The 846505-nt window shown below is 44.6% G+C and overlaps 5 protein-coding genes, 5 long non-coding RNA genes and 2 pseudogenes across 21 annotated transcripts; 6 read left to right on the top strand and 6 right to left on the bottom strand.

The window, feature by feature from the left end:
- Nucleotides 1-42113: 42113 nt before the first annotated feature.
- LOC113602358 (uncharacterized) lies at nucleotides 42114-46854 on the bottom strand. Of its 2 annotated transcripts, none has more exons than XR_008291844.1 (3): nucleotides 46611-46854; nucleotides 46200-46349; nucleotides 42114-42415 (listed from the first exon to the last, which is right to left on the bottom strand). It is a non-coding gene; the product is annotated as an uncharacterized LOC113602358 (long non-coding RNA). The 2 variants fall into 2 exon arrangements; XR_008291843.1 differs by lacking the exon at nucleotides 42114-42415 and adding an exon at nucleotides 43744-43986.
- A 101242-nt stretch (nucleotides 46855-148096) lies between these two features.
- On the bottom strand, nucleotides 148097-151286 carry LOC106978890 (cell death activator CIDE-3-like; annotated as a pseudogene).
- A 27763-nt stretch (nucleotides 151287-179049) lies between these two features.
- ATP8B1 (ATPase phospholipid transporting 8B1) lies at nucleotides 179050-304058 on the top strand. Of its 2 annotated transcripts, none has more exons than XM_027069042.2 (28): nucleotides 179050-179188; nucleotides 238946-239148; nucleotides 257154-257251; nucleotides 259340-259453; nucleotides 261504-261602; nucleotides 261717-261778; nucleotides 264778-264850; nucleotides 264959-265029; nucleotides 266794-266876; nucleotides 266995-267153; nucleotides 267515-267603; nucleotides 269552-269742; nucleotides 272063-272271; nucleotides 274607-274650; nucleotides 275476-275632; nucleotides 281228-281416; nucleotides 283112-283224; nucleotides 285062-285226; nucleotides 286208-286319; nucleotides 287531-287606; nucleotides 290833-290965; nucleotides 291374-291662; nucleotides 295625-295848; nucleotides 297627-297710; nucleotides 298484-298729; nucleotides 299045-299183; nucleotides 301143-301273; nucleotides 302450-304058. In XM_027069042.2, the coding sequence occupies exons 2-28, from the start codon at nucleotides 238968-238970 to the stop codon at nucleotides 302672-302674; spliced, it is 3756 nt and encodes a 1251-aa protein (XP_026924843.1). In that variant the 5' UTR covers nucleotides 179050-179188; nucleotides 238946-238967; the 3' UTR covers nucleotides 302675-304058. The 2 variants fall into 2 exon arrangements, with proteins under 2 accessions (XP_026924843.1, XP_053061720.1); XM_053205745.1 differs by lacking the exon at nucleotides 179050-179188 and adding an exon at nucleotides 187994-188016.
- LOC106981119 (uncharacterized) lies at nucleotides 294554-339948 on the bottom strand. Of its 2 annotated transcripts, none has more exons than XR_008291498.1 (6): nucleotides 339706-339948; nucleotides 314436-314635; nucleotides 298904-302921; nucleotides 298359-298640; nucleotides 297258-297755; nucleotides 294554-295840 (listed from the first exon to the last, which is right to left on the bottom strand). It is a non-coding gene; the product is annotated as an uncharacterized LOC106981119 (long non-coding RNA). The 2 variants fall into 2 exon arrangements; XR_008291497.1 differs by having other exon boundaries at nucleotides 298548-298640; nucleotides 339706-339947.
- A 2496-nt stretch (nucleotides 339949-342444) lies between these two features.
- NARS1 (asparaginyl-tRNA synthetase 1) lies at nucleotides 342445-360269 on the top strand. The gene is made up of 15 exons (XM_015079222.3): nucleotides 342445-342642; nucleotides 343738-343817; nucleotides 346547-346612; nucleotides 346706-346798; nucleotides 346885-346974; nucleotides 348123-348201; nucleotides 349494-349564; nucleotides 351671-351757; nucleotides 353124-353345; nucleotides 353451-353650; nucleotides 354067-354202; nucleotides 354835-354948; nucleotides 357847-357978; nucleotides 358273-358404; nucleotides 359150-360269. The coding sequence occupies exons 1-15, from the start codon at nucleotides 342600-342602 to the stop codon at nucleotides 359279-359281; spliced, it is 1677 nt and encodes a 558-aa protein (XP_014934708.2). The 5' UTR covers nucleotides 342445-342599; the 3' UTR covers nucleotides 359282-360269.
- Nucleotides 360270-370161: 9892 nt separating this feature from the next.
- FECH (ferrochelatase) lies at nucleotides 370162-408713 on the top strand. Of its 2 annotated transcripts, XM_027069038.2 has the most exons (11): nucleotides 370163-370428; nucleotides 376163-376289; nucleotides 381527-381646; nucleotides 383221-383369; nucleotides 390739-390873; nucleotides 394163-394269; nucleotides 397543-397641; nucleotides 401362-401469; nucleotides 401901-402065; nucleotides 405141-405200; nucleotides 405680-408713. In XM_027069038.2, exons 1-11 carry the CDS (start codon nucleotides 370383-370385, stop codon nucleotides 405812-405814), a joined length of 1251 nt encoding a protein of 416 aa, XP_026924839.2. In that variant the 5' UTR covers nucleotides 370163-370382; the 3' UTR covers nucleotides 405815-408713. The 2 variants fall into 2 exon arrangements, with proteins under 2 accessions (XP_026924840.2, XP_026924839.2); XM_027069039.2 differs by lacking the exons at nucleotides 405141-405200; nucleotides 405680-408713 and adding an exon at nucleotides 402493-402838 and having other exon boundaries at nucleotides 370162-370428.
- A 1970-nt stretch (nucleotides 408714-410683) lies between these two features.
- On the bottom strand, nucleotides 410684-412792 carry LOC128312351 (uncharacterized). 2 transcript variants are annotated; one of them, XR_008291491.1, is made up of 3 exons: nucleotides 412483-412792; nucleotides 411136-411315; nucleotides 410684-411044 (listed from the first exon to the last, which is right to left on the bottom strand). It is a non-coding gene; the product is annotated as an uncharacterized LOC128312351 (long non-coding RNA). The 2 variants fall into 2 exon arrangements; XR_008291492.1 differs by lacking the exon at nucleotides 412483-412792 and adding an exon at nucleotides 411981-412476.
- On the top strand, nucleotides 412321-465737 carry LOC113602279 (uncharacterized). 4 transcript variants are annotated; one of them, XR_008291496.1, is made up of 6 exons: nucleotides 412321-413651; nucleotides 416291-416403; nucleotides 453658-453783; nucleotides 454244-454291; nucleotides 457529-457659; nucleotides 465610-465737. It is a non-coding gene; the product is annotated as an uncharacterized LOC113602279 (long non-coding RNA). The 4 variants fall into 4 exon arrangements; XR_008291494.1 differs by having other exon boundaries at nucleotides 412321-413242; nucleotides 453658-454291; XR_008291495.1 differs by lacking the exon at nucleotides 454244-454291.
- ONECUT2 (one cut homeobox 2) lies at nucleotides 452179-511465 on the bottom strand. Of its 2 annotated transcripts, XM_053205743.1 has the most exons (3): nucleotides 509872-511465; nucleotides 501398-501544; nucleotides 466946-467080 (listed from the first exon to the last, which is right to left on the bottom strand). In XM_053205743.1, the coding sequence occupies exons 1-2, from the start codon at nucleotides 511097-511099 to the stop codon at nucleotides 501417-501419; spliced, it is 1356 nt and encodes a 451-aa protein (XP_053061718.1). In that variant the 5' UTR covers nucleotides 511100-511465; the 3' UTR covers nucleotides 466946-467080; nucleotides 501398-501416. The 2 variants fall into 2 exon arrangements, with proteins under 2 accessions (XP_014934696.2, XP_053061718.1); XM_015079210.3 differs by lacking the exon at nucleotides 501398-501544 and having other exon boundaries at nucleotides 452179-467080; nucleotides 509872-511438.
- A 7926-nt stretch (nucleotides 511466-519391) lies between these two features.
- Nucleotides 519392-802157, top strand: LOC113602278 (uncharacterized). 3 transcript variants are annotated; one of them, XR_008291489.1, is made up of 8 exons: nucleotides 519392-527799; nucleotides 528205-528336; nucleotides 537802-538040; nucleotides 543087-543200; nucleotides 771252-771370; nucleotides 783038-783110; nucleotides 800070-800378; nucleotides 801486-802157. It is a non-coding gene; the product is annotated as an uncharacterized LOC113602278 (long non-coding RNA). The 3 variants fall into 3 exon arrangements; XR_008291488.1 differs by lacking the exon at nucleotides 537802-538040; XR_008291490.1 differs by lacking the exons at nucleotides 537802-538040; nucleotides 800070-800378.
- ST8SIA3 (ST8 alpha-N-acetyl-neuraminide alpha-2,8-sialyltransferase 3) lies at nucleotides 569984-587035 on the bottom strand. Its single transcript, XM_015079202.3, has 4 exons — nucleotides 586423-587035; nucleotides 584898-585020; nucleotides 581883-582440; nucleotides 569984-579295 (listed from the first exon to the last, which is right to left on the bottom strand). Exons 1-4 carry the CDS (start codon nucleotides 586599-586601, stop codon nucleotides 579013-579015), a joined length of 1143 nt encoding a protein of 380 aa, XP_014934688.2. The 5' UTR covers nucleotides 586602-587035; the 3' UTR covers nucleotides 569984-579012.
- Nucleotides 772684-773392, top strand: LOC128312350 (60S ribosomal protein L29-like; annotated as a pseudogene).
- Nucleotides 802158-846505: the final 44348 nt, after the last annotated feature.

Raw genomic sequence — 846505 nt, 5'->3', positions numbered from 1 at the left:
TAAATTATTCTGACGGTAACGGGGGGACAAAACAACCCTTAAGAAAAACTCTAGTCTTACCCAAGTGAAAATGATGGTCTCGTTCTCTGCACTTTGAAGACGCCGTTCCTCTGACTTCTGGCTTCCATTACTGGTGATGAATGGGCAGCTCTTGCTTCCTTGGTAGGTCATTTGTCTTATCTTTAGCTCCTTTTCATTCTTGGTGTTCTGAACATTCTATGATGTGTCTATATGTGGCTTTCTTTTTATTTATCCTGCCTAGTATACCTCGTACCTTCTCTGTGGATTGAAAGTTTTTCCTATTTGGAAAATGCCCCACTTTCAACTCTTCAAATATTGATCTTTTTTTTCCATTCTCTCTATCTGTCCCTCTGGGATCCCAATTAATCACATGTAGGCCTTCTCATTGTATTGCCAGTGTCTCTTACCCCCTTGAACATGTACTTCACATCCTCCTCTGTGCTCTGTTCTGAGTGCTTTATTCAGAGCTCTCTTCCACTTTCCTAAACCACCATTTTGCTCTCTTGTGTTTTGGTTTTAGCCCATCGATTGAGTTTTTATTCAATAACTATGTTTTTCATATCTAAAACTGTTTTTCTTATCAGCCTCATCATTTTGATTTTGTTTTCCCACTTCATTAAATAAGTCACGACTAAGTTTTATGCCTTACTAATTCTAAGATCTGAAAGTTTGGAATGTGTCTCTCCTTCTTTCTGCTGACTCTCACTCATAGGGGGTGAGTGACTTCATTCCGTGTGTTTGTCATAAACTAACATGGCTATGGACTTATTTAACCTTAGTCCGGGGGAATCCAAGAGGGATCTGTGTTTGCTTCTGCCAAGAACCACTTTTTTGACTTGTTTCAGAGTCACGCTTTCATACAGAAGGCTCGGGTTCAGCCACTTGCCCGAAAACTACTCTCCCCTTGATTGTGGTGCTGATGCAGCATTTATTTGCTGCTTACTGCCACATTCTTTGGTTTCAGCTAACTTTTTCAGGGTGGAGGAGTATGACCCATTCACTACGGTTCAGCAAATACTCACTTCCTCACCTCTGGGAGGAATACATGTTCCTACCCCAGGGATATCACACTTGACCATGTAACTTACTCTGTTCGCTAGCCTAGGGGTAGAAGGCACAGGCGGCCAGTTCAAAACAAAGAGGCTTTGCAAGTTTTGCCACTTCTGTGCTCCCACCGTCCACCATTGAGAACGCGACATTCCAGCTGAGGGTTGCTCCTAAGCCTGGGTCTCAGAATGACACACAAGAAACAGACCTGAACCTTAACCTCAGCCTAGAGCAGCGTCACCCAACTTAGTTGCCCATATGCTGTGTGTATTAGAGATCTAGGTTATCGTAGCCGCTGTGGTTTTTGAGATTTTTGCTGTGCACCATTATTGCAGCCTAAGCTAAAATGCGGAACATATGGGGACTAAATAACTGCAAACCTAACAACCCGTTTTAAAAATCAAGATAGTGGGGCACCTGGGTGGCTTAGTCAGTTAAGCTTCTGACTTTGGCTCTGGTCATGATCTCCTGGGTTGTGGGCTCAAGCCCCGTGCCGAGCTCCATGTTGCCAGGGCAGAGCCTACTTGAGATTGTCTCTCTCTCCCTCTCTCTCTCTCTCTCTCTCTCTCTGCCCCTCCCAGACGTGTGCTTTCTCTCTCTCTCAAAATAAATAAATAAACTTGAAAAAAAACAAATCAAGACAGTGTACAGTAGGGAGACCCTTCTGAGCAGCTAGACCAGCATCACACCCAGCTGAGAACGCTGTTCACCTTATTTACAGACGAAGCACTTGAAATTTAATATAGTTTTTCTGCCTAAAAGAGGCAAGTTTTGTTGTTTTAAATAATGCCTTTACGATCTCATTCGTGACTGTTAACTTAGTCAATTTTAAAATCAGAGACCAAGCTCTGATTTCCTAGAAACTGGAGACTGTATTAGTTTCCAATGGCCACTGTAACACGTTCTTATACGCTTGGTGTTTTAAAACAACAGATGTCTGTTCTCTTACAGTTCTGGGAGCCAGAAGGCTGAAATCAGTATCAGTGGGCTGAAACCAAGGCTCCCGAGGTTCGAGGGGAGGATCTTCTGAATAAGGTTAACATTCACAGATTCTGGAGGCTAGGACCTAGACTTTTTGCCTTTTTTTTTAATTTTTTTTTATTTATTTATTTTTGACAGAGAGGAAGAAGTGATGATCGGCAGAGAGAGAGGGAAAGAGAGAAAATCCCAAGCAGGCTCCACACTGTCAATGCAGAACCCCATGTTGGGCTCGAACCCCAGACTGTGAGATCATGACCTAGGCTGAAATCAAGAGTTGGACAATCGACCCACTGAGCCACCAAGGCACCCTGGACCTAGATATTTTTGGAGGCAGTTATTCGGCCAACCACAAAAAGTATGGTGATAAATTTCAGTCTAAACTTTTCCAGATGACACAAATGCTCAATTATTTGATCCGATTTTTTTGTAGAACGAGGAATATTTTTTTTCCTCCTTACGTTGCATTTTCGTTTGCCAGAAGTAAAATAAATTATGTCCTTCAACTCTGTGGTAGACCATCTGAAACAGCTCCTTTAATTAACAATTTTCACAAGTTCACTGATTGTGTTTTTTAATAGTGTATCTGAGTGGCCTGAAAAATCTCTACTTACTTTAAAAGGTGAAATGTCTTTTCATTTTAGAACTCCTTTACCCTGCTGGTAACCTTTTAAAAGAGGGTCTTTGCAATGACATTCTTTACATTTATTATTTTATTAAAAACAGGTAGATTGACACAAACCCATTGGACACCTCAACCAAGGGTGCCAAAGATTTCCCTAACAATGTTGAAATAGCTTTCTGCTGTGTGCTGGAAGAAGGACGAATTGGAGGAGTGGCATTGGGATTATTTCTAGAAGGATCTAGTTCCCAAAGGACTGGAAAAGAGAAAGACAATTTCACAGACTAGAAATCTTGGATTACCCGTGTTTTCATACTTTATGAGTTAGGGCTTGAGATAAATCAAACCAGTTCACACAGCTATTAGCAGGGAGCAAACATCTTGGGTTTTTCTCCACAATTTGTTTTCCGCCTCTCACCTCCAAACGCAATCCCCACGGTGCTCCCTGCCATCACTTCCCCCCACTTCTCCTCCTATCTCTTTCCAGTGTTGTGTGCTGTTCGTTCAGTATCTCTGGTCTGGTCGTAATCTGATCCTAAACAGGGAGGACTCTTCCACCCGCTCTAGGGTTGGTTCACCAGCGTCTCCAGAACCCAGCCTCCGGGAACGTCTCACCGTCTTATCAGGTTGATGCCATGGATCCCGGTGAGAAACTTCTCTGCCTTTCCAAGGAGAGCAAGACTTGAGAGCACAGGATTGGAATACCGGAGAGAAAAAAAAAAAAAGCCGAAGGTTTGACAACAACAGACTCCGTCGGCAAGACTGTGGAGACACAACATTTTCACACATTCCTGGTGGGTGTACGAAATAATCCCTGTGAAGGAGAATTGGTCCGCGTCTGGCAAAAATTACACCGGTACAGTAATCCAGTGATCCCACGTGTAAGACTAACACCCTTGGGAGAACACGAAGTGTTGTGCATTTGAAACATTGAAAGATAGGAAAATGGCCCCATCTCTATTGATGCCCCTCAAGAGACAAGTGGTTGAATCAATTATGGATACGTCCACACGATAATTGTAAGAATGGAATTCTATGTAATTGTACGAATAAATTGGGATGCTCTCCATCCGCCGATGGGGGGTAATCTCAAGGATATGTTGTTTAAAAGGGAAAAAAAAGCCAAGTGCAGAACCCTGTCTCTCCTGGGCTACCATTCGTATGCAAGTAGGAAGAGACGCCTGAGTCCAGGAGCACAGATAATGTCACCAAGGGCTCTGCCGCTCGGTTCTGCTTGCCTGTGCTTGTCTTCACTCTGCAGTCTGGTTCTTTCCAATGACCAGATTGCTTGCAGCCCAGGCTAATCAATCAACGGAGGAAGGCCCAGCCTGGGTCACAGGCCCGCCCCTGTGCAAGGAGGAGAAGGGGACAGAGTGGTGACAGCCCCGCCAGGACCGTATGGCATGAGGGCGGGGAAGGTCCCTGAATGAAACGGGGCCACTGAACACACAAGGACAAGAGAGGCCCACTCCAGGCTCAGAGCTCTAAGACAACGGGAAGAGACCGTCTCAAAGTTAGTCCGCGTTTCAAAATTCTGTGAAACAGCTGAGCCTCCTTCCCTGGGGGGGGGGGGGGGGGGGGGGGAGTATCAGATGGAAGCAGATGTAAACATTTCTTAAAACTTCATATCCAAGAACTCATAGCAGTTTATGGAATTCATTTTGGGGCTGCATCACAGTTTGCTTCTGGTTTCTCCACTTGATCTACTAGATTTTTCTGGGAATCCGAAACCTATTGCCTGGAAACAAAGCAGGAATTGAGAAAGTGAATTCTGAACAGTGAAGGTAGAGTGAAAACACCAGGACTGGAGCCTGTACAAGGACAAAACAGCTTTTGGTGTTATGTTTCACCCCCAGGGAGCTCTCCCTTTGCTTCCTTGTGTGGATGCCACTGGAATTCTCTGGGGCCGGCTGTAATGGAGAGCTGTAAAGAAGGGGCAGGCGCTGCTTATTGGAAGAAGGCTAATGACCTCAGAAGCTCTTTAGGACAAGCAGAGAGCTTCCAGCGAGAGCCTTGTAACACAGGCTGCTGGCTCAGTCTTAGCATTTACAGAGACTGGCAAAGCTTCCAGAAGAAAGCAAAATTTCTGGGCATGCAAAGGTTGTGATGGCTAAGAAGCTCAGATTATCTGGAGTCTTCCCTCACCCCCCACCCCCCCGTTTCAGTAGGAAGGGCATTCTTGTAGAATTGTCCAAAAACAGTTTCTCTTCCTTTCTTACCCTTTCTCCTAAAACCAGACATCTTGGCATCATGTGTAGAGAAATCTTCTGCTTCCCATGGTTGAAAGTGAACCTGGGGAAATTGCCTTGTTAACTTTTGAGAAATAATTCCAGTAAGCCCTGCTAGCTAATGCCCACTCACTCCACACGGTCCCCAGGATTTGCTCAGTGGAGCCTCTACTCCAATTTATATAAAACAAACAAAACCCCTATTCTCCCAGGACAGAACCTTCTCATAATTACAGAAATTCAGGTTCTTTTTCAAAAGACAGAGATCTGCCATTTTTTTTAAACATCGATTGCTCTTTGTTAAAATTACAGCACATTGGGGTGCCTGGGTGGCTCAGTCAGTTAAGCCTCCGACTTCAGCTCAGGTCACGATCTCACGGTCCATGAGTTCGAGCCCCGTGCCGGGCTCTGGGCTGATGGCTCAGAGCCTGGAGCCTGCTTCCGATTCTGTGTCTCCCTCTCTCTCTGCCCCTCCCCCGTTCATGCTCTGTCTCTCTCTGTCTCAAAAATAAATAAACGTTAAGAAAAATAAAATTACAGCACATTAAAAACACATTCCGTTCCATTTTTTAGTTTACCATCCAAATTTCATACTGTAAGTCACTTCTCTGAGGCCTGTGTCATTGTGCCTCTCTTTCTTCTTTTTTGTTGTGCTCCACAGATCCCTCCGTCCATGCACCCATACTGAGTGAAGACGTTGGTGACCGATTCACCATTATTCTGTCCACCTCAACACCGGGGCTATAACGTGCCAAGGATATGATGATTGGATGGGGAGATGGCCCATCCAGGCTCCTGGCTTCTCCAGTCGTTGAACTCCCTGTTTCGAATTGCCTTCTCCTCCACATCTCCTAGATTTTGTCAACAGTCCACACTGCTCTGCCTCCAAAACACAGTGATTCAAACACCCTCTCATCAGAGACTCCTCCCACCCCACTTTAGACTCCTACGTGTCCTTTCGCATCATCAAGATCATTGTCCCCTCCACTGCGGGCCACCCCTGAAACTCTCGGGCTTCGTGCGCCACCTTCCTGGTCTGGCTGAATTTCCAACCTCTCTTTCTCTCAGTTGCTCCCGAACTGTGTCCCCCTCTTTTCCCTGCTGTTTCTGCTTTATCCCAGCCTGAACCTGGGTAGCTGAGAATCGCTGGAGAAAGTAAAGAAGCTCCCGAGTTTCCCCGCCCTGTGAATTCCCAGGGGCCAACTTTAACTGTGCTCCCCTGTTCGAGACCTCCCTTCTACCCCCTCCCCTTCAGGGAATGGCTTTGCTTCCTGGTTCTAGGAGAAAACAGAAACCATCAAACGGGCTCCTCACTATCGCATCTGCAAACATCTCCTCATCCACAGCTGGGTCCCACTGTCACTTCCTTCCTTCTGTTCTGGATCAGTCATCCCAACACTGCAAGGGAACCCCTGGCTCCCAGTAACTTCCTCTCTTGCCCACTGGATCCTTTTCATCAGCATTTAAATTTTCTTCCAACCTAAAAGAACCCAACCAACCAACCAACAAAAAGACAAAGCTCTCCCTGGACTTCACATCCCTTTCCAATTACCAGCTTGTCTCGATTTTTCCCTGCACAATCAAAAGTCTACACCTGCGGGCAACACTCCCTCCCAACCATTTATTTCCTGACTCCTCCAGCCTGATTCTCGTTAATTTCAACAGCGGCATGCCAGTGGCTACTCTTCCATCTTTTTTATTTGTTCTCTCCATGGCATCCACACAAAGTTCTCTTCTTTGCTCTGGAAACTTCTGGGCTCATTGACGCACACTCACCTGGTTTCCCTTCCACTTTTCCAGCTTCTCCTAGTCTGTTTCCATCACGTGCTCTTTCTCTTCTAGCCAGTGAGCTCCCAAGGTGCTCCTTGCTGGGCCCTCTTCTCTTCCTACCCTTTATGAAGTCCCCTGTGATCCTGTTTTTTCCTCTGCTTTCAATTACTACATTTTCACCAAAGACTCCGAAATATACATCTCTGTCCCAGGCGTTCTCTCTGATTTCCAAACCTGGGTGTTTGCTTAAAAAAAAAAAAAACCACAACTGCAAATATTGGGTGCTGGGCTGGCTCAGTCAGTAGAGTGGGCGACCCATGATCTCAGGGATCTGAGTTCAAGCCCCCACATTGGGTGTAGAGATTATTAAAAAAATAAAATCTTAGAGAAAACCAAAACCCTGAATGTATGTATATAATCCAACTGACTACATAACTACTAAAGGATGTCTCAAATTTTAGGATGTCCCCACTGAGCCTACTTTCTCCCCACCACCAACCATCCCCCAAATAAACTCCAGACGGAACAGGTGGTAGGCTCAGAGACTCGGAAGTCTGAGTGTGATATCTGCATCTAGGAGCTGTTGGTGATTCTGCGAGGGTATACATGCTGGGAAATGATAGAAGAAAGTGAAGAAAAGATTTTAAACAACTACTTAAACATAAGCCTACCCTTTTCCTGCCTCACAGAGAGGCTGTGCCAATAAATTAGACGGTATTTCTGAAGGCCAAACTGTATTTATAAATTCCAAATACTCGGTTGACTTCAGGGTGTTTTTATTATAATACGCCTCCAACCAAATTCCCCTATGTGATAACTACATTGTGTAAATGCTTGCTATAGATGTGTTTTTATGTAAGACTACCCTTGAAAATGGTAAATCTCCAGCCCGGAAAAACGAAGGGTCAGATTAAAATGAAGGAAACCTGTAAAATCACGAACGCGTGAGAGACAAGATGAGTCTGTTAAATTCCAGAACGCCCAAGAGCGCATTCCCAGAGGACACCCGTTGAAACTTAAAATAACTCGTTTTATATCAGACACCCTGGACAGCGAGCTTCTGAAACTTAGCCCCAGCAGTGACGCACCCTAGAATGAAGATAAACTCAAGAAAATGTTTAGTTAAGTGAGGGGACAACAGACTTAGAGGGGGCTGGTATCATTTATCGCCACAGCAAACACCTACTGAGTAACACAACCTGCTGGGGTCCTCATCAGGGCCCTTCAACGTTTTGAAGTTCACACCACGAGGGCAATTACAGCGTCCCACGGCATAGCCTCCTTGTGCCATTCTTAGAGCACTGGCTTGGGAGCCAGCAGTCTGCCCTAGTACGATGACCTCTTTGTTCTTGCCCTTCAACTCCAGCATTATAAAGGACATTGTATGAGCGATTTATCATGCTATGAATGCTCCGAGTTTAGACAAACCATTCCTGTCTTTCTCTTCAAGAATAAATACGATCCTTTTCCTATTTTGTTCTAAGCCCAACTCTGTGAACACACATATACCTGTATGCTACAGATACGTGCACCTTTTCACATCTCATTTTCTGACACAAATAAGTATGAAGATATAGGCGGCAGCCTGACACATATTTTCTAGATTCACAGTCTCAAAAGCCAACTATGCACACTGACCCTTCCTAGACATCACCCAGTTCTGGAGGGGTTGTGAAAAATCTCAAAACAAAATTCATTTCTTGTTTAATCTAGTTTTGCAAAAAGATGCACACCAAATAGAGCTCAGGAGCCAGGAGGGATACCGTCTCAGAATGAAATAAAACAGGGGCGCCTGGGTGGCTCAGTCGGTTAAGCGGCCGACTTTGTCATAATCGACTTTGGCTCAGGTCATGATCTCGCAGTTCCTGGGTTCGAGCCCCTAGTCAGGCTCTGTGCTGACAGCTCAGAGCCTGGAGCCTGTTTCGGATTCTGTGTCTCCCTGTCTCTCTGACTCTCCCCTGCTCATGCTCCCTCTCTGTCTCAAGAATGAATAAACGTTAAAAAAATTAAAAAAAAAAAAAAAGAATGACATACAACAAAGTGTAGGAATCACAGATCCAGGCATGAATTAAGATGGCACTTTAGTCCCCCCCTTTTTATTCATTCAGGATATAAAACATTCCTGCTCAGAACTGAATTTTGCGATTCCTCGTACACGCCGCGTTTCAACAGCACTGGGCAAGGAAGAAGAGTGTTTTTGCAGTGGCTGTAAAATCATATGGCGGTCAGTTCCCCCAGGAATCGAGTGAATGACTATTATCAGTTAACGAAATCGTTTGATTAAAAAGCAAGCAATGGCCTGAACTGCCTGCAAAACATCATCAATTCACAATGTTTGGGGAAAGTAGTCTCTAAGAGATACCATGGCATTTCCAGTAAACAGAATCTTCATATTTATTAGCTGATCAAAATAAAACAAGACTTCTGCATGGGAAACAATCATGGATTTAGTGTATTTGGTTTGGAAGGAGGCAGAGAGCTAAGCCAGTTAGCAGAAAAAACCGTGGTTGGAGCACATAGCCGAGCTTCTGGAAGAGTTCTTTTATTCTCTCCTCCTGAGAAAATGCACTTGGGAAAGCTTTGTAATGTAGCCCATTACGAACCTCACTTCTATCACAAAAGACTTTGCTGGACTTCAGTTAATCTGCTTGTTTATGACCTGTTTAGATGCCGGCAATTGAAGGACAGGGGGAACTGAGATATTTCCATGGCAACGATTTTTATGAAGGGCAGAAAATGCCAGAATTCTTTCTGATGACCAGCCTGTTCTGAAATAAAGAATTGATCAATAAAGGTATTCAAGAGTTGTTTTTCTTTGACCCACACAATGTTTCAATGATTAGTTAAAACTGAAGATTAATATCCCAGGCCCCTGGCCCCTAATTAAATACGTCGCTCTATATCCCATCCTCCTAGCTAGAAATAAGAGGGCCTGATAGCAATGTCATACAGGGGTAGTTTTAAGATTATTAGCTCCTTTAAGATTTATTAGCTTTTAAGATTTATTAAGATTTATTAGTTTTTAAGATTTATGTAAAGTGTGTTTTGAGGGAGTAAAATGAAAAGTATTACAAGATTTTGTAGTGCCATTGTCACGGCTTTGTAAAAAAATCAACATCAAAATCTAGTGTCCTTTGCTCCCGTTGGGTCTGTAATTTGTGGATTCTAACTCTTATCTAAATTTTTTTATTTCAGTGGCGACAAGCTCATTTTCAAGTTATTTCATCAGTATTGCCTGAATCCTAGTTTAAGACACACACGCACAACCAGTCAGCTGCTCGCAGTCTTGACCTCGACGCAGCCCCACTCTTGCCCGGGTACCAGGCACCCCCAGTTTGCCACAGCCACAGATCTCAGGCGCAGAGACTCATCACGCCGTCCTCAAGTTCAACCCTCCTCAGAGATGAGCCAGGCAGACGGAGAGGTGGAGCAGTGCCCAAGACTGTATGTATCAGAGCTGGGGAGAAAGCGTTGCCCACCAACAGGGCAGGGAGAAATGAATGAAATGTGGGAAGTCGAGGAGAAGCAAACAGTGGAAAACAGGAAGCTGACGGTGCCTGAGCAAACCCCCAAGGCGTTGTCCATCATGGTGCTTCGAACTGGGGCAGAGACACAGTCTCCACGTGTGAAGGTGCAAACGGTTCCTGCACAAAGACAAGGCCGTTCGTGAACTTGCACGTCTGACACACTTAAAGAGTAATATAATGGAAGCTGAGAGAGAACCGGGGCGAGGGGACGCTGGACCCCAACCTAGTAACAAATATTTTGGTTCTGTAAATAGCTACTATATTTTTGAAACTTAAAAAAAAAATCATGACATGCCTGAGGACTAAAACAAGCATTCTTGGGAAGAATGAGACAAACCATTTAAAAACCTTGACTCACCCATACGATACAGGAGGTGTGGTCCCCATATACACACAGGGACACGCAGCCTCCAAATGAGGGAGCAGCTATAGTGCAGTCAGTGACCAGAGGTCAGGTGTGGGTGCTGTGTGACCTTGGTCACCTCACCCCACTTACTTTACCCACTGTTTGTTTAGCGCATGGTCCGAGGGAGTGCAGGAAACATAAAGATGGCTGACTCTCTGATTCCTTGTTGACTCATTTCAAATGAGGTCCTTCTGTAGCCCAAAAATTTGTGATTCAAATGTCCTTCACTGAGGATCAAGGAAAAGTTAAGAAGTGTTCTCCTCAAAGGTATTTATCACATTCTGATACTGAGTGGTGATGAATCTAAAACTTGATTGGGGCGCCTGGATGGCTCAGTCGGCTGAGCGTCCGGCTTCGGCTCAGGTCATGATCTCACGGTTTGTGAGTTCGAGCCCCACGTCGGGCTCTGTGCTGACCGCTCAGAGCCTGGGGCCTGCTTCTGATACTGCGTCTCCCTCTCTCTCTGACCCTCCCCCACTTGTGCTCTCTCTCTGCCTCAGAAATAAATAAACATTAAAAAAAAAAATTAAAAAAGAAAATACCAACAACGGGAGCCCTACCTCCATGATGCAGATTTAAGCCAATCAGGGGTGGGGCCTGGGCATCAGCGCATTTGAAAATCCCCTGCGTGATTCTAATGTGCAGTTTAGGTGAGAAGGGCTGCTCTCCGTTCATTTTAAGGACGGTGAGTCCTCATTGGGTTTGAATACGATGATTCCTCAATTTAAAGCAGCATTTTTTTATTTTTATTTTTTTAACGTTTATTTATTTTTGAGACAGAGAGAGACAGAGCATGAGCAGGGGAGGGGCAGAGAGAGAGGGAGACACAGAATCCGAAACAGGCTCCAGGCTCCAAGCTGTCAGCACAGAGCCCGACGCGGGGCTCGAACTCACGGACCATGAGATCATGACCTGAGCCGAAGTCGGACGCTTAACCGACTGAGCCACCCAGGCGCCCCTAAAGCAGCATTTTTTAAAAGCTATGCAAATACCCACAAGTGTGCTCCAGCCCTTGGGCTGTGACTGGCCTCCAGCTGGCTGGCTCAGGACAGAGGGGCATTCCTCCAGCAGGAAGAGGACAGGTCGTCATTCATTTGTGGGTTGTTGTTTGTTTGTTTTTTTTTTTGGCTTTGTTGCGGCGTGTTGCAACTCAAATAACCACATCATCCAGTCTTGATACAGGAGAGCGTTACCGTTTTATATTATTTCTCCCTTTTCCTTCAGACCACGAGGTCTGCAATCCACCTGGCCTGAAATCCACCTGACGGCCGAACTCACTCTCATAACATCCTCAAATCAGGCGGGTAGGATACAGAAATCCGAGTGGAAGCTGGCAACATCGCCCTGATGGTGACATCTGAAATGATAATGAATAAAGTCCGCACAAGTGAAAGTCCACTAAACCTTAGAGCTGTGGGTTTATAAGACCTGTCTGAAGGCTGACACACAGAAAAACCATAGTATTTACAGCTTGCACTTAAGGTGGCTAGGATTTGACTCCCCAAAGGCCCGGGAGGCATGTAGTCCCAGCCTGAGAAATTGATTCCCTTCCTCCTCTTCCCCAGGATGCTCCATTATTTTGCCCTGGTGATTTTTATAAAAGTTTATGATCCATTTCACTAAATGTGAATCAAATGGTGAAACTTGATGGCATCTGCAGAGGAGCCCCAAGCTCTTTCTATAAATGTGTGTACATTTTCTCTAGTTAGGCGTTAAAGTAACACCCTGGAGAACGAAAAGAATAACACCACAGGCTCAGCGAGAAACACTTTTCTGCTTTTCGTCTAAACACCGTGTCCCACACATTTTCAGAAACAAGAAAAGCTAAGACATCGACGTACTCCAACTTTCCAGATGATCCCTGGTCCTTATGTTTTTAGCGTATGCTTTCTTAAAGTGGACCGTTTTCTTGGGTAACCAGACAAGGAAGGACCCTGGAAATAATTCCAGCGGGCATTTGCAGGAAAGCAGGAGCCAGCTCACACTCTGTGCCCGCATTGTGGTAAGCACCACACTTTTGTTATTTTATGTATGTTTCACAACTATTATTGTCTCCATTTTATAGAGGAGTAAACTGAGCCCAGATAGGTTAAGTAACCTGTCCAAGGTCACACACTGAGATCAGACTTTCGTTGCCAGTAGCAAGGCTGACCAGAAGTTCTGGCTGGCCCTCCTGCAGACAACAACTAAAAATAGCCCGGATGAAATATATATTTAAAAAAATGCTTGAGGGGCGCCTGGGTGGCTCAGTCGGTTAAGCGTCCGACTTCGGCTCAGGTCACGATCTCGCGGTCTGTGAGTTCGAGCCTCGCGTCGGGCTCTGTGCTGACAGCTCGGAGCCTGGAGCCTGCTTCGGATTCTGTGTCTCCCTCTCTCTCTGCCCCTCCCCTGTTCATGCTCTGTCTCTCTCTGTCTCAAAAATAAATAAACGTTAAAAAAAATTTTTTTTTTAAAAATGCTTGAAAGCATATAACAACTGACATGACGAAAAAGCAGCATTAAGCTAAAATCTAAGTAAAGGCAGAAATCCAGACAAATAAGCAGAACACTGAGGATGCTTTTTCACTGACAGTGTGTTTTCGAACTTGAACTGCAGTTGTCGAGGCCTCTTGGATAAAATTCACAAAACACAAAGCCCAGACATCTAGTAGGACATCTTCTGCACACTAAGTTGAGATCCTCATAAGCTATACCCCTAATGTCTAATGATGAGCCAAAAATAACACAACCCTTCCATTCTTACTCCTAAGGAAAGTTTTCTTGGACCTGAGTATATCAGGAGGAATTAAACCCCCGGCCCAGAAAAGCTGTGGTAGAAAACAAGTTTTTCTGTGGGTCCGTGGGCCAAATTCACATCCGCTGGGTATTCCAGAAAATGTCAAGCTACGACTTCCATTTTAAAGTTGTCCTAGATGGTTAGTATCTTCCATGAGCCTGGCAGAAGCAAATGTAAATTTCAGAGGACCATGCTTTTGTCCTTGGCCTCAAGCAATTTCCTCGAATAATGTCTTAAGGAAAATGAGTAGTTCACAGTAATAAACGAATGAATGAACACACGTTCAAGTAAACTAGATGCCATGAGGGAGAACCAATAGAAAACACCAGGCAGAACAGACCTGTAAGATTTCAAATGTTGAAATTACCCCAAAGAAATTGTTCTTAAAGGAAATTATTTTTAAACATACTAAGCCCACTCTACCAGGTGAGACACTGACAAGTTTGAATGTATCCTTAAGGAATAGGAAACAATAGTAAAACAATGACAGATTTTTTTGTTTTCTTTTTTTATTGAGATATAACTGACATATAACATTGTGTGCGTTTAAGGTGTACAACCTATTCATCTGATACACTAATATAATATAATTGCCATTGTTGTGTTAGTTAACATTATGTCACGTAAATGTAATTTCTGTGGGGTGCCTGGCTGGCTCACTCAGTTAAACGTCCAACTCTTGATTTCAGCTTAGGTCCTGATCTCACGGTTCATGAGTTCGAGCCCCATGTTGGGCTCATGCTGACAGTGCAGAGCCTGCTTGGGATTCTCTCTACCCCTCCCCCTGTCTCTCTCCAAAGAAATAAACTTTAAAAAATACATAATTTCAAAAATATATACATAGTTTCTGCTACTAGTGGGAGCAATTAGCATAGCAGATTTTAAAATGAGAACTCAGAGAAATAAAATCGATGATCGAAATTAAAAACTCAGTGGACATATTAAGCAATGTATTAGGCGTGGCTGAAGAAAGAATTAATGTACTGCAAGATTGGTCTGAAGACATTATGCAGAACATAGCACAGAGAGATGGAAAATATAGATGGGAAATTAAATGATACAGAAGACAAGGTTAAAAGGTCTCACGTTTGTCTAATCAGAGTTCGAGAAGCAGAGGAGAGCAAGATTGGGGCTATAATATGGAGCCTGAATTTAATTTGAGAGCAACAACCATTGAAAGATTTTTAGGTAGAGCACTGAGTAGGGTTGTTATAAAAGATGATGTTGATTCACTGCTCAGAGGTGTCCAGCTGAGGGGGCAAAGGGGCTGAAATGTGGCCTGTGTTTCATTTACCAGGACACTGATGAGGGGTTGCATCTTCCTGAAGATAGGTGAGCATTTTTCTAATTTCCGCAGACAGCATGTGGTGATTCCACAGCCTTGGATCTGGTGTAATGGGTTTCAAGTTTTTCCTCTTTGGAGGTAGTATAGAAAATGGGTTTTCCCAAAGAGGAGTGGTATCAGATCAGTTTTTCCATCATTTCTGCAAAGGTCAGATTGCCAGACTTTTCTTCTCCATATGCAGCCAAAAGGTCACATTGGTAAGAAACAATAACACCTCCATGTTTATTTATTTCATAGGGATGAATTTAAGCCATTTTCGTCCTTGATCTGGACTCTGCCTTATGCTGAGATCTGTTACTGTCTTCCTCCATAAGCAGCTTTCCCTCTCTTCTCATCCCTCCCACATACATTGTGGGTGGAAAAGAGAATTTATTTTCTTTTCCATCTTTGCGGAGTATTTAATGCGATATGGGCATGACTTTATGTTCTGGAGCATGTAAGTTATTTTCTTTAACTATCACCTCCAAGAGATGGTCTGTGTTCACGTCCTTGTGCATTATTTGAAGTCTCTGATCAAAAGAGAAATTTGATATTTCATCAGCTAATGCATTATATTACATATGTTTTAGTGATGGCTGTTAATGGCTCAGCTTCAAATTACAAGAGAGGGACTCTTAGGGTCGAGATAGTTTACAACCCAAAGAATAGGAATTAGTGGTAGAAAATAAAGACATTAATGTGGTACTAATTATATGGAAGGAAAGTAAATTATATGGCAGGAAGTTGGACATCCTTGTGGCGTCTGTTAGGACAGAGAAGCTGGGATCTGGGTAAGGAGTGGGTCCCTCTGTAGTTGAGGTTAGTGGGAACAGGGTTAAATCTGCACGGTTCTGGGTCTTGGTGGAGGGATTTGAGAAATGTCTACTGAACTAGGCTAATTAGAGGACACCAAATCTTCCGGATCACTCTTGTGAAAGATCCAGGGCCCAGCCCCTACGCATGAGATCAGAAAGGCAGCAAGCCCTTGCTTGTCGAGAGCCAGCATCAGGAAACCAAAGCATCTTATTTGCAGCAAATCAGAACAAATGTTCAGCATCTCACGCGGGCTGCAGGGGAGGGGGATGTTTCCACTGAAGAAGGGATGGTGACTTGAATTAATTACATGGCACCCATTAGCACTGAATAAAGGTAGTGCATGGTTGGTATTTTCTTATTTAGGAGGCTCTCAGCTGCCCATTTTCTCCCTGTGAACATGGAAAATATTAATAAAGGCTTTCATAGAATCACTTTAAACTTTGGAATCTAATTCTCCTTTTACCATAAAGCTGAAAGTGCTTACCCTCCTAGTTTTCTTTTTTATGGGGAAATCCTGAATCTTGCTTACAGTTGAGGTCTTACTGTGTTTATATTTATAAAAAACAGCTTGTTAAATCCATCACTAAGCTATTTATCGGCAGGGTTGTCCTGCTCTACTCTGCCATCCCTCTTCCCCAGAAACAACAAAAGGATAAGCTGAACCGATGACCGTTGTGTTCTGCACCAAGAGAAGTGATGGTGAATAAGACACAAACTCTTCCTTTAAAAAGGGCACCTGGCTGGCTTAGTCGGTACAGCGTGCGACTCTTGATCTTGGGGTTGTGAGTTTGAGCCGCGTGTTGGATGTACAGATAACTAAAAAAATAAATAAATAAAAATTTGGGACACCTGGGTGGCTCAGTTGGTTAAGTGTCTGTCTCTTGATTACAGCTCAGCTCATGGGATCCTGCCCTGCGTCAGCTCCGCGCTGAGCGTGGAGTCTGCCTGAGGTTCTCTCTTTGGTCTAAGGCCATACCACCCTGAACACGCCTGATCTCGTCTGATCTCAGAAGCTAAGCAGGGTCGGGCCTGGTTAGTACTTGGATGGGAGGTTCTGTCTTTGTCCCTCTGCCCCTCCCCCATCAAAAAAAGAAATAAAATAAAATAAAATAAAATAAAATAAAATAAAATAAAAATATATAGCACTGAAAGGGAAATAGACATGTAAATAAATAATCTAATTCATTGTGGTGAGTGTTCAAATAGATTATTGAATATATTTGAAGCACAGTGGAAAGCGTAATTGATTCATTTTTAAAGTATTTACACAGATACACAGATATTTGTACACAGATATTTATAGCAACTTGATTCGTATTTGCCAAACTTGAAAGCAACCAAGGTGTTCTTTATCGGGTGAAAGGATGCCGTGAAAAGACATGAAGGAAACTTAAATGCCTATTACCAAGTGAAAGAAGCCAATCTGAAAAATGTATGTACTGTATGCTTCCGACTATGTGACATTCTGGAAAAGGCAAAACCAGGGAGACAGTGGAATCAGGGGTTGTTGCAGGGAGGGAAGAACAAAAGTAGGGCACTGAGGATTTGTAGGGCAGTCAAACCGCTCTGTGTAGAACTATAATGATGGATACATGTCATTCATTGCACGTTTCTCCAAACCCATGAAACACACAATGCCAAGAGTGAACTTAATGAAAACTATGGTCTTTGGGTGATAATGATGAGTCAGTGTAGGTTCACAGATTGTACCAAATGCACCAGTCTGGCGGGAGACGTTGGTGACGGCAGAGGCTGTACATTCACGTGCGTGTTTGTAGGAGCGTGCATATGGAAAATCTCCACACCTTCCTCTCAATTTTGCTGTGAACCTGAAATTGCTTTTAGAAAACAATTAATGTTTAAAGCATTTACTAAGTACCCGCTGTGTACAAAGCACTACGTTAGACATTGAGAAAGATGAAGGACTAACACAAATTCTTGTACCCTTCCTTCATGTGAAGCCAGCCTGAGAAGAAAAAAAATCTTTTATAATCTCCTAACAGATCCTTCTACTTTGGGTCCCCTGGGAGAGAAGAGAAATGGAGGAAAGAAGCCTGTCTGCCGGCACTTATGGCCCTAAGAAGTCTCTTACTCCAGGAGCTAGGATGTGTTGGGTCAGGCAGCTAATTTCTCCTGATGTTCCAGAATACTGCAAAGACACATGGCCAAATTAGATTCCTTTTTTTTAAGTTTATTTTTTGAGAGAGAGAGAGAGAGGGAGACTGGGGATCCAGAGTGGGCACCGCAGAGAGCCTGACGCGGGGCTCGATCGCACAGGGCTAGAACTCGTGGGGCTCCAACTCCCGAAATCATGAGATCGTGACCTGAGCCGAAGTCGGACGCTTAACTGACTGAGCCACCCAGGCGCCCGAGGTTCACTTTTATCAGAGATCACTAGCAGGGCTTTCGGCAAATGTTTAACCACAAGGTTTACATTTTACCAGGAAAAGAGTTGCCACAACCTCTCCTCGCTGTCAGACTTGCTGATCAGAGGTCAATAGTAGCTTTGCGAATAGTTATTGATTCATGAAGTCAGGTATTCCTGGGTCCTTGCCAGTCATAGATTCCATTCCTCACCCAGATTAACTGGTATGGGGTAGTTACCACCTGGAGAAAGGAATTCTTCTAAACCCCGTTGTATAATAGAACTGTAACAACAATGCGTGTTGCTGACATCTGATTTCATTCAACACCCAGATTAATTGCTTTTCAAAGAACATGTTGACTTTGCCACCACCTTAGTCAGTATTTACTTTGGAATCAATAGCTCGAGTCAAAACTTTAAAGGTGGAGCCGAAAGCCTCCAGATTAAAGAAACGCTCGACAGAGAGGAACTGAAGCAAATGTAAGGAGAAAACCGAAAAATCACACATTGACTTTTAATGGCAACAACTCTGCTTTGGAAACTTGAGCCCGGATTCCTGGTGAAGCCAATACCGGCCTGACTCTCAGGGTTTTCTTTTCTTTTTTTTTTTTTTTCCAGAAGGAAAATTAGACCCCGGCTGCCCAATTCAATGAGTTGTGCGATGCGTACAGTTGCTTTCCTGAAATAGGAAGTAAATGGTAGTAAAACGGGTGACTCACGTTTTTACTACTAATACTCAGTTCATTACAACAGCTTGTTAACCAAAGCCTCCGTTGATGCTCGAGGAAGCCGGTCCTCGGAAAGTTTAGGTCAACTTTGTAGGACTCTGGGCTGTCTGTCCTCCATCTACTCGGTAACCCTTTGTGCCGCCCATGGCTCCATCGTTAATGGGAACATAGTGTAGACCAATGCCTCTCAAATGTTACCTGCACGCAAGCCCCCTTGGGAACTTGGGAAATGAACATTTGATGCAGGAGGTCTGCAATGGACCCGAGATTTTGCATTTCTGACCAGCTCCTGGGGGTGTCGATCCCATTTAGCCTGCGACCATACGGAGCAAAAGGGCTGTAGATGTTATGTGCTCTACGCCGCTCTGCCCCAGCTCGTTATTGTCATCATCTGTGGTGCCCTTTTCCATCTCACTGTGTGTGGATTTTGAACTTGTTGTGGTACTATACCAAGTATTGAATCTGCTGCAGGCTCTTGCCTTCTGAAATAATGCTGGAGAGATTCCTTTATTATCTCTTTGGGAGATTTTGAAAGTGTCTTTAGGCCATTTTTTTCTTTAACATCATTCCTGCTTACTGTTGAGACATGTCACCGTGGACTGGGACTAAGGACCAAAATCTGACAGCTGAAGGCAAAACACTGTCCCGGTTTATGGGAAAAAGAGACCAGGTCTTGTGAATATATTTTGGGCCGATGCTGAGATGTATTTTTCAGAGATACAGTAAGTGTTGTGTACTTACTCTCGGTTCCTGGAGTCCAGTGTCCCTCTGTCTTTGTCCCTCCGCCCTTCCCACGTAGTTGTGTGAGCCTGGGCTCCAGCCCCCTCGACCTCGTGTCCTGGATCTGTAAAGGGATAGGTTGAAAGAGATAATCTGGAAGGGCTCTTAAATTCCAAAGTTGTATGGTTGGTGATGATTACCACGTTCCCGCCTAGAGTGCCTATCAAAAGATGTGATGGAAATGTTTATCAAAGAAAGGTTTTGTCTGATCAAAGTTGTTTCACGTGAAGTGCCTGGCTCAAAATGGAAGAGTACAAATGGCAAGACTAACATTGTCCTCTGCTCATGTCTTTGCATTTTCCTCTTTTTCAGTTAAATAAATATTTTTATTGAGATGCAATACATATAATGTAATGTTAAAGAAGAAGAAGAAGAAGAAGAAGAAGAAGAAGAAGAAGAAGAAGGGTTTGCCAAAGAAACAGAAAGCCATTTTTCCAGTTGGATAACCAGGAAGACTTTGCTGAAAAGGACTGGTAAGTATAAGCCAAGTTCTGGCTTCGTCAGCTTGCGTGTTGCGATAGCAGTTACAGATTAGAAGATAGACAGGCTGTGTGACGTTGGGCAAGTTACCTCACCTCTCGGAGTCTGGTTCCTCAACCGGAAGAATGATGGGATCGCACTCACATCCGTTTGGGTCGACTGATCCATACGATAAATGCAAACAGTTACAAAATTCTTGAACCCAGTTTTCCTTTCTCCTTAGTCATCCACGTCTAGCTATGATGGAGTAGGTAGCTCCCCGACCACACCCTCTGGCCTTATGCACGGAGCAAGTATAAACTCCTAAAGACAAAGACAGATTTTATTTTCCACCCTGCCCTCTGTCCTTTGAAGAGTTGGTGCAATGAACGAATGAATGAATGAATGGGTGATTGCTACCACAGGACAATAGGGAACCATCAGACTCCCTGACGCCAGGGTGCCTCGTGTCTCCAGCACAGAAGCTGTTGCCCAGAGGGCATCGAACGGCACTTGGAGATGAGTCAGGGAAGGGTGCTATTAGCAAAGCTACAATGGTGCTAAGGACCCCAGGAGGGAAGCAAAATTAGCAGATTCGGGATCCTCTGTAGTTTTTATTTCAATCCCTAACGCTACATTTTAATTTGAGTTGGGGATTTGGGTTTCATCATAAGCGATTCCACAGGGGAAAGAACCTGTGAAATTAGAACACATACGGGGCTGCCTTGCTGGTTTCAGGAGAAAAATCCAATCTTGCAGGGAGGCTATGAACGTTTGGGAATTGTGGGCAGATATAATTAATAGAATCATAAATGTTAGCACAGGAAAGATCCTCGCAAATTAGTCCTACCCTTTGTTTGCTATTCTTCTCAAAGGCAGCCTTGGAAGGCAGAGAAAGGACAAGAAAATTCACCACAGGAGCGTGAGAAGGGCAGCGAATGCCCTTTGTGCATTTACTCTCGTTTAGGGGCCTTGGGTAGGGCCAGGGATGTGCATTTTTAGCAGCTGCCCAGGCGATTCTCAGATACTGTCAAGTTTGAGGACGTGGCTGTGAGCGACTACCAGTCATTCATGCATTCATGCAGACAGATTTCAATTTCTTTCCCTACGGTCCATTGTGTTTAGTTAAGATGAAGGAGAAGATACTATAGTTAAATACAAGAGGGGGTTTGGGAATGCGCTGGAGGGAGGTAAATTTGGGGGGGAAAAAGCAGCACAAACGGGAAGGCAAGGCAACGTGCATGGGGAAAAACCTTTCTACCCAAGCCTTTCACAGTTAGCTTTGACGTACGAGTACTTGAAAAAAGAGCTCAGAATCAAAACACCCCTTTAAAGATGTTTCCAAACAACGAGGAAATGGAATCACTCTTTGATTCACCTAACCAGATCAGCTCTTTAAACTTCTTCCACGGGGGGTGAGGGAGGAGGAGGGGGGCCCTCGAAGACATTTTCTAAGACCAAACCTTCCACAGAACTATCCATGCATCTGTGAGCGCGGCCAGGAGCCTCAGCCCGCGTCTCTTGATTCCTTCCTCCTACTCCTCGTGGAGACAGATTCTTGAAAGGAAGAAACTTCGTCAGACATCCAGCTGCCCTCTCAAAAATCGCACGTTGTGTCTTGAGAGCAGTATCGACAGACGCCCTTTCAGGTTAGACTTTTCCAAAGGCCTGGCAATGATTTGCACACAGGGGCCTCAGGAATTTGGGTATTTAGGGAGAATGAGCAGAGTCCCTCTCTGGGGACTAGCGCTACTCAAGGAATATAGAGGACACGAAATGCAATGGAGCCAGGACTTTTGTAACACGAGGAAATAAATTCTGCCAAATACCTGAATTGGCATATTTCTCCCAGTTGAGTCTCCAGGTGTGAGGGCAGCCCCACCAGCACTTTAATTGCAGCCTTAGGGGACCCTAAGCAGAGGACCCAGTCAAGCCATGCAGACCCACAGGGACTGTAAGGCAAATGTGGGTTGTTTAAGTCACTAGGTTTGAGGTCATTTGCTCTGCGGGAAACGGGTACACCCGGTCATGCTGAAGTTACCGCTCTGGAGAGACCGTATGGAAAGGCCACACAGAGATAAACAGACAGCCCCCAGCCATTTGCCTCTCCCCAACGTCAGCCACCAGACTTGTAAGTGAGCCTTCGGATGATTCCAGTTCCCAGAGCTTGAGCCCCCTCAAATGATGCTGAGTAGAGCAGAGACCAGCTATCCCCACTGAGCCACGCCCAACTTGTAGATTCATGAGCAAAAGTAAAATTGTCGTCGTTTAAAGCCACTAAATTTGGGGGTCACTTGTTATACAGCCATAGTAACTGGAACAGACATGGGTGATTTTCTAGATCGGCTCCCCACTTACATTTACCTGCTGCTGCATTTCCTTGACTTTCTATATATTTTTTGCCAATGGCTTTTCACCTCTTGGTGTTGGAGACCCATCAGATCTTGCTTTCTGACTTCTGGACCTTGGTCACCGGTCTGGCGGTCTTCCCTGTGTGTCCCATACCTTGTATGCTAATCCCACTTTGATCCAACAGAATCATTCTTAGAGCACAGGTAAGATTCCGACAGCCCACAACACTCAGTCTTAACTCTTCTTCGTATTTATTATAATGTGTTCTCCTATTTCCGTATCTATTAGGCCCATCAGACCATGAGCTCCTCCAGATCAGAGCTTTTGTCATTCTGGGTCTAACTCAGGCTATGCGTGCTCAATCTGCTGAATGAATGTATGAATGAAAAGATCTAACTTATTTTGCGGTGTAGAAATTCAACATCCGTATGATAAGATCTTCGCCCATGAAGAACTGCCCGTCCAGTGGGAAAATACATTGCCCAAATTATAAATGCAAGGAAAGAGAGTAGTATTGGCTTGCAAGGCTGCAGAGAAGAGGAAAATCTTGAACTTAACATCAGGAAGAGGCTCAGGGGATTTGGGTGAGAGGAAAGGAGACAGGAGGGCATTTCAAACCAGGAGAACAATGAGAAAATTATGTAGGGGCGAGGAGGATGAGCAGACTGGCGTTTTAAGGACCATATAGACACACTCCTGTCAGAAGCTCTCTTCTGGGGAGAAGTAGTAGTCTTAGCCTGTTGCTTCTACTGATGTTTCACGGCTACTGGATTTCGCCAATGCTTGTTTATTTGCGTGGTTCCAACTCTGTAATCTCTATCACACTGAGTATCCAGATTTCTCGTTAGCGGACACAATAAATTGGTGGAATATTCATTCATCTATACGTACACTCATTCTGTATCACTCCACCCTGGGTGAAGTTCCCATTCATTACCATGCAGATTAATTTGACATATGAAGTAAGGTCGACAAATTGCAAAACCAGAAAACTTCCATTTCCTAAGCACTGAGGGCTACGAATAAAGTAGGATACCACGACCAAAGCCTGCCCACACCTCTTGGGACTTAAAGTTCATGTAATCCTAGGTATTACAGTGTTAATCATTCTGACCTCGCCAAAGCCGGTTGTGGTGTAGTAAGAATAGCAAGTGTGTGTGTGTGTGTGTGTGTGTGTTCACTTGGAAAAACCTGAGTTGCATGGTTGTTATGGCAACAAGTACTACACAACTTACGTCAGAGGTTTGCCGTGATATAAAAAAGGAAACAAGTCCATCGTCATGGAATCTAGATGTTCAGCTCGGTGGCAAAGCAAACCTCCTAAAGTAGGAAGAGTGATCAGGCCACACGGCCGGGGCAGCAGAAACGATTCACCCAAGGAGGAACATGGGATTGGAGTGGAAGGGCCCGACAGGTTACACGAGACAGGGGGGGTACGTCCTTACATTCAGATGGCAACGAACCAGTCAGGGTAAACTGAGTCATGCTGCGGGACCAGCTCCAAATCGTAGGGGCTTAAAACTACAGAAAATGTTGGTGGCTCAGCCTGCTTATCTGCCATCGGTCATCCAAAGGGGTCTGTTCTGCTTTGCCCTCATAAACACACAGGCTGAGGGGAGCCCCATCTTTGTGTTCCCAAGACTTCCACGACGGTCAAAGCAGAAAACAGTAAACGCTGTATTGCGCACTGGCTTTAAAAGTTTTTGCCTAGAAGCGACCCGCATTGCTTCCAGTGAGATTATGTTACCTAAGCAAGTCAGTGACAAGCACACTGACATACCCCAGCTGGCCTCTCATCCCCGGCACTAGTGACATTTGGCCTGGAAACTTCTTTGCCGTGGGGCTGCCCTGGGCATTGTAGGATGCAGCCCAGAATCCAGACGGGCTGCTAAGAAGTGTCAAACCTGGTCACAGAGGGGAATGGGCAAGAGTCAGGGTTGACTCAAAGGCTAGATCCCCCAGCAGCCAGCCTAAGCCTTTCTCTTTAGAACTCTCCTGCTGGGGCGCCTGGGTGGCTCAGTCGATCCAGCGTCAGACTTTAGCTCAGGTCATGATCTCGAGGTTCGTGAGTTTGAGCCTTGCGCAGGGCTCTGTGCAGACAGCTCAGAGCCTGGACCCTGCTTTGGATTCTGTGTCTCCCTCGCTCTCTGCCCCTCCCCGACTCGCACTCTGTCTCTCTGTCTCTGTCTCTCGCTCAAAAATAAATAAACATTAAAAAAAATTTTAGAGCTCCCATGTTGCTGCAGCACCATTCAGCACACCTTGACTCAACGTCTATTCATTTGGGTGGCCCTGGTTAGAGACAAACCCTGGCTGACCCGTAATAGCTGCTAAGTGTTTGTGTAGTTAAAGAAAGACACCATGCTTTGGAACCAGCTAGCTGTGGGAGGAGGAGGAGGATGAAAGGAAACTCATTTTCCATCTGGCATATGAAAGGATGGGGAGTGCATCTACTTTGGCTGCCTCTTGAAATCTCACTAAAATGACAGTGGAGGGATTTTTTTAAAAAGACATCAACCCACAGGAACAGGGAGCATGGGACAGGAGACAGCAGCAGCCATACTTTGGAAGTTGGGGAAATGGCCGGTAAGGAAGCTTCACAAAGCCAAAAAAGGTGAATTCTAAGCTGACAGTGGGGAAAATAAAGACCTACTCTGGTTTATAATATAGAATGACTGCTGTGAAAATCCCCAAACTGGCAGCAGCAGGGACCTTTGAAACTGAAGGAAAAAAAGAGGTGAAGTAAGGAGGTTGGTCTGAAAGTCTGTTGAAAAGCAGTCAGATGCAGAGATCTGCCCTACTCTTTGCTCGTTGTGCAGAAGACTCAACGAGTCTAACCCAAGCGTGCTGAACCCTCCTCTCTCCTCCTCTGTGATACCAGAAAGATAGCGGCCAGGCCAGCACCCTCCTGACAGGAGACTGGGAGAGTCAGCAGCAAAGACCAGAGTCTGTTGTGAAGAATCTCACCATATGAGGAAGAAACACCTAAAGACACAGATGATATCGGGTTTCTCAATTAAGTGGTCGAGCCAGATCATTCCACAGTGAGGTTAATCGTTGATAAACCCCAGAGTTTTCTCAGAACATTTTAGTCCCTGCTCTTACATTTTAATCAACAACTAAGGATTATTGACTGTTAAGAAAGCCTCAAACATGACAAAGACTGAAGCAAGCAAACAAAAAAGCAACTTGGAGGAAACAGAAACTGTACAGGTAGAAGAAAACTTATTTCAAAAAATCTCTCTGTATTCTGGGGTACCTGGGTGGCTCAGTTGGTTAAGTGTCTGATTCTTGATGTTGGCTCAGGTCATGATCTCATGGTGTTTGTGAGATCGAGCCCTGCAATGCAGTGCCTGCTTGGGATCCTCTCTCCCTCTCTCTTTGCCCTTTCCCACCTCTCTCACAATAAATAAAAAATACATACTTAAAACTCTATCAGTATTCTTAGAGAATTAGGGAAGATATTGTAATCATGAAACAAGAACAGAATGTTATCAAAAGAGAACATTCAGAGAACAAAAATATTTGCTAGAAATTTGATAGAAATATGAGGGCATAAGTTTAAAACTCAATGGAAGGGTTAGAAAATAGAGGTGGAAGCATTTCTCAGGTAGCAGAGCAAAAGGAAAGAGTTGGGAAGGGGAGAGAAAAAATATAACCACATTAGAGAATTATTGCAAGATGTCTATCATCTGAATAATAGAACATCTAGGAAAAGAGAACAGAGAAAACAAAGGAAAGATATCATCAATGAAATAATTCAAGACAATTTCTCAGAGCTGGAGGGCATGGATTTCCAGATTGAAAGGACCATCTAATGCCCAGAACAATGTTTGCAAATAGACCTACAACCAAGGCACTGTATCAGGAAGTGCAAAAACACTTAGGATGAAGATAAAACCCTGAAACTTTCCAAGGGCAAAAACAGATCACAATAAAAGCCATACTGGAAGCTAGAAAGATGTGGGGCAATCTCTTCACAATTTTAAGGTGAAATTATTATTTTTTTTTTAATTTTTTTAACGTTTATTTATTTTTGAGATAGAGAGAGACAGAACATGAATGGGGGAGGGTCAGAGAAAGAGGGAGACACAGAATCTGAAACAGGCTCCAGGCTCCGAGCTGTCAGCACAGAGCCCGACGCGGGGCTCGAACCCACGGACCGCGAGATCACGACCTGCGCAGAAGTCAGACGCTTAACTGACTGAGCCACCCAGGCACCCCTAAGGTGAAGTTATTTTTTAAACTAGAATTATGTTCTCAGAAAAACCATAAATTGTGAGGATACAATAAAGAAATTTTTGGAGTATAAGGTCTCAAAAAATTACCTCCCAAGAATATTTTCACTGGAAACTACTAGTGGTATGCTGCCTAATATGGTAGCTACTTGCCATATGTGGCTGTTTAAATTTACATTCATTACAGGGACGCCTGGGTGGCTCTGTCAGTTGAGCCTCCGACCTCGGCTCAGGTCATGATCTCACGGTTCATGGGTTTAAGCCCCGCATCGGGCTCTGTGCTGATGGCTCGGAGCCTGGAGCCTGCTTCGGGTTCTGTGTCCCCCTCTCTCTCTGCCCCTTCCCCGCTCATGCTCTGTCTTTTTCTCTCTCAAAAATTGTAAATAAACATTCAAAAAAATTTACATTCATTACAATTAAATGTGATTTAAACTTTCATTTCTTAGTCACACTACTCACATTTTATAGGCTCCGTTGCCAGCTGTGGCTGGCGACTGCCGTATTGTACTGTGCAGATAAAGAACAGCCCCGTCGCTGCAGAATTTCTGTCGGACACTGCTATGTTAGAGGACGCGCTCCCCCAAAATGAGTGAGTAAGCCAAGAGAGAAAGATGTGAGCATGTAAGAAAGAAACCATCCAGCACAGAAGAGAAGCACCAGGAATTTCTAAAATACCTCTTGTTAATTGAATGCCTTGAGAGGTGATCTGTGCAATTGGAAGTTTGGAGTTGATTAGTGCTAAGTACACAGAATACAAAACGAGAAAACAAACAGGGCATTATGCCCGGCGGGATTTAACGAAACACCGGAGTCATTCACACCTAAGCCTTCCTGATGTAAACATGATTTCTTTGGCTGCGTCATTCCAAGGCTCTTCTTTAAGATGAGTCCTCAAATGCATAACCGGTGCAGCTTTGGGATGACCACGCAGCAGGGCTCGGTGGAAGCAATCTGATTGGCTGTGGGGGTCAGGGGTCGAAGCAGATTTAGTAGTAGGCTAACTAATGACCCGCCCTTGCCCCCACCCCAGAAAATGCCCATGTCCTAATCTCCAGAATTAGTGAATGTGTTACCTTACATGGCAAAAAGGACTTTGCAGGTGTAGTTAAGTTGGAAATCTTGAGATGGGGGGGTTATCCTGGATTATTCCACATGCACTGGTGTGGAGGGGAGACCCCGTGAATGCACAGGGAGAAGTGGACATCTACAAGCCAAGGGGAGAGAGGTTCCAGGAGATACCGGCCCTCCAACACCTTGATCTTGAACTTCCAGCCTCCAGAACGTGAGGAAATTGATTTCCGTTGTTGAAGCCGCCCAGTGCGTGGTATTTCGTTACGGCAGCCCTAGCAAACGAATACAGTTTTCTCTACAAAGACTGACTATGTCCGTAGGTAGTAGGCTGAATGTGGATAGCATTTTACATGAACTGGAACATCAGCCCATTGTCTGTGGACCCACCCGGCAGACGCTCTGTCTGCTTACTAACACCACCCATTCCCGGGATGACTGTTTGCTTTTGCCTGGTTTCTCACTGGGTGTTTGTTCTTCCGGGTTCTGCTGCCTCCTCTCCGAACAAGCTAACGCTTTTTCTCTGCAAAGCCCTTGAATCCTGAAGAAACAAGATTTTGTGAACTAGTTTTCAAGACATTCTCTCTTTTATCTGCTGCCTCCTGCGGGACAAATTCCATTTTATGCAACACGCCCGTCCCTTCATGTGGCTGCTTTCAATCCCCACAGCTACCCCACGGGCCAAACTTTGCCGTATAGCCTCTGCTTTTAATCCTGCTGCAGCCGGTTGCCCCATAACTCTCTATGGTCCTGCTGTTCCCTGTAGGTGAGGCAACCCTATGCCTCTCCCCTCTGAGGGTCTGTCTCCTGCCCTGGGAAGGAAATTGATACAAGACAGAATAATAGGTTCTTACATGGGCATGGGAGCCCCCAGAGGAAAACAAAGACCCCAGAGAAATAGTTCCAAGAGCTTACAGACTATTAAAGAGTAGTGATGGTAGAAAAGTAGCTTCCATATAGGAAGATAAGAGTTCTTTTAACAAGGTCTACTTGTGCAGATTTCTTTTGACCTTGACTCCCACCTCTGGTGATAAGAATGTTTCTTTCCTCCTGAGGAAATCTTCCCCCTGGGAGTTTTCTCTCCTGCTTTCAGGGAGAAAGGGGGAGGTAAAATGCCCTTCCTGAATGTCCCATTTCTCAAGTGTCTTTAGCTCAGAATAATCCTTATGTCAAAGTGGCATATTTTAGGATGGCGCATTTTTTCACCCTTCAGCATCGTGTTCTCAATTTTGCACCCATCATCCTTCCTTCCTGCCTCTCTCCATTCTTTCTCCCTTACTACTTTCCTTCTTCCCTCCCTTCTATAAACGTTGGCCTGCTTTGTGCAAGATGGATATTTCTGGTCAGTCACTATTAACACCCCCCCCCCCCATTGGCCAGGGTGGTACAACAAAACACCGGTCCTTCTGTTTCTCATGAAGTTACAGGGACAAGGGCTACTGTCACAGCGGGTCCCTAGCCATTTGCGCTCCGTTCTCCATGCTACTGTGGACTCTTCATCATCTAATCGTCATCGGGATGGTGTTTTCCAGGGAATTTGGCTATTTTTTTCCTGATTGATTTTCCAGGCAGGGACTAGAAGAGTTCTGCACATTTTGGTGTAAGTAAAGGCAAGAAAGGTTGGAAACAAAAAGAAGTAGGCTCATACCATCGATGATATATGTAGCTACAGGTGACAGAAAACACTATTAACCGTGGACTCAACCGTGAAGGCATCTTGTTATCTCACGGAATGAGAAGTCTGGGGGAATGCACACCAGAGCTGGACGGGCAGGTCAGTGATCAAGAAGCCAGACTTGTCCATCCTTCCTCCTTTCCTCCCTCCTTCTCTCTCTCTCCCTCTCTCCCTCTCTCTCTTTAAAGTTTATTTATTTATTTTGAGAGAGAGAGAGAGAGAGAGCATGAGCAGGGGAGGGGCAGAGAGAGAGAGAGAGAGAGGGAAAGAGAGAGAATCCCAAGCAGGCTCTGCACTGAGCCCTACTCGAGGCTCGATTCCATGACCGTGAGATCATGACCTGAATGGAAACCAAGAGTCAGTCGCCAACTGAGTGAACCTACCCAGGCTCCCCAAGAAGCCAGGCTCTCTCTGTCTTTCCTTGTCCACCATCTTCTACGTGTTGGTTGTGCATCTTTGTGCTTGAGGCCTAATGACTACAAAATGGTTGCTGCAGCTTCCAACACTGCAACAGAACTCCAAAACAGGAAGCAGTGGAAGAGGGGCAGCAACTAACAATAAAAGAACGTTTCCTCAGCTGTCTCCCTGTAAGGGAAAAAGTTTTGCAAAAGATTCTGTCATACACCTCCTTATAGCTCCTTGACCCGAACCGGGTCACAATACTGCCTCTAGCTGCAAGGATGGTCAGGTAGGTAAGCGGAGATCTCACTTTTCAGCTTCTCCGAAGGAAGAAAGAGGTTGGGATGGCTATGTGTTAGACATACGTGTTATAACTGACCAACTAACAATACATATTATTTTTTTAAGTTTATTTATTTATTTTTAAGTAATCTCTAGCCCCACCGTGGGGTTCAAACTCACGCCCTCAAGATCAAGAATCGCATGCTCCACCGACTGAGTCAGCCAGGCACCCTGACCATATGCCCTAACCATAACTCTTGACACTCAAAAGCTCTTAAATCGCCAACATTCTGAACTTCACCTCTATTCAAAGTCCTTAAGGCATCAAAAAGTAGAAGATGTCATACAATTGGAGGAAAGAGGTCTCTGGCATTGCCCAATTCCTCTCCTTACATATTTGCCCAAGTCCCACCTCAACATTTTGTGTCCATAGCTACCTGGATGTGGGTGATTTGTGCTTAGAAAAAAAGGCTGTGCATATGCTCAGAGGAGCCTGGATGGCTGCAAGGGGGATCCATGATCTCCTATGCCTGGGCCCTTATTTATCAGGCAGAACCCCACTGAGCTCTGTGAATCTATGAGGACCTTGGCCGTGATCTGTGAGTCTGCCCTTCCTGCAATACAGACTCAGTGTCTAGTCCAAGCAGAAATGGTCTCAAGGGTCCACATAATACACTCAATCGATGCAGTATTAGACTAGAACCAATTGAACACTTACCAGTAAAGAGAGATCACATTGATCGTGACCACTTTGGCCCCACACAGTGCTTGGAAGGAAGGCTCTAGAGGCAAAGGCTTATCCTATGAAACGTCCGGCAGATTTTGAAAAGGAGGAAGAGAAGAACATAAAGCTTGAGGAGGTGTTAGTAGGTATTGCCAGGACGGCACAAAGGTCCTCCTGGGGTCGGGCAAGATAATGGCCTGAGTGACCTCAGACCTTTTAGGTTTCAACTGTCCAGGGTAAAAAATAATAATGACAAAAATATTTACCATATATTTCTGAAGATGATACCGGTGACGCACATCGGTAGGGTGCCTTCTACTTATTTTTCCTGGAGAAGCAGGAGATTTGTGTGGGCTGTTCAATCTCTCCCTGTACCCCCCCTACTAGAAGAGACTGTGCCTTGAGAGGATTGAACAGGGTTAGAGCAGACTGTCTTTGCACAGAGAAGGTAAGCGGTCTGCCTCCGTAATCCCTTTAAGCCCTTATTTCCCCCAATCATGCCAAACATTGCGTGAGGTCCCTGAGCCTAAAGAGCATGCTCTCCTTGTCCAGACTTGTGCTCTGTCCCTCGCCCCCTTCTCCAGAATGACTCCTCTATGATCTGCCCTCAAACCATGCTGTTCCTTCCCATGCCTTCCCATCCCTGGATGAGCTCCTTCAGCCCATCTACGTAAAATCAAACCGTTTGTATGCATGATTTGTATGCACTTGCACTTTAAAGACTTTGTATTGTTTGTGACCATGCAAGCCTCTTTCTGAGACCATGAACCCTTCCGGGTCAGACACTGAATCTCGATCATGATGATTATAGTGCTTGCCCCAGAGAAGGTACCCATTAGAGATTTGGTGGATGAAGAAGTAAATGTCTCTGTGCTAGAGAAATTAACCCGTGTGGAGGCTTGATTACAGTGTGGTTTGATCCCAACGTTTTTTGAGTTTTTTTTTAAAGTCAAAGTGGGAGTATCCTGGTATTAATGATCACTTTATGACAAAACAATGATTTTGAAAAGGGAAAACAATGTTAGAGGATTTACACTATCCGATTTCAAAAGTTACTATAATTAAGTTATAATTAATTAAGACTGTATAATATTTATGTAAAGATAGAAAAATCAATAGAATAGGGGCACCTGGGTGGCTCAGTTGGTTGGCTCAGGTCATGATCTGATGGGTTGTGAGTTCGAGCCCCACATCAGGCTCTGTGCTGACAGCTCAGAGCCTGGAGCCTGCTTTGGATTCTGTGTCTCCCTCTCTCTCTGCCCCTTCCCCAGTCACACCCCACCCCCAAAATAAATAAATGGATATTTTTAAAAATCAGTGGAATAGAAAGGTGCCAAAACATTTCAATACTTCTTTTCAGCAAATGGCACTAGGACAATTGCATATCTGTATGCAAAAAAAAGAAAAAGAAAAGGAAATTTAGACACTTACCTCCACCATATACAAAGGATTTTAGACCAAATGGAAAAGTGAAAAGTACAAATCTTCTAGAAGAAAACATAGGAGAAAGTTTTTGTGACTTGGGTTTAGGCAAAGCGTTCTTAGAGCATTAAAGGGTTCTTAGATATGCTTAGATATAGCATTCATGAGCCATGAAAGAAAAAAATTGGTATCTTGAAGTTTATTAAATTTTTAAAAATTATGTTTCTGGGCACATGGGTTGCTCAGTAGGTTAAGCATCTGACTCTTGGTTTCGGCTCAGGTTATGATCTCACGGTTTTGTGACTTCAAGCCCCACATTGGGGTCTGTGCTGACAGCACAGAACCTGCTTGGGATTCTCTTTCTCCCTCTCTCTCTGCCCCTTCCCTGCTTGCACTGTCTCCCTCTCTCAAAAATAAATAAATAAACTTAACAATGTTTATGCTTCAAAAGATACTGTGAAGAAAATGAAGGCAAGCCCAAAAGAAAATATTTGCAAATCGTATATCTGACAATAGACTTGTATCCAGAATATATGAAGAACTCTTGTGATTCATTAGGAAGGCAAACAACCCAATTTAAAAATGGGCGACATACTTAAATAGACATTTCACCAAAGAAGACATACAAATATCTAATAAGCAAATGAAAAGATGCTCGACATAATTAATCATTAGGAACAGGGGAGTTGGAACCACTTTGAGAGGCCACCGCATAGCCACTAGATTGGCTATAATAGAAAGAGACAATACCAAGTACATAGAGAAGCTGGAATCCTCATACGTTGCTGGTGAAAATAAAAAACGGTACAGTCATTTTGGGAAACAATCTTGGCTTGTTAAAAAGTCAAGCATGCATATACGTAGCAAATTTACCCAAGAAATCTACCCAAGAGAAATGAAAAGATATGTCCATGCAAAGACTTGTACATAAGTGTGCAGAGCAGCATTCTTCACGATAGCCCCAAACTGGACCTCATTCCAGAGCTCCATCCACCAGTGAATGGATAAACACAAGTGGCATATCCATACAACAGAATACTATTAACCGATAAAAAAGATACAATCATGGTGCATGCTACAACTTGGATGAATCTCAAAAACGGTATTCTAGGTAAAAGAAGCCAGACACAAATAATGGGTGATTGCTGACACTGGATATGAGTTGATCATTTCGGAAGCTGGTGGTGAATATACGGGATGAACTATTCTCTGTAATTTTGTATATGCGTGAAATTCTCCTTTACAAAATTTTTTAAATGCTCCCAATCACTGTTTTGTCAATCACGTTTCAGAAATACTAAATCTATTCCTCTCCTAGGTCATTTCTCTCTCAATGCCACCTTCCCTCACTGTCTTCCGTTGTCTGTCTTGCCCAGAATGGGTGCCTGCCGCTTCCCAGATACCATCTGCTTGCACTTGGCCCAGAAGATAATTTCTGCTTCTTAGCGTGTATCTGGCTCGCGTGTCCATTTATACCTGGTTGGCTCTACAACCTTCAACTGTGTTTTTGAAAACCATTCCAGTGGGCTTCTTCTGTACTTTAGAAATGCTGTACTTAAGCCTCCTTCCGTTTATATAAGGACATCTACTAGGCCAGGTTTTCTTTTTATATGTGCATCGTTTTGGAGAATGGGTGTTTTATGGCATTTTATGAGCATTTAGCTCCACCATTTTATACATGCTTCCAATGACAAGTGTCAGACTCTAAGTCTATTGGACAGATACTACATTTACCCTGATGAGAAACCAACAGTTCTTGCTTGAGGTAGGTGCTTTGGATGCAATTTCCTTTTTTTTTTTTTTTAGGTTTACTTATTCATTTGAGGTGGGGGGGTGGAGGGCTTGCATGCACAAGTTGGGGAGGGGCAGAGAGAGAGAGGGAGAGAGAGAGAGTCCTAAGCAGGCTCTGCACTGTCAGTTCAGAGCCTGACACTGGGCTCGATGCCACGAACAAGCAAGATCATGACCTGAGCCGCAATCAAGTGGACGGATGCTCAATCCACTGAGCCACGCATGTACTTCCTGGATGCAAATTCTCATTTAATTGATGCTTCACAACAACCGTATGAAACAGAGTTGTTATCTCCATCTCATGGATAATAAAATGGAGGTTTGGGGAGGTTGAGTAACTTTTTCTTAAGATGGCATGGAGAGTGTGTAGCTGAGACAGGATAGAACCCAAACTTGTTGGACACCTAAGTCTATGCTAACAACACAGACAATTCTGTTTTCTTATCAGCCTTGAATGGGACCCACCCCAACCCCAGGGGTTGGGAATGAAGAGGAAGCAGAAGCCCTAAACTTGGCACCTCACTTGTCTACTACACTCTTCAGGTAGCTAGAAGAACTGAAGAAATGGCTGGGGAGCATTCTGTAGGGATGGGCAGCCCCAAACACCCCACCGGGACTAGGAAGACACAGCTGTGGTTTTTTGCTTGTTTGTGTGTTTGTTTTCACATGTCTTCTTCAATTTTGAGAGAGAGCGAGACAGAGTATGAGCAGGGGAGGGGCAGAGAGAGAAGGAGACAGAGAATCCGAAGCAGGCTCCAGGCTCCGAGCTGTCAGCACAGAGCCGGACATGGGGCTCAACCCTGTGAACCTCGAGATCATTACCTATACCAAAGCTGGACGCTTAACCAACTGAGCCACCCAGGAGTTCCTGACACAACTGTGGTTGGAACTCAGGTTTCTGTGCCTCTAAAATGGTTCTCCTTCTGCTATAATATGCTGTTTCTCAAGGAGTTATCTGAACTAGGAATGGCATAGTCAAAGCATGGAGTTACAAGGCAACCTTGACGGTTAATATCTGAAGATTCCTTGTGTGAAGGGGAGGAGATTCTGGGAGATTCCGATAATCCTGATGAGAGGGTCAGCCGTAGTCACAGGCAGAATAACTGGTAGGATGATTTCAGATGTTCATCCAAAGTAATTTCCTAGATACATCCTCGTGAGATTCCGGAATAAGGAGAGTCAATCGTGAAAGCCTCTAGAAAGAAAAAAAGCAAATTACTTAGAATGAAAGTCGTACTGATATCAGAAGATTTTATTCACAACATTGGATAGTAGATGTCAATGGAAGAATGCCTTTAAAGACTTAAACCGAGATTCCAGAATTCAGGACTCAGCCAGACTATCAATTACCTGATATGTAGCCCTTTGGGAAAAAAATATATTTGTAAGTATAATAAAAGAATATTAATTTTCTGTTGATACTGAAAATATTACCCTTCCAGTGGCACAGGTATAAAGATGTAAAACCACTGTTTATTGTCTGCGGATGGAATCTCACTATTTTTTTTCAAGTAGTGAAGAATATTTGTGTTATCCGATTATGTATTTTTTATACTTTTGTTATATAATTATAGTATTATAAATGTCGCTTACTGGCTCTTGACACATTGTAGAAATTTACATATACCGAAAGGGATCATAATACCATAAATCTTCGTATCATAGAAATAATGCCATAGCTGGCAAAAATTGGAAAGTGGAGTGAGGGAGATTAGAGAACGGGGAGGAGATCTCACAGAATGGGGAGAAAGAGATAATGTTGAAATAAAATAGAGATTTAATTCTACCATTTAAAGTTACTAAGTCTTGGGGCGCCTGGGTGGCTTGGTCAGTTAAGCGTCCGACTTCGGCTCAGGTCATGATCTCACGGTCTGTGAGTTCGAGCCCCGCGTCGGGCTCTGTGCTGACAGCTCAGAGCCTGCAACCTGTTTCAGATTCTGTGTCTCCCTCTCTCTATGACCTTCCCCCATTCATGCTCTGTCTCTCTCTGTCTCAAAAATAAATAAATTAAAAAAAAAAATTAAAGTTACTAAGTTTTGAGAGACTGATTATAGAAACAGACGATGGCCAGACCATACATAAAAACAGAAATTTCGGGGACGCCTGGGTGGCTCTGTTGGTTAGCATCTGATTCTTGATTTTGGCTGAGGTCATGATCTCATGGTCGTGAGACTGAGTCCCAGGTGTGATTCTGCATGGAGCATGGAGCCTGCTTAAGATTTGTAGGGGCGCCTGGGTGGCGCAGTCAGTTAAGCGTCCGACTTCAGCCAGGTCACGATCAGCCAGGTCACGATCTCGCGGTCCGGGAGTTCGAGCCCTGCGTCAGGCTCTGGGCTGATGGCTCAGAGCCTGGAGCCTGTTTCCGATTCTGTGTCTCCCTCTCTCTCTGCCCCTCCCCCGTTCATGCTCTGTCTCTCTCTGTCCCAAAAATAAATAAACGTTGAAAAAAAAAAATTCTTTCTCCCTCTCCCTCTGCCCCTCCCCCATGCACATGCACTCTCTATCTCTCAAAATAAATTTTTAAAAATGTCAATCCATCAATCAACCAAATAAAAATAGAAATTTGATCCACAACCTGTAGCCCAGGCAACCAACCCTTTATTTATGATAAGGAAGCCAGCCCACTATTAGTCAGGCTTGCAGGAAGCCACATTCCTAGCTCTGGTGACAATGCAGGGTCCTAAACAATTAACTTCTGTAGCAATCAGCCCCAAATGGCCAGGCAATTAATAACTGAGAGCATCCCTGATTTTCGTCCCCTCTTCACCTTTAAGACCACTTCGCCCCTAACCAATTGCATAGGATGCCCCATTTCTAGTTGGCCCACCTACAGCTTCCCAGACTAACAGCCCCCAAACTGGGCACATCTGAAGCCTTCTCTGTTCATTCTACAGCTTCTCTATTCCTCTGCCTGCCTTTGAATCTCCGTCGAAATGCCAGTGATGTTGTCTGACTCCCTTGCTACAGCAAGCTCAGAATTAACCCTTTGCTTTTCTCATTTGGTTGGTCTTCGTCTATTTCCACAGTTGACTCACAGAAGGACCAAAACATAAAAACACAATAAAGCTTTGGTGAAGGGGGAAAAGGAGAGAAGAAAATAACTTCCTCATTTTCACGATGAGAAGTCCAGAGATGCTATTTAGAGAGATACCACAGGAAATAGGGGCATGTCGTATTATTTAGAGTTATGGGGGTAACTTCCTCATGATTTACAAGAGTGAATGGTCACAAATAGCTCTCCGCTCTCCTGAGAAGGGGCACAGGGAATGGGGAAAAGAGAGGAGGACGTTTTGTTTTCACTCGAGAGCCTTCAACAACATTTTAACTTTTGTTTTCATGTTGATTCATTAGTTTTCTAACAAAATACATTTCTTGATTGTTGCCTTTTATTTCTCTGGATAAGCATCCTACTTTTTTTTTTTTTTTTTTTTTATAGAGAGAGAGCACGCTCGTGAGCATGAGCAGGGGAAGGGTAGAGGGAGAGAGAGAGAGAGAGAGAGAGAGAGAGAGAGAGAGAATCTCAAGCAGGCTCCATGCCCAGTGCCAAGCCCAACTTGGGGCTCGATCCCACAACCATGAGATCATGATTTGAGCTGAAACCAAGAGTCGGTGCTTAACCAACTGAGCCACCCCCAGGTGCCCCTTAGCATCCTACTTTTAAAATGTAGATGCACCTAAGGAAGTCAAAGTCCATGGCACTGACCTTGGCAGGGAAGACCCAGACAATGGGAAAGACATGAAGGGAGAGAGTGGATAGTCCCGGGTGGAGACTAGGACAGACCTGCGAAGGGGTGGGGTGTTGCCCCATGGGCGTGGTGTTGGGCCACAAGGGTAGGCATGCAGTCATGGTCACATAAAGGGATATCAAGACAGTCAATTATTCCCGCTCCACACTTTTCCTGGGGATATTTGTTACCTCCTCCAGGAACAGACATGCAGGGGAGGACCCACGACAGTGACTATGGTTGAAGAAGAAGGGGTGAGTCTGCAGAGACAAAGTTAAAAAAAAAAAAAAGGAAGATTCAATCCCAGGCAGCAGTGCAGGAATTGATCTGAAATTTTCAAATCGATGTGTTTTTTTTTTTAAGAAAAAAACGTTAATTCACTTTCACTTAACGGTCTAAAATAAAACCATCTGCTCTGCTTTATATTTTCTAAAATTGTGATTACTTAAGTGTCTTTGATTATTTCCTTTTGGGTCACTTGTGGGGGTGGGGCGGATGACGAATACTCGGGTAGCGTCTGAAATGTTCCTTGCAGCCCTAACCTAATGATGGAGTCGGTCTCAAGCACTCACTAAGGAAGAGGAAGTCACAAAAGGCTGCTGTATTGTTGAAGATGCTCCTGGCTGTTCATACAGAAGAAAGGACCCCCACGTGGGTACCGTTGTTATCTCTTAAATACCCCAAGTGGATGTTTGTTACAGTCCCTCTGTAAACACAAGTGAAGTAAATGGTCGCACTGAGGAAAGATCCCTGAGCTGAAACCGGGAGCCAGACACTTAACTGACTGAGCCACCCAAGCACGCCCGGTCTGTCTGACTCTTAAACTAAGATTCATACAGATACTCATTCAGCCCTGGTGCCATCGCTTATAAGAACGCACCAAAGCCCTGGCTATGAACAGCGTGCTGCCCTTTCTAGTTCCCGTGGCTCCGTTGACGCTCTGACGTCCTTTTCCCCACCCCACTACTCGGGAGCCTGGCAGGACTTCACTAGGCTTGGCCTCTTGGCTCTGGGGTGCCTGCTACGGCCATTCTCAACTCCTACCAAGAAGTTTATTGAAAACACAGCCACTTTCGGAGATGCACGATAGAAAGGGGTCCAGTTTGGTTGCCAACTCACTGGGATCTTCAGCAAATCCCTGAGCCTTCCTTTGCCTTGCTGGTAAAATTCCACCTCCTTCCCATGTCTACAGAACCTTTCCTGGTGTACTCTCTAATTTGCTCATAAATCCTAGATGCCAAAGAAGCACAGAATCCCAAAGGTGGAAAGAAATATAATTGAAGTCATACAAATAAACCTTAAGGAGAAGCACGACGTGGAAGCTTATCTTCCTACCTCTTTGGTGTGATTTTGGGGAATTCAGGGGGCATTTGCTGACTTTGCTGCCAGTAATAACCCTTCCTTCTGATTATGCTGTTGTTCTGGTTTACTGTTTCCCACTCTTTTCAACGACTAGACTCTGGGGCAAATGTAACAGGATTTCTAATAGAACTAGATCAAATACAACACAAAGCCTGCTTTCTGTGAAAAGGCAAGTGGGAAAGTAATGGTTAACTGCCTAACTGGGATGGGGACCGTTATCAATTCTTAGATGCTGTTGGCAATCTGTAAGGGAGCAGTTTCATTAAGTTTATCCTTTCTCCCCCCCCCCCCCCCCATGACAAATGTGTGTGGACTACAGACTCTATAGATCTGTCTGCCTTAGGAATTGCTGTCACAATTTAAACACCAAGATCCACCCCAGCAAAATGAATGCCCCATCTCTTGCCTTTTGCAAAACGTCGCTCGGTCTTAAATCAGAGTCTCACATGAATGCCTGACTGGCAGGACTTAAATTAATCATGGAAACCTAGCTCGGAATGTCTTTTTCTGCTTTCCGGCCTCTGCTGTACCCAAGACCCTCTGGTTGAGGGTATGAAGAGCCTTAAGCAAGGCAGCCCGCAGTGTGCCTTTCCCTCTCCGGGCTAGAAACTCAGAGATGATTGTGGCGTTCACCTGTCACTGAAGACTCCCGGTCCAGCTCAGGTGATTGTCCTGCACATACGTAACTATGTTTCTGCGTGAGATGCCACGAGAACACGCGGGAGGGAACGAGTCACGGAGCGCCATGGAAAGTTCTGTAAACCAGGAGGTCACGTCCGCGATCTGAGTCAGGCCTGTGAGGGGGAGGTGTGGTGAGAGTATGACAAAGGATGTGAGACACACGGGGACTTTAGCAGTCACTGCTGTGGGACAAGGGGAGCCTGAGGGGACATGCCTGGCTGGACGCTGACCGAGCCCAGGGTCCAAGCCGAGGAAGACATTGCAACCCATATGGGAGGCCCCGCACCCCTGCTACCCAGCTGCAGGGGAGCCGAGTGGCAGGTGTGTGGTTGTTAAGAGCTAAGGGCTCAAAACCCAGCTGTGCCGCTCACTCTGTGGGGTCAAGTCGCTCAAACTGTCTAAGCTTCCAATGTCCCCCCATCATCCTCACATACACGCGGGAGCTTCTAGGCTCTGTGAGTACCACATGGAACTACATCCTCCCTCCCTCTGCTTTACCCTTGTGCTGCTGCGGTCACTTTGATGGAGTTGTGCCCAAGCTGGAGAAAGCAGGCACCCCACAGCCATAAACGGGAAGGAGGCCAGATGCCCCGCCGCGTTCCAGCTTTTGAACACACTTCTAGATATTTCTGAAGCTGCCTCCAGCTTCCTTGAGGGGGCAGGAAGAGAAAATGAGGATCTTAGCATCCGCCTTCCCCTCTACCTTGCCTGTCCCTTCTCCCCGTGTTCTCCTGGGGTGACAGTGACAGGCTTTCTCCCCTCCCCTATGTGCTGAAGGGAACCCTCTAGTCTAAAACTCTATGGTGCCAGGGGCCAGGCTCCTGGAGGAGACAAAAGAAAATGTGAATCACGTTTCTCAACAAAACATGGCTTGTGACACTATGGGCGAAAATCGTAGTTCAGATGCCGGAACCTGAACACTGCCTCTCTGTACCCGCCTGTTCTAACGCCCCCTGCGCTGGTTGGATCCCACCTCCCTCTCCTCCCGAGATACATGTACAGACAGGTCAGTAAACACAGACACGCACGCGAGGAAAGCACCGTCATGTTTCTTCGAAACAGTAATGCTACGAGCTCAGAACCTTCGCTCAGGTGGGATCTGGTAGGGAGGTGCTCTTGAAATGTATGTTGGAGATCACCACACCGCTGGGCAGGAGGAAGACTGAGCATTTCAGGGGCCACCAAAGGCATCCCTGGCTTTCATCGCAGTCTGACTCCGGGCAGGCGCTCGCACACATCTTCGGATCTCTCCCGCCTGCCACGTAGGGGCAGAAATGCAAGGTGAGACATCAGCCAAGTCGGGCCCACGCTTGCCCAGCTGACCTGCTTGCTCCCTCGACACAAGCTTTCCCTCCTGTATCCTCGCTGCCCCCTCAGTTCCCTGACCACTGGCCCTCTGTGAGATTTTTTTTTTTTTTTGACAGACTTTTAAACAGTTCATCTTGGACAATTTCAAATTCAGGTGTTGAATGCGGTATGCCGACCGCCCGCGTACTCATCACCAGCTTCGACGGTGATCAACTCTTGGCCAATCTTGTTTCGTTCGAACCCCCCTGTGGCCACTCTCCCTGTCTCCAGATGACCTGGAAGGAGACCCCAGATCCCAGTAGATCACATCACCTCTGGAAGCTTTCTCGTATCCCCTGCGGCGATTTGCCACCTCACCTAAAATGCATGAGTCTCCCACTGGACACCTAGACCACATTCATACACAGTTACATGCAGCTCAGAGTTTGTAACTCTAATTCCATTCCCACGTCACGTCTCTCTAGGATTGGTGCATGGATCTTCAGTAATGAGACTAGTAATCCCATAATTTACCCCTTTGCACACACACAAAAAGTCAGGGTCCCAGTGACTTTGGAAGAAAAGCTTCTAAAGCATTTTGATCCTGTAAAGGATCCTCGGTAGCTTCTCTTTAGTAGTTGAAAGTCCTGCCTTCCTCCTTTCCCTACTTCCCCTGCGCTATTTACCTAATTAGCTTGCTTGAGGAGATATACACATTTTTGGTAAGGTTTTCTTGAACTAGAGAGAAAGTACATATAACTTGAACCGGTTTTTTGCCTCTAATTAATCGGGAAGACTGAGACGGCAGGAAAAGTCAAAGGATGACTGCTTCACTTTGCAGATGGGCTTGAAGTGGCTCCTGCGTAGGAACAAATCTTATTACATAAAATTATAGTCTCTGCTTTTTCTAAATACCTCCTCCAACAGAAGTTGTGTCATGAGAGTCGGTAATAAAAACCTGGACTCTCATTTCCCGTAATGGTAGAGGTGGCTAAAAATTCACCCCCTCACTCAGGGTTTGTTTGGCATAAGCACTCTAGAGGCTCGCTTTTCGGTGGAACGTTCCAGTGTGTCTAGGGTGGTGAGCATGCTCACTTTGTAGTGATGGACTTCAGACCACACGCTACCCCAAAACATGGCGCCTTGACATGTCAAATATATTAAGCTTAAGGAATAGGACAAATGGCAGGGGCAGGAAGCGACATCCAACCTCCCCCTGATGTAGGTCATAGACCCTCACGTGAGAGGCACTCTCCCTGTATGTACCCAGAGAAAAGGAACATCCTTCTCTCTAAGACCAAGGGACTCCAAGAGGGATCCAGATGAATAGCCTTTGCTAAGTTTCTTCAATTTACCGCATTTAGTTCATGCCTATTTATCCTGTCACATTCTCCTACCACTTTCCACTCTTCATCTAACCTAGTATGAACATTCAGGATTAACCGTTTCTTTAGGGTTTCATTTCCTTAGGAAGGCTCCAGTAGCATGTGAAACTTACATGAAATAAATGCATAGGCTTTTCTCTTATGGTGCTCTTTCGTTCCAGAGCCCCAGCTGAGAACCTAGAAGGGTAGAGGGAAAAGAGGTTTTTTTCCCTCTCCTCCTAAGTTCTGTATATAGCCCTTGCTAGTGTAAATATAAGCTCCTCTGTATCTCTGTTATCGGCTAAATGCTGGGCAGCTGAGCTGGCCTAAGTGTTTAGCGTTGAAAATACGACATATCCCCAAGCAGGCTTGTAGGTTTCACTGTTGAGTGTTGCCAACAGTTTTCCAACACATATTTGCAGGCAAATATTTTTGTTACTAGTATTGCTCAGAGTAAAATGTAACGTGCTCATCCAGAAATTGCATTTTATGAAATGATAACTTTATGTATTAACATGAACCAGGTCAGAGAAGTACATTTTCTCCCATTCTACAAGGCATTCTCGTTTATTTTTTTCATCTGAGATTTTTTTTTTTCCTTCAACTATTATGTAAAAGACAATTTCTAAATCTTAACTCCTATTTGCCTTTTGGGGTATTTGTTGGTTTTAGGACCAACTACAAGTTGGGTTCCTGATTTTTTTTTTTTCTTAGAAGTAGGGATTTTTGGAAATATTAAAGGTCATTGCTAGGAGAGAGAATGAAGGCGATCTAGTGAAGCCCAGATCCCTAATGTAATGGATGGAAAGCTAGGGCTTCCAGAAGTTCACACGGCCAGGGGAAGTCCACCTTCACAATCTGCCCGTTCTGACTGCCATCAACTCTACTAGGCCCCCACACTCTGCTTTTAAAAAATGATTTCTGGGTGATTTCAGCATGATTTTATAGTTCAGTTGCCCTTTAGCTGACTTAAACTGGGATTGCACGCTAAAATATATTTAGCTTGTCTATGATTCCCTTCCCTTTATGGAAATAAAATGTGAGAGAGTCAGGACTAATTGGAACAATGGAAACTCTGGGGGGTTAGAGCCAAGTTCAAACCTCTCTGTATTCCCTGAGCATTTGCCTTTCAAGGGAGAAAGGATCTGTCCTGTACTTAACTCTGGTCCTTTGTCAGGGGGAAGGGCAACATCCATCATGCTCCTTCATTGATTGAGCCAGTGCGGAACATTTGATAAATAGCGATCGATTGCTGGGTGGTGATGGCAAACAGGGGTATGTGTTCCAGGTTCCATTGAATGCTTAAGAGCTAGCGATCATAGATTCTGGTAAAGAGTAGAAAGAGCTCCAGAAAGAGCATTTGGTAGAATTCTCATGTTTTGTAGACAACAAACCTAAGGCTTGGTCAATGATGAGAAGTGCATGGTGTGGTCCCTCAATGCAAGCAAGGGTGGAGAAGAAATTGTAGTATATGTCATGGAAACACACAAAGCAAGAACACAGAATACAAGACATTTCGTACTACTCTTTAACTGCTCCCCTTATGTTAGCGTTTCTCAGCTTAGGGGGTGTCTGCCTCCCATGATACACAGGGTGGTCTCAGTTGATGTGGATAACTCCTACAACGTTGACTCCCATGGTGACAAAGAAAGGTCTTCCCTTTCCATTGCTCTTTCCAAGTCCCTCTGATTAGTTAAGGAGAAAAGGTTCTAACGCTTGCTGATCTCCTTTTCCCCTTGGGCTCAAAGTCCAAAGAGGGCAGTAGCTGGCTGGAGTTTAAGAAATAACAGTGTTGCTTTAGAAAAAACATATTGTGGTGCCTGGGTGGCTCAGTCAGTTAAACGTCGGACTCTTGATTTTGGCTCAGGTCATGATCATGATAACCGTTCGTGATAACCCTCTCTCTCTGCACCTCCCCCACTTGTGCGCTCTTTCTCAAAATAAATAAATAAACTTTAAACAAGTATTTGTTTTTATAGTACCTTCAATTTGTGGCAAACAAAATTGGTTTCCTATTTATGGAAAGCTTTTATTTATTTACTTATTTATTTATTCATTTATGTATTTATATTTTATGTTTAAGTAATGTCTATACTCAACGTGGGGCTTGAACTCACGACCCTAAGATCAAGAGTTGCATGTCCCGACTGAGCCAGCCAGACACTCCGGAGATCTTCCTTACCTTCCTTTTAAAATAAGTTAATTTAGATTTTACGAGTGAGTAATTCACAGAAAAATGTCTAGTGAAAAGAGTACACGCAGCATGAAGATAAGGCCACATGGAAAGGTGGCCGGGGACATGACTGGGAAACACTCCACTAGGTAGATAAAAATGAGCCTGGAGGGCAAAAGTGGAACTTAATGCCGATCAAGTGACAAATATCTGTGCAGGAACTGGCTCATGACTTTAAGGGGCTTAAAATACATTTGTGAAAACAAGGCATTGTCTCTATGAAGTATACATATGAGAATAGAATTAAATAAATACATCCCACGTCCAAGTGGTGAGCAGTCAGGGAAGACCAGGTCTTGCCTCTTCTCTTCCATTGGAGGGAAATAATTGCTTTAAGCATAGGGAAGGGAGATATTTCCTTTGAGCTGGGCATAAGGAAGAGGCCAGGAAGGAGGTAGGACCTTATCCAAGCCTAGAAACGTATGATTTTTAAAAATAAAACAGGAGAGGAAGAGTATTCCCAGCAACCCTGTTGTTTCCAACAGGTTTTTCAGGATTCTACACAGAAGCCTATAATCCAAATTCCGTTTTTCACAATGGATTTTTTTTTTTTTTACTATTTTTTGGAAGTGTATAAGCACACATTTGCATATACTCCAATGTGATAGACACAAATTTAAACACAATGGAGACTGCCAATGTTTTCACTGTGCCGAAGGGCTGAACTATTTTGTGCTGACCTCAATCTCTTTATTATATGCTTATAAATGTAAATAACGCACCGAGGATGAAAGTGAAATAAAGTTTGTCTCTAATATGTAAAAACAAGATAGATTTAGTGGTTTTTAAACTTTTAAGTGTCAGGAATGAGCCCTGAGATTTTTGAGTTTCTTCGTATTTATACCGTTGAACATTTCATGCTATAAGATATATTTGGAAAATATCTTTTTTGAACCGCAAAAATTTTAAGTGGTTGAGAAAGCTCTTCATTAACACTTTCAAAATGAAACAATCACCAACTAAGGATTATGAGCTATTCTTAGATACACTCCATGCTTCAATGTTGAAATGGAAATTTCCTATAACTCTACCCTCAAGCTTCTGGAAGACTTTACTTATGTGGATCCTGAGATTGCAAGACAAGCTGTTAAACTATTACCATTTGCAAAACTTAACGGAACCGAAATCCTTTTGGTACCAAATGACAAATATAAAAAAAACCAAAACCCAGGAATAAATAGTATGCTGATTCAGTCAGGAGTCATTGTTTTAAGAAACAAAACCAACACTGACCATCTCAGGCGAGAAGAAGAAAAGAATATTTATTACAAACATGCTGGAGGCTCAGAAAATCAACAGGTGGATGACAAAACTTATCTCGGGGAATGGCAAAACGAACAAACAAACAAGGGGATTCAGGAGGGTCGGACAAGCAGAACCCAGAAGAAGTTTCACTGCACACAATGCCCCTGAAATTGCCTCCTATTGCCTATGCATCTGGGATACTTGCTCAAGATTTAAACTCCCAGGAGAAGGCATCTGAGAGAGTGGGGCCAAATCATGTGGTTCTCTGGGAATAAGGAGGAGCTAATGGCTCTTGTCGTTGGTGATAAAGTGATCATGTCACCACCTCCCACCAGCTGTCCACAACAGAGACACCCCAGGGAAGAAGGGGACTAGCATGTGGAAGAGAGGCCTGGATGCTGGACGACAATGACAATTATTCACTACAGATGGTGAGTCTGATAAAAGGCCAGAAACTGTTAACTATAACTCCAGAGTTCAAAGTTCTTTGTTTATTGAGCTCACCAAACGAATGCGGAGATCTTGGTCTCTGACCCCCAGGCTCCATGGACAAAAGACTGATTCCGGGGCTGGAGCAGGGCAGGTGCAAGGTGGCCAGGAACAGGGCTGTCCCCAGGTACGTGGAACATCAGGCCAGTAATTTCTGCGGGCTGTCTAGATAAAATTTTTGGTTAAAAAATGTATTACAGGGGCGCCTGGCTGGCTCAGTCAGTAGAGCATGTGGATCTTGATCTCAGCGTTGTGAGTTCAAGCCCCATGTTGAGCATGGAGCCTACTTAATAATAAAACAAAATAAAGAAAAGAATAGAATAGAATAGAATAAAACAAAATGCATTACAGAATTCATGAGACCACATAAGGTATGGTGATTTATCAATGAAGGTTTAGACTAACTGAGAGGAAAGAGGTTGTTACCTTTGTGTGATTGTTCGAAGTACGCATGAAGATCCTTCGTGGGATCTAGGCTATTTGGATCTCCTCCTATTTGCCAAAAGTACTATCCTTGGCTAAATTCGTGCAGCTCACAAGACAAAAGGTAACAACAGTGATAACTGCAAGAGCCATGGGTCCTCAGAACCTGTTCTTATTGAAACAATATAGATTTTCTTGCCTCTGTATCCTTCTGATACCATTCGCTCAAGATGCTGCCATCATCCGTTGAGCAGTCTGTGAATGCTGGCCTCCGGTGACTCAATCAAAGGTAGTTCTATGCTTTGTTGATGATGCTCAGAATGCCTAAAGTGTGCAGGGAAATGTAATCAAATTTTTTTAAATTTTCTGGTCATGTTACACTTCCCATTCTGAATCTTATAGAATGTGGAACAATGTAGAGTAACACGTCCTCCTGTTGTGTCATCTCTTGATCTCCTCAGGCCTTAACCAAGGCATTCCTGGAATTTGCTCTCCTTCGACGTTGACCGCACCCCTGCCTTCCACACACTACCACCAGCAGGAGTGGGGGTAGGGGGGTCCCACGAAGGACTCATGGGTGGAGTGAGAAGACTGGTACCATTTATGCGAGGAATGCCTATCTGCACTCCAGCGCTCAAGCGCAGCGTAAGACTCCCTCGAGGGCAAGGAAGGACGTAGGGTGGAAAGGCTCACTGGCGTTGCGATGTGTAGTGAAGAGTTAACCTGGCCCAAAGAGAGTTCTGGCCTTCACCTTCAGCTTCTGGGAGATGATCTTCTGGCCCTGGAATGTCCTACCTGTTGGGAGCCTTTGACAATCTAACAACGGGATCTTTGGGCTGCAGCGTATCAGTTCTGACCTTGAGGTACTAGAGACTAAAGTTTTAGTCCAACCTCGGGGAAGGGCTAGAGGCTAAAGGTCAGTGTGTGGGCAGTATGCGATTAAACATGAACACAAACTTCAGACACTAAAGGTTCCGGTCAGCTTCCCTGGTTGGCAAACTCCAGATGTACCGTCCTACATATGGCCTGGACAGGGTCTCTCCACAGGGAGAAAATGACTGGAGTTCCGTGTTTCGATCCCCCCTGGGCTCTTTCTTAACATGCTTCTCCCCTTCACTGGCTTCAGTTTGTATCCTTTCCTTGTGATAAACTGTAACCATGAATATAACAGTTTTCAGTGAATTCGGAGTCCTTTTATCAAATTATCAAAACTGAGGGTGATTTGGGGATCCTCCTCAAACTCGTAATGGGTGTCAGAAGTGAGGCCAGTCTTGTGCGGGCTGTTGCCTTAGACCTTGCAGCTTGGTTAACTCTGGTCAAAGAGGAAGGGTCTCAAAAAGCCTCAGCGGGGATAGGCAAGGCTCAGGTGTTGATCAGAACATGGTGGGAGGGAGCTGATGCCCAGGCTCAAGCCCAAGAGCCTGCAGTGGGCAGTAATGGCCCAGACCTCTGAACTCTTTGTGTCCGAGTGAGTGAAAGTCACCCCAAATGAGCATGTCAGCACCATGCTGGTGGCCCAATCTTGAGTGACCCCTTGAAGGAAACAAGGGGAGAGCAGACCGAGGTTGGGAATGCGCATCAAAGGGAAGAAAGCTGACAGGGTGCTCTCCCCAAGCCTCCAGTGCTGGCCCAGGGAGGTCCTAGGAGCCAGCGGAGACTTAGACAAGTTCAAAGATGGTGGTCTTAAAGCACCTGGCCTCCTGAGGCCCTGGCCTGAAACATTCCTTTATGACAGAAAGTAAGAAAGTGTTCCAAACAGTCGTGGACATATCATGAGGACAAAGGACCCAGCATGAAGAGTCTCCCAATCTTAGCACAAAAGTGATTAAGCACAGTAATAATTTATAAACCATTGAAAAAAATTGGAATTCATGAATCTAGGTAGATAAGAAAGGAAGGAAGGAAGGGAGGGAGGGAGAGAGAGAGGAAGGAAGGAAGGAAGGAAGGAAGGAAGGAAGGAAGGAAGGGAGGGAGGGAAGAGAGGGAGGGAGGGAGGAAGGAAGAGAGGGAGGGAGGGAGGGAGGGAGGAAGGAAGGAAGGGAGGGAGTGAGGGAGGAAGGAAGGGAGGGAGGGAGGGAGGAAGGAAGGGAGGGAGGGAGGGAGGAAAGAAGGAAGGAAGAAGGAAGAAAGAAAGGAAGAAAGGAAAGGAAGAAAAGAAAGGAAAGGAAGGAGGAAGTAAGGGAGGGAGGAAGGAAGGGAGGAATAGAAGAAAGAGCAAGGAGCCCTCTTTGGCTCACAAGGGCTACAGACAAACTGGTAAATGTGGAGGGAGTGCTGGGTCGACCATGTCTTCCAAAACACATTATTTCCAAAGCACCAAGGTAAAGACTGGAAAAGGCAGGAATCCTGAGTGAGTGCTAAATCTAGGGGGATATTTTGCTGAGGAGCAGAGTATACATTTAGTCTTAAGAGTGTCTCCCCAGGGAAGGTGTCATAATTACAAGGGAAGAAGGGAGACGTTACAGTACAGTGGAAACATCAGACAACACCTAGACTGAGAGATCAAAATTAACACCGCTAAGGAGAGACAGAGGGGCGTCCTGTACCTCCAGGTAGGATGCTCTGAGAAGGACACAGCATCATCTGCGTGGTGTTCCAGCCAAGGGTACATAATCTCAATCTCATTCCAAAGAGACATCAGACAAACCCCAAATGTGTCATGTCCTATTTTTTCTTAAAAGATCGGGGCGGGGGGTGCGGTAACTATACTCTTTCCCAATGTTAATGGTATAAAAGAGAAAGAAAGAGGAAATGCTCCAGACTGGAGGCGACCGAGAGACAGAACAACTAAATGAAATAACTGACCCTGGGCTGGCTCCTGCAGTAAAGGCGACGGGGAGGGGAATGTCATAAGGGACATTATTAGGTTAACTGGAAAAACCGGAGCAGGGATAGTAGAGTACTGAATCAATGTAAATTTATTTATCAAGCTGATAACTGTACCATAATTACATAATGGAATATCTCCATCCTTAGAAACACGCACTCAAGTATTCAGGGGTAAAGTGTCATGACATGGAACTTGTCCTCAAATCCTTCAGAAAATAATTGTGTGCATGTGGAGAGAGAGTGGGGAGGGAGACAGAGAGAGAGAGAGAGAGGGAGGAGATCAAATGATAGAGCGCAGAGGGTAGAATGTTTAAAATAGGTGAATCCGAGCAAAGGATACACCAGGAGACTCTGACATTTTTATTTTTGCAACTTGTCAAAGTTTGACATCATTTCCAGATAAAAAGCTACAGTGTTTTGCATTCATCAAACCACCCTGAAACAAAGGATCGCCTTTGTTACGCATAAAAATTACTGACTCAGGGGCGCCTGGGTGGTTCAGTGGGTTGAGCGACCGACTTCGGCTCAGGTCATGATCTCACGGTTCGTGGGTTTGAGCCCCGCGTCGGGCTCTGTGCTGACAGCTCAGAGCCTGGAGCCTGCTTTGGATTCGGTGTCTCCGTCTCTCTGCCCCTACCCCATTCGTGCTCTGTCTCTCTCTCTCTCAAAAATAAATTCAAAACGCTTACTGACTCATATTTAAATCTAATATCTGCCTTACACCGTTTGTACAAGATTTTGTTAATCTGCTCTAAAACAGAAGAGGTTTGACATCCAGTGATATAAAGGCATAATCCTGGGGAAAGTATGTTGAGATGCTATTGGAGATGGCTGAAAAGGCTGCATTAAAAGAGCATTCGCCCAAGTCCAGACCCACGCACATACAAACAGATATGTGTAGACCTCCCACATACCAAATGTGTTATGGAGAGGAACACAGAGAGCAACAGAAACTGTACGTGTAGCATTCGTAGAGTCGAAGATTTGGAAAAATCCATGAGAGATCATCTGAGTATTAATATGAGTATCTTCCACTAAGATAAAGGTCCCTTAGGGAGACCGATGCCTCCCTAAGACAACCCGTTTCCACCTGTTGTAGTCCCAATTGTCAATGTCATTCATGTGTCTGACTCAAATCCTTAGCTTCCTGCCCTCAAGGGACAGGCGGAAAAGAGAACATTTTCACTTCTAACAATTAAAAAAATCTCTTAGGAGAAAAGGCACTTTATAAATCCCTAACTTAGATACATATGTTCTCAGAGTTTGCTTGCCTCCTATCGAAAATGGGCGAACAGTAGGACGCCGGGCTGGCTCAGTTATCGAGCATGCGACTCTTGATCTCAGGGTTGAGTTCAAGACCCATGCAGGGCGTGGAGCCTACTTAAAAAAAAAAAAAAAAAAAAAAAAGGCAAAGGCACCGACTTGCCCTACAGGCATGTTATGTAGATTAACTAATGAGTAGAAGGTATTAGAAAACTTAAAGTCAGGCTGCGGTGAAAAGAAAACACTTCTAGTACAAGATGGGATTTGGGGCATGGGGGTGGGTATGGGGGTGGGGGTGGGAGTTGCCAGCTAAAATAGCTCTGGGGCAGTGGTTCACAGCCTGACCGCTCACTGGCTCCCCTGGGGGTATTTTAATATCCCAGGTGCCCAGCTTACACCCCAGACCAGTTAGTTCCGATGCAGCCACCAGTGTTTTTGTGGCTTCCCTGGTGGTTCCACTGCACAGCCCGGGCTGACAACCACAGCCACCCCGGGTTGTTTCCTGCTATTAGTCTCTACTCGGCATGGCTTCTCTCTCTCTACTGCCTCACCACAAAAAGGACCGTTGGCAAGAGGCTGTGCTGGAAGGTTCCAGAGGGTTCTCCCGCTCACCAAGTGAAGAGAGATCATCTCTGGGCCACCATGTCTATTTTAATTGTTTGTGGACTCCAAACTAGCAGCACGTCCTCCCACAACTCCGGGGGGCCCTGTTCTCCCCAGCATGTGCGACTGGCTCTCTTGTGAATAAAACCCATGACTGGTGCCGCTTGGAGTTGGGCAACTGGTTAGCCACGGTTCAGGCGCTGGCCCAAATTAGATGAATAAGTAAGTTCACATTGATCTTCCCTCTGAGAAGAAACAGGCTAGTGTTCCCCCACCTGGGGAATAGCACGAGGTCAGCCGGACTCATTCCTCACAAGGCCCCCAGTGGACGTGCTTGTGTTACTCCTTGCTCATGGGCCTCAGCTGGGCTGTATGGGCGGGCCCTACAGGAAAGCTGGTGAGTGAGAGGCACAGCTGCGTGTCTGGTGAGTGCGAAGAGGTGCTGGAAAAACACCCTGACACCCCCAATATCTCACTAACTTTGCCACAGGGCCCCATCTTCCCACTGTTGGCTTTTGATATAATAATTTATCAGAAATATATATTTGGTCATTCGGAAACATTTGGTCTTCATCCGCAGTTCCTGAGTGTTCGTCTAGTGGAGGAGTGAAATGGGCATCTTGTTATTAATGAAGGTGACTTCTGGATCCCGCCCAGGGACGGGGCTGGTTACCAGGAGGACCAACCAGTGAGTGGAGGGGTTGGACCTTTCTTGCCCACCCTGTCCCGCCCCCCGGGGAGGGGAGAGGAGCTGCTGGCTGAATCAGGCAACGGCCACGACTTAATTAACCATGACTATGTAATGAAGCCTCCATAAAAACTGTAGAGGAGAGATTTTATTTCCGGAGCACTTCTGATCTTCAAGCCGGAAGACTCCCACGGGCCACCAAGCTGGCCCCAAGCTCCACACGGACTGAAGATCTTCCGTTCGGGACCTCACTCTCTCTCTTCATCTGACTCTTGATTCGTATCCTTTATCCCATCCTTGAACAAACCAGTAGATGGGTTTCCCGGAGTTCTGAAAGCTGCTCTGGCAAATTAATGGAACCTAAGGGAAGAAGCCGGTTGGTCAGAAGCGCAGGTAACAGCCTGGGGCTTGCAACTGGTGTCTGGAGTGGGGTGGGGGATCCTTAACCTGTAGAATCTGATGCTGTCTCTGGGTGGACGGTGTCAGAATTGACTTGAATTCTTGGACACCAACAGGATGCCCGAGAATTGCTTAGTGTTTTCTGGGGTGGAACCCTCTCCCCTGCCATGTTGGAACTGGGTCTGAGAACCCTAATAGAGGCTTCTTCTTTGGTTAAGAGTTTGCAGATAGCTGTGACAATGGAAATATGATCTGGGCAGGAATCGAAATTAAGGAACTAAATATTTTAGTGCAATTAGTTAATAATATTAATGTTTGCAGTGCATGGGACTCTAGAGGGAATGGCAACGTAAGAGTTGTTTTTGATAAGGGGCATGAAGGAGGGGAGAAAAATTTTATCCCCTGTCATTTTGCATCAGAAGAACTTAGGGGGGCCTCGTGGGTATAGTGGGAATATGTGGGTGGGGAGTGATGAGAAGGGGGACCAGAAAAGAGGAATATAAAAAAGAAGTCATTTACTTTACCATTCTGTCTAGTGCCATCCTGACTGGATAGTCTCTATTTTATTTAATAAGTAATTTTTGAGCCTCTGTTTAGCCGCGTTTTTAGTACAGAGGATAAAAGTGAACCCTCCTTTTGGGTAATTTGTAGTTTAGCGTCAGAGACGTTTAGGATGATTTAAGCTGCGAGTATTAGAAAACCAAATTCAAAATGTCTTCAACAATAAGGGAATTTGTCATTCTGTGCCTCTCCCCCCCCCCCCCCCCCCACACACACACATACAAAATCTGGTCTGGCATTTCTAGGGTTAGTCATTAATGTCATTAAGGACCAGGTTTCTTTCATTTTCCTCCTGTGCGCTCCTCCGTGCTTTCATTTCAAGCTCACTCGACACACTTCACAAGATGACTGCCATAGCTCCAGGCATCACCAGGAGACCCCCAGATATCCACGATTTTTCCTTGCCTACATGTCTTTTCTTTTCAGAGTGAATAAGCCTTGCCTAGAACCACACAGCAGATATCGCCTTGTGGCTTGTTAGCTGTGATTGCCTTAAACCATGCTTTACCTGAGACATGGGGGAGGAAATGGATATCAGAAGAAACTCAAGGCTCTGATGGGTGTGAAATGGTAGATTATTGTGACTAATTTGCATGTCCCTGTTGACTAATATGGGGGTAGGGACCATTTCGTATGTTACTGAGTCATCACATTTCCCCCTTCTGGAATGTCGTGCTTATTCTTTTGTCTTCTTTTCTGTTAAGCTTATCTTATTGATTTGTAAACGTTTTTTTTTTTTAATATGAAATTTATTGTCAAATTGGTTTCCATACAACACCCAGTGCGCATCCCAACAGGTGCCCTCCTCAATACCCATCATCCATCCACCCCTCCCTCCCACCCCCCATCAACCCTCAGTTTGTTCTCAGTGTTTGAGTCTCTTATGGTTTGGCTCCCTCCCTCTCTAACTCTTTTTCCCTCCTCCCCATGGTCTTCTGTCAAGTTTCTCAGGATCCACATAGGAGTGAAAACATATGGTATCTGTCTTTCTCTGTATGACTTATTTCACTTAGCAGAACACTCTCCAGTTGCATCCACGTTGCTACAAAATGCCAGATTTCATTCTTTCTCATTGCCACGTAGTACTCCATTGTGTATATAAACCACAATTTCTTTATCCATTCATCAGTTGATGGACAACTGGGTACTGGGGTGCTTGGCTGGCTTAGTAGAGCATGGGACTCCTGATCTCAGGACTGTGAGTTCGAGCTCCACATTGAGTATAAAGATTACTTTAAAAAAAATTAACAATTCACTAAAAATAAAAATCCTACGTCATTTAGTGAATTACAAGTGGCTTCTTCCGGAGGGCTTTGTCTTATCTATATATGTAGGGTGTCCTTGATTATAAGAAATTTAAAATAGTAATTTAGTCAAACAGTAGTAATTCGCATTATGATTTATGTGTTCTTATATAGGGAGCTTATTTTCCCATAGATCATCGATGATTTCACTTTTCAGGTTTAGGCTTTTAATACACCTGGAATTGGTTTCTATATGTCCCAGGGGTCCAGTTTTCTTTTTCCCGTGGATAGCCGATTCGCCCAGAGCTGTTTACTGATCGAATAGGCCATCCTTTCTCCAAAGGTGTGCAATCCTACCTCTGCCACAAACCAAGTTTCAAATATGAGGGGATCTGTCTCTTTATTCTCTTCGGTTGGTTCTACATTTTTTTTTTATTTTTAAAAAGTTTTTTAACGTTTGTTTATTTTTGTGAGAGAAAGACAGAGTATGAGCAGGGGAGGGACAGAGAGAGAGGGAGACACAGAATCTGAAAGTGCCTCCAAGCTCGGAGCCGCCAGCACAGAGCCCGATGCGGGGCTCGAACTCACGAGCCTTGAGATCGTGACCTGAGCTGAAGTCGGATGCTTAAGCGACTGAGCTACCCAGGTGCCCCGTGTTGGTTCTACATTTTTAACCATTTTCTCTTCCTTGTATGAATTTTTAAGATCAACTTGTTAGAGCCAGTGAAAGTCCTATGGAGATTCTTTTTTTATTTTTAGTTTTAGTTTTTATTATTTTTGGAGAGAGAGAAAGCCTGTGTGCGGAGAAGGGGCAGGGGGGAGGGGGGGAAGGAGAGGATCCGAAGCAGTCCCTGGGCTGACAGCAAAGAGCCTGGTTGATGTGGGGCTTGAACCCACGAACCATGAGATCATGACCACGGCTGAAGCTGGACGCTGAACTGAGCCTGAGCCACCCAGATGCCCCCGTCCTGTGGAGATTCTTATCGGAACTCAATTTATGAATTACTCTTGGAAGGATCTCCATCCTCATGAAGTTTTATCTTCCTGTATATGCGCATGACCTGTGTTTGCTTATTCAGATATTCCTGTGTCAGTTAATAACAGATCTGATATTTTCTATTTTGCTTTTGTTCATCTTTGAGATTTATTCTTAGGTGCCTTACAGTTTTTATTGCTTTATCAATATACTTTTTAAGTGATTATCATTGGTATCTGTGAATACTATTGACTTTTTTTTTTTTAAGTTTATTTAAGAGAGAGAGAGAGTGCACACTCTAGAGCAGGGGAGGGGCAGAGAGAATCCCCAGCAGGCTCCTCACTGTCAGTGCAGAGCCTGACTTGGGGCTCAGTATCAGGAAGTTCAAGATCATGACCTGAGCTGAAACCAGGAGTCAGCTGCTCAACCAACGGAGCCACCCAGGCGCCCCTACTTAGACCCAAAACAGTTCCCTCTTCCAGTTTTCAACCTGGGATGATTTTGACCACCCTTCCCCACACCGGACCTCTGTAGTGTCTGGAGAGCCTTTGGATCTTCACGGTTAGAAGGGGGGATGCTACCGGCACATACTGGGTAGAGGCCAAGGATGGGATAGCCAGCCCCCCACAACAAAGAGTTCTCCAAGTGCAAAGTCCTGACGAGGCCAAGGTGGAGAAGCTGTCTTCTCTCCCTGTCAGTCACTCTTGCTTGTAGCTGTTTCTTTGGGTATTCACCTCCAGATTTCTAAATAATTTTTAAACTGCAACTTTTTTCTTTGCTTAAATGTTTTTTTTTTAAATGTTTTTTTTGTTTAAATGTTTTTATTTATATTTGAGAGCGAGCATGAGTGGGGGAGGGACTGAGAGAGAGGGAGACAGAGAATCCCAAGCAGGTTCCATCCTGTCAGTGCAAAGCCCAACATGGGGGCTTGAACTCACAAACCTTGAGATCATGACCTGAGCCAAGGTTGGATGCTCCCCCAACTGAGCCACCCAGGAGCCCCATCTTTTTTGTTTAAAAAAATTTTTTAATGTTTTATTAATTTTTGAGAGAGAGACAGAGTACAAGTCAGGGAGGGGCAGAGAGAGAAGGAGACACAGAATCCAAATCAGGCTCCAGGCTCCGAGCTGTCCGCACAGAGCCCAACACAGGGCTTGAACCCATGAACCACGAGATCATGACCTTAGCCAAAGTCAGACGCTTAACCGACTGAGCCACCCAGGCGCCCTGACCCTCTTTTTTGTTTTAAAACTAGCTATCATTGCTTTATCCTCAAATCTCTGCCAGAGATTAAAATCTTCCAATATGTTGAAACATCAAACAAACTATCATTTGTGTTTGTTCTTGGGGAATCCCTTCATCCTCTTGTGTGCGCTGTGGGACTTCTGTAGAGATATTAATCTGGGACTACTCCGTGCTGTAATTTTGGGAATTTGTGTCATTTCTCCCCTGTGTTGGATTATCCGCTTGCTGGACCCCTGTCTTGTGCTTCTGTGATTTCCTCCCTTACACTGAGCAGAAGCTTTAGTGTTTTTACAAGAGACAAATTTCTTTCTTTCCTTTTTTTTTTTTTAAATAAAGTTTACTTTTGAGAGAGAGAACGTGTGCAAACACAAGCAGGAGAGGGGCAGAGAGAGAGGAGACACAGAATCTGAAGCCGACGCCAGGCTCTGAGCTGTCAGCACAGAGCCGAACGTGGGGCTTGAACTCATGAACCGTGAGATCATGACCTGAGCAGAAGTTGGATGCTCAACTGACTGAGCCACCCAGGCGCCCCACAAGAGACCAATTTCTTGACTCCTGAATGATCTGAAAAGCTTCTTATTCTGTACTCCCTGTCATTTAAGATTGATAATTTGGTTCCATATAGAATTGTGGACTAGAGGTCATTTTCCTCCAGAGTTGCGAACGCTGTGCTTCGTTGTCTCCTGGCTTCCGGTGTTGCTGATGAGCCAGTCTGCTGAGTTCCTGACGCCCAACTCTTCATGGAAGATTTTTGGGGTCTTCACCACGTAGGTTTTGCAACTCCATCATCCTGGATCTTGATGTGGATCCTTTTCATTTATCAGTCTAAGCACACAGATGCCCCATTCCAGCTGGAAATCACATCCTTGAGTTCTGCACATTTTTCTTTCTTTAATTCATTTTGTCTGATCTCTTTCTTTACGAAACTCCTAGTTTTCAAACTAAAGGTTCTTTTGTACTATGAACCCCTTATCACATTAAATAAATTTTTTTAATGTTTATTTACTTTTGAGAGAGAGAGAGACAGCGCACAAGTTGGGAAGGGGAGAGAGAGAGAGGGAAAGACAGAATCCAAAGCAGGCTCCAGGCTCTGAGCTGTCAGCACCGAGCGTGACACGGGGTTCCAACTCACCAGCTGTGAGTGAGACCGTGACCTGAGCCAAAGTCAGATGTTCGATCAACTGAGCCATCCGGGTGCCCCCATCAGTTTGTTCTTTAAGGTTAAGAGTCCGATTTTTGGTTTGCCTCTCTCTCTCTCTTTTTTCCCCTCTGCATGTTTGTTTCTCAAATTCCACATATGAGTGAAATCATAAGGTATTTGTCTTTCTCTGATTTATTTTGCTTAGCATAATACTCTTGAGTTCCATCCATTTGTTGCAAATGGCAAGGTTTCATTCTTTTTTATGGCTGAGTAATATTCCATTGTGTGTATTGTGTGTGTGTGTGCATGTGTATACATACATACATACCCTATCTGCTTTATCTGTTCATTAATCAATGGACACTTGGGCTGTTTCCATAATTTGGCTATTGTAGATAATGCTGCTATAGACATTGGGGTGCATGTATCCTTTTGAATTAGTATTTTTATTATTACTATTCTTTGAGTAAATACTAGTGCAATTTCTGGATCATAGGGTGGTTCTTTTTTTTTTTTTTTTTTAAACATGTGTTTATTGTTGAGAGACAGACGCAGAGCATGAGCAGGGGAGGGGTAGAGAGAGGGGGAGACACATAATCCGAAGCAGGCTCCAGGCTCTGAGCTGTCAGCACAGAGCCTGACGCAGGGCCTGAACTCCCGATCTGTGAGATCATGACCTGAGCCGAAGTCAGTTGCCCAGCCAACTGAGCCACCCAGGTGCCTGGATCATAGGGTAGTTCTGTTTTTAACTTTTTGAGCGACCTCCATACTATTTTGTCCGGAGTGCTGACAGCTCAGAGCCTGGAGCCTGCTTCAGATTCTGTGTCTTCCTCTCTCTGCCCCTCCCCTGCTCATGCTCTGTCTCTCTATCTCTCAAGAATGAACAATAAAAAACTTTATTTTTTAATAAATAAGGTTTGTTTTAATGTTTAGTTTCCTTATACTCCTTAGATCCTCTCTCTTTGTAACTACTCTTTATTATTAGGGAACATGAGTTCAAAATCATCCTTTGAGTGAATTTATCTTTTGATTGTTCATTGTGTTGGCTTTCTTAGATTTTTTCATAGAGTTTGGAATTTTGGCTTACTTTTAGTGGGAGGGTTCTCTCTGTCTCTCTCTCTCTCACACACACACACACACACACACACACACACTCATTCACTCCTAGTTCCCCTCTTCCTTGTCGATTTTCACAACTGCCTTCACCATTCCACATGGGGCCCTGTCCAGACTCACGTCTTCTATTGGCAATGAAGTTGCTCGGAGTATGCTTCCCCAACATATGCCACTTTGGCACAAGGATTATTTTGAGCTGAAGGTACTTGAGAAACAGACACAGGAAAAGCTCACTGCCCTCCCCCCTTCCTATCTAAAAGCAGGGCATAAATTACCCTTGGCCAAGGTAAGGGGTCTCTGTCTGTAAAGGAATCTCCCAGTCCTGAACCAGGAATAGGAGGACGACTTTCATCACGATGACCTTAATCACCAAGACAACTCTCCTCAACAAAAGAACCCCAGCTCGAGTCTGTTGAACAAGCATTGCTAAATAACTTCCATATCCCTTTATTTTCCCCATGTGTTTACCTTTCCACAACTTACTGCCCTTGGAAGCCCAACCCTCTTCTTTCTAGTTACTTCTCCACCATTAACTTATTATCCTTTGTTAAAATGGTATGTAATCCTGAATTCTGACTTCCTCCTTCTTTTTTTTTCTTTAGCTTAAAACAACACACATGTATTTTCTCGCAGTTCTGGAGGTCACAAGTCTGACATGGATTTCATGGGGCTAAAATCAAGGTCTGAGCAGATCTGTGTTCCTCCTGGAGGCCCTAGAGGAGAATCTGTCTCCTGTGTCTTCCACTTTCCAAAAGCGGCCTGAATTCCCTGTGCTCCTCGTTCCTTTTCCGCTTGAGGCCTCTTCCTCCATCTTCAAAGCCAGGGAGGCTTTTCTCCCCTCCCTGAGACATGGATCCTCCTACTTCCTCCTTCCACATTTAAAGGAACCCTGGGATCACACTGGATAATCCAGGTTAACCTCCTTCCCTTTTTAACGCTTTTTATTTAAATTCCAGCTAACATACAGGGTAACACTAGTTTCAGGTATACAATACAGTGATTCATCACTTCTACACAACACCCGGTGCTCATCACAACAGGTGCACACTTTAGTCCCCATCACCCAGTTCCCCCACCTCTGCGCCCTCCCCTCTGGTAACCACCCCTATAGTCAAGAGTCTGTTTCTTGATTTCTCTCTCTCTCTCTTTTTCCCTTTGCTCATGTAACTTTCTTTCTGGGTCACATTTCTTTGTGAACTCCCCTGATATGTGTGTAATTCTATTTTTTTTGTCTCCTGTCAATCTTTTTTCAGTTTGATGCATGGGCTCCACCCACTGAACCAAAGACAATAGAGGAAGAATTTTTTTTTCCTTCCCTACAGTAACATAGAAATACGGCTCCATTAAAAAAAAAAAAAAAAAAAAAAAAGAAATACGGCTCCATATGATATTGAGAATATTTAAGATCAGTCACCAAGCCTGTGGTAGCTCGGTTTAATTCCAGCAAAAAGGGTTTGTGTTATTTTTGGGGTCTGTGAGAGGGATTTGTTTGCTTGACCAAACTTCAACCAGGTGCCCCTGGCTGTTTCCAGAAGTAAGCCCAGTTCTCTACGAGAGTCTCTCTGCCCCCATTACAATAGCTTTTTGAATAAAATCTATTTTCACCTCTTTAAATTCTGTCCAATTGCTGATTTTTCTTTGACGTCTTTTTTTTTTAATTAAAAAAGTTTTTCTTAATGTTTATACGTTTTTGAGAGCGAGAGACAGAGTGTGAGCAGGGGACGGGTGGGGGGAGACACAAAACCGGAAGCAGGCTCCAGGCTCTGAGCTGTCAGCACAGAGCCCGACGCGGGGCTCGAACCCACGAACTGCAAGACTATGACCTGAGACGAAGTTGGACGCTCAGCCGACGGAGCCACCCAGGCGCCCCAGGCTTTGTATTCTAAAGTGTCTGCAGGATAATTTCCCAAGTGATTTCTTGAATGTGGACACTTCAAAATCAACATGCCCAAAGTTGAATTCCTCACCTCTCTTTCTTGCCCCACACCTAAACTGCTCATTCTGATTCCTACCAGTGATTGGCATCACCATCTCCCCCGGCCCAATCGAGAAACAAAGAAGTAATCTTGGGTTCCTTCCTTCCCTCCCTTCTCACTGCCACAGTAAGTCACTCGCTTCCTTATCTCCTAAGTCTCCTTACACCTGACCATTCTCTCCATCCCCACTGCGTTCATTTTTTTTTTCTTTTCAAATGTTTATTTAAATTCTAGGTAGTTAACCTGTAGTGCAATATTGGTTTCAGGACTAGAATTTAGTGATTCATCACTTACATGCAACACCCAGTGCTCATCACAAGTGCCCTCCTTAATGCCCATCACCCATCTAGCCCATCCCCTGCCTACCTCCCATCCAGCAACCCTCAGTTTGTTCCCTGTTCTCTATCACTAAGAGTCTCTGATGGTTTGTTTCCCTCTCTCTCTTTTTCCCCCTCCCATATGTTCATCTGTTTTGTTTCTTAACTTTCACGTATGAGTGAAATTATATGGTATTTGTCTTCAAGGTGGCAGGTAAGACCATAACTGCTGAGCGTACATATGCGGGTGAAGCTGGCACCATGATGCCGTGCAGCTGACTATGTGGCCCATGGTGACTGCAAGTGAGTGCGAAATCTAGCAGGAGGAAGAGTCTCGGGTGTGATAATGAGAAGGATTGCTTCCTGCAGGTTCTGATTCAGATCGTCCTTGAATCTTCCTGTTCCCTAGCATGGTAAACTCAGCGGGACATCTTTATTGGAGGAAAGCCCAAGTTTCCAGTTCATAAATAAATGAGGAAAAGACAACATCTTAATGCCCATTCCAGGGCGAAAATATTTAGCCACTTTAAGCATCAGAGAGTAAGAGGGGCACCTGGGTGGCTCAGTCAGTGCAGCGTCCCACTCTTGATTTCGGCTCGGGTCGTATCTCACAATTGGCGAGTTCGAGCCCCATGTCAGGCTCTGTGCTGACAGTGCAGAACCTGATTGAGATTTTCTCTCCGTGCCCCTACCCTGTGCGCTCTCTCTCTGTCTCTCTTAAAATTAATTAAAAAAAAAAAAAATCAGAAAGTGAGAAACAATTTCCTACCTCAATGTATGGGTTTGGAGTATAAATGTGAGCAATCTGGCGTGAATGCAAAAAAAGAGAGAGAGAGACTTGTAGAGGATAGTTTGGGATGACCCAGTGAAGTGGGGGAGCAGCCTGACGGATGCCCTTGGTTCGAAGGGAAGACACCGAACAAAGGAAAGTTATTTGAAACCTTTTTAAAAGGGATAAGAAAAAGAAAGTGGTTTTCAGCCTTGTTTCAGGTCGCCTGTTTCTTGGAGAAGCTCCAGAAAGGTCTTTACCTTGGAAAAGCCTAAATGCAGAACCACATCAAATTTGGTATAATTTGAAATGGTCCATGGAAAACGTGAAACAAATCTGTCAGTTCTCAGGGCTCCATGAGTTACAGGGTAGGAACCTCTGACTGGGAATTAATGGGAACTCAGAGGAGCTTATCTGGGCCAGAGCGTAAACACGTTTCAAGAGCGTAGTTAAGCCAAACAAACGTGAAGGACCCAAGTAAAGATTGTGAAGAGCAGAAGTTGGAGCTCAGAGGACATCAGCTCTCCAGTGTGCCTTGGAGAAGCTTCAGGAACATCTCCACATTGGAGGCTGTTGAGGTTTAAATGGCAAAGCTTTTGCCTTTTTTTTTTTTTTTTTTTGGTTAAGAAAGACCTTGTTCCTTTAGAAATTAGTTACCGGTTGCAGAACAAGATAACCAGGGGCTGGGGAAGGAAACCATGATGTTACGGTCAGCCATTCTTTCAGGAAATTCCAACACGACAGCCTATTTAAGATAAACAGATGATTATATTTGACAATAGATCCTAAGTGATTAGGACTTTGATTAAGTAATGGGGTAATTACTACTGCTTGGGAACTTGTGCTACTGTCACAGAAAGATGACACAGAATTCAAGCACGATCCGAGAAGAATTCTGAGTAATGTGACCTTCAGGTTTGAGATGTTTTGACGTGCTTATTAGCTTTAAAAAACCATTTTCCACGAATATTGATAAAATAGTCAAGCCTCCTTCGTGGAAATAATTACTGAGATGAGCTTTTATGTGTGCAGTGTTCTCCGGCGGGGAAGCTGACAAACTTTCAGAGTCTAAGAAAAACCCTCCTCTTTCTTGTACCTTACCTTCTGCATTTGTAGAAGGGGAACATTTCTACAGCCCCAGGGCTATAGATGACCTCGAGAAGGTTACCTAATCAGTCTTCAGGCAAGTCCCCCAGAAAAACAACTCTGACATCCCTTAATGATCCATTCAAAACCACTGAGATTCTAGAACTGAAGATAGCCACTGTTACTGCCTGGGGACCTTCAAAGGTTGTGCCAGAGCCAATAAGCTCTGTCCATGGGCGACACTTGGACCAGACCACTGTCTCATCTGGCTGCGTGACTTTTTCTTTGTGACGTTAGAGTCAACTATGACATTGGTCCCCTTAGATACTGGCTCCTCCTTGTGTTATCTGGTGTCTTAACTAGGTCCTGACTCTGGATCCATTGTTTCCCACCAGTATCTCTTCAGCTTTTCCCATTTCAGTGCCCACCAGCCTAACTTCTGGTTGCCAGCAGCTGCCTCTTTGCACGAGGACTTCCTCAGGCTGGCAGAGTCCACTCTGCTTAAATGTACAGCTGGCCGGAAGTGCCGAGGAATTAATGACTCAGGAGCATTCATAAGAGTGGTTGACAAATATTCCGGCATCTTTATTTACCTTTTGGGTAGGACCACTCTGCGATGCATGCTCTATTCTGCTTTCCAGAGTTCTCTGGAGACAGTAAGCTCAATTGTCGACACATTAGGAACTTGCTTGATAAAGTACATCCTATGGGCTGCCTTCTCTTCCCCATCACCCTTACCCATCTACCTATTTGTGTTTCCTTGGACCCTCTCCCAATGAAACCGTAACACTCCCAACTCTGGTCTCAGAATTTGTTTCTGAGAAGACGAAGACAAACTCAGCTTGTCTAGGACAAATCCTAACTCATTTGCCCCTCTATCCTCCAATCATACGTAGTCACACCTGAACTGTTTCCATCTCCCCACTTGGGCAGGCTGCATACCTAGAGGTCGTCTTTAATCCTCTTTTCCCTCACGCCCCATATCCAACCAATCAGCATGACCTATTGGGTCTACTCCCGAGATAAATCCCAAATTTGACCACTGCTCCTCAGCTCCCCTGCAATAACCCTCATCCAAGTTACTACCATCTCATACCAAACCTGGTACAACCACCCCTTCCTGCTCCCCTGCTTCTCCTCTCCACCCTACGGCCCCCTTCTACCCGACAGTCAGCGTGATCGGCAAAAGGATAAATCAGTCGTGTTACTCTCCTGCTTAAACCCTGAAATGGCTCCCTTTGCCACCAGAATAGATACAGAACTCCTAGCCCATAAGCTCCTGCCTGCCTCTACCACTCCTTGTCCTACATTCTCTTTAGTATACTTCCTCCTTCCCATTGTTTACACACATCTAGCAAACTCTTGCCTTAGGCTCTTGTGTGTGCTGTTTCCTCTACCAAATGTTCTCCTTCCATATATTTGTATTCATTGTTGTGGATGCTGTTTCCCTCCGAGATCCCTCTTCAGAAATGAAGGACTTGTTCCCCAGCTGCTGTAAGTGTTGCCAGCAGGCAGCCCTGGGCTGTCCGTGCCCTTGGGGAATTACCCCAGCCAAGAGAGCCGCCTCTCCCAAGGTCATGTTTCCTTTTTGGAGCAGTCCACATCTAATGACTGATTGTTGCAGAGGCATAAATGCCTCTCTCCCTTGCCCCAATTTGGGGCAACTCTGAAAGGCCATCTCCGCTCCAGAGACCTTCATTGGGACTGTATCTGGCTCAGCTTGTCCCTCTGCCGATGTTGCTTCCTCTCTCTCTCATTCCCTGGGAGTGGATCCCAAGCACACATCATAATCAATGCCGTGTGTGCTAATTTCCATCCAGAGTCTGTTTCTCGAGGAAACTGTCCAGCAACACTCACCACGGAGGTATCTGCCCAGTATCAGCTCTTCACAGGCCTGACCATGCAATCTAAGACTGTATCCCACTCCTGAATGAGCGAAGACAAGCACTCATGAAACATTACGGGATGCCCTGTGACTGCAGTAAACGCTGAGAGGAGGTGCAAAGCAATGGGTGCAGTTAGAGATCACAGAAAGGGGACACGAGGGAAGCCAGATAGGTTCGGGAAGCGTCACAGAGGGCTCGGACTTCCCGTGGTTCTGATGAATCCAGGGTTGACATATCAAGATTCTGGACTCTTCCTTTCTCTCCTCTGGCTAGAAATTGGACGAACCTGATTTCAATCCTGTCCTTCGATAGGGGTGAGCGGTGGTCAATTGGATGGCACTGGTCCCTGACCGATCCATTAATGGGTGACCACGTAAAGGGCATCTTGATGGTGACCTCACATCCTTCACTTGCTGGTCAGGGGAACTGATAAAAAAGAATGGATGCAAGGCTTTTTTGCATGTGGGAATCAAAGTGCTATGGTAATGTAAGCAAAGCAGGTTTCTGCATGGGCGAGAGAACCAGCTGCCTCCGCCTTCCCCCAGCAAATGCTGTTCAAATGCTAATCCCAAACTCAATTCCCCTTCCCCTGCAGCACACTTCCCGGCCACTTCTCCGGTAGCATTAATTAGTGCATACTGAGAAATGCAAGCTCGTTTCGGCACCAGCCCAGCAAAACAATTAAAAGAAGGGCACACCAACTGTGAGAGAATATCATTTCATGCAATCCCACTCTACCGATGAACTGGTGGGTTATTTGCTTCCTTCCTTCCTTTTTTTAAATCAACCACTGATTTGTATAATAATCAGCGAAAAGTATTTGTTAGATAACCGTGTTTAAAACAGGAAAGTTACAGCACTGCTCTCTTCCGTTACCACTGCCGGTTAAAGAGGGATGGAGAAATTATTGATACTTGGCAAATGATCCGGTTACCTAAGTTAGATTAAGAAGATTCATGCCTCCTGTGAATTTGCTAACCACCACCGTATTCTATTTGAGAGGGCTCATTTTCATAAGCTGGCACAGAACTCGCAGAAAATGCACAGGGTGCGGCTCTTATGCCCCACCCAGCCCTACGGGCCTGACAGCATGTGACTTTCGACGATGGGAGAGCTGGCCTCAGTCGAGTCTTGGGCTGACAATGGAAAGTGCACCGTGGCACCCGAAAAGTTCAGTGGGTCTAGGCTGCCGAATACACAATTTTCTGCGGAACCTGGACACTTGCTTTCAGCAGACAAAAGGAAAAGCCTTCATCCCAGCTGCCGGAGCGGCTGCGGCGGGAGGGGGGCCCCTCCGGCCCCTGCAGCAGCCCACGCGGCGCTTGGCTCAGAAGTCTTTCCAAATCGTTGCTGGCAGAACTGACCCCCTGGGCCACAGGGCCAAGGAACGCATTATCTCCCATATGTGCCAAAGCAAATGAATTACTAACAGCGTGGCTGGATTTCTGATCTCGAAGTGCTTTCTCCAGCGCCCGGAGCTCTACCCCAGCGTAAAAGCACTAAGGACTTTATGTTTCCAAGTAACGTTTCCTTTCCACAAATTAAAGCTACTTAGCATCCGTTTGCGCAGAGTCTTCGTCGGGTCCGTCGCCGAGGTATGGAAGCGTGGTCCTGCCTCAAGAGAGGGCCTGAGTGCCCTGAGCTCTCGCTCCTCGAACTGGTCAGCCACCTGGCCCAGAACGTAGCCCGGGCAGAGACAGGTGTTCAGGGGACACATATTTGCATTTCTCTGATGGCCGGGAGACGGAGCTGCTTTTCACGTATTAATTGCCTTTTGTATCCTTCTGTTGTGGATGAAGCCCTACGGTTTCACAGAGAAACAGAACGTAACCTCTGTGACAGCAGGGCATCTACGTTTCCTGAAGTGTGGATGAAAGGCAAAAACTGAGCTAATGTTATTGATGGTGTTGGATTCTTAGGACCTACGCACTCGGTGGCTCGTCACGGAAGTCGTGTTCTAAAGGTTGCGTGGATGCCGATGAATTCTAATTTGAACAGAAGATAAATTTGTAGAGAGCACTTCCTCCAGGCAAATCTGATCTAGACTATGAAAATCCAGATTTAGAGACAGATTTGTTCAGGGCTGATTATTTGCTTTACAAATGGTTCGCCGTAGGGTTCCCTTCTGTAGTCAGCCCCCTCATGTGGATTTAAATTAGAATCCCCTCCTAGGACACACAGCGTTAATGGCTCTGTTATAGCTGATGCATAAAGAGAGGTAGGCTTCCTAAAGTATGTATTGTTCTCGCCGTTTTAAAGATGTCTGTTGAGATGGAAATAGTACAGGGGGTATTGTCTCTACTTTTCTCTCCCCTTTCAAGCAATAAAGGAAATAGACACAGAGTTAATGTTCTGTCCTCTGGTAGGCCCGAGATTATTGCTGGGACCAACTGGGGCAATGACACAGCCGGCTTCCCAGCTCAGTGGGCATCCCGCCTTCCTGGAAGACAACCGGTGAACGCGTGGCTTCCTTGACAGTCCGGGGTAATGATGATCCGATCGTCTTCTCTTCTGGCTATAGTTCTTCCACCCCAGCTAGCTGCCCCTGACGTCCACGGTCACTCCCAGGATGTCGTGAGAGGCACGGTGTAGAAACAACTCGAACCTGACTTACAGTTGTAGTGTCTTCCAAGGCTCTCCCTGTTATCCCCTGGCAGATTTCTGGATGGTTCTTTGCCTCCCTGTGCCAGCGCCTCCAGAATGCTGCCTTGCAGACCTCTTTGTTGGTCTCTCCCTTTCCCTGGATAGCAGCCACTTTATCTTGGAATGGAAAGCCTCAGAGGCTAAGCTGGCCACCGAGACTGTTGCAGATGCTAGTCCCTGAAGTTGGACAGGCTCCTTGTCACCAGCGGGAAGGTGTCTGGGCAACTTTTACCCCTTCTGTAAATGCTCCATTGCCCTGAGACTAAGCAGCTATGGTTCCCCAGGACCAAGAGGTATGATAATTTCCACAACTTTTCAGATCATTGCGAGAAGTAAGCCCGCTGACCGGATCAAAGGAGGGGCGCGGATCAGTGTTTTTGCAAGAGCAGGTGTCTGACAGGCACACTCGGGAAGTCACAGCAGACAATTTATTTCCTAGCGTGCAAGCCCTCCCCTGGTTCCCCATTGGCTGAGTGCGAGAGAGGTTATAAGCCTTACCAGACCTCGCCTATGCCCATGTAAGGGAACAAGTGGTCTGATCGCAACAAACGTACATTTCCCGAGGTGACACAGAGACTTTGAGTCCCTCCTTTGTTCTTTGGCACAGGTGCACTGCAAAACCCATGAAAATAAGCCCGCGAACAGAGGGGAAGAAGAACCAGGTAGTGAAGTGTCTAAGGGTTTGGGACTCCCATTATGGGACGGGGTGGGGGGGGAGAGTTCATATATATTTCCAATAGGTTATAAACCCGTCAACTAGACAGCACAGCTTTTCTTTGGTATTTCTGGAAACGAATCATCTCCCTTACTCTTCACATCACAAAATAAGAAATTCTCTCATTTGAAAGTGACGTATAGAATATACTTCTCCCGCATCTTCCAAGAATTCGTTTAAAAATGTCCTTTTTTGGGGACAAATTTTCTATTGCTTGAAAAATGCTTTTTAATACCTTTAATCATTGTCTGTATTTTTGTTCACCTTCACAATTAAAATAAAAATAAATTCTTTAATATCCCTGATGAGAAGTGTGGGTTCAAATTAATTTTTCTACTTAGTGATATTTAGCCACACAGATACCATTATTATTAGAAGAATTCCATTGTTTGTTTGGATCCCTTAAATATTAAACTGTGTACATAAATTACAACTATTCCATTTCTGTCTTGTTATGTTGGTCAATGCTTGTGTTTTAGAACAAATCTCTAAAATATCCTTTTGATTCTTTGAGTATTATAATAAAATCAGTATTCAGATAAAGCTAGCCGTCTCTCACTGTTCTTTTTATCAATATTCCCTCTGTTTTTCCAAATGAATTTTAGGCTTATTATATTAAGGTCTGTAAAGTATGCAATTAGAATTTTAAGCAGAATACTGTTGAAACTCTGATTTATAATTAGAATGGCTATATTGCCTTATTTCCTCTCTCTTTTAAGAAGCATGGTATCTTGCACTAGTGACATTAGATTCTCAACTATTTTATATTTTTGCTTGCCTTTATGAAAATCGTGCCATTTTAATTATATTTTCTTTTTGCATAGTACTGAGGCTTGGATTTTCTTTTTGTCTACATTCTGAACATCCTTTTCTTGACTTTTGCGCTTATATTTTTTAGTAGGCTCCATGCCCAGCATGGAGCCCAATGAGGGGCTTGAACTCACGATCCTGAGATCAAGCCCTGAGATCAAGAGTCAGACACTTAACCAGCTGAGCCACCCAGGCACCCCTCATATAGTACTGAAACGTGAAGATGACTTCTATAACCAGACATTTTATTGAACTATTAAATAGTCTTCACTAATGTTTGTGTTTACTTCTTTGGGTTTATTAGGAATACATTTTTGCCAGTTGAAAATAATCTTTTTATTTCTTCTTCTAGGATTTTAAACTCCGGAGCTTCTTACCACATCCCAGGACTTCACCTACCAGCCGTAAGCAATGGAAAAGAGGAAGCCTGATGCAGAGAACTGATTATCGAGAGATAATGGGATCCTGAAGGAAGGAGTGACCCAGAAGTCAAAAGAAGGAAGAATTTCAAGGTGAGGGGATTCGACCCAGAAATTCCACTTCTCAGAATCTCCCTTAAAGAAATAATAACGCAATATGGACAAAGCTTGCGAGGTGAGAACGTTTGGAGTAGTAGCTATCCAAGTCAAAATTTGAAAACAGCCTACAGAACGACAATTAGGAAATCGTTAAATAAATCATGGCACTCTATGTCATGGAATAGTTTGGGAGCATTAAAGTACAACGCAAGGAGTATCTGACCAGTTATAAAAATGGTCATGAGTTATTTATTGAAAAAGCACGATATGAGCGGTATGTAATATAAACCACAAACATAAATATGTATGCACAGAAGAAAGAATGGAAGGATGTGTTTCTTGTGCTTATCTCCAGATTGTGGCATTATGAGTCACTTTCCTCCTTCTATTTTCTACCCTGAGCATGTGTTACTTTGTGATTAAAAAGAACACTGCTGTGGACTGAATGCATGTGCCCCCACCCCCACCCCAATTCATACGGTAAAGCCTAACTCACAAAGTGATGGTATTTGGAGCTGGAGCCTTTGCCAGAAATTTAGGTCAAGACGGCAGAGCCCTCCCGAACAGGATGCCCACCCTTGTAAGAAAGGACATGAGAGGGATGATCTTTTACTCTCTGCTACGTAAAGATACAGCAGGAGGGCAGCCATCTGCAAGCCAGGAAGCAGACCCTCACCAGACACCGGATCTGCTGGTGTCTCCATCCCTGTCTTCCCAACCTCCAGAACTGTGAGAAATAAATGTTGAAGCCATCCAGTCTATGGTATATTTGTCAGAGCAGCCTGAATTAAGACAGACACCATTTTTTTATTACCAATACGAGAAGAAGAATGAATGAAGAGAAGGAGAAAGAGTCTGAGTCAAGTGGCAAAGAGAAAATAGACCACAGGATTTGGTCGTTAGAGTGAAGGCACCAGCATTTGGGTTAAGAGTTATGCATGTGGGGGTGAAAGCCCTGTGCCCTTGATCAAGTACCCGAACTCTGAGGTGGGCAGTCTTACACAGTAGCTAAAAACCCACTGGACCTGCTGTAGGTAATTTTCTTTTAGGGGATGGGGTGCATGTCGTAGATTAAAGATGGCTGCAAGTTCTTTGCTACTCCCACTGAGAGGTAGAACTGAATTCACCACTCCTTGAATCTGGGCTGGCGGTAGTGACTTCCTTCATCAGTGGGATGCAGTAGAAGTGATGTTCTGGAAACTTCAAGGCTAAGATCATAAGCTTTACTTTCTCCCTGGCCTCTCTGAACACTCTCTGGGGGAGCCCTGAATGCTGAGTAAGAAATTCAAGTAACCCGAGACCCTTATGGCAGAGAGATCTCATGTAGGCGCTCCAGTCAACATTCCCAGCTGAGCCCAGCAACATACCAACAAGAGGAGCCATCTTGGACCCCCACCCCAGCCCATCCAGCAACGACTAAATGACTTGTACAGATGACACGCGAAATGGAAGAACCACCAGCCACACCCTGCCAGAATTCCTGACCCACGTAATTGGGAAAAACAATAAAATGGTTGCTGTTTTAAGCCAGGACATTCTGGGTTCGCTTTCTATGCAACAGTAGATGACTGGAAGAGTGGGGTATCTATTTTTACACGAGTTGCTCTTCGTGTGAGAAGTAACCAGCCTCCCTTTCTCAGTGAGTTTCCTTCTGGTATCCACAGGACTCACCTGGGCTCCTGACTGGGCAATCCCAGTAAGAACAGTGCTAATTTTCACCTGTCTCGGCCTCTTAAATCACCCTTAAGATGTTCTCCTGCGAACACTTCCATGCCTTTCCTCTGCAGCAAGTGCCTGCCAACCACTGTGATTGAACTTTGACATTAATCACAGGCATTCGAACCCAGGAGGGAAAATCCTCTGGTGAGGAAGGGCCCTGTGAGAATGTGAGAGAGAATTGGGGACTGCATGCCAGGGGGGCCACAGTTCGTCAATGGAATGGAATAAGTGCTTTCATTGCCCCCACTGTAGAGACCGTCTATCTCCTTTCAAAGGTATGATGTGCCGTCCTGGTCCCTGAGCTCCTTGAGCTGCACTGGTCCCCAGTGATCATCTACTCCCACCCCCTCGCTTTACAAAAGAGGAAACAGGTCTCAGACGTGCGGGGTGTTCTAAATCCTGTGGCAAAGTAGCAAAAAGCCTAGGCCCACCTTTGTGTGTGTGTGTGTGTGTGTGTGTGTGTGTGTGCACATCTTCATGTGCCTTTGCCTAGTGTCAGTATATGGTGAGGAACCAGAGGAGAGGACCAAAAATCTTGATTTTTAACATAGATCAGTAGGGTCATTCACCTGCTGGCTTATTAACCCTCCACCAACAGTAAGTGCTGGAACTTTCTCCCTCATGAGCACTGATCAATAGGCAGTGACTTGGGGCACCTGGGTGGCTCAGTCCATTGAGCATTCGACTTCACCTCAGGTCGTGATCTCATGGTTCATGAGTTCAAGCCCAACATCAGGCTCTGTGCTGACAGCTCGGAGCCTGGCGCCTGCTTCCGATTCTGTGTCTCCCTCTTTCTCGGCTCCTTCCCTGCACACTCTGTCTCTCTCTTTCTCAAAAATGAATAAACATTAAAAAAAAAATAGGCAATGACTTATGTGACAAGTGTCAGTAGAGCCTGAGTAGAACTGATCCCGAGATGAAAGGAGACACTTAAGAGCAAGAAAAAAGCCCACCCCCCCCCAAAAAAAACATGGGTGGGGGAGCACCAGCCCTTGCAGCTCGCTGGCCCTAACCCTGACAGCGCCTGTTACTTTAAGACGTTTGAAACTGCTATGAGGATATTGTGTTTGCTGGGAACACGCTCTCTGAGAAATCTTGCTCTGGGTACGTGCCTTTTGTTAGCCATATGTTGTTTTCTCTTTGCAGTATCAATGTGCAGTTCTTTGTGTGAATAACAAAGAGTTCCATGAGGAAGGAGTCGATAGGTGATATTTACAACCAGGCGAATTTTCTTAATGAAACTGTTGTGAGACTTCCCTTTTCGAAACTCTGTTCTCCTGGCTGTTTGTATAGTTTGTCACGTATTTTCAGTTTTCGTTTGCCTTAATTCCACTACTAAGACCAGACAAAAATTAGTAAACGTTTTATTCTTCCGGTCTTTCAGATTCTCTCTGACCGTATTTATTTTTATTTTTTTAATGTTTTATTTTATTTTTGAGAGCGAAAGAGAGAGGGTGGGGGAGGGGCAGAGTGAGAGAAAGAGACACAGAATCCGAAACAGGCTCCAGGCTCTGAGCGGTCAGCACAGAGCCCATCACGGGGCTTGAACTCATGACCCACGAGGCCATGACCTGAGCCGGTCGGATGCCCAACCTACTGAGCCACCCAGGCGCCCCTCTCTTTGACATTTTAGATCAAGGGGGATCTACAGCTACCTGTCTCTGAGAGGCCACATTAATTCAGGGTGCTCAGTGCGCTCCCAGCTGGGGTTCGAAGATGGCTGTGCACACTGGTTTAAAAATTAAAAGATTCGAGGGGCGCCTGGGTGGCTCAGTCGGTCGAGCGTCCAACTTCAGCTCAGGTCATGATCTCGCAGTTTGTGAGTTCGGGCCCCGCGTTGGGCTCTGTGCCAATAAACAGCCCAGAGCCTGGAAAATGTTTTGGATTCTGTGTCTCCCTGTCTGTCTCTCTCCCTCCCCTGCTCATGCTCTGTCTTTCTCTGTCTCTCAAAAATAAATAAACGTTAAAAAAAAAATTTTTTTTTTAAATTAAATGATTCGGAGTTAATCTGATCAGTCCAGACAAAAATAAAACGTGAATGGTCCAGGAACTGGATGAATTCCGTTCCACCTGTCGCCTCTCTTCCACATGCCGTTTACGTGGCTAAATGATGGGTTTGTTCTGTTTGTTCAAACCTGGAGTTCATTTTGTGGCCCTGGCATTTTGCTTCATGTTCCAGACGACATCTGTCTCGTACAAAATCTCAGCCAGTTCCTGTGTTACCTGGGCAAAGGAGACCATGTCAAATGCCCTCAGAGGCCCATAAATTGATTCTGGAAACACCAACACTGCTCTCTGGGGCTTCCCCTGGGGACGCATGATCCTGGAAATAAATCCGTGTGAAAAGAATAAAAGAGCTTGGAGTTTTGTCTAAGGCAATGAGCTTAGATAAATTTAACGCAAGAGAAGAGGCTGTGGAAATAAAGGCTCTACGATTATTCCTGCCTTCCTCATTTCTTAAGAGTCTCTCAATTGTGCAGAGAAGTTGTATCGTACCAAGCTCTGTGAGCCTTCACTCCTGGAGTAAGTTCATAAAACAATTCTGGCTCAGTGAAAGAGATGCTCCTACCCATTACCATTTTATACCAGCGCGTCTGTGTACATGTGGGCTAAGTAGACCCGGCTTGTTCCCGCAGACACTCGAAGACAATTGATCACGATCTACGTAGAACTCAACGTTGTCAAAACAACAAGTTAAAACATCGAAGGTAAGAATCCTCAAGGCTGGAAAGCATACAGTCGGGACTCCTTCTGGGGGAAGAAAACGTGGTGTGACATTTGTGCAACTATTTTAAAATGTAGTCAGGGATTTCCGAACCCAACTTTTGGGAGCAATGACTGAGTCTTGGAAATGCTCTCTACAGTGATAGGAACCTCTAGAGATCTGAGGGATGCTGGGGCCCAGGCCTCCTCGGAGAAGGGTGCTGTGCAGAACGAAGACGTGCCATGGGCCTCTCCCAGTTAGGAGAGCATTGGCAATGGAGTGTTGGTCTGAAGGCAGGTGCCTATAATATTAGGCATGGTTGTCACTGAGGGAGACTAGCTAGAAATCAAATCTACAAGGGGGTGCGGTTCCGTATGGGGCAGGTGACAAGCAGAGGTACCGGTAAATATTTAACAACCAGCTCTTTGGAAAAATATACACGTGTGTTTGATAAGTTATACTGACATAAAGGATGTATAGCACACAATTTATAAGTAATACTAATATACACACTCCTCCTCGTTATATATTTCACATAGTCGTTTGATTCTCACAGAAAGTATTCTTGTTCCTGCCAAATTCTCTTATCACAGTCCAGCTCTGGTTGTAACTCAGTCATCATTTGGCAAGTGGAGTTGCAGCCTAAACCACTGTTTCTCCGCTAAATTTGTTGTCAGGAATTCTGATAGGTGATCTACTGTTAAACTGTCTCTCAGACTTGTAAAGTTGTGTTAATTAAACTAAAATCTCTCTCAGCTTCATGGCAACGTCATTGTTGTTTTGGCATCTTGGGTGTCAACATCTGAAAAATAATTTTATGTTACACCAGTAAAAGGTACGATACCCACTGAGGGTTAATGTAAAATTTTCTGTGAATGGTTTCTTCATATAATTTTAGAACTAAACTTAGTGTTAGGCTAAAACACTCACCTTATTTTTCAGTTTAGACTTCTACATCAGTGTGAGCTGGGACTTCATCCATTCATCGTGACGTGAGCGACTTCTCTGCTGAGGCAGGTAGGAGATTTCAACATCAAGCCAGACCTGGGACTCCATCTCAGGAAGCCAAGTGTGAGATCGTGACCTGAGCTGAAATCAAGAGCTGAACACTTAACCGACTGAGCCACCCAGGCACCCCAGGAATATTATGTTATAGAAATATTCAGAATAGTAACTAAGGGAAGTGATGGAATTATTGGTTTTTAAAAAAATTTTTTCAATGTTTATTTATTTTTGAGAGAGAGAGCGTGAGCAGGGGAGGGGCGGAGGGAGACGGAGACACAGAATCAGAAGCAGGCTCCAGGCTCTGAGCTGTTGGCACAGGGCCCTACATAGGGCTCGAACTCACCAACTATGAGATCATGACCTGAGCCAAAGTCCAATGCTTAACTGACTGAGCCACCCAGGTGCTCCTTAATTAGTTTAATTGTGGTAATAACTTCACAATGTGTATATATATATGTATATATATACATACATATGTATATGTATATATATATGTATATATATACACACATTTAAACATCACATTGCAGATCTTAAATATATTTCATTTTTATTTGTCAAAAATGAATAAAACTCAAAAAAGAAAAATATATTCAGAGATGCTGCAAAGGTATTTATGTTAAGGATATATATTATTTGTTGTAGCAAATAATTAGGAACAGCCTAAATGCCTAATAATAGAGTTCTATTTAAATTGATTATATGTCCATTCTAGAAAATACTATCCTGTCACTGAAAATCGTGGTTTTAAATAATATTTAAAACCATAGGAGGGGTTGGGAATGCAAGCTGGTGCAGCCAGTCTGGAAAACAGTATGGAGGCTCCTCAAAAAACTAAAAATAGAGCTATCCTACGACCCAGCAATTGCACTAGTAGGCACTGATCCACGAGATACAGGTGTGCTGTTTCGAAGGGGCACATGCACCCCAATGTTTATAGCAGTGCTATTGACAATAGCCAAAGTATGGAGAGAGCCCAAATGTCCATCGATGGATGAATGGATAAAGAAGATGTGGTGCGTATACACACACACACACACACACACACACACACACACACACACACAATGGAGTATTACTTGGCAATCAAAAAGAATGAAATCTTGCCATTTGCAACTACCTGGATGGAACTGGAGGGTATTATGCTAAGTGCAATTAGTCAGAGAAAGACAAAAATCATATGACTTCACTCATATGAGGACTTTAAGAGACAAAACAGATTAACATAAGGGAAGGGAAGCAAAAATAATATAAAAACAGGGAGAAGGACAAGACATAAGAGACTCATAAATATGGAGAACGAACAAAGGGTTACAGGAGGAGGTGTGGGAGGTGGGATGGGCTAAATGGGGAAGGGGCACTAAGGAATCTACTCCTGAAATCATTGGTGCACTATATGCTAACTAATTTAGATGTAAATTTTAAAAAATAAAAAATAAAATTAAAAAAAAAAAAAAAACAACACACAGGAGGGGCGCCTGGATGGCTCAGTCAGTTGAGTGTCCGACTTCAGCTTAGCTCGTGATCTCGCAGTTCGAGCCCAAGATGGGGCTCGAACCCACGGATCGTGAGATCATGACCTGAGCTGAAATCAAGAGTCAGAAGCTTAACCCACTGAGCCACCCAGGTGCCCTAGGAGCCTTTTAAACTGTAAACGAAATAGATGCACAACAGAGGGGAAACTCATTCCTTTAGTGGTACCACCTTCCCATTCAGCAGCTGTTTAGGTAATGTTGAAGGATCCAGTCTGTCACACGGGACTCCACGTCTGAGACAGTCACGACACTTACCAAATGACATTAGGAAGCAAGGTTCAGTATCTTAAGAGTAATAGCATTTTAATTCTTAATGTCATTTTCTGCCATTACAATCGATATTTATTAGTCTAAAAACAAAAATGACACTCTGCTAAGGGTGGTGAGAAGAAGCCAGAGAAAGGGTTTTCGAGAAAACCAGGCCTACCATGTGACCGTCACAATTCTTGGCCATCTTCCTTCTCACTTTGCTGCTCTTTTGCTCTGCTATTATCCACTCACATCCTGATTTCACCGCAGCACACTCTTCTGTCTTTGGCTCTCAAGATTCTTCCCCACCCTATTTCAACCTTGATTATAATCTATCCCTTACCATTCTCTTTAGAAAACGTTTTTATCTTAATGGTTATGTCAGCTCCTCAAAAGGTAGCATTTTGCTATTTACTTGTAACCCCCTAGATGCTTGAACCAGAATTAAGCAAAGAATTTACACTGGAAACATCTTATGGGCTTGAATTGATTGGACTCTCCCTTCGAAGGCTGATTTAGGATTATACATTTCTCTGTGGCCTTATGTGATATTGGTAGTGTTCTGGGGCTTTCCAAGGAGCTGTCAAAAGGACCAGGCCCATTTACTGTAACCCAAGTTTGTTGGGTTGTTGTTGTTGTTGTTGTTGTTTTAAGTCAAATTCAGACTTTTTGCAACTGGAACAAAGACCCTCACAAGCCACATCTCAAATAATTGACTCTTAGGGTTTATTTATTTTTTCCCATTCAAAAAGCTCCTTCCATGCTCCCAGAAGTGGAAAGGCGGTGGGGGTGCCTGGGTGTCTCGGTCAATTAAGAGTCCAACTCTTGATTTTGGCTCAGGTCATGATCTCATGGTTTGTGAGTTTGAGCCCTGCACTGGGCTCTGTGTTCATAGCATGGAGCCTGCTTTGGATTCTCTGTCTCCCTATCTCTCTGCCCCTAACCCTCTTGTCTCTCTCTCTCTCTCAAAATAAATAAATATATACTAAAAAAAAAGAAAGAAAATGAAAGAAAAGAAAAAGAAGTGGAAAAGAGGAAAAGGCAAGAAAGAGGAGGGGCAGGGGTTTCCCTACTAAATGTTAACATGCATTAAATCTGAGCCGTGGGTACAAGGGTGGCCTGCCATGTAAATTACAGGACCTTCAATGAAGAGCTAAAGAAGGAGAAGGTGCTAATACTTACATGTTGATTGGTCAGAGAACTCCGGGTCTGGGCCCTGCATCTTTCCTGGAAACCATCTCAGCCCGTAGGAAGCTATACTTTTCTGAACTTAAGGGGAACTTAACTTATATATAGATCCAGGATAAATGCAAATTCTGGGAAAGTGTTTCAGTAACCAGTGGGGTATGTGCTGAGCCTGGATCTTCCCAGTAGATGGTGGCAAATGTGAACCAGCATCCTGGACAGAGAACGTAAAAATACTTGACTCGTTAAAGAGGCAATTCATGAAGAAAAGCATCATAAAGGAGTTTAGGAAAGTCAGCACTAAAAAAGAAGGGCAATAGAAAAATCTATCCCAGTGGAGAAAGAAGATAAGCAACTCGAAACTGTAAGAAGAATTGGTCTTCAACAAGCAGAAGTCTTTCCATTACTATTCCCTGGAATAATGTCAGCGTCCCACTGACAGATTTAGAAGTGAACTTGGCCAAGACATGTCTTCTCCCAGTTTGAGTAGAAGTGGTATTAAGAGACATCCGGGGCCTAACCCACTTATCATTACGTTTCTAGTGATTCATACGGAAATGAACGATACTTAGGAACAATCTGATGTTGATGTTCTTGGCAGAAAACCAGAGTCTCGTTGCAAGCTGCTTCCTTGGGTGGGTCTATGGGCAGTGAATGGAGGTCTGCGTGGTTGGCCGAAGAGAGGATCGGATCTCTGGGACTTGACACTAATGCCCCGACGAGGAGTCTTGGCATCTCATGGATTCTAGAAAAGATTGTGTTTGCCAGTGCAAACTGGGGTCTGGTCAAAAAAAAATTTTTCCCTGTGGCAATGGAAGCAAGCTTGTTGAAAAAAAAAATCATTGTCCAAAACATAATTGGAAGTACTACTCACGGCACTTTCAAGGGGCCAGACTCACACAATCTCCCTAGACTTGATTTGCTTGATTCTCATATCAACTCTTTGGGTAGGAACTATTATTACTCTAGACTTAAGGATGAGAAAACTGAATCTGGGAGAAGTTAAGGAGTGTCCCCAAGATCACACAGGTGGTAAGTGACAGACCTGGGTCTTCACTCCAGGTCCCGCAGACCAATACCTCGGCTCTAATTACTGATGCGATGCTAAAACACACCCCAAAGTGATACGAATTCTAACTTATTCTTAAAATTTAGAAACTTCAAAATCAGGTGGTTTTTAGGGCTCCTGGGTGGCTCAGTCAGTTGAGCATCCAACGTCAGCTCAGATCATGATCTCGTGGTTCATGAGTTTGAGCCTCCCATCAGGCTCTGTGCTGACAGCTTGGAGCCTGCTTCAGATTCTGTGTCTCCCTCTCTCTCCACCCTTACCTCCCCCCCGCCCATCTCAAAAATAAATAAACATTAAAAAAACAAACAAAAAAAAAGAATTGCTTTAAAAATCAGGTTGTTTTTATGACTGCTTACCAACAAATAATGTTGCATGCTCCTTCACGCCTCCTTCCTCAAGAACTATGGTTTTTATTACGCATTAGTGTTGTCGTGTAATGTGGAATACTTTCCTAGGGCTGCCATAACAAACTGGTTGGCTTAAAACAACAAAAATGTATCCTCTCACAGTCCTGGAGGCTGAAAGCCCCAGTCTAAGTGTCAGCAGAGCCTGCTCCCCCTGGAGGTTTCTGAAGAATCCTTCCTCGCTTCTTCCAGCTTCTGCTGGTCGCCAGTCATCTTGGGCCTTCCTTGGAGAGTAACTGTAACGCTCCATTCTGCCTCCGTTGTCACATGACCTCCCGCCTTGCGTATCTGTGTGTCTCTTTGTGTCTCCAAATCTCTCTCTCTTTACAAGGACACCAGCCACTGGATTTAGGGCCCACCGAATCCAGCGTGACCTCACCTTAACTCGAATGCATCTACAAAGGTTCTGTGTCTAAATAAGGTTACACCTTGAGGTCTCAGATGAATGTGAATTGGGGTAGGAGAGGCACACTGTTCAACCCAGCACAGGATGGAAGAGGTTTACCAGGTCTCCTGGCAGCCCGACTGGTCAGTGCTACAGCCATGGACCGCTACGTTTTGGAGCATTCCATGATCTCAAAGGCCAAGTTACAGGTCAAAGTGGCCTTCAGAGCTCAAATGAACAAACAGTAGCCCCTGGAAATCTCTGAAAGTGGTGGGTCATGGATGAGATTTGACTTAATATCTCTATCCTACGTTTCCTTCCAAAAAGTTCCTGGACTCTCCTCCAGCTCTAAGGCCTTCAATCTAGCAACATGTGTTATTGCTTCTCCATAAGTCTATATACGAAGAATGCCTGCTGAGGGTGATTATTTGACCCCAAGAATGTAAACCATCACCTTCCAGGCACATGAAGGACACAGGAATTTGAAATACAGAACTTCTTCCCAGCTGAGAGCACAATGGTGCCTCATCGAATAGAAAAGGCACCATCCGGAGGATCAGGCCTGGAATAAACCACTCCATCCTTCCCCCCAACCATTCAGCATTGCATTGGAGACGGGTCCTTGATGAGACATGAGGTGGCGTCTCCCAATCAAATTTCTCTTGCAGACAATCTATCCCTCAAAGGAACAGCAAGACAAGACCCTGGCCATTAGTGGCAGTGGACTTCTTCATCCCCTGCCTTGTTTCCGCTGTTCTTTCTGACCTCGATTTCTCCCTGTTGAAACGTTCATGTCCCTGATTTATGGGCTTAGTTCTGCCCCAGCTTCTGAACCAGCTGTGGCCAGAGAGAAATCCTATCAGGTGCTTCAGTCGCACCTGAAGGAGCTGAGTTTGGATTGTGTTCCTAAAGCCTGGAATCCTGTTCTCACCCCGCCAAGGGCTCTTCAGCCAGGAACCAGGCCAAGCCTGGCGGTGTTCACCCTGGTTACCCTTGCAGCTTTCCCTAGGCTCATTCAGGGCTGACTCTGCCATAAATTTGGGATTGAGCCTGCCTTCCTCTCTCTCTATCACCTCCATCAACTCTACTGAGTACCCCAAGCTCCCTCCGGACTCTGCTTCCTTTCTCCCTCACTGTAGCTTGGAGCCATTTCTCTTGCCAAGCCCTGTTCTGCCTGATTTACACATTGGACAGTTGCCTGGCTTTCTTATTCCACCCACTGCATGGGGCCTGTTGGAGCTTCTGACAACGGGAACCATAACCAAGTGCCCCAAGGCCCTGCACTCTGGTTTTTCTTGTTGCCTTCGCCTGCGCTGACTTCTATACCTCCCAAGGGTCCACCAGCACTGGTCTCGCTGATGGGGCATGGGACCCTCTTCTTTTGCTATCAGCTCTGTGTTACTGTGATTCCAAGAGGCCCCATGTCCCAGAGCACTGCAGTTCTGGAATCCTGAGGACACGTCACTACCTCCTGGGACTGGCTGGAGGGAGTCCAGCATTGAACAAGCGAGGGCACTCTCACCCCCGGTGTGCTAAGCTCCCAACCTCTTCATGTGACTCTTCCTTTGATCTCCCTGCAGCAGATGATGGTCTCATCCTGCTTCACCTTTTCCAGGGATGTCCCAGCCTCACCTGAGAACAGTCTCCCTACCAGACCCCCTCAGTCTTTTTTTTTTTTTTAATGTTTATTTATTTTTGAGAGACAGAGAGAGACAGAGCACGAGCAGGGGAGGGGCAGAGAGAGAGGGAGACACAGAATCCGAAGCAGGCTCCAGGCTCTGAGCTGTCAGCACAGAGACACGGGGCTCGAACCCATGAACCGTGAGATCATGACCTGAGCCAAAGTTGGACACTTAGCCGACTGAGCCACCCAGGCGCCCCAGACCCTGAGTCTTGATGCAGAACCTGAAAGACCCCAAACTAACTCTGCCTAGTTTACTCTAGGTGGGTGTATCTACTCCTGAAAGTTGATTTTTTTTTCCCACCTACTACATCGTGGATTTCTTTCCATGTCTGTACATGTGCTGTGTGCCTGCCCTGTGCCGAAGCCTGAATTTTACAGGCCCTTGGAGTTTACAGGTTAGGTTATAACAGTTGCTCAGGGCACCTGGGTGACTCAGTCGGTTAAGCATCTGACCTCAGCTCAAGTCACGATCTCACACTTTGTCCCACATTGGGTGAGCTTGTGCCCTGCTTTGGGTGAGCCCTGCTTCTCTCCCCGCTCCCCACGACTGCCCTCGCTCACTTGCGCCCTCTCTGTCAGAAAAGAAAAACAGTTGCTCAGTCTTTGGTTCTGTACTGCCCCATTGATGAGTATGTTGGCCATTTCCGTTGTTTTCATGGTTACAAACTGCCCTGTAATTCACATTCTTGTACATGCATCTTTGCACATTTGCGCAGATGTTTCTGTGCAATAAATCCCTGAAGGAGATTTGCTGGATCAAAAGGAATGCATTCCTAAAGTTTTAAAATCAGGTTTGCTGAGATATAATTTACATACAATAAGCTGACCCGTTTAAAATGTTCAATTTAATGAGTTTTAACAAAGTATACACACACACACACACACACACACACACCTGTGAAGATCTGTATCTGTGAAACCACTAGCATAATGAATATACAGAATATTTCCTTCACCCCAAATTTTCCTCTTTCCTGTTTGCAATCTGTGACTCCATCCGCTGTCTGCTCCAGGCAAGCACCGATCTGCTTTCTGTCACTATAGATTGGCCTACATTTTCCACATTTTTTAAAAAGTGGAATTATACAGTGTTTGACTTTCTTTGAGATTAATCCGTGTTGTTGTACATATTAGTAACTCCTTTTTATCGATAAGTAGTATTCCAGTGGATGGAAAGAGTGGTATGGGCATGCCACAGTATTTTTATATTTCTATCTGTTGGTAGATGTTTGGGTTGTTTCCAGTTTTAAGCTATAATGAGTAAAGCTGCTACAAATATTTTTGTACATGATATTGTGTGGACACATGTTTTCACGTTTCTTGGAGTGTAACGTGGGGTCATATGGTAGATGGATGGTGTTTCTTTTGATTTTTGTGTTTTTTTTGTTTTGTTTATTTGTTTCAAAGAGAGAAAGAGAGTGGGGAGGGAGGCAGAGGAAAGAGAGGGAATCTTAAGCAGGCTTCTTGCTCAGTGCGCAGCCGACCCCGGTCCTGATCTCACAACCCTGGGATCATGACCTGAGCCGAAATCAAGAGTTGAACACTCAACCGACAGAGCCACCCAGGCACCTGATGTATGTTTAATCGCATAAGAAAGTAGCCACTTTCCAAGGTGGTTGTACCATTTCCTCATTCCTACCAGCAGTGTATCGTTAAATTTCTGATAGTTATGACCAAGTTCTTCTCCAAGGTAACTTTACTAACACTCTCCAACAGTAAATAAGAGGGCCTATTTTCTACGCTCTCACCAACATTGTTGATCATCAATCTTTTTCATCTTTGCCAATCTGCTAATTAAACATGATGATTCATGCATTTATATAATTAGATGAGAATTCCAGCATCTCTCCGTACCTGTATTTGCCATGGCACCTTGCCCTTTTTGAATTATTTTCATATCCTTTGTCCATATTTCAAGTGTGTCATTCATGCTTTTCTGGAGGTTTTTTGTCTTGTTTTGTTTTTTACATTAGGGCTATTACTAATATTATTTATATTTAGATCTTTGGTCTGGCTGGAAGATGTTCTGAAATAAGGAGCGAGGTGGGAATCTACAGGAAGACTCATTAGACAGGCCTGAGGTCTGGTCCTGCCAGAGAATAATCACATCTCTAAAGCCTGGGAAATTGATCTTTAATTTACCTTGTCTTGCCGTGAACAATCAGGAAAATCCAAGAGCCATTTTGCACAAGTTACTTAGATTTGGTGAACACTAGGCACAGACTCAGAATTTCCAGAACAGTCAGCAAAATTCAGGGGCGGGGGGCATAAAGACTCCCCAAGAGCAAGAGGGTGTGTGCTTTTGGGACAAGGACAGTGGTATCATAGGCATCTGTATCTTCTCACGGGCAGCATGTGGGCCTGGAAGGCCTCCATCTGGGACCATGCTGCCCTGAATTCCACATGGTGTGGCCCTGCTGTTTTCAGACACATTTCAGTATTACTCACCTTTAGAGAACATTCATACCTTTGGTTACGTTTGTTGGCATCTTTCCATCAAGTACATCAGGCTCTTACATTGGAGCCTGCTGAATTTTCTTCCCAAACGGCTGGCTGATCGTCCACCTATACCACTTACGGCATCATGCGTTTTTCCCTCCTGATGCTGGCTCTCATTTTGCACGCTCTATGCCATTGGCCTGTTTATTACTGATACCCCTATTTTTCACATTAGTTTGCTTTCTTAGCTATTATAATTGCTGATAGAGCAAGTCCCTTCCTTCAGAAAATTCCCAAACATCCCACTCTTGCACATTTGTTCTTCCAGATATACCCTGTCATAGAACCAATTCTTGGAGAACCTTTTCTGATAGAACACTCATGAAGCATCTATAACCAGTTGGTAATAAACTCATAAGTGCTTGGCCACAGAGGATTCTTTGGTTTTTGCTACCATACCAGGCTTGGGCAAAAGCAGGTCAGTGCCATCAGGAAGGTCAAGCCTGTGCCTGGCTTGAAGGTGGGGGATACTTAATAGAAAGGGATTAAATTCGGAGAAATCCTCGATGGCTAGAAAGAACAGAATGTGTATGGTCAAAGTGCTGGGAGCCAGCAGCAGAATTAGGAAGCTAAGTTTTTAGAAGTACAGAGGCCAGTGTTCTTGGCGAAGGATGTGGGCACAGATGTGTCACAAAGCCTAAGACATAGATTAGATTTTTCTCTTCTGAAGGCTAAATCTCAAAATGCGATCTGTGTAAAAGATATTAAAGCAGGAGTAACAGAATGACATTTTGTACTTATAACAGGCATTGAGGCCCAAACTTCCAGCTCACAAATAGGCTGTGTTTATGCTGGATTATGATCCTTCACAAGGGGCTGTGGGCCCCATTTTATTTCCCCATAAAACAGATTTAACAGGAAATGGAGGGAGTCCTAATCAATGCCCGATGCTTGATTATAATTTTTTTAAATGTTTACGTATTTTTGAGAGAGAGAGGGACAGAGAGACAGAGCATGAGTGGGGGAAGGGCAGACACACACACACACACACACACACACACACACACACACACAGAATCTGAAACAGGCTCCAGACTCTGAGCTGTCAGCACAGAGCCCAATGCGAGACTCGAACCCATGAACTGCGAGATCATGACCTGAGCTGAAGTTGGATGCTTAATGACTGAGCCACCCAGGTGCCCCTAACCGATGCTTGATTTTCAAAAGGAATTATTGTAAACACCGTTATTGACAAGTGTGACCGTCTGAGTTCCTTGATGACAGACGGAAGTCGACTCTGGAAAACTTAAGTGGGAAAAGCAGCGCACTGAAAGGATCGCAGGTAGTGTGTGGAATTCATGGGAATCCAGGGGGATAAGCTTGGGAAGTGGGTTGGAACTAAAAGCCCCAGCAGCTGGGAACACTGCCAACATCTGAGAGGGACTGTCTGCTTCGGACACTGCCACTGCCATATGGGCCCCCGCGTCTGGACATTCACCACAGGCTGCTGGATCCCTTACTGCCCTGGCCGGTGGTCATCTCTCACTGTAGTTTTGCTTCACTCCTTACGGGTCAGAGGCCCAGCTCCCAGAGCACGATTGGCGAAGCGTGGACTAAACACCCACGCTCTTGTCACTGGCAAGAGCAACTAGAGGCAGTCTCTGTCGTTCTCTGTCTCCCTAAACAGGGAGCGGGAGCTTCTGGCCTCATATTGTAGCATTGCTGCTGGCCAGGATGGGTATTCAGATACAACACGCCAAGAAACAATCGAAGGAACAATGGAAGTTTCACTGCAACTGAAAAAAAAAAAAATCGGTCCATTACTGGATAGGATCATGCTTCTAAAGTTTTCCTAAGCTGATTAAAGAAGGCAAAACAGTACTCACTGACATTGTACTTGGCATCGGCATTTTCAAACTGCACTGAGCAAATCATATTATGCAAATCAACCCAGTCACGTCTCCTGCAGGTTTCCTTAAAAGTGAGGGTAAGCAGAACACCCTGCTTTCTTCCTCTTCTTCTTCTTTTTTTTTTTTTTTAATTTATTTTTTGGATGCTGGAGACAAACATCTTTATTAAAGATACTACCAAAATTTTGGCAAACATTTCAAAACAGACTTGTAAACATAATGCTTCCCTTTTCAACTGGCAGCACTTTGAAAAGACAATACGATCAGACAACACAACGTGCATCAACATTAGTTCAAGATCCTTATATTTTTGACCACATAACTTATGTTCCCACATGATAAAACAAATGATAGTTTAAATCAACGTCAACAGATAAACTCCATGAAATGAAAGTTTGTGCTGTTTGATGAATCACAGTATGTTATGGTTAAATATATCTGTTCTTTCTTATATTCCTGGCTCCCAGGATGAAAAAAAATCTTTAAATACACATTTCATGTAGGTAATAGCTTCTTTGCATATCTCTCTTCAAAAAGATACTTTATAGCAGTATATAAATGGGTTACCTACATGGTTAATTTTATAATTTTGCCCCCAAGCTATAGATGTTTCTTTTTCATAACATACTGATTTTGCCCAAGCTGACAAACTTTTGAAATGGAAATGCTTTTGTCTTCCATGATAGAAGTAGCAATTTGACAGGAAAAAAACAAACAAACCCCTACGGTAACACTCATCTGTTGTTTAATCTGAGCGTTTGTCCTACTTCCTGCTTTCTTCTTGTACCGAGCATCTTAGATTATGAACTGCAGATGTGGTGGCAGAGTGCTAAGACAGGTTTTTAAAAATACGTATATCAGGGGGCGCCTGGGTGGCTCAGTCGGTTAAGCATCCGACTTCGGCCCAGGTTGTGATCTCACGGTTCGTGAGTTTGAGCCCCACATCGGGCTCTGTACTGATGGCTCAGAGCCTGGCACCTGCTTCGGATTCTGTGTTTCCCTCTCTCTCTGCCCCTCCCCCACTCATGCTCTGTCTCTCTCTCTCTCCTTCAAAAATAAACGTTAAGAAAAAAAATACACGTATCAGACTTGCTGCATTCAAATGTCTGTGGTTTCCGTTTCAGACAGCCATCTTTGTGGAGCTCTTATTCCAACAATTCAGGGCATTATTCAACACTCTGCTCCTACACATGTGTTGAAAGAATCACCTATGACATTGACCACAATTTTAAAAAAGTGTTTAATACCAGTGTTGACAAAGTGAAGATAAGCTCCTGGCCAGTATCACACAGCCACGAACAAGAATGCCCCACAGCAACACATCATGGCATGAATGGACCACAAAAATGTCATGTTGACATAGTAAGCAAGCTATAAAAGAACACAAAAAATATAATGCCAATCACAAAGAGGACAAAATCATGTACATCCAGATGATATAGAGTTTAGTCAGATATGCATACATGGTAACATTATGGAGAAGACTAGAGGAATATTCACAGTAATGGTTTTCCTGAGGGGTGGGGGTGGGGGGAGGAATGTGATCACAGAGAGACCCAAAGAGGCTTTCTAAATCATATGAATACTATTCTATCATTGATGTAAGATTTAAGCTGAGAGGTGACAGTATGGGCGTTCGTTTTGGGACCGTCCCTTGAGCCCACATATGTGTTTATATAATCTTTTGCATGTAGATCAGCAAAAAGATAAATAGATATATCTAAAGATACCCATCCCCTGCTAAGAAGAAAGAAAAAGATAAGGTCAGAAACTGTTTTATATTGAGGTGATGGTGAAAGAATCCTCACCACAATATTATTGATAAATTGGAAAAAAAATCAGAAAACAAAATCTGTTAAATTACTGTCCACATGTTGGATAATGACAGCTGCTGTTCAGAAGTCTCCCAGAAACCTTTACTAACGTGGGAAAATAGTAATTTAGTATTATTGTTACATGAAGCAAGCTGTATGTCGTCTCAGTTTTGACAGAGGGACATGTATAAGGCAAATAAAAGACTAGAAAGAAACAACATATTTACAGAGCGTTGCTACATGGCGGCGAATTTTATTTTCTTTGCTCTACAAATATTTTGCAAAATGCAAATGAACGTGAGTTAGTTTTACAATGAGGGCAAACATCATTTACAGGGAAGATCGGTCATCAGTTAAACACTCTTAAAGATATGTTTATGGTCCCAGGACACTTTCTCTTTCCTCCCGGCTGCCTTCCCTTGTTTTATCGGGCATTGCTCTACCCCTCTCCTCCTGGTGCGACCGTCACAGTAGGCCCCGCTGCCAGCTGAGGAAGCGGGTCTGTGACCAGCCGGGCACCGTGTGGACACGGGACGCAGGCTGAAGCAGCACTGGAACGTCCTGGGAGCTTGGTGCTAACAGCATGGTTCCCATGGAACCTCCTCCCTCCACGTCTTGGGAGAAGGGACAGCACCCCCGTGGGAGAGGAAAGACAAGCCCCTAGCCCTGGTGGGAACCCTGCATGCCCCAGGAGCCTGCCTGTCATGGGGTCATGGCCTCTCCTCCCCTAGCCCCACAGATGGCGGGTGGGGGGCGGCTGGGTACTGGGGTCAGGGAGGTGATGGTGCCCACTGCACAACATCCTCCTAAGCTTGGTGAGCACATATCTGGCGGAATGCTGGCTTTCTTCTTTTGAATGTGAGTGTGTAATATTCCTGCGGCTGCTGTACTATAAATCACCACAAACCCAATGGCTTAAAATAACAGGACTGTATTCCCTTATAGAGCAGGGCTGGGTTCTTTGCTGGAGGCTCTGAAAGAATCTATTTCCTTGTCTTTTGCAGCTTCATGAGGCCACCCACATTCCTTGGCTCGTGGACCCCCTTCCCCTACCTTCAATGCCAATGATGTTGGAGTTCTCTGATGGTCTTCCGTAGTCACATGACCTCAACAAGGAAAGCCTCTCTTAACCTTGATAACCTCTTAACTCTCGATTACCAACTGGGTAATCAGCTGAAATCTCCCCATCTCAAGGTCTTTATCCTTAATCATACCTGCAAAGTCCCTTTTCCATGGTAGGTAAACATTCACACATTCTGGAGATTAGGATGCGAACACCTTTGGAGGATCATTATTCTGCCTATCGTAGTGGGTTTACTTGTACCTTCTTTTTTTTTTTTTTCTGTAGGTTTCAACCTTAGTCATGACTCTAGAGCCACAGAAAAAGTCCCACTCAGCATCATACATTCTTCCTGCAGTACAAGAGATTTTCTAATCGATGATGTCTCTTCCGTGGGGTTGGCACGCGGGATACAGGGGATGATGCACGTTGCCTGGCACACAGTAAGGGCTCAGCAAATGGTGTCATCATCGCCAGTTACCATCCTTACATAGAAAGATCGTCAGGGCCGGCTTCATGGGTGAGCAGCCTGTCACACAGGCTACTCTCGGAAGAGCTCTGTCCTCAGCTTAATGCTCTGCTGTCACCATTTTGAAGTTCTTAGTACTTTTTCAACACGGCACCTCACATTTTCATGTTGCGCTGGGCTCCATAAATTACAAAGCTGGTCCTGAAGATTATTCATCATTGGAAATCCACTTACAGGCTATTTCCTGAATCCCCAGCTCTTGCGGAGCTTCTCGTAAAGCTCTTTTCTTGTTAAGCATGGTCTTCATTTGAGTTCCTCAAAAAGAAAATCCAGAAATAAGGACTTGAGGACAAATAGTTTACTTGGGAGATAATCTCAGAAAGCACAATGAAGGGGGGAGTAGGGCAGGGAAAAAGGGTAGGAGGAAAGCAAATAAAGGGCATATTAATAAGAGGGTCACTGTAGGTGGGGGGGAGGGGGGGACGCGCGGGTGCACCTAGGACACAGTCCTGCTGAGGGACCTCTGAGCCCCAAGCAACAGGTATCTCAGAATTGTTCTTTCAAGGAAGTGGTGAGGAACCAGGGCTATTTATCCACCCATTCCCATCCCTCCGTGGTTAAGTGTTGTTCCTGAGGAATTAATCCCCCAGCTCTCCTAGTCTGCCCCAGGCACGGGTCTAAAGCCCTCCAGCAAAGAAATAGGACTTGAGATAGGAAGCCGTTGATGTGTGTGGGAAGTGAGCCCCATGCCTGTTTGGTCCTGGGTGTAGCCTTTCACTTCAGAATACACTGATTGTTGAAATGTCATGGTCTGAGTAACTCTGAACGAAGAGGTAGGATCCTCGAATCTTAGTTCTGATTCTGCTGCGTGGGCAAGCCAACTCCCCCATTTCCCTAGGCCTTTTGCGCCATCTGTGACAAGAGTTGGATGGCATCTAAATTTCTTCTATTCCCAATGTCCTATTCTAAGTTGTCTCTGTAACCAAGAATGTTGGGCTTGGGGGAGGAAAAATGCCAAACCACTAAACAAGTAACTCATTAAAATAGAAGAGTCTCATTAATTTTTTTTTTTTCTGGAGAACTGAATTCTTAAAAATAGGGAGGCATATTGAATAAGAGAGCAGGAGCAGCTGTTCTGTTTTTCTCTGAGGATAGAATGAGAGGGACTGGACTTAAATGTTGCCAAAAGGGATTTATTTAAATTAGACATTTAACAAGTTGTGAGACAATGCCACGTGTTACCCGAGGAGATTTTGGAAGCTGCTATCTAGAGAAATGTTTAAAAGCATGCGTTTTATTTTTATTCTTTGAAGCGTACATATATGTTTCCATCTAGGCTTTTGTATGCATACTACACCTCCTCATAAAATGAGAGAGGATAGCGAGGTCTTTCTAGGAGAAAATGGCAAACAGGAGGCACTTATCCTCACACACGCCCCACTGTGGCCATGGCAGACATTACTAATCAAGCATTGCTCTTTTCCTATCCAAGCCCAGGCAAGTCCTCATAATTTATCTCAGCACTGTGATCTAGGCAGCCACTACTAATCCATCACAGTTGATGAGTGAGTAGAAACCTATCTGCCCTCTCAGGTCTTCCATGATTCTGGGGTCTCTTCCCATGGTGATGGTTACAACGATTCCACCTGTCTTCATGGGTGACTCAGAACACGTTGTGCAATATCCTATGAAAATATAGTGTTCCTGAGCTTCCTCAAATATGCCATCCATGATGCTCCTGCCGGAGAACTTCAACACTTAAGAATGATCTCTTTTGGGGTCTGATGTTAAGCATCAGACTCCAGCTCAGGTCATGATCGCATGGTTTGTGGGTTCAAACCCTGGGTCAGGCTCTCTGCTGTCAGCATGGAGCCCACGTCGGATCATCTGTCTCCTTCTCTCTGCCTATTCCCCACTAGTTCTCTCTCTCTCTCTCAAAAAAAAAAAAAAAAAAAAAGCATTAAAAATTATCTCTTTTTATTAAAATAAAAATTCTAGGACCCCTTCCTTAGAAATGTTTATTATTATGGGAAGAGGTCAAGATCCTGCATTTTACCAGGTGATTCGGATGCAGCGGATCACATGATTACTCTCTGGGAGCCATTGCCCCAGAAGGTGGGAGGCAAGTCATAGGTTCACAGCACTGGTTCAGGAAGCTTTCTGGGAAATAAATGCTCTATATTTGCATGCTCAGTTCTGGGTTGTTCCTCTTTGGTCCCATCTAGAGTTCTACTTCCAGGCCTGGGCTGGGCTCTGCCTTCTCTTTCTTGCACAGAAACAAGCTCTTTCTGGTGGCTTCCCTAGGCTGTTTCTCTATTTGGAATTCAGATCAAACTGAAACTCCACAAAAGCCTTTTATCAAGTTGATGGATACCTGCTCAGTGAAACTCGCTGTTTACTTTCCTGTGGCTTTCCTCTTAATTGTCCCTAATATTTCAGACTTGTATCATTGATCTATCCCTGGGATTTCCTTGTATGTGGTTTTCCTCGACTTGCACTTGATTTTCCTACAGTTGAGCACCAGTTTCACACATTTTTGAGCTCACTCGCTGTCAGTTTCAGGCTCCTACGAACTCAGTTTTGCTGATCACCTTAACAAAGAAGGTTGAAAACAGGGACGATATTCAGAATATTTGACAACTGGTCAGCGTCAAAGTACAGTCCGACTGTAAACGACTGGCAGAGACCCCACCAGTCAGAGGAGACTCTAGCTCTAATCAGCCAGAGGAGCCATACGTGTCACACCTCTTATGGTAGGCTGAATAGCAGCGACCCAGAGAAGTCCCTGTCCTAATACCCAGAACCTGTGAATGTTACCTTACAATAAAATGGGATTTTACAGATGTGGTTAAGCTGAGGATCTTGAGATAGATTGTATTGGACTGTCTGGGTGGGCCCTAAATGTAATCACAAGGGGTATTAAGAGGGAGCACAGGCAGATTTGGCCCTAGAAGCAAGAAGGTGGTGTTATCACTGGGGCTAAAAGGGCACAGGAGGCGACGGATGTAGGCCACACTAGAAGCAGAAAAGGCAAGGAGACAGATTTTCCCCAGGAGGAACCAGCCCTGCCAACCCTTTAATTTTAGTCCAGTGAAACCAGCTTTGGATTTCTGACCTCTAGAACCATAAGGAAATAACTTTGCATTGTTTTCAACCACTAAGTTGGTGGTAATTTATTACAGCGGCAATAAGAAGCAAAATATACCTAAAAATATCGGTTCGAAAATGGCCCAATCTTTGAGAAGAGGCATATTCTGGCCGGGCTGGACTGTGGATTACAGTGTAATGTGGTGTCAGGGAGAGGCTGGACCTGAGAGCCTAAGACCCGCTGGAAAAAGAGGAGGGAGAACGTGTGAGGAGTGGCACGAATCCAGATAGGTCTTTGGTGGCCAAAGTCAAAGCAGCACTTTGTCCACTCCTACATGCATCCTGTATGCAACTAGAATACCCCTCCATACTGTTTAGGGTGCAGCCAATGTACCCAAGCTGGGCGCAAATGCTTGCCTCCTTTTTTTGGGGGGGGGGGTAAGGGGAACACAAAAAAATTTAATCTATTCCCCTCCAAGTCTCCAATCCCTTTCCCATAATGCACCCAGAAATCTTCTTCTAATACTTGCTAGAGTCTAGAAATGGTATAAGGAAAGCTGGTTTCATGCTCTCTGAGACTCTCCCTGTGGGGTTCTTGGTGGATTCCCATTGCTAACAACCTTTCTGCTGATGCTCTCTTGCCTCTTGCCTCTGTACTCTTCACAGTTGGTAATGGCATAGACATTTAGATCAGTGGACCAGAAGTGAGAGTCTAGAAGTAATACCCTTACATTGATAGTTGACTTATTTTTGATCAGGTTGCAAAGACGATTCAGTGGAGAAAAAACAGCCTTTTCAACAAATGGTCCTGGCAGAACGAGATAGTCATAAGTCAAAGAATGAACTTTGACCCCAGTCTCACACCATTTACGAAAATTAACTAAAAATGGACCATAGGCCTGAATGTGAAAGATAAAACCGTTACACTCTTAGAAGAAATCACGATATCTTTGTGACCTTAGATGAGGCAGTGGTTTCTTAGATAGGACACCTAAAGGACAAGCAATCAAAAAATTAATACATTAGAATGTATCAAAATTAAAAGTATGTGTTTCGAAGGACACTATCAAGAAAGCGAAAAGATAACCTGAAAAATGGGAGTAAGTATTTGCAAGTCACGTATCTGAGAAGGGACTTGTATCAAGAACATATATAGAAACCTTTCAACAATAAAAAAAATAATAACCCAATTTAAATATGGGCAACGAATTTGAACAGACGCGTCTCTACAAAAAAGGTATACAAATGGCCAATGAGCGTGTGAAAAGGAACCCATTAGTCATTAGGGAGATGCAAACAAGACCGACAATTTCACCCTCGTTAGGATGGATAAAATACAAAGAAAACTGTTAGCGAGGAAGTGGAGCTGTCAGAGCTCTTATACGTTGCTAGTGGGAAAGTAAAATAGTGCGGCCACTATGGAAACGGTTTGGCAGGTTCTCTGCTAAATACACAGTTACCATGTGATTCTGCAATTGCACTTCTAGGTATATACAGTGAAAATGTATATCCACACAAAGATTTGCGCATATGTACTCCTAGAACCGTGATTTATAATAGCAAAAAAGTGAAAATAACCGGAATGCCCACCAATGGATGGACGGATAAACACATTGTGATATTTCCATACAACAGAAGGCATTTGGTCATCAAGTATGAATCCGTGTTATCACATGATGAACCTTGAAAACACCGCGCTAACTGAAAGAAGCCAGACGCAAAAGGCCACATAATGTACAATTCTATTTATATGAAATGTCCAGAATAGGTAAATTCATGGAGACGGAAAGCAGATTAGGGGTTGTCAAGGGCTGTGGGGAGGGGGAGATGGGGAGTAACTGCTCATGGGTGTGAAGTGTGCGGGGGAGATGATTAAAATTGTCTCCAACTGGAGAGTTTTGATGAGTGCACAACTCTGAAAGTACTCTCAAGACCACCAAATTGTATTCCTTAAAAGAATGAATGTTATGGTATGTAAAGTTCATCTCAGTATAGCTATTTTACTTTTTTTTTTAATGCTTATTTATTTATTTATTTGAGAGAGAGATAGACTGAGAGAGACAGAACGTGAGCAGGGGGAGGGGCAGAGAGAGAGGGAGACACAGAATCCGAAGCGGGCTCCAGGCTCCGAGCTGTCAGCGCAGAGCCCGACGCGGGGCTCAAACTCACGAACCGAGAGATCATGACCTGAGCCGAAGTCGGACGCTTAACCGACCGAGCCACCCAGGCGCCCCTCAATGTAGCTATTTGTAAGGACAGAGAAATTGGATGGTTCACGGAATTATGGAAAGGCTGGAGAGTGATGCTCAGCGTGAAATAGCTAGGAACAGCGCCCTAGAATCTGCTGCAGAATTGGTCTGCCACGCCCATTCCGTCTTCGTCACTGCATCCTAGAGGCCACACGGGCCGTGCCTTGAGCACACTGTTGGCCCAGGAAGTCAAACTTGCTGCCGCTCCCAGAGTGTTCCCCATTCAGTCTTGGGTGGAGTATCCAATTGGAAGATTCTAGGTCACGTGCTTAGGCTCAGTGGCAAAGCAGACTGGAAAAGTGAATATCTGTAACTTCCATGATGGATATTAGACCACCAAACACGTAAGTGAAGAACCCCAAACACCAAAAGATGCGTCAGCTGCTAAGCCACCGGAAAAGAATGGCAGATGACTCTTACAGCATCACATTTATTTTTTAGCTTCTCCTGAACTTCTGCAGACTAGAACAAAACAACCTTAATCATAGTTTCTCTCCTTTTTCCTGATTATGACTTCCTTGCCCCTCAGCTGTCCCCTGATAATTGTCTATACCCAATCTCCATTTGCTGCCAGCCTGTATTTCAGCTGGCATAGCCAAGACATTAGCTCTTAGGGTTTCATACTGTTCCAGAGTATTTAATTTTAATAGAAAACGATTGAGAACTAAAAAGCTTTTATGATGGCGAAATCTCAACAGCACAGTGGGAAAAGAACAGGCTTTGGAATAGGTCTTGAATAAGAATTTCAACTCTGATCTCCAGTGAGTTTTTTGCTTCCTGGGTCTTAGTTTCTCCATCTGAAAATGGGAATACTGTTTCCCTTCTAGGGTCAGCATGAGTACTAAAGGGGGTCATGTTCGTAAAGTCCCCAGTACTCTGGCCAGCACCTAGTAAATGCTCAGTAAATAGCTGCTGACATAGTAGCCCATCGGTGATACTAAGGTACCTTGAGAACAGATGCATGCTTGAATGTGCTTGATCACTGCCTGAAGCAGGCACCTTAGGAATGGTTAGGTCCAGCCGTCCCTACCAGAGCATGGAGACCAGGAGAGAGGAAAGGACATCCTATGTGTTCCTGAGGTCATTCCTGAAGATGGTTATGCTGAGTGTGAAGGCTCTTGCCCAATCTGTCTTTTTAGGCTCAGAATCAAGCCAGTGCCTCTGAACTGTCCAGTTTTCAAGACCCTATTCGGTTATTCCAATTCGGTTAACTTTGTTAGAAAAGAGTGTGAGATTCTGTGAAGGCAGTCAAAGCATGTGCGTTTCACGGTGGCCCAGAGGGAGGGAGGAGTCAATAGATTCTATCTCAAGAAATAGAGGACTTGGGATATTGTAAAAATAAAGCTATAAAGATGGTCTTTCAGAGAATGAAAGCCTACTACTAAATGCTCTTAAATTATGTGTTTGTCCATTCCAATTCATATTGGATGGGGTTGAAAGTACCTTCCCCCTTGCTTCATGTTTCCATGTGGGGAGATGCTGGGGCTCAGGACACAGTATCCCAATATGGCACCTTGGCATATTGAATATCTCAAGCTGAAGGAATTTGAGAAATGGGAGGGGCAGGAAAGACTCTCCGACCTTCCTCTGAGGCAGGTCATAGACCTTATGTGAGGGGCTCCCCCCGCCGGGATATACCTGGAGGAAAGGTGCACCCTTACTTCCCAAGACAGAGCAACACCCAAAAGAAGCTGAACAGGTCTTCCTGGGTTTCCCCCCTTTCCCTACACTGGCCTCACACTCCTTGTCTTTTCATGTTCCACCAGTTTTCATGTCCAATCTTCATCAAAGCTAGCATAAAAACAGTCAGTTTAACCATTTCTTCGAGTCTTTGTCTCCTTACGAAGGCTCCCGTGTCACATGGAAGCCATGCCCGGTGAGTTTGTACACGTTTCTCGTATCAACCTATCTTCATCATTTAAATGTGCAGACCCAGTCCAGGCTCTGAGAGGGTCAGGGAAAACTCTTCTCCTCCCCAGAGACAACCATGGGTGTAACACTCGGACTCCCTGCATCTTTCTGGTCACATTTCCTTAGGAGATACAGATGCATGCACACACGCATGCATAGAAATACATGCATACGTGCATATACATGTGCATGTGCTCACACAGACACACACGTATACACATACATACATATACATGCACACATACATACATAACTGAGACAGAGAGGAACTTGAGCTCGCGATGGAAGTTTTTCTCCCTGTGTACCAGGGAGCTTACCTCTCCAGCTGTGGGAATGAACTTGGCCTAAGCAGGAGTAGTAGATTTTTTAATTTATTAAAAAAAAAATTAAGTTCCTGTATTTTGAGAGAGAGAAACAGAGCACATGAGAGAAAGGGAGAGGGAGAGGGAGAGAGAGAGAGAGAGAGAGAGAGAGAGAGAGAGAGAGAGAGGAGAGAATCCCAAGCATGCTCCATGCTATCAGTGTGGAGCCCGATGTGGGGCTTGAACTCACAAACTGTGAGATCATGACCTGAGCCGAAGTCAAGAACTGGACACTGAACCAACTGAGCCACCCAGGAACCCCTGTTATCTTTTTTTAAGCAGGCTCCATGTCCAACATGGGGCTTGAACTCACTATCCTGAGCTCAAGACTAGCAGGCTCTACTGACTGAGCCTGCCAGGCACCCCTGAGGAGAAGAGGAATTATAATGGAAGACTGAAAGGGGAAAATACAGAAGGCTTCCTAATGGCTGCCTCCCTAGGCCTACTTTCTGACCAGGCACCCACTTTCCACCCACAATCCTCCCTGGGTTGGGACTGAATGCTGTTCTTTCTGGAATGACCGAGGACTTCCTCTCAGAAGCAGAGACGCTTCCTGTCTCCTTGGCCACATTTCTGCTCTGAGAGCAGGGTGCTCCTGTCTGTGCCTTCTCACCACCGCCACGTCAGCTTTCAGGCCTGTGGACCCTTCTTCTGTCCCGTCCTCTGGCCCCAGCATCTCAGAGCCCACCTTCCCCACTGGATCCCAGCCCCTGCTTCTCACTAATGCCTTTGAGCCTGCTGGCTGTGGGTCCTCCCTGCTTACTGCTTCCCGCGAGGTTCTGCCTTGGCAGCCCTGGTCCTGGTTTCTCCCCATCCCCCTCCTCTCTAAAGTCCTGGCAGACGAAACTAGAACAAAGGGACCAAAGGGAAGGGGTAAGTACTCTGGAAGAGGCACCTGCTGTCATCTGCCTTCTCCTCTGGGCTCTGGCCTCTTTGAAGAGCTGTCCCCATACACTGCACTGTTAACATTCACCCGCTGATCCGAAGCACACGGCCTTCCCTTCCCCACCATCTGTGCGCCAACATAACTGCCTGGCTGTGCACACTGCAGACTGTAAATAAACCAGTAGTCTCAACTTCGGAGGGAAAACCAAAGCACAGAAATTATGTTAATTCCGTTCCTAACCCATTTACATGCATACATTAATATGAGTCATGTTCTGCTCCAGCTGTTTCATTGTTACAAATCATCTTTGGTGATAAAACCGTTAAGTATAAATAACCAAACATCTCCCCTTCCAGCCACACCCTTCTACAACTGCCAACACAATCTTGCTCAACTACAGTAAAAATTCTGGTAGAGCGATTGGGAATTTAAAGCACACACACACCCCCCCACCCCATGATGCAATTGCCCTAAAATGGATGTTAACCATGATGTTCCAAAGAAAACGTCAGGAATGAAGGGCTATGGTGTGTGGACCGAGCTGGGGATTATTTTAGAAGAGCCTGAATCCCAAGCATTCAAGTTCCTACGCTCATTAAGATCAACACACATCACATGCTATTGAGTGTTGGATTTTACATAATTGTTGAGCAGATGGGCTGTAGCCATGATTTCATGCAAATGTAAATTATCTGCGAGATGAAATGTGCTTGAGAAAGATACACCAAGCTCAAATTTCCAAACAGAGGGGAAACAACGGCTCACCAAAGTCCCATTATTTACTCAGCTGCTTTTGAATGCAAGTCTCCTAGCCAATGTTTTGAAAAACCTATCCCACAGTCTCAGGAACAGGGAGAGGTAAAGTATGCGGCCTGGGCTCCTCTCCCTTTCCCAGGCCTCGACAGCCAGCCAGCTGCAGAGACGGGAACTGTGCTTTTCCTTGGGCCTAATCCAGGGACGTGAATATTCTAATTCTTTCTTTTTCTTTACCATATTTTATATTGAGATATAATTACATACAATGAAATGCATGGCTCTCAGGCGTTCAGATGGATGAATTTTGACAGTTGTTTATGCACGTGTAACGAACACCCAAAACAAGATACAGAACGTTTCCATCACACCAGAGAATTTCCATCCCTATCCTCAACCAGGCAACCGTTGACTAGTCTTTTGTCACTGTAGCATTAGTTTTGTCTGTTCTAGAAGGTCATATAAGTAAACTCCTACAGTAATAACCTTCTTTGCATGTAGCTTCTTTCACTCAACACAACATCTTTGAATAATTCATTCAGGTCATTGCATGTAGTCATACTTCTTTTTTTTATTGCCAACTTAATGGGGAAAGGAAAATATTTTTAATAATATTGCTAGGGCGGCCGGATGTATGTGTGGAAAACAAATTGAATCTCGATCCCTATCTCACTCCATATACAAATGCTAATTCAAAATCAAGCATAGGCACAAAACTGCTAGAATGAAGCATAACAACTTAATGACCTTGGGATGGGCAAAGAGTCCTTGAACAGAATACAAAAAGCACTAACCATTAAAAATAAGTTAGACTTCACCAAAATTAAAATTTCACCTCAGGAAAAGATACCATTAAAAAAAATGAATAGACAAATTAGACTGGGAAAAATATTCTCTGACTGAAAGGACTCATTTCCCGAATATATAAACAATGCTTACAAAGACAACCTAACTAAAAATGGCCAAAGGCTTGGACAGATACTTCACAAACGATGCATGAATGGCCAATAAAGCCACAGGAAAAGTGCTCAAAATTTTTAATCACTCAATTTTTGAAATTCTTGCATGAAATTCATCTGGTCAGTCATTCAAGGCTTTTTTTTTCATTCCCTGTTTTACACGGGAAGGACCAGACAGAAAATGCTAAATGGAAACAGATTTTGCAGTTGAAGACTCAGTCTTCCAGCCCTCTCAGTCTACATGCTAGTCTACATGCTTTCTGCTTGCCAATTACAAGGCATTTTCTAGAATTGCTGAGGCGAACATGCCTGAAGCTGTCAGAGCACTCTGCACAAGGGACAAATTCAGAGAGCTCGCAGCCTTGGCCCCACTTGGGAAAAGAGGCAGGTGGCAGGTGGGCTGCAGGGAAAGCGGGTCTGCATAGGAGGGAAAGTGGTGACAAGTGCGTGGGCACTTCAGCACAGGGCTAAATTCTGCCCTGTGCGAAGTTCAAGTTTGGTGCAGCTTTTTTTTTTTTTAATTTTTTTTTCTAATGTTTATTTATTTTTGAGACAGAGAGAGACAGAGCATGAGCGGAGGAGGGGCAGAGAGAGAGGGAGACACAGAATCCGAGGCAGGCTCCAGGCACCGAGCTGTCAGCACAGAGCCTGATGTAGGGCTGGAACTCGTCAACTGCAAGATCATGACATGAGCCGAAGTCAGATGCTCAACCGACTGAACCCACTCAGGCGCCCCTGGTGCAGCTTTTAAAAGCAGAATGAAATCAAGATCTCCAAAGGGCTACCTTTTCATTACTAACCATTTAAAAGTGAAAACACTGGGGTGCCTGGGTGGCTCAGTCGGTTTAGCGTCGGACTCCTAGGCTCAGGTCATGATCTCACAGCTTCATGAGTTTGAGCCCCACATTGGGCTCTGTGTGGACCCTTCAGAGCCTGCTTGAGATTCTCTCTCACTTTCTCTCTCTCTCTCCCTCCCCTGCTCATGCACTCTCTCTCTCTCTCTCAGAAACAATAAACTTAAAAAACATTGAAAGCGAAAACATTATAGCCTCAGTGTTTCTTTCATGTGAGTGGACTTTAGCTTTTTGAAAGAGTAACATTCGTAATTTATCAATGCAGCGACTAACTGAGCGCCTACTAAGTGTCGGGCACTGTTATAAGCATGGTAAAAGAACAATTGCCTGGCACACATCATCGGGAAGCTTGAAAGATGCACAATAGGCTGTTTTCACGGAAAAGGAGTTCCCACTGTATGAGGAAACTGAATAGTGAAGGAAGCTGTCCCTGGCTCCACAGCATTGAAAACAGATAGAAATCTGCTGCTGTTCAGTATGTGTTTTGTGTAGCGCTCTGAGTTTGGGGAAATGCTGAGAGATAAAGGGACATTTTACATGGATCTTAACTGGAATCAAAATTAGATTAAATTCAGGTGAAAATAGTCTCTGCCTTTTAGCTCCATTTTAAGGAACGTGGCAAAGTGGAAGAGGAAGAGATACACTAAGAAGGAGGGGGGGGCTGGGGGACCCGGTGGTTGCACTGATAGGGCTGACAGGGCAGAGCCTGCTTGGGATTTTCTCTCTGCCCCTCCCCTGCTCACACTTTCTCAAAAATAAATAAACTTTAAAAAAAAAAAAAAGAGGAGGAGGAGCGGGGGGGGGGGGGGGCTCCTGAGAACGGTGTTCATTGGACAGCATGGAATTTAAAGGGGCACAATGACATCTAATTCCACATCATTCCGGTGCGTGGGTTCCCACATAGATAAAGCGATCAGAGAACTGATTCTTGTCTATTTAAAAGCCATTGAAAATGGTTAATAATGTATTTTTGTGTGTAATCCAATATACCCAGGATATTCAACACGGTATCAGTATGAAACTCATTAAGGAGGTATTTTACATGCCTTTTTTTTTGGACCAAGCGCTTTAAATTAGGTGTGTATCTGTCCTTTGCTGCCAAGACCATGGAGAGCGCACTGCAATTAACACACCTCTGCCCTCTGCTGGTGGCCCCAGATTCTAGCGCCTCCCTGGCCACCTTTGCTGCTCCATTTCACAGCGGGACCCTCCTTCCCTATTCTCCCCCAAAGCATTGCAGGAGCTCAGTGGTCACTGGCAACCAGACTTCCCTGAGGTGTTGTTGAGGAGACAGAAAAAAGAAAATGCAACCAAAGAGCAGCCGATAACTTCACGCAGTTGTGGCTTTAGGCTGAGCTTCCAGCCCAGACCCACCCTTGGAGTTGCTAAGCAAGCTTGGTTCTCAACCTACTTGCCAGTGTAAGTGTCAGCACCCGCATCACTGTGCATGAAGGTCAGAGAAACTGATGTGAAATTGCAAAGAAAAAAAAAGGGGGCGTTTCTTCCTCCTCCCTCTGTCTAAAGTTCACCTCTCCAGGGTCTCATTTCCTGATCTAGTGTCCCATTGCTAGGATTGACAGCAGGACCGGCCACAGAGCTCCGGGAAGTCCCTCTTCCTCCACAAGAGGTTGTATTACGGCCTTGAGTGGGACAAATGAAATTATACCAGACAGTGGTCACCCAACATCTCTGTGTTCTGAGGTATTCAGACTTCAATGACCCTGCATCCACGATATGCCCACTTCCTTTGCATAGTCTTTCCTTTCATGCGAGGTCAAGTTCAAGTCTGCAAAAACCCTCCTGTTCCCATGGAAACTCAGACTTAGATCTCCTGCTTGTTCAAGAACACACAACTGTCAAGAATAGGCAATATCTTACAGACACAGAGCAATAGAACTCCCTGCTGAGAAAAATAAAATCGCCTCTAAGAAAATCACAAATCTCTGCTGAAAAAAGGAGAGGAGGAAGAGGAGGAGGAGGAGGAGGAAGAAGGAGAAGGAAGAAGAAGGAGAAGGAGAAGGAGGAGAAGGAGAAGGAGAAGAAGAAAGAAGAAAGAAAGCGGCACTTTATGAAATCAAGAAAAAAGCTTGACTTCTCAGTCTGAGAAATCTGTTTTTGGACCACGTTACCCAGCCCAGGTTTTCTCCCCAAAGAGGTCCGGGGCTAGCTCCACATCTGCTTTATGCTCAGCAAGGGGCTTTTTCTGAGAGAGGGACAGCCTGCCCCAGTGGGAAATTTAACGTCCACCTCTTAGGAAGCAGAAACCACTTCTAACTTGAAAGGGACGCTTTTACCAGCTACCAAACCCATCAACGCTTCAAACACCAGAACGTGGTTCTAGTCGGCACAGCCTGTTTTGTTGGGCTGTGACTCAAACCCAGTGGTGTGCCCTGTATTCTTGTGCCCCCTCCGTGGGATGACTCAGCCATCGTTATGAGCAGGAATTACTGTGCTGTTCTAATACGACGCCTTCAGGGAAACGAGGCCGGGCGGGTCACTTTGCCCTGCTATGACATGGCCCCAGACAATTTTCCCCGGAGTTCTGTCTCCTGCTCTGTAGGGTTTACATTTCTTCCTTTGGCTTTTCAGTCATATTTTTTCTTCTCGCCGCTCTTGGTGAATCTGCTCCCAAGAGCATGCATTTCCCCTTCTCATCCTTGTTGTGGGCTGAGAATCCCAACAGCAAAGCTTAGGAAAGCTATTTCTAAATTAAGAGGGTATGTATTCTGAGTAAGGAGCTCAGGGTCTCCCGTCTGAGTTAAAAACATGTTTAGCCTCTTAATTCGTTTCTCTTTTTCTCACTCCTGTTGTTGTTATTCACCCATCTATTTATTCAACGCATATGGATGAAGTGGTTCGGGGTTAGGCACTAACACAATGGTTCCTATCCTTGGCTGCACATCGGAATCACCTAGAGGACTTCCAAAGCTCCCAATGCCAGGCTTCCACTGCCAGAACATTCTAAGGTAACTGGTCCCGGGTATGGTTTGGGCATCAGCTTCCCAAGTGATTCTAGTGTGCAGCTGGGCTAAAGGACCCCTGCTCCAAAGGCTAAGTGACTTTTTCAGTGGTCTTCTGTGTCAACACCCTGTGTGAACCCATCATCGTCCTCTCTCCATGGAACCTGACAGCCGTGCCCACCTCCAGGATTGAATAGTGTATAGAACACATGATGAGAAAGATGAAGCCCTTGGACCCGAAAAATCCAATATCATTGTGGACAAGAAACTTTAATTGGCCATTGACTTGTAATCAGATCTTAATGTTTAAGAAATCTGAGTTTCTTCATAGCACAGAATTTCATCCTGAGCTACGGAAGGCGCACTTGTTCTGACCACCATTTTTTCCTTCCTCTTCAGCACAGAGGTCTGATCTAAAAGTCCAAAAACGAGACTTGTAGTTCTAGTGTGCCATTGCTCACTGTGCGACCTCGAGTAAGTCACTTAGCCATTCTGGGCTCTAGATGCCTCATTTTTAAGCTTTCCCAATACATGCCATAAACTTCATTTTATAATCACAGGGTCGTTGTGGCTACTAATTAAGAAGGACGGTCAATGCATGTTTTTTCTGAAAAAAAAAAAAAAAAAATTCAACAGCATTATCACGAGGTAACATATCTACCGGGAGTTGGTGTCGGCCCTTTGCTGCTGTTCTCTTTGCCACGAGTTTAACTTTAGTTTTGGTCTTTAAAATCAGATACAGATTATTAAGACTTATCTTGGAGTCTCTCATTAGGCACAAATGGTATGATATGGGGTAGATTTCTTTTGCATGAAATCTATTTTGGATTAAGATTGGGAAAGTGGGAAAAGACACCAAAAAAAACAAAAAAATTTTTTTAGGGAAGCAAAGCCCAGCCTTCTGAATGGAAGATAAAGGTTTCCAGGAGCTGCTGAGGGTCTAGACAGTCCGCCCCATGGCACCTGCTATATCTAAGGGAGATACACCCAGCAGTGAGCACAGCATTCCCCCAGATTGCATTGCCAGAACGCAGCTTTGTAATGCGACTCAGGTTGGGGATGATACAGTTCATCAGAAACATGCTGTCCCAAAGTTCCACTTGTAGGAGGACATAGCTCTCACGGGCCTGGGGAGGGCTAGTGGCAGATTAACATGCACAGTGCCAGAGGACCAGTCCATTTTTTGATGTCTAAAACAAGACAAAACATAACAAACATCAGGAAGAGCCCTGTTGCCTCAAGAGCATCCCATTTTCCTTCCTCCACTCTTCGATCCTCAGGCCGCAGGCTTCTCTCCCCGGTCCACACAGCAGCCGGGACTTCTGCCCCAGGGTGGAGCCTGGTTTCCATGACACAAATGGGGACTGGAGTGGGGCGAGCGACATGGCTGGGGAGAGGCTTCCTGGGATGTGAAAGAGAGGCGATATCGAAGGACCCACACAGGGTGGGGTGGGGGGCTGAACGCAATGGGAGGAAAGAAGTAGACCCGTCAGGGGACCCCATTGGCGGCCACCCGTGGACGCTGCTCCCATCTCCCTGTATCTTCTGACCTCACACTGGGCCCCCTCCCACCACCCCCACCACCACCCTCCCCCTGCGGCTGCCAGCCAATGAACACTCCCTGGGAGTCAAGCCCGACACCAGGCTCCTCATCTGCCTGGCTGCGACCCGTCCTCCCTGATCCTCCTCCCTTCCCCCTCTCCTTTCACAGGCGCCAGATCAGAATCCTTCTCTAAAGGCTCTCCCTGCCTCCTCCTGCTCCTTGTCCCCGTTATCATTCACACACATGTCCCTGGTAAATCTCTTGCACGTCTTGGCATCTGCTTCCTGAAGGGCCCAAAGTGACACAGATCCTCAGGGATGGCCAAGCAACTGTCTATGGAAGGCTATCCCCTTGTGCGTAGGACGAGGGGTCCTTTCCCGTCTGCCCACTCATCATCACCCCTTTCCAGTTGCACAAAATAAAGAGATACCTCTCACCCACACGGAATCTTACTACAAACACCGCCCCGGGGTATTAAAAAGGCCCCAGCCATCAAATGAGAGGCGAATTTGAAATATCAGCGTTGGCTTCCTTCACTCAAGATACTCCTGGAGGGGAGGCCAAGGTTTTCCTTGACTCCTTCAGGGTCCCTGGCTGATCTAAAAATTAAACTGATAAAGCCAAATGAACAGGAGAAGAGCATACATGTGTATTTAATGCAAGTTTGAGGTGACTTGGGAGCTTTCATAAGGATACAGAGACCCGAAGAAATGGTTAAGCCTGAGAGTTTTTATGCTGGGTTTGAAGAAAAGCGCACGGTCGTGGAAAGATAGGACAGGACAGAGTATGACACAGTGTAAGAAGCTGGGGAAGGTTAGTGAGACCTGTTTGTTCTGATTCCTCTGATCACTCCCTCTTGAAGATAAGGACGCTCCTTTCCTCCGGGTATGTACAGAGAGGGCTCCTCTCACATGAGGGTCCATGGCCTGCTTCCGGGGGGAAAGTCAGAGAATCTTTCCTGCTCCTGCCACTTGTCCAACTCCTCCAGCTTAAAATATCCACTATGTCAAGGTGCCTTGTCCTGAACCCCATCACTATGAACATGCGATCGGTCCAGTCTTAGGTATATTGCTGTTAGGGGCCAAACCATAGAATAAGAAATGGAATGTTCTGGCCCATGCCATCATGTTCTTGTTTCATATCTATTAAAGACTGGGGCAGCAGAAGTAATAACAATTTTTATTTAAGTCTTTCCTGGAGTGGCCATGAGTAGGCACCTCACAGACCTGCAACTCCAGATTGCTCAGTTGATTAAGGGTTCTGGGAGGTTACCGCTCCAAAGCCATTGCCACACTGCCCATGGGCTGCCCTCCACCACCCACTGGGTATGGCCAGGGTACTGAGGCAAACCTGGTCCTGGAAGACCCAGCTTTGGCTCCAGAACTCTCTGATGTCCTTGCTGATCTCTTATTAGAGTGCCTGGCCACCTAGGACATTTCCACCCTCTCTCCTTCATGTGGCCTCACACTTACATTGCGGTCTGAAAGGTCTCTCTGCTTTCTCCAGAGCACCCCCGGCCTCCACTGGCAGTCATCCTGGTTTCCTCTAATAAAGTTTTCGCATCTTTGAGCCCATCTTGCCACCTGCGTCTTGGAGAAACCATATGATGCACCTCGCTTCTTCCACCATAACCCACCCTGACCCTGTTTGCCAAAGATGTACTCCTCCATAGATGGAAGCCCAGGATGGAACCCTTGGTTTCACCCAGGCACCCTGTTCTTGGGCTCCGTGCCTGAACTCCCTATCTCTCTCACATCTAGGAATCAGAAACACAAGGTTGCCCTCGTGGAGGACACAAGTTAACAGGATGATGTGAATTAAAAAATAAAGTCGGGGGGCACCTGGGTGGCTCAGTTGGTTAAGCGTCTGACTTTGGCTCAGGTCATGAGCTCGCGGTTCATGAGTTCGAGCCCTGCATCGGGCTCTGGGCTGACAGCTCGGAGCCTGGAGCCTGCTTCGGATTCTGTGTCTCCCTCTCTGTCTCTGCTCCTCCCCCGCTCATGCTCTGTCTCTCTCCCCTTCAAAAATAAATAAACTTCAAAAAAAAAATTAAAAAAAAAATACACACTAGCACACAGCACAATATAAGCACCTAATAAAAAAAATTATGTATTTTACTTACATTGATAAGCAAGAATTGAAAGTCATGGTATTTCTGGTTTTCCAACATTTTCTGAGCATATTAGGAATGAAAATATGCTTCCAAAGTGAGAGTAATTGGTGTCAGAGTAACTTGGTAAATCTTGGTTAACCTTTTTTGGTGTACTTCCCAGAGAGCGAGAAAAATGAATGTCTCTGAGGACCGGGTAACAAATCTTTTTGCAAGTCAAAAGGCTTTCAATTCTCTGCCTTGAGCAAAATTGGAGTACTTAACTGTCAACTGATAGATGAAGAATATGATTTTTGGCATCTATGCCTTAGAAGGTGCTCAAGGAATTGAGTGCTACCATTCTACGAGAAATCCTGTGCTCCTACCTACTTATTTGTGTAAGCCAGCATTTGGCAGCACTGGAAAATCCATACAGTGAAAGATAAGAACACAGTTTTTGCGAAACCCCACGTGTATGAGTCCGTTGGAAAACAAACAAACACATGCCTTCACCTGTCTCGCTGAGATAGACATTTCCAGTACAGGTTTCCTTTTCCTGTTTCGTTCCAATCCCTGCCTCCCTCTTCGTATCGTCTTCTCCTTTGCGTGTGTCCAGTCTAGTCTCCCTCTGTCTCCCTTTATCAGAATCACTGCGAATGCCTATAGGGCACAGATAATACAGGATAATCTTCCCATCTCCAGATTCTTAACACAATCACGTCTGCAAGGACATCGTTTCCAAAGAGTGTCACATTTACAGGTTTTGGAGATTAGGACCTCCTGTCTTTGGAAGCCATTATGCAGTCTGCCATACCTGGTGAAGTGACGTTAACCTGGCTGCAATAAGCTGTCCGTTAGTAACTGCGACTTATCCACTGTGTGGCCCCTGGTCAAGGCATTCCCTTGTGCTTGGCCTCTGGGTTCCTAAATGTGTTGTGCTACCTCCAACTGCCAACAGCACTCCACTTGATGGCTCCTCAAACTCCAGGTGTCTGCCCAAGATAGGAATCTGGAGGAAAATATTCCAGCTACTTGTTATGAGAGGGAGGTGTGGATGGAAATAGGATGATGGGTTCCAGAACTTGGTCTGGGAAGGAATGCTGTGGGTCCATAAGGGGAGAAAGGGGAGGACTCATCCATCAAATACTCTCTATGCCAGGTGTGGCATTTTCTAATAGCAACGAGGGGTTCTTGGAAGCCCAGAGGGTTGCTATGTAGAGGTGCAACAATTTTCTGGGTCATGGGACAACTCTTGAAGGCGTCCAGTTGGGCAAGACAATCTGGCGAAAAAAGAGGGAAGAAGGGAACAGGGAGAAGCAGAGGGGAACACGAGCTCCTGCTTGTTTTTTGAATGCTGTTGGAGAAGAAAGCCAAATAATGAGATAGGTTGCAAAATCTTGGTGCTTCTGACCAGCAGATCCGAGGTGCAGTTATTTGATGCAATGGTGTAGTTATTTATTCAGTGTCTACACAGGGCAGCCACAAAAATGAGCTGCTATTTTTGGAAACTTCTCTGTGAGTACCCTGCGCGTGGTAAGCCCCCATTAAGTATTTGTTAATGCGTTGGTGTTTCCACTCGGTAAAGAAGGGCTTCAGCCACCATAAGGCATTTTTAACTTTGGGTAGTTGGTCGATTCCAGATTTTACTCTGTCCTGGCATTGGCTATGCTAAGAACTCTGTGGCTCTAATTCGGGCAGCTTCCCGTCGTAGTTAGATTAGCACTGACCTCTTTTGAACCAACGCCGATGGTGGATAAAGGGTTTTCTTTGGGTTTAAGAGCATCATCTGCCTCTATTTGGGGTGTCTAGTCCATTCTGAGGCAGTCGATTCAAACAAATGACTCTGTCCTTTTCTTCCTCGTTCATCTTTTTTACTTACTTATTTTCTCAACCCTTCTAAGCCATTTCGGCTTTTCCTGTTATCCATTCTTCACCCCCACGTCCCCTCCCCGTATCCACATATACACACACGCACAGAGGGTGCTGTCCTCATAAATTGGTGCCGGCTGCAAAATGGCTAATAGGCAATTATAGTTTCTTCTTGAGAGTCAACGGAATATTAAATATTAAGAGTCGGATTGGGGACACGTGTCTGGGTAATGATTTTGATCATGTCGGACCTGGAAAAACAGCGACCTACTGTAATGTCAGGAATGTCACGTCTTTCCTGCCCCTGAGTGGAGTGTGTAGATGTCCCTGCTACGTCCCCCAGGCCCTTATCATTTATATCCACCAGCCCACTCATTTATTCATTTATCTGAGTACCTAATGTGGAAGGCAGTGTGCCGCTGCTGGGCGTGTGGTGCGGAAAGAAGGGTGCAGGCCCTCGTGGAGTCGGGAGTGGATCAAGGAACAGACATACAACAATCCCACCCTCCGTAGAGTTCAACCATGACAAGCGTACTGGAGGAAAGGAGTGGGGCATAATGAAAAATTCCCTGCGGCCATAACAGGCTGACCCCAGACCTTGGGTCCCACCTGAAGGAGTGGGATCCCTGTAACCATACTTGCCCAGGTGCCACGGCTTTTGCTCTAACCCTTTTAATTTTTTAATTTAAATTTTAGTTAGTTAGCATACAGTGCAATATTGGTTTCAGGAGTAGACATCAGTGATTCATCGCTTACAATGCAACACCCAGTGCTCATCGCAGCAAGTGCCCTCCTCAATGCCCATCACCCATCTAGCCCATCCCCCCCCCCCATCAGTCCTCATTTTGTTGTCTATCTTTAGGAATCTTTTGTGGTTTATTTCCCTCTCACCTCTTTTTTTCCCCTTCCCATATATTCATGTCTTTTGTTTCTTAAATTCCACATATGAATGAAATCACATGGTATTTGTCTTTCTCTGATTGACATATTTCACTTAGTATAATACATTCTAGCTCTATCCATGCTCTGACCCTTTTATGAAACACTAGGTATGAGACCTACTGGGTGCCAGCATGTGATGTGGCTCTTCTCCTGACCCTGAGCCTTGCCAATCCTAGATGTGTCTAGCCTGTGCCGGGCACGGCCTTTGCGTGAGGATCTGGCCCTTCTGGGAGTCCAGGAGATTTCCTGACAGGGTTTAGCGGGCATAATGAGGTCAGTTACTGCGAGCAGGCTGTGGTGGGTAATTAAGGACTGCACTTTGAAGCAGGAACAGGAAGCCAGGTATCGAGAAGGGCCTAGTGTGAACGTAAATGTTGCTGGGTTCTTAGTTTCTTTCGATGAATACTGCAAAGATGGCGGCCAGTGGCCCTGCCTGTGCTCTGCAGCTCGACCCTTGACCACAGCTAATAGAACTGCAGCTAAGAGACAAAGTAAACACCTGAAAGACCAAGGTGGGCTAGGGGAAATCAGTGTTCTGGCCACTGGATTGGGCCAGAAGGGGTACCCATCCTGCGGTGGACCAATCAAAATGTTTCTCCGTGGTTTTCCAAATTGGAGCTAAGGAGACGATCCAGCAGTCAGGTCCCGGCCCTACGGAGGAAACTGATCTGCAGGAGGAGAAAGTAAGAGAGAAGAACTTGTGAAGAATCACAGATAAGGGGGGGGGGGGGAGAGTGCAATTATTCCCAGTGTTATTTAAATCCCTAGCTCTAGGTGTTTCTGAGGCCCACAGGAGCCCCTACTCTTAATATGACTTCTTCAATTCCTTAAAAAAAAAAGTTTCTTTTTCACTAAATTGAATTGAGTTAGGTTTTTGTCACTTAACATCCCAAGCAGCCCAGCCAGGCATGGATTATCTACTGCAGGGCTAGAGATAAGGCCAGGACCCCCACATAGCTCCAGGCAGTTACACCAAAAGACTCGGTAACACAATCCAGCAGTCTCCCCATGTCAGTAATTATTAGTTCAGAAAAACAATGAGAAGATACTATTTTGAACAAACTAACAGCTCACAAATATCCAAAGTTGACTTTCATATTTTTATTATAATGCTAATTCAACACAATTTAGCAAATATTTCTTTTTTAAATTTTTCTTTATTTTTGAGAGACAGAGTGTGAGCAGGGGAGGGGTAGAGGAAAGAGGGAGACACAGAATCCGAAGCAGGCTCCAGGTTCTGAGCTGACAGCCCAGAGCCCGACGCGGGGCTCAAACTCACGGACCGCGAGATCGTGACCTGAGCTGAAGTCAGATGCTTAACCAACTGCACCACCCAGGCACCCCTCGCAAATATTTCTTAAGCATCTAGAACATAATCCTGTTCTAGGATCCCTAGAGAAGGCAATGGCAAAAAAAAGAAAGAAAGACAAAAATCTCTATCCCTCATTCTAGTTGGGGATAAATAAACTTGAACATGTATAAGCACATATCTAATCTCCTTTATCTCCTTTTAGCTCTTATATAAACTGTATGTAACCTATAAAGCCAAAATGCATTTACAAATTTTTTTTACAAATTTTTTTAATGTTTATTTATTTTTGAGAGAGAGACAGAGTGCGAGTGGGGGAGGGCAGAGAGAGAGAGACACACACACACAGATTTCAAAGCAGGCTCCAGGCTCTGAGGTGTCAGCACAGAGTCCGACGTGGGGCTCGAACTCATGAACTGTGAGATCATGATCTGAGCTGAAGTCGGATGCCCAACTGACTGAGCCACCCAGGCGCATTTACAAATTTTTAAAAAGCTATACAACTGATCAAATTCAAATTAGCAACACAACTTCATGTGGCAAGTTACATTATTGTGCTAAAATTAAATGGACTTCACTGGGTTTAAATACGGAAAGATATAGTCTGGAATCTGATTCTTTATTTAATCGTTTCCTGTGTTTTAACCTCAGTCATGCTGATGATTAAATGTATTATGAAGAATTGCGTATCTATATTCAAAACTTTGCTGGTTTAAGATTTAAGACTTCACACTTCCACAAGTATCTTGCAAGCCGACTTCAAACGCCAGTTTTAGTCAGGGCTCACCTGTAAGAGTGAGAGAGAGAGAGAGAGAGTACGCATATGCACGTGTGGGAGGGGCAGAGCGAGAAAGAGAGAGAAACTCAAGCAGGCTCCACACTCTGCGTGAAGCCAGATGCAGGGCTCGATCCCAGAACCCTGAGATCATGACCTGAGCCAAAATCAGGAGCCAGATGCTCAACAGACTGAGCCACCCAGGCGCCCCACTCTGTAAAACTATCTTATCCATCCGAAGATAAAACTAGGCAGCTTGAGTTATTAAACTCAGCATTGAATGGGTAGCTGGTCCGTATATTGCTGGTACTAAGAATAGTTACTATCACAGTTATTCCTAATGAACTCTTTTGACAATAAATATGCATAAGGAAGTACAATAAGCATCTTAGGCTGTGATTGACAGTTGTTAATACGTAGTAAGTACCAGGAGCTGTTCTGAATGAGCTCATCGACTCAGCCAAGCCTCCAATAACCCTTCAAAACAGGTACAGTCTCATTTTACAGATGGAGGGAAAAATGAGACACAGGAAGTTCAGGTAACTTGCCCAGGATCAGACATTAGAGTACGTGACACAGAGCTGGGGGTTTGAACCCGGACAAGTCTGGCTCCAGAAGCTACAGTCTAAATCCCTCCATGACGCTGCCGTTAACTGTGGTGCCAACTGCCACAAGGTAGGTTCTTCATAATAATCTGGTCTGATGGTTATACTCGGTGCCCCATCATGACTCCATTCCCTCACCGATTTTCTCTCTCGGAGCAACTGAGAAGTGTCCATTTGCCCATCAAAACTTTTGGCCGTTCGGCTTTCATTGGGCTAGAGTAGATAAATAATGCAATTGCACATTTTGCACTGAAATCACATAGATCAAGGACCAGCAAAGGATGACCCATTGGCCAAATCTGGCCTGTTTCCTGCTTTTGTATCAAAAGCTTGATTGGACTACAGCTCTATCCATTCATTTAGGTCATTAGTATACTGTCAATGGCTGCCTTTGCACTACAGGCTGAGTTGTGTACTTGCAGGAGAAACCACATGGCCTCCGAAGCCTGAAATATTTACTATCTGGCCCTTTACAAAAAAAGCTTGATGGCTTTTAATTTAGATGAAATAAATTATATTCGGGTTATTTTTATCGGCTGTCCTCAAAATGAGAATGTATAATTTCTCATGGAAAATGCAGAGGACTTGGATGCCAGTTTGAGAGACATCTTTAATGTTATTTATAGGAAATGTAAGCTTTGAGTACTGTAGTGGCTCTGAAAGGCCAAGCAAAGGGAAGCATTTCTTTCTCTTTGGAGGAATTTGTAAACTGAATGAATGCACTCACCAGCTTGGAGGGTGAGTAGCTCTCCACACAGAGTGGCCACATATCCACATTTGGACAAGGACCTGTGCACTCTTGTAATACCACCTCCCAACACATGTAGGACAATATTTCCTACTCCCTCCTCAACATTGTGGTTGAAGGGGGCCATGTGACTCCTTCTGACCAGAGAGTGGTGAGCCTAAGTGGTGGGTGCCGTTCTGAGCCAGAACATTTAGTTGCCAAAACCCTCGCGACCATATCCCCAATGGATACTTACCAGCGTGAGCAAATAATAAGCCTTTGGAGTAGTCTGCTGGAACGGTCATTAAAATAACAACAACATCAACAATATGACTATAGATTGGATGGCTTAAATAACAGAAATGTACTTTTTCACAGTTCTGGAGGCTACAAAGCTGTGTGTCCAAATTTTCTCTTCTTGTGAGAACATGGGTCGTATGGGATTAGAGCCCACCCTAATGAGCTCATATTTAAAGACCCCTACCTTCAACTATGATCCCATTCTGAGGTACTGAGGGTTAGGATTCCATCATGTGAAATTTTGGAAGGATACAATTTGAAGGCTTTATTGTTTTAAATAATTTTTTTTAACATTTATTTATATTTGAGAGACAGAGCGAGACAGAGCATGAGCAGGGGAGGGGCAGAGAGAGAGGGAGACATAGAATCGGAAGCAGGCTCCAGGCTCTGAGCTGTCAGCACAGAGCCCGATATGGGGCTCGAACCCATGAACTGTGAGATCATGGCCTGAGCCAAAGTCAGACACTTAACCGGCTGAGCCACCCAGGTGCCCCTGAAGCCTTTATTCTTTCAAGGTATGGAGATTTGAAGGGTGTCTGTTACCACAGCATAACTCAAGACTATCTTGACTCATACAAAGAAACAATCACATGTTGACTAAAAATGAGAATTGTCTATGCATACTTATGGCCCTCTTAAAAACCACACCACAGGGCGCCTGGGTGGCTCAGTCGGTTGAGCGACTGACCTTGGCTCAGGTCATGGTTTCGCTGTCCGTGGGTTCGAGCCCCGCGTCCGGCTCTGTGCCGATAGCTAGGAGCCTGGAGCCTGCTTCAGATTCTGTGTCTCCCTCTCTCTCTGCCCCTTCCCCCACGCTCACTCTCTCTCTGAAATAAACAAACATTAAAAAAATAAAAAATAGGGGAATCTGGGTGGCTCAGATGGTTAAGCGTCTGACTCTTGGTTTTGGCTCAGGTCATGATCTCAGTTGCATGGGTTTGAGCCCCACATCAGGTTCTGCACTGACAGTGCAGAGCCTGCGTGGGATTCTCTCTCTCCTCCTCTCTCTCTGCCCCTTCCCCACATGTGCTGCCTCTGTCTCTGTCCCTCTGGAAATAAATAAATAAATAAACTTAAAAATATATATTTAAAAAAAAGCTTACATGTGTGGCAGCCACGGACAGAATAGCCCACAGCAGTTTTCTTAGAGCTGGAACATCATTATTTTTTTCCCACTTCAGAAAGCTGAAGACTAGAGAAGATAAATGCCTTTTTCCGGCCAACAGGAAAGTCCCAGATCCGGGATGACTCCCAGTCACGTGCACCTTCCAGCCAGCCTCGCCACCTTCCTGCCTCCCTGGGATCCAAGATGGCAGCACCAGTCACCCTGGCAACTTTTCTTCCCCTCAGGCCAGACCTGTCAGTGACTCCCCAGGGCCTGTCAGGCCTTGATGATTATGAACTTGGGATGCCTCTCGCTCACCTAGATGTTATCATCTGACTGGTGACAGATTAATTCCTCAATCATCTGTGTGAGTTTTTCACTTAATAGTAAACCTCTCATCCTAGTTCCTCATGGCGGTGAGACTGTCAGAGAGCTGAGAGGTGGTTTATTTCCTCTCCAGGGCAGATCCTTCAGACTCTGAGAGGAGTTCCTTGGGGAGGGAACATGCCCTCTGTAGTAGTGTCCCGTGGCTGCTGTCACAAACTGTCACACACTCGGTGACTTAACACGAAAGAAGTGTATTTCCTCACGGTTCTGGAGGCCACAGGTCAGTAAATCAAAGCGTCAGCAGGGCCACACATCCTCTGGGAGTTCTGGGGGCGAATCCTTCCTTGCCTCTTCCCGTCCTGGTGGCTCTCGGCATTCCCTGGCTACCTTGGCTCTGCCTTGTCTTCACATGGCCTTCTTTGGAGTCTCAAGTCTCCCTCTGTCTCTATCTTAGAAGGATGCTTGTCATTGGATTCGGGGTCCATCTAGACAATGCAGGATGATCTCATCCCAGGATCCTCAGCGTTTTTACATCTGCAAAGACCCTTTTTCCGAATAAGGTCATACCCACAACTTGCAGGGATTCAGAGGGGGCCAGCGTTCATTTCCCTCCACTCACTCCGTGGAGTGTCGTGAAAACTTCTTCCCAAGACGAGTGTGGAACATAAATGAAGTTTGTTTTCTGCCCGTTTGCCCCTTTCTTCCCGGTTTGTCTCCTCCTGCTTCCGCCTACTCTCCACACCCAAGGACACTCATGCTCCCTGACTAACTCAGTGTAAGGTTTTAGGGGATTAGCGTGTGCTTCCTCCACAGAGATTTGCAGTTTAAATTTAAATGATAGAGAGGACAATGCCGGCACCAGTGTGAAATTTTTCCCCTTGTAAAATGTTGGATGTTGGTGAGGGGTATATTTCTGGACGGGAAGAGGGAAACGGGGTGGCCAAGTTCCTTCCAATGGTTGCGCACTGCAGATTCTATCCGATTCCATCATGACGTCAATTTCTGAGATAGACTCAGCACACAGGTCAAATGTGGGCTTGGGTTGAAGTTGGGAGGTTGTGTGTGTGTGTGTGTGTGTGTGTGTGTGTGTGTGGATAGGACAGAATTACTACCCAACCTCAACAAGCCAAAATGCTGAAATCAGGAAAACTAAACCTAACAGGGATAATACCAATATTGCTAATAAAATACCATCACTTAGTTAGTGTTTACAACTGTGCACAGTAATAGTTTCTTATTCATTTTCCCCATTTGATTTCCAAAATCAGGGATACGTGTTCAGGATGGGGACAACTTGTATAAAAGTGGTTTTCACGGGGCACCAGGCTGACTCAGTTGGTAGAACACATGACTCCCAATATATATATATATATATATATATATATATATATATATATATATATATATATAATTTATTGTCAAGTTAGCTAAAATTCAGTGTAGTCTTGGCTTCAGGAGTAGATTCCCGTGACTCCTCACTTACATACAACACCCAGTGCTCATCCCAACAAGTGCCCATCACCCATTTTCCCCACCCCCCGCCTCCCCACCCCCATCAATTCTCAGTTTGTTCTCTGTATTTAAGAGCCTCTTATGGTTTGCCTCCCTCTCTGTTTGTAACTCTTCTTTTTCTTTCCCTTCCCCCATGGTCTTCTGTTAAGTTTCTCAAATTCCACACATGAGTGAAAACATACGATATCTGTCTTTCTCTGACTGACTTATTTCACTTAGCGTGATACCCTCCATTTCCACCTACGTTGTTGTAAATGGCAAGATTTCATTCTTTTTCATTGCTAAGTATCACGTATATATATACACACACCACATCTTTTTTTATCCATTCATCAGTTGATGGACATTTGGGCTTTTTCCCTAATTTGACTATTGTTGATAGTGCTGCTATAAACATTGGGGTACATGTGCCCCTATGAATCAGCACTCCTGTATCCTTTGGATAAATTCCTAGTAGTGCTATTGCTGGGTTGTAGGGTAATTCTATTTTGAATTTTGTGAGGACCCTCCATACTGGTTTCCAGAGTGGCCGCACCCGTTTGCATTCCCACCAACAGTGCAAGACAGTTCCCATAGAACATGTGACTCTTGATTTTAGGGTTGTGAGTTCGAGCCCCACGTTGGGTGTAGAGATTACTTAAAAATAAAATCTTAAAAAAATAAAAGTGGTTCTCATGAAAAAATGTAAAGGTTTCAGTCGCCCACAAGCTTAGTCAATGAGTCACTATGTGTGGCTGCAAAAGGGAGACACTAAATTAAGGTTGTTTTCATGACATTGTAGTGACCCTATTGAGGGTGCTAAATAGCAATTTAGCAAGAATCTCTCTCTTATATCCCATTAACTGAGTTCAGGGTCTTGAGGGACACAAGATGAAGGAAGTAGCTTCCAATGTTACAGTCACATATTTGTGGACAGAATGTCTTCACTGAATCCTGGAGGAGGCTTAAACATTCTGGGAGCGAAGCTCGAATCTCTCCCTTTAGCTCTCTCTCCCTCCGTACACCACGACCCTGGAGTGGCCACCTCTGCCGTGGCCCCTAACCTTGACTTCCTCCTGGGCACCCGGAAGGCCTCCTGCCACCAGTATGGCGTAGCCCCCAAAGTTGTAATTCTTGTACTCCTACTCCAGAGCAGCTGTCTCCTTCTTGCTTGCATCTGTCTTTATCCTCCAGGATGAGGACCAATGGAGAATGGGCAAATGGAGGAAGAAATAAAGCCTGTAGGTCAGCGTTTGAAGAGAGGAAACCAGAATGGGGGCAGGAGTTGACCCCTAGGCCAGGTGGAAACAGCTGGTGGAGGTGGAGATATTTAACTTAGAGAAGACTTTGGGGGGTCCCGAGAGCAGAACCCAAACAATGATAACCATACCATCTACTGGATAAACTACTCGGTTCCAGACTCTATTCTCCATGCTTTATCGACATGGTGCTTACTTACTTTAACCTTCACAGGAACCTTCTGAAAGCTCAGTGCCCCTCTTTAACTTTTTTTTTTTCAACGTTTATTTATTTTTGGGACAGAGAGAGACAGAGCATGAACGGGGGAGGGGCAGAGAGAGAGGGAGACAGAGAATCGGAAACAGGCTCCAGGCTCTGAGCCATCAGCCCAGAGCCTGACGCGGGGCTCGAACTCCCGGACCGCGAGATCGTGACCTGGCTGAAGTCGGACACCCAACCAACTGCACCACCCAGGCGCCTCAGTGCCCCTCTTTAAAGATGAAGCAAATCAAGGCAATGAGAGTTTAAGTAACATACGTGAGGTCCAATAACTAAGTTAATGTCAAGGCCAGCATTCCACCCGGGGAGGTCTAACTCCACTGCAGCACCATCAAGAGAGAGAAGAAAGCAAAGAGATCTATTATGTTTCACACCAGAAGATAAATGCAGGGACGAAGGGCCAACATTCCAGGGAGGCAGAGTTTTGGCTCAGTCTAGGGAAGGATTCTGTGTAACAGTTCAGGCTGCCCGGGGAATGAGTGGGAGGCCCTGTGGCTCCCTGCGGCTCTCACCAAGGAGCATCCAGGCAGGAGCTGGGCGACCATCTGCCGTGGATATAATAAGGAATTCCGCTCTGGAGCGAAGGTTGGGCTGGGGGAATTTGATAAGAGGATATATGTGCACTAACTGATTCAAGACAGCTTTAAAAAAGCCTGACATTCTGTGCTTCCCAGAACCTGACAAACTTTTTTGCAATAGCCAATCCATAGCAGTCCACCTCTTCCGCATCTTGCCATCCAAACCAGAGAAGAACAGTATTTGCCCGGGTTCATTTCCTGAGCTGCTTCTCATCTTCTCTCTCTCAATGAGGAATAATTTTATACTCGTTGTATTTTCTTTTCCTTTACCACACACTGAAGAAAAATAGTATGCTTACACTCCCATTAGAGCATTCCTGAGACATGAATACATCCCGAATCCTCCATCCCGGGATGAATTATTTCATGTGTGCCAAATATCAATTCATACAACTGTATTCTACAATAAGCTTTTGGTTTCTCAGGCTGTGTGTTCGGAAATCTGGCAGAGGAACTTCTGGCATCCTCTGCTTCATTATGATTCCCCATTTTTCATCATTTTAATATCCTCGTTCTGAAGGCCTACGAACGCTGACATGGGGGAAAATGCAATCTGAATCCAACGGTAACAATACGACAACTTCTAACGCTTCCCTAGTATTACTGTGTGCCAGGCCCCCGGCTGGGGCACTTGCAATATACTGATTTCAGATTCCTAACTGCCCTGTGAGGTAGGTACTATTCTAACTACCCCCCATCTTAAAGATGAGGGAGTAGAGGCATGGGGAAGTTAAGTGATTTGCAAGGAGTGGGCCTAGGATTCAAATCAGGGCAGTTGGGTCCTATTACCCCCACCCTTAATCCACACTATCCTGCCTCCAGGTGTGGACCCGTGGACAGCTGAAGGACCCTGGGTGAGTTGTCCACTTCCTGAGCTGTGGCTTCCTTGTCTGTGGGACACAGCAGTGTTCAGGTGCTTGGCAGTCTCCAGCTCTGAGGTCCTAGGAAGCTGCATTTCTAGGTTGCAACACTGTCCTCATGAGGCTCTATATCTACCCTTGAGCCAGCCAAGAACCCTCAATTCGCCTTATAGGGGAGACTCGGTAGTCTATTTTCAGAGTGCTCCAGGCATAAAAATGACCTTATTTGACTTGGAAATCTATTCCACGGTGTGGCGGTCTTTTTCTCTGTACCAGCTATGATTCATTTCTCTCATTCTTATATTCCCTCATTCAGCATGTATCAAAACACCCCCTATATCCTTCTGGAAAACAGTGTGGAGGGTCGTCAAAAAATTCTAAATAGAATTACCCTACAACCCAGCAATAGCACTACTAGGAATTTATCCAAAGGATACAGGAGTGCTGATGCATAGGGGCACATGTACCCCAATGTTTATAGCAGCACTATCAGCAATAGTCAAATTATGGAAACAGCTCAAATGTCCATCAATTGATAGAGGGATAAAGAAGATGTGATACACACACACACACACACACACACACACACACACACACAATGAATACTACTCAGCGGTGAAAAAGAATGAAATCTTGCCATTTGCAACAATGTGGATGGAACTGGAGGGTATTATGCTCAGAGAAACAAGTCAGAGAAAGACAGATATCATATGTTTTCACTCATGTGGAATTTGAGAAACTTAACAAAACATGGAGGAAGGGAAGGAAAAAAATAGTTACAGAGAGGGAGGCAAAACGTAAGAGGCTCTTAAATACAGAGAACAAACTGAGGATTGATGGAGGTAGGGGGTTGGCGGGTGCAGGGAAAATGGGTGATGGGCACTGAGGAGGGCACTTGTTGGGATGGGCACTGCGTGTTGTATGTAAGCGATGAATCATGGGAATCTACTCCCGAAGCCAAGAGCACACTGTATACGCTGTATGTTGGCTAACCTGACAGTAAGTCATATTTAAAAAAACAAAAAACAAAACACTCTCCACATCCTAAAAGCTGTTTATTAGCATTTGCTAACTTCCATTCAACAAAGGATGCCGTTAATTAGACACCTTAGATTTATTTATTCATCTACCCAATACACATGTACGTAGTGCCTGCAGTGTGCCCATCAGTGTGATGGGCTCTGTGTTTACATATTTAGATTTTGGTGAAACCGGATTTTGTCAGCTATCTTAGGGTTGTGCTAGCTGCTGAAACAGATGACATCTCTCTCTATTTTAGCAGCTCAACCGATACAAGTTGATTTCTGGTTCAGATAAAATGTAGAACCAGTTCTGACCCAGGTTCTTTCCCTCTTGTGGATCCACCTTCCCCTGGGGCATGAGAGTCATTGACACTCAGCTACCTGATAGGAAATGAGCCAGAGTAGGGAAGGCACTCCTTTCTCCTAGTCACCTTTGCCCAGAAGGTGACTTATTTCCTCTATCTACACTGGTGAAGAGGTAGCCGTGAGGTTGGGGTGGGTAGACAGGGGTGGGGACTGAGAAATGTCACCTTCGTCTGGCAGCCTCTTCCCAGAGGGCGGCTGTTCTGATGGGTGGCAGCCAGCATGGCCAGTCGGGGGCAAGAACCACAGGGTGCGGCCAGCAGGGACGGCGAGGCTCGGCCGTGGAATTTCCCCAGGCAGGTATGCCCTGTGTCAGTGATGCTGACATTGCTCTACCGGTCTTTGGCAACCCTTCTTTGGAAATTACTTTGAAAGCAATTTGGGAACAAAAGATCTCTCTTTGTAAATCCTTCGGTGGTGGTGGCAACGTGCGTTCTTTGTGGGCTGATTTAATTCTTGCAAATTAGCCATGAGTCATTCAGAGTCACGTCTGGAGCATAAAGCAGAGGCTCCCTAATGCTGTTTGAATCAAAGTCAAAATGTATCGATAAAGTGAAGAGATTGATTCTCCTGAGGGCTGGCTGAGTTGGCCCTGAAAGTAATTCCCTGAGAGGAGCTGAGCTCCCAGAGCATCTCCAGCGAAGGTAGGGCCGTTCGATCAGGACAGCAAGAGCAAGACAGCCTTTCTTCTTCGTGTCAGAGGATCTGAATAGTAAATGCGTAACTCGGGATGAGACTCGGGACTCTGAGTTTCCTCATGTAGGAACTGAGAAATGGGGGGAGTGAATTAGATCACCCCTCACCTTCTTTGAGGGGCTGACATTTGAGATTCTAAGGATAAAGCTTTCAAATAGTACCTTTCATCTGCATAGGTCAGTGTCAGAGAGGTTGTTTTAAACACTGCCTCATTATTGCTAAAACTTGGCCTGTGTTTCTGGTTATTGACACATTGTATGTTCTAGAATCAGAGAAGCCCAGCCGGGAAGACCAGCCATCAGGGTGCCTGTGGGTTACAAGCGACACTGGACAGGCCTTGGAACCTCTGTTTCCTCCAATATGCACTGGAAAGATAATAGCCCCCTCCCTGTGGGAATAGTGTGAGCTTGAAAATAAGGGAATGCAGAAGCTTAGCACAATGTACTTTCTGGCACCAGAAAGTGCCGGTCAATGCTCCTGCTGGGACAGGGTCATTTTGATGGTAACTGTCAGCCTTTCCACTCGCAGAACCTCTCTGTGACATCCCTGCCAGTAATCTGCTGGAGGGACCCGTCGGCATATCCCTCAAAAGAGCACTCACTGCTTCCCTGGGCAGCATCCCTCTTTGGACTGGGCTGGTTTTAAACATTTATTTCATAAAAAGTAGTAATAATAAGTGCTACTTTTTGTAATGTTTATTTATTTTTGAGAGAGAGAGACAGAGTGTGAGACAGGCAGGGAGAGAGGGAGATACAGAATCCAAAGCAGCCTTCAGGCACTGAGGGGTTTGAACTCGCGAACCGCAAGATCATGCCCTGAGCCAGCGTCAGGCGCTTAACCAACTGAGCCACCCAGGCGTCCCAGTAGCTGCTACTTCTATTCCTTGTTCCCAGTTCTCCTTCCCAGGGCCTGCGATACAAAGAAGTCTCTGGGTGCCTGGGTGGCTCAGTTGGTTAAACATCCGACTTCGGCTCAGGTCATGATCTCGAGCTCTGGGGGTTTGAGCCCCGGGGCCGGCCTTGTGCTAACAGCTAGAAGCCTGGAGCCTGGAGTTCTGCATCTCCCTCTCTCTCTGCCCCTCCCCGCTTGCCCTTTGTCTCTCTCTCTCTCTCTCTCTCTCTCAAATGTAAATAAACATTGAAACATTTTTTTAAAATAAAAAAAAGAATAAAATTGACTTTCAGCTTAAAAAAAAAAAAAGAAAAAGAAAAAGAAAAAAAGAAAAAACCAAAGAAGTCTCTTCCATGAGAAAGCTCTCAGATGCTGAAAGCCAGCTCTAAACTCTGCCCCTCCCCTCTCTCCAGTATCCTCCTGTTTGCACTTTCTCAGTTGTTCCTCTTATAAAAATGAATTGTTGTTCCTTCACAATTCTGACCCCCCCCCCCCTTGAATAGGAACTGGCTTGTCTTTATTTCCCTTAAGTGGGACGCACGGATGTAACAGTAGGTGTGTTTGGGCCTGAGCCCAGCAGCACAGGAATGTCTCAGGGGCTCAGCCTGGCCTGCACGCTGGAATTGGCTGAGAGCTTTTAAGAAATCATATCCCAGACCATTTACGTTAGCTTCCTCGAGAATTGGACATCAATATGTTTTAAAGCTTCTAGGTGATTCTAATACGCAGCCAAGACTTAGAAGCAATGTTCTAGATGCTTGTTCGTGTTAATGTTACAATATACAGGAACAATTGTTACAATCTATTTTGTAGATTACAAATATTACAATATTTGTAATTTTGTATATTACAAGATTACAATCTATTGTACATTACGATATTACAATCTATTTTTGCTAGGCTCATTCATCACAAGGTCGAGTCATGTAGGCTACTGTTAAGAATTACCACATCTTTTTCAACTAAGTCAAGGATTCCCCAGTTCTTTACCGCGTACTCGATTTTTTTTTATTACTCAAGTGCAAATACTTTATACAGATGAAACCTTTTCCGGTTACATGTCTCTTTTGCATAACCCAGAAGTTAGCGAATTTTATCTTATGTTTTACCACAATTAAAAAAAAAAAAACACAAAAAACTAGTGTCTGGCTCTAAAGACCTTCCTCCAGTTGTCATCAAATGCCTGAGTCAGGATGCTTCCGATATGAACTATTCAGGCCGCAGCATAGAGAAGATGGTGGAAAATTGTGAATAAAAATAAGTAAATGAACCTGATGCCAATCTCCCATGTTCATCATCATTTTCCTCTGATCGACCAGACCATAATAGATCTCATCAGTGCCTCAGTCTGCTAGGATATTAGTATATCTATTAATCTACGAGCTTAGTTGCCTATCTAGGAAGGAACTGAGGTTGGCTTTTCATTTTGAAAAAACACAGTAGGAGGAAGGCGTCAGGACCGGGCTGCCTGCCGGGTGTGTTCAAGAGCTCCGCTTGGGGTCGGCTGCAGCCTCCAGACCGGAACAGACACCTGGAAGGGTGTGCCGGGTCCCTCATGACAGGTGTACAAATGGAACGAGGCATTCTTCGCTTATTTCCGTGCATTTAATGTAGAACAGCCAAAGAGAGCCGTACCATTACAGTAGGCGATTCTGACAGTGAAGGAAGCCGGCTCTGCGGTGTGGAGCTCCCTCTAGTGTTTGCTGGGGTTCCCTTCTGGGGTCAGAGAAACAGGCTGTGAAAACTGTAGTTTGCATCTCTGTAACACGATTACGTTTGTCATGCAATTTCCAGCAGCTGAACCTGTAACATTCTACTGAAACCCTCCACGTGTTAATATGAAAACATCTAGGATTACTTAGATGAACCATCTACCAAAAAAAAAAAAAAAAAAAAAAGAAAAGAAAAAGAAAGAAAAAAGAAAGAAAATAGAAACTATGATGCTTTTTTTGTTTTTAGTCTTCAGCTTCCCAAGCCAGTGTTCTGTGGAGATAAAAAGGCTTTTATGGGGCGCCTGGGTGGCTCAGTCAGTTAAGCTTCCAACTCTTGATTTTGGCTCAAGTCAGGATCTCTCTGTTCCTGAGATCGAGGTCCCTGTCAGGTTCAGCACTGACAGCAAGGAGCCTGCTTGGGATTCTCTGTCTCCCTCTCTCTCTGCCTCTCCTCTGCTTGTGCGTGCTCTCTCTCTCTCTCAAAATAAATAAATAAACTTTTTAAAAAGCCTCTTATAAATCCTCTTATGACATAGGATTTATGAAGGCGAAAAATCGGTTCCCTTCGTTCCATAAGCCATCCCTCTCTCATTACCATTCCGTAGAATCCATAATATTCCCTATATCACCACAGAGCTAGACAGAGAGGTCTTCCTTACCTAAAGGTGGAGAAATATAGCAACACATCTGCTCAGATGGCAAAGTTTTCACAGGCCAGATGTTTACTCTCTAAAATCTGGTTAGAATACTTTTGAAAAGAAGTGGCTTACTCTTGATATACATTTTTTTTTAATTGATTAATTTTTTTTTTGAAGTCACTAACTCTTGAGAAATAATGCAAACTATGGGCCCAACTCCCTTCTCTGCCCTTCAAATGCTCACTCACACAAAGTGCACACACAACTCCAGGAGATTCAGTCTCCCTAAAGGCCATTCACGGACCCTGAATTCCAGGTTAAGAATCCAAAAGGGGCCCAACATGGCGCCCCTGTAGGTGGGGCAGCGCCCACGTAGGTCACAGCTTGCTGCTCTCCTCAGGTGTGTGTCGCCAAAGTGAGGTTGAGCACTGTGCGTATTAGAGCAGCTTACTGTTTTCACAGTAGCTCCAGAGCGTTTTCTCCTGACCCCTGCCAACCCTCTCGTAAGATCGGTAGCACCACTCAATGTAGGGCGACAGCCACTAAGGGAAATATGGGTACAATGCAGATAGATTATCATAGTCAAATCTTTATAAAATATTTGCCCCTCTTCTCCTTACCCACGAAGCTACTTGCTCATGGCCACAGTGAAGGGACACAAGGGTGGGGATTGTCTTATAATGCCATGGGAAGGCGACATCCATGGAGGCTGTGCTCATTCGGTGGAGGAGCTAAGCTACACTTACCCAGGCATTTGTGGGGAACCCTAAGAGGCTGGCAACTGAACACCAGGCATGTCACTAAGCCAATGGCGGTATTTTCAGCTGGTGGGATATCCATCCTACCCAAAGTGCCATCTTCCCCTCCACCTCGAAGGATGCCCAAGTCAACTCCAGGGTGGCCGGGACTGCCCTGGTGCTGTCCTGCAATGACCAGCTGTGAATCTTCATCTCTCACTGATCTCACATAATAAGTTCAAACTCAACTCAGGAACCATCACCTTCTGTGTTGGTCTAGGTCCTCCAAGAAGCAGATGCCAAAATGGGATGTGAAAGGATTTTAACAGGGGAAGTGCCTGTGTGAGGAAAAAATCGGGAGTTGGACAAGGCTGTAGGACGTGATACAAATCTAAGATGAGTGAAGAAGAACAGGAGAGAAGGTTGGGTGGAAAGTTCTTGGATCGTCATGCCATCTGAGGAAGGTTCATCAAAGCTGAGGTGGGGAGATCCTCTAGCTGAAGTCAGCCTTCTAAGGAGTGTGTGCCCCCTGAATGGTCCAGCCTTAGTATCCTTGCCACACTCATCTGGTGGTGAGAACATCCCATGGCAAGTGTGGTCTGGGGGCAAACACAAGGCCATTGGTCACTTAACGCTCCCTGTAGTTGAAGGTCTATGAGTATGGTCTCATGGCCACCACACCTTCTATCCCACCGGCTCATTTCAATTCTCCAGCTTCCTTGGCTCTTAAGTTTGCTAACTCCACTTTCCCACCATCCATCATTCCTCTGTGTCCTCATTTCCCTTCTCAAGCAATTTAGATTTCAGGGCCCATCCTTGGAATCACTCTCTTAGAAATACTCCTAAGCCTCCTAACCTGGTCTCACTCTGAGAAGCTCGTCTGGTCCAGTAGACACTAGTAGATGTCTATTCCCCACACCCTTCTTCCTAGCAGAACCCCCATCTTATTCATGGAGTTCACCACACTATCCTAAGCCAGTGGTTCTCAAACTTTGCTGTGCCTCAGCATCGCCTGAAAGGCTCGTTAAAGCACAGATTGCTGGGGTGCCTGGATGGCTCAGTTGGTTAGGCATCCGACTCTTGATTTTGGCTCAGGTCCTGATCTCAGGGTCACGGGATCAAGCCCCGGATAGGGCCCTGCACTCAGCGCAGAGCCTGCTTGGGATTCCCTCTCTCCCTCTGTCTCTTTCCCCTGCTTGTGTGCTCTAATAAAAAAATTTTTTTTAAAAAAGGGCAGATTGCTGGGCTTCCATACCTATTCTGATTTAACAGGTCTTCAAAGAGGCTCAAGAATTTACTTTATAAATAAGTTCTCAGGAGATGCTAATGCTGCTGGTCCAAAAATCCCACTTTGAGAACCACAGATTTAAATCTGTCCTAGTAATCCCATGGCCCCCCTCTCGCTGTAATTGTCAGGACCTGAAGAAAACGCCCTGTGCTCTTTGGCTGGTGAAAGCTATTCCTTCTCTCCTGCTCTACATGAACAAGGAAGCAAGTGGACCCTAACTGCCAGCAGCTGTCATGTCACAACTGCAAGGCACAAGCCACAAGAAGGAACCGATATGTGAACAGCAGAGAAGAGAAAAAAGAACCTGGATCCCTGAAGAAATCAATGGGGCACAGAATCAGCCATCCCTGAGCTTGACCTACCTTTGAACCTTCCTTTTAGTTAAATAATTCATTTTCTTATTGTTTAAGCTGGTTTGAGAAAGGTTTTCTGTTACTGGCAAACAAAAACATCCTAGCCGGTACACCCAGGAAAAACCAAACCCTGAGCTAACCCAACGGAGTTTTGAGTGCATACCCACACCTACACAGCTGAATACTTAAAAAAATTTTTTTTCACAAACCAAGTTGAATTGATTTATTTGAAAACAACTGTCGTGTGGCACCTGGGAACGCCCACCAATCTCCCTGGAACATTCCCTTCTTTACTTTCTGTAGCGGTTGTTTCATACTTTCTTCTGTCTTTTCAAATCACCCTCCCTCGCCCAACTCCTCAGTCAACGGTGTTTGCCCAATAAGGGTGGAGGCAGTTAGAAAAGAGCTACTCTGTCTCTACCACCCAGTCTATCAACTGACCTGCGTTTGTTCCTGCATATTCCACCTGCCTTCCTGTTAGAGATGAGGAAGGTCCCTGCTTTCACCGGAGGCCGACCGTTCCACTCGTGCTTTGGATTTCAATGCCTTCCTGTTTCCAAGGACTCTGGTCCTGCAGTCATCCCCTTCTCTCCTACCATGTTGATTTGTCCCTCAACCCGATCATTCCCATTGGCAAACAAACATGGTGGGATCACATGTCTTCCAAAAAATGTTCTCTCCTGGCTACTCTGAGTCCCACTCCAGCTACTCCCTCTCTTGCCTGCTCCCTTTCCCACCTCTCATTAGGTCTCAAACCTGCTCCATTTGGGCTTTTTCAATGTCTGCCATTCTAATAAAATGGCGCTCCCCAAGATCATTCTCCTGTCTCGTGGTGACCTGCGTCAAAGGCAATAGTCCGTTCTCAATCTTCACCTACCTAGATCTTTTAGCAACGATTGACACAAGTAACTTCTCCTTCATTTTCAAACACGCCGTGACTCTCCTCCACTGCACTGGCCTCTCGTCCTTAACTGGTTTCTCCTCAACTGCCCGACTTCTAAGTATTGATGATCTTGAGAACATCTGTCTTCATCTCCCTTTCTCTATACCTACAATCCCTAAGTGTTCTCTTCTGGTCCCAGGGCTGTATATATAAATAAATTAATTTGATTGCTGTCAACCTCATAGCCCCCTGTCCCACAAGCACCAGACTCACACCCAACTGTCTACCTGATATCACCACTTGGATGTCTCCCGGACTCCTCAAACCTGGAGGTATACACAGGAAGGAATTAAAAGACCCAAACAAGCCAGCAATCATTGCAAATAATATATAATAGTGACTCACATTGCCTGTAAAAATATATGGTTATCATGCTATTAGGCCAGCTCTACACACTGTGTGGTTGTTGAGCAGAACTTTACTTACCTTAGTGTGTTTTCTTATGTACGTACACGTTAGGCATAATGTTTACACATTTGCAGGAAGCAAAAGGTCCTCCTTTGGCTTTGGTTTGATGATACGCTGTATATCTCACTTCTCACCGGCAGCAGGGGCACCTGCTTTTCACACTGTTGAGTGTCCAGCTCAGCCCTGTGGCCTAACTGGCCGCCATTACCACATTGATAAAATATACACAACATGAAATTCACCATTGTAACCATTTTTAAGTGGACAGTTCAGCGGCATCAAGTTCATTCACAGCTTGTATTAGTCTGCTCAAGCAGCCATGACAAAATACCACAGACTGAGTGGCTTCCACAGCAGACATTGATTTCTCACAGTTCTGGAAGCTGGAAGTCCAAGATCAAGATCTGGCAGGGATCCATTTCTGATGAGGGCCCTCTTCCTGGCTTACAGATGGCTGCTTTCTCCCTGTGTCCTCACATGGCCTTTTGTTCTACGTCTGCCCAGAGTGGGGGCGGGGGGTTGATGAGGGAGTTGGGGAGAGAGAGAGACGTTGAATGATACAGCATAGGATTTGGACCCAGGGCTCTTTCCTCATCCTCCCCCAGGGGTAGATTTCTTCTTCTTCCCTTTCCCCAGAAGCCATAGGCCCTTATCTAGGTCTTGGAGGTAGAGGTTTGTTGCCCTTTCCCCAGCAGCTTAAAACTTCTGCTCGGTACACAAAGGGTCCAGGCAGGGAAGTTTTATGCCTTAGGATCGTAGTGGCCAAACCCCTCCCACAGGCCCACACCAGTGAGGTTACCTCTCTCTAGTCTCCCACCCTGCCTCCAAAGTTCTTGAGAGCACCCAGTGGAAACCTCTGGAAAAGAGCTGCAAACGAGTGCCTACTTCCCTCGTGTTTGGGTTTCTCAGAGGTCCTATCCTGTCATGCTAGGACAGCCTCTACCCTTAGCGATCTGCTACAATTTTAGCTGGTTTCTTCTTTTTTTTTTCAAAGATTTTAAGCAACCTCTACGTCCAGTGCAGAGCTCAAAGTCACAGCCCTGAGATCAAGAGTGGCCTGTTCCACCGACTGAGCCAGCCGGGTGCCCCCTTAGCGATTTCTTCCGACCTGCTTCTAGGGTGACTAGTGCCCCTTCCTCCTGTGCTCTGCCACGCGTGGGACAGCCCACGCATCCATTCTTCCTCGGGGGTCCTTTCCCTCCTTGGGGTTCCCGCGACTTCGTTGCCTTGCAACATTTGCTGTGTGAAGCACTCAAAGAACGTTCTCGTGTCGATTACTCGGCTTTCTCCTAGCATCAGGGCGAGAACGACGTCCTTACCAGCGCTCAGCATCCTCAGTGAGAGAAGAGCCGTCACACAGAGGTGTGTTGAGGTCCAAACGAAGGCATGTAAGTGTGGCCACTTGATAGAGGCTATCATCTTCATAAAAATTACAGTTATTAGACTTACACGAGGGCAGCAGGCAAGTTCTATAGGCATGCACCACGATCCGTAATAGCAAACAAGCAAGCAATGGGAACGATCCTCGTTTCTGTTGTCGGTAGAGTTGATGGACAGAGAGATACCCATAACGGAATGCTACGTGGCGATCAACACACGACTGTGTTCGACCATGCTAAAATAATCGAAGCAACACGTCGAGCTAGGGAAGCCAGACGCAAAAGAGCACATACGCTGTGATTCCACTTGCAGAAAGCTCAAAAACATGCAAAAAACTAAAACATGTATGCTCGGGTATATCATCGAAGATAAAGCTATGAGGAAAAGCAAAAGAATGATTAGCATAAGCTTCAGAATAGTGGCTACCATTTTTTGAAGTAATGAGTTGGTAAAAGGCCAGTACAATTTAGGATTTCCATTTCCCCACGACAAGTGTTCTCATTGCCTTAAAGGACTTTCAGGAAGGTCAGATGTAATAACCGCTGACGTATCGGTCTGATTAAACATTAATTTTCTAGTTCCGGAGGTGGAGCCCGAATTAGGTTCTTTTCTCCGTGGATGTGAGGACTTTACTCAGCAACACTGACTCGCAGAACATGTGAGCTTCATTGCCGCATATTCTTGTCATGTTGGCACCCGGGGCATTAGATATGGAGCCTCTCCAGAAAAGGAGGGCATTAAGGACTCAAGTTTCTCCTGAATCGAGCACCAGTTAGTACAGGCTGAGTGCAGAAAAGGGGGTGTGTGATCTCATATGACAGCTTAAGTGTCCTCCAAGAAAGCTGGATCCCATCCTGTCTCATGAGAAGAAGACCAGCCCCTGGGTCGGGAGGTCTTAATGGGTAGAAAAGCAGTGGACCGTCCAGGGACCCAATAAAGAAAGTCATGTTTCAAAACAGCATGTGTTTTGACAGGGTCTAATCCACCATTCCTCTAAGAGATACCAGGAACCCCTTATCAAGACAGGTGGAAAGTGCTTTGAAAAGAATCTAGTAAATCACTTACCCAGCATCTACTGAGTACTTACTAAATGTCAGTCGCTCACTGCTCTAGGCTCCTTATAAATATTAGCCCATTTAATCCTCCTAATAACGGTAGGAGGTGGGGAATGTTATTACCCCGTTTTACAGAGAAGAAAATTTGCCCAAGGGAGTACTGAGTAAACAGGGGCTGGAATATAGGCTCCGGGGTCCAGTTCCAAAGCCCAGGCTCTTAACCACCACCCGGGGCTGCCTCAGGGTCTCCAGCAGCCCTCACAGTGCCTTCTGACTGTTCTATGGCTCAGGAGTTCTAAGGTCACCTGTTTCACTGGGCAGCGGAAGGGTCTTGCTCAACTTTCTCAGACAGTAGATGTTGGCTTGTTTTCATAGAATTTAACTACTGGCCTGGAGTCAGCAGCTGAATTTGCATAGTCCAGAGACCAGCCCCAAGCAAATGCCACTTGCGGCCCTCAGAGCTAGGAGGATTGTCCCTCCACCCTGGTACAGACTTTCTTACAACAGCCCCAGGGACAGAATCACAAGAAAGTACCAGAGACGGGATTAAAATCTGCATTAAAATGATCAGTCGAATCCAGCAGAGGACCAAAGGTCAGCAAGAAACTGTTCTCAGCCTTGGGTATTTGTGGACAACTCCTTCCAGGCCCCCACCTGTGAAATGAAAAGTGATGCCTCCGTATCCCCTAGAGAGCTTTGGAAGCAATAGAGTCTTCTCCTCCCAACCCCCCAAATTCCGATTCAGTACCAAAAGCTAGGGACAAATCGGTCTTGAATGATTCAAGATTATTGGGTTTAGCATATACCAGCCTCAGAGGAGAGACAGAGTTCCTGCACTACTGTGAGATTTGCATTAATGACACAATTTAAAAAAAATCCTACCAAATGTCCACATTTTTATAGAAGTTGATGTGACCGTTGGTTAGGGACAAACAGAAGGTTAGATCCCCTTCTCTTATCAAAAGATATGGTTTTAAGTTGTGGATGGCCAGGAAAAGGAGTTCTTTTTTCTCTCTCGCGTCATGGCTCACGTGTCAGATAAACGCCAGGCACCGGGTCCTCTTAAGGGGAACTCCGCCGATGACGGATGTTCTGTCATCCCCACTTTACAGGTGAAAAGTGAGATTAGGGGGAAAAAAATGAATATTTTGCCAATGATCACAAAGCTCTGAAGGTCTGTCAGACACTAGATAAATACATTTCCATAGACGCTTCCCATATATTTCCACTTATTCATTCACGCGTCTTCAGGTGCAGACTACGTCCATCCATCCACTCATTCAACAAATATTGACTGACCATTTGTTTTTCTGACTACTGAGAACATAAATAAGTGTCAAGTATCCTCACACACAAGGTTTCTTCCTGCTTGATTCGAAGCAGGATATTTAAAATATCCCCCGTTTTTAAAAATGTTTTAATTTTAAAAATTTTTTACTTATTTTTGAAAGAGACACAGAGCATGAGCGGGGGAGGGGCAGAGGGAGAGAGAGAGAGGGAGACACAGAATCCGAAGCAGGCTCCAGGCTCTGAGCTGTCAGCGCAGAGCCCGAGATGGGGCTTGAACCCACGAACTGTGAGATCATGACGTGAGTCAAAGTCGGACACTTAACTGACTGAGCCACCCAGTTTTTTTCAAAATTAGGGACCCTGGGGAGAATGGAAGGATGCAAACTCTTTGCAAATGAACTTGGGCAAATCCTGACTCGTAACTAATAAAAAAGTAATTCTGTGTTTCCGAGCATCTATCTTCATTCTACAATCAATACAATTTTTCCTTGACAATTTTTGAAGAATATTAATAGGAATATTAATATTAAAAGAAATCTTGAGAGAGGAACATTGTTACATGCAAAATTCAGCTTTAAAAAAAGAGAGGGGTGCCTGGGTGGCTCAGTCGGTTAAGCGTCCGACTTTGGCTCAGGTCATGATGTGGCAGTCTGTGAGTTCGAGCCCCGTGTCGGGCTCTGCGCTGACAGCTCAGAGCCTGGAGCCTGCTTTGGATTCTGTGTCTCCCCCTCTCTCTGCCCCTCCCCTGCTCTCGCTCTCTCTCTCTCTCTCTCTAAGAAATAAACATAAAAAATTTTTTTTCTTTCAAAAACAGAGAGGGATGCCTGGGTGGCTCAGTCAGTGGAGTGTCTAACTCTTGATCTCGACTCAGGTCATGATCGCGGGGTCGTGGGATCGGGCGTCGAGTGAGGCTCTGCACTGAGTGTAGAGCCTGCTCGGTATTCTCTCTCTATCTCATTCTGACCCTCCCTGCCCCATCCCACGCTCGCGCGCACATGCGCGCACCCTCTCTCAGATTTAAAAAAAAAAAAAAACAAGATTGAAAAAGAAAAGAATTAGAATAGATATCCATGTTTCAAAACCCTTTTTCTCAAACAGTATTGATGAGAGTGGGCTCCAGTCGTAGTTAATGAGTCACAGAAATGTACATCACTCAGTCCCTCCCCTCCCCTTACATATCCAGAAAAAACTGGGGTAGCGTTGTCCATCTAAACCGCTATCATTTTAATTGGTTTAAACATTTATTATTAAAACAACTCTCGGAACAAGTTACATAATTCAAATTGGCTTCACCCGCCCTTTATTGCCCAATGCAAAAACTTTCCATAGCTGCGTGTACCTTTAGCATTTCGAATGGGAATATGTAAGTTTCTATGACTGTCCTCAGTCTATGTACAGTTCGGTGATACTTCAAATTTCACATATTTTTTCCAAGTCCCTTTCAAAGGTGTGGCTGAATATACAAGGGCTTTGTTTTGGATAGCTGCACAATATTACCAGACGCCATCATTTAAAAACAAAAATGAAAACAAAAAAACACTGACCCGTGGAGTTTAGCTCTCGAAGTGTCCTTGGAAGGCATTTGGGCCAAACGTCCTATTGTACACCTGGTAAAGCTGAAGTCCAGAACCAGCTCACTCCTTTGCCCATGGCTCCCTCCCTGCATGCTGCTTTCAGAGCTCTCCTTGAGAACCGTGTCCCTCTGGCTTCCCTGGCCGGGAACTGAAGCCACGAGAGGGAGGAGGGGAGCAGTAATGAGCAAGCCATCTGGGATCATCTATGCTGGGCCTCTGCAGCATGGTGGTATAGATTGGGGTGGGCGTTGGGGAAAAGAGGCCACACACACACACACACACACACACACGAACGCATGCCTGTATGCACCCACTCTTGCCACAGGATCCCAGTTTACTTAGACAAGAAAACAAGGGGTTAGACAAAGTGAGGCACGTATATACACAGGGGCAGGGTCTATGCAGAGGCAGCAAACCCCTGTGCAGCTTTTCCTGGGTTCCCTTCAGGGCGTGTAGCCGTTGTTAGCTGAAAAGAAAAGTCGAGAACTTCATTCTCTCAGACTCTCAGATATATGTGACAGACCCATACCGTCATGGAATTATAGTTGGGAGCATGCCGGAATCATGGCTGGAGGGGCATAGAGCTACATGGCTGCCAAGAAACAGTGTGCAGAATAAGAAGGCGGGTCATGGGTAGAGTCCCAGAATCTGGAGTCTAACTTTGAAAAGCCCTTTAAATGGTTCTGACGGGCATGCTGATTTGGGAAACACCGATGTGGCTCACCTCCTTCCCGGGGTGGGACTCACTTCTTACGCACCCAGGAGCTTGACTTGAATGGCAGGGAGGTAGGGAATTAATTCTTCAATTTTGTTCAAGTTTATGTAATAAACATGGCTGGGATAACAGGAATTATATAATAAACGGTTTGTTAAACTTTCCATTGGCTCAGTGTGGCCTTCTAGACATACCTTGTTGGGAAGGATCCAAGCTCTGTCAACAACTACCTTCCTCCTGAAACTCACATCTTACTCTTCAAACTAGCTGACACACTACCTTTCCTGCTTTCCTCTGGGTTTCTGAGGGGAGTGCCCTCAACCACCCCCATTTCCTTTCTGTGTTTCCCGCTATTCTTTCAAGACTAAGTTCTGGTGCCATTGTTTCCGGAAAACCTCCCCTTACCCACTGTGGCCTGGGTTAGGGGCCGCCCCGTGGCTCCACAACAGCCTATGCTCACCTCTAATGCTGGAGGAGGAATAGATTTGGGGAAGTAGAATCAAGACCTCAGTTTTGTACACGTTACATTGGAGCCTTGGAGCACTCCAGCATTTGGAGGTCTAGAAGAAGGGGAAGACCAGTAAAGGATGTTGGGGAAGAATGACCCAACGCTGTCCATAACTGTTTCCGTCTCAAGCTTGTACATCTCATTCACACCACGTCCGCAGCAGTCTTCCTGACTGGCATCAGAGGGGCCCCACTGCACACAGTGATTCAGGAACCCAGCTGACAGAGGCTTTGTCACCTGCCACGGTGACTTTCAAGGCCCCCCTGGGCATCCATCCATCCAGAGCCAGATGGAGAAGGGCAAGGTAAAGAAGGCCCTCCGTAACACTCTTAGCCGGGGACGGACACTTATCCCTTCTGTTCATATTCAATTGCAAGAACTAGTTTGTGCCCTGACCTCGGTGACAAAAGGGTCTGGAAAATGTAGTGCCTCGCTGAGCAACTGCCTCCCAGAAACATGCTTCTTTATGGGAAAGGAAGCATGAGTCATGGGTGGACATCCATCCGACTGTGAAACGGGCATCACAAGAGCTAACAGAAGCCAGCAGCTCAGGAAGTGGACAGTGAATACTCCTGTCACTTGGATGAGGGCTGAAGGTTTCCTGATGGTTGATGGAGCACTCCGGGGAGTGATGGAGTCGGGCATGGGAAGGGAGTGAATGTGTATACCCCCTCACAAATCAAAGTGCAAAAAGCATGATTTTTATGTATTTCCCCCCTGGGAGATTGGTGGATTTTGTTAAATTTATCCAGGATTTTGGGTTGCAGTGATGTATCTGATTCTGGTCTCTCTATACCATTAAAACGAGCAACAAGCAATCAGAGCCTTCCCAAGCTAATGCCGAGAGGGCCAGACAATTTTCTGATCTCAACTATTTCCACAGTTCAGATCTTGCCACAGACTCAAGGATTTAATTCTCCTAGCTACCAGCTCCCTCTTCATGAAAGCCATTATCTTCAGTCGCCTTCTCTGATCCCTTTGCGGGAAAATCCCCACTTGTCCAGTATGGTGGCCATTAGCAATTTGAAAATTTACCCCTGAGAGTGTTGCTTCTACAGAGAGGAGCCATTCGCAGCCCATTTATGTACCCTTTGTTGTTAAAAAAAAAAAAATAGGTGATTGGCCCCTGTCTTTACTGCTGAAAGTGGATTGACCATTAGCAGGAAAATATTAGGGGCTGAGTGGAATCAGTTGTAGACCATTCTCAAAGACCATTAGCTTTGCATTGGGTGGGGGAGGGGCAGTTGGTGTTGACTATTTATTGTGTAGTTCAATTGCCTGCATCTTTCCCCTAGAGGTTGTAAAACCTTTGAAAGCAATGAGGGTAAGTTTTAGAAGACGCATGAAAATATACAAGCAAGATGGAGATAGGGTTAGCTAGTAGGAGGAAGAGTTGATAGCAAGGGCTTTATTTTACTCCTGATCAGGCTGATTTAACTGCCTTCTGACTCCGTATGTTATTCCCCTTTCTCTGAGCTTCAGAGTTAATCATAAATAATGTGCATCCATTCATTTCGCCCTAAACGCAAACATCAGACCTGGAACAAATATTTAAATAGCACCAATCAGAACCTTTTATGTTCTTTTATCAAACCCCAAAGTAAACACAGCTTCAGAAAATACTTTCTTTTCTGCAAATGTCATTCTGAAATCTAGCTCACAGGCTATATGGGGTTTTAACTTAGCCTCTGGCTTTCCCACGGAGGAAACAGAGGCTAGGGCGGTTGGGATGGGTTCAGTTGGGATGGAGGTAGCATTGGAAATAAAACCCAGGTCCCTCAACTGCTGGCCTTGTGCTCCGCTCCCCTCCCTCCCTAAGTGCACCCATTCATTTCAGAGGGGGGAGTTTACAGTAAAAGCCGAATCCACAAGACTGGCTCCTGTCCCTCTCCTGGTTTGACAGGGAGAGGGGACATTAAAGGAAAACAGGCATCTCCTCTCATTGCCACAGAGGGGAAGATAGCAACCTGTCCATTCCTGGCTTGGAAGGAAGGGACAAAATCCATTGCTTCCTAAGAATTGGGCAGAGTGGGAGTCCCTTTTCGCTTGAATGCTATGAGGAAGGATGGGGTGGGGAAGAAGAGGGAGAGGAGGAAGAGGAAGAATCCCTTCTTACAGGAGAATGGATACGGGCACTCATTCTCTACTAGAACCTGAATTTATCTGAATTTATCCCCTTCTCTGCAGCACCGCTAGCCCTAGTCCAGACCACCATCACTTGGCATCTGGCCTGGGGCAACAGACGTTCAAATTGACTTCCCTCTTGGCTTGCCTCCCCCAATCCAGCAACCACACCTTCAGCCCCGCTGAACTTTGCAAAATGGGGGTCTGATGACTCCCTGCGGGAAATCTCCACCGGAGCAGGAAGAAGCCCACACTTTACCACCTGACTCCCGAGGTGGTTGGTGATCTTACTTGGGCGCTCCTTCAGCCTTATCTCTTGTCACCCCTCAATGGAACTTCCCAACAGACACTCTCTGGCCCCTAGACCTCGGCCTTGGCTGGTCCTGCAGACTGGAGCATTCTCTCTCCCACCTACTCTCGGCATACTTGTTTCACGTTTGTCTCCCCGGATACCTCGTAAGCACCACGAGGGCAGAGTCACATCTTTCTCTGCCATTGTTGTACTCCTAGCTTTGGCATAATGCCTTGGACTTCAAAGGTCCTCTGTAAACGTACAAAAATTAAATGAACAAACAAATGACGCTCTACCTGTCTTGCAAAGCTCACAACGGAAGTTTCTTCTTCCACCAGGGAGCTTTCTCGTGATTCCCAAAGTATAGAAGGTGCCAACCCATGTGCCCCCACATACCTTACGCCACCACGGCACCTCTCACACTAAGGTGTCATCGCCCAGCTTCTCTGTCTCCCCCTCCCGCCCCCCCACCGGGCCAGATGCTGAGCTCTGGGGGCACAGAGAACATGTCAGTCTCGCCCACTGGGCTATGGCACCACCTACCTGAGGGCCTGGCAACGCATTCATACTCAACGTTTGTCAAATGGGTGGTTATACGCCTAACTCTTCTGATTCCCAAGTTGGAGACAATGTGTCTGCTTTCAAGAAGAGTGGGAAACATAGTGTCCCCATCACTGTCCTCCACTTACTGTTCATTTCAGGTTGGGCTCTGCGAGAAGCACTCCACACACGTCATCAGGTAGGTCCAGGTCCCGCCAGCTTGTGAACACAGCTGAGGATGCTTGTCTCCTTATTTCCCAAATCATCGTGATTTTTTTTTAACGTTTATTCATTTTTGAGACACAGAGACAGAGCATGAACGGGGGAGGGGCAGAGAGAGAGGGAGACACAGAATCGGAAGCAGGCTCCAGCCATCAGCCCAGAGCCCGACGCGGGGCTCGAACTCACGGATCGCGAGATCGTGACCTGAGTCGAAGTCGGTCGCTTAACCGACTGAGCCACCCAGGCGCCCCCAAAGTATCGTGATTTTGATAATCACTTCCTCCAAGTACCAATGTCTGTCCAACTGTCTTCTTCTGTTTGCAGGAGCTCTTGCCCTTTCTGGTGTGTGAATCTTTACATCTCTCTCTCTCTCTCTCTCTCTCTCTCATATGTTCTCTGCTTCTTTATGTAAAGCTAACATAAATTATTATTTGGCTTTGGGTAAATTATTCAACTCTCTTTTCCTTCCATCACTATACATTGGAGGGAATACTACTACCTCAGAGGATTATTGTGAGAATTAAAGAAGCTCATACATATACAACACAGAGAACCACATATTAAGTTCTGATGCTGGTGCTGCTGGTGCTGTTGCTGTGTGGACCAGCCTTCCTTGCCCCAGCTCAGTCTCACAGGAAGCTTCCTCCCCCGGAAGCAGTCAGCAAAGAGAGCCCGCATCTCTGCCTGCGTCCAAACTCCCAGGAGATCCAGCACAGGGCAAGCGTTTAATTGGCTATGGTAGGGGTCTGGGGCAGGGGGTAGAGATAAAGTGCAGGACTATATTACCTGTTATGAGCTAAATTGTGTCCTCACCTACCCCCAATTCACAGGTTCAAACCCCAGCACCCAAGGTGATTGTATTTGGAGATAGGGCCTTTACGGAGGTAACTAAGGTTAAATGAGGTTGTCTGGGTGGGGCTCTCACCCAACAGGACTGGGGTCCTTACACGAAGAGGAAAAGACACCATGGTCGAGCACCCACAAGAAAGACCGTGTGAGGACACGGGCAGAAGGGAGCCATCTGCGAGCGGAAGAGAGGTGTCAGGAGAAAACAAACCTGAAGACACCTCGATAGCAGACTTCCGGCCTCAAACGGGGAGAAATCAATTTCTGGTATGTAAGCCCACCCTGCGGGCAGTATTCAGCGGGGCGGTTCTAGCAAAGTCCTACACGACCCCAGGACAGTTGTTGGCTCTCATCTGTTTTGTGGGTTTCGGAGTGTGATTCTCACGATCTTAGACCAACAGAAAGAAGTTTCCTTCTAAAAGTAGCGCCTGGGACGAGGTAAGTAAACTGCAAATGACAGCCGTCATTTTGCCGCTGCTGTTGTTTCTGTTGCTGGCGGTGGTCACATCGTCCCAGTTAGGCTCCTCGCGGAGATGAAGGGGTTGCTCAGACCGCTCTATAGCCTAGGAGGTCAGACACCCTCAAAAGAAAGCCAGAACTATGTGTTCTCCACACTCAAGATTTGTGTTTGAGGTATAATTGGTATATGACATTGTATTAGTTTCAGATGCACAACCTAATGATTTGATATTTGTGGCTACTGCAAAATGGTCACCATAATAAGTCTTGTAACACCCGTCATTACGCACGGTTGCAGAAATTCTCTTTTGTTTTGAGAACTTTTAAGATCTACTCTCCTTGCAACTTCAAATATATAATATAATATTGTTAACTATACTCACCATGCTATATGCTACACCCCCAGGATTTCTTTTATAACTGGAAGTTTATACCTTTGACCCTCTCCACCCATTCTCCTGCCCCCCACCACCTCTGGCAACCATCAATCTATTCTCTGTTTCTATGGGCTCTTTTTTTGTTATTGTTTTTCTTTCCATTTAAAAAAAATTTTTTTTAACGTTTTATTTATTTTTGAGATAGAGAGAGACAGCATGAACGGGGCAGGGGCAGAGAGAGAGGGAGACACAGAGGCAGAGAGAGAGGGAGACACAGAATCGGAAGCAGGCTCCAGGCTCTGAGCCATCAGCCCAGAGCCCGACGTGGGGATCGAACTCACAGACCGCGAGATTGTGACCTGAGCCGAAGTCGGATGCCCAACCGACTGAGCCACCCAGGCTCCCCTCTTTCCATTTTTATATTCTATTTTTGAGAGACAGAGACAGAGAACGGGCAGGGGAGGGGGGCAGAGAGAGAGGGAGACACAGAATCCGAAGCAGGCTCCAGGCTCCGAGCTGTCAGCACAGAGCCCAACTCAGGGCTCAAACTCACGAACTGTGAGATCATGACCTGAGCCGAAGTCGGACGCTCAACGGACTGAGCCACCCAGGCACCCCCTCATTTTTATATTCTACACAGGGGTGAAATCATATGGTATTTGTCTTTCTCCGGCTTATTTCTGTATAATGCCCTCAAGGTTCATCCATATTGTTACAAGTTGCAGGATTTCCATATTTTTTATGGCTAAATAATATTCTATTCTATATCTGTATCTGTATCTATCTATATCTATATCTATATCTATATCTATATCTATAATAGATATATTATATCTAGATATATATCTCAGTGGACTCTTCCATTGTTTCCATCTTTTGGCTCTTATAAACAATGCTTCCATGGACGTGGAGGTGCATATGCTTTTTTGAATTAGTGTTTAATTTTATTCAGATAAATACCAGCAGTGGAATTGCTAAATCACACGGTAGTTCTTTTCAATTTCTGGAGGTGCCTCCACGCGGCTTTCCATAATTGCACCAATTTACATTCCCACCCACAGTGTAAAAGCTTCTCTTTTTCTTCGTATCCCTGTCAACACTTATTTTTCGTCTTTTGGAGAATAGCCATTCATTCTAACAGGTGCGAGGAGTTATCTCATTGTGGGTTTTTTTATTGGAGTGTAATTCACATAAAATGTTATGTTAGTTTCAGGTGTGCAACGTGGCGATTCAACAACTGTATACATTACTTAGTGCTTGCCACAGTAAGTGTTCTCACCGTCTGTCACTATATAGCAATAGCAGAATATTATTGACTGTATTCCCTATGCTGTACTTGTCATCTCCATGACCTATTTATTTTATAACTGGAAGTCTGTACTTAATCCCTCACCTGTTTCACCTTTCCCCATCACCTCCCCTCCTCCCTCCCCCACCGCAACCATCAATTTGTTCTCCGTATCTAAAAGTCTGTTCGATGTGGTTTTGATCTGTATTTTCCGGATGATCGGTGATATCGAGCACCTTTTCATGTTCCTGTTGGCCATCTGGATGTCTTCTTTGGGAAAATGTCTATTCAGATCCTCTGCCCAGTTTTTAACCGATTATTTGTTGTTTTGCTAATGAGTTATATGAATTCTTCATGTCTTTTGGATAATAGCCCCTTATCAGATGTAGGATTTGCAAATGTTTTCTACCATGCAGTAGGTTATCTTTGCGTTCGGTGACTTCCTTTGCTGCGCAGAGCTTCTCAGTTTGATGTGGTCCCACACAAGAATTTTTCGATCTTGAAATTCCATGGGAAATTGAAAATGATTTGTTTGAATTCACAAGTTAGGGCTGATGAGAATGAAGATAGTAAAAATGGGGAAAGCGTTTAGAAATGAAGGCCTGATGGTAATGGTGAGCAAGGGTGAGAGGAAAAGACTTAAAGGTGAAAGTATTGGAACAAATAAGAAGGAATAAAATCACCTTAGGTAAATAATTGATAGAAGTTTATTCACTGATAGAAACATCCTGTATATTTCTCATATCAGTGTAACAAAATACTTTCTGTATAAACTTTTTTTTTTTTTTTAGGCAAACAAAAGGTCTACTCTCTTCCCTTTTTCATTGTAACAAAGCACTGCTGGCCTTGTGAGTCACTGTGAATTATGTGGACCTTCTGTTTGCCTCAGAGTCTTGCCATCGTTTCTACGTTGTTCTATGAGAAAAGTATGCTTGCATTCCAAATGCGTTTGGGATCATAGCATGTCTATAAATTGGGACAGCTGATTTCCAGTTTTAATAAGAGGCCGTGGTTCCTGCCAACACTCAGAGGCTGGTGTATCATGTCCCGTAATTAGGAAAAAATAAACTATCCGGTCACAGCTGAGTTGAAATTCATTCTCTGCCTCGTAAATGTGTTCTACATGCGGAAGGCTAACTTCACCCCTGTTAAACTCTGTTAAACTCTGATTAGTGAGCTTTCCTCTTTAGTTTTTGTGTATTCCAAAGTTCCTACAACAATCTCTATCTCATTCTTGCGATCAGAAAAGCAATATAACAAATACTTTTTAAAAAGAGGGACTCTGGAGTTTTCTTTCATGTGATTGAAACGTAAATAAATCCATCTGGCACTGAGAAGATTTCATTTATTCCTACCTCTCTGGAGCAATGCCACGAACTTCATTTGTAATGTACCAAGTTTATCTTTGGATGGAGAATTGCGGAACAATGGGGAGGGCAGGTGTCCTTTATTTGCACATAATCTCATAAACTTCAACTTATTCTGTGCCTGGTTATCACCAACACCTGCATGACGGGCTGGGGCAAACAAAAGAAGCTTTCAGGGGCAGAAAACTATCCTTATAAAACTCCAAAGTCAAAGTTGCATCTTTGTTGAGTGCACTCAGCTAGCTGTGGATTTCTTTTCTCAATCATAAATAATTCACACAGTTCATGAACTTAAAAACGTGAAACACTTTGCAGTGAAAACTTTTTGGGTCCTTCATCTGTACGCTTTTCATCTCGGAGCCCTCACAGGTCGCTAATTGCTTTTTTCAGTTTCAGGGACATTCTTCCAGAATTTCTTTAGGCATGTATGAGCATATAAGATCTCATGTATATTTTAAGCTGTGGATAATCTAAGGAACACTAGTAGAAATGATCTTCTTCCAGGAGTTTTTCCTTTTGCGTGTAGGAAAAGTTATTATAGTGAACCTTATATGGTTTTAATTTTCTAGCAATAGTAGAGATAGCCGTGCCTACTAATTAGTGCTTAGCTAGGCATCAATAGATCTGCCTTTAGTTTAAAATATGACTCTGGGGCACCTGGGTGGCTCAGTCGGTTAAGCGTCCGACTCTCGGTTTCAGCTGAGGTTATGATCGCATGGTTCGCGAGCCAGGCTCCACACTGACTCTGAATCAGGCTCCACTTGACCCCTTCCCTTCTCTCTTTCTTTCTCTCTCTCTCAAAAATAAATAAACTTAAAGGAGCGCCTGGGTGACTCAGTTAGTTAAGCATCCGACTTCAGCTCAGGTCATGATCTCAACGGTTCGTGAGTTCGAGCCCCGCTTCGGGCTCTGTGCTAACAGCTCAGAGCCTGGAGCCTGCTTCAGATTCTGTGTCTCCCTCTCTCTCTGCCCCTCCCATGCTCGTGCTCTGTCTTAAAACTAAATAAAACATTAAAAAAAGGGGGGGGTGCCTTGGTGGCTCAGTCGGTTAAGCGTCCGACTTTAGCTCAGGTCATGATCTCGTGGTTTGTGAGGTAAAGCCCTGAGTTGGGCTCTGGGCTGACAGCTCAGAGCCTGGAGTCTGTTTCGGATTCTGTGTCTCCCTCTCTCTGTCTCTCCCCTGCTTGCACTCTGTCTCCTTCTCTCTCAAAAATAAATAAACATTTCAAAAAGTTTTTAATAAATAAACTTAGAAAAGTAAAAAACAAATAAAATATGACTCTGAACTATAGTTCTTTGGGCTTCAGCTGAGAAAAAGAATGTGCATCTATTACTATGAAATGGGGGTAGATGTGCCCGTGCCCTGAGAAGTACAAGCTCCCAGACAAAGAGAAGGAATCGGTGATTACCTTTGCGTGGACTCTGGTGTCTTCTAATCTTCTTTAATAATAAATGAACAGCCTTAAATTATGGCTCAAGACTATTAAACTAAGTTTGCAAAGCAGGACACAGCTATCAGGTATAATCTGTATAATGAACTCATTAACCAACCTTCTTTTATTGCTTGTAAATGTCACTACCATTAGCCAAAGTTTATTGAACCTCCATAATGTGCTTTCTACCATCCAAAGTGAGTTGACTGACTTGGCAGAGATCTCTGGACATCTAGGATGTCTGAAAAGGCCATTGGTAACCAGCCATAGAAGAGATAAATGGGAATTTGCTACAGAGGCAATGGTGGCATGCCCTCTTTCTCTCCATATATCTGAGGACGCTCATTTAATTCAATAGAATTTCACAGCCTTGTTTTGCATAAGTCAATATTAATTTATAGGTTATATTTTAAAAGCCTTGTCCAGTATCTTTGATCAATGTAGTCTATCGAAAGCATTTGCCTCATTTGCTTTATTATGTATTTGTCTAACTTTATCATATATAATATACATCACATGATATATAAATATTATAAATATATTTACATTTATAAACGTATAAGCATATGATAATTTTATAGATACGTATTTCTAAACATTTAAAACTCAGTTGTAGAATCAGGCTCTAATCCTTAAAGATTAAGTATGATTATTTCCTAAGAACAAGGACATTCATTTAAGTAATCATAATATAATTACTAAAATCAAAACTATAATCTTGAAATAATTCCATTATCTTGTTTGTGGATCTTATTCAGATTTCACCAATGGTCTCAAAAATGTCCTCCTGTAGAGTAATTTTTATTTTTCTAGGATGGAATCTAATCCAGGGTCACTCAATGCATGTGGCTTTCATGTCCCCTTAGTTTTCTTTTGTTTTTTAACTAATTTTATTTTATTTTAAGGAATTTCTTTACCCAACGTGGGGCTCAAACTTACAACCCTGAGATCAAGAGTTGCTCACTCTACCCACTGACCCAGTGAGGCCCCCCTCCCCTTTCTTTTCGTTAAAATGGAACCATTCCTCAGCTATTGTCTTTCATGATATTGGCATTGTTGAAAAATATACTTATTCTGTAGAACGTCCCCCAGTTGGTGTTTGTCTAGTGTTTCTTTACGATTAGGTTCAGGTTATAAAAACCGAGAAGAATATGATACAACTGATGCTATTATCTTCTTAGTCCTTTTAATTTCAGTCTTTCTGGTGCGTGTAGTGTCATTTTACATCGCAGTTGTTGTTGTTGTTGTTGTTGTTTTCCTTGGAGACTCTATTTTCAAATAATCTCTACACCCGACATGTGACTCGAACCCACAACCCTGAGATCAAAAGTCTTATGCTCTTCCATCTGAGCCAGCCAGGCACCTCTACATTGTAGTTTTATTTTATTTTATTTTATTTTATTTTATTTTATTTTATTTTATTATGTTTATTTATTTGTTTTGAGAGAGACAGACAGAGGCACGTGAACAAGTAGGGCAGGGGTAGAGGGAGAGAGACAGAATCCCAGCAGGCTCTGTACTGTCAGCACAGAGCCCGATGTGTGGCTCGATCCTACAAACTGTGAAATCATGACCCAAGACGAAATCAAGAGTCAGATGCTTAACCAACTGAGCCACCCAGGTGCCCTACATTGTGGTTTTAGTTGGCATGTCCCTCATGACTAGTGAGGTTGTACATATTTTCATGCTTCTTAGCTATTTGGATATCCCTTCTTTTGCCCAATTTCCCCCCTTATTATCTCTTTCTTGTTGAATTCTATGGGTGTTCAGCATATATTCCCAATACACGTTCTTCTTGGTCTGTGTGTCACAAATATTTTCTCCCACTTTGTGGCTTGCTTTTCATGCTCAAGGAAATTTATTAAACCTTTTATGTTTAAAACATTGTGTTCTGCTTTAAAAATCCTTCCCTATTGTTTATATTATCTTCTACAATCTATGATCACGATCTATGAGCACGATCTATGATCAACCTGTTATTAACTTTTGCATATGGTGTAAGGTAAGGTCAAGTTTCATTTTCTTTATATGAAGGTCCAATTGCCCAGCACTGTTTATTGAAAAGGCCATCCTCTATTGCTCTGAAGTGCTGTCCGTGGCCTAAATCCATTGTCCATGTTGCATGGTCTTCCCTGGAGTCTCGGTCTCTTCCATTAGTCTCTATCCATTGTTACCCCAACGCCATCCTACCTCATTGCTATAGTTCCATAAGTCTTGATATTTAGTGAAGTATGGCCTCCATCTAATTTTTCAATAATACCTTGTCTATTCTTAGTCCTTTGCATTTTGATAAAATATGTAGAATTGGTTTGTTAAATTCTGTGATGAAAGAAAGAGAAACACTGGGAGTTTTGATCAGAATTGCATCACTGGAGAGAATTGACATTTTTACGATATTGATTTACCAATATATGAGTATGGTTTATCTCTCCATATACTTAGTGGGGTGTGTGTGTGTGTGTGTGTGTGTGTGTGTGTTTCTCTCAATAATGTATTACAGTTCACTGTGTAAAAACATCATTTGTTCATTTGCACATCTTTTGTAATTGTATTCCTACATATTTGATTCTTAGGTTATTAGGATGTGGGAATGCAATTAACTTTTCTTTTTTTTTCTTTTTTTTAAAGTTTCTTTATTTATTTTGAGAGAGAGAGAGAGCGCGCACACACAGGAGGGGCAGAGAGAGACAGAGAGAGAGAAACCCAAGCAGGCTCTGCATTGTCAGCATGGAGCCCAGTACAGGGCTCAAACCCACAAACTGTGAGATTATGACCTTAACTGATGTCAAGAGTCAGATGCTCAACTGACTGAGCCACCCAGGTGCCCCTGCAGTTCAGTTTTAAAATAGACATTGTACATGGGGCACCTGTACAGTTGGTTAAATGTCTGGCTCTTGATTTCAGCTCAAGTCGTGATCTCACAGTTCCTGGGATCAAGCCCTGCGTCGGGCTCAGGGCTCACAGCATGGAGCCTGCTTGGGATTCTCTGTCTCCTTTTCTCTCTGCCCCTCCCCTGCATGCATTCTGTCTCTCCCTCAAAATAAATAAATAAGCATTGAAAAATAAAATAAAATAGACATTGTATGTAGCACACTTGCTGAACTCAATTAGTCTAAATATTTACTTGTATATTCCTTTGGCATTTGCAATTCATAGAATCTTTGAATAATGTCAGTGTTATTTCTTCTTTCCTAAAATTTTTTTCCTATTTCCCTATTCTTTGTGGCTTGCCTGGGGCCTCTAGCACAGTGTTGAACAGACTTGGTCACACTGGAAATCCTTGTGGCACCAAGGAGCTGTGCCTCTGAGATCCCCCTTCAGAAATGAGCCTGACGTTGGGAGTGTGGTTAGCTCACAGCCTCCGACTGCAGGCGGCTTCAGGATCTCCTCCAGCTTCTGAGCTGGGGCCAAGCAGTTCCAGAGCGGCTTCCAGCCAACAAGTGAGCATGGCAGTGGTGGAAGGAGTCACTTATTTGGGCAGCCTGGGGTTCCCCTATGGGAAAAATTGAGACACAGCTCCCCATTGGGTTGGTGAAGATATTCCCAGAGCTGCACTGTGATCGGAGGCTGCTCCTGTCTCTTGTTCGTCCCTCCCCTCTCCTACTACATGCGTCAGAGCCACACTGAAGCCTGCGGCTTTCTCTGCCCAATCCTGTTCCCTCTCGATCTTTCCCAAGTGTCACCTCCAACAAGTACGTTGCACTTCGAGATGTATCTTGGCATCTGCTTCTCAGAGATAGTCAACACACTTGGCCTTATTCTCAAAACCAAAAGAAAAAAAGTTTTGACATTTAATGATTAATTATGGTGTTTAGTATAAGCTTTTTGTGAATGCTTATGATCAGATTAAGGAAGTTCACTTCCTGGATTGCTAGAAGCTTTCTTTTTAACCATAAGTGGGTGAACTTAAGCAAAACCCTTTTTACGCCTGTTGAGGTGATTAAGCAAATAGTTTTTCTCCTCTGTTCAGTGAATATAGAGAATTACGGTGGTTGATTTTTGACTGTGAAGCACATCTTGCTTTCCTGGGGGGAAAAGTAAGTTGATCATTATGTATGTTGGCCTTTTGCGTATTGCTGGAATCTGTAAATATTTTGTATAGGATTTTTACATCTAATGTTCCTGAGTGAAATTAGCCTGGAATTATCCTTTCTCATAATGTCTTGTCCAATGTTAATATCAAATTTATACCAGGCTCATAAAATGAGGTGGGGAGTGTCCTCTCCCCCAGCATAAATAGTTTATTGTGAACATTCTAATGTCGCACTAGGGGACTCGAGCGTTCACTCAGGAGTACTCTGCATGCGGGGGGCCAGGAGTGTACTGAAAATATAGCGTGTGAAAATATGGGTTGCTGAGGAGCAGACATCATGCCATAGCCTTGGTCAGCTAAGCTATGTTGGGCAGGAACAAACTAGGCCAGGCCAAGAACGCTTAGTTCTCCTTTGGCCGGCCCACACCTGGTTTCTTGTCCTTCCTCATGCTTCCTCATTCACGATCTTGTTGGGGAGAGGGAGGTATGAGGAGGCAAGAAGCTCTGTAGCTGCCAGCCTGATGGTACCAACTGAACATTGGGCTCCCAGTCTAGTCTTTGGCTGGGAAGGCGTCCAAGGACTTGGACCTTCATTGTAGTATCTTCAGACTGGTTGGCGAGAGAGACGTGGCCCTGCCCTGGGGCTGCCCTCCCTCTGCGGCGTCCAAGAGTTGCTGCATGTAGCAGAAGGTGCAAGCAGCATGTGGCCTATGGCCTGCATGCCACAGAGGGGCCAGTAAAGAGCTTCCTTCATGATGCACTTGACCCCGTAGAAGTGCATATCATAGGAAATGGAGTATGTCCCATCATGAGTTGCCTTCACTCTCAAACAACCAACGAAGTCCTGTGGGTTAATTTTGTACCGGTCAAAGGTTTTGCAGGCCACTTTGATCTTCTTGGCAGTCTTATGGGAGGGGGAAATTAGTACCCAGTCCCTTGCATCAAGACAAGCATGGGGTTGGCACCTCTCAAGGGTTTCTCCCAGGCTTTCAGTGTTCTCCCCCCTGCACGTGGGACCTCAGCTGCTCTGATGAGGACTGCTACTTCTGACCCTTCTGGAGGACCACGGACGCTGTCTTGTCTGTCAGGGTTTGGAAATACTCTTCTGTCTTTACTCTGCCGTCTTCCTCCAGCACCAAGAAGAGGGTTTGTCTGCCAGCATCAGGGTGTCCCTGACCTGGAAGGAGATCTTCAAGGTGTCACAAAGCCCTTCTGCCTGCTCTGGTTGGCACTGCCGACTCTGCAGGGCCCCAGACTGGGCTCCAGCAGCAGCTACAGGGTCACCACCCATGTGTCACTGCCACACATCTGCTGAGGGACTCGAAGTAGAAAAAGTTGAGGAACTTCGTGGCATATTCCAACCTCATCAGCCAGACTGGGTTGGGCACCCCCCACAGCCTTTTCACCTCCCCACCATAATGCCTTTGGGAAGTGTTTCCTCTTATTAAAGTCTGGAAGAGATTGTGTAAGCCCGGAGGAGGAGGAAAAGGAGAAAAAGAAGAACACATGAAGTAGGGTTCCATGTATTAGCATTTTTAAAACAGGCAAAAGTAAGCTATCCTGCCCAGTAATGCATACATTGCTGGGAAAGCTGTAAAGAGAAGCAAGAAGATGTCCATCACAAGTGTCAGAACGGTGGTCGTGTCTTTAAGGAAGTGAGGAATTATTATCCAGGATGGGCAGACAGAAACTTCTCCAGTGTTAGCTGTATTATTGACCTGGGTGGTGGTTATACAGAACTTTGCTTTAAAATTCTTTGGACCAGGGGTAATAAGTCTTCTTTAAGCCATAGTCTTTCAACGATGACCTACGGGCCAAATGCAGCCTGCTGCCTGTTTTTATAATAAAATTTACTGGAACACGACCACATTCATTATGTGCTTCAGTGCTGCAAACAGACCAGAGAAGTTCTGGCAAAGACTGTATGCCCTGCAAAGTGAAAAATATTTACTACCTGGCCCAGAGGAATTCATAAAACACGAGCATAGTTTCAACCAGAGGTGGTTTTAACCTTGTATAGAAATTGTCTGCACTCTTCTGTACAGATGGCCTATTTCACAGTTTTTTAAAGGAGCAGAAAAGAGAAGAAAAAAAAGAATGGGATTGGTGCCTAATATGGTTAATATTTATTCATTAGTTTATATAATCTTTATTTTGAAGACCCACTCAGAGAATATGATTCAAGGATTATTTAGTGTCATTAACTAAAACCCATTTATGCTAGTTCACGTAAAGGGAGATTTATTATATAGAAACAGGACCCCCAGGAACCCAACTGAGCTTCGAGATTGAGAATACCAACTCTAGGCAGTTTCTCTCCCTCCCTCTCTCTCTCTCTCTCTCTCTCTCTCTCTCTCCTTGTCACCACCACCTCCCTGGCCCCTCTCATCTTTGCTACTGTCCCCAAGTGGTGATTTCACCCCACGATTTGTTGGCATTCTAGTTGGTCCTTTGCAGACCATTCTCTCAATCCCTATATCCAAATTCAGAAGAGACAAGCTTCCTGCCCAACTCCAAATTCTTGGAGCAAGTGGAATGTCTTCCAATTTAGCAAGTGGAACGTGAACTGGACCCTGGTCACATGGGTCCAGTTCACAGTGATGGGCAGGTAGGGGTAGCTTGTCTGGCCTGTGGAAACAGAAGCATTTCTAAGAAGGGACTGTGGGTGGGGAGCAATCATTCACACATGTAACAAAATAAGACAGGAACAAGGATGGGCATTGCATGCGAGGGGGGGGGGGGCAATAAACAGTAGGGGGGGAATGATAGATGCTGAAAGGTATTGCAGGATCCTTTTAAAGTGTGTACAAGGATTCATTTGCACTTGGTATTGAGAGTCTTTATAAATACTTTTAAGCCCTTGAAATAGAAGGCCAAATTTGGGGGCAGGGTGGAAGAGAATAGTGGATTCGTTAGCAAAAAAAACAAAAACAAAAAACAGTTGAAAAGGAAGGGCAAAAGCTAACCCTGGAGGAAAAGCCTTTGAATAATACTGATTTGCAAAGGAGCACACTTAAATGGTTCTTACTTCAAAATAGTAGTCCTAGGAGCTGTGTGTTTGCGATCAACACAGTGGAAATCAGAACTGTGGAACTCTTAACTGCAGTACTCATGCTGGGCTCTTTACACATGCAAAGGAGAAGTCGGCTAACCCACCTTGTACTTAGAGATGCAAATGAAACTAACTGGAACCCTAGCCCTTCACGGTGGGGTGGCTGTGGTGCCAGTTTCCCAACCTCCTCTAGCCCACGATCTGCAGCAGGGTTTAATGGTTTCCTCGGATGGCTCTGCCACAACTCCCCAGGTGAGAACAGAAGTCACCTGATAGTCAGTTGGAGGGTGGAATATATTTCATAGGCAATGGACTAGGTTTCCATTAGATATCTATGGCATCGGACCTCACTTTGAATAAACTTTAAAATATAAGATTGCGAGAAGTGAGGAAGAAGATTCATCTTCAGAAATACCAGAATGAAAGTTGTAGTGTCTCTAGTTAACAAGAGGTTTATAACCTATCGGAAATATATACGACCCCCCCTCTTCCCCCCACCCACCAACAATGGAGTCACAAACCCTTAAGACACTTCACTACCTGGTTCTTCTTCCCTTTTGTCTTGCAGGCTTATTTTCACCAGCTTTGCGACGAGCATGTGCCAAAGAACAAAGGGAGGAGGGACTGAAAGTCTCTGCATCACCTCAGGGAATGTACATTTGTTTTAATCAGATTACTTTATGCTTTACGTGGGCACAAGTGATGTCTGGTAAGGCTGTACCCTCGGTGGCACTCAGCCAATGGGGAACCAGGGGAGGGGCTTGCACGCTAGGAAATAAATTGTCAGCTGCAACTGCCTGTCAGGCACCTGCTCTTGCAAGAACGTTGATTCAAGCCTCGCTTCCCTGTGGCTCCGCATGCTTCCTTCCTTTGACTGGGTCAGTGGGCTTATTTCTTACAGGATACATGCCCAGGAAAGGAATGCCTCCTTAAAATGTTTGAACATTTCTAAATGGCTTGGACACATATATTGCCGAATTGCTTTCCAAAGGTTTGTAGTGAGTCATACTGTCCCTGGCAGTGCAGAGGGTTCCTGTTCCTCAGTATTCTTGCTGGTGCTGGGGATGAATGTCTATAAGCCGGCAAGTAAAAATAACGACCTTGTTTTAATTTGTGCTGAATTCCTTTTGATGAGAGATCTAGGTAGGTAGGTAGATAAATAAGGTTCTAAACTTTAGAAGGTGAAAATTTTCCACAACTGAGTGCAGTCAAAAGAATATGCTGCAAAGTGTCCCCACCCGCCTCCCCCCAAAAAAAACCCAGAGGAGAGTTTCAACAGTGCTGTGAGCAAGAATAGTATTGCTGGAATAATAATGTTCATGGACTATTTATTCAGGCAAGTAACTTCTCATGTTTCTGTTTTAAGAAAGGAAGAAAGCATATTTTTAATTGGATTAATAGGAGTCCTAAATGAGATAATATATGCAAAAAAGTGGCACCTAATAGATCAGAATGGTATTGTGTGCTTTTAAAAAGGTAATTTTGGGGTGCCTGGGTGGCTCAGTCAGTTAAGCGTCTGACTTCAGCTCAGGTCATGATCTCGCAGTTTGAGTTAGAGCCCCCTGTCGGGCTCTGTGCTGACAGCTCGGAGCCTGGAGCCTGCTTCAGGTTCTGTGTCACCGCCTCTCTCTGCCCCTCCCATGCGCATGCTCTGTCTCTCTCCGTCTCTCAATAATAAATAAATGTTAAAAAAAATGTTTTAAAAAGTCAGGTAATTTTGGGGTGCCTGAGTGGCTCCGTCGGTTAAGTATCCGAATTTGATTCAGGTCATGATCTCATGGTTTGTGGGTTTGAGCCCTGCATCGGGCTCTGTGCTGATGGCTCAGAGCCTAGAGCCTGCTTTGGATTCTGTGTCTTCCTCTCTCTCTGCCCCTCCCTCACTGGTTCATGTGCGCGTGCGCACGGCATGCTCTCTCTCTCTCTCTTAAAAATAAGCATTAAAAAAATAAATAAAAAGTCAGGTAATATTAAAGACATACTTCAAGTATATCGCGTATTAGCAAATATGGAAAGTATAATAAAGGTCAAGTTCAGGAAGTGATAGTTATGAAAAATACCCATAACCCTCCAACCCCCCAAGACTGAGCAGGTTTACTGTCATCATGGGGAAACACAGAATCTGCATGTGCTCTAACAGGATCTGCCATGAGATGTTTACAAAAGTAACCACGTTCATTCAAACAAGCTGATCCACTTACTGCCCACATATCATTTCTAGATACCGCTCGCAAAAATCTAGAAAGTCCTAGAACAGTCCATACTGTCCTACCAAAAATGCTCTTTAACACTATGTTTAGCAGAACAGAACAGGGTGCCGAATAGCAGGACAGATTTACAAGTAGATGCACTTACCAAAGCAAATTAGCATTAGGTGCAAAATAAGAGTTCTTAAAACATATATATCCCGAGGTAATTCCAAACCAAAAAATTGTTTTATGCCCAAGGGTAGTTTTTTAAGAAATATTTTTTTTATTTTGAAATAATGATAGATGCACAAGAGGTTGCAGGAAAAAAAAAAAAAAAAAAAACCCGCAACACTGGAAAGTCCTGTGAACTTTGTCCAGCCTCTTCCAGTTGGTAACATCTAAAGTACCATATCAAAACCAGGAAACGGACACTGATACGATCCACGGGATCCACAGCACTTATTCAGATGTTACCAGTTTTATAAGGGCTCCTGTGTGTGTGTCTGTCGATGCAATTTCATCACAAGTCTAGCTTCATGTACAATTAAGATACAGACCTGTTCCACCACCACACGGCTGCCTCATGTTTCCCTTTTATATCCTCCCAACTCCCATCCCTGAACCCCTGGCAATCACTAGTATGTTCTTATCTATAATTTTGTTCTTTCAAGAATGCTCTATACATGAAATCATACAGTACATAACCTTTGAGATTGGCTTTTATCGTTGGGACTAATTCCCATGCTCTGATTTGCAGGGTGTTATCAACAGTTCATTCCTCGTTATTGCTGGGTAGTGTTCCATGATATGGATGCCCCACAGTTTGTGCAAGCCACTGAAGGGCATCTGGGCTATTTCCAGTTTGGGGTTCTCATGAATAAAGCTGCTACACGCCCTCGGGTGCTGGTTTTGCATGAACTTAAGTTTTTATCTCTTGGGATGAATGTCAAAGAGTGCGATAGCTGGCCCATGCAGCAAGTGCATGTTTCGTTTTTTTTTTTTCAGAAACTGATCAAGTATTTTCCAGCATGGCTGAACCATTTTACATTCCTATTCGATGATTCTATATCCTTGCCAGCATTTCGTGTTATCAGTATTTTTTATTTTAGCGATTCTGAGAAGTTTGACATGGTCTCTCATTGTGGTTTTAACTTGCATTTCCATCGCAGCTAATAATGTCGAACAGCTTTGTCATGTGTGTATGCTTTCCAGCGAAATGCCTGCTCATTTTCTAATCGGATTGTTTGGATGTTTAAACAATTTGTCATTTTGTATATGCTTTCCAGCGAAATCTCTGTTTATTTTCCAACTGGGTTATTTGGGCTTTTAAACAATTTGTCGTTTGTATATGCTTTCCAGTGAAACATCTGTTTATTTTTTAACTGGATTGTTTGGATTTTTTTTGAGAACTTCTTAGATATCCTGGATACAAGTCCTTTGTCAGAGACATTGCAAACATTTTTTCCCAATCCATACTTTGCTTTCTTACCTCTTTCACAAAGCAAAAATTCTTAATTTGGTAAGGTCCAAGTCATCCGTATTTCCTTTTATGGATTGGCTCTCAATGTCAACTCTGAAAACTCTTCACCTAGTCTTAGATTCAACAGACCTCCTAAGGGTTTTTTCCCTAATACTTTTTAGATTCACACTGTACATTTAAGCTCAGACTCCTTAGCACCATATATATATATATATATATATATATATATATATCACCATATATATATATATATATATATACACCATATATATATACACCATATATATATATATATATATATATATATATGGTATGTATATATATGTACAAAGCCCACCACTGTCCAGCCGGCCACCTCTCCAGCCACACACCCTTCACCCCTGGTATTGAAACGCTGCCATTTGTGAAACAGAGGAAGAGGCGGATGTGCTGAGGGCTGCTGGCTCCTGGGGTGGATAACTGACTATGTGCTTAAGGCTCCAAAAGTAGCTCGAAATAAATAGTCACTGTTTCAAAGTTCTAAACATGAGGGTCTGCCCAGGGTTCACCGGTAGAATTTTTGCTTTTGAACTTGATCCTCTTGCAATAGGAAGCAAGAACATCTTGGAGTTGGAGATCTTGCAAAACAAGAGAATGTTAGAGGATGGGGTATATACACCTCCTCCCTAATCAACCAAAATAAACCAAATTTCAACTCCGAAGGGAAAGTATGAGTGCCCTTGCCAGTGTGACTCAGGAACCCATCTATTTTTATTGCCATTTTTTTTAAGTTTATTTATTTATTTTGAGAGAGAGAGGGTGTGTGTGTGCATGCATGTGAGGGGAAGAAGCAGAGGGGGAGAGAAAGAGAGAGAGAGAGAGAGAGAGAGAGCATCCCAAGCGAGCTCTGTGCTGCCACTGCAGATTCCCACACGGAGCTTGATCCCATGAACCACGAGATCATGACCTGAGCCGAAACCAAGAGTCAGTCGCTTAACCAACTGAGCCATCAAGGTTCCCCAGGAACCCCATCTATTTTGAAAACACTGGAATTCTGAGAGAGCAGCAGAATTGATATTCTTGCCAACAGTTGCATCAAAAACTAGCATAAAAATTTAGTATGACTTGAGGACAGGCAAAGGGAAAATTATTATTATTATTATTTTATTTGAGAGAGAGAAAGGGAGAGAGTGAGAGAGAGAGGAGGGGCAGAGAGAGAGGAGAGAAAGAGAGAACTCCCAAGCAGGATCCACACTCTTGAGGAGCCCAATGTGGGGTTCAATCCCAAACCCCAGGATCGTGACCTGAGCTGAAATCAAGAGTCGGACACTCAACTGACTGAGCTACCCAGGTGCCCTGAAAATTATTATTTTTGACTGAAATATTCTTTTTTTTAATTATTTTTTAAATTTATTTTTATTTTTTTAGTATTTTTTTAATATGAAATTTATTGTCAGATTGGTTTCCATACAACACCCAGTGCTCATCCCAACAGGTGCCCTCCTCAATACCCATCACCCACTTTTCCCTCCCTCCCACCCCCCATCAACCCTCAGTTTATTCTCTGTTTTTAAGAGTCTCTTATGTTTTGCCTCCTTCCCTTTGTCAACTGAAATATTCTTTTTTTTTTTTTATTTTTTTAACGTTTGTTTGTTTATTTATTTATTTATTTATTTTGAGACAGAGACAGAGCATGAACGGGGGAGGGTCAGAGAGAGGCAGACACAGGATCTGAAGCAGGTTCCAGGCTCCGAGCCGTCAGCACAGAGCCCGATGCGGGGCTCGAACTCCCGGAGTGTGAGATCATGACCTGAGCTGAAGTCGGATGCCCAACCAACTGAGCCACCCAGGTACCCCTCGACTGAAATATTCTTTTTTTTTTTTTTAATTTTTTTTATGTTTATTTATTTTTGAGAGAGAGGGAGAGACAGAGCGTGAGCAGGAGAGGGGCAGAGAGAGAGGAAGACACAGAATCCGAAGCAGGCTCCAGGCTCTGAGCGTTCAGCACAGAGCCCGACGCGGGGCTCAAACTCCCGGAGTGTGAGATCATGACCCGAGCTGAAGTCGGACGGTCAGCTGACTGAGCCACCCAGGTGCCCCGACCGAAATATTCTTGAGAACAAACGTGATGCCAGGCTCCAGCAGATGGTCCTCTGACACGTTAGTGGCTGGAAGAAGACCTCACCGGTTCATCTACCTCAGCACACACCTCAGTGTCACCACAGGGCAACAGGCCGGAGCACAAGCACAAACACGGCTGCACCCGGCCGCTGTGGCGGGGGCCCTTCCCAGAGCAAGGGCCAACCTCCACCCACCCGGCTAGGGGGAGGGTCTTGTGGTCCCTGGTCCGCCTAGGAGTCAGCTGACGAAAACACACACGTGGAGGTTTCTAAAAGAATTTCATTGGGACAACTTTGTGTAGCCTTCGTGAGAGCGAAGGGTTAAACAGGCCGAATTATAAAAGCGCTCATTCATTCATGTGGTCACTCGCGGGTCCATTCATTTATTCAGCAGGTGCACCCCCTGTGCACCTCCTGGTACCTTTGCCGTTCTAGACATTGGGTTTCCGGTGATGAATAAGGCAGATGAGGCCCCAGGCCGCAAAAAGCTTTGTCTAGAGGAGGGCTGACCAGGAGAAGCATAATGTGAGCCAGAAATGTGACACACGTGTTTTTATTTTATTTTACTTTATTTTATTTTTATGGTTTTACTTTTTTTAGAGAGAGAGAGTGCGTGCGCGTGTGGGGGGAGCAGAGGGAGAGAAAGAATCTTCAGCAGCCTGGGTGCTCAGTGCAGAGCCCGACGCAGGGCTTAGTCCCACCACCCCGGGATCATGACCTGAGCTGAAATCAAGAGTCGGGCCCTCAACCGACTGAGCCACCCAGGTGCCCCTGTAATTTGAAATTTTCTAGTAGCCACATTAAAAATATTTATTTATTTACTTTTGAAAGAGAGAGAGCACACAGGCAGGGGAGGGGCAGAGAGAGGGAAACAGAGGATCTGAAGCGGGCTCCGTGCTGACAGCGGTAAGCCCAACGTGGGGCGCGAATTCATGAATGGCAAGATCGTGACCTGAGCCCGAGCTGGACGCTCAACCGACCGAGCCACACAGGTGCCCCTCTAGGAGCCACATTTTAAAGTAAAAAGAGGGGCGCCTGAATGGCTCAGTCGCTTAAGTGTCCAAAGTCTGGATTTGGGCTCAGGTCATGATCTCACAGTTTGTGGGTTCAAGGCCTGCATCAGGCTCTACGCTGACCGCGTGGATTCTCTCTTTCCCTCTCTCTGCCCCTCCCCCACTTGTTCTCTCTCTCTCTCTCCCTCTCTCTCTCAAAATAAACTTAACAAAATAAAAATAGGAGAAATTGATTATAATATTATGTTTTATTTAGTCCACTATATCCAAGAGTTTATCAATATGAAAACTATTGATAACGATATTTTACTTGCCTTTGCTGATATATCTTTTCTTCACTGTGGTGTCTATTTCACAGCCACATCCTATCTCGGTTTAGACTCAGTAGATTTCAAGTGCTCGGTAACCACACGTGGCGTGTGTGGCTGCTACTGTCTACAACAGTGCAGCTCGAGAAGAAACAGTTCCAGTTACACAACTTACACTGTGTTCGAAGAAGCTTACTTTTATTTTATTTACTTATCTGTTCATTTAAAGGTGGTTTATCTATTTTGGGAGAGATGGAGACAGCGCGAGTGGGGCAGGGGCAGAACGAGAGGGAGACACAGAATCCCAAGCAGGCTCTGCACGCTCAGCATGGAGCCCGACGTGGGGCTCAAACTCACAAAACCATGAGATCATCATGCCCTGAGCCGAAACCAAGAGTCAGACGCTTGACTGACTGAGCCACCGAGGCGCCCCCAGAAACTTATTTTTAAAAGACATGTTCATATGCATACCCGCAGGAGAATGGGTATACATTTTTAAATAGCAGTGAAGATTAATGAACTAAAGGTACACGTATCAATTGATAGACCTCTCCATGTTGAACAGACAGAACAGTTGCAGTAGAATGTATATTCTATTCTATTTATATTCAAAATATACAAAATTAAATAACATACTGTTTAGAAATGTATACAGATCTATTAAAAACATGATATAAAGAAGTGCCTGGGCATGATACATTCCAAATTAAGAGTAAACTAAAGAAATAGAAATGGTGGCAATATTTTATTACGTCAGCTGAGTGCAGGCAGCATGCTTATTTACTGTAGCTCCCTTCACGACTTTATCAATGTCTTAAATGTTTCACGGCAAATTTCTCAGGAATGTGAAAAAACACCCTATGTTGATGCTACTGTTACGATTGTTATTTTGACAATTGCTTATAAAGCTAATTGAGCTAAGAAAGCTGCAAGAAATAAAAGAAGGGTGGAGATAGGAGGCTTATACATAAAAAAAAAGTCAAAGTGTATGTCCTCAAAGTATTTAAGATCCAGACTGGAACCTGCAGCTCCTTCTACCCACCCGTTAAGAAAGGACTGACACTTTGTAGAATCCTTCCCTTCTGAGAGCTTAGAATAGAGCGGGGAGGAAGGCAGTATCTGCCATTTCCCCACTTCCGGACAGCAGACCAAGGGGAGATGGGAGGATACAGGCTGTGCTCTAAGATGAAAGGCGGGTCTTTAAACCACCTTGTCAAAAATCACGTCTGATTACTCAGCCTGCACTGTGGCCTGTCGTGCCACGTGGAATGCAAACTGCAGTCAGATAAGGTCTTGGTCATTCACCTTCAACTCAGCCACGACGTGAAATTGAAGGGTCACGGGTGGAAAACCTTGCTCTACACACAAGGCTTACCTGCTTCATAAGATGGCCAAACTACAGACTTAGGGAATTCATTCGGAGATGAGAATTCGCTAACTGTAGCCGCTGAGCCTGTGAAACCACTGGCCATGTGTCTATCCTTCGGTAGAGACCACGGGACAAGATTGCCGAAGTTTAACCCGAGAGCTGAGGTCACCGACTTGAGTTGGATATCAGCATGTGGATCTGAATCTTTACCGATCCGCAAGGGAAGAAATGAAAGCAAAGGTATTTGCCACTTGAGGAATTTTATTTCTCTGTATGAATTATAGTTAGCTATTACGTTCTCCCATATATTCAAAATTATTTTTGAGCCAACCTATGAAGTGAGTAAACTGACTTTGGTTCCTCCGTCCTTCATTCCCTCCCACTCCTCATCCTATTATTTTCTTCTGATGGTGAAATTAGTTAGGAGACCAGGTCCACTGCTATAATAGAAAGGGCCCCCTTAATACTGGCTTCAGTAAGAAAGAGGTTTATTTCTCTGACGCATAAAAGTCCAAGCTAGTAAGGCAACCCCCGCCATACGAGCGATCACTTTCTTGCCTAGATTACTCTGGAATCTTTGACATGTGGTGGTTAATCTTCTCATGATCCAACCTCGCTGCTCCTGACCCTGCTGACTCATCTGTATTCGGTTCTGGAGAAAGAATCAAAGAGCAAGGTGTATTCCCTGAACGTTGTGTCTATCTGTGGTGGGTGGAATACTGGCCCTCAAGGCTATTCATGGTCCGATCCCCACAACTGTGAAATAGCAGAAGGGACTCTGCAGACGTGATTAGGTTAAGGATCTTGGTGTGGGAGGACGATTCCTTAACTTGAATTTATTGATGGTAAGATAAGCTCACTGGACTATTTTTGTCAAAAGGAAGGACACACTTTTCCCCATAGTGGCAGTGGTAAGAAACCAAATGATGAAAACAAGTTATTTCAAAGAAAGGAAGCCTGAAATAATAATACTAATTTTGCTCAGATATGTTGGTATATTGATTTTGATTTTGTAGGCGTCATTGGTGGCAAAACCCTAAAATTATAGGCCATGATCTCACGTTTCGTAAGTTCATGCTCTGAGTCAGGCTGTGTGCCTAGAGTACAGTGCCTGCTTGGGATTCTCTCCGTCCCTCTCTCTCTGCCCCTCCCCCACTGGCGTGCACGCACACACTCGTGTGCTCTCTCTCTGTCTCCCTTAAAAGAAATAAATAAACTTAAAAAAAAAAAGAAGATTCTCTACATTCTCCAGGTGTGCCTATTCACACCCTTTCAAGGAGCAATTGTAATTCTTTTCCTTATGCTACATTCTGATTTTATGTATGAAAATATTTTCTGTTTGGCCCTAATAAGATATTTGAGCTTGTGCTTTAAATGTCTTTGGTTTTTTCCCACTTTTAATTTTTCTAGGAATTGATCTTTATTGCACTTTTTATTTTATTAAAAAATTTTTTTCTATGTTTTTATTTTTGAGACAGAAAGAAGGCACAACAATTTTCTATTAATCAGTATCGTTTATATAGCTCTGTGTTAACATTTGCCCTGATTTTCAGAGCCTTGGGAATGCTAATAGTGAAAAACCACAACCCGGAAGTGTTGAAAGAGACCTGCACAGAGCCACAAATAAGTAAATAAGCGAAAATAATTGAATCAGGGAAACATGCGTTCATTTAGAAATACTTACATACAAAGATTTAAACTCTTTAAAAAACAATTGTCACAAAAGGGTACGTTTTGGTTGTCCAGAGTGCCGAACAATATAAAATCTGTCCTGCCCTGCTGGTAAGTCCGATGAGACGAGAGGTCACAAGGTGTCTCTGCCATATGAATTTAGATCATGAAAAAACCCAGATGCTGAGACTCTTCAAAGAGAACTTCACAGTCTTCTGATCAGAAATGATGTCCCAGAGCTGAGGTGAGAAAATCACCACCATGCTGACCTGCCAAGTCTTGGCAGATAGCCTGGATGCAAAATAGAATTGCCAGGCAAGCAGTGGCAAATCCTGATATCTGGCCACAGTCCACAATGAAATCAGGAGTTTTACGCTCCCCAGGTGACTCCAGCATGCCTTCTAGCCTGAGTGTTACAACAGCGCTTCTCAAAAACCCACAGATCTCGTGAAATGCAAATTCCAGTGCAGTAGGTCTGGGGGGAGCCTAGCTCCCAGGGAAGGTGACGGGGCTGGTCCCGGGACTGCACTTCGAGAGACAAGGCTCAAGGCGGTGGGTGGCATGCAATTAATGAACAATGAAGGATAGCAGGCAAGACTTTAAAGAATTTTTTTCAGCCACTTTGTTTTTGCAGTAAAATATACAGAACATGAAATTTATCATTTTTAAGAGTTTATTTATTTTGAGAGAAAGAGAGAGAGCACGCACATGTGTGCACATAAAGCAGGGGAGGGGCAGAGAAAGAGAGGAGGAGGAGAGAGAGAGAGAGAGAGAGAGACAGGAGAGAGAATCCCAAGCAGGCTTTGTGCTGTCAGCGTAGAGCCCAACGTGGGGCTCAAACTCATGAACCGAGAGATCATGACTTGAGCCAAAATCAAGAATCAGACGCTCAACCAACTGAGCCGTCCAGATGCCCCTCATTTTTATCATTTTTAAGAGCATTTTATCATTTTAAGTGCATTTTAAGTGCATTTTAAGTGCAACTGCATTTTAAGTGCAGTTGAATGACATTAAGTACATTCACATTGTTGTGCAACTGTCACACCATCCATCGCTAGAACTTCATCTTCCTAAACTGAAAATCTGTACCCGTTAAACACCGACTTCCCATTTCCCCTCCTCCCCTTAGTCTCAGGCAACTACCATTCTACTTTCTGTTTCTGTGAATTGGACAACTCTGGGAACCTCTATAAGTGGAACTATAGAATATTTGCTCCTTTTTTTTTTTTTTTTTTGGAGTAAACTCTACCCCCAACCTGGGGCTCGAACTCACAACCCTGAGGTCAAGAGTCTCACACTGCACTGAGCCAGCCAGATGCCCCCAGTAGTTGTACTTGTGTGACCAGTGTATTTCACTGATCACGTCCTCGAGGTACACCCATGTTGTAGCATGCGTCAGAATTTCCTTCCTTTTTAAGGCTGAATGATATTTTTTAGTAAATTTGTCTCTGTTGGAAACAGACAGCAGTTTCGATTGCAGAAGAAGATACCCAGAACATGCCTCAGAGCAAAAGGAATCTATTACACCGGGCAAAAGTCACTCCCTTAATCAGGCTGTCCCTTGTAATCTGAAGATGGCCCACTGCCAGGGGCCCTGACTTACCATCCTCTTCCCGTTTAACATTAATTGGGAAATTCCTGGCCCGAAAGAATTATTAAGGACATAACTATGTTAGCAAGAAGTCAGCCACTCGCCTTGTGATGACAAAGTTTGTAGCTGCTGGGCCAGGTCCAGAAGGGTGAGGTCACTGATGAGCCTTGGCTCACGTGCTCCGAAGCACCCTCAAAATGACGGAGAACCTTTACCTGGTGATGCCTCCCTGACAGCTGTGCAAAGGCAGCCGACCTCCTCCGGGGCTGGCTGTGGTAACCAGTTCTTCTGGTGGAGGTAATATGCTTCCCTAGAAAAAGAAAGAAAAAAAAAAATCCCCCGAAGGAAATGAACAGTTCAGTTCTTTGCAGGACTAAAATGAGAACGGTTGACACCCAAAAATAAAACAATGTAAGAAAATTCCAAAGGAAATACTCTGTCTCCATTTAGAAATGTGAGAACAGACTTCCAGCCAATCAGAACAAAACTGGCAGCGGTAGGGAGGTTCTTTTTACGAGGCTCAAGAATCAGGAAGCTTTACCCCTGAAGGCCCAGAGACAATCTCGGCTGTGATCTCAGCAGCCTTTGCTTGATGCTTTCCTTGCAGGATACGTTTTGCCCTGTTGCTCTCTTTTGGTGTTTCACTGGCATTTGTGAACCGGGGCTTATCTAATGATTCTTGAACGGAAGGGATCTGTAGTCTTGATTCCAGAAACAGCCCGGTATTAGTGCAAAGATCTTAGAACTGAAAATTCCTCAGGCCCAGGAGAGGATCCTCCCTGCCACTTATCAGCTTTTAGAGGAGCCGTTGGATACAGGTTATTTATTTATACTGTCTTAGCTTCACTGATCTCATTGGTAAAACAAAGCTAACGATATCTTCCACATAGGATTAGAGTAAGGATACATAAAATGGAGTTGGTAAAAGTGTCTGTTTATAGGGGGCGCTCTATAAATATTGGTACCTACATCCCTGGTAACAGGGATTCAGGGTGAGCAAAACGAGACAATGACCCACCCTCGAAGAACTTAAAGGCTAGAGGGGAGGCAGGTCATAACCAATCGCAAATGTCCAGTTGAACATGGGTCAAGCTCTGTGACAAAGGAAAGATACAGAATGCTAGCAGAATGAATTATGAGGGTGTGCATGTGACTTCTCTTGGAAGGGATGAGTGGCCTGGGAACTGAAGGATGAGCAGGCATTGGGCAGGAGAAGCCTGTTCCAGGGAGAGGCCTCCAGATGGAGGGTCCCTGGCAAATAAGAGGGTTTGAGGGAAGATAGGACAGCTGGAACCCACAGGAAGAAGCTGAGATAGCAGTGGGGGAGACCCAGACTGGGGGTGGTGGTGGTTCTTAGTCACACACAGGAGACTGGTCTGTATTCTGAGACCAGGGGAAGTCATTGAGGGCGAAGAGGCCAGCCACTCTTGAAGGCTAACCTTTCACTCTGGGGAAGTCCCCTGGTCCAGGAGGCACATGGTAGACTAGGACGGTGGTGATGAAAATGGCGACAAGGAGAGGGATTGGAAACCTTCTGGGGACATAAAAGCCTAGGCGTCACATGGCATTTTCTCTCTGTGTGTTTGTAGAACAAATCGATGAGTCAGTGGCATTTTTTGCATACGACTGATGACTGGCCCCGATGCCGGTCTGAAGCACCTGAAACCCGATGCGTGCGTATGATTTGGCTGTAAAAGGAGTGAGGTGCCACAGCACAGGTGAACCTTGAAAACTCTGCTGAGGGCAAAGTGCACAAGCCGGTCACAAGAGACCACATACTGCGTGTTTCCATTGACATGAAACGTTTCAGACATCAAGCACGGCAAAAGCTGGGGCACCTGGCCGGCTCAGCCACAGACCTCACGACTCCTGACCCAAGGGTCATGAGTTTGAGCCCCACGTTGGGTGTAGAGATTACTTAAGTGAATACATGAGTAAAAACCTTAAAAAAATGAAAGGCTTTGGGGACCCACCTGGCTGGAGCTCTTTGCCTTTATCGCCAGCCACAACGACTCCTCTAAAAAAAAAAAGAAAAAGAAAGAAAAAGAAAAGAAGAAGAAAGGATAGCAAAAACTATAGAGACGAAGTTGTCAGGGGCTGCCCGGGGCTGAGAGAGATGGGGGGTTGGGGGGGACCGAGGGGTTACAGCTAAAGGTTCAGGGTTTCTTGCTGAGGTGTTGAAATGTTCTACAATTACGGAGGTGGTTGAACACTCTGAGTGCACCAGAACCCATGAAACCATACGCTTTTAAGTGGTTTGTAAATTATATCTCAATAAAGCTGTTACATATACATACACAGACACATATATATGTGAATATGTATTATATTACATTTTATATTTATTTTATTTATATCATATTTATGAATATATGTTACATACACACATATTTATGTGGATATTTATACATGTGAATATATATTCACATAAATATATTTATATTTACATATAATCTATATTCATGTAAATCTACATTTATATATTCACACATATGTAAACTATATACACACACACACACACACACACACACATATATATAGTTATATATACACACACACACACACATACATGGGAGTGAGAGGGGGCAGAAGAAGGTCCAAGTCATAAACACTGCTGCCCATTGCCAGAATAGTCCAATGGGCATGATCTCCAAGGTGCTAAGGGTGGTGCTTCCTGACCCAGTGTTCTCAGGGGAGGAAAGCATCCCTGGTCCTTAGCTCCACTCTCACCCTGGCTTCTGGCTCCTTCCAGAGCAAATGAAATGGTATTGTTTGCAGACCTCAAGGAAAGGAAGAGAGAGGGCATTTTATTTTTCTAGCCACCTCCCTGCTACCTACTCTGCTCTATAGATCTGGAGTGAAGGACTGTCACATGACAGCAGGTGTCACTGAACAGTGACGAAGGGGAGGACAGAAACTCCTACTCATCCTCTACGTCTCTATTTAGGTGTCACCTTCTCCAAGAAGCCTTCTGCGACTTCCAAGAATGAATCAGGGCCACTCCTGCCTCCCTCCCTTCCCTTGAGGGCACTTACCTTCAGGCTTATGAGTGCTTGCTTCTTTACCTATGTTCCCATTGAGCAGTCACCTGACGGCTTATCCGCTAGATAAGCAGGCGTGGGGCTTATCCGCTAGATGTACCCCCAGCTCGGCTATAGGGGCTTGTGCGTAGGATGTGCTCAGTGAGTCCTCAGGGCATAAATGCAACAGATGCAGCCCTGAGCCCGTTCACAAAGAAGATGAAAACCCAGCTTTCTAAGACGGTTCAACGAAGTCTTAGTGCAGGAAGATTTTGCAGCCACGGCAGCTGAAACAGATTTGTCTGCGGGAAGGTGCTGGGGAGCCAGAATCCTCGGGAGCAAGAGAATACGAATCAGAGAGAATATGAATCAGCGCGTGCAGATGATCTCATGCTTCCCCAGGGCAGCGATCCCTTTCTCATTGCTCAAGCTTTGGGAATCTCTCTTCCTTCCAAAACAATCCCAGGTTGTACGTAACACAGGTGACACTTGACTGGACTGACCAACTTCTCATCTTCCACCCTGGGGGGGAAGGACCAGTAATCCACCAGTACTGATACAAAGGTGTTTCCACTTTTTTTTTTCTTTTACTTTCAATACACAGTCTGCAGTTCTGGGATTCAAGGTTTAAATTCATGTCTCCTTGAGTGAGTCCCCATGAGACATTACCCAGGAAAATGGATATATACTAACCTCTTTTGGTTTCTTTAAAGCTACAAATGTTCAAGATGCTCACCATCTTTTTTTTAATTTTTTTTTAAGTTTATTTATTTATTTTGATAGAGTGCGAGCGGGGGAGGGACAGAGAGAAAGGGAGAGAGAGAGAGAATACTGTGTCAGCCCAGAGCCCGATGCAGGGCTTGAACCCATGAACCCTGAGATCATGACCTGAGCTGAAATCAAGAGTCGGCAGCTTAGCCCACTGAGCCACCATGTCGCCCCAAAATGCCCACCATCTTCAACAAAGTATCAGTTGGCTTTAGAGTAGCTAAAAAGCAGTTACATTTAATTGGAACGAGTTGCACCTACCTCTGCTTTAAAAGGTCAGTCAAGCTGTGCTGGGGCCATTGAAAGTTAATTTTGCTTGGCTCTGCCCTGCCCTCTCCTTGGGGCCTCAGTTTCCCACTGCATAAAATGGCTGGTTGGTTGAAAGTTTTAAGGTTGTTTCTATTTCCCATAGAACACGTCCTATTTTAGCTTTTGCTGACTTCTTTCTTAAACACTTGGAAATTTTTGACTTCCCATTTAGTCTTGCCTTACCACAGAGAGGAATTGTATTCAGCTATGAGTGACAGAGAACTGAAAAACAATGGCTTAAACACACAAAGTTTTGTTTTCTCACATAAAACATACTCCAGAGGAAGGCAGTCTGGGCTGGTGGAGTGGTACCGAGATGTCATCAGAGACCCAGGCTCCTTGTATCTTTCTGGACCACTCTCCTCAGCAAATGGCTTTCATCTTTTCCTCTTGGATACAAGATGGCAGCTGGCTCAGCGATGATCATGACCAGCCTGCAGATAAGAAAACTAAGAAAAATGAAGGGTTTGCTTTTAGAGCCTTCCCGGAAATCCCACCCAACATCCTGCCTGCCCCTCATTGGCAGGAGCTTAGTCGCACGGCCACATCTAGCTGAAAGGAGCCTGGGATATGTGGTCCTTTTGCCAAACACATTGCTGCACCAAATAATGTCAGGTTTTGTGACTAAGGAGAAGGTGGAGAGTGGATGCTGGGCTCAGCAAGTGAAGTCTCTCCCACATTACCGTTCAACCCAACAATTTTGTTAGCGCGAATGACATTCTAAGAGAGAGAAATCGATCCTTGTATTCATGTCGACAGGACTCTTGTGTCTTCAACCTGGGTTGGTCTCTTGCTTCCAGAACAATGGGCAGTGGCCCCTGTGACTTGACAGGTTCTGAAGGAATGCCTGCTCCAAGAGCTCACGAAGGATCTCTTCTCCTCAGACTTGGATGTGGCTGCACCTAAAATTTCACCACTAAAGAGTTATGTCTTTGAGACAAAACATTAATTTCTATTGAAAGTGAAGAAACCCTTGCGAGGGTTAGCACACACGGCTCTAAGCTGTCCTTTATCTCTTTCAACTGACATCTAGCAGGAGAAGCTATAGTGAATTGTAGGGGGAAGAGCCATCCCATCAGGATCACTGACGACCTTGCCTTGCCCTGGGCAGGGCCTGGGCAGTGTCCTGGATGGTAGAGGCTTGGGATGGGGTTTCCCAGCTCCTCAGGGAGGGACAAGCCTGGAAATGAAGCCTGTGGGAGAAAATATATGGGGATTTGGGATCAAAAAACTTTTAGTTTGGGGGCGCCTGGGTGGCCCAGTCAGTTGAGTGGCCAACTCTTGATTTCGGCTCAGGTCATGATCTCACACTGCGTGGGTTCAAGCCCCAGGTTGGGCTCTGTGCTGCTGACAAAGCAGAGCCTGCTTGGGATCGTCTCTCTCCTTCTATCTGTCCCTCCCCTGCTTGCGCGCGCGCGCGCTCTCTGTCAAAATAAATAAATAAACTTTAAAAAAAATCCCTTAGTTTTGAAAGGGACCTTGATGATCATCTGGTCACACATACCCATTTTACCTTTTCTCACACCAGTCCGAGAAAGGTCAGGTGACCTGAATGAGGCATACAAATGGCCTGTGGCAGGCACAGACCCCTGACCCTCTCTCCTGATGTGTAGTCCAGAATTATACCACCTTACAAGTTGTTTTTTTTATTTTATTTTTTAAAAATATTTTTATGTTTATTTCCATTTTGAGAGAAAGAGAGACAGAGCGTGAGTGAGGGAGACACGGAACCCAAAGCAGGCTCCAGGCTCTGAGCTGTCAGCGCAGAGCCCGACGCGGGGCTCGAACCCACGAACCATGAGATCATAACCTGAGCCGAAGTTAGTGCTCAACCGACTGAGCCACCCAGGCCCCCCCAAGTTGTTTTTTATTTTGTTCTCCAGAGGTTTGGGGTTCCATGGGGGGGGGGCTGAAGAGGAGAGGGAAAGGGACGAGCTTCTAGGGCTTGCCCAAGAGTGGGATCAGGTTTTGTGAGGCTAAAGTTTACACAGTGGGCGGAGGGGTGGGTTCTATTAAAAATAAAAACATAAACTACAAAATGAAAACTACAAAATTAGGCACAAGGCCTTTGAGGGTCCCTGAAGTCTAAGTGCCATTGGCTTCATGGTAGACCAGCCACATTGATTCCAAAGGGTCAGCTCCTCCCTTGACATTCTTGCTTTAAGGTATTAGGGTTTAAGAAAAAGAAAACTTTGCAAAGACAAGTTTGAAAATCACTGCTCTGTACTTGCTGTCACTGGGCATTGCTTAAGACCAGCCAGCGTCGCAGGCCTAATCACCTGCCAGCATTTAATTTTTGAGAAATTCAGTGATTTTAAGTGAGTCATAAGACACACGCTTACATAGGACTTAAGTGCTGCGACTCAAAGGAGCACTGTAACGTTTGACTCACGAGATGGAATCTGAGTAATGTTTTTACCACGTGCCCTACAACTCAAATGTCATAGATTATTTCGATTTTAATACACAGAGGTTTAAAAATTACTTTTAAGTGAAACATCCCTTAAAAAGCCGTATATACATATCTTAGCATGTGTTCTAAATACTGGCATTGATTTTCATTAGTGCCTGGGGGAAGGGAAGTCAGCCAGAGTTCTCAGAACATGAGAATGCGAGGAGCATCTTGGGAATGTCGTCATCCCAAGGAAAGAGAGGTTGGAACAGGCTTCGTGTACTACCAAGTCCCTAATGATGTAGAGGATGAAGTTGTCCTGAGGGCAGTAAGGGTTTTATTATTTAACTCTATCCCTTGTCCTAATGGATTGTTCTGGGGTTCTAAAAATGCTGTTAGCGGGGCGCCTGGGTGGCTCAGTCAGTTAAGTGCCTGACTTCAGCCCAGGTCATGATTTCAGGGCTCATGGGTTCAACCCTGGCTGACAGCTCAGAGCCTGGAGCCTGCTTTAGATTCTATGTCTCTGTCTCTCTCTGCCCCTCCCCCACTCTCATTCTCAAAAACAAACATTAAAAAGAATTCAAAATGCTATTAGAAAATAATAATAATTTAAAAATAATAAAAATGCCGTTAGATATCAGAGTCCACAAGTCAGTGCTCCAACAGTGATGACATTTCTCCTTCGCTTTCTAGAGACGCAGGGACAGGTTTCTTTGCTGTGAAACTCCAGGGTGTTGGGGGTGACAGTGCCTCTGACAGAAGACAGTGGTTCTTGGCGGATACCGTATTATTTCCAGCCAGTGAAGAAAGGGGGGGGTGTTCTTGGTACTTCGCTTGATCTATGAGGTCTCATGAGCTGACCTCTGGTTCTAGGAGGAATCTGTGGAATTCTGCACTCGCAGGTGAGAGTCACACTGGGGAGACACAAGCTCGATGATTTTTCTGTCACCTCAGGTGCCATTTCCATGGTACTAGTCAAATCCTGTTCCGCCAAGAAACATGAAATGCCACCACAAAACCAAAGCTCTAGTCCTGTACTAATCAGGAGACAGAGCTCTGTGGAGTGATTTCGGTGAGCAGTTCCTGGTACCCCCAGTAAGTTTGGGTGTTAAAGCTGCAGGGTGTATCGGAGGCATCAGAGTATAAGTAAATGTGAAGAGTACGACAAACTCTCTGGCCGCTGTTGGTACAGTGAGAAAAAGAATGTGTTTTGTGTCACCCCCGTGTGTAGTGTCTTTGAATAAAGGTGTGTAACGTATTTCAATCCGTCTTGGTACCCAACTTAAAAAAAAAATAAAAAAGAGGGGAAATATGTGTTAGTTGACCTCACGGTGGTAAACAATTCCAACACGTATGTGTATCGAATCATCACGTTGTACACCTGAAATTTATGCAATGTTATATGTCAATTGTATCTCCAAAAGGCTTGGGTGGGGGGGAAGTAAAGCAAAGCTCTGAGACAGGACAGGCTCCAACAGATATGAGATAACACTAGAAAGGCTTTCTAATTCCCACGGAGTGGTGATGGTACAAAGAGGCCAACAGGGCAACAGAAGAGAGACAGATGCAACTGTCTGATTAGTATTTGCTAAAAGTGTCATTTCAAATCATTGAGGCAAATGTTGGCTTTTAAATAAATGATGCTGGGCTTTCTGGTTAGCCACTTGAAAAAATAAAATTGGAGTAATACTTTATGTCATACATGAGACATAAATTCCAAATGCATCAGGGATCTAAATTTGAAAGAAAGAAAGAAAGAAAGAAAGAAAGAAAGAAAGAAAGAAAGAAAGGAAGGAAGGAAGAAAGAAAGAAAGAAAGAAAGAGAGAGAGAAGGAAGGAGGAAATAAGGAAGGAAGAAAGAAAAAGACAGGAAGAAAAGAAAAAGAAAGAAAGGAAGGAAGGAAGAAGCTGATTAGGAAATATGATTTGAAGAGTAAAAAAAATATGAACTCTTTTTAAAGTTTACTTATCTTGAGAGAGAGAGAGAGAGAGAGTACAACACAGAAGCATGCCTGTGAGTAGGGGAGGGGCAGAGAGAATCCCAAGCAGGCTATGAACTGTCAGCATAGAGCCCAACGATGTGCTTTACCTCATGAACTATGAAGTCATGACCCAGATCAAGAGTCACTGGGACACCCCCCAAAATATGAACATCATAATCATCAATTATTATTCTGAAATGCCCACCTTTTACCCATTCATTTGGGATAAAAATACTGAAAACCATGAAGGCCTATATGTTTGCTATAAGGAAAGCTCATTACAGTGTTTCAAGTTCCTGACACGTCTCTGTGAATTCATTTATAACATTACCCACTCTGTAAAAGGTGGGTATCTTGTAAAAGGTAAGCATTGGTTCTAGGTCAGTTTTGCATATGAATAACAGGCAATGGGGACAGGCTGGGGTGAGGTACTGGAGGCTGAGAGACTGAGTTTGGGGTTCCATACTAACACACCTTCCAGTGAAAGTCTGGAACCACAGAAAAAACTTTCCCAAATGTAGAAAGCTGATCACCTGCAAAGAAGTGGGACTTAGAATAACATCAAACATCCAAAGTGCAACCGTGGAATCTAGACTCTAATGAAACATCATCTTCAACATCCTAAGAAAAAATGCTTTCCAACCTCGAATTCTATACCCAGTTAAACTATGAAAGTAGAATAAAGACATTTCCAGCTGTGGAAATGTATGGTCCCTGTGGGTTGCCTGTGCATCGGCTACCCCCCCAAACCTCCATCCCTACTGACAGAGACCAGTTCCCACAACGGGTGCTGAGAATGCCATATATTCATTCTCCCAGCCTTCAGCAGAGTTAGGATCGGCCATGTGACCACTTGCGGGCAAATGAAGAGAGCCAGCTGCTGTAGACACCACTACGATGAAAGCAGAGCAGAAGAGGGGCACCTGAGTGGCTCAGTCAGTTAAGCATCTGACTTCGGCTCAGGTCATGATCTCGTGGTTTGTGAGTTCCGGCCCCACATCGGGGTCTGTGCTGATGGCTCAGAGCCTGGAGCCTGTTTCGGATTCTGTGTCCCCCTCTCTCTCTGCCCCTCCCCAGCTCACGTTCTGTCTCTCTCTTAAAGATAAATAAACTTAAAAAAAAAAAAAAGAAAGAAAGAAAGCAGAGCAGAAGAATGAGAAGTACCTGGGCTCTGATGGAATCACTGAGTCACTAATCAAACCTCTACTTCCAGAGACTTAGAGGTTTGACGATGCTGATAATGATAAAACTATGCATTTGTATTCCAGAACACTGAGGCCATCCTGACATGGTAAGCCTCAAAACATTCTTCTCTCGTGTTTCCTTTTTTCAGATACGTTCCAGCAGAAATGGCGAGTTCAACAAAGAAGAAAACGTGAAGGAGCAGGAAGTGTCTGGAGGACAGTCTATTCACACTGGAACAGGGGACAGAAGGCTCCAGCAGGGGGTGTCCCAAGGAGGAAGAATGTAAACTGGTAAGTCATGTGTTGGTCTATTCTGAGAGGAGCTTTGTGGTTATGTGAGCAATTTGGGGACTGCATTAATGGTAGGAAAAAGGTGCAGGGTAGAAAAGCGGGGGGGGGGGGGAGGGGGGAAGGGAGGCAATAATTAACCCAGGTCAAAACCAAAAACGTTATGAGAAAGGAAATGAAATCATAGAATTGGATCTAACCATGTGGCTTAGCTGCAAACAATTTTTCCATAGTCAATAATGTATCCACTGAATGTGATTCAATTATAAATGGCGATCTAATTATTTATGGTGGGAGAGAGGGTGAGCGGAAGTGTGGGCATGTAGTTGTGCTGAGAATAGGGTGCATGACAGTTAATTCTTCCTCCCCTATAGCAGGAAGTCCGTAGATGATGTCTAAGACAGAAAACATCAGAAATGGCAATATAAGCATGTTATTGGTATGATGAAAGTAAATGCAAGAACCAACAAAAAGTTTACAATGACTATCTTTGGAGAACAGCATTTGAGCATGAGAAATGGTGGGATAGGGGCATTATTGCCTTTCATTGGCAACTTTGTAGTACTACTTCTGTTTTTAAACTATAGATATTTATTGGGCGCCTGGGTGGTTCAGTCGGTTGGGCATCCGACTGGCTCAGGTCATGATCTCACAGTTTGTGGGATCGAGCCCCACGTTGGACTCTGCTGACAGCTCAGATCCTGGAGACTGCTTTGGATTCTGTCTCCCTCTCTCTCTGCCCCTCCACCACTTGCACTCTGTCTCTCTCTCAAGAATGAATAAACATTAAAAAAATTTTAAACTGTAGGTATTTATTATTATACAGGACCATAGTAAAAAAAAATTCAACTGTACAAAGACATTTGTGAAAACTTAGTCTCCTCCATTGAGATGAGCACTGTTAACCATTTCTTATGCATCCTTCAAGGTTAACCTCTCTATGTCTATGTATCTATCACACATATATACAATACACATGAGTACTTTTACTCTGTTGCACAAATGGAGACAACCTATAAACATCACGCTATATATTTTATTTATACACACATACTCTTCTGTACCTTGCGTCTTCCTGTAACAATATATTTTGGAGATGTTCCAAACAGCAACACCAGTAGTTCTCCCTAATAAAAAAAATTTTTTTAATGTTTATTTATTTTTGAGAGAGAGAGAGAGAGAGAAAGCACGCATGAGCACACACGGGGAAGGGGCAGAGAGAGAGGCAGACAGAGGATCCGAAGCAGGCTCTGCACTGACAGCAGAGAGTCTGATGCAGGGCCAGACTCACAAACTGAGATCATGACCTGAGCTGAAGTCAAATGCTTAGCCGACAGAGCCACCCAGGTGCCCCTAAATCTCCCTAATTTGTTAAAAAGAAGTCTGGTTATTATCCGTTGTATGGATATAATCTCTCTTAACGGACATTGAGGCCACCTCTGGTCTTCTGCAGTGAAAAACATGCTGCAATGAATATTTGTGTATGCTTACCTTTGTGTAAATGCTCAACTATATCTCTGGGATAAACTCCTAGACGTGAGTTCTTAGGGCGCAAGGCACGTATGTTTTGTTATGTGTTTCTGAATTTCCTCCCAAACAAGTTGCACCTTGTGCACAACCACCGACAGCTTTTGAATGCCTGTTTCCCCATAAACACTGTCAGCGCAGTGCAATTCCAGACTTTTTTTTTTTTTTGTCTTTGCCAGTGTGATCGGTGAAAAATTGTTCCTTACTGTTTTGTTTTTGCATTTAATTAACTTTTCTTTCATTGGAAGGGGCAATCATTCATGCTGGCTGGAAATTTAGGGAAGTTCAAAACGCAGTACTGATACACAGCATAGGCTGCTATAACTTTATGGAAGAATTGGAACACCCTTCTTTCTATTGCTCCAGTGGTGGCCACAAAGGCTTAATCATGTCCTGGTTCTAGTAAAAGACAAACTTTTCTTGTACTGGAGGCACACCATTTCTGGATGTAAGTAAAGGAGAGCAAATCACAACCCGCTAAGTAGTAAGAACCAGAGAGAAGTAAGTTGTTTAGAAGACTTTAAAATAGTGGTGGGTTGTAGTTGGTCAGATTTTTCTGGAAGCCAATCTCCAGATAATAAATATCCAACAGGAGCAATGATTAAATAAATCAGCAGCAGAAGAAAATACAACTATTGAGAATGATGACTATGCAGACCATCCCACAAGAACTAATAGGCACATAGGGTGCCAGGGCAATGTTCTATGCCAAGGGAGACCACAAAGAATAGGGCCCATTCTTGGGTCTCAAAGGGCTCACAGTGCGGCTGGGAATGATTACAGGTAAATGGTTAACATACAAGGGCTAAAGGCTTCCTTATGCTATGGAAACTATTGTCCCCAGCCTTCCTACCCACATCATGGAAATGCATAGGAGTGTTGCCAAGAAAGGAAAAAAGAAAAAAGAAAAAAGAAACAAAAAGAAATAGAGGAGATTGCAAACTACAAAATCTGAAAGGCAACGTCATCTTTATTTAGAAATGACTGTTTCGGTTCATTACTTTCCCAAGTGTGGAATTATTTCCCCCTTGCAAGGTAAAGGTGTTGGTTGCTGAATGGGAGTGGCTTCTAAATAAAACCAGAATGCAGGGCGCCTTGGTGGCTCAGTCGGTCCAGCATCTGACTTCAACTCAGGTCATGATCCTGTGGTTTGTGGGTTTGAGCCCCACGTCAGGCTCTGTGCTGACAGCTCAGAGCCTGGAGCCTGCTTCAGATTCTGTGTCTCTCTCTCTGCCTGTCCCCTGTTCGCACTCTATCTCTCTCTTTAAAATAAATAAACATTAAAACATTAAAAAAAAAAAAAAACCAGGCTACTATTCAATCCCATTGGGGTTCACTGAGAAAGAATCACAGAGGCTGGTGAAGTCAGGGCTGCCCCTAAGACAAAGAGGTGACTCACGTAAGACACATTTCAAAATCAATCCTTGTTGCATGCATGAAACACTTCCAGGGATTGACCTGACAAGGCACCCTGAAATTTGGCATGGATCTTTCAGAGAGGACAAAAGTCAGGACTTTGAGTTGAGCTACTTCCTTTATCAGCAACAGCAGCAGACATGCTCTGAGAGTCGCCTTTTCAATGACCCGGAAGGCATTATGGGAGGGAAACTCAGTAGGACGAGGTTTGAACATGCCTTTGTCTGGTGGGTTCTAGGTGAAATGAGTTTCCGAAGAATTTCTCTCACCTGGGATGAAACTCTTTTGCCTTCTTACAAGTCTTCTTCAAATCCGAATCTCTTCATGGAGCCTACCCTGGTCATGTGTTTAAATCTGCAATTTGTTTAAAATTGCAATTCATTCTCCCACTCCTAATCTCTTCACCCTGCTCTATTTGTATTATTTTTTAAGGTAAAAATCTTTTTTTTCCTATTTTTTTTCAAATCTTTATTTTTGAGAGAGAGAGAGAGAGAGACAGAGTGTGGGGGGCAGGTACAGAAAGAGGGAGACACAGAATCAGAAGCAGGCTCCAGGCTCTGAGCTGTCAGCACAGAGCCCGACACGGGGCTTGAACTCACGAACCGTGAGATCATGAAGGTACAAATCTTAAGCGTACAGGTCGATGAACTCTTATATATGTATACACTCCTCTAACCATCACCCAGATCAAGATATGGAACTTGAGAGGCATCTTAGAATTCTATCTAAGTATTCTATCTGAATATTCAGAATATTTAATTCTTTGAAAAATGTTCAAAATGCAATTTAGGAAGATTCAAAGCAGCTTATAGGATAAAGGGTAAAGGGTAGTACTTTTACAGGAGGCTAGAAGTCTCCCGCAGTGGCCTCCTCCCAGACAGTCCTCCTCTATTTTTTCCAAAGCATTTTCACTTTTGATGCAATTTGCCTGATTGGTTCACTGATGTATCCAAGCAACTAGAACAGCGCCTACTATGTGAAGTTGTTAAATGAACGAATCTTTGAAACATTCCCCATGATGTTCCTTTATCCACACCTCTCTTCACTCTCCGCTCCACTGAGAAACAAACTAGCTTCAAATCTTCAGTGTCTACACAGGAATATTAAATGCAGCCATAGCAGTGTTATCTGATCTGAGAGCAGGGGTGGGTTGGATGTGTCTTAGGGTAGTCTCTCTTCTGTGCGATGTTTTCTTAGATTGAGCACCTTCTTGTAGACCTGCAAGAAGGAAGGATCCTTCCTTTAATCTAAAGTCATGTCCTGATTCTTGGGTTTATTGGCATTTCTCCTAGTAGGGCAGAGCCCTCCTCCTGACTCTGTTGCCCCTACTAATGCCAGCCGCTGGTCTGGAGAACTTGGCTCACCTTCGTGCCTCTGTCTGCCACTCAGTTGCAGATTCTGGCCACTCTGTGCCCTGTCACTTCTGCTGCCGTCCCTGAGAGTTCCTCCTTTTTTCCTTCCACTGGCGACTCCTTCAGGCCCGCCTTTTGTTGCTTTACTAGCTTCCTAAGTGGTGCCCCCATTTGAGCCTTCTTCCAAGCTAGTCCCATTGCTTTCCCTAAAACACAACCTGGATGTCACAGCTGTAATCACCAACTTTCAATGCTTTGCAGGTGCTGGCAAAAGGAAGCCGAAACTCCTTAACCTGCCTTCAAAGGCTTCTAGGCCCTGATTCCTTCTCCAGCCTTGTGTATTACCACCACACTGTCAGCCAACTGGTCTTCCCCATCATAACTAACTGGGCCCTATGTTTTCTAGCTTCTTCTTCTTCTTTTTATTTTTTATTTTTATTTATTAAAAAAAATTTTTTTTTTAATGTTTATTTACTTTTGAGAGACAGGGAAAGCACGAGCAGGGGAGGGGCAGAGAGAGAGACACAGAATCCACAGCAGGCTCCAGGCTCTGAGCTGTCGGCACAGGGCCCTACGTGGGGCTCGAACTCACCAACCGTGAGATCATGGCCTGAGCCAAAGCCGGATGCTCAACTGACTGAGCCACCCAGGCACCCCTTCTTTTTTTTAATGTTTATTTATTTTTGCGAAAGAGAGAGAGAGGGAGACAGACGATCCAAAGCAGGCTCTGCATTGACAGCAGAGAGCTGGATGTGGGGCTCCAGTTCACAAACCGTGAGATCATGACCTGAGCTAAAGTCAGATGTTTAATTGAGCCATCCAGGCACAGCTGTGTTTTCTGGCTTCTGTACCTTTGCTCTGGTGTTGGGCTCAGAAACTGGAAGGAACCATTTGAGATAATCTGGTCCGGTCTCACTTATAGATGAGAAAACTGAGGCCCAGAGAGAGAGTGAATGACTGACCAGCCGACCCAGGCAAAAGTCAAGTGTGTGGGGGCACTGAGCTGGCTCACCTGGTAGAGGGAGAGACCCTTGGTCTGGGGGTTCTGAGTTGGAGCTTCACATTAGGTGTAGAGATTTTTTTTTTTTTTTTTTAATCAAATGTGACTAATGAGAAAGAAATACAGGGTAGTTTATGGTTTAACAATATCAGTTGACTCATGCACCTGGAGACCAAATGAGTGGACTACTCTTTGTCTTCTCCGTGTAAGTCTGATCCCTAAAAGTGTGGACCTCTGAGGCCCATCTTAAGCATGGCCTCCTCAGAGAAGACACCCCACTGGGAGCCTCCTTAAGCCCCTAGTTGAGTGTCTGAATTCACGCTCAGGCTCATGACCTGAACCTCTCTGATCGGCAGGTAACTAGATATTCACTTAGGAGTTCTATCTCCCCTACTACATGTTAAGCAAACCTTTTCATTCATCTTTGACTCTCCTCCATTCTCCTTAGTGACTCTTGCTAGTGGGTGAGCAGTAAAATTCCGCGGAGTGGAGTTTCCGATGTGGAGTGTGATATATATACTGTCAAGGAGGCATGAATGCAAGCCCAGACCCCAGCTAGCAACCACGCACGCGAGCCAAATTTTCCAGCTACTCCGTGCCATTCACCTGCTGCACCTTGGCTGCTTTTGACCCCAAACCCCTAAAGGCAAAGGAGCTAGGTCTCCGCACAAAGCCTGCTTGCTTCGACTACAGGTAAGTTTCTCCAAGTCTTTTGGCGCCGGCCCCTTCCCCACCCTCTGCGCAGCGAACCGCGACGCGCGTTCGGTGACCAGTCCTGGAACGTGACTTGGCGGCGTCGAGAGGGTACAGCTCCCTTTACCGAGGGGGGTGCAGGTCCCAGGCGAGCCGCAGCCCGGCCAGCTTTCCGGGCTGGGGAGGTCACCGACCCCGGGCGGCGGCCAGGCCAGCCGAGGGCGGCGGGAAAGTGACGCGAAGCTGGTGGGGCGGGGTGGCTAGCGCGGCCCCCCGGGAGGCGGGAGCGCCAAAGGAGCCGACAGCGATCGCAGCTGCCAAGTGGCAGGTCGGGCGAGGCAGGGGACGAGCTCGGGGCACCGCCTGGGTGCCCACCTGCCTCCAGGGCGCACGGAGGGCGCGGGGCTGGACCTGGGCCGCGTGTGCCCGCCCTGGGGCTCGCCGTCCAGCCCCTCTCCGCCCCCGGGAGGGACAAAGGGAGGGCAGACGGCCGGGCCCGCCCCCAGCCCCAGCCGCGGCTGCCAGTGAGAGACTGGAGGCACCACCCTGGAGCGGAGAAACCAGTTTGGCCGGTCCCGGGGAGCGGAGGGAAAAGGGCGGCCGCCGAGGACTGGCGCTCGGACGCGGGGCGGGGGAAGGCGGGGAGCCATTGGCGAGAGGCGAGAGCCGGAGGAGCCGCCGCCAACTGGACACGCTTCCCGGGGCCCCGGGCCAGCCCCGTGCGCCATGAAGCGCTAGCGCGGCGGCCAGGGCTGGGGCCGGGCGGTGGCGGCGACAACGACCAGGTGCGCAGCGAGCGCGCGGAGGGGCGCGCACCCGACGGATGTCCCAGCAGGGGCCAGCGAGCGCCAGGTAAGGAGGGGCGCGGCGCCGGGCCCCCAACTTTCCCCACCCAACCGGCCCCGCAGTGTCCCACAGGTCCCCTGGCCGCCGCGGAGCGGGCGGACTCCCAGGATCGGGGATGCGGTGGCAGCAGCTGTCCGCGCCCTCGGGCTCCGGAGCCCGCACCGGTGGGACTTAGGCGGGGGTCGCGGGAGCCTTCTTGGCCTCGGGGATGGGGAGGCAGCGCTGTGGAGACGTCCGTGCGGGTTTCACCTGCTGGGAGGCGAGGAAACTCGCAGGTGGCGTTTGGATCGTTTGGGTTTGCCACGCACATGTCCGGGGTTAAGCTTTGAGGGGCGAGCCTGGCAGGACTTGCGGGTCCTTGGGGAGTGCCGCTGGCTTCCCTGCAGTGTCTGCCGCCCCTCTGGAAGTCTCCCTGGCCGGGTTCTGCGGGGGCCCCCTTTGGGAGCCGATGCCAACGAGTCTGAAAAAGACCTTAGGACCTCGGGTACCCTGGCGCACCTGCGGGGAGGGATGGAGGGCGAGACCGCCTCCGCCGCGGCGGCTGCAGGACCAGGCGCCCTCCTGACATCTACCGCGAGCTTTAACTCAGGTTGGGAGATGATGCGGAAGAGGGACGTTTTCCCCGGTGACCGTAGGGTCGTATCCGCCAGCTCCCGCGGCGGGGCCCCAAGCCATCTCCTTCCCTCCCCGGTGTGATACCCGGCGCTGCGGCTTCGCTGGTGTGCGTGCAGAGGGGCAACGTGTTGGGGCGGGGCGGGGAGGGTGGCAGAGAGTGGCAAGTGTTGTAACCCCCCCCCCCCCCCACGTCCTCACGTCCCCAAGCGAAAGAAAAGCCTTCCGTTGTCAGCCCGACTTCTCCGAGGGGGTTGTGCGCGCCTGGTCCTGGAACGCGGCTCCGAACTCGCATTGGCGACGGCTGTGGGCGATGCGGAACGGGGGAGGGGAGTTGACACCAAAAGTAAGGGGCGGGTGGGCCCCATTTCCTCCCAGTGAGTCCCGCTCAACCCCATCTGACTCCGTCGGCCTGCCCGCGGTGCCCCCGGCGGGCTCCAAGTCCTTCTTGGGTAGCTCCGGACGCCGCCGAGTTCCCCTCCCGGAAACTGCCCGCCCTGTCGGCCTGAGAAAAGATTCTCTCCCATCTTCCTGGTTGCATTGTCTGCAGATTTCTGTCTCTGCTCCTTGAGAATTAAATGAGACAACACAGGCCAAGTGCTTGAAGATCACCGCGCGCACAGTAGGTTATGGAGGAAGGCCGACTGCTTTTAGGAACAAAAACTATAAAACATGTGTGATAAAATCTCCAGCAATAGTACATGCAAGCGCATATGAAAAAGAGGAAACACAGACTGTGCAGTAAAAGTTCCAATTCTCATTGTCTCACGGGTACTTTTGTGTTTCATCTAAAATGCCATTCATTAATCCTGGGCCTATTGGTGAAGGCCTCATCTGAGCCTATTACAAATGGTTACGCAAAAGATATTCAATGTTTATTAGCCGATTACTTTCTTGGGGGTGGGGGAGTCTGCCTGCAATTACTCTCTGAATTTTCTTAATGACTTTCATTACGTCCTTGTGCTCATTTTAGGTAAGAACGCTTAACCATATTCTTCATTCGTTATGTCCTGGTGGCTGCGCTTTGGTAATTCTTGGTGATTCTCTGTGTCTGTTACCGAGGGCCAAATGAGACTCATGTGGCTTAATGCTGGTGAACACAAACGCCATCTGAGCCAGGGCAGCTCTGGCTACCTTCAAACTTTCCTTCTGGTTTTTATTTTAAGGAAAATGCATGCCGATGTGCCCTTGTTCTTGACCGTGACAGAGCTAAGAGATTTTTTTTTTAATTTTTTTTTTATTTAGTTAAAACATTTTTTCATAGGTATTTATTTTTGAGAGAGAGAGACACACACACAGAACCCGAAGCAGGCTTCAGGCTCTGAGCCGCCCAGGCATCCCCCTATTTATTTAGTTTTTTAAAGTTTATTTATTTATTTTGAGAGACGGGGGGGGGGTGGGGGGGGGGTGGGGGGGGGTGGGGAGACAGAGACAATCCCAAGTAGGCCCCATGCTGTCAGCACAGAGCCTGATGCAGGGCTTAAACCCACAAACCATGAAATCGTGACCTGAGCTGAAATCAAGAGTCAGTCACTTAACCAACTGGGCCACCCAGGAGCCCCTAATTTTCAGTTTTTAAGTTGAGGCTTTAAAATAATAATTTGGTAAAGCAAATGGCTTAACAAAAAGAAGTCTGTGCGATAAGGCAGGCTTAGTACTGGTCCCATGTTTCATTTGGATTTCAGTCTCTGAGATGTTAGCATTCATGGCATTGACCAGATCTGGCTATAGGTTTCTTTCCCCCCTGTCTGCCTGCCTTCCTTTCTTCTTTGCTTTCTTTTTCTTCCTTCTAAAGCAAGGAGTAGTGGATTTAGATTCCCACAAGTTTCTGTTATTTTACTTACTTTAAATTGTATTTGATTTTTAGAATTTATTTTTGTTATATTTACTTTTTTTTTTTAAGTTTGTTTTGAGAGAGCAAATGCACATAGGAGCTGGGGGAGGGGCAGAGGGAGAGAGAGAGAGAGAGGGGGAGAGAGAGAGAGAGAGAGAGAGAGAGAGAGAGAATCCCAAGTAGGTTCCTCACTATCACTGCAGAGCCCAGACCCGGACATAGGGCTCAAGAACCGTGAGATCGTGACCTGAGCTGAGGTCTAGAGTTGGATGCTTAACTGACTGCACCACCCAGATACCCAATATGTACTTACTTTTTCAATTGTCTAACTTTAGATGAATTCCTGAATTTTCTGAACCTCGATTTATTAAAAAAAAAAAAAAGATGTTATCAACTTCCTTTGGTTGTTGAGAGAATTAAATGGTAGAACAGGTGACTGTCCCTCATACACAGTAGGTGTTCTTATGTTGTTTCATTTTCTTCATTAAACTGATATTTTAAAAATAGTATAATGCCCAGATGTTTAGTGTGTTTTTAATATTGCCTTGCTAGTTTGAATTCCTTTTTAGTTTTTCATAAACGACATTCATGAAATCCAGGTGATCCTTATAACTCGAGAGAGATTTGAATCTCCTACTTACCTTTGCTCTTTAGTTTCATCATTGTAAAGGAAGTCTGTGCTGTTATGAATGCAGAGGAACTTGCTTTCTAGTTACCAGAACAAGTTTTGTGGGGTCCCTTTGTGTCACATATGTCTAAAGAAAACTGCTTTTAAAGTCTCTTAAGCACTGAATTTTAGATCTGCTTCTATATTTGCTCCTCGATTTGTCTCCTGGGAAGTTTCTGTGTGTGTGTGTGTGTGTGTGTGTGTGTGTGTGTGTGTGTGTGTGTGGTGGGGGGGGGTGGGAGAGGAGACCCCTCCCACCCCGGGTTGTGAGTTTTCAGGTATTTGTTAGCATCATCAATTAGATTAATTGTATTCATAACATCTGTAAGTGCTTTGTTACTTATTGAGATCAGTAAAAATTAATTTGCTGCCATAGGGTTTTAATAACACAAAAAGAAGGTGGTTTATCCTTTATTTTGTTAACCGAGTTACTCCTGAATCCCCATCCCTGTGCCTGGTTAAAGAGAACTCCCAGTCTAAGATCTTTTAAGGTCCTGGGTTATTGAACACCTGGCAGGATGGAGGAAGAGTCTAGAAAGCATGGGTATATAAAACAGTCTTGTTTCTTGTACTTACTCGTAGAAAACAGAGGAATTATCATCTGATCAGCTAGGAATACATTAGTACTTTTCCTAATACTTTGAAATGTATCGTACTTTTAAATAAATTGTTTCCAGGGACACCTGGGTGGTTCAGTCAGTTAAGCATCCAACTTCAGCTCAGGTCATGGTCTTGCGGTTCATGGTTTCAAGCCCCACGTCAGGCTCTGTGCTGACAGCCCAGAGCCTGGAGCCTGCTTTGGATTCTGTGTCTCCTTCTCTTTCTCTCTCTCTCTCTCTCTCTCTCTCTCTCTCCCCGTTCCTTGCTCGCGCTCCATCTCTCTCTCTCTCTCTCTCTCTCTCTGAAAAATACATATTAAAAAAAAATTTTTTTTAAATAAATTGTTTCCAAAACATGCCCCATGGGAAGTATGTTTGATAACTGGTTCCCGGGGAGTACGGAGCCCAGAGGCAGCAGTAAAATAGAGGTTGGTGACACATGCTTTGGAGTCCTTTGACCTCGCTTGGAATCCAGGCCTTACTGCTTTCTTAGCTGTGTAACCTAGGGCAAGTTACTTAATCCTTTTAGCTTACAGGTTTTTTAATCTGGAAAATGGAATAATAATAACAGTACCTCACAGGGTTGTGTGATGAGTTCCAAATGAGAGAATTGAGCGAACTTTAGCTTGGCCCAGCCCTCGGTGAAAAGTAGTCGTTAATATTCCTGTTGTCATTGATACAGCTCAGTAAATATTTATTGTTCATCCAGCAATGGCCTTTCTCTTAGACGGTGTAGGGAGCAGGACTCACTCTGCGTGTTTGTATTTATTTAGCAAACATAGGTCCCCGTTTGCACTGGGCACTGGTGAGAAAGCGTTCGCTAAGGTAGGGGAGAGATTCTAAACCTCCCCATGCAGGGCTTGAGTTCCGGACCACAGGTGTCCAGGGACAGACAGTGTGGTGTTTGAGGGTCCTCTGTGACCCAGGGATGTGCCTGCGCAGTCACAGCCACGAGTTGCTGGGTGTTCCTTCTGCACAGCGGAGGCCCTTTGGACGTCAGAGCACTTCTGTGTCGACTTTACCCCCCACTTCTATCTCTTTCCTCTCCCTTGGCCTCTAGATTTCCCCCAATATAAATAAATAAAAAATCAATTACTTTTCCCTGTTCAGCACTCAACACTCACGAGCCGAAGCCTGACTCTTCCTTAAAGGATCAGTGCTCTCCACAAATGGTTCTCATTTGGGTTGTCTAGTAAGCGTCACTAATAACAGAGACCCTTGGGACAGTCCCATGCATTCCTTCATTGTAAAAATGCCTATCTTCTCCCGGCGCTGTCCTGGGGATTACCTCCTGGCTTCACTGAAGCCCGTTAGGTTGCAGAGGGCCCGAATTGGGGGTTTTAGTTTTTCTTTCCTTCCTTGGTAAGAAAGCAGACCCGGTGTTTTCTTTCTCTCTGCTCTGGACACTGCCCCTCCTTGTAAGGAGGGACGGTTGCCTAAGACCCTGGAGGATGGCCCAGCTCACTTCCTGCTTGAAAGCTCTGTGTCCGTGATTGGTCTCCAAGCTAGTGAATTTGCAGAGCGGGGCCTGGAAGCTGGCTCTCCGTCTGGGAAAGGGCACTGACTCCTTGGGCGGCTGAGGTCACCCTTGTCCTGGGACAGCCTTTCAGTGTCAATGGCCACCTCTCCTCAGTGTGACTGAGAATCCTGTCGCTTCTGCATTGAGTACGTGTGTAGCCTGACCTTTGGCTAGTAGCTTTGGTCTTTATTTACAGGGCCTTCGTCGATGGCTTTGTCTCTTTGCTGAGTGGCTTTTGTTCCACCAGACTTGAGGTTTGTTTGATTTAGAACAGGCAGTGTTTGAAATCAGTTTGCTCACCTTTTCTCAAGTTGAGCTGGAATATCTTCCTTGGAGCTCCTCAGGCACCAAATATTGTTCCTACATAGCCTCCAACTGTCCATTCTTGCTGTTAAGGAATCTCCCATGCATTGGATGCATTTTTTTATTTTATAAAGTGTGATGTGACTTGTACACAGGTTCTTACTCTGTCTTCTTGGGATGCAAGAGAGTACGGAGACTATTCTCTGAGATGTGCGTATATGATCTCTGGATCCAAAAGAAACATTGAATGTTCTCTATAAGAAAATAGATAACCGGGGTGTCTGGGTGGCTCAGTCGGTGTGTCTGACTTCGGCTCAGGTCATGATCTCACGGTCCGTGAGTTCAAGCCCTGCGTCGGGCTCTCTGCTGACAGCTCAGAGCCTGGAGCCTGCTTCGGATTTTGTGTCTCCCTCTCTCTCTGTGTCTCTCCTCACGCTCTGTCTCTCTCCTTCAAAACTAAATAAACATTAAAAAGAAAAGAAAATAGACAACCATTTGTCTTGGATGGTTTAAATATTCACGTTCATGAGAAGATGGGTCAGATTTTGTACGTTTCATGCCGGAAAATATTGGCCTTACTGCCATATTGGGAATAAATTTGTGGGCTTCTAAGCCAAGCACTAGCAAATGCTATATCAGAAATTCTGGAGGCTTATGACACAAGCAAAGTGACTGTGTGGGGTTCATCAGACAGAAGAGATTGTAAGGATTATGTGAAAATCTGTATTCTGTTCTGTGCACCAGAACTGCACGATCTCACCTTCGTGCAGAAGTTTACTTCATGGGCGTTTTGCTTTAACTATGGCAAAATATTCATAAAATTTACCAGTTTTAAAAGTGAACTCAGTGGCATTAAGCACATTTGTGCTGTCAGGCTACTATCACAACTGTCCATCTCCAGAATTTTTCCATCATCCCGTTTTGAAATATTATACCTGTTAAACAGTATATATCCCCATTTCTTCCTCCCCACAGCCCCCAACAATCTCTCTACCTATTTGTCTCCATGAATTTGGCCAAGTTCCTCATGTAAGTGCAATCATGTAATATTTGTCCTTTTGTTACTGGTTTATTTCACACAGCATAATATCCTCATGGTTCATCCGTGTGGTAGCAGATGTCAGAATTTCCTTCTACTTCCTTTTCATTGCATCTTTTCATCGCATCTTATCCTATTGTGAATAATGTCACTGTGAATATGGGCAAGTGGCTGTCTGTTTGTTCATAGGAGTTTTTGAGATCTTGTTTGGTTTTGTGAGATTTATCTTTCATAGTAAGTGGCGTAAGGGGTGCCTGGGCAGCTCAGTCGGTTAAGTGTCTGACTTCCGCTCGGGTCATGATCTCATAGTTTCTAAGTTTGAGCCTCTCATCAGGCTCTGTTGTGATGGCTCAGAGCCTGGAGGCTGCTTTGGATTTTGTATCTCCCTCTGTCTTTGCCCCATCCCCACTCACCCTCTGTCTCTCTCAAAAAGAAATATACATTAAAAAAAGAAAAAAGAAAAAAAGAAAGTGGCTTAAGATGGGCAGGCATGATTTCTCCCAAATCACCTTTCTCTTCAACAGCCTGTCGATGAGAGCACGTGGGACTGCTGGAGGCTGGATGCGTGGAGGGCATGTGAAGGGCGTGACACATTTCTCCTTTTCACCTGCAGCTGCCCTTACCAAGCTGGTCCATGATGTGGCTGACACTCTGCCCTGTGCCCAAGAGACCCGGCTTCACAATCTGGAGACTTCTGCAGAGCACAGTTGTCTTCCGGGGAGGACATTGTCTAGTAGACAGAAAAAATCCTTAACTTTCCTTCAGAATTGACTTGGATTAAAATAAATGTATTTTTTGGTGGAAGGAGGGTTAGAATGTGATATTTACATGCTTGAAAAATTGAATACCTGAGAGATTGATTTCTACCTTGGGATAGAATCCATGGTTTTCAATAGAAGCTTCAAGGCCAAAGGTCAATTATAGACTGTAGAATGGAGGAATGATCTCATGTTGCTTATACACGTAGCGGGATAAAAACCAGAAGGCTTTCTCAAATGATTAGAGGTCAGTCTATTAGGTTAAAGATATCTTTTTTTTTTAAGTTTATTTATTAGAGAGAGTGAGGGAGGGAGAGGCAGAAAGAGGGACAGAGAGAGAATCCCAAGCAAGGCTCCACACCGTCAGCGAGGAGCCCGATGCAGGACTCGAGTTCCCGAGTCCTGAGATCATGACCTGCGCCAAAATCTAGATAGAGTCAGATGTTCACCTGACTGAGCCACCCAGGTGCCCCTAGGTTAAAGATATCTTCATCTCTATTTTCTAAAGAACAATGGACTCTCATGAGTTTATGTTCATACTGGGCCCTAAAAATTAGCCAAAATAAGCATTTGCATATTTTAAAAGCAGAGGTTTTTTTTTTTACAAGCAGAGTTAAAAAATCTTCAAACTAAGCCCAAATGCCACATCCTTGGGTGTATTCCATCTTCCTATCCTATCACAGCCACTAAAAGGAGATTGGGGCTGCCATGGCTGATCCCTCAGAGGTTTGATACTTTGTCTCGTTCCACTTCATGAAGATGGCTTAGAATTCTTTTTTATCAGTCTTTAGCGTGGAGAAACCTGGTGACAGTTGTCAAAGGTCATTTGGAGAACCTCAGACTGTGTGGGGAGTGAATAAATGGCATCCTGGCTCTTTGAGATCACTTGGACCGACACTCTTTTTAAAGCTGCGCTTTGGTTAGCTCTTGGTCTCCCTTCCCGAGTTCCAGGGTCAAACAAATACCCTCTGGGTGTCTCCTAGGGAACTTCCTATCTCCCCAGTCATTCCACAGACTGGACCCTCCTCCTTAGCCCTATGGTCTGAAACAGAGGCCTCCTTGATCCATGCTGCCAGCCACCCAACGGGTGTTAAGCACATCCTGTGTGCTGGGCACTTGACATCTGTCAGTGAACCAAGTAGATGAAGAGCCCTGCTCTCGTGGAGCTCACGTTCTAGAGGAGGGGGGAGACCGTAGATAATAAAGGTAGCAAAGGGGTAAATGATACGGTATGTCTGGAGTAAGTAAAAGGGGGGATGAAAAGAGAAAGCCGAACAGGGGAGAGGGGGAGAGGGTCAAGGGAACAGGTTGTATTTGTAGCGTGGAGAAGGTGACACCTGAGAGAGAATGTCTCCCTCAATGTTCTCTCTCTCAGCAGAGAGAAGGGGAACCATGAAGACCTGGGAGCGGAGTGGCCTAGGCAGAGGGGACTGAAGGCTCGGTGCAGAGACCCTCGTGGGCAGGTGCTCGGCTCCCGATTCTTCTGATGAAGTCAACGAACAGGTGGTTGGCTCTCTCTCAACCCTGTGAGCATGGAGGGGGCTGGGAGAAGATGAGCGGGTAGGGGAGCCCCACCATGAAGGGCTTCCTAGGTGTATAAGGACCTTGGGTTTGACTTTGTGTGCAGGATGCGGGGGGCAGTCGGTGCAGGATGTTCCCCACTGGAGTAGCGTCATCTGTGGTCTGGTTGCATTTTAAAAGGGTCGTTCTGGTCGTGGTGGTCCTAGGCAGGAAGACCAGGTAGGAGGCTGACCCAGATGAGCCATGATGGAGGCTTGGACCTGGGTGAGCTGAGAAAGCTGTGAAGAGGCTCTTCAGAAATGTGCATATTTGTGTCAAGTTTTGGTCCAGAGAACTTTACCTTTGTTTATCTCCAGGGCCTGTCTTCCTGCTTTTGGAACGGGGGTGGGGGAGAGGGCCGGTGTTAGAAAAAGAAAATGATTTGCATAAAGCAGAGGCCTTTACTGCACTGGAAGGAAGATGGTCTGTAATCCACGGGGTTTGTGGGGCAAGGAGGCCTTCGGTGCCGGAGAAAGCTGGCTGCCCCGGATGCCGCCTCCTTGCCAGGCATTGCCTACTTGGGAAGGCAAGGTTTTCCCAGCCCTCGGGTGCAGGCAGGCCACCTACATCTCCATCCACATATGTTCTCTTTTTTGAAACTGCTTTATGGAGCTATAATTCACGTGCCATACTGTTTATCCTTTCAAAGTGTCCAATCCAGTGGCTTTTAGGAGTTTACAGAATTGTGCAACCATCACCCTACTCCATTTTAGAACCTTTTCATCACCCAAGAAAAGAGATCCTGTACCTGTTAGAGGTCCCTCCTATTCTTTCCTCCCCTCAGCTCCTGGTGACCTCCAACCTGCTTCCCGGCTCTATGTATTTGCCTATCTGGACGTTTTGCATAAATGGAATCATACAACATCTGTTCTTTTGTGACCGACTCCTTTTACTTAGCAGAATGTTTTACCTAGGATTCTCATCCCTGCGGTAGTGTTGATCAGTACTTAGTTCCTTTTCCTTGCTGAACACACAAGTTACTTTTGCACATGATGCATTCTTGGAAAAAAAAAAAAACACAGGAAATGTGCGTTAATCACAAACAACATTAACTTTCATGTTACAAAGGGAATTGTTTGTGCCCGGAGAGCCGTGGGTGTGTGTGTGTGTGTGTGTGTGTGTGTGTGTGTGCGCGCACGTGCGCGTGCATATGCATGCTTGCATGAATTTGTTCCCTTTCACAGTTGAATACAAAGTGCATGAAATCTGTGAGCGCATCTGAAGACCAGTGGCTTTCTGGTGTCTTAATGATTTTCTTTCATTCAGTGATTCAACAATTACCTATCAAATCCCCACTACACGCCAGGGCCTGAGCCAGGTAATGGTGGTTAATAGAAGGATGAACAAAACAATGTCCTCCTCTTCATGGAGCTTACAAGGGTCGTTTGGGGTGGGGAGGCAGGAGTAGGTATTAAGATATTGAACAAAGGAGATATGAAACCAACTGATATTAGAATTACAATCTATGAGGGGCGCCTGGGTGGCTCAGTTGGTTGAGCATCCGACTTCAGCTCAGGTCACAATCTTGTGCTCCGTGAGTTCGAGCCTGCTTCCGATTCTGTGTCTCCCTCTCTCTCTGCCCCTCCCCCGTTCATGCTCTGTCTCTCTCTGTCTCAAAAATAAATAAACGTTAAAAAAAAAATTAAAAAAAAATGGTTAAAACAGTACATTTTTGTTTTTGTATATTTTACCACAATAAAAAAAGTTAGCCCAGGAGGGTCTTTTGGAAGAGATTATACTTGACAGCTGAAGGATGAGAAGGCACCAGTCAAGGCTTCCCCTGGTCCAGTTGATGGGAATGGCACGTGCAAAGACCATGTGGTGAGAACTTGGTCTGTATTCTAGGAGCTGCGAGAAGGCCAGAATAGCTGGGGGAAGTCATGTAGGACCAAGAAGCATGGGACAAGGTAACTCAGACTATGATGCACAGAATGGGTTTAGGGGGTGGGCAGGAAACCAGTTAGGGGGCTCCTGCAGTGTTTGTGAGAGAGGTGATGGGGGCTCGGAGGGGGGGCCCGGATGATGGGAATGGAGACAAGGTGTGGAGGGTAACAGTTGTGTTTGAGAGGTGGAATCTTGGTCTTGGTGTGGATCAGATTTGCAGACCTCATAGAAGGGAAGTGTCAGGTGATTCTTGGATTTCAAACGTAAGCGACTAAAGACATTGGGGTCAGCGGCAGAGGGGCAGGTTGGAAGGGGAAGCATTCAGCTTTGGCCCAGGTCCAGTTGCTGGGACACCCAGGAGTGGCTAGAGGTCAAGGTTCCAGAGGTTCAGAAGTCTCGGCGAGAGACACAGAATTTGGGAACTTGGCCGTCTGGAGGTGGGTTTCCAGAGATCTACAAGGACGTGGGAAAACTCATGAAACCAGTTTCTATCCTTGGGGTCAGCCTTTTAATTTTGATAGATTTTTGTGAAATTATACATTCAACTTTTTTTCTTTTTTGAGCAATAAACCATTTACATTTGAGTACAAAAAGTCCTTATGCAAATACGCAGCCTCTGCTTTATGGATGGTGAGGACAGGGAAGGTTGATGCAGTATTGTCTAACAGGCGGGACAACCACACACATCGAAATGCTTATCAGATGCAGGAAGTGGCCAGTGTGTTTTGAACGGGAACTTGACAAAGTCCGGGGATTTCTCATGGACACCAGGGCATTGAAATTGTGTGGTATGTGTATTGACTGGCCCCTTTGTGTAAGGGAAGGAATTGTAACCTGCCTGAGATCTCAGAAACCAGAAATCGAACTCCGTTTTCTCAACTCCCAAGGTGAGAGTTCCTTCCAGAACCTCCTAGCTGAGAGTTGGAAAAGCAGTACAGACGACTCAGAAATTGGTTAGCAAATAAAAATACAGGGCACACAGTTAAATTTGAATCTCAGATAAAGAGTGGGACATGCCGTGTTTGGGACATACTTATACCAAAACAATTATATTGTTTTATCTAAAATTTGAATCTAACTTCATGTCCTGTGTTTCATTTGGAAAAATTACCCAGAATTGAACTTTTGGAACATAAAGATATTTGCGATTTGAGGACTACTGGGATATTCCACTTGATGACTTCTGGATTTTCTATACATGTTTTTTTTTTTTTTCTTTTTTTTTTAAATTTTTTTAAATGTTTATTTGTTTTTGAGAGAGACAGAGACAGAATGCGAGTGGATTAGAAGCAGAGAGGGATCCGAAGCAGAATCCAAAGCAGGCTCCAGGCTCCGAGCCGCCAGCACAGAGCCCAACGTGGGGCTCGAACTCACAAGCTGTGAGATCATGACCTGAGCCGAAGTCAGACGCCTAACCGACTGAGCCACCCAGGCGCCCCTCTATACATGTTTTTAAAATTTGGGGAGCAAGTGGGAGGGGGATTGATTTTCCTAGTCAAAATGGCTGTGTTGTGTTATTTGCCTGGTGTTTGATGAATATTCATTACTTGTAATAAACAGCGGCCTGGTATTGGGGAACAGGTCTTGGGCTCAGGAGATGTCAGATCTGGCCAAGTCACTGACCAGTTCTTTGACCTTAACTAGCAATAACATACTTGATGTTTTTAGGCCACTTCATGGCTTTAAAGTCTTCTCATTTGGCAGTTATTAGGACAGATGGTATCCCCACGGGCCAGATGAGCAACACAAGAGAAATCAAGGTCTAGGTGGGTGGCCTCTGGCTAGAGCTGGGCTCCAGCCTTCCTCCTAACTTTCAGTTCAGTGGCATCAGTTAATTTTCAAAGCTCCCATTTCTTTGTGCTCCTGCCACACCCCTATGTTTTATTGGATATCCTCCCGATGTAATTCCAGGACTCTTGCACAGTCTCCTATGCCCTAAGATTCCAGTTTTTAAAGTTGACATGGTGGAAATAATTTCAAGTTGTAGGTTAATGGGCAGACTCCCTATATGTTGCTGTCTGATGTTGTCAGTAGTATTGGACAAGCATAAGGGGCCACTGTGTTGTGATAGCAAGTCTGGTTTCTTACGTGAGGCATTGTCATAATAACAGTGATGTTTATGGGCATTCTTGAAATCCTGATGCTTAACATGTACGAGTCCCAATGGATACCTCCGGTATCCACATATTCCCAGATGTGGATAGTACATATTCTCTATTTTACGGAGTCCTTCCTGCGTTTCTCTTGGCATATACATTTGCCGTGTGCAGCCAGTGCTAACCTCGGTTTTTGGCACACAGTAGGAACTCAACAAGTATGTGTTGAGTGAGTGATTATAACAGAACCTATCCTTGATGACGGCTTCGGAGGTCATTGATTTCACTTTTAATTTTTTTAACTTTATTCATTTATTTTGAGAGAGCGAGCAGGGGAGGGGCAGAGAGAGAGGGAATGAGAGAGAACGCCAAGCAGGCTCTGTGCTGGCAACGTGGAGCCTGATGCGGGACTCGAACCCGTGAACTGTGAGATCATGACCTGAGCCAAAACCAAGAGTTTATGCTTAACCGACTGAACCAGCCAGGCACCCCTAAAACATTTTTTCAAAAAGTTAAAAATCAGTAAAGCTATGCAATCAGGGAGGCACTAACCCAGTTTTGAGAAAGCAGCTCCCAACATGGACCAAGCCAGGGTAACTAACAGAAATCTGCGGGGTGTCCTGCCCTCCCAAGCATCAGTTGTTCTGGTCTTTATGCTTATTTTTTATCAGACGAAGTTGTATCTTACATATAGGTTCCTTTGCACGTGTCCTAAGGAAATCAGTAAGCATAATATGACTTTAATTGCACCTGGCAGAGGACTAATGGAGCATACATTTTCGTGACCATTGCAAGAACTAAAGTGCATTTGATTAAAGTAAAATTTTGTTTGCTACATTGTCAGGAATGGTATAATGATTTTCTGTCCAGAGTACCCTTAGAATTTATTAATATCCCACAGTTCATTGTCTTGAGATTTTATATTTGAATACTTCAAACCTTTTAAATCTTCTTATTCCAACATCCTGTTGGCCAGTCCTTGTAAACTTCAGAATTTGTCTAAGCTCGAAGTTGTTAGGAATCATTTTTCCGTCCCAAAGTGTTCAGAGTCAATGTTACCTCCCATACTTGGCTGTATTTTTACTCTCTGACTAGACAAAGATAATATTATCTCTCCTTTGTATTCAAGCAAATCTTGATTTTTTTTTAAAACTTCCTGTAACGTTTTTGGGGGTTCCCGGTTTTCATGAACCTTTAGATGACCACATTTATGATTGAAACGAAGACTCTTAGATTAGAAGATACCCAGCGAAACTCCCAGCTCTAGATCGCTCTTTATGTTAAACTTACTGGATCCTTCCCTCCCCTACCTCTGCCCCCATTGGTCTCCACTTAATAGGTCATCCTGAGATTTTTATTGTATTTCTTTGCCTGTTTCCTGGACTGGCAGGTACCATCATTGCAGCGACTCTGAGCATCCTATGTTTGCTCCTATCCTTGGTAGTGATATTAAAATGGCAGAGTAGGGGCGCCTGGGTGGCATAGTCGGTTAAGCGTCCGACTTCAGCCAGGTCACGATCTCGCAGTCCGTGAGTTCGAGCCCCGCGTCAGGCTCTGGGCTGATGGCTCAGAGCCTGGAGCCTGCTTCCGATTCTGTGTCTCCCTCTCTCTCTGCCCCTCCCCCGTTCATGCTCTGTCTCTCTCTGTCCCAAAAATAAATAAACGTTGAAAAAAAAAATGGCAGAGTTACTAGTATTTCATCATAAAGCACTGTGGTAGACTTTTTTTTTTTTTAAAGACTTTTATTTTTAAGTAATCTCTACACCTAGTGTGGGGTTTGAACTCACAGCCCTGAGATCAAGAGTCGCAGGCTCCACTGACTGAGCCAGCCAGGCACCGCTGTGATAGACTCTGATAAAGCCCAGGCTATTGCTTAAGGAGGAAAGCATTTAATACAAAAAGAAAAAGAATGACAATGACATATTTGATCATTAAAATGCTTTCAAGAGGAAAAAGAACAGGAGAAGAACTTTTCTTTTAGAGGCAGTTGCCTCCACTAACTTTACCTGATATGAAATGTCGTTGAATTCTAATGTGACAGAACACAGTGCTCTGTCTCGGGGTCTCTTCCTGCCCTGCGTTCTTTGCCTGTGACTCCCCTCTCCTCCACTACCTGCTGACCAGGTGCTATTTCCTCCTTGAAGACTTCCTGATTCTTCACCCTCCCAGGTCAAAGTGAGGGGCCCCTCCCCTGTTCTGGTCACTCTCTGTACATTCCTGACCCAGATCTCACCATCTCAGAGATGGTAACTAGCTTTTACCAAGGCGGCTTGATTTAGCGGTAGTTACCTAGACACTGGTTTTCTTTTTTTTTTTTTAACCTTTATTTATTTTTGAGACAGAGAGAGATAGAGCATGAACGGGGGAGGGTCAGAGAGAGGGAGACACAGAATCCGAAACAGGCTCCAGGCTCTGAGCTGTCAGCACAGAGCCTGACGCGGGGCTCGAACTCACGGACCACGAGATCACAACCTGAGCCGAAGTCGGACGCCCAACCGACTGAGCCACCCAGGCGCCCCTAGACACTGGTTTTCAAAGAACAGTCCCCAGAGCCGCAGCAGCAGCAGCAGACTTACTGAATCAGACACTTGGGAAGTAGGACCCAACTGGTTCTGAACGAAACTCTCAGATGATTCTGATGCCTGCTCCAGGTTGAGGTCCGCTGGTCTAGAAACTTTCGCTGAGTAGGATTCTGAGGTCACATCCAGCCATGGCAGGGAAGGGTGTATCAGGATTCCTTGGTGATATCACCTTGCGCAGGCGAGAAGCAGGACAGATGTGGACCCGGGGCTGTGCCGCCTCTGAACTATATTGTAGTCGCTGGTCTATTTCTATCTGCACTAGGCTGTCACCTCGGTGAGAAGAGGGCCTGTTTGGGGCTCACTGGGGCAGCCCAGCCCCCAGCACAGTGTTTACATCGTAGCAGCTGTTCTACAATGATGTGGTAAGCAGTGCAGTCAGACAGATGCCTTTTTCCACACTTACAGTTACTGGAACTAGCTGCCATTATTAGAAAATGTCCTCTGAGAAAAGGGGTTCGAGGCTGGTTATTGTGTAGTGACCCCGGGATAAAAAGAACCAACCGTGGTCTGATCAAGTGAACTTTATGGTTTTCATTCCTTTGGTAAGATGCCAGAGGCCTGCCAGTAACCGCGTTCTTGGACCTTATTGCTTCTTAAAATAGTCACACACGCAAATTGATATTTTAAGATTTTTTTTTTTTTTAGCATCAGCTTCTGGTCCATATGGCCATCCTTTGCAAATGCCACAAAACACCAGGGATTACTTTTAGTTAGCTCCTACTTGGGAAAAGCAGACTCTTGTGACATCTTGGTCTGGGTAAGAGGTCTTTTTCCTACGGATACTCAGAAACTTCTCGACCATTCGATAACTCTGAGCTATAAAATATTTGCGGGCAAGGGAAAAACAGCTAGCACCAATCTCCACTCACTGTTTCCGTTTGGGTCTATGTTTGTTATCAAAAGACTGAATAAAGACAAAGAGTTTTCAAGATCGTTAAGACTGTAGTGGGGTTAGTACCACTACACGTGTTTCTTGTTAGATAGAGCAAGGTTAAGTTTAACACGGGGTCTGGTTTTATTCAATCAATTCTAGTTGCTTGTCCACAAAGCCAGAACATGAGGAAGTTGAAGGGATTTGTGGGGCTCTTACCCTAGGTTGGTTGTGAACTTTCAGGACCGAAGTCAGACAGCAGCTTTATTAAAGGCTTTGTAAAAGCATCCCTAACCTCATCAACCAGAGGCGATTTGGGGCCGTAGGGGACATTTTAGGGTGTCACAACTCAGGGGGTGCTGCTAGTGTTTACGACACCCCAGGAATGCCTTCAGCACGCAGGACCTCTCCCACAACGAAGTGTCCCCGCCCACAGTGTGCAGTGCGGGGGTTGAGAAGTCCTTCCTGACACCATGGACGGGAGTCTTCTTAAAATGCCAGTTCCCCAGGCTCGCTTCTCCTTCCGTTAGGTAATTTCCATTTCGGTACCCTTGACAGTCGGGTTCCTGGTGGGTTTCCGCGGCAGCCAGCTTTTCCTCCTTGCCAGCCTGTAGTCTCCACTCGTGTATCTCCAGGGCAGTGCGGTCACAGCGCATCCAGTGCTGACCCCCCAATCGGAGACCCCTGGACTCGAACCATGACCCCTTTTCTCCCCCAGATTGCACCACCCGGACTTCCATTTCCAATCCGTCTCTCAGATCTGCTGTATCTACCTCCACGAGATCTCGAGTTCACCTGGTCAGCTCTGTTGCCATCCCCGTATTCAAGCCGCCACCATCGCCACCCTCCTGGATGCCCCTCCCCCCCCCCCAGGACCCCCCTCACTGATGTCTCCATTCCCAGCCCAGAGCAGCCACTCAGGTACTGGTGCACATCGGTGCCCAGCTGCAGACTTTTTTGTAGCTCACCACTGCACTGATAACACTTCCCTCCTTCCCGTGGCTCCCCAGGCCCAGCCCGCTTCCCCCACCCTCCCCTCCCATTTCATTCTTGTCCTACTTCAGCCTCTGGAGCATGACGAGCCCCTTCCCTCTCCCGGGATCTGCTCATTTGTTGTTTTCTCACCTGAAACGCTCTTCCCCTCGAGGACTCCTTATCTTTTGCTTTTGGGCTCATGTATCATTTCCTTAGAGCATTCTCTCACCACCCCCATTAAGGTAGGTCTCTCCCAGGGCATGCCCCTTGCCCTCTTTCTTGTTCCTTTATTTACTTGTGGGATTTTTGGTGTGCTGCCCCCGGAGTCTGGAAGCTTCCTGAGAAGGGACCACATGTGTCCCGCCCTCCACAGCTCAGTGGCTGACAGAATGGCTGAAGCTTGTTCTTGGATTACTATCTGTGGGACGTTAGTGGGAGTGGTTGCTGCCTGGGTGGCCTGGTGAGTGAAGGAAGGGAAATTAGCTTGCAGGGGTGAGGGAAGGAGGGAAGTAGGAAATGTCAGGCCGCGGGAGCACTGAGAAGGGAGTTATTAACTCAGGTCACGGGTGTTCAGGAAGCTTCCCAAGAAGCTGGAGGACAACCTTGAAGAACGATTGGGGGTTCCCCAGGTTTAGGAAATGATAAAAAAAAATTCAGCTGGGGTGGGGGAAACCCTTGGAATTAAATGGAGCCTAAAGAAATTTTGGCCTCTGATATGCTCACACGTGGATGCGATGGACCATCCAGAAAGTGGCTTCTTCCACCGTGTAGACCACTGCCTTCTCAAGCATCAATGTGCATATGGATCTCCTGATGAATCTTGTTAAAATGTAGACTCGGGATTTGGTGGAAGGTGAAGTCCTGCAATTCTCACGATCTCACCTAGATGATGCGCGAGCTGCGGGTCTGTAGGACCCGGAGGATGGGGCAGACCAGCCCTATTGAAAGAACAACAGTTCTGTCATCATGTGCCCTTTGGTAAATGGCAGAACACATGGCTTCCGTGTTTTCGCCAAGACTTAACTTTCTTCCCGACTTTCTTGTGAAACGCAGGAGGCATCTGATGGCTTCGTTTTAGGCAGCATCTCCCAGGTGTGTTTGATAACCTTAAAGTCCTTATTTTACACAGGCCTTTCTATGTTATCAAAGGAAATAGAACATAGAGTTGTTGGTGAGCCCCTTGCGTCTACCCCCTTATATGTCTGTTGTCAAAGGACCACAGCAGGCATGTTAGGACTTTGTTAAATATAAACCCACTTACATATCCCTCCTGCATTCCTCCAGGTGCATCGTCCTGTAATCTGCACATTGTCTCTTTTATGGTTTCTCTGAAGCACGTTTGTAGCTCGGACAGTCTGTTCTGTGACACCTGTCATACTTCTGGCACCGCCCCCCCCCCCCCCCCACCGCCTCCCCTATAAGCCAGCGTATCTTTAGAAAAGACAAACTAGTATTAATCCAGGCCAGTCATCATTCAGGGGGCAAAGCTGTTTTCCTAAAAGAACCGCATCACAGTCCAGACTCAAACAAATGATTTCACATTATCTGGAGTCCTTCTTAAGATGTAAAAACCAGAAATGACTGAGAATTGTCTGTGTGGGGGAATGTTCGGTCTTCTTGGCCTTGCAATAAATGAGGTTCTCAAACTTGGCTGCACATTGGGGTCACCTGGGGAGTATCAACTGCACTGATGCCTGAGTCCCCTGTGCGGGGGGGGGGGGGGGATGCTGGGGAGGGGGAGTCTCCCAAGCAGGGGAGTTCCGGGGTGTGTGTGGGGGGTGGATTCTAATGCATTGTCGAGGCTGAGAGTTGTCTGGAGGGTAGATGCCATAGGAGTCTATGGGATGTATTTTAGTGTGTCAAAAATTCACCCAGGTTTATGGAAATGTCTGAGGATCAGCATAGGGGGGAAGTGATTGAAATAAAGGAGCAGCGTAACTCAGACACCAGACTGGGTTCTGTAACGCATTAGCTGTGGGTGGTCTTGATCCAGTCCGTGACCTCGTAGCTCACATCTGCATAGTGATTTGCTGATGACAAAGCACCTTCACGTGCAATATCTTAGTTTCACCAGAATTCTAAAGCGAGGGCCGAGCACCTGTTTCCCCTCTGCCCTTTCTTCAAGGAGCACGATTCTTTATCGGTTAAGATTCAGCTTCAGTGTTCTTCTGGCCTGGAGCCCCTCCCAGGCACTTCCCAGGCTGCGTTAGGGACTAGGCTTCACGTGTGGTCCTCTCCTGGTACTTAGGGTATTGAACTGTCATCTATTACGGTTTCTGTCCCCTTGAGGGCATATCCTATGCCTAGTAGACATTCAGCAACTGATGATTTAATTCATCCACCCATCATTACTTGCCAGGTGGGGGGGCCCTGGGCCCCGGGAGATGAATTACAGTTCAGTGCTCACCACCACCCCCCAACCTTTTCTGAGACCCAGATTCCTCTTGTAAAAATGAAGAGTCTAGAAATTTTCTCCAATATCCCTTATAGCTCTAAAATGGGTGGTTCTATCTTACAATTTTACCTATTTGTTGCAAAACCTCAACAAAGCTCTCCAGTCTCAAGAATAACAAGGAAAGAGGTAAGATGAAGGCGATTCACCAGTTGGCAGGAATTGGAAATTCATGTTTCACTTCAACCTGGACCGGTGACCCGGTCCTGACTGTCGTGCACCCGAATCACCTCGGGAGGTTGAGAAAGTAGAAAGTCCCGTGTTGCGCCCCTTTTGGTGATGTTCCCCAAGTGATTTTGAAGTAGACCGAGCAGTGTTTAAGGGCCGCTGTTTGCTGTCCTGGAGATTGCTCCCATCTGAGCAGCGGTGGTTTTATGAATGAAATTTGAGCCCATTTTTGTGAATTCTAAACCCAGAGTGGCCCCGTTGGTGCAGCCAGCGTCGGCCAGCTGCATTCACTGCACACGTATTGCCCAGACGAGGAAGGGGACTTCTGTCCAGAAGGGGATGGAGTCGGGGACGCGGCTTACTGAGACCCGGCTCTTGACCACTTAGGAATCACTTCCTAATCGGGGCGAGGAGGGGGCGGGCAAACAGAGAAGGAAATGTGGAACCATATCTTCCTCCTCGAGGGTAACACTCTTCGCAGAAAAAATAAATTGTTCACATAGTGTGTGCCCTCTTATTTGCATCAGGCAACCCCTTTGGCTGAAGCCAATTAAGAGATTTTGAGGGTTGTAAAATGGAAGGGCCAGCCAAGTATATCTGAGAACTTTTTCGTTTAAAAGGCGTGTGTGGCCTTTTGAGATCTAGTCTCGTAAGATCTCATTCCACTGCATTCTTTTGGCCAAAGCAGGTCACAAGGCCAGTCCAACTTCAAGGGGTCAAGCGGCAGATTTTCATATAGGAATGAGTGAAGAAGGGGGCTATTATTTTAATCAGTTTACCACAGTGATTATTATCATCATGATTAGTAAGTGGTTATCAAACGAACTTAAAACTGTATTAATTGTACTCGTCTGTTTCCCAGTGAAGATTAAAATGAATAATTTCGTAACGTGAGCATAATAATGTTGGTATTTACTTAAATTTCTCAGTTTTTTTTTGGAGTTAGAGGCATATAATTCTGGCTTCCCTTTGCTTGGTTCATGCTGCTTTCTATTTCTGCATTTAACTCCACTCAAAAGTGTTAATAGAGTTTTCCTCTTTTATTTAAAACTACCCACAGAAAAATAATAGTTAAATATACAATCAAGAAAGCAATCATCAACCCCACTCTTGGTCACTACCTCCAAAAATGCATCCATATAATAAAAAGACTTGACTAAATGAGTAAAAAAAAAAAAAAAAAAAAAAAAGAAAGAAAGAAAAGAAAAGAAAATCCACACTGTCAATGTAATTGTACTTTCCCTGCCCTGACAAACACCTTCCGAGAAGTTTTCTTTTTATAGGTCTTTCCCCCCACCCCCATCCCAGCTCTGATTGGAAGCCAGCCTACCATCGCTCAGCAGTATGATAAGATCTGACTCCTAATTGTTAAATTCCCGAAGCTGTTAATGTATGTCAACATGCAACAGGATGTTCCTTACAGCTGCACATCTTGACTTGGGAGCCAGGCCAAAGGGAGCCATTTATGGAGTAAATCCTGTAAAACCTTCGGTTAGGTTTATAGTCATTGTGAACTCAGGCATTTTCATTGTAAAAGGTCTTTTTCAAGAAATTGACAAATTAAATATTTTTCAATCCTTTCAAGGGTTTACCAAAGTGAGTAAAAGATTAAAATGCCTTGTTTAAATTACAACTGCAGATTAAAAAAAAATTCTCTGTATTTATTGGCTTCAGATTAAAAAAAAATTCTCTGTATTTATTGGCTTCTCCAAGATAGTTGCACATATACAGACAAACTTGGGAATATGAGATTCGTGATAATCAAACAGGAGGATCTGCAACGTGGACTTAAAGGTCAGTTGATGTATCTGACTTTTGAACTCGGGTATTTATATCTGCAGTGATTTGCAGTGGGCTCAGCAAAAAGAGAATGTTTATATGATTACCTGGGTGTTTTGTTTCTCTTTTATCACATAACACAGGTTAACAGGTGACCATCATTCCCCCCAAATAAGATATAAACACTACATTCAGTGTTGCTAAAATAAAAAAGCAAATGTATCAGACCAGGGCTGATACCACTTTGATTTTATTTATTTATTTTTTTACATTTATTTATTTATTTATTTATTTTTTTTTTTTTTTAATTTTTATTTTTATTTTTATTTTTCAACGTTTATTTATTTTTTGGGACAGAGAGAGACAGAGCATGAACGGGGGAGGGGCAGAGAGAGAGGGAGACACAGAATCGGAAGCAGGCTCCAGGCTCTGAGCCATCAGCCCAGAGCCCGACGCGGGGCTCGAACTCACGGACCGCAAGATTGTGACCTGGCTGAAGTCGGACGCTTAACCGACTGCACCACCCAGGCGCCCCTACATTTATTTATTTTTGAGAAACAGACAAAGTGTGAGTGGGGGGAGGGACAGAGAGCGAGGGAGACACAGAACCCGAAGCAGGCTCCAGGCTCTGAGCTGTCAGCACAGAGCCTAACACAGGGCTTGAACTCACAAACCGTGACATCATGACCTGAGCCAAAGTCAGACGCTCAACCGACTGAGCCACCCACGTGCCCCAATTTTTTTTTTTTAACATTTATTTATTTTTGAGAGACGGAGACAGAGTGCAAGTGGGGGGAGAGGCAGAGAGAGAGGGAGACACAGAAGCAGAAGCATGATTTTTAAAGCTAATTTTGACTTTTGTTTTTGCCTCCTCTGGAGCCTTCCAGCCCTGTGAATGCTCATGGTGCTTCACATCTACCGCTGCTCTTTGGAGGGAAGTCGTGGCTCCTGGCTTTCATTTTACTGCTAGACCTCCTCTCATGCTTGTTCCATGCGAGCTATCTCAAGGGACTTTTTTTTTTTTTTTACCAAATTTGGGGCCCTGCTAAAATGCTCCAGGATTCTCCTCCGTGCGGTCTGTGGCTTCTGCTGTGGGTGGGTGGCCTCGCTCCTTGGGTGGGAGCTGGACCTGGTGATGCACTTGAAACGAACAGAATACGGGAAACGCCCTGGGAGGTCACTTCCAAAGCTAGCGTGCAAAGCAAGACCCTCCTCTGACCTGCTCTTAGAGAAGCCAGCCGCCCTGTGGAGACACGTGTGTGGCCCGGAACCAAGGGCAGCCTCCAGCCGGAGGCCCACGAGGAGCAGGATCCTGCCAGTAGGCAGAGCTGGGAAGTGGAGGTTAATCAGTGCTGAGCCCACTTGTCCCTCCAGGTGGCCAAAGCCCTGGCGGGTGCCGTGGTAGTTGCCTTAGGTCAGGCCCAAGATCCTGAGCTACTGAAGCTGAGATAATACTTGTGTTTTATTTATTTATTTATTTATTTATTTATTTATTTATTTATTTATTCATTCATTCATTCATTCATTCATTCATTCTGTGTATTTGGTTTTGAGAGAGAGAGAGTGCGGGAAGGGCAGAGAGAGAGGGGGACAGAGGATCCAAAGCGGGCTCCGTGCCAACAGTAGAGAGCCCGATGTAGAGCTCGAACTCCCAAACCGTGAGATCATGATCTGAGCTGAAGTCAGACGCTCAACTGACTGAGTCACCCAGGCGCCCCAAAACTTGCGTTTTAAACTGTTAAATTTGGGAGCCGTTTGTTACGCAGCAATAAATAACAAACGCAAGGACAGAGGTTTAAGGTGCAATTAAAACGTGCCCTGCCTTTGGGGCGCTCACCATCTGTGTAGTTAGTAAGCTCTGTATTCGCCAAGCATCATGGGTAAACCAAGATGTGACACCATCATTGTCATTTTCTGATGGAGGACTCCAGCAAAAATAATTTCCAAGCTTCAGTTTTGTTGCACGTATTTTCCAGTTTAATGTTGTGCATAAGCGATACACGCGAATGATGCAATCTTCAAAAGGTACGAAAGGGTACAGAGTGTAAAGACAGTCTTCCCCCTTTCATGTCAGTGCCCATTTCCCTTCCCACGATCAACAGCTATTACCAGCTTATCGGTTAACTTTCTGGAGATAGTCTTTGCATTTACAAATGTGTACATTACCAATGTGTACAGACCTATCCCGCCCCCACAAAAAAAACTCAGATGGCCGTGGAATTTGACTTTCAACTTGGACTTGAAATCAGGAGTACAGTTGATACACAACAGATTGAAGACTTAATGTAATTTCTGCCACTGGATTCTGCTCTGAACTTAACAGATAAGAAATTAACTTAAGGAAACCGTTGAAAACCTTTGAGAGAAAGAAAGATAACGAGTTGTGTAATGATTGGGCTGAGAGAAACCATCTGGTTTGCCCACTTGGCCTTGGGCAGGATAGTTTTTGTGTGTGTGTGTATTTAAAAAAATTTTTTTAGATGTTTATTAATTTTTGAGAGAGACAGAGTGTGAGTAGGGGAGGAGCAGAGAGAGAGGGAGACACAGAATCTGAAGCAGGCTCCAGGCTCTGAGTTGTCAGCACAGAGCCCGATGCAGGGCTTGAACCCACGAACCGTGAGATCGTGACCGGAGATGAAGTCAGATGCTTAACTGACCGAGCCACCCAGGCGCCCCAAATGTTTATTTATTTTTGAGAGCGAGACAGAGTGCAAGTGGGGGAGGGGCAGACAGAGAGGGAGACACAGAATCCAAAGCAGGCTCCAGGCTCTGAGTTGTCAGCACAGAGCCCGATGCAGAGCACAGAGCCTGATGCAGAGCACAGAGCCCGACACGGGGCTTGAACTCACAAACTGTGAGATCATGACCTGAGCTGAAGTCGGACACTTAATGGACTGAGCCACCCAGCCGCCCCAGGCAGGCTAGTATTTAAAACATCCAGATGAGCTCCTCTGGAGAGCCTTCCATAATGAAATATCTTCTTGATCCTCAGGGGAAAGGGGGAGATGAAAATAACTCTCCGTATCAGGAAATGTCCCCACAGTTGTTCCAGTCTTTTCTCCCTAAGAACCCTTCATATTGTGAAAAATTAGGGGTGTGTGTGTGTGTGTGTGTGTGTGTGTGTGTGTGTGTGAGGTGGGGGGTTGGTTTGCTTCTGGGACCAAATCACCTTTGGGGAAGTAAGATGCCTCCCGATTAGCTGTGGAGTGAGTCCCGAGAGCAGATGTGAAGAGAAGGGCTTGCTCTCTGTTCTTCTTTTTACTGCCTCAGTGGTAGAGACTCTGAGTAACTGTCGTTAATGGTGTGGGTGGTGTCCCGGGCCGTGGAACAAGTGAACTCCTTCCTCCACTGGCCTTGCGACCTTTGCAACACATCTTAACCTGTTCTTGTCTCCGTTTCCTTTCTGCAAGGTGAAGGTAACGAAGCCTCAGCTTTAAAGGATGGCGGAAGCCTAATTAACATGGTCTGGGAAGACCAATAAATGCCTTGGAAGAAAGGTGCCTTATGAATTTGAGGTGGTTATTATCATTACAGTCATTACATTTAAAATTATAGGCGGCATGCCAAACGAGTCACGACAGAGGTGAAAGAATAATTGGACAGAATTCAGCTGAACACAGATGTTAGTTTTGTTTCCTTAGTGTATAGTATTGGGTTTGAATGGAATTGGATCGTAAAGGACGCTCGCCAGATAGGTCGATGCATTACATTTATTGTTCGGAGAATGGTCGGGGAGAGCACCTTACAAATAACAAGGATGGTGGTTATTCAGCAACTCACGGTTCCTTTGACTAGAGTCCAATGTATGGTCTGTTCCTTGTTCTGGCACCGTTAGTAGAAATTTCTTCTTCTTTTTTTTTTATATTTCCTTATTTATTTTTGAGAGAGAGCAAGAGAGAGAGAGTGGGATAGAAGCAGAGACAGAGACAAAGGATCCTAAGCAGATTCTGCACTGAGAGTGAAGAGCCCGATGTGGGGCTCGAACTCATGAACCGTGAGATCATGACCCTGAGCCGAAGTCAGCCGCTCAACCAACGGAGCCACCCAGGCGCCCCAGTAGATACTTCTTTTTTATTCTCAAGCAACACATGAATGGATAGATTTCAAGTGAACGCTTGCTTATTTCACTGCTCTCTGACAAGACCTCTTTCTATATGTAGAAGTCTGTGAACCAGTTAATGTTCCTTTATTTTAGGCCACTCCTCTGTGACCCCGATGATATGGAGTAAGAATTCCTTCTTCCTTCCTGCCTCCTTTCTCCATCTCCTTCCTTCCTTCCTTCCTTCCTTCCTTCCTTCCTTCCTTCCTTCCTTCCTTCCTTCCTTCCTTCCACCAAACATTTGAGTACCTGCTATGTGCCAGGCACTGTTCTAGATGTTCTGAATTCATCAGACAAAAAGAGATCATGTCCCTGCCCTCAAGGAGCTTCCGTTCTCATGGGGAGAGACAGAGAATAAGCGCACTAACAGGTGTTTGCGGGCTGGTGATAAATACAACGGGGGGGAAAATAATTTGGGACAAGGGGGTAGAGAGTGACCATGAAGGTTTACTGTTCTGCATGGGTGACTAGGGAGGCCACAAGGTGAGCGTTTGTCCACAACCATCTATGAGATACCTACTGTGTGTTGGGCTGTGTTTATCCACAAACATCTATGAGATATCTACTGTGCTCTCGGTGCCCAGTTACCACGGCATTTAAACTGTGCAGCCTCACCTGCCCGGTGCCCCTGGTTCTCCTTTACATCGCTTTCCACATCACTTCCCACGTTCTAACAGACTTGAACATGTACTTCTGTTCTGTCCGTCTCTCCCACCGGAATGTCCACTCCCTGAGGGAAGGGAGTTTTGTTTCTTTTGTTCAGATGTGTGCCCAGCATCTAGTGAAAGCAGCTGCCTCTCTCGCTGAAAGGTTTTCCGCGAGCCCTGTGCCTGCGCTGCCTTCGCTTTGCCTCTGTCTTGATCATCTGCAAGCCAGAGGACTGTAGGAACTTCCTACAATCTTGTTCGGCCACAGATTGACATCATCTCTCCTAGGAGTCCCTGGTCAGGGTTATCATTTCTAAACTGCATATCTGATTAGGCCAGTTCCTGTAGAAGAGGCCCCAGGCTCTTTACACAGACAGTTTCCCTCCTTCCACGCTCTGCTTATGCTTTAAACCCCAGAGCCATCCTCACTCGTCCTGGGACATCCCTGCCCCTTCCCACATCTCCATGTCCTCGCTGTCCCTGATACCTCTCTGTCACAGTGTAGCTCCTTCTGTGGACCCCTATTCCTGTCTGTCTCCCCCGAGACTGACCCTTCAGAAGGACAGGAGCCGTGACTTACCCACCAGCAGCTGACTGAGTATGTGTTGGAAGGCTTGGAGACGTTTGTCCAAAGCACGAGAAGCTTCTCATGGCCTCTGCTTGCTTAGCCTACAAATTCCAAATGCCTGTCACCTGCAAGGCCTTCCCAGCCTTGCCTCAGTCTACCTCTCCAGCCTCCTCTCCCAACCATCTTTTTCCAACCCTCACCTACACTGTAGGTGTAATCCTGCCTCCCATGGTTTCATCTCCTGAAATGCCTCTCTTCTCTCACTTCCCTGATCACCACCCAACTTGACCTTCAGGGCCTGACTCAAATAACTTCCCTCCTCTCTCCATCCTTTCTTGGAGTGCCTGCTCTCCTCTGTGGCTTCTTCTTTTAGCACCTGTCAACACTGAATTATGGTGAGATGTGTATTTGTCCCTGTTGCTGCATAGACTGCATGCATATGAAGATAAAGCTCCTATTTTATATGTCACTATATACTTTACATACCTCTATATATTTCATATTTATATATATATCTTTATGTGTCTGCAGATATCATTAAAAATTTTTTTAATGTTTATTTTTGAGGGAGAGAGCATAAGCAGGGGGAGACACACAAAGAGAGAGAGGGAGACACAGAATCCGAAGCAGGCTCCAGGCTCTGAGCCGTCAGCACAGAGCCTGACGCAGGGCTTGAACCCACGAACTGTGAGATCGTGACCTGAGCCGAAGTCCGACGCTTAATCGATTGAGTCACACGGGCGCCCCTGCAGATATCTTTAATATACTTCGTATATATTTCTAATTTGTTGATCACATGATTTGGGGGTTAATAGAAGAAATGGTGGAATTTTACAGTTTTGGAGGCCTGCTCCCTATGTCTGTAACTCACTGATGTTAACAGAGTTACAGGTTTGACCGCCGTGCAGGAAGGTTTCCTGTGGTGGGAATTCGTGGCTTTACAGTATGGCTTGTTTGTCTCAAAGCCAAAGGGAGAGCCTGCCTGTTTCTTCTGAGAGATTTTTCATGAGTTTCTGGGCCTCAGGCTGTGCCTTCCTGTGTCTTCCTGAATGTGGTTTTCCTGCTTCATTCAAGAAAAATGTGGAGGGCGCCCCTTGACGTTACTGAAAAACTAAATTCTCTTGTTTGACACTACTCGGATCTTTGGAAACTGGATGTGTCCTGATCATATCATTGGTCTCCAGCATCGGGGACTGTAGGAAAATTTAGACCTGAGACAGCACCCCAGAGCTGCTGTGCGTGTGGCCTGAGTGACTGACTCCTGAGGCTGGTCACTTATCACAAAGGAAACACTGTGACAGACTTAAAGTGCAGGTGCCTAAAAATGTCTACTCAGCCTGATTTTTAGAAGCTTAGTCAGGGAAACCTGGTAACCTCAGATCACTTAGGAATTAGGAAGAAGGTGAATTGAAGGGTCAGAAGCAAAGCAGAAGAGGGAATTGTCTTGCAATATGAGATGCTCAAAGCCCACTCCTGGGGGGGTGGGCTCTATGAGGCTCACTAAAGCCATCTATATGTGCAAAGGACTACTAACCTATCCGCTAAAGTAGGGGGCTTGTCCCCAAGAGAAATGGCTCTTTTGTGAGTTTATGAAGTGGTTGTGGGGGAAAAAAATGACCATCTTAATTTTTCCATCAGCTGTACTGGAACTGAATCCAAATTTCCTCCTGATAAAAATTGAAGTCCATATCTCTACTAGAGAGGGGACATTAGATAACCCTTGTCTGACTGTCCCTTTTCTGTTCTTCCAGCTCTCTTTAACAGTAGGGCATGCTGAGGGGCACCTGGGTGGCTCAGTCGGTTGAGCGTCCGACTTCGGCTCAGGTCATGGTCTCGGGGTTTGTGATTTCGAGCCCCATAGCGAGCTCTGTGCTGTTAGCTCAGAACCTGGAGCCTGCTTCGGATTCTGTATCTCCCTCTCTCCCTGACCCTCCCTTGCTCGTGATCTGTCTCTCAATTTCTCTCTCTCAAAAATAAACATTAACACACACACACACACACACACAGCAGGGCATGCTGAGATGTTTTCCCTTTTAGGTATATCTCCATGCACTTGAAATCTGCCTCAGTAGGCAGGCGCCAGTATACGTGACCTTGTATGTGCTTTGCCCCACGGACAAGCCACTCTTCTGGCTAGCTTGAGGTCCCCATCCCACCTGTCCTTCTCCTCCAGGCCTTTGCCCCCCGCCCCCTTGAAGCTTTTGTCTCACAGTGGGTTCCAGGGAGTTCCGCGGTGAGTCCCAGTGGGCCGGAACTAGTAGAAGGAGCTTTGTGTCTCATGCAGGCCACAGAGTGAGCCAGGTGAAGAGTGGGGAGAGGGCTTCTGCCAGTCCACTCTGAACAGAAAGAAACATTATTGCAGTGGTGACTAAATCCCATGGCACCATTTTGTGTAGAATACAGGCCTCTCAAAGCAAAGGAGCATTTTGTGGACGACTCTGGAAAGAGATCCCTTCTGATCTTCACATAGTAAACTCAAATCTTTGAATCTCTGGGTGAGATTCAAGAAAAAGGAGTTCCGGGCATGACGGGTTGTGAGCAGGATGCTGGGACTAGAGTGATTAGATTTGAATCTGGCCTCTGCAACTTGCTGGTTGTGGGATCCCGGGAGAGTTTCTAGGCCTCAGTGTCTTCATCTATAAAATGGGAACGACAGAATCTAATCTCACTGGGCCCTCGTGAGCTCCAGATGCATTTGCTTGTGTTAAGTGCTTGGGAGAGTGCCTGGCACATAGTATCAGCTCAAAAACTGCTGGCTAGTGTTATCAACACATTAAATCAGAATAACAAGTAAACAGTTCTTGGAGACTCTATGTCATTTGCTGTGTGTCTGGAATGCTCCTGGCATGGCCCTTCCGATGAACCAGCTCTCCAAGCCCCGTCTCCATTTTTCCGGGGTCCTCTTTGGTGTTTCTTGCCACTTGAGGTAATCCACAGGCTAACTACTTCCTACTTTACTTTGGCACCCAAGGGGCCTAACGCAGAGTTTCTTGCCAGTCATTGCTGATTTTAACCAAACCAGGAACTGGTGAATAAATGGCCTTCCACTTGTGGTGGTTTGGAGTGGAAAGGCCATGGACGTCCCTGAAAGGGCTCTAGAAAAACTGGTTTTAACCTGAGGAAGGGTTCTAATCAGAGCATGGAGGAGGGAGCCAATTAGAGCTTCATTTCCAGCCCTACAGGGCAGATCTGGGCAGAAAACAGGGCTGGGGCAGTGATGGCTGGGCTCTCCTGGTTTTGAGCAGTGCAGACACTCGGCTCTTGTTTCTTTCTGAGATGCCCCTCCCCTTAACACACCTGGGCGGGGCGAATGTTGAACAAAGAGGCGACATGTGGTCTGCCTCTGCACTCTTCCCAAAGCCCCCTGTCCCTTGGCATCAGGACCTTGCTCAGATAACCTGGGAGGACCTGTCTCCTCACTGGGAACTTGCCCACCAGATCCTTCAAGGGGGAGGCGGAGGGTGGGAACTTGGGTGTTGCCTCCGTATTCAGGCTCCTCAGTTACTTTCTGCACAGCTGGGAAAAGAAAAACATATCTGGATTTTTATTTGTAGCCGTCCTCACCCTCTTCTGGCTTCTTGGCTTTTTAATTAGCTAAAAAATGATGGCTGGTATGGTCAGCCCAAGGGTTAAGCTTCCCGCCTGGGCGTGTGTTTCATTTTACAGCATAACTCATTTCCTCCCTGCATCAGTTTCCAGTTGTCCTGCCTGGGCGTTTGTGACCAGCTTGGCATGAGATGTCTCTTGCCCTTTATTTTTAGAACTTAGAGTAAGGATTAGCAATGTAATATTATGAATCCTGTGTATTGAATTGGGTAGAATACACAATAGAGAAAAAGCCTTCAAAGCTTAGCTGTTTTTGGCAGGTAAGCAGTAAAATGGCCTTGTAGAATTTTAATCTAGGGTGTTTTATCCTCCCTCAGTTCCCCTGGCTGGTTACTTTGAGGATTTAGAAGTGGCTTTGGAGAGTGATTCTAGGATTCTTCTCAGTGGCTTGGAAAAAATATTCTTCCTCTGTCCTTATACAAGCATATGATGTCTGTCTAGGGTATTTATAGCACGGACATACATTGTGAGAAACTGCCAATTGTCTAGGTTTTTACTCTGTAATTAAAAAAAATCAATTTAGAGCTCCCTGTGTGTTTTGATTCACGAAGGCTCAGTTACATGCTGGTTTCATGCTATAAAACCGAGATGCCTGGCAAGTCTTTTTTTTTTTTTTTTTTTTTTTTATTTTGAGGGGAGGGAGAGACAGAGAGAGAGAGGGAGACGGATGATTTGAAGCAGGCTCTGCACCGGCAGCACAGAGCCCGGTGCGGGGCTCAAACTCATGAACCATGAGATCATGACCTGAGCTGAAGTCGGACACTTAACCGACTGAGCCACCCAGGTGCCCTGCCTGGCAAGTCTTAAAGCCAGTCTTGCTTTCTGTCTCAGGAGCTAGAGCTGGATCAGGTGAGATAAACCTAGAATCCCACCTGGCACAGAGGGACATGTGCCACTGTCTTCTCCCTAACCCCCAGGCAATGTCTGTGCTGGACTTGAGGCCTCCCAGAGAGGTAATGATCTGCCCTTAGTTCTTAGAGTTAGAGCCTTTAATGCTGGAAGCCCTTCCTGAGGCTCCATGTTGCCTTGAGGAAAAACTCTAAGGTCCTTAATGCTGTTGATACTCTGCTTACCTCTCACACCCTCCCGTTCACTATCCCTTTCACCCTCCCACTTCCCAGCCCAGGGAAAGTCTTGGGTTCCAAGAATAGGCTATATGCCTTCTTCCCTCTAGACCTTTGCAAATACTGTGCCTTCTGCCTGGAGCGCCCTTTCCCTTCCAGTCACCTGCCTCTCTCCTGCGTGTCCCCTGGGTCAGTTTAGATGTTCATTCCTACAGCACCTCCTCTAGGAAAGGCTTTCTTGGTCCCTCCTAGGACTGATAGGTGCCCCTGCTGGTAGGCATCCTAGGTGGATCTCCATCATAGCCCCTACCACATGGGATTGAAATCGCTTATTTACCTATGGGTCTCTACCCTTGTACTAGAGTTTCTCAATGTGTGGTCCCTGGACGGCAGTATTAGCATCACCGAGGAGCTTGCTAGAAATGCAGATTCTCAGCCCTTGGCTCTGACCTCCTGCATCAGAAATTCTGAGAGCTGGGCCTACTAATTTGCAATTAACAAGCCCTCCGGGGAAGTCTGATGCCAGGCAGGACTTGAGAACCTGCTGAGCTGAACCGTAGGCCCTGTGAAGGTGGGGATCTATTACGTTCTATGTGCCACTGTGTCCCTAGCCTATAGCACACTGCCTGTCTCAGAGTAGTAGATCCTTAAGAAATACTTCCAGAAATAATCAGTTATTCTTTGGGCAACTTGTCCGGTCCAGAAATTTTTAGCCAAAATCAATTTAAATCTCTTTGTTCTCTAGAGGAGGTAAAGAACAACTGAGTACTTCTTGTTGTTGTTGGGGTAAAATTGAAACAAAATAACAAAACTTACCATTTTAACCATTTTTAACTGTACATTTCAGTGGCATTAAGTAAATCTTTTTTTTTTAATGTTTATTTTTGAGAGAGAGAGAGAGAGAGAGCGAGCAGAGTGGGGGAGGGGCAGAGAGAGAGGGAGGCACAGAATCCGAAGCAAGCTCCAGGCTCCGAGCTGTCAGCCCAGAGCCCGACGTGGGGCTCGAACTCACAAGCTGTGAGATCATGACCTGAGCCGAAGTCGGACGCCTAACTGCCTGAGCCACCCAGGCGCCCCGAAGTCAATCTTTATTGTCGTACAGCCATCACCACCGTCCATCTCAAGAACTTCATCTTCCCAAACTGAAACTCTTCCCGTTAAACAGGAGTCCCCATCTCCGTGTATGCCCAGTCCCTGATAACACTGTTCTACTTTCTGTCTCTATGAGTTTGACTGTCTCTAGATACCTCATATAAGTGGGATCATAGTGTGTCCTTTGGGGACTGGCTCATTTTACTCGGCATCATAACTTCAAGGTTGTAGCATGCGTCAGCATTTCCTTTTTAAGGCAGAATTCTATTCCATTCTATGGCTATACCACACTTTGTTCACCCATTCATCAGTTGATGGCCATCTGAGTTGTTTCTACCTCTTAGCTATGATGACTAAGGTTGCTGTGAACACACGTGTACAAATACCTACTCAAGGGGCGCCTGGGTGGCGCAGTCGGTTAAGCGTCCGACTTCAGCCAGGTCACGATCTCGCGGTCCGTGAGTTCGAGCCCCGCGTCGGGCTCTGGGCTGATGGCTCAGAGCCCGGAGCCTGCTTCCGATTCTGTGTCTCCCTCTCTCTCTCTGCCCCTCCCCCGTTCATGCTCTGTCTCTCTCTGTCCCAAAAATAAATAAACGTTGGGAAAAAAAATTAAAAAAAAACAACAAAAAAACCCCAAATACCTACTCAAGTTTCTGCTTCCGTTCGTCTGGGGATATACCCAGAGGTGGAGTTGCTAGAGGATATGGTAATTCCGTGTTTAATTTTTTTATTATTTATTTTTATTTTTTATTATTTTTCTGCTTGATTTTTTTTTTTTATTTGAGAGAGAGACAATGCAAGTGGGGGAGAGGGACAGAGGGAGAAAGAATCTCAAGGAGGCTCCACACTCAGTGCAGAACCCAATGTGGGGCTCGTTCCCACGCCCCTGGCATCATGACCTGAGCTGAAATCAATAGTCGGACGCTCAACTGACTGAGCCACTCAGGCGCCCTTGTATGTTTGAGGTTTTAAAGGAAACACCAACCATAATGTTTTCCACAGTGGCATCACTTTATATCCCACCAGCAATGAACAAGGATTCCAACCTCTCCACATCTTTACCAACACTTGTTATTTTCTGGTTTTTGACAGCCAAGAACTTAAAAGAGAAAAGCTTACTTGAGGATAATGTCAGAGAAAGTGCTCTGAACTTTCTTAAATGTATTTCTTTGATCACTTAAAACCTATATGCTGAGGACTTATTGTATAATAAGTTGTTGAATTAAAAGAAAATCGTTAGAGGGGCACCTGAGTGGCTCAGTCAGTTAAGCGTCTGACTCTTGACTTCAGCTCAGGTCGTGATCTTGTGGTTTAGGAGATCGAGCCCCACGTCGGGCTCTGTGCTGACAGCATGGAGCCTGCTTGGGATTCTCTCTCTCCCTCTCTCTCTGCCCATCCCCTGCTCATACTCTCTCTCAAAAATAAAAGAAACATTTAAAAAAATGTTAAAAAAAAAAAAAGAAAAAGAAAATTGAAAATTCCAGTTGACCCATGGAAAGGTTTGTTGGAATTTGAAAAACAAAAAGGCATATGAAACTTTACATAGTGAAATGTTACTGGTTCCTGATGCAGTTTGTGGAAACAACTCCAACTTTAGGGAATAGTTTTTTGACAACCCTTCTATACTTGGAATTTATCCTAAGGAAATCACTGAATAACTGCAAGAGTGTATGTTCAAGAAGTTTCATTTCCCCTAAGAGTCTCATTTTAGCCCCCGAATTTCATAGAATTGCAGATGTCAGTTATCTTTGGATCAAGGGAAGTAATTTCTTTTTTTTTTTTTTCAAGGGAAGTAATTTCTATCAACACCTGGTTGTCATCTCTTAGAGTTCTTAAAAAAAAAAAAAAAGAAGTTTAAGGCTCTAAAGTCATTGTGATGTGTCATATCTGGGAAGCACACTACATATCCGGAAATCCCTATGGGTCTGGTAGTTTAAGTGATAGAGATACATCCCGTTGGAAAGACATCATAAGTGCTCAAAGGGAAAAGTGGAAGAGCAAGAAAGTAGACTTCTGTGTTTATGTTGTATGTATGGACCTTATACCAATGTTCCATGTACATATCTTTGATTTGCCCTAACTTCAGGATCAGCACTAAAGCTAGTCCTACTTGAGGAGGTATTTAAACTAGGAAACCTATATGTCATTGTACATTTCTCAAGCCCCATACAATGGACAACACAGAGACCGCACCCTAATGTAAACTGCAGACTTTAGTTAATAGTTAATTATAATGTGTCAATATTGGCTCCTCGTTTGGAACAAATGTATCATACTAATGCAAAATATTCATCACAGCTTCAAGACCAAGGGCTAAGGGGCTGGGTTGGGCATTTTCTGTACTTCTTGCTGAATTTTTCTGTAAACCTAAAACTATTTTTGAAAAAGTCTAATTAGAAAAAAACATTTTTTTAAGCTGATGAATTTAAGAAACTTCGTGCCAGAAGGGATCTCAGACATCTTCTAGAAAAGCCTTAGGACCTGTTCCCCGGTCTAGTTTCAGGTATGGATTAGCAGTCTATTGTTTTTAAAAGCATTCCGTGGGATTCTTGTGTGCGGTCAGGTTTTAGAACCAGTGATCTGGTCAGGAACCTTCGCTGACAGATGAGAATCTGAGTCCGGGTGGGGATGTGGCCTGCCTAAGGCCATACAGCGAATGCCTGCTGTGCTGGACCAGAGTGTAGGTCTCTCTCCACTACTTTGTACTATCTCGAGGACCTCCGGAAAGGCCACTGCATTTTATCCTAACGGTTACTTGCAGCGTAGATGGCACAATTTCTCTGGTCTCTTTAAAAAGAAAAAAGGACGGGGCGGGAAATGATGCCGCTGGCCCCTTGGCTGGACAAATCCAAGTTCCTCTTGTTCTAAGAAAATCTTTTTGGTGAAGGTATTTTTGATGACTTCTTTCACTTTTAGTAATAAAAATTCTCAGTGATTACTGATTCTAGAACATGTTATTTCAGTTAGATATTCTGATCTTTTTAAATGCTTTCTCTGGGACAGAAGCCATTTTTTTTTTTTTTTTTAACTGTAGAGGTGCAATTTAATTAGAATCCATTAAATACAGATTTGAGGCGTGCGAATTATATCTATTTATGTTAGCTGTATTTCTCTGAAACAACTTTTGGGCTTTACAGTTTTGTTTCTGCAATGCCCTGGTGAACAAAGAGCAGGGTGATCATATTTTCTTGTCAGAGTTTCACGAAGGGGAAAAGCTGTCACAGGTCTGGGAATAAACTCCAGGCCGTGCATTACTCATGTTCTGTATCTTGTGGGAGCCACTGGCTTCTCTTTCCCTCAAGGGAGACCGGTTTTCAGTTTGGCAAAGGTGGGAGGGAAAAGTGAAGGTAGGGACGGGCTGGCTCTGGGAGGGGGTCCTCAGGCATTTCTGGAACTGGCTGTGCTCTGCACGCCCTGTTCCCAGCCTTTGGGGTCTTGGGGACAGGACTTTCCCCTCGGGTGGACCTAGGACAGAGGCTCATGAGTTGTTCCATCCACCCAGGCCTTCTCCCACAGTGACTGTTTTTAAAATGTGAATCCCCTGAGACTATTAATTATGTTACTACACTGAATTCATCTGTGGCTTTCTGCCATTTATATTTCTGTGTGCTCATTAAAATCACTGATTACTTTTAGTCATTCTCTTTTCCCCCTTGTACACGGGAGTGATTGGCAAACCTGGAGAAGTCCCATACCATGGCACGACCCGCTTCCTGTTGGTGCGCAGAGAGCTTGGCGTGCTGGCTCTCTCCGGCGCCTTTGAGTTTGGGCACTGGCGACAAAGTGGAAGGATCTTCTAGTGACTCTCCTTCGTGGTGGGAAGGACGGGAGGGTGTCAGCCACACCAGTCGGAGAGAATTAGCATTGAGGTGCAGTTGACTTGCCAAGGCTCAGGACTGGTGGTGGGTTTCCCAACAGTGGTAATGGATTTGTTTCGAGCCATCCTAACTTAAAAAAAATTTTTTTTTCCCCTGGTTCCTTTTGACATGAGGTGTCAGAGACCTGTCAGGGATGAAAGGTTCACAAAGCACCTTTCTTTTTTGTTCCCTTGCCATATTTAGCTTGCTAGCATTGGGGCCACCATTTTAGATGGAAATGTGGCCTGGGGAAAGTCCCTGGAAGTCATAAGTATCTTGCCTGGATGTTAATAATAAAGTCACTGTGGTAATACAATAGCCCTGGTAAACTTGAGTTCCTGGAGGCGAGCTGGACCCTAGACCGACCACCCACTCTGGAGTGCTGGATGAGGGATTCTGTCTTCACAGAACGAGGAAAGGGAGCAAAGCAGGGTGGGATCTGTGGATTTTTCTAAAAAGCCTCCCAAGGAAATGATGTATACACACACATAAATGGCTTTCTACTTGTAAACAGTGCCTGAAGAGTGACTTCTAGTGATTTCCGGGAGAGATTAAGTAAAAGAAGCAAATGCAAAGGGGCATATATGTTGCACTTCTGTATATGAAAGATAAAAAATAGGCAATACATATATCTGCTTATCTTTTTGAAAAGAAACGCAGGGAGAAGAAGAAAAATTAGTGAAGTTAATTACCAACAAGGAGTGGGTGGCAAAAAGAAGGGGATGTGTGAGAGAGAGCCACTTGGCTAAGTATACCTTTTTGCAATGTTTTTGTTTTGACTTTTGGGAGCATGTTCATGTTCTACATATTCAAAAACAAAATTTAAACCAATAAGGAAGGAAGGAAAAACCCTAAGGTGGAAAGCAAAATGAAATGAATGAACCCAATTGCTTTTCAAGATTTTTTTCTTAATGTTTATTTAGTTTTGTGAGAGAGAGAACAGACAGAACGTGAGCTGCGAGAGCCACAGAGAGAGGGAGACATAGAATCTGAATCAAGCTCTAGGCTCTGAGCTGTCAGCACAGAGCCCAACGCGGGGCTCAAACTCGTGAATCACAAGATCATGACCTGGGCTGAAGTCAGATGCTCAACTGACGGAGCCACCGAGGTGGCCCCCAATTGCTTTTCAAATGAATACCACAACCACAAAGAAGAGGGGGGGAGAAAGAGAATGAATCCAAGGAACTATGAACACAGTATTTTACTGTCAATACTCAGTCTTCGACAATGTGTGGGACAAAGGCAAAAAACATCCTCAACTGGTTTTATCTAGTGATTTTGGCAAAGCGATTCTGAGGCAGTTTTAGATGTATGTTAACATTGATCAAATGAATAAGTGTATGGCTTGGGGAGCCAAGCTCCTCACTGAGGAAGAAGGAACATACAATAGTTGTAGTTGTGGGGACCAGTTAGAATTGGAGGTTTTGTCATGAGCTCAATTTCTGAAATGTGTATGCAGAAGCATTCCCGTATAACACGTATGTGTTTGTATGTGCGAGTGTATCTGTATGTATGTGCATATATTCTGTCCACCAAAGGGCCAAAAAGCAAAGACACCCTAGCAGCAATGAGTGCATCTAGTGCCCAGACCTTGGTCTCTAATGCCCTTCCCCACCCAAAGGAATGGGCTGCAGTAGGACAGGTGCAGTGAACCCGGAACATCTTGTTCCTTTCCAAACCCTACTCCAAAGTATGGAAATACTCAAAGAATGATGAGGGCCCACCACAGGACATATGTGCCAGCTTGATGGGACTCCCACTGGTCACAGCTGGGGCAATTTGAACACTAAAGTAACTGTGGGCAGTAAGGAGTTATAAACCGTTAGGGAAAGTAGAATTTAGGCTTCCATATTGATAACTGGTTGGTAAATAGACAAATAACTGGGAAGAAGGGAGACCCTGCTTCCAATGGAATGCTCAGGCCGGCTGACGCATACTGGAGCTGGGAGTCCTGTTCTGGGCGCCATGATAGCCAAGACTGGATGGGGCAAGAATCCCCAGGGGACGCCACAACCAGGAGGAAATTTTGATAAGGAGCAGGACATTCCCATTGTCTTCGAGTGTCTCTCCACAGATTACAAGTTAACAAAAATACAGTGGAGAAATCAGACAACACCTTGACTGAGTGGTGAGAGTTAAATCAGCAACGAGGGGCGGAGGACAGACACTATGTGCCTCTGGCTGTGGGCCCCGAGGAGGACACAGCATCACCTATGGCATGTTGCAGCAAGGGTGCATAACTTGGATTCAGTGGTGAGCAAACATCAAAGCCCAAATGAGGAATGCTCTGTTGAAAAGGAAAGGAGAGGAGAGGAGAGGAAAGGAAAAGGTGGGGTGGAGACTGTATTCTTTAAAAACCTCAGTGCATCAATGACCAAAAAAAAAAAAAAAAAGAAAGAAAGAAAAAAAAAAATTCCAGATTAAAGGACTTGGCCATTTGAAGTAATCTCTGATTCTAGTTTGGATCTCGTCCTAGAGGAAAACCACTAAAGACATTATTGAGTCAATGATAAAATCAGAATATTAGATAAGTATTAATGTTGAATTGTATAAAAGTGATAGCTACATTATGATTAAGGGGATGGAAGAGACTACCCCGGAAGTAGTTAGGGGTACAGGGATGTGGTGTCACTTACCCTCAAAAGGTTCTGGCGTGGGCGCACACACACACACACACACACACACACACACCGCACACACGTGAAGAGTGAGCTAAGCGTAAAGCAATTGGTGTAAGATGTTAACGGATGAATGTGGGTCAGCAACAAAAATCAAAGATTGCTAATCTGGAAATGGTCTGTGGTTCGGCAGATGATTTTTCTTTTCTTTTGCTTTTCTAGGAAGTTTTTGGCAAATTTGTGGCTCTCTTATGGATCCTAATTCAGAGCGGCCTGGGTGGATTAACTTCAGAGACCGCTTTCTCCTTGGCAGATAGAGAATTTGAAAATTACCCAGACATGCCTTTGATGTGCTAATTCCTTTGCTAAAAGGGAAGGAGGGAGCAGCAGAGCCAGCATGGTCCTTAAAAACACCAGTTCTGGAGTGACATGGACCATGATTGCAATTCCAGCTTGCCACTTAACTAATTGTATGACATGGAGGAAATCCCTAACCTCCAAACCTCGGTTTCCTTATCTGTAAAATGGGAACAGTAATGGTATGTGATTCTCACAAATCCAATTCCTGCGGGGGCAGGGGAGGGTCCGGCTGGGCTGGCCGGTTGGGGACCGTGGCAAGTGGGGCACAGGACACATCACTCAAAAGAAGAGCTGCTACCCCACCCCCGCTGATGGTTGTCTTGTCCAAATGTTTTCAACCCAAGAAAATTGGGAAATCTGGATTTTATCCAAAATCAACAGATTTTTAAAAATGAGACTAATTAAAATGTAAATAAACCAGGAACCCTCATAGAGCCAAATAACACAGGCCGCAATTTACATTCAACTGGCAGGGGGTAGTTTCTGCTCTAACTCCAGTGGGGTCGGGAGGCGGTCTGGGCGCTTGGGAATCTAATGTCTGTGCCCAGAAAGGCTGCCCCCATGTTCCGCTCTACAGGGTTCATAAGAGAATATGGGAGGATTTTCTGTAGTTAAGGCCTGGAAAGATTAGGCTATTGACTACTTCTGTCTATTCTGTAAACAGTTAAAAGTTACAAACTCCCTCTGGGAGCTTGCCTGTGTCAACAGTTGAGGCTGAGCAGCTGACCAGGGAGGGAGCCCAGCCTGGGATCCACAGATAGTGAAGAAATCAATCATTAAACACGCAAATAATCAAGGATTAACTGGATTAAGCCGTCGACGTGAAATTGCCAAAACCATAAGAAATTTCCTCGAGGATTTTTTTGTCTTGGTAGGGAAAACAAAAATGAGAAGATTCGGTGTCTTATAACCTTTCCCTTTCCAAATGTTGACGTGGTTCTATGATACGTGAGTTGTACTGCTCAACCCGGAGGCTATCCTAGGAGCAGTTTCATAAAGCACTTCTGATGCGAGTGTAATATGTGAACACAAGAATACGTTCGGCGCGGGGCTCTCCAATGTACAACTACACATTGTTGATAAACAACCAAGACTATTTTTGGCTGGCAGGTATCGCGTGTCTCTTGTTGGCAAGTTCTGCACCGTATATTGTGGCAAGGGTGTCAGATGGAAAGACGGCTCCTGTTTCTGAAAGCAACGCTTTCTCTTTCTTAAAAGAAAAGAAATACCCACTTTTATCCATCAGGCAAAAATATGGACTGGAAGGTGTTGCGTTTATCTTCTACTTTCAGTTGCAGAGTTTGAGTTTTATGACCTGTTTCCTCTTTACTCAGGAGATCTGAAAAAGGAGGTGATGGATACACCCCCAGGCTGCTTTGTTGTGGGGCAGCTGGCAAAGTAACATATCTAGTGTCTCTCTCACCACTAGGGTGACACAGCAGGTTACGAGCTAGGTATTCCCCTAGCTATTAATGATTCACAGGAAGGTAAATTTGAGCCCAGGCATGGGCCGTAGTAGCTTCTCAGCTGTTCCCGAAGTGTCAGTTTGGTCCCACAATTCTTAGTGTTTCAACCTCTCACGTGGGACTCACAACGACTGGTGTTTATTGTGCCTTCCCTTGGAGCCTGGCTCTATTCCGGGAGCTTTCTATACATCAGCTCATTTCATGCTCGGGGCAACCCGAAGAGGCAGACACTATTATTTTACCCATTTTGCAGACAAGCAGGCTGAGGAGCAGCAATGTTACTAAACGAACTTTCCGCACAGCTGGCAGGAAGCCGTGGCTCCAGAGCCCATACTCTTTTCCACTGCGCCGGAATGAATTGTAGGCAGACTGGGGATGCTGTAACCGGGCACAGTGAAATGACCTTGGCAACTGGAGAGTTCGGACTTGGCTGTAGTTTCATCCCTTATGGCAACGAGCGGTGTGACCTTGAGCACTCCATGTAAACTTTCTCGGCCTCAGTTTGCTCATCCATGAAATGGGGGTAATAATATTTTATCACATGCCGGAGGAGAAAATAATGTGATGAAAGATGGGGACAGTGTTTGAGCTAAAAATTATTCTTTTTAAAAAAATTTTTTTTGTTTATTTATTTTTTTTAACATTTATTTATTTTTGAGAGAGACAGAGACAGAGTGTGAGCGGGGGAGGGGCAGAGAGAGAGGGAGACACTGAATCTGAAACAGGCTCCAGGCTCTGAGCTGTCAGCACAGAGTCCTGATGTGGGGCTCGAACCCACAAACTGTGAGATCATGACCTGAGCCGAAGTCTGACACTTAACTGACTGAACCACCCAGGAGCCCCCAGATTATTCCTCTTTTTAATGTGTATTTTTGAGAGCATGCACTTGTGCATGAGAGTGGAGGGGGCACACGACAGGGGGGAGGGGCAGAGAGAGAGGGGGACAGAGGATCCAAATCAGGCTCTGTGATGACAGCAGACAGACCAGTGAGGGGCTCAAACTCATGAGCCGAATTGTGAGATCATGACCTGAGCTGAAGTCAGATGCTTCACCAACTGAGCCACCCGGGTGCCCCAAGCTAAAAATTGTTCTTAAAAGAAAGGCAGTTATAACGCACAAAACGAGGTAAATGCTAAATGTGCACAGTGCTCTGAAGAGCAAATATGCCTCCTCTGGTTCGGATGGCACAGCCCTAACTTACAAAGCGTTTCTGTTTTCTATGCCCTTTCCATTTTAGGAACTATTCAGTGAAATTCACTCTTTACTTTGTGAAATATGAAATGTTCCATTTCGTTTAAAAATACTCTTTTTTTACCCATGAAGAGACTTATTATTTAATATCTTGGTTATGTCATATCTGAGTTCTCAAGATGGGCCCATGGTTGCTCAAAGCCTGTGGTTCCTCAGAGCCTGTGTTATGAATTAGGACGCATATGCTTCAAATGATAGGGACCTAAGTAAAGACCTTAGTTTCTTCTAAATCTAGTTTATCGTTTCATTTTTTTTTTAACTGGGGAAGATTTCAAACATATAAAATAGAAACGATCGTATAATGAAGCCCCCCCCCCACCACCACCACTTGTTCATGGCCATGGCCAGTGAATGGTCTTCCATTTACACTCTACTTCCTTCCCCATAGTATTTCAAGGCAAACTCAACCAGTGCATCTTTCCATTAACATTAAACCTGGCTTTGAAATTTAAGTTTGTCTTACTTGTTCATTCCACGATAAAGAGTGTTTGCTATGCAAACTTGGAGGAAAACAAAAATTTGTGTTTGAGTGGTTAGATTACCAACTCTCACTCTTCTCTAGATGATACCAGAATGATAGTTTTGCTTGTTTTCATCGGGGTCCACTTTTTAAGGGGTCTTGGAGTTATTTATAATCTAGAAAATATATGATGCCTTACACAGTCCTAGTTCTCTGAAACCTTACCCCAGTGGCTAGAGAAAGGGTGATGGAAGAGAAAGGAGGTAGGATTTGGATTCAGATGATAACCCCTCGTTCTGGCCCTCTGGCCCTCTGAAGCCTAACTTCAGTTCTCAGGCTTTGTAGGCTTATTATAGTTTTTAATAAACTTTTATTGAGAAAAATATTATTCCTGCTATCCTGTTGATGCTGTCTTGTTGCATTTTCTGACGAATGGATCACTGAAATTGTTCACTCCGTAGATGCTTGAGTCCCAGGTACCATACGCCCTGCTGAGGGTTTTACATGAGATTAAGGTTGAGGACTGTGTAAAGTAGGCCTTATCTTCATTTTGTAAATGGAGGAGGCTTATTGAGGATATTTTCCCCAAGGTCCCCCAGGTCATAAGAGGTAAGGGATTCCGCCTCACTTGAGACACAAGAGACATAGGGTTTGGTCTTGAGCCTTTGGAATTTTCTATTAGAAACAAGACCAACCACGATACAAGGTAGAGTATAAAGAATGGGTTGGGCAGACGGTAAGTTCACGTGCAGATGAAAAAGCCATTACATCAGGATATGAGGATGTGGGAACAAAGTGCCTTGTTGGCCTTGGCGAGCAATATGTGAATGTGTCCCTGCGAGTGGATGGGAGACAGAGCAGAGAGGTGCTTGCCATGGGGCGTGGGCAACAGGTAGACCAGGCTAATTTCTAAAGCTGTGTGACACTAATAACTTCCACAGAGGCACGTGACTCAGACGATCTGTCAATAGCTTGTGAAGACACCTGGAATAATCCCAGAGATTTCTCATCTGACCTACCACAGCCATTTCTTGAGAGCTGTTAACTCAGATTTCAGAATGTGTTGAACACTAACTGCGTTTTGTATTTGGTCTAGACAGCAAAATGTCAGTCTCATTCAAAGGAGTCCTCTCTTATAGATAGCCTAAGAGTTTAAACAGGGACCAGCATCTGTAATATGTAAATCTCATGTGATACAGGCAAACATATACAAATTAGCTGCATCAGGGATGGGGCAGCATTCTTTTCCGGGCATGGGGTTTTCGACTTTGGAAAGCGAAGATACAAATTCATTACAGCCAGAGCTCGAAGGTGAAAAAGAGGAAAAGGGAGGGTGTAGCCTCTGAGTTTGGGTTGGGGTGGGACAGACCTGTTAGGCAGGTCTGGCTGAGGAGTGCTCAGAGGTGGCCTCTTTTGTGGCCAAGAAATTAACATTGGGCCTTGAGTGTAGTTTGGCTTTTCGTTGACTATATGATGACAAAGCATGTGTCACAACTATGAAATACTGAGGGACGGCCTTAGGTAAACCCAGAGCACAACTGATTTCAGAGTGCTTTTAAAACATGCTTCGAAAAGATTTTTAACTAGTTCCAAATGCTCGAAGTTCAAATCTACGCTGTATTCAAAGGCTTTAAGTAGGTTTTTCTCCCCCTTGGGTTATGTATCCGACTTTGGCTCAGGTCATGATCTCGCGGTTTGTGAGTTCGAGCCCCGCGTCGCGCTCTGTGCTGACAGCTCAGAGCCTGGAGCCTGCTTCAGATTCTATGTCTCTCGATCTCTCGGCCCCTGCCCTGCTCATGCTCTGTGTCTCTCTGTCTCTCAATAATAAATAAACGTTAAAAAAAAAAAAAAAAGCCCTTGCGAGAGATGGGGGTTGAACTCTGGATCTATGGAGAAGGGGGGCTGTAAAAGAGCAAAAATATTCAAATGTATCTTGGTTGGCTGCTTTACATTTTGTTTCACTTAAGAGTTTAAATGAAAGCTCTTCCTGTATCACGTGGCATTGCAAGTGGAGGTTGGGAGTGGGGTAGGTGTTGCTAAGTCAAACCCAAGCCCTCACCACCGAGCTACTGTTCCCCAAAGGGAAGCAAATGTTGACAAAGAAGAGAAAATATCACCATAGAATGTTCTGGAATGAACTGGCATTTTTGGGGGGTCATGATTTTTTAAGAGATGGAGTAGGAAGCTTATTTAGTTGGCATTCTGTAAAAACCTCAAAACATTTTGATGTTTTAATCAGTATTAGATACTCTATGGGTTTATGTTTTCTCTTAAAATGCAGATCAGAATAGATGTTTGTGCAAGGCCTGCATTAATCATACCTACCCGAGCGGGCTGTCCTTATTTGCATTAAATACCAGTTTCTTCTGGGTATTCCCTGCAAATAATTCTTAAAACCTAGTTAAGTGGTAAAACATAGCATGTTTATCTTTGGGTAATTAGAAGAGAGAAAAGAAAATATGGTCACTTATGTTTTAATTATACAAGTTGTTAACAAAAGCTACCCACAGTTTTCCCCTTTGGTACACAGTCATGGTAGGGAGGTGAATTCTGAATTTATAGACAGAATAAGCAATATCTGACTTTTAACATCCCTTGTAGGGGGGTGGGGGATGCTGTGTACCAGAAGTATTCAGAATTAGCTTCCATAGAATCCAGTGTTTATTATAGGATAAGTCTTTTTCTTTTTTTGGGGAGGGGGATAAGTCCTTTTTTAAAGTGCTTATTTGGGGGGCATCTGTGTGGCTGAGTCAGTTAAATGTCAGACTCTTGATTTCAGTTCAGGTCACGATCTCATGGTTTGAGAGTTTGAGCCCTGCCTCAGGCTCTGAGCTGATGGTGCGGAGCCTGCTTGGGATTCTCTCTCCCCCCTCTTTCTCTGCCTCTCCTGCAGCGTTCTCTCTCAAAAGAAACTTAAAAAAAAAAAAATTAAAGTGCTTATATGACACTTAACGTTACCAAAATGTTGCAGTAAAACAAAAACAAAAACAAAACTGAGCGGTAATGATAGCAAAAAAGATTTTTGAGAGGAGTATTTTATCACCGACCTTCTCCATTCATGGTGATAATAAAGTAATACAAATTATGACTTTTTAGTTGGTTTTGCCACCATTTTTTGAATCGTCTACAGGGGATGTGCTTTCTTATTACCGGCAAGCTGGACCAATGAACTCCTCCTCCCCCTGGTCGGTCCCGGCAGGGACAGCCTGTCCCTGAGTGGCTGCGGGAATTGGGATCCATTGGGATCCATTGGGACTCATTGGGATCCATTGGGAATTGGGTGCATTAAGGATTCTGCACCCAATCCCTATTGCGTGTGGTTTTTCCACACCACTGAGTTATTCTCTGACACCAGCTGGGTGTCCTACAATTCTGCACAATTCTGACCCTGTCTACCTGGAGATAACATCAGGGCTCAGTTCCGCAACACTGCCTTCTCCCTGACTTCAGACACCCACTGCCAGTCTAGGTTGTCACCTGCTGCTTATGACGGACAGGCTCTAGTTGGCCGGTTCCAACGACCCCCTTTTGGGGTAGACTTAATTTGCTAGAGCAGCTCGCGGAACTCAGAAGCATTTTACTTACTAGATCACTGGTTTGTTACAGAAGGAGGTGACTCACAAACAGCCAGATGGCAGAGGAGCACAGGGCAACGCAGGAGGAAAGGTGCAGAGCTTGTGTGTCTTCTCCAGACGGGTCATTCTCCCCGAATCTTCGTGTGTTCACCAACCCCGAAACCCCAAACCCCCTCCTTTGGGGTTTTTATGGAGACTTCATTACCTGGGCATGGCTGATGAAATCAGTGGCCATTGGTGACTGAATTCCTCTCCTGCCCTGTGGGTCCCCTCTCTTTAGGTTACCTAGGTACTTTCCAAAAGCCACCTCATTAACATAACACAAGAAGTTTATCACTCCCATCACTTGGGAAATTCCAAGGGTTTTAGGAGCTCCGTGCCAGGAACGGGAAGAAAACCAAATACATATTTTTCATTCGAAATCACAATATCACGCACCTCTCCCATTCTTAGTTCCTTGGGAAAATGGGCTAAGGCAGGAGTCATCGTATCCTTTTGTTTATTTTATTTTTGAGAGCCATAATTCCTTAAATAAAAATTCTCTAGTATTCTGTTGTCAGATTTGAAAGAGATGGAAGGGGCGCCTGGTGGCTCATTTGGTTGAGCGTCAGACTCTTGATTTGGGCTCAGGTCATGATCTCAAGATCGTGTGATCCAGCCCCACGTTGGTCTCCACACTGAGTGTTGAGCCTGCTTAAGATTCTCTCCCTCTCTCCCTCCCTCTCTCTCTCTCTCTCTCTCTCTCTCTCTCTCTCTCTCTCTCTCCTCCCCTCCCCTCCCCTCCCCCGCCATCCCCCGCACATATGCGCTCACGCTCTCTCTTAAATTAAAAAATAAATAAAAAGAGACATCAGACGAACTGCTGTTCTAGAACCTGTGCAGAGGAGCGGTGTGCCGGGGCACCTGGAAAACCACCTGAGCAGTCCGCGTGGGGAGTGTGCAGAGTAGAGGCCAGGGGGACACCGGGTAGCTGGAGGGACTGCTTCCCTCCATGTAAACAGAGGGCGGAAGGCATTTCATACAAAGTCAGAGACCTGGATTCTAGGTAACAGCAGAGAAAATCTCTTCCAAGGGTGGACACACACTTGCTAGAAGGGTCCCCCGGTTTATGTCCCTCCCTCTTTCTCATTTTCCACACACGCCAGCCCCGGAGTTTCGCAGTCAAGAGCATGATGGCGGGATGGCTGGACACGCACCCATTCTAGCTCCAACATAAATTTAACTGTATGTCTTGTAGTTATTTGTCTCTTCAGGTTAAAGTGGATTAACTAGCTCTTCTCCACTTTGTGCCACGGGGATATTAATAGGTACAATTAAGTACCGAGCGTTGTGACTAAGAGCATAGATTGTTGACCGGGAGTCTTATCCCAGTTAACCACCTATACGTGCTTGGGCAAAGAACTTAATCTCTGAATCCATTTCCTCATCTGTAAAACGGGGAGAGTAATTTGACTCTCGACAAATGATACTAAGTTAACGTATATCAAGCCATCAGCCCTGTGCTTGGTACATAGAATATGTGTCTGCGCTCTTGGCAACACTCACCAGCATCATCCCGCGAAAACCCTGAGCGCTTCGGAAGCTGTTTTAGCGTCATTACAAATTCTGAGAACCATCGGGTATGTGGACACCGAGGCACCCCTGTTCCTTTACCTGGTCCAAAATCCGAGAGCCAGAACAGATAGTTAGAACTGTGTCTGTCAGAAGCTCTGGGGATGGGCCAAGCCAAATGTAAGTGTTTCCAGAGGACATATAAAATGTTAACCACATGTTTGCAACACGGTCTTGGTCCGAACCTTCGGGTGTGAATTTAGCTGTCTGGGAAGGGTTTGTAATCTAAGTTGAATCCCCTGGGCTGACTTTAGACCCAGCAGAGGAGACAGTGATCAAATATAAGATGCGGCCCTCATCCCTTGGACTTCTGGCACCCAGAATCTGTGAAGGCGTTAACTTTCAAATGGAACGCGAAGTTCTGTTGACCAGACTCAGATATTCATGAAACCAGGGCAGTGTCTAGAAAAATATCTGGTAAGCGTCCCAATCCTACTTGATATGTCAGTCATATGTGATATCCGTTTAAACCTTGGGTGCATATTTATAGGTGAATATCTGGCGAACGTGAAGCCTACTTACATATAGAAAGGGTGCAAGGAGGGAGTTCTAAGACTGCTTGTATTTGCAGTGGTGGAGGCCACAGAGCTTTACAATGCAGATGACAAGGGATGAGGAGCTAGCTTTTCAAATCACTCTGTTACTGGACCTGTGTGCAGGGCTCTTGAGGGCTGTTGTCCTTGGCGCATGAAGGCCACTGGGTTGGGGTCTCCATCCGTATAGAGTTTAGGTCAGCAAGGACTCTCTCTCTCTCTCTTTTTTTTTTTTAATGTTTATTTATTTATTTTGAGAGAGAGAGCAAGCCTGTGAGCATGGGGGAGGGGGAGAGGGAGGGAGGGAGAGACAGAATCTGTACTAATAGCCCAACGTGGGGCCAGATCTCACTAACCGTGAGACCATGACCTGAGCCAAAACCAAGAATGAGATGCTTAACCAACGGAGTCACCCAGGCACCCAGCAAGGGCTCTTCGAGGGAAAAAACAGACACAGACTAGACTTCATGGCATCTTAGGATGGTTAGGAGAGAACTGGAATCTTAACGTTTACTAAGGCCCTGGGAAGGTGCAGTGATACAAAGGAGTAAACGTGGTAGGTTTCACCTTTCCTGCCCCAACACGGAAGCCCTCGCTTCTCTGAGCTCAGACACCTCCTCTGGATGACACCAGCCTGCTCTAGTGCGGCTGTTTTTGGTTTTTCAGTCATTTGCAAAGAGAGAGGCTGATAGTAAAGAAAGCGTGGGTGGCCATAGTCCTCATACCCTGAGGCAATTTTTCTGCCTCTGTGACAGATCTTAAGAAATTTGCGGGCAGATAGATCTGGTTGAAACCTCGTCGTCCTATGACCCTGGAGAAGTCACCTGACCTGTACTAAAGCCTTCAAAGCGAGGATGATAGTTTCTTTGGGGGTATGTTGTAAGGATTTCCTGAAATGAGCCCAGGACGCAACTGACAGCTTGGTAGTCTTTGGCTACAAGGGGTAGGTAGGGGTTACCAATTGGTGATTATTTTGGAAAGAGAAACACACACTGTAAGTCTCTTCTTTCAGAGCAAAAAATTATTTTCTAACATGTGCCTGTGTATTATTTACAAAGCTGCAGCATTAGGACACAATTCTGATTTCTGACTTCCCCTTTTAATGTTGTATTGAAAACATTCCCTACGTTTCTCTGGCTGCCATTTTTAGTGGCTACCCTAAAGTCATCATTTATAGAACCATTATCCTCTTGGACTTTCAGGTGGTTTCTGTTCCTGCTTTTTATAGCTAACCATGACAATCAAACCTTTTGTGTGAATAGTTATTTTACTTGTTTGTTTATATTGGCAGACCTTCTATAGATGAGATCACTGGGTCAAATGTTATTAATATCTTTCGTGTTCTTGGTGCATCAAATGTTGTTATATTGTTTTCATACATAAGGAATGTACCACTTTCAATGCTAGCAGCAGTGTGTGTGTGTGTGTGTGTGTGTGTGTGAGAGAGAGAGAGAGAGAGAGAGAGAGAGAGAGAGAGAGAGAGAGGTATGAGAGAAGGAATTCATTCATTCAGCTAAACCCAGGCAGCATGAGATGTAGTCATCGAATATGAACTTAACAGGCATAAATGGTGTCTTGGTTTTCATCCGTGTGCCTTCTTTGATTGCTAGAAAGAGTAACTTTATTATTCCAGTTACTTCCACGTCTGTGTGTTTCTTATTTGTGTTTCTTAGTCCAATTACTTACACATCTGCATCTTCTCTTTCCCCTTCTATTCAAACAAGCAGTCCTATTGACTCTGAATGGGGAATATAAGCTGTCCCTTTGTAGATGTCAAATGTTAAGGTTTACTATAGTTAGTTCTGGAAAACTATGCTGACTCTTATGTCTTTCTGTAGTGTAGTCTTTATGTTAAATGCGACCCTTTCTCAACAGGTTGGTGACTCTTCAAACATGAAAGTAAATAACTCGACAGATTTATTTTTCATTTTTCCTTGGAGGTTTGCTCTCGGGCAGTTATGAGTTGTAAAGCCCCAATGGTTTTATAGTACTTAAGCATGAATATAATTCAAAAACCTAATCGTAGAGGCAATCGCAACAAAGTCAAAATGAGGCCATTGTCACTGACAAGTGACTATGAAGCTTGACTGCAAAAACAACAGTGCTTTTTTCCTGGTTACTTTCGGTATTTATCATAAAAATACATTGTGGATTGAGGCTGAGTCTCTAAAGTAAACATTTGGGGGAATTCTGGCATTATTATCCTATGGGAACCGGTTCTAGTCTTTTGTTTACTTTTGTTTTTTTTTTCCCCATAGTTTTCCAGACAAAAGCATGGCAGCCCCACCCGGCCTTAATTTGAAACACATTTTTCCAGTTTGCCACCACCCTACTTCAGGCCTTTATTCCTCCTTGCTTCAGTGACATTCACACAAGGAGTGTTGTTTCTGAATGTGGCTGCGGAGGTAATACGACTCGAACTGCTTGGTTTTACAGATGACGAAACCATGACGGACGATGCTCGGTGTTCAGGGTGACCTCTGGCCAGTGTCCCTGCCTGGCTCTCACTTTCCGGGCCACCCACACTCCCTCCTCTATCAGATTAATCTTCCCGAAGCACCGTGTGGGTCATGTTCCTTTCCTTGCAGACGCCTTTGCTGGTTCCTCTGGCTCTCTGGAACAGAGCCTGGCCAAGCCCTCATGGACCAGGGAAGGGGACTCCAGACAGCCCTTCCCCAGCTCTTCTCTTTGCACCCCTAAACCTCTCAGGTGGGCAGGTGCCTCACACTGGATGCTGCCCAGCCTTCCCCCCGGCTCTTTCTTCCCCCTCCCTGAAAACCTCTCCCCCGTCCACCCTGACTGCTGGCTCTCCTATACGACTCCCATATTCCCAGCTCAAAACACCTAGGAGAGAGAGTTCTTGGTTTAAGTACACGCCTACGTGATAGAAACTGGGGAGCGTTTAACATTTTCCCACCCATTGGTGTAGGAGAGATCACAAAGTTTGCTTTCTTTCGCTTGTCAGTGTCTCCATTTCTGTCGCTTAGGTTTTTCTTGTGACTGATGAGGCGCCCAGTTGGTGTGTGGCCGGAGAAAGCAGCGGCTGCTTGAAATAGGGGATCAGGCTCAGGAGTTTCCTGGACAGAACTTGAATTCCAGTCTGAAGCCACCTGTGTTGACCGAACCGCATGGTCTGTATGGCACAGACTTGGCTGTGCAGGCAGAGGGCTTGACTCTCATCTGATGTCACCGGGCCTAACACCTCCGGGCTTCACCACTCTCTTTGGTAAAAGGGCAACAAATGTGCCTGGCCGCACATCTCAGAATAAGTCCGTGATGACCGTGGGAGGCGCGGGGCGTGAAACTTACTTGGGGAGCTGTAAGAGGGCGCCTTATATTAACAGGAAGTAGTCGTCCTTGCTGGAGGACACCAGCCAGCTCATGACAGAGTTGGGACAATATCACCAAGAAATCCTGTTAAGTGGCACCAGGAAAAAGAAAAAAAACTGCCTTTCTCTGAGAAGTCAGAGTTCTTAGGTTTCCCCTGCACCTTTTGCGACGGTAGCCAGCAGAGCCGTGCATATGCGATGGTGGTCAGCTCCTTGGTGGCAAAGTGCTCCGCGGTGGACTTTCAGAGGAACCGAGAGCTTGACGCTGCGGACCTAGAGAAGCTTTGTCTTCTTCTTTCTTTTTTTTTTTAAGTAAAAAAAAAAAAAAAAAAGCTTGTTTATTTTTGAGCGAGATTGAGACAGAGCACGAGTAGGGGAGGGTCAGAGACAGGGCTTGAACTCACAAACCAGGAGATCATGACCTGAGCTGAAGTCTGGTGCTTAACCAACTGAGCCACCCGGGTGCCCTCAGAGAAGCCTCTTCTATCCCGAGTAAAGGTCTTGGCTGATTGCCCCCCACGGTAGTGACATCAATGGTCCCTTAGTTTTATGATCGTTATTCCAGGGTTCCAGGCTTTTTAGGTTTTGGTTTAGGAAGAAATTAAAAAAAAGTCACAAGGGCGCAATTAAGGCGTCAGTCCAGGCTGGGGTCTCATCTGAAGGCTAGAGTGAGGCAGGATCCACATCCAAGTTCATGTGATTGTTGGCAAAATTCATTTCCATCCCCCACCCTGAAAAAAACTTTTTTTGCAGTTTTATTGAGGTATAATTGCCATATAACCTTGTTTTAGTTTAAGGTATACCACATAACGCTTTGATATAGGTATATACAACTATAAACTTTGTTAATATTCATCACCCTCATATACTTAGAATTTTTTCTTGTGGTAACTTTTAAGATCTACTCTATTCATAACTTCCAAATATACAATACATGTGGCCAGCTGTGGTCCCCTTGTTGTACGTATTCATTTCAGTGGGGGTTGTTGGTCTGAAGAGTCCAGCTCCTTGCTGGCTATTGGCTGGAGAGTCACTCAGTTTCTTGCCATGGGAGCCCCTCCATAGGACAGCTGCTTCATTAAAGCCAGGAAGGGGGAGAGAGCTGGCTGGCAAGAAGAAGTCATAGTCTCTTGTAACCTAATCATGACTAAAACATCCCATTACCTGTGTTATATTAGGTTGGTTGAAAGCAAGGTGTTACGTCCAGCCCACGCTCATGAGGAGGGGGTTACGTGAGAGCGTGAACGCCAGGCGGTGGCATCATGGGAAGCATCACAGTATCTGCCTGCCAGAGTTGTAATTTGTTATATTTAGTTTAGAACATATAATAAAAACATACATAGTATAGAAGACATAAAAATCTAATGCACCAATTTATTATATCATGATCTACATGATGTTAAATACTTTGCATTATCGTTAATCATATTAATTAAATTAATATATTAATTTAATTCAATTAATTTTATATTTAATATAGTATATTAAATCAATATGAATTAAATATAATTAAGACACGTCTTAGAAATACCCTTTCTTGTTGAGGGCTTTAAGAGCCATAAAAAAAAGATGATGTAGAATGAACAAAAATGAATTTTGTGACTCTTACTGTCTAATTGGACAGGAATCCAGTCCTACAACAAAGCTGTCATTGACCAGGCACACTTGGCCTTCCCCGGCCTCTGAGCCCCTTGCATATGCACACAGATCATACCCTAGCCATGACAAAACTCAACTTTTTGTTCCTACTTTTCCTCCCTTTAAATCGAGAAACCTTGTGATAGCAGCAAAAGGTTGTGTTTTCGTTCCTGCTGACTTAAAGCTTTTATTGCAAAGCAGAAAGGTCATTCTTTTTGCCTGGGTTCTCTTTTTCTCACTCCTTTGGCGCCTCCTCTCCCACAGAGGAATAAGGATTTCATTCATTCATTCATTCACTTTGCGGGTAGCTCGTAGCCAAGTATATAAAGGTGACCAGTGATGGGGTGTTAGGATCCAGGTTTGGAAACTCCGTCCTTCACCCCTTTTGTCTTTGGGGGTTTATGACCAAGAGGGCTGAACACAGCAGAAGGCAGGATGGAAGATGAAGTGCCACTTTATTAAGATCTGGAAAAGACCCAAATCGAGCTCTGGTATCAATGATGCCTCTTGGTTCCTCTCCTCCCCCACCATGTCCTCTACCCTGTACTCTTTTTCAGGCAGGCTTGCAGAAAAGTCTGGAGTCTGCTAACTGGACAGGGACAGAACAGGGAGAGAGGAGGATGGTTGCCAGGAGGCACAGCCCATCCTTGCGTGTTGCTCTCATGGAGATGAAGTACCACCCTGCACCGGGTACAGCTGTGTTAGTAGACACACGATCACCACTCGCTCATGCGACGAGGGAGATGATGGTCTGTTGGCTGGGTCAGCGTGTGTCCTCTCCAGTTACACAGCTTGCAATAATTGAGACACTGCTATTCCCAGTCAATAGGACAACTGCATTAGGGGCATTTTCCCACCACTGCCCCTGGTCGTTTGTTTCATATTCCCAAACCGGGCCCGATTTACCCAGGTCGGTGATGATTTCCTCTGGTTGTGAGCCTTTGATATGAAGCACGTGTTTCGCCGCTGTCTCTTAGTATCTTTTGTTTTAGTCCACAGGTCAACGGACTTTTTCTGTAAAGAGCCAGATAGTAAATATTTTACAGTCTGAGGCCATATGGTGTCCATCACAACCATTCAACTCCGCTATGGTATAAAAGCAGCCACTGACGATACAATGAGGCATAAGCAAGGACGTGTTTGAATAAAACTTGATTTGCAAAAACAGGTGGTCGGCCGAACCTGGCCTGTAGGCTGTAACTTGCGAACTCCCCTCCGGACTCTAAACCCCCTAAGGGACAGAGGCAAAAGGGCCTCCTGTGTGTTAGACACTTGTCATGTGGCAGGTGATAAAAAAGAAAGATCAGGGCTCAACTTCAATACCTTCAGTACCTTCCCACAGGCTGATTTAGTTTTGTGTAGGTAGTAAAATCTTAGGCAATAAGTTTTCAGTGGCCTTGATAGAGTGAGACTCCTAAAAATCTCCACTGTGTACAACTTCCGAACGTAGAAGTTTTTATTCGCTCTTATCATTGCCGTCCACTTTCCCCCTTCATCCAGTGACTAATTGAACTCTTTTGCGGTGCGGTGGGTAGGAGCTATGGAGTGATGGTAAAGATATCTTTGTTTTTGGTAGAAGATTACTCTCTAAGTCCTTGAGGGCTTTATCAAAAGTGAATGTGTTCTTTCCCCCAAATCTTTGAGTGGCAACTAGAGGGTAGGCACTGAGTATTCCCAGATGGGACTCTGTTCTTGTAGAGTTTGTAGTCTCGTGGAAGAGGCAGATGACAAGTAAAAGCAAATGTATATTTAAAGATCGTGGTAAGTGCTAGGAAGGAAAGAGAAAAGTAAGTGTTTTGGAGATTGGTGGTGGTAGGAAGAAGAGGGCAGATGCCTCTTTAACACCATCAGTGAAAGTGGATATTGAATTTGAGAGGTAAAGACTGAGAAATAATAGCCATGAAGAGAACTGAGAGAAGAGCTTTTCAGGCAGTAGGAAGGGCATGTGCAAAGGCCCTGAGGCAGGAAAGATTTCACTTGCTTAAGCTGAAAGCAAAGCCATGGGGCTGAGGATTAGTGAGGAAGAAAGAAGTTGTAGGGGGGCACAGAGCTCCCAGAGTTGGGGGAAAGCTTGGATTTAAAGAGTAGTGGGAACCCATAGTATATTGATCTGCTTGGGCTCCTGTAGCAAAATACTACTGAGTAGGTGGCTTAAACCACAGACATTTATTTTCTCATATTTCTGAAAGCTGGAAGTCCAAGATTGAGGTCCCAGTAGGGTTAGTTTCTGGGGAGGCCATCTTCTTAGCTTGTAGGTGGCCGTCATCTTTCTGTGGCCCTTCCTCTGTGCATGCACAGAAAGAGAGAGAGAGCTCTGTGACGTCTCTCTCTCGTCTTGTAAGGACACCAGACCTGTCAGATTAGGGTCCCACCCTTATAAAATTATTTACCTCTTTAAAGGCCTGATCTCCCCACACAGTCACATTGGAGTTTAGGGCTTCAGCCTGTGATTTTTCGAAGGGGGCACAGCTTTGTCCCTAACACGTAGGAAGGGTCTAAGCTGGAGAGTGGCTGGAAGTTGATTGTAGGCGTGTAGTTAGAGTGTATTTGCAGCATTGCAGCAGAGAGGTGATGGCAGTGTGGACTAGGGTGGTGGCCTTGGAGCCAGAGAGGCAGGAGTGGACGGGAGGTGTATGTTCAGGCAGAAATGATTGGCCTTGCTGTGTCTCGTGGCTGTCCAGTTTACTTACCTGGATCCCCGAATGACCTGGTAGTCTCCAAAGGGTCTGTTCCCCGTGCCTGGGTGAAACGTGAGCTGCTTATCACTTGTGCATTCACCTGGCAGGTGCTTCATGAAGGCTGAGCAAGTGCACACAGGGCTGCAGTGTGCTGCAGGGGTGGTAAGGGACACAACAAAGTTTCCAAATCCATGTTCTAGACCGTGCCTGCCTTCTTCACATCATGGCTTAGAGCAGGAAAGTGGCTGACGTCACTCAGGGCTTCAAAGAAAGGATTTCTTCCCAGTTTTTCTCTGGTCGTGCTCTAATGAGAGAGCTAACTGGTTCCCATGTGTGTCTGCATTTTACACACACACGCACACACACGCACTGCAGAGAACTTCCACTCAGCTCAGAGCTCTGCTTTCCAAGCAGCCCACACAGTCTGGCCTGGGGTGGATGTTCCAGTGCTGAGCTGGCCGGTTATGCAATGCCTTTGCTCACCCTGGATCCCATCCTCCTGGCTGCTGAATCCACTCCTTTGTGTCTGTCTCCTCCCCCAACCTCGAAAGACTGGATCCAGTCTTAATGTGGGAAATAAGCACGGAGACACTTGGCCGTAATAATGATGAGGGAACCGATCACATACAAAATGTTTCTAGAATGCGCTTAACGCCCCTGACCTGGACACCTAAAAATGGTTAAAGTGGTTAAGTTTATGTTATATACTACAATAAAAAAAATTGTTTCTATAATGGTGCTTTCAGACTCATTAATATCGTACATGTCCCTGTAACGGAGACATGAGATCCTAACTTACGCCACTTAGCAGCTGACCCTCAGTGTCCTTATCTGTAAGATGGGACAATATTATCTATCTCACAGGGTGGTCCTGCTTGAACCACTTCCATTATTTTTGTTCTGAAAGACTGTTGGCAAAAGTTTTGCCCTTAAGAGCTTGGGAATTTTAAAGAGAGCGTATTAAATTTAAATAGCAGCTAAAGCATGGGTGGCAGTATATTACAAAACCACAAATGAGACATGTATGGAACCCCGAGATAGAGTTATTTACTAGCGCACAGAAAATTGGGAGAGCAGGAAAACGTTTCCTTCTGCAGTCAAAAGGTTTTTAAACGGAATCCGCCTGTGCTTAAGTGTAGTCCTATAATAAATAGTCTAATATGTTACCTCCTGGTGAGAGGCAGATACAGTTTAGAAGTGATTTCAGGAGATGGAAATGCATGAAGGGATAAATCCCCACACCATTTCATTTGTTATTATAAAGGACATTTTTTTCTAGTTCTGGAAAGAATTGAAAATCACGAAATCACGTTTGCGTGCTTTCTGTCGTGTTAGCACTGTATTGGGTATTTACTGTATGCTAGGTACTGAATCGAGCACTTGACATGGGTCATCATTTCACATAAAGGATGCGTGACAATTGTTGACGTTTTGGACAGTGAATAAATGTCTGAGTAACTGGGACTGTTCTATACATACGGATTGTTAACCCACCTTTCAACTCAACATGTTTGGACTTTTCCAGCGTCATTAGAAATGCTTCGGATCGTGATCTAAATTGTCTCATTGTGTGACGATATCACAATTTATTTACACAGTTACCAAGCACTGGACACCCAAGTTGCTTCTGGGTTTTATGGTTGTAAATAATATTGGACAAAATATATCTATATTATAAATATATAATATATGATAATACATATTAATAATAGAGAGTATAAATATTTAAACATTTCATACATGTTCAGTTATGGCTATAAAACTTCACGGGTCCAAGATGTTAGATTTGGTACAAAGCATGCAATCAGCTAAGTAGTTCCACTCACGGCAACTAACCCTTGATGAAAACGTATAAGATGCTGTAACAGAAGAGTAGTATATAGAAGATCCCTCCTTGGAAAGCAGTTGTTTTGCTGCAAGTTTTTTTTTAAGTAAGCTATACACCCATCATGGGGCTTGAACTCATGACCCCGAGATCAAAAGTTGCATGGTCTACTGATTCAGCCAGCCAGGCGCCCCTTTGTGGCACGTTTTTAATAATTATTGTGCAAGCTATTCAGAGAGTTGTGGTTTTCTCCTCTGTAGAGTAGGAATAACAATAGTATCCTCACCAGGGTCGTGTGGGAAGTTTCAAGGAGCCAATGTCGGTGAAGCTGTGCATGCAGAGCCTGGAGTCCAGTTAACGCTATATAAATGTGAGCTGCTGTTATTAACAACGTCGGGTACATGGCAATATGATGCTTATATAAATAACGCCAGGCTGCATGGCTATCTTCATGTGACCCATGGTAGTTGTGTAAATATTTTCCTAATATGACTACAGTTGTGCTTATCACTTGTGCATTCACTTTAAACAGCAGCATACACACAAGCACAAATTCCAGATACAGGGTGTCGATGGGGTAAGTTAGGAAGAGAGGTGAGGGAGTGCTCCCAGGAAGTAAAAGGTGAGGATCTAAGCTTTAAATGTATCACAGAGTACGGGGCGCCTGGATGGCTCAGTCGGTTAGGCGTCCGACTTCGGCTCAGGTCATGATCTCGCGGTTCGTGAGTTCGACCCCCGCCCCCCGCCACGTCGGGCTCTATGCTGACAGCCTGGAGCCTGCTTCGGATTCTGTGTCTCCCCCTCTCTCCGCCCCTCCCCTGCTCATGCTCTGTGCCTCTCAATAATAAATAAACGTTTACAAAAAATTTTTTTAATGTATCACAGAGTAAAAGCTCAGAATATTAGCATTAGGGGAAACCAGATGTCTTAGGGCACTGTGTCTCAAACTTTGCCAGCAACCCGCAGTAAGAAATGCAATTGCATTAAGACCTACAATGCAAATAAATGCGTGTGTGTTTCATCAGACGGTTTCATCCAACAGTACTGACTCTTACGACGCCTGCTGTGCCCCGATGCTTCATTAGCTGTTTCATTTTATTTTAATGTTGGTTATGACTTAAATTTATTTTGCTCGGTAGAGACCTGCAATTTGAAATACTACCTTAAAGCTTGTATACGCTTAAAAAAAAAAAGTTTGCAGCTACATTTTTGTTCTTAATTCTTGCTCAAGCATGCAATCACTAATGAATGGTTTTCTTCTTTTTTTTTTATTTTTTAAAAAGTATAATTTATTGTCAAGTTAGCTAACATACAGCGTATGCAGTGTGCTCTTGGCTTCGGGAGTAGATTCCCACGATTCATCGCTTACATACAACATGCAGTGCTCATTCCAACATTGATTTTTTTAATGTTCATTATATTTGAGAGAGAGAGAGACAGAGACAGAGAGACAGAGAATGAGCAGGGGAGGGGCAGAGAGAGAGGGAGACACCGAATCTAAAACAGGCTTCAGTCTCTGAGCTCAGAGCCCATCGCGGGGCTTGAACCCACAAACTGTGAGATCACGACCTGAGCTGAAGTCAGATGCTTAAGCAACTGAGCCACCCAGGTGCCCCGTGAATGGTTTTGTTCTTATTTGCTTGGTAATTTGAACTTTGGGGTCATTGTTCAGACACACTTGCACGTTCATTTAAATTATGTTCCGTTAAAAGGGCATTGCTACTGGGCGCAGGCAGAAACTGGGCGCGAGTCATAACTCTCTCTGGTTTCTCTTTCTTTTAAACCAGGTAGTTCCAGTTTGCCAGCAGGATGAGTTCTGAAAGAGACTCAGAAACGACATTTGAGGAGGATTCTCAGCCGAATGATGAAGTGGTTCCCTATAGTGACGATGAAACAGAAGATGAGCTCGAAGACCAGGGAGCTGCGGTTGAACCAGAACAGAATCAAGTCAACAGAGAAGCAGAGGAAAACCGGGAGACATTCCGAAAAGGTAACCTCACTGGGACCGGAGACTGGGTCCCATCCTTGTCTGTCCTCACTGGGCAGCGACCACAGGTGCACAGGATGGCCAGTCCATGTTAGGTTGGCCAGGAGGTATCTTCCTCCTCTTCGGATACAGCTGGGAGAACGGGGGCAATGGGCTTGGACAACAATGGGTTTGGACGCTTCGTCCCCAGCATGCAGGGCTGATCGACCCACCTGACACGTTCTGTCCAGAAAATGGAAGGTGTTGGTTGGCGTCTACTTTTAGGAGGGACTTGTATGCGGAGGGATTTGCTTGTTACTGCACCAGGAAGCTTGGAGTTGGCACACCTTTGGTTCAGCCGTTTGTGAATATGATGCGGTGTGGGCTGCTTGCTATGAGGGGCAATGGCAAACAGCCCTACCTGCCCAGAATCAGGGCAACTTCGAGGCCCGGTCTGGACCAGGGGTCAGGGCCAGACAATGACTGTTTTAGGCTCTGTGTGCCACACGGGCTCTGTCACAACGACTCAGCTGTACCAATAGTTCTTAAAAATAGCTGTAGACAGTCAGTCCTTGAGGCCACAGCGGAGTGTACCTTACTTTTATGAGGATGCTTTTCCCGCTGTGGCTTTTCTATTTCGTTTTCTGCTGGTTCTCCCACCCTGGCAAGAAAATGTGGTCTCTCCCTGTGGCGGTTGCGCTCTACGAGGAAGCTGAACCTTTTCTCTTCGGGCCCCAGATTTGCTCCAGGTTTCAGGTTCAAAATATTTCTTCCATGGTCTCTCAAATTCCAGCTGAATAACTTTAGATTCTCATTTCTAGGAATCTCCACGAAATTACTGTTTCTGACTCTCTGGATGCTGCCTCCACAGCCTCAGTCAGAATAACCTCTGGTTCTATCTGGCTTCCCCAAAGTCTCCGTCACTGCCCTTCTGTCCTCCCGGATCCCCCAAAGCCTGCTTACTTTGTGTCACTCCTTGCTCCCCTCTTTTTTGCTGCCGGGTTCTGCTCCCTGGTCAGCTTGGGGTTTTTTTTGTTTTGTTTTGTTTTTCAAACTGTTTCACCGGTAGAGAGAGCAACATGCATGAAATGAGACTTTGGGGATGATTCCTCCTGCTCTGGTCAGAGGCTGCCTCTCTCCAGCTCTCCCGTGTAGGGAGGATCTCCACGGGGGAGAACATATGTCCAAATGGGTCCCCTCCTAACCTGGGCCCCAAAACCGGGCAGGCCATTGATCTACGTATACCGTTTGCCGTCCTTAGTTTTCCGCATCAAACATTTAGAACGATCAGAACTTACTGTGGATTTCCGGCTATCATTTTAAGCTGTCGAATGTTAAGCTTAAGCGCTTTTCTGCCTTGAAGCAGAAGGTATGAAAATCACGGTAGCTGAGCTAAATTAAAATGGAATCACTGCCAGTCTGAACAGGAAATGTGGCCTCTGAATAACAGGTCCAGACTGGATGTTCGAATGGGGATAAAGCTGAAAGAGCCTGACAAATTAGCAGGGAGTTCTAGCTGGCTGCCTCACATCATGAATATGGCGTTTCTTCCTCATTCTTTCCCCCGCTGAACTTCTAAGTTGCCTGTCACAGTCTTGGAATCACTATCAGATGTGGATATCTGATGAGCTGGCAGAGAACCGGCTCCGTGGGGTTCAAGGTGAACTTTGCTGTTGGTGCTTGGTGCCACGCTATCAGCTGTGTGGTCCGGGACGTAACAAAGGACCGGGGTTGGGTGCCTGCAGAAATGTCAGAGAGGCACGTACTCGGTGGGAACTCTCACCTCTGGTTTTTTTCCAACTCTACCTTCAACAGCCAGGTTCTCAGGGCCCTTTCCTGATCGTTCAGTCTGTAGGTCATCCCTCTTGTAGATTTCTACTGTCAGAACGCAGGTCGCCAGGGAGGCCAGACTTGATCTTGGCTCTTCATGGTCTCTTCCAGTGGTGGCTTATATTTCTCGGGGAATCTGGTGGGTCTCATTTCTTTTTCTTTTCTTTTCTTTTTGAAGATTTTATTTTTACGTAATCTCTACATCCAATGTGGGGCTCGAACTCACAGCCCCACGATCAAGAGTTGCACGCTCTACGGACAGAGCCAGCCAGGTGCCCCTGCTCGTTCTCATTTCGTAAAACTCCTGTCAAACAACCTTGCTTGTGACTTTTAGAAACACACCTCTACCTGCCCTTCCCCAAAGCACAGAAGACATTCAGTAAGTGCCAGACCTCTCTCCTACATTCCTTCTCCTGCCCTGCACGCCCCCCAACAGGTCTGCTTCCTCCCCTCCTCCCTCCTTCCATCCTTTCCTTTTTCCTCTGCACCCCTCCTTCTCCCTTCTTAATTGTTTTTCATATTTTCGGTCATTTTCCCAGTTAAGGTCAGCGTCGCTCCTTTTTAAATGACCCTCTGTCTGTCTTGACATTTTCCATGAAGAATAGTTTTCTCCAAGGAATTAATTCTTTAGAAACCAGAGCGTGAGTCACTCTGTGACGTCCTGTCAGGCTGAGGAACACCAGAGGCCAGTGCGCTCTGTAGCAGAACAGGATCTCTTCAACAGCATCCTTTTAGGGCAGACAGTTGGTTTTTTCAAGATGCCCTAGCCCAGCTGAGTTAAGCAAGCGTTCTGAGAGCTCCATTATGAATGCTTTTCAGTTGAAGGACGTTTGTTGTGAGCTGTGAGGCTCCAGAGCAAGGGTAAGTAAGCACGCTGTTAGAATGTGCCACAGAGGAAGAGATAAACCCACCGATTTTACTGGAGTAATTTTACCCTGAGTTTACTTTGAGCAAGGATTGGGAAGAATAAGTGGGAATGTTTCCCATGCTACGGGATGAACCCTCGTTTCCTGATGAGCACACGGGAGCAGTATTTCCCAGTGTGCATCCTGGGAAACCCTTCTTTTGCAGATGCTCCAGGGCACAAAGATTCTCTAGCCCCTGAGACCGGAAGCTCCGAATTCTTTAACCTTCTTGGAGTTTAAGGTTGTCCATTAGCTGAAAAGGATCCAAGAAATTCACGCACGAAAGAAACCAGTTCAAGGGCGCCTCGGTGGCTCACTCGGTTCAGCGTCCAACTCTTGGCTCAGGTCGCGGTTCATGGGGCCGAGCCATGAACCGCATCAGGCTCTGTGCGGACAGCAGGGAGCCTGCTTGGGATTCTCTCTCCCTCCCTCTGCCCCTCCCCCGGCTCGTGCACGTGCACGTACTCTGTCTCTCTCTCTCTCTCTCAAAGTAAATAAAGATTGAAAAATAATAATAAGCCAGTTTAATTTTATTCAGCCACAGGTTCCTAAAACCCCTTGACTCTAGAATGCTGTGGAGTTTTTTAATTTGCCTTTTTTTTTTTTTTTAAAACCATCCCACCCATCCTGGTGTCCGCTATGTCAACTCAATTCTGTGCCGGCCAGGAACCAGCTTAGAGATGAAGCCCTTGGGAATAAATAAATGCTCGGGATAGCACTGGATCAGTGCAGACTGGCCCTTTCTTCTGAGCCTGGGGATGAATGAGAAGGCTGTCTCCTGCCTCCCAGGGAGCACTGCTTTCTGACCTCTCCCATCTTCCTGCTCTGCTGGCTCACAAATCACGGATGTGCTCACAGCTTCCCTGTCCTACCACAAATTCTTGCCTGAATCCCGCCTTCTGCCACAGTTGGTGTCCTGTCTCCTGTTCTCTTGGCCAAGCTTCTGGAAACCCATTTCTCTCATACTGCATCCTCTTGGGCCCCTGGATTCCTCCCCTCCATGGGCTGCCCTCTGCCCTCCGTGTAATGCTGTCTTAAAAGTCACCAAGAACCCCAGTGCCAAGGCCAGTGAGCTTTCTGTCGGCCATCATATTCCAACCTGTTTTCCCTGAAGTGCTTGACCTTTGTAACACTCTCTCCTTGGAGAGTGCTGACCTTGGCAGGAGACAACACCCTCTTGCCCAGCACCCCTCCTGTTTTCTTGTTCCTTTTGGAGAATGTTCACAACCCTCCTTCGTACTCCATTCTCTCTCTACAGGGCTTCCTTGAGCAAGCTAACTCCCTTTAACCTGCTCACCTACCACATCTCTGCGTCACTCTGAGAGGCAAGGTGCGTGGTGAGGAAGAGGGAGGACGCTGGACCGCTTTCTAGCTGTGTGACCTTGAGGAAAGGACTTCTCTCTGTGCCTCAGTGTCTCCATCCATGAAATGGGCATAATGTAGTTGTAAAGGTTAAATCAGAAAATAAAATGGGGCACGTGGGTGGCTCAGTCGGTTGAGCGTCCGACTTCAGCTCAGGTCACGATCTCCCGGTTCGTGAGTTCGAGCCCTGCGTCGGGCTCCGTGCTGACGGCTCAGAACCTGGAGCCTGGTTCAGATTCTGTGTCTCCCTCCCTCTGCCCCTCCCCTGCTTGTGCGCGTGCGTGCGCACCCTCTCTCAAAGAATAAATAAAGATTAAAAAACAATTTTAAAAATCAGAAAACAAATGTAAAGGATTTAGCACAGCTTCAGGCACACAGTAAATGCTCAATAAATAGTAGCTCTTATTCTCCACTACCTCCTCTGCCAGTTCCTCCCTTAATGTCTTCCATATCAAAGTGAAAGTGTCTACCCTGCCCTATCATCTCCTCTCATCTGTCCGTCATCGAACCTTCTTCTCGACCCCTCTACTTTCTTTTGGGGCACTCAGATTCTCCTGGACCCCCACGGTTAAAGCTGTGGACTCCTTCTTTTAAACAGCTCCTTCTGTCCCCACATCCAAGGATGATGAATGGTCGGAGAGGTGTATGGGATAAAGAACAGTTCATTTTCCCACCAGTGAATTTGCCCACATATTGAGGAAACTTGGGGTGATTTAGGGTCAGTCACCCCTGCCTCTGCCATCTTCTAAGCCTTTCCCATGAACACAGCCTTCTCCAGTCTTTTTGTTCGCGGACCTGTGGACTCTCGTGCCACTCCCACGTCTGCTCTCCTGGGCCCCAGTGGTTTCTCAGGTGAAGCTGTGGGTCCGGGCTGAAGTAGGGCAGTCTACCTGCAGGAGGTCAAGGCGCAAGTCTCTCGAAACAGAGAAGGCAGAAAACTGTGGAAAAGTTAACCCCTGCACACGTACAGCTACAGGGACAAAGCTAAACCTTGCAGAAAGAGCCTCACTCACGCAATGACTTGCTCTCCTAATGGATGGACCTGTGGCTCTGCTCCAAGGGCTGGGACACAGGAGCCTGCCCTGCTTCCTTGTGAAAAAGGTTGCCTGGCCTGCCAAGTGAGAGATGAGGAGGAGCTCATCAGGGGAAGGGAGAAGGGAGGCAGGACGGTCCTGAGTAGGGGACCACGTACAGAGGCTCCACGGCAGGAGGAAGGCGGTATGCCTGCCACACACAGAGGAACTAAAAGCCTGGGGAACAAGGTGGTTATGACAAGAGGAGGTCACTGTGGGCTTCCCCACCGGCTTTTCAGCACCTCTCTCAGTGAGACTTAAAAACTGAGTGACTGGGGCGCCTGAGTGGCTCAGTCCGTTAAGCGTCTGACTTGGGCCTAGGTCATGATCTCGCTGGTCCTGAGTTCAAGCCCCGTGTCAGGCTCTGTGTGGACAACTCAGAGCCTGGAGCCTGGTTCAGATTCTGTGTCTCCCTCCCTTTCTCTCTGCTCCTCCCCCACTCACACTCTGTCTCTCTCTCTCTCTCAAAAATAAATAAACATTTAAAAAAATTTAAAAATTGAGTGACTATGATAGAGAACAAATGGAGGATTGATCAGGGGAAGAGGGTGGGGGGATGGGCTAAATGGGTGATGAGCATTCAGGAGGGCAGTTGCTGGGATGAGCACTGGGTGTTGCATGTAAGTGATGAATCACTAAATTCTACACCTGAAACCAGTATTACACTACATGTTAATGAACTAGAATTTAAATTAAAACTTGGAGGAAAAGGTACAGTTTGTAGACACCCTGCCCACCAAAAAAAAAATCAAAAGCTGAGTGACTCGTTGTCTATTGCCCATCTTCCAGCTAAGCTGTAAGTGCTACAGGGCCCGGGGGCTAATCTGTCTTGTGCCCCGTTGGGGTCAGGGCACCGGGCTCTGTGCCTGGCGCATGGGAGAGGCTCAGTGGGCATTTGTGATTGAACATGTCAGAGAGCTTCACACGTATGACTAGGGAACCAGGTGAGCGCTTCAGCGGCCTTCCCTGGTCAGGGAAGGCTTCCTGGAGGTGACAATGCCTGAGCTGAGTCCGCAGGAAGTATGAGAGGTAAATCAACCCCAGTGGTGTCAGGAGCGTGGTGTTCCAGGCTGAGGCACCTTGAAGGGAGGCTCCAAGGAGCTGAGCATTCAGGGAACAGAGAGTCAGTTTTGGAACCTAGATGATGGGCCATGCTGGACTTTGGACATGCTGAAAATAACATGGCTAGATGTGCAGTAGCCGCCTCCCACCGCGGCTTCTCCATAGTCTTGCTTGCTCCTCCCAGTCTGGCCTTCATGGGGGACAAAGACTTCACTGCACGTGGGATCTGATGCCAGCTCCTTCCATGTGGCTGACGACTCCTCCCCCTTCGGCTCTCGGTGTTGTCTCACTTCCTTAGAGAAGCCTTCTCTGAGCCCCAGCCTGGAGCAGACCCCCTGTAGTATGAGCTTTCCTTCATACCCGTGAGGGCACTTATGATTATGTCCTTGAATGACCGTGTGACTCTCTCCCACTAGACTGTTGACTTCATGACAATTGGGGCCATGTTTATTCCATGCAAAGCACATAATAGTCACCCAATAGATATACTGGGTACATGGATTTATTTTAGAAATCCCATGTTGGCAAGAGCAGGGAGAAGGGAGTAGACAATAGTCCAAGAAAAACTGGTGAGGGCCTAAACCAAGATGGCCGGGATAGAGAGAAGGAGACAGATCATGATGAATGTTAGGGATTTGGGGGCACCTGGGTGGCTCAGTCACTTAAGTGCCCAACTCTTGATCTTGGCTCAGGTCATGATCTCCCAGTTGGTGAGATTGAGCCCCATGTCTGGCTCTGTGCTGTCAGCACTACTTGGGATTTTCTCTCTCCCTCTCTCTCTGCATCGCCCCCATTCACACACACGTGCTCACTCCCAATCAATCACTCAATCAATAAAATTAAGAAAATGTTAAGGATTTGACATTCACAAGTCCCATTAGATCTGAGGGTCAAGAGAAAAGGAGGCCTGAGGAATAACTTCTGGCTTAGGTGCCCTAGGGGATATTCCAAGTTATCTACTGCTGCATGAAAAACCACTCCAAACTTACTGGCATAAAATCATCATCATGATGTTCACAGATTCTGTGAGTCCGGAATTCAGACAGGACATGGTGAGTGGTTTGTTTCTGCTCTAGGATGTCTGGGCCCTCAGCTGTGAAGGCTTGAACAACTGACATGATTTGAATCATTTGGGGCCCGGAATCGTTTGGAATCTTCTTCACTCGTGTCTGACACCTGAGCTGGGTAACTCAAAGGCTCAGCCCGGTCTGTAGATGGGAGCATCTCTGCATGGTTTGGGCATCTCTATGGCACTGGGCTGCAATGGAGTGTCCCATGAGGGGGGCCACCTGAAGAACGAGCATCCAGAAAGGTCAAGATCAAAGCAGAAGCTGGTTGCAGAATTCAGGCAGCCTCACTTGTGTTGAGCACCTCTTGGTTACGAGAGAGTCACTGAGGCTAGGTCTGATTCAAGGGAAGGGAAATTAGATGCCGTTTGTTGATGAGGTGTAAGAAGGTTACATTGCAGATTGGAAGATATTGTTGCAATGGCCTTCGGAAGTGCTTTCTGTGAAGGTGGATAACAGAGCCGTTTGTAGGGATGAGTAATGCAGGGGGAAGGCCCGTCGTAGGTCAAAGAGAGAGCTGTTGTTTTGAGCCTCACTAGTTTGGGATATCGGTGAGACATCCGCTTGTGTTGCTGGGTACCTGGCAGTTAAAAATATTTGATGAAGTGGTAAGAAATGACTTAGAATGGAGTAGCCTTGTTGCTGGGAAGTGAAAGCATTTCAAATCCTTAACTGCGGTGATAGACAGCACTGAGCTTCGGTTCCCAGGCTGCCATCCCAGTGAGAGTAGTTAATTGACTCCTGGAGTTTGCTGTGCCCATGTAAGTGGCACGGAGGGGACCGAGTGACTGCAGGTAATGGCTGTAGAGTCTCTCCAGTGAGGACATGCCCCTCACCCCTTCCACAAGCACACGTGCACACTCCCACCCAGCACAGCCAGCCGCCAGCACCCGGGCTCCTGGGGTGTTCACTTGCCTGGTTTGCATACCTTCTCATGCTTGAGGTTAGCAAAGACACGGGACTACTGCGTATTAGAACTAATTCTGATTCTACCGCTTTGGAATTAGGGCCGATTCAAACAGAGGCTCCAATGTCATTTGTCTTTGATTTTCGGTTGAAGCCGAAAATAGCATTGTGAACAACATCATGCAGGGAATGCTAAGCCGCTCCCAGAGCATCGTCTAGGCACCTCTGAGGCGTGTGCCTGGGGGAAGCTGGTTCATTCACACCCAGCTGTTCTTTACAGGCAGTCCCAAAGACCTTTCTTCCCGGCTGGGTCGGGTGGCTCTCTGTGCTTGAAAATACACAACTGCCTTTCTTTCTCTTTTTCTTTGAAGTCAGCTCTAGGCCCAATGTGGGGCTTGAACTCACAGCCCCAAGATCAAGTATTGTATGTCTACCAACTGAGCCAACCAGGCACCGCAGAATTGCATTTCTTTAAAACTCTCTTCCAACTCAGAATGCTGCTCAACATTCCGCTCAGGGGCGAAATGATCGGCGGTTAAGATGGCCAGTTCAATTGTTAAGGTTTAAAGGTATCACTGCGTGCACATCAAGACATACAGAGGAAAAGAAGTTGTCCTTGGTATGATTTCAGATCGGATGTGGCGTCGACAAAACAAAGACACCGTCTCCCTGATAGAAGGGCTATCTTCCAAGAAGAATCTGGAAGTAAGGCTGTGGCTCTCTAGAGCACCTATGAATTAATTTTCACCTGGGATCAAAAAACAGATTAGCCCACTGGAATATGTAAATCATAGAAGATCCATGAAGCATGCTGGGGGGAGAGCTCTGTTCTCCACTCAAGTGGATGCATTGTGAATTTTTGGCCATGGGGAAATTCCACGCTGGCTACTTCTTTTTTTGTCCCTAAGAAGCTGTGGCCTGCCTTCTACCGCCTTAGCTTTATGGTTACCATAGTAACTGTCAGCTTATAAAACAAAGGGTGTGTGGGATGTTCCTGGCCAAGTGACGTGTCATGGGGAAAGGAGTGATGAGACTGTGCTATCTCATTTTATAGAACTTGCTTGGGAGTAACGTCATTTACGACCGAACCTTGACCAGGAAGCTCTTACTCATGGAGACCAACTTGGCTGTTGTTTTTCTTAGTGCCCATTTGAAACCCGAGTCTCTAAAGCAGATTTTTAATGATAGGAGTGTCACCTTAGGAAGACACTCACTCTAAGGTGGTGGTGGTCGGTGGGGGGGGGGGGGGTAGAGGGGGGTCTCAATCCCGCGGATGCAACAGAATCTTGGGTGGAGTGTTTAAACTCCACAGGTGCCTGGAATTTCATTTTAAAACGAATCCCACCGGGTTCAACATCACATCGGTACAATAGTCTGACGCATCCCCTAGAGCACCTGCTCCTGAGAGCGAGGTCTATTAGCTAGCCTCGCCTGGGTGCTAATTAAATGCAGAACATTGGGTTCCTCTCAGACCAGCCAATCAGAGTCTATTAACAAGATGACTAGTACGCGCATCAAGTTGGGAAAGCACCAGGAGAATAAAGATTCTCTGAGGGAGAGAGAGACGTCAATTTCAAAAGGCAGACGAAAATTTGAAGCCCTGCCTTGCTCAAACCCTGTGGTATGTTGCTTCCGTGACAAGGGAGGGCTGTCGGGAGGACTGGTCACCCTCAGGTGGGAGGGAAGAAGGAGAAAGACTGAGAAAAAACCCTGCTCCTGAGCAGTGGATGGCAACCTCGCTTGCAAATTAGGATCGCTTGGGACCTTCTCTGGGCTCAGCCCGGACTAAAGCAAAAATCCCTGGGGCTGGAGCCCTGGGCATCAGGATGTGATAAAAGCCCCTCTCGGGGATTCCCAGTTGAAAGAAACTCATCCTGCCGAGTGCATAGGAGTCCATCTGGGATCTTGTTAAATTGCCATTCTGGTGCGTGGGTCTGGGGTGTGTGGCCTGAGGTTCTGCATTTCTAACCGGGTCCAACTTGTCCACACTTTATGTAGCAAGTGCCAAGAACAAGGAGCAAAGTTGTGTGCGCGCGTGTGTGTGTGTGTGTGCGTGTGTGTGCGTGTGCGTGCGCGCGCATTAACAAGCCGCAGCATCTGGCCTTTTGCTTTCATTCTCTCAGTGTTTGAGCTCATTGCTTTTCTTTTTTGGGGAGATGGGGTGGCGTAAGGGAGCAACAGAGCTGAATGCTATGAATACACACAAACCAGCAGATAAACATCATTTCTTGACTCGTCGCTCTTGCCTGCCCATGGCTAATGCCTTTCTCGCCTTCTCAAGAGCTGTTCAAACCATCAGTGCTCTCCCGAGGGCACCCGCTTTGAGCCACCTCCTCTCCATGTGAGAAACTCAAGGCTGTGCAAACTCACGCATCCTTCTGTGCCCCTCCCCTGGGGTGGCCTCCTGTGTCCCCGCTTTTCCTGTGTCATTACCCTCTCTGTCCTGGCTCCTTCAGTCTCCCTCCTAAAACCACCTCCATACTCACTTCCGATGTGATCCATTCACGCTCAGGGTTTCAACCCGCATCTGCATATCCAGTACCTTCCAATCTGTATCTCTGCCCTCAACCTCAGCTTGGAGTCCAGATCTGTTTTTGTGGCTCCTGGATGGTTTCCTTCCCCCCCCCCTCACCCCGCCCATGCATCCTAGAGGTTCTTCAGTTCACCAGCCTCCCAACTAGACTTCCACCTCTGTGTTCTCTAGCTTGCTCTTGGCATCTCTGTCCATCCAGTCACCCAGGCTGGGATCCTGAGGTCACCTTTTTCTCATTTCAAGTTCTCATTCTTTCTTGCCCACATTCAGACAGTTGTCCTATAAGTTCTTGAATCTGTCTGCTATTTCCAGTCCCTTAGTTCTGGCTTGGGCTCACATCAATGGCTGCAGAAGCCATGACCACATAGACTTCCATCCTTTCCTGTATTCTTCCCTTTTGATTTATCCCCACTCATCATTCCACTGCCTTTTAGAAAAATATGTTTTTAAATAGTAAATAGAATGGTATAATGACTGTAAGAAATCAAGCAACGTACACACTGGCTTTATATGTAAACCTATAGAGGGAAGGAACTGAATTGCAAACGTGCTGTTTTGAAAGGTAGTACATGCATTTGGAGATAATTATTGAAGGCAGTGGTGAAAATGAAGTGTCCTTCCGTGCCTCCTCTGTCCCTCAGCCATGCAGTTTTCTTTCCCAGAAAGAAGCTGATGTTGTCAGTGTCTCAAATGTCCTCTTGGAAATATACATACACTTGTAAGTGCAAAGAAGACTTACAGACACGTGCCCTTGCATACCCAAAGATCCATAAACACACGTGTGCCAGAATGTGTACGTGCGTGCATCCCTGCTGTGCGTCAATTCTGTGTGTCACATGGCTGAAAGCACAGTATGGTACACACCCCCTGCTTTTGTTGCTTAGCGTAATTTGGAGATCTTTCCTCTGAGTCCATAGAAAGCCGCCTTATTCTTTTCTTTTCTTTTCTTTTCTTTTCTTTTCTTTCTTTCTTTCTTTCTTTCTTTCTTTCTTTCTTTCTTTCTTTCTTTCTTTCCTTCCTTCCTTCCTTCCTTCCTTCCTTCCTTCCTTTCTTTCTTTCTTTCTTTCCTTTCTTTCCTTCCTTCCTTCCTTCCTTCTTTCTTTCTTTCTTTCTTTCTTTCTTTCTTTCTTTCTTTCTTTCTTTCTTTCTTTCTTTCTTTCAGACTGCTTAGACTTTTGTCATGTCAATGTTTAACCGGCTGCTCATGGTGACATTTGGGCTGTTTCTAATCTTTCTGATAAATAGGGCTGCACTGAAGAACACCGAGCCGCATCATTTCTCCCACGTGTGAATATGTACATGGGAGATCGATTCCTAGAAGTGGGATCGCTCCTTCAGTCTGTGCATGTGTGTGTTAAAATCTGGTAGATATGGGCAAATCGCTGTCCACGGAGACCGCCTAAGAGTGCCTGACCCTCCACTCTCTTTTCAACCCAGTGTGTCCTCACATTCCTTACTCTTGCCAACATTTTGCCGTTACGAGATAAAAAATTGGTACTTCCCTGAAGAATTACGCTTCTTTTCCACTGAACTTGAGTAGCTTTTCACGTATTGAAGAGCCATTTGAATTTCTCTTTGTAGGAGAGGTCTATTCATGTCCTTTACCCAATTTTCTCTTCTGTTGTTTGTTGCTTTTTCTTTTTGATGTTAAGCTTTTGATCTTTTTCCTCTGCTGGCTGACTGCAGTCCGTACCCACCCATGTAGCTATTTGGTTACTGGTGTCTAAGCAAGAATTCAGAACCAGCAGTAAGGATGTGGGGCCAGGTGAAGTTTACTTCCTTTTCCAAATGGCAATCAAAGGTTTTGGTGACCATAGGAACACTCTGAGTATCATGTAGTAACATGTAGACGTATTGAATACACATTTACCAAATTCGGGGATGGTTTTGAGCCACAGCTGGTTGATGTTAAATGCATCTCTGGACACATGCATTGATGGCTTTACACAACGTTGTTAGTTGATATCTTCCTAGCTTTTTACCAAGGGGACACACGTGCATTTTTTGCCTGTAAATTTATTATTTCTTCTCTTTTCTTAGTCAATATTTTCATTCTAGAAAATGGGACAAGATATCTTCTTTTTTAAAATAATTTTTACAATTTTTTAAATATTTTATTTTATTTTGAGAGAGAGCGAGAGAGTGCTAGCACGAGCAGGGGAGAAGCAGAGAGATGGAGGGAGAGAGAATTCTAAACAGGCTCTGCACCATAGTGCAGAGCCTGACATGGGACTCGAACTCCTGAACCGTGAGGTCATGACCTGAGCCGAAACCAAGAGTTGGATATTAACTGACTGAGACACCCAGGCGCCCCATGGGACAAGATATATCCTTTTTCTGTAAATTAGCCTTGTGGTCCAAATGTTTTGTAAAGTTCTCTGTTCCAAGTGAGTAATTAGCTAATGTTTGATCAAAAAGACAAATCTTTCCGAATGTTATTTTGCTACCCTTCCTAAAGGTATGTGCTTTAGCAGAGCATTTCTCAAACCATATTAGTAGGTGTTCGGTAATTTTAATAAAATGTGCCTGTGGTCACATTGATTTTGAAAAGACTGAATTAAATAAAATTTTAAAAATGCCTTCTTAGAGCCTTTAGTATATCACTGGGTCCATTGAATGTCCAAAGGGGGAAAAAAAAAATAAAGGATGCAGTATTTTATGCTGTCTTTTGCAAATGTATTTGACCACAGACACAGCTTTTGCTTTTTTTATGGCCTCTGCTTGAAATATTCCTCAAGCAATTAGCATAAAACTCAGGGGAGGATTAAGAGAAGGCATCAATTTATTTGCCCTCTGATTTGTCTGAATTACGCCAGACAAGAAACCTTGTTGGAAATGGGGTTATTGACTATTTGACTACAACCAGATTTCTAAAATTAACTAGAAAACTCCTGCGGTTGAGCTCAGTATGTTGCAGATGAAGATAACGTGGTTACTTTCTCTGGTCTCCCTAAGATGTTATCAAAAGCATAAAATTAAGAGACCGAGGTCATTTCCAGTAAACCCTTCACGGGTCCTGCTTGAGGCCAAATGCTACTTTGCGTCAGAGGCGTACATATCAAAATGGCTGGGGATGAGGGGTAGTGCTGGGACAGAGAGAGGAGCCACTAGCTGGGGGGTTTAATGATGAGGGAACAAGAGCCAGGAGGGGGACCAAAGAATCCAGCTCATTACAAGCGCGGCTTATTCTTTCCTGTTGAGTTTTTCTGAGATCGATTTTCATCCCTTCCCTTTGGCCTTTTCTTGATTCTTGAGGAATCCTGTCAACGTTTTTTTCGCAGCCTTCCTGAATCTTAGAACAGCGGCTCAGTGAAGTTCTGGAACACTGGTGCCTGGAGGTGTGTCTGAAGTCATCAGCAAGCCAAAGTAAACCACTAAAAGCACATACATGCACTTTCAAATTTCCGTGACATAGAATAGATTCAGGATTATCCCATAAAATATCCATTTTACCTACTTTTATTTAGGTGTCCTATTTGAGTGGAAAAGAAATGCTCCGATTGCATACGTTATATTCTGATTGCATAGTAGATAATGCACATTGCAGTAGAGCTTATGAGTTGTCTTCCGGTTCCAGTTTAATCTTCCCATTTCATAAAATTGCACTTTGGCTACAGAGGTGCTGGGAGCTTCTGCGTTTGCAATGACACGATCATTATGATTGCCCGATGAAGGGCAGCCAAAATGATGCAAGAGGAGTTTTCAGTAATGGTATTGTGGTGTTTAAAGAAGTAACAAGGTTAATTATTTGCATTCTTCAGCAGTCCACGCTTGTCCCTTTTGCAAAATTATCGGTACTTCCTATGAGGGAGAAGTCTAGAAAGTGAATCATTTGAAAAAACGTAACACATTATTTTTAAAAGTCTATCTTTATTGTGATAATTATATAAGATGGATACTTTGAGAATTCTTTACCTGAAAATGTTTTTTAATATCTTCCCGTCTCCAAAACTAGTTGAGTCCCGTTAGTTGTTAATTTCCCTCCCTTACCAGTTTGCAGGGGGGGAGGGGTTCATCAAAACTGGGCTCACCCACGCACGTGTATCCTACTGTCGGGGGGCGGGGTTGGTCTAGCGTGCACGTTCAAACACAAGTCACTGGAGAACCTAATGCCAAGGAGGTGCTTCCTCGATTTTTCTTCGCGATTGATAACATCCGGTCTTGAGCCTTCATAGCAATGGATGCTTATGCCTCTGCCTTTCCGTTAGGAAACCAGGCACAACCTGATATTTGACTTCCACCTTTCCTGGTGGAAAGGTCAACCCTATGCTCATAAGCAACCATCTGACGTCAGCTCGTGGGCAGAGTTCTCAGGGTGGTTTGGAGCATAGGTCACAAGAGAAGGCCCAGTCAGGACAGCAAAGTGGACAGAGTAGCCGGACTACTTGGCCCCATGCCTGACACACGCTAAGCACTGAACATGTGTTAGCCACCGACCTATGCATGATGGGACTGAAGAAGTCAGGAGTAGATGGGCAAAGACAAGCCAGGTGGGTGCAAATATTTTTCCTCTGCGGAGGTAGCCTGACTGCCAGGTTCATCATCTCTATGTTAGAAAGATCCCTTGAGCTGAAATTTCCATGAGGTGCTGGGCTCCATCGATAGGTGATCCATTGAGATAAAAAGGACTTGAGCCAGAGATAAACTAGACCTCACCTTGTGAGCTGTGCCTTTCCTATTCATTCGGAAGGTCTGCAAGCATATCCTCCGGGGGGACTTTCAGCGTGTCATGGGAGGCCCTGGCCTGTCCCCAGAGAGCTGCCCAGTGTGGTGGTTGCAGGCCCAGAGACTACCTGCGAACCTGCTGCCCAAGCAGCTAAACGAGCAGTAGTGGGACCCTTATTTCAGCTCTGCACAGTGAAGCCTCCATAAGTGGACAGGCTGGAAGCCAAGGAGTCTCCCAGCCCAGTGCTAACGCTCGGAAGGAAAGAAGGGAGGACCAAACCCAGTAGGAGGAGCTCCTATCACCACGGGGTAGGTGACAATGCTGTAAGATAGGGGTGACAGGTCAACTCAGAAACCCACCTCCAATGAGTCTTCAGCTAGCTGTGGAGCCACTAGAGAGGACAGAAAGAAAGAAGTCTGGATCAGCCGAGGAAGCAGCAGCTGCAACCACAAAGGACCCCAGGATATTTCACAAACCAGGGAGGAGCCCATCTCCTGCTGATTCTGGAAGAGAGCCACGGGGTTGGCTCTCCATTGAGCAACGTCAAAGCCAGCTCTAGCACAAAACAGTGGTCCCACCGTGAGACAGAGAGGTGTTGGTTCCGAGGCTGTGGAGGGAGGAACATGGAGACCGCCATGGAGACAGCAGAGGGTAGCCAGGGGCTGGGTTTGGGGAGCAGGGGGGCCCGTAAACTTGGAGTCTCATTAAAAAGGAGACAGAGGAGCAAGCTACTGTGGGGGCCCAGGCTCGGAGAAGAGTTGCTGGAGACCGTGCCAGCTTTCCTTTCTGCAGGTTAGATAAACAGAGAGACCATCTCAGGATGGAACAGATCTTCTGTTGGAATCTCTATGTCCCCCAGGCAGCGGCAATTTCACAGTGGGCTGATGGTGCGATGTCACCATGGTGTAGCTTGAGTCCCCTGTCTCCGGTCAGAAGACCCCAACCTCACGTTCATGCTCTTTAGAGCCAGTGCGAGGATGCTGCCTTGCTTCACGCCTTCCCGACTGGTTCCCCAATGCTGTAGCTGAAGTCCTAACGTCACCACCTGCCTCTGCTCTCCTTCCTTCTCTCCCCGCCGCCACCACCCCCCCACCAAGGGGTCCTCAACATAGACTGGACTCCTGTCCTCTCAAGGGACAGTCAAGAGAAGGAGGAGGGGTGCAGGAAGTTTATGGGCAAGTAAAAGAGGAAAGTCATCACCCAGACTTCCCACTCCTAAGTAGATACCTGGGGAAAAAAAAATCTTATGAGTTCCAGAGAATGTTTATTATTATAGCAAAATGATTCGTAACAATAGCAAGACGCTAGAAACACCCAAACTATTCGCCAACAGAAGAATTGATCAATTTTGGCATATGCATGATGCTAGAAAACAGCGGCAATGAATAGTATATTTTATACTACACCACATTAGTGTAGATGAAAGTTACATAGTATTGCGAGTGGAAAAGCAATTCACAGAAGAATACAAGTGATACAGCTCAAAACCGGCCTGAGCAACTTATTTTGGGGGATACATACCTGATAAACCTATACGGAAAAATAAGAGGGCAAAGATAAGCGCATCTGATAAGCACAGATGTTAGGAATGTCGTTGGCTGTGGGGGGGGAAGTAGGAAGGACGTGATCTCAGAGTTGGGAATTGCCCTGTTGAACCAGTAGACAACATCTGCCAGTAAGAGTGGAGAAAACTACCCCCAAGAAGAATCAGGTCAGAAAGAGTGTGGGGAGGGGTGAGGGGTGGATTGGGAGAAGTGTTTTATGAGACACCTGTTGGGTGAGGAATGTTCCCCCCGGCAGTAGAGATGCTATGGACTTTCTCAGATGCCTTGGAATTTAGACATGCCGATTGAATGGACTGAGTCTGCTCAGTACTGTGTCTGTGACATGAAGCACATGAGGTAAAGCAGCACGTGCTGATCTGTGCGAAGACTCAAAAGTGTTGGATTAGTTGGGTGATGTCCTTTTTCTTTGATTTTTTTCATTCCCTCGATACTCGGTTACCGATCTTATAAACCAAGTGCGTGAGTCTGGAAAAAATAATTTGACTTAATTTAGCTGTGACCTTCCAGGGGCTCTGGGATTTTGTTCGGGCCATGTTTAAATGAGGATTACTCTTTTAGAACTCCAATGTTCCATGAACATTCTATGAATCACAGCATGTCCGTTCATTGGCTAGGGCTGCCGTCACAGTTGCACAAGCTGGGTAGCTTCAACCGCAGAACCTTACTGTCTCACAGAATCGGAGACTATAAATCTGAGGTCAAGGTGTGGGTACAGTTGGTTCCTACTGAGGCTGTGAGGGAAGGGTCTGTTCCAGGCTTTTGTCCTTGGCTTGTAGGTGGCCATGTTTTCCCACCAGCTCCCAACTGTGCATATCTGTGTGCAAATTTGCTTTTTTTTTTTTTTTAAGAAGACCATCGCCTTATTGGGTTGGGGTCAACTCTAATAACCTCACTTTAACGCGATCACATCTGCAATCACCCTATTTCCAAATAGTCATACTCTGAGGCCTGGAGGGGGAGTTTGGACTTTACCAGATGAACCTGGGAAGCTCACGGTTCAGCCCACAAGAATACGCTAATCTTATGCTTGATGGACTACTTTTCTCTTTCTTTTTAAAAGATTGTACATGGCAAGTCAAGGCAAATGATCGAAGCTTCCATGAACAGCCTCAATTTATGAACACAAAGTTCTTTTGTATTAAGGAGAGCAAATATGCGGTAAGTGGATATTAACTTTCTAAATTTAAAAAGAGTGTTTTTTAATGTTATTATTTATTTTGGGGAGTGGGGGGTGGGAGGGAGAGCGAGATCGAGAGCAAGCAGGGGAGGGGCAGAGAGAGGGAGATACAGAATCTGAAGCAGGCTCCAAGCTCCCAGCTGTCAGCACAGAGTGACGTGAGGCTTGAACCCAGGAGCCATGAGATCGTGACCTGAGCCGAAGTCTGACGCTTAACTGACTGAGCCACCCAGGCGCCCCATGGATTTTAACTTTCTAGCTCATCTTCGCCAAGAGCCAGTTTTTTCCAATAGCCATTATGCTTAGCAACTTCATGGGACACCTGCCTTCCAGATAATCCCCGGCCTGTTGTATTGATTATCATTGTCCATCGTATAGAATATCATTTTTATTCATCACTTTGAATTTAATAAAGGTGAGTAGGGGTGGCTTGACACAAGCCAGAACAAAATTATGCAGATTGAAAAGTTCCCTGTGTGTGTGCAGAGCTCTCTTAATGTTTTATAGAAGAATATACAACAGTGTCACAGAAACGTTATGTTTGAAAGTAATAAGAATTTGAAAGGAATCTTAAGAACCTATTTCCCCCTTTTCTGCCTGTGATAGATTTAGAGACCAAAGATCTTTTCACCCCAGAAGTCCTTATTACCTTTAAAATACAATCGGGGCACCTGGGTGGCTCAGTCGGCCGAGTGTTTGACTTCGGTTCAGGTCACGATCTCACGGCTCGTGAGTCTGAGCCCCGCGTTGGGCTTGGTGCTGACCGTGCAGTGCCTGCTTTGTATCCTCTTGTCTCCTTCTCTCTGCCCCTCCCCTGCTTGCTCTCTCTCTCACTCTCGAAAATAAACATTAAAGCAATAATTAAAAAAATAATCCAATATGATCAAGGGTCCCCCGTCAGGTGCGTGCTTACACGTCGTAACGTGTCTTTTAGTCGCTAGCACAGCTGTAGCAGAGCCACAGACGGGCTGGTTTAAGACAACAGAAATGTATTCTCTTACAGTTTAGGGGCCATGAGTCCAAAATCAAGGTGTCAGTCCGGTTGGCTCCTTCCGGAGGGTCTGAGGCAGCGTCTGTTCCAGGCTTCTGTCCCGGCTTCTGGAGGTTGCCGACAATCCTTGGCCTTCCTTGGCTTGTGGACGCATCCCTCCACTCCCCGGCTCTGTCTCCACACAGCCTTGTCCCCGTGTGTCCCTATGTCTGTGTCCACTTGTCCTCTCCTTCTTCTTCTTCTAAGGGCAGCAGACATTGGATGAGGGCCCACCTTCATCCAGCATGACGTCACTGTGACTTGATTACAGCTGCAAAGACCCCCTTCCCAAATAAGATGACAGTCACGGCTATTGGAGTTAGGACGTGAGCATATGTTTTAAAAGGGGCACACGATTCAACACACAACAGTGTCTTTTATTTTACACAGTAGACTTCATCCCCCTTCAGTAAAAGAGTGTTCCTTTTCCAGCGTCGTCGTTCGGGCTGACGTCTCCCTTTGCCTTGTTTTCTTTTTTTTTTTTTTATTGTTGTTTTTAATGTTTGCTTATTTTTGAGAGAGAGAGAGAGAGAGAGAGAGAGAGACAGAGCATGAGCGGGGGAAGGGCAGAGAGAGAGAGGAAGACACAGAATGCAAAGCAGGCTCCAGGCTCTGAGCTGTCAGCATGGAACCTGACGGGGGGCTCTAGCTCACGAACCATGAGATCATGACCTGAGCTGAAGTCGGATGCTTCACCGACGGAGCCACCCCGGCGCCCCTGCCCTATTTTCTAAGAGGCTCTGAGGAGTCCAGGAATCTTCCAGCCGTGTCCGTTTGCTCAGTCAGATTTGCCACAGAGACCTTTGAAGTGAAATGTCTGCTGCTTGTTGCTGTCTCTGACCTAAGCCTCCAAGGAGTCATTCTGAGGGCTGATTAGAATTAAAAGCGTAAAGGAAATCTCGGTGTCTTCCTGGCCCATGTCCCTGTGTCCCTGTGGGCCATCAGGCTTTAGTGATTTTCACAGGGGTGTATACATCAGGAAAAAAGCGCGGCCCCATGTAGAATGACCCTTTCATTTTTTTTTTTCTTTTCCCAACAGAGTAACGCAATTAAAACGTACAAGTATAATGCCTTTACCTTTCTACCAATGAATTTGTTTGAGCAGTTTAAGAGAGCAGCCAATTTCTATTTCCTGGTCCTTCTTATCTTACAGGTAATGCCCTTTGATATCTTAAATCTGTTTTGAGTTATGATGACTCAGTAACATTTAAGTTGTGGACACATGTAATCTTAAAAGTTGTTGTATTAACATCAGGCTTTTTGCACACAAGGAAATAGTGCCTCATACAGAACCAGCTCGACAATGTTAAATAAACAGGGGAAGGAAGCAAATGGAAAGAGTTTAATTCTATATTTAAAAAAAAAAAATCAGTCGTGTACTAATGTGAATGTTAAAACTGGTTTCCCTGAAGTGAATACAATTAAAACCTTCACATTGTACAATTATTTGTACCCTAAAATTCTATTTATTGTGTGCCTGCCCTTTGTTTTTCATGCAGGTGCTTAATTTCGTCAAGAATATTATTTATTTGTACCAATGTTTGGGTCATAATTCTCAATAGATTATTTTTGTGAGTTGGTTTTTGTGTTGACAAAAGGCCTATTCCTTTCCTGAGGCTGTTTTTTTTTTCTTGATTGTGGCAAAGGATCCACTTATCTAGAGAGTGTTAATTTTACCTATCTAGAAATCGTTGTTATAATCGAGGGAACTCTACACCCTCTAGTTACCAGACTATCAACCTTTAGCACTTGACAACAAGCCTTGGATTTGGAAAACCGTCTCATCTGCTGGGATTTACCGAAGAGGGTTTCATGCAAATGGGAACATGTGTGTGTCCGGGTGGGGATGGGGGAAGCAGGGAGCGGCGAGGAAGCAGGAGGGAGAACTGGATCCCCAACAGATTTAGTAGGATATGAGATCTACTGGCTTGGCAGTATAGAATGTTCCTGTTACCAAGAGGGACCTTTGAAACCGGCCCACGTGGAGACAAACACTAAAATTTGAAGGTACTGCTACGTCATAAGTGGGCCAGTCTTCCCTTCTTTCCTTCTAGCAAGGAAAAGGGGGAGTTACATTGATAATACTGTGGCAAATGATCGTTCTCTCTTTCGACCAACCCCCAATCATCTTCTCTTAAGTTCTAGCAATTTAAGTTAAAGTGATGGTAATAGCTTTAGACAGCCCTTTGCTGGTTACTTCACTTAATTCTTGTACTCTGTGATGTAAATGCTATCATAACCTCCATTTTCAGAGAAACTGAGGCCCGTGAGGCACCGGAGCTTGTTCAAAGTCCCAAAGCCCTAAGCGAGAGAGTGGGGCAGGACTTGGATCCAGGAACTTCACCACAAAGCCTGTCATTTTATTTATTTTATTTATTATTATTATTTTTTTTAAATTTTTTTTTTAACGTTTATTCATTTTTGAGACACAGAGAGAGCCTGAATGGGGGAAGGTCAGAGAGAGAGGGAGACACAGAATCTGAAACAGGCTCCAGGCTCCGAGCTGTCAGCACAGAGCCCGACGCGGGGCTCGAACTCACGGACCGCGAGATCGTGACCTGAGCCGAAGTCGGACGCCCAACCGACTGAGCCACCCAGGTGCCCCCAGCCTGTCGTTTTAATGACTATGTCATGTGACCTGATGATCACATGGATCACAGGATGGTTACAAGAGATCTTTACTAAACTCGCTTCCCAATCTTTTGTTCCAACTTCAAGGCTGTCTTGATGGAGGCAAGGCTTCCTCCGAGGCCCAGCGCAATCACTGGCTTTCAGAGGCAGCTACTACCTGTTGCCGTCCTTGCCTCCATCATGAGACCCTCAGAGACCCCTGGCTAAGCAACCAGCAGTGGACAGCCTGCTACATGCATTCCCTATAAAAGCTGAAGGACTACTTGTCCCAGCTCCCCACACGGCCCTCCCTCCCGTTAGTTACGATTTTCACAAAGAGTTTGGAGCAGTTGTCTTTTAGCCCCCCTGGTGTCCAGTTAAGGTCGCAATGAGACAATTTCAGGAGCCACTGTTCTCTGGGGCCTGTTCCAGGAGGCCATAAGCTAGAGAGGGCGGCAAGAAGGTGGTCGGCTGGAGGCTTCGGTGACTTTCCTACCTGCCCTACAGGACGTAGGCTTGGAGGTTAGAATCAGCAGTTACCTGTAGATGCCATGCCTTCGTGGGCACACACGTCTACCTTGTATTTCTTTCAGGCAATTCCTCAAATCACGACCCTGGCATGGTACACCACCCTGGTGCCCTTGCTCCTGGTGCTGGGCATCACGGCCATCAAAGACCTGGTGGACGACGTGGTAAGGATTTCTGGGGCAACTTTCTCCTCCCTGCTGTGAGCTTATCTTAGTTTGGCGTTAATATCTCATGTTTGGAGAATATTCAAATAACCTTTCCCCTCCTCTCTTCTAAAGGCTCGCCATAAAATGGATAATGAAATCAATAATAGGACGTGTGAAGTCATTAAGGATGGCAGGTACTGTGTCTTCCTTAACTTAGTTACAAGAACAGAACGGATAAGTATGTCTAGAAACATACTCAGAGAGGGGCGCCTGCGTGGCTCAGTCGGTTGAGCGCCGACTTCGGCTCAGGTCATGATCTCGCGGTCCGTGAGTTCGAGCCCCGCATCGGGCCCCTGTGCTGACAGCTCAGAACCCGGAGCCTGCTTCAGATTCTGTGTCTCCCTCTCTCTGACCCTCCCCCGTTCATGCTCTGTCTCTCTCTGTCTCAAAAATAAATAAATGTTAAAAAAAATAATAATTAAAAAAAAAAGAAACATACTCAGAGATAACCATTCCAAACTTGGAAGTCTTTTGGCACAGCAGCCTTTTCGTTGTAAGAGTCTCTCTTAACTTACTAAGACTTGGTACCCTCCTTGTGACCCAGGGGCTACAGCCAAACTGGGTTGTGGGCACTCGTCCTTTGAGCCCCGTGGCATCAGCACTCGTGTGTTTTCATGGCTCCTTCAGCCTGGAGCTCCCGTCTCTGCTGTTCCCAACTTAGGTGTTCGGGACTTTGCTCGAATGTCTTAACCCCCCTTTCCTGGTTCTCCCTTCACTGTGCAATCAAGACCTTGTCGCTCTCATCTTTCTCATCAGAATTATTTGTGGAGGGGGGTGGGTACCTGGGTGGCGCAGTTGGTGAAGTGTCTGACTTCAGCTCCGGTCACGATCTCACAGTCTGTGAGTTCGAGCCCCGTGTCGGGCTCTGTGCTGACAGCTCGGAGCCTGGAGCCTGCTTTGGATTCTATGTCTCCCCCCCTCTCTCTGTTCCTCCCCTGCTTGTGCTCTATCTCTCTGCTTCTCAAAAATAAATAAATGTTAAAAAAAAAAAAATAAAAAAAAAAAAAAGAAAAGAGAAGTATCCGTGTAGGTGTCTTCCCTTCTGTCCTGAACTATAAGTTCCTCAAGGGGACTGTCTTGATGGTAACTGGTTGTATTTTGTCCATCAGAGTCTCCAACGCACAGAAAGGGCTCAATAAATGTTAAATAAATATTGTCCACTGTGACCAGTAATGAGTTGTTTTCTGAGCAAGCGCCTGGAGGCAGAACCACAAAGTCAAGTGCTAAAAATAGCGAGTAGGAAAATGTCGAGTCGCTGTGATGTCCACCTGAAACTGTAGGCTATTGTATGCCAATTATACTTCCCTAAAAAGAAAAAAAAAATAGTGATGAAGGCCCAGTTCAAAGACTTTTTTTGTGTCAACACTGAGAAAAATAAGGTGATTTGCAGGCACTGTTCCACTGTGTCTAATTTGGAGATAGACTGCGTCAGCCTATACATCTGTTGGGATGGCTTTTTTCCCCTCCCAAATAAATGGATTCGGTTCTGAAGGGTACCTTTCAAATCACTTAGAATTGCTCTGATAAAGAGCAGTAGGTTCTTAGCCAGCCCGCACAACTGTGGCCATGGCTCACAACCTGGCTGACTCCACTGGTAAAGAGTAGCTCTGAGTGGCCTTGAATTTGGGGGTCAGAGTGCATATCTGATAGGGCCACGGCTCCAGCTCCCCCTAGAGGAGGGTCAAGCCTGTGTGGGGACTTGGGCATTGTGGGGCAGGGCAGCGGGACCTCCCAAGGGGAAACCAGATGTCACAGTGGAAAGGCTCAACACAGTTGCCACTCACACCCCCAAAGAGCTGTGGCAGGAAGGTTCTTAACTTGCTTGTTTATAATTTGACACCCATTTGCAAACTCTAATTTACAGTTTTAGAGATGCTGAAATGTAAACTAACTATGACTTAATTTATTGAAAGATAAGCCAAATTCTTTTTTTTAAATCCTGAGATGGAGAAGTGTGTGTTCGATTCTAATAAAATTGGTCACGCTGGGGTATAAGCATATATTTAAAGTGTATTTTAAATGAAAAGACACTGTCTCAAAAATAAATAAAAACATTTAAAAAAAATTTTTTTAAGGTGGGGGGGGGGGACACCTGAGTGGCTCCGTCGGTTAAGCGTCCGACTTCAGCTCACGTCATGATGTCACAGTCCGTGAGTTCGAGCCCCGCGTCGGGCTCAGGGCTGACAGCTCGGGGCCTGGAGCCTGCTTCCGATTCTGTGTCTCCCTCTCTCTCTGCCCCTCCCCCGCTCATGCTCTGTCTCTCCCTGTCTCAAAAATAAATAAAAACATTAAAAAAATTTTTTTTTAATAAATGAAAAAACAAAACTGTAGTTTCAATCTCCAGGTGTCTCTTATCCATGAATTAATGGGAGGGCAAACATGGTAATTGGAGTTCTGCCTCCGAAAATATTAAGTTTATTAGTTGTGATCGATTCATAATCTCTGTTGTGGGTATCTTTTCTATGTGTGAAAAGTTTTCACACAGACCACTGTATTTTAAAACTTTTTAACATGTTGATTTGTTAGACATTTAAATGGCTCTTTCCTGTGAAACTTAAGACAGAAAAATAGTCATCTGTTTAATTTTATTTTGCATTTGATCAGTGTCCTTATTAGGCTTATGAGAAAAGCAATGCGTGCTCATTGAAAAGGCAACTTAATAGGGAGGAGGCATGCTCGAAAGTTCCCTGAGGATTCCAGGTGGCCCGTGCAGGAGCCAGAATGTGTTCCTGTCCTGGGACCACCTGGGCCCCACGTCCTGAGCAGGTGGTTGACAACCCAGAGGCAAGAGAACAGGAGACTGGAAGCCCAGGACGTGAGCAAAAAGAGAGGAGGAGCCCAGTAGCTCCTTGCCACACGTTTGAGTAGCCCCATCGAGCCTTCCTGCCATGACGCCACACGGAAAGAACACATCAAAGTCATTACCATCATCACCGCTCCCTTCAGAGGATACTGTGATTCACGTGACCACTTCATGGGGTTTCATCATGAAATTGGCTGAAGTTTCAGGAAACCTTTTTTCTGGGCTCTTCACGTTTCCCCAGAAATCATTGGCTCCCAGAGAGATTAATTCCAAATCCTTTGCCAGTAACTTTTGAAAGGCCGGTAAACTCTCACTCCTTTTGACATTTAGGTTCAAGATTGCCAAGTGGAAAGAGATTCAAGTTGGAGATGTCATTCGGCTGAAAAAGAATGATTTTATTCCCGTAAGTGAAGAAGCCCCGCGTCCCTCATCTATTATCCTCCCGTCTTCCGCGGGTGCTCAGTTTGGCCCTGGGGATGTCAGTGTCGTTGATGTGTCTTGTTTTGCACAGGCCGACACGCTGCTCCTGTCCAGCTCCGAGCCCAACAGCCTCTGCTACGTCGAAACAGCTGAACTGGATGGGTAAGCGGGTCTTGGCTGGGCCCGTTTTCAGGCCGACCGTTAAAGGCGCATTCGTTGCATCGAAAATTGCATCAGAAGGGAAGCCCCGAGATCTAGCCTTGCCTCTACCCCTTGCTGGCTGTCCCGCGGTGTCCCTAGCAGACCAACGTCTCTTTTTTCAGTTCCGTCTGTAAAGTGGGGCTCTCACGCCTGCCCCTCCCCCCACTTGTAGGGAGGGTTGAAAGGGATGGACACGTGAGCCCTTTGCGTACAGCTGAGCAGTGTCCACGCACGTGTGAAGGACGATCACAGTAATGAATTTCCGAGAAAACAGATTTTTTAAAGTGCTTGTCAATGGACGACTCTGAGTTTTCCCTTTGTTGGCTTTGGTTAGTATAGGAGCCCTTACGGGAATCGCTTTCTGTTTTTGACCAGTTTTGAATACATTCATTGAGTGCCTGCTAAGTTGCATTAGCTTCATGTGTTAGCTCACTTACTCTTCTCAGCGACACGATGAGATTATTACCTTGACATTGCCCTTGAGGAAAGTGAGACACAAGGAGGTGAAGTAGCCAGCCCGAGGTCACTTAGTAAGTGGCAGGGCTGGGACGGCGCTTGCCTGTGCTGGCTGCCCAGGTTAGTGTCTGCATCACCCCCTCTGATACGAACACCCCTCCTCACACCCTCGATGCGCGTAACTTGTTTGTGGAGCGCTGAGATCATCTCGGTGCAACCAGGTCTGTCTTTGGTCTATAAATTAGTCAGGTGATCAATCATACCTATAAAACAGCTATTATCCCCATGAGTGAGAGACTCGGAAGCTTTCCGAAGGTAGCAAATCCTACGTGCCCTGTCAGAACAAACAGAATGGGGAGGTCGAGGGCCACAGTCAACTTCTGAATATATGGAAACCCCCGAGTCTATCTTCGTGGAGACTGCAGAAGGATGTCTGTCATGTGCAGACAGCATCGCCGCCCCGATGCCCAGCCTGACTCTCTGTGTCCCTGAGCACACACCTTCCCTGCTCTGTGGGTGGGCATACCAAGTATTGGAGGGTAAGGTTCCCACCTCCTTTCCTAATTTTCTAGATAGAAGTATCTTTCAAAAATAGGGGATCCAGTTGTTCACTCTGGAAAATAATAGATTGATAGAGTCCAAGCACTTTCCGTAACAAATACGTCTTGTAGAATCGTCTTAATGTGAAGAAGCTAAAATTTTTTTAAGTGTATTTATTTTGAGAGAGAGAGAGAGCAAGAGAGAGGGTGCACCAGCACATGAATGGTGGAGGGGCAAGAGAGAGAGAGAGAGAGAGGGAGAGAGAATCCCAATGCGCTGAGCCTGATGTGGGGCTCAATCTCACAACCTTGAGACCATGACCTGAGCTGAAATCAAGAGTCAGAGGCTTAACCCACTGAGCCACTCAGGCGCCCCTAGAAGCTAAGTTTTTAAATAGCAGTGTGGTAGTTAAGTCTAGACTGGCAGTAAGAGGTTAGTAAGAAGGAGGACAGGAAGCTTGTAAATGCCTCCGTCCCATTCATAGTGCTCCACAAAAACAAACAGCAAAGGGGACCAGCATTTTCCAAGTCAGGAGTTTTTCTGTAGTTCAGGAAATAACCTCACTAAACTCCAAGTTCCAAGGCAAACTGAGAGTTCGAAAATAGGAAAAGCTAATGATCTGGCTTCTGCTTCCATGTATACCTAACGTTACTTTGCACAATTTTTCTTATGTGCCTTTTTGAGATCCTGAGTTTGTTCATTCAATTCCTTTTCTCCCTCTCCCTTTAGAGAAACCAATCTCAAGTTCAAAATGGCGCTGGAAATCACACACCAGTGTCTCCAGAGAGAAAATTCACTGGCAGCATTTGATGGTTTGTGCAGACATGCCTTACTTTGTTTTCAATTTTAGTTGCTCAACTCAGTCCCAATTAATTAAAACCAGAAAATCTTTCATGTGTGAATACTTATGTGAATCATATTTTTCTGAAGGTTTCGTTGAATGTGAAGAACCTAATAACCGACTGGATAAGTTTACAGGAACACTATTTTGGAGAAACACAAGTTTTCCTTTGGATGCTGATAAAATTTTATTACGTGGCTGTGTAATTAGGAACACCGACTTCTGCCATGGATTGGTCATTTTTGCGGGTAATTTCAGAGTTTCTTGGGAAATTGATGTGATACGTGCTTTTAAGATTTTTTTTAATGTTTATTTTATTTTTGAGAGTGAGAAACAGAGCACAAGCAGGGGAGGGGCAGAGAGAGAGGGAGACACAGACTGCGAAGCAGGCTGCAGGCTCTGAGCTGTCAGCACAGAGCCCGATGTGGGGCTTGAACTCACAAACCATGAGTTCATGACCTGAGCTGAAGTCGGACACTTAACCAGGCGCCCCTGATATCTGCTTTTAAGCTTTACAGGAGGGGATTGCTCTTCTGTTCATTCTCCATCGAAATGAAAGGAAGCATTGATTTTCCCAACTATTGATTGTATTGAATTTTCCATTTTTAGGTGCTGACACGAAAATAATGAAAAATAGTGGGAAAACCAGATTCAAAAGAACTAAAATTGATTACTTGATGAACTACATGGTTTATACGGTATTTATTTTCCGTTTCAGTAGATGAGAGGCTAGACTACTATCTTTTACTCTAATTTTGTTGTATGTTTTTCTTATGTAGAGAAATCTTAACCTCTGCAGGCCAGGTAGAAAAATGCGTGAGGCATTCCAAGAGAGAGAACTCTCTTACTTTTCCTCAGAAACGCCATATTCTAATCGGAGAATCCTTTTGGGAACCGAGGTTCCACTTGTAGGGTCCCCTGAATGGTTGAGTATTTTGTCAACTGGAGTGACCAGTTGGAAAACCAGGGAGCCTGAGATAAGTTAGTGGGGCCGGGCTCCTGTCAACATACGGTTGATTTTACTGCTATTAGTTTCCCACAGGGGTAGTTCTCTTAAAAGCAAACTTTCCTCCCCAGCATGTAGTGTACAAGTCTAAATATAAGGCAAGGCTAAATATAAAGTGTGTTGAGGGCCCCCAAGACCACCCCCAGGTTTGGTGATTCACTGGAAGGACTCACAGAATAAAACATCTAGTTGCCCTCATAGCTATGACTTGTTGTGACTTATTTACAAAGCAAGATCAGCAAAGGCAAAAGGCTCATGAGGCAAAGTCTGGAGGAAGCCAGGTGCAAGCTTCCAAGAGTCTTCTCCCAGTAGGGTCACATGGCAAGACACCCTCCATTTCCCTAGCAACAACTTGTGACAGCCCATGTGAAATGTTGTCTCTACCAGGGAAGCTCATTGGAGACTCAGTGCCCGGGGTTTTATTGGGATCTGGTCACACAGGCCCCATCTGCCAGGGATGTACCAAAATTCCAGATGCCCTGAAGGAATGTAGGGGATCAGCATAAACCATATTGTTTTACACAAGCAGGCACCATGAGCAGTTCTTATCAGGGAATAAGAAATAAGGAGAGGAAGGGGGAGGAAGAGAGGAAACCGTTCCAAAATCTAAGTTCCTAGATGCCGGCCAAAGGCCAACCTTGCAAGCAGGACAGCGTCTCAGGCCCAGCCCCAAGATGTTGGGCAGTGCTCCAATTTCCCAATGAGAATTAATTTTTTTCCCAAGTATTTAGCTTAATTTGAATGCATACGTTTTTAGAGACGTCAAATACTTACCATACTTTAATTACATATACACATTTGAAGTCGTATAAAAGTAATAACATTAAAGAAACAGTTCTTTTTTTCTCTCATCTCCCATTTCGTGAAAACTTTGCATGTGCATCTTCCGTGTCATTGTCCCGGTTATGGCCAGAGTACTCGCGACGAGTTCCTCTCTCATCCTGAGCCCTGTGGTTTTGAGATATAGCACTTTTGGAATCTGTGGCCAGAAATTTCAATCTGTCCTTGGAAATCGTCTTCCTACCACAATTATCCGAATACCACTGGGATGGTCGACTTTTGCCTTCATCCCAGAAGTATATACTCGTCATTTCCATAACAGAATACTCACTGTACCGCTTCAGAAATGGTTTAAACCTTAAGTGGTAATGAAGTCTTCAGGAAAAATTACCTGAATCAGGGTGAAATTCCCTTATGTTCTCTTTTAAAAAGTTATTTCCATCAACTATTTTCCATAAATGTCCCAGTTCAGCATTATCTGAAATTATGTCATCCTAAGGTACCTTCCCCCAACAGTATGGTATTATTCAAAGTACAAGTAATTGATAGGATGCCCTGTAATGTGAGAATGTTTAAGGATTTGAATACAAGACACCAACCTTCTCTTTCGAACAATAGTTTTGGGAAGAAAACTACACCTATATGTATTATGTAGGATAAATCAACCAACCGTAGAACTCAAATAGGCTTTCAAAGCCTTCGTAGGCACTGTTTTTCCTTTAAGTGTGTTGTGTTTACAGACTACTAAGTTATCATAAATGTGCTGGAGTATTGAGTGAGGCTAATTAGCATCTATGAGATTCTGGGGGTGGGGGTTGGCGATCCATCTTCCAAACACTTCAGTGTGTTATGTCTTCCAGATCTTTGTTGTTCTCATTCTGCTTTCTGCTGGTCTGGCCATCGGCCATGCTTACTGGGAAGCTCAAGTTGGCAATTATTCTTGGTACCTCTATGATGGAGAAGACTTTACACCCTCCTACCGCGGATTCCTAAATTTCTGGGGCTACATCATTGTTCTAAACACCATGGTGCCCATCTCTCTCTATGTCAGGTAAGGCTGTCCTCTCTTCGGCCTTTTGCTTTAAGGAAGAATGCAGTACATTTTCCCAACTTTGCCCCTTCATCTCTATCAATAACTGTTTCAAAGGTCATACAGAACAAGTAACAAAATAGCTTCATTTCAGAATTGGGGGTAATATAGGGAGAGGAAATTAACTTTGGAGTGTCTGTTCTGTGCCAGGCACAGCACTTTGTATCTTGACCACTTTAGAGATAAAGACAACCAGGGTTCAGAAGTCACTCACTTGGTAAGATTGCTTCTCAGTGGACTCAAAGCCCAGGCTTCAGGAAGGACCTTGGGAGAAAGCTGGAGATTTAGACTGACATGGGAAAACTTAGTTGTTTTTCTTTTTAGGAGCCTTCCTAATCTCTTCTCTGTGTCTTCCTTATTACCACCTGGTACATCCATTGCCTGTAAAACGCTTGCTGGGAATGCCTCTCTCCCTGCCCTCATTCAGCCTCTCAAAATATTCTGTTTCTTATCTTAATCTGAACCATAATAAAGGAGTCAGGGTCATATCTGTGACAAACAGTGATCACCTTGCTGAGTGAGATTTCTTCTTCTTTTTTTTTTTTTACTTTTTTCTTTCTTTACTGTCAAAGTTCGCTGTCATTCATCAATTGGATTTTAGACCATTGGAAGAGGAGTTGTGCCTTGGAATATCCCCAGCAGCCAGAGTCTACCTTGACTTCCAATTAAGTAACAGCCCAGAGACATACAGGATCACATACACTTTTGTAATTAGGAGCACTTAGTTTATTTTAATTTTATTACATGTGCATTTGTTTTATTTTTAATCTTATTACATGTCGTTAACATTGTTCGTTCACTAGTAAGTAGAGCCCTGGGGAGCCATGTGTTTGCAGTCGCTTTAAAAAAGGAGAAACAACCACAGAAACCTGAGATAAGATTTACCTTTGTGGAGGGAGCTACCAAACAGATTATTTTGTCTAAAACCATGAATGTACGTTATAAACCGTGTATGTTGTTTTTGGTTTTAGAAAGTCATGTCATGTAACTAACGTGGTTTCCTTCTTTCTCTTAGAAATAAAGGTCCTTCTACAGCACAAGGTGGATCAGGTCGTTCTGCTTTGTTTTCTACCCTTTGTTTCCATTTCATTCAGGATAAACTCATTATGGAGGCCACACTGTGACCCACAAGGCCCAGCATGGTCTTGTGCTGTTCATCCCCTCGCTCCTACAACCTCTTATACGTCCACCTCCTCCTTGGTCTCCCCCAACTTTAGCCTCCCTGATAGTCCTCACGGGTGCCAGTACCTGCCACAGAGCCTTTGCACCTGCTCTGGTCTCTGTCTGGAACGTTCTTCCCTCTTATCTACATAGTTGCTCTTTCATTTGCTTCAGGTCTCTGCTCAAACACCACTCCGTCTTAAATATCATGCTATCCCTTATTCTGTTCTCACCCTGCTTTGATTTTCTGTGGGGGATTTTCACCACATGATAGATGTACAGGTTTGTGGATTTGTCCTCATTAGAAGGTAACCTCCTTGAAGGCAGAGGTTTTGTTGGGTTTGTTTCCCTGGGGAGCCCCCCGCCCCCCCCCCACTGTACCTAGAATGCTGTCTGTACATAGTAGGCACTCAGGAAATATTAACAGGGGGCGGGAGGGAGTTCTTTTTCCACCTCTTTAACTTATTATAAAGACATCTTTTGCCCAGTTAACAATTGCTGGGTATGTAAACAGCTTCCTTATAACTGAGATATATTTAATCCCTTGGAGTTTTCAAATTGTGATGATTCCTTTAGACTGTCTTATTTGGGACAGTCTATAACTTTATAAGACTTTAGGGGGAGAAAACACTATGTTTTTTCAAAGTGTGGAATCACAACGTAGGGGTCATTTGCCAAAAGCACACCGATTCTGTAACCTAGTGGAACCTCATCGACAACCGGGGGCAGAGGTAAACATGGGAATGACGGGCGCAGGGGTGAACACGGCCATTCCAGGTGTCCCGAGTGTGATGGGAATGAGAGAAAAGAGAGTAGAGATTGCCACATTGTCACCATGTCCCTGGTCCCACAGGGCTGTGTTCTGAGTGTGGGGTGCTGTGGCCAGATGTTGTCAGGAATGAGTGGGAAATCGCACCAAACGAGGTGCGTTGACCCTGAAGCTGGAGAAGGAGGTGTCTGGTCGGGAGAACCCAGAGGCTTGGCCCACGGGCCACCACGTGGCTTATCTCTTGGCAGATGAGCAGCTCGCCGTGGTGCGCACAAGTCGAGACAAAGCTCACCGCCTGCCTCTCGTGTCGGAGAGCACCATCCACGCTAATGTGTTGTCTTGCCTTCCTAGCGTGGAGGTGATCCGTCTGGGACAGAGTTACTTCATAAACTGGGACCTGCAGATGTACTATCCTGAGAAGGACACGCCCGCCAAGGCGAGAACCACCACGCTGAATGAGCAGCTTGGGCAGATCCATTACATCTTCTCTGATAAGACGGGGACGCTCACGCAAAACATCATGACTTTCAAGAGGTGCTGCATCAATGGGCAAATATACGGTGAGTGGAAGCCATCGCTCCAAACTGAGCACGCGTGACCAGCACCTGCCGTCCCAGAATTGCTGGTGCCGTCCAGGCGCACGGCCCCGGTGGCCACTTGGGGCCGAGTCCTGAAGTGGCTTCGCTGGCGGCACTGGGAACGCACGCGTGGGAGAGGTCAGAGGTCAGAAACAGGCACACACGCCTCAAGAAATCAGACACAAAACTACCATGTGATCTGGCTTCGGAGGGGATCCCGAAAACACCAAAAGCAGAGATCTTCGCACAACTATGGTCATACGAGCATTATTCACAGTAGCTAAAGTGTGGAAGCAACCCAAATGTGAGTCAGTGGATGAGCGGATAAACAAAATGTGGTCCCACATACAACGGGACCTGGTGTAGCCTTAAAAAGGAAAACATTCTGGGGCGCCTGCTTGGCTCAGTCAGTTGAGCGTCCGACTTCGGCTCAGGTCAAGATGTCACGGCTCACGGGTTTGAGTGCCATCAGCACAGAGCCCGCTTCGGATGCTCTGTCCCTCTCACCCTCTGACCACCCCCGCCCCCCCACTCATGCTCTGTCTCTCACTCTCTAAAAAATAAACCTTTTTTAAAAATTATTAATACAGTGTTTTACATTCTTTTGCCACAGTACTTAAAAAAAAATGTTTTTTAATGTTTATTTTTGAGAGAGCGTGAGCAGGGTAGGAGCAGAGAGAGAAGGAGACACAGTATCCGAAGCAGGCTCCAGGCTCTGAGCTGTCAGCACAGAGCCCGACACGGGGCTCGAACTCACGGACCACGAGATCACGATCGAAGCCAAAGTCGGATGCTTAACTGACTGAGTCACCCAGGCGCCCCTGAAAAATAGACATTTGAAAACAAATTTTTTTTAAGAAGGGAAAACATTCTGACACACGCTGTAGTGTGGATAAACCTTGAGGACCCGGTGCTCAGTGAAATGAGCCAGACACACAAGGGCGCAGTTAGTATGATTCCACTTATATGAGGCCTTAGAACAGTCAAATTTATAGAGACAGGAAGTAGAATGGGTGGTTGCCAGGGGCCGGGGGCAAGAGAGGATGCGAAGTTATTGTTTAATGAGTACAAAGTTGCAACTTTACCAGATGAAACAGCTATGGAGTGGACGGTGGCGATGTTATGCAGCAGCGTGATTGTATCTAGTGTCACTGAACTACAGACTTCAAAATGGCTAAGGTCTGGGGCGCCTGGGTGGCTCAGTCGATTGAGCGACCGACTTCAGCTCAGGTCATGATCTCGCGGTTCGTGAGTTCGAGCCCCGCGTCGGGCTCTGTGCTGACCGCTCGGAGCCTGGAGCCCGCTTCGGATTCTGTGTCTCCCTCTCTCTCTGCCCCTTCCCCACTCATGCTCTGTCTCTCTCTGTCTCAGAAATAAATAAACACTAAAACAAAAATGGCTAAGGTCAGGGTGCCTGGGTGGCTTAGCTGGTTAAGCATCCAACTCTTGACCTCAGCTCAGGTCATGATCTCACAGTTCGTGAGATCAAGCCCCGCGTCAGGCTCTTTGCTGGCAGCATGGAGCCTGCGTGGGCTTCTCTCTTTCCCTCTCTCTTTCTGCCCCTCCCCTGCTCGCAGACACTCTCTCTCTCTCTCTCTCTCTCTCTCTCTCTCAAAATAAACTTAAAAAAAATGGTTAGGGTGATAAATTTTATGTTATATCTATGCCACCCGATTACTTTGAAAAAGGTGATTTCCATTCTAATATTCTGAAACATGCTGTATTTTAACAAAAATATTCAGGCTAATACTGTATTCAATTCGAATGCTCTAACTTTTAAATAAAGACTTAATACAATTTTTTAATAGCTACAGGAACACTGTGCTTTCTCCTTGTAGAAAACTATACTATGAATATGTTTTCACAGAAGGGGCATCTCAGATGTGGGAGCCCATGAAGAAGGTGGGACACTGGGGAATTAAGGAAGTGGTTCTCACGTACATGGTGACAGTCCCTTTCTAGCTGGGGGATAGATAAAGCACTTCAGAGGACAGGGGTCTGGCCCCAGAGGAGGATGCGGTATGGAACAAGAGAAGCACCAGTGTTTGAACCTCTAGACCAGGGGTCTGCAAACTCCTTCTGTAGAGAGCCCAATAGGAAATATTCTAGCCATTGCAAGCCAAAGGTGGTTCGTATCAGACTTTCTTCTTTGTTATGTTCTGTTTGGTTTTTACAACTCTTGAAAAATGTGAAAATCATTCTAAACTTGAAAGCTGTCCCCAACAGGCCGGGACCCTTAGAACCAAAGCAGGGGGAGGAGGAGGGACCTCTGCACGCAGGGGAAGACTCCATTTATCTTGTCCTGTTTGTTTCTCAGGAGACCATCGGGACGCTTCTCAAAACAATCACAGCAAGACAGAGGTGAGTCCTTTAACTGAAGGGAGGGTTTGGGGGTGTATTAGTTGCCTATGGCTGCTGTAATGAACTACCACAAAAAGGGTGGCTTAGAACAACAGAAATTCTACAGCTATTCTAGAAACAGAACAGAAATTCTACAACAGCTCTGGAGACTAGAAGTCTGAAATGAAGGTATCAGCAGGGCCATGCTCACTCTGAGGTTCTAGGGAAGAATCTGCCCTGGCCTCTTCCTAGCTTCTGGTGCTTGCCTGCAACCCTTGGTGTTCCTTGGCTTACAGACCCAACACTTAGATGTCTGCTTCCATTGTCACATGGCGCTCTCCCTGGGTATCTGTGTGTCTGTGTCCAGATCTCCCTCCTCTTATAAAGACACCAGACATTGGACTAGTGCCCACCATCCTCCAGTGTGACCTCATCTTAACTTGATGATATCTCCAAAGACCTTATTTCCAAATAAGGTCATAGTCACAGCCACCGGGAGTTGGGATTTCAACATATCTTTGGGGGGTGGAGGGAACACAATTCAACCCACAACAGGACGTCTTTTTGTTTTAAGACAAGGGTGAGCCTCTTGACACATTAAAAAGTACGTTATAGGGGCACCTGGGTGGCGCAGTCGGTTAAGCGTCCGACTTCAGCTCAGGTCACGATCTCGTAGTCTCAAAAATAAATAAACGTTAAAAAAAAAATTTAAAAAAAAAAGTACATTATAATCCTAAGAAAATTTTTCCATAAAGACTTGGCTTCCAAGAGAAGCTTCTATCATTTGCTAAGCCCACGCTGTTATTTTTAAAATCACATTTGCTCGTCCTCCCCCACCTGTTTTAGCAAGTGGATTTCAGCTGGAACACGTTTGCTGACGGGAAGCTTGCGTTTTACGACCACTATCTTATCGAGCAAATCCAGTCGGGGAAAGAGTCGGAAGTTCGGCAGTTTTTCTTCTTGCTTGCAGTCTGCCACACGGTCATGGTGGACAGAATTGATGGTGAGTGTTTCCTGGCATCTCAGACACGGGGGCCCAGGTTTTTAGTTTCCAGGTAACTCGTGCCCGGCGCCCAAATGCACGTTGGGTAGTATGCACGACACGTCTGGGTGAGCATCCACCCTGATGGTCTACGAGGCAGCAAAGCGTGAGACAAGCCCCCAGTCTATGAAAATGCACATCTTCTTCACAGGGATAGCTCCCAATGCGTTTATCACTTTGCAAGTGCAATCTTATCGTTAAAAGAAACGATTGACTCTTGCATTATGCGAGAAGAATCACAATCTTCCCGCCCTGTTATTACTTGACATTTATTGAGCGTGAAGAGTCAAGTCTTATCTGGATCGTGGCTGGACTTCGAACTTGAACAATCTTTACTGCAAAATAATTTCAGAGAGAATTTATTTTCTAGATTCAGATATGTTTGGGGTTTGAAATAATACCCGCCAGAGCCTCGGCTTCCTTAAGGTGCCTTTTTCATCGGAAGGAGTATAATTAACGTGTATTTGCATGGGAACCAGCAAAGCTGACGTGTAGATTCTTTTTTAAAAAATGCTTATTTATATATTTTGAGAGACACAGAGAGTGAGCAAGGGAGGGGCAGAGAGAGAGGGAGAGGGAGAATCCCAAGCAGGCTCCGTGCTAGCAGCATGGAGCCTGATGTGGGGCTTGATCTCACGAATCGTGAGATCATGACCTGAGCCGAAATCGAGAGTTGGACGCTTAACTGACCGAGCCACCCAGGTGCCCCTCCTTTGCAGAGCTCTTAAACGCAGCTCGTGCCAGCTTTGTTATAGCAAATTTGTCCGATGTGAGTGAAAGCCATTTTTTCACATATGGACATTACACTAAGTTACACACCTGTGCATTATAGAAAGAGGAAATGGAACCCTTTTGGCATTTCTGCAGGGAAGTGCAGGCTGCCTGCCCATCCTGCACTTGAGTGAGTGCAGCACAGGAAGGTGCCTTTCTGTTTTCTGACCCTGAGCTTTTGTGTGTGGCAAGTGCGAAATCTCCAGAGGGGGAATACGCAGAAAAACTGAATGTGTAAAACCTCTATGTGCTATCTTTCAGCAAATTTCAAAGAAATCCATTTTAAGCATGGGCATAATGGTCCAATAAAGCAAGATGACAGCGGAATTCAAATTGGGGCAGATACATGGAAGGTTATTAGCAGCCAAAGTGGAGGAAGACAGACATGCCAGGTCATGAATAACTCATGTAGAGGTCAAAGTCTGTTTTCTAGACAACCACGTTTTACTCATACGATAAGAATCAAGCATGATCTTTCTGAGCAACTTGGTTATTTTAGGTCTTGACTCATTAGTGAAATTATTCATCCTTTTGTGTATGTGTGTGGGGGGGTGGCATTTTGAGAGCTAACCAGCCAACTTAGGCAAATATAATTCTATGGTCTCTATTTTCGCTTCTTTTCACTGGGATATTATGGGAAGAGCCCTATTCGGCTGGAGATGGGCCAGCCCAGCTTTGGTTCCTACCGGAGCACCCAGTGTAGACCAGGATCTTCGGTCCAAGCATCAACTTCCTCAGTGTTGCGAGCAGAAGGTTGGAATTCAAGGTTCCTTTCAACCTCACATTGTGCTGGTCTCTGTCCCACTGTCTGCTGAGGCAGAGAATTGTACCTCCTGAGGAAACTTCGCTCACACAGCATGTGATGGGCCATTGCTCTAGCCACTATGAATGGAGAACAGCTTGATCTCTAGTGGGAGGAGGTTAAAAGAGAAATTGGTTTTGATACATGAAGTACCTTGAAAGGGTCTCTTGGAAAGACCTTGGGAACCCCTCCTCCAGGTATGATAGATAAGGACATTCAGACCCCAGAAGGTGCAAGGACCTGTGTGACTCAGACAGCAGGTCAGAATCCCTTCCGGTGGGATCCCCTTGCAATCCCTGGGGTGGGGCGCCTTGCTCCTGTGTTTTCTCTCTCTTTTTAAGACTAACGGAGACTGGTCAGTCTTTTATTACGCATAACATCGACAGGAGAAGGGAGGAAATCCTTTCATATCTGTTGCCATACACATCTGCCTAGTGGAGCAGACAGCGTGTGTGGCCCGAGTGCTGAGTCCCCATGGAGGCCCATGGGGGCAAAGTGTGGAGAGGAGGCATTGGGTTTCTGTTGAATTTCCACAACTGTAATGAATTTCCACCTGCAGGAAACTCGGTAGCTGAAGACACCCATTCTTTAGCTCATTGTTCCCTAGGTCGGAAGCCTGGGCACGCATGACAGGGTTCTCTGCGCAAGATCTCCCCAAAATCAAGGTCGGTCACGTTCTCATCTGGAGCTCGGGGTCCCCCTCCAAGCTCACGTGGGAGCGCAGGATTCAGTTCTCTGCCGCTGAAGGACCGAGGCCTCCCTTCTTCCTGGCCACGTGGCCCCCTCCATCTTCAAAGCCAGCAAGAGAGAATCCCTCTTCCGTGGAACCCCTTATATGCTTTGAAGCTCTCTCCCTAGGAAAAGCCCTGTGTCTTTAAGGACTCACCTAATTAGGTTGGGAACACTCAGATAATCACCCTGTCTTGAGGTCAACTGATTTGGGCCTTCATTACATCTGCAAGATCCCTTCCCAGCAGTACCTAGACTAGCATTTTGAATAACTGGAAGGAGGTGCTGTTATACTGGGGGTGGGGGGGGAGGGAAGGGTCCTTGGGGCCCTCCTTGATTCCTACCTCCTGCAGAGGCTGTGTGAGAGCAGGGTGTGGAAGGCTTGGGGACCTCTTCTTCACCTGCAGGTCATTAAGTCAGGATGTGCTGTGATTAGAGGTGGCGTTGAGGAGGCGGGAGCCTGGAGACACAGGAGACTGGGTTGGAAGCTGAGGGTCTGGATTATGGTGGGGTCTTTGGGAAGGATGAGGAAGCCATAGATGGGGGGGTGGGGAGGGCATTCAGCGCGTGACTTGAAGAGGGTGAGATTGTTGAGGGGAAGGAGTGGTCTGAGAGGTAACTTGTTTCAGGGCAGGTGACCAGGGGGTGGGCTCGTATCTGCCACAGGAAGCTACGGTGTCAGAATCACCAGAGACGGGATTTGCGGTTTGAGCATCTTTTTTCATTGGCGCCGTTTTCCTGCTCCGCAAATTAGTTTATGAAAGAAAACAATGCCTCTCTGGTTGCCTCTGAGTGTAGAGTAAATAAAAGAGCTCTCGCCAGAAATCACTGCAGAGGATTATTTTTTAGTCCTGGTTTCTTCCTGCAAACATCAAGTTGGAGTTTGGACCAGCTCTCTGAATTTCTTCCTGTCTCCATTAGCCTGCAATTCTGTGGCTCTATTGCTCGAACCAAGTGGAAGGGTTTTTTGTGGGTTTTTTTTTTTTTTTTTTTTTTTTTTTGGTCACGATAACAATATCAGTGTTTGCTCCAGATATGATTGTCTCAGTCATGGGAACTTTACCACCTTTTATCATTTCATCGCTCTTTTTCTGTTGGAAGTAAGCTTGCCGTCAGCATGACGCGGGGAGATCACTGTGCCAGCTACACTTGCTGAAGTGGTTGTGTCCCCACTGCTGCTTGTTCAGCTCCCGGGGCTCCTGGGCAGCTCAGTCGGTTGAGCGTCCTCCTCTTGATTTCGGCTCAGGTCATGGTCTCGAGCTCATGGGATCGAGCCCTGAGTTGGAGCCTTCTTGGGATTCTCTCTCTCAGCCTTTCCTCCACTTGCACTCTCTCCCTCCCTTCCTCCCTCCCTCCCTCTCTCTCAAAATAAACATTAAAAAAAGTTTGCCCTCTGGCAGCCGTGTGTGCTTGAGGAAATGGATGGATTTGGCGTGTACATTCGTAACTTCTGATGTATGCCTTTCTGGGTGAGCAGAAAACAACCTACAGTGTCCTCTCTAATTACTAATTGGGAATTGATTGATACTGACTTGGAGTGAGCCATCTGAGCAGGCGTGCGGGGGTACAGCCCTCCCTATAGCCGATTCCCCCAGGAGCATCCTCTCCTTCTGTGTAGCCTGATGTTTTCAAAAGCTGCCCATCCATCCATGGTCTGCTTCCTGCTCAAACCATGGTGGAAAAGGAAATGCCTTTTTTCTGTAAATAATTCACCTGACCGTGGAAGTACTTTTCCCTCTGCTTTGAAGCAGAATAACGAAAGTAGAAAAACGGAAAATCTTTTTCAACTTTTTACTGGAGTACAACAGGTGCACGGAGCCCAGCATGTAGCTCAGGAGGTTTTCACAAACTGAATCCTCCCGTGTCACGAGCACCCAGATTTTAAAAAACCGACCGTTATGAATCCCCCAGAAGTCCCCTGGTGTTCCCTTCCAGTCATTGCCCCTCGAGGGGCACTAGTCCTGACCTGGAATAGCACAGGGACGCTTCGTCGGTTTCGTGGTCTGTGTAGACGGAATCACGCAGTGTGGACCTGCGTGCCTGGCTTCTTTCACTCAACGTTGTGACATTTATTCCAGTTGTTGAAGCATCCTTGTGAAGAGAAGGCAGCTTCCCATTAATTGACTTTAAACATCAAGAGGTTGAACAGACTGATGAATGTTGAGGTTTTATTTTAATATGGCTATGCTGAAGAAAGTACACTCTTCCAGAGCAAAGATAAAGTATACAACCCTTTTGGAAAACAAATGACTGATATATGCCAATAGACTTGAAAAAATCAGTATTCTCTCTCTTTATGTTTTACTTATTTAAGTAATCTCTATGCCCAATGTGGGGCTCGAACTCTCGACCTCAAGATCAAGAGTCACATGCTTTTCCGACTGAGCCAGTCAGGTGCCCCCAAAATTACCAGTTTTGTTTAGCTCGGTATTATCACTCTAGGAAGCTATCCTTAGAAAACAGTCAGTCAAACCTTTGTACATACACCTGCAAAATGGTCGCTACAATGTTATTTTTGAGAGCAGAGAATTTGGAAATAGCCTAAGTGCGTATAATTGGAAAAATGGGGACGTGTTTACATTCATTAAAATAATGTTTAGAAAGAATTTTTAAAGTTATGTCAACATGCTCAGAATACTGGGTCAAAATAACAAGAATGTAAACGTATGATAGAAACTATTACCGAATTTGGCATTTTCGAAAAGACGGGAAAGAATGATAAGAGCATGCCAGTGGCTCTGTGTTTCCTCTGGATGGTGGCAGTCTGGGAATTTGTTTTCCTATTCCTGGACACTTGTCTTCTTTTCCTCTGGTTTATATTACTGTTTGTAATTAGAAATAAAACCATAAAGTTTGAAAAGTGTTGGGGCGCCCGGGTGGTTCATTCAGTTAAGCGTCCAACTTCGCCTCAGGTCGTGATCTCGCTGTTCATGGGTTCCAGCCCCACATCAGGCTCTGTGCTGACAGCTCGGAGCCTGGAGCCTGCTTCAGATTCTGTGTCTCCCTCTCTCTCTCTCTCTGCCCCTTCCCGGCTCGCACTCTGTCTCTCTCTCTCTCAAAAATAAATAAACGTTAAAACAAAGAGAAAAAGAAAAGTGTTAATGTTGGCATACTCTTTAAGAATCAATGATTTGTTTTCTTGGGGATGTGTTGGGCTTTGTGAGACATCCTTGCCCCCCATGTGAGCCTCAACAGTGAGCCCTCTGTCTGGTTTTTACAGATTTTCTGGTTTTCTCTCCTGCCTCCTTTGTTAGGTCAGCTCAACTACCAGGCGGCCTCTCCTGACGAAGGCGCTCTGGTGAGCGCTGCCAGGAACTTTGGATTTGCCTTCCTCGCCAGGACCCAGAACACGATCACCATCAGTGAATTGGGGACCGAGAGGACCTACAGTGTTCTTGCCATTTTGGACTTCAACAGTGACCGGAAGCGAATGTCTATAATTGGTAGGTTTCCCTCAAGAGTGTGTCTGCGAATTGCTCATTGAGAGGTTGCCTTTTATGCATTTGATTTCATGGCACCAGAATAAAACAGGCGATGGAGGAACCACTCAGCTCCTGGGAGATTTCCATGGACGTTTTTTCCCTTTATTCTGCATGGGGTCCATCACTCACGGGGACAATGGCAGTTTATCTTGAGTCTTGCAAATGTTGACATTTTTCAGCAATGTGAGCTGCGGCTGCAGGCTGCAGAACCTTCGGTGGTAACAGTGGGTGGTGCGTCCAGAACACGTGCTTTTGTTTTGTGAGGCCGTCCGAGCCTGTCTGCCCTATACTTGGCGGCAGGGAAGGGAGAAGCAGCAGGACAGGGGTTCAGAGGAAAGCAAGGCTGTGCTTATGGAGCAGAAGTGAATCTCCAGGGCAGGCTGCCATTCACTATGGCTTCCCAATATTGAAATTTTTAAGTTCACAATTAGAAACAATTTCAAATTTACAGAAAAATTGCAAAAATGGTTTAGAGAACTCTTGTATTCTCTAACGCGACTGTTGGCATTGGCCACGTGTTGTCATTTTCGTCATATACAGATTCTTGTTTCCCGAGCCATCGGAGAGTAAATTGCAGAGCTAAGGCTCCTTTCCCCTAAATACCTAAGTAGGTATTTCCTATGAACAAGAACATTCACTTATATGTAAATACGATGATCAGAATCAGAAAATTCAGTGTGAGACAATATTATTATCTAATCTGCAGGATGTTTTCAGATTTTACCAGAAATTTTCTTTTCCCTGCCTCCCTCCCTCCCTTTCTTTCTTCCTTCCTTCTTGGTTCAAGACCCAAGATTGCATACTGCAGTAGGTGATTGTTAACTTTGGTCTCCATATGGGGAAACTGTTATATATATATACGGACAAATGGATCTGTCCGATATTCCCTCGTGACTGAATTCAAGTTACGCATCGTTGGCAGGAAGGGTGCGTGGATTGGTGCTGTGTCCTCCCAGCATATCACATCTGGAAGCACAGGGTTATTCGTGATGTTAGGTTTGATTGCTCAGAAAGTGTTCATGAGATTTCTCCACTATGAGATTGAGTTTTTCACCAAGAAAAATATACAAGTTCAACTGTCTACTGAACTCTGATTGGGCACATTTTACTGAGTGCTTTCTGTGTGCCTAGCACTGATCTAGGCCGATTATCATGTCTGGCATTTACCTTGAACTCAAAATCAAGTTAGCTCTGAGGCACGTACTATCATTAAATTATCTCACAGATCCAAAAATCCAAGAAAATGGTCACAAGGAGTCATGTTCTGGTCTGAGGTATTAAAGGCAGTAAGCGTCCCAGGTTTATAGGTAAGAAAGATTCCTACAGTATGGACAAAGAAGGCATTATAGAAGATATTAGCACAGGGCATGGCACATAGTAGGGAATCAGTCAATATTTGCTGAGAGAATAAGTAAGGATAGGAAAAGCTGAGCTGACTACAGCATTCCTTTCATATTTATTTCACTATATTTCATTGTATGTAGATAGTGGCTTACCGACTTTGCTGAGAGGGAAGTTTTTCTAGGTGCATTTATGATTTTAAACTAATGGTGAATTATTAGCAGAGTCACCCTTCAAATCAACTTTAGAAATGTAGTTTTCTATTAAGAAATCAAAGCTAACTTTATGATTTGCTTTTCCTTCTCTTACTACTAGTAAGAACCCCAGAAGGCAACATCAGGCTTTATTGCAAAGGCGCTGACACAGTGATTTATGAACGGTTACATCAGATGAATCCAACAAAACAAGAGACACAGGATGCCCTGGATGTAAGTCCCACCGTCACCCTTTCTGCTGCAGATTGCAAACTTCCTTTCTGATACTGTCTTGTGAGCTGAAATGAAAGCTCTGTGTGAACTGTTGACCCTTCTGTTGTCTTAGTGCAGTTGTGTGGAAAGAGCACCAATGTAGGAAAATGGCAGCCGTGTTCTGGTTCTGCCCCTGCTGCTGACTTCCTAGGACATGACCATGGTGTTCTTTCCCGGCATCCCGGTTGGCAGCATCTGTAGGATGGGCCCGGGAGAATGACTGGTCTGTCTTCCAGTGACCTTGAGCAAGCCACATAACTATAGTGAGCTGTAGCCTTAGTATCTGTGTGGCCTCAAAGAATCCCACCAACCTCTTAAGGGACAATGAAGGAAAGAAAGCATTCATGTAGGATGGGGTGTGACAAAGCAATGCGTCGGATAACTGAGTTCTACCTTTGTTAGTAAATCAGTTTGGTCTTCATTACTTCAAATTTGTTATCTAAGGGGAATGTGAACTTAGTCCAATGATACTGCAGTTATTCAGAATGCTTCTGGAAATTTCTCTCTTGGAATTGCTTACCAATCCTCACATGGTTTTGGTTCTATTAATGATGGCAATGAAGTATGGAGGATACCCATCAGACCTGGTATCCCAGTTCTGCCTCTTCGCCTGTTTTGTGTCCTTGGGGGAAACAGTTGACGCCTCGCTGAAGCATTAATGACCTGTGTGAAAGAGGAAGAGGGTAATTCCTACCAAAGAGAGTCCTTGCAAGGGAAAGATCTTGCACAATTCCCAGGATTTAGTAAGTGCTTAGTAAAGGGTGATTTCTTCCCTGGGTCTGGTCGAGTTTGGGGCCAGTCAAAGGTCCTTGAGGAAGAAGCCTGTATATGTTGTTTACTTACGGGGGTCTCGTTTTAAGATTGATAGGTGGTTTAAGCAGTTACGATAGATCATTTCTCATGAGGATATGAACACTGGCAATTTAATCAAACAGATGCAGAACCTTCCAAAGAATCTTTGAAAGCAAACACTTAGTTGGGTGATGTGTTGGAACAAGATGTGAGTGAAGTACTAAAAACATTTTTATTGGCTCATATTTAAGCTGTTTAAAATAGCTTAGGGGCGCCTGGGTGGCTCAGCAGGTTAAGCGTCTGACTCTTGATTTTGGCTCACGTCATGATCTCCCAGTTCATGAGATCCAGCCCAGAGTCGGGCTCTGCGCTGATGGCATGGAGACTACTTGGGATTCTCTGTCTCCTTCTCTCTGCCTCTCACCCATTCGCACTCTCTCTCTCTCTCAGAATAAATAAACATTAAAAAAAATAAAATAGCTTAAATCTGTTCACCATGATTAAAATTTCCAGCCACTCTTTTTCATTAAAATGTTTTACCACAGCTTTAACGGTGGCTCAGGTATTTCCGAACTGGTTTGAGGATATAATGCTTGGTCGAGAGTCCACAGTTGATTGGGCTTGTAACAGTTTGTGGGAACAAATTATAAAGTTGTCAGGCCTGTGTTTACAACATCATCACACCCCAAGGCAGCTCCCTTGTCTGTTATTTTCTGTGTGGTTACGAGAAAGAGTTTTCTTCTCTCTAGTGACTTGATTTAGAGGAAATGTATACCTTTCTCTTTAACTAATTTGGGAACTACAAATAGGACCCTGAGAATACTTAAAGTGAAAAACAAAGTATTTGTTTAATCTCCTCTACAGAATGTATTTATTCAGAGTCCATTATCTTTCATGACCTCTTTTTAAACGCGCGTACTGTTTTACTTCAAAGAAAGATTTCAAACTGGATCTTGAGTTACATAAAATTAACTCGTCTTTGTTGGGTGGCTGATCTTTTAAATAGATCTTTGCAAGTGAGACTCTTAGAACTCTGTGCCTTTGCTACAAGGAAATTGAAGAAAAAGAATTTGAAGAATGGAATAAAAAGTTTATGGCTGCCAGTATAGCCTCAACCAACCGGGATGAAGCTCTGGATAAAGTGTATGAGGAGATTGAAAAGGACTTAATTGTGAGTTTTAACCTTCATGACTTGCTATTCTAAACAGAACTGGACGTTTTACTAAGTTCTGTCATATTTTTTTTTTAATTTTTTTTTCAATGTTTATTTATTTTTGGGACAGAGAGAAACAGAGCATGAACGGGGGAGGGGCAGAGAGAGAGGGAGACACAGAATCGGAAACAGGCTCCAGGCTCCAAGCCATCAGCCCACAGCCTGATGCGGGGCTCGAACTCACGGACCGCGAGATCGTGACCTGGCTGAAGTCGGACGCTTAACCGACTGCGCCACCCAGGCGCCCCGAGTTCTGTCATATTTTTAATCTCATGCTTGAAAGATAATTCTAACTTCAGCATTTCAAATTGGTGCAAAGGAACTAGGTCACTTGAATTTCTTCTGTCCAGTGAGCGAGACAGAAGTTGCCACTATGAGAAAACAAAGGAAAGAAAATGTTGAGCTTCCAATCTGATTCTGGTATTTTTTATCTCGCTTATTATAATTCATTATGATTTTTACACGATGACAAATCATATGTTTTATTACACTTTGAGAATTACTGGACTGATTTGTATCTTGTAAAACCTCGAAACAAGAAAATGATACCATTTGTAAATGAAATTTCTCAAAGTTTAATACCTATCGCCTGTAGAATTTAGATTAGAAGGAAATAGCTAGTATTGACCTTCAGGGAGAGGAAGTGGCTTGTGTCCACGTAAAATAGCCTGTATGTAACGAAAGTATATGTTTAACATCCTTGATTTTGTATTTACATTTTTACCTTGGTAAACTACTTTAAGCGAAAAGGGCTTGAATGTTTTATTTTTTGGTATGAACTGCAGCCACCCCTGCTGTTATTACTGGCCACCAGCCCCAGTAGAGTGCCAATAGGGGTATATAATTAGCCATTCTGCTTATTGTAGGCTGGCAAACTGCAATTGCAGAACATTTTGAGCTTATTTTGCTAATTCCTTTTTTTTGAAATGTACATTCCAGCTACTGGGAGCCACAGCTATTGAAGACAAGTTACAGGATGGAGTCCCAGAAACCATTTCAAAACTTGCAAAAGCTGACATCAAGATCTGGGTGCTCACTGGAGACAAAAAGGGTAATTCAGTTTGCGGGGAGGCGTATCTGTTAATTCATTAAGCATTCGTAGTTCCTGTGTCCCTTGCCCAAGATGATTTTCTCAGACTTTCCATCCTGCACAAATACGGTCCATTCCTTTGAGACAGAGATGCTTTCTTTAAGAAACCCTTCTCCATTATTCCAGCTTACGCTGACAGCATCCTTCCAGAAACTTCCTTGGTAGCAGAGTTTTATTTCTTATACTTGAGCTCCTGGTCAGGCCATTTTAACTGTGTGGTCAGTCTGATCTTTCCAGCCAGACGTGAATCCTCTCGTGAAAGGACCATCCCTTTGGTCCCTTTGTCATTTGTTGGGCACAGAGCAGAACATAATACAAACTGCTGAGTAATAACTTTTGCTTTTTTCACCCATTTTATTGCCTGAAAACTATAATTAAAATTTTACACCCAAGGGATGATTTGAATTTTTAAATTTAGAGCTCAACAAGGCATTATTTGGCATTGATACCCTTCTACAAGCCTCTCACGGAAACCAGATAATTTCTCTTACTCTGACATCATTTGTGAGTTACACACTCTGATAAGCTAAGGGAAGTCCTGACCTTAAACAAATAACAGTGGGTGGTGATGGGAAAAGGGGAAAAGTCTCCAGTAGGGGCCCCATGTGAGGGTTTATGGAAATAATTATCTTTTTTTTCCATAACAGAATGATTAAGCCACATGAACTGATTGTGCTTAGTAATTCAATGAACATTGATTTGTTAATCAGTTTGTATATTTATATATTTGATAATAGAGTACATTTTATAATTGAAAACTTCTCAAACCAGACTTTGAGTTCTACTTATTTTATCACAGAAAAAAGGCTTTTGCCCCCCTTTTGTGTATATACATTGCTACTGAAAAAAAAAAAAACTCACCATATTTGATTGCATCTGGCTGTTACTTGAAAAAAAAATGCTTATTACTAGATAGTCAACTATTCATCAATAGGCACAACACTTTTTTTTTTTAAGTTTATTTATTTTAAGAGAGAGCACGTGTTAGTGGGAGAAGGACAGAGAGAGAGAGAGAGAGAGAGAGAGAGAGAGACAGAGAGAGAATCCCAAGCAGGCTCTGCACTGTCAGCACAGAGCCTGATGTGGGGCTCGAACCCACGAACCAAGAGATCATGACCTAAGCCGCACCCCAACACCTAGTTTGGTTGTTTTTTTTTTTCTTTCTGTTGTAGAAACTGCTGAAAATATAGGATTTGCTTGTGAACTCCTGACTGAAGACATGACTATCTGCTATGGGGAAGATATCAAGTAAGTAAAGGCAAAGCTAGATGTGGTAGACACAGCAAATACGGAGAAATGGGAGCGAGAATGTCAATTCAGACAGTTTTCCTCACATTTAAATAAGGCAAGAGAACACAGGTAGTTCCAGGTTATCATGGCTGGATCTCCTTTTGAGCAAGTTTTAGTGTTAGGGGAACTTGAGGCCCTTCTTCAGCCTTTCAGGAGCCATTTCTCTGAATTTCTTACAAGTCCTCAGTGCTTGCCTGCTGATAAAAAAAAAAAAAAAAAAAAAAAAAAAGTGAGCCTGAGACATCACCAGCCAACTGATGCTGGAGTGCTGCCTTTTCAAGGAATTGTAATTTTGTAAGAAACAAACAGAAGGAAAGAAACCGCACAATTTTGCTTGGAAGGAAACGGGTGGATGGGACACACCTCTAGTCTCGTCTGGATGGGGCAGGATATTTCGAAGCGTAGCCTGTCCTGAAACACTCCAGAGCCCAGAGTCATAGGAGACCTGGAAACGTGTAAGGAGAAGCCCCGCCTGGCGGTAAAGCCAGAAACGTGCGCCAGAAGTTACCTGGTGGTGCTATCTTGACAGTTTTATTTATTCCTCAAGTCCTTGCCTTACGACCCCTCCCCTGGGCTGTCATGAGGCCAAAAGCTGTGAACTTGTCTCATTTGGTAAGAGGCTGGAGGCAGTCGATGGAGGTCGTTAGTCTTCTTTCCAATGATGGTGACAGAGCTTTCGCGAGTTGTTCCAGTATATTGGGCACTCGGGCTAAATTAGACACACAAAATCAGCGGCTCTAAAATCTACATCCATCAGTTGTTTGAATGCATAAACCATGCCTCTTGGTGCTTTTAGCTTTTAAAAAATAGCAACAGACAAATAAATAGTAACATGTTTACTTAAGTAGTTTCTTGGTTTCAAATACTTTGGTTAATTGCCAGAAGGTTTTATTTCTTGTAGATGGGGGCCCTAATAGATTTCTGGTCTCTCTTTCTAAAGTGTTGAAAATTGGGCCCTGAGCTAAATTAGAAGATAAAATTTATGCAAGTAGCAAATTTTATGATCATGCTCTTAGCTAAGTTAACCTTTCTAGAGGGCTGAACCATCTATCTCTCTAGGTGGTTCCTAAAAGGATGATTCCTATAGAATGGTTTGAATGGGTAACTTCATGCTTTTTTTCTTTCAGTGATTTGTCTTCATCACTCCTTATTTTCAACTTGAAAATGAGAAATTAATGTGGAAAAAAAGAATAAAAAATACCTAATCCTCTAGTGTAGTGGTTCTCAACTGGGGGTGGTTTTGCCTTGCAGGGAAATGTGGCAGTCTGACAGTTGACACTGAGCTTAGCCTGAAAGACTCAAGAGGAGGCTCCTTTTCCATACTTAGCCCCTCTATTCAATTCCACATTACAGCTTTTTCCCCTTGACAGTATAAATTTCCTTGCTCTGTGAAAACAACAACCCTAATCTGTTCTATTATGTGTTGATTATCTTGTCGGGAGTTAACGATCTTGCTATTTCTACTTTGCACTCAGCGCCCCTGCTTGAATTATGCTGAGATATTAACATTCTGGTGCAGCCATTTCTCAATGTTTCCAGACATCATGAATCTTTGGTTGTTTTAATATGGAAGGAAGGAGAGGTACTACTGGCTTCTAATAGGTAGAGACCAGGGATGCTGCTGAATATCCTACAGGGCAATAGTCAGCCACATACAACAAAGTATTACCTGGCCCAAGACATCAATAGTGCTAAGGTTGAGAATCTTGCTCTTGAAGGTGGAGAATGGTGGCTGTGTGTAACAAGGAAAGCTGTGGGCTGAGAGTAAGGAGACCTGAGTCTTCAATCCCTTTGCCTATCAACTTACACCAGGTGAATCGCATCCTCTCTCATGGGCTTGTACTTCCTTATGTGTAACATGAAGAGTTTGGATAAGATGTTCATGGAGGCTTCCACTCTAAAATTCCGTGACTAATTTTTCTATCACATGAATGTGTTACATGTGGTCTTCTCAATTACTTTTTGATACAAAGCACTGAGAATTTCTCAAAAGCAAACTTAACTTTATGTGGAAGTAAGCTTCTTTTTGCCAAATAGCAGCCACTGTTTATAATACACTGTATTATAAATTATAATACACTATATACCCAGGTATAATAATTCAGGTCAAGATTGCCTTCCTTCTGTTGGTCCTGAGCATATTTTCAATTGTATCTTCCTTTAGCTGTCTTTGGCAAATAACGGAACGCCAAGAACAGGGTGCCGCATGGGGGAGGAATTAAGACTTAAATAAGATTATCTCACCTGATTTAAAAATGGGCTAAGGATTTGAATAGACTTTTCTCCAAAGAGGATATACCAACGGCCAACAAGCATATGAAATGATGCTCACTCATACGCTCAAGCATATGAAATGATGCTCAGACATTAAGGAACTGCAAGTTAAAACCAGAAAAAGTTATCACCTCACACCCTTTCAGGATGGCTTCTATCAAACAAACAAAACCAGGAAATAACAAGTATGGGCAAGCATGTGAAAATTGGAGTCCTTGTGCACTGTTGGTGGAAACAAAATGGTGTAGCTGCTATGGAAACCAGTACGGTGGCTCCTCAAAATAGTTAAAAAGAGAATTACCATATGATCCAGCAATCCCACTTGTGGGTATATACCCCAAAGCACTGAAAGCCAGAACTCAAAAGACGTATTTGCACACCCACGTCCATAGCAGCACTATTCACAATAGCCAAGAAGCAGAAGCAACCCAAACGTCCACCGATGGATGAATGGACAAACAAAATGTAGTATATCCATACGCTGGAATATTATTAAAGAGGAAGGAAATTCTGACATGTGCTATAATAGCAAATGAATCTCGAGGACAGGGAGATAAGCCAATCGCAAAAAAAAAAAAAGTACTGTGTGATTCCACTTATAGGAGTTCTTTATAGTGTTCAAATTCGTAGAAACAGAAAATAAAACAGTAGTTACCAGGGACTAGGGGAAGGGGGTCACTTAACTGGTATAGAGTTTCAGTTTGGCAAGATGAAAAAGTTCTGGAGATTGGTTACAAAGCAGTGTGAATATACTTAATACTACTGAACTGTAGAAATAGGTGAGATAAATTTTATGTGGGTTTTTTTTAAAAACACAAATAAAAATAGAGATTATGTCAAAGGTACTTCACAGTCAAGGGCCCATTTATAGTCTTGTGCTCTTAAACACTTAAATTTCTTTTCCCCCCAGTGCTCTTCTTCACACAAGGATGGAAAACCAGAGGAACAGAGGTGGAGTCTATGCAAAGTTTGTACCCCCCGTGCACGAACCTTTTTTTCCACCTGGTGAAAGTCGTGCTTTAATAATCACTGGTTCTTGGTTGGTGCGTATCTTTATTGTATCTGTGTGTGCCTTTGCCTTAAACTACAGCAGTTCATTGTGGACTGATCTGAGATGGTTTCTCCTACAAACTGACAGCCTAAAAATCTCTTGGCCTATGGATGAGCGGCAATTTCCCAAGTGTGAGACTTTCTATATGATACATGAAAGGAAATCCATCAGACTGGTAATGGTGGATAGCCCTGGTTTATCAATCAATGAATAATTGTAATTTTTTTTCTTTGTACATTTGTGTTTTCTAAATTTCCATGGTAAGTAGGTTTTATAATCAGAACAGTATCATCCATGAGATAACCCAAGAACCATCCTCCACACGATTAAAGTCTTGGAAATGGTACCCTCGAGATAAAAACTAAGATGGTTGTAATCCTCTCCCTCTCTAAACTCACAGAATGAAATTCTTCTGGAGAAAAAGACCAAGAGAAGTAAGATTCTGAAGCTGAAGTTCCCGAGGACGGAAGAAGAAAGACGGATGCGGACGCAGAGTAAAAGGCGTCTGGAAGCCAGGAAAGAGCAGAGGCAGAAGAACTTTGTAGACCTGGCCTGTGAGTGCAGTGCAGTCATCTGCTGCCGGGTCACCCCCAAACAGAAGGCAATGGTGGTGGACCTGGTGAAGAGGTACAAGAAAGCCATCACGCTGGCGATTGGAGACGGGGCCAATGACGTAAACATGATCAAAAGTGAGTCTCACCCAGGGCAGATGCCACCTGAACTGCTTTAGAGAAGGAAAGGCAGGAATGTTTCCGAGGGTAGTAGTCCCAAATCCCATAGCTCAGGCTCTGAGAAAGCAGCTGATAAAGGCATGTAACCACGATGATGACACCTGTGACCCTGCCCTGAGGAAGCTCAGTCTACCCCAGTAGGAGAGAGCAGGTAGGACAGTGCCCCTCAGAGGATGCCAAAGAGAAGACGAGCTCCACATGAGTGAATTTGGCCTCCTCTGTTTCCCTCTTTTACACACATGGGGCTTTGTTTTGTTTTCCCTCGCTTACTGCTTCTCCTCCTCTATTTCCTTAAGGCTTATTAGAATCCTATTTAGTAAGCTTGGTGAAAATTTCTGCTGAGCGCGGAGTAAATTGTTGAATTCTCTTTAGTATTTGAGAGTATTTTGCTTTCTTATCTCAGCATCTTTTTTTCTGGGGCTTTCTTCTTGCCTTTGGGAAATTGGGTGACCTCGTATGAGCCCAAGGGAGCACATGTGGCATTGAAACACAACTCTAACATGGCCTTGCCATCCTCCTGACCTTCCTAGGAGACTGCCAAGGGTCGTTTCACTGGTGGGAGGGCTTTACGTCTTCACAAATTGAAGAACTGAGCGCTGTCATGCAGAAATACATTGTGCCAGTGTTAGAGCATGCAGAACTGAAGCTTCATCAACACGCCTGAGTCCTGGGTGGTTTTTCCTCCCTGTGTTACTGTCAGGGAGCATCTTGTAACGAAAACGCCCCAACTAGTGAGCTGTGAATGCTCGTTTTCATTCCACCAACATGCCGTGTCGCCTTGGGCGGGCTTATGCTCCGGCCTCAATTTTCTCATCTGAAAACTATGATTTCTGAGGTCACTTCCAGTTTTATGATATTATTAGTTCAAACTATGACATAACCACGTATGTTCTACTAGAGAACTAAAATGCATTATGTACAACTAGACTTTTAATTCAAGCCTGTTTTGTAATTCGTGTGTCTCTTTCTTTTCTTAGAGTCTCTTCCTCCTCCTCGATCTATACTAAGAATATTCCAACTTTATCTTCCTCGGCAGGAGTCAGCTATATGATGTATGTCTTCTTGCTTCTTTATCACGTGTCTGTCTGTGGCCACTGCTGGTTTAATTTCTTCTCCAGGGTGTTTTGCATGTGCCAATCCTACCATACGACTGGCATTTCTTGCCCCAAATTACATCAGTCTCTTTACAGCCAGTTCTAGGTTATTTTCCATTGTGTACCCTTAGCATAAATAGCTGTGCCAAAAGGGCAAGTAACTCAAACATGAGTTACAATGGAGACTTCTAGATGTTGGAGAGAGGGTTACCTTGCAAATTTACCATCTGACTAGGTGACTTAGACTTGAAATTTTTTTTGTTCCAAGGAGTTTACCAATTGATAGCAAAAGGGATCACAAAGTCAACATAAGTAACCTTATAGAGACTTGTTTTCTTAAGTTGTTCTAAGAATTTTATTAAACTCTGTTATATGGTCGGTGCTTTTATATATAACAGGGAACATCCATCTGGGGTGCAAATCAAAGAAACTCAGGTGTCCCTGTAAGTCCATAGCTTTACCCAAGTATTGATAGTGCCTTTTGTATTTTAGAAAAACTGGCATTGCTTTCACCTGTATAAAATACAATATACAGAAATTATATTTGTTTATAAAGAAATACAGTAAAATTTAAGTGTCAGAAAAACTTGGCCATTTGTTAGCATGTTCCACATTTAGTAGAAGTGGAGGGAACTGCAACACTCTGCCCCCCCCCCCCCCCCATGTTTTTGCCTCTAGCAAGGACGCAAGGACTCTCATGGGCTCCCCTGTCTCCCTCTCTTGGGCCTGAAGATGTCTGCTGGCTTGTGGGTGGTGTTTTTTTCTTGGTCTAAGACCCTAAGAATAAGCAAGAAGCACGAGAGGGGAGACAGAGCCACAAAGGCTTGAGGCAATGATGAGTCTGTTAAGGAACTATGAAGGAGCCTACCAGTGAGGCATCTGAAACCACATTTTTGAAACTTCAGGAAAATCTAGGTGTCTATATTTAGATTATAGGGAAAAAAACATGTAGCCCTATAAAGTACATCTCCTCGGTTGCCTTGAATCCCCTGTGAACTGTGGCTGTGTTCTTTCACACGCTGTCCTTGGTGTGCTCAGCGAAAAGGCTGGGCTGGACATCAGGGGCTCCTTCTCCTGGGCTCCGAGAGAACCTCAACATCTCCCTTTGTTGCTTGATCGGAAAAGTAGCCCATGGTTCAGCAGGAAAGCACAGTTTGGCAACCACGACTAGTCATAAGAATTATTTATGTGTTTAAAAAGAAGTCATAAATATTGAATGAGACCTGCAATTCATTCTATTTTTTAGAATCGCAAAGTGTTATTGAAAACGTAGGTTTGGCCAAGTCACTGTGTCACTTTGAATTTGCCAGACCCTGTACTCTGCCACTAAGGCAGGATTTTTGGAGCCGCTTTCAGTTGGAAACCCTGCTGAGTTGGCAGTCACGTCTCTGGGTCTGAGTAATAATAGGTTATGTTCTCCAACACACATTCTCTAGCAGATCTCAGTATGTCTTTAGTTCCATGCCTCTTAAGACCTATATAAAATTCGTAATTTGCTAAGTTGAAACTGTGACTAAGTGACTATTGGAAGGATGGACAGAACTGTCACTTTCATTTTTATCCATTCTGGAAACCTTCTGCAGCCAAAAAAGAAAAAAAAAATGTGTCTCTTAAGGTCACGGTGGGCCATGACTAAATGCTGGAAGTTTAATATCTTAGTTAACTAAGTATATTATAGTTATCATATACTATATAAACTAGTATCTTAATTAAAACACTTTTGATTGTAAATATTAAAGAACAGCTAACACAAGCTTAAGACAAAAAGAAATTTATTTTAAAAGATCTAAAGATGTTTCATGCCTCCCAAAAAGCCAGACCTCAGGAAGATGCTGGAACCAGGAACCCAGCTTCTGTTCAATCCTCCTTCTAGACCACTTTACTTCTGCCTCTCAGAACCCCTTGGAAATAAATATATCTGTCCCACAACTCAAGAATTTAGAAGTTAAAATGACAAACACAAACCCAAATCTTAGTTCCAAACTGTGAAAGAGACACGGATTGGTCCAGCTTGGGTTCTGTGCCAAGGATAGTATAAGAAACAGACCCCCCTGGGTACTTTAAGCAGGAAGTGATTAATGTAAGGGACTAAGTGCTCACAAAAGCGCTGGATAGACTGAAGAAGCAGGTGCCAGGCTGAGCCTCGAATGTCTTAGTCACGCACCAGAGGAGCTTCTAACTTTGAGGCTTCTGTGAAGGGCTTTTCAGCTGAAAAACTTTTGTCCGTCAACCTCCAGGCAGCTGGAGAGAGGATATGAACTCTACTGCAGAAATGCCACAAAGGGAAGGGCTGCTGGGCTCCAGGTGGCTCGCAACGATGGAACCCAATTCACAAATAGAACCTTGCTGCGAGGAAGTCAGAGCGGTGTTAGGTTTTTATTTGCTTTCCCACCTTTCCAATAGAACAAGGGTGACATGAAGGTTCGGAGAGCCAATCTGTATATGCTACCGATGACCTACCAGCCCAGAGCTGACTCAGCTGTGGCCAGGGAGGCAGGGACACACAGTATGCATGGATTCCTTGGGTTCCCTCCGTGGGTGGGAAGGATGGCTTATGAGCTGGGCAGAAAACCCAAATGGAATTTACCACCCACCTGAGATCCTTCCACAAATACTCCTCAGAGCCCTTGCCTTGTGCTTTTTTTAGCCACTTGTATCTCTGACATAAAGTTGAGTTCAGAAGCTGGGGCGGGGCTGGTGAGCAAGAGTTTTCATTGCTCCAAGAATGTCTGTTTCTTTGTTTTGCCGTGGAAACATTTTTATCATCTCCATGTTTTGCTTTAAAATTAGCTTATGATTCACATATCTTCTCCCTCCGCCCCACAGCTGCCCACATTGGTGTTGGAATAAGTGGACAAGAAGGCATGCAAGCTGTCATGTCAAGTGACTACTCCTTTGCCCAGTTCAGATACTTGCAGAGACTGCTGTTGGTACACGGCCGGTGGTCTTACATAAGGATGTGCAAGTTCCTTCGATATTTCTTTTACAAAAACTTCGCATTTACATTGGTTCATTTCTGGTACTCCTTCTTCAATGGGTACTCTGCACAGGTAATATAAGAATTATTATCTGATGAATAGAACTCTTGCATAAATAAAACTCTACTTCTGAAAAAAACCTTTTCCCTCCATATTTGCAGTTTTGATGCTCTCCTAATAGTTGAGGCACAGATTGAGATTACAGATGATGTTTCTTTAAAAAAATTTTTTTTTATGTTTTATTTATTTTTGAGAGAGAGAGAGGAAGAGAGACAGCGTGAGCAGGGGAAGGACGGAGAGAGAGGGAGACACAGAATCCAAAGACAGGCTCCAGGCTCTGAGCTGTCAGCATAGAGCCCGATGCAGGGCTCAGACTCACGAACCGTGAGATCATGACCTGAGCCGAAGTCAGACACTTTATCGACTGAGCCACCCAGGCACCCCGATGATGTTTCTAAAATGTTTCTGGTGCTTTAAAAATACTTTAGTTTGCCTTTGAAAAGTTGGGATTTGTTCCTGGCTTTTGTTTATGTGTTTTGCCTTCACCTGAGATTTTTTATAAGTTACCTTGCCATTAAGAACAATAAGGGGCACCTGGGCGGCTCAGTTGGTTAAGTGTCTGACTCTTGGCTTAGGTTCAGGTCATGATCTCACAGTTTATGAGTTCAAGTCTGGTGTCAGGCTTTGTGCTGACAGCACAGAGCCTGCTTGGGATTCTCTCTCTCCCCCTCTCTCTGTCCCTCCCGTGCTCGCTTGCTCTCTCAAAATAAACTTAAAGAAAAGAAGAATGATAAATTATTCAACTTTGATAGCAAATCAACAATGCTATTGTGATCAAGGCTAAAGGGATTATCTAAATTTTGGATGATCACAGATCTGTTCTCAATTTTTTTTTTTTTTTAAGTTATGGCTGAAATGGGAGTGGGGGTCATATATGTTAAAACGGTGATACGGCAGAAAAGCATCACTAGTAAAATTGAACCTGTCAGCGCATGTGGTTGTCCAAACTTCTGATGGTGTGCCTCAAATGGTATCAGAGGAGCCTTGGGAACCGTGGGTCAGGAGCAACCTTGAACACACAAGGGCCTTCTTCCTGCTCCCATGCAGGACCACCACCACTGGCGGTGACCAGCAGGCCTGTTTCCTCTCTGCCACCCTGAGGATGTGTGTGCGCGCAAACCCTGTGCATCCTTTTCAGAAGCGTATTTTTTTTAAACGTTTATTTTTGAGAGAGAGCAAGGCGGGAAGGGCAGAGAGAGAAGGGGGACAGAGGATCCGAAGCAGGTTCTGCACTGACAGCACAGAGCCTAACACGAGGCTCGAACTCACAGACTGTGAGATCATGACCCAAGCCGAAGTCAGACACCTGACCGACGGAGCCACCCAGGCGCCTGTTTTTAAAATTCAAATTCTGCTTCACAAAATGTTTAAATAGAAATGCTGGACTTGCAAAGTAAAAGTAAAGAACATTCAAATGATACCTTATGTGCTTCTTGGGCCGGTCTGTGGGTTTATGTATTCCGAATTTGTTAACAAAGGGATACAGAAAGGATGGGCACCAACATATTTTCCAGCATTCTTCACATAGAATGGACGGACTCCCTTCCCAAAAAATGTTTTGGTGTATGTTCTCCCATTCATTTTAGAAGGAAGGTCTGTTCCGCGGAGTGTTGATTCTGCCCATTCCGTTGAACCCAACTCACACCTTCTGCAGATACAGAGGAGTGGGGTTTACTCTGGCAGAAGCCCCCACGCATGCTGGGGGCCTCCCAGTTGAGAAAGAATGCATGTGCATTGACTAGGCCAGCAGCAGGTCTTGGTTTGTGACGCAGACTCTAACCTCCCCACAGACGGCGTACGAGGACTGGTTCATCACGCTCTACAACGTGCTCTACTCCAGCCTGCCCGTGCTCCTCATGGGGCTGCTTGACCAGGTAGGACCTCGTGCTCACAGGGACACGTCAGGGCAGACCGAGCACCTGTTCGAGAAGCAAAAAGCAAATATTATTTCACTGCATTCTTTTGGTTTTCCCTTCTTCCTGAGAAAACCCTGTGGCTGTCCTGTTGCCAGGCAACAAGAGGAACTGTGCTTCCTGTTTTATAGTAAGAAACGAGGATTTCTGTGCCTGGGTTGAATTCATTGACAAAAAAGTGTATTATCTTCCTTTTGGACACTAACAGTTTCTTGTTAAGACACCCGACAGTATAGTATGTCTCTATAACTTACTGTAAACGTCAACTATTTTAATATTTCTCTAAACTTGGGTGTTTAATTCCCAAATTAGTTCACATTCTATCTAGTAGCGATTCTTGGTAAAGTACTTTAATGAATAAAAAGAATAATTTGGAATTAACCCATCAACTTGTATGTGAAAATACTTTCCCAAAGAATTAATCAGAATCTGTTTTCCCAGGAGGTAAAAATAGCCTCCCTCCATTTTTTTTTTTTTTTGGAATTACTAGTTTGCTTTCTATGAACAGCAAAATAATAAATTTCTACCTATCCGTATCTTAATTAAATATCAAGTAATGGTGGACTAAAGAGGTTGGCCTCTGCACACTGCCAACTCATCAGGACTTACCTTGTCGAGTTTTTGCCTTCCTAAAACTGAGTAAGTTGACACTCTTTGTGAGGTATAAACTGTAATGGATCTCGGAGTTCTTCGATTCCTGGCGGATACGCAGCTAATGGTGTTTTCCCTTTAAGGATGTGAGTGACAAACTGAGCCTCCGCTTCCCTGGGCTGTACATAGTAGGACAAAGAGACTTACTTTTCAACTATAAGAGATTCTTCGTAAGCTTGGTGCACGGAATTTTAACATCGATGGTCCTCTTCTTCATACCTCTTGGAGCTTATCTGCAAACTGTGGGGCAGGATGGAGAGGCACCTTCAGACTACCAGTCTTTTGCTGTGACGATTGCTTCTGCTCTTATAATAACAGTCAACTTCCAGGTACATGGCTTTGGTCAAGTGTTCTCTGTATCTGTGAGTTACCAGGATTTCTGTACATAGACCAGTGCGCATAGCCATCTGGCTGTCACTCTCCCTCCAGCTAAGCCTTTGCCATTTTACAAAACATGAACGCTATCGTCACCCCTTACACCAAGCACATTTCCTACTTCTCACCTGAGCCGAGGGTAGTTTCTGTTTGTTTAGTATTCAAGCCAGATCATGCTTAAATTGCTGAATTCTGTTTTCAGAATCCTTGGATCCTTTATTTCTTGGTGACTCCCCAAAATGAGTGCTCTTTCTCTGGTTTCCCAACAGATTGGCTTGGATACTTCTTACTGGACCTTTGTGAATGCTTTTTCAATTTTTGGCAGCATTGCACTTTATTTTGGCATCATGTTTGACTTTCATAGTGCTGGGATACATGTTCTCTTTCCATCTGCATTTCAATTTACAGGTTGGTATTTTCTAAATTCCAAACATAAAGGTGTCAAGAAATGTTATTAGTTTAGATTCTGACATAACTTCTAAGTAAAACACAAGGTGCAAATTATTGCTAGTGAAAATTAATGTCCTGACTGGCAAATGAACAACAGTGGTGGGCTGGAAGTGTGGTAATGTGACAGTAAGAAAGCAAAATTAAAAAGTTTTAAGATACAATTGTGCATCTGTTCCGTTAGTTTCCCCCCCCCCCCAAATCTAATATTGGTAGGTAATGAGAAATTGAGTATGCATGTAAACTATTAATATAACTTAATTTTTTCAAAGCATTATCTGGAAATATGTCACGTCCTATAAAACTTCTCATACACTTTGACCTAGTATTTCCAACTGGAGAAAACACCTTAAGATAAAACATACCAATTTTTGGAAAGGCTAATTTGTACAAAGATTATACCACCACCACGATTCCAATTATTTTTAAAAAGTGGAAATAATTCAAAGACCTAATAAAAATAGTATATTAGCTAATCAAGCTATGAATCACGTATGAGCAAATTCTAGAATTCAAAAGTGGAAAACTGTAACATCATTAGAAAAATGAATGCAGAGCAGTAAATTTTTATAAATTACTTTATAGCCATATAAAATAGGACAAATGATAAATGCTAGAATGTTAATTGCTATTTCACACATATTTTAAAATTTATATCATGAATCAGAATTTACAAATTTCTTAAATAGAGTAGCTTTGAGTTCACAATGGAAAAAATAAATCCCCATGAACTAGTTTCCCTGTAAAAGATGAGTTTGTATTTGTTTTTTTTATGACCAGTTGTAAAAAGACCATTGCTATGGTAGCCCTTTTCTTGGGATTAAGCTCATTTTTTTGGGGGGGGGGGGGATTGTTTTTGGTTGCATTGTTTTGTGTCTTAAAAAATTGAGTGCCCTGTTAGAATATTCCCAAAGGGAATGTTTTTAAACACATTTTTAGCAGTATAACAACACATTTTTTCAAAAAAGGCATTTTTATAAACTTACAGTGTAAGTACAGAAAACACTGCGACAAATTTGGCTCTAGGGGATGTTAATTATAGCTTTAAAATTGGGTAGTAATAGGATTACCTGGTTGTATGACAGAATTGTTACTTCCTCTGCCATAAACCAGCAGCGAACTGCAGTGGAAAAAGTATGGCTCTAGTCAAATGGATGTGGGTTTCAGTTTAGAAGTGGCCATTGGTAGTTTTGTTACCCTGGGCGAATCTTTTTACTTCTCCACAATTTTCTTATGAGGCAAAGAGGAAACTTATTTATCCCTCAGAGCTGACTAAATAGCATGACCCAAATAAAACACCTAGTGTTAAGACCTGTCATACAAACGGCAGTGCTAATTGTTATTGTTATCTGGAGTTTCAAACTATAAACTTTGAAAAATAAATTCCTGGAAAAATTGAGAAGTATAATAGATTGCCTAATTTTGCATTTTTACCTAATACGATGTCAACAAACATACTTTTTATTTTTCGCTTAGTCATTTGCTGATGTACATTTGCCTTCCTGATTTTGTTTTGCTTAGTCCTATTTTATTTAAATTTTTTTTTTTAACGTTTATTTATTTTTGAGACAGAGCGAGACAGAGCATGAACGGGGGAGGGTCAGAGAGAGAGGGAGACACAGAATCTCAAACAGGCTCCAGGCTCCGAGCTGTCAGCACAGAGCCCGACGCAGGGCTCAAACTCACCGACCGCGAGATCATGACCTGAGCCAAATTCGGACGCTTAACCGACTGAGCCACCCAGGAGCCCCTGCTTAGTCCTATTTTAAAATGTTCATTCCTTCAGCAGTGATGGAATGTTCTGGGGAGGCCAATCTGATTGTAAAATTTTACCATAGACAATGCATGTAAGGGTTACGGGATATTAACTATGCTCTTCAGATGAAGGACCTCTGTGATTCATCCTCCACGTTTTTGCAGGCACAGCATCAAATGCCTTGAGACAGCCATACATTTGGTTGACCATCATTCTGACCGTTGCAGTGTGCTTACTGCCCGTCGTTGCCATACGCTTCTTGTCAATGACCATTTGGCCATCAGAAAGTGATAAGGTATAGAAAAAACAGTATTCTCCTCATTCTGAGTGCCCCTCACAGAAATCAGAGCGTGTCCCCACAGCAGCTTTCCTGCAAATTCTAAACCCATTGGAACTTTGGTATGGAGGTTTATTTAATACTACTTCTCTTTAACTCCGTCTTGCAAAGAAGTCCTTTGAGACAGGGATTTTTCTTTTCATGCTTTTTATTTTAAACATTATCAAAGGGAGAATAGTATAATGAACCCCCATATGTCCATCCCCTAATTTAACAATTACAATATTAACATTTTGCCCTGCAAATAGGTTGGGGTATGTACGTACCTATAGAAAATGCCACCTCTTCTGGTGGAATGTCTGAGCTACAAGTTGTTCAAACAATGTATCACCTCAATTCACATAATCAGCAGCAGGCTTCAGGCTCTGGCGACTGAGCACCTAAACGTCTGTCAAAAGCACTGGGGTTCTTTCCATCTCTCCCCTCTGCTATCCTCATTATGAGCTTCACCTTGAAGTTGGGGGGATAGCTACTGCAGTTCCGGGCACCTCCTTCTGACACACCCGTCCAGATGAAGACCGGAAACTGCTCCATAGCTTTCTCTTAGCAGCCCGAGAGTTGTGCATGGGAGGGCCCAGGCCACATCATGCAGATCCCCTTAGCCAGATGAGGTCACACGGCCATTGCCGGACTCGTGCGGAGCAAGGGAAGTCAACCAGCCCTGCTCCTGGGAGCAGTCTCCACAGCCCAAGAGGGTTGTGACTGTATGCAGGAAAGGTGTTCTTGACTCTACTCCTGCTTCATCAGGAAGGAGAGAGAAGATGCTAGGCAAGCAACCTTCTTCAGTGACCCCTAGATATTCTCCCATGTCTGCTGACCAGAAGATGCAGTAGCAACAAGGGAAAGGAAACAACGGAATTTTCTCTCGAATCTGTCCCAGTCTAATTTGTCAGTGGCAAAGAACAGTAGCGGAGGCGAGTGGGGATTCCGGCTCCCCGTTTTCTAGAAGGTCCGAGACCTTGAAAGTGTTACGTAACCGCTCGGCGCGCCATCCCCTGTAAAAGGAGCACGGCGATGCCGCCTTAAACAAGTCAGACTTCAGGAGGGCCCCCACCCCCTGGGCGTTAGCGCCCGTCCACCTCCGCCACCACAGCCCTTCCATTTCATTGTCGGCCTCGCCCCCTACCCCCGCAGATCCAGAAGCATCGCAAGCGGTTGAAAGCGGAAGAGCAGTGGAAGCGGCGGCAGCACGTGTTCCGCCGGGGCGTGTCCTCGCGGCGCTCCGCCTACGCCTTCTCGCACCAGCGCGGCTACGCGGACCTCATCTCCTCCGGGCGCAGCATCCGGAAGAAGCGCTCCCCGCTGGACGCGATCATAGCCGAGGGCACCGCGGAGTACCGGCGGACTGTGGAGAGCTGATGCGGCGGCGAAGCCGGCACACACACCCACACACAGATGTCTATTTTTTTATGAAAGACTCTCAGGACTTTTTAAAAACCCAAAAACTGAATTTGTCACGAGGATGTTAAAGACAACAACTTTTGTAACAAACCACTTGGGCTGGACTATTGCAATGGCGAAGCCAAGAATACCTTTTCAAAAGTCCTCTTGTTCAACTGCTTGTGTTCATTAGGCTTCAGAGGGGATGTCGTAATCCAGTCTCGATCTGGGACAACAGAATTAGAAACTTATATTTCAGTGCAAATGGTACCGCATTATAAAATTACAATGAGATCATTCCTGCCTGGGATCTTCAACATACATAACCAGAGGTTACTTTTTTTTTTTTTGCCCCATTGGGTACCTTCTTAACAAAGACCTTTTATTTATAATGGCGACGACAGAAAAAATCCTGAATGTTCATCACCTGGAAGATAATGAGCTGCATGGTTTCATGTTCTCCTGTTGGTTCAATCAAGGAAAATCACTTCACATTTCATAAGTACAAGGTTTCGGTCTGCTTCGGTTTACTACCAGGTTAAAAGTGTGCATCACCTACGTTTACTCTTACTACTGCATATTTTAGCCACTTCCTTCCCTCCATTTTGAAAAGATGCATTTAAATATTTATGGACTTTTTTTTTTAAGTTCTTAAAAACTAAGGGTAGCCGTGATAAATTGTGACTTTGTAACGCTTTCTTTTGAAAAGCAAACTTTGTGCCTGCCTACATGTGTTTTAAGGGATTTGAACAGAGACCCCACTTTTTCACTTGTCTTCAGAGAAAAAAAGCCACATTTCTAACAGAGTATCCTTTAAAACTGAAAATGATTTTAAGCAATTATGGAAACTATCCTCAAAGAGGCAAAAGTTATTTTTCTCGAGGCTTTTCACACACTAGTTTTTCACATGCTAGTTCCCATATTCTAGTGAAGATACAGAAGTGTTTTCAATAATTCTGTTCTTTACCATTAGGCTGTGAATGTTCACAATACCTGTCCCTTTGAATTCCTATGAGGAAATCACAACATGTATATCATTCATATTCTAGGAATGATAAAAGAATGTATGGCTCTTTATTCTATGGAAGTAAAGTTCTGGAAGTTTACAACTCTTGTACATAAACTGTAAATTGTTTTTCTTTCTTTCTTTGGTAAAGAAAAGTTTGCTTGTATTCTTCTCCGTTTTCTCTCCTGTTTTGTGAATTGTGGGAAAGGTCGACAACGCAAATGTATCAAAGACTTACACTGCTGGGTGCAATATTAGCAATTGTAAAATGCAAATTGCTTTGGATAAATTATTTCTATATTCTGTAAATCAGATTTAATGTATATTTTTGTTTAAAAAATAAATGCTTTAGTAAAATCTTTGGAAAGGATATTTCAAGTAGGGTATGTGACAGAAGAATCTAGGTCTGCAAGGTTTCTAAAGAAACGCAGGGGTCCTTTGGTGAGAAATACAAGTTAGGGGCAGGGTATTGAGTATTAGGGGAGAAGCTACTGAGAAAAGGCCATTAGACTTGAAAGGCGGTGGGTATGGATTTATAGTTGGCAAGACCAATTGTGTCCAGGGAGGGTGGATCTTAGCATACTTAGATGAGGCACGATTTTTTAAAATGACCTAGGTTCTGAAACCAGAATAAAAACATAGGTAACTTTCTACCTATGGGGCTGGGAAGTGAGCAAATGATCAAAGGGGAATCAGGATGCTGAAGGGCAGGAGAGCAGAGGAGGCAGACCTGAGGCTTGAGTCTGGGAGGGCTGAATGGGCTGAGCCAGCTGCAGTACAGGCAGGCAGCTCCCAGACAGTGACCCCACTAAGGAAATGGGACTGTGACACAGAGAAGGAGGTTCTTCTCTGCAGGAAGACATCGGTGGGGGGCTTCTTTGGGAGGTACAATTGCCCAGATGACAGTTTCAGCCTAGGGGTGCTTTATATGGTGCGAAATCAGGACCTGCCTCTTTCCTATTCCACAACTGACAGTCTCCTGGAGGAGAACTTCATGTCCGGATCTTTGGAAATGGGGTAAAAGGAGATGGGACAGATTAGACTCTGCAACAGAAATTGTATGAGGAAAAGTTCTGAGCAGACCTGGGAGATAATCCCTCAAAAAAAGAAAAAAAACAAAAAAAAAGGCCACTTTTCTTCCTAGGATGTCCTACTGTATTTAAATTGGTTGAGGAATATACTTACTGTTTTAATCAAAGAGCACCACCTAAAGGTTCATGCTGATGATCAGTACCAGAAACTCCAATAATGATATCCAGTGGGGATAAAATGGCTCTAAAGAGGCTCCAAGGTGATAGCAAAACATACCTTAACGGAGTCTGTATTTTACGTTGTTGCCTTCATGTGATGTGGATGAAGCTTAGTAAAACTGTAAGACGGTTTCTCAAAGCCTTATCAGAATCTGCTTGAAAGTTATAGCTACAATAAAACTTTGGTGCATTTATAATTACAAAAAGGCCTATGAAAACACTGTAAAAATTGACTGTCTTGACTTAAATAGACATTTCTTCGAAGAGGATATATATATACATGGCCAACAAGGGTATAAAAACGTCCTCCACATTAGTCATTAGGGAAATGCAAATCAAAACCACAGTGAAACACCATTTCATACCCACTAGGATAACTATAAAAAAAAGGAAGGGCACCTGGCTGGCTCAGTCAGTAGAGCGTGCGACTCTTGATCTCAGGGTTGTGAGTTCAAGCCCCAAGCTGGGCTTGGAGCTTACTTAAAAAAAAAAAAAAAAAAAAAGTGTTGGCAAGGATGCGGAGAAACCGGATCCCTCACCCACTGCCGGTGGGAATGTGAAGTGTTGCACCCACTGTTGGAACAGTTTGGCAGTTCTACAACAGGAACAGAATTACCATATAAACAGCAATTGTCCCAAGTAGGTATACATATACCCCAAAACCTTGAAAATGAGCACTCAGATACCTGTGAATGAATGTTCACAGCAGCACTTACAACAGCCAGAAAGGAGAAACAACCTAAACGTCCATCAACAGATGACTGGATACACAAGGGATTTACATATAATGGAATATCAGTCAGAAAAAGGAATAAGGCTCCTTCAAGATGGAGACATAGGAAGATCCTGAACTCCTCTCCTCCCACAGACACACCAGATGTACAGCTACAAATGAACAGTTTCCTCTGAAAACCAAAGCTGAGGGACTCCTAACATCGGGCAAACAGCTCGCACTGAAGTGTTTAGGAAAGGCAGGGATGCAATCTTGCCGAACCCCCCCCCCCCCAGCATTGGAAATCCAGAGCTTCTCAGGGAGGAGTGAAGGGTTTGAACCCTACATCGGGAACCCCAACTTCTAAGACCTACCGCTGAGAGATAAGCCCCTGAAACTTACAGCTTTGAAAGCCCACAGGGTTTGCATCCCTGAGACCCAAAAGGCTATCGTGCAAACTGAGAAATGGCTGTTGAAGGGCTCAGGCCCCTGGACTCACCGGCACCAGGGCCCAGTGCAGAAGCGGCTAGACTTTACGTGAAAGCAGCTTCTTTACCTATCTTAAAGCATCGGCCTGAGAGGCAGGCATCTAAGTCAGCACACATCTAGGGGCCGGCCCGCCGGCATACTCTCCAAGGATGGAGGCCAGTAGACACTTTAAAAAAAATTCTTTTTAATCCAGGCTCCTTCTTTTCTTCCCCCAGCAGGCATCATCTTTATGCCCTCCCTCCGCTGCCCTCCAGAGCACCATCATCTCCCAGAGGGGAGCTGTTACATGCACCTGGTATTGGTTTTATACCGGGTGTCTCCGTTTTCGCAACTGCCACCCAGTGTGAACGTCCCTTGGGTCACCTGGCTCTGGGGGCCAGCAGCGCCTGCATTCTGGGGACCCATAAGACTGTAACAATTGGAGAGACAGTTCATGGCCAGCTAACACCACGGCAACATCTGCCCAGTCTTCCTGTGATAAAGGACTGTTGTGCTTGTCCTGGAGCTTCGGCCTGAGGGGCAGGCTTCTGGCTTGGCACACGTCCGGAGGCCCATTGACGGACTCTCGGGGAAGGGAGGCTGGTGGACACCATGCTTGCCCTCTTTCTCTGCCTCACTCCGGCTTGTCAGTATCTCCCAGAAAGGAATTCAGACCCTCATCGGGTGCCCCGATTCTTGCAGGTGCTGCAAGGTGACATCTCTAGACCGCCTGGCCGTGGTGGCCGACCGGCTAATGAGTCACACAGGACTGTCACCAACAGAGAAAGAGTTTTTGACTGTCTACCATTTCCAGAGCAAAGCAAGAGGCAACGGTCCGAAGAGCCCAAACTTTCTGTGAAAGAGGCCTATTGGCTAATCTCCATGGCTACGTCTGAGGGATAGACTCGCAATCAAACACACATCTAAGGGCCGACTGCAAACCTTTCCGGAGACCTCAGACGGCTATCTTTCTGTTCTCTTTCTGCCGTGCTCCAGTATCTCCCAGAGGGGAGCTTGTACAACGTCCGGTGCCCATTTTTACGTCTGCTGCTTTGTTTTCTGCAGCTACCACCTCGCGGATGCCCCTTAACTGCTCCGCTCTGGTGGCCAGCAGGGTTGGCATCCCCGTATCCCGTACGACTGACTGCCACAAACGGGCAGGCAGTCTCTGGCCTGCTGCAAACCCCAGGGCACAATACAAACTGAAACACACGCCCATTCTTCCTGTGAGAAGGGACTATTTGCGTGTCCTGGAGCTTTCAACCGAAGGGGCTGGCTTTTGGTTTGACATACGTCTAGAGACCTACTAAGATGCTGTACTTAGCCGGTAAGTCAGTAGATGCCGCCCTGTGCCCTCCATCTGCCTTGCCTCAGATAGCTGGTATCTCCCAGAAAGGAGCTCATATAGTTGCCTGGCACCCTAATGTTTGTGACTGACACTCAGGGTGCCCAGCCTAGGTAGCTGGCAGGACCTAATGCTTGCAGTCCTATAGGCCTGTATATATTTGTATACTTTAAAAGCTGCTGCCTGACAGTCTGATTTACGTACAATCAGCCTGAATCTAGGTGCTGACTTAGGTCCTCCTCCAAGGGACAGCTAAAGAATACAATAAATGAACTGAAAAATAACCGGAGGGGTTCAACAGTAAACTGGATGAAGAAGAAGAAGAAAGGACGTGAAAACTCAAACACAGGGCAGACAGAACTCAGCCAATCAGAGCAGCAAAAATAAGAAAAAAAAAAAAAACCCAACAATGTAGAAAAGAGAGCTTATAGGACTTATGAAATATAACATCAAGCAGACCAATATTTGTATTAAAAGGTTCCAGAAGAAGGAGAAAAGAGAAAGGGGCAGAAAGCTCATCTGAAGAAAGAACAGCTACCGGAAAATTTCTCTAAGCTGGGGACAGAAACAGAAATCCAGATCCAGGAAACCCTGAGAGTTCCAAATACAAAGCTGAAGAGACTCAAACGCATTATAATTACAATGTCAAAAGTTAAAGACAAGGAAAGAATTTTAAAAGCATCAAAAGAAAACCAATTTCTTATGTAAGAGGGATTTTCCTCCGTAAGATCAGATTTTTCAGGAGAATTTTGGTGACCAGAAGGGAGTGTTATTCAAAGTGCTGAAAGAAAAAAACTTCCAGCCAAGAATACCTACTATACCTGACAGTGTTTTCATTCAGAATTTAAGGAGAGATAAAGAGTCTTCCAGACAAGCAAAAAGAAGTTCATCAACACTATACTAGCTTTAGAAGAAATTTAATTTTCTTTTTGAGAGAGAGAGAACCAGAGAGGAAGGGGCAGAGAAAGAAGGGAACAGAAGATCTGAAGTGGGCTCCATGCTGAGAGCAGAGAGCCTGATGTGGGGCTCAAACTCACTGTGAGCTCATGACCTGAGCCAAAGTTGGACACTCAACCAAACGAGCTACTCAGTCGCCCTGCCTTAGAAGAAATTTTAAAGAGATTTCTTGAAGCTAAAATGAAGGGTGCTAATTAGTAACGAGAAAATACAAAAGTATAAATCTCACTGGTGAAGGTAAATACATAGTAAAATTCAGAGTCTAATGTTGTAAAGGTGGTGGGTTAATCACTTACAAAGCTTGTATGAAAGCTGAAACATGAAGTAGCAAAGACAGCTATAACACTGATAATTTATTAAGGGATACACAAAATAAAAAGACAAATTGTGAACAAAAACGTAAAACAGGTGGGTGGGGGTTAAAAATGTAGAGCTTTAGAAGATGTTCAAACTTAAGTTCTTATCAATTTAAAACATACTGTTATAAGTTGTTACATGTAAGCTTCACAATAACCAGGAAGCGGAAACCTACAGTAGATACACAAAAGATAGAAAAAGAATCAAGCATGCCATTATAGAAAATCACCAAATCACAAGGGAGGAGAATAAGGGAAAAAGAAAAGAACTACAAAACGGCCAGAGGACAATTGACAAGGTGACAATTAAGTACATACATATCAAGAATTACTTTAAACATAAAAGAACTAAATTCTTTAATCAAAAGACACAGAGGGGTGCCTGGGTGGCTCAGTCGGTTAAGCATCCGACTTTGGTTCAGGTCATGATCTCGCAGTTTGTGAGTTCGAGCCCCACATCAGGCTCTGTGCTGACAGCTCAGGGCCTGGAGCCTGCTTTGGATTCTGTGTCTCCTCCTGTCTCTGCCCCTCCCCCGCTCATGTTCTGTCTTTCTCTGTCTCTCAATAATAAGTAAACGTTTAAAAAAAAAGCCAAATGTACAAAAGACACAGAGTGGCTGAATAGATAAAAGACCCATCTATATGCTGCTTACAACAGATTCACTTCAGATGGAAGGACACACACAGACTAAAAGCGAAGAGATGGAAAAAGATAGCCCATGCAAAAGGAAACCTTAAAAAGAAAGCTGGGGTGGCTATAGTTTCAACAAAGATTGTAATAAGAGACAAAGAAGGTCATTATATAACAATAAAAGGGTCACCCACCAAGAGGATATAGCATTTGTAAATATTTATGCACCCCAAAATGGTAAAATATAGAAAGCAAATATTAACAAACATAATGAGAGAAATAACCAGTAATACAATAATACTACAGTACTTTAACATTCCAATTTCATCAGTGGATAGATCGTCCAGACAGAAAATCGATAAGGAAACACTGGCTTTAAAAAATACATTAGGCCAGATGGATGTAACAAACATATACAGAACATTCCATCCAAAAACCAAGTCTCAAGCGCACAAAGAATATTCTCCAGGACAGATCACATATTAGGCCACGAAACAAGTCTTAATAAATTTAAGAAAATTTAAATCATATCAAGCGTTCTTTTTCTTACTATAATGGATGAAACAAGAAATTGGTTACAAGAAGAAAACTGGAAAATTCACAAATACATGCACATCATACAACGTGCCACTGAACAGCCCATGAGCAAAAAAATACCAAACAGAAATAAAAAAGTGTTTTGATGAAGATGAAAATACAACATACCAAAACTTATAGGATGCAGAAAAAGCAGTTCTAGGAGAGAAGTTCACAGCAATAAATGCTTACCCCAAGAAACAAGAAAAAATCCAGAAAAGCAAAACCTAACTTTACACACCAAAGAACAAGAAAAAGAGGAGCATGGCCCAAATTTAGTAGAAGAAAAAAATAACAAAGATCAAAGCAAAGATAAGTGAAATAAAGACTAAAAAAGCAACAGAAAAAGATAAATGAAAGTAAGCTAGTTTTTGAAATGATAAACAAAATGTGTAAATCTTTAGCTAGACACACCAAGAAAAGATTGGTGCCACAGAAATACAAAGGATCATGACTGACCGCTGGGAAAATTATACTCTAAACTGAACAACCCAGAAGAAATGAGAAAAATTCCTGTCAACCTACAATCTATAAGACTGGATCATGAAGAAACAGAAAATCTAAACAGACCAATTTTACTAAACTAGTAAGGAGACTGAAGCAATAATCAAAAACCTCCCAACAAACAAAAGTCCAGGACCAGAGAAGTTCACTGGTGAATTCTACCAAATAATGCCAATCCTTTCTTTTAGAACTCTCCCAAAAAACAGAAGAGGAAAGAGTACTTCCCAATTCATTTTATGAGGCCAGCATTATCCTGATATATACCACAAGAAAATCACAGGCCAATATACTTGATGAACATAGATGCAAAAATCCTCCATAAAATATAGGTAAACAAAATTCAACGACACATTAAAAGGACCATATGCTTAGATCAAGTGGGATTTATTCTAGGGATGCAAAGATGGTTCAACATCCACAAATTAATGTAATATAACACACTAACAAAATAAATGATGAGAATCACAAAATCATCTCAAAAGATGAAAAAAAAAAAAGCATTTGACAAAATTCAACATCCGCTGATAAAAACTCTCAACAGTGTGGGTATAGAGGGAATGTACCTCAACATAATAGAGACCATATATGACAAGCCCGCAAGTAACATGATATTTAAAGGTAAAAAGCTGGAAGTTTTCCCTCTATCATCAAGAACTAGACATGGATACCCACTCTCCCCACTTTTATTCAATAAAGTATTGAAATGCTAGCCAGAGAAATTAGGCAAGAAAAAGAAATAAAAGGCCCACAAACCAGAAATGAAGAAGCGAAACTGTAACTATTTGTTAATGACATGATATTATGTATAGCAAATCCTAAAGACATGACCAAATAATCTGTTAAAACTAAAAAACTCAGTGGAATTACAGGATACAAAATCAGTACAGAAAAATCTGTTGCATTTCAATATGCTAATAACAAAGTAGCAGAAAGAATAATTAAAACAATCGTACTTACAACTGCGTCACAAAGAATACCTAGGAATAAATTAACCAAGGAGGTGAGAGAACTGTACACTAAAAAATATAAAATATTGATAAAAGCAATTGAAGATGACATAAATAAATGGAAAGAAATTCTGTGCTCATGGAATAAAGAATTAGTATTGTTTAAGTGCCCATACTATCCAAAGCAATTTATAGATTTAATGAAATCCTGGTCAAAATTTCAATGGTATTTTTCACAGAAATAGAACAAACAACCCTAAAATTTGTAGGTAACCACAAAAGACCCTGATTATCCAAAGAAGTCTTCAGAAGTAAAAACAAAGCTAGTGGATGGAATCATACTTCCTAATTTCAGACTATGTTACAAACTACAGCAATCAGAACAGAGTGGTATCGGCATAAAAACAGACACATAGATCAATGCAACAGAATAGAGAAACCCACACACATACAGTCAATTAATTTACAAAAAAAGAGCCAAGAATATACAATGGGGAAAGAACAGCCTCTTCAATAAATGGTGTTGGGAAAATTGGACATCCACACGCAAAAGAATGAAGCTGGACCAGTGTCTTACACAATCCACAAAAATACACTCCAGGGAAGACGGTGGAGGAGGATCCTAGGTTAACCTTGTCCACAGATACACCACCCACACTCGTGTAACTGACCCAGAAAATGACCCAAGGACTGGCAGAATGGCTCTTCAGAGGTAACTGTAGAAAGGAGGCTACATCCAAAATGGTAGGAAGGGCAGAGCCGGTTAAAAAGCAAACCAACCTACGAGACTAATCACAAATGGGAGGGACACACCGTGTGCACAAAGGGAAAGGAACAGATCCCACACCAGGCACTCTGGACACAGGGGACGTACACTGGGAAGACAAATCCCTGTAACATGTAGCTTTGAGGACCAGAGGGGCTTAACTTCGAGTTTGTACAATTAGTGAAGCTTAACACCAGAACTTTAAAAATCAGTGGGCTGTCTCTGGGAAAGCCGGAAAGCAAGGCCACGTGAAATAAGTCCGAGAAAGTCATAAAGGTTTTCACTCATATGTGGAATTTGAGAAACTTAACAGAAGACCACAGGGGAAGGGAAGGAAAAATAAGTTACAGAGAGGGAGGCAAATCAGAATAATCTTAAATACAGTGAACAAACTGAGGGTTGATGGGGGTGGGGGTTTGAGGGGCAGGGGAAATGGGTGATGGGCACTGAGGAGGGCACTTGTTGGGATGAGCACTGGGTGTTGTATGTAAGTGATGAATCACAGTAATCTACTCCTGAAGCCAAGACTATGTTGTGTATTAGCTAACTTGACAATAAATTATTAAAAAAAAAAAACAACACACCACCAACAAAAGATAAAACAAACAAACAAACAAAAAACAAAACAAAAAAATCCCCCCCAAAGAAGCAGCAGTTTGAAAAGTGCCTGGGGTACACAGGAAGGAGATTTATTTACTAACCTCAAAACATGCACTGGAGTGGCAGAGATCTTTGGGAGCTTCTCCAAGAACCAAAGAGCTGGTGGGCACTGTCTGCCCTCACCCCAGCCTAGACACACAGCCAGCTGTGGGAACCAACGTGAACCCTCACCACCTAGCTTGCTAACACCACATCCTGCCCCTGCATTCTCCTGTGGACTTCCCGATCCGACTGCCCCGCTCGGCGGGAGTCCATGCAAAGCGACACCACAAGCTTCTCCTTGTGCAAGCGGCTCCCTACCAGCCACTCCAAAGCAACTCCTGCCCTGGGGACAGGGGAAAGTAACCGGCAAGAGGCTGGGTGCAGACATCTGATCTGACCGCTGGCCCTGCCTATGAACAAAAGCCTCACAAGGAGCAGTACAAAGAGAGAGCCTGGTAGTTCCGGGTCACCACAACCCCAGCAGCCTGACTGGGGACAGATGTCAGGTCTGACTGCGGGCCCTGCCCATCAGTAAAAGCCTCTCAGGGGGGCAACGCAAGGAGAGCGCCCTGAAGTTCAGTGTGACCAGTTCTGGCAGATGGGCTGAGGAGGCATCTGGTCTGACCCAACTCAAGCCCAGGGCAGCCCCACACTGGCCCCTTAAGAGCATTGGGGACCAAACTCTGCCCTCAACAGGCAAAGAGGGCCACTGCAGACACCTGGACTGAAGGCGAACATGGCTCAACCACAACAGGGCACACACTTCTCGAGCCTCTGTCCCCATCTGTGGGAGGAGGAACAGTGTGGGCTTCTCTGTGGCCTCGCCGCTAGAATTTGTTGCCTACTTAGATATCATTGTTGCCTCTGTGAAGACCCCCTAAATAATACGTGGGCTCCCAGGAAAGCATTACTTTAACATTTATCAGGGACAAAATGATTCAACCAAATCTCAAAGCATGGGACCTCTCCCTGCCCTGAGCCCACATTTTACATCTGCTTTATTTTTTTAAAAAATCACCAAAAAGCATTCCAAACATAAAGATAAAAAACCTTCCTGGTTCCCATAATATTGAAAAGTCATTCAGCCTTGGGGCGCCAGGCTGGTTCAGTGGGTTAAGCGTCCGACCTCGCCTCAGGTCACGATCTCACAGTTTGTGAGTTCGAGCCCCATGTCAGGCTCTGTGCTGACAGCTCGGAGCCTGGAGCCTGTCTCCCTCTCTCTCTGCCCCTTCCCTAGCTCACACTCTCTCACTGTCTCAAAAAGAAATAAACATTAAAAAAAAAATTTTTTTTTAAAGTCATTCAGCCTTGCACATACTAAAACCACGAGAGAAAGTCTAGAATTTTCTAGAATGCTCTTTGTCATAATAATTTGTAATCTTTATGTGAAAAAACCATATAACCCTGCACCAAATGTTCCTTCCCCAGAGCACTCTCTTCTTTGTGAAGACTGTGTATCCTGGACAGCCGTACTAGCTTGGGCTCAACTCACTCTTTTCCTTTTTAAAAATTTTAAAAAGGTTTGTTCATTTTGCATTGACATTTCCTGGCACAGCTGGCAGGACATCAGAGCAACTCACCTGAGAACACCTGGGGGTCGCCTGGACCCCGGCTGCTCCGTGCCAGCACCGGCCCCTTGTGCCACTGCAGTTTCTCAGCACCTCACAGGTGTATCGGGGGACTTCTCCTGATACCCGGACCTCCTCAATTTGAGTTGATGATTCTGACTTCGATTCCAGCTGTTGATGGTTACCGGTAGTGTTCTCTAGGTGGGAATAACCTAAAGGAGTTGATGGATTATTTGTTTTATTTTGGCATTATACAAATTGATGTTTTAATAGAAGGCTTGTGTAAATTTTCTGGCTAATAATATGAGAGTCTAAATCATTCAGCTCCAAAGAGAACTGAGTGGGAACAGACTCTGTACCTCTCTCCCCAAAGAAGGGAGACCTGAGACGGACCTCGTCTGTTTCTGTAGCCTGCATAAGGGTGGGAGGATTTAGTTTCCACACATCTCAGCCTGCTGGGGCGAATTCTGTCTGATAGGCACACTTACAGTTGTGATCCTGTATCTAAAGGGAAAATCTATTTTATCGTGACACTGCTGAGCCTATGTATGTTTTGAGCTCAGTAAAAAGATGGCCACTAAATGGATCGTTAAATTATCACACCGTCTCGCAACCGGAGTTACTCTGTCAGAGATCAAATACAGGAGATGAGATTCCCTACATTCAGGCTTTTAAGCTCCCCCATGATAAAGATGCTTCATTGCATCATTATTGCTACCCAAGCAGGGGAGCTCAGGCCCCGGGCTTCCACCTGTGCACAGAGGGGCCGCACCCCAGATCCTATACCCTGAGCCTGGGGCACTGTGACCACTTCTAAAAATACTTCTTTTAAAATTAAAAAAAAAAACAAATAAAAATAAAGATGCTTCAGGGGAAGTGACCCGACTGACGGACCAGAGAGACAAGTGTGGACAAAAATCTAATAAGACACCTGACCCCCTTCCCAAAAGTCGGAATGAGGAAGAGGAGGAGGGAAACAGGCAGACACTGGACACCCTAAATCCACCGCCCCAAGCCCAGGCACCAGAACCAAAGTCCAACCCACAGCCCGCTCCTCCAGCTCCTCGAAAGGGCTGAAAAGCAACCAGGGGAAATGCCTGTTTCGCAGGAGGGAGAGATAGGAAACAGATGGAAAAGTGTTAGTCCAAACTTTGAATCTGCCTCTGGCCTTGCCAGGGGTGCCCCTGCCACCTCTGCCTCTACCTCCCCCCTCCTCCTGTTCCTGTACCTCCACCTGGGCTGCTCCTATATGATCCTTGGGGCCGTCAACACCAGCAGCTCCTGCTCCCCCTACCCTCACTATCAAGGAGCAAAAAGCACCCCAAGCTGTCGGGCTACTTCCTTATGAGGTTCAAACTGAAGCACCTCCCAAATCAGCATGAAGGGGTCCAAAGACTCCCCTGGACTTCAGTGGCCCACTTCAGATTTCCCCACTGGAGCTCCAGATAAAACTGACAGTGGGGAAGGAATTGACTTTTTTTTTTTTTAAGGTTTTATTCTCAAGTAATCTCAAGTAATCTGAATGAAAATGTTCAGAGCCCAATATGGGGCTCGAACTTGCAACACTGACGTCAAGAGTCCCATGCTCCACTCACTGAGCCAGCCAGGTGCCCCAATCAACTTTTTGGTAGACACAGGTGCAACATATTCAATATGAAAGCTACTTCAAGGTTGTTGGTTTCATTAAAATAGACATGAGTTTTAGAGTTATCAAGATCAAATATAATACAGATATCAGCTTTTACTCTACCTGAATTTATGAGCTAAATTTGTGTTGTATCTGTTGCAATGTCTCAACAATGACTTAAAATGATTGTTGATTTTGTCACATGCAGTTCACATGGGTAATTTTAAGAACAAGTGGGTTAAACATATAAAAAGGTTTATAGCTTTCAAAATCTTTAGTAGCCTTGAAGTTTTGCTAGGTAATTAAATGATAAATTGGTTCAAACTCATTGGATATCTAAGCCTTTTCCAAATAAGATAAAATGAAACATTAAATACTAAACACAGGTTTACCTACACTGTCTTATTATAAGAAAACTAAAGATCAGTTTGGGTTTGTTAATAAATACGTTTTATGCTTTATTAAAAGACTGTACTATGAGGAAATATGGTTTTAGAAATTATGAAATATATTCATAAATGTGCCAATCTACAGAACACGGTGGGGGGGGGGGGTACCTGGGTGGCTTATCTGGTTGAGTGTCTGACTCTTGATTTCAGTTCAGGATCTCACTGTTCATGGGCTGGAGCTCACATTGGGCTCTGTTCTGACAGTGTGGAGCCTGCTTGAGATTCTCTCTCTCTCCCTCTCTCTCTGCCCCTCTCCCACTCATACATACACACTCTCTCTGCCCTGCCCCTGCTTGTGCACTCTCTCTTTCAAAATAAATAAATAAATGTTAAAAAAAATCTTTAAAGAATACTAGTATAACAGTTCACAATTGCTTACTACTCAGTTTCTACTAGAAATTAAGGTTTCTAAGCATGAAAAATACTGATAAATGTAATTGAGACTACTAGAAATAATAAGGAAAACATCTCTTGTACTCAATCAAGGGATGTTAGAGATATGTTTTTGGTAAGATAAAGTATGGGGAATAAAAATACATTTTTGTTGAGGGAAAAAAAAGTCATCATGTCCTGAAATGAGACTGGTTAGAGACAAAAAAAACTTAGGGCAAAATCTGAATGAAAAAGAAAAGTTGTAGGTTTGCAAAAGGGAATCTCTGGAAAAAAAAATTTATGAATGTTCAGAACAAAAACTGGGATGGAGGAGTCTTAAAAGTACACTAATATAAGATTGAAATTTGGTTTTTCCCTCTATGAAAAAAGCAAAGTTTTCCTGGATTGTTGGTCTGCTCTTGATAAATTATAAACAAAGTTTTTTGTTGTCCTTTATCTGCCCAGAAAAAAACAAGATTTCTATATTTGGTTTTATCAGGGCCTTGATTACTTAAGAAAACTAAATCCTCTCAACATTAAAGGAGCTAACTTTCAGGGTGCCTGTGTGGCTCAGTCAGTTAAGCACCCAACCTCGGCTCAGGTCATGATCTCACGGTTCATGGGTTCAAGCCCTGTGTTGGGCTCTGCACTGACAGTATTCTTGGTATTCTCTCTACCTCTCTCTTTGCCCCTCCCCGACTCATGCTTTCTCTCTCTCTCAAAATAAAGTTAAAAAAAAAAATAAAGGAGCTAACTTTTGCTAACAACTATATAACCCTATATATTTGCCTTTGTAATCTTCTGTTGCCACCTTGGTTGAATAATTAAATATTGTTTTATAATAATCTATGATCCTATTTAGGTATGTTCTTTAGAACCTTCTGAGGTTTATAACAAACTTCCCCAAAATGCAAATTCTAAATTAAAGGCTTTTTAACTAATTAGGCTTGTCTATTTGGTGTGTTGTTACACGAGAAGTGTGCACAAACAGTGATAAATCTGAGGCTCTATTGTGTGAGTAAATGCTGTGAGTAAATGTTCCAGAAAGTATATAAAATTCCTAAAATTTTAATATGTTCTGGAACAACGTTATCACTTAAAATTCTAATTATTAAAATGCTGTGCATCACAAAAATAACCAAATTTTCTTGTCAACTGTTTTATAAGGGACTCTCATTGGATTTTTAACCATGCCCATTTTTGAGTTCTGCCATTTACAGTTACATTCTGATGTTCTTGCAAATGTGTTCCAGCTTCAAGAAGATTCATAAAAAGAACTTTTTACAAATACAAATTTGTGGTATCTTCAAGATCATAAAGCTAAACTGGGTAAGAATTTCTGGAACTAAGGGAAAAGCTGCATTCACACAAAATAGGAATTAATACCATGGGACTAAGTGAACTGAAAAATATTATAGTTATTATGACTTATTGGAAACACTGCTCGTTATCTAATGTTTGCTCTTTCAGATTTAAGGAAATTTTTCTCTTATGACATCTATTACTTACAGATATTTGATAAAATATTCCTTTGTAAACAAACTGAAACATTTATCTTTTCTCTCTACCTGAACCCTCCAGAATTCATAAGCTCTCAGTGAGTATTCTTTCTTACGTGGCAATTATAATTATTTACATAAGTTCAATAAGAATCTGTTCTCCTCGTAACAGGGCACGATTGGAAACACTGGTTATACAACCAAGGCTTTGACTGGAATGTCATTATTTGAGAGAGACATTCATAGACTCAGATGTGACCAGACAGCTGTAAGGAATGAAGGTTGACTTTATGGAGCCAATAAAGCCCCTTGGAAATGTTAGCCTGACACCTTGCTTACAGAGTTCCCAGCAGCTTTGCCAGGTGAGTAAAGTGCAAGTGCAGGAACCTCAGATTTTGGAGACCTTGAGAAAAGTAACTCACCCAAATCTATACGTATTGAAGGCAAATCTGACAGCAAGTATTTGGACTGGTTTCTGGCCTTGAAAGGCTATTAAAAGTTTAATTGGAAATTCCTTATAAAAAGTTCCAGCAAACAAAATATACATATATATTATATATATGTATATATATATATTTACATATAAATATATATGTAAATATATATTTATATTTATATACATATATATAAGCAAACTTACATAATCAGTATGCTTATGTAAATAATCAGGCCAAGTTTATTAGGACTGAACTTATTTTTCAAATAGGTTCATCTTTATTTGGCTATCCTTGATGGAAATGAGAGTGGCTTTAGAGAGAAAAAATTATGTTTCAATAACACCTTTGTGGAAGTTAGATTCTAGTTCTAACTCTCTTTTAATGTTTGTTGTTGGCCTAAGCTAGACAACTTGAGGTAACATTCAGAGAAACTGTCACAATAGCTCGTATATAGACAGTCTTAGCACCTGTTACTCTGTGGGGATGATGAAAGGACCCCAAGGGCATATGATTATGTGAACAGCTGGACGAAGGAATGGACTCCCTGACAACTATGTAATTCATCTGTCACCAAAAAGGTCCAGACAAACAGTAGGTCTACTGATTACCAAATTAATCACCTTGGTTGGTTCCTGGATAGGACTAGCTGGGGAAATAATTTACAACAAAGTTACAGCCACCGTGTCCACAGTGGTGGCTGAAACAGGACAGGGTTTTAAACTCATACAAAAATCATTAGACTCTCTGACTTCAAGCATCTTAGATCACAAATTAGCCTTGGATTATGTCCCAGCTGAATAAGGAGGAATAGGTGCTGTTGTAGATACATCTTGTTTCATTAATGTTTCTTGACAGGTGGAACAGAAGGCTGACGTCATCCTCCAGCAGGCAACATAATTTTAACAACCCCACTGCCCAAACCACCTGGGACTCCATTAAAGGGGACCTCCCAAATGTTGACTTGGTTCTTGCCTTTTCTTGGGCCTTTGGTGGCCATTTTATTGCTGTCACTTTGTGGGTCCTGTGTTTTTAACCTCCTGGTTGACTTTGTGTCTTCTAGGCTTCAACAATTCCAAGTCAAGCTAATGGTGGTGGAAGGGTTCCAACCTGCACCAGTAGAGGATGAGCCCAGTGCTTATAAATCATTAGAACAGTCAGCAAGACACCTCCAGGGCAGGACAGGGACAAGAGGCCCCACTCAGCAGGAAGCAGTTTCTGAGGATGAGACCTTTGGCCTCTTTTCCATAAGAATAAGGAGGTCACAACACTTGGAGTGGGGATTGAGATGAAGGAGGGACTGGACTTGGGTCCCCTCAACCCTGACTGCTAAATCTGGGGTTCTTTGGTTGCCTCCATAAGGAAGGAAAAAAAAAAAGAAAAGCTAAAACTCTGTGCCTCTTGAATAGTACATCTTGCAGAAATGCGGAGGGGAGATGCTTACTGAAAGGAAGATGCTTACTACAAAGACTGGCAAAGACTGAGTCAAACCAGTCTGTGCCATGATGGACCTCACTGCTGACCTTTCACCAACTTTCTCCCTCATTATAATACTAAAAATCACACCCAGGGTGGAGATTTAACATCCTAAATACACATACGACTCATGAAAATACATGATCTTTAAGTGCACACGTGTCAAGAAATTCCCCACCTTGGGGCACCTGGGTGGCTCAGTCGGTTAAGCGCCCAAGTCTTGATCCTGGCTCGGGTCATGATCTTGCAGTTCGTAAGTTTGAGCCCTGCACTGAGCTCTGTGCTGTTGGTGCACAGCCTGCTTGGGATTCTGTCTCTCCTTCTCTCTGCCCCTTCCCCCACTTGTGCATGCTCTCTCTTCTCTCTCAAAATAACTAAACATAAAAAAATTTTTTAAAAAGAAGGAAAAAAAGAAATCCCCACCTCTACATGCTTGTATGTCACCCTTTTCCCATCAAAGTTTCTTTAAAACTCTTTCTGACCTCTCCTCAAGCCAGCCTGAAGGCTCTTCCCTTTGTGGTGTCTCCCTTGTGCTAGAGCATAAGCCCCAATAAAGGCTTGCCTGGAACTCCTGTTCAGCCTCTTGTCAAATTCTGTTGTTTAGAGAGCCCAAGAGCCAGGTTGGTAACAGCACTATAAGACCATTTCTTCATAAGGCTATTACTTTCAAGACCAGGAGATGTAGATGACTTTCTTAACACAGAGAAACAGACAGAGAGTTTGATAAAATGAAGCAACAAAGGATTATCTCCCAAACGATAGATAGGAAAAAATCACAGCAAAAGTGCTAAATGAAACAGAGATAAGCAATATGCCTGATTATCTGATTACTTTGAGAATTCAAAGTAATGGTCATAAAGATACTTACTAAACTTGAGAATAGATTACAGGATCTCACTGAGACCTTCAACAAAGAAGTAGAAAATACTTTTCAAAGAATAATCAGACATGAAGAACTCTAACTGAAATTAAAAATATACTATAGGGAATAAATAGTAGACTAGAGAAAGCAGGAGAATAAATCAGTGAGCTGGAAGACAAAGTAATGGAATCCAACCAAACGGAACAGTTAAAAAAAATAATAATAAATGAAAATAGGTTAAGGGAACTCAGTGATAGCATCAAGTGTAATAACATTCATATTACAGGGATCCCAGATGGAGAAGAGAGAGAAAAAGGGGCAGAAAATTTATCTGAAGAAATAACAGCTGAAAATTTTCCTAAAGTGGAAAAAGAAACAGAAATCCAGATCCAGAAGGAACAAAGAGCCTACAACAAAATCAACCTGAGGAAGTCTGCAACAAGATGCATAATAATTAAAATGGCAAAAAGTGAGAATTTTAAGAACAGCAAGAGAAAGGAAAACAGTTACATACAAAGGAAACTCCATAAGGCTATCAGCTGATTTTTCAGCAGAAACTTTGCACACCAGAAGGGAGTGCTCATTTGTGCTGAAAGGAAAAAACCTCAAACCAAGAATACTCTATCCAGCAAGACTATCATTCAGAATAAAGAGATAAAGAGTTTCTCAAACAAAACCTAAAGGAATTCATCACCACTAAAACAAGTTTTACAAGAAACGTTAGAGGGAATTCTCTGAGTGGAAAGGAAAGGCCTCAATCAGGAGCAAGAAAATTAGTAAAGGAAAAGATTTCACAGCTACAAACAAACATAATAAAAGTAGTACATTAATCATTCATGAAACCAGTATGGAGGTTAAAGCACAAAAACAGTAAAATTAATTATATCTATAAAAATCAGTTGAGGGATCCACAAAATAAAAGGATGTAAAGTATAGTGACACCATATGCATAAAATGGTGGGGAGAGGGGAGTCAAAATTTAGCACTTTTAGAATGGGTTTGAACTTAAATGACCATCAACCTAATATAGACTGCTTTATGCATAGTATTTTACATATAAACCTAAATTTGAACAGATAAATTACTAGCAGTAAAATTGAATCAATAATCCCCAAATTCTCAACCAGTAAAAGTCCAGGACCAGATGATTTCACAGGTAAGTTCTACCAAACACTTAGAGTTAATACCCATTCTTCTCAAAACTATTCCAAAAAAAAACCAAAACAAAACAAAACAAAAAACAAAACAAAAACCAGAAGAGGAAGGAAAGCTTCCAAATTCAGTCTATGAGACCAGCATTGTCCTGATACCAAAATCAGATAAAGGCATTATTTAAAAAATCAAACTACAAACCAATATATCTGATCAACACAGATGCAAAATTCCTCAACAAGATATTAGCAAACCAAATGCGACCATACATTTAAAAAATCACCACAATCAAGTGAGATTTACTCCTGGGATACAAGGATGGTTCAGCATTTGCAAATCAATAAATATGATAGATCACTTGAATCAGAGAAAGGATAAAAACCATATGATCATTTCAGTAAATGCAGAAAAAGCATTTGACAAAGAACAACATCTATTCATGATAGAAAAAAAAAAAAACCCTCAACAAAGTAGGCTTAGAAGGAACATACCTCAACATGATAAAGGCCATATGTGAAAAATCCACAGCTAATGTCATAATAAATGGTGAAAACCTGAGAGTTCTTCCCTTAAGATTGGGAATAAACAAAGATGTCCACTCTCACCATTTTTATTCAACATGTTATTGGAAGTCGTAGTCACAGCAATCAGACAAGAAAAAGGAATAAAAGCCATTTAAATTGGTAAGGAGAAAGTAAAACTGTCATTCTTTGCATATGACATGATACTACATATAGAAAGCCCTAAAGACTCCACCAAAAAACTACTAGAACTGATAAATGAATTCAGTAAGGTTGCAGGATACACACGCGCGCGCGCGCACACAGGAATATTACTCAGCCATAAAAAAGAATTGCCATTTGCAATAACATGGATGGAACTAGAGGGTATAATGCTAAGTGAAATAAGTCCGAGAAAGACAAATACCATATGATTTCACTCATGTGGAATTGAAGAAACAAAGTGAAGAACAAAGAGACAAACCAAAAAAATTTAAATATAGAGAACAGGGGAGGTGGGTGAGTTAGATGGGTAAAATAGGTGAAGATTAAGAGTTCACTTATAGTGATGAGCACTGAGTACAGAATTGCTGAATCGCTGTATTATACACCTGAAATTAATACAACTGTATGTTAATTATACTTAAATTAAGAAACTAATTTTAAAAACTTCAAAATGGAATAAAGACCTAACTGTAAGACCTGAAACTATAAAGCTCCTAAAAGAAAACATAGGCAGTAAACTCTGGGACACTGTCCTTAGCAACATTTTTCTGGGTATGTCTCCTCAGGCAAGGGAAACGAAAGCCAAAATAATATAGTACTATAAAAACTAAAAAGCTTTTGCACAGTAAAGAAAATCATCAGCAAAACAAAAAGGCAACCTACTGAATAAAAGATATTTGCAAATTATGTATCTGATAAGAGGTTAATATCAAAAATATATAAAGAATTCATACAACTCAATAACAACAAAAACAAGAATCTAATTTAAAAATAGGCAGAATTGGGGCACCTGGGTGGCTCAGTCAGTTGAGTGTCTGACTCTTGATTTCAGCTCAGGTCATGATACCAGGGTTGGGAGATCGAGCCCTGCACTGGGCTCTGCACTGACAGGACAGAGCCTTGGGATTCTCTGTCTCTGTCCCCCTTCCCCCACACCTCATTTATGCATGTGTGCACACACACACACACACACACTCACACACACACACACACTCTCTCTCTCTCTCTCAAAATAAATAAGCATTTTTTAAAAACTAAGTAAAAATAAAAAAGAATGGAGTGCTACTACATGTGCTGCATGGGGGGAACCTCCAACACATTACGCTAAATGAAAGATGTCAGGTGCAAGTTTACATATTTATCATTCTATTTATATGAAATACCCAGAATAGTTAAATATATGGAGACAGCTGATATGTGGTTGTTAGGGGTTATGCGTAAAAGGGAATTGTAGTATAAGCCCTGACAGTTTTGTTGTTGTTGTTGTCTGTAATGCAAGTGCCTGACTTGAGCCTTAATTGCCCAGGCATCCACTTCATGAGGGGATCTCGAAAAAACACATTGCCAGCAACAACTAAATAAAAAGCTAGGCTGCCTACTCCCACTTAGGCTCCTTTGTTCTAGAGATCGTGGTTGATTTTGATAACTGACCATTTGGGCCACTTGCCTTTTCTCTTTCCACACTTTGACTTCATGCTCTTCTGTTTTAAGTTTACCAATAGAGTGAGCCTATGAAACCACAGACTCCACTCCCCACCCCCAATAAAAGCAGAACCCCTTGCAGTGTAGCCCCAGGCATGCTGTGTCATTTCTAGGTCCTGTAGGTAATAAACTTATTTCTTCAGGTTCCTGATGGGCATCTTGCAATGATAATAAGAACTACAAGGGTGGGTCCAACCATGACATTGGTTATTGACAGGCTGAGACCAGCACACAACAGAAATAGGGATTGAATTTAATGGGTGTATTAGTCAGGGTTCCCCAGGGAAGAAACAGTATCCAAAGGAAGGAAGGATGTATGTATGTATGTATGTATGTATGTACGTATGTATATGTACATGTATATGAAGGGGAGAAGAGCTAGGGTGGGGAAGAAACTGACTGGCTGATTTTAAGGAACTGCCAAGTTTGAAATGTGCAAGGCAGCAGGCCAACAGGCTGAAATTTCAACAGGGGTGGATGTTGCATTTTTGAGTCTAAATGATGGAAACTGAGGCAGAAATTTTATGGTGCAGTGTGGAGGCCAAATTCCTTCTTTGGGGAACCTCGGCCTTTTCTCTTAAGGCCTTCTACTCATTGTTTGAGACCCATCCACATTATGGAGGGTAATCGGCTTTACTCAAAGTCTTTTGATTCAAATGTTAATGGTATCTTCATAGCAACACCTGGATTTGTATTTGACCAAACAACTGGCACTATAGCCTACCCAAGTTGACACATAAAATTAACCATCACAATGGGTATTCGGTTTTTTTTGGGGGGGGGGGGTAAAGGGGGAGATAAAAATGTTTGGAATTAGATAGACATGATGGTTCCACAACGTTATGAATGTGTTAATGCCACTGAGTTGTACACTTTAAAATGGTTAAATTTATGTTACATGAATTACTGGAAAACTTGATTTTCTCTTTATACAAACAACAACAACAAAGCAAAACCACCTTAGCCTTCAAGATTATATAATTTCTTTGGGATCAGCACAAAGATCTTCCTTTACTCTTGCATACAAAGAAGAAATAGTATCTCCAATAAATATGAGTAGATAACTCACTGCCCATTCCTAACCTCCTTCTTCCTTGCCTACCTCCACTACAGAGACTGGAAATGTAAATACCCGCTTTCCCAAACTCCCCTGTAGTTAAGAATAGCTTTGTGACCTACTTCTAGTCAATGAGACAAAAGGAGAGTGTGATGGAAGATTCATTTTACTTGTCTCTCACCTCACTTCTTCCTACTTTGAATATGATTAAGATGCCCAGAACTCTGGCAGCCATGTTGTGATCACGAGGCAACAAGCCAACATGTTAAGAGGGCAGAGAAAAATATCAGGTTACTGATATGGCTGAACTACTGACTTCCTACCTCCAGACTACTTCCGTGTGAGAAAAATAAAGCCTTATTTGTGTAAACTGTGTTAGGTTTCCTGTTATTTGTGGCTGGAAGCAATTCCAAATGATACAATCCATGAAAGAACAGCAAACCCAAGGAAAAGAGAGGGAAAATAATTTGAAAACAATTAGACCAAAAAAAAAAAAAAAAAAAGAAAGAAAGAGAAAACCTACAAAACCAAATAAACTAGAGATATAAAATTTTCAAGGAAGGAAACAATCTATCATTTTTGAAGGGGGTATGGTGGTATTCTTGGAAAATCCAAGAGATTCAACTAAAAAAAAAACTATGATAATAATTCAACAAGATAGTAGAAACAAAATACAAAGGTAACTTCCATTTTTACAAACAACTAATAGAAGATGTAATAGGGAAAAGACCATTTTTGCGATTGCTATTAAAAAGACAAAATACTTGGGAATAAACTTTAGAAGTAAGACCTAAAATGAACAATGTCAAAACACCAGTGTATTCAGAAGAACTGAGCAAGTGAAAGGCATGTCATGTTCTTGGCTAAGACATAACACCATAAAGAGTCGATTCTCTCTAATTTATACATGGCATATCATCCCCATGAAAATGACAAGTTTTCTTTAATAGGCTGATTTTAAGTTTGTATGGAAAAATTAGTGAGAGCCAGAAAACTGAAAAAGACAACGAGGAGAGACTACTCCTATCAGATAACAAATCATAACTTAAAAAGTAATTTAAAGTGTGATTCTGATGCATAATTACACAATCCATGGGACAGAACAGAAAACCCAGAAATGGACTCAAACACACAGAAACTAACCATACATAAAGACGGTATCAGAGATCAGTAGGGTAAAGACAGGCTTACCTCTCACCTCACATTCCATTTCATTTTCCATTTCCTTTTATTTCTTTTCATTTCATTTTATTTCATTTCATTTTATTTTAGAGAGATCCAGAGAACATATGAGCAGGGGAAAGGGGCAGGAGATGAGACAGAGATTGGGAGAATGAGAGAGAGAGAATCCCAAGCAGGCTGCGTGCTCAGCACAGAGCCCGCCGTGCGGCTCGGTCCCACGACCCTGGGATCATGACCAGAGTCGGATCAAAACCAAGAGTCAGATGTTCAACCAACCGAGGCACCTGACAGGTTTTTAAATTAAGGGTGTTGGAACAACAAGAAAACAAACTGGATACCACACATTTTAGTAGAATAAAGTCCATATAAAAGATATAACTGTAAAAATAAAAAAACAACTCATAAGGGTACTACAAGAAAAACATGAGGGGGCACCTAGGTGGCTCAGTCGGTTAAGCAGCCAACTTGAGCTCAGGTCATGATCTTGCAGTTCATGAGTTCAAGCTTGCGTCGTGCTCTGTGCTGACAGCCCAGAGCCTGGAGCCTGCTTCAGATTCTGTGTCCCCCTCTCTCTGCCCCTCCCCCGCTCGTGCTCTTTCTCTCCCAAAAATAAACACTAAAAAAAAAATTTTTTTTTAAAGAAAAACATGAGAAAATTCAACTAGAGACTAAGAGTAGAGAAAGCCTTTCTAATTAAAATTAAAAATCCAAGCCTCTAAGGAAAGGCTAATGAGTTCAAATGCATAAGGAGGAAAGCCTTCTTTATAGAAGAAAAAAAAAATGGTATAAGCAAAGTCAACGGCAAAGTGGGAAAAATATTTACAACTCATATCACACAAAGGGCTAATCTCTCTAATACATAAAGACTTCCTTGCAACTGAAAGATTCTGACAATCCAACAGAAAAAAAAATGGGCAAAATACATGGATAAAAAAAAAAATCACAAAAAGAAGAAATACAAATAGCTCTTAAAAAAGACCTGTCAGGGGCACCTGGCTGGCTCAGTTGGTAGAGAATGTGACTCTTGACCTCATGGTCATGAGCTCAAGCCCTATATTGGGCACAGAGCTCACTTAAAAAATAAAAAAATAAACTTACCTGTACTAAAGAAATGCAAATCAAAATGAGTTTGATAGACAATCCACACCTATCAACCTGACAAAAAAGGAAAGGTCTGGTAACACTGTTGAGACCATGGGAAAACAGGCTTTTTAACTTATTATTAGCAGGAATATAAATTGATGAAACTCTAGGGAGGGCAACTTAACAAAATCCATTAAAATTTCAAAGACACATACACTTTGATTTAGCAATCACACTTCTCAAATTTATCCTGCAGTTCTATTTGCCCACAGAGGGGGAAAAAAAAAAAACATGTATAATTATTGTACTGCAGCACTATTTATAAGAGCAAAACATTGGAGATGAGCAAGAAATCCATCATAAGGGACCAAAAGAATTTAACAAATACATCCCGACAACAGAACACGATAAAACTAAAATGGAGACTGAGGGAGAAGATCGCCATGATTCACTAGGAAGTGAGAAGAGCCAAATGCAGTACTGTGTGTACAGTAGCCTTTTCTGTAAAAAAAAAAAACAAAAAACAAAAAACAAAAAAAACAAAAAAACAACAAACAAAAAAAAACAATGGAGGGAAAGAGGATGAACCGATCTGTAGAATTAATGCAATCCCAATCAAAATCCCACAAGATTTTTTGATGAAAATTGCCAAGCTGATTCAATTTCAATTCAGTTGACAAGCTAATCAAATGGAAATGCAAAGAACCTAAAATAACCAAAATAAGAAAGAAAAATAAAGTTGGAAGGCTAATGCTACTTGATCTCAAGAATTACTATAAAGCTATTATAATCAAAACAGCCTAAAGGCTGGTATCAGCCTAAAGGCCGCAAACAGATCAATGGAACAAAATTAAAAATCCAGAAATAAACCCACACACATATATGGACAATCAATTTTTTACAAAGGTACAAAGACAATGGAGAAAGAACAGACTTGTCAAAAGGTGATGCTGGAACATTTGGATATTCATATGCAAAAAAACCCCTAAACAAATAAAACCTCCCACAAAACTTAGATCCATACAGGCAAAAGATTTGAACAGGCACTTCAACAAAGAAGATACACAGGAGTGATGTCACCAAGATGCCAACATAGTCTGTTCCTGACTCTACTCCTCCTCACCAGGAGTTCGACAACTAATCATAAACAAGACACCACTGAGAGAATCCTAGAACATAGGCTTGAAGCACCCCTTGTATCACAGAAACCAAAAAAGACCTCAATAGAAGGGTAAAAGGAACAGTTATATATTGACTTCATTGCCTCTCCCCAAGGCTGACACAGCAATGTGCTGAGAGGTCTCCCCGAGCCTATAGTTCCTCCAGTGGAAAGAGAGAGCCCAGGGTGGACATCCAGCTTCCCCAGCATTGTGGGTTGTCTCTTGGGAGCCTCTAGTTGGACTAACCCCCAGGGACTGTGGAGGAATCTAGAGGGCTCAACTACTGGAGACCTGACTGCAATTTAGAAAATGGGGAACGACACCAACAACCAGCATCCAAATCTTGCTAAACCAAATTCCTACCTGCAGCACCCACGGAGCAGTTCCAACCAGCAGTTTTGCCTGTGCAGAGCCAAGCCAATAGCACAGTCTGATGAGGGAACTCAGCAGGATACAGGTTTGCCTGATGGTAGCGTCCTCAAACAAAGAGCATTGTAAGCCCTGTGAATGGGCCTGCCCCACACAGGCAGAGGTGAGTCACAGCCTGGCACATGGCTGACTGTAACTCCCAGTCCTTCCAGATCAGAAAGCCTGATCTGGTTCACCTATGAGGCTGCTTGAAACTAGCCTGGGCAGAAGTTATAGACCTGCCCATTGCTGAATACAGCCTTCAGCCCACTCAATCAGAGAACCTAACCACTGCACACAGGAACTCGCACAGTTCATCCAACAGCCCTGCTTACAGCAGCTCTTGAACAGAGAGCACAGCCTGTGGCTTCCCCCTTCTGCAGAGCAAAACCAGTGGCCCCTTCTGGCCAGGGAATTCAGTGCACAGTCTTGCCTGATTCAGGTTCACAAACAATGAGCTGCACAGCTCCTGGGGCCCATCCTGCTGCCCCACCAGGGAAGAATATTCACAGTGCCATCTATTGCTGAGTATAGTACTCAGTCCTGACCGTCTAGTAAGCCTGACCAGAGAACCCAGGCAAATGCAGAGCCTATCCTACAGCCTCACTTGGGCAGGGAACCAAGCCAGCAGTCCTAAGTGTTCTCAGGCAGCAGTATCTGCACCCCCTTAGCCTCAAACCTGGGCAGTGGCCTCCACAGCAGGTCTCCTCTGCCCAAGGATGTTATCAGCAGACATGTCCAATAACCCACACTGAGCTGACTGGTCTCTGCCAAAGTGAATCTAAAAGTCTAGAAGAGGAAACTGCTTACTCAAATGCACAGATACCAATATAAGAAATCAAGGATGATAAAATATCAGGTAAACATGACACCACCAAAGGAAACTAATAAAGCTCTGATGACTGATCCTAAAGAAATGGAAATCTATAAGCTGTCAAAGAATTCAGGATAGTCCTCTTAAAGTTCAGTGAGCTAAAAGAACATACAGAAAGAACATACATATAGCTAAACATAATTAGGAAAACAATGCATGAAGTTCAATAAAGAGAAACACACACACACACACAAACCCCACAACAACATAAATCCTAGAGCTGAAAAATGCAATGACTGACAAATTCAACAGAGAGCTTCAAAAGTAGACTCAACCTAATGAAATGGAAAACAATCACTGATTTAGAAAATATGACATCTAGGGGCACCTGGGTGGCTCAGTCAGTTGAGCATTCGACTTCAGCTTAGGTTATGATCTCACAGTTCATGGGTTCGAGTCCCACGTCAGGCTCTGTGCTGACAGCGTGAAGCCTGGAGCCCGCTTTGGATTCTGTGTCTCCCTCTCTCTCTTCCCCTCCCCTGCTCATGCTCTGTCTCTCTCTCTCTGTCTCTCTCAAAAATAAATAAACATTAAAAAAAAAAAAAAGAAAATATGACATCTGAAATCAGAGGAGCTAAAGGAAAAAAGAATGAAAAAAAGTGAAGAAAGCCTACGGTACTTATAGAATATAATTGAAAGAAACAATATCTGCATTACTGAAATGCCAGAAGAGAAAAAGAAAGGGACAAAAAACATATTTAAAGCAATAATAGCTAAAAACTTTCCAAACTTCAGGAGAGAAATGGACATCCAGATCCACGAGGTCCAAAGAATCCCAAATAAACTGAACATGAATAGGGCTACCCCAAGACACATTATAACTGTCAAAAGTCAAAGACAGAAAAAGAATTCTGAAGGCACCAGGAAAACACGGAACTTTCATATAAGAAAACCTCCATAAGACTATTGGTGGATTTATCAACAGAAACTTTTCAGGCTAGGAAAGAATGGGATGATATATTAAAAAATGTTGAAAGAAAAAAAAATCTGTAAACCAAGAATTTTATACCCAGCAAAGCTTTCCTTCAGAAATGAAGGAAAGATAAGGACTCTCCTTAACAAAAGCTGAGGAAGTTCATCCACCACTGTACCTGTGTTACAAGAAATATTAAAGGGACTTCTTTGAGTAGAAGTAAAAGGGCACTAATAAAAATTAGTAACATAAAACTCATGGTACTGGTTAATATATATAGTCAAAGTTAGATTCTGTAATATGGTAATGTGGTGTGTAATTCACTTACAACTCTAGATTAAAAGTTAAAAAACAGGGGTGCCTGGGTGGCTCAGTCGGTTGAGCATCCCACTTCAGCTCAGGTCATGATCTCGCGGTTCGTGAGTTCAAGCCCCGCATTGGGCTCTGTGCTGACAGCGCAAAGCCTGGACCCTGCTTCAGATTCTGTGTCCCCCTCTCTCTCCGCCCCACCCCTGCTTGTGCCCTGTCTCCGTCTTTCAAAAATTAATAAACATAAAAAAATTTTTTAAGTTAAAAAACAAACAGAGTTAATATCCTTAACTACAATAATCTGTTATTGACTACACAATATCAAAAAATGTGTGAACCTTAGCATCCTAACTTTAATTGTGAGGGGGAGGAGAAGTAAAAGTTTAAAGTTTAGGAATGCTGTTGAAGTCCTCTTCTACTTAAAAAAAGGGTGTTATAGGGGCGCCTGGGTGGCTTGGTCAGTTAAGCGTCCGACTTCGGCTCAGGTCATGATCTCACGGTCCGTGAGTTCGAGCCCCGCGTCGGGCTCTGTGCTGACAGCTCAGAGCCTGGAGCCTGTTTCAGAGTCTGTGTCTCCCTCTCTCTGTGCCCCTCCCCTGTTCATGCTCTGTCTCTCTCTGTCTCAAAAATAAATAAATGTTTAAAAAAAAATTTTTTTTTAAAAATTTATAGTTTTAAGATAATTAACTTTTTAACTTAATTTTAAGTTTAACTTAATTTAAGTTTAAGATAATTAACGTTTTAAATGTTAAAATTAACATTTTTAACTTAAAAATGTTATAGTTTTAAGATAATTTATTTAAGCCTCAAGGTAACCTCAAGGAAAGAACCTGTAGTAATTACACAAAAGAACACGATAAAGAAGTCAAAGCCTACTGATACCAAAAGACATCAAACACAAAAAGACAGAGGATAAGAAACAAAGAACAATGGATCTATAAAACAGTCAGAAAACAATGAACAAAATGGCAATAGTCTTTACTTGTCAATAATTACCTTAATGTAAATGGATTAAATTTTCCAAATAAAAGACATAGATGGCTGAATCGATTTAAAAAACAAAAACAGAAAACAAGACCCAATAATATGTTGCCTACAAGAGACTCACCTTAACCTTAAAGATATGCACAGACTGGAAGTGCAGGGATAAAAAACAGTATTTCAAGAAAATAGTAACCAAAACAAAACAACACCCCAAAAAAGGAGTAGCTACGTTTGTATCGGGCAAAATAAACTCCAAACTAAAAACAGTAAAAGGAGGGGCGCCTGGGTGACTCAGTCGGTTGAGCGTCTGACTCAAAATATTAAAAGTAGAACTACCATATGATCCAGCAATCCCATTCCTGAGTACGTATCTGAAGAAAACAAAATGCACTATGTTGAAGAGATATCCACGCTGGCATGTTCACAACAGCATTATTCACAATAGCTAAGACGGAGAGAGAATCTAAGTGTCCATTGATGGATGGATAAACAAGTTGTGGTGTATTGTGTGTGTTTACATACGTGTATAAATACATATACACAATGGAATATTATTCATCCATAAAAAATGTGGAAAATGTAAACATTTTCTTTGCCCTCAGAAGAGTCTGAGTAACATCTTAAGGACACGTCAAATAAGTAAAAGCTCTAACAGAATTTAAAAGAATGTTTCAGATTAAAAGACAGGTATATAGAGCATATATAATAATTTGAAGATAAATAAATACGGCTTGTATATTTGAAACCTATATATATCAAAGACCAGTGTAGATTTGCCTCTATGCTGTCCAATCATCAGCTAAGATGATCTCAGTAAACAAGATGCTTAGGAAGAAATAACTCTCATGGTTATTCAATCATTAGAAATTTGGCCCCAAAACTTGAATAAAATTAGAATACAGCTGTTTACAATAAATATGAGAGGAAGAGGATCTAACACGGAGAGAAATCCAAACCTCTGACCATGCTTTCTGGTTAAAAACCCACGGCGCGCCTGCCAAATACAAGATATCAGTCACTCACTCCAGGTAACTTGTTTGTTATCTCCAGCTGGGAGTGGTCAATGCTCCTTTGGCCTCTGATGCTATTAAACAGCAGCCATTCTGGAAGTGCTGTCATAGCCCTGGAATGCCTCCTTGTTTCTTTTTCACCATAGGATGAAAGATACTGGATCTGACTTGTGAAGCCAACCTGGGAGGGTTCTTAAGCAATTCTCATCAGCAATCAATTCTCCCAGGTGCTGAGAATCGACCGGTAAAACCAGAGGCCTGATACCAAAGGCCCTTGGGCTTAATAAACAATAGAAATTGACCAGAAGCCAATCCCAATCGGGAGTTCCAAGCAAGGTTTTACTGGGGCTGATGCTCCTGCACAAGGGAGACAGCACAGAGGAAAGAGCTCTCGGGCTAGCTCCCTGAAGACAGGTCCAGGAGAGCTTTTAAAGAGACTTCGGTGGGAAAAGGGTGACATCTGCACACAGAGAGGTGGGGAATTTTCAGCTCTGGTTTCCTTAAAGGTCCTGCTTCTTTATGCATTACATGTCTAATCAGCATGTTGAATCTCTACCCTTGGGCAGGATTTTTATTATAATGAGGGAGAAAGTCAGCACTGGGGTCCATCGTGGCACAGACTGGTTTGGCTCAGTCTTTGCAGTAAGCATCTGCCCTCGGCCATTCCTGCAAGATGTACTACTCAAGAGGCACAGAGTTTTAGTTTTTTGGTTTTTTTCCTCCTCCTGGAGGCAGCCAAGGAACCCTGGATTTAGCAGTCAGGGTTGAGGGGACTTCCTCCATCTTAATCCCCATTCCAAGCATTGGGACTGTCCTTATTCCTATGGAGAAGGGGCCAAAGGTCTCATCTTCAGAAACTGCTTCCTGCTGAGTGGGGGCTCTTGTCCCTATCCTGCCCTGGAAGTGTCTAGCTAACTGTTCTAATGATTTATAAGGACTGGGATCCCCCTCTTCTGGTGTAGGTTGGAACCCTTCCACCACCATTAGCTTGACTTGGAATTGTTGAAGCCTAGAAGACACAAAGTCAACCAGGAGGTTAAAAACACAGGACCCACAAAGTGACAGCAATAACATGGCCACTAAAGGCCCAAGAAAAGGCAAGAACCAAGTCAACATTTGGGAGGTCCCCTTTAATGGAGTCCCAGGTGGTTTGGGCAGTGGGGTTGTTAAATTATGTAGCCATGTTGCCTGCTGGAGGATGACGTCAGCCTTCTGTTCCACCTGTCAAGAAACATTAATGAAGCAACAAGATGTATCTACAACAGCACCTATGCCTCCTTGTTCAGCTGGGACATAATCCAAGGCTAACTGGAGATCTGAGACCATAGAAACCAGAGAATCCAAGGACTTTTTTTTTCTTTAGAACCTAGTGATTTTTGTATGAGTTTAAAACCCTGTCCTGTTTCAGCCACTACCAGGGACACAGCATATGACAGAGCTGTTTTAAATTATCTCCCCAGCTACTTCCATCAAGGAACCGGGCAAGGAACTATTCTGGCAATCAGCAGATGTACTGCTCATCTGGTTCTTCATGGTGATAGCTGAGTGCTCCAGGGGTCATGGGAGAATACTTGAATATCCTCGGGGCGAGGGAGGGGTGCAATATACCTCGCAGTCCAATCACCGCTAGTATGGTTGGTATCGAGGTATTGAACTGCTATCCCCTTCCCATCCACCACTCCCAGGAACATGATTCCTTTAGCTAACCATCAGAGTCCTGGGTAGGGGTGGTTCTAAGGGACCCAAGGATGGGTGGTTAGGGGGAAGCCACAAAGAGTACCTGTCACTGTCTCTGTGGTTTTCAGTGTTGGCAGTCCAGGACTCCTGTGACCCTGTGTAACAACCTGAGTAACGCCACTACCGGGGCCGTATCTTCTGGATCTCATGCTGTGTCCGAAGCGCAGATGGCTGACTGTACATAAAGTGGAACAGGGCTCAGGCGTAGGGCTAACTACCTTTTGGTGGACAGGTGCATTTAACGGTACTGGGCACGTAGGTTTCTCTAGCAGCCTGGCTGCAGGTGGGGGTCCTGCAAAGAGCACAAGAGGTGTCATATGGGGGAAACCTGGGATCTACACTGGTATACCAGGTCACGGCTGGTGGACTCAACATTTTGCTGTCAGGTTAACAGGTGATGGGTGGACGTGGAAGACTGGGTTTGAATGATTTTACTGGCTCTGTAAATGGGTGTTTTTGGACCTGGAACCATTGTATCCCCACCAGACTCTGCCTGTCATTACAGACCTCAAAGGCCTCCTCCACCAAGTTTGACAGGGGAGTCCAAGAACCAGCCCCCGACTTCTGTAGTTTTCTCCTAACACCTGGAGCAGACAGGGTAATAAAACCCATGGCAAGCAATGCCCTTCCTTCTGTGCACTCCAGGTGCACAGGTCTGTGTCAGCATGCTTTCTGAATGTCTGTTACCCAGCTCAGAGAGACTACCAGGTTTTCATCCTTCCCTTGAATGATCTCTAACCTTATCATAATTTACCAGTGTTATTATATACCTTTTCATCCCTCCGGACAAACAAGTGATAGAACGCCTCATTCTCGTTTGGCCAATATTGTCCAGAGTCTCAGCAGGGGACCTGTTCTGGGACCACTTCACCACATACCCTGCAGACTTAGTGGTGAGGATAAGCAGTTACTAGACTGTCTGCGCTCTCTAGCCTTTCTCATAATGTGATCTCTTTCATCAGGGATGCAACAGTGTGCATGATGTGAATGACACTGACGTCCTGCCAGGTCAGTGAGAACATCAGCCCCAGTCTGACAAACTCATCCCTAAACTTATCAGCATTTTCTGAAAATCTATCAAACCTTTCTTTGCATGCCCCTAGAACTCTTACAGAGAAAGGGACATGTACTCTAGTAATTGCCCCATTCCCAACAACCACCTCCCGAAGGGGATAAAGCCCTTGGGCCTGGTGGTGAGGCTAAGGAAGGAACTAGCCTGGAGCCTTACCAGGCATAGTGTTGGGGGCTCCAGTTTTGGGGGTTCTGGTTCTTTAGGAGCCTGACTAGGGAAGATGCGGCTTAGGGGCTGTTGGAGCAGGAGGCTGAGAGAAGCCAGCTGGGACCTGTAAAGGAGGTTCTGAATGGAGACGGTTTGGCAGTGGCTGGAAGGAAGATCATGAGCAAATCTGGCTCTCAATCCTTTGGAGGTGGGGTAAAAATGGAGGCCAACACATACATCCTGCAAGTCCTGCCAGCCTGGGTCTTGGCACAGTTTCATACAGGTCTGTACATAAAGGATCTCTCCCCACTTTTGAGAACACTTACAAAACAGATCCAATTGTAAAACAGAATTTATTTTTTTTACAGTTTATTTATTTTTGAGAGAGAGAGAGCATGAGCAGGGGAGGGGCAGAGAGAGAATCCCCAAAAGGCTCTGCGCTGGCAGCAGAGATCTATGACTTGGGGCTCAATCCCACCAACTGTGAGATCCTGACCTGAGCTGAAATCAAGAGTTGGACGCCTAACCGACTGAGCCACCCAGGCACCTGGTAGCCATTTCTTTTGATCACCCAAAGTATACTGGGGCCAGGCCGAGGTACAAAGAAAACTAATTTCTTTTTCTTCAAGGCATCTAATTAGAACTGGTTGCAATCATTAAGAATGCAACCCAAGGGAAAGTCTTTTGGAATCTGCCGAGCATTTCCCATATTTACAAATAAATTTGGTGTCCTGCTTTCCTTAGTCCATCAGAGAGAGCCAGGTTCAACCCAAGTCTGCAAAGTGCGTGCACAGTGTGAGGCAGGCCTCTCCCGCCCCTGCTGGCTAGTTACTGGCCAGAAAGAACACGCTCTCACAGGCTGAGAGGAGCTAAGCCGAAGCTGTCTGGTAGCCACCCTACAGAGTAGAAGGAGGGGAAAGAGCAGCGAAAAGAAGAGGAAGGTTAAAGGAGGAGGGAAGGGAACTGGGAAGGAAGGGAAAAGGGAACTGCATTGCCTGAATGAAAGTAGTTAGAACCCCCGACGCTGGAGACAGACTTACTCAGCGCAGTGACACTGAAGCAGCCATGAAGGGATTGTGTCCAGCTGCTCTAATGGGTCCCAGACCCTCTCCCAGAGTGGGAGAAAGATCCCCTGGGATTCCTTCATGGTCCCCAAAGAAGTATGATAGTGAATCAGGCTCTTGTGCTCTCTATGCAATAGAAGTTGACAAGAGGCCAAATGGGAGTCCCTACTCTGTCCCAAGTGGGACTCATCTTGCGGTTTCATCACAAAATGGTTCTGCTGAGCCAACTGTATAATAAATAAGCCAGTCTACGGAAATTCTATAAGAGGTTTCCAGTTACCATCAGCCTTGAGACTCCTACCTACCTTCAGTTTCCTTATTTAAATTTCTGTGACCAACACAAAAATTTAATGCTTACTCGAGAGTTCAATAAAGTAGTATTTCTAAAGGGAGAGTTTTGGTTCAAGTTTCTGGAAAACTTGCACCAAGATGTCATCACGGCAAACATCTTCAGTAAATGTGAACCCAGAAGAGCCCTTTTTTTTTTTTTGAAGTTTATTCATTTATTTTGACAAAGCACACAGTGCACATGAGTGAGGGAGCATGGGAGGGGATAAGAGAATCCCAAGCAGGCTCCGCACTGTCAGCACAGAGACCAACTCAGGAGGGGATTGAGACCTGAGCTGAAATCTAGAGTCGAACACTCGACCAACTGAGACACCCAGGAGCCCCGTCCCCCAGAAGAGCTTTTTTAAAATTGACTGGATTTGTCTAAGACTTGGATATTTCTCAGGATTTTGTGGCTTGGGGTGAAAATACTTTCATGACCTGTTCCCGTAGTAAAAAATAAAAAGCCTGACAAACTAAGAAATCATCAGCTGGGCCGGAGACCCCTGGAGACTCACTAGGGCCTCAGCTCCTGCCAAACGGACAAAGTGATTGCTCTTCAAACCTAGAGGTTAGTTCTCACAGCTTTCAAAGAACACCATTCTGCTTTGAAAGCTTCCCAGCTCCTTCTCCATTTCACTCTGTCTTCACCTTTCTTAAAGGCTCTTCCAAATCCCACATCATGCTCAAGACAACTCAGTGAAAAAAAGGCTAAACTGATGTTAATTATGCTTTTAGGAAGAAATGGTAGGCTAGAGCACAGCCTGGGGAGTCTATAGGGGCACTGGGGTGGATCCTGAGAGCAAAGGGAAATCATGGAAGGTTGACAAGTGGAGAAAAAAATGTTTTTTTGTTTTAAGTGTTCTCCAGGGCTTGAATGGAGAGCTGTGAGGCTTCAGGAGACAGGCAGAGGGGTTGGCAGGAGAGAGGATACTACTTGGATTGTACTAGAAGGAAAGCATAGGTGTTGGAGAGGAAAGTTTGAGGGCTGTTAAGGGAGGACTATCAGGCAGCTACTACTTAATAGCTTGAAGCAAAAAACAGGTCATTTGCTGAGAGCTGGGGCAGTGAGACGGGTCTGTAGATTCGGAGACACGCTGGGATACTGAATTCCTGAGACGTTCAGCAAGGGAAGAGCTGAGTGGGTGAGGGTGCAAATGGGGCAGGTCCTTCAGCAGTTTGGTTGAAGTCTTGAAGATGTGATTCGTGCAGAATCGTGAAACAAGAAATTAATGATGTTATTTTAATACCATTTCTATTCTAACTCAGGAGGCTTACTGTATGCCAAGCACATACGAGGCATATTTGTATACTTGATCTCCAATAAACTCACAACAGCCTTTCCAGAAGATTATCATTTTACAATGGAAAAATCTGTGCCTCACACTGGTGACGGAACCTGGACGGCGTCAGGGAGGCAGAAGACAGAGAGTCCTGAATCCTATGTATGTAGCTGGCTTCAGCGCCCCAGCTGCAGAGTTATCATTATTCACCATCCTTACAGGGTAAGCATCCAGCAGGGTTTTAAAATGATTTCGCTCTTTTTTAAAAAAAACTTGTTTTAGAAGGAGATTATAGATTAGGTGCTTACGAACGAGTTCACAAACATCAAGGAGCCTGGAAAGCGCAGAAATTAACGAACAAACCTAAGTGCTTAAACTTTACAACGAGAAGGTAAGTTACAATCCTGAAGCTAACAGTTTCATCGTCACGGTAACTTCTACGTTTTGTTTGCAGTTACAGGCAGGTGTTAAGGAGGACGGGGATTTTTGGATTGCTTGCCATCTCGCTTATTAATTGGACACTGGGCCTCCCCTCCCTCCACCCGTCCCCGTTCCCGGCCTGGAGATGGGTAAAGGAGCCTTAGAGGTGCTTACAGTGTAGTTCGCATCTTCTCTCCCCGGAGACTGTCTCGAGGAGCACATCGCTAGGTGCAGGAGCGAACTCTATAGACGTCTGCGGGATTGCTCCGAGACAGCGCGGGAAAGGCAGGGCTTCCGCGAGGAGCGCGAGCCCGGGAGCTTCCACGCACACCTGGAGGTGCTGCGCGGAGCCGAAAGGCAGGACCAGGTGAGGTAAAAGCGGAAGTGGCCGGAGACAACATGGCGGCGCTGGCATCGCGCGCCCTGAGTTCAAGCAGGCGGTCCGCTACGGTGGCCCGTGAGAGCCATTACAGAATTAGGTCAACGACTCGCATCCCGCGCCTGGTGGAGGGAAGTGTAAATCAGCCCTGACTGGGATGACCCTGAGCCCTGAGTGGCCGCAAAGGCGGGCCCTCGAGCACCATGAGAAGGGGGCGCCCCCAGCTGGCCTGAGTCGCATAAGGAGACAGAGGAACAGTGCATTTCATTTATTTCATTTCATTTCATTCATTCAGTTTTGTTCTTGGAAGTGACCCTTTCAGCGATACTGTAGGGAAAGTTCCTGCGATACTGTAGGGAAAGTTTCGGAGGGAGATCGGACTAAGAGACTGGTCGGCCAAACTCTTAGTGCATGAAGGGCAGTCCAGATGACAATTTCTTAGAGCCACCTGTCAGGAGTTAGATGCAGCCAGCCTGCAGCGAGGGAGCTGGGGGAATACCCCAACCTCACTCTCCTCGCTCTGCTCTCCTGCCCGTGCTCCTGGCTAGCTGTATCTCACCAGAAGCCAGAGAGACTGTTGATGTGTTCCCCATTAGTCAGCCTCTGGGACCCAGAGCAAAGTGAAGAGGAGAAATTCATCTGGCTGGGCTGTGACGGGCAGCCCCTAGGACGGTTCCCATTGAGCTTCGCCTCCTGGTATTCACCCCCTCGTGTAATCCTCTCCCGTGCTGTACTACGTTGGTTTGTGTGACCAGTAGAAGTAGAAATGATGAAACGGGATGAAATGTTACCTCACTAATCAGATCACAAAAAGGTACTTTAGCTTGGGATTTGGTCACTGTGGGAGGCAGCTTTCCAAGATGGCCCCCTTGATCCTCACCTCCTAATAGTCATGCCTGGTGTAAAACCCTGTGTTTGAGTGTAGGCTGGACCAAGTGACTGAATTCTAACAAGCAGAATATGGTGAACGTTAAGGATGTCACTTCTGGGAGTAGGCTGCAAAAGACTGTGCCTTTCATCTTGTTTGCTTGCTGTGATGTTTGCCCGTTGGAGGGCCCATATGGCAAAGAAATGAGGCCAACAGACAGCGAGGAACTGAACCCCGCCAACACTCACCTGAGTGTGGAAGAAAATTCACCCCAGGTGAGACTTAAGCATCTTAAATTATGATGACTGCAGCCCCAGCTGACACCTTGATTGCAGCCTTTTGAGAGACCTAAGCCAGAGTCCCCAGCCAAGCCTTGCCCAGATTCCTGGTCCACAGACATGAGAAGCCAAATGTTGCTAGTTTGAGGATAATTTATCATATACAATGACAGGTAATTAACACAGCTTCTCTCTCTCTGATCACTCGCTTTGGGGGAAGTCAGCTGTCCTGTCATTAAAAGCACTATGGGGAACCCAGCTGGACAAGAAGGCAAGTAGGCCTTCTGCCCACAGCCATACGAGTGAGCTCCATAGCAGATCCTCCCCTAGCCAAACTTCAGAAGACTGCAGCCCCTGCCCACAGCTTGATTCAGGAGACCCAGAGCCCCAACCCCCAGCGAAGCCACTCCTGGAATTCCTGGCTCTCAGAAACTGTGTGTTTGTTGTTTTAAGCGCCCAAGGTTTGAGGTAATTTGCTTTGCAGCAACAGATCACTAATACTTGTGTGGACAAACAAAAAGTTAGCAAAGAGGGAAAGGGAAAGTCCGTGAAATTAGCTGAAGTACTCTTGAAGAAAAGTATTTGGTTCCTATTCTCCATAGAGTCTGAACCTATGCACGTTGTTATTTTTAGTTCCTTTCATAACAAAAATAAGTTTTCCTTTGACTCAAGGACAAACTCTGGTATTCCACTCAACAGAGAATGGTGACCAATGATGACCTTAGCTACCTTTTTTTTTTTTTTTTTTTTAGTATCTATTATGCACTGGGCAGTGTACTTGTATCATCCTTCCCAAATAGGGAAATTGAAGCATAGACAGGTTGGGGAATTTACCCCAAGGCAGTTAGTAAAAGGCAGAACCAGAATTTCAGCCAGGTTTGAAGCCTTATTTCTTTCCGCATTATTATGGCCTAAGAGTGATCCTTACAACTTTATATAAAAATAGTCATAATCCAAATCGTAAATACGTAAGTACTGTACATTCATCCATTTATGTTAGAAAGTTAAAGCATCTTCATATGTCACAACAGGCAACCCATGTGAGGGCCTCTTCTGTCCCTCACCCTCATCCCCACCTCGTGGCTAGCTCTCAATATATTTGATGACATTAATTCCACAAGCATTCCAACATTTGGGGATACAGAGCGAAACTTCTGGTCTGATTTCCAAAAGGGCCCCAGCGCACCTACAGCTGGGGGCAGAATTCAGCAGGGAAAACAAGCAGGTGGAGACCATAGGGAAAGGATTGTAGCCCCTCCCCCGGCTCCCGGGTCTAAGCCTCCTGGGAGTTCCCAAGGGACCAGTGCCGAGAGCCCCTCAGCACGCGGGGGCGGGGCGTCGGACCCGGAAGTTGTCTCTGCCCGACCCAAAGATGGCGGCTACAGTGACGCCCGCCCTCATGTCGTATCTTCCTGTAACCAATGCGCCCTGACGCTCGGGTGATTCGCCGGGGCGGTCTATGCGCGTCGTTCTGATGCAACGTCCGAGTCGAGGAATCCTCCGGTGCACGTTGGGGTGACAAGGCAGCAGTGCGTTGCAGGCGATGTCCTTGGAGGTGACCGGGCCGACCGCAGGGATGGTACTAGGTGAGCGGGGATCGGGGACCCCGGAGTGTGTAAGTGGAGCGATGCCCCTGCGTGGGGCAGGAAGCTAGTTGCAGTGGATTGCCTGGTCCCGAGTGGGCGGTCCACCGCTATTTATTCGTGGAAGATGGGAGCGAGGGAGGGGCCTGGACCCCCGCTGGGTCCCGACTAGCGGAGCGGGGCCCGGCTCCCCGGGAGCCCCCAACCTCCGGGGACTGCGATGGCGGCAGCCCCGGACCCTGCCCCACGGCGAACCATCTCGTGATTCAGCTGAGACTTGGGCACTGCGAGGCACTGTGAGACATCAGAGTAATCCCCAAATATGTAAGCTCTTCCAAGAGATCATCCCGAAAGGACTTGTGAATGCTAATTCGCTTTCACACATCCTCATTTATATTGAGATTTCCGGGGGACCATATGGTGCAGTAGAAAAAGGAAAACAGAGACCTGGATTGATGTCACTGTTCACACTCAACTAGTTATAAGGCCTTCTGCAGTTTGTTTAAGCTCAGAGCTTCGGTATCCTTTAAAGATCAGACGGAGCTGGTATTTATTTGACATCTGTGCACTGTCACTGGGATATCTGTTTTGCATGTGTTATTTCGTCCTCCGTGCAGCCGATCAAGATGGGTATCATGTTTTCCCTCATTTCATAGACAAATAAGCTCAGAAAGGTTAAGTGAATTCCCGAGGATCACCTGGCTTTTAAAGCACAACATCCAAAAAAATAAAAAATAAAAAAATAAATAAAGCACAACATCCAAGATTCCAGTCCGGTCTGGCCAACTCCAAAGCCTTTTTTTGTTTTGTTTTGTTTTAATTGTTTCGGACTCCAATAGATACAGAAGCAGTCTCACAAATTAGAATCATCAAAGTTCATTTTGAAAAGCCAAATTTGTAACTAGTGTGTTTTTATGTGATGTCACTGAAATAAGGGAGTGGGAAAGTAATTATGATACTTCTTTTGGACTGTGGTAATTTTTGCTAATCAGTTGCTTGTTCTGTTCACAAAGGTAAAGAATGGATGAAGTAGTTACAGTATGAGGTGACTAATAATTATTGGCCAAGTGAGTAACTTATTCTCCTTTTGTAAAACAGAGCTCTATGTCTCGGATCGAGAGGGAAATGATGCTACAGGTGATGGAACCAAGGAGAAACCTTTTAAAACAGGTCTAAAGGTAGCGTCTCATTAGGAAAATGGCTTTGTGTTTATTAATGACTTATGTTTATTGCTCTGTGAGTTGTCAATGATTTTATTTCGGGAAGTAGATTGTTTTTTAATTTTTTTTATGTTTATTCATTTTTGAAAGACAGAGACAGAGCACAAGCAGGGGTGGGGCGGAGAGAGAGGGGGGCGGACACAGAATCCAAAGCAGGCTCCAGGCTCCGAGCTGTCAGCACAGAGCCCGACGCGCAGCTCAAACTCACTAACCTCGAGATGGTGACCTGAGCCGAAGTTGGATGCTCAACCGACTGAGCCACCCAGGCACCCCAAGAAGTAGATTTGAAGAGAATTTTCAGGAAAGAGAAAATGAGGAATGTATACAGCTGTGTAGCTTTAAGAGTATTGGATGAAGAAGGTTTTAAACTTAATTTGAACATTTTGAAGAGGTGTCTTCTTTTTCTTTCTTATCACCCTGAGAGAGAACATGCGAAACTCACTAGAGGATTTTTATTTTTATTTTATTTTTTTTTAATGTTTATTTATTTTTGAGACAGAGAGAGACACAGCATGAGCAGGGAAGGGGCAGAGAGAGAGGGAGACACAGAATGTGAAGCAGGCTCCAGGCTCTGAGCTGTCAGCACAGAGCCCGACGCAGGGCTCGAACTCACGAACTGTGAGATCATGACCTGAGCCGAAGTCGGACGCTTAACCGACTGAACCACCCAGGCGCCCCAAGGATTTTTAGATCATGAGAAATAATAGTACGTTAGTAAATTAGCATTCTGTCTTCACTCTACAGACTCCTGAATCACTGAGTGTCTGTTCTGAGAAACGGGTCCATTCTTAGTGTACTAGTATAAATTAGATTCTTTGAGTCTCAAGACTCAGGATCACATCTAGATTCTAGTGGTAAATTCACTAAGAGGCCTCTTGGGAGATTAGAAGAAATCTGGGCATGAATTTCATGTGATGGAGGCTGAGTCATAACTTTTAGAGGGAAATCTTTCATTTCCAGTTGTTTTGGGGTGATTCCTATGGCTCCCCAAAACTGACAACAGTGTTTAGGTGAATCTTTGCAGAATGTCACTATTAGCAAAAGTGTGCCATTCTAATTTGGGGAATTAAAGTTTGGGTCTTTCAATTTCAGTGATAAAAAAAGAGCCATCAGTAGAGAGTGTCAGGTAGCAAATTCCTAATGATTTACAAACATCTCTATAAAGTCTGATTATTAAAAAGAATTCCTCCTCTTGGATGTTTTTTAAAAGATCCAGGTTCCCTCCTCTGCGATGATCATTGAGTTGGGGTTAGCGTTAAGACAAGATGAAAATTATTTTCCAGGTTTGGAAACTAGACCTTTAGTTTTTGTAAGCTGCAGATCCTATACCTGGAGAGACTAATTTGTTACATTTCGTGGTTGAATCAAGTAATAAAAACTATGAAATATAAATGACACAGCGACACCTGATATGTCTTCATATTTATGAAAAGAGGTGTTCTACATGGAGGGATTTTTCAAATTAAATGAGGCTTATTTAGCCTTAAGGTTCTCAACCATTGTTTTTGTTTCTGAAAGAGTTTCAGAAACAACTTCCCTGATTTCTTAATGAAGATTAACCATTTAGGTGTAATCTGTGACTGTATTTTATCGTTAGCTCTTTCTCCTCTGTCGTTCTCAGTATACTTCCTGCTGGTCCCCACAACCCCTTAAAATCTGTTTCTTCCAGTCTGCTTATACTGGGAAACTGTATACAGTTGATCCTTGAACAGTACACCCCCGCAGAGTCAAATCTGTATATAGCTTTTGACTTCCCTAAAACTTAACTACTAATAGCTTCCTGTTAAGCAGAAGTTTTACCAATCACATAAACAGTCAACACATATTTTGAATGGTATATGTATTATATACTGTATTTTTTAAAAAAGTAAACTAGAAGAAAGAACATGTTAAAATCATAAGGAAGAGGGGCACCTGGATGGCTCAGTCATTTGAGTGTCCGACTTTGGCTCAGATCAGGATCTCAGAGTTATAAGTTCAAGACCCACATCAGGCTCTCTGCTGTCAGCATGGAGCCCGCTTCAGATCTTCTGTCCCCCCCCTCTCTCTCTGCCCCTCCATTGCTTGCACTCTTTCTCTCAAAATAAAAATAAGCCTTAAAAAAAAATAAGGAAGAGAAAATGTACTTACAGTACTATACTGTGTCTGTGGGAAAAAATCTGCATAAGTGGACCCACTCAGTTAAAAAAAATTTTTTTTAATGTTTATTCATTTTTGAGAGGCAGACTGTGAGCAGGGGAGGGGCAGAGAGAGAGGAAGACACAGAATCCAAAGCAGGCCCCAGACTCTCAGCTGTCAGCACAGAGCCCGACACGCGGCTTGAACTCACAAACTGTGAGATCATGACCTGAGCCAAAGTCAGACGTTCAACCAGCTGAGCCACCCAGGAGCCCCTGGACCCACTCAGTTTAAACCCGTGTTCAGGGGTCAACTGTAATGTGCAACCGAACTTGCTAGAATGTTTGTGAAAGGACCTGAGCACTTCTACTTTAAGCAAAGTGTTTTTAGTACATCTGACCAGTCATTCTATGAACATTGACTTTTGGCTCTTGGGGCCTGTATGCTTTTCTTCCTGGCTCTTGATTATGTTCTAGATAGCTGAAGTTGCCTCATAATTAGGATGTTATTTTGATTTCAAATATTGTACAACGTAAAAGCAATTTTCTTTTTCTCCCTTCCCACCCAAGGCTTTGATGACGGTAGGAAAAGAGCCCTTTCCCACCATTTACATAGACTCACAAAAAGAAAATGAGGTAGGTGAGCTAAAAAACTCAACAGAATTACATTTTATGAATAAATTTGCATCAGAACATGGAGGTCTTGAAAAAATATGTTTTTCTCTCTAGAGGTGGGATGTTATTTCTAAATCACAGATGAAGAACATTAAAAAAATGTGGCATAGGGAACAAATGAAGAGTGAATCCCGGGAAAAGAAAGAGGTGAGTCATGACTTTGCTACTGTGAACGGTTTTGGGGTTAGAATACTAGAAACCGTGTTAACAGATTGCTTTATTGTTAACATTAGGCAGAAGACAATTTGCGGAGAGAAAAGAACCTGGAAGAAGCAAAGAAAATTACCATCAAAAACGATCCAAGTCTCCCAGAGCCAAAATGTGTGAGTGTGACACGTGTTGTCCCAAATATCGTGGACTTCCCGCGCCAGACTGTCAGCTCTGTGTCTGAGGGGCGTGCCCCATGGTCTGTTCCTTTGCACCATTTACCCTTCCTTGCCTTTTAGAAGGCATAGAGGGAAATTACATTTTCGAGTTATGAGGCTGGTTCTTCTGGGGTTCGTTTTATTATAAAGTTTAGTAATTAGGTGTTGAATGGTTCCTGCCCTGCCTAAAAGCTGCCTAAGTGTCCTCCCTCCCTACCTGTCCATTTCCTCACCATAAAATAAGGGGGAAATCCATGATTTTCATTATTACTTTTTTTAATAGTGATGTTTCTTTTTTTAATATTTATTTATTTTTGAAGGAGAGAGAGAGAGACAGAGCATGAGCGGGGGAGGGGCAGAGAGAGAGAGGAAGACACAGAATCCAAAGCAGGCTCCAGGCTCTGAGCTGTCAGCACAGAGCCTGATGTGGGGCTCAGACTCACAAGCTGTGAGATCATGACCCGAGTTGAAGTTGGACACTTAACCGACTGAGCCACCCAGGCACCCCTGTTTTCATGACTTTTTTAAACAGATAAAACATTTTGTGATTTTGTGAATTGCATGCCTCTGTATTTTCTCTAGAACAGATGCTGGGCTGTGAGTGGACATACTTAAATGTCAAGTCGTTCTTGCTCCTGATGAATTTTCCTATTTTTCCTGTGTCCTTAACGATGAGCTGTCTTGGCTGCATTCATGCTCCCCTTCCTGTGCTCCTCTCGCCTTACCCCTCCAAAGCAAAAGCTGGCCTTGCTTAGCTTCCACCTTTCGATGTCAGGAGGGACTATGAGGGCAGGAGAGGGCTCTGTGTGGACTGGTTGTTGCTATTATGAGTTCATTTCATCATTGCTTATATATCAGTATCTGAGATTCCCGATGTTTCTCAGGGTCAGTTTTACACTAAGAGAAGACTTGGATTTTTTTTTTTTTTTTTTTAACCACTCCAATATGGTGAAACTTGTTGGTTCTGACCTGCTGTAGAATGACTGTAGTTTTGTACCATTTGTGAATCTTTAACACTTTCACTGTCATCCGTCTAATAGTAGTGGAGAAGTTGATATGTGGTAAATTACACAGTTGGTCAAATGTTATTGATTTCAATTTGACAGGTGAAGATTCATGCACTGGAAGGATACAGAGGCCAAAGAGTAAAGGTATTTGGCTGGGTCCACAGGCTGCGTAGGCAAGGTAAATGGTATAGCTTTGCTTTTCTCTCTTCAATTTTGAACATCCCTGGTCTTAGGTGAAGGAGAACATTAAAGACCTTTTCTTGGGGAGAGGGGTGAAATTTTTGGTATTGGAAGCTAGGTTTTAAAAGATGTGAACCATGGCCTTACTTTGTTCTTCTGTAATATGACTATTACAGGTTTAAAAATTACTTAAATGCTGGGGCACCTGGGTGGCTCAGTCGGTTAAGCGTCTGACTCTTGATTTCGGCTCAGGTCATGATCTCATGGTTTGTGACTTCGAGCCCCTCATCAGGCTCTGCGCTGACAGTGCAGAGCCTGCTTGAGATCCTCTCTCTCTTTCTCTCTCTGCTCCCTGCCCCCTCAAAAATAAATAAATAAATAAATAAGCATTTAAGATACAAGTTATTTAAAGATTATTTAAATGCTATTTAATGGTAAGCAACCACAGAGATCAGAAGTATCCAGTAAATATTTGTCTACTTGAATTTAATTATTTAATGAAAAGCAGGGGATGTATTACAGGAAGTACAAAGCCAGATCTGAAATTTATTTATGGCAGTAGTGTTGACTCCTATAATTAGTGTATCTGCATTCTACTTCTTCCTCGCCTCTGACTTTCTGCTTTCTCATATTTTTATTTTTTTTTAATGTTTGTTTATTTTAAGAGAGAGTCGGGCACAAGTCGGGGAGTGGCAGAGAGAAAGGGAGAGAGAGAATCCTAAGCAGGCTCCTCACCATCAGTGCAGAGCCCAGCATGGGGCTCAATCCCACGGAACCGTGAGATCATGTCTGAGCTGAAATCAGGAGTCAGACACTTAACCGACTGAGCCACCCAGGCGCCCCTCGTATTATTATTTTTATTACATGTATTTTATTGTAAGGAGTTATCACATCCTTTGGAAATAAGATGGGGCATAAATAAAAAGAGTGATTCTGTGCAGCAATGTTTATGCCCCTCCCACTGAGCACACAGCACCAGATTATTACAGGGGATGCAGGGGTGAATAAGACCTAATCCCTCGTCTCACGTGGCTTACTGTCTTCCTTTCCCATGGTCACGTGGATCATGAGGCTCACATAGGCTTTGGGAGCAGAGTGCAGAAAGTAAAGAACTTTACGAATACTGAGTAGTGATATTACCAGTGGCCGCTTGGGAGGAAGGGGGCCACAAGGGAGGTTTGACCTTTTAACACTTAACCATGGAGTTTCCTTTTTTAATATCAAATTATGAGAAAGTACTTTTACGTGCCTTGAGAACATTCTGGCTAAATTTTTCTCTCTCACATTTAGGAAAGAATTTAATGTTCCTAGTGTTGCGGGATGGTACGGGTTATCTTCAATGTGTCCTGTCGGATGACTTGGTAAGTGTTTTTTCTTCCTTATAGCTGAAAATCTGATTATTTTCAGTAAGTTCCTTTACTGTTAGTTTTGGGAATTTTAGGAGCGGTTTATGTATTTTAAACTGTTATTATGGAAAATTTCCAACACATAAAAATAGGAAACAGTACGGTTGACCCTCGAACAACATGGGTTTGAACTGCACAAGTCCGCTTTGCACATGGGTTTTTTGACAGTATCATAAGTGTATTTTCTCCTTTATGACCTTGTTCACGACGTCTCCCTTTCTCTAGTTTCCTTTAAGAATACAGTATATAATGCACATAACATGTAAAATATGTTAATTGATTTTATGTTATTGGTAAGGCTTCTGGTCAACCTTAGGCTGTTAGTTAAGTTTTGGGGGAATCGAGTGATAAGTGTATTTTTGACGGTGCAGGGGGTCAGCACCCCTAACTCCCAGATTGTTCCAGGTCAGCTGTATGAGGAAACCTCAGGGGTTCATCACCTAGCTTCGTTAACATCTTCGTCAGTTTCAGCTGCTGTAATAAAGTACCATACATAGATTGGGTGGCTTACAAACAGAAACTTATTTCTCACAGTTCTAGAGGCCTATTGTGTTCTGGTGAGGGCCCTCTTCCTGGTTGCAGACTGCCAACTTCCTGTTGCATTTTCACACGGCAGAGAGCAGAGGAGGGGAGCAAACCCTGGTAACTCTTAAAAGGGCGCTAACCCCGTGACCCACCCTCATGACCTCATCTCATCCTCATCACCTCTGCGGGGCCTCACTTCCTCACCCCGTGCATTGGGGTGCAGGATTTCAACATATGAATTTTAGGGGGACAAAAACATTAAGTCATTAAGTAATGACTAATGTGTGGCCAGTTCTGGTTTTCTACACCCCCCCCCCACTTTTACTCCCCAGACATTGTACCATTTCATATAAACATATTTGAATTTGCATCTCCAAGAAAAAAAATTTTTTTTAAGTGTATTTATTTTTGAGAGATAGAGACAGAGCATGAGCAGGGAGGGACAGAGAGAGAAGGAGACACAGAATCCGAAGCAGGCTCCAGGGTCTGAGCTGTCAGCACAGAGCCTGACACGGGGCTCGAACTCACAAACTGTGAGATTGTGACCTGAGCCGAAGTCCGAGGCTTAACCAACTGAGCCACTCAGGTGCCCCCCCAAAAAATATTTCTAAGATAACCATGTTATCACAACTTCCTAAAATGAAGACCACTCCTAATTGGTTGGTTTGAATGAGAACCCAAACCAGATCTATGTATTCCTTTGAGTTGATGTGGGTCTGAAATCTCAGTCTGTAACCGTTCTTCCTTTTTCTTTTCTTCCTCCATCCTCACTCCCTCCACCCGCCCCCCCACAACCAGCCCTTGCTGTTTATTTGTTTGAAAAAACCTAGTTGGTTGTCTTGTGGAACTTGTCCATTCTAGATTTGGTTGGTTGCATCCTGAGATGTCATTTAGCATGTTCCTCTATCCTCTGTATTTCTTATAAGCTTATCAGATTCAGGCTTTTGGGGTTTTTTGTTTGGTCTGGTTTAGTTTGGTTTTGTTTGTTTGTTTGTTTGTTTTTGACACAGCTACTTCCTGGGCGAGGCTCTGCTCTTTCAATCGCATCATATCATAAAACACATAAAGACACATGTTGTCTTTTTTTTTTTATGATTTGATGATAGTGAGTTGAAGTGTTGATAGCCTGACCCCTCCCTTATAAAGGTACTTGTCACTTTTGTCCTAATGATTTTAGTAGTATCGACGATCATAGTCTAGGTGGACTGTTTATTATTTCAACAGTCTGAATTTAAAAGAAAAAAAATGGACTGTTCAGATATTTTTAAGAGATGTGGGCTACTGTCATTTCTGCATATATATGTGTATAAAGTGTCTATTTACTTCTATATGTTTATCTGTAAATGGATGGATCCTTCCCCCACAAAAATAGCTATTAATAGTAGATATTAGTACTAAACACTAATGGCCGTATTATTTTACCGGTTTTAGACCAGGTAACTTCTATGTAAGTAATCCCCTTAGTTTTCTATGCATTGGAACATATATTTTGACGTAAATATGAGTCAGTAAATTTGAGCTTTAATCTTTTTACAGTGTCAGTGTTACAATGGAGTAGTCTTGGCCACCGAGAGTAGCGTTGCAGTCTATGGGATGCTAAATCTGACTCCAAAGGGCAAGCAGGTGAGTAGATTGAATTCCTCACTGGCTGAATAGGTGGTTGTTTGTTCTCCCGTGCTTTTCTATTTGTACTTTCTGTATTTGGGAAATAAACCCGCCACTGTGATGTCCTTGCTAAATTTACCATCCCTTTACCTTTTCCAGCGAAATATGTACACTGTACATCTCACATGATACAACAAACTCAGGGATTTCCAGTTTTACAGATTTCTTAAATAACCCTCAGGGGCCATAGTAACGCCACTTTGCTACGGATGTGTGAATAATTTTTCAGCAAGGTGGAAGTAAGAGCCATCGCCCCCCAAAATTTTATGAGGGGACAGTAACCTGAATCTGAAATTTTATGAACAGAATCTGAAAGTCTCTTTTAGAAAAAGTGAACTGTAATTCTGATAGAGAGTTGTTTGTTCTCCAGCCAACAGACCCATAACCCACACCAGTTACAGCTACTTGTTGGTAATTATCGTTCAGGTAATTACTGTGGTTCTGCTTGTTGGCTGGGAAAGAAAACGAACGAATGTGGCATATTAACCACCAGAGGGAGCCCCTAGAGTCTTCCTGATAGACTAGAAATACTGATAAAAGAGGGTCTCCCGGACTTCATGTAAAAGAACCTACATTAAGAATAAATATCTGACTCAAGTTCACTGACGTAATGTCATTTGCAAAACGGAGTAGTCGTTATGATGTGTTACTTGCTCTCCAGGGTTTGGCACCAAGATAATTACATATATTCCATGATGCCTGGCTTCTAAAATGAATTGCTATTAATGGAATTATTAGGGAGAATTTGAATTTCTGTCATATATCTGTTCCAAAGAGAAACAGCTTTTGGTAAAATCTTTGCATTTAAGGAGTTTTTTAATATAAGTAAAGCGTGATTTTAAATTATCGGGCAAAGGTGAGAAGATATGCTGGCTGGTAATGGTGGTTAGTACTTACTCCAAGTTGCAAGATTATCATTTATTTTCTAGTTAGTGCTTTTCTATTTGTTTTAAATTGCATATTTACTCTGAGAGGAATATTAAAAATATCAATATAAATTGAATTATGGGTCTTTGTGATGGAAAAGTAGGCTAATACTGATGAGGTCTTAGAAATAGCAAGTTGCAAGATTATCATTTATTTTCTAGTTAGTGCTTTTCTATTTTGTTTTTAAATTGCATATTTACTCTGAGAGGAATATTAAAAATATCAATATAAAATTGAATTATTGGGTCTTTGTGATTGGAAAAGTAGGCTAATACTGATGAGGTCTTAGAAATAGCAGGTTACCAAAAATTTTGACATAAATTAAAATCCTCAATGATGTTAGTTTTTTGTCTTCTCCTCTCTCTCCTTTCTCCCCACCGCTCTTTCTAAAATGTAGGCTCCCGGTGGCCATGAGCTGAGCTGTGACTTCTGGGAACTGATCGGGTTGGCCCCTGCCGGAGGAGCTGATAACCTGATCAACGAGGAGTCGGATGTTGATGTCCAGCTCAACAACCGACACATGATGATCCGGGGAGAAAACATGTCCAAGATCCTGAAAGCACGTTCCGTGGTCACTAGGTGCTTTCGAGATCACTTCTTTGATAGGGGATACTATGAAGTAAGTGTGTGTTCATCTTTTGTAAAACAAACGATACCTTCTGCCATTTTTACACTTGAATGGTGGCACTCACTAGCCTTTATTTATGCGTTTCCATTGGAACAGGTTACTCCTCCAACGTTAGTGCAAACACAGGTGGAAGGTGGTGCTACGCTCTTCAAGCTGGACTATTTTGGGGAAGAGGCATTTTTGACTCAGTCCTCTCAGTTGTACCTCGAGACCTGCATTCCGGCTCTGGGAGATGTGTTTTGTATTGCACAGTCATACCGGGCGGAACAGTCCAGAACACGAAGGCACCTGGCTGAGTACAGAATTGTCTTTTTATTGTTATTTAAAAAGAATATTTTTAAGAACGTATGTTTAGAGAAGCAATCTTTATGTAGGAAAATGATGACTATGTAAAAAAAAAAAAAATTGACCTATTAAAAGGGTATGTGGAAGGCAGTTCAACAAATTAATGGAAGTCATGTATGATTTTGCCTCCTAGGCCAGAGCTAGCTTTGGGCTCTTCTTTCACTTGGCCTTGATCCTTTATAAGGCATAAACAAATCACTACTCACAGGGGAAAGAAAGGGGCCCTAAAACTAAGTTGCTGAGTTGGGAGTTGGTTAGTGGTGCTGGAATTGCACATTTCTGGGCAGTTTTGCAATGTTAATGTCCTTGCTTGAGAGAAACTTGGCAGAAAAGAAGAGCGGCCCCCAGCTAGTATCTTGTTCTTCAGATACACACACGTGGAAGCAGAGTGCCCTTTCCTGACCTTTGAGGAGCTCCTGAATCGATTGGAGGACTTGGTTTGTGATGTGGTGGACAGAGTCTTGAAATCACCTGTAGCAGGCATAGTGCGCGACCTCAACCCGGTAGGAGTACTGTTTCATGGACATGCAAAATCATAATTTTTTTTCGGAAAGTAATGAAGTCTTCACCATCAGTTTTTCTAGATTTAATGATGTGAGCTCTGAAACAACTCACTGTTCATGTGTATATACGCACACACACATATATACGTATATATGTATATGTATACATATGTATACATATACATACATATGTGTGTGTGCGTATATACATACATATACATATATATATATTTTTAAACATACGATTGGTACGTAGCTTTATTATTAGTTTCAGGTGTACAGCATAATGATTTGATATACAATTTGTTCTTACGATGCAACTCTTCTAAGATCTATTCTCTTAGCAACTTTCAAATTTATAAATCGAGTATTGTTAGATATAGTCCCCTTGTTGCACATTATATCCTCAGGACTGACTTATTTTATAACTGGAAGTTTGTACCTTTTGACCACATTCCCGCATTTCTGTACTTATATTTTTAAGAGAAACTTTGATTCCATTTGTAAGAATGTCCTCGTTGTTTGCTAGTCTGAAATAACATTTTGCAATAATGATGAACAGTTTTTCTTAAAATGGAGCTTTTAGTGTTACTGCTTCTTCACATACACTGTATTTTTTCTTTCTGTTATAGAACTTCAAGCCCCCCAAACGGCCTTTTAAGCGAATGAACTATTCAGATGCTATTGTGTGGCTGAAAGAACACGACATAAAGAAAGAAGATGGAACTTTCTATGAATTTGGAGAGGTATGTATTGCTTTCTAATTGTTGTTTCAAAGGTGTCATTGTGAGTAAGTGGATTGCTACTCTGGTTATTTAACCAGTAATGCAGGAGGCATCTGCTTCTGGTCAAATAAATGGTAACAACAGACCCACCTCCTCCCTGGGGTTGTTAGGATTCAGAATCCGCCAAGTGTAGAGTAAGCCTTAGAACGGTACATTTCTGTAGTGTACAATAAATAGCTGTCACATCTTTTGCCTCTTTCCTCTTCTTCCATGATCAATCCATGGTCTTGATTTACTCTAGTGGTAATTCTCAAGACTAGTGGGAGGCTTCAGAAAGGTCAGAAAGGTGTAAACTTTAAAATTACATGCAGGGGGCGCCTGGGTGGCTCGGTCCTTTGAGTGTCCAACACTTGATTTTGGCTGAGGTCATGATCTCACGGTTCGTGAGTTCGAGCTCCACATTGGGCTCTGCACTGATAGTGTGGAGCCTGCTAGGGATTCTCCCTCTCTCTCCCTCTCCCTCTCCCCCTCCCCCTCTCCCTCTCTCCCTCTCCCTCTCTCCCTCTCCCTCCCTCCCTATCTGCCCCTCCCTCACTCATGCTCACTCTCCCTCAAAATAAGTTAATTAATTTTAAAAAATAAATGGAATTACATACAAAATATTGGTATGTTTATGTTCGTTTTATTTGTCTGGAGAAAGTAACCTGGCTCTTTCAAAGAGGATTCCTCTCCCAAAAGAGTATATTAAAACTTTTCCAGGTGGAGAAGAGTCAAAGAAAATAGCTGAAAATAGCTGTTGTTTGAAATGCAAACCAAGAGAGCAGGGGAAGGTGGTCTTGATGGGGAAGGTGGTCTAGTGTTTCAGATAAACTGGGAATGTATATTAGAGGTATAGATTGTTAACACTATTAAGCCCTCTTCCCTGTGCATTTAATCATTTCTTACATAGTATTTGCAAATCTGTTTTTATAGATAAAATTTGAGTATTGCTATTTAAAAATATATATATATATGAGTAGCTACTGCTAACTAGAGTTTTGTTTCATTTTTGGAAGGAATTTACAGAGAGGACAAACAGTATATTAGACCTCTGTAAATTACTTCTAGTGTTTCAGTTGGTGGTGTATAATAACAAAATTTTGGGGCCGCCTGGTGGCTCAGTAGGTTAAGCGTCCAACTTTGGCTGAGGTCATGATCTCGTGATCCGTGAGTTTGAACCCCACGTCAGGCTTTGTGCTGACGGCTCGGAGCCTGGAGCCTGCTTCGGATCCTGTGTCTCCCTCTCTCTCTGCACTTCTGCCGCTCATGTTCTGTCTCTCTCTCTCTCTCTCTCTCTCTCTCTCTCTCTCCCCCTCCCTCCCTCCCTCCCTCTCCCTCAAAAAATAAGGAAACACTTTAAAAAAATGTTTGTATTGAAGATTTGAGAATCGTTATTACCTAAAACTTAGCAAAGTAGTGTCACAAAGTTGAGTGGAAAGAGCACAATGTTTGGAGTAAGAAGCCCTCCAGGTGGGCTTAGCTCCCACCTGTGACCTTACTGCTGAGTAATGGGAGGCCAGTGACCCCACCCCCTGGTTCTTTATCTCCACTGTGGAGGTAAGAGCAGCTTTGCCAAGTTGTGAGGACTCCGTGAATTGAATGCTTAGTCAGGTCCGAGGCTCAAAAGGCCCTCGAAGCTTGTCAGCATTTATTGTACGCTGATGTCATCCCGTACACATGAGGACACCAGAGTACATACGTGGTCCTCCAACTTTTTGGAATGTGCAGTAAGACCATTTCCTCCTGGGGGCGCCTGGTGGCTCAGTCGGTTAAGCATCCAACTTCGGCTCAGGTCATGATCTCACGGCTCGTGAGTTCGAGCTCTGTGCTGACAGCTCAGATCCTGGAGCCTGCTTGGGATTCTGTGTCTCCCTCTCTCTCTGCCCCTCTCCTGTTCGCACTCTGTTTCTCTCTCTGTCTCTCTCTAACATGAATAAACGTTAAATTTTTTTTTTTAATACCATTTCCTCCCAGTTAAATCTCACTCTAGTAGGTAAAGCAGACGAAAGCTGAGGGACCAGTATTATCCAACTCATCTCCCATTTCCTCTCTTTACTTTAGAGGGCACAGGCCTCCCGGGACTGGGGCTTGGTGACCCCTGTGCCAGGTGATTGCTAAGCTCCAGTTTGGCTCTTAGGTTAAACATATCAATGAGTCTTGTCCTGTTCTCTCGGTCAGTTTGTCCTGAGACAAGACTTTTCAGGTTTAACTTGAATTTATGTGTGGTTTACCCAGATGATGTTTCGAATGAGAAGCAGATTAGCCCTGTTCTTCATCATCTAACATTTCTCGGCTAACTGTTCTACGTGCGGTTACGCTTAGGAACTTGACACTGGTTATTTGTCTTATGACTCTTGTCTTCCTACTATTGAAGCCACATAGATTTATTGTAACAGGAAAAGAAGTACAGATGACAGGAGAGTTTAAAGATTAGTGTTATTAATAACACACTGTGCATAGACCAGTGATATTCTGGAGCATTCACTGATGATCTTATGCCATATGGGACTAAGCGGACCATGTTTGCTTCAGAGCTAGACGAAACTGGCCCCTGAGAAAAGAAACTGAACAGTATCTAGTCACAGTGATAACGACTTGAGTGGTTTGGTTTTCGTCTCTCAAGCAGCATGGCTCTTGAGATGTACTGTAGAAGGAAGCGGATCTTTTTGCGGTTGGTTTAATAACTGCGTGTGAGTTTTTAGAATACCTTGATTGTTTTTGAAAGAAACTGTTGCTTCCACCCATGGGTATGGGTTGTGGATGGGTGTGTATTCTCTACTGTGTTGCATTCATGAGATAAGGGCTGCTTCTGGGTGAGAGCTGCCTCTGTCTTGTTGCCTTTCGAGTAGTAAATGTTAATGAAGCCTTATTTCACCGCAGGATATCCCAGAAGCTCCTGAGAGACTGATGACGGACACCATTAATGAGCCCATCTTGCTATGTCGATTTCCCGTAGAGATCAAGTCCTTCTACATGCAGCGATGTCCTGAGGATTCCCGCCTTACAGAATCTGTCAGTTTGTGATTCAGATCATAATTTTGCTCCTTAAGGGGGTGGGGACTGCCACTGGAATAAGATACAGCTCATGGCAAATGCTGCATTATACATCTAGAATGGCAATATTTAAAGAAGTGGGTTTTGTCTTCTGATTGGGTTTAACATTTCTTGTTAAATTACAGGATTTGAATATTACATCCGTAGTGCTCTGTTAGCTGTAAGAGCTTCATTGTGGTTTTCGTTGAAACTAGAGCCATGTCATGACTGACAGCTTGGTAGTAACTGCATTTTATTTACTTGTTTTTAAAGGTGGATGTGTTGATGCCAAATGTTGGTGAGATTGTGGGAGGCTCAATGCGTATCTGGGATAGTGAAGAAATGCTGGCGGGTTATAAAAGGGAAGGGATTGACCCCACTCCCTACTACTGGTACACAGATCAGGTAAGAACAGTTTTGTTTTGGTTTTTACACTCTTAAATGTTTTCATTATAATAGTTCTGTATAAATTGAAACCTAAAAGGCGAGAAGTCAGTGTGGTACTTTGGTGTTTGAACGAGCTATATTCAGCTTGATGTTCTAATAGTGTGGCATGGGATTATTACTAGTTTTACCGTTGTCCAATAATATGTGCACTTCATTTGAAAAGCTACTAGCTGCTGGCCTTGTCATTGCTACTAAAATTTTAGAAAATTGTTGTTAGATTCTACCAGCATCTAGGCTAGCTTGCATTTCCCTCTGATAAACAGGGACGTTGACTTAGTTAAAAGTTTGAAATCTCTCCTTTTCAGGGTGACACTTAACCCCTGGTTTATTTTTCATACCAAATCATTTCTACACACGTGGCCTATGAAAGCAAATAGAATAAGAGTTCAATTCTAGGGGCGCTTGGGTGGCTCAGTTGGTTGAGCGTCTGACTTCGGCTCAGGTCATGATCTCACCGTTTGTGAGTTGAAGCCCTGCGTTGGGCTGTGTGCTGACAGTGCGGAGCCTGCTTCGGATCCCTCGCCCCTCTCTCTGCTTCTCTCTCTCTCTCTCTCTCTCTCTCTCTCTCTCTCTCACAAATAACATATAAAAAAATTAAAAATAGAGTTGAATTCTTAACCACGATAAGTGAACTCATTTCACAGTAGAAAAATTTTAATATCTTAGACAAAATTTTAAACATCTGTTCTTTTTTTTTAAACAGAGAAAATATGGCACATGTCCTCATGGTGGATATGGCTTGGGCTTGGAACGATTCTTGACCTGGATTCTGAATAGGTATCACATCCGAGACGTATGCTTATACCCACGATTTGTCCAGCGTTGCAAACCATAACTGATTCCTCCAGAAACATTAAGCAAAGAATACAGTTTATGGAAGGAACAGACTGCCTCTTTCAAAAAAAAAGCCAAAATCTTCCCTTTTTTATTCCATTCATGTTTATCTATTTCTTTTTTCTCTACCACCAAAAGCAATCCAAATCATTTGAATATCAAGTAACATCCATATTGTCTTTGGTTTTTTTTGGTATTGTCATTTAAAAAAAACAATATCTATCAGAAAGTTTGGGGGAAACATGTGGCATGTAACACTACAGTTATAAATCCATTTCAGCATTTTTATCTAATTATAGGTTATAATTTTTGCATCATTTATGCCGCATATATACTTAAACAGGTTTTAATTATGGACTAAGACATTCCAGTAACTTAATCGTTTCGTGCTGTTAAGTGTAACTGGAATTCTTTAATTTATGTCATTTTATTGTATCCGTGAGTTAGAACATCTTGGGGGAAAATTAACAGTGTGGTGTAAAAATCTGCTAGTATTAGAACAATGTGATTCAATAATAGATACTGGAATCAAACAAACACACTTTTGCATTGGTTATTAATCTTTTCTAATTGTGTAGAGCTGCTTATAATTCTGAAGCATATGAATTGGTGTGGAAGAATTTGTAAAAATGGAATTGCCCTAAACAATTTGAAGTTACGGCAAAAAAAATTTTTTTTTTTTGCTTCCTAGCGTTAGGTTAAGCTAAAGAGGCAGTGAGCTTCCCTCTTTCCTGGTAATTTCTAAGTAATTAAGAATAAATAAATTCCGAAAGAATTTGCAGCTGGAATCTTAATGACAATTGTACGTGGCTGTCTGAGTCTTCCCACACTGTGTCTTTAGATCTAATCTGTGTTACCTTATTAACTCCTAGCAGGCTTATTGAATGCCTTCATTTCAGATTTGGTTAATTTCTCTCCCAAAATGCATGTCATGTATTCTCAATAGGCTGTATTCCCAGCAATCAATAAATGGACACACATAAAAACTATTTGCTGGCTTAATTTTTCTAAAGCTGAACATCTCAGTCTTATATTAGTTCATGCCTTTTTCATTTTTGTCAATCTTTTTATTTTTCATAATGTGTATATGGGACGTTAGATATTACCAAATTTAGTAGGTATTATTAAAATTACATAATAGTGAAGAGGAACAAGTTTTAAAAATTAGATGTGGGTTCTAGTTAAGTTTTGTAATCTTTGTTATTTTTGGACACATTAGATTATATCCTATTTTGCAATTAAGTGAAATGACAGATGGAAATAGGGCATTTGTAGTATATTTGGCCTGTGGGGCGCCTGGCCTGCTCAGTCGGTTGTGTCTGACTCTTGATTTGGGCTCAGCTCATGATCTCATGGTTCGTGAGTTTGAGCCCCACATTGGGCCCTGCACTGACAGTGTGGAGCCTGCTTGGGATTTTCTCTCTCTCTCTGTCTACCCCTTCCCCACTCATACACATGCATTCTCTCTCCCTCTCTCTCTCTCTCTCTCTCTCTCTCTCTCTCCCTCCCTCCCTCCCTCCCTCCCTCCCTCCCTCCCCCTACCCCCGCCACCCCCTCCAAAATAAATGAATAAACTTAAAAAGATATATCGTATATTTGGCCTGTATCTTTAAGTAAAAAGTACTTGGAAGAAAGTGAATGAGCTCTGACTGGATTCAACTAGGCAGTTCATTTGATCAGAATTTGAGGAAGAGGTTGGACCCAGTTAGTCTAAATTTTAATTGTGTAAATGAATGGAGAATTTTGAATCCTGAGAGAGAGCTGTGGGATTAGGTGGGGATAAATGCGTCAAGGTCATGGTGACATCGGGCCAAGAATCTGAGCGTGGCAAGCAGCAAACCTCATGCACACGGACGTTCTTCCCTTGACCGTGTAGTTGTTACTGCCACCTGGTGTCACAGCCCCATCCTGAGGCCCCACCGTGTGTCCAGCCACAGACACCCAGTTCCGAGTTCCTGTTCCTGTGGGACTGTCCTCTCACGGCCCTTTCCAGACGTGGCTCTTTAAGTTGATTCTTCCCCCTCAACCCCTTTACCTTTGCTACTTGTGCAACAGGCCCGCTTGAGGTTTTGGAGACGGACGGGAGGCTGCTCGGCAATTCAAGCGACTTCGGTATTAACTCTCCCTCTTGTGTCTGGCAGCCGCTTGCAGCCACCCAGCTTTTACCTTTTTGCTCAGCGTCTCCCTCCCCGCTCTGCACCTGCTTGCTTCTAGCATTTACTAAAACTTTCTTCTTTAGTGTACAGGGCAGTACGACCCTGTCAGAAGCAACCTTCCTTCCCACGCACTGGAATCACTTGGGGACCTTAAAAATGCCGATGTCTGGGTCTTATCCCAGACTAATTGAATCCAAAGTTCAGGGATGGGTCCTGGATGTCTTTCAGAAGCTACCCAGGTGGGGCTTTTGAACAGCCAGGTTGACCATCACTGAGTAGCTCCTTGCTACTTTTTTTTTTTTTTTTTTAAGGATATTTATTTTGAGAGAGAGAATCCCAAGCAGGCTCTGCACTGCTAGTGTAGAGCCTGACGCGGGTCACGAACCCACGAACCGTGAGATCGTGACCTGAGCCAAGATTAAGAGTCAGATGCTCAACCAACTGAGCCCCACCCCCACGGGTGCCCCAGCTCCCTACTGCTTCTAAACGCAACCTTAAGCCTCTCTTACTATCACTGTAGGTGATAGTAATTTAATTATTCCTATCATTTAATTATCTCCCATTAGTCACTGTAGTTGAAAGGGGAAAATTTGGGTAAGGCTGAGGCTGTTCAATACTGGCCAATGGCTACAAAAGCACTACATGTGTTTCCATTTAGCGTTCAAGGCATATTGACAAGTTCTCGAAGTTAGGACAGCTGCCACCGGTGCTGCAAGTAGGGCTTTGTGTCAGGCCATGCACTGTCCTGTGCTTCTGTCCTCACGGTAACCTTCGGGTAATTTGTATTAACCCTAAGACAATGGCTGAGAAAGGTTAAGGCACGTGCCCAAAGCTGCATGGTTAGTAAGTGGCAGAATAAAGTTTTAAACTCCCAAATTTGAAGTGTTTTAAAACTTAGAATCAGCACATTTCATTCAACCCTTCTAGAAAAAACAAAAGGTATGTACGTCATGATGTCCAAATACTATAGTCGTATTGGTAATCACTGGTCAATTAAATGCTTTGGTTTCTTATTCTGGAAAGTTTCTTTCTACCTCATGAAACGTTACTAATGTGATTAGTGAAGAACATCAGGTAGTCCTAGTTCCATCTTCCCACAGAAGCTTCTGGAGCCTCTGTCTGCTTTAGTCTCAATTATCCACTCTCTGTTCACGGAACACAGTTATCCAGAGTTGTCTTTCACAGTTCCCTTTGCCTTTCCGTGTCGGACATCCTATTTCTGTATCGGACATCTTATTTCCAGTATTTTATGTTTCCCTCCTGGGTTACTTCCTCATTTTGGTGGCACACATTCTCCAGTAGTTTATTGAGGAAGGCTGTGGGGAGAGTAAATTCGTTGAGACCTTGCATATCTAGACACGCTCTTGATCTATCTTTGCACTTGAACCATAGTCTCCATATTAAAATGTGGGCCAACAAGCACGTTTCCTTCAGAATTTTGAAGTCCTGACTTCCCGTGTTGCTACTGAGAATTCCCAAGCATTCTCACACCTGGTCCTTTCCATATGACCTGTCTTTTCTGGAAAACTTGCCCCCAGTGTTCCAAAATTTCATAATTCTTGGGACTTTGCATTCATTCCCACTGGATGGTTGACCAGCCCCTTTTACATCCAGAAAATCGTGCCCTGGAGCTGTGAAGAAGTTTCTTAAGTTGCTTCATTGAAAGTCTCCCTTCTGGGGACACCTGGGTGGCGCAGTCGGTTAAGCGTCCGACCTCAGCCAGGTCACGATCTCGCGGTCCGTGAGTTCGAGCCCCGCATCGGGCTCTGGGCTGATGGCTCGGAGCCTGGAGCCTGTTTCCGATTCTGTGTCTCCCTCTCTCTCTGCCCCTCCCCCGTTCATGCTCTGTCTCTCTCTGTCCCAAAAATAAATAAAAAACGTTGAAAAAAAATTAAAAAAAAAAAAAGGAAGTCTCCCTTCAGTTTTGTTTTTGTTTTGCTTTCTAAAACTATTATTCAGATATAAGGCTTTTAAAGTGTTCTTTTTTTTTAAAGTTTTTATTTTGAGAGAGAGAGCAAGTGAGCAAACGTGTGAGCGGGAGAGGGGCAGAGAGTAAGAGCAAGCGAGATGGGGCACCTGGGTGGCTCAGTCAGTTAAGTGTTTGACTTCGGCTCAGGTCACGATCTCATGGTTTGTGGGTTCGAGCCCCGCGTCAGGCTCTATGCTGACAGCTCAGAGCCTGGAGCCTGTTTCCGATTCTGTGTCTCCCTCTCTCTCTGCCCCTCCCCCGCTCATGCTCTGCCTCTCTCACTCTCAAAAATGAATAAATGTTGAAAAGAAAAGAAAAGAAAGAGTGAGAATCCCAAGTAGGCTCCAAGCTGTCAGCGTGGAGCCTGATGTGGGGCTCAAACCCATGCACTGCAAGATCATGACGTGAGCTGAATTCGAGAGTTCGATGCTCAACCCACTGTGCCACCCAGGCGCCCCTAAATGTTCTTTTATCTTTTTTTGGTGGGGGAGGGGGTTTGGTATTTTCTGGAAGTTCCTTAACTTTTTCCCAGTCCTTCTATTGAGTTTTTCATCTCTTAGCAGAGTAAAGGATAAAAAAAAAGTTTTAATTCTTATTCTGACCTCAGAAAGTTCCGTCTCTAAGGTCTCTATTCCACATTTTCTAACTGCAGCTTCCCTGTTTCCTCCATATTGTTTTCTTCTACTTGGCTGGGTGTCTTTTTCCAGTTAGAGGCTCTCCTCAGTTGTCGGGTAGTGCTTCGTGGTTACCTGCCGAGAATTCCAAACAGGGCTGGAAAGGCTTCCAGCGTGTGGGCAGATGTGCACCTGCTCTGCAGTGCACCTGCTATCTTCAGCCCAGAGCCCTGGGCGGCCTCCCAGCAACCTCACCTCCAGCCGGCTGCTGCAGTTGGGGGGATCTGGGAAGTCTGACTTCTTTATCCAACTTTCAATCCGTCTCCTAGCATCCCTCTCTCCACCCCCACCCCCAGAGCCACCTGGCAGCGCCAATCCTGAGCCGCCTAGGGATTCTGTCGTGTGACTCTCGATGGTTCTTAGGATGGCCAGCTTAGGGTTCTTGGGTTGCTAAGTCATTAGCCATTTATCCATCTGCCTTCCGGGTCCCAAAATTCTGTTGCAGTGGTTCCCTTTTCTTTTCTTTTCTCCCCACTCCTTCTAGGTTTGCGCTTGAAACCACCAGCACTGTCTCCTGTCTCCTTCCTGTTCTCCCCACCCCACGTGTCTTGCGCTCTGTAGCCTGCACACCACTCGCTCAACTGTTTTCCTCAGAGCACAGCCCCCAGCAGGCTCCGCTTCTCAGGGACCGTCACGACTATCCCCAGTCCGTGAGCCCCTCAGCTTTTAACTCTTCGTCCTTCCCCCACCCTGTGCAGTGGTGACGTGAATGCCTTGCTCTTGGGTACTGTGTGCTTTTCTGCCTCCGTGGCGTCCCCTCACGTTGAAGACATTCCAGTTCCTCTCTTCTTGTAAGTTCTGAGACCACTTGGATGAAAAAGCATTCCTTCCTCCTCTCAGCCTGAAGTCATCACTGACTTGTATCCGGGAAACCTCTGGTCACCTCTAGCTCCCCCGCGGTAAACAGATTGATTTCCTAAATAAACATAATAATTCCCTCCACCCCCCAAATCTCAGCTGAGTGTGAAAGGCATATCTCTAGGCATTAGAAGCAGAGGGCAGGGAGGTCTGAGGGTCTCAAAGCCAGGGCTTTCAGGTTCGGGTTGAGGGTTAGGGGGAGAACTGAGCCCAGATAAAGACACAGGGAAGGTGCTTTTTAAATATATTTTTCTTAAATATATTTTATTAAATATATATTATTAATATATTATATAATATTGTATATTAATATTAACATTTACTGTTTTATTGAGTATATATTATTAATATATTTTTATTAAGATATAACTTACAGAAAAGGTCACGTATCACAAATGTGCAACTCCATGAGTTTCCACCAAGTGAATGCACTGTGTACCCAGCTCCAAGAATGCCCAGACAGAAAGGTGGAAAAAGGGCAGGACCCCTTCTTGCATGAAGCAGGGCCTCGGGGCTGGTTCTTCTGTGAGAAGTGATCTAGAAAATTGGCCTTGGGACCCAGAGAAGGACAAGGAAGGCTGCCACCTGCTCAGGGCTCTGCATAGGGAATGACAGCTTCCTGGAAAGAGTCAACGCCCCTGGTTTTTACACAACTGCCAGGAGCAGGAAAACCAAGCTGAGAAGTGAACACCCACCCTGTCTAAGGCTGGCGGGATCCCTGGATCCTGGCAGAGTCAAACCAGAAAGTCTTTTAGGGATCCTTCCACCAGCCAGGGAGCAGAGAACTCTCTGGGAAAAAACACTCTGACCCATATGAACTTAAAAAAACCCCACAACCCAGAGAAGAAAATGAACGAATTTGGTCACGCGGCAAGTGTCTTAATACTGGCTAAGGAGCTCCCATCTATTTCCCACGCTGCAAAGTGAGCCTTCTGAAACACTGTGGATCACTGCGCTAAAGGGAGATGGCTTGGGGGACCACAGTGTTTCGTCACCTACAAAGTCCTGCATCAATAGGCCCAAGTTTCTTGCCGCTTACCCCACACGCTCTGCTCAAGACACATGGGTCCCCTTGCTGTTCCTCAAAAGCCTTGCTATGGGTTCCCTACCCTGCTCGCACTCTGTCTCTCAAAAAAAATAAACATTAAAAAAAATTTTTTTTTTAATGGGGGTGCCTGGGTGGCTCGGTCAGTTGAGCGTCTGACCTCAGCTCAGGTCATGATCTCACAGCTTGTGGGTTTGAGCCCCACGTTGGGCTCTGTGCTGACAGCTCAGGACCTGGAGCCTGCTTCAGATTCTGTGTCTCCCTCTCTCTCTCTCTCTGCCCCTCCTCCGCTCACACTCTGTCTCTCTGTCTCTCTCTGTCTCTCTCAAAAAATAAACATTAAAAAAAAAATAAACAAAAAAGCCTTACTATGGGCTGTGTCCCCTACAAAGATATGTAGAAACCCTCACCTCTGCTACTTGCAAACGTGACCTTATTTGGAAATAGGATCTTTGCAGATGTAATTAATTTAAGATGAGGTCAATAGGCTAGGTCCCTAGGGTAGGCCAGTATTCAACAAAACCCCGATATGACTGGTGTCCTTATGGTTACGAAAGGACAGCCACAGAGAAAGTCCAGTGACGATGGAGGCAGAGATGGAGCGATGCAGCTACGGACCAAGTACGGCTGAGGATTGCTGGCCACCCCAGCAGCTGGGAAAAACAGGGAAGGATTCTCCTCTACAGATTTAAGAGGGAGCACGGTCCTGTTGGCACCTTGCTTATGGACTTCTAAGCCTTCAGGGCTGTGCATTTCTGTTGTCTTCAGCCACCTGGTTTGTGGTATTTTTGTCCCAGCAGCCCCAGGAAACTAACGTAAGCTTCAAATGTGTTCCCGCCTCGCTGGTCCCTCTGCTTGCAAAGCCCTTCGGCAGAGAGCCCCCTCGCTCTCCATGGGTCCCCGCTCAAATGCCACCTTTGCAGAGAGGCTATGTCCAGCTGCACCACTGAAACGAGCGCTTCCTGCCTCTCTCCACTCCTTTGCCTTTTTCACTTTTCTTCATGGTCCCTAGTCACGCCCGACATTATATTGTGTATCTTTCACTTATTGTCTTCCTTGCCGTCAAGAATGTAAGTTCCAGGGCGGGGGCTTGGGGGACTCAGTCGGTTAAGCGTCTGACTCTTGATTTCGGCCCAGGTCATGATCTCACGGTTCGTGGGTTGGAGTCCTGCATTAGGTTCTGCGCTGACCGTGCGGAGCCTGCTTGGGCTTGTGTCTCTCCCTTTCTCTGGCCCTCCCCCGCTCTCTCAAAAATAAATAAATAAACCTAAAAAGAAAAAAAAAGAGCCTAAGATCCATGAAAGTCGAAAACAGTCTGGTTCATTGCTGCAAACCCAGTGCCTACTATGTACCTGACATAGGTAGGCTCTCCATGCTATTTGCTTCATAAATGAATGAGTTCCTTGAGAGTACATTTTGCTGTTTACTTTTTTATCCTTCCCGTTGCCTGATACATGCTTTGCTTATCGTGGACTCTCAGTAAATATGTATAGATGGACTAATAAATCCCTCATCCCTCGTGGCTTAAGGCTCTGTGTGGTTAAGAGAGGAAGTCAAAATGCACACCACATTGGCCTGGATTTGGTGGCCTCTTTGCTGTAAAACAATTGTGGGGGCAATCGATCAGATTTCTCCGAGTGATCATTACAGCTCACCATTTGTCTGCCTCACGCAGCCACGGTTTCTGTTGTGCTGCACACCACCCCTTTTTGCCCTGTTGTTTTTCTGATTAAGGAGACAGAATTGAGTAATCTAAATTTGGTGTGTGTAGCTCAGAGGTGCCAATCATGACAAATAATGAATTAGGTGATCCCCCTGCCCTTCCCTGAAGCATTGAGCTGAAACCAACAAGTTCATTTTATTTAGGACCAAAGGCTGAACTCAGAGGGCTGTCTGTGACAGGAGAGTGCTTTTTTTTTCACTAATTAAGTCACCCAGTTTCAGACAACCTTTCTCCTGTGCGGTGGGGGTGCAGCTTATCGAGTTGACCCTGAGACTGTGCCTTTGGCCTTCTGTTTGCTAAGACAAGTGGTATATACCTTTGTTACAAATACGTAAGCCAGAAAAAAATGCATTTATGTGTACATATGCACACACACGCACACACACACACACAAATCTCTTATTGTTTTATAAATTTGCTTAGCTGTTTAAGGGGTTTTCTGGTTTCCTTAATAAACCCACATTTAGAATTTCTGGGTGAAGGGCTGTGTTTTCTAATCAGTTTTGGAAACGACCAGTATAAAATGCATTTTATCTGCTTTCATTTCATAAAAACATAAAAATGCACTTGTTGGGAAGCTATTATATTTGATATTTGTGAGAAATAAGCCAGAGATTAGAAATAACAGTTTTTATGATACTCTCTGTTCAGGAAAAATAATGAAGTTCTGTTTCCACCTATAACCTATGAGTCTTAATATGTGCATCGGGGGGTTTTGTACATGAGGGATTTTGAATTTTTTTTTCAAGTGAGTAAAAATGAAAATATAAGATGTGAATAAAATGTATGCAACTGCTAATTCGTTTTTAAAGATGTTACTATGTTGATATATTTCATAAAGCATGTGTTGCTGGTTCCTGGGCAGATACCCATCCTAGCTGTTGATTATGTGAGATTTGGCACCTTTGTGCATTGTCACTAATCATCAGCATTTCTCTAGGAGGGGCCAGAAGCCCCTTGTTATCTCCACCTAGCAGAAGGGGCACAGCCCTGGGGAGGCAGGGGTGACTTATCCAGAGCCTTCCAGACTAGCTAAGAGCCTATCCAGCTCAAACATCTAAAACCCTTAGTTAGCCTTTCCCAGTTCTCAGGACTTGTCTACACCTCGTCCAGCACAGCATTTCAAAACGCAGAGGCTTTCTGTGCAGCTTACTTAAAAGAAATGTGTTTAAGCTTTAGGTAGAGAAGTACATTATGAAGATCACCTCCAAAGGTCAAATTAAATGCATGTAATTTTCATTATGAGCGTAGAGAGTTAGCAGAATATGTAGGAGAGCAGTTTAGCACTTGGGGCAAGTTTTACTGTCCATTTCTCAGGGGACATCTGCTTGGATCTGAAGATCATGTAGGTAATATGAAAGGCACTTAATTTGATGTTTTATATTTGGCTTATAACCATAAGGAGGACCAACTTTAATAATAAACTAACCAGGAACAAATTTTAGCTACAGAAAAGTGGTTTTCAACTCAGACTCCATCGTCCCAAAATATTCCACATAGCTTGCCCCCCTACTTCCTTCAGGCCTTTGTCCAGATGTCAGTGAGAATTTCTCTGACCTATCTATTTCAGATTGCAGTAGAGTCTCCCCTTCTCCATCTCCCTTATATTACTTCCTTCTTTCTAAGGCTCATCATCACCCGCAACAATACATATCCTGATTATTTTGTCTCTCCCTCAACCCTTGTTGTCTTCTCTGTTCACTGCTGTTTTTCCAGTGCACACAGTAGGTGGTCAATACTTGTTCAACGAATGAATAATGCCTGAGACCTTTCTGTTCCAAGGTTGGTCTTGTACTTCAAGGCGCACAGAACAATGGGTACGGTTGGCAGGTGGAAGTGTGGGAATGCAGGAATGGCTAGAATTGAGAGCAGTGCCTGTTGCGTGTGCGGGATTGGGACCAGACAGCTACCTTGCGACGGTGCGCAGATATACGGGCAAACTTCACCATGCCATCCCTCCCAGAAACCCATTTGCTGGACTGGCCTTCCCTTTTCCTAACGTTCTCACGTTAGCAGTATAATGTTTGCTTTCTGGTCCCGCCTGTCAAACTGTGCTGTATAGAGATGCCACAGGGAAATTAAAGATGTCATTCACGAGTGTCTCATATAAAACAATTCCTTTTCCTATTCTGAAAACCAAGTTTATAACAAAGCAGGGTCGGCACAGTTGTACTATAATGAGGCAAGCAAACTGGAGAAGTGAGGCAAAAGCATTCTCATATCTAAGTCATAGCATTGAAAAAGTCTGGAAAGCCCTTTCCGCCTTGGCCAGAGTGGCAGAGGCAGCCAGGGCTTTCATTCAGGGTGACCGGGGGCGGGAGAGGGGCTGCTGGACTGGAACTGACGGCTGGTGGGGCGGGGCCGCTAGCACAGCCTCGGGCCCCTTTTACCCCTTCCACCCCCCCCTCCCCCGCCGAAGGCCCCACGCCCGGGCCAGCTGTCTCGAGGGGCGTGTCTTCCCCTGGCCCCGCCCCCGAGCCCCGGCTAGGCCCGGCCAGGCAGCGAATGAACGGGTGCGCCGCGAGGGCGCAGGGGGCCGCAACTTAAGATAAGGCGGCCTGTGGTGGCAGTGCCAGCAGCTCGGAGCTCTCCGGGCCGATACCCGATCGCGCCGCCGTGGGAGGAACCCGAGTCCCGGGCCGAAGCTGCCCCGGGAAAACTCTCAGGCGGCATCAACATGGCTGCGGCCCTGCGAGCTGCGGGCGCCCTGCTCCGCGGTCGGCGTAAGTGAGGCTGTCGCGGCCGCCACCGCTGCCGGGGTCCCTGCGACGGCGTGGGCAGCGCAGCTCGCGCCGGGGCCCTCCGGCTTGAGGGGGTTCCGGGAGCGGCGCAGGAAGCTCCGCGCTATGGGGCGAGGGGCGACCTGGAGAAGGGACCGGAAAGGGGCCCTCCTTGGGAGGGGCTGAAGGCAGGGCGGTACACGGGTCGTCTGGGGTCCCTGGGACGCGGCCAGGAGAGGTCCCGGAGCACCATGAGTCAGCGGGGTTACCGTGAGCAGTGCCGGGATTTATGCGCACCTTAGTTCTTATCTGTAAAAGCATAATAATGAGCGTCACGGGTTGTGAGCATTATGGGAGGGAGGGTGTGTTACGGACCTACCACTGAGGACGGTAACTAAGGCATCATCATCGTCATCACCACGGACATGGGTCATGGGGTTCCCTCCCTGGTGATGGAGGTCGCAGAGTGCCCACTGCTCCTCTGTCTTAGCCCCTGGCATCACCCGGTGCTCACTTGTCCTTAGGCAGGCAGCACCCACTGCGAGGGAGTCTGGGCTAGTATTTCCTAGAGATTTTTGGAGAACGAGCAAGACCTAGTGACAACCCAACATGTTTCTCACGCAAATTTTGAATGTTGGGTGCTTCTAGGATGAGCTGAGGAGTTTGCGCGAGAAACACCTGGTTGGCACACTAACTCTGCAGCATTTTTAACTGTGACCCCTTGAGTAAGGCACTCACCTGGCTTGAGTTTTGGTAAAGGTGAAAGGAGAAAGGTAATATACTTCACGGGCTTGGCATGAAGATTAGCTGGATGCCGGTAGAGCTTGGAGCACAGTGCCTGTCATGCAGTAGATACATTGAGACCCTTAAATGTTCAGTTATTATGTAAAAGGCTGGGGCACACTAAGATGCTTAGTTAACGCATTTGAATGATGACCGGACACAGACCTGCTTTATTTTTCTAAGGAGTTCCCAAATTCTTCAGTCTGGCACCTACTAGGAGGGAATAGAGAGAATCCACTTTGAATTTCCATATCTTATTACAGGTGCCTTTGTGAGGAAGATAGTAAGGACCCAGTTTGTGGTGAGTGCCAAGGCACAAAGGGTACGTGGAGCAAAAGGCATCTTTTTTTTTTTTAAGAAGAGGAAGCACAGTACCAGTAATGTGCCTGAAAGATGTATTGAATTAGCCTTTTCTTTCATCAGCCATTTCTGTGGCAGAGTCTTACAGGTTTTAGATTTGAGGTCATAGAACAATCTAAGAAGCTTTAAATGATTTGTTCCAGATTATAAGTAACTAAGAGGAAGGATTCAGAAACCATAGCAAATGTGGATTTGAAGTCCAATTGAATTATGAACTCTGATTTTTAAGATGTAGTTATAATACTTTAATCATCTTGTTGATATGAAGGAATTAACATCTGAGTGAGAAAAAATTGAGTAGTATTTCTGAAAACGAATTCTGAAAGTAAAAGTACAAAGTTTTACACTAAGTTTTTAGCATATTACAGAATCAATAAACTCCTTGATGTGGACCACATACTGTATATACTATATATATTTTTGAATTAGAAAGTTGGTAGACTAATGAATTATTGTTTTTTCTTTTTGCCTTTTCTTTCCAAATTTTCAACACTGAGCATATATGTTTCTTTCTTTCTTTCTTTCTTTCTTTCTTTCTTTCTTTCTTTCTTTCTTTCTTTCTTTCAATGTTTATTTATTTTTGAGAGACAGAGAATGAGCAGAGGAGGGGCAGAGAGAGAGGGAGACATAAAATCCAAAACAGGCTCCAGGCTCTGAGAGTCAGCACAGACCCCAACGCTGGGCTCGAACCCATAAACCATGAGATCATGACCTGAGCCAAAGTCAGACGCTCAACCAGCTGAGCCACCCAGGCGTCCGATGTCTTTCATAATTAGAAAAAGAATCTAGAATAATGAAGAAGAGTATCAATGTTTTAATTAAGGACATTAGAACATTTTGGTGCCATACCAGAAAATAATTCTTTTTTTAAAGCCTCCCCTCCCCAAATGTTTATTAATAATCACAATATCGGATGTTATTTATGTTCATTTTAACTTTCTAAACTTTATTTACTTATTTTTGAGAGAGCAGGGGAGAGACAGAGACAGAGAGGGAGAGAGAGAATCCCAAGCAGGCTCAGTGCCGAGCCCGACCTGGGGCTCAAACTCGTGAACTGTGAGATCATGACCTGAGCCAAAATCAGGAGTCGGATGCTTAACTGACTGAGCCACCCAGGTGCCCCAGTTATTTGTTAGTTTTTTAAATGTTACCTATTTTTATAAGTACCTTTTGAAATAAATCTCATCTCCTATGTGATAGGAAGTGGCTCTGGGGTGCCTGGGTGGCTCAGTCGGTTAAGCATCCGACTTTGGCTCAGGTCATGATCTCACAGTTTGTGAGTTCAAGCCTCACATCAGGCTCTGCAATGCACAGCCTGCTTAGGATTCTCTGTCTCCTTCTCTCTCTGCCCCTGTCCCCCCACCCTCCTTTCTCTCTCTCTCTCTTTCTCTCTCTCAAAATAAATAAATAAACTTAAAAAAAAATGGCTTCATTATATATTAAAGTACTTGTGTGCCTTGCTTTGTAACCTCCCCTGCCCTACCCCTAAGCATCCAAAATATTAAATAATTTGGTTTTGGAGAACCAGTTAATACCCATGAACCTCTTAAATCATATATATACTTTTGAATGCTTCACCTTTTGGGTTTGTCCAGGAGTTACGAAGTCTTGCTTTCTTTATATTCTCTTCTGCATTTTCCTAGTTTTATAGCTTTTATGGTTTGTAGGCCTTTAAAAGGTAGACCAGCAGTTAATGTCATAGGTAGGGGTAGAAGGGGTCCCTGGGTGGCTCAGTCGGTTAAGCTCTGACTTCAGCTCAGGTCATGATCTCATAGTCCATGAGTTTGAGCCCCTCATCAGGCTCTGTGCTGACAGCTCAGAGCCTGGAGCCTGCTTCAGATTCTGTGTGTCTCTCTCTCTGCCCCTCCCCCACTCGCGCTCCATCTTTATCAAAAATGAGTAAACGTTTACAAAATTAGAAACAAATAAATAGGGTTAGAATACCTGGTCTCAGTTCATAAGTGGGCAGGTCCCTGCTGTTGAGTATTCTTACTTCTTAACCGTATGCAGTGTGCCAGGCACTGTTCTTGGGTCTGGACATAGATGTAAAGATTTTTTTTCCTGATGTTCACAACAGCCCTGCAGGGTTGGCCTGATCACCATCATACAGATGAGAAAAGCGAGGCTTGGAGTAGTTCTTTGAGTTGCCCAACTACTCCCACAGCACAGCCTGTTTGGTCCTATCTGGGATTTCTGCTAGATGTCTCTGGCTCTGGAACATATGCTCTATGCTATACAATGCTGTCTGTGCCTTTGGATTTCTCGTAAGCTGTGAACTGAGTGTCTTCAGGAGTCTCAGCTCGTCCTTTGTTTGAACAATTAGTTAAAACTCCTGTAGCTGCATGTCTGTTGGTCGTTTGGTCAGAGACTACTCTTAGTTTCTTTGGAACCTTCAGATCATTAGGGGAGAGGAGTGTTACAGAGAAGTCCTTGAGAAGGGGGTGTATTAACCCTACGTCCTGAGCACAAAGGATCCATTATTAGCAGCATTGCCTTCTGAGAATTTGTTCGGCCACAGAGAAGAGGATTTTGTTAAGTATAGGGCATGACAGCTTGAAAAACTACCCTCCCAAATTGTGCTAGGAAATACTAAGGAAGGACTAGTTGATGACTCTGGTCTCACCCGGATTCCCTTCTGCCACTCCCTTTTTAAGATTCACAGGAGGAAGGCTTATCACCAGCAGTCAAATCATGTAATGCCTAAATTCTATTCTAGTACCCCACGGAATCCAATATCTCATTCATACCAGGAATCGCAGGCATTGTGGCCTGATTGAGAACCCGGTTACATCTCATGCAGTTCAGAATTGAACTTGTCTAAAATAAGGAGCTGCGAGTTGGCTTGAGACTTCATTTGAGCAGAATTGAACTTCTATATGTCAATCTTTGCACTTCCACTTTGAGTTAATAAGGACTATTCAGCACAAGCTCACGTAATTGGCTCTGTTGGGAATGTGCACAATATGGAGAGTTGGAAATCTGGAGATACCATTCTCCTATATTTTATAGGCAGGGTAGGTGAAAAAACATCAGAGCAGGTATAGTCCCTGTGCCCTAGACACTTCCAAATGAAACTAATGCCAGCACTAACCGTACGTGGCAGGTGCTGTGCAGAGTGCATCGCTGGTCTTATCTGCTGTAATCGTCACAAGGATCCTGATAGCAGGGTGTTGTCATTTTACCGGGGAAACTAAGGCTCGAAAATATATAGCCTGGCCCCAGTCACGTTGCTGGTAAGTGTCAGAGCTGCATGAGGTCAGAACTGCTGGTCCACAGCCCGAGTTCCTCACCGCGACTCCTCTGACTTGGAAGGAGGAGGAGGGCAGAGGGGGACTGATCTCAAGCTGGTTTCATATCGGCTGGTTTGAGAATGCGTCATGTGTACGGTGTGGGGCACAGCGTACCCCCATTGCTACCTTGAGTGTCTATTGTATAGCTTCAGTTTAATTTCACTGTATGCCGTTCAAGGATGAATATTCTTCATGGTACAACTAAGTATGGCCCATGGACTTCTCAGTCCAGGTGGGTTCTCCAGGCCGACAGCTGACTCCGGCGGGGCGCAGGACAAGAGTGCACATGGAGACCCATGTATCATATGTGGGATCGCCTGCTAACAAGCTGTGAAGTATGTTCTGTTCTCCAATACTGGCAAATAGACCTTCGTAATGATCTGGAAGGGTGAACTGTTGAAGTCTTCAGAGTTCCCACAGAAGTGTCGTGGCCTTGGGAGTGTTGCCTCTGCTCTGTAGGCTTCCCTGCTTCTCTTTCCACTGCCAGCTGTGCCCTGAGTTGTGAAGAGTCTTGTGCATTCACCCATGTCGACACTCCAGTCTAGGTTCAGGTTCTATTCTTGCTCCTGCAAATAGCTTCCCTTAGGTCAAGAATTGCTCGCACTGATGGCACAATCAGCTTTCAGGAGAATAGAGCTAGGAAAGAGGCCTGTACAGTCCCCGGAGTGGGTGTGGGCCTTTGGGGACAGGGAATTCTGGGTACGGGGAGCCTGGTCAGGAATGTAGGTCATGGGCTCTGGGGTCCATGGATCTTTGGCTGTGTAGACTGCATACCCTGTGGGGGAGGCTGCAGCACGAGGAGGGCCAGAAGGGGCCCTCTAAAATAGAACCCCCCACCCTTGTCAGTGTCCAAGGGCAGTGCTGGGGTTCTCCAGCCCTGGTGCTTTATTGGAGGAGGCTTATGGGCAGATGCGAGGTCTGTGCAACTGGTTGAAAGCTGGCTCAAGTAACACCCCGTAAACCGGTGGGTCTGAACACGTCCCGCGGCTTCTCCCTTTCGTGTGAGCAGCGCACTAACTTCCGTATGCATGTGGTGATTCCCCTGAGGGATCACGTCAGCATCTGCCAGGGCAGAGTGAGAAGATGTGTTTCTCAAAAGGCTCCGTGCACGTCCTGAGAGGCCATCCCAGGAGGCGCCACCCCACCCCTGGCAGAGAGGGCTTGAGTGCCGAGAAACGCCGGGGAAATCACCTGTGCTATAGCGTCTCTTTAAATTTTAAGTCCAGGACTTCTGCTCAGGGGGCCCCCTCCAAAGACGTTGCTTCCCAGCCGGATTTCATGCCGCTACTTTACTTTTGTCACAGTGGTGCCTGGAAGCTCAAGGGCCCGCCAACCATGGAGGGGCCAGTCGGTTGGAGCCACGGCGGCAGCTGCCACAGAAACAGCCCAGCGTACCAGAAGCCCAGAACCTCAGGTTCAGCCGGGGAAGAGGTATGAATCTAATCTTGGGTACTAATAAGAACCTCTTTTTGTTGATGCAGACACCAGTGAGTGGATACAGGCTGCCTTAAGAGGAGAGCTGCGGGGGAATGCTAGTGTGGAAGGAGCGCAGTGTTGTTTTCTTGGCTTTCTTTCAGCAGCTGGAAGGCTACAAGTTGCACCCACACACGCACACACACCGCTAAGGTTTTAACATTTGGGGGGAATTTTTATAGATTTAAAAAATTGTTGTGAAAATTTTTTTCCCCAGCTTTTTTGAGATATGATTGACAAATAAAAATCCCACCGGGCTTTTGTTAAAGGACACGTAACTCAGGACCAACAGTCTGCAGATCATGTAGGAATTTAGTTCTGGAATATGTCATGTAACACAAATTTCATGGACACTAGAAATGTGTTTATGAAACTAACATAATTATACCTATGAAATGTATGTTCTGTTTAGGATAAGGAGTGACTAATCCGTCAAGAATTTATCTAGTAAACCCTGCCATTGTTTTCCACTGTTAACAGGGTGAGCGGAATTCGAAATGACATAATACGATTTGTGATTTATTAAAGGGATAAAGTACCTGTTTCGGACGTCACCCCTGCTGTTTGCGGGTGGATGTCAGCAGGCCTGGCGTTGTTCCGGGTCTCCTCTTCCATCACGGAAGCCACAGCGCTTCTTAGGTCTTCCTCTCATACAGGGGCAGCACAGGACTCGAATGGGCAGTTGTTTAGCTGGGTGCCTAGAAATAGCCCACCTTAACGCTAGCCAAGCAAAAGAAGGAGACGGGTTGCAAACTAGTAACTCCTTGACGGTTGGTTCCTCTAGCGATAGAGCTATGAAAATAGTCCTGTTTTGTGGTTGTTATTTTTCATTGTGTGAACTTGGGTACGTTGACTGAACACTGAGTAAACTGAGGTTTGAAGGGGGATAGAGCATTAGGGGTGGGGCCTCGGATCATCTCTTTTCCACTCTCTGGCCTCCTGAGTGATCGAATCTGGTGAGGAAAAGAGGAAGCAGGGACGCTGTCTCTGTCCTGGCGGCTTGGACACCATTCCTGTGTGTCCCCACAGCCCTGCTTTTCTCACCTTAGCCATGGTCCAAAGTGTTTTAAGTCCTTAGGGTTTAAGGTGAGTATTTGATGTAACCTGAAGAACTGATTCAGTGTGGAACCCTGGGAGAAAAATTATTTCATTGCTATATTATCCTAGTAGCAAAAGCCAATAATATAACCTTAATATCATTAAATTAAATAAAAATCTAAAAATATCTAAATTCCATTAATTAACTTTGTATCATCTTTATACCAAAGAAATGGGTTCATTTTAGGACATGTAGACGGGCAAAAAAAAGATTAAAAAAATCACCGATAATCCCACCACCCAGTGTTTTGTGTCTATGTCTGTACCGATTGATATTTATTCAGTAAATATTTACCAAAATGTGACAGTCGTGCACATAGTATTTTTTAAGTTTCTTCTTTTTAAATTTAATAATATATCTACCATATAAATGTAAATATTCACCGTTATTTTAATAGCATACGAGTATTTTATGAAATCACAGTTTATTTATCCATTCCCATGTTATGGGGCACTTGCATTGTTTCTAGTTTTAAAATAGTAGAGATGATGAAGTGATCAGTGTTTCTGTATATCATTCTGGTGCCAGACCTGAAGGCCTCGTGCTGCGCAGTGCTCAGACTATAGCAGAGGAGACCTCCACTAGACCGGGGGTCAGCTGACTCGCCTGTAAAGGGATAGATAGTGGGCCATTTGGTCTCTTTTGCTGCTATTCAACTCTGCTGTTATAATGTGAAAGCAGCCTTAGCGACTATGTAAAATAATGAGTGGAGCTGTGTTCCAATAAAACTTTATTTACAAAAATAGGCAGGGTGTGTATGTACAGATCTGGCCCGTGGGCTGTAGTTTCCCAAACCCTGTTCTAGAAGCAGCATAGATCCTCAGGCCAATTACATCTTGGAGGTTTCATGAAGAGGTAGAATTTGTGTCTTTATCTTGATGCTGACTATATACAGTATAATTGAATGATTCTGTTTCTTTATTAATTGGTGATCTTAAGTTTCTGTTATGTACAATTAGTAGCTCAAAGGAAAAACCTCCTATTTTGAGAGTCCCAGAATATAAAAATGGCAGAATGTTGAAACCTTTTCAAGCGAGAAGTTTTAAATATGTTCCCCTATTTACACTTTTAAATAAAGTGTATTTTATTTAATATTTACACTTATTTACACTTCAAACAAAGGGAACTTGACATTCAGAGCTTGGTCTCAGATGGGCTCTGTCTGGAGGAGAGGAGAACAGAGACCACGGCTAAGGCTTTGCACTTCGCATTCTCGAATAGAGGGTGTCAGACTAGGGCAGCTAATGCGCCATTCGTCATGCATAACACAGTTTTGAATTAAGTGCACGTGTATTTAGGTATTTCCAAATCATGTGCATCACTTTCATGTGTAAGATCAACACGGTTTATAAAACACGGGTTTGCAGGGCAGAGTCATATCCAATTTAAAGCCACTCTTGTTCTGAGCTCAGGTGTTATAGATGGAAAGCAGTTCTAAATCTCGTTTGCACATTGATACCCTCTATGGCTTAGGTAAGTCTCTTAGCCTGGGGTTTCTTAACCAGTAATCTGTTAACTGGCAGCAATCCATGGAAAAATGCGCTTAATTTATTGTGAGTCACAGATTTTGAGGGTGAGAGACAGGATCTCAGAGCACGGGTGGTCTAAGTGGAAAGATTAAGGGAGCATTTTACAATTTCACAATATAATGAATCTGGAATTTTTAGGTATTAAGAAAAAAACCTAAACACCAGCTTGTTAATTCATTGATAGGACTTTTGGTGAGAGGAGGTGGGAAAGTTGTGGGACAATGACATCCTCCAGAGTAGTTGCTTAGTAAAAAGGAGATGAAACCCCCTTCCTCTAACCCAGTGGTTCTCAGTAGAGGGAGGGGGATGCTCCCCACCTCCAACATACTTGGCAATGGCCATGTCTGGAGACGTTTTTGTTTGTCACAACTGGGACGGGGTGTGTGCCGTGCTTTCCGGCAAGTAGAGTCTGGGATGCTACTAGAACCCTGCAACATACACCATAGCCCTCCACAGCAGAGACTCATCCAGCCGAAAATGTCAGTGGTGCCGAGGAAGAGAAATGCTGTCTAAGACAATGATGTGAAAGGCAAACTTAGTTTGTCCTTACAGTGGGGTCTAAATTAGGAGATCTCTGACTTCACTGGAATGCAGCATTCCGCTAACCCCAGCAATTTTGCCTCAGCTTGTTTTGCAAATTTAGGTTGAGAATTCAGATTTCTACCTCATTCACCTGTAGTATGTTTGGCAAGAAAACAGTTTCTTCCTGTATGAATTTGACACACTCTGCTGCCTAACATTATCCCAAGTGTTGTTAGCACTTGTTTAAAAATTGCAATTAAAATGTCATCCTGATCTCATTGGCTTTAGCACACATTAGGGACGGTCTTCCAAACAGGATCCATGTCTGCAGGATTGGCTTAGTCACTGCGGTAGCTGGAGGTGGCCTTGATGTAGGAGGCTTAGACAGCAGGACCCCTCAGCCTTTGTACCAGTGGAGTTTTAAATAAACTTCAGGCTGGTTGTTTCTCACTGCTTTATCAAGAGTGAATGGAGAGTACATCCATCCGTGCTGTGGAGTATTATTCAGCCATAAAAAGGAAAGAAATACTGATTCACGCTGTCACGTGGATGAACTTTGGACATTTTATGCCAAGTGAAAGAAACCAGGCCCAAAGGGCCACATATCATGTGATTCCATTTCTATGAATAGGCAAATGCATAGACTGAGAAAGCGGAGGATTAGTTGCCAAGAATGAGACAGAGGGAGGATGGGGAATGGTTCTAGTATGTGGGAATATTTTTGGGGGGTGATGAAAATGTTCAGGAATTAGAGAGTTGTTATGGTTGCATAACTGTGTGTGTATATTAGAAAGCACTGAATTGTATTTTAAAATGGAAAACTTTATGGTATATAAATTATATCTACATTTTTACGAATGCCAAAAAAAAACCAAAGCAAAAAACCATGAATGGAAGAAACACTCCTTGTCCTGTAGTGTCCCCACCTGCAGACTCTTTTCACTGCACGGCCCCCAGTTCTCCAGGGCCTCATCTTAGGCTCTGACCCCATGGTTCCATGTCTCTAGCCTTGGGCTTCCGGCGGCTACCGGAAGCATGCGGGCGGCACCTGGTCCCACTCTGGCCCCTTCTTGCCCCCTGAAGGTGTTTAGGAATGGAGAACTCATCTCGGCCTGGCTCACTTTAGTCTGTGCAGGGTCCAGAGCTCCTCTGGATTTTAGAGGTTCAGAGCTGGCATGGTCCTTTTGTTGATTTAACTTCCCCCAGACTACTTGATTTTCTTTTTGCTTCTTCTTGTTCCTTCAGTGCTTGATTCTTTAGCCTGGGACCTATTTGAGTAAGAGCAATTTCTTGCCAGAATCCCTTAAGCAGTGGCTCTAGGTAGAGGATCAAGAGGTGAGTGCAAAGTGAGAGGTGTACTTTATCGTACAGGAGACACTACGGAGGAACAGTGGGCTCTGGAGAAGGAAGCAGAGTAGCAAGAAATCATTTGTCAATAATAATAGTTTAACTAAAGGGAAAGGAGCAGATAAAAGAATGAGAGATGGGCTGGTTATTATACTGTGGAGGTTTAAAAGGGAAACCCGTGGTTTCTCTGTGTATGATAGAACTTACTATATGTTCCAGATCATGCTAAATAACTATGCTGTCTATTCTCAAAACAACCTTTTGAGGTCGTTGCTGGAGTCCCTGTACACGAGGAGACTGAAGTTTGGAGAGACCAAGTAATTTGTATATCTGTAAGGCATTCACATAAATGTTTGCTTCAGCCTCAGGACAATTTGAGCTTTATACCCTGACTCTCAGTCCTTAAAGAATGGGAGGGATTTTTGTTCAGGACTGACAACTTAATGGGGAAACATTTCAAGCCCAGAGAAGACCAGTGCCATGGATGGAGCTGGGAGACCAAGGTCAGAGTCAGAACTGGGACCGTGCAGAACCGGAGGCGTTGTGCATTCCCAGATATGCAGCCAGGTGATAGCAGTGAAAAGATCTGTAGGTTTGTACCTCTGAACAGATTGGATGTTGAGTTTGCTAGCTGAACCAACAGTGTACCTTACAGAAAAATAAAAAGCTACAAGTCAACTGCATTTTATTTTATGTAGGAAGCCGAAGACTGGAATATTAATGCTGAACATGGGGGGCCCTGAAACCCTGGGAGATGTTCACGACTTCCTTTTGAGGCTCTTCCTGGACCGAGACTTGATGACGCTTCCTATTCAAAAGTAAGACGCGTGGAAACACCTGAACTTATTCCTAACTTGTGTAGTGCATCTTGCCTTACGTGTACGTCAGTTCTATAGTTACAGAAAATAAATGGTTTTTGTGCATATCTGGTGGTGACTAGAGCAGCATCATTATTTTCCATTGTATAAGAAGGATATGATGTTGAGAGAAATGCAGGGGAGAGAGAAAGCAAGTTGGGGGGCCTCTCCTTGAGCCCTTTCCTCCCTAGAGCTCTGGAAATGGCAGTTGTCTTGACACACCTGATGTCCCTTTAAATTTTTTTAAAATTTTATTTTAGGGAGAGCGTGCAAGCGGGAGTGAGGGGCAGAGGGAGAGAGAGGGAGAGAGAATCTTAAATAGGCTCCATCCCACGACCCTGGAATCATGACCTGAGTCAAAATCAAGAGTTGGCCACTCAACTGACTGAGCCAGCCAGGCACCCCTGATGTCCCTTTGAAGATTGTTACTGATATATTTGTACTTGATCCTCAACAGCTGATTAATATTCAGGGAAGCAATGATTATTATTCACTAATAATATTGTGGCTGTCCTCTTCCTTTCAAGCCTCCCTCCTTCTTTCTTTTCTTTCTCTTTTAAAGTAGGTTTTTGTAATGAAAAATTTATACATGCACGTAATAAAAAACGCAAACAGCATAAACATGTTCACAGTAAAAAGCAAGTGTCTCTTCTTGAACTCCAGCCTCCCAGTTACCCACCATGGAGGTTACAGATGTAACCAGAAATACAGAAATCTGCAGTTGTACAGATGTATTTCTGGTGACCATCCAGAAGTAGTCCATGCATATCCAAGCATGTGCTTGTCTATATATCTATAAATATAGATGTATATGTATATATGCACATATATATCTCTCCTGTCCTTTTTAACACAGATGGGAATGTACTTATGTATATTATTTAACACTTTGCTATTTTTTTTTTAAATTAACAATGTATCTTGGAAATTATTCTATAACAGATTATATAGGCCCGGTTTATTATTTTTTTTCATGACTGTATAGAATGCCTTGCCTGGTCATAACTTAATTTATTTAACCAGTGACTCACTGGTGGACATATATGTTGTTTACAGTGTTGCAATGAACATTCCTGTGCTGTGCATTCAACTTTGCTCACATATTCAAATGTATCTGTGATTAATATACATTTTCTTTCTTTTTTTTTTTTTAATACATTTTCTTAAAGTAAGAGTATTTTTTGCTTCCGAATGTCTTACATATCCTAGTTCCTGCTAGGTGTAGGATCAGGAAGTGTTAAGATAGTGGCTGGCCCGCATCTAGGGTCTGCGCCTGAGTGGTGTCCTGAATCTTCAGGGTGAGTTGCGAGAGGAACTCGTGGGGCAGAGGTGGCTAATCCCCAGAGAGTGTTTTGTTTTCCTCTCTCTAATCGAGGCCAAAAGAGCTGGCTGTCGTCAGTGACCTCAAGCCTCTATTTTTAAAGGCTTGATCTTCTTAGGCTCTTCTTACAATTTTGCTTATCTTTTCTATTGAGTAGTTTCTGAGGTTGCTAAGGTGGAACAAAAGCCACTTACCTACCTGTTAAATGATTTAGTAAGCTGGCACCAATCATCGCCAAACGCCGGACCCCCAAAATTCAGGAGCAATACCGCAGGATCGGAGGCGGGTCCCCCATCAAGATGTGGACTTCCAAGCAGGGAGAAGGCATGGTGAAGCTGCTAGATGACTTATCCCCCAACACAGGTACAGTGTTTCTTCACTAACATCTCAGTTTTGTTCTTTCAAAGTAGGTACGAAGTTCCAAACGCTATTGGACGGCACATGGAGTTCTGTCGGTTTGCGGGGGTTCCTACATGACGCATGATCACTTAGCTCAGTTCTCGAGGCACTATCCTGGCCTTGGCTGTGGAGCCTGTTCCTTCCTTATGTTAGATATGGAAGAGCTCAAGGTTTGGAACGTTAGTTTCAAAAGGAAGCTTGAGGTGTGTGTGAAGTTGAGCTAGGTTATAAGGAAGAGGCCACATCCCATGTATACAAGATGCGTATGTCATTGCTCTGGAAAGAAGTCTTGGGGCTGCTGTCGCTGCTTTTTCTTTCTGTGTGGAGAGATGATTCGATCAACAGAGCAGAATTAGCTGCCGTCATGCAGCCGCGAGACCGTAAGCATCTTCAGCAACTGTTCTCGGCTCTTGGCAACACCAGTTAGTGTGAGGTCCTGAAAAGAGGATTGTGTGTGTCTGGAGACTGTCCTCCGAGAACCGCTAAGGCAGAATAATAATGTGCAGAATGCAGCAGTCACTATAGGAATGAATTATAAGTGCCGTGTTTAATTGCATTCCAGATGCCATTGATTGTGGGACCCACCATTGTTTTTATATATACTAAGACAAAAACTCTGCCGGGTAGTTTTGAGACCACATCTGTTGCGGGTGTGCACCAGTATGAGAAATGTTCAATCAAAAAATGTGCATGTTAGGACACATGAAATACATTCATTACAGATACATCTTGGGGCTTCCGGATCAGGACAGGTGTGTGACACAGTGGCCACCCTCAAGGACAGTGGCCCTACCAGGCAGGCCCAAAAGTATTTCCCTCTTGTCTGAGAAAACACCTCTAAGTGTCACCTCAAGCTGCTCTCAGAAGCCACCGTGTCCCATCGCACACAGGGACAAGGGCTGTAGCCCTCAGCTCATCGCACTTGGAAAATTGCTCAATCATGCTTCTGCGTATCGAGTTTGCTTCCTGCCTTGGCCGTGGCTCAAGGGCATTTCTTATTGCCGTTCGGCCACACGTCCCACAACGTATCTTGAAAATGTTAGACGAGGGACACTCACACCCACCTGATAGAGAAGAAACCGTCTCTCTGGTCATTAACAGTTTATCATGATAAAAGGTTTAGTGTGAATCAGATCTGCAATTGCTCTGCTGTCTCCAGTGGACAGAGGAGGTGGCAACATGCCGTTGTTTCTGTTGGCCTGGTCGTGCAGGCTCCATCACCATCGAGGACCCTAGCAGAGCTGTTAGAGTTGAAAAAGGAATGTGGATGGACGGCATCCTTCCCACCTCCTCGCCCCTCCGTGCTGGGGCTGCTGGGTTGTCCGGACCAGACAGGCCAGCCGTGGCTCCAGCCTCCTGGGTTGGCCTGGAAAGAGTCCTATGGAATGACCCGGATTTAACCCACTGCCCCACTTACTATCAGACATCTGATTATTCCCATCTGTGGCCATCTAGTACAAAGGAAGTTGCAATCATCTAGATTCTAGGATTATTCCCTGCTTTGGCAGGGACCAAAGAATAGTAATAATCCATTTCACATTTTCATAGTCAGAATTGTGAGAGTGATTTTTAAATTTTTTTAAATGTTTTTATTTATTTTTGAGACAGAGACAGAGCATGAGCAGGGGAGGGGCAGAGAGAGAGGGAGACACGGAATCCGAAGCAGGCTCCAGGCTTCGAGCTGTCAGCACAGAGCCTGACGCGGGGCTTGAACTCACGGACTGCGAGATCATGACCTGAGCTGAAGTCAGACGCTTAACCGACCGAGCCACCCAGGCGCCCCTGGGAGAGTGATTTTTAAAACATGAGTGATTGGTCATATGACCCTCTATCCTATAGAGACTTACGTGAAGAAGGGAGTTGGTTCTTCACTATAACTTTGGGGATAAGTTTAGGGTGTCTGAGGCACCGGCAGCTCAGCGGCTTGCCTGTCCAATCACGTTACTAATGTCCCAAGCAATCATGCTTCCTCCTTCCTCACGCCATTCACTTGCCCTTTTGCTCACTCACGTACCTGCTCGTTCACATATTCATTCCCACTTCCATCCGTCCTTCCACCCAGCCCCACCACCGGGTATTTATAAGCCCTGGCTACACGGGGGATAAAGTAGTGAGTGAGTCACACCCTTATCTTCATGGAGCTGAGCTTCCTGGTAGTTTTCACTGAGGCAGAGAGTAAATTCTCTAGGGGGCTACTTTTAGTTCCTCTAGAACTTGGAAGTTTGTCCAGGGCCTGGTCCTGAGAGGGCTCTGGTACCGGTGACCCTGCGACCTATCGCCGTCCTCTGTGGTTCACGTTTGGAGCCCTGTGAGCAGGCAAGTTAAATTATTGCTGTCGCCTGCATGGTAGGTGGCCCCCTGACAGCTTTGGCACACCTGCTGTGGGGTTAAGGCTGTGGCGCTTAATGAGGCCCAAGAATGTCCACTCATTGATTCGTCAGTGGCACCTTGGGTGCTTCTCGATACTGCTTCGATACTTCGGCACTTCGATACTGCTTTTCGTATTCAAAACTGCGGTTTCTACTTAGGAGCTCCCGGGCCAGTGGGAGGGACCACCGCTGCAGGCTCGTCTGTTAAGTGACAGAGAGAAGACCTCCTAAGACTTACCGGAGAGATGCTACGTACAACGAGTATGAGGGCCGGTGGTCGCACAGAATGCAGATGTAGGAAAAATGAGGTGGCTTCAAGGTTTGGAAACTGCCTTGGGGAGCTTTGTGCCGAAGACCCAGATTATCAGGGGTGGCTCTGTGGCTCCTTCAGGGGCTCGCCCACATTATCTAGGAAGAGATTCTGTGTGCTTCACAGATGGACCTGAAGCCCAGTCACAGAGACCCAGGTGCCTCACCCCCTTGGTGTGGCTTTTCCTTCCCGCTTTCTGGCTTCTCTGCCTCTCCTCTGTTCCTGTCCTTCTTCCTCCTCCCTTCTCCTACTTTCCTACAAAATTGTAAAGTATACTTTTTTAAAAAATATTTTTAGTGTTTATTTACTTTTGAAACAGACGGAGACAGAATGTGAGTGGGTTGAGGGCAGAGAGAGAAAGACACACAGAATCCGAAGCAGGCTCCAGGCTCTGAACTGTCAGCACAGAGCCCGACGTGGGGCTCGAACTCACGACCTGTGAGATCATGGCGTGAGCCGAAGTCGGATGCTCAACCGACTGAGCCACCCAGGTGCCCCTAAAGTATACTTTTAAACTGTGTCTATTTGTTTATTTCTATTGGGAAGGATTCTCTTTCGGCAAAACAATGTGATGATAATGTACAGAAATGTTTCAAGCTGTCATTTTTAAAAAAAGTTTATTTTATCTGTTTTGAGAGAGAAAGAGAGGGAGAGAGAGAGAACATGTGTGCGGGGGGGGGGGGGGTAGGGGCAGAGACAGAGAATCCCAAGCAGGCTGCACGCCGTCCTCACAAAGAACGATAAGGAGCTCAAACTCAATGAACCTCAAGATCATGACCTGAGCCGAAATCAGGAGTTGGACGCTTAACTGACCGAGCCACCCTGACACCCCTCAAGCTCTCATTTTTTAGGGAAGTAGTTGTGGCTTGGTGGCTGGTATAGAAATTGCAGCTTGCACTGGCTTTGCATAGAATTGACTACTAACTCACAGGGTCAGTTTTATGAGGGAATATAACTTGGAACTGGTTTCATGTGGCTACACCACATTATAGGAATTTAGGGAATACAGAAGGAAGTAGATGAGAAGTGTAATCATTTCACAAAAGTAAATCTAAAATACATTCAAAAGATGATAGTTTAGTTACGTAGAATCTGACCGCTTTTTACGAAGCCGTACGTGCTATCCTGTAGAACTCTGTTCTTTTTTTTTTTTTTTTTTTTTTTTTTTGTAGAACTCTGTTCTTTACAGGATGCTTGATGGGGAGGAGGGTGGCTCTTTCCAGATGGGGCTGGCTTCCCCAGTCCTGGTTGTAGGACTTTAGGCAGATGACTTACCCCACGAAGCAGCATCTTGAAAATGGGGATGGTAACAGAGCCCCACTTCTGGGATCATTGTGAATATTCAATACGATAATCCCGAAAGGTATCAGCCTGGGGCAGCGTACGTGACAAAAATTCCTTAACTGTGAGCGTTTAGTATTATTCATCCAGGGCATAGGGCTCGTGATGTGATACAAATTAAAAAGCATTATGCTATATATTTCACACCTTTCTCTCAAAGCGTCACGCACAAATCAGACATTTGAACTGTTGTGGAGCTAAACTGATGGGCTGGAAATGAATGAAGTTTCGCTGTTCAAAAATCCAATTCTGAGTTCTTTTTTTTTTTCTTTTCCTGGGTCTCACCAAAGACTGTTTGCTGGGCAGTGGCTCCAAGGGTGGACTAGGCTGGGCCAGTGAGTCGTGTGTTTTGGTCTTACCGGAGCAGATGCGCCCCCTGCCAGCTGTGGTGGTCAACATCTGTAGGCTATTTCTGTCCCTGTGCTCCTGCCGGTGACCTCCGGCTGCGGTGTGAAACCCATCCCAACTGGCGAGGGCTCTTTGGGAGACATTTGTTCTTTCCTCGGGACAGGCCCGGTCAGAGGGGGAGCACAATGCCACTTGCCTACAGTCCGCTTGTGCAGGCCATCTTCTGTGGAACAGTTCAGCCAGTCTTATCTGTTCCTTCCAGAATATTTTACTCACCGTCACTTCAAAGTGAGGCCACCACCCTGCCTTTATCTGCAAGGGTGTCCCCTCCACCTCTCTTGTCTGCAACGAACTCCCAGGCCCCAGGCATTGAGGCTGCAGCTTTTGGAAGGTGAAAAGAGAATGCCAGAAGCTGGTTGGCCTGTAGCCTTGGAGAATCTTATGGTAGAAATCTAATAATAGTATTATCTGAAAGCAGATTAGAAAGGAAATTCCACTTCAGCCTCAGCTTAGATGCCCCAGAGCTCCTTAGAGATGGGCTCGATATGGGGTGCCTAGGTGGCTCAGTCGGTTGAACGTCCGACTTCAGCTCGGGTTGTGATCTCATGGTTTGTGAGTTCAAGCCCCACATCAGCTGTCTGTGCTGACAGCTCAGAGCCTGGAGCCTGTTTCAGATTCTGTGTCTCCCTCTCTCTCTGTTCCTCCCGTGCTCACGTTCTGTCTCTCAAAAGTAAATAAATACTAAAAACCAAAACAAAACAAAAGAAATGGGCTTGATAGTGTGAACGTTGGCAGTTTTAGGATGAACCACATAGTCCTTGAATGCTCTCATTTGGAGTTTGCTTACGGAGTCGTGCCCTCTGGTGTGTTTCAACTGCCGTTCACCATTTTAGGCAACAGAACGTAAACTTGGCGGCCTAGAAAGGACAGACAGCTGAATAGGATTCTGCTTATACCCCTTCCTTCCTCTTTTTGCGGTGCCCAGCCAGAGAATGTTGGACCAGCCATCCTTCCATGTGCGCACGTGCTTCTCCCTCCCGCCGTCTGCTCCTGTCCTTGGGAACTTGCGCCATCGGCTGCCGGTTCCCCGCGTCCAGTCACTGTGGAATGTTTTATGCAGATAGGTGAACAATGGGCGGTTCTCTTTTCCTTCATTTCAACTGGAATGTTTCTCTTTTCCTTCTTGGGGCAGTTTAGTGTCCTGTACTTAGTGGCAGCTGCTGCTAATGCTTGGACAGTAGCATTGTCTTGGTTCTGTTATTATTTAATGTTTATGTAGTGTATTCTCAGTATCCTCTCCGAGTGTGAGTTGGGCGTTATCCTATGAAATGACAGGTAATGTGAGGAAACTTTCAGTTTAATGATTTTATAAATGCCTAAGAAATTGTGTGGCGGTGGGTACTTAAAAAAATATTTTTTTTTAATGTTTATTCTTGAGAGAGAGAGAGAGAGAGAGAGCGTGAAGAGGGGAGGGGCAGAGAGGGAGAGAGAATCTGAAGCAGGCTCCGGGCTCTGAGCTGTCAGCTCTATGTGGGGCTCGAACCTACGAACCGTGAGATCATGACCTGAGCTGAGGTCGGACACTTAACCGACTGAGCCACCCAGGAACCCCATGTGGTGGGTACTTTTAAGATACAGGACAAAAAGATGGAGAAGGACAAAGGAGGGACAGGAGAAGGTGTTTGTAAGGAACACATGGGGAAGGAGTGCAAAGCTGTGCACTGAGTTGGGCTGTTTACGTGCTCAGAACATTTATTTCAAATCTGAAGCAGTGCCCCCAGTTGTGTGTGTGTGTGTGTGTGTGTGTGTATCTCAAAATATTTATTTTGAGAGAGAGAAAGCGAGCATGTGAGCAGGGGTGGGGCAGAGAGACGAAGAGAGAAAATCCCAAGCAGTCTCCATGCTGTCAGTGCAGAGCTCCATGCAGGGCTCGAACTCACGAGCCTGAGATCATGACCTGAGCTGAAACCAAGTGTCGGATACTTAACTGACTGAGCCACCCAGGTTTTTTAACCCAGTTAAAAAAAAAAATGTTTATGTATTTATTTTGAAAGAGAGAGAGAGAGCAATAGTGAGTGCAGGTGCAGAAGGGAGAAAGAGAGAGAGAGAGAGCGAGAGAGAGAATCCCAAGCAGTCTCTGCTGTCGGCCCAGAGCCCAACATGGGGCTCCATCTCATGAACCAACCACAAGATCATGACCTGAGCCAAAATCCAGAGTCAGATGCTTAACCGACCGAGCCACCCAGGCGCCCCCTCAGTGCCTCCAGTTTAAGCTTTGTTGTTGGGTTTCCTTAATCTATTAAATGAGGAGAATCATTTCAGTCATTTGTTATCCACGCATTTCTGTTGGGTATCCCAGAGCTTAACTGGGAACAGGAGGAGGGAACCGTGGGTGGTGGAAACAGGCTGGGGGGCATGGAAGGGGGTAGGCTCTGGAGTTGGGGAGACCCACATTAAATTTCAGCTCAACCACCTGTGAGGTGTGACTTTGGATAGGTTCATGAACCCCTGAGAGTTTCAGTTTCCTTATCTGAAAAATGGGGTGTAAGTGAAAGAAAAAATACAAGCAAAGCCTCCATCAGTGTCTGGTATGTAAGAGGAGGCTGAACCTCAGGAATAAGTGTTAGTTCTTCCTTCCTTTGAGTCTCTCTTATCTCAGCCAAGAGCAGAGAGTAAGGAACAGAAGCTTGAATTTTAAAAACTGCCGTGCTAATTAAGTAAAGGGGTGTGTGTGTGGCGCGATGGGGGGTGGGGGAGTTGATCCCAGAAAATAGTGATTAAAAGTCCACGCACTAGCTGAAGACTGGATAAGATCCAAGGAATATTCTAAACTTACCCACATTATCAGCCTCAGAGGAAATTAGGTTAACTGTTCTTTGTTCCAGGCTTTGCATTATGTTTGGCGACTCCAAGGAATCTATATAAAGATTAATACTTTCTCCTCTCCACACGTGCTTTCTAATAGCCCCTCACAAATACTATATTGGATTCCGGTATGTCCATCCTTTAACAGAAGAAGCAATTGAAGAGATGGAGAGGGACGGGATCGAAAGGGCTATTGCCTTCACGCAGTATCCACAGTACAGCTGCTCGACCACAGGTGAGCCTTCCCCTTGGCAGCGGGACGGTGGGTAGGGATGGCCCCGGCACTGGTAGCCGGGGGACCTGGGTGCGGAAGGAAAGGATAAATCATTTTCAATTTGAATGGCAAATCCAGCCCGTCTGCTTTAAACACGAGAGTTCAGGTCAGTCCATTTGAAATCTCATGGTTCATCTGTCCCCTGAGTTATGGGCCAGTCGGCCGGGAATTACAAACGGTGGGTGGAAGGCGGTCTGCTGCTGGTCCTTCAGTGCAGTTGTGTAATGTATCAGTGATGAACCTTAAGCCGCTTTCTATGTTTGCGTAATAAACCTTACTTTGATGGCAACCCTAGTATTCTTATTAACGTAAAAAGGTGATGGCTGCTTCCATTTTGAAAGTGGAGGTGCCCAGGTAGCACTAGAGATACTGGTGTGTGTTTGTGTTCAGCTTCATTTGTGGGCTGACTTACTGGTTAAACCAAAGCCCAGCCCGAGGTGCCCTTTGTAAACTTCTCTCCGCGTTCTAAACTTTGGAAAATATTACTGTGTGTTGCTTACTATGTATTTAGCTGGAGCTGGAGAAAATAATCATGTGTTCTCTTCTCTGTATCACTGGTAATAGGTAAAGCTTCTTACTGTTGCCCACAAATACATTTGTTTGCATTCTGTTTCAAGGATTGGGATCAGCATGTTTTTACTCCCAGATTGCTTTTGGATGTTGGTGCATCTTATTTCTATAACTGTAAAGAAAAACAAAAGGCCGTTGGAGGAAATATTCAAAAGCTGTCGTGTGCCTTAAATGTTTGTTCAGAGCCCCTATGAAAATGCCTGAGTTTTCAGACACCCTCAAGAGTTTGAGTTGTGACTTCTTTTGGAAATATACCTCTACAACTTAAAATGTCTGGTAGCATGTTATTGGATAATGAATCAGATTTTATAAATTTCTAAGCATACTTTTGTGTTGCTTTAAAAAATATACCTCAAATGTAGATGTCTGCTCTAAAAATCAGACAAGTTAAGAAGATGATTATTTGTATGACAGAGGATTGACTACGGGTTTCATTTCACAGCTGACTCTACCAGTATGTTTCAGGTGTTGGTGAGTTTTACTGGTACATCTCTTGTGAGAGGGCAGGTACATTTCACTTCTGAGATGCGAAAGCTTTTAGAAAGCACATCCATTCTTTGAGACCACGAGAGTGTTGTTTACCCGTTGTGTCATTTAGACACACACACTGTTGGGGCACAGCCAGTATAGGCTATGTATCAATCACATACAATTGTTTTGGTTCTGTTTTCCGCTTAATTACTACTTCTGCTAGTTTATCAAATGTTTCTGAGTGGCCCTGAAGAACTAATGTGGCTTCCAGAAGTCCTTTTGTGGCTTCAGAAGTCTTGAAAATGATATTCACCTGTAAAATATGGCCTGCAGTATGAATGTGATGGTGACTTCTCCACGATTTCTGGAGAGATTGTTTTTGAGCCTGCAGCAGACTCAATTTGGATTTATCTGACTCACTGTATTCCAGAATGGAACTCATGTATCTTTCTGAAAATTAAGTTTTAGGCTAAGTGTACATTTGATTTAAATATGGCTGTATCCTGGCCAGTATTTTATTTTATTTTATTTTATTTTATTTTATTTTATTTTATTCTTATTTTTTATGTTTTTATTTATTTTGAGAGAGAGGAAGAGTGTGAGCAGGGGAGGGGCGGAGGAAGAAGGAGAGAGAGAATCTTAAGCAGACTCCATGCTCAGCATGGAGCCTGACATGGGACTTGATCCCACGACCCCTGGGATCATGACCTGAGACGAAATCAAGAGGCCGACACTTAACCCGATTGAGCCACCCAGGCACCCTACCGGCTTGTATTTTAACATGGAGACATATCAGATTCACAGTCCTCGTAGTTAACAGAAACCAGAGGATGGGTATTGGGAAGCAAGGAAACGCTTTGGAACATTTGCCCTATGTTAAGATTGAGGAAGAGGCTCTGTGTTAGGGTGAGTTGCATAGGATTAGCCTTAGCCCCAGCGCCAGCTCCACTAGGCCAAGAAAATGTTGAATTGTGTGCGTACCACCTGCCTTCCTTCAGTCTTTGAGTTTTTGTGATTTTGACCTCTTGGTTAAAAAGACAAGTTTTGGGGTGCCTGGGTGGCTCAGGCGGTTAAATGTCCGACTTCGGCTCAGGTCATGATCTCACGGTCTGTGAGTTTGAGCCCCACGTCGGGCTCTGTGCTGACAGCTCAGAGTCTGGAGCCTGCTTCGGATTCTGTGTCTTCTCTCTCTCTCTATGCCCCTGCCCCACTCGCACTGTGTCTCTCTCTCTGTCTCAAAAATAAGTAAACACTAAAAATTTTTTTTTTAAAAAAGACGAGTTTTGTTAGATTACTTGTAAGGATTTGGTCTCCATTTAACTTAACTCTGGGAAATGATGAAAATCTTGTAGAAGCAAGTAGAAATAAAGAATGCTCATATAAACCTTAACAGACTGCTCTCAATAAGCTAGTATTCTTATCAACAAGTCATTTAGGGGCACCTGGGTGGCTCAGTCCACTAAGTGTCCAACTCTTGATCTCAGCCAGGTCTTAATCTCATGGTCATGAGTTCAAGCCTTGTATTGGGCTCCACACTGGGTGTGAACCTACTTAAAAAAAAAAAAAAAAAAAAAAGAACCCAAGTCACTTTAAAAGATGGCTGTAAAGCTTTTATTGTAAGGTAGAAAATATGAATCACATCATATTAAGTAAAAATATCCCAAGTACTCGGGATACGAAATTGCATACATACTCAAATGACAACTTCGTGAAACAAAATAGCTATAAAGGAAAGTGACTAGAAAGAACTATGCTGGAGTAAAATGATGAGTGTATTAGCATGCTGGGTCATGGCCAGTTTCTTTTTTCCTTTCTTCCCTACCTCCTACATTTTCTGCTGGGGTTGATTACCTTCATAATGTGTGTGTGTGTGTCGGGGTGGGGTGGGGGAATTAACATGCTTTTGGTTGTTACAACTGGTCTCTGCAAATAGCGACTGCTTATATTTCATAAATACTCTGCTGTCGTGTTTCTCACTAGAAATGGCCTCACTGGTCTTTGAAAAGCCATTGAAATTGATTGCTTTTTAGTGATCTCCATTTGCAGGGTAGTTAAATCTATATGCATTTTAGAGCATTGAAATAATTGTGATTAGACTGATTCAGTATAGAAGCAGTTACCTATCTTGACCTTACTGCCTTCCCTAGTCTGTTCTTTATTTTCACTGTAATCAACGCACATCTACTACGTGGTCCCCTGTATATTTCAGGCAGCAGCTTAAATGCCATTTACAGATACTATAGTGAAATGGGAAGGAGGCCTGCGATGAAGTGGAGCACAATTGACAGGTGGCCCACACACCCCCTCCTCATTCAGGTAAGCCAGCCCCTGCCAGCAGCTTCCGTCAGCCCAGCTTCCAGCGTGGGTCAGGTTCTGGTCCCTGCCTCGTTTGTGGCTCCCTCTGAGCCTTACCGTTCTTTTGCTTAAATGGTGTGCTGGGATTAAAACACAGTATTAGAGTCTTCATTTATTATGACAAGAGAAAATAATTATAAAGGTTTAAAGGTTAGAGTCTTTCCTTTCTTCACATTAACACTGTTAGTTCCAAACTGTAGCAGAATTGTGTCCTGAGTTTTGTGTTTCCCAATAACCAGGACATTAAAGGTTATACGAAGTGTTTCAGTCAATTACATAACGGGGTGACCAAGAGATCCTGTATTTTCTAAAGCCTTTAAAATGACAAAATGTTTGAAAAATTTTTAAAGGTACTAAATCTACACATTCTGACATGAAAGTAGATTTAACATTTCAATTGAGAAAGTCATGTATTAGAAGAAATTTCACATTTTGCCTACACAATTATATTTCCATCAACAGGTGCTTGATTTTTGGAGAATCAGTTAAAACTATAATTCAGAAGCCAATAGCTTTGAATTGGTGTTATTATATCCTTTTTTGCCACTTGTACAAGAGTGGTATTGGTAATTACCCTAAAACGTACAAATATAGTTTTTTTCTGTCCAAGGAGGCTTCTGCCTGTGAGTTAGTTTAGGTAGGAGACATATTAAGTGATTCGGGTTTCATCCAGTCTATTTCACTTTGTGGACATTCTGTGGAAAGATCCCAGGTTAACATCTTTTTTAAAAGCCTGGAGTCGCTTAAAATCTCTACCACTAGATGGTGCTAGACATTGTTTAAAAGCAGGCCTGCTCTTCCCCTGGAGCAGGCCAGGTTCCTTGGGCACCGAGGTGATGTCAGGGGTTAACACTTAGATTGAAAAACAGTGTTAAGTGCAAATGAAAAGAAGGTGCCTTCCCTTAGAGAGAGGTGTGGTTGTGGTCTCAGTGCCCTTTGCTGTACTGCTGGGTCCAGATAGCCCGGTATGCTCTGACTGTTTTGCTCCCGGAGGCCTGTGGGTGGGAATGAGGGGTTTCAGGTCAGCACCGACATGTGGTAGCAGAGAACGGAGGGATCTGCACAGCACCTGCCTGCCCTGATCGAGTGAGTAATTAGATTTGCATTAAAATTCAGCCCTTTGAAAAGGGGGGGAGCAGAAAGATGGAAAGGTCTCTTAACTGAGGAAGTCTCCCTTCACAAAATGAAAGGGAATTTTAGAGGTATTTATCTGCCCTCCTAGATGGTGTGATTGAAGGCTCTGAGAGCCGCCTGCCTCTTTCATTCTGCAGAGAGATCACACATCGAAAATACCACAGATGGATTTGGGATGATTTAAGTAGCACTTCGGCTGGCCCATGGCTCCTCAGTTTTGACGGTGTTAGCGTCTGTTGTAAGCTGTAACAAATTGTGTTTCTACTTGTAGTTCTGTGAGCTGAGAGAAGGAAAAATACTAAAATTTTTGGGAAGTGGAAGTTTATAGATAGGCTTGATTCTTAACATTATGTAAATGACACAAGGAGATTTGCTATCCAGCAGAAACTTTAAAAAAAGTCAAAGCCTCAACTAATTGGAAACTAAAAATAAAGTTAAAACCTAACACCAAAAATACTCTTACCTGTTGTAGGTAGTAATTACTTGAAGCAGTCTTTTTACTACTGTTATCTCTAATATTGCTGTTTATCTAGCTGCTGGGGTAATTGGAGTAAACATATATTCTAGTCTCCTATGTAAACTTGACAGTGGGCCTCCTTACCTAGGCCACTGTCCCTCTAAACATGATCCTTTCTGAACGTCCTTAGTGTCCAAACACTGCAAAAACCACTGGTTTTGTGTATGTCTAATCTTACTACATTTACTCTGTAGATAAATTATAAATTTTGAAAAGGAAACTCTCTAGGCACCTTCTTGTACCTTAGCACATTTATTTACCAAATTTTGAGCGTTTGGGAAGGTTAATAGTATGTCAGTATTGATTAGGGAATTTATTTGCCCTTCTTATCGTATTAGCCATTGATATGTCAAAATACCAACACAGGCAAATGTACGTGGTCCTGGTAAATCGTCCTTTATAATTTTCTAAAAACCGTTGTATTTGGAAATCAGTTTACACATGCAGAAAAGTTACAAGACTAAGTATAGTACAGAACTCTACTCTTTGCCTAGATTCACGTATTATTAGCACTTATTCCACTCGCCAGCATTTGCATCCTCTGTGTGTGTGCATGTGTGTGCATATATACGTGTTTTTTCCCCAAACCTTTTGAGAGTAACTTATATCTATAAAATCACCCTTTCCATCGAAATAGCAGGAATAGTCTCTTCTGTAACTGTGACACAATATTCAGCCTCAGTAAGTTTAACATTGATACTTAAATTTATCTAATCGGCACTCATATTCCAGTTTTGTCAATTGACCCATTAATGTCCTTTGTAGCATTTGCTTTATGAGTTAAATGACAAGGAATGATTAAAGCGCGAGATGAAAGAAAGCCTCTTCAGATCGGGTATTTCAGCACCTATTGATGTAAATCGGAAAGAGCCAACTAGACGGAGGGAATTAACTGGTCTGGTGGACAGAGATTTGGAGGCGGAGGCGGGCCTGCCTTGTAGCCCAGGTCCCGCAGATGTGACTGAATGGGCCCCCACGTCGGCCGCCTCTTCCCCCCTCTGTGAATTTAATGAGAGTTGTACAACCTCTCGTCTGTTGTTATGAAGGTTGTTATGAAGATTGACTTAGCGAGGATGCTGGGCTCAGAAGGAAAAGGTCATAAAAATAGAATAGTATTTTCTTATTCCTCTACTATTTCTGTCTAATGAGTTTTAATGTGATAGGCCTGAAAGCCAAACTAAGGAAGATTTAGAAAGACCCCGTAAGCTGTTTTCCTGCTAACCGAGCAAATGAGAGATCTTAAAACAACTTCTTCCCATCTGTGCTTCCTTTCCATCTGGAAGTGTGCCCTGTTCCTCCCGAGGGGAAGCAGATCCAGAGCGTTCATTTTCAGTGAGCCATTAGCGAGCTTTAGAAGTTTCCCATCAAATTCCCTAGGCCCCTGAAACCGTTATGAGCCATTTTGATGATGAACCACGGCAAGAGGAGACTGTACTGTTGGCAATTTTTTAAAAAGAGAGTTCCAGTTTTTGAGGGTTGCCATGAAATTTCTTGTTGTACCTCTCATTTTAAAAATATTTTCTTTTCCTTCCATTTCTTTCTTCCCAACTCCTTCTGACCCTCCTTTCTTGCTGTTCCCGCAGTGCTTTGCAGACCACATCGTGAAAGAATTGGACCACTTTCCACCTGAGAAGAGGAGTGAGGTGGTCATTCTCTTTTCTGCTCACTCGCTGCCCATGTCTGTAAGTAAGAACGTTTTGTTGGATGACCTAGCGCTAGAGGATTTCTGAATGCGTAAACGGGACCCGCCTTCCAGAACATCCTGAGCCCAGTGCAAGGACGAGTTCTAAAATCTCAGACTTCACCTAGGTGCTACATGTAACTAGACTCATTCCTGGAAACCCAATAATAATTAATTCAAATTATAATGTTGTGAATAAATATTGTCTTATGAAACCTCTTGAAACGATAACTTGGCGGTGGGTCGTAGAGGAGTTTTCCTGTACGTAAACAGGTGGAGCAGGTAGAGGAAGGCTGCTGTTACCTGCCCTGTTGAAGGAGCGCACCCGATTTTCAGTCAGTATCTTGCACTGAAGAGCCTCCGTTCACACTCCGTCCTGTTCTTTTGTCAAGACTTGACAGGGGCTGTTTGAACTCCAGGAAATGATTACAGTTTCTAATTTGCTGAGACCAGAGCCCACGTTTTAGCGAGTGAGTATGGCGTGTATCGAGTGGTCATCTGGTTATTCCCCAGTTTATCACGCTGCGCTGGGTGTTCTCGAAAATACCGCCTGTGTGCCTGAGCTGTCGCCGCCCGTTTGCCAACGAGAACGATGGAGCCAGGGCGCTGCAGGGTATAGAGATGTGCGTGGAATGAGCGGCCAGTTTCATCAGCTCAGAACTATCACTGTGCCCTAAGCACATTGCTTTCAAAGCCAGAGAGGCAAAGAATTACGTCTTTGTAGGTGTTAAGGGTTTAACTCCAGAGTTAATGGAGTTAACCCCAGTGCCTGGGGCCACCCCTCTAATCGGTCTTTACTGCCACCTGGTGGTCACGGGGGTCGAGCCTGACAGCTCTCCCGCTCCTGCGTTCAACCGAGCAGGTGCCGGTGCAGCTGGAGGAGGCTCGGGAGTATGTTCCTCCCTTCTGGAAGCCTGCCTGTTTTACTCTAACAAGTTCATACTCTCTCTTCTGGTATCACGCAAAGCCTCTTCGCATGCCCCTGCGGCCGTGCGGCCCGCTTCCTTTTCACAACTGTCCTAGGTGTGATGAGGCCGTGTCCGACGTGCCAGAGGGAAGCTCTTGGGCTGGAGGGGGTGGTGAGGTGGGGGGGGGGGCGCTAAGGAAGCACGTTTTTGCACGTGAACAATTCCAGGTGCTGCCTTCCCTTCCCTCAGTCACTCCCCCATCCTTCCCTCCGGGGCCGGGCACCCTGTTGCCAGGCTTCTCTGCCTGGCTCCCGTGTGGGACCGGGCTGTGCCATGAAGTCGCGAGGATGAGGGAGGGTGGGGAAGACGGGGACTGTCAAGGAAGCAGACTGTTCTAGCAGGCTTCTCTTTTCCCCTGTACTTGCTGCTGCTCACCCTTCCTTCTTGATGACTTTTCAAAGACTTACTATTTGGAAGTAATTTTGGACTTACAGAAAAGTTGAAAAATAGTACAGAGGGTTCGTGTGTATATGTATATACATATATATATATACATATACACACGTATATACATATATGCATACATATACACACACATACACCCTTCCCTTTGCGTCTCCTCATGCCGGCATCTGCACAACCGCAGTTCGGTGACCCAGACTGGGAGCCTAACGGCGGTGCACTGCTGTGAGCCAGGGGCCAGGCTTTCTCAGGCTTCAGCATCGTGTCACGTTGTTATGTCTCCTCGGGAGCCCCCAGTCCCTGACAGTCTTCACGCTTTTCTTGTCTTTTGTGACCTTGATATTTTTGAAGAATGACTTAGTGGAATGTCAGTTATTTTGCATCTGGATATGTCTGGCATTTTCTTTTTTTTTTTTTTCCTTTTAATTTTTTTTTTTTTATAATTTACATCCAAATTAGTTAGCATATACTGCAACAATGATTTCAGGAGTAGATTCCTTAGTGCCCCTTCCCCATTTAGCCCATCCCCCCCCCAAACCCCTCCAGTAACCCTCTGTTTGTTCTCCATATTTAAGAGTCTCTTATGTTTTTGTCCCCCTTCCTGTTTTTATATTATTTTTGCTTCCATTCCCTTGTGTTCATCTGTTTTGTATCTTAAAGTCCTCATATGAGATTTTTGTCTTTCTCTGACTAATTTCACTTAGCATAATACCCTCTAGTTCCAAGCACTTAGTTGCAAATGGCAAGATTTCATTCTTTTTGATTGCCAGGTAATACTCCATTGTATATATATACCACATCTTTTTTATCCACTCATCCATCGATGGACATTTGGGCTCTTTCCATACTTTGGCTATTGTCGATAGTGCTGCTATAAACATGGGGGTGCATGTGTCCCTTCGAAACAGCACACCTGTATCCCGTGGATAAATGCCTAGTAGTGCGATTGCTGGGTCGTAGGGTAGTTCTATTTTTAGTTTTTTGAGGAACCTCCATACTGTTTTCCGGAGTGGCTGCACTAGCTTGCATTCCCACGTCTGGCATTTTCTCACAATTAGATTGAGGTTATGTAGTACGGGGAAGAACACTCCATGCTGATTGGTCCTTCTCAGTGCATTGTATTTGGGCACATGATAATAACCCGTCTTACTACTGGTGATGTGATCCTTGGCCATTTGTCTGAGGTGGTACCTGCTGGGTTTGTACATAGTAAAGTTACTGTTTTTCTCTGTGTAATTTAAAATATCTTAGGTGAGATAATTTGAGACTAGGCAAATGCTTTCTTTTTCCTAGACCTTTGCTCACTAATTTTAGCATCCTTCAATAGATCTTGCCTATAGTGATTATTTCTATGTTGTTCTAATGGCGACTTTATATTTCCCTCATTCATTCTACATTTAGGTTTCTAATGCTAATGGCTTTTTAACTAACTTTTGGTAATATCATAAAATAGTTTATCCAGATTTCACTTCAACAGTATTTATTGAGCACTGTTCTATCGACTGTATTCTAAGTACTGTTTTATCCACTGTCTATCCATTGTCGTAGGATATGGGAATGAACAAAATAGACAAAAATCTTTGTCCCCAGAGAGTGGGGGTGGGGGACAGATAATAACCATATTACAGAAAAAAAATAGTATGTTATGTCAGAAGGTAATAAGTATTGTGGGAATAAATAATACTTAGTTAGATAGTATATAATAAGTATTATTAAATAAAGCAGCATAAGGGGTTGTGGAGTCAGTGCACAGCTAAATGTTAAAGCAGTAAAAATAAAATTCCTATTGAACATTTTCAAAAGTATTAACAAGCTGTTGTGTCAGGACCAGTTATCAGACGTTTGCTGTGCACAAAGCATTTGCCTTGCAGTCCGTTGCTGTGGGGAAAGTGGGAAAAAAGGAATTTGAAGGTATAGGTCATATTCTCGAGGAGCCTGGTGTGTGAACCCATGAGCTGCTTCTCTCTTCTGTCTTACTCCACCAGCATCTGCCCCTTCTGTGAAGCTGGTGCCGTGGATTCCACAGGTCCAGATGCCGTCCACACAATATTCTCGATTCCCGCTTTCCGTATTTCAGATGGGGAAACCGAAAGACCCATCCTCCCTCGTTAGACATCAATCTTCTACGAATAACAGAGAACATAGAATTTGACATATTCCTAGCTACTTAGAGAGGAGTGAATGCGGTGTTCTCCTTTGGCCCATGAGGAAATAGACCCGAGGAAGTTTGGCAATTGAGTGCAGAAGACAGTGGGGAAGGTCCCCGGCTTACACGGTCACACCACACAGTCCAAGGCTCTTGGACCCCTTCACAGTGTTGGCGACCGAACACCCATGTGTCTCTGCTGCAGGTGGTCAACAGAGGGGATCCCTATCCTCAGGAGGTGGGTGCCACTGTGCAGAGAGTCATGGATAAGCTGGGTTACTCCAACCCCTACCGACTGGTTTGGCAGTCCAAGGTAGGTGGCTTCCATACGTTTACAGTCAGCTTTTCTGAGGACATCTATTTTAGGACTTAGTTATGAAATGATTAGATCTGGCTCTTTCACATACGCAGAATGTTCTATCACCTGGTGGTTCACCATGAGCAGAAGGAACTCTGCAGGCAGGTCAAATGGAGGGGAAGTCAAGCAACCAGTTGAATTTCATTGATTTAATGTATTATTTGTTTTTAGTTGTAATGGCAGAAATTGCTATTTATTTATATTATGCCAACTTCTAGAAGGATTCAAGCTTAACAGAGAAATAGCAAAGCCCACTAATGCGAATGTCAAGCGTGGCCCTCACTCTCAGCAGCGTGTGGGTGTGCGTCCAGGGCGGTGGGCTGTGGCGTGTCACAGACACGGGGCAGAAAGGGGTCCCTGTGTGTGTTCATTCTCCTTTCTCACAGGTTGGTCCGATGCCCTGGCTGGGCCCTCAAACAGACGAGACCATCAAAGGGCTTTGTGAGAGGGGGAGGAAGAACATTCTTTTGGTCCCGATAGCGTTTACCAGCGATCACATTGAAACGCTGTACGAACTGGACATCGAGTACTCCCAAGTTCTGGCTAACGAGGTAAATGTGATTATTGGTTCCATTTGTAAGTTGTGATTTGTTTTGGAAGGAAACTTTCTCTGCAACGATATAATTGCATCATTCAAAAATACCGTCCGGTGGTTATCGGAGAGCACGTGGGTGGGCGGTGAGCCAAGTAAGGGAAGGGGACTGAAGAGTACAGGCTCATCTTGATGAGCACTGAGGCACACGTAGAATTGTTGAGTCACTGTACTGTAAACCCGAAACAAATATAACGCTGTATGTTAACCATACTGGAATTAGAAAAAGATTTTGAAGGGATAAAATAATATGTTCTTTGATAGATAGGTTTGCCTGTACCGTGGCCTCATTGTTCCAAATAACATTTAAATTGAGTTCGTCTGAACACATTGAGTTAATTCCACGTCAGCAGAGAGGAAGCACTTTTGTGCCTTTGTGAACCCAGGTGCCGAGCCGTGACCGGGAGCAACATCATTTTATCTAGTTGGAGACACTGCATATCACCTGGAAGTACTAAAGCTACATTTTCTTAACACAGAATAATTGGACTTCTCACCAGTTTGGAGGAAAAGAATTGTATTGTGTTAGCATTTCTCTGTAGTGCCCTCTACTTGGGGTTTTACACGGTTTCTTGTTGAATTTTGTCATTTAGGAGAAGACCATCGAATGAACACTGAGGCAGAGTGTGTTGTAATTTCCTTGACTTCTTTGATACACTCAATTAGCCGTTTGCTACCGTGTTGTGATCAATCTGATTATTGAAATAAAGCCTACCGTCCTTAGTGTCTTATAATGTAAGACGGATGTGAGTTCTCATTCACAGTGGAGACGAACTTACTGTTGCCCCATCTCATGACTTCGGGGGGCCGGCCCGAAACCGGAATCCGGTGTATAGCATTGTTTCTATGGGGACTGTGGAAGCTCTGGGACCCCAGAAGCCCTCGCCCGCCGCCCCATCTTCTGCCAGAATTCCCGGCCCTGGTCGTCCCCATGCGTGCTGGATGGAGGCCTGGCCTCAGAGGCTACCTCACTCTCTCCGGGACTGAGAATGGGTGGCACGCACAGGACAGGGTGTGAGCGGCTTGGAGAGAGCTTTAGCCGGCACGTAACCCCACGGGGTTCTGTTTATGCACGCTGGTCATCAAATGTTGAGGAAGCTGGAGGGTGTCAGTGGTTCTGATACAGAAATGATGGGAAAGTGGTTGCAGCATTGTCTGTGGACGTCATGTAATGGTGCCTCCTGTATCCCACCGTGACCTTGGCTGGTCGTGAGCTTCCTAAAGAGACTTACGTGCAAATATAGTTTGTACCAGTATGTTCGGAAAATAAGTTTCCGTACTGCATAATTCACGGTTGTTAACATTACTAAACCGAGATTATTCCTTAGTAATCAAATGGATTATTAGTGATGAATAGATTATCCATAGAATAAAGAAGACCATCTAGCTACAGTTTACTTCATTGTTTTGATGGGAGAATATGCTGTGTTTAAAACAACTTTCTTTAGGGGCACCTGGGTGGCTCAGTCGGTTAAGTGTCCAACTTCGGCTCAGGTCATGATCTCACGGTCCATGAGTTCGAGCCCCGCATCAGGCTCTGTGCTGACAGCTCAGAGCCTGGAGCCTGCTTCGAGTTCTGTGTCTCCCTCTCTCTCTGCCCCTCCCCCATTCATGCTCTGTCTCTCTCTCTCTTTGTCAAAAATAAATAAACATTTAAAAAAATTTTAAACAACTTTCTTTAAAAAGTAGTTTGAATTTTTCCCCCAAGATGAAATTACTGCTTATTGATAATAAAAATAATAAAGAACCCAGACAATTTAGAGGAGCATCACAATGAGAGTAGAGCTCACTCAGAATCTTACCCCTGAGAGATAGTAAGTTAATATTTTAATAAAATTAAGTCCCCTTTTTTCTCTAAATGTATGTGTACTTTAAGAAAAATGGTATTCTCCTACATGTTTAACAAAAATGGTATTTTATTCATACTGTTTTGTAATCTTTTTTTTTTTCTTAAAAATATGTTACAGACCCAAGTCAATAAATGTAGTTAGATCTGTATAATTATTTTTAACAAATCCTTGATCAGTATGCATCAGTATGTTTCCAACTTTGTACTTTCCTAAACTGCTCTGTAATAAACATCATTTCCTTTTTACTTTTCCAATTATTTTCTTAGATAAAATTCCTAGAAATGGAATTTAAATGGTGGTAGATATTTTACTGGGTTGCCCTACAGAGTTGTATCCTGTAACTATCGCATGAACAGTGTTAAAGTCCACTGCCAGTGTTGGTTATCCTGCCGTTACTGACTTCTACATGAAGTTTTAGAATACAGTCTCTTTTTAAGTTGAGAACGATGTGTTTGCTGATCTCACCATTTTCCCTTGTCAGTTGAAGTTCACTTAAACGATAAAGCAACAAAAAAGCCATCTGCATTTTAGAAAGAAGATTTTGACTACCTGAGTGAACAATAATTAGATGTTTCTTAATTATTTGGGGGATAATCAACTGGGTATTTGGGGGGAGGGAAGCAAGGATGATAGTGAAACAGTCCTCAGGTTTTATTTTGGATTTTTCTGTGTAAGAATGTATTTAAAAACCCAACTCTGCATTGGATCCCATCTAGGTTCACCAGACATTAAATTAATTTACCTCTTTTGGCAATTGGAATCAAAACAGGCATAAAGATTTATTTAATTAAAGCAACATTCTGCTTAGGTAGAGTCTGTAAAAGTACGCATTAGAAAGGTAGATTAAAAAAAAAGAATGGTAAGCAGATTTGAATGACTTGAGAATTCTGTCAAATATAGCCTCGAAAACGGTTTGGAAACTAAGCGCTTATGGGAAGGTAATGGGGTGGGGGAAGGAATAGAAACTGAGAGCAATTTTATGATAACAGAGGTGAAAATCAACATCTGTGTCTGGTCCCGTGGCTGTTTTCATTTCTGAGCAGTCTGGGACCACTTTGGAAGTAGGACTTTAAGTTGTGTATGCATATATGTCTGTTTACTTTTTTGTAGTGGTTTCTTTAAAAAAAAAAAAAGGGAAAAAAAAATGTGTATGTGGTTTTCCCTCTTTTTCTCATTTGATTCAGTGTGGAGTTGAAAACATCAGAAGAGCAGAGTCTCTTAATGGAAATCCATTGTTCTCCAAGGTATCTATACTGTTGAAACCATTTTCGTAGAACATATCGGAGAGTAATCCTCTGAGAAGCTCTTACAGAATATTGGTTTTCTCACATATTAGAACATTTTGAGTTCCAATTAATTACAAAAATAAAATCGAATTCCTTATGCTCTTGCTCCTTTTTCGTTTAGATAGCCCCGATTTTCTTATTTTCTACCCACCTATAACTATGTCTGATTTAAGATCTGCCTTTCAGAGACCAGATTTCGCAGGTGGGGTAAGAGGATTTTCTTCTCTAAAATCTCTATCTTAACTTTTGTCTAAGCCAAGCATCCTTAGGAAACGAAGATATTATAGAATCCAGTTCAAAGTAGCCATAATTCAGACGAAAAGAAACCCCCAGCCATAGTGATTATCTGGGCAGATGGGAGGGGGAGGGAGACGCGTGGGGAGAGAGCAGACCTGATGCCTCTGAGGAATCTTTGCTTCTTGTCGCCCGTCTTCCAGGCCCTGGCCGATTTGGTGCTGTCACACATCCAGTCAAACGAGCTGTGCTCCAAGCAGTTGACTCTGAGTTGTCCGCTCTGTGTAAATCCTGTCTGCAGGGAGACTAAATCCTTCTTCACCAGCCAGCAGCTGTGACCCCAGCCAGAGGACCCCGTGGGATTAGGCAAATGCCCAACCCCCAGATACCTCCATTGTGGAGGAGATGTATTCAGAGATCAGGGAAGAAAGTTACATTGGCATCTGTACTGCCTTTGGGCACAAATTGTGTGATTTCTTGAGGAACAGAGTCTGAAATCCTTATTGGGGTTTTCTATTTTTATCTCCTAATACAGGAAGCATTTATATCCCCCCTCCCTGGGTAAAGTTACCGGCTTGGAATGTCCACTGGGCTATTTAAAAACTAACTTTTAAAAATTTATCTTAATAGATGCACACATATTTTAAATACCGATTTGGGGTTTATTGCTCAAAAAACCTGCATGGGTGATTAATGGAGAGTCCCCTCTGTGGGCTGTCAGTGTGAATGAGATCTGTTTACAGTCTTGTGCATATAGTTGTCTTGTTTTTTTAAGTGAACAGACTTGACTGAAGGAAATATAATTTGAAAAGGAACTGTTACCTAATCTTTCTCTAAGCCCATGGGTTACAGAAGGCCAGTAATGAGGCAGGATGGTCACCTATAATGGCTGCTTTTTCAGCAATTAATGGTGATGTCCCCATTAACTGGTCATTGTGGTACTTCCGTGTGAACCTCACTTTTCTCACCATAAAACCAAATCGAGTACAGATTCCAAAAGTGCGTTAAGATTCCCCAGGCACACAAGGCTAATAAACCTGTAGAAATCCAGCATGGGTCATACTTGCCTGGTGAGGATCTGCAGTGTCACAGGAAAGGGGGCTCTCACTGCTTCCCGTCCCCAAGGACTGTGATGCCGGGAAATACTAACAATGGGCTTCATCTCTAAAGCTGTCCCAGGACCTGGTGAAACTTTACATGGAGCATCTTCTTTATTTTGCTTGAATGCCTTCTTTCTGCCCGTTTGTTTGAAGAATTACTTTATAAAGTCAGTTGTTTTGTAATCTTGAATTTGTAATCTTAATTTATAATTTTTACCATGAAAATGATGTAACCCTGCTCTTGGAAATTTGAAAAACAGAGGGAAAAAAAATCACTCTAATGCAACAGCAATTAATCATATTCTTCTATCTCATGCCTTCCTGTGGATATTTTTGATGCCGTTGTAACCTTGAATTTGTGAGTGAAAAGTTGTTCTAAAAATGTAGAAATAATGTAAGATCAGAATCTGATCTCTTTTACTTGGATTTAAATGGATTAAAAAATCTCTGATGGATCCGTAATGAATTTGTAATGATTACCTTCTCTTTTGTCCAAGCTCGAAAACTTTGTTCTTCAAAAGAGCATGTCTTTGATGTTTTTAAAGCCAGTTCATAAAGTGGAAGTATTAGAAGAATCATAGATCTCCTATATTCAGGATTTACTGTGCTAATAAATATTATCACATCATTAAGGTGTTAACTATTTGATTCATGCTCTCTGTTAAATCAAAACTAATGCAAGTTCATTAATAATCAGACTTATTAAATAGGAGGAATTTAGTTTGTAATACAAGGAAAGAAACATGCCATCCATTTTAGTTCATAATTTTCCCACTCTGATAACAGCTATGAAATTTGAGTAATGTGCTTTTTTTTTTTTTTTTTCAAATTGGTTTTAATATTGGTAGATTGTGTTTCCAGAGAAAGGTACAAGGCAGAGATAGTTGGCTGTTTCCGTGAGCTCTTGGGGGATTAGCTTCAAGGTAGACTGAGTCCCACAGTGAAGGCAATTCTCTGGGTTAGTGAAGGCGGGTTAGGCTTGCAGCCATTCCCTGTGCTTCAGTCATGCGGAGGGGCTGCTTCAGCCAAATACATATTATTATGGAGATGTTACAGAAAACTGCAGCCCAGGAGCTCTTGCTAGGGTATCTGAAACCCCTCGTTTGCTAAGGGAGCTTCTGAATCAACAGTGACTGGGCTGTCTGGAATAATATCCTTGATTCTGAGGGGGACCAGCCCGGCCTTTGTAGTGACAGACAAAGGGCGAGTTCTTGGGATCACTGCCCAGGGCATTTGTTGTCCTGAGGAGTGTTACCTTTGACTGTTCTTAACCAAAGATGGGCGAGGATCATACTCAAGGGGAGCATTTAGTAGGACAAAATCAACGATTGCTCGTGGCAGAGCTAACAGCCTTTGAGAAGGGTTATCCTATTTGCCAACTTTGAAATATACACGTTTGCCCTGGTAATTAGCAGTGAACTGCTGGCAGCCAGGCAGACCTGGCTTGAACTGATGAATCAGCCTGTACAGGAAACTTGCAGGGGCTGTGACGCTGAGCCGGTTCAGCTTGGCCCGGGTCCTTGTAAGGCCCAGCTCCCTGTATGGACAGCACAGAAGGAAGGAACTCTTCTAAAGGATATGCATTCTGGAACTACTTGCCTTTTTTAAATGAAAAGAAATGTTTGCATTCAAAGAATATTTACTTCATATCTGGAGAAATGAAACTCAACGTTAAAAGCCCTTTAAATGTGTATCAGTGATGCGGGGGCGGGGGGGCACCTGGGTGACTCAGTTGGTAGAGCATCCAACTCTTGTTCTCAGGGTCATGAGTTCAAGCCCCACATGGGAAGTGGAGCCCACTTAAAAAAATGTGTATCGGTGACTTTTTGGTGCTGACTAAATAGTAACTACTCACGACTTCCTGATAGTACCTCAGAGTACACATCCTTGCTCAGTAAATCCATGAACAGAATGTAACATTTCTCTAGGATTCCATTAAATTTTTCTTTGTGACTGGAATTATGTAGACCATGATGGCTATCTAGATATGAAGAGAAAGTGGGTTTTCTGCTCCAAGTCGCCCAAATTAAGCCTGTCAGAAGATGCATTGTATCCACCATTCTAAAGTCATATTAGGTCATTTACATGTTCAGCTGATCTTGAAAATAGGTGTTTTCAAAAAAAAAAAAGAAAACAGTTTTTTTTTTCTCTTGATTTCTTTTTGATACACTAATTTGGTGGGATGAGTTCCCTGGAATAAAATGTTGCATTTTTCCCCCCTCGGCTATCTGTTCTCATAAATTGGGTATTTAATCCAAGAGACTCTAAGGTATGTAAGAGAGGTTGTTTGCTCAGTCAGATGCCGGTGTGTTTATCTAACATACGTTATTAAATGGGGCACCTGGGTGGCTCAGTCAGTTAAGCCTCCAACTCTTGGTTTCAGCTCAGGTTATGATTTCACAGTTTGTGGGTTTGAATTACCCATCCCCCCCCCCCCCCCCCCCCGCTGTTGGTCTCTGTGCTGACAGTGCAGAGCCTGCTTGGGATTCTCTCTCTCCCTTTCTCTCTGCACCCCCGCTCACGCCGTCTCTGGCTTTCTCAAAATAAATAAATAAATAAATAAAATAATAAAATGTTATTAAGCCATGAGGGTGAGCCCACACCAGTGAGTAGGGGCAGCGGTAAGACTTGCACTGGTCCCAAAATATAGGAACATGGGTCTCAGTCCTAGAACTCTGCTGCGTTCAGGCCTCCATTCTGGGGGTGGGTGGGCCTGGGAGAAGGGGCCACCTTGTATAGCTACAGCCGGAGGGCGTCAATTAAAGATGGCGGCCATAGACAGACCTCAACGGAAGTGTGCGCATGTGCCGGTGCAGGTGCATAACCCAGGGGCCACGGAACGCATCTGTTTTAGTACCTTGTCTCTAAGCTCTTAACCTAGTCTGCGAAACCCCTTCCGTCAGAATCCTGAAGATGGCACAGGAACATGCCTCCCAACACTAGATGGAACTAGGAAATTTGTTGAGATGTCACAAGCTGGAAAAGAAAATTCTAAGCTGCTAATAAAACTAGTGCCCTGAATTAAAATCATTCAGTTTCGCAGTCTCAATAGCAAAATGGAGAATCCTCAGAGGAAGACAAAAGCTAACGGTTCCTTTCATTATTTCCAAAAATTATAAAATTAAAGACATTTCATCAAGGTCATGCCCCAGGAAGGCTTTGTAAATATTCTCAGGAGTTTTGTCCTAATTGCCTAATAACGGAGATCCCTTTGTAACAAGTCCCTTCAGTAATTTCCCAGTCCAGGTGGCTTTTTGTGACACATTTCATTTTATGGAAACTAGCATCATGAGGTTTCAGAGTATATACAGCAAATGGATTGAATCTGAATCAAGAAATCTGCATTATGTTTGAATTGTTGCCAGTTAAAATAGGTAATCATGTCATAATTGTGTTGAATGTGCTTACCTAATCAGAATTCCTGGTTAATTCAGGTTTCAGTGGCACCTGAAAACATTTTTCTTTTTTTTTTTTGAGAGAGGGAGCGAGCATGTGTGTGAGGGAGTGGAGGAGAGGGGCAGAGGGAGAAGGAGAGAGAGAATTTTAAGAAGCCTCCAGATCCAGGGCAGAGCCCAACTCGGGGCTTGATTTCATGACTGTGAGATCATGACCTGAGCCGAAATCAAGAGTCAGACGTTTAATCAAGTGAACCACCCAGGCGTGCCCCCCTTCTTTTTTGGGCTGGATTTCTTCCAGATGGACAGTTAAGTGGTATGACTATTATCTGCTCTTTCTTAAAAGTTGTGCCTCTTTTCAAAATCTAGTATTTTGGAAAGGATAAAATGTGCTGATCTATATCGCCCCGAGCTGAGTACTGGTGGGTACTGAAGAGAAATAGGGTGATGTCATCAATATTTGCCAAACGACACTAATATGACCTGTAGTAGCAGGTGATACTCTTTAGTGGGACCACTGCTCCCTGCATGAGATGAGTCTTTGAAGAGCTCTTGGCGGGGTGGCCAGGGGTGGGGGGGTAGATGCCCTCTAGAGAACACATTCATAACTGTGGGTCCCAGGGGAGGAAGTAAGCCTTTTGCTCTTGCTGTGGGAATCTTATTAAGCCTTTCTGTGGGGAGAAGGAAGGGACAACAAATGCAGCCTGTGATAATCAGTTTCTTACAATATACTTTGATGGCACTGACTTAGTTGTTTTTAGCTGAAATCATTAGCTTCCATTTTTAGTATAACAAACTACTGGCTAAATTAGGCTACCGTAAGCCATTAAGATGGATGTCGGAATTAAAAACATTTTTGGAAAAAAGCCTGGTTGGAGCCTTTGTTATAAGCCCTGGGGCAGGAATCGGGTCCTGTTTCTGGTGTCTGGATAGCTGTCACTCTGACGTTCCCAGCATACACTCGGCCTCCTGTTCCTGAGATGGGAGCACACAGGCCCACTTTCCTCCTTCTGGTCAAAGCTTTACTTTCTTGACATTTTAAGGAATAATAGATTTTATGCTGAGAATAAATTCTGTCAAAAAGGAAAGTAACAAATACTCAAAATTCATCACTTCTCAATTATTTTACTACATTTTCTTATCTTTGTTGTAGCAGTGACTTACGTTTATTGTGCCTGTAGGTCGGAAATACCACAGAATGATGTGTTACTGTGCCTCTCTTTCCAAGTCGGTTCGGTGACATCATGGCACCTTGCCCTTGGCTGTGATAGGGCTATTTACACTGTAGAAATCAGCAAATACTATACGTTGGGACTTGACTCATTGTTTTGTTGATTATCTAGACTTAAGAAAGTGATGGAAAAAATATTAATAATGCCGATATAAGTTGTCATCTATAGCCTTTACATTGCAAATAGCACAAAGACCTGAAATAGTCTTCCATTATTTGAAAACTATTATCCAATGTATCCAAGTGAAGTTTCGACACCCAGAGGAGTTGTTTGACATTTGTATTACTCATTAAAAAAAAATCAACATTCATGTCAGAACTGTACTTGTTGACCCATTGCAACCATAGACTGGCTACAGATGCAAGAGCTTGGTAAAAATCAACAAAGGATTTCTTTGAGGATCAATTGGCTATATGGAGTTTAAAGAGTATTGTGTATTTGATTATTATTTGTGCAAAGTGTGTCTTCTTTTATACTGGTAAAATGTACAATAAACACACACTCCACACACAGATGCATCAGTTGTTTTTTTCCGAGAGCTCGTTGGGGACTGTTTACCACACTGGTGCCTAAGGGGGAATTTTCTGGAATCCTGGAAATGGATGTGGACTGCATACTGGGGTTGTTCTTCAGATTCACTACATATGGAGGCAAGTCTCTCCATCACTGTCTATTCAGAGTGGAGGCCACCCCGTGGTGAGTAGGTATTTCAATCTTTTTAGTAAGATTCCAATCCTCTCCAGCAAAACCCCCATGAGCCTGTCGTACTCCCAAAACCCCTAAACCGTGCACGTGTGACTCTCCCGATCAGTTCCGGCCAGAGGCCGGGATGGGGCCTAACGAGGAGGCCTTCGTTCTGCCTCTCGCCTCACTGGGCCCCAGAGAATGGTCTCGAGTGAGGACCCCACGCCGCAGCTGGCACTCGTTCGGGGAACAGGATCTTCCTTAAGATCGGCAGCAGCGCCCTGAGCGCCTGCTCCTGTTTAGTGAGGGTGCTTGCTCGTTGCTTCACGTCCATTCCTCGGGGAGCCCGAGCCTCATGATGTCCGTGACGGCCACAGACAATGAGGTGGCGCTGTGCAGAGCTGGCCCCCCCGACAGCCGCCCGGTGGCCTCGCCCCAGGATGACCATCAGATCCTCATGGGTCCGCTTTTTCCTGAAGGAAAGTGTCTTAGGGCTGGGCTCTGCAGACAAGGATTTTTTTCTTTCATTGGTGTCTTTCTTATGTCAAGCCTGTGGCAGAAGAGAGAAAAACTGCGGCAAGCGGTGAATTCTAACCTCTTCCTGTGCCTCAGAACTGACCGGAATAGAGACAACCTGCAGCCACTTCACCCTTCTGTGCTTCTGAGATGCTTTCTTTTGTTCCCGGCCCCGTGTGAACCTTTGCCGCAATCCCCTTGATCCTCTGGAGCTAGGGAGAGCTTCAAGGTTTTCCTCCTCATCCCTCCCGTATCCCCCTCAAGGCCAAGTACGCGGATGGGCCGTGGTGGCGCTAGACCGCAGTAAGGAACGCCTTCCCTTCCGGACTGCTCGAGAACACGCGCGCACGCCTGACTGCGGCTGTGCAACGTGACGTAGCGTTCCGAGGGCCTGTGGCGGCTCGGTTGCGGCCACTTCTCAAAGAGATTTAAATGGATCCCCCCCCCCCCCCCCCAGACTAACGACCTGCGCCAGGGAATGTCCCTGCCTGTTACTTCTGTCCGCCGTAGCACCATCTGGACCGAGGGGTCTCCTGCCCAGGCCTCACTTCCAGCCGGGTTGTCCACAAGTGCAGAAAGAGCAGACATTGTTCACGCAGCGGAGGGGGCCCGGGGACCTGGAGACAGAGCCGTGGCCGACAAGCCGCCGGGTCCCTCAGAGGACCGCCGCGAGGGAAGTCTCAGGGACCAGGACCCAGGAGCCGTCTGACCCAGACCCGGCGCCCTCTCGGGGAGCTGGCCACTCTGCTGGTTTCAACCGTGAAGTTTAGAAATAAAAGTGCGCTAGATGGCCTTGCTTGGACTTTGAAGGAGCCACAGCAAACTTAAGTGGCCGCAAGGTGAGTGGAGAGGAGGCAGATTGGCAAGGCGTTGTGAATATGGAACCGGTTCTCTGAATAATGCGTCACCGTTTCAAAAGAGCGTTCACGTCCTGCTTTGGTGGAAGCAGGTGTGATCGTGTTTAAAGCAGGGGTCTGGGGAGCTGGACTTGACTGCAGTGCGTGCATTTCTACTTCTGAGAGCCTGCAGTGCTGGGCTGGTGACGGTGCAACTCCTGGCTCTCTGCGCGGACAAAAAAAACCCACCCTGATTTACACTGTTTGCCGCTTCCGGTCGTGTAAATACTCCCACCACCGCAGATCCCGGGCTACCTGTGTGATGTCACTGATGGCAGGCACGGGAAGAGACGCCAACGACTGGCTTTCCTAAGCGAGTAGGAGCCAGCTCCGTGGCACTGCTCTCATCCGGGTCAGAGATTTTGCTTCGCGGGTGTTCTGGAATGTTGCCCCGCCCCCTCCCTTCCGGCCCTGAGCAGAGCGGAATCCTGGAGAACCTGAGTCCTGGGGGTCAGCGGGTGGTGGTTGGGGGGGACCCAAGGAGGTAGGCGGCGGACGGCTTTGAGAGCCCCGGATGCAGCCGATCGCACAGGGCACCCCTCAGTGGTCGCGGGGGCTCGGAGGGAAGGGCCTGTGGGCCGTGGCCAGGGGCAGCCAGCACAGGGGTGCTGCCTGCCCGAGAGCTGAGGATGGGCCCTGGCTTCTTGGTACCTTTCTCTTTCATTTTTGTGTATGTGTTTCAGAATCTCCGGAATTCCAAAACATCTTCTCTGACTACCCGAGAATGTTGCCCTGAGGGTCAGCTGAGACGATGTGGCAAATCTACATCATAGACTAGAGAGGGCTTTGTATGTGTAGTGGGCTATTATTAAGCTTATTAACATCTATGAATATTTGGGCATAGTACCAGGCCATAATTAAAAAAAATAATTTTATTGGGGTGCCTGGTTGGCTCAGTCGGTTGAGGTTCTAACTCTTGATTTCGGCTCAGGTTCCTTGATTCCAGGCTCCTGGGATGGAGTCCTGCTTAAGCCCTGCCCAAGATTCCCATTCATTCATTCATTCATTCATTCATTCATTCATTCATTCTCTCTGTCTCCCCCTCCCCCCCACTCCCTGTCTGCCCCTCTTCCCTGCTTGTTGTCTCTTTCTCTAAAAAATATTTTTCTTACTAGAAATTATAAAAAATTGGGGGGAGGGGGCGGCACCTGGTGGGTGGCTCAGACGGTTAAGCATCCAACTTCAGCTTAGGTCATGATCTCACAGTTTGTGAATTCCAGCCCCATGTGGGGGCTCCAGCTCAGAGCCTGGAGTCTGCTTTGGATTCTGTGTCTCCCTCTCTCTGCCTCTTCCCCACTCACACTCTTTGTCTCTCTCTCAACAATACATATTAAAAAAAAATTTTTTTTAAGAAATTATAAAAAATCAGAAAGAGAAATAAAGTGAAGAAAAAAAGTCACCGATAATCATACTTTGATGAATTTCATCACATACTTTATGCACATATATGTATTACCTACCATAAATTTGTAAAAATATTCATAGTGTTCCTATTCTTCTATTGCTTACCAAACACTATCTCCTAGACATATTTTCTTTGTAAATACATCTTTTACAACATAGTTTTAAATTCTTTTTTTTTTTATTTTTGAGAGAGAGAGAGAGAGTGAGCAGGAGAGGGGCAGAGAGACAGGGAGAGGGAGAATCCCAAGCAGGTTCCACGCTGTCAGCATGGAGCTCATCTTGGGGCTTGAACTCCCCAACAGTGAGATCATTACCTGAGCCAAAACCAAGAGTCAGAGGCTTAAAACTGACTGAGCCACCCAGGCATCCCTACAACATAGTTTTAAATGGCCACACAATATTATATTGTATGGATATATTGTAATTTTTTTTACCACCTCTCCATTATTGGAACTTTTTCTTATTAATTTTTTTTTTAATTTTAGAGAAGGGGGGAGAGGGGCAGAGAGAGAAAGAGGCAGAGAGAGAATCTCAAGCGGGCCCCACACTGTCAGTGCAGAGCCTGACATGGGGCTCGATCTCATGAACTGTGATATCATTGACCTGAGCTGAAATCAAGAGTCAGAATCAGGCGTTCAACCAACTGAGCAACCCAGATGCCCCAGAACTTTTTATTTTAATTTCTTTTTTAAAAATTATTTTCAATGTTTATTTATTTTGAGAGAGAGAGAGAGAGAGAAAGGCAGAGCATGAGTGGGGTACGGGCAGAGAGAGAGGGAGACATAGAATCCGAAGCAGGCTCCAGGCTCCGAGCTGTCAGAACAGAGCCTGATGCGGGACTCGAACCCACAAACCATGAGATCAAGACCTGAGCTGAAGTCAGACGATTACCCAACTGAGCCACCCAGGTGCCCCTATTTTAATTTCTTACTTAAATATGATTAACATCTTTGTAGACAAAGTCTTTGGACATAGCCTCCATCACTTCCATGAGAAAAATTCCTAGCAGTATATTTTCTGAATCAAAGGATATTTTTGCAGATTAAAAAAAAAAAAAAGGATTCAATGAGATCACATGCACAACATATTTGATACAGTGCAGTGCTCGGGGTGGGGGTGTGTGTGTGTGTGTGTGTGTGTGTGTGTGTGTGTGTGTGTGTAAGGCCCAATAAATGACAGCTATCATTGTGTTATTCGCTTGATTAGCAGACTATTGCTTTATTGCTCTCAGTGGTAACTTTATTCTAGGAGGTGGACTTTTACTGTGTTGTTTTTCGGGGGGATATTTTGAAGAGAGTGTGATGGCAGAATGGATATCATCCTAGAAATTCAGAGCAATCACAGAGCCTCCAGGAATCAGGGATCAATTCTCTAGTCCTGCCTTTGATGTTCCTTGTTGCATTTACTTTTGGTCACTTGCCCTGAGAAGGTCACGGGTATAGGGAGAAGAGACAGACTATAAAGCTGTCAATCCTTATTCATCAATAACTTTGCAAAGAGTTTGAATGTTGAGAGAAACTTGAGTCTCAGGTTAAAACATCTTGGGGGCTTATGTGTGGATTTCACTTACCCTTTATGGGTCTGCAGGTACCTGAGCATCGCCTGTGTGTGTCCCACACACCCTCCTGTCCCCGTGTGCCTCTGAGATGGCTCCCAGAGGGCAGAACCATCCATCAAAGCCGGGCAGGCCTCCAGCTCAGGTAACCACCGCACTTACACAATTGTCCCTTTAAGAAAGGTCAGCGGGGGATGTGTTCCTTCCTGCTTCTGTGCTCCTGAAGGTTTTCATGTCCTCACTAACCCACTGTGGGCCTGGGCCAAGGCCAAGTTGCCCATCAATATTTTAAAGTAGCGGTGTTATAAAATTTATGGAAGACGCACAAAGGACAATTCCCTGAAGTGACCAGCCCGCTGAGAGGGGATATTGGCTAAAAGGAGATTTCTCTTTGAAACAGTGTGAGATCAGCTGCCAAGCTGGGGAAACCCTTTATATGCATGGGCTCGGAGCTTGGGGGAGAGGGAAATCTGACCTGGTTTCAAATCCCACCTACAACTGTTAATTTATTTGGTTATCTATTAACAGTCTCCTGGAAGCTTACTTTTATGTTTAAAATTAAGTGCTTGATTGATTATTTTCTAGAACAGTGATGGGATGTTGTTTTATACTTAAGCCAATCCATTAGTGGGCTCTCTCATTACTGATCTCTTTTCCTTCCTTTCTCAGTTCATTGTGTGTGTGCCTGTGTGTGCACCTGAAGGTTGTGAGAGGGGAGGAAAATGGGGCTTTTATATATTCCCCAAACTATGGCGTCCACCGCGAGGTGGTTCATTCTCGGTATGATTCACAGGTGGGAGCAGAATCCCAGAGAATTTTTTATTACGGTGATCTCATTTTATCAAAACTCTTGGCATAAGCTTCTATTTTTTTAAAAACCTCTACTCTTGTTTTACCTGCTTGGGAGGCATCTTCAAATATTTCCAAAATTCTTTAGATTTGCTTCTAAGGATTTGGAACTCTCTCATTTTTAAAAAAAATTAGGTTTATTAAATATTAAATACATACAAAAATAAGCTTTGTGAGGCAGAGCCTTGTGACTCTTGGGCTCAGGCAGGTTTCTTGGTGTTCTGGCTGCTTAGTGGTCTATCAGCCCTTGGGGTGGCCAGGTGTGGCCTGAGGTGGCCTGACCTCCCAGGCTCGTCACGTCTGGCCGCCCAGAACAGTACCAGCCGAGCAGGGTCTGGCCTGTGTTGCACCTGAAAAAGGTAGGGAAATCACTGGAATAAGGTCTGAGGGGTGACACTCAAATGAGCCTCCGGGTCCACAGTGCACAGCGCAAGGGCTAAACGGTGCTGTCTTTTCTCACCGGCCCTCCTTTGGGGTGGAGGGTCCTTCCGGTTTACGGGCACAGGGAAGGATGACTCAGTCCAGCAGTGGCAATCAGGAGCGTGTGTCGCCCTGCCTGTGGTGCGTTCTGTCACAGGGCTGTCTCACAGGAAGTGCAGCCGTCTGCCCTGCGCTCGTTGGTCAGGAACAAACAGGCAATCCGCATCGCAGACCATGTTTTGCGTATAGGCGTGTCCCTAAAATTTTGCCCGGCAGCGGAAGTGTTGTAAATCTAGTTCATTTCACATATATTTGGGAGGGATGGGAGTCTAAAGGAAACCTTCAATGAAGCACAGACCCTTTCTCTAACACACGCCCTCCTGGGCTAATTTGGAAACCTAAGATTTTTGACTCAGGCTGGAAGGTGGCTGGGTTCAGTTGCGACGTCTTGCTAAGAGAAAGCAGCTGGGTTCCTTTAAGCAAAAGGCACATGGAGAGATAGTCCAAAACCCCATTATTAGCAGCTTTACAGTGGTAAAGAGCCTGAGGACACCTGGGCTGGGGTTGGCGCTCACCTACCAGACGCTTCTAGCTCTTCTGCTTCCTGGAAGGAGATTTCACGTGGACAGCAGCCAATGCTGGGGCCTCAGAAGCCTAAGTAATGACTCTGCCTTCATGGGAAGAACTTTGGTGCGGTAGGCAGGTGGGTGGGGGGCGGCTCCCTCTGGGTCCACACTTCCTGAGGACGCCTGCAGCTCTTCCCAAAGGCAATGCTTACTCCACCCTTCATTTCCTGGGGCTGCTGTGACAAAGTACCACCGACAGGGTGGTTTAAAAAAAAAAAAAAACACCAGAAATTTATTCTCTCACAGTTCTGAAGGCTGGAAATGCAAAATCAAGGTATCGGAAAGGCCAGGCTCCTTCCACCGGCTCTGGGGAGAACCTTCCTTGCCTTTTCCAGCTTCCGGTGGCACCAGGTGTTCCTTGGCTTGTCTCTGTGTCACTTCAATCTCTGCCTTGGCCTCACGCAGACTTCTCCTGTGTCTTCTCTTCTGTCACTTGTAAGAACACTTGTCATTGGATTTAGGGCCCACCCGGATCACCTTGAGATCCTTGATTATATCTGCAAAGACTCTTTCCCCAAAATAGCTCATATCACAGGTGCCGGAAAGACACGTTGATGTCTTTCTGGGGGACACCATTAAACCCCCTACACACCCCCTTCTTGCCTTTCCCAGAAAGCACTCCTCCACACTCCTTAGGACCCGCTAGCTTCACATCTCCCACTTATGAGGCAGCACCGTATGGTCAGAGCATGGAAATGGGGTCTCAGGGCTGAGGTGGGTGTTCCAAGCACAGGCCTGGAATCCAGTAGAACCTGGAACCCAATCCTGGTTCCCCGGATAGGACCTGAGCAAGGAATCAAACCTCTCAGGACTCTGGTTCCTCATCTCTAAGACCAGGAGAGTAACATTTCTGTGGAGAGAGCCAACGTGCTATGTAAGAAGTAAACGCTCCGGGTGGGAGGAATCCTTCGCTATCATAGCATTATTATGAGCTGGGAATGGAGGAACCCAGGCTTCAAGTCTGACTGTTCCTGACTAGCCCTGTGACCTCTGGTGGGCCCCTAAGGAATCTATAAAGTGTCCGAGTGTCTGTGCGATCTAACAGTGACTCCTGGCCTTTTCAGCCACAGCAGCCTCGAGCCCTTGGTCCGGCAGAAGCTGTCCAGGAGAACTCTGAGCTTCAGTGTAGCTCATGTATACTCCTGGGGTTGGGTTTCCAAAATAGCATGGGAGAATTTTTCAGCACATTTAAAAATAATATTTGCTGCTCAGTTATCACTGGGAACATGGTTTCGGTGGGCTGTATTTCACTTCTCCTGGAAAGGAAACAATTTGTGGAAGCCCTGAGTTGGAGAATAGGGTTAGAGAAACCGCGGTTTAGTCCATTCTCCTGTGTCCAGAGGAGACTGTCCAGAACCAGAGACATCGTGCTGTCCAGGCTCCTTCGCAGGGCCTGTGCAGGGCATGCCGTGGAAAATCAGAAGCATGCTTTGAATTTTACAGGTGGAGAAACTGAAGCTCAGAGAGGGGAGGTGGCCTGTGTGAGGTCATCCAACTGGGGGACTGGGCCTCTTCCTTTCTAGAGTTCTTTCTGGGATTCTTATTTCATATGACATTGCTTTGGGGTTCCACTGTGTAGGACACATTTTTTAAAAAAGTTTATTTATTTTAAGAGAGAGAGTGTGTGTGCACAAATGGGGGAAGGGCAGAGAGAGAGGGAGAAACCGAACCCCAAGCAGGCTCTGTGCTGCCAGTGCAGAGCCTGACTCGACACTCAATCCCATGAACCACGAGATCACGATGTGAGCCGAGATGAAGAGCCGGACGCTTGACCGACTGAGCCACCCAGGTGCCCCTAGGACACATTTTCATCGAACACTGTTGTGCTACTGTTCAGTTATAGTTAAAAATATATTCATTCTTCCCAGGGAAATTACAGTCTAATGCAAAGTTAAAAGAAAAGGAGGAGCCTGGATGAGACAAGAGCAGAGAGAAATTCTTCCAAATGGAAGATCTGGAACAGGAATCTGGAGGCTCCTGCAACTTTCTCACATTTGCTGTAGAAGGGACACATATTTTATTTGCAAACAAGCCTTCATTTAAAAGGGTAAGGCACATAGGGCACTTGTTGGGATGAGCAATGGGTGTTGCATGTAAGCAATGAATCACGGGAATCTATCCCCAAAACCAAGAGCACAGTATACATATTGTATGTTAGCCAACTTGACAATAAATTATTATTAAAAAATAATAAAAATAAAAGGGTAGGGCACAGGAGGACCTGGGTGGCTCAGTCAGTTAAGCGTCCAACTCTTGACTCTGGCTCAAGGTCATGATCTTAAGGTTTATGGGATCGAGCCCCGAGTTGGACTCCTTGAAGACGGCACAGAGCCTGGTTGGGATTCTCTCTCTCCCTCTCTGCCCTCCCCCCACTCATGCTCTCTTCTCTCAAAAATAAATAAAAATTAATTGAAAAAGGGGCGCCTGGGTGGCTCAGCTACTTAAGCGACCGGCTCTTGGTTTCGGCTCAGGTCATGATCTCACGATTTCGTGAGTTCCAGCCCCACATCGGGTTCCATGCTGGCAGTGCAGAGTGTTTGGGATTCTCTTTCACCTCTCTCTCTGCCCCTCCCCTACTTACGCTGTCTCCATCTCTCTCAAAATAAATAAATACACTTAAAAAAAAAAAAAGAAGTAAAAGGGTAAGGCATATCTATTTCTTTTCTCCCCAAGGCCTGGTATCTGAACACAACTTTTGCTCATACAGACTTATTTGGCAAAGTTCTAAAGATCTCTTTCCCAGGATCAGCATCTTACCTGCCAAGCTAGATACACACACTTAGGTATTTATTTTTTAGAGAAATAAAACTTTAATAGTCGTGAAACCAGGAGTACCCCCTGCTTAACCACCTCACCATGTGAAGAGGATATTTCAGCAATTCAAAAATGAGTCTGACCTTTGCCTGGGGGCATGTGTGCAGGTATTAAGGGCTGTTGAAGGACAATCTGTATAGTACAGGAGGCGACATCTGTTCTACAGAATGTGACAAGGCCTCATCTTATCAGTTGCCTGCTCTACTGACTTTCAGCCTGTTTCTGAGGATGGTTCCAGTGGCTGAGGAGAGAGCACTTGGCCTTTGATGGGTCTCACCATTTGTCCAGCTTAGCACCAGGCAAACCTTCAGAAAAGAAAATGCTTGATTTTCAGATAGTTGCATTGTAATGACCAGAGTGTGTGTGTGTGTGCGCGCGCGCGCATGTGTGTGTGCACGCGCTTCTGTGTGGACCGAGGCGGGGGTGGGGGAGGAAAACAATTTATAAATCACATCTTGCAAATCCTTCCATTCTGAATCGGTTGTAAACTCATTTCTTTGCTTTTCTCAAGCTTTGATTTATGTATTGGCATCATGGGGTTTGTGTCCCTTCTTCTGACTCGAAGTTTGAATTTAGCAGGGTGCTCCATAAAAATGTTGGGTAATTTGCATGCTCTGGGCTGATTGAGTTGCATTCTTTATATGACCATTTTTAGATGGATTGTCTCTGTGGGCCCCTGTCCTTTTGTTTTCTGGGGTTCAGAGGTTACATCAAAAACCTCCCTGCCTGCTGCCTGATGTGACCTTTGAACCCCAAAGGGCACAAGATCACGAGGCCATAAAATCAAGCACAAACACTAAAGGTGTCAGTCTGATTGTCCTCTGAGGACAGGAGTTTAGGGCTTGAGCACATGATTTGGGGGAGTGGGAATACTGAGAGAGCAAAAAGCAGGGAACACTGAACATCTGAACCTCAGTCCATAGCCAGGAAGGATGTAAAAAAAAAAAAAAGCCTAGGGCGATAGACATCGTGCAAATTGCTAAAAATGTCAGTGGCATCTTTCTCCAGGCATTTCTGGTAGGACAGGACTGAGAATGTCAAGCATGCCAGATCTGCAGACTGTGGGGACCAGATGCTATTTTCCAACTGTGTCGCCATAATCTGGGTCGCTTTTCTGTATGCTGCCCGCCCTGGCCAGCGTGAAGACGGCAGGAAGTCATTGGAAGGAGGTCTGCATGCTGGCTCTGCTGTTCAAACTCTCAGGAAGGATGGGCTGAAATCTGAGAGCCGCAGCCCGCAGGGCTTGGAAGGAAGAGAGCTCTGGATTAGCTGTTGGTTTTTTAAAAGGGGAAGGAGCACTGGCTCAGTGTCAAACCTCCAAAGAGTATGTCATTAGAAAGGGGAAAAATCTATTTGGAATAATGATAAAGGTCTCCTTGTGGCTGGCTAGCATTTCAGGGCAAACCAAAACAAATATGCAAGGGAAATGCAGTGGAGCCCTGCAGGGCCCAGGTTGAATGGTGAAGGCTCAGGCTCAGGCTCCTTGACACCAAATAAATTATCCAGAATATTCTAAAACCATAAATGAACTTCTACTGATTTATGCAGAGGTTTCCGAGGTCTTTCAAAAATGCATGTGAGGAGCAATTACGTTCCCCAGTGGCATGGAAAATGTTCCACAGCAGCAGAAAGGAGCAGAGCAGAGCGCGGCTGAAAGCCTACAGCTGCAAATAAGCTGCCACGGTGGAAAAAAGCCCATAAATGGGAACAAGAGTAGGGGGAGGGGTCGTCCTTGGGGAGAGGTCAGGGTCTACTCTGGATTGCACGGAGGGGGAAACCGAGCCCCACGACAAAGGTGACCCAGAGACATCGATCCCCAGATGTTATTCTCATGCCCAAAGGGGAGCGAAGGGTTTTTTTGTTTTTGTTTTTTAAAGAATGTATACAAACCTGAGTCCTCCCCCCACCAGGGCAAGCAAGGAAAGAGGATACCCCTGACCTGAAACTCGGACAGAGGCTGTGGGTTTGAAGGCCTTAAGAATCCAGACAGATAGGGGCATCTGGGTGGCTCAGTTGGTTAAGCGTCTGCCTTCAGTTCAGGTCATGATCTCACGGCTCATGGGTTCGAGCCCCGAATCAGGCTGTCTGCTGTCAGTGCAGAGCCCACTTCAGATCCTCTGTCCCTCCATCCCCAGCCCTCCCCAACTCTCTGTCTCTCTCTCAGAGGTAAATTAAAAAAAAAAAATCCAAGCAGATATTTGAGAGTTTGGGGCTAATTCCTTGAGAGTTGACTGCTGCTAAGGAGTGAGGGGTCCAGGTAGGGATGGGGAGGGAGGACAGGACACAGGGGCAGCGGGAAGGAACGAGAAGAGCCGTGGCGAGAAGATGGCTCTCGCTAGGATGACTGGCTCTCAAGCTGGGGAGGGATTTGCAGTGTGGATGAGGAATGGAGTAAAGTTGTTTTCTCTGGGATGACTGGGTCTCATACCTACTCCAGGGCCCTGGCACTTAGGGATTCGTTTCTGGGAAGAGCTGAGCAGCTAGAACAAGACTCTTGTCTGTTTCCGCTTCTCAGAGTAGTTCTTTTGAAGGTGGGGGCCCTGAGTTTCAAGTGTGTGATGCCCCCGTCTCACCAGGGGTGAGACCCCGGTTTCCTGTCGTCTGGGATCACCTGCCTTGTCTCCTGACACCTGCTCTCCCAGAGGTCAGAGGGCCCCACTTGGATCCTTGTGCTTTCTTGGATTGGACTAGTGGCAGTTTAAACCCCTGAGTTTTCCGGGGCGCCTGGGTGGCTCCGCCGGTTAAGTATCCGACTTCCTCTCAGGTCATGAAATCGGGGTTGGTGAGTTCAAACCCTGCCTCAGGCCTCTGCTCCCTGCGTGGAGCCTGCTTCAGATCCTCTGTCCCCTTTCCTCTGTCTCTGCTGCTCCCCCACTTGTGCTCTTTCCCTGTCTTTCTCAAAATAAACAATAAACTTAAAAAAAGTAAACCCCTGAGTTTTCCTGGTTTGCTTGATGGGAAAGAGGGGCAAATCCTGACGCCCCTACTAGGAGAGTAATGGGCAGAGGACAATTTAGTTTGACTGAAGATCTGGGGAGAGGCCAAAGAACACCTTCTGGCAGGGCTGGCTTTTCACAGTGCGGTGGGGAAGACGCTCCTCCAAGCACCACACAGCTGGCTACCCTGGCCTGGGGGCGGCCTGCCTTTTCCACCTGTTTGAAGCCCACGTTTCCAGGGTAAATTCCCCCACCTTCAGGAAGTCTTCCTGGACCAGCCAGGTCAGAGCGATCTTTCTTTTCTGATTGTGCGGCGTGCCATTTGTTCGGTGAGTATTATGCTTGGGTTTCCTACTCTCCACCACACGGACTGCCCGCGCGCCTGTGCATTTCCCTGGGCATGTATCTACTCCGCATCGAAACCCCTTCTGCAGCTCAGATCGAGACTCCTCCAGAGCAGGAGCTTTGTCTTTCCTCCCATCCATCCCCCTCTCTAAAAATATTTCCTGGTTCATTGACATATTGACTTCTTGGGTGCACCACACATCTCTCTTTGATGGACGTCTTATTAGAAGCTTTCGTGGGAAAACAGTGATGCAAAATTCTCCTGGCTTCCCTACTCAGTGTTCCGTGAGTCCTTGGATGCATGGGACACCCACACAAACGATAGCACAGTCGTGTGTCACTTCCCACACAGTGGTGCTCTCAGGGGGCCTAGGGTGCAAGGGTGTTCCTTTTTGATGGGTGTGTGCAAGTGAGTCAGGCTGGGAACAGGGGCGCTGACACTTGGAGACACCCTCAGAAGGTGTAAGTGATTTGAGTTGGGACTCTGGTGTAAATATTTCCTACGAGCTCCCCAGATGGCTCTAACGTGCCTCCAGGGCTCGGCATCACTGGTCTATATGGTGAAGTAAGACTATTTCCTGGTTCCTGGTTTATCAGTTATAATTTCCACCCGCACAAGGTCTGCAGTCTCTGCATGTCGATTCCACATTCGTGGGGGGGACATTTGATTGGCTGAATTTGGGACCGCTGTCTTGTTTGGTCCAATTAGCTGTGGCCAAGGAGTGCAGGGGGAGAGTGAGGTCATGAATTACAAACCTGGAAATTGCTACTCCTTTAGATTTGGGGTCTATCTCCTGAGAGCGGGAGGTTGTACAGATATCCGCAAAGGTGACTTTAGATGTGGGGTCTATTTCCTAAGAGTGGGAGGTTGTGCGGATACCCCAGAGGTGACTCATGTACCTCCTTGTGCCATTATGGTGTCAAACTTTACTATAAGTGTTTGTTTTGCGGTATGTGAGCTCTTCAAGGGCAGAGATTGTCATTTTTGGAGACACCGCGTGTTCATCACATTTTTATTTTCTGTATTTGATGCTGCCTTGACTTCTTGGAGCCTTGCAGCCCCTAGGGCGGGACTACCCCTTCTAGGGTTGTCTAATTCCTAGAGATAGCAGACAACTTATCTGCAAGCACGCCTTTTTTGTGCACACCAACCAATCTCAAGTCCATGGGCTCCAACCACCTCTTGTCCTCAGGACATTATCCTCCTGCCCTAAATCATCCACTCCAGGGCCAGGCACCAGGAAGCATCCCTAGAGCTGAGAGCCTGCTGAAATTCTTGAAACTATCCTACCTCAAGCTTGCTCATCTGCTTACCCTTCCTCACCCATTCTTTCCCACAGAAACCACAATAAAGGCTTTTGCCCATAACATTCCGTTTGTTCCTTCGGCCTCCTGGCTGACCCTGGTGCTTCTTCGTGTGACCCCGCATGGCATGGCATGGTGTGCCCCCTCCTCTTAGGAACTGTAAGTTCCTAAAGTTCCTAAAACTGTAAGGTTTTTTTTTTTTACATTTGTATTCATCCTTATAACAACCATGCAGTGCATGTTATATAACATATGAGCATGCCAGAGGGTTCCCTTGTACCACTTCTTTTGTAAAATTAATTTATTTATTTTGGGAGACAGAGAGCAAGGGAGGGGGAAAGAGAGGGAGAGAGAGAATCTGAAGCAGGCTCTGCACTGTCAGCACAACAGAGCCCAATGCGGGGCCCTAATTCACAAACCGTGAGGTCGTGACCTGAGCTGAAATCAAGAGTCAGACGCTTAACTGATGGAGCCACCCAGGCGCACTCCACCTTGTACCCCTTCTAAGTCAATACCCACCCACCCAGAGGTAACCACTATTCTGGCTTCTGTTAAGTTTTAGGTGTTCTTGAACTTGGTATAAATGAAACCCTTTTGTATCTGGCCTCTTAACACTCATCATTGTGTCTCTGAGATTCATCCCTGCTTCTGCACGTGTTTGTAGCTCATTCTTTTTCGTTGCTGGGTAGGGTTCTCCTGCATCAGGCTGGGACCTACAGGGCTTGCGGCTGGGACGTAGTGAGCTCCCCTTTCGGTGGCAGCCGTCGTCTGGTCTGTTGGTCTCACCAAACCTGAATAAAACCATGATCCCTGGTACATTTTAGAATACCTGAGCACCTGGCATAGGGCCTTTCATGTAGAAGGCAAATGATAAGTATTTGCAGAATTGAATAAATGGGTGGGTGGCTGAACAGAGCCTTGAGAATTTAGAGGGGGCCTGGGCATGACATGACATGGCTGGTCCAGCCGTGGGGGATGGATGCCTGGCTTACTTATTTCATGCTCTTTCCTCTGTCCTAAGAAGAACCTTAGGCAATTATAGCCCAATAATAGTATGGAGGGACCAGGAGACTCTCTGAAAAGGAGCAATCAGACTGAAGAGCCAGGGCGGAAGAAAAAGGTGCGAGTCCAGCATCCCTGACCATGCGGAGCCCATCACGGTGTTTGTAAATGGCAGTGATGAATGAGCATGCTGTGCATATATGTCACCACGCCCGGCCTTCTCCCCTCCTTCCCCTCACATTCTCTCTCCAGGATAAAAGATGCTTGGTGCTAAAGAACCCTTGTCTCTTCTATTCAGAACTGGGGGAAACTGACAAACTCCATTCTAGTTCATTAGACCCTGCGGTGAATTATGGGAAATGGAGGGAACTCATGACTGGAGCACACTTAATGAACCCAGGAACTCCAGTGATGGATGGATAGATGGAAATGAACATTAATCTACTCTCGGTCACTCCGATGATGTCATTTTTAACCAACCGTGAACATCACCCAGAAGCCAACCTGGAGACAGAGCAGTGATGATGGGGGGGTGGGGGGTGCGGCAGCCAAGAGAGAAATATTAACCGGATTTCAGAATCCTGACAGTGGGTCCTTCTACGAGTTCATTGAAATGCTCCACTTAGCTCTTGAATTAAAATAAGACAGGGCTAAAACTTTAATCAATCCAGTTCAGCCGCCACACTCAGGCACGAGCAGAGAATAAAATGAAGGTCACAGGAGAAGTCCGGGAGAGAGAATTTGACAGTCTGTGCAGATGAATGGGGTTATGCCAAATGGCCTTTGAGATGAAAAGGAGGCCCAGGCCGGCAGTTCATTTAGAACAGGAGTGGCAATCTGTCGATAGCGGGTGCCAGATTCCTGATCCCTGTTTTTCTAGAGGATGCAGGTGTGTGTGTGTGTGTGTGTGTGTGTGCGCGCGCACGCGCGAGTATGTGCTCACCTGCCCTAGTGGAAAAATAGGTGAGAAACTGCTAAAAACAAAAACAAAACCCCTCTTCTTCAATGTTTACTTAATTAGAAACTTATTTATGTTCGTTAGCAACTAATTTCCATGGAGGGTTATTCCATTTTGATGCACGTGGTGTTTCTTCACATATTTAGATTGCTTAGTCTGAACGCCTGAGGAATTCATAGAGGTGGTGGGGATTTAGAAACCCAGTGCATACAGCTGGCAGGCCAGGCTTGTGGCAGTGTGGTCATAAGCAGCTAATGAGGGTGAAGAGCAGGAGAGCAGGGGACACCAGGGTCCAAAGGCCAGTTTCTCCTGCATTTTTGCCTTGGTCCCTGGCAAACACCCATCCACAGGGTACAAGGGAGGCCGGCTGTCCCCCATGTGCCTGCAAGAGGCCTGGCGGTGGGGAGAGGACACTGGGCAGGCCGGCTGTCCCCCACGTGCCCGCGAGAGGCCTGGCGGTGGGGAGAGGACACTGGGCAGGCCGGCTGTCCCCCACATGCCCGTGAGATGCCTAGCAGTGGGGAGAGGACACTGGGCAGTGGCCTGGCAGTGAGGAGACAGAAGGATACCGTGAAGACCTTGGGGGCCATCGGTCACATCTGATGTGACTGCAGCCCAGACATTCCCTATTGTGACACCCACCTTCATTGCCTTGGCCCTTCATAGCCAGAAACCTAGACGCTACTCTAGGAAAGGATGAGACAGGCCCTGTATTAAGTAAGTCTATCTCTGTCCTTTCTACCCAGAAAGCCTAATAGCACCCTGCTTGCCTGCCAGCTCTCTGACTTCTCTCTCCCTCCCTCCCTCCCTCTCTCTCTCTCTCTCTCTCTCTCTCTCTTGCTCTCTACACTGGTCTCCTTGCAGATCTGTCTATGCCAGGACACACTCCTGTCTCAGTGCCTTTGCATTTGCTGTTCTCACTTTCTAGAGTGTTCTATGCCCACATACTCTCATGGTTCCCCTCCCATTCCACTGTTTAAATGTCACATTTCAGAGAGGCCTTCTCTGACATTTCATTTAAAATAACACCATCCCCCATCACTCTGTGTCCTGTTTTGTCTTTAGAGCACTGATCACCACTGACATTATGTATATGTGTATGTAGATGTATGTATATGTCGTGTGTGTGTGTGTATAATTTGTGTATTGTGTACTGACATCCTCAATAGGATGTCAGCTCCATGAGAGCAAGGACCCGGTATTTAGTGCCCACGGTGCTCAGTGCCTGTGCATGAACACTTCCTGAATGAACGTGTGAATCCACCTGGGCACGTGTGGAGCACAGGGGACTTGGCTTCAATCCGCCCCTCAGGGCTTCTGTCACACACCTCTGCCTTTGGGACCGGCCATTTAAGCCCTCTCTTCTCTCTACTTCTCCACTCCCTCAGCCCAGAGAAACTTTATCTAGCCTGGGGCAGAGCTGTCTGGCTCTGACTGATCACGTATTCTTCCAAATCTATTATTTATGCCTCCACCGTATGCCCAGAGTCCTTCAGGCCTGAGGCTTCTTACACTCAAAAGCCGTGCTTTGAAACACATAAAGCTTTCTTCCCCCTTAAAACTATAGTCTCTACTGTGAGTTTCCAAAAGCCTGTTTTGTAACGAAGAAGCGAAAGCTGGATTCCTTTTACTGCATTTTGCAATGTCATCGCTTTCCTGATGCAGGGCCCGTGAAGGTCCCTGTGGCTGCCTGCATCAGAGAGCAGGCCAGAGGGTAGAGGATAGGGTGGGGTCGGTGGGGCCAAATACTATCTCCTCACACTCTGGAGAGAGGAACTCCCAGGAAGTATTGCAAGTGTAAATGACCTCAGTGAGACCTCTTGAAAAGCACTTCCTAATTGTTGTTAAGGAATTAACAAACACAACGAAAAATAATAAAACCCAGTGCTACTGGGGATGTGGGGAAACAATGCATTAGTCGATGCAGCACTCATTTGCTCCAGGATTTCTAGAGAGCAGTCCGGCGTAACAAGAGCTATGAGATAGTTAATCCCGGTAATGCGCTGGTATTGCCCTGGTAACCCCCTCGGGGGAATACACTCAATGAGTATAAGCCGGAAGGAGCAAATGAAAAAGCAAAATTTGTTCAAAGATAATTGTGGCAGTATTTAGCAACAATGAAAACATCCGAGACAGGACAGAGGTTAAGCAGACTGTGATGGGTTAAGATAATAGCCAAGTAGCTAAGGATAGTAGCCGAGTCTGGGGTCAGGGTAGGATAACTGCTTTAACAAACGACATCAAAGCTTATCACCGTAAATGTTGATTTCTTGCCCACATCACAGTCCAGTGTGGGTCAGTTGAGTCTACTGTACAAAGTCACTCAGGGACCCGGGCTCCTGCCATTTATTGGCTGCATCATTTCCTCTCTGTATCTGATAGATGCATGAGGGAATGAAGGGATAACAGAGGACCGCAAGGGAGATTTCATGAACCAGATCTGGAGGTGGGGAGGGGGGCAACATTAAGACTACACTTTAGTGGCCAGAATGCCGCCATCTAGCCTCACTTAACTGCAAGGGAGGCTGGGAAATGTAGTCTCACTACATGCCCAGAGTGTGAGGGTGATAGGGTTTGGTGGACACGTAGCAATGTGGCATCATCAAAATGATACGCTTGTTGACTCTGCTGATCCATGGGAACTCAAATACTAAATAATAATAAATAGAAAAGGCAGAACACAGAAGCACTAATTAGGACTAATTGCTAAGAACTATGTAATTGCAACTATGTATATTCACCAACTTGGAAGTGATTTTAGAGTATAACGGGCTTCGTAGTTGTGTAGGGTCTTGTTTTCCTCCTGTGAAATGACAAAGCGTGATAAGCGGAGAGACAGTGGGTGCGACAGGGACACCCTGTCCCCTAGGGACAGGAACCCAAGGTTGCATTCTGTCATGCTGTTTACCTTTTTGAGACTTTTTTGTGAAAAATACTGAGGCTTATCTCAGTAATTTTTTTTTCTGGCTATAAGGTAAATATTTTCCCTGTCACTTAAAGTTATTCCAAATATTCATGTCTTTACAATATTCCGTTCTGTAGATATGCCATAATTTAATTTATTTTTTTTAGTTGTGTAAAATATTTTTTTATTTTTAATATAATTTATTGTCAAATTGGCTAACTTACAGTGTGTACAGCGTGCTCTTGGTCTTGGGGGTAGATTCCCGTGATTCATCGCTTACATACAACACCCAGTGCTCATCCCAACAAGTGCCCTCCTCAGTGCCCATCACCCATTTCCCCTGCCCCTCAAACCCCCACCCCCATCAACCCTCAGTTTGTTCTCTGTATTTAAGATTCTCTTATGGTTTGCCTCTCTCCCTCTCTGTTTGTAGCTATTTTTTCCCCTACCTTTTCCCCCATGGTCTTCTGTTAAGTTTCTCAAGTTCCACATATGAGTGAAAACATATGAAGATATGCCATAATTTAAACCACTCTCCTATTAGGGGACATTGTTTCCATATTTTATTGTTATAAATCTCTCTAAAGAATGTCTTTTACATATATTTCAGCCCACCCTTCTGATCACTTTTTAAGACTGAGTCCTTAAAGAGGAGTCACCAGGTTAGAGAGTATAATGATTTTCAAGATTCTTGATACATAATGCCAAACCACCTTCCAGAAAGATCATATAGTTTCTATTCCTCTCTCACTTTACCCCTGCAGCATCTGGCACGATCAATCTTTCTATTTTATTTTAGTTTTTTGCTAATTTAAAAAGCAAGAAGCTCTACCTGGTGACTCTGTTTTTTAGTTTATTTGATTACTTTTTTATGGCTGAATAGCTTTTCTTATGTGGATTAGGCAGACATTTGTATTTTCTGTCTTATAAATTGTCTATTCATGACCTTCCCCCACTTGAAAACTTCTTTTTCTTATTGATTTGTATGGATGCCTTATATATTAAGAGTATTAACCTTTTGCCTGTCATGTGTGTGGCTCATATTTTTTCAGTTTATTGTTTGCTTTGCTTTTATTTTTTATATCTAGAGGTTTAAAATCTTTGTGTGATATAATCTATTAGTCTTTTCCTTTGTGACCTCCTACATTGTTTTATGCTTGGAAAATTCTTTCAGTGCAGAGAGCAGATAAATAAATACTTACCTACATTTTCTTATAGTTTTAAAAGTAATTTTTGGGTATCATAATTTTGATATGTCTGGAATTTATTTTATTTTGCCATGTGAAATGAGGACTTAGAGGTTTTCTGCCACCAGAGAGCCGATTTTTCTAAAATCACATGTGAACAACTTATTCCTTTGTCACTGACTTGTGATGCCTCCTTTATTAGCTAGGATGCCCTTATTAAAGTGCAGATTTTAGAAGCCGTAAGGTGGAAATAATAATCAGTCGCCGAGTACCTAAAGTTGCCATGAAAATCAAATGAGAGAAATCTATGTGAAGGGGAAATTGCAAATTCTGAAGCTTTCTACAGATGCTTTGGTGGCTAACGAAAGTTAAGAAAGAGAAAGAAAAAATAGATGCCAACGTGCTCACCATGTTCTTACAGAAAGCGTATGATGATTATAGGCAAGTAATGTGATGTAGGGCTTGAACCACTGTAAGGATAGTAAGGCCTTTCATGTTTTCCTGTTTCATAATCATGTGTCTCTTTGCTGGTATTCCCATGCTGCCAAAGCCAGGAGGAGAAAAGGTGGGCTGTTTTTTTACTCAAGTCTTATAAAAGTGGGGAGAGAATGGTTTGGGGAGGAAAAGGATGGGGGTTTACAGTTGAAAAAAAAATGAACAGCAGAGAAATCTAGAGATTTCTTGTCCTTATGCCCCAGGTCTCCAGACAAGAGCTGACTGGAGTCAGCAATTCAGTTAACTGAACAAGGGGGGATGGAAGTTCTGCCATGAGCATGGCACATGGGCTTGGCGAGAGACACATGGAATGGAACAGACTGTCATGTGTTCCAAGGCAGACTAGCCCATGAAAAAGCCAAGGAAACTCAGGTAATACATGACCAAGGGCCAAATGGGGGCCCAGAAGAGCCAGTGGGAATTGTTAAGCACTCCTGGGAGAAAAAAAGAACAGCCAATAAACATACGCTTTTTTGTGTGGGATCAGTTTAGAGAAGAGCATGCAGAAATGGCAGCAGTAGGCAGGTTCAGAATATAAACAGAAATGACCCGAGATCAGGTTTAGGTCCGTTCCCCTGGATAGCAGACCGAGAACGGACCCACGGGGACAAGGGAGCCACACACCAGGGACCGAAGCTTCCGTGGACAATCTGAGCAAGGGGCAGTTTTGTTTGTCAGTTTCTTAAAAAATAAAAGCTGTTCCCCAGGAGCAGAAACTTCGGGACAGGAGCAGGTTTGGGAAGAGAAGAAGGAGTAATGGACAAATGGCTGGACATTTTCATGGCATTTTAGTTCATCATGCAAACCCTTAGTTGAAAGTGGTCTTCAAAAGGTGATGTGCTCCTACGTAACAATCAGCTCTGGGCTGCTGTACTCCTGATGAACTTGATCTCCGTGACTTTGGGTTTGACCCTGCCCCAGGAATGGAGAACATCTGACACTCTCACTTTCTTATGGATTTGATCATGTCCATCCCCACCGTGCAAATGTCAGGCCCCCCAGCCCTCCTGCTCCCCCAACTTCTCTTCTTCCATTTTTCAGTGCAAAACAAAGTCCTGAGTGCTCAGTATTCAGAAGGCTGTGAGTCTAGACAGGGAATTGTTAATTTTTTTTTTTTTTCCATGGAGGACAATGGTGAAAGAGCTAATATCCACTCCACGTGGCCCTGGGTAATTTTTTCTACTGTCATCTTTAAGGATGATGCACAACGTGTGAATATGGCCCACAATTGAGGCCTAATTATGATTCTCCAGTGAGTGTGCTGCATTTTGGAGGAAGTCTTAAACGAGCACTTAAGCAGTAATGCCTCTGAGCACACCACTGTGGATTTGGAGGAGAGCTTTGATTCCTGCACCAGGAGCAGACTACTCCCACGCTGCTCCCACAAGCGCTTTTATCACCAAGTTATTAGACCATTATGGTCTACGATGGTCTTTTACCGCCTTTGATTTTTTTCTGTTGTCAGATGTGAGGAAAGTGATGTGTAATACGATCCAAAATGCTCTTGTTTGTTTTAATCTACTGTTTTAATATATTGTGGCTTCCTGCCATGACCCTTCTCTGGCAAGGCCCTCGGGCCCTTTGGAGATGGTGCAAGCCTGGAATGTGCCGGGCACTTTGGGGCTATGGCCTAAAGTGTGGGCATGCAGGTTCCTGCCAGGTGGGGACTCAGCCACATGGACGCTGGAGGTCACCCGGAAGGAGAGTGGCCTGGGCACTGGGCAAGTGGAACTAGCCCCCCAAAGAAATGTCTTACAAGCTCTGAGTCCCAGCGGGTGCTTGCACCAGTTTGGGGGTCCAAAGCCTTCTTGGGCTTGAGGTTTAGGTCAGTCTCCCAAAACCCAGCTTGGCATTGTTGAAGAGAGACTTGCCTCCAAGAAGTATTTCAAAATGAGACTTTAATGCGTTAGGACATGGTTCCAGGTGATGTAGATGGTATGTGACAATCGTCCGAGAAACTCTGGTCTTGGCTCTGTCACTAACTGGGCAAGTCCCTTTTCCACTCAGAGCCACTTGGTCCCTCATCTCTAAAAGGAGAGTGTGAGACTTAATGACGCAGGGTCCCTTCGTAATTTCCAGCCCTTTCCTTGAGACCCCCTGTCATCTTGCCAGCCTTTCTGGTGGTGAATGTCTTATACATGGGAAGCTGTTGGCTTGTGAAGGCTGTGACCAGAGCTATCTGTGCCCCCTTTGCTTTTGTGGTGATCACCAAAGTCATTCTGGAAAGCCCACTGGGAGAGATGATAGAGCCCAGTCCACTCTGCATGCTAGCCTGGATGCTGGCAGGGACGTTGATCACTCTTCTTGGCTTTTAGCAGTCAGGCCCTTAGAATAAGACACCTGCCTTGAGCCTTTCATTTAATCGCTCAGCAGAATCTTTTGAGGACAGAATATGTGTCAGTACCTTAGCTGTTTTCCTCCTTATACCGGCCCCATCAGACATGCAGGAATGGTGTTTATGTGCTGTGTACAGACAAGGCAGCCAAGGCTCACAAGTGTTAGGGAACCACTGCAGAACAGAGAGGGTCTGCACAGAGACTAGAATCCATGTCTCTTCACCACTAGGCCAGTGTCCTCACCCTATATTGTAGATGACAAAACACAGACAAACCCTTGATCCTCAGTTCCCCCAAGCACTCATTGTTAGAGAAGGAGAGGGGGAAGGGTTGGTAGTGTCTCTACACATAAAATGTTTCAAATTAAGAACTTTGGAGAGAAGATTGGAAGGCATGTGCCTGGGCTCAGCTTAAAATTTTTTTATTTATTTTTGAGCGAGAGAGCACAAGCAGGGGAGAGACAGAGAGAGAGGGGGACATAGAATATGAAGCAGGCTTCTGGCTCTGAGCTAGCTGTCAGCACAGAGCCCGACGCAGGGCTCGAACCCATGAACTATGAGATCATGACCTGAGCCAAAGTCAGACACTTAACTGAGCCATCCAGGCGCCCCTGCCTGGGCTCAGTTTAGACTTCCATTGGGTCAGATAGTCATTGTCAGTGTAAAAACCTATGCTTTGCCTAACAAAAGTTCCACCATGAAAATCAAATTCAAAAGTCAAACCTTTGCTCATTATCTTTTGGGCAACAGTGGCTTTGGAAGAGGAGGGATATTTCCCTTAAAGATAATTGGTCTTTTTATTCAAGATGGCAGCTGAACACAACATCCCAGCATAATGACAGTGAAGATGTCCAAAAATGAATAAATCCCATAACGGCACTGAGAATGGAAGTGGGGAAGGTACCAGCAGCCCCGAGATTCTAATTTCTGTCAGAGATTCAATTAATACACCAAAACAGAGATATATGCAGAAATGATCTGAGCTGTCTGGAGAAGGCTAGGGCTCCTCATGTGTATGCTGGTGCTTTATAATAAGACCCTTTAAAAACATTGGTGGCGAGTGGGGAAGGGGTATAGGGAGGTGCCAGCTCTCAAGAACTGAGCTCAGCATCAGCTGCCACCATTGCCCTGATTCAGGTGAGAGGCCAGGTCATGTGTGGAAGTGCACGCCTTCTTAGAGGAAACCCATCACCCTCCTGTATCAGTCAACTGAGCATTTTGTGCATAAATATGAGTGGGCAATCCAAGACTGTGAAGGAAAGAAACAAGCACTACACAAGAGAAGACAGACATGAAGAAAAAGGAAAAAAAAATACCTTTGGAATGAAAACAATTTTTTTAATTGAAGTATAATTGATGACAGAAATTTTAAGACTCTCACGAGAGTCCTTAGAGAGATACAAGATCTCGTACCCATAAAGAAAGAACAGGCTGCTACGAAAAAAGCCTACAGAAAACAAAAAGAGTTCATAGAAATGAAAAATATGACTGCCAACAGAAAAATCAAATAAAATGGCTGCAGATGAGTTTCATGAACTCTCTCAGAGCCCTGAGTAATATGGTGAAAAGATGAAAAATAATAGAGGAAAATGAAGAGATAAAATATCAGTCTAAGAGCACTAGCATTCAAGTAATGAGAGGTCTGGGAAGAAAGAACAGGAGAGAGGAAATGATGACATAAATTATAGCCTGAGCATTCTAACAATTAAAGAAAAACACGAGTTTTAAAATTTAAAAGTCATACTGATTTCTGAGCAGGAAAGTGAAAAACTCATATCTTTTTTTTAATGTTTATTTATTTTGGGGGGGGGAGAGAGAGAGATTGATTGTGAGCAGGGAAGGAGCAGAGAGAGAGAGAGAGAGAGAGAGAGAGAGAGAGAGAGAATCTCTCTGGAGCAGGCTCCAGGCTCTAAGCTGTCAGCACATAGCCCGATGTGGAGCCCAAACTCAACCCGTTAGATAGTGACCTGAGCTGAAGTCTGACCCTTAACCGACTGAGCCACCCAGGCACCCCACTCATATCTTTAGGTGAAGCAATAAAGCACAAAGATAAAGAGAATGTTCTAGACCTGCACTGTCCAATAGAGTAGCCAGATGCCATATGTGGCTATTGAGCACTTGAAATGTAGCTAGTCTAGGTTGAGATGTGCCATAGTTATAAAATATACGCTAGATTTCAAAGACTTAGTATGAGAAAAGTAATGTGAAATATCGAATTAATAACTTTAACTTTTTTAATGTGGCTCCTAGAAAAATTTTAAATTATATATGTATGAAGGTAAAATAAACACTTTTCCAGCCATCTGGGTTCAGAATGAATCCGAATCTTTTATCTACCAAGAAAACTTTCTTTAATACATTTATTTGAGGATGTCCTCTACCATGAGTACAGGAGAGAGATAAACAGCTAAGGGCCCAGGAAACAGTGATAAAATTCTAGATTTGAAATGGAAGCCATCCCAGGGTGATACCTCTGCAGCAGACCTAAAAGCCCAGCTCATATTAAAACATAAAGAGAACCCTAAAAAACTGCTCCAAGAATAGAATGGGGATCATTTAATAGGCAGCACGATTAAGAAGCTGGGAGCTGTTGACCTCATGAGGAAGAGTTAGATGGTTTGTTTTGTTTTGTTTTTTTGTTTTTTGTTTGTTTGTTTCTTCTCTCAGCAAGATAAAAGCACGGTTAGAAATGCCAAGAAAACGACTGGGAAACTAGAGAAGAAACTTTTAGTTCAAATACAAATGAGCAAAAATGTGGCCTGATCTTGAGCACTTGATGGAATACAAGAGGATCCATTTGACCTTAACCCTTGGACCATTCTCCTTTGAGGAGAATCAGTGACGATCATATTTCTTTTTCAATGGATCTAATCACACGACTTCTGCAGTGACTAATAGTCATATAATCACATTCATATAATTGTAGTTAAATGGTTACTAATTTTAATTTTTATAATCAAAACAGAAGTCTCAACTACAATTAGAGAAAAGCACGTATGTGCAATCATTGACCCGGTAAAGGTAATGCTCCAGCTGACAGAGGTCAACTTGTCAAAGGGGGAGGGAAGGTGAGTGCAGGGGTGGAGCCTTTTTCATTATATCTGGGGATGAGGCGAGAGATATTGTGTAGGGAAGGTGGAGCAAACAGAGAGGATCAGTTAAAAGTGTAAAAGCACTTTAATACGCCAGCGTGACTGACCAAACTCAGAAAAGGGAGAATCGAGTGGAAACGTAAGCTAAATTCTTCCTCTCTCAAAGAGAAAGGAGATAACTTGTTGTTGTTTACCACCGCTAAATCAAGAAATTGAGATCTGTGCATATTGTTTAGAATTATGGCAGTAACGTAGAAGAATGAAAAACAAAAGATTGACCGGGGTTGCCTCCAGAGTGTGGGACTTGGGTTGGGGATGGGGGAGAGAGATGGAGAGATGTACTTTTCTTTTTTTTTTCTTAATTTTTTAAATGTTTATTTATTTTTGAGAATGAGAGAGAGAGAGAGAGAGAGAGAGAGAGAGAGAGAGAGGATGGAGGGGCAGAGAGAGAAGAGGACAGAGGATCTGGAGCAGGCTTTGTGCTGACAGCAGAGAGCCCGATGTGAGGCTTGAACGCATAAACTGTGAGATCGTGACTTGAGCCGAAGTTGGGCGCTTAACCAACTGAGCCACCCAGGCGTCCCTATACTTTTCATTTAATGCCAGCCTGTGCTGTTGAAATTTTCAAACTTTATGCTTGTATTATTTTATAATACTTTATATCTATCATCTATCTATCTATCTATCTATCTATCTATCTATCTATCTATATTTATAAAACATTGGTGTTAACAATAGGTGTAAAGAAAGCCCTAATTAAAGAATTGCTTTTCCCTGCTGGTGACATTTGCTAGCTTGAGTCTTTAGGTAATGATGTATCTACTTGTCCTTTGGGGGGGGTCCCTACTCTGGCTGAGTTCCTGTTCTTTGCGTGGACACTTTCCATCATTCTAAATCAACTCATGCACTTAACAGTGCTCTTTAAGCCTTAATAAACATTGTATTAGCATTCACAGGGGATGGTATGGAAAGATGGGAGTTCATGAGAGAGGGGCTCTTGTCATGACCATTGTGTGTGTATTTGGCACAGAGAGGAAACAGATTTTCCCCGAGACTCTGGAAAACCTGACGGAGAAACTTACAGGGTCCTTATACATTTCCTCGGGATTGGCAGAAGAACCAAGGGCTCTTTGGGCTGCCCACGGCTCATTCTCCTGGCCCCAAGGAAATGTGCCTTAATCTGTCTCTTCCATCTGGCTTGTAGGCCCTGAATGTTCTGGTAGTGTGGTCATCAGAGGCCGTCGTATCTGGGCACTTCCCACGGGAAGTGGAGCCCCTGGGCTTCCAGGCTACTCTAGTACTCGCCTGAGCCATGGAATCGTGTGCTCCCCTAGCAGCTGGCTCTTCAGTGGCTCCAATCTGAGGCACAGGGCCCTACCTCTCAACAGAGCACTGCTCGTGCCTGCTCTCTGCTTCCATCAGTCCTCTACCAATCAGTGTGCTGCTAACACTCAGCTGGTTCTTGACCTCACTTCTCTTGCTTTGTTGGTTGGCTCTTGGCTCCTCTCCCCACGTGGCCTGACCCTTCCCATTCTTACCATTACCTACCGGCCTCTAGATCTCATGTCCCACCATGTAAAGGGTAAGATACTGGTGATACAAAAATGAGTAAGAGTCTGCCTTACTGCCAAGCACCTAAGGATAGGGGCTAATTGCCAGACGACGCAATCATGAATAGAGGGTTGAACTTTGATTTCCACCCCCAGACCTCCTGGGAGGTAAGAGGAGCGGGAGAGTAATTTCAGTCACCAGCAGATGGTGATTTAGTCAATCATGGCTGTGTAATGAAGCCTCCATAAAAACCCACAAGGAGAGAGTCCAGAGAGTTTCCATGTTGCTGAACACAGGAGATTCAGGGAGAGTGGCTTGCTTGGAGAGGGCACTGATGGCTCCACGCCCTTTCCCCATACCTTGCCCTGTGTACCTCTTCTGCAGAAGTTCTCGTAAGTAAAAAGTTTCTCTGAGTTCTGTGAGCCGCTCTAACAAATTAATCAAACCTGAGGAGGGAGTTGGGGGAACGTCCCGTCGATGGCTAGTTGGTCAGAAGCACAGGTAGAAACTGGCGTCTGAAGGGAAGGCAGTCATATAGGACTGAGCCCTTCATCTGGGGGGTCTGATGCTGCCTTTGGGACGATGGTGTCAGAAATTAGTTTAATTGTAGGATGCCCAGCTGGTATGCAAGATTTGCTTGCTTTTGGATGTGTGGGGACCCCCCACCACCGCATTGGAATTTGGGCATAGAAGCCCATTAGTACATCTTAGAGCATTTGTTTAAAACACATTCACCTTACTTTGTAATGTTATTTAACCATGTTATGTACATACCTTGACTTTCAATTGGATTATGAACTTCTGGAGGGAAGTGGACCATTTTACACTTTGTGTATGCTGTGGTTACTAACACAAATGCTGGGCCCAAATAAAGAGTGTTCCTACTTATTCGTAAAAGGAATAAGGAGACGGTGTACTTGTGAGAGTAAATAGACAGTAAATGCTGTGTTGTCTGGACTTTTACAAGCAGGAGATCTCCGGGAATAGGCATTTTTGATATCCTCTCTTGTAAATCACTGAACACGATCATTGAAATTCAGCTATAGTGCCGGCACATTTGAAAGATGTCTGATCAAAATGCAAAGTCTATGCGGTCTCCAATGACTTCAGCGAAGTAAAAATAAGCCTAGAGGGCGAAATAAACCTTTTCCTGAAACGTCACACAGGGAGAAAGCAGAAAGTTTCCCAAGTTTCTGGGAAATGACTAGTATATTCAAAGTGGGGTTTGGTTAGGAATGTAACAAAGCCAAAGGTGGTTTCGAGCAATAAGGGAGCAATTGGGAAGCATTGGTACCTGAATCAGGCTTGGGGAGGGAGTGACAGAAATGCAAATCCGATGCTGCTCCGGGGTCCCCTGTGACATAGAAACACCTGGAGGCAGAATCAATTTCTCACCCTTAAATGATGCCTGCGCTTTCTGTAGGTTGAGAGCACAGAGATAGGTAACTTTCAAAAGTTCTCAGGAAATGACAGGTAATTGGCTTAAAAATCATTGCTTCTGCCAAATCATTCTCTCCTGGCCTCTTTCCTCTCCTGGAGAAGGTTTGGTATCTCTATCTATCCTTCCTGTCCGGGCTCCAGTTTTGCAAGCCCAACTATTGGTTTGTGATGGTGTCCTGGCTTAGGAGAGAGGGGGTCGCCAGAGATCTAGGGCCAGTGGGGAGCAGGTCTGGAGGGAGCTCTCAGTGTGAGGACCCCGGCAACCTCCTGGAAGAGCCTGAAAAAGCAGAGAAAACTGCATCTGCTTTAGAATTTTGCTGGAGGCCTGGGCGGTTGGGTGGCTCAGTCGGTTAAGCATCAACTAACTCTTGGTTTTGGCTCAGGTCATGAGCTCACGGTTTGTGAGTTCAAGCCCTGCATTGGGTTTAGCACTGAACGTGTGGAGCCTGCTTGGGATTCTCTCCCTCTCTTTCTGCCCCTCCTCCCCCTCTCTGTCTCTCTCTCTAAATAACTTAAAAAAAAAAAAAGAATTTTGCTGAAGGCTTGCTGTGCATACACAATGTGTGTGTGTGTGTGTGTGTGTGTGTGTGTGTGTGTGTGTTATTGATCCAATGAATGTTTTCTGTTTGCTTGTTTGTTTTTTCCTGCGTTGAGAACTAAAGCATATTTAGGGGATGTTGTGCCAAACTGCTAAGATTGGAACTTTGTAGGCCCATCGTAGTGGTTTATGTGTGTGAGTTTTTGCTTATTGAACATGGAGCACAGTACCTGCCTCTGACCTGGACTCCTATGGGCTGCCCATCAGGATCTCCAGGGCTCAGTTCAGTTGTCTAAAGACACGTGGGAGCGGATAAAAAGGGATAGTCTAGTGGTTATCCCTTATTTTGAGGGAAAAACTCACTAGGAAGTAACTTGAAGTTTTCGCAAAATCCTTTCTCTTACCTGAAGGGGCTATTATTCTAAAGAAGATTTTGTCCCTGCCCACTTTTGAGAACATTTGGCACTCAAGAGCACTGCTGTTGGGGGCGTAATCCCCTCTTGGGGGCTCTCTGCTGTCTGGCCAGCCCCTCTGACACCACTAGATGTCCTTCTGGGCTGCTTAGTGCTGTCTGCTTGGCGGTCAGGGCCCATTGTCCACTACTCATGAACTCTGCAGGAAAGGACTTTAGCTTTAGGACATTGGAGATGGCCATCTTCAGTGTGGAATGTTACTGAATCTTCTTTATTTAAAATTTTTTAATATTTATTTTTGAGAGAGAGAGAGCATGAGTAGGGGAGGACAGAGAGAGACACACACAGAATCCGAAGCAGGCTCCAGGCTCTGAGCTGTCAGCACAGAGCCTGATGTGAGGCTTGAGCCCACGAACTGTGGGATCATGACCCGAGCCGAAGTGGGACGCTTAACTGACTGAACTACCCAGGTGCCCCTGAATCTTCTTTAAAAGTTTCCTCTTATACCACTGATAAGCATCTGTTATTTGTGGTTATATTGCTTTATTGATCTCCATGTCCCATGAGCAAACCGAATGACTTAAGCATGAGTAATATCACAAAGGAGCACAAGCACCTCTCAGAAGAGTCTGGTCTCCAATACGCTTCTGTTTCTCTAGGTTGTTCCTCTTGATTTATGCTTGAAGCTGTTTTTGGAAAAAGGAAACATCCTTCAAGTTAAAATTATCTTAGAAGTTAAGAAAACAAATTTAATAGAAAGTGACACCCAATGGCCCACCCAAATGGATGGGAGCCCATTATAAGTGAAGGAAATTCTCCTGGGTAGAAGTCTATCTTTGGGTTCCCCCCCACCATCTCCTCTTTTTGCTTTGAGCCATTTCATTCATGACACTCAGGCCAGTGAAGTTGCCTCCTGTAAGGAAGATGGCCTGCTGAAATGAGTTCATCCTGAATGTGATGGTGATTTAATATGCTGATCTTAACCTGGGTGTGTTTTCAAAGAGAATACCTTTCAAATGAAGGGCTCTGAGAAGACCCACATGCTGCTGATGTGAGTGTAGACGGGGGTAGCCTTTCTGGAGAGTAGTCTGTCATACTCGGTCTAATGAACTGTGTACACCTACCTTATGCCTGGCAATTCCACTCCTGGTATTGACCCCACAGACATTCTCACATGGGCAGTATGCGGCCATTCCCAAGGATACTCCCGGCAGTAGTGTTTATGGTGGCTGGGAGTGGGAATCAACCTGGGGCGGGGGGCGGTGGATGGGTAAAATGTGGTGATGCCCTCTGCGGGTTACCATGTAACACTTAAAGCCATTGGATCAGAGTATACACAGCAACATAAATGACCTTAAAAATTGGGTGATGAATGAAAACTATAAGAAACAGAACAAGAGCTCTAATGCAATATCATTTACATAAATTGAAAATGCATGCCCCCCAAATACACATTTTTTGAGACAGAGAGAGAGAGAAAGGGAGAGAATCCCACAAGGAGCGAGTGGGAGAGGGAGAGAAGTGGGGCTCACCCAGGGCTCGCCCAGCACAAGCGGGCCTTGTGCTCACCAGAAGTGGCGCTCAGGCTCACCCAGTGTGGGACTCGAACTCATGAACTATGAGATCATGACCTGAGCCGAGGTCAGATGCTTCACGACTGAGCCACCCAGGCGCCCAACGGTACACATTTTATATGAACAACTACCACCAACAACAACAACAACAAAAATCAGAAAACAAAAAAGCCACATAGCGTTGCTATGGGAACAGACTGGCGTGTGTCCCTCTTGACACTGCTGACATTTGAGACCGGAGGGTTCTTTGCTGTGCAGGGCTGCCTGGTGGCTCGTAGGATGTTTCGCCGCATCCCTTGCCTCCCCGCTGGATGCCAGTAGCGAGACCCGACAACGTTCCTGGACGTTGCCAAATGCCTCCCGCTGGGAAGAGCCACCCAGACTGAGAACCGCTGGCACAGCGAGCAAAGGTAAATGGATGAAAGAATATATGCAGGACATGGGCTTTATGGGAAAAGTGAATAAACTCAAATCGAAGATGCAAAGAGGGCAATAGTTAACGCCAAAGAGGACCCTGGGCGCGGCGGGGCTTCAGGCATCGGCATCAGAGTGGTTAGCACTTCCCGGTCACGCACCACAGAGGCACCTGTCCACTCCACTGTGCATGCAGGAGGGACAGACGTGTTCTTTGCTTCGTAGACCCTCAGCTTGACTTAATCCTGAGTTCTACGTGGCTAGATTTGTTCTGGAAGATACAGCTGCTTCTCTGAGGGGAGAGCGGCGGTGCCTCTGGTACAGTGGGTCATGGAGGACATGCCTTTCCTCGGCTCATGGAGGACAAGGACCCGGGGTCTCTTGTCTTCTGCTCTGCTCTGCCCTGTCGGTGGATGCGGGCCACTCTCACCCCGTGGAGCAGAAGTGCCACAAGACCTACACTCTTGACCTTCCTTTCGCTGTAGGATGCTGAGCAGGCCGAGGTCCGGCTAGGAGAGAGGCAGCTGAGGGGCGGTGGCCAGCCATGAGTAAGTGTGGGCAGAAAATGGTTTCGGAAGCTGCCCATGGCTCTGGATTTGACCTCACAGCGGATCGTAGAGAACACCGATATTTTACCTTGGGCAATTTTTCAAGGAAAGCAATGTCTCTAATTGTAGATGGGGCAGGTTGGGGGGAAAAGAGGCCTGTCACGCTCCTGTTCAGCCTTCATTTGTCATAAAACCCACTGGCAGAGTATTTTAGATCTTGTGAAATTTAGCTCTTGACAAACATATAATGTCATACAATTTAATCCATATGGGATCCAGGCCCTACAGTATTACAAGTGACACCCTATCCCTCTCCTCACTCGCTTCTCTTTTTCCCTTCCTCCTTCTCCTTCCTCGCTTCCTGTTTCTCCTCTTACCTTTCTCCTTTCTCCTCTTTCTGCAAAATGTTAACAGCAAATTACAATATCTAAACTGAAACAGAAAAAGTATAAATGACTGATTAACCATAGAACCAAGAGGTCTTGATCAAAGTTCAGCTGTCACATGACTCATACTGAGTGTTAGGGGTTGAATTGTATCCTCCAAAAAGTCATATGTTGAAGCCCTAAATACTGGTACCCCACGTGTGACCTTATTGGGAAATAGAGTCATTGCAGATGCAATTAGTTAAGATCAGTTCATACAAGAATAAGGTAGGCAGGCCCCTAATGCAATATGACTGGTGTCCTTATAAGAAAAGGGGGTTTTTGGACCCATACACACAGAGATAACATCCTGGGAACATGTGAAAGTAGATATTACAGCCATGTGTGTCTAAAAACCAAGAAATGAAAAGATTGCCCCAAACCGCCAGAAGCTAAGAGAGCAGCCTGGAACAGGTCCTTTCCTAGCACCATCCAAGGGAACATGGCCCTGCCTATACCTTTGGACTGCTGGCCTCCGGAAGATAATAAGTGTTGTTTTAAGCTGCTAAGTTTGCCCTAATTAGTTATGCAGCAATAGAACACTAATTCATACCCCAAATCTCCACTCCCAGGGGACCGGTCATATTCCAACAGCCGGGTGAGGAGGGAGCAAGGCTAAGCAGGATGGGGTGGCCTGAGCCATTATCATTGGGAGCATGAGCATGTGAAAAGGGGGCTACTTCCTTTGCTGATGTTGTCTCTTGCTTCATGATTTGCTTTCACGCTACTTTTAACACCTGTTCATTGCAGTCATGACCATCGTGTTAACGTATTGCCTTAGAAAATTATTGGAAAGATACTAGTTTTGTAAGATATGCTCAAGAACGGCAACGATTTCCCAACTTTCTCTCCACCGTCAGCAGTTCATACGCTGTTTCCATCCCCAACATCCGCACACAGGCTGAGGACAGCTGTGCCCTTCTCTTGGGAGATGTCCTGGCCCACAGCAATGCCTCCCACGCTGCTAGGTGGCCTCAAGCACCCAGAACCTTCAGCCTTTGTCCAATTTGGATCCCCCTTCAGTTTTAGTTCAGCTTACATCTTAGATGTTTAAAAAGGATAGAGCCTCTTAATTTTCTATTTCTAATCTTCAGGAGCCCTATCCAGTTGTTTTGGGGAACGTGTTAGGAACTTAGTTTTACCATTTCATAATATCTCAGTCTCTTGTTTAAACAGTCTGCTTTAGGAAATAGTTGAGTCTCTTAGATTTCCTCCCCTTTCCTTCCTCCTCGCCAAGTTTGTGTGTTTTATTTAGGGGAGCAGGGGGGAGAGTGGAGTGAAGGAAGGCATATAAGCAGGTGTGTTCGATTAGGTTCTCTGGGAGGTAGACCCAGAGACCGAAGATCCACATGCAGGTTTACCGGGAGGTGCTTTGGGGAGCAACCCCCATGAGGAGTGAGGAAAGCGGGACTGAAAAGAGGGAAAGGTTGGCCGGCAGTTTGGGGGGGTAAGTTCAGTTCAGGAGGATTACATTAGGAAAACCCTTTGGTCACAAATCCAATGCATGTTCTCCAATCCAGCTCTACCAATGAAATGGATTTTTAAAAAAGACTTTAATTTCTATGTCTCTTTCTCAATCCGTTCCGAATTCGGGAGAAGACAGGAGGATTTTTTGCTGGTCTGAAAATCGAGCCAGAGTGGTACAGGTGAAGGTAGTGATGACAATATCAATGATGGTAACGGTGAGGACCATTGAAAGCTCAGACGAGGTGATTCCAAAATAGTTCTGGTAGGAGATGTATTTGTAGCCACTGCTTCATGCCAACGCCAGCTGCTGTCTTTGTGGTTTCAGTTTTGCAGCTCTATTAGTATCCTTTAAAAATTCGCTCTCGTGGGCTCTCCGTGTACCCACAGCCAAGAGTGAACTCTTATTCCCGCTCTGTCTGCTTGTCGGTGGTTGGGAAGTCCCACATCATCGGCGTCAGCTCCCCAGAGTTCTAGACACATGTCCTGGATGGAGTTCCCCAAGGGTGAAGTGAAGACACAGAAATGGGAGCAGAAACGGGAACAGCTTCTGAATGGCCATCAACTATAACATCAAGCTGCGAACACATTTTATAGAGATGTTGGAAGGGCGTTTGAACTACCTTCACTTCTACAGACGTCTGCTTCTTAGCAGTCAGGATTTCCTGTGGAAAGAACGCGGGAGTAGGAGTCCCCAGCTGTGAGTACTAATCTAAGTTCTGCTCGAAACTGAAGGAAACTACAGGGATAAGAGCTTAGCCCTGGAGTCAGGCTGCTTCGCGGTGACCTGTGGCAAGTTACTTCATCTCTATGCACCAGTTCCTTCATCTGTGATGTAGGAGATAATTACAGTTCTTGCCTCATAAGTAGTTGGGAGAACAAAAGACAAACCATGTAAAGTGTTCAGCACAATGTCCAGCACATAGTAAATATTCGTCCACCTCAACTGTGATTAGATGAGTGTGAAGAAGGTGATTTAAACTCTTGGCACCTAATTATTCAATGGGGATAATAATACGCGTGCTTCAGGTTGTAGGGGAAAATGAGATGAATAAATGCGATATAAAGGATTATAACTTACATTGAAATTAACGTATGCTCTCCAATCTTTTCTAACATAGGATGTGGATAAAACCTGGACTTTGGGGGGCGCCTGGGTGGCTCAGTTGGTTAAGCGTCCAACTTCAGCTCAGGTCATGATCTCACGGTTCGTGGGTTCGAGCCCCACGTCGGGCTCTGTGCTGACAGCTCGGAGCCTGGAGCCTGCTTGGGATTCTGTGTCTCCCTCTCTCTCTGCCCCTCCCCCACTCACGCTCTGTCTCTCTCTGTCTCAAAAATAAATAAAAACATTAAAAATTAAAAAAAAACATGGACTTTGGTTGTAATGACTGTGACTCATTTTAAGAGACATTAGCACGGATAGTTCAGTAATGTGTGTCAGCTTGTTCACGCTTCAGTCTGGGGGCAGTAAATCGTCCTCATCAAGGGTGCGCAGCCTTGGATGGTGAGTGACCAGCGTTTCTGAAGGGCAGGACAGCCACCACTCACACCAGTACTCTTCAGCCACCATCTCAGTCAGCACCCGCTCTGCTCATTAGCATAATGAATGCAGAGGTGGCGTTTTAATGGTGAAAATAGTAGACCATTGATTATCATGAGAAGTGTGACAAATGGACCCTGGTGTGAGAGATTAAAGGTATTTAAGGTAATTGGGTTGGAGAGCCCCTCCCACCCTCCTTTGCATGCATAGGGTGTAAGAGTCCAGTGGCACCTTCAGCGTGCACTGTTGGGGAATATGCAGGAGGTCTGATCCCTAGAAGACCTGTGTTCCATCCTTGGTTGAGGAAGTTGCTTTTTGTCTGATGCTGCCCAAGGGCTAACAAAAGCCTGCCTCTGGAATGTTGCTGGGTCTGTCTAGAATATGGATAGAGGTCCCTGTAGGACAGAGAACTCAGACTTCGTTGAGGTTATACAGCGGGTAATATACATAGCATAGTGACTAATTTGCTCATTAGAATTGGTTAAATTCTCCTATGTGGCAGTATTTGGTCTTAGACTCACTTTCTTTAAAATCTGACAGGGAGTTTTGGGGATGTAGATAATTGCCCATCTCAGAGGCTTTGGGTGGCTATGATTAGCAACCACAAAGAACCCAAATTTTGTATAGGACCAAATTGGCTTAGTCAATTCATGACAATTTTTATGAATAGTTCTTGCAGGGCAGAACAAGTGAGTTTAGGGGCTCAGTCAAGTGTCCAACTCGTGGTTTCGGCTCAGGTCAGGATTTTGTGAGTTCAAGCCCAGTGTTGGGCTCTGAGCCAGCAGGGCGGAGCTTGCTTGGGATTCTCTGTCTCCCTGTCTCTCTGCCCTCCCTTACTTGCACCATCTCTGTCTTTCTCAAAAGAAAAAAAAAAAAACCTTAAAAAAAAAAGAACAAGCAAATGTATTCTTCTACTAGTTACACTTCTATTGTCGGGGCTAATTGTTAAGTAACGTCTTATGAAGTGGTATTTACAGGTACGCACTTGTACAGATGCCACAACATGGCTCTCCTTTCCTTGGGGAATCCACGTTTAAATAGGCATTTTCAGGTGGGCTTTGAAACGGATAGTCCTGGGCTCAAATATCCTAGCTCCACTAGTGTTGTCCAGGGCAAGTTACCTAACCTCTCTGAGCCTCAGACTTCTATTTTTATGAAATGATAGCTATCTTCAATAGCTCACATCCATACCTATCGCGCTGCCTGATGTTCGCAATAACTTTGCCAACTAGGCAGGACAGTAGCATATTGTCATATTCTTATGCCCAGTAGATAGGAAAATTGAAGATCAGAGAATTTAAGTGACTTGCCTATGTTAGCAAGAGGTGGACCTGGCGCCTAAGTTCAGATCTTCTGACTCAAAATCCTGGTTTCCCTCCCATGCGAGAGCTAAGGTAAAAATGGAAACACGATGCAGACATCTAAATATTAATCATGTGAAGAGCATACTGTGCATTTGAGGTTGGTTATGTGGGGAGAGGGATGTTATCTCTTCCTCCAAATCCAGATTACTTGGCCACGCTTGAGTGGTGCTCAGCTGAATGTGTTAAGAAAATGTAGTACTTAGAAACCTACATGAGGCGAGAGAGGCCTTTTTTTGAGCAGCCCGGTTTGGGGTGATCCCCATTTCTTCTGAATTCTGGGCGGTTTTTGATTGTGCCATTTATTTGGCATCTAGCAGAGATGACTCCATAGACATAGTGATTTCATGGTGTATGTTTTATCGCTGCAACCAGAGAGAGTGTGCCACGCGAATCTCCAGTCCCTGTGGTACATACAACACTGAATGACTAGGTCCAAGGGGGTCAGTTCTGACGTCTGGGTCCGAATGCTGGTGTTACCACTTACTCTGGTTCTACCCATGTAGCCTCATGTAGCATGACGGTCCCTGCCCCAGCCTACTGCACAAGGTTGCCATGTACTGCAAGGAAGGAGGGTTATGGAGGTGACAGCATAGTGAGTGCTTCCAGGGTTGGGTGCCACCATTATTTTTACTTCCAGAAATAATTATTCTCCATGAACAGTTGTGGACTGACCAGTGTTTCCTCCTGCTTGATAGGTCTCCAGGAATTTGTTCCTGCTTTTTCTTTTCCTTTCACAAGTACTTTCCCTTCTTAAAAATCGCCCCATTAAAGAGTCCAGGGAACAGATAAAAGTAAGAGAAGGGATTTGTAAGGACTGTGGCTAATACCTTTGGGTATTTTGGCGGCCCCTGGGTGGTTCATTCGGGGTTTTGGCTCAGGTCATGATCTCACAGTTTCGTGGGTTCAAGCCCCGCATTGGGCTCGGCACTGACAGTGTGGAGCTTGCTTGGGATTCTCTCTCTCTCCCTCTCTCTCTGCCCCTCCCTTGCTTGCACTGTCTCTGTCTCTTTCAAAAATAAATAAACTTAAATAAATAATTTTGGGTATTTGACTTAAGGATACCCTTTCCCATCAAATGACTCCAACCAAAGTCTCGACGGATGGCCTCATGTCAACAAGCTTCCCAAAACAGAAAGTATTTCCCTCCAATGAGTCCAATCCAAAGGGTCAATCAAAGGGTCCACCTACATTACAAATTTCTTTTGTTTCTCTGTCCTGATGAGGCTAAAGTGAGACCAGACGTCTCTGAGACTTGAAACTTCCCAGCTTTAGCCACTGTTTAACTTTCTGAGTAACAGTGATGGATTATTCAAGGCAGAAGATAGCAGAGGTAGAAGAGGTTTTGGTGATCATCTAGTTTAGACATGTTTATTGTTCTCTAAGATGGTCTTCTTTGTCCAGAAGCCTGAATAAATAAGGGCATGCCATTTGGGGAAGAAAGATGCCGATAGCAGATAAGAAGGATTCCATCTTAGAACCAAAGGCCATGCTATTTCAACATCTCCATGATTGGCCCCAAGGTCGTGCTTGGCCCAGTGCTCTTCCCTGCATGTGCCTGAGGTAGCCCAGAATTCCTCCAGAGTATTCTAGCAGGAAGAGCTCCGTGCACAGCTCCTGCCTTCCCAGGGCTTCCCACCAGCCCTGCACATGGAATAGTGGGCAGATACCAGTAGCTGAGGCTGGTAGTTCATTTACCAACAAAACAAGCATCTAAATCATTGTGTTTGCGCAGATTTTTTTCAATCCTGTAAAGTCAGCCTACAGGTGATAACCTGCACTACAAGTTTGGAAGTTGTAAATAGTTTTCTTATAAAATGAGTCCAAGCTATACAGTAAAGGTATTTGAAAGAGTGGGCACAGATTAGGGTTGGAGTTGTGAAAAAATAAAAAAAAGAACCGGTAGGCTTTACAGTAGTGTTTTACAAATTTGGCTGGACCTTCGTTTAGAGTCTCTAGGAGAACTTTAAAACGTATAGATTATAGAAGATTGCACAAAAAAAAAAAAGTGCATGTTTTTCACTCCTCCTTTGGCAATGTGATTGTGCACCTCTTCCCACCAAGACCTAGAGTCTCTTTTCACTCTTCTCCCTGTGAATCTGGGCGGGACCGAGCCGGTCCCCCTGGGGAGCTGACAGGCAGATACATGAGCCAGCCAAGACAAGAAGAGACACCCAGCTGAGACCAGTCCAAATTGACAGCCAACATGGTGGCTTCTTTGAGTGTGTATGTGTGTTTGAACATGTTTTTTTTTTTTTTAATTTTTTAAAATGTTTATTCTTGAGAGAGAAAGAGAAACAGAGCATGAGTGGGGGAGGGGCAGAGAGGGAGAGAGACAGAGAGACACAGACAGAATCTGAAGCAGGCTTCAGGCTCCAAGCTGTCAACACAAAACCCGATGCAGGTCTCAGACCCACAAATGGCCAGATCATGACCTGAGCCAAAGTCAGACGCTTAACCAGCTGAGCTACCCAGGCGTCCCATGAACGTGGTTGTTTTTGTTTTTTTTTTAAGTCATTGTGTTTCAGAGCGGTTTGTTATATGACAAAAGCTAACTGATACATAAGTATTTGGGGTCCACCCCGTCAAATCTGATTGGTCTGGGATGAACCTCAGTATCAGTATGTTTTAAAAGTTCTCTAGGTCATTCTAATGTATCCAGAATTGAAAACCACTAGCCTAGATAAAGGCACTAACTGCTTCATGGGCTGGGTTATAAGTGGGTTTTTCATTTAGACCAAAGGTCCAGTGGAACTCCTTTGCCACTTGGGGATATTTAAGTTTAAAATGGATTAAAGAACTCTGTAACTCATTAAATTTAAAAAATAATATGCCAAGATATGACCTATGCCAAAAATATAAATATCTTCAAAAGCTCTTGACAGAGATGTAAAGGGCTTCAGATATAACCTATCCTAACCTTAACCTTGTTGGAGAAATTGAAGCCCAGAGAGTGTAAGTGACTTCCTGAAAACTATATAATTTATGTCAGAGCCTAAATTCCATATGAGGTCTCTGGCTCCAAATTTATTTGTTTTCATTCTTCCATATGGTGACAATAAAGGGATCCCCTTTTTAATTCACCACATGCAACCTCAAATGCAATCTGTATAAGGACAAGGTTAGGATAGGTCATCTCTAATGTTTTAATGGGTTAAGAATAAGATAGTCTTTACAGGGCATCCCCAAACCTTTATGGTTGATAACACGGTTGACAGATTTGTTAATTCTGAAATGTGTCTTGCGTCCTGTCAGAGGTAAAGAAGTTGCAATCTTTAAAGCAGAGCAACTTTACCGTTCTTTATGAAACCATGATGGGACGCGATAGGGGAAGGATGCTTAATCCTTTCCATGGAAAGAGAAAGAAGCCAACTGAGCCATGGTCAACGAATGAAAGCAGTTTATTTGACATTAATTGCAGAATTTACAGCACTACCATTTAATGATAGGAATAAAAATAGAAAGAATCCAGTGTAAGCAATGTTGTGGACAAACATCAGAGTGGGAAATGAGCAAAATTGAAAATGCAGTTAACATTCAAAGAAATATTTCAAAGGATTGGGAGCTTATCAAGGGGTGAGCAGCCCCTCGATAATGGTGTGTGATCCTCACCCCCACCAGGATTTCAGGGCAGCCACTGAACATATACCCTGTTGACCATCCCTGGAAAATCTTTCAGCACAGTCCGACTTAACATGTCTGAGACGGGGCAAAATCGGGGATAGACTATGCTTTGGAAATATAGCTCAGGGTGTAAAGAAAATAAGAATGTGGATTAACTAGTGTGTGGGTTTTCTTTTTCAAAATAAAAAGGAGTGCAAGTTTTAGGGGTATGTTTTACCGATTTTAAATCTGAGAAGCGATGTCAGAAGGATTGACCAATAAAGTGTAAAGCTTTCCTCTGTGATTTTCTTGGAGATAATATCTGAAAAATCAGGAAAACAGAACAAGAGGTGTGCACATGACTCTTTGATTTCTTGTCATCTTGGATCTGGATAGAGGTCTATGAAAGGTAGCTGGGTTTCTACAACAAGGCTGGATTTCTAGAAGAGCTGACCTGTGAGTCGTGTGGCAGAACACGGCTCCGAATGAGGGCGGGGAGTGTTAACCCTCTACAGCCATTTCCCCATGGCTTAACAAGTCTCTTTACATTTTAAAACTTTAAATAGAGCTGGGGCAAATTCTTCTCTCTTTTCCTCTTCCTCCCTTCCCTCATCTTAGTCACCTTTAAAACCACAAAGCAACCAACAGATTGCAAGAAAGGATTCAAGCTCCACAGGCCAGCATGTGATACTAAAACGTGTTTTTAGTACCCAAAATAAACACATTTGAGATCAGGGCCTAAAGTGAGAAAACAGCCAGGACTCACTCAATCCTGAGAACAAAAGCCCATGAAAGAAAAGACATTGGAACTTGTTCTCACTCACTTTGGGGGAAGGATAGCTTCTCTAGTAAGAATTCATTGACCAAGAAAGAATCTATTGTACCTGTACTAATAAAATGTTAATTTGGGTAGAAATATGCGAATAGGAAAGATGAAAAAAATTGGCCAGGCTCTTTCTCGGCAGTCCAGGAAAACACTTTCTTGGAGAAAAGCAAAGGATGAAGTCTCAAGAGAACTAATTGAAACGTTGGTCAGTCCCTATTATTGTTGCCCATAAAATTATTTGGCATCCTAGACTGGGAGAGAAAAGCCTGAACTGCTCCAGGAGGAAGCGGGGGAAATAAGATCTGGATGTTGGCGATCTAGATTAGAAGAAAACCCAGCACCAAGAATATGCCTGCATTATCTCAGTCTTTGCCTGCCAAACTTAGATGTTCCTTACCATTTCGTTAATGTGAAAGTTGTCTTCTTTTTTCAGGAATTCCAGTTTGGCAGACGTCTTACAACCTTGTGTGGTGAAAAGTTTGCCGGCACCACTTCGACACAAAGTGGCATAGTAAAGAAAGGAAATAATATTCTGTCTTCAAGGAAGTATCTGTTCCGGGTATGACTCCCTACCCAATAGCTAGCCTTTGAATACTTCACCTCTCTTCCTAGGTAGCAGGCTCCCTGTCATAATCTGAAAAAAACTTTCCTAGAGAGCAAACTGACTCTGAAACTAAATGCCAAACTGAGTCAAAGCGAGGAAGATGGAGGAAACTCCAAGCTGTACAGCTTCTTAAATAGGACTTCCAAGCAGAGATAAAGTACGCGTTGGCGGGCCATGTCCTGGTTGGTTTGACTGTTGTGGTTCCGCCGGCCCCTTACGAAAGATCAATAGCACAGGGCATGTGCATGGCCCCCTCAGAGAGCAGCAAGGCACAAAGAGGCAGTGAGGGGTTCTTTTCTCTCTGGTATTTTTCCAGATCAAAGAACTGGGACTAGCTGAAGTACGAATTAGAAACAAAATGACAGACAAACCCATTCATACCTTTCTTTGTTTTCCACATAACTGTGGACAAAAGTGGACAAAAGTGGATGGAATAACTAAACCAGGATGCAGAGGAAGAGTGGTAAGGGGGATTCTGGTTGGAAAGAGCCCGACTGGACTGTGGGACCTGTATGCTTTGCAGTAGTTAAGGTGGGGAAGCCAACCAGATGGGGCACCCGCATCCTTGGTTGGCAGAGCCCCACCTGGGGAAAGATGGGTGCTCGGTGGGCCATTGAAGATTGGGGATTGCTATTCTTTCTTCCTTGCCTTTCCTGTAAGAATTGGGGTCTGCTTTCATGCTGGCATGTGCTCAAGGACAAGGGATCTCAGAGAAGTGCTGGCATTGAGAGAGAGAGAGAGAGAGAGTATAAAGTTAGCAAGCTTGGCCCAGCTCTCTTTAAAGTGACACTCAAGGAGATCTCTTCCTAGAGCCCAAATCTACCTTCGTGCCCAGGACCTTAATTTTCCAGGCCATCGCCACGTTCCCCCATGAGAGCAGGAGCAGAATCCAGGCCAAGCTGAGGAAATTCCATAGTTCTGTGTCTCCAAGGAAAGGACGTCCACGGGCACAAAGCATTGAGTAAAAACCTTTTAATAACAAAATAACATTCACGATGTAGCTACTTCAGTTGTCTGGAAAACTCAGCTTACACTTGATTCAACATATCACTTTCCACAAAGTTGTTTTTTTTTTTTTTTTAAAAAAAAGGACATAAAATGGCATAACAAAATATACCTCGAGTTTCGTAAGACAAGTCTTCTTGGCAAATCCTAGTGAGCAAGACCCATGCGTTGCTTGTAATACAAAGGGCTGGGCACGCTCATGTCTCAGACACTCCTCTGTTTACTTTGGATCGAAAATGCATTTGAACTTCGTAGATGTTACAAAATCTGCACCAAGATATCTGTGGGTTTGCGCATGTGAGGAGAACTTCACTGAAACAAACAATTGATTCGGTTTATTGCAGAAGAACATATAAAGCTTTCTGGAAGGTTGAACACTATTACAATCGTTAACTGTCTTACAAAAGCCAACTGAAAATTCTTCTATCCATTCCCATCTTTGGCAAATTAATAAGGGGAAAAAATTAAAAAGACTATATATTACAAAGCTTTTATTACCACAAGCTACTTTATAAGGCCAAATAAAAAATATGCTTGTTTCTATTGGTGATGAAAGCGCGTTCCCCCAAATTCTCATTGACCAATAATAGGAATGTTCCACTGTTGGTGATTTCCGATATTTTGCATAGCAGATGGCTGTTTTCCCACCACTGTTTCCCTAACTGCACTCTCCTACGCAGAATAAAGTGTGCTTGGCAGTTGGTTTGGCTTTATGTCAAGCATACTGATTTGGGAAATAGGTATGAAACTTGAGAATGAGTTTCAGACCCCAAATGTAAGGAAGAACAAGTCTGCCCGACCCACTGCAACTGTAAAATACTTTTTGAGATACAGCGGCCTCAGATAATTGGGGAGTTTAAACCAAGACGGTTTCCCCAAACTGTGTTTCAAAACTTCCTATACTCCCTTTAGGACAAACATAAAATTGTTGGGCAGGAAACAGAGTCACCTCTGACTCTTGGGAGCAAGAAGCATGATCTGGCTGCACAGGTGGTGTTTTGAGAAATGGCCATTTTGGCCTAAATCACTGGAACAGTTGGTGGGGTCGTCCGGGAGAATGGACAACAGAGCCAGAGAGTAACTGCCGATATTGACTCCATTTGAGTTGCTACTGAGAACTGACCTGACCACAAAATACCAGAAGAAACCAAGCAGAAAGTGGCCATTCCCAGGCAGAGATCTAGGAGAGGCGAGGGCTGGATGAATTCACATCTCCAAATACACAGGCCAGTTAGGTCCGAGGTCATGAACATAAAGCCAAAGTGACTCCTTTCCGAGGACATTAAAAATGCAGAGTTGTTTTTCAGCGCTTGTTTCCAGACCCCTCTCAAATACAGTGATACTGCTGGGTCATGAGGATCCCAATTTGTGGAATGCAAGTTGGTAACTCAAACTTGGAATGACCTTTCTCGCAAAATTGGAACTTGATTCCATCTGACTCATTTTGAAATCCCAACAGATGTAAGCGTATTTTTGAGGTGAGACATCTCCCAATAAAAGCAATATTACCAATGTCTGAGGCTGAACTGTGTACATTTTCACAGTTTAATGTATACACAACTGTTCCACAATTGCTAACAAACGATGGGCGCCCATGCATAAAAAAAGTCCATTGAACCAAAGGGGAAGATCTAGTTCAAAATGAAAAATGTTGCTATTAAGACCACAATGCATCACACTGCTAAAGTTTTAGCCTCATGCATAAAATTATAGCACTGATTGGCAGTTGCTAATTATAATACTACACTGTTAACACAGAACAATTAATTGTTCAGACCAAGTAGCACAAATGTAGAAAATAATTTTTTTTTTCAACAGAGCAAATGAACACAGATTGTTTCTTCAGCAAAATATGAAACTGTAAACTTTGGGCTCATTCTGCAACTTTCCCCAATCCAGAATAAATAAAATCCAAAGGGGGAACAAAAAAGAACATACATTTTTTTTAAGCGCACCTTTTTGTCTATTACAAAAGCACAACCTAAAACGTATAAAGCTTTTTTTTCTTTTTTTCTTTTTTTAAATCACAGTTACCAAAAGAAACAGTGAATAATTTATTACATACGCTATAATAACATTACTCTAAACACTATTATCTATGAGGTATATCTGAGAAAATTCGGTAAGGAATTGCGCGGTCTGCATTGCCAACATGCCCAGGTTCATAGTAAAGCTTTGGAACCATGAAGGACTAGAAAAGGGACAAGAACGGGGGAGGCAGAAGGAGGAGACAGAGAGAAAGAACCTTTGGTATTAGTACAAATCGTGTTCTTTGCAGGGTTGCGTTGCAAAGCACCACAGTACAATAAGCCCACCAATTTACCGTATGGAGGCCCAGTTGAAGCTGAGGTATTCACAGGAAGGATTTAAAAAAGCACAGAGAGGTCCAGACTGGCTAAATCGTTGCTTTGGTTCAAGCAAGGCACTCGTCCCGTGGTTATGTCACACTTTGCAAGTGAAGCATGAGGCTGGGGTTGGGGGCGGGGGCGGGGGTGTTGCTGAGGAGGGGTCTGCCAGTCGAGGGATGTTTTCTGTGTTCAGGCTGCAGTCGCTCTCTCTAGGTTCCCTCTTGTGGGGGTTTGGTGGTAGGAAGGCTGGGGAAGAAGGTGTTTGCTTCTAGGGGAGCACCCTTGCTCAACCGTCGGATCTTCTTTCTTATGTCTCCCCGGTATTCTGAGGATTCTATTTTTAATAGGCATTGGGGAAGAAAACCAAATGGAAGGAAGGCCTTACGAGTTTGCCTTGTATGGGGGAAGATGGAGCTTGGAGCTTGTCTGGACGGGAGAGGACTTTCGAATAGATCTGTATTGGAAACTGCAGAAAGGGGTAAGCGGCTCCTAGCCTGCCAGTCTGCCTTCTACTAGCTACGGTCTTTTGATGCATGGGACACATGAGCCGATTGGTCTTTTCCCTTCTTAGCTTCTTTGCCTAGTGGTCTTTTTAAAAGCTCAAAGATAACTCTATTGTGTGCAGTGGGAAATACTAGTACTCAATAAAGAGCCATAAAGACTAGAGGGGGATCTTTGCCTATGTCTAAAACCCGTTTGGTCAAAAGCTGCGAATGATTCATTGGCTAACATACAAATCACTCTGATGAATGGATCTTAATGGTGACTTAATCATTGAATGGACCCGAAAGAAAATTTAAAAAGACCAATTCATTTTATGAGTAAGAAGGGAAGAGAGAAGCCACTTCAAGTCAATTGTTTCTTAAAGTGGCCTGTCTATTCCTGTGAACTTTTAGGGTCGTCTTTCATTTACAATGAATAATCCTTAAGGATCCAAGGATGTGAGGCTTAAACTTCTCAGAAATACAGAGCTGGCCTAGAAACAAAGTATACACACCTACAAATCAAGAGGAAGAGGCCAAAAGCCGAACCCCTTCCGTGTCACACGTGTACTGCTCAAATTCCCTTTCCTGATAAATAGGACCTAAAAATATCCATAATCATTAAACTCAGCAGACCAAGAATGAACTTTCTCTTCTCGCTGAATTCAACGCTTATATATACAACATTTTGTAACGCAGAGGTTCAACGGTGGTCACCCGGATCAACGCACACTGCCAGGGTGAAAACCCCTCTGTGAGCTTTAATATCGCAAGACCGACCGCCTTTACAAGCGACTGATCGTAGGTGACGTCACGTTGAGATTGTAACTGGACAAATGCTGTAATACCTGTGGCTGCTTCCACAGCGTGAAAACATTAAGTGACAAGCCCCAGGCTCCGCTCGTGGCTACGGGATTGCCACCTTCCTCTCTGCTGCCATGTGGCCCGTCTCATGCAGAGGTGGCACTGAGCCGGGGGTGCAGCTCTGGAACAGGAGGGCAGGAGGCCCGTCTGGGCTTTGCCTCCAGACAGCTGTTGGACTTGGGTAAATATTTCACTCCTCCAGGCCCCTGGGGGTTGGACCACGTGATTTCTAAGGTCCCTTCCAGCTCTTCCCCTCAATGATTAGAATTTCTATGGTTCAGGAATTAGAAATCTTTACTGTGACAGCTCCAAAGCGGGGACAGAGGTCGTGGCTAGCACTGAAGGCCACTTCCATCCAGCCTTCTTCACCAATTTGAAACTGGGATTTAAGGAATCCAATTACAGCAGCATCTGAACATGTGCAGGGGACAGCGAACAAATGAGAGAAACACAGAAAATATCCCTTTCCAAATTAGCAGCCACCGTCACATAGATAATTATTTCTTTGGGGTATCTGAGCCGCTGTAAATACCATATGTCAGAGAGAATAGTTAAAATTATAAAAGAGCACAAGCAAAATGCAGACCGCACAGAGAAAGAAATCTTTGGTATCTTTGGTGTCTTCAACACGATTAAAATTACAAATGGAAAAAGTCAGTGAGGTAGCCTTCTTTGGTTCTCACTAGAAATAGAAAGTTTTTCCTTTTTTTTTTCCTTTTTTTTCTGCTTTTTTTTTTTTCCCTTTTTTGTTTTGTTGTTTTACACACACACACACACACACAGAGTTCATTCTTGGAAGCAGCTAGTGTAAGGGTTTTCTTTCTTTTTGCTGTTACGACCTTTTCAATTTATTTTTTCCAGTTTCTGTGAAGCCGCCCTGAAATCCAGGCTGGTGAAGCAGGGTCTGAATGTACAGGTTCGGGTTGAATAGTCATCTGCTCGTCCACACACTTTGCTCTGTTGTTCTGACAGCAAACAAGCTGCAGTGCTCTCTATTGTTTTAAATAAAAAATATAAACTATACGGCGCACCTTTTGTAGATGCTGAATAAGTTAAATAAATAAGTTACGATAGGAAGGCCCTGAGGGCCCCAATAATTAAAAGGTGAAGTTTGCCTGCTACCAGGTGGGGCTGCAAACTTAAATTAAATAATTTAATAATCACTATTTAAACTATTTCCAGAGTTAATTCAAGAAGGAAAAATACCTTGATTTTTTTTTCTTTCTTTCCTTTTTTTTTTTTTTTTTTTTTTGGTAACCTGTATTTCTTCCCTGTCTGTAACAGAATTTCACTGCTTTATAAAGCAAACTACCTTTCAAGAGAATTCTAAATGAAAGCTTGCATCTCTGATGCACCGTTGGTCTATAGTTTGATAAATAAGTACAAGGAGTAAAATCAAAGTAAGACGATTAAATAATTACCCAAATCCTACACGTTTGTGTGCTAGAAACTAATTTAAATAAATTAATTACATGAATGGTACATAGCTTGTTGGGTCATAACCCAAAGAGACAAGGGGGAGAAAAAAGTTTCTTTTAACTGTCTTCATTCTCTTGATGGACAAAATGTATAGCCTCTTTCGAAAGTCTAAATGAAAATAAAGCAGGAAATCGTAACCTCTCAAGCTTTCTCATGTTCATAAAGACCACTGAGATGTGACAAGCACAAAGAAAAAATCCCCGCTTTCCCCCTGTAGCTGGTGCAGCCCCCACAACACCACAGCACATTGTCTCAACCCTGGAGACCAGAGCTCATTTTTCTCCTATTAGTTTGCACTTTGTCTTGCTATTTTTTTTCTTTCTTTTTGTTTTTTTTTCTTTTTTTTTTCTTTCTTGTCTTTTTCCAGGTCTTTGGATTTAGCCGTAGTTATGAGAGATCCAGAATAAAGCTATTCAACCGAAGTCATCAAGCATATGTGTCATTCTTCCTCAGATGATTAAACAATATCCAAGGTTTCTTGAAAGTTGAGTTTATCTTGGATGTGCCCAAATGAAAGTAATTCCGAGTGTACACCACGAGGATGCTGGGATACTTTTCTTTCCTGCACTTCAGTTTTTTTCAACGTTATAATAAATACAGCAAGGTACATCGTAGAAGGCTCACATAGATGTTAAATGATCACTTAAATTCATTTATTGTAACAGATGACAGTAGCTATGTATGGAGATGTCTGTGCACACATGTCTGCACAGTGTGGACACCCACAGGTAATATGTGCTGCTACGGGGATACATAGGGATGTCGAGAGGCATCCCTAAATCCGTATACATCCACGCCGATGGACTGTATAAGCTTTAGGCAAACTGATCTACCAAGGTTTATGTTCTGTGAAGTGTCTGTGAAATGGAAGGCTTCCATGGAATGAACACCCCTGTAGCAATGTGTTTTTTCCTATACACATTTTCTCTGCTACAAAGGTCTTAGCTGGTTAATTCCAGTCAACCAAATTCAAAACCCTATAAGGAATGCTGGGGTTGTAGCTTTAACTTGCCTCAGACTGTCAGAGTCATTTTGGTATCTGAGAACTATGAGCCTTTCTGGTCCCGGTGGGATTCATGCGATAGCCCATCGGCCTCAATTACAGGCTTTGTGTCTACCCATATGTAAGGCCTTATATTATTTTAATAATTATTTTTGTATTTTATAACACATTCTGAGGCTTTCTAAAACAACCACCCCTCCCTGCCCCCCCCCCTTGGAAGGAAATAAATCATGGACGGAAAATAAGCTTTGGGACGTCCTTATTTAAAGCCAATGTCATTAACTTATGGGACTTCTTCCTTTAGGAAGGATTTTGTGGCCTTACTTGAAAGCTAGAATCCCCTGTTGTTTTTACAGGTGACTTGGTCTTAGCTAAGTGTACAAAATTATGAAGCTACCAGTCTTGCACGTGAATATTAGAAAGTTCTAGGCACACCACCTCCATCTATCATTGCGTACTCACTCCCCCCCGGTTAGGCTAACAGGTCTGAATCACACAGCATCAGCAGCAACAACAACAAAAAACCATCTCTGATCTGTTAAGAATCATGACTGTTATTTTCACAGTATTCATGTTGGGGCCTTCGGGTCAACCTTAACCACATGATCATCTCTTTTTCTCTGCTTTTTAATATAGTCCATTATTCTTCAACAATATTGGGACTCAGGCTGTTCTTTTTATATTTTTAAAAATTCCTACTGTACAACCTCCTGAAAATCAGAGTTCACCACCAAGGTATATTCTTATGACACTTTGGTAATGGTAATCAGACACTTCAGTAATTCTGCCAGCATTTTCAAAAGTGGGAAAGTGTCCCCGCCTGTACCGGGTGGTAGTGATTTTTTAAAACGTTTGTTCAGCTTTAATGGATTGGCATTAAAAGGTAGGTGCCCGGCATAGGTAAGATTAAGTGATTGATTATATTTGGCTTTGAAATACACTGTTGGAATTACAAAAATGAATATGAATATATATATATGTGTGTGTGTGTGTGTGTGTGTGTGTGTGTGAGAGTCAGGTTTACCTTCCTAGTTTTGATTTCCTTTCAGCTAGAATGAAAAATTGCTTAAATTCCCTAAGCCCACAATTGCCAAGAGCCTGTGGGAAAAAAACGCAGAGGTGATGCTCTGATGTATCCGGAGACAGAGTCATGCTGGGTCCTTCATTTCTTTTTCTCTCCTCTACCTTCAAGGGGTACAACCTACCATTTTACATTTTGGAAAAGTCTTGAAATATCAGGGTTGAGCTTTTATTGTTGTTGCTGTTTTCCTTTAAGAAAGAAATGAGCTGGCTCTGTTAAACAATTCCCTGAAATGAAAGACTTATATCCCCAGTACCAAAATCACGTTAAAAACAAAAGAGTGAGCCAATTTCCCTACAGGAATAAAGAAAAGTAGTTTTCCACTCAATAGCCTTTAGGTTTCTGTTGCCTCAAGAATGTGAATTTTGGTTCAGAACTGTCCCTTCGTACTGTCCCCTTTGTTGCTAATGGCTGAGGCATGCTTGGAATTTTTCTTGGCTTGAAGAAACAGACGCTAAAGTAGAAGTCCAAGCCCAAATGGTTATGTTCTCTGAGATCATTAACTTAAAGTAAATTTTAAAATGCTTGAGGAAACCCACTGAGTCAAATTCCATTACCTTTCAATTAGCAGGGTTGTTTTTTTTTTTTTCTTTCAGAACTTTTACAAGTTGAAATTCTGTCGGGCTTAAAATTTTGATACATAAATATATGAATACGCTCATGTATTTATATATGTATGTAACTCGTTTCTAAAGGCAAGTGCTTCTCTCCGGTATGACATTATCCAGTAGGGGACACTTAACAGAAGTCCTTGGAGGGAAGTTCTTGCCTTTTTTACATGATGACATCTTCCTCAGGTCACCAGGAACACTGAGGGGGTGTATGTGGCTACACCAGATTTTACCAGTATGGAAATCTCAGGCCTCAGAGGCAGCCTCTTTTGGTCTTGACCTCTTCAGAGGATGCCAGAACCCAAACAGTGAGGTTAGCCTGCCAAGGATCACTAACCAAACCGAGCAGGCTTGGTCCCCAATCCAGTCTCCAGAACGTTGGCCGCAAGTCACAAGGATTTCATTTAGAAATAGCCAAGTTGAAATTCATTTTTCTCAACCCATACGGAGCATTCCCCTGCTGAAATACACTCTTTCCTAGGTCATTTGACAAAGGGGAAATGGGCTATGAGCAAGAGACAAAAGGATACAGGGGAAAGTCCCGGAACATCCGAGGTAGGATGAAGTACAACAGCCTTGGAGGGTCGCGTTCCTTCACGGCTCCGTGGCGGCTGCCCCTGCAAAGGGGGACTCACATGGCGGGAGCAAGGAGGTGGCACAATGGGCGGTGGGGCTCCCAGGGGCAGGACTCTGGGATTCTCCCTGCACCCTGCTTTGCATTTTCTCTCCGGGATCAAGACAAGCCCCCAGTCAGCACCACTGCCTCACTCCAGCGCCCGCTGTGGTTGCACACAGGCTTGTCAATACAAATTGGTAATTACCACCCTGAGGAAACTGATCAACCCATTGCAACAGGAGTTGGACCTCCCCTGTGAGAATTCCCTTTGGTGAATCTGCTCACTGAGGGGATCTAGAACACCCTGACGGGACAGAGTAGCTCCTGGAGAACAGATTTCTGGTCTGGCCTCATCTCCATAGCCAGTGGGAATGGCCCACTGAGCCTTCCCAGCAGTTACAGAAGACGAGCGCCCCACTGGCCCTGCCCCACTTGCGCACCGGGTCTCACGGACAGACCTCACTCGCCACCTTGATCGTGGTTGAGGCATAGAATAGAGATGACCCCAAGTACAAGTAAAACTCATTTGCACCATGAATCCATTGATCAACAGGTTAAATGTTGAAATGCTTGAATTGGACTTTCAACCTTTCCTGGGAATTTCCACAGAAATCTGAATACTCCAAATCACCCACAGTGGAAGATGGACTCTGGGATGTCATGAGAGATGAGCAAAATTCTGAACCGAATGCTTAATAAAATGAAGCACTTGACCAAAACAAGACATGGATTTGGACGGCAATAATTTTGGGTTATCACCAAATGTCAAGTTGAATCTATATATGTATTCATATATTATATATATATATCTTTCTTTAGAAATGCAACTTTACAGCTGATTTTTAAAAAGCTAATAGAAAAGTAGAAACTGGCAATTATTTTTACATGTTTCCCCCCACCCCCAAATGAAGCCATTATGATGTAGCAATCACATGAACATGAGGCTGTTGATTCCTCTATAAACTCTTTGGTTCTGTGGTTCAGGAGAGGATGTGTCACCAAGACCCCTAACCCTGACCCTCACTCCCCTTCCCTCCCCTGATGCTGAGACTCTGAACATAGAAGGAACCAAGTCTAAGGGATAAGCAAAGAACATTCAAGTGACATTATTCCCCATACTCTGAGGAGTAGAGAGAATAGTTCAGTATCCCAACATCTTAAACTTGGAGTCCATGGAAGCTTTTGAGAGATTCCATGTTGGGGTAGAAAAGCCATAAAACAAAATTAAAGGGAAACAATCAAATCAAATCAATGACCCTTTCCTTTTGTTGCTCAGAAACAAAATTGATTACCTTTACACAGATCAATGGCGCTATTAGTATTTTAGCCAGACAAGAGGAGATAATGAATTGAAACAAAAGATGTGAGAAATCCTCATCTTTGGTATTGTAGCTGTTGAGGTTTCTGTTGCTCTGTTCCGTGTTCTTTTGAAAAACTGCATAGGCACAAATTAAAGACAATCTTCAACTTTAAGATTACCGCGTGAGTTGTCAAATGAAGCAGCAGCCGCTGAGGCTTTTCCTTAGATCTGTTCTTGTCTCAACCCTTTCTTTACAATCTGCTTCCAAAAAATGTCCCAAGAGGTCTGTTTAAACACAGTGTGTCTCGCTCTTTTTTTTGTTTTTGTTTTTGTTTTTTTTCTGGCGTGCTTCCTTCTTGGTGGTGGTGATTTTCATTGATTTACGTATTTATTTATTTATTCATTTTAATGGAACAGTCTTGTTTGTTGCAGAAGTAGGTGCAGAAAAAGTTTCTTTGGTTTCGATTAAGTAATTCATAAAAAAGTCAGTCTCAAGTGTCTGTAAAGAATCATTGCAGCGTTTGGCTTGCTTTGAACACCCCCATGGTGCCCCCCTGGGGCCATTCACTGGTAAGTATGCACATCGTGACCTTCGCAATCTCCCAGAGTTCTGTGGGCGCTCTTCCCCTCGCTGTGGGAAGGTGACAGCCGGGAACCAGAGCTGGCGCGGCAAAGCCGCTCCCTGGGTGGCTTGGCTAGCCGCTTCGCTCAGCCCGATGGTGAGCCAGATGCAAGAGCTGAATGCCATTCGGAGTCGCAGAGGTTTTCTGATTTCTAAAAGTAATCACAGTATTTTTAGGCTAGAAAATGGCAAGTAATAAATGTCTTTGGTTTGCAGTATTCTGCTTCTTTGGTGTGCTGTGTTTTCTCCAGATTTACTCAGCCGTTTTGCGAGGATGGTTTGACAATGGAAGAGATTTGGGACCAGATGACCCTCATGAGTAACACGTACGGTGGTTTGAATTACTTCTTTTTTTTTTTTTTCTTGCTAGAAAACACTGAAAAACGTCCCTACCAATGGGATGGATGTGGAAATAACTGAAGTCTGAAAGAGTGAGAATGAATTACGTGGTGGTTACAATGCACAATAGGAGGAACCAGGTGACTGATAACTGAGAAGGAACATTAATGATCTAAAAAAATCTAGATCTTTTAAAATGCTGCATTTGCTCCATGTACCGTAACAGTTAAATTGGCCTCCTGAGTGTGCGTGTCTGCATTATGTACAAACAGAATTTGTAGCAAACTGCAAAATGTGCTTGAAGCCATATTCCCAACGGTTCCCTCATGACTTCACAATCAGCGTCTTGAAAATCCAGATGTGGTGAATCCAGAACCTTCCTTACTTCTCTGTTTATCTACGTTGTGCTTGATACGTTGAGCTCGAGAGAACTGATTTTTTTTTTTTTTTTTTGATGGATCCAAGACCACGTGAGATTTCCAGGAGGTAAGGAAAAGAAAATTGTAAACCGGATCAACTTAAAGCTCTCTAAACCATTCAATGGAACGATGCCTGAGTTGGAAAAACAGGTCCTTGGATTTTTTTTTTTTAATTTCCATATTTAAAAGTTGTGCTCAGTAATTATCATTCTGATGTTTTGGGGTTTTTTTGCCTTTTTTTTTTTCCTATGGTATGGCTGTGAACTTTGGTGTACTGTGGTATGATGAGGCCAAGCACTCAGAAAGCAAATGAGGTCATTCTTGTTGCCAGAAGAATCTCTCATAGTAGCGTCTTGGGAGCCCAATCTCAGAATCCTTCCACAGGCCGAATTCCCACTGTGACACGGGGGAACCCTGACTGCAACGGGCCCCAAAGCGAGACCGTTGACACTGGAAGTGATCCTGAGCTTGGCTGACACCACACTGAAACTAACTCGCTCCAGGAAGGCCCCATTTGGGTTTCTGGGACGCTTAGCATGCTCGGAGGACAATGTCCGGTTCAAAGAGATGAATTTTCAGCTTGCACTTGGACTCCATCGCCATTACAAAAGAAAACAAAAAAAGAACACCTGGCCTATGATTACAGCTAGAAGAGTTTCTTTTCGAGAGAATTGTGCTTTCGAATCACCAGTGAAGGGCCCCAGCTAAGAATCCGGTGTCTTTTTCCTTTGCGTTCTCTTTTGGTGTCGGTTGTCCTCGTCCGGAGGCGACCTGTGCCCGCCCGAGCGTCCTTCCATCACGCTTTGGTACAAGTGCTGGAGGTGGACGAGGAGGCCCCTGTGCCCAGATCGTCCTGCCACTTCTCCAGGCTGCGGCGCCGGGCGTTCATGAAGAAGTTACTGACGGTCGTCAGCTCCAGGCCCAGCTGCTGGGAGATGGTGATCTGCATCTCTTTGGACGGGCGTTTGTTCTCCTTGAAGATGGCGAAGAGCGTTCGGCGTTGGAGGTCGGTGAACACCAGGCGCGATTTCTTCTGGGAATTGTTCCTGTCTTTGTTTGGTTCTTGCTCTTTGCGTTTGCACGCTTGAAGGGAAAGAGAAGAAGGAGCGAGTCAGTACGAGCGTGAGAACCAGCACCGGAGAAGGTGATCCGTTGAAAACACTGACAGAGTCGTAAGAGGGGATGTAAGCCGTTAAACTCTATTGTGCAAATTGCCCAGCTGTCAATAACCAGCCTTCCCGGTTCATCTCCCGGTGATGGAAGGCACCAGTTAGTGGCAGAAGGGAGGAACGAGAGAACGCCGGGACTGTTCTGCCCTGTGTGCTTTTAAACCAACTGCAGTTGCTTTCTTTTTTACCCCCTGCCTCCCTGCACACCCTTAAACTTCCTGATCTCTGGAAATCAGGCACCGTGAAGGGGGCGATGCCTCCAGCTCCCCAGGGGAAGCCTGGGCAGGCAGTTCCTCTTTCAGATTCAGCTTCTAGAAGTGTTTACAGCTGAGCTGATGTGACTTTCTGGAATCAAAACTTGAAAGTGCGTAATTTCTCAACCTCAAAGCTTCTACTCACGTGATTCAAAAAATTGTTAACGAAAGTAGAAGTAACAGAATGGGAGTACCATCCCCATTCCTGCAGGCTTTTGAAAAACTAAGGAAACACAAAACAACAACACAACAAGGAGGGAAAGACTGAAACAAGAACAGTTGGTTTGGCCGACTCCACTTCGGGTAGTTTGAAGTGAAGCAAGTGCAAAAAGACCAGGGCTGAGGGTGTCAAGCAGCCCAGACTTAGGGGGACATTAACGTATGTCACCCTGTCTGCCTTACCCTATACAACTTCCTAGAAGGCAGGGAGCAAGTCTGCGTAATCTTCCCGACTGGCTCTTTTTGGAGCCACGGGTGTAAATGAATGGTCGGCACGCCAATGACACATGGTGCCCAGACACTTCCGGGGGATTTGTGCATTTCACAGACGGACTTGGCCTCAGAAAAGTGACTTGTAAGGGGTAAACAACACAGTGAATACAAATCAGGAATTGAAACGTGAGATCTGGCCCAGGTTGAGAAGTTCTGAGTACTGGACTGACACTCCTCCAAAGCTAGCATCTTGGGAGGCTGCATGGAGGTTTTCCCACATTCCTCAAAGCCCAGGTTTGCCAGTTTTGCTTCTGAGCCCTGGGTCAGGGCATTGCCTTCTGCAGGGAGCATCTTGTGCTGGGGAGCCGCTACAGTGTATCAGCGGTCCCTCCTTCAAACTGATGGGTCTTAGGATTTAACCTGAGGACCAGCATGCATAGAGAAGATCTTCAGGACCCTGAGCACACCCTCCCCTGCCCTCCCCCCCCCCCCAACTGACCATCCTCCCTGGTGGGTACTATCTGCTATAAAGGAGTCACTTCTGAAATGCATGAAAAGTGATGACACTTCGCTAAACGCTTTCTTCCTGATTTTTTCGTCTTTCTTTTTTAAAATAGAAGTAATCCTATTATCTTTGAAAATTAAATATACACACACCTATAAAAACAATTTGTGTCCATCTTAAAACCCATTCTCCTGGAGGCCCAGACCTTCTTAGATAAGGCGTACTTCCCTGGTAACAGACGCTCAGACAGAAAGGCTGAAATGGTCCACGCCTGTTCACTCCTCACGGGAGCCTCCCAGTAAAGGCGGCCTCCTTGCTCATCCCTGTGAGCATTTTTGTTTACCGTACCGTGATCTTCAGACTTTCTCTTGTCCAATCTCAAGTCTTCCTCAACAGTGCTTCTCAACCTTAAGGTGCCCAGGAATCACTGGAGAGCTTGCTAAAATGCACATTCTGATGCAGTCAGCCTGGGGTGGGGCCTGAGAACCTGCATTTCTAATGAGCGGCTCTAATGCTGCTGGTTCACATGCCTCAGCCGACTGCTAAGCATACGCCTGATCTCTAAAATCTCAGAGGAGCACCTTGATGGGAAGGAAAGGTCTGGAACCAGACATACCTGGATTCAAAGCCGGGCTTCTTCACCTACAGGGACTTGGGACCTTGGAAGACTGCTTCCAACGTGAGCCCACGTTCCTCATCCAGTGGATGTAGCGACGCTGACCTCTGCAGAGGCCCAGGAGAGCATGTACAAGGGCTCCCTTCCCACCCCCCCCCCCTCAGGAATCCTGAGGCAAGTAAACTGGCAGAATTATTTTCATTTTCATTTTTTTTTAACATTTATTTATTTTTTGAGACAGAGAGCATGAACAGGGGAGGGTCAGAGAGAGAGGGAGACACAGAATCTGAAACAGGCTCCAGGCTCTGAGCTGTCAGCACAGAGCCCGACGCGGGGCTCGAACTCACGGACCGCGAGAGAGACACAGAATCTGAAACAGGCTCCAGGCTCTGAGCTGTCAGCACGGAGCCCGACGCGGGGCTCGAACTCATGGACCGCGAGATCATGACCTGAGCCGAAGTCAGACGTTTAACCGACTGAGCCACCCAGGCGCCTCTATTTTCATTTTAAAATGAAGAAAATTGAGGCCTAGAGGGGGTGAGCGATAGGCTTGGGGTAGGTACCATTCCAAGTCTGCTCCAAACCCAGGGTAAGAATCCTGTCTTCCGGCTCTCCGTCTTTCTCCTGTACCGAAACAGCATCCGTGACACTGGCCCATAAGAGGGGGATCTGTTTGCAGGCCAGTCTCTGGGGCCCCACCACCAGAGATTCTGATTTTCACTGTGTGGGGCAGGGTACTGGAACCTGTGCTTTTATAAACCTCCTTGGACCCCTCCGCGACACGGGGAGCCAGCATGCTTGACTACACTGTCACTTCAGATCCCCCACTTTAAGAGAAAGATGTTCAAGGCACAACGTTCAGCAAACGCAGAGAAAGAACAGACCGACAGATCCTGTGTGTCCCTTTCCAGCAGCTTTCTAAATCCACCGGGTTCACACCAACCAATGCAAAGATGCAGCCTGCGGTCTGCAAAGGTACGGCAAGTCCAAAAGCCCCAAATACCGAGGCAGTAGGCACATAACCGTTTCAGAGTCCTTACACCTGGCAGCTGGCACCCCACACTTCTGTTTTGGTGCTGTAAGGTTTTTACTTCTTCACGGTTCCAAGAGGCAGGTTTGCTTTCCACCCCCGACAGTTACGGAAATAACAAAAACACCACTGACAGCATTCACCCCACGATTCTTACAAAAGCAGTTGATCTGCAGCTGAAGGGAACTAAAAACAAGAGGGAGAACACCTGTTTTGAAAATCTAAGCCCAAATGACGCCTGGAAGCTGGTGTGAGGTGCGAAGCCAGCTATCCCCACAGGCACAAGTCGAGTGTGAATGGCTTTGGTGTGAACATATTACACTGTGGTCAAATAACCATTTCTAAACAGCTAGGAACAAGCCACGTAGCTCCCTATGACCCAGGAATGTGTCAGAAACCCAACAGCAGGTGTTCATCAGCGGTGAGGGCGGGTTGAGTCTCATATTTCTGGAAGGTCTGAGGTTAGCCCAGGCTCCTGCAGACCACTTGGGTCTGCTGCTTCTCCCTCCTCTAGGAGAAAAGCAGAGGCGGGGGTGGAGGGTACGCCAGGGGTTGGTCACACGGGCACCATCGTGTGTGGTCAGGGCACGCAGCAAGGTGACAAAACCAGAGGTGATTCACATCAGGAGGGTGTTCAGAGGGAAGTGAGACAAGGTGAGGGTCAATACCAGGGATTAGAGAAGATTAAGGAAGCCAAGGGGCACCTGGGTGGCTCAGTTGGTCAAGTGTTGTGACTCTTGATTTCGGTTCAGGTCATGATCTCATGGTTGGTGGGTCTGAGCCCTGTGCTGGGCTCTGTGCTGACAGCACGGGACCTGCTTGGGATTCTTTCTCCTTCTCTCAGCTCCTCCCCCACATGCTTGCTTTCTCGCGCGCGTGCACATGCCCGCTCTCTCTCTCTCAAAATACATTTAAAGAAAGATTAAAGAGGCCAAGAACAGCCCTGAATCATCTGTGCTTTCCTTTTCCTCCTGGTGGAGGAGGGGCCCTGGTGCCACAAAGGTCAGTGACCACGCAGTTTCTCCCGACAGAAAAGTTGGTTTGCACCCACCACTGATTTTCCTTCCTGTGACAAAGGTCTCTTGGTATCTGCATGCAAAGAGATAAAGGGTTGTGGGAAGCCAGGGCCTCTGTGGGGAGGGAAGACCGAGTGTTAGGGAGAAGCAAAGTAGGGGCAGGCCCAGGGCTCCCACCTGCCTGACACTTGCCGCCTGCTTGTTTTCCCTTTCATTCTTTCCTGGCAGGGCCCGGTGTCCCAGGTGAGTGACCTCAGCTGCGTGTGCATGTGTGTGTGTGCGCGCTTACGCGTGGGGAGTCGGGGGGCGGGGGAGGGACTCGGTTCTGTGAGGCAGACACAGGCCACAGTCGTCCTGGAACCACACTTCATCGTGACACCGGGTCCCACAGGTGCCGTGGTGGCAGCTGTTCGTGGCACCTGCACATCTTCCGCCACAGGTGGCGCTTCATCACTGAGCTGCGGAACGTGAGGGCTCTTGTCTGGCCCGGGGCTTCGACGTCCACGTGGGGAGCTGGAGCTAAAAGCTGAACCCCCATCAGAACTTCCTTTCCACAACATCTTTGAGAGGAACGTGGGGTGGGGGTGCGGCTTCTCATCTAACAGTTGGTGAAGGTTCAGGGACTTGCCTAGGGTGACATAACTAAGCACTGGAGCTTCGACGTAGGCCCAGAGACCCCTTCCCAGCCCGCCTGGTCCCTGGGGAAGCTGTGAAGGAAGAGGAACCCAATTCCAGATCAGACTCTTCGGCCACCCCTGCTCTGGAGCTGAAAGTTCTCACCCTGGTGGGGGGGGGGGGGTTGGACTGTGAATTCAGACCCCTATTAAGCAACCCCTTCTGTTGGGCTGGAACACTCTTCTTTGCGGAATTCAGCCTGACAGTTTGCTACAGAATTTGTGCGGGGAGGTTCTTTGGGCTCCTGTATACCAGCCTCAATGGACAGGAAAGGAAAATGTCTCACGGAAATGAGTTACACTCCCAAGACTTGAGACACAGTTTTATTTTTCTTGAGCAGCCGACAGGGGGAGGAGACAGAGACGGATGAGGGCTTGGCAGTTCGTACTGACCTAAGGACAAAGCCCAGCCCTGCCATCCCCTGGCTGTGTGGTCCCCGGGCCTCCCTGTGCCTCCCTTTCCTGGTGCTCACTGGACCGGACATGGCTGCCTAGGGCCTTCCCCCCTTTGCTGTGGATTAACCTTCACGGGCCTCTCCCTCCGCCACTTATTTTCCCAAACCAAAGGCAAATGCTGTCTCTCTCAGTGACATCATCTGTCCATCTCCCCTCTGGTGGTCAGAAGAATTACAGAACTTTTGCAAGCTTAATATACACAATTGTGTTAATATACACAATCTGTTCTGCCTGGAAAGTTCCAAATTGGGCAGGTGCCTCTTTGGGGGCTATTTACACCACATACCTAGTGAAAAGTGGAATCAGGAGCTTCTCTTCCCTCCCAGACTAGAAGCTTCAGAGTTTGGCCTCTGGGACCACTTCGTGAGGGTCCCAGGGGGTGCTCATGAGTTATCTGCTGGTGGAAGGCATTGAGTGTGAGTTAGCAGGGCAAGTGTGGCCTGATTTGGTCTCCAGGTTGTGCATGGCTTCTTCCTCTTATCTCTGCTCTTTCAGAGATAAGGATTTTTAAACTCCTGCCTCTCCAGTTTCCCCTCAAAGTGTCGTTTCTTTCTCATGAGCTTCCTGGCCTGGCCTGTCCCCGTCCTCCTGGAACCCAGCTGTGCCTGCCACCTCTGCTCCAGCACTTACTTTCCCCTCCTCCGTCCACTGAGCACCTGCCCACCATCCAACATCACTTCCTATGTGGGCCCGGCTGGCCCTGGAGCCCTGCGGAAATGGATTTGTCCTTCCAACCTTCCTGGAAACCACAAGCACGTGGGCCAGAGAGGTCCTTGCAGAGGCCGGTGGGAAGGTGAACTGCTGAGTTCCTGGAGAGGAGGGCCATCCTGGCTCCACCAGCAAAACGCGATGCTTGGGGGCTGGGCAAGGGGGAGCCAGTTCCGAAGGGGAATCTGCAAGAAGCAACAATCTCAGGCGTAGGTGGAGAAGGATCTAGCTCTGTGGTTTCCAAGAGCTCTGGAAGTTCTGTCCCCACTCCCCCAGAATCCCCTCTGCATGCTGGCCGATGCCAGGGCGCCTGCTTTAGCTTAATCAGATGAGTTGAAGACTTAACCCCTGCCAGACTGACTGCCCTCCTTCCTCTTGGGAAGGGAGTCATTTTAAATTCTCCACAGCACTGTCATCCTGCCCCTTAGTGTGAGTGAGGAGAGGCTCCTAGAGCAGGCTTTACAGGGGGAGTGGAGGCTTACGGGAAGCAGGTGCCCCCAAGGGGGCAGAGCAGCCCCACAGTGGGAACTGAGGCAGACTAATTGCAAAATTGGCCCCAATTCTTCCCTTCCCAATATCTATACCCACTTGCAACGTGACTCTGTAGCTCCTCCCAGCACGAGATAGTGTTTGCCTGCCTTTCCTGGGAATCTGGGCTGGCCGGATGATTTGCCTCAGCCAAACGAATGTGGCAGTTCTGAGCCCAGGCCTCAAGAAGCCATGTGCTTTGTTCACGTTCTTGGAATTCTGCCTGGCTGTCATGTGACGGCCCAGGCAAGCCTGGGTCAACCGACCCTGGTGGCCCCAGCAGCTGACTGCAGGTGCATGAGTGAGCCCAGCTGAGACCACCCAAGCGTGGCTTGGAGCAGCAGAATTGCTCAGTGGACCCACAGACTCCCGAGCAAAAATAAATGTTTATGGCTTTATGCCACTGGTTTTGTGGTTCTGTGCTACATAGCATTACTGTGGTGACAGATATAGAAGCCAAGAAAAACCTTTGCCTTCCTGCCCAGGGAAAGTCAACTGTAGGATAAGAAGAAGAGTCAGCTTGAAACAGACCTGGTTATCAGCTGCATGACCTTGAGTCTCAGCAACCTAATCTACAAAATGGGGATACCAATGCCCATCTCTCCAGACACCAAGATGCTAGCTGTGACACTTGGCACATAGTAGGTGCTTAACAAATGTAAATATTCTTTCTACGTTCATAGAGAAAGAAAGGGTATGTTAGAAGGTAAGGTTAGGAATTCATAATTTGAGATGGTTTTCCAAGATTTACTCAATGGTAGATGAAGTGCTCAGGGGGCTAATGGCAAATAAAAGGTTAAAGAAATTTGTTTTCATTGTGAGGTTGTCTCACAGCCAATTCCCAGCCTTGTAGAAAAGGTAAGACTGTGATGTGTTTTCATATATGTGTCAGAGATCCTAATAGGTTTGGGACCACTGGTGCTTCCTAACATCACTAATTTATGTCCAAATACATTCTACATATGATGGGTATTGTTAGCCCCTAATAAATAATGCAGAAACGCCATATTCTCCTTGCATTCAGTAAATACTTTCCCTCAATAGTTCAGTGTGATCTTGCCAAGGCACAGGGTGGGGTGGGGGTGGGGAGGAAGTCATGGGGGGGGTGGGTGTGTGCATTTGTCAGTGGTCACTTCACCTCCAAGTATACCGGTTTGGAAAACATGCTAAGGAGGAGTACTGCATCTTTCAGTTGGAGAGCCCGAAGCTGCCCTCTTCCAAGGGCTCGTGCAAAGTGGGAGTGTGGCCCCTCTCCGGCACGGAGGGCACACACACCAGGGCTAGAGCACTGTGCCGGAAAGATCAACTGGGTTGTGTTGGAAAAACCAATTACAAAAGTTCGTATTTATAGCTCCAACCTAGTTCTGAGAAACCGAGGGTTGTTTTTGAAGTTTTATTTGAATTCTAGTTAACGTACCGTGTAATATTAGTTTCAGGGGTACAATATAGTGATTCACCACTTCCATACTGCACCTGTGCTCATCACAAGTGCACTCCTTGATCCCCATCACTTATTTAACTCATCTCCCTCCCACCTGCCCTCTGGTGACCATCAGTTCTCCAGTTAAGAGTCTGTTTCTTGGTTTGCCCCCCCACCTTGTCCCTTTGCTCATTTGTTTTATTTCTTAAATTCCACATACAAGTGAAATCAGACACACAAAAAGATGCTCAACATCACTGATTGTCAGGGAAATGCAAATCTCGTGCCAACGGCGATGAGATACCACCTCACGCCTGGCCGAATGGCTGAAATCAACAACACAAGAAACAACAAGGTTGGCGAGATATGGAGAAAGGGGAACCCTCTTGGCACTGTTTGTGGGAGTGCAAACTGGTACAGCCACTCTGGAGAACAGTAGGTTCTTCAAGAAGTTAAAAACAGAACTACCCTACACTGTGAGGTATTTGCCCAAAGACCACAAAAATACCAATTTAAAGGGATAAATGCACCCTGATGTTTATAGCAGAATTATGTACAATGGCCAAATTATGGAAAGAGCCCAACTGTCCACCGGCTGATGAATGGATAAAGAAGGTATGTGCGTGTGTGCATACGGATATATACAATGAAATATTAGTCATAAAAAAGAATGAAAACTTGCCATTTGCCAAGACCTAGATGGTGCTAGAGAGTACTACTATGTTAAGTGAAATAGGTAGGTCAGTCAGAGAAACCTGTGGGGTGTTGAAGTAAGGAGAAGCGAAATAAAGTCCCTCTGTTTCCTGCTCTGAAGAGGCGGCCCTTTGGCGGGTGACACAGAAGCAAGCCCACGGAAGAGGGGATGGTGTCCTGGGAGGCTGCCCTTCCTCAGGAACGAATCTGCATATTCACGAGCTTTTAAAACAAGGACAAGATCCCCTGCATTCAAATAGGGAAGCAAGAATAGAGGAGTTGCATACTCTGATGGTACATATTTAATGCTAGGAAGCCATCAATGCTGATAAGTCTTAGCCAGTGCAGGCTCCTCGGGCAGCACAGGAATTATGTGCTGGCACACTGCTACAGGAACATGGTGCTGGGGGGTCTGACACAAGACGTAGGGCTCCAGCTCTAAGCGCTGGCCCCTGAGGGCCAGGCCTGACAGGGGCACTGATCACCCACCTGGGATGTGGGAGGGCTTGATGAAGGGGGAGGTGCTGCAAGGGACTCGATCTTTTCAAATCATTATTGAATTGCCTTCTGCTGTCTGAGATTTGGAAGCTGTAGGGGCACCTGGGTGGCTCGGTTAAGCATCCGACTTTGGCTCAGGTCATGATCTCGCAGTCTGTGAATTCGAGCCCCATGTCAGGCTTTGTGCTGACAGCTCAGAGCCCGGAGCCTGCTTCGGATTCTGTGTCTCCCTCTCTCTCTGCCCCTCCCCCACTTGCGCGCGCGCGCGCTCTCTCTCTCTCTCTCTCTCAAAAATAAACATTAAAAAATAAAAATAAATAAAATTTGGAAGCTATAAATAGTTTGCAGTTAAAAGCTTGGCAATTTTCCCTGCTTCTCTCTGATTCCTGACCTTATTATCAAAGGCCAGATTACTAGGGAGCCAGTGCAGTGAACTTGGCCCCTGAGAGCCAAACCCTCACTTCACTCTGGTTTCTGCAAATGTCTCTGGCCTGAATAAGACGGGAAACTTAATGGCTTTGTCTCCAGGTTGGGAGCTGGCTTCCCTCACGGAACAGAGGCCAATGCACTCTGGCAGTGGGGCCGGTGACATCCAGACCCACATCCATGGGAGAGGCCAAGAGCAGAGACAGGGAGGGCGCACCGCATAGATGGACTTGGAGGCAATCTTGGTTGTTGGGTTTCATCCTTCCTTCATTCCCTTCTGTGAGTGCAGACAAAGCCCTGGCGAGAGAGACCTCTAAACCATTTGTCAAGTCATCCCGGACAGCCAAGCACTCCGGGGTGAAGAGCTTACACAGTGACAGAGCTGCTGCCTGGCTTATTAGAGCAAAACTGAGCTGGGGGCTGGGGAAGCAGGAGGGAAAGGGGAGAGGGAGAGAGAGAGAGAGAGGAGGGACAAGGATCGAGAAAGCACGGGCCATGCACACGCATATACCCCTCATTTTGGAGGGGGTCATGTCCAAAGTGCAGAGGTGCCAGCAGCCCCAGGAGGCTTGGTGTCTCCCTTGAGCGCCTGAGCCACATCTCAGCCTTCCCTTCCGACATGGGGCAAACTCCGGGCCATCCAGGTAACCCTGCAGTACCCTCTTCCCGTCTGACGGCTGATAAATCTCTGGTCCTCCTGTGTCCTGCCCCTGCCTTTGCTGGGGTGTTGGGGGCGGGGAGGGGATTCCAAGCAGGCTGGTCCTGAGAAACCTTACAGCAACTCCCGGATGTCCATTTACTGTCAAATAAAAGGCAGCCAGCCAGCCACTATTCTCGGTTCCCGTGCCTCACAGACATTCTCTGCAGAAAACAAATTTTATTTCCTGTCTTTATTTTTACCGCCAATACAAAGTCACTGAAGGGGACTTGGGAAATGAGGACCCTTGGATGCCTGACAACTTTAAGTAGAGGCAGAGCCAGAAAAAGGCCCAGGTGGCCCCAGAGGGCGAATCTTCCAAAAGAGGGCACAGACCTCAGCACCACATGCTGTCCAGCGCTCCTCCTGCTGCCCACCCCCTCCCCCCCCCCACACACAACCCCCAGCAGGTTGTGCCCATGGCTGGAGCTTTGCACACCCAGTGCGGATGTGCCTTCAGTCTCTGCTTCCCTTTCAGCAGAAGCTCTGACCGCAGGAGGGACAGGTTGCTAAACAGCAGATGTTCCAGGACAGCTGGTAAAATCCCCGAGTCTCAGAATGGCAGGACATTAGAGACCATTTGGTCCAATCGTTCATTTTGGGTATAGGAGTCTGAGGCGCTTAGAGGTGCCACGAGTAGCCCACGACTGATCACAGCTAGTCGGTTACAGAGCCCTGAGAACCCAGATGCCCTCACTCCTAGTCCAGGGGGCTTTTACTTCCTATCTTCCTATTAGAATAAGTCTTTTGGGGGCATTCAGCCTTTGAAATGACAATTTCTGGTTCTTAATTCTGCCTTTACTGAAGTCTGGCAAAGAGTTTTTTTTGTTTTCTTTTTTTTTTTTTTTGAGACAGGGCGTAAGTGAGCGAGGGGCAGAGAGCGAGGGGAGAGGGAGGGAGAGAGAGAGAAGCAGGGCTCACCCAAAACAGGGCTCAAGCTCATGCGAAGCAGGGCGCGAGCTCACCCAAAGTGAGGCTTGAACTCACAAACCATGAGACCATGACCTGAGCCGAAGCCAGATGCCTAACGACTGAGCCCCCCAGGCGCCCAAAGAAAGATCTTTCATTCTGTGGCATAGCTGCTTGTCCTGCAAGCTATCCAGGAAGTCGTGAATTGCTAAAACAAGTATTTAATTCTGGATGCAAATGTCTGGCTTAAAATGGTGAAGAGAGCCAACGTAGCCTTTCCTAACTTCCCACTTAAAATCATCTCAAAAACCTAGAAGATAAAACTCACCAAACTGAAAGCTAGGACTTCGGTCAACCTGTGTGAGGGCAATTTCTGAGGCACTGGCCCCTCAAACACAAGGCCGATGGAACTAGGTTGAAAAATAGTATCCGAATTGAAAAAATAGCACCTGAGTCCTCCGGCTGCTCAGCAAGAGGACGACAAGATGGCTGTAAGCAACCGTCCCTTGTCTTGGTAGGTCTCTGTTGAGATGGCCAGCGTGCTTGCCACACCTACCTACTTACTAATGCAGAACCGCAACTCTCAGAAAATAATGAGGAAAAAAAAATTGAGGGCTGGGGGGTGGAAGAGGAACACCAGCAGTGGTAGACCACAGCGTGGAAGGCTCAGTTTCCAAAAAGTGCTCTAGGTGAACACGGGGCAAGGGGAGGCTTCCGTGTGCAGTGTGTGGGGACTGATGCGTCTACCCCCTTTGACCAGCTTGTCCGCATGCAGCCCGGGGGTGCGTGCGGGCCACGAATCTTTGCCGGTCCAGCAGGGCCAAGTTAAAAGAAAGCTGGTTCGATAGTAGGAGCTGGGTTAGATGCATCGATTGGCAACTCAGAGCAGGGCCGAGAGGGTGAATGCACCGACACCCAGAAATGAGTGGTAAGGAAAACACACACCTTTTTTGTCGACCGCATCAGGCCTGATCGGGGTTTTCTCGTCTGAGAATGAATCAGAGGAAATTCTTCTGAAAACATCTTACAGAAACTTCAAGAATATTTTAGAGAATCAGGTGGTATCTCTCAAGACAATGCCCAAGGAGATGGCTTCTATGAAACAGGAATGGAAAATGATTAAGAAAACAGAAGTCCTAAGTAATAGTGTGTAATAAAAAACAGTAAGACGAGATGAGATAGAAACTTGCAGGAGAAAAATACACAGCATTGGAGGAAATAAAGGGCAAATGGGCACAACGGCTGTAATGCTAGAATTTCTGCAGTTCAGGGGGTCTTTCCTACAGGGAGGCATTCTTGGCTACATGATGACTCAGAAAAGCGTTATCTATAGACTCTTTATGTAAAGAAAAATAACCGAACACATAAGGTCAAGAATGTTATATTGTCCTAGAAAAGAACTGGTCAACAGCCCCATGTGGCTGCGAATACCCCCGAACCCATCCTGAACATCCAAAGGAGTATCCAAAGGAGGGTACGTTAACAAACATCACCTCTTTGGAAAGGCTACGGCAGTGACTCTGTAAGAAGGTAGGACAGTTGATGCCTCCTTTTGCAACAGGATCTCAGTGATGTTTAAAAACAAATAATTCCATTACTAATGTTTCACATCATTATGTGAAGTATACGGTTGGGAAAAAAAAAATCCTCTGGGAAAGTATCTCCCTCTTCCAGAGTGAAACATCAGATTCGTAAATCCAAGTAAAGATGATTTCATGTATGTGAAACAGATGAAAAAGAAAACAATTATGCCTACAACAACAAGAAAAAGAAGGAAATATTCCAAAGTGTCCGGTTTCAGGAGAGGCATGAAGGCACCACTACTCTTCAATATTATGTTGGCAAAGTTGTCAATGCAATAAAAATAAGAAAAAAACAAATAAGTGAAAATTTAGAAAGGAATGAAACTGGTAAAATGACAGAAGTCTACGTAATCTGAGTGCTCATTATTTGATAGACATTATTTGCTAGGTATTAACTCACTTAATTTTTACAATCAACCCAAGAGTTGATGATTAATGATAATGATACTGAGTCACAGAGGAGTGAGCAAATTACTTAAGGTTACCTAGTGAGTAATGGGACTGGGATGCAAACTCAGGTGGTCTGCTTCCAAACTCCTTGTACCCAACAGCTACCCTGTACTGCTTGTCCAGGCAGAAACGGAACACTCATAATTATGAGTTAATATGATTTTTTTCAACCTAGAAAACCCAAAAACCTCAATACTCAAATTACTAGAACCAATAAGAAAATTCAGGAAGGTGCTCAGGTACAAGATGAACATGTAAAAATCAATATTGATTGTGTACACATATAAAATCCAAGATAATAAATAGATAAAACTATTAGAATTAATATGAGAATTATCAGTAGACAAAAATCCGATATCACACAACAAACAGAAAAGGAAAAGGCCACCACTTATATAATAGGATCAAAACATCAAGCATGTAGAAATAAATTTCAAAATAGGTATGCAATATTTTGACAGAGTAAACTATACACTTTGTTAGAGAAATTAAAGAATATCTAAATAAAGGGATTGGAAGATTCAGTATGATAAGAGTTCAATTCTCTCCATGTTGACGTATAGACCCAATCAAATCTCTAATGAAAATCCCAGCAGATTTCTCTCCATCCCTCCTTTTCTTCTTTCTTGCCTTTCCAATTTTGGGGGGGATTTGACAAGCTGGTTCTAAAACCTTTATGAGAGTGCAAAAAATCAAAGAATAGTCAAGCTATTCTTCATAAAAAGAAAGAGATAGGAAGACTCGCTGTATCGGCCATCAAGACCTTTAGTAAGACTACCATGGTGTAGTACTGGGATAAGGGTATAGAACTAGATGAGTGGAACAGAACAGAAAGCCCCCAAACAGATCCACACACACGGACATTTGATTTAGTAACAAGATCTAATGACACTTGATTTAATGACAAGTGTCATTTAATGACCGTGGCACTGGAGAACATGAAGACAGTGTGTTCTTTCTAATAATGGAGCTGTGGTAACTGGATAGGCATTGGGGCAGGGCTTAATTCTTAACCTCTACCTTCCTGTCGTACACACAAAATAAGTTCTGCATGGTCGACATAGACCTTCATGTTAACGGCAAACCAGTAAAGTTTATAAAAGTAATATAGGGTTGTATCTTTACAATCACGTGTAAGATTTCTTAAGACTCAAAGAAAAAAGATTTACAAATAGAAGCATATTGAAATTAAGGATTTCTGTATATCAAAAGACACCAATAAGAAGGTAAAAGGAAAAAAGGGAGAAAGGGAGAGTAAAAGGAGAGCCATGGATATTCGCAACATATATGATAGACAAAGGGTCTGAATCCAGAATACATAAAATCTCTTAGAAATCCATAAGAAAAAGTCAGACATCCCAATACAAAAACAGGCAAAGACTTGAACAGGCACTCACAGAAGAAGAAATCCAAATTTCCAGTAATTATATAAAAAGGCACCATTAGGGGTGCCTAGGTGGCTCGGTTGGTTAAGCGTCTGACTCTTGATTTCAGCTCAGGTCATGATCTCATGGTTTGTGGGTTTGAGCCCTGTATCGGGTTCTGTGCTGACAGCATGGAGCCTGCTTGGGACTCTCTCTCTCTTTGCCCCTCACCCTCTCACTTGTGAGTGCGTGCATAGTCTCTCTCTTTCTCAAAAATAAACGTAAACAATATTTAGAAAGACACAATTATTAGTAATCTAGAAATTACAAATTAAAAACAATGTTACACACCCACCAAAATGGCTTAATTGTCAAAGTCTCTCAATACCAAGTGCTGGCCGGGAAAGGAGAACTCTCCTATGCTGTTGGGGGAGTGTCAATTGGTACAATCGTTTGGGAAACTATTTGGCAGTATCTGATAAAGCTGACTACATGCATGCCCTATGACCCAGAAATTCTGCTCCTAGATAGACTGCCTTGTTGCAGACGCTCTCGTGTGCTAGTACACTCCGCTGGCTGTCACCATTGTCGTGCATGCCCAACCCCCAGCCGCCAGCAACTTTATTGCTTCGTCAGATGGCTTTCTCTGGTTGCCAGATGCTGCTATGTCCCTACACAGGTCATGCCAGAAAGGCTGGGGAATTGATGGCCCCCTCCCCCAAGCGTCTCCCAATCAGCGAATGATGAGATCTGCCAGATAAATACCCCAACACCCTTGTTTTCCAGGTGGAAGGATTCTGAGGTGTGTTTTCTATGGACACACAGAGAATTACTCAGTAGGATTGAGCCCCGGTTGCCTGCTGCGGAACACCCTTGATACAACAGCACTTGCTGTGTTTCTTCCCTTCTTGGTCTTACTTCTCCACTCCTCTACCAGTGCTTTTTGGGATCCTCATTCAAATAAATGACCTGTACTAGAATCCTTGTTTCAGAGTCTGCTTTTGGGAGAACCCAAATGAAGAAAACCTTACAGAAATATATGCCATGTACATTAGGATACATGACTGGACAAGTTCAGAGCAGCTGTTTGTTCTAAAAGTAGAAACGGTCCAAGTGCCCACCAACAGGAGAATGGATAAATTATGGCATATTAATTTAATGGAATACTATACAGTTATGAAAAAGAAAGAACTCCTCCTCCTCCTGCTACATGTAACAAAGTGAAAAGAGTGTTGAATAAAAGAAGTCAGGCATAAAGATATACATACTGAGTGAGTTTATTGATAATGAAATTTAAAAACCTGGCAAAACTAGTTAGGGATACATACATGAGTGTTTAAGAACTATACAACAAAGCCAAGAGACAATTACCATAAAAGGCAGGTTACTACTTAAATTTTACGATTGAGGGATAGGTTTTTGACAAGGAAAGGGAATATGGAGGACTTACGGAGAGCAGGCAGTATTCAATTTGCTTTATAATAATTCATTAAGCAACCTATTTATTTTTCATGCACTCCCTGTGTATATGTTTTATTTTATAATAATACATTTTATTTTCATTTTTAAAAATGTTTATTTATTTTGAGAGAGAGAGTTTGTGAGGGAGGGGCAGAGACAGAGACGGAGAGAGAGAATCCCAAGCAGGCTCCACGTTGTCAGCATAGAGCCTGACATGGGGCTCGATCCCATGAACCACAAGACCATATCCTGAACTGAAATCAAAGAGTTGGATACTTAAATGACTGAGCCACCCAGGTGCCCCTATAATAATACATTTTTAAAAGCTATAGCTTTTCTTTACACCAGAAAGTCCCTATTAGAAAATGCAACAGAAAAAAAAATTCACAATGACACAAGTACTTAGGAATAACAACCGTTAGCAAAACAATAGGAAGACCAAAGCTAAAACTTTTCTTAATGAAAATATAAACAAAAATTTGGCTAAGTGAACTCTATGCCCTATAAAATCAAAAAGGTCAAAATGATATATAAATTCAAGCTGACTCCATAATTCCTATGGAAGAATAAAAGTGCAAGAAAGGCTAAGAAAATTCACAACCAAAAGATGAAGAGGTAAAACATGCTTCATCAGACCTCAAGACATTAAATAATTTAAATAGTGTGATGTTGACATGGGAATTAATAGATCAATAGAACAGAATGGAGTTCAGAAGCAGACCCAAGTATATAAGTGACTTTAATACATGATAAAATACTGTATTTCAAATCCTAAGAAAGGGATGAATTGTTCAGCAACTAGTGTGGATTAAGTAGTTATCCATTTGAGGAAAAAAAATAAATCCCAACCCACATCACTTATAAAAAGAAATCCTTGACAAATGAAAGAATAGATTAAAGCTAACAACATACTCAATGGGAGGAAACTTGAAGCTTTCCCACTAAGATCAGGTACAAGGCAAGAAACAGGACAAGTGGTTCCTCTCACCCACCCCCCTCTCTCTCTTTTCATGTTTATCCATTTTTGAGAGAGGGGTGGGGGCAGGGGTGGGGATAGAGGATCAAAGTGGGCTCCAGACTGACAGCAGAGAGCCCAATGTGGGGCTCAAACTCATGAACTGTGAGATCATCACCTGAACCAAAGTTGGATGCTTAACTGACTGAGCCATCCAGAGGCCCCTCACCACTCCCTTTCAACATTGTACTGGAAGTCCTTGCTAATGCAATACGGCAAGAAAAGGAAGTAAAAGGTATACAGATTGAGAAGGACGACTTTGAGAAGGACTGTAAACAAATAAAACTTAGTTTACAGAGTTGTTTACAGTGTTGTTACACACACACACACACACACACACACACACACACACATATAAGATCCATGAGAAAAAGCACAAACTCTGATGAACAAACCCAAAGAACTGAATAAATGGACAGATATTCCATGTTCATGGATAGGAGGACTCAATACTGTCAAGATGTCAATTCTTCCCAGCTTGATACATAGATCCAGTTGCTATATCCCAGCAACTTATTTTATGGATATAAACAAACTGATTCTAAAGTTTATATGGGGAGGCAGAATACCAAGACCATTACGAAGGAGAACAAAGTTGGAGAACTGACTGACACTCAAGACTTACTATAAAGCGACAGTAGCCCAGCCAGTGAAAGAATGGCAAATAGATCAGTGGAACAGAATAGAGAGCCCACACATGACCCCCATAAATATAGTCAGGTGATACAATGGAGCTAAGATCGTCTGTTTAACAAACAGGTTGGAACATCTGGACATCCACACGCAAAAAAAAAAAAAAAAAAATGAATCTGGCCTCTGCAAAATGGATCAGAGGTCTAGATGTAAAAAGCAAAGCTATAAAACTAAAAGATAACAAAGGAGAAAACCTGGACAATCTTGGGTGTGGTGATGCCTTTTTGGAGACAACACCAAAGACACAATCCATGAAAGAAACAGTTGGTAAGCTGGACTTCATGAAAATTAAAAATTCCTGCTCGGGGTGCCTGGGTGGCTCAGTCAGTTAAGCATCTGACTTCAGCTCGGGTCATGATCTCACGGTTCATGGGTTCGAGCCCCACGTTGGGCTCTGTGCTGACAGCTTGGAGCCTGGAGCCTGCTTTGGATTCTATGTCTCCCTCTCTCTCTGCCCCTCCCCTACCTGCACTCTGTCTCTGTCTTGCAAAAATAAATAAACGTTAAAAACAATTTTTTAAAAAATTCCTGCTCTGCAAAAGATAATATCAAGAGAACTAGAAGACAAGCCACAAATTCGGAGAAAATGATTGCAAAAGACACGTGTCATAAGGAATTTTTATCCAAAGTATACAAAAAACTCTTAAAACTCGACAATAAGGGGGGGGGCACCCTCAACAATAAGAAAACAAACATCTCAATTAAAAACTGGGCCAATGACGTTAACAGATACCTCACCAAAGAAGATACACAGATGGCAAATGGCAAACAAGTATATGCAAAAATGCCCCATATGTCAGCAGGGAAATGTGCAAAGTAAAACAATAATCTGATACCATTACAGACCCATTAGAAAGACCAAAATTCTAATGTCAGTCCAGAACACTGACTTCACATGCCGGCGAGGATGTGGGGCAACAGTGGCTCTCATTCGTTGCTATAGCAGGAATGCAAAGTTGTCATTCCTTTGGAAGACAATTTGGCAGTTTCTCACGAAACTAAACATACTCTTAACATCTGATCCAGAAATTGCACTCCTTGGTATTTACCCAAAGGAAATGACAACTATGTCCACACAAACACTTGCACATAGATGTTCAGGGCAGTTTAATTCCTAACTGCCAAAACTCAAGCAACCAAGATGTCCTTCAGCAGGTGAATGGATAAATAAGCTGTGGTAGATTCAGACAATGGGATATTTATTATTCAGCCCTAAAAAGAAATGGGCTAGCAAGCCGTGAAAAGACACGGAGGAACCTTAAATGCATATTACTAAGTGAAAGAAGTCAATCTGAAAAGAGTAGATACTGCTTAACTCCAACTATATGACATTCTGGAAAAGGCAAGACTGTGGACACAATACAAAGATCACTGATTGCCTGGAGGCAGAAAGGGGAAGAGATAAAGAGGCAGAGCAGAGAGGATTTTTAGGGCAGTGAAAATACTCTGTATGAGAATAATGGATACATGTCATACATTTGTCCAAACCCACAGAATGTACAACACCAACAGTGAACACTAAGGTAAACTATGAACTTGAGTGATTCTGATATGTCAATAAACAAAAATGTATCCTTCTTGTGAGTGGTGTTGATAAGGGGGGAAGCAATGCATGTGTGGGGCAAGAGGTATACGGGAAATCCCGGTAGCTTCCTTCTCACTATGTTGTAAACCTAAAAGTGTTGTAGAAAACATAAAGTCTTCAAAGAATAAACAGGCAAATGTTTAAAAGTTATCCAAGAAGCAAAACACATAAAATAAAAACACAAAAAGACTAATTTGCATGAAAGTTAAAAGAAACCTCATTAAGTTTCAAAAAAAAAGCACGGGAAAAAAATGTTTTCAGTATATAAAACAAAGAATTACCATCATTCGGAATCAAAGAAGTAAAAAAAAGAAAAAGAAAAGAAAAATCAGAAAAAAAAAAAGGCAAAGGACATGAACAGAACATTCTCAGAAAAGGAAATACATATAACCAGTAGGTCTACGGATATATTCAAGCTCACTAGAAATCAAGAAAATGTAAATTAAGACAACCGCAAAATGCCATTTTTTCCCCATCAACTATGCAAAAAAATAAAAATAAAAAGGCGACGAATACTGTATTAACGATTGGCAAGTGTGGGGGAAACAGGTGCTTCCCCACATTGCTGAGTTTGGTATCTATAAAAATTCAAACATGTGCTTCTCCACAACCCAGCAACCAACTTCTCAGTGTCTTCCCCAGGGAGTACTCGCTCACATACCCAGGGAGGCGCGTACAAGGCTGTTCGCTCAACATCGCCGAGCAAATACGGCAAAGAACAAAACAGGATGAACAGTCCAACGGTCCATCTATACGGGAATGGCTAACAAAACGAAAACAGCCATGCCATGGGATACATTGCAGCAGGTCTGGGTTGGGTGAATCTCAGTTATATAGACAAACTGGGTGGACTTAGCCACTGAATGGAAGCAACGAGCTTCAGAATGCTGCGTGCTGTGCTACGGGACTCGCGTTAAGGCAGGACAATGTGCAGGCCTCTGAGATAAACGTTTCCGTGAGTACATGTATAGGTAAATGAATGCATCGGAAGCACTTGCGTTGGCGGACATCATCGAAGCCGTAAGAACGTCACTACTGGCAAGTGATAAAGAGACTGGGATTACAGGAGGTGGGCAAAGGAGACTTCCTCCTGATCATTAAGGTTGTGAGTCTTTATAAGGAGAATGTTTTATTTTTATTTATTTTTAATATTTATTTATTTGTTTTGAGAGAGAGAGAAAGCATGAGCATGGGAGGGACACAGAGGGAGAGAGAATCACAGGAACGCTTCACACTGTCAGTGTAGAGCCTGACGCAGGTTCCACCTCACAGAGTGTGAGATCATCACCTGAGTGGAAACCAAGAGTCAGATGCTTAACCGACTGAGCCACCCAGGCTCCCTGCACAAGAAGAATGTTTCAATGCATTACCTAAATAATTAGAAAATAAATTTAATAAAAGCGAACTATTAATATGGTTGTCTTTGAGTGGCAGAACATTTTTACTCTTCTATTTTTTCTATTTTCTCATTTTTAATAGTAAGCAAGCATTACAATATAAATGACAACTAATCTTTTTAAAAAATTATTGTTGGGGCGCCTGGGTGGCTCAGTTGGTTGAGCGTCCAGCTTGGGCTCGGGTCATGATCTCTCAGCTCATGGGTTCAAGCCCGCCATTGGGCTCTGTGCTGACAGCTCAGAGCCTGGAGCCTGCTTTGGATTCTGTGTCTCCCTCTCTCTCTGCCCCTCCCCTGCGTGCGCTCTCTCTCTCTCAGAAATAAACATTTAAAAAACTGTGCTGAAATACACATAACATAAAATTTGCCATCTTAACCATTTTTAAGTGCGCAGTTCTGTAGTGTCCAATGCATTCACATTATTGTCCAACCAATTGGCAAAACATTTTCATCTTGTGAGATAGAAAACTCTGTATCATTAAAACAACAGATTCTCGTTGCTCCTCTCCTGGTCCCTGGCAACCACCGTTTCTCCTACTGTTTTATGAATTTGACTACTCTAGACACCTCACATAAGTGAGATCACACAGTATCTTTTTGTGACTGGCTTATTTCGCTTCGTATAATGTCCTCAAGCTTCATCCATGTTGTAGCATATGTCAGAACTTCCCTCCTCTTTAAGGCCGAGTAATATCCCATTTTATGTACATACCACATCTTGTTTATCTATTCATCCATCGATGGACATTTGGTTGTGTCCACCTTTGGACTATTATGAATGATGCTGTCATGAACATGGGTGTACAAACTTCTCCTGGACCCCTGCTTTCCATACTTTGGGTTATGTTCCCAGAAGTGGTATTGCTGGATCATACGGTGATTTAATTTTTAATTTTTAAAGGAACTGCCACATTCTTTTCATAGAGGCGGCATCATTTTACAGTGCTATCAACAGCGCACAAGGTTTCCAATTTCTCCGCATCTAACACTTGTTCTTTTCTGGGTTTTTTTGCTAGCTGCCATCCTAATGGCTGTGAGGTCAAATAAACTTTTAATGAGGAGAACTGGCATCAGAACTCTGAGCGGGAAGCAGGCTTCCAGAGTGTAGCTGGGGCCTGTCCACACATCTGCAAGAACTGAAGAGAATTTGCTTGCCTTAGTCTCTTCCAAACACACCTTCTCAAGGCCAATTTCTCTTGGCGCTATCCTGTCCTTACCCCCGGTTCCAGAAGAGGTCACAGTGACGCTCACTCCCACCAAGAAGCTCTGCTCCCACTTCATCCTCCTTAAGCCCGTCCCTCCCCTTCAGAAGACCTGTCCTCCCTGCAGCCTTCCCTCCCTCCCTGCATCGAAGGGCAGGCCCAGGGTGCAGCTGTAACTAGACCCCATCAGAGCTGCCCAAGATGCGCCTGTGGATCAGAACTAATGGCATTAGGCGATCACTCAGGGAATAGAGCTGCAATTACCCCTTGGATGCTTTCTCCAAAATGACCACACGCAGAACACCAAGAGGGAGAGAAAATGAATCACCAAGTGAATTAACTGGAAGCCGCTGTAATTAGCGTTATAATTTTTCATGAAAACACTAATGAATATGAAATAATGTGGCCATGAAACCACTAGGACAATTAATGTGTGGGAGTAATTTGGGGTCAGGAAAGGATTCTGGAGACTGTTTAAATAGACTCGTGTGTTGAGAATTCAGAGGCCCATGGCTTCAAAATCTTTTATTAGCAAAAAAAGTTGCTACTTCAGAAAAAGCAACCGCAAGGTGTCTATGGGTTTTCTTTTCTTTCTTTCTTTCTTTTTTTTCCTGTTAAGGCTCCTGGCTTTGGGAGTAAAGATGATGGTGTGAACCACAACAAAAGTCATACAGGGAGTTACAGGAGCACCCATGGTAATGCCCAAAGAGTAGATTTGAGGAACATGATAAAGAGGCAGGATCCAGACATACTGAAACCAGAAAAGATGCTAACAGGGAAACCCATTCTCAGCACTCTTAGCCTTTTACCACCGGGATGTCTGAGGAAATAACTTTCTGATGTGACCCCCAAACCTGTGATCACGATGAGGACAAAGACAAGCTGAGCCTCGTTGGCTGAGCTGCAGTTTTTACATGTAAAATTCTAGCAAATCTAGACTTTGTGCTCAACACGTACCACACCAAAACAGACTTTATCCCGATACAAGTTAGAGAGGGTTCAGTCAGGACCTACTTACATGCAAATTAGACTTCCATGTTCTAAGCATGAGCTTAGCAGAATGTCCATAATTGTGGAGTCTTAAAAGGACACGGTGGCGTGGGGCAGAGTAAGAGTAAATAACCCTGGGGCACGTCTGACCCATTTGAAAGGACTGCATCCTGAGACCAATGTGGTGCCTGGCAATCTCTGTCATCACAAATTCCACCAGTGAAAATGATGCATACATTATGCTGAAGGACAGATGTGTCCATGTGAAACGGGGTGTCATCTGTGGTATCGAGGAGATAAGAGTTAAGTGCGCTAGGTGCAGCATTAAGCATCTGTGGTGGTATCTCATTTAGTCTGCACGCCAACTAGGTGATGTCAGACAGCAACCTTACCCCCATTCTACAGAGAAAGTAACGGAGTCTCTCTGAAGTCGATCACTCGCCTGAAGTCACATAGCTAACTAGTAGGTGGTGTAGCTGGGACACAAATTAGATCTGTCTAGCCCCAGAGCTCATGCTCTCGATGACAACACCGAGCAATACTCTTCATGTATAAAGATTGTGGGAGAGTTGGTCCCTTGGGCCAAATCTCCTGCTGATATACAGAGAATTTACAAAAGGTAGTATGAGTCAACAGGAATAACAATGGTAGCAGCGAAATTAGCAAGCATTCATGATGTACCCATTGTTCTAAGCATCTATATGCATGGGCTCATTTAAGGCCCACGGTAACTTAATGATGTGCCTATAATCTGAGGCACAGAGTTTGCTATGGGCCGAATATGTGTGACCCCAAAATTCATATGTTTGAAATCCTTACCCTCAAAGGTGATGGTATTAGTTGGTGGAGTCTTTGAAAACGGAGCCCTCACCAATGGGGTTAGTGCTTTTATGGAAGAGGCCCCAGGGAGAGCCCTAGTCCCTTCCTCCACGTGAGGATACAATGGGATGTCCACAACCCAGGAGGGGGTCCTCAGCCAACCATGCTGGTGCCCTGATCTCAAATTTCCAGCCCCGGGAACTCTGAGCAGTAAGTTTCTGTTGTTTATAAGCTACCTAGTTGCCAGTACTTTGTTATAGCAGCCTGAATGCACTAAGACCAGATAAGGATAAACCTTGAAGACCTTGAAGATTCTAATGAATTCTGAAATGCTGAAAGGCCAATTTACAGTGCAACAAAAAGCAGTTCTTTGGGACTATTTTTAAAAATATTAAAGCAGTGCCTACGGAGCGCCAGCTCTTCAATTACAGCTTTATTACCACAGGGTCCTTTGCCACAGAATTTAATGGAATGGCTGTCTCAAAGAGGGCTAGGATAAAAGATGAGGAGGGTCTGTTTTTCTTGTCTTCAGTAGCAGAGTGGGTGGAGTGAGAGATAAAGCCTTTCTCCTATTTCTTGCTTCCAAAGATACAAAACATTATCACACCTCTTCCACTGGGAATTAACCCTCAGACAACTCACCCTTTTTGCTTTCAAACCCAGTCTGAAATTCTAAACTCTTGGCTAGGCAAATAAGATTGCGTGCCCCCCGAGGAAGCTAGCTGCCTCGAGCTCGGCTGTGAGCTTATATGTAAGAGTCCCAGGACTCCAGCTAATCCATGAAATAAGTTACAAATTTTGTTCGCAATGCTTAGCATCTGAATAAATCAGCCTGCCCAAACCACAGGCACAAAACTGTGAGGACTTTTTGGAATTACAGGGTAAACAAGTTCAGTAACCAGGGACAGCTTGTTATAATAACAGGAGACTACATTTGCCTAGTAAGGGTGTCATTTCTTCACATCTATGGGAAGTCTAAGCACTGGGTATTGATTCATAGGATGCCATTTCATATATACGCAGAACGAATCCAGCCAAACAAAGTTATCTGCCCAATGGAACTCAAAAATATTTCTCAATTTAATTTTAAACAGACCTTGATGTGAAGGAAATTTAATTAGGTAAGTAATATAGAACACAATGAAATGTCCGTCAAAATTGCTTCCAAAGGTTTAAAATGTTTTCCTTTTCAGACAATGTAGTTAGAGCAGCTGAGATATCTATGTAAGTACAATGTCTTGAATAGTGGGACTCAGAAATCAATGGGATCACCTCTCTGAATTAAGTATGCACAAATGAGAGCAACTGAGATCCATATAAATCAGCTCAAGTAGCCTTCTGTGTACCAGACCATTAGGGGACAGGCAGAGAAAAGGAAGATGCAAATAAACACATTATCTGGGGCAGACTCACTAATGGAAAGCATCTCTTAACACCCACATTAAGAATCAGAACAGAACTGTCAGGTATTTTTAACGCTGCTTATGATTTAAAAAATCATGCCCCAGATGTAGAACCTAAGGTTAAAAACAAACAAATGAACAGAAACAAACTTTAAACATTGTCAGAGTCACATGAGAGTAAATCTTTTGATCTTTTTGATAGCATCTCCAAATTGCTTCTGTCTTCATTAGCAGACTCTAAGCAAAGTGTTCACATTGTTTGGATTTTGTGGGCATAGAATAACTGAGATCTGGATCGAATGGTTTAACTTCTGCAGGCATCAGATATTTGGTGATTATTTCAGTGGGAAAAAACAGAACCACTGAAAATAAAGCCTTTTTATAAATACAGGGAGAGCTATATGTGGTCAGCCAGAGGGGATCTCCTAATAGGACACTAGAGCTATGTCACCCTGGGGATCATTTGGCATTCTGTATTTATTGAGTGCCAACTACATGTTAAGCCCTGTACTAGCACTAAAGGGAAGATGAAGGAGAGCAAAGCTCAGGAGGCCTGCCTGCTATGATCTAGAAGAACAGGTCAGGCATGTCCACTGATAGACATAGTACAAAGAAATATGGCTCCCATTAAGTTGGCCATACATTTATTACTGGTATAAAGTATAAAATAACAAAGTATATTGAGATACTTCCACATTTATTTTCTACTTGTTGCCAAATTGCTTATCCTGTCCTATCCCTACCATAGAAATGGATGGCTTCTTGCAAAATTAAAAGGGAGCTAAAATATATGGCATTACATTGATTGCAAAAAGAAAAGAAAAAAGAAAAAGTTCCAATTCACCCTTCTACTCTGTCTCTGGGCCTAGCCATGTGACTCGCTTTCCCCAATGGTATGTTGCAGAGTATGTTATTGCTTGGGCTTTCCCCTTTGCCATTGTTATGCAAAGGACATGCTCAGGCCACTACAGTGGTCCCAGAAAAGGATGGGAAGTGTGGAGCAGAGTCACCCAAAGACACATGATCAAGCCTAGCAGGGACCAGCCTAGATCAACTGAATCCCACAAATTTGTGAGAAAAAAAAAATGTTTATCGTTGAATGCCATGAGTTTGGGAGATGGTTTGTTACTTGGCATTGTTACGGCAGTAGGTAACTAATACATAGCATATAATAGAATTTCAATAAAACCCTTTTGCAACTCCTCTCCAACATCCAAAGTCATCTTGTCCCTCAGGTCACCACTCCAAGTAAGTGATTCTGTGGGGAAGTCCTGTAGACAGTCCATCAGCCTATTACTTGACAGCTACTTTATACAGATCCTCTCTGATACTTACATCTGCTCTCCAAGGTAGATAACTGCTCTGAGACTCAGAGCAGTTAGGTTAGAGCTAGTAAATGGCAGAGTTAGAATCAACACTCAAGCCTGTCTGACTCCAAAGCAAGGACCATTCATTCCACTGTACTAACTTGCTCCTACCTCTGTAAGATCAGCTGGGTGAAGGTGTGGTGAAAAAAGAATTTTTGATGCCTCCAACCCCTTCCCAATAGCTCAGGAGAGAAGGATCTGGGTAGTACAGACACTGTTCTCAGGACCTGCCATAGACTCCCATTCTTCTTAGCTTGAGGCTCTTCCCCAACCTGAGATAGGGATTTGCCTATCCTAGGGAATTTCAGAGCTCTAAGGAGGCAGAACACTTGGGCTCCTCAGTTGGTATGAGTTATAGCAGAAAAGCCCACCTATTTATCCTGTTGATTTTCATTCCTTTCCCCTCCAATCCAATCACCTACCTACTCCCCACTCTGCCCTTTTTAGTGGAATTTCCAGAATCTGCCTATGGAAGCCTGAGTCCAAAGCTCTTGGTGGAAAACAGGTCAGGGAGGGGTGAGCTCAGCAGTTCTGATTCCTCTGGGTCTAACCTGATTCCTTTGGGAGGATGGCAGGGGAGGAGGCTGAAGCACCAGGCAGAAGAAATAAAGGACAATGTGTGGTCTTTGGTGCCAGGTCATAGTGCTCCAGCCAGAGAAGAGGTTGGCCCCTGCTGGGAGGTCTTCAGACAGGCCCCAGAGCTTCCTCTTGCTCTGCCCAACCTGTCTATCTCTGCCTCTGTGTCAACAAACTTGGTTGGGCTATGCAAGGCACATGAATGACAGTCACTTAAGTCAACTGCTTACTGAGGATCCCTAATTATCATGCAGCACAGCAATGCATTCAATTAAAGTCATCAGGGAAAAAAAAAGTCTGGAACGTTTTAATTTTAACACTAAATTCTGTTTATACATGTTTGGTCTTCTTAGTTTTTTATTCATGTAATATGAATGTCAAAACATAGCTGTAAAAAAGATAAAACATCTCAAGGCAATAAATAAGTTCCACATAAGATATATAGCAAATTATCTTACTTTCAATTTCTCACTAAACTTGAGATAACAATAAAATTTCTTTTCACTCAATCCTATATGGATATTGTAAAGGTAAATGAGGATTTGCTCACTTAAATCCTAAAAATCCAGTAAAATGAAAGATTAAGAAAGTTATTTTTGTCCCCCTTCTTAACTACTTAGTTCAGTACTGTGTAGGCAGAACTGGTACACCTGGAAATTTTTTGAACAACTAAGTTGCAAAGATCTCAGGTAATTTTGCTTATGTACACATTTGCCAAAAGATAAGGAAATGAGAAAGGAAAAGGATAAACTTATGAATACAAAAATGTTGACCTCTGGCTTTTTTCTTTATAGGTAAATTTAAATCAATAATCTAAGAATTTGCAGTATTATCAGACTGAATAGAGGAAACCAGTCCCTATGATTTGCTGATGTGTTTGCAGATGTAAATGTTCTAAAATGTTTGGCTTTGTCTGGAAGTAGAACAACCTTTGGTATTAACTGACCCATCATGAGCACTGTTTCCTCCGTATTTAGCTTATCTCTCATTTTGGGTTGACATAGGAATCTATTTTTGGTTATGTAAGCAAGAATTTCTGTCAAAAATCAAAACCTTTATAGAAAAGAATATTCATTTTTGAAGAGTAGAGGCTAGAAAAGATTGCCAAATATAAGTCAATCTACACAACCCATTCCCTGCAAGAGTGACCGAAATTAGGGGATTCCATAAAGATAGGTAGGATTCCATCAAATGATTCACTTGGGAAAAAAAATGCCTACTATGGGGTCAGCTGTGGACCAGTAGCTGTGGGAGGCACAGGATGTAATATCTCCTCTCCAGAGTTGGAGGGAGACATAGAAGAGGTCTAGAGAGTGGGGTAAGACCATAGCTAAGAAGCTGCTATGCAGTTTGGAATGGATGACTGCAGCCAGAATTTAGAAAAGAAAGAGAATAATGAAGAGACTGGAGTAGGCTGGGAACTTCTAGAGAAGGAAGATCAGAAGTGGCCAGGAAGGGACCGAAAGAGACATAAAATGAAGCATTCCAAGTAGTGGGGAAAAGAGTGTGCAAAGACAGTCATGGCAAAGAGGACAACATATGAGCAGAGTAGCAAGAAAAATGACCTGACTGAAGCAGGTTACCTGGGAGTACCAGAGTCAACTGGTAAAACAGGTCCCTATTCTAGTTGTCTGGTGACTGTCATTTTACATTCCTCACCTCATTGGTAATAATCTGAAGCTTTGGATAAGACTCAACCCCACTTCAAGATTCCTGTTACAACTCATATATACCTGTACTGTTTTAGCTTAGGAGAAAAATGACACTGATGAGAACTTGATACTGTGAAATATGAAATACTGCTCCAAAATGATGCACCAACACGGATGATTCTTTTTTTCTTTTTTAATGTTTATTTATTTTTGAGAGAGAGAGAGAGCAAGAGAGAGAGAGAGAGAGAGCACGCGTGTGCGCGCACAAGTGGGGGAGGGGCAGAGAGAAAGGGAGACACAGAATCTGAAGCAGGCTCCAGGCTCTGAGCTGAGCACAGAGCTGGATGCAGGGCTCAAACTTACAGACCACGAGATCATGACCTGAGCCGAAGCCAGACACGTAACCAACTGAGCCACCCAGGCGCTCCCATGATGATTCTGTTTCAAATGCCATCTACTAACTTGGGTGAGTAAGTGAGAAGAAACAGTGTCATATAAAAGAAAGGTATTTATTAGTTTATTCACAGATACTTATTGGCTGTCTATTATATAATACATCCAACCTTCGCTCTACTGGAACTTACAATCTTTGGCGGGAAGACACAAATCAGCAGGGGATACCTGTTTATGTTCTATGTGCAATGGGAGGGGTTGTCCAAGGGCATCCCAATTGAGGAGACTAGAGAAGACTTCCTAGAGGCAAGGACATCTAAACCAAGATCTGAAATTAAGTTCAAGTTAGTTGAGTAAGAAAAGAAGTGTTTTTTGCCAAAGGAATGGCCTGATGTGTTTGAGTTGCTGGCAATAGTACAGTATGGCCAGAGCAGAGTGAAATGGAGACGATGTGAGATGAGACTATATGTGAGGAGGGGTCAATCCACATAGGCGCCGGTACATCTTGCTCAGGGTCTGGACCTTCATCTGATGGTCCCAGGGAGCTAACAAAGAATTTTAAATAATGGTGTCATGTGGTCATATTTGGGTTCCAGAAAAACCACTCTGGCTTAAGTTGGAAAATGGATGGGAGAAGTCAGGACTGGAGATAGGGAGACCAGTCAGGAGGCTGCTGAAGTTGGGATGGTTCCAATTAGGGCAGCAGCACAGGTAATGGAGAGAGACAGATAGATATTTAGGAAGTAAAATCCATGGGGCTAGTATGGTCGACTCAAGGGGAAAGAGGAAAAGGAAAGAGTCTGAGTTGATTTCCCAATTTCTGGCATGAGATTCTGTGTACAAAGTAATATTACTGAAAGGGGATAAAAGAAGAAGTAAACTACATTTGAGGATGTTCAGGCAAAGATATTCAGATGTAGAAGGAAATAAGGACCTGGAGCTAAGAGATACATAGGGTTGGAGAGACACCAAGAAGTCTTCAGCATAAAGAGATGGTAACTGGATAGGTGAGATCTTCCAGAGTGAGTATGTTGAGGGTAAAAATAGCCTAGGCCAGGATTCTGAGCTAGATGGACAAATCAAGGAGAGCCCAGAAAGGAGACCGCAAGGAGTGGCCAGAATGCTAATAAGCAAAATGAGAGAGTATACAGTATTATTTCAGAAGTTAAGAGAAGAAAGGGTTTCAAGATGTGGGTGGTCAGCAGTGTGCCAAATGCTGAGGAGAGGCCCAGTTAAAATAAGAACTGAGAGGCGCCCATTGGATTTGGCTACAAGAACCTCAACAGTGACACTGCTTAAGAGCTGGTTTAGTAAACAGGAGTGGCTAGAACCAGCCTGCACAAAGCTGGGCTGGGAGGAGGAGGTGAGAAACAGACATAGAGTTCATGCAACTCCAGGAGTGAAGAGAGGGAAGAGAAGCTAGGACAGGTGTGTGTGTGTGTGTGTGTGTGTGTGTGTGTGTTGGAAGGGGGGGTGCGTTTTCTAAAAAGAGGAACAGGAGCACAAATATGCTGATCGGAAAATGGTAATAGAGAGGAAGAGGGTATAAACACAGGTGAGTCTTGGATCCTGAGAGGACAGGAGGGACAAGGGCCAGAATCAGGTTGAGGAATTGGCCTCAGGAAAACTGTCTCTTCTTTTGCAGAAGAATGAAAGAGAAATGAAGAGAGGTTACACATTGAGATGAACGAAGAATCCACTCTTGTGCCTTGACCATGAACTGAAGTGGACTCTGGTATACATTAAGGAGACCACTAAATCCAAGAAAAATATCATAGATTTGGGAATCTGTTACATTGTTTCAGAAAAGCAAAAAAGTTCTTTACCCCACCCATTTTCTAGTATTTGGAATCAAAAGAGACTAGGAGAGGTCCTGTTTACATTGCAGTCTTGTGGAAACATCTTTGGAAAAGTTCACTTACTGAGTTCACTGTAAAAGAAATGCATTTGGCATAAGCCCTCACAGAATTTACTGTCTTATTTTAATAAAATGCAGTGATGCATATAAAATAGACTGGAAAAAAAAAGGTTTTGCTTACTGTCAAATCCATGTTTTACTGGAAAAGGTTTTGATGGTGTAACCCAACAACTACTAAGAAATGCATGTCTGCAAATTCAAGGATCATGCGGCTTGAAGAAACTGCTTTAATCAATGTTTATCAAATAGATTTAAAACCAGTTCTTAGATATGATTTAAACATGTTCCTGTTCATTTTGACGGCAAAATTTGAACAAAGAAAATTATTTTCTATTTTAATACTGGCAGTGAATGCTCTACCACATTTGTTCTGTTTTTTTGGACTGTATTTTCATGCAAGAGCCACTTGGAATTTGAAGATGAATTGTCATAAAGAAAACAGTCTCGTATATCACATCCTTGACTTTCTTTTAAAGTGGATACACTTGTCTGTTCCTGTGCTTGACCTCCCTGAAACCACTTTAGCAATAAATTAGGCTTCAACTAAAATTCCTTGAAATAAAGCAAAAGTTTCATTTCAATTAGCTTTGAGAAGTCAAGGGCCATATTTTTACTAGAAATCCAAAGAGAGGTGAGTTGTGCCTTATTATAGACCACAAGGACCCATCTATCTGTCTCTTTTCTCTGGAATAAAAATACAAAGAAAGCAGAGCAACTGATTAAAAAATGGCCAGAGTCAGGGGTCTGTGCCTAATGTCAGCTCTCACCCTGGCTAGGCCCACCTGTCTCCACTGTGACCTAGAGGAAGTGACTCAACCCTTGGCCCACAGAGTGGTGCAGAGGTTCTTAAAGGGAGCCCATCAAAGATGGCTCTCAAGAAATCGAACCCAGTTTCAAGACTTATTGGAGGTAATGATGTCCCTTAGTTGGCTCTCCCTGCAACATTAGTGCTGATACAACATGAGAATATTGTTCAATATAATGAAAACCATGTTTTCAAAAATCAGCATGTAGGTAGGGGGAAAAAGCATCCATTTGTGTACACCTGTGTGGGGCAACTAGACTGTAAACCTGGAAAGAAAACCCAAATCTAAAATATCTTGTTGAGAGCTGTAATCAGTGTCTGCACAAGCTAGTAACATGGGGAAAAACAGTTCAATCCCTCAACCCTCCCAACAGAGGTAATGCTCTTCCTCTTCCGAAGGAAAGGGTCGTTTAGCATCTTTTGTCCTCTGACTTGGCATCGCTTCCTCTCTCTCTATTATCGGTGACCTCACACAGAGAACGGAAGCCATGGGGCTCGAGAGGAAAATCTGAAGCCCTGTTCTGTCTGGGGCGCCGAGATCTACAGAGCTGTAGCTACTGTTCAGGGTCCTGCCTGAATTTAACCCGAGTAGAGGAACCCATTTTTCTTCTCTGGGTTGAGATGGAAACTCGCTCAGACCGCAGCCCAGGCGGGCAGTCTCTGGGGCGCTCCGTGGCGCTGTTCGTGGTGCTGTTCGTGGTGCTGAATCCCGCGTCGGGCGCGGAGGCGGCAACCCACCCACAGGCGCTAGGCAGCCAGGGGCTCTGGGCCGAGATCGATGTGAGGCGAGTCTGGAAAAAGCTGCTGCCCACAGAGATACGGTCAGCTCCACAGTTTGGCTCCAAATCTAGCTCACTGGCTCATTTCTTTGCAATTGCAAAACGGCTGCTTCACTTTTCTTTCTTCCCAGGGGATTTCACAGGGCCCACCTCTGGCTCGCTGATTTGGCATATCTCTTTCCTGATGTCCTCCCTGCCAGTACTAATTTTCTCCCACTCCCCTCCTTTGTACAATATATTACCTTTGCAGAGCACCTTACAGTTGGTAGAGTTCTCACTGGCACCATCAACTGAGGCATTTCTCCTACACACATAACCATTCCTCTTCTCTCCCACAGATATTTTTTGCTTTCTCCGCCCCTTCTCTCCCAAGAAAGAGGAGACTATTACTTCAGTGTGCAGAGTGGGCAAATCACCTTACCCATCACAGCAGAACCAATGAATTAGGAGAGGCAGAGGCTAGAGTACCAGGGAAAAAGGAAAAAGTCATGCAAGAAATTCCTAGGAAAATGTGGGTAGTGGTCAGGAGGGTGAGGAATGGGGACACAGATACTAGGAACAAAGTAAAGGAAGGGGCTTGGGCCTTGTGGGAGGTGCAAGGCTTACTGCAGTTAGAAGACTCCCAGCAGGTGGCACTCTAGCTCAAGGTGCTCTCTGTAGAAGCCCTGACTATGCTGGGGCTCCATCTCAAACCTTCTTTCTGCTAAGAACTCCTCCACCCCACCCGCAGCCATGTTTGCAGGTCTGTCTTCCTCTTGATCCAAGCTCTTATCCAGACTATATTCCTGCTAATAAGCACCGTTTGCACAATTCTATTTACTGTAATGCACAATGAACAAAACATAAATAGAAAAGAGAGGGTCAGTGGGAGGATTTTTTTTTTTCTGGTGTGATTGATGGTGCTTAGATCAGAACTGTTTAATCATCAATAACATGATTCAGCAATTAGGAAATGTAAACAGATTGTGCAACTGCTTGCTGTGGTCAAAGCCCTGGAGGGGCCTATAGGCCTGGGCCAAGCTTGGGGAAGGCAATGCCAGCAGGATGCCCCCTCCCTCCCACCAGGGCAGAGCAGGCTCTGCCTACAGCCTGACTGGTGTGACCTTTGGCTTTTGCAGCACACACACGATTGGGCTGGGGTTAATGGCACTTTGCAGGGAGCTCCAATTGAGTAAACAAAAAATGCCTTGCCCTGTTCTAATGGAGCACATTATTATGAGGCCTAAGCCTTCATCCAGGCCCCTGCAGCTGCTCTGCAGGTCAGTGCTACCAATAAAGCAATTAGCCAATGAGAAAACTCTTCTTCCCCGAGGGGGACTCTGAGGGCTTGTTGCAGTTGCTGTGCTTTGCTTTGGGTTTTTAAACAGGCAATCCGAGTTGATCTGAGCCTCTTACATCAGACTCCACGATGAGGACAGTGAAATTGTGTGTTTGCTGAGTGTGATATTTTAAGGGACTGGTCCCTTGCTCAACACAGCCCGGAGAGCTCACTGCTTCCTGTTCAATTAACCTGAACCATAGCTGAACTCTGCCCTTTGAACTCACTCAGCAGATAAATACATTAGCTCACCTAAGGAATCATTAATATTTTTCAATCACAGAAAACAAACATGAATGTCTGAACACAACCCAAAAGCTAGCCAATTAGGAATAATGCATGTACCATGTTGAAAATAAAATCAGACATGGATTATTTACAGAACAAAAAAGGGTCAAGGAAGAAATGAAATGGATTGTACCAACAGTTCTGGAAACAAAGGGGACTTTCATTTTCATATCTGCAAACATGAGGGATACTGATCAATAGTTAGCAACTCCTATTCCATCTATACTGCTCTGTAAAAAAAAAAAAAAAAGAAAAGAAAAGAAATGAAAAGAAAAAGGAAAAAAAAGAAAGAAAGAAGAAAAAAAGTTTTACCTTATTATCAGTCTGTTTTCTACCCACTTCTATCAGAACACAAAACTCCAAGCGCTCTTTCTTCTGAAGTGACTTCAGTGTCCACGCTCAAATACATAGTCCAAAATATTGCATTTCTGGGGACAGTTCTATTGTATTCCTGATTTGCTACAAATGAAGCAAAATAATTTTTATGGAAGTATTAACTGCTTTTAAGTATGAGCTTGAATGAACCCAGCTAGTGGCTTGATTGAAATAATTTTACAGTAGAAAATGATGTTCTTGAAACACTGCTACTCTAGCATATAAACAGATTTTCTTCTGTGGAAGAGAGAGAGAGAGAGATGCTAAGTGCATCTATTTTGTTCTTAACCCTGCGTGTCATCTTAGAAGAATGAGAAAAACATCTCCAACCGAGTCATTACACATTTCAGTTTGGTTCAATTTCACTTCCCACAATTCTGCCTCCTGACCCCTCCCCTCCTACCCTCCTTTTCATTTTTGTTTGGTTTGGAGTGTGGGCTTAATGCCCAGCTATCCTAGATGAGAACACTTAAAGGAATATCACAAGCGCGAAGGGTAAATCTATTGAACGAGGGTCTTTAACTATGTGGTTTCCTTAAAGGGAAAGGTTGGATCAATAGGATCAATATGAAAGGTTTCCCTGGCCCTGCATAAAAGGGTAAGGGCTTCTCTTTTCACTGGTTTAACTTTACTCTCTGACAAATGCAAATCAATGGATCTGTGTTTACAACAGATTCCCTAACAGACTCAACTTGGGTAAAGCCCAAAGCCTCGCCCGGAGGGTGGGGAGTCCAGGATCACTCCAGGAGGATGCTCTAGGGTAGGGCTTCATGCTCAAGGCCCTGTGGGTGGAGTAGGGAGTGGGCTGGCAATAGCTACCAATCGCAGTTAAAGAAGGGGGCTGGCTGCCCACTGAGATCCTGCTGCTGCTGCTGCTGCTGCCTGTGGAACATCGAATAGGGTCCTCCAAGGATGTCTCAGCCCAAAGATTCCCAGGATCTGGTGAGCCAGTCAACCCTGGTTCCTGCTATATAAATGTGGGAGGCTGACTACACAGAGGCAGCTGGCATGAAATATCTACAATTGGAGCAGCCCTTTCTTAGGTGGTAACTGGCTCTCTTAGCAATGGCAAGGCAAACCACTACAACTGTGGGTTCTTTCCCCCTTAATTTTACCTTTCCCTTTAAAAGTGTGATGCTTTCCAGAGATTACATGACTTCAAGTCAATACCAGTTACAGAGAAATTATTTTTCTTCCTGGAGGAGAAAGTATATGTATATTTGATTACATGAGCCAAAGTCCAATGCTGATTAAATTACGTTGGAGGTGTGCTTCCAACCCAAACAAAGTCTGCTTTCTGCAGAAGAGTAATGGATCTTCAAATGGCAACAGAGGCATCAGGGTGGAATGCAGTGCCTCCCTTCCCTCCGGGGCAATTTGCGTGGGGACAGTTTTTCATAAAGAATGTACACAAGTTCTAGGAATCCTGCTTCCCAAGTAAGACCATCTCTATATGCATGTCGACAGCCTGCCTCTGTGCCTTGCCCATCCTGCACCTTGTCTGGCACCAGATGGGCTGATACAGAAACCTATGCACACTTTTCAGTTGTTGCCTTGAGTGAGACTTGGAAAACAAAAAGCCTTTCCCAAAAGCACAGCAGTGGGGTAGGGAAACAGAGTGGGTGATGAGGGGTGCTGATGGGCTTCTGGCCTATCTTGAGCAGGCTCTGCACCTGATAGCATAAATGACCCCAGTAGGCTTCTTCATAATGTTCTCTTTGTCCACCAAGAAACGTATCCCATGGAGGAAATGACTCTCCCCAGGTGGGGGGGGGGGGAGGGGTGGGCAGAGCATCTCTGAGATGGTCAGGGGTGAGGATAATCCAGAGAGTCCACAGATAAAGTTTAAGGCCCAGGGTGTCTCAATACTCACCCTTTTCCTCAGGGTCCTTTATCCAGGCAATTATTTCTATTTATTCCCTTCTCATTTCCCTTCCTTTGGCAAGAACCCAGAAATTAAATCTCTCTGCTTTCCCTTTGAGGTTTTCATTCCTCCAGGGATTCCCCTTCATGATACCACTCTCCCTGAAGACAGTTTCTGCCAACACCAGCCACCAGCTGTAGTGTGGTGGGGTCCGGTACTTTCTTCCTTCAACCTCTTTCCTCTGATATTCCTTTAGAAACAGATTCTAAAGGCCAGAAAACCAAGAAGTGACCCGACAATAAAGTCTCAGATTGAAGATGAAAGCAAAACCTTCCCTCAGGGTTCAGACCCCTGTTAACCGCTGGGCAGATGTGGCTCTAGAAGGAGGTAAAGCATTTTTCCTCTTGGAGACAAAATCTGAGGCAATCAGTTTCCCCTCTGCCCTACCCTCACCATTCACCAGAATCCCTGCCCTATACTTGGGATTCTAAGATGGGTATGGAGGAGAGTCTAAGCCTGCTCACCCCTCCCAGAACCTAGGAGCTCTTCACGTGGGGCCTCTGGGGAGGGGGGCAGTTGTCTTCCTGACCTGAAGGATGCCACTCAGGTAGGTATTCTTGTTTTCTGTATATGACCGTGCGACCCACGTTAATGTGTTTGGGGGGGGGGGCTGGTAAGATATACCCTGACTAGGAATCAAGGTGCGGTACCAAAGCTCCCTTCTTTAAGGAAGTCCACTGGTGAGAAGGTGAACCCCGTCTCTGGGAACGACAGAAAGAAATACCAGTTCACCCTCTGGCACACCTCAAAGCAGAACAATGAAAGATTTTTCTTCTTCTCTCTCCTTCTTCCTTTCCCCCATTTCGTTCTTGGCAAAGGAAGGAAAACACTCCTTTCCTTCCAGATTGAGACCTCCTCTTGAAAGAAAAACTTAGCTTTCACCGGTTGGAGGATTGAGAATTTCAAAAAGCCAGAACAATTTAATTCCTATTGCACCCCTCCCTTACCATCCAAGCTCTTTCACCCTGAATTTCAATAAAATTCACCTTAGTGTTCCTTCTGGAATAAGCCACCATTTGGCAAGGGGAGCAGTGGGGCACAGCGTGGACATCTCCCGGAGGGGGGGGGGGGGGAAGGAAGGAAGAACTCAAAAGTTCTTTCTTTTTCAGTCACTGCAGGTGCCTCAGGGAAAACCTCTGACCCGAGTCTCAGAGCACAGGTTCTCTCCAGCTGGTGGGAAGGGGTGGGGTGGGGCTCCCCAGTCTGATTTTCTTACCTTCCTGCCCCAGCCTGTATAGGAGCTAAGGTTCTTCCCTGGTTGACCTAATTAGCCCAGGGCAGACCGTTCTGAGGGATGAAGCCCAAGCCTTTGTCACCGGGGCCGCATTTGAATGCGCAACTAATGCATCAGTGTAGAACGTCTGCGAATAGGAACACTTCAGTGCGAATGTTCCCTTCTAATGAAAACAAGGAAGGGTGCGAAGGGATCCGAGGATCGGGAAGCTGCGCATTTAACAGGCAGCTTTAGAGACGTTTCCAAGTTGGGCTTGGTCGTTTCCGCATATCGAGCGGGAGGTCGAATTTCCTGGGTGGGTTTAGATGGAAAGAAAGAAGTTGCGCCGGACAGTGTTCGATCCGCCGGGGGCCGCTACGGTCCCCCGAGAACGAGCGAGCGGGGAGGACTTCAGCGGCGCGTCTGGTGCAGTTCCTTCGCGGACTCAGCCACCTACAGAGCCCTCCGTAGAGAGCTCAGAACGCAGTGTGCGCGCGCGCGGGGACCACGGGGATGGCTAGCAGCTCTGCGACTGGAGAAAGCCTTGGGAAAGGGCTAGGTGGGGCCGCGCGGTGGAGAAGCCGCAGCCCGACCCGTGGGTCCGCCGGGAGCCCGGAAAGCGGCGCGGCGGGAGCGCCGGGGAGACGGGGCGCTGGGGAGCGGGGGCGCTGGCGAGCGCTCTGCTGGGAAGAGCGCGCCGTCGGGCTTACTGGAAACGCGCCGGATCAGGTTCCAGATCAATGAGATCTGGGTCCACACGTTTACGTTATTGTTGCCAGCATTAATGCTCTTTTAATCTTCTAAACATTATCAGCATCGATCTCCCTCCATATACACATTTGTTTGAGAAAGTGACATAACCACACGGTGGAAAGCCTGGAATAAAAATAAATGCACAGCCGCTCGCGTCGAGGGCGCCTGGCGGCCTGGGCTACTTCTCTCGCTCGGCTTCACTACCCTCCCTCGAGTCCTGCCTTTTCCTCCCGCTCCCGCTCCCCCTAACGCGTGTTAGAAAGGTGTTCTTCAGGCACCCGGGACTTGACCACACAAGAACAGTTGCTTTTCAATTATTAATCGGACGAGCCAGCAGGCGAAAACATCTTGTGTTCCGTACGGACGGACGGGGATTGCGCTCGGTCTCTCGAGCTCGGATCCGAACTAAACTGCGGGGAGAAATGGGCTGAGCTGGGCCGGGAGTCGCACTAGCCGGAGAGAACTGGGGTGTGAGGCTCTTAAAATGAGGTCCCCGCCTCTCCGCTTAGAAGATGCCGGTCGGCCAGCATAGCCCAAGACTTCCCCGCGCCAAAGGAGACACGCATGCCCGTGGTGCTCCTGGCAAAAGCCGCTGGGGACTGTCCCGGCCATGCTCTGCCGCTGCGGGCGTCAGGTGGCCCAGAGGATGCGATAGCAGGTTGGTGAAAGGCATCGGCCGTTAGAACAGAGTTGCTTCTAGAGTGGCCGCTGGGAGTTGCTGTCTGAAGAAGGCCTTATGTCTGTCCGCCACCGGGAACTGTGGCAGGTTCCTAGCAGGCCGCCTTGCAAGGTGCAAACCTTAATGCTCAGAGGCTCTGCTCTGTCTTCAGGGCGTTGGAGGAGACCACTCGCCTGCCAGGAAAGCCTCGATTTTCCTCTGAGAGGTGCCTGTCCAGTTTTTGCCTGGGTTTTTTCAGTCCCTTCTTTTTCATGTTTGTGTTTGGTTCAGAGGCTTCTTGGGCTCAAAGCCAGGGAATCTTTGGGTTCAAATCCGTGGGATTTTGTCCCTGCTGCATCTTGCTGGGGTAACACAAACTGCCTTTCAGGAGCCTGCCTCTGGAACCACTGCCAACGAGGCCCAAGTGGGTGCGATTACAACCACATGCTGCCTTGGCCACCCTTTCCCAACGAAACCGTTTACTTGGAGTCTGTTTCTCTGAAACGTAGTGCTGGGGCAATTTGAGTTTCCCTGATGTCTTCTCCCTTACCTTTGAAATGCCACCCTCGGGTGTGGATACACCCAAGTAAGTTGGCAAGGAGGAGATAGACCTGTGGGAGGCAGGTACGTGTGGAGGGAGGACCTGCTTCCGTTGTGCCGGGTTTGCTTCACCTAAAGGTGAGATCTGCAGGAGCTGGTCTGAATCAGACACCTTAATTTTGAGGTCCCTCAAATCCCTGTATGCTTGGGCCTCTGGCAAGACCCAAAGGGGTCAAAAATGAGAAAATGAAAGGGAAACTAAAAGGAGATTATGGGAGACAAATGGGGCCTAGTTCTGGTGAGCTGGGATGGGGGTGGGGAGGCAGGAGCCAGCTCTCCCAGGCTCTGGCCTGGCAGTGAGCCTCAGCAGCCCTGTGGAGCCACTGGGCTTGTTTAACCCCAGAGCCGAACCATGTGGGCCCTCAGCGGCGTCCCTGCGGGGATTCCGATCGATATTCCTGGCGAGAAGGCCTCTGCTTTTCTTCTCCATTTGCTCCTGTCCCCTAGTGCTCCTGAGCACATAATACCTACTTACCAGTCCTAGCTTCTGCGTCGGTGTCTGAAGAGACTGATCTACTGACCCCAAACTGAAAAGCCTCCTATGTAATAATAACCACTCAACACACTTGTAGTTGCTGATCAAATGGCCAGATAAAAAGGCTAAAGCTCTTGTCCCTTTTCAACTCGGGGTAATAAAACAGACACACATTTGAATGCTTGAGCAAAACGGGGTCCTCAGCAGGATTTCCCACTCGCCGAAGGAGGCTTTCAGTCTCCTGTGCAGGTGGCTTCAGGGCTCCTTCTCAGGAAAGCCTCCACGCTTCCGGAGCCCAGCCTCCGAGGAGTATGCCCGCACCGTGATTTTCCTAGGGTGGGTGGGGGGACTGGAGACCCCCAGGCATGCCACACTCTCTCTCACCCCAGCAATGCTTGAGCCATTGGAAAAGCTAAGGAGGGCTAACAGATAAAGCATGACTTGCCCCATCACTTTCAGACATACGTGGGCATAAGGCACATGGTTTCTTTCTTTCTCCTTTTCTTTTTTTTCCTTTTCTTTCTTTTCTTTTCTTTTCTTTCCTTCCTTCCTTCCTTCCTTCCTTCCTTCCTTCCTTCCTTCCTTCCTTTCTTTCTTCTTTCTAAAGCTCTGTCCTTTGCTGGACAGGCGTGAGGGGGCGGCAGCGCTCTGAGATGGTCTGGAATAGAATAGATGTCATCCTGCCTTTAACTGTATCCTCCACTCCAGCTGCCACGTTCCTTCTGGTCGCCTGTGCCCAGGAAGCCAGCCTATGCTAGACATTACCTGAGAGGGGCTAGGGGGGTGTTTTCGGGCCTAAGACAAAGGGGCACCACATTGTTCAGAAGTGTCAGTAAGCCTCCAGTATATTTCTCACCGCTGCTCTCTATTCACTGCTCAATCTTTCCCAGGAACCAAGAGCAAACAGGAGAAAATTGTAGGAGAGAATGAAGAGTAAGCTAAAAGAGAAAGATCAGTAAACCCACACAAAAGTATTAGGAGTCCACCGATTTAGGGAAGCTTTTGGGGGGATAGCTAGTTTTTTTGTTTGCTTCTTGTTTGTGTTTTTTTGCCTTTTCAGATCAGTACTGTGGGGCGATTACTGCTTGAAGATCAGAATCCTCCAACAGCCGGCAAAGGCGGAGGCGGTCAGAGTGGAAACGCCCCCTCCCAAGCCTGGGTGAACACGCCCCCGGCCCCATCCGGCGTCGGTAGAGTGCACCCCATAAGTCAGGCTCAGTGGTGCGGGGAAAGCCCCAGGGAGCGGGAGAGGAAGCCTGAGCTTGCGGCTCCGGAAGCGCGTTGTATGTAGCTGGCTCCGAACCGTGCTGGCCGCACACAACGCACAAGCCACCTCCCGCACCCATGTGAATCACTGCCACTACGATTTGTCCCCTTTGGTGGCCCACCGATCTGGAGAGATGGGCCCAGTGCAAGAGAAACTGCCCATCCGGACTTGCAGTAGGGTACTCTGTGTCCTCCCCAGTGGGGCGCGGTGAACCTCTGCCTCTCTGGGACGGCGGCTAGGTCCTGGGGGGAGGGGGGCAGCGCAATTGCCACGCGCACCGCGCTGGGTCTGTGCGCACAAAAGCGCGCAACTCTGTGCCAGTCGCAGCCACTGCTGCGTCCTTCTCTCTCGCTCCCGCCGCCCACACAGGAGGTATCCTTGCTCCTAGAACAATAGAGGGCTGTACCTCGCGGCTCGGCCGCTAGAGGAGGCACAAAGAACCAAGCCCGCACCAGAACAATGTAACCAGCGCGTCGACCCGTCCCCTCCCGCGGGCCGCCAGCCCTCCCCGCAGCCGCGCTACAGCGCACAATCAGCGTCCGCTTAATGCAAAGGCGGAGCCTGTAGCCGGTGGCCAAGATGCATTAACTAACCTGCATCTTAATTTTTCTGCACCTCTCTTCAGGAGCGCCTAGCTTCTCTCCAAGCCAAGCCAAACCTTGGCAAATCCCAGCAAAAGCTGGGAGCCGGGCAACATTGGCCCGCGAGTTCGTCAGGGAGCTCTGCATTCTTGTTTTTTCTCCCAAATCCTGGTAGAGGCGAATGTGTTAGTCCCACCCTTCGTCCTTCCACCCTCCCCTTTCTGTAGGCAGAGACGTGGGAACTGGCCGAAGCCGGCTCTTTCGGTCACAAACTCCCCACGCCAACCCCAAGGCCCGAGCTGCGCTTGGGAAGCGCTGTTGTAACCTAGCCACCCGTTCCCCAGCGGTCAAGATTGTGACTCCTGCTAATAACGAAAGAAGTTTTCCGGCTATGATGGGTAGGACGAGAACGCAGACTTTTTTTCCATTCTGAAGAGCAAAACCCCTCAACTGCCTCCAAATAGCGAGACCGGGCAGCCTGGAAAACTGAAATGTATTGTCTCAACAAGAGTTCAAGTGCACAGGGCTTTGAAAAAGGCCAATCCTCAGTCTCTGTGAGTCTTGTAAAGAGAAGGCTCCTAGTGAACACTGCACACCCCCCGTCCCTTGTCCCACAACTAGAGAAGGTCAGAAATGGAGGGTAAAACTGGCCCATTCAGGGGAGGGTGAATGACACGTGGTGGGGGGGGGGGTCGGTCAATGAAAGCTGGAAGACAGGAGGGGGGGGAGAGAAGTTAAGAAAATGCACAAGAAAAAGAACAGAAATGGAAGAAGGGAGGAGAAAGAGGAAATGACAGTAGAAGAAAGAAATTCGAGAGAAAATAGGAAATGCGTAGTGAAGAGGAGGAAAGAACCGAGACTAGGCGCGCTGACTTGGGGCCACAAGAACCCCGGAGCCCTCTCCACAGCAGCCTGGCTCCAGGACACCCTCTGTGCTTACCTGCCAGGCGTAAGGCGGACATACGCTGGAACTCGGGCTCCTGCAGCCACTTCCACATCCTGCGAAAGGTCTCCCTGCCAGATTTGAGTTTACTCCACGGTTTTGGGTTCCGGAGCAGGTCGGAGAGAGTCCCCTGAGACCGGCACAGCACCCTCTGCGCGAAGATCGCTTGTGGGATGCTGTAGCGCTTCAGCTCGGCGGTGATGCGCTGGGCCACCTCTTTGGTGTTGATCTCCTCCAGCTGACCCGATGTGGCAACCTGCGAGCCAGACGAGGACGAGGGTGGCCGCTCGCGGCTGGGCGCCAGCACCGGCCCGTGGGACTGAGCATGGCCGGGGTGGTGCAGGCCGTTGAGGTGCGACATCATGGCCGCAGGCGGGGTGCCCAGGCCGCGGGACAGGTGCTGCTCACCGCGGGTCAGCATGGCAGTGTGGTGCGCGTCGAAGTTGGGGCTGAGCATTTTGTCGTGGCCCGGCGGCCCGTAGTTGGGCAGGCTCTGCTGCGCGTTGTGGAGGCCGCCCAGCCCGTTGCCCAGCGGCGTGGCGGCCAGCGGGGACAGGCTCTGGCTCATGCCGGGCATCTCCTTGTAGGGGCTGTAGAGGTTGTTCATGGCCGGGAGCCCGCGCTCGTCGCGCATGAGGGTGAAGCTGCCGCTGACGTTGCCCGACAGGCGCTGGTGGTGGTGGTGGTGGTGGTGGTGCGGGTGGTGGTGCGGGTGCGGGTGGTGGAACTTGTCCGACACGGTGGAGATGGGCGGCAGCGGCTGGAGCGGCGTCAGCGTGGTGTAGGTGTTGCTCATGCCCATGCCGGGCGGGGACGAGTCGCAAGACATGCTCATGGCGTGATGGAGCGGGATGGAGAGCTCGGGCCGGTAGTCGCCGCCGTCCAGGATCGAGGCCATGCTAGTGACCATGGCCGAGCGCGATGCCGCCGCCGCTGCCGCTGCCGCCGTGCCCAGCTCCTGGTGCGCCGTTGGCGGCGGCGGCGGGCCCCGCAGCGAGCCAGCAGCGCCGCGGCCCGCGTGGTGGGGGCTGGGGCTGGCCAGCAGCTCCTGCTCATGGCTCGGGCCCCCGCCGCCGCCCCCGCCGCCCCCGCCACCGCCCCCGCCGCTGCCGCCGCCGGCCGGCCCGTGCAAAGTGCCCAGACTTTCCATTGTCAGCTCCGGGTTCATGGCGCAGCCTTCTAGGTCTTTGGTGAGGCATCGATAGGCGGTGTAGGCAGCCTTCATTCAGTCCATCGGGGCCCGGGGGCGGCGGGGGCGGCGGGGGCGGCCGGCGGGCTGGCAAGGCGCGCGTGGCGGAGCTCGGTTGCGGGAGCGGGGGGAGGGCGCGGGAGTGCGTGAGTGTGTGGAGGGGGAGCGTGCGTGCGGGTGTGCGCCCCGGGCTGCGGGCGGGCAGGCGGGCGCGCCCGGGGTGGGGGCGGGGTGGGGGCGGACGGGGCGTGCGTGCGGGAAGGGGGAGGGGGCGGGGAGGGAGGGAGGGATCACCGGGCCCCACCGCTCGGGCCGGCGCGCTGCCTCGCCATGTCCGAGCCCGCTCCGGCGCCGACGTCTTCTGTTTGGGTGAGCGGGAGCTGTCCAGAAGGGCTCTGCCGCTCGCCGGGGCAGCCAACCTAGCCTCTCGGACCCGGGGCGGGGCCGCGCCCGATGGGCGCGGCGAACAGCCACTCCAAGTACGCGGCTGCCCTGGGGGGCGGGCCTCCCGACTGCGGCTGCCAATGGCTGAGGAGGGGGCGGGGCTGTGCTTTTTCAGGTTTGGCTGACGGCTCTGTGCCTTTTTCTCCTCCTTTGCCACTAGAATCGAACGTCAAGGAGAGGGAGGGAGGGGAAGAGGGGGTAGTGGGGAGAGAGAGGCGAGAGTGCGAGCGAGGGAGAGAAATTATGCTAAAGATGCTTCGCTGTGTCCCTCTTGAGCAGCTGCGATCTGGAGAAAAGGGCATTGCTTTAGTTCTCCTTGCCTCATCCCAAAGCTTTTCTGGAGGCTAGAAAGCCAGAACGTACTGGCTTAAAAACAAACCCAAGTCTCCCAGCAAGCCACTTCCTCAAGCGTCTCTAGCTGGGGGGCAGTAGTTTAGGCTTTCAAAATGCAGGCGCTTAAGTATTCTAATGCTGGGTAGATTCCCGAGACCGGGGCGGGCATAATCTACTGGGCTAAAGGAACCCCAGCGCCCTCGCCGCCTAGGAGCTGCGGTCAGCTTCGCAAGCCCACAGGCGGCGCGGGCCACCGTAATCCAAGCAAAGTTAACACAATAACATCATTTAATTACCCGGCGAGCCCATAAATCTCCCAGTTATGAGGCTTCAGAAGGGCCCTGTTAGATTGCAAAACAAAACTAGAACTCTAGGAGCTGAGGTTTCAAGGTGACCAAATGCTCCCCCCATTAGCGACTTGGAAAGAAGTGGGGGGGGGGGCGGTGCGGCAAGATTGTTGCCGATGCCTATAGTGAGCAAACTCCTGGGAGCAGGGAGTACGTAAACCTTGCGGGACGACACCCGCAGATTTTTTTCCTAACGGGCGCGCGCGGGCGCGCGCGCGGGCGGACACACACACACACACACACACACACACACACACACACACGCTTCTCTCGAATCCCTAGAAAGGAACACCTCAGGTTACGGCTGTGGGTAGATGACACGGACTCTCGCCCGATATCTGTGTATCCAAAACTTGTTTCTGAAAAGACAAGAATCCTGGCGAGTTTTAAAACGCTCGAAAGCCGCAGCTTTCAAAAGTGCACCTTCGTCTATCCAGAATTAACGTTGTTTGGTAATCCTGGGTCGGGGACTGGAAGTGGAGCTGCGGAGAAAGGAGGTGGAGATTTCTGAGGCCTGGGTGGGGGTGGAGGGGTGGCTGAAGACAGGGAGCTACCCGGCATTGAAACCCTTAAAAGTAACAGATTCTTTTAAGGCAGGTTGCGCTCTGTTTGCCTCCGAAGATTCAAGCTAGCTGAGGTTGCGCAGATGTTGCCTTTGTTTAAAGAGACAGTAATTAAGGACAGGGTGGACATAAGTTTGAGAAGCGTGACCTATTTTCTTTTGATCAGCTGTCAAAAGAAGAGCAGGGGGTCTCCTTAAGACAGCCCCCTCCAACCACTTCCAGCTGTTAGAGAAAACTTGATAAGAAAACAAGGACACAGCCTGAGATACTGTATGTGTCTTCCTGGTACTAGAGAAAGGTTTGATTCATTTGGAAAATAGTTCTTAGTCTTGGTGACCTTTTGCGGCTGCCCTCCTTTCCCTTCTAGCTACAGAGCAAAAAAAAAAAAAAAAAAAAAATCCACCCCCTCCCACACCATCCTGTCACATGAATGTACAGTGACGTTATTCATAGATCAACTTTATTGAGGTCTGTCCAATACCTTGCCCATCATTCTTTCAAGTAGCTTTTGCTCTGTGATATCAAAGCCTGGGTAAGAAAGTGGACGGTCCTCTACTTTGCTAGACATACTTTTCTAGCTGCTCACATCTTGAATGTCACGAATTTAGACAGGTAAAAATAACTGCTTTTTTTTGTTTCTCTGTCTTTCCTCTCCCCCTCAACCTTCTCTTACTGTCTCTCTTTTCACTCCCCAAATGGCAGCTGGACATTTGGGATTATTTGCAACAGTTAATGTTTGAAAACTTACCGAGTTGAACAAAAGTTCACAAGAGTGCAACCTCTTGTTGGTCTAGGAGTGCTCAGAGACTGAAATAGGGCAAGAGAGGCGCAAGGCTGGGGCAAGAGTCCGTCTGATGGGACCCAAAGCTGAACATAGCCTTCCCTGCCCCGGCTCCAAGCTCAAGGAGTAGCCAATGACCCCAGGCTGGGACCTCGAGTAGGCACTGCCTCCATACAGAAACCTGAATATGTAGATTTCCATTAAAATAATTTTTCAAAATGATAAACTCATTTACCAGGCTACCAAGATAAATCTGCTCCTGGGAATTGCATTTTGGTGTGCCTGGGAGCAGTCACGTGCTGGAGAGTTGAAAGGTGAGGTGCATATTCTCGCTGCCTTGTTCCCTGCCTCTCTCCCTCCTCCCTCTCTCCCTCCTCCCTCCCCCTTCCCTCGATCAATATTGGCGATCTCAGGGAAATCATGAAATCGTATTGGCTTCTTTGTGTATAATTTCATTGGGCTAGATTAAAGCAGATTTTTCACGTTGTTTTTCTTAATGATGGTTTGAGGTTTTGTATTTCAACCTAAAACCCATTTAAAAAGGAAAATTAATGTGCATGTTTAGTCAGCATCTTAATTTTTACTAAATTAGTCTTGCATGCCCTTTCCCATTCTTTCTAAAAAGGAAAAAAATTTATTTTCTACCCGAAGATAATTTTAAGAATATCAGTTTTAATAAGATTTTCAAGCGTGTTTCAAAATATCTTTGATGTTTCTTTCTCTAATAAAAGGAAGAGTTGCTTTCTGACTGTCCCTTGTTTAGCACACGTACTCTAACCTTCAGAAGTTGTGTAACTCAGAATTTTTTTTTAATTTGAAGTTACGCTCCTCTTCCCTCCTCTCCTCAGCATTTGATTCACAAATAGACTGTGCAGAAATATGGTAGCAGGAGTGCTAGTTCGTGACTATTAAAACGTGGACGGTTGTACCAGCCATTATATCAGGATTAGGATATCCATTTCTTAACATATCACATCCGCAGGTCCAATTTTCTTCAAAATCAGACACTTAAATGAGTAAGAAGAAGTCTGTAAATAAAATGCAGCTTTGACAACAAATGTAAGCTAGTGCGTTATAAAAGAAAAAACTTTAGTTAACAATTATGGGAATAGACTGGACATTTTTACTGTCAGAGCTTTTCATATGTGTTTTCACATTAAAAAAAATTTTTTTAGGCTCTGAGAGGGAGAGAAAGGTGAACATTCAATTAAAAGAGACCCTATAAATTATTCACCAAAAAAAAAAACCCCACATTAAAATAAACAGACTACAAGTAAACCCAATCTGGACAAGGGGCCCAACAGCTTTGTTTTTACTAAAAACAGTAACCACAGCCCAAATCCCAAGAAGGGGGGGGGGCTGTTTATTTCTACCCAAATGTTCAAAATGCTGAGGAAGGTTTTGTGTTGGGCAGAACACATTTGTGCTGCAACTAGGTTTATCAGAGCAATACAAAAAGACATAATGGTGGGTTGATTTGGACTATTTTATTTTTGTCCTTCCCCAAACCATCTGGCGTGTGAGTGTAGGGGTATTGATCAGGATCTGTGAGCTGCAGACCCCATGCCAATCCATAGCGTTTCTGGCAATCAGTGTCGCCCATGAATTGCAGCTGTCTGTGCAGCTCCCGAAAAGAAATCTTCAGAAAAGTCCCCCCCTTATCAAACACTTCATCCGTTCAGGGGTAAGTCAATATCATTTCTTTGTCATTCCGTGGGCGAGGATTATGCAGGAGAAAGTTTTTGTTGTCCGTGGTAGCTGCTGCTGAGCCTGTCTTTTTTTTTTTTTAAAGGAAGGAGAGCAATTTTCTAGCCATTGAATGGTAATGGTTTTCCAGAAAGGCCTCAAGCGTTTGTATGAATCGTACAACAAATGCTGTCTCAATATTGTGGGAGAATTTTAAGAGGAGGGGGGAAATTCTTATGTTGCTATACACAAATCATAATGGTGATAATAGAGGGTTCCTTTTAACGACGGAGAAATTTCTCCTCCCCCCCCTTTTCTTCCGGAGCCTATAGTGATGAAGACACCGCAAGTCTCTGTGATTACACTTGCAGATGGACGGTGGGTGCTTGTGGCGGAAAAGGGAGCCTTCGGAATTGTGGCTCTGTTTGATATCTCCATTAGCTTCAATTTTATTCTGCCCGAAAGCGCAGGCTGAGCACAGGGAGAAGAAAACTAAAACCGAAGCCCAGCACCACTAACTCCCTTCTGCCTCTCAGCTCAGAAATTCTCTGACACTCTGCAGATTCCAGTTAACTCTAGGAAAGGTGTTTGTTTGTTTGTTTTTTCCCCCCTAAGTGTTTTAGGTGGTGAGGCAAAACGGGTCCTTTTTCTTGAACTCTCGTCTCCCCTGCGTCGATCTGGTTAAAAAAGGAAAAGCCAGTTTACTTGTAAGCTGCCAGGGACGGCCCTTAACTTTTTGGTCGACACTCTGCGCCGGGGTGGAGGAGCACTTGGAGTGTGTTAGTGTTCTTCCCACACTCAGCTGGCCTCTTAGGAAAAGAAAAATGAAACCACAAGAGTTCTGGCAGCTGGGGGAGCGTTCTCTCGGGGCCCCCAGAGCGGTGCCTGGATTCGAGGGTGGGGAGCATGGCTGCGAGGCCAGTCCAGCGCGGTGGCTGGGCTGGGGCAAAACCCACCACAGCCTCAGTAGTCGGGCGCGGGGAGTGGGCGGGCTTGGGGGCGGGGAGAAGGAAGAGGAGACCCCCTAGCCGAAAGAGAGTTAGCACCTGCTCCCGGGGCTGCGGGTCTGGAAGAGCAGCGACAGCCAGAATCCCGAACTCCGCAGGTCTAAGTTTCTAGAGCGTCCACCTGCCTAGTTTTAAAGAAAGACTGGGACTAGGTCTGCAGACCTTGATCGTTCCCCCTCCATTCCCACAGACAGGAGATTGTTGGAGTTTTGTGCTCTCAAGGACACACACACACACACACACACACACACACACACACGCACACACACATTTCCGTCTTCCCTTCTTGCCCTCTCCCGGTTTCCCGACCCCTCGCGGGAGGAGTTTGGGCGGAAGTAAGAGCCTGGGCCTCTGAGACGGACAGAAGGTGACTGTCGCCGTAGTTGAGTGCTGGGATTGCCCAGGATATTTTTCTTCCCCCGAATTCGGGGCCCACCACACAACCTTCTCTGGGGCCACCCTTCGGTTCTGTTTTCGCGGCTGCTCCCAGTGCAGAAGCTGGTGGGAGATAAAAATTAACGGTTGGGGAAAATGAAATTCCAAAAAGTGAAGGGGAATTTGAGGATTGGAAACTGCAGAGATCAGAGGGCTTCTTCTTCTTCTTCTTTTTTTTTTTTTTTTCTGGGGGAATAGTGGGGAAGCGAGGAGCCTGGAGCACGGCTCTCACAGGAACACAGCTTCCTCTACAAGAACGTTGCGCTTGTATAAAGCAACTTGTTAGCCTGAGAACGAAGATGAGTTTTATGCTCACCGGCCTTCCTTCCGTACCTGTCCTATGATTTCTCTCCCCCAAAGCCGTGTAGCGTCGGTTTTGCGCTGTGTGGATCCGCAGTCGCGTTTTCTTTTAACAGTGGGTTTCCAAAAGTACAATTCGTGTATGCTTAAAATAAAGTTTTTCTCTCCTCCCGTTGTCACCCCACAAAAGAGAAACTGGCGTGAGGTCCTTTTGTTCAGGCCAAGTTGCGCGTGAAATCTTTTTGTTGTCCTTTCAAAGGGAAGGCAAAAGTTGCAGTTGAGGGTAAAAAGGACAAATTTAACTCTCTGAAAGCGGAGCTGTTTTCAAGTTGCCCTGAGACACTAAACACGGGCATCGCTTTTTATTTATTACCTTCTTAAGACGATCATTTATTTGCTCTGGACAGAACCACTTTTGATTGAGGCTTCAATATTGTTTAGGCATTAATACAAATACCTAGCACTTCCTCTCTCTAGGAAAATAGGAGAGTTTAAAAATTTTTGTGTAATTTCAGTTGTCTCGGTTACCATGTAATCAGAAAAAGGGCACAGAGTACTGAAAAATCAAGAGTTAGCCAGCTTTTAAACTTGAGAAATATTATTTCCGATTTCTAAAGATAATCTATTTGAAAACTAACAAAACCAATCGAGGGGTTTAAAATATTCATGCGAGTCAGGCTATCTCTTTTAAAAGAAATCACATGGTATGTATTTTTTAGTTTCCCTGCATATTAGCTCGGAAAGTAATTAAATGACCGAGTGAGTCTGAGCTGATCTTTCAAGGTAACACGATCAGAAGCAACATAGCACAGTCAGATTATTTCAGGAGCGTTTTATTTTGGAAAATCGCCTCGATGCTACTTTTTAGGAATTTTGAATTGTTTCGCTTCCAAACGTGTAAGAAAAAGCAACTCTGGCCGACCACAGGGTTCAGACGAGGCTGTTTAGTTACTGTGGGGGCCGTGGTGGCTCGAGGAGCGGGACACGGTCCCCGCGGGCCATTCGGACCCGCGCCGGGGGCCGGGCCTGGCCAGGCACAGGTGGTTTGGCCGCTTCTGGAGAGCGGGCTCCAAGGGCGTCCGGCTGCCCCGGCTGCGAGAGAGATGCGGCGACGCCCCTGACTCGAGAGAGACTCGGGAGACCTGTTGGCCGCGGCGAAGCGGTGCTCGCGCCGGCCGCTCCGGCGGCGCAGAGGCGGGCGTCGAGGCTGCGGGAGCGGGGTGGCGGCGCGGGAGGCTGCGAGCGGCTCCCTAGGCTGGCCGTGCCCTCGCGCGGGCTCCGCCCGCCCTCGCCAGCCCCGCGGAGCCGGGCGGCCTCGGGCCGCAGGCGAGCGGCTTCTCGGGGAGGGGGCTGCGCGGCCCCGCGGCTCGGGAGGCGGAGGGAGCCGGCCAGGATTGATGTCTAAATCAATGCCGTTTCTAGGCGCTTCTCTCTGCTCCTCTCCATCTTCCTCAAAGGCAAATCGCCTCCCGAGGGTGATTTCCTCTCCCTTCGCAAAGTCAGCGTGAGGAGAGTGGAAAGCGCAGCCCCACGCGAGGCACTGCGGGCCAGGACGCTCTGGGATGAGCCCCCAAACGGAGCTCCGCGGCGGAGCGCCCTGCTTGTCCCCCCGCCACCCCCCCCGCTTACTCCCCACGCCGGGATATTCCTTCCTCGCACGGAGCCGCTCTCCCAGCCGCGGCACGGGGCGAGGCCTGTCCCCTGGTTGCCCTCCTGGCTCCCAACTGGGCCCCCAGTTTGTTGGGATCTGGTTGGGGAGACCCCTAGTCTCCGACGCCAAACCCGGCTCTGCTCAAAGCAGGCCTGGCTGCTTCTGATTTAATTATTCGCTGATGAATTAGACAGCTGCAATTGTCGTGAAAAATCAGCGGTCACTATTGATTCCTGGAGCCAGCGGGAGCGGGGAGGCCGCGGGGGTGCGGGGAAGGGAGGGGAGTGGGCCCGGCCCACGGGGGCCCTCGAGCGGGTGCCCTGGCCTGACCCCCCGGCCCCGGCCCGGGTCGCGCACGCGGCAGGGTCGGGCCACCGGGACTCGGGCTCCTCTCCTCGAGCTAGGCCCGGCGGGGGGAGGGGGGGCGCGGGCTCGGGGTGGGGGCTGCGCTCGCCCCTTTGGGAGGAGGCCTTTGGGAGGCGAAGACGCAGGGCGGGAGGTGGCGAGATGCTCCCCCGGGGTCAACCGGGCCACCCCCCCCAGCAGGCGCCCCAGGCCTGGCGCCCGCGTTCTGGAGGCGGAAGGGCGGACCGCGGGCGCTTCCGGTCCCCGCTCTCGGGGCGCGGGTTTTGTAGGACCGCCGCCCGCTCCAGGCCCGGCCCCGCGAGGCGCACCGGCTCGCAGGGCCGCCGCGGGACGACGGGCCCGGGACGCCGGCTCCGAGCACAGGCCGTCCTCCTCGTGGGCAGGGCGCGCCGCACGCGGTCCGTAATGGTGAGTTCCCGCCGCCGGAGCAACAAGTCTGGGTGTCCTCGAGGCGGGACCCAGGAGCCCCGAGGGCAGCGCGTGCGCCTTGCTTCTCCTTCGCTCAGGATCGGGGCCAGGAATGTCCTGAGGAGGAGTATCTGTGCGTTCTTAGAGCAAGGAGCGGACGCGGTTGTGTGGACCGTACATGCTGAAGGAACCATTATGGTTCTATTGACACGAACATGTAGAGGGACTTGACACATCCAAGTAGTGTAGGAATAGCTCCCCCCCTCCCCCGAATCTATATCAGAAAAGCACTGGAAGCCAGGGGGTAGTCTTTCGGTGTGTAGATTTTGTGTTCTCCTCTTGGGTCGTCTTTACATCACAGTTTGAAACGACCACATTTTATAGGAATCACAAATTATACAGGAAATGCATAGGCCACGTGGAGCTGAAATGAGAGTTTCACAGTCCTCATTCCCGATGTTTCATTTTTCTCTTGGTCTCTTCTTAAAACTACTTTTAAGTGCTTACTACCTACTTTTCTTGGCGAAAGGTGTTCTTCAGACTTTATCCGGAAAGGAGTTGTGCCCAGGCTCCCTGGAGATCAGATATAGAGTCAAAACTACATTGCCTGCTTCAAAATCCATGGGGCTGAGTATAGGTCACTGAACACAAAATGGCCTTTCCTCTCTTGCTTACTGAGATGGTTTAATGGATTTTGTAATGGTATCAGACTGGGGAAACCTGGTCTCGGGGCTTTGTGTTCACCTAAACCAAACACAACGCACTGTGTTAAATTCCTTGCCTTATCAATGTAAATCTGTAACAATGGAGTGGAATTTCTTAGGGCAATTCTGAAACGTCATGTTTTGATACACATGTTTCAAACATGGTTCCTGAGTCTAAATGTGAAAAGTCCTCAGAATTTTCCATTTAGTTGATTCTGGGCTTGAAAGATTTCTGAAAATCCTTTGAATAGTATTCTACATACATGTGCCACAAAACTATGATATTTAATTTTCAGTTTTTACTATTAGTCCTTCCCCTCCCCTTTTAAATCAGGGGGTTTTGTGTGGAAGGAGTGAGTTATGGTTGATTTCAGCTTTCAGGGGAGTAGAGGAGGGGTGAATGGCAACATTTTAAAGAATTCACAAACCAAGTAAGGTTAAATAGCTGATTAAAGCAAAGATTTTTTTGTGTTATAAGGGGACCTAGTTTTTGTCTTTGCAGACACAGCTCCTTCAAAGTCCCTGAACTTTTCCACCCACTGTGTGCCCCGTGAATGTCAGCTCATATCTGAAGTTTCAGTTGCCTTTTTTTTACACCTGTTTTTTGATGCTGTTTGCAAATCTAATTTCTTTTGAATAAAATTATTTCACAGTTTTTATTTTTCGTGCTCATACTTAGTTTTTCTCCCTAGCTCTTATTTTAAAATTCTCTTTCAAAGACTTTTACTTCATCAAATTACTTATTACTTAAATGGCATTACTCATAGTGGTAACCGACACCATGAGGTATCATGGCCGACTTTGGTAAACGACGTCTAGTCCTAGTTTAGTTAAAATAATAATTTTTTTGTACTTGACTCTTGCATCAAGAAGAATTTACCTTTGTTAAATATCTCAATTTAAATATTGGAGCATAAGTGGGGTAGCAACCAGATGCAATAATCAGAATATAGGCGAGTTCTTGAAAACTCTAAGTGTTATACAGAAAATTATGATGATGGTTAATTGATTTATTCATTGATTTGTTCATTTAAAAAATATTTATTGAATGCCTACTATGTGCATGTTAGAGCTGTTGGTATAAACAAGAGAAGCTGCCTTAAACCAACTGAGTATTTAGAAAAGAATTTTCATGGAAGAAACCAGGTAGCTCACAGAAGCAACAGAAATGCAAGAGGTACAAGCTTGGAAAACACGTAAGAACCAGGGGAGAATAGGAGCTAGAGCAGGGTCAAGGTCACTCCATGCAACAGACAGCCTCTGCTGGTGCTGCTGTCTCTGCTGCTGCAGCCAGAGTAACTTCTCTGCTATCCCTGTATTTTTACGTTGCCTCTACAAGAACCAGCTGGATGCCTCCCTAACTATGAGAAGGTGAGAAGAGGGTCATTGCATTCTACTTACACTGCATACTGTAGGGAGTTTCTTTAAAATAAGAATGATATTTGGATCAAGGGCAGTAAAAAACCCCCAGAAAACAAACAAAAGCACCCAGAAATATGTTACCACATAGGTGCTGGGGATAGAACAATAAACAAGTTATATATGGACCCTACCCTCATGAATCCTGTATTTTAGTGGAATATTTTATTTCATATTTTAAAATATTCATATTTATAATACTTACTATTAAATAATTTTTAAAATACATTTAAAATATTTATACTTTAAAATGTTTTATACTTGCATGAATTTTTATATTCTTTGTATAAAAGAGGGGAAAAAACAGTTATTCAGATACCATCTCAAAGTAATGGGCTAACTTTCCTAATTTTCTTCTTTTTTTTTTTTTTTTTTTAATAGAGAGCGCTGAGTGGGAGAGAGAGGGGCAGAGGGACAGAAAGAGAGAGAGAATCTTGAATGGAAGCCAAAATAACTTTGAGAGAGCAAGAATCTTAAGCAGTCTCCACGCTCAGTGTGGAACTTGACACGGGGTTTGACTAGGGGCTGGATCCTATGACTCTGGGCTCATGACCTAAGCTGACATTAAGAGTCGGTTGCTCAACCAACTGAGTCATCAAGGCGCCCCTATTTTTTTTGTTGTTGTTGTCTTTTGGGTATGGTTGGATGTTGGTCAGAAGGCACAAGTCAGAAATTACTGATGTAGGAGGTGCTGTGTCAGGTCCATCACCCTCAGTCTCAAGGTCAAGAGTGTGGTAGAAACAAGTTCTGGAACTGGAGAAAGGGCCCTGTATTTAGGTCCCAGTCCTATTCTTGTCTCCTGTGTGATTGTGGTCTACATTCTGTAGATGCTCTCTGAGGTCCTCTCCATGCTTCCAGTCTGATTTAATATAGATCCCCTTTTATCAAAATGGGGTCTTTATGGTGATTGCCTTAATTTTCTGAGGGCTTTCTTTTAGCTATTCTAAAATTAGTTATGGAGCTTACAGCCTTAAAAAGCTATTTCTGATGGGATACATTTGTAATGATTAACTTCATATTCCAAAAAGCTTTTAGGATTTTCATTTTCATAAATGAATTTTCTTTTATTTCTAATTACAAGTGATTTAGTTCAGTGAATGGGCTTGTTGCTTTCGGTTTCAGATTACATTCTGGGTTTTTCCTATCTGTAACTAATTTTCAGACCAAGAAAGGCAGAAGGAGTAGAAGACAAAGTGAGAGAACAGAAACTGTCATGATTTAAAGTAATTGGGGAGTCTAGAATTGCTTCAGAGATATGTTTTTTAAAAATATATATTTACTACCGATTGTTGACAGGTATTGCTTTTGAAGAGAATTTTAAGTTTTATGTGGACAAAATTACTTGACGGAGCAAAATCCTTGTTTAAACCCTATTTCTTCAAGGTGGAACCATGGTGATATTTACTATATCATCAAAGCGTCCTGACTGGAAAGATGTGGGAACAGTTTCAAGGGTCATGTTTAACATTAGGTTTGTTACACAATATAAGCAAACAGTGGCAACCCTGGATATTTTGTATTCTTGGTATTCTGAAAAAAAAAAAAACTGGGTGTCAAGCAAATGAACCCATATTAAACCAGGGTCAGTTGCTTTGTACATGAGCCCTATGTATGACCTATCTTATTTTATTTTAAGTTTTTTAGAGTAACCTCTACACCCAATGTGGGGCTTGATCTCACAACCCAAAGATCAAGAGTGTCATGCTCTATCGACTCACTGACTGAGCCAGGCAGACACCCTTGTATGACCCATTTTAAAAATGAATAATCCCTTGGCAAATCAGTCATTTAAAAACATATGTACTAAAAATATTGATTTTTGCATTTTGGGGTTGCTGACAGTAGTGGGTGTTTGGGGTGGGGTAGGTGGAGCCAAGTTGGCAGCATGAGGAGTCATATCTATAGGAGTTTATTGATCCATAACGGGGTAAGATTTTTTTCCTCTGCTAATTACCCCTTTCCCTATGACATTTCAAATCCTGCTCAGCCTTTAATATTGTGTTTGTAAACTTTCTGGGTGAGATCCTTAGTAGGAAATGGATTTTATGTTGCAACCCTAGCACATATATATGCACATTTCAGGAATGAGAGACATCTTTTTCAATGCCCTATTGTAGTGAAACCTGTGAAATTAATTACTAAAATGTAGAGCCTGGTGTGATGGTTCTGAGATGTGTTATTTTCTTCTCTGTATAGCATTTGTTTTTCTTACTGCTCATTCCGTACCTGTCAGGTAAACCTTGGTATTATTATTTATGTATGAAGTTTATTGCCTGTTTTAGATGTTAAGCACTTGAGGATGCCATCTAGGAGGGAAGTCTCCAGTGGCATGCCACAGGGCTCTTGATCCTATCTTGTTCAATATTTTTATTAAAGTCTTTACTGAAGGTGTCAAATTTGTAGGTGACACAAAGCTGTCAGCCGTAGCTAATATACTGAAAGGTGCAGTCGAGATTCAAAGTGAAATGTAAATGTTGGAATGAAAACCAGCATGATGTAACTTAACAAAGACCAGTACAAAAGCCCTTTACTGAGACTGACAAATATAAATCAAGGGAGGTTCTTGGATTGTGACAGCAGTGCAGTGTGAAAAGATGGGGAGATTAATTTACTATAAATGCAAAACAATCCAAAAGTATTATGTTGCATGCACGCGCGCACACACACACACACACACACACACGTAATCGTAGGATGTGTTACTAAAAACATGATATATAGCTTACAAGGAAGATAACAGGTCCCCTGCATTCTGGGCTGGAGATTTATCTAGCTCTAGCTGCCTTGCTTTATTTTACACATTGATAAGTTAGAGATTAGTATGGGCTCTCAGGATGTGAGGGAAGAGGAAACTATACTTTATGTGGAAGAGTTAGGGCAAATGTTTAGCCTAGAGAAGAGGCAAATGATGTGGTATGTGATTGCCACTTCAAATATTTGCCTAGCTGTCACATGGCAGACAGGGTAGAGAAGTTTTTCCTGCTCCCTGCGGCAGTGTTAGGACTAAAGGGTAAAAGTGACAGAAGATCTGACTTTGATCCTAATAATTAAGGTTTTCCAAGAATGCAGGGAGTTGCCACATGAAGGAGTAAATTCTTCACCCATAGGAGTATTTTGCAAAGGCTGAGTGACTGTCTGGCTCGAATGCTTATTAGTAAGCAGCAGCTGAATTAGGTGGCAGATTGAAATAGATGATCTCTCCGGTTGAATTCAAGAATTTGCTGAGTTGAATGCTAAAAAAAATTTTTGAAAGTGATTTTATATAGATTTAAAGAGAGAGAGTGTTACTGCTATTCAAGCTTGTACGATTTTCTATCGTAAGGCACTATAAGTCCATTTACCCTTTCATGAAAAATACAACTTTGTTTCTTATCTGCATTTTTAAAATCCAAAGAAAAGCTTTGAAAACCAAAAGTGTCTTTTTAACATTCTTATTTTTTAATGTTTTTTTTAAATGTTTATTTATTTTTGAGAGAGAGGGAAAGAGAGAGAGGAGGGAGGGACAGAGAGAGAGAGAGAGAGAGAGAGAGAGAGAGAAAGAGACAGAAGGTCTGAAGCAGGCTCTGGGCTGGCAGCAGAGAGCCAGATGTGGGGCTTGAATTCACGAACTGTGAGATCATGAGCTAAGCCGGAAGTCGGTCGTTTAACCAACTGGGTCACCCAAATGCCCCCCAAAAGTGCTTTGACTCTTATGTTGAAATCACCTTAACTAAATGGATATGAGATTGTTTCAGTGTTTATTATACTCAGAATGAGCATTCATTCATATCTCTGCAGAAATATTTTGTGTTTGATTACAGGGTACTGACTCAGACCCTGCTAGTGGTTGTGTAATATACGATTTTTGCCACTAACGTCTTTCAAATATCTGAAAAATTTTCAATTCTAAATCTATCTCCAAAGAATTTGGGTAAGGGATTGTTATTATTAGCTATCCTACAATTAGATCTTGTTTCCTCAGGGTAACTTGAATCCATTGGCCAGAAATCTACTTAAGCTCTATTACTTCCCCATGCTAGCATGATTCTCAAGAACTATTATCTGATCTCTAAAACTTGTCACATGAGGATTTTGCTCTACGAGCCAAATTTATACTCTATAGGGAAACAATTAAGTTGATCTGCCATTTCCATATTTATTTTATGAAGAGGTTGGTGGCAGAAATTTTCAATGTCAGGGGTCTCCTCCCAAAGCATATTTGGTATTACTTTAGTCTGGCACTGGGTGACAATATCACACTTTTCTGGTCTAGGTGGACGATATAGTAGGATAAGTTAATGGCTTTCATTTTACAAATCTTTTCTATAACTATTACTCATTCTGTAGACATTAATGGGACACCTACTCCCATCTAACCCTCGCTAGTCAACACTGTTACAAAGATGAAAGAGATCAAGATCGCAGCCTTAATATGCTCACACACTCATTCGATCCTCAAAACAAATCTGCTAGATAAGCAGGGCAGATATTGTTGCACTCATGTTAAAGATGAAAAAATGGGAGTCTCAGGGAAGTTAAATGACTTGCTTAGGGTCACACGTCTAATAAGTGCTAGAGCAGGACTTGAACGCAAGGCTTTTGTTCAGAGTCTACTTACTTTTCCACACACAATGAGAATCTGTTGTTTGTGATACAAAATGTATTTTCTCCTCACCCAACCCTTAGGCTGCTCAGAATTTGTAGCCACTTCCGGTGTTTGGAAAATGCATTGTGAAATGAGTTTTTATGAAGGTGGGTCTCCACTTCTTACTATGAAAGCCAACATGCCAACTCTCCCTTTTGTCAGCTTGTGGCAGTTGGGACTCAGGAAAATCAACTAAGCTCAGCCAAGTAAATACACTTCTCTGGAGGGAAGACACCAAAGACCAAAAAAAATGGAGACAGCCTAGAATAAGTCCAGGTGAAGCTGGGGTGGCAGCAGCAGCTTATCAATCAGGCTGGTTCTTTGGCTATGATTCCTTATATTTAAACTTCACTGATTTCAGACCGTTTTCTAGAGTTGGCATCCTCTTTGTTCTATTCTGTGAGCCATCTGATTTCCTTTCACTAAATTTGTCGGCAAATTTAGCCCGAGTCAGTTTCTGTTGTTTCCAAGCAAGAGCTTTGACCAGAAGAGATCCGTTTTGTAGATGCGGTGATGGACATTGGTCCTATTTTGTACGTATTTTGAAAAGAGACTTGACAGGATTCGTTGAGGGACTGGATATGGAATGTGAGAGAGAGGAGTCAAGGGTGACTTCACAAGTTTTGGTCTGAGTTATTGAAAGAATAAGCCTGCCATCAGTGTCAGCTCTTTATTAACTACAAACCACCCCTAAAATAGCAGACTAAACCAACTACCATGTTGTTATCTTTTAAACATTTTATTGGTTTGGGCTTTTTACAGTATAATGGCTGTGCGTTTTGAAAGGGGGAGCTTCCTGAGAGTGAACATTTCAGAACCAGAAGGGAGCTGCATGAGCTTTTCTGACTGAGCCTCAGAACTCACATAGTGTCACTTCCACCATATTCTGTGGCTAGAATTATGCACAGGCTCATCCAGGTTAAAAGAGATGGGGACAATGAGGTGTCAAAGAACTTGAAGCCATGATTTAAAACTGTCATGCCATTTGCTAGGGAGTTAGTTCTAAGAAAGCTTTCTTTCTTTTTCTTAGAAGCTCTTAGGGAAAGACAGGGAGAGGAACAAGCTGAGGCGGGGAGATCATGTGTTCAAATATTGTAAGTAGAGATGTCTATTAGGTGTTCAAGAGGAGATATTTGATAGGTTAATTGGATAAGTCAGGAGTTCAGGTAAAAAAAATTGAGGCTAAAGTTATAAATTTAAGAGTTGTATATATAAAAATGGTTTGTCCAGTCATGAGACTGGTTGAGAAAGATCGTCTAGAGATGTAGCTTTATAATGTTTTGAAACCAGGGAGTGTAACGCCGCTAGCTTTGTTGTTCTTGCTCAAAATTGCTTTGGTCGTTCAGGGTCTTTTGTGGTTCTAAATGAATTTTAGGATTATTATCATCATTATTATTATTTTTGAGAGAGAGAGAACGAGAGAGAGAGAGAGAGAGAAAGCAGGAGGGGCAGAGAGAGAGGGAGACAAAAAATCCGAAGCAGGCTTCAGGCTCTGAGCTATCAGCACAGAGCCCAATGTGGGGCTTGAACCCATGAACCATGCGATCATGACCTGAGTTGAAGTCAGATGCTTAACCTACTGAGTCACCCAGGTGCCCGTTTTCTATTTCAGTAAAAAATGCCATTGGGATTTTGATGAGAATTGTGTTGAATCTATAGATCACTTTGGTAAGTATGGATATTTAAAAAATATCAGTTCTTTCATTGCATGAACATGGAATGTCCTTCTATTTATTTGTGACTTTTAAAAATCTTTTGTCATTGTTTTATAATTTTCATTGTACAGTCTTTCAACTCTTCTGTTAAGCTTATTCCTAAGTATTTTACTTTTTTGATGCTATTGCAAATGGAATTTTTTCTTAATTTCCTTTTCAGATAGGTTGTCAGTGAACAGAAACATAACTAATTTTTGTATATTGATTTTGTATTTTGTTACTTTACTGAATTTGCTTACTCTAACAGTTTTTGTTTTCTCTGTACAAAATCATATCATCTGCAAGCAGAGATAGTTTTACTTCTTTCTTTCTAATTTATATGGCTTTATTTCTTTTTCTTGCCTAATCGCTCTGGCAGGATGTCTGGTAATATGTTGAACAGGAGAAATGAGAGTGGGCATCCTTGCCTTGTTCTGGATCTCAGAGAGAAAGCTTTCAACTTTTCATTGCTGAGTATGAGCTTTTTATAAGTGGATTTTATTGTATTGAGGTAAGCTTCTTCTATACCTAATTTGTGGAGAGTTTTTATCGTGAAAGGGTATTAAATATTGCCAAATACTTTCTTTGCATCTATTGCAATGATTGTGTGGTTTTTAGCCTTCATTTTGTGAGTGTGGTGTATTACATTGATTGATTTGCATGTGTTGAACCATCCTTGAATCCCAGGGGTAAATTCTACTTGGTCATGGTGTGTGATTCTTCTAATATGCTGTTATATTCAGTTTGCCAGTATTTTGTTGAGAATTTTTGCATCAGTGTTTACCAGGAATATTGGCCTATAGTTTTCTTTTCTCGTGCTTTTTCTGGCTGTGGTATCAGTTTGAAGCTTTCCTCATAGAATGAATTTGGAAGTGTTTCTTCTAATTTTGGAAGTCTTTAAGAAGGATTGGTATTAATTCTTTCTTTCTTTTTAACATTTTTTTAACGTTTTTTTATTTTTGAGACAGAGAGAGACAGAGCATGAACAGGGGGGAGGGTCAGAGAGAGAGGGAGACACAGGCTCCAGACTCTGAGCTGTCAGCACAGAGCCCGATGCGGGGCTCGAACTTGTGAACCATGAGATCATGACCTGAGCCGAAGTCAGACGCTTAACCAACTGAGCCACCCAGGTGTCCCAAATTCTTTAAATGTTTGGTAGAATTCACCCATTAAACCATCTAGTCCTGGGCTTTTCTCTGTTGGGAGGTTTTTGATTACTTTTTATAATCTCTTCGTTTGTTTTTGGTATGTTCAGATTTTCTATTTTTTCTTGATTCAGTTTTGGTAGGTTGTATGTGTCTAGGAATTTCTGTATTTCCTCTAGATTGTCCAGTTTGTTGGTGTATACTTGTTCATAATAGCCACTTATGGACTTTTTATTCCTGTGGGATCAGTTATAATGTCTCCTCTTTCATTTATGATTTTGAGTCTTCTCTCTCTCTCTTTTTTAGTCTAGCTAAGATTTTGTTGATTTTGTTTTTATTTTCAAAATGCCAAATCATAGTTTCATCAATTAGAAAAACATTTTTCTATTCTCTGTTTCATTTATTTCTGCTCTAATATTTATTATTTCCTTCTTTCTGTTAATTTTGGGCTTACTTTGTTTTTCTTTTTCTAGTTCCTTGAGTTGTAAATGTAGGTTTTTTATTTGAAATCTTGCTTCTTTTTCAGTATAGGTGTTTATTGCTATGAACTTCCCTTTTAGTACTGCTTTTGCTGCATCTTCTAAGTTTCGGTATGTTGTGTTTCATTTGTCTTGACATATTTTACAATTTCCTTTTTTATTTCTACCTAGCTCCAATAGTTATTTGAATATGTTGTTTAATTTTCATGTGTTTGTGAATTTTCCCATTTTCTTTCTATTGTTGACATCTGGTTTCAGTGCATTGTGATTGGAAAAGATACTGCAAATTTCCTCCATATTTTTAAGTTTGTTAAGACTTATTTTGTGATCTGTCATGTGCTCTATCCTAGAGAATGTTCCATATGCACATGGAAATATTTTTTTTGGTGGTTACCATTTTATATTAAAGCAATCTGTTTTAAGCTGGTAACAACTTCAGTCACATACAAACACCCTACACTTTACCCTCTGACACATTCACACTTTATGTCATTGTTATTAGATTTTGCTTCTTTCTATATTGTGTTGAATTGACAAATTTCTGTTGTAATTATTCTTACTATATCTACCTTTTAATTCATATAACTAGGGTTAAAAATGATTTGCATGCCACCATTACAGTATTGGAATATTCTCTTTGTCTATTTCTATTTACCTTTAGCATTGAAATTTTTACTTTCATATGCTTTCATGTTGTTGTTTAACATATTTTTATTCAACTTGAAGAACTCTCTTTAGCGCTTCTTGTAAGCCACATCTAGTGGAGATGAACCCCCTTAGTTTTTGTTTATTTCCTACATTCTTAAAGGACAGTTTTCCTGGGTACAATATTCTTGGTTGGCAGTTTTTTTTTTCTTTCTGTACCTTGAATATATCATCCCATTCTCTCCTGGTTTGCAAAGTTTCTGCTGAACAATCTGCCTAATGGGGTGAGGAGAGTTTCCCTTGTATGTAACAAGTTGCTTTTTTCTTGTGGCTATCAAAATTTTCTTTTTTTTTTTTTTTTGACTTTTGACAGTTTACAATATGTTGATTAGCAGTTTACAGTGTTTTTGTCTTTGGCTTCAACCTATTTGGGAACTTTTGGGCTTTATTTATCTGGATGTCCTTTTCCTTCTGTAGATTTGGGAGGTTTTTAGTCATTACTTCTTTAAATAATTGTTCTGCCTCTTTCTCTATCTCTTTTGGGAATCCCATAATGCATATATTGATTCATTCAGTGGTTTACTATAAGTACCATAGGCCTTCTTCATTCTTCTTTTCCTCCTCCCCTCCTCCTCCTCCCCCTCCTCTTATCCTCCTCCTCCTCCTCCTCCTCCTCCTCCTTCTTCTTCTTCTTCTTCTTCTTCTTCTTCTTCTTCTTCTTCTGTTCCTCTTATGAGATAATTTCAAATAACCAGTCTGTGAGTTCACTAATCTTTCTTCTGCTTGGTTGAATCTGTTGTTGAAGTTCTCTGTTGAATTTTTCAGTTCAGTCACTGTGTACTTCAGCTCCAGGACTTCTGTTTGGTTCTTTTTTATGGTTTCTGTCTCTTTTTTCAATTTCTTATTTTGTTCATATATTGTTTTCCTGATTTGTTTAGTTGTCTATCTCTATCTCCTTGTAACCCACTGAGCTTTTTAAGGATTATTATTTTGAATTTGTTAAGCAGTTCATGGACCTCTATTTCTTTAGGGTCAGTTACTGGTTTATTAGTTTCTTTTGATGGTTTCCTGTTTACCTGATTCTTCATGATCCTTGTAGCCTTGGGTTGATGTCTGTGCATTTAAAGAAGGAGTAACCTCTTCCCATCTTTGCAGACTGGTTTTTGCAGGTAAAGACCTTCTCCTGACAGGACCATGGATGCATGGGACTCCCTCCATAGTCATAGCCTAGAAGCACTGCAAGCAAGCCATGGGGCTGTTTCTGAGTCTGTAGTTGGGTCTGTGGTTGGTGGACCTATTACTGGGGGTGTGGGATGGAAAGGCTGGTGACAGGACCTCACACAAGAAGGGTTGGAGTTGAGTCCATGGAGGAATAGGGCTGCTTCCAGGTCTGCAGCTGGGTCTTGGTTGGTCTGCAACCAGTGAATAGTCCTGTCTTCTCAAAGTGACATTCCTCAGTTTTGTGCTCCACTGGGATGTCAACCTCCTATCTGGATTACAAAGGTACCTTTTTGTCTATGGGTGGTTGCCAAGTAAGTGTTTCTGTGAGACGATGAATGCTGGGTATGTCCTATTCTGCCATTATGCTGACCTCCATTTTTTTTTAAGTCCTAGTACTCTTCTTGACCTTTGGAAACCACCAATTTATTCTTTATTTCTGTAGTTTTGTCATCTTAAGAATGTCTGTAAGTAGAATCGTATGGTATACAACTTTTTGAGAATCGCTTTTCACTCAGCTTAATTCCTTGAAGGTATATGTAGATTGTATATCAATAATCTGTTCCTTTTTATTGTTGAATATTATTCCATGGCGTGGTTGTATCACAGTTCATTTAACTATGCAGCTGTTGAAGATTATTTCCAGTTTTTGGCTATTTCATGAATAAAACTGCCATGAACTTTCATGTACAGGTTTTGTGTAAAGATATGTCTTCACAGTTCTGGGATAAATGTCCAATTATGCAGTTGGTGGGTTATCTGGTAGTTGTATGTTTCACTTTTTAAGAAACTACAAAATTTTTTCCAGAGTGACTGTATAATTTTATCTTCTCACCAGTAATGTGTGAGTGATTTAGTTTCTCTACATCTTCACCATCTTAGGTGTTGTCCATATTTATGTAATAATGTCTCATTGTAGTTTTAATTTGTATTTCTTTAGTGGATATTAATGTAGAACATCTTTTCATGTACTTATTTGCCATTTGGACATATGCTTCAGTGAAATGTCTATTCATGTCTTTTGCCCATTTTCTTTTTTTTCTCATTTAAAAAAAATTTTTTTTTAATTTACATCCAAGTTGGTTGGCATATAGTGCACCAATGATTTCAGGAGTATATTCCTTAATACCCTTTACCCATTTAGCCCATCTCCCTCGCACAACCCCTCCAGCAACCCTCTGTTTGTTCTCTATATTTAACAGTTTCTTATGTTATGTCCCCCTTACTGTTTTTATATTATTTTTGCTTCCCTTCCCTTATGTTCATCTGTTTTGTATCTTAAAGTCCTCATATGAGTGAAGTCATATGATCTTTGTCTTTCTTTGAATAATTTCGCTTAGCATAATACCCTCTAGTTCCATCCACATAAGTGCAAATGGCAAGATTTCATTCTTTTTGATTGCTGAGTAATACTCTATTGTATATATATATATATATATACCACATCTTCTTTATCCATTCATCCTTCGATGGACATTTTGGGTTCTTTCCATACTTTGACTATTGTTGATAGTGCTGCTATAAATATTGGGGTGCATGTGCCCCTTCAAAACATCATACCTGTATCCCTTGGATAAATACCTAGTAGCGCAATTGCCGGGTTGTAGTGTAGTTTTATTTTCAATTTTTTGAGGAACCTCTATACTGTTTTCCAGAGTGGCTGCACCAGTTTGCATTCCCACCAGCAATGCAAAAGAGATCCTCTTTCTCCGCATCCTCGCCAACATCTGTCATTGCCTGAGTTGTTAATGTTAGCCATTCTGACAGGTGTGAGGTGGTATCTCATTGTGGTTTTGATTTGTATTTCCCTGATGAAGAGTGATGTTGAACATCTTTTCATGTGTTGGTTGGCCATCTGGATGTCTTCTTTGGAAAAGTGCCTATTCATGTCTTTTACCCATTTATTCACTGGATTATTTATTTTTCAGGTGTTGAGTTTGATAAAGTCTTTATAGATTTTGGATACTAACCCTTTATCTGATATATCGTTTGCAAATATCTTCTCCCAGTCTGTCAGTTGACTTTACTTTTGCTGATTGTTTCCTTCACTGTGCAGAAGGTTTTTAATTTTGATGAGGTCCCAGTAGTTCATGTTTGCTTTTGTTTCCCTTGCCTCTGGAGACGTGTTTAGTAAGAAGTTGCTGTGGCTGAGGTCAAAGAGGTTTTTGCCTGCTTTCTCCTCTAGGATTTGATGGCTTCCTGTCTTACGTTTAGGTCTTTCAACCATGTTGAGTTTATTTTTGTGTATGGTGTAAGACAGTGGTCCTGGTTCATGCTTCTGCATGTTGCTGTCCAGTTTTCCTAGCACCATTTGCTGAAGAGACTGTCTGTATTCCATCGGATATTCTTTCCTGCTTTGTCAAAGATTAGTTGGCCATACATTTGTGGGTCCATTTCTGGATTCTCTATTCTGTTCTATTGATCTGAGTGTCTGTTTTTGTGCCAGTACCATACTGCCTTGATGATTACAGGTTTGTAATACAGTTTGAAGTCCAGGATTGTGATGCCTCCAGCTTTGGTTTTCTTTTTCAAGATTGCTTTGGCCATTCGGGGTCTTTTCTGGTTCCATACAAATTTTAGGATTGTTTGTTCTGTGTGAAGAATGCTGGTGTTATTTTAATAGGGATTGCATTGAATATGTAGATTGATTCGGGTAGTATTGACATTTTAACAATATTCTTCCTATCCAGGAGCATGGGCTATTTTTCTAGGTTTTTTTTGTGTCTTCTTCAATTTCTTTCATAAGCTTTCTAGAATTTTCAGTGTATATGTTTTTCACCTCTTTGGTTAGATTTATTCCTAGGTATTTTATGTTTTTTGGTGCAATTGTAAATGGGATCAAATCCTTGTTTTCTCTTTCTGTTGCTTCATCATTGGTGTATAGGAATGCAACCTATTTCTGTGCATTGATTTTATATACTGCAACTTTGCTGAATTCATGGATTGGTTCTAGCAGTTTTTTGGTGGAATCTTTTGGGTTTTCCATATAGAATATCATGTCATCTGTGAGGAGTGAAAGTTTGACCTCCTCCTGGCTGATTTGGATGCCTTTTATTCCTTTGTGTTGTCTGATTGCTGAGGCTAAGACTTCCAATACTATGTTGAATAACAGTGGTGTGAGTCGACATCCCTGTCTTGTTCCTGACCTTAGGGAGAGAGCTCTCATTTTTTCCCCATTGAGGATGATATTAGCGGTGGGTCTTTCATATATGGCTTTTATGATCTTGAGGGATGAACCCTCTGTCCCTCCTTTCTTGAGGGTTTTTATCAAGAAAGGATGCTGTATTTTGTCAAATGCTTTTTCTGCATCTTTTGAGAGGATCATGTGGTTCTTATCCTTTCTTTTATTGCTGTGATGTATCACATTGATTGTTTTGAGGATATTGAACCAGCCCTGCATCTCAGGTATAATTCCCACTTGGTTATGGTGAATAATTTTTTTAATGTACTGTTGGATCTGGTTGGCTAGTATCATGTTGAGGATTTTGCATCCATTTTCATCAGGGAAATTGGTCTGTAGTTCTTTGTCTGGTTTTGGAATCAAGGTAATACTGGCTTCCTAGAAAAAGTTTGGAAGTTTTCCTTCCATTTCTAATTTTTGGAGCAGCTTCAAGAGAATAGGTGTTAACTCTTCTTTAAATGTTTGGTAGATTTCCCCTGGAAAGCCATCTGGCCCTGGACTCTTGGTTTTTGGGGGAGATTTTTGGTTACTAATTTGATTTCTTTACTGGTTATGGATCTATTCAAATTTTCTATTTCTTCCTGTTTCAGTTTTGGTAGTGTATATGTTTCTAGGAATTTGTCCATTTCTTCCAGATTGCTCATTTTATTGGCATATAATTGCTTGTAATATTCTCTTATTATTGTTTGTGTTTCTGCTTTGTTGGTTGTGATCTCCCCTCTTTCATTCTTGATTTTATTTACTTGGGTCCTTTCCTTTTTCTTTTTGATCAAACTGGCTAGGGGTTTATCAATTTTTTAAATTCTTTCAAAGAACCAGCTTCTGTTTTCATTGATTCGTTCTACTGTTTTTTGTTTGTTTGTTTTTTGTTTTGTTTGTTTCAATAGCATTGGTTTCTGCTCAGTCTTTATTATTTCCTGTCTTTCTGCTGGTTTTGGGTTTTATTTGCTGTTCTTTTTCCAGCTCTTTAAGGTGTAAGGTTAGGTTGTGTATGTGAGACCTTTCTTCCTTCTTTAGAAAGGCCCGCATTGCTATATACTTCCCTCTTATGACCGCCTTTGCTGTGTCCCAGAGGTTTTGGGCTGTGGTGTTATCATTTTAATTCGCTTCCATGTACTTTTTAATTTCCTCTTTAACTTCTTGGTTAGCCAATTCATTCTTTTGTAGGATGGTCTTCAGTTTCCAAGTATTTGTTATCTTTCCACATTTTTTCTTGTGGTTGATTTTGAGTTTCATAGTGTTGTGGTCTGAAGATATGCACGGTATGATCTTGATATTTTTGTACTTGTTGAGAGATGATTTGTGTCCCAGTATGTGATCTATTCTGCAGAATGTTCCATGTGCACTGGAGAAGAATGTGTATTCTGCTGCTTTAGGATGAAGTGTTCTGAATATATCTGTTAAGTCCATCCAGTCCAGTGTGTCATTCAAAACCATTGTTTCCTTGTTGATTTTCTGTTTAGATGATCTGTCTGTTGCTGTAAGTGGGGATGTTGAAGTCCTCTGCTATTATGGTATTGTTATCAGTGAGTTTCTTTGTATTTGTGATTAATTGATATATGTATTTGGGTGTTCCACATTTGGAGCATAAATGTTTACAATTGCTAGATCTTCTTGGCAGATAGACCCCTTAATTATTCATTTCTTGTTACAGTCTTTATTTTAAAGTCTAGATTGCCTGAAATACGTATGGCTACTTTGGCTTTCTTCTGGCGACCATTAGCATGATAGATGATTCTCCATCCCCTTACTTTCAATCTGAAGGTGTCTTTAGGTCTAAAGTGGGTCTCTTGTAAATAGCATATAGATAGATCTTGTTTTCTTATCCATTATGTTACCCTATATCTTTTGATTAGAGTATTTAGTCCATTGACATTTAGAATCAGTATTGAAAGATATGAATTTATTGCCATTATGTTGCCTGTAGAGTTGGGGTTTCTGGTGGTGTTCTCTGGTCCTTTCTAGTCTTTGTTGCTTTTGTCTTTTTGGGTTTTTGTTTGTTTGTTTGTTTGTTGGGTTTTTTCCCGTCTTTCCTCCCCTCAGAGAGTCCCTCTTAAAATTTCTTGCAGCTGGTTTAGTGGTCACCAGCTCCTTTAATTTTTGTTTGTCTGGGAAACTTTTTATCTCTCCTTCTATTTTGAATGACAGCCTTGCTGGGTAGAGAATTCTTGGCTGCATATTTTTCTGATTCAGCACATTGAATATATCCTGCCACTCCTTTCTGGCCTGCCAAGTTTCTGTGGATAAGTCTGCTGTGAACCTGATCTGTCTTTCCTTGTAGGCTAAGGACTTTTTTTTCCCCCATGCTGCTTTCGTGATTCTTTCCTTGCCTGAGTATTTTGTGAATTTGACTATGATACACCTTGTTGATGGTCGGTTTTTGTTGAATCTAATGGGAGTCCTCTGTGCTTCCTAGATTTTGGTGTCTGTGTCTTTCCCCAGGTCAGGAAAGTTTTCTGCTGTGATTTGCTCACATAACCCTTCTACCCCATTTTCTCTTTCTTCATCTTCTGGGACCCCTGTGGTTCTGATGTTGTTCCTTTTTAATGAGTCACTGAGTTCTCTAATTCTTAAATTGTGCTCTTTTGCCTTAGTTTCTCTCTTTTTTTCTGCTTCATTGTTCTCCATAAGTTTGTCCTCTATATCGCTGTTATGCTGCTATGCTTTATCCATCCTTGCTGCTGTGGCATCCATTTGAGATTGCAGCTCAGTTATAGCATTTTTTTATTTCATCCTGACTAGCTTTTACTTCTTTTATCTCTGCAGAAAGGGATTCTAATCTATTTTCAACCCCAGCTAGTATTCTTTTCATGATTCTAAATTCTTTTTCAGACATCTTGTTTGTATCTGTGTTGATTAAGTCCCTGGCTGTCATTTCTTCCTGTTCTTTCTTTTGGGGTGAATCCTTTCATTTTGTCATTTTGAAGGAAGGAAAGGAATTAATAAGGTAAAAAAATTAAATTTAAAAAATTAAAACAACACAAAAAATCAAATAAAGGATGCTAGATTCTAGGTGTATTTTGGTCTCGTTGTTGAAAGGAGATTGATAGATTAGAGAAAAAAAGGGAAAGATAAGAAAGGGAAAAAAAAGAAAGAAAAAAGAAAAGAAAGAAAGATAAGAAAAGAAAAACAAGGAAAACGTTTGCAAATTTGAAAAAATGAGTACAATGAAATAGAATAAAATGAAATGTTGGAAGTAAAATAGAATTTGAGAAATTTACAAATAAGTAAAAGATGTAGTAGAAAAAATAAAGAAAAATATTTCTAATAAAAATGGAAAATAATTTTTTTCTCTTTCTGTATTCAAGAATAAGAAAAGAAAAGAAAAAGAAAAAACAATTGAATAGATGGACCAGCGGACCGACTGAACTATGATTGAAATTACATTGGTTTCCCCTGGAAGTCAAACTATGAAGCCTTTTATAGTTCATAAACTAAGCAGGCAGAGGGACTTGTGTTCCTCCTCAAGAGCGCGGTTGGTCCAGTTGGGCAGGGTTTAGTGTAACAGCTCCGGTCTCTACTAGATGGCGCTGCTTACCTTACTGAGGTGGGTTGTTGGGGTGTGTATGCGCATGTGCAGGAGGGGTGAAAATGGTATCACCCAGCTACCCAGTCTCTAGTATCGGGACTCTGTCCATCCTGATCATCAGTCACACAGCTGTCCTTTGTCTCTGGCTTCTATCCACTCCGTGCTTTTACACTGTCCGTGACCAAGCCGTCAGAATGCCAGGCAGCACCTCCCTCATGAGTTTTATCTCAGATTCGGCTGTGTTTCCCAACCCCTCACTTCTGAGGGACCGTGGCTTTGACCCATCCTGACTCTCTGTGGGAGAGTCTCACTGAGCAATGGCCAGGTACCACCCAACCCCAGGAATGTTCATGGGACCGTGATGCTGCTGATGCCCAGAGACTGCAGCTGGGTGCCAGCCCGCCCCAGAAAAAGTTCACACGATTGTGTAGCTGCAGCATTTCAGGGATTATGGTAAGTCACAACACACATCTGGCACCAGGCTTCCCCCTTAATGTCCTTGTTCCAGCACCAGTGAATGTGGTTGTTCTTCAGGGCCCACTGGGACCTTTGCCTCTGGGGTTTCTGCACAGTCTCCACCAAATGTCCTCCCAGCAGGGGAACTGACTCTCCTGTGTGGCCCGAGTACCCCTTGGACCTTGCTTTCTGCTCCTGGGGATTTGCCCTTCCCACTAGAGTACTGCCAGGTATGGAGCTGCAGAGTTTCAGACTCTGTGCTCCCCCTGTTTATAGAGTCTTGATGGAATTTAAACTCTCTCCTTTCTCCTTTCTCCCTTTTTTGTTGAGTCCCTTGCGTACTCTTCCTTTTCTCTCCAGCTGCTTTTAGGCAGGGGGTGGGGGATGCTTTCTCGTACTCTCCCCCTGTCTCTGTCCTCTCTCAGTTATCTCTCTGCAAGCAAAAGCAGCTCCCTGCCCTCTGAGGCTTCTCTCTCCTCCAGTTCACCTCTCTGTTCCACGTACCTGCTGAGGTCTGTGGTTCAGGTTATGCAGATTGTTGTGTTAATCCTCAAATCAGTTTTCTAGGTGTGCAAGATGGTTCGGTGTTGATCTGGCTGCATTTCAGGAATGAGAGACACACAAAAAACTTTCATGCTGTTCTGCCATCTTGGCCCCTCCCCTGTCTTTTGCCCATTTTCTAATTGGATTGTTTGTTTTATTATTGAGTTTTGAGAGTTCTTTTTATATTCTAGATATTAGTTCTTTACCAGACAGGTTGCTTGCGAATATTTTCTCTCAGTCTGTAGCTTGTCTTTTCACTTTCTTAAATAGGAAGTTTCACAGAGCAAACACTAATTTTGATGAAACCAGTGTATCAATTTTTCCTTTTATGGACCATACTTTTGGTCTCAAGGCTAATAACACCTTGCTTAGCCCTACATCTATTTTCTCACATTAAAAAAATTATACTTTTACATTTAAGATTTAAGTTCATGACTCATTTTGAGTTAATTTTTGTATAAAGTGTGATTTTTATTTTTAAAATTTTATTTACTTTGAAGGAGAGAGAGAGAAGAGAGAGAAAGAGTGGGAGTGTGGGGGAGGGGCAGAGAGAGAGAGAGGAAGAGAAAGAATCCCAAGCAGGCTCTGCACTGTCAATGCAGACCCCAATGGGGGGCTCAAACCCATCAACCATGAGATCATGACCTGAGCTGAAATCTAGAGTCCAATGCTTAACTGACTGAGCCACCCAGGCACCCCTATAAAGTGTGAATTTTAGAACAAAGTTCTTTTTCTTTTTCTTTTTTGCCTGTGAATGTTCAATTTCTTCAGCTCCATTCATTGAAAATGCTATCTTTCTTCCTTTGAATTATGTTTGTACCTTTGTCAAAAATCAGTTGGGTGTAAATATATGAGTCTACTTTAGAGTTCATTCTTCTATCCCATTGATTTATGTGTCTGTCTTTCCACTAATATCACATCGTCTTGATTACTATAGCTATATAGTAAGCCTTGAAATCAAGTAGACTAAATTTTTCCCCTTTGTCTTACTTTAATAAATGTTAAGCTATTTTCATTCTTTTGCTTTTTCATATACATTTTAGGATAATCTTGTCTGTATCTACAAAAATCTTGCTGAAATTTTGCTAGGAATCGTATTAAACTTATGTATAAACTCAGGAGTAATTAAAAAAATAAATTCAGGAATAATTGACATCTTTACTACATTGAGTCTTCTAATCCATGAACATAGTATGTCATTCAATTTATATTTTATTTTATTTCTTTCATCTTGATGTGTAGTTTTCTACATACCAGTTCTATTCACATTTTGTTATATTTTCCCTAAGAGTTTCATTTTGGTGGGTGATTGTAAATTATGTTGTATTTTTAGTTTTTGTATCCATTGTTGTTTATAGGCATATGGTTATTTTATGTGTTTATCTTGTCTCCTGAAACCTCGTTGAGCTTACTTATTAGTTCTTTTCTTTAAATGGGGGAGAGTTCTTAGGATTTTCTACGTAGACATTCATTGTCATCTGCAAATAAGGAAAATGTCATGTCTTCCTTTATGATGTATAGAAGTTTTATTTCTTTTCCTTATGGCACTGGCTAGAACTTCTAGTACTGTGCCAAACAAGAATGGTGAGAATGGACATCCTGGCTTTGTCCATTTAGAGGGACACATTTAGCCTTTCATTATTTAGTATAACATTACATGTAGATGCTCTTTATCAAGTTGAGGAAGTTCCCCTATATTCCTGTTTTTATAAGAGTTTTATCATGAATGGGTGTTGAATTTTGTCAGATGATTTTCATGTATCGATTGATGTGATCATGTAATTTTTCTTCTTTTGTTTGTTAATATGGTGAATTACATTGATTTTCTAATACTGAACTTGGCTTGCATCTCTGGAATAAACATCGCATGGTCATTGTGATGCTTAGTTATATGTGTCAATATATGTGTCAACTTTACTGGACTAAGGGATGCCCAGATAGTTGACAAAACTTTATTTTCAGATGTGTCTGTGAGAGTGTTTCTAGAAGAGATCAGAATTTGAATTGGTGAAGTGAATAAAGTAGATAGTCCCCCTCAATATGTGTAAGCATCACCCAATCCATTAAGGGCCCAAATAGAAAAAAGAAGGCAGAGGAATGGTAAATACTTGTTTAAAATAAAACAAAGAAAGAGGGAAAAAGAAACATAGAACAGGTGGAACAAATAGTAAACAAATAATAAGATGGATGATACAAGTAACGTCAGTAATCGCTTAGATGTAAATGGAATTAATGCTTTAGCTAAAAGACAGCCATTATGAGACTGGATAAAAATATAACCCTATTAAATACTACTCATAGATATACCCTGAACATAAAGATAGGAAGACTGAAAGAAAAAGAATGGGGAATATATAAGTAATATTCAACAAACTAGACTTTAGGGAAGAAATATTTTAATTTAGATAAGTAAGATTTTGTGAAGACAAAAGGGCCAATTTGGTAGAAACACAAAACAATATAGGGAAACTGCAACACGTCTCTGTTGATAACTGATAGTATAGACAGATAAAAAAAAAAATCAGAAAGCCTATGGAAGACCTAAACAATGTGATAAACAAACTCAACTTAATAGACATATATAGAACCCAGCATTCAATAATAAGAATTCATGTTATTTTCAAGTACACATAGAACATTTATCAAAATTAACTGTATGCTGGGACTTAAATCAGATCTCAACAGATATCAAAATTTTATTCATTCAGAGTAACTTCTCTGACCACAGAGGATCTAAGCCTGAAATTAATTATAAAGATAACTAGAGGGGTGCCTGGGTGGCTCAGTTGGTCAAGCATCTGACTCTGACTTCGGCTCAGGTCATGATCTCATGTTTCATGAGTTTGAGCCCCACTTAGGGCTCTGTGCTGACAGTGTGGAGCCTGCTTGGGATTCTCCCTCTCCCTCTCTCTCTGTTGCTCCCCCATTTGCATGCTCTCTCTCTCTCTCTCTCAAAAAAAAAACATTAAAAAATATAACTAGAAAATTCTTCAAAGTTTTGGAATTAGGCAGTGTGCTTTTAAATTACCTTGGATCAAAGAACACAAAATATTTTGAATCAAATGTTAATGGAAATATGACTTAGCAAAACTTGGCAGATGCAACTAAAATTATGTTTAGAGATACATTTATATCATTAAATGCAAATCTCAGAGAAGAAAGACTGAAAATAAGTGATGTAAACATCATCTTAAGATAGTAGAAACATAATAGAAAATTATTATGATCAAATAAAGGGGAAGGATTCAAGTAATAAAAGAAGAAACCAACAAAATAGGATTCAGATTGGGCCTTCTAGGACATTTGCTATACCTAAATATACCTATTTGGGGGCAAGTTTACCTTTATATTTTCAAAAAGAAAAACAAGAGGTCAAGTTAGAGCACTTTGGCTTGATACAGTAGACAGACTCTGGCTTAGACATTAGCATGCCTGGGTTCTAGTCAAACCTTTGCCATGATTGAACCACATGACTTCTTCATGCCTCACTTTTATCTTCTTTGTCAAATAGGCCTATAATACCCAACTTATTTCATAAGGTTTTAGATCTTGTTGTATTGGAATAAATCAGAAAACGAGGTGGAGACTTGAGCCTAGATTCCTGGGTTGTAGCCCTGCCTCTTTTACTGACTTTCTGATATTAAGTCACTTACTCTAAGTGTTTCTTTTTATCTATAAAATAGGGGGTTGTGCTCCTTTCTAGTTTTCTGCATTAGGAAGTAAGATAAAACTGTGTCAGTTTCACAAGTGAGGTATGTAAGATACAGAGAGGCTAAGTCACTTGTCCGAGGCCACATAGTTTATTGGTAGAGAGAGGACTAGAAATAGGTCTCCTGCTTTCTGAGCATTTGTCTCACACTCTCTGTCTCTCCTCTTTGATCTATTCATTAATTTGATCAACATATAAGCATTTTTTAATTAATGCAGAACACGCTTGACAGAAAAGTGACAGTCTACATGGTATGATCTGAAGGACTGATGGTTTCTGAACTTTTTGCTGAAAAATGGTCCTTTCCTTAGCTTGCAATGGCATTTGAAATTTTCATCTCTTTTCATTTCTTTAAGTGCAACCACTGAAGACCTCGTGAAGAAAGCAGTATGCTGGAAAGACACATAAAATCCACCATCGAGACTTCAGCACTAAAGCTCCCATTGTATTGTTCCAGTACAGAGCAGCAGGTAAGGAAATGGAACACAGCAAGGATGCTTTCAGGTACTCTACCAAAGCTGATGTGACACATGGCCGCTGTGGTGGGAATCAGCGTCTTACCTTAGGTATGAGTGAGTCTTACAGTGTGATGTCAATGTAGATCATTAATGTGAAGAAATATTTTACGATAGAAATCGGGGCACCTGGGTGGCTCAGTCGGTTGAGTGACTTTGGCTCAGGTCGTGATCTCATGATTTGTGAATTTGAGCACCGTCTTGGGCTCTGTGCGGATAGCTCAGAGCCTGGAGCCTAATTCAGATTCTGTGTCTCCCTCTCTGCCTTTTCTTGCTCACGCTCTGCCTCTCTTTCCTCTCTCTCATTCTCTCTCAAAAATAAACATTAAAAAATTATAATAGAAATGAATTTAAAAATTTTTGCAGTATGTTATTTTCATGTCTTGTTCAAATAATGCAACTCAGTGTCCTTGGTAGTTATTACAACTGTTTACATGATAGCAAGTGGTGACTTATGCCTGGCTCTTAGTCCCGCGGAGAGGAACCAGTGGTGAACAGTTCCTGGCGTGGCCTCTGGAGCAGTTATTTGCATGCGGGGAATTCCAAGTTTCACAAAGGAGGCTGGGTTCTGGAAATTAATGCATACTCAGAAGGCCTCACTGGGGAGTGAGATCTGAGATGGCTCTGGAAAAGAAAGCTGTTTGGCTGACTGATGCACTGGGGGTACTAACATAGATAAAGAGAAGGAGATGAAGGAAAAAAGTTTCAGTTACAGGAAAGGAATACAGGATCTGGGGCCGGTTAAAGAGGAGATTAGGGGCACCTGGGTGGCTCAGTCGGTTAAGCGTCCAGCTTCAGCTCAGGTCATGCATGATCTGTGGTTCGCGGGTTTGAACCCCCCATCAGGTTCTGTGCTGACAGCTCGGAGCCTGGAGCCTGCTTCAGATTCTGGGTCTCCTCTCTCTGCCCCTCTCTCACTCATACTCCATCTCTCTGTCTCTGTCTCTGTCTCTCTCAAAAAAATAAACATTAAAAAAAAATTTTTTTTAAACAGAGAGGAGGTTAAATGGGATGGATTGGATTGATGGAGTTTTTCCTAATCATTCTGATCTGGCATTTGTTTGAGTGTTCTGTGACTTTTAGTCATTGTGTTTCCTCATAATATACATGCCAACACTGAAGTGGTTCATGACCCCAGGGGCCAAATTCATAGAATCACTTTAAGAAGACAGATAGACAGGTTTCTAACCATGAAGCTATTTGGCAACATTCAGGTCCCACTTAAGAATATTACCCGGATTTAAGATAATCCTCAGAGGATTTTGGTTCCATTAAAAATTTTGAGCACAGGATAGATGTCATTCTTGATTCCTTATTTAATAAAAATAAAGATAAATTGGTGCACACACACCAGCGCCCTGAAATCAGAGATGATTAGAAATAACTTGATTGGAAATACATTCAGACAGATAGAAATGCATTTCAAATCATTGGGTGGCGTTTCAGGTGGTTTGGGGAAATGTAGTTTCCCCTCGTCTTTTACAGTCTGATACAAACAAAACAAAACAAAACCAAACCCTCCCTTAAACAGAGTCTTTCCGAAGCTTTTGTGCTTGCAGTGTTCACAGGGTGCCAAGGCACGGTTTTGCTCACTGGTTACCGTCTTGCAGGTCAGGGGAAAGATGCTAAGTACCAGTTGACAAACACTGTGCCAGTTGTTCTGAAGTTAAAGGAAGGAGAAGGACCCCGTTTTTGTTAAGGAAATGAGGCTAAACCTCTGAGAAGATGTAAAATAGTACCTATTAGATATATTAGGTTGTAATCAAACTGCTGGCATTTTTGCAGCGTGTTACAGTTTCAGAATAGTTTTGCAAAGCATCTCTCTCTTCGTTTGATACCAGGTGTATAGGAAGTGTGTACTGTGTTCCAGACATCATAAAATATTAGAGTAAATGACTTCCATAGGTTATTTGAGACCTTATCGACTGAGTCTTCTTAACCCTTTCTCATGTGAACTTTCTGACATTAAACGTTTTTATGTATTTATTAAAAAGTTTTTTTTAAACATTTATTTACTTTTGAGAGACAGAGCAAGACAGAGCATGAATGTGGGAGGGATAGAGAGAGGGGGTACACAGAATCCAAAGCAGGCTCCAGGCTCCGAGCTGTCAGCACAGAGCCTGATGCAGGGCTTGAACTCACGAACCATGAGATCTTGACCTGAACCAAAGTCGAACGCCTAACCGACTGAGCAACCCAGGAGCCCCTGACATTAAACTTTTTTAATGTACTATCTTTTAACCCATTCTATTTTGATCTCTGTTTATATATGCAGTCGAACATTTTGTGTTGGAAGAAGCAGGATAATTTGCAACAGTTTTTTTTAATTTTTAAATTTTATTTATTTTGTGAGAAAGAGAGAGAGAGAGAGCAGGGGAGGGGCAGGGAGAGAGAACGCCTTATAGATTAAAAAAAGAGACCAGTGTTTTTCACAGTCATATGCCTCCTGCCACAGTACCTCTGCTGCAAAGTGGGTCACCTGGTCTGAGGTAGTGTTTCGTGAAATCCCAAGTTGGTGGCACTCTTGTAAGTCTTTGGATAGTGATAACTGTTCAGGGCTGTGCGCAGGGAAGGAAAACACACACCTGGAATAGGTATCTTTCCTAGTCAAGATGAATTGTGGCCTTTTCCAGGGTGGAAGAGGTCCAATGTAGTTGACTTGCCACCAAGTGACTGGTTGATCTCTTTGAGGGATGGTGTCATATGTTGGGTATGTGGTAGTATTTGGTGCTGGCACTTGGTAATTGAGAGCCTGTGCTATTAGACTCATTCATAGGCTTTATCCCTGCAATCGTGGCTGCTATGTTTATTCAGGCATCATCCCAGCACCGGGGTGGCTGATGACAAAGATAGGCCAATTCACTGTCAACTTTGTTGTTTAATCTCTTCCATCAGAGATGCTCTGTGGTGGGAATTAACATGTACTACAAAGATCTTCTGTGTTCATGCCCTCTGCCATAGGTCATCCAAATGCCTCTTCTCAAACCTCCTTCTCCCCAAGCTCCCAAATTATCTCCCGCCAGGCCCTGATTAACTGGCTAGGCCATTGTCCCTGAGTAAACGTATATGTAACTTCCACTTACTTTCTGCACAAAGTGGAAGACGGGTGCATCACTGGCAGCCTTGCCTCCTGGGAAGATTGCTACCCCATGCAGGCTACCCCTGTGTGTGCTGTAGTGTGGCTCAGCTCTAGGCTGAAGCGGCTCAGCCTCTTCCCTCCCATGTCTCCCAGTCCTGAGAGGCTCCCTCATGCAGCTGTAGGCAATGGGTTGGTGCAGTCGTCCTGGACGATTTGTGAGTTTGTGCCACCGGCCTATGCAGCCTTAGATGTTCTCTCTGCACCTGCTCATGACTGATCCCTGTTGGACCACTTCCATTTATAACCAGTTCTTCTTTTTTTTAATCTCAAAAAGATGATGGCACTATGCCGTCTAGGAAGGTTCAAAGACACAATCAGTTCTGCATTTCCTGGATTAAGGATTAAATAATAGTTGGCAAGAATAGATGCCAGGGCCAATTGCCCATAGTTGAGCTGCATCCAGGAGATTTGGTCAAGGACTAAAAAGAATTTCAGAGACAACCAAAATACCCCTAGTGTCCAAACAGCTAGGGCTGGCTGAGGCTGACTTAGGAAGGAGGCAAAGTTTGTTTTTCCTTTTTATACAGTTTTGTACTTGAATGTTTTTATAGTAAAAATTGGAAAGTATGTGGGTTTTGGTGTTCAAACGACCCAGATTAAAATCTTAGCTCCATTTCTGGGGCGCCTGTGTGGCTCAGTTGGTTAAGCATCTGACTCTTGATTTTGCCTCAGGTCATGATCTCATGGTTTGTGAGATCGAGCCCCACGTCAGCATGGAGCCTGCTTGGGATTCTCTCTCTCCCTCTCTCTCTCTGTCCCTCTCCTGCTTGTGCTCTCTCTCTCTCTCTCTCAGAATAAATAAACATTAAAAAAAATCTTAGCTCCATTATCTTCCAGCTGTGTGAATTATTTTCTTTAGCGTTTGTTTGTTTATCTATGTATTTATTTATTTTAGTGATCTCTACACCCAGTGCAGGGCTAGGACTCACCACCCTGAGATCAAGAGTCACGGGCTCTGCTGACTGAGCCAGCCAGATGCCTCTCTCAGGCAAATGATTTAACCTGTCTGAAACTCAGTTTGCTAGCTAAAGATTGTAATTAGTAGTGTGTACCTCCTGGGGTTATTGTGAGGGTTAAATGAGATCTTTGCCTGGCGTGTAGGAGTTTCCCATTACATGCTGAGCAAACGACTGGATAAATGACGGTTGTTTTGAGCTGGTGTGTGCAGAGTACCCTGTGTGGTACCTGTTGTGAAGGACAGGTGAAGGGGAGGAGGAGAAAGGATCAAGGTGAACTGGGGTGGCCTCAAGTGTCAGTCTCTGCAAGCCAGGAGGTGGCAGGTCCTGAGAATGTTCAGGTTCTCTGAGCCATCTAGAACTGTCACCCTAAATTCACTGAGCGATTACAGGGAGAGCTGGAGGTTTGTGCAGAGGGAGTGAGAATGATGGGTGAGGCTATTGTATGGGGTGATCCTGGTGACGTATTCATATACGTTCTTGAAACACCTTGAAACTCCTCCTCTCCTAAATCCTTTGTCTTGCTTTTGAGGTCCCACCCCTCTTCTACCTACTCATTCGTTTGCTTAAACTCATCTCCTCCCCATCCTCTTTGTTCCTGCACCTTTTCCAGTGTGTTTCCCCTGTTTGGATTGTCCTACACTTCACACTTCACCTCCTCCAGGCAGCCTCCTGGGGTGAATCCCTTCTCCTTGCTATTTTGAACCAAATGCCCAGGCCCTCCAGTCAGCACAGGATGGATCTCTGCTTACCTCATTTGTGTGCTTCTCATTTCTCTGTCGAGAATTGCATTTCTGGGGAGTGGCTATCACAGTGCTCAAAAAAAAAAAATACTAGCTCAATCCCTATCTGTTGGGTAATTATCATGTGTCTCTTTAGACCTTCCAACAAATAAACAGGGCAGTCCCCGTGTGGAGAACCCTGATTCATTTCCAGTGTGTGTGAAAACATCATGTTACTTCCCTGAGCTTCAGTTTCATAAATTGAGAGTATTGGGTTTGATAACCGAGGTCTTTTCCAATAAGAAAAGTACATGATTCTATGAAATATGAGGCAGCAACATATGCTATCAGATCTTTGCATGGCTGGCTCCTTGTCATTCAGGTCACTTAGTCACTCTAACACATGACCCCAGCTTTTAATTTTAGGCGGCGATAAATGCAAAGAAGAAACTGCCTGCCTTTCTCCTGTCCTTTTCCTTTTTTTCTTTCCATCCTTGTTTATTTGTTTATTGTCTATCTCTCTTCACTAAAGTGTGAGATGCAGGAGTTCAGGCCCATGTGTTAGTCATACTTGTTTCCCCAGCATCTGTAATGATGTCTGGTGCATTGTAGGTGCTCTGTAAATACTTGTCCAATGAATGAACGAGGTCCCTTAAACTGGATAAATCCAACTGTATGTGAGCTGTTAGTAGCCAGACTCCTTACCATTAAATGGGAATTCTACAGTTCATTCTGTATTCCATCTAGAACTACACATAAGTTGGGCTGAGTGTGTGGGTGTCCTCATTGTGTGCAAGTGTCAGGACAGCAGGGGCCCCAGCTGCTTAGGCGTTATGTTTGCCATGTTGTTCCTTTTGACTTTATACCATGCAGTGGTTTCTTACAGCCCTGGCTTTAGGAGCCATACATGATGACAGCCCCAGCCTCATGGTGATGACCTGGGGATTTAATTTATGAGTTCTTTGGACCAGTCCTTTCTCCTTTTGAAATAAGCCTGGAACCATTACTTGGTAAACCGTGTTGATACGTTTTCATTTCCCACTGGTTGGTTCATGACACTGTCTGGTTTATGAGGTCTCCCCAGAGACTGTCAGCTCATTTGTGCAGTGCTTCATTGTTTTCAAGGAAAAATAGTATTCACCATCAAGCATGGCTGCAGACCTTGCCCTGCTGAGATTCTGGAGATAAAACAGCTCTGCAGATGAATACTTGCTTGAAGCCCAGGGCCCAGGGAGTTCAGTGCCTTTCTGAAACTGAGTGTTTTGGGTAGGGTCATTGTCTGCAACAGCTAGGACTTCCAGGATGGAAAAAAGAGTCAACTTTAGTTGAATGGTAGAGCAAGGGCCAGGGGAGGATGGGAAGATTGATGACTTTGCAGGGACTGTGTTGTGTGCAATTATCTCAGTTAATCCCCTGGCAAAACAGGAGAAAACCAATGCTCATTGATTTAAGTACCTATATTTAATAGGCTGAGCTAGTCCCTCAACACAGACCTGGCTGACATCAAAGGCCATGACTTTTTTTATTATACTGGGCAGTGCCCAGAACAGTGCCTGATATATCAAGGAATCTACATTGAATGAATGAATGAATGAATGAATGAATGAATAGATGAGTGAATGAATATTGACCAAGCTTCATTTCACTTCTTTGCATTTTCTATTGTGAGGCTCTCGTTTTCATTCTACTCCAGAACTGCTGGCTACTTAACTCCCCTCTCTAACTTTGGTGCTCCCCGTGGGTCTGCCATTCTCTTAACATGCTGATCCATTTTTTACCATGTACACTGAGCTCTCCACCGTTCTAGACTTTCCAGTTTTGCTCCTACTCTTCTCAGGACCTTTGCTAGGAGGTTGGTAAAGTAATGGGTGCCTCAATGTTTATGGTGCTCCTTATGCCCTCCTTCTTGAAGAATTACTTTAACGCCAAGGTAGGTCTCTATAGCAGCTGTTTTGGGGACAAGTTGCAGTTAGGTACAGGAGGTAGACTTTGGGTGGGAGGGAGTATGAATGTCTTCCAAGTTGCTGCTTCTACTTACGCTGATGAAGCAGAATTGAGAGGGAAACCTAGGCGCAAAGAGAGTGTGTGTTTGGGAGATAGAACAGGGGGTTGAAGGATATTCCAGCTATGAGGAGGGAACCATCAGCTGGCAGACCAAGACTGTTAAGTGTCTAATGTTGAAGAGTGAACACAAAATATCTTCTCCAGACTTCTTCCCTAGATTTTAATGAGTAGGATGGGGGATTTTGTCGTCCTACCTTTAAAGAAAATGTGACTCTGTATGTTACAATCTATCCTATATAAGAACTGATCCGTCATAAACAGGGAGGTTTGGAAGCAGAGCTTTGAAACCTTAAGGCCCCCAAACCACTGCATCAGCGGTGCTCAGTTCACTCCACCGCCAAGCCTTCCAGGGGTGCCTGCTTACTAAAGTCCAGCCCCATGGTCTGAGAAGTCTAGAAGCTTAGAGGGCAGCCCCTTTGATTGTTCTCAGGTAGTAGGGTTAGGAAATCCTCCTCTGACTTCCATCCCTTAACCTGTGTGTGGCCCTCAGGAAGGGAACAGATTTAGTCCTCACCGGGAACAGCTCCAACAATCTCAGCCTGCAGAGGGTTAATTATGCATGCAGCTCTGCTTTGCACATTGAAAGGGACAAAAGGCAGGGTCGGATTAAAGTCACAGAAGCAGTGCTTTGCAGCTGATTGTCCTCTGCCCTATGTCCCTAAACACATACATGTGGGTAAAAGCTACAAACGTGGAGTGCGGTTTTTCTGTTGACTGTGTGACAGCCTCTGCCTCTGGGTCTCTGTGTCCTCATTTGGAATTTCTGGCTCTATGTCAGTGATTCTAAGCACTATAGAAATAATCCCTGCTTTCTCTCTCTCTCACTCTCTCTGTCTCTGTCTCTTTCTCTGTATGTGCATGTGTGTGTGAGAGGAGGAGCAGGGTGGGGTAAGGTCTTTGGAGGGAAGAATCTCAGAGATCTAGGTTAATCTGTAATTGACAAAGGAGACCCTTCTGAAATTTGTGCACAGTCCTCAAGTAAAGTTGTTGAGCATACCATAGCCATCATCACTGAATTTGATTAATCATTGAAGATAGAGTCCAACTTTCAAATTCTCCCCCTCTGGGCACAGCATCATTCATATGTTTAGCTGGTATTTACTGAGTGTCTACTGAGTGAATAATTGTATTGCTGGTTCTGTGTGGAATGCATTATTTAAGCCACACGTAGATTTGAGATTGACCAGCAAAGAAAAGTCAGTGATATCAGTAAAATCATCATAATTGTAGCTACCATTTATTGACTACCTACTCATTAGACAGATATTGTATAATTCATGTAACCCTTGCTCTGACACCCCTCACTGTAGTAACATCCTCGCCGAGTGGGTGTTATCAGAGGTTTCACAACAAGTATATGCCAGACCTGGGACTGAAGTCCAGGCTCTCCTGACTGTGTAGCCTTGGCTCTCTTCTGGAAGTCACATTGCCTCCCCATAGGGACAGAGGCAGGGACCAGTCACAAGGCGACAACAGCAACTTTGTGCTGAAAACACTGAATTCAGTCTAGTCCATACAGTCTCACTGAGCATGCAAACATCTCGTAGGGTAAGTTTAGTCTAGGCAGACATCATGGAGAAGGTGTCTCCTTAGCAAATCATACGAGGAAGGGAGAGTTCAGATTCATGGGGAAGTCCACTTGGGCTTGCCTTGGTTTTGGTTCGCTTAGGGATCAAACACAACTGACAAGCGGAAAAGCTACTCTCCTTTCTGGCCTCCCTTTTTCCTTCAGTAAGGAGAAAGTCTGACTTAAAGGAAAGGACCCTCTCCCTCTGGCCGTCTCTTTTTGCCAGTGCTGAGGTAGGAAAACCCATCTCTCCCTATTCATCTTCTTCCCTCTCCCCTCAGACTGGAGTTCCCATCCTGTACTTTGTGCTTTTCACTTAACGAATGTTAATGAGACGGCATTGTAATCACCGGATTTTATAAATATCTCATCCACAAATTGGACCACAAAACCCAAATGAGCCAGCTGAGCATCTATATTCCATGAGCCTGTGTTTTCCCCACAGTCTTAACCAAAGGATGTAAAACGTGTTCTTGCTTTGAAGCTGCTCAGGCCCATGGGTGTTAGATGCCGAGGACAACTGCTGTGTGCCTGTCCCTAACTCAAGTGGCTTGTTGGGTATGAGCCTTTCACAGAGGCCTGGGTGATGTAAGGGATTTAGGCTTGATCAATTATACCCTTTTCAAGTTAACGCTAGAAAAATGAGAAATTGATTTTTTTGACGAAACAATATTTTAGAAATTCAGGATATAAAAATGGGATTTGACCTCTCTTATCAAGTCAGCTATCATCATGATGATTACAGTCTACAATTATGCCATATTTTGTATGTCACGGCCTAATGCGATCAGCTTGTCAGATTTGTTCCGGGAGAGGGTAGAGCGATGATAAAGCATCCAGCTGTGACTGCTTTGTGGTGTGAAGGGGAGAACCTGGAAGATCCATCTTGTTCAGCAAATTTGCTGGAGTGAGCGTCCTCAGACATGGGCATCAGAATCTAATAATCCTGTTTAATTTCTCTTCAGTGATCTAATAAACAAAAGCTGTATTGAATAACTTTTCTTGTGCTTCATATTTGTACGTGGTATTTTTTCGTGCCCCTATTATACCTAAATCGTAACAAACAGTAAGTGAGGAGATAATGTACATTGGAGACAGTGCGTTGACTCACTGATCGGTTAAATGGGATTTTGAAGGTAGGATTGAACTCTATGCACTTTTGTATCCTCAGTGCTGCTCGGCTCACAGGAAGGATTCAATTCATGTTCACTGAGTATCTGTAAATAATAGCCCAGCCTTGGAACCATCTGAAGAATAGTCCCCAGGCTTCTCCACTGCAGTAATATAAAAGAAATCCCAATTCTTTAAAATTTGCCTGTAAAAAATGTTGCTCGCTTTGGTTAAGTGACTTTTTGCAAGGTGGTTGGTTAGTCCAAACATTTCACTGGTAAGTGAAACAAACAACAAATATAATGGAAGGAGCACATGGGAGATTTTGTTAAAAACCACCACCATCATCACCTCCCTTCCGATATGGACACCTGAACGGCCGTGACTTTAGCTTTCCTACTGTTCATTCCCAAGTACTTCCATATTTTTCTGCACCATTTATTTAATCATTAGTTTAAAATGTCATTATCGTCATACACTGAGTTCTGGAATCTGCTTTCAGAATTTCTGTTCCAGAACAGAATATATTGACTTTTTTGTCTACTTATTCACTAATAATACACTTTTAATTATCGTAACTCTTTTATATGTTTTCACACCCTCCAAGGCTTGTAATTCATTATTAATTGTTTTTCAATGATTTTTTTGGTTATTTTTGGGTAGCTTTTTTTAGGCTGAACTCAATAGACATTTTGTCAAGTTAACTTGTTCATGTTGTTGTTGCTGTTATTGTTGTTGTTGTTTTTGCTTGCTCTCTGCCTTCTGTTCCCAAAGTCTGGTTGGAATTTTTATCGGAACTCTTTTAAATGTATTTATTAATTTGCAGGAAAATTGACCAATTTATGATGTTACATCTCTCAATTTGATGTTGTATTTTCCGATATAGAGAAAACACTGTGTGGCAGGGAAACACCAGACTAAGAGTCAAAGCATGTGGATTTTAGTATCTGCCCAGTCATAGCTGTGTCCTGTTTTATGTCACTCTTTTCTTGTCTCAGATGTTGAAAAACATAGATACATTTACATATATGAAGCTTTATGATTTATGGTTTGCAAAATGATTTCTTATCCTTTGTTTGATAGAATTGGGGTATATCCTTTCCTCAATTCTAGGATTTTGTGTCAGATAAGTGGGATAATCACTGAACATATAGAGGAATTCTAATTCTGGTTGGGGGATAGGAAGGTACAAGAGACCATTGTTCCCCCCTAAAAATAAGAGAATAAGCCATATAAGCTACAAAATCATAATTTTAAAAACTCATCACGGGTGCCTGGGTGGCTCAGTTGGCTAAGCATCCAACTTTGGCTCAGGTCATGATCTCACAGTTCATGAGTTCGAACCCCGCGTCAGGCTCTGTGCTGACAGCTCAGAGCCTGGAGCCTGCTTCAGATTCCGTGTCTCCCTCTCTCTCTGCCCCTCCCCCGCTCACACTCTGTCTCTGTCTCTCTCTCTTAAAAATAAATAAACATCAAAAAAACCTCATCAGACACCATGGCAACCCAAGTGTCCACGGAGGGATGAATAGATAAACAAAATGTGGTGTCTACTACATATAGTGAAATATTCAGCCTTAAAAAGAAAGGAAATTCTGACACATGACGACCTGGATGAACTTTGAAGACATTATGGCAAGTGAAATAAGCTAGTTACAGAAGAATATATATCATTGATTTTGCTTGCACGAGGTGTACGGAGTAGTAAAATTCAGAGTCAGTAAGTAGAGCGGCGGTTGTCAGAGGCTGGGGAGAAGGAGAGTAGGGGGTTATTGTTTCACGGGTACAGAGTTTCAGTTTGGGGAGATGAAGACATTTTGGAGACAGATGATGGTGCTGGCTGGCCAACAATGTGGACGCACTTAATGCCCCTGAAAAGTACGCTTAAAACTGAACAAAATGGTAAATTTTATGTTATGCATATTTTGCCAGAATTAAAAAGAAACCCTCAGAGAACGGAGGACAGAAAGGAACTTGAAGGAAATACAACCCAGAAGTATTAAGCTAATTAAATAAATAAGCTATTTCTGGATGGGAAGAACAGAGTAGTGGGAGGGAGAAGAAGATGCCAGAGGCAGGGATAAGAAGTCAGCTGAACTTCAGATAACTTAAAAAAAACTAAGTGTTTTATGAATCTATAATTGACATACAATACATTTCAAATACTTAAAGTGTAAAAGTGGATACATTTTGACATCATTATACATCCATGAAACTATCGCCACAATCAAAATAATGAACATACTACCTCTGAAAATTTCCTTGTCTCCCCTCTGTAATCCTTCCTTCTCCTCAACCCTCTCCCACCCACTACCCTCATCCTCAGGCAACCAATGATCTGCTTTTTTGTCACCGTAGATTAGTTTGTATTTTCAAGAATTTTATATAAATGGAACCATGTAGTATTGACTCTTTTAGGCTTGGCTCTTTTCACTCAGCATAATTATGTTAAGATTCATTTACATTCCCGAGTGTATCAATAGTTCATTTCTTTTTCTTGTGGAATAGTATTCCGTTGTGTGGCTCTACCACAATTTTTATCAATTCATCTGCTAATGGGCATTTTGATTATTTCCAGATTTTGGCTGCTACAAATAGAGCTGCTCTAAGTATTTGTGCATAAGTTTTTAAATGGACATAGCTTTCTTGCGTAAATACCAAGGAGTGCAATAACTATATCACAGAGCAGATATATGTTTAACTTTGAAAGAAACCATTGGGGCACCTGGGTGGCTCAGTTGGTTAAGTGTCCAACTTTGGCTCAGGTCATGACCTAGCGGTCCGTGAGTTCAAGCCCTGTGTGGGGCTCTGTCCTGAAAGCTCGGAGCCTGGAGCCTGCTTCGGATTCCGTGTCTCCCTCTCTCTCTGCCCCTCCCCCCTCAAAAATACATAGACATTAAAAAATTTTTAAAAAGTAAAGAAACCATCAAATCATTTTCCAAATGTGTATGAGAGTACCACTTTCTCCATGTTCTCACCAACACTTGATGGTGTCAGTCTTTTTATTTTAGTCATGTAAAAGAGAATGCAGTGGCATTTCATGTTTTAATTTGCATTTTGCTAATGACTGGTGATGGTGAGCATCTTTTCTGGTGCATATTTGCTGTCTGTTCAACTCTTTTGATGAGCTTCTAGTGGCCACATGTAGGTTGGCATGAGCAGTTAGTATCTTAAGGAACTCCAGCCACAAATCAGGTTTGAACCAACCCATGAATGCTTTATAGTGGGCTTCCCTAAGTACATGGAGATAGTATATACTCCATATAGTATATACTCCATTAGTTTTCGAGGGCTGCCAGAACAAAGTGCCCCAAGCTGAGTGGATTAAACAACAAAAAAGAGAACAGAAAAGATCTTAGATCAGTGCAAGAACACACACAAACAAACACTCCATTACGTGTGTAATTGGAAAAACAGAAGGAGAAGAGAGAGAAAATGGGACAGATGAAATAGTTGAAGAAATAAGGGCCAAGAATTTTAAACAACTGTTAAAAGATATTAACCTACAGATCAAAGAATCTTGAAGGACTCCAATTCAAAGGAAACCACTTCTAGGCGCATGGGAGTCAAGCTGCTGGAAACCAGAGATAAAAAATAACAATAATCTTAAACTATAGAAAACAATGAAAGAAGCACTTTAAACTACTAAAAGATAATACAAAAGCTGTCCATCTAGAATCCTGTTATCTAGTGACAATATCCTCCAAAAATTAAGGTAAGATAAAGACATTTTCAGATACTCTAAGACTGAGAGAATTGATCTTCAGCAGGGGGCACGTGGGTGGCTCAGTCCATTAAACATCCAACTCTTGATCTCACGGCTTGTAGGATCAAGCCCTCACTGGGGACTCTGTGCTGACAGCACGAAGCCTGCTTGGGATTCTCTCTCCCTCTCTCTCTCTGCCCCTCCTCTGCTCATTCTCTCTCTGTCTCAAAATAAATAAATAAACATTAAAAAAATCTTCAGATCTGTACTAAAATAAATTCCAGAAGAAGTCCTCCAGGCTAAAGGAAAAAATGATGCCAAATGGAACCCTAGATCTTCAAGACAATTGAAGGCCACCAGAAAAGAGAATTATCTGGATAAATATAAAATACCTTTTCAAAATTATTCAATAAGTAGACACACCTATATATATGTCTGTATGTGTGTTTACATTTCTTTAAAAGAATATGGACTGCTTAACACGAAACAATAACAATATATTCTGGGATAATTAAACATGTTGAAGTAAGATATATGAGAATAAGCACACAGGTTAGGAGAAGGAACAACTGGGTTATACTGTTTTAATCTTACAATGTTAATGAAGCTATATTAATATTATTTGAAATTAGACCTTGATAAGTTATAGATACATATTACAGTTTCTAGGGCAACTACTAAAAAAATAGTAGTAAGAAATATGGCTAAGAAGACAGTAGGGGATGTAAAATGAATTACTAAAAATACTTGATTAACTTGAAGCCTGGAAGGGAGGAATAGAAAACAAAGAAAAGAAGAAACAAAAAGAGGATAAATACCAACATGCAGAACTTAAATAGATGCATATATATGCATTAAATGCAAATTATATGAATATCCCACATAAAAGGCAGTGGTTGTCAGGCTGAATAAAACTCCTCTCTCTCTCTCTCCCTCTTTTGTAATTCCATATAAATAACATATATAACAGCTTTTAAATATAAAGGCACAAACAGATCAAAAGTAGAAGGGTGGAAAAACATACACCATCCACATTCTAAGCATAAGAAAGTTGGTGTAGCTTAATATCATAAAAAGTGACTTCAAAGCAAGAGATTTACCGGAGATAAAGATATATTCTAATGATAAAGGGATCAATTCATCAAGATTTAATATTCCCCAATGTGCCTACATCTAATAAGAGAAGTTCAATATTATGACACAAAACCAATCTTCCTAAAGGGAGAAATAGAAGGAGCTACACTCATAGTTGGTGATTTTACACCCTCTCAGTTGATAGAAAAAGTAGACCAATAATTAGTAACCCTGAGCATCTGGATCTGTGGCTGGCTGATATTGATTTTGGAAAATTCATGGCCATTATTACTTCAGATATTTCTTCATTCTCTCTTCTCCTGATATTCTTCTTCCAATTATGCATATGTTGCACCTTTTGATACTGTCCTACAGTTCTTGGATTTTCTGGGTTTTGTGTTATTTTCTTCCCCCATTCTTTTTTCCCTTTGTATTTTGGTTTTGGAAGTTTCCATTGATGTATCTTCAAGCTCATGGATTCTTTCCTTGGCTGTGTCCGGTTTACTGATGAGCCCATCAAAACATTCTTTATTTTTGTTAATGTTTTTGATTTCTGGCATATCCTTTAGATTCTTTCTTTTGCTTCCATCTCTACCCATTAGCCATTTGTTCTTGAATGTTGTCTTCTTTTCCATTAGAGCTCTTAACATAATCATCATTGTTATTTAAAATTCCCTGTCTGGGGCACCTGGGTGGCTCAGTCAGTTGAACATCTGACTTCGGCTAAGGTCACGATCTCACAGTCCCTGGGTTCATGCCCCGCGCGTCAGGCTCTGTGCTGACAGCTCAGAGCCTGGAGCCTGCTTTGGGTTCTGTGTTTCCCTCTCTCTCTGCCCCTCCCCTGCTCATGCTCTCTCTCTCTCTTAAAAATAAATAAACATTAACAAAATTTTTTTAAATAAAAAAATAGAAAATAAGTTTCCCTGTCTGATACTTTGGTATCTCTGTCACATCTGAGCCTGTTCTAATGATGGTTTGTTCAGACTTTGTTTCTTTTTTCATTTTTGCTTGCTTTGTAACTTTTTCTTGAAAGCCATGCATATTGTTTTGGGTACTAGGAACTGAAGTCAATAGGCCTTTAGATTTATGTTAATCTAAGATTTGGGCTGGGTTTAATATTTGCCATAATTCCAGGTACCAGAAGATTTAGTTTCTTCTAGTGTCTTTGCTTTTGTGTCCTCTTGACTTGGGGCTTCCCTAAATACCCCTCCTCAGTGAGAGTCTGCCTTGCAGGTCTTTTAGCTGCAAGCCACTGTTATTGTACTGCTATTCTCCTGGTGTGGTGGTAAGGTAGGGGAAGGAGGATCATTTTCTAGTCTAAATCTCAACCTTTTAGTGGGCCTGTGTCTCAAGGCTGTGACCTTCACAAGTGTTTCTTCAGTGGTATTCCTTTCTTCCTCTGGCCCCTGCCTCCCCTCCCTGGATGCAGCATTTTCAATCTATTTTTTTGAAGCTCTGACCCCTTTGATTGCATTTTCCCCTCTTATGTGAAACAGGAAGGCTGTAAGGGGCTGGGGTGGGAAGAATTCTCTTCCTTCAGCTGGTACACGGTGCTGGCAAAATCTTTCCCTGGAAGGTGGACCTTTGTTATAGACAAGGCTCTGGCTGAGTGCATTTAAAATTTACTCTTCCTTTCCTCCTTCTAGAGCTGTAAGCTGTAGGATCCCTTTTATATGCAGTCTAAAAATGGGGAAAGTAATCTATGGGGATAGAAATCAAGATGTGTTTGCCTCTGGGTTGGGAGAATTGACTGGAAGGGAATAAATGGAAATTTCAGGATTGATTGAAATATTTTATATGCTGCTTTGGGTGTCAAAAGTGATGGAATCGAACACGTAATATTTGTGTACTTTGTTACATGTAAATTATACTTCAATAAGAAAAACAGAAAACTCTGGCCTCTAGATATGGAAAAGCACAGTAATGTTAGCAAAGGGTGTAGAACCATGAAGACACTGATAAATGGAGATCCTAACACAGGCCTAGGTGAAGAGTTTGGGAGAGGCAAGTTGATGTCAACACTTTACTCTGTGAGCTTCTATCAGTCATTCACTTACCTGGGTTTGAGTTTCCTCCTATATGAAAGAAGCAGCTAAACCAGATGATCAGTAAGTAGGGTGATCTTATTGTATATTGTCCACATCATGACATTTTTGAGAGGGAGATGCAGCTCTCTTAATAATTATGCTATGAAAAGAGTCATAAAACCCCTCCTGTCCTGGGCTGTGGGGATGAACACTCATCTTGTCAATAAGGGTCTCTAAAATGTCTCAGACCATGGGATTGTGGCAGCCTGGGGAGCAGCAGCGTGGATCTAGGAGCTTGATCTCGTGAGCTCACATAGGTTCCATTTGATCTGATGACGTGTCAGGACCTGTCACTGCCGCTGCCTGCAGGGCAGGGAGAGGGGTTTTATCAACGTTTTTATTTATTTTTGGGACAGAGAGAGACAGAGCATGAACGGGGGAGGGGCAGAGAGAGAGGGAGACACAGAATCGGAAACAAGCTCCAGGCTCCGAGCCATCAGCACAGAGCCTGATGCGCGGCTCGAACTCACGGACCGCGAGATCGTGACCTGGCTGAAGTCGGACACTTAACCGACTGCGCCACCCAGGCGCCCCGGAATAATAAAGACTTCCTAGTAGTAAGATATTGACACATGTTGGCTAAAACACAGTTGTTGAAATGAAATTAATTTCTCAATAGGATGAAACATGGATCCTCCTTTCACAGGTTCTGATGACATGAGAAGAAGGGGTCTCCTTTACAGATTACCCCTCCTTTTTATTTTCTATCTTTGAAGGCAGTTTGTTAACCTCTATTTATGAAACTCATAGAGATTATAAGCCATCACTGTCATCTCTGTGCTGCCAAAGCTTTGAAGGGACTAAGAAGAAGGTCCTAAGGGACCAGGGTTCAAGCCATTCTGAAATGTAATAACGTCACGTTGATGGAATTCACTTTACTAAGAGACATCTGACTCAAATCCATTCTCAGAAGGAATTCAGTGGGTCACACAGACTCTGATATAGGTAACAGAGACTAGAAAGTATCTGGGAGATGACTGGAAAATGCTCCAGACATTAGTGAATTTCCCTCATATCCTAGGGAGGGAGTGGGATTTAGAAAAAACACAACCACTATGCTCAGTTAGGTGGGACTGAGACCCTTATAAATAAATATGCTAATTTATAAGTAAATCCAATCTCTAAGACGGTGAGAGCAGGAAGCCGCCTTCCAATTTTGTGTGCTGCTAAATAGGAACTCTTTGTCCCCAGATTTGCCCCGTGGGTGTGTCTTGTGCTGAGAATCAGGAGGTCTCAGAGATTCTAGTCCCAGGTCTTGCCTGATGGCCAAGTATATGGACTTCATCAGCATGACTGTGGGAGTTAGTAACCACTTTACAAGATGGTTGAGAGGAAAATGAGATAATGTTTTAAAGTCCTTTGTATACTGCCTGGTACATCATTCCATAAATTCCACTACTAGAAAGTTACTCTCAGATTCTGCATGGTGCCTCTACAGTTCGGAACCATTTTTGTGCTGCTGGATCTCTCTGTCTGTCTAGTGAAGCCTATTGACCTTGTCTCATAATTTTAAAAATACAGTTACATTGCATGTGACTATCAGACTATCAGAGTAGTAAAAACAAAATTTTTGATGCAGCAGTATGTATTTCTTAGATTAATGAATTAAATAAGACTTAGTGGTGACTTTAATACCTATTTATTTCAAAGTTGTGATGAACACATGATATTTTAAGATACCCGCTGAAAGTTAATATGAAATGAAAATCTGAGATTTCTGTTGGTAACCAGACCTCAGGTATTGCTAATATTACTATGATTTGTTGCCTACTTTCATAATTGAATGAAATTTGTTAATTTTTGGAGGTTAATCAAATTAGAGGTGTAATTTGTTTCCCATTCAGATTCACGGACTTCTTGAATTCTATGTAGGGTGAGCAATTATTTTCCAGGGCTTAGAAGTTCCTGTGCTAAAATTGGGACAGTCCCTTGCAAACTGGAACAGTTGGTCTCTTAGTGAACCCCAATTTAAGCATATCTGCTGTGGAAACTCGATGGTAAGATGTAAATTTCTTTCCTTCAGAAAGATGCCTTTCAGGCAACATATTACCCCACTATTACCTTTTCATTTATTAGGAGGAGTTAGAATTAGCTCCAATGACCTGACTTACCAAGTGATATAGTTCCTTTAAACCTACTTTGCTTTTGCTTTTTAAACACTTTTTTGATTTTAATTTTCAGTGGACCCCATTATATTTTTATTGTTGCTGTTGGAAGCTGACAAGTTAATTACTAATTACAGCAGGACAGTGGTTATTTCAAATCTAAGCCACTGCCTTTTGATTAGAGAAGTCAGAAAGCAAAGTACAGCACAGAAGTGCACACAGGAAAGCCACATAGGGCGACTGCAGTGAGGGATGGAGGAGATGGCTGCCCACAGGGATCACAGAGATGTAGGAAGGCACTTTGCTTCTGAAGTCCCTGTGCTTTATTTATTTATTTATTTATTTTGCATAGTCATGCAAAGGGGCCCAGCCCAGAGTGAGAGTGAGGAAGGACTTAGGCGGAAGTCTTGCATCTGTCATTGACCAGCTGTGTGACTCAGTAGAAGTCCGTTCACTCCTCTGAGCCCCTGAAATTCCTTCTAATGTTAGTACCCTCTAGTTGTCTGCCTGAGAAGCCATACTTTTAGTGCCCGTTCACCTGGAAAGTATCATCCCTCAGCCACTCGACATCCTGTTTCTAGATGGAGGAAAGGAATTATACTGGGGTTGCATTTTCCTCCTCACTCCTCGCTTTGAGCCAGGTCTCAAAGTACCATTAGTCATGGTTTATGGAGCTGCTGGGTCCTGTTCTGTGGGGTCCCTACAAGAAACACCGTGGAGTATTAATGGGGCATCATTGGTAGTCAGCCCAAATGGGTTATTTGGAACTCTCTGTGGAGACTGATATTCCTGTGTATGGCTATAAAAGTGAGTGGGCCTGTTGGTTTTTCCTATTTAGCATCTATTGTTTCATTGAGCATTTTAGCTAATGAATAAAGACACCTCATTCTGGGTCCCAGTGCTTCTAGTCACACGGTCACTTATGGATAGGACTTAGTCGTAAGTAAGGCTTTAATATCCCCCGAGGGATGTTTCTAATTGTACCCTGAATGGAATATTGTGTCTTTTGGTGTGGAGGGGAAAGAAACCAAATAATCAAAAATCTTCTTCCCAGATCGCCAAACTAAATGTTTATTGGAGAAAGTGTAGACAATTACAAAAAGGCACCAAAATATCACCATGCAGTGATAACCATTGTAGTGTAATATGCTGGTATCTATCCTTCCAGGTGTAGATGTGAGAGAAAAGCTGTAATAGGATATCTAAAGGGATTTCTGAATGTATCTGCTCATGGAAACTGTCTCTAATTTCCAGTGAGCCTCATTCTGAAATTAAGTAGTGTGTGCTGACTCCTCAGAGCTATTTACTTTGGAAGAAAAGACTAGGGTGGGAAATGCAAGCCTTTTTGGAGGAGCTAGGATCTGTAGCTGAGTACAAGGGGTTCCATTGGGGCAATTTCTCTTTGGATACCATTTTCTGGTGATATCTGTTTTTGAAAGTGTGAAGTCTAAGTAAGGTACTGTATTAATTTGGGTGAGGTAGGTTATGTTTTGGTAATAAATTAACTGTCATGTCTCAGTGGTTTAACAATAGAAGTTGACTTGCCTCACTTGAACACTTTTGGGAATGCAAAATCATGAAGAGATTTCTAAAGAGGCCATTTTTCTATGAGACAGCTGGGAATCTATCTGCCTGCTCTAGCTTCCTGCCTCCTTTTCTGTGGCCACTTTCTTCCTTCCCAGAGAGATTAAGTCTATTTTTCTTTCTTTATTATTTATTCTTTCTTTGTTACAGTGCTGCTGCCTGTATTATCCTTTGAGCTGCTGCTTCTTCTTCTTCTTCTTCTTCTTCTTCTTCTTCTTCTTCTTCACATTTATTTATTTATTTTGAGAGAGAGAGAGAGAGAGAGAGAGAGAGAGAGAACATGCTTTTGTGCAAGTGGGGGAGGGGCAGGTAGGGGGAGGAGAGAGAATCCCAAGCAAGTTCTGTGCTGTCAGCAAAGATACTGACTAGGGGCTAACAAACTGTGAGATCAAGACCAAGACTGGAGCTGAAATCAAGAGTCAGACCCTTAACCTACTGAGCCACCCAGGCACCCCATCCTTTGAGCTTTCTCTGTGTGTCCCCAACTTAGCAGCCAAGGAGGCCAGGCTGCTAGATCCCAGAATCTAGGCTTATTTGGATAATTCTGTCCTTACATGGGCTGGGTCTTGGGGTGCTGTGGGCTTGCTCAGTCATGTCCCAAATTGCAGCATCAATCTCTGGTTCAAAAACAATGTAAGGTCTTAGAGTTGGTGTTGGGTAGATGAGGACATCCCCAAGCTGGGAGCTGAGTAGGAGAGGGACTGTTGGGAATGAACATGTGAGGAAGGTCGGTGTGGTCAGAAGGAAAGCACATGTGGAGAACTACCCTGAAGCAGCATGCTGGGGCCATTTAAAGGGGCTTCCAGAGGGTTAACTCTATTCACAATGGGGAAACAGTCTAGGCATGCAGCATAGGGAACATAGGGAATTACAAGGGTGAAAGAGAATGACAAAGTTCTCTGGTCCCTTGTCCCTGATTGGCAGTTCATGATTCTTTTCTTTAGAGAATATCCAGGTCAACCCAACCCTCTCCCTTTTATACCAAGGACTTACTGAACTTACCCCTTCCATCATTATTTCTCCCTGCTTTAGTGTTTGCTAGATCCGTCACATGGAAAATACTCATCCTTAGTTAGGGCTGGATCAGAGAGTGAAAATAGACTGGCCATGTGTGTTCCCTGGCACTGGTGGGGCATTTCCTGGTCTTGGACATCCAAGTTGGAGGACTGGGGAGGAATGTCTCCCATCTGGGAACATTTGGCTTCCTACAGGAAAAACCATTTGGGCCATTTCCTTTTGGAAGCCTTCACATTCCGTGTAATGTTATCTCCTAAGAATGAGGCTCCAAGTAGTCATTCTGATCTTAATGTCCTTTAAGGCAGAAAACTTTCTTGTACTGTAAACATTCCATTTTGAAGGATGTAATGCTTCCAAAAGGACAAAACAAATCTATGTGTTCAGTTTCTGATTTTCTGTTTAACTCTGACTTTTCTCTCTTTCAAGTCACTCAATCACCCTCCTTTACTATCTCTATGCTTTGTTAATGATAGTTTCTATTTCTGAGAAAAATATCTCCAACTAAATTTCCACCTTAGTTCCCAGTAGGCTTTGTTTGCTGATTAGGTCACAAAGGTTTCTGGAGGTGAAATCAGACATACTGGTGTTTGTGACTAAAGTTGTTTAGATCCATATCTATATATCTATGGTATCTGCTGCAAGATGAGAATGAGTTTTAAATTGATCTTTAAGTGTTGAACAACTGTGTCTACTGAAACATTTCAGGAATTTCTTCTGAACTTATCACTTCATGTCATAGGTTGGTCAACTTTTGTATTTTCGCCATACACGTTTTTACTTTCAATGTGGTTGCATGCACCCCGACCAGAAAACTCACTTAACATAAGATCAGTATCCCTGGCACTGAGCATCTCTTGGGTATGGGAATGAGTTCTTGTATACTTATAACATCTTTAGAATTTATTGACTTCAGAGGTGATATTTGATTTATTTCTGAATCCATTGTTGGAAGCACATCCATTTACTGTCTACAGATACTGGAGAGCTTTATAAATGTCATTTGAGAACATAACTTCCACCACCCAATAATGCTGCTGGGCATGTACAGTATGGGTTTGTTACCTTCAAAGGGGAAAAAAATGGCACCTGAAACACATCTGAGTCTGCATCACTGAATTGTGCTCCACGGGCTCTTCTCTGTGGGCCCTTGAATTACTTGGTGGTCAGGGTTATATCCTAAAGGGATGTAGTGGGCTGAATTGTGGCCTCCAAAAGCTATGTCCACCTGGAACGTGACCTTATTCAGAAAACGGGTCTTTGCAGGTGTGATTAAGGTGAAGATTTTGAGATGAGATCACTCTGGATTACAGGGGGCCCTAAACCCAATGGCAGGTCCTTAGAAGAGAAGGGGAAAGAGATACAGACACACAGAGAAGGCCGTGGGAAGATGGAGGCAGATTGGAGTTACGTAGTTACAAGCCGGGGAACACCAGGCTTGCCAACAGCTGCCAGCAGCAAGGAAACAGACATCGAGTGATTCTCCCTCAGAACCACAAGAGGGAATCAGCCTTGCTGATACCTTGAGTTCAGACTTCTGGCCTTAAGAACTGTGAAAGAATAAATCTCCGTTGCTTTAAGCCACTGACACCATGGTAATTTATTATGATAGCCCTAGGAAATGAATACAACGAAGGTTGTCAACTGAAATATTTTACATAAAGAACATGTTACTTAAAGCAAGAGTTGGCAAACTATAGCCCCACTGGCTGCTGCCTATTTTATAAATAAAGTTTTATTGGAACACAGCCATACTTATTCATTTATATGGTTTCTGGCTGCTTTTGTGTTACAATGGCAGAGTTGAGTAGTTGTTATAGAGACCGTAAGACCTATAGTGATTAATATATTTACTAATATATTTTTCTGTGCAAATACAGATTTACTTAAGAGAGGGACAGCAATGGGGAATAGGGAATTCTGTAGTGATTTCTTCAGCTACCCTTAATGTATCTGCTTTGAAAATCTATATGTTCATATTTCAATTTGCTTAGTCACATGTCTCCTAGAGAAGTGGAGATATTGATTAAAAGAAAGTTCAACAAAAACAACTGATCTATAGGATTTGTGTAGCCTCAAGGTAGAGTGTTAGTTCATCCTCCTCATTTTGAGTTCTTGGACTTAATGTGAATTGGAAGCATTATTAGCTTGGTAGGATTGAGTAAGCAATAAACATCCTCTTGGAATAAGGAAAAGAGCTATCCATCATTGTATTGAAGGTTTGTCTTTCCCAGATAGTCCTGGGTGCTTTTTATTTGATTAACAATGAGGAGCGATTGGATGGGCTTTCTCTCTAAATGTGTGAAATTCTCCTGGCTCCTAAACAAGAGATACGGTAACTGAATTTTATCTTTTTTTTTTTTTAAATCTTTATTTATTTATGAGAGACAGAGAGAGACAGAGCATGAGCGGGAGAGGGGCAGAGAGAGAGAGAGGGAGACACAGAATCCGAAGCAGGCTCCAGGCTCCGAGCTGTCAGCACAGAGCCCGACGCGGGGCTCAAACTCACGAAACGTGAGATCGTGACCTGAGCTGAAGTTGGCCCCTTAACTGACTGAGCCACCCAAGTTCCCCCGGTAACTGAATTTAAGTGGCACACAACAGTAGCTTATTTATTTATGTTAATATAGTACATAAAAAGGCTTTCCCTCTCTGTGGAGGAAGTCATCCTCGATGATGTATGCTTTTCTCCTAACCTTTTTGCCTTTTTAAATAAAGCCTTTTAAAGTTTTCTAGGGAAATAAAGATTTAGAAATTTTGTCATTGACCTTCTAGTCAACGTTTCTAACTGCTTTTGAAAAAGACTCCTCTTACTGAATTTTTTCATGCCTCTTGAAAATCTCCTTTAGGAGATTATTCAGGGAAATAATCATGGATGTTTAACCATTTAATTACAAAGATGTTCTTCAAAGCACAGTTTACAGCAATGAATAATGGCAAAGAACCTAAACTTAAATTTGAAACAATAGAGAATTGATTAAGTGCTTCCATACTGTGAGCTCATCAAAGAATATTTAATGACATGGAAATGTCTTGGTGTATTTTTAAGTGGAGAAAAAGCAGGAAACACACAGTATGCATGGTATAGGACAAGTATACACTCAGAAGAACAGGTGAAAGTTTTAGGTGTTTTTAAAAAATATTCTTTTACTTATCTTTATTTTCTAATATTTTTTTGAAGAATATTTTTTAAAGATTTTTTTTTAAGTAATCTCTGTACCCAATGTGGGGCTCGAACTCACAACCCTGAGGTCAAGAGTCATACACTCTACCTACTGAGCCAGCCATATGCCTCAAGAATATTTTTATAATAATAAGAAAAAAGTTAACTTAAGATGAGGAGACTGTGCTTTCAAATATTTCATTTAGAGTTAAGAACGCTGATTGATATAAAAAACAAAACAACAACAAAAAAACCTGGGGTGCGTCTGACTTCAGCTTAGGTCACGATCTCGCGGTCCGTGAGTTCGAGCCCCACGTCGGGCTCTGGGCTGATAGCTCAGAGCCTGGAGCCTGCTTCCGATTCTGTGTCTCCCTCTCTCTCTGCCCCTCCCCCGGTCATGCTCTGTCTCTCTCTGTCTCAAAAATAAATAAACGTTAAAAAAAAATTATCATTTAAAGAAAACAAAAACAAACAAACAAACAAAAAAACCTTTCTTTTTCTTTTGCTTCCCAGAAAAATTGATAACTTACTTAAATTGTTGCTTGCTAGGAGATTATGTTTGGACAAATCATTTTCTTTCCTGAGCCTCGGTTTCTTCATCTGGAAATGAGAGCTTTCAATTCACTGAATCCTTAAGTTCCTGGTCACCTATGACATTCTGAGCAGCATGACACTGCGTCCAGACCAGGCTATTTATCGAGCTAACTTACTCACCAAGAATAGCACACTCAGAATGGAGGGAACCTCAGTTGTCGAGGTGGGTATCAGCTACCCCAGGCCTTTAGACCCTAAGTAAGGCCTTCTGGGTAAGGAGCCCGTGCTCTTGCTTAGACTGACACAGAAAGCCTACTTCCCTTACTGGCTTGGGAGTCTTGGGTCAGATTGGTCCTTTTATGAGTTGGGTTTCCTTAATCCTCTTTGTCTTGATCAGGCTGTGCCAATGCATTTTCTTAGGGAAAAAATTCTGCTTTTAAAATTTAATTTGTACTATGCGGCTCCAGGCAAAGAGAGCCTGCAATAAACTTGGTGTCAATTCCATGTTTTGCCAAAGTTTGTGAAGTGTTTTATTTTAGGAGAACTTATCATTCCCTGTGTCAGTGGGGATAGGGGGTAGGGTGGGGGTGGCCATTCTTTTTTTTTCTCTGTCCCTTACCTGCACCCTAACATTCCCTGGTGCTGCCCAGGATAAAAGATATTCCCTGGTAATGTGTTGAACTGTTTTGCCAATAAGACACGTACGTTCCTTCAGGATAGGCATTGTGATTTTTTTGCTCATTTTGTATCCTGTTCCTATCCTGCCCAGTGTTGTACATAGTGACCAATGAGGGCTTTCAACTTGAATTAAGGAGCATTGCAGCAAGCCCTTTTGGACGCGACCCTGTTTACTGAAGGCAGGGTCTTTCCGATAATGCTATATTTCACCCTACAGAAGTTCTTGTTTTGTTTGAAATTATAATTAGCCAAGTACAAGAACAGGATGTGCTTTGGTGCATTAATATGCTGAGACATTCTTGATGTTGGAGCATGGATATCGAGTAAAACAATTCCTAGGGCTGTTCACTCATTCAGTCAACAAATACTATTATTCATGGTGCTGAGGTAGCACAGTCAGAGCAGAGTGAGGACTTTTGGTGTCTGTGGTGTAGGCATAAAGATGGGAAGGGAGATAAAAAAGAGAAGTGATACATAGAACTGTATGATGCATTCATCCATCCATCCATCCATCCATCCATCCATCAGTTGATATCCTGTTGATAGCCTGCTAAGTTCCCAGAACTATTGTAGGCACTGGGAACATAGTATACTTAAGACAGGCGAAGTTGCCTACTTTGTTGAAGGTAGAGCTTATAACATGGTGGCAGACACAGACAATGAGTTCTTAAGTACTATCGCTTCAAACAGGGAGAGAAAATGCTATGAAGACAGATAACACTGTGTAAAGGAATGGAGGCTGATGGGGGCATTTGGGAAGGCTCTATGAGAAAGTGCTGAAATGGGGTGAAGAGGCAAGAGAAAGAGCCCTGGGCCAAGAGTCTGGCTGAGGTCTCATTTTCACTTCGCCATCGACTGTGCAACATGGGCCAAGTCCCTCAGTGTCCCTCTGTCACCTGATCCTTGCTGAAATAAAATGATGTGTGTGAGTGTATACACAAGCTTAATGTATTATTATTAATCATATGAAGTCCTCTTGCATCATTTGCATAAAGGGCCAATGGAAAGATGGTGTGTGTGTGGGGGGGGTGCTTTTACTATTTGCTACTCGTTCATGGCTGAAGACAGCTAAGCCCAACCTTTCTGAAAATCTCCATGGAGAATTCCTTGGAGAATCCCTCAAAACCCAGGGAATGAAAAAAAGGAGGATGCGCTTAATCTCTTCACTGGATGGAGAATGTTCGTGTGTGTGTGGGGAGATAGGGGGGTCTTCCAAATGGGACAGAGACAACCAGCAGTGTTTTCCAATGCACAGTAAAACAGTTTATTTAAAAACAACGCATTCAGTACTGTGTTTGGCACATGAGGCAATGAGGCAGGCACATTCACACTTAACAGGTACATTTGGGGAGCTGTCGAAGCAAATCATTGCATTTTCTTCACAAACTAGTCACAATATACACACAATTACCCCTACAAAAGAAAGATGATCATCCTTGTTCACCAAGAAGGCAGAAGATATTTACATGTTCCTCAGTCCAGCAGGGCTGGCTCCTTTCAGGTCTCCATGGCCCTGTCAGTCTGGCAGCTTGTTTCTGAGGGCAGCTGAGGCTGCCTGTCACAGGAGATGTGAGTCTGATCCTAAGGGCCACGGCTTCTCCCGAAGAGTGAGAGTACTTCTGATGTAGGTGAGAAGGAGTGAAGTCTTCAATGCCAGTGTCCCAGCGTAAGATGGCATTTTCCAAAATAAATGCATCAAGTGTGTGAGGGGAGGGCTCCGTGTTTATGACAATGGAAGAAGCATTGATTTTCCCTGACACATGCTTCTTGCTCATTTCGTTAATAACTTACATTCACTGTTCTCCCACCTTTGACCTTTCGGTTTCATCATTACTCTGAAAAGAGCTTGGTTGTTCATTCTACATTGGTGTAGCATTCTTTAAAATGAGGCTAAAATGAAGTGGTGAAACCAAGTAGGTTAAGTGAGAGAAGATATCGCAAACATTCTTTCGTCTTGACTTCTGATTTATGCTTTACAGTGGATTGTCAGCCTCCCCCCTACAGAGTGGAGGCAGCATGGTGTGCTGTAGTAGAATCCATGGTTTGGGAGACCCTGACTCTGATTGCTTTTAACTAGCTGGGCAGATAAGTCACTTCCTACTCTCTGACCATCAGCTGTCTCATCTCCACGTTGAAGATGTTGATCTGGAATCTAGACCTGAGATAGTGTCTAGATCTGTGAAGTTCTGCTAGGCATGTAGTTGATTCTCCTATGTGAACAAACGATGCTGCATTGTGATGTTTCAATATTTTTGTTTTGTGTCCTTGGAGAATTTCAGCGCTAATTGCTGATGCTTGGTGATTGGATCTCAACTCATCAATAACCCCCTCCCAGGGCTCTTGGCTGTAAGGCTGATTTTCTGTATAATAAGGGCTGAGACCTGGATTTCGAAACATGGTTAAAGAGTGTTTAGACATGGAGACCAATTATTCTAAGTCTTGCAAAATGGTCTAGATTCCAGATATCAGAGGGAAACTTCCCTTTCCTTTTTGTAAGTATTTCCATGACTTTATTCCACTTCTACACATTGAACAAACCTCTCTCCCATCATCTACCCATTTTTCTAACCTATTTCCCTGGCTAAATATATTTTGGGAGTGACTCATTCCTCAAGGCTGGTTTTACTGTGAATTTGTTCATAATAAGATGGGGCCTTCTGTCAACTCCCTTCTGCTTGTAGCTATGGCCTTATCTCTTTGGTGTCCAGAAAAGAGCCAGGGGATGAAGGTGTATTTTGTGCCCAGGCTACATGCAATTTGTTTTGAATACAGAAAAACATCTGAATATGTACCTGATCCATTTAAAACAAGATGTAGCTTATTCAGTATAGAGAAGCAAGCTCATTTCAATGGCTGTTAAGGAGCACAGAAAACAGAGGGATACCCTGGCCTTTTAAACATAAGATAGACAATGTTCAAGTTGAGTTTCAAACATTTATAGTCTAGAAACATGTTATAGACCCTGTAGGATATTTTACGACAGCAAGGAAACTAGATTTTGTCCTTTATAATCTAGCTTTGATTTACTACATACAAAATAAAAGCCTATGTCCACTTACTGTGTTTGAGGAATTAAATACATTATTTTTCCAGCATTGACTTCCAAAGGATTTAATCAAATTCACCTAAGAACAGGAAAACCTTTAATTTGCAAACAAAGCTTATTCTGTGGCTCACCAGAGTATTTGATTTCTAAACACTCTGTAAGTAGGAAATTCCCTTACAACCAGTAGGAAGAAGAAGGAAGTTTATAGTACAACTACTTCTCAATGCCCAGGGGATGGTAGTGGCCAAATGTTTGATTTGGTAGGTTTTTTCCGGGTCCCGCCTTACACTAGCATAGCTAAGGGCAAGGCATCACATGATGCCTTCCTCTACAAAGTTTGCCCAGTGGTGTTCTTATTTGTGCTGTTTACAGCCAGTCAGAAACATTTTGAGGGCAAAGAAAGCCCAGCCGAATGCATACTCAAGCCTTGGGCATGAGGCTTAGCAGGTGTCCCCTACTGGGGTAGAGACACTTGAAGAAAGGAGACTCTCTAAGGGTGGTAGGTCTAGGTAAGCTTACTGGATGTCTGTTCTTCCCTTGCTTCCGTGCAAGTGCTGATTTCTGGATGCTGTGTCAGAAGAATGAGGAGCAAGTGGACAGGGAAAATTAGAGATCTGGGGAAACAGGTAATGGACTATAAGATATGAGAAAAGATCAGCCAAACATGGTTTCAACGGGCAGTTAAATTAAAAAATGTTTACCTGGAAATTCATCCTTAGAAATTAGAAAAACCGTGGCTGGTTATCTCTCAAAGTACTGAGTGGTCTGTTGAGAGGTTCCTAAGAGTCACATGGCTAGGAAATATTTTGAACACCTTAGGGTCCTTAGCTTCAAGGACACAATAATATACGAAAAATTAGTAGATCTAACCGAAGTAGAAACGCCTCCTTGCAGGGAGGGGGCACTTGGGAGTTTCTCCAAAGCCACTGCTAGCCTCTCCCATTTGGGACTCACTGACTCAGAAGTTGTTCAGGCAGTGCGGTGCTGGAGCCAGCTCGTATTGGCTCCTGAAAACATGTTTTTACATATTCAGCTGGTTGACATCAAGTTAGTAGCTTGAAACTCTATGCTGACAGTATTTATACCATGGAAATTGGCAAATGCTACAAATCAGGGCCCCACTTTCTCCAGATCCAGTTGTTAAAAGTTGAGCAGCACACTGAAGAGCTACAATCGTCTCTGAGCCCCATGGAAAGAAAATCACAGCAGCCCTTTAGTATCTCTGATGATTAAAGGCTTTGCATGTGCACAGCTGTCAAAATGAGCCTGGCCCAAACCACGTTAGAATGGTATCACCTTATTCAACAGAGGCTGGCCCACGGCAGCCAGTGCCAACCCGTTCAGCTGGTCTTAGAATTTTATACTCAGTTGGTCTTAAAATTTTAACTTCTTGAATTTCCTTTTTTGATTGGTTTCATTTTAGCCTGAGGATCTTTGTATTTGGGGAATTACCTGTAGGTTGAGAAATCAGACCCCTTTAGGAATATTTTAGGCTCTGGGAATGACATCCAAGTAGAATCTGAATGAACCACTTAACTTCTCTGTTTCTCAGTCTGTCTATCTGTAAAGATGATTGACCTGAGATCTGCCTCTTAGTTTGAAATATAAAAAGTGAAATATAAAGAGCTGGCCTTGGGGTAAAGTATATTAAAGCTATGTCCCTCGCTCTGTCTTCAGGCTTGCGTCCATTCTGACTAAATTAACCAGTTACTATTTGCTTACAAATTAGTGACAGGTCACTTCAGCCAAAACACAACTTGAGTAGTTGAGTCACTAAGACTGTGTCTATATTGCCGGGTATTATGATAACTTTAAGGGACAGATAGGCTACTAATTACATGAGGAGTGATAAGCATTCAGCTACTTTGGTCAAAATGGTATATGTGACTTGGCTATATGTTATTTGTTTCCCAATGCTGGCAACATCAGAATCACCTGGGAATCTTTGTAAGCTTAGCTTATCCCAGCACATTCTGAGTCAAAGGTCTGGTGTGGGGAGGAAGAGTGTTTTAAAGAGCTCCTCACATCATCCAGCTTTGTTTGCTGGTGGATCAGCAGCATAATCCAGGTCCTAACCCCATCACCCCATTGTCATCTTAGATTGGAGTCAGCTTTTCTGCGACAGGCTCTTCCCTATGATTCCGCTGTAATTAACAGCATGAGAACGGGCTTCACTGAGGATAAAACATCTATTAAAACATGTATCTTCAATAATAATAATCACAATAAAAACAGATTTTCAGAAATACTCTCTAATACAATAATGACGTTCTAAAAGTTTTCCCATTTCAAACGTTATATTTATGTGGCAAAGCAATATTTAGTCATTTTGGTCCTTGTCATCAATTCAACTGTGGCCTTGATTAATTGGGCCACAGAGCCCAGTCACATCAGTCAGGTGGCCCAGGGCCACCTAAGTCTCTGGCACTTGTCACGTTCCATCTGGGTTTTTCAGCCACATACACAGCCCCAACTCTCTTTGTAAGCAAAAGGACAGTTCTGTGTATTCGGGGGGAAGTAGAGGCTACACAGATACTTTTGCTTGGTACATTTAAACCATTAGAGGAAAACAATTTAGAGATGCAGATTTATATAGAAAACTGGTCTGTCATTTTGCACATGAAGACGTGGCCCAAATTATTCACTATTATTTACACATCTTCTTAGCATGTTGAACTAAATGCAATAATGTAAAGTCTGCTCTTGAAATTACTTACTATGTGGAATGAATTGACAAAAGGTATTCCTTACCTCAACAGGCCCCAGCTGAAAACTATATACATGGAGAAATACAATGAGTGAACCATTTTTTTTTAGGTTAAATAAATTGATAAAGATTTTTAAAAAGAAGTACATAACTATTCTCAGTATTCAGCTTTAAAATTGTGCATACATATTTCTAAAACAAGGTTTTATAAGTGAATAGAGTCTTGGATAAAATTCCAGCTATCAACTGTGAACTATCAGTAACTAAATTGTGATTTACCAGAATCATGACTTACCAAGTTGGTTTTCTCTTATTTTAGGGGAAGGAGAATGTAGGATATTACCCGTGGACTGTTGTATGCCTAGGCAACCATCTCCCTTATTGTTTTGTATTGACAAATAAATACTTTTTGTGGGAGAGGGATACATTTTCTTCCTTTACAGACTACTTGTTTTCTGTGCCATGAGGACTCCAGACCAAAATCACTTTCTTTTTGTGCCCATCTTCATTAGATGCTGATAAGGAGGAGATGAGGAGTCATACTTTTTCTACTCATTATCCTTGCAATCTTGGGAAATCACTTAGCCTCTCTGCTTCTCCATTTCTCATTTGTAACATCAAGGATTAGGACTAGAGAAACTGAAAAGTTCTTCCATTTCAAATATCTCATGTTTCTACAGTTCTGTCCCTGCTTTCTCTGGCCTCAGGCCACCCTTCTTTGCTGTTTGAGAGTGTCCAAAAATTACTGCTTAGCCCAAAGTCAGAAGAAATGCTCTTCCATTCCTTAGCATCCCACCAAGTTAGGTTAGTCATGGCGCTCATATTCGTGGATAATTGGAGATCCAGACACAAGGAGGCTGGAGGGACCTCTCACCTTGCATATCCTGGCTGGCAGCCTCATGGTCACATGCCTGACACCAAGGTCACCTGACACCATGGTACAGCAGTCACAGCACTGCTAGGCACACAACACTACTAAACACACAGCACTTTTATAATGGTCAAGGACACTTGAGACCCAGAAGCAAAGGCAGAGGAGCCATAAATGTTTTAATCATCAAATATGGGAAAGATTTCTGGGTGTGGGAGGAATTCTTGGTACCACAGTTTAGTCCTGAATCCCCTGGTTTACAATCCCTGCACATGACTCTCAGAACAGCCAATGCAAAACTGAGGGACTGGCATTAAGCAGGTCACTAAATGTTTGTGGGTTTTTTTTTCCCCTCTGTGACTGAATTGGTCATTTGTGTTGGTATCATGTGTAGACAGCCTTGAGGGCTTTATGGTAAAATTCATTCCAATGGCTGAGGGTGGATTCTGCTGTGAGTATCCTAAAAGATGAAAGGTTCTGATAAAAGGATGCACTTAACCTAGAACCAGCAAAGCAAGGGCAGTGCAAAAGCCAGGGATTTGTATCTGAGTTGAATCAGGAGGGGGAACTCAATAGTCCTGTCTGCCCATTTCACTGCTCTTGACCACACAGGCCAGGGAGTTCTGGTTACTTACACCACTGCCTTTCTAATCAGGACTCAGGGGACCCACCAAGTCTTTTGGTCGCGACAGTGGTTACATAGGTTTGACCTTTGAAACAGTCCTCAAAAACAAAAAGAGATCGTGTATGATCAGCTAGAGGCTGCATTTCTCTGTGCTGCAACTGTAAGTCAAGGGCACAACTAACAATAGAAGTAACAGTAAAAGCTGCCATTTAGTGAGTGCTTACTACCTGCTGGAAACTGGGATAGACGCTTTACCCAAATTTTGTGTCCAAGTTTTCCAATAAGAGGCATATAGGCTGTACAGAAAGAATGTATAAGCTATGAGAATTGTGGTTAACCCTATGGCAGGGCTTAAGATTTTCTTCAGAAAAGGGAAGGGTGGTGGTCCTTTTGGATCAGTTCCAGGAAGTCCTGCCCGGAAATGGGATAGGCCTGGCTGCTGAGCCCTCTGATTCTAGGAAAGAAGCCCGTTTTGAGTTCTTGTGAAAGCAACAGATGAGACGATACTGGGGGATGGTAAAGTCCTTTCACCCTGAGGTTAAGACGAAGCCGAGAGTGGTGTGAGATGTCAAATGTCTTCCTCAACTTGAAACGACAAAACAACCCCCACTCCTAAAACAGCATTATGATGAGGTCTACTTTAAAAGGTCCACCATAGAACAATTAGCCAGTTTTAGGGATTCCGGTCCTGTGCTCTTTTAACCTCCCTGGTTCAACGTGTCTACATATTTATATTTAGTGAAATCTAATGGGCACATTGGGATTAAAACTCCAGAGTCAGGATCTGGCCCATGTAATATTGGCATTAATATCACTCAGCCGCAACCAGATGAACTAAGTGCTTAGGAAGAGCCAACTAGACACTCCTGTCAGTTGTCAATCTTGCAGTGATCCTCGCAGAGCACGGCATGAGCACTGTGGCACTGTCCTCTTGAAAGTGACAGGGAACAAGCATGGGGTGGTGTTGATGCCCACCAGGTTATACCAGTGAATTTAAAACATGTTTTTTTTTTTTTTTTTTTTTTTTTTACTACCTCCTCCTCTAATGTCTTTCAAGTATTGAGCTGTGTCAGTGTTTCCCATTTTGAAACATCTATTCCTGTTTCTTCCCATCTCTTTGGATGATTGCCATTTGTACAACATTGTAAGATGTGCCACAGTTAGCAGCAACTCCAAGCCTGTATGGTTTTTCTTTCACCAGTTAGTATCTGGATATATGTAAGCTGCTCTGATTAGCTTTCTGAAAACAATTAGAACCAGACATCTCCCCTTTAGGACCAGGAGGCACATGAGCATAAGAAACAACGTCTTTTCTTATTGTATGCGGTTTAATGGGGGGCCTGATTATACCTTCCCAAAGAGGGACAGTGAGCCGATCACTGAGCTACGGCAATTATTCTAAACGGCATTTGTAACATTACAAGCAGTCTAGGATGAGACTTCTGGAAAAGAACAAGCTACCCCACCCAAATGTATTACAAATGTGCTTGACTGGCATTTGGAAAGAAGAAAGAAACTCTTATTAAAATTTAACATCAACTTGGCCAGACTTTGGGCCGAATTGGAAGAACAAAGTGCTGCTCAGTGAAAAGCCCGGGGTGGGAGTGATGTGATTTCTACTTCTAAGGCTGAAATAATAATAATAAAAAAAGACAGAACGGCCAACTAATCCCTTCATGGCAGATCTACACAGCTTAAATTCCAAGGGTTATTTTGTATCAAATCTTGCCATTACCCAATGGCTTTTCCTTATGAAATCCTTAATTTTTAGATATACAGATCTGATTTCAGTGGGAAAAGGGACTATCCAGTGTCTACAATTATCTTGAAGAGAACAAATGGTTCTGAGCGGTGCTGGTGGACACAGTGACACTGAAGATGACCTCACCTCAGCACTATTCCCACGGGGGCCTGTCCTGATCAACCCCCAGTCTTCTACTTTGCTGCAACTCTGCTGGCTTTCAAAGACCAGGTGTCTCTGAATGGGCACCATGGTTACAACGCTCTAGGGTATATGGGGATTCCATAACAACTTCTAAGTATTTTTCTTCCTTTTCCTCTCTGTGTCCCAGGATCTTAAGCTGACTCATTGCCTCTATATTCTGAGAGAATGCCCAAACCAGCTCTTGGGTTGGGATTGTGGGACGCACTAAACTCAGGCTGGCATGCCCTCACAGATGTGGCGATAGAATGATCTGCCACAATAGCATTCATGTCAAGAGATGCAGTGCCACCCATGACATTCATTTTCTTTGTGATAGTGAGAGATGCCACTCAGCACAGAGGGACCACTCTGCTGTCGAATGACGGCATGGACTAGTGAGAACTTTGTAAGAGGCATTTCTTATAAAGGTAGTCACAAGGGGATCCATCATCATTTGGTCAGCTTGTCACAAAACAGCAAAGTTACCCAGAGCCTTGAACACATCAAGCAAGTACAGATGCAACACATACAAGCAAAGCTAATTTAATATGATTCCTAGCAAATTATTAAACTCCACAGTGGTGGGGCGAGGGATTGTAGGGGAGAGATTGAGAACAACAGTGAGAAATAGAGAGAGTGAGAGATGAGATATGCAAATGGTTTTTTTGTTTCCATTTTGAAGAGTCTGATCCCACCCAGGCAAAACTGAAATCCTGCCCAAATTGGCCAGAGGCCTGTGACAATGAGGACTGTATCTCAAAGCTGCAGCAATGACAGCTCCCGTCCTCATAAAAAAATGGGAGGCAGTTTATTATCAAAATACAAACACTAAAATACTTCCGACCATTTCGTTAGCAGCATGGTTCCCAATGCGACATTCCCTTTATCAATCAAGTTTACATCATGTGGCTTCAATTCGTTTGTCTTGCCAAGACTCTTAAGAGAGCAGGTGCAAAAAGAGGGAGAGAAGAGATCTTTCCTTTTAAGCGGCAGACAGTCTTTATAAGGAATTCTCTAGGGTTCTATTCTGAAGACTATTCCGTTTGATTTGGGGCACTTTTCAAATGGCCATTTGGCACTTTCTGTTTAGAGTCTTAGGCACAGTGTGACAGAGTCAGCTTGGTGAGCCCTTCCCCATGCATTCGGTACAGCAGCTGAAACTCGGCAGGCAGCTGGTGTGACTCCTGCCACTTGGTGGTAAATTTGGTCCCTTTTTTGTCATAATAATGGTATGGAAGATCTTCCCTTGTGTTGGGGTCAAATCCAAAAGGCCAAAATCCATACAAGTGGATCTCTTCACACATCGCTGACGCAAGGGTGTACATGAGAATACCTGTGCTCAGCCGTTTGGGTGACAAATGTTTGTTTTTCCAGTACCTGTGGAACAGTAAGTACATGTGGATTCAGAAGCCAGTGTTGGTTTCAGGCAAATAGGTCAACATGACTGGGCCAGGAGGTGGATTGGTACATGGATTTGCCTTTTTTAAAGTAGCATTTGCTTTGAATCTATCTTTTAGAACACCTCTGGGCAGGACCGGCTACATAATTTGTGAGACCCAGTATGGGACGAAAATGCGGGCCCTTCTTCCAAAAATCACTGAGTTTCCAGAGGGCGATAGCAGGGCATTAAACCAAGTGCCAGCCCTCCTGAGCACAGCTCCTGTGTGACCGCACAGGTTATACATCGCGTGACACCAGCCCCGCCTCTTGGCTGTGCTAAGGAGTGGTGGCCCTGACTCAGTGGTGACACCGCAGAAGGCCAGCAGCAATGGGAATGACTATGCTCCTGTATCACCTTCTTATCCAAATCTAGAGGTTGGTTAAATGCTTCTTCTTTGGTCTGGAGAGATTGTGGGGCCTTATTTTTCTGTAGCTTCTTGTAAAAAAAAAATCATATTCCCTGTTCCTTTGTTTTCTACCTAAGGGTTCCTAGGGGTTCCCTTCTTTAGCATGCCAGAACCCAAGAAAAGCATTTAAACACTTTCTGAATTTAAAAAAAAGCTAAATTATGGCTGTTTTTCCTTCCATATTGAAACAGTAGTTTGAAGCCTTCCTACCTATACTACCAAATATTTGAGACTGCTAGGGAGTGAGTTTGTGTGTGTGTGTGTGTGTGTGTGTGTGTGTGTGTGTGTATCATTTGCTGTGTAGGCAAAGTTAAACTGTTTATGAATCAGGTTTCCTTGGACTGTATTTCCCTTGAGTTTTCATTGAACCAATGTATTTGGTTCAAGCCTGAGTGGCTGTGAAGCATTATGGCTAACTCCGTGGCCTTTCTGAAAAGCTAGGGGCAGGGTAGGCCACACAGGCCAATTTCCTGAAGCTTCTAAGCACGTATAGTTCCTTCTTTACTACTTGAAAGCTTCACAGACCTTTCCCCATTCCAGTTGAAATGTAACAGTTTAGTCTTGGTTTTCTTACTAAGGAGTTAGAATGACTTCTGACAATTCCTTTGGTATGGCTGAAGTTAAGTAAAGTAAGGCAGGAGCAAAATGATGAGGTCAAAAGGCCACAGGAGGACAGGCTGGTGGGAGGCATGGCTTCTAATTCTGATTTTGCCCATTTGGGGCAGTGACATTGGGTGGTAAATAATTCCTTTTCTTTGTACCTCAGTTGACTCATCTTTAAACAAGAGTTGGGCTACCTAACCTCTCGAAAAGATGACCATACATCTTGGGAAGCTGGGATAGTCTCAATTTTTGTTTGTTATCCTGTTGTTATTAATAGTACCCTCTTTGTCTTAAAGACAGAGCTCCAGTTTGGACTATATATTATGGTGTCACCCTACCTGTTAGATACATACTACTTTATTAGATGATGATTCCTCCTTCTATCAGAGGTAACCTAAACAGACATTAAGTTTGGTAGACTTCAGAGGACTACAGGATGGGAATAATATACTATGGGATAAACGTCTTTAGAATTCTCTGGTTATCTGTCCTCCCAGAACCCACTTTAACTTGTAGGACTATCCGGACAGTATGTTAGGACATGGAGGCTACTTGCTCAGGGGAAATTAGAGTTAAGGCAGTTTCCTCAGATGATTTTAAAAAAATCCTACAACTAATTTTGCTTTATAAAATGCCCTGGACTAGTGGCTCCCAATTTTGACTGCATATTAGAATCATCTAGGAGTTATTAAGAAAAACAGGTACCGGGCCCTTCCCCTCCCCCTGCCAGATAAATTACATTAGAATCCCTTGAAGTAGAGCCCAGGCAACAGTAATTTTAAAAGTTCTCCAGGTGATTCTAATGTACAGCCAGCATTAAGACTCAACAGACTAGACAAAAATATTGCATTTCTGATCAATCTCTCTATCAAATTATGAGGGATAACAGCAAGCTCATGAAATATCTTTCACATGTTTTGGCACTGAAATCCCAAATTTTAAAGGCCAGTTATGCAATTTATGCTTTCCTTAAGTGGTTTTCTAATCTTGGACATTGACAAAACACCCACATATAAAATCAAAAGGAACATTTTAAGTCAATTGCATCTTGACTTGGTTTGTCTAATTCAGCCATTGGCATGATTGGGACATAGCTCTCCATTAAAGACAATTCTTGATTTTTGATGATTTGCTTGGTTTGTCTGATTCAGCCATTGGCATGATTGGGACATAGCTCTCCATTAAAGACAATTCTTGATTTTTGATGATTTCCATGACTGTCTGTTAGGCTTACCACCAAGGGAGGGGACAGGGATTAGAGAGGGCAGACTGACGAAACACCAGTCCCCCCTCCCCCATATAGCACTTTGTTACCAGCTGGAAGTAGGAGAGTAGGAGATTGAACTTCTTACTGAGAATGATTCATTCTTTCATTACAAAAACATAAGAGTTTGCCTCAAAGTTCTAAGCTAACCACAACAAGTAACTAATCAGATACCTCCCACCCCCAAGAGATTACAATATTGATTTGCCATCTGGTGGGGTAAGACTTAAAGGCAATAAAATATACACACCTGTTGACATGTTGCATTATATTTCCAGGCCAAGCCAATTGGACCTTTAACTGACCTCTGTGTTCAACAAAAAAGTCAACTAATGTCCTGGTAACAGTTGCTGAAGTGTGGAAGAAAAATGCAGGGATCCAAAGAATGGCCCCATCGAGCTTTTTTAAACTCAGGAAAAAGTTGTTACGGTCCTGAATGGTCAAAAGATTGTTGTAATATTTTTCCAGAATGCTGGGGTTGAAGGTGGTAAGGTTGGTTTTCCTTCCAACATCTCTTTGGAAAGCCTCCGTAGGGGCAAAATTGCAACGGAAAACAAAATCTGACTTATCTATTTCTTGTCCACACCAGCTCCCTGTCAGGATCCCACTATTTCCAACCACAGCACAAATATTAAAATGCTTATTCACAATGGGTGACACATCTGGAAGCAGTGATCGGAAGTTATTGCTAATAGAGAAAACATATTTATGGCTGGAATAATCATAGTGCATCAGTTGTCCGATCCGAACACTATTCTTGGTCAAAGAAAAATTTTTTATTACATCGACATGCTGAAGAATTTCTTGCCTAAAATGAAAAGAAATTCATTAAATGCATCCCATTCAAAAGAATTGATTTTCCATTTTATGTCTTATGCTGCCATTTCATTCAGACAAGAATCGTAGGCCCATTGTATCTAAGAAAGATTATACATTCATAATAATTGCGGTCATTGCGGGAAAGACTGCTTCAGAATCTACAGAGGTGTTAATTTCCCAATCAAGTTCTGGATATAATCCTTCAAGGCTTATAAATGTTGTCACTTACAGTTTTAGCTGGCATTCTTTGGTTTTCTGCTCTATGTGAGAAGTGTATTTGATCAAGGAGGAGGCATGATCATAGGAGGTCAAACTATGTCAGAAAATACAGGGAGACAATTTACACAGGCTCCAAAGAGCTCACATTAATTCACAAACATTGGTGACTTAGAGTTTGTAACCAGGTACTGTTTGTTTGCTATTGGACTGCAGCGTTCAAGGAATATCAAATATCACTGGTATCCAAATAAGAGCCAAATAGATACGAGTGTATAATACTATCTATTATTGAAATATGGAAACGGTAACAATAGTGAATGTAGTTGCATATTTAATAGAAATGAGATGATAATCTCATTAAGGTCCTTTGAATAATGAAACAGGAATATTTTTATTCTTGATTATATAGAAACACAATTTAGTTGGAGGAACTTAATCCTTAGAAAAACAGGCTATCGTGAATCCTGAAAATGTGTGTACATTCTAAGAATTCAGAGGATAAACAAGGCAAGGGTGATACTTAGCATTAATTTCAGGTTGCTCTCATGTTGAGCTTTAAGTAAAATGAAGTATTTCCTCTTAGAGTTTCAGCTATTTAAAATATTTATGAGAGACCAGTAACATGTTACTTTGCTACTAGATTCTCTAATTCTAAGAAATCACATTGTAAATTTCCTATGTCTTTTGCTTAAAAAAATAGGATTGAAACTAAATGCTTTGCATATCATCACTTTAACTGGAATTTTATTTAAAAAAACACTTCATTTGTCAAAATATAAAGCAACATAAACTGAACGCTTTAATCTAAAATTTCCAGAGTTACCCATACTGTTCTTTACAAGCTAGTCTTTACCTGTTATAAAGGTAAAGTAAATTTAAAATGATACTGGGAAAATTAATTAAAGTTTACCTAATAAGTGGATTGAAAGGAGGGAAGTTTTGAGAAGGAAATATTGTTCTCACTCGTCATTTGGGTCACATGGCCCAGTGTGGGAAGATAATTTTTACTATGTTAGAAATATGTCTTGGGAAAGGTATAATGTGTTCTACCATGAAAGTTTTCTGGTTTGTCTATAAAATTAATATTGGACTAAAAACCCAATAGTTTTTTAAGGTACTTCTATGGTTTAGAATTTATCAATTATTGCCATTGAACTAATTTCTAATTGAACAGTGTTTTAAAATTTTTATTCATAATCACATGACTATATCAGCTTTTCATGACACCATAGATATCTACTGAATTGGTTTTAATTCTGTCACTCAAAATAAAAAAGGGTGCAGTAACTAGAAATGCTATGACAAAACACAGCTCCCTAAATGAGTGGTAAAATGATCATTTGTAAAATAAATATTCACACCCCTAATGAATACACTAGATGGCTCACATTCCATTAGTAGCATAATAATCCCACCAAAAAGGAAGGAGTAATGACTTATCAGGGGTTGCTAAGAGTAGACCAGAATCACTCAGGATAATAAATTTGAATAAATCTCATCCTTCTTCCCCACCTCACGCGCGCACACACACACACACACACACACACACACACACACACACACACAAACTCCCTCATGTATAAACCAGGCTGTTACAAGACAACAACCTGTAAAAATGATGTGGGGTAGCTTTTACAATGTATTAAGGGCTGTAAAGGTTTAATGAAAACAAATAGGCAAAACCAGAACAAAACCATACTTAAATACCTGCATATATTTGGGCCAAGATTTTGACTAGTAATTGATAAGGGCAGATTATAGTATTTTCTGTGTGTTTCAGTGTGAGACAATTCTATTTTATTTCATTTTTAAACATTTTTCTCAGTGGGAGAATGAAAATGCATTATTAGATGGTCTTTATGCAATTGTTTTTGTTTTTTTTGTTTTTGTTTTTTTTTTTAGTAGATGGCTTTGGCAGTGTTACCCATGCATGTTAACTATAAATCATTGTGCTCAATTAAGCCCAAGTTAGGGAGCATATTGGAAATATCTTTTTCCCTCCCATTCAAATTGGTCTTCTTGATGTTTTCTTTTTTTTATGAGAGGGCACTACATACATAAAAAAGAGTTACCAATCAGCCTTTGTGCAGTCAGGCCTAGAAGACAATGCAAATAACACCTCCGGTGGGGGATAGATTTTTGTTGTTTTGGAGTATTTTGTTTTGTTTTGTTTTGTTTGAACTCCAGAATTCAAAAACACCTTTCGGATCTTTTCCCCCTATCCTACCTTTGATGTAAAAACGCTGTCCGATTAAATGTCCACTTAGAAGGTTTCTCTTGGAGTTCGTGGGTCAGAGAATTCGTAATGGGCACAAATGACGGATCTAGAAACTTCAGCGCAAATTGTGACCTGGAGAGGAGCATGAGTACACAGACAAACGTGCTGGCCTCAGCTGGGGGAAGCCAACGTAGCCATTAAAGTCCAGGCGGCTGGGGGCGGCGCGCGCGTGTGGGGTGAGGGGTGCACCTGGCACACGCACTGGCTCCATCCCGCCCCAGAGCCCCTCTCATTTGGCCCACTCCCTGCTCCCACACACACCCGGGGGGAAGAAGGAAAAGTAGGGAAATCCGCCTCCATTGTCCATCCCTCCGGGTGCGGGAGAGACCATAAAATGGCCGTCTCGCGGAGAGCAGGGCGGGAGCCCGGCGCACTGCTGGAGCCAGATGCGCCGTGAGGACCAAGGAGTCAGCACCGCGGACAGCGGCCGCGCCTCCGCTATTCCGACCCGCGACGCCGCGGCTGTCCGGGTGAATTGATTTTTGGAGAAAGGGCAGAGGAAACCGGAGTCCCAGGGGAGGACTGGGGGTGGCTCCTGCCTTAACCTCTTACTTCCCGAGCCGAGTCTGATTTCACTCCCTGTCCCCTAACTGGGGACCCCGGAGGCCGCAGGGCAGCTCCACTCTTCTGCCCAGGTGGGGCTTCTCTACGTTCCGCACCTCTGGCCCGCTTGGACCACAGCTTGCAGTTTTTATTTGCCACCTGGCTCTCGGGAGGTCCTCCTGGAAGAGCCCCTGAGGGTCACAGGTAGAGGCAGGGGTTCCCGAGGAGCTGCGCCAAGCTGCGCCTGGCCCCTTCCCTGTCCAGCCCTCTCGCCCGGCGGCGACTTGGACCAGGGGCGAGGGTAGGCGGCCCTTAGGAGGCTCGCTTCCCGCAGAGGGCGGAGGAATTGCAGAAATCCCGGAAAGGGGGCGGGGGGCGGTGGTGGCAGCAGTAGGGAAAGGATCGAGGTAAAATACCCCAGGGGCTTCAGAACAGACCCGCGCATCATTTGATGGGGTGGGGCGTGACGGAGAGGAGTGAGCACAGCGCTCGGGGAGTCCGGCGCCTGCGCCATTAAATCGCCCTGGACCGCCCGGAGCCCGGCCGCGGAGTCTGCGGACGCCGCACCGGGAAGGCGCTCACCTCACGCACATCCATCTCCCGGTTCACCGCCCCCTCCCACACACACTCATTGCCTCTCCCTCCATCATCATTCTCCTTAAACCCTCCCCCCATTTTTGAAATGGGGGAAGGGATGCAGAGGAAGAATACGAGAAATGCAATCACATTGATTAGGACAACGGCTTTTAGGGGCTTCGGTTCAAATAAATAAAGGAAGGGGGAAGGGAGAATCAGAAAGAGGAGTGGAAGGACCACGCAGTCATCTTGCCCAAAGTGTCTCCGAGAAGCCAAACACCCCCCTGTCATCCCCCCCCCCCCCCAATAAACCAGATACCCGAGGGCGCTCAAATAGAGAGAGGCCCGCACTCACCGGAATCCCGCGTGGAACATGTACATTCGGGGCGCCCCCGGGTTGGCGTACTTGGGAGTGGTGAAGATGTTCTCCTTTTTCAGGGACACGTAGCTGATGAGCGATAAAATCAGCAGGGCGACGCTGAGCATGACCAGTCCCAGCACACTGGCGACCCGGGCCATTTTGCAATTTCTCATCCCGGGCTGGGCTGGGATCAAGGGAAGCAGGGAAATCGGTCCATTGAGCGGCCAGCAGCTCGCTGGCGTGTCAGTGTGTGAGTGTGTGTGTGTGTTCGCCCGCGCGTGTCAGCGTGTGTGGCGGGGGAGGGGGACCGGGCAGGGGAGCCGCGGAGGCCCGGGAGGTGGGGAAGGGCAGGAGCCCCAGAGAGAAGCCGACCCCCAAGGCAGGGCCGAGCGGGGCCAGGAGGCTGGGCAGGAAGATGGAGGGCCTGCGCGGCGGCGTGGCGATGGAACGCGCCGCGCTGTGCGTCCCCGGCCGCCGGCTGAGGCTCCCCCGCGCGTTTCCAGCTAGGCTGCCATCTCCTCCGCCGCCTGTAAGATAAATGTGATTGGAATAACGTTACAGTTCGATCTAAGCACAGGATTTAATTAATGAACTCTAATCTCCCAAATAAGCGGGGGGAGGGGCCGGAGAAGGGAGGGGGAAAGAGGGGTGGCAGAGGGAGGGGAATTGAGGCTGGAAGGCTGCCGCCCACGTCAGTGGGCTTCCCGGCTGAGGGTTCGCGCGGGGAGGTGGCTGGGGCGACACAGAAGCCCAAACTTGGTTAAACGGACCGTTCATTACTTTATAAATATGATGCAGGATAGGGTGATAACCAACTGGATTTGCTGCCTTGGAGGTTACACACCAACTGCGTGCTTCTCCTAGATGCAGGGAGAGTAGTTTTAGGAAGATAGACATTTAAAAGCTTCTCTCCTCACCACTGAGGCACCACCCTGAGCCCCACGAGGTAGCATGCGTCCTAGCACCCCAGCGCCCCCGCAAAGAAGCCCTGAGAGCAGCTGGCCCAGTTTGGCTTGTGAGCGCTTAAAACCTCCCTAGAAATTTCCAGAACCTCTCCCCTATCCGCTTCCTTTGCCCACCGCATACATTGCTTCTCTCTGAAAGGTGGGCAGTGCCTAGCACAGCGGTGAGGTGAGCTGTGGGGGGGGGGGGGGCTCGTTTCTCCCTCCCTGTCCGTGTCTCAGCACATGGCAGGTGGTCAGCTAGGCTGTGTTCCTGAGTTGACCAGGAGCAATTCCCCCTGATTTAACTCTTCATTGCCCACTTTCCTGATCCATCCCTGGGGCCAGGTCTTGGGGATGGGCCACCTAACTTAGTCCTGCTTGGTCCAGAAGCATTTACAAACTACTTTATAAATACATGGAACTCACCTTTGAAGGAGTCCAAGAACCAGGTAAGAGTGGCTGCCTCTGAGGGTGGAAGGAAAGCTCACTGCCTAACGTTTTATATTGGGTGACCTTCCATTTATTTTAGAATGTTCATGTGTTGCCCGTTATAACATTCATTGGAAATAAAAATTAATCCATTTTCAGTGAGGCTGCTGGACACTCAGAGGCAACCCACCTATTTCTTTAGCTCTGTTCTTTGCAATCAACTTGTGGCTTCTTCCACCCTAGTCTCACCCTTGGACTGGTCCTCCCAGCTTATTGGACTGGCCAATGAGCACTAATGAAAGAAGCTGGAGGTGAGAAATTGTCCTCCGAGAACCTTTTCCAATAAAGCAAATTGACACTTTCCGAAGTTTTTATGATTTCTTTCTCTCCTGAACTTCTTGCCTTATGGACTTCGGTGGGCCTGATGATACATCTGTCTGTGGACCTCACATTCCTTAAAGGGGTGAACCCCTGGACTGTTAACTCCTGCAGAGCCAGGGGCCATGTCTTCTTCCCCGCTGTTTGCACATACTGTCTGGCAATTGTCCCATGTAGAGGGTATGCTTAATAAATGTTTGAGAACTGAGTGAGGTCCCTTGGAAAGACATCTTTGTCTGGTTGTGGACAGAGGCACGCAGAATGCAAGTGTCTGTTTCCAGTGAATGACAAGGGGAGTTGTTCAGTTTGTACCCACTGAACACATTTTATACCAAAATCTAAAAATGTGGGCCAAGAAGACACAAGTAATCTTCTTTTTCTCATGGGGCTTACATTATTTGAAAAATGTTAGAAAGGCCTGCACATCTATATGATGAATACTGGAATGATATTTTTTGAATAATTACTATGGTTTCTTTTAAAATTTTTTTTTCAATGTTTATTTATTTTTGGGACAGAGAGAGACAGAGCATGAACGGGGGAGGGGCAGAGAGAGAGAGGGAGACACAGAATCGGAAACAGGCTCCAGGCTCTGAGCCATCAGCCCAGAGCCTGACGCGGGGCTCGAACTCACGGACCGTGAGATCGTGACCTGGCTGAAGTCGGACGCTTAACCGACTGCGCCACCCTGCGCCACCCAGGCGCCCCACTATGGTTTCTTTTAAAGAGAAGACCATATGAATCTAGCGTAAAATGCCAAAAGGAGTAAGATCGTGTCTTAGAGAGCTATCTAAGAATTACACATGTTGGAATAACTCTTCTTGAACATGGAGTCAGGGGAACATGCTACAGAGCTCAGAGTAATGGTTACACTTTCAGGCTCTGAAGCCAGCAGACCTGACTTCAAAAGCTTACTCTGGCACCCACAGCTATGTGACCTTGGGTAAGTTATCAGCCTCTCTGTGTCCCAGGCTCCTCACCTGCAGAACCAGGAATTGGGGGAAGATTACACAAGACATGTAAAGGCCTTGGCAGAGCTCTGGGTCTTTATTAAGCTGTCAATAAATATGAGCTGAACAGCTTGGGCAAGTTTTCAGTGTCTTTCTCTGGCCCCATAAATGACCCACGACAGAGTGCATGGGAAGGGATGTACTTGGTGAGGCATTTTCCTACAGAAAATGGCAAGGACCAAGAAGCTCTTTGGTTTTCTTTATAAAGGAACATAACAGGCTTTCCTGGGACATATGATACAGACTCATTCCACCTGGATTTAAAAATTGATATATTGCTTATGTTTAGCATACCTTTGTGAACTTTCCGAAGGAAGTCCTAGGAGGGTGATCCCCAGATTGCATACGGGTCACTGAAAGTCATATGATGTAAAGGAACCAACTTAGCCAGAAAAGAAACCAGCAGGCGGGAATCCTGTGCCAGGCCTAGAGGTGGAAATGACAATTACCAGCGGGAAAATTTCTGGGGATGGTACTTCACAGAGTGACTACAGTACTAGATATGGGATTTTTTTCAAGCCTGGGATGATAGCTACTTAAATTAAAAAAATAATGAGGACATTTTTGTAGACTATCACCTAACAAATTTCATTAGAAATGAGATCTATCTGGAAGAACAAGAGGGTGAAAACAAGAAATACAGAAATGAAAGACCTCTCTGACTTCTGTTTCCTTGGGGAGCTGTTATTTTGGACACAAGTATTTCCCTCTCCTACCTCCGTGAGTGCGCACCTTTTGCAAACATGTCTCTGGGGCCCTGTCTAGGTCCTCACCAACTCATACCTACCAAGAGTAGCTTCCAGGCATTTTGGATGGGAAACCTGGGAAGGATGATGTCTTTTGTAAGAAAGAGCTTCATTCATTTCTTTATTTCTGTTTTCTTTCATCAATTCATTAAATAAAATGTGTTGGTTATCAGACACCTGGCCGGACAGATAAAGGGTTATCAAATCGTCCTTGACCTCCTAATGCTTATGGTCTTGTGGGAGAGAGATCAGCCGGCATAATGGCAGTATCGTGTGAGTGGGCACTCGGGTGGCTCCATGGAGTAGGCGTCCTGCCAGTACTACGGAGAGCTCGACAACAGAGAGCTGATGGGAGAGGCAGAGAATAAACTGTGACAGGTTGTCAGGGTTCTTCGTGGAGGGCAACATCTGAGCTGGGCTTTAAAGTATGAGTATGATTCATTAGGTAAAGAGGTTAAAAAAGGACATTCCAAGTAGAGGGGTGAGGAGGAGGTAGGGAAGATTAATTATGGTGGGCTTGACTAACAACAAGAGATGTGAGGTGACTGCCACAAAAGAAGAGCCCAGAAAGGGAGTGAGGGCCAGACTGGATGACGTGTTAAGGAGTTGGCTGTGTCCTTGGCAGCTCCACTCACAACTGCCCAGCGTTTAAGAGAGGAATGGCTCAATCTAATTTGCACTGACTAGTGCAGGAGCAGCTGGAGGCAGGCCCATGGGGAGATGGGAACAGCAGCTGCTCATGCGGACATCAGCTGATATATTCTGTCCATGTGCCAGAAGCACCAGTGTGCCTTAATTTATCAATGAACCAATTGACCATTTTCTGTTATGAGACACTCACTCCTGAGTAAGGCACCAGGGAGTTGACTTTTGGAAGGGCAAGTGACCCCTCCTGGATGACATGGAGATCATAGTCCAGGGAGCTCGGGGACAGTCCACTGGGAAACTGCTCTTTGGCCACATGTGACCGGAGTTCTTTCTGCACATTATTGCTTGACTTCTTAGTTCCTAGTGGGTCTAACAGTGGCCACAGGGGAAAGATTTGGGGACTCTGGAGGTTTCTACCTCTTATTTTCCCTTAAAAGATAAATACTTTATGATCTCAGGGGTGGGAAAGCCACTGTAGTCAAAGAAAGCTTCTCAAAAGCCCTCAGATGGGACTGAGACTAGAAAGATGCATGGGGATTTCCAGAGGCGGAGATGGCAGGAGAGGGCAGGGCAGGGCCAACCAGGCTGAACAAAGATGTGGAGGAAGAAGAGGGAAAGGCATGTTGGGGCCAGCGAATAGATAAGCCCACTTGGAGTAAAGTGAAAACAGCCAAGATGTAGAGAGCACTTCTTATGTACCAGGAGTCTTTTATACCTAATCTGTAATCTTCACCCAGATCTGGAGAGGAAGGTATAATTATTTTCACTGCATAGTTGAAGAAACTGATGGACATGATCTTGCTCAAGACAAATCCTCTTTGACTCTAAAGCCCACCCTACCCACTATTCCAAACTGCTTGGAAGTGGTTCCTGAGACAGAGTTGGAAATGTGTGCAGCCCTGGGAAATCTGAAAGCATCATTCTTTGAGAGTGAGAATCAGTTAACACTGATGAGGAGGGGGAGGAGAAGAAGGGGGAGGGAGATGATGTCATATAACATTCATTGCACACCTACTATGTTTTGGGTATTGCCCTAGGCATTTTAACAACTGATCTCATTTAATCTCTATTCCATCCCTATGAGGATGGAGAGAGAATGAAGAAACTGAGGCCCAGAGAGGTTAATAACTTGCTCAGGTCACACAACTAGTGTGTTCCAGAAGAAGATTGGACTCTATTGGTATTCCAGAGCTCAGAAGAAGAAGGGTTTTAACTCTCTCTCTCTTGGCCATTGTATCTCAGGGTTACTAAGGAAGAGAGTACGTAGCCTCTTTGAAAAAACCATTTAATCATAAAGGTGCAGTGCCAGAGCAACAAGGAAACAACCCGAATGATTCATCTGAGGACCCGTGGCTATTCTGGGGCTGGAGGAAGGTTGGGTAAGGTTGGAGCCTGGGGACAGAGTGCCAGCCATCGTGTGGGGTTAGCCAGGAGACAGCATCTTACTTTCATTGTATCCTTTAGTGCCAGCACACCAATCAGCACAACTAATGCTCAGTTTGGAAAGAAGGCAGGGAACTTCTCTGCTGTACAGAATACCCGAAGTCCAGAGTAGGGAGAAGTTTGGTCTCTGGTACAGATTGCAGAGAAAGATGATATACCTCAACTACTGTAGATGAGTTAAATTACCTATTGAAGAGACCATGTTTAATGAGGTTAAGTAGTTAGATCAAGCTAGACTGATATTAATACATGAACATAGTACAAAATATAAAGCACGCGAGGGATGCAGTGGGAACAGTAAAACTCCCTCCTCCCACCTTATCTCCTTAGAGACAGCCACTGTTGCCGTCCGGAGATGCTCTATGCATTCAAAAGCATGTGAGTATTAATTTTTAAACGTAAATGCTGAGACCAGTTTAAAATGATATTTATTTCATGGCTTTTGTCTGCATTTTACAAAAGACATTTTGCATAAAATTTTAACATTTCAGATGTTTGCAATGATTACCTTTTCTAGAAGCTGAGGAATTACTCATTTTGCGCCTACAGACGAATGCTTCTCTTAAAGCTCAGTGAAGCGGCTCTATGTGAAAGGAATATAAGAACTTCAAATAGCCCTTTCTTCATTGAATAAATAAAATATATTTGGAAAGCCGTCTTAAGACTTTTTGTGATCCAGTCCCTAGGAAATGGTTTGGAAGGAGCTATTATGTTCAATTGTGTTAATCTCCTGGGTCCTTGCATAGAATTTCCACCTTTTAAATGTTTTCAGCGATTACCTCTTCTAGAAGCTCAGGTATTATACTTGAGAAGCTACTTGAAAAATAATCTTACAGTTAACTTTTAAGCTATTCTTATGTCTATTGTGTGTTTTTATTGCACTCACTGTGGGCATAAGAAATCACCCGCGGTTAGAGCCGCCACAATAACATTGCTGGCATACCATTAGGGGAGGTGTTTTAAAAAGAAATCTAATTTTAGCCTTCATCTTGAGTTTTGGGGCAGTTTTTGTTCCTTATGCTTCTAAAACTGTAATTGTCAACAGCCTGTCTTTGAGACCAGGAGAAAAAAACACTGTTTTGTTTGTACATTATTATAACAAAAGCTGGTAAAAATTTCCTTGTAATTATTAAAAATGCACGACTACTTGCTGATTTATTGATAGGTGCGGCTTCCACAGAGGAAATGGTAGGGATTGTTGATGGATGGATTTCTAAGTCCCTCCTCTCTCAGTTCTGGACCCCTAGTCCCAATTATAAGCACACACCCCTAGCTGAGATTTCTAATTTTATGTTCATAGGAAATTCACAGAGATAAGAGGTTGCTGGACTTCTTGATATTGAAAAATCCAGTCTCAGTAGGGGCAGTGGGGGAGGAGACTGAGCTACAACATGTTTTATATTACGGACATGTATGTTCTATATCAAGTCATGTTTATAGTAATGCTATGTGATAGCATTTTTATTTTTTTCCATAGTTATGGGAAAGAGCGCCTCTGAGAGGTTAAATAACTTGGCCAAGTTCACAGCAGCTTTTTTTTTTTAATGGGATTTTAATATAGGACTGAATGACTGGATGGTTATGCCCCTTTTCACCAAACCTTGTTGCCTCCCATGCTAGAAGCTTAGGGTTTGTGCACTGGGACATGAAAAATTTTACTTTGAAGTGGATATTTCTCATTTAAAAAGAGCCAAGGATGTGGTACCCATTTTGGCTTTTGTGCCCCTTTCTCCTCACGGTTAGCTTTTTACCAGAACGTTTGAATACAAGGGAAGTGACTTCTCAATGGATGAGACAATCAATAGAAACCTACAAAGAATCTCTTATCTCTTTGTTTCAAAATTCTATGTTGTTCTGTAGTTTTAGAGTTTTACTTGCAAAAGGGTTTAAGTTCTGTTGGGGGTGGTGTAACATGAAGGAACGTCTGGGTGTCTGTACTTTTGTTTTCAGGAAGGCAGTTTTGAAGTAAGACGATCTGCAGGTGAAGGAGGTTGGCGGAGAGTATCTCCGAGGAGTTGCAAGAGGATCAAGAATGTAATTAGCACCTTCTCCCTAATAACATCTGGAATAGAAGGAGCCAGAGCAGGCTTAGAGGCGAGAGCAGGTAACTGATCTTTCACAGGCTATCTCTGATGCCTGCACCAGCTACCCGACACCTGGCTTAATTCCTAGGTAGGAGTTTGCCTATCTTTTTGTTCTTGCTCTGAGTTCAACTTGCTTAGTAGAAAAAAAAAAGCCCTCAACATTATGTATGCTGTTTCCTTGACAAAGAATTATATTTCTTGCATTTTTACTGAAGGAAAATGTCAAGCGAAAGCGAGTAGAAAGCGTATTATAAAACTGCTCTTCACGTCTGTCATCTGTGATTAAAGAAAGTCCCCCTGTTGGACGTTAGTCACCACAAAGAGGTATCGCTGCTCCCCCGGGGGCAGGTGCTACGTCAAGGGCAGTCAGAGAGTGGAAGATGGAGAGTGTTGCTTCATTTCTTGGAGACCAGACATGACATCCCATAGAGATAGGCATATTCAGGACCTGAAGTAGACCCCAAGGTGGTCACTGAATTCTGCTGTTGGTTTTGGCTCGGCTCTTGGATAATCTTTCCCCATCTGCCAGGGGAATTAGGCTTTTCTGATCCTGCAGCATTGCCTGCTAGCACAGATGTCTCTCCACCTATCCTCTGCCTTCCCCATTCTCTTTAACAAGTAGGATTGACAACTAAATGGGAACCTTATAACATTAAACTTACCTTTTAATCTCTACAGCAGCATGCTTAACTCTTGAGTTTTATGTTGGCTGGCTGTGTGATTTAGCAATATTAGGTAGGATTTGCAAGACTGTGGAAACTGCATCTATTATAGGTCCTGTGCAAGGCTAGCTGTGCAAAAGTGAGAGTTGCAAACAGCCTCAGACCTTTAGATAGTGGCTGTGAGCACTTATCAAAGGATGCTTTCTTTGTGAGCTCAGTGGAAAGGGATGCTGGTTCCACGTAGGTCTTTATAGTTGATAATCACTATCTTTAGGGCCATCTTTGGGGAAAAAAACTGACAACCATATAAATCTTACATTTTTATAGCACTTCAATCTTTTTTCAAAGTACTCTCACATCTATTATCCCATCTTGACCTCCCAAGGAAACTGTGAGTTGGGCACAGCAAGTATTTCTATCCTGATTTCACAGATAAGACACAAGGAGGTTAAATCACACAGACAGGCAGGAGGAGACTGAAGCTAAACATCCATGTCTGATGTTAAGACTGCTAGTTCCTCTACCCTCTTTTTTTTCCCTCTGCAATCTAGCTTCTACTGCTGATATTGCTTTATTTAAACCAATGTTTCTCACCTCTACCTGTTTATTTCAGTCACCTGAACAACGGAAAATTAATTCCGGGGCCCAGGTTCACCCCAAACCAATTAAATCAGGATTTTGCAGGTAGTTCCCAGGCATCTGTGTGTCTTAAAGCTCTTCAGGTGATTCTGATGCACAGTTAGGATCAAAAACCATTGTTAGAAGCTGACCAATGGCAACGCTCATGTCAAATTCAGTGGTTTTTTTTTTTCTTCACTACTAGCCTGGACCAATTGGACATTAATTTCTTCTTTAAACTCACTCCTTTCTGGTTTTAATGAAATGACACTCTCCTGGTTTCCTCTTCTTCTCTAGTGACACCCTTTTATTTTCTTATTTTCTTCTTCGCCTTCTTTGTTTTGTCTTCCCAACTTACATGACTTTGACTTTGCTCTTTTCTCTGCATGGTTACACAGGGTTCAGAGGAATAGTGTATGGGAGGGTTGTGCAAGGGGTCATTTATTTGCAAGGGCTTGGATGTTAGAACATAAGCCATGTAAGAGCAGAGCCTTTATTCCAATCACTGCTACCATTCTAGAACCCAGGGCCATTCTAGAACCTAGGACAGACACATGCTCACTAGCTTGATGAATGGACCTACTTGACTGAATCTCAGATCTGGGTATGCAGTTCGGACTTGCGTTCAAGTCTTGCCCCTCTAATGCCATCTCTTGGATGTGCCACCATCTTCTTAAACCAAACCGGTTCAAAACTAAGCACATCTTCCTTCCTTCTACAAAATAGCTCTTTAAAATGCTTGCTACCCACATCACTGCTTCCAACAGCCTCATCCTTCCAGTCCTGGATCATCTTTCTCCTTGACCCAGACCTACATCATGGTCTCCCCATTTGGCTGACACTGACTTGCCCATGGCCTCTGGTGGAGAAAGAGTGCTAGGCTGTGCCCGGGGCACTGACTGGACCAGGAGTGGGTCCATCCATCCATTGGCCAGTTGCTCATATGGTAACCAGGGAGGAAGGCTCTCAGTTCCCTTGGAATGTGGAGAGACAACATAGAGAACATTAATGGCAGATTTGGAGGAACTATCAGTCTGACTTTGGGATGCAACTTGCTTGGACACTGAATAGCTTTCTAAATTCAGTTCCAAGTTTTGTGAATCCTTTATAGAAATTCAATTTTTCTTTGGGTTGCTGACATGAGACTATTCTGACGACACCCACCCGCAAGCAATTATATCAATGTCAGTACTAGTATTTCTTCCTTTGAAAATAATACACTTTTCAATTTGCCTCAATTTTGCCCCCCCCCCTTTTTTTTTGTATTTAGGACCATTTAACTAGGTCTTAACTACCTCCTGCTTGAACCAGGTAATAACTTTCTACCAGGTTTACTTGTTCCTTCTGCCTAGACTTCCTACCCCTAGTTAAACCATCTGGGTTTAAAACTTGTATTTGTCCCTTTGAAAAGCTTTTTTGCAAGATTAGAGAGGAAGAATAGCCCAGGGATAAATAAAAGAATGGGTCTGGGGTTGGCCTGCCTGGGCTTAGGGAATCCAGGAATCAGTTAGCTAAATTGGTGATCTGGGAAAATCTACTTAATTTCGCCATGCCTCAGTTTCTTTATCTTAAAATAGGAAAGAGTAGTAACTATGTCAGAGGGCTATTCAAGGGATAAAAATTAGTTAATTATGCAATGCACTTAGCATAGGGCCAGGTATATAGTAATGTCAAGATATGTTGGCTTAATTATTGGCATCTCCTCTGAGAAAGCATCCCAGTTCCCTTTCCATTCCCTACTATCCCCCACTCTCCACAAAAGAATTAGAATTAGGCTCTCTCTGGTTTCATCAATTACATAGTTTCCTATTATTTTGAAATTTAGGGCGAAACCATCTTTTCACATACCAAATTTCACAATGATGATTACATTGAAATTTGGGTAACTTTGTACCTTCTACCTACTACCTCAGAACAGAGTGAGACTCCTGACTGGGTACCTATAACTGACTCTGTTGGCAAACTCTCCAACACTTATCTTTTGCTCTTGAGCAGAAATGGTAATTATGTTTTCTTGCCACATTCTGCTTTAAGGGGAGTATGGGCTCCTTCTGGCCAATGAGACATGAAGGGAAGTGTCTGGGAGGGTTTTTGAGGAAGATTATTACCTCAATTTTAAAATGATGCCTAAGGAAGAGTAGTTGCTCTCCTTCCCTGAATATTGTTGTGAGGTTTAGAATGGTGGCAGCCATCTTGGGACCATGAGGGGAGACGGCTAAGGACAAAGCTAATACTGTAGATGATAAGGTAGAAGGGCAGAAGGTACTGGGTCCTTGAGGATTTCACAAGGAATTGATCTAACTGATATTACAGCATCCCTTTACCATGACCACTAGCTATGAAAGAAAATAAATCTTCCTTAATGTTTAAACCAGTTGAGTTTGGATTTAATATGGCCAAAGGCATCCTAACTGACATAGTGCCCATACCACATTGTTTAAATTCTGATTATTAAAATAAGATCTGGCCCCTGGTCTAATGACTCTGGACCTCTTGAAGAGAGACTTTTTTCTGATAGCGCTAGATGAGGGCAATTTTTCGGTACCGAATGAGAGGAGATGAAGGAAAGGTGGGAGGAGAGAAAGAAGACAATGTGGAAGAGGGTATAAAAGAGTGAGGTGGCTTTGCATGGCTCCCTACCCCCTCTCAGTCTATGTGAAGGACAGTTTTCCAGCCTTATAAGGTCTCCAGGGATATAGTCCCCAACACCTTCCCTGCATGGGGACCCCGCTCTTCCTTTCTTTCCTGCAGCTCTTGTCAGTTACTTGCTAAAACAACATGAGGAGTCAGTTTGTTTATTTCTCTTTTACTATCGCTTAAGGAACTTCTCTCTGTTTCTAATATATTCCTCCCAAACATCTCTGAGTTCACCTGAATACTATGCCTTTGTTCACTAAATATTTAACAAGAACATACTGTGTGCCCAAGCAGTGTTGCCTGCTCTGGGGATCCAGACGTGAATGAGATAGAGAAGGTCCCACTCTCATGATACTGTGGAAGTGACAGATGATAAGTGAACAAAATTATTTCATATGGTGCTGGCTGCTATGTATAAACTGTAAAAGGAAGTGTGAGAGAGGATGTGACTTTTGAGCTGAGGCCTAGAGGAGAACAAGGAGCCAACCAGATGGTGCAGGAAGAGGGGACAGCAAGTCAGTGGCCCAAAAGTTGGACTTAACCTGGCATGTGCGAGGTACAGAAAGATTAGTGTGGGAGTATGGTGAGAGGGAGGCTGGCTCCAGATCCCATAGGCCCTTGTAGCATGTGGGGTTGGACTTTATCCTGGTTGCAGTGGGAAGTCCTTGGAAGGTCTTAAGCAGTGGAGCAGTAGGGTTAGATTTACAGTTTTGGAAACCACTCCTGATGCCATGTGAAGAATGGCTATTGGGATGAAGGGCAAGGGTTGAAGTAGGGAAGACAGCTAGGAGCCCACCACAGTGGTTCAGATAAGAAGAGAATGGTTGACAAGATGAATAGGATTTCTGTCCTCACAGAGCTCACCGACCTGTTAGGGATATAGATGAATAAACTGGAGATTCTGATAGAATATGTGCTACAATAGGAAATCTGACAACTTGCATCCTGTAGTTTCCCTATGATGCCTCCTGGTGCGGTGGGGACCTTGTTTGTAGGGGACCAGGGTGGGCAAGTGGCCCAGGGACTCAGCAACTGAAACACAGCTTTCTCCATCTAGTTAGGAGGGAAAGAATCATCAAGCATGTTTGTACACGCACATTTTGTGCTTTTGGATGTACATATGCCTTGACTTTTTAAGTGAGATTTTTAGGTCCTTTGCAGTGAAGTGGTACTTTTTTTTTCTTTTTGTAACCTAAGTGAAACCTGGTATGCATTAACTGCCCAATAAGTATGATTCAAGTGTTTGTCAATTATTTCTGCATTCAGTTAAGAGATGAAATTAGAGTCTGGAAACAAAAAAGAGTCTAGTACTTACTAGCAAAGAGAACTCAGGAAAGATCTTTGGAGGAAATAGTAGACACCACCAAAATGGGCATAAGAAAAAGTTTAATAAGGGTGTAGGCAGGGCTTACAGGGGCCAGTAAGGGATGATGAAGCATCATGGGACTAATGACAGTGAGGAGCTCTTACTCCCCCCCCAGAAGGGCAAGAAAATAAGAACTTGGACAGGGTAAGTGATGAGGGGGACAGCCTATATGAGCTGTGGCCTTTAGAAGAGGATGCAGCCAGCCTGTGGCAACTAGATGCATGACCTCACACTTCTTCCAGTCTCTGATCTCCACCTGGGGTCTATTTTATTTTATTTTATTTTATTTTATTTTATTTTATTTTATTTTACTTTATTTTAGAGAGACCATGAGTGGGGGAGGGGGGCAGAGGGAGAGAGAGAGATGATCTTAAGCAGGCTCGATGCTCAGCACGGAACTTGACGCAGGACTTGATCCTCTGACCTTGGGATCAATCAAGAGTCTGATGCTCAACCAACTTAGCCACCCAGGTGTCCCTGCAGGTGGGGTCTTGGGTTAGCTGAACCTAACACTGGAAAGCAAGGAAGCTCATTGATGCAGCTCAGATCTAGGTCCATGTCCCAGGACACGGAGCAGAGTGGAGTGGAGTGGAGTGTGACTCTGGAGGTGCAAACAGAAGACAGCTGATAAGAGTGTCTTGCTCCTTCCCATCTCTCTTCTTTCTGGAGCATGCACTTCAGAATGGCAGGGATTGTGTTTCATTGGAATCGGAGTAAAGCTATCTTCATCATCATCATCATCATCATCATCATCATCATCATCATCACCACTTCTATTTACACAAAAGGAACCTGAATAGTTCAAGGTAACATAGTTCATGTGGCAGAGCCAAGATTTCACCCCAAGCCTTAGGACTCCTGGCTCAGTACTTCCCACCTTCGTACCCAGTGTCTCCCCAGCCACCTGCTCCTGTCTGCACACGGATGAGTCATCTCCATCTTCGTCAGTTAACCCACTCTCATGCTGGCAGCTCACCGTAGAGGGTCACAGCACAGAACCCCCGGAGCCTGCAACCCCGTAGCTGTTTTTAATCTCTTACTTGTACCATGTGCTACACCACAGGTCTTGGTGAAATTCCAAAGCCGGGACTCTAATTACCAACAAGGGGCTACCTGATCTGAATGGTCTCTCCTCTCAGTGGGACACAGCGTTCTATTGCTGTGCCTGCTGCCAGGGGGATGCCTTCCAGGGCTGACTCCTCTGCAGGCTTGCGCAGGGAGACGTCTGTGGCAGGGATGGCTCTGTTGATTTTGAGATAACGCAGATGTTCTCCAAGGCTTCATCCCAAGAAGTATCCAATGGAGACGACTTGGGGCTTCAGTCAACTTTGTACATTAGGAGTAGTGGCAATTCTTGAAGATGGAGAGAATTTGGGAAGAGGGGCCTTATAATAAAAAATTAAGAACTAATATTTATCATGTGTTTATTATTATGCCAGGCACTATTCGAAGCGCTTTAGGTGTTCTTAAAGACCACTTAAGAGTTCTTACAACTTTATGTTGGAGGTGCAGTCATCATCCTGACAGTTCCTCTGTATTTCCTGGGTCTTTTCATGCTTCTGCTCCACTCACATGGATACCTGTCACACCTCCTCCCCCAGCTTCGCCAGCTGCATGTCCTTACTACCTGGTGACTCTGTGTCAACGTGATACCATCCACCCTCCCTCCTGTTACCATGGGTGAAGTACTTGCTCACTAGACCCTGTCTGCCCTTGCCTCCCCAAGGGCATTCTTTTCTCCTGCATCATCGAATCGTTGCTGTCTGCTATTTCACTCCCAACTGCCTACCAACACACTTTAATCTCTCCCACCCCTGGAAAAAAATCCTTCTCTTGACTCTACACACTCCTCCGGCTACCTCCCCAGGTTTCTGTTCCCTTTTATAGCAAAACCTCCTCAAAAGAGTTGTCTGTTCTTTTTTTTAAACTTTACCGGAGAACAATTGACAAACGTAATTGTATAATTTAAAGTGTAAAATGTGGTGATTTGATGTACATATGCATTGTAGAATGATTACCAAGATCAAGATAATTAACACATCCGTCACCGCACATAGTTAACGTAGTTAATACCCCCAATTATTTTTGGGGTGAGAATGCTTCAGATCAACTCTCAGCAACTTTTAAGTGTACAATACAATGCAGTTAACAACATGGTATCGTATATTTGAAAAAGTTGCCTATTCTTCATGTCTCCAATTCTCCCCAGAACCCACTGTAACCAGGCTTTTGCTTATACCTTTCCAGAGAACCCAGTTTTTTCCTAGATTCTCCTCAGCTCCCTAAACCATCAACCATGAAGGGTCCCAGGACCCACAACTCAGACTACTATTTTTTAGCTATGCTCATTCCATAGATGAACTCAACTAGTCTCCTGGCTTTAAATATGCTGAAAATTTCTGAAATATTTTTAGTATTTCATGTATGTATGTAGGTATGTATGTATGTATTTATGAGGTATAGTTGGCATATAATATCATATTAGCTTCAGGTGTACAGCATAATTATTTGATATTTATATACATTGAGAAATGATTACTAGAATAAGTCTAGTTACTATCTGTCACCATACATAATTACAGAATTCTTTTTTCCTGGTGATGAGAACTTTTAAGATTTACTCTCTTGGCACCTTTCAAATATGCACGATGCTGTGCATTACAGCCCCATGACTTATTGATCTCATAACTGGAAATCTGTGCCTACTGACCTCCTTCACCCCCTACACCTACCCCCAGACTCCTCTCCTCCATTCTTTATCAGTTTTATTTTGTTTGTTTTGTTTATTCGATTCCACATATAAATGAAATCGTGCACTATTTGTTGTTCTCTGACTTACTCCATTTAGCATGAAAGTTTGCAAATTTATATTTCCAGCTTGCATTTCCTCCAATAATCTTGGCTTATTTTTTTTTCTCCATAGCACTCATTGCCTTATAACGTATATTTTGCTTATTTCTTTGTTTGTTTTACCACAGACAAATGGTAAACTCTATGTGGTAAGGCATTTTTAAAAAACATTGTATTATGGAACATTTCAAATATACAATAAATCCCTTATATTCATCATGCAGTTATAATAATCATCAACTCCTGGGGAATCTTGTATCATTCATACCCCCCCCCCACACACACACACCACTGGATTAATTTAAGGCAAATGATAGCCACCATACCATTTAACCTGCAAATGTTTCAATACGTGTCTCTAAAAGGCAAGAACACTTTAAGTACAACCATAGCAATTGCTTAATGTCATCAAATATCCAGTCAGTGTTCCAATTTCTCCAGTAGTCTCACAAATGATTTTTTATTGTGATAAAATATATATCACATAAAACGGACTATTTTACTAATTTTTAAGTGCACACACCAGTGGCATTCAGCTCACGGTTGTACAAGCATCTCTGCTATCCGTCTCAGAGATTTTTTTTCATCATCCCAAACTGAAACTGTACCCGTTATGTACCCATAGATGACTTTTCAGTAGTGAGTTTGTATCGGTACTTTTAAGATCCATCAATTGCATTTGATTGATACTGTGTTTATGTTCCTAGATTCCCCTCCCTCTTTTCTGCCTTTGAAATTATTGTGGAAGAAACTGGGTGGCTTGTCTTGGATCTTGCTGATTGCATACCCATGGTAGTATTTAACACGTTCCTCTGTCCCCTGTATTTCCTACAGACTGGTAGATCTGGAAGCTTCTTGAGATTCATGTTGGTTTTGCTGTTTGCCAGGAGTTCTTCAGAGGTGATACTGTGTCAGGAGTCACGTAATATCTAGTTGTCTCTTTTTGTGGTATGAGAAGTCATTGATGATCATACCCAGATCCATTAATTCGTTAGTTGGTTACAAGATGGTGCTATTCTATCATTTCTTCTCCATTTATTATCCAAAATATAGAATTCATTCCTAGAGCATGAAATATCCTCTCTTAAACTATTGAATTACCTTGAGATACAGCTCATTCAGGAAGGGCGACTTAAATGCTTTATTTTATTGTATTCTTTTCAGCTTTCAGGATAATGTACCCAGCATCCTCAAAATGTGATCATTTGAAGAATATCAGTATGAACTCTTGGATTTTTACAAATGGGATACATTTCAATGACCTCTGATTATCTTTTTTGATGCTCTTCCTCCACCAATAGGAGTCTCTTCAAGTTGGCTCCTGAGATCTTTTGAAATGACTTTGGATAGCTGCCTTGTTTTCTTGGGTAAAGAGATGTTCCGGGCTCATCGTGTAACACATTCTCCTCTAGACCTGGGCTTTCTGTCTATTTTGTTCATTGCTGTATCTCAGCTTTGTGGAATATGCCAGAACAGAGTCTGGTGCATAGTAGGTGCAAAATGAATACTTGCTAAATGAATGCATACATGCTCTTTTTAAAAGAGACTGAGAGGGGCGCCTGGGTGCCTCAGGCAGTAAAGTGTCCGACTTTGACTCAGGTCATGATCTCATGGCTTGGGAGTCTGAGCCCCATGTTGGGCTCTGTGGCTGACAGCTGATAGCCTGGACCTGCTTCCGATTCTGTGTCCCTCTCTCGCTCTGCCCCTCCCCCGCTTGTGCTCTGTCTCTGTCTCTCTCAAGAACAAATACAACATTAAAAAAATAATAAAAAAAAAAGAGACTGAGATAGTAGGGGCTGGCTAACAAGCCTGCAGGTGGCACATGGGAGAGCAGAATTCGAACCAAGAGAGTCTGCTTTTCCATTTTGTGCTCTTAACGGAAACACTTGTGGGCCTTAAGATGGGCCAGGATGAAAATACAAATTGGTCAGAAAGGTGGGACACACATTCACGAATGGTCAATCCAGAGGGCTCCCTGAAGAGAGTAGAGGCCACTGGGAGCTTTTCCATCCCCGTGGGCACTCTCCAGTGCTGTTCTCTGGAGGGAGCCCATATTTACCATACTTATATAGTAGATGCTGAGGGTTGTTGTTTTATTTACACTCTGTAACAACACTGAGAACTGTGGTATCTGAATGTAACAGGTGAAGTAGCTGTCGCCCAGGGAAGTGGAGTGGCTTGCTGTGGGTCACACAGCTAGCTGGTAGAAGGGCTAACACTGGAGTCCAGGCCTGCCGGGTTCAAAGAGAAGGCATGTTCTTCCTGTGGTTTCCTGCGTCCAATAAAGGTTGGGACAGGATATTCATTAGGGCAGCCCCATCTGGCATATTTGATTACCTTGAGTTTGGAGACATCTGATTACCTTAAGTTTGCGGGGAGTCCTATCCCCCGTGGCAATATCCTGCCGAATCCTTCAGAGACCAGCTCACAGCACATATCTTTCAACTCTCCTGTCATATTCCTATGGTCCATTATTTCTCTTACTTACCCAGCTGCCCTGAATCTGAGTGATGTGTGCATCCCCAGTGGCAGAGATGGGTGCTCCAGAGAGCAAGTTCCACGCCCAACTCATCCTTGTGTTTCCCTGTATGCTTCTCAGTACCCAACACAGTGCCAGGCACACAGTGGCCACTTAGGCACTTTGAATTGTTGCAGAATGTGTAAGACTGATCCTTCGAGTTTGAGGATCCTTCTTCCCACCCTCAGACATATTCATCCACATGACAAAGAAATTCATGTTCTCTAGCAAGTTGGCACATCTGAGACGAATGGCTGAGCAGAGACACGACACCTCCAGAAAGTTTAAGGAACAAAAGAGTAACAGACAGGGAGGATGCTTACAGCCATGGCCTTCAAAGAGGGTTATACCTGATGATTGGCTGGATGGAGTAGAGAGAGAAACATTAGATTTATTTGCATAATCTAATTTTCGACTCATTCTTCAAAAATGCCTATTTCTGTGTATGCTTTATAATTGTCCTAATATACAAGTACAGTTGTATATAATTTATAAATTATAAATGTACATTTATTTATAATAAATAAATACATTTATTATAAATGTAAATTTATAGTTTTAAATGTACGTATATTGGGAACACACCTAAAATTTCTTACTTAGAGAGATGAGTGGTCAAAAAAAACTTTGGAGACCATCGATTTCTAGAAATTCCTGGCTGGTACCACCAGTGGTTTCTCATGGAAAATTCCAGGCTGCCAGTCCTGGAGTAGCGGGGAAAGGAAACAATTACTCTAAGGCACCAGTGATTTGAGCAAGTGTTTTTGCAAATTGTCCCAATAGTTGGTGTATCCCCAAGGGCCTGAAGAGCTGGGTTTGCTCCTCCCTAGTGGGGGAGGCTGCTCTTGGTTGGGTGAGACATTAGGCGTGTGGTCGCAACTCTCCCCACCCAAGCCACACACCTTGGTGCCCCTGTAGAGACAACCCCCATCGTTGGGGCTGACTGCCTACATTTCAGTTTTTAATTTATTCTTGGGTTGATCTGCTCAACCTTCTCCCCTACCCCACCCCACTTTTCTTCTTTTCAGCTGCCCTAGGAATTGTCTTTGGCTAGACTTACCTAGATACAGATGTGGGCGACAGGGGTTTGGCCAGGGGGGCCTGATCTGACACAGTCCCCCAGGACACTGAATTTTGGCATGTAGTGTTAGAATGGCCACCCTTTCTTCCTGGTGCTTGGAAGTAGGGTGCTGTGGGTCTAAGGACTGTAACACGGCGTCCTCCTGTAAAACAACGAGGGGTCTCTGGGTTGAAGGAACTGCCAAGGCTACAGACCCTGAGGGTCAAGTATGAATCCAGCAGTGACAAGTGGAGGGGCCCTCGAACTGAGAACTAGAAGCAGGTGCCGAGTAGGCACTGAGGGTGGGGGGTGGAAGGAGGAGTCCTGAGAGATCCCCTGCTTCTCTAACCAGCTAGTGTACCCTCCGTGGGGGTGTCCCATGTGCTGGGGGACACAGCCATAGGATGAATGTAATGTATTTTCTTGCTGTATCAGTTTTACTTGAAGAATGGGGGAACGGTTTTTACAGTAAAATACATATAGAAAGACTATGGAATAAAAAGCAAATGCATTTTTAAAGTGAAAACAGATTTTTGCTATAGATCTGTTTATTCCTCTTCCCAGGTTTCAGAGGATTTGCCTTCCCTGTCGTCTGCTTGTGGGAAGCGCGAGAGCAAAATATTCGTCAGTGGGTCTGTTGGGTGTGAAGGGCCAGAGGTAGAGGAGGCAGGACACCCTTGGCCCCAGGGAGTGAGCACAAAAGAAGTTGACCCGGCCTGCTGCACAGCACCCTGGTCAGTCTTCACTGGGGAAATCCAATCCCACCCAGGGGGGGAATCACCTCTCTCTGCAAGAAGCTCTCGCTTCTCAGTGTCACTTGCCCAGGGAGCTGGAATTAGAGAGAAATTTCCACTGTGTTAGAGCCAGGGCCTTTTCTGGGGGGAAGGGAGAGTTCTTTTTGGATTGGGTCAGGCCTGCTCATTGGGAGTTTGAGTAGAAGGGCATCTGCCTGTCTGGTGAAGAATCACTGGATGTTAGAGCAGGGAGGACCTGATAAATCCTCTGCCTAACTCTCCTGTGACTTAGGAGAATCTGGGAGCCCAGGGAAGCAACTGGCTGCTTAGTGGCAGAGGTTGATTCAAAATGACATCTTTTTGGGGGGTGCCTGGGCAGCTAAGTTGGTTAAGCGTGGGACTTTAGCTCAGGTCATGACCTCGTGGTTCACAAGTTCCAGCCTTGCGTTGGGCTCTGTGCCAACAGCTCAGAGCCTGGAGCCTGCCTCGGATTCTGTGTCTTCTCTCTCTGCCCCTCCCCTGCTCACGCTTTGTCTCTCTCTCTCTCTCTCGCTCTCAAAAATCAACATTAAAAATAACATCTTTTTTTTTAAATGAAATAAATTTTAAATTGTATTATAAGAACACTTAATATGAGATCTACCCTCATAACAAAGTTTTAAGTGTATAAAAGCAATATTGTTATCTCCAGCACAATTGTGTACAGTTAGATCTCTAGATCTTACTCATTTGCATAGCTGAAACTGTATACTCATTGACTAGTAACTCCCTATTTCTCCCTCCACCATTCTATTCTTTGTTCCTATGGGTTTGACTAATTCCACTCGTACAAGTGGAATCATGTAATATTTGTTCCTTTGTGACTGGTTTATTTCACTTAGCATAATGTCCTCAAAGTTCACCCATGTTGTCGCATATTGTAGGATTTCTTTCTTTCAAAAGGCTGGATAATATTCCGTTGTATGTATACACCACATTATCTTCATGTTTTCATCTGCTGATGGGCGTTTGGGTTGTTTCCACATCTTGGCCTTTGGGAATATGCTTCCATGAACATGAGAGCACAGATCTATCTCCTTGTGATCCTGATTCCAATTCTTCTGGACGTACACCTAGAAGCAGGATTGCTGGATCATCTGGAAATTCTACTTTTAATTTTTTGAGGAACCTCCATACTGCTTTTCATAGCTACACCATTTTTCACTCCCACCAACAGTGTGCAAGGGCTCCACTTTCTCCACATCCTCAATAACACTTGTTATCTTTTTTATTTTTTTAAATAATCACATCCAGAAAGATGTGAGATGATATCTCAGTGTGGTTTTGATTTGCGTTTCTGTTACAGTTTGTGACGCTGGACATCTTTTCGTGTATCTGTTGGCCATTTGTATGTTTTCCTTGGAAAAATGTCCATTCAAGTCCTTAGCCATTTTTTTAGTTGAGTTATTAATATTGTTTGTTTTGGGCCATTATGCTGTAGGAGTTCTTTATATATTTTGAAAATTAATCCTTTATCAGATGGGTAATACATGGTTTACAAGTATTTTCTCCCATTCACTCTGTCAGTTGTTTCCTTTGCTGTGCAGAAGCTTTTCTGGTTCGATATCATCCCACTTGTCTATTTTTGCTTTTGGCAGCTGTGCTTTTCATGTCATATCCATGAACTCATTGTCAAGACCTGTGCATGAAGCTTTCCCCCTGTTTTCCTCTGGGAGTTCTATAGTTTCAGGTCTTAGGTCTGTCTTTAATCCATTTTCAGTTTATTTTTATGTGTAAGATAAGGGCCCAGTTTCATTCTTTTGCATGTGGATATCCAGTTTTCTCAACACCATTTGTTGAAGAGACTATTCTTTTCCATTATATATTCTTGGTAACGTTGTTGAAGTAACATGTTGCACCCCTCAATGTCGTTTGTTTGAGGGGAACTGAAAGGTCTATATCAGCTCCAACAAGACCAGGTCATGATGGTTCAGAATTTTCTAGAACAGTCTTTGCTAGAGATTTATCCTAGCAAAATAGTGACTTATAAAATGGATATATATATATATCTCCACAAGGATCTTTATAGTAACATTATAGAAAATAGTAGACTTCTAAGGCAAATCAGAAGATTTTGGTTGTATTCATTGTGGAAATACCACCCAATATAACAATGTATATAATTAAAAATTTCCTGCACAGAATATGCACTGGCACTGTGCCTCAGTGGTGATTACAGGGTCAACAGAAATAGCAATGCAGTCAATCTCTGGGTGCTGGACAATAGGTGATTTTTATATGTTCTTTATAAATTTCTGTATTTTTTAAATCTTCTACAGTGAACATTCATTATATTTCTTTTATATTATTTTACCTTTCAAAATAAAAGTGAGTCTTTTCAACCGACTGTAGTTACTAGTTAATGAAAAGCTGCCAGTGTGTTTTACAATTACTGGGTTCATTGGGTGGCTCACACCATACCTCTACTTTGACTTTTCTTTTTGCTGCAGAACACCTGTTGGTAGTTTATACAAAGAGGTCGTGTGGATAGTTAAAAAAAGTCTATTAGCTTTTGTGTATTTAAAATGTCTTTATTTCATCTTTACTCTTTAATGATCATTTAGCAGACTGTATAGTTTTTATTGCATTTTCCTTCAGCATTTTGAAGATATTCTGTTGTGTTCTGGCATCCATTGTTGTGTTGAAAGAGCAAGGTAGGTTAAATGAGCATATTTAATGAATATATTTTTGTGGGTAATCTCTCTATTTCTCTCTGGTAGCTTTGATGATTTTATCTTTAATATTCTGCAGTTTCATTATGCTGTGTCTAAGTGGGGATGTATCTTTTTTTTACTCTGCTTGGCACTTGTACACTTCCAATCTGAGGGTTCATTATCTCTCATCAATTCTTAGCTATTTTCTCTTTGAATGTTGCCTTGATATCAGTTCCTCAGTTCTCTTCTAAGAAGTCTGATTACATGTATGCTTTAATCTTCTGATCCATCTTTTATAGTTTTTATTTTTTTATTTTGCAATTGAGGTAAAATTTATATACGGAGAAATGCAAAGACCTTAAGCATACAATTTGGGAAACATATGCACCTGTGTATCTACAACCCCAGTTAAGATTTAGAACGTTTCCATCACTAGGAACATTCCTTTATGCCCCCTTCCGGTCAATTCCCACCTCTCATAGACATTTTTTCTGACTTTTTCCATCCTGTATTAGTTTTCCTGCTCTTGAACTTCTTATAAATGCAATCATGTAGAATACAGTTTTGTGCCTGGTCTCTTGCACTCAAAATATTTTTGTGATTCAACCATGTCGTTGTACGTACCAATAGCTCATTACTTTTTTCTGGCAGAGTACTATTCCGTTGTAGAAAAATACCAAATTTTGTTTAATCTGTTTTTCTGAATTATCTGGGGGGAGTGGCGTCTGTTCCACTGACTGCTTTTTTTCTTGAATTTAGTCACACAAAATCAGGGGGAAAGTCACTGAAATCAATACTGTGTTACTTCTATGTCTCAATTCTGCACTGTTACCCCCTGTTAGTACCCAACATTCCTCTCTTACCCCACTCTTGTGTCTCTCCATTCATCTGCCCTGTCACTAGCTGGGAAGAAATATGATTGCATCATTCACTCATATTAACCATTGGGGAGTGTGGTAGATAGATAGAATGATGCCTTCCCCCACATGTCCTAAATCCTAAAACCTATGAATGTGCTCCCTTATATGGTGAAAAGAACTTAGCAGATATGATTATTTAACGCATTTTTGAAGATTAGCCTGTATGAATGGGGTGGGCCCAATAGAACCAAAGGGTTTTTGTAAGAGGGGTTGGAGGATCAAAGGCAGAATAGGAGGGTGACAAAGAAAGCAGAGTCAGAAAAGGTGATGTGATGATGAATGCAGAGAGAGACAGACAGACAGACAGACAGAAAGAGAGACAGAGATTGGAAGATGCTTTGCTGCAGCTTTCAAAACGGAGGAAGACAGTCATGAGTCAAGGAATGCAGGCAGTCTCTAGAAAGTGGAAAAATTGAGGGACAAAAAAAATCCTTTCCTGGAGCCTCCAGAAAGAATGCAGCCCCACTGACTTATCTTAGACTTTTGGCCTGTAGATCTGGGAGAAAATAAGTTTATGTTGTTCTAAGCCAAAAGTTTTTGATTATTTGTTACAGCAGCAATAGGAAACTGGTCTGGGGACTGAAGGTTTGGCCTCGCTTCTGGGTTGAAAATCTAGAATGTGCTCAGAGGATAAAGGCATTACTTAGCTCAAATGAATGATTCTGTCATGGTGGGATTTCAGCCACGCAAGGGGCTGCATGCCTCGTTTCCAAGGCCAGTCTGCTCCAGGGATGTTTGTCATGTGTCCTAACGCCTTCACTTACTTCTCCTACCGCAATGCCGCTGCCTCGGGGTAACCTTGTCTGAGAAGGCTGCCTCCACAATGCTATTGAGCTGGGAAGTTACTGGCACTAGAGCAGGTTTTAATGTATTTGAGGACAGAAACAGTGAAGGAAACCAGGTGTAAAAATATGAGAGGTTCTCGGCTTCCATGCTGGAGGCCTTATGAGGCCCTGGGCTCCTTCGAGCAGATGCCGGGCTGGTGGAAGGAGGCACCCAGGGAGGCCTGGCCCAGTGAGGTCTGCCCTTCAGTCCTATACCGCTGGTGAGGTCACGTGGCTGCTCCTGAAACAGACTGTACGAAGGAAAAGTTGCAGTAAGAAACAAAGGTGATTTTGCTTCCGATTCTTCAGAGATAGCAATATGTCAGCAGCCCCCAGAGAGGCTGGAAGTAAATGAATCAGTGCTAGAAAGTGAAGGATACCATCCGCACGGAATGGCGAAAAGGACTCCTGAACAGTATCTTCATTGATTTTTCCTGTAATTGACACGGCATCTTGGTTTGCCTTCAGGCTTCAGGAGGAGAAAACGGGGAGCCCATATGCACAGCTTCCTTGGGTTGGAATTTACTAAAAAAAAATCCCCCTCAATGAGCTTCTCTTCTCCATAATTGCCTCTTTCTCTTTGTGTCTTCTTTCTACCACCTCCCTTCCCATCCCTCTGCTTGCTTCCTTAACTTCTCCCTCCCTCCCCTCCCCTCCTCCCCTCTGTCTGTTTCCTTCTCTCTCTCTCTCTCACATTTCTTTTCATACAAAGAAGAACTTTGAGAACACATACCACAGAATGGGTAACCAATTTTTGCTGGGCGCGACGTTGAGGACTTGAGAAAGAAAAAATATAGCACATTCCATCTTTCATGTCTGGTTAAGTGTCGTTGGGTCAGAAGCTCTCTGTCCCTCTCTTTGTCTCTGTCTCTAGCTCTAGCTCTCTCCACATATACCTGGCACTCACAGTTGCCGTATCTGAGAACTGCCCTCTGGTATAGGGTGCAGGAGAATGCCCAGGCTTCCTTCACAGGCCCCACCTCACAGGGATGGAAAGATCAGCTCCTCACCTCCTGCCCTGCTGTGTTGCTGGTTGTGTATTTCACAGCCAGGAAGAGCAGAGGTCAGCCAGATAATTTTCAGGAGAGTCTCCTGAAATGAATCCCTCGGTAGGGCCAGCCTGGTAGCTGCAGTGGAGTGTTCTTCCTGGCTTGAAGCTGGCTTTAAACAGCCTGGGAGCAAAAAAAAGGATCTCCTAACCCAGAGGGAAGAGCTTCTGGAAAATTTGTCAGCAGTGGGGAGGTATCCAAGGAAAACAGAATTCAGTGCTGGGGAAGGCAGATTGTTTGGGAATCTCTGTTGGTACCTGGCGTGTTTGCCTAAGTGCTCAGAGAGGTGGGAGAGCATCTCAGACAGTGTAGCATAAAGATGTTCCATCAGGCCAAAAGCTAGTCTTGGCACTGGAGTGATTCAAAATCCCTTAGCAACTTAAAAATGAACCTGAGGGTTTTGTTGTTGTTGTTTTTTAAGAGTTGGCTTCAGATTTGCCTTTGCAAACCACATTCGTTCATTCAACAAATATTTATAAAATTCCTACTATGTGCTAGGTACCATGTTTTATGTTATGAATATAATAGTCAGCAACAAATCAGATGGAATGTCTTCTTTTACATGAAAATATAAAACTACCAGCATGACATATGCCATGGAGAAGAGGAGGTGGGGGCATAGGCGGAATAATGGGAGGACTGGCTTAGTCAGGGAAGCCAGGACACAACTCCCTGAGGATGTGGTGATTCAGTGCTAGAGCTAAAAATCTTCAGGAAGAGTAGGAGTTACTCAGGGGGAAGAGAGTGGGAGAGGTCCAAGGAAAAAGAGAAGGCATATGCAAAGGCCCTGTGGCATGTTGGTTTCAAGGAACTAAATGAACCCTGAGCCAGTTGGCCAATGCTGAGGATAGGGAGAATGGTAACAAGTGAAATTGGAGAGTCAGACTAAGGGCCAGACTGTGTTGAGGATTTTAGTCTTTATCTCAAAAGCATTTGGAGGTTTTTTTTTTTTTTTTAGCAGCCTTAACGTGTGTGTGTGTGTGTGTGTGTGTGTGTGTATGAGAGAGAGAGACAGAGACAGAGAGACAGAGAGAGACAGAGAGAGAAATATCAGGAAAAGTCAATGGAGAGCCAATAGTGGGGAAAGGTAATCCAGTTACAAGGCCGTGATCAAAGAAATAGCTGATATTGGCTGGGACTAGGGTGGAGGTAGAGACAAGTGGATGGAGTCTATCGGTTATTTTGGGTGACGAGTTAGATGAGAATGGGCAGGCGAAAGCAGCTAATGATTCCTGGGTTTCCAGCCTGAGCAACCCTATGTGTGGATAGTGTTGCCATTTGATGATGCAGAGAACCATAGAGAAGGAGCAGATTTGGGATGGGCATGAATTCGGTATTAATCATGTTGGGTTTGAGGTGTCATTGAAAAATATAAATGGAGATTTAAGGTGAACTTCCCCATGACTCCGCCTGCCTGATTTAGAGCTACTGCCTGAAACAATTTCATTTGACACCCGCCCCCCCCCAAATATGTAAGTGGGAAGAGCAAGTTTTATCATCCTCACCTTTAGAAGAGAAAACTGAGCCTCAGAGTGGCTAAGCTGCTTACCCAAGGTCACACAGGGAGAAATTTGCAGAAATGGGGTCAGCTTAATTATTTTGACTCCTAGTGTGGATCCCCTTTTACCACACTGCTTTCCAACCAAGGCATCTCAATAATGACGTGCTTCCTGGCACTTTGCAAACTGCTGGGAGAAGATATTTGACAAAAAGGGGCTTTTGCCTTGGTGGCCCCGTGGTCTGCCTACAAATGAGACTGATGCCTCAGAGCATCGTAAGGTCTAGTGACAGAAACTGATTGTGTCAAAATGCTTTTGTGTGTGGTCATGGTTAGAGGGTCAGATATGGCACTCAACATTCAGAATTCAACTGAGAGGACTAACATTTATTGTTGACTCATTCATTCTTTGCAACAGCTCTGTGGTATTGTGGAGGTGGGTATCGTGACCCCTTTTTTATGGACAAGTAAACCGAGGAACCTGTATTAGAAAGTGGCCAAGCTGGGATTGAAACTTAGGTTGGTTTGATGGTAAGATCATGCCCCTTGAAAGAAGCCTCCCTGATTCCTCATGGGAAGGGGGGCTGAACCAAATGGCCTTGAAGGGACCTTCTAATGCTCCCATTTAATTATCTGAATCATGAAAACAGTGTTAGGGGAAAAATAACACTGAACATGATCTTAATGTGAACAGTCTATTGCTTTATGTTATTTTTTCTTGAATACCAAGGGTCACCTCTGTAGATGCACGGAATACCAATGCTCATTTTTGCCTGATCTCATAAGAAAAAAATCAAGTTCCAAATAAAGCAATAAAACAATTCTTATGGAGCTGTCTTAATAAGGAGAAATTGGTCTATTGTACTTATTTTTCCTTTTTAGCAGACCGTTTTCAGCTTGGGAGGGAGATCGGATTTTTTGGATGTGGGGGGAAGATTTAGAAGTGAAAAAGTTTAGAAGTGGCTGAAGAAACCAGAAGCAGGACAGATACCAGGCATGCCCTTTGCATGGGGGAAAGTTTTGCTAGCCCCCTCTCCCTTCCTGTGGGGGCTTCCTCTGCCCTTTTGTCTCACCTGAGTGTGTCCCCTGATCCCCCTCCCCCAAAACACACTCAGTGCCCTACATCAGTGCATTGCCACCCCAGCCACACAGCAGAATTGCCTGGCGGGGGTGGGGGAGTGGGACTTGAGAAAACGTGCCGATGCTGGGCAGAATCCCAGACCCATTACTTCGACTTTTAGCACTGGGATTGAAGTGATTGTGATGTCTCACCACACAGCTGCAAACCATGGGCCTGGGCCATGGGGTTTGTGTGCAAAAGCCTTCTTGGGATTTTTGGGAATGGCTAATTTAAGAGTAACCCATAGGCGAGGTGACCCAGGAAGAATTCCAGAGAGGTAGAGGGACCTGCACATGGCTGATGAGGTAGGTGGAGGTCATGCCAATGTCAGCAGGGATGCAGGGCAGCGGTCAGCGACAGCTCAAGGAGAGAAAGAGGGAGAGAGGCTGGAGAGGAGGGAACCCTGGGTACAACCATTAGTTCAGTTGGAGCCACTTTTAAGAAGTCTGAAGTGTGAGGGTCAGGGACTAGAGAGTCTATGTTTCTCTTTCAAGTAACTTGAGGGCAAAAGGAAACCATTCTAGAAGCAGTAGCATGTTGTGGACAAGGTGAAGGGAAAACTTTTTGTTAAGAGTGGGAACTTGATCCTGGTTGTACATTGCAGTCAGCATCAGCAAGGGGGGAGGGGCTGTGACAGTGACCGACAAAGCTTCCTCTTCCTTCCCAGGCTGGGATCTGATTTGTTTTCATTCTCCTTACTTCTCTGTGCCTCAGTTTCCACGTCTATCAAGTGGGGGTAATAATAACAGCTGCTCCAAAGGCTGTGGAGAGCGGAGAGCCTGGCACATAGTAAGCGTGATATGGTATGTGCTTGCCATCGTGATGTCTCCATCCTCCCCTCCCACTGCTCCCCTCCCCCTCCTCCCCTCTCCCCCTCCTCCTCTTTCCTCTCCATCTTCTCTCTCCCCCTCCACCTCCCTTCTCCTCTATCACATTCTTCTGTCTCTATTGTCTCTCCCTCTCTCCCTTTCCCAGCCACATCCACCTGGGAGCGTGGCCTGAGAAACTGGCGTCACAGCCCGCTCCCAGCCTGGATGGATGGTCTGGGTCTGCTGCAGAATGGAGGACTGTTTAACTCCTTTGCCTTGAACTCTGGCTTTTTGATTATTTCCTTTAAAGTCTCCAATAGGTGTGCGGATTTGTCATAGAGATCTATACTTGGTCCTCACAACATATGGCGCCATGAGAAAACTCTCCGTGTGCCAAAGTGAGGAGGAAGGCTCATCTCCACAACTTCATAAAACAGGTGTTTTAAATGTGGGTAATGGCACCCCCAATCCCTTGTCAGCCTGTCCGTTCCTGAGTTTGTCCCTGAGTGTGGGGCTGTGGAACGAGACAAAGACTGGGCATCAGATGACTTTGGTCCAGCCCTTGTTCTATCAGCAAGCAGCTGTGTGACCCCAGGCTAGTGTCTTCACATCTCTGGTCCAAGTGATTTCCTATGAGGGTGCTGGACTTCAGTTCTTTTATTTTTTAATTTTTAAAAAATGTTTATTTATTTAACATTAAAATGTTTAATGTTTATTTATTTATTTATTTTAAATATGAAATTTATTGTCAAATTGGTTTCCATACAACACCCAGTGCTCATCCCAACAGGCGCCCTCCTCAGTATCCATCACCCACCCTCCCCTCTCTCCCACCCCCCATCAACCCTCAGTTTGTTCTCAATGTTTATTTAGTTTTGAGACAGAGACAGAGCTTGAGTGGGGGAGGGGAAGAGAGAGAGGGAGACACAGAATCCGAAGCAGGCTCCAGGCTCCGAGCTGTCAGCACAGAGCCTGATGCGGGGCTCGAACCCACAGACGGTTGAGATCATGACATGAGCCGAAGTCAGACGCTCAACCGACTGAGCCACCCAGGTGCCCCGAAAATGTTTATTTTTGAGAGAGAAACAGAGCACGAACAGGGGAGGGACAGAAAGAGAGGGAGACACAGAATCTGAAGCAGGCTCCAGGGAGCCCCATGTAGGGCTCAAACCCATGGACCGTGAGGTCATGACCTGAGCCGAAGTCAGATGCTTAACTAACTGAGCCACGCAGGTGCCCCTGGACATCAGTTCTGATGGCTGACCCCCACTTGTTGGCCTTCCCAGGGCCACTGCCTGCTATTATTGCCAGCTACCCCAGGGGTAAGGGGGCCTCACTCACATCGGTCTGCTAGAGATTGCTCAACAAAGACAGTGTCGGTCACGAGAGGAAGCCGCTGAGGAAAGACAGGACAGGGATTTTAGGGGATCCCAGAAAGCCTGGCTGTGTCCCCAGTAGGACCCCTTTCTCAACAAGGAAACCCATTCTTTGCACCTGATTCCTTTTGATCCAAAGCCAGGGTCTGCAGGAGCGAGGGAGGCATCTTATTTCAAGGACTTCATGTCTCAGCACAAGTAAATGTCAGATGTTTTCTGGAGACCACCAAGGCCTTAAGGGCAAGGTGTGCAGAGTAGGGAGGGTAGCAGACCACCAAGGAGAGAAGGAGGCAAAGGACTCTCTTATCTCATAGTTGGCGTTGGGGGGGGGGGCATGTCACGTGTGTTAGCCATGCTGTGACTGTAACTATTATTTTTCATTACCATTCTGAGTAGTGTGGTCTGGTGGTTCAGAGTGGTCTGGACGTGGACAGAGCTGTGTGTTCGGTCCCAAAACAGCTTACTGGCTGAATGACCTTATACAGCTTATTAAAGTACTGCTCTGTGCCTCAGTTTCCATATCCTAGTCTTCCTTGCAGTAACAATACCAGCCGTTTGAGTGGCCCTCTCCATGGACTGGGACTGTTATGCACTCACCCAGTCCTCAGTTTACAGACCGGGAAACGGAAGCTCAGAGAGATTATGTGACATGGAAAGTCACACGGTGAATCAATGTCAGAGCTGGGGTGCAAACCCGAGCAGGCTAACTCCAGTCTCTACTCTTTGCTGTTATGCCTTGTTGTCTCCCTAAAGTCTTGGCATTGATGTCAGGTCATCCTTGCCCATCATGTCACAGTCATTTGCCAACCCCAGAGTCATCCCACCCCCCCCCAACCCCCATTTTTTGAAGACTTTCCCTCCTGGCTGGCTGTCACCCTTGCCAATATTCCTGCCGAAATTCTTGGTAGGTGATACTTTCTTATCTTAGCCTACCTGCTCCTTGACTTCCTCCTTCCAGTTCATCTTGCCTTCCACCCAACCATCCTCTCAAGTCATAACCTTGGCTGCCATTACCAGTCCTTCCATTCCAGTCATCTCGCTTCTATACTCTGCACATCACATCTAGTCTGTTCCCTCTCTCTGTTCCCCAAACCTAACAACTCATCCTTGCTTGCTACCTCCAAGTGCACTGAGCCTACCACTTTCTCGCTGTCCTTCTCCCACTCAGTGGCCACACTCCTTCCTTACCCATCTTTAGTTCTGTGGCCCATCATTATATTTACATTCTCACATACATGCTCCCCTTGCTGGGTTCTCCCTCAAAAGTCCAACTCTGATCAAGTCCAGCTGTCCTCTTGCCGTGAAACTGCACCATCAGAGCTGAATGGGACCAGAGAAATATGCACACCACATTGACTATTCTTGCCTTGAATTCACCACCACTAACTTCCAGTGGACAATTCTACTGCGTATCTCAGGTCTGCTCACACTTTCACATTTGGCTAATTTCTACTTTCTCTCTCCTCAAACCTTCCCCATATTTACTACCAGTTCATGATCTTGGTTTGCTATTTCACGGGGAAGATAGAAGCCATCAGAAGAGAAGCCCATTCACCTACCTACGTCTGTGCCCAGTGTTAAAAGAAGATGTGGTTTATATATTTAATAGAATACTACTTGGCAATGAGAAAGAATGAAATCCTGCCATTTGCAACAACATGGGTGGAACTGGAGGGTATTATGCTAAGTGAAATAAGTCAGTCAGAGAAAGACAGATATCATATGTTTTCACTCATATGTGGGACTTGAGAAACCTAACAGAAGACCATGGGGGAAGGGAAGGGGAAAAATAGTTTCAAACAGAGAGGGAGGCAAACCATAAGAGACTCTTAAATACAGAGAACAAACTGAGAGTGAACGGGGGAGAGGCAGGGGAGAGGGGAAAAGGATGATGGACAATTGAGGAGGGCACTTGTTGGGATGAGCACTGGGTGTTATATGCAAGCAATGAATCACAGGAATCTACCCCCAAAACCAAGACCACACTGTATACACTGTATGTTAGCCAACTTGACATAAATTATGTTAACAAAAATCAAATGCAAAATGGAGACCAGTCTTGAAAATTTCTTCAGGAGACAAAACCATTTAAGCCACGTAAGCAAAATTAAACCTAGCTTATGAACATAAGCGAAACTTAGGTTATTTCTTGTAAACGCCCCTGATCGTCGTAAAAGAAACTTGGTCATCTTCCTAAAATGGTTTGAGGTACTCTTACTCTAATGAACCCCTTGCTGATCAGAAACCTCAATTATAATAACCAATCATTGTCAAGGTTAAACAACTACTTCCTCATTTTCACTTTATAAGATACCCTGTAGAGAAACCGGAGTCATTTTTCTAAAATGGTATCAGACCCTCACTTTTAACCAATTCCTGGCCACCTGGAAACCCCTTTGTAATAACTGATCATCATAAAAGTTAAACAACTCCCTGTTTTCTCTTTATCAGACAATCCATAATGTCTTGGTCCTGAGTTTCATGTCAGTTTTTTTTTTAATGTTTATTTATTTTTGAGACAGAGAGAGACAGAGCATGAATGAGGGAGGGTCAGAGAGAGAGGAAGACACGGAATCTGAAGCAGGCTCCAGGCTCCGAGCTGTCAGCCCGGAGCCCGACGCGAGGCTCGAAGTCACAGACCGCGAGATCATGACCTGAGCTGAAGTCGGAAGCTCAACCCACTGAGCCACCCAGGTGCCCCTCATGTCAGTTTTGAATTTAACAGCACCTCATTTTTGAACTGTTCTTCTATGCACACTAAACTCTATCTAAATACTATGTTATTGACCTGGTGGTTCCAATTTTGCTGTTTCTGGATTTTTAACACCAGAAAGTTCTGCCTTCCCTTCTTTTGCTATGCATAAGCAATCTCTGCTCCTTTCAGTCCAGAATCTCAGCTTTTGCATGGGATTCCTTCTTCTCTATTCAAGGACATAGTTCCTGAAATTATCCTTCTCTCTTGGAAATTATTAAAATTTCCCCTCCTGTGTAGACCATGTCCATCATCATGTAAACATGCTGTAATTTCTCACATCCTTAATACAACACAGACTCTCTTGAGCGTCTCTAGCTATTGCCTCATCTTTGGGCCCTTTTTATGGCAAAAACTCTGAAAGGCTCTCTGCTCTTGGTGTATCCAATTGCTATCCTCCAATCTCCAATCCACAATAATAAAGATTTTGTACCCAACAATCCAAAAGTATTGTTCTCATTAAGATTACTGATGGCTTGGGGAGCCTAGGTGGCTCAGTCGGTTGAGCGTCCCACTTCAGCTCAGGTCATGATCTCATGGTTCGTGAGTTCAAGTCCCGCGTTGGGCTCTGGGCTGACAGCTCAGAGCCTGGAGCCTGCTTCAGAGTCTGTGTCTCCCTGTCTCTCTGCTCCTCCCCTGCTCATGCTGTCTCTCTCTCCTTCAAAAATAAATAAAAACATTTAAAAAAGAAAAGGATTACTGATGGCTTCCATGTTGCTAAAACCAACGAGCAATTCTTTTTTTTTTTTAATTTTTTTTTAACGTTTATTTATCTTTGAGACAGAGAGAGACAGAGTATGAACGGGGGAGGGTCAGAGAGGAGGGAGACACAGAATCCGAAACAGGCTCCAAGCTCTGAGCTGTCAGCACAGAGCCCGACGCGGGGCTCGAACTCACGGACTGTGAGATCGTGACCTGAGCCGAAGTCGGACGCCCAACTGACTGAGCCACCCAGGGGCCCACCAACAAGCAATTCTTAGTCCCCATTTGCTACAGCACTGAAGTGTAGCCTATATACTCAGTGTACCCCTCTGTCTTCTTTATCCTTCTCCTCTTTCCTTGAGTCTTCAACACTGCACTCTTCTAGCTTCTCTCTTGCTTTGTAGTTGACACCACCTCAGAATCCTTTGCTGTTGTCCTCATATCTCCCCAGCTCCAATACCCAGTACTTGGATCTCTTATCTTTTCTATCTTCTCTCAATCCCTTGATCATCTTATGTAGCTTTCTGGCTCTAAATATCATCTATATGCTGATGACTCATTAATTTCTATTTCTAGCCCAATTATCATTCCTGAACTCCAGAACCATACGGTCAATAGCCACCTCAACACCTCTGCTTGCCACCTTCAAAACTGAACTCCTAGAAGCCACATAGTCTGATGGTGTTGAGGGTGATTACTAAATGCCTTCTGATGGGTATTTTGAGTTCTAAGACTCTTGGTTTTGGTTTCCACACGTAGTCATGAGAACTGGTTGATGAGAAATAATTTAGACAATCAACCTGTTGGCTGTTGAGACTCAGTGTACTTGATTGTGTTTACATCTAATGCCTGTCTTCATAAGTCAGTACTACTGGCATTCATTTGGCTGCTTCTTTGATGAAAACTTTCATGAGTCTGCTGGTTGGTCTTTCTGGACAGGAAAAGAAATTTGAGGCAAGCAGAACTCTTCGTTATTTTCATTGTCCTACAGAAGCCAGTCCACAGCTGTCTGGATCTCTGATCTCTAGCACCTAGAACACAAGGGTGGCCCTTGTGAAGGAAAAGGGCCTGGGTCAGAGGCACAGCTAGATAAGCTTCCTTTCTCCAGGTTACCTGGGTGGCCCTGGGAACCTACACAGACTGTGGCCTTAAAATATGCTGTGGAGGTAGTTCAGGGCAACTAATTTGGGTACCCCAGAGGGGAAAGAGTATATAGCAAATTAACAAATGAAACCAGAACCAAGAGCAGAAGCCAGCTTGCAGGCTGGGTGGTCATGGACGTTCCCATTCTGGGACACAGTCATGTTAATTCCAATTGGAATTCTAAAAAAAAGATCAGAGAAAGGCTGGTCCTAATATTACTTGTGTTCCCCCATTGACAGCTTTGAGGCCAGGAGCTATATCTTATTCATCTAGCAAGGTACCCAGCCTACAGTGGTGCTCAGAAAATCTGTAAAGAATGAGTAAATTATTCAGAACTGTATCTCTGTCAGGGAGCTAGAGAAAGTGGGGGCTTTGGGTGCTCATTTAAAAGGGAGTGTTTGGGATGCAGAGGTATTGTCTTTGTGAAGCCAGTTTTAGGGAGGGGTGGTTACAGATCTGAAGGTATTTGTAAAAGCCTATTTAGCTGGGGCCTGTTTGTGTGCTGGGGTGTGAAACTCTATGAATGTATTATCAGCAGGACCTTGGATGGGTTCATGTGATTTGCTTTGGCCAGAAACAGACTCCTTCTTCACACATTCCCTGGGGGAAGAGAGACCAATAGGACCACCTGCTACTCTAATGATCCACACACACACACACACCCCAATTAATGGGAGAGATGTTTTGGTCTTTAAAGGAACAGATTCAGCTTGCTCTAAAGGTGCAAGATCCAAAGTGGTAGACATTAGCCACATGTAACTGTTAGCACTGGAATTATGGCTACTCCAAATTGCGATGTGCCGTGAGTATAAATGAATCACCAGGTATTTAAGATTTGGTACAAACAAAAGAACGTAAAATCCCTCATTACTAATTTTTATGTTGATTATACAATGAAATGATAACATTTTGGATATATTGGATTAAATAAAGTCTTTGAATTACAGTTATTATAACTATTATTTTCAAAATTTTTTAATGTTTATTTATTTTTGAGAGAGAGAGAGAGACAGAGCATGAGCAGGGGAGGGGCAGAGAGAGAGGGAGACCCAGAATCTGAAGCAGGCTCCAGGCTCTGAGCTGTCAGTACAGAGCCCAACACGGGCCCAAATTCACAAACTGTCATCAGATCATGACCTGAGCCGAAGTCGAACACCTAACTGACCGAGCCCCCCAGGAGCCCCTATAACTATTATTTTTTAATGGGGCTATGTAGAATGTAAAATTATAGAAGTGGCTCACATTAATGTTTCTATTACATAGTGCTTCTCTAAAAGATATTGTGTCAGGGGACCATTTCTAGAATGCTTGTATTTCATTTAGGTCTTGAAGAATTTTTAAGAGGAAAATAGGATCCTGCATGGAAAAAGTGCCGATACCTGACACTACAAGGTATCTTTGGCAAAAAAGGGGGGAACTGTTGGCCTCAAACCACCCCTGGTTTTCTCTGTATTTGATCTTGTGCTCTGAGGATTCAGATGTCAATTTCACCATCATTTCAGCTGGTAAAGAAAATACAGTAATGGTGGCTAACAGTAGTGAGATGGGAACTTGGTCCAACCATTCTGTTCTCTTCTGTTCTATTACTGAGAACTTGCTGTGTGCCTTAGGCTGTCCTAATTATGTTATCTACATTTGCATTAATGAAGTAGACACCTGAGTATGCCCATTTGACAAGTGAGCAGAAAGACAGGTGGCACACAAAAGGATCAAGACAGTGGAAGTTACAAGAGGTGAAGGGTGAGGGGCAGAGGGTAGTCACAGGTTATTCCTGGTTTGACCAGTGGGTGAATGCTAGACCCATGTCCTGGTTGGGGTGGCAGGAGGGGCCAGTTTCCTTGGCATCTTTCCAGCAGATGCCTGGCAGAATACCTTGTACGTAGCTTGTGTTCATTAAACATTTGTTGATTCACCACCTGAGCCCTCTCCCTTCGCCCTCATTTTAATCACGCCCCTTCCTTGTTCCCATTACCTCTTCCCACAAAAACTGCTCCATATTATTGGTGTGTGGTGGACAAAGGATGGCCATTAGAGTCAGATGGACTCAGGTTTGGAACTAAGCCCTGCCACTTAGTGGCTGAGTAACTGGGAGAAAGGTGAGGCTCTGTCCTCCCTCATAAGATGGGGGTACCTAATGCCTACCTCACAGGCTGTAATGAGCATTCAATGACATGGTGAATGTCCAAGCATATGGAAGGTGCTAGTGAATATTAACTAGTGTCATTATTTGTCCTTTTCTTGTGGCCACCTCTCTATTTTCCTGATCTCACTTCCTGGAGGAGAGGGAGAAACTGATGCCTAGGAGACTAAGGTTAAGAAGAGAGTGACCTTGGGGCACATGGGTTGCTTAGTTCGTTGGACATCTGATTCTTGATTTCAGCTCAGGTCATGAGTTCATGGTTCGTGAGTTTAAGCCTCACATTGGGCTCCGTGCTGACAGTGTGGAATCTGCTTGAGATTCTCTCTCCCTCTCTCTCTGTCTGCCCCTCCCCTGCTTGTGCACGCTTTCTCTTTCAAAATAAATAAATAAACTTAAAAAAAAAAAGGAAGGGTGTGACCTCCATGCTTAGGTCCACTCTGATTAAATATATATGTGTAACTAGTGATATACATAGGGCAGCTGCCCTTTGGAAGCTGGTGATACGCTTTGCATGAGCAAATAGCAAACAGTAGAAGCCGTGTCAACAATGTGGTTTCAAATGTGATCTTCCTCTGGTCTCTGTTGTCATGGTCCTATGCCCAGCCATGTGGCACAGGACAGGGAAGCCAACTGAGGATCCTTTCTTTCATTAGAGGTGGAGTGCACATGCTGGGACAGACCCCAGCCTAGGGCTAGCAGACCTAGCTCTGGCACTCAGGTGTAAGGGGGCTTTGAACAAATCCATTTTCCTCTCTCTGGTCTTGGTGTCCTCTGTCCTCATCTGTCTAACTAGGGGATTGGGTCTGATGGTCTCAGCTCCTGAGCTCCTTGATAGGAACTCCAGAAGGTAGAGACTGTATCTTGTTTGTAGCTGGGTCCCTTGTGCCTTTCACAGTATCTGCATATAGTAAGTACTCAATAAATGCTTGTTGAATAAGTGATTGATCCTTAGCAGTTTCAGCTGTGACCCCCTGCTAAATAGCTGGTGCTGGCCCTAAAACCTCTTTTGGAAGAGAGGAGTAATAAGGGGACTTCACAGACATCCGAGTTGCTTAAGGCAAGCTGAGGGCTTCTAATCATCTTTCATCTTTCTCATCCCTGTGCTCTGTACATACTCTTCCTGAATCTACACATTGCATAAAATAGTTAAAAAGAGGGGTAATTGTAAAACTAGTTAATTCAAAAATGCCTGAGTGCATTGAAAACAATGGTTAGGATATTTAAACGTAATTACATGTTTGTTGAAGGTTAAACATAAACATATTTAGTTTATTTTTCGTTTAGTAAGCAAAACAAAACAAACATCGACAACAAAACTACCTTATTTGGATTCAAGAGAAGGAGCCCAACCAATGCTTAATGAATTGTGTCAGTTTGCATACATGGAGCATCTAATGTGACGGCTGAATTGTCATGGGCTGTGATTACTTCGGTCGGCAGACCCGAAGGAGACAGAGAGAGAGAGAGAGAGAGAGAGAGAGAGAGAGAGAGAGATTTCCTTCTCAGCAACTCGCAGACCCCTTCGATGTGCTTGCCCCTTGAGGTGGGCAAGAGCAGCTGAGAGGACCCATGTATTTTATTTGTGAAGTCCATTAATCTAATCCCTCAACCAAGACAATGCCTCTAGACCATTCCCCTGGCCATTCGGGAGACAGCGGGTTCCTGGAATCTTCCTCCTTGAAGAGGAAATGGTGCACGTGGGGGGACCACTGGGTCCCGGGAAGTGCTCAGCGTGTACTCAGCACCCGGTGAGTAATAAATAGTCATTAATAACTTACGAGTAAAGGTGCATCATATCCAGAGCACAAAAAAGAGGGACGCTGTGCTTGAAATTATGAGCTGGCTTATGTACAGTGAGAATGGAAAAAGGGTGGCAGGTGGGTGCTGAGCTCAGATCTCGTGAGCAGACAGGCATAACTCAACAACGAGGGCGCAGACAAAACAGGGCCTCAGCCTGAGGGAGAACCACAGAACAGCCTGGGGCTCGCAGGTGGCTCTCCAGCTGTCCCTTGGGTCATCTAGTCTCCTGGCTCTTTGCAATAGCTCTTTACACACACACACACGCACACACGCATGCACTACGAAGACTTGCACAGATCAGGGCAGTAAGATACACAGAGCATCACAAAGAAATCACACAAATGGAAGGGACGTCATCCTAATAGGAAGATTTGCATCCTAACCCCGCTCATTTTACTGTCTTGGCCACGTTAATCCTTTCTCCTTTAAAAAATGCTTCCCTCCAAAAGCCCAAGAGAGATCGCTTCCCTCCTTCCTCTTTGCAGGCTCTCAGGGTACGCTCTGGGCACTGCCAGGCCGGGCCAGCTGCCCCAGTTCTGGTGCTGCGCCCTGGGTGCTGCAGGTGCCCAGCGGTGTCATTCTGCCTCAGGCATCAACAGAACGGCCCTCTGGGAGGCCGTGGTGCTTCCACTGCTGCACAAAACTTAGTTCCACATCTCTTTTGTTCTGAGTCAAAACAAGTCCCCGCTCTGGGCATCAGATAAACACTTCTCAGCGGTGGGGGGAATGAGAGTGCACGGAGAGGCTGCAACAGCGTGATTTTCTGTTTAGTTACAATTCTGTAACTAGATTTGCTGAGTCTGCCAGAGAGAGGCAGGCTGGGTCCGGGGGGCTTGGAGTCTGGGGACCTGACTTCTAGCCCCCGCCAGCGTGCACAGTAGCAGCCTAAGTGGCATTGAGCCAGCCTTATTGCCCCAGCTTCCTCATTGTTAAGTGAGAAGGATGGTCCAGGTCGTGCCACTGCCCCTGAGAGATGCTGTGTGAAAACCGGGCTCCAGGATCAATGGAGTTGACTATGCAGTCCACTCTGGTATCAGCCAACAAATTGCACTTGGTTTTGATCTCAAAATATATTAACACAGTCCTTGCAGGTGATCCTGTGAGGCCGGTGCTATTGTTATTCTTCTTTTACAGATGAAGTACAGAGAGGCTAAGGGACGTGCTCAAGGTCACACACCCAGTAAGGGGCAAAACTGGGGCTCAAGGCGAGACTTGCCTCCAAGTCTGTGCTTTTAACCACTGTGACCGCTCTGTGCACATGCGGTAGTCAGGCAGGACTCTGAGAAGTTTTGCAGGAAACAAACAGGTAACCATCCCAGCAGTCCCCAGACTGGCTTGACCCTCAGGAAGCAGCAGAGTGTGATGACTGAGAGCAGAGTCCAGCGTTAGATGTAGCTGAGCTTACATCTTTCCCTTCCCCTTAAAATCGCAATGACTTTGGGAGGCGCCTGGGTGGCTCAGCCGGTTAAGCATCTGACCTGGGCTCAGGTCACAGTCTCACAGTTTGTGGGTTTAAGCCCCGCATCAGTCTGTTGGCACAGAGCCTGCTTCGGATCCTCTGTCTTCCTCTCCCTCTGCCCCTCCCCTGCTCTCTCTTTCTCTCTGTCCCTCTCTCAAAAATAAATAAACATAAAAAAAATTGAAAAAAAATTGCACTGACTTTGGACAGGTGCTCAACCTCTATAATCATTAGTTTCCTCTCTGTGAAATGGGGAGGAGGAGGAGGAGGAGGATGATAAGGTTTTCAGGAGGATTAAAAGAACCAGGTCATGGCTCTTGCATGATGCCAGCCTTATTCTGTGGATGCCTGCTTTTACTCCAGTTACCTACCTAGGCATAGAGAAAGAGATGGGTATATACTATAGAGAAATGTGTATCTATGTATTAGGTATGTAGACGTCAATAGAGAGACATACGTAGATATATACTATAAAGGTATATATTTATAATTTATATGTAGTTAGTAGATACACATATACACACAAAAACAAACCACGCACACGTGTATATGCACATCCCAGTAAGAGTTTGTAGAACCAATATTTCTGAAATACATTTTGGGCAATATTAGTCTTATAATCTCTAGGGTCCTCTTCTTTTCCTTTCCCCCATTTTAATTTTTAATTTTTAATTCTTGAATTTGTAGGATCTTGTGGGTGCATATGTGGGCTTCCTGAGCGGAGAGAACTCACGTGCATGGGACTTGACATCTGGGGAGGCCTTGCAGATCATGGTGTCATAATTGCTTATTTCACAGAGAGCTGAGGTCCGGGGAGGTTCCAGTGACCTGTCTAAAGCCACTATCCATGTGCCTTCTTTGAAAAACAGTGTAAAATATATGAATTCGTAGGTATGGGTTATGGGACAGCACCTCATCACCTCTCTTGCCCTGGGATGGGGCGGGACTTCAGTCCCTATGAGCCTTTTGAGCACATTCCCAACAGCCTCAGGTAGAATGCTCTGGGCCTTCCTGAAAACCCACTCACAGGGTTCTCATAGGGTAGCTAGGGACCCGTAGGCCCCTCCGTTCCAACTGGTCCTCTTGGTCTCTCTAATTTGCATCAGGAATGTGAACAGTCCCTAATATCTGAGTAATATTTAAGGAAGGGGTGGCAAACTCTTTGGCCTCTCTGGCCAGCCACATAATGAAGATGGCTGTTGGGCCCTGAGACACTTTGTGGGGTTGCCACCGTGGCATCGGGGGAGCACAGACGCTCCTTGAAGTCATTCCAGTCCCCAAAGCCCACAGTGCTGACCACCCAGGCGGGCCTCTGCCTGGATTGAGCTTTGTCGGTTTACAGTTTGTCACCACCGCTTGAGTAGTCTTAAGCACCTTGCTGTTGGGGTCTCCTTCCTCCCTCCTTGCCTCCCTGGTCTCGGTACCCCATGTCCCTCTGGTGTGACCGTCTTCCTGTATGTTCACAGTCTGCTGTGCTGGGTCCCTCCTCTGGCCTTTGTCCTCTGTGGGTGACTTTCCACCAAAGTTTTGTGTGCCTCTTTCATTGTTGTTACTTGAAAGTGGCCAACCCACCAGAGACCCTAGCTCTCATCCCCTTCTCAGCCAGGTGGGTCAGTGACCTGACTTCATTTCCTCGGCAGGATGTGGAGGAACTGAGGTGAGCCACCTGCCGTCCTGAACTACATACACCTTCCGTGTGATCCTGGCCCACCTCTCCCCTATTTGCTGGGTGAATGTTGAATTTGAGTAGCTTTGAAGGGGATGTGGTGAAGATAAGGGAATCAGCCTCGTGGGGCCCTAAGTGCCCACGTGGAGGAGTGTTCTCCCTGATGCCCAGTGTTCTGCATGTGAGCAAGAAATACGCTTCTGTTGTGTCAGGGCGCTGATATTTCAGAGTGATTTGTTACTGTAGCTAGTGTTCCCCTCATACATATTCATATTTCCTCCACTAGTGATATTCCCCCCCACCCCCGCCCTGTGTCTGGATCTCAGTGCACCCCGCCCTCTGCATTTCTGTAGCTCCCATTGTCACACTCAGGCAGTTCCCACTTCACTACAAGTGAGCTTGTAGCGCTAATTGAAGAGGACAGAGACCTTGTTCTGTACTCATTCTGCATCTCCCAAAATGCCTAGCGTCAAGCCCGGCAAACAGTAGGCACTCAATCAATACTTGCTGATCGATTTGAGAGAGGCTGGAATGATCCGTATCAAACTCCAAGCATCATCTGGGAGCTTGCTGATTAAACAGATGAATCTTGCAGTCTTTCTTTACCGCCACCAAGCTGGCCTTTGCTGAGCGGGGAGGCTCTAAGCTGCAGAACCCTCCCTGCCGACCAGTTCCTGGCTGACGTCCCAGGATCCAGGGTGCTCCAGGCCTCTTTCAGATGGCCAGGGCATCCATCAAATGACCTGTCAACTGAAGGTTATTCTTTGTTCTCTCTGCTCTTCCTGCTTAACAACAACCTCCCCCCCACCCCCCAAACTCCATGGTAGACCCCTTTCTGTAGGTTCCTGTTTCTCTGTCTGGAGAAGAGTGCAATAGAAGTATCTTCCAATTATTGTGCCTGTATTTTAACACAGAAAAAATGTATTTATGTGATAAAGTCTCATAGAAGTGCCCGGACAAGAGGCCTGAGAAGCCCAGATGCAGGATTAGACATTTTAAACATTTAGTTCGTACACTTTGAACTGGGTGTTTCTGTTCTAATTCTGCAGCCACTGACCCATTAGTGAAAAGTTTGGGCATTCTGGGTAGTTGCCACCGTGGTGATCAAAGCTGTCTTAGAACCATTACATTTTGTTTTATTCACTTTTTTTCATTACTTTTTGTAGTACAAGTAACATGTTTAAAGAAAAACAAGACAGTAGGTATAGGCAAGCCAAAAATTAACATCACACAAATTTCCATGAGTCAAGGATAACTCTGAATATTTTGGTGTACATCTTTTCCAGACTTTCCAAAGCCAAAGTATAAATTTCTTATAGTTCCCATACAGTCTACAGACTGTATACTGTTGTGTGAGTTTGTTTTTGCTTCATGTTTTTCTACCTTAAATATAAACGGTATCATTTAAAATGACTTCATGCGAGGGGCGCCTGGGTGGCGCAGTCGGTTAAGCGTCCGACTTCAACCAGGTCACGATCTCGCGGTCCGTGAGTTCGAGCCCCGCGAGTCAGGCTCTGGGCTGATGGCTCAGAGCCTGGAGCCTGTTTCCGATTCTGTGTCTCCCTCTCTCTCTGCCCCTCCCCCGTTCATGCTCTGTCTCTCTCTGTCCCAAAAATAAATAAAAACGTTGAAAAAAAAATTTAAATGACTTCATGTGGTTTCATATATAGAAACCATAGTTCAGAAAACTATTATTATCTATCGTTGGAGCTTTAAGTGTTTTCCTGTTTGTTTTGTTTTGCTATTATAAATTATTTGGTGGACATTCTTGTATATAAACCCTTGCCTGCTTATGTGATTGTTTCCTTAGGATAAATTCATAGAAATGGAATTGTGGGGTCAAAGCAAATGTAGATTTTAAAGGTGTTTGATACCTGTGGCCAGAAAGGTCACAGCAATTTGCCCTCCCTCCAGTATTCCAGCTAGTTTTAAGCTCATCTGCTCAAATCGGTTTGTGTATGTGGATACCAACAAGGGAGGGGTGGGATGGGGGAAAAATTGGAACAGTTAACGTATTTTTTAAAGCTGTTTATCTGAATTCAGTCTGTTCTGGTTGAATTCTCCTGCTCTTTAACACAGACTTGTGGGTTTAGATACTGTTTTCGTCTGATGCAGGGTTTGCAAAACATTTTGAAGTGGCACATTTGCATGAGTATAAAGGAGATGGGTTTGTTTTCAGCATAATTAAAACGGGCAAACGCAGTGTGTTCTGGAGAGTTCTGTGTTCTGGTGGGTATATCAGGGGAGGTGTGTATATTCATCCTGGAGGTCATAGTGGTTGTTGTTTCCGTAGGAAAAAAAGAAGCAGAAGAAGCAGAAGAAGAAACCTGCTTTTGAGATGCTCAGGCACGAGAAAAAGCAAGGGGAAGTGTGGTCTGCTTTATCTTGCCAGGAACGACGCAGGGAATACTGCGTTTGGGAAACTGGCTTTTTAGTGTGTGCTGATGTATTAAAATTCTTTTCCTTAATGGGTCAAAAAAAGTCTTTCACCGTGAAAAATGGAAACAGTTAATATCTCCCCCTCCACCCTCCCTGCCATGCTCTCTTCTCTCGCCTGCCTTTTTACTCCCACGCTGCCAGGCTCGCTGTCGGGCAGTAAGAGGGATGGTCAGCATCTGCAGGGGGCACATACCCTGTGCTGCAGGGAGCACCTTCACCGGTGGACAAGACCCTTCAAGGTCACATGTCGTGATTAGCTTTCTCTCCTGAGGAATGAAAGGGGTTGTCTCATTCATGAATCACTGAGCAAGATTGCTTCTGGAAGTGGGGCACTAGCTAGCTGTCTTGTGCAGAAGAACAGGGGACGTTTCTTCTGGTTAAGCACCATCCTGGCTGGTCCAGTCAATCATCCAGATTGTACTTCTCCAGAAAGAGTTTTCAGACAGTGCCATGTAAGGGGAAGAGAACAGGAGTTGATTAGGAGTCCTGGCTGTGCCAATGACTGCCCCCGTCATTTAACTATACTGAATCGCAGAGTCTTTTTTTTTTCCTGTTAAATCAATCAAACCTTATTTTTTTAAATATGATTCATCGTCAAATAGTTTCCATACAACACCCAGTGCTCATCCCAACAAGTGCCCTCCTCAATGTCCATCACCCACTTTCCCCTCTTCCCCCACCCCCCATCAACCCTCAGTTTGTTCTCAGTACCCAAAGTCTCTTATGGTTTGCCTCCCTCCCTCACTGTAACTTCTTTTTTTCCCCCCTTCCACTCCCCCATGGTCTTCTGTTCAGTTTCTCAAGATCCACATATGAGTGAAAACATATGGTATCTGTCTCTCTCTGACTTATTTCATTTAGCATAATGCCCTCCAGTTCCACCCACGTTGCTGCAAATGGCCAGATTTCATCCTTTCTTATTGCCAAGTAGTATTCCATTGTATATATAAACCACATCTTCTTTATCAATTCGTCAGTTGATGGACATTTAGGCTCTTCCCACAATTTGGCTATTGTTGAGAGTGCTGCTATAAACATTGGGGTACAGGTGCCCCTGTGCATCAGCACTCCTGTATCCCTTGGGTAAATTCCTATTGCTGGGTCATAGGGTAGTTTTATTTTTAATTTTTTGAGGAACCTCCACACTGTTTTCCAGAACGGCTGCACCAGTTTGCATTCCCACCGACAGTGCAAGAGGGTTCCCGTTTCTCCACATCCTCGCTGGCATCTATAGTCTCCTGATTTGTTCATTTTAGCCGTTCTGACCAGTGTGAGGTGGTATCTCAGTGTGGCTTTGATTTGTATGTCCCTGATGATGAGTGACGTTGAGCATCTTTTCATGTGTCTGATGGCCATCTAGATGTCGTCTTTGGAAAAGTGTCTATTCATGTCTTCTGCCCATTTCTTCACTGGATTATTTGTTGTTCAGGTGTGGAGTTTGATAAGTTCTTTATAGATTTTGGATACTAGCCCTTTGTCCGATATGTCATTTGCAAATATCTTTTCCCATTCCGTCGGTTGCCTTTTAGTTTTGTTGATTGTTTCCTTCGCAGTGCAGAAGCTTTTAATCTTGATGAGGTCCCAATAGTTCATTTTTGCTTTTAATTCCCTTGCCTTTGGAGATGTGTCGAGTAAGAAACTGCTGCAGCTGCGGTCAAAGAGGTTTTTCCCTGCTTTCTCCTCTAGGGTTTTGATGGTTTCCTGTCTCATATTCAGTCCTTTATCCATTTTGAGTTTATTTTTGTGTATGATGTAAGAAAGTGGTCTAGTTTCATTCTTCTGCATGTTGCTGTCCAGTTCTCCCAGCACCATTTGTTAAACAGACTGTCTTTTTCCACTGGATACTCTTTCCTGCTTTGTCAAAGATTAGTTGGCCATACATTTGCGGGTCCAATTCTGGAGTCTCTATTCTATTCCATTGGTCTATGTGTCTGTTTTTGTGCCAATACCATACTGTTTTGATGATTACAGCTTTGTAGTAGAGGCTAAAGTCTGGGATTGTGATGCCTCCCACTTTGGTTTTCTTCTTCAATATTACTTTGGTTATTCGAGGTCTTTTGTGGGTCCATACAAATTTTAGGATTGTTTGTGTTAGCTTCGAGAAGAATGCTAGTGCAATTTTGATTGGGATTGCATTGAATGTGTAGATTGCTTTGGGTAGTATTGGCATTTTAACAATATTTATCCTTCCAATCCATGGACATGGAATGTTTTTCTATTTCTTTGTGTCTTCTTCAATTTCCTTCATAAGCTTTCTGTAGTTTTCAGCCTACAGATCTTTTACGTCTTTGGTTTGGTTTATTCCTAGGTATTTTATGGTTCTTGGTGCAATTGTGAATAGGATAAGTTTCTTTATTTCTCTTTCTGTTGCTTCATCATTAGTGTATAAGAATGCAACGGGTTTCTGTACATTGATTTTGTACCCTGCAACTTTGCTGAATTCATGTATCAGTTCTAGCAGACTTTTGGTGGAGTCTGTTGGGTTTTCCATGTAGAGTATCATGTCATCTTGAATCGCAGAGTCTTAATGTGTCCAATGGTATTGACAAGGTTGTGAAAATCAGATGGACTAATCTTCCTAGGCCTGCTGACTGATACATATTTCCTGAATTCCCAGGTAGAAGTTGTTTTTCCTATCACTCCCTCTTTGGTACGATCATGGCACATTGTTTTACATAGTTCTCACCTCACCTGGTGAGGACAGTTGACAGAGTTTGTGTTCTCTGCTGGGCTATTGTGTCAGGGTAATGATAGTGGCCATGACAGGAAAACTGCCGAATTTTACAGGTTTAGCCCAATAAAAGTATATTTATCAATTACTTGGAATTGAGAGACCCAGATTCCTTCTGTGTTGTAGCTCTGTCATCCCCTAGCTCCCTGGAATTATATACACCCAGCCAGAAAACAGGATGAATGCATGGAGAATGCACACCTGCTTCTTTGCCATCTTCCGTCATGAGTGACTCATGTTACTTCTGCTCAGAGTTCATTGGTGAGATCAATGGTTCCACCTAGAGGCAAAAGAGACTGAGAATGAGAGCCCATGGCTGTGCAGCTGTGCCAGAGACAACTCTATTCAATGAAAAGGTAAGTTTTGAGTCTTTAGTGGACAGTTCATTGCCTCTTCCACATCTAAGATCTCTGGGAGGGTAGGATCTTGTCCTTTCTATGTCTTGGCACCCTACATCATTTCTTTTTTTTTTTTTAATTTATTTTTTAAATTTACATTTAAGTTAGCACATAGTGCAACAATGATTTCAGGAGTAGATTCCTTAGTGCCCCTCACCCATTTAGCCCATCCCCCCTCTCACAACCCCTCCAGCAACCCTCTGTTTGTTCTCCATATTTAAGAGTCTCTTATGTTTTTGTCCTCCTCCCTGTTTTTTTTTTATTATTTTTGCTTCCCTTCCCTTATGTTCATCTGTTTTGTATCTTAAAGTCTTCATATGAGTGAAGTATATAATATTTGTCTTTCTCTGACTAATTTTGCTTAGCATAATACCCTCTGGTTCCATCCATGTAGTTGCGAATGGCAAGATTTCCTTCTTTTTGATTGCTGAGTAATACTCCATTATATATATACATATATACATATGGATACATATACATTTAGGATTATATATATATACGTATATGTGTATACCACATCTTCTTTATCCATTCATCTATCGATTGACATTTGGGCTCTTTCCATACTTTGGCTATTGTTGATAGCACTGCTATAAACATTGGGGTGTATGTGCCCCTTTGAAACAGCATATGTGTATCCCTTGGATAAATACCTAGGAGTGCAATTGCTGGGTTGTAGGGTAGTTCTATTTTTAATTTTTTGAGGCACCTCCATACTGTTTTCCAGAGTGGCTGCACCAGTTTGCATTCCCACCAGCAGTGCAAGAGATACTCTTTCTCTGCATCCTTGCCAACATCTGTTGTTGCCTGAGTTGTTAATGTTAGCCATTCTGACAGGTGTGAGGTGGTATCTTATTGTGGTTTTGATTTGTATTTCCCTGATGATGAGTGATGCTGAGCATTTTTTCATGCGTTGGTTGGCCATCTGGATGTCTTCTTTGGAGAAGTGTCTATTCATATCTTCTGCCCATTTATTCACTGGATAGTTTGTTTTTTTGGGTGTTGAGTTTGAGAAGTTCTTTATAGATTTTGGATACTAACCCTTTATCTGATATGTCATTTGCAACCTATTCTGTCGGTTGCCTTTTAGTTTTGCTGATTGTTTCCTTCGCTGTGCAAAAGCTTTTTATTTTGATGATGTCGCAGTAGTTCATGTTTGCTTTTGTTTCCCTTGCCTCCGGAGACGTGTTGAGTAAGAAGTTGCTGCGGCCAAGATCAAAGAGTTTTTTGCCTGCTTTCTCCTCGAGGATTTTGATGGCTTCCTGTCTTACATTGAGGTCTTTCATCCATTTTGAGTTTATTTTTGTGTATGGTGTAAGAAAGTGGCCCAGGTTCATTCTTCTGCATGTCACTGTCCAGTTTTCCTAGCATCACTTGCTGAAGAGACTGTCTTCATTCCATTGGATATTCTTTCTTGCTTTGTCAAAGATTAGCTGGCCATACGTTTGTGAGTCCATTTCTGGGTTCTCTCTTCTGTTCCATGGATCTGAGTGTCTGTTCTTGTGCCAGTAACATACTGTCTTGATGATTAAGCTTTGTAGTATAGCTTGAAGTGCAGGATTGTCATGCCTCTTGCTTTGGTTTTCTTTTTCAAGATTGCTTTGGCTATTCAGGGTCTTTTCTGGTTCCATACAAATTTTAGGATTATTTGTTCTAGCTCTGTGAAGAATGCTGGTGTTATTTTGATAGGGATTGCATTGAATATGTAGATTGTTTTGGGTAGTATTGACATTTTAACAATATTTGTTCTTCCTATCCAGGAGCATGGAATCTTTTTCCTTTTTTTTTTGTGTGTCTTCTTCAGTTTCTTTCATAAGCTTTCTATAGTTTTTAGTGTATAGATTTTTCACCTCTTTGGTTAGATTTATTCCTAGGTATTTTATGGTTTTTGGTGCAATTGTAAATGGGATCGATTCCTTGATTTCTCTTTCTGTTGCTTCATTGTTGGTGTATAGGAATGCAACCGATTTCGGTGCATTGATTTTATATCCTGCCACTTTGCTGAATTCATGGATCAGTTCTAGCAGTTTTTTGGTGGAATCTTTTAGGTTTTCCATATAGAATATCATGTCATCTGGAAAGAGTGAAAGTTTGACCTCCTCCTGGCCGATTTGGATGCCTTTTATTTCTTTGTGTTGTCTGATTGCTGAAGCTAAGACTTCTAATACTATGTTAAATAACAGTGCTCCCTACATCATTTCTGATGCAGGAGTTCAGTCCAGTAAAATTGTATCACCTAGCTATTGAATTTCTGTTAACTGCACAAAGAAGGAGAGAGAGAAAAAACCCATCAAAATAATGCCTGTGATTCTGTTCACCCATCCTAGGCGATGGGTGGGCAACTAGAATGGGGTCTGCAGACTACAAGGTGTAAGTCAAACCTTGCCTGCTATCTGTTTTTGTCAATTAAGTTTTATTGGGACACAGCCATGTCCATTCATTTATATTTAGTTTATGGCTGCTCTGGTGCTACAATGGCAGAGTTGGGTACTTGTGACAGAGACTACAAAGCTTAAAATATTTGCATCTTGTCCTCTTCAGAAAAAGTTTGCTGATTTCTGCTGTAGAGAGAGAATGAGATGGGAACTTTGAATCTGCCATTCTTTTGTCAGTTTCTGTTCCCTTGAGCTCCTCTTTGAGTGAGCATCTCATTGTGCTGAATGTGATTATCAGACTAACGTTTAAAAATACATGTTTTTAATACAACACGGTGTCTAAATACAAACCAAGTACTTTGGCAATGCACAGACCATGTATATGGTACTTTGTCGGTTATTTCAGGAATTTTTAAAGGCAATATTTTTCTTACCTTTTTCAGAGCTTACTGCTTCTTATAAAATGTAACTCTGCCATAAAAGCATGTTGAATGAATGCATAAGTGAATAGAACATCCTTTTGGAAGTTAAAGGGATTCTACAAATCACAGTATTGCCATTACTTTCATTCCTTAGTTATTGTATATCAGGAAACAATGACACCCCCACCCCAGCTGAATCTAATGAAAATAACCTCTCAACCCCAGGATGATCATTAGAAGTTTATATCCTGCTGGTTTTGTGATTGGTGGCCTCTCTCTTCTTGGTTAGTTCATTGTCACAAACAGAAAAGAATAGTTTTTTTTAATTATTATTTTAAAGATGGGCAGGGGCATTACAGATACCCTAACTAGCAAATAGTGAAAGGGAGATTGATATGTTAATACATGCACAGTGGCAACCTAGGCTTTAGTGCACCTCACTGGCCTCCTTCCCTTCCTTGGCTCAATTTCCTGTTTTCCTACTGACGCTTCCTGAGATAGTCTCCCAAATAAACCACTTGTATGCAGATCCTTGTCTCAGGGGCTGCTTCACTTTTTAAAGACAGCTTCACTTTTTAAAATTTTATTTCGTGGCCTAATCAAACCCTTGATTATGGACTGTTAGGAGGTAGAGAGCAAAAAGAAAGAAAATGCTGAAACATTTTCTAATTTCAGACTTTACCAGTCTTGAAGCTTACATGAGAAGAAACCAAAGAAATATTCTGGGGAAAAAAAGACTACAAAATCAGACATTCCCAAGTTTGGAAACCTATAAAGCAAGGTTATGTTAACAATATCGTCTAGAGAATTATAAAAGTGATTCCTCCTATGAGAAAATCAGATTGTCCCTAATAATAGAAATAGTCAGTAAGACTTTTTAAAATTATCACAGGGAATCCCGATGTAAAGCCAGGACTGAGGGTCACTGCTCTGTATGTTTAAGTCCATGACATCATAGTTGCTAGTGTTTAGTATTGTTTCTATGAGGCAGGCAATGTGATAATTCCCCTGCATATGCTGTTTCATGCTGACAGGAATTTGTGGGCCAGGATTTTTTATTAACTATTGAGGATATTTTATTTCAGGAAGGGATGTTGCAGGTAAACTTCTTCCTATATGACCTCTATATGATGTGAACAATCAGGTAATTTGATAGGAGGCATTTCTATGGAAACAAAAGAAAAACAAAGATTAGTGGGTGGAGCAAATTATAAACTTAATTTCTGAGTTTGGAGGGCAGCCAATTGAGAAAATGTCTACATTTGAGTTTGAAGCAAATTTAGATGGTGGAATGAGGATGGCAGTTTCCCTCTGATGGGTTTTCCCAATTTGCAGTTTGATTGTCTTTGATGATGTCATTGGGTGTTCTGGTGAACTTTCAGATACATTTTATTTTCTGCATCTCTCCTGCACTAAGCAAAGTTAAGGAACTTGCCTTTGTGTCTGAAATTTAGCCTCATGCCTTCCTCAGGTACCTGTGTTCATGTGCTTTGTCTTTCTTAGTCAAACTTACCAAAGGTTGGTCTCATCAAAGGATCAGTTTTATTCTGTTGATTAATTTATAATTAAAAAAAAATCTTTTCTACTTCCTTCCTTCTACTTTCCTTGGATTATTTTATTGTTGCTCTTCCTGATTTGAAAGTTAAGTTCATTTCATTTCAGTCTATCTTTTCTATCAATAAACATGTTTATTGGTATTCATTGGCTTCAAAGTACTGCTTTGGCTGCATCCCATAAATTTTGCCATGCAGCACTCTTGTTTTTGAGTTATAAGTAGTTTGTAATTTGCTTGTATTTCTCCTTAGCTTGGGAGTTATTTAAAATCTCTTTTGAAATTTTCAAGAACCAGAAATCCAGAAATAGAAAAACTAAAGCCAAATAAGTAAAACAGTATTTAGTAAGAATTTTTTGTGTGTGTGTGCATATAAAAGCAGGTTGCAAACTAGGAGCTTTCAAATTCAAAACTGTCATGAAATTCAAGGATATGATGTTACAGGATGGCTTATGAAGTGAAAATGAGAAAATGATTTAACCTTTACAATGGTTGGTGATTAGAATGGGAGTTTCCAGCCAGTAAGGGATTGGATACAAGTGATTATCTCATACCATTTTAGGAAGATGACTGGTTTCTTTTTTGATCATCGGAGGCACTTATGAAAAATAACCCAAGTTAAGTTTTGCTTATGTTTATTGAAATAAACTAGATTTAGTTTTACTTACATGGCTTAAGTGGCTTTGTCTACTCGGGAGATTTTCAAGCCTGGTCTCCATTTGATTTTGTTTAACAATTCTCGTCATTTGGCCATCCTTTCAACAAGCTGTGTGTGTGACTAACCAGTATAGCATTTCTCTCAGATACCATTGTTGATGTAGTCTGGATGGAGAGTCACATAGTCGCTGCCTCCAACAGTTGAGTAGTTGGGATGGAGGGTCATGTCATTGTTTTCCCCATTGGTATAACCATCCTTAGGTCCTTCCAGTTGTCTAATCCTGATGGATACATTTGACCTATGAGTGGAATTTAACACCCTAGAGAGGTTTTAGGTAAGCCCTCTAGGGAGGTTGATATGATGACTACAAAGAGACTAATATCCCAGGATTGAAAACTCCCCAGAGCAGAGAGTCCTAGGAACCAACACTTAGCGAGATAAATAAATAAAAAGACTTCTATTAAGACTTGGGTTTAAGTCAACCCGTACTTTTCTGAATAATGTGTAATTGGGTCTCAATTTTTCTGAGTTATTTACATAGGTATAACATATGTAATAGCAATCACATATCTTCATGATTACTTAGGAGAAGATGAACATGAGGATATTTTATTTCAGGAAGGGATGTTGCAGGTGAACTTCCTCCAATATGACCTCTTTATGATATGAACAATCAGGTAATTTAATAAGAGGCATTTCTATGGAAATGAAAGAAAAATAAAGAGTAATAGTTGGAGCAATTATGAACTTAATTTCTGAGTTTGGAGGGCAGCCAGTTGAGGAAATGTCTACATTTGAGTTTGAAGCAAAGTTAGATGGTGGAATGAAGATGGCGGTTTCAATCTGATGAATTTTCCTGATTTGCAGTTTGATTGTCTTTGATGATGTCACTGGGTATTTTGGTGAACTCTTTTGATTGGCCTATATATCAACAAGCATGAAGGTTGTTTATACATATTCTCTTATGGTAGTTTATCTGAGGTTTACAGGTAGATGGTAATATTTATAGACAAGAAACAGAACTAGAATCTGGTCATGCATACATATATTGTAGTTTTTCTATTGAAACATAATTTTTTTCCTATGGTCATCCCATTTTAATTAAAGGTAATTATAGGGAAACTAATTTGTAAAAACATAAGTCTAATCTTATCAAACTTGGCTTGATTATGTATATAAAGGTAGCAAGAATAATGATTCTATGCATATTCTCAAATAGAACATTTCAGCCAAAGCTTTGCTAATATCCGTGGGGCTTTATTGGCTTCATAAAGTCAACATTAGTTCTTTAAAATTGTCTGATAATAAGGAATTTCAGGTTAGACCTTTAAAAGTCTCTCTAGGCAAATAAGTCAAGCTAAGACTTGCCTAATAAGGACTTGTCTAATTGTGTACTGTTACAAAGAGAACAGATTCTTATTGAATTTATGTAAATACATATAGTGTCATGAAAAACAAGAAAATTTAATATGAGTTTCTGAATTCTGGAGGGATCAGGTAGAGAGAAAAAGTTAAATGTTTCAACCTTTGATTGCAAAGTTATACTTTACAAATTGCTATAAATTAGAGATAGTCTCAAAGAAAGGAGAAAGCAAGTCCTTTAAATCTGGAAAATAAAACATTAAAGAACCAGCAATGTTTCAAATGAACTCACAAAAATTATAATCATTTTCATCAGTTCATTCATTCTCATGTAATTAATTCATGTTTGTTTGATCTTAGGTTAGCAGTTTTATGAATCAATCAATTCTTCCATAGAGTTCTAGAAATTTTTACCCAGTTCAGGGTTACAATCTTAAAGTTATCAGAAACCTGTATTCTAGAGTTCTGTATTCTAGAACATTGTCCATGAATCTCTTTGAAGATGAAGCATTTTTCTTATAATTGATTTGCAAATACTTTCAGAGAAGAATAAAGAGCAAAATAATAGCTCTGAATGAGAAAAGACTTAAAAATAGCTATGGTTAAAGCTCTGGTGAGAGCTAAAAATGATGCAGTTGATAAGTAAATTTGGTTATGTTTGTGACATACAATATTACAAAATAATAACTGGAGTTGTGACTGATAAAACTATACCAGGATATATCAGATTTTTAGTAATTTCATATAAATTTCTGAATTACTTATGTTAATAATATATATCTATATAAATATAACCTAAGAAAGTTAAGTATCACTTCTTATTTGATAATGTTTCCCATGCAATTTAACATCAAATAAGTCTAAATTAATTAACATTTCTTTTTGTAAAAGGAGAGAGAGTAAGGACCCTTGAGATCTTCCAAGGACCCTCTGGAAAATTGCTAAGTTAGTTCAAGGTCAAAAAAACTTCATTCAGAATTTGATTTTGGGAAGTTTGTCAAAAACATCAAAAGGTTTAAAAAACTTAATCAAATAGAATCACAGGTCACTGTGAAACACTTATTTATCCATTCAGCCAAAGTGTCAATTAAGCTAATCATCAGGGAAATACAAATCAAAACCACACTGAGAATACCACCTCATACTGGTCAGAGAGGCTAAAATTAACAACTCAGGAAACAACAGATGTTGGTGAGGATGTGGAAAAAGGGGAACACTCTTGCACTGTTGGTGGGAATGCAAACTGGTACAGCCACTCTGGAAAACAGTGTGGAAGTTCCTAAAAAAAAATGAAAAATGGAATACCCTATGACCCAGCAACAGCACTACTGGGAATTTATCCAAAGGATACAGGAGTGCTGATTCGTAGGAGCACATGTACCCCAATGTTTATAGCCGTGCTTTCAACAATAGCCAAATTATGGAAAGAGCCCAAATGTCCATCAACTAGTGAATGGATAAAGAAGATGTGTATATATATACAATGGAATACTACTCAGCAATGAGAAAGAATGAAATCTTTCCATTTGCAACAATGTGGATGAAACTGGAAGGCATTATGCTAAGTGAAATATGTCAGAGAAAGACGGATATCATATATTTTCACTCATATGTGGAATTTGAGAAACTGAAAACAAGACCATGGGGGAAGGGAAGGGGGAAAAATAGTTTCAAACAGAGAGGGAAGAAAACCATAAGAGACTCTTAAATATACAGAAAAAACTGAGGGTTGATGCAGGGGAGTGAAGAGGAGGGGAAATGGGTGATGGGCACTGAGGGGGACACTTGTTGGGATGAGCACTGGGTGTTGTACGTAAGTGGCGAATCATGGGATTCTACTCCCAAAGCCAAGAGCACACTGTATACGCTTTATGTTAGCTAACTTGACAATAAATTATATTTTTAAAAATCTCAAGGGCAAATACAGAAAGTTACATGGTTTTGAAAAATCTTAGCTCTTTCAATATTGAAGAGTTAGTTTTTCTAAGTAATTAAAAACCTGATAAAGACAATGTGAACCCTAGGAAATATTTTGATGAGATGAAGAGTGTTTGTGTCCTGGGGTGCCTGGCTGGCTCAGTCGGTGGAGTGTGTATCTCTTGATCTCAGTGTTGTGAGTTCAAGCTCCATATTGGGTGTAGAGCTTATTTGAAAAAAAATTTTTGTTTCCTAGGAAGCTTACATTAAAGGTAAAGAAAACCTTTATACTCTTTCATTAAAAGCAGACTAATAATCTAAGATATTTTGTGATTTTTAAGAGAGAGAAAATTAAACTCTAGGTTTGTATTATAATATTATTGAACTTATTTAAAAGCCCTTATAAATATATCTATTCAATTTAGGCCGCATTGACCTCACAACATAAAATTTTTTTCCTACAAACCTTCAACAGTTTTCTATATTCATTTACATTTTGTCTTATTCTTTTTCTTTTTGTTATTCTGAAACAACCATTTTTTTAAAGGAAAACTTACTTTAAAAAATCCATCTTGTATTCCTTGCATACTCTTCATATAAAAAAACATGCCATATTCTTCTCACACTCTGTATACAAAATTGTTTCCCATTGCTTTTACTGTTTCTAGTAGTTTTTTTTTTTTTTACAGGGGTTCATAAGTTTTGACTATTAGTGACTTTGACTTTCCAAGGAAAGCTAGGAAGCAAGCTGTTGAACATTCAATAGTAGCTTAGCAAATTTATTAATAATAATTATAACATTTATAATTTTTTAGACAATATATTTTCATAGTATAATTTTTTAATGTGGCAAAAAAATACTTATTAATAGACCCAAATATCTTTGGTCTCTCTATAAAAGTTAAGAAGCCGAAAGTAGATAACCTTACATTTAACAATTAATATTAAGTATCAAGTATCCTTTTAATTAAAAAATAAGGAAAGTGGACTGGGTGTTGTTGGAAATTATTATTTTTTTATTTTATTTAAAAAATTTTTTTTAAATGTTTATTTATTTTTGAGACAGAGAGAGACACAGCATGAGCAGGGAAGGGGCAGAGAGAGAGGGAGACACAGAATCTGAAACAGGCTCCAGGCTCTGAGCTGTCAGCACAGAGCCTGACGCAGGGCTCGAACTCACAAACTGTGAGATCATGACCTGAGCTGAAGTCGGACGCTTAACCGACTGAGCCCCCCAGGCACCCCTGTTGGAAATTATTTTGATTGAATATTTGGTATTATATAAAGCTAAAATAGTTGGGAAAATGTTTTTGGCAAGAACATTATATGTGTGTGTGTGTGTAGATAGATGGAGAGAGAGACTTGTTTATACTAAGAGACTCTATAATCATGTTTAAAAGACGTTTTCCACTCTAAACCTACCTTTCTACTCAAATGGAGTGTAACGGTATTGGTAAATAACAGCCTTCATACCGAAAGGAAGTGACTGAGTCTAGGTTGATGGGATCACTGGATCAGAAGACAGTTAATTTAGGAGAGCCTGCTGTGAAAAGTGGAGGCTTGAGCATGAAGACAGAATGAGGATATGAGGAGCCCCACCTAAAGGAGAAAATATTCTTGTCATATTCCTAATCTGTTGGTTCTGTTACTATAAAAAGTACCAACCAAGATAAGGGTGTAACACCCTAGGATGGCTCTTTTTGTGTGGTTTCAGTTAGACTTTTTTTTGGGGGGGGGGAGTGGATATATTGTATGCAAATATTGTGTTTCAGCATAACATTACTATTTCTTTAGTTTAAAAAGAAAATCTGTAAAGAAGTTTTCCCCAGGAAAACCTCATAGTATTTCTGGTAGTGTCTTAGGCATTTTTGATGACCTCATGCCATACTTTTTGTATGCTATCAAAATGGAAGTTTTGAAATGGAAATTGTTTATTCTACATGTTATTACATAATTTCCTTGAGCATCTTAGGATAAGTACTTTCACAAAATGCTTTGTAGGAAACTTGTATATAGAGCTCTTCAAGTAGTCTTTTATTACCAAAAAAAAATTGTGTGAGATAGTGAGATTTTTATCAGGAAACACTTAACAAAAAAGATGCCAGAAGTAGATAACTTATGTTTATCAATTAATATTTATGTACATTATCTTATTTGGAAATTATCTAGATATTCAATGAATATCCATAATTTAGTTTAACTTAGCATAAACTTTTATATTATTTACATCTATTTAAATTACTTGTTTTTAACAATTATGTCTGGATTAGACATTAACAGCTAACCATCAGCTTAAGTTATTTTTCTTGTTGTCAAGTTTTATAACATAGAGATAGTATGAGCTCATTTGACTAAGAAACCCAGGTAGAAGAAGTTGTATGTTTGCATTACATTTAACACTGAAAATCTTGAAGACATGCCTGTTTTTATTAAGCCAATAAACCTGAACTATTTCTTTAATGTTTATTTTTGAGAAAGAAAGAGCATGAGTGGGGGGAGGGGCAGAGAGAGAGGGAGAGAGAGAATCTGAAGCAGGCTCCAGGCTCCAAGCTATCCGTACAGAGCCCAAGGTGAGGCTCGAATCCATGAATTGTGAGATCATGACCTGAGCCTAAGTTGGATGCTTAACTGACTGAGCCACCCAGGAACCTTAGCCTTTTTTTGTTTCAATCAAAGATTACCTGCAATCATGTAAACTTGAAAAACTTTTGAGTTAGTTCCTATATTTCTCAAAATTTTAGGAATACTTAATTTATGTAAGTGCTTATTTTTTAAAGCCAATTATATAGAACTCTTTAAAAATTAACATATACATCTAACACACATATGTATATAGATATATGTAAAGGTATAAACAGACAGGCACAGCTGTAATAGTTTTCATTTAAAATTTTTTGCCATTTTCTCAGATACAGTACTCCAAAACTCAAAAGAATAACTTGATTCAAATTATGTTTCTGCAAGATGGACTAAATTAAGGCTACCCACTCAGATGGCCAAAGGTTTTATACTAAATATTTATTATTTGAATGCTCCAAAGATTCTTTTAGAGAATGTATTTCTGGGGTCATTTTGTCTTTTAGAAACTTATGCACACCAATCAAAGAATGCAGTCCAGTGTCTCCCAGAGTTTTGGGACCCTCTTTTCTCAATGGTGCCCCTTAAGGTGGACACTTACTTAAGTTAAAGGCTCCCCAAAATGGTCATTATAATTCCAAATTACCCAAAAGTTTACCCATTTTCCAAAATGGCACAAGATCCTGGTCCATAGTGGGTATACACATAAGAAGTAGTAGTTTGGGAGGGAGGTGGAGGAAGACTTTTAGACGAGGTGGAACCCATCTTTGCCATTAGATTCCCTAAAACGTCTTAGCTATGAGGGGTCCTGTTTTCCAATAGCTGTTCCAAAACACAGGGAATCATGTGTACTCCATCCCTTTTTAAACAGAACAGGGTAAGTTACCAAGAAGCTTCAACAAAGAAAATGCAGGTATTTACAAAAAGTTGGAGAGTCCCCATTGCAAAGGGAGCAGAGCTCAGTTTTGAAAGACCCACCCTTGACCTCCATCATCACCAAGAACGTGGTGAGAACAATGGGCTCTGAGGATACTGGTACCTAGTTCACCAGCCTCAGAGTCATGGGACTCTTCTTTGGAATTCACTTCTGATGCCAGAAACTGTTGAAAATCCAGAAATAGCACATTTAAGGCACCAGACCAATAAAACAGTATTTAGTAAGAATTTATTATGGATATATGAACAGTTCACAAACTGGAAACTTTCAAATTCAAAACCGATAAGAAACTCAGGGGTGTGATGGTTCAGGGTAGCTTATAATGTGGAAATGAGGAAGCTGTTTAACCTTTACAATGATTGGGTATACAAGGGGGGGTTTCCAGATGGGCAGGGTATTGTTTGAAAGTGATTTTCTTACACCATTTTTTGGAAGATGACTTAAGTATTTATTACTTAATGATCTTATGTTACAAGAAATAATGCAAATTAAGATATGTTTGCATTAATAAAACAAGCTGGATCTAGTACTGTTTACATAGCTTATATGGTTTTGTCTGGAGGATTTTCAAGTCTTGTCTCCATTTTATTGCATTTTAACCAAGTATAGGTATTTTTTGTAGTTAAATGTTTGTTGTTGATATCTAACTATATTGCACTGTGGCCAATAAATGAGCTCTATATGTTAACAATTTTTCCTTTTTAGTCTAAATAGACAAGAGACTTTTCAGAATTTCTATCTAGATGGAATGGAAACCTGGACCTCAACAGGCTCTATAGATTTTACCTAAAATTGAGAAAACATCAATGACCCATGTTAAAGAATGGAGGGGGTAAAATTCATATGTTGAAACCTAATCCCTCATGAGATGCTATTAGAGGTGGGGCCTTTGGGAGGTGATTAGGTCATGAATGAGAAGCCCCAGAGAATTCTCTTGTCCCTTCTGCCATGTAATGACTCACTAGACACAAAACACACCAGCACCTTTATCTTGGACTTCCCAACTCCAGAATTGTGAGAAATAAATTTCTATTGTTTATAAAGGAAAAAAGAGAGAATGGAAGGGGTGGCTGAAGGAGATTATGGAAAGACTAAAACCTTTTCCTTACCCCCAAGTTGCCAGTGGTACGGACCATTAAAAACAATCTTTGTATCCCCTCCCACCTTTTGTATTCTCTATTAGTGACTTGGTCAGAATAAATCTTTTAAATATGTTGAGTTGAATAGTTACTCCCACCATAAAATACTTAGTACTATGTAGTACAGAGAGCAAGAAGAGTTATAGTTCCAGGTGACCAGGTGTTACCAGGTACACAAGAGAGGACATGAGGCTTCAATAGGACCCTGCAGGATGAATAAGAGGGGGGCAATGTGGAGTGCAGTGGAAGGTGTTCCCAGGATAGAGACTAGCGCATCAACTTGTTGGCAATGGAAACTAGTAAATCATGTTCATTTGCATGAAGGTAGCAAAGCAATTCTTGTTACCAAGAATTCATGCTGTGGAGTAATGGGAATTTGAGGTGATTAAGCAGGATAGAGCAAGTGTGTTTAGGCATTTTGTTATTTTTTTTTTAACATTTATTTATTTTTGACAGAGAGAGAGAAAGAGAGAGAGGCAGAGAGAGAGGGAGACAGAGGATCTGAAGCTGGCTCTGTGCAAGAGACAAATGTGGGGCTTGAACTCATGAACTGAGAGGTTATGACCTGAGTGGAAGTCGGACACTTAACTGACTGAGCCACCCAGGTGCCCCAGGATTTTAAATTTAGAGCAAGGACTTTAGTTTCATATGGGAAATGAGAGTCACTGTTGGTAAGGCTTGGTAAGTATTTTAAGGATCCATCAGTGGTGGGCAAGAGGGACTAAACCATCAATGATGGACAAAATAGGTTAGAAAGAAGAGAACAGTGTGTTAATGAAGAGGATGGTATAAGTCTGGGTGATATTTTGAAGGAAGCATCAATAGGATTTGGGGACTAATTGAATGTGTGGGCTGAGAATAGAGAGGAGTCAAAGATGACTCCTTGGTACCAGCCTGCTAGGCTGGGAGATGGTGGTGACATTCAAAACACAGGAAAGTAGGTTTCAAAAGAAGACCACTAAAGAGGGTGGCTTTAGATGTGTTGAAGTTGAGAACATCCAAAAGGAAAGGTCTTAAAGTCATCAGACTGCAAAAGATAGAGGTGGCAGAAAGGTTGTAGAGACAGTTACAGAAACCAGGAAGAGAGAATTTCAAAGAAGTGTGTGTGCAGGGTGGGGGAGGTTGTTAAATGTGTCAAGTGCTGTAGAGAAATGAGAGCAGGGTGATTAAACAAAGCACTTGAGATTTAGCCTTAAAGACTATAGTTTCATTTAATGTTGATGATGAGGGTTGGGTTGCAAAGATTTAAGGGAGAAGAGACAGCAAAGCACAGGAGGCTATTGGTCTAAAGGGCACAAGTAACATTACTTTGTTTAACCAGCAAAAATTCGATTCAAGACTTTGTGAGGGAGGTCCTTGGAGTTAGGGCAGGGAATAGAGGGCTGTAGGCCATTGAGAAGTTGGATTTAGAGGAGAAATTAAGCCACTCAAATCTCCCAGATTGGTGAAAAATGGGTCTCAGGCACAGTATGGAAGGATGAAGGGACCAAACTGGGGCCAATGCTAAGGGCATAGGCTCTGTGTTGGTGGCCAGTATAAGCTGGCAGACCCAAGGGCCATCTCATCTTTGGAGAAAATGAGGTAGGAAGGTGATGCAGCCCTCCTCACTGAGTCAGCACTAGACATGGTGATTTAGGGGGGATTTCATGGTGATCAGAAATAACCACTCCTGCCTCAACAATTTCCACTTGTGAAGATTTCTTTCTTGGAAGGCCCTGTTGGATCATTATGGTTGGGGAAAGAAAATGCTCCTCCCCTTGATGGGCCTGAAAGTAAAAACTCTTTTCTTTCAGTTCACACTTAGCACAGATTTTAGACTTCATTAGCTGTACCTCAGCTCTGAGAGGAAACCTCACAGGACTTAATATTTATAGCTCAGGAACCTAGTGCTCTTCCCAGAGAGAAGAAATTGGGCAATATCAAGTTCTTGGTTGGAGGAGGGGCTTGAAGGGAGATAGTCAGGTTTTTAAGAAAAGGAGGTCTTTCTCCTTCTGCTGAACTGCTGGGATGCACCCAGACCCGCCCGTTGCACATGTGGACACGTGAAGCAGATACACAAACATGCTGGCCTGAGGACGGGAGGACTCGGGCTTCAATCTAGCTGGTTGCCCTGGGCGACGGGCATTTTCCCTCTCTGAATCTCAGTTTTCCACTATAAACTGGTGGGTATGGTAGTGGTGTGGAAAAGTAACCCATCAAGCTTTTCAAACCCAAACTCTCTGTTCTGTGAGTTGAGGGTGAAGACAAAGCTGCTAAGTGAGGAGATTGAAGCGGCTCATCTGTTTTGTGAGAAGACCTGGCCTGCCTCAGGGGGCTGTGGGGTCTGGGCCCACTTCTGCCGTAGTTGATGGCAAGTCACAATTCACCTAGGCCATTCTGTCTGGCCTCAAATAGGTGGTGCAAACTATGTTTAAAAATACACAGAAGTACTCCTTTTGTAAGAGACCAAAAGCATATGGTTTAGAAGTCTGGTGGAACTCAACCCTCTGAGATTTCATAGGGCAAAGACCATATGAGCGCTGGGAATCCTTACATCATGAGATTGGGACTCTCATTCCCTATGCTTTCTAGGGGAGGGGTTTCGAATGTCATTATGCAATTGGCTGGCAAGCCACGACAGCTGGGTTGTGTATTGATGTCAAAGGAATAGCTTTGGATTTTACTTTTTTATCTGGAGAATTTTCCTGCTAGAAAGACCAAAGACTGGTGTTGCCACATAGCTTGTGTATATATGTGGTGGTGGGGCTGGGGAGAGGAGCATACATATTTAAAGAAGATTCTCTCTATAACCACATACCTTAAATTTTTCCACTTTTGTGATGGAGTCATTCTAAAAATGGGAGCGAAACCTCTCCAGATTCTGTGTCCACCATCATCGATCACCCTTGTTCTTTTTCCCCCATCATAGACAAACTTCTTGAGAGCCTCACTTTCATTTGCTTTTCCCAGTTCTTCACCTGGCCCTCATACCTTAACCACTTTCTTCTATCCCCAGAGCTCCATAGAATTGTTTCTTACCAAGGTCTCTGTGTAACTAAGTCTAACAGACATCTTTCTGTCTCTTAACTCTTCAGCAGCATTGAACAGAGTTGACCTGCATTGGATCATGCTTTCCCCAATGCAGTAGATTATTATATTCTTTCTCTTTATCTCAACTATTCTCCTTTTCCCTTTGGGGGCTCATTCTCTTTCTAACCATTAAATTGTATTGTTCGAGAACTGTCCCCACTTCTCATTCCTGTCTCACATTATGTCCCTTTGTAAGCAATTTCCTTCACATCCTTAGCTTTCATAACTTTCTAAGAGCCTATGATACTCAGATTTTTTTTTTTCTAAGTAGGCTTCATGCCCAGTGCATAAACCAACACAGGGCTTGAACTCCCAACCCTGAGATCAAGACCTGAGCTGAGATCAAGAATTGGACTCTTAACCAACTGTGCCACCCAGGCACCCCCAAGATTTGAATCACAACCAGATCCTGCATACACTCTTGGAGTCAGAATGGCTTTCCATTTCTGGTGCCAGTCCACCATGAAGGGCATGAAACATGTGATTCTTTATGAGATTAGATGATCTCCTTCTACTCAAGCTACCAGAATCGAGTTAGTGCTTTTACCAAGATAATGCAGCCTGTGATGTTAGGGAAAAGCTTGGTCCCACTCTGAAGAATACAGTTCGTTTGGAATGATGAAATGCATGTAAGTGAAATAATACATATCAAGACAATCTGTGAGGGGGTACACAGAAGAGAAGGGACCATGAGCAATATCGTGACAAAAATAGAGAAATCTGACTAAATGAGATGGTAGAGCCCTTCCCTTTGTGCAAAGATATCTCTTAGTTAGAAAGAGAACCCAGCAATCTAGTATTCTATCAGAAATTAACACCATCACCAACTCTCATCAAAATAACACATGAACAGCACATCTAAAAGCTATTTAGCAGAGCCACTCAATATTACATGAGAGGTTTGAAGATACCCACTTTAAATTGCTCCTTTTAATCACACACTGGAAGCAGCAAGATGTAAGAAAAATTATTCTTGCCTCAAATTAATTAGAATTCTCTCTGGTTGAAAGCTTTTTCAATGAAAGAAAGGGAAAAATAATTAATATCATATAAAACATGATGATGGAAAAGGGCTATGTATGAATGCAATGACTATTTAAACCACTCAATGCTTACAAAGCATCCAAGGCCTTGTGCAGGGATACTGGTCATGGTGACACACTCAGAAAGAGGATTCTTTTTACTCTGGACCTAGTGGCTCTTAGAGCCTGTTAGAAGCAGAAGAAGCAATGTTGCAGCCATAGAATTTGTCCAAAGATTGATGCTGGGAAAGAAGGCTGGTTGAGGGCAAACCTGAATGAGTAGAAGTTTCTTGCATCTGATCCTTCTCAGGCTATCTTCAGCGATGTCCTGATTTCAGATACCCTCTCTTTACCCTGGGATCCTTGTCCCATTGTGTGAGACCTCCACACCTTTTGTCAGCCTTCTGTCCTCCATCACGATGCATCTGGCCAACATCCCATCTCCCCAAGGTCTTCTTTACCTCTAGTTGTCTGTGTTATGTTACTTTTCAGTAAACTGGTTTTTATTTGAACATTGGTCTCCTGCAGGTAACTATGCAATCCAAAAGAGTGGCCACCAGGGAGAAGTTTCAGGCCACCTGACAAGAATACTCTCCTATAATCACAGCACATTATGGAATGTTGGAGGAATTCCAACAATTCAATCCAACAATCCAATATGGAGGAATGTTGACTTTGAGGTAGAGCAATCCTGTTCTGGGGGAGGGCCTACCACTTCCTAGCTGGGAGTACTTAGGCATGTTTCTTAACCTCTCTGAGTCTCAGTTTCTTCATCCATGAAGGACAGATCATGATACCTACTTCTCAGTGTTGAAAAAGATTAGAGAGAATGGATGTTATGGGCTTAGCCCAGAGCCTACAACAAAGTAGACAGCCCTTACCCTGCCTGTGGAAATGTCATTTTTTGTAAAAATTCTCCAGATTTTGTTGAAGGAGGTGTAGTGATGGGAAAGTGATGGTCCAACACCATCCAGCTGTATCCGAGCCTGTGCACTGGTTGCAGGTCCATGCTGGCTGCATGAACAGAGAGTCCTGGTTCTGTGTTCTAGTGGGAGGAGCACTTGCTGATCTAGGAGTTAGGACAACTGGGTTCTAGTTGGTTCTACCCCAAATTGACTGTATAATCTAAGTTAAGTTATATTTCCTGTGAGAATCAAATGAGCAACTACGTGGAAGCCTTTAAAAACTATGATGTGGTATGTAAATGTTGGCTATGAAGAATATCATTTCCATTTTGGCCTCACAGGGTTTGGAGGAAGGCTAAATCATGTTCACATGTACTCAGGTTCATGGACTGCCTGGGAAGCAGAGGAGAGGGAAGACCACACGGATTGCCTGAGGAAGACAAGAGGATCTTATTTTCATGAGGTTTTGCAGAAATTGTTTTTCAGTCCTGAATTATGTAAAGACATTCTCTTCCTCCTACAGACACCCCAATTTTTATAAGGAAGTTTCATGTCAGCTGCCTTTTTTGGATCAGGGAGGGGAATCATTGCATTTTCTTTCTCTAATGAGTAGCTTAGAAAGGATGGCCTTGCCCAAATGCCAATGACCTCTTCTTATAATGCAATGCCCTTCTTAGAGTGATTGGGCTGGTTTTAATTTTTTTTTTTTTAACATTTATTTTTGAGACAGAGAGAGACAGAGCATGAACAGGGGAGGGGCGGAGAGAGAGGGAGACACAGAATCTGAAACAGACTCCAGGCTCTGAGCAGTCAGCACAGAGCCCGACGCGGGGCTCGAACTCACGGACCGTGAGATCATGACCTGAGCCGAAGTCGGACGCTTAACCGACCGAGCCACCCAGGCGCCCCTGGGCTGGTTTTAAAATGACCCCTCTCGGATGTGAGGGCGATCTGGCTGCGACATCTGTCACCCCATTGATCGCCAGGGTTGATTCGGCTGATCTGGCTGGCTAGGCGGGTGTCCCCTTCCTCCCTTACCGCTCCATGTGCGTCCCTCCCGAAGCTGCGCGCTCGGTCGAAGAAGAGGACGACCTTCCCGGATAGAGGAGGACCGTTCTTCGGTCAAGGGTATACGAGTAGCTGCGCTCCCCTGCTAGAACCTCCAAACAAGCTCTCAAGGTCCATTTGTAGGAGAACGTAGGGTAGTCAAGCTTCCAAGACTCCAGACACATCCAAATGAGGCGCTGCGCGTGGCAGTCTGCCTTTCTTTAAAAAATAAATAAGTAAATAAATAAATAAATAAATAAATAAATAAATGAATAAAATAAAATGACCCTTCTCAATCAGTATTGAAAGAAGGACTTTAACTCCTGGGAGTTTTCTGAGCTAAGAATGTTGCCTCCAGACTTGAATCTTAACCAGAATTCTGGGACAACAGAAGAACTATGTTTGGTCACATAGTTGGCCACCAAACAGCAGGTTTAGAAGTGGAGAATTTGATGATGGTGTTCACATCTGTTTACCCACAGATGCTCAGAACTGAATTATAATTATGTGTGTCACACAATGGCCTGGGTTAACACCAGCAAATGGCCAAAGTGAGGGTAAACTCAAGGGCAGATAGCACTGAAATACTTTTCTGCTTAGCCTTTCCTGTTTTATTTAACTAATAGTTAATAGACACCAGCTCTGTGCATAGCACTGAGCTGCGCTCTGAAGGGAGGAACCAAGGACTTAAAGAACACTTCCAGGAGATTGCAATTCATTGGAGAAAACACACATGCAAATAACCAGGATCCTGAACAGAATGGAATTTGTGCTGCACTGGGGTAAAACTCCAGTGCTGTGGGTTTGCAGAGGGAGGAGTGAGTAATTCTGGTGGGGTAATTGGGATGGCGTCTGGAATAGGACACATTGGAGTGGGCACTGAAAGATGACTCAACTTTGAAAGGTACAGCAGGTAGGAAATATTTCCAATTTACTTATAGATGAGCAAATCTGTTCCAGACTGATGGTGTAACATGGACTGACATGGAGACAGACGACGATGGCCAGTTCCCTGTGGCCTGATAGGCAGTATGGAGAAGAAAATGATGTTGGAGAGAAAGGTGAAGGACTTGGAAGGGGTGTCTGGAGTAGAAGTAGGATCCCTACAAGAAGGATCTTGTCTGTTCATTCCTTGATATTTTCAAGACCTAGCCAGCCCTTGGTACATAGTGGGCATTCAATACATATGAAACATAGGATTGATGACTGAAGTGAGGAGTTATGAGCATTTATGCTTTAAGATAGTTACTCTGTTGGTGCAAAGGGATAAAGGAATCATGATGGGGTCATCAGGTTGGTGGACATTTGACATTAGTTGCCCGGAACATTCCTTTGCACCTGGCCACCGAACTCCTCCTCCTTGAGCAAGACCTGTTCCATTTTGCCCCCCTGCCTAGCGATTAGTCCAGAGTGAGAAGTAGGCCTTAGTTAGGCCAATGAAAACCTTCCCTGGGACTTCCTGCTAGAGCTATGTTGACTCCTGTCAGTTTCCACTGGGATTGTTAAACAAGGAGCATGTGAGTTTGGGGCTGCCAGAGACTATCTTGCATAGCACAGAAGACAGACTGAAGTCAGGCAGCAGGACGTAGAACCAGGAGATGGAGAAACTGAGCCCTGACAACATCATTTGTGGCCCCAGGTCCATTGTACCTAAAACCTCCCTTATGCAAATCAGTAAGTCCCCTCTTTAGTCATTTGGAGGCAGAGCTTTGCCCCATGTAATGGTGGTGGTCCTGATTAGTACAATCAATTAGGAGATGATGTCCAAAGTCTTGACAATTGCTACAATTTGATGGCAAGATAAGAAAGACTGAAATCTACTGCTGAGGCACTTCACTGGATATCTAACCATGGGGCTCTTTCTTAACCAAGAGCCAGAGTTGATGGTGTTTTCACTCATTCTGTGTGTATGTTTATTTTGCCCTGTAAATCTAGTTCCGGGGCCCCATGTAGCAGTGGTGTGATGAGATATAGAGGTTTGTCTTTTGTTGGTTGTTGTTATTTCTGCAGTTCCTTTACTTACTCCTCACTCATACCCCATCCCCATTCTCCCTTAGATTGAAACTTATAGGGGTTCGGGTTCTGTTATGGACCTTGTATCTTCCCCATCTTCACTTAGACAGAGGAGGTGGAAACATCTAGGATATGTTTCTTTCTTGCAGGAATGAAGAAATTGACAGGAAAGGAGATAGGGTGTTAGGTTCAGGGGAGGGAAATAACTATTCCTTCTTCTTGGAACCCCCATTTATATTTGCAAATGTGAGGGCAGAGAGGGCTTGCGTGACTTGCTTCCAGGATGAGGCCCAGGGACTCAATAAGACTCATAGTCAAGTTCTCCAAACTGTCAGGGTGGGGCAGTGGTGGAACAGAACTGATGGTGGATGAGGTATGTGCAGGCAAAAGATGGCCAGAACAATCTCTAGGTTTTTCCTGGGAGGCTTAGAGCTGGGTAGCCAGTAAGGGCCCTTCTGCAGAGCCTGGAAGATAAGCAGAGCACCCATGGCGTGCCTACATAGAAGCAGAGGATGTAGCTAGTTCAGGGTGGAGAAGGAGTTGTTCCTGTCCACACTGGGCCACAACAACATTGCACAAGCTCTGTTCCTTCTTCCCCCCTGGAGCTTAGGATCAGCTGCAGAAAGGCACAAGGAGGGCGAGAAATCCCAAATGTGACTGAGATTTAAACCTGAAAGGGTTATCACTGAATTTGACGTTTTCCTGAAATTAGTAAGATTGAGTTTCTGGCCATCAGGTAGAAATGAGATATTGATGAACAAATGAAATCCTGTTAGAGAGAAAACCCTTGAGTTTGTGACTCATGAAATTTGCACCTGCTACATACATTTTTGGGTATGAATCTTCAGTGCCAAGGTAAAATCTTGAGGTAAAGGAAAAGGGGAGATGGGGTTGACCACCAAGCTACCCCTTTGTGCTTGTGGCCAGCCTCGTATGTGTGGTCATCTTTGCCGTTAAGGCCCCTGTCTTGTGGGCTGCTTTCCTGGTGAGGGAGTGAGGAGCCTGGTTGCCAGTGCTGACAGCTGCTGACAGCCAGCCATTAACCATAAGAACTGGTCGTTTCTGAGGGATCCTGAAGCCTTTGGCCAAATAGATACTCTCTATCTCTGAATTCAAAATAAAGGTTTGGCCAGGATGGATTAATCTGAACAAATGAAAACAATCAAGTCCTTTCAGGCAGTGGTGTTCAAACTTCAGTGTGCACCACAGTTACCTGGTGGGGAGAGGCACACGGTGTTGAATAAGATGGAGATCCCCAGGCCTAGCCCTTGAATTTTTATTTTGATGTAAGTGGTCCTTGGTACATACTTTGAGAAACAGTCTGAAGTGTGTCACATACCATTTGGATGTCCTTAAAGGCTCTCAGAAATGTACTAATAACTCATTCAAATTCTCTCCTGCGGATGAGCTCTAAGGGCAACCCAAAGTTTTTAAGGGGGCAAAATCATGTGAAAGGTAGTTTCTCCAGAAAGTTGACAGCAACTAGAAGGAAAAAACGTGCCTGGAATAGACATGACATCTTAATCATTGGTACTAAGGAGCTGTAATGCCAGACTATAGAAAGCTTAAATAAAACTGTAGCTCTTTTTCTTTTATTAAAGAAAGAAAGCCCAGGAGTACAATAGCAGAACAAGAACTAATTCTGGAAGCTTGCTGGTATGATATTGTCAATCACACCAGAGATGTGGATAAAAGCTTTTAGCACATGAATAATTTCAGTGAAAGGGCTTTATCGCTTTTTATTTGCTGGGCATTTACAGGAGAATAAACATGCTGGTATATATTATATATGGAGTGAAAGTCAGCAGCAAATGAAAGCAAAGACCCCCGGACCCAGTTACCAGAACAGACTATGGTTGCTTAGCAACCAGGCAACTGGAGAATTCTCTCTCCCTTTCTTTCTTTTGTTTTTAGATTGCAGTAACCTTTGATCAATTTTGGCTCCACAACAAAAGCCTTGGATATTTTGAGCAAAGGGTACCTGCTAATTTGTAGTAGAAGAATGTAGACCATGACACCAATTTCTCTGTCCAATTTCATGTTAAACAGCAAAACAGTCTAACATTCTTTTTAAAAGTCTTAGTGCTGGTGGGCTAGGTCCCTGATGAATCGGAAGTTACATGATAATTGCTTCCAATTACTCTAAAAGATGTTGCTGTCTGTCAATTCACCTTGATTCTTCTGCTCATTGGTGAGCTTTGGAAGCCTAGTTTTTGGTTCTAATCCTGTTCCTAAGAAGAAGCATCTGAATGTCCAAGTCCTAAGTCGTTGGGAGACTTTAAATGCCCATTCCTTTAAAAAAAAAAAAAAGTCCTGGAATAGGGAATTCCGTCTGGCCCTTCTTTCTTTCTAGGCTCTTTCCACTCAAATTTTTACAAGGCAACTTGCTAATGTCCACAAACCCAACTACCAACCATGAAACCTCCAGATTCTTCTTCCCCTCAGGGAACTTTAAAGCTGTGAAGAGCAAAGAAGGTACAGATAATGATCCAATTTGATTCGAATGCTCAACCTAGAAGGAAACTATCTGACAGTTTGCAGGTAGCATGTCAATGGAGATTCCATGGAATAGAGCAGTTGCTGGCTTCCAAGGATTAAATCTCAAAAAAGTCTGCTAACAGTTTGGATTTTAGAGGCCAAGTTTATGTCAATGAAATTAACTTTCCTGAATCAGTCAAGGACTCCTAATAGGCCAATAACACCCTTTCCTTAGTTGGAAAGAGATGCAAAGGAGATGGAGTGGGGGGTGGAGAGAAGTTGGGGAAGGTAGGGGTCATGCCTTTCTGAACTCTTAGTTCTTCCTTTTCAAGGTCTTTTGTCAGCTGGAGATGAGTGGGGACCATGTGAGCAGCGCGGTTCTTTTCCTCCTTAAAAAGGAAGGTAAAGATACCTTTGCAGCCCCAGATGCTCTTGGTCTTGGATCAGTACAGAGGAGTGTACTTTGCCTTGATCAGCCAAGGTTAGTTTCATGGCCTCTTCATGGCTCAGATTAAATGAGGAGCCTAATTCCCAAGAGGCAAATTCCCAGGCCAGGGGGCTTATAGGTGTAAAAGAGATGGGCCAAACGTGCAAAAGGAGGATGGCCTCACTCAAACCTTGTGTAAGTGCCAGGCATGGCAACGTCCTTTGATGTCTAAGGATGTGGGCACAGGGTAAGGGAAGTCATTCATCCAAACCGGGGTAAGGGAAATCGTTCATCCAAACAGGCCTGCAGAGGATTACAGAGGATCCCAGACTGGGCCAGAGGACAGGAGTCTAGACCTACACCCAGTTTTCTGCTCTGAAGCCCCACATTCAGGGTCGTCACCAGTTTCTTTATACTGAAAGATCCCAGCAGCTCCTTGCACCTTGCTGAAAAGAGGATAAGCAGTGCTCACCTGTCCTGCAGACTCCCCAAGTCTGAGCTTGTTCTTGTTAGGCTGGTGTCCACAGCACCTGTCACTTTTCTCTCTGTCCTCAATTACTGCCACCTGAGCAACTGCCAGGGCGGGGAAGCGCTTTGAACTTAAACTGTCTTTGTGTCTGCACCTTGAGTTGAGCCTTAATTACGGTTCTCCACCTGCTTCTGCATTCCAGGAAACCTCTGGGAGCCCTCCTGTGGCTCATTCGGAACCTGGAGGATCCCAGAGAGGTCAGCCAAAGACGTGGGGGGTCTAGGAAAGAAGAATCTGCTATTTCTTTCCTTGGTAGCTCACCACTGACTCCCTAATGAGCCGATTCCCATTTCTGTGAACAGATTAGCATGAATGAAATCGCGTTTTGATTGTTGCCACTTCCTAAAAGAGGATTTAGGATTATGAGACGACTGTTGCTAAAACACCTTCCTCCTTCCCTAGCGGCAAGAGGGGCCAAAAACTGAAAGTAAATAGGTCAGTGGAACAGTCGAGCTGTTGAAAGGCCCACAAACTCAAAGCGGGCACAGAGGGACATGGTTTTGAGTGGTTGAGTTAAACACTTTACAGCTAGGACTGTTTCATTCTGAGGCTGAAAATTTATATGTGAACCTAACCCAGTTGCCGGCAAGAACTACTCCTAATACACTCTTCATGCCCTGCTCGATGCTGGAGCTGGTCAATTCAGTGTGAAGACAATTTAATTTAGTAAATAGTATCAACCAGATTGGTAATTCTGTGGTGCAGGGGCGAATCAGGAGACTGGCTGACTCAATTCTTTGCTTTTCCCAAAATTGACTTAGAATCATGCAGAGGTCACCTGTAAGCCTTTGTATCTTTAGCCCTCATTATTACCTGTATTCTTGGGAACAGGAAGTCAAAGAATTGGCACAGTGGGGAAAATGGGCTACTGAGAAAATGACAGCCAAGGTGTGCATTGTCTGGGGTTCAGAGACCTAGAAATCTCTGTTGAAAAATCTTTGAATTGGGTATTTCACTCAGAATGTACATTCCTTGTAATTTTTGCTCTGTCAGCTGTTGGAAATAGCGTTTTTGTAGGGAACCCCCATGGAATTAACCCTTTGGGCAAAGTAAGCCAATCTTTAAAACATGTGCTGCTTTTGGTTTTAACCATTTGTGCAAAGTTGCAGTTTGTAAAATTGCTTAATTTCCCCAAAGCTTAGCCCGGTTCATCACAATTCAAATCAGGGAAAGTAAAAAGGGAAACAGCAATACAAGCAAGGTGCCATCGCTGAGTGGGGACACAGAGCCTTCTGCAAAGTGCCAGGATTGGAAGGGAGGATTTGGAGACAGAGCAAAGGGGGCCTGAGTCTGGGCAGCTCCCCCCAGGAAGCTCTTCCCTCTCTTGTCAGATCTGTAGACAAAAGGAATATGGTTGACACTGAACATGAGCAGAGCAACCTTGATTAATTCCGCAGAGGCTGAAGCATCGGGGCTGGTGCACAACGTGCTGTAAGAGGAAGAAGCATCTCGGGAAGACGTTGGGCAGTCTGCAGACATCTCAAGAGGGCTTTGTGAGGCGTGGGTTTCCTGTCCCCAAAGGATATGAGCTAGAGGCTGTTCTCATTTGATTTGCCTAGCAACCATGAAGAGCTTTAGAAAACCAAACCCATTTATGTGGTGCCTTTTCCACATATCAATCCTGTGACTATAGGGGACAAAAATGTAAGGAGGGATTATGGCTTTTTCCAGTCTCCAAATGCCCTGGTTTGATATGACGAGGACTGTGGGAGGAAAGCTGCTTTCAGCCCTCGGAGGATACTTACAGAGGACACATGAACTTTCCCCAGACCAAGGGTAGTCTGGGAATTTGTCTCTGTAACCGGAATGTGATGCCAGCCAGGTTCCCAGATTACCTGCGAAGACTTGGAACATCTCAACTGTGTTCTACCATCCAGCTTCCAGCCACTGCTTCCTCTCATTTTTGGTCATTTCTCCCAGAGAAATGTGTTGGCCTTGTGTTTTTGCAACTGGACATTCCAGCCTTATCAGAGAGCTGGTCAAATGTTTGTCTTGTGTGGACTTAATGCTTACTTAGAGTGCAAGAGTGACTAACCACAGCACAGTAGTCTCTCAGTTAATCAAATCGATATTCCTTTATTAAGCCCTAGTTTCATCCTAGGCTCTAGAGTCAGACTGCCTATTTGTAGGTGAGTTACTTAACCTCCCTGTGCCATAGTTTCTCTGGGCTATAATTGGGCTAATAATAGAATTTACCTCATGGGGTTATGAATGATACAGTGTAGGTGAAGGACTGAGAATAGAGCCTGGGATATGGTAAAAGTTTAGCAAGTGTGTCTAAATAGCACTCTCACCTGACGTTGATGGCCACCGTGAGTTGGTGTCTGTGTCCATGTTCACTGGGGAAGGAAAAGGGAAGGATTTTCCTTCTTTCAACATGACCACTCCACCAATTCTCCTCCTAGCCCTAGTTATCTTCCCAGATTATAAAATAGTTACATTACCTCCTCCAGGGCCCCATGATACATTGAAAGGCCCTATGGTAGTCAGACCACTTCTTTTAAAGCCTAGCAGAGACAGGAGCTCGCATTCTTAGTCCTTTGGGGGGTCTATTGAGATAATCTTTGAGACTTCCTTTCAGGCCAGCTTGGCATCAGTGTAATGCTCAAGTACCTGTGGGGGCTGAAGTGTAAGTCTGGGGAGCTCTGTTTTGACACCTGCATCCTGAATCTTCCTTCCAGTGCCAAAAATAGGAGTGTTTTTCCTGGAAGTCACTTTGGATGTTGGGGGCACTTTAGTCCTCGGGGGACGACTCACACAGGGCCAGGGAGAGTGATGTCGAGGGAAAGGAGAGAACGAGAGAATTATTGGAGTCCACAAATTCATTTAATTTCTGGGACAACTAAAGTTTCATCACTCAATTCACTTTGTTTTAACACTTGATGTTTTCAATAATGCTCCCCAACATCTAAGCGTTCTCCTGGCTACAACAAGCCCAGTCTTGTGGCCAGAATTCAATCTTTACTAACAGAGGAGTGTGTTGGATTTAAGAAGCTCTTCTCTGAGTGCCAGTGCTCACTGTGCAATCTTGCGGACCTAGCTGTGTGACTTCTCTGACTCCCAGATTGTCATCTAGGAGATTGAGATAATAATAGAGAACTTGCCTCAACTTTTATCATGCAGCTTAAGTGTAAAGTGCTTAGTACAGTGCCTGGTACATGGCAAAATACTGTGCAAGTGTTCACTATTATAAGTATTAAAAACGTTTATTGGGGCTCCTGGGCGGCTCAGTTAAGCGTCCGACTTTAGCTCAGGTCATGATCTCACGGTTCGTGAGTTGGAGCCCCACGTTGGGCTGTATGCTGACAGCTCAGAGCCTGAAGCTGCTTCGGATTCTGGGTCTCCCTCTGTCTTTGCCCCTCCCATGCTCACCCTCCGTCTCTCTCTCTCTCTCTCTCTCTCTCTCTCTCAAAAATAAATATTAAAAAAAAAAAAAACGTTTATTCCAGGGGGAACATCCACTTAACCAAAGACTGTAGTTAGGTGGGTTCTGCTGAATTGAGATTTCTTTCTAAATAGGCAAGTCTTAAAAAATAAGTCTTTGTTACTAACCATGAGGGAAAGATAGAGCAGGATGCAGTTGGACTAGGAAGTAGCAGGGGCATTTCTTCTGGATTTCATCTGGGTAATATGCCTCTTTCCCAGCAGAGCATTGTGTCTAGGCAGATACCCTGTTAAGTACTAAGTGGTTATGAACATAAGGCCTGGTGTTGTCTGCAGCCCTAATGTCATGCTCCTAGGCTTGGATGCCAGGGTAGGTGGCACCATGATTGTGGAATTTTCTCTCTCCCTTTGCCAGGTTGTGTAAAGAGACAGCTTTTTTGCCTTAAGAGTAAGTCCTCGAAGATTGTTTCACTCTCTGTAGCTTCCCCAAACTGGCCAAAGGTTGGGAGCCTCTAGGGAAGATATAGTTTATCCCAGAAGGAGACGGTGCCCTCGAGGACTTTAATTAAAGTCAGTCACTAGGGCCAGGCCAAGGGCAGCTCAGGGAGCATCAATTCTTGAGTACTAGGGGCCTCTATTTTACACAGTGTCCCAAGCCAATATGGCCTCCTTCCAGGTTCATTAATTGCTATTAGGGGGACACAAAAAGGTGAAGAATCAATGCATGCTTATTTATGGTACCCTTGTCCTTGTCATTCTTATTACTGTTGCCATGTATAATGTATTCTGGCCTGATCATAATCATACTGAATGCTGTTCTTTGTATATTTAATTATTAAGAAATAAAATTTTAATTAAAAAATTGGGACTCTTTGAAAGGAACCTCATGTAGAGCAAATTCTCAAGGGAAATAAGATTGATCCAGACACTCATGGATTCTCAACTGTGGTGTAGATGGCAATGAATTAAGAGGCCAGGGGCTACACATTTCCTGCATTTCAGGGTCTTCTGCTTTATGGCAAAGAAGGTCAAAGTATATCGGTGTCCTGGTGGGAACCAGTTTTCTGATTAAATATGCCATAGAAGGCTGTGTCTTTGTGTTGGGAAGCAAGGGAATTTTAAAACAAGTGTTATAGCATGTAAACAACTCTCTATTATTTGAGGAGTAGATGTGCTATTGGTCAATATTATGGAACATTTTCATTGTTCCATCGCTTCATTTCTCTTCAAAGGATCTTGTAGGAAACAGAGTCTTGACTAATTAGTGAGGCGTGGCCTTCTGTCCCCCCATAAACTCATTTATCAGATAGGCTCCCATTTTAACCAGTTACTTTAAAAAGCAAATATTCTTTATCAGGCATGTCTCTATTTTAACCAATTACTTTATTGCATTTTTATTACAAGTGCAAAGGTCAGGCAAAGTCGATGCCTGCTGTCTACATGGCTCTTAGTCACTGCAAACACTGCTGGTCAAGGAACTTTGGAACCAGACTTCTTATTGTCCAAACTGTCATTAGTGCTTAAGTAATTATTATAAATGTCTTTTATATGTCAACCATTATGTTGAAAGTCTTCCCAAGTTCAAGCACACAAGAGGGGGAAATCACCTCCACCTTGGATTCCTCTGATAATCTCGGAAGATTATGTTTTCAACCCTAAATGGATGTGTACAAAATGGTCTTTTGTGAGGCAAAGCCTGTGGCACTACCCAGTCATAAATAGAGATGGATAGAAGCACAAGTATTAATTCAACCGCATGTTAATTTGGGCTAAAATTCTAGTTTCCTTTTGAATTCTGAAGTTTATTTAGCTATTTGATTGTATTTGTCTCGTACCAGCCTTTCGCCCATTCCTGCTACCATATATATGATGTGTTTCACTGTCTCAAACCCTTTGTGCAATAGACAGGAGGTGGAACTGGGGACAGAGAAAGTAAAGAAGCAGATATTTTAGGGGCTTCATGTGTTCCTAATGTCCAGAGGATTTTTGCCCCAAATGCTAATTTTCTGCTTATTTTGTTCCAGCTGTCCAAAGAAGACTTTGGGAAATGGAGAGAGGTAGTAGGGCATGTGGGAATGAACAGAGCCCTGTGGGCCACTGAACTGTCTTGAGTTGATATTATTGTTACTTTGGGTCAGAATGACAGAGTCCTAATGGATTTTTACCGCTGGCTGGTTCTGTGGTACTTGGATAAGTCACCCCACATTTTGAAGCCTCAGTTTCCTCATTTGTATTTCAGAGGATCCTGCTGGATGAGTATTTCTCCAAGTGTGGCCCTCAGTGCTTGTTAAAAAGGTGGCTGTTGGCCCCCACTCTGGCCCCTCAGATGGCTGGGATGGAGCCTGAGAATCTGCATGTTTAACTTGCCCCACAGGTACTGTACTGAACAATCTCAGGGCCACTGGTCAGGTGAGCACAGAGGCTCCTTACCCTCTCACAGTCCATCCTGCTGGCAGTGACAGGAACAGGTGGCTACTACAGGTATACATGTGATGTTTGCAGCTGACAGTAGGTAGCTTGAGGAGGTATTCATTTCAGGAGAGAGGGGGACAGTCTTTTGGCCTATGGTCAGGGAGGAATGGGACCTTGTGCCCACTTTCACTTCCCTGAGACCCACACCTTCCCTACTGGGTGAGCCCAGGCAAGGCTGCATATCCAGGAGGCGTGCAGAAATCTCGGGCAGCCCTCTCAACGTTTTGTTTGGCTCCTTATAGACCAAACAGTCTAACAATTGACTTCACCCACATGGTTCAGCCATGGATGCGGCTTTTATTTCTAGAGCTGTGTGAAATTCGGACAAAGGTTCTTTCTTCCTCCCTCCTCCACTCCTGAGAGGTTTGGTAGCAGAAGGTTCCAGAAAAAGACAAGTTTTCTTTGTGCCACTTTTTCCGTGTGACTTTTCAACTGCCCATTGGTGAGCGTGTAAGCAATTGAACGACAACGGAGTTGGGGATCTGAAATCACGCTCCAGTTCTCAGGCCTCGGGCGATCTTCTGGGATTCTGGCACACCTACAGACCGCCCTTGGTTTTCATAAACCTCCATGCCACAAAATTCCCAAGAATCCTTCCCACTGTCATCAGTGCCACTGCCATCACCACTCTTCTTCTACCCCTGTGGTCTTTAGATTGTGTGGCACTTTCCAGTGTGTTTGTATCTGTAACTTGTTTGGGCCCCATACTAGCTCTAGAGGTAAGAGAAAAGAAGATCATTATTTCCTTTTGTAGGTGGGGAAATGAATAAATAGATTGATTAAGTGACGTGCCTGCCCTCCCTGACTTGAACTTTTCCTCCCTCTTCCCAACTCCAGAGCGCTTCGTCCAGATGTCACTCTCGTGGGTCTTACCTCTTCTCACCTTGAATCATCTCCTTCCCTGTCGAGCTCCTGGAAAGCAGGCTCCATCCTGTTAACCCCTGATGATTCCATGTGCCTGTACATAACAGGTGCTCCTTGGTTGTTGAATGAATCAATATATGACATACATAGTACCATTTCTCAAGCAGCTACGATGTGCTGGGCTCTGTGCTTTGCACCTTAACCTACTTCATTCCATTTGATTCTACAGCCTTCTGCAGTACGTATACTTTTCATCCCCATTTTACAGAGGGAAAGCAGAGGCTTAGCAAGATTAGGTGATTTGGCCAAGGTCGTGGAGCTAATAAGTGATGAAACGAGGATTTGAACCCGGATGGGCCTGACTGGTCCAGCTGCTGTGCTTTATTGATACCCCGTACTGAATGGTGATTGCACAAGGAATTAAGAACTAGACTAGAGCCAGATGTCCTCACTCCGGGCATCAGTGCCCAGAGCCCTGGTGCAGCTGATGAGCGTCCTTTAAAATAAGCCACAGTGCAACATTTTCTGTTTTCATAGCTTCGATTTCCCATCACCTCATCTGTTGGGCTCTTTTCATTTCTGATGCAAATTTGCCACACAGACATAGAAGCACGTATGTACACACACTCATCCATTCCGTTCTGAGAGCTCACTGCCAAGCCTGAAAAACAGATCTTGACATTTCTGAGTTTCAGTTCCTTCCCAGATATTTTTCTCTCAGCCCTCCCCATCCCCTCCAATCCCAAGCAGCCAGCAGGAGAATTTGGGACTTTCAAATTGTGTCCTTCTGTAAGGACACAGGATCATTCCCCAGTGTCCCTTTAGAAGACTCCGTCTACAAAGCAGGCAGTGAATGAAACAAAGTCTCATGCCCTCCCTTGGACTTTAGCGAAAAAAAGTCTTGCTTCAGGATGCAATTTATTGCTAACAGCATAATTATGGACAGAACGTATTATTAGTAATAAAATTCTCAAAGCGTATTTTGGACATTTTAGTATGAAGCAGTACCTACCTCTTCGTTTTCCCCTTCCTCCAACGGCAAGGACTGACCGGCTTGGGAGGGGGTGGTTTCACTAACTGAGCCTGCACAGCCAAATCCTACCCAAGGGTGTGTTTCTGCCGCTTGAGCCTCTGGGAACCAGATGTGTGCTTCTGCAGGCTGAATTTGGCTGTAAATTATGTTTTGTTTTCTGTCAGCTGCCTGACAGCTAAAATCATATTTGCTGTCAGAGGTGACAGGGGCCACAATGGTGATGTATTAAAGTGCTGTAGAGTCATAGGGAAGCGGGCTGGGCAGGTTCCTCTGGCCCCCTCTGCTGTCACCTGCTTCCTACAGTGTATGGCCTGAGCTGGTGCGTCTGGTGCAGATTTGCACCACAAATGAGATGCAGTCCATCAGAATCATTGCAAGCAGGGCCAGCTTCCACGAGGATCTCTTAATAGGCTTAAGACGTTGGCAGAATCCTAGCCCTTAATTGCATTGTGTGACAAAATGCAAAATCCATCACCATAATTACTTCCAAGCACTGGATTCCAAAGCATTTTGGTTATATTCAAATGGATATTTAAACTCACAGACAGCAAGCTTAATTTTCCCCAAATGACCAATTGTTTCTTGTCCTTGTCCAGGTCCCCACCCCCCAATCCCTACCCCCACCAGGATGTCTACTTTTTTCACTTTTAGAGACCAAAGTGTCCTTTAGACTGACGATAAGCCCAGCTTTATGGCCTCAATTCTCACTAAGTAGAAACAAGACAGTTTCTTGCTCTACTGCTTATTGCCTGTTAGAAGCTGTCTAGATTCCTTCCCTTTCCTTCTCCTGGATGTCCATTAAACTTATAGGACCACCTTATAGGATTGGATCTGGCTTCTGAAGCATTGTTGTTAGAAACTCACCACTCTATCAAGGATTGTTATTACTTAGGGACCCCTTCCTAAGGGCTGACCAACATTAGCCAAAGATTAGAAATACTGGGTTTTATAGGAATTAGTCCTGGAACTCATCTGTGGAGAAAATATTGCTCCCCGGGACCCGTTTTTTTTTCTTTTTTAATGTTTGTTTATTTTTGAGAGAGAGAGAGAGAGAGAGAGAGAGAGAGAGAGAGAGCAGGAAAGGGGCAGAGACAGAGGAACAGAGAATCTGAAGCAAGCTCCAGACTCTGAGCTGTCAGCACAGAGCCCGACATGGGGCTCGAACTCACGAGCTGGGAGATCATGACCTGAGCTGAAGTCGGACACTTAACTGACTGAGCCACCCAGGTGCCCCTCCCCAGGACCCTTTTCAAAGATGCTGTCTGCCTGTGGGCAGGGTGGTTCTCCCTGCCTCTTCCCATAAATCTAGAACCCCAGAGAGAAGGAATACAGGAGCCAGCCCCAGACTGGGCTTCTACACAGCTAGTTCAACATGGTAAGTTCGAATAAAGAGCAATCATTCCCCCTTCTAGGGGAAAACAGATTTCTACAAATCTCACCCAGCCTCGATTCATTGATCCTTGAGATTGGCATGGGAGGGGACACACTGTCTCTCCCTTGGCCTATGGCAAATTGCAGACAATAGGACAGGGCTTTGGAGTCAGTTAGGCTTGGACTCAATGACCAAAGTTGAGCTCTGCCATGTACCAGCTGAATGATCTTGAGGAAGGAATTTATCAACCCCGAGAGTTTTTCAGGCTGCCACTTCTACAGTGGAGACAATGCAATAGTGTTTGCAATTTTATCAGGGTTGCATTCTAAAGTCAGTCTCTAAGGAGGGAATGGTTATTGGCTGGAGCTTCCCTTGAAAACCCTTTCAACCCACCACACTTCAGTAATAGATTCTCCCTTCTCACCGGAGGTCAAACAGCATCTCTCACTATGCAGGTTGGGCTCTCTTCGGTTCATCAAAAGAGGTTGTGGTTGGTTTGTTTTTAGAGGCCACGTTATGTGAAAAATAGCTCTCTTAAAATATTATAATGGCACTTTTCACAGTGAAATGCTGACACTTTGGAAGGGACTTAGGAACTGAATCTGGTGGGGGAGAAAAATAAGTTTATGTCTCCTCTTGCCCCTTCTTCCACACAGCCCATCTTCCAGTGGAAACATGATGGAATCACCCTTGCTACTTAATCTCCCCGCCCCCCCCTTTCAGTGTGCACAGTTTGTTATGGGTTGAATTGTGTCCCTCCAAAAAAGATATTGATTCCTAACTCTTTAGTACCTCAGAATATGACCTTATTTGGAGACAGGGTCTTTACAGAGGCAATCAAGTTAAAATGAAGCCATTAGATGGGCCCTAATCTAATATGACTGGTGTCTTTATAAGAAGGGGAAATTTGGTCACCAAGACACATACAAAGGGAAAGCTAAATGAAGACACAGGGAGAAGAGGGTGATTTATAAGCCAAGGAACTCCTGAGGTTACCAGAAGCTGAGAAGGAAGCTTGGAATAGGTTCTCCTCCATAGCCATCAGAAGAATCCAATCCTGCCCATGCTTTGATTTCAGACTTCTAGCTTCCCAAACTGTGAGACAATAAGTGTCTGTGGCTTAAGCCACCCAGATGGTGGCACTTTGTTATGGCAGTCCTCCAAGAAATTAATATGCAGTGGGATTTCCCCAAGTTACATGTGTCTGTGATGAGACTCCCCTGAAATGCCTACCTTGTAGGGTCTTTCATGAGAATCCAATGAGCTAAACTCTGAGTACAGTGCTCAGATCTGTACCCTGGACACATTAAATACTCAGTGTTAGCTCTCGCTATCATTACTAGACTGTGATTATCATGCCTCTGTGAAGCAGTCATTGGAACTGGGGTTAGCTGCTTGGGCTTTGCAGTGAAGAGATCCCAGATAATAGCTGATGAAGGCCTTGGGCAGGCAGGCCAGGATGCCACCAGGAGGCTAGGATGCCAGTGGTGCTAAACTGGCAGTAACTGATCTCACTATGAAGCAACATTTTAGACCAGGAAATACATGGAATGTGCAGAAAATAGAGCCTGTGCCACACTTGGTGCTCTTTGGAGTCATTAGCAGAGGTTTTCTCTTAGAAGCCAGGCTATAGTCATGGGGCAATGTGTCCCTCCGGCTGGGTAAAAGTGGAGATCACTTCTATGCTTGGAGTGATGACAGAAGTGACCGCATGGCAGCCTGTCCTCATGGAGGGACACTCAGGCTGTAGCCACATTTCCCTAGTGATTGTCCCCGGGGCATGGGAACCAGGTTTCTTGGAGAATCCTAGGACTAGAATGCCGAATGGTAGTTTCTGTAGCATCAGAATCAGCAACCAGGAGTCACAGGTGAAGACAAAGTGTCTGAATAGTGGGGGATCAGCGTGCTCCAATGGCCACCAAGAGATGACAAGTGACTTGGCTGCCACCCTCCTCTTACTGAAGAGCCTCTACTCACAACTCCCCAGTCAACATGAGGAAATAATTGAACAGTGAAAGAAAGAAGAAGGTGAAAAGCTGGTAGGAATTTAGGGTTTACTGGTCCAATGGAGACTGCTATGAATCCTCCACATGAGGGACAGGAGAGGGATGCTCTCTCTATTCAAAGAAGCTTTAAGAGAATCCTTCATGGAGATCATGCATGTTTGCAGAAAGTGGAGCCTGGCATCTCATTTCCTGATTGCTTATGCTCATGCGACACACCATCTGATCTTCTCCCTTTGTCTAATTAAGGTGGGAAGAAGAGACTTGGAAAAAGATGGCAGGGTGGGCAGAGGAGGGAGGTGGCAATTTAGGAACTACCAGAAGCTGGGAGTGAAGCTTGGCGTAGATCCTCCCTCTGTCACCTTGAGAGGAGGTATAGCCCTTCCAACACCTTGATTTCAGACTTCTGGCCTCCAAAACCTTGAAACCATAGATTTCTATCGTTCTAAGTCTATGGTGCTTTGTTGTGGCAGCCTAGGAAACCAATACAGTTGATCCCATGGGAGTTGTGGAGCTGGGATGGCCCTTTGGGGTTCCCCCAGCTGTATCTGGGGACTGGATCTTTGAACCTCTTTATTGACCAGTCATTGGATATGGGCTGCCCCTACGTCTGATGGGTGCATACTGGGGTGAGGCAGCTTCCCCTGGCCAAGGGTTCTTCTGGAGAGGTGCTCTACTATGTGCCCTCAGCAGCCATTACTCTCTGCCAGTGCCACAGCAAGAGAAGTGAGGCACTCCCCCAAGGGGGATGCCAAACTGCAGCAAGAGAAGTAATTTTATTACAAAATGATTAAAAATTATAATGAACTCTATCATCCTTGATAAACAAACACCAATTAAAATTTTACATAAAACCAGGTCAGTAGTATTGACTGTTCCTCTCGCCATGGGCTGTAGGCACTGGCATGGTCCTGCTCCCTGCAGCTGGGAAGGAGTGCTGTGGTCCTGAAGGGAACATCTGGGTGGCACACCACAGCATCCATTACATCCAGGAAGAAGTAAAGCCAGGTTTAGGACCTTTGCAGTTGGGCTCTGTAGTCTGGATGCTTAACCACTGCCCTCTACTGCTTGGAAGTCTCTAGAGGAAGTATTTTGAGGGAAAGGAATGATCGGAGCAACAGGAAAGGTTGTGAAGTCTGTTGTGTTAGAAAATCAAATCTACATATTGTTCTGTGGAATGGAAATGCCAGCAGGGCCACAAAGCGCTGGAAGCTGGGTCATAGTGTTCTGGGGTCTGTGCCTAGGAGCATGTGGATCCATCTGGACTTGGGAGAGAGAGGAGCCCATGCTGGCTGGCTGCTGAGCAGGCTACTGTGACGCCAGTGGCACAGTCAAATCAAGGTCATGCTGTCCAAGGACAAGGGCATTTGCTCGTCCCTCTCCTGCCATCAGTCCAGCCTTTTGAGTGATATAGGGCTCCTGCCTGGACATGTTTCCGGCTGCAGAAATGACAAATCTGGTTGGTTTTATGTCCCGTGTGCTGGGTCTTTGAACTCGTGGCAGATAGGCTCCGGGCTGGGAGGGATGGATGGATGGTCTCTGTACATTGACCCCTACCCTTCATCCCAAAGACAGTCTACCCAAGGCTACCTGAGTAAATTACTCCTCTCCTTCCAGGCCTTGATCTCTGCTCCTCCCCCACCCCCTGACAGAACCTAAAACAAGAGACAACCTTCCTTTGCCCAACTGTTATAAATTCCCAGCTTAGCAGATCTCAGGCTGATCGCCTTGGCTTGGTTGTCTGTCTGTAAATGAGGTTCCTCACACATGACGGATGGCCCCACGCTCCGGACATACATTTGACCTAACTGGAAGCACCACTGTTAACTATTTAACAATATTGTTTCAGAGCCAACTCCTTCGGATGGCATTATCCCGGGGTTGACCATTGCTAATCAATAAAAAATGTCCGTGGGAACTGGTAACTCCCACCTCCACACTGAATGACAGAGGCCGTATCTTGGCTTTGAGCGCAGAGAGCCCCTTGCCTCCTGAATAAACATCACGTCAAAGGTTATTCTCTGTTCTTCCCCTCAAGCCTAAATTTAGCAAAATTAGGATATGGATTTTCCTTTATTCTCTGTGATCACAAATGTAATGTCAGATTTTTTCTCCCGGAGAGCTTTTCATCCCACCTCTACTCAGTGTCAAGGTTGTCAGAACCATAATTTATTCATATTTTTGACCTCTGGGGAGGACAATATCCAAAGGGTCAGGGAGTGTTATTGGATGTCAGGATGAAAATTCACTGCTCAGCTCCCTTCACCACGTTACGTTTAATCAGGCGCGCAAATGCGGCTGAGATATTGGTGGCTATAATTACCCCGAAGAGCACCCCTTTCGTATTAGTAATTACGCAGTATGTATGCATTTCCCAAAGTCCTCAACGTAGAAAACAGGGAGGGAAGGGGAGGTCTGTGCTTTCTGGCTCTCTGTGTGCATCCTTGCGGGGAACCACTGTGGGGGCGAGGGGTGGTGGAGGGAGCATCTTGCTGGGGGCTGGGCCCTCCTCTGGCCAGGCCACTCTGAGACCGGTTCCTTCTTGCAGGGCTCAACGTGCAGCTCTTTACCCAGAATGTCAAGGCCCAGCCAGCCCTGGAAGCTTAATGATTTTCTGGGAACTGTGTGAAGAGGCCTAGAGGGCCAGAGGAACAATTAATCAATGCTAAATAATAACAATAGTTATTCCCCGATTCACGGACAGAATAAATCCCTCATTTCTGACCCTCAATAGATACAGTCCAGACGTGCACGGCAGAGACTGTAAGCTCATTAGAATTCTTACCAAGCAGCATCTTAAATATCTTCCAGAGGGTTCCATTTTCCCAGTCATTTTAAACAGCTTGGACAGAGCTTCTGTAAAACCTCACTGTATTTTGATTGGTTTGTTCCCATTCCCCTTAAGGCAGAATAAGGTTCTGACTGGGTCATTTCAGGGTGGGAGAGTCAGGCTAAGGGCTTTGGAACCACACAGATGTGTGTTCATAAACTAGTCTGACCACTTTCCTGCTACGCAACCTTCACTGTGTCACTCAACCTCTCTGAGCCTCAGTTTCCTCACTTGCAAAATGAGAGCAATAATGGTACCTATCCATAGGATTATGGAGGAGATGACATGAGATACTGAATCTGAACTGAGATGGAGAAAATGTTATTTTCTTTGGAGCTGGTACAAGGGAGAGCGTCTGATGTGGAAAGAATCCCTTGATTAGCCCACTTGGGGTTGAGCCCCCAGGGCCTGGGTATTGACCAGTCATGGCTTCAGAGGAAGGCTGAAGCTGCCTTGCAAAGTTGAGGGAGATGGTTTGGAACTGGAGGGGATAAGGGGCAGAGGGCAGGACCGGGCTTTCACAGGAGGGGGTGGGAGAAGGGAAGGGCAAATAAAGTGAGAAATGGTGTGCAGAGTGACCTTTCCCCCAGTTTTTCCATGGAAGATTCAAGAAATGCTTGGTGAGGCCAGATCGCTAATGGATGCTGGTCAGGTTGGGGGGGTAGGATGCTCATTCTCATGTGGCTCAAGGAGGGTCCAGAGACCGCAGGGACAATGAGGGCTGAGGGGGAGGAGCCTGTGTGTCTCACAGGAAGTCACAGAGATCTTGAGGAGGGACTTGGGCTTTAAAGGTGATGGGGGGATGGTGGTCAAGGAAGTTTCACCTTCAGTGCAAGGGGAGGGGTCCCCAGCAGACAGGCATGGTGTGTGTCTTCTGGTAAATGCACAGTAAAAGTGGTTGCTATGATAAATGTTAGTTTTATCCTATTAGCCTGGATGAGCTAGGCTGTCAGTGGGTTCCCAAAGTAGACCAGGACTGGAGAAGCAGTGTCTCCCACTTGTGGATTCTTAGAGCCTTTAAGGAAGAACCCATAGAACTGAGGGCTGTTAACCGTACCTTAAAAAGGTGGGTCTCTTACAGCCGAGAGACTTCCTTATCTTGCCTCATCTTGCCTTCCCTTGGTAACCATTTGTAGGCTTTGGGTGCCTTATGTATGCATCAATATAAATCACTTGTACTGTGAGTTTCTTTTTTAATTCAAATGCACCTGCTACAGTTTCTGGAACCCCAAGAAGGGAAGCATCACCCTCTCTTGTTACTTTGCATCTGGGGAGTATAACAAAGCTTTCTTCAGTGGCTCCGTCATCTCTGCAGGTCTGAACTCACTGAACCTTCCAGACCCATCTCAGATGCCACTTCTCCAGAACTATTTCTATGATCCCACAGCCAGAGGGTGCCTCTTAGCTAAACATATGCATTGCCACTCCTCTTGTGGCTCCTGCCACTTTCTTGTGGCACAATGGCCACAGAGTAGACCCATGACATTCACAAGGAATGTGCCCAGGACCTTTGCAGGTATCCGGGTCACAACGTACACTCTTTACCATGGATAATTGCTTTCACACAACTTTGATTTTCTATTCAGGGCCTATCTCTAAGTCCCTTTCACTTTCCTCATCTGGTAAAGCACTTACTTTCTTATGGGAGCCATTTTGTTTTTACAAAGCAACAGTGTTTTTACCCCTTCCCTCCAGTTACCGCAGTGGCTAGTCCTGTCCAAAAGAACTCCTGCAGTGATGGAAACCTAGATCTGTGCCATCCATTGGGGTCGCGACATATGTTATGGAGTGCTTGGAATGTGACTAGTGTGGCTGAAGAGTTGAATTTACATTTTTATTTAATTTTAGTTAATTTAATATTAAATTTAAACAGCCACATAGGGCTTAGTGGCTACCATTTTGGCAGGCATAGACACGGACATGCAGAGAATCACACAGGTAGGTGGCTAGGCTCACTCATGGGCTAAGGAAACTGCTTTTGCCTTCATGTCCTTGAAAGGTGCATGATACAGATACATACCTCAGCCAAATCTCAGTTTACCTCCCAGGGAGAGGATGTAGGAGTTAAAAACGATGGCATACCAATGGTCAACTGGTTTCTTATTTTATCTTCAGCACCATTACTTTAGACACGCATATGTAAAAAAAATTCTGTAGTGCCCACAGTGACTAGCATGGTGTCTTTCAAAGAGTGTGTCCAATAAATATTGGAGGAGGAAATGAGTGGGGATTTTATGAAACTAAGCTGCACTTTTGAGAGACTAGCAGCCACTGTGATTCTTTTTTTAAAAAAAGTAGGTACAGTGATGTTTGGGATGAGGTTCTCAGGAGATTGAAAAGAATCATTCAATAAATATTGATTAAAAGCACCTTCTGGTACACAGTAGCATGCTGAAGGAGGAACCACAAAAGCTGTTTCTTTTTTGCCTTACAGCACTGTCGTTCTGGGATCTGCCTTGAGGGACCTTTCGTGAGCTGATTGGTGTGGTCTGTGTTACGGTTTGAATTATGTCCTCCAAAAAAGATCTGTCCCCTGTATTTACCTCAGAATATGGCCTATGTGGAAATAGGGTCACTGCAGATATAATTAGTTAAGGCAAGATGAAGTCATACCGGAGTAGGGAGGACCCTTAATCCAAAAAGACTAGTGTTCTTATAAGGGAGAAATTTGGACACAGGGACAGAGACACACGGGGAGAATGCCATGTGACAACAGAGGCAGAGATTGGAGTGTTATGTCTACAAGCCAATGAAGGCCCAGGATTGCTGGCCACCGCCAGACGCTGGAAGCAGCAAGAAAGGATTCTTCCCACAGTCCCAGAGGGAGCAAGGCCCTGCTGACACCTTGATTTTGAACATCCAGCTTTCAAAAATGTGATAAAATACATTTCTGTTGTTTTAAGCCACTGAATTTGTGGTACTTCACTGCAGCAGCCCTAGGACATGAAGACAGCTGGTTGATGCTGAATTGACCAGGAGACAAGGACACGGGAACGCTACCAGCTGGTTGGCGAGCGTTGCTTGGACTGTGCTTTGGGTGGGAAGGCACAGAGGATGTGCAGACCAAGAAGGAGTCACTTCAGTGACCAGTGCCCCTGGAGAAAGCATTCTGAAAGGTGCTTGCTCACATTCTGCAGCCATGGAGTGGAAGATGGAGCTCTGACCTGGCTCTCTCAAGCCATGCTTTTCTCCTCTGTGAAATCGAGATGCATTCCTTCACTTGTGCAGCCCAAGCATAATCTCCCCGGCTGGATGGAGACCTCTGGAGGACAGGAATCGTATCTCCTCCCACCTTCCCTGGATGCTCAGGGCATATTTGGTGTTTCTTACACAAAGCCCCACAGATGTGCCCATCACATCCGCTCCACTTAACCACTGTAGACCCGGTGCCTGGCACATCTTTGAGGCTCAGTAGAGAGTTACTGAATGAGTAATAAATTAGTAAATGCAGCCCGTATGCTGAGTTAGTGAGTAAAAGGACTGGACCCCAGGTCTGTCCCCACAGGCTGCTGATGCTTACTTTGGGGGTTGGGGGTATCAGGCAAAATGAGAGGGTGATGTCAATCCCAGATTGCTCTTATGCTTCGCATCTTGGATTGACAGACTGGAAAGCAGCAGTGAGGACCAGGCCAGGCAAGGGGCCGTGGGCTTCTGCTCTTGACTCCATAGCTCTGAAGCCTCCATTTTCCACCTGCCCAAAGTAGGAGACGGTGGGAAGAGGGAGGTGATCCCAGGCTAGGTTCAGAGGTGGGTGGTGTGGCACACTTGCCTCTGGCAAAGGGTGGAATTTGGTGAGATTTGGCTTCTCTGGATTGCCGCAGCCTAGAGAATGCCTCATTGTTTGCCCTGAACTTTTCAGCTGAAAATGACTGGCCAAATGAAATTAAGTCAGCACTGTGGCTAAGATCAGAAAATCATCAACATACAACTAAATCACAAGAACAGTCTCCTCTTTACAGGAGGGTCTTTCCACCCCCCCTCTGTTCTTGCCTTCTTTTTAGAGCAAAACAGACCAAACGTCTCCATGCTTCTATCCTGTGGCCCTGGATTCACTTGGAAATACATTTCAATCAAATCAATGCAGGTTTGCCTCATTAGGTTTTTCTGTTCATCCTTGTCAGGATTTTCCACTTGACCACTGTGGCATTATTTCCTTGGTTGGGCATCTCAGGGGAGAAGGGGCGGTGGTGAAGAGGCCTCTGCTGGGAAAGGAAAAGGTTTAACAAGGAAATGCTGTCCTGCATTGCCATCGGGCCCTCACAGTCCCCAGGGAAACAGCACATTTATTTTACAAGGATGGCAGTTTCCAAGTTCTGCTCACCTGTCCCCCTCTCCCTCCCCACACCTCCCTGTTCCTGAGCCCCTTTGGGGAAGAGGTGTGTGTGTGGGGGGGTACCCTCCTAGGATTGAACCTGAACTGGAAACTAGCTTCTGTCATTTCAGTTCCCACTGAACAGAACTGTTGGCTCCCTCTTCTTCCAAAGGAAAATTTACTGCTCCAATTTTTACAATTTACATCTTTCATTTAATATTCCAGCCCTCTTTCCTGAAGGCTTCCAGCAGAGCTCATGTCAGAAGGGACTACTTATTTCCGAACCCTTTTTGCATTATTAGTTTCATTTATTATTTTTATGTTTTCTACTGGGTCCATGTACATATCATTTCTCTGAGCTCCCTGGAGCAGCCGACAATGAATTGGAGACCATCATCTCTCAGCAAAAGGGAGGCTAAGATGCTGGCATGGGTTCTCCAGGGAGAATGTTTCTAGCTTGTGCATTTCAAATTAGCCCCAATTAACCCCTCATCAACCAGCCCCCAAATTTCCATGCAGATGGTGTCAAACCTTATACTCACCCTTCCTATCTGTTCCAGACAGTGGAGGACTACAGGGAACATATGTGATGTTGTAACTTCTCAGAGAGCTAAAACGCTTCTCTCCCACACCCATTTATCTTTTGGAGATACTCAAAGTCTGGGAAGACTGGACTTTAAAAATCCACCATTGTTTTGGAGTAGAAAGGCAAACTGATTTTACTTTGACTTAGGAAATCGTGTTATTTCCATGAAGTAAAACTGGAACAACAGCAGAGTAGATGTGTGTTCTATGAGACTCGGTGGGACATTGCAAAGGAGTCTCGTTGCAAGGTTATGCTTGGTGGCAATGATCATTTCTAGATGTCCCATGTCACTTTCAGAGCCAGCAAAGCCCTTTGACAAAGTCATCTTTCTAAATTGGTATTTAGCAGACAAACTTTGAGTCATCATGAGTGGAAATAAATTCTTACCTGTCTTCTAAGGAGTAATAGAATTCCGTAGAAGCATTTCTGTTTGTGGGCAAGAGCATTGCTAAGAGCACATATTCTGGGAACTTAGACCAGAAAATTGCTTTTGGGGGGCTCAGGGAGACCCAGATGAGTCACAGCGATTGTGTCATAGTTGTAGATTGGAAGCTCTTTGCTGGGAAGATGGCTGTCTTCTCACCCTAACGTCGTCTGCAGTAATGTCTTAGCCTGGACCTTATGTAGGGGGAGATTCCTTATGTTTGTTGATCTTAATCACTCCATTCCTCTCCCTATGGGTAAAGGTAACAGGATGTCAGCCAGGAGGGGTGAAGATGTATGATGGGCCTGAGGGGACTGGCCCGTCCCAAGCTGGGGACAGTTTTGTGACAGGCCCCATCATCAGCCATGGCTACCCTTCTTGCCTGCGTAGCTCCTAAGTCCTCCTCTAAATAGGCTTCCTGTGTTTGTTTGGGAAATGCTTAGGAAGCTCAAGGTTAAATGTAGTCCCTTCCTTACTTTGGGCTCAGACTTCCATTCTTGGGCTCAGCCCTATACTCCTCAAGACTCACAAGATTCCAAGTTACCTTGGGAGACCGAAAATCCTAATGTGAACAAATGTAGTTACATGAAGATCAAGCTGAAGGAGAAGCTCATATTTACATATTATACCCTCAAAGCACTTCCTCACCCATTACCTCATTCTTATGTCCTGTAGCCCATCAAAAACGACTCATTTTCTGTGTCACACTGGATCCTTTCAGTAAGTGCTCTTTGAAGTTAAAATGTTTTTTTTTCTATTGCCTGAGTGAAAAAATAAAACTTTTCCCAGAATGAGAGCTGGGCTTGCAAAACCTGACTAAATTTGAGTCAGACACACCGACAAAGAAGAATTGATTCACATTGGGCCAACACGTGGTGCGTTTATTTCTTAGAAGGTAATAGTAAATTAAGAACAATAAAAAGAAGAGAGATGTATTTTTAAAAATATATATATCTTTTTGAAAAAGACTGCGTGCTGCTTATTAGCCTCCTTGGGAATGGACTCGCGTTCTTGCTGAGGCTTGGTGACGTGGTTTGATGTCTGTTGCTCTACCCCCAGATGAATAGTAAGTCTTGGAATGGTACTTACAGTCTGTAATGCTATTACCACTCAGTCTGCTGTGGGGTCCCTCAGTCATTTTTTCAATTAAAAAAGGCCCGATGCTCTATTAACCTTTTGTCTGCTGTTCCATCCTTCATACTGCCGTTGCTCTGAGATGACGAGCCATGTATTAAAAAAGGCATATATTACTGTAAGCCACCTCCAAGTTCTCTGTCATTAGAAAGATGAAGTATCATTTTTTCATTAAAAAATATGAGACAGTTTGTCATACTCACAACTGCTGGGCCTGCCTGCAAAAATCTCTTTGTTACAGGAGATGACAGGTGACTCCCACCACTCAATGTCCTGTGGCCTGGAAGCTCAACTGGGCCCCTCCCCATGGGAGATGGGCCAGGGAAGAGTTTTGTCCTCAAGATGCAAAGCTGTGGCCTGTTGACATTTTTTTTCTGACAGCTGCTCATAGGTGAACCACTGGCCTTGGTTTACCAGATGCCCAAGTAGTAAATAAAACTGCACACTTCATACCATGTACAGCTGCACAAAAAAAACAAAGGCGGCTTTCTGAGTCTCTTTCTTGCCTTGTCGTGTGGGAAGCAGAGAGCTTCTCACAGAAGCACAAAGTCTAGGCCACAACTTCTATGCTGTGGAGCTCTCTTGCTCTCAAGTCTAATAAGAAGTTGCCCAGAAAGGACAAACAATTCTGTCAGTTTGTCAAGGTTCCCATTGACTTAGAAGATAAGCAGGCCAGGTGTCCAGAATCCAGCCACCATTGTTACCTCTCTGATCCTAGGTGATAGCCATTTAGGGACAATGTCCTGGTTTCTAGTTTCCAGAACACTCAAGAGTTGCTTTTCCTACCCCCTCCCATACTAAATAAGAGGAAAAGGTGCTGAGACCATTGGTTATTTAGAAATACATCTTGGCTACATTGATCTGGACGTGGGAATAGGTTTGACTATTGTTAAAATCTCTGTTATATTGTACAGATTGGATTTCCAAGTAACCTTCTGCTTGTCCTTCTGGCCAACCATATAGGTAGGGCCCGATCTAGCAGAGAAAAGTGAAAGGTTCTGACCCCTGCCCCTCTGTTTCCCCCACCTCAATGTCTCAGGGCCCTCCTAATCCCTCCAGCACTTTAGTCAAAACCTACTCACAGGAAGGAAACTAGCATCTCATTCAATTCCGTGAACATTTATGGACTGTGCTGATTGACACGGTGACTAACTTATGACTTCTGACCTCACTGGTGAATACTGTAAAGTGATTCTTTGATTCACTTCTAATTAAACACCATTCCTGGGCCATTTTTTTAATACTTCCACAACCAGTTCTCCCTCCTCATGCAAGGAATAAAATTGTCACCCATGGGCTTCCATGGTGCCAGGTGTCATAGGAGGCAGTTTTGTGCAGTGGTTAATACAGGTGCCAGAATGTTCAAGTACAAATTCTGGCTCTAGACTTAGTTCTTCGTGCTGGGAGGTCATTTGCTCACCTGTTAAATTGGGATATAACAGAACTTACCTCATGCGAAGATTAAATGAGATTATCATGAAGTCTGTGTCTGGCACAAGGTTAAGTGCTCAACAAACTCTACTGCTATTATATTCAGCTACTCATTCTCACATACTTACCTCCTTAAGCCTTATGAGAATCCTTTGAGGTAGGCATTTTACCCAATTTTTTAACTGATGAGGAAATTAAGGGTCAAGAGTTTAAGTAACTTGCCTCAGCTCTCCCAGCAGGTAAGCTGTGAAACTGGTGCTCATACCCAGGCCTGTATTTTCCCTAATGTATCTCCTTTCCACCCTGTATTTCCATTCTTTTCTTCTAGTGCTTCTTCTTTTTAAGTCTGAGGTCTTAAGTGCTCCCAACTCCTGCTTGAACTCTCAGTGGATGATGTTATCTATTAAAAATGAGAGCCCCCTGGCCCCTCCAAGGCATGCACTTGATTTCCTCAATACCTCTCCATTTGGCCTCTAGCTCTTTATGGCCTTCAATCCTATCTATACTCCATCCCAAAGTGACGAGCCATTGTACTTCTTATTCCATGCCCTTCTGCTTCCTTTAGGACTTGACTCCAAGAATTTTCACTGTACTCTCCTTGTCCCTGTATCTTCTGTCTCTCCCTCTCCATTGGTTCAGTCCCCTCAATTAACATTTTCTCCAATCAACAAGAGCAAGAAGATGAACAATAACACTTCTTAATCTCCCATTCAGTGTGGTGCTGGAGCTAACTCTTACCAACTCACAAGAGCTGATTGCTGCAATTTCAGGAATTCTGCAAGACAGTTGGCATCATTTTAGAGGCTGAAATCAGCCTCAGTGGGAGTATTCACATTATAGATATCAGAAAATGCTATAAATCAGGAGGGGGTTGGTGTGTGTCCTTACAGTTGGTTGTTAAGTTTACCAGCATATCGCTGTTCCCACCCTGCCATGTTTCCAACTACCAGCACATCTCACCTTCCTCTTAAAAACAAAGCTGCTCAAAGAGTGGCTGATACTTTCCTCATATTATATCTACCGTCTCCAAAGGCAGTGGAGCTTTTGTCCCCACTCTAACCACGAAGGTCAACAATGACCTCAGCCCATTTTAACTTTGCAGCATTTGGTGCCGTTGATCTTCTCTCCTTGACAATCATGTCTCCTTTGGCTGATGTGACACTATCCTGGTTCTCCTGCCCCTCTGATAACTCTTTGTCCTTTCTTCTGGGTTCTGGGATTCTGTTCCTTTGCTTCTTCTCTTTTTTGTAGACTCACCAATCTTATCTATGCTGTGATGTCAAATATGACGCAAATTCTCTCGATTTCTGTAGAAAATGCTTTATGTGCAATGTACCACATCTCTTCAGCCCACTGGATTTTAGTGCAGCCATGCTGAAGAACTTCATGCATGCTCCAGGTGTCTCCACTGTCCTGCCTCAGGGCTTCTTCTGAAGCTATGCCAGGCCCAACTTGAAGTTGGGAGTTTGGAGGAGCTAACATTTCATGGGTGCAACCCTCAGCTGATAGAGGATGGAAGTAGATAAATGCTCTAGCTTCCCATCTTTAAAGGGATCATTCTGAAGTGGTTACTCCATGCATTCCACGTGGCTTCTCTGAGAGTCTCCAGTGAGATTGAGCCCTAGTTGCCCATTGAGATAAGCAACTGAACAAGATTCCTGTTATTGACTTTTCTTTTTTTAAAATTTTTTTTAACGTTTATTTATTTTTGAGACAGAGCATGAACAGGGGAGGGTCAGAGAGAGAGGGAGACACAGAATCGGAAGCAGGCTCCAGGCTCCGAGCTGTCAGCACAGAGCCCGACACGGGGCTCGAACTCACAGACCATGAGATCATGACCTGAGCTGAAGTCGGTCGCTCAACCGACTGAGCCACCCAGGCGCCCCAACTTTTCTTAATTCCCTGTCTCACTCACCTGTCTCCTTTACTCTGCTCCCTGGCATCACCTCTCAACTAAACTACCTGCACCCAAGTCTGTGTCTCAGGTTCTCTGGCCCAAATGAGAATACTCAATGGCTAAAATTTCAGTGTCAGACTCACTTTAGATTTCCAGACTTGTAACACCTGTAGAAGTATATCATCTCAAGATCAACATGACCCAAACTGAACCCATTATATTAATTTTTGCCCCTTCCTTATGTTGATTTCTACTTCTGTCTTTCTCTACACTACAGATCACTCCATTTGGTGTGATCCACTTACATTCTCAAACTAGAAATTCCAAAGTAGATTTCTCTCTTACTTTGTCTACCATATCAAATTATTCACCAAGTCTCCTAACTTTGAAATGACTCTCAAATTTGTCCTCTGGGCTTAGGATAAACTGACGGAAAATCCTCCACTCACCAGAGGCCCTTTCTCCTCCAACAAAGAAATTATGTAAGCCTCCCCCTTGCATTCACAAAACAAAAGCAACATAGAGGTTTTGCAGGTGCAAAATGCTCTCAAGACATCAGAAGGAGTATTTTTTCTCTACCAGTATGTATACTGTAGCTGAGATGTTTTCTTCCCTATTCACAAGAAGTGGCTGCTTGTTCAAGCACAAAAATCATGGGAATTACAGCTTAGTTTGATAAGCTTTTTTTTTTAATTGCCAGCCAACTGAAATAATTTTGTAATATGGTAGGTAATGACTGTAGTCCATGGGACCATTCTTGTGTCCTTAAACTTCTGGGTTCTGGACCCTTCTTACCACCTCTGGGGTCCTGGAAGTTACTTAGGTTGAAGTGATGCATGTTTCTGATGCTCCAAAGCTCTGTCAGGCACTACTCTATTTTCATAGCCACTAGACAAGAATTTTCTCTTCTTCAAACATCACTATTGAAGCATAGCATCTTCCTCCCAATATAGAGTCTTCCTGAGACAATGATATTCCCTCTCCCAGGAATTTGGAATGGGATTCAGAGAGGCTGGGCTCACATAGTTGCCAACACTGGCCCTGATGTAACACTGTTAGCCAGTGTAGATTGTCTTGACCATTGTGAGGCGATGGGCAGTGACTGACACTGGTAGGCATGAGAAAAGCCAGATTAATGAAAAAAGGTGCAGAGAGAAACATAAGTGAGCACCCAAGAAAGTCCAGAGAGAGACAGATTCTGGCTTTTTGACATAAACAATGCTTTGATGACCATCCTTACATGTATACATTTTTCCACATCTATGATGATTTTTTATGAAGCCTTTCTACAAATGGAGTTTATGAGTCAAACAATATTCACACTTTAAGTATTTTGATACATGTTGCCAAATGACCCTGAAAAACATTTTTATCAGTTTTTACCCCTGTTTAATAGTCTAGGCCTGGGTCCTTGTATTATGCTTTAGAGAAAAAAATGGGGAATATTTTGAATAACATAAACATGCATTTTATAGAAAAGGAAATAAAAAAGGCTGTTTAATATATGGAAAGGTGCCCAGACTCACTTACAATAGAGAATTTCAAATTGAAACTATCCTGAGATACCACTTTTGCTTATCCATTTGGTAAATTCCAGAAGTTTGATAACACACACTGCTGGCAAGGCTGTGGAGAAATAGGGTGTGTAAATTTGATAAAACCCTTGTAGAAGGCAATTTGGCAACCTTTTTCGGATTTAAAAATGCATCTATCCTTGCTCCCAGTAATTTCGCTTCTTGGAATTCATTCTACAGATATCCTGGCATATTTGAGAAACAACGTGTATTTCAAGGTTATTCTTTGCAGCATTGTTTGCAAGATCAAGAGATTAGAAAGTACCTAAATAAATTATTGTACATCTATACAATGAAAAGTATTTCATGACAAATAGAGAAGAAGCCCTTAATATACCCGTATGAAAAGTTGTCTAATATATATTGTTAAGCAGAAAAAAGTAGGTGTGAGCCTGCATATAAAATATGCTAGATTTTATTTCAAAGAGAGGAAATTAATAATGCGTACTGATATTTGCTTGTACATATAAAAAGAAACTCTGGAAGCATATAGAAGATATTTGTAACAGTGGCTGCCTATTTGGGGTATGGTGAGCACTAGGCAGATGGGGGACAGGAATAGGAGGAAGACTGTTCACTGTATTCTTTGTTCGCTGATTTTGGAACCATGTAAATATGCCCACTATCCAAAATATAAAATACAAAAATACAAAAAACACTTTTCCAATTTAAAATTTTAATTTGCCTTTGAAACTTAGTGAGTTTGAAAATTTTTTTCACAGGCTTATTGGCCATTGGCATTTCTGATTTGGGAATTATGCTGTTTGTTTCCTTTGCCAATTTTTTTTTTAATAGAAGCATCTTTTTTTTGTTGATTGTAAATGCATCCTATATATCACATATACTAACCTCTGTCTCTCACGTACGGTTCAAATGTTTTCCCAGTTTGTTGTACAGCATTTAAATTTTAATAGCATTTGATTTGATGTATTGGAGTTTAAAATCTTTATGAAGTTGAGTCCGTTCTTTTATTTGTAAAACTTTCTTTGCAAATATAATTAGAAAAACTTCCCCTTTCAGTTAAGACATTTAGCTGTGTGTTCGCAGGGTTCTTTTAGAATTATTTTCGTGAAAATTCTTAATTCTTTCGGAATTATTTTAAATGTGCTGTATAAAGCCAGAATATAGCTTTTCTTTTTAGCAAATGGCTAAGCCAGGTGTTCCCAAACCAGTTATTGACTAAGCCATCAGATGCCCACTCACTTGAAATGCTGCCTTTATGATAGAGTCAATTATTTTTACCCATAGACCTGTTTCTGAGCTTTTGCTTTTGCTTCTCCATTGATCTGTCTGCACCAGACCGACCTGACGCTCATTAGGAAACCACCGTGTTCTTCTGAGCTGAGAGTTCTGTGCTTCCGTATAGCATTTGTGTAGACCTTGGGCAGGACCTGAGCCCTCCCCCCTGAACCCCCATGACATGCCTCGTTGTATTCTCTGTTGGGGATGGCAGTTCTTGCCCTCCACTCCCATTGAATCTGAAAGCCGTGTTATTCCTCTTCACCAATCCGTGAGCTCTCCAGGTACCTTCTAGTTCTTACGTCCTCCCACGTGCCTACCATCCAGCAGAACACACAGTTTCAGCTGTGAAACAATGGAGATCCCACTAAATTCCGGTTTGGCCACTTACTAGCATTTTTATGTTATCTTGAAGAAAAAAAAAACCCAACAGTATCCATTCTGACTCTCAGAATCTTTGCCATCGAAATGAAGAGAATAATCCTTACCTCATAGAGTTGGTATAAGGATTAAAATAAGTAATACTCTTAAACATTGCTGGCACAGGCCCTGGTACATAGGAGGGCCTCAGTAACATTTCATTTACTCACTCATTCAAGATTCTTGTTCATCAAATATATATGAATGTTTTGACCGATTCATTCTGTCCTCCATCATCAAGAGCTTGGCTGTGCTGAATTAACTTCTCCCATAATGGCTTCTTGGGCAAGGGACTAGGCAAGCCTCTAGATGGGTTCTGGATGGCTCAAAGCCAGATTAGATGCCACACCACCTCCAAGTGGGGTTTTATCTGTTTTGGGGTATACATAGAGAGGACAGGATAAAGGGCACTGAGCTTAGTGGGGAAGTAGTAAGCTCCGAAATGTGTATGTGCATATATATGCATGCATATATATACATATACATATATATATATATACATATGTATACGTGTGTATATATATATATGCTCATATACACACTGTGTGTGTGTATATGTTTTTAATGTTTATTTATTTTTGAGAGAGAAGCAGAGCGCAAGCAGGAGAGGGGCAGATAGAGAGAGGCAGACACAGAATCCGAAGCAGGCTCCAGGCTCCAAGCTGTCAGCACAGAGCCCAACATGGGGCTCAAAATCATGAACTGTGAGATCATGACCTGAGCTGAAGTTTGGATGCTTAACCGACAGGATCACCTAGGCACCCTCTGCCTTTTCTTTAATGCATTAGGTTTTTTTGCTTTGTTTCCAGTGGTGGCCAGGGAGTACATGTTCCAGAGATCCAAAGACAGAGAGAGAGAGAGAGAGAGAGAGAGAGAGAGAGAGAAGGTTTGAGGTGCTCCCAGGTAGGAGGTCTACTTCCATTCTCTCTCCTATCCCCTGTGTTTTTCCTCCTAGCTTTGTTTCTGCCTCCCACACCTTATGGCCTCTCCAGAAGACTCAGAACTGCTATTATGTCTCTGTGGCAGCTCCCAGAGCTTCTAAGCTGAGTTGTCAGTCAAATTTCCCTTCTCTGGAGAACCTGCCAGTGTTATGAAAGAAGGAGGGGGAAGTGGGAAGAGACGCAAGTGTCAGATGTGAATGTGCATGAAAATCTTTGAGAAGAGAGAACAGGATGCCCAGGGCTGCAGGAGAGCCTCCCCTGACCTCCCCAGGCACGGTTGGTTTCTCCTCCAAGCTCCTGCAAACATTGCTCACCCCTGACTCAGCTCTGTAATTGTGTGTCTGCATATCTGTTTTCTCACTAGGTAGTGGGCCCCTCAAGGCTGAGTACTGATTACTTTTTACCCCACAATCCTGGCACAGTGCCTGGAGTATACTAGACACTCAAAAAATAAACATTTGTGGGCACCTGGGTGGTTTAGTCGGTTAAGCAGTTAAACATCCAACGTCGGCTCAGGGCAGGATCTCACGGTTTGTGAGTTCGAGCCCCACATTGGGCTCTGTGCTGATAGCTCAGAGCCTGGAGCCCACTTCAGATTCTGTGTCTCCCTCTCTCTCTCTGCCCCTCCCCTGCTCATGCTCATGCTCTGTCTCTGTCTCTCTCAAAAGTAAACAGACATTAAAAAAATTAAAGAGAAACAAACAAACACTTGCTGTACGGACAAGTTAGTAAATGAACGCATGAATGGTCTGTGTGTTTTGTTGGTCGGTAGGGAGTTTTCTACAATACCACTTGATCGTGTCACTCACTTGTTAACGGTGTGGCACGGATAAGGATACGCTGTGCCCCCGAATGAATCGGTTGACCTGTTCCTGAGCATCAGTGGGGTGACTTGGATTGCTCTGTCGTCTCTGGAATAACCACAATGAAGCATTGCATCCTGGTTGCTGGACTGTATGTAGAGGAAGACAGGTCCATGCTGCGTACTGCCTCTCCCAGGCCAAGATGAAGAATCTATTTGCAGTTCGCAGTAGTTTTTAAGTAGGGGCTTTTAGAAGAAGACGGGGGTGGAGGCTGTGTCAGTCATGCTTCCCCCACCCACGTGACACTGGGTAACACCTTCCCTGCTATTTTCAATACCTTTCGCGTGGGAAATAGAACCCATCTCAAAGGGTTGGAGTGGAAATTAGGTGAAATCACAAGTAAGAAGTGGTGAACACAGGGCTAAGCATACAACAGGCGCTCGATAAGTGTTAGCAGTTATTACTAAGCCACATCAAATTGTGACTGAACAGCTATGTTGGAGTAGATAAAAGGGTGAGGGAGGGACAGAAAAATAAGACTAGTTGCTGAGCTTTACTGTGCTGGTTCTGTGAAACACCCTGTGTTCCTTGTGAGACTTTAGAGTCACTGGAGGCACCAGAGAAGTGAGGTAACTAGAGGAACAGGGCTCTTTTCCAAGCCTGTGTAATCACAGCACAGGAGAGCTCTCAACGAGGTCCCTGGGCAAGACTGTTTTCTGCTCTGTGCTTTTGGATCTAAACAAAGTTCTGGAGATAGAAGGATTTTCATATTGATCATTCAGTGCACATTGATTGAACACCTACTCTCTGCCAGGGGATATAAAGATGAATTAGACATAGTTCTGGCTCCCCTGAGGAGTTCCCAGCCTACTTGCAGAAATAAGGTAAAAACTCAGCAAAAGTTATATCTTAACCCAAGAGTTGAATAACAGCTCAAAACAGCCCCACGAGGGCAGTGCGTGACTTTTGCCTTGTAAGTGGTGATGATAAGTGCTCTGCTCCAGAGGAGGGAGAGATCCAGGGGGAGGCGCTGGTGAGAGAAGATGCTCCAGCCAAAGAGGTGTGAGATGGAGTCTGGACCCCAAGAAGGAGGGTCTCCTAGGGAGAACCTGGGAGAAGTGGAAGCCATCTTCTGGTAGACTAACCTGAATGGAAAAGATGGTTCATGCCGTAGGAGAGAAACCCGGGCAGGCAGGGCTGCGTTGTTGCACCTGATGGTTTGAAATACATTCGGAACCATGGACAGCTTTTGAGCAGGGAAGTGACACCATGAATGTGATGTTTCCAGAACTTCCATTTCGGGTTGTCCTGAGTGTTCATACCTTCACTGGGAATGAATATGAGACCCACACTTGGAAGAAGCTGGGCGTCCCTACCTGGGTCTTTTCCTGTGCTCCTAAGACCACGAGGCTGCTGCTCACTTATCCCCAAGTCCAGTTTCCTCAGGAGCTGTTTTCTGGAATCTTTTATGGCTAAAAAAAATCCTGCTTTCATTTGGTCCTCACCATAGTCCCCTGAAGAGTGAGGAGCATGAGTCACTTGCCCAGTAAATCAGTGGCAGGTCTAGGGCTAGCCTGGGCTCACATCCAAGTCTTCTGAGCCCAAGTTCGAGGCACTGACTCCTACTGAGCAGCTGCCTCATAGAGCCAGGCCTGGTCCCAAAGCTCATATGAGCCAAAGTCTTTGCATTTAAGGGCATTTTACATAACCAGAATATGAGCCATTTTCCCAACATTTGCCTTCAAAATAGCTAATAGGCATTTAGGAAATGACTCAAATACGAAATGGTACTTCAAGGCACTGAAGGAAAGGTTGCCTTCAACCCCTCCTCTTCCCGACAGGCTGAGGTTTGGCCATGTCCCTCAGGGCGGGGCTGGTGAGCGGTGTGTGGGAGCCAGGCAGTTGGTCATATGGACCAGCACTGGGGTGCCTGTCCTGTCCAGGGCACCTGAGGGCAGAGAGGGGGATATATTGCTCCGAGCACATGGTTGCCATGGATATGACTAGCATAGTCCTGGGACTTCCCTTGACTTGCCCAGGAAAAAGCATATTTCAACCCCTTTGTGGCCCTTCGGAGCCAGGCCTGGAGACCATCCAAGAAGTTAAATAAGTAGGAAAGTGAGGAGGCAGCAATTTGGCATCAGGCCCAGCAAGATGGATTTGCAACTTCAAGGCAATTGGCAAGGGGAGCAGAGGGAACCCTTACATTTTTCTTTTCCACTCTGGGTCTCTTCCCAGTGAGTTGAAAAATCTATTTTGCAAAATATATGGGCCCAGAAAGAACCCAAACCTAAGGAGAGTTTTTACCATTTGATGTATTGTCGCCTTTATTTAAAATGATGAAAGAGAGAGAAAATGTTTTTCAAAGTGACATCATTTATCTTATGATAATCAATGAAACCCTCATAAACTAATATATTAAAGAAAACATTGAAGTTCAAACCAGGCAAAAACACAAGAGGTCGTGGAGTCACCCCCAGACTCCGAGGGGAGACGCAGTGGTCTTCCTGGTTCCCCTTTCTTAGGTCGGTTGTGTGGGTGGTTTAATTTTCTGGAAACTCTTTCCTGCCTGCCAGGGTAGCTGATCACTGAAAAACCACAGAGCCCATCACTACTGGCTCTTCCCCTGCTGGTACTGTCGTAAATATAAGGAGACCCACTTGACACCCTCTGTGTGGGACTGACCTTGATGATTTCCAAGTCATGGAAGGCCACTTCCGTGGGTTCCCTTCTTTTCCAGGGAAGCCAGCCAAGCAGGTTTGGTTTTCCGGGAAATCCTCGGCCAGTAGAACTTGCGGCCTCAGGCAGAAGGAGGTTCATCGGTTCCCGTCATTGCTGTTCAAGACTCGGGTTGTTTATTCATGTTCTCCCGGTTTGCCTGGCAGAGACAAGGTGTTTGGAACAAACCTCTCCCTCCCTCTCCCACCTGTGCCCACCAGCGTGCGGGCTGCAGGAGAAGCCGCGTGCACTCAGTGCGTCAGGAGAGTTGCTCGTGGGTGCCTTTCCATTTTCAGTAGTTTCTGACCCAGTTTAGCATGCAGATGCCTCAGATGCAGTGGAAAATCTGCAATGTGGGTAGGTCTGCCCTTCCGTTGAGGCTAACTGCCCCAAGAGCTGAGCAAGGGAGGCTGCCTCGTATTCCGTTTGGAATAAGAAGGTGTCAGGGCTGGTTTAGTTTTGTGTGGAGACAGAGGGGTCATTCTCTTTTTGATTGTGGTCTGAGAACACTAGAAGGCTTCCTGCCACCAAATATCTTACCAAAGTATCTCAGTGCCTCAAGCTTCACCACAGTGTGTGATGTATATAGATCAAGTATTGCCCGCCTGCTTTCTTAAATGCGTGTGTGTGTGTGTGTGTGTGTGTGTGTGTGTGTGTAGGGATCTCTGTTCTTGAGAATCTCGAGGCATCTTCTTGTAACTTGCAAGACCTCTTGAGGGCAACACATTGAGTCCATCGACTCTAAGGGTGAATGACTGGGCACACTGTTTCTCCTCTGAGGACGAGGGCGGGAGAGCATCACCTTTAGTCCCCTCCCTGGACCCCAGGGGTTATCCAAGGATCCTGGGGCACAGTGGACACTTCTGCTGGCTTCTTCATACTTAGTCCTCACCAGAACCCTGTGAGGGAAGCAGGAGGGAAGCTGCAGAAGGTCACACAGCCAGTGAGCGCCAGGGCTGTGACATCTTTGGCCTTACGAATGGCGGACTCTGCACAAGAAGGAGAATGGCTCTCCTCTGTCCTGGAGCCTTCTCTGGTGCAGGGACTGGTCAGCACAGCCTCCCCGAGCTTCCGTTGCATCTGCCCACCATGGGCAGAGTGCGAGATGCTGTCCCAGCCGGCAGCCGGCTCTTTGTTCCACACTAACGAAGCATGTTCTGTGGAGGGCTGGGGGTTCCACTTCGATTTTCAGGAACTACAAATAACGCTCTCCGTCACATTGTTGGCTAGAAATTACCCAGGGTTCAGCTCTTCCGTGCTCCTTCTGCTATACGGAAAGAAGCCACAGCAACAGTCGATGGGTTTTCCATGGTCTCTGACTGTCCACTCGCTCTTATTTTGCTGGCTTTATTTTGCTTATGCAGTCCCAGCTGTGATTATCAATATGTGCATTCAAACCGCTCCTGGCTCGGATTGTAGCAACAGTAATAAGATTGGGGGTGGGGGCTGGGGGCTGGGGGTTGTCTATCCACCACTCTCTGGCGAGGTTAGAGTCTCCGGATTGAGGGAGCAAAAAGAGCCTGTGGCCAAGCTAGCTGTGAGGTGAGCTCCGAGAGGAGGGGAGGACAGACAGGAGACCGAGCAGAGTAGGTTCCATACGAGCGATGACGATGACGATGCCGAGAGCAACTCCATTTCAATGCTCTGAGCACACTTGAGTCCTGATACATCCATCTCTGAGCTCAGACTTTCTGCATTCGCAGACCAGTCCCCTTTCTCCAGCTCTTCCCTGCCACCCATTCAATTCTTTAAATACTGTCAGATGAAACCAGTGCATCGCAAGGTAAATTAACACGTTCAAGCAATTACCAAGGCTTTATGATAATGCCAGTACAAGGGGCTTCGGCGTTGAGTCTAGAGGAGAGAGAAATGAACTTCTGAATCCTCTATGTTGTCTTTCAAAGTCTTACAGTGAAAGAGAGATATTTTCCGGGCAAAGTGGGAATAGGGGCGGGGGCTGTGTCATCGGCTGATTGGCAGTTCCCCGAGCTAGTCCGGAATTTCATTTCAAATCCTCAGTCAAATCCATGTCTCTTTAGCAAGCACCTTCACATTTAACTTATGCAGATGTTTCCTATTTATCCCTCTTCTAACTCCCCTAAGCAAATGCTTACAGTCAGGATTCAAAGTTGGCCAGTAACTTGTCTAGGATCCTAGGTGGGCGCAAAAGCATCTTGGTTAGTTACATACATACATACATACACACAACGTGTTAGTGTTGTGTGTATGTGTGTGAACATTGCTGGTCGGAGTTGTAATTCGAGTCAGTCACGGCCACAGGAGACATGCAGACTTCAATCAGTTATGATATTAATATCCATACAAGTTGCAAAGCCCTAACAGAGAGGAAGAATAAAAAAATAAATCAGAATGGAATGGAGTAGCAAATAGATTATTGAAGCCAATCAAGTATGCGGTTACCTGAGGAGAGGTTACAGACACTGCATGACTTAAAAATTATCTAAAATCATAACCCGAGGAGAACCAGGAGTACATAACCATTCCGTTCCTTGAGTTTTGAAAACCATGAGTCGTGACTGTAAACATGGCTCTAGCCTGAATGGCAAACGAGAATCTGGTCAATTTATGGTTAACACCCCTAGTCATTTAAGAAATCACAGCCAGTACAGAGAGGGAGGGGAAAAGTCTGGGAAAGTAATCCACCACCCGAATTTGTTCAGGATAATAAAATTATTTCCTTAGAATGCAAGCATGTTTTAACCCAGGGGGTTTTAAAATGAAAAATTAAACTGTTACGCATTCGCAGTCTGCATTAGGAAATTCTGTGCATTTTTTGTATCTTACATTTGTAACATTTAAGAGACTTTGTCTTCTGTAATAACAGTTAAATTTGCCATTCTAGCTTAAAATGTGAAGTGAGTATTCATCAGATTTGTGCTGGTAAGTGGGAATCTTATAAAATTAACATACAGGGTTTGGGGCGCCTGGTTGGCTCAGTCGGTTAGGTGTCGACTTTGGCTCAGGTCATGATCTCGCGGTTTGTGAGTTCGAGCCCCGTGTCGGGCTCGGTGCGCACAGCTCAGAGCCTGGAGCCGGCTTCAGATTCTGTGTCTCCCCTCTCTCTGCCCCTCCCATGCTCATGGTCTGTTTCTCTCTGTCTGTCAGTAATAAATAAACATTTTAAAAATTAAAAAAAAATTAACATACAGGGTTAAAACATTTAGGAGAACTTAAGGCTTACCATACTCATATGTTTAATTGATTAGATTTATAGGGATGTAGGTAGCTGGGAGGTTTTTGTTTATTAAATCAGTCAAATGAGGTACTTAAAAAGGAAATAGAACATTGTAAATTTATAACTGCCATTTAAAATGTTTAAAGGAATTTAATTAACCAGGTTTATAAATGGAATCAACCGTGAATCAAAGTGTCCCTTAAAGTGGTTGTTAAAATTTGTTAGACTTTCATATAGAATAATGAGATTTATACGTGAAATGTAAAAGCCCAAGTTAGAAACAGGTTTTTATATTTGGCTCTTTAAGGAGAAACAGTAGAGCATAGCTAGTCTCCCCTGTCCCATCTCTGTCCCTTAAAACACACACACGTGCACAATTTTTTTTTTTTTGCATATTATAGTTAACCAATAAATCTATTTTTATGCTAATCATCTTCAAATGTGAAAGACAACTTTGCTTAGAATTACGGGGTTGTAAAGCTAGAAGAGACCTCGGTTATCCTCCTAATCAAGCTCCCCCATTTTACAAATGATAGACCTGAGGTCCAGGAATCATTGGTGACTGACCCAGTGGCGGACATGTGACCTGATCATGGTCTTCGGGTGAGACTTCAGGGCTCGTTCGGTCTACCATATTGCTTTGCCAGTTCAAGGATACAGTGGACAGGATTCTTTTCTGGGGTGATAACAATATTTTGGCTCTAGATAGAGGAGGCAGTTACACAACAATGTGAATGTATTGAATGCCACTGAATTGTATATTTTAAAATGGTTAATTTTGGGGGCGCCTGGGTGGCTCAGTCGGTTAAGCGGCCGACTTCGGCTCAGGTCATGATCTTGCAGTCTGTGGGTTCAAGCCCCGTGTCGGGCTCTGTGCTGACAGCTCAGAGCCTGGAGCCTGTTTCAGATTCTGTGTCTCCCTCTTTCTCTGCCCCTCCCCTGTTCATGCTCTCTCTGTGTCTCCAAAATAAATAAACGTTAAAAAAATTTTTTTAATGGTTAATTGTATGTTCTATGAATTTCACCGTGATAAAAAATATCTTTAAACATAAAAAGAATACAGGGGCGCCTGGGTGGCTCAGTCGGTTGAGCATCTGACTTTGGCTCAGGTCATGATCTCATAGTTTGTGGGTTCGAGCCCTGCATCGGGCTCCGTGCTGACAGCTCAGAGCCTGGAACCTGTTTCGGATTCCGTGTTTCCCCTTTCTCTGCTCCTTTCCTGTTCACACTCTGTCTCCCTCTCAAAAAATAAAATGAACATTAAAAAATTTTTTTTAATAAAAAGAATACAATGAGAATTAATTAGGTCAAAGCCCATTATTAACTGTACAGGAATAAATCCACTTGAACAGCATTTACCCCAAGGCCAACGTTATTAATTCAGTCCCCCAATATCATGGTGGTCTCCTGTACAACACCGGGTAAATAAGGCTCTACGTATTGGCTTTTATGTCTCTTCAGTGTTAAGACAGGCTCTGTTGTTTCCAAGGTACTGTAATGTCGGGGAATTATGTTTAAGCCATCCTTAACTCCTCCAGCCCGCATTGATCTTTCCCTTCTCTGAAACTCCGGCACTTACAGACTGAACCAGATGATTTAGAACTTAATTATGTTCTATCTCGTGCTGTTCTTTAATTGTTTGATGTAGGATAATCTTGTCTTGCAATCAGACTCTAAGAACTTTGAAGTTAGAGACTCTGTCGTATGTGCACTTATTCATGCGTTCTCGCATGCATTCAGTAAACACTTGTCACCACCAATTATGTGCCAGGAGCTGGGGGCACAGAGGAGGGCATGTTGCATCGGCTGACAACACGGCGTTCAGGGTCAGTGTCTTCCCCCTGGGGCCTGGTGTGGCAGAGGACCCGTGGGGTACACCAGCACCCAGGCTTACGACTGAGAGACTATCTCACTCCGGATTCCCTCCTCTTGGGCCCCCTGTTCCAAGGGGGGGGGGCACCGCAGCTCTCGATCAGAACATCAGATGTCCTTCTCAGTCACCTGCCTTGCCCCTCTGGTGTCTGCCTTCACTGAGCTTACCTGGTGCCTCTCTCACCTGGGCCGTCCAGCTGCCTTTGGCCCCTTTCCCTGGCTGCTCACCTTCTGTCCATATTGCAGCCAGAAAACTTTTCTTCAGACTCACAAGTGAGCCCATCACTCTCTTAGTTTAAAACTTCCCAGGGGCGCTTGGGTGGCTCAGTTAATTAAGCGTCTGACTTCGGCTCAGGTCATGATTTCACGGTTCGTGGGTTTGAGCCCCCGCATTGGGCTCTGCGCTGACCGTGAGGAGCCTACTTGGGATTCTCTCTCTCTCTCTCTCTCTCTCTCTCTCTCTCTCTCTCTTTCTCTGCCCCTCCCACACTTGCACTTTCTTCCTTTCTCAAAACAAATAATACTCTTAAAAAACCCCAAAAACTTCCCACTGTCCTGTCCGTACTCTTAGGAGAAATGAAACCCACACCCTTAGTTGGGCTTGCGAAGACCTTGGTAGTTTGTGCCCTCATGACTCCTAAAACCTCATCTCTCCCCATTTCTTCCATCATCATCCACTGTCCCCACTCCAGCTACACTTCTCACCGTGCCTCAGACCACACCCAGCTCTCTCCTCCATCCATCCGATGCACGTGCTCATCCTTCAGCCTGCAGACCTCTCTCCTCCTCCCTTCCCCTCCTCCCCACCTGCTTTGCCTGCAAAGTCTGGCTCACTCCCTAAGGCTTAGCTGTGACCTGGTTTCTTCCTCCGGAGCTCCATTCCTGACCTCCGTCAAGAGCTCGGGAGCCCTACTCTGCTTCCCTCACTGAAGTTCTTACCACATTGTATTAGAAATCCCACTGCCTCAACTGCATCCTCCTTTATCCTCTGGACTCACTGCTCCGTGGAGACAGGGACTAGGCCAGCATGTTTATTGCTGTCATTCCCCAGGAGATACCCATCGAAGTAACTGAATTGGATCACACTGGGGATCTAATTGCGCTAAGGGGAAAACCCACTTGGATGGTTACCTATCTCTGAAAGTTGGAAACCATCCCCTTCCCAGGTGAATGGTTGCATAGACCAGCTCCATGAGTTTTTTTTTACTCTCACCCCTAGAGAACTCTCTGGAATCATGGGGACACTTGGCTCTGATGGTGACAACCTGAAGGAAACCTGGAGTGTCCAGAGTGAAGAGGGTCTGGAGCCCAGGAAGAACTGACAGCCTGAGCCCGGAGAGGACGGGCTTGCAGGGGAGCAGGAGAGCTATGGGCAGACAGTCAGTTTGACTTACTGAAGGGTTCAGTGTGGAGCCTCCCGCACCCACAATTAGCTTTTGTGGACCCAGGAGGGGCCTCCTGCAGTGAGCTGGTAGTACTGTAGAGTTTTGTACCCACTGGCTGGCACACCGTCACCTCCATCTTGCCACTGGGGACAAGGGGTGGGAGCTCAGCAGATTTCAATGACGGCAATGCCTAACATGCATCATGACACCGGAAGGCCCAGGTCTCCCCAAATACCCTCTCACGTCTGAAAGTCCTGTCCACCGACTTTGGTTAGAGCTCCCTCCCTTCAGCCCAAAGCTTGGATGCAGTTAAAATGCTGACATCCCTTTGGACAGATGCCTGGTGGAGGACCAGTGACAGATCTGAGCCTGGGAAGGTGTGCTGGGAAATGGGAGGGGGGCGTGGGGGGGAAGATGCTGGTGGCCTCAGTGAGGGCTGGGAGGAGAGAGGAGGGCACAGGACTCAGACTGGGAAAGTGGGGCCCTAAGGAGCAAGGTAAAAGTCTTCTCCCTCACCGTCTGTGAGGGCCAGTCCTAGCCACTCATGGACGTCAACTTGGTCAGCAGCTGTGGGTGCTGACCAGGCACTGCTTCTGCTAAACTCCATGACATTTGTCTCAGATTCTTCCCTGCCCTCAGTTGATCAAGAAAAACTCCCCAAAGTTGCTCTCAGGGTTAGTGTATTATGGGATATCAATACCAAGGTGGAGGATTTTTCCACCAGGAGAATAGCATGATAAAATTCTGGCCCAGGAACCCCGAGTCGGGTCCAGAGATTTAGCAACCCCTCATAGTGCAGAACCTGGAGCAAAAGAATGAGGTCACCTGGGTGGCTCAGTCAGATTTCACGGTTCATGGGTTCGAGCCCCATGTTGGGCTCTGTGCTGACAGCTTGCAGCCTGGAGCCTGCTTCGGATTCTGTGTCTCCCTCTGTCTCTGTCCCTCCCCTGCTCATGCTCTGTCTCTTTCTCTCTAAAATAAATAAACATTTAAAAAGTTAAAAAAAAAAAAAAAGAATGAGGTAACAGGACCGGCTCTCAGCAGACAAAGCCCGATTTTCTTCTTGATGAGAGGCTGTACTTTGCCGGCCACAGAGGAAAGGCTCAAACATTCCCTGGGCTCCTGTGGGCTCTTGCTAGGAGAGACATGAGTCCTTGTGCGTTCCTGCGCAGGCCATGAAGTCTCAGAGTCTCTTGCAGCTTCTAGAGAGAGGGCTGCATAAATGATGCCAGCCGAACCCCCTCATCACCTAATGGGTATTTTAAGTCAGCTTGTCAATGCCTATTGTTTCTGACTCCAAATTACTTCCCACCTTTTTCCTCTGTTTTGGGACTACAGGCATCAGGGGTTTGTCACGGAGGCACTGTTAGCAGGGCGTGTGACTTCAGCGAGTGGCAGATTTACTTAGAGATGTCCCCCACCCCTCAGAAGCCGGCTAAACAGCAGCCCCTCCCTGTGTCTCCACCTCCCCGACTATTAAATTGCTCAGAGAGGAGATCAATGGGCCTGACAGAAATTTTATTTATCTTCTTCCCTCCATGGGGTGTCTTTGCTGCCACTGCACCCTGCCAGCTGTGGATGTAATTCTGAAACTGGCTCCAGTGGGCATGGGGGTGGAAGAAGGAACCCTCGGCACAAGCCAGATGGGCTTCCTCTTGGCTTTGTCAGCACCATACTGAAAGATATCACGACATGTGATTCGACATCACACATTGTCAGAGATCGATAGTCCCTGGGGGAGGTTGGCAGGTGGGAGATGGGCAAACGGGGGGGGGGGGGGGGTGGAGGGAGGGTGAAAGCTTGGCTCAGCCTCACCCATCACCAGGCTTTTTGCTTTGAATTTCCCTTATCATATCCCCACAACACAGGGAGAAGTGTTCATCTACTTCACGTCTGACTTTCCCCACCGAACAGTGAGCTACGTGAGGGTAGAGACTGTGAGTGAGCGAATGAATGAATGAATGAATGAATGAATGAATGAGAAGGTCGTGGGGAGAGATGTAGGACATGAGGATTCATCTCATTTCATGCTGGATATAACAGAAGCAGCTATTTTAAATGTACTCCTGTAACCGCTGAAATACCTATCATAAAGAATGAAGTGATATCAATACAAAAAAGAAGCCATTAAATCCATGAATAATTTAATCTGCCTTGGGATAATTTGTTGGAGATTTGGATTAATTGCCTTTGTACCCACACTGACTGAAATGTCTCTGTATTTTGATTAGGCATAGATGTTGCTTCTGGTTTATGCAGATATATCCTGGGGGGAGGGCTGTCCATTCTCAGAAATAAATTCCTGATCTCAATCACTTAGAGAAAAGCTCTTGCAGAGAGTTCAGTCCTGCAGGGGAGTAATCCTGCCACAGCAGAATTCTGGGAATGCCAGTGGGTAGTTACAGAGACTTGAGACCTGATGCCCTGCACCAACCTAGTACCCACCTGCTGTGCAAGCCCACCAGGACCTAACTGTTCTACAGGTGGGTGCCGGTCTCTGATCCCAGCCCTTCTCTGGCTCCTGCAGGCTGGCCACACCACTTTCTCCTTCCTTCCAAGTGGGGCCGCCTGCTGACCAGGTGCTCAGAGATTGGGCCTATCTCCCACGAATTATTTTTCAAGAGTGGGCATGTCACTTTTTCATGGTTGTTTGCCTTCTTCGTATAGGGCATTTTAACAGATCAGTGGTTCTCTTTCTTATCAACTAGATTCTTGCTCAGAAAAGCACCATGAAAGCTGCCACACTGGCTACTGAGTAAGCAAGGGCCCTGGTTGATTCCTTTTCTTTCTGTCCAATTTTTCATCCAAGTCCTCACATCTTCAGCCCTCGCTTTTTCCGGGGATAAGCTATGGTAGGAGTCCAGTGCAGGTGGACAGGCACCCATAGGGGGTCACCTGGATGAAACCCAAAGGGTCCACTTGTCCCCTGGGTCTGCACCTGTGGCATTGTGAGGTTCTTGCCTCCATCCATGGCAGGCTTCTGGGTCTCTAGCAAGACTCGGTCATACCTTCCAGGAACAAGCTCAGCTGCTTGCCCCCCGAGGTGATAGCTTTTGGGGAGAAATGGGCACAAGTTTAGAAAGAAAAGGGGCATGTGCAAAAGGCTTGCCAGGAAGACCAGGCCTGTGAGGAACCTGTGGGAGAGAAGGCCACGGACACTGCCAGAAAGAACAGAAGGATGGCTACAAGAGGGTTCTCCTCCCTCAGAGGGGGGTCTGAGCACCCCTGGGGACCGGGACAGCTACCTGAGTCCCAGGAAGTGACCCAGAAATGGACACTCCCTGCATCAGAAAGATTTCAAGTTCAAGGCACTGCTGCTGGCACCAGTCCCACCTCCCCTCAGGGCCCTGCCCCTGAGGTCACCCCTGGACGACACAGACACGCCTCTTCAATGTCATGGGTTACATCCCACTCCTGTTCCGCTCAAGTTGCCCCCTTTAGCCTCTTTGCCCTGAGATTTATTATTCTACAGCGATTGCGTTGCATTGCATTTGAAATCAATTAGCACAGGTACTCAAAGATGAATGCTTAGGCTCTGAAGAAGGGCGATGAAAACATACCATTTAAATAGAAATCAATTTTCCTTTCATGTATTTCTTCCTTGCTGCTGCCCCCAAATTAATAGTTTTTAGATATTTGTGTGTAAAGGGGAGACTTTGTTCACATAAACCACTTCCGCCGCCACCTCCTCCTGGCTCCTCAGTGGAAGACATAATCCCCAGCTGGTAATACCACCGCTTAGCAGGCTCCACAGAGACTATGTATGCGGTCATTTGAATGAGCACAGCCACACTGGGAGCTGGGAAAGCGTGTGTGTGGGGGGATGGCTTTTGGGTTTTGTCAACAGCAGTTACAATGTGGGAAGCAGTCATTCAGTGGCCACGTCACATGTCAGAGCAGCAGACAATGAAGTCCCCACGACCCACACCAGCCTGCCCTGTGCCTCAGTCTTGATCAGAAATCCTGAGTGGGACAGCTAGACCCTCACAAGTGCCACTCTGAGGAATGAAAAACCTTCTCACATGTAGGTATCCGAGTGGCTGCAAAGAGAAAGAGAAATAAGGAGAGAAGGGGCCCTGGAGTCAAGGGTGGAGAGATGGTCAAGTTAGAGGTGCGTTAGCTGGGGAGCCCTTGTTTGATTCTCCCTGCTCCCTTTCTACATCTCCCCTCCCAGAGAGCTAGGGTGCTTCCTGTACCCCCAAGTGTTCTACTAAGTGTTTATGCTTTCTGTCTTGAACTCCTCCCCCGCTGGGTGAAAAGGGTGCTACCATCATGCCCATTTAAAAATTTTGTTTAATGTTTATTTATTTTTGAGAGAGACAGAGAGAGAGATCGTGAGCAGGGGAGGAGCAGAAAGAGAGTGAGACACAGAATCTGAAGCAGGCTCCAGGCCCTGCACTGTCTGCACAGAGCCCGATGCGGGGCTTGAACTCATGAACCGTGAGATCATGACCTGAGAGGTAGTCTGCCGCTTCGCTGACTGAGCCACCCAGGTGTCCCTCATCATGCCCATTTTAACGATGAGGAAACTGTAGCCCAGACAGGTGAAATAACTTTATTTGAGGTTGTGAGGGTTAATCTGATGTGTCAATTTGAAAGGGCCCTGTGGTGCCCAGATGTTTGGTTAACCATGATTCTGGGTGTATTTGTGAGAGTGTTTCTGGATGAGGTTAACATCTCAGTTAATAGACTGAGTAGAGCAGATCTCCCTCCCCAGCGTGGGTGGGTCCCATCCTGTGTTGAAGAACTGTATGGAACAAAAGGCTGAGTAAGAGAGATATGATTCAAATGCAGTTGTAAGGACTATTATAGGGAGATCCCATGTACTTTTTACTCGGTCTCCTCACAATAGCATATTGCAAACTATGTAAGTATCGCAACCAGGATGTTGGCATTGATAATCATTCTTTTTTTTTTTTTTTGCCAGAGAAAAAATATGACTTGAACATCAGTGAAGAATAATAGACGTCAGACCTATCATTGGATCAGGGCCAAGTGTATTCACACTTGGCTTCCCATTACAAAATGGTTTCCCTAGGTCTAATGTTTAAATTTATATTTTCAGATTTGTGTTTTCTGTAAGATAGCTCATTGTATTGGGGTGGGTGGTGGTAAACAAAGAAATGAAAGAAAAATGGCTATTGTTAACAATTTGAGATGGGCTGTGTGGATGGCTGGGCTTTCTAGGCCCTTACTTCAAGTTGGCCACTCCTGGCCTTGCCTAAGGCTGACGTGGACCCAAACAACTGGACTGTTGAGGCAGGTGTCATGCCTTCTCAGGGGAGATGCCTAGATGGCTGAGCAGGCCTCCCTGGGTGAGCCACGGCACTGTCCCTCCTGAAGGCCAACCTCCAAGAGCAGAGAAGGCTCAGATTGACTCTGGTTCTTTGCCTTTGGTCTTAGACAAGCTGTGGCCTGGCCGAGGGGGAGCAAGCTCCTGGACTGGGTGCTCCAGTTTCTGGATTCTGAAGTGTCTAACTAACATTCCCCCAGTTACATTCCCCCCAAGGCTGGGGAAGTTGGGTGTGCCACACCACCTTCCTTTAACTGTTTTAGAATCCAATATGGCAGAATCCGTTGTAGGCGGGGCTGATCATTCACACTCTTCACTGAGGTTCAATTCATATTTTTCCTTCCAAAAAGTGGAAGGGGCAGGATAAGCATCAGCTTTCTGCAGGGGTTTTAGATATCTTTTTTAATGCTACAACTTGAAAATGTGCTCCTTTAGTTGTGCTTTCAGGAACACATATTTCTCTCCTGCCAGCTCCTTCCAAAGCATATTGAATGGAGCATTTCTGTAATTTCACTGCAGAATGTAATTATTGTTCAGTTCCATTTCAGATACATCTGGTACTCATTTTCTCTCTTCATCCTCCCTCATTAAAACATGTCATAAAATGAAGGGGTTGGTGCAAGTGGGAAGAAAAGCATCTGGGGACCCAAAGGCAGCCTCTCTTCATTAAAAATGTGTTGGGAGCCCTGTAGGAGAGCCTGGGGAGGCACTGGTTGCAGTGCTGGGCTTGTGAAACCGGACTACAAAGGAACTTAAAGCTTTATCTACTATGGATGGTGGAGATTGAGTCAATTCATCAGGCTCACCCTGACCTTAACTTACGGGAAAACTGACCAGTGTATCTGGACCTGAAAAAATATTGACACACCTATGTTTTACAAAGCTGAACCAATTCTAGGGCCAAAGAGCATCATGCGGGAGTCCCACTGAAGTGTTGTAATGACCCTTCTGTCCCTTGCTGTGTAGGCATAATCTAAAATCTAAGATCAAAAAAGTCCCTGTATGGCTAAATTAAAAAGACTAACAATACCAATGTTTATAACAATGTAGAGCAAGTGGAACACCCATAGATTAATGCTGGGGATACAAAATGGCACAGTTGCTTTGGAAAAATTTAGCAATTTCTTATAAAGTGTATACTTACTGTGCAAACAATTCCATTTTTAGATATTAGCCCAAGAGAAATGAAAGTATATGTTCACACATAGGTTTATACACGGAAGCTCATAGCAGTTTTATTTAAAGCAGCCAAAAAACTGGGGGCAACCCAAATTTCCATGAACAGATGAGTGTAGAAACAAATTGTGATATATCCATTCAATGGAATAGTCTTCAGCATTAAAAAGGTATGAGCTACTGATGTATACTGATGGATGAATTTCAAAATATTGTGCTAAATGAAAGAATCTAGACATGAAAGACTATATGATTACATTTATTAAACTCTGGGGAAACGAATGTAATTTACAGTGATAGGAAATAGATCAGTGGTTACCTGGGGCTGGAGTGGGGGAGGGGGGAGTGGCAATTGACCAGGAAGGAACTTTTGGGGGTGATGGAAATGTCTCTTATCCTGATTATGGTAGTGATTGTATGGGTATATAAATTTGTGAAAACTCGTCAAAATGTGTACTCAAAATAGGTGCATTTTACTGTATATAAATTATACCTTAACAAGGTTTATTTTCAAAATAGGGTCTGTGTCTTATGGTTCTGGGACCTGAATAAATACTCAGATGGAAAGAAAGCATTAAAATTCTCTTAGTATCTGCCTTTGATTTCACAGAGACAGAGGACCAGAGAGGTTGAGACTTGCTTGTTTTTACTTGATTTCCTAACTCTTCTTTCCAACACATCAATCTGGATTCTCCCTCAAAAAGTAAAAGCGAGATACCCCAAATGCCAGTATGTTCTAGAACCGGAGGACTTGGCACCACAGAAGTTGGCATGGAGGCCCAAATGTGGGCCTCTCCACGTATCTGAAGAAGTCATATCTCCACGTCTTCTCTCTTTCCACTGCCCAATCTTCCATATCCACAAGACCCACCTTGTGGGTAAAGCCTCCTGGGATCATCCCAACAGCTGCTCTTTCTTCTGAAACCCCTCAGTAGGTGCACATGTGATAAGTGACTGCAGCAAAATATCTTGAGTCGTGGTTCAATTCTTTCATTACTATTTTAACTTCTATGTTGGTATATCTTATTTCACCAACTACATTGCCAGTTTCTGTACAACCAGGGCCGTGTATTATGAGTGCTGGGCACACAGTAGGTCCAGTGAATACCTCTTGAATAAATGAAATGCTTTTGAGGACAGCATCTATACCCAGTGGTTCTGGATGCTGAAGAAGATACAGGAGAAGAGAGATACCTGGGCCTTGTTAGCAAGGAGCTCAAGTACCAAAGTGTCTGGAAGCCAGGTCTCAAAGGGAGAGGCAATGTTGAAATCACTGGGAGTGGTTCTCAATCTTGGCTGCACAGGAATCACCTGGGAAGTTCTAAAATATATGAACACTTGGGTCTTACTTGTAGCTATTCTGACATAATGGTCTGAAGGGGGAGCCTAGGTGTTCAGAGTTTTGTACATTTACCCCAGATGATTCAAATAAATAGCTGAGGAAATGCACAGTGTAATCTGCCTTTAAATTCCACTCATTAGCAAAAATGAGACTGGGTCGCAGGAATCTTCTCCCACTGGGAGGTGGGGTATCAGAAGGGGAGTCAACTCTGCCTCCCTAAGTTTCAAAAGGAACTTCATGACACCTCCCCCAACATTCTCTCCACCAGCTGCTCTATTAGCATTTCCAAGAGAAGACTGAGAGCTCCAGAACGTTCATTAAAGGCTTTGGCAGACATCAGCAGATAAGATTAGAATTGACAAGAGCTCATTCCTTTGTATGGCAAAGAAGCAAAACAGCTGATATTTACAGCCTTGGGAAGCTGCTCCATTAAGAGAAGGATAGTACTCAGTGCTTGTTGATGAGTTAGATGTGCCTTTCCGCTCCATGCCCTGAGGAGGCTGTTTCAGGTGACTCAAACCCTGTCCCTTCCCCCTTAGTACAGCATTGATCATTTAGCCATTATGGAAGGGCCTAGAAACCCAGCCAGAGTCAGATTCATCACCCCAATACCCACAGAAGGAACCAGGGAATGGTAGGATCCTTTCTTGGGGGCTTCTAAACTCAGATGTCTTTCTTGGGGAACTGGATGTTCTTCCCGTTTTCTCCGCTCTCCAAGGCCCTGTTTCTCAAGGTGTGCCTTCCAAACCTGCAGTAGAGTCACCAGCACGACTTATTAAACATACCAAATTTTGAGCCTCACCCCAGATCCTCTGCCTCAGAGATACTTTGGGTGGGAGGCCTGGAATCTGCACCTTAATAAACTCCCAAGGGGATTCTTTTGCCTTCTTAGGTGTGATGAGCACTGATATAAAAGAATGAGCACTGTCCTTGGACTCAGGAGGCCTGAATGTGAGTTCCCGACTCAACCACTTACTACCAGGGCCAGTAATTCAGTCCATCAGAACTCCCATATAAAGGAGCTAATTGTATTGTGAGAGTTAAATAAAATACAGGTAAAAACGCTGCACACGGTGGGCCTTGCATACATATTAGATGAATCTAAAGATGACTCTCTGCCTGATTTATTTATCCTTAACCTTTTATTATGCAAAGCTTCAAATATATACAGATTTAGAGAGTACAGCATAAAGGATCCCCAGTCCCCAGCTTCAGTAATGACCAACTCATGTCCCATCACGTGTCATCAATACTTCCTGCCCACCTACTCCCTGAATTGTTTTTAAGTGAATCCCAGACATTCTATGATTTCATCCATAAATATTGCAGTATGTGTTCTTTAAAAAAATGATCATGCCTAAAACATTGACAGAACTTTCTTAAAATCATCAAGTATCCATTCGGTGTTCAAATTTCTCTGATTTTTACACATGCGTGTACACTCATGCACACACAGGTGTTGGCTGACATATCACACACACATACATGCACACATGTGAATTTCTATTGGTTGACATGTCTTACATCTTTTTAGTATAAATGTTCCTCTTCCATCTCTTTCTTTTTTTTTCTTGTAATTTTGGTTGTTGTTGTAATTAGAAAAACCATCTTCTATAGCTGTGGTTCTCAAATTGTGGTCTCAGTTGAATGGGAGCTTGTTAGAAATGCAAAATCTCAAGTCCCACCCCAAACCTATAGAATCAGAATTATCTGGGTTCCTAAAGTTCTTCAGATGATTTCCAGGCAGCTAAAGTTTAAGAAACATTGCTGATTGCATCCCCCTGTGTCCTTTAACATAGTCCTCTCTTTTCTATAGTTGATGTAATTTGAGGTTAGACCTAAAGGTTTATTCAGACTCAGGGCTAATTTCTTTCCTTTTCCTTTTTGTCTTTCTCCCTCCCTCCCTCCCACCTTCCTTCCTTCTTTCCTTCCTTCCTTTCTTCCTTCCTTCCTTCCTTCCTTCCTTCCTTCCTTCCTTCCTTCTTTCTTTTTCTTTTTTCTTCTTTCTTTCTCTTACTTTCTTCTTTCTTTCTCTCTCTCTTCTTCCTCCTTCCTTCCTTCCTTCCTTCCTTCCTTCCTTCCTTCCTTCCTTCCTTCCTCCTTCTTCCTTCCTTCCTTCCTACCTTCCTTCCTTTATTCCTTCCTTCTTCCTTCCTTCTTCCTTCCTTCCTTCCTTCCTTCCTTCCTTCCTTCTTTCATAAACTACTTCATAGGTAGGGCTGTCAACCCTCTGCATTAGATCACATTTATACTATATCTTACTTCTCAGTGCAGTGCTTTGAAAATAAATCAGTCAGTATTTGCAGACCAAAAAGTAAATTTCCTACCTAATATCATTCCATATTTTTCTAACCATTTTTAGCACAATTTCTATATACTTCTTTAATTGCTCCATTTTGAAATTAAATTTTCATCTGAAACAAGCATGAGTCACTGACTTGGGAAACTGGAATATTAGTGCCCATTAAATTCTTACCATCTTCTAAGGGATTCATACCCACTTGCTTGGGCCACATAGACAGGAGCATTGGTTACCTTTGTGGAGTGATTTAGGATGCACTTGGAAAGCACCCCTACCTAAGAACCCCGCTGGCTCACCATACTGCTGAAACCTCACCAGCTGAGATTTGTCCCTTTGGGTTTAAGGCATCAGTTCTCCCACTAATTAGGTTTAAAGTGAAAATGGTCTGGGGGTAACAGATACCCATTTTCAGTCACCAGCATCCCACTGGCTGTGTTAGTTCCCTAGGGTGGCTGTAAAAAATTACCACCAACCTAGTGGCTCAGAACAACAGGAATTTATTCTCTCCAGCCCTGCAGGCTGTAAGTCTGAAATCAAAGTCTCAGCAGGACTGTGCTCCCACTGAAGGCTTGAGGAAAGAATCCTTCCTCTGGTGGCCCCAGGCATTCCTTGGCTTGTGACAGCATCACTCCAGTCTCTACCTCCCTCTGTCTTCACATGGCTTCTTCTCTCTGTCTCTTGTGTGTGTCCTCTCCTCTTCTAATAATGGTACCAGTTGTAGGATTTAGAGCTCACCCTAAATTCAGGATGATTTTTTTCTTGGGATCCTTAACTCATTACATTTGCTAAGATGCTATTTCCAAATAAGATCCCATTCTGAGGTCCTAGGTGAGCATGAATTTGGGGGTGGGGAGACACATTTAACCCACTACACTGGCAATATATTTCAGGTCCAGGTGGCTGAGGAAAGGGGTGGGGGAGGCCCAGGAGATATCTGGGACACAATTAGCTGTCCAGCTGAAGCCTCATGTAGGGAGTTTACTCAGTGCAAGGACCCCAGTGGACTGGAGGGATGGGGCAAGCCAGAGGGGGAGAGGACTCCACAAAAGAAGGCCAGAAGGCCCTGAGATGACCAGCACTGATTTAATGCTCATAACAAAGTGTCTCATCTTTCCCACTTCACTAATCCTGAGTCAAGGCTCCCCACAAACTCCATCTCATCTGTTATAGGAATATTCTGATGATTGCTGTCTAGCTAATGCACAACTCACGGTCTGATGGGTCCTGGGGCATCACTTGAATCCTGTGTTTTTTTTTTTTAATGTTTATTTATTTATCTTGAGAGAGAGACAGAGAGAGAGACAGAGACAGAGAAAGAGAAAGAGACAGTGAGCAGGGGAGGGGCCGAGAGAGGGAGAGAGAGAGAATCCCAAGCAGGCTCCGCAGCTGTCAGTACAGAGCCTGATGCAGGGCTGGAACCCATGAACCACGACCTGAGCCAAAACCAAGAGTTCAATGCTTAACCGGCTGAGCCACCCAGGCACCCCTTGACTCCTGTTTTTAATTTAATAATAGTCACTGGTGTTCATTTTTCAAAATCTTAAGATGATGTCCATTAAAACGTTCTCTTTTTCTTGTTCTCCTCCCACTTCCTTCATAACCAGCAATGGGGAAATGTGCCTGATGTTTGAGAATGCACAGCTCTTTGTTCTGCTCAGTCCAAGCAGCTGTAGCTTCATAATCATCAGGAAGCGAACTTCCTAGCTTGGTCAAGAATTTCAAATATTGATGACATCACCACCCTCACTTCTTTGACCTTACTTTTCTTTCTTTTAATAACTTCCTTAGCTTATTCCACTTGTCACATTAGTTGAGTACCTATGGTATGCAGTTTGCCACGGAGATTCAATTATAAGCATAGCAGAGTTCTGGTCTACAAGAGTCTCACAACCCAGCATGAGAGATGAACGAGGGACACAGCTATGTATCTACAAACCCAAATATGCATGTAAGAGAAGAGGCTTGGAAAGAAACCTTTCTCATCTCATCTTCCTTGATGTATTTGGACCATCGCATCCCTCTCTGACCCCAAGGTCTCAGGGGGTGGGGTCTGGAGACAGGGGTGAAGTAGGAGGAGGCAAGGATACTTTTTTTGCCTCCTCATCTCAAGAGAAGGATTTGAACGTTGATAATAATAGCTGATATTCAGTAATTGCTTAGTACACATGAGGTACTGTTCTTAGAGCATTATCTGTAGGACTTAAATAATCCTTACTTCATTTCCATCTTCAGGTGAGGAAACTGAGGCACAAAGAGATAAGTAAGCTGCCATGCCCCAAGTTCACACAGCTAGAAAGTGAGCCCAGATGCCATGTTCTCTTAGAAATCAGGGCTTTGGCTATTTGCTTTAGTGTCAGCTACCTTTATTCAGCCCCATGAAAGCCCTCGAGAGAGAGAACTCACCCTTTATAAATAAAGGCAAACTTGACTGAGGTCCAGCATGAGCCCTCCTAAAAGAGAAGAAGAGGCTCTGAAGGCCTCAGATCAGGTCTCTTACAGAGGACAGGTGACTAGGAGCTGAGTGTGAGCCACCTGTAGACACATAGCTGATTCCCACTCTCCTAGTACCACCTTTCTCGGCTCTCATTATCACACACCAATGGTGTGGTCAAGGCCAGTCAATAAAAGAGGGTTGAGGGCAAGGCCTGTGGTATCCCCATTTGGGGGTGGGGATGGAAGTGTCAGCAAAAGAGAGGAAGAAGGATGGGAGCAAGGCAGAGCCCTGTCCTGGAGGCCCAGGGAGAGGAGGGGTTCAGAAAAGAGGGTTCCATTGGGGCAAAGAAGGCGAAGAAGACTGAGAAACAGGCTCTGGCCCTGGGTGTTAGGGCACTTGGAATCTTTGGGAAAGCTAACTGGTTAGAGCATTGTGGGTAAGTCTGACCGTGGTGGGGACGAGTGGCAGATGGTGAGTGGTGGCAGAGGAAGTTCTAAGGATTCTCTGCTTCTTCTGGAAGACAGAATAAAAGAAGGAAGAGAGAGAGTTTGGAAGCTTGGTGGAGGGGCTCATCAAGACAAGGCACAGTCTGAGAATGTTTTGTGTAGATGTATCATGGGGCTAAGTTGTGGAACGCAGGCCTGGAGGCAGCAGGGAACAGGAAATGTCTGGAATGCCCAATAATAGGGCAATACAGCAAGGCACATCCATATGGTGGCATATTTTGCAGCTGTGAAAAATTACAGTTTTGAAAGATATTTAACAACATGAAAACTATTTAACATGAAAAGTTTTTCCCTAAAATAATATAGAAAAAAGAAGGATGAAAAATGATGTTATGCTTATAAGCATCCTAATAAAGAAATGTTTTTTTCATATTCCAATTAAAAAAAAACTATGTTATGATTTCAATTTCCTTGAAAATGTGTGGGTATTTGCACTGACAGGAAATACACCAGAGTACATGTGACTTTTAAAAACTATTTTCTGTATGTTCCAAATTTTCTAAAAACAAACATGTGTTACTTTTACGATAATTAAAAGGAGTACAGATGGCTGATAGCTTTGGCTAAACTATTAATATTATTGTGCCTTTTATTCTGTTATCTTGCTGTCTGGGAACAGAGAGGAAGTAGTCTCCCCGAGGTGAGATACATGAAGCAATTGGATATTATGTGTTGGTCACGCACTGTGTCCCCACAACTGGGCTAGGTGATGGTGTGGGAGGAAATGGGGAACGTGCAAAGGGCTTTAGCATCTGGATGGAGAAAGGAAGCAGCACACAAGGAAAAAAAACAGCCTTGAAGATGTGGCATTGCCTTTTCAGAGAAGAGGGCCATCTGTTCCTGGTTTGGTGGTTCACACAGGGCAATGGCCTGCTAGGGAGTAGGGACCAACGGGCCCCCCACTTCTGCTCCTCGTTGATTCTGGAGGAGGGACAGTGCCTGAGAGGTGATGAGAGAAGAAGGAGCAGAGCTCAGGTGGTGCTAGGGGAAGAGGAACAGACTAGAGGGGTAGGGTATCAGACAGCCTGCAGCGCTAATGAACTAGTGCAAGCAGGAGGTGTCCTGTGTCATTTGTAGGCATATGAGTTGCATGAGGGTTCTATGTCTACCTTCTCTTTCAGTGTTCGACTTAAGTGTTCCCCACCACAGAAATAACTTTTCTTCCTTGCCTTTCTATCCATCCCTTCCTGCCCTTACCCACCCTGGAATTGGGGCTGTTTCCCCAATTTTTCTACCACTCTGGGCTGCTGTTGGGGGTGGGGGGTGAACTCTGGAAGAATGGCCATGTCCTGGACTCTACTAGCGTCTCTGCTAAGAGTTGATGGAGGAGGCAGGTCCTATCAGCATGTCCTTTGGATCAAAACCAACATGGCGAGGCTAAAATACCTATACTAATCTAGATATTGCTATGTGCTATTTTGTAGACATGGTGGTTGAAATCTACAATCATTTCGCTTTAAGTGAAAGAATTTACCATTCATAGTATGGGTGGGATTCATCCAATCAGTTGAAGGCCTTAAGACCAAACACTGTGGTTTCCTAAAGAAGAAATTCTACCTTAAGACTGTAGGATCAACGGGTAGAATTTCTTCTTTAGGAAACTACAGTGTTTGCTCTTCAGGACTTCAACTGATTGGATGAATCCCACCCATACTATCAATGGTAAATTGAGTTGTCAGCCTTGCCAGTCTGCCTTACAAATTTTAGACCTGACAGTGTAGGCTGCACAACTGCATGAACCAGTTCCTTGAGATAAATCTACCTAACAATCTATTATCTATCTATCTATCATCTATTATCTATCTATCTATCTATCTATCTATCATCATCATCATCATCATCTATCTATCCATCTTCCTATCTATCTTCCATCATCACCTCTCTCTCTGTCTCTTTTTGTCTTTGTGCATGTCTGCACACACATGTGCACTCTCTCTCCTATTGGTTCTTTTTCTCCAGAGAACCCTGACTGTTACAGCCTCCCATTGGCCAAAATTTTACAGAAGTCATCTGGCAAAGGAGCCTGATAACTGTAGCTCCTTGTGGTTCCATGCAGAATTGGGGAAGGCTGGGAAATGAATTTGATTAGCACAGTCTCATACCTGAAATAGCATTCAGAATTCTTCTGGTCAATATTTCTCGAATTTTCCTGGAATTCTCCTTTCTTCTACAGTTCCCAGATGTTTCCACAGCAAGAGCAGCTAGCCTTTCTTGAGTAGTTACTATGCTCCAAGCCCTGTGCTAAGTAATTTACATGGATTATCTCATTTAATCCCCTTGACCAACCAGTGAGGCAGATACTATTATTATCTCTGTTGTGCAGATGAAGAAACTAAGAAATGAAGGCACTAAGCATTTAAATAACATACCCAAGATGACACAGCATTCTAGCCTCCTGGCTTCTTCCTTTCAAATGTAGGAATGCAGTTAGAAGATCATCCATCTGGGAATCCCACAATCCTGGGTTTGAAACCATCGTCTACTATTTACTGTCTTTGTAACCTTGAGCAAATCTGTGAACCTTGCTCAGACAGAGTTGAAAGGATCAGATGAGGTCATGTCTATCCTAGGATTCTACCCACAGAATGCAACACAAACCTAGGCATCTGTCCTTTTTTCTCTCGCTCAAAGGAGTTACTCTATATCTTTCTCATTTCACTTAACCACACTCTGTCCCCATTTTTATGGTCTTTCACCCAGTGTGTACCAACTGGTTTTGCCCAGCTTGACACCCAAACATGGTGGTGTCTTGGACATGTCACCATCAGCCAGTCTGAGGCCTGGAAAGAAATAATGCGTGATTTGCTATGTCCGGTGCTCATACAGTAAAAAAAATAAAGGCTGGGAGCTTCCCCAAACAGGATTATGGCATTTTCCAGAAGCACTGAATTTACTTCCAGCAGGCTCTGACTGGCTCCTTTCATTGAATAAAGGGTTTGTCTCTACCTCCTCCTAGCCCTGTAAACCTGTGTTCACAGCTAGCTGCTTTCTTGCACACAGTGCATGGATCACGCAATAAAACATGGCCTTTTGGTTTCTTTTCTCCAAGTATTGATCACTGTTCTGAATTTTCCATTCCAGCTTTGTCCTGCTATGATTTATTTTTAAAACAGGAGGCAGGCCATTCCTCCTCAAGCTTTTCTTCCTTTCTTTTGTTGTTTTTCATTTTTACCTACCTACTAAGAAGAGAAAAATAGTCATAAGATCTTAGAATATTAGAGAAATAATCCAGGCCTGTATTTCTCAAACTGGAGGATACCTACCTCTGGGGGATCTGTAAGCCATGTATCAGGGCATAATTTTTAAAATACAAATTAAATGTGGAACAGGTTTCTGGAGCATCATTCCACCCAAAGAGCCAACAGAGAATATTTTCATATTAAAAACAAACTAAGATTTATTATGGGGTTGATTGCAAAACCCACCTGAAGTTTTAGGTTAAAAATGGAGACTCTTAGCTCATTGGCTTCACATAGAGGGAGGAGAGGGTGAAGCACACCACTGTTGGCACCCGCTGCTCTCAGGATGCTCATGACTGCCTTATCCCTCCAGGCTGGGAACTGAGGGCTTTTTCTGAGCAGAAACTGAAAGGCCCAGAGAAAAGACTCTCTTTAATAATATTTGGGGAGCCCGTCCCCCAACTAAAAAGGCAAGGCTCCTACCTAATCTGTTCTTTCTGCCACCCTTTTATTTTATTTTTTTTAATGAAATTTACTGTCAAATTGGTTTCCATACAACACCCAGTGCTCATCCCAACAGGTGCCCTCCTCAATGCCCATCACCCACTTTCCCCTCCTCTCCACCCCCCATCAACCCTCCGTTTATTCTCAGTATTTAAGAGTCTCTTCTGGTTTGCCTCCTTCCCTCTCCATAACTCCCCCCCCCCCAACTCCTCTCCCCTGGTCTTCTGTTGAGTTTCTCAGGATCCACGTACGAGTAAAAACATATGGTACCTATCTTTCTCTGCCTAACTTTTTTCACTTACATAACACTCTCCAGTTCCATCCATGTTGCTACAAATGGCCAGATTTCACTCTTTCTCATTGTCAAGTAGTATTCCATTGTATATATAAACCCCATCTTCTTTGTCCATTCGTCAGTTGATGGGCATTTAGGCTCTTTCCATAATTTGGCTCTGCCACCCTTTTAAAGATGAATGAACAACCCAGGATCACTGCAGTCTTGGATATGGTGGGTGAGCACCGAGCTTCATCTCTGCCTCCTTTCAGTTTGCCTCTCTGTGCTGTAGAACCTAGCAAGCTAAAACCTACATTCCTCAGACCTCCTTGCAGCTAGGGCATGAGAAGAGATTTGGTCCACTCCTAAGAAACACTCAAGCAACTTAGGGAAATGGAGGGGAGATAGAGGCCATCTTCCTGATGCTTTGGGTTGTTTTTCTGCTGGCCAGCACGTTATGGAGGTGTCCTGCAGGAGCCCTCCAGGGCCCATCTCCAGCTTTGTGGCAAGTGAGTGGCCAATGAGGCTCTTGTAACTTGTGGCAGCTTCCTGATCTTTGGATTGCATCACTGGCAAAATGTTCTTAAAATTTAACTCTTCCCACGGCAGCCTCCTGTCTCCCTGTCTCTCTGAATATGGCAAAGTAGTAACCCCCTTGTCATGTTGTTCTCCAAAGTTGCTGAGAGCTCAGCATAGAAACCTAGAGCCCAGCCCTGCCACTGATTTTGAAAGCACTCAATTCCCTGTATTAAATCCCTTTCTTCTTTAATATCTAGACTGATTTCTGTTTTATGGCCTGCTGCTAACTCTTGAGCAATACAGTATTAGGTGTTCTGTGGCTAAGACTGCTAGCTTTTTACTAATATCTACTGTCGTTACTTTTGAAGCTCCAAAATTTTAGCTGAATATGTGGCTAGCTATCATAAGACTATTTCCAAGTCTGACTTGCAACAAGATGTGACCATGTGACTAAGTTTTGGCCAGTCGGCTGTGATCAGAAGTGATGGGTGCCACTTGCAGGTCAGGTGCTCAAAGAGAAAGGACAGATACTCTCTTCCTCTTGTCCTCTTTGCCTCTTGGTGGGGTGAAGCTAGGATGGTGGGAGTTGAGGCAGCCAACCTGGACCCAGAGACAAAAGCCATATATTGAGGAAGTCAGAGTCACATGAGCAGGACAACCTGTGTCTGGACAAGTAGGTGACAGGAAAATAAAATTCTATATTGAAGCTAGCAATTGGAGTAACTCTGTCACAGCATCTTGGACGTAAATTTAACCTGTCATTCTGGGGAAGTATCCAATAGGAAAGACCAAAATATAGTAAAAAGGAATTCGGAAAACAGAGGCAATGTATAGAACAGAAGAAAACTTTACAAAAACAACAACCCATAGTTAATATTCTCAGGGGAAGAAGAAAATATATTACATTCAGAGGAAAAGAAAAGTATATGGTACTTAAAAAAAAAAAAGAATGTTCACAAAATAAAAAAGAGCTCTTGAAATCAAATAACCAAAATTTTTAAAGCCGAAGAAGGATTGAAAAACAAGGAAATCTTCCAGAAAGAACAAAAAGTCAAATAGAAGGAAAAATAGGAGCAAAATCACAAGAAAATCATGCAATTATTTTAATAGGTCCAAGATCCTACTAATAGGAATTGTTGTAAATGAAAACTAAAAATAGAAGAGAAGAAATAATTGAAATATCAAAAGAAAAGTTCTCTCTATGGAAGGATATGAGTTTCCAAATGAAAAGGGAAAAATGAAATGCTTCTTACAATGAAACAAGCCAGTCTCAGAATATCTGGCATAAGGAGAGGATCCTAGGACTGTCAGGAGGAAAAACAATGCTCACATATAAAGTGTCAGACATCAGAATGACATCAGGCTTCTCAGCAGCAACTCAAGAAGCCAGAAGGTGCCGGGATAATGCCATCAAAACTCTGAAGGAAAGGGATTTTCAGTTTATAATTTTCTGTCTAACCAAGTCACCAATAAAATTTGCCCATTATAGGGGAAAGTATGTTCAGACAGGCAAGATATGAAATAGCCTCTCATTCATCGTTTAGAAGAAAACTATTGAAAATGTCATCCTCTCCAGTGAGGGAATAGACCAAGAAAGAAGGGACATGAGATCCAGGAGACTAGAAATATGGCAGAGGACAGTAGGAGTTCAAGTGTGTCTCCCCAGAACTCATATGTTGAGGTCCTAAACCTTTTCTGGAAACAGGGGCCATACAGATGTTATTAGTTACTATGAGATTGTACTGGAGTGGCATGGACTCTTACCCCAATATGACTGGTGTCCTTATAAAAAGAACTCCATGTAAAGATTGGAGTCATGTTGCCACAAGCCACGAACTACCAGGAGCTGGGAGAGAGGCTGGCAAAGATCCTTCCCTAGTGCTTTCAAAGGGAGCACGGCCCTACCAATGCCCTGGTGTCAGACATCTAGCCTCCAAAACTGTGAGACAATACATTTCTGTGGTTTAAGCCACTCAGCCAGTGGTACTTTCTGATGACAGCCCTAGTAAACTAATATGGAGGCAGAAGAACATGGACAGATCAAGAGAGGAGTGGCCCCAGAATGACAGTGGGGCAGCAGGCCTCATGGACAACCTGTCTGTTCTGGAGTACAAAGTAGGAGGCTCCAGAAATGGTGCCTTCAGGGGGAAAAACCACATTAAGATGCTCTTTGTTCTGTTTTCCCAAGTGGAAAGTAACATCAGGAGAAGATTTACAGCACTCTTGGCGAGTTTGGGAAGAACCAGGACCAGTATACAGAAAAATAAACCAACCAGAACCAAAATCAAAAACAAAGAAAGGAGACAACTATTGAGTTCTTGATACACAAAAAGGCAATGTAATTATAGCACCCTACTTGGTTGGCAGTAAGCAGTAGCTACTCGTTCCCTCTGAATATTGAGTTAATCAAAAATTATGATGTAGTCATACTGGAGGATGGAAATGTGGAAAGGGCTTAGCAGATGAGAGCTAACTTACCTTAGCCCATAATAAAACAAACAAGTAATAGGAGAAATCAATAAAATCAAGAAATACAGCATAAGCATATTATTGGCAGATAACTTGCAAATAACTGAAGAGCTAAAAGAGTTTAAAAAAAAATGGCAGCCCAGAGAGCAGGACTTGGGAATAGGAAGGATTAGGGTCAGGGGTCTTCTAGTTTTAAATATAAGTCCTTTAGCACCTTTAATTTTAAAGCATTTGCCTGCCTCACTTTGAAAACAAAATTTTTTTTCAAAATATAATCTTCCATTTCTTCTTTCCGTACTGAGAGGGGAGATAGAGAATAATTACGTGTGCCTCACTTATCACATTTAGGTCCTAGATGACAATATCATACCTGATAGTCTTCTCTTTGGTTCTGTTTCATGTGTTACCATTGCACTAGGTGATTTTTTTTGAGCCTGGTTCAACTTAGTCTAATTTGTTATGAGATAGATACCATGGATAGTTTGTATTATTAAAACTTTATTGGGGCGCCTGGGTGGCTCAGTCAGTTAAGCGGCCCACTTCGGCTCAGGTCATGATCTCACGGTCCGTGGGTTCGAGCCCCATGTCGGGCTCTGTGCTGAAAGCTCAGAGCCTGGAGCCTGTTTCAGATTCTGTGTCTCCCTCTCTCTGACCCTCCCCCGTTCATGCTCTGTCTCTCTCTGTCTCAAAAATAAATAAATGCTAAAAAAAAAATTTTTTTTAACTTTATCATCTAGGCTATAGATGCAAATGGGTTCGCTGAAGACCATGTATTCCCTTCTGGAACTTTCTGTCTCTGTCTCTCTTTCTCGATTTTGAGAAAATGACAAACATTGGGGGGCAGATCCTGCTTTCGACTGTGCACACACCCAGTCTCAGTTGTGGCATCAATGTGAAACTGCACGCTGGCCTTTTGAAGGGTTGGAGGAGCAAATTGCTAAGTACTGGCTGGCTGTTTGCAGTGGAGGAGGTAGGTTGGGGTGAAGCTGTCCTGTTCCAGTCTCCCAAGGTTGCAGCTCGTATGCGTAAGCATCCATCCATCCATTCATTTACTCAACCAACATTTATTAAATGCCAGAGCACCAACCCAGGAGGCACAAAACCAGTGTTTGTCAAATAAAACTGTGTGGCACTGAACATCAAATCAGCAAGGTGATGGAGCGCAGAGGAGGAGAGCATGGCTGGATCCCCTACCACGTTGTGTCAGAGCCGCCAGGGTTTTGACCCCTGGCCTGAGCTAGAGCAAGCTGGCTTGTCACTGAGCCCGTCACGTGGGGCAGAAGCAAATGCCTTGCTGAGGTCTCAGGTCGATTACATCTACTGCTTCCACCTTATCTACATGGCCTGTCACTCTATCATAGAAGGAAATTAAATTGGCCCGACTTGATTTACTCTTTACACGGCTGTGTCCATAAGCTCCCCAGGCCTCGCCCCCTTCTGGCTGACTGCACATTGATTGCTTGATGATTTGTTCTAGCATCTCCCCTGGAAGCCAGGTTAAGTTTATCTGGCTGTAAGGAATGTGGTCACCTTTTTCTGCTCCCTAAAAGATGGGCATCGTGTTTGTTCATTGTGGTGCTCCCGAGGTAACATCCTTTCTCTGGGAAACACTCAGAATGATTGTTGGTTCCTCCCCAGTGGTCCCTGCCAATTCCCCACGTCCATTCAGTTGGGGGCTGTGAGTCCCTGTGGGTTTTGTTCCAGGCAGCTTCTTGCAAAGGACGCTCTGCTCTATTTCAGGTACACCAGCCTGGGCATGGCACATGGGGTGGGACTCCATGCCTGGAAAACAAACCCGAGGGTTAAAGACAAAGGAAGGCTCGAAGAAGAAACCTGCAGCACTTAGCCACTGGTGGGGCTGAGATATCAGAAAGCTTGAGAATTATTGGGAACTGGTCCCACACAAGACAAAATGTCTGCTTGTGGTTACTTTCTGAGTGTAACCCACAGACCTCACGTGGAAACGTAACATCTTTTGGTAAAGACACGAGTAAAAAATACACATTGAAACCTCTGCTACTTGGAATCCTCCTGTTACTTGCTTGCCCTCCTGGTCTGTGGGGAATGGTATTTTCCTGAGTTTTTCCGTTTGTGTAATGTAAATGAAAAAGACTTCTGGTAAAATTTCTTAAAATCCTGTCTAGTCTTTCTGCTCCTGTGCCTGCGTGGTCTGGCCCCTTCTCTGTTCCTCAGTGATTTATTCTTTTCCTCCCTCTTGCCTACTCCATCTGCTCCCACCTTCCTGCCTTTGGGTCCCTGGGCATGGCAACATCTTGCTACTCTTCCCCTCCTCTCCATGCCCCACTGTCCTTCCTGAGTCTCCTGAGCCAATTATTTAAAAGGCATTTGTTTTTTCACATATTTCTTTATCTATTTGATTTTTTTCCTCTATTAAGTAGTGAGAAACTTCTTATGAATTCCTTCAGTTTACAGAAATACGTTTTGTCAAAGTTCTCTCTGGGTCTCTTCTCCTTTCTTCTTCGTGACCAACTTCCGGTTGGGTCATAGAGTTTTGCACCTAGATCTAAATCCCTAATCTTCTCCCTTCAAGAAAATGAATCAAGATAAAGTAAATCGCTCCTAATGTACCATTAGAATTTAATGATTCTTGTTCTAACTTATTCTGCGGATATTTTAGTGTAGGAAAGATTTTTGTGTTGCACACACACACACACACACACACCCCACACACACCCCACACACCCCCCACACACATTCACACACACCCCATCCCAAGATGCCAACCTTGCATTTCCTTGGGGAGCTCACTTCCCACATCAGCCCCTAGATTTATAGATTAACTACATGCTTCACTGTCATTAAAGGAAATGGCTTAATTTTTTTTCCCATGAAGGAGCCAAGAAACTCCAAGCATAGCCTAAAATCTCCTTCCAGCTTTCTTTCCAGTATTCTCTCCTCCCCACTCCCCTTACCTACACTTTCCTCTCATTTCTCCTTCTTCTTCTAGCTGACCCCAAGCAGATGAAACCACTTGTAAGAGCTGAGTCATGTTAAAAGCCATACTTAACCCCCCACTGCTTAGTGCCATCCTCTTGGGAAACACCTGGTCTCCAGAAGCCTATGTGCCATATATAATTCAGCAAGCTACTGTCATGCCCCAGAAATCTGAAAAATTGGGACACAAGACAAGTGAATTTTGATGATTCAAGAAAAAAAAATTGCCATCTGCTATGCCTCCTGAGGAGGTGAGGTCAGAGTGAGGAGTGGCATCAGGGGGGCCAGTAGTCAGTGGTCCTTGATGTTCCAAAAAAAGGGAGAAGGAAAGTGAGGAATCAAGAGGATAGGACATGCTCCACCGGTAACATTGGCTGAAAGATAACGCCGAGTCGCTCCATTAAAAATATAAAAGAGAGAGGAGGAAGGCCCATTTGGTGATTTGACCCAAGCTACACCAACCTGGGGTCATTGGTAGACATCCTCCCGGAATGGCTTTAAGTTCACTGTTAAATTATTGAAGTGATGGGACGCTGACCCCTTTACTGGGAAGATGGAGAGCCCTTCCAGAAGGCAGCAATGTGGGGAAATCTGTTCTTGCAGTCAGCTGAAATTCTGAGCTTGTTTCCAGTCGATTGCTAGTGTCAATAACAATTCCTCCCTAAAGCGGTGGGCTTTCCAGTGGTGCTTCTCCATGTTTAGTAGTTTGCAAAGGGAAATTAAAGTAGAATTGAATTCTGTTCACCTCCCTTCCTCCCACCCCCGACCAAGTCAATGCTGTGCAGCTGGCTCAGTGACACTCACCTTTGGCTGCACATTATAATCACTTGGGGAACTTTGTACAATTCCCACCCCAGGCTAATTAAATCGGAACCTCTGAGCATGGGACTCATGCAACAAAAGTTACAAAACTGCGCAGTGGACTGCCAGGTGCAGCCAAGGCTCAGAATCACTGAGTTGCTGGCCTATATTTTCAGGTAACCCATCCTGAGTGGGGCCAAGATGCCCATTGGGTATTCTTCTTCTCCTCACCCCCAAGGCATTGGCCCTGTTGGCTTATTCCAGTGGTTGTTGATCTTTCTGTGTTCATTTCACACTTTTGAACCCTGAGATTTCTGGCAGCACACTTGAAGTGACTCAAAGACTCAGAGTAACACTGGCCAGTTGGCAATTAGCACAGCCAACTGGCACTTGTTATTTCGGTGTCTCTAAAAGTGGCTGTAAATGCCATTGGGGGAGTTGCCTTGGCCCTATCTGAGCTCTCTTATACCCTCTCGAGGCAAAGTTCTTCCTTGCTCCAGCGAACACTCCTTTCTTTGGCATCAACCTGACATTATGCTATTCCTCTTACCTATTCCTCTTAATGAGTGATACCCACTTGTACCCTATGGTGTTAGAGCCACTCATATTCCACATGAAAGGCACCGAAGTAGCATAATTTGGTGGTATATTGTGATTGAAATCTAGTACACCCTTATGAAGAAGTTTGAAAAATGAGCTATACCAGAGCAGTTGAGATTCCCAAGTGTAACCACTGCAATCAGAATCTTCTGTTGCTGGCCCAATTCTTCCATTTAGGCAAGGTGGGTACTTCCTCCCCAGCATCTGCCTCCTGCAGGTTCTGGGCTCCCTCTGCCCATCCCAAGAGGAAGTGTGCAATAGGTTTTCTGTCTGAGCAGGAAACTGCCCCCTTCCAGAGCTTCCTTTATCACCGATGTCTGCCCCTTGCTCTCCTACTCTGGCCTGATTTCTGATGCCTGGCCTCACCTCACCCCTTACTTGCCTGGCATTTTTTCCTGCTCACCCACTCCCACCCTGACCATCAGCCCTCAGTCCCCTAGACCCCTCCTCCCTGGTTCTGGATCCAGCCTGCTTCCCTTGGCCCCACTTTGCCTCTCCTGGCCTGACTGTCTCGTCTTATTCCCAAGTGCCTGCCACTACTTTAGAAATAGCTATCCTCAGCCAATGGTCAACCTCAGAACTCTGCTTTTTTCCACCATCTGTCCATTGAGGTGATCGTCTTGGTCCCTCTGACCCAGAAGCCATGCTTTACCTTCACCCCTGATAGTTTCTTTTGCTTCCTTCTTCTGTACTTGGTTCTTACTTATTACCAACCCCTTTAAAACATTTCCTGGTTCCATTTGATGCAGAACATGATAGCATCTCTGATATCCAGCAGCAGTGTTGGGAGAAACCCTTCTGTCCTGTATTTTGCCTCATTACCAAGGGCTGGAGTCCCACATCCAGGCAAAGTTGTGCTCAAGAGCCTGGGATAGATACATGGAAATCAAATCTTCTCTGAGCACTCCAGGTTTCTACTTCTCTCACAGTTCATGGCTGCTTTCTGTTCAGAAATCTTTGAGCCCATGGGGCTTCTGGGTGATTCAGTCAGTTGAGCATCTGACTCTTGATTTTGGCTCAGGTCATGATCCCAGGGTTGTGGGATCAGGCCCCACATCATGCTCCACATTGAGTGTAGAGCCTGCTTAAGATTCTCTCTCTCTCCCCTGCCCCCCCTCTCTATTTCTAAGAAAGAAAGAAAGAAAGAAAGAAAGAAAGAAAGAAAGAAAGAAAGAAAAGAAAAGAAGAAGAAATCTCTGATCCTAGAACAAAACAAGAAGCTCACTGAAGAGAGTGGGGAGTTCAGCCACAAGGAAAGGCACAGGTCCCAGCAACTGGCAACAGCTGTGTCCTTTCCTCCTGATGTTTTCCCTGAGGTTACCAACTTAATGTCCCCAAGACTGAAGGAATATAACTGTCTCCTGAGACTGGCACCTGGTCGTGGGTCCATGTCATTAACCAAGAGGCGAACGTTTATTCCCTTCTATGGCTACCCCAGGCCCCTAGAAACAAGTAGAAAAAAAAAAGATGTCTCCCTGGGATGTGACAAAGAACCCATGTAAGAAGCTACCCCCTCGAAGGGACTCTCAGGTTCTTCTTTTACAAGTCTGTTGGTGTCTTGTGAGAATATTTTGGCCAAAACAGCTAGGCTTTGAGGAGAGAAGAGGAACACTACTCTGTGTCCTGCATAATAGCCCTTTCTACTCTTAGCTTCCACTAACTTCTCTGCAGGCTAAATAATCCCAGCTTGTTGTGGAGAAGGTGAATGAGGCCAAGCCAAAAATCATGGAATGTCAGCACTGGAAAGGAGCCTCTGGACCAAGATGGTGATCTAGAGGGAAACTCCAACCAAATGGTACTCTCCCTAGAGAGCCAGGTTGGGGTCATGAGGCTGCTGTGTGGACTGGTCATAGAGAGGACACTGATCAATTATTGATGTCTGCCATAAGTCTAAGAATGGCATCAGGTGCTGTATATCTACTCACTCTGATCTGGTCCGACAATTTCATTTCCAAAGAGATGAGGTGATTTGCCAGAAGTCATGAAACTAGTTAGCAGAACAGTAAATGAAACTGAAATCGCTGACTTCCGGTTCACTGCCTATAGGCAATCACTTTCCGTGGTATGCCATGAAGTTAAATGTCCGTTATTTGTGGTAGACACTTCTCATGTGAACTAGGCACTCCTGCAAAGCCCATTATCTCTGTGGCCCTGGGTTCTCTGTAGGGAGATTCCCAGCAAAGCCAGCCATCTCATTGTCTCTCTCCCTTTCTTCCTCTCTCCCATTCCAAGCAGTATTTGTCTTTCTCTGTTTGGCTTATTTCACTTAACATAACACTCTCAGGATCTACCCATGTCCTCCCAAATGGCAGGATCTTCTTTCTCGTAGCTGAATAACATTGCATTGTATATATACCACATCTTCTTTATCCATTCATCCATTGCTGGACACTTAGGTTGTTTCAATATCTTGGCTATTATGAATAATGCAGCAATGAACATGGGAGTGCAGATATCTCTTCAGTATCCTGCTTTCATTTTCTCTGGATATATACCCAGAAGTGGATCATATGGTGGCTCTATTTTTAATTTTTTGAAGAACCTTCCTGCTGTTTTCCATATGGCTACACCAACTTACATTTCCACCAACAGTGCACAAGAGTTCCCTTTTCTCCACATCCTTGCCAATCCTTGCTATCTCTTGCGTTTTTCTGTGATGGCCAGTGATATTCATCTCCTGGTATTCATGCCCTGTCCCCTTGTGTGTGGCTTCTAGAGAATAGAGGGTCCTGGAGATGATGGGATGTCGCTTCTGAAATTAGGATATAAGAAGACTCAGGCTTTTGTCGTGGATATTGTCTCGCTTGCTTTGAGAGAAACCAGCAGTCATGCTATGAGCTACCCTATGAAGAGGTTCTGGCGGCAGGGAACTGTGGGGGGCCTCTGGCCAACAGCCAGCAAGGAACAAAAGCTCTCTGTCCAATAGCCCACAAGGAACTGAATCTTGCAAAGATCCACACGAGTGAGCTTAGAAGTGGGTCTTCCCTGGGGCAGCTAGGTGGCTCAGACGGTTAAACATCCGACTCTTGGTTTCGTCTCAGGTCATGATCTGATGGTTTCTAGCCCCACATCGGGCTCCTCCTCGCTGCTGGTGCAGAGCCTGCTTGGGATTCTCTGTCTCCTTCTCTCTCTGCCCCCTCCCCAACTTGCACTGTCTCTGTCTCTCTCAAAATAAATAAATAAACTTAAAAAAAAAAAAAAAAGAAGTGGGTCCTCTCTGACTCAGGCCTTTGGATGAGATCGTGGTCCTGGCTGATTCTTGACTGCTCCCTTCTGAGACACCTTGGCCAGAGGCATCTGGCTAAACTGTGCCAGAATTCCTGACCCACAAAAACTGCTAGGTCATAATTGTTTGTTATTTTAAGCTGCTTAGTTTTGTGTTAATTTGTTACACAGCAATAGGAAGTAAGACACTTATATAATGTTATTTTAGAAATTACTTTTGAAAAAATCCTAGGGACAAGCTTGCTGACAAATTTAGCTGTAACTCCTTAGTCTCTATTCCCTTTCTCCCGCCTGGGGTTTTCTTCCTGACGTTACCAAACTAGTTGCATTCAGACATCTGGGTTCTGGTCCCTGATTGGACACAGAATCCCCTTCTGCCCTAAGGCCTCAGTTTCCTTCTCTTCATGAAGATGTGGTGGGCCACAAGCCCCAAGGACTTGCTCGGCTTCTGTTTGCATGGCCATCCTTCCTGCTCTGTGGAAGGACTTCTTTCAGGGGTGAATTCTTCACCTCGTCACCTTTTTTTCCTCACCCCCTCACTTCACGGATAGAAGCTCGAGAGTCCTGAGGTCCACATGCTGGAGAAAATAAACGAAGTGAAATGAAGCAGCCCCGAGGAGGACTATGACCAAGGGTTCTGATGCACCTGTTAGTGTCAGATTGAGGGAGCTCCTCCCTCACTGTTCCACCCTCCTCGGCCACGGCAAAAATAGGACTAAGAATTTTTTTAAGTTTACTTATTTATTTTGAGAGAGAGAGAGAGAGAGGCAGCACGAGCAGAAGAGGAGCAGAGAGGGAGGGAGAGGGACAGAGAATCCCAAGCAGGTTCCCCACTGCCAGCACAGAGCCCGACATGGGGCATGAACCCTTGGAACTGTGAGATCATGACTGGACCAGGAATAAGAATTTTTTAAAATACAACTGTAACCAAACCACTGCACTCTGCATAAAACCTCTCCCGAAATTTCCAAACCTGAGAAAAATCTGTGCTCGTGGCCTGGCCTTTGGGCAGAATCTGGTCCCAGCTGAGAAAGAAGGGCCAAGAGGAACTTCTCAAAGGCCTGCAGACTTCAAGTTCTCTGTACTTTAGGGTCTGTGCCGGCCAGGCATAATGAAAAATTAAATATGCCAGGAATGTGCTCTGTAGTCATTAATGGAGCTACATAGGCCAGGGGAAGCGAGACCAAATGAATACCTCCAGCATCCATTCCGGAATCCCAGAACAGCGATGTGTTCGGGAGTCTGGTTAAATGTGACAAAAAGTGCCAAGTGCTCTCAGCCCTCTGGGGATCCAGAGGCAGCCTATTTTTCCGCTCCAGTGTGGCTCATTGCATCAGCCCTAAGACAATCCCACCACGAGCATAAAATGGTATATTTCGAGGGTGATTAAGCGCTAAATGTTCACCAGGACAGAGATGTAAGCAACCTGGGAAGTCATGGGATTATGATCCTTGCAGAAAACAGTTGCCATAGTGGGCCCACTTTTTGCTGCAAGCTCCTCTGAGGGTTTGACGTGAACTTCAGTGATGTTGCTGAAGCCAGCTAGGTGGTTTCTGACTCTTTCTCTGACGACAGTCCTTTGTCTCTCAGCAAGGTCCTCACCTCCCCGTGAACTTGCAGTGACTACAATAGAACCACATTAAGAATAGCTGGACAATATATGTGTTTATGTAAAATCTTTAAAAAAAATTTTTTTAATGCTTATTTATTTTTGAGAGAGAGAGAAAGAGAGAGAGTAGGGGAGGGGCAGAGAGAGAGAGAGGGAGACCCAGAATCCGAAGCAGGCTCCAGGCTCCGAGCTGTCAGCACAGAGCCCGATGCGGGACTTGAACTCACAAACTGTGAGATCACGACCTGAGCCGAAGTCGGACACTTAACCGCCTGAGCCACCCAGGCGCCCCTACGTAAAATCTTATATAAATTTTAAGCCTGTGGGGTAGGCTCTATTAAAGCCCCGAAAGAGATGAGATTGGAACATAACAATATTAAGTCATCTCCAAAGACACAGCTATTAAGTGGCGGACCTGGGATTCAAGCCCAGTCTGTGTGACCCCAAGCCTGTGTTCTTTGCGCCGTGCACTGAACTACATGGCTTATAGGTGCTTCCCCAACCTGCTTCCTCCTGCCTGATCCAGGGGTTACAGGATGGCCCACACTGGCATTATTGCTCTTGGAAACCCCATTCAGCTATGAGAGACACAGGTGCTCCAGGTCACTGGTTCCCCACCACTCTGAACATCAGAATCTGCAGGGACACATGCCTTACCCCACTCCAGAGACTTTCAGGCTCAGGGGTGGGGGGTGGGGGAGGGGATCTGGGATGGGGCCACAAATCTGAATTGGTTCTGACACAGCCAAATCACACACCAACATTTTGGAACCACCAGACTGACTCACCTTAAATTCCCTTCTGGAACTAAGGGTCCTCCGTGGCAGCCGATCACTTGGGGACCTGCTTGGTCACCTGCCCTTCCTCCCTCCTCACTCTATCAGGTGTCCCCTTGCTGGGTCTTACTGCCCCACCGCACACTCTGTGACTGGCTCCTGACCCGGACTAGGGATGCACAGCAGCAAACACATTGGCCCAAATTGGGCCCCTGCCTGGCCCTCCTGCCTCTGCCTGAGCTCATCTGCCTGAACTCGTTTCTCTGGGTCTGAGTTCCTATCGCCTGCCATCTCTTCCTTCCAAGTCTGTATTTTTTTTAATAGGTCGTACATACACACAGTACAAATCTCCAAAGTCATGCAAGGATATATTGAGAAATATTTCCTTCCTGCTTTATCACCGAGGTCTCAGGCCCAGAGGGACCCCAGACATGTTTTACAAAAAGAAATACAAATGGTAGTTTGCTCTACATACTATTTTGCTCTACTTATTTTGAGGAAAATGTGTCTTGAATATCATTCCAGATTTGTGCATAGGGAGTTCCACAGCTCATTTCTCCTTTGTGTAAGTATTCCATAGTTTATTTTAAAAAATATTTTATATAGATTTCCTATTAGAATTAGAGCATTTTGGTTATGCTGGATTAAATAAGATATACTATTAAAATTAAATTAATTTCACTTATTTATTTATTCAGTTTAAATTCAAGTTAGTTAACATATAATGTAGTATTGGTTTCAGGAGTAAAATCTAGTGATTCATCACTTACATATAACACCCAGTGCTCATCCCAACAAGTGCCTTGCTTAATGCCCATCACCCATTTTGCCCATCCCCCCAACCACCTCCCCTCCAGCAACCCTCAAGTTGTTCTCTGGTTTTAATTTTTAATAAATTTTTGTTTATTTTTGAGAGAGAGAGAGAGAGAGAGAGAGAGAGAGAGAGCGCACAAGTGAGGGAGGGACCAGAGAGAGAAGGAGACAGAGGATTTGAAGTGGGCTCAGCTTCTCAAACTGTGAGATCATGACCCCAGCCAAAGTTGGACACTTAACCGACTGAGCCACCCAGGTGCTCCTGTTCTCTGTATTTAAGAGTCTCTTACGGTTTGCCTCCCTCTCTGTTTTTATCTTATTTTATTTTTCCTTCCCTTCCCCTCTGTCCATCTGTTTTGTTTCTTAAATTCCATATATGAGTGAAATCACATGATATCTGCCTTTCTCTGACTTACTTCACTTAATACACTCTAGTTCCGTCCACGTTGTTGCAAATGGCAAGATTTCATTCTTTTTGATGGCTGAGTAATACTCCATTGTATATATATATACCACATCTTCTTTATCCATTCATCCATCGATGGACATTTGGGCTCTTCTCTACTGATGAACATTTATGTTGTTTCAAACCTTTGGCTCTTACTAACAATGCCATGTATTCTTGTATGTACGTCATTTCCCACAAGTATGAGGATATCTGTAGAATAAAATTCACTGGAGTGAAATTATAGGTTAAGATACACTGTGCTTCTTAACTCCAATTTCCCATCATGTCTGAGCCAGGCTTCCAATCCCTCGTACCCTGGGTAACAGAGCCCAAGCCTCTGCTCATTTATGACCTGGGTCTCTCACTGTGTCCAGGGACATCTCAGTGGGTCTGGCTAGTCCACTCTCCCTCACCTTCCCAGTGTGCACCCCCATCTCGGTCTCTGAGACTGAGGCTTCTGCATCACAGTAGGCTGAAAAGTTTTCCCTCTCTGCATGGGCTTGATCCCCAGATCCTGGGATTATGGTCCCTGTCTAGATTTAAAGTTCTTGAGCATGCTTTCCAGTGCTAACTGACCTCCCCAGCAGCCATCTCTGCACATCTGGGTTCTCTTTGGTGTACTTCAACTAAACCCACTCTTCACCTCTTTTAGCTGGTCTGCCATCTTGAAACTGAACACCTAACACAAGTCAGATGATCTGGATCATTTCTAGATAAAACTGAAATATAAGTGACATTTGTCTTGGGGCCACAGTTATTTTCTCTGGGGCACTCCATGCCCTCAAAATGCTCTCTGGCTGTCCAGAGATTTCTCTGGGCCCTTTGCTCAGATTCCCTGTCTCTACTTAACAGTACTGTGTCCAGATGTCTTATACTCCCCCAAGCCTTATTTCAAAACATATGTGTCTTGTCTTCCATCTCCTAAGGGTCCTGTTAGATAAGGTCATCCCCTTGGCAGATAATGTCATCAATGCGATAATACTTATAGAGGCATTTTCATCTCGATATGGGACTTCCCAAGATACATTTGCTAAAAGAATGGCACTTCAGGGCTGGCAGTTCCCACATCGGGATCAGTCAGGGCTGAGAGATTTGAGGAGAGGAGGGTGGCTTACAGAGATGGCATGATGTGGCAGATTTCCAGAACACTGAAAAAGCTGATGTTCCAGGCCACCATTTGTAACCACGTGAAGCCAGCTGCCCCTCATCTTGCAGAGCCCCACCTTCCTCATGATACATTTCTCTTTGTGGTGTTGAGGTCTGCTAAGATAACTGATATGAAAAAACCTTATAATCAGTGGAGACTTGACCAGATGCGAGGTATTGTTACTCTCCCTCCACCATCCCCTGAAGCCCAGAGTTCTGAGCTGCTGAGAGTGCCAGCCCTTGCCAGGAGCCACTTGGCAGGAAAACAGAACCAAGTCGTCCTATCCTGTGTCCACCTCGTTCTTTAGAAAGTGCTGGTGGCAGGGGATTAACCAATGCAATTCTTGTTAAAATCTTTACATCCTCATGGCCAACTCTGACTATTCCATTTTGCCTTAAGCATTAACTTTGATTTCTTAGGTTTGTACAGTAACAATTGTCCTAAGTTCTAAGTAAATAGACTCCTTGAATTTGTTTCTGTGAATGCTAGACATCGGCATGTGCTTTTCCATCCAACCAGCTCTTCCTGATTTGGGGGAGACATTTCCAGTGTCTGCTCTTCACACTGTGTCTTTCTGCTTATTTAATTTGCTGTGGAATCCTTACTGTCACGGGACGTCTCAGAATAGCCCAGATGAGAACTGACAGCTTCCCTGCTTGACTCTGACTTGGGATTCCCAGAGCACTCTTGCCACAGCTTCTGACCTGAACTGTGCAAACCCATGTATCTGGGATGTGGATGCTTTCTTTGTTTCTCTGTTCCAATCTGTACATGTCCATGACTACTGGTCCAGGTCACTGCATCCCTGATGACGTCCTCAGGGAAAACAGGGATTGTAAGTATTTTGTCCCAAGCCTAGAGAAGTATGAAGTGAAAAGAAGAATAAATGTTGCTTTCTACAGCAGCGTTAGGAACAGTTTTTCCTTCTCTCTTTCCCAGGCCAACTCAGAAGAAAATAAAATTCTAAATCCTGAAAGCTCATTCCTGTTCCCACTTGTCCTTCCAAGACAATGTCTGTGACAAAAGCATTTTAGGGAAACTAGAATCCCGAGAAGGTAAAGGATTACTTTTCAAGGCCACGTGGCTAGTAAGTAGCCTGACCAGGATCCAGGAGCAATGAAAGGAAGATGAGGATCCCCTTAGCATTGAAGCCCCCATAAAACACAGGGCCGGGGTACATGGCAAGGGGGAGACTCTGCTTTTTGGGGGAAAAGTGTATCTTGAAGGTTATTCCATATCAATACATAGAGACTTCCCTGGTTTAATATTCTGTTAGTGGGTATGTCATAGTTTGTTTTCACCAATGAGGAGGAATTGGTATTAATATCAAAACCCCCATGGTCATACCCAGCTGTGATTTGCTGTATGTGTATACATGCATGAGTGAAGAATCAATAGTTAAACACACCTATATCTATATGATGTTTGTAAATATCTGTGTGGGGGGATATTTTTTCACACCACACAGGTTATACCCCTACTATCCAGAAGTAGAGCTTTCCTATGAAAGCTTTCATAAGCCAAATAGTGTGAAGCAAAGAAGTAATCACCATTAATTTATATGGAAACATTTTTGAGTGTTCCCAGACCCCAAAAATAACCTCTCTTAGGCTTTTCTGATACCTCCGGACACATCTTGCTAACAGATGCACAAAATACATCGAGATAAAGCCCAGATGCTCACAGACACAGTTCAAAGCTCTGGCAGCTTGCTGCCAAGATGCTGAGTGTGGTTCCCCGGGCGCTGCCTCAAAACCGGCTCACTGCACACAAACGCTGAACGCTACTTTCGCTCTTTGCCTTTTTTTATAGAAGCGAAAATCCTCATTGGATTTCATTTGGGCAGTGAAAACAGGTAGTCCTGTAGGTGTTTCCTAAAAGTAAAGTGGCGTAACATGAACTTTCAAAAAGTGGGGATACCAGCATATTCTCCCATGGTAGTAAATGATCTTCTGTGTCTTCCTCCAGGGTGGTGTTTTTATTTACTTTTTTATTTTATTTATTTATTTTTTAAATGTTTATTTATTTTTGAGACAGAGAGAGACAGAGCATGAACGGGGGAGGGGCAGAGAGAGAGGGAGACACAGAATCGGAAGCAGGCTCCAGGCTCCGAGCCACCAGCCCAGAGCCCGACGCGGGGCTCGAACTCACGGACCGCGAGATCGTGACCTGAGCTGAAGTCGGACGCTCAACCGACTGAGCCACCCAGGCGCCCCAATTTATTTACTTTTTTAAATGAATCCCCTTGTTCTTTTATAGTCTTAGATTAAGAATTTGTTCAAGTTTTGTTATTCTTTCAACCAATTGCGTCAATATCAAAATTCAGTGTATCTTTAAGATAATTTACACACACACACACACACACACACACACACACAAAGTGTTTTGGCACTTGGTTTTTGATCTTCTATATTTATTCAGTTCCCTTTCCCCATTTTTTCTCTAGAACAAAAGTATCACCACTGGGTTTTGTTTGTTTGTTTGTTTGTTTGTTTGTTTTTAGTGGGAAGTATACTTTCTGTATTTCTGCAAAATTATTTCAAACATAGTGTTCTAGTTTGGAGGGGAATTGAATTCCCACTTGGACTTGTTAAGTTGAAGATGTTTGTCTATTAGACAATGAAGATGAGATGTCAAGCATATACCCTCCACCCTAAGTCCAAAGTGGGAGTCCTTAGTTCCCTCAGTCCTTAGATGACAAGGTCCTCAAATTGAAACTCCTTATTCTCCTGGGCCCCTACTCTAAGAAACACTGATTTTCAGGGTTCCTCTTTAATGTAGCACCCCAAATTAAACACAGCATACCAGATAATGGTGGACCAGCAAGACTGTTTGTTATATACTGGTAACTGCTGCCCAGTTCATACCCCCTTGAGCCTTATCATTTTATCACATGCCAGCCTGACTTACAAGTGCCCGTACCTGCATGTGTTAGCCTGAGGGCTTTCTCTGGCTGCCAAAACCCATTTGGACTATGCCCAGTCAGAAGTGCCAAGGAATGCACAGTACCCAGGGGAGCCTTCAATGAATGACAGGGCGACAGGAGTATAGATACCACCGCTCTCTCACCCCTCAGTGGGGGTCACCCTGAGATTCATATTCTCCCGGCTTCTTGGGGTTCCACAGCAGCCTCAAGCTCCTGTCACCTGCAGGGCTGCTGGCTTCATATTCACCCTTTATTGGCTCTTTCCCTGTCTGACTTCCCCCATCCCCTCCCTACAGGAGGAGGTGTCATGGGGTCACCTCCCAAATTAATTAGTTGTACTGGAATCCTTATCTTGGGTTCTGCTTCCAGGGGGTACCCCCTAAGGCAGAGCCTAAGACCACATCAGCTTTCTTAGCAGTCACATTATGCTGGTGTTTCATCCTGATTTCATGGTCAGATAAACCTCCAACCTTTCTCGCATGTCAACTGCTGCCTGGTCATACTTCCTAATGCTGTGCCTTTGCTATTGATTTTTTTAACCCAAACTCAGACTCTGTTTATTCCTGTGATGCTCTTGGTTTATGTCCATATTCCAACCTAACAGAATAACTTTGAATATTGACTTGTTCTTTACCTATGTAAACTATGCCCCTCCCAGATGAGGGTCACGTTTGTAAATCTCAGAAGCATGTCTTTTGCTCCTTCATTCACTTCCTTTAGAAAAATGTTGAACCAGAAGGGGTTAGGAACAGAATTCTAAACTAAATTCCTCCTTCGAGTCAATAATCAAGATCTTTTCTGTAAGAATCCTTATTGATAGTGATTCAAACTAACTGCACAAATTTAACTCAGAATTTACAGACTTGCCCATCAGAATATTAGGCAAGATTGGGGCACCTGGGTGACTCAGTCGGTTAAGCATCTGACTTTGGCTCAAGTCATGATCTCCTGGTTCACGAGCCCTGCATAAGGCTGTCTGCTGTCAGCACAGAGCCCACTTTGGATCCTCTGTCCCCCTCTCTCTCTGCCCCTCCCCCACTGGTTCTCTCTCTCTCTCTCTCTCTCTCTCTCTCTCTCTCTCTCTCTCCCTCCTTCTCTCAGAATGAATAAATAAACTTAGGGAAAAAAAGAATATTAGTCAGGATTAGTTGGGTTGCTTTGCTAGAATCAAGATGAGCCCTGATTATGTCCTACTTGTCATACACAAATCTATAACCCTATTAAAAAGGAAATGTGGTTAGTTGTCTGTTACTCACAAATCCATGTTAACTCTGAAGAATCTCTGGATTCATTTCTAAAAGCTCCTAATCTTCCTTTTAATAATCTATTCTGGAATTTTATCAGAAAAGCTATACTTGAATGTCAGGGAGCCCTCAAGTTTAAGGTTTCTAGAGTCTACTCTTTCTTTTTATTTGAAAATGAGGACTTTCACCAGTACCTATTTTCCTTAATTTCTTAACAATAGAAAAGTAGTACTAAGGTCATATTTGTAAGTTCTTTTAGGCACATACGGTTTATCTGCAGACATCAACCTGTTTCCAGTGTTCCTGTGCCTTCCCTCTACTGCTCAGAAGTTCCCATCACTGGCAAGGCTGGTTCTTGCTCGAGAACCCAGGTGGACCCCATGCCCGTAATCACTCACCACCCTTCTCGAATCTGGATCCCGCCCTTCCTCACTATCTTCTTATGCCAAACACATGGTTTAGAGCTTCTGCTCTTCTACTCAGCTCTGTGGGAACCCAGGTTCCTTCTTGCCCAACCCTCCACCCTCACCAACCCACAGTGGTCATCCCGCTTTTTCTCAGGACTCCCCAACACCACAGTTGCTGCCTTGAAGTCCCTGGGCAGCCAGCAAGGTTTTTGCCTTTTATTTTAATTATCCTTTTCCTTTGCCTTTTCACCCAGATCATTCACATTCAATAATCCAATTCATTTTTACCTTTTCCTTTTCCTCATGAGAAACACCCTCTTTTATAATCGTTTACCTTGGGATCAAACCCATTTTTCCAGTGATGTATTTTAGGTGAGGTGGGCATCTCCTCTCATCTTTGATCTTACCCACCAGCCTTGCTCCTGGATGTTCTTCAATTCTGCTAAAACTCTAAGATGGTCTCAGGCTGCATCCTAGTCTGCAATCCCCTGAGGGCCAGGATAGGCCCAAACTTGTGTTTGTGCTCAGTGCAGTAACTGGTTCTTCTAGCCCTGTCTACTCACGTTTGTGGAATGAAGTTGGCTAACTGGATGCCTTCCTTCTCGCATCTAGGATTAGGGTTACTTGCCTGGAACGTCATCTAGCATGGGTGTGGTGAGGGGAGGGACTGGGATGCCAGTGAGTACTGGGGAGCAAGGATCTGGTTTCCTGACATAGGTTCCCTCACTTCTGAGCAGCCCAGCCTTCTTCCTCAGGAAGCCTCGGGAATCAAGCTGGCAAGGAATGTGTGCTGTCAGATGGCTTTCTGCTAAATAACCCATGAGGAGAAGGAACCCAACCTGCAACCTCCAGAGTACCCACAGCCCAGGGAGCTGCTGCACTGCTCATGGAAGGGGCTCTGACAGACACCTGCCCCAGACCAGTTAGTGGTAAACTGAACTACAGAGGGGGAAGGGGGAAAAGAAGAGAAAGAGGAATGGGGTGGGGGGGAAGAGAAGGAGGGAGAGGAAGGGAAGGAAAAGGGAGGGAAGAAGGAGCCTGCCAAGTCTCCTGATTCTGCCCCTGAATCCCTTTGCAAAGCCATTATCAAAATTGATTTTAATAAATGAAAGATTTGCCTGGGTCGAACATTGTTTTTAACTGGCGGCTATTAATTAATTAACCATCACCAGCCTGGACATCATAATGGGATGATATTTTGATGCTAACACATTATTGAAAAAGACAAGCCATGTTTTTTTTTTTTTTCCAAGTAATCAATTAATCAGCCCCAAATGAAGATTCTGACCACTGCCTATGCTCTTGGGTACTTTAATAGCTTCTTTTGCCAGGGCCCTAAATACCCACTTTAGGACTCTGTGCCCTGGTAAGCAGTTTGAGGCAAGTCAGTCAGGGTTAACTCAGTATTTTTTTTTTTATTAAAAATTACAATAGTTAACTTTAAGAAATCTCTGAAACATCTTCATAATTAATAAATGAAAAATGTTCCTGCAGCTAATCAATAAAGTTGTTAGAGAGAATTGATCGGATGGGGAACTCTTTTTGTGGGTACAATTTTTCACCTATTCAGAACAAAAGACTCCCTAGAGCGCTATCAGCATGATAGACACTTAAGAGTCTGACCCAAAAGGAAAAAAAAAAAAATAGAAAGACGATTAATTAAAATCTCCAGGAGTGACATCTACTTCCATCCTGTGGGTGGAGAGCTGGGTCAGGTGTGGTAGTAGCTAATGTGAAGCTTCGGGAAGTTAGAGAAGCAGAGATGCCGGGGACATCCCTCACCCTGAGGCGTGCTGTGCCCTGGACGTGCTGAAGTCCGGGAAGATTAAAACATGCTTGTGTCATTCAAGGATTTTTTAAAATTATTATTTAAATCCAAGTTAGCTAACATATAGTGTAATAATGGTTTCAGGAGTAGAATTTGGTGATTCACCACTAATATACAATACCCAGTGCTCATCACAAGTGCCCTCCTTAATGCCCATCACCCATTTAGCCCATCCCTCCTCCCGCCTCCCCATCCAGCAACCCTGAGTTTGTTCTCTACATTTAAGAGTCTCTTATGGTTTGCCCCCTTCTCCGTTTTTATCTTACTTTTCCTTCCCTTCCCCTCTGTTCATCTGTTGTGTTTCTTAAATTTCACATATGAGTGAAACCATATGATATTTGTCTTTCTCTGACTGACTTATTTTGCTTAGCATAATACACTCTAGTTCTATCCACATTGTGGCAAATGATAAGATTTCATTCTTTTTGATCACTGAGTAATATTCCATTGTGTATATATATATATCCATATATATATGTATAGTGTGTGTGTATATATATATGGATAAAGAAGATGTGGCATATATATATATATATATATATGCATATATATACACCATATGTTTATGCCATATATATGGCATGGACAGTCATCCGTCGATGGACATTTGGGCCCTTTCCACAATTTGACTATTGTTGATAACGCAGCTATAAACATCAGGGTGCACGTACCCCTTCAAATCAGCATCTTTGTATCCTTTGGATATCCAGCTCCTCATATGTTTAAGTGGATTAAAGTAATTGGCTGATGGTCACACACCTAATGAGAGGCCCCCAGGTTTTGAGGCCAGATCTGTCTGATTTGAGGGCGTGTAGTAACTTGGTAACCCCATTCTCACAGCGGGGAGGGGTGCATAAAATGCACAAAAGTCTGCTGGAACAGAACAATATATTTCAAATTATTTTAATGTGTAAGGTATTCGGCATATTCAGGAACAATGAACATTGAGTGTTCTATTGGATCCCTAATCTGACAGCTCCTCAGAATTATTTGCACAGATTCTAGGGCCTGTGCACATCTCCTAAATCAGGATTTGTGAGTCTGGGGCTTGGGAACCTATGTTTTTAAAACATGCCCCAGTGGTCTGATCCTGGTTTACATCAGGCTGAGGTTACCCCTGATTTTGCCCACTTCCCTGTCTCCAGGTATAAGTTTAGGCTCTGAATGATAGTGTCCCCTCCTCCATACCTTTTGGTGGACAAGCCATAACACAGAATATTTGTTGAGCACATAAAGTGCCAGGAGGTGTGTTAAGAATCATTTAGTTGCCAAACTCCTGTGAGTTTGGCAACATGACTCATTGCCATTTTTCAGATGAGCAAACTGAGACCTTGAAAGGAAAGCAATTGGCTGAAGGTCACGCACGTAATGAGAGGCCCAGGTTTTGAGGCCACAGCTCTGTCCGATTCGAGGGCATTTGCTCTTCCCACCAGGAAGTGACAGGCCACTGGGAGACACAGGGTAGAGTTGTGGGCTGGCAGCTCTGAACACACAGAATTTGAATGAAATGAAGAATTTCAGATCCTCATACGATTAAGTGGATTAAAGTAATATTCTGTCCCTCTGTATACAGTGTCACATACTAGTCTTTTTTAAGCGGAGAAATGATGAAGGTGGGAGAGAAGGTAGATCAGAAGGACAGCTGTAATTGTCCCAAAGCATCTTAGCCAGCAAGCATGCTCTTTCACGAGAATAATTATAATCTAATTAACTGATGACTATGCAGTATTCTTGGACAACTGGGGCATGTGTTAAAAATGCAGGTACTCAGGCCCATACCGAATCTCCCGCAACAGTCAGGTGACTGACATTTTGACCAGTTTCCTAAATCTGCATAATATCTGAGTAGGTTTGAGAACCACTGATGTAGCACTTTCCCCACTGGCTCCAACTGCCATTCTCAAAAAGACATTGGTTGATGGTGTAATAGGGAGTGTATTGGACAAGAAGTATTCTACTCACGTATTGCTCTGTAACAGCAATAATAGCCTAAACCTTAGTGGCTTAATACCACTAAATGTGTAAAAACATTTATTTGTGCCACCAATCTGCAATTTGAGCAAAGCTTAGCAGGGAGGGTCCATCTCTGTGATACTGATTTGGGCTGGGGTGGGGCTGAAGGATCTGTTTCCAGGTGAATTGGTACTGGCTGTTGGCTGGGAGCTCAGCTGGGGCTGGGAGCCAGGACCCTTGATTCCTTTCCACACTGGCCTCCCCATGGGGCTGCTTGGGTTTCCTTAGAGCATGGTGGCCGGATTCTAAGACTATGTGTTCCAAGAGGCAAACGGTAGAAGCTGCCAGTTCCTTAAAGTCCTGGCCCGGGAAGCTGCCGTATCATCACTTCTGCCACATCGTATTAATGAGGCAATCCTGGCACCCAGATTCAAGAAGAGGGGGCATAGACTCCTTTTCAATAGGAAGAGGATCAGTGAGTTTGGGAGGCACATTTTAAAACCTCCACAGTCGGAATTCCTGCCTTGGACCCACTTCTGCATTTCGTTTTGTCACATTGGAGGATTCTCTTTATCTCTTCTATCTTAGGTTCTTTGTGTAAAGACGAGGAGGTTGGGTGGTATTCCTACCTCAGGACCTTTGATTCTATGTCTACACATAACAATAGGAGAGCCAGAGCATATGGTGCAAGTAAGCTCCTCCATAAGATTTGTCTTTATTCTTCAACGGTTGATATTGTCTTGAGACTCCTTCACACATGCCTGAAATTCATGAACTTGTGGGGCTTATTTAGCTTGGCTGCCATTGTAGGTCCATCTCAGAAACCCCCCTGAGTTCCTAAAGGGGCTGTGGAGATTAACTCAGCTCTTGAGATGAAGGCTTAGTCATACTGCCATTCCTTCCCTCAGGCCTGCCCTGCATGAGGACACAGCCACACAACAGCTTGCTCAAAACCTAGAGGTCATTCTTCTGAAGAATGTGGAAAAGAAGACGGGTTGCTTCAGTGTTACCCCAGTGTCTTCTTCAAGATCTACTCAAGAAAGCATCAGAAATCCCTGGGTTGGGGCGCCTGGGTGACTCAGTGGGTTAAGTGTCCAGCTCTCAATTTTGGTTCCGGTAGTGATCCGTGGTCATAGGATTGAGCCCTGTGTCAGGCTCTGCACTGAGCATGGAGCCTGCTTGGGATTCTCTCTCCCTCTCTCTCTCTCTCTCTCTCTCTCTCTCCCTCCCTCTCTCCCCTCCCCCCATCTCTCCCACTCTCAAAAAAATAGTTAAAACATCCCCATGTTAAGGAAGACTGGGGGATGGAGGTATTCAGCCAATACATCTCATTTCCTCATTCTGAAAGATGAGAAAGATGTTGCTACTTCTGCCCCACAATGCTGATGGGGTCAAGGGGGGGGCGGTCAGGGAGGTCCCTCCATCATGCCAATGCCTGGAACACAACATGAGGAACTTATACCATGACCTCACATAGGTGTGTGAAGGGAGGGGAAGAAAATGAAGCACCACCCAAGCCACCAAGAACAAGTGGATCAACTTGGAGGTGTGATCACCAAATCCGCATGCCTGGTTCCAGGCACAGCTATGATAGAGATCCAAACATCGTCATTTTCACTTTTCTCCAGTGGATGTTTGCAGGACACCTCTTCAGAGAGATGTGATCAGGGAAGACAGGAAGAGCAAACAATGGAGAAGGGTTGACTTTGTTTACTGAGGAATTTTTGAGTGCACTGGAGAAACCACAAACCAAAGAGAATTCAGACAGGCATCTCAAACAGGGAATGTTGACCAAAACATGTGGGTTTTTCATATTCCTCCTCACTTCTCATTTGAATATATGATTGCATCATTTATACACTCATCTTTCTTTATATATGTGTTCCAAAGAAATCCTAAGTAGAAATATTTTTCTAAATAGATTTTATTTGTGATGTGCAATGATAAATGCTTATTTAAAGGACAATTGAGATAAATTATATTTCTAATGATCTGGCTTGTCAATGTATAATATATTCTTCCTCCCTGCTTTTATCTGTAAAAAAAAAAATCAGGATAATCTCTGATATCATTTTTCAGTTCTAAAATTCCTTGATCCTGGAGCTTCTGTATGGTTTAGTTAGTTGAGTGTCCCACTTTGGCTCAAGTCATGATCCCATGATTTGTGGGTTCACACCCCACATCAGGCTCTTCACTGTCAGTGCAGAGATTGCTTGGGATTTTCTCTCTCCCTCTCTCTCTGCCCTTCCCCGTCTTGTTCTCTCTCTCTCTCTCTGTCTGTCTCTCAAAATAAATAAATAAACTTAAAAAAATAATAAAATAAAGTAAAATAAAATTCCTTGATCCTAGAAACTTTTTAAAACTCTAAATTCAATAAACCAAAGAGGCCCTATTCCTGGGTTTGAGAATGTTCTGTTACTATTATGACCATATGGTGGTCCTTTTAAGCACAGAACTACAAACCTTTCTAACAGTAATAAAAACAGATTAGAGGCTCCTAAACGTTTTGGGGGACACTCTATTGCACTTTCAATGAAAACTAGAAATTCTATTTGTCAGAACCTTTTCAGATAGCTTCATTTGACAGATGCCAGACTTAACCTGGTTTAAACAAACAAGCAAAAAGAAAATGTGGGAAAACTCAGTAGTTACATGACAGAAAAGCTCAAGAAATGAATCCTCAAGGATAGAGAGATCCAGGGTCTCTAATGAAGTCATCAGAATATCCTCATTTTCTTGGCTGTATTGTCCTTTGTGTTGACTTTATTCTCATCAGCCTTTCTCTAAATGGTAGCAGAGACAGCCACCAGCAAAGGCAGCCTTCTATATCAGCAAGACAACTTTAGTTGAAAGGATGCTATGGAAAGTTGCAGGACATGACTAGGGTCACATGCCCAATCCTGAACTACCACTTGGTTGACTGGTTGGGTCTGAATCACATGACTAGAAGTGGGGTCTACCCCACTCTCAACCACTCAGACTGAGCAAGTAGGAGAGAAATTAGGGTGTTATTACCAACAGAGAAGAAGAAAATGCTGGGCAGCCAAAAAATAAACCCTTTGTCTAATAAAAATGCACATACCTTGTGTCAGTTTCCTAGGGCCACAGTAACAAATTCCCACAGACATCGTGGCTTAAAACAACAGAAATTTATTCTCTTACAGTTATGGAGGCCAGAAGTCTGAAATCAAGGGGTTGGCAGGGCTATACTCCCTCCAGGGGCTTTAGGGGAGAATGCTACCACCTCCCTTCCAGCTTTGGGTGGTTCCTGGCATTCCCTGCCCTGTGACAGCATTTCTGCAGTCTACCTCCCTCCATCTTCTCATGGCTTCTTCTGTGTGCCTCTGTGTTTCCTCTCCTCTTCTTCTAAGGACACCAGTCATTGGATTTAGGCCCATCCTAAATCCAATATGATTTTATCGCAAGATCCTTAACAAATCACATCTGCAAAGACCCTATTCCCAAAGATCACATTCTGAGGTTCTGAGTGGACATGAATGGGAGGAGAATGGAATGCATCCACTCCATACCTCATAAACACACACATAAAAGTTGGCATACATCTTCAGGAGGTTCATGGACTCACTCAGTTCCATCAGTGGATCATTGAAAAGGAATATCAACCACAGATTAAGATGCCTGGGTTTCTCAACATCACCATATTGACATTCTGGGCCAGATAACTCTTTGTCATGGGAACTGTCTTATACATTGTAGGATGTTTAGAAGCATCCTTGGCCTCTACCCACTAGATACCAGTAGCACCTGTTCAGTCATGATAACCAGAATGTCTTCAGACATTGCTAAATCTCTCTTGGGAGGAAAAATCATCCCCAGTTGAGAACCATTGGTTTATACAATGGCTTATGTGCTATCAGGACAGAAAGAGCCATTTTGGTGACCTAGGAATCCTGGATACATATGCCAGAGATGTCACAAAGGACAACATGTACAAGAATTCTCAACACAATATTGATTGTGGCAACTGGTAAGGAGGACTCACTCTAGGTGCCCATCACTGTGCAGAATGAATAAGGGATAGTTTAAAGTAGGCTTTTATCCCATATACTCCTTTATTTTCAGACTCAACAGTCCCCTCCACCATTAACCATATCGCTAGACCAGACTTCAGAATGCCTCAAAGCTTCCATTTGGTATTTTGAAGTACACATTCCTTGGTCATGTCTGCTCAGCCCTTCCCTCAAGGCTCACACCCTTCTATTGTTCACAGATTCTTTTTTAAGGAAGAGATTGTGTTCAGTCCATCTTTTTTTGTCTCCAGAACTTGCTCGATGCTTTGCACTCAAACATCATTCAATACAGGCTACATTTATTAAATATGTAATACTGTTACCTGGAATTTATTTGTTAACTCTACATAAGATGTATTGAAATTGCTTGAGATAAAAATAAATGTTTGATTCTTAAGAAAATAATCTATTTTTAGAAAGTAAATAGAATTTAACTTGTTTGCCCTACATAAATAGGAAATCTGATTATTCTTTGATCTTACTTTTCCTTTTTAAAATTTAATTCACGGAGAGATGACCAATTATAGATGACCCCACAGCTTAATAACATATCTGTTAATGTTCTAGGGGAAAAAAAAAGTCAGGGAATTAAATTAAGTATTAACGGGGTTTGAATTGATTTGAGGAACTGAAACAAATAGCTATCATACCCTGTTGTGATCTAGTTCTGTGTATTTTTACTGCTAAGACTGACTTCAAGCTTGGAGATAAAGAGGAACTCTGTCCTTTCCTGAAATTGTCAGAATCCATTTATCTTGAGTCATGTAATAGTACCAGACTCTTGGTTGTATGTGAATAATAATAAACACAGTAGTCAAAGTGTTAAGTATGTTCATGCGTATAAATCATTCACTTATTTATTCATTCATGAGTTTACCCATTCAGTAAGCATCCATAGTACACCTGCTGTGTCAGGCATTGCTCTAAGTCTTAGGGATTTAGAGACAAAGTAGAAATAGTCCCTGTCCCCAGGGAGCTGTCAGAAAGGTAAGGAGAAGTAGGCATGTAATGAATTGGGTAACACAGTATTACTGGGGTGGTGGTAAGTCTGGCAGATCTATCTGGGAAGGGTCAGGAAAGTCCTCACACAGATGAACCTTATATTGACATAGATGGGCATGAAGGACATCAAGGGGAGGTGTCCAGTGGACAGGTGGACATGGAGATTTGGAGGGTAGAAATCAGTCCTGGAGATACCGACCTAGTGGTCATTAGTTTTGAGGTGGTTGTATGAAGCCAGGGGTAGCTGAGATCCTGAAGATAGCACCCCAGCCCCTCTGAGAAGACAAGGATGGAAGAGAGCTGGTCTGAAGAGAGGCCTATCCAAGGGCGGGGACCAGGGCTGGACCTTTGGAACTGAGGCCAAAGACAAAGTCCCCAGGGTTGAGACACCAGAGGAAACTGTCTCAATCGCTGAAACTTACTCGGGACACAGGCAGATCAGAGGTCTAACACCAGCTGTGTGGCCTTGAACAGACTATTTAAACTCTATTTGGCTCAGTTTCCATAACCATGGAAAGGGAGTATTAACAGCACATACTTTGGGGTACCTGGCTGGCTCAGTCAGTAGAGCATGCGACTCTTGATCTCAGAGTCGTGTGTTTGAGCCCCACATGGAGTGTAGAGATTACTTAAACAAACAAACAAACAAACAAACAAAATAGTACATGTCTCAGAGTTGTTGGAAGAATTAAATGGGAAAAATTAAATGTTCATAAAACAGTGTCTGACACATAGCAAAAATAATTGAATTCTAGTTGTTGCTATCATTTTATTATTAAAGACTAGGGAACAAACTTTAACCTTTTAACTATGAGATTGTAACATGGGCTTTTTATTTTTTGCTGCTAAGAATGTTTATCGAGTAGCTGTAATATGCCCAGCATGGTTTTTAGAGCTAGTAGGAGAAACCAGTATCTGTGGTCTAAAGAGCTTAACCAGAGTTTAAGAACTCAGTGAATCTGTGAACTCAGATGAGGGGAAAAAATGCATCTTTGTTTTCACTAAAGTAACTAAAATTTAGCATTTCCTTCAATTATGAATGTAGGCAACAGACCATACTCTTATTAATAGTACCTGTGGCTTTGTCACCAATAGAAATATTTTAATATCACATTACAGTTATTGCAGATATCCAGGAATATTTATTAGAAATAGTATTACTACAAAATTAAGGAGTTGGCAGACCATGTTAGATACTGTTATTTTATGTGTTATTAAAGAAGCATATATATTCCTATATCATAAATTTGAGGGTTCTTTAGTATTTTTTTTTGCCTTTTCAAAAATTTATTTATTTATTTATTTATTTATTTATTTATTTATTTATTTGGTTTTGGGAGTAGATTCCCATGGTTCATCGCTTACATACAACACCCAGTGCTCATCCCAGCAACGGCCCTCCTCAATGCCCATCACCCATTTTCCTCCTCCCCCACTCCCCCATCAACCGTCAGATTGTTCTCTGTATTAAGAGTCTCTTATGGTTTGCCTCCCTCCCTCTCTGTAACTTTTTTTCCCCTTCCCTTCCCCCATGGTCTTCTGTTAAGTTTCTCAAGATCCACATATGAGTGAAAATATAAGATATCTGTCTTTCTCTGGCTGACTTATTTTACTCAGCATAATACCTACCAGTTCCACCCACGTTGCTGCAAATGGCATGGTTTCATTCTTTCTCATTGCCAAGTAGTATTCCATTGTATATATAAACCACATCTTCTTTATCCATTCATCCATTGATGGAAATGTGGGCTCTTTCTATAATTTGACTATTATTGAAAGCGCTATGAACGTTGGGGTACATGTGTCCCTATGAATCAGCACTACTGTATCCTTTGGATAAATACCGAGTAGTGCAATTGCTGGGTCATAAGGTAGTTCTATTTTTAATTTTTTGAGGAAACTCCATACTGTTTTCCAGAGCGGCTGCACCAGTTTGCATTCCCACCAACAGTGCAAGAGGGTTCCCTTTTTCCGCATTCTCGCCAACATCTGTTATTTCCTGAGTTGTTAGTTTTAGCCACTCTGACTGGTGTGAGGTGGTATCTCATTGTGGCTTTGATTTGTATTTCCCTGATAATGAGTGACTTTGAGCATCTTTTCATGTGTCTGTTGGCCATCTGGATGTCTTCTTTGGAAAAGTGTCTATTCATGTCTTCTGCCCATTTCTTCACGGGATTATTTGTTTTTTTGGGTGTTGAGTTTGGTAAGTTCTTTATAGATTTTGGATACTAGCCCTTTATCTGATATGTCATTTGCAAATATCTTTTCCCATTCTGTCGGTTGCCTTTTAGTTTTGTTGATTGTTTCCTTTGCAGTGCAGAAGTTTTAATCTTGATGAGGTACCAATAGTTCATTTTTGCTTTTAATTCCCTTGCCTTTGGAGATGTGTTGAGCAAGAAATTGCTGTGACTGAGGTCAAAGAGGTTGTTGCCTGCTTTCTTCTCTAGGGTTTGATGGTTTTCTGTCTCACATTTAGGTCTTTCATCCATTTTGAGTTTATTTTTTTGTGTATGGTGTAAGAAAGTGGTCTAGTTTCATTCTTCTGCATGTTGCTGTCCAGTTCTCCCAGCACCATTTGCTAAAGAGACTGTCTTTTTTCCACTGGATACTCTTTCCTGCTTTTAAATCCAAGTTAGTTAACATATAATATAATAATGGTTTCAGGAGTAGAACCCAGTGATTCATCGCTTACATATAACACCCAGTGCTCATCCCAACAAGTGCCCTCCTTAATGCCCATCACCCATTTAGCCCATCCCCCCACCCATTTCCCTCCAGCAACCCTCAGTTTGTTCTCTGTATGTAAATCTCTTGTGGTTTGCCTCCCTCTCTGTTTTTATCTTATTTTTCCTTCCCTTTCCCTCTGTTCATCTGTTTTGTTTCTTAAATTCCACATATGAGTGAAATCATATTGTATTTTTCTTTCTCAGACTGACTTATTTCACTTAGCATAATACACTCTAGTTCCATCTACATTGTTGCAAATAGCAAGATTTCATTCTTTTTGATCATGGAGTAATATTCCATCACATACACACACACACACACACACACAATGTATATATATACACATATATATACACACACACAAATATATATATATATATATATATATATATACCACTTCTTCTTTATCCATTCATCAATTGATGGACATTTGGGCTCTTTCCATACTTTGGCTGTTGTTGACAATGCTGCTATAAACATTGGGGTGCATGCGCCCCTTTGAATCAGCATTTTTGTATCCTTTGGATAAATATCTGGGAATGTAATTGATTGGACATAGGGCAGCTCTATTTTTTATTTTTTGAGGAACTTTCATGCTGTTCTCCAGAGTGGATGCCCCACTTTGCATTCCCACCAACAGCACAAAAGTGTTCCCCTTTCTTTGCATCCTCACCAACACCTTTTGTTTCCTGAGTTGTTAATTTTAGCCATCCTGACAAGTGTGAGGTGGTATCTCATTGTGGTTTTGATTTGTATTTCCCTGATGATGAGTGATGTTGAGCATCTTTTCATGTGTCTGTTGGCCATCTGGATATCTTTTTTGGAAAAGTGTCTTCCTGTCTTTTGCCCATTTCTTCACTGGATTATGTGGTTTTTTGGGTGTTGAGTTTGATAAGTTGTTTTTATATTTTGGATACTAACCCTTTATCTGATATGTCATCTGCAAATATCTTCTCCCATTCTGTAAACTGCCTTTTAGTATTTTAACAACCATATTTCAATATACTTGGTTTCCTTTGTAAATACGCTGCACTGTATCTTATGCATTTATAACACTTTATTCTGAAAAGAGACTCATAGGCTTCACCAGATTGCCAATGGGGTCGTGGAACACAAAAAGTTTAAGAACACCTCATATATATGCAAGTCTGGGAAAGACGGGCAAAAAAAAAAAATTACACAAATACATAAGATAATGTCGAGTAGCGATAAGCTCAGCGAAGACCAAAGGGCAGAGAAAAAGTATACAGAATGTTGGGTTGATTTGAACAGTGAGATCAGAGAATGCTTTCCTGAGGAGATGACATTGGAGCATGAACTTGAAAGAAGCCAGGGAAAGAGGCTTGTGTGTGTATCTGAGAGGAGGAGGGTTCCAAGCTAAGGGAAGAGAGAGGTGAAGGCCCTGGGGCAAGAGGGTGCTTGACACATACGTGGAGAGGAGAGGGTTAGGCCAGAGAATGAGAAGGAGCCTTGAGGCCAGGAGGAGACTGAACCTCTGTCTTTCACTGTCTGGGGTCCCCAGCACCTGGTCAAGTGGGAGTGCATAGTAGGCACTCAAAAAATGAGGCATGCAAGGGAACGAATTTACCTCCAGGCAAAACTGGGTTTGCCCCCTGCCTTATTCTCTTAACTCTCTTACTCTCTAAGGGAGCAGGCCAAGGGCAGCAGGTAGGTGTGGGGCAGCAGAAAGATCTTGGCTTCTCTTAACTCAGCCCTAGGACTTCTGGCCAAGGAAGGGTATAAGGGGAGCCCCCAAAGAGCACACATGAGGCCAGAGCTGCTTCCCAGGGGGTACTGGATAGACCCGAGGACACAGGCTTCCTCCCTGTGTGTGAGCTAGTGAAATGGCTGACAGTCCTGCAGCTCTCTCCGCAACCACACAGTAATCCCCACCCTGCCCCGTCCTCCAGAGTCCATGGGAAATCACACTGCGGTGGGCCGGCAGCCCATCATTGTAGCCGTAAATGATAGCTATGGAGCCCTCATTTGTGCCAGGCACTTTTATGAGAGCCTGACTCATCTAATTCTCACCAAAAAATGTACCCCCACTTCACAAATGGGGAAACTGAGGCCCAGCAAGGGGAAATAACTGGTCCTCACACACAAGACTACAGTGGCTAAACTGGGAGTAGCCCAGGCATTTTGACTCCAGAGGCTCCATAACCTTCCTCTTAAACACCACGCTGAACTGAGTCTGGATAGAGACCGTGGTGGACACCCAGAGGACCCCTCCACTGAGGCCAGAGGGACCGGGGACAGAGTGCCAGTGGCTACTCAGGAAGGACTCCAACCAGACATTTGTTCCCTTCTATCCCATGCCCTCCCCTACTTGGGGCTGGTGAGGAGAGACCAGAATTAGAAGTACATGGGAAAGATTCCAGACGGCTAGCTGATTGGCAAGTGACAGGCCTCCCAGAAGCTTTGCCAGCATTCTGAGGCTTCCTTCGAAGGTTCTAGAATACAGACTCAAAACTGCATCCCATCCCTCACATGCACAAGGGGCAGTGTTAACCTGCCTACCACTCAGCTCCACTCCCAAAGGGCTGCAGTGGGGAGACCCTGTGGCAGCTGGGCACAGTGCTACAGGGGCTGCGGTCAGCCAGTGAGGGGCTCTGAGGCTGTTCCCTGCACCGCTGGGCGTGACTGCAGAGAGATCAGATCTTTGTGAGCTCGTGTGACCAGTAGCGGCCATTCTAGGGGCTCTCACTCAAATGGAAGTGTGACAGTCACTCTCAGAAAGGAGGAAATATTTGATTTTGGGAGCTCAGTGCCCTAAATGGGAACAGTTGGATTCAAAAGAGATAAAAGGAATAATCTTGGATGACGCAAACCAGATAAGGGAGGAACTGCTTCTGGATCCCAGAGCTCCTGATCTCTACTCCAGTGCCCTCCCCACGACCCAGCAGGGCCCTCTTGGCTTTTCCACAACGGGGACCACCAACTGTTCTCCCAGACTCCCACCTGGCTTGAGAGAGAGCTGCAGAGAGAGCTTGAGAGGAGGCAGGGAGAAGGAAGCGAGCTCTGGTGATTTTGCAGACATGTTTTGGGAGAATGATCACCATCTAGGACGCCATGCCAACAACAGGAAAGAGACAGCAGTCTTACAGGTGTTCAGGGATGAAGCTGCAACATATTCCTCAGGCCCTTTCAGGGCTGCAGCAGGCCGGATCTCTCCCACAAACAGGCTTTTCTGGAAATAGCATGGCAAAGGAGCTGAGCGACACAGGGGCCAAGGGACACAGAGGCCTCTTAAGGCAACAGAAAGCATTTTCCCACGCAGCTTGAGGCTGTCAAGAGAAATTCCTTGGCCAAGAGGCCTTCGCAGTGACTGGTCAGAGGGGTGAGAACGTGTGCATGGAAACATGAGAAATAGACCCTTTGTTTCCAGGTTTTCCCTGCAGATCTCCCTGAAAAAGATGAATTTCTGGTTCCTATCGCCACCAGTATGGCTGTTGAAGTATGCCCTCTCCATGCCGAGGGCACAGAGGATGTGGCTGGGGCCACTGGGACAAGCTGTGAACGGCAAGGTCCTGTTGGATCCAAAGCAGCTGCCTTTCCACTGTGGGTGTTTTTTTAGACTTTATTGATTCATTTTTATTGGGGGGTTTCCCGTATACCTCCTGACCTCATGCATGTACAGGCTCCCGCATTACCAATGCCATTCACCAGATTGGTACAGTGGTAATGTGGATGAACCTACACGAACACATCACAATCACCCAACTCTATAGTTTACCTTAGGGTTCATTCTTATGTTCCATGGGTTTGGATATATATGTGATGACCTCATGTGTCCATTATTATTATACCATATAGACTATTTTTGCTGCTGTACAATTTTTCTGTGCTCAGCCCGCCCTCAGCCCACCCTGGCAAACCCTGATCTTTTTACTGTCTCTGTAGTTTTGCCTTTTCCAGAATGTCATATAGTTGGAATCATACAGCAGGTACCTTTTCACATTGCCTTTTTTCACTTAGTAATATGCTTTTAAGTTTCCTCTCTGTCCTTTCGTGGCTTGATAGCTCATTTCTTTTTGGAATAATATTCAGAATAATGGATAATATTCCATTGACTGGATGTACCATAGTTTTAGTTGTCCATTCACCTATTGAAGGATATCTTGGTTGCTCCTAAATTTTGGCAACTATAAAGCTGCTATAAGCATCGGGTATAGGTTTTTATGTGGACATAAGTTTTCAATTCCTTTGGATAAATACCAAGGAACATGAATGCTGGGTCATATGGTAAAAGTATGTCTAGTTTTGTAAGAAGCAACCGAACTGTCTTCCACAGTGGTTGTACCATTTTGTATTCCCCCCAGCAGTGTATGAGAGTTTCTGTTGTGCTCCACATTCTCGCCAGTATTTGGTTGTTCTCAGTGTTTTGGATCCTGGCCATTTTAATTGATGCATAGTGGCATCTCGTTGTTGTTTTAGTTCACATTTCCCTAATGACCTATGCTGTGGAGCATCTTTTTTGTACACTTATTTGCGTCCGTATATCTTCTTTGGTGAGGTATCTGTTATGGTCTCTGACCCATTTTTTTAACTGAGTTGTTTGTTTTTTCGTTGTTGAGTTTTTAGAGTTCTTTGTATATTTTGGATAGCTGATATCCTCATCATCCTTATCAGATGTGTGTTGTGCAAATATTTTCTTCTAGTCTGTGGCTTGTCTTCTAATTCTCTTGATGTTGTCTTTTGCAGAGCAGAAGTTTTCATTTTTGATGAAGTTCAGCTTACCAATTATTTCTTTCATGGATCATGTCTTTGGTGTTGTCTCTAAAAGGCATCATCACCACACGCAAGGTCATCCAGGTTTTCTCCTTTGTTATCTTCTAGTTTTATAGCTTTGTGTTTTATATGTAGGTCTCTGATCTGTTTTGAGTTAATTTTTGCGGAGGGTGTTAGGTCTATGTCTGGATTCATTTTTTTTTTTTTTTTGTATGTGGATGTGCAGATGTTCCAGCCCATTTTTTGAAGAGACTGCCTTTGCTCCTCTGTCCGAGATCAGTTGACTATATTTAATGAGGTTCACTGTCTTTTTGTGTCAACTTTTTATTATGGAAATTCTCAAACTGATTCCAAAAAAAGAGAGAAAAGTAAAGTAAATCCCCCTGTAGCTGTCGCCAAGCTTCAATAATTATCCATGTTGGATCAGTCTTTTTTTATCTACGTTCTTCCTCATCACCTAGGGGAGTTTCCTAGAGCAAATTCCAGATGAAACTCCTACATCCCAATGACAGAATAACAAATAATCTGTCTAAAATATGGGCAACGGACCTGAATAAACATTTTTCCAAAGAAGACATACAGATAGCCAACAAGTATATGAAATTTGACATTCCTAATCATCAGGGAAATGCAAATTAAAACCAGAATGAGAGGTCATCTTACAACTGTTGGGATGGCTATTATCAAAACATCATCATCAACAACAACAATAACCAGAAGACAGCAAACATTGTTGAGGAAGTGGAGAGATTGGCACCCTGCACCTCTTGGTGGGAATGCAAAAATGGTGTAGCATCTATAAAAAACAGTATGGAGGTTCCTCAAAAAATCAAAAATATAATTACCATATGATCCAGCAATCCTGCTTCTGGGTATATTTCCAAAGGAAATGAAATCGGTATCTCAAAGAGATATCTGCTCTCCAATGTTTGTTGTTCATTACAACCATTATTCACAATAGCCAAGATATGAAAACAACCTAAGTGCCTGTCAAAGGATGAATGGATAAATGCAGTGTAGATATACAATGGAATATTATTCAATCATAAAAAAGAAGGAAATCCTGCCATTTGTAACAACATGGATGAACCTGGAGGACGTTATGCTAAATGAAATAAGCCAGATGCAGAAAGATAAATACTGCATGATGTCATTTATATGTGGAATCTAACAAAGTTGAACTCATAGAAATAAGACTAGAACGGTAGTACCAGGGGTGAGGCGGTGGGGGAAATGGGGAGATGTTGGTCAAAGGGTACAGACTTCAGCTACAAGATGAATAAGTTCTGGGGATCTAATGTACAGCATGGTGACTACAGTTAATAACACTCTCTTGTATACTTGAAAATTGTTAAGAGGGTAGATCTTAAAGGTTGTCACACTTAAAAGGTCCACACACACAGAAAAGGTAACTGTAAGATGATGGATATGTTAATTAAGTTGATTGTGGTAATCATTTCACAAGGTATAGGTATTTAAAGTCATCACATTGTATACCTTAAAAAAGCACATTGTACAACCTAAATATATGCAATTTATTTGCGGATCATACTTCAATAAACTGGAAAAACAAATTCCAGACATTATATCATTTCATCTACAAGCATCTAAGTGTGTACTTCTAATTAAGAAAGACTTTTTTTTCCTATTATAATTTTATTTATTTATTTATTTATTTATTTATTCAATATATGAAGTTTATTGTCAAATTGGTTTCCATACAACACCCAGTGCTCATCCCAAAAGGTGCCCTCCTCAATACCCATCACCCACCCTCCCCTCCCTCCCACCCCCCATCAACCCTCAGTTTGTTCTCAGTTTTTAAGAGTCTCTTATGCTTTGGCTCTCTCCCACTCTAACCTCTTTTTTTTTTTCCTTCCCCTCCCCCATGGGTTTCTGTTAAGTTTCTCAGGATCCACATAAGAGTGAAACCATATGGTATATGTCTTTCTCTGTATGGCTTATTTCACTTAGCATAACACTCTCCATTCCATCCATGTTGCTACAAAGGGCCATATTTCATTCTTTCCTATTGCCACGTAGTACTCCATTGTGTATATAAACCACAATTTCTTTATCCATTCATCAGTTGATGGACATTTAGGCTCTTTCCATAATTTGGCTATTGTTGAGAGTGCTGCTATAAACATTGGGGCACAAGTGCCCCTATGCATCAGTACTCCTGTATCCCTTGGGTAAATTCCTAGCAGTGCTATTGCTGGGTCATAGGGTAGGTCTATGTTTAATTTTTTGAGGAACCTCCACACTGTTTTCCAGAGTGGCTGCACCAATTTGCATTCCAACAGTGCAAGAGGGTTCCCGTTTGTCCACATCCTCTCCAGCATCTATAGTCTCCTGATTTGTTCATTTTGGCCACTCTGACTGGCATGAGGTGATATCTGAGTGTGGTTTGGATTTGTATTTCCCTGATGAGGAGCGACGTTGAGCATCTTTTCATGTGCCTGTTGGCCATCCGGATGTAAGAAAGACTTTTTGAAAAATGACACACAATACAGTTATCACCCCCTAACAACCAGCCTGTGATCACATTTTCCCACTTGTCTCAAAAATGTGGTTTTATAGTTGTTTTGTTCAAACAAGATCCAAACCAGGTCCAGATATTGGATTTAACTGATATGTCTCTTAAGTTTCTTTCACTTTTATAAAAAAGCAGCCCAAACCCCACATCTGTGGTCAGGAGGGCCTGGCTCCAGCCCTTGGCAGCAGCAGGATTGAGCCCTTCACCATTCCTGCCCTGTGGCCCTTGGCATCATCCACCACCCATGGAGCTCTCTGGAACAAATGCTTGCCAACATCCTCAGTTGGAAATCCACTTCCATTTGGGAGGTGCAATGGCGGTCGTCCGACCTCTTCCTTTTTGTGTACACAGTACCTGACCCTACATAGTAGGTGATCAGAAACCCCCTCTGGATGATGCTGTTCATTCAGATCCTCTCCCAGTAGTGGGTTTTTAGGGAAAGAAGAGCTGTCATTTAGGGCATGAGTACAAAGATTTCAAACAGCAAATGAAGGAATTGTGACACTAATATATTCACATCAGCTTTACTGTGTGTCAGGCAAGGTTCGAAGTGCTTTACATTGTATTCACTTATTTATTCGTCACAGGAATCCCATGAACGTAGGTACTCTACTCTCTGCTCTACAGATGAGGAATCTGAGGTATAGGGCGGTGAAGTGACTTGTCCAAGGTCACACAGCTAGAAGGTGCAGAGACAGGAAGAGAAGCCAGGCCATCTGGCTTTTTTCCCTCCAGGCTGCCTGTTTGGGACCCCAGAACACAAGCTCTGTGGGTTTAGTTGTGTGCAAAGTTTGGGCTCTGAACACACCAGGGGACCTCGATAGAGAGTCGAGGACCTGACCTCATAAATGATTGATTTTGATATTTGGAAGGGGAGGACCAGAAACCGCACACACACTGGCCCTGCATGGGGACTCACACAGCCCAAGGGCAGCATTGAGTTGGGCTGGAGGAGGACAGGGAGTGGGGCTCTGCAGCCAGAGGGGCGGAAAGGCCATGGGAGGCCCCACAGCTGGGCAGGAAGCCCAGCATCACTTTGCCTGGGGCAGTGCCCTCAGCCAGACCTTTCAGCTGAAGAGTGCAAACACTCTAGAAGCCAAACCTCATTGTTACTGGTTTTTAAATGACTGAAAAGGAGAGGTCTAAAAACAGCAATAAGCAAAGTACTGAAAACAGGGTTTCTGGGGCCAAATCCATGGTCATGCTTCCCATTTCTTAGCTTCTAGCTCTGCCCATCCGAGCAGCTGCAGCAGGGGGTGAATGGTCAGGAGGGAGCCCTGTGGCCTCCTAGAATCAAGGCCGGGCCTCCAAAGGAGCCTGCCTCCTGTCAGCAGTGGACCCAGTGGACTGGAAGGAACTGGCTTAATAAATGTTTCTACTTTGGCATTTGGAGGAGGGCAGACCCTGGCCAGGCCTCGGAGCTCTCCGAAGTGCAGTGGGGCCTGCTGACACTTCCCTGCCCTTTCCAAGGTGTTCTCGTGACAGCTGCTACCTGGGGGCCGCTGGGCTGGAGCCACTGCTGTGCAAGGTGGTGACCTTCTAAATCCGGATCAGTTAATGAACCTGGCTGGCCCAGGGGTCCCGGAGGCTGCACCCTCTGTGGTGGCTTCTGCCAAATTCCTCTTGTTGTTTTGATTCCCTTTTTCCTCCTCCTCCCCCTTCCCATTATGCCTGACATTTTTAAGGCCAAGTTTTGTTACAAGCAATTAGCCTGTGTCAGGGATCTGGGGAGATGAGCCGATGCCAAGACATGGGACGAGGTAGAAAAAGCATGAGTCTGGAGGACTGGCTGCCAGCTGGCTGCCAGGAGGGTCGTGGAGTGGTGGCCCTGCACTGACCATGGGGCAGGGAAGCTTCGAGGTGAGCTCAGGGCACGGGTGCCCCCGCGCTGTCCAGCCCAGATGGGAGCCTCACGCACCACTCTGGATCCCCCTCCCTGATTCTAATCTAGAAATTCATCCTCCCAACCTGAGCCTCCCAGGCCCTGGAAGTGCTCAAGGGCCAGAGTTCATGGCCTATTTTCAATCTTTGAAAAAGTGGAAAAGGAATCATGTATTTACCCATAATAAGCTTACAGGCTATCCAAACATATGTATATATATTTTAATTTTTCTTGGAATTATTCATCCACTCATTGTGGTTGTCTAGATGCTCCGTTATCAATTTTGTGTGCTGACTAAAAAAAACAAGGAACATGAAATTTCAGAATCAATGCGTGTTATGGGGTAGACAGTGTCTCCCACATGCAGGGTCCTCCATGGGAACCATGAAGGAGGAGGGAAGAGGGCTGAATCCACTTACCATTCAGCACCCAATTCCCCATCTCAGTCCCAGGTGCTCCTTGACCCCCCAGCTCCCTCACTAGCCCTCCACCCTCAGGGCTCCCAGGTGGATGTCCAGCCGTTCAACCCAGTCATTGGAGTCCCAGGTTTAAAACTCCGCCGTTCAAATCCAACCATTGGTCTCAATGATACCATCTCTTCGGTGCAGTGAACCAACGTAAGAAATCAATACGTGCTCCTGAGGGAGAGTCTGAGGGCTCCCCTAACCCCTCCAGATCACAAAGTAGGACTTCAGTGGTAGCTTTCTTGAGATGGTTTTCATCTTTGGTTTGGAGCCACAGGTGAGCATTTCAGGAAGACGAGGAAACTGGGAGGCAGTGTTGGGAGCTGCCTAAGTTCACAAGTGAGGTTGTGTAGATGGCTGTGCCCAGAGTTCAGGTCCCCCACTCCCACACACGACTCTTCCCACTTGGAGAATGACAGTGGCTCCCCACCGTTTGCATTCAATCCATGTTCCATCTATGATCCGTGAAGGGAATATAAAAAGAGAGTCTGAAATTAGCAACAGGATCCAGAAGCCCACATATAATCCATTTTAGTCCTACAGCAAACAATGCTCTCTCTCATCAACCCCCTTGCAGCCCTGCTACGAAGTCCACCAGAGGCAGTCCTCCCAAAAGGCAGGCAGCCTCCTGGGACAGTGGAGGGCAAAGAAGGAACAAAGAAAGGGGAAAGAGGGGGGAAGTCTTGGCGGAAGCTGAGGGCTTGAGGGCTACGTTGAATCTAGATCTCTTAGAGTTAGGCGTTCTTGCCCGCTAGCAGGTAATGGGGTCCCCTGTCCTGTCTTGCCCCCAGGAAGGCTGTGAATATGCCCTGAGGCTTGGGTTTCCTGACCCCACACACCTAGACCCTAAGCCCTGTCAGATGGCTGTGCCACCGCGACTAATGGCACTCCTGACAGCTCGCAGAAGTCTTCCCCCCTCTTCTAGTGCTGCTGCAAGTAAGGCCGCTGTCCTTCATCCCTTCTGACCTGCACCAGATCAGAGCCTCCATTTGCAGCTCCCCGGCTGGTGGTTTCCAGACCATGCAATGCCACTCCGCCTCCAAGGTTCTCCTGCTGAAGCAGAGACAAGCCCTCCTCCATGTTGTCCAAATCACAGCAGATATGACCATTCAGTATCTCCTTCACCTCTCTCAGTGCCTTTCCAGGTTTTTCAGGGTAATGTGTTAGCATGATGGTTTTTACAACCACGGCCAAAAAAAAAAAAAAAAAAAAGAAAAAGAAAAATTAGAAGAAGCCGCAAAGGCTATGCAGTTGAAACATCAATAAAAAGGGCCCTTATTAATGTGTTCACCAGTCAACAACACAAGCACCTCCCAGGGCCTAGAGCTGGATGCTCCACAACCCCCTGCCCCTCCGTGGGGAGACCCCACTGCATGACTCCTCTTCTCAGTCCTAGCACCTGCCTGTTATACTGGGACCATCTGTAGACGATGACAGGTCTGAAGCCCCAAACCTAAGTGAACTCTTCCCTTGCTCTTTCTATTTGGACTCCAGTGATTCCAAGTCGTTCCAAGGGATTGGGGTGGGGGGGGGGGCGGAGGGAGGGAGGCAGGAAGAACGTATTTAAGCCTCAGGCTTCATTAAGAAACTGTCCAAATCGGGCACTCTCATCTGCCAGTGGTACCTTCACTGGAGGGATGATGAGCAGAGCAGGCTACTGTGAATCATCTAGACCTGCTAGATCCTCGTGCGTATCTGTGAATTGGGAGAGGGGACGCCAATGGTGGCAGTGAGGATGAGAGGGTAGGTGTAGCACCCAAGAAATGATAAGAGAAGTCCCAAAGATTGAGTCAATGGGAGAAAGAAACCAGGAAAACTATCTTCGTCCTCCACCCCTCCTGCCAAGCAAAACAACATGAAAATAGGCAATTCACCAATATTACCTTTTATGCCCAATAGGAGTCTGGGAAACAGCCAGTGCCAGGAAGCTGGGGCAGCATCCAGCCCCAGCCTCCCTGGGAACCTGTTGGAAATGCAGATGCCTGGCCCCACCCCAGACCCGCTGCATCAGAACCTCTGGGGGTGGGCCAGTAACGTGCAGGTCAACAAGCCCTCCTAGTGATGCGATTCACCCAAGGTTCAGGAGCCCTCAACCACAGCTGCCCCTCAGTTTCCTGCATCCGGGGCCATTGACACTGAAGTGGAAGACGCTCCGAAACACGCACTCGGGAACCCCAACTGCTCTTGGCCATTCATAGGACTTCTTCCATTTCCTCTGCCTCTGCCTTCCGGGGCACCATACTGGCTCCCATCTGGTTCGTAGCTTTCCTTCAAAATCTTACTCCTCTTGTCCTCCGAAGACGCCTGAGGCATCAGCCCTGCTGTGAAGCCACAGGCACTAACATCTGTAACTCTGATTCTGCACTTGCCTGTCTTACTCATTTCCCCCAACAGGCTAGCAGTGCCTGGGGGGAGGGGGGCGGCTGGGAGCAACACCCTTGCCCTGGAATTCTCTGGGTCTCCCAACCCGTGACCCCATGCACACCCTGGGTGATCTCAGGTGGTGGGCCCAGAGAGCTTTTCCTCCAGAGGAGATCCCAGAGAGAGTGTGTAAATCAAAAAGGATGGCCTGGGGGCAAGGGGACCTCACAGTTTCCTCCTAGGATCGCGCCGTCTGCACACAGCCCAGGGAACAACCCCCCCTCCCCCTTCAGGCCCCTTCATGTTATTCCCCACGTGGATTAGAGGCCGAACACAAACAGAATACAAAAGACAAAAGACAGGGAGCTTTCCTTTGCTGTCAGAGTCTATAAAAGTCTTGGAAGTGACAGCAGGGGCTCTTGCCTGCTGCTGCTGCCCTGAAATCCAGAAAGAATCAATTTCAGACCCAAGGCCAAATAGTGCCCCAGGGGGCGTGCCTCTGACAGGCACTGACTCCGCCCCGCCAGCGATCCGGAGTCCGGGAGGGAGGGGCAGGGTGGAGGGGGCGTCCTGCGGTTTACAAAGGGAATGCACACCTCTTCCCGCCCCCACCCTTTGACCGGCTCCTCTTGCTCTGTCCCTTCGCTGCCACCCTCTTCAGTACTCATCTAAGTACTAAGCCGCAACTAAGATAAATCATTTTCTTTTCTTGCTGCACCAAAGCTAGACTGTGACCTCAGGACAGGGACTGTGCCATTTTTTCCCTTTGGGTCCCGAGTCTCCTAAAAACATGTACGTTTTCAGGACGTGCGCGTAGTTCATTGATAAAGGACTGTTTAGGATTCCAGAAATTACATTCATTTATCCTACTAGATTGATGGCAAGAAAGGAATTGTTTGTCAGGGATGAGCGAGCTTGTGGGCGTGTGTGTGCGTGATGAGATATCTCCAGACCCAATGTTAGTTTTATTTTATTTACTTATTTATTTTAGGAATATTGTTCATCATGTAAGTTAGCATTATCCATTTGGTAGAAACAGGAAGCTTCCAGGCTAGAGTTGACGGATTTAGCGAATAAAAGCAAAGGACATCAGTAAACTTGAATTTCAAATAAACAACAACTAATTTTTAATATAAATATATCCTAAATATTGCATGAGACATAGGGATTCTAAGGGAGTGTTTTTTGTTTATCTGACATTCGAATTTAATGAGTGTTCTGTATTTTATCTGGCAACACTGTCTCAGGACAATTCAAGTAGAGAAGGGCAAGAGAAGAAAAAGAATAACTAAAAATTGTATTATACTTTACTATATTTTTTTAAGAAAAAAATCAAAAATTGCTTCTGCAACACATTTCTTAAAAGCAGAAATGAGGCTCCTTTTATGTGAGTGCAAAGGTAGGTGCCAAGCCGGGGTCTCAGATGGAGTGATTTTAAATCTCAGAAAGAGCTTAGCTGTTTTTGTAAAAAGGAAAGTTGGCAAGTGATTAGTGCCGATGTGGTGGCCCAGCTGCTCTTTTGTACTTTGAAAGAAACAATTAAAATGGCTGGGACATTAAACTTTAAAGAGCTGGGTCGTTCATATTCAGAAGCTAATTTTAAAAAGAGCCTGATACCTGGGAGAGGAAGGGACATTTCGGAGAGGACATGATTTCTGTCCAGCCCTTCGGCCTTCAAAACTCTACATTTTGGAAAATCATTTTAAAGAGTTCAGGGTATATATATCATAGATAAATAGATAAATACCAGGATAAGAAAGTTCTCGCTTGCTTGGGCATGAAGAAACCAGAGGCAAAATTAAGTTTTTCAACATTTTAGATGGCAAAAGGCACAATCTGAGAAGTAGAACACATTCTGGAAAAGACAGTCAGAACTAGTTTCTTTCTGCAAATTGCTGAGCCCCCCTGTGATGTGCCACGCACTGGGGCTAAGAGAAAAAAAGCCAGTGAACAAAGCAAATCCTTCCCCTGGAGGAAGCTCACATTTAAGTGGGGAGGGTGGACCTCTAAGCGAAACCAGCTCCCTATGGAGGTGAGATAGTGTGGAGCCAAGCATTCAAAGTGGGAGTTCTGTGCGGGAATATGGGCTCAGTCCCAACCCTACCAGTTGGGCCACGTCTCAGCCTTAGTTTCTACGCTTGTAAAATGGGTGGGGTGTAAAGGTGGGATTACTTCATTAGATTGCGAGGACTAACTCAATAAGCAAAGCACTTAGTATAGTACCTGCCATATAGCACATACTTTATAAATATTAGCTCTCATAGTAAGTATTGGCATACCTTTTGGAATTTATGGAAGCAAGGAGACTGTCACTCTGCCTGGTCACAGAGGTCAGGGAGGGCATGGCAGGGAGCTCCCGAGAGACCGGGTCTTAAAGGAGAGTAGGACTTTCTCAGGTAGTTGAGGGATCTCTCCATGAAACCTGGAGGGATAGGGGGTGTGTAAAGGACAGTGGGAGTCGCATGGGATGGCTGTCACATGTGGAATGACAGTGTTTGGGGCAGCAGATTATCACAGGTTTCTTGACCTTCTAGAAGAAACAGAAAACTGTGGCCAACTTTAAAGAGGGCAGACCCATAATCTGCTTTTCTTACAAAATCTTTAATGATAGGGTGAACATGGATGGAAAATGGACCACCAGGAAGGAAATGAGATGATGTAAATGGCCATTTCAATGACCTACAAGGAAGGTGAGGACTAAATTCTGTTAGTGGCCCTGCAGGTCAAAAATATAATAGTGATACAGAAGATAACTCAGGAGATGTTTATCACAAGGCCTGGGGAGCAACTGGGGGTGAGGAGTGAGGGAAAGTAGAGGCTCAGGATGACTCCCAGGCTTCTAGATTGGGTAACATGGATGAAGATCCCGTTCATTAAATGAAGCAGATTTGGAGACGAGAATAGGAAAATAGATGTGGCTAATGCATTCAATTTTTATCTACTGAACTTGGGGTGCCTATGGGACATTCAGGTGGAGATTTCTGTCCAAGAAGTCCAAAGAAATAGGGACTGGAGAGGGACATCTGTCTGGAAATAGGATGTACAGGCAGCCATTGCTATGTGCACATAGGTCAGATGGAAGATCACTGAGGGAGCCCATGAAGGAGACTGAAAAAAACAGCCTAAGAGGTGGGAGGAAACCCCTGGAGCCTGGGGTCTTAGCTTGAAAAAGAGCAGATTTCACCACACTGTGTTCCAAAGGCATCCTTTGAATTGGGTGGTGATTGGTGACCCTAGAGTGGAAGCATGGATGGGATGAAGCGTTGTTGCAGTGAGAGAGCTATATTGTATCTGAAAGCTGCAAAAGGCAACTACGTCCAACTCTGCCCAATAGAGAAGTTCAGGTGCACAGAAAGAAAACTTAACATTTGGAAAGAAACTGGACACTATTCCATTGAACCATTTGCTCTCCTCTGAGTTAAAATGTTATGCCTCTGAACTGCAGACAAGATGGTTCTATGAGCTCAAACATAACTCAAAGATAGTATATTTCATGAAGAAAATTCACACAGTTGCAGACTTTGTGAATAATCTCACCCCATAGCCAAGTGCAGATAAACTAGAAAGGATAATGAGTTGAATTTCATCTTGGAGAAAGGAGTGAACCACCATAGCACCCCCACCCCACCCTTCACTACCCCCATGATCAATGCAACAATTAGGTTTCATATTTTTTCATTAGTCAATATTTATTAAGGAACTAGTACATGTGTGGCCCTTGTGTTAAGCATTGTGGACTCTATTATGGATACATTATGGATGTGCCATGTGCCTAGCACAATATAATGCTCAGTAAATGGCTGTTGTTTAAGATATCCAACATGGTTCCAGCCTTCCAAAAGCTTACGGTCTCATTGGGGAGGGAAGACATAGACAAGGATGATAGCTTGGGACCTTTATAAGCTCTGCAGGAATATACACATAACATGAGCTTGGCACAAAAGAGGGGTTCTATCAATATTTGTTGAATGAAGACATTGCATAGATGAAAATTCATGCCCTTATCATGTGCTGGAGAATATCAGAGAATAGGAGAATGTGGCAGATGGGAGAAGCCTTTGCAGAAGAGCTGGGGCCTGATCTAGTCTTATTTTTCCCACTCACTATGTGTGTGCCCTTCAGATTGTGTGAGAGTTCTGTCTCAGGCTGCAATCATCTATATGGATCAGCGATGAGATCTATGAGGCACAGCCTCATACCCAGATGGACACTTACTTGAGCTTTTGATAGTGACCGTAACAACGATTATACTGCAGGGTTCTGCTCCATGCTGAAAAATATCCACTGTCAGACACATTTCCCCTCCTCCGCCTCCTCCCCCTCTCCCTCCTCCCCCTCCTCCTCTTCCTCCCCCTCCTCCTTCTCCTCCTCCTCCCCAAGTCTTAGATGGTGCTGGCATGGTTTTCCTGAATGGCTCACTTGTGTATTATTTGTAATAACAGACATTAAGGTTACCATAATTATCCTGTCACCTTTCGTCAGGGTTTAGGGCACAGGACGGTTCCCACTGAGGTCTCAACCACGGCTCCCGGCTGCCTGGCAAACTGGAAGGCCACTGGAGTAACTTCCCTGACCTCTAGCTGACCTGCAGAGATCAATGAACAATTAATTACTATCATCTCACTCTGGGAGAGATAGTGCACTGCCATTTCTCAATTACAACTGGAAGTGCCCCTTAGCAGACAGCTGCCTGTCCGCCAAGACAAGCCCCCTCCTGATTCTAGCCCCACCAGCACTACACACACTCACACACATGCACAGATGCACACACAGGGCCTATCTCAGGCCACATCCATTCCCCCAAGTATGCCTACCAACACCCATTGCCACACCAGTGCCCTGCACAGACCACGCTCATCTCCCAGCCACCCATGGCACCCACACCCACAATCCCATTGGAGCCTGACCCAGGTCACACCCCCAGTCTTTCTCAGTAGTACGTATTGTGTGGCGTCTATTCCAGCACTGTCTAAGGCTAGGGTGGCCCATTGCAAAGCCAGGACTCAGGAAGAATTTGTCTTTACTATACTTCCTGTGACATCTCTACCAAGAAAACCTTTGGTATTTTCCATCATCAGCTCTTCCTATGTCTTCAATGCCTCCTGTATTCTGTACTCTCCCTAGTCACCCCAACCACATAACCTAGACCTTCCCCAGCCCCTCCCATGTAACAAAATGCCTTCAGCACACCCACTCCTTTCAAGGCTTCCTTCTCCACACCCCCAATAGGTGACCAAAGCCAGACCAATGAACTCAAACAAAGATATTCATAGCTGCTGATATCTTCAGGTACCACGCTTACAGTTAACTAAGGCATTTAATCTTAAATTAAAAAGAGTGAATATAGCGGTATCTTCAGGGACTCAGGTTCAGCCTGGAGGTGGTGGCGGGGGAGCTATTTTTGGTTACAGAGGCTCAGAGAACCCTTATATCTCACTAGGTGTGTTTTTTCTACTTTAGTTTCACAATAAACTGTCTGCAATGGTTTATTTCTTTGGAAAGATCCACAGATGCATTAGCTGAGACATTTCTGATTATATGCAACAGAAATCCAGCTTGAAAAGGAGGTAAGACCTATAGCCTCACTTGATTTGGAAGTCTGAAGAACATCTAGCTCAGGCTGTAGCATGGGATCCAAGTGCTTAAACAAAGTCAGAAGGACTTCTTCTCTGATTTTCTTTCTCAGTCCTGGTTCTCGTCCCAGGCTGGACCTTTCCACAAGGGCTCCTACAAGCTCCCCAGGCTTACATTACCCACACAGTTAGCAATCTCTGCCTACAACTTAGCTGCTAGTTCTGAGAAAGAGTAAGTTCCAATGAAATTTTCAGGACTGTGTCTCTTGGTCTAACTTGAATCAGTCCCCATCCTTGAGCCAATCACTAGTCCAAAGCTTTCCCAAAGCTTGGCATAGGGAGGCCCGTGACTGTGGAGAGGACTTGGCAAGATCACAGCTTCTAGTCCCCTGTCAGAAAGTAAACCCACCCGAAATTAAGAAAGTACATAACATCCTGATCAGAATACCTGGTACATGGGAGGCATTCTCAACTATTATAGTTATTAAAGAGACACAGAAAAGAACAGTATTGGAACAAATGTTTCCAGGTCCTTTCCCCACCCCATCATGTGCTGCTCCAGCCAGAGGAAGAGTGGCTAATTTGCTCAATGAGATCAAGGAGAACCAGACAGATCCAATGGGTCATGCTTGCCAGGAGCCAGGTCCCTGCGTGGAACACAGTTATGTCTTGCTAGTTCTCACCTAAACCTCCCTGGCTTCATCTGGAACATGCTGCCCTCCTCCCCTTCCTGCCCAAATCCTCCCTTGAGGGAGGATGCCTCTCTTTCAGGTGACTGTGGCTGGGGGTAAGTTCAGACTGGGGAGCCAAGTGGAAGATCCTGCTGTCCAGTTACAGCAGGAAGCCCTATGCTTCCAATAATATAATCAACTCTTAGATCCTAGTTACCTGCTTAATTAATTAGAACAAAGACTTCCTCCTTCAAGTGCAATAGCAATTCGCCTCCTCCTCTTCGTCCTCCTCTTCCTCCTCCTTCTTCTCCTTCTTCTTCTTATATCATCATCATCATCATCCTTACATAGGCCCTGTCCCCACACTAGGAGTGGTAGGGGCCAACAGTAACTGTGGTCTCTCACTTTTCCTCCCGAGGAAAGAATCCCCAGCCCTGAATGTCTCTTTACTGAGAATGGAGACTCGTTCTCGGCAGAAAACACAAAAATAATTGGAAAGCCCTGCCTCCATCTTGCAGAAGCAGACCAGTCCCTTGGGCTCGGGCACTAAATCATACCTCAAGCCCGTATATCTGCCCAGGGAAGAAAGAAAGCAATTGAAACCCAGTATTTAAAGGCGGTCTCAGATTTATTCCCCTTCTCGACAGCCTACAAAATGTTGGCTTTCTCTGAACGATAAAACAGGATCTGCTGTCCAGGAATTGGCCCTGAGAAAGTTCATTGCTCATCCTCATGTGACCTTCCCAAGAAACAAAACTGCAGGCCCAAACTCTTAGTTTTAAAAGTCTTCTCTTTCTACCCATTTGCAAAGCAAGTATTATCCTTCCAGCATCCCAAGATGCTTCATTTTTTGTGCATTTTAATGGAGAAAAATCTCAGCTGCTACCTTTGTTTAACCAATGCCCCATCTTCTTTACTGGATCTCCAATTTAACATGGTTCAGAAAGGAATTTTATGGGCAAATATTTTGGCTTGTTTCCATTCAGAAAGCTTCCCTGTTGATTGGACATTGATGAACGGAAATCCAAAGTCCCCAGCCAATTCCCTCACCCCCAACCTGACTTCAGAGGTTTGCTGGCTCCATGTCAAACTGATTACTGATGACAGGCAATTAGCCATCACGCCTTGTTTATAGGCTGGTGAGCCCATCCACCCTGCAGGGCCAGACACAAGTCTGCCCCTTCTCTTCCCCACTGGATATCTCCTTTGTCATTTGGGTCTCAGCCTAGATGTTCCTTGGTGCTGGCAATTTCTTTGAGACCTCGTTCTGCGCAGGCTCAGAGAACCCTGCAGTGTTCTCCAGTAGGGCCTGCATTAAGTTTCCTAGTGCTGCATGGCTGGGTAGCTTAAACAACAGGAATTTACTGTCTCAAAGTTCTGGAAGCCAGAAGTCTGAAATCTGGGTGTTGGCAGGGAAGAGTCCTTCTGAGGGCTGTTCCTGGCTTCTCCCCTTGGCTTGTGGATGGCCATCTTTTTGTGCCTTGACATCATCTTCTGTTCCTCTGTGTCCAAATCTCCCCTCTCATAAGGAAACAGACGAGTTAGATCAGGCACCACCCTAAAGGACACGTTAGCTTGATTACCTCTGTGAAGACTTTCTCCTGATAAAGTCACGTTTCCGAGGTATGGGGAGTTAGGACTTTGACATATGAATTTGAAGGGGACACAATTCAACCCATAACAGGGCTCTATCACTTTATACCAATCATACGATATTAACTGGCCCCATTTGTCTTCCACCCCCCTCACTGAGGGCAGGGACAGTGTCTGATTCTCCCCTCCATTCCGGTGCCTGTCATAGGCTAGGTAGTCAATTCTGTCCATGACTTCACACGCCTCACCCCCTGCTCCTCCTTTTCTTCATTTTCGTAATGTCCCTTGCTACTGACAGCACAAGCCCCGGTGGCCACAGGGATTCCTAAACTTCCCAGAACTGGAGTAGGTTGGAGTGGTGTTCAGAGCCTGCCTGCTGGTTGTGGCGCTGCTTTAATGACCTAGACACATCCTTCCCATCTGCCTCACCCTCCAGGGAGCCACCACCACTGGGAATGCATGTCCCTCCTTGGCAGAACATGCATCAAGCTAATTCTCCAGCTCCATTTCTGCATCTAACCGGTGGTTCCAGGAACCCAGCCATGCACTCTAATGGGGCCTTGTCATTAGAGGCTTGGCAAATGTTCACACTCTGGGGCTCCCCAAAGCCCAGGAGAGCTGGCCAAGGAACTGAGAGGCACCAAGGCCATTTTCAAAAGCAAAGGGCAGCAGGCTCATAGTCGGACATTTTTTAAAACCTGCATTTATTTAGTAAATAATGTATGTTAATGCAACATACGCTATATTATGCAATAATTATGGGAACAATCTGATCCTGTTATCCCAGATTTCACTGGTCCTTCGCAGCTGCTCAACAGGAATCCCACAGCCTCCTCCAGCAGGGCATTCTCCTTGGGTCTGTGAAAGGGCTGCAAATGTTGGAGGTCAGCCCCTCCACCCCACAATGCTGTCACTTGCTCAGCTGCCTGTCCTCCTCACCATTCCTTCCTTCTCACGCCAAACCACCCACATGCCGCCATCTTCCAGAGATGCCCTTCACACCTGCAAGATTTCCCTGACCTTATCGGCCTATAGTCATCTCCAGACTTGTCAAACCACCTCATTCCATTGCCATTCTGGCCCTAATTGACATATGAGAGACCATTGCAACTCATCTGTTTCCCAGGCCAATCTCCAAAGTAGATCACAGAGTCACAGAGGCCCCGCTCTCTGCCCTTTCCCTCCAGGGCACCAGGACAGTGCTAGCTACTGAGTCAGAATTATTCCAACTTCAGTTGACTAAAGTCTACTGTTAGATCATATGTGTGTTTGCTGGGCCTGGGGGCAGGGGTGGGGGTGTGTGATGCAGGGAGAAGGTGATTTACTGCAAAGGGAACTTTCTCAGGTGATGGAAATGTTCCAGTTCTTGACTGAGGTGATGGTCATTTGGATATATACACTTTTCTATACCCACCAAACTGTACGATTACAATCTGTATTTTATTGCCTGTAAATTTTACCTCAAAAAAGTTTATTTGAGAACAACAACAAAAACTAATGTCAACATTACAGCACATAGAACCAGGTTTCCTTCATGGTTTGGCAACTTTGAGGCTCTAATCACATCCTCTAGATATCTGTCCTAATAACCAATTATTGTGACATAGCTGGGCCATGATACTTGTTAGAATATGGATTTGTAGATATAGCACATTAGTATCAATTCGAGAGAATGCTTTGGAGGCTGTACTATCAGGAAAATTTTGTCTTCACAACAGATCATGAAGATTCACGTAAGTTGAAAGGCACTCAAAGCCAGTGCCAGGAGCCTGGCTCCATGACTGACAAGGTTTGGGGTCTTGGCAGCATGCTTACCCTCTCCAGTTCTTTCTTTTAGCTATAAAGAGAGTCTTCAAATTGCCTAATCTGTGACATACCTTTTAACTCTACAATTCACTAGCTAAGCTGCACTATTCCTTTGTAATTACAAAGACACTAAATTGCTGGAAATCTGGGTCCTGGGGGCACCCTTCATAACCCTTTCATCCCTTGGAATGGCCATCCCTTCCATGGGCTCACTCCTGCCTCCTGACCTTAGCTGAGCTCTTTTTCCATCTCTTAGCTTCCCCTGCATTCTTTTCTAGTCAAGACTCTTTCCCACCTGCTTCCCTATTATTCCAGCAACTCAGAGATAGGAAGTCCTTTGTAGGGAATGTAGAACCACCAGCTTTTCAAGTGAACTACCTTCTTTACAGCAAGAACTCATGTTTACTGGGCATATACCAATACTGAGGGCTTTATGGGATTCATATCATTTAGTCCCCACAAATTACTCTGAGGTAAGTTTTATCCTCATTCTCATTTTGCAGTTAAAGAAACTGAGCCATAAAAAAGTTAAAACTACAGTATGATTCCAACTATGTGGCATCCTGGAAAAGGCAAAACCATGGACATGGTATGAAGACCAATGGTTGCTAGCGGTGGTGAGGAGGAAGGAGGGAAAGAATAGGGGGAGCACAGATGACTTTTAGGACTGTGAAAATACTCTGTATAATATGATAATGATGAATTTCCATAGAATGAGTATCACCCAAGAGTAAATCCTGTGGTAAACTATAGACCTTGGATGATTATGATGTGTCAAATTATGCTGTGTCAAAAGGGTCATCAGTTGTGATAAATGTACCGCTCTCATGTGGGATATTGATATGGGGGAGGTTATGCATGTTGGGGGCAGGAGGTATGTGGGAAATCTCTGTACCTTCCTCTCAATTTTGCCGTGAACCTAAAACTTCTGTAAAAATAAAGTCTAAGTTTTTAAAAAGTTAAAGGGACTTATCCAAGCTTACTCATGTCCTGTATGGTGCAGCAGGGGTGTGAACTAAGGCACTCAGAACCTGTGTACTTGACCATGATGCTATTCTGCTTCCCTAAAACTCAAGATACTACAGGAAGTTTGCTAATGCTATGTTGTCCTTTCTTTCTTTCTCTCTTTCTTTCTCTTTCTTTCTTTCTTCCTTTTTTTAATGTTTATGTATTCTGAGCAGGGAAGGGGCAGAGAGAGAGGGAGAGAGAAGAGGAAAGAAAGAATACAGAGAAAATCCCAAGTAGGCTCTGCACTGCCAGCACAGAGCCCGATGTGGGGCTTGAACCCACAAACCATGAGATCATGATCTGAGTCGAAATCAAGAGTCAGATGTCCAACAGATTGAGCCACACAGGCACCCCTCCTTTCTTTATTAAGAAGAAATACCCAAGAGTGCACTGTATACACTGTATGTTAGCTAACTTGACAATACATTATATTTTTTTAAAAAAGAAGAAATGCAACTTAATATGACAACCAAGAAAGAAACACTTCTAATACAAAATTGGTGGTAGGATGATCCCAACTCTTTTTTGGATGACTTTGCCTGAAGTCTTATGATTGTTAGGAAGTCAACTCTAGAGAACAGTTAATATTGAAATTGGAATTGTTGAAGAGGAAAAGTGAGTGGTGATCAAGGCAGAACCCCCCCACACCTCAATGTAATCCCCACAAACATCAGAGCCATAGAAACTTCCTAGGTAAACTTAGGCAAACTTAGATTAGCCCTAATTTGAAACAACTGCAGACAGACATTTCTTAAATTATGTCTTTTTGAGCGTAGTGTTTGGGGAGACATTAATATGCATTCTATGAAGGAGAATTCAAGTTCAAATGAGTTTAAGAAATACTGAGTGAAATCCAAACACATCTACTTACTAAAGTGCTTTCCAGAGTTTTTATGTCAAGTGAATTATGAATCTCCAAAATGTAGTTTGCCATGTTTCTATTGACCATGAGAGGTTGATGTTGGTAGCAGTGGTGGTATGTATGCATCGTGGGGGAGAAGGAGGGATTAGGTGGTGGTTTTTGCCGAATGTTTGTTAACATCTTGAGGAAAACCACAAAACATGGTTTGGAGAAAATACTGCTGCAGTGGGTTAAAGATAGGCTGAAAACGCAGATAAATTAATATGATGGCCACCTTCCACAATGGCTACCAATGATTCTTACCTCTTGGTATTAACAATTTTCTATAGTTCCTGCCCACACATGTGGACCTGTATAAGCAATAGGATTTTGCAGAAATGATGGAATGTGACCCCTGAAGCTAGGTCATAAAAGATATCTAGTTTTTGCCTTGTTTTCTCGAGGGTCATTGACTCTGGGGAAAGCTGGCTGCCATGTCATGGAGAACTTGAACAGCCCTATGGGGGACGTCCAGGTGGTGAAGAACTGAGGTGCCTCACCCACAGCTGGTACTGACTTGCCACTCATGAGAACGCACCATTTTGGAAGCAGATCCTCCAGCACCAGTCAAGCCTTCAGATGACTGTAATGCCAGCTGTCATCTGACCTCATGAGAGACTCTAAGCCAGAACCACCCTTCTAAGCCATGTCAGAACTCCTGACCCAAAGTAACTCTGTGAAATAATAAATGTTAATTGTTGTTTTAAGCCATTAAGTTTGAGAGTCTTTTGTTATGCAGCAGAAGAAAACAAATACAGTTAAGCAGGATTTCCATGATGTTGTAATATGATGAGCCTTTGGGAAATACTTCACACCTTTTAGAAAGGAAGAGCAATGATATTCTGGCTGTTACTTCCCTATCAATTATTGGGACAAAATTCTGGAAGACCTAGAATAACCCTTTTCCCAATCCTTTAGGCTCTGTCTTGTCACTCAGCAGAACAAAACAAACAACAAAAAACTTTCACTTTGGGATGTTTTCCTCAACTAACTGGAAAACCAGTGGTGACCTATACTAATATATGGCTTCCATAATTTCCTTTTCACCCACTGGTGATATAGGTACACTTTTCCCTTTACCTAATGTAAAAAGTTAGTTAGTATTACATTAGTTTGGATTTATAATGAGAACAGGATGATGTGACCTGTGATCTGTCTAGGACTAAACCTCTGGCTGCAAGGACTACCAGATCACGTGGACAGAAGCTCTGGTTTTACCTAAGGGTTGGAGAAGGTAACCGTAATGCCCAGAGCATCAAGTGGCCCATCTGTCAGCTTTCAGCCCATTTCCTGAGAGTCAATGAAATGACTGTTAAAATCCCACAAAGAAGGAAATCTCGTAATCTCAGCAAGAAATGCTATTACATTAGTATTTTAATGTTTGCTTTACTGCCATAAGTTCTGGCTGTATATTGAGAGAAAATTTGAGTTAACACCTCGAAGAGAAGGATGTATGATATAAAATAAGATATTTAAAGATGCAACACTAAATAATATTAATAACATGATGATGTTTGGTTTGAATTTTCTTGAAAAAAAAAAGGGATGAATAGATAAATTTGATCACAAACTGCCAAGATGAATAAGGGAGGCTACATTTCCCTGAGCCTTGGAACAAGGATAATACAATATTGCTTTTACAGAGCCCTTTTCTTGGAAGAAGAGCTCATAAAACTTTATCATACATATATTTGCTCTGCTAATGTAATCATTTAATCTCCCTCCTGCTTTTGTGAAGGCATCTTTACTACCACGCAGCAGGAACCCCAGACTAATTGTGTTTACAGAGAATGTCAAACCATCGTCTGGAAAGGCCTGATTTTCTGAGGGAATTCAACAATGAAAAACACCACATGATTTTTCTCTTTATCAAAAAACATTCTCAGGGTTTAATACAATTGTAACTGGTGTCCCTATGAAGCAATGACCATGTTGTGTTGATTAACCTTATCTGTAGTCTTCTCATTCATTCTCTTGGTCACACAGGCTGCCGTGGGAGAGTAAATACTGCCCCAGACCTTACCTTTTCACCTCTTCCTAATCTTCCTTCAGGGGCACCTAGCAACTGTCCTGTTCTAAGAACCCAGGTAAAAAGGGGAGGGGTGTGAACTCAGACAAAGCAGTCAGTTTTTTGACCAATATCAACCAAAAAGATGGAAGCGGGAAAACTTCATTCTGGGATCTTCCTCAAAGAACTTAAGCTGGCTTTTCAGGGTGCTGGACACAGCCTACCGGGGATGACACAATATCAAGGAAAAGTGTGATGCCCCCCATTTTATTCTTCCATTCTGCCCAGAGAAATGAGAACCAAGCACCCCCGTCTTCAGACAGAGTGCTGGGCTTGCAAAAGGGGAAGAGGCATATGGGCAAGACATCTTGCAGCTGTGGGGCAAGGACATCTGGCATTGTCTGGGCATTCACACACAGAGACCAGCTTTGGGGTGTACACTCCCAATCCCATTTGACTTTCTCACATGAGATGCCTTTCAGTTGGTATTGAGACTTTATCCTTTTAAAAGTTAATGAAAAGAGAGAAGAAATACAATTAGTATCAGTTTAGGGGCCAAGAGAGCATTTCCAAAGCCAATGCTCAAATGTCTCCAGTAATTATTGTCTAGTTCTCTCTCCTGATAGAACTGGTTATAGCTCTCGATCTGATTGGAATTCCATGGCCATGCCTTTCCCCCTCACGTCTTGATGGAATCCCAAAGGGTTCAGTATGTGGTTACTTGAATGGATGGATGAATGAATAAACAATTTTTCACATGCAATATATCATTTCATCCTCTGAACAATCTGTTGAGATATGAAAGTCAGGTATTTCTCTTCTTTTAAACAGATGTGCAAACCGAGGTGCAAAGGGACCTAATGATGTCTCAAGGTTACCTGGAAAATGAGTAACACTGATTGAGAACTCACAATGCTCTTTCTTCCCTGGAAGGAAAGATGAGAAACAAGGTAAGTGACCAATCTATAAACTATGTCTTTATTGTGTATGATTTTAGTAGAGTCATTTAATTAGCAAGTAGTTAGCCCTGCTTCCTTAGCTTGCGTGGCCTCCTCCCCTGCCCTTTCTGTTCCTCCAACACATTCCCAGTGTTCCCAGGCTTTCACAGTCCAACAGAACCAGTTTTTTCCATGGCTACATGAAACCCACCTACATGAAACCCACCAGTGGAAGTTAACCTCTCCCCCCCCAGCCCAGGACAACTTCCCTAATGCTGTGCATGCTTTTTCATCCTGCCTCATCTTCTCAACTGGATGGTCAGCCCCATTCCTGGGTCCATTGCAGTACTCATGGCCCCAGCCTTGTCTCTATGGTCGTTCCCACCACCACTCAGAAAAGCCTAGCTGGAGGAGATATTTGTATCAATTATGTCGGATCAAAAACAAGACCACCCCAAAGGTTGCTCCTGTCCCTGTGATACATGGAGGGATCAGGAAATCAGGTAATGTGGGAGAATGATTAAAGTGTAGATAATCCACCTTGGGTTTTACTAGTTCTGGACACTGTGTTATTACTTCTTTGGCTGGTTCCTTCCTCCCCCCATCCCTCCAGGCACAGGGTAACTACATAGCAATGGAATTGATTTTTTTTTCATTCATTTAAATGAAAGACTTTCCTTCAAAGTACTTTCTTATTCTAATGACATCCTCGTTATTCAAAATGTATTGATATCTCTTCTGGCATATTTTTTCATTGCTGTTGAATATTCTTTTGTATAATTCTTAATGGTGGCAATTTTTCATCACTTAGGGTGGGTTTGGCCCTGGCTATTTGGCCAGATAACAATAACAATGTAAATGTATGGAGTGTTTTAAAGGTTTGGAAAACTATGACATCCTTGATGTTAATAGTCAAAATTAAGATTGCCAACTAAAGGAGGTGGTAAGTATTGTTTGGGTGGAAAATTTGACATGATAACAAAGGAAAGAGACTTCTTGTGCAGTTCCAGGATGGCCCAAAATCAAGTCCTTGCACCTAGTTTTAGACGAGATTTGGGCAATGGTGGTCTCATTGGTCTGCTAAGGTGATTGTTTTGAAGGAATTGATTCAGATGCATTCATTCCAATGTGCTAGTTATTAAAAATCACAGCCATTGTGTTAGGGGCTTTCAACAAACAGTCACAAAGTACCGATGAAGTGTTAGGTACCAGAGTCATAAAAGCAGGTACAGGGCTCCAATGTCTGGATTTGCAATCTAACTGGGGGCAAATGCAGTACTGTAACAGGTGCAGGAATAGAGGTATATGGGGCCAAATGACCCAAAGGAAGGAGCTGTCACATCTTTGGAGGTTAATGGGGCAGAAGGGTATCAGGAAAAACTTCACAGAATTAGCACCAACCCTCACAACGACCCCCAAGGTTAAATATCAGTATCCCCATTGTGCAGATCAGAGAAGTTACAAGGCTAGACAAGTTCACACAGCTATGAAGAGTGAGAATACCAAAGATATTTTCCCTCTGCTTGGTTCATTGGACCTAATTGCACTCAGGTACTAAATCCCAGGGTTTGGGGGAGCTGCAGGTTTCAGTGTAGACATGGCCAAGTCCAAGAAGCACACCGCACACAACCATTCACAAAAGATGGCATAGAAATAGCATCAAGAAACCCTGGTCACAAAGATATGACTCTCTTAATGGGGTAGACCCCCTGAAGAGCATGTGCTTTGCCAAGAAGCACAACAAGAAGGGCCTGAAGAAGATGCAGGCCAACAACACCAAGGCCTTCAGTGCACCAGGCTATCAAGGCCCTCATCAAGCTGAAGGAGGTCAAGCCCAAGATCTCAAAGGGTGGCAGCCACAAGCTCAGTCAACTTGCCTACATCACTCGAGGCTTTGTCTGGCAATGTGAGGATGGAAGTACAGGTGTGACTCCTGGGGCTGGTGTCCTCCTGTGCTATTTGTACAAATAAACCTGTGGCAGGATCTGTCAAACAAAACAAAACAAAACAAAACAAAACAAAACAAGGGTTTGGTTCTGGTTCTCCCTGAAACCCAACACGATGCTCTTCCCCCCAAGAATGCCGCCTTCCTCTTCTTGAATGATCAGCTTTGTTTTGTTTTAACTCTATAGGAATGCTTTAACTGAAACAACGCACCTAGGACAGTCCCTGGCCCAGCAACCAGAGGGAACTTGGCAGGGACTCTGCGTGTTAGTCCCTGTGAGGCCTTGGGAGATCACTTCACCTTCTAGGTTCCTGTTTTCTCACCTAGAAGAAAGGGTGTGGTATAGGGACTAAACTCAGGTGAGGGGTCACAACCTGAGTGCGTCTGGATGTACCATAAGTAAGCATAGGGTAGGGATTTTGGCCTCTGGAAGTGCAATGAACAGTTGCTTCTCAGTTGTTCCCATGGAGGAATGGGGCCAGAGCTTCCAGTTTTTCAAGAAAATCTCTCAAACTTTATTTTTATTTGAAATCTCCTCATTTTTAAGTATCGACAACAAATTCAACTTAAAACAAACAAAGAAACAAAAACACCATGCAGGTCAAACAAAGTTGTGTCCATCACGGGGACCCATCTGGCCACCAGTGTGCAACATCTGGATTCCATGACATTTGAAGCGTCTTCTAGCTGTAGAATTTGGCAATTAAGTGGAAGTTGCGTGTTTCTTCCTTGTAAAGTGGCAGATACAATAGGAAGAATAAAACCTAGGTGTCTTCTGTCTTTGAGATAATGCTGGTGAAGGCTGAGCCTTATCACAGGTGACAGACATCCTCTAGCTGATGGATTTTTCTCTATCTTTGCAAAAAGCCTGTAGCCAAGCTCCTCCTTTCATGTTTAACATGGCCACCCCACCTCAGGCTCCCATCGGGCTGAAGGCGACCATGTCAGCTGATGACCTTTGTCATCCCCTAGTGCCTTCAGGTATGTAAATGGGGAGATTTACCTTCCAAACTGGGCAGATAAGATATACTGTCACAAAGCAGATATGTGCAGTAAAGTCTCAGTTATAGAGGAAGGTGATGTTCTGGAAATATTTTGTAAAAAAAAAAAAATGTAAGTATGAGAAGGGTCATCAGATAATATCAGCTTTTACAGATTGGGGCTGCTCAGAAAGGAGTCTATAAAACACTCTTTACAGAGACTCAAAGGAGTATTGATTTTTTAGGAGCAGAAGGGGTCAAAATTACATCCCTTGCACAACGGCTGCCTCTGCTCCTCCATCCGGACCTTTTAAACAAAGAACAAAGTCAGGAAAAGGCAGAGGGATAGAGCTAGAAAGAGGGACAAAGAGGAAGGCATTGTCTGGTCCCTAAAAACCTTCCCCAGGCCACAGCACTGAGGCAGGGTGAGTCTCTTCAGGAAAACCGGAGCCTGGTTTCATGTTGTGACTGCTGCAGTTGACAGCCACCTCTGGGGACAATGCTTTGTGTCTGTAGAAAGACAGTGGGAAAGGTCACAGCAGGGCAGGCAGTGGTCTGATGAGACTGGCAGCCAAAGATTTCTCAGGTTGGTTCACCTGCTCCTGCAAGTACATAAAATACCCAGAAGTCACCAGACATGTTCATCCTCTGTCAGCATCATGATGAAATTGGCATTGTAGGATCCTGATGGCCTTTATGATTGGAATATGTATGCCTTTTGATCCAGAAGGATAGGCACATAGAAGGGAGAAAAGGGTCATTCTGTCGTGCCATTGCAAAAGGTGATCCAGCACCAGTGTTCACAGTGTTGGCCTGTGAGAGGCCCCTGGCCTGAGGGGCAGGAGAAGACTTCTTTAGGAAGGAAGCAGGATTTATAAAGCAGAAGAAGACCTTTTTTCCTCGGGGTCGCAGCCAGGAAGATATTAGCATGAGTGGTTAAACAAAGAAGACTGGGGTTAGCAACAAAACTGGAGAAGCATGATACCTTAATTCTTGCTACTCACTGGAAATGAGGAGATTCTATTCTTAGCACTTTCTCCCTTCCAGGTCTGACCAGTTGATAATGAGACCCAATCTGCCTAGAAAAGGATCAAAATATTAGCCTCTTCACCAAAAGTGTGAGGCTGGTTGGGAGAGCCCTGAAGGGCTTCCTTCCTGCCTCCCAAATTGGAAGTGACATTCCCAGAACTGGGTCAAGACCCTGGGAAAGTGGAAGAGGAAACATGCTGTAGTTGCGGGTTTAGGGAAGCCAAGAAAAATGGGTTGCATTTCACTGGGGTGATCTTGCTCCTGGAAGATGTGGCTGGACAGATATCAGGCTCCAACTGATCCCATCAACAAGTTCTGAAGAGGTAGAGATGAGACCAAAAGAGTTCCCTCTAATACTGCTCCACAACATGAAAACTTGAGGGAGAAGAAGATAAATGTTTCACCACCCTTCACATGCATGCTATGGAGCAGAGCTGGGCCCCTGCACAGGTCAGGGCCAACTCAAAAGGCACTGAGCTATAAAGTTAGATACCAGCTGAAAACAAAGCAGGTTCAGTAGGCCAGTCACTCATGCTGCCTACTGACAAGTGAAGTTAACCAACATGACCCTGACAAGCAAAGGGAGCCATGAGAATTTAGGTCTCAGGTGCTAGAAAAGAAACCCAGGAGAGGAAAGATACAAAAGACAAGCGGAAGGGATGGCTGCAGTGGCGCAAAAACCTTCAGCCCTAGCAGAGGTTTCTTTTGAAAGCCCACAGTTTGACCCTTACAAGTGTCTTGGTGGTTCTTTTTCCAAAGACTGAGTCTCCAAGCTGCATATCTGGACACGGACCAGGGTGTAGATATGAGGGAGCCCAGAAGTGAAAGACCAGCCTGCGGTGGCCAATGACCAGGGAAGCTGTAAGCATAGAAAGACACGAGCAACAAGGAAGGAGGTAGGAAGATGCATGGGGATCACAGACTGTGGGAAGAATGGGTTGGGACCAGGTGAGAAACCTCTAGAACTGAGAATAGTGAGTTCATGTGGTGGCTGTAGGGGAAAAATTCTCACCTGGATAACAACTTCCCACACACTGAGCTTCTAAGAATTTCCAGCTAAGAAATAGACTGGACATCAGGGTGAGGTCTTTGGGGCTTGAAGTAGACAAGATCTGACCAAGATGGCAGCCTGGAAGTGCCGAGTACCAAGGAAATGCTCTGGCTTGGGTGGCCTGGAGGCAGATGAGACCTCACATTAAGGAGCCAGTGTCCCTCCATTCCCATTGTCTAATTTTCTGAGTGTGCAGATTCACCTCAGTCTGAACATTAAGGAACACTGGGGAATGTCCATGATGACAGATCATTTCAGGGATGGATAAGATTCAGGGGGAAGCTGGGACTTTTCTTGGCAGAGGTAAGAAGCTTCTGTACGACAGCAAGTTCAATTCACTCATGTTTCTCAATGTTGTACAATCTCAATCAGTCAAATCTCCTTGCTAAGACCCTGTCTCTCTGTGTACTCTTCCCACCCCTCCCTAACAACCCTTCAAGGCCCAAGCCTAAACCTGAACTAAAGTATTTATAAAAAAGCAATAAGCAAAGTTCAACACTTAAGGTTACATTTACACTTCCATTACCAACCAACAGTCTTTCATTGATTAAGTTCTCCTTGTTTGGCCACCAGTCATTGATGGCAGTCACTGAAAGACTGAGGGCCCCTTGTCCATGGAGTGACTCCAGGTTGCTCAGATCTTACACTGGTGCCCACACTCAGGTCAGCGTTTTCTGAACAACTCTACTCTTAGGAAAGCTCACGCTTACTTCAGGTAGTAAATGATTACCACAAGAACACCACAGACAGAACCCTAAGAAAACATTTCACCAATGGCCCTGCTGGCTTACAGGGATTAGTCTAATCTTTCCCACCAGCAATTCTGTCTCCTCTGTCTGGGGCTCCTCAGTCAGCCCATGTTCCTGAGCAAACATTGGCCACAGGAAGGAAGGAAGCATATAGGGACTCAGTTGGGTTTGGAAATTGAACATGGTGAAGACATGTTTATTCTGCAAAGACATGTTTATCCCATTCTTTGTAAAAAAAAAAAAAAAGGTGGGGGGGAATGGGAAATGGGGCTTTACCCTTTTTTGAAACCCAAAACCTCACCTGGGTTTATCCACTCAACAACGGAGTGAGACCCTACAGAAGAAGAGGACTTCCTAATGTCATGCAGCTGGGACAAGTGTCCAGGTCGGATTCCTCAGTCAGCTCTTCAGGTCTATTTTCACCATACCACATGCTCTTGCAAAAGAGAAGCTGGCAACAGAGTGTGCCAACCCCTTCGAAAGTAATAGTCCCTAAAACCAACACCTTACGTAGCTCAGCAAAGAAAAGCCTAGGAGGAGAGGCAAACGTTACCCTGGATCTGAGGATACTGAATACTTTCTAAAAAGTACATAGGTTCATGGGTTTCTCCCTCAGCTTTGAATGACCCAGTGGTCCATTTTATAAACAAAGGTTCGGAGAAGTTAAAAGACTTGCCCAAGGTCACCAGGATAATTATCTGACTGAAGTTGAGTAACCCCAGGTCACCGCTCTCTGCTACACAGTTTTCCCACAACTCATTAATTCATTTAATAGCATGAACTTCTGCTTCTTGCCACCTTTAAAAAAGATTTATGTAGGATGTTTTTTTTAAAAATTGGTCCCCAGTAATCACTTCTAGATTATCCTTCCAATATATTCTCACATCTGGGACCCAATCTGTGTACAAGACTATGCACTGTAGCATTTTTTAATGATTGGAAACAACCTAACTCTCCATCAATAGGGAATCTTCTTATAAATTATCTGGTGGAGTACTATGCAGTTATTAAAAAGAAGCTTAGGAAAAAGAAGTTATTAAAAATGAAGCAGCTCTACTGAAGGTTGTGTGCGCTTACAAAATGGTTGTGAGATACAATGTTAAGTGGAAAAGTAAGATATAAGACCGTGTGTGAGGCATGCTGTCTTTTTGCGAAGTGTGTGTGTGTGTGTGTGTGTGTGTATCTTTGCCTATGCAGAATAATTCTGGAAGAATGGTTAGGAAACTGGAAATAGTGGTTGCCTTCTGGGGGCTGATGTCTAACACACACAGTAGGTGCTCAATGAATACCTGTCATTGGAGGCTCCACTCTGGCCAAGAGTTGCTTATGACCAAGCATGAAATAAAAGTTTATGTATCCAATTATTCTTAATCCCCAAAGTTGACACCGGGGCCCAGGCCAGAATTCCCAGTCTTTATGGAGGGAAAGTCCGTCCACAGCAAACATCTTTGCAGCCTGATGCAGCCAGGTGGGTTACGGCAAGCCACGGGAAGAGCAGCCTCGGCTCTTACTTCAAAATGTCAGGAGAAGAAACTCACCAGCCACTTAGCGTCCCACAGGAGTACTTTAAAATGTTTCCTAGACACCATCTACCAGGAAGTAATATTCTTCTCAATAAAAAATAAATGTAAAAGTGACCCAGACAAAAACCTCAGTAAAAACTCAGACTCCTTCCTCAAAATCACAGGAGAGAGCCAAAATCTAAAATGCCTTCTTTTCCTTGTTAATTTTTAATTTTTTTTTTTAATCAAAGAAGTATAGTGCCTCATACTGGCAAAACCACTCCCTTCTGAGGCCACAGCTGGATGGCTCATCCTCCCGCATCATCCGCTTGCCCTGAAGCTGACTGGCTTGGACTCCAACTCCGGGGTCTGTTTTCCAAAATGGCAGCAAGGTACGAACTGAATAAACTAAATATACTAGTAGTGGACACATGGTAAGAACCCAGTGAGATAGATTTTCCAAGAGTTGAATCTTATTAAAACCAAACCAACAACAAAGACTATAAAACAAACATCATGACAAATAGTACCTTTATGGCACTCACTAGGTTCCGGATACCACTGTGGGCACTTTACCAAAACTAACATGATCTTCCTGACAACCCAAGGAGGTCAGTATTAGGATTGTCTTCCTTTCACAGATGAAGAAACTGAGGCTAGTTAACTTTCCCCAGGTGTACATTTAATAAGCAATGGTGCCAGAATTCCAGCCCAGAGTCTGGCTCTAGAATCGTGCTCCCACCCACATGCTGGTGACCAGAGGGAGGTAAGGCGCTGAGACCAGCCAATAAAGAGATGGTTTAAAGTCCAGGCAGTACAGAAATCAGAGGTGATGTGGACCCCCTCCTGCTCCAAACACACCAAAGTCCTGGATAAAATACAGACAGAAATGTTGTAAATTTTGAGACACGTCAAAAAAAAAGAAATAAAACTCCCCAGGTGTCAGAGGCATGGACTATAAAATGGAGCCTCCAAGCACTGGAGAGCCAGGGGGATGTAGGTCCTGGACATGGGTGCTGGTGGCCAGCGCACAAACAGCACACACAGTGTGGAGCCCAAGTTTGCAGATGGGAGACCCTGCCACTAACAAGCCGTCAGAGGACCTGCCCCCTCCGGGAGGAGAAGATTGGAAAATCTTTCCTGATGGTTCAGGGAAATGGCCAAGAGATGTATCAGGTGCCTGGGCACCAGAGGAGAAATGCCTCCCGTGTGAAGTTGAAATCCCAAAACTGAGCCTCCCACAGAGGTGAAGTCTGAATGTGAGCTACCCGTGGGAGGCTGGAGCTCCAGGCTGAGGAATTCTTATGAAATTGTTCACAAACCAGGGAGCCCTGGATGCTCCCTGAAGAAGCAAATGCAGACCCCTTAGGGCGACAGGGATCCGACCGAGAAGACTGACCACCACGGAAGAGAAGTCAAAGCAAAGCAAAAAGCCTTTGGAAGACAGGCGGTCAGCCTGCAGCTCGCAGAAGGGCTCCTTCCCTGCTTTATTTTTCTTCAGCACACTCATGTGCTGGGTTTTCAATTGCCAACACCCTCCCCCTACCCCCTCTGTCACTGGAATTTAAGCTCCAGTGTTGAGATTGTGTTGTTTCATCTCTCCATCCCCAATGCCTACAATAGTGGCTACTACATCCTAGGCATTCAATGATTATTTATTGGACATTGTTAAAACCAGGAATGCATGTTGACCATGGCTATGTGTGCAGATAGCGCATGAAACCTGAGTGGCGTGGAATTTAGCAATGTCAGGAGAGAGGGTCCCTCAGGGCAGAGAGAAGGCAAAGGCTGGGAATAGTTGGTGATGCTTCACCCAACTCTACCCAAAGCAGATTATTTCTTTAAAAAAGCGATCTGAAGGGGTGGCTGGGTGGCTAAGTTGGTTGAGCGTCTGTCCAACTTGGGCTCAGGTCACCATCTCACCATTCATGAGCTCCAGCCCTGCAATGTCTCTGCCGTCAGCACAGAGCCTGCTTCTAATCCTCTGTCACCATCTCTCTCTGCATGCCCCCCTCTCTCTCAAAAATAAAATAAGCATAATAAAATAAAATAAAATGAATGACTAAAGATTTTTTTTTTAATTAAAAAGTAAAAAGTCATCTGAAGCCTTATGGCAAAACATTAACATTTGTTACATCTGGATGGTGGGCACTGTATTCTCTGTGCTTTTCTGTGTGTTTGGAGTATTTCCTAACTTAAAACAAAAATAACTGGAGGAAGGTATTTGGGGAATGAAGGGATGCCTCCAAGCACCCCATGGGGCCTTCAGGCTGTGCCTGATCCTACATCTGAATTCAGACCACAGGACTGATTAAGTCCAAGAGCCCCGGGCAGGAGGCCTAGTCTCAGCATTCAGATCTTTTGGTTGCAGAGATGAGCAGCAGAGGGGATCCAGTCTCAGAGAAAGCAACCGCCCCAGGAAAACCCCCCTGGGATGAAGACTGGCTCAGCAGAGGTAAGTCGAAGGTGAATGGGGGAGGGGCAGAGAGAGAGGGAGACACAGAATCGGAAACAGGCTCCAGGCTCTGAGCCATCAGCCCAGAGCCCCAGGAAAACCCCCCTGGGATGAAGACTGGCTCAGCAGAGGTAAGTCGAAGGTGAATGGGGGAGGGGCAGAGAGAGAGGGAGACACAGAATCGGAAACAGGCTCCAGGCTCTGAGCCATCAGCCCAGAGCCCCAGGAAAACCCCCCTGGGATGAAGACTGGCTCAGCAGAGGTAAGTCGAAGGTGAATGGGGGAGGGGCAGAGAGAGAGGGAGACACAGAATCGGAAACAGGCTCCAGGCTCTGAGCCATCAGCCCAGAGCCCGATGCGGGGCTCGAACTCACGGACCGCGAGATCGTGACCTGGCTGAAGTCGGACGCTTAACCGACTGCGCCACCCAGGCGCCCCTAGATTTTTCACATTTAAAGTTGTTTTAGTCAACAGGTACTAACTGAATATCCAATGCAACAGTTTTCAAAGTATGGCTCCAGACCCATGGGATGCTTTCCAGGGTCCACAGTGGCAAAACTATTTGCTTAGTATTGCTAGACTTTATCTGCCTTTCTCATTCTCTTTCTCTCTTTCTTTCTTTTGCAGAGAATCCATGTTGGGGGTTGATGCAAGATCGAATACAGAAGCAGATGTGGGAATCTGGCTTTTCACTATCACACAACATACCGAAGAGATTTACAAAAATGTAAAGCAGTGCCAGTCTTCTCGCTAAATTTAAATCAAATCACTCCTCTTGCTACACTTCTTTGTATAAGAAAATATACTTATTTTTCATAAAAATATAGTTTATGTTAATAGGTTCTAAATTATTGTTCTAAATAAATTAATTCATTGTTTCAATTTTTCTTCATTTTAGTTTCTAATGGGTTAAATATGTTACATATAATCAACCTCAAAAAAAAACCAAACAACTCTTTGGAGTCCTCAATACTTTTAAGAATGTGAAAGTCGGGGCGCCTGGGTGGCTCAGTCGGTTGAGTGTCCGACTTCAGCCCAGGTCATGATCTCGCGGTCCGTGGGTTCGAGCCCCACGTTGGGCTCTGTGCTGACAGCTCGGAGCCTGAAGCCTGTTTCGGATTCTGTGTCTCCCTCTGTCTCTGACCCTCCCCTGTTCATGCTCTGTCTCTCTCTGTCTCAAAAATAAACATTAAAAAAAAAAAAAAAAAAAAAAGAATGTGAAAGTCTTCTGAGACCAACAAGTTTGAGAAGCTCTGTTCTAGTGCATACTAAGCTTGAGGAAACCGAGATAAGTGAACTTGTAACTCAATGAGGCAAGCCATCCAAGAGGCCCACCACCCATGGCTCTTTCCCCCTCTATGTGGCATGCTATGATTCTGTATGGGGGCCACTCACATATAGGTAATGTGAAAGGAAGAGCCTGATAACTGAGAGATCAGGTCATTTACTCGATATTTTACTCAATTCAAAGTAAAATCAGGATATTCAAACCAGGATATTTTACTCAATTCAAAAGGAACATGCAGTTCGTGATTATGCTGTCACAGTCATACTGAGACAGTCATAGGCAAATCAGTACCTACCGTAACCCTACAGAAAAGTTTATTTGTGCTCATGAAAATAACTGGAAATACAGGTTGGGAACATCTCTGTGGACGGAAGAAAGACATTTGGCTGCTATACATGATGTGGGTGAGGATCCTGAGGACTTAGGGGAGGGATGGCTGGGATGAGGCCCAGAGAGGGGGTTCTAGCCAAAGAGTGAGTGGAGGCAAGAAAGAAGTAGGGCATCCCCTTAGCTGGGCCTGGCATCCTTGGGGTCAGGCTCTCCTGAGTCCTGGTACAGCCAGGCCCTTTCCAGCTAATTGTCCTTTACTAACAATTGAAAAAAGAACAAACAAAAATGACTCTGGGTTACACAGTGGAAGGATGTTGGACAAAGGGGACTAATTTTAAGAATTTTTGCAGGTACCAGGTGAACAGAAAAGGACCCCCTCTTCATGTGGACTTGACCGCCTCATCACCCTCCAAGAGGAGGAGGGTAAGTCTATCCCATTGATTGGGCTGACATTTTATTTCATTTCTTTGCAAGCTTCTAAGTTAACTTCAAAGATGCCCTGGCAAGTGGAGTTTTAGAAATGTCACGTATTTTTATTGTCCTGAAGTGAACAGGAGCGAGTGGTTGTCAAACGGAGAAATAGGAAGCACCATTTCCAGATTTGTCCCGGGAAGTTGACAGCTTTTGACAAAGAATACAGATGATGCCACCTCCCATCAGCTGAGTACCATATGCCTCAGCATCATCCGAACCAGGCATGGAAATGAGCTCAGAGCCCAGCTGTTTGCAACTGACCAACTGCATTTACTCTGTTCCCAGAGGTGCAATGTCTCGGGAGGGCCCAGGGACAGATCGACACCCCATCTCAAGTTTTGGCCAGCTCTAAACTGCCGGCCAGGAGACCTGGGATCCAAGCCCATCTCAGTCACTGGTTGGCTGTGGGTCTTGCCTTTTAATTTACATTTTTTGCATCAGACAATTGTAGATAATAGTCTTTCTAGGATCTGGTGATGATTACAGGTGAGTTTGTCGAAGTGTTTGGAAGCTATCGATAATGTAAGGCAGTACTGTGTGTATTACATACAAAATAAACCCTGCGGCAGAGATTTCCTAAAAGCCAGCAGAATGTCGAATAATGATTTGGTCACTATTTAGGAAACGATCTCCATTCTTTTAATGGCCACAGGAGATTAAAAAAGAAGGAAGAGAGGGAGGAAGGGAAGGCGGAGGAAGAGTGTGAAGATAAAATTAGGCAGACAAGATTGGTTCCCTCAACTCGGGATTCAATCCTGTCATCTCCTTGACAACTGGCCCTGCCGAGGGACAGGGGGCAGAGGTCAGGTCCCAGGGGTCCACCTGCCTCAGCAGAAATCCAAGCCTGGGGCCTGCCTGGTCCGGCAAACTGGAAAACCTGAAGTGGGAAGATCCTGGCCAGCCTGCATGCGGCCGCCTCCCCCTCGTCTGACTGTGGGAAGAGCCGGATGCACAGAGCTACTGCCTCCTGGGGGCCCTGGGCTGGGAGGAGGCATCCACATGCGAGCCTGTACAGGCCCCGCTAAGATTATCAGGAAATTCTGTCCTGGACTCGGAGTCTAGAGAACCTTCCCCGAGCTCTGTCCTCTGAGAAACAATGGCATCGGTGCCCTCTCCCCTTCCGCATCAGTCAGAGAAATGATGCTACGCAGCCCCAGCAGTGCTATGACCAGTGGCAGCTCCTGTGACCCTCCCCACTCTGGGCCTGGTCTCCGGTGGGCAGGGCTGGGTCTCAAGGTGACCGTCCAGCCCCGGTCTGGGCAGCTGTGTATAAGGTTCCTCAGGCTGGCGAGCAGTGTTCAGAGCCACAGTTAGACCAGAGCGTCATCATTGCTCCCCTCTCTGCAGCATCCAACTTTCCTTTTTATTCTGATTAAATCATCTGGAGTATGCTTACATTACAGAGTCAACTTCAAAGTCTGCAGGAACTTTTAAGGAAAAACCTCAAAGGAACTTCGCACTTGCTAGGCCGTATGGCTTGATCCCAGAACGCACAAGCTCGCTCCCTGCTGCCTTTAGGATGTTTTGTGGGAAAAAATGTGAAAATGGCAGGTCTGATGTGTTGCCTTTCTCGTGAATACTTGCTTTTTAAGAGGACTGCAGAGAGAAGAGCACATAAACCTCCCTGGAATGAAATTAGAGAGAAATAAGTGAAAATGATGGTTGAACCTTAGATACTGGAGATCAGGCAGTGCCGGGAGTAGCAGGAATTTGGGGCCCCTCTACTCATGCCATGCAGACAAATAATAGTGAAATAGTAGCTACGATTTGTTGGGCACCTGCCAGACAGATACAGCATCTGCTGATAGGTATCGTCATCCCACCTTATCAATGACAAAACTGACCCTCAGAGCCATTAAGCCACCCACCTAGCAGGTAAGATTTGCATTCAGGTTGCCAGGGCCCTGTTCTCCCTCTACCACAAAGGGGCCCTTCTCAGGAGTGAGACCTGGCTGTCGACAGAAGACTCACCCAGGAAAAGAGTGACAAGACAAATCAGCCTCTGTCCCCAAGAGCCCCCAGGTGAGAAATGGCCCTTTGAGACAGGAACTCCAGGGCAAATCAGGAAGGTCAGGCGGGCGAAGCCCACAGGAAGCTAATCCCCAGTGAGGGCGGGGTCTGGACTGGCATCCTTAAGTGAATTCTCTTGCTTTTGTGGCTTCCCACTAACCTGCTTACTGTCAACAGAGTGGCCGCTCCTATTTGTTAAGGTCCAGAAACAGGCCATGATTAGGTTTCCGGCCAGTCATATACATTATACCTGGATTATATCTGGGTTAATCGTCCAAAGCTGGGTAAACGTTCTTCCTCTGTGATGGGCCCTGTGCCCTCCAAAGGCTGAACCCGTCTTTCCGACAGACTTGGCCCGGGTGAGTTGTGAGGGGCAGGGGGACTTCTGTCGGACACCTAGTCCATGGCACCAGAGAGAACGGGCAGTAATTAGAAGAACAGCCCAGCAATTGCACCTTTCTAAAACAACTGCCTGGACAAACTAGCCTTTTGGAAAAACAAATGGCAGGAAAAATAAAGAGGGTGATGTCCTGGCACCGGGCTCCCCTGAGTGGAAGCCCCCAGACCCTCACTGTCCTGACTCTACCAGGCTGAATGTACTGTCCCACCCTGTGTCTCTTCCGAGAGCCAGTTACAACCCTTCCAAATCTCTCTTGAGTCTCATTACTATGCAGACCAATTTTTCATTCATCTGGAATCCACTATAGCATTTTAATGTGGAAAGCCTACTACTCCATTTCTCTCCCCTGAAGAAAAATGGCTTAATTTCTCTAGCTGATAGATTTTTTTTCTGATCACTCAGACAGTAGAAAAAGACCCTGGAAAATCAGCTGTTGGACTATCCACAGACATTTTATGATGGCCATAAACAGGGCTGTGGCAGGGTGACAAACCAGGCAGCATCCTGATCGGTGGCCTCAATACTGCTATTATCAACCTCCTGCAAAAATGATGGTTAGATAGATAAATAGGTGGATAGATGATAGACGAGAGATAGAGAACTAGATGATAGGTAGGTAGATGATAGATAGATGATAGACGGATAGATAGGGAAAGAGATGATAGGTGGGTGGATGGATGGATGGATGGATGGATGGGTGGATGGATAAACCATAATAGAAGCTGTGGCCTCTCCACCATATTTGAAGAATATAATCCCTCCCTATATTTCTCCCTGCAGACATGTGAGACCTTCTGATACAAAATCAGTCCAGACTCCCCTACCTACCCACCCACCCCCAAATTGAGACAGATTTCATCAACAGGGGAAAAATCTATTTAGGAAGGAAATTAGAGGCAAAATTGGGGTTAATCATTTTAGCTATTTTCTACCGTTCAACCCACAAGGCTCAGATGAATGAAATCAGTCCATCCTGTCTAGGGTTCTTCCTCTGAGGCTGAAGATGGCCTGGTCTGGCCTGGGGCAGAAGGGGGCCATGGGCAGAGGAAGGCCAGGCCCACTTCTGGATGAAAGGACTGGAATTTCGTTAGAAGAATATGGTAGTGGTAGCTCAAGGCATAGACGCTGGAGCCCAACCACTTGTGTTCAAATCTCAGATCTGCTACACACTGACTTTGTAACTTGAGCAAGTTACTTAACTTCTCTGTGCCTCAGTTCCCCCACTGATAAGATGGGGGAGAATAACAGTACGTACCTCATATAGTTGTGAGGATTTAGTGAGTTGATATGCATAAACTGCTTAAAGTAGAGGTTGGCATGTATGGGGGGTAAGTTAAACCTCCTGCCTAGACACCCTTGATAAAGAGCATGTTCACTACACAAAAGATGAGACTTTAACCCCAACAGGAAGATAATCAAATTTAATTAACTCAGCCTTAGGTTCAAGCTGAAGGTTGCACTTAAGTATTTCCCTTTTTCCTTATACTGTTTATTGATCTTGCCTAAGATCCAAAGCAGCACTCATTCAAAGCAATAGCACAAACTGGGCCAGGACTCTGAATATAGGGGAAGTGAATTCTATGTCTCAGGGCCCTAGGCCAAGCCCTCATTCCAAAGGCTTGTACCTCCAAGGCCAAATTCTCTACCTTCAGCTGCCGTGGCCGTGGAAGAGCCACTGGGCAGGTCGCTGACCATCAGAACCCCAGAGTTGTTGAACAGCCGGCTCTCCCTGCTGGCTTGCAGTCACGATGACCTGGGACATTTTGTCTTTGGAGAACAGGATGTAAAACTAGCATGTGTCAGTATGATGGAGTACGATGTTGCCATAAAAAATGATAAGCATGTGGGTTGTGTCAATATATGGAAATGAGTATGTGAAATAATGTTAAATGGAAACAAGCAGAACACCCAGTAGTTGGCCTACACTATTATAAGTCATCAATAATTACATCTGCACACTCATAAGCAAGGGCTAGATGCAAATTTAGAGTGGTATAAATAGAGGATTATTTACTGGAATTTCTTTTTCTTCCATAGAATCCTATGTATTTTTTATCTTTTTAATGAGAAGAACAGGAAGTTTGGACTCAGACCAACTAGAGGAGCATTTAGCTGCTGACACAGTCGCTTAGACAGGAAGGGACATTTGCAGTGGTTGAAAATATGCATCTGAAAACAGAGTTTTGTGAGCTATGTAGACCCTGCCTCTGCCCGACCGGCTGCAGCCCCAGGCTGGGTGGGGACTTAAGCATCATTCTCCCAGGTGGACTGAGAATCAAGCCCAGGAACGGAGGAGAATCCAGAAGAGGCTTCAAATGGACACAGGATTTCCTCTTTACTAATTTCACACTTTGCCTTAAAGAAGAGTGATCACATTGTCCTCATTTGTCCAGGCACAGCCCTGGTTGTGATACCATTGTCCTAGTATAATTATTAATAACGTGCCCTTTTATCTCAAAAGTATCCCTGTCCAGATAATAAAGTATAAGGTCATCCTACTTAAAGAGGCCACGCGAGCCCCAGATTGCTGCCTAGCAAGGGAGGCATGTCTGTTTCTATAGGCACCTGGAATACTTGTACACAGCGGCTCTCCTCACCTTGTATTGACCAGGGAATCAGGATGGCATTTCTGTCCCCTTTTTACAAGGAATCTAGCTGTGGGTACGTGTTGGGATTGCAGGCAGTACTCAACTGGAGCTGGCTGGTAGCAGGTCCATGCGAACCAACCAAGCACATTTTCCCAACATCACATTCAATGACGTCATGTTAGTAGCTTGAGATCAGCACCAATGGGAGTACTTACACCATAGAAATCAGAAAACGCCACAAACCTGAGCTTTTCTTCCTTTCCACACCACCGCCTCCAGGGAGCTGGTTGTAAAATATTTAGTAGCACACCACGGATTGCTGAAGTCGGTAAAGCCAGAATGTAAACCATCTTATGGGGCTATCTGATCAGATAGGTCCACATTTACCCTCCAACCAAATCTCACAGCCACATTTCACACACAACACCAAGGAATAACCAGAATATAATGGAATATGGTGATCCCTTGCAGAAGAGAGAAATGGAAAAGCATCTCTTTTTATTTTCCATACGCATTAGAAACAGAAGAAGAATGCAAACACAAATCAATTCAATTGTCTTGGAATATGACAGCTTGACTCACAGCCAGCTCATCCACTACCTGACAAGGTTGTTTGCATACTATTAAAGCAGATGACTAGTGTGCTCCTGATGCAGTATTGAGTCTCCTTGTGATGACAGCTTTTGAATCTCAACCCTTGCCTCATAATGCAAGTCACTGAAAACCCCTGCCCCCAATGGACACCATAATATGGGTGTCACTACACAAAATGGCTTATTCTTTGGCACCAACAATGTCTTGTTAATCTTCCCCCCTCACACCCCCTCCTCCCGTGGCTCCTCATTAAAGCCCTTTATGAAAGTCACATGAACCAAAAATTATGAAATCCTAGAAATGAGAACAGACCATGGCAAATTTTTCTTCAACCCTCTGGCTATTCCAGAATGCTCCCTGACAACCTTTAATTTTTTTTTCTTGGTGACAGTTCTACTACCCCAAAGTTTCCTCAAAGTTTAATGTTCTTTAGTTATTTACTTGCTAGTTCCTCCCATCACCCTGTGAGCTCTCTAAGAGTGGGCACAGTGCCAGGCTCCACGACCAACTGCATGTATAGTGCTTACTACAGTGAGGGCAAAGAGCAGTCTTAGCCTTTGTTGAAAGCTTGGATGATGGTCATACTTAACACCATGATCACTATGATTGCTAATTTGTTACATTTATCACATGCAAATCCTTGCACCTACCTCAGGTATACTCAGTTCTCCCAAGAGACATTTATCTAATTATGTCACCACCTAACCATCAGCCAGAGCACATGCTTTTTCAAGGTTCAATCAAGTTCTAAGAATTTAAAGTTCTATGGTGATTTAAAGGTCAGATTATTAGGGCAAAAAAGTCTTTGAGACAGGAACATTTCCTATTAGTGGCTATATAATAAGAGTTGGATCCAATATAATCTCATTATGTGAGCTGATACAACCTTTAAAAGAGGAGAGAGGAGAATAGAGAAAAAGATTCTAGTTATGGGCAATAACATGGATTTCCATGTTACGTCTAGATTTCTTCATGCCCACGACAGTCAACTTTAAACTAAATAAGCATTTGAAGAAAATGCTTGTACACTTTAAATAACACTGTGTTTCTATAAACCTATAATCTACAATGAAGGACCTGGGATTACATTCTCCAGACATGTGTCCCTCTCCTTTGGCACAGTAGGAGTCTTATTTATCAGGGACTGACATAATTCTTTCTCTGGATGTCTGTGCTATAAATGGCGTCCTCAGTACCTTCACAGAAGCTCCTTAAATGTCTGCTTGTGTTTCAGAATGGCAGTTAGATCATATATCAATACATGATCTTCTCATAACAGATCACCTGCCCTTGTACATTCCAAACTTGACAAAATGTGGTATTTGATTCTAACCCATCACTCATGGGTAGTGTGACAACTCTTCAAAGAAAGAGTTGAATTCTATATAGCTCCTTTCTTACCTAAATGCTTTTTATGGACATCAATAATATAAACTCAGGTGAAGTTTTCTGAAATTCAGCTTCATTTTTTCATTAATTCTGATAAATAATTGACCAATTTTCTGGACTTGTGGTTCATTCATCTCTATAGTCAGTTCTGAGGATATTTCTTTTCAAACATATTTTCTGAGCTTCTCACTAGGTTGTGTGTTGTGGGTTAGGTTGTATTTAAGAATTCTCTTTTTTTCCTCTGTATCTGGATTAACCTTAGACTTTAAAATTGGCACTTAAGTGAAGTTCAGTTCCAAATAATTGTAACATAGAACTGATTTTTGGATTACGACAATGCATTAAGGAGCAGACAGTAAAATCACACTGTGTCTCAGATTTAATTCATTTGATAGTTATTTGGGGACACCCATGGGTTCAGGGGGCTGAATCTCTTTGGGATACTAGTGTCTTTTTTTTTTCTTTTCCCTTCCAAATACCTATCCTAATTTATTGTCTCAATGAAATGTGAAAGCCAAAATCTCAGTGGACCTCATGTTAATTTCTACTCTAGTCCAAGGGTTCCACTTATTGGATTCCACTTCCAATTCCTACGAGGGCATATAAGAAATTTTCTGGCTTGGGCAAAATTCTCCACAAAGTCATAGAGCTAATACGAACCTCAGAGATCATATAGTTCAATATCCTCATTTCACAGATGAGAAAACCAGGGTTTAGAAAGGTCAAGTGATCTGACCAAGGTCACTCAGCACATTAGCGGCAGAGCTAAGGCAAATCTCATCCTGTGTTCTTTTCATCACACCACACTCTCTGCCTTGTATATAGACCATCTTGCTGCTACCGTCTCCTATGTCTTATACTCTCTTGTATTTATCCTCCACTTCCCATGATTTGGCTATTTTCTGACCACCTATTTTATAGTTGGGCCATACATTTTACCATGAAACTTACATTTTCACCTATTTGTAACTAATTGCCTTCATTGATTGCTGTATAAGGCTGATGCTCTTATGTTTGTTTACATCCATGGTTTCTGGTTTCTGCTTTTACCCTGACACTTAAATCCAGGGTATGTTGCCTAGGAAATGCCCTGGATATTAGTAGATACTCCCTTACTTCTTCCTTCTTAGATTCCTTACTCTCTTCTAATTTTCAACCCACTGCCAGTCCCAGACCCTTAACTTTGAGATATTTTTGGTTCTTCTAATCTTGGCCACTTTATGGATTTACTGTCGCTGTCCATGGTGCTGATATTAGCAACAGTAGTGACTGGACAGCCTGAGTAGGGGATGCAGTTAAGTGTTCTCTATAACACATCTGATTATTTTGATGGACTATTTGACCAAAAAAAAAAAAAGTAAAATAATAATTAAGATTATAAATATTCATATATACTTAACAGACATGTCAAAATTGGTTCCCCTTTTTAATGATTTAAGTGGGTGGTGGCTAGTGATATGTTGGTAAATGTTTAAAATCTCTAAGCATTTTTCAGAGAAAACAAACATGACTTGTGTTTTCTAATTTCCACGATATAAATAGTTCTCCCACCATGGCTGACTTCAAGCGACTCACGAGATGGCACTGAATACAAAAGTGGGAGGACATATACACAATCAGGTGCTATGAGCTAGTGTACAAGCTGACTCTATCACACCATTGATCATAGTTCAATATCACATCTCAAGTTGCCCAAACTGCATCTTACCCAAGGTGTGGCATACCTAAAGTGGTTCAGGGCAAAAACATCTGGAAGGAAATGTCCCTAAGGTAAAGCCATCTAGTGAGATCTGAGTGTAAAGCCAAGAGAACAATACACATCTAGAACACAACAAGTCAGACACAGTTACTCAAAAAAGGACAAATATAGATATTTTTATAAGTATTTAAAAAAGGAGGAATGGATTAGGATATACCTGAGCTTGGTGCTGTAGAAAAAAAAGTTGGAGATCGATCTGTCCTCATGATCTGTGGTGGGTGGGGTGTAAGGATATTACATGGACTTAAAGGTACATGGACAAGAAAAGCACCCACCATGTGTCCAGGGGCAATATTTTCTCAGCTCTGGATCTGAAGGGTGATATACAAGTTCTAGGAAGTCTGTTGAAGTTCATTTTGCAATCGCACATAAAATTCCATTTTTGTAAACACTATTTTTATTTCCAGTTTATTTTTAAATTGAAAAGCTATTTTAATATTGTGACAATGATAATAATTGGGACTCTCTTTGTGTTATAAATGATAGAGACCAACCCAACCTAGAAAAATGAGACATTAATTGGGAGGGAATTTGTCATACTTCACAGAGACACTAAAAGGACAAGAATTCACTTGAGATGCAAGAACAGTCTGTACTAAGAATGTGACAATATCAAGGCTGTTATTTGTCCCTTATCTCTTCTTCACTCGGGTGTCAGCTACGTTCCTCCACCTCTCCAAAGTCTCCATTTCTCCACATAGCAGAGAACTAGGTATGTCTCCAACTTTGGAACTTATAGCCACAGCAGGGGGGAAATGATTGAACCCTTTTCATTCCAGATCCAAGAATCTCAAAGAACAGATTCAATGTCTTAAATATAGCAACATTTTTCTCCTGTGACTAACCAACTGTTGTCAAGGTGTAAGATAACATGAGAACCATGTAGCAGGAGAGGAAGTTCCCAGGCAAGGGATGTTGTTGGGCTGGAAATCCAATAGGTGTCTACCCTGCTATCTATTTCTGCATGTCAGATGATTGCACCACGGTACTAGAGCTCTCCGGATGTGATTCTTAACAAACTATAATTGATAATGAGTAAAGGCTCGCATAAAACCAAATACTTGGAGCAACTCACTGAGTTTTTTTAAAGTACTGCTACTGAGTACTGGGCCATTTTTTCCAGACCTGTTTGGGCATCAGATTCATATGAAGGCCTTTAAAGATGTTCAAATTCTCAAGCCCACACCATTCTTATTTAATTAAAATACTTTAATATGGGCCTAGAAATGTGTTTCTTAAGCCACTCTCCCCCAGATGGTTCTGGTGCACCCAGACAATGGATATTTGTTTGTTGACTGACATTCAGAAATTCACTCTCTGGGGTATAAACATATTTGTGCATCAGGATCTCAAAGGAAGTGGAAGTTTAAAAAACTGAGATACAGGAGGGGAGTGTGTAGTGACATTTAGATCAGGAAAAGCAATTACTCCCTCACATGACTCATTATAGGCATACCTTTCCTTACTCAAAACCTGTAGGGCTAGTTGTGTTTCAGAATTCAGAATTTTTTTGATTTCCAAATGTCGGTTTCCGTGTTACATCTACCTCCAATTTTAAAAAGCGTGATGGAAAATATTTATTGAGCACTTGCTTTGTGCCTGTCATTATCTCATTCCCACAATAACTCCATGAGGGAAGTACCATTTGTTTGACTGTTTTTCAGATGAGGAAACTGAGACATAAAGAGGTTAAGAAATGTGCATCATGTCACACAGTGAGGTTTCCAAGCTGGAATGGAAGCCAATGTACCATGTTAACTCCTGTCATGAGTCGCAAAATAGTTCTTCCCATGGGCTTTGCACTCAATGGGTCTGTGCTTGTAGGGAGGAAAGATTTGTTCTACATCATCAAGGGTTACAGCTTTGGACAAGGTCCCCTAACCAGATGGTTTCCAACTGGTATCAAAAATGATGCTATCAGTGATGTAATCCCTTGGAGGAAAGAAGAAAATAAGTTCTTAAGACTTGACCGTATGAATAGGTTTACCAGATGTATTCCCATTATAAAAGGAAGGTAGTCAGAGCTTTTGGGGGAGAGAGAGAGAGAGAGAGAGAGAGAGAGAGAGAGAGAGAGAGAGAGAGAGAAGGTAATGAAAATAAAGATAGGAGGGGTATCACTGAAAACATAGGAGGTGGGGGAGGCAGTCTTAAAAGAGAGAGCTGGAAAGCAAAGACCGGCTTTGCCAATTTCACAATTTGGCTTCCAGACCACATAGATTTTGTCAGTTTGGGACTTTCTCTGGCTACTAGACATATCAGATACAAAGTTAGAAGCCCTTGCTAAGAATAAAACGATACAGGAAAAGGACGGACTCCTCCAGAATGTACTTTAAATGATTTTATTATGTCCCAAGCAGTTCATCCATATTGTGGATTTTGTCCATCAGGAGCAAGGTCCATCTTTGAGAAAGAACAAGGCCCCACATCCACCTGGAAGGGCTTGGCTGGAAGGTCAAAGCATGTGTCCATCCTTAACTCATGCTATCTTACAAAGTCCTTTTTCTTTGGCTTTACAAGCCTGTGTGTCTGCTTTTATTCCGTCTCTTATCATGGCTCCAAGGCTGTCTCCCCTCCACACCCCAAGTGAATCACTTTCTCTTGTTTCTCCCTGACTTCTTAGCCTCAATATTTCTGCCTTCTTCCTTTGCTCTCTGCAGGAAACCGAAGTCTCAGATTTCACCTCTACCTGAAGCCTGACATCTTTTCAGCACATAACCGAACATCCAAGAATTCCTCGGACTCTAGTTTCCTCCAGCACATGTGCTTGTCAGCAGCCATCGCGAAGGGCACCCAGCTCAGGGCAGCACTCAGAAACGATTCAGAGAGGGCCAGAACAGAGCATGGGGGTAGGTAGGACAAGGGCCCCCTACAGGCTGCCTGGCACCAAGAGCAGATTTGCCTGCTTACGGTGCAGGTTTTATATCCATCCAAAAGTTTTGTTTTGTCCATTGAGGTGGGGGTCACCACGCGCCTTTGCTGCTTTGACCCAATGTGCCTTATGTATGATGAAAATGACATTTTGCACTTTTAAAAAGAGATGCTTATTGTTGAATGGCACAATACTGAATGCTCTCTAGTGCCAAAATTAAAGATGGGAGAAGAAATACAGAGAAGGGCTAATTGGTTCCCCCAGGAAATGCAGCAGGTCAGCAAGTAACAAAATGGGACATTACAAAACAAGCTTTTGGGGCTCTGGCGCTCTGCTGGAAGGAGCCTGCAGTTTTGGTTCCCTTCATGTCCCACAAAAACTGCCCAAAGCTACCCTGCCAGTTAGTGGCAGAGCCTGTGTTCCAAGCACCAGTCTAATTCCCAGGCCAATACTCTTTCAACTACATGCCCAATTTTCTCATTCTGAAAACCGGGAAGGTAGAAGGAAGATAGGACTTCTTGTGGAAGTCATTCACCAGGGGCTTTGGGAGGAAAGAACTAGAGCCCTCTGGAGGGACCTTCTCCTCCAGCCCCCGGGACGTTGCTGGCACTTGAAGGCATGGAAACAGAGAACCTCCCTGAGGAGACCACACATGGGACAGCCCTACTAGCTGTAATTCTTCAGCAGGGGTAATGAGAGGTGAAAGGGAGAGAAGGGGGGGGGCATGAGTCAGAGTGCAGGAAGGTTTGAATCTTGACCCGAGGGCTGAGGGTATCTAGGGAGTGTTGTGAAGTGTGGATGGCGCTTGGATGGCATGTGGGGGTGGCGGGAGGTGGCTGGAGCAGGCAGTGAGGGTGCACCGAGGCGGGGCTCTGGGCAGGGGTGCTGGACCACTCCCTGAAGCACAAGGTGGAGCCCCGCAGTGGCCCTGGCCCCGGAGCCTCTGGCTGAGACAGAGGACACGCAGCAGAATAAGCCCAGGCTCTGAGGGGGGCTGACCATCCCCTCATTGGACTGGGGGAGCTGCTGGGGCCACATTCCTGCTGGAGCAAAGGGGGACAGAGCTGAGGACTCCCTGGGGGCTGGAGTCTGAGAAGAGCCTTGAGGCTTTGCAAAGGCCAGAGCAATCAATAGAGCATAATTTGGGGGTGGAGAAGAAAGGAGGCAAAGTGAGAGAGAAAGCAGGCTCAGTGCCACAAGAGCTTAAAACAGATGGCTAGACTTCCCTCTCTTCCCCCAGCCCTTTCCCTCAGGGCATCTGAGAGCAAGACAGCCGCCTCTCCGCCTCTCCGGCTGAACATCTGCATGCCCTCTTTCTTTTCCCCTCCCTCCCTCCCCAGCCTCTCTCTCTCACTTTGCCTTCCCCCTCCCCCGCCCCTCCCTCTTCCACCACTGATTACACCCTGGAGCAGCTGTGTTTTGTTTTGCCCTCTCCAATTTTCTTATTATCAACATTTAGCTGCATTTCCTCCCCATGCAAGTGGCTATCCCCACTGACACAGGTATACAAGGGGCACAAGAAGCCCCTCTTTCCTGAGGACAATCTTTGTGGCACCTTTCTGCAACACTACCTGAAATTCTGCCTGGCAGCATTTTTCTGTGTGTGTGCGTGTGTGTGTGTGTGTGTGTGTGTGTGTGTGTGTGGAGGCTGGACGGAATATTGCTGTTGGTTTGCCCAAGAAAGGCTTGCCCCTTCTACTGCCTGGCCCTGCTGTAGACAGGAATATTCCTTTCTTGGGACACCTTTACTCTCCCCTGCACTGCCCTGCCTGGTCCACAGCATGGCGGGGCTGTAAAGCATGAAGCGTCAAGGTTGGAGGCTGAGGGCACTCGCACCATTTGTGTCCCGGTATCTCTACAGACATCTGTGGAGTCAACCATTCTGCTCTCCTTGAACTGCCTTTGCAAAATGCAAACGCATGATCCAGGGGTGTCCTTAAAACCTGTTAGCACTTACTTGATGAAATTGTTAGCCTCAGCTCCCTAATGGGGTCCTGACTTAGGCTTCAAAAGAGAGAAACGCATGCAGGGATACAGGGTGGAGGACGGAGAGGTACGAGGAGCTCCCTGGGAGCACCTGGTTAATACCACAGGAGAACTAGAGAGAAGGCACTGGGGGACCATTTTGCACACTTTATCACTCTGCCTAGGACCACCAGCCCAGCCCTGGCACCTCTCCCAAGAATTGGACATTTTTGCTTCTGTGTCCACTATCCTTCAAAATGAAGCATTGCTTCTTTTGCCAGTGATAGTACATCACCCTTTCTTCCTTCTGCCGTGTGTCGTGGGCAACTGTTGATGGCTCCAGCTCCCGCTAAGTTCAGATGGTTCTACAGCCTGAGTGAGGAGCAGTGTGGTTCTGAGGTAGGATGAGCTTGGGTTCAGGACTGAGGCAGGCTTGACATCTGCTCTCAGCTTTGCCTCCTTAAATCACCAAACAGCCACTTTCCATATGTAAAATGGAAATGCTTGAGGAGATGCCTACTCCCCAAGCTGTTGTAGGGAAGACAGGCATTTGAATGATACAGAGCCCTCATCTGTCTTGAGATCCCTCTCCTCCATAGGTCTAACATATCACAGAGGCACAACGGTATTGAATCAACTAGCAGAAGCATATAGTAGGGCTGTAAAAAATGAAAATAGAAATTTTAGTATAGGAAGCATAATCAATACAGCCCCATTTTCTCATTCAAGGCTATATGCAAACAATGCTGGGAAGCAGCCATGGGAGGTCTACTCCACTAGACAGTCCTCCCCCACTGGGTGTTGTGCTCACCTCCCCAGTGTCCAGGCCCGGCACCACCACCGCATATTGACCTCCATGATCAGTGGGGATTAAGAGCACCCCCCACCCCAGCACCCTTTCCCTTACCACAATGACTGAGTTAATGTAGCTTAATCCATCCACTGGCTGACATTATTCTTGCCAGAGGGGTTGGTTCAGGGTGGTTCAATCATCCTGACTCCCAGACCCCTTGTTGATAGTTGTAGACAGCCAGTGGCTAGACCTGAACAAAGACACCCCTGAATGCTGCTGGCTACTGTGTGAGAAGCCAGGCTTTAGAGAGCATCAACCCCCAGGAACAGAGAAAGAGAAGAAAAGAACCTAGGTCCCTGAGAACATGGCCCTGGATCCAACTGAGATGCTGAATCAAAGAGTCCTGAAGTCCACCCACTTCTGGCACTTTCAGCCATGGGACCTTATATGTTCACTTATTGTTTATATCAGTTTCAATCAGGGTCTCTGTTACTGGCAACCAAAAACATCCTCTTCCATCTGATTCTGAACACTGATGTTTCCCCTACATTTTTGGCTCAGATATCTGAGTGTCTCAACTGGGAGAGACAGCCTGCCTCAATTCTGGTTCTTGGCCTTGCCACCTACTTGCTGAGCTTGCTTCGCACAGATCTAGGCCTCGGGTTATGAATTTCAACTTGGTGACACCAACCACACACACCTTCCTCATTCATTCATTCATTCATTCATTCATCCATTCATTCACTCACTGAAAAAAATCGCTATGAAGTCTTCATTATGTACCAGGCACAGGGGTGGGCAAGAGAAATAGGAAAGAAAGCAAGAACTTCACCCTTAAATGGCATGTAGATACCATGCCAGGGGTGTTTTATCTGTGAATTCCTCAATGGAAATGTTTCTTTGTGGTTCCACAGGGCACTGCTATGGAACGTTTGCCTGAAATTCTCAAAGACCACACGAGAGTCAAGAACTTCAGCTGGAGGCAGATTGAGTGAGACCCACCATCCCTTCCTCAGGAAGCTGGCTTGCAGTTGGGAAGACAATAGCCTTCCAAACATCAAGGATGGAGGGCAGGCAGAGTTGTACCTGATCAAGCCATAAATTAAATCTAATTAAGCATCACCCTGTTTCATGAGCCCCTTGGTCTAGAAAGGGAGTCAAGAAGCCTCCAGTCCTCGTGGGTTTGCAAGTGACTCTCCCTTTTCATAAAAGACTACATTCAGCAGTCTCTGAAGCCCAGCTATGATTATAACTCCCACCCTGGAGTCATGGCTATTAGGAGTAGGTTTGGGGGCACCTGGATGGCTCAGTTGGTTAAGCATCCAGCCTTGGCTCAGCTCATGGTCTCATGGTTCATGAGTTCAAGCCCCGCATCAGGATCCAGGCTGACAGTGTGGAACTTGCTTGAAATTCTCGCTCTCTCCTCTCTCTCTCTGCCCCTCCCCCACTTGCACTTTCTCTCTCTCTCTCAAAATAAACTCAAAAAAAATGAGTAAGTTTTGAAAACTGGAGGCCTAGGCAAAGCCCCAGAAGCCTAATACACACGGGTCCATAGTTTTACAATTTAGTCAATATTCCATTTTTCTAGCTCCCTCTGCTTTGATCTCACACCCGTCTGCATCTCTATTTCGGCATTCACAGCCCAATCCAGTGATACTGCTACTCCTGTACCATCCTTCCACACCTGCCCCAGGCCTATCCCACCCTTGGTAGCAGGAAGAAGCAGGCCTTCACTTACACAGAAGAAAATACCAGCAAACTCTGACACAGTGCATTCTGTGCACCAGCCAGGTCCTAGATTTCATCCTCACTACAGTGTCATAAGATGATTCCGTTATCTTCCCTTTACAGTCAAGAAAACTGAGGCACCAGAAGTTGAAGTAGCTTGCTCGTGACTGTCACATAGCTAGGAAGGGCAAGAGATGGGATTTCAAGCAGGCAGTTGGACTTAGGGCTTCTTGTGCTTGGCCACGTGATGCTGTGCCTGTTTGTAGACACTCAGTGCAAGTGTGTGGAATTAAATTAAAGTTAACAGGAGCGGCCTTTCTAGCAGATTGTAATAGCAGAAGTTCACGGTCCTCTGATGTCCCCCAGCCTCTCACTGCTCAGTAGATGCTGAACATCAGGAGGAGAGGCAGTTCAGGAGTAGGAAATTGGAAGTAAGTTTCCTAAAAGAGAACAGGCATCTTTTTAATTGAACATTTCTCTCCGGCCTTTTCGATGCCTGTCACGGAAAGCCATGCTATTCTAAGTGCCTCAAGTCTGATGTACTTATACTCACGGCAAAACCCTGACCTTGAGCAGGTCACCTACCTCTTTGGGCATCCATTTGCTATAATATGTTGTGGCGGCTTTAAATCATGGCCACGAAGTCTTTGACATGCCTCCATGAGGAGATAGAGTCTGTGTCCCCTCTCACTGAATCTGTGGTCTGGGGAGGAGGCTGTGGCTGCTCTGGCCAAAGCACTGGGGACAGAAAGAACACTAGGTGACCTCCAAGGCTGGATTATAAGGGCATACGGTTTCCACCTTGGTTGCTAGAAACACTCATTCTTGGAACCTTCAACCTCCCTGCGAGAAGTCTGAGGAGGTGGAGATCACCACGCTGGAAAGGCCACAGGTCAACATGCTGCTCTCTAGTCCCAACTAAGCCCATCCCCGAGCCACACCAGCTCAGCCACCTCATGGATGGGCCCCGCAGCCCCAGCTCTTTCAGTCACGGAAGTCACGCCAGCTGAGAGCCTCACATCATGGTGCCGACAGCCTCCTGTCCCACAGAATCTGCGAGCATGATCCATGGCGGTGGTTTTGTGCCACTAAGTTTGGAGGTGTTTGCTTATGCAGTAAAAGGTAACCGGGACTTGGGGGTACCTACCTATTCTTTTGGATTCGATGAGATAATATGGGAACACACTCCACTTGGAGACTGCCTGTGGCATAGTTTTTTTTTGTTTTTTTTTTTTGTTTGTTTGTTTTTTTAAATGCCGTATTGACCCAGTTCTAAAGCCTTGATGAGAGGTCCGGTTCGCTTTTGAGTAATGGGTTAAGTCCACAGCCCCACCCACCTCCCTCATTGGGGCTCCTACTCTAGGTCACTGTGCACCTGCTCTAATCCCCCCACACCTGCCGGTCCAGGCACCAAACCACCAGAGAGCCCCCATGCCCGGGAGCCCGCTGAAATTGTTCAGACTGGCCAATACAGAACCTGTTTACCCTGCCTCGCCCCTAACTTCTCTCAAAAACCACACTAAAGGCTCCTGGCCAGCACCCTCCTCCCCCCATTCTGCCTTACAACCCACCATCGCTTCCCCTGAGTGGCCCTGCGTGGCCTGCTACGTGCTCCCAGGGGGTCTGGGAATAACAAACTGTAAAAATCTCCAGTTTTTCTCACTTGCTCTGTGTCCGGCTTCACCACACCAGACCCAGGCAATATGGTTGAAATGGCCCCATACAATGTGCCGTCAGTCTGGGCTACCTTTTCCTCTTCTCTCTTCCTCTCATTTCCTTATTCTCTTACGAGCAAGCAACAGCTGCATTTCTGGGAAGGCACATACAATCAACTTGATTGGAAGACAAAATAGGAGAAGGGCAGTTCTGCAGGAAAAGCCTAAGGAACACGCATGGAAAGGAGACTGGGCGGTGGGCTGGATCGGGGCTTCGGGAGCCAGAGTGGCCGGGTGGGGGCAGGAGGAAAGGTCGCAAGATGATCTATGGGTCCCTAACCCTAACCTGCCGTGCACGCTGTAGGGGGTAAACTCCGTAAAACTTAATGTCCTTCACACTGGGAACAGCATCTAATCCTCAGGGCATCCACCATAAGGAATGGCATCCTTTCCCAGTGCCCACCCCCCCCCCCCCACAGCACATGCACGCCCACGGGCAAACACCCACGGTTAAAGTCTGGAGGGCTTTTTATTTCTCTCAGAAAGTCAACGTTTCTTCCGTTGGATTTTGCAGAGGCACGTGCAGGGGTGTGCACGTGAGTCACCTGCGGGTCTCGCTGAAACACAGACTCTCGGTCAGCAGATCGCAGTGGGGTCCGATGAGGTCCTGCCTTGTTATCCAGCTCCCAGGTGAGGCTGATGCTGCTGGTTCCAGACCACACGTTGAGCAGCGAGGAATTTGCGAACCTTCGGGATCCAGTGCACCAGAGCCAAATGGCCCCGGAGGCCCCGTGGAGGCTGTTTTCGCTGAAGCAGGGTGGTTCCAGTTCTGAGGAAAGCTTCTCATCACCCCTGGTTAGCCCTGCAGCAACTCTGACCACCTCCCTCTCTCCCTCTCCCCTACCCCAACAAAACAGGATGAATGAGACCTTGGGTGCTTGGCCCTGTTTCTCTAGCACCCTGCAGTGGGGAAGCAGCTTTCTCCCATGTGCCCATCCAAGGTTTCCCTTCCAGCCTGTCCCCTCCTGCCATCTCTCCCCAGAGCTGACTTTCCCACCTTGAGTAGTTCCTACCTGCCTTGTGTGAGAGGAAGAAATGCTGCCTGTGGTTCACACCTCACCCCTCACCACCGTCACCCCTAGGCCGGGGACTATGGCCCTGGACTGATGTCATTATCTCCTAAGAAGTTCATTTCCCGGAGGCTTCTTCTGCTTCCACCAGGGAAACCTTTCTGGAGAGAAGGCATCTTTGCTTTTTAAAATCCAAGGTTGGGGGGGGGGGGGCGGGGAATGTTGGAGATATGAAAAGAATCAGGTGAAGGACTCCCAAGTCCACCCCCAAGTGATTCTGAATTTCTTTAATTGCCTGACCCCTAGAAGTCATTGTCCATGCCTTACAGAATTCAGAGTTAGCTATTATTATGCAAATGTGAGGTGTCCTTCCATCTCCAGCCGCTGCCCCAGTTGCTTGTTGGATTCTGCTTTGGAAAAGATAAAGAAAAGAATGTCTGGACCCTGAATGGGGGAGATTTGATTGTCAGGTGATAATTAGCACTCACTGGCAGGGCTCCCCAAATAGACTCCTAGAATCAAAAGGCTAGTTCCAACAAAGATGAATTTATACTGGTTCAGTGTGTCCAAGGAGGCTTGGAGAAACCACTTAGAGAGCAGTCTTCGGAGAAATCTATTGAATTTACTCTGTCTCGTGTTCAATGAGCACTTTCAACAAGCTTTCTGCTTACCCTTCTAGGAGATGGTCAATGCCCTGGATGGTTACTGGATTTGGTCTTGTGTTTCTTTATAGTCCCCGCTGCAGTGGTTTTCACACTTGGTCATGAGGCAGAGCTCCTGGTGATGCAGTAAAAGCCTGAGGAATAAAAGTTTGTTACTGTAAATAAAACTAAATTTTATTCATTTGTATTGAACTAATTCAGATACCCTACCCACCTACTCTCAAATAGCCACCCTGTCATAATCTCTTTGCCCCGTTTTTGTTTATTCGCCGCATCCCTCAGTCTTCTTTCCTTGTCTTTGCTGCACTAGACCCGCTCCCCTCGCTCTCCTGCCCCCCACCGAGGTGGGGTTAGAGGCACCAACTGTTGCTTTGTCTCCGATTATCCTGATCACCCTTAACCTCGTTTGCATGTGGCTTTGCTCATGGCATCATTGTCATCAGGCTGGAACCCCACCGCCCAGCCAGTCAAGTGGCACGGGGGGCACGTGGGCAGCTTAGCCTTCACCCAAAACGCAACTCTCCTTGGTCGAACTCTGTCCTTAGTTCCCATTAGCCCTTCAGTGGGCACAGTACAGAACATTCCACACCCCAACCTTTCCCCTTCTGCCTGCGTCCGCTTGCATCAACACCACGTTCCCTGCCGAATCGACTGTCTCAACTGTCACATCGTGAAGGAGGGGCAGTAGCATATCCTCCAAACTCATAAGGTACTTCGAGACCGAGAAACAAAGCAAGCCACTCCATACCATTCACACAGTTTTACTCAGGGTAACTTACTGACAGCGGCATCAGGCAGACAGAAGATGGAGATCCTACTCAGCTATTCTCCGCCAAGTCCAGGCCTTAATCCTCAGCTTCTATAAAGCAAGGGGCGTGGTGGCGAGGTCACGGGTTAGACATCTAATATGGCACCACCGGTGCACCAGAGGCTGTCTACCAGTTACCTAAAGTGGGGCGTCTGTGTGCCACTTTAGGGAAGATCAGAAGAAGCCTTTACGCATTCCGGTCAGGGCATAAGTTATACTTCTACAGAACTTGGAACTCGTGGTTCTGACGGGGGGATCACTGATGGGCATGAACAAGACTGAGAGCCAAAGATGGAGTCAGTGTTGCCAGCACTCCTACACTCAACTCACTTCATTTATACTAATTCACCATGACATTTCCTTCTGCCAACACAACGGAGTCCTCTTGTGAGTTAACACTGCCCACTCAACGGCCGGAAAGCTCGACCAGCAGCTGGTACCGTGTGCCATCTGACACACGAGAGTAGATAGCAAAGCAGAAGAGGACAACACAGGCCCAAGGAATAATTGAGAAGTTGCAAGAATTAGTACTGAGGAGAGAGGGATCTCCATGAACTGGAGACAGAGACAAAGGAAAAAGCCTAGGGAGAGTGGAAAATAGATAACCGGGCTAGGGATTATTTCCCTGTTCCCATTCTTGGACTATTACTTGTGTTAGTTACAGCTCTTTTAGGTGTGATAGGAAACAACTCAAATGCTTAAGTATGGGTGACGGGTGGTTACAAAGATTCAAGGGTATCTCTCAGAACCCAAGGGTGGAAATGGCCCTTCTTTGAGGGGCTCGAATCAGAAAACAAGAACCGAGCAGAAGCCCTCCAGCACTCATGCTCCCTATGTCTCTTGCCTCCCATCAGCCTCCTCCCCCGCCCGCCCCCAGCTGTCTCTTCACCCTCCCCCCACCCCCCGCCTGGATCAGGCAGACAAGCAACCCCACAGCTTCAAGCGCCCCATGTGTGCACGACACCAGGACAAACAGAGACTTCTGAGCCCCTGTTCTAAATTTCCCAGTTATCTTGCTTCCCAGCAGCCATGACCAGGCAAGACGTCTCAGGGAGAACAGAGTGAGACTGATGTGATAGCATAAGGTCTATGCACCTCTTCTTCGGAATCAGAGGCTCGAGGAGGTTAGCAGGTCTCCTTTCTCACACGTCTATCACAACCACTTCCTTGCCCAGCTTTAATTTTCTATTTATTGTGTTCAGCCTCTTGTTTCTGTCTTCCTTTTCCAAACACAGGGCAAGCTTCCCTAGAAACAGCTGATCTCCTTTAGGGCAGCCATCACAGTGGTTTAGTGACATTTGGTACTTGAGTATGGATCACTGGTATTTACTGCTTCTTTTGCAAAAAAAAAAAAAAAAAAAAAAAAAAAAAAGGGCCGGTTGAACCCTGGCTGGCTGAGGCAGGAAGCCACACTTCCCCCCCTTCCTCTCCTTCTTTATTCCTTTCTGCCCTGCTTCAGATTCTGCAGCTCATATTAATACCCTCTAATGAAAGCAATCACTGAAAAGTTCTCCAGGTGTAGTTAAGACAGGTTAATAATGGTCCTGCCACAATGTGAAGGCATTCTATGATGAACGTGGAGTGGATGAAAATGTAAAGCAATCAATGTTTTCCATTTTCTAGTTCATTCATTCATTCTATATCTCAATCTTCCAGCTGAACAGTCAATTCACTGAAGTTCTGTCTTTTTCATTTTTTTTTTTTTTTGCTCTCTTGTTCACATTGTATTATGAAGGAATGAGAGACAATTGGTATAATGAGCCACTGGTGTATAAAACAGAAGGTAAAAGCAGGAAAAAGGATATGTAGAGGGCACGTGTGAGGAACTAGAATGTTGGATGAGGTCTGAGAAAATCAGAAACCCAGGGATGAAATGCATGAGGCAAGAATGTGGAAGTTCTATTTACTAATAAAAAACAAGAGTTAATCAGTGGTTTTAAGAATGATCTTGTGGGGGCACCTGGGTGGCTCAGTTGGCTGAGCACCCAACTCTTGATTTTGGCTCAGGTCATGATCTCAGGATTCATGGGACGGAGCCCCACATCAGGCTCTGTGCTAAGGGTGCAGAGCCTGCGTGGGATTCTCTCTCTCTCCCTGTCCCTCTGCTCCTCCCCCACCTGCGTGCATACTTTGTCTCTCAAAATAAATAAATAAACCTAAAAAAAAAAAAAGAATGATTTTGGGAAGGTCCTCTATTAGTTATCCGTCACCATTCTATGCCAGTAACAAACAACCACAAAGCCTCAGCGACGTGCAACAATAACATTTGCTCGCGTCCCAATGTCTGGAGTCTGGGGCTCTGTTGAACTGCTGATTGCTCTCACGTCAAGGGTGGCTGCTTGTGGGCTGATCTTGGCTGGGTTCATCCAGGCACCAGTTCAGCTGGCTTGCTCGGGGGTCTGCTGACATCCCATTGGCCAAAGCAGATCACGTGGTGGAGTCCGGCGTTAAACAAGGGGGCAGGTCACCCTGCCGGCAGTGTGGTGCTCAAATTCGCTCGGCAAAGCGTCCAGCTGCCCTGAAGGGTGTAGAATTGAGACCATTTTGCAATCAAGCGCAAGTACCATACTTAGCAGAAGTTCAAGAGCAGCTGGCTCAGCAGTAGCTGTCACTGCTCTGAGTCTCTAATCTCCTGGCTCTGGGCCGGGCCTGAGAACGTGGTTATTATATGCGGCTCTGATGGGCACAGACCTACGATGTGGTCAGAGGGTCTAGACATCAGCGAGCAATAGGCTAGCAGTGTGTGGACAGCAGGAACAGCAGCATCTGTATGGGGATTGTGGATTTGCCCTCACTTTGTAGCTTCAGATTTATGGTCTCACAGCCCCTGGAGACTCTTCTCCAAGGGGCTATGCTTCTCCTGAGGGCTGGTGGATTTATATTGTGCCCAACCATGTGGTCCTAGGAAAATTTTGCACTCGCATTGAAACAAATGTATGTTTCCCACTTTCCTCTCCAAATATACATTAAACATATTTATAGAACATAGTATTCAAAAAAAATCTGTGCTTCCTTCTTACATAATCTTATCCCTGATCTTATCAAACGAGACTGATCCAAATGCTTTTTAAAATTTTACCATAGTTCCCTTCTTGGGGCTGCAATCCTTTCAGGTCAACCAGCACTGGAGAACTTCAAGTGAGCATGGAGATATCAGTAGGTTTCATCTACAGTTACCTCAAAATAAAAGTAAAAGTTTAATTAAATTAAAAAAAAAATATCTGTAGGTTTCTTTTCTTTTCCTGCCATGATTCCTTTCTCCTAAGTCACACACGTAGGAATTGGAACTAATTTTAACAATGGCCTGTCTTCATACAAGGGAATATTATGATTCAATATTATAAAAGCATGCCGGTACTGATCCATGCTATCACATGGATGAGCCTTGAAAACATCACGCTAAATGAAAGACATCAGGCACAAAGGACTGCAGATTGTATGACTCTGCTTATATGAAATGCGCAATATAGAGAAATCTATTTAGGATATTTCGAAGCCTAAATATCCTAAAATTGCTTGTGACAAAGGATGTACAACTCTGTGAAAATACTCAAAGCCAGTGAATTGTACGTTATACGTGGATGAATTCTTCAGTACATGAACTATATCTCAATACAGCTGGTTTTTAAAAGTTTTGTGTTTATTTACTTATTTTGAGAGAGAGAGAGAGAGAGCGCACGTGGAGGAGGGGCAGAGACAGAGAGGAAGACAGAATCCCAAGCAGGCTGTGCACCATTAGTACAGAGCTCAATGCGGGGCTTGAACACGCGAACTGCAAGATCATGACTGAGCTGAGATCAAGAGTTGGATGCTTAACCGACTGAGCCACCCAGGTGCCCCATCGATACCGCTGGTTTTTTAAAGTCTTGCTTTCTAACAAAGCATCCACGCCACTCAGTGTGCCTTCTCGGTGCCTTTCCTGCCACGTGGATGAAGAAAAAAGGGAGCCACATAGAATAGTTTTACAATAGGAAAACAAAATCCCCCACGAATATTTTTTTTAACGTTTATTTATTTTTGAGACAGAGCGACAGAGCATGAACAGGGGAGGGGCAGAGAGAGAGGGAGACACAGAATCTGAAACGGGCTCTAGGCTCTGAGCTGTCAGCACAGAGCCCGATGCGGGGCTCGAACTCACGAACCGTGAGATCATGACCTGAGCCTAAGTCGGTCGCTTAACCGACTGAGCCACCCAGGCGCCCTGCCCCCACGAATATTTTCATGTCAGGTGGGAGTAATGTTCCATTTTTAATTTCTACACAATTTATTGCCTGCCGATGCATCGACAACCCCCCACCCCCCCACGCAAGTGTCCAGAAATCTGACATCATCTATGGAGCTTCTGTCTTTTGGTTGTGCTTTGAAATGCCAAGTGGTTCGAGACCACCAGAAGGTCCTATGAGGCAACAGATTCTGCAGAGGTTTGTACACTAACAACTTAGAAAACACCCTTGGCAAGAAGACACATTTGCCTTGAATATGGTGCTCACCCTTTATTCGTCTTCTCTAATTTCACCTCATTCATTAAAAGGCTGGCCTGAAAGAATGGCATACTTGTTTTTCCCTTTCTCTCCATCATATTTTACGCTCTTCTGTTTTTCTTTTTTTCTGTTTCTTTCTTTTCCGCATCTTTTTTTTTTTTGCCTATTCAAAAGAACATAAACAATTTTATTGAGTTGTAATAATCTATAATTTACCCATTATGATTTAATGGGTCATGAGCTATAGATTAAATACATTTTTATGCAAGAGTTACCTGAGACTTGAAAATTATTTCCTCCAGGATAACAAGATTGAGAAACACTCTCAAGCGTGAGGGGGAAGACAAGGGCAGAAGACTTTGAAAGTTGGAAGGGAGTGGCAAAGTTTTGGAGAGTGAAGAGTGAGAGGTGGCTGGAAAAACACCATAGGGAAGTGGGTAGTAGGGAGTTGAGGGCTTACTTGAGATTGGAGTTTGTAAATTTATAGTGGTACCAATTTACCTGATTATGAAATCCGCCCCCCCCAAACACCCTTAGCTATGTATAGCTTGGAGTCATCCAAGATTGGCCTAAATATTCACAGATGGATGGATGAATAAAGAAGGTGTGTGTGTGTGTGTGTGTGTGTGTGCACAGTGAAATATTATTCATCCATAAGAAAGAAGGAAATCCTGCCATTTGCAACAGTATGGATGGATCTTGAGGGCATTATGTTAAGTGAAATAAATCAAACAAAAAAAGACAAATACTGTATAATTTCATTTCTATGTGGAATCTAAAAAGACCCACAAAAACAAATGCATGAAAACAGAAGAGATTGTGGGAATGCAAGCTGGTGCAGCCACTCTGGAAAACAGTATGGAGGTTCCACAAAAAAACTAAAAATAGAATTACCGATGACCCAGCAATTGCACTACTAGGCATTTATCCAAGGGATACAGGTGTGCTGTTTTGAAGGGACAAATGCACCCCAATATTTACAGTAGTACTATCAACGATAGCCAAAGTATGGAAAGAGCCCAAATGTCCATTGATGGATGAATGGAAAAAGAAGATGTGGTATATATAAATATATAAATACACACACACACACACACACACACACACAAACACACAATGGAGTATTATTTGGCAATCAAAAAGAATGAAATCTTGCCATTTGCAACTACATGGATGGAACTGGAGGGTATTATGCTAAGTGAAATTAGTCAGAGAAAGACAAAAATCATATGACTTCACTCATATGAGGACTTTACGAGACAAAACAGATGAACATAAGGGAAGGAAAACAAAAATAATATAAAAACGGGGCGGGGGACAAAACAGAAGAGGCTCCTAAATATGGAGAACAAACTGAGGGTTACGGGAGGGGTTGTGGGTGGGGCGAAGGGGCACTAAGGAGTCTACTCCTGAAATCATTGTTGCACTATATGCTAACTAATTTGGATGTAAATTTTAAAAAATAAAAAATGAAATCAGACAATCAATAAAAATAATAAATTTATCTCCAGCTTAAAAAAAAATAAAAAAAGAAACAGAAGAAATTGGTGGCTACCAGAAGCAGGAGTGGGGACTGAAATGGGTGAAGGAGATCAGGTACAAATTTGTAGTTATAAGATGATTAAGTCCTGGGGATGTAATGTATAGCATCATGACAATATACTATATACGATATACTATATTGTATATAACATATGCAATATAGTATATCGTATATTGTATATTTGAAAGTTGCTAAGACAGTAGATCTTAAAAGTTCTCATTGCAAGAAAAAAATTTGTATGGTAGGTAATGTATGTTAACTAAACTTATTGTGGTAATCATTTTGCAATGTATACATTTATCAGATTATTATGTTGTATGCCTTAAACTAATACAATGTGATATGTCAATTATATCTCAATAAAACTGGAAAAAAACAATAGAAGAATCAGAGTTTGATCTATTGACGAAGGTGTTAGTGAAATGATGTGCCAAGCCAGCCATTTCTTTTTAACAAAGAGAAAAAGAGGCAAAGCCCCAAAGCCAAGTCTGATACTTAGAAGGCACCCACTGCCTTCTCAGTGGCCTGAGCCTTAGAAGCCGGCTCTGTGACAGTAGAATCTGAATCTGTTCTCTGTAGCCTGGGAGCCAGAGGAAGTGGGCATGAGGTCTGCAACCTTGGCCTCCTGTCCCCGCTTTGCTCTGCAGGTGCAGCAGTATCCTACAACTGGGCTCTGAGCTCAGAGTGAGGGGCAGGAGGACTGGTGAGTGGGGGGGGAGGGAGGAGGGTTCTGCTGAACAGATGCATCCAATGTGAACAATCCAGATGCAGTCAAATGGCTCTGTGGCTCCCTTCTGGAACTGTCAGGGCAGCCGTTGAGGGCAAAGAACCAGAGCTTCTTCAAAGCAGGTCGGTGTGCAGGAGCCCATGCAGAATGTGAAAGGATTAGCTGGGTCTCCCCAACAGGTCTGGCTTAATGACAGAGACAGAGACTCCCAAGGTCTTAACCCAGGAGAAGTGTTGAAAGAGTTCAGGTGTACCTGCTCTATCAGAAGAAGACCTCTCATCTGTGGGAGTCATTGTGCTGTCTATCAAGTATTTCTGGTGCCCCCTGTTCCCCGTATCTCTCTCTCTCTCTGTTTCTCTCACACACACACACACACACACACACAGAGCAGGATGGCACTTCTTGCTCCATGAAGTTAAGTGTGGCCATGTGACTTGACTTGCTCGGGCCAATGAAAAGTGAGTGGGAGTGTAGGTGTCACTACCAGGTCGGAGATTTAAGAGAACGTCAGTCCGTGGGATGTTCTCTTTTTGTCTACGATGGGGAATGTTAAAGATGGCAGCTCTTCCATCAGCCTGCATCGTAAAGAGAATAAAGGCGCCCTCAGCCACGGGCCGATGCAGCAGGAAGAAGAAATAAACCATCATGGCAGCATGATCTAAAAATAACCCTTATTTGTTACTGCAGCAAAGAGTAACTGACACCATCATCAGCTTCACAAATGCCCCCCGAGTATGCATTGAGAAAGTGAGGGGAAAGAGGAAGGAAACTAATATTTATTGATTTCTCTCTTCTTCTATTTCTCAGAGCCATTTATTTCTGCCCTCGTCGATCATGGGTAGACTTCATAGCCTCATCACGAAAGGTTGACCTGGTCCCCTTGTTCCCATGGTCTAGGGCATGAGGAGTGGCTCATGCTACTGCCCAGAAGGAAAGCCCACGGTGACTTTTAGGGAGTGCCAGCTCAGTGGCAGTTGTGTGCAGATGTTCTGAGTGGGGGCGCTTGCTGAAGAATGGGGCCATGCAGGGAATGGGCACCCAGTCTGGGAGCCCAGCAGTGAACTATCGTGAGCCGGGACGGGAGAATGAGGCAGGCCTGAGCTGGAGAAGCAGAAACCGCCAGGCAGCTAAGACGGGGTCCCGGCAGACTCAGTCAGCTATTCTACGGGGAGCAACAGGAAGGCGGACCCTGACTTTCCTGGGGGACAGAGGCGCTGGGTTAAACTGAGGAGGAACCTCACACCTCTGAGACGGCCGTTCATCCATTTGGCAAGTATTTACTATTCACGCGCTATGTTCCAAGCTCTTTTCCAGGTGCTCGGGGGGGAAAAATATTGTACTAAACAGACAATAACCCCTGCCCCCAGAGAGCCTACCTCCTAGTAGGGAGACAGGTGTTAAACCAACAAATGAGTAAAATGCACAGTGTGTCCGAGTGTGAACACACATGGAGAGAAGAAAGCCGACAAGGTGTGGGGAGTGCAGGGCTGGGGCCAGGGGGGAACGTGAAACAGAACGGTCAGAAAAGGTGAGTGACTCCCAGGGATGGCAGAGTAGGGCAAGTGTGTGGGCCCTGAAGGGTCAGCGTACTCACATATGAACAGATCCTAGGACCGGTGAGGACTCCAGGGCTGGACTCCCCACTCCATAGCATGGCTATTGAATCAAGTGCAAGTGCTTGGCTGGGATATTGTTATCTCTTTAAAAATTTTTTAATGTTTATTTATTTTTGAGAGAAAGAGAGAGTGAGAGACAGAGCACAAGTGAGGGAGGGGCAGAGAGAGAGGGAGACACAGAATCCGAAGCAGGCTCCAGGCTCTGAGCTGTCAGCATGGAGCCTGATGCGGGGCGTGAACCCAGAAACCATAAGGTCATGACCTGAGCCGAAGTCGGACGCTTAATCAACTGAGCCGCCCAGGCGCCCCTAGATACTGTCTCTCTTTGTATCAGAGCAGGTATTTGCAAGTTTGGGTCTGGGCCGAGCCGGGCCGGAGGTGGGGACGTGCCTCTGTTTCTCTGGTCCGTGGCCGCTTATTGGTCAAAGTCCTAGCCCAGCTTATGAGGCCAGAATCCTTCCCGTGCACCCACTACCCATTTCCCCCTGCCAGCCCCGTCCTCCAGCCCCAGCGGGGCACAGGGCCTGCCTGCAGGTTGTCTGCGGGTCCCCTTCTCGGGCCTGCGTTGTTTCCCCGCCTCCGGAAGGGAGGGAGGGAAGGAGGGCTGGGGGTGGACAGGGTCTCCATTTTCAGGAGCAGCTGTAATGGGAGTGCTCGCGGCCAAGCGCCTGGACGATGGATGGGCCGGTCAGACCAATTGTCCATTAGTAACTCCAGATCCATTTTCCAGGTTTACATTCTCAATTCATAAAGGTTTAAAAACTATGGATTTTCATTTTGCTTGTTGCACCTGTAACCTCCCCAAGCATCCTCTGGGCGCGGGGTGTCAGCAGCCAGCAGCCAGGCCCGCGAGGTAACGTAGCACCTCTGTCGTGGAGATGGGCGCTTGGGGAGAAGGGACATTAAACAGATCAACAGCTGCAAATCAATCAGGCCTTGCCTTGGGACTTGGGCCGGGCTGCTCTGGTCTGGCCTGTCGCGTGTATAAGGGGCAGTGAGAGGAGGGGATGGAAAATTCTGGCAAGTGCCAGAGCTTCCAGCCCTGGTGAAAGCAGAGGAACCAGGCCCCAACCTTCACGGGGAGAGAACGGAGTCCGGCAAAGGGCCGGTGCTTCTACGCTCTCCTGCCCACCCCGCCTTCCACAGGCCAACTTACCCTCCACCCACCACTGCCCCCCACCCCCAGACCCTAGCTCGGGGGCCGTGGCAGCACAGTGACAGGGCGCAGAAAGAGCGGAGATGGGTGCCCGTGCAGGACAGCGCTGCCCCCTCCCCGCCCCTCCTCACTCTCGCCTACCTACAGCGTGCACACACAGGCACTAAATATTTCAGTAGACAAATGATTTTGAAGGGTGTGGGGAGAAGGCCAGAATAATGATTTATAGAATTTTAGAAAACTTGATTCCTTAAGTGTACTTCACGGCAGGCCCATCACACACGCAAAGGCAGAGGGCTAGGATTGATCGTTTTAGGAAGAAGAAGAAAGGAAAGCCTAAGAGCCCTTTACGCTTCATTTCCAGGGCACTTAGCAGCTGCTCAGGACGCCCTCGGACCCCACCCCTGGGCCCCGGGCCCCTCACCCTCTGCTCCACCCTTGAGCAGGGAGCCACTCTGGCCAGTGGGGGGCGGACCTGCTCCCTCCTGGGGGCCTCTGGCCTCTGGACCCTGTGTGCCCAGCACCGGGGTTAGTTTTGCTCTGGCTTCTCAGGGCTTTCCTGCAGGCATCCCGATTCTACCGGCCCTGGCCCTTGACCTGAATGGCCACTGCCCAGAACAATCATCCAAGGCTCTCATGTTCGGGGACCAATTAATTATCCAAACCTCCCGATTTGAAAAGGAGGATGTTTAATCTCCCGTTTTCCCCAGGGTCTCAGCCCTTTGACCCTGCTTCTTGACCTTTGCCTTTCCACCTAGCTGTGCTCCCCAGAGGCCCTGCCTCAGTGCTGCAGTGTTGTTTAGTAAACAGGACTCCAGAGTGAGTGGGGGAGATTAAATGCAGGATGCTGGCGGGTGGCAGCTTTTGGCTGAGTCAGACGCTTCTCCCGGGGACCTTGGGAGCCCAGAAGAAAGGAAACTTGGTCACTGCCAAGCCGTGCTCCCAGGATTCTGCCCCGTGACCCGGGAAGAGGGTCTCGGTCCTTCCGCCGGAGGGAGTGCACAGTTCCCTGTCGCAGTGCCACTAAGCAGGGTCATTCTTTGGCTTTTCCTGAGCATTGCCATGCAGAGAGTTGGGCCAGCAGCTCCCCTGTCAGTGGGAAAAGCTGCAAAGCAGGTGCAGGAGAAGTATCCCCAAGGGAATAAGCTTGAGCCCACTTCTCCAGGCTCTTGAACAATCCAGTGTCGAGAAAGAGAGCTCCGAGTCGCCAAGTCGTCCTGGGGTCAGATCCCGGTTTTGCATCCAGTTAGCTTTTTGGCCTTGGGCAAATTATTTCTCTTTGCCTCGGCTTCCTCATCCGCAAAATGAGAATAACGAGGCAGGGGCCACTCTTATGGGTTTGTTGTCAAAAGTAAGTTAGATAACGTAAGTGGAGTGTTGGGGCCAATGCAAGGTTTAGAAAAGAATCAACTTACTTGATTTTGTTGTAACTGAAGTAGTCGTTTATTTTTTCTGGTGAGACCTTTCTCCCTAGTGAGTGACCCTCCAGCCCCCACACATCTTGGCGTCCCTGGGATCCCTGCATTCCCGGGACTACACCAGGGCTTGTAGAAGCCTGGGTCTGCTCGAGTCTCTGGTTACTCTGAGTCAGTGGTTTCGCAACAGGGTTGATTTTGCTCTCTGGGGGCGTTTTGGCAATATCTGGAGACATTTTTGAGTATCAAAACTGGGCGAAGGGTTGCTACTGGCATTTAGTGGGTAAAGACCAAGGATGCTTCCAAGCGTCCCGCAAGGCACGGGAGAGCCCCCAAAACAAAGAAGTCTCCAGGCCAATACGTCAATGCTGCAGAGGTGGAGAAAGCCTGTCCCAAGCAGGGGACCTCTGTGGGTGTGAGCCCAGCCCCGGGGAAATACGCGAGGTGCCTGACTTCTGTCTGTCTGTCCGTGACCCACCACGATCTGGATGTTGCCCCACCCCAACGGATCAGACTCATGGCAGGGAGAGTGCCTTCCCTGTGATATTTTCTCTCTCTCACATTCCATAAGACAAAAGCAACCCTGCGACACGAGTTATGTATCCCAGGAAGCCAGGTACAATATGCATTCGTGTAAATCAATGAACAAAAACCAATTGCTGTGGCTCCAATTGCTAGACAAAGCCTCGGAACTAATGCCTGTAATTTGAAGTATTCATGAAAGTGATAAAATCTATCCACAGTGCTGGGTCCCCCTCTGTCTCCCGATGGTACTTCCAGCCTTTCAGCTATCACTCAGCCAGGGCAGCTCTGAGAAGGGAGCCTCTGCGCTCCCTCGGTCAGTGGGGTCCCCTCTGAGTTAAACCCTTGCCCAATGCCCATCCTCTCACTGGAAACAAGACCCAAGAACTATTCTTTCTGCTAGGCCCTGGTTACCTTGGTTACAGTCAGGGACAAACCAATCAACCTAATTAAAGGGGGCAGGGGCGGGGTAGATCAGAGAAGGGTATATGAGAGATTGTCCTGGAAATTTCCAGCACCTCCATAGTTATGTCCTCAAAATGGAGTCATAACAAAACACCCCAGCTTGCTAGAAGACCAACTAACCTCTCCCTTTTGTTCTATTTCATGTAGCCAAATGCCATTATTCCTGAAGACTTTGCCACAAACTGCGCCCCCAACATCAAACCAGATCTCTATGCTCTGCTTCTTCAAATAGGGGTGGGGTGTGGGGATGCTACGTATACCAGCGTATAATGCGTGGTACCCTTTGTGTCTTTCTGACTGAGCGTCAGGATATCTGAAAGTCGACCACCCCTGACCAAGAACATTTCAATACCAGCGAAGAAAGGAATTTGGTCATCACTTTGAAATTGCGTGCAAGGCATATGACAGGCAATTAGAAGCTTAATTCATTTTTTATTTCTAAAATGGAAAAAAAAATCATTGCAAAAGTCATTTTTCTTTCTTAGGGATGGGCAAGGAATATTCCCCCCAGCTACAAGGCTCCAATCATTTAGCGTTCTGTGTTAATGTGTTACAGCACAGACCTAATCACAGCCCCTCTTGGTGCATGAGGTTTGACAAGGTGCTTCCAACCCTTACTGAAACTGGGTTAGTCACTAGAAATGTATCAGTCCAATCACCCAACCTGGGCTTTAGAAAGGGGTGCTGGAGCATACTTTGTCTGCATTAACATCAAAATAGCCAGTGCTTGGGATGCCTGGGTGACTCCATTGGTTCAGCATCTGACTTCGGCTCAGGTCATGAGCTCATGGTTCGGTTCGTGGGTTCAAGCCCCACATCAGACTCTGTGCTGACAGTGGGGAGTCTGCTTGGGATTCTCTCTCTCTGCCCCTCCCACACTTGCTTTGTCTCTCTCTCTCTCTCTCTCTCTGTCTCAAAAATAAATAAGTAAAACTTAAAATTGCCAGTGCTTTTGGCAGTGAATAAATGCTATATGGTCAGCAGGAACGATAGAGGCAAACACCACTCAGGTTGCTGAAGTTTTTACACTTGTACCCCTGCAGTTGGCATTCGTGTGCAAATCCTGGTGCCACTCACTCGCTGTGCGCCCTCGGGCAAGTTGTGCCACTTCTCTGAGCTTTTAGTGTCGTCACGTGAAAACTATCAACACTAATAGTACCCACGTCCTGGTGCTGTTCTGAGAATAAGATGGATGGTGGTATAGAACCCTCCAGGAGGCTACAGGAGACTTAACTGTTGTGTAATCACTGTAATAAGGTGGGTCTAATCTGAGTCTTCCCCAAAAATCCCCAGAGCGGATTTAAAGAGGTTCCCAAAGCATTTTTGCTGAGCTTCCCAAGCTTTTGGGAATGATCGCCCTGCCCATCTGATAGAGGAGAAATCCTAAAGGTGGGAGGTCAAACTTCCACTGGGCCCACGGACAGCAGGGCCTGCATGATGTCATAGGAGAAGTCTGTTCAGCTGGTCTACCATCACCGAGGAGAATCAGGACTCCAGGGGACCCAGCATGATTCCGTTCAACTCCCCAGAGGTTCTGCTTCCTCCTCTAAGGTGAGGTAAGAAGTCAGGTAAGAGGGTGAGGTGAGAGGGCCTGTACAACTCTGAAGCTGTGTGACCCGGGGACTTCGGTCCCACGACCTAGCGGAAACTGGTGACTGACGCACACATTCTGTAATTGGTGGGGGAGGGTGGCAGGAAGGATATTGTTTGTTTCTGTGAATCCCCCTTAGTGCCCAGCGCATGCTGCCCAGTGCTCGATAGATATCTGCTGGTCGATCCATCGGTCAGATTTCGGTCTCGTGGCTCCCAGCTTCTTGCTCTTTTAATTTCAAAAAGGTCAATCAATCAATCAATATATTTTCTACAATGCTTCAGTGCCATTGTGCAGTTCAGGGGGAAGCCAGCATCAGCCAAACGGCGTTCCCACCTCAGTCTGACAGGCGGATAAAGACCTTCACACACGCACACGCATGCAGGCACGTACATGCACAATGGTGACCACACACGTACGTAGATGCGTGGATGCACACACACACACACAGGTGCACACACACATAGAGGCCCGTACACCCATGCTGGGGGATTCAGTGATGCAGAGTCACAAGCAGGGCCTCATTTCTCCGAGGCACCTTAAGAGCACACACCCTTCGGTGGGCTCGCGGGGAGCTTTTCTAAGAGGCTTTGCTAGGTGCAAAGACTTGGGGGAAAATGAGCCAACAAGAGCACGCCAACGGCAAAATGGTGCCAAGCGCCACACCAATCCAAAGCTGAAGGCAAGTGTGAATCTCTCCGCAGACATGACCGTGTCCTCAGGGCACCAAGAACGGGGGAGCAGCCCCCGTGGTCGAAGCAGGAGACCTCTCAGAAAGACGAACAACAAAGAAAACAACCTTTAAATAAGTCATGGGGCGGGGGACGATCTGGCCTCCTCCTCCTGCAGCGTCTTCCCCTGGGAGCACATCCATCTGACCCCAAACTTCCCCCATTTTCCAAGTCAGTGCATTTGATGGGGCCCATCGGGCTCCTGGTTCCATTCCTTGTCATTGCTCAGCCGGGGAACTGGTGTCAATTTACAGCAGTTCGAATTCATTTCTTTATATCCACGTCCGATCTTACGGAAGGGGCTGCCTAGGGAGGAGGAGCTGCGGGTTTTGTTCACTTGGCTTCTGTCCTCTCTGCTCTGAGTCTCTCCCTTCCCTGCACTCCTCCCTCCAGGCCCCAAGGCTGAGCCGAGATCCCCTCCTCTCTGAAGTTAATGGCTGTAAGAAGATTTCATTTTATTATATCTCCCAACAGCTCTGATATTTTAAATTTGCCTTTGACAAACTCGGAGCCCTGGAATCATCATTTAGGAAACAAAGCTTAACCGCGAGCTTTAAGGAGGCCTTTTTTCCTTTCAATTTTAGCAGGCTAGTAAAAATCAATAACGCCATGTTCCCATCTGTAGCCCACCTGACATCTCATGAATGGTCAATGGAGCCTGCTTCTGGCTGCGAGGCTCCAGGAGCTGCGGTGGCCAGCCTGGCTGGGCTGACGCTTCTGTTCTGCCAATTTGAAGTCCCTTCCTCCCCAGCTTCCTCGGGGAGAAGGTTGGGTCTTTCCGGAAGGAGTTCAGAGGGACCACATTGAGGACAGCAAAATTGTGGGGTGGGAAGGAGAAGCATTATCTGAGCACAGAGATTATCCAGCTCTTGGTCCCTCAAAGGATTCGTTAAATAGGACAAGCCGAGGATGGGGATTTGGAGGGTATTATTCCGGTGCAATTAGCCATGAGCTGCAGGATCCAAGAAGCTGCAAATTGGTCCTGGCTGGTGCCAAAAGGCCGGGGACCCGAAGCCCTGTCTGGATGCTGGGCAAGCCCTCGGCCGGTTGAAGCAGAGCAGCAGCAATTTGCAGCGCTGCCTCGCGGGGCGCCCCGAGGACGTGGGTCTGTCCAGCTGCCCCTGGCGACCTAAGTGTGCCCTCGAGGGGCGGATGGCCGGCCCGGGCGGCACAGGCAACTGTACGAGCGTGACTCCCAAACAATGGAGAACAGTATTTGGGAGCCCTGCGGCCACAGACGCGTGAGAAACAGGGTTCCACGAACAAGAGGGAGGTGAGGCAGGGGAACATGAAACAGCCACCCCCCTCACCCCACCCCGAGGCCTTTTCAAAGCCACAGACTGAACCATATTGTCGCTCCCAAGCCAAGTTTAACTTCTAAAGAAATCTTTTCAAGATGTTCAAAGCACCCGCATGCAGCTTAGCTCTAAGCGCTACCATCTGCTGCAAAAACGGGCCGGGCCCGTAATCCCCGCTCGCCGCTTGGGCAGAGGCCCCCGTGGCAGGGTCCCTGCTGTGCCCGCTGGAGAACGTGCATTGGGTGGTGGATGACAAAGGGCCGGCTGGGCGCTCGGGCTCGGGCAGCGGCGCATGGAGCGCTTCGGGGCCCGGTTGCGCAGCAGCGGGATGGACCACATCTGTGCTGCCGTCCAGCTCAGTCCAGCTCAGCCTGGCTCAGCCCGGCTTGGCTCCGGGAGGGGTCCTCGCGTACCTGGGCCTCCTGCCCCCCCCAACCCCACCCCCAGCGGGAAAGGAGGGCTCAGGGTCTGCTGGCAAGGCCTGGAATTCCTTTGATTCCGGAATTTCAGGTGCAAATAAACAGGGACCTATGTGATTCTATTTTGTTTTACATTTTTAACGCTTATTTATTTTTGAGAGAAAGAGAGACAGAGCATGAGTGGGGGAGGGGCAGAGAGAGGGAGACACAGAATCCGAAGCAGTCTCCAGGCTCTGAGAGTCAGCACAGAGCCCGATGCGGGGCTCGAACTCATGACCTGCGAGATCGTGACCTGAGCCAAGGTCGACGCTTAACAGACTGAGCCCCCCGGGCGCCCCAAGGACCTACATGATTCGAAATGAAAACCCTCCTTGTGTTGGTTTTTGTTTCTCTTCTCCTTCTGTTTTTTTTTTTTTCCCCTGTTCTAGAATATAAGCCATCGCAAGCTGGTATGAAATTAAGTAGCTACTCATTTCAAGAAGAACGGATACTGGTTTTCAGCTACACACCATCAAACATCTCCTCTCTGACCTTGTGCATCCAGGGCCCAGGATATCCCAGGACAGGAGGGCTGTTGTTCCAGGGCCTGGAGTGCTGTAGAGGCTCAGAGCCCAGAGAACGAAGAGGAGTGGGTGCCAGGCTCTTCCAGGGGGAGAGGGCCAGGGGTGAGCTCGGGCATAAGGGAGATCAGGAGGCCCAAGGAACCAGAGTGGAGCGGAAGGAGGCATCAGCCTGGAATCAGCCATGCTCTGGCCTCCTCTGAAACCCCCTGGAACCTGGGACCCAGTCTGGCTTAACAAGAGAGAGCGAGCCAAGAGTGCAGTGGCAATGTCATCCCAGGGCAGGATGTAGGGAGAGGCAGCCTGGATCCCCAACAGGTGGCTCAACTCAAAGATGGCTGTGATCATTGATCCAGGGCCACCACTGCCCGACTGGATGTCCCCTGCTCTATGTGGCAGGGCAGCCGTGTGGCCAGGCGGGAGCGGGTCCTGGGGGGCCATGTGTTGCTCTGCACCACAGCAGAGGGACAGTAGGTAGAGTGGTTAGAAACACAGGCCCAGAAGCCACTTATTGGATGGCATGACCATGGGAAAATCACCTAAACACATTGTGACTTAGTTTTCCCATCTGTGAAATGGGGGTAACTGATGATGCCGCATCTCACAGGGTTGTGGCCACGGTTAACGTACCGAAGTGCTTAGAACAGTGTTCGGGACGCGGCAGGTAGCAGATGAGGCTTTGCCATAATCGTTATTATTGCTTTATCTTTCAGAGGAGTACGTGAGAGGGTGACAGTCTCAGATGTCATCTTGGCTGATGGAGGAAATGGAAGCAGCTTTGGTCCCAGGAGAGAGCTTGGGCTCCTCTCTACATGAGAAGGGCTCTCCCATCAGCTGTGGGGATTCCAGAGCTCATTCATACCTTTCCCTTTACCCCTCACCCTCACTGGCCTGGGCACCCCTCGCCTGGTGGCTTCGCAGATCTGAGACCACCTGCCAAGAGGCTGGGAGCTAGATTTCCCTGTGCAGATGCCTGTCAGAAGCTCTGCAGGGAGAAACCAGCCCTCAGGGTCTGTGTGGCCACAATCACCAGACGTTTCTGGCAGCGGCTGTGTTTCAAAGCCACTCTCAGAACTGAGATTCAGATGGGATCCAAGTGGCCCACAGGCCTGGTGACCCCCCAGCAGGCTTTGGCCACAAAGAGCAAGGCCTGAGTTGTAAGACGAAAACAGAAGGTTGGTTTGCTTTTGGGTTTTGGGTTTCTCTCTTTTTTATTTTTTCTGGTGCCCCACCAGCATGTGGGAGACAACAGCCAACACTCCAGAAAACCTTCAGCCATCACTTGCGACACAGGGCCAGCCTGTCTTGCCATCTTGAAGTATAACGAAAAGGATCTCACAGGGATGTTCCAAACCCTTCTTCCTTCCCCCCCCATCCCTTTGCTCCAGGGCCCACCCCTTCCCATCCCATCCCTGATCCCACCTGGGCTGGTAAACCAGGAGCTCAAAGTGGTGACCTGAGCCGGCCGGGGGTCCGTGAACGGGACGTCAGGACTGGGGAGAAGACACTGCTCCCACGGGGCAGGGTGGAAATTTGCAGGAGCGCTTTGACTGCCCCACGGTTGGTCGAGGACAGCACCGGCATCTAGTCGATGAAGGTCTGGGATGCCGGAGTTGAGCGTATAACCTCCAGATCCAGACCGCTGGGCTTCAAACCCCAGTTCAGCTATTCACTGGGTGTGTGAACTTCTCTGGCCCCCGTTCCCGCGTCAGTAAAATATAGATCATAGTTGTACCTGCCTCCCAGGGTTGTGGTGCACATCCAGTGACTTAATCCGTACAAAGACTGTAGAGCAGTGCCCGGAACTCGCAGATGTCAGCTGTCATTTCCCCGCAACCCAAGGAAGCGTCCCGGCCACAAGTAGTTGTAGTACTCCACTAAACACTTAAATAGGTTGAAAAACGTCTTCATGATGATCTGAGCTTAAAACATAACTCTTTTCTAGGGGATTCTGGGTGGCTCAGCTGAGCATCCAACTTCAGCTCAGGTCATGATCTCCCAGTTTGTGAGTTCGAGCCCTGCATCAGGCTCAGAGCCTGGAGTCTGCTTCAGATTCTGTGTCTCCCTCTCTCTCTGCCCCTCCCCCGCTCATGCTCTGTCTCTGTGTCTCAAAAAAAAAATATTTTAAAAAATTGACATTAAAAACTTCTTTACATATATAAACACAAAACAATTTTTTAAAGGTTTTAGCATACACCCAATCTCCCAGGAATGCAACCACAATGTGGCATCAGACACGGCTTCTTCACCTCCTCGCATCCTCTTGGCCATTCCTGCCTCCCCAACCTTCAGCGGCCTGTCCGACCTGACCCTCTTTAAGTCATCATGGTGACACCACCTGAGGCCAACCAGCGCTGCACCCTTAGGCCCTGAGTCTCAGGATATTCCTACCGCTTCTAGAGTCAGATCAAAAGCCACACTCAAGAGGGTGCAGTTGCCTTGGGGACCAGAGGACATAACCCAGAGGGGCAGGAGAGTAAGCTCCCGTCGGAACCAACTTTAGCCAAGGGGCATAAGGATTCCCAGTCCTCTCCTTCTCCCAGTGGACTGTTCCAATGTGTGGTTTCCCCATCTGGTCTCTCCAGAGACTTCCTACGCAGCTGAGCCTACTCATGCTGCTGGCAATGTGTCTGAGAAGTGAGTTGCTCAGGAACGCACCATGCAGTAGGGCTTTCCACCCTCTGATGCTGCTGTCCTGACTTTTTCCCTCACTCTTGCTGCCCTGGGATCGTGCCTCCCAGAGGACACATCCTCACTTGCTCCCGGCCTCATAGTGTTTTCCAGGGAACCTGGGCTTAAATTTCCCTAAAGAGGGGAGATTGGGCCTTGTCTTGGGTACACCTTCTCTTAGAGCTGTTTACCGTTTCTGAAAATCGCATAATCAATAGCAACAATACTTAAGGTATTTAAGTCACCAGTACAACAAATCTCTATCAGTCTACATTTGTAGCTATGGCGTTCATGGTGATTGTCTTTGAGCGTAGTTGTGCCTGTGTATTTACTTATTGAACAACCTCATTATGAATTACTTCCCTTTTCTTTCTGCCTTAGATTACATGGAGGGCATTATATTGATTTTTTATTATGTATATAGGGAAGTTGTATTATCCATAAACTTCATATCAAGATAGTTAAAAGGTCATTATAAGATATTTGTCACGCAAAGTGGGCATCAGGGTTGACTGATGAGAACCCATGATGGAACGAGGAGAAGCCATCGGCCACTAGCCGGCTCTGTCATGGTGGTACGACTCTTGTGTCCACGGGCCTTGGTTTTCAAGGTTGAAGGAGATGATCCCTAGAATCCTTTACAGTTCTAGCACCTGGAGGTTAAATTTAGGGGATGTCAACTGCTTTTGTCTGGGCTTCCGCCGAGGTGCTTTCTCTGTTGTCAGAACCTAAATTGAGCCCACCTCTCATAGGCAGGAGTGGGGTGCCATTCATTCTTCTCTGAGCCTGGCAGCAAGTGAGTAGATGTCCACCTAAGTTAGATTTCACTCCACAATTACGCTCATACCATCAGGGCCAGACGGCTGCCATCCTGGCCCACCCGATCCACCTGCCCTGACTGGGGGGATGTCTGACTGTGCTTTGTAAGTTGGCTCAGTGTCAGGCCCTGCCTGGGTCTCCATGTGCTTCCTGAAGCTTGTCCTTTTGGCAATGTCCCACCTCCAGGGCTGGCCTGTGAGCCTGGCTCCGTCTCTGTCTCTGTCTCTCCAGGTAACACCTCCTGATCCCACTCCCAGGTCCAACTGTCAGAGCCGAGTTCATTGTCCATGGCACGGGGCTAGAAGTCCTTACCTGGAGGGCAGGAGGGTTGAGAGCCAGGCCGCTGTCCCTTGTGCTTCTCTAGGTGGACACAGAGAGGGGACGGAGTGTGGTTCAGAAGCAGGAAGAACTTTCTTAGTGGAACCCCAAGTATCGCCGCTGCCCCAAGTATCGGGACCAAACCCACATTGTTAACCCCTTCCGTTCTGCCACGTAGATGATGGGAATCAGGGAGTGAGTGGGGCAAGTGCCCACCTGATCCAAGACCTCTATTTTCAGGTCTCAGGAATGCCTGGAAATGTTCATAAGTAAAGCAAATGATAAAGTAGGAAGTTTGGACAAAAAAATTTGGAGGTGCCTGGGTAGCTCAGTGAGTTAAGCATCTGACTCTTGATTTCAGCTCATCATGACCTAACGTTGAGGGTGGAGCCTGCTTAAGATTCTCTCTCTCCCTCTCCCTCTGCCCCTCCCCAACTTGCCCGTGTGCACTTGTGCTCTCTGGCTCAAAGAAGAAGGAGGAGGAGGAGGAAGTGGAGGAAGAGGAGGAGAAAAAGTTTCCCTCTAAATGGAGCAGTTTCACACTGGTAAGAAAGTATGTTGCCCATGGAAGAAAGGCCCTGTTTGGGACTGAGATGATGCCTGGAAAGCACTGAGCCTGAGGCAGGGACCTGTGCGCCTCCCCTCTCTTGAAGGGCACAGCTCCTTCAGCGTGGAGTGGCTTTCAGGCCACTCCATGTTGGATTCCACGAGAAGTTTCCTCCCATCGGCTCATCTAGCTCAGAGCAGCTTGGATGTCCTGGTCAAGGTGAGGGCTGATGGGGGGCTGCAGCTAGTTTTTCTTGAGCTCTAGGTAGGCCCTGGGAAAAATAGTTACAAATGAAGCTATTAGAGAACACTGATTAACTTACCTAGGGCTTATGAATAGAAAAACAAATTGTAGGGCTCTTGAATTGAGGTTACCATGCTGTGTTCTCGTGGGTTCCTGTTACGAAAAGCAGAACCAAGGAGTCTCTGGAGAGGTTCTGGGGCCTCTCTGGGTGTCGGAGGGTGGGGGTGCTTTAGAATCTGACAGAGTTGGCCTATCAGCAGGTGTGAATCTGCAGAGAGGATTTTACATGCAAGGCTGGGGTGGGGGGGCGGCCCTTTGGAGGAAGCTTAGAGAGTGCTTACAAATTTCCAGACTTATGCTTTATTTTAAAGCGAATTTATGGGGAACCTACTGCACCCAAGGGAAGCCTGCTTTGCAAGGCTGATCAGAGCAGCGACGACAGAGCCCGTCGGGCCAGCGGGACCCGGCTGGTGACCGGAGGCCTCTCTGTGGCCTCCAAAGGCAGAGCCCAGGCTCCCAACCTTCCTACCCAATTCAGCTGTTTTGTTGGTTTGTATGTTTGTTCGGTTGGTTGGTTTTTCAACAAGGAAGACAACACATAAAGCCAATCAGAAAGCAGATCCCAGGCACAGAAAGCCCCACAGCAGCCGTGGACAGCCCGGGGCCCCAGGCGCTGGGTGTGCAGCACTGGGGTGCTCTGCCTACTTGGGGAGAGGCTGGGCGGTCTCCACCCTGGTGACTATCCGTGGGAAAAGACGGGGAGGCTGAGCCTGATCCTGGGCACGTGTGGATGCCCGGGGATGCAAAGGGGGCCTCATCCCATAGCCCCCTGACCATAGCCGGAGGACAGGCCTGGAAAGCTGCCAGCGGCTCTAACAGGGCCTCTGTGGGCGTCTGCCCAAGGGCTGGGAGGCCACCCGGGAGTGGTGACAGTGGCGGGGGCAGTGTGGCATGGCTGGGAAGCCGGGTTCTGACAAGCCTCCAGTGGGTTTGCGCGCACTGCAGTTGGAGACCCACCTCCCGGTGACGGCCGTACTGCAGAGTCAAAGGTCACGGATGAATCAATTTTATCGACTTCCACTGCCGAAGGAGTCAGAAGGCCCAGCCGCCTCACCGAACCCCGCAGCAGCACGAGGAATACTCACTCTCTCATTCGGGGCGCAATTCCCAGAGCGCCTCCTGGTTTCTGGCTGTCTTGGGACTCGGTAGTGAATGAGGCAAAATCTTGTCCTCGGGGGCCCCATTCCGATGGTGACCATGCCTTATGTCCAAAAAACACCTGAATTCCAAAAACCGGCTCATTGTGGTCACCCTGTGGCTCCACCAGCGTGTTGTGGTGGGAATATGATGATCCTCTTTTTACAGGCGAGGGAGCCAAAGGCCCGTCCGAGGTGCCCCAGCCTGTAGGGGGAGAAGCGGTCACTCTGAAGGAGGCACCTGCTGCTCCCATGTCTGCCCACGGAGACCAGCTGGCCTCACCCCTCCAGAGCCCTGGTTCTGGATCAGGCGGTCTGCACCCGGGAACACTTGGCAACATCTGCACACATCGCTGGTGTCGGAACTGGGGTGTTGCTGGCATCTCGTAAGCGCGGGGCAGGGGTGCTGCAAAACATCCTACCCGCACAAGACAGCCCTGTGAAACAGAGAATTGTCCACCCAAATTGCCAATAAGAAACTGCTGAGAAACCCTGCAAGAGGCAAGGAAAGACAGGGACTGGACATGTTAGCTTCGCTATTTTTCTTTTTTTGTTTTTGTTAACGTTGACTCACTTTCTGAGAGACAGAGACCGAGTGTGAGCAGGGGAGGGGCAGAGAGAGAGGGAGACACAGAATACGAAGCAGGCTCCAGGCTCCGAGCTGTCAGCACAGAGCCCGACGCGGGGCTTGAACTCACGGACCACGAGATCATGACCTGAGCTGAAGTCGGATGCTCGGATGCTTAACCGACCGAACCACCCAGGCGCCCCAGCTTCGCTATTTCTTACAAGCACCATGGGGGAGAAATACCATCCTGCCCATTTTACAGAAAGGAACACTGAGGGTAGCAGAGGTAACTAATGTCCAAGATCACATTAAGCAGAAACAGGTGCAGCTGGGATTTGAACCAGTGTTCACATTGGAGCAAGCCCAACTCCGTGGATCTACGGTTTTGCTCCTCAGTCACCTGGTCACCCGGAGTCAGCAGAATAGGAGATGTCTTCTGAGAGTCGTCGATGTGGTCTGTGTAGTCAGGCAGGGCTGGGTCCTGGGCGTGGGGCAGCTTGGGAAAGGGTCACACCCCACTTCCCCCAGCAGAGTCTGAGGCCCTTCACTTGCTGCCATCTCTGGGTCTCTGTCCGGTGACAGGTGGCCCAGGCTTCCAGCTGCCAATTTGTCTTATTTCCTGCTAACAAAATTCCCTTGCAACTTGGGTTTTTTGGTGTTTTTGTGGTTTTTTTTTTTTGGTCTGTTCATTTTGTTTTTTATTTTGTTTGCAGGAGCAGATCCCCTGGAGTCTGTCTTCAACCCGGCATTAGATCAAAGACTTAAACAAGAAAGCGTTTCTCACCAATCTGGGGCGAGGCTCCAGTATCTTGCGACCCCAGGTGGCCCACCCTGTAGCCGCCATCACTGGTCGGTGCCTCCCAACCACACGACCCAACTGTCCAGATAAAGGGCTCCCCAGACCCCTAGCTACCCCTCTACCCCTCCAGCCCCACACAGAGGAGGAGCCTCTGTCTCCTTAGGGGAGTGGGTTGGGACAGGAAGCAGGGGGAAGGGGGAACCTTCTAGAATAGTCATGACAACTGCCTCCTTGCCAGTACTTAGCTCCCACAGATTTCACCCTAAACATGCAGGAAAGGGAATTATGGGAGGCTGTTCAGCTCGGCCAACTCGACACATTGCAAAATCACCGGGCACGTTTTTTTTTTTTATCCCAGATAGGTTTTGTTTGTTTTGTTTTTTTATCTTTCTAGCTCCTGATTGTGTGTTTTTATAGATGAATGTGTGGGTTTGTGTGGACTCCCCTTGAGCTACACGCACCTCTGCTTTTCTCAGCTGGATTCCTTTGAGGATCCCTTTAACTTGTGACAGGAAATGAGCACCGTACGCGGAAGTGTGCTGGAAACGAATATGGGGGGCGTCCATGTGAGTGGTGGTGCATACGTGTATGCCTTTGGGGTGTGTGCGCGTGCGGGGGGGTGTGCCTCTCCACGTGTGCCCCGTTCCCAGGCACACTTCCATGCCGGGGGAGGGGGGGGGGGCGGGGAGAAGAGGGTGGAAAACAAGGACAGAAAGTGCAGCTGCACACTTGGGCTGGGAAGCCATATCCTTTCCCCACGAACCAGATGCAGATTTCAATCAATTCAATCAATGGGCAATGTTTGCTGGCCATAAAAATCGCCCAGAGGTTGCTAGTCAGCGGCTCTAAGATGGATGACCGGTGGCCCCGGAGGTCCCAAAGGTCAAAGATGACTATCACCTTAAAATGTAATCTGTGCCGGCCCCCGGCCCCCGGGCCCGGCGGATGGGGGGGCGCTCCGAGGGCCATCTGCAGCCATCGGCAAACCCGACCGCCAGCTCGGCCCGGCAGCCGGCAGATGGCCCTCGGGCACCGCGGGCCGCGCCGTCCCTCTGTCCGTGCTCCCAAGCCCTAGCCTGGTGCCGCTGTCCTCCTTGGCAGAGAGACCCCGCCCCCGGCTCTGCCTGCGGCGCCCCCTCCATGTCCCACAGGGGCTGCCATCTCGCTTGCAACCTACTTCCCCTTTCCGTGAGGCAAGCCCTGGTCACCTTCGGCTCTGAGTTCGTGGGGACGAGGAGTAACAGGTCGTTGTGTTTCCTCCATAGTCGCGGGAAAGGAGGGTGGAGGCAGCCCTCTGCTCCCCAGCGAGGGACGAGAGGGCCCTGGCCCTCTCCCCTTCTTCCCTGCGTGTCTACGGAGTCTCATTACTTTTGCCCCTTCCCTCCCTATGCAGTCTCGAATTACCTCCGGTTTCTGCGCCCAGACATTCCTCCCTGTGCCTTCCTGCCCCGGGGTAGACACTGGAGCGGCACGTGTTGCGTCCTAGAGCCTCAGCAGCTCATCTTCAAATAGTTCTTTCTTCCTTCCCTGCTCGTCGTCTGATGAATGCCAGACTTTCCCTCCCTGTCTTTGGTGCACTGGTCTCTCTAATTTTTACCATCTGCTGGGCTGCATTCGGGTCGTGTGTAGGATGAGGAATGCCTGATGAACGTCTGGTCAGGGCGGGAGGGCGCACTGTCTCCTACGAGGGGCTGCTTCCGTGCCTTCCCGTCGCTGCCGGTGGGTCGCCGGGGTTGGGAACAGCAGAACAGGGTCCGTGGACCACGTATCAACCTCCTTTCACAAATCATCATGGTTCGGCTATTTAATGGTCGGCCTGTCACCCGAAGATGCAGTACTTCCCAAAAGTCAGGAAGCAAATAAATTATTACAGTTTAAAAATGAATCTATTTATTGATCTCCTTCTTTTACACTATTAATGCTAATTGTTTTTCATGGTGCATGCATTTGGGATTCATCAAAATGAATTCTTAACGAATTTCCAAACACAAAAATTATAGCAGGATAACAGATAGAAGCATCCTGCCGTTTCTCAAGAGGCCTTCTGCTCCCAAGGACCCTGGCCGTGCGAGGGGGGATCACGCGCCCGTCTGTAAGCCGGGACACATCGCCACCAGCGACGGACAAATGCGTGGATGTTACGACTGGCTACAGTGTTTGAGCACCTCCTGTGAGACAGGCCCTGGGCCAGGTCATTTACAAACTCTGTTTCATCAAATGCTTGAGCAACAACAGCCTTGAGGTTAGTTTTATTACTCCCACTTTATTAAGAAACTGAGACCCAAGGGGGTTCACCCATCTATAGAATGGAAGAGCCCAAATACAAGCCCGGTTCTATTTGGTTCTAAAGTCCATGTGCTTTGTACTTGGCCACTGTCCGTGCTGAGCTGCTGTCAACACTGGCTACAGCAGGGTCATCGCAGGGCGCTTTATCGCTGTTTCTGCCTGTCTGTCTGACTCAGGGTTACCTTTGAGTCGTCCGTCCAAAGGAGCCCAAGTCCCAAGCACACATCTCACACCTTGAATGGGCCATCATCACAGTGGCCCATCATCACCACTGTGCCCTCTTGTCTCTCTTGATGAGACTACTGCTTGTCTCCCCTTATTCCTCAGGGGAGCTAGACACAGCCTCACTGAAGACTGCATTTCCCAGAGTTCCTTCCAGCTGGGCACAGCTATGTGACCAACAGGATGTGAACACACTAGAGGTGTGCCAAATGCGGGCTTGCCCTTGAAGGAAGGAAAAGTGCTCCTTCCCATCTTCTTTCTATCTTCCTGCTGTCTGGAACTCAGGCATGATGGCAGGAGCTGACGCAGCCATCTCAGCCCATGAGACAGAAGAGAAGAGAGAGGAGAAATGATGTTGAAGGAGCCGGGGTCCCTGATGCTGTGGGAGGTGCCCTCCCAGCCCTGAACTGCGTGCCTGGAGTTGTCAGTGAGGCAGAATCAAATGTGGCTCCGTGCTTAAGTCACTATTGTTTTCATCTGTTGCAGTAGCAAACTTCTATCCTAAGGTAGCTGCCCAGGGTAGTGCCGATGGCTGTGGTAGGCTGAATAATGAGCTCCCAAGCATATCCGTGTCCTAATCTCCAGAACCTGTGAATGTGTTACCTTCCATTTTTTTTTTTCCAGGAGGCTGCAACCAAGCAGATTGAACTCCCATCCCCATCCCAGACCTTAAAGATAATAAAAGCAGTAATGAAAACAACTTCGCAAGTAGAAAATCAATGCGTGTCAAGCAGCCACCATTGTAATTAGCATAGGCAAGAATCACCAATGGATGGATGGTAAAATTAGTTAAGTAAAAATATGATGGGAAACAGGATATTTATTTGCAGAATCCCAAAGCATCCCCCCACAAGATACTAATTAAAAAGGAGAAAATCATACTTCCATAGATTACAATGGAGAAACCTGGCAGGTCCCACCTTATTCAAGTGATCAAAGTGGACGTCACCAGGAGGGGCACATTAACTTTATGCACATGCTGACACCATGCACTGAGAAGGACATACATCACGGTTAGGGTATTCTTTAAAAAAAAAAAAAATGCGTCATCTGAATCTAATCGTGGGGAAACATTGGACAAACGCAAATTTGGGACGGTCTATAAAATATCTAGCCCGTGCTTTCAAAGGTGTCAATTTCATGAAGATACCGGAAAACTGAGGATCTGTCACAGAGTAGAAGAACAGAAAGAGACATCACAACTAAAGAAACTGGACCAGATCCTGGACGAGAAAAAGAAAACCACAAAACACTGGCTAGGACGTTTTGTGAAATTCAAGGTCTACAGCTTAGTTTGACAGTGTGGTCCGATGCTGACCTACTGATTCTGGTCACTAAGCTGTGATCATGTCTGATGTTAACATTTGATAATGTTGAGTGAGGGCACATGGGAATTCTTCTGGCAAATTGTTTGTGGGTCTGCAATTATTTTAAAGTAAAGAGTTGTTTAAAAAAACTTCATAGTTTGCTGAATGTTTTCATTTGGTTGATTTGATGAGATCCTAATGATAGCCTCACAGGGTGGTGGTATCTAAATTTACATATGAGGAAATTGGGGATCAGGAGGTAAGTGAATCGTCCCCAGCTGGTGGGCGGTGTATGACCCTGAGACAAACCTGAATTTCCTATTCCTATTTCCAAACCCTATTTGCCTTTCCCATTAAGAAAAACTGGATTTTACTTAATATCAAACACTATACTTTTTTTAAATGTTTGTTCATTTTGAGAGAGAGAGAGCAAGACTGAGCCCAAGTGGGGGAGGGGCAGAGAGAGAGAGAGAGGGTGACAGAGAATCCCAGGCGGGGCTCCACACTGTCAGGGCAGAGCTCGGCTTGGGGCTCAAGCTCACCAACCCTGAGATCATGACCTGAGACAGGATCGAGAGTCAAACGCTGAAGTCACTGAGCATCATCTGAATCTAATCATCGATTAGGTGCCCCTCAAACACTATAGCTTTTTAACCCCCAGCAGGCAACCTGTGGAGAGCCCTGAGCCTTACCAGGATGTAGTTGACAGTCTCACTTTGGGGGCACTCGTTCCGTCTGCCTCCCCCCCCCCCCCCCCGCTGTACACATGGCATCGTCAACCGTCCCAGACAGACTGAGGCCCTGCCAGCCCCTGTATTCACCAGTGATCCCGCCTTTCCAAGGGCTGAGACGGGGCCTCCTTCTGCCACCCGCAAATAGTGCCAAACAACGCAGTGAGAATAAAAGGCATCGGGAGCAGAAAGAATGTCTACAATGTTCTTAGTGAGCTGGGAGTTGAATTCACCAGGGACCTTGGATCCTTGCAATTCTGGTTACAGATGGATTGACTGCAGGTCCCAATCCGCAAGGGAACTGTAGAGAGGTGGAGCAGTGCTTCGAGTAAGGGCCCTTGGGTTTGGAGCAGAGGTTTTCAGGGATTTCTAGTCCTGGTTTCTAAGACAGACTTGGTTTTCTCCGGTTGTCCTGGAGCAATTATTAATTGTTCCTCCTTTCACACTCAGGCCTGTCCTGGTTAGGACGATAACAATGTGGTTATCCTATTTAGAGATTATCTAGTTGAAACTCTTCATTTTCAAGAATAAAATGGAGGCCCGGAGAGGTGAGCGAACTAGCTCAAGGCCACACAGCATTCAGGGGCAGTGGTATCATTCCCATGGGTGACCAATTTCAGCTAATTTGATTGGGGCTTTGGTGGTGGCCTCTTCCCAACCCAGTTCTCAGTTCGCTCTCTGGGACTTTCTCTGGGGCTTGGCGTCTTTCCGTATGGAAGGAGTTGCCTGCTGTCCGTCATCTCTCTCAGGATGGCCGCCTGCAGTGGCCCCCTACTCGGTCTTGCCATGCCCTTCTCTTGTCCATTCTCACTCCTCTCCAATGTCACGTGCCAGCCCATGGGCTCTTCAAAATAGAAATCTGATCGTGTCCTCTGCCTGCTAAACGCTCCACCCATGGCAACCTTCCTAGCCACGAGGCCTTCTTGCAAACTGCCCCCCAGTCTCATCTCCCACCTCTTCCCCCACTCTCCCGCATGTGCCCTCAGCCACACTGGCTTCTGGTTGTGGTTGTTCCTCAAAACAGCCATGCTCCCTCCTGGCACATGTTTTTCTCTTAGCCTGGAACATTTTTCCATCTTTTTCCCTTTTGCTTGAAGGTACAACTTAATGTCCGACTTGCTCACTGCTCACTGGAATGCAAGCCCCAGGAGGGCAGAGTGGTGTCTTCTGTGTTTCACAGCCACATCTCTGGTGCCTCCCAGATGCCCACCACAAGAGGGTGGCCAAGAAAGATGACCCACGCTAGTGAATTCATGGCGGTTCTGACCATCTCATTCAATGGAGTCGATCAGAAACCATCAGGCCACCCAGGCCCCAGGGATACAGAGTTCTCCAGATCTGATTCCCTAGCATTTTCTTCTCTCAGTTCTAAACGGAACTAGAAGGAGTAACCTGACAGAATATGTTCTATGCAAAATGAAACATCCTGAATCCAATATCTCAGCACACTGCCCTCATCTTGAAGCTGTACTTGCCCCTGTCCTTTTTACAACCTACATAAGGACAGAACTGATGACCCTGGGGCAGCTGGGTGGCTCTGTCAGTTAAGTGTCCCACTTCAGCTCAGGTCATGATCTCATGGTTCACGAGTTTGAGTCCCGCATCAGGCTCTGTGCTGACAGCTCGGAGCCTGGAGCCTGCTTCGGGTTCTGTGTCTCCCTCTCTCTCTCTGCCCCTCCCCCACTCAGGCTTTGATTCTGTCTCTCTCTCAAAAATAAACATTAAAAAATTAAAAAAAAAAAGTGATGATCCTGTCAATCCCCCCAAACAAAAACAAAAAGAAACAAATAGATAAAAACAAACATAGAACAAGGCCATATGACAAAACTCCACTGGACTTCTGATGTCAGCTCTTTAAACCCCTTCACTATACCTATGGAGAAGGTAAGGAAGGTCTCAGAGGGGGTAGCAGGTTGCCTTTTAGGATTGGGGCATGGGCCCCTGGCCTCCTGCCTGCCACGCTTTTGGTGCCCAGCATCGGGGCATTTCCTAGAGAAGAACACACCCCAGTGCCAGAGGCTGGGCTTCTGCCCTGGGAGACCCATTGGGTGCCAGTACCCATTCTCAAGCTGGGATCTAATGAAGCTGTCATCAGCTCCCATGAGATTCCCACATGGACTCCAGCTCAGTGCTTCTCAAAGGTAACGTGCACACATATCCCCCACGGAGCTTGTCAAAAAGCAGATTCTGCTGCAAGGCGGGTGTTGGGGGTGGCTGGTGGGGCCTGAGACCCTGCCTTCCTGACACACACCCAGGGGGATGGTGATGCTGTTGGTGCCTGGGACACCCTGTGAGTGGTACGGCTATAGCTCAGGAGTCAGCCCTTTCCTACAAAGGGCCAGAGACTAAATCTTTTTTTTATTTTTTTATTTTTTTAAATGTTTATTTTTGACAGAGAGAGAGAGAGAGAGAGAGAGCATGAGTGAGGGAGGGACATAGAGAGAAGGAGACACAGAATCCAAAGCAGGCTCCAGGCTCCAAGCTATAAGCACAGAGCCCGACGTGAGGCTTGAACTCACGAACCGTGAGATCATGACCTGAGCTGAAGTTGGACGCTCAACCAACTGAGCCACCCAGGCGCCCCCAGAGACTAAATCTTTTAGGTTTTGCAGGTCAAGAGGCAAAATGGAGACTTTTACCTAAGTATTTTTATAACAAAAGAGAAAACAAATTTCCATACTTTTTTATTGATAGAATTCAAAATGTAATTATGGTAATTATATCATGCAGATTTGTTATGTTTTTGTTTTGTCTTTGTTGGTTGGTTGTAATATGGGTCTACTAATGAAAAGACTGGAAGTCCTTTTGGGAAAAGATAACATTTCACGTAACCGGGGTTCAAAGTTGGCACTCCCTATCATCAAACTGATTGCAAATGTTGATCCATAAAAAACATTTTTAGTTCAAGGGCCATAACAGAAAACAGGTGACAGGCTGGATTTGGTCCACAGGCTACAGTTTACTAACCCTGGCTCAACCGAATGGTCGAAACCATCCAGGGAGATTCTCCCCCTCTCTTCCCATCTTGGACAAAGAACAGAGATTCAGGGGCTTGGCCTCATGGGGAGTTTTACACCCTGTCAGCAGTTCCCATGCCTTCTCAAACCTCAGTTTACCTAAGGAAACTCTGGATAAGGTCACACACCAGAAACAATTATCCTGCCTCTTGCCTCTGAATGAACTTCTGCTTTGACGTTTGCAAAGTCAGACCATGTGAGCCCGGTTCCCTGATGCTGGTTGACCTTGAGGCCGCCCACGTGTTACCCTTGAGTGAGGCACGCTCACAGACAGGGCGGTGTTGCTGCTGCCCGACTTGTTCCTCCCAATGAGATGTGAACTCTCAGACCTTAGTGATCCTGGGTCAGCCCAGAAAGCTGGTGCTCACGGGCCATGACAGGGTCAGAGAGGTCGCTGGGGGTTGAGGCTCAGGTGCTTCAGGGGCATCTCTTCCCCTCCCGCGCCCTGCTGGTGGTACTTTTTCTGGTCATTTCCAGCAGTGTCCTGGGAGTCTCTGTCCTCCTCCTCATGTGGGTCAGGGCTGAGGTGAGGTCACTCCTCTGGTCCAGCTTCTGCCATGAAGTGATGGGCTAGGGGAGATCCCAGCCCTCCCGCCCCACACCTAACCAAGTCATACAGGTGCAAACACCTGGGCCAGGTACACTCCCAGCTCAGTTACTGACTAGCTGTCTACTCCTTCCATCGTTTACGCTTCTCATCACTCAGCACCAGATACCGGCAGTGAGTGATTTGACCAGCCGGAGCCCCTTCCCCACGGTCAAGCAGAACCCTTTGGCTGAATTCAAAATGTTGCCACAAACGAGGGACCGTTTACAAAGGCTGCGGCAGAGCAGGAAAACCACTGTAAGCAGGTTTTCAGCATGAAGAATGTAGACTCACCTTTTCATACCAGCTCCCTCCACCCCTTTATTATCTAAGACTAGATTTTACAGAAAACAAGAAATATAAGCCCTGGGAAGTGAAAGACAACAAGCGTTGTTTCAAGTGCATTTCTGAACCAGCAGGGAAGGTTAGCTTTTGTCTTCAAGAAATAGATCCAGTTAAGTTTCTCAGGATCCACATAAGAGTGAAAACCTATGGTATCTGTCTTTCTCTGTATGACTTATTTCACTTAGCATCACACTCTCCAGTTCCATCCACATTGCTACAAAGGGCCATATTTCATTCTTTCTCATTGTCACATAGTACTCTATTGTGTATATAAACCACAATTTCTTTATCCATTCATCAGTTGATGGACATTTAGGCTCTTTCCATAATTTAGCCATTGTTGAGAGTGCTGCTCTAAACATTGGGGTACAAGTGCCCCTATGCATCAGCACTCCTGTATCCCTTGGGTAAATTCTTAGCAGTGCTACTGCTGGGTCATAGGGTAGGTCTATTTTTTAATTTTTTGAGGAACCTCCACACTGTTTTCCATATGTTTTCACTCTTATGTGGATCCTGAGAAACTTAACAGGAACCCATGGGGGAGGGGAAGGGAAAAAAAAGAGAGAGAGGTTAGAGTGGGAGACAGCCAAAGCATAAGAGACTCTTAAAAAATGAGAACAAACTGAGGGCTGATGGGGGATGGGAGGGAGGGTGGGTGATGGGTATTGAGGAGGGCATCTTTTGGTTTGAGCACTGGGTGTTGTATGGAAACCAATTTGACAATAAATTTCATATATTTAAAAAAAAGAAGATTAAATAAAATAACATTTGCCAAACTATTAAAAATAACTAACTTAATTAATTAATTAATTAATTAAAATATAAAAGCAAAAAAAAAAAAAAAAAGAAAGAAAGAAATAGATCCAGTGCGAGATGGTAGCTTTATATTCTTTGGCCAAGTTTGTAATCAATGTGTTGGAAGGGATTCAGCCTACAGCTCCCCCAGTGGGTTGCAGTGTGGGATGGCGATGTCCGGAGGGTCTCCTGAATAGGGTTTGTGCAGGTGGTTCTCTCTCCTGGGGACTATGCTCCTGATCTCCCTCCAGCAGCAGCGCAGGATCGTGTGAATGCAAATTCACTGTGGCGGGCTCCCACAGGGGAGACAACAGTAGCAATAAAGGCATCGAGGTGTGACTGTGGACGGTATTTTCCAGGAATGGTGACTGAGCTGGGTGGGCAGACACTCTTAGCTACTGTCTCTCCCGCTGGGGAAACCCATGCCCTTCCCTCCCTTGTTCTTGGCATTTAAGCTTGTTAAATCCTCCAACTTCTGCCTGGAAACATCCCTCAGACCTTCCTCTCAGGGTCCACTGAGCCCTCCACTGGAGTTCCAGTTGATTGGACTCACAGTCCTTGCCCACCTGGTCTCCCTGTCACAGTACCCTCTGTTCTCAATCTATTCGCCACCCTGCCACTAGGATTAGCCAAGAAACAGGATTCTATGCTCCCTTAAAATCACCAAGATCTCCCCAGATGTCACAGGGAAAAGCCAAACCCCTGGGCACTGGCTGTGAGGATCTTCACGCTGGCCTCTGCTCACGCATCTGGTGTCATTTCCTGCCATGTCACTGGACAAGGTGTGGCCTGTTTTCAGGCTTTGGCTGTAGATGGCATAACCCATGGGGAAGTCAATTATATCATACAATGAGAGTCAGAGGTAGGCAACTGCAGCATTGGCTATTCTAGAAGCCCAGTGGTGTCTCCGAAGACTCCAGTGTTCTCCATCTTTCTGCTCTGCAATCTCCAGTGGGTTGACTTGGGCATTCGGTGGGTTCCAATATGGCCCCAAGTATCACAAACTCACCCAGCTATGTCCACAGGTGGAAACTTCTACTTGAATGTCTCTTTTCTATCCAGGAGGAAAACCTTTCCCAAGAACACTCCCCTCCCAAACTTCCCACTCACATTTCAATGTCCAGAAAGGCATTAAGGACCTTACCTAACCACCACTGGGAACTGAATTAGCATTATTGGCTTAAATCAATCAACCTTCAATCCTCAAGGCTGATGAGAGATTTCACCCTAAGCACAGGGTCATGTGGTGTGATGAACAGGACCAAATCCAGGCGTATTTATCAGGGAAGAAAGGGGAAAATGGCTTTTGGGTAAGCAGTTGGCTACATCTGCTGTCCCTTGGAAGTACCATCCACTTCTATACCTCTGGGCCTTCACTCATGATCTCCCTTTGCCTGAATGTTCTTCTACCCTAGGCGACTCTGATTCATCTGTTGAGGTCCAGCCATAATGCCATTATCTGTGCAATGTGGCCGCGTTGGGAGACTCCCCCCCCCCCCCACCCCCCATGACAGAGAACTGCAGGAAGCCTGAGGGCGTGGAGGGCAGGCTCTGGCTAACAGCCTGCCAGGGTCTCCAGTGACAGGGAGCAAGAAAATAGGGCCCTCAGTCCCACAACCAGATGGAACGGAATTTTGCCAATCACCATGTGAGTTTGGACATGAATTCTTTCCTATAAAGGCTCGGATGAGAGCACAGCCCCAGTCAACACTTTGATCACAACCTATGAGAGACCCGAGGCAGAGGTTCCAGGTAAGCCATGTGGGGATTCCTGGTGCACAGGAAGTGTAAGATCCATGAATGTGTAGTGTTTTCCATCATGATGTTTGTGGTGATATTGTTACAAAATGTGGATAATATGCCACTTTCACTTTGCTCCCTGACCCACCCCCAACCCATTCTCTACATGGCAGCTGAGTGTTCGTTCTCTAGCTAAATCATATCATACCTCCCAACTTCCAGCTTTTGAATGTGGCCACTGAATCCCCTGAGAACACCTCTGATCTTGGCCTGTGCGATTCTGCACAATCTAGACTCCTGGCCCTTTGGCCACAGCCTACAGACTTTCTGCCTTGGCGACTGCACACGGGCTACTTCCTCGTCTAGAAAGTCTTCCCTTTCCCGAATGCCCTCTGATATCTGCCTCCTTCTCTTCCTTTAGAGCCCTCCAGTTGACTTTGCCACCCCAGCCCTGGGCTATTAGGTCGTAGGCTCCTCCTGCCTTTCTTCACAGCTCCGTCCGGAGTCTGTGCTCACTTTACCCTCTTGCCCCACGGCCCCGATCCAGCGCCAGTAGAATGTGAGCCCAAGACGGGCAGATACCATGATTGCTCCACTTTCCACTGTCATCCCAATACCTCGTTCACCTGCCTGACGCACGGTAGATCTTTAATAAATATCCACCAAATGCATGAATGAGTTTGATTTTCAGTCAAATCTGCCAGAATGTGTGTATCTAAATGAATGTTTGTCTCAGTAGTTCACCAGTCTCATCACTCTATAGTCAAAAGGACACACTCCCCGGGCCAGATATGTGTTTCCTTCTCTTTTCCTTCTTCCTCTGAGCTCCTATCATATCACTAGGTCCTGGGAACGAGGCTCTGGGGACAAGAACTGGGAGAGGAAAGGAAAGAAATGAAGTCAGGGACCAGAGGGGCTTGGACAGCTGGGATCCAGGGGAGCACAGCCTGAGGCACTAAAGAAAGGAGATGGAGTCCCTGTCAGTGAGGGGAGGCCACTGGGAAGCCAGTGGCTGTGTATGTATACTCTGGGGACACTGGCTGAGCACGGTCGGTGAGGGCTGCTCTAAGTTACATCACCTGAAGGAAGGGGCTGTGTGTGGGGGGGAGGGGGGAGGGAGTGGGTGGGTGGGTGGGTGTGTGCATGCACTATGTATAATGGGCTTCACAAATACATTACATTAGCTAGATAGCTTTTGAGATGCATAAGCGATGTGGTGCCTGGGCTGTATTAATTTAGCTTTCCCTAGAAATGCCTGGAAAATAATAGGCATTCAATGAGTCATTGCAGAATAAATGAAGATTGAATTTTGAGGTCCTTGGTTTTTTACTGAGGTCAGTATGAGAATGAAGCATGTCTCTTCAGCTACGATAAAGCTGGTCTTGATGATACCATCCATCAATGGGGAGGGAAGAGCACTTTGGATTTGAACTCTAGTTCCACCTCTAACTAGCTGTGTGGCTTTAGCCAGCTACTTAACCTGGCAGTGTATCCGTTTTCTAACCAATAGAAGGGTTTTTGAGAGGCTTAAATGAAATCATGTATGTCTAATGCCTAACATGGTCTCCGTAAATGTTACTTCTCCCTTCAAATTCCTTTATTTAAAGATCCAGCCAATATCTTTCACTAAGAATATAGGGATAAGAAGTCGGTCTTTCCTTATGCCTGATATGGGTCCTTCTTGTATCAGAGAATTAGGATTATATCAGGGTTATCTAATTCACCTCTGTTCTACCTGGTAAGAAATTTAGCAGCAAGCTGAATGGTAAATTTCAGCTTATCATTTGTTGATGTTTCTGGAAGCCTCCTCAATGCCCTCCACTCAAAAGTTTGGAAATAACAAACGGAAAGCTAAGCATGAGGGCTGGGGAGAAACTGGGTGATACAGAAGCAGATATTCCGGCGATAACCCATCTGGACCCTCCGGGAGGACCTCTTGACTCATTAGGAAAGAGACCTAAGATTTGTGTGTCATGGGGTCAGGGTCTGGCACGTGCTCTAGCGGCAACTTTGGGGCGAACGGATGTGAGCATGGCGGTGTGTTCCGGTTTGCTCTAGAAAATTCTGGTACGTTCTAATATTTCCTGGAATGAGATCATCAGGGATAGGGGAGCCTAGACTATGAAAACCCAATATGTGACAATAGAGACTAGAGTGGCCCCTATCCTGGCAGGGAGTCCTCTTTGGTGAATGCTGGCCATGTGGTGTAATTAAGTTTTGTCCTTCCTCTGTCTAGATGGGAGTTCAAGTCACCTGCGGGGGGTGGGGGGGGTGCCCTAAAAACTTGATGTTTTTATTCCATTTTTAAAATCTGAAGTGTGTGGAGTATATTTTTATCTATCTCCATGACTCTCAACTTGTTAGAAAATGGCTGTCCAGAGAAGAGTATCCTACGGAAGAAGAAATGGCAGCAAAATCGGCCGTGAGGAAAGGGCAGAGAGACGTGGCCCCACAGAGGCAAGGACAGAGAGCAGTTCAAGGAGGTGCCCACACCACCAAGTGCTACCACGTCATCCGTGAGAATGAGGACCCATCTCTATAAGTCCGATTCTACTTTTCAAAGGTACCCACTTCACAGGAGGAAAAACCTGGTCCCCGGGTTACAACAAAATCACTCCATGGAATGTAGTACATTACGAAGCTCATGCATTTTAACTCAACCACTTCATGGTACAAGAGTCATAGTGTTCACAACTGAGAGTCAACATAATTCCCGTCCTTCTAAAATGGGGCACAATGACCGTAAATCCAGGGACAGGGGAAAAAATGATGGCTTTAATGGCGTAAATGAACGAATCCCTTTTTCTTTTCTACCACATTCCCTTCTGTTTCCAAGGCAGTGGCTGGCCAGCCCTCTGCTGCCTCCTCATCTTCTGTCACGTGAGGGACTCCGGAAGAACAGAGAAGGCTGGACTTTGGTGACAGAATCTGAGACTCAACTATTACATACTACATATGCCTTTTATTAGCTGTGGGAATCTTGGTCACTTATCTTAGATGACCGGCAATTTTTTCATCTGTGAAAGGGAGATAATAATCCATGGCTTGTAGGATTAAGAACTGAGCAGAATCATGAAGGCAGCTAGTGCAGCGTCTGGTACAAAATAAGTGCTCAGAAACACCAGTTCCCTTCCACCTTTCCTCCTTACTGTTGAAAAGTAAGCACTTTGATCTGGGTTGAAGAAAGGAATGAGCCACAGGAAAACAATTAGCGGAAAAGCGTATCTTCCCGTAACACAGAGGCAGGAAATGAAGTGGGAGTCCTGAAAATCTCATAGTTATACCTTAAGATGATGATAGTGGCCGAGTTAGCATTTACTGAATACTTACTATGTGCCAGACACTGTTCTAAGTGTTCTACATATCTGCACTCTTCTAATCTTTATAACAAAACCACGAGGTAGGTATGGCCACTATTCCCATTCTGCATATGAGAAAACGGGCCCTCATGGAGTTATTTAGTCAGTAAGTGGCAGAGCCAGACTGGACCTAGGCAGGTTCATTTCCTGGGAAGGAGACCCTGAGACAGATTTGAGAAGAGTTCCTGGCATATGCCTGGGTACAGGAGGCACGAATGGGCAGAGAGAGAAGCTGGGCCACCACACAGCGGTGACAGGGGTCTCAGCCAATTCCTGGGAGCCGGGAAGCTGGGCTGGCCTTTCGGAGACATCCCAAACTGAGGCAAGGAAGGTGGAGTCTTCGTAGACCCTTGACCAGTTATTGGATGCAGCTGCCTTCCGGAAGGGGCGTGTGGCCCTGAGAAAAGTGGCTCGTGGAAGCGCTTCCTGCAGAAAGACCCAACTGAGAGATGCCAACCACCAACAGCCTGGTACCGAGGCTCCTGGTATCCACTATAGTCACCCTCTGCCCCACGAAGATATACTTCCTTTGACGAAATCCTGGGAGCAGCTCTTCCAGGATTCTGGAGAGAACTTGTGAAAGAAATACGAACGGTACAAACCACAAGTCCTGATGCTACAGCTGGTCTGGAAGCCACCACTGATACCCATTCTATCGCCTCTCCCTTGTACACCCCCTTCAGGTGTACAAACTAGGCAAGGGATTTTGACTTTTTACTGGGGCAGGTGGCTTCAGTCTGCTATTATCCTTCCTTGATTTCCCTGGGTTGGATAGATTGAACCCTTGATGGCTGCCCTAGGAATGACAGGTTTTATTAATCATTTCCAAAGATCTCTCCAGGTCAGGCCCCTCTGGCTACTGCTTCAACCTTGCTGCTTGGATCTCTATTACCCCAGGATCCTATCACCCTCCATTGTTACCAGGAGCACCTTCTACTCCCGGCCCTGGCCTGCAGTGACGCTGGGGCTGTTCCCACCAGCATGTTCCTTATTGCTTGGTAAACACAATGTCCTCCGGCCTCTCTCACAGGGCAGTCATCTGGTGGGTTTCTGACTTTACATATCATGTCTACTCCGGCACTCTGAGCTTTTTGGTTCTTTCCTCCACCATCTGCCAAGACAGTTCTGGCATTTCTTCTTGACTTGTATCGGCCTTCCTTTTCTCCAGTCTGAGCAGTGGGTTAGGCCCCTTGTCCCTGGTCCTTGCCAGGGTATTTAACCCCAGTCAATAAACTCTTTCTTGTCTCACTTTATATTCTGTCTCCCCTTGACATAGCGGCTCAAAATCCAGTCCCAGAATCCACCCAGTTCCTGCAGGTAGATGTTGGCTCAGTCCTACAGCCCCTTGGGGATTTGGTTCTTTTCCTCTCCTAACAGGACCAACACTTCTACACGTGGTGGGCATGGGCATGTGTTTTTTTGCAAGGAAGAGGCCTCTGCACTCTCCTCCAGCAAAAGGGAAGTATTTGCTTTAAATAAGAGAGCGGTGGGCCACTTAGGCAGGTTTACTGGAATCTGAGGATTCAAGGTTGTTCAAGTGCATCAACCGAGATAGCCCCATCCATCTCAATTAGGGCTCTGACCTTCGGGTAGCAGACCTTTGGAGGCCAAGGCTTTAGCCTCCTGTGGAGTTCTGCCTCACAAAACAAGTCCTGGGCCTGATTCTCAGCTTATACTTGGCTGCAGAAGATGAGTCTTTGCTTTAGATCCTGCCAAGGAGTCTCTCCAGCTTTCATACTTAGCCTTTAATTGGTGATTAATCACCCTTAGCTTTTCATTGTCTTTTTCTAGTGTGCCCAGCACAGCCATCCAAGTCCATTGTCTTCATAATTTCTATCTTCCCTTACTTCTCAAATGCCTGCCACACCACACCCTCTAGCACATACACTTCCATCAGTACACTGTCCCAATTCATCATTCAGGAAAGTTTTAACGGTTGCATCTGTGATCACCTCCTGCTGCTGAAGGGGTCCTCCTTGCTAACGGCTCAGTGAGTGACCCAGTTCCCAAATTCCCTGTTTGTTCTCCAAGATCCTGTTTTCTTGTACCACTCTTGGTCCCAGCTGTCCTGGGTTGGGTTTTCTGGGATGCAGATCTTGAGGTGGAAATCTGCACATGGGATGTGTATGTGCACATATCCAATTATCTCAGCAGTCACACTTAGGGAGTGAGGGCAGCTGAGTTCAGTGAGGGCTTCAGCCTATCCCGAGGGGAGTGCTGGAGCTAGGTGACCCTTCAATGGTGTTCTCAAGTGGAGCTTGGAGCTGAGCCTTTATAGCTCCTTCTGGAACAATCATGGATGTGGTTGCCCCCAGGATGGGGAGTACGACCATGGGTGAAAGGGCTCCCGGGTTGTAGGGACTCTCCAGAACTCAACATGAGATGTCAACACCCCCAGCAGTTGGAGAATAAATGCTTCAGCCCCAGGGTGGGAGCTGGAGAAGGGGCATCTGGGCACCATTTGCGGCCAGCATCCCACACACCATGCTCCCGGGAGGCTAGAACACAGCCTCAGGGGGATGCAGAACTTATTTTTAAAACAAAAATAACCCTTTTCTTTTTTTTTTTAAAGGAAATGAGACCTGGAGAACTAGCAACAGTCAGAGAAATCTTTTATTAGGGTTTTTGCTGAAATTTTTTGTGTTTTTGCCTTCTAGCTCTCAAATGTCCTTTGGCTTAGACGTCTTGTTTTCTGTGTGTAAAGGTGAAGAGCCACCTGGATCCCCAGTAGTGCCCACTGGTGCCTGTCAGGTTGTAAGTCTGAAGTAACTCATGTCCGTCCAGATCACATACTACTTTGGACATCCAGAAATTCCTACCTTAAAACATCCCTTCCATCCTTCTAATTAATTTCTATTTGTTCTTCAAGACTCAGTCCAAATACTTCCTCTCGGAAGCCCTAACTTGATACTAACGTACGAGAATGAATCACTTCCAATGTTCTCATCGCTCTTTCCCATTTGTTTTTGGCACTTGTTCCATAGTGTTGTGTGGCCTTTGCTAGCCTGTGAGTTCATCAGTGAGGAAAGCAGAATATAGAACCTATGTTTGGCATATACTAAGATTCAGTAAAAGCTTGCAAATGGATAAAAATGTTTCATTGCAGGATCTTCCAATTATCCATAAATTTATCCAGAAATCCATCAACCACTAAAACCTCAAGTGCCACTGGGTGGGTAAAGTTTTAGACCATACAGTTCACATTTGGGTAAACTGAAGGGCTAAGTCATTCTGATACTAGTCAACACAAGATGTTGGCAATAGAACCTAAACCTTCAGTTTCCTGGGCTTTGGGGATTCCCTGAAACGTACCTTATGATACTTTGTCCACAGTCTTGTTCAATTTTCATAGATGTGTATTTTGAAGATATTCATATAAGTAATCAAAGTCATCCTGGATGCCAATGTGAGTCTAAATTTAATATGAACTACTTTCTTTTTGAGGATTCAGTAATAACTTCCAACACCCATAATCAAGTGGTCCCATCCACCGGCATGTATTTTGGGACCTGTCAGTGTCTGCAAGTTTCAGGGAGAAGACAGTCACACACAGCAACATGGTGAAGGACCTGGTGAATTCAGGGAGAACCACACAGACAATCCTTTGGGTAAATGTCCAGACCTATTATTAGAGTCCAGATAAAGACACAAAAGTCCAACCATTTTCCAAAGAACACAAGTAATTTCCAATCTTGTTTATGTTCAATAAGGAAGGACTCCTACACATCTACTAAAAATTATCATCTCACATGCTTACTACGTGTCACTCTTTTTTTTAGAGTTTATTTCGAGAGAGACAGAGGAGAGGGGGAACACACACTGGAGGGGCAGAGAGAGAGGGAGAGTGTCTGCACAGAGCCCAATGTGGGGCTCAAACTCACGAACTGTGAGATCATGACCTGAGCAGAAATCCAAGAGTGGACACTTAACTGATTGAGCCACCCAGGCACCCCACTTGGTGTCATAACAAGCCTTCTACAGGCATCATCTCATGGATTTAACAAGTGCAATACAGATTTACTTGATAACCTACTGCAAATCAGGCGTGTGCTAGGTTCCTGCCCTTCTCTGGGAGATTCAGAACACTGAGGACTCTTGGCCTCAGTATTCTGTCCTCCTTTTGAAACATAAAATTTAAAATCTCCAGCCAGACCTATCTTCTCAGAACAGAGTGGAATTTTTTAATGAGAAAGAGGGCATACAAATTAAGGCCGTATTTTCACTGTTATTTTAATGTACAATTAGCATATGTTTACGGCATGCCTTCTGTTGCACCTGCATGAGAAAACAGGGTTAGATACTTAGAGTACTCAGGAGTCCTTTGTCCTGAGCTTGGCTGGAAGGTATGGTCACCCTTCGACTTCATTTTCTTATCTGTAGGAAAGAAAGGAATCTATATCCGTTTGATGGAGGCATCTGTCCACAGAATGAATGGATCTAATCTTGCTGGTAAGAGTGGAGCGAATTGCTAACCTTCTTCCTAGAGATGTGTCAGCCTCTCACTCAGCAGGGCACTAATTAGAATACTTTTATTAGTAATTTGCTTAAAGGGACTAGGGCAACTAGAAACAACTCAAGTTCAGTAGGCACACGAACTCTTTTCTCATGCAAATAATGATCCAAATGCGAAGAAGGGTCTAAGATTTACCAGTCCATTCTGGCAGGATCAACGTGAATCCAAAAATCAAGATTCCGAGATGTGCCCCCCAAACGGTGTAACTACTCAAAAAACGATTCAGGTCTTTGAAAAAAATGTACAGAAACAAGAAGCCTAAACACCTTTTTAGGCATTCGATGTTTATAGTGCTGCCTCGAGAAAGTGTAAGGTTTGATTAAAGAGGGATGATAACCTCCAAGCACACGTTGTGAGCTCGGTTCATTTAAACAACAATTACAGGCACACACCTCTCTCTGCCATCTTTTGGGTTTTTTTTGTTGTTGTTGTTGTTGTTGTTGTTTTTTTGGTTGGTTTTTTTTTTTTT

The sequence above is a fragment of the Acinonyx jubatus genome, chromosome D3 (genome assembly GCF_027475565.1).
Source record: "Acinonyx jubatus isolate Ajub_Pintada_27869175 chromosome D3, VMU_Ajub_asm_v1.0, whole genome shotgun sequence".
NCBI classification, from domain to species: domain Eukaryota; kingdom Metazoa; phylum Chordata; class Mammalia; order Carnivora; family Felidae; genus Acinonyx; species Acinonyx jubatus.
The sequence above is the reverse complement of the archived record's forward strand: the minus strand, read 5'-3'. Positions and strand labels throughout refer to the sequence as shown.

What these genes read in the sequence shown, in the direction of transcription:
- ATP8B1 (XM_027069042.2), top strand. Translation starts at nt 238,968, where the DNA reads ATGAGTTCTGAAAGAGACTCAGAAACGACATTTGAGGAGGATTCTCAG. An exon ending in TTCACTGGCAGCATTTGATG is followed by an intron (nt 266,877 to 266,994) that starts GTTTGTGCAGAC and finishes ATTTTTCTGAAG; the next exon opens with GTTTCGTTGAATGTGAAGAA. An exon ending in GCTCACTGGAGACAAAAAGG is followed by an intron (nt 286,320 to 287,530) that starts GTAATTCAGTTT and finishes TTTCTGTTGTAG; the next exon opens with AAACTGCTGAAAATATAGGA.
- NARS1 (XM_015079222.3), top strand. Translation starts at nt 342,600, where the DNA reads ATGTCCTTGGAGGTGACCGGGCCGACCGCAGGGATGGTACTAG. An exon ending in GTCTCCCAGAGCCAAAATGT is followed by an intron (nt 346,975 to 348,122) that starts GTGAGTGTGACA and finishes TCAATTTGACAG; the next exon opens with GTGAAGATTCATGCACTGGA. An exon ending in GTGTCCTGTCGGATGACTTG is followed by an intron (nt 349,565 to 351,670) that starts GTAAGTGTTTTT and finishes ATCTTTTTACAG; the next exon opens with TGTCAGTGTTACAATGGAGT.
- ONECUT2 (XM_015079210.3), bottom strand. Translation starts at nt 511,099, where the DNA reads ATGAAGGCTGCCTACACCGCCTATCGATGCCTCACCAAAGACCTAGAA. An exon ending in GTCCGCCTTACGCCTGGCAG is followed by an intron (nt 467,081 to 509,871) that starts GTAAGCACAGAG and finishes TTTCCCTTCAAG; the next exon opens with CGTGCAAACGCAAAGAGCAA.
- ST8SIA3 (XM_015079202.3), bottom strand. Translation starts at nt 586,601, where the DNA reads ATGAGAAATTGCAAAATGGCCCGGGTCGCCAGTGTGCTGGGACTGGTC. An exon ending in ATGTTCCACGCGGGATTCCG is followed by an intron (nt 585,021 to 586,422) that starts GTGAGTGCGGGC and finishes GCTCCTCTCCAG; the next exon opens with GTCACAATTTGCGCTGAAGT. An exon ending in ATAATGCAACATGTCAACAG is followed by an intron (nt 579,296 to 581,882) that starts GTGTGTATATTT and finishes ACTGTTCCACAG; the next exon opens with GTACTGGAAAAACAAACATT.
- FECH (XM_027069038.2), top strand. Translation starts at nt 370,383, where the DNA reads ATGGCTGCGGCCCTGCGAGCTGCGGGCGCCCTGCTCCGCGGTCGGC. An exon ending in CGCCCTGCTCCGCGGTCGGC is followed by an intron (nt 370,429 to 376,162) that starts GTAAGTGAGGCT and finishes CTTTTGTCACAG; the next exon opens with TGGTGCCTGGAAGCTCAAGG. An exon ending in GACTGGTTTGGCAGTCCAAG is followed by an intron (nt 401,470 to 401,900) that starts GTAGGTGGCTTC and finishes CCTTTCTCACAG; the next exon opens with GTTGGTCCGATGCCCTGGCT.